The sequence below is a fragment of the Felis catus genome, chromosome A2 (genome assembly GCF_018350175.1).
Source record: "Felis catus isolate Fca126 chromosome A2, F.catus_Fca126_mat1.0, whole genome shotgun sequence".
Classification (NCBI taxonomy): domain Eukaryota; kingdom Metazoa; phylum Chordata; class Mammalia; order Carnivora; family Felidae; genus Felis; species Felis catus.
The window spans coordinates 120,005,181-120,955,180 of record NC_058369.1 but is presented as its reverse complement, the minus strand read 5'-3'; the positions used below and the strand labels follow the sequence as shown (position 1 = coordinate 120,955,180).

Below are 950,000 nucleotides of genomic sequence, written 5' to 3'. Positions count from 1 at the left end.
GGACATGTACATAGGCAGAGCACGGTAAAGGTACCATTACAAAAAATGTCCATGCCTGGTCATTCATGAGGCCTACTTTCAGCACACTGAATCTAATATTTAGAGCTTGGAACAACCAAAATAAATGAGGGGTCCAGTTCCTCTTTTCAAATTTATAGCAGAGAATATTACCCACAAAGCTTCCCAAAGAGTAAAGGGCAGAGATCCCTCTCTCTGTTTTTTCACTATGTCATGTTTGGTTTGAGAAGCATTAGCTATTCATTTTTGTCACTCAGATGTCCCCTGCCATCCTAAAGGGCACATAGGACAGATTTTCATAAGAAGCATAGCAAGTTTTGACCAATGAAGCTTCTAGAATTGAATATTAAAGAAACAAAGGGGCATAGCGATTTAGTTGCAAAATCCTAAGATTCGTATGGGACCACAAACGACCTCGAACAGCCAAAGCAATCTTGAAAAAGAAAAACAAAACTGGAGGTATCACAATTCCAGATTGCAAGTTATATCACAAAGAGGTAGTGATTAAAACTGTATGGTACGGGCATAAAAACAGACACACAGATCAATAGAATAGAACCGAAAGCCCAGAAATAAAGCCACAATTATATTGTCACTTAATCTTTGACAAAGGAGGAATGAATATACAATGGGGAAAAAGACAGTCTTTTCAACAAATGGTGTTGGGAAAACTGGACAGCAACATGCAGAAGAATGAACTGGACCACTCTCTTCTACCATACACAAAAATAAGCTCAAAATGGATTCAAGACCTAAATATGAAACCTGAAACCATAAAATCCTTGAAGGGAGCACAGGTGGCAATCTGACATCAGCCATAACAACATTTTTCTAGATATGTCTCCTGAGGCAAGGGAAATAAAAGCAAAATTATTTTGGAACTTATTGGGAATTACTGGGACTACATCAGAATAAAAGTTTCAGCAAAGCAAAGGAAACAATCGACCAAACCAAAAGGCAACCTATGAAATGGGAAAAGATATTTGCACATGACATATTTGATAAAGCGTTAATATCCAAAATATATAAAGAACTTCTACGATTCAACACCCCGAAACAAATAATCCAATTGAAAATGGGCAGAAGACATGAATAGACATTTCTCCACAGAAGACATATAGAGGCCAACAGACACATGAAAAGATGGTCAACATCACTCATCATCAGGGAAATGCAAATCAAAACTACAACGAGATATCACCTCACACCTGTCAGAATGGCTAAAATCAAAAACACGAGAAACAGTAAGTGTTGATGATGGTGTGGGGAAAAAAGAACCTTTTGACACTATCGGTGGGAATGCAAATTGGTGCAGCCACTGTGGAAAACAGTATGGGGGTTCCTCAAAAAATTAAACATAGAACTACTCTACAATCCAGGAATGGCACTACTGGGTATTTGCCCCAAAACTACAAAAACTCAAACATAGGGATACATGCACCCCTATGTTTATTGCAGCATTATTTATAACAGCCAAACTATAGAAACAGCCCAAGTGTCCATCAATAGATGAGTGGATAAAAAAGAAGTGATACATACATACACACACACACACACACACACACACACATTCAGCCGTGAAAATAACAAAATCATCATAGCATGATTTATTAAAAAGAAAAATTGGAATCAACCTAAATTATCTAACAATCGGTGACTGGTTAAAAAAAATAAGTTCCATCCATGCAAATGAACTATCCATAACCATTATAAATGATGTCAAATACTTAAGATGTAGAAATGCATTCACAGTGGATTTTGAAATAGAATTAATATAAGTGGTCTGACCACATTTTTGTAAAAAGAAAATATATATTTACACGTATATACATACATGGAAAGAAATTAGAAGCATAAACATCAAAAGGTTCATGTGACTATTTCTAAACACAGGATTTTCAGGGAAGCCATCCTTTTGGCTCGGCCATATTTTGCTCTCATTTTTCCATAAGCATCCTTTTCTTATTCGTGTAATTGGAAAAGTTCGGTAAAAGTTACCAAACATTATTCACGGTGACACTCAAGCCTCATAAGCCTGGCCAAATGCACCTCTATGGCTCCTAACCTGGATTGCTTTCTGGGCATGTGATTACGTTAGTGTTTAAGTCCTCATGTGGCCCAGAGATGGCCTTCTTCCATGGATCTCTGACAATCTGCTCACCATCAGGCCATCTAGACTCTTCAGGCATCAAAGGCAAGGAAATGGGAAGAGCAGAAGATTCTAATACCCACAGAACCACAAAAAAACGGGGCTTTAACTATAAGCTTCAAGTGAGATAGGTCACAACGTTGGTTTCCTTTGTATGAAAGCAACAGGAATTGTCTAGCAACAAAATGCGGCCAGAACATCTTCGGCAGTTAGATATAGAATTAATGTATCTAATGTGGCCCCAGTGGGGGCACATAGGGGAGATGAGAAAAGTCCCAGAAAGTGAAGGTGAACGCAGCACTTATTTGGTGGAACGAACCTGGTGCTATAAAACAGCACAGCACGGGGGCGCCTGGGTGGCGCAGTCGGTTAAGCGTCCGACTTCAGCCAGGTCACGATCTCGCGGTCCGTGAGTTCGAGCCCCGCGTCGGGCTCTGGGCTGATGGCTCAGAGCCTGGAGCCTGTTTCCAATTCTGTGTCTCCCTCTCTCTCTGCCCCTCCCCCGTTCATGCTCTGTCTCTCTCTGTCCCAAAAATAAATAAACGTTGAAAAAAAAAATTAAAAAAAAAAAAAAAAGAATCTTTCTCTCTCCCTCTGTCCCTTTCCAGCTTGTGCTATGTCTTAAAAAAAAAAAAAAAAAAAAGAATGAAGTCCCCAAAGAACTAAATTCTAATATCTTGAACTTCAAACAAGCTGCTTTAAAAGCAAATCTAAAAACATCAAACAGCAGATTAAGTGCATGCTCCGTCGGTAAGAGCTTGCTTACCACAAACTCGATTACTGGCTTCCAAAATGAGATCCCAGTTTGTTTGGATTTACTGACAGGCTTATCCTGATAAATGAGAGTGACAGATCTAAGGGGAGAAAGCTTCAGGTCTCTTTCTTGGTCACACTCAAAACCGCAGCTCCAGGTAAAGGCATAAACAGGCAGCTAGGATTTGCAAAACAAAACACCCCTTGGCAAAACAAAACAGCGCCTACCCAGAGGCAAAGTCACCCCCTGTATAGGCTTTTATCTTCTATGCCATTTAGTTGAATGTAGAGAACACTAGGGTGTATTTGTGTTTGGCAATAGGTCCCAACTCCCACCCCGCCCCTGCCCAGGGATGATGTTTATTCCAAGTATTTTCCCACTGTTCCCTTCCAGACTTTGCTTGTATCCGATTTTGGCCTATCTTCCGGCTCTGAACAGAGGACAGGAGCCTGTGTGCCTCCCTCTCCCGCTAGTGCACTCATGCCTACCCTCAGTCATGCTGGCCTTTGTGAGGCAGCCAGCATCCCCCTCTCGGAGACATCTGTTGCCTTGCTTCAAGCAAGGAGCTTCCTAAGCACGTGATGGGGCCCATGCAGAATCAGAGAGGGCCACCTCCAACAAGAGGCGTCTGTCCACCTCGCCTCTCCCCTGTCATTTCCTCCTCTAGCCTCGGCCTCAACAAGTGGCCGAGCCTCACGCAAGCTGTCAGGGACAGATGCTATGTGAAAAGAGGAAATTGGACTCAAAGATGCTACAGCTTTTTTAATTAAGTCCAACCTAAAAGCCAAATAGTGAGGCATGAAATGAATACTTCCTTGCAAATCGGCACCACACTTCAAAAAAAACCAACGCACTGGTTCGGAGTTTAGCAGGCAACTTCTTAGCTTTCTCAAATGTCATGTTGTTCCTCACTCGATGCCTTAGGTGTTTTTGCTTCTGCTGTGGAAAATTTGTTTCGCGTTGGTACATCGGTATCCTGAGTTTTCTTTTGTCATTTCCTTCCTCCGCCTTCCCTGGGCTGGTTGAGTTGGCAGGATCAAGCGTGTCCACGCACAGCCAAATGCTCACTCACGTCTATTCATCAGTCACCTCCTCGCTCCCTCGCTCCGCAAACACCCACCAGGGTCCACTGCACGCCAGGCCTGGCTTCCCATTCTAAGAAAAAGGAAGAATCCCATTTCTGGCTTGCCCCTCCCCAGCTCCCCGAGCTAATTCTAGTCATTTGCTTTGTCTCCATTTCTTTGTCTCCATTTTCTCCAGTTTACTATTTGTTTCCTATTCTGGTTCCTTATTGTTTCTCTCTGCAAACTGCCTGCTAATTAAAGCGGACTAGAGGCCCGCGGCCTCTGCTGTAATTCTCAGTTTAAATAGCCAAGATCCTTGTTGATGATGAAGGATGGTGAGGACTCAGGGAGAAGAACACAGCGAGTTTTAGAGGGAAACAAATAGGAAAAAGCGGGGGGGGGGGGGGAAGGAAAAACAAAACCCTTCAGATACAGAAGGAAAATAGAGAGGACAAACCTTATGACATACCCTAGAAGTTCCAAGGTAATCACAACACACAAAAGATTTGTTATTTTTCTAATTTCCTTCCCGTCATTTCAACCAGAGAGAAAATGAAATATATTATTTAAGGTGCTTAAGAAACTCTTCATCTGTTGCAAAATCAATAAGCGGGGAAGCTCGGGCATCATCTTGCCTGCTTTACAGATCAGGAAACCAAGGAGAAGGGCTTGTCCAAGACCACCCAGCAAGGTAGTGCCTGAGACCAAGGTAGAGTCCCAGGTTTTCTGATCTTCTCCCCTTCCTATCTGTAGCCCCAGCCAACTACCCTCTTTCCCATTCAGTGTTTTCTATTATATCAACATTTTAGAACACTGCATGGATTGTGGGATAAAGCAGATAAAGCGTATGCTCACTGGGGAAATCTAACGATAATGTTCGGAGTTTTCCTAGGAAATCATGACCAAAAGTATTTTTTAAAGAATTTTTGAGGGGCGCCTCGGTGGCGCAGTCGGTTAAGTGTCCGACTTCAGCTCAGGTCACGATCTCGCGGTCCGGGAGTTCGAGCCCCGCGTCGGGCTCTGGGCTGATGGCTCGGAGCCTGGAGCCTGTTTCCGATTCTGTGGCTCCCTCTCTCTCTGCCCCTCCCCCGTTCATGCTCTGTCTCTCTCTGTCCCAAAAAAATAAATAAACGTTGAAAAAAAAAATTAAAAAAAAAAAAAAGAATTTGTGAAAACTAGGGCACCTGGGAGGCTCAGTCATTAAGCGACCAGTTCTTGATTTTGGCTCAGGTCATGGTCTCACAGTTGGTGGGTTTGAGCCCGGCATCGGGCTCGGCTCTGACAGCATGGAGCCTGCTTGGGATTTTCTGTCTCTTTCTCTCTATCTGGCTCCCCGCCCTCTCTCTCTCTCTCTTTCAAAATAAATATATAAACTTCACAAAACAAAAAGAATTTCTCAAGAGTAAATGTCAAACAAATGCAACTGAGAAGATGGAAAGGAGAAGGAATTAATTTGCTCCAAGATCATACTCCCCCCATCGGTAACGATCAAAAAAATGAATATCTGACTTTGGATTATTTTTATCTTGGTTTTATTACGGAAGACGAAGCGTAAAAGTGAGTTAAGTATTTGATTTCACTGGCCCTACTCGTTAGAACCCTGTAGGTTCAGTGACAGAACACATGGCCCGAGTTGGCAAATGCAAAACAAAGACTGTATTGTTCTAAGAACTGAGACATCCGGAGGCAGGTCTCACTTCAGGCACGGCTTGATGCTGAATTCAGATAGTGACTCACACTTGCATGGTCCATGCTGGGTGCTGTTCTCAGCACTTCACACGACTCACCTTATCCTCACAACAACTCTGTGAGTAGCTATAACAACGATTCCCACTTTACAGATGAAGAAATTGAGGCCCCGGAACTAACTTATCCTGCGCGACTCCATTAGTACATGGCAGAGCAATTCCAACCCAGCGATCTTGCTCCAGGGTCTAGAGGTTCATCACTGCCTCCTCCTATCACCAGACTCCAGTCTTGCTCTATCGTTCATCTCTGCCGTTCTCTACGGTTCCATTCTCTTTGAGATTCTCCCCTCCTGGAAGCAAGAGAGCTTGAAACAGCGTAAGTCTCAAAACCTGACAGTTCCAAGGTCCAGCCAAGGAGACCAAGGGTTTCTTTTCCCTACGTCCCAGCAAAAGTCTCCCCACGTTCTCACTGGCTTGAGTCAAACATGAGAGAATGCTAACATTCTGACCCACCAAACCTGGGTCGCAGATCCCTTACGGAGCGGAATGTGGAGGGAACCCCACCAAAAACACATGGGCAGAAAGTGGAGACTCCTCCAGACACCCCGAGAAACTGAAATAGTTATCAGAGATGGCGAATGAATACTGGTTGGTGAAAACAACCGGCAAACACGACGGGTAAAACTCCACCACAATAATTAAAACACTGCTTTTTCAAGTATCCAATAGGAGCTCTTGGTCTTTAGGAATTACAGGTATTCCATAAGACGTGTGGCTACTTTTGTTTTTATAAAAGAGAAATGTAAGGGCGCCTGGGCGGCTCAGTCGGTTGAGCATCCAACTTCGGCTCAGGTCGTGATCTCAGGGTTTGTGAATTCAGGCCCTGCGTCCGGCTCTGTGCTGACAGCTCAGAGCCTGGAGCCTGCTTCGGATTCTGTGCCTCCTCCTCTTTCCGTCCCTCCCATGCTCATGCTCTGTCTTCCTCTGTCTCTCAACAATAAATGTTATAAAAAAATTTTTTTTTAATTTTAAAATAAATGAAAAAATGAACCAAGATAGGGCAGTCATGGTATATTTATAATCATGGACTATCTCTACCAAGCCCATTCACATTGGTTTTATGATTCCTCCATGAACCCGTGGAATCAGAGAATCTTCCCTTTAGGGTGGATACTGGAACTCGTCCATCCCAAGATCTCGCACAGAGCATGGGCTATTCCCCAGTGCTGCCAAGGACCGTGCCCTCTGTTTCATAAGGTGGGTCTGTTTCTCGTCTTCTCCTGCTTTTAGGTCAGGCGGGGCTGGTGGAAAAAAGGGCAACAGGACAGGAGAAAGAAAGGGGATTCTGCAGAACACATTTCCCTTTACCTCCGCCCCACGGAAACCACAGGACCATAGTCCTCTCTCTTCATTTCCCTCCCCACCCATTCCCATGCGCAGACCTTGCCTGTAACTGCACGCCTCTCCATGTGTCCTAATTATCATACCAGAGCTCTCAGCCTACTTCTCGGTATAAAACTCTTAGGATCTGCTCGTCCTCTGAAGCCTCAATCCTTTCGGCCCCCCACGATCCACCATGATCCTCTAAACAATCTTTTTTTTTTTTTTTTAATTTTTTTTTCAACATTTATTTATTTTTGGGACAGAGAGAGACAGAGCGTGAACAGGGGAGGGGCAGAGAGAGAGGGAGACACAGAATCGGAAACAGGCTCCAGGCTCTGAGCCATCAGCCCAGAGCCTGACGCGGGGCTCGAACTCACGGACCGCGAGATCGTGACCTGGCTGAAGTCGGACGCTTAACCGACTGCGCCACCCAGGCGCCCCAATCCTCTAAACAATCTTGATCTTTTCCCTTGGTTGTCTGAGTGGAAACAAACCAAAAAAAAGGTGACAGAGAATGGGGTTGTGGGAGACGATGTTGTTTACCTAAGGGGGACCAAACCACAGGCAGCACAGGTGATGCCCAACGTGGAACAGATACTACAAAGTGTTGGTGAGCATTCACTAGGAGCTATCGTGACCTCCTGGCCGGGAGGTCAGACAACAAGACTCAACACCTTGCACTTGGACTCCAGGAAAAATTTCATTGCCTTTCTGAGGGTACCCTTACGAGTTGGATGACTTCCAGTAGATGATACAATTAGTTGGATTTGTGACTGTTTGAAGGACCCAAACACTGGAAGTGGGCCATCAAAATGGTTCCAGAGGACTCTGACTTCAGCCCTGTCCAGTTCCAAAATTCTGTCAATAATCCCTTGAGGATATTTATGGCACACTGATCAACTCATTGAGAGTTGAAGGGATGCCGGGAAGAAGAGCGATAGTGTTAGATGACATAATCAGGATCAAGCAAGAGGTGTAGCAAATCCCCAAGGAGACAGAATCGTGATGAATGTTAAGCCTGTCTTCAGGTTAAAATAAACACGTACAAGTTCACGGCTGTGGAGGCACAGCCTAGCAGGTTCGTGTGTGAACAAAAAGGAGTTTGGGTTGACTTTACTTGGGATATGAGTCAGCAAGGCACTGTGGTTACCAAATGTGGTCTACTGCTGTCCTGATGGGGACGGAACATTTGGACTGTGGCTTGTGTCAGACATGCTGTATTTTATGTGAAGCAGACCACACCAGGAGTTTTGTGCTTAGTCCCTGACCTTAGTCCAAAAGAAAAACACAGGCAACCTGACGGACAGTAGGAAAGGGGTGACCGTTATGGTGAGGGACAAGAATAAGGGCATGGAGATGTTTTGCCTGGAAAGCAGAAGGTTGGTGTAAAACGTGAGAACAGTCTTCAAGGATATGATAAGCTGTCTTGGGAAAGAAGGGTTCCATGGGATCTCTGTATTACCTGTGGCTGGACCGAGACCAACAATGGGAACCACGGTGTCCTCTAAGGCCCGCGGCAACCAGCCTGGCTGATCTCAAAGGTTCCTGTTCAATCTTCAAGTTCCAGGAAGTAATAATTTTGAGATGTGACTTAGAAGAGGCAGACTGGGGTAGCGGGGAAACATGTGAGCTCTGCAGCCAGAATCTCGAGGTTCAAATCTTTGCGTATTCGTTTTGCATTGCTGTGCAACACATCAACACAACACCACCTGCCGTTTAAAACCACAGGCACCCATTAGCTCACAGTTTCTATAGGACAGAAGTAGGGACAGGGCTTGAGCGGACCCTCTACTCAGAGTCTCGCAAGGCTGAAATCAAGATGTCAGCTGGGGTGTGTTTCTTTCTTGAGCTCAGGGTCCTCCTCCAAACTGGCAAAGCTCATTCCCCTGAGGCTGACGACTAAGCTCCTCGTTTCCTTGCTAGCTATTGGCCAGGGACCACTCTCAGCTCCTAAGGCCATTCCAGTCGATTCTTGCCACGTGATCCTCTCCGCAGGCTTTCAAAACGTGGCTGTGGTTTTCTTCAAGATCAGCAGAAGAATTACTGGCTGTGATTCGCTCTCTCCAGGGAAGGCCTGGACCCTCTTAGAACAGACTCATCTGATTAGGTCAGGCCCGCCCTGGGACTCTGGATTAACTCAAAATCGAGTAATGAGGGACCATACCTCTATCTTCAAAATCACTTTCTCCTTACCGTATAATGTAACCTTATCAAGAAAGTGAAAACCTGTCACCTTTTACCCGTCCCGTCCACACTAAGAGGAGGAATTTGGTGGGGGTGGGGGGGCGTCTTAGAATTCTGTGGGTCACACATCGCTTTTCCACGCATAGACTCAGATCTCAGGTGAGATGCTCAGTCAGCCTCTCTGTAACCCATCAAGTGGGGATAATTGATTCCTCAGGAGGGTGTTAGGAGGCTTAAATGACTTAATCCGCAAAGCACTTCGAACATAACCTGGCCAGGAATACATGGGATCCTCAGGACTGACTGAATCCAGGGGCAGCCAGATGTCCTATGGCCAATGTGCTCACAGGCAGGGGCTGTTGCGTGAAGTAGCTTCTATCCCACCGGCCAGCTCTTCTCTTTGCGGTCACTCTCAGCATTTGGCTGTAATTTCCTCTGCCCCTTCGGGTGTCTCCACCACCTGCTGTTATCCTTCCTTTTCTCGGGCTTTAGTCCCTCCTCAGTCTTTCTCTTCTTTCTCTGATGCTTCTCTCATTATTCTCTCTTCCCCCCCCCCCCCCGCCCCGTCCCGCACTGGCAAGATTTGCTATTATTAGCCCAGCAAATAAGACTATCTTTCCTTCAGATCAGCGAACACTCTGTCGCGTGATCTACAGGACATTGGTTCTTTTTGTTAGCATTCACCACTCATAAGCCCTAAAAATTGGCCTTTTTTTTTTTTTTTGGTTTGGTATTGTTTCAGATTCCTGAAGTTATTAAATTTTGACTTATTTTCCCTTTAGGTTAAAAATTCTCCTTTACCAAGCAGATAAATCAGAAAATAATGTTTCACCTTTCAAAACAATTCAGCATCAGAAATTCCTTTTCATAGAAAAATCCCCCAGTACAGCTGAAACATCACTCATCTGACAACAAATCGTTTTCGAAAACAATTTTCAGGAACGCTTCTATTGCGCAAAGTGGATCGCTCCTGGTTTGCAATCCGGTTTGCCAATGAAAGCTATAATGAGAGGCTGGCGCAGGGAAAAGGCAAAGCGATTTCAGTCTGCCAAAGTCCACGAAAACACCCAACAGGGCTGTGGCTATCAGCAGGATTGCAAAACACGATACGTGTGAGCCCTGTGCCCTGCACACAGTAGGTACTCGGTAAAACTTTTCTGCACTGAATCGAGATGTCTCAAGAAGCGACAACCATGAATCTGTTTAACCAGTGCTCTTGCTTCTACCTCATTCCTCACTCCAACACGAAAGGCTTTTCCAAACAAACAGAAGAACCAATAGTGATGAGTATCGTTCGACGCGGACGGCTTGTATGGACAAATGAGCTGACAGGTACTATCGGTTACATCTTCAGTGCTCGGCAAAAGCCAGGTGAGGTCATAGCTCCCATTCTGACCGGTTCCATCATGCCACTGGCAGTCAACACGACCGTCTCCACGCTGCTTATGTAGGAGGCCAGGAGGGAGTCGAGAGTATCCCCACCACTCCGGCCACCCCCGGCACCCAAGCAGCAGAAGCTGTCAGGTGGCGCCTCCCTGACAGTCAGCATACTCGGGCAGAGCACCGTCCGTGTGCCAGCAGCTGATGCCAGGAAGTGGCACTGGCCCCACGGCCATCTGCATAACTCGGAGGAGATTAGGACACAGAAGCACCCGCCGTGTAAACCTCCCCCTTCCGCCCCCACGGATAAATATCTCTTAGAGGCAATGGATAGATAGGACTCTGAGGGATCGATCCCCAGGTGGAATTGTTACTGTTTTCCATGCAAACATCTGTTTCCAACTTTACTGCTGACTGTCTGTCTTCTGTGCTAAGCTGTAAGGAATAAAGCCGAGGAGCTAGGTCTATACCCACTGCCCAGCAGAGAGTCTTATGCTCAGTAGAATATTTGTCCAATTAATTAACGAGGGAACAAATGAATGGAGTCTTACATCCTAAATGTAGGAGTAATGGCAAGTTCCCAGGGTATTCAAAACACACTGTAGCTCATCGAGTGGTACAACTTATTTCGGTTCCAGGTGGAAATAGGTCCCCGCGCGTTAATCAACGCTGCCCCGTTCATAACTGATCTGCCCAGAAAGCCTGTCTGCTCTGCTGATTCTCCCTCCAAGTGGGTCCTTAAATCCTGCTGTTCCCTGGGTTTCTACTTGAGACCTGTTCTCTTCCCTTCCCTTCTCTCTCAAACTCTCCTGGGGTTAGTTAACTCATTCACTTCCATGGATCACCATCTGTGTATCATTTTCACCTCCAACCCTCCCTCTTGAATTCTAGTCCGCATCACCCCCAGGCAATGGGGAACCCCAAATGTATGCTCCTCAAACTCAAGAGGCCCCAAACCCAGCTCATTACCCCCTCTAAAGCGCTGTTTCTTCTTCTATATTATTAATCACAGGAAGTGGTCCTCACTCACCTTCATGATCCCATCAATTCGGTCTCCTAAGAGGAATCCTACTTCCTGAACCTTTGCATCCTAGCTTTCACGTTCTCAGCCGTGGACCTCTTTATTTTTTACAACACAGCCTCCCAACAGGGCCTCTGCTTCCTTCCGTTCTCCACACTCTGACTCAGGATCCCCACTGCTACCAGGAGATCCTTCTAAAACAGAAACTGAATTGCATCACCCCTCCATTTAAAAGCCTTTTATTAAGGGGCGCCTGGGTGGCGCAGTCGGTTAAGCATCCGACTTCAGCCAGGTCACGATCTCGCAGTCTGTGAGTTCGAGCCCCGCGTCGGGCTCTGGGCTGATGGCTCGGAGCCTGGAGCCTGTTTCCGATTCTGTGTCTCCCTCTCTCTCTGCCCCTCCCCCGTTCATGCTCTGTCTCTCTCTGTCCCAAAAATAAATAAACGTTGAAAAAAAATTAAAAAAAAAAAGGGGGCGCCTGGGTGGTGCAGTCGGTTAAGCGTCCGACTTCAGCCAGGTCACGATCTCGCGGTCCGTGAGTTCGAGCCCCGCGTCGGGCTCTGGGCTGATGGCTCGGAGCCTGGAGCCTGTTTCCGATTCTGTGTCTCCCTCTCTCTCTGCCCCTCCCCCGTTCATGCTCTGTCTCTCTCTGTCCCAAAAATAAATAAAAAAATAAAAAAATAAATAAAAATAAAAGCCTTTTATTAAAATGTGTTCCCCCAGGGAGTGAGGGGATTCTTTTCCACCAAAACAAAATAACCCCAGAGAAAAGTTCTTCAAATATGGACACGGGAGGCCACCTAGTGAAATGGGTGGCTCACCTTGGACCGCCCCCCCCAGAGAAAATCCCTACAAAGGCAACACGCCCGTGTACACAGTGCCTCACTCAGAAACACTCAGCCCACAATCATCAATACGATGAGACCTTACGATGTAAGAGACCAAGAAAAATACACAACACACACACAAATAGTGTATGAAACAAGGAATTTCTGGAATGACTTCCTGAATTCACTCAACAAACATTTTGAGGACTTTTACCGCAGTTTTACTTCATGCTGGGCTTTATATGGTTAGCTAAATTAGATAGACTTAAATTAGTGGAAAACAACTCAAGTAGGTCACACACACACACACACACACACACACACACACACACACACACACGCGGTCTTGTCTTTCTGGCTCATGTCACCCAGTAAAGCCTGAACTCCCAGACTGGCTTACACATCGCTTTGCCACTTTCCAGATTCAACTCCTACTCTCTTCTCAGAACCACATGCTCCAGTCACACAACCACACCCCATTCTTGCCTGGGACATGTGGGTCCCTCTGCCCAGGATGCCTTTCCTCCTGTTTTCCAGGTAAGGAACCTCACCGAACCAACTCGCCTGTCACCCCCAGGGAGAAGTCTGAAACCACAGACTTGCACCCTAACCTCTCTCTCCCACAGAGCCGTGTACATGCTTCTGGTACAGCGCTTCTGATACAGTTTGTGGTCTTTCTTTTACAGGAGGGTCTCTCTCTCTCTCTCTAGTGAGCCCAGGAGCCTTATCCTGTATCCCTGACACATGGAACAAATTACGGTCTCAAGGTTTGTTGAACAAACGCATTCTGATGTCTAAACAATTAGCTTCTAAATACTGTGTACCAGGACTGTTAATACCTTAGGTGCGACCTATATTAATTGTTTTCTTTCAGTCTGGCATTTTTGTGGTGTCTCTACGCCCCATTACCAAGGACAGTTGACATATGAGGGGAGATAAGGAAAGCATGCTTTGGTTTTTATATTCTTATGAGCTTGGGGCATAATTTCCATCACCACAAGCAACTCAGCAGCTTTATTCTCCCGCTGCCCTTTTGACTTTGTAAATAATTACAACCCACGACTTCAGGAATACCACGTTAATATTCCATAAAAAAAAGTTAATTGATATACCGAGTTCTTCGGGCGAAATGATGCCATTACTCAAGCTGCAAACACAAGGCAGACGTGGAAGGTCTAATGGAAAGGAAAGGAAGGGGGGTCTGGATGAGGAGAGGTGGGGGCCAGACCTCCCTGGGGGCTGGCTCTGGATGGGGGGGGCCCAAGCCCGGGGGACATCCAGCAAGGGGAGGCGTGCTCATACGGGGACTATCCTCCTATCAAACAGGTGGCAGCCTCACAGATCCTGCTAATCTTCCTAATTACAGAGGACCTGGCCCCCGGCCAAGATCAAGGGGGGCAGTTTTGACTCCTCATGGGGAAGGGATAGCAAGCCAGAAAGGCCCCCCGCCAAACAGGTGATGACTCGTGGCAGAATTTCAGACCCCAGGGTGGGGGGGGGTGATGTGGAGGGAGTTAAGGTCCTCCATGAAAAAGAGACCACCGTAAAAGCTCTCGGTCCTGGAGAGCAGGCCAGCACCACCGAGCTTGCAGGCAGGCAGCGGGTTGGAGGGAATGGGGGTGCCCAGGGGGCTCTCCCAAGACACCACAGACGCCAGATCCTCGGAAGCAGGATGAATTCTAATCTCACCGGCGATGGGGGAGAATCTACTAACGAACTGCCTGATTTGATCAGTCGTTGGCAAACTGGGGCTCGCAGGCTCATTTCGGCCAGCCACCTGTTTTTGTAAATAAAGTTTCACTGCAACGCGGCCATGCTCACGGCCGCTAATGCTCTACAAAGGCAGAGATGAGTAGTTGTGACAGAGACCATATGGCCCCGCGAGCCCTAAAATATGTATTATCTGGCCCTTTACAGAAGAATTTTGCCAACCTTTGGTCCAGAAACTGCCCAGGCTGCCTCCCAGACCTCTACCGCCAACGGCTCAGTTTCTCCATCTATCAAATGGGCACAGGAACAACACCTACCTCCTAGGTTGCTGGCAGCATTAGAGGGATGCGTCCTTGTAGAGTCCTCAGCGGTGTGGTATATGACCGCACTTGGTAAAAGGGAGCCAGAATGGGAGATGGGCAAGAGTTGGGCTGCGAGGCGAACTCCATCCTGGCTTACAGCAGCTGGATGAACTCCCAGAGCTGCCACATCGGGTGCCCACGGAGGCATGTTCACCTCAGAAGCTGAGCAACATCTTGAAGACGCTCCTGGGAAAAGCCACAAGCAAACTGCCAGCCCGCGTGGGCCGGTGTGCGGTCCAGGGGAGCTTGAGAGACGCCCCGTGGCCAAACTCGGCACGCATCTGCCCCTGCTTCAGGGGCTCCCCATTCTCGGCCCTGGCTTGCATTCCGGACAAAAGCACTTTGCCTCCTTGCAAGGCTCTGGTCGCTCCCAGTGAGTGCTTGTTAGGGACCAAACCCCAAATCCTGCTGCTTGGATCCCACACCGGGGCTGTGGCACATTTGTGCGTGCCTGATACCCGTGCTGCAGATGCCCGCTCTCTACCCGCCTTTGCATGCCTCCATGCCAGTCTAGGTCTCATATCAGTTTGCCTCAGTCTGCCAAACTCATACTCAGGTAACACAAGGAGGACTCGGCCCGCAATACACAGAGGACTTCTCCGTCGGGCGGACATTCTGGCCCCCAGAGATGCTGCAACAGTATCTGTGCCTCGACCATTCGATTAACAAGGGCATTCGTGCTACAAAATTCCCAGGGGTCCTTGCTCAGCTAATAACCTGCGTCGGGCGGATAGGGTGGTCTGTTCATTTCACAATATGCCTTGTTCAGTTAGTAACCTCTCCCATCTGATGTCAACACGGGTGGCCCCTTAAACGCAGAACCAGAGTTCTCAGGAACGCTGGCAGGGTTTGGGGGCCCACCAAATCAGGAAACGGTAAGCCAGGACCTTTATGCCTGAGCCAGGGGCGTGACTCAGTTTGCTGTAGGACATCTCTTCCTGCATATTGGTTTTAAGGCTTGAGCGAGAACAGGATCAAGCTGAGTGGCCAGTTCCAGAAAAGCCTAGCCAGCACCATCCTGAGCCTAATGCACGTTAAGGAAGGGAGGCTTAGAACCATACCGGTCCCTACCCATGGCGCCCTGTACCTAAAATTGACATCTCGGGGCGCCTGGGTGGCGCAGTCGGTTAAGCGTCCGACTTCAGCCAGGTCACGATCTCGCGGTCCGTGAGTTCAAGCCCCGCGTCAGGCTCTGGGCTGATGGCTCAGAGCCTGGAGCCCGTTTCCGATTCTGTGTCTCCCTCTCTCTCTGCCCCTCCCCCGTTCATGCTCTGTCTCTCTCTGTCCCAAAAATAAATAAAAACGTTGGAAAAAAAAATTTAAAATTGACATCGCATTTGATGATCTATAACGGCTGGGGGTCAAGCCATGGTTAAGGGACAGTCCCTCAACACTACCGGAAAATCCAGGAACCAGCTAGTGGGAAGTTATTATTATATGGATAACAATGATGCTAATGGTTTTTGTTTATTAGGGGCTTATGAAGTGCTGAGGGATTTATTTACATGCAATTTCTCATTTAAATTATTTTTTAATGTCTATTTATTTTTGAGAGAGACAGAATGCGAGTGGGTTAGGAGCAGAGAGAGAGGGAGACACAGAATCCGAAGCAGGCTCCAGGCTCTGAGAGGTCAGCACGGAGCCCGACGCGGGGCTCGAACTCACAAACCGTGAGATCATGACCCGAGCCGAAGTGAGACGCTCAACCGACTGAGCCACCCAGGCGCCCCAATTTTGCATTTAATCTTTACAGCCGTTCTAGGAAGACTTGGAGAATGAAGTACTTGCACAGCCAATAAATAATAAAATAGCTTTCATTTATTTATTTTTTTAATGTTTATTTATTTATTTGGAGAGTGAGCAAGCAGGGGAGGGGCAGAGAGAGAGAGAGAGAGAGAGAGACGACAGACAGACAGAATTCCGAGCAGGCTCCACGCTGTCAGCACAGAGCCTGACGCGGGGCTCAAACCCACGAACCGTGAGATCATGATGTGAGCCGAAACCAAGAGCCGGATGCTTAACTGACTGAGCCACCCAGGCCACACAGCTTTTAAATGGCAGAATTGAGGTTTAAGTTCTGGCCTCTCTAGTTCTAAAGCTCCCAGTCTATATTACTAACACAGCCGCTATATGTCTATATTACTAATACATGCCTCTGCTGTTCCACCAAATAGTGTTGGACTGAGACAGGGAAATGATATCCACGCGCCATAGGAGAGCCTCTGGTCAACTTGAGGAAACCTGCACCTCTACCCCCGAAGGTTCTACCTCATACCTGAGGCTTAGCCCTGGATTAGGCTCTGTGTGCCTTTTTTTTTTTTTTTTTTTTTTTTACAGGCTCTCAGGGCCCCCTCAGAGCTCTTAAAGTCTTGCATCGGAGCTCCACTTCAAGGATCTGTTCTTGGCTCCAGTCCTGGGTTATGCTTGGGCAACAGTTTACTCAGCTAAGACGGCTTCTCTTCAGAAATACTGATGGCAGATAAAACATCATTATCTTTTACCTTTATCTAAAGAGAACGGAAGACCTAATTCTTTCACGTGCAGAGCACAACATTGTGGCTGGTGGAGACCAAACGGGGATGTAATCCCTGTTCACCTCCTTCCGGATTTCCAGCTCTCACACTATGCTGGTTAAAGGGAGCTATACTGACCAGGGAAGCAGCCCGCCTGGGGTCATTCGTGGCCTGGCTACGAGCTCCCTGAGGGGCCCTGGGTCAACCATCAACTTCACGTTACTTATGTGCAAACCGGGGACAGTGACAGCATCTCCTTCAAGAAGCTGTGACGGGAGGTAAGACAATCTAGTACGTGTAAAGTACTTAGCTCAGTGCTGGCAGAGGATAAACGCTCCACAAATATTAACGGCTATTGCCGGATGGGATTATATTGCTGCTTTCTCCTCTGGTTGGTACTATATATTCACTTAATCAAAATTAGCTGCCCTATTTTCACAACAGGGCAGAAAACCATGTGTCACTGCTCAAGGACTGGACTCTTACACATGGAAAAAACACCCGGGTCCAAAAATTGACTTGTTCTGTCAACTCGCCCCCAAAATACAGTGTATTACTGTGAATGGCACTTGACATTTTTTCCAAGACTTGGCCATATGTTCTCTAACTCATCCCCACGTCAACTTGGAAAATTTTCTTTGCAGATGAGAAAACTGAGGTTCAGAGGCCCGTGGGTGGCTCAGTCAGTTAAGCGTACGACTTTGGCTCAGGTCACGATCTCACAGTTCATGGGTTCGAGCCCCGCATCAGGCTCTGTGCTGCCAGCGCAGAGCCCGGAGCCTGCTTTGCATTCTGTGTCTCCCTCCCTCTCTCTCTGACCCTCCTCTGCTGGCGCTCTCTCTCTCTCAAAAATAAACATGAAAAAAGAATGAAAAAAAAAAAAAAAGAAAACTGAGGAACTGAGGTTCAGAGATGTCAAGTAATAACAGAAGCAATAACAACAACGACGACTGGTAAGTAACATTTATTCTGTGCTTCCTGTTTGGAGAAACTTCTACACACACTGCCTTTCAATTTTCAAAACAACCCCACGACATAGATGTTACTGTTGTATCTATTCCACAGATAGGGAAACAGAGACACAGAGAGGCCACGACATAGATGTTACTGTTGTATCTATTCCACAGATAGGGAAACAGAGACACAGAGAGGTTAACAAAGCACCTAAGGAGCAGGGATCACAGAGAAAATGGGAAATGGATAATTCCACTTCCCTAGTGTGGTGCCTGAGTTCCACGCTAGGCTTGGCAGATGGCAAGGAAACACAATATCCCTGGGCCTTTGCTGTGGTGGCACTATTCCTACCCTGCACCTCCCCCCCCCCCCCCCCACACACACCCTTTTCTCCACACAGGGCGAATCTCTACCCCTCCCTCTTGCTAAAAAATTCTGTGACTATGGCAAAATCTAGAAAGACCATCCTTATGCCAGTTCTGGAGAGGCCTGAGCTTTGATGCATGAACAGTAGTCCCTCCCTATCCACAGGGGATATGTTCTGAGACTCCCCCCCCAACCCCGGTGCCCGACGCCACAGAGGGTACTGAACGATGCACTATGTTCCTTCCCATGCATACACACCTACGACAGCATTTGACTTATGGCCACAAGAGCTAATGATAAAATTGAACAGTTACAACAATGTACTGAAATAAAAGTAATGTGAAGGTGGTCTAACTCTCCTATTGTGCTGTGCTGTGAGATGCTACAATGCCCACGTGAGGGGACGAAGGAAGGAGAATGCCATAGGCGTTGTGACATACAGTGAGGCTACTCTTGAGCTTCTGACGAGATGTCAGAAGAAGGAGCATCTGCTTCCGGCCCGTGGTTGACCACAGGTAACGGAAACCTCAGAAAGCAAAACCACATATGGGCGGGGGCGGGGAGGCCAGGCTACTGTTTTCTCAAGGGACAGAGAAGGACGCTGAATCTTTTCCTAGCCACATGGGAGATGACGTTTCTGCTGTAGAACACAAATGTGATCCGTTTTGCCTTTTAGCAGCCTTTCTTTGATCTGCACGTTGGCTGCTGACTGGCCCCATCCACCGTCCTTCCCCACCGGGCAGAGTCTGGGCCTGGGCGAAGCTAGATCACAATCCCTATAAATCATCACTTTCCATTCATGCTCATCCTGCTAGTGTCACAGCTCTGTCACTATCTTGATTAGTGCAGGAAAAAAGGGAGTCAAGATGAAGTGAGACGAATCTGTGCTGCCCAGGAAATACCAGATGAGTCGGTAAACTGGCCAGTTTCTGGCCACTTGGAAAGCAGATTTGAGCTGCCCTGGGGTCCTGGAAACACACAGCTCGGAGAGACTCTGGAGCAGCTGTCGCTCTCTTATAAAGCTTTTCGTGATCGTAGAGAGGAAAAACATATGTGCTGTCCAAGCTAAGCGGAGCCCATACGGTTGGAGATTTCGCATTTTGAAAAGCACAGAGAGGAGACTGTCTCCTGGTCTGGATTATCTTGTTTGCCAGTCAGTGAGCAAGAACTTGTCCAGACTGCCCAACGGGACATTTGACGTCTATCTTACCCTGGCTCGTCTCTGTGATGCTTTGTGGAATGTTCACATGCACTGTTGAAAGGGCAAAAGATTTGAAAGGAATTATCCACTTGGCTCCACATTACCCACTTTCTGCTAGTGCAGAAATGTCATGATTAAAGATAGCCACATGTTAGGCACGGAGAGAGGCAAGTTTCTGAGAACTTACACCGAGGGAAGCGGTCCTCAAAGGATGGTCTGGCGACCCTGGGAGACCCTAAGAGCCGCCCCGGGGTCTGAGAGGTCAAAACTATTTTCCTAAAACCACAATGACATGGTTTGGCTCCTTCTCATTCCTTCTCAAACGTACAGTTGAGTTTCCCACAACATACATGACACAAGATACGGCAATGGATCGTATGCATAAGCAGATAAGAGACTCCAACCGTCCCTCATTAAGCCAGATGCTAAAGAGATTTGCAGCAAAGTAAAACGACCCTATTCTCGACTAATTCTTTGCTGAAAACATAACTTTTCAATAAGAATAATGTCTGTTAACATCCGGGTGGTATCCTGTTTGAAATAAACTGATAATTTTATGTTTTCAATTCCGAAGTTTCCGTTTCCAACATGATAAATATCGACTGATATAACCCACGTGAAGTATTTGGGGCCCTCCATCATTTTCGAAAGAATAACAAGGTCCCGAACCCAAAAAGCATGAGAACCACCAACTTAGAAGAACCGGGTTATTTTTCTCTGGGCAGAAGCATGCCTTCCTTCTCCACGGCCAAGCATCCATCTGCCTGAGGGTCACCACCTTCCTGGTTTGGGTGCAGATTCTCCCCTTATCACCTGCCTCACCCCCAATCCTTACTGATGAAATGCCTTTGTTCTGCCCATGACGTGGATCCAGGAGGTTCACAATGGTTCATTCTCCCTGGCAAGGCAGAGAGAGTAGCATTCCTCTCCGAGAGCCTCTCAGCTCTCAATCAGGCAGTGCCCAGATGCGTATGAGGACTGCCGATTTTGCCTGGACCCTCAATCAACAAATGCTATGACAGGGGCCGGAGAGAAAGTGACGATTCATAAGGATTGTGATAGATGCACATCTATGGGTCGACAATGGGAGGGTGGTGCACGTAGACCCAGGGGAATCAGAGAGGACCCTGAGCTTGGGCCACAGAGGGAGCCCCGTGTCGGCGATGGGGGACACAAGATGCCGGCCCGTCACTGAGTGGGCGGACAGGACCACACAGATCGAGTGTCCCCTTCCATGCGACAGAGCAAGGCTACAGGCAGAGCCACTCTCTCTTTGGTTCCAGGGACCTCAGAACCCCCCTTAGAAACAAAGCTGGAGCACTGTCTTCCATCACTCTCTTGCAAATCACAGAAAAATATTCGCTTCAACCTAATCCACCTGTAAACAATCACTGAGCTCCTCCTGGACACCTGGGTAAGTGCTGGCGGGAGGAAGTGCAAAGATTAATAAGAAACGCTCTCTCCCTGCACTCCAGGAGCAGGAAAAAATCGTTAATGGAACTGCTTATTAGCAGCAAAATGATCAGACTTGAGTTTCAGCTCCTGTCTCTTCCCTGGTCTATTTTCTAGAGGGAATGCAAGTAGGCAGTGTGAGAAGGCAAAGCAGCCAAACAAAGTGGAGAAACTGAAGCCCTAAATACTGCACAAGACTGGATAATCAACGTCTAAAGTACAAGCAATGATTCTGCAAAAGTAGCCACTCTTTGTTTCTCCTTTACAAATGGTATTTCTTAACCTCACATTCCACTGTTGGCCTGGACAGAGACAACCTGATTTACTACCAAGCTAGAGCACTCCCACGTTTGACCTGGTTATGCTCAGGTTCCCAGGCAGGATTCCCCTAAGTGGCTCTTCAGAGGCATCCAGCCAGTGGGACACCCGGCCCAGAGGGCATCTGAGAGATGGAAAGGGACCCGGAACATTTCTGAATGGCAAAATGGCTTCATCTTGAAAGCAGGCTCTGGAATCATGAGGTCTATGTTACGATGGGCTGCCGAAAGGTAACCTGTTTATTCATCATGGCCAGAAGCACACAACCAGGGGGCTTTTCACCAGATACACGTGACCACCAGCGCCTTGAACTTGGGTGCTTGCTATTAGAAGCACGCAGGGGCCCGCCACAGCCAAATTTAATGCACTCGGTATGTGGCGACGAGGAAGACGACCCAAGGAGTGTTGTTGGAGAAGCATCTCTGAAGCCGTTTTACCCATCTCCTTCCCTGCCACTCCCCTGCCCACTTCCCTGCCTCTCACCTCCTCCACCCCACCTCGATTGCAATCATTTCCATTCAGCAAGGTTTTTCGATGCTGGAAATGGTCTCACTGTAACCGTCTTCTAATCTTTTATGAAGCTTATCAAGATCATGTGTTTCCAAATCTCTTGTACTCTGAACATCAAAAGCCCATTAACTAATGAATTATATGTTTTTAAGGATTAGCTGTACCTAAAATATTAGAAAATCACTATTCCTTTCACACACAAAAAACTACATCTTTTCCTGGCGGTCGTATGTTCTCTTTCTTCCTTCCTCTCTTACTCTCTCCTCTCTTTCCAGAGACCCTCTCATTCCCTCTCTCTGCTCAGCGATCACATTAGCACTCCATGCCCATTGGCCTACGGTGCAAACAGGAGAAGCTGATAAAATTCAGCAATCGATACAATATTAAGCCGTTTGAAAAGTGTCAAAACTGGAAATGAAGGGGCGCCTGGGTGGCTCAGTCGGTTGAGCGTCCGACTTCGGCTCAGGTCATGATCTCGCAGTTCGTGAGTTCAAGCCCCGCGTCGGGCTCTGCGCTGATGGCTCGGAGCCCGGAGCCTGCTTCCGATTCTGTGTCTCCCTCCCTCTGCCCCTTCCCCACTCATTCTCTGTCTCTCTCTGTCTCTCAAAGATGAATAAATGTTAAAAAAAAAATAAAAATAAAAATAAAAATAAAAAAATAAAATAAAATAAAATAATCAAATAAATAAAATAAAATAAAATAAAATAAAATAAAATAAAATAAAATAAAATAAAATAAAATAAAATAAAATAAAATAAAATATTGGAAATGAAGAATGTAGCCCCTTCATTTCGAAAGCAGCTTAAAGGGCAGTGGGAAGGGCTTTTCTAGAAGACCATGATGGATTCGGAACCCAGTGCCGACGTGAACTGAAGCAATGAGGGCCAACCAGCAAGGTTACCATGAGGATTAAATAAAAATAATGCCTGCAAAGCATTTGCCTCAATGCCTCGCACATGAAAAGTGCTCGGCAAATGATAGCTATCGTTATTATCAGGAAGTATTTACAACTGAGGCCATAATTCAAAAGAGGAAGAGAATTAGAAGGACAGACACCATACATACCAGAGATTGTTTGTTAATCCATCTGTGTGTTCTATTTAAATTGGCCTGACAGTGGACAAAGCGCTTACATTAACTTTTCCGATCCCCGGAACAAACCTGTGAAAGTCGGTAGAACAGGTGATATTATCCCACTTGATAAACCAGGACAAGACAGAGGGCCTGAAAGCTCTTTTTTTTTCTTTTAAATGTTTATTCATTTTTGAGAGAGAGAGAGAGAGTGCAAACACGAGCAGAAGAGGGGCAGAGAGAGAGGGAGACACAAAGTCCCAAGCAGGCTGCCGACGTTGGGCCCAAACCCATGAACTGGGAGATCATGACCTGAGCCAAAGTCTGACGCTTAACTGACTGAGCCACGCAGGCACCTCAGGGCTAGATAGCTCTTGAGATGGTTTTGGTGTATGGCTTAACCATCATTAAGTGGACCAAGGTGGACCAGAACAGGAGCCACATGGCCCAAGGCCGTGAAAGGGAGCTGTGTTCTCCATTTGGCTGAAATCCTCAGTCTTTCTAATTTATGGTCCTGCCTCACCTTAAGAACCAGTCTCTAAAGAATTTAAGATTTCAATGCCAAAGTCAATGCAATAAAAAGCTAACCCCCCGATTATCCAACTGTGGTTCAGTTGAATGACTCAAGGTGTTTCCTCCCACCTACCAGGCAGGAGTTACAGGCACCCTTCCCTACCCTTTCCTTCCCTTCCCAGAGCAGTGCACCCCATGTTCGGGATCGGGGACCCTGCACATGGTTATAGGAGGACAGCCATGCAAGTGCAGGGACTTGACTCCCAGCAGCCCAGCTGCTGTGTTGCCTTCTGTGGCCACAGCCCCAATTTAGCACAGAGGATTACAGGCTGGCAGCTGTGAATTATGCAAGCCAGATCAACTCCCCGTGGCATTCCACATCTGGAGAAGCCTTCCTTGGGAATCGGTACAGACGCATCCAGGCATTCTCGCTGCTATTATTATCTTCAAAGCTACCTAGAGAATATCCTCTTTCAAATGCAAAGATTAAGAGAAGTCGAAAATGCATGGCATAGTTAGTAATTTTCATTAAAAAAAAAACACACACTCTATAGCCAATGCTGGTATCCAAAAAGACACTATTTTTTTTAATGGCATGAAATACAAAAGACATAAAAAGCACCATTGAAAATGCTGCTACACTATCAAATAATTTATACTTCCTCCCACGTTATCTAAAAATAAATGACACTTTTGACGCAATCACATACATTAAATATGGGCAATTTGTTTCCCAAACCTTAATTCCAGGGTTTTAAATAGGCAAATGAAATAAAGAAGATAATCGGGATGACTTCTGTCCCATAACATGCGTAGGAGAAACAGGCAGGGTGCGGGGAAGAAAAAGGTTTTAGCACAAAATATTCAGCCATCTCAATGGAAAAGAACCTTCCACAACACACATCAATAGATCGGGCTGCCTCTGCTTGCCCTGCCCAACTGGGGACTTTGCTATAAAATCTGATTACTGTTATCAGCAGGATGCTGATTTGGCTGTCCTGCTTCAAGGAGAGTCATCCAAATTACAGATCAGCCAAAACACAGGCTGGGTGGTGCTGGCAGATGTAGACAGAACGCTCTGGAGTCTCTCCTTATCCTAAGGTAGGGAGAAGATCCTGCGGCCTGACTCAACACAAACTGTTCATACAGGTGACAAATACCAGACTCCCGGAACGGGAACATGCTGACCTCCCACATGGTGGAAAACTAGAGAAAATTCAAAAGGGGGCCGGTGCTTGGTTCTGGGTGCTAGGATGCACACCCCACGAGTTCCTCCCTGGAGAGAAGCAGTTTGCTTTTTGCATCCTTTTGTTGAAGGACCTTTGGGAAATGTGTATTTAGTACCTAATGTGCAGAAGGTCCTGGGCTGTCCCCTCAGAGATATGGAGAAGTGTATCCCAGTGACATGCCTGCCAGGGAGACATACAGAAGAGGTCAGAAGGCACTTGGTGAGAAATGCCAAAGGACTACAAAGTTCTAAGTGCTCCTGGAGCTGCAGGGGGAGTTGGGGCTTGAGCCAGGTGGGAAAGCATCAAGGAAAAGGAGGCGTTTGACCCACATTGAGTTCTTCCCTTAAGAGAGGAGCAGAGCCTCAAGTAGAACATGACTTTAGTTAGCTTCTCATAGTAAACGGAGAGAAGGGCCAATATAGTCAACTGGCTGTTTTGCAAAAGATGATCGTGCAGCCCCAGGCTGGGTGTGAGGGATGTCACTGCTAGAAGAGGTGGAGGCTTCAGGAAGGGGTTCTGGTTCTTGCTGTTGACTATGTAGGAAGGGACGGAAGGAAGGGAACCGGAGGGCAGCATTCATAACCAGCCTGTCACTCACACCGAAGATACGCCACAGTGGGAACTCTTGGGGAGTAAACCTGGGCTCAAAAATCCTACTCCACTCTTTCTGGCTGGGTGGCCCTGGCTAAATTACAGTCCTCTGTCCCCAAACCTCAATTCCCTGGACTGTGAAACGGGGCAGTGCCTGTCACAGTAGGGAGCTCATTAGCATGAAATAATGCATGTATATCCTGGAATACAGTATCTTGCGTACAAATAGTCAATAAATGCTACATCTCACCTGACTCTTCTCACATCATCTTGCCACACACTGGAATAAAGACTGGGATCACCAGCCCTGGATTTTTCTGGAAAATGCTTAATTTCACAATTCTTATCTTGTTGGTCCACACGACAGGCACCATGGCCAACCTGAGACTTAGCGAATGCATTCTTTCCATTCATAGGTAATAACAGCGCCTATTTAGTATCTTATTGGATCATCCATTCCCTAGACATTTTTGATGCGGGGGGTGGTAGGATAGAGAGGAGGTGAGAGAGGAGAACTTGGGAAAAAAGGAACTATGTCCCCCTCTGGTGTGTGCTCAGTGAGTAAGCCCTGCCAATGGCCCAGTTTCCTAGGAAACTCCGCTTGGAGACCTCATACAATAAACGTATCGGCAGTTTGCTTTGTAGAAGACACACACATCTGGCAGTCACTTTGGCAATGTGTCACAAGGCCAACGGCATGCAGAATACCTGAATCGAACATTTTTGAGGTGAATATTCACTCAGGTGGCAATTTTTTTTTTTTTTACATTTAAAACAGACTCTATTCAGTTGACTCAAAACGTTAAGACTTTTCCTTCTCATCATACTCATCCACCATGGCAAAGGGTGTCACTGTACTTAGTCTAGTTGGCATCAATATTCTTTACTCACTATTGAGCTCTTGCTCAATGCCCAGGCTGCAAGACTCTCCTCCCTGCATGCTCAAGAGAGGCCCTGGGCTCCCGCTCTCCTGGACCCGGACAGACGCCCCTCATCTCATTTCCCTCGAGAAGACTCCTCCAAGCTGCAGCAAAATCCTTTGGATTCAGGGAGTGACAAGGCAGGTACATCTACCCTAATCACAGAAGCTTTTTATTTAATCATCTCGTCTTTGTTCTAGAAGTCCCTATTGCCCACCCACATCTCCTAAACAGTTTACACAAAGCTCTGTTAGTTAATTAACAGCCTGCCTAGCTCCACAGCCAAGATCCTTAAGGAGGCAGAAGTAATGCTGAGAATAGACCAAGGTTTTAAGAGGTTTTATGACAGTGAGTTTGGTCAGTCTAGTCGAGAAGAGCAAATGAGAGTTGTGCTCTCTCCTCTGGTATCAGAGTATAAATGCACCTGCTGCCTTCTCGTCCCTGGATGAAAACGGACGGTTTCTTAAGCATAGTGTTCCCTCTCACCTGTGTCCCAGTCACCTCACGGCTTCTCTTATTCTTGCTCTCTTTTGTCAAGATGGAATCTCAGTTAGGTTCTGAGACACATTTTTGTAAGAGCAGTATTATCCTGCGAATCCTTGCATGATATCTTGACGAAGAGCCCCTCCTTGATAAACTTTCTCTGAAACCATCAGTGGATGAAAAGCAGAACTGACTTCAGTCAGAAACCCTGAGACTCAAAAACTCACGGAGTGGGATGAACACAAACATGTGCTATGACGTAAGGCTGAGTGGACATCGAGGGCTCAAAGAGCACAGCTTCCCGAGGGAGGAGGGTAAGGAAGCCAGGCGGGAGACAAGGGTGCCCAGAGGAAGCAAGTCAGGAGGCAATTCGGAGCCTTCAGAAAACTGGAAGCTCAGTAAATGGGTGAATGCTGTGTGGAGTCAGGGGACGTTGGGAGTAAGGGCTATGTCATGGACTATGCAGGAAAAATAGGCATGGCACCTCAGGAGAAGGGCGGGGGTGCAAAGAGCTGGGATGGAAGGGGAGGGTCTTTGAGGTTCTCAAGGGAGAGTCTGTTTCAGGGTATGGTTTGTGACTTCAGCAATATACAGCCAACACTCAGGAAATGTTTGCTGAGTCAGAAAGCCCTAAAACTCAGAGTGATGAGGACAGAAAAGCTCTGGGCTCTGTCCTAAGCGCTTTACGTGTACTAGCTCATTTAATTCTCTGAGGTTGGTACCAATATGGCAGGTGAGGAAACTGAGGCATAAGCAGGTAAACTAACTCGCGGGGGATCACGCTGGTAATTGATAGTGGCATCGGGATTAAAAGCCAGGCATTCCGGCTGCAGATTCTGTGAATTCAACCACAACAGCACACAAACCACAGGGAATATAGTCCTCTGGGTAATTTCTCGATCACTTTTTGAAAATATACCCACCCCAACTCCGCAACTGAAAGTATCTGTAGGAATTATGCTAGTTCTTAAATTATAGCTTACTAAATATGTGAGTTTTCAATTTTTTTTTTTTGTCTAGGAAATACACATGGGGAAAGAAGGAAAATTATGGTCTGGTTACCACGAACTGAATTAGGCAGAGAGAGGGTTTTTTGCTGTCTTTTTGTCTGTTTGTGGAATTCTCTATAACAGGTACTTTCCACTCTCATGATTTCACTCTGACTGAGAGAAATAGATTTGGTATCATTTCTCAATTGATTGAATTTTTGCTGACAAACAAGACATTTTTTTTTTAATTTTTTTTTTCAACATTTATTTATTTTTGGGACAGAGAGAGACAGAGCATGAATGGGGGAGGGGCAGAGAGAGAGGGAGACACAGAATCGGAAACAGGCTCCAGGTTCTGAGCCATCAGCCCAGAGCCTGACGCGGGGCTCGAACTCACAGACCGCGAGATCGTGACCTGGCTGAAGTCGGACGCTTAACCGACTGCGCCACCCAGGCGCCCCTTAACAAGACATTTTTTAAAAGGCCAATGACTTATCCCATCTAACTCTAGTTGTTTTCCTGTGAAGTCAACGGTCTTGTCCATTTTCAATGTTTTCAATTATTTTTAAAATTTTTGGTTAAATAGACATACCGTAAGCTGTACCATTTTAACCATTTTTTTTTTCAACGTTTATTTATTTTTGGGACAGAGACAGAGCATGAACGGGGGAGGGGCAGAGAGAGAGGGAGACACAGAATCGGAAACAGGCTCCAGGCTCTGAGCCATCAGCCCAGAGCCCGACGCGGGGCTCGAACTCACGGACCGCGAGATCGTGACCTGGCTGAAGTCGGACGCTTAACCGACTGCGCCACCCAGGCGCCCCAATTTTAACCATTTTTAAGTGCACAGTTCAGTAGCATTAAGCACATTCATACTCCTGTGCAACCATTACCACCATCCGTTTCCCAAACTCTTTCCATTTGTCAAAACTAAAAACTGTACCTTCCTTTTAGTCAGGAAGTTTCCCTTTAATAGACAAAACTAAAAGAAACAATTAGGCAAAGAAGAAAGGGGTTAGTTTGCTGAATGAGGTCAACCCAAAGAAAACAATTATATTCAATCTATTCTCTATAGGACAGGTTTAAAAACAAAACAAAAAAAGCCAGATCTTTGTCACTGAAATTGACAGCTTAATCTTCATATAATTCAATTCTCTTTAAGGTGGGGTAACTTATTGTAGCCTAGTAAAGAGAAAGTAGTTTAAAGTATTAACCATGTGGGTTATCTTTGTGACTGACGCAAAGCAGGGCTAACATTCTCTTCGAAAGGCATTACCCCGCTGGACCCCACGCTCCAGATTCTGATTCAATTGATTACCAGTATTTCTTGAAGCTTCCCTGAAGAGCCTCATGTGCAACCATGGAGGAATCCTAAAGTTTAAAGCAGTGATATGAGCTGAATGCCAATTTGAAGCCATGGAGTAAATATGCATAAATCAGCCTTCTGGTTTCTCTTTATTCGGAGACCACTTTGAGAATGTGATGACGTTTTGGATCATATCCTAGAAATGCATGTCTACTCACACATGCTCACCAAATTCATATCCCTTTGCAGGGGCCTTTGGTCCACTAGAAGCCCACTTTTACCTGCTGAGTGCGGAATAAGCAGAGACAGCAGCCAAGGAGGAAACCCTGGAGAACACCAACAAAGAATGAGCCAGCTGAGCAACCCAGGAGACCGGACGCTGCAGCCAGAGAGCTGGAAGGAAAGCCAACTGAAGGCAAGAAACGGGAGGATTTTTAAGAGAAAAGGGTAGTGCAGAGTCAGATGCGATGAACTGGCCAAACAATGGCATCGGAGATGGTTAAGAGGAGACAGCAGGACCTATGAAACCATCAAGCATGCTCTGTTGGAAGACAGGCTGGAGGGCAGATACCATAGATGTACAGAGGTGAGTAGGACAGAGAGGCCAATGGAAGCAGCCATTGGGATTAAACTGCAAAGAGGTATAGATGTCAGAGGAGTCTCAGGACAGTGGTGGGTGCAGGGCCAGAACGCTGAGGGCAGGCATGAGGAGATGGGGTTTAGACATGATAAGTGCTCATGTGAACAGCTACTGGACCTCCTTCTCCAGATCCCATCTGCCTTCCTTCCCACGCTTGCCTGTCTGCCTCTACTTCCTGGTTTTGCCTGAGGCACACTCGACTCCCTGACCTCCAGACTCCAAAATATCTAGCCATCTCTCTCCCTAACCCCACACCTTCATCCAGTTGCCTGGTTCCCATGAATTCTACATCTGGTTGCTGTCAATACTTTCCCTAATGTCCACATCCTACCCCTTTCTCCCTTGCGCAAGCTTCATCCACCCATGACTCTGTTTTAACTCCACACCACTTCCAATGTGTTTTTTATCTTCTGTCACTGTTAGAGATGGGCCATCCGAAGTTCTTCAGGTCAGATTCTATTTTCCAAAAATGGCCTACAACAATATTTCCCATCCCACATGATCTCCTACAATGTGGTAGTGACGCTCTCCCTCCCCTGAATCTGGATAGAGTGTGAGCCAAGGAGGGCAGAGAGAGAGGGAGACACAGAATCCAAAGCAGCTTCCAGGCTCTGAGTTGTCAGCACAGAGCCCGACGTCGGGCTCGAACTCCCAAACCATGAGATCTTGACCCAAGCTAAGTCAGACGCCCAGCCGACTGAGCCACCCAGGCACCCCTAAGTTTGCTTCCTGTTAAAATCATTCCATTAGATGAGCTCTATGAGCATTTATTTTAGCACATATTTAAGCTAATGTGTCCTGCTCTAACAATGTGTAGTTCAAAGGTAAGTAAGTGAGCTCTCATTCTAGTTAAAACAAGACTTTGTGGGACTCAAATTTAAAACAAAGTCCTATGTTCTGAGGAATAATGTTTTGAGGGAAAAAAAAAGCCACCATAAATTTGGGTAGGTGCTCTGGAAAATGTGTATAAAGTAGAGGAATGATTCTGCGGTCTTTTTTTAAAAAAGTTTATTTATTTTAAGAAAGAGAGAGAGCATGAGCAGGGGAGAGACAGAAAGAGAGGGAGAGAGAGAGAATCTCAAGCAGGCTCTGCACTGTCAGTGCGGAGTCTGATACGAGGCTTGAACTCCCTAACGGTGGGATCATGATCTGAGCTGAAATCAAGAGTTGGTGGCTTACCCGACTGCTACCCATGCACCCCTCTTGCAGTCCTTTAGAAAGACAGAGCTCAGGGTGGTAAGGACGATCTCCAGGTTATAAGAGGGAAAAACTGAATATAGAGCCCGGCTGAAAGGAAACCATAGTACTCCAGGGGAGATTTAATGATGATGCTTATAACTGCTCTCAGTACATTTAGAAATGATGTGAAAAGTACTAGCAAAGGTAGAAGTGACAAGAGTTACGGAGGCAGTGAATATACTGTAAACATCAGCTCTACAGTGTGAGGGACCTGAGTTCAAACCTAAGCCTGTCATTAAGTAGGCTGTGTGACCTTGAGCAAGTTACGAAACCTCTCTGTGCTTCAGTTTCCTTCATAAGAGAGGTGTTGGAAGAATAAGATCACATAGAAGAAAAGTAAAAAGCCAGCTGATTAGAGTGTTCCTAAAGACACTTCCTCAAGGACATCTATGTCCATTATGGTTGGTAACTGATTGGATGCGGGGGTTGGGAGTGAGGAATCATTATATCCTAAGTAATAATAATAATAATAATAATAATTTCCTCTTAGAACAGGTCATTCCACACATCTGCCTTAAAAAAAAAAAAATCATGTCCTAACCTTTTTTCCCCACAGTTTCAAAAAGTACATTAGAAGAAAACAGAATACAATTGCAAGGTGGTTAATTAATTGGGGATTATTTCTAAATGACATTCTTAAAAAGCTGTAAATTACATTTGATGAGAGGAACAAAGGATCTATTTCCTCCCTGCCTCTGCTACTGGGAGAAACCACCACGTACATCAGTCATTAAATAAAACAAATCTGGTGTCCAAAATTATCAGGCTGGAAAATCACACCGCTGAATAAAATGTTCACCTGAAACCCAAACTCTAAACTCTCGAAGGCCAAGGGCAATAAGAGGGGTGCACTGAGATACGAAACCAGAAAATGGATAAACTTCTTATAAGGAAACCTGGTTCACAGAGCAAAATCCAGGACTGCAGGATGGGAGCCTGGGCGCTGATCCCACACGGTGGTCATGCCTTCTCCAGGCTTCCCCTCCTTGCTCCAAAGTGCCCTCCTTCGTGGCAGAAAGAGTTTTCTAAAGCATAGCTCTGCTATCCCTCCCTGGATGGTTACTCGGCCCCGCAAATTCAAGCATGAAAATCCTGCCAAGGATGGGAAGCAACATTGATCACACTTTCCACTTTATAAAACAAAGAATTCCATAAAATAAAGTACTTAATGGTACTCGGGAGATAGCACACAATACTCGCTCTTCTGTCCCTTGTTTTGCACTTGTGTATGTCCTATAGATCTCTCCATATTCATATGTGGACATCGTTCTCTATCATTTTCTCCTTTCATTCTCTCTCTCTTTCATTCTCTCTCTCTCTCTCTCTCTCTCTCTCTCTCTCTCTCTCTCTCTCCCTCCCTCCCTCCCTCCCTCCCTCCCTCCCTCCTGCTAGGTGATACTCTACTGTGTGCATATCACAGTCTATTCAACTAGGTCCCCATTGCTGGATGCTTGGTTGCTCCCAACCTTTTAGGATTACAACACTACCCAGGCAAAGAGCCGATGCAGGTGTGGCTTCACTGGGCGGCCGGAAGTATGGTTGCACTGGCATTTCCACCAGATAATGCCGAGGTCCCCTTTGCAGAGGCTGCCCAGCCTCCTACCCTCTGGGGTAAAATAAAATTCTGATTTGCATTCTGAAGGTTTTGCTCATTTTCATGTTTTCCTTCTGTGTTATTGTGTGGGTCCTTTGAAAACAGACATATTTATAGAGGGGCTGATCAGAGACTATATCCTCACTACTAAGGCAAAAAAGATCAAAACGCTTCATTTCACTGCTTGGAAGGATCAAATCGGTAGTACAGACAGCAAGTGTGAGACTGTATAGGAGCTGGACGTTCTCGGCAGATGCATCGGACTTAGAAGATTTTATGGAAGAAAAGGGACTTGACGAGGCCCTTGAAGAAAGCAGAGGTGCTAGGCAAGCAGAGGAAAACCTTCAGGTTCACAAGCAGAAATATACATAAAGTGCACAGGGAAGGCTGGGCAGGCGGACTGCAGCAAGGTAATTGAGGACAGATCCTAGACGTGTAACCGGGTCATGAATGCGGAGAACCTTACATTCCATGGGGCAAAGTTTGGCCATCCTGATTTAGGATTTCTGATTTAGGCTGTAGGATGGGTGGACTGTCCATCTTGGCTTGCCCAGGGCCGTCCTGGTTGGTGTCTGTTGTCTTATTATCTCTATCACGTTCAAGAATCCCAGTTTAGATGCTAAAAGTATATAACGAGTCATCCTGCCAATAGAGACCACCAAAAAATCTGTGGATGAGAGAGAAAGATGACGAAAGAAATATTTCAGCCAAATAAACGTGAGTACCAAACACACAGACCAGAGGAAGGGACAGAGACTGGAGGAGGCAGCCGACCAGGACGTCACCGGGCAGGGTAGCAGGAATGCGGAACCAGGAGGAAGGACGGTAAGCCTGGCTAGTTTGAAACAAAGCTATCTGCTTAACCTCTCTGGAGCTGCCATTTCCTCATTCGTAAACTGAAGATATTGGATGAGTCGCAAAAGGGCCCTTTCGGTTCTAACACTCCAGGGTCGGAGGAGATTCTCGCTCCGGTCTAGGTGCAGGGACGTGTGGACGAGTGGGAACAAGATGAAGGGACGGTGAAGGGCAGGGAACAGTCAGCATAGCTGAGCACGAGTGACAAGGCCAGGAGAGTTACTGCCGCTGATGGATGAAAGGCACGCAGACGCCTGAGCTGAACTGTGACCCAGTCCGTGAGGCTAGCTTTACACGTGCTGTGTCTGAGATGACCAGCAGGCCACTGAGGTGGCTACTTAAAGACACCTGTAAGAGGACACCGTGATGTAACCAAGCCAAATGGAGACGAGGGTCGGGCTGCTTGTTCTCTTGTTTGCCAGATTTCTGGTGACTGGCCTCGGTGAGGGGAGGTGTTACTCACTCATGGTGCTCAGGTCTGACGCAAAGACCAGAGGTGAATAAATGAAGAGTGGGAGCCTGAGCCTCAGGCCAGATAGTCCGGGAAAGAAGGGTAGGTTCTCAATGGCAAGATGAGTGGACAGTCCCAGCCACTGTCAAAAGCTCTGAAGGAAATGGACTGCTTCTATTCAGAATGTATTTAAGGTAAAGCCATGCCTATATCTGGATGGCTTTTGAGTCTTAGCAAGTACTCTATTCCTTCAGGTTTGCTTCCCCAATGACAAAAGGGATGTGCAGCCACAACTCCTTACCATTAAAGAGTCTTTGGTTAATGGAGGGTCCTACAGGTAGATTTAGGTCCACGGGATGTCTGTTTCTCCTCATAGGCCATAAGATTGGCTCCTAGACTATCTAAGTTCCCTTACCCTAGATCTCATGTGTCCAGGTCTCAAAAGATCATTGAAGATCATCCTTACTAGCCAAGCCTGATGCAGCTATAATTTATGTCGAACAGAAAATGGGCTTTTAAATAATTCCTTGAACAAATGATCCATGAGCACCAGCTTCTTAACAGAAGATATTGGGGAATGAAAAGATTTTCCCCCTAGGCTTCCACTACCCAGTGATGAGATCAGAAAGCAGATAATTAAATCACCCGGGGGCATGTTGCTCTACATAAATTCAAAACCATAAGGTAAGAGTTAAAATATTGTAATTGTGTTCAAGCTGAAAGAATGGGAAATGGCTTTTTTCCCCTCCTTGCGAATGTTCATGCGCAAACTTTTCCTTCTTAAAAAAGAACGTTTTCAACTGAAAAAGAAACACTAAAATCATGTGCGAATGAGTCATGAAACTCCACATTTATTAAAGTGTTCCCACATGATCACGAGCTTCTGTAATTCTGAAATAGGATGACAAGTCGCCTGGGGCTTGAGGACGGGACTGTGTCTCATTCACTCACTCAGCAGATACCTGACACATCCATGATGCTGAAGTCAAGTGAACATTTCTGATATGGCAGCTTCTCCGTGTCTAACCCAATGGTTTCATGCTCACCGTAACAGCGCACTGAGATGTTAACAGGAAGTGACCAAAGAAGAGGAAAGAAAGAAAAAACGGGGCATCTTTTACAAGCCCAACTGCTCTGAGAAATGTCCACTCCAGCTGTCAGGGACTTAAATACCAAAGGAAAGGTAAATTGGATTAGGTGCATTTGGAAGAGAGTTCCAGTAAGATGCTTGGTAACTTCTGATTACATTTAATGGCATTACACGGAATCTGCTTCTAGAAAATGGGGTTTGCATACCGCAAGTTGCATTTATAGATCTTGTCCTTACAGGAGGTATACCTGAGTGCAGGGCCTAGATGCATGCCGCTTGCAAAGAAAGAAAGGATGTCGGGAAATCAGTCAAATCCTCCACGAGGCCTACAAAAAAGAGTACGCAAAAGGGGTAGGGGTGGAGTGGGGATAAATCAGGACTGGGTTTTTGGGGGCTTTTTTTGTTTTTCTATAAAAGGTCCTTTCTGAACTTGAATCATCCAGCTTATCATACTGACTGTCTACAAGATGAATTCTTTTTTTTTTTAAGTTTATTTATTTATTTTTAGACAGAGAGAGAGAGAGAGAGAGAGAGAGAGAGAGAGAGAGAGAAGGAGGGGCAGAGGGAGAGAGAGAATCCTAATCAGGCTCTGTGCTGTCAGTGCAGAGCCCAACATGGGTCTCAGTCTCCCGAACTGTTGAAATCATGACCTGAGCCGAAATCAAGATTCGGACACTTAACCCACTGAGCCACCCAGGGGCCCCTACAAGATCAGTTCTAACTAACTGCCCAGGCTGTCCCACTGCCTGTATCACACAGTCTACAAAACACGACTGACACCGAGAAAAAGACGAAAAGGAAGGAAGGAAAAGCACACCTCCAATCAAGTTTCTAGGTTTTTCTCGAAAAATCATTCGGCTTCTTTCTTCCGACCTCATGCCTGGGAGTTACTAACAAAAAGTTCTTTAGTGTGGAGGCCACTGCTTCTGCTCCTTGCCTCCTGATCTTTCCTGCCACGGCCCATGTTTTAGGATGAGCTGGAAGGTCATACAGGCCAGGGCACGGGAACAGCATCGCATAGCTACCACATGAGCCCCTCCCTTGTCATCCCTGCTTTGTTGGGCTGGATGGGGCTGGTCGGGCAGCGAGGCGAGCTTGCTGGCCCTACCTGGACCCAAAGCTCTGTGTGCAGCTGGGACAGGGCCCAGGTGAAGGGAAATGCAGAAACGTGTCTCCCTCTGCACCCCATCCACACAGGCACGCCCAGGGACATCTACTTCCACCTCTCCCTGACTCTCTTCAGCCCCCCATTAGCAACCCACTGTCTGGTCCTGGGTGCCTGTTCTGTAGGCTCCTGGTGTATGTGGACCTGAACTCCTCACTGCGTCCCTCTGGTCTTCCAATGCCTCCTGCACATGGCCTCACCCCTCTGTGGCCTGCAGGCTGTCTTGTTACGGCAACTACATGCAGCTGCTTAGAACGACATCCGTGCTAGACGTTGCGCATTAGCTAGCTAAGCACCCTGTCCAATCGCCTTTTAGCAAAGCTGCCTGGACTACAGAGGCTGAGAGGCTAAAAACTACATTTCCCAGTCTCTCTTGCAGCTACGGGTCTACATGTGACATAGACTCTGATAAGCAGACACATTCACGTGAGATTGGGAAGGAGTAGGTGCCGAGCCGTGGCTGTGCAGGGAGATTGGCTCTAATTACAGACATGGTGTGTGTGATTGTCTGGGCAGCTATGGCAGATTCTTATGTCCCTTACCTAGTGACACCAAGGCTGAGTATGAGCAACGTAGTAACTTCTAGAACAGTCTTCGTTCTTCAAGTTTCTTAATATCTTGTAACAGACGGCAGAACTTCCCTTCAGTATAAACTGTGTAAATGCCTTGAGGGTAGGGAATGATTTACTAACTGCGTCTTTGAATCTTCTAGTTGGAAGGGCTCATGTAGTCCAATCTTCTACCAATTCCAGAATCTCTTTTATGGCTAACTCTGCTAAGTGGCTACCCTAAATCCATGGCACCTTCCTTACAAATAGAAGACCTATGTTGTTCAAAGCAGCGCTGCACCCGGCTAAAAAACTAAATTTTCTGGGTACTTTCATATTTAGGAGATGTCATGTACTCGGTTCTCGCTAATGAGGAATAATTTTAAGGTACTGAGGATTTCTGGAAAATATTTGCTTTCTTAATGTGGGCTGTCCCTTCTAGACACAACCTTCTTCATCCTGTTATAATGAGCATGTGTGGCTCAAGGTAGGGCAACCAACTTCAAGGAGCAAGGATGAAGGACACGTAAGGAGGGCAGGGCAGAAAGAGGGAGTCTGGGTGCTTCATGGTACCCTGGTGCCTCAATCCTAACCGAGGGGGTTCACTCAGGAATTTTACTATGTGAGAATTTTGTTGGTTAATCCCTATTTGTTAAGCCACTGCGGTTGGGTTTCCGTAACTTGGACTGAATGCATTCTCTAATTGATAGAGACAACACTCTAAATGCCTAAGACTCTGCTTAAACCATTTCCATGATGGGAAGCCGGCTGCCCGAAGCAGTCACTTACATTTTTGGTTGGCCTTGTGGAAAATAGCGTTTCCTCTCCCTAAAGTGCAATTCCATCCTGTACAAGAGATAGCACGCTGGTGCACAAGAGTGAAATTTAAGACCAAAAGCCATGTATTGAATACTTGTACATAGACGATCTTATGTAATCTTCCTATTATCCTGTGTCGCAGGTTTTACTGTGCCCACCTGAGGATAGAAAATAGGGTGTCGGTGCCTTTAAGCACACCCCTGACAAGTGACCATATTCATTTCCTTGGGCTGCCGTAACACATTGGCCGCTCTAGACCAATAGAACTTGATTCTTTCACAGTTCTGGAGGCTGGAAGTCTGAAATCAAGGTGTCAAAAGGTACATGGTCCCTCTGACAGCTCCAGGGAGGAATCTTGCCTTGCCTCTTCCAGCTTCGGATGGACAAGGACAAGGACAACTCTTGGTGCCCCTTGGCGTGTGACAATGTTGCTCCAGTGTCTGCCTCTGTCTTCACACGACCTTCTTGCTTGTGTGTGTCTTCTACCCTCTTATGATAACATCAGTAGGAGATTCACGAACCGCACTCATCCAGTATGACCCCACCTTACGAATGACATCTAAAAGGATCCTATTTCCAAACAAGGTCACAGTCTGAGGTTCCAGGTGGACATGATTTTTTTTTTTTCTAAGTGTGTATAGCGCGGGGGGTAGGGGTGGGGTTGCTATTTAACTCACTACAGCGGCAAAGCCTTTACTCGGGGCTTTTCTTCAGCTGTTTAGGAGTTAAAGATAATGAGTTTGTATTTAAACCTGTACATCCAGCATGGAGGGTTCTTGACGTATAAAATTTAAAACACCGACAAAAAGCTAAAGCAAACCACTATCACTGGATTTTTAATTGCTTAGATCTTTAAGATAAGTGTCATGCATCAGGTCCTATACTGTCTTGAATTATATATAATTAACTTCTATTTCTATGATGCCAACCTTACTAGTTCTAAATTTGGCTTCACTTTCCTAGTTGAAAATAAATGTTCACAGCTTACACTTACTGATATATTCCCCTACGCTTGAATCTTAAAACGGTATGTGGGGAAAGAGTGAAATCTCTGTTCAGAGTCAAACATTACTAATATGTGTGGGTTGTCTTAACTTACTCGCTTACATTCCGCACATATGTCACACAAAGCTATCTTAAAAATTCTACCTAGCCTGTACTTAGCATTCAACATGCTGGGTATTTTATGACATCTGATTCCTATAACAACCCTAAAAAGTGGTCGTATCAGAGGCAAGTGTTTTAAGTCACGATGCCTTGTAAAGTATCCTGCACAGGAGACAGATAAATAACAAATGGTTTTGGATTATTTTTATTATTTTCATTCAATTTTACCACCCTTGCCTATAATTAACATATAACGGGAATATTACTGAATTGTAAAGAAATTTCAGGCCTGCAAAGGAGGGAAGAGCCTTCATAGTAGGAAATGTCAGGGTTTAATGGGAATTCAGTCCCTAATCTAAAATCTTTAATTATTTGTCAAGTACTTTTATACCCTTTAATGAGTCGTGCTATAATTCATGCAAGTCTCGCATCTTCTGTACGTTCCTGAATCAGAAACTTCCGTTGGCTATCCCTGGTTCCCTGAGACATGCACTCCTTATATCAGTGAAGCCTAACCAGGTTAATCTCCTCTCTGTAACATTTGAAAATAAAAAGGAATTTTCACTCTCTTATAGAATTATCAAAGAAGTACCTTTTGCTCACTGAAGGATTAGGAAGAGAGCACTTCTCATCCAATAAATCTCCTATCTAATTTTGGTAATGGATATCTAATTTCATTTTTGAGATGCGGATACAAGGATATTAAACATGGGAATGTATCAATAAAGATATTGCTATAACAGCTATGAACAGCTGACTCCTATCATCTTCCTCGTCTCAGAGAATGCCATAGAAGTACGCTTGTTAACAGAAACCTGAGCTCATTGGGGTTTCTGCCAGTGAACAAAAGCAGATATAACAGGAAAACAAAAAATAAAGATTGCAGATGGACAGTAAGATCATAAACCTGTGGTATATAAGGTTACATCAGTAAAGGCCTGACAATACAGATGTTCAAAAGCCTGACACTCTCTTACTAAGCAAAACAATGACAACTCAAAGTGTGACTTGTTTAAACTCACATTTCTAAATTTAGGGAAAAAATGGAGATGATTACAGGTACTCAGGCCACCACCACTCCTGAGAGATCGTCCCTTTTTTTTCTCTCGGAGATGGAAACTATCACATAAATGAATGTAACATCTGTGTGTTTTTACTTGATTGTCCGGTTACGTAACACCTTTTACATTAGAGCAGCTATTAAATATAAGTTAGTTTCCTGAATGCTTTAAGATACACATGGATGAATAAAATATACTCTCTACATGAGGAACCTGCAATCAACCCAAGGAAAGACAGATGGCTTAGAACAGAAAGGCCACGGGACCAACCTATGGGGTGGAAGAAGAAATCACGTTTGGCTACCTGGAACATGAAACTCTTCAAGGAGAAAATCACATCTGATCTGAACACTGAAGGACAGATAAAGCTCCAGTGATGGGAGAAGGCACACCAGGACACAGGAAGATAGGACAAAGGCGCTGGTTCCCTGAACCTGGTTCAGCCGGTCATGGGGCCAGAGTTCTAAATGTGAAGTATCCAGATTCCAGTCCCCAATTTACTGGTGTGTGTCCCTCAAGGTGGAGATTTTGTATTTTTTTTTAAAGTTTATTTATTTTGAGAGACACAGAGATAGCATGAGTGGGAGGAGAGGGGGAGAGAGAGAATCCCAAGCAGGTTCCACACAGTCAGCATGGAGCCTAGCACAGGGCTTGAAACCCACAAAACTGTGACATCATGGCCTGAGCTGAAACCAAGAGTTGGATGCTTAACTGACAGAGCCACCAGGTGCCCCAAGAACTTGTATGTTTAACCAGCTTCCCATTAGATTCTCTGGACAAAAAGATGAGAGTAGAAGCCCACAGGAAATATTCAGGGTGTAAGACGTAGTTGTATTCTAAGAAGAGAATGAGACAGAAAGTGAAGTGAGAAGCAACACAGACCACCCGTGGCCTTGAAATGCCAAGCTTAAGAGTATGGAAACCACCCGAGATCCATGGGTGAGGGAACGATGTGATCAGAGCTGTATTTCAGGTGAAGGCCTGGCAGTATCCAAAGGGCAGATGTGATGGGCAAAGACTCTAGTCAGGGAGTCTTGACCGCAACATGAACATGAACACCGCAACATGAACAGGAACACCGCAACATGAACAGGAACCTGGGGAAAATGTATGGTCTGCACTGCTGTAAGGGAACAGCAGCAGAGTCAAGAGGAAGAAGAGAGTGCTAGAGAGAGAACTGGCGAGGCCTTGGGTAATGGGCTAGAGGCAGAACAGAGATACAAATTGGCAGGTGAGCAGTCTGAAGGCAGGTCTGACTGAGGGGCCCAGGGTCCAGGTGGCCAGTCTGGAGCTCAGGTCTCCGGGTGGATAGATATCAGATGCTGCTTCCTGCTGACATCGCCACTACCTGCTCGAGTACTGCCTCCAGACCCTCTGGATTGCACCTTTCACATGCCCCGCCAGACTTCCTCCCATCACCTGAAAGAAAGTCAGATCCAATGAGTGCACTTCCCTCCGGTGGACAGGGTCTGCTTTCCAAGCTCCAGGAGCCTTCCAGCGCCCCCCTGAAACCCCCTGTTAGCCGGCTGGTCTCTGAGCTCCGCTCTCACGGTCATGGTGTGCTAGTTCATCTCAGGCACGGACACCTGAACAAGGCCGAGCAAGCACACAGGCCCACACGCAGTAATACTCTTTCTATCAAAAAACGGTCTCCACTGAAAACTGACAGCAGAAACAAAACCAAAACTAAAAGTGTAACATTGGCCACCTGAGGATTAGAAGTTGGGGAGGAGTTGGAGTCTGATCCTTGTTTTGCTTTGTTTTGTCTTTAATTGGAAAGCAAAGCCACGGAGAGGGAAAGCTGGCAGAGGAAACAATAGAACAGTGTCAACGCTCCTGTCTCAGTGGATCAGGCTGTGATACGATGAAGGTCAAGACTGGCTAATAAAAGGTCAGGACTCGTGATGCACCATCGGGGCCAGTAAAGCTTTTGTTTGTTCTGTTTTGTGTTCTGTAACTCAGGGGCTGGCAGTCATTGTAAGGGAGCAAAACAAACAAGTTCTGGCCCCTTCAAGGCCACATCCAGCACCGCACAATGCTGGGGCGCCAGGGTGGTCTGTGGGCATGATGCACCCCCCCCCCCCCCGCAGCTGCATGGTGCAGCAGCCCGCATCCTTCTGGCAAGCTGAGAGCAGGAAGCAGGGCAGGCTGGCCATGGGCAGAAGGCTGGGGAAGGCATGTGGGCACAGGACAAATGGGCACTTGTTCTCTGGCCGGTGTTGGGCAACGGCTTTCATAAATGGTGAAGAGGGGAGGAAGGAGGCATTGACAGCATGCCCGTGTGTCTGATACAGCAGGGAGGAGATGCCTGTTCTGGTATCTGCGGGTGACTCTGTTTTTTGCATAAACACCAGCAATATTTGAAACAGAAAAAAACCTGCAGTCCCCCGGCTCCAGATACGTCATCCTGTTTTCTCTCCTCTCTACAAGTGCTTTCCCCCTCTCCTGGAGAGCCGGCATCCCACCCCTTCTCAGCCTGGGGAAAGTTCCATTCAGCGTTCAAGTCCAGGCAAAGGGGTCCAGATTCTCTGGAATCTTCTCTAACGCTCCTAGGCACAACAGACTGCCTCTTCCTCTGGGCTGCAATGGTATTCGTGCACGCTGCCATCATGAGCCACACGCTAGGTGCCATACTGCACTGAAGTTGCGTACGCTGCTGTTTGGCCCCAGTTGTGCTTTATTTACCTCCGAATCCACAGCACTTGCAAAAGCAATGGCTCTACGGTCACCGTGGAAGATGCAGAAACCACACACCGACCTCACCCACTTACTCATAGGAAGATCAATGAATATAAACTCTGCCAACAGCGGCCTCACTTTGACCCTTCGCTCCCGGATGGAGGGAAGAAGCTCTAAAACTCGTCCAGAAACCTATTCTGGTTTTGCAACTCCAAGCAAATAAGTTCCTTCTCAGACGCTGTCCACTGCACCCCGGTGCCTACCTCTCACCCCTCTGGGCTCCATGGACCAGGACCAGGACCAGGAAGAGGACAGGAGCACTCTGGGAACCTCTCTGCTTCTGCCTGAGGCAAGAGTAATTCTCTCCGTGCAACATAAATCCCAGACAATGATCTCATCATGGGTGTCAACACAGCCTCTTCTATAAAGCAGAGAACAGTCGTTCTAATACTGGGAGAGTCTTCCTGTATGTGCTACCAAGGTCTTGCCAAGTGCTCAACAGATGTTCGTTCAATAGAACAGACTTCCCTGGTCACTTTTCATTAGATGTTCTTACCTCACCCTGAGAAACTTTGTAAGAAAAAAAAGAGATGAAGTTGGGATTAATCCATTCGTTTTACATAAGTGTAGACAGTCCCACATTATCAGCGGCCCAGCTGGAAGAGTGAGGCAGAAAAGGCTTCAAGAAGGAGATATCTGAGGGGCGCCTGGGTGGCTTGGTCAGTTAAACATCCGACTCTTGATTTGGGCTCGGGTCATGATCTCACAGTCATGGGTTCAAGCCCCACGGCAGGCTCTGTGCTGACAGCACAGACCATGCTTGGGATTCTCTCTCTCTCCCTCTCTGCCCCTCCCCACTCTTTCTGTAAATAAATAAATACACACGTTTTTTTAAAAGAAGGAGATATCTGAGACTGACATACTTCAAGTGTGGGAAGCATGTGCACAAGCTGAGAGGTGTGGAAGGAGAGAGCATTCCAAGTGGCCTAAGAGCATGGGCAAAGGCTTGAAGATGAGAAAGTAGAAAGCATGCTCAGTGAACCGCCTGTCCTCATCATATGCTTCCCTCTAGGGCAACAGTGGCGTATTCTAGAATCAGCACAGGTTATGAAGCCAGTCATCCCACAGCTGTGTGGCCTTGAGAAAGTCACTTAAACTCTCTGGGTAAACTCTCTCACAGTAAAATAGAGGTGATGATGCCCGGTATGGTTGTTCTAAGAATTTAGGATGTATGTTAGAGATGTGGTAAAGCATATGTACTAAATAGGGGCACCTGGGGGGCTCAGTCAGTTAAGCATCTGACTACAGCTCAGGTCATGATCTCGCGGTCCGTGAGTTCGAGCCCCGCGTCGGGCTCCGTGCTGACAGCTCAGAGCCTGGAGCCTGCTTCGGATTCTGTGTCTCCCTCTCTCTCTGCCCCTCCCCTGCTCCCACTTGCACTCTCCCTCTCTCTCTCTCAAAAATAATAAACATTAAAAAAAATGTTTTTAAAGAACACATACTAAATAAACGGAAGATATGAATGATGGTGATGACGATGTTGGGATGATGAGCCATAAGGTCCTTGAAGACAGAGACTATTTCTCACTCTCACTTGCGACCACTGAAGTACCTGCCATCCTGTTTGGCCCCAATTCAACAGGGACTTGTGTGTTGACTTAAACGATTCTCCTTGCCAGTTTATTTCTATTGCTATGTTCCGGTTTTTGCTGTGCCATTTAAAGGAATGTTTACTACTTTTCGTAAGCCTAATCAGACACCGAAGAGAGTCCACGGACAGGAGAATGCACGAGACGCAAATTCTGCCCACCGTGCATTTGGGGCTGAATCTGCAGGCAACCTGGAAGGCGCGTAGACGATTGACACGTATTGTCAAGTATTAAAGGTTCCACAAAGAAAAACGTTCTACAGGCTCAGAGTCTCAAAAAAAAAAAAAAAATGAGAACTTTGATCATCAGAGAAGAGGGGAAGGCGCAGATATTATATGTAGAGAGATTATTGAAGAGATCACAGTGTGAAAATACGAAGCACGTTTGAGAAACCGTGGGTATCTGGCCTGGCCAATACGTATAGGAAACTGAAGATACAGCCTGAAGAGTAGTATTAGGTCAGACCGAGAAAGACCTACAAGGCCAAGACGAAGGTTAAGTACTTATTTCCCTAGCAGCCTGGACTGGGATCACGGAATTCGAGGCCTGGAAGGTTCAGAGAGTCTACTCTCCCCCTGAGAGACCAGGAGAGCAAGGCCAAGGGAAGTTAACTCGCTCAAAGTTGCCCTGCTCATTAGGGGCAGAACTGAGAGGAAAATGCTGGTTTCCCCATTACCAGTCAGGAGCCGGCACCCCCACCACAGACAGACTATAACATTTAGCGTATACACCACCATCTCCTCTTCCCGCACCCAATGCGGACATTTCTAAACCTACTTTTCTCCTGAGTCCAGACCAGCCTTACCATCCTCGGCCCAGCCCTCCGGTTTGTTGTCAGTAGGCTATACTGCTCCTGGAGACAAGACCCATCGGCCATCATGCTGGACTCAACGTTTGTTGTCTTCATATACCAATGTCTGCCTTAAAATTCTTACAGAGGATAACGGAAATGACTAGGGAGGTTTCAGTCACCTCCAAGAGTCCCTGGCTTAACGCATCCCGCTGTGTGGGAGGCGAACTAGGTCATCATAGGCACAGACGTTTCATTCCCCAGCCAAGGACAGTAGGTAACCCCAGTCCCTTCTGCCCTCCATGCCACCGTCTCTCCCCAGCAGCCTGTCTTCTGTGTCGAAACTACAACCAAGAAGGAGCAGGGGAAATCCCACACTCAGAAATGAGAGCAAAACAGCATAAATGAGAAAACTCACCGCTTACGATTCAGCAGGGAGAGGGGCAAGTGGGTGTGGGGAGGGAAAATAACACATTAACCCACAGACCTGAAGTTAAGCACCCTTCAGTGTTTCCTTTTCAGTTTAGAAACCACCAAATAAAAACGAAGGAAAAAAAAATCAGGAAGTTCCCTCCTTAATGTTAACAATAGAACAATCCAGTGTGCCGTTACTCGGGGCAACTTCTTTATAAAAAGGAGGCACTAAATGTTCAGATCCTGCAGGACCCTGCTTGGTAGCTTGACTTAGGTGTACTTTTGGTGTCTAAAAATAGATTTGTGAGCGCAAAGAACTGCAGTTAACTTCAGACTTACTTAGATTATGTAATTTTCGATGGAAAGGCTACTCTGGTAAGCACACTAACAAAAAAACGTGGGAACTTTAGATTCTCTTCCCTCGATAGCCTTGAGGCTTGGTGCAATTCTTGTTTCGCTGTTGTAATTTGTTCCGCCCAACAAGTGATAACACCCACCCACACGTATTTTGCAAGCAAATTTCTGGGGGTATTTTAAGATTCTTCTAATTCAGAATCTGTATAACATACACAGAGTAAAGTTATGTCACTTGTCAATACAAACAGGCCTACTTTATGACAAACTGGAATACTGACATCTGGAGTTTAGAAATAGGGAAACTGAGGGGCACCTGGGTGGCTCAGCCGGTTAAGCATCGAACTTCGGCCGAGGTCATGATCTCGTTGTTCCTGAGTTCAAGCCCCAGTTGGGCTCTGGGCTGACAGCTCAGAGCCTGAAGCCTGTTTCAGATTCTCTCTGTCTCTCTCTTTTCTTTTCTTTTCTTTTCTTTTCTTTTCTTTTCTTTTCTTTTCTTTTCTTTTCTTTTCTTTTCTTTTCTTTCTCTTCTCTCTGTGCTTTTTATGTGAGTGCATTTTAAAAGATTCAACTTAGGAAACTGATTTGTACGTAACTGTTCAGGAGAGTGCCTGGGACCCAAAGTGAAGTGCACCTACGTTAGGTAGGCTACAATGATCCCAGGTTGGTGAAAAATGTCAGAAATCAGATTTGTGCTATGAAAGATGAAACAGACGAACAGAAGCAGCAGCAGCAACAAAAGATTGTGGGGTTTTTTGTTGTTGTTGCTGTTCTTTGCATTTCTCCATAGCATAAAAAAAAATCAGCTAGTTCCATTTTCTGAAAAGTAATTTCCTCCCCTTACCATATTTCTTAAATATAGTAATCACGGATTATATTACAATGGAATTCTAAATAACTAAGCTACCCTACAGAAAACACAAAATACGTCTATTTTAAGTTTTTACAAATGCCTCTCAGTGGTATTTTTTTTTCCATGCCCCTGTTTGTTGATTACATGAGCAGTAAAGGCATTAATGAAAATAAATTTGTTTCCCTGCATGTGGGAATACTTTTAATGTGTGTGGAAGGTCTGAAGTTCATTTCCAAAAAAAAAAAAAAAATTTTTTTTGTCATGCCATAAGAAGACAAGCATTTGCCCCGAGAACCGAAATTATTGCTTTCCTCATAGAAATGCCATCTGACTCCTTCTCTTTTCTGTCCTTTCTTTTCTTTTTTTTTTCCAAGAAGAAAAGTCAGTGCTGCAGACTTTTTTCAGGCAACAGTCAAAGAATCTCACTTTGGGATTTCAGCGTTTAAACTTGTGCCATTATCCAAGACGGCTCTTAACTAATGCACAATAAGCATCAAAGAGAAATTGCAATGCTTTCTGAACATAATGGATACTTATTCCACCGAAAGAGCCAACCGACCTGAACCCAGCCCTCCAAAGTTTTTGAAGAAAATTATCAAAAGTACTCAGAGACCTATTCTGTTTTCATCAAGACAGATCGCGGACTGCCTTAGAAAATATGGCTGTGGGCTGCACTATTTCACATACATGTGGAATAACACTGAAGCCAGCAGTATGAAGGGGGGCAGCCATAGTTAAATGTGCTTTGACTTAAGGCAGGGTCCAGACGCCTGGATGGCTCAGTCGGTTGAGCGTCCGACTTCAGCTCAGGTCATGATCTCGCAGTTTGTGAGTTGGAGCCCCACATCAGGCTCTGTGCTGACAGCTCAGGGCCTGGAGCCTGCTTCGGATTCTGTGTCTTCCTCACTCTCTACCACTCCCCCACTCACACTCTGTCTCTCTCTCCTTCAAAAATAAACATTTTTTTAAAAATTGAATTAAGGCAGGGTGTCTGATCATTTGCATTTATAATTGTTGCCATCAGCAAGTGCCAAAGAGATGATTTTACATAAACAACAACAGCCCCATCTCTGGTTGCCGGACATTTACTCTTCACCTTCCAAAGCCTCTGGCGAGAAAGCCCAGGACATGGCAGACACAGCATCATAGAAGAAGAGGTCAGGGCAAGAACTCTACAGGCGGCCAGCATGGGTTCCACACCTGCTCTGTCACTTACAAGCTGTATGACCCTGGACGAGTCACTTAACTACACTGGGACCAACTACATCATAGGGTGGTTTCGAGAATTCAACGAGGAATAGAAATGCATTTGTACATGGGGCCCTGGAAACAATGCCTTGCAGAGCAAACACCCTATAAGCGCTTGATACTTTTATTATGTTCTATGTCTTAGGTGAACGGCCTGAGGCCTCAAGGCAATTAGCGAAAGTTACGTCAACTTTTCCTTTTCAACAGCTTCAGGTCGACAGTGGCTCTCCTCTTGACATAAATTATGGAAGACAAGACGGGATTTTTGTCGGTTTGCCTCTCAACTGAGACAGAGCTGGCCACAGGAGCCTCCAGCGAAGATGCGAAAACAGTGGCCCCTCTTTGCTCCTCTTTGGCAAGGCCCTTTGGGACCTGGAACCTGGCACCCTCTCCCACCCTGTCCCACCACACCTGGCTTTCCCCTTCTCCTCACAGTGTAAGCTCTCGAGAGGACTAGAGTTCCTTAATAGCTCCATGTGGCTCCATACCTCTCAACCATTGCCCATTTCATTCGTTTTTCTAGGATGCGTTCCTCTGGTGGTCTACGTGACAGACTCCTCTTCGTGTTTCAAAACGTGGCCCAGCTCTCACTGCCCCCCCAAAAACCCTTTTCAGACTCTCACTCCACCCCCGGTCTCTGCTCTGCGGCATCTCCATCCTGCTGATTCTTTCGCACGGGCTGCGATGTGTTTCTTGTCGTATCTGTCTCCGCGACGAGGCTGCGACTCTCTTAGGAGCAGACTGTGTTCTACCCTCTTCCGGCACACGCAGCACATAGCGCAAGAAGTGGCACCCACCATGTATTCAGTAAATAATTGTTGAAAAAAAATATAGTTTCTTCTACCCGTCCTGAGACTAACCTTCTCCCTCAGATTGTCTTTTAGCTACTATTCTGCAATCCTTTCTACCATCGGGCATTTGAGACAGAGGTGCTGATTCAGTCGTCTCTACCTGTCTCACCTACGAGATGGGATCAATACTCATTCTGCTTTTGAAGTGAGCGAGATACAGTATCACAAGGGAAGGGGATGCAGGAGAACAGGACACAAAATGTTCTTCAGAGAGGTCCTGGGGAAGGTGCCTTGTCCTTTCCAGAAAAGCAGGGCCCTTAAGAGCTAGGCTCCGGGAGGGGCGTCCCTTGGGAATTCCCCATGGTACGTAGGTCATGTCCTCTGCCTGTGCCGGGGGAAACCAAGGCGGACAATCCAAGAGGTTCTGTCCAGGGTCCAAACCCCAAACGCAGTCATTGGCCTAACAGGCTCCTCAGTGGTAAAAGGCTGATTGCCCTGTGGATTGGATTTGGTCCCCAAATATATTTTGTTTGGCCCAGAGTCTTGAAAAAAGTATGAAGTTAGCTGCCAATGTCTAAATATTAGGAGACTGAACGTTAAAAAAAAAAAAAAATCTAGATTTCTGGCTTGATTTTTGGAAGAACCGGCAACACTGGGTCCCCATCCCTGGTTCGATACACACACGTGGGAGCAGAACAGGGCTGCCCTCTGTAGGCGGGGCATGTGTTTTTCAGTCTACCACGCCCCCTCCCCCATGTGACTCAAGAACTTTAACTGCCTGAACGCTATATAGCCTCTGCGGGGCTAGGCTCAGCAAGAAAAGCTAAGCATTGATGGAAGCAGATGGGTCCGGGAAGAAACAGGCCAGAATATGGACAGAAGCCTGGAACCAAGGGGACAAGAGCTTTTTATAGGATCTTTATTATTTAAGCCAAATGTAAAGGTGCTGTGAAAAGCAGTGACAAGTGAAAGCTTGAATTAATGATTTTTAGCAAGTATAACAGTGCAGACTAGAAACGGTGGCTTTATGGTATGTGCATATATGTGAATATAAATTCATATCTCCAACCAGGACCTCTCTTTTGAACTGTAGGGCCATATATAGATCGGCATGCCTACCTGATGTGTCCAACGAGTACCATCAAATTAAACACGTCCAAACCGGACCATGGATGGTCCCTCCCAAACCTGCTCTTTCTACCAACTTTTCCACGACAGTAAATGTACCTCCATTCCTTCTTCTAGTTGCTCAGGCTAACAACTTTGACATCACCCCTGACTCACATTCTTTTGCCCTCCTGCCTAGCCCATCAGCAAATCCTGCTCCAGCTCTCCCTTCAAAATATTCCCAGGGTTCAATCCCATGTCACCAGCCCCACTGCCATCGCTCTGGTTCAAGCCATCATTTGTCTCCTAGATTATTGGAACAGCCACCTAAAGGCCACCCCTAATTCGGCGCGTGCACCCTGCAGTCCATTCTCTACACAGAGGCCGGAATAATCCAGTGAATAAGAAAGTCGGGTCATACCACTGCTCTGCCCAGCACCTTCTAATGACTTCCCATTCATGTGGAGTGACACAGCCCCTGCTGTGATCGACAAGACCTCCCGTGACCTGCGAACCACACTCCACTCACACACACCGCTGTCATCTCTTACCAGCCCTGCCCCTCTCGCCCACTCCATTCCAGCCACGCTGGCCTTCTTCTATTCCACAAACACTCCAGGCAGAGTAGCCCCTCAGGGTCTTTGTACTTGCTGTTCCTCTGTCCAGGAAGTTCTTCCCCACCAGATACTCACTAACCAACCTCCTCATTTCCTCTGGACTTTACTAAAAGGTCTCCCTCTCAGAAAGGCTCTCTCTGATCACCCTATCTCAAATTCAACCCTCCTTGGCACTCTCCATCTCTGTTCTTGCCCTCTTGTTCCTTCCCTAAATTTTACCTTGTTGTCTGTCACTCCAAGCTGGAATATGAGCTCCTCAAAGAGAGAACATCAATGTGTTTTGCTAAATACTGTATCCTCAGTGCCTAGAAGAATCCTTGGTACACAGTCCGGTAAATATTGGATGACCAATAAATATTTGTTAAATAAATGAATTTATACATATACTTTAAGGTCATACTTATGTATCATTCCCAGTGGGGAAAAAATGCATGGTCTGCCTGACAACATTAAATTTGGGGATAACACATATATTAGGCCTAAAACTCAAAAGACATGAATAGACACTTCTCCCAAGAAGACACCCAGATGGCCAACCATCACATGAAAAAATTCTCCACATCACTCATCATCAGGAAAATACAAATCAAAACCACAACGAGATACCACCTCACACTTGTCAGAATGGCTAACATTAACAACTCAGGCAATGACAGATGTTGGCGGAGAGAGAGGATCTCTTTTGCGCTGCCAGTGGGAATGCAAACTGGTGCAGCCACTCTGGAAAACAGTATGGAGGTTCCTCAAAAAACTAAAAATAGAACTACCCTACGACCCAGCAATTGCACTACTAGGTATTTATCCAAGGGATACAGGGATGCTGTTTCGAAGGGGCACATGCACCCCCATGGTTATAGCAACACTATCAACAACAGCCAAAGTATGGAAAGAGCCCAAATGTCCATCGATGGATGAATGGATAAAGAAGATGTGGCATATACATATGTATACACACGATGGAGTATTACTTGGCAATCAAAAAGAATGAAATCTTGCCTTTGCAACCACATGGATGGAACTAGAGGGTATTATGCTAAGCGAAATTAGCCAGAGAAAGACAAGTATCATATGACTTCACTCATATGAGGACTTTAAGACACAGAACAGATGAACACAAGGGAAGGAGCAAAAATAATATAAAGATAGGAAGGGGGACAAAACATAAGAGACTTAAATATGGAGAACAAACAGAGGGTTGCTGGAGGGGTTGTGGGGGGGGGTGGGCTAAATGGGTAAAAAGCACTAAGGAATCTACTCCCGAAATCACTGTTGCACTATATGCTAACTAACTTGGATGAAAATTTAAAAATAAATGAATATATAGAATAAAATAAAAGGGGTATAATAAGGGGTGGGTGTCAAAATGTAAGTGAGTAATAGAGACTCAAATGATTGAGTGGCAGCAACTTACAACATCATATATACAACGCTGTGCTGTGCAGTAAAAAGTTCAGGTTCGCTCCTTTTAGACCTTGCCCTGGCCCCTTGGAATCACATTCAAAAGACACTGTGGTCAGAATTTTTCATGCACAAGATGTATCCATTCTGTACCACTTTATTCAGCTCCTTCTTTGTCCCACTTTTCTCTCTTCTTCTCTGGTTTTGAAACATCCATTCGTCTGGTCCTAGGCCAGCCCCATTGCCTAATCTCCTGGCTCAAAGCTGATCTCCTACCTCCAGGCTTGGCCTTGAGACCTGTTTTCCTCTCCGCTTAAGCCTAGAGGGTAGATGTTAGACAGAAAAGAACCCAGGAACGGTTTTGGCAAAGGTCCTGGCTCCATCGAAATGCTTTATTTTCCCCTTTTCTCTTTGCTACCAGACTTTTGAAGTTATCTGGAAGAAAACACAAAGCTCCATGATGACACCTAACTATGAGAACATGAAGGTAAAATCTTCGGCTTTAGAAAAACACATATTGAAAAGGTATGTCCTATCTGTCCAAAAAATGCAGTGTGAGGTATACTCTAAAAGGCAAGAGGATGAGGGGTTACTGAAACAGTCAGGAATCTGATGAAGAATTTACAGACCTGCAAAGGCAAGGCACAGAGCCTGGAAATCTGCCGTTTCCCCACTTTCCCCCACTGAGCCAAATGTGAGATAAGACATAGCTAATTCTAATCACATTAAAACATTTTATATCACATAGACTGTAATGGAAAAATGGTCCACCTTGGGGTTATAAAGGTTTTCTGGCTCCAAAACTGGATGGGGCTGAGGTGTTAGTTTGAAGGCCTTTAGCCAAGGACTCTGGCTATTTCGATGCCGTCAGCCTTGTGGTACGCAGAATAATGGCCCCAAAGGTGTCCACATACTATTCCCTGGAAACTGGGAATATGTTACCTTACATGGCAGAAGGGACTTTGCAGATACGATCAAGTTAAGGATTCTGAGATGGGAAGATTATACTAGATTACCAGGGTAAGCCCAATATAATCACCAGAGTCATTATTAGAGGAAGGCGGGAAAGAAAATGTGAGAAAGGAAGCAGAGGCCAGAGTGACGGGGGGCCATGAGTCAAGGACTGTGAGCAACCTCTAGAAAGCGAAAAAGGTTAAGAAAATAGATACTCCCCTAGAGCCTCCAGAGGGAATGCAGCTCTGTCAATCCAGTTTAAAATTGTGACCCTCCAGAACACTAAGAAAGTAAATTTGTGTTGTAAGCCACAAGGTTTGGGGTCATTTGCTACAGCAGCAACAGGAAAGGAATACAAGGCTCTGTTTTCCCACAATGGGTCTCAGTAGGCTAATACCAAGGTGTTGGCTGGGATGTGTTAATTCTCGAGAGAGTCTATGTCCTCACTTTTTCCAGCTTCTAGAAGCCACCAACAGTCCTTGGCTGGAGACGTCCTTCCATCTCAAGGCCCATAAGAGCCCATTGAGACTATCTCACTTCATCGACTCCTTTGGCAAATCATGGTTGAGAATGTCCTACGTGTTCACGCAGCCTGGCCAAGGTGGAAGATGTTGAAGTTGTCTGTGAAATCACAGGTCACTTCGGGCAGCTTTTATCTTTCTGTAAAGAAGAAACCTCACCAACAGCTATGTCTAGCCCCAGCATAAGCTTGTGAGAAATGCCAGACACGCTATGTGACCCAAGTATTCACCGAGTCCCAGAGACGTGCTTCAAACCAGGTCTGGGGTCATACTGATGGTCTGTGACCATTCCATGGCCTGTCACTTGCACACTCTTTACATGGACTTTTAAAGAATAGTCTGGGGGCGCCTGGGTGGCGCAGTCGGTTAAGCGTCCGACTTCAGCTCAGGTCACGATCTCGCGGTCCGTGGGTTCGAGCCCCGCGTCGGGCTCTGGGCTGATGGCTCAGAGCCTGGAGCCTGTTTCCGATTCTGTGTCTCCCTCTCTCTCTGCCCCTCCCCTGTTCATGCTCTGTCTCTCTCTGTCCCAAAAATAAATAAACGTTGAAAAAAAATTAAAAAAAAAAATAGTCTGGATCCACTGGAAGAGCAATCCAAGATGAGTGAAGGTATTATTTACCCGCCTCTTATCATCCTTTCTTAGCTTCGTACAGCAATCCCACTCTTCCCCCTCAGGCTCTTATCATACTTCAAACTTCATATTCTCTTCAGTGAAAGCTTATTTTCAGGATGAGATCTGATAAACACATTCACTGTCAAGGGCACAGGGACTGTGACATTTAAACCATACCTCCAAGGGGTATTTACTTTTTAACAAGGATCCGAAGAAGATTGTAAGTGTCAGAATAAGGTCTACATCCACCTTCTTTACCACTGCCATCCTTCATTCCTAATCCCATGCCTGGAATTTAGTCAGTCTTGGATCAAAACGTACCGAATGAATGAATGAAATCATGCTAGCAGACAGAATACGTATGCCATCTTCTAGAGACATCGGCGCTTCCTAGGATGTGGGGATAGAACCTGCCTTCATGACTGCTCAAAAACAAACAAGACCTCGGAAATAAGGCATATTATAGTAACGATCACTCTCATGTTACCTTAGCTTTCAAATTACTTTTTAAACACCAAGTTAACTCCTCTAGTGACGACAAACTTTTCCTAAAAAAGGAGACAAGGAGTACAGAAGGGCCACGTGACTTGGGATTGAATATGGTCACAGCAGACTGAGAAACAGAGAATAAGGTTCTAAGCTTTCAATTTGACTGAAAAAGGAGCCCAAACTTCTAAATTACCTTCACATTCATAGAGCCTTCTGGCTACTCAGAAGAACCTCAAAGCAATAGACCACTCTGACAGTCCAGAAGTGAATGCTCCTAGACTCATTGCTAAAGCCTCGTCATTGGTTAAGTCTTACTAGATCCCAAGCAAACCTACGTTTACAACCTGGAGTCATGGCGGGCTTCTGTGTGGTTTGTGGTCCTCAATAAAATTTTATGGAAAATTTTACGTCTCTGTGCATGTGAGCTATTTTAAAGGAGTGAGTCTGACCAGGGAAGGTCTAGAACCCAGTGCTTTAAGAAATGGTTCTAGCCATTACATCTTGTTAATGTCCAAGTTCTTTCTCTGGTATCTTTCTTTGGTGTCATTGTCTTAAACAATTAATCTTCTCATCTGGTCAGTTGGTTGCTGTGTTAGTTTCCTATTGGCTGCTCTAAAAAATTACCATTTACTTGGTTGCTTAAAATAATACAAATTTAGGGTGCCTGGGTGGCTCAGTCGGTTAAGCGTCCGACTTCGGCTCAGGTCATGATCTCACAGTTCGTGAGTTCGAGCCCCGCGTCGGGCTCTGTGCTGACGGCTCAGAGCCTGGAGCCTGCTTCACATTCTGTGTCTCCCTCTCTCTCTGCCCCTTCCCTGCTCATGCTCTGTCTCTCTCTGTCTCAAAAATAAACAAACATTAAAAAAAACAATACAAATTTATTATATAACAGTTCTGGTGGTCAGAAGCCTGAAATGGGTCTCACTAACATAAAGGTGTTGGCAGGGATGTGTTAATTCTGGAGGCTCTAGGGAAAAGAGGATCCATTCCCTCACCTTTCCCAGCTTGTAGAAGCTGCCAACAGTCCTTAGCTGGTGACCCCCTTCCACATTCAAGGCCCACAATAGCCCATTGAGACTTTCTCACTTCAAATCCCTCTAACATTGACCCTTCTGCCTCCTTCTTTCACATTAAAAGGACCCTCGTGGATACATCAGGCCTACCTAGAAGATCCAGGAAAATTTCCCATCCCAAAGTCAGCTGACAACAACCTCAATTCCACCGGCAGCCTTAAGTCTCTCTTGCCATGTAACATAACATAGTCACGGGTTCCAGAGGTTAGCATACAGACATCGTGCCATCGTTCTGCCTATTACAGTTACTTAACACATTCTTTAAGCACCTGCTTCTATTATGAGGTTTTTGTAAGGGATTTTGAAGATACACTGTGTTTGACCAGGTGCGTACTCTTCAGGAGACGATGATAAGAATGATGATAATAGGGGCTCCCGCGTTGCTCCGTAGGTTAAGCGTCCGACTTTCGTTCAGGTCATGATCATGATGTTGAGCCCCGCATCGGGGTCTGTGCTAACAGCTCGAAGCCTGGAGCCTGCTTCGGATTCTGTGTCTCCCTCCCTCTCTGCCTCTCCCCTGCTTGCTCTCTTTCTCATTCTCTCTCTCAAAAATAAATAATCAAAAATAAATAAATGATAATAGCTGCCATTGTCGAGCATTTACTATATGCCAGGCTCCTTTCTAAACACATTATATAACTTAACTCATGCAATATTGCAACCACTGAAGGAGTTTGGTAATTTTATGGCAACCATTTTAGGGAAAAGGAAAGGGAGGCACAAAGAGACAATGTTTCTTGCACAGATCATGTGACTAGTTTGGTGACAGGAGGGGCTCTGGAACCCAAGCTCTGAACCTCCGTGATTCGTTTGTCCTTTAATGTAACACTGAGAAAAATGAAAGAGAAAAGGGCATTAACTGGGTAAACAAAAACAATATAAATTGTAGAGATAATGAAAACCTTCAAGCAAAAAAGGATAATAGAAATTAAGATAAGTTATCACAAGGAACGTCAAAAAGACTGACCATATTACAGATACATGAAGATAATTCAATGAATACTCACTGTCATCACTGTCCCTTTGAAATAATGTCTGTCATAAAAAGAACTGAAGTTTTCACAGGGCGCATAAATAACAGTTCAGAAAGAAGCCTGCAAAATTTAAGGGCATCCGTGTTCAACGGACATTCGAAAAGTCTAAGATATGTGAGTGCACGCCAAGGGGACACACGGTCAGTGCCAAGGGAAAGAGGCAGCCTCAGTCAAACCCCAACACTTTGAAAAAGATGCTCTCTGCTCTCAGATGGAAATAAATATCAGGTCGCTCACGTTGTTTGCAGGTTTGAAACTTCCAGAACGAAATTTAGTCGGTGAAATTTAAGGATGACTGCTTCTTAGATGTGGAAATTGTATCTGTTGAATGTAACGCTACAGGGAAGAAAAAAAAAAAAAAAACAGAGCTTGCGTACATTGTTTCTCAAAGGCAGAAGGCACCTGTGAGTCTGGGAGAATGATTTAGGAAGGCTTCCTGGCGGTGCACATAAAAGGATGAGAAGAAATCTGACCAGATGAGAATAAGAGCTGGCCACTAAGCTAGAGAGAAGGTTAAGGAAATGCAAAGGAATGGTGTTTTTTGTTTTGTTTTGTTTTGTTTTGCTTAAGTAGCTTTTAAAGGAAGACTGGAAGACAGGGTAAGAAAAGAGAAATTTTTTTTTCAATATATGAAGTTTATCGTCAAACTGGTTTCCATACAACACCCAGTGCTCATCCCAAAAGGTGCCCTCCTCAATACCCATCACCCACCCTCCCCTCCCTCCCACCCCCCATCAACCCTCAGTTTGTTCTCAGTTTTTAAGAGTCAGAAAAGAGAAATTTTTATTTTAATGTCCCATCTAACTCTAATTCTATAAAAATGACAGCAAGGTCCTGAATCTATTCTCTCCTGATGATGTCCTCATAAAATGTCCTAGGTCTACAAATCTGCTTACAAATCCAAAGATGAACCTCCTCACTGGCCTCTCTCAGCCACAGTGGGGACACTGGGGGCTCAGTAGTCAAAGCGTGTCCTTTCCACTCCTTACAGTCACCAGGAATTATAGGATTCGGAAACAAAGACACTGGGGGGAAATTTTGCTGCTGTGTGTGTAACGAAAAGTGGTTTATGCTTCACATGACTGACTTATATTGTAATAAAAATAAATACTTAAACTACAATAACCTGAAGACATACAATAAGGAATTCAATTACTAAGATGATCTCTGCATATAGAAATCATGATCATACACCATGATAAACGGTGAACAATAAGCAACATACAACCAAAAACGGAAGCGGTGTTCACTAAAAATGCAGAATGTTCAAGAAGCAGCCTACATCTCCCTTATAGCCTGTAACCAATAATCTGAAGTGCTAATGATAGTATCAGGGCTATAATTTGGTCCCCAAAGAAACATCTAACAGGCTAAAGTGAATAAGTCAGGAAACATCCACCCCCAAAAGTGCAATAGCGATTGTTTTTTGTTTTTTGTTTTTTTTTTCATACTTACATAGCAGTGTCCCCATGCCATCTTTGTACTCGGCTGAGAACAATATGTTATTATTAAGGAGCTATCTCTTTGTTTTTGTTGCTTAACATCTTCATTAAAGACTCCAAGAGAATTAACACCAAACGGTGACGAGAAAAGAGAACTGTAGAGACTATCTTCAAAGACAGACTCCAAAATCCAAGCAATTTGGGCAGACTACCAAACTCAGTACATCAGAAGGGGAAAACAAATAGCACAGCCAGAACACGGGGATGGTAATGTTGAAAAGACGTGTAGATAATATTACTTCTGTATACCAAGATGGCGCCACTCCTCCCGCAAAGCACACACCTCTTCTCCAACTGGTGATGCATTTTTGCAAATTTAACCCCACTCTTGCCCTGTTCCTCTGCTAACACATAACCTGTTTGCTGTGGCCGCAGAACAGTAGCTATAAAATGAAGGACAGGATAATTCCCCCTCAATCAAGCAGTATTGTGTCAGACACATGCAGTATAGCTTGGAACTGTTACGGGACCTCCTGCCAGGCTCACTGCAAAGCAACTGGCAGTGTGGTTCCCTTGAAGAGGTTTGTCAATTCCCGGCTGTGTGATCACAGGCCAGATATCTAACCTTGCTGAGCCTCACTGCCCCTCACCTGCAAAACGGCCATGGGAAAAACTAGTTGGCCTCCCAAGGTGTTCCAAGATGCAAACTGATTATATGCCTTAATGAACTTTGTAACAGGTAAATGTTATCAGAGTACAATGTCCAGTTCGAGGTAAAAGAAATATCATTACAAGGAATGCAGAAGAAAAAAGTTCCAAGGTTTGAGAACGTTAAAAAGGACGGACTTCATTCTGGCAGGGGTTAGTGGGGAGAGACAAAAATTGGGCCATTTGATCGTCTTTAAATATAGGAAAAGCTTTCATTGAGCAGCTAAAACAAAAACCAAACTAAAGATAAAATTAAAAAAAAAAATAAAAAGAGGAACTGGGTTTACATTGTCTCATGAAGGATCTAGGTAAATTACATTTACAAAAAATTTTTGGTTGCTAATACAACGAGGCAATTCAATCTTCATCCCTGGAATCTTTACTAACTGGAAAAATACTTTAATTTTTTTTTTTTTTTTTTTTTTTTTTTTTTTTTTTTTACTTTAGAGAGAGACAGAGAGGAGAGCCCATGTGAGTGAGAAAGGCAGAGGGAGGGGGAGAGGGAGGGAGAGGGAGGGAGGGGGAGGGAGGGGGAGGGAGGGGGAGGGAGGGACAGGGAGGGACAGGGAGGGAGAGAAAATGCCAAGCAGGCTCCATGCCATCAGCACAGAGCTTGACACGGGGCCCAATTTCACAACCCTAGGATCATGACTTGAGCTGAAATCAAGAGTCAGACACTCAACTGACTGAGCCACCCAGGCACCCCAAAAAATACTTTCCTGAGGCAACAAAAATACAATCATTCCTGAAAATGAACAAATGAGTTCAGATCGCCTTTCTAAAGCAACGTCAGCAAATGTTTTTCTGGGTAGGGTCCTTTAGTAAATATTTTAGGCTCTGTTGGCTTTACAGTCACTCTGTCACAAGTACTCAGCTCTGCTGGTGTATGTGAAAGCAGCCTTAGACAATATTTAAAAGCTCATGGATGTGGCTGGGTTCCAGCAAAACTGTATTTACAACAACAGGTGGCAGGCTGGATCGGGCCAGGAGGCTGTCAAGTTTTCCAATCCCTCGTCTAAAGGTTCCTTCCAGTCCTAGGACCCTAATCTGTAAAACACAGCTGTAGCAAACGGTGACAGGCAAGCCAAAGAAAAAATACCATCATACTCACTATTGCAGCTCTATGCTGAAGTGGGTGTCATTCTTTCCACCTAGATCTTGGGAATATGATTAATGAATCTTCATCATCAGCTCACTAAGATAATATGTCATAGTGATTTTTTTTCCTTTTTAACAACACGTTAAAATGTTTACATATGTTTATGGCTGTAATATCCAGACTTTGTAATCCAAGTGTATAATATTAGAGTCTGGTGCACTAGGAAGCATTTGCCATATGCTTGGCTTCACTTGTCTGCCTATGGGAAGCATTTTTAGATCAGGTGAAGACACGTGCGGGAAGATACCCGGGAGGGGTATCCTTCCACGTGCGGGAAGGGACCTTTGTCCCTCTATGTGTTACTTTTTCATCTCAACCTTCTTCCGCACCCCGCCGTGTGCTTGCAAAGACAGAAATAGCACCCTCAGCCCAGGGAAGAGGTCAAGAGCGGACAGGCGTTGGTCCAACCACCTGGGGGGCATAGGAGCTCTAAGAGTTAAAGCCAGATATTAAATCCATCCTTGAGTTCATGGGCCAGAAAGGAAAGCACGTCAGTCTGCTTGGAAATCAGGCCAACTTGGAACAGAGTGGGAGCAAACGGAAGAGAGGGCGTGAAATGAGAATGCAGTAAGGAGAATCGGGCTCCAGTGCCAGAGGCCCACTCACCTGGCACCTTGCCCTGACATGCGTGGGTGGACTGGCCTCCTAGAAACCTGGGGTCATAGGAAACAAACAACCCCCTTTCCTATTTTGCCTGCAGCTAAATCATCTTGGACTTTGGTCACATCAAGTTCTCTATCTTGGCGTATGTGTTTCCTGGTATTGCCCAGTGGGAAGGTTGGGTGTTTCTAATCTATAGGTGAAATTAATCAAATATTGTTGGCCTAGTCATTCTAAATGTATAACACACACGCATATACATATATACACGTATATGTGTGTGTGTGTGTGTGTGTGTGTGTGTGTGTGTGTGTGTGTGTGTGTTTTAAGATCGCTTCTCTGTGAATTATAAGCAATGGCTTGTAGGTACCCTGATTTTAAGCAACATGATACCATGTTTAGCACTTAAAATACATTCAGAGCTGAAAACTTACCTGTAGTCCAACCCAAGGCCTCAAATCCAATAATCAGCTTGGTGGGTGCAAGCATCCATGAGTGTGAAAAGGTTCTGCAGCCTCGATGTATTAGTGGGAATACCCAGGATAAAACAAAGAAGGATTGAAATTCTTTTGAACGTGGACTATAGACTCTAGGTTTGTATCACTTAGCATTATTTCTTTTGCAAATGACAGATGACAGAAGCCCCAGTTCCAACTGATTTAAACTAGAGGGGGAAAAGCTATGGTAGCTAGAAGGCCAAGAGTAGAACTTCAGCCGTTACTGGATTCAGGTTCAAACACCATGAATCGGGACTCCATTCTCCACCTCTCAGCTCTGTCCCCAAAGGGGTGAAGTCTATCCCAGGTCCCAAGGGGATAACTGCAAATAACCACAGTTTAAATCCAGCAAGTGAAAGCCAGAGCAAACAGTTTCTGGTTCCGGTGGGGTCATGTGTCCTTTCTAGCCTGGTCCCAGAAGCCCTTCTCAGTGAAGCTGGATGTAAGTTACCCTCAGAAGCTCCAGACCTGAGAAAGTTAGGAAAAAGTGGGCGCCCATATGAAAACTGGGGAGCTTTTGCCACAAGAAGTAGGGAGTAATGCTGGACAGGAGATAACCTTTATCAAAGAACTCAATACCTCCATTTCTATGGAACAAAGAACAACTTAAAGGAGTGCGAGTGGCTACTGGCAAAAAGATCACTGAGTTGGGAAAGTGACTCTGAATAAAAAAATAAAAAAAGTATGAAGGTGGAAAAGTTGATGGTTTTATTGAGCTACAGTCCCCAGCAATTCAAGGAAACATCTCTCTGAGAAGCTGCCTGCTCGAACCAATCTTTGACAAAGCAGCAAAGAGTATTCAATGGACAAAAGACAGTCTCTTTGGCAAATGGGGCTGGGAAAACTGGACAGCAACATGCAGAAGAATGAACCTGGACCACTTTCGTGCACCACGCACAAAAAATAAACTCAGGATGGATGAAAGACCTAAATGTGAGACAGGAAACCATCAAAACCCTAGAGGAGAAAATAGGCAACAACCTCTTTGACCTCAGCTGCAGCAACTTTTTACTTGAAGTGCCCCAATAAAAGCAAAAATGAACTATTGGGACCCCGTCACAGCAAAGGGACCAATCAACAACACTAAAAGGCAACCAACGGAATGGGAGAAGATATCTGCAAATGACTTATCGGATAAAGGGTTAGTATCCAAAATCTATAAAGAACTTACCAAACTCAACATCCAAAAAACAAATAATCTAGTGAAGAAATGAGAAGACATGAATGGATACTTTTCCAAAGAAGACATCCAGATGGCCAACAGACACATAAAAAGATGCTCAACATCACTCATCATCAGGGAAATGAAAATCAACCACACTGAGAAGACCACCTCACACCGGTGGCTAAAATTAACAACTCAGGAAACAACAGATGTCGGTGAGGATGTGGAGAAATGGGAACCCTCTTGCGCTGTTGGTGGGAACGCAAACTAGTGCAGCCTCTCTGGAAAACAGTCTGGAGGTTCCTCAAAAATTAAAAACAGAACTACCCTATGACCCAGCAATAGCACTACTAGGAATTTATCCGAAGGACACAGGAATGCTGATTCGTAGCGGCCCATGTACCCCAATGTTTATAGCAGTGCGTTCAACAATAGCCAAATCATGGAAAGAGCCCAAATGTCCATCAACTGATGAATGGATAAAGATGTGGTTTATATATACAATGGAATACTACTTGGCAATGAGAAAGAATGAAATCCTGCCATTTGCAACAACATGGATATAACTGGAGGGTATTATGCTAAGTGAAATAAGTCAGCCAGAGAAAGACAGATACCCTACGCTTTCACTCATACGTGGAACTTGAAAAACTTAACAGAAGACAGTGGGGGAAGTGAAGGGGAAAAAAATATAGCTTCAAACAGACAAGGAGGCTCTTAAATACAGAGAACAAACCGAGGGTTGATGGGGGGTGGGTTGGAGGGGTGGGAAAAATGGGTGATGGACATTGAAGAGGGCACTTGTCGGGATGAGCACTGGGTGTTGTATGTAAGCAAGGAATCATGGGAATCTACCCCCGAAACCAAGAGCATATTGTATAACTATATGTTAGCTAACTTGACAATAAATTATATTAAAAAAATAAAGAGAAAAAGGAGCTGCCTGCTGTCAGTGGGATGCTGTTATAGTGGGAGCCAATAGGGAAATAAGACCCACAAACTCTGCCAGAACAGTTATAGTCTGTGCTAATGCCGAACTCAACACTGAGGTGGCATGGTTCCAGAATATTCTAACAAAATGGCAACAACGTGTCACATCTCATAGCAGATCTAATGACTTGAAATCATGGAACTCCGATTATTCCTTCCATAAGCACAAAATGACAGAAACTGCCTATATGTACGCATTACAATTTGCTTCTGAAAACATGAATGCCCTCTCTGTATTGCACAGCATCAGACAGGCTTTTTCATTCTGTTTTATAGATGGGGAAAGTAAAGACCAACTTAAGAAATTCATTTTAGGGACTCCTGGGTGGCATAGTCAGTTGAGTGTCTGACTCTATTTCAGTTCAGGTCATGATCTCCCAGGTTCCTGGGATCAAGCCCCATATTGGGCTCCATGCTGATGGTGTGGAGCCTGCTTGGGATTCTCTCTCTCTCTCTCTCTCTCTCTCTCTCTCTCTCTCTCTCTCCCCGCCTCCCCTGTGCGCTCTCTCATGAGTGAACTCTCACTATCTCTCTCTCAAAATAATTACACTTAAAAAAAAATTCTTTCAGAGGGAACAAAGGGAAAAATTGTATCATCCAAATCTATCTTCTAGCCTTACAATAAAATTATCTTCTTCATGTTAATTGTTCTGGGCATATATTGAGAAAATTAAAAGCAAAATTAAAATCCTCAGCATGATTCCAGAGAAAACCTGAAAATTCATACTATAGGCAAATTACTATGAATTTGATTCTGATTTACATAAGTGGACATTTTTACTTTAATGGTATAAATTGAGTGTTCAACTTGCTACTTTGCTTTGCTTAAGAACACATACAGCATTTTAGGGGCACCTGGCCAGCTCAGTCAGTAGAGCATATGACTCTTGATCTCAGGGTTGTAAGTTCAAGATGCATGTTGGGTGTAGAGATTACTTAAAAATCAAGCCTTCAAAAAAACCCACATATGACATATTAGCCAAGATCTTAAAAATTACAAACCCAACCTGATGCTCAGCGTCACTGGGCATGGTAAATAAACAGGATAAAGCTCTTTGAAGTTTCCAAGGAGAAACTAAGAGAGTAACTGTCTTCATGTCAGGAAATAGTGTCTATTTTTCTTTTCTAAAAATCACATTGAAAGTGCGTCTTTTCTAGCTGACTACAAAAATCAGTGACTCACCTCTGTGTTTTCTTGCTATCATGCTCTGTGGGCTGGTCTAGCCTGGACTTACCTAGCTTACATCATGGAAGTTTCCAAAAAGTCTAAATTCTTTAAGACTTTAATTCATTTTTCTACACTCATAATAATAGATTTCTGAAAGATCATTTTAAAATGTTGAATTTCCCTTCATTTTTCAAAGCATTGGAATGCTACAGGCAATCAGTTGAGAAAAGACAGCTCATTGTTCTATGTTTTTTCCCCACAGAGAATTTATGTCTCAAAAGATATTTTTTAAAAAGGAAGGTTATTTAATACGTCTCCCTGGCCAACCCAGAAACTGCTATAAATTCAAAAGTCATTCTTGTACAATGTTCTTAATTATAAGATAAGTAATCTTTCTGTGTTAGTTTAATTCCGCCCTATTTATCTTCTCAAGTGGAATGACACATTGCAAATACCATTTGGGGAGTTTTATTAATAAAGGCCTAATCCCATGGCTTGTAGGACATGTCTTAGAATAATATTTTAACTACAGTAAAGCTCAGTGACTATAACACCCACTCAGTAATTATAACTGTCCCCTACGCGAGGTAAGTTGCCTTTTCTAGCATGATTCATGGTGAGTCCTCAAAATGGGTCTCAAAGAGCTTACAGCTGGTGATGAGCTTCGGGCTTCTTATACCTTAGAGATGTGGTGAAATTACCAGCTTTGTTGTACTTCTAGATTCTCTAGATCATGGAAAATTAAGACAGAAACCAAGAGGGATGCTAAACTACAGCACTAATATCCTGTAGAATCTAACTAGTGTTACAAAGAGAATCTTTGGAGGTATTGCTCTAAACACATGTGTACTTATCTCCATACAGATGGACAATCAGAAGGCACGCGTGCGTGCACACACGCGCGCACACACACACACAATTTTTAATATATTGGTTTTGGTTGACTAATGTGGGAACTTAATGATAATAGACAATATTGTCTTCCATCTCATATGCACATAAAAAGTCCAGCAATTACTTTGCAATAAAGTTTGCGTATTGGATAGCTAACATATTACTTTGCAATAAAGTTTGCGTATTTGATAGCTAACATATCTTTCCAGCTAACCCACTTGATGGAGACAAATCTTGGATTAATGTAAATAATTCGTGAAACATTTAAGCAGGAAAGAAGATGGCGTTCCTACTCCATCAGCTTGAAATCTATAAGGAGTTTGAAAAGGGTTCAGTTTCAGAGTTTCAGAGCTCTGGCTTTAGCAATTCCCTGCAACCAAAAGCAATCTTGCTGTGATTGAAAATGGAGGTGTCAACTCGGGCAGGCTACAAATTGCCAACAGAGGGAATAGCCATTTTAAATTACTTCCAAAGCCCAAATAAATTCTCCCGAATGGAAATCTGCCTTTATCCTTATTTTCTATCTCCAGGAGATGATACGTGTTTTACTCATTATGAATCATACTCTCCATTCCCTATACTAAGGCAAAGGAGAATGAGGAAAATGTACTTATAGACTGAACTACGTTGGGTTCTGCTCATGACATAAGATGTATAACAATAAGATTATCATATGAAAAATGACTTATCATATGAAAAAATATTTGAATAGCACTTTATCAACTATAGGATTATGTTAAACATAAAAATGAAAATATGTGGAAAAGTGCTTTGTTGACTTTCTCTACATGGATTAGCTGTTACAGGCACCTCAATTGCTTCTCACAATAATCTTTTTTTGGTAAACAGGATATAATGTTCCATAGTTTTGCAGATGCTTAAATACTGATACAAAGATATTAAGTGACTAGGATCATACAGCTAGTAACAACACAAATGGCTTCTGACTTTCTCTCCTGTGATCTCTCCTTAAGCAACAACACAGGGTGTAAAAAAACAAAAAACAAAAAAACAAAAAACCATAAACAAAAAAAAGAACAGTTTTTCCACTCAACACAGAAAAAAATGCTTGTATTGTGAGGTTTGTTCTCATCATAACTTCACTGTATTAATCAATTATGTATGTAACTCAGTTAAAATTTAGTAGTATATGATGACCTAAAAAACTATCCTTTTCAGTTATATTTACTGTGTTCACATGTAATATCACTTTATCAGAGATTGTTTCATAATCTTTCATAATTGGAACATTTCTGGGGGAAAAAGAATTAAGTTAATGAGTAAGAAGTAAGGGCTTCTTAATTGGGACAGTAATTTCACCTAATTGTGCCTCTTTCAGTTAAGTGGCCTTAGGATGATCTGACTTCAGCATATCAGTTGGGACTGTCTCTCCTGTCATGTCTGTTTTTTAGTTCGGCTACTGCAATGGTTTTGACACTCTGGTCAAATATAATTACTTTTCTCCTGATGAAAAGGCTTCCTATTCTTAAAATAGAAAACCGTTTGATATTATCGCCCATAGAGCTTTAGAGAACCAAGTCAACAGAGTTTTAAGCCACAAGAAATGAGGCATGGGAGTAGTGTAAATATATGACAGCTGGAATTTTAATGCACTACTGGGCGGAACACTAAACTGGTGAAACTACTCTAGAAAAACCGTTTGGCAGTATCTTATAGAGTTCAATATATACACATTCCATGACCTAACCATTCCACATATGAGCATATACGTAATAGACAGCGTATGCACATACACAACCAAAATATTCATAGCATCATTTTTTGTAGTAGGCCCCAATTGGGAACAACCCAAATCATTAGCAGAAAACATAAGGGTATGGAAATAAACGGACAGAAATTGCCATATTCCAGAATAGTGAAAAAGAATGAACCATGGGTAGGAACAGTATATGGGTGAATCTCAAGACATAATGTCGGGTGAAAGAATCTCAGCACAAAAGAGTTTTGAAGTGAATACTGTAAGATGCTATGCGTATAAAATTCAAAAACAGGGGCGCCTAGGTGGCTCAGTCGGTTAGGCACCCAACTTCGGCTCAGGTCACGAACTCACGGTTCACAGGTTCGAGCCCCACATGGGGCTCTGTGCTGACAGCTCAGAGCCTGGAGCCTGTTTCGGATTCTGTGTCTCCCTGACTCTCTGCCCCTTCCCTGCTCATGCTCTGTCTCTCAAAAATGAATAAATGTTAAAAAAAAAAAATTTTTTTTTAATAAAATTCGAAAACAGACCACAATTAATCTAGGATGAGAAAGTCAGAATAGCAGTTACTTTGTGGAGTGGTAGCAATGACAAATCACGGTGAATCACTGAATCAGTGAAACACTGATTCACTGGAAAGCGTACGTAGATTGGCTATAGCTACTTGGGTGACATGAGAAGGCTGTGGGCCTTGGATTTATCTATTTATCCTTTGAGCTCTGCCCATGTTTGCTTTATATAGTTTGAAGATGTATCATTATGTGCCTATAGACTCAGGATTGTTATAACCTGCTTTTGTTGTTTAAAAATGTCCTTCTTTACCTCTCATAATAATTTTTGCTTTAAAATCTACTCTGAGGGACCCTTGGCCTGCTCAGTCAGAACAGCATGTGACTCTAATCTCAGGGTCGTGAGTTTAAGCCCCGTGTTGGGTGTAGAGAGTACTAAAAAAAATTTTAATTAAAAAAAATAAATCTACTTTGATAGTAACATGTTGATGTAGGCTTTCATTTGGTTACTGTTTGCAGGGTATATCTATCTCTAACCTTTTCCTTTCAACCTTTCTGTGTCTTTACAAAATGCCTTAAAATGTAAACCTTCTACAATTGGTTTTATCCAGTCTGACGATCTTTATCTTTTCATTGAATGTTGAAACCAGTTATATTTAATGTAATTACTAATAGAGTTGCTTTTAAATCTACCATCGTGCAATATATTTTCCATTTGTCCCATCTGTTCTTTTCTCCTGTACTTTTTTCCCTTCCTTTTAAGTCAATCATCTGGTTTTTAGAATTTTTTCTCTCTTGTTAGCATTCCAGTTCTACCCTCTTAAAATGATTATTTTAATAGTTACCCTAAAAATTACAAAGTGCATCCTTGATTTCATCTTTGTTAAATTAGTAATTTTGCCTTTTCCTAAACAATGCAAGACCTTTGTAACAGTTTAACTTCATTTACTCTTGCCATCGTTTGTGTTATTATTCATTTACTTTTATAGATGTTATAAATACAACAAAAATTATTGTTATTGTTGCTATAAAAATGTTTATTTAGGGGTGTCTGGGTGGCTCAGTCGGTTAAGGGTCTGACTCTTGATTTCGGCTCAGGTCATGATCTCACAGTTTGTGAGTTTGAGTCCTGCGTTGGGCTCTGTGCTGACAGCACAGAGCCTGCTTGGGATCCTCTCTCTCCCGCTCTCTCTGCCCCTCTCCTGCTTGCTCTATCAAAATAAATAAACTTTACAAAATATTGATACTCACCCACATATTTGCCATTTCTGGAGATCTTTGTTCCTTCCTGTAATTATGTTTTCCTACTAAAGACCATTCCTTCTGCCTGAAGACATTTTCTTAATACAGGTCTTCCATTTTCTTCATCAAACCAATTAAAAGTATTTTGAGGCCCATTTCTAGTGATTCCAACATCTGGCTCATCTCTCAGTCTATTTTTATATGTACGTTATTGCATCAACAGCCTTTGAAACCCCCAGCCTTCTCACCAGGCTTCTCTCTGCTAGACCTTCCTGCCTTTCACCCTGCAACATGCACAGTTTACGGGGGAGCCAAAAAGCCTAAAGAAATGTTTATGTGGATTTAGGGCTTCTCCTCCATCGCTCTCGCTCTCCCATCTCTGGAACTCTGACCCTCAAATCCTTGATGCCTGATCTTTGTTTCCTCTGCCTCGAGGCACTGAAGTCGATATGGGTTTTATTTTCCTGAATCTTGCTTTGAAAAATGCTCTGAGAGAAAGCCAGTGTGCCTATGGGATCTCCCAGAGAACTCTCCTACCTCTTGCTCAATGATTGTATTTCTGTATTGGTTGTTATCCAATGCCTGAAAAAGTGGTCTACATCCAGCTCTGACAGTCTTTCATCACAAGAGGCTGGGTCCAATACTGGTTATACCATCACTCCCAGGACTTCGAAAGCGGAAATTCTTTAACGTTTGTGAATACTGTTATACTATTGATACAATTCTCTATTTTTCACTTAAGCTTCTAGTATAAGTATTTCCCAAGTTGTCAAAAACTCTTCCCAGACTTCACTTAAGGTAGCAAAATTTCATTGCATGGCTATGTTTTGCCTCACTTGATCCTAATCACCTGTCCTAATCACTGGTGTTTTTTTATCCTATTTCCCTCTCATTTATGTCATGGCTTTTAGTAAATGTTTCTTAAAGTACACACAAAGTATTGGGGGATCTTGTTAAAACTTGGATTCGGATTCAGTAGGTATGGGGTAGGCCTGAGATTCTGCAATTCTAACCAACGTCCACAGGGTACAGGCATCAAGGACCATCCTCGGACTGTTCAACGCTCTAGGTGACTCATGGATTCACTACGTTGGGGAAACACTGAGTGTTTCATTACCTTAGCTGCACAGGAGTATCACTCAGCCTTACCTCTAGGAGATTCTGTCTAATGCTTTAGGTCTTGAATGTGGTCTAGGCCACTGTTTTTTCCAAAACCAATTCCAGCGAATCAGGATTAAGAACCACTGAATCAGTCTCTGATCCTTTAAAGGTTCTGGGGATATAACCTTTGAATACAGATATTATGTAATCCCACCAGTCCTCATGCCTACCTTTCCTAAGCATGACTTACACTTTCTAGCACTTAGGACTGTGGTGCACACTTAAAAAAAGAAAAAGGAGCCAAGTCAGGAGCTGAGAACAGAGGTGCAGCCGTGTGGCAGTGGTGAAGGTTGGGGGGAGCGGGGGGGAGGTGGAAGGGGATGTCACAATCCAAATAAGATGAAAAAAAAAAAATGGGCCCGGGGCCCAGGGCCCTTTCTAGCTTTGTAATTAATTCCAATTCATTGTTCTGCTTGAACTGTCTTTTTTTCAAATGTAAGATAAAGAGGGCTAAAGTTATAGGCTAGGCCTTGTTTTATTGATATCTGAACTCCACCAGTCACTTTCGTGTTTTAAACAAAAGTTAAGTGCCTTCTAATTGCAATGCTAGCTAATCAGGATAATAAACCATCCAAGGTATCCTGACGAAACTGCTTTCCTGCCAGTTCCTTAAATCCAGGAAGGGATACATCCCTTCTTGCACATACACATTAATTCACATTCACGTTAGGTTCTTGCATTCCAGCCTGCTGCCCAAGGGATGAAGCTGAGATGGCAAATTATCAGAAATGTATCTTTTATTCAGATATCCTTAGAAGCATGCATACAATCTAAAGGAAATCATTCGTGTTTGCTCTAAGTTACTAGAGGAAGAACCTGGACTAAAAACAGTCAACCCAAAAGACCTTAGGGCCTTACAGACATCCTGTTACCTATATCCCAACTAAATATTTATATTCAAATGAAAAGCATTGTTAGGACCCTTTCATGTTGACGATTAATTTTCCATTTTAATTAAAAATATCTGCCACATCACAACTTTCAAGGCAGCTAATAGCGCCAAATGCTTTTATTTTCCCAGCGGTCCTCCTGTCCCTAAATGTGGCCACCGGTCCTGGTTTAAGGTTTCTTTCCCATTCAGACTGAGAGGGTGCTGCAGAGTGCTTGAGTAGCCTCCAGATAGAGGGCTACTGGAGCTAAGGAATGTCCCGTATACATATACTTAGTGAAAAACATGCTAAGTCTTACATAATTACCGTGTTGGAGAAAAGGCAAGGGTAGAGCAATAGGTCAGATAACTACCGTGGTTTGCTCTTTGCAAGGCACAGCCTGAGATAATATAAAAATAATTATACATACAAACCAGATTTTCCAAAGTGCTTATTTAGTTTTCTAGGTCACTGTAGCTGGTCAGATCTCTCTGAAAGTTAAGTTTTCCAGCTGACCGCAAATGGTGAGTTTACTCACATTATTTCTGTAAAGTGCTGCATATGTTTAGAAGCTCAAGGGACCGTGACGTACATTTTTGGTTCTCTAAAGGGTGTTCCCCCCCGCCCCCCGCAGTGAGGACTGTTAGTAGAATGGGAAGAAAGAGCAGATCAAAGCCACGCTACTGTAAAAACTTAACATCATCTTCATTACCATGTAATTAAACCCGGAGGTACATACAACTAGGTTCCAAAGGATTTAAAACTGAACCTACTCAATAATCCGAACTTCGCATTTGCATGTTAAAATCAGTACTATTTTTATAAGTATAGCCAGCTCTATGAGAACATGCCAATTATCCCTCTGTTCCAATTTCTCCTGCCCTCAATAACTTGCACCCCCCAAATTTGCAAGTTTTCCTTCATAGAGGAAAAAGTTGATGCATCACTTGGTCCTTGTGATTCCCAAGTTACACCAGTAGTCTCAGAAATGTAAAGGGCAGAGGACAAAATCTCAGCCAAATAATGAGTGAAAAGGTGACAAAGAAAGCACTCTCATTGGATACCAGATCTTACTTGAGGATTTCCATGAAGAGACAATAGACGGTTTTAGGAAACACGGTCAGTGGGCTTCAAAATGGGCACATTTGTTCCATTAAGGAGAACCAACAAGAGACACGGCTTTGGCAGGCTTCCCACCTTGTCAATTATCTCAGTGCTGGTGCAATCTTCAATCCTGATGGGATTTCCACCTACACGAGGGTCCTGCCAATTTCCCCAATCCTAATTGTCTTTTCCTTTCTCTCAGATACACTGCAGAGTTTCCGTGTCTCTGGAAATTAATCACTATTTGAGAGATTAATTGGAATTTTAAGACTATTAATTGTAATTTCCTCTTCCTCTTGCTTTTTTAATTTTGAGGGAAATCTACAAGGACTCTTTCAGCAACTAAAACGTCTATTAAAAAAAATGTTCCAGCCCCCCAAAGTAGCTGCTTCTCTGAAATTTTGATTCTATGACTTGTCATTCATCATACCTGGAGAATTACACATAGGCTGTGTTATATACTCCACCTGGGGGTTAAAAATAATTGGTTTACATAATAAGATTAATTATATATAACCATTAAAATGTTAAATGATATTTCCAATCTCTAGAAGAACTTTCATATTCAGAATCAGTCACTTAAAGAGGAAGAGTAAATAATTTGAAACCAAAAGAAAAGATAGTAGCTAAAAACCTGCCCCACAGATTATGGTCTTCTGAAAGTTTTCTTTCCCCTGGAAATTAAATCTGCCTTGGGACACAAACACACACACACATACGTCCCACATCCCACAAAGATGTACACATATGCTGACACACACACAAAGCCAGACATACACACACACACACACACACACACACACACACACACACGACATTAATTTTCACCACAGCAAATCCTTGGAATGACATAGCAACAAGAATTTTTAATTTCTGTTTAACCAGTAGTAAATACCTCCGAGCAGAGCACAAACGAAAAATTGTAACTCACACGAAAAAGCCTTGGGAAACAGACTTAGGCTCATGTGCTGGTTTTAAAAATGCTTTCCTCGTGGTAAAAAGTTTACAACTACACGCCTGCCTCCAGGCTAAGCAAGACCCTTAATCAGGACATCCGGGAGGCCTCCCAAGACTGTGACGTTTGCAGACCCAGAGAGAATAAGAAACTGGGAGGGCCCCGTCTGGCGGAACTGCACATACAGGAGAGGTAGACAGCGAGTGCAGGGGACAGCTTCCCCTCACACACTTGTTTCCAGTTTAGAGGCCAGACAGGTGCCACTGTTGATAAGGATCCGAAGGCAGAACCTTCTGGCATCTTTAAGAGAGTACAAAACACTCACAGGACCGTGGTCAAGACGGGTAGCAACTTAAGGAAAGTGTTTTGAACTATGAATAATTATAACTGAGAATGACTTTACAAGTTCTATAAAGTTCCACAAAGTCCACATTCACTACCACACCTGGGACTGTAAACTCCTTGTGGTGAAGTCCATGTTTCCATTCATGCAGTTATTCACCCAAAAATGTTTTTTAAGAAGGTGTGACGTGCGCCCAGAAGGTGCCCTCTGCTGAGTACCCGGTGACCTAAGGATCCCCGCCTTTGCGGTGTGACAATTCACTGGGAGCCCACTCTGAGTAAGAAGTTACAAGGAGGCCGTTTCTTATCCCTTTATGTCACCAGAGCCATTCATGTGGCTGACACGAAATAATGCACTCCATTTTCATTGAAAAGAGAATGGTAAAAGGAAGGGGAAAACAAAGATGAGAAGATTAAGACTCGGAACGTGCCACCTATCCCTACCAATTTTATTTTTTTAAAAAAAATTTTTTTTCAACGTTTTTATTTATTTTTGGGACAGAGAGAGACAGAGCATGAACGGGGGAGGGGCAGAGAGAGAGGGAGACACAGAATCGGAAACAGGCTCCAGACTCCGAGCCATCAGCCCAGAGCCTGACGCGGGGCTCGAACTCCCAGACCGCGAGATGGTGACCTGGCTGAAGTCGGACGCTTAACTGACTGCGCCACCCAGGCGCCCCACCCTACCAATTTTAGAGAGAAAACATTTGGGTAATTAGGTAAAAAGGGATACTGAACATAGGATTAGTATACACCATATACTCAAACATAAAAATATTTCCTTACCTCCATCCAAAATTATGACGGTTACACATATTCAGAAATGACCATGTTTTTAGGAATATAGGCCACATCAAACTGGTCTCTGGTCAGTTAATTGGTGGAGATTAGGGCAGATACCACAGGAAGACGAATGCCACGCCCTGCTGATTGAGGATAGCAAACTCAGGGAACAGAAGAGACAACGGAAAGCTCCAGTCAACACGTCAATGCCGATCCAGAAAGCTCTCCACCCTGGTAAAGATGAGGCTTCCGAAAAAAGTCAGGCTTTGCAACATACGGCCAAAGGAGTGATGGGCCAGAGGGTGGAGGAGAGGTTACTCCAAGCAGCATTTAGAAAGGAAGTCAAACATTGACAAAAGTGTGAGGGCTGTTGGGCCAGGAACCGTGTTCAGCCACTGGGCAGGACAAAGTCGGGAGACCAAGGCCTTCTCGCAAACTGCTTACCGTCGATTAGTCAAGAGGCACAGAAAAGGAGGCCATATTTAAGTAGAAGTGAAAGTACAAAAGGGAAAGAGGCTCAAACGGACTCATTTTTGAAAGAAAGCGTTTCTTAAACAGAAGCTTTGGCAGTGTCTAGAAACACCATCTTCAGAATCATCGGCGGGGAAGCATGACCACAGCTTCCTTTCATTAAAGTCACTTGTATTTCCCGCCTCAGAATAGTGAACCCGGGTGTTGGTGATAACACTAAAAGGCAGAATTATGGCCAGGGTGTGTGCGTGTGCAAGGTAATAGTAACGTGGCATATTTTTTAAAAACGAGTCCTCATCTTTTTTTTTTTTATTTTTTTTACTGTTTGTTTATTTTTGAGACAGAGAGACAGAGCATGAATGGGGGAGGGGCAGAGAGAGAGGGAGACACAGAATCGGAAGCAGGCTCCAGGCTCTGAGCTAAGTCCTCATCTTTTAAGATACCAACTGAAATGTTTACAGATGAAGTGACCTTGGCCCTGAGATTTGCTTCAATATGATCCAAATGATGCAGGTGATGCTTAGATGACCCCAGGCCATAAACTGTTAATTGTTGGAGTCGGGGGACACAGGGTGTGTTGTACTTTTCTCTTTAAATACATTTGAAATGTTCTATACACAAAGTTATTTAATATACGAGTTGCAGGAAAAGATGAAACTTTTAAGTGATCGTTCAATAAAATAGTGCTCTTCGGTGTAAGTTAAAAAATGAACAAAAGCGCCTTGAAAACTATTATTAAATATGAATCTTTAATAATATGGAGACAGGGTGTCACGTATCCCACAACCATGACTTCAGCAAAGAGACTTCATCTACTACATCTTTGGGGTTCTAGGCCAATTTATAATCTGCTTTTCAAATTGCCTGTTGCCCCCCTCTAGCGGATTCTGAAATCAATTTGTGGGCCCTGACCAGTTTTTAGATGAATCAATTGAAATGCAATAGAAAGGCAGATAGGAGAGCACATCACAGGAAGGGGTAAGCCCTGTATGTGGAGCTTTTGTCTCTGCGTGTGTGTGTGTGTGTGTGTGTGTGTGTGTGTGTGTTCGCGTGTGCACACACACACCCAGTGTTTGTGTTTAATCTATTCTCACTATGGTAGCCAGAGTGGTTCTGTTAAAACCCAAGTCAATGTCACTCTGCTAGGACCCTACAGGGACAACCCACCTCACCCAGTGCAAAAGCCGATGTCCTTAACATGGCCTACAAGGCCCACCATGATCTGCCCACCCATTTCTGCCCAGTTCCATTTAACTCATATTCACCCCAGCCCTACTGAACTTATTTCTGTTCCTGGGACACACCAGTCTGTCTTGCAGCCAGATATCTGTAATTACCCTCTATCTGGAATGTTCTTCCTCCAGATATCTGCATGCTGGCTCCCTCGCCATCAAATGTCAGCTTTTCAGTAAGGCCGTCCCTGGCCGCATAGTTTAATATCAGACCCCACCCCCACCCCTACCCCAGTATCTCCTATCTCCCTTCCTGCTTTATTTTTCTCCATAGAACTTATCACCTCCTAATATACTATACAAACTAGTATTCATCTACATTATAAATACACAAAATAATGATACACATATTTCATAGATTACATATAGTTTCTTTTGCTTATTCTCTCTTTCTGTATTTAGAAACTTCATGAGGATGAGGGTTTTTTGTCTTTTTTGTCCATTGCAGTAACATCTCTAACAGTAAATAATAAATACACATTAAATTGTGTGTGTGTGTGTGTGTGTGTGTGTGTGTGCATGGTATGTGTGTGTGTGTATGTGCTGACTTGTGATATAACATGTACTTCTTAGTGTGAGTTGCATTCCAAAAGGCTTGGATAATACTGCCCTGGAGCACACTTGGAAGATCTCTGGGCTTATGCAGCAGAGTGAGGGTTGAGACGTGAGTGCAGCACAGACACCCAATGGTTGTGACGTCTTACACCCTGGGTGCCCGGGACCAATGCTGTCAACGGTAATTGCTATGTAAAGTATGTGTGTGGGGTGGGAGGCTTGTTCCCTTGGGGATACCGCCAACGCACTATAAATTGACAAGAAGAGATAGGCAGAGTCAGAATATCATAAAATTTTCAAGACCCTCAAGATGATCTGGTCCAACCTAACAATTCTACAGATGAGCATCAGAACGTTACAAAATGATAATGTAATTTGCCCCAGGCCACATGAAAAGCAAATGCTGAGACAGAACTGGCACAGACCTGGGTCATATGACTCCTTGTCCGATGATCTTTACGCACTTTGGCCTGCTATAAAAATGAAAAATGGGAGGGGCGCCTGGGTGGCTCAGTCAGTTGGGCGTCTGACTTGGGCTCAGGTCATGATCCCACGGCTTGTGGGTTGGCTTGTGGGTTCATGCTCCATATCGGGCTCTGTGCTGACAGCTCAGAGCCTGGAACCTGCTTCAGATTCTGTGTCTACCGCTCTCTCTGCTCCTCCCCCACTTGTGCTCGCTTGCTCTCTCTCTCTCCCCCTCTCAAAAATAAACATTAAAATTTTTTTTTGTGTGAAAAATGGAAACCTGCTCTCCAAAATCCTTCCGCCTGTTCTTTTTTCTTCGGAAATAACCTCAGATTCTTTCTCCAACTAGGTGCCAATCATCTATTCCACTCAAGACTTGACAGTTTGCAGGGCTCTCTGTTTTAAAAACAAAGAGCTGCTAATGATCACCATTTCTCATAAATCAAAGCTTTAAAAATTCCTTGCCATAGCAACCAGGAGTGGTTGAATTATCTACTATTATTCCCTGAATTTCTAATAAAACAATTTCAACTTACGCCAGGCCCAGGGAAGTTAAAGTCAGTCTCAAGAATCAAAACCTTCAATCCTTATGGTCCAACTTTTCGTCAGAGCTAAAGAATCTATCCAGAATCAACTCTGTATTTTTCCATAACCATAACACCAAGTGTTTCAATCCGTAAGGCACTAACAAGTAAAGGCAAAGCATCAGTAAAAGCTGTTTGGTCACTTTAATGTGGAAGGGAAGCAGAAACATCTTGGTCCCAAAGTGAATATTAGTACAGACTAAATAAGATCACCAACTGTTTGGTTCTCAACTAGACTAGAATGAGTCCTTTGAATGGGAAAGGCCAGTTTTCTTAGAACTCTCAGTATTTCTGTGATGGCCTTAAAGATTCCAAGGGCTGAGGACATCGGTGACGTTGCTGTGCCCGACACTCTAGATTCCTCTGTCCTCCTTCACAGAACCCGTTCTGTTCAGGTGTCCTCACCCCTTTAGGAGAGGCTAGCCCCACCCCCATTCCAGGAAGGAGCTTATGACTGGACACTACGCAACATGGAAATCCTAGTCTCCTTGCCAGTGACTGCCTTGCAGATGAGCATGTGACAAGCCTGTGACCCAGCAGACAAGGGGAAGTCTGCTGGGGGGAAGGGGAGCTTCTGAAAAAGGTTCTCTCACTTTTCACACAGCCAGCAGCAGGAGACTACAGATATCCCCTGCCGCTCAAAAGTTTGCATGATGCTATTTCACTTTTACAAAAGACCTACATTAACCTACATTTCCACTAACCAAAAGAAATCCAAAAAGGTTTTGTGCAGTTTGCAAAAAAAAAAAAAAAAAAAAAAACACGAAAAGCAAAGAGAGCATTCAGCATTAGTTTTGTAGTGAGCAGTTACAAAGGCAGAGCAGACCCCCAGCAGCGAGAGTGGTCCCACCGAGTACCTTCCCCAAAACTACACCCAACGTCCCAGCATCTGACCACATAGCTTTGAACCGTGTCTGTGAGCATCTGAGTTTTACCGTGATTTATTTTGGACAACCACTAGCAAGATGTGTCCTAAGGTATCAGAGAAATCAAAAAGAGGTTATTCTGGGGGTCTGGGAATGCTCACAGATTTTTCCATATAAATGAATGGTAAATGCCTCTTTGCTTTGCGTCATTTTGCTTACAAAAGCTTTCATAGGGACTCTAGTTCCAGAAAGTGGGGGAAACCTGTACTCCTTTACTCTTTTTAATATTTATTTATTTTGAGGGAGGAGGAGGGGCAGAGAGAGAGGGAGAGAGAGAATCTCAAGCAGGCCCCATGCTCTCACCACGGAGCCCGACGCAGGTCTTGGACCCACAGACCGTGATGAGGACAAAGGTCCTCCGCCAAGAGACTGCAGAGAAGCTGACAGCCACAGTGGTTTGGTTCCCCTATCTCTCACCTCCTTCAGGGTTTTCTGTATTTGCAGCAGAAACATCCTAACCCAGACAATAATTACACCCTGACATGTTCTAAAGAGGAAGTGAGGAGGTGTGAATGTGTTAGGCATTTTGGTGTCAGCACCAGAAAAGCTCCATAAACAGCAGCTTTTGTTAAGGAAACTTTAGCTTGTGACATTAGAGAGCACAGTGGTCCCTGCCTTATCTATGGAGTGGGGGTTGGGGGGGGGCTGGAGGGGGTGGGGAGGGCGTCTTCTGAGACCCTCAGCGGGTGCCTAAATCCACAGATAGTACTGACCCTATATATATATACACACACACACATATATATACATATATATATACACATATATATATGTATACATATATATACATATATGTATATATATATATACATATATATATACATATATATACATACATACATACATATATATACGTATATACATACACATATATATATACGTATATATATATATATATATATTAGTTTTGTCTGTACACACACACACACTTATGATAAAGTTCAGTTTGTAAGCTGGGCACGGTACGAGATTCAAAACAGTAACTAATAATGAAACAGAAAACTGTTAACAGTATGCTGTAAGAAAAGTTATGTAAATACAATCTCCATCTCAAAATACTGCACCGTGCACACCCTTTCTCGTGGGATCACGTGAGCCGAGGACATACATGCCCACATGACGAGACCTGGTGAATGACCTGGGCTCTGTGAGCAGCTCGAGTTAGGCTGCTATTGACCTGCCGATTCATCAGAAAGAGGAGCGTTTGCTACCGGAGCCTGTTTGACCACAGGGAAGTGAAACCGCAGAAAGCAAAACCACGGAGAAAGCAGGACCGCTGTAGGAGGATCAAGGTGTCAGATCCGTCCCTGGAGTGAAATGTGAGAGCAGGTGCAGAGGCCAACACCTGGCACAATACCTTGCCTACGCGTGTTGCTGTAGGGAACCCAAGGCAACCGGATGTCCCCGAGGGAGGACGCAGAACAGCAAATCCACTGTAGTGCATATGCCCACTTCCTCCTCCGGCTGCCAGAAAAACACTCTGAACAAGACCCGAAGAGGATGTTTTAGTACTTGCTTTGCCATTAAACTCCCATGAATAGGTGCCCATCTCTGTCGTCCCATGAGGAGTAAGAAGGATAAGCCATGAACAGTTTGAAGTGGCGCCAGCCTTGCTATAAACTCCCGAGGGCCACTGAAGATTGCAGCCTGCCCGTGAAAGTGGCTGCCCCGGGGACTCTGGTCCCCAAAGATGCTCCAAAAGCTCCCCACCAGAGCCCGATCTTCCTCCAACCAGCAGAAAGTATACCTTATCCCACGAGTCACTGACCTTGAGGGGAGAGGAAAGGGACCTTTGCAACAATCTGGCACTCAAAAGCAGCAGGTATTTTTAAAATTCATATGGATGGGGCGCCTGGGTGGCGCAGTCGGTTAAGCGTCCGACTTCAGCCGGGTCACGATCTCGCAGTCCGTGAGTTCGAGCCCCGCGTCAGGCTCTGGGCTGATGGCTCAGAGCCTGGAGCCTGTTTCCGATTCTGTGTCTCCCTCTCTCTCTGCCCCTCCCCCGTTCATGCTCTCTCTCTGTCCCAAAAATAAATAAACGTTGAAAAAAAAATTTTTTTAAATAAATAAATAAATAAATAAATAAATAAATAAAATAAAATTCATATGGATTAGATTTATTATCGTGAACTATATGTGGTTCTGAAAAACGTCCTATTTGAAGTGTTCCTATCGTGGATCAAATCTGATCAAATGCATGCTTCTTTGCTTGTTCAGGGTTAAAGCAAACACTACTAACATCTGAGACAACTGTACCCGTGTAATATTCTAGTCTTTCTAACAAAGTATTTACAGTACAATGCTGTGATCTGACATGATCAAAGCGTGCCCGTTCTTTGATTATTAACAACAAAAGAGCCCACAGATGATACACACGCATCCATCCAGCGGGGGCATCTGGAGGCAGCCGCAGAAGCATCACAGTACTAGTCAACTCAGCAGTACCAAGGTTACACGGTAGGAATCTTGGTTCCCAGATGACTCATGTTCCGCGTTGAGGGTGTAAGAGTTGTGCCCGGGGCTTGAAAAGCTGCACAAAAATCTAATTAACTAGTCATGAGAAATGCACTAATTGCTTTGTCCAGCATCAGCAGAGGAGACCTGCTGTTGGCCCTCATTCCTCAGCCAGAGGGAGAGGATACCGCAGGCTTTGGGGGGCACTGGGGAAGGAGGCATTGCGGGGTGCAGGCTGAGCTGACCCCAGGAACCAACAACCACAGAGAACACCTTCTAAGGAGGTCGGGGGCTGTCAGAAAAAGACAACTCTGGAAATAAAAATGGGAAGAGGATATGAACACACCCCCACGTGTTGCGATCAGTGAATACGGAATGAATGTCTCCTATGTGATTATGAGTATCCATCCAGGAAGGACTTGATCTGTAGGACTTGATCCATCCCCCACCCCCACCACCCACCCCCCGCCCCCGTCTGCTAACGTTACAAACTTTTCACCTTCTCAGCCCTACTCTGCCCTTTTTTTTTTTTTTTTGCTTCTTTTAAGTAACAGTTTTATTGAGTATAATTCACATACCCTGCAATTCACCTGTTTAAAAGTATACTGTTTGGTGACTTTTCGTCTATTAACAGACATGTGCAGCCCTTACCACAGACAATTTCATCATCCCCCAAAGAAACCCCAGGCCCATTAGCAATCACTCCAATTTCCCCCCAGGCCTCCCCGCCTTAGGAAATTATTTATCTACTTTCTGTCTCTATGATTTGCCTGTTCTGGACATTTCATACAGGTGGAATCATACAATATGTGGGCTTTTGTAACTGGCTTCTTTCACATACTGTTTTCAAGGTTTGCTACTGCTGTGGCACATGCACTATATCACTTTCTAAAATCTTTTCTGTAGGTCTCCCCATTGAGCTCTAGCTTTGCTGCTTATATTCTTTGAGTGGTTCACTATTTACTCCTGAAAAGTAGTTGTGAACTACACATCAGGTTTAAGGAGCAGTCTCGGTTCAGAAAAGTCCATGTGATTTTGTTGGGAGTCTTCTATTGCACCTTAGTGCAAATATTCCACATTACAAGTTTTTACAAGAAACCCTAACTTTCTAAAAGTCATTAAAGGCATGTGGCTAATGTGAACCAGTGATGGGGTCCTTACAGAGCTGATTTACATACAAAAGATAAAGGAGGGGCTACTGCAGCATTCCTATGATGGAGTGCTTGGGATATAGACATATTCATTTACTCAACAATTATTGAGTGCCTCCTGCACGCAAGACACTGTTCCAGGTACTGAAGATTGGCAGTGACCAGAACAGACAGAAACATCTGTCTGTGAAGCATGGGTTTTTGGTGATGTGACAAAATTATTTGAAGAAAGAAGGGAAACCAAGGTAACAGTAAACAGGAAATTCATAGTGGTTACTTTTGGAGGAAGGGAGTGAAAGAAGATGGTGGGGGGGAGGAAGGGGGAGGGAAGGGAGAAAACAGAAGAGTTTCCAGGAAGATGCCAGGGTAGGTGATGCTCCCAGACTGAGTGACTGACTCTCTTGAGAGTTCTCTTCCTGTGCTTTATAACTTACATGTCTGTTGCAGGGATGTATTTGCATAGATTGAATATTACACCAAATTTAATTTCAAAAAGAGACACTCCTCTGGATCAGAAAGTATAAACAGTGGTGTCTCTTTGGGTGAGAGATTTGTCTGGGCTAATTTAAATGTTTATGGGAAAGTGGGATGCCTAGTGGAATCCTGCGGCTGAATGGAGAGATTCTAAACTGATAGGCTTACACTTCAAGGCTTTGAAAGGCTGGTGAAGAGCAAGGTGATATGTTTAGAGGAGATTTTTCAAGTTACAGTAGACAATTATGAACTCTTGAGTGATCATTGATCACCCAGAAAAGGAACCAACAGAGCGTCTCTATAAGAACGGAACTTTTTTTTTTTATATGAAATTTATTGACAAGAACGGAACTTCATGAGACCAGAGGTTTTTATGGGTTGTTCCCAAGTTTTCAATGTTCACATTTCTTTCACAGACACTATCCCATTTGATTTTCACAATATTATTAGCCCATTTTATGGATGAGAAAATTCAGAGGGGTCCAAATTTAACACAGCCAGTTGGTGCTGGTGTTTGGGCCAGCTCCCCAGCTTTCCAACGCTTGTCACACAACACCATCCTTTTTTTTTTTTTTAATGTTTATTTAGTTTTTGAGAGAGAGACAGAGTGTGAGTGGGGGAGGGGCAGAGAGAGAGGGAGACACAGAATCCAAAGCAGGATCCAGGCTCTGAGCTGTCAGCACAGAGCCCAAAGCAGGGCTCAAACCCACAAACCGTGAGATCATGACCTGAGCCAAAGTCGGACACTTAACCGCCTGAGCCACCCAGGCGCCCCCATCCATACACAACACCATTCTTGAAGTCCAGGGTTCAAATGAATCCACATTTATTTATAAAACCCGAGGTTGGATGTTAGAAATAAGTTTCAGAGAGTTACATTTAAAGCAATAAAAAGAAATAGCAGTCTACTCCAGGGGTGGAAAATGGGTGGAACTCGTTACTATAAGGAGGGACCACAAGCTGAAACTACATATGCTCTCAGAAACATGTCTATATGAATTCCAGAGTGACAGATTTACACTCAGCTATTTGTGAGAAGTAAGATGTCTGCAGGGCATCTCTTCCTTGAAAAGCTGCTGAGCATCTTTACAGAAGACCCTTAGAGCTATTACTGGGGTTAGAATGCGGAACCAAGTAAGTACTATGGCAATTATTATATTCTTACGACAAACTGCATTGTCTAATTCCAGATCACGTCTTCCGATTGTGATTGCCTAGGATTTGCTGTGGTTATGTTCCTAATCTTAATCTGATATTATTGCAAGAAAGTTTACAAAGTCCCTGTCAATTGCTTTTTTTTTCGCTGAGGAAGAATTCACGTTTGGAAAAAAAGAAAAAGGCATGTGGGTTAGTTTCGCTGCTTAAAACAAGCATAGGGCACTCGTGTGGATAAAGTTCAAGCCTTAGGCATATTAACGTCACACAAAAGAAAAAACCTCTGTGCCTTGATCACTGACAGTACCTCAACCTTGGACCTTGATCACCAGGGCGATAACAGAGAGGACACCTGGCTTGAACTAACCAGGTCCCCAGCCAGAAAGTAATAACTCACAGGGCGCTTCCTGTGGGAGACAGGATAATGCTCTGTTTGCATATGAAAGTCAGCAAAATAGTGTTATTTACCCACTAAACATGGCTTAACGGTTTCACTGTCTGCAGGGACAAACACTATAAAACAAATGGCTAATTTTTCTATGATAAAGTGAATTTGAATGAGCAACTTAAATCAACATTAGGCAGCCGAATTATGTGTATTAATATCTACACATCATTAGCATAATCCCAAGTGAATATTTTCATTACTAAAAGTAACGCTAGGCTTGACTTTGCCTTTCCCTTGATATTAACTTATATAATATATATTTGCGTGGAAATAACTTTGTGAAACCTAATCCACTTCTGCTTTCCGTATATACATATACCCACAAACACACACGCACAGACATATATACATGCCTACAGACATGTATCACACACGGACGTGTTTTATACACATATACATATTCATGGCAAGGAGCCCCTGGAGAACATGATCACAGGAGAATTTTCTACATACGTTGGGAGAAAAATGTGTCCCTTGTTCTCTCGGCTTCTCTTCCCAACTTCCTAGCACTGCAAGCTTTCTTCGGAAAGAGGGATGCACAGAACTCTAGCAAGTAAATATGCGAAGTCTAGAGCTATAGTCCAGCATAGAACAAGGCACAAAATCTGTATCAGTAAGAATCTGATGGTGTTCCACCCTGATCCTCTCTGTATTATTTCATTCCAAAAGCTCTGTACAGACCCAGACAAGGAAGGACATATCTCAAGGCCTGGCACTAAAACAGAACAGGGACCTGAGAATGGGGGCTGACCGGGGCCTCAGGGAAGGGAGGGTACCTTTCTGGCTTAGACAGTGCACAGGGCTCCAACTATGGGAGCGATGCAGTAGTGAATCAGCAGGTTTTGTGTAGTGGATTCTCACTGGAGCCATCCAGGCCAGTGGCGATCCAAGTATGACGTGAGCTGTGCATCCAGTTTTGAATAGTCTAGAGCCACATCAAACATGTTTAAATGAACAGGTGAAAGCGATCTTCAAAATACCTTTTTTTTTTTAACTTAAGATCCACAAAATGTTATCATTTCAATGCATACGCCACGCAGCAAGGTTGTTCGTGAGACACTTCTTGTCCTGTTTGGTCTCTACTAAGTCTTCAAACTCTGGTGGGTATTTTGCCCTTGCAGCGCAGCTCCAGTCACGCTAGCCACGTTTCGAGACCTAAACAGCCCGTGGGGCTACCGTATAAGGCAGCGCACGGCTCAGCCTCAAGACTGTGATAGGTCAGTGTGGCAGCCGCACGTTTGAGTATTTGCTACAGAAGATTTACCAGTAAAGCCCTACTCCCTTCTGCCTGGTTCCTTGTTGTCTCAAACACTGATCGCCTGAGTGTATTTCTTAGAAGCAAAATTACTTAAGAAAAATTACTTTATATTGTTAGTATGCAAATATGTGAAATGAATAAAGAATGTCAGGTTTTGTTTCCTCGAAGAACACAGTGTTCAGCCAGTCCCAAGGGTGCAGAGGAGAAGATGAAATCCAGGTACCAGGCCTCTGATGAGAAAAGAATTGCAGGCAGTGATCAAGTGATTCTGTGATTCACACCGCCCTAAATTTATGACCTGAGTTATGTCAATAAGGACTAAGCCATACATGCCATAGTCCTCTGGCTATTATGTTTAAACCCAATGGCCTTGAACTATTTCTTGGCGGTTGTTTGACCCTTTAAAGACACCATCTACCTTTCCATTTTCTTGATGCACTTGAAGACGGCAACAGAAGTTCAAGGAGGAGGACAGCTTCCTTTTCTTAGCAACTGCCATGTTCTTGCATCTTCTTGGCACACGTTTTCTTCCAATTAAATGTGCCGAAAATTCCAAAAGCTAACTTTATTTTCTAAAAGCTAGTCCATTTGCTTTGCCCCATATGTGGGCCTTCTGCAGAAGTAAACTACTTCTAGGCAAATGGTTTGCTGATGGCCAACTTGGTAGAAAACCTCCTTTAAATAGCATGACTTGGATATGCCCCTAGCAACCTCAGTCCACTCATTCACAATTTTCCTATTTTCCTTATGATGTTTTGGAAGATTTACAATGATAAGATCCAATCTACTTCTGATCATGGGCATTTTTTTTTTCCTCGTTGAGGGTGAAATTATAACTCACTGTAGGATTTTTTTTTTTTTTTTTTTTTTTTTAAGAAACGGAGTTGTCATTAGGGAAACTGCAGACCATTTTTTAAAAAGCTTGCAGGACTAGAAGAGTTTATAAATATTTTAACTACTCTCCCCAACATCATCCTCTGGCTGTCATTCCATTGTTCCCCCTCAAAGTTATTAAAAAAAAATTACTTTAAAAGAAAAGCTAATTTGCAAAGTTAGTGAAATATAACCTAAGTAGCACACAGAGCAAATACAGGAATGGGACACCATTTCCTATCCTTAGCTTGTTAATTTTACATCAGTAATATCCCTGTCTTAGAACCACCTTCTTTCCAGGGCTGCCCAATAGAATCTTCCACAGAACGATGGGAACGTTGTATTTCTGCGTGGTCTAATATGGTAGCCACTAACCACAGGTGCTACTGAGCACCTGAAATGTGGCTCGTGCAACTGAGGAACTGAATTTACATCAATTTAAATTTAAACAGCTACATGTGGCTAGTGGTTACCATATTGGACAGCACAGCTATATAGTCAGGGCAGACGCTAGATCGCTTAAGTCTGTGCCTCTACTGGCACACTGCCTTGAGACTTAAGCCTCATTTAAAATACAAAGCACTTGGGGTGCCTGGGTGACTCAGTCGGTTGAGCAGCCGACTTTGGCTCAGGTCACGATCTCGTGGTCCGTGAGTTCGATCCCCGCATCGGGCTCTGTGCTGACAGCTCGGAGCCTGGAGCCTGTTTCGGATTCTGTGTCTCCCTCTCTCTGACCCTCCCCCTTTCATGCTCTGTCTCAAAAATAAATAAATGTTAAAAAAATTTTTTAATAAATAAAATAAAATACAAAGCACTTTATAACTTCTGTTTTGAAAATATTAAATAATTAAACAGAACAGCCTCAATGAAGCCAACCCCCGGCCCCCCTAAAAAAAAAAAACAGTGGTAAGGAATTCTCTTAGGATAATGCTACGCTTTAGGATCAGTCAGCAAGTGGGGATGGAGAATGAATGTTCTGGGAATGTGGGTCCTAGAGGTCAGTTCCAGTTCTAGCTCCACTATCAACCTGCTGAGCAGCCCTGGGCAGTTCCCAGAGCTCCTCAGACCCCGATTCTCTTTGGTAATTCTGGACTCTGCTCAACAACCTGCAGGCTCCCTCCTCCCTTGAAACCAACAATGCAACGTGAGGTTAAACCAGTTCGGGAGGGGGGGAAAAAAACAAAATGAAACAAAAAAACAAAAGAAAACATTCTCAGGTAGGAAATGTTCCACATGGTCTACCTGAACGCCTTCTGTAATTTCAGTTCCCTTACTTTTTCGCTTAAAAGAAATACGAATCCTTCCCCCTGAAGATGCAGAATCTGGGAGGTTCATGAGGTGACCACAAGACTTGAAAAGCTCACACAAAATGGAATGTTTTTAAAGCTCCAGTGAAGAAATCACCTGGATGCAAAGCAGTACTATTCTTAGTACTTAGTACTTAATTACTCAGTGGTACTATTCTTCCCCTACCCCCGCTCTGTCTTTTTTCTTTCATTTGGAAAATTTTCAAACCTTAGAAAGGTTGCAAGAATAGTGCACTGAACACCTATATCTCCTTCACTCTGGGAGACCATTCTTAAGTACAGATATCCTTAAGTCCAATCCCCTAGGTACCTTGGTAACACCTCCCAGTCCCTGACACCAGTGAGAATAAGCTTTGGTCAGGCTGGATGTGGGTCTGGATAACTACCGAGGACAACAGAATGAAGCACAACTGTGTTACTGTATGTTCTCTGTTAACAATGAGCATGCATTTCAGCCTTAAACCTTAATATCAGACACTTTTAAACACACAGAGACAAAAACCAACAGCGTATGTTTCAAGAGGAAAAAAACCAGGATCTTTGAAATTAAGTACACTTGGCTCTATCATGGCAACCTTGAACCCCAGCCCTGTGCCCTGCCTGAACGTAACCTCTTTGTTTGCAAAAAAGGGATACTCTGTCTACCTCAGAGAATACTCTGAGGATTGCATGTAAACAGAGTGACACAGGGCAACCATTCAGAATTGTTGCTTTTATAATTTACTAAGCATTTCCCCCAAACAGTACTTCAGGAATGACAATCCTGTGGGATAAATTCATCAGATAGCACTCTTTCTGGTTTAAAGATCAGAGAACTAAAGCCCCAAGATATTAAGGGTGGGAGAAAAGGAAGGAGGGGCGTTGACATCTACTAAGCAAGTATGATAGCCCCATCTGTGGGAGACAATGCTTCCCTCACCCTATTAATGCTCACATCTATTCCTTGAAACAGGCTGCCACAGCTATAGTTTCCAGAGAGAGGTATTTAAGGCTCAGAGAAGCTAATTTCACCAAAGGTCACGTAGCTAGCTAGTTGTAGGGCTTGGTTAACTACCTGGTTTAAGTGACTACACTAAGGGTTTGGGAACTTTGGTTAAGGGCTCAAGGGTCCTGGTTAATGGTTTAAGGGTGTTGGTTAAGGGCTTAAAGCCTCTGACCAACAGTTTAAGAGCCTTAGTTAAGGGTTTAGGTATCCTGGCCAAGGGTTTAAATGGCTTGGTTAAAGGTCTCAGTGTCCAGGGGCACCTCGGTGGCTCAGTTAAGCATCTGACTCTTGATTTCGGCTCAGACCATGATCTCATGGCTCATGAGTTCCAGCCCCACATCGGGCTCTGGGCTGACAGTGTGGAGCCTGCTTGGGATTCTCTCTCTCCCTCTCTGTCTCTGACCCTCTGCTGATGGCTCACTTGCATATTCTCTCTCTCTCTCTCTCTCTCTCTCTCAAAATAAATAAACTTTTTATAAAAAAAAGTTTCAGTGTCCAGATCTTCTGAGTTCAAGGCTCTTCCTGCAACATCTAATGAAGATGCATTTCAGAATGTGAAAATTCTTGCCAGCTCAAGGAAGCAGACTGTTTATCCAGATCTAGGGGATTCTGCCAGGCAAGTAGCATCCAGCCTCTCCTCCTGAAAAACTGTTCTCTCCAGCAGGCCCACCAAGGCAAGGAGTGATTGTACAATGTGTAGACAATGTCTCAACTCCAGAAATCTCATCAATGCAACCTCTGACCTGAAGGGATTACATTTTAAATAAGGCTATTCACCGAACACCTTTATTAGAGAATGTCCACGGGAACGCAGACATTGGATGATTTAAAATAACACTTTATCGGGCTGAGGTTGGGTGACTTTGACAGGCCAAACTATTGAAGCAAGGCAAGGCTGTAATTAGACCATACTGTAAAGACCATATTTGAAGATCGGCCCTCACAAAGGTGTTCGATTAATAACAAATGAGGGGAAAAGCAGGCTGTTCGCCTAAGCAGCTGGTGAATGACCCTCCGTGGGTACAGAGCTGAAAAGTTTTATCACGACTTGGCAATGAACACAGGCCAGGTCTTCAAGCTCAGATCCCAGCAAACAGACACACGGGTCCTGTGTCAGAGCAGACTGCCTATGGGGCCAGCACATTCCTAACTGGATTTTCCTCTAGCCATGAAGACTTCAATTTTTTTTTAAACGTTTATTTATTTTTGAGACAGAGAGAGACACAGCATGAACGGTGGAGGGGCAGAAAGAGAGGGAGACACAGAATCAGAAGCAGGCTCCAGGCTCTGAGCCATCAGCTCAGAGCCCGACGTGGGGCTCGAACTCACGGACTGTGAGATCGTGACCTGAGCTGAAGTCGGACGCTTAACCGACTGAGCCACCCAGGCGCCCCTAGCCATGAAGACTTTAAATACACCTCTGCTTTTGCCAGTAATTTTGAGACACAGGAACGTGTACTCTTACACCAATCGGCCTGCACCAGACAGACAGACATCCGTCTTGACTGCCCGACTAGAATCCACGTGGAAACAGAATACCAGCTTCCAAACTCACGGAGCAAATGGAAGAAGCAGCAGGAAGGTACTGGGAGGATTTGGAAACCATTAACAGTAGAGCTGACCAAAGGCAGGATTTATGAAAAAAAAAAAAAAAAAAACTCTGAATAGAAAACTGACCAACACAACACCAGGTAAGAAAAGGAAAAAGAGAGCAAGGAAGGAAGGAAGGAAGCCATTCATTGTGAAAATTAAGTGACGTACTTCAGGAGCCATGAAATGTGACAACATTCATAAAACATACATGATTGGTGGGTGATAGATGGGTGTTATTAATCATACGTCTATCCCTGGGTCCCTTCCTCTTTCCCCGATTCTAACGATCTTGGCAAGAATCGTGATCTTCTGGCAAAAAAACTCTTTTCCACAACTCACCCATGTGACACTACTCATGTACAGATTGTCCAAACCTAACGTCCGGTTATTTTGACCATTGTGCAAAAGCAGGAGACCCCGCAGAGCAGCAGACGGCCCTCAGCGGGACTGACACCCGGGCCAAGCCCCGGGGCGCAGCTCAGAGAACACACTGTCCACTTAAATCCCTCACGGGCTGGCCTCAGAAAATACCTGGGGTTTGCATCTCCCAAAAGTTGAACGAATGGCAGGGTCTTTCAAAAACACTTCGTCGGGTTTGTGGGAATAGGGGGGATCTGGTGTTTTAGTAAAAGCACACCTATCCGTGGGCCCTTGTCAAACCCAGCAAACACGCGGTCACGCTTAAGGAAGTCTTTCCTTTCAGATTCTCTATCACTGGGTTTGTCCGGATCACCACAAAGGGACAGTGAAAAATCTGACAAGTTAAAATGAGGTGTGGGAAGGTCGCCAGAAAAATAGCAAAGAACAATACTCCCCATGGAAGCGAACGATGTCTTTCAGGACATTAGTTTTAGCTTTGTGATTTTTTATTTGCAATTTTTTTTTTGGGGGGGGGAGGGGATTTAAAATAACAAAAATCAGCAAATCTTCCTGACCCGCTAGGCAATGTTGAAATTAAATGACCAGCAGATCTCACTAAAGCAATGGTAAGGAAATTTCTTTTGCACAAAATAGGATATTTCTGAATCATTCAGGGATCCAAAAGAGGGCTTGTTTCAACAAAGATACCCTGTTTTGTAGCAGTGGACCCATGGAGTTTGTAATCACACGGATATGTCTTAGCAGCGTTATTATAGTTCAACTTTACCTTCTGCATCTGGGGATATGAAAGATTTGTATATGTCACTGGTTCTGACCCTCCAATAATGAGTAATGAAAATTCCTATTTATCATTTCTAGGATCAAGCCAGTGTGACAGCAGAAAATAACATTATTTATTTGGCCCACATTACTATTGTACAAAATCTGGAGGAATAGATCCTTCGATCCATTCAGGAATGCTCTTTTCCCAATTAAGGTTTCAATGATGCTGCACATAAATACTGACTTTTACCTTTTCCCATCTGCATTTTAATTTCAAAAGTCTGGGTTGATTTCATTTCTATAATACAGTGTGTTTGTGTTCTCAAAATCTTAACAACTTCATATCCCAGGGGTCCCTTTAATATTTAATTTTTACCTTGTTCAGTTACTGGAAAACATCTCAGAGCTTCTTTATTTATTACTTTATGTCAGTTTTTTTTTTTTTAACTCTGTGAAATTACCATTTGGCAATCAAATCACTAAAAATGCAGAAAGTTCTTATTTCAATTATAAAAGCAAATATAACCCGTGATTATTAAGAAAACTGTTTTGCAAATTAACCATTGTTTATTTCAGAATATAATCAAGTACCACAGGCTAGAGTAAAAGCATAGGGATAGTGGCTTTTTTTTCCATTTAAAATAATAAAGGTAATCAAACCATCCTGGCAATCTAGGTGATTGTGAAATTTAATTACTAGCAGTTATCATTAAAACAAAGGCAAAGCAATTTCTTCTACACATAATTGAATATTCCAGAAGAAAATTTCTGAACAGTTCTTGGAAAATGCGTTTAAAAATTAATTTTAACCTGATTATTTCATTTGTTGTGTCTCAGCTGATAACGGAGAATAAATGGCACACTCGGGTGTTGTGGTTCAACACCAGCAAGTGAGAACGTATTCTCAGGAAAATCAGATAACTTTGACCTTAACTACTGAGTAAGTTATTAGCTCTTTACTCCCTGTGCAAACACAACCAAGCCTAAATCTTCCGCATCTATTCCTCCAAGAGAGGTTTAACCCCTATTATTCGAGTTCACCTCTCCATATGCTATTCACTACAAAATCGACAGTTCCTTTTTTACTGCTCAGTTGCCCAAACGCGTCCTAAGGCTTCCAGAGCTGTTCCATCAAACCCACTGCTACTTGAACAGAAAGAAAACCCCCTACATCAGCAGCAAGAGTAAGTGCCGTAGCACCTCCATGCAGGATGCTGCTTATGGATCTTAAGCGCAACTGTCGGGAGAAGAGACACCACCTCAAAAATGGATCACTAGCCCTAAGAAAGGAAGCTAAAAATTAGGCCATGGACTTCCCCATCTCCGGGACTTTGTCTAAGCTCTTCCCTCTTCCTGAAATGCCTTTCCCACTCTGTGCCCTCCGGAAAAATCCCACACACCCTTTGAGCCTCAATTCAGAGGTCACCCCCACTGACCCCTGCAGACTGAAGGAATCACTCTCTTCCTTGTACTCTCCTCCACATAATTCATTTTCTCCAACTGGAATAGAGATTACTATGTATTGTCCATCTCTGCCTCTGGATGGTGAGGGAAAGGACCTTGATTCATTTTTCTATTCCAAACACTTGGGACAGTGCCCGAAACCTAAGATACACTTAATAAATGCTTATTCAATGGGCCTCAAACCTCAAGATCAAATTTAACATGCAATGTAAGAGGCAAGTTTTACGTGTGTTGGACTTACTTCTGCCCCTAAAGTCTGAGCCATGAAGTGCCTTCTATTTCATGCCTCAAAGGAGCAAAATGCATTCACCCCAAATACTTACTAAGTACCACACCCTGTGCTCAACGCCATACACACATTATCTCATTTAATCCACACAGCATTCCTATATGTAGGCCCCGTTATTAGCATTAGCCTTATTTACAGACGAGGAAATCGAGGCTTGGAGAGGTTGAGTAACTCACCTCAAATTACCCAGCTGGGCAGTGGTGTAGCCAGAACTCAAGAACAAGAACTTCAGCACTAGAGGGAATCCTAAAATGGCCTTCCTCACTTAGTCTCCTCGCGGCTGAGGCTTATAATGTACTTCCTGGCACCTAGTAAGCCCTCTGCGAAAATTAATACAGGGATAGAGTGCCCTATTTTCTCAGACTCTGGCCTTTGCCTGGGAGAACACAGCTGCCACCACAAACAGGCTCTATTCTTTAACGCCCAACACCTCTCACAGGTGTGAATTGCTTGCACCATCTGAATTATTCATGAGCCACACGATGGTAAGTGTGCTTAAAAACAGAACTCGGGCTTCTGGTATTTCTCAAGACAAAGTGTATTAAGCCATCGAAGCTCATGGGCCTGGTTGATCCACATCAAAGAATATATCCATGCTCACTTTTTGCATTTCGGTGTCCACCTAATTGCCCAGTTCCCATTGGGATTAAAAAAAAAAGTGATAACCAAAGCAGGAAGGAGAACCATCAGAGGCATCTCCATCCAATCTGCAAGGCGATTACCACCACCTAGAGCTGCTCCTGTGTGACTTCAAACCCACGTGTCCTTCTTAAGGCTGAGTTCAGTTTCTTCATCAGGTTTCTTCAGCTACACCAACAGCTGAATTTCCAGGTGCCACACATCTGTAACTTATGCCGTCAGTAAATCGTGCAATACTGCCTCCTTGTCTCTTCTTCTTTCCCCTTGCCTCCTCTCTCCCCCACCCATTCCTTTCCTAGTGGATGGGTTTCTGAGAGGAATAACCATATGCTTGCTAATCGTAAGCCAACATCACTGTATTTTAAATTCAATGTTAGTCAACCAAAATGAATTGAAAAGCAGCAGCAGTGGTTTGGGGGTACTAAAAATACGCCATAGCATTTGCTGAGTTCTCAGAATTAAAACCACAGGCGGTCAACTTGTTGCTGCTCTTAATAAGATATGACTGTTCTGCCCCATTGGCTGCTACTACCAGAAACTTGAACTATATCATATGCCTAACAACACTGTGCTTTTCATTAGTTGGCAGTGATGAAGAAAGGAAGTGCCATTTCCCTGGAACTAAACCTGCCAAAAAAGATAACAGATGGCTTTCAAGGGATCACCTTGTGCCACATCACGATCGCACCGTAGTCAAACTCACCTTGCATTTATGGTTAAATTAGTTACACACCCATAGATATGGCTAATTTACGACCGGCTTGCTGTTCAATGGCCCCACCAAGGTGTTGCTTCCTCTGAGTTTAATTTTTAAGTAACGTAACAAAAGACACACAATAGGAATTAACACGATATTAGCATACTGAATATTTTCCTTAGCATTTCCAGACCTTCTGGACCCCTCAATACTGCACGCTACACTGAAGGTCTTATCAGCTATGCCTTTGGGGTTTGTCATTAAAGTTTTCATGACCAGAGAGGTAGAAGAATGCTACCTAATGCATCATTCTGATTAGAAATCTGTCATACACAGAAACCAGAGGATCTGTTTCTGTTGATTCTTATTCCTTGAGATTCATTAGCAGTTTTTTTTTTTCTCTTCAATTAGACCTGCTGATCAACCATAAAAAAAGCTGAAAGGAGCCCTCCCTTTACTCAGCCACACCTGAAAACAAAATGTATGCCTGGAAAGTGAAATTACAGAGAGTATTATAAGAAAATGTTCAAGAGGCCACATAGGAAAATCGCACGCACACACACACACTTGTAAACCGGCAAATTGGCAGAGGTTGGGCTCGACCTCCCTTCCTCTAACTCGCTTCAATCAGGACCAGAAAGACAGAATCCCTTCATTACTTCTATCTCAAACCATGCCCCAAGCTTGTGTCTCCACGGAGCTAATTTCTGAAACAAACAAAGAAAATCAAATCTGCGAGGAGCGAGGGTTTTCTCTCTCAGCCTGGGGTTTGGGCAACCAGCCTGGCGGGCGCCGCGCCGCTGGCGAGCCGGGGCGCCCAGCGTCACCCAAACCGCCCGCGCCCCGCTAGCCCAGATTCCAGCTGCGCCAGAAAGTGCGAGCCTGCCCTGCTCGTCTCGCTTCTCGCCTGCTGCTCCCCAAGTCTCCAGAAGGCTCCCGTTCGCACACTAAGGGCGCCACCGCTCTCCCACCTCTGCGCTGTCAGATGTCAGGCGCAGAGGTGCTGTGGGCGCCCGCGGTGCCGGCAAACCAAACAAGTGCCACACCGGACGCCTGCCCTCACTCCGAGAGAGGGGGCAGGACGGCCACAGGTAGGCTCTACCCCTCCCAGGGCGGGGGGCGAGAGACCCAGCGCGCCAGCCGCGTCCGACGGGCTGAAACTCACCCGAGGACACCGAGGAGCCGGACAGGCTGGAGTTGCTGGACGCTGCCATCTCCGCGCGTCCCGCGCGTCGCTGCTGGCTCAGCCCCGGTGCGGACGCCGCCGCCGCTGCCCTCGCCCGGCCGCTCGCAGCCTTCGCGGCCCCCAGCCCATGGCAAAGTCCTGGGGACGCGCAGAAAGCACCAGCCTCCGGACTCTGCCTGCACTTCCTGCTCCACCAGATGACGCGCTGCTGCCGCCGCTATTTATTTGTGGTTTCCGTCCCTCTCGGCGCCTTTGCACGCTCTTCTCTGGGTGTCGGTGGGTAGATAGGAGCGGAGGGAGATCCGAGGGGCGGCCCGAGCGGACTAATCGCGCCTCCAGCGGAGCCCCAGCCGCGGTCCGCGCACGCTCGCGCGCGGCTGGGACCACCGCGCCCCGGCGGCCGGGGGGCGCCCTGCCAGCTCCTGCGCCCTCCCCTGGGCTCCCGCCTCCCCGGCGGCCCTTCGAGCAGCCCGGGCAAAGGCGGCAGGAGCCAGACAGACAGAGCGACCTCCCCCTTCTCCCTCCGCCCCAACTCCGCTCGCGCGCACACAAAGGAAGGAGAGGAGACGCGGGAGCTCCGGGGCTGGTTCAGCTGCCGCGGGCTTGACAGCTCTTGCGACTGGGGCTGGAGGAGGAGGCTGAGGACTGCAGGGCGGGGGGCGGGGGAGGGGGGGCGCGGGACCCCAAGGTGCTGGGGAGGCCACCGGGGGGCGCGGGGCGAGCGCGGCTGCGATGCGCCGCGCTGGCTCCACGGTTTGGAGGCAACCGGGAGTGGGGAGAAGGTGGTGGGGCTCGCTGTCCCTGGCCAGGCTAGGGAGCGGCGAAGCCAGCCGGGGCGGGGGATACGGAGGGCGAGGGCGAGGTCACTAAGGACACGGATGCTAGGTAAAAAGGGGCCTGGGATGCCAGAGCGGCTCTGGAGCGCGCCTTCCACCCCGCTCCAAATTGTCCTTTGTTACTCCGGAGCTGATGACGGTCCCTGCCCTGCAAGAAGGTGTGTTTCCTAGAACACCCTCAAAACACCTAGGAAGCCCAAGCCAGGTGCACTTAAGTACCCCAGCTACGGACAGTGACTAACGGGTCCGTTGGGCTTTTGAGGTTGCCCTTCAAAGAGATAGAGAGGTTCCAAATATGTCATCAGGCCCACACAAAGCCGGGTGTCAAGAGAGAGAGGTTCTCTGACTTCCTCTGGTGAAGGATCCTCACAAAAGACTTGGAAGCAGGTCTGCCTGTGCCCTTTCAGGATAAGGAATTGCTTAGGTGTGGGAGAGAAAGAGATGTGAGCCCAAGGTGTGTACCTTCCCCCTGTATTTAAGCCTAAATTAATTTCACCAGGGGGAAATATCATACAGATTTTTTTTTTTAAGTCTGTTTCACGCTCCCAGCAGGGTAATCGGTTCTTTCAATCCTGAAGCAACAGAAAACTGTGAAATTTGAGCAGAAATTGTTAGATCAAAGGAAAAAGCAAACACTAAAGGAATGAAAAGTACTCTCATTATGTAGCAAAGTGGAAAGTGTTCGCATTGGGGTAGTTCAATTTTTAAAAACATGGTTAAAAGGACATAGTCAATTTAAAAATTATCAGGAGTGACACAGGAACAGCAGACAGTCCTAGGGGGTCCACATCAACCGCGCACCCCATGTACGGTGAATGATAAATGTTGAATAATCATAATATGCACTCATGTCACATTTTCTAGTTGATTTAAACTTTTTTTTTTTTCATTCCCTTCAGGATGCCATCCCAGTATGTCTTCCCAATAAGGCTTTTTTTTTTTTAATGCAGTTTTCTGAGCCCTCCTCAGCCACATGGAGTCTTCCTGACTCTCATCTGCATGGAATTTAGAACATCCCTGCCTGTTCTAAGGAGACCCAAGCAGCCTAACCCAGAGTCCTTCAGGGGTATATGGTCCATCACAACCTTAACCTCTCCATCAGAACCGACTTCCTGTTTTCCCAAAGTTCTTCTGATCAAAGGCACCTCTAGCTGTTTAACTAGTAAGCAATGGATCCCTCCAGATCTTTAGATGGCGGGTGGACTGACCTGGCTGTGTCACCTAGTAGGGTTGACACTCTGTCAGTCTGAAGAAGGAAGACAGCACATGATTTCATACTATGGCTCCACCATTTATTAGTTACGTGACCTGGAGTAAAATACCTGCACTCACTGAGTCTCAGTTCCTCCACTGGCAGCCCGAATCCTGATAATATAGGGTGTTCTGAGGATTCAATGACATGATAGGTGTAAAGCCACAGTGTACCTGGCATACAGTTTGTGCCCTGTAAGTGACTTTAAATTGTGCATTTGAAAGGTCAGATCTATGATCTGAACAACTTCTGCTTTCTCCATTGCGTCTGGAGATAACTGATCAGCCGTGGCATGCTCTGTCAGGGAAATGTCTAATAGTTAGCCCAAGGTTTGTGTCTTGCTTGTCCCAAATTGAGTAATACACAACAGGTGTCATCATTCATCTCTGAAGTCTCACAAAAGGATGTTAAGTTCTATTTCGGTAGTTGGATGATAATATTTACCTTCACAGAACTTTGCAGTCCTTAGTTAGGGAAAGTAAAGCATGGCCCTGTGAAATAGATTACTTCTATTATCTCAAATTGACAGATGAAAGGGGGAAAAGGGAACTTGCTGGGAAGGCACCAGGCCAAGGCCACCCTGTGCTGTACACACGCAGAATAAAACAGAGACTAACTTTTTTCCACGGGGTTCAGAGGCCAGAAGAAGGATGCAAGGCCCACAAACGTGTTTACTGAATAAAAACAGGATGACTGGGGAAACCTAGCTTGTTGGTCTGAGACAGACCATGACTCCAAGGCCTATTATTTTGAAGAACAAATGGAAAGCTCCAGGTTCAGAATGAAAATCTGAAAGTTGATCAATAATTTAGATTGTTAAAGCCACAACAAATGGAGAAAAACTCAGCAGGCATGATTGCTCACTATCACTTTTGTTAGATTCAGAAGGCCTAAAGCCTGGCTGTTCCTTGCAAAAAAAAAAAAATGTTTACGATATCAGTAAGTTAGGAGGAGGTGGCTGAAATAAGATGCTAACCCCTCCTCATGAAGTAGGCTCAGGAACCTATGTGTGGACCTTCCAAAGCGTTTCTCCAAATGAAACAATAAGGATATTAGTTCACACATTTTATTCATTCATTCATTCATTCGTGGGCATTCACTCTAGCTGATGCCAATTTGTCAGTGGAAAAGGGAATATTGGTGCTGCAAAAATCTTAGGTCTGTTTGAAAAGCAGGATTTTTTAAAGATATGTCTACCTTCTTTCTTCAGCTATTAAAAGACTCATGGAACGAAAGAAATTTTGTTTATAATTTGGCCTATCGAGGATTAACAATGACCGTTTTGTTAGCATGAAAGCTAATTTAGCATTGAAAGCCTTCCCATCTTCCCTCTCCAAACGTATGTCCTGTTCTTCCCTTCAAACATGCAACCCCTTCTCACTGTGCCCAGTACCACCCAGGTCTGGCAGCACTAACCTTTTCCGGCGCCCTCCCTGCTGAGCATCTTACGTACTGTTGAAGGTGTAGTAGAAATCACCTTCTTGGAGAATCTTCCCTGATCCCTAAGCCAGAATCCAGCTTTCCTTCTATTGAGTTCCTCTAGTCTTCCCCCTGTACCTCTCACTTGCCAGACGCTCTGGTTTGTTTTGATGGTAATTTTGGAACATATTTTATCTCCCTACTCCATTAAGAGCCTGGGGGGCGGGGGCAGGATCCCTATCTGGCCAGCCTTTGTATTCCCTATGAGGCTTTCTTTACACACAGTAGGTGCTCAGGAGATATTTCTGGAATAAGGGAGTAAACTAAGGAAGTAAGAAACCCAGGAAAGGTTCTCATGTTCAGCAATGACTTTTCACATCAGTAGCTCTGACCACCAGGCAACAAGATGACAGGCAACACATCTGGAGCACAAAAAGAAGTCGACGGGCATGCAATGACACTGTTTTGCTGTGAACGAGAAAAACTGAAATGGTGAGAATATAAGAGTAAAATTTTGATGGAGCAAATATTTGTTTAAAATTTTTTCTTTTAGTACATTTATTTATTTTTGATAGAGACAGAGCACAAGTGGGGGAGGGGCAGAGAGAGAAGGAGACACAGAATCCGAAGCAGGCTCCAGGCTCTGAGCTGTCAGCACAGAGCCGGACACGGGGCTGGAACCCACAAACCGCGAGATCGTGACCTGAGCCGAAGAAGTCGGAAGCTTAACTGACTGAGCCACCCAGGTGCCCCAATGGAGCAAATATTTATAATCCCCACCCCCAGTCACCGGCTGTTTCAACTGGTATAATTTATTGTTTACAGAGTAGCTCTTATGTTGTTGTAATTTGTTTATTTTTGCTCTGCTCTCCTTTGAAGTTTAAAAGCAGACAAGAAAACACCACGGGGTGAATGTGGCCGTTGTGGTTGGAGATGGACTCCCATGATTCAGGCACTCTGGGGTGTTTCTTTGTGAAGGTCATTCCCTTCCTCTGTGCTAAGCACAGAATGAAATACTCCTCACTTTCAAGATTAATCCAGTGGCCGGCATTCCAGGAAGAATAGTGGGGCTATTTGTCAACTAGCTTTAAATATTTTATGGCGAATACTCTACTGTACCCTGGAAATTGGTCTTTTCGCTATCAATTTCCCAACATCGATATACTCTTTGTTGTAGTGAGAAATATTTCCCTTTGTAGTTTAAGCTGTGTTTCTACCACAAAGATTCCTAGTCCTGTTAAAGGGAAACACTGGCTCTTCGGGGGTAACATCGGGCGTAACTAAAGGCAGAAGCTGAGAAACCTTCCCTATTCTCAGAAGAGGTGTGCAGGCGGCCAGGGGCGGGGTTACCCTGCAGACAGCTCAGAGGCTGCAGGTAGCAGCCCGGCCTCTGAACAAAAGGAGTCCACACCTGGGGTGCAGACAAAGGAAGGCCGCCTCAGCTACCCAATTCCCAGTTCACATCGCTTGCTGCTTGGGGACCCCTAGTGGCGACACACAAGCCACAAGCACAGGTGTTCCTGGCTCTCCACTGAAGTGGAGAGGGCTCCTGGAGTATGGCCCTGAGTTTCCTATTTGGCCACTTAACTTGAGGGGATCAGATGTGTGGTGCACACACGCGCACACACACACACACACACACACACACACACACACTGCGTCGTGCTATCAGCTACAACCTCTCGGACTTGAAAGATGGAGACAGAGAAACAGGAGCTTTTCTTTCTGAAGGGAAAAATCAGTTTAGAAACTCACGGACTACGTTTTCTTCTGCATGTTGGATCCTCTGGCTTTGTTCTCTGACATTTGCGATTGCAAAAATCTTTTCTGCCTTCAATGTCATAAGAGAAATCTAGGATAAACTAAAGTGAAGAGTGCCCCAAGTCTCCTCCGGGCGAAAGTGTGCAGTGAACTTGTTTCTCACGTCATCTGGGAGTGTCTGTGGCTTTATGCTTTTACTGTCAACACTTGCTTTCAGAAAAGTATCCAATGCATTTATTCCCTGCTAACTGTCCATGCATTTATGCATTCATTGATTCGTTCAGTAATGTTTCTTGAGCACTCAGTATGTGTCAGGGAGTCTACTAGGCCCTGGGAAGAAACCTGCATCCTTGCCCTGGGCTATCCTATAGTAGGATCCCCTCCACCTCTTCCTGGGCGTTTCTATTTCTACTGGGACAACATTTCAAGCTATAGAAATGATCTCTAATTGGGAAGTATGGGTATTATCCATGCGGGCATCCACTTTCCTTTTAGCAGATTAAAAAAAATAAAATAAAACCTCCAAACCCAAGCCTCAAAGTCAACTAGATAACTGGCATATTTTCATCCACGGGGTTAGCTTGTCGGCTCAGAGAACCAAGCAGATATTCTGAATGTTCTGTGCCTTCACCCTCACCCCCACCCCCCCTCCCCCCGCCGCCAGAAAAAGTTCTGAATCAATGTTTTCATTTCTTTCCCTGTGGCAGTTATAGATTTGATAACAAAGCAGAAAAATCTCTTTAATTTTCTTAAGGAGGGAGAGTAAGTGGGCATTGGAGGAAAGCTAAAAGACACTATATCTGGGTCAGTCTTCCGGCGTTAGGAAACACATTTTAGCCTTTTGCAAATATTCCACATTGGTTTATAAAATGAGGCGTGAAGAAGTGATTCTGGAAAAGTACCGTGCGTATCTACGGAGTCAGACAGACCCCATTCCATCCTAGTTCCTCACTTATTAGCTCTGTGATCTTGAGCCCGCTACTGAATCTTAGTTTCCCGATCTCTGAGATAGGGTAATAATACCCCAGAGAATTTGTGCGGGCCAAATGAAATAATAGGTGTAATAGAGCGTCTGCTGTATAGAAGCCCAGTTAGGAGTTCTGAGCACAACATGCTGTGCTTACACCTACTATTCCAGAGCAGGCTGGGAGAATAATGATCTGATGCAAAAGTAACTTCCATCTCTACCTACCACTCCTGTGTTACATCACTTGTGTGAGTGTATATGAAGACAGAGAGGCCTGGGCTTTGGAGATAAATCCAGCTCAAATCCTGATTCTGCCACACACCGCTGGTGAGGTTGGACAGGGAACTTGGTTTTTCCTCTTTCTTAGTCTACTTATCTGTTAAAATGGAGATGATAGTGCCTCTTTTTTTTTTTTTTTTTTTTGAGAGAGAGCACATGTGAAAGCAACTGGGAGGGGGGCAGAGAATGAGGGGGACAGAGGATCCCAAGCAGGCTCTGCGCTGACAGCAGTGAGCCCGATGTGGGCCTCAAACTCACGAACCGTGAGATCATGACCCGAGCCTAAGTCAGATGCTCAACCGACTGAGCCACCCAGGCACCCCAGTAATGCCTCATCTTTAGATAAAGGACAGTGTCTGAGCGTAGTAAATAATATTAATGTGCAACACATACTTTTTAACTATAGCAGTTCCTGAGGAATGAGTGGATGTTGCTAGGGAAGAATGTTTCAGAACCCCCAGGGAGTAGAGCGTGGCCTATAAGAAAGTACATTCAGGTCCTCTCTCTCTTTCTCACTCCCTCTCACCCCCCCCCCCATACATACACATATATGCACACGTACCACACACATACACACACCCCACACAAAACGGTAATGTCTCCCGTGGGGGCATTTCCCCACCAGCATCTTTGGATAAGAATCCTGATGGAATATGAAAGTATGGTACAGTGAGAGACAGGCAGGTTACTTCATCTGTCTGCCACATCTGGCCCCTGTGTGATAAAGGGAAGAAAACCAACATTTGATGATTTGCTAATACTGCCATTACCTTACCCCTCTCCGCATGTTCCCTACCGCGAGCGATACAGAAAAATCACCTGCCACATAATAACCACTTACCACGTGCCAGGACCATGCTCAGCACTCTGTATGCCTTATCATCTATTCACAACCAGCCTGAAGTGGGAATCACGGTCTCCGTTTTCCTTTGGGGAAACTGAGGCCAAAAATCTCGTGTTACATCTTAATCAAAATGTGCCATAACCCTGGTGGTAGGTATTATCATTCCCCCTTTAGTGAAGAAAACCAAAATGAGAGAGGGTAAATAATCTATCAAGGAGACAGGCATTAATTTGAACCCAGCTTTGGCTGATACTTTTCAGAACATGCCAAAACAAAATTACCCAGTAGTTTGAGTTTGAAGTTACTTTTTGCTTTTTCAGTAAATACTTTCCTGTTTGAGCCTTCACTTGGGAGAGAAATGAAGTCTTTTAAGATACATCTTCTTTGCTTTAAACATTCATGGTTTTCTATTTGAACCCGGAAGGACATTGTCATTTTCCTTGCCTAAAACAAATCTTGGGGCAAGCCAGACTCTGGAGGCTTTGCAGGACTTGTGTTCTGACCCTGGGCAGTGACAGGCATAGTGTTAGGGAGAATAAGAGGGTGTTTGCCCAAGGAAACCAAGAATGTTCCCTGATCAAAAACTCCGTTCCCAGGGGCGCCTGGGTGGCTCAGTCGGTTAAGCATCCAACCCTTGATTTCTAAGCGTCTGACTCTTGTATTCAGCTCATTCGAGCCCCACATCAGGCTCCGCACTGACAGTGCAGAGCTTGCTTGGGATTCCTTCCCCCTCTCTCAAAAATAAATAAATAAACTTTAGAACAAACAAACAAACAAAAACTCCCTCCTATCCAGCTTCCAGATGCTGGAAGTTCCAAAATTAGAACTTTCACTTCTTTGATTTAAACAGTGCTATGGACACATGTTCTAATCGATCAATTTTGAGGGGACCTAAGACATTCAACTAAATAATTATTTTCACCTGAATAAGTTTCCTGATTCCCAAAAGCTGATTTTAAAACCAAGGGAAAAACCAACACAAAGGACAGTGGTATGCAACCTTGAATATTTTTACAGGCTACCTGGGGGTCTTATAAAATACAGATTCATGGGGCCCCTGGGTGGCTCAGTCAGTCAAGCATCCAACTCTTGGTTTTGGCTCAGGTCACGATCCCAGGATAGTGGGACTGAGTGCCACCTCGGGCTCCGTGCTGAGTGTGGAGAGTGCTTAAGATTCTCTCTCTCTCTCTCTCTCTCTCTCTCTCTCTCTCTCCCTCCCCCACTGCCCCTCTCCCTAGTCGTGCTCTCTCTCCCTAAAATATAAGTACATACATACATAAATATATAAATAAATACAGAAATAAATTTAAAAACCAGATTCAGATTCAGCAGGTGTGGGACAGGCCCCAAATCCTGCATTTCTAACAAGCTCCCAGGTGATGTGGGTGATACGTCACCACGCTTTGAGTAACAAATCGCCTAGGGCATGGCTCACAACTCTGGGTGCACAGCAGAACCACCCAGAAGGCTTTTTAGAAATCCCAGTGCCTAGAATGCACCACAGAACAAGCCAATCAGAATCCCTGTGGGTAGGAAACAAACATCAGTGTTTTATTTTATTTGTTTATTTTTAAGTTTATTTATTTTGAGAGAGAGAGAGGGAGGGAGAGAGAGAATCCCAAGCAGGCTCCCCACTGTCAGCACAGAGCCTGACGTGGGACTCGAACCCACGAGCCTTGAGATCATGACCTGAACTGAAACCAAGGGTTGGGGGTTTAACCGACTGAGCCACCCAGGCGCCCCCGCAAACATTAGTATTTTTGAAAGTTCCAGGTGGTTTCAATGTGCTGCTAAAGTTTGGAATCACCGATAGGAAAGATAGGATTATAATGTCAAAAGGGTCCATGGGGACCAGCAAGGGTTAATGTCGCTCCACGATTTTGCTGGGACTGTCTCTGGTGGCAAGGAAAAGAGAATCAAATTCTTGTCAAGATCTTTCATAAGATCATGTAACCATAGCCCTCTTGATGTGAGAAAATAGAATAAAATCTAACATTAGCACAAAAATTTCTTAATCAACATGGGGCGAATCGTCTTTCAATTTTGTCCGCATTATGATTTTAAAAATACATTTCGCGATGAATAAGCATAAACACTAGGCACTTACTTTAGGGCCACTCCCTCTAGAGCAGCCAGCTGTCAGTGAGGCAGATGTTTGCCAGCAAATCCACTCTATCATTTCTCAATCAGAAAGAAGATTAGAAATGGGATTTTCAGCTCAGATGGGGTTGAAGGGTGATATTTATGCCAGAGAAATACTTCACGCCACAGCTAAAAAAATTGCTTTGGGGAAAAAAAAAACCCTCCACTTCTTATGTGTTATGAATATATGAAAGTGAAACCTTCATCTTGGACAGGAAGAGGCGGTATCATAGGTGATCATAGGTGAATGCATTTGCTTCCTACTTCCATTGATGCCAGATGCAGAGAGACAAAAAGTATCTTAGCTGGTTCCCTGTATCCGAAGATTTTATTCTCCTCTGGATACCCTCCCAGTCCTCAAGTTGAAACTGAAAAGGTGGCACGTTAAATAAACCAAAATGGTTATATTGGTTAATTCAGGCATGATGATTCATCTTACGTGTCAACTTGATTGGGCCATGGAGTGCCCAGGTATCTGATCAAAGAGTAGGCTGGTGTTTCTGTGAGGGTGTTTTTGGGTGAGGGTAACATTTAAACCGGTAGACTGAGGAGAGCAGATCGCCCTCCCTAATGTGGGTGGGCTCCATCCAATCAGTTGACTGACTAGAACTAAAAGGCAGACCCCCCCTCCATTGAGTAAGAGAGAGCTCTTTCTGACAACTTTCAGACTACACCACCAGTTCTTTTGTTGATTTTGAACTTGAACTGAAGCACTGGCTCATCACGGGTCTCAAGTCTATTGGCCTCTGGATGGCAAATAAACCATTAGCTCTCCTAGGTCTCCAGCTTGCTGATGCACGATGCAGATCTGGGACTTATCAGCCCCTATAACCATGTGCCTCCATATATAAAAGAACTGTCATGAGCCAATATATATTGGCATGAGCGTCCATATATATATATATATACACACACCTATATATACACACATATATCCTATTGGTTCTGTTTCTCTGGAGAAACCCGACTAATAATTCATAAAGGTAATTTTTGGCACCTTTGGTATCCCTCCACACTTTCTAATTTTTCTATAATGGGCATATATAATCATTGATTTTTAAATTATGCATTGTTAAACAAGCAACAGGAAAGCTCATATGCCCTCTTACATCACAAATGTCTGTACTTCAGATAAATGTTGCTTCTTAAACTTCAGAACCTTATAAACATTACCTGGAGACCTGTTAAGACTGGATCCCACCCTCAGAGATTCTGATTCAGGAGGTCTGGGGGTGGGAGCTAAGTGTCTGTGTCTTTCCCAAGCTCCCGGGTGTTACTACTCCGTGAACCCTGCTTTGAGTAGCAAGGTCTATGATAATCGTAAGAGATCACAGTCCCTTACTAAGCAACTGTCTTTTAATGTCTTCCTGTGTTTACTCCACCAATTCAGCCCGTTTAAAAATTCTGTTGTTTTGCAATTGTCTTTCCACCTGGCTTTCTCATGGCATGAGAAGATTCTGGAGGGCAACAATGGTGTTTTGCCATTTTTGCATCTCCCTTCCCAAACCCAAGAATCTTTCCTGTAATAGAATTTTAAAAACGTTTGTAGAATCAACCGAGTGTTTATCTTTGTTCTGGTTTCCCAAGCCATCTAAAGGCAGCAGGCTGTCCTGATTTTCCACACAAAAGGGCAGAAGCCGAATTAACACAATAGGATGCTGTCTGATATTGTCTTCTCCCCGTCCAAGGAATTTAATTTTCTCTAAGCCTACTTCCAATTCTCTCTGGGACAGTTATATTGAGAACGTTAATGCTTCGTACCCTCTTGTGACATCAAGGCCTTTCCTACTGAACGTTAATGATCTTGGGGGACGCTGAGTTTGCTCAATTTGTATGTCTAGACATGTGAGCCCATGGAATTGTGTAGACGAAATGTTTCAATGTTGAAATGCCTTTCTCAGTTTTGATCCAAATGTGTGATATTAGATAAAAAATATCCTAGAGTTATACACAGGTAATATTGACTGAACTTGACAAGTAGTTGAGTATGATGATGTGGCAAATCTTAGGGAAAAGTCTGAGCAGTATTACAACTTTCTACATTTTCATTTGGATTTGAGTCTTCATGTCCCCATCCTGGTACACTCTGTGTGTCAGACCATAATGACTAGCTTTCGTTTCTTAATGCTGGTTGCCGTCTTCTTTCATTATTGTTAGACCACTATCGGGTTCATGCAGCACTTTTAAGGCATTCAGAGTGGAAATCTTTTGCCACCGCTCACCTTCCTCTGCCCTCCCACTTTTCAAACTGTATCATTACCTTCTCTTTTGCAGAGCTTCCTGTCACAGCCTCATAATAGAAGTTCAGCTTGTTTGCATATGCATTTGCATGTCTTCATTAAGAGGAAGACGGCAACATGATTAATGAGTGTTATTTCTCATTTCGCAAAAGGAATATGTCTATATTTTATAGTCAAAGCACTGAAAGAAATAGTCCTAAGTTAGCTCAATATCAAATCATTTACTGCCTGTATGTTACTTAAAATGTTTTTTTCTTAGAAGGTAAGTACTCACGCTAACTGTAGGCATGTTGGAAGTAAAAGAGAGGTAAGTAAAATAAAAACCGTCCATATTCCCACTAGCATGCAGAAATACATTAATGCTGTAGTTGTGTTTGTCTCCCTGTGGGGATTAACACTTTTGTAGTCTGCTTTTTGCATTTTATGTTATGTAGGAATATGAACATACACGTGGAAAAAAAACTCGTTAGGATCTGCATCAAAAGTGCAGAACGTTAATTGTTAACCAATTTGACAATAAATTATATTTTTTAAAAAGTGCCTATCTTTGTGTATTGAAATTACTATGAGCAGTTTAATTTTTCTATATTGTGTAATTTTTTTTTTAAATTTTTTTTTCAACGTTTATTTATTTTTGGGACAGAGAGAGACAGAGCATGAACGGGGGAGGGGCAGAGAGAGAGGGAGACACAGAATCAGAAACAGGCTCCAGGCTCTGAGTCATCAGCCCAGAGCCTGACGCGGGGCTCGAACTCACGGACCGCGAGATCGTGACCTGGCTGAAGTCGGACGCTTAACCGACTGCGCCACCCAGGCGCCCCTATATTGTGTAATTTTTTTTAATGATGGTATTTTATTTTTATAATTGGAGACAAGAGAGCTACCTTCATTTTGGAATGAAGTCGTATTAAAAGTTTTCCATGTCATTACATATTCCTAATGTGGTTTTTCATGGCTATCTAAAATTCCATTGTACGAATCTACAATAATTTAATTCTCATTATTCTTCTATTGATTGAAATTTAAATTGTTCCACCGATTCTGCTTTTTTGATTTATGCAGGGATAAAAATCCTTGCACATCAATCTACGGGTGCCTTTCTGTTTATTTTCTTAGGCTTCATTGCTCTAAGTTGAACATGGCAACGGTAGGGCCACCAGCTGTACAACTCTAGAAAGCCCCAGACGCAGTGTGTTCTACATAAATGGTACAAATTCAAAATACAATTCGAGAGGTGTCTGCTGGGGTAAGTCAACAGCTGAACACGGTCAAAGGCTATGAAAATGTTTAAAGGCCTTGATACAATTTGCCAAATGGCCTTCTGGAAAAATCGTCTCAATTTATACGCATTCCAAGACTTGCCCCACATGTACCAGAATTAAGAATTCGAGATATTTTTAAACTCAGATTGGTGAGGAAAAAATGCTCATCGCTGTTTTCGTTTGTATCTGTTTGATTCATAGTGAGGTTTAAATTTTTACTTGAGTCTATTTATATTTCTTCTTTTGCAGATTGCCTATTCACATCCTTTGCCAAAATGCTAATGAGAACCGAGTCCCAAGAGCTGCACCAAGAGTTCTAGGTGCGTGTTCTTCCTTATTTTCCCCAATTACACTATAGCAGTCACTTTTAGAGTCTCTTACTGCAAATTCGAACTCTAAGGGATCTAGGGAAGTTGAGGGACTTGCCCAAGGTCCCACAGAATGGAGAGAAGTTATATATATAATTTATCACCAAGTTAGCTAACATACAGCGTATGTGGTGTGCTCTTGGTTTTGGGGGTAGATTCCCATGATTCATCGCTTACGTATAACACCCAGTGCTCATCCCAGCAAGTGCCCCCCTCCGTGCCCATCACCCATTTTCCCCACCCCCTCTGCCCCATCCCCACTCCCTTCCACCCTCAGCTTGTTCTCTGTATTTAAAAGACCCTTATGGTTTGCTTCCTTCTCTGTTTGTAACTATATAGAGAGATTTAAGTAGAAGTTTGTGATTTTCTTTGCTCACAATTCTTTCTTGTACTTTGGACCTTCCTTCTGTATTATTTTTCTTCTTCCTAAAGCATATGCTTTTAAAGTGTCTTCACGAGGATTTCTTAGTAGTAATCCCTCTCAATTTTTGCCTATAAATGTCTTCATTTTGTCTTTTCTTTTGAATAAAAATTTAGCTTGGTATAGAATACAAGCTGACAGTTAATTTCCTTCAGCACTTTGAACATATTATTTCACTGTGTTCTGACACGTTTTCTCGACAAAAAGAAGTCCACCATCAATCTAATTATTATCTCTTTTTTGGCTATATTCTCTTTTTTACTGCTTTTAAGAGGTCTGTTTGGAGGTTTTGAAGTTTTTCTACAGTGTGCCTAGCTGTGACATATCCTGTTCAAGATCATTGGCCTCATGAATCCGAGGAGCTATATCTTTTTTCATTTCTGGAAACTAGCTGTTAACTCTTTGAATATTACCTGTTCAAAAACATCAGTGATTTAGACATATGTCAAACCTCCCCATTCAATGCTTCTTAACCTTCCTCTCATATTTCTCATTTATTTGTTTCCCTGTGCTCTCTTGTGGATAATTTATCTTCCCCTTCATTAATTTTCTCTTGTGCTGGTTATCCATCAACTAAAGTATCAATTTATCTAATCTGCTGTTTATCAACTGCATTGAACATATAACTTGGATTTTTTAATTTTTCATTTTTCTAATTTCATTTCATTATTTTTCAAGCCTACCAGGTTGTTTCTCATAGCCTCTTGTTCCTTTAACATACTTTTGATACCCCCCCCCCACATTCTTTACTCGTTGTGCTGGAAATTTTCCTCCTGCCTTTTCTAAATCCACTCTTCACCTTACTCTACCCTGCTCTGTGCCCTGAGAGGCTGACCAGCTGGATGGCACGGATGGGTTCCCTTGTCCAGAGAGGTTCCTGCTTCCTCCTCAGTACTCGCAGACCTCTGCTTGCTATTGGTGCAGTGTTCAGACCCAAAAGAGTTTCCCTGCTTCTCCCAAGGGGCAGATGGCTTTTGTTTCTACTTTTGCTTCCCTCGGAAACAGTAAATCGTTGCCTGAATACGGATATGAGGACAAAGATGTGCTGTCCTCCCTCCAAACGCACATGGCTTTGCTTCCACCCTTCCTCAGGGCACTGAAGGCCAAAGAGTTTGCTGCTTCTTCCCCAACAGCTTTAGAATCCTGCTTCTAAGCAGGCACAGCAGCGACACCTCCTTCCATATCCCGCGCCACCAAAAGGGGCTCTCTCCAGCCTTTTGACTTAACACCAGTCTTTCTCAAGAGCACCCAGTGGAGACCATGGAGAGGAGCTTGAGGGTGGGTAAAACCCCCCCCTTGTGTCTGGGTATGTGGGGCCTCCAGTTACTGTAAACGGATACACTGGCATATACTCAGCCTTTAGAAATTCTTTTTTTTCTTTTAAATATCTCCCCCCACCCCCCACCCCGCCCCAAGTCTATGGCAGCCACCTCTTCCTCCCAGACACTGTCAAAGGCAAAACAATTCATGCATCCTGACTCTCCTTGGGGTGGAGGGGATTTTTACCCTTTGAAATTCAGCTTCCTGCTTGCCATATGTGGCCTCAGCTCTCTGATGAGTTCAGGAGAGTTGGGATTTTGTACATTGTTCAGCATTTTCTTATCAAGATGGCAGTGACCTTCTCCTGCAGCTTTCTGTATCCCAAGCAAGAGCGGGATTCCCAGTATTATCATTAGCAGCACCACCTTGCACTTCACAAACACTCAGGGTTTCGGGGTAAGTTACAGCTCAAGATAAGGCCAGAGCTCAAAGCCGAAAGCCCTTGGCAGACACCTACAGGCCAATGCCAGCGACAGGGCTCACTGCCTCTCCGGGTTCCTGCTCTCTTATTTTGCTGCCCTGAGAGAATTTCTCTTATTTTCCTGAAGTTCAGGCATGCATTTAAAAAGATGTTTTTTTTCTTTAAAAAAAAAAAAAAAACTATCTTATCCAGCATTTTTTAGGCCATAACAGAAAACGTCTTCGACAGCCGGTGAGTCCTATAGCCAGCAACAAACGTTGGAAAAAAAAATGTTTTATAATGTTAAAATTTTAATTATTTACTTTTTTACTTATTAACATTAATGATTCTTGAAATTGTTGATGAGACGGCTGCAGAAGTAAAAAAAAAAAAGCAATGGTTAATGTGAAATTAATATTTAAAAAATGAAATCCATTACTGTAAAAGATTGACTTTACTAAGCTTTTCTTAAATGCTCTTAAATACTCTAAAAGTTCAATTTATCTGGAGGGTGTTAACATGAATAATTTAAAATTCATTTTCCAACTGCAAGAGAAATAAAATTGATTTTGAGAGTTTTGCTGAGTCCAAAAGCTTAGTTATTTTTAACAAATTTTTTTGACAAAGGATGAATGGATGGTTACATGATGACAACTAGATGGATAGACTGATAAACAGATCGTTGTTATAGTATACGAATGTGAACTTTAGACACTGATCGTATCGTAACCAAAGGTGAGCCTGAATTTAGAGGTCAGAGGATTCCTGAGCCAGAACGTTGATCAATTAGATGTGACACATCAACTAACAGAAATCAGCCAAGTGCCTACAGCACTTATGCTACTAAGCCAGCAGTGAGCCTGGATCCTGGAGAGAAGGTGATGCTAAGATTTAATGATTTACATTAACATGTTTCACGAAAGGACTGAATATTACAGGAATTCCCCAAATAAGAAAACCTGGGTACTTTTGAGTTCCACTCAGGAGGCACAATTATCCACACATGTTAACCTGCTCCAGAAGACCCTACATCAGGTTTGGCTGATCTGCCTGACTAGATGGCTGTCTCCTTCCTTCTTCACCATTCCATGATTCTTCCCCTATGCACACCAAGTACTGAGGTGAAGGGGACCACCTTTTCAGATAGAACTGATTATTCTTTACAGTCAAAGATATAGGCATTGGGGGCTTCCCGCTAAGCCACCTGAGTTCCATTTGAAGGAACTATATGCGAGGGTATGCTTGGAAACTTCAGTTTATAACTACCTCCTTCCTTAAAAATGATGGATTTGAGAGTCTATTTTTGGCAGTTGCCTACCCCCCTGTCTGGCAGGCCAAATAAAGTCTCCCAAAAAGATGTCCTCTCTTCCTAACCTCCAACACCTGTGAATATGTTAGTTTACATAGCAAAAGGGATTTTGTGGGTGTGATTAAAGTTATAAGTCTTGAGATGGGAAGATTATCCGTGATTATCTGAATGTGTCCAATCTAATCAAGTGAATACTGAAAAAGAAAGAACCTTTCCTAGCGGTGCTGAGAGAAAGCCAATGGAAGAAGAGGCAGGAGAGATTCAAAACAAGGTAGGGACTTGACCCGCTGTTGCTAATTTTGAAGATGAAAGAAGCCGCGAGGAAGCAAATGCAGAGGCCTCTAGAAGCTGAGAGAGACCATGACCAACAGCCAGCAAGGAAATGAGGACTTTTGTCCTGTAACCACACGGGACCGAATGTTGCTAACACCGGCATGAGCAAGGAAACAGATTCCGACCTTGATCCTTGAGAAAGAACGCAGCCCTGTAGACACCTTGATTTTAAGCTGCTGAGACCATATCAGACTCATCAACTGAAGTATGTAATGGTATATTTGTGTTGCTTAAAGCCATTAGATCTATGGCAATTTGTTACAGTGACACTAGAAAACTAACACATCCTAGGGCGCCTGGGTGGCGCAGTCGGTTAAGCGTCCGACTTCGGCCAGGTCACGATCTCGCGGTCCGTGAGTTCGAGCCCCGCGTCGGGCTCTGGGCTGATGGCTCGGAGCCTGGAGCCTGTTTCCGATTCTGTGTCTCCCTCTCTCTCTGCCCCTCCCCCGTTCATGCTCTGTCTCTCTGTCCCCAAAATAAATAAACGTTGAAAAAAAAATTAAAAAAAAAAAAAGAAGAAAACTAACACATCCTTCCGTTTTCATGTCTCTCATTGCCTACTGCACGCTTCATTCAGTATTGACTCCACTTCGGCATTCTTGTGCCTTCATGGGTTCTTGTGCTGGTCTAGGAAGCCATACCACAGAGGTGAGCACAGGGCTAATTAAGAGGGCCCATCCAAGTCCCTTAAAAGTTCCATCTGGGGTGGACAGGGATGTTAAGAGAAAGGGTATGTTTCTTCACTTGAGATGACAAACCAAAATGGGGGACATGTAAACCTGGAGATCCTCTGTGTGGAAAGAACTTGCTTGAAAAGAAGGATACCTCAGAAGAAAAAAAGAAAAAAGGAAAGGAAAGAGATTCTAAAGGCATAGTTCAAGCGTCCAGAACCAGCTATAACTGAAACAAAGAACCTCTAGACTTTTTAGTTACCTAACTTAAAAGACATAAACAAAGACAACCTTTTGTTTAAGTTTGGTTTTGTGCCCAGCCGCTACAAGAGGCTTGGCTGATAAAATATCAGTTTCCCTGGGTTGCAAAGGATACTTGTTGAGCTGATCATGATGGCCTTAGGCACAATGCCTGGAAAATAATAGGCCTCAAATATCAGTTTTATTTATCTTTTGGTCCCTCCAGAGGAAAACCTCACATTCTAGATGAATCCTCCTGTCTCCAATCTCAAACTCTGAGGATTCGGAAAGGAGACATGTATCCATGGAAAACCCTACATAGGATGACAATGTTGATTAATGTGCTCATGAGTTACCTTTCTCATTAAAACTATCAGGAATTGAGGGGGGCCTGGGTATCTCAGTTGGTTAAGTGTCTGACTCTTGGTTTCAGCTCATGGTTAATGAGACTGAGCCCTGGGATTCTCTGTCTCCTCCCTCTCTCTCTGCCCCTCTCCCACTTGTGCGTGTATGCGCTTTTTCTCTGTCTCTCAAAATAAATAAACATTAAAAAAAAAGAAACCTATTAGGAATTGAAACTGGAGAGACACTCTAGCTCCTAAGAGTTCATAATGAATTTCAGGTCCTGTGATATAAATTTAGAGAAAATATTTTGCACTGGGCATCCTTTTACAGGTACATCTTAAATTTCAGATAATTATCATTCCCTTTATTCATAAGACAGGGCCTTGATCATGAATCTGTACCTGATAATGTATTTTTTTTTTAATTTTATATTTGAGAGAGACAGACAGACAGAGCATGAGCACGAGCAGGGGAGGGCCAGAGAGAGAGGGAGACACAGAATCTGAAGCAGGCTCCAGGCTCCGAGCTGTCAGCACAGAGCCCGACGTGGGGCTCGAACCCACAAGCAGTGAGATTATGACCTGAGCAGAAGTCAGCCGCTCAACCAACTGAGCCACCCGGGCGCCCCTGTATCTGTACCTTAAAAAAAAAAAACCAACAACCTTGTAACTCCTACTGGAAAACAACTGATACAAGTTTGCTTTTCTGCACTGTTTTTCAGAACATATTTGTTTTCCTGTCACACAATCTGTCATACTATGGACACAGGACACCATGGCCATGTGAGAGAAAGAACCATATTTTTATTTTCCAAATCAAAGGATGGCCATCTTTTTTTTTTTTTTTTTGATGTTTATTTTTGAAGGAGAGAGAGGCAGAGAATGAGTGGGGGAGGGGCAGAGAGAGAGGGAGACACAGAATCGGAAGCAGGCTTCAGTCCCTGAGCTGTTAGCACAGAGCCCGATGCGGGGCTCGAACCCACGAACTGTGAGATCATGACCTGCGCCGAAGTCGGCTGCTTAACGGACTGAGCCACCCAGGCACCCCAAAGGATGACCATCTTTAAAATAGCAATATTGAGTGGCACCTGGGTGGCTCAGTCGGTTGAGCGTCTGACTTCGGCTCAGGTCACAATCTCACGGTCCGTGAGTTCGAGCCCTGCGTCGGGCTCTGGGCTGATGGCTCAGAGCCTGGAGCCTGCTTCCGATTTTGTGTCTCCCTCTCTCTCTGCCCCTCCCCCGATCATGCTCTGTCTCTCTCTGTCTCAAAAATAAATAAAAACATCAAAAAAAAATTTTAAATAGCAATATTGACATTTGAACTTGCTACTGGCCTCCTCCTTTTCGGCATGTAGTTTCTATGGAAAAATAAAAATGTATTATTTGGAGACACATTGATCATTTTCTTAATTATGTCTCATGGCTGGATTTGGCTGTAACAAGTTCTATGCTCCGAATTGTTTGTCTCTTGGCAAATACTTAGTTTGTGGAATTTGATTAAATAGCATCCCAGAAGGTTTTAGAGCTTGTCTTCTTTGCCCACAAGTGAAAGAAATATTACAAGTCTCTGACCTTACACTCCATACACAGAAGACCCTTGATAAAAACCTCAGGGCTGAACTGAGGAGGATTCTGGGCAAATTCCATTCCCTCTGGGATTCCCCACCCTCTTTGCTTATTCATGACCTGGTGCTTTTTCTTCAGGCAAGCTCAGCCTGAGGGCTCTGAGCTGGCTAATGCTGTATGTTATTCCATTATGCATGTATTATGTTGGATGATCTCCCCACAGAATAACCAAGCTCAATTAACAGGTTGTTCTTCTTACAGATCTGTGAAATCCCCTGGGTGCTCCTAAGGGCTTTTTAGTTGCCAGGAGTGTGGCAGAAAGAATGTAGTGGGAAGCTTGCGAGGTGGTGTCAGTCCGTTACTTCATGTGAAGAAGCAACGCATATATAAGTAGTAGCAGGACTCTGCAATCACGAGTCAAAATTGGGAACCAAATCGACAGTTCATTGTGTTCAGCACCATTTATCTTTTTTTTTTAAATTTTTTTTAACATTTATTTATTTTTGAGACACAGAGAGACAGAGGATGAACGGGGGAGGGTCAGAGAGAGAGGGAGACACAGAATCTGAAGCAGGCTCCAGGCTCTGAGCCATCAGCCCAGAGCCCGACGCGTGGCTCGAACTCACGGACTGCGAGATCATGACCTGAGCCGAAGTCGGATGCTCAACCCACTGAGCCACCCAGGCGCCCCATCAGCACCTTTTATCTTGATCGACAAACCTCATAAACAGTCATTTTGGAAAAGAGAAATGTGGGTTTGTATCCATTAGAGAAATGGACCAGCTGAGTCACAGAGCAGTGCAAGTTGTTTTTGCTTGAGGGTAGATATTACAGAAAGTCAGTCAGACGCATTCTATGAAGCTGGGAAACAAAAGTACTAAAAGATACACATTTGTCATGAATGATGGTCTTTCTTCAAAATATTCACTAAATATACAAAGCCATTATAAAGCGGGGCTAGGCAGACATTCCTTCAATGAGCCATCAGATGAATAATTGGAGAAAATATGAACAATGCATGGTGGAGGGGGACTAATATTTATAACATCCAAAATTAATTAAAGGAAGGGCAAGTCTCTGGGATCCAATAGAACAAATGTTTTATAAGGGATAGATATCTGAAGGGAGGTGTGATGCTTAATTTTGTGTGTCAATTTGAGTGAGCTCTGGGGTGTGCAGATTAAACGTTGTTCCTGGGTGTCTCTGTCAGGGTGCTTCTGATGAGATTAGCATTTGATCTGGAGAATCCAGTAAAGAAGACTGCCCTCCTCAGTGTGATTGGGCGTCATCCAAACCACTGAGGGCCTGAACAGAACAAAAGGGGGAGGCAGAAGAAACTTGCCCCTTTTTACACATCTCACTGCTGAACCAGAGAATCTCACCTTCTTCTGCCCTTGGACTGGGATGTGCACCATCACCTTCCCTGGTTTTCAGGCCTTTGGACTCAGGCTGAATTCCACCACCAGCTTTCTTGGATCTCCAACCTACAGACAGCAGATCATGGAACTTCTCAGCCTCCATAACTGCATAGGCTGATTCTTCCTAACAAATCTCTATATAGATCCTATTGGTTTTTCTTTCTCTGAAGAACCCTGACTAATACAGAAGGCATATTAAAATCTTGTTTGAGGATTCCCTGTTCCCTAGAGTTGCTCTGGTAATGAAGATTGGAAAGACATGTGTCAAGATATTGAAATAAGAGAAGAGTTTCATTAGATCAGCAGCAATCAATTGCCAAACATAAAGTGGCCGAGAAAGCACCACATGACCAAGGTCCAAGAGCTCAGAGAAGCCCCCCTACTCCATAAGCTTCCTTGCGGTACAACTACAGAGAACGGGCTTCAGCTGGAAGTCTGGAAGTGCCAGATTAATCAAGGTCAAATACAAGGATCAAAAGGACACAATTCTTATCCCTGCCAGACAACTATGAAATAAGGACAAGGCGAGCTATAAACACAGCAAGCGTGCAAGCAGCATCAGAGGGAAGGGAGGAGCTTTTCGGGATCAAATGTGTCAAGCAGGCCCTGAGGAAAAGAAACAGCGCTGCAAATAAGCACAGCCCCTTAAAGGACACAAAACCAAAGGAGAAAAGGCAGAAAAAGCCCGTGGTCATGTGCTAGTCTTAGTTACTTTTCAATACACTGTCAGCTACTTAATATTCTCTTCCTTCTTTTTAAGTGAAAGATAGTATAACAATAAAACAGTTGTGTGTATTTTTTCAATATACAGAAAATCATTGTATTTAGACATTTTTATAAAAACAGAAATCACTAATGAAGCGTTGCTTAAAATAACAATTACAAACACCATTTTCGAGAGGTATGCAAATGAAATTGTGAAACTCTGAGTGACAAAGTACCCTGTACATGAATAATTTACAAGAGGTAATTTGATAAGATGATACATTTGCAGGGACTGAACGGTGGAATGCTCTTTCCAGATTCTTCTATAATTGTAACACGAGTGCAGTGCTTTTACCATAGCACAACCATGTATTTTGACTTAAGTACCTTTAAAATACAACAGTGCTGGGGCGCCTGGGTGGCGCAGTCGGTTAAGCGTCCGACTTCAGCCAGGTCACGATCTCGCGGTCCATGAGTTCGAGCCCCGCGTCAGGCTCTGGGCTGATGGCTCAGAGCCTGGAGCCTGTTTCTGACTCTGTGTCTCCCTCTCTCTCTGCCCCTCCCCCATTCATGCTCTGTCTCTCTCTGTCCCAAAAATAAATAAACGTTGAAAAAAAAAATTAAAAAAAAAAATACAACAGTGCTGAACATACAATGCAGAGACCACCTAGACTAGGTATTAAAGAAAGAAAACAAGAAGTGAGCTGAACAGGAAAAAGCCCACATTTTATTCCCTATGAGATAAGTTTCTTCTTATAGCCAATAGAATTATCTATGAAAATCAAGCCACAATTTGAGTGCATTCTCCTCACAATTTGAGTTCATTCTCCTCTAACAATCACCAGGACTTTGATTTTTTTCAAGTAGATCAGAACACAGAGCTGTGTCTTCAAGTAGCAAAGAGTTCTTATCTTCAGAGACATGTAGATGACATTACATGATGTCGCAGTTTCTTCAAAATAATCCACAGGTAAGGGGAATGAGTGGGGACCACAGATGAAACAAGACTGGCTATGAGTCGATAATTGTGAAAATTGGGAAATGGCTGCATGGGGGTTCATTATATTAGTCTCTCTATTTTTACATATCCTTGAAATTCTCTAAAATGCAAAGGTTTTTTAAGAGCCATAGGATTCAAAGAAAAACCATAAATTAGGGAAAGACATTTCGAATGAAACTGACAAAAGGTGAGGATCCAAAATGTTTTAAGAACTTCTATAAATTAATAAAAGAAAGACAAAGAAACCAATTGAAAACTGGATAAAAGCTACAATGGGCAATTTATGAAAAGAATAAAAAGTGGTGAACAAAATATCCAAAGGTGGTTAGTCTTATTAAGTAAGCAGGAAAAGGCAAATTAAAACAACAATGGGATATTTCATATACCATGAACAGGGCCAGATGCCCCCCTGGAAATTCTTCCAGCTCTAATGTTTAATTTGCTTACATATTCATGGCACAACCAAAACACCACTCACACCTCCATCTCAAGCAGCCCTGAGATTTTCCTTGACAGCAGGAAATTCCAAAGACTATTCAGAAATCTCAGTCACTCCCCCTGATTTTACCCACCTGGAGAACCTCGAATGTCTCCTCCTGTTCCACCCTGGTCTAGGGGCACACAACTCTACAAAGTGCAAACAGCCACTAAATACATCTGCAAGGTGTGTTTTTTAAAAATACTGATGTTCAGTCTGTCTTTTAACAGAAAGGTTCAAGTTGTCACTTCACCTGAGTCATGTTGCCTATAAAAAGGTATTCTTTTTTCCAGTGTATACCATGGACGATCACGTTACTGGATGTGTATCACAATTTCTTATTGACCTTCTCCTAATGAACATTTTATCGACAATTAGTCTTTAAGAGAAAAATCTTTCCCAAGTCCTCCACTGGAATTCTCATTACGTCTCACTGACCAAGACTGGGCTATGTACGCACTTGTAGAACAATCACTGACAGAAAGGAAAGTGGTTGCCATGACTAAGGCCAAGTGTGATTCATCTCCTGGGCACATCGTTGCCCAAACTAAATGGAGATAGCAAACAGGAAGCATGACTGATGAACAAGCAAGTAGTAATCTTGTCTGCCACAGAGAAGTACGATAGAATTGACTGGGAGAATATCAGGAAATTAGGGGAGCTTTATGAAACGCTAACTAGTCTACCGAATCCACAGTGTATCCCTCATGCCCGCCGTCACCAATGTGTCCAGTAAGAAGAAGGTGACCACCGATCAGAAGAAGAAAAAGTGATGTACCTTTGACAGTCCAAAGCATACCATTTGGGGACAATTCATTAACTCCTTCCATGAATATTTACTGAGAACCTATTAGAAGTCAGGCACTATTCTAGGCACTTCCATTACATTAGTGAGCAAAAACAACAAAAATTTCCTGCTCTCAGGAGCTTATGTTTTAGCATAATAATGAGTGAATTACATACGAATGAGCAAATGGTAAGTGCTAGGGGAAATAAATAGAGTAGGCCAAAAGGAATCAGTAGTCCCCACTTGGGTGCTGTGGGATAGGTTAAATATGGTGGTCAGGGACATCTTAAGCAAAATCTTGAAGGAGGTGAAGGAGAGCCTTGGGAACACTTTTAGGAAGAGTCTTCCTAACACTAGACAGCCCAATTTCCCACTCTACATAGAGACTTTATTATTGGTACCTTCCCTGCCTCTAGCCTTCTAGAAGGATGGGTCTCCCAAACCTTCTTTGAGATATCTCTATATTTCAGGGAAGTGAGCCATTGCTTCTCTCTGAAACAAATTTGGGGACCTCTGTAGGCCTATTTGCAATGTTCCCATTGGTATGAGTTTTGATATTTCACTGTCATTTCACACTTGAAACCAAAATGTAGCACTTGTATTTCAGTCATTAAGAATGAATCTCCTTAATTTTATTGTTGCTGGTTATTATCACATTAATAGGTCTTTTCTAGTTAATGTCCATTTGTGAGAACTGTAATCGGGACAATGCCATGAGGATGATCTGTCCTTAACTGGTAAGCTGGATCAATGCACTATACTTAAGATTTAAGTTATAAATTCTGTACAAATTTAGAAAACATTTATGAAGTCATCATGCTTATACCCTGCTCTAAGTGAGACTTTTCAGTCAAATAGGAAAGGAAAACAGTCTTGTTAGAATGTTATACGTCACAGTTATGCCACTTATTGGTTCGTATGACTCTGGTAAACTCAGTGGGCCTTAGTTTTATTTTCTGTAAAATGAAGGGCTGGGCTGGCTGGTATGTGTGATCTCTTCCAGCTCGAAGATCCTTTGACTCTAAGTAGTTCCATCAAGGGGTGCCTGGGTGGCTCAGTCCATTGGGCGTCCGACGTCAGCTCAGGTCATGATCTCACGGATCATGGGTTCGAGCCCTGCATCAGGCTCTGTGCGGACAGCTCGAATCCTGTGTCTCCCTCTCTCTCTGCCTCTCCCTGGCTCATGCTCTCTCTCTCCAATACACATTAAAAAAATGTTTCTAACAAATAAATTAAATAAATAAATAGTTCCATTAAGCCATGCACAGATTCCACTTTCTGCTTCTTTGGAGACCTTTATTACAGTCCAAATTGCATTTTTGAAAGAGTTGCATTAATAATTTTGAAATACCATGCTTTCCAAACTGTTAGTCTTAAGGTAGTGGTCAATGGTACTTCTTTAAAAATATGAAATACACATGAAATGTACATCACAGCACCATGGACCCAGGTCAATGATAGAACATTATATGTTACAAAGTAAAATGCTCTACTTTAAAAAAAGCAAATTTTATTCCATCTGAAGCCACCATCAACATGGACAGTTTCCCAATTCCACCATCCAAAGCATATCTGTCTAGAACAATTCCTTCTTTCAAGACCAGGTGGGTTCTGTGATTTCAGAATACTGCAGGGATTGGGTGTTAATTCTGACTCTTTCTTTAACCAGCTGGGGATCTTAGAAAAACCATTGATTCTCTTGTGTGACCTGTTTCCTCTTCTGTGGATTGAGGGAACTGAAGAGAATGATGCCCAATATCTGTTGCAGGTCTCAATTCTGTGATTCCTGGATAAAGAGATCTGTTTACAGGAGGCTGCAGGAGGCCCTTCTCAACCAGCTCCGGGAGGGCTCCCTGTGCCCTGCAGCCCAGCAGGAGAACCAAGCTCACAAATACTGAAGAGCCACCCAATGACTTCACGAGCTTTCATATGGGCAGCTAGATTTTAATTTTCACTTATAGCACATTCCCTAGGGTAAAGTGTAATAACCAGTGGGATAATAAGCACATAGGATATTTCAATTGCTGGAGGAGAACTCATTTGGAAAATCAGGTGTAAGTCACATTCCTCAGAAGTTTTTACTACCAGAACAAAATGAAAGTCCCCAAAGGAATGTTTACACTTCGAGTTTAAATCTGTTGGAATGTCAAAGTCTCCCTCTAAGAGGTAAGCATCTGTAAGATTTAAAATGGTAAAGTCACAAATACTACTACTAATAATCTCTTTTGAGTTTGAATAGAAGCCAAAAGGAACCGAGAGAATTCCAGAGAACACTTGGACATTAAACTGTTAACTCTATGGTCATGTCTAATATCAAATAGCAACAGAGTTGGGAGAAATGCATACATCGTCCGTATAGCATAGAGTCAACATGAGAAAATGGATCATGGAGAGAGGATGCTCAGGAGGCCCTTTTTCCTCTTTGGCAACCTTTGATAGTAATGCTATCACGTAAAGACCAGGCTACCCCATAAAATAAAGTCAGCCTTTCTGCCTGAGTCTTCAGGATTTAGCTACCCCCTACCCAACACACATCCAGCATAGCCTTACATCTTACTCTAGTTTTCTATGATTATGAACCAGACGTACCTTTAGATGCTTTGTTCACATTATCTTATGCAAACTTCTCAATGGCTCAGAAAAGTAGCAGTTGTTTGTTCTATTATATGATGATAGAAACTGAGGTCCCAAGGTATTATGTGTGTGCTATAAACTGCTTTCCTTCAAATGCCAAAGCGCACTGAAGGAAGATGGTCCTTGACGATAACCCTCCATTCATTCAATTCATTCATTCATTTACCCATCCATCCATTCATGCATACATTTATTTATTCATCCATTTATTCAGGAACTCATTCTATTTTTGACACACTTTCTTCTACGGAAAGCTTCCTATAAATCCAGCCCAAGTCCCCTTTTCTTATTCAGTTCTCAGTAGAGATGGGAATTCAGAGAAATAGCCTCAATTGTGTCTTTGCCTCCGTTATCTGATTACCCCTCCATCTTGCCTTTTCCAGGTTAAATTATAAAATTTCCTTTCTGGTTCTCTTTGCAATAATTTTCAAACGACATTTTCTTTTTTAGGAGCAGAATTACAAGCAAGAAGCAGGATTTTTGTAGGGAAGAGTGAAACAGAAAGATTACCACAGCGTTTTTACATTAGCACTGTGACATTTCTAATAATCTACATAGAAGAATATTTTTTTTAGCATCCTCCTAAGTGCCTCTTGAAAACCTCTGTGACATACTCCATAGCTACTGACTAATTTGTTCTGGCAGAAAAATGACTTCAGCATTACTGAAAATATGTTTCCTATCACCAGATCTTATTCAGGTCATTGAGTGGCTTTTCACTGGTGGAAGGGAGTAGAATTTACCTTCAATGAAACATTAGTGAGAAGAGAGAGGGAAATAACATTTTGACCTACTCCAACATTAGCGGAATGCAAATCATAGTCAATTTTCTACGAGGTGATATTTCAATAGTTTGCATTTCTGTAGTTGGACATCGATCTGATTTTTTTTTTTAATGCAAGGTAAATGAAGGGTGCCTGAAGCAGACTGAATAAACAACTGTGAAAAACTAACTTTAAGCAGCTTTCAGCTTCGTGGCTGAGATAATGCGAAATTCTCTGGAGAAGCTCTAAATATAGAGGAATAATGGATAGCAGTTTACCACAAGCTGTGTAGTTCCTATACCAGCAGGAGCTGGGCATGGAATGGGGGAGGACTGTATAGTCCCACAGTGATTTGGGGGATTGATTAAGGATGCGCTAGCGACAGGTTCCAATGGGTGTGGCAGGGTGGGGGAGGGGTCACATCTCATTCTTTTTTTTATCTTCCCATGCGGAAGTGTGGGGAGCCACGGTGTGAGCTGCGGACATGGGCGATTAGAATGGTAAGTGGGAGGAAAGAAAACTACATTATTCTTCTTTTGGAAATATAAAGGGATAAAATTCAGCAATCATCAAGCCTTTCACTTCCCTACAATTTGTCAGCACAGTTAGGGGTGCTGGCTTCTTTTCCATAGGTGAGATTACTTCCTGCTGACATCACGGGGGGGGGGGGGGGGGTATGGTGGCCAAATGTGTGAAAAAGAAAATTAAGCTTGAAGGGTGGTTTTTGTTTTGATGTTTGCTAGACATCCTTTCTTGCGTTAAAATTAAATGTATGGGGCTAGGGGCAGCCATAGGATTTGAATGCTGAAAACGCAGAGCAGTGTTCTCTAGACAAATCCCCAGATGCATGACACAACTGTCAGTTTTGATAAAGAATTATGACTTCTTGGATTTTGTCTTTAGCTCTGCAGCACAGAAAGATCTGAAAACTTAGTGTAACGTTCTGTGTAAGCTATGCCAGAGCAGTCACTTCCATACTAATGAAGAGCTCCCTGGTCAAAATCACACCAATAAATGCATATTTAATTAGAGCTTATAGACATCCAAAGAGAAAAAATTCACAGGTTTTCTCATAGATGACCTTTACAGGAGATAGCTTACCCTCACATGCCTCAGGGCAAAATTTCAACCCAAATGAAATAAGCTGAGCCCCATTTATTGAATACGATCATTGTCTTTAGATAGGATTTAGCTTTTTTTTTTTTCAGGATTAGAACTTCATACAGATTTTGGAGGTGGCTTGGTGGTATAGCAGCTTAGATTTATAATTTTCTAATTAAAATGTATCTTTCATATCAATTTTAGAGAACAAGCTTAATTCACGGCATTTAATCATTGAGATTTGTTCTGACGTTTCCAGAACATGGAACCTAATACTGAGATGTGATTACTTTGCCACAGACTGGCCGCTAGAGGAAAATACAGACTAGACCAGGGGCAGAGGGAAAGATAGAAAAGATCTCAAAGTAAAAAAAAAAAAAAAAAGACTCAAAGTACACAAGATGATTTTCAAATTGCTTCCCTCTGAGGTCTAGGAATAATCTTGCACACATTATCTAAACTTTCCTCCATCTCACCCTGCTTTGTTGTTCTACAACGCTTGGGCCTCTTGAGATTTAAGGGAAGAAAAACAGGTTGAATGTAAAAATAACTTTTCTAACCAATAGCCAAAGGGTGAATGCTTGGTCCACTCTGTGGGAGAATGTGGCCTCCTCTGGACCCATTAGTTCAGGGCTCATCATCCAGAGTGCAGACCTTGACAGGGTGCCCTAGCGTGTCTTTCCTTCTGGCTTTGGAAAGAGATTTACTTTTTTGATAGTTGCTGCTTCTCTTAGGCTATTAAAATGCATTTGTTTTCTCTGAAATGGTGTAAACCAAGTTTAGGTAATAACAATAGCACTTTAGATATTGGTCAGGTGTGTGCTGTTCTGTGATACTGGAGTATAAGAAATGCCATATCTTTTTAGTTTTTTGAAAATAAATCCAATGTGAGCTCACATTTGGTGAGTCTGGGAAGAAGTCCAAGATCGATCAGTTCGGAGGGTAGGGTATCCCTTTCTCTTTTAGATCTGACAAACACGTTAGGGGCTTATTCCTTATATACAAATGGGAAGAGGCCCGATTCTCAAGATTCCCTGTCCTTACTGTTCCTTCACTTACTCAGTGCAGCTGACTAGTGCCCCTCATTTGCCTGTTGGCATCCTGCCCCAGGCAGATTACGTAGACACCCCTCACGTAGTCCACATCACAGATCACAGGAATGTTCACAGAGGCTCCTAGGACTCCTTGTTGGGTTGAGCCCCTCCTGGTACCCATGTTGACGTTCCTATGCCAGAATATATAGCTTTAGAGCTTCTGTACCTGAAAAACCCACCCCCTCCTTCCGACGTATAACAACAGTCAGAATAAGCTAGGTTATGATGTGGTAACAAAGAGGCCCCAAATATTAGCAGCTTAAATCCACAGAAGTGTATTTCTTTCCAAGCCTGCCTCTTTCTTGGGGGGCCTGGCATAAGAGTATAAATGGAGGCCCACATGCCATGTGTCTAAATATTTAAACGTTATAAATGAAGGTAACAAACCAAGAAAAGAAACACGCTCTACCTTCTTAGCTCAAAAAATATGTCATTATAACAACCTGGGAAACCGGATTTGAATTTAGAATTCTGAGACTGCTTGAAGTTATGGTCTGGAACACGGTTGTATAAAGCTCGATAGCATTTTAGCCTGTCCTCCGCCTGCACAGTCCAGCCTGCACATCCAACTCTGTAAGTATGCCTCTTGGCCACCCCCCAGGGGCAGAATGCATCCATGCAGGCTCTGGCAGCAGGCTTGCGGTCATTTGGGTGAGGAATTCTGAGGGACCCTGTCATCCAAACCATGGAAACAAATTTGTAAATACAGAATCCACAAGTAAGAGGATGGACTGTATTTTATTTTGCTCGCTCATTTTTGTCAAAAATTTCCTGGGAGAAATTAACAACAGGTGCACAGAAACAGGAAAGGTGAGGTTGCAATTCTTCCAACCATCATGGTGCAAAGAAGCCCAGAATTTAAGAATTCAGTGTTGAGTTCTTCTAAGAAAGAACGTTTTACTGATAGATCTCCGGGTAGGGTGGAGGGGAATACATTAAACACAGGCAATTTACAGGGCACTGGGGACCACTGTGCTGCACAGGACACGCATAGTGCTGTCAGCCCCTGCACTCATACCCCTCATCTCACCTAGGATTCACCAGCCTCTGGGGCGAGGAAGGTGGTTAGGGTGGATGGGGTAAGACAATTGTTACAGCCTCCATTTTCCGATGAGAAAACCAAGGTTAAGAGAAAGGCTGTAGCCAGGGACAGAGAATAGAGAAGGAAGAGAGAACTGGTCCTCCCGTGTGTTCTCTCTCCCCAGCTGCTGTGTGCTCCTAGGGGGTAGCCATCTCAAAGTCAAGGGAGAGTCCTTTAAATCCACAGAAGCCAGCCAAGCAGGAGGTTCTCAGCAGTTTAGCCTCAACTGCCACACATAAAACACAACAAATTGTTTAAGGTAATTGCCGAAGTCTTCCTACCGAGGACTATCCTTCACCTGTTTTACCTGTATTCCTTTATTTGGTGATATTACTTAGTTCTTGAAGTTCTCGACAGCCCTCAAGAGGCTATAGAACCAGAAAAGTCACTTTTCTAGGTCAACTGCTTTGAATCATGCCATCAATCATGGGCACAATATTTTATTAGTAAGTAGAGCACCTGGGCTAACCACTGTCTGCATTAGAGGAAAATAAAATAAAATCTGAATAAAAGAAAAAAGAAGCGATGCCACATGCTATCTCCCCTACTCCCTTTGATCTCTGGTTATCCTCTGCAAAATTTTTGCCTTCAATAAATGAATGGCCTACTCGCTATGGGCCAGGCGTTGCGCTAACAGCTCTATATGCAATTTCATTAAATCCTCAGATCAGCCCTGTAGGACTGTCCTCTTTCCATATATGAGAAGGCTAAGGCTTAGAGAGGTTAATTAATATGGCAAAGGTCACACAGCTAATGAGTGGTTGAGCTGGAATTCAAATCCCTACCAGTTTAGTCCTAAAGCCTCACGGTGCCCTTAATCAGACGTTGTACTGAGCACATGGGCAGCTTCATCATAATATCAACATAAGCATTTCAGGACTGTTGTACAAATTAAAGACATGACATATGTGAAAAGTGCTAGGCAAACCATGAAACCCTGCAAAAGCTCACGGTGATTATTTCGCATGGTTTTCCACAGGGCTAGCTCTACTGTCCTTGGTGGCCAAGTCTATATTAATCCCATAATTCATCCTTAATCCACCAAAGTCTTGTTTGCCTGGTTTTCAGCGTAGCCAAAGGGAAACCGAAAATAAGTCTTTTGTTAGCAAGGCTTAACACCTGCTGCGGAAGGGTGGTGCATCATCAGAGAACAGATTCATCTACAAAAGACTGAGATTAATTTGGACATTGTTTCCCTACATAAACCAGGCACAAGGAGGCAAGCAACCCAGGGAAGGATAATCATGCTGGGAGCAGAAGCACTTGTTATAAATAATTACCAAGTAATTAGCCACAACTTCCCTGAGTCTGTAGCCTGCGGCCCGTCTTTGGAGGTGGCCCTTCCTTACCAAGTGCAAGGAGACTGATGCGCTTCTGTAAATTTCTCAGGACACGCATCTGTGTCTCACAGGGGGATCACCGCCATCTGGGGCTACTTCTCAAGGCTACGGCCAAGGTGCAGCACAGCTGTGAGGTCATTTCAGCTGCACCTCCTTTTTAATAGCACAATGACATTTTTGCGAGTCTGTGAATGTGACACGTCTGACTTCTTTTCTTAAGCAGTGTGGTTTATGGTTTATTGGACAAGTTAATACACCGCGCGGGCCATGACATTCTTCTTCCTGGTGTGCCTCTGAGCTGTGTTTCCAAAGCCGTGAGGCGTCCGTCGAAGATATGTAACAACACTTAAAAGGAACGACGGCAGAAGCCTTGACAGGTGCGGGGACAGACACAGACATTTCCAAGAGGGGCATGGTTGTCTACAAGATTAATCAATTCCCCTTGTTTTCATTACAGGTCCACATTAATCTTAGAGGCAGCAGCTATTAATGTGAAATCAAAGCTCCGAAGCTAGACAATTGGAATTGTATTTACCTGCCAGAGATGTGTAAATGGGCTCTTCTCTGGGTCTTCTCAATTGGAATACAAGGAACACCGCAATGCTGTGGCCAGAGGTCAGGGAGGGGCACGCCTTTCTGTGGTGTCCTGATGCAATGAAAACCAGGGGGGGAGAGAATACAATTCATTATCTTGGGTGAGACCGTTGAAAAGAATGAGTTATAAGCCTGCGTCACCATAATTATTATTGCTATAGGTACCATTTATCGAGCCCATTCTATATGACAAGTACTGACATACACTATCTCACTCCACCCTCTTAAAAACACTGAGGTAGCTAATATTATTTTTGCCACGTAGGGATGAGAAAACTGAGACAAAGTCACTTGCTTAGGTCACCAGATGGCAGGTTCTAAATTTGAACCTGGGTCCAACTCATGTTCCATCAGGGCCTAAGAAACCGGAGTCTCCTCAGAATATGCGGTTGGGGAGAACACAAGTGCTTGGGGGAACCCTGAAACCACCTGGTCTGATCAATCTGCCAATTTTATTTTATTATTTTTTTCTTTTTTTTTTTAATGATTTTAAGTTCAAAACGAAGACATTTATTTTATTTTTTTAATATTTTACTTTTTAAATAATATCTACATCCAATGGGGGGCTTGAACTCACAACCCCAAGATCAAGAGTCACATGCCCTACCAACTGAGCCAACCAGATGCCCCAACCTGGCAATTTTATTTATTATTATTTTTAATGTTCATTTATTTTTGAGAGAGACAGAGAGACAGAGCGTGAGCGGCGGAGGGATAGAGAGACAGGGAGACACAGAATCCAAAGCAGGCTCCAGGCTCCAGGCTCTGAGCTGTCAGCACAGAGCCTGATGCAGGGCTTGAACCCACGAACCATGAGATCATGACCTGAGCTGAAGTCGGACGCTTAACCGACTGAGCCACCCAGGTGCTCCAACCAACCTGACAATTTTAAATCTCTGTTTTCAGAAAAGACAATCAGAGAAGAAGGTTTAACCAATTCCTTTGTAAAGCCATTCTTTTGCCCACTTTTGAGTACTCAATACAAGGGCTAAAAATATTATTTTCAGCAGTTTGATTCTCCTCTGCAAGTTACATATTTTGATTCTTCAATTGTTAAACTGACTACAATTATGGTCATTTGGGGAGAAATGTACAGAAACACTCCTCAAAGGATAAGAAGGGGTGCCTGGGTGGCCCAGTTGGTTGAACATCTGACTTCGGCTCAGGTCATGATCTCGCGGTCCGTGAGTTCGAGCCCTGCATCGGGCTCTGTGCTGCCAGCTCGGAGCCTGGAGCCCGCTTCGGATTCTGTGTCTCCCTCTCTCTCTGCTCCTCCCCCACTCATGCTCTGTCTGTCTGTCTCTCTGTCAAAATTAAATAAACATTAAAAAAAAAGATAAGCAATGGGCCAATCATGCCAAGATATGCTAGTGAGTAGTGAAGAGAAGGAATACACTTGTCTCTAAGGAAAGACATGCACTAAAATCATCTCTGCCATGCTGCTGATGACTGTACCTGCACAGCCTGGACAGATGATCTCCTCTGTTGCAGGGCGGCTTCCGAACAGAATCTGTGCATAGATTCACCAGACGCGACACTCCGCTGAAGAATGGATATCAAGAAAGACAGGGTAGGTACTATTTAATGAAAATATACAGACTCGTCCATTTTGCCCATCCCAGGTTTAGCTGTGCTCATATCCTCAGTTCATCAAAATACCTCTCACCGTTGTACCCTCCTTTCCATAGGGATTCTAGTGGGTTGAATGGTGTTCTCTTCAAAATGTATGCCCACCCAGAACCTCAGACCGTGACCTTATTTCGAAAGAGGGTCTTTGCAGATGAGGTAAATCCCTAAATCCAATGACTGGTATCCTTATAAGAAAAGGAGAGGACATGCAGAAACACAGAGAAACAGCCATATAATGACGGAGGCAGACATTGGAGAGATGCAGGTTCCAGGTAAGGAACATCAAGGATTTCTGGGAGCTGGAAGAGGCAGGAGATTTTCCCCCACAGCAAATTTTCCCCCACGTCTGGAGGGAGAGCAGTCGGGCCAGAAGCTTAATTTCAGGCTTCTCCCGCACTGTGAGAGAATAAATGTGTATTGTTCTAAGCCACCCAGTTTGTGATAATTTGTTATGGTGGTTCTAGAAAACTCATACAGGGACTACCACACACAGCTTGGCCCCAGGGCTCATCATCTTTTACAGGGATCATTTGTACTATTCTCTCCCAACTCGTCTGGTCCCATGGCTGTCACCTCCATCCACACCCCCGTCCTGCAATGTACTTTACTTTGCCAACAGAGTTCTCTTCTTTGTACTTGGATAACCTTCCAAAGACCCTCTGACTCAGTAATTCTGCTTTCCAGATTTCTTTCCTAAGGAAATGATTAGATGCACATAATTATTTATATGAGACTATTTCTTAGTGAATTAATAATAAGGAAAAATTGGAAACAACTCAAATGACCAAATGTTGGAAACGGTTGAATAAATTAGGGTAGATTCGTATGATTGAACATGATACAGCCACTGATATTATGTTTTTGAACTAACGGCATGTGAAAATAATTGGGATGTAATGCTAACTGCTAAAAGCACGATAAATAACACCATATAATACGATTCCAATTTTGTTTTAAACATACTTGCATAGATAAAAGATTAGACAAAAATAACACATCATTTGGTTATCTCTAAGGAGTCACAACAAAATTTTATACGACCTTTTTGTATATCCTCATATTTCTATAATGATCATGTATTATGCTCATAATAGGAAAATAAGCAATATATCTTAATCAAAATTTAGACTTCCAGTGCAGTGGCTTTCAAGCTATTTTGATGATATCTCATATAATAAATAAAGCTTGCATTATGACTATTGTAGGCTGAATACTCCCCAAACATGTCCATGTCCCAAACCCCAGAACCTATGAATATATTACTTGCATGGCAAGATGGACTTTGCAAATGTGACTAAGTTAAGGATTTTGAGATGAGAAGATTATCCTGGATTATCTGGTGGGGCAAATGTGGTTACAACCATCTTTATAAGAGAGAACCAGGAAAATCAGAATGAGGAGGAGATACGAGGACAGAAGCAAGAGGCTGGAGTGATGTAAGTAAGCGGCCAGGAGACAAAGAATGTGGGCAGCTTCTAGAAGACGAAAAAGATAGGGAAGGGAATCAGATTCTTCCCCGAAGCCTCCAGAAGGAATGCGGTCCCGCTGCCACCTTGATTTCAGACTTCTGACTTCAGAACCATAAGGGAATAAATGTGTTGTTTTCCGCCACTAATTCTGTGGTAATCTGTTGTGCTACCAAAAGGAAACTAATACAATGACCTAACATACACACACACACACACACACACACACACACACACGTACCCGAAAAAGAAAGTTTCACAAAGCATGACTTACTCTATTTTCTTTCCTATTTTCTTGGATTGAATTGTGTCCTCCAAAAAAGATACATTGAGGTCCTCACCCCCCCCTCCTTCCCATACCTCAGAATGTAGCCTTATTTGGAGATAGGGTCTTCACAGAGGTAATGAAATTAAAATAAGGTCATTAGGGTGGGTCCTAATCCAATATGATGGTGTCCTTATATAAGGGGGAAGTTGGGACACAGAGAAAGACGCACATAAGAGAAAGATAATGTAAAGAGACATAGGAGGACATCCCTGAAGACGGATGAAGAGATGCCTCTGGCAGGAATTATTCTGCCATAAACCCCGGTGCTATTAGAAGCTGGAAGAGAGAAGAAAAATCCTTCCCCTACAGGTTTCAGAGGGGTCATGGCCCTGCAGACACCTTTGCTCAGACTTCCAGTCCTCAGAACCATGAGACGATAAATTTCCATTCTTTATAACCACGCAGTTATTTAGTACTTTGCTATAGCAGCCCGAGGAAACTAATAAACCCATTCTATTCTATTCTAACCTATTTCGTTACGTTGATTTCATTAAGAAAGTCGCCTCAAATATGAATGACATCAGTCTTTGTAGATCGACATTCAAGCTTTTCCCACTCTGATTTCCTTCTGTCTGTTTTAGCCAACTGCTGACCCATCCCGAATACATCCAGTATTTGACCCTGAACCGTCAATCATTCCCAGAACACAGCATCGATTCACACGTGGTACCCTCTCCCCACAATGTCCGTTCATTGTTCATGCCCAGCTTCATTGCACCTCCTCAGGAATGATATCCCTGGCCCCTTAGGCAGAGTCACTTGGTCCCTGTTCTCTGCACCTACAATGCTTTTTAGAGGCCCCAATTACAGCCCTTATCATACTGTATTATGGGATCAATTTAACTGGTTCCTCCCTCCAACTAAACTCTGAGTTTCTTAAAGAAGACCACTTCTTTATTCCCCTCCCCCCCTTTTTGTTTAATCTAAGCTTCGGTACCTAGTACAAAACCTTACACACCCCAGATACGGGGTGCTTCAAATATGTTAGTGCAGTTTTAAACTTTAATAGCTTCAGAAGTATAAGTGCCACAAACTTACAAAACTGTCATTTGGAAGTTTACTTCTTTTGACTCTATTATTTGGCTTTTAATCATTTTTAATAGATGTCATTTTTCCCCCTTTGAATCAATGTATGCCATTTTTCACTCAGGGGAACTGAAACAAAAATTTAAACCGAAAAAAAAACAAACCCGTGTTACTCAAAATTCACAAAACTAAATAAGTGTAAAATACATTTAGTTAAACTTTGAAATGATGTTTTTGTAAGTTGTAGCAATTTATACCTCTGAAGTCGTTAAAACTCCAGTAACACTTTGGCGACACCCTGATTTTGAATAACTATGCTTGAGTGTGATTCATTTTTCTATTTACCGTAAAATTCAGCTTGGTTTTCATTTAAGTGGTTCCATTTTAGGCAAAGGTATTCCTTGGCCAGTAGCTGTCCTTATATCCTAAGGCCCACAGTTTAGAAGGCCCCCTTCTGGCCCTCGACTGGCTGTACTTCTCCACATAGAGTGAGGCGTCCATGGGATTAAGTCCACTGTGTGTCTCCTACCCCAAATCCATACCTCCCCAAACCTCTGGAATCCTTCAGTTCTCCTCTACGTGACCTCTCACTCTCCAGGAGCCACACTGGCTTCTTGGCCTGGTGGTCCCAAGGCAGCAGCCTCAGAGCAGAAGCTGTAAGGTGCTTCGATTTCTAGAAGCAAACAGCATTTGCCCACCTTCTAATGGCCAAAACTAGGCACAAAGCTAGCCCTGATTAAATGGGATGATGGAAAACAGACTCCACCTCCTGATGGGAAGAAGGGCCACATCACCTCACAAAGGAGTGTGGTGGCTTTGTTTGGTGCACGTGATATAAGTCAGTCAGAGAAAGATGTCATATGTTTCACTCATATGTGGAATTTGAGAAACTTAACAGAAGACCATGGGATAAGGGAAGGAAAACTGAGTTCCAGGGAGGGAGGTAAACCATGAGAGACTCTTAAATTCAGGGAACAGACTGAAAGTTGATGGCGGAGGTGTTGAGGGGGTGATGGGCGTCGAGGAGGGCACTTGTTGGGATGAGCACTGAGTGTTGTATGGAAGTGATAAATCACGGGACTCTACTCCCAAAGCCAAGACTACACTGTATATACTGTATGTTAGCTAACTTGATAATCAATCAATCAATCAATCAATGGATCAGAACTAGTAGCTAAGTAGCAGAGCCAGAATTCAAAGCCAGGTGGCCTGCTGGGGTGCTCTAAATAACCATCTCTGAACCACAGGGCATTTGGGGACACTCTGATGTGGGAACGATGACATTCTTGTATTTTGTCTTACCTTGCTCTTGTAATCTCCTTACCGATTTAGTCTCTCTCTCTCTCTCTCTTCCCCCAGTGTCTGGCTCAGTGCCCAGTACCTGGGGCGGCGTGGGTTAAAAATACCTACTGATGTCACTTACAGGAGATGTGACCCTGAACAGGATACCTGACTTCTCTTAAGTCTCCACTTCCTGCTTGCAAAATGGGGATAATCTTAGTACAGAACTCATCAGGTTGCCGTAAGATTCCGACCCCACACCGCAGAAAACCACCTGACTCCATGTTGGTGTTCTGAGAGCTCCGAGAATCAGTGTGACTGGAATGCGGACCACGGATGAATGCAAGTGGACTTTTTAAACAGTGGCAGTAAAACACCACTTGGTTTCCAGATGCAAACACCAGGCTTGCAAGCACCGGGGTTGCAAGCACCAGGGTGGGGAATAATTTCTAAATACAGTGTTTGAATTCTGATAGCAGCTTTAAAACAGTAGGCGGGAAAATCAAAACACACAAAGGAAGAAACACACCAGGGTTGCACCGCAGCCGACCTTTCTCTGTTACCTTTCCGGATTCCACTCTGGGGGTGCTTGTTTCTTCCAGGATGGAGAGCTCCCCGGTGCCGCCAGGTCGCGGAGGCCGGGGGGGAGGTAGGAGGGGGTGGGGACCTACCTTTGGCGCCAAAGTTCTAGATCACGTGGGCCGCCGAGAGGAGCGCCCAGCAGCTGGAGTCCAGCAAGATAGTCGTGACTGCAGGGGCGAGGGGCGGGGTGCCTCACTTCTCCCCGCCTCCGCACCGCTGCGGGGGACCTGCTGGCTCCGGTGAGTGTGGCGCGGTGCAGCGGGTCCTCGCAGTGTCCCAGGGACTCGGGGAGCGCACGGCAGGTATCTCAGAAGCCCTGTGCTCAAGAAGGGAGGTAGCATCATCTTGGCCGGCTTGGAGTTTCCGGAGTTTCCAGGTTGGGGAACTGGGGATGCCTTGCACTTGGCTCTGGGTGCGCCCGGCCCCCGGGGAACATTCCAGAAGGCCCCTGGCACCACCGAGGCCTTTGCACGCAGGCCTCTTCCAGGCCAGGAAACCTCCCAGTTGAGGAGCCTCCCAGGGACACGCGAAGGTGTGGGACACTCTTGGCGCTAAGTGGGGGCACATCCTTGCCTCCCTCAAGACGTCTCTTTGGGATGTTTTGATTTCGTGGGTGCTTTGGAAGAGGGAAATGCCTTTGATCTGAGCATCTCACAAAAGGAGATTTAGCCCGATAGAGGGAAGGAAAGCAGGGGAAAGACATGGACTATAGGATTAGGAGAAAACCAGGGCATAGGACAGCTGGACGAGCTCCTGGCCAAGTGCATTCAGTACTTGCAGGGAAGTTCCTAGAAGCCAGTGGGAAGCATCCAGTACCTTTGAGGACAGCTTCGCTTCATGGGAAAAAATAGGCTTTGGTAAATTTTGGATTTAATCCCACCGATGCGTTTTGTTAGTTGGTGACCTTGAGCAAAGGTTTTAAGTTTATTAAGCCTCAGTCTCCCCATTTTAAAGACACTTATTTTTTTCTCCTCCACTTAAATGTACAACTAACTTTTTACTATTTTGGGTGTGAGATGAGTAAAAAGAGATGTAAAGAAGAAAAAAACCATCTAACTAGAATGTATTTTGCTAACTTGAAAAATAACTTTTAAGAAAGAAAGTTGTTCCAAATAGGAACTTTTACACTTTTGGTAAAGTGGATCACGCTGGCTTTGTTGGCATGTGAAAGTCTGTACAGTTGTCAAGACCCTTTGGCTGATGGGGCTTTCTAGATTTGTACTCCAGGTTAATCTAAGTCCAGTGGAAACCCTTTGTATTGTAATGAAAGTGTTCTTAGCAAGAAGCTGTTGCATTCTTTTTTTTTTTTTTTTTTTGGAGAGGCAAAATTGGTCTCACAATACATATGAGTCCATCTTATAAACCAGTTTATAGTGGGGGGTTCTCCTGCGCTGACTTTATAGTCCGAGAAATAAGTGGGTTTTGACTGACAGGTACTTTAAATGACTTAGAAGAGTTATCTGGAAAGTCCGCAGGGCTTACCAGTTCACTTCCCTTGAGAAAAGAAAAACAAGAAGCAAACAGCATGACAGTATTTGCTAATGACTTTGTTTTTGTTTCGGAAGGCATATGATTTGTCAGAGGGAAGACTGAGTGTTGAGTACCACCCTGGTATGCACCGAATCAAGATAGTAAGAGGAGAGCTTAGTTACTGCCTCAGATAACATCGGATACTCCTTTATTAGCACCGAAATTCCCAAGGTAATGGCCCATTCTTAATAAGAAGTATAGTTCATTTTTTAAAAGTTTAATGATTTATTTTGAGAGTGTGTGTGTGTGTGTGTGTGTGTGTGTGTGTGTGCACGAGCAAGGGAAGGACAGAGAGAGAGAGAGAGAGGGAAAGAGAGAATCCCAGATAGGCTTCACTCTGTCAGCGTAGAGCCCAACACAGTGCTCAAACCCACCAACCGTGAGATCAGGACCTGAGCTGAAAACAAGAGTCAGATGCTTACCTGACTGAGCCGCCTAGGTGCCCCAAATGTAAGTTCATTTTATTTTATTTTTTTAATTTTTTTTTAACATTTTATTTATTTTTGAGACAGAGAGAGACAGAGCATGAATGGGGGAGGGGCAGAGAGAGAGGGAGACACAGAATCGGAAGCAGGCTCCAGGCTCTGAGCCATCAGCCCAGAGCCTGACGCGGGGCTCGAACTCACGGACCTCGAGATCGTGACCTGAGCTGAAGTTGGCCGCTTAACCGACTTAAGTTAACCGCTTAACTTAAATGCCACCCAGGCGCCCCTGTAAGTTCATTTTAAAGAGCAAATGTGATTATTCAGTTTAGCATTCCCAGGGGTTTAATAATGTGGGGTTTTCATGGACAGAACTAAGAACATTTAAAAGAACTGATGTAGGGAGGTTTCTCATAATTAGGAAGGTACTTTTGGAAAAATGACTCATTAATATCTATATAGACTTGGGAGAGGGTAAGCTGGACAGAATGCTGAAAACTGTACCTTCTTGGCCAGAACCAGGAATGGAGTTTAAACTTTTATGCTATATATTTGCAAGTTCAAAGATTTAAGCCATAATGGATTGAATTCATCAGGACAGTGATCAAGTGCTTTGTCATAAGGCCCAAATGCTAAGCGTAACTGAACTGAACCCAGATTACTGAGATTCCTCTCCCTTGGAGATACTGCAGGTATAGCATTGTATGTGAAACCACATGCTTTTCTTTCATTGCTTTAAACCAGAACCTGGGGAGTAAGATAAGGAGGGGAGGGGATAACTTTTTAGGTCCTTAGATCTATTGGCCTGAAAAAGCAAATTCTTAGCATATTTCCAATATCCTTGGGTCTTATCTCTTAACCTTTTCTCCATAGTCCGATTCTAATTCGTGGCTGCTTTCAAATTATTGGGGTTATTTCCAGGCCAAAAGATGCATGTAGGTATCCTAGACCTTTCCCTTTTGGGATTCAATATCCTATTACTTATCTTTCAAAAAGACGCCTAGACGTATCTTTGTGTAATTATATGGTTTGATTCTCCTTTTTCTCTCTCCGCAATCCATTCTGTTCACAGTTGAACGACTTTACTTGTCCCAGGACATGTGTGAAGGCCTTTAACTTAGCTCTCAGACTTTAGGTCCTCTCCACTCCAGCCTAACAGTGATGCTAGAATGAGCTTTTTTTTTTTTTTTAAGTAGACTCCGCACCCAGTGTGGAGCTCAATGTGGGGCTCAACTCGGAACTCAAACTCACAACCCTGAGGTCAAGACCTGAGCCTAGATCTAGAGTTGGATGCTCAACCAGCTGAGCCACCCAGGTGCCCCTAGAATGAACTTTTTAAAGCACAAGACACTCCCCTCCTTAAATGCCTTCAATGGCTCCTGACTGCAGCCAGGAGGAAGTATAAACTTCCTGCCATGAAATTCAGTGTCCTCCATGTGACTCCCAACGTGACCGCGCAGACCAAAGTCACCTGACCCCTTCACAAACTCTGCTCCGGTCAAATCAAACCCTTCCTTGTTCCCTAACGTTACTCTGGCTTTTATGTCTTTACAGGTAAGCATAGCTCCAGGCAAATAGAAGGCACTAAATCAATACCAGTTGAATGACGACGGAATTTAGGTAGGGTACACCTACCTAAAGTTGTAAAATTGTTTCAGCTTTTCTGAAAAATTTCATAATCGAACATTGTATATTCAGGAATTGTGGCAGATGCTTGCTTTCTTGTCACAGAATAATATACAGAGCCCTCAGCTGCCCGCTTAGAGACCTTTATGGTCTCTTCCCTCTCGATTTTATGGTTTCTCTAACTTCATTTATAAGGACGCAAAATTAGTTGTATTTGCTTACCTGCAGCAAAGGAGAACGGATCACGAAGAGGTTGGGATAGAGGGAGAGGCTTCTGAAAGGTTTGGCCTTGGGCCGAGTGAGGCAAGGGAGGGATCAGGGAAGCGGGGGTGGGAGGCATTCAAGGCAGTTCAGCAAATGACTGTCTCAGAGGTCTTGGTTCAGGAGGTGGAGGAACAAAGCGGGGCTGGGGGACACAGGGCTAAGAGAGCAGTAACTACCCAGAAGAAAGGATTGACAGTCATTTTACAGCTGCAGTATGGCCTTGGGCATGCAGAAACATTGTCACTGTTGTGGTGGGAGCATTGTAATGTGATTACCAGCAGGGCTGCTTTTCAATTTCTCAGGGGTCTGATTTTCCACTCATCCCTATACACACATACACACACACACACGCACATTAATGCACTAATGCTAGTTAAATTCATGGCAGAATCAAGTAGTGAGAGATCTTAGTTAATGACACCACCATCTGCCTAGCCATTTAAGTCAGATCTGGGAATCATCCTAGATTCTGTTCTATTTCAACATATAATATTTCATCTCTCCCAAGCTCCTGCTAATTTTACCTTCTAATTATTTTTAAGTCGGCCCTGTCCACACTATTACCACTGCCCTTACCTGTTTAGGCTCCATCATCTTAACTCTGGATTACAGTAAAGTGTATTCACTTGTATCTGTGCCTTCTGTCTTTTCATTTAAATCCATCCTCACACTGTGGCCATAATATTCTTTTCAAAATGTAGAGCCCTCCGTACCTGGTCACTAGAAGACGGAGGCTCTGAACACATCTTCAAGGCTGTCTGCAATTGCTCTCTGTTTGTTGACTTCTCCTCCATCCTGCTGTTTACCCACTTCCTACTTTATGCTGAGATCTTGCCTATGTGTTCATTATCTATTGCCATGCAATATAGTTTGAAAATGTGTAAAACCCTTGGGCCAGCAAAATAAGAAAGACAAACGCAAATGAAGAGTGTGGGGAAATTCACCAGACTCGGAGTTAAGGTCAGGGTCAGGAATCAGCGTGGAGATTTACAATGGTCCAGGCAAGTCATGTTAAGGACCTAGATTAAGACATGGGAGTAGCGCTGGTGAGGAGAGGGAAAATTTGAAAAACAGCTAAGGGATTCAGTTGGCGATTGATTGGCTGTGAGAAGGCAGCGAGGAGACAGAGAAATCCAGAAAGAAGCTGGGGTTTCTAGCTTCAGTGCTTTGAGAGTATTTTTTTCTTTTCTTTCCTTTTTTTTTTTTTTTTTAAAAAAAGATAGAATTGGCTCTGGGGCACCTGGGTGGCTCAGTCAGTTGAGCAACCAAGTCTTGATTTTGGTTCAGGTCATGATCTCACAGTTCATGAGTTTGAGCCCCACGTTGGGCTCTGTCCTGACAGTGCAGAACCTGCTTGGGATTCTCTCCCTCTCTCTCTGCCCCTCTGCCCCCCAAATAAATAAATAAACCTAAACAATTTTTTTTAAAGATCTAATTGGCTTTATTAAGTTGTGAATTGGTTAGCATTCCATCTAGAAAGTGGAGGGGATTTCTGAGAAGTTGTAAAAAGAAAGTTATTAGCAAAAGAAAAGGATCTTTCACCTTTCTTGTAGGGGGGACAGCAAGGGGTCTTATCATGCAGATGACCTCATCTTCCCAAGGGGGACAGAGAGGGCCCCTCCCATGTGGCAGACTCACAGCTACTCATCAGAAAATACCTGACTGACTGGTTAAGACTGCGTTTCTGGGGGAGGTTGGAACCGAAGTTAGACTATGTATTAAGCCTTGGTTTGGGGACTTGGCCTAAGTGAAGCCCTTGTGGGCCTGTAGTTTTCTTTCTTTTTTTTTTTTTTTAATTTTAATTGGGTGTTTGGGCATCTTTATTTTTTTCAACGTTTATTTATTTTTGGGACAGAGAGAGACAGAGCATGAACGGGGGAGGGGCAGAGAGAGAGGGAGACACAGAATCGGAAACAGGCTCCAGGCTCTGAGCCATCAGCCCAGAGCCTGACGCGGGGCTCGAACTCACGGACCGCGAGATCGTGACCTGGCCGAAGTCGGATGCTTAACCGACTGCGCCACCCAGGCGCCCCTGTAGTTTTCTTTTTAACAATCCCCCCCTTTTGATCAGACTTTCAGCTTAACTGATGTATATGGTTAAAATGTAAGACATTAGCACTTTGAAAGTACTTCTAACCAAGACAGAAAAATAGGGAAGTAGGGACATGTTTAGAGACGATACTAAGTGTAGTTTTTGAGTTCCTAATGATTTCTGTCCACATAGTTGATGTATGTAGGTGAAAAAAACAACCAAAACACTGGTCTTACTGTTCCAAACTGCACTGGTGGACTGGTGGCTCTTCAGGCATAGCTGTCCTCCTGGGTTTTCTCTTCTGCATTAGCTCCCCTACGAGTGAGACCTTACATCTTTCTCTTTCTTGGTTTTCTTCCTTCTTTCGGTGGAACCCATCTACCAGTAGCTTCCTGAATAGTGGTATGTTAAGAATCAATTTTTGGAAACCTTATGTCCACCTGAAGATTTTCTCAGTTTATCCTTATATTTGTTTGATAGTTTGGCTGAGTGTGCAGTCCTAATGTGAAGATCATTTTCCTCTTCGTATTTTGGAGGCAAGTTTCCCCAACATCTTTTAGCTGCCATTGAAAAGCTCAGTGCCATCTTGGTTCCTGGTTCTCTGTTGTGATATCTCTTTCTCTCTCTCTGGAAGCTTAATGACAGCCTCTTTATTTCTGGAGTGTGTTCTGTGTCTTCTCATTCTTTGATCCAGGAACTTGGTGGGTCCCTTTATATATGGGAGGCATGTCTATATCTCTGCTAAATATTTTTGTGTTATCTCTTCCATAATTTCCTCCCCTGTATTGCGTCTTACTTCTTTTTCTGGAACTCCCATTAGTCGGCTTTTGGTCTTCCAGAACCAATCTCTTAATTATCTTTTTTTCCTCCTATTTTTAACCCCCTTTTCTCTTTTAGTGGTATTTTCTAGGAGACTTATGTGTCTTTATTGTCCCACTCTTTCATCAAAATCTTAAAATTGCTACCACCTTTTTGGTTTTCAGGAACATGTTCTTGTCCTTCATTTCTTTTTAAGGCAGTATTCTGTTATTTAATGAATGGAAGATCTTCTCTTATCTTCTTAAAGATGTATATGTGTATAGATAGATGTATCAATATAATGCTTCAATATATAGATAGATAGATAGATAGATAGATAGATAGTTGTATATCTAGATAGATAGATAGATAGATAGATAGATAGATAGATAGATAGATGTATATATATATATATACACATATACATATATATATATATATATATACATCTATCTATCTATATATATATTGAAGCATTATTCGTTCTACTCTTTGTTTTTGTTTCTTGTAGTTTGTTTTTCCTTCAAGTAATTTCTTTTGCTTTTTCTTTCAAATCAAAGGCTTTCTTCCAATTTCCAGTGCTTCTTTGATTCTAGTTTCATATTAAGTGGGAGAAACCAAGTTGTTGGTTGGAAGCTCTGTTGTGTTGAAGGGATTTGTCAGCCGTCCGCTGGCTCCTTGGTATTGATTGATGAGGTCCAGGAGATTTTATTGGAGGACATATTAGTATGTGTGTGTGTATATATATATATATATATCTATCTTTCGGTGGATTCAGGTATTCCAGAGAAGAATCCTTTAGTCTCCTAAATAGAGTGAGGGATAGAGGCATATAGTGCTGGCTGCCAGCTTTCTTAAAGATGAGTGTTGGAAGGACCAGAGGCATATCGGTGTGTAGATTTTCTCTTATTTTTCAATTGGATACCTCTTCCCCAGCTTTGACTGTATTTCATATTCTCAAATCTAGAGTTTCTATGGTTTAATCGCTCAGAGAATAAATCTCAAAGAACAAATAAATAAATTCTGCAGCATGAGTCTCTTCCTCTGCAAGGGATCTGAGGCTCTACCCACTGTGACAGATTTTCATCTCTCCCTCCGTTTTCAGCGCCACACCAACCCCCCCCCCTTTGCCTTCTACAGAAGGCACCTACCCTTTGCCTTTCTGTGGTTTTGTGACATGAATTAGCTTGTTTCTCATTGATATTCTGCTTTCTCTCTCTGCACACTATCTGTTCACTTTCCATCTAACAGCAACAACAAAATTTTGATCAGCCATATTTGCTGTTTTTTTCAGCCATGGGATGTATACCTTTAAAAAAAAATGTCTTCACTTTCACTTTAGAGGGGTTTAATGAGGGAGCAGAAATAAACACATGTGCTCAATTCACTGTGCCTTCCCAGAAGGGTTAGGTTCCATTTTGACAAGTTGAGTTTAATATGCCCATGGGGCATCGGTTGAAAATGTTCAGCAGACAGCTGGGTGGGTGAGTCTGCAGCTTTGGAGAAGAGTGGTTATTTGAGTGGGGTCAATGAAAGGTCTACTTGGAGTTGATGGGCCCACCCTGGAGAGAACGTGTGGAGGAAGATAAGCCATGGACCAAGGATACACTCCTGGGACACCTAACGTTTAGGGGCAAGGCAGAGGAAGAGGGAAACATGAAGGAAAATATTCTAGAAGATCCCTGAAACACACATCACAAAAGGCAAGGCCATGGCAAATTTACCAAGGTGGTAATGACAAATGTGTCAGAGAAGGCAACTGAGACAAAGACCTTTGAATTGGGTATATGGAGATCATTAATGCCTGGGGTAAGGTGGTGTGGAAAAAAGTGAGAAAGCAGCAAGTAAGAGGGTGAAAATACGTTGTTGTTTTTTTGTCTTTGTTTTTTGGTTGTTGTGTTTTTTTTGTTTTTCCTTCAGAAACTATAGGGGTAATTATAGAGGGTGTTTCCATGGCTCAAGGGCCAGATGAACAAATCTGTGGGCTTTTTCTAGGGTGTCCACTTTGGATACTATGCACATTTGATTTTAAAATACTTAATGAGGAGGTTTAGTTCTGTATTTATTTGTTCTTGCTATAGTCCATGACTTTGTTGCCCTTTGGTTACCTGTATGAAGGTATTTGGGCTGGTTTGAGTTTTAAAAATCATTTCAGTTGATCAATTCCCATACCTTTCCAGGGCTGGTGTGGGCAAGCCAGAGTGTATGTGACTTCAGATTCTGAATATGTGTGTGAAGCTCATACTGTTAAGGATGCCTTGCTCCAATTATATATATGATGGAAAGTTCGCAGTGGGGTGTAGTGGGAAAAAAATTCCAGCCTGTTACACGTAGAAAAAAGTCCAACTTCCATTCTCCTGGGGTCTCTGAGGGAGCGCTCAGAATGGCAAACTCCTTTCCCTCACCTGAGTTCTGGAGAAATGGAGAAGACAAAAAAACAAGGCAGGTGGAGAGTGAAATAGCATTTTTCTTACCGAAACTGGGTTGGGTTGGAACTCTTAGTTCTGGGCAAATAAACCTCCTACTGCTGAAGCCTAGGGTTGAGCAGATTTGCCCAACAATTTACAAGTCCAGACTGGGTGCAGAGAGAAGAACACAGTTCACTGTGAGGACATCGGGAGTTGAGCCCAGCATGCCCAGTTTACTACCCATATTTATCCATCAGATAAACCTTTCCACCTCTCGCCCCGCCGTCCTGGGAATGAACAAGAGGCGAGCATGAGACCGGTCTCACCACTGGTGGAAGCCTCAGGGCTGGGGAGAACTGAGCCTCTGAAACACATATTGGCTTCAGCACCCCGAATGATCGGATACCTGGCCCCGCTTTGTCCTTTCCCCTTCCCTCGCCAGATTCCAGCCATACTAGTTTCTGGCCTCCTGGCCTCCTGTTATAGGGCCCTTGTAATCACTGATCTCCAGCCAGGAACTCTCTTCTCCCCGGATCTTCACCCAGAAGTCACTCATGTCCTTCAGATCTGCTCACAGGTCACCTCCTCACAGGGGCCCTCCCTGACCATCTGATATAAAATAATACCACTCCTCCACCCATCACTCCCGAACCTTTTACCCTGCTTTCATTTTCTTTTCTTTTTTAAAAAATATTTATTTAAATTCAAGTTAGTTAACATACAGCGTGGTATTGGTTTCCGAAGCAGAACCCAGTGATTCATCACTTACGTAGAACACCCAGTGCTCGTCCCGACAAGTGCCCTCCTGAATGCCCATCGCCCATTTGCCCATCCCCTCCCACCTCCCCTCCAGCAAGCCTCAGTTCGTTCTCTGTATTTAAGAGTCTCTTATGGTTTGTCTCCCTCCCTGCTTTTATCTTATTTTTCCTTCCCTTCCCCTACGTTCACCTGTTGTGCTTCTCAAATTGTGCATATGAGTGAAATCATATGTTTGTCTTTCCATGGCTGACTTATTTTGCTCAGCCTAACACATTCTAGTTCCATCCGCGATGCTGCAAATGGCAAGATTTCATTCTTTTTGATCGCCGCGTAGTATTCCTTTGTATAGATATATACCACATCTTCTTTATCCATTCATCAGTTGATGGACTTAAAAGCTCCCTTTGTGCTCTTTCTCACCGTAAAGTAAGCTTTGTGAAGGCAGACGCTTTGTCCCTGGTTCTCTGTGCCTCCATTAGAGTCTAACACATAGTAGGAGCTAAAGATTGCAGTTTGAGCTGCACTGGTCCACTTGGATGCAGATTTTTTTTGATAAGTAAAGTAACATAAATGCATTTTCTCTTCCTTATGCTTTCCTTCGTATTTTCTTCTCTCTAGCTTTCTTTATTATAATAACACAATTTATAATACATACAACATGCAAAATATGTGTCACTTGACTGTTGGTGTTATTAGTGAGGCTTCCAGTCGACAGTAGGCTATCAGTCATTAGAGTATGGAGGGAGTCCATATTATGTGCGGGTTTTAAGCTGTGCAAGGGTCACACTCATGACCTTCATGGTGTTCAAGGGTCAACTGTATGTCTTTGTTGAATGAGTGGATGGCCCCGTGAACTTGGGAGTCTGCCTCAGCTCTGCAACTGACTGATGGCTTCATCAACGTGGACCTCTGTTGAAGAGCCACTGACTCCTTTGAAGACTGAATGAAACGACGTGTGGAAGAGAGATGAGAAAAATACTAGACTCAACTAAGGGAGTATTACATGGCGGTGATTCTCTATAATAATCATCTCTCTTTTGGAATCAGGGAGGAGTTTCTTGCCACCTCAGGGAGTGCTGGTGAAGGTGACGACTTTGCAGAATGTCCCAGGACCATCGTCACATAAAATGTTCTCATCCACCGTGTCCAGTCGTACCTTGTATTTGCCACGCTGTGTATCTTAAGTTTTTAGTTGAGAAATTTAGTCACAGTAGGTAGCAAAAAGGAGACTGATTCCAAGAGGAATAGGTCTAATTTACATCAGAAAAATCAAGAATTTCTCATTGGAAGACAGTGCTTTAGCCATGAGTCCTAAAGGACTGAGGGCTTCAGCTACCACTACAAAATTACTTTCAAAACTGAGGGAAGCATTTCTTCTTCCATTTCTTCTTCGCAGATAAACATGCCCTTAAATCACTTGCAATTTTAGCACCTATAAGTTTTATAAATGCCAAGATAATCCAGTTTACCCAGAATTCTGCTTTCGTCAAAAGCTACACTGAAGCAGGTTTTCTTATATTGTGTGATTTACACAGTGACATATGGAAAATATATGGACTTTGAGATCACTTAAATCTGGCTTCAAATTCCAGCTTTCCTGTTTGATAATAGCTAAGTGGGGGCTTGAAAAATTATTCAACCTAGTACTTAGTGTCCCATCTGGGTATGTCTTATGTAAACCTCTGGATTCAGGGCCTTTCTAAGAATAGTGTCACAGTCAAACACATGCTGCCCATTAATAAGTGAAAGGCTCTGAGATGTTCTGGAACCAGGAAGCCTATTTAAGCTCGTTTAACCCAAACCTTCCCAAACTTTTTGTCTTTTTAAAATCTATTGATATTTTACTGAATTAGGATCCTATGGGAAACCCTGGCTTATAATAATGTCACACAGATCTTAATAAGAAATCAATGAGCTTCTCTTTCCCATTTTATTGTTGATGACTCACATTTTACCCCTCTCCATCACGACTCCTTCCACAGTTTTCCCAACCTCCAGTGGGATATTGGTCCCACTATCCACGTACTAGTTTCTTAGGGCTTCTATTAAAAAAAAATGCCACAAATTGTGGGGCTTACACCATCAGAATGTATTGTTTCATACAGACGTCCAAAATTAGCCTGGGGCCATGTTTTCTCTGAAACTTGTAGAAGGGGAGGGGAAGGGGGGACCCTTCCCTGACTCTTGCTTTTGGTGTTTGCCAGCAAAAGCCTTGGTGATTCTTGGTTTGTGGATGCATCACTCCAGTCTCTGCCCCCACCCCACTGTCACATAGCTGTCTTCTCTGGCTTATTTATTTATGTATGTATGTATTTATTTATTTGCATGGCACTCTCCTCTCTGGGTTTCTCTGCTAAACATCAGTTACATTGCATTAAAATCTACCCCTAATCCGGCATGACCTCATTCTAATTTAACTGATTACATCTGCAAAGACGCTTTTTTCAAATAAGGTCACATTCTGAGGTGCTGGGGGTTAGCACTTCAACATATCTTTTGGGGGAACAAAATTCAACCGGTAACAATCCATGAAATTGCTCTGGGCAGAAGAGCTTAGGAGTCATCTTTGCTTCTTTTCTTTCCCTCGGCCACTTTATCTAGTCTATTCATAAATGACAGTGGATTTCCTTACAAAATGCAGCTCACATTTTTCACCACCGCCACCGCTACTCTCTGGCCCCAGCCTCTCCCATCTCTCCTGGGGTATTACATGAGCCTCCTAATTGGTGTCCTGGTTCCATCCTTTTTCTCCTATCGTCCACTTGCTAGGTGGCAGCCAGAGTGATCATTTCACGTTTCGCAATTCTGATTAGACCATATTACTCCCTAATGTTAATGAATATGAATACGGCTAAAACTCTACATATTTTGGCCCTGACCGCCCTCTCTGAACTCATCATGTGCTTGCCACTTTCTCCTTCATTTACTGTACTCCCATCAACAAACAACAAACAGACTTATTTGCACCTCAGGGCCTTTGCACTGTTTCCTCAAGGCTGGTTCCACCCAGAGATGTTTCCTAACCATAACTGAAGTGTTAGCCCAAACGCTTTTCTGAGGTCATTTGGAGCAGGAAGGGCCTAAGATATTGATGTTCCTCTATCATCTTTTGTTGAATAAAGACCACAGAGTGTGTTACATGATTTTTTTAAAGATATTGCCCCCAAATAAAAAGGATTTCCTGATCAAAAATTGGTTGGTTTGGGAAATACTGGGCTAAGATTTAACAGATTTATTTACACCAGAAATTCTTAGCAACATAATAATTTTATTCTGCAGGGATATAATATGTCATATTTCCAAATTTACCTGAAAAGGGAGGAGGGACTCTGGCCCACATAGCACATCTTACGAGATGCTGGTGTTGTGACTATAGAATAGTCTTCACCAACGAATTGGGATTGGACTTAACTCCTTTATTTACCACTTAGTGGTGTGAACTTGGGCCAATAACTTAAATTCTCTAAGGATCAGTTTCTCATCTCTAAAACGGGATGATACTAGTACCTGCCCCCCAAAGGTGAGAAATAAAAATATAAAGCAATTAGCACATCTGCTTGTACATAGAGAATGTCCAACGATTGGTAGCTGTGATTGGTATTGTTATGATGAGGCCTTTGATCATGAGGATGTCTTTCTCTTTCAAAACTGTTATTAACATTTTGGGACATGTCTGCTTTCTTACTTGCCGCCCCCACTCAAATTTTCCTTCTGGCTGGAGTGAGACCTCACGGTAAAGCTCTTTCTGTTGTGTCAGATACGATTTTCTCCTCTTCCTGATTCTTTTCATCCTCCACCTGCCACATAACTCAAATTTATCTTCCTTTCTTGTGAGTCCAAATGTATGATGGCAGAGATGGGAATGACTAAGTCATTAGCAAGAGGAGACGCTCCTGTCTGATGCCCTGGGGGTGGGGGTGGGGGTGGGGGTGGGGGTGGGGTGCTGTGAAAAGAAGATAGGCATGTGCTCAGTGCCCCCTCAACAGAAAGTTGCCTATCACCTCTCACCTTGCGTGCCGTGTGCTATGTCTTTTCTGGGAAAAGAGAGCTTCAAATATCAATTTTAGAAATTAAAATGATGTCTTGAGGAAAGTGAGGGGTGGATCGCTAAAAATAAAGGTTTATTTATTAAAAGGTTTGTTTATTTAGATAAAGGTTTGTTTGTTTATACACATAAACCATTTGTTCGCATGGAAATCCTTTAGCAAAAGAGCTAGATTTGGGATTTGGTTTGGTATTTAAGTTGAGGGTTGCCCAAGAACTCTTTGTTACAGGATTCAGGTGCTTTGGGTATGCTTGAATAATCTTGAGATGTGCTTAAATCTTTATAAAGTAGAGGGGCGTCTGAGTGGCTCAGTTGGTCAAGTCTCCAACTTTGGCTCAGGTCATGATCTCGCTCGCGGTTTGTGAGTCTGAGCCCCCATGTCGGGCTCCGTGCTGATAGCTCAGAGCCCGGAGCCTGCTCTCTCTCTGCCCCTGCCCAGCTCATGCTCTGTCTCTCTCTCTCTCTTCCACACATATAATAAACATTTAAAAAAATATTTTTAAAGTAGAGGAACCACTTTCTTGTATACTCTTTTTTTACTACAGATTTCATGGAAATGTCTGTCACTAGGTGGCTTGTTTTATTAGTTTGTTTTAGGGAATGTTTTTATTATGTTGGGAGCCAGTTAAATAGGTAAGGGGAATCTAAACAGCTGGTCTATTGGTGCTATACCATTTATTTCCATCCTTTGATTAGAATAATCTACATATCGGGGCGCCTGGGTGGCGCAGTCGGTTAAGCGTCTGACTTCAGCCAGGTCACGATCTCACGGTCCGTGAGTTCGAGCCCCGCGTCAGGCTCTGGGCTGATGGCTCAGAGCCTGGAGCCTGTTTCCGATTCTGTGTCTCCCTCTCTCTGCCCCTCCCCCGTTCATGCTCTGTCTCTCTCTGTCCCAAAAATAAATAAACGTTGAAAAAAAAATTTAAAAAAAGAATAATCTACATATCAAAAGAGGGACTTGGGAAGGAGAGAAGAGAGTAGAGGGCTGCCTGACACATTTGCTTTCTTTGTCCTCATTCTGGAGTTTTTGTTTTTGATTCTTTTTCCATTGGTAGAACACACAGTTTCCAATGTTTTTTTCAGATTTCTTTTCTAGAAGCCTTGCATATCTGACCGTGTTAGTGGTTACTTCCAAACACAGAGGAAAACTTGGCAGGATTTTTCCCTTTTGTCTCTTCTGCTGATCATTTCTTTTTTTTTTTTTCTTTTGTTTATTTATTTTTGGGTGAACATAAGCAGGGGAGGGGCAGAGAGAGGGGGACAGAGGATTCCAAGCAGGCTCTGCGCTGACAGGCTGACCACAGCAAGCCCAATGTGGGGCTTGAACTCACCAACCTCGAGATTACCACCTGAGCCAAAGTCGGATGCTCACCTGACTGAACCACCCAGGCGCCCCTTCTGCCAATCACTTCGATTGGAATTGGAGCGTGAGTTGATGGAAAGTAGTTTCCAGCTCATTTTTCAAATTAGGAACATGAGACCAACACGTGTGGGTAAATGCTTAACGACTGGATTTCTGGGGGAGTGGGGGTAAAGCCCTGATTTGTGCTGTTTGCTGATTTCTGTGGTGTAAATACTCCCACTATGGCTGATTTCACGATACCAACAAGATGTTCCTGAACACAGAGCTGGAAAGAAATGCACTGTAACCAACCGTTATGTAATCCGTCCACCAAATACAAAAACCATAACCCCGAGTCATGGTAAAATGTAGTCAATAGTTATGCAGTGATGAGTGTTGAGTATTTATTACATCTTTCAATAAAACCTATTTAATGGTAAGTTTTCATAGTTTAATCTTTAACAATGCCTTTGTTGAACAACTAGCTCTCAAAGTTCCTGGAAAGGTAACCATTGGTTTTAACATAGCGACTGGGGCCCAGAGAAGTCACTGTCTTGCCAAATGGTCAGTGAATGAGTTGGCAGAAGCTGGATTAGTGTCAGTTTTTCTAAAAATCAAATTTCTCTAGGAAGATTCACTTATTTATGTTTCTGTTTGTTCGTTTGTTATTTTTTTTACGACTGTTACAGGCTATGAATTGTCTATTGAGACAAGAACAGAATATCTGAATATAATTGTAACCAAGTTTGGAAGTGTGGAAAACAGGTTGGATGTAGAGCCACAAATAAATCCTAGCTTTAAGTCTTGGCCCTACTACTCACCAGTGGTGTAATCTTAAGGAGGTCACTTATGTACTTCTCTGGCTCCAGTTTTCTAGTCTCCAAGATGAAAGAATTGGTCCACACGAATATCTAATATCTCACATCTGTCTAAAATACCATGACTCATTATTTAGACACATCACTTCAACAAATATTTGCTGATACCAATCGCATGCACATTTGTTATGGATTCTATCCCGGGGGCATTAAATACTATATAATAATTGTAATTATTATTATAACAGCCCCTCACATTTATGCAGAGCCTTCTAATTTACCAAAGAGAAAGTTTCCTTTGAGTCTTGAGGTTCTGTGGTTCTAGGAGATCAAGACATACCTCCATAGAATGTTAGAGAAAGAAGAGTGCATTCCAGAAGAGCACACAGAACACTTATTCCTAGGAAACGCAAGAGGTCATAACCAGGTAGTACCAAGGAATGAGGAACAAGCATTTTTTTTTTTTGCCACATCTATCAGCTGTTTCACTTTCTCTTATCAAAAAAGCAAAGCCGAAAACTATTTTTTTCTGATGATAAGATTAATTATTGTAGAAAATTTAGAAGTTTTAAAGAAGTATTAAATAAGGAGAAACTACCCTATATCCAATATAATAGCCTGCTTTTCCTTTTCCCATTCTTGTCATTTTAATTGCTGTGTATAATTCCATCTTTTTGTTGTATAATAACTGACTTATTGTAAATTGTTTATACTGTTGATAGTTTTTGTTATTCTAAGGAACACAGTGATAAATATCTGTGTTTATATTTAAAAAATTGTATGTTGAACATATGGCTTCCAGCTGTAATATTTAAGGATTAGTGAGACAATTTTAGCAAATCACATACCTTTGACCTTAGCTTACTTGATTCTGCCAATATTGCTTTGTATTTACTTAGATTTTATGTTTCTAAACATTAAGAGGAACGGTTTGTCTGAATCCTTCAATATGATATATTTGAACTGGAAATAGCACCAATGTTTTCATATTATTCCAAATAGATATGATGAATTGTTTGGTGAATAGTCCCTCTCCCCGCCCCCCCCCCCCGCCCCCCGCCGCCCCCGCCCTCCAGTTCTTTAGGCAATTGCTTCTAGTAGAGGATGTTTTGTTTAGAAAGTACTCAGTAAATGTTCAATACGTTAAAAGATTCAGGCTAATTTAGTATAAACAAAAACATTTGAGAAGGATTTAAGAAGAAAACCACACTTCCTTATTCGTGAGAACAGCCTTCATTTTCATTAGGAGACGTGACAGCCAAGCAGAGTTCAGCAATTCTGGCAGTTAAGTGAGAATTATGCAATGAAGTGTGTTGTTGCTTTAATTCACCTCCATGAGAAACCATGACTCTAATAATTATTTGATTAAATGTTAATGAGATCTACTAAATTGACCGAACTCTTACTTTTATGTATTCGATTTATGTCAATTAAGACAAGACGAGTTTTACCTCTTTCCCTTTTTTAACATCTCTGAGTCAACATCTGCTTTCAAGGGAGGTGTTGTAACTACCCTGGTTATTTAAATATTAATGACTTCCATTAAAGGGAGCTGGAAGTTTGCAGCAGGAAGATTGAGAAATTAGGTGGTGTGATTAGTTCCTTATTTCTGCCGCCAGGAAAAAAACCTCTTACTGGAAGAGCTTTTTCCAGTATTTTTTTAATTCCACAGATCTTCTCCCCCCCCCCCCCCCCGAACCAGTTGGAGAGTAAGATTGTTGATTTCAAGTATTCCTTGAAAGTAGCTACAGTATTAAAACAAGTTCACATAATTAATTTAGTGCCATAGTGGTCAGTACCTTGGGCTTCTTGGGACTAACTTCAGTTTTTAAATTCATTTTGTTCCTTATGATAGTCCATAATAGGCAAGACCAGTTTTTAGCTGCATATTGTATTTGGTTGGGCTTGTTTACATGAAGCATGGGGAATTCTATTAAGTTAACCATGAAAGACTTGACAAGAATTATGTATTTGATCACATTATAATTATAAATGTTTATCTTATTGGGGAAATGTGTCTGAAAAGCTTTTAAAATTTGCTACAAACAATATTTTCATTTTATGCTAACTTGGGTTGCGACAAGCCTGTGGTAATAGATTTTTATACATTTCATGTTTTTAAGATGTTTTAATGGCGTGGTATTTTAAGGCACTCAACAGTCCGAAGCAGGCATTATATTTGCATAATTGTATATTTATTTTTACATCCAGAAACCTAAGTGAGTAAAGTATTTATTAGTTTCATGTACTTTATTTAGACTTTAGAGCTAAGAATTCGGATCTGGCTTAAATGGTAGTAGGTGCCGAGTAATGTAACAGCACTGATGGAAGATCCTAATTCTTAGCGTTAAGGATTAAGGTGAAGTAAGTGAGGCACTTGACTAGGGTCTAAAATGTAAGAGAGTGCCAAAAAACTCAATAATCATGATAAATAGTATTTTAATGCAACATCTGGAAAAAAATAAAAATAATGCAAGAAAATCCACGATGAACAAAACATCACAATTTTATAAAAAGATGAGATCTGACCCTGCATCTGCCCCTGACTCACCTTGTGCCGGGTTTTGGCCTTGACTGGGTTTACCATGTTCTTGGCTGCGGCATTCCTTATCCAAGGAATCAACATTTCCTTATCTAACATTAGTGCCATTAATCTTTGATTTCCTGGTTGAGCTATTAGGATATTCAAATCAGCTAAAAATACATGGGGAAGCCCATTGAAAATACAAATTACATATTTATTTACAAATTTAGGGAAATCGCCAACTTTAAGTCACTACTATTATCAGCCGAGGTGAGTAGTCTAAGCAAGCATCAGATTTGAAGACCTTTGAAAAACTGTTCACAAAGGTTGAGGCCCAGCTATTGAGTTTATCAGCTAGCAATAAGGGCAGAGACCTGAAGATAGTTGTAGGACCTTCCCTTTCTTCTTTTTTTTTTGTTCTTGAATGCAAAGTTTGTGATTTGTAAGAGACAGAAGAGGTAAGCAGAAATCCACTTGGTTTATTTTAAATTTCTCTGCCCAAGTGCCCATGGACAACTGAAGTCTCACTTTTGCTCAAGCTGTCCCCCCCCATAAGTGATGCTTTCTCCATTTCTCCTGCCCATCTGGGTTCCACCCACCCTCCCTTCACACCTAATCTTGTTAAGGCCTTCCTAGGTTCTCTTGGCCAGAGATATGTTCTCAGTCCTGTGCCTTCCCGTGGTAGGTAAGCATCTCTACCACACATTTGGTGATAAGTTACAGAGTCCTTGTTGTCTTGAAGTTTTATCTGATCCTGCATTGAGTTTACTTTTCAGACCACAGTTTTAGAAATATAAATTGTTTCTCTAGTTAGATTGTGAATCCTTGAATAGCCCCGGGCCTTTACACAGAATATTTATTCATTTATTTTACAATATACATTTTTTTTTAATGAAATAAATGAATGTCTTGTATGTAAAAGGGCTGGGTAAATATTTACTCTTTGGATTCATTTGTTTTCATCCTAGGCCTAGAGAGACCGGTTGGTGCCATGTGGAAGACGATTGTTTTGGTGGTCGTGTTCACGTTCAGCCCTGGTGGCGGGATCTTTCACTCCTTATACAAAAATGTTCGGGTTTCCGTACCACATAAGGGAAATGTAGGAGAGCCATTATTTCTTACTCCCTATATTGAAGCTGGCAAACTTGAAGAAGGTAAGTTTAATAAAATCAGAAAACCACTGGGGTATTTTCAACAGTTTGGGGTTTTGTTTTATTTTGTTTTTTAGCAGTTTTTTTTACAGGATTCAAAATACATTCTGGTATTTTTTAACCCAGCTGTTTTATTTCAAGTATTAATGATTTGATGTCATGTGTTATCAGAGTTTTGAGCTAAAATGAGAGTTTGGCAGGGACAGATTATCTGGTGGTCGAGTACCTACATTTCTATTTATAAAACTGGTGTAGTGCCTGTCCCCAGCTGGGCAATAATAAATACTAACCTTAGAACTTACTACCCATACTGGTTCCGAGGATTCTACGTAAATTCACGTCAGCATCTTAACAACCCAGGCGGGTGTACCCATTTCACATCTAAGAACACTAAAGCAGAACGAGATTAAGTTACTTGCCAGAGTTGGGGGCACCTGGGTGGCTTCTTCAGTTAAGCATCCGACTCTTAATTGAGGCTCAGGCCATGACCTCACTGTTTGTGAGTTCGAGCCCCACATCAGGCTCTGCACTGACAGCACGGAGCCTGCTTGGTATTCTCTCTCTCTGCCTCTGTCTAGGCCTCCCTTGTTTGCTTGCTCTCTCTGTCTCTCTCTCTCTCTCTCAAAATAGATAAATAGGGGCGCCTGGGTAACTCAGTCAGGCGTCTGACTTCAGCTCAGGTCATGATCTCACAGTTCGTGAGTTCGAGCCCTGCGCTGGGCTCTGTGCTGACAGTTCAGAGCCTGGACCCTGCTTTGGCTTCTGTGTCTCCCTCTCTCTCTCCACTCCTCCCCCACTCACTCTGTCTCTCTCTCTCTCTCTCTCAAAAATAAATAAAAACATTTAAAAAAATTTAAAGATAAATAAACTTAAAAAAATTTTTTTAAAGTTACTTGGAGAGTCACAGCTGGTAGGTGCAGGATTCACACCCAGACAGCCTCCCTCCGGAGTCTATGACCACAGGCATACTGTTGGGCCCCTCTGCACGGCAAGTTACTCAAACATTCTAGACCTCGGTGTCCTCATTAACAACATGGAGTCACAACCACTTAAGTCACAGGGATGTTATAAGAATCAGATGAGAAAACGCACATGAAAGCTCTATAACCTATACGTTGCTCTCTAAATATTAGTGTTTGTAAATCACTTTTTATTTGGAAATTGTGGGGTTTCCAATAATTATTATTAATAGGAAAAAGGTGTTATTGGGCATCATCGGAGACTAGAATTTATGACCTGCCTCTGTTCTTAATGCTTCCTTCTGTTTAGGTAAATCACTAGGTAGATAACACTACTTAATCTTTCTGGACATCAGTGGGTTCCTGAACTATAAAATAGTATATAGGCAGCTGTTTTCAGGTGTTGTTTGTAAAAGGAATCAGAGAAATGGGGTAGTGGCTGGAGGGAGCTGTGGGACCAGGAAGGGTCTTTAAACCATAAGAGACTCTTAAAAACTGAGAATAAACTGAGGGTTGATGGGGGGTGGGAGGGAGGGGAAAGTGGGTGATGGGCATTGAGGAGGGCACCTATTGGGATGAGCACTGGGTGTTGTATGGAAACCAATTTAACAATAAATTTCATATTTAAAAAAAAGAGAGAGAGAGAGCAGGAGACAATGTATTTGCTGATAGAAATGATTGGGAAGAGGGGACAGTTGATTGGGATGGGGGACTATTTCAGGAGCACTCTCTTTAGATGAAAGATGGGGAAGCTGGCCCATAGATGGAGACGTTGGTGTTCGCTTTGGAGGACTGACTGCTCTCGAATCACAGGCGGGACAACCGAGTTCGTGGCTGTGAGTCTGCTAGGTTGGTAGACAGCAGGGGGATGTGGAAGTGATGCTGGATATTTGAGGGAAATAATCATTTTCAAGATCAAAAATAAATCTACGTACTCCACAAAGAAGGTGAAAAATAAAGCAACGCTTCTTCATTCAAAATATTCTCATAGCTAACAGGGTATTATTGTTTTGGGTTTTGTTTGGTTTAAAACCAAAACATTCTTGTATCTTGGGGGTGCACTGGAGTCCTGGTCATGTGTCTTTTTTCTGACATACACGTCGACTCCATGTTTTACCATCTCTTTCCTGAAAAGAGGTGGAAAACTTGGATAAAATCGTCAGTGTATATTAGTGTACATTTTCTTAGAATTTATTAATTTATTTTGAAAGAGAGAGAGAGAGAGAGAGCCAGGAAGGGCCAGAGAAAGAGAGGGAGAGAGAGAATCCTGAGCAGGCTACGCATCATCAGCGCAGAGCCTGATGTGGGGCTCAAAGTCACGAATCGTGAGATCGTGACCTGAACCGAAACCAAGAGTCAGACGCTTAGCTGACCGAGCCACCCAGGTGCCCCTGTGTACATTTGATGTAGCCAGCGACAATGTAGTCAGAGAATGCAGTCATTCCTTTTTTAAAAAAGACTCATTTTGTTCTTGATGTAGAAAAGTCATGAGAAGACGGTATTCCGATGGTACAGGCTCATATCACTAGACATATACGAAGAGGCAAAATATCATCCAAATCTACAAAAACGGATCGCATGCATTCATTTGGGCTTCTTTAGTAAGTGGGTACTGATGGCTTAGATTATGTTCATTAACAACGAATCAAACCAAATCACTTAGTTAGAGCTGAAATGGCGTTGAATACTCATAACCAACCCTACCAATCCACACAGAAGGAATTTGAGACTCCCAAAACGTTACATGACTTGCCCAAGGATATGCAGGTAATAGGACCAGAGATGTGTTTAAGACCCAGATTTTCTGACTTCTGCTCTGGGATCTGCCTGCTCTAATTTGTTTCCCTTTGTTTTAGAATCTGGTGCTCTTCTGGAGTGACCAGATGCACACACATGAAACCAATTCAGGAATAAGGCAGTGAATACTAAAATACTAAAGTGTCACGTTTTGAGGTAGGCATGTTGGAAATTTTGAGAAGGAAGCTATCCTATCGGTTGGTAGAGTCCAGAAAATAGCAACAGTGTAGTAAGAAAAATAACAAATCCTAATATTTAATAACTATATTCCCAATACATAGCACAGTTTCTATATGTAATAGGCATATATAATAAATACTTGCAGAATTTAAATTTTAGGCCTGAATATATACCAGACATGGGCTTTACACACACATTAGCTTATTTAACTCTCAGAGCAATGGTAATGAAGAATGCATAATTATTGTTCCCATTTTATAGATGAGGAAACTGAGGCCCAGAGGAATTAAGTATCTTGCTCAGAGCCATTTAATGATAGTAAGTGGCAGAGGTGGCATTAAAACCTATCTTTGCTGGCTCCAGAACCCAAGGTATGAACCACTGTGCTATGTGACTAGATCCAAACTAGGAAAGGATCTGTGTATACTGAGTGAGGAAAACAGTTTCAACAAAGGCATTTAGCGCAAGCGACGCGTGGTGGTGTGTCTGTTTCATACATCTTGGAGGAACCAAGTGAAAACACAGAGAAATCCATATGAGAGACTGTCCACATCCCTACCACTCCTGTATTCCTTGTTTACAAACATTTCACTGTGGTCATCAGCAGTAGCAAGGAAGGTTTCTGAGGGAGGTAGTTTTCATCTTCTGCCCTTCTGTGCCAAGTCTGATAGATCGCCATCTGATGGATGACAACTTCTAAAATAGTAAACTGATGTAATGTCACTTTCTAAAGTTCTGTTACGCAGTCAAAATCTTTGAATGGAATTTTGAGTGGCTGATCCAAATTCTGGTACATCTGGGCATTCACATACAGCCCTGATAACATAATTAAGGATAATTTTATTCATCCGCTTTACTGAAAGTTCAGGAAGCTCTGGACAGATGGTCAGCTCATTCCCCTAAATCCCTTTTGTTTATTGAGTCTGTCAAAACCTTAGGCGCATGAGTCTTAGTATCGCAATGGAACATTCTTGAGATAAACAGTAATTCACAAAAAGACAAGGGCGTTTTTATTTTTTAATCTCCCAATTAGCTGGCTTAGTTTTGTGTAATTGTAATTGCACGTTTACTTTCTCTGCAGCTAGAATAAACCCTTGAAACAAAATGAATAAAGGAGGCAAATTTTTAAATATTTACAAACACTGCCTTTTCACGAACTTTAAAGACTATTTTGTTATTAGGTGTCACTTTATTATCACTTACGGTCTGGCCGTGTCTTGTGCAGTACTGTTGATGACTGAAGACTTTGTAAATGTGAAGTTGCACCCTGATTAGCTGCTTCAAGTCCTTCTTTGGTCACAACCCAATCCTCTTCAAAGTGTTAATATCATAAACATTGGTAACTGCAGTGAATAATAAGGAGGAAGTGAAATCACTTCAAAGAAAACCTTTTCCTTTTTTTTTAAACTGTTTTGAACATTTGAATTGTGAGTCATGGTTCCAGGAAGTAAGAAACCCCTACATCTTGGGAGTTTATTTTCCACATTCCATTGGTAGACTCTGGAAGGATGAACCGAACATTTGAAAATACAAAATATCATTTTAGTTGAAAGAGCTTTTAATTGTTTTACCGTGACTTCGTTAAAGGAAATTTAAGAATTGAAATAGGGTGAAACACTTTTTAGTGAGCCAGAAAAAGGCCTTCTAAATTCTTAAGACCTGAATAAGGCCTGCCTTCTTTAGGAGGGTTTTGTAGAAATATGCTAATCCTAGTGCATTGCCAGTGCGTAAATTGGCTGTACCTGTGGGTACGAAGACAAGACCAATTTCCCTGCTTTCCAGTAGCCCCTGATCTTCAAGGCAAGGCAGGAAATGTACCTGGGGAGGTAGAAGGTAGCAGAGAAACAACTTTGGAAGCTTCAGAAAAGGAGGGCTGGGGGAACGTCGGAGTCATTGTCAGAGCAGGCCAGCAGACCTTGTGCTGTGCTGGCCTCAGAGAGATACATTGATTCAATCATCTCTCTCCCATATTCCATTCCCTCCAGCTCCTTTCTATTACATATTTTCTTTTCTCATTCTTCTTCGACGTTTCTCATTTTTCTCTGTCTTTTTTCTCGAATCCCTGCTGCTCACATACCTCGCTGTGAGTCACGTCTCATTTATTCCTAACCCTTCTACCTTCAGGTCTCTATCCACCTTTTTGGGGGTTCTCTGATTCTGAGAAGATTGATAGTTTGGGGGAAAATATGTCAGAAGTGTTTTCGGTACCACATTCCAGTTACAAAAGAAGTCTGGGGATATGATATATAGCATAGTGACTACAGTTAGTAATATCATATTGCATGTTTGAAAGTTGCTAAGAGAATAGATCTTGAAAGTTCTCATCACCAGAAGAAAAAATTGTAACTACGTACGGCGATGGGTGTTTACTAGATGTTGTGGTGACCATTTTGCAATATATGTAAACGTCAAATTGTTAGGTTGTACATCTGAAACTTATATAATGTTCCTTGTCCAATATATCTCAATTTTTTAAACAGAAAAAAAAAAAGTTTTGAAAGGCTGCCCAGCCCTGGAGGGTCAGCCTTCTTTGGGCTAATTGAGAGCGGAAGCAAAGTGGGGTGGGGTGGAGGCAAGGCTGCTGGAGGGAAGGGTGGAGGCTGGCAATCACCACTTTCCCTAAACATCCCCCTTTTCCTTTGCTTGAGATGCTCCTCTCCCTTTCTTTTTTCTTTTTCTGGCAGCAAGGGATAGGTCTTTTTGAGAAGAGCATGGGGAGAGCTAGAGAAGCTGGATTGAGTTAAGCAATCTTCCCTGGGGGAACCAGACACCGCCAGAAAAAGGCAGAGTTTTCTAGACAGCACGTGGGGTGGCCCACAAGCCAGTGATGATCTTCGCTTCCTTTGCCCGAGCCCTTATTTTAGATGCAACTCCGTGTGCTGAGTTTGATCCCCACAGAAAGCCCAGGGTGGGGGAATCGGTATCCACATCTTGCACAAGAGGAAAGAGAGGCTCAGAGAGATAAGGCAACTTGCCAGGGGGCCTGGTCAGAATCACAAACCTGGGTCTACCCATGTTCTTCCTATGGTACTAGCCTAGCAGGACCCTTCAGAAACTGCTCTTGAGACCCTGCCTTTATCCCACCATCTCCTCTGCTCCCAGATGCTACTTGTTCCTAATCAGCAGGTGCATTTCACAGGTAACAATAGCTGTGCTCCCTATGAGCCAGCTTCTTTTCTAAGGTGGTACATGCATGCGCCCTTATTCTCATTGACACGTGAAGTCATCCACCTTCCGTAGATGAGAAACTGAAGCACAGACAGGTCAAGGGACTGCCCAGGGACCACAGAGACGGTCAGTAGCAGCGTACGGATCAGCAAAGTACGAAGGAAAGGGAACAGTGCTGTCTAGATGAGAGTTTCCCTGCCAGGAGGCAGGTTCATTTTAAAAGAGGAACTTGCAGCCCCGATGCCATGGTGTGCTGGTAAGTGTCACAAGCAGCTCTGTGGGGACGGGGTCCTGATTTGCACACTGATCTGCGCATGTAGACGTTCTTACCATGGCTAGTTGCTAATGCTAAGGTGGGAAGAGATGCTAACAGCTTGAGAGCCTATGGGCTCCAGCACCCTGCTGAAGGCATCTTTAGTGGGTGGTGTGTGTGAAGGACTAAGCTTCCTGACCTGCTCCTCTCTCTAACCAGTCTCCTACTTAATATGTGTCAGACATAAATAGCTTTTCTTCAATCATTAGTTTTTACTGGGGACACTTGCTTTGTCAGCATTAAGGAATCTTTCTTCACCTAAACTCCCCTTCAGTTCCCCCTACCCCCTGCCACCCATGTCCCATTTCTCCTCCATTGTTTTCCTAATCACTGCTTGCGCTCCCTTCCCCCCCCCCCCCCCCCCCGTGCCACCCCTACTTTGGGACTAACTCTCTGGTTGAGAAGCAGTGTAGCAGGGTCAGGGAAGGAGCAAACTCTGCACTCTGACTGCTAGGTTTGAATCCCAGCTCTCCTTTACTAGCTGTGTGACCTTGGGCAAGTTACTCACCCTCTCTGAGCTTCAGCTCATCTGTAAAGTGGGGATAATAATTACACCTACTGCATAATGGAAAGCCCTCGGTACTGTAGCCTTTAAAGTGTTAGACCCTCTTAGTATTATTTACTCCTGGGTGTCCTCACGCTCTCTGAGCAGTCCCTCTTTCCCCCTCCCTGTCCCTGTCCCTTTGGTGCCATAAAAAAGCCAGACCTCTGCCCTCTACAACTATCCTGTTGTCTTATTTGGTTTCCTGTGAGTAGCTATGAGGCCATGAGGTCACCCCTTGTCTCACTGCCTGCCTCTCCCTACCCTCCCAGCCATCCCCACTCCCCACATGCGTCAGCATATTTCCCTTAATGGAAGTGGCAGGCCCCTTGCTTTCATGATAAGGAGAGTGTGGAGAATATAGGCTTTCCGGAGGCTGAGAGCTGTTTAGCTATGTTGTTTTCCTTGTACCCGCCTCACCTTTTGGGACTTGGTGACTTCTGCCCTGGCCTTTTTATTTATTTCTATTTTATTATTATTATTTTCTAATGTTTATTTCTGAGAGAGACAGTGACAGAGCGTGAGCAGGGGAGGGGCAGAGAGAGAGAGAAGGAGAGAGAGGTAGACACAGAATCCGAAGCAGGCTCCAGGCTCTGAGCTGGGCTCGAACCCCTGAACTGTGAGATCATGACCTGAGTCAAAGTCGGGCGCTTAATCGACTGAGCCACCCAGGTGCCCCCACTTTGGTTTCCTTTTTAGAGTGGAGCTGAGGATAAGTGATTTTCTTTCTTTTTTCTTAAAAAGAAATCTTATTATAGCTCATAAATATATTTGGGGACCAAAGAAAAAAAGGTTAAAAATGCCCCTTGGCTACATTGTAAATGTGGAATATGTGGAACTGGCCAGGGCAAGCTGGAATTTGCTATAGTCCGTACCTTTATGCCAGTCTCCTGGTAGCTTTTCTGTTGGCTCCATCCCAGACCTGGCCCATGAGAGGGAGAAGACCAGAGATGAGGCAGAGATAGCTAACTCGATATTATTTCTCTAATCCTCCGGTACATTCTTTTTTTCCACCAGCAAAAAAACAGAGTTTGGTTCCTCCTTTCCCTGGATCGAATGTGAAGAGTTACGCTGGCTACATCACTGTGAATAAGACCTACAACAGCAACATTTTCTTCTGGTTCTTTCCAGCTCAGGTAGGCCTGCGAGAGCGCTCTATCAGGACACTAACCCTCAGGAGCTGAGAATGCTCCCCAGCGCAGAAATGTTAGCCTAGGAAACCATACTTAAAAAAAAAAAAAAACAGGGGCGCCTGGGTGGCTCAGTCGGTTAAGCGGCCAACTTCGGCTCAGGTCATGATCTTGCGGTCCGTGAGTTTGAGCCCCGCATCAGGCTCTGTGCTTACAGTTCAGAGACTGGAGCCTGTTTCAGATTCTGTGTCTCCCTCTCTCTGACCCTCCCCCGTTCATGCTCTGTCTCTCTCTGTCTCAAAAATAAATAAATGTTAAAAAAAAAAAAACAAAACCAATTTTTTTTTTTTTTTTTGCATCTTTTAGATTTTTTTTCTAAAAATAAGTGCCAGTGACTCCGTGTGGTGTTCCTGTTTATGTGCAGGAAACAAATGTTTGCAGGCAAGGTCCAGCTCTTAAATTCCTTGCAGCCTTATTCAGAATATTAATATTACCACCTTCTTCCTGCCACCGTCTTCTTAAATCATGCTGTCGTTGTTTTGTTCTAAAAATACCTCGGGCAAGGCTGGGCGGTGGGGAGCCGAAGAATGATAAGGGATGGGGAGATTCCCGAAATATACAGGTGCGATACATGTCGAAAGATAGTTGATTGTGGACTTGGGTGTGGCTGCTCTGTCCTCTGTCCCCGTGGGCTTTGCAGTGCCAGCTCTTATGTTTGCGCTCCCTCCTTCATGCACCCGGTATCCATTAACTGAATGCTACTCCATGGGAACATGGGAGAGAGAACTAAACTTATGATGGGGCTTTGGGGAAGCAGTAGGAAAGCAGTGCTAATCTAGGATGGCTTCCAGAAGATGAATCACTTACCTTCTCAGGTCCATACACACAGCTGGATACATTCTTGTACTTTACCAGTCTTGACTTAGCGCACCCAGGTGCACGCACATGCACATGCACGCACACACATATGCATGTCACACAGCTCTTCAGCGTGAACAAACCACTTTTGCCTTATGGGTACTGTTGGGCAGAATTGGTAGAGGTGCTGAGCTGCATAAATAAATTGTATCCCACCCCAGGATAATTTTCTATTTTCATTTTCCAAATTGGATTTGGTTTAGAAGCCAGAGAAAACAAAGAAAAAGCTATCCCTGCGGAGGGTTGTATTTATATTTGCATGTGATTTGCATATCGTCGTGTTGCATCTAGAAAATTGTTTAATCTCGGATAGTTTTCAAATCAAATTGCCTTTGTTGGTACTGTTGGGTTGGCTTTTCTTGACTTCTCATTTCTGCCTTCCCAACCACGGCTTCTGACATAGTTGGCCGCATAGCCAACTATGTGAATGGGAGGAAACATATTAGAATTGGTGAAGAATTCCAGATGCTTTTTGGTTGGGCTCATAGTAGTGTTCAGACTGTCGCCTACTCCAGGACGACTTTCCCGAACCCTGGAGAATTTCTTAGTTCTTCCTCGATGTTATTGTTGAGTGTGCAGATGGGGTGCTTACCGCACAAAATTGAAGGAGAGACTTGCCCTCAGGGTTATATAGGTGCCATTTTGGCACCCAAGTGTCCCCCAGACTCCTGCTGCCACCTCCCGTTGGTGGAATCCAACTGGAAACCAGATGTGAGGGGTGGGGGAGTCCAGTTCTAGAGGTCTGTCTACCAGGGCACAGAACAGAGTAGAGAATGCAATAGAGAAGCAATGAGGAAAACATCCAAATACTCAATACAACTGTCTTAAAGAGAATTGGTGTACATTAAGCTTACCAATAAGACCTAATTCTAACAGGTGGACATTTTTCTCGTGTTCTTGGAAATCTCTTCAACTTTATGCCTTCCGGAAACCATACGATACATGTGCAGTTTTTATATCACACCTTTCAATATCCTTGAATGGAGGCATTTATCATGAGCCCCTTTGTATTAGTTCTCTATTGCTCTTGTACAAATTACCACAAACTTAGTGGTTTAAACAACACAGATTTATTAGCTCACAGGTCTGTAGGTCAGAAGTCTGACATAGGTCTCACTGGCTAAAATCAAGGTGTCAGCGGGGCTGTGATCCTTCTGGAGGCTCTCGGGGGGGATCTCTTTCCCTGCCTTTTGCATTTTCTGGAGGCTGCTCACAGTCCTTGCCTCATGGCTCCTTCTTCCATCTTTACAGCCTGCATCAGTGGGCTGAATCCTTCTCACGTAGCATCACTCTGGCCTACTCCGTGGTCACATGACCGTCTCTGACTCTTGTCTTCTGCTGCCCTCTTTTACATTCAAGGACCCTCGTGATTGCATTGGGCCCACGGGATAACCCAGGATGATTTCCCCCATTTTAAAGCCAGTTGACTGGCAACCTAATCCCATCAGCTACCTTAATTCCCTGTTACCATGTGGCTTAACCTATTTACAGGATCTAGGGATATGGATGTGGATACCTTTGAGAGCCATTGTCCTTTTCCCAGAAAGAAACACCTTGCACAGCTAAAATGGTGTGGAGGGAGGTGTAGTGTTGCCCCACGTACCCACTTGGGGGAGGGCTGGAATGGGGGCCTGAAGACGCGAGTGTAGCCTATGGGGTCACCTTTCCTAATCCCGCTCAGTGTTCCTCTGAGGCCTGCGGGGGGGCTCCACCTCCCCCTCCGCTCTCTCTGCCTCCTTTAGCTCCGAGAAACCCCATTTCCCACTTTCTCTTCTGCTTGGGTGGCTGTTTCTGATAGCAGTGAGTTCCCCACTGACATCTGCATGTTGAGTCTCCAATAGTAATAATCTACATTTGTGAAAACAGGAATTAATGGGGTGGGGTGGGGGAGAGAAGTGGTCCAATGAAAACAAAACAAAGACTCAGTCATTTCTTTCTGAGGTGGCCTCTGAGCAGGTGTACAGAATTATCTAGAATAGAGGTGGTGCTCCAGGACTGGAAAGCCGGTCAGGGAAATGGGCCTAGACTCTGCATCCTCTCCTGGTTGCCAGACCGAGATCTGAACCCCCGCTGCATTAAACAGTGGCGGGGCTGTTAGGGGCCCCCCTTAATTCAATGAAGACCTAGCGATGCATCCGCTGGCCAGATTATGCTCTTTTGGGCCCAGGACTGTAGCCCTCAACACATTCTTAGATGAGCCCAAACGACATAAACTCGAGGCCGCCACACGGGAAAAAGATGTTAGAGCACAGCGTGTTCTATTGGAAGTGATAGGCTCAGCTTCAGGGGGGAAACTGGCAGGGATGAAAGGCTGACAATTGTCACCATGTGGCAGCCAGGATAGATTTTTCTGAGACCTCCTTACCCAGGGAGGCCACATGCAGAGCTGGCATCTGAGGCCCCCAAGCAACCATTCTTGCCAAGCCAGACAGGCTGTAAATTATGGAACAGGCCATATCTCCTTCTTGAGTGTAGAAGATAAAGCATGTGAGAAGCGGTGGTCACCGAGATGGGGGAGAGTTCCTCTCATGTGGCAGAAATATCGGTTCATTGCCTGTCACGGGGAGGCAGCCGATACTCATCAGGAGAGAAATGACCCTTTACAAAAATTGAAGGTGGAGAAAATAAGAGACTCAGGAAGGATGCTGCACTTGTAATATCCTCTGAGTATTTTTTTTGGGGGGGGGGGATGCTGTTTCTCAAATTAGTTTTGTTTTCCTGTTATTTCTGTGAGACTCCCCTGTTATTGTATACAAATCAGCGCATAATGGATTCCAGAGCTGGAAATTTTTTGGTGTGTAGCCGGGAGGCAATCTGCGAGAGAAATAATAGGCATTTTCCGTGGGATAAAAAGTATAATGAAGCCAATAAAAATGTAACAATTGTAATGGCTTTTGTTAATTGAACATTAACTAGGTACAAAACACCGTGCATACTCTTGTTTAATCCTTACGAGCACCACATGGGGAAGGAATTGTTATCCTTGTTTAATAGATGAAGAGAATTACAGGGTAAATAATTAGCCCCAAGTTGACCAACTAGAGATTGGCAGAACTTGAATTTAAAACTAGGTCTCTGGTAGAGAAATCTTTGCTCTTGATCGCTGTGTGTTGGTCCTGAGAATCAACTAGCCATGGAAGGTGCTAGACTCCGGTCATTAGCATTATAGCTCTTGAGCTAGTCAAGCTTGCGTAAAATCTTGGCTCCACTACTTACGCCAGATGTGAGGATCACAGTACCTACTTGATGATGATTTTGAGACAAATGAGAGAATGTGGGAAAACCTTAGGTTGGTGCCTGATACATAGGAAGTAGTGTTGCTATTCTTATTATTTCATAATTATCATCAGTATTATCATCAGTATCATTAGTTTTCCTATTATTAACACAAATACTGTATATAAAAAGTATAATGAAGCTTAGTTCTTAAGCCAGTCACAATGCGGGATGTTAAAGAAGACAGGAAATGGGCCATTCCAAATTGGAAGTCCCTGAATGCCAGTGAAGAATGCAAATTAATTGTTGGGGGGGGGGTTAATACATTACAAAGCGAAACTGGGTTTTCCACATTTAAGAAGATAAAAAGGCAGAAGATTATTATTGTTAAAATTAGAATTCTTCCCATTGGAGAAAGATACCCAGTATTTGACTTTGTCTTACAGATATAGGAATATAGGTAATTTGTTGAATTATTTGCATCAAATGTGATGGAGCCCAAACCCGAGGCATTTAGACTTAGGCCTAAGCCCCTTTACTAGACCCCATCTTGCTCCTCTGGCCACGGGGAGTTGCTGGGATTCCTAGAATCTGAGTATCTGGTGACTGAGAAAGTTCAGTATCATATTGAGGAGTCAGCGAGGTTGGAATAAAGTGAGGTAGCCAGCCTCCCAAGAGCGATCTTTAGTTTCTTGATGTTCATGCTTCTGTGTAGTCACCTGCCATATTGAATTAAGGCTGGCCTTTGTGACCAATACACTATAGCAGAAGTGATGGTGTGTGACTTACAAGGCTCCTATTAAGGGCAGTGCTGCTTCCGCCTTGGTCTCTTGGATCACTCACCCTGAGGGAAGCCAGATGCCATTGGGAGGACACTAAAACAACCATATGGATAAGCCTGTTTGGAGAGGAAGTGAGTGTTCCACCTACCAGTCAGCACCAACATTAGATGATCTTCATCCAGCCCAAGTCAGATGACTGTAGCCCTGGCTCATATCTTGGCTGTCACTTCATGAGAGATCTTGAGCCAGAACTGTCCAGTCAGACGTCCCCAAATTCCTGGTCCACAGAAAGCATGAGAGATAATAAATGAATATTGTTATCTTAGGCCACCAGGTTTTGGATGCATGTTATACAGCATTAGATGACTAATATAGCCTCGCGTCCTATACTCTTTGGGCTGTGACTACGATATCTTATGACAACTAGAACTCGTTCCAGTTCTGTCCTTTTACTTGCTCCACAGTAATAGAGCTATCAACATTTTCCCTGGACAGTGAACATGATATTAGGCTTTGTCAGTAGAGGGTGCTGGAGAGACATTGCAGGAGGAAGTTGGCTTTTCTTCCTGTTCCCTTGTCCTGCATTTCACTTTCTCCTGGCCCTGCTGTCCAGTCCGTCAGCAGGGCGTGTGTGGGAACATCCAGTAGCCCTCTGCTCTAGCTGGGCGCCCAGACCGCAAAGACCCTCAACAACCTTATAATCCTGGCTCTGTCCCAGTGACCACCTGACTGCAGCTCCTTCAACACGGACACCATAGCATCCTAGGCCATGCCAGCGAGCAGGTTCCCTAAGCCAACTCTCAGCAGCCTTGACCATCTGTACCCGAGGCTGGTTTCCCACCGCCTTCCCAACGGGGACCCCGTGCACTCCAGGTTGTGTGCCACTTTCACACAAGTGGACTCCCAACATTTTGACTTGCTCTGTACCTGCTCCCACCAGCCACAGACCACTTTTCCCTGGAGGCCTTTCCTCCTTGCCCCTGAATTCCTGGCCAGTTTTGAGCCAGGCAACCCAGTGAACTTCTCAGCCACCCAGTGGGTATAACCATACCTTCTCCAAGGAATTCTAGACCATAGTCTTGGGACTTACACCTTAGGGTGTAAGCCTTGGGAAGAGCCCCATCCCTGCCATATGAGTTTGCCCATCCCTGGGCACTTTCTCTCAGTCCAGAGTACTCTTTGGAGTTCTCCTCACATATTTATGGTTATCCCCCATTATAATGAATATCTCTTTAAAATTTCCCTGTTCCTTGGTGGACCCAGGAAGCCTGTCCAGCATGCTGATATTTGGCCAACACTGAGGATGTGCCTCTTGGGGGAGCAGACCCCCCCCCCCCGGCATTACATCCCCACTTCTGCCTACCGGTGGGTGGGTGTGATACCCATGGTGGATGGGGACCAGAGCAAACACTGGAACCTGTAACAGAATTAAAGGTCAATATTTCCATATGAAAAGTAACAATAACTTTAAAATGGGAAAATTTAAAAATTAAAATTGCTACATGGTTTCTGTCTTCTGATTGGACCCTAACTAATATATCCACCCCATTCCAAATCCTTCTCTCCTGCCCCGAGACACCAAGGGCAGAAAGTATGGTCAACTGGAAAGGCATCAGGAGCCGGGACAGCCAGTCTTTCTGTCTCAGCCTTATTCTGACCAAGGCCACAGGATCACTTATCTGTGCCTCATTCCTCTCTCTTGGCAGATCAACATGCTTTGTTTCTCCAGGTATCTGGCAGAAGATGGCTGCCCTACAGTTTCTGCCTTTACCTGTTCTCGAACTATGCAGTCACCAAAGATCCACTAGCACTTCTGCTAGGGGCAGATGTGATTGGCCCGCTCTGGGTCAGGTGTTCTTTCTCGGTCCAGTCAGCTAAAGCTGAGGTGCCGTTTCGTGTGATGTAAGCATGACTAATGGGCCCTTTCTTTTGGTAAATGGAGAGTCAGTTCCTAGAGAAGGGGTTGTGGATAGAACAGATCTCTGGAAACTATGTCTACCACAGATGGCCGCAAATCCATTAGTCATACGACCAAGATTTGGAGGTCGTAGATATTTGTCCTCAGACTTGCACTGTTTATCGTCTTTGCTATTATTGTAATAACGGCACTGGAGATCTGGAGGAAGAGAAGGTAGGTGAGACAAAACAAGGAGAAAACAGCTAAAAGTGATAAATTACAGATCATTCCGTCCATAGACATATTCAAAATGCAGAAACCGTTGTGTGCCTGATTTAACATGGAGAAGAAGACGACTAACTTGTTCAACCATTTCTTGGTTTGCAACAAGAATGGGAAAGACACGCCTCTCTCCAGCACCACCCCGCCTACCGTCATTCATTCTAAATTCCAACTTTATGGCATGAGGCACCAACAGAGAAGCCATAACTGCCTCATGAAGGAATGAGAGCCAAGTACAAAGGTTAAGAAGGAGAAAGGTAAAGAAGATTCTAGTGGTGTGTAAGTTGGCTCAAATTAATGAGATGACTCAAAGCTCCATGAGAGTCAGTGGGAGCTTGGTAGTTATGTCAAGAGGCCTCAAAACAGAAAACAAACAAACAAACAAACAAACAGAAAAACCAAAACACGTTTGAGGAAGTTAGTTTTCCCGATGATGGGGCAATGGCAACAATCGTAGTAAAGGAAGATTTAGCGAGAGGTCAACAGCAACCGAGAGGTCAACAGCAACCACTGTAAGTAAAAATTCTTCCCCAAAGCACAAAATGTCTTAAGCAAGTTGTTTATATGTATTGGGAGTGGGTGTGTAGAATTAAAATGTTACTAGTTAGCTAGTTAGCGATTCTAGTCACAAAACCAATTGCGTTAAATAAAACTCACTGCCTTGATTAAACCATTAATGCAGAAGCTGAAGTATCAGCGGAACTGGGATCTGTGTGGCAAAATGGGAGTCCATTCAAACATACTTGGGGGAATTTCAAGACATTTACTGGGGGTACTAATGACTTCAATTAAGATAGAACACATTACTTAAACCAAGCAAATGATCAGCCTCTGCATATAGAAGTGTGAAGGGAGCTTTAATTAATTTACTAATTGCATGTCTCATCTTAAGTGGTACCACTGATTTGGGCCTGTTAGTGGTTTGGTTGCTGTTTTCTCTTACAAAGCATGGTGCCCTTTGTGGGGTGGGTGGGAGGAAGGGGGTAGCTAGAGTATGTACCCAGCCCTGGGCATTGGCGGACAATGTTGCCCTAATACTTGCTTAGATACCTAAGATTTCCTGGTGGCAGATTTCCTGGTCTTCTGTATAAAATGCAATCAAGTGACTTCCGAGTACCAAGATTGGCAAGACTTTAGTGCCACTCTCACCCCCAGATATATGAACTTCCTGCTTCAGTGATATGTGTGAGGCCTGAGTAGAAGGTTATCTTTACCGTGGAATACAGAAGAGGGCTTCAGAGGACAGAAAAGAAGGTGGGTATGGTTTGACGGGGAGTGGGGTGACAAGGAAGGCTCAGAGCACAAGGGGATGCCTTCTACAGAGGGCATGTCCACGTGGGGAGCAAAGGGCAGGAGGGCTTGGTTTCATTAGTGTCTACCTGTGTTCCTCTGTGCTCGCTTAGAAGCAAGGAGAAAGGGAGAAACTGGGTGTTTCCAAGTATCCTTTTATGTACAGAATGTCAAACCGAATGAATGAGTGTCACTTATTGGAATGATGATCTATTAAGACGTCGGGTAGATTTGTTCACCATTGTTATGAATAAGTATTGGGATGCGCTAATGTGAGACATGGTGAAACTTCTGTGTGTAGAGGTTCTAAAACACTAAATAAATAACCTGCTTCCTTCTGGGCTTTTCATTTGGGAACAAACCCTGAGAAAGGAGTGTCCAAGTTCATGAATTGGCCACCAGGGGTCACCAGAAGAATTTAAAGGGCTTCTGAAGCAAAGCCCTGGTTTCTTGCTCACCAACAAAAGGTGCAGGTTTGTGGGACCTGTGTGCCCACACTCTTCTCCAGTGGAGAGGCTTCTCGCTCAAACATTTACTATTCCTGTGTCCCTTCTCATATTTATAATTTCTTTGTCCCTTCCTCGTGATCATCAGTTCTTGCTACACTACTTGGACCTACACAACATTAATAGAGATCTTATTTTCTTTATAATTAAATATATAAATGCTTATTAGTAGAGGATTATTTACTTTTAAGGTCTTAGCTCGAATGTTAGTCCCTCACCAGACGCCTTCTTTAAGTAGTCAATCTAATGGCTTTCTATTACTCTCTCATATCACCTGTTTATTTAATTACTTATTTATTTCCTGTCTTCTTACCTCCCCAGAAAAATAAGCAGAGCTAACATTTAAATAGATGTTTGGCTATTAATAGCCAGACACTGTTCTAAGTGCTGTGCATATATTCTTTGAATCTATATCGCAACCATATAAGATAGGCATTATTATTATTATTATTATTTTTAAGCAGAGGACACTAAGACACAGAGAAGGTAAGTAACTTGCCCAAGAGCACACAGCTATAAAATAAGATAGTTTGAATTCAGACCTTGCTAGTCTTGTGCCAAAATACGTGCTCTTAAACATTAAGTATCCTACTGTCCAAACCTTAGAACAATGCCTGTCAGTGTTGTATGTTAAATGGGTTAATACATTGTGGTAAATCCAGAATGCCATATGGTTTAGCCAAAAGATGATATGCACTATTATGAAAAGATTTTCACAACATGTTAAGTGAATACAGTAAATATAGAATATTTTATATAGCCTGATTCTATTTTTGGAAAAAAGTATTTACACACATAACATATATAACATCTACAAAATATATTTATATGTGTGTGTATGGGGGGTGCATAGAGAAAAACCTGGAAAACTAACCATCTCCACGATCATCTCTGGGGACTACAACTGGTGGGATAAGGGAGATTTTTTAATTTTTTTTTTTCAACGTTTATTTATTTTTTGGGACAGAGAGAGACAGAGCATGAATGGGGGAGGGGCAGAGAGAGAGGGAGACACAGAATCGGAAACAGGCTCCAGGCTCTGAGCCATCAGCCCAGAGCCTGACGCGGGGCTCAAACTCACGGACCGCGAGATCGTGACCTGGCTGAAGTCAGACGCTTAACCGACTGCGCCACCCAGGCGCCCCAAGGGAGATTTTTTAAATACCCTCTTGAATAAAAATTAATGAAGAGTAAGTGCTTTCTTTGTAACATAAAAAATTTTAAGGAAAATTTCTAGAACTTTTCACAAAAATAAATGTACTATTTCTCGTGTTCCATATGCTCTTGAATTATCGCTTCAAAATAATAAGTACTTTAAAAGCCCTGAACTTTGTTAAGTCTTAAGTGAATTAAAGCACTTGCTTCTTTTAAGTTTTTCAATGTGGGTTTTTGTTCAGGATGTCTTTGTTTACTTTTATTCTTTCCTAAGTCGGGGGTGCAGAGGGGGAGAGGGCTGCATTCTCACAACTGAGAGCTAAATATGTCACCCTAGGAATGATCACATTACAGCTTTATGCCATTATTCTTGATGTAATTATTGTTGCAGGCCATGTCATTAGGATGTCATATCAGATTACAAAAGTCTGTGTGCTGTGATATAACTAACTCTTGGGGCTTTAGCACTGAATACGTAAACCTTGATTTTCCAGCATCTGACTTTTGCATTTCATTACAGATGAGGCTAGTATTAGCTCATAGGTTGGTTGGAGTGTGGTAGAAAAATATGTGCATGGAGTTTTCTTTTTTCTTTTTTTTTTTTTGATTTTTATTTAATTTATTTTTTTTATTTACATCCAAGTTAGTTAGCATATAGTGCAACAGTGACTTCAGGAGTAGATTCCTTAATGCCTCTGACCCATGTAGCCCATACCGCCCCCCCCCCACAACCCCTCCAGTAACCCTCTGTCTGTGCTCCATATTTAAGAGTCTCTTATGTTTTTGTTCTCCTCCCTGTTTTTTATTATTTTGCTTCCCTTTCCTTATGTTCATCTGTTTTGTCTCTTAAAGTCCTCATATGAGTGAAGTCATATGATATTTGTCTTTCTCTGCCTAATTTCACTTGGTGTAATACCCCCTAGTTCCACCCGCGTAGTTGCAAATGGCAAGATCTCATTCTTTTTGATTGCCGAGTAATATGGAGTTTTCTTTAAAAACGGGCTTCCTCAAGGGGTATTGAGCTCATTTACCTCCTTCAGGAAAGTACAATCGAGGAGCAAGGTCGGCTGAGGTTGGAGGTGTGTATGCTGATCTCTTATTATTGAAGCATTTCAAGAATGCAGTGTCCTGTGCTTCAAAGTTGCATAATAAAGATATTTGGCACCGATGTGTTTGACTTGACTTTGTAGTGTGGCCTCTCAGGGTCAGGCTATTTTTCTGAGAGCCCAGAGGTCCCATCATTGTGCCAGGTCACAGGAAGGGACATGAAAAGGGAGGGGAGGGGAGGGGAGGGCAAAGACCAGAGGGCCAGGGCACCCGAGAGGACAAACTTCCTTTACCCTTGCAGCTTCTCAGCCCTGCCTCCACATCAGAACCACCCGAGAGCTTTGAAAAAGTCTGATGGCTGCCTCACCCCAGACCAATTGATTTGGTATCACTGGCATTTGGGCCTAGGCACTAACGTTTCAAGAAGGTATTTTAATGGGTGGCCAAGGTTGAGAACCACTGGCTCACATGTAGCATACCGTGGCTTCTGGAAGCTCTTGTGCACATTCGGAAAGAGGTGGGGGCTGGGCGTCCACTGGAATGGGTGGGCGCACAGTACCTCCCATTCCCAGGAAGGCTGGACCTGCATCCACTGAGATGCACTGGAAGGTGGTCCCGGTAAGTGGTGTTGAACAGCACGTTAGAGCGTGGGCCGGGAGCTAAAAATCACTTATTCAGACCAAGCACACACAGTCAGGGCCAGGCAGGTTAGGGTACAGATGGTTCTGTTTATCTGGCCCAGCAGAGTTTGCAATATCATTTCATGATCCATTTTCTCACGCCTGTGAGGTGGGCATTATTGCCATTTGATGGACTGGGAAGCCGAGGGCTGGAAGATTCTGAGGGTCAGGATCGCACAGCTGTTTTGTGGCCAGGTAGAACCAGAATCTGCCAGGCTTCCAATTCCAGTTGGTATACCAATGCCCCGCTTCCCCACAGCAGCCTTAGAAAGCCGTCTTTGATTTTAATATTTCCTAGCTCAACTTACAAGAGAAATCCCTAATTCTTTTCAATTCTCTATGGACATTGGCAAGGGGACTAACTAGTGAAAAACTGACCAGGGAAGGTATTGGCCAAAGGTGCAAGGGAAAACACCAAACAAGCTGCTTTTCTGGCCCTCTCATTTATAGAGAGTTTATCTTAAAACCATCTATAACTCCTAGTGTTTCTTTCTCACATCAATCGCTAACATGTGCAGAATACGTATTATATCCCACTCAACTGAGCTTTTCGAAGATTAATTTTAGCCCTCACATCAACCACATGACATAGGTACTATTACTGATCCCCATTTTACAGATGGGGAAACTGAGGTTCAGAGAGCTTGGGCATCTTGCTTAAGGTCACACAGCTAGTAGATAGGTAAGCCCAGATCTGAATCCAGTTAGGGGTAAGAGCTCACGGACTTCCATTATACTGGGCTGATTTTTAGCCCTGTATACAGCCCTACAGTCCTGCTGACCCAAGCTCCCAGTCTGACTCTGGGCTCCTACCTTTTCTACCTGTTTCTTTAACCACAGTGATTGTTTGTACTTATTATACCTTTATCACACATTCCAAAAGCTTTACAAATCTTACCTCATTTAATTCCTTGATGCGGGAGAAGGGACCTCAGGGTAGACCCTCCTAGAGAGGCTCTTGTCCAGCTTACGGCTGTTCTTACCACCACCTCCCTTTCTGCAAGGCTGACTTTGTCAGACTCCTGGTGACCCGAGAGGAGAAATCCCTGTCTCACATCTGTCTTTATGGTTAGAACCCTGTGGTCAGCTCTGCTTCTAGGTTCTTGGCTGTGGTGCCCAGATCTCCTCCCCTTGCGTTAGTCTTGCCTCTGCCCACAGCCTTCTCACATCATCCGGGTAGATGGAACCAGTCCGCTCAAACGTGCAAATGAAACACTGACTGCTCTCTACGTGACTGGGCTAAGTAAGAGGTTGTAGATTTCGTTCTGAGCTAAAGCAATGAGATCTTGCTTGCTAAGCCTGGCTGACTGAACATCAAATGAGCCATGACTTCCAGCCAACACTCACTGTCACATCCAACTGTGAGCCTCCCTGAAGCCACTTTGAGCTCCTTTCAGATTGCTTCTGGAGGATTCACGTAGGGCCTGGTGACCTCTCGTTCACCACTCTCACATCCAGCTCTTTTCTGTGTTGACGATTTTCCTCCGCCATTTCCCTCTGTCTGTGGCATTGTTCCCTGGCTCCTCTCATGGCTGGATCCATCTAGAATTCAGATCTCCTTCAACTCAGGATCTCACTCAGTCTTTCCTTGATCACCTGTGTTTAAAGGAAACACCATTCTTTTCTGCCTTCACCCACTCTCTTACATCGCCTTTATTGCCTCTTCACACTCTTTAATCATTGGGTTTATTCTTTATAGTCTCTGTGTCACATGAAAATAGAAGCAAAAGAGAATAAGTCTTTTTCTTTTTCTTTACTGCCAGAAACTGATTTTTCATCATCCCCACTCTGCCAATGACCTTTTCTTATTTACCTCTTCCCTGTCTCCTAAATCAATTTGTACCTTGTTTGGGGTTTTGTTACTAACTGATTCTGGGCCTATGCACTTCATCTCAGTTCCCTCGTGTTTTTTTTTTTAATGTTTATTTATTTTTGAGAAAGAGAGACAGACAGAATGCAAGCAGGGGAGGGGCAGACAGAGAGGGAGACACAGAATCTGAAGCAGGTTCCAGGCTCTGAGCTGTTAGCACAGAGCCCGACGTGGGGCTTGAACTCACGAAGTGTGAGACCATGACCTGAGCCGAAGTCGGATGCTTAACCGACTGAGCCACCCAGGCGCCCCACAGTTCCCTCATGTTGAATAAAGATGCTGTTGTCCTTGTGGGCACCCTCTCAATGAATGAAATCAGAAAGGCAGTTTGGGCTCCAGTGAAGCAGGTGAACTGTCACCGAGGAGGACAGGTTCTTTGTTGTGCCTCTTTGGGAACATGTTGGCCAAATGCAAGTTTAAACAGATTTAAAAAATATAGCCACGCCCTAGGCAATGTCTGGGGCTCTAGGGGCCTACAGAGGCAAAGCTTCTATCTTCAGTGGGTTTTCTGGCTATTGGCAGGAAAAGACTGAACTGAGCAAGATAGATACCAGCATGATGAGGCAAATACTAACTTAAAACAAGAGATAACCAGCACTGTGCTTGTAATGGAGAGCAGACACCGGGGTCTGGGCAGGCTTTATGAGATTTAGTCGAAGCAGTGAAAAACACAGGGTTTGGATATGTTTGCTTGGGTGTATTCTTTTGCTTAGTGCTCCGTGTGGTCATCGGCTTCTTTGTCCCCCTTAGGTACAGCCCATGGCTGCTCCAGTAGTTCTCTGGCTGCAGGGCGGGCCAGGAGGTTCATCCATGTTTGGACTTTTTGTGGAGCACGGACCTTATATTGTCACAAGTAACATGACTGGTAAGTATTACTTGGACTCTGTTTTCCCATGGAGAGGTTTTCACCTGAAACTTACATCTGCTGCATAAAAAAAAATTAAAGTATACACAGAACCACTAGGAATAGCTTGATAGTTTCAGGTTATAAAAACATAGCTTTCTGACCATGTCTGTCCAAGAAGGAGGAGCCACCAGGCTGAGTGTCCTGGCTGGGCTGCTTTCTCCCTTGAAATCTGAGTGAAAGGTTCTAAGCTATTTTCTTGCAATCTGCTGCTGACTTAAGCAATCTGGGCTTATGAAAGCAGTTGGTATTTATTACTATTTGGGCAAGCTCTTTTGCATGAGCCTAATGGGTGGAATTGTATCCCTAATTATTCACATCAACAGAACAGTATGGTTCAGTAGCATAAATGGTCAGATATCCTGGAAGCAAGATGCTGTGGGTGGAGACGGGTGAAGGAAGGGGCGGAGGAACCACATCTGGTTGTAACCCTGGGTCACCTCCATCTCATTTTGGGGGTTGGGGAAGATTGTTTACTTTCCCTGGGACAGAATTTGGAGGGCGAACGACTTTGTCACTCAGGTATAAAAGAGTTGTTCTCTTTGGCATTAGGAAGGAAGAAGAGGCTTTAGAAGAAGCCGCTGAGAAGGAATCGACGGGAAGTCGATTTCCTTCCCGTGTGGTATCTCCCTGAGGGCTCCGAGGCATGTGTTTCTCGGTGTTTATACCTGCTTATTTATTTCATCCTCAGGTGGGCACAGGGTTCAGTTTTACTGACGACCCCCAGGGATACGCAGTCAATGAGGATGAGGCTTTAGAAGAAGAGACTTTAAGAATGGTTGATTGGACCAGACAGATAGGAGGTTTATGGGGTTTTTTTCTAAGCTAAACAGTTGCAAGGGGTTTTGTTTCCAAACTTTATCCTAGATGGAGAAACCCTCTGGGGGTTTCTCTAGGTCCGGGAAAAGTAGAGGAGAAGAGGGGAGAAGAAAAAAGGTGCTGGTGTCTGTTCCCTACAGTATGAGGCTGAAGCAGTGTCAAAGGGACCCCAGGAGTTCATCGACACGATGGGGACAGGTGGGCTTGCTGGGCTGCTGACCAGAGCCAGGCCGTAGGTGGGCTGGTTGGTTAACGACCCACTCTCAAACCTCTTCTCTGTTTTACTAGTGCGTCCCAGAGAGTTTTCTTGGATCACCACATTTTCCATGCTTTACATTGATAATCCAGTGAGTATCCGATGGTCCTATGAAATGCCAAGTGGGCCTCTCTTGTCTTTTTCCTTTATATAAGGTACATTTAAAAAATAAGGGAAAAGAGGGGTGCCTGGGTGGCTCAGTTGATTAAGCGACCCCCTTCAGCCTAGGTCATGATCTCGCCGTTCCCGAGTTCGAGCCCCGCGTCGGGCTCTGTGCTGACAGCTCGGAGCCTGGAGCCTGTTTGGATTCTGTGTCTCCCTTGCTCTCTGCCCCTCCCCCACTCACACTCTGTCCCTGTCTCTGTCTCTCTCAAAAATAAAAATAAACGTTTAAAAAACATTTTTTTTAAATTTTTTTTTAACGTTTATTTTTGAGACACAGAGAGACAGAGCATGAACGGGGGAGGGGCAGAGAGAGAGGGAGACACAGAATTGGAAGCAGGCTCCAGGCTCTGAGCCATTAGCCCAGAGCCCGATGCGGGGCTTGAACTCATGGAGCGCGAGATGGTGACCTGAGCTGAAGTTGGACGCTTAACCGACTGAGCCACCCAGGCGCCCCAAAAAACATTTTTTTTTAAAATAGGGAAAAGAAACAGGTTTAGGGTTTTCTTTATAAAACAGAATTTAATCTCTTTTTTTTTTTTTTAATTTTTTTTTTTTCAACGTTTATTTATTTTTGGGACAGAGAGAGACAGAGCATGAACGGGGGAGGGGCAGAGAGAGAGGGAGACACAGAATTGGAAACAGGTTCCAGGCTCTGAGCCATCAGCCCAGAGCCTGACGCGGGGCTCGAACCCACGGACCGCGAGATCGTGACCTGGCTGAAGTCGGACGCTCAACCGACTGCGCCACCCAGGCGCCCCAGAATTTAATCTCTTAAACACCATCTGAGATGTCGTTTTTCCAGCATATATCTTTAAATCTGAGTTTGGAGGAATTTTACTTGCTACTTTCTCTCCTCTCATTTTTAATCTTATGAAATGTCCTGTTCACTGAATTATATCATCCAGGATAAGGGATTGGTTTCTTTCGACTGATGATCTGGCTTCCCCATATCATGGGTTATTGTTTAGTATTGGAATTCCTAACATTTCTAGCAGAGTTGTAGATTTCAAAAGTCAAAGCTAGTCTCCTTCATTTATCACAGTGAGCCCCATCTAGGAGCAAAATGTGGGGTTCTCCTTTGGAAGTTCTTCTGAAATTGAGTCCAATAAACAGAAAAATAGGAGAGTAACTTTAGAGTTAGCTTCTGCAGATCAGGAGTGTCGTTGGCCCCTAACTGATTTCTCTGATTTCTCTCACGCCCCAGATGGTTCCGAGAAAACAGATAAATAGGGAGAAAAAAAAAAAGTCCAACGTACTTGTTCCCTCTTTTCCCACCAAGTTTTGTCAGCCATCCTCTTTCCTCGTCTACAATTGTGTATTTCAAAAGAAGTCGAATGAAATGTCCTGTTCCCTTGTGTGTTTAGGGAAAGCAAAAACAAAAATGTTTACACCTAGTTGAGGTGCATCCTTTATGCAGATTTTTGACACAAAGTAAGTGGCAGCTTCTTCTGGATTTACAGCTTGGTTGTCTATGCGCTTCTAGGTGTAAGGAAGTGTTGGTTTCAAACTAATCTTTATTTTAAAACTTCTCTACTGAAGGTGAAGGGGCTTTAGTGGCCATATTTCTCACAAATAAAAAAAATGAAAACACACGCACACACACAAACTATCGTTCATCTCCAGCCTAGAGAGTTCCTTCTTAGCAGGACAGAGCAATGCACCCTCCAGGTTTCAGAGAGGGGACAACTTTGGGTCTTTTGATAGTGCAGCGTTGGGGGGTGGGCAGGAAAGGTGAATGGCTCCCCTTTAAATCAATATCTGGCAGGGTCCACATTGTAGAATCAGGACAGCTCAGCCACTGACCCCAGGGCAGAGCTTTGCGCTGTTGTTCTATTTGGGGTTGGTGGAGGGGAGAGGCAAAAGGTGAAATGCAGCACTGCCCCCACCATGGGGATGGGTAAAGGCACATGGGGTAGTGTGGCAGAAATCCCAGCTCAGAGGCTTGGCCTTTGGAATAAGGTCGATTTCCTTCCCGTGTGGTATCTCCCTGAGGGCGCCACAGCATGTGTTTCTCGGTGTTTATACCTGCTTATTTATTTCATCCTCAGGTGGGCACAGGGTTCAGTTTTACTGACGACCCCCAGGGATACGCAGTCAATGAGGATGATGTGGCACGGAATTTATACAGGTAAAAGGTCTTGGCTGTCTCTTGACCTTCTTCAGACCAAACGTTTTTCTATTTCAATACGGAAATTCACCCAATGGTGTCAGTAGTGCTAATGGATCCTCATGGACTAATTCTTAAAGACATATTAAGAATACTTCTACGTGAGGACCTCACACACGCACGCACGCACACACACACACACACACACACACGTGTGCGCGTGCGCACATGTGCGTACACACAGTCTGCTTTTTGCTTTGTTACTTTATCACTGATAACTGTGAAAATGGCCGGCAGACTTGTTGGGATGAGCACTGGGTGTCATCTGTAAGCAATGAATTGCCAAATTCTACTCCTGAAACCAATACTGCACTATACTTGAATTTATTATTTTTATTTTTTTTTCAACGTTTATTTATTTTTGGGACAGAGAGAGACAGAGCATGAACGGGGGAGGGGCAGAGAGAGAGGGAGACACAGAATCGGAAACAGGCTCCAGGCTCTGAGCCGTCAGCCCAGAGCTCGACGCGGGGCTCAAACTCACGGACCGCGAGATCGTGACCTGGCTGAATGAAGTCGGACGCTTAACCGACTGTGCCACCCAGGCGCCCCTGCCCTATACTTGAATTTAAATAAATCAAAAAAAAAAAACACAAAAAACAACAACAAAAAATGGTCAGCAAGAAAATAACAAGGAGGGCTGAAATCCTAAGGCACGATTGTAATTTTGTAAAAATATCCTTTAAGAGACAACAGAAACGGAACAGAATATCCGACCAAAGATTATTTTCAAGCCTTTCAGCTAGGTGCCTGAGAGGATGTTGTGTGCTTCCCAACATTGTATTTGAACTTTGCATTTGCCCAGAAACAACATCTTCTTGCTCGTTTCTCTTTTTTTCTCGGGACTCCTCTTTCTGTGGCCTTCAGATGTAATTTTCCCCTCTCTTGCTTCTCCTTCATGACCCCCAGGCTGAAAGCTTAGCTTGTTAGCTGGTCTCTGACTTTTTCCTTCATCTTCCACAACTATTCTTTTACTTAAAAAAAAAAGAAAAAAATGGAAAGAAGATGTAAAGTTGTAAGCCTGGTCAAACACTGCACATAGAAGTTCTTCTTTTTTCGTACTCATATTTGCTATGGCTATTTTTAGTACTTTTTTTTTTTTTTTTAAGTAAGTGACCATTCTTATTTGGTCACATTTTTCCAGTCTGTAAATTGTTACTAGAGGTCAAGTCCCGAATTCTTTCAGATCAGTAGGGTGCCACCTTATGCCCTATAATCATTTACTCACAGAACCCTAGTGGCCAGAATGAGATAACCAACTCCCCTATTTCCTAATTGTACCACACACTCATTCTGCTGATTACTTGAGCAAACCCAAGTAATTGGTTGAGCAAACCCAACCAATTGCTAAAGTGAAAGTAAATCTAATAACAAATCAGAGTTTTCTGATCTCTGGCAAAAGTTTTCCATTTTATTCTTTCTCCCCAAGGCAGATGGCTAGGGAACGGAGGAAAGAGTAACTTCTGGCCTTTCTTCCTGAGACATTTCTTTCTGTCTTCTCTGCGGACCTAGAAAACAAATATGGCTGTTGTTTTCTACACTTTCTTTCTTTTTTTTAAATTTTTTATTAAAAAAAAATTTTTTTAACATTTTATTTATTTTTGAGACAGAGACAGAGTGCGAGCGGGGGAGGGGCAGAGAGAAAGGGAGTCACAGAATCTGAAGCAGGCTCCAGGCTCCAAGCTGTCAGCACAGAGCCCGATACGGGGCTCGAACTCACGAACCATGAGATCATGACCTGAGCCGAAGTCGGACGCTTACCTGACAGAGCCACTCAGGCGCCCCTGTTTTCTACACTTTCATTTGTCATTTGTCCCATTATTTAGTCGCTTCCATTCTGTGTCCAGGGGCATGGCTAGGACCCCACACTTCTGCTTCCAGGTACATTGGGTCCTGGGAGCAGATTAGCCAGATTTCCACAGGATTCCCCCTTCTCTGCCCCTAGCTCAGGCACCTCCTCTTTCCCTATAGACACATAATCATGATGGCTGTCCTTGCAAGTTTACTCAAGTGCCATGAGCAGTGACTGTGTGCTCTCATTTTTCAGATAGAACACCTACTTCTCCCCTTATTCCTCCCTGCCCTCTCTGACCCTCTTTTGGTTTAAATCCAAACAAGCTCAGTTGTTTAACTAGCAAACACCCAGAGGGCGGAGGTTCTGTGGTGAAGAAATGCATCAATCCCCTCTAAGCCAGAGCATGCAACCCGCCATTCTTTTTCTGTCTCTTCTTCCCCTCCCCCAAAGATGCTTACAGCTTCCAGTTGACCCTCTGTGTGGATGTATACTGCTGACATGTGGTACATCTCCTCTTAGATGACATGTAAAGAGAACCTATTTCAAAGCATCCATTGTTTATAGCTGTTTTAGTTCTTTTTGCTTCAGGCTCTTAGAACTGGAAAATAGCTAATCAAGGGTAGTGCAGAAAACTGATTTCAGCTGTTTCCTTTATAGTTTACCCTATTTGTTTCCCTTTGTGACTACATTCTTCTCTCCAGCTCTCCAGATGGGTGTTTGGAATAAGAAGGTCGCTTTGAAACCCATAAACGTAGGTTTAAAGAGTAGACCTTCTTTTTCTCCTTTTGAAAACCATCTTTTTTTTTTTCCACTGAAAAACCCATTCCTTTTGACTATTCATAGTCCGTGCCTATAAGGAGTAGACTCCTAAAGAGGCATTTGACGTTCACACTTAGGCTGCCCTTGTGTGTGTTTGTTTGGAAGCAAAGGCTTTTTGCTAACCAGACATTTAAATATTCGATTTTTTTTAAATTTGGAACGTGCTATTGAGCCACAATGCCCCTCTGATTTAGGTAAAATAAATAACTAAATATACTAAAGAATAACAAATTTACTAACTTTGATCTGGAGTGTATGGTCTGGTACCATTCCCCTTCTACCACTGTTTATCGATTGCCTGCTACGTGCCAGACATTGTCCCTGATGCTGGTAATTGAGTAGTCAACCAGCTCCCCTAGTCCTTGGTCTGGTGCTTACCCATCTTGAGCGTGCCTGAAGTTAGTTTCTTAGCAGCCAGATGGAGACGCTACTATCATTCTATTCCACCTGCCGCTTTGTATGGGGAATAGTATCAATTGCTAAAACGTGTTTCATAACCATGTGACTATGAAACTGGTTTCACATATTAAATGAGAACACTGGACGGAGCAGATCATGGCCCGGCCATAGTGGGGGTGGAATGAAGGCGAAGGATGGCTGCCCGTGTGCCACTGCTGAACAAAACTGCCGAGCTTCCTGGCACTGTGCTTATTTCAGCCACACTGTTACTGACAAAAGCTCCCCCTTGTCTGGCCTTTGTTGGCATGGAACTTTTGCTTAGATTGTTTTAACTTCTTTTTAACGTCTTGTGTTCATTATGCCTCTGACTCCATTAGACCTCTCCAAATTCTCTAGTGCATTATCATTTCCATCTACTTGCTGTGCCCCGAACCTACCAGCTTCCCTTTTTACAAAATGTATCTGAGGAATAATTTCTTCCGAGTCATTTTCCCCTGCGAGGTAGATTTCTTCTTCTTGTCCTTCAGTGTCACTTTCTACCACCAGATGGCCTTTGACTAAAATTCTAGCTGTTAGCAAAAGCCCCTGGCACAATGCTAGCAATGTTGCCAAATGGCATCGTCTGGCAGAGGCAAGCTTCCTGCGACAGCGAGCTCTTGTGACTGTGCGTGGACAGCGAGCTCGTGTGACTATGCACATACACGCATGCGTGCAAATGTGTGTCTATCATGTATTATATATTTTAGCAATTCTGCTTCTAAATTTGAAATTTTATGTAGGCGTGATTCTAGATTGTATTTTTGAGCAAACCCTCACCGTGGAATAAGAATTACATATAGTTGACTAAGACACAGTTAAACAAGCAAGTGGCATATGTAAATCTAACTTACTAAATTTACTTTTTTCTTCCTTCACTCCCATTTAAGAAAGATCTACCAGGGCGCCTGGGTGGCTCAGTCGGTTAAGCGTCTGACTTCAGCCCAGGTCGTGATCCCACGGTTCGTGGGTTCGAGCCCTGCATTGGGCTCTGTGCTGACAGCTCAGAGCCTGGAGCCTGCTTCAGATTCTGTGTCTTCTTCTCTCTCTGCCCCTCTCCTGCTCATGATCTGTCTGTCTCTCAAAAAATAAATAAGCTTAAAAAAAAAAAGACCTACCAAAGGCTTGGATTAGCCAAATTTTTGTTCTGATCCTCTTGTGATATTAAAACTATAACTTCCTCAAGTGGAGAACTTGGAAACTTCAGCTAGAGAATCCTGGCATTTTCAAGCTAGAAGTAACCTGGAAGGTTAGCTCCTTGAATTAAGATTGCCAGATGAAATACAGAATGCCTAGTTAAATTTTAATTTCAGATAAATAATGAATAATTTTTATAAATCTAAGTATGTCCTATGTAATATTTGGGTCATAGTTATGCTAACACATTATTTGTCATTTATCTGAAATTCAAGTTTAATTGGACGTCTTGTATTTTTATTTGCTAAATCTGGCAACCCTAACAACTTTAACAGATTCTCCAAGGAAATAAACTTTAAGCCAAAGCACGAGGCTTAATTGAGATTTACTATGTTAAACTGTCTATTGCCATTCCAACTAGCAGGAAGAGAGAAGAGAAATAGTTTTTAGCCTGAAGGTTGGCGAGGGAAGGGTAGAAAATAAACTCCTATTTTTATCTTTATGCTAAAGCCATCTTATTGCCAGAACAAACATGGAAGCTATATAGTGCAGCTTCCCAGATTTAGTTGCTACAAAGGCTTTACTTACTGTCAATAATAAATACAGAAATACACCAAAACTCTACAGTGGTCTTTCATGATGGATTTTTATGGAGCCTTTGCAAATTAAGTGCAGCCAGACCCGGCAGTGAGCAGTGATCATAATGACCCAGTTTTGCCTCTCTGTAACCCTTGAACTTTCTCCTCCTCCTGGTTTTGCAGGGCCTCCTTCCTTGCCTTTCATCTTCACTGGATGGTTCATGGCTTTTAGTCCCTCAGCAGGAAGCTGGAACAAAGCTCTGCCTGACTTCTCAGACAATGCAATCTGGGTCAAAACACTGATAGAGCTTCTGAATTCCCCAAGTTTTGTTTCCTTTTTGAAAGATTTGGTCAAGTAGAGAATCATTCAATAATCTACCCTTTTCTTGCTTCTTATGAAACAATTTCTGGAGTCTGTTGAAATCTATTTCAGGAGAACTCATTGAAGTGGCTATTGGCATTCTTTAATAAGTGTGATTTTTTTGGAGCTTAGATGCCACTGTACTGTTAGTTCTATATCTGGCCATTTGGTGGTTTTCTTTTAAATTATGGTCATTTTACAGCCTTTTTGTTCTTTGGTTATTAAAATACTGAAATTTTGGGACCCCCCCCCCAATAGAAATGTTCAGGGTTCCTCACAGGAAGATGTTGGTAAGCAAGTAACATTCTCATTACTTCACCAGAAACCCAGGTTAATGGGGTCATAAGGCTTGCGGAACTACCTCTAAGAATTGCTGTAGGGGGACCTGGGTGGTTCAGTCGGTTAAATGACCGACTTCAGCTCAGGTCACGATCTCACAGCTTGTGAGTTCAAACCCTGCGGACAGCTCAGAGCCGGGAGTCCGCTTCGGATTCTGTGTCTCCCTTTCTCTCAGCCCCTCCCCTGCTCATGCTCGGTCTCTCTCTCTCTCTCTCTCTGTCTCTCTGTCTCAAAAATAAACATTAAAAATTTTTTTAAGGAATTGCTGTAATAATAGGTGAAAGCCTGTATCACTTTGCTCAAGGGTACCCTCAACAGCTAGAAGATCTAGGTTGGTAACCCAGAGATTTGGAAATCTGCCCAGAGTGTTGATGTCCCCTTGTCTCAACCTCTTAGTATCCTAAAGTAAGCCCACAATTATTTTCTAACCATCCACAGTGTGGAATGTTATATATGTGACATTTTGAAAATAACGCTTATAGGAGCTCACAGCCTAATGGCCTCTTCCTTCAAATGTGAAACTTACCGTCAAAAGGTTAGTTTTGGTAGCATAGCATTAAGCTTTTTTGATTCCATGTGATTTTTTTTTTATTGTTGTTGTTCTTCTTTTTGCAGTGCACTAACTCACTTTTTCCTGTTGTTCCCTGAATATAAAAACAATGACTTTTATGCCACGGGGGAGGTAAGTTGAAGTCCTGTGTTCTTCTTGTGTGCTTCCAATATCCTCGGGACTGAAGTACAGTGACTCATGCATTCAGTATGTACATACACGTACACAAATATATATTAACATTAATTCAGCCCATATTCAGAATTCTCTAATTATCCCCCAAATGTTCTCTAGAACCCTTTTTTTTTTTAAAAAAAAGAATAAATATAGGGCTCAGTAAAGTTTTGTATATCACGATGGTCTCAGTCCCCTGACATATTGTTGTGGTTGTCTCATGATGATGAGTTTGAAGAGTGTAGGCCAGGTGCCCTGTGGCATGTCCCGTTTCTGAATTTGGCTGATTCTTTCCTCAATGCGTAGATTCAGTGAAAACATTTCGGCAAGAACATGACATGGGTGATGCGTGTGCCTCCTATCTTATCACGTCAGGAGGCTCGTGATATCAGTTTGTCTCATTATTGGCGATGCTACACTTGGTCACTTGGCCCAGGTGGTCTCTCCCAGATCTCACTGTTGGAAAGGCACCTTTTTCTCTTGAAATTAATAAGTAGCATGAGACCATGTGGAAATCTGTTCCCTCCAGATCTGTCACCCCGTAGTTTTCGCATTCATTGATGATTCCTGCCTGAATCCGTCATTCCACTGGGGGGTTGTAAATGGTGATTTTTTTTTGGGGGGGTCTATCTTCCTATAGATGTCATCTAGTAGTCTTCTACAGAGAAGATCTTCCCCTTATCTTCTTTTCTCAACATCTGAGCACTAAGCGTGCCCATTGCTCCTGGGATGCCATTTCCTTCAGGCTTTCTTTGTAAGCAGAACCAGGGAACTGAATGACTTCATACTGACCCTTAATTCTAATTCAACATCACGAGGTTCTTTTTTCCTTTCCCCATTCTGTGTTTGTATACCCCTTCTCCCACGCTGTGGACCGTGTTTCCCAGCAGCATCAGTGTATTTATTCCTTTGCTGGATCCTAACAATATGTGCAAAATGATCTTAGAAGGTGACATCAGTACCGCTACCAACAAAGAAACCTCCAAGTTACATTCAATATTTTTTGCTACAATTACTTTTATCCTTAGACTATATTTCACTACAGGTTTAAAAGTACCATATTTCAAAGTTCTAATAATTAACTCTATTTTTTTCCCTAGGCTGATTATGTTACAAGTTTTTAAATTTTTTTTTTTATGTTTTATTTTATATTTGAGAGAGACAGAGTGCAAGCAGGGGAGGGACAGAGAGACGGAGACAGGATGTGAAGCAGGTTCCAAGCTCCGAGATGTCAGCACAGAGCCTGATGCAGGGCTCGAATTCACTAGAAGGGATATCATAGCCTGAGCCGAAGTCGGACGCTCAACCGACTAAGCTACCCAGGCCCCTCTATGTCACAATTAAAAAAAAATTTTTTTTTTACATTTATTCATTTTTGAGAGACAGAGAGAGACAGAGCACAAGTGGGGAAGGGGCAGAGAGAGAGGGAGACACAGAATCCGAAGCAGGCTCCAGGCTCTGAGCCGTCAGCATTGAGCCTGACGCAGATCTCGAACCCACGAACCATGAGATCATGAACTGAGCCGAAGTTGGATGCTCAACCGACTGAGCCACTATATGCTACAATTTAACATACAGTTAAGTTCACTTGCCTAGGTTGGCTTCAGTTTTAGGGTTTGCTTTTTTTCCCCCATCCAGTTAAATTTAAGGTTATTTTAAACACGTATAGCAGCCAACACTTTGAGAGCCCAGGAATCCCAAGGTGCTAGGAACACCACTGTGAACAAAACAGAACAATTTCCTGCCTTCATACATTGTAGAGGCGAAGACAGTGATAAGTGAAGAAATACATATACGCTATGCGTCAGGCGGTGATGAGTGTCATGAAGAAAGATGAAGCAGGTGAGGGTTGCAGAGTGGTGCAGGTGCTCTCCTGGATACTAGAAAGGCTCTCCGGTAAGGACCCAACTGGGCAGAGTGCCGAGACTAGTAGATGCAGGCTAGTAGATGAGACTAGTAGAGTGATAGCTGCGGTTATCTTAGAGAAGAACTCTCCTGGAAGGAGGGATAGCAAATGCCAAGACTCCGAGGTGGGGACAGGCTTGGTGTGCTCAAGGAATAGCACGGGGCCACTGTAGAAGGAGCCGAGATGGGAGAGGCAGACAGATCACGTAGGCCGATGGAAGATTTTGGACTTTATCTCAAGGGTGATGGGAAATCGTTGAGGGGTGCAGTGTTCGCTGAAAGAGTAGTTAGAATCAAATTCGATTCAATTCAGCACTCATGTATCGAGGGACTACGGTGGCTGAGGCATTGGGCACGTATTGGAAATTCAGCCGTTAATAAGACATTGAGCCTACCCTTAGTCTGAAAGCCTGGCAATAGGTAAAATACTGAATGAAAAGGACGATTAGAGAAGTGGCTGGAAAGACAGATAGCACAAGGAAAGTGCAAATAGCTTACTTCTCTCAGTATGGGATCCTCAGGAAAGGCCGGACAGAAGAGGTGACAATTAAACCGGATTTTGAAAGATGCGTAGGGGTGGGTTAGTCAAGGATCTTTTGCTTATAAGTGACAGAAACCCTATCCAAAATGGCTTAAGTAAAACAGGGGGTCATGGCTGTGTCTGGGTGCTCAAAACGTTGTCATCAGGAATTTCTCTCTTGATCTAGTCACTTGACTTTGTACTGCACTAGTTTCATTCTGAGCTATGTTTTTTTTCACTGGTAGCCTTGCACCTCTACCCCATCCTAATGTTCTAAGTATAACCTATCAGCTCAACTTTTCTTCCCCAATAATTCCACTATATTCCTGAATCTCATGTGACCCATTTGGATCCCATGCCTGTTCTAGAACTACTAACTGGGGTCAAGGGGATGGACATACACGTTGGCCATAATGGTGCCTGAGGCCCACCCAGTGCCCTGGGAAGGGTGGGATCATAGTGAGGCCCTCCGCCTCTGAATCACAAGGCCTGAGAGTGGGAGATGGGTGGTGCACCAGGGAAGACCCCAGTGACGATACTAGAGGAAGGGCTGGAAGGATGCTGGATAAGCTCAAACCACAGAGGTCCACCGTAAGGGAGACAAGGTGAAAATAGTCTCAGTTTTTCCAAGGAAATGGCAAGTTAATGGAACCAGGAACTTCCTCATCTTCTGCCTGCGTTCTTCTCTATTTGGAAAGGATATTCTAACTGTTTGCCTTACTCCACTTACATCTTTTTTAAGCCAGCTATCTGGTCAGGATTATTTGGGATCTCTACCAGTAATTCCCTGCTGGTCCTTGACTTTTAACCCATTTCAGAGGCAAGTGGGGCAAAGGGGCAGGAAGCGATGCCTCTGTCATTTTGGAAGCCACCCTGAAAAATTCCCAGTCTCCACCTCCGCCAGAGGAGCGATCTGCTTACTGTGTAATTCCTGCCTTGCAAATAATGTGGTGATGCTGTTAACCATGAAGTTGGACTTTCAGCAAAGCTGCCCGATTCTGGATGAGAAATTTGTCTATTTCACGTCTGCCCGGTGGTTTCATGCATGTAACTGAATGTGTGTAGGAAGGGACAGTTTTCTTTTTTACACTCTTGGCTGCCAGGATGAATACTTTTAAGGAAACCTGTGCCTTTCGAGTGATGAAGGAAGATGTGAACGAGGGCAGGCAGGAGCTGGGATGAGATGCAGTCACCAGACAGCAGCATTTTCATAGGGGCTACACGGGATACGTTAAATCCAGGGCCACATCTCTTTCTAGAGGGAAGAGCACTAAATAATAACACCTTGGTGGTTTGTTTTATTAGAATGCTGTGTTTTTCCAGTCTAGTTTGTTCCATCTGGTCTTCTGTTTTAAGGTTAGGAGGCAGAATGGAAAAGTAGTTCTGGGTTAATAATCAGGGGACCTGAGATTCATTGCTGGCTTTGCCTCTCTGGGTGATTCCAAGCGAGTTCTTTAACCTCTCCTGGCCTCTGCTTTTCATCTTACAGTCGGAGGGCTTGGCTTTTCAATTAGATCACTTTCAGGGATATTTTGCTTTACTAGATGTTCAACCGTAGTTACCTAGATGTACTCTTATAGCATCTGTATACAATTGCAATTTTAATGTAATACCCACCCTCCTTTTCTCCATCCCCCCCCCCAAAAAAAAACCGTTGTGATAGATTTTTCAAGAAAGGGAAATTCTATCTGTTCAGAACTTCTAATTTCCTCACACTGTTCCGGAGGCTGAACAAACAATGCCACTAAAGTAGCAGGATCGTGATTGAAAAATAAATGAGTAAACTCAGAAATGCTTCTCTGGGGCTCCTGGGTGGCTCAGTTGGTTAAGCGTCTGACTCTTGGTTTTTGAGTCAGGTCATGATCTTATGGTTCGTGGGTTCGAGCCCCGTGTCGGGCTCCACCCTGACAGCACAGAGCCTGCTTGGGATTCTCTCTCTGCCTTTCTCTCTCTTCCCCTCCCCTACTCTCTCTTTCTCTCTCTCTTAAAATAGATAAACTTAAAAAAAAAAAAAGAAAAATGGTTTTCTCCTTTTCAGCGCAAATGTACTGGACCTAAATATCCTTTCCATTTGCATACTATGAGTGAGGGGTATAGCCTGATCTCAAAAGGTCTGGAGCAGCTGTTCAGCACCCTGAATTTGGTGCAAGAGAGTCTGGAAGTAATAACAATACCTACTGCATAGGATTGTTTTGAGCATCTAATTACACAATCCTCCTCAAATATTTAATGACGTGATGGCTGTGGTGAGTACCGAACACACGATGACTGTTATTACCGTTCATGGTGAAAAGCCGGATTAATACATTATGGCTCCAAAGCATATGACTTAATGTATGTAGACAGGGCCTGAGATATTTTAAAAGTTCTGCTCACGTCTTTCTGGGAAGTGGCATTGTCTCTCCTGTTATTCTGAAATCATCTTCAAAAGAAATAGTTTGCTTTGTCTAAACAACGATGGTGGGGCTTAGAAGATGATATTTGAAAGTTTGGGCTAGTAGCAAAACGTGCCGGGACCGACCCAGGCCCCCTGCCACAGCCGTGTGGCCCATGGCGAGCCCACAACCAGGCATACCGTGGGATCTGCCGGCGGTACAATCCAGAAGGAAGAACCGCCTTGTCTCCTTCCCTCCTTCTCTCCGTTTCGGCACAGAACACCAACTGGAATTAATTTTCTCTAAAGAGAGACAAATGTGTCTGTAAATCACCCTCCTCAAGGCATGAAAAAAATGTACTTCAAAAAGAGAAGCAAGCTGCATTTAATTCACATAATTAACTTTCTTTATAAGGGTTATCCTTTCTGAGCCAGTAACTATTAGTGAGATTGCTCTTGGTCTTGAGGTACAGACTCACTTGAGAATCCTCTCAAGTGTACGTGGGCCCAGCTAGAAGTTAAAGCAAAACAGCCCTCACTGGAAGGCAGGAAGGTGGCGGCGGGAGGAAGGGGGACTGCCCATTGTTCTCTGAGCGTGTGGCTTTGCGTCCTCTCCCCGGAAAGATTCCGTGCCTATGGGTGGTTGTGGCAATGAATGGGGAGCGTGTCCCAAATGGCAGAATATGTGGTTACAACTGAGCATCTCTCCCTGATCGGGAGGAAGGGGCCAAGTTGCCTCAGAGGCAATTTCGCAACCATGGTTAATGTGAGGGCCAAATAAAGGCAAAGCTTTGAAGCTATTTAAAAATTAGTGAGCTTAATAGGATACTTTATCTTCATCTGCATGAGTGAAGTCCTGCTGGGACCGTGGAGTCTGACAACATTTAGTGGAATCATCATGGTCCACTGGGTTCGGGTTGCAGGCTCCCAGTAGGTGAGAGCCGTGTTTGTGTAATGTGTTTCCTACACTAATAAGCAAAGTGTTTGTTGAATGTTACAGAGCAGCCTTGTGCAAGGTTGTTGCTGGACAAAATAAAAATATTGATGATATTTCTCACCAGTTTCTTTTCATCTCCCTTCCATCGCCCCTGTCTCCCTGCTCTGTGTCCCAGGCCCTGAGAACCCTCCTTTCTACTCGTTTATTTTCCAGGTCCATCCGGTACCCTACCTCCCACCCCCAGCCTCCCTTTCTTTCCTTGGTTATCTTGTGCTCAGGTCCTGTTTCTCCATCATGACTATTTTGTTCCTCTCCCCCTTTCTGACTTGCCATCAGCGCACTGTCCATTAGAAAGGATCTGATAAATTAAACTTACTCTCAACATGCTTGTATTTGGATAGAAGGCATAGTTGTAATCGGGAATTTTCCAGCACTGATATACAAGCAAGGAGCAGGAGAGAACTATTCTGCAGGCCCACACCAGTATCCTTTTAGCCTAGGCTTGAATCTGGCAGCTAGAAGGAGGCCTTCAAGAGTCTATAGTTCACTAGTTTTATTTGTAGCTCTTATTTGAGAAGACTGAGAGTGGATTGTAGGGCAGGCATGGGGCTAAGCACTGTTTTATGTATGTCATAGCAACCCTCTGAAGCTGGCACTATTCTTATCGTCCCCATCATACAGTTGAGATGACTGAGGCTTGGAGAGGCGAGGTAGGTCTTACCAAGGTCACTCAGCGAGGATTGGGACTAAGGAGCTGGATTCCGGAGCCCAAAGACTGTAGACAAGAAACTGGCTAAAGATTGGAACCCTGCTTGTGTAGATGCTGTCTGGAGCCTCAAAACCTCCATCGCTAAGACCTGCCTCTTCCAGAAAGCAGGTGCACTGTGCTTAGAGGGGAGTCAACATCCCTTCCCTGTTTCGTGCAGAATCTCTAAGGGTTATCAACCTTATACAAACATAAAAGAAGTTCCCTGTCCTTTTGCACGTTTCTGTCTTTCTGGCGAAGTATGAGTTTTAATCGTAAAGACTTAGCTTTTGATCATAAAGTTTTATGGAGTAAATGAAAGTTTCAAGTGATATAAAGGCTTGAAGTCCATGGAATGCAATTATTTATTAAAGCTTAGAACTTGCTGAATTTTATTAGATGACATCCAAGCCGCTTTAACTCTTTTTTTTTTTTTAATTTTTTTTCAACGTTTATTTATTTTTGGGACAGAGAGAGACAGAGCATGAACGGGGGAGGGGCAGAGAGAGAGGGAGACACAGAATCAGAAACAGGCTCCAGGCTCTGAGCCATCAGCCCAGAGCCTGACGCGGGGCTCGAACTCACGGACCGCGAGATCGTGACCTGGCTGAAGTCGGACGCTTAACCGACTGTGCCACCCAGAAACCCCCAAGCCACTTTAACTCTTGAGCTCATGACAAATGTCTAGTTTCAGTTTTGGTCATGTGACCTGCCAATATTTCTTTTAGAATTGAAAATGAATTTGTGACTTAGAACTGGAAGTTTGTACCTTTTGGCCTCCTTCCCCCAACTCCCCCTCCCCCAAATCCTCTGCTTCTGGTGACCACAAGTCTAATCTCTTTTTCTTTGTTTTCTGTGTGTGTGTGTGTGTGTGTGTGTGTGCATGTGTGTGTGTGTGTGTGTTTTAGATTCTACATGTAAGTGAGATCATACACTGTCTTCCTTGTCTGACTTATTTCACTTAGCATAATGCTTTCAAGTTCCATCCATGTTGTCATAAATGGTTGGCTTCCCCAGTTTTCATGGCTGGATAATATTCCATTGTATGTATGTACCACAACTACTTTCTCCATTCATCCATCGATGGACACTTAGGTTGTTTCCATGTCTTGGCTGTTGCAGATAATGCTGCAGTGAACATGGGAGGGCACAGCTATCTTTTCAAATTAGTGTTTTGGTTTTCTTTGGATATATTTTCCAGAACTAGAATTGCTGAATCATACGGTAGTTCTTTTTTTCATTCTTTGAGGCACCTCCATACTGTTTTCCATACTGGCTGTGCTGGATTCTTTTTTTTTTTTTTTTTTTTTTTTTAGAGAAGCATCCTTTGAATACAAAATAAGAATATATCATTTGGAAGGCCGCATAGTGTGTACCTTTGCATAACTATGTGACCAAGAGATACAGATCAAGATGTTTTTCTTATGTGTCTATTCCTAGAGATTCTACATTTCTTTTAAGCTCATTTTGCAGAACAATAGATGTTTAGATAAAGTCATACTCTTGTTGGGAGCCTTCTTTTATTCTTTTTGCCCTTTTTTTTTTAAATTTTTTTTTAACGTTTATTTATTTTTGAGACAGAGAGAGACAGAGCATGAACAGGGGAGGGGCAGAGAGAGAGGGAGACACAGAATCTGAAACAGGCTCCAGGCTCTGAGCCGTCAGCACAGAGGCCGACGCGGGGCTTGAACTCACGGACTGTGAGATCGTGACCTGAGCCGAAGTCGGACACTTAACCGACAGAGCCACCCAGGCGCCCCTCTTTTTTTTAATTGCAGCAGTGTGGTCTGGAAATTAGATGACACATGGTCTAGAAATGTCTAAGAAGTTGTACAGATTACCACAATACCGAAGTTCCAGCTTCCCCCATTCATTAATTTTCTCAACTGGCCATTTTAAGGACACACATCTTCTCTCAGAGAAAATAATGGTCCCCAGTGAAATAAGAGTCTACCCTGAGGCCAGATGAAGTCAAGGCCCCTCTCACTCAGTCCTGTCTTCTGGGCTGCTGTATCATCTGTTACTCCATTACACTTGGGCTCTTCCCCCATTTTTGAGGTTTTTCAATGTGTGTATAAAGCTCTCTTCAAGGCATATCCCCTTATTCTCTTTGATCACCTCCAAAAGTGGGGGTGGTTCCACCAACAGTCTGTGGTTGGTGATATGCTAGAGGATACAGCACTGCTATGACTCCTTCCAGAAGGGTAGCCCGCCCTGTGTCCTTCTGGGGACACGGAGGAGTTATGACCAGCCCATAGGTGAGTTCTTCAAAGAGACGTTCATTCCAGGTGGAGTGGCTGGGGGAGCGGGGACAGAGCAGAGCAGGGGGTACTCAACATACCAGTCCTGAGGCTGACAACTCCGCCTTTTCCACTTCCAGGCAGGGCTTAGGAACTAGGACCCGTGGACAGTGACGCTTTGTGTCCAGGCTTCGGTGTGTCTCATTTCCAAGGCCATTGCTCATTATCCTGGGTGAAGGTTCCACATGTTTTACCATAAAACGTATACCTAGAAGCAAGGCAGAGAATGAGTATAGCTGCACCTATTTTTTTTTTTTTTTACCTAAACTTTAGTAAGAAATGCAGACGAGAAACGCAGAGCAGCTTAAACAATAGTAACTGCTAACATATGTGAAATTTCTGCAAGAGGACATTGTTTCCATTATAGTATTATTCTCTGACACGATTTTTTTTCTTCTAGGGGAGCTGATTTTAGATATGAAATCTTTTTTCCTCCTTTAAAAGTAACCGGGTGGCAGGGGTACAGGAAGCCCGCTGTGAATGTTGCGGGAACATGTAAGAAGGGAGGGCTGCGACGGAATACGCAATTACAAGTTTCTTTAAGTCCCTAGTTCATTGTGCTTTTACACATCTGGATAATTAACCAAGCATTACATTCTCTCTAGACTATTTTTACAAGTACAATATGCTCCCAACGTGATTTCCATTAGGCTGTTCCAAACATCCTTTAAGAACTCAGAAAGATTGCAGACTGAGATTGAAAACCACTGTTCAGCTGTGATGTTGAGACCTTTTCCTCTCGTGGGGAGAAATACAAGACTGAGACCTGAATTCCGAGATCCTTCCGATGTAAGAAGAAAACTGGAGGCTTACTGCTTTTTTCAGCCCCAGGAATACAAGCATATACAAACACACCTTAATATCTCTGGTCCTCCTTGTCAGAGCCGAGCTCAAAATATGGTCACCATGGGAAAACGTGAGCCACACAACAACGGTGCTGGAAACTGCAGCTTGAAGCTTCTTTAAATATTAGGAAGGAATAATAAGGGCAGACTAAAATCCTGACGTGTTGATGGCTAACCTAATTTGAGTGGTTGTGTTAGAAAAATACCTTTGTCTGGCTGAGGTCCTCATTCGAGGGTCACTGCTGAATTCTTTTTTTTTTTTTTATTTTTTTTTTCAACGTTTATTTATTTTTGGGACAGAGAGAGACAGAGCATGAACGGGTGAGGGGCAGAGAGAGAGGGAGACACAGAATCGGAAACAGGCTCCAGGCTCCGAGCCATCAGCCCAGAGCCCGACGCGGGGCTCGAACTCACGGACCGCGAGATCGTGACCTGGCTGAAGTCGGACGCTTAACCGACTGCGCCACCCAGGCGTCCCTGAATTCTGAAACAATAATGTTCAGATAGTTAGTGGCCACGCTTTTCCTCTCTTCTTCTTTTATAATCGCTTTGATGCTGTTTCGAGCTTTTATGAGGCCAGGGTCTGATGTGCTGGTAGAAGGTTAGTGCTAATTCACAGGCTTTAGGAGCTTCGCCGGCCAGCTGCTGCCCACATTGATGAACACCAGCAAGAGATCGGAGAAACCACAGGGCTGATAGTTGTGCTGGTTGTTGTTCCCATCGTCATTATAGGCAGGACTCAGAACAAAAGAAACAAGAGTTCATAAAATTACAGGATTGCGACTGGAAGTCCTAAGGGCCATAGAGATCATTTCTAATAGGTGAACAAACCTAAAGTCTCTCCCCGAAATATACGTCTCTATTCTATTTAAAATACATCCAGAAAAGAGAAAGCTGGGTAAATAAAACATTTGATTTATTGTCTGGTTGTCTTTGAAAGTGCTGTGGTGGTCAGAGATCGTTAAATTGAGAAATAAATGATTTGGGAAGAATAAACTAACCCGATCTTGCAAAATAAATAAATAAATAAATGTCTCCACAAGGAGAGTGAAAATAATTGAAATTTCATTATAATGTTTCAGTGTCTGTTTTCCATAAAATAATCCCATAATTGTCTACTGTGTGACAGCCTGAGCCACTCAACCAATGGAATGATTAATGAAAACAGCAGTGAAGGATTTGTCACACTGACACAGGGCACGGAAGTGTGTGATAGTCATTAGAAAGCAAAAATGAGATAAACATCATCGTTAGGAGAGCAGATGTGGACTGAACAGTGAGGAATCTGTTTTGGACATGGTTGTAGAACTACCCGTGTTTTCTTTGAATGGCCAACTTAGCAAGCTTGTAGGGGATGAACCCAGGGCTGAGCCCCAGCTTGGGAGACGATAGACTCATAGTCTATTCCAGGACCCTTGCCTGAAATGTGATTTGATACGAGATGGGAGATGTGGAGGCAACCAAGCCTAGATGAAATCCCAGCCAGGCACGTGATTGAAATGCATAGACCCTTGCTTTCATCGTTTTAAAACATAGGAAGAGGGGCGCCTGGGTGGCGCAGTCGGTGAAGCGTCCGACTTCAGCCAGGTCACGATCTCGCGGTCTGTGAGTTCGAGCCCCGCGTCGGGCTCTGGGCTGATGGCTCAGAGCCTGGAGCCTGTTTCCGATTCTGTGTCTCCCTCTCTCTCTGCCCCTTCCCTGTTCATGCTCTGTCTCTCTCTGTCCCCCCCCCCAAAAAAAAAACATAGGAAGATAATGTTAACTGTCAGGTGGCTCAAATTAAAGTGGGGGAGGTAGCCTGTTCATAGTAGATCATAGTAGATGCTCAGAAATTGAGTGGATGTTCCTTCTTAATTTCCTGCCTGGATATATCCCAGATACACATGATGGTCGGGGGGGGGGGGGTGGAGGGGGAGGAAAGGTGCCATAAAAATGTGTCTGTTTTCGCCTAAATTTGTCATCACCTTCAATAGAGCAATTTAAAGTACACGCCCTTCCATCTCAGAAAGAGCCAAAGAGATGTTCTATCGCTAGGTCTTATAACAAGACAACTTAAGGGATGACCTCCAATAGAGAAAAAATGTTTAGCAGTAATGACAGGTTAGTCATTCATTTCTCAAATGTGTCTTCATGGTCCTACTATGTGCTGGGCAAGGTACACCTTGTGAGAATAATAATCCATGAAATGGTAGACTTTGCCCTATCACATTAAAAAAAATTTTTTTTAACATTTATTTATTATTGAGAGACAGACAGAGACAGAGCATGAGCATGGGAGGGGCAGAGAGGAGGAGACACAGAATCCGAAGCAGGCTCCAGGCTCTGAGCTGTCAGCACAGAGCCCAACGCAGGGCTCGAACTCACAAACCGGGAGGGCATGACCCGAGTCGAAGTCGGACGCTTAACCGACTGAGCCACCCAGGCGCCCTTGCCCTATCACATTTGAGTCAAGTTTTCTGTAATATTTTTTCAAAAAGAAAGCATTAGCTTTACGAGTCTTGTGTTGTATTCATTTTCGTGCCTTCTCAAATATCTACTGTGATGCCTTTGACAGAAGAGTTGCCTAATAAACCATTACTGAATGAAGACTGTACAATACAGGTTTACCACTGAAACGATTACTCAAGGAAATTTGGCCTCTTTTGTTCACCTTACAGAAATTATATTCGATAAATGTTCACTTACTGTTCCTCACATGAGAATATAGCACTTTTGGGCAGCAAACTGCATTTCAGGCATGTAAACACATCTTATTACCACAAGGACTCTAAAATGTGCTCATGGTTATGAATGGATACGTTGTTTTGAGTCAATACTTTGCCTAAATAATTACTACTCCACAGAGGTCTGCATCAGTGAGGAGATCCTGTATAAATTACGCAGATTACGTAATTGTATCATACCTTGGAAGGAGTGTCAGTTTGGGAGTAGGTCAGGGCAGGTTTGATTCTGATTCTGACACTTAACATCTCTGAACCTCAATGCCCTCGTATTGAAATGGGAGTAATGGCATCTCCAGCATGCGATTATGGTAGAATTAATAGAGCTCTCGGGGGCTCCCAGCCTTTGAACTACAGACCCCTGCAGAGCCTTGGAAATATTACAAAGGGTCTGCAGACTCATAAGTACCCACATGATGCCTTTAGTCTATTTTGAACACATATGCATTCGCGTTTTTCAAATGCAAGTAAGTTAATTCAAGACCATTCATTCAATGACTGTTGACTGAGCACTAACAGATAAACAGCATCAGGCACAGGGGACATACTAACCCACAAAACAGACGTGGAGCCCTGTGTTTGTGGATCTTTGGTTCTAGTGTGGGTGGGAGAATAACGATGCACAAGATGAATTAGTTGAAGTGTATAGGAAAGTGAATAGGATTCAATGAAAACATAGAGAAAAGAAATATTAAATGTCAAAAAAGGGGGTGTCCAAATTTTAGAGGAAAAGCATCCCTAGAAGGCTTCACTGAAGGAAGTAGGGGAGTTAACCATAAGGACACTGAGGGAAGAGCATTCCGGGTGGCGGGAACAACTAATGCAAAGGCCCTGGTGGAAGAGGCCAGTATGGATCACAATCATGATTATGGTCCAAGACGGGCTGGAGAGGAATGAGCAAAAAGGGAGCAGGGGATAGTGTTAATGAAGTGACCAGATCATGCCAATCCTTATGCCTCCAAAAAAGCACTTTTGCTTTTACTCTGAAGGAGATGAGAAGTCATCAGAGGGTTCAAATTTATGTTCTAGTAGACCACCATCTTGAAAATAGACTGGATGAGGGGAAGGACAACAGCGGGGGCAGGGGGCGGTGGTTAGGCCACTGCAATAATCCAGGCAAAAGAGGAGCAAACCTGGAGCAAGGTGATGAAATATGGGTATGTGAAAACACCGGATCCTGGACCTATTTTGACAGAATAGGTGCAATTGACAAGGCTCGCTGATGAACTTTTGTGGGGAGAGAGAGAGAGTGTGTGTGGCGGGGGCGGGGGGGGGGGAAAGAATGGCACCAAGATTTTTGGTCTAAGCAGTTAGAACAGAGTTAATAATAGAGAGGCTGTTGGAAGGCTTGGGGATTAGAGCTTCATTTTGAACATATGAAGTTTGATATTAGACATGAAGGTGGAGATGGTCCAAATGTAAAAATGTAAAAAATACAAAACGATTTTTTTTAATGTAAAAAATACAAAACGATTTTTTAAATCTCCCTGAATAGTAGCTTTTGTCAGCATAATCTAAAAGCAGAATTATAATGTTTGCATCCACAGAATATTTTAAAATTGGAAAAGAACTCTGTACTTGGAAAGGTTGGAAACAGAGATAGTTGTCAAGTGACAATTTCAGTAGCCAATAAATACTACTTTCCTTTTCCTCTTGCTTTAATACATGTTGCTTTCAAGCTGCATCATCATAAGTATTTTGAAATCTTAATTTTGGCCTTGGGGGTTTCTTTTTCTTTGTAAATGAAGTTTTCAATGGAGCTTTCTGGTAAGAAAGGTTCTGTGGGTGGCGGAATTGTATTCACTGGCCCATGCTATTTTGGGAGGAAGTTAGACTGTTCGCCTATTACACATCCACTTGTCATTTTTTGTGCACCTCACCCATGACTTGCATGTCACGGGTGCTATTTGGAATGATAAAAGAAGTGACAGACAGAGCTCTGTGCTATTGTGGAATTTACAGCGTAAGGTAAAGAAAATATATGGTATGTCTCATGTGGAAATACTGCTGTCTTTCTTTAATTAGCTTAAACACATAATTTTATACCTTTTTTTTAATGTTTGTTTATTTTTGAGAGACAGACAGACAGGGTGTGAGCTGGGGAGGGGCAGAAAGAGAGGGAGACACAGAATCCAAAGCAGGCTCCAGGCTCTGAGCCATCAGCCCAGAGCCCGACGCGGGGCTGGAGCTCACGGACCGCGAGATCGTGACCCGAGCTGAAGTCGGACGCTTAACTGACTGAACCACCCAGGCGCCCCATAACCACGTAATTTTTATAGCACCAATTTGTGATGGTTCATTTTAACACCCGCCCTTCTCAGTCTTACGCAGGGAAGTACGTGCCAGCCCTCGCACACTATATCCATACATTGAACCCCGTGATGACAACGAAAATCAACCTGAAAGGAGTTGCTATTGGGGATGCGTATTCTGATCCCGAATCAGTAGGTGTCTCCTTTTTCTTTTCTGTTCTGTCCCTGAAAAGATTAAATCCCCTTTCGTCAAATGGAGGCTCCTCTTACCTTAGAGACCTAACTTGGTAGAAGGAAATAATGTTGCCCAGTTGATTTTCTAATGATTGAAATCTTCCAAGTTTTACAAAATGTTTTAAGCTGTCAACTCCCTATGTCAGCCTAGATTGGGGGTGAGTGCGAATGTGGGGCACGCACGTGTGTGTGATACGTTTGTGTGAATTTTGTGCACATGTGGGTTGTGTGTGTAAGCTTGTGGTATGTGTGGGCATTGTGGGTGGTATGTGTATTGTGTATGTTTGTACGTGTTGTGTACGTGTTTGTGTGTTCTGTGAGATCTGTGTGTGTGAGTGTGTGTGTGTGCGTGTGTGTGTGTGTGTAATTGTCTTGCTTGGCTAATTTCAGCACGCGCTCAATGAATTACAAAGGGTTATTTCATCAAGCAAGTGGGTCCCTAACTTCTCTCTTTCTCTCCGTGTGGCATTTGTGTTTCTCTTCTCTCCTCAGATCATAGGGGGCTATGCAACATTCCTGTACCAAATTGGCTTATTGGATGAGAAGCAGAGAAAGTACTTCCAGAAGCAGTGTGATGACTGCGTGAAATACATCAGGGAGGAGAGGTGGTTTCAAGCCTTTGAAGTGAGTCCTGGGGCCTGCGTTGCCCTGGGGCAATGAGAACCATCTGACGAGGGTCCTAGAATCCCCGTGGCACTCAGGCATTTTGTTGTTGTTAGAGAAGGTCTATCTGGGGTGCTGTCTGAGCTCAGGAGGCAGATGTGTGGGCTGGAAATGGACAAAAGAACGGTCCCGGCCTCTTTGAATTTACTTGGGCTGTATTTTAAACCTTCGATCACCTTGGAGTGTTTATCTAACTGTGTCTTTCATTAACTGTTTTGATTTCTTTAAGTGCTGTGTAGCCCTAAAGGCATACCCTATCACAAGGAAATCAGAAGAAAGGCTACCCAGAAAGTGGGTGCGTGTGCTTCAACCTATGCTCTATCCACACACAGTGTTTCAGCTGGAGAAGTGGCCCCAGTGTGTAACAAATGTCACACGTTCCTGTGCGTCAGGAACAAAGGTTATGAAGTATAGAAACCAGCACCTTTTACAGAGGGCCACTGGTGTTTGTAAATATTGTCACATTACTTCCCCAAAGCTGAATTTGAGGATCAAATAATATGGGTATATTCCTCACCCTTTTTGTTGGGGGGAGAGTTATTTCAAATCTGAGACTATATACTAGATAGTAAGACATTCGGGGTGTTGTTTGGGTTTGATTTGGTTTTGCCAGTGCACACAAAGACCGTGTATCCACAGTCTTCCTGAAGGGTTTTTGTTTTGTTTTGTTTTGTTTTGCTGCTTTTGCCACAGAGCCGTCATGTTTTCTACACGAGTAAATGAGGCAAGGATTGCATTTTGAGGACTTCGGTCTTTTTGTTATTGGGAGCACATCCTGTATCATTAATGCTGAGGCCTGGTGTTAGCAGCCTTCTAGGCACTGCAGGTCAGCCGGTTCAGATCAAAACGAGAGACATACAAACTTAGAAGGGGGTAACAAATATAAAATGCTCCATTTTATAAGTAAGGGCGCCTGGTGTGGCTACAGAGTGTGGATTCAGAATCTCCTGTGCAATTGTAAATGCCAAGGAAGAGGGATCTTACGGGGACAGGGAGGGTTGCCTTTCACCTTGCGATGACTATTTTCAGTCTAGTGTTAGGCTGTCTGTTGTAGTAAGCGGAAAGGGTGAAAGGATTGAACCGTTAGAATTTAAAATTAATATCAAATTTTACATCATGTGAGACCAATAAGCAAGTGAGATATTTGATGTGTTTGTGAGGAAGCATCCAAGAGTTATCGATGTTAAGAGGAAAAACATCTGATTGGCCCTGACGGATAAGGAAAGCAGAAAAGATGTCCATGATGCATGATGCGGTCGCCTGAGCACCCACAGGTTTAGTGAAACAGTTGACAAGTTCAGGTTATTCTTTGCATTCGGAGGTAATGAGGAGACGCCCTGTAAGGTTAGAGTTTCTGCCAAACTAGATTCATCAGGAAAAAAAAATGCAGAAAGACACCAAAATACAGTAACGAAAACAAAAACAACAACAAAACCTGAAATCTTTGAAGGTATGCAATGTCTCTGTGACCATCGGTCCAATATTTGGAGTGATGAATTAACAAAAAAAACCTTTGTTTTTTTCAAGGGAAATAGATAAAATGGCACTTGGGAAAGTAAGCAAGTACTCGTCAAATGTGTTTCAGTATATGCAATAGAAGTCTCCCAAGAAATCCTGAGACCCGAGAGAATACAAATGTCAAAATCACAGGCCTAAATAATAGAGCCTGTTTGATGCTCTGGTCCCTTAAAATGATTTAGTTAATCAAAGAGCAGTAACTCAGAGCTGGAGGGAACTTTATAGATCATCCTCTGCCCTTACACACACACTCACACACACACACACACGTCCACACTTCCTTGGGGAGGAGGCTAAGGCCCAGAGGGCCTGCCTTTAATTGCCAGAAGCCACTTAATAGATTCTGGAAGGCCTAGAGCTAGAATCCACCCCCGCCCCAACACCATTCCCACCCCAGTATCTCTCCTGTGGCTAACTTTCAGGCAGTCTATAAAAATCCTGGGACAGGGGCACCTGGGTGGCTCAATCGGTTAAGCACTGACTTCGGCTCAGGTCTCATGATCTCGTGGTCTGTGAGTTTGAGCCCCATGCCGGGCTCTGTGCTGACAGTGTGGAGCCTAGAGCCTGCTTCAGATTCTGTGTGTCTCCCTCTCTCACTGCCCCTCCCCTGCTCATGCTCTTTCTCTCTCAACGATGAATAAACACTAAAAACAATTTTTTTAATAAAAAGATAAAAATAAAAATCCTGGGACATTTAGACATTCTGCAAGGTGCACAGTGGCCCGTCTCTGGTCCTGTATTGTCTCCCTTATCATGACAATGTTCTGGATCACAGAGTTCTTTTTGTGAAGCAAGTTTCAACCAGAAACTGGATTTCACAGGTTTGGACCACCCACCTTCTTTATTTGTTTGATAACAAATGATTTTTTACTCTGAAATCAGATCCATGCTTAAGGATTGAATTCATCTTCCGTTGGTGTTGATCTTTTCTAAAGATAAATACCCCAAATGCTGCATCCATTCAGGACTACTGCTGGCCTCCAGTGTTCCCTCTGGGTGGACAATTTAGAAAAAGGCGTCTCCCTCTGGGCTGACATAGTCCTATGGATTCAGGGCTTGGCAAGTGGACGCCACCATGGTATGAGCTGTCTCATACATGAGCCATGAGATGGCTCACACAATGGCTGTTTCTCCAAATGCAGCCCAAACCTAGTTATCCAGCTTGGCAAGCAGAACTTTGGCTGGTTCTCCCGCCCTTCTCACCCCTCCACCAGGCATCCCCATGACGTGCACAATCTGCACAGCCAGAGCCAGTGGTCCTGAGCGACCGTGGCATTGCTGGAGCATACTTACTGCCTCCTCTCCTTTCTACAGCGATGATCCTTTTCATACATGGTCCCTAGGCCTGTGGCCCTAGTAACTTGGATTAATTAACTTTGATGCAGAAAACTAATCGAATACAATAAGAAAATTTTGTATTAAACTCAAAAGCATGGCCAGAAGGAATTGAAGACTAGGAGAGACCTCAGTGTGACCCTTGGGGAGCTAGGGTGTGTGTGGTAGAACACATGGGCTGAAGAGGCGGCCTGGGCTTGAATCTCAAGTCTGACGTTATTAGTAAGGCGTCCTTGGCAAGTGGCTTAACGTCTGTGTGCCTGTTTCCTCCCCTGTAGAACTAGGATAGTGGTAACCTATATTCTTGCCTTGTAAGGAAACCTAAAATCGCACCTGATCGTCGATTTTGAAAATGTGCCGAATTCATCCTTTTACAAGAGCTCCTTACAGACTCAATTTCCTCATCCCAAAACGTCCCAGTGTTCTCAATCTCTTTTATGACAATCCCTTTCATCTTCTTGCCCTACCCCACAGCCTGCTTCAGCCCTGCTGCTGCCGCTCTCACCCCACCCCACACCCCCCGCCCCCCCACGCAGGGGCTGGGTTCTTTCTTACCTACTCTGTAAGGCACTTGGTTAGGAGGTTAGAGGGGGTGTCCTTGCTCCTCAGTGCTACTTCCAGATCATATCCTTCTGGAAGCTCTGAGTGTTGACTCTCACATCCTCACATGATACCACCCACCACTTTTTTTTTTAATGTTTATTTTTTTTTAAATTTTTTTTTTCAACGTTTATTTATTTTTGGGACAGAGAGAGACAGAGCATGAACTGGTGAGGGGCAGAGAGAGAGGGAGACACAGAATCAGAAACAGGCTCCAGGCTCTGAGCCATCAGCCCAGAGCCCGACGCGGGGCTCGAACTCATGGACCGCGAGATCGTGACCTGGCTGAAGTCGGACGCTTAACCGACTGCGCCACCCAGGCGCCCCTAATGTTTATTTTTGAGAGGCTGGGGGAGGAGCAGAGAGAGAGGGGGGGAGACACAGAATCCACAGCAGGCTCCAGGCTCTGAGCTGTCAGCGCAGAGCCCGACGCGGGGCTCAGACTCACGGACCACAAGATCATGACCTGAACTAAAGTTGGACACTCAACCGACTGAGCCACCCAGGCGCCCCACCACCCACCACTTCTTGTTGTAGTTACCTACAACCCTCTGGCTTTCTCCTTCTCATCCTCTGAGTATTGTAGCTCCTGCCTCACTGTCCTTCTCTCAAGGGTACCATGCTTGCCATTGTTTCTAGTGATCACAGTATCTGCATGAATGACCCTCTTAATACCTGGCCCCTTAGTTCTTTAGCTTCCTCTCTTTTAGTGATCTTGTTCTCTTTACCTTAGCTGTTCAGTCCCCCTCCCAAAAACAAATCTGAAAATCACTGCACGATCTCAGATTCCCATTGTGCCAGCTCACTTTTCTGAATATACAAACTCAAATAACCGTCCTGCAACCCCACTGTCTTCCGGTCCATTGATCCTACTACAGTTTCACGATCCTTAACCCCTCTAAATCTTAGCTTCTCTAATTACCCAACTGAAATTCAAGGTCAGTCCACCTCCTTTGGCTGGACCGCCATCCTGGCTACAAGTGCCACTCTAGCACCCCACACCTGCCTCTGTGCAGCTGCACGTGACTGGAGAAGAGCACGCAACCACTGCTCTCACCTCCGCTGGTGACCACTTTTTAAGGTCAGGAGTCCAAAGGGAACTTCCGCCAACTCCAAGCACCTGCGCATTTGTCCATACCCTCTGCCCTCTCTCCTCAAACTGTGGGTGAGTGGTCAGCCATCCGTGTTACGGCTGTCCTTCCCGACAAGCTCACTCCCACAGTCGGGCCTTTGGGCTCACTGTTTCCCCTGCCTGGAATGTTATTTCCCTAGATGTCTCCATGGTCCACTTCCTTCCTTCCAACAGGTGTTTACTCAAATGCCACTTTCTCAGTGAGACCTCTGTTTCCTCCTCCCCACGGCATCCGTGCTCACACACACACACACACACACACACACACACACACAGGCCCACACACCCCCATGACATTCCCTACTCTTCTTCTCTTTACTTGTCTCCTTAGGACTTCTCACGCTTACCTTACTGCATGTTTTTCCTATGAATGCTTGCTTATTGTCCTCCTCTAGAATATAGGCTACGTTAGGGAGGACTTTTGCTCTGTCGTGTTCACAGGGCCGTGTCCCCGATGCCTGAGACAGTGTCTAGCACAGAGAAGATGTGCAATAAAAGGTTGTTGAACAAAACAATGGAGGAGTGTCAACGCAATGACAAATGTCTGTACGTTTTTACCTACCCTGATGGTTTCCTTGTTTCTTTCTTCCCTCTCTCCCGACCTAGGTACTAGATAAACTACTAGATGGTGACTTAACAAACAGCCCTTCTTACTTCCAGAATGTCACAGGATGTCCTAGTTACTATAACCTGTTACAGTGCAAGGTAATGAATGCAACAGTTTACAAACTATACTAGTGTTTGCTTAAACCTTTTGGTAACACCAAACGTCCTTCGACTTGAGAAATACTATAGCTGGGATGGGGGGTGGGGGGGGTAGGTGATGGGTATTGAAGAGGGCATCTTTTGGGATGAGCACTGGGTGTTGTATGGAAACCAATCTGACAATAAATTTCATATATTAAAAAAAAAGAGAGAGAGAGAAATACTATAGCTGACTTTATACTAGATAAATATGTCCTAATTGTAGTGCATTATTTGGTCTACTAATCTGTAGGATTTTTTCCCCCACTGATGTTGTATATGTTATAATCTGACCATCAAGAATGTATGATATTCCAGATAACTCAGAACAATCTCTGATTAACAGTTTCCCCCCAGTAGAACTTGTGATACAAAAGTTCTTTTGTCAAGGATAGGCCAGTATTGCAGTTCTGGGTATTAGGTTCCAGAACGCCAAGACTGTAGTGAATTTCTTGAAAGTGTCCACATTATTTGTTCTGTACTTAAGGCAGCTTGGATAATCAAAACTGCCAAAGCCTTTATGAAAATATTTGCTTTGTCTTACTTTTAACTTAAGAAGGTTTGTGCGCTTAGTATGGCCCTCACTTCAAGCTCTCTGGAATATTTCTTAAAGTATTCAAGTAGTTTTCTTTCATAAAAGCAGGCCAAAGTTGATGTCTTTTGTGAAGAATTAATCAAATATAACCAAGGGAGCCAAAGTGGGGATTTGGATTTGTACGATCTTTGTCTAGTGTATATGACAATGTATCTTGTTTTTAAAATTGCCTTATTTATTAACTATTTCATAAATAAAATACAAAGCTAATTTCAATAGAATTTGCTAACCCTGTGGTTTTGGATCTAGAGTCTACCAAGAGGAAAACATATGGTAGGCAAGAGAGAAACAGAATGTCATTACATTTCTTTTTTCCTTACAAACTAATGTATTCAACAAATTAGCATAAATTGATGATGCACAAAATTATTGATCTCAAACTCTAAGTTTTTTTATGATTTTTGTCATTTTTTAAAATAGCACTTACTCCTTCGTCTTTTAGTATGATGAATATCACAGACTTTTCAATACCACAGACTTTTATGCAATATTTTTTTTTTTTTAAATAAGGATCATGGGTGACTTTTCTTTTGTCTGATGTCCTTCATAAGGTATCATCTGTTTTTACACTTGGTATAGTTCCCCCTTTCAATTATGGTTAGCTGATAATTTTCTATGTATGGTTTTAATAAACAGAAGAACATGCAAAAGAATGCCCAGCTTTTAGTCCGCCATGCCACCACCCCGGCTCCTGTGGTCCGTTTGACCCTCCTCCTGAAGAGCCTCCGACAAGAAGCAAATGGCTTTTGATAATCTCACCTCTTCCGTTTTTCCCGTCTTGGCCTCAAGCGGGGCTGTTGATTGGAGTCATAGACTGCAGAAGTTTCGTTACCGAGAAAGGAAAAATCGAGCATTTGCAAATTGGCTATTAGGCTCTGAAGGTATCAGATCATCCAGTTTTATTGTCAGTAACATTTAAATCACCTCACAACCCCCAAGTTAAAAATGTCAGGGTGGAGACCAGAGTTAACAGCCATGTCTCATCTTGTTCATGATGGTTTATGTTCTGAGAAATTTGAAGATTTCCCAGCACGTTGTTCCTGTCACCAAGTCATGTTCTCTGATATTTTTCTGATGTCTCCTTCCGTCAGGAACCCGAGGACCAAAATTACTATGGGAAATTTTTGTCCCTCCCACAAGTGAGACAAGCCATCCACGTGGGAAACCGGACTTTTAGTGATGGATCCCAAGTTGAAAAGTACATGCGAGAAGATACAGTAAAGTCCGTTAAGCTATGGTTAGCTGAAATCATGGATAATTATAAGGTAAGAGGGTTACTTCTTTTACTGTTGATTTCAAGAACTTTTTAGATTATCTAGAGCAGAGGTGACTTTCTTTTGTTTGTAATTTGACGTCCGCCATGTTTTTATCTTTAAGATATTTTACAAATGTAAATAGCAGCTCCCCTACTGTTTGATTTCGTTGAACTAAGTTTTTTTTTTTTCCTTCTAATTAAATCACTGTCCCCTGATTGTTCCTTAAAATGGAATTCTCTTTGGCACATGCCACCTCTCATCATTTCTTGAGAAAAGAAGTACAGCAGAGCCAAGAAGTTGATTGGCCCGTGGAAGCCGGTTTTGCCTTATTGCCTGCTTTATGATATTAATCCCCACGAAGTCAGGAATAAATGCAGCCAACTGGTTATTCCAAAAGATGCATTTTACCTAAGAATTGTATTCATTCCCATTGCTTAGCCACCATTTTTTCAGTATCTACGTTAAGCCCAAGAGCGTGCTAGGCTGTCAAGTTGAAACAATGAATGAGAAAGAGTCTCTGTCTTGAGGAGTGTAAATTCAAGTACTTCGTTGTCTGAGATGTTCTGCCTGATTTGGTGCTGGATGTACCAAAGGAAAGTGAAAGCGTAAAGCCCTGAAAATTCAGGCAAAGGGGTCATGGATCCTAGAATTCTCACCGTGAGGGATGGGCACCAAGAGCAAGTGATGGAGGGAAGAGTCATCCTGTGAATTTCTTTGCTGCTCCTTTATTCTCACTTCCTTCTCTGATCTTCTTGGGCTCTGATCATCTGTCCCAGGCGTGGTATATGGGCCAGCTCTGCAGGGTAAGTGTGCTCATGATCGAGATCACCACCCGAGGTAATCCACTTCCTCTCTGTTTCCTGGCAGACGCAAGAGTAATGTTTGAGATGAACCAAAAACAGGGCAGCTGGTCTCTGACACACCTTTGTATAAATTAGAAAAAAAGGCAACCTTACCTCAGGATACTTTAGTTCCACTGGTCAAAAAATTCTCCAAATATATTGCTTTAATTTGAGCCAAACCCTTTACTAGCATTTTCTGCATGAGGAATACACAGGTCTACGATGTCTCTATTAGGAATACTTTCCCTCAGGATTATTCAGGTTACGGCTGTCATTACCATGTAAGGGACAGCTACAGCTGTCATTACCGTGTAAGGGAGTCCATCACCACACATACCCTTACTAGATTGTGTTTTGAAATATGCCAGACCTAGAAGGCCCCATTTTTTTTTTTGATGATTTGAGTCCCTAGACATACATACAGCCTTTACTGAAAATAATCTAAGGCCGATCCCATGCAGTCTACAAATCCATTACAAATTTGCAGAACTTTATGAAATGCTTTCTAGGAAAGAAAGGGTCTGGCTGGATGAGGTCAGAATTTCAACCATCCTTGTGTTTGGTTCTTTTGGGGGGTCCTTCATGCTTGCCAGTTGGAGACTTCTCTGCACACCTGTTTAAAGCACTTAGCTGGTCGTCCTCTTCTGCAAGCTCTCAGACCATGTTGTCTCTACAACTATGGGCACACTTAGAACACTGGACTGCCATTACAGGCCGTCAGTTCCAGCACTGGAGCAGATCTAAAGAATGAATGAATGAATGAATGAATGAATGAAAAACAAGTTCCATAAATTAGTGATACATCAAAAATATATCTTATGAACTTTTCCATAAATCATTAGATTTTATCTACAAATTTATTAGGCCATAAAGAGCTGAACGCTTGTGTTTTGAAGGCATAAACAATAGACTATAATATAACATCAAAGAATGCAAAGTGGGTTTTTTTGAGGGGAGAGCAAATAAGGAAGTTTGTACATTTTTTGTGCCCTTGGGAGATCCATTTTCTCACTGTATACATTTAACTAGAATGTGGTTCTTTTCTCAACCACGTGAGGATAGGGTGGACCGTGCATCTCCCCTGAGAATATAAACTCTCCTGATATTGGCTAATTGCCATGGAGTATCCGTGGAGTATCCATTTATCTTAACTGATAAAGACTATATTGACTAAAAACAACCCAATATTTTGATATGTAGACTTCTCTGTCCTTGTTTCCCATGTGTCTTAAACCAACCAATACGAATTTTAATGAAATCAGAATATTTCTGAGACTTGAAGCTCTGAATCAGTTGTTAGATAAAAAAGAGAGTAGATTAGTGGTACAGATAAACCATGTTTCCATAAAGAAAGAGAAAAAGGGGCGCCTGGGTGGCTTGGTCGGTTAAGCGTCCGACTTCGGCTCAGGTCATGATCTCACGGTCCGTGAGTTTGAGCCCCGCGTCGGACTCTGTGCTGACAGCTCAGAGCCTGGAGCCTGTTTCGGATTCTGTGTCTCCCTCTCTCTCTGCTCCTCCCCTGTTCATGATCTGTCTCTCTCTGTCTCAAAAGTAAATAAACGTTAAAAAAATTTTTTTTTAAAAAGATAAAAAAAAAAAAGAGAGAACAAAATGTGCCGTCAGTCCGAGTGCAGACTACAAAATGGCGCTTCTAAAGCAGACTATGTATTTTGCTACAGCTGAGGTTGCCTCCAGGGCAACGATGATCTTTGACTTGTCTGTTAATGGTGGTGAACCTCAGTGTATATGCAATAGAATCAGAACAACCTACGTTGGCTTAAAACATTAGTACCCTCAAAGTTATATTTATGCAAGTCTCAGTGCTAATTTGTCATAGAAAACAGTGCACATGTTTCTATTCATAGGAACTTGGAGGTCTTTTTCCGGTACTAGATTCACTTTAGGCAACACGAAGTATCTCTGATGGGCTGAGGAGACCTTCGACAGTTTCTGGGAACTAATAGAACTCCTGGCCACATCAGTTTCTGTGTGGACTGCATAAACATACAATCATTTTCTGGCAATGCCTTACAGGGAATGTGTATTCAAAGTCATTCTCTTTCATTAACTTCAGATCTTTGGGCAGTAAATTGAAATATATTAGCAGTTTTCAAAATAACTAGGAAGAGAAATAATCTCTTGGACTATTGGAATTCTTCGTGATTAAATCGAAGTCACAATATTATCAGGAATTTTCGGAGTCAGCTGTGTTGTAGAGAATGGTGGTTATGAGCATGGGTTCTCAAATATTTTGAGTTTGAATTCTGGTTCCCCATTCACTGGCTGTGTCCCCTTGGAGGAAGATACTTAAACTCTCTGTTCTTCAGCTTTCTCATCCATAAAAGGAGAATAATCATAGCACTTGTAGGTGAGTTCTTGTGAGAACGTAAATAGATTACGTATGTGAGAACACTTAGAACAGTGACTGATGGTTAGAAAGTACTTGAAAATATAAGCTATTATCAATGATGTTCAACAAATTTTAGCAAAAGTCCTTAAGCATGTGCTATATATAAAAGTTATATAGGAAACCCTGGAAAACACAAAAATAAGAAAGACTTAACAGACTTTTGGTTTCTAGTCCAGCATGTAAGGAGCTTAGAAGTTACCCCTCGATCCCAAGAACAAGTAAAAAGTTAAACAAACTGAAAAGTCAACAACTCTTCTTAGATCTGTGAGAGAAGTGAGGTCAGAGGGCAAACCACTTCTCCACAAATTAGAAAGAGGCCAATACCACAACTTAATCCAAGCAGAAACTTCCATAGGAACCAGTGCCAGGGTAGGAAAGCCTGCACTGTAAGTTTTTACAATAAGAAAATGAACAACCCCATTTAAAAAAATAGTCAAAGGGGCGCCTGGGTGGCGCAGTCGGTTAAGTGTCCGACTTCAGCCAGGTCACGATCTCGCGGTCCGTGAGTTCGAGCCCCGTGTCGGGCTCTGGGCTGATGGCTCGGAGCCTGGAGCCTGTTTCCAATTCTGTGTCTCCCTCTCTCTCTGCCCCTCCCCCATTCATGCTCTGTCTCTCTCTGTCCCAGAAATAAATAAAAACGTTGAAAAAAAAAATAGTCAAAGACTTTAACGGACCCAAGTCTTTTTGTTTTTTAATTAAAAAATTTTTTTAATGTTTATGCATTTTTGAGAGTCAGAGAGAGAGTTTGAGCGGGGGAGAGGCAGAGAGAGAGGGAGACACAGAATCTGAAGCAGGCCTCCGGCTCTGAGCTGTCAGCACAGAGCCCGACACGGGGCTCAAATCCATGAACCATGAGATCATGACCTGAACCAAAGTCCAACGCTTAACCAACTGAACTACCAGGCCCAGTCTTAAGACCTTCACCTCACTCAAGAAGATATGCAGGTGGGATGGATGCATATGCAGAGATGTTCAACATGATATATGCCATTAGGGAATTGCAAATTTAAACCATAAGATACCACTACATACCTATTAGAATGACCCAAATCCAAAACACTGACAACACCAAGTGCTAGGGAGGATATGGAGTAATAGGAACTCTTATTCATTGCTGGTGGGAATGCAAATTCGTACACAACCTTGGCAGTCCATTTGTGTGTTTGCTGTAAAACTAAACAACTCTTACCGTATGATGCACTAATCATACTCTTGGGTATTTACCCAAGTGAGTTGAAAACTCATGTCCACACAAAACCCTTCATGCAGATGTTTGTAGCAGCGTTATTCATGATTGCCAAAACTTAGAAGCAACAAGATGCCCTTTAGTAGGTGAGCAGGTGACCTGTAGTGTAGACAATGGACAGTATTACTCAGCGCTAAAGAATGAGCTATCAAACCATGAAAAGACATAGAGGAAACTTAAATGAAAGAAGTCAGTATGAGAAAGCTACATACGGTATGTTCCAACTATATGAGATTCTGAAAAGGACAAAAGTATGGAGACAGTAATGGGTTCACTTCTTGCCAGGGGTTAGGGAGGAGGGTGAGGTGAATAGGCAGGGTGTAGAAGATCTTTAGGGCAGTGAAACTATTCTGTATGATCTTACAGTGATGGAGACATGTCATTATACATTCGTCAAAATCCATAAAATACACAATACCGCAAGTGAACCCTAATGGAAACTAGGGGCTTTGAGTGATAATGATGTGTTAGTGTAGGTTCATGTGTTGTAACGAATGTACCACTGTGGTGGGGGAAGTCGATGGTGGGGGAGTTTGTGCGTACGTGGGGACAGGGGATGTAATGGATTTGTCTGTTCTATTTTGCTGTATGCCGAAACTGCTCTAAGAAGGAAAGCTTACGAGTTAAAAAGCGAAAAGACTTGATTGTCTGCCTAGTGAAAAAGATAGTTACCAGTAGAGTTGATAAAAGGTAGACTCATTTTCTGCTTCTAGCACAATGATAAAGTAGACACTGAAAGACCCCTTCGTTGAAATACAACTAAATTCAGAGCAAATTACAACAAACGTGATTGCGATGCTTTTAACCGAAGGAGACCTCAAAGCGAAAAACAAAACAAAACAAAACGGAAAAAAAAAACCAGAAAAGAAAAACAAAATATTTCAGATTTTTGTTAGCTAAGTTTGACACAAATGTAATCTCATAATCAAAAATCACCCAGTATGCTGGGAAACAGGCTACCCATTGCTAAGGATAAGCGGAAGCAATTATAAAATGTGGAGCTATCCAAGGCACCTCCGATGTAGGAAAAAGGAGGCACAGAATAGAGAATAACTAGGTATGAAATATTTACACGCATAGAAATGGAGTTGAAAATAAGCAGTGAACAAGGAACCATCAAGTAGGGCTAGGCCAATTTGAAGGAGAACCAGTAAGAACTGTTACAAATGAAAAATACAGTTGTTGTATTTAAAGCCCAGTGCTTGTGATAAAGAACAGATTAGACATTGCTGCCAGTAAGATTCGCGGGTTAGAAGAAATTAACCAAAATGGAACACAGTAAGACAGAGAAGAGTTGAACAATATGATTAGTGAGCTTGATTTAATGAGTGTATATAAATCTCTAAACGTCATAATCAGCAAGTCTCAAATATTTTAAAGAATTTGCATCATACAGCCCATATTCTCTGCCCATATACAATTAGTTTAAAAACCAAAAATAACAGTATACGTTAAAATGTCAAAAAATAGGGGCGCCTGGGTGGTGCAGTCGGTTAAGCGTCCGACTTCAGCCAGGTCACGATCTCGCGGTCCGTGAGTTCGAGCCCCGCGTCAGGCTCTGGGCTGATGGCTCGGAGCCTGGAGCCTGTTTCCGATTCTGTGTCTCCCTCTCTCTCTGCCCCTCCCCCGTTCATGCTCTGTCTCTCTCTGTCCCAAAAATAAATAAATGTTTAAAAAAATAATAAATAAAAAATAAAATGTCAAAAAATGCAAATGAAAATGTAAATCTGTGTAACTGAGGTATCAAAAATGTAACATTCAAAAAAGGATGAAAACTACATGTATAGTGATTTAAAACGTAATGCAGTATCACTAGAAAAAAAACTTATGGCAACAAATTTTAAGCAGATAAAATGGGCAGAATTCTTGGAAAATAGAATTTACAAACACTGATTCAAGGAGAAATAGAAAACTGTAATGGTCCTTAACCACTGAATAAATTGAGTCAATAGGTGAAAATTGCACCACAAAAAAACACCACGCCAACAGGGTTGTATATGTAAATTCTGCCTTTCATGAACTAGATTAATCCAATTTTATACAGACTTTTTTACAGAGAACAGAAAAAAAGAAAATACTACTCAAATTGTTCTAGGGCACTATCATGTTGTTAGCAAAAACATTTAAGGAAGAAGATGGAAAACTCTAGAAAAATCTCACTTACGGGCATGTATGTAAAAATCCTAAACAGGATATTAAAACAACCTGATCTACCAATGAATAAAAAAGGTCAAGTTTAGTTGATCCCGTGTATACAAGGACACTTTTGTATTAGAAATTCTATCATAGGGACACCTGGGTGGCTCAGTCGGTTAAGCAGCCCACTTCAGCTCAGGTTATGATCGCAAGGTCCATGGGTTCGAGCCCCACATCGGGCTCTGTGCTGACAGCTCAGAGCCTGGAGCCTGCTTTGGATTCTGTGTCTCCCTCTATCTCTGCTACCCACCCCCACCCCCACTCACACTCTGTCTCTCTCTCTGTCTTTCAAAACTGAGTAAACATTAAAAATTTAAAAAAAAAAAGAAAAGAAATTCTATCATAAAATTCACCACACTAAAATTTTAATTTTTAAATGTTTATTTTTGAGAGAGACAGAGACAGAGTGCAAGCAGGAGAGGGGCAGAGAGAGAGGCAGACACAGAATCCGGATCACGGTTCAGGCTCTGAGCTGTCGGCACAGAGCCTGAGATGCGGCTCAAACTCACAAACTGCAAGATCATGACCTGAGCTGAAGTTGGACACTTAACGGACTGAGCCACCCAGGTGCCCCACCACACTAAAATTTTAAAAAAGAAAAACATTTTTGTTTCATCTAAATAGATGCGAAAAGTGGATTTGATAGAATTAAAATGCACTTACGATAAGATTTTTGGCAAACTAGTAACAATATCTGTATTAGTTTCTTATGGCTACTATAATACCATTACCACAGACTTGATGGCATATACTACAGAAATTTATTTTCTCATAGTTCTGGAGAATAGAAATCAAAGTGTCAGCAAGGACCCATTCCCTTTAGAGGCTCTGTGGGATAACACATTCCTTGTCACTTCCAGTTTCTGGTGGCTCTTAGCATTCCTTGGCTTGTGGCCACATCATTCTAATCTCTGTCTCTGTGGTCACATTGACTTCTTCTGGTCTATGGTCAAATATCCTTCTGCCTCCCTCTTATAAGGAGGCATTTTAGGGACTGCATTTAGGGACATTCTGGATAATCCAGGATAATCTCCCGAAATGCTTAATTTAGTCACATCTGCAAAGTGTGTCTTCCTCCTTTGTTCCTCCATTCCTTTCTTCCTTTTTTATTTGCTACATAAAGTAACATTTACAGGTACCAGGGATTAGGATTGACTATCTTTGAGAAGGGGCGATTATTCAGCCTAGCACAGTATGAGACTTCCTTGACTTGATAAAAAATCTACCAAAAGCCTACAATAAGGATTATTCTGTTTCATAAAACAGAATACACATTGCTTTAGAATCAGAGTCCATTATGGTATGAACAAATGAATTAAAAAATGAATGGAGGGATATTCCCATTACTAAATGTATAAGGAATAATGGAATCATTATTTGGCAAATAGTACAGTAATAGTTGTTTCAGGCAAGAATCACTAATGGATGCTAAATTCAGTGAGTGAAACTATGAAGAGAAACAGGGTATCAATGTCGTCTCAAAGTATTCCCCTTCAAAATATTTATGATGAAAGGAAAAAATTAGTAACTTTACAGTAGAGAAACCTGGCATGTAGGAACCAAATGATCTCAGTTAACATTACCATTAATGAGACAAATCAATATTATATGCCTCCGATGTATTGTACTAAGAAGACACAATAACACTAATGTGATATTCTTTCAAAAAATGTCTAAGAGGAATTTGATCATGAGGAAACACCAGGCAAACTAAAATTGGGGGACATTTCACAAAATAATTGCTAGTACTGGTCAAAAGGTCACGAAAAACCAAAGACAAAGAAGGAGAAGAGGAAGAGGATGAAGAGAAAAAAGAGGAAGAAGGTTGAGAAAGAAGAAGGAGGAGAAGGAAGGAAGGAAGGAAGGAAGGAAGGAAGGAAGAAGGAAGGAAGGAAGGAAGGAAGGAGGAGAGAAAGAAGAAAAGAAGGCAAACAAAACCCAACCTGAGGGACTAAGGAGACTTGAAACCTAAATACATACAATGCTTGACCTTTTATTGGATCTAGGACCCTAAAAAGCTTATTAGGTGACAAATGGAAAATTTTGAATAAAATCTGTAGAATAGGAAATGGTTTATATCAATATTAATTTTCTGGCCTTAATGAGTTCATGGTGATTATGTTAGATGTTAATAATTTGAAGGCTACATAAAGGGTACACAGAAATTCTTTGTATTATATAACAACTTTATTGAGGATACACTTCACGTACTGCAGAATTTACCCATTTAAAATGTTCAGATCTGTGGTTTTTAGGATATTACCACTATTTAATTTCAGAACATTTTCGTCATGTCCCAAAAAATCCCTCATCTTTCAGCAGTAACGCCCACATTCTCCCTCTCTTCAGCTCCCAGCAACTATTACTCTACCCTTTCTATGGATTCGCCTATTTTAGACATTGTTCTATAAATGGAAGCCCGTAACATGTATCCTTTTGTGACTGGCCTCGTTCACTTAGCATAATACTTTCAGGTTCATCCACGTAGCTTGTGTCAGTATTTCATTCATTTTTATTGCCAAATAATATTCCGTTGCATGGATATGCCCCATTTTATTCATCCATTCATCAGTTGTTCCCACTTTTTGATTATTATGACTAATGCTGCTATGAGCATTCATGTGCAAGTTTTTGTGTGGACATGTGTTTTCAATTCTCTCTCAATTCTCTTGGCCATATCCATTGGAATGGAATTTCTGGGTCATATGGTAACTCTACATCTAACATTTTGAAGAACTGCCAAACTTTCCAAAGTGGCTGCGCCATTTTGCAATTTCCCCAGCAATGGATGAGAGTTTGAATTTCTCCACATCTTTGTCAACACTTTGACATTTTTAGTATGAACTATCCCTTTGTGGTTTTGACTGCCGTGTCTCTAATGACTAATGATGTTGAACATCTTTCCATGTGCTTTTCATTGTTCATTTTTGTAAATTCTTGGGAGAAATGTCTCTTCAAGTCCTTTACTCATTTATTAATTGAGTTATTTGCCTTTTTATTGTTGAGTTGTGGGAGTTCTTGATGTATTCTGAATATTAATTAGTCCTTCATCCAGTATAGGACTTGGAAATATTGTCTCCCATTCTGTGGACTGTCTTTTCATTTTCTTGGTGGTGTCCATTGAAGCCCCAAAGTTTTCAATGCTGATGAAGTCCAATTTGTCTCTGTTTTCTTTTGTCACTTAATGCTTTTGCTAGTATATCTAAGAAACCAGTGCCTAACTCAAGGTAACAAAGATTTATTCCTATGTTTTCTTTTGGTTTTTATAGTTTTGGCTATTTTTTGTCATTAAAGGAAATTAATAAACCACAGATGAATGCAACAACATAATAGCTATATACGACTATATACGACTCGTAGCTATGGAAGAATACATACAGAACGAACCACGAACACAAGCCAAAATAAATAATATATTATTTGGAGATACGTATATATGTAGCAAAACTGTTTTCAAAAGTAAGGAAATTCTAAACCTCAACTTCAGGACAGTGGTTCTCTCTGGGGGGTAGACAGAGGGTTGGCACAGAGAAGTGCTCTGGGTACATTCAATGGTATTGGTAACATACCAGTTCTTAGGATGGCTGGTGCATTTGTGGATGTCTGTTTATTATTACGCTTCCTAACCTCAGATACAGTATAATATATTCATATATATATATATATATATATATATATATATATATATATATAGTATTCATAATAAAATTTTGAAGGAGCCAGACTGTGATTAGTGCTTTGCAGAGGTTTAATTGACCATGTTTTGAGCATGTGGACTGCTTAGTGTGGCCATGCCTTTAAACTCCTTCAGCATATGACAGAGATTTGCAAGACATTATCGTGGAGGCAAAGACAGACACCCATCTACTCTCAGAGACTTCCATCACTCTTCCTCACGGGTAGACATTGGTGACATAATCTGAAATAGCAGGTCATCAAAATAATCTTTTCCTACCTGGCCCTATAGGCCTATTGGTGGGCAACAAATTTACCTTACAAATCATATTCTAGTCCAGCTCCCTGATAGTGGTATCCAGGTGTGTTCAGTGTCAGAATTTAAATTTTCCCTTTCACTTCCAAAGCTATAAAATTCTATTTATCTCATCGACAATAAGCATAATTAGGGCAGTCATCTTACCTTCTTGTTCACCACTCTATACAAGACCTAGCACTGTGTCTGACATATAGCTGGCACTCAGTAAACTTTGATGATGAAAGAATTGTCATGGGAAAAAGGAAGTAAGGTCAAAAGGCTTGGCAGAGAGTTGATGTTGCTTCATACATTTTACTTCCTTTAATTTGCCCTTCTCTTACCATTGTGAAACTGCACTTCCTTGTTGGTTATGGGGTACATCGCTCCTTTTGCTTTAGAAGCACCTGGGGAGGCTTGGGGTGCCTGAGTGGCTCAGTCGGTTGAGCGTCCAACTTCGGCTCAGGTCATGATCTCACGGTTCGTGAGTTCGAGCCCCGCGTCGGGCTCTGTGCTGACAGCTCAGGGCCTGGAGCCTGCTTGGGATTCTGTGTCTGCCTCTCTCTCCACTCCTCCCCTGCTCACACTCTGTCTCTCTCTCAAAAATAAATAAATATTAAAAAAAAAAAAAAGAAACACCTGGGGAGCCTCAAACAAAACAAAACAAAAACCCTAATCATGGCCCACTCCACCAAATGTTCTGATTTAGTTGCCTAGTATAGCAACTACCACATACTGTGCAATAAACTTGGAAGGAAAGGCAGGAAAAAGGACAAAATCAGAGAAAAAAGACAGGTGGTTTGTTCATTTGTATCATAATAGGTCTTTACAATGAGCTCCTATTTGATTTTAGTAACTGCAGATAATTCACCGGTCTGATTGCCACTGATTATATTATGTGTATTAGGTTCCTTCCTCTTTCAGCAGAATCACACACACACACACACACACACACACACACACACACACACAAATATACTCTCATACATTGATTATAAGATGTATCTTGATTTTGATTTTTAAACGAATGAAACGTGGTAGGGTGTGGAGGGTATCTCTAGAATCTAGGAAATGCAGCCCGTACTCTCTAAGAGCTATTGGCTCTGAATACCTTGCTCTTTGTAGAACCCTGTGCCCTGGTCCCTAGGCCTTTCTGATAAAGAAATTACACTGTTCTTGTGATGATTCTTGAAAAATCTGAATATGTTTGGGGCGCCTGAGTGGCTCAGTCAGTTAAGCGTCCGACTTCAGGTCGTGATCTCACAGTCCTTGAGTTCGAGTCCCACGTCGGGCTCTGTGCTGACAGCTCGGAGACTGGGGCCTGCTTCAGATTCTGTGTCTCCCTCTCTCTCTGCCCCTCCCCTGCTCATGCTCTGTCTCTCTCTGTCTCAAAAATAAATAAAAACATTAAAAAAATATTTTTTATTTTTTTAATAATTTTTTTTAACGTTTACTTATTTTTGAGAGAGAGACAGTGCATGAACGGGGGAGGGTCAGAGAGAGAGAGAGGGAGACACAGAATCTGAAACAGGCTCCAGGCTCTGAGCTGTCAGCACAGAGCCCGACGCGGGGCTTGAACTCACGAACAGCGAGATCATGACCTGAGCCGAAGTCCGACGCTTAACCGACTGAGCCACCCAGGCGCCCCCCAAAAATATTTTTTTAAAGAAAAATCTGAATATGTTTTTAACCTCCCTTTCTCTGTCTGGTTATAGTTCTTGCCTTCCACAAAATATATAAGCTATATTTTCAAAGACTAAATGTGCACGAGAGAGAAAATGTGAGGGGGAGTGTATGTGTGGCGGTGGGGGTGGGGGTGGATTTCCTGTGTGAAACCATTATTTCAATGAATGGGAGTTCCAGCTCTATACCTAAGGGTCATTTGGATCCAAATCAAAGCAGTGACCTTGGATTTGAAGTTGCTTCTGTTGCTAAATTGGAAGACCACTGCAGTTTCAAGAGGTGCATCTCCAAATGCCACTTCTTACCTCCACATGCTTGTATTTTTAAAGGTTAAATTGCCCTGGGGTAGGGCTCAGTTTGCTGTGTTTGAAAGTTCATCTTGTCAGGAAATTGTAAATATAAAGTTACATTTCCCTGTCATTTATCATTCTGCAGCTCATTAAGTTTCAACTAATTGCATCTTCAGAATTCAGGACCTTAATGTTTCTCAGCTTTACCACCAGATGAAAAATCTTAACACCCAGGTCATTAGAGTTCTATTTACTTATCCTAGGCTATCAAAAGATCTTCGTTTAGAAATGGGCAGGTCCTGATTAGTGAATGTGAGTTAGAAATTTGAAAGGGAGATATTTCTAGCAAATCTAACTCATTTCAGTGGTCATTCTAATTGCTTGTGACATTTTCCTTAATGACATCTTCTGATGGCAAAATGGCTATGGCAACAGTGGCCAGGAAACTAGATTTGATAAATGTCTAGCGTCCAAGAAAACTTTAACACTTAAATGGGTCTGATTCTTCGACTTCTTAGTTGGACTCTAAGCTTCCACAAAGCATGATGGGAAAAGTCAGCCTTTGTTGACTGTAAGCCGCTGTGATCACTTTTCTTCCAAACCCTTTGAAGACAATGAAGGGATACCAGCGCCCGTTCTATGAAAAGCTTCTGGAAGGAGGAAGTAGCTCCCAGTGAAATACAACTAAAGAGAGGGAAGCTAATCCTGGGACATTTGTTTTATGTAATCGTAGCCTAGAGACAAGCAACCACCACTTTACAGACAAATAAAAATAGCATACATTTGAAAATCAATTTATACTGCAGAGGTCATTATGTATTCATTTTTCCCGTTTCAGTTAGAATCCAAGTGCAAGAGTAGTACTAATGTTTTTATGAGCCGAACTTCTTCTGGGCTCCTTTAATTTTTTTTTTTTAATTTTTTTTTTCAACGTTTTTTATTTTATTTTTGGGACAGAGAGAGACAGAGCATGAACGGGGGAGGGGCAGAGAGAGAGGGAGACACAGAATTGGAAACAGGTTCCAGGCTCTGAGCCATCAGCCCAGAGCCTGACGCGGGGCTCAAACTCACGGACCGCAAGATCGTGACCTGGCTGAAGTCGGACGCTTAACTGACTGCGCCACCCAGGCGCCCCTGGGCTCCTTTAATTTTTAAGCACTTCAATGAATAGAAGGGAAAGAGAATAGTCATAAATTATGAAACAGACTTTGATTTCACCCAAACTTGTCATGCTTTTGATACCTTTTCTTGTTTGTCCTTTAAATTTATGTTGGGACCAGGGGCACCTTGGTGGCTTAGTCGGTTAAGCGTCGACCTCAGCTCAGGTCATGATCTCATGGTTCTTGGGTTTAAGCCCCGGCTCAGAGCCGGGAGCCTGCTTCAGATTCTGTGTCTCCTTCTTTCTCTGTCCCTCCCCTGCTCACACTCTGTTTCTCTCTCTCTCTCTCTCTCTCTCTCTCAAAAATAAATGAACATTAAAAAATTAAATTTATGTTGGGATGAAATGTTTAAATGACAACCAACACATATTTTTATTTTCTTACCTCTTTAAGTTGTGTGAAAATACATGCCACGTAAATTGGTTTGCTTTCCGCTGCTTTGCCTGGTAAGCACCGTAATCATGTTGCAAGGGCTTTATTTTGTTGTGTGAAGGTACCTCACGCTCAAAACATTAGAAGGCACATTTGTGATTTATGGCGGTAGGAAAAGTAGAATTTAATCTGGAGTTACCCAAATACGGCAGGGGGAGGGTGGTATGAGGAGAAAGATAATAAATGACGATACCATTTGCTAGGGAGGCTCCAGGGATCTAAACATCAATAAGCAAAGAAATGCATATTTAAATCCAGTTGCCGGGAAATCCAACTGCTGTGACATAAAGGCAATTATATCAGTTGACTTCACTTTGAAAAGATAAACAGGGAAAGAGTGAGGAGAGTAGTCCTTTCTGGATACAGTGAGGAGTATCTCTTGTGCAATAAATGTCACCACACGGCAATAGCTTCCCCATCTGTAGTCCTCATGCCATAGTATAATAGGAGAAGATGCAAAAACAATGACGGAAATGTTGTAAAACACCGGACCGTCGGAAACCGGTGTGGGAGGAAAATAGGAAAGCTTTAATTTTTTTTTTAATTTTAAAAAAAGGAAATAAAAAACAAATAAGCTCTGCTAATGTTTAGTAGGTGGATGGGCACTGGGCACTTATGTGGTCTGTATGTTAGAGAGTCACGTATCAGCTATGACGGAGCCAGAATACAAAGCCAGTGTTTTCGTTTTTCTAACCTTCGCCATCATCACTTGAGCCCATTTGCCTCCAGGATCTGACTCCGGGTTTAGTGTTTTTTCCACGTGAGTTTCCTCTTCTACCATCAGAATGTGACTTAATTCAGTGGCAGTGGACCTTGTCTGTTGGTTCAAAAGGGGAGGCAGTGTTCGCGCCCTTCCTGCGGCCTGAGGAAACCATATTTGCAGCCTCTGGGAATTAGACTTACAGGAGTGGCTTTTCTGGCTCTTTGGATGAGTGCTTACTTACTCTTGTCCTCTTCTTTTTTTTTTTTTTTTTTCCAACGTTTTTATTTATTTTTGGGACAGAGAGAGACAGAGCATGAACGGGGGAGGGGCAGAGAGAGAGGGAGACACAGAATCGGAAACAGGCTCCAGGCTCCGAGCCAATAGCCCAGAGCCCAACGCGGGGCTCGAACTCACGGACCGCGAGATCGTGACCTGGCTGAAGTCGGACGCTTAACCGACTGCGCCACCCAGGCGCCCCTCTCTTGTCCTCTTCTAATATGAAGGCAAAGTAATCCTCATTTGCAGGGAACTGGAACTTTCTCAGGCTGGAAAGGACGTTTGTGCTGGGAGAAGAGAATGTGGACGGGTTGACACGTGTCAAAGGCCAGCCGGAATCCGAAGTGGACCGCACTTTGCTGAGTGTTCTACTCACGGGGTAGTGGAGGGCCTGCCTTGCCACTGTCCGTATTCCCTTTGGGAGTGTCTGAGCACTTCTGAACTGAGGCCCGTTAAGGTCATTTGGTACTTCTCCTGTGACAAGACCACCCTGCTTTCTGTTAGTCTTTGGGATAGCTTCAGCAGGAAGTCATTTCTCTGCCCTGCCCAGGCAGAAGGGAGAGCAGGCAACGGTGACATTGCACGGTGGCAGGGGCTCCGCTTCCCTGTTTTGTCCTCTCGAAGACCTTGGTGGACCCACTCGATTTTGTGGCGGTGCTATTTGCTTTTGAACTTGAGTGACCGCCATGTGGAGGAGCCGGGAGCTGGAAGGGGACTCGAACGTGTCCCGTAGCTCCTGTCTTCCTGTAAAAACTGAGGCTGTAGGAACGACTTCTACTCCCGCCCATGAACTCTTTTCCAGTTTCCTTTGTCCCGCTCAATGAACTGCTGATTGCTCCTCTAAGAGTGGCTGTCCTTGGAAGTTGTGCCTGTCCTTTGGCAGCTGTTGACAAAGGGACAGATTTTCTTCGCAGGGTATGCCAAACCCAAGGTATAATGGCGGCTGTCCAATAGAAATATAACGCAAGCCACATATGTAATTTTAAATTTTTCGGGAAGAAACATTAAAAATATATAAAGACATAGGTGAAATTAATTTTAATAACATTTCTTTACCCCAATATACCCAAAATGTTATCAACAGGCAATCAATATTAAGAAATTATTGAGAGAGGCGCCTGAGTGGCTCAGTCGGTTAAGCCTCCGACTCTTGATTTCAACTCGGGTCACGATCTCATAGTTTGTGAGCTCGAGCCCTGCGTTAAGCTCTGTGCTGACAGAGGGAGCCTGCTTGGGATTTTCTCTCTCCCCCTTTCTCTGCCCCTCCCCAGCTTCCATATGTGCTTGCTTGCGCATGATCTCTCCCGAAATAAATAAATAAACATTAAAAAAGAAATTATTGAGATATTTTACATTCTTTTCTTTGTACTAAGCCATCACAGTTCCAGTGTGTATCTTAGACTTATAGCACATCTCAATTTAGACTAGCCATGTTTCAGCCACATGTAGCTGGTGGCCACTGTATTGATTAGTGTAGGTCAATATCTGTGGACTTGATTATTATAAATTATAGCATTTTTTATTTGTTCCATGGGGCTGTTTCTTGTTGCTTGGGTTGAGTGCAAATGTGTACTCATTAATGAAGTCCGTTTAATAATGGGGAAAAAGGAAAGATTTGGCTCCTTGGCCTACCTTTCAGTAGAATAATAACATTGGCAAGCATGAGACAGTCTTTGGAGATGACCCTTGGTGTGATCTTGAAGCTGACATTCTGATGACCAGGAGGACAATTCCTCTCTCGAGAGGCTTGTCTGGGGGAATGGACAGTCCTGCTCCGGGAGCAATTTCAGTTCGTTAATCCAGTTATTGTAATGAGGGTCAGAGACGACTCTTAAGAGGTTAGGAAATCAGGAAAAGGCTCCGAGAGCAGACCCTGAAGAAGAAGCCGAGTAAAGAATCCCCTCAAGTGGGCCCCCATGACTTTTCTATTCAAACCGGAGGAAATGCATTATTCTGGGTCATTATTAGAAGTAATTTTAAGTGTGCTATTCTAGGTAGTTAAATTTTCTTTCAAAGAGCTCAGGGTCGCAGTGATGGCTTGCTGGATCCTTTTCAAGTTGGCTTTGCTTTCTTGTTCCCCTCGCAAAGCAACTGAATTATTTAGTTAAGTTGCAAGAAAGCAGGAATCATTTTCTTTGGCCAAAAGACATTATTTGTATAATCGCCGGACACTCACTCAAACTTGTTTCTCCCCTTTCGTTTTTCTTTACTCGTCTTGGCAAAACCAGCTGGTAGGGGAATGGCAGGCACATGGGGGTGTTTATTCTAAGTTCATTTCCCCCTCTGTCTTTGTCTTCCCTTTTCCTTAAACCTGGAAGCAAATTACATCCCTTTTGAAGAACAGCTTGGTTGCAGAAGTGACTACTGTTGCATTCGATCGTTGCACAATTTTCCACCAGTCCTCTCTAGGCAGGCCCTGGGGATGCAGGCTTCCTGAGCATGGCGGTCCTATATCCCCCACAGAATCCCCAGGAAGAAGTAGGGCCAAAAGCACAAGTGGTGGGTAGGTAGGGTTGAGGCGTCGTCCACGAAAGGATAACAACTCTGCCTCCAGTCGGGAACATTTCTTGAACGTTATACTCCGCAGCTGAAAGTTAGTTTTTCTTTTGCAGTTGAGTTTTTGGGAAACCCTCGGGAATTACCCTGTGTCGAAGTGGATATTAGTGGAGTTAATTCTCTTCTGTTCAGGAGAAAGGCACTGGTGGGTCATGCTAATTGCTTCAGGCAGAAAAGAACTCCCAGCTACATTGGAGTTTGTAATAGAAAAATGGTAAGTAAGGCGGCCAGGAGAGGAAGTGTGGAGGGCTGCTTTGTAGGAGTTTCATTGATTTAGCATCTGTAGGGAAAGCCTCTCTTAAAAAAAAATTTTTTTTTTTATTAGTGAACAGGAGAACATTCAAAACTAAGACAGATAGCGGCCAACTGGGAATGCTGTGCAGCCTGGAATAGCTTAGGCTGCTGTTCAATCATTTCCCCAAACAGGAAACCACAAAATGTTAGAGATTAAGGTCACTAGATCATTGGGAAAAGAGCATAACTTTGTCTGCAAAGTATTATGATGGATTGTAAATGGGCCAAAATATAAGCATAAATCTTTCGTCTAAAAATGCAACAATAAAAATCCAGCCTTCTCGCAAAGCACAGTTTGCTTTCCTGTCATACTGCTGCTGCCCCTTCGGCAGCGTTTCAGAAACTGTCCTAATAAGTGGAGGAGCAAAGTGGGGGAAACAGAGAGAAAACCTTTGTGTTCCCTGTGGGTGACACGTGTGTTTCGGTTTGGGTTTTTAAAAAAGAAGCTATCGTTTAGATCAGTAAGGGGCCCTCACATGATTTATTTTCAGTCTTGCGCTTTTCCACCGGTGACAATGAAAATATATCAAAATCACATTCATATACATTTCTTCCCCAAATCTCTTCTTTCAAGTATTCAGTTGGATAGCCACCATGAAAAAGCACAGATGTCTTTTTCCACCTGTGAGTATCACGTGGGACCTCCCAACTTGAAGTCAAAATCTGATTTCAGAAGGCATGGGGTCTTTTTACAGGACTCTGCAGGTACACTGGTCTGCAGCTATCTTTGGCTGACAGTTGGTTGCTTTTTATCTGCCTGGAAAATATTTACCCTTCAGGAGTATACACTGTATAAAATAAGGTTAATTATCTGATTCTGTTCGTCAGATCTTTACAAAGGAGGGGTTTTCTTGCTGAGAGACTTAAATCCATGAAAAAAACTGATTTAGGGGTGCCTGGGTGGCTCTGTCAGTTAAGCCTCTGACTTCAGCTCAGGTCATGATCTCGTGGTTCATGGTTCAAGCCCCGCGTCGGGAGCTCAGAGCCTGGATCCCGCTTTGGATTCTGTGTCTCCCTCTCTCTGTTCCTCCCCTACTTGCACCCTGTCTCGCTCTCTCTGTCTCAAAAATAATAAATAAAGAATTTTTTAAAAAACCCTGATTTACTGGCGCCTGGGTGGCGCAGTCGGTTGAGCGTCCGACTTCAGCCAGGTCACGATCTCGTGGTCCGTGGGTTCGAGCCCTGTGTCGGGCTCTGGGCTGACGGCTCAGAGCCTGGAGCCTGTTTCCGATTCTGTGTCTCCCTCTCTCTCTGCCCCTCCCCCGTTCATGCTCTGTCGCTCTCTGTCCCAAAAATAAATAAACGTTGACAAAAAATTAAAAAAAAAAAAACAAAAAAAACCCCTGATTTATATATATCCAGAACCTTGAAAGGTTTATGGTTTGAAGTGTTGAAATGACTAGACTTTAGAAAGATTTAACTGGAACTGACTTTTTTGTTGACCCCTCTTTTTTTTTTTAATTTTTTTTTAACGTTTATTCATTTTTGAGACACAGAGAGAGACAGAGCAGGAGCAAGAAAGGGGCAGAGAGAGGGAGACACAGAATCCAAAGCAGGCACCAGGCTCTGAGCCGTCAGCACAGAGCCCGATGTGGTGCTCGAACTCACGAACCGTGAGATCATGACCTGAGCCGAAGTGGGACGCTCAACCAACTGAGCCACCCAGGCGCCCCTGTTGACCCCTCTTTTAAGGAAAACTTAGACATGAAAGAGTAAATTTGCCTCTCCTCTTCTAATTATTCGCTGGTTTTTAGAAAGTTAAAAAATATGGAGCATTAGGAGGAGAGGGGGTCACATCTTTTGATACCTGTTCCCTGGGTGTCTCGTCCTCAGGCTCCCCACCAATATTTACTATCGAATAAGTGGAGATTTCATGTGAGCAGATTCAACAAGCAAACAAACAAAACACACTCCATGTATAACTGAGCATGCATTCTTTCCTCCAACTCAGACAAAAGGTCACTTCCCTTCCATTTTCAATGGAAGTGAAACTCAGCTGCCCGTGAATCCTGGAAGGGAAGGAAATAAATGAAGAGAGTTGGATCGAGGCCTACTGATCTTTCTTTTTTACCGATGACAAAGACACAGATACAGAGAAATATTTTCCTCTTCTAAGAAAAACAGTGGCATAAGCGTTGAATAGATGACAGGTACTCTTGCACCCTTGCGGGGGGTGGGGGTGGGGGGACACTGAGGAAGGGGTGGATACAGTGTTAGCTCATTGTGGGTGAGTGGAAATACAGGCACGGCATGGCCAGATCTCCCAGTAATTAGACGCCGGCGTCTAATTGCAACACTGTGTAGACTACGCGAGTGTTTACCTTCAAGCTGAATGCCGACTTCAGGCAGCCCACTTAAAAGTTATGCGCTCCACTATAGAAACTTAACTTTTCAGGTTAATTTTTGAACGGGAGTGACAACAACATTGCTAAAACGCTGCTCTTCAGGCTATAGGATACGTTTTGCATCTCACATCCCATCTGGCCCTCTCAGCAATCCTAGAACATAAATATTCCCCTTCACAGAGGAGAAAATTAAGGCTCGGAGTGGGTCGATGACATACCCAAGGTCGCTTCTTTTGCCCAGGCCTTGGGAGGCTGCGCTGGGGCTGGAGCTCAAGCCTTCTGTCTGCACGCATCCTACTACTTTTTCTATGCCCCTGCTGTTTGTTTTGTTAAACTGCTGACCTAGGGCGGTTGTATTAGAATTTTAACTCTTACATCCTAAACCCTGATTGTAATCCACAGATAACGTCTCACTTGGAAACCGTGGAGCTCTTTGACTAGCTATGTGGAGCTATTCAAATGTGGTGATAATAATAATTAGCTTAATTGAATATTCACTGTGTGCCCAGAGTGCAGGGAGCTTTACTTGCATTACGTGATGTAATTCTCCCAGTGACCCTCTGCCATGTATGTTTCTCTTCCACCCATTTTACAGATGAGGAGACGGAACTCTAGATGGATTGAGTCACTTAAGATGATCTTGCTAGTAAGAGGCAGAGTTAGGATTTCAAACCCGGCCACGGAGCCTGTGCTCTTAACTATAAACATGCATCCTTCATTCCATGCTTGTCTTTCTTTAGGTTTGCTTCCTGCCTGTGGAATTACAAATATAGGATAAACTACCTATTCAACGTGCTCCTTTGGGGGCAGTGATTTAGACAGTGAGGCAGTACAGAAGAGGGCTAAGAAGCACACATTTGGGACTCAAGCAGATCTGAACTTGAGGCTCTGTCCCCAGTTTGCCTCCTCTCCCTGTACCTCTGTCTCCTTGTCCCTAAAATGGGATAAATAACATCGGCCTTCTGGGGGTGCTGTGAAATCATGGATGCAAAATGCTTAGCACCGCTTCCCCAACATAAGAGGAATGAGAAAGTTCCACTCTGATTCCAAACTGTCCGTTTAAAAGCTATGCTCTTGACCATACTTTTCTAGCCGTGAATTATGGGCAAATTCCTTGCCGTCTTGAACCCTATGCTTCAAAACTGAAACTCCTTTTAAAAGAGTAATTTATAAACTCATGGCTCCGACTACCAAGGAAAAGACTGCTGAGGTATCGCGGCCAATGTGTGTAAAATTAATAGTGAAAGGCATGTTATTTCAGGCGTTTGAATAGATGGAGTTCAGGTTTATCCCAGCTGGACTTCCTCCTACTGTAGGCCTTTTCTGGAAGGGTGAGATTGGCAACTAAGTGTTTGACTCAGAAGGACCATACGCATATTCTGAAGGCTTATTTTAGAAGAAGTGCTTCATTGAGTCTTTCAAGTCCTTATCCGAGTATCAACCCCCCTGAAAAGGAGGAGGACCTCACACTCATTGAACTAATTTGTGTCAAGCACTGTGCTAGTAGCTCTGTGCACATTATCTCATTTACTGTCACTACCATGAGATGTAGGTCTTAACCATATTCATATCCAGAAAAGGGAATGAAGCCCATGGAGGTTAAGCCACACGTCCAGGGGTTCCCAGTTATTGTATACTGGGGCATGGGGGGCACTGGTCCATTGGTGTATGAGTTTGGATTTCATGCTTTCAGCAACAGAAACAACTGTGCTTGCTTGAAGCATAAAAGAAATTAATCAGATGACATGATAGGTCACAGAATTCCCAGAAAAAAAAATTGATTGAAGCACTGGATTGAGACTAAGGAAAATTCTGGGGATCTAGGACGGAAAGCTAGTGGGCAGACTCATCAGGGAAGCCTATGTCACTCTGCCCACAATTCACATTTTATGAAAAGAGCATTTGAGTGCCTTAGCTTGGGTCACATGCTCATCCCTTGCACAGAGGAGGCAGGATATTGTGATTGACAGCCTCCACCAAGGCTGGATCCATTGGGGGGGTGTGGGATTCCAGGAACCAGGGGAAGAGAGAGTGGACCTAGGCAGGCCAAAGCAACAGACGATCGATGTACAGCATTATAGAAAACCTTTAGAGAATGCAATTGACTCTTCCCAGTGTCAATACTTTTTCTGGGATGCCCAGCACTGAGCAAGGGCTATGGAGCCAGGAGAGCCTCGTTCTCAAGGAGCCCAAGCTCTGCCACAGCTGCTTCATCAGTGGTACTCCCTTCAACAGAAGTGAGACATCTGTTGCCAGGTGGATAACGTCCTTGCACACATCGTTGTCCATGGAGCCAAAGTGAGAAATGACTGAGAGATGTCACCAGACTTGGACCAACAGACCAACGTTATTTCTGAACTGGAGACGTGAACTGTGTCTCACACTCAACCAACTCTCCCTTGCCAGAGGCTTTCGGTAGCACAAAACATTTAGCTACGGGGAGTCAGTAAATGCCTGTTGGTTTGAAGGAATTTGGCTCCTTTCTTAAGGAATTCTGGGTAGAAGTTTGGAAGTCTGGGATCTCAGACATGTTCTGACCCCTCGCTGTGTCACAATTTCCTTAACAGTAAGGTGGAGGCAGACGTTGTAATTCCTCTCGTCCTGACCTCAAGAAACAGTGTGAGAATACAGTCATATGTACGTGAAAGCACTTTGGGAGGTAAAGAACATAATAAAAATGCTTTTCTCATCTCTGCCTTTGCCTCTACCAAACAAACAAACAAATAAACAAACAAGATGCTTAAAATCGAAACCACCTTCTACCATTTCTTATAAATGCCTGAATTCTGGAATGGATTTTTAAGATCATCTACAAACAAACTAGTTATGCTGTTTGCCTAGTTGTCATAAAAAATTGAGAGCTGGTACTATTTGGGTTAATACAAATTATTCCTTAATAAAGACCCATTAGGGGCGCCTGGGTGGCGCAGTCGGCTAAGCGTCCGACTTCAGCCAGGTCACGATCTCGCGGTCCGTGGGTTCGAGCCCCGCGTCGGGCTCTGGGCTGATGGCTCAGAGCCTGGAGCCTGTTTCCGATTCTGTGTCTCCCTCTCTCTTTGCCCCTCCCCCGTTCATGCTCTGTCTCTCTCTGTCCCAAAAAAAAATAAATAAACGTTGAAAAAAAAAATTAAAAAAAAAAAATAAAGACCCATTTTTGCCACCCATGGTTCCCCAAACTTAGTGTTATTGTTTGTTTTATTATTTTTTCATTATAAAACCCCCTAATCACATTTTCAAAAACAGACCAAACCAAAACAACAGCAACAACAACAAAAAACCCACCTAGCAAACAGTCAAGTTAAAACAAATTACCCACACTGCAGCTACCTTAACTGTTGATATTTTGATGTATTCTTTTCCCAAGCTTGAAGCATCTTTTAAACCTTTTTAATGGTTATTTATTTATTTTTGAGAGAGAGAGAGAGAGACAGAGTGCGAGCGGGAGAGGGGCAGAGAGAGAGGGAGACCCAGAATCCAAAGCGGGTTCCAGGCTCCGAGCTGTCTGCACGGAGCCCGACTCGGGGCTCGAACTCACGAACCATGAGATCATGACCGGAGCCGAAGTCGGACGCTCGACCGACTGAGCCACCCGGAAGCCCCGATGAAGCATCTTTTAAAAAAAACAATGTCACAATCATAGAGTACAAAGAATCATAGTCTTCGCTGATGTTTTAATAAGAAGTATTTGTTCACGTCTTTGCAAAACCATCCATTTCACCGCGCTAACCGGTCAGACCTCGAGTAAAAGAAAAGAAAATTTTCCAAAGGGAGTGCCTTTGCCGTTGAAAGGAGGCTTCGCAGCTGTCCAGGAAGGAAAGCGGAGGAAACAGGAAGGAAAGTGTTTAGGGGTGCTGCCTCGCGTGTCACTGGAGGCCAGCTGCAGCCAGTGATCCTCCTGTGCCTGGTTTTGTTACAGTCACTACTGAGAAGACAAGGGTAGCTGAAAGCCGCCTTCATTTCTGTCTCCTCCTCTCTGTCTTTAGATCTCGTTGCTTAAAATACCATCAAGCCTTGGGGAGAAGCTTGCCCCAGACTGTCCCGGGGTTAGCTTGAAAGCCCAGCGTCCTGGAAAACGCCTCAGGCCAGGGCAAACCCGGGGCTGTTGGTCACCCTAGAGGAAGGAGTGGAACAAATGTGTGCCAACGTGTGCCCTTGGGCTTCAGGACCACCCCCCACCCCCACCTCCACCCCCCCCCCCCAGCCTCTTGGCTTACTGGATCCTGGGATATCTCCCCACTCATCCAGCCCTAAAGGCAACTGAAATATTCCTGTCAGGGCTGATGAGAGTAAATGTGACATTTAGATAAAAATAAAAGCTCTGGAATTCTTATATTTAATGCTGGCAGCCTTAAATGCCAGCTTTGAAATCATTTTGCTTGATCATTAATCTTTAATTTTTTTTTTTGTTGCATTTGACTTATGTGCCCTTTAGAAGTTAAAAATGTTTTCCTTGCTTTAAAAAGAAGATTTCCATTGCCCACCCTCCCCCTGAAGTGGGCCTTCTACCCATCACATGCACAAAATTAGGCAGTTCAGCCCTTCACTGCCTCGTTCCAGAGAGTTAGTGTTCTCGTTTGTGTTGAGTCTTGAATAGCAAAGGGTAAAGCTCAGGCATGGACTTCATTTCAATTCAGTCCAACCAACCTGTGCTCTAATGCTGTACAAATAAGCCTGTTTTTTTTGCCGTGACCTGTGGATTTGCATCCCCGAAAGAGAACACATTCAAATCAATTTCAAAATACACTGATGATAGTGAGATAGCTACAAGAGACCCTCAGAAAGAGGCAGGCTTCATTTAGTAGCCACGGAGTGGAAACCAGCCAGATGCACTTGTGTATTTGCTAGTTAATCAGCATCTTTTCATTGAATTCTGGAAGAGGAACTACTTTATAGATAATTATCTTTGTTAATCAGGCCTTCCTAGGATGATGGAGTATTTAAGCCTTGTTCCTTGGTACAGATCATGTGTAATTGCTTCCATACTGTTGGCAAGACAGCTGTAGGAGTTTTGCATGCACCGTAAGTACCCAAGGTCTTTGAGGCAATGTCTTTGTATAAACAACGCACATTTTTATGGCTATAGTTGAGCTGAGGTTTTTAAAGAGGCTTTAAATCGATCAGGAGTTTTCCCTTTGGGTTTCTGCTCAGGAGAGCGGAGGTGGTGGTGGTGACGGAGTAACATGAGAGGCCCAGGGCCCTTTCATCTTGGGCTGAATCCTGGCCCACTGCTGCTTGAGGATTTGGAGTGTGTAAAAGTCCTGGGCTGTTTAATTATGTGCAAGCCTTTTAAGAAGCCTGCACCAGGAGGGCAGAGATGGAAACATATGCAGTGAAACATTTTCTATCCAATTTGAGGATTCGACCAAAGGTCTTCACTTGAGCAAAACCAGAACTTCCAAGTAGATCAAAGGGTAGCGTGGAGTTGAGGAAAACCTCTTTGTTGGGGGTTGAGTGACAATGCCTTAGGAGAACTAAGGTCATGTTAGTTGCATAAAAACAACCTAAGAAGAGTGGAAAACAAAGGAGAAAATTACTCAGCTTTGTGCCACCTAAATTAACCAACCATATTCCTTTTCTTTAAAGGTGCATGCCATATATGTAAATATGTATACCTATTTTATACGCTCATAATTGTGAAATATATTTGACTTTCAGCTTTCATACTTAACCGTGTGTGATAAGTATTGCTTATCACATTGCCACACGGTTCAATGAAACATTTTAAATGGTTTTGCACTATCCGATAGAAAATCTGTACCATAGTTTATGTAACCAGTCACTAATTATGGGACTTTTAGACTGTGTTCAAGATTTTCATTATAAGACGTGATAAACAGGGCGCTATATATATAGATATTTCTTTGGGCTTATTTTCATAGAATTCCTTTCACAATCTGGGGTTACGGGGACAGCGAGCCTCAACATGTTAAAATCTTTTTGTTAAAAATGGATCATTGCGGGGCGCCTGGGTGGCGCAGTCGGTTAAGCGTCCGACTTCAGCCGGGTCACGATCTCGCGGTCCGTGAGTTCGAGCCCCGCGTCGGGCTCTGGGCTGATGGCTCAGAGCCTGGAGCCTGTTTCCGATTCTGTGTCTCCCTCTCTCTCTGCCCCTCGCCCGTTCATGCTCTGTCTCTCTCTGTCCCAAAAATAAATAAACGTTGAAAAAAAAATTTAAAAAAAATGGATCATTGCTTTCCTCAAGTGTGGTGCCATTTTTACACTTCCTCGGCATTGGATAGTATATGAATTCTTTTTCAAGCCAAATGAGTATTAGTTTTGGAGAAAAGACAAGACCTTGCTTCAGAGTTGGTTCTCCTATAATATCCACCAACTTATCATGCACACACACACACACACACACACACAAACGTATTCTAGGAAAAAAAGACATTCCTCATTGTCGACAAGTGGCTATCATGTTTAAGAAAAGGAGGTCTTAGAAGTTGCATGGCAAACATATTTGCCTCCAACGTGTAACAAATCTGAGACACCTGCGTCTATCTGTCCGCCTCAAAAAATCATAGTTGCCCCTGTAAAGTCAATGTCAGAGGGGAGAACAATATGGATTCTCAGCTCCCGAGAGAATGCTCAGCTACTGAGAGAAGCCTTTGTGCAGATTCCTATGAAGGTTCAAACTTTGGGAAGAATTGCAGTGGCTGAGACCAGGCTTGAGTTTATTTCAGGTTGTTGGGGTGTGTGGCCAACTGGAAAAAAATGACCCCGCTCCCCTACTGGACTGGCCTCTCTCACGTTAGCTTTCTTCTCGTGCACACACTATCTATACGTAGATAGATTCGCTGCCTTCCCCTGCTGAATCCCGCATTTGCCCCCGGATCCGTTTCATTTCAGGTACTGATCTACAATGGCCAACTGGACATCATTGTGGCAGCCTCCCTGACAGAGCGCTCTCTGATGGCCATGAAGTGGAAAGGATCCCAGAAATACAAGCAGGCGGAAAGAAAAGTCTGGAAGATCTTTAAATCCGATAACGAAGTGGCCGGTTATGTGCGGCAAGTGGATGACTTCTGTCAGGTATGGAAACACTTTGGGACCTGTAAGCTATGAGGAATGGGATGGGCGGATTGGAACTAAAGCCTGAGTACCAGTAAGGCATGGCTGACCCTACACAGAGTCACGCAGTAGCCAAAGTGTGCCTTCTGCAGCCCTACTTTCCAGAGAGCAGGGTGGTATGACTTCATTCAAGTACATAGTGCCTCATGCAAAACAAGAGGAAAGTGTTGATATTGTTCAAGAGGCAAGGTGACGATCAAAAAGACCATACTCAGCCCCAAAAGGCAAATCGTTAATGAGAGATTTAGTCTATTTGGGAACAAAGGAGAGCTTGAACAAACAACCTGAGTTAGATTCAGCGTAATCTCTTCTGGCAATTCTGTGCTCACATTTGTGTCTTACACATGGAGCCCCAGGACAAAATCTGTCTATCTGATGCCCCTAGCGTGACCTCCACTTTAGAGGTCAGATGTTGCTCCTGGTGAAGCCCATCTACTGTGCCTCTAGTTTGCAGGTCTCAGCTTCTCAAGGATCAGCAGGGCTCCTTTGGTGACTATGTGATGATTACACTATTTACCTCCAGAAAGTTTTCGGAGAAATTAAGAATGTCCCCTAGTAAGCTTTTGCTTAGTTAGTCAAGAGAAGAAATTTAAATCTTCCAGTCTAGTTTGATTTTTTTTTGAGAGAGAGAGATAGAGATAGCGTCATTAGGGGAGGGGCAGATACAGAGGGAGATGGGGAATCCCAAGCAGGCTCTACAATGTGAGTGCGGCACCCTATGTGGGGCTCGAACTCACTCACAAAACTGTGAGATCATGACCTGAGCCAAAACCAAGAGTCGGACGCTTAATGGACTAAGCCACCCAGGCACCCCTTCACAATTTTCTTCTAAAGTTTATTTATTTATTTTGAGAGAGAGAGAGAGAGAGTGCATGTGTGAGTGGGGGAGGGGAAGAGAGAGAGACTCCTAAGGCAGTTCCACACTGTCAGCACAGAGCCCAACCCGGGACTGTATCTTACAAACTACGAGATCATGACCTCAGCCGAAACCAAGAGACCGATGCTTAACGACTGAGCCACCCAGGTGCCCCTTTCCTCAATTTTTTATTTGAGGCAACAATGGGACCTCAATTCTATAGGTTTGAATATTTGGAATTACAGCTTTCCAAGTACCCGAGCTTACCACTAGGCAAATCCATGCTCCAAATAAAAATTAATCTCAGAGGAGTGCCTGGGTGGCTCAGTTGGTTAAGCATCCAACTTCGGCTCAGGTCATAATGTCACGGTTGGTGAGTTTGAGCCCCACATCCGGCTCTGTGCTGACAGCTTGTTGCCTGGAGCTTGCTTTGGATTCTGTGTCTCCCTCTCTCTGCCTCTCTCCTGCTCGTGCTCTGTCTCTCTCTCTCAAAAATAATAAACAAACATTAAAAAAAGAAATTAATCTCAGAGGCTTACTGGGTACTTTGGGATAGTAAAAAAGTTTACAAAGAATTTCATAAGGGTCACTGGGTTATGATATACATTTGTGTTGGAAAGAATGATAGATCAAGTAGAAATTACTGGTAGTCTAATGTATAAAGATACTCTTCCTTTCCCTGCCCCAGTCATTCTAGCCATTGAATAACGTAAGAAATTTAAATATCTTGTAACGTTGACTACCTGGGACAAAGGAAACGGTAGAGAGACATATTTCTGGGCTCACGTAAAGGGAAACTATGTTGGAAAATTTATAACATTATAGTTTCTAAATCAAGATAAATTACACCAAAGAATTAAAAACCAGTGCCGTAGCAAAAGAAATGAGTCAGAGTAGAAACAGTTCCGGTGGAATGCATGTGAGGTTTGAAAACGCGGGGTGGGGGGGGGGGGGAGGATGAAGAGTGGAGGGTCTGTTGACCTGCAGAGGGATTTGGAGATAAGACGGTGAGAGCTGTGTCTGTCCTGTGTGCTTCTGTAAACTGGAGCACAGGCAGTCTTGGACTGGATATTGACTTGGGAACCACAATAGCAGGTTAACTCTGAAGACTGATTCCAAAAGATTGGAATTCCGGGACAAGTGGAGGCTCTCCATTTGCAGAAAGTAATCTGGACTTCATCTTTTGGTATTTATTTGTCTGTCTTTAAATAACAGGTTCTAGGGGCGCCTGGGTGGCGCAGTCGGTTAAGCGTCTGACTTCAGCCAGGTCACGATCTCGCGGTCTATGAGTTCGAGCCCCGCGTCAGGCTCTGGGCTGACGGCTCAGAGCCTGGAGCCTGTTTCCGATTCTGTGTCTCCCTCTCTCTCTGCCCCTCCCCCGTTCATGCTCTGTCTCTCTCTGTCCCAAAAATAAATAAAAAACGTTGAAAAAAAAATTTTTAAATAACAGGTTCTATAGCAATTCAAATACTTTTTTTTTAAAGAGAAAAGAAAAAGTCAACGTTTCAACATCTGAAATTGCATTTTAATTGATGCCCATGTACACAATTTTACATAAATTTTACGTGATTTTAACAATGTTATATAAGATTGATTCTGCCGTGTTTCTTTCTTATAATAAAATTATTTATTGAGTTACAGCATAATATAGAAAACATTCACAAGTGACAAATGTATAGGTAAATGAATTTTCACAGAGCAAATGTATAGGTAAATGTAACCATCACCTAGATAAAGAAATAGAATAGAGCAATGTCCCCACTGTGGTCACTATTCCCCCTTCTTCCCAGAGTATCCACTGTCCTGAGTTCTAATATCCGAGGTTACTTTTGCTAGATTTTGCATTTTGACAAATGGACATATTCTCTATATGCCCTTTCTGTGTGGCATTTTTGCTTGACTTTATATTAATGACATTTACTTATTCTTTTGCATGTAGCAGTTGCCACTTTATTTTCATTATGGTACAGTATTCTAATATATATTTATATATTATTATAATATGTAATATGATATGATATAATATGATTATTATTTATAAGTAATATATATTTAACATGATTTTTCTATTATCCTTTTACATCCATTTTTGCTTTATTTATTTTGTTATTAAGTACATATAACTTCAGAACTGTTATACTTTCTTGGCAAATTAAATCTTTTATTCTTATGAAATGTCCCATTTTATGTCTAGTGATGCTTCTTGCCCTAAAATCTAATTCGGTGATAGTAGGGTAACAATGCCAACTTCCTTTTGATTAATATTTGCATGGGATATTTTTTTCAATTCTTTGATTTTAATCTTTCTGAATGCTTATATTTAAGATGTATCTCTTTTAAGTAGTGTATAATTGGGTTTTGTTTTTCTTTAATGGAGCCTGACAATATTTTTTAAATGGGATAGTCCATTTACATTTAGTGTAATTACTAATATATTTGTGTTTAAATCTACTACTTTACTGTTTATTTCCTATTTGTCTTATTTGTATTTCAATGTTCTCTTCCTCATTGTGTCCTTTAATATTACTCAAATGTTTTATATCATTTTCATTTCTTTCCCTATTCTGTAAGCTTGTCAGGGTATACATTCTGTAATCTTGCTTAATGATTATACTCAAGGGTACAGTGTAAATTCTAGACTTATTCAATCCTAATATAAATTAGAATTTTACCACTTTCCAGATAAATGCAAGAACCTTAGATCTTCCTTGCCAACTCTCCTCCTTTTTGTGTTATCATTAAAAACAGTACAAAAAGGGGGGGGGGGCGCCTGGGTGGTTTAGTTGGTTAAGCATCTGACCGGCTCAGGTCATGACCTTGCGGTTTGTGAGTTGGAACCCTGCATTGGGCTCTGTGCTGACAGCTCAGAGCCTGGAGCTTGCTTTGGATTCTGTCTCCCTCTCTCTGGCCCTCTGCCACTCATACTCTGTCTCTCTCTCTCTCAAAAATAAATAAAACATTAAAAAAATTAAAAAGCAAAAAATATTCTACATGTAATTCAAACACCACAAACCGTTATTTGCATATGTTACACAACCAGTGTCACTGTGACTTACCCATAAATTTACCCATTCAATTGCCCCTTAGCGTTTCTTGCATTTCCATGCTTCAGACTGGAATTATTTTTCCTTGCTTAAAAAAAAAATCTCTTTATTATTTACTTTAGTAAAGTTGTGTTGGCAGCCATTTCTGTTGTTGGTTGTCTGAAAATGTCTTTGTGTCACCTTTAATTGAGAAGTACATTTTTCATGGAATTGAGTTTTAACTAGGCAGTTACTGTCTTTCAGCACATAAAAGATATTACTCTGTTGTCCTCTGACTTGTATCATTTCTGATCAGAAGCTGTCCATTTTACTTCTGCTCCTTTGGAGGTGGTTTCTTTTTCCACCTGACTACTTTTAGGATTTTCTCAGTTTTTGGTTTTCAAAAGATTTGACTATGGGTATGTAGCTGTGATTTTAAGTGTGGGGTGTGTGTGTGTGTGTGTGTGTGTGTGTGTGTGTGTGTGTGTTATACGGGTTTCTTAAGCTTTTTGAAACTATAACTTGATATCTTTTGTCATATTTGTCATTATCTCTTCCAATCCTGCTTGTTCTCTCTCTCTTTCCTCTCGCATGAAGACCTAATTATGCGAACGTTAGACCTTTTCATTTCATATAGCTTTATTTCTGTTCTTTCTTCTTTCCATTCTTCAGTTTTGGTATTTTCAATTCTGTCTTCTAGTTTTCTGTTCTTCTCTGCTGCTATTCCGCATATATTATTTAGCCCATTTATTTTTTAATCATGGCAATTGGTTTTTTTATAGTTCTGGAATTTTAGTTTTATTCTTTTTTATAGATCTCAACTTTCACATTATTATCTATTCCTCACCTTGTTATCTATTTTTCGGGAACACATTAATCCACTTAGTTTGATGCCCATTGCTGATAAATTTTAGATTTATATCACCAATTAGCCTGATTCTATTTTTTCATGGTAACCAGATGCTTTTCTCTGGTATGCCTACAAGTTTTCAAGTGAATGTCAGGCATTATGCAGGTAGAATTATAGAGATAGTTTGAGTTTGTGGCTGATGATACTTTCCATCAAAGAGATTTTACTTTGCTTCTGTCAGGCAGTTAGAATAGGGGTCAAGCACTTTGATCAAGTCTGGAATTGATTATATTTAAATCTGTATGTTAGCTGGTCTATTTCCATGGTCCTAAATTGACATTTGTAGTGTTAACCAGGGCCTTTGCTCTTTGGCAGCCTATGAACACCAATTTTTGTCTCCCCAAAGTTCCACGCAGGTTTCCAGCCTCTTATCTATTCCTTTAATAAAGGTTGTAGCCTCTTGGCCCTGAATCAACCATTGCTTTTATGGTGAAAGGACCACAGGATATCCGATTAGCTTTTTGCCCTCCTCTCTACTTTGTAAGCCTGGCCCCTTATGGTAGTCAGAATAATGGTTCCCCAAAGTAGCCCTTCTAATCTCTGGAACCTGTCAATATGTTATATCATATGGAAGAAGGAATTAAGGCTACATGTGGAAATAAGGTTGCTAATCCTCTGACCCAGAGATGGGAAAATTATTCTGGATTATCCAGATGGACCCAATGCAATTACAAAGATCCTTGTAAGAGAATGAGGGAGGAGGCACCTGGCTGCCTTAGTTGGTAGAGCATGCGACTCTTAATCTTAGGGTCATGAGTTTGAGCCCCATGTTGGGGATATAGTTTACTTACAAAAAAATAAGTGAGGGGTGCCTGGGTGGCTTAGTTGGTTAAGCATTCGACCTCAGCTCAGGTCATGATCTCACAGTTCATGAGTTCGAGCCCCGTGTCAGGCTCTATGCTGACAGCTCAGGGCCTGGAGCCTGCTTCAGATTCTGTGTCTCCCTCTCTCTGCCCCTTGCCTGCTCACACTCTGTCTCTCATTCTCTCTCTCTCTCTCTCTCTCTCTCTGAAAAGTAAACATTAAAAAAATTTTTTTTAAGTACAAGTGAGAGGCTGATGAGTCAGAGCCAGAGATTTGAGGATGATACACCGCTGACCTTGAAAAGAGCAAAAGCAACCATGAGCCAAGGAGTTCAAGCAGCCTATAGAAGCTAAAAAAAAAAAAAAGACATTGATAGAGGCTCTATCCTCTAGAGCCTCCAGAAGGAACAGAACTCTGCCAACATCTTGATTTTAGTCCATCAAGACTATTTTGGACTTCTAACCTTCAGGATTACGAGAAATGTGTGTTGTTACAAAGGCACTGAATATGTGGTAATTTGTCACAGCAACAATGGGAAACTCACACACGCCTCACATCCTGGCTGCCTTGGTAGATCACCATGACTTTTAAATGGGCGTGTTCTGTATTTTGTCCAGCTTTTCTAGTTTTTATCGTTGGTTTTGGTTTTTTAGCAGGAGGATTGAGAGCAACAAATTTTTTTGCCAAGACAGGAAGTGGCAGTTGTTGCTCTCTTCTTTTAATATATCAGATTTTATATCAAATATATCACATTTTCAGAGTTATGGCATAAATTCTTAACTTATCTTTAAGTAATATTCCGTTGAATGGATGTAATTAATTTTCCAAACAATCCTCTTCTTGTTGGCCTTTTAAGATTGTTTGTTGTTGTTGTTGTTATTATTGTTATTTTCTAACAAATATGTGTTTCAGTAGTTCTGATCAGTCGAAAAACACACTATAATTTTTTTGTGTGTGCAAAATAACAAAAGATAGGAAGGAACAGAAGATACACCAACCAAAGACAGGAGTTATAAGGGTGGGTTCATCATTTATGTTCAGTAAAGATAAAGTAGCTTTACTTCTTGAGCACGTGTGCTGGACATTGTGATTGGCGCTTCGTGGATATTTCCAGAACATCCTTGCAAATCATACAGTGTCATTTCCATTTTACATATGAGGAAACAGACCCTGAGAAGGTTAGCAACCCTGTATCATCCAATGACAGGAAGGGGATTCAAACTTTATTCATTTTGTTCCCATAGCGCGTTTGCCAATGTCTGTCATATTGCCTCTGATATTTAATTGCCAGCCGGGTGGGGAATGTTAGCTCAGTAGAAGAGAGGTTCTCAGGAAAAAAAAAGACTCCTTTATGTAATTTTTTCATGTGCCTGAAAGGTATTTGTTAAGCTTTCTTTAGGTGCAATATAAAAGAGTTACTTACTGAAACTCATTAGGTTCTGAAGTTACCTCCAGCAATATTTGAGCACAATGTTCTAAAAAATAGGGATAATAATAATAGTTACCTGCTGTGGACTAAATTGTGTGTCTCCTGATTCATATGTTGAAGACCTAACCTACAATGTGATGATATTTGGAGATAAGACCTATAAGGAAGTCGTTAAAGTTACATGACGTTGTAAGGGCAAGGCCCTGATTCTATGGGGTTAGTGTCCTTATAAGAAAAGACACCAGGGGCGCCTGGGTGGCTCAGTCAGTTGAACATCCGACTTTGGCTCAGGTCATGTTCTCACGGCTTGTGAGGTCGGGCTCTGTGCTGATGGCTCAGAGCCTGGAGCCTGCTTTGGATTCTGTGTCTCCCTGTCTTTCTGCTCCTCCCTCACTCACACTTGGTCTGTCTCTCTCTCACAATAAATAAACATTAAAAAAAAGAAAAAACAAAACAAAAGACACCAGAGAGCTCACTTGCTCTCCCTCTCTCTGCCACATAAAGACACAGCAAGAAGGCAGCCCTCTACAAGCCAGAAATAGAGCTTACACCAGAAACCAAAACAGCCAGCACTTTGTCTCAGCTCCAGAACTATAAGAGATAAATTTCTGTTGTCTAAGAACAACAGTTTGTGGGATGCCTGGGTGGCTCAGTCAGTTAAGCATCTGACTTTGGCTCAGGTCATGATCTCATGGTCCATGAGTTCAAGCCCCACATCAGGCTGTCTGCTGTCTGCACAGAGCCTGCTTCGGATCCTCTGTCCCTCCTCTCTATCTGCCCCTCCCCTGCTTGTGCTCTCTCTCTGTCTCTCTCAAAATAAATAAACTTAAAAAAAAATTTTAAAAAGAACATTCTATGTTATCCTTATAGAATTACTAAGGGAATTCAACAAGTGATTAACATAGAGCAGAACCTTTTCATAGTAAATGCTTATTATTATTATCCCAAATCACATATAAGAATCTACATAACAAAAGGTAAATTGTAAATAGTAAGTCAAGATCAGGGAAAGTGTTTGATTGAAAATCAACCCTTGGGGGAAAGTTTATTTTATTTTTTATTTTTTTAACGTTTTATTTATTTTTGAGACAGGGAGAGACAGAGCATGAACAGGGGAGGGGCAGAGAGAGGGAGACACAGAATCCGAAGCAGGCTCCAGGCTCTGTGCTGTCAGCACAGAGCCCGACGCGGGGCTCGAACTCATGGACCGCGAGATCATGACCTGAGCCGAAGTCAGCCACTTAACCGACAGAGCCACCCAGGCGCCCCAGGGAAAGTTTAAATATTAAGATTTAGGCTATTAAGGGCAAACATGAAAGTGGGACTGCTAGGGAGCGATGGACGTGTCCCTTGTCCTCACCTGCTGCACTGCTTTATGATGACTATCCCACCAGGCACACTCAACATGTCCTCCAGATCCTTGATGGCTGCTTCCGCCCACTTGTGTCTCTGTGTCCCTCAACCAGACTCGTGGACCATGCCAGCACTTGGCAGTGCCCATGTGACCAGGCTACGGGGCAGTGTGCACCACTGAGGTGGGAAAAGGGATTGGCCACCACTCAGGAACTTGTGACAAATACCCCACTAAGCCCCACTGCCTCTTCTTGTGAATGCGAAGCACATTGAGCAATGAAATGGCCCTCCTCCGGCTGCCAAAAAGTGGTAACAAAAGAAGCAAGGCCCACATGTGTTTGTGATAGGGAGTGTTTTTACCACACGGCCAGGGATCCGCATTTTATGTAGGTGATTTTAAAATGTTGGCAGAACTCCCGCCCCCCCTTATGCTTCAGTGTAGGATTGGGGGTGGTGCGCGGAGACGAGGGGAATTAAGGAGGGAAGTGAGCTCCGGGGCTAACAAAGGCATTCTCTGTGAGCCTTCGGATGAGAATACCGCCCAAATGTCAAGCGTCTGATAATGAAAAAAACGGGCCTGAGCCACGGACTTGCTTTTCAGCAACAGCAGCGTGTAAATGTGTCTGCCAAGAAAGAAACCTCACTCTTTGCCAGACTCCACAGCTCTTAATTTAAAAATCGAAACCAAAGTAGACTTGTCTCCGGATGGTTGCCTAAAATGTCCGATTCAGAGGATGACAGCTGTCCCTGGGGAGCAAAGGGGTGGAGAGAGCGCCATTCTGCCCACGTGTTCCCGTCAGGCGATGCCTGGGAAAACCAAAGGCAGCTCCAGCCAGCCTGTGGAGATCAGGTGAAGAAGGAGGGCTGGTTGTTGCCTCCTACTCGTTCCCTAGAAGGCAGCATGCCTTTGGTATCTACACGATTCTGAGAATTGGAGACAGCCGTATTACATCATCTGGGGCAGTGGGCTTCTCTCAGTTTGTTCATCTGTAAAATGCAAGGTTTGGACTGAGTTATCTGTAAGATATCTAAGAAAGATCTGAAATACCTGTTTTTCATTAATGCCTAGAAGGGCTCAGTTAGCAAGCAACATAGAATAGTACAGTGACCTTCAGTGTGTGTGTGTGTGTGTATGTGGACTTAATTGTGTTACAGTGTAGACCAAAGGTCTAATCCTCTTTCTCCTTGGCTGGTGACAACCCATGGCCACCTGTTGCTCCTTTTGGGGTCTTTCTCCACCCTTCTCCAAAAGTCAGTTACTGTTCATGATCTGTGAGCATGCTGTCACTGCTTTTGAAATGCGGGCTATTTTGTTATTACGCTATTTTGTTTTTATACCATTGAATTGTCATTTTCACCCTAAGGAAGTTTTGACTCCACATTTAGAAATATAAAATTTTAAGCAGAATAACACTGGTGAATTTCTTTAAGAATATCTTTCTAAAATAAACTTCAAAGGGGTGCCTGGGTGGCTCCGTTGATTAAGCGTCCGACTTCAGCTCAGGTCATTGATCTCAAGGTTCGTGGGTTCAAGCCCTGCATGGGGCTGTGTGCTGACAGCTCAGAGCCTGGAGCCTGCTTTGAATTCTGTGTCTCCCTCTCTTTCTGCCCCTCTCCCGCTCACTCGCTTTCTCTCTCTCTCTCTCAAAAATAAATAAACATTAAAGAAAATAAAAATAAATTTCATGAGGCTAAAGTTTCTGAAGAAAACACTGCAACCATTTCAAATGTTTCCATCTTTATTTCACTGAAAATATTTTATTGAGACTAATTATTTTCCATGTACACATTGAAAGAAAGGGTTGAGTCACCGGTCCGTTTTCATTCTTATCAAATCTTACTGGGCATAAGTTTCTGCTAACATGAGTTTTGCAGAATTTCAAACAAGCCTATTTTTCCCGACTGCAATTTGAGTCATTGTTATTTTTATTTTGCATTTTCGTTATCAATATCAATTCAGGTTATTTAATAATTACAGGATGGATTGTCTCAGCTAGGTAGCATTTTACAGCCGAAGCAAATTTTAGATCTCATTTTCCAGGTGGGAAAACTGAAGCCCAGGGGTTAAGTGACTGTCCAAAGTCTCCTACCCATTTAACGACTGAGCTGGGATTAGATTCCAGGCCTCCTGGCTTCCAGCCCAGTGGTTTTCTACTTCACCAGGGTACACACCTCTGGAATGATGCATTAGCAGCTGCATGCTAGCACAGTGAAAACTGCCACCTGCATACCTGTCTGCCATAATTCGAGAAGGCCTGGGAAATCTCACATCTGATGTTTTCACATCTGATGTTAGCTGTGAAGTCACATGCATGTGCCCACTTCCTATGGACAGAGCATCAGGGTTTTTAACAGGTACTAAAGCTTAGTAGGAGGTGAGGTCAGGCTCACCCAATGTTAAGAAGAGTTATGGCTTCATCTGGGAACTTCTGATATTGATAAAAGAACAGATGCTGAAATTAGCTAAAATGAGCAGAGAAAACATGGTAGGCAGAGCCTCAAGGTGGGTGCCTGAAGAGCAGGCCACCAGCAGAGCACACAGCTTACTGGTTTCCAGTCTGGAGCCTGGAGAATGAAAACCAGGAGAGAGACTGGGAAAGGTCCTGTGCCCTCAATGGTTGGAAAATGGTGAGTGCTCCATTGTTGAAGCAGTGGGAGCCATTGAAGGTGGCTTTTCTTTTTCAAATTTTTTTTCAATTTGTTTAAAGTTTATTTTTTTTTTTGAGAGAGAGAGAGAATGAACATGGGAGGGGCAGAGAGAGGGAGAGAGAGAGAGAGAGAATCCCAAGCAGGCTCCACACCATCAGCATGGAGCCCAACATGGGGCTCGAACTCATGAACCATGAGAGCATGACCTCAGCTGAAACCGAGAGCTGGACACTTAACCAACTTAGCTACCCAGGTTCCCCTCCAGTTTTTTAAAGTGTCAAATACTAATACCATAAAATTTATCATCTTAACCATTTTTTAATTTCATTTAATTATTTATTTCCTTTTAAGTAGGCTCCACAGCCAACATGGGGCTTAAACTCATGACCCTGAGATCAAGAGTCAACTGAGCCAGCTATTCCCCCGTAATCCTACCATTTTTAAGTGTGTTATTCGGTGGTATTAAAAGCTTTCATGATATCGTGCATCCATCACCACCGTCCATCTCCATGGCTCTTTTCGTCTCCTCAGCTGAAACTGAAGGTATTGAACATCACCTCCCCACTCCCCAACCCCAGCCCCTGGCCAACCGCTGTCCTACACATTCTACTTCCTGTCTCTGTGAACTGGACGGCTCTAAGTATCTCTAATAAATGGAAACATACAATGTTTGTCACCATGGAAGGTGGTTAAGCACGTTTGCAAAGCTGTCCTTTGGGAAGTTTAAAATGGCAGCAATCGGATGAATTCAGGGTGGAGAGAGGTCAGGGAAGGGGATCCTGGGAAATAAGGAGTCTTGTAAGGAGCTCTATTGGAAGAAGCTTCTTCACCTATTTCCTGAGCCCAGTGCTTGATTCTGAGGTCCTGAAATGGAGGTTGTGGCGATAAGCTTTGGAATGTTGTGAGGACCGATCGCTGTTTGAGAAGTGGTGTTTACTCTGTGGTCACACCGACTTAAAAGCTAAGTATCCACAGGGAGAGCCTACATGCTGGTGTCATTCTAGCGTTCTCCTTGGGCAGCCACAATAAGCACCACCAGCCCCCTAAAGCACAAGCCCTGAGCCACGATTGCACCTTGACCCTGACCTGAGAGTGTCTTGTGAGAGACCTCAGGCCGGTGGGCTGCCATACCCTCCCCAAGGGCTTCTCCCTGAGTTTCCAACAGGAATGAGACCTTCTGCTGGAGGTTACGTACAGAGAAACCAAAGGCAAGGAGCCCCCCTCCCCCCCTCACTGTTTTGGAGACTCGTGACCAATGGAAGGTGGTCTGGTGTCAGGAGAGGAAGGTAGACTCTGGAGCTAGACAAACCTCGTGTGAATTTCTGGCCACTCACTGGCTGGGGGCCCCTTCTGGTGCTGTAAACTCTGAGCGAGAAGGGTGTCGGGAGGGCCCAAGGGAATGGCTAATGACGGCCACCAGTTCTTCCGCATTTGTCAGCGCTCGGGCCCGCGGCCTGTCACACACTTTTTAGCCACCGTTTTACGGAACGCTAATCGCTTCCCTGTAAATTACATGATCGTACTTACTGGTTTACAAAGGAGGAAACACAAGTTTCACCTGCGCAACTTGCTTAATCGTGGTAGTGGTATTTGAGATCTGACAATATCAAATCGTGGCAGCGTCTGATGTTTGACAGGGTCAAAGAGTAGTAATATCTGAGATTTGACGACCCAAATCTCAACCTTTCCCTTGCGCCACCATGCCTCTAAGTACGGCAGTGAGGGCAGTGTCGGGGGAAGGGATGGGATACTCCTGTTGGCCGGACTAGTCTACACGTCTGGCCTCGGGGTGCGTATGTGGTGGTGGTGACAGAGGTGGGGGCGATGGCCAGTATACTTGGCAGTGCATCCGGTCCACGTGGAAAAGTCCGTTTCCTAAAGGAAAGCAGGGTGCTTACAAGAGGGAGGAGGAGAGGGAAAGCATGATGTGCAGACAGAAAGCAGTAAGAACCCCAGCTTCCCAGGTGTGCCCTTCTAAAACTAACATTCACTTTGTTTTATTTCTTTGACTACACACAACTGTCAAACGGAGCCAAGAATAACCACAGTCCTTTGAGTCCAAAGGGAGGCCAGACTGGGATTGGAACCTTTCCACAGATAATCCACAGAGGGAGTGACAGAGAGCTGGCCATTTGCGTCTCTTGGACTTCCTCCTGACAACTGTTGTTGTTGTTTTGTTTTCTGTTTTGTTTTGTTTTGTGGGTTTTTTTGGAATTTTAAACACCCTAGGGAGCATTAAGAACTATTCCCCAAGGAACTGACAGTTCCAGAAAGGGCTTCATCAAGTCCTTGGTGCCCCTGACAAAATCAGAGTAAGCAAAGAGCAACAAATGTGATTTTTTGTGTGTGTTTGACTAGTTGAGAAGGGAGGCGATGAAGTTAAAACAGTATTTAATGGAAGAGAGTAACTGTTAAACAGATTTGAGATGATGATTACCAAATGTAGCTAATTCCCTGGGGACATGTTTTGGCTTTGTTACAGAAATTGTTACCCAGAGTCTTCCTCTCTCTCCCAGCTCTGCCGCTTTCTACAAAGAGCGATGTCCTGATTCATAGGTTCTTTGTCTCCATCACTAGATCTGGGAAAAGTTCTGTCCACGCATGGGAATCAGGTGGTGAGCAGAAGACCAGAACATAGCGGTCAAACCACGATGACGGTGATGGCGATGGCGAGGGGTTGCTATCATCAGAGAGCTCCATGGTAGTCACGGGCTAAGTTCTCCAGAATCAGGCATTTGGGCCAAGGTTGGGGTATAAGATGTGTATTAGGGATCAACACCTGTGAAAAAAAAGGGGGGAGGAAGCAGAATTGACAGAAGAGGATATCAGACAGTGACGCATGCCTGAGAAACCTTGGCCAACCCGGCAGGGAGCTCTGGAGAGAGTCTTCTTCCATCCACGTCCGACATTGGGCCAAAATGGCCAAGCCTTTAACCCCCCACCTCACTCAGTCACCAAGTGCGGGCTGCCCTCCGAAAGGCATCATCTTGGGAAAGGCTGCTGTCTGCAGCTGAGGCAGACCTGAAGGTGCTGACGGCTGGAGGCTGGGAGCTGGTCCATCTTCAGAGGGGGATCTGATGGTGCCACAAAGGCCACCCAGATAATGTAGTTGTGAGCTCTCAGGGTTGGCAGGGGGAGTGGGGATGGCATCAGAGGCTGGTGGTTTGCCTGATGCCACACGAGATATAGGTCTTTGCATAATATCAGACTTCCCCTAAGCGCTCAGTGTAATTAGTCTATCTGCATTAGAAAGATGGATCCAGCCTTGCTCTTCAACTCCTAGCAAGATTCCAAGCGAAGAACAGATATTTTCAGGAAAAAGAATAAAAAATTGTCAGCAAATATTTCCCTCTTTCAGTTATTTATTAACAGAATAATCGATCACTCCAAAAGTCAGTGGCTTAACACAGAAGCAATTTATTATTTCTCATTATGTGGGTGGAATGGGCTCAGCTCGATGGTTCTTCTGACTCACCTGAGATAGCCTGAGACCATCCAGGCAGCTGCATTCAGCTGTGAGTCTGGCAAAAGCTGAGACATCCAAGGTGGCCTTTTCTTCTCCAGTGCTCTTTCCATACGGCCCCTAACCATGCAGTGTCCCGACCTAGCTTCACAACATGGCAGGTGGCTTCCCAAATTTAGAAGCCAAAGATGTCAGTCCCTTGAAGCCCAGGGTTCAAAAGTTCCAGAAAATTATTGCCACTGCATTCTCTTGGTCAAAGCAAATCACAGAAGAAGCCTAGATTCCTCTTAATGGGAAGAATGGCAAAGAATTTGGGACCATTGTTAATCCGCTGCATTTTGTCAACGCTTGCAAATATAGATTCCCAGGCCCTATCTCCAAATATTCTGACTTTGTCTGGGGTAGGACCGGAGAATCAGTATGTAAGCTTGTTAGAGAATTCTAACGCATCCTGTTTGGGGGAACCCTAAATTGTGATGTCTTTTGTCCTTCTACTGATGCCCAAATGTCCTCCTCTTGCAGGAACCCCATGTGGCTTATGTTTGGATAAAGTTCCATTCTGATGCCTACAGGCTGCTCTAAATCCTGACCGATTTTACTTCCTTACACAGGTCAACCAGAAACCTGAGAACATAGTTTCACTCTTAACAAACCAGCCATTGATCTGAAACCTCACTTTTTAGAAGAGTGTCCTATAGCCAACAGTGTCTACTTGTGGGGCTCTGATTCTCTGAAATCCTGAGACAAAACCTTAAGCTAAATTTTAGACCTCAGTCCCTGCTGTGCATTGTAGATTTCACAAGTGGCCTTTGTTCTCTCAAAATACTGATAGACCATTAGTAATTTGGACTCGTAGGAAGCCTCTGTTATTTACTCAAAACATTAGCTTCCTTTTCCCAGCAGACTTCTGTGCTGTACTGAAATGCCATGGTCTTCTGTGCAAAGTCTTTAGATAGTACCGTGTCTTTGCTACTTATCAAAAATGAGACAACCCGATCGACTGCTGTAAACGTCATCCAGATCGATTCTCGGCAAAGATGGGTGTCCACCAGGCACCTTGAATTTATTTCTGGATATTAATCATTGGTAAAATACTATGATGATTAGATACAATTAATGTCATGTCAAAGCAAAAATAAAAATGCAATGATTTCAGCTGAAGCTTAATCAGGAGTAAACGTAACATTTTTATTAGGTGATCGTTCAGTTCTTTAGTAAGAGTTCTTAACCTAGGGCAAGCATCTGTGGTTAGTATTCAAAGGGTCAGTGAACTTAGAAGGGAAAAAAATGCATTTTATGTTCACTGACTTCAAACTTAAATAGCATTTCCTTCCATTATGAATTACGAAATTTAGCATTTCCTCCCATTATGAATGTAGGCAACAAACCACAGAGGCCTCAGCAGTACCTTTGACTCTGTCACCAATAAAAAGCAGAAATACTTTCATGTCAAATACACATACTGTTTCAAATACCTTGAAACAACATTTATCAACATCACTACTACTTTAAAATTAACAGTGGTTATCGGGGGCGCCCGGGTGGCTCAGTCGGTTTAGTGTCTGACTTTGGCTCAGGTCATGATCTCACGGTTCATGAGTTCGAGCCCCATGTTGGGCTCTGTGCTGACAGCTCAGAACCTTGAGCCTGCTTCAGATTCTGCATCTCTTCTCTTTATCTCCCTGCCCCTCCCCTGCTCATGCTGTCTCTCTTTCTCTCTCTCTCAAATAATGAATAAATGTTAAAAAAATTTTTTTTTAATTATGGTAGTTACCAGACCCACTAGTCGCTCTTGTTGAATGTGTTCATATGGAAGTACACATAATGCTATATCGCAAATTTATTTTTTACTACTTTGTTAATTTCAATATAATGGGTTCATTTGTAATCTGTTATATATGTACGTATATGTAAAATGTCTTTTAAATATTTTTTAATGTTTTTATTTATTTTTGAAGGAGAGAGAGAGAGACAGAGCATGAGCAGGGGAGGAGCAGAGAGAGAGGGAAACACAGAATTTGAAGCAGGCTTCAGGCTCTGAGCTGTCAGCACAAAGCCCGATGCGGGGCTTGAACTCACAAACTGTGAGATCATGACCTGGGCCGAAGTCGGATGCTCGACCGACTGAGCCACTCAGGCGCCCCCATATAAAATGTATTTTAAAACATTATTCAGAGAAGTGTCCATAGGCCACAGTAGACCCATGGACACATGACACAAAATGACCAAGAATCCATGCATTAGACTATTTGAATTATTGAATAATTTCTAGATCCTCCCCACCCCCAACCATAGACCACCTTTGGAGAGTGAGTTATGAGTTATGAGTTTAGCTCTCAAGTAGCCTTGAAGTGTATTTCGAGTTCATGACCTTGGCAATTCTAACTACTGCTATCGCCATACTCAAGTGACATAGTGCAGAGATTAAAAGATTGGATACAGCTCTAGACCCTGTTCCACCACTTACTATCTGTGTGACCTTGGGCAAGTTACTTAACCTCTCCAAGAGGTTCTTCATCAATGAAGTGGGGATAACATTAATCTCTCTCTCTCTCTCTCATGAAAAGATTAGTTGCTAGGATTCAATGAGATAATGCGAGTATCTATGTGTGTGTGTAGAAATATATATATATGTATATATTTCACTTAACTATATTGAATATATTTCATATATATTTCATATATCACTTGACACTTACCTGGCACCTAGTAAGCATGGAATAAATATTCCTACTGCCTCTCCTAGCGTTAATCTGTTTTCACAGGGCAAGAAGCTCTCTTCCCAGTCTAATAGGGTCCTAAATAGATACTATGTTTTAAAGGTTCAACTAAATGTTATTTATCAGAAAGGCTTGGAACTACAGCAGCTGTATCCTGTTGTAACTTTACTCAACAATTTCGGTGAGAGGTAGAAAAAATAGAGGGGCTGGGGACATAGTCCACATTTTGCCACATGGCAGTCTAATAATAATAAATAAAAATACACTGAGTAACGAGATGTTTCTAAAGCATTGAGTCCCTTCTAGTTCAACAATAATCTGAAACATCCCTGTTGACAATAAATGAAGCGTCCAGCCTTTTTGTTTTTGTCTTTCTTCTGTGCCATTTGTACTGAGCCTCTAACATATGGAACCAGGGAAGCAGGGGACTATAGGAATTTAGATTTAAAGAGGGAAAAAATGTCTAGCAAAACAAAACCTCCAATTAGCTGGCCTCCTTTCTGCTCTTCTGCTGTCCTGCCTGGAGTATGTGGGTGTTTATTTTTGTTCCTAATATTTATTTTCTTCTGCGGCAACCAGAGTCCCAAGGTTTAGATTCCGGCACCAGCCGGGTCTTCTCAGAGCCGCTCGCCAGAGGGGCACTTCCCATTTTTGCTTTGGTTTCCGTTTAATTGCTTCTCTATATCCTCCCCACTTGCTGTTTTAGACACATGGCCCATCTCATCAGGTCTGTGTTGGACAGATGAGAAGAGCATGACAGAGAACATGTTACATTTTTTAAAGATTCCTTTTTGTGACTTTGGCAGCATCTGTAGGTGGTTTTGCTTTACTTTTTTTTTAATTAAAAATTGAAGAGTAACCAAAGAGTACATATAACACTTGTGTGAGATCAAACAAATAATGATGAATGAACACCTTTGTACTTACCAGCCAGTTTAAGAAATGCAGCATTATGGGGCGCCTGGGTGGCGCAGTCGGTTAAGCGGCCGACTTCAGCCAGGTCACGATCTCGCGGTCCGTGAGTTCGAGCCCCGCGTCAGGCTCTGGGCTGATGGCTCGGAGCCTGGAGCCTGTTTCCGATTCTGTGTCTCCCTCTCTCTCTGCCCCTCCCCCGTTCATGCTCTGTCTCTCTCTGTCCCAAAAATAAATAAACGTTGAAAAAAAAATTAAAAAAAAAAAAAAAGAAATGCAGCATTACCAAGAACTTACCTTCCCAATCCCACTCCCTTCCCTCATTGCCTCTGGAGGTAAACCACCGTCCTGGATTTTGATTTTATCATCCGTTTCCTTTTTTATTAGATTTTTAAAGCTTATTTATTTATTTTTGAGAGAGAGAGAGTGAGCACAAGCAGGGTAGGGGCAGAGAGAGAGGGAGCGAGAATTCCAAGCAGGCTTCATGCTAACACAGAGCCTGATGCAGGGTTCGAACCCATGAACTATGAGATCATGACCTGAGCTGAAATCAAGAGTCGGGTGCTCAACCGACTGAGCCACACAGGCACCACCCCCACCCCATCCTTTTCCTTTTATAAAAAAAAATTAAGTTTTACTACAGATATGCATCTCCAGAAACAATATTTTTCTTTTCATGTTTAATTTGATATAAAAGGACTTATTCTATATGTATTTTGCAATAACATGCTTATGCTGTTCAGTGCTTTCTGAGATTCATCCATGTCAATAGGTTCGGTTGCGCTTTGTTTCTTTTTCATTGCTGCATGGTATTCCACGGCATGATTATACCATTCATCCATTCCTCTGCTGCTGGACACATGGGTTGTTGCCAGTTTTTCTGCTACTACAAACATTGCTGCTGTGAACGTTCTTGAACATGTGTCCTTGTGCCTGTGTGCAAGAGCTTCTTTCTAAGAATAATGCCTAGAAGTGGCACTGATGAGTTCACAGGGTTTGAGCATCTGCAGCTTCCTCAGATAATGCCAAACTGTTTTCCAAACGGATTATATTCTTGCCAGTAATGTATAAGAGATATGGTTATTTCACTTTCTCACCAACTCTTGGACTTCCTCTTAGTCCTCTCTCCTGTGGGCTTGTTTGGTTGAAGGGGGGCTTAATGTCCTTTCTCAGGTCTGCCATTCAGTTTGTCTTCTTTCTCTCTTGCTGTCTTTCCCGTCTTCTCTGGCTATCATCAAATGGAAAGGCTTCCACACACGGTGAAAGGCTGAAGTGAACACACCGTGTCCAAGTCTTGGCACTGCTCTGGTTAGGCAGATGCATTTTTCTCTCTGGATGTCCAGGGCTAAGGTTGGCTACCAAAATATCCAGCTTAAAAAAAAATAAATTTTTTTTTAGAAAGTTCCTCAGCCCCTTTTCACTTCAACTCACCAGCAGTGACTCAATATAAGAAGCAACTGAAAAAAGTAGACGTGGGCACCTGGGTGGCTCAGTCGGTTAAGCGTCCGACTTCGGCTCAGGTCATGATCTCACAGCTGGTGAGTTCAAGCCCTGTGTCAGGCTCCATACTGATGGCTCAGAGCCTGGAGCCTGCTTTGGATTCTTCTCTCCTTCTCTCTCTGCCCCTCTCCCGCTCCTGCTCTGTCGCAGTCATTCTCAAATAAACGTTAAAAAAAGTGTAATAAATTTTAAAAAAGCAAACAGATTTTAATGTACGCCACGGATTTGCAGGCAAGACCTAGACCATTGGGAGGAGAGTCTGAATCTTTTCCCAGCACATCAAAAATACCCCCACTTCCATTACTTTCCCACTGAGACAAGAAGGAGGTGAAGTGACTTAGCCAGTTGCTTTGCTAGGTGTCTTGCCAGAAAATTAAGAAGACTAGTAATTGATAAGTATTACTAGCATTCGCCACATCTGCTTTATAGATCCCTCTCAGCAGCCTGACTTGATTCATATCCTAGTGCTTGACACAGAAACCGCAAAGAACTATTTAACGAGAAAGACACTGATTTTATATAACACAGTAAAAAAAAAAAAAACCCGTATAGCCTTTTGGGCACATTTTTAAAAAGATGGTTCCCTTACTTTATATATTCGAAAACGAAGCTGTGTTTGCTTTGTGGTGTTTTAAGAAAAGGCACAGGCTTTAGAAGATGCTATTCAAGAACACTCTGTGTTTTAAGTTGTGGTTTAAATTTTTTTTTCCTTTGACAATAGCTGGTCTTCCAGCTAGAGTGGTCCTCCTCTCCACTCTACTCGTCTCTCGGTGCTTTTTCCAAATGCCAGTCTGATCATGTTTTCCCTTATTCAAACCTCCTCGCGGAATCCCCGCTACCTGTAGAATAAAGCCTGAAGTCTCTCCATAGAGTAGTAAAGAGGTTAGTCTGGCCTGGGCTTTCTTCCCCCCACCTGAATTCTCACCCTCCCTCCTTCTCCATTAGAATCCTAAAGAACGAAACAAAACACCTTATAATTCCCCAGACCCACCTTGCTGTTTTATTAGTCAGCAATCCCCATGGAAAGGCCCTTTCTGCTCCTCTGGCTGCCCAGAAAACCCCCATTTGCCTTTCAGGGATGAGAACTACCTCTAGGGGGCTCGGTCAGTAGAGTATGCCACTCTTGATCTTGTCATGAGTTTGAGCCCCATTCGAACATAGAGATTACAAATAAATAAGTAAATAAATAAATAAATTGACCTCTAGGAAGCCCTCCTTCTCCCAGAATACCTCCTGCTCTACATCTCTATATACATCTTCTAGTGCATGTACCTCACTGGGGTTTCTCTTTAGTTTACCTCCTTAATTGCCTTCCTCCCCTGCTTGACACTGAGCTCCTTGAAGACAAGAATACGATATCATTTATCTCTACATGTAGCAAACCCCTCAGCACCATTCCCAGCACCCAGTAAATGTCCAGTGAATGAAAATCAAATTGGCCCCTACCTTATATTCACGCCCATTCGTGTGTGTATGTGTGTGTGTGTGTGTGTGTGTGTGTGAAAAATGCAATTCTCAAGGAGTGCTGTGGTTGCTTACCAATTGCATGTACCGAAGTGTCTTCTAGGAAATAGACTAGGTGTGCTAAGATCATGAATGGTTCAAAGCAATTCCCTTCAAACGAAAGGATGCCCTGTTCATGTCAGCTGAAGACGATTTCCTTTCTGTGTTACACAGGAGAAGAAAGGAGAAATATTCTGGGAAATAAACGTATGGGAGGAGTTGGAGAAGTTTCATTATCTCAGTGGCTGACTAGAATGTCCTGTCCTTTAAAAAAATTGAGTTTTTGGTGTTTGGGGTTTTTTTTTCCTAAAAAAAAAAGAAAAACAAAAAAACCACACAGCTTGCTTCCTGAAAACAAAGGAAATAATAAACAATAGTGACTCCCAATTTTACTCTGATTATTTGCCAAGAGTCATCTTAGTTCATGTGGTTCTATTTCATTAGAGAGGGCTGATTAGCATAAAAAGAATGCTTCTAAATTAAGCTACCCAAATATGCAGTTAGTTAATACTCAGGGAGCTAATTTATTGTATTATTTAAAATATAAATTGGGTAGCAAATCTATTTACTGAGGTATAACAGCTAGGCAATGATGCATAATTTTCTCTTAGCTGTTGAGTGGTTTTTAATATCTATTGAAATTTAACAGAGAACCATTTCATTATGAGAAGTGAATAAATACTAAGAAGACTAACGTTTAAAGTATTATCCACACATGGAGAATAGGTTTTAAAACTTAATGATATTTGAGGAACAAAGGGAACTGGGGTTGCTTTTTAAACGGCAACATTTTGTGTTTCAATTTGAAGTGTAACCAGATCCACAAAATTGCTTGTGGAAATGTTAAACAGAGCCAAAAAATAAACAAGGTGGAGGGTGGAGTGGGGCCGAGAAAAGGGCAAGAATGAAATAAAGTTGTGTTAAGAAACCGCCACATCATCAACTGGACCAAAGGCACTACCTGTGCCTTGGACAGTCTTTGCTTTGCTAGTGAAAACCATGTGCCTTGTTTTATTTCAACCAATAACATCATGAAAATGTTGTGATCATTGGCGTGTCCCATATCCTCAATTCCTGGGGACATTTTTGGGTCTGGGGTCCCCTTAGGCTGTGGGTCAGGAACACAGTGGAATCTAGATACCCTTTCTAGTCAGTAGTCCCAAACGGACCAGCTTTGGGGTGTCGCAAGGGCTCTCCTACAAACAGAAGCATCCATGAATGCTGTGGTGTGGTCTTGAAACTCTTTTTTTTTTTTAACGTTTATTTATTTTTGAGACAGAGAGAGACAGAGCATGAACGGGGGAGGGTCAGAGAGAGGGAGACACAGAATCTGAAACAGGCTCCAGGCTCTGAGCTGTCAGCACAGAGCCCGACGCGGGGCTCGAACTCACGGACCGCGAGATCATGACCTGAGCCAAAGTCGGCCGCCCAACCGACTGAGCCACCCAGGCACCCCAAGTGGTCTTGAAACTCTTATTGCCTATTATACCAGAACTCAGTGGGGGTAGGCAGGACTGGAAGCAGGCAGCAGGACCTTCTCATCTTTCTGCAAATATTTGAAACCCTGCCCATCTGATTTCCTAAGCCAAGATCTCAGAGATGTTTTAGACCTTATAATTTATTGATTTGAGTAGATATTTCTTTTATTTATTTTGGGACAGAGAAAGAATGCTCTAATGTTTCGTCTTTCCCCAGGAGAGCCAAGATGTCAGAGAACCAGTGGTCGGAAGGTAAACTGGCTTGGGAGAGGGGGGAGACATTGATCTGTAGTGTTTGCCCATTTTCGCGGTGTAAATATTCCCCTGTGGTTGATTTCAGGCTACCAACATAACACCACTGAACGTGGAGTTGGGCAGCAGTAGACACAATCGGCTGTCCTGAGCCAGTGCCAGAGCTCCAGCACACAATGCTAGAGCCTCCCTGCACTGATGTTTGTAGGAGGTCAACCTTCAGTGGGCTGGCTGGCTCTTGTCTCCCTGTTCCCCAGAAGGCAGCGAGTCGGGCTCTACGTACTCGATACACCCCCAGCAGAGAGCATTTGCTGCCGTAACGTCTGCCCTCTGCTCCCTGGCTCCCCCCTTCTCTCCTCCCAAAGAAAACTACAAACAGATCATAAAGCTAGATATTGAGTACGAGTAATTAATGAACTGGATTTTGTGCTCTTTACCCTCTTGTGGATTTCACATATAAAACTGGACATGGAGGAAGTGAAGTTTCGATTGCTTTTTTTAACTGCATCAAATCCTAGGTTGTAAAGTGAGTTCTTCAAAGGGGATAAAAACAGACAGAATGGCTTTTTGCCATTCTGCTAAGACAAGTGAGGTCTTGCTTGCTTGACATTTCTATGTGGGGAGAAGAGGGTGTTTGGCATTGCAAGTGGTAAAAGGGGGTGGAGGGAAAGGATGGGACGGATCATGATGTTGGCAGGTTTAAGGGATAAAATTCACTCTAGACAGTTAAGTCAAGCATATTGACAGAAGTTTGAGCTCACATTCAATCTGCTTTCTTACTTTAATTGGGACCTTTCCCGTGGGAAGGAAGGATTCATAGCATGGAAATAAAGAAAGCCTGGAGAGAATTTTTCTCCCTCCTGAACAATATAATTCTTCTTCTGGACAAGTATAGTACTACATTTTATATTTATTAGTGTTGTAACTTCTGATCTTACTCCACTCTTAAAGGGAAAACATACTCCTCTGACGATAAAAAAGGAGATAATAGTCTGATGACCATTGCTTGAGTGTTGATATATGTCTGTACGGCACACGGTACAAGCTTACTATGTATTTACCAACTGAGTGCTGTGCAATGTTTAATATGCATCCCTTTGAATCTGTACAAAAAGTTAGATATTCTTAGAGTAAGAAACTATCCTAGTTTGCCTGACCCTTTTTCAACTTTAACAGTTTGAAGATCCCATATTCCCAGGAATCCCTCCGGTCAGGGCAGACTGGGACAACTGGTCACCCTAATTTTTACCTTCATTTTTACAGATGAGAAAATTGAAGCAGTTAAGTCCCTGTGCCAAAGTCAAGGGGCTGGACTCAAATCCAGATCTGCTGAATCCTGAGTTCATGCTTTTGACCACTAAGCCGAATTGCTTCCTACGACACTGTCCTGTGCTTTAGTTTTCCACTGACAAAAATGATCAAGGGGGAGAAGGTTCTAACCTTAGTCATTCATACCAACATTGCTGAAATTAACATAGAAATTCTTGGAGCTGATTTAAAGAGAATTTTCATGACTTTTTTTTTTTTTTTAATCAGAGACATTCATAGCACACTGAAACATCTAACTGATTTGATTTGGTGAGATTAGGCTAAGAGATGTGATTGAAGGGCCTTCATCTCTGAGGCATTCATTTTGTGCCTCTCTAAAAAGATGGGGGGTATGACTTGATCACGAGATTTCTTCTCATTTAAAGGCTCCCTGATTGTCAGGAGTCTGTTTTTCATGTTACACAGAAAGGTCTCTACCATTTATTCTCATCCTTCTATCTTGTCTTTTCCTTTGGAGACAAAATGTCTTTTTTTTAAAAACCACTATTACCTTGTTAATAACACATTGTTTTATCATCTGTCCTTTAATTTTATTTTGTGTTAATTTTTAAATTTTAATTCTAGTATAGTTAACGTATAATATTATATTAGCTTCAGGTGTACAATATAATGATTCAACAATTCTATCCATCACTCAGAGCTCATCATGATAAGTGTACTTTTAATCCCTTTCACCTATTTCACCCATCCCCCCACCCATGTCCCCTCTGTTACCATCAGTTTGTTTTCTATAGTTAAGAGTCTCTTTCTTGGTTTCTCTCTCTCTTTTTTCTTTGTTCATATGTTTTGTTTCCTAAATTCCATATATGAGTGAAATCGTATGGTATTTGTCTTTCTCTAACTTATTTTACTTTAACATTATAGTCTCTAGCTCCCTCCATGTCATTGCAAATGGCAAAATTTCATTCTTTCTTCATGGCTGAGTAATATTCCACTGCATATATATACCACATCTTCTTTATCCATTCGTCTGTCGATGGACGCTTGAGCTATTTCCATCACTTGGCTATTGTAGATAATGCTGCAATAAATGTAGGGATATTATCCATCCTTTGACCATGTCCTTAGAGATTACAACACACGTGCGGATTTAAGAAAGTTGACTTTGATATCATATGATTTCACTCACATGTGGTCTTTCAAAAACAAAACAGATGAACATAGGGGAAGGGAAGGAAAAATAAGATAAAAACAGAGATGGAGGCAAACCATAAGAGACTCTTTTTTTTTTTTTAATTTTTTTTTTCAACGTTTATTTATTTTTGGGACAGAGAGAGAGCATGAACGGGCGAGGGGCAGAGAGAGAGGGAGACACAGAATCGGAAACAGGGTCCAGGCTCTGAGCCATCAGCCCAGAGCCTGACGCGGGGCTCGAACTCACGGACCGCAAGATCGTGACCTGGCTGAAGTCGGACGCTTAACCGACTGCGCCACCCAGGCGCCCCAAGAGACTCTTAAATACAGAGAACAAACTGAGGGTTGCTGGAGGGGAGTTGGGTAGTGTGATGGGCTAGATAGGTGATGGGTATTAATGAGGGCACTTTGGAGATGAGCACTGGGTGTTTACTAAATTCTATTCCTGAGATAATTATTACAGTGGATGTTAACTAACTTGGATTTAAATTTTTTTTTTTTAATTTTTTTTTTCAACTTTTATTTATTTTTGGGACAGAGAGAGACAGAGCATGAACGGGGGAGGGGCAGAGAGAGAGGGAGACACAGAATCGGAAACAGGCTCCAGGCTCTGAGCCATCAGCCCAGAGCCCGACGCGGGGCTCGAACTCACGGACCGCGAGATCGTGACCTGGCTGAAGTCGGACGCTTAACCGACTGTGCCACCCAGGCGCCCCACTTGGATTTAAATTTTAAAAAAATAATAAAAAGGGGCTTAGTCAGTTAAGTGTCCGACTTCGGCTCAGATCATGATCTCGCGGTTTGTGAGTTGAGCCCTGCATCGGGCTCTGTGCTGACAGCTCAGAGCCTGGAGCCTGCTTCAAAGTCTGTGTCTCCCTCTCTCTCTGCCCCTTCCCTGTTCACGCTCTGTCTCTCTCTCTCTCTCAAAAATAAATAAAACATTAAAATAATTAATTAATTAATTAATTAATTATTTTAAAAAAACAAACAGAAAGTTGGCTTTGAATCAGTGCATTTATCATTTGCCAGATTTGCAAATACCTGAAAATACCTTAACTCTGTGCCACCTTTTGTGCAACTGTTGTCTTTTTTGTTTTGTTTTTTTTTTTTAACGTCTATGTGGTTTGTACTCCACAAGACATTATTATTATTGCCATTCATTTATTTTTAGGTACACATGTAGATTCTCAGTTGCTTTTCATTCTCCTCCGTGTTTGCATGTTTCCATTAGGGACCATTACCCTTCTGTCTGAAGAACAATCTTCAAACCTTTCTTTACACACCTGCCGGCAAGACCTTTCTCCAGTTTTTTCTTTCCTTGAAAATATCTGTATGCGGTCATTTACATGGACATTCTAGGTTGTAGCTGTTTTCTTTTCTAACTTGAAAGATAGGATTTCACAGTCTTCTAGCTCCCATTGTTTCCGTTCACTAGTCAGCTTTCTTGTTTCTTTGAAGTTATTGAAAGCGCGATTTCTTTTTCTGGCAACTTTTAAGATTTTCTCTCTGTCTTTGGTGTTAACAGTTTACCATTGTGTGCCCAGATGTGGTCAGTTTTCTTTGGATTTTTCCCACGTAGTTTCATAGAGCTCCTCAAAGCTGTGGCTTGTTGACTTTTGCCAATTTCGGTGAGTTTTTTACTCACGTTCTCTAAACTTTACTATTTCTTTTGTACTGTTCCTTCCTTCTCTTCTTATTCCAGGACTCCAGTTAAACACAGTTAAATATTTTGTCATCTCGTGTCTTTTTTTTTTCTTTTCTCCGTGTTTTCCATAACTTCTTAAATAATTTGGTCATGGTTATTTTATTTTATTTTATTTTTTAAAATTTTTTTTTCAACGTTTTTTATTTTTGGGACAGAGAGAGACAGAGCATGAACGGGGGAGGGGCAGAGAGAGAGGGAGACACAGAATCGGAAACAGGCTCCAGGCTCTGAGCCATCAGCCCAGAGCCTGACGCGGGGCTCGAACTCTCTCGGACCGCGAGATCGTGACCTGGCTGAAGTCGGACGCTTAACCGACTGCGCCACCCAGGCGCCCCATGGTTATTTTAAAATCTATCCCTGATAGCTCCAGTATCTGGATCCCTGTGGTCTCTTTCTGTTGTCTGCTTTTTCCCTTGGTCTCTGGACCTTTGATCTTATCTTTTGGTATGCCCACTACGTTTTCTTGAGTGCTGGACAAAATGTATGGAAAATGATGTTATCTTTCTTCAAAAAAGGCTTTTTTTTTTTTTTCTGAAAGCCAGTTAGTATAGGGGCGGATCATCTGGCTTCAGTCAGGGGCTCACATGGTGAGTGGGTGCTAGAGTTCAGGTTTTGGAGGGCTAACCTTGTCTTTGATGGGTCTAACAGAAAGCCTGTGAGGTTCACCTCCATGACAAGCCTGCAATTTCAAATCGCATCTTTTGTTTCTTTGGGGTTTTCTTTCTTTCTATTTTTTGGTCTCCCAGACACCCTAAGCCTTGCTTCGCTTTTCATCCTTTTATCTGTCACTTTTTTTTTTTTTTTTTTTTTTGGCTTCTTGGCAAGAGAAGCTTAGGCATTGGTGAGTTTCTCAGAGAGAAAGCAGCACAAAATGTTAGGTTCACTTCTCCGCGATTCTCTTTTCTCCATGGTCTTGGCCTCTCAAGCCCTCGTTGCTTTCTGATACTTTTCAAACAGCGTTTTTGTTTTTTTTTTAACTTTTTTTTTTTTAATGTTTTACTTATTTTTAAGAGAGAGAGAAACAACGTGAGGGACAGAGACAGAGAGGGAGACAGAATCCGAAGACAGGCTCCAGGCTCTGAGCTGTCAGCACAGAGCCCGACGCGGGGCTTGAATCCACGAACTGTGAGATCATGACCTGAGCCGAAGTCAGGCACTTAACCGACTGAGCCACCCAGGTGCCCCAGCGTTCTTTTCTTTTTAATTCGGCTTTTGGTGTTCTTGTGGGGTGGGGTTGGTTTGACATATGCTATTGCATCATGGTCAAGAGTGGACATCTTGGGGCGCCTGGGTGGCTCAGTCGGTTAAACATCTGACTTCGGCTCAGGTCATGATCTCACTGCTTGTGGGTTTGAGCCCCGCGTCGGGCTCTGTGCTGACAGCTTGGAGCCTGGACCCTGCTTTGGATTCTGTGTCTTCTCCTTCTCTCTGCTCCTTCCTTCCACCTCAAGAATAAATAAACATTAAAAAAAAATTTTTTTAAGTGGAAATCCTAAATTATGATATTGTTGTAACTGATTAAGTGAGATGGTATATCTAGGAGGCCCTTAGGGAACTGTCAATAGCATCAAAGCTATGTATTGGATACAAGGATGTGTTCCATTGTGATGGCTACATTTCGGTCAGCTAAAGCACCTTTCCCCGTTGTGTTCAATAATCCATTGCTACACTAGACATGTACACTGGTAAATCTCAAGTTTTCCCAGAGTGTTTTGGGAGCAGCTCTTAACTTTGACCTCTGCTTTTTTTTTTTCTTTTTTTTTTAGGGGAAGGGTTATCGTTGTTGGTTTTGATAACAAGCTGTGGCTTGTTTTTTATTCTCATTCCCAAGTACCTTTTGTTTTTAGTATTTTTCTTCTTTCAGGGCCTATTTATTCCGTTTCTGCTCATGGTTACAGTCTGCAAACGAGAAGGTTAAGATTTTGTAAATATGAAATAAGGTAAAAATAATAAAACAACTCTAGTATAAATCCGAAACCATAACAAGCAAGATTCTCTTCCAGGTTTGCATCGTCCTGTAGTGAAAAAAGAGATTTATAAATCTATCTCACATTGCTTGCTTCCCAAACTCACCTCTTTTTCTTCTTTCTTGGTTAATAGCATCTCCCCTTGCAAAGCTGGGAGAGAAGCCTGAAATGGGGCGATGTGTGTATGTGCTGGGGGATGCTTTCACTTTACCTTTATGTTTGATTAGTCACTGATTTTGTTGGTTCCAGCCCGACATTCCTCTTCTCCTTCCCCTCGTCCCCATTTCTCCCGTGTGCCCACATCCTCTCTCACCTGGACAGCTGGTCTCCAAATTTGCCTCCCTGCCTCAGTATCATTTCCTTCTAAATCAGCCCCCTCAATACACAAGAAGTCATCTTTCTATAATGCAAATCTGAGCATATCACTCACTACCGTGCTTTAAACCCTTTAAGACATGTCCAGAAGAGGCAACTCCATAGAGACAGAAGGCAGCCTAGTGATTGCCAGGGGCTGTCAGGGAGAGGAGAATGGGAAGAGATAGCTAATGGATATCAGGTTCCCTTTGGGGTGATGAAAACATTCTGCAACAAGATAGTGGTGACGGTTGTACAACATTGTGAATGCACTAAATGCTACTGTCCATTTAAAAATGGTTAGAAGGGTGGGGCGCCTGGGTGGCTCCATTGGTCGGGTGTCAGACCTCAGCTCAGCTCATGATCTTGTGGTTTGTGAGCCCAAGCCCCGCGTCAGGCTCTGTGCTGACAGTTCATGTGCAGAACCGCTCGTGGGCTGTGGGGTGTCTGTGCACTTTCGCACTCCTCTGTGTTTGCAAGGGCAGTTTCCTCTGGGTGTGGTCCCTCCCCCACCCCAGCCAGCATCGTCTGTCCAGATATCTGCTCCTCCAAGGCTCCCACGAAGTCTCCCCTGATATACCCACATCAACACGCCCAGTGTGAATTTCCCACTATATCTTGTCGCCTATAAAAGCACAACCGGGAAACCTTTATGGCCAGGTCCGTGTTTCTGGTTCCAGGGAGAATTATATCCTTCTCTAAAAATTAAAGTGGAATGAAGCTTGAAAGTGTTTGCATAACCCTTTTAAGATTCATGACACATTTGTGACCCCCTGGAACATCTGGAAGACATGAGTTTAGAGGTTTCAGCCCACGTGTGGAAACACCCAACATACGCAGTTTCTGTTGTTGAGACCAGTTCTACCCAGGGAGCCTTGGGATTAATCTTGTCGCATTTAAATATGGAATCATGGCCCTGTCGCATTTTGTTACACACCTCTAAAAACCGTGGCGTGGTTTGTGCCCTTGATTTGTGAGTGGTGAGCAGCTTGGCTATAAACAACAGAGTGATTTTTTTCGGCACTCAAAAATTTATCTTTTGGTTTTTTTCTGGCACTCGTAAATTTATTTTTGAAGTTAACATCAGTAAAATGCTCTATATTAATCTGCTAGGGAATGTACTTTGAAAATTTTGTGACATGCAAAAGCGACCTTGTTCCTAAATGAGTTTTTCCTTCCAATCTTCATGGCACCGTTTATGATGTGATTTGGTCCCGGGCTGGGGGGTCATGCAGGTTACTGAGAATAAGAATTGTTAACACCCAACCCAATCTCTTCTTCACCACTTGATTATCATGGTCATGGAAGTGTGTGCGTGTGTGTGTGCGCGCATGCACGTGTGTGCATGTGTGTGTGTGTGTGTAAATACCAAGACAGCAGATGATGAGGAAGAAATACACTAAGGTGAGATCATGACTAGGTGTTAATTTCTGTTTGCGTTCTCTATTGCTATAAATAGAGAATTGCCCGGTTTGTCACAGAATGGAAAAAAGGTTTTCTAAACAGTGGTTCTCAAAGAGTAGTCTTTGGACCAACGGCATCAGCATTACCTTGGAATTGTTAGAAGCGTCAGGCCCTGCCCTGGACCTTCAGAGCTGGAAAGTCTAGGGGTTGGGGCTCAGCAGTCTGTCTTAAGAAGCTCAAGCATCTTGGGGCACAGTCACGTTTGAGAGCCACTGTTTTCAGCAACCCCCTCAAACCCGGATTTCTTGATGCTAATGTAGGAATACAAGGCTTTAGGGTAGTTTGATACAAGCATTTTGATCCTGGCTTTTGAATGGGGAGGACCACTGGAAAAATAATGACAATGGCTAATATTTATTGAGTTCCATCCCAGTCCAGACACCGTGCTAAGTGTTCCATGAACATTACTCCATTAATTTCTCACATAATTCCCAACTATCCCAAGAGGTAATACTTTCTTCTCTCTTGTACAGTTAAGGAAACTGAGGCTCAGAGCAGGTAAATTACTTGTCCAGTGTCACACAGCTTGCTGTGCCTCAAGTCTTGCTCCTGCACACTGACTCCAAGCCACACCATAAAGGCTCCCCCCCCCCCATTAGCTGCAGCTCTGGTCCTGGAGGCAGACTGACCTTTTAGCTCTTGGATTCAGCATACCACCGTTCCGGACCATTGCTGCCAAATTCATTTCCAGTCGAAGCAGCAGCTGGGTTTTGTCACAAACATGACTTTCTTAAGTGTCCTCAGCTGAGCTGAAGTGGCACAAAAATCACTCATCAGATTTCTGCCAAGGCTGGAGATTTGGATGGGAATCTACAGGAGAGAATTCTAGCCTGAGATTGTGGGGGCAGCAAAAGTTTTCCTCCAGAGTCACCTACAGGGACTCATGTCACATGTATGTTCACTTTCAGTCTGTGACGAAGCAAGACATGTTGGGTTCCCAGATGCAAGCTTGAACACAAATGGTAGATGGGCTCCACTGTCATTGGAGCAAGGGACAAACGGCCATGGATGGAGTGTTGCATGAGGCGGGTGTTTCCAATCGCATGTGAGGGTTAAGTCCTAGCTCACGTCTGTAATGGCGGTCTGCTTCCCTTACCTGCCTCAGAGGGCTGTTGAGAGATGGGTGAAGTGTTCTGTGGCTAAGCTGCAAAGTTTGGCTCAACTGTGAAGAATGATTGTACAAATACCGCGACTTGAATAAAAACGCTGGTGTCTGCATCAGAAGCCAGGTTCTAGCTTGTTCTCTCAGTTACGATTGTGTGACTTGGGCAAGCCTCCGAAGAGCTCCGTGTCACTCGGCCACTGAGGCTGGTGTGAATGGTGATCTCCACCATCTCTCTGCACACCTGGGCTAGCTGTGAGCTGCAAAGCAAAACTCATCTACTGATGTTGACCCCACTGGCCGCATGGCAAGGTTGTAAGATGCTGGGGGCTGGGGGTGGATTTGTAATATAATAAATGCACTACGGAAATATATCTGTACTCTTTTTCTGCCTCCGTTCCCTTCTTATTGAGACAGGTAAAACACGCTACGAAGGGCCTCGTCAAAGTGGTCCTTACTTGCCGATTGTGACTTAGCAGCTAGAACGCGCTGAATGGGATCCCTCACTCCATCCACTGCTGACCGCTGTCCGGTTGCCACATGTGCCATAGAATATCTCAGGCTACAATGACTCCCCATGCGGGAGGCCTGCCAACACCCACTGTCAGTTCTTTCCCTTTTGGTACTGAATCATGAAGGCCTCTCCTGGTCCTCTACTTGGGGCACTTGCTGCTGAGCCTACAGTCTTTCTGAGTACAAAGACCAGTACCCCCACCCTGACCCCACCCCTTTCTCAAATTAGTATGGCACCTAGCACTAGGGTCTGAATTCACCTTAACTATAGGTGTTTAAGAATGTGTTGTACATCGGGGCGCCTGGGTGGCTCCGTCGGTTGGGCGTCCGACTTCAGCTCAGGTCACGATCTCGCGGTCCGTGAGTTCGAGCCCCACGGCGGGCTCTGGGCTGACAGCTCGGAGCCTGGAGCCTGCTTCCGATTCTGTGTCTCCCTCTCTCTCTGCTCCTCCCCTGCTCACGCTCTGTCTCTCTCTGTCTCAAAAATAAGTAAAAACATTAAAAAAAAAAAAAAAGAATGCGTTCTACATCTTGTTAGGTGACACAGGTAACCGTGCCATCCAAACTCAGTGAGTCCGTATTAAACACAAGTGCATTTCAGGGTGTGTTAATTTTACATAAAATCTGGGGGAAGTGTACTGATGCCCGCATTTTACTTTGAAACGTGTCAAAAAAGATAAGATGGATTAATAGATGAACAGTGAGAAAATGAGTACCGTGGGCGTTAACGAGAGAACCTAAGTGGTAAGTCTATGAAATTCTCTCAGATGTGCTGTATGTTTGAATAGTTTTCACAATAAAAGGTGGGGGGGGGGGAAGTAGTACTCTGTGCTACTCAAAAAGATGGCCTTTTAACATATCAGGTGTCAAAGACTTCCATTTATTGTCGTTTTAATTTTTTGGAGAATCCAAATATCCCCTGTATTAATGGCAAACGCTGAGATGCCAGGTAGAGAGTGCAGGGTGAGGGCCACATGGGTCAGCGGACTGAAGGGGGGGAATTGGGTGCATCCCTCCAGCTGGTTGTGGACCGACCTGGCCCCGGGGTAGTCCTCACCAGGTAAGAATAACCGACCATGGGACAGCAGACGGCTCCCTCCCAAGAGGAGAAAGACAATTCTCACGCTTCATGCATGTGAAAAATGAACACAACTTTGTGTTAAAGTAGCTAACCACGGGGCGCCTGGGTGGCTCAGTCGGTTGAGCGTCCGACTTCGGCTCAGGTCATGATCTCAGTTTGTGGGTTCGGGCCCCGCATCAGGCTCTGTGCTGACTGCTTGCTCAGAGCCTGGAGCCTGCTTCAGATTCTGTCTCCTTCTCTCTCTGCCCCTCCCCCGCTCACGCTTCGTCTGACTCTGTTTCTCAAAAATAAAATAAAAATGTAAAAAAAAAAAAAATTAAAGTAGCTAACCACACACTTATAGACCTTATCCTACCTTAACGTACCTGTTATGAAAGCTATCAAATCTAAGACAATCAGCATGCCCCAAAGGCCTGGATTGATAGAATATGTTCCGTATTTCATGTAAGCTTTAAAAATACTTTAATCTGAACTAAAATTTTCCCTTCATGTAGAACATCCATTTCTCTAACTTTTTTTTACCTTTTACTTTTCTTCTCCAAGGTAATTGTTCGAGGTGGAGGGCACATTTTACCCTACGACCAGCCGCTGAGATCTTTTGACATGATCAATCGATTTGTTTTCGAGAGAGGATGGAATCCTTATTGATGGATAAGCTGCTGTCCTAAAAAAAAAAAAAAAAAAAAAAGGTCAGGGGACTTAATCTTGGAGAAGAAAACTTCCAAACCTGAAAATGTCGTATAAATAAGAAAAGTACCTTTTTATAGCTTTTTATAGCCTTAAAATGTTTCTCATCAATAAAAATTATCCTTGAAACAAGTAAGGTTCTGTTTTGGGTGAGAGATGGCTCCTTACAAAATTAACTGTAAGAAAATGCTATGCGGGGGTGCCTGGGTGGCTCGGTCGGTTAAGCGTCCGACCTCTGCTCAGGTCATGATCTCGCGGTTCGTGAGTTCGAGCCCCACGTCGGGCTCTGTGCTGACAGCTCAGAACCTGGAGTCTGCTTCAGATTCTGTGTCTCTCTGTCTCTCTCTGCCCTCCGCCTGCTCACGCTGTGTCTCTGTCTGTCTGTCTCTCTCTCGAAAATAAATAAACAAAAAAAATTGTTTAAAGAAAATGCTACCCATGATTAGGAATGGTATCTTGTAACATATGATGGGAAGAATGGATTCAGAGACACTGTTTCAGATGGAAACAGATAAACGGAAGGCGGAGGTCTTGAATAGGAATTTTAAATTCCTTCTAAGAGTGTGTGCAAAGTGCAGTAGGGGAGTAAAGTTGTCACAACATTTTGTTCTGTAAGTAACAATAGAGTTTGTCATAGTATGTACCTGGAAGTATTTCAGAAGTAGTATTGGGTAAGAGCATCTCATTGTCACTCCAAAGGAATGGGTGCCATCATGCTGGTGGTGGACAAGACTTTGGAATGTGGACAGTCTTAGCCAGAAAGGTAGCTTGGAATTCTTTGAAATAGAAATTTTACATATAAAAGTAACAATGCGCCAACTGGCAATACGTAGAGGATCATATTCAAAGGACACACTGAATCTGTGTCTTTTCTTTTCTTTGTTTTTTTTTTTTTTTTTTGCTTTTTGGGGGGTCTTTAGTTTGTTGGTTCAAGTGTCCCCATTTACCAAACAGCCTGCAGGCCGCATTAGTTATGAGCCGTTTTCAATTTGGATTTTAAATTCTGTGCTTCTTGTAGCCAAATAGAGAACGAACTAATTTTGTGTAATTGTTGGAATCTCAAAAAAATTTGAGATACTCTGGCATCAAAATATATACATTTATAAATATGCACACATTAGTAATTTTCCAGCTAAAATATCCCATCTTGGCACATCTCTCCTATTTATGCATCATGTGCTCTCATCTCTAATTTTCTACAGCATGTTTGGCTTTTTCAACATCATTTCCCTCTCATATTACCCATTTATGAATTGGCTCACTGGAGAACTGATTTTAAAAAGTCAAAACTCATTCTCGCTGCAAATATTTTGGGTCTTTTCAACTTCTCATTTTGTGCCTGATTTCATTCAGGTTTGTGATCTTCCTTTTTTTTTTTTTTTAATAGATATATTTCCGGGGCGCCTGGGTGGCTCAGTCAGTTGAGCGTCCGGCTTCAGCTCAGGTCATGATCTCGAGGTCTGTGAGTTTGAGCCCCGCGTTGGGCTCTGTGCTGACAGCTCAGAGCCTGGAGCCTGCTTTGGATTCTGTGTGTGTGTGTGTGTGTGTGTGTGTGTCTCTCTGCCCCTCTCCCACTCATGCTCTGTCTCTCTGTCAGAAATAAACATTAAAAAAAATTAAAAATATATATATATATTTCCTTGTGCCCATGAAGGAGGAGTCGTCAAATCAAACATTCTGATCAAAAACAGATTTTAATTATTGCAGAGAATAAACTAGAGTTTTGCATGTGGCCCCACCTGCCATTTACATTGTTGCATTTGGTCCCAAAAATATGCAGTGGAAAAGGTACCAACCGTGGCTGGGAAAGTGCCATGCGTGTCACACCTGTAGTGGACATTTCTGGGTATGTCACCTCACTGTCCTCGCTTTGCCAAGTCCCAAAGGAGGCAGCCCGAAGAGATTGCTGAGGTTCCTTTCAGTTCACACGTCATTGTACTAGTGTCCATTTCACAAGGGTACCATGAGATGATATAGTGAATCTTCATTATTCATAGATGCCACGTTCGTATGACCTGTTCACTAAAATGTATCTGTAACCCCAAAACCAATAGTTGCTCACTTTTGTGGTCATTCACGAACACGTACCAAGCGATGAACAATTTGAGTTGCCCAACGTGCATGTTCTCAGCTGCGGCCAAACAGGTGTTCTTTTTGTAGTCTATTTAGTGCCATGTGTTTTTTGTTTTCCTTGTTTTTTTTTTTTTTGCACTTTTGTGCTTTTTGTTTGTGCTTTTGCCATTCCAAAGGGTTCCTACACACAGTACTGAAATACCGTGTAGTGTTCCCTCGGTGCAGGAAGGCTGTGGTGCGCCTTGTGGAGAAAGAACATCTGTTAGGTATTCTTCATTCAATCATGAGTTATAGTGCTGTTGGCCATGAGTTCAATATTAATCAAGCAAGAATATCTATTTTATGAGGTTTCTTTCAACAGAAACACACGTAAAACAAGGTTGTGGATTAATTGGTTGACAGAAATGTGACCAGAGGCTAGTAGGAGCCACATCCTGTATGTCCCCCTGGATCAATGATTTAGAAATCACTAATTCAGTATCTGGGGAGATGTTATAGAAGATAACTAGAGTGAACAAAGAGAATCGACAGCATTTCTAGAACAGCAGAGGGACCAACACAAAATAATAGCTCAATAAATAGAAGTTGTAGGTGCAGTCGTTTTTAGTGTCTCCCTGCCCCAGGCATAGGATAGTGGGGAGTACTAGGGGACGACCTGCCAGGCCTTCCCAGAGCAACCCGAGCCAACTCCCCTGAGGGTACAGTATTAGAGAGACTAAATCTGGCAGGTATTTTAGTTTAAAAGAAGGGAGAGAAGAGTAGTTCAGAGACTAAAGGAAAACAAGGTTTTGAATTCACTTGGAGAGAGTCCTTTGTGTAAGAGAACCTTTGGGTGGGGTACACACTCTCCGTGGGACATTCAAGACAATCCATTAAGATGCCCCCTCTTGGCCCAAACATGAGACAGTCTGATGTCCCACATGGCTGCCATTACTTCGAGCAACTTCCACACAGAGAGGGAGCTATAGGGAGGAGAGGTGAGGGACCTTCTCGTGGTGCTGGGTCCAGCGTATTGCCAATTACAAGTTCCATGCTGATATGATACTATCCATGGGATTCATTTCATAAAAACAAAGCCTTCAAAGAGTGGGATCTTTATAGGGCTTTGCCATTCGATGGGGAATGGCCAGGTAGGCCTCTCATGCCCTACTGGTCATCTCATGGCAGTGTATTTAAAGAGCTGTAGGACCCGGGAACGAGTTGTGCATTCTTTCTTTGACAAACAGGCGAGTGTCATAGACTAGCTGTCATTTTCTGTCATGGTAAGTGGCTATTGTTAGTATGTCATCTAGCAGATATTTTTTTAAAGTCAACACACACATACAAATCAATAAATAGTAAACATACAATCTGTCTTTTCATGGTAGAAGTGACATATCAACAATTACTGAGAAAGTCATTTCTTTTTTTTTTTAATTTTTTTAAATGTTTATTTATTTTTGAGACAGAGAGAACAAGAGAGAGAGAGGTCATGCATGAGCAGGGGAGGGGCAGAGAGAGAGGGAGACACAGAATCTGAAGCAGGCTCCAGGCTCTGAGCTGTCAGCACAGAACCCGTTGTTGGGCTTTGACCCACGAACTGTGAGACCATGACCGGAGCCGAAGTCGGATGCTCAACCGACTGAGCCACCCAGGCGCCCTGAGAAAGTCATTTCTTTTCCAAAGAAAGTCAAACTATGGCAAGAACGTTTTGAAAACAGATGTTTGGAAATGTTTCCATTTACTTTGTGTGGCACAATACAAGGAAAAAAAAACCTTATATCAAAGAAAATTTCAACAAACATCTTTGAATAAAGGATAGGTAGGATTGAAAAATGAGTTTGGGGAGCTAATAAAGTTTATCTAATGAGGCATTTCTTGCATCTGGATCTATGTGTCTCCATTTGTAAAGTGTCTCCTTCAGCTCTGATGGACTTTGAAACCAAGTGTCAAAGTAAACTGAACATATAACCAGACTTTCAATTGCTGTATCACAAAAGGGTGACCCTAGATTTTTCAAATATGACAAAGCATATTCAACACATTGATCCTATTTAAAAATATATTAGCAGTGATATTTTAGAAAGTAAATATACTCGTGCTACTAAAAATCAAATACGGTTTTTAAAAATGAAGGATGTAAAATTTCATCTTTATCATTTTAACGTTTCTGTGTTGATTACTATTTTATAAGGTAAATGTTATTACAGTCGTAGCATGACTATAAATGAATGAATAATTATTTTTTTTGCTATGCCTTCAGCAACTTTTAAATGATGGAGTGACACATCCTTATGTATCTTTGGAAGAGCACTGTTTGAGAGGACAGAGAGAGTCCACATGTAACAAAGTATGTTAAACTATGTACCGATTTTTTTGGAAGTTTATGTATTTATTTTGAGAGAGAGAGGGCACGCGCGCAAAAGAGAGAATCCCAGGCCGGCTCCGCTATCAGCTCAGAGCCCAAGGCGGAGCTCAAACCCAGGAATCTAACCGTGAGATCAGGACCCGAGCCAAAATCAAGAGTCGGACGCTTAACGTGCTGAGCCACTCCGGCGCCCCATACCTATTTTGTTAAATTAAAAAAGCAAAGCATGTAACAATACACTATGCTTTCATTTATAAGAAAGGAAGGGAAACTAAATAAACAAATAAGAGAAAGAGGAAGGGAGGGAAAGAAACAGAAGTTTTGTAAAGGATTGGTGTCTCTGGGAAGATAAATAAGAGACTAGTAGCAGTAATGAAGGAAGGACTGGGTGTTGGTGGTGGGGGGGAGGAAGACAGGATTTTTATACAGTTTTCTGCTTACGATGTATGTATATATATAGATATATATATACACATGATATATACTATATACACATTATAGAATTTATATACATATAAAATATATAGTATGTGTGTGTGTGTATAACTGGCCCCAGAATCTCAGAAAGAACTGCCCTCTGGTTCATTTTGCTATGGAGGCAGAGCCCTGGGATAGGCCCCGATGGACTAAATCTGCTCAGCAAAATCCCAGGGGTGTTTCCCGGACAACCTGACAGTGGGATGATGAGGGTGCCAGAAATTCGTCAGAAGGAGGGGTTAGAGGAAGCAAAAGAGGGAGACTGGCCATGTGTTGGCTGAGATCAGAGGGAGTTGGAATTCTACAGAGCCTGGAATTAGGAACCGATTCAGCACAGCCCTCCCCCCCCCCCCCACGGTGCAGAAAGTAGTGGGGTTGGGGCCAGGAAGGCTTGCTGAAAGCTATCGCTGCCCTGTGCTGAGGGGCGGAGTGGGAGTGAGTTGATGTGACCTCGGACTGCCATTGTCAGGAGGCGGAAAGGCACTTCTGCGGCGATGGGCTTGCCTCTGAGGAAGCCCACGGGCTGGTCTGCAAGGCTCAGCCTTGACCACCGAGGAGTTGTTCCCACATGGCACAAGAGGGGTTTGCTCTAGCTGGACATACCTAATTCTGTGAAATCAGAGGTAATAATAACAGCTATCCTGTCTAAGCCCTTAAAATGCACCAGATGCTCACAAGATATCACCAGGGAGATGGTTTTCCCATTCCACAGATGAGGTCATGGCCCCTCATTGATACAAAGAGACTTGCCGCCTTGCTACAACCCGTGGCAGGGCCAGCCCAGGTTCAAACCCGGGTGTCTCTCCTCCCACCCCATCATCTCTCCACGGAGGAGACACACACTACCTCCTGATCCCCAAGTGCTTTCGCACCTGATGATAGGGACAGGTAGGTGTCAGTGACCCTTGTGGGGTCAAGCGGTGTGCACCTTCGTTCAAGATGCGCTTCATTTTGAAAGTTGCGTAAGCCAGATTCTTGGAAACGTTTAGATACGGTATCTGCTCCACCCACGAGGAATTCATGGACACTTGAATTACAATTCTTTGAAAAGTACTAAGAGCTTTAATAAATAATAAATTACAAATAATTATTTATTTATGTGCAGTGCTTAAATCGTCTTTCCTCTTGACACCAGAAACGTGGCAGATAAGGCCAGAAACCAAGCACAGATCCCGTGACAGACTACTTGATTTGAGCCCCGATTTATTTTGGAAAGTCCAATGTCCTCTTCCTTTCTTCTCGTGCATTCTGACAAGACCACCCCCCCCCCACCTCCTCTTACTGCTGATGATATATGAGCCACGGCTGTGTCGGTCTTCATGCCATTTAATCTTCTGGTTCTAAGCTCAGAAGCTACTCCATGCTGAGCCCCGGCTGCAAGGATGCCCAGTGGAGGGAGGCTTGCCTCCACATCACCATCACACAGGAAGTTTGTACCCTGGGATGAAATACAGCGACCTGCACAGATGCGTTTAGTTTTCCTGCATCCTGTAATGGTTATTGCTAGTATAATTCCAAAGGTTTAAGAAACATCCAGGAAACAAACCTGAGAGTGATTGATTTTGTTGCCCCTAAGACGACCAGCCTGGAATGGAAAGCAGGCCATTTGTGATGGATATCCGTTCGACCCCAAGAAAAGACATCTGTTCAATCATTTTAAAGGGATTTTTGGCAACTTGAGGAGTGTGATGCTGTGCTCTCTGCGTATTCCCCTGGGCCCTGTGCATTTGAGTAGGAGAGACCAGGGCTGTGGTTGCTGTTCAAATGGATTTAACAGGAGAATTCATTGCATCTGGCCAGATCTTGGGGGCAAACAGAATTACTTTTCTTAAGTCTTTCGTTTTCACATTGCTCATTGCAAAAATTAAGTAACAGCATCCTCTCCCCACCCCCACGCTACGCAGTGAGGACTACTGGTAACTCTTCCCAGGCCAAAGGAGAGCGGGCCACCTCGAACTCAGTACCACCAAGGCCACACCCAATGGGGGTAGACAATTACATGCCCCCCCCCCCAAAACAACCCAGGGTGTTGTTACTGGAAGATAGGGGGCCTGGAGGCTGGGAAACCAAGAGCCAAAAAATGTCCACCACATGCAGAAGTCAAAGCTCAGTAGCAAAATTAAAGCCAGCCTCTACATTTTGACGTGTAGTGGGAATACAGGGTGGTAATTTTCCCACTATCCCAATGCCTATTTATAATCAACATTTACATGTACATCTATTAACTTTTGCTGATACTTTATATTTTCTTACATGAATTGAAGGAGAAAAGGGAAATAAGAGGCTAAGAGAAATGAGGACAGGAGAAGAGATTAGGAAAACCCAGATTACCCACGCCAGCATCACGAACAGAAATTCCCCCTGAATCCCTGGCCCATACATGCTTGCCATCTTATATTAGGATGTATCATATTAAACCTTCTATACAACAGGACCTTTTCTGGGTGGTGGAGATACGGAGACAAATTTGGCCCACTCCTCTGCCCCCTCGAACTGGGGGACAGGGGGCCATGTGAAGGGAAGATGGGCGGCCACTGCATAAATGACCATAATCCCAGAGTGCCAAGTACTCTACTAGAGGAAAGTACAAAGCTCTTTGAGAGCAAAGAATAGAGAGTGACTAAGGACTTCTGGGAAGAAGGAGTTTTCCAAACTGAGGAGTGGGGAGGAAGGCTGGAGGCTTTCCAGAGGCAAAGGGTAAGTAGCACCGACGAAGGCCTGAAGAAGAAGTCTAGGTGCCCCAGGGATGGTGAGAGTCCAAGCATTCCCTGCTTCTGCCTTCTCTCCTCCTACCTGTATCCTGTATTTTGTGGCAAAATCCGAATTCTCAACTATCTAAACTCTTGTAATGGAGGAAGTAAACGGGCTGATTCCCATAATCAACTGATAGGAATAAACCCCTAACAACCATGCTGTAGTTTTCCCATCTTGTCTCTATGGGATCAGGGAAAGACCTAGAAGACTGTTCCTTACAAGCCCACTTTCACGTGGCTTTGGTGGCAAGCAAGAGGACGCTACTTTATTAAAATCCCCACACACAGGGCTGCCTGGGTCTCTCAGTCAGTTAAGTGGCTGACTCTTGATCTCAGCTCAGGCCTTAATCTTAGGGTTGTGAGTTCAGGCCCCATGTTAGGCTCCAACCCTATGGAGCCTGCTAAAATCAATCAATCAATCAATCAATCAATAAGGCACCTGGGTGGCTCAGTCACTTAAGCATCTGACTCTTGATTTTGCTTAGGTCATGATCTCGTGATTTGCAAGTTCGAGCCCTGTTACGGGTCCTACACTGACAGTGAGAAGCCTGCTTGGGATTCTCTCTCCCGCTCTCTCTGCCCTTCCACTCCTTGAGCTCTCTCTCTCTCAAATAAACTTCAAAATAAATAAAAAGAAAAGAAAATCCCCGCACACTATACAGTAACATCTTGGGACAGGCTGTCATTTACCCATTTCCCATCTCCCCTGAGAAGAGACATATCCTGTACGGAGATGATTTTGAAATGGTCCCGTAGTGTGACTCACTGGAGGGAAATGCCAAAGGCTTTGGAGCAAAAATAAACAAAAGTGAACAAATATGCCGATGCTATTTTAAAAAAAAAAAAAGGCTTGGAGTGATGTTGCACTAGAAAATTGAAGCGGACCTTGGACGAGCTGGAGGGAGTAGTGGACAAAGATCTCGTTTGGTCAAATGAGGTAGTTTGTTCAGGGTGAAATTTCACCAGCATGTACTTTCCTGGGCTGTGAGGGACAGAGGAAAAGGGAACTCTACTAAGGCACAGCTCCCTCAAATATGTCCTGTCTGCCCCTGAAAAAAATCATCACATTTGTTGGGCTAGAACCTAAGAATGGGTCCTTAAGTTCTAGTTTCTTACGTAATGAGAAATGCAATTCTCTTTTGGCCTCATAAGTAAACCAAGCTCCACATAGCATTGGTTCTAGATCATTTCTTCCCTTCCCAGGTGGTCAGAGAGAAGGAAAAAAAAAAAGCTCCAGCCCAGGGAGCATGTATTTGCAAATGTTCTGTGATTTCCAGCTCTTCAGTGGATTTTTTTATCCCCCTTGGGCTGGAGCAGAGTAAAAAGAGTTGATAGCCACATATCCAACTTGGAAATATTACAAAGATGAGAAAAAGGATTCAATAATCCTATGTTATTAGGATATGCCTAGGTATGAAAGTTGAAATCGGGTGTTTTAATACTAGTACCCATAGTTCTCACGGGATCGTCTTTTAGTGAAGACCATATCAGTAAGGCTAAGAATGCAGAGAGGTCTGCGTTGTTCTTTCCTACATCTCACTTCATACAAGTCCCTAAATCCCCAATAGAGGTACCACCACATAAAAACAAAGATCAGATCTAGAGAGACAAGGGAGGCGTGGAAAAGACAAAAGGGGGTAAACAGAGAGATGGCTTCCTGAACCACCAGAGGGCAGCACGCAGTGCCCACCCCAGCGTGAAGTGGATTTTCAGCTTCCCCTTTCTCACCTGCTCCAGTTGCAGATGCAACAGTGACCTTGAAGCCCGAAGTACCACGGGTCTTTGTGACGAGCTCCCCCCACCCCATCCCACCCCTGCCATCTGCCTGAGAGCAGGCGAAGATGAGCTTCTCTGGGAAAAGAAGTTCAACACCAGGCAAGAGAGCACGGGAGTCGGGAATGCTGGCCGTGAGTAGGTGCTACTTTTCCAGGTTTATTATGCTGGGGGATTCTGGCATCTTGATAGATTCCTAAAAAAGCAATCTCTAATGGATGGTCTACAACGTATAAGGAAGAGAGCAGAAAACACGGAGAATGGTATAATTAAAATATGCCTCAAGCTAGATATATGATTTAAAGGCCATTTCTTCTCGTGTCTGATCGGACAGATTTCATAAAACCACCAGGATTCTGTATTTATGGAGAGAAAACTTGACGCTGCGTGGGTCTGCCCTTTTGTTTCCTGGGAACGGACTCATTTTATGTTCCCTGGTGCAGCTGTTTCAAACGGTGTCCACATTCAAGCTCCAGTGTGACCCAGGGACCGCTCCCCTCACTCTCAGCAAACAGCCTTGCCTCCTTCTACACTGAGACAATCAAAGCAATGCCGACACCGGATCCCTTGGTTTTCGTCCCCAGCCCCAGCGAAGGCCTGCAGCATCCTTACCCACATCCCCTTCCCATCACGGGAAAGACCGCTCTTCTGAGCGCCCCGCCCCCAGCGCCAACTTTCCCGGTGGAAACTCACATTCCACATGAGCAGCCCGTTACCTTTCCCTCGCGAGCCAGCAGCTGCTCTTGGTTTTTCCTCATCTGCAGAGAACACCTCCCTTCCTGCCATCACCATCCTTTCGGTGCCTTTGACATTGAACCAGTGGTCAACCCTGCCTGTGCTATGCCCTCCATATCTTTTGCATCTCTCTTCTCCTTCTGCCTCCTAGATGACAGGAATGCTCTCCCTGCTTTGGCCTTCCCAATCACCAGCGCCGACGATCAGTCCGTCCTCGGAAGTGTTGCCGTTTCATTTTCTAACACACCCTTCTCATCTTCTCGCTCTATGACCTACTGGCTGCCAAGTAACTTTCAAGTTAACGTCAAAACACCCTGACTTTGAGGGCCTGTCACGCCATGACTCCAACCTACCTTTTGGGGCACTTCTTTTCCCACTGCTCAAACACATCTGGTCGGACGAGATCATTTGCCGTCGGTTATACACAACCTGTTTCCCTTTTGCTTATGCTTCTCTCTGTCCCCCACACTGCATGAAATGAAATACTGCCCAGCCTTCCAGGCTCAGTCACAAGGGCAAGATGCCTTAAGTCTTCCTTTTTCCTGGGTTTCACTCTTTCCACTCCGGTCTCAATGGAATCATGTTCTTCTCTGCATTATCTGTCCCACTCCTGCAACCTGCATTTCTGTCTTGTGTCCGAGTTGTCTGAAGTTCTCCCTTTCGGTTCCCCACTGGAGCAGGTAGCAGACTCCACATCCTTTGCCTCAGGGAGGTAAGTGGCAGGATGAGAAGCAGAAGGATTCTGGCTTTTGTTCTTTCTCTAAAAGCCAGAGGCCCAAGGGGAGGGCAGAGTTTGAGAAAAGCTTAGTGGTTTAGAAACACAGTGGGGAAACAACAGATGAAAAAGAAATCCCCCCAGTTATGGGGAGGAGCAAGTTCTGTGGGTTCCTGGCAGAGGCCATGTTGGGGCAAGCCCCCAGAGAGGAAGAGCCTTTGGGTGGAAGCATCTGGGGAGCTGAGGCTATAGGCACTGACGTTTTCAGCCTTGCCCAGAAACGGCAGATGGCCATCAGGCATGAAGGGACCATGGGGACAAAATGTGGTTAGGTTGATTAGCAGTGTCCCTTCCTCAAAGCCCCTGTCAGTGCACTAGACTCTTAGAATCTTGACACCCTCCACCCCCTGAGAAGGGGTAGGGAGGGAAGAATTCAGTTATTAACTGAAATGAAAGTTCCTACTGGTGCAATGGTGTTGGGGTCCGAATTTTAAGAATATTGCAAAAAACAAAGACACCACATTTCTGAATGCCTGAACTTGTGCATTGATACTCATTCTTGATATACGGAAAACACCTAACATAACTTTTCCATTGAGGAAGAGAACAATATTTATCGAGTGCCCACTATGTGCCAGGCACTGGTCTAGATGGTAGAGATCTAGCAAAGAACAAGACTGAAGACCCCTCGTCAAAGACAGTACATTTTGGTGGGAGATCAGTGTTCAACTATAGACATATCTCTGAAGATATATACTGACAAGTGTCATAAAGAAAATCAAAGCAGATGAGAGCATGATTGTATCGGGTGGTTAGAAACAGCCTTCCTGACGTGCTGACATCTGAGCGGGGTCTGAAGGAAGGGCAGGCAGGAGTCTTGCTTGCATTTGAGAAGACACATTACCGACGCTGCAGGAAAAGCAAGAGGCTCTGGTCCTGAGAGGGGAATCAAAGCTCAGCGATCCGATCCCGGAAGAAGGGCTGGTGACATCAGACCCATGGGAGATGGCAGATCAAGCTAAAGACTTGGGACCCGCCTAGCTTTGCTTCCCCCATAGGGCGCCAAACATGGGAAGTATTTATTGACTAAAGGACGGACCGAGTATGGCTCTGTGTGCCACACTGAGAAGTAAAAGATAACATAAAAATATGAACAAATACATAGAACCCCCCAAAATGACCCATACGCCCACGGCCAAGACATCACCAAATATAAATTTTAAACATTAATACTCGTCCTTCTAGTCTTTTATTATTTATTCTTTGTTTCACATTTGAGACAATACTATGTCCTATTAAGTTTTAATATCCTTTAATTCACCAAGATTCAGTGTGCATCTCTAACCGGACCCAGTCTCTTGGGCAACGTGGTTATAAAGCAACTCACTCCTCCAAGGGCCAACGGTGAACACTGACTTTTACGAGGAAGGGGATGCTCAGACCACAAACCTTGTAGACTGAGATGGAGTGACAGCATGCTGGCCCGCATGGCCCCGGCTGGCCGCCGGCTGAGGGATGCCTGTCTCCTCCCTGACACAGGGGACGTCCTTGCCTCGCGGTGCATAGGATTTGTCATCATTACCAAGACGATGCCTGCGAAACTTTCCCCTCCACATTTGGGCTCGAGGCATTGGAACATTTCCTAGAGAGGCAGTCTGTTCCCTTTCTGTCCCTGCTTTTACCTCCAGTAGCTGCCCCCAGCTGTTCCTAATTCTCTCCCCCTGGTGAATGACTCAGCTTGATTCTGTGTCTACAACGTGTGGCTTCTTAAAGGAGCCAGACCATTTTGTAGCACAATGACACGTAGCCCAAATCAAAGAAGCAAAACCACCGACGAGCACAACCATAAATTGGAAAACATAACATCTATTTATGTTCAATGTCCAGGATTATAAGCTCTTCGGTCATGAAAGTAAACATGTGTCTGGGTAAAAACAAACAAAATCAGAGAGGACTTACTAGAAATCAGGCAGCAAGCCTAAGCACTTTCCGACGTGGCCTCCTATTCTCGCATATGCTTTGGGAGGGCTCTTTCTGGAAGAGCCATGGGGCCCGTGCTGAGGTGTGCTCTTAGAGCCGAGAGAAGGAGACAGGTGTGTTCTTGGCCAAGGGGGAAGGCCCACTGGGTGTTGTCTGAGTAATGCAGATTTTACCAGTGAACCACCGTTGTTACAGCCGAATGATGTTTTTGGCTGGTTATTAAAGCTGCTTTTCATAAGAGACTGTTAAAAACTGAGAACAAACTGAGGGTTGATGGGGCGTGGGAGGGAGGAGAGGGTGGGAGATGGGTATTGAGGAGGGCACCCTTTGGGATGAGCACTGGGTGTTGTATGGAAACCAATTTGACAATAAATTTCATATATTAAAAAAAAAAAGCTGCTTTTGCCCCTGAGCAACCAATGAATTTATTCGTCTTGCATTGCTGAAAGGAAAACAAACCTAAGGCAGGACAAAATTAACGGGAAATTTTAGGAAGAAACACAACCCACCACCACCAACAAACAACCCTGTTTTGGCTGAGATAATTAGTGCCAGATGGAGGGGGGGGGCCCAGGTGCCCAGACGGGGGGAGGGGGGGACGTGTCTAAGGACAGAAGCAGCTGTACATTAGCCAGCACAATCCGAAAGTTCATACCACTTGCAAAGCAGAGAAGCATTTCCTTTCTTCCTCTTTCTCCCCCTCCTACATCTCTACCTCCTTTCTCTTTCCCTGTAGCCATGGGGATGTTCTAGGTTGGCACTCTTCCAAACGGAAAGGCACATTGTGACCGGGCTCACACCAAAACTCAGGAGTGGGGTGGACGGAACAGAGCAAAGCGTCAAGGAAGGGAGTCATGATTTCTCATCATTTTCCCCAGACTCTAGATTTCAAAATCAGACTCTCATCCAGAGATAGGAAAAGTTGCATTTGGCTGCCTCTAGGGCTGTCCCGTAATCAGTTCACGGTGGGTTGTTGGATGCTTTGAGTTTAACCAGACCTGCACATGTCCTCAGTCTAATTCCATCTTGTGCCTCCTAATGTCATCATACGTAGCCTCTGGCAACTAAGTCATTTTCCAATTGCCGACATCCTTTGCCTTCAGCACTCATCCTGCCAGAATCTTCTACAGCTTCATGTTCTGAATCTCCCCAGGAAAGACGTGTGTGTGTGTGTGTGTGTGTGTGTGTGTGTTTCTTTAGCAAGATGGTTTCCAGAAAACAACCCTTTCCATAGGACAAATGAATCTAAAAGTCCTGTTGATTACAATCGACACAATACTGAAGAAACTCAAGGATCCTAGTGCTCCATTAAAGGAAAATAATGTCACGGAAGTCCTTTGTGCAGTATTTTTTTTTTTATAGTTTTTATCACATTTGCCACTTCACCCATTTGGTGAAGAACATTAGTTCGTTCACATCAGTACTTCGTTAATGTTTCAGTTCATTCCAGAGGCCCATACGAGGAGCTACGTGAACTCTGTAAAGACAGGGATTTTGCTCTATTATGTTCAACCCTGTATTTACAGCTCTTGGTAGAGTACCCGGCACTTGGTAAGTGTTCATTAATATTTATTGTTGAATAACTGAGATATTTTCTAATGGGAAATGGAAGTCCGCCCACCTTTTAAATTTTGTGGTGTTTTGTGTGAAACAGAAGTGTTTATCTATCTTGGAGTTAAGAAGGAAAATTCTGACCTAGTTTCACTCTTAGGAAGCAATGAGACTCTTAAAACATGTTTACCTAGCTTACTTTAAATTCGCAAACCACCACTAGGTATTTAGAAAGTCAACCCTTTCTTCCATTCCAAATAAAAATCCGATTTCAGGTCAAGCACTACTCCTTTGTCAGTTACAAGTTAAGTCCCACCAGCAGTAACGGATTGTTTCCCTACCTTATGCAGAAGATGATTCTGGACTCTGGTACAAGGGCTATACTTTACATTCGATACGCCAAGATGAAATTTTGTCAGTTCTCCTCACGTTTGGGTAAACACAGCAAAAGTGAATGTATAATTCTGAAAATACTCCCTATTGCGTTATTCTTAATCATCCCTAGCTATTTGAGCTAGTGGTCGAGGATTGAAGAAAATAGAAAATTCCAAACTCTGCTTTTCACAGTTAGAAACACACACACACACACACACACACACACACACACAGCTGATTTAATAGAACTCCCACAACTGTTGGCCAAATCCCAGATGGCCAAATCACAGCGTGGTTCTGAAGTGAGTTTTTAGAAGTCTGTCTTACTTCTAATGAAATTATATCCTAAAACCCAGGCTGCTATACCGAATCTTTTCCCACAGAGAAAAGTCTATTCCGAACGTGTTGACAGCTAAAGAGAAAGCCGGCCGTACTCCCAACAGGGAAACCGGCTGGGACGAAAGAGGTAGGGCTGAATCCTCTGACTGAAATTCAGAGGGAGACTTACGAGTTTCCTGGGTTTCCTTTGAATCTGAGCGTAGGGAGTATGCACCAACAAGAGGTAAAACTAATTTGTGATGATGTCAGATGTGCAGCTTCTAAGCTTGGCTTCCACTTCCCAACCCGGGTGTGGAATCCCAGGAAAAACAAAGCATGTGCATTAAGAGATCTCCTACGTGCTGTCGAGGAGTTGGGGGTGGAATTTCCATGTTCTTCCTGTTTTGATAGTTTACAATCAATGACCGTGCAATCCGTGTACGATCCAGTTGTGCACGTAACCCGTGCATGTGGCTGTCTGGTGAACGAGCAAATCACCGTCCCACTCATCTCAGCTAACTGCTGCTTTGTTCAACACAAACGATTTTGTCAACGGTATCAGGAGTGACTGAAACAACGGTCGTGTCTGTTCGTAATGGAACAGTACACGCAATAGCCATTTCGTTGCGTGTCGTGACTATGGCTGAGATAGAAAAAGTAAAAAACGTTCCTTTCCACGCGGCCTCATGTTTTCTTTCACCTGTTCGGAAATGTAACCCAGGCACATCTTCTAGGACTCGGCCCCACAAACAGGAAATGGGATTGAACAGCGTTTAAGCTTCTGAGAGTTCAAATGGATTTGGTTATTGACTCCTTACCAGTATTAGCCGGCTTATTAGAAATGTATTTCGTTAATCTGGCTGACAATTGAGGTTGACGGGAGAACAGCATGACCACCAAAAGCAGCTTTGGGTTTTGCCCTTAATGAGAATTTTCATCCCGGAGCAGCCTGGATTTACCAGGGCATCGTGCTTTAAGGGGATTATGCTGAAGATTAGAGCAGTGGAAGCCTCGTGGAACAGGACCGGATATTCATTTTAGGACTGCAGTCCTGTGTCCCTATGGGCCAAGATGCTCGAAGGTTTGAGGATTCTGGTCACACTCTGAGTTGCTGCGAAAGTGTAGAGCAGCTGAAGAAAAATCCTCCTAGAAAAGCCTGAATGGGGGTTGGCGCGGCAAGTCTAAACAGGACCCAACCTTTCCCGTTTTAGAAAATTCGAACGCGTCTTAGAGCTGGAAGTAGAATTGTCAGAACTCCCCCAAAAGATGAGAAGGGAGCAAAAGTGCTGGTTGATTAACTAAAGAAGATAAAATCGGGAAACAGAGCTGTGGGGCGGTGTGAGCACAGAGCAGCAAAGGCCTCCATTCTTTAGGCCAGCGGAACCGAGAGTCAGGTGGCTGAGATGTGGCCCGAGGCAGCCTCTTGGGGCTGAGGCCATTGTGCTGGTCTGGGCAGCCCTCCAGCCCCAGGCTGAACCAAGGGGCCCGGCTGCACAGGCTGAAGGAGATCACCGCCCACAAATCATTTACAATGTTTCATGATGAAGGAAAAATGGCTTTGAAGCAGAAAGGATGCCACCATGAAAGGATCTGGAATGAGACCAATAGTAAAATGACCAGGACCTCGATTTGAACCACTAACCTATGGGGCAGCGTTGGCTGTGTCATCAGTTCCTTCCTCAAGAGAAAGCCTGAGCCCGTTCACAGGAAGGAACGTGGGGCTCTTTCCTGGCCGCCAGTCAGATGACGCGTTCAGATGGCATTCATCATAAAGGGGAGGGGTGCTGCGAAGCTGTCCCCCAACACACACCATGTTTGCATATTCAAAAGGCAACATAATACCAAGCCTCAAGGTGCTTCCCATTCACTTGGAAAAGATAAGGCTAAGACACACAGGGACAGTATTTTAGAATACTTATTAAGCAATAAGTAGCCAGCTGCTGGATTCCAGAGTCTAGTTTAATCCCATTTCAGCCATTTAGAAGTCTGCACAAGAGCGTCGGCAGGTGTAATCCCAAACGGAAAAAGACACGAGCATGGCCAAATATATGGCGTGACAATATTTTCCTAAAATGGAAATGTCCTTAATGCTCTTACTGATTAAAAGATGGAGGGCAACACAAATATTCATTATCTGAGCCTTCTTATGAAAATATGATGCATTCCGGTTTTTTGTTTGTTTGTTTTGAACTGGAGAATGAGGAAGCTTGCTCTGTGCTGATCCGGAAAAATTCCTGTGTCCCTCAGTGTGCAAACAGGAAAGTAGGAACCATTCTATATTCTATATTCTATATTTCAAGCAGAGAAGGATGCAATGTAGGAAACTGGTTTAAAAAAAAAACTGCTGGAAAGGCTAGGGAGCAAAGAAAGAGGGGGCTCTTGCCTAAAGACAGAAGCTGCCACTGTCCCTTAGCTGGATCTTGTGAGTGGACACTCACTGCTGATGTTGCTGCAACTACCCCCCCAGGCTGCTGGGGTCTGTCGCGCAAGCAGTCAAGCCCAGTTATGTCCCTGCTGCTGCCTACCAGGGAGAATGGCTCATTTCTTCCTCCCGCACTGGAATCTAACACCAGTGCCTCTCCTTGTAAGAACCTAACGTGAAATCGGCCAGATGAGCGTGTCTGGAAAAGGGGACGGCGGGTACTTCGAAGGATGAACTTGGACCCAACTGTCGAAAGACACACTCTGGCCCATGCACCCTTTTGCTACTCAGATCCACACATTCCCCTGCACCCATTCAATGACTATATTGTGCTTCCACCCAAAAGAACGCAACCCTATTCCTCACGCAGAGGAATGCAGGCTCACGTTCTCCCCCCAAAAGAGGGGAACACAGAGTGGGACCATGTGAAGGGGCAGCCTCAGCCACTGTAATCAGCTCTCAGTGATGGCAGTTTCTCTTCTCATCACCATTGCACCCTGGATATTCTGCAACCTGAAGGCCAAACTGTAAAGTCAGCCACCACCAATAGTCAATGTTACACATCACAAGCAAAGAAGAAAAGACGCATAGTTGCTTCAGTTCTTGTTCTGGTAACTGGTAACAAAACTGGTTGGTTGACGGTGATAAGAGTTGAATAATAATTGATGATGGGCTTCTTCCAATGTCCATCCCATGTTCCCTTCGCCTCGAACCCAAACCTCAGTTGTTTGGGGTTCTTTACTTCACAGGATGACCTCAACCTTCATTTTTGAAAGGCCTGAGTTTCTTTCAAAAAAAATTTTTTTTTAATGTTTATTTTTGAGAGAGAGAGAGAGAGAGAGAGAGAGAGAGAGAGTGAGTGGGAGGGGGATAGAAAAAGAGGGAGACAGAATCCGAAGCAGGCTCCAGGCTCTGAGCTCTCAGCACAGAGCTTGACGTGGGACTCGAACTCACAAGCTGTGAGGTCATGACCTGAGCTGAAGTTGGACGCTCAACCAACTGAGCCACTCAGGCACCCCAGAACGGCCTGAGTTTTCAGTAGTCTGGCAGTTTGCAATATTACTCCAGTAACTCTTAGCACATCGATGGGCTAAGAAGCACCCAAGAGAATTTCCTGGGCTCCAGACATAGTCTTTCCTACCACCACTGTGTCACAGCAACCCAATTCCTCTTGGGAATTCTGACCAATCACCCCAGCCAGAACAGTAACCCTCTTCTTTGCCTGTCAATTCAGTGGTGTAGGCAACTTGAAACGGGCAGATGGCACTATCTACTTCCTGTTCACTGGAACAACTGTATGTCCCTAGAGGAAGCATTCTCTTCTTAGAATAAAGACCTATAAACCAGCTGATCCATGCTGCAAAGAAGGAAGGCAAATATTCTGAGTGATGTGCTGCATGTGAGAGTGAGGGGAAACGCTCCCATTTTCTCCCCTTGATTCCCAGATCCGTGTATCCTGACCATAAGAGACACAGCACTACTTTTTTTGCTGCTGATCCAAAGTCTAATCCACATTCTGCAAGAAAGCCACCCAAACTGCAGAGAGTTGTCTCCCAACGGTGCCATTTTTGAAACTTCAATGATCTACTCCTATACTTTATAATGGTAACTGCCTTGGGTCATGGAGCACATTTGTAAACCAGTGAGTCCTAAGGGCATGAGCCCAATTCTATGCTCTCTTTGCTGTAAAATCAGTTCTTTGGTCATAAGCAATGTTGTGTAGGACATCGTGTCATTAGATAAAGCGTTATGAAAATTAACAGACGGTGGGACTGGTAACAGCATTGCAGGCAGGGGATACACAGCATATTTAGAAACAGTGCCTATTCCGGTAAGAATAAAATCATGCCTTCCATAATGGAATGAGTTCAATGTAATAAACTTGCTACCAGGTGGCTCAGTGGTCCCCCTGGGGAAGAATGCCACATCAGGGTTCAATACTGGTCTCTGCTGTCAGCAGATAAGGCAGTCAGCAGTGATGGTAGCCAGATCCACCTTGGGAAGGGTAAGCCCATATTATTGAGCCCACATCTAGCTTCCATCCCTGCCCCAATAGCTATGGTCCACATGAGTCTACTGAATAAGCCTCAAGTGGCTAAGAAAAGGGCTGAACAACATCCACAGAATGGACCGTCTTGTCCAATTGATTACTAAGTCTCATCAGCGAATAGCCCATGGTAAGTATTCACATAGGACAGCGCCCATCAGCAAACCTCTTCCTCAGACCCCCCTGTCACCAATATGCCAATCAAACCATTAGTCACCCGTGAATTGTGTAAATCCCTACCTCTGGCCAGCTCTCCATCCAGACAAAGTAAATAGTGGATGTGTTGGCCTTGAGAGAACTTCCCTTACCACCTTCCTGACGTGAGCTATAATGTTTCGACAGCCCAAATCCACCTGGTGCCTTCAAATTACAAGGGACCGTCTGTGAACCTGGCCCAAATGTTTTCTTCCTGTGTCAACAGTCAGTTCCAGAAGGACACAGTTCAACCCCAATCTGGTAATACACTATTGACAATGGATGATGGATTGTGGCTGTGCGTATGCCCAATCTTACCGCCTGCGGGCTCAGTGTATGAGTTATCTATTGCTACGTGAGAAATTACCCTAAAACTTAGCGACATGCACTTGTTATCTCACATGATTTCTGGGAGTCAGGAACCTGGGAACAGCTTAGCTGGGAAGATCTCGCTCAGGGTCTCTTGCAAGGCTGAAGTCAAGCTGTCAGCGAGTGCTAAAGTCACCTCAACCTTAACTAGACATGCGGTAGACCAGGGGTTTTCAAATGGGAGCGATTTTGCTCCCCCAAGCATATTAGGCAATCTGTAGACATTTTCGGTTGTCATAACTGGGTAGTAGTTCTCCTGGAATCTCGTGGGTAGAGACCAGGGACGCTGCTGAACATTCTATAATTCTCAGGATAGCCTCCTACATGAAAGAATGATCGGTCTCCAAAACGTCAAGAGGGCTGAGAAACTCCACTAGTGAGCCTTCCTTCACTCTGGCCCCAACGCAAAACTGGCCGCCTTGCGTGTTACACAAAATGTTGCTATGAACAATACACTCAAAAGGTACATGCTATCTTAAAAATCAAGAGAGGTACAGGGGAGCCTGGGTGGCTCAGTCGGTTGGGCATCCGACCTCGGCTCAGGTCACGATCTCATGGCTCGTGAGTTCGAGCCCCCCATCAGACTCTGTGCTGAGAGCTCGGAGCCTGGAGCCTGCTTCGGATTCTGCGTCTCCCTCTCTCTCTGCTCCTCCCCCATTCATGCTCTGTCTCAAAAATAAACGTTAAAAATTTTTTTGCAAAAATCAAAAGAGGTACAAAACATTGTAGCTCTTTCTCAGTGGTAGGTGGTACAAACTATAGCAATTCACCTTTCACTTTGGAGAGCAAATGCCAAATTTTCCAGACTACTGGAAACGCCACTAGGAAGTAAGCCTCTGATTTTTCTGGGGGGTTATTTCCCACCGTCTGGCATACATGTGTCTTATTAAGGTATCTAAGGTATGTGCTATGTCCTAATCACCATGTCAATAACATAATATATCAGCATGCTCTTCTGGGGACCATCAGGGTGATCGAGGTGCCTGCAGATCAGCTCTTATCAGAGAGCAGATGAGTCGACATAGGCCTGAGGTAGGACAGTGAGGGTGTTTTGCTGATCCTGCTAGTTTGAAAGCAAGCTCCTGCTGGTAATCTTTGCTAATTTGGTAATGAGGAAGAAAACCATCTGCCAGATCAATGACTGCATACAACGTGCCAGGCGCGCGGCTGTGTCATCCAGTAAAGAGACTACATTGGGTCCAGTCCCCGAATAATTTTACAGGAACCCACAAGCCCTCCCCAATAACCTTCTCACTGCTGCACGTGCCACACAGATGAATTAAATCAGGGTACGACAGAACGAACCCTGTTTGTTCAAGGGTTAGATGGAAACCGTGGTCTCTGAAGTGCCCCCCCAGGGATACGGTATTGCTTTCGGTTTACTCCAATTCAGGAGCGGCAGATTCCAGGAAGCTTCTGCAAGGCCATGCCTCCTATCCTAAGACTCACTGCTCAGGTTAGGGAATCAAAATGGGGTCCTTCGAGTTGCTGGATACCTATTACAACTGTTTTCAGGAGTGGGAAAATAACCATATGCGGATCAATGGACCCACTGGAATCCTGTGAGGCAGCCACAGGCCAAAATTTCATTTATCCCCAGATAACCATAAGTGACACCCACCCCCGGTGCTCCAGAGGCATTTTGGGCCTCTGGAGGTTAGCGCTGACTCAGAACCAATGTCCAGAAATCCCCTCAAGGTCTGGCTGGCTATTCTCCCCTCGTCAGTGCACAGTCACCCAGTGAATGACTGCAGGTCTTTTGGAAAGACTTTAAAGGAAGATTTATGCTAGAAGCTTACAAAATGCTATCCAGCCCTTTCTTTGTCTACGGTTAGAGTTCTCAAACCTGATCATGCATCAGAATGAGTGGAAGGGCTTGCCGGAATGCAGACTGTGGGACCCACCGTCAGAGTGTGTGTGTCAGTAGGACTGGGTAGGGCCTGAAAACCTTGCACGTATCACAAATTCCCAAGTGATGCTGCTGCTGCTCCTTGGCCACAGTTTGAGAATCAGTGATCTCCGGATTTCTGTATCTCTGAACTGACTCAGGTCTGGGACTTGGGTGATAAACAATGACTCTCCATCGAACAACTTACATTTCTGTTCATTAGACCTGGAGATTTCCTAATTACATACATCAAGCCATTCTTAGCCGACTGCCCATCTATTTCGGTCCCAGGGCCACTGAGAACAATGAGCCAACGCTAAAGATCCCTGGGTGTTCAAATACTCTGCTTGCTGCCTCAGGCACTATGCCCATCACAATAACAGCACCCACCTTGCTTCTAGCTGTTATGGGCTGCCACTTGGCTCTGGCCCTGCAGAAGCCTGTCATCCACTGAAATCAAGAAGTTTACTGTAATGAAGACGTCTTCTCCCATTAGTGGGTCTCTTAAGAACCCCTGGACAAGAAAGAGAGCTCAACGCCTCTGCCAGGTCTGGAGAAGCTTGACAACAATAATATCAATTGAGAAAGATCTTTCCCCGTGGTTACCACTCTGTCTCCCCAAGTCCCATCCTGGAAGGACCAGAAACCGTGACTAACATGGTGGGGGGGGGGGTCATAGGGTAGAAGCAGTGAATGGGCTAAGAGAGAAGAAACTGATCACAACCCCATCCCTACTGAAGGCTTCTCACTTGCTTAAGGGACAAGAAGGGGCTTATCTGCAAAGCAAGATTTTGATGGTTACATGAAATTTAATTCCTAAAATAAGAGTATATTTTGTGACTTGAAGTGACTGGAGATCCATGCGTCTACTACTTTGATAGTGACCAGAGAACTCAGGTGTCTCCCTAAGTTTCCATCCAGGTGGTAGTAAAGAAACCTCCACGGGGTGGCTTATAAAAGACCCTGGGAAAGACAAGTAAGGTTGCTTCGTAATTGGACCCTCTACGACCCGTGTGTTCAATGTACCTGCTACAATGGCAACTGATGTGGAAACACACAGAGGTGGCTGCATCTCCATAGAGAAGGCAGAAGATAAAAGAGCAATGCTCCCAAACACAGCCAAGGCTTCCCAGATTCCCAAGGGACCTCAGAGACAGGCGGCTGCGAATGGCACCATCACGAGCAATGAGGATTCTGCCATGGCCTAGAAGCACACTCATGGGCTTCTATACCCTCCTGGCTCTCCCCCTCACCTGACTGCTCGAGGGACTCTGCTAATGTGCCCACACACTCGTGCCCACACAGGAGACTGAGTGAAATGAAAGACAGTCTCACAGGAGTATCCTGCAGGAGGCTCAGACTTTAGGTACGCCTGAGTTTCATTCCTGAATGTCCCCGAACCATTCTTTGGAAAGTGTATCACTTCCTCTCATTTTGGAAGATGATAAAAATGAGCGTTTTAAGTAAGGCATTCACATATATGGAGAAGTCTGTTTCTGTATTCTGTTCGCCTCCTTAGACGCATTAGCCTAGGCTCGCGCTGGCACCAGAAGAGCGAAAAGGCCGGTGGGGCTGGAGTGAAATATCAGAGGGGAGAAGAAAAGTAGGAGAGGTCAGAGAGGAATATTCTCAGGGGTGGGAGGAGACTCCCGTTTGGCCTTTAAACTCCGAGTGAGCCACTGCAGGCTTGTGAGCAGAGGGCGAAGTGATCGGGTAGGTGTTAACAGGATGAATCTGGCTGCTGTGTTCTGTGGAGAACAGTCTGTGGGGCGCATGAGTGGAAGCAGGAAGTTATTGAGATAATCCAGGTGAGAGATGACAGCTTCCTGGACCAGGGTACTGGTGGTGGAAGTGATGAGACGGTGAGAATCTGGGTATATTCTGAGGGTCGGGCCAGCAAGTTCCCTAATGGATTGGATGTGAAGTGTGAACAAGAGTGAGGTCAAGGTTCTTGTCTGAGTAACGGGAAGGATGGAATGACTACGGCCTAAAGTGAGACAGAGTGTGGGGGGCACAGGTTTTAGGAAAAGACCAAATTCTAGACATGTTTAACGTGAAAGATCTCTGATATTTAAGGAGAGATGTCCGATACATGAGTCTTACGTTTTCCAGAGAGATCCAGGCCAGGGACAACTTGGGGCCTTTAAGACAGACACAGTATCTAATATCTTATGATTCGATTAGATCACCAAAGGAGGGGGCAGAGACAGTGGTGAGATCTAAAGACTGGGACCTGGGGCATCCCAACATCAAGGCATCATGGAGATGGAACCAGCAAAAGAGAGCAAGAAGGAACAGCGTATATGGTCGGAAGAGAGAGTATGGGATCACCGAAGCCAAGAGAAGACAGTGGTCCAAGAAGAACAGATTGATCAGCTCAGTTGCTGACCAGAGCGGCTGCAAAGCAAGAAGACGACCAAGAACTCACCACTGGATACCTGGTGACTTGCCAAGAGCAGTTCTGGCAGAGCGGCGGGGCCGAAAGTCCTCACTGGAGAACTTTCTAGAAGATGAGCAGAAGTGTTAGAGACCGTAGACATCATTTTTCCGGGAGTTTGGCTACAAAAGGGAACAGACAAATGGGGTAGTGAGGGAGAGGACCAGCGGAATCAATGAGTAGCTTTTTTTTCTTTCTTTTAAGATGCAAGAAACGACTTTACGTCGGATTCAGGCTGGAGTGGTCCGGTAGAGAGGAGACACTGGCGATGTAATAGGGAAAGGAAGAAGTGTCAAAATAATGTATGGGCAGGCAAACGGGCACTCTCAAACACTGCAGGGAAGCTGTATACTGGTTCAAGGTTTTCAAAGGGAAATTTGGCATTATATATCAAAATTATGGATGCAGGTATCCTTGGACCCAACAACTTTATTTCCAAGATTCGATTCTGCAGACAAGCTAGTATCTGTGTGCAAAGACAGATCAACCTTATTTATTAGAACACTGTATATAATACCAAAGCCTGGAAAACCTTACATTTATATTGATAGCGCATGGTAAATCCATACCTGAAATACTATGCAGCACTAAAACTAAAGTGGACCTCTATGTTCCGTTCTGGAGTTACCTAAGTGAAAAATATCAAGGTACAAGAAAGTACTTGATTTGCTTCCACCTGTGAAAAAAAGCAGGGAATAAGGTGATTATTAACAGAAAGATAGAGTTATACATAAAACATATGTGTATGTACATAGAACATTTCTGAGAGATGAGGATTTACTTTCCATTGGATATCCTTCTCTAAGGTTTCAATTATTTTTAAGAAGTGTATTTATTATTTTTCACTAAAGATTACTACAAAGAAAGGGGCAACTGGTGGCTCAGTTGGTTAAGCGTCGGACTTCGGCTCAGGTCATGATCTCGCAGTCTGTGAGTCTGAGCCCCGCCTCGGGCTCTGTGCTGACAGCTCAGAGCCTGGAGCCTGCTTCGGATTCTGTGTCTCCCCCTCTCTCTCCCCTCCCCAGCTCATGTTCTGTCTCTCTCTGACTCTCAAAAATGAATAAATGCTAAAAAAATTTTTTTTTAATTTTAACAAGATTACTACAAAGAGAAAAATATCTTTTGCTAGAAAGAAAAAAAAGCAAATTTAACAATTCTGGCTGTGCATTATTTTTTGAACATAAAGGACATTTTCTTCTATAACATTTAAGGGAGAGATGCCATTCTCTTCTAGACTGTTCTAGAAAGTAGAGGGGGGAAAACCCCTTCTAAACTGATTTTTACTGAACCAGCAATGTCTTTATTCAATAATCTGCAACACTGGAACATAAACTTTCATTATGTACATGCAACTTAAAAGATTTTTAGTTTCAGAGTGTATTTCTGTGGGACATACAATAGGCATCCAATAAAAACATGTTGGGTTGAATCAGGTTGGTAATTAGATGAATGGCAGCCCAAAGCATGTGGGAAATGGAATTGAAATACAAAACATCATTGAAGTTCCCTTCTTTGTAAGTTTGTAGGTATGTATGTCTGTATGTGTGCTTACTACAGATTAGCATCTGTTCTTTTTATTCTCAGTTTACTGCACAGAATATAAGGGGGCTATGAACTAAACCAAATGGCCATCTTGATATAATTTAGCAAACTATTTCATCATATCATTAACAATTAAAAAGTTATCAAGTAGCGGGACACCTGGGTGGCTCAGTCAGCCCCGCTGTGGGCTCTGTGCTGACAGCTCGAAGCCTGGAGCCTGCTTCGGATTCTGTGTCTCCCTCTCTCTCTGCCCCTCCCTTACTCGAGCTCTCTCTCTCTCTCTCAAAAATAAATACTAAAAACACAAATTTTTTAAAGAGAAGAAGTTATCAAGTAGGGATGGAAAATAAAATGAGGAGAAGACCAATTTCCAGAAGCAGAAATCATTCCTGAGACTGGAGTCTGAGAACGCACCCATACCGAATTAAGAGGGTATTTTAAACATAAAGGTACTCAAATGAAAAGTCCTTAAAAATAAAGAACTGTGCCCATTAGGTACTTCTGAACAGGGAAAGTAGAAATTCATCATTTTTAGTGTCTGTCAGCATGGAATCTCTTGTTTGGTACTTTCATGAGCCACATTCATATTGAAGACCACATCGAAGCTTTTGATGGATGACAAGACCTTGAACTGCCTTCTGAAATACCGAGTAAGACTACATTCCTTCCTATGTTTTTAGTAGTAAGCATACTTATCGTAATCAACTCTTTTGAAAACCAGCACTCTGTGCTACCTAATAGCATCATATATAATAATCCTCGTTTCTCAACCTTAAGCATCAGGGATTCTCTGCTATTTATTTAAGCTTGTGTGTTTTTTCTTTCCCTGGTTTACTGAATTATTTATTAGTTACACAGGATTCATGCTCTGTGTTAAGTGCCACTTCTCTTCTGCGGCTGGAACACAAGTACATATTCAATTTCATTATCAATTTAAAGCTCACCTGAAGCTAAGGAGGTCATCATTCATTGTGATGGAATCGCTGGGATGGTCGTATATTTTCAAAAACATTAAGATTTTGTTTTTAATGTTGGGTCTATTTGCTGCTTTTTTGTTTGCTAATAGACAATGATATATAGGCTATATATGAAATCTTTACACGGTGGTGCAATTATTTGTAGGCAAGATCCACAACTTGACAGGCTTCCGAGATGAAAAAAGGTGAAATTCGGTTCGCTGGCAAAATGTTCATCTTGAATTCAAACAGGAAATGATTGATGGAGCATTCTCATACCTGTATGCAAGTCGATGCAAGGGGCTGCAGACCAGTGTTTTTCAGACTTTACGGTGCATACGAATCAGCAGGGGATACTGTTACCATGCAGAGTCGGATTCACAGGCCTGGGATGGGACCAGAGATCTTGCATTTTTAAGAAGGTCCCAGGTGATGCTGACGCTGCTATTTCCTAGACCTCACCTTGAACAGGAAGGTAGAAAGCAACGGTCACCAATCCTGGGTGCACATTATAGAGGAACCTCAGAGAAATATACATGTCCAGGTTCCAATTCACATCAACTGTGTGAGAACTTCCGGAGATGATTTTTTAACGTTTCCCAAGTGGTAAGGACTGGATGTGTTCCCCCAAATTCATATGTTAAAACCCTCATCCCTTATGTGATGGTATCTGGAGACAAGGTTTTTGGGAGGTGATTAGATTTAAATGATGTCATGAGGGCAGAGCCGTCATGATGGGACTAGTATCCTTGTAAGAACAGATACCAGAGAGCTGTGAGACACAGTGAGAAGATGGCCATCTGCAAGCCAACAAGAGGAACCCAGATAGGCTGGCACCCTGATCCCAGACTTCCAGCTCCTAGAACTGTAAGAAAATAAATCTCTGTTGTTTCAGCCACCTCGTCTATGGCATTTTGTTATGGCGGCCCAAGCCAAGGCACAGGGAGAGTCCAACATTATGCAGCCTAGGTTGACAACCATTGTTGTAAAGAATAGTGAAGTAACACAATCATAACTTTGTTGTAGGATGCTTTCACCTACTGGGGAGCTAAGACATGAGCCTATAAAAGTCATTGGTACTCAAGTGTAAGTGCGGGCCAGAGAGGTAGAGTATTAAGAGATTCAGAACAAGAGCGTACCCAGGGTGGAGATGATGAGGGAAGAAGGCCGTCACTTCTTCAAGAGTCCTGCTGAGGAAAACATTTTTAAGACTGAAGGTATAATTTACATTATACAATAAAAGGGCTGCACAGACATTAAGCATTGTTATGACTTTGATCATTGTATACACTGGGTATACTCACTACCTCAATCAAAATATAGAACACTGCCATCACCCTAGAAAGTTCATTGGAATCCTGGCCAGTAAATTCCCACCATTCACAGAGGCAAACACCATTCCGATTTCCATCACTGTAAATTAGCACGGTCTGGTTTATAATTTCGCATAAATGGAACCCACGGTATATACATTTTTGTGTCTGGCTTCCTTTACTCAACATAATCATTTTGAGATTTGTCCACATCATTACATGCATCAATATGTGTAATCTCCTTTTATGGCTGAATGATATTCCATGGCATTGATACATAACAATGTGCCTATCTTCCTAACTGTTGCTGGACCTTTCAGTTGTTTCCAGTGTAGGGCTATTAGAAATAAAGCTACTGTGAATGTTCTTCCTAACGTTTTTTTAAAAAAACATATTTCCTGGGGCGCCTGGGTGGCGCAGTCGGTTAAGCGTCCGACTTCAGCCAGGTCACAATCTCACGGTCCGTGAGTTCGAGCCCCATGTCGGGCTCTGGGCTGATGGCTCAGAGCCTGGAGCCTGTTTCCGATTCTGTGTCTCCCTCTCTCTCTGCCCCTCCCCCGTTCATGCTCTGTCTCTCTCTGTCCCAAAAATAAATAAACGTTGAAAAAAAAATTTTTTTTAAAAAAACATATTTCCATTTCTCTAGGGTAAATACCTAGAGGTGATCTTTCCAGGCTATGGGATAAATGTACATTTAACGTTATAAATGAATGGCCAAACGGTTCCCCAAAACGAATGTATAATTTTATGCGCCCACCAGCAACGTGCATGAGTTCTGGTTGCTCCATTTACTCACCTTAGTGTTGTCAGCATTTTCTAAAATCTGCTCACCTGTGTGACAAGATCAAGACTTTTGAGAAGCAATTTAGCAAAGTAGTTAAGAGAATGGAGCCCTTGGGGTGCCTGGGTGGCTCAGTCCTTTAAGCATCCTACTCCTGATTGGGGTTCAGGTAATGATCTCTTGGTTCATGAGTTCGAGCCCCATGTCCAGCTCTGCTGACAGTGTGGAGCCTGCTTGGGATTACCCGCCCCCCCCCCACCCTTCCCCTGCGTGCATGCACTCTCTTTCTCTCTCTCTCAAAATTAAATAAATAAAATTTTTTTTTAAAAAGAAAAAAGATTAAAAAAAAAGCATTGAGTACTTGGAGGATAATCTAGAAATACAAAGAAAGAGATGTAATAACCCTTTGAACAAGCAATCCCACTTCTAGGAATCTGCCAACATTTTTATCTGCTCAACTGTAAGAGATAAAGGCACAAGTTTATTCCCTGCAGCACTGTTTGCAATAATAAAAGGTTAGAAAGAATGCAAATATCCAGTAACAGGGAACTAGTTGAAATAAACCACAGTATACCAACACAATGGAGTTCTAAGAAGTTGTAAAGAAAGAATGAGGAAGGATTGTATGTACTGATATAAAGAGATCTCCAGAACATATATCATTAAGTGGAAAATACTTTTAAAAAGCAAGGGTATGTGTACAAAGAAGGGAAGGATTAAATTAAAGCTATATATCAACACACACACACACACACACACACATATGCAAAAAAAACCTGTAGTAGAATGGACATATAAATAAGGAACTAATAAAATATGGTCATGTGTAGAAGGACAGAAAAACAAAGTAGAGGGAGTAGGGGTAGAAATAGACTTTTTAAAAATGTTTATTTTTTTTTTTTATTTTTTTTTCAACATTTATTTATTTTTGGGACAGAGAGAGACAGAGCATGAACGGGGGAGGGGCAGAGAGAGAGGGAGACACAGAATCGGAAACAGGCTCCAGGCTCTGAGCCATCAGCCCAGAGCCCGACGCGGGGCTCGAACTCACCGACCGCGAGATCGTGACCTGGCTGAAGTCGGACGCTTAACCGACTGCGCCACCCAGGCACCCCTATTTATTTATTTTTGAGAGACAGAGCACAAGCAGGGGAGGGGCAGAGAGACAGAGGGAGATACAGAATCCAAAACAGGCTCCAGGCTCTGAGCACTCAGCACAGAGCCCAACACGGGACTCGAATCTATGAACCTGGAGGTCATGACCTGAGCCAAAGTTGAACGCTTAACTGACTAAGCCACCCAGGCGCCCCGAAATAGGACTTCTTTGTGAATATTTTTCCATAGAGTTTTGATTTTGAATTATATAAATGCATTACCATTAAAAAATTACAACTAAGGCATTCAATTGAAATAAGTTTGCTGTATTTTATTAAACTCTAAAAAAATTCACAACCAAAAAAATCCTAGAACTAAAAAGCAAACCTGAACATGTATCAAATTAGTACCATAATCACACAGAAAAATTGTGGAAACACACTGATCTCATGAAAATCTAGGAGTTCATAATGCTACTTGAAAAGAGACAAGCAGAAATCAGTGGTCATCACTGAGGCTGTTATTAACCAATTTTTCCCTTTGAGAATTGGCCAAGGAAGAAGCACTTCTCCTGCTTCCCCGGTTTGAAATGTTTTTCAGGGCAACCAAATAGATCTAATGTAATTAGAGAGAGCTCTTCTTCACTAAGGAGTAGTGGCTAATAAATGTAGGAGAAATGACACCATTAGCTATATTCTGGAAAATGTTACGTATCCAAAAAATGACTCTAGGGATGACGAGGACACCACGGTCAAAGATACATGTGTAAAGTACGAACAACAATTTTCATAAAACATGAGCTCAAGTCCTAGCTCTGTCACTAACTAGCTGTGTGACTGTGCCAGTTATTTAAACTCTCTCTGCTTCCACTTTCCTCGTGGGGTTGTTGCAGGATTACATTATTGAACTTGTGCAGGGCTTAGAACTGTGCCTGGCACACAATAAACACTCTGTAAATGCCAGTCGGTAATGGCTATGATTCTGGCAGGTGTTTGTAGCCACCTGTTTCAGATGGAAAACCACTCTGGAATTTTAGTTAAGCTGGTACTTATATCCTATTACTTAGGGGAATCACAAGAGTCATGTACTGATCATCAATGAGTTTCTGACACCCAAGGATACTAGAGGAATTAGCCTGAGGATTTCACTATTGGAATTTTCACCAAATGGCTAGGTTTCCAGGAAACATCCCATTAGCATTAGCACAGTGGCTAACCAATATTTTTGAAGCATCAACAGCTTTTTAAGCCCAGAACTGTCAATACGCCAAATGGTACTTACAACTATGGGTTTCTACCACTCGTATCCTGATGGAAACAAATGTCTAATAATTTCCTAGTTTGACAACATGGGGGCAAAGCAAACAAGTTTTCCAGGACTGTGAGAGACGGGAGACAACTTCGGTATATGTTATCCTGCCTACCGTGGAGTCATATTAAACCAGTCGGATACCGTGAGTTGTCGAGATCAGTCAAGCTCAACATAGGACATCACATTGAAAGAACTTCACCTTTAACACATTCTAGTAATATTGAATAATGGTCCATGGGTTCCTTAATGTTTCAAGCTGGAGGAGATTTTAGTGATCATTTTAATCCAGTGTTTCTCACTGTAGGTTAATAGTCCTACCTGCCAACCCCCATTTCTTTGTTTTCTGTAGGATTTCCCAAAGCCTTGAACATGCGATCTTGCACCATGACTCTCCAAGACGGAGACGTGGTTTATGGTCCATGCTGACTGCAGAACTCCTTTTTTCCCCCCTCATAATCCTTTAACTTCACAAAGGCTACTACTGATGATACAACCTTCCGGGCAAACGCTGATGTGTTATAACCACACTTCATAAAGCATGACACCCACAGTGGTCAAGTGATTCACCGTGTGAGCTAACTGATGGCCCAGAATCTAGGCCTGTCCATACAGCTATTCGGGAAGAACCTGAGGCTGAAGACGGAGTGCTCTGAGCCCAGGCAGCCCGGGGTAGAGCAAGGAAACAATGAAAAGACAGAAACAGAACTTACCAGGAAAGATAGAAGAACGGTCACCTGGAATGTGCCGTCCTCCTCTTCACTTTTTGGCTCAACTGAACATTTATTAGAGACTCACAATTTAAGAAAAGGCCCCATTTGGGGCACCTGGGTGGCTCAGTCAGTGAAGTGTCTGACTTCTGCTCAGGTCATGCTCTCACGGTTGGTGAGTTCAAGCCCTGCGTCGGGCTCCGTACTGATGGGTCAAAGCCTGGAGCCTGCTTCAGATTCTGTGTCTCCCTCTGTCTCTGTTCCTCCCCCACTCATGCTCTCTCTCTCTCTCAAAAATAAATAAACATTAAAAAAAAAAATTTAAGAAAAGGCCCCGTTGAACATTGCAGAGAACACCGAAAAGCCATACAAAAGACATGGTTCTGCCCTGGAGGGCCACAGATTCTCACAGAGAAGACTTGCATGAGGTTGAAATGTTAGCAAGAATCTTGTTTTCCTAACTCTGGTAGTTACTAAGCACTTTCCCATACATTTCCCCAAACGCGTACATTGCGCAAGTATGATCTGTCCCTTCATATAGATGAGAAAATGAACCACTGATCAGAAAGACTGACGTGGCTCAAGGTCAGAGACCCAGCCGGTGGACTCCGTCTTCTGCTCACCCCGTACACATCACATGGGTAGTTTATGACAAATGTTTGGCTTTTTTATGACATCTGCAAACGCTTTAGGGGTTTTTACACTGTATACGGTAAATTATTTGACTATCCAAGATTATTTCCATCACCCAGATTGATTTTTTTTAAAGAGGTTTAGAAGCAAAAACGTTTGTCACAAGGAAGGAGGAAGGACATGTCAGGACAATGGGAAAAGCAAGACTGAATATGGTATCATGTGCATTTTTAGGAAGATTTTTAACTGCAAAAACAAAGGCTCACTGTAGAACACTGTGATCATAAAGCAGAGTGCGAAAAAAAAATGTCCTCTTACCAGCCAAAGAAAGCGGCGTTCAGCAACCCCTCACTCCCCAAAATTTTAAGGTCACACACACTATAAAACTTGACAATGTACAGTAAGCTTTTGGAAATTCTGTAGTTCTACATATCTTTCAGTGGTAACCACCACTTTTTCAACCCACAGTGTATTATAGCAGACAATGAAAAGGATGCTCAGAACGTTCACATTAGCAATGTTATCAATTATATTTCAGAAATCAAATAGGGAGGCACGGGAGTTGGAGGAGTGTCCTATGTATCCATTAGCTTTCTGTCAACAGAAATATGTGATCCTGCCTACAGCAAGGCTCCAGTACTGTGGCTGGAACCTTTGTTCTTGCATCTCACTCCAGCATATGGTGCTACTAAGCATAATCAAAGTGCAAAGCTTTATAGAAAATTACAGAGACTCCAAAAAGGGGATGGGTACTCCCTTCCTCTAATTTCCTTTACTGCCATGTTCCGGGTCTTGAGTAAGAAACATCTGGTCTTTTGATGAAATCTGCAAACACTTTGAGGGTATTTACACTGTATATAGTCAATTATTTGACTGTCCAAGATTATTTCCATTGCTGAGATTGACAGACTGTTTCTTGCCAGGATAGAGCCACAGTTTTCAGCGGCATGGCTATGAAGTTGCCTCCCTTATTTTGACCCGATACGTGACATTAGAATAAGGAGACACCTGCAGCTCAGGGACAGATGGGGGGCGGGGGCTTGACATGTGTGCATCCAGGCTTTGAAAATAAATCACTGATAACTGACAGGATGGGTTACTAATCCTTGAAGTTGATACTCTTCAAAAGAAGTGCCCCCCCACCGCCCACAAATATTTGTAAGCCGTTATTTATAACTATTCAGATCAAGTTGTGAGAAAAATAGTACTTTTTTTCTGAACTGAATTCCCTTCAAATGTGTCCATCAACTTACTGAAGAGAAGGGGAGAGAATTTCTGAATTATACGTTGAAAACAAAACTCAGGTTTTGTGAAAATCAATGACTTCACCCTCTCGCCAATGTTCTGTGAAGACTGGAGCCCAAAGAAAACGGGCTCCAGGCAAGTTTGCAATTTGGAAGAACTTGGACCCAGGAAGGCTTTGTGTGTTGTTTCTCATGGTTACTGATTATATTGTGCTTAAGCCTTAAGCAGATCGTTTTTAATAATGTAGTTATTAAGGGAAAAAAAGAGAGAGAGGGATGGATGTCTAAAGCACCATTCAAAAACTTTAATCAAGTACAGGCAAGTCTCCTTTCAGCTGGTGGGCACTGGCATGCTGGGCTGGTTGCTCGTGGCATCCTTCTGTCCTGACTGGGGCTGTGCCAAACCTGTCTGGCTGGTGCTCCTACTGTACCAGCTGCGAAGTGTTTGAATATCACCCTGAACTGGCTTCATTCGTTGTACTTACAGGCGTGTATCAACAGGGAGCCTAGCAAGGTCCAACTATAAAAACCTGAGGTCAGAAGCCAACGGCTTAGACTGTGGTCTGCACTCTATTATTATAGTGCTAGATCATTCCAGAAGTTAGCTAACTTCTCTAGTTCTTAGCACGCTCTCCTCCAAACTGGGATATATTCATATCCCATTCACCTGACTGCCTCAGGAGACTTACGTTGCGGTCAAAACCAGATATTAGGTTTGTTTTTTACAATTTTGTTTTCAAAGTATTTTAAAAAAAATTTTTTTTTCCGTTTATTTATTTTTTGGGGGGACAGAGAGAGACAGAGCACGAACGGGGGAGGGGCAGAGAGAGAGGGAGACACAGAATCGGAAACAGGCTCCAGGCTCTGAGCCATCAGCCCAGAGCCTGACGCGGGGCTCGAACTCACGGACCGCGAGATCGTGACCTGGCTGAAGTCGGACGCTTAACCGACTGCGCCACCCAGGCACCCCTCAAAGTATTTTTTAACTAATTTCAAAGCAACACATGATGATCGTACATCATTCAGGAAATGCCAAAAAAAACCCCAGAATATAAACAATTATTCGTTTTCTTACCACGTAGAGACAACAGCTATTAATACTAAAATTTTTTTTCTTCTAGATTTTTTGTGAAAACTCTCTGATAAGTCAACAACAGCTGCTGAGTACCACAAAAATGAAGCAAAATAAGGCTGCTGTCTTCCCAGCTGGGTGGGGACACAAATTGCTAAATAAATGTTATTACTGTAGTGTGAAGAAACCCAAATAAGAGAATATTGGAAAGCTGTACCATAAAATACAATTATAAGTCTGGTTCCTCGAGATGACACATATTTTGGTATTTAGGAATTAAGAGACACTTTCATACCTAAAGCATTTCCTTAGGCTACTGACTCCATTCTATCCAAGGGAGGACATCATTGGATTAGCGCTCTAAAATTTCAGTTACACAAAAACAAACTCTATCCTGCAGCCATAAACGGTATGTGGATTTGCCTTATTTCTTAAGTTATTACACTCAGCCAACAACCGCCTTTCCTTTTTTAACTTGCCAGAAGTGCCTACAGTTGACTGAAGTTCTTGTAGCAAAGCAATCTGTTTATGCATGTCAGTTTCAAACACTCTGGCATCTTTGAACTGATGGATGAGGATTTTCCTTGAACGTAAAATCTAGTGTGCTGGAAGCAGTCACTTGCAAATGGCCTTACACATACAGTTTTACGTGGGCTGGTATTTTCTACAAAGGCTTCAGTTCTTTATTATTTTCCTCGCAAAAGGTAATTGCCATTCCAGCAAATGGTGCTCATCGTACTCATCTATGAAGGCACCACCTTCCCGGGTTATCACCTACATACATTTAACTCTCCAGCCGTGCTGAGCTCTCAGAAGGGAGAGAAAGAGGTCTCCCTCATCTTTCTACCCCTGGGTTCCTAGCAGAGGAGACACGGAAATGTCTGAAAAAGCCCGTAAGAATTCTCCTTCAGTGACAATACCTAAGAAAATACGTGGGAATGTGCTAACTAAAGATCCCTAGGCCCTATTCTGGAGGTTCTGAATCAGCCTCTGCGGGTGGGCCTAGGATCCTGTATTTTTACTAAGCCCCTCAGTTTCCTCCTCTGTAGAATGGGTTAACAAGTTCCTACCTCGAAAGGTAGCTGTGGAAATAAATAAGCTACGTTACACCGCCGCGTGGCACTCAGCCAGCACTATATGAGTGCCGGTCATCGTTACTGATGTTGTTATAATACAACCAGCCATTCATAAGCAGGTATCTTAGAAATACCGTCTATTGGTTTTCTCAAACTTAAGTGTGCACAAAAATCACCTGGGGGCTCTGCCCTGGAGATGCTGATTTAGTAAAGCCGATACCTAGTCAGGAATCTGCCTTCCTATTTGCTTAAGGTTGGGGGCCGTGGAGAACCCAGCAGATATACTGTAACCGATTGGTCCTCTTCTTCACATTCCTAATCCCCAAGGTAAAGAAACTTGCCTCTCAGACTGGAGCTAAAATGAGGCTCACTCAGACAGAGAAAGAGAGTTGGGAGGCTGTTTGATAAAATGCAAAAAACCACTCCAAGGGGTGCCTGGATGGCCCTGCAGGTTAAGTGTGGGACTCTTGGTTTTGGCTCAGGTCCTGATCTCACATGATCTCTCATGGGATGGAGCCCCCAGTAGGGCCCTGTGCTGATAGCATGGAGTCAGCTTGGGATTCTCTCTCTTCCTCCCTCCCTCTCTGCCCCTCACTTTCTCTGAGCGCACGCTCACTTTCTCTCTCTCTCTCTCAATAAATAAATAAATAAAAGAATCACTGGGGATTCTTGGTTTCCTACTTCATCCATGTCAGGGGCCCTGCTGCCTGTCTCGGGCTGGCTGAGCCGGGGTGAGGCAACAGCTGTCTTCTCTGCAGGCTGCCTTGAGCAAGCTCTGGGAGACTGCTCCAGCAGAACTTGGCCAGTCTATCTCTCCCCGCAGCAGGGAGCTCGGCCACAGCTCTCCTCCCCCTAACCCTTCCCATCCCAGAACAGCCTGGGTCAACTGGCACCAGGTCCAGGGGCTACTGAAGACACGGCCTGGAATCCTTTTTGCCTCTACAGCTGAAGGTCAAGGGAACCACAGATTGCTTGGGAAGAAAGCACTGCACATCCCTGGCAAGCCCAAGAAGATCCCAGGCCTGGGCAAGAACGCCCAAGAACGCTTACACCATACATACATGTCATGGAGCCAGCCCAGACTTGCTTATGCTTCTGACCCCTGCAAACACCCAGCGGTGCGCCTGAGATTTAAAGGGCAAGCTCTCCAAAAGCGAAATGACAAAGCTCTTGTTTCTCTCATGAACAGCGTTCCCTTCTGTTCCTTCTGTGGATTATCCACAGCAATCCCTTCTGCGATTATCCAAATTCTACATTTAAGCATAATCAATACTTGAATCCCCCGGAACATGATCAAGCCTGGATCCATCCATAAACAAAGGCATTACATAGTTAAGAGATAGGCATTTCAACGCAGACAACAATGTCCTTGCTTTTGCTAAAAAGTATTGCTTTTTATAGAAAACTGGGTATAGGTTATGTTGCAATAAAGTAGAATTTACATTTTAGAAAACACTTTCCTTCAAACTCCTGTTATTTTTCTCCTTTTTCTTTCTAAATCCAAGTATATGTACTTTTTCCCTCCCCAAAAGCTACATATGGATGGGCCTGTCTCTAATATTCGAGAAGCCCAGGGTTAGAGTGTGAGAGGAGATCCCTGGTCCCCGGCTCCTCCTCTCAGCTCTGGCTCCTGCATTACCCAGTCTCTCAGTGGCCTCCCAGGCATGCCACGGGAAATCCCAGCTCACACCTCCAGATTCTTTTTGCACAGCTGTCTTTTGGCCTTCACTTGGCCCGAGGCATATACCCACTTGTGGCATCATCAGCCCCCGAGAGGACAGATGGATAAAAGGTCTTCACAGCCTTAGGCAGTTGAGTAGGAAATTCCAGGGTCCCAGGAACCCTGAGCAGGAGTGGGGATATGGGTTGTGGGTGGGCACATACCTTTGGAAGCCTGGAATCCTGCTCTTCTGGAGAGGGACACAACCAGAGGAGGACTGGAACAAAGCCCTCTAAAGTACGGGATCCAAGGGGGGCAAGGGGCCCAGGGGGCCCCTACCTTACAGGACTATCAAGAGTTATGTATACATTGTATCTATACCTATGTATATTTCATGTAAGTGAACACCTTGGTCTGGATGTTCTATCAACTGCACGCCTGCATTCCACACAAACCCACTGTCACAGATTTCAAGGTTCTAGAAGGCAGGAACGAGACAGATAACATTTTCTCTGTAGAGCACCTGCTTTATTTAGCAGAGATGCCTCTTGATGCTGCAGTACAAATAAGATGAAGTCAGTTTCTTACGTAGAAGTCCTTACCTACAGAAGTGCTTAAAAAGGAGTAAGGGAATATTTATTTGGAAGTCCTTGTATGAGTGAAGTTGTGTGACACTGTTTAAAAAAAAAAAAAAACAGATGTCAAAAAAATCTCATCAACAAAGACAGAAGATCTGGAGGTTCCTAAGGGCCTCTCTCGCATGATCTGCAGGCTCCCAGCACTTTCCTCCTCTGGAAACCTTCCTCAAGCTCTCAGTCCAGGCCAGGTGACCTCTCAGGATTCCTATAGCTACCCCCCCCCAACTCCCACAATGCTTCTCACTCGGTGCTATACCCGCTCCTTGCCCATCAGCCTCCCCACTGAGCTGTCGCACCCTGGGATTTGGCACTTGGTAGAGTCTCACTAAATTCTTCCTGCCTGATCAACCAGCATTCAAAGCAAATGCAGTTTTGGAGTTGCTATGATAGCTCTTCACTACCAGGGGCTCTAGGTACTGCCGAATTCAAGTAAAACACTGTTTTAACTCCTGGAAGAGAGAGATGGTCTAAAAATAAATCAAACACCTGAACCGTGTAGCATTGCAGAAATGGAGACCAAGGGGGGGGGGGTGCATAGGAACATGGCATAAATGTACTCTGAAGGATTTAAATGTCATTCATTTTTAAAGTTGACCTCAAGTTACATGCCTCTAGAAAGGGAAACATTTGTTAAAAAGACAGTAACCACGCTTTTTCAGAAAGCATTAATCTGCTCTGAGCCCCCATATGTGTTACCACTTCATCTGTAGATTTCAAAGTCTTACTGAAACTGACTGAGGGCACAAGCAACACCTATCAAAAGCTGTGTATACTTATTTGAAGTATGGCACACTATATCTATTTTAAGCAAGGTTAACTACAGGTGGCAGATGGATTACTTCAAGAAAATGGAACGTTATGGAAAAGCAATTGTCTTTTGACATAAACCACGTACGATATTATTTCTACCTGCAGTCCAGCACTACCGGAAGGAGTGTTAAACGCCGGGCAATAACACCAAAGACACTGAGAAATACTGAACATCTGCAGCGATCTGATGACTTTGTAAATCTTCCTTAGAGGCACCTATAAAGGAAAGACACTTCAAGTGGAGTGACCAATTAGTCCAACTATAGAAGTCCTCTGATGGGACGCTGCCTGCCCTCATTCTCCAAGTTTTCTGCAGATGCAGGAGGAGAGGAAGCTTATGCAAAGGGATGGGGTCTGATCTCTGCCTCTCCCTCTTCTGTGTTACACCTCTCTCAGCTTCCAACCTCTTCTCTGCTCTGATGGCTGTGTGTGCAGTCCTCACACCATAGACTCAAAGCAAATGCTGTCATGGCTCCATCCCAGCTAGGTCCAGTGGTTCCCTTTGAAAGCCAGTAGCTTCTTACCATGCTATCCTCTGAAACAACAGGATAACCTCGGTTGCCAGCAAAGACTTCTGAAAGTCCTCCTAACAGCTTCTGGGGCCCAACACAGGAAGTCATATGCTACACTGTGCCAGCCTGGGTTTCACCCGCTAGGGCCGCCATACCTTCCTAAAGAGGCCTAGAGTCAAGACCTAAAAAGGTTTCAGAAGTTTCTCACAACCAGAACTAAAAACCAATCTATGGTTTATCTTGTTAAGACAGGAACTTGGTTTCCCACATTCATCTTTTATTTGAAAACTCAAAGCACAGCGCAAACTTGGTCTGTTCATTGTGCCCCGAAGGGGCATTTCATACTGACCACCCGCTAGCTCTCCTCCACCCATCTCCCTGGACCCTGCTTCCCCAGAAGTCTTTGCTGACCATGCAGCCAGTGATCTCTTTCCTTAAATTCAGAACTTGTCTCTATCAATTGCCTACACGAGGCTAAATGAGGCACTCAGTCACTGCCAAACACCGGCATTACTAAAAATCACCTTGCACCTCAATGGCTTTCTCTTACTACTGCCTTCTATTATTACTCAACCTTTCTATGCCCTCCCTACTAGTCAGCCTCTTGAGGTGAGGATATGTCTCCTTTAATTTTTCACGCAGTAGGTCCTTAAAATCACATTTTCTGAACATTTGGGGCAGGGAGGGGGAGAGAAGAGGCCTTTATTTTTAGCAAGGCAGTTTGCATGAACAAATACTAAAACAGCTATTCCTTGCCCACCCTCATTCTCAGCAGGGGCTGCCCTCAAAGGAGCTAGTGACAAATGCTCCATTCTATATTGATAAGTGCTAAGATTCCCCGCCCTCCCCCCGCCCCCCATCCCGCCACTAAGCCAGGCCTAAGAACTTCTGGGGTCTAAAGATTTTGAAGATCACTAGAAGTCCCAGGCATCAAGGGGTTGGGCCCCACCCCCGCAGGCAGCAGTTACCAGAGGGTCAATGAAGGTTTTATACATATATATATGCACACGTGCAGAGCCTACCCCAAGGCCTGTACGACTGGAGGAGGATTAATGGGACTAAATCACCAAAATCTGACAGAAACACTTCCACAGCGGTAGAACCAGTTCTGAGACTCTCCAGGCTCTTACCTACAGCAGGGCCAAGCGAATACTCGGTTCAGATCCCTAAAGGAGGCGATGCCTCTCCTGGGCTACCTGGACAGCCACGTCAAAAATCCAAACACCCAACATTCAGAAGGGGCTGACCTGGCCTCTTCTAGCCCACCGACAGCTCTTTGTAGCCAACGGGGTGCTGCCCTAAACGTCTTACAGAATGTTTGCGCAGTCCGTGCTGCCTGAACTTCCCGCAGGGTGGCACCTGGAAGAGCAAGGGACTTAAAAACGAGTAAGAGCATCCGTGCTCCCAATGCTCCGAAATGCCTGGTGTACTCATCTAAAATAAAAAGGTCTCTGTCTGCAAATTCCGTTTGTTGGCCCGGTAATCCACCCCCGCCCCCAGCCCTGCGTCCAGGGCCGACCCGTACAGCTGTTTTTAATCCCTACTTTTCTCACTCGGCGTCCCCGGCTTGGGCTGACCAGACGCGGAGCCACTTAGCGTTTCCTCCTCCCCCTGTCGGGGTCTGTCCTCCCTCCGCCGTCTCCTCTTTCTCCGCCTGCATCCCCGGGGGGCAGAGTGTGGGAAGAACGAATTTCCGCCCGGTTTGCCCGCCACTCGCCGACTTGGGTCCCTTCCGGACGCAGCCTGCGCACCCCCGGCTCCTCCCCCGGCTGTTCCACCGAGGCCGCGCTCCTGGTCCGGGACCGAGAGCCAGGAGGCGCGAGCTGCGGGGGCCGAGCCGCCGGGGCACAGCAGCCAAGCCGCGCCCCGAGGAGCTCTTGGAAGGGCTCCCGCCTGCAGCTGGGGAATCCGCTCGGCGGGGAGAATCCGTGCCAGGGAATCCAGCTCTCCGGACTCAGCTGCAAACAAAAAGCTCAGGTCTGACTCCCTCCCTCCCTCCGCCCCCCGACGCACACCCGGAGAAACAGTTTTGTGCAGAAATGCAACAAGTAGCACCCGGAGCTCCCGGAGCGCCCCGCGCCGCCTGACTTGGCTGGGGGAACCCGCCTGCAGAGACCCGGGCCAGCCACCGGACAAAGGGCGAAGGAGGGGCTGGACCGCGCTGCGGAGTCCGAAAGAGGCCATTTAGCGACTCTGGCCAGGCCAAGGGGAATGCAGAGGAGACATAGAGCAGGCGGGCCAAGAGGACGATCCGGCCGCAGCACGCAGGACGGGCAGCGATGGAGGCTGCCCGCGCCGTGCGCTTCCTACTCGTGGTGTACGGCTGCCTCGCGCTCCCGCCGCGGGCCCAGCCCGTGTGCCCAGAGCGGTGCGACTGCCAGCACCCCCAGCACCTCCTGTGCACCAATAGGGGGCTCCGCGCAGTGCCCAAGACCAGCTCGCTGCCGAGCCCCCAGGACGTGCTCACCTACAGCCTCGGCGGCAACTTCATAACCAACATCACGGCCTTCGACTTCCACCGCCTGGGGCAGCTCAGACGGCTGGACCTGCAGTACAACCAGATCCGCGCTCTGCACCCCAAGACCTTCGAGAAGCTCTCGCGGCTGGAGGAGCTCTACCTGGGGAACAACCTCCTGCAGGCGCTCGTCCCGGGCACTCTGGCCCCGCTGCGCAAGCTGCGCATCCTCTACGCCAACGGGAACGAGATCGGCCGCCTAAGCCGCGGCTCCTTCGAGGGCCTGGAGAGTCTGGTCAAGCTGAGGCTGGACGGGAACGCCCTGGGGGCGCTGCCGGACGCGGTCTTCGCCCCCTTGGGCAACTTGCTTTACCTACATCTGGAGTCCAACCGGATCCGCTTTCTGGGCAAGAACGCCTTTGCCCAGTTGGGCAAACTGCGCTTCCTCAACCTCTCTGCCAACGAGCTGCAGCCCTCCCTGCGCCATGCAGCCACCTTCGCACCGCTGCGCTCCCTCTCCACCCTCATCCTCTCGGCCAACAGCCTCCAGCACCTCGGGCCGCGCGTCTTCCAGCACCTGCCTCGTCTCGGCCTACTCTCCCTCAGGGGCAACCAGCTCTCACACCTCGCGCCGGAGGCCTTTTGGGGGTTGGAGGCCCTACGCGAGCTGCGCCTGGAGGGGAATCGGCTGAGCCAACTGCCCGTGGAGCTGCTGGAGCCTCTGCACAGCCTGGAGGCGCTGGACCTTAGCGGGAACGCGCTGTCAGCTCTGCACCCCACTACCTTTGGCCACCTGGGCCGGCTGCGCGAGCTCAGCCTGCGCGACAACGCGCTCAGCGCTCTCTCCGGGGACATCTTCGCTGCCAGCCCGGCCCTCTACCGGCTGGATCTAGACGGCAATGGCTGGACCTGTGACTGCCGTCTGCGGGGCCTGAAGCGCTGGATGGGCGACTGGCACTCACAAGGCCGTCTTCTCACAGTCTTCGTGCAGTGTCGCCACCCCCCGGCCTTGCGGGGCAAGTACCTGGATTACCTGGATGACCAGCAGCTGCAGAACGGGTCTTGTGCGAGTCCCTCGTCCTCAGTTTCCCCGACCGCGGAAGGGCTTTGGAGGCCCTTGCCCACAGCCGCCGGGGAGGAGGTGGCGCCCCCTGCAGGTGGCCTCGCGGAGGAGCTGCCGCCGCAGCCGCAGCCGCAGCCGCAGCCACAGCAGCGCGGGCGATTTCTGCCTGGGGTGGTCTGGGATGGGGCAGCCAGGGAGCTTTTGGGCAACCGCAGCGCTCTGAGGCTGAGCCGACGGGGCCCGGGCCTCCAGCAGCCGGGCCCCTCCGCCGCTGCTGCCGCGGACCCGGCGCCACACCCTCTGGACCTGCTTCAGAAGCCCGAACGGGGACCTCCGACTCCTGCAGATGCTGCCCATGCGGAGCCCACCCCGACAGCCGCACCCGTCTCTGCGCCATCGTCCGCTGGCGACCCCTGGCAGCGGGCGGCAAAGCAGCGTCTGGCAGCGCAGCAGCAGGAGAGCACCGCCCAGTCCGACGGCGGGGTCGGCCTGCCGCCGCTGGTGTCTGACCCGTGCGACTTCAACAAGTTCATCCTGTGCAACCTGACGGTGGAGGCGGTGGGCGCCGACAGCGCCTCGGTGCGCTGGGCGGTGCGCCAGCACCGCAGCCCCCCGCCGCTGGGCGGCGCGCGCTTTCGTCTGCTCTTCGACCGCTTTGGCCAGCAGCCTAAGTTCCACCGCTTTGTCTACCTGCCAGAGCGCAGCGACTCGGCCACATTGCGCGAGCTGCGCGGAGACACACCCTACCTGGTGTGCGTCGAGGGAGTCCTCGGGGGTCGGGTCTGCCCGGTGGCCCCCCGTGACCATTGCGCTGGGCTGGTCACCCTGCCAGAGCCTGGGAGCCAGAGCAGCGTAGATTACCAGCTGCTGACCTTGGTCTTGCTGGCAGTCAACGCACTGCTGGTGCTCCTGGCCTTGGCGGCCTGGGCGTCACGCTGGCTGCGGAGGAAGCTGCGGGCTAGGCGGAAGGGTGGGGCCCCTGTGCATGTTAGACACATGTATTCCACCCGACGTCCCCTGCGCTCTATGGGCACCGGGGTGTCCGCCGACTTCTCTGGATTCCAGTCCCACCGTCCGCGCACCACCGTGTGTGCTCTCAGCGAGGCGGACCTCATCGAGTTCCCCTGCGACCGCTTCATGGACAGCGGCGGCGGCGGCACAGGTGGCAGCTTGAGACGGGAAGATCATCTTCTGCAGCGATTTGCTGACTAGATCCAGAGCCTCCGAGGTTGTGGAAACCTTCTCTTTGGCCTTGAGGAGCCACTTTCCATGGAACCCCTCAACCCGCCTCAAGGGGAGATCTCATTTTATCAGAGTTTCTCCTTTCCCCCTTTTGTGCATTTGCCAGACGAGTCAAAGGGAAAGCCGATTCGGCAACCCCTCGCCACCCCCAGTTCCCAGTACCCGCTCATGAAGTGAATGGGTGGTACTTGGTCAAGGCCAAGAGTAGGGGACAAATGGATGATGGAGCTCAGACGGGGGGAAGCCTTCTTCTACAGGGAGACCTTGGCACAGCTGTGGCAATGGCCTTTGTAGCACTGTGATACAAGAGCCTGTCCCCCTTTGGGGTAGAAAAGGGTGCTTTTGCCCCCAGTGTGGCCAGAAAGAGATTTGGGTGCATGCTCTTTGTTCAATGTGAAACGAGAGTTTTGTTCTATTTAAGGAAAAAAGGAACTTATTTAGTATTACAAAGGAGGCTTGGCAACGTGACTGCACTGGTCTGGCGGTCTCGGCCAAGAAGGTGATGTTGTAAACAGGTGGTAAAGTTTAACACACTCACCAAGGAGCTCTTTCATGTTGGTTAATAGAACATTCAGGATAATTTAATGTTTAAATAATCAGAGACGCTATTTTTTTTTCTTTCAGGAATGTGAAGATCTCTGCCATGTAACAAACTGACAATAAACTCAAGGACTGTTTTAGTTGAGCTGAGTGGTTCAACTAGTATTTTCTTTTTAACATTAACACCGCAAGAACATTCGCTGACCTTGGGGTTAACTAAGGTGACCTACTTTCTCAGGAGAAGGCTGCGCGCAAGACTTCTCTGTCAGGGTTGCTCCTGTGGCTTTTTAATTTTGTTTTTCTGAACCTGTATATGCAGAAGGAAATTTCAGTGCCAGAACTTGATAAAAGAATGTTAACTAACGCGTGCGTAACCAATGACCCCGCAGGGAAGGGCAGCCTTCTAGTCCACTTAACCGCATCTCTGACAATGTGTCCAGATTGGAATGAATACGATGTGGTACTTCTCGTGTTTTTATCAGTGACACGCAGTTGAGGGTGCCCGCCTTCTCTGGGGTTGCGCAGTTAAGTGATAAAGGTAATTTCCTAATAGCAAGGAAGCAAAAGGTGATGGTCAGTTGATAGTGTGACGTTCAATCACAGCAATGTCTTACTCTATATAAAATAGAGAGGAAGAAATTGTCGGGAAAAATGTGAAAAAGTATACATCAGTGGTTGTCTGTTTCTACTAAAGCCAGAAGGTTGTTAGGAGTACTTAAACCTCACTGTGAAATAATTATATATTTTGCGAGTTAATCCCTCCACTACCCAGTGTTGTACCACGTTATTAAATCTTATTGTTTAGTTACTAATTGCAGTATTTCTTTTAAAATGTTGTTTTGCTTTAAATTTAGGATTAGGCTCCTTTATTTGCTCCTCCGTCGTTTTCAACTACTTGGGACACTTTGGTCCCCTGATATTTATGAAGTACATGTTTATCGCTAACCGTAGTGCTTTGGTTTACATGAGCAGTTTTGTGTGTGGTCTAAAAAAGCGGTCCCAGAGAAGATCTGCACGGTTATACTGTCCATGGTTATGGATTTATTGGCAGTGGGGTGCCGTGGAGGCGACTACAATGGTGCTAAGGCTAACAGCGAATCTTCTACTTAGGGCCTTACGCCCCTGATGGTCCTGATGACTCAGGGAATCTGTCCTAGACCGGGGGTCCTTCCCCAGGGCTCTCCTTTTATGTTTGGTCCATTGAGCCAAACCTGCCCTTGGCCCAGCAGCTGAGCAGGGACCCAGGCATCTAAATGAACTGATCTGTGTTCATGTTCAGATGAGTGAATGTCCAGACCACTTAAAGTACAGCTGCTTCTCTGATAGTCGTATCTGTGGGGCCCAAACTTGACCAACCACAGGAAAGAGGCTGTCATTCTTACTCTGCTGCCGAGGCTTGTGACCGATCCCGAGCCTATTAGTACGCAGGAGAGGAGTCATTCACTCTGTTTTGCAACCTCCGGGCTATTTTGCACCCCTGGTGCCCCTAGTTTTGTTCATTTGTACAGTGATGGCATCTTTTAGCTGTTCCTTTGCACAGCAGTGAAATACTGAGCCCCACTGAAAGTCTGGAAAAGACCCCTGGACCTTCCCACCACCCACCCTTTCGTAGCAGAACATCACTGAAAATACTTCACGGAAAAACAGTAAAAGCTATGTGAAAACAGTTCGACTGGAAAGTCTTTCGGTGGGAAATGAATAAATGTTATATGTTGTTATGTTCAGTTATGTCAATAAACCCACTTGCTAATGGAGATGTTTTATGGTCGGAGTTTCCAAATATTTTATACGCTTTCATAATGATCCGCTGTGGTTTTCTACAGCAGTTGTGATCGATGACAATGAAACATGAGCTTGAAGTCTATCTGTCCTCGTTCAGTGGTTTTTAATTGCCATTTCTACGGTAGCGTACAACCTCTATTTTTCAGGAATAGATAGGTGACTTGGTGCCCAGAGAAACAATAAGATGACTGTAAAAGCAATGGTGAGCTGTGATATGAAAACGCTGTTAATACACCAGTGACAGCAAGATGATTGGGTCTCAGCAGGCCTCAGCTGTTTAAAGGAATTGGAATTAAAAGTCAAGCCCTTTGACTCCCATGGTCAATGATAAGAAGGAGCTATCTTGAACTGGAGGTCATTTTTGTCATTACAAAGTTTATGAAAAGGTAAGCTTCCTAAAGAAAAAAGACGAAACTTCGCATGAGGTAGGAGTGTTCATTTAAAGAGCCACTGAAGCCGTCTGGAATGTGGTTGGACCCTCAGCCCAACCTGTAAGCGTATTACTTTCATAAGGCAGATCATTGTGCCATACACTGCCCGGTGATAAGTGGCACGAGATCAAAGCCCTCTCCCCTAATTTGCAAAGGCCTGGTTTTTACCGGAAGTACAGCAATGTGGGCAGCTATCCTATAGTAAGAAACCATTAAAAGAGATAACTGGTATTGCTTGGTATTGGTACTTAGCCACTTCCCAATCTTCCTCTGAAACTTGGAAACAAATGACGATGAAGCATTCTAATGCCAGAAATTTACTAAAGTCGACACCATGACCCAGGATGGAAACAGATTTCAACTCACTGTTGTACCTTCACCGTCCCAGAGAATTATAGCATCATTGAAGTTCAGTATGATTTTAGAAAGCGTTGAAAGCATTTCAGTCACCTGGGACTGCATTTGTTCTACTAACGTCATCTCTTTGTGCCTCCGTTTCTGCGTCAGTGAAAATGGGTCCTGAGTCCAGAGTCCTGACTTCACTTTGCCACTTTGAGGAATAAGTGAGTAAAAAAAGCATTGGACAGCACCAGTTCTAAGGCGGATGTTCAAAAATATTAGATGGATTATTAGTAGCAGCATTTTATGCCCGGGCAACCAAGCGTTGTACGATACATTGTAGGAATGTCACTGCCGGACAAGGCATTTCTGCTTAAGCCCCAACCGATCAGAAACTGTAGATGATGAAATTCCGTGACCCTACCCTTTGTTCTGGTTCGTCGAGGCTCTTCTGTAATTTAATATGGAAGGACAGCTCTTGAAATACTTTTCATTATTTCATTATTTTTTTCTTTCTCATTATTAAAAAAAAAAGGTGAATATACTAGTATTTGAGCAAACTTTTGTATATTTATTAAACTCTTGGCATAAGTTCATTCATCTTTTAGACCGGAGCTACGGATGTGTAAATGGCGTTGCTTCTCATTAACTGAATGACAGCATCTCCCAGTGTCCTTTTACTTAGTTTACTTAAAAGAATACTTTGCATGAACAAATGCTCCCACCCCCCCCCCCCTTAGGGATTTCAGGTCACTTCATCCTTATCATGTGGCAAATACTACTCATCTTACATGGGAGACTGAGGGATTTGGAGATTATACTTACATTATTGTTGAAATCATTAGGGGGGAAATACAGCTTCCTGTTAACCTGGTTGCTTTGTCTTGGGGCAGAATAGCTAAATATCTCATTACATCCATTTGAGGGATTTTAAGCTACAGGTGGTCACTCCTTACTGGCACAGAAATGTGGCTTTATAATCTGGCTGTGACATGGCATCAGGTGCCAGACGGAAATAAATTGTCATGCGCCAGCATTTCCAACAACAGCGTCTTGTGACTCTAAATCCGTAACATTTTTTTTTTTCCAAATTGACCAAAGCTTCATAGTGCTAGCTCCTTCCCCTACTCGGTCCTCAAAACCAACTACCACTGTGAGTAGGATGTGTTTCCTTCTAACAGTCAATTCTTACTCACACAAGTTGTGTTGTATAAGGTCACAGCAAACCTGGAAGGAACAAATACGGAACCCTTGCTCTGGGGGAAATTCACGTTTGGGTTCCTGTAAGCATCTGGTCACGTTTTCCTCAACTTCTCAATACAGAACCTTATTTGAGGCTCATTTCAGTTTAAAAACGCCTGGGTGGCTCTGTCGGTTAAGCGTCCGACTCTTGGTTTTGGCTCAGGTCATGATCCCCCCATTTGTGGGATCGAGCCCCGCATTAGGCTCTGCGCTGACAGCACGGAGGAACCTGCTTGGGATTCGACCTCCCTGTCTTCTCTGCCCCTACCCTGCTCCTGCTCTCAGGTGCTCTCTCACTCAAATAAATACACTTTAAACATATAAAGACACCTTATTTAATATATATGGTTGATTCGTGAACATTGAATTCACGGCCAACAGCCCTGTAATTCATGCCTGAATGAAGTTTACCTAACACACATGCTTTCTTAGACACATCACTGCCGTCCTTCACTGAGGAACTCTAGACAGCATTTCAGCGCTATGTTTGGGGGCCCTTTTAAACAGCAAAATCACACACACACACACACAAAGTAAGAAAGTGTGAGAAATGTGGCACTAAACAGACTGTGAAAAGCACACTTGTTTACAGTGGGAAAGCTGAAACACGCAGGTGAAACATTGCCTCATTCAGCCTCAGCAGGGGGAATGCCTGGGTAACTCAAATTTTCCATGGCGCTGCCCGTGTCCCCAAATGGCCACGAACATACTGCAGAGTATTGATTCTGGGCTCACAAATTAACGTTGGCCGAGTAGGAGCTTTCACAAATAGACAATCTGCAAATAATAGAGATCAACCGTGCTCTTTATCTGCCCAGATCCACCTCCTGGGACCCCACCCCCTTTCTCAGTGCCATAAATTACCCACTTTATCCCTGGGGCAACGTTTGGTCCTTTCAGTTGGTGACCACACCTAACATTCCATTTGTATTGTTGGCTACGGTAGCTTTGCCTGGTTAAAGGTGAAGGTGTGCCGAAGTTTGTTTTGTTTTGTTTTGTTTTTAACAATTTTAGTTTGAGATTTTCTGGCTATTCAGAGTGGTGTTCGCTCCCATGCTACATAGGTACAGTTTCTATTTCTTCCTTGGGAGAACATACCATATATTAAAAATAAACCTATGTAGGTGTCTTACCTCTGCCCACTTACTACTCCTGCTTTCTCAGGAAGGGCTCCACAACGAAGAAATGGCTAAGTCTATCTGTAAGCTCAGTATCTCCCTGGGCTGAGTATAACCCCTGACCCCCATCTGCTCTGGGCTCACTTCAGGAGACGTCAGCCTCTCTTCCCTTCTTTTACTGTGAAAGACTCTCTGATACTCTTAGACTCTACGGCATTCTTCCGTGTGCTAAAGAAAAACATGGCTTGCTCTGAGAATATGGTTTAGTTCTTGGAAGTTCTTATTTATGTACTCTTACTGCCTTCACATGCCTCATTGAGTCATATTATCTTCCTATTTTTATTTCGACTGCTGAATACACACACAAACATAGCTTTTTTGTTTTTGCCTTATGCTCAATTCTACTCAGGTATTCCTCCTTGTATCGTGTTGTGTCGCTCATTATTATCTTCTCCCTTATTTGGTTCTATAAACAAAACTTACAATTTTATGTAAGGCCAACAGATACTTGAAAAGATGCTCAACATCACTCATCATCAGAGTGATACGCAAAGCAAAACTACAATGAGGTGTCACTTCACAACTGTCAGACGGTTAAAATTCAAAACCCAAGAAACTAGTGTTGGTGAGGATGTGGAGAAAAAGAAACCCTCTTGCATTGTTCTTAGAAATGCAAAGTGGTGCAGCCAGTGTGGAAAACGGTATGCAGTTTCCTCAAAAAGTTAAAAATAGAACTACCCTACAATCCAGTAACCACACTACTGGGTATTTACCCCGAAAATACGAAAACACTAATTCGAAGCGAGGCATGCACGCCCATGTTTATTGCAACATTATCTACAAAAGCGAAATCATGGAAGCAGCCCAAGTGTCCATCACAGACGAATGGATAAAGAAGCTGTGGTTTATACATTCAACGGACTATTACTCAGCCATAAAGATGAATGAAATCTTGCCATTTGCAACAACATGGATGAAACTAGAGGGTATAATGCTAAGTGAAGTAAGTCAGAGAAAGACAAATACCATATGATTTGATTCACATGTGGAATTTAAGAAATGAAACAATGAGCAAAGGGGGGAAAAGGAGGAAAGAGAGCAGGGGGGATGGTTGAAATAGGGGATGGAGATTAACGAGTACATTTGTCATGATGGAAAAAAAAAGAAACCCAAAGTGGGATAACTAAAAAATATGTCTTAAATAACTTTTATTTTCAACTTAAAAAAGGTTGCCAGACTCTTTCAAAAGATTTCTGTGTACCCTTTAACAGGCTTTACTAATTTTACTAATTAGTAATTAGTAACTTACTAATTACTAATTTTTACTAATATTTTGCCCCATTTGCTTTATTTTTGTCTCTCTCAACTATTTGAGAGTAAACTGCAGCCATCATGTTTCTTTGCCCCTAAATATTTCACTTATACCTCCTAAGAACAAGGACATTCTCTTAAATAAACCTAGTGCAATTATCAAGGAAAAATTTTAGCACCAACAAAATGCTATTTTCCAATCCACAATCCATATTTAAAATATATCAACTGTCCCATGGGCCACCTGGGTGGTTCAGGCGGTTAAAGCGTCCGACTTCAACTCAGGTTGTGATCTCCCGGTTGGTGAGTTCGAGCCTGGCGTCGGGCTCTGTGCTGACAGCTCAGAGCCTGGAGCCTGCTTTGGATTCTGTGCCTCCCTCTGTTTTTCTTTGACACTTTAAAAATCTTTGTAATTCAGCTTAGATGACTTTTATTGACCTATCTTTATATTTACTGACATTTTCCCAACTGGTTCCATCTGCTAATTATCCCTTTTAAGAATTTCTCGTCTCTAATATGGTTTTTTTTCCCTAGCATTTCTTCCATTTCTTTTTAAAAACATGTATAACTCTCTGTTGATATTCTATATCTGTTCATGCATGATGTGTAGCTTTCCACTACATCTTTTATTTTTTTTATTTATTTATTTTTTAATTTTTTTTTCAACATTTATTTATTTTTGGGACAGAGAGAGACAGAGCATGAATGGGGGAGGGGCAGAGAGAGAGGGAGACACAGAATCGGAAACAGGCTCCAGGCTCCGAGCCATCAGCCCAGAGCCCGACGCGGGGCTCGAACCCACGGACCGCGAGATCGTGACCTGGCTGAAGTCGGACGCTTTACCGACTGTGCCACCCAGGCGCCCCTCCACTAGATCTTTTAATATATTAGCATTCATTGAATTAAAGTCCCTTTCTAATAGTTACATCTTCATCATCTCTGAGTCTAGTTTTATTGATTGCTTTATCTTTAAACAATAGGTTGTTTCTTTTGTGTGCCTCTTTGTCTTGTAAGGTTTGTAGGTCATACATTGATGTGCCAAATAGTATGTTTAACCTTAACGTTTGAAATTATTTCTTTTCAGAAGCATTTATTATGCATAGTAAGTAAGAAGTTCTCTTGACTCAACAGACTTGTTTTTGGAGCTTTTGCACACATAGACAGATGTTCTCAAGTTAAATTTGTGTAATAGTTTATGCTAATGCATGTGCAAATGAGCACCCATTCGCTTTTTACTTAACTCTTTTCTCTTCAACATGGTGTAAAACACAGGGACCCCTATCCAAATAAAATTAATGAGAGACTTCGTTTGTAATGAACAGCTCTGTGAATCAGATTACATTTAGGTGACATCTGAAAGAGTTCAAGTGAAGCAGGTTACAGAACTGTGTACTTTTTTTTTTAATGTTTATTTCTTTTTCTTTTTTTTTTTTTAATTTTTTTTTCTTAACATTTATTTATTTTTGACACAGAGAGAGACAGAGCATGAACGGGGGAGGGTCAGAGAGAGGGAGACACAGAATTGAAACAGGCTCCAGGCTCTGAGCTTGCAGCACAGAGCCCAATGCGGGGCTCGAACTCACAGACCGCGAGATCATGACCTGAGCCGAAGTCGGCCGCTTAACCGACTGAGCCACCCAGGCGCCCCTATTTATTTATTTTTCAAGAGAGAGAGAGAGAGAGAAACAGAGCGCAAGTAGGGGAGGGGCAGAGAGAGAGGGAGACACAGAATCCAAAGCAGGCCCCAGGCTCTGAGCTGTCAGCACAGAGCCTGACCAGGCGCTCAAACTCACCAACTGTGAGATCATGACCTGAGCCAAAGTCGGACGCCTAACCCACGGAGCCACCCAAGCTCCCCAGAAACGTACACTTTTTAAAGTCCTGTGAGGGCCGCCTGGGTGGCGCAGTCGGTTAAGCCTCCGACTTCAGCCAGGTCACGATCTCGCGGTCCGTGAGTTCGAGCCCCGCGTCAGGCTCTGGGCTGATGGCTCGGAGCCTGGAGCCTGTTTCCGATTCTGTGTCTCCCTCTCTCTCTGCCCCTCCCCCGTTCATGCTCTGTCTCTCTCTGTCCCAAAAATAAATAAAAACGTTGAAGAAAAAAAAAAATTAAAGTCCTGTGATTGGGGCTCTTAGCGTCAGCGTGAGAACATCACCAATCATGGTAGTATGAATTCTCAATCAGACAGCTTTCTCTACACTGCATTTGCTTAGGAAGGAACCCTCTCTTGTAAAAGGCGATGACCTTCTATTGTTCATGTTGAACTGGAAACAAATGCTCAATCTTCAACCAAACTGGTGGAAGAGGAGCACAAGGAATTATCTACAGTAGGATTTGTGTTTTGTAGAACGATGCCTTGCTCCTGGGAAAGACTGTGCAAACCCAAAACTGTATAATAATCACCAGGTCTCACAATTTTGGAGACAAAAAATAGCTCATGGCCACCGAGAAGATAAAAATACTTAATGTTCATATTGCCTACATCAAAGGTATTATTAACTGGCAACATGGAACAACTTAGAGGAGGGAGATGCTGTATTGGAGACTATATTTTTATATATATATATAATTTCATTTATGTAAAGACTTAAAGTGGCATGACATGAAATGAGTATGTAAGACCCAAGTATTGAGTATTTGGGGACACAGGGTGTTTAATTTAGTTAATTTAACAGATTCTTACAAGCACGTATTTTGTGTCAGGCACTACTTTAGGAGCACTCCTCACACGAAGTCTTCAGTCCTCATAATAACCCTCTGAAGTAGGTCCTGTTACTATCCCCCCATTAGAGCCAAGGAAACTGAGGCACAGAGAAGCTGTGATCTTTGACCCAGATTCCCAAATGGGGAGGTGTTAGAGTGGGTGCCGGCTCCAGAGCCCTTGCCGACCATCCTGACTGCCCCCCACCCCCGGCCTCGTGTGCACACACATGACGACTGGTAAAAACATCAGGGGCTTGTGCTTGTGAATATTTCTCTTTTTTCCCCCGATACCACACTTTAAAAATCATCTCGAAGTAGTTTGGCCTTTATTTTTGGCCTGTTTTTCTCAACCTGTGTTGGGGGCATACATCAAGGGCAATATCCATTCATCTTTAAATATTTGATTCATCTTTAAATATCATGTTTAAATATTTGCCACTGGCAGTCCGTCCCACAGACACAAACGCTTCACTCTGTCTTGGGTCACTGTGGTGTGCTCCGGGGTCAGTCCTTTCCACTGGTTTACAAGCTCCCTTAGGACAAGAATCTCCGCTGGTATTTCTCCTTGTGTTTCCACAGGGCCCGGCTAGCTTACGGTTGAGTCCCTGGCTACCTGCTTATTGGTGAATGCTGCGAGACAGCTGTTCAACCTTTTCCCACCCAGACACGCACGCTAGACTCTGTTCACATAAGCGATATGAACCTGTGTATTGGGGCAATTCATTTAATATAATTCCACTCCAATATCCATTTACAAAACAACAGTGGGAAACTGATGTAAGAAGGAGGTATGACATGACTCCACTTTTTCTATCTCTGTTCTAGGAATACGCTTCTCAAAAAGTGAACGTTTGGGAAAGTCAACGTATTTTTCCCCTCAGGTCCTCTTTATAGATTTCATGTTGCTGAGAATAAATCTAGGATTATGTATCATTTATGACGGTAGTCCTATCACCTAGCATAGGGCATTTCACATAGTAGGTTCTCAATAAATGCTAGTAGACTTTTTTAAACTTTTTTTTTTTAACGTTTGTTTATTTTGAGAGAGAGAGAGGGAGAGAGACGGGGGGGGCGGGGGCAGAGAGAAAGGGAGACACAGAATCCAAAGGAGGCTCCAGACTCTAAGCTGTCAGCACAGAGCCCGACGCCAGGCTCGAACCCATGAATTCTGAGATCATGACCTGAGCCGAAGTCGGACACTTAACCGACTGAGCCACCTAGGCGCCCCATAGATTTTTTTTTTTTAATTAAGCATTAGTACTATTAGGAAGAGCATTACAATAGGAAGAATTTTTCATCACAGATCTTTTGGGTCCACCAAGACTTGAGTTTTTACTTTCTAGGACATGGAACAGAATATTGTTGTATAGACGCTGGTAACTTTATTTTCCACCTCGTCTCCATTCTTTAGTAACTTCTTCCCCCACCGAGCCGTGACCAAGATTTTTTTTTTTTAAACCCCAGGCACAGCAATAATTTATGAATTTCTTTCTGTACCAGAAAGACACAATAAGACAAGTGTTTTGGAGAGATAAGAAACATCTCAGCGACACTGTGAGGCATGAATTGAAGTATAGGCAACTAGACCCACCAGGTAAATGATTATCTGCCGTTGCCAGAGTAGGCAGTCTCAATGGCTGATGAAGCCGCTGACCTTGGCGTATTTATCATCATTACCCCAGGGGACAGAAACCAATACATCTATTCTTGTGAATATCCATCCATAAAAGGAGGCCCAATCCAGTGGAAAAGAATTTGTGTTTATAGGTGGTGTGTGTGTGTGTGTGTGTGTGTGTGTGTGTGTGTATGAGAGAGAGAGAGAGGCAGAGACAGAGAAAGAGAGAGAGAGAGCAAGAATGTTTCATTTCTTACATTTTCTTTCCACTTTTAACTTCTTTCTATTTATACTGAGAAGGGAAGATGACCTCAGTCTCTCATCTGCGAGCTCAGATTTGTAACAGCACCCTGATCTGCAAGACTTCAAGGGGCATAGTTTTTCCTTATAAGGGAGCTGAATAAGGCTGAAAAACAAAGACAATCTGTCTTATCATCTCTCAGGCTATGATTGCTGTCAGATTAGGGGAGGCCAGAGGTGAGGGATGTGACCTTGGATGATGCGCCTGCTGTCTTCTGCCCAACCCCCCACCCCAGCATGGTGCTAACTGCTCTCTGGACTGGAGTTTCCAGGCAAATTTTGGGACCTGAGTTCACAGACAGCATCAAGCCTGCTTAGATGATAGTGAAGCAGAGCCCCCGTGGAAGCTGTTGTGGGGAGGGCGATGCAAGAGGGAGGGGCCAACGGCTCTGTCCACAGCAATCCTGGGACAAGGTTAAGAAGATGAGAGAGGCTTTGTTTCCAGAAAGAAGTGGTTGCCATTTAGTTTGCTCAGGCTGCTGGGGCAGAGTAGCAGGAATTGGCTCAAGCAGAAATGTAGGTCTCACAGTCCAAGGTCAAGGTGTCAGCAGGGTTGGTTCCTTTTGAGGGCTGTGAGGGAGAGTCAGCTCCATGCCTCTCTCCTAGCTTCTTGTGGTTTTCTGGCCATCTTTGACATTCCTTGGTTTATCGACCCATCGGCCCCAACTCTGCCTTCATGTTTTTGCGGTGCTCTCCCTGTGCACCCATGTGTGTCCAGATTTCCCCCTTTTATGAGGACACCAGTTATCCTGGAGCAGGGACCCACTTTACTCTGTGATGACCCCATGTAACCATAATTCCATCTGCAATGGCCTTATTTCCAAACAATGCCACATTCCGAGGTACTGGGATTTAGGACTTCGACATCTGAGTTTGTACAATGGGGAGACAACACAGTTCAGCCCATAATGGAATTCAGAATCCAGTTGATTCAGTTGGGGGAATCTTCTTATTAATTCAAGGAAACAGGAAAGGACATGAAACCAAGAGAAGAAATGGTAGAACAGCTCATTTTTTTCTAGCAAAGAATCAAGGCATGGGAAAGTGAAGCCTGGGGGGCAAGGTGGTAGGATTTCTTCATCGTGTGTGGGGACGGTCATCTTTTTGAGGACACTGGCAGTATCTGAGTTGAAATCTGATCTATGGGTCAAAGAGGACCTAAGTCCCCAAAGCTTTTGCAAACTCCCGGTGGTATGGGAAATTTAGCTGCCCAGAAAAAACCACCCAAAGTCCTTGGCCTAATGCCTTCAGAAATACAGGTGGGCTTACCGGAGGGGCCTTTCTCCTTTTCTATTTTCTCAAATATGGTGGGAACTATCAGAGAAGGAGCCGCTCCTGCAGAAGCATCCCTCCATTTCAGCCACTGAGCTGCCTAATTGTCTGCAATAGGTCAAAGCACGTTATCTATTTCCCTGACAAATGCCAAGGTAGGATGAAATTCAGTTAAGACTGGGTGCCAAGCGCTTTGTTAGATACTGGCATATGTTATCTCAGTCCTCACAGAAGCCCATATTATTATTCCCATTTTCTGGATGCAGCAGTCAAGGCTCAGAGTTCAGTGACTTTTCCCCGGGGGCTCACAGGAATCCTGCATGACCCCATGTGTATGCCCTGTGTATTCTTTTCACTCTGCCTTGCTGCTTCCCTAAGTATTTGAGGGTACATCTTTGGAGACTGTGAATTTTTTTTAAAGATACTAAATATCACATGGAGGTAAGAATTCATTTTACTCCTTTGAGCCTCTGGTGTAAAATGGGGAGACTGGCTTCAGAGGATCTCTGTGCATCCGTGTAGCCCTAACATGCGTCTAAAGTTGTGATTTTATTTTCCTGTTGTGGACGTAAGAAGAAGAGGATGTAGACTGTCCATCTGGGGTTTTTGTTGTTGTTGTTTGTTTGGTTTTTTTAAAGATGGAATTTTAACATCTCCTTGTGGAATTTCCTGGTTCTCAACCAAGTATGTAGATCCCATCCCTCGGAAGCCTGTCTATTTTTGACTGCAGTGGGATTACAATCGGGTTATTTGGGGGGGGCAATCTCTTTGGAGCCTCACATTTTTGTTTTCTCTTCTTCAAGTACCCCTGTGCTTCTGCTGCTCCCTTAGAACTGACTGCATGAAGCCTGGTTTGCACGAAGCAGTGGCCAAGCTCCCTGGGCCAGGGACACACGCCCGCCGTTCCAGGCTGAGATCGACTTCCGCTCTGGGCACATCTCCTGTGGGCCCGCGAACAGGCTTTGACTGATTTAGCTCAGAACACTCGCTTGTTTGTGGATATGGTAATGACGCCAGTAAAATTCAATTACCGTATCCCAGAGGACCGCAGCAAGCGATAATAAATTAGGGAACATGAGCTTTGGAGTATCTGAACTGAAATTATAATGGGGCTATTGAAAAACAAACAAACAAAAATCGCAAGCATTCATTTAATAATAGATGCTGCCGTTTTCCCCACCAAAAATTAGTTCATCAACGAACCCTTTGTTCTTGTCATAAAAGAACGTGCCTTAGACACAGCCAAGGACATTCTATCTTAATTACTTGGTATTGTTGTCGCCCCCCAGAGCCCACCTGGCTTCAGGGTAACTGGTACATGGGGAGGAAGTAGCTGCCTGCCAGGGTCCCCCAAGGCCGCGGCACTAATCCATGCTGGGCCCACAGATGCTCGCAGCCGCCCATGGCCTTGGGTTTCAGGTTGCCATCCAGGGCTGAGGTTTGAATGGAGGTTGTAATCTCAGAAGGTCCAGCTAGCACTTAACCACTGACATCCATCAAGTATGTCAAGGCTCGCATTGTCTCATTAATTTGAACCAGCTTTCCTGCTATCAGATCCTTTTTCATGTCTAACCTTTCCACCCTGCCTTTCCTCCTTTGCGCACAGTTTATAGCCTCTCCCGTTTGGGCCTTCCGTCTGTGAGTTGTGTGCTACAAGGCCACTCTTGGGGGGGGAAGAGGTGCCTTTGCGCTCCTCCGTGCCACAAACAGGACTTGGGTGTCTCTTCTCCCACGTGAAGGTCAAGCACAGGGATGGAGAAAGAACATTCGCGGCAGTCTGGATGTGTCTGCAGACTCTATTCTGCAGATAATCTTAGAGCTAAAATTGCTATCTTGCCTCGCTTTGTTTCCTTTCTCATCCAGATTCCAACCTTCAAGTGTATAATGCAGAATTGTTGAAATGATGAGCAAACGAGATGGGAAGAAGATAACCAAGGTGCTAAAAAAGTACTCCGAATTAGCAGCAGGTCATTTCCCACCTGTAGAAAATACCTTTGGGGGCAGTTCTGAGACCAAGCCCCTTGGTTGGAGAACTGTTCCTCCCTCCCCACCACCACGGAAGGCCCGTGGACATCGGTCATGCTTACTTTACATGACTCCATGAGGCCGGCTGAGTCAGGACCCAAGCTGGACACAACAGAATCTTGCTCTAGGACCTGGAACGTGTGGGAACTCGGAAAGGCTAGAGCCCTGGAGTTTGGGGCCTTCATTTTCAGCCATGTGTACAGAAAGCAGGAAAGCGAGGGGGTGGAGTGAGTTTTGCCACGAATCAGAGATGTTGAGAGAAGCAGACCATAGTCATGCAGTCCTTTGATAAAGGATGACCCTCCCTATGGCCTCTCCCCAACTCCTTCCTGACCATGTTCTCTCTGTAAGACCTTGTACCTAACGCTGCCTCTTAAGCCTCAACCCTTCATTATCTCTCAGTCTAATTAGCCTCGTGGCCAATGCCTGTTACATGTTCCTCTCAGGGCCTTGACATTTTTTTTTTCCCCAATATACCCACAGAGTATAAAATTTTAATACATTATTTGATCAGAGACAAGAGAACTAGCAATCTGTGGCACACTATCTGAGGACTTGTCAAAATCAAGGGTGATTCTTTCCATCACAAAGAGACGGAAGTTTCAGGACATCAAGAGACAAAAAAGCAGCCAAAGGATTTTGCTGTCCCTTTATTTCCCGTGAAATACAACCCGAAGCGGTGTTCATATTTTCCCCACACTGCTTCCTGTCCTCTGCCAAAGGAGGGACTTGATCCAATGTCCCAGCTGTTCTGGGGCCTGCGCTGGGATGGCCGGGTTGGAAGGGGGGGGGACACACAGGTTTTACTCTCATGCCAGCTACGCCTGGGGCCTCTGTGTGGGCAATCAAGGGACCTTCCCTCGGGCAGAAGCCTGTGGAAACATCCAGTCTGACGCCTCTCGTTTGGCACAATGAAGGGCAAATATCTCTCCATTATCTACTGGAAAATGAATGAGCAAACACAATCTCTAAATCAAGGGAGACTTAAACAGGAGATCATATTTCCTATTCCCTAGGTGTTAGTAATATTCTGCAAAAAGGTCATGGGTCTTGGTAACTATGTTAAGAACTATGGTCACAGTTTATTAACCTCTTATGTTCTTCGGAGGAAAAAAAAATCAGAATATAAGGTGTTTGGGCCAATATAACACAAACCTAGGCATGCCAAGCTCTGTGTGGGGGGTTTACAGGTACCTTATTTAAATGTCACAGTAGTTCTATAGTATGACCACATCACTATGAATTGTCTAAGAAGTTTGAGTGGGTGCCTCAAAGGCCACACAACCGGTAAGTAGAAAAGCTTTTAAGTGAAAAATCTGGTAAAAAAAAAAAAAAATGTCACATAGCTGGAATGTGGTCTCGAATTTACCTTACCCTTAAACCCATCCTTATTCCATTGCACTCTAATGCAATATTTCCCAAACTTGTCTGGTAAGACTCCTCAGTGTGAGTGCTTGTTAAAACTCCACTCTCTCTCTCTCTCTCTCTCTGCCCCTCCTCCCCCACTCACTCTCTGTCTCTCTCCTTCAAAAAATAAACATTAATTTTTTTTTTTTTTTTAAAGGAGTGCCTGGGTGGCTCAGTCAGTTGAGCATCTGACCTTGGCTCAGGTCGTGATCTCGTGGTTCATGGGTTCGAGCCCCGAGTCGGGCTCTGTGCTGACAACTCAGAGCCTGGGGCCTCTCCCTCTCCCTTTACCCCTCCCTCACTCACGCTCTGTCTCTCTCTCTCTCCTTCAAAAATAAATAAACATTTAAAAAAACAATTAAAAAAGAAAAAAAAAATCTCCACTCCTGGGTCCAATCCTGCTGCAGATCTAATAAGCCAGAGTCTCCTAGAAATGGGGACAGGAATTCACCCTAGGTGAATCTGACCTAGCAAGTTAGGTAAACACTGCTAAAATGCCTTAATTTCTTTTTAACCTAGTAATTCTTGGCAAGGTGGGTCAAAAAATGTCTTCTCTTTTTAATAAGCTTTTTATTTTGGAATAACTTTAGATATGCCTGGAAGTCGTAAAGATGATGAAGAGAGAGCCCATATACTTCCTCCCATCTATTTCCACCTAATGTGAAGATCTTACACAACCATGGTCCATTTGTCAAAACTAAGAAACTAACACTGACAAATTACTGTTGACTGTGTTAGGAATCACTTGGCTTGGACACGGAAGGAAAGGAAAGACAGGCCAGCCCAGAGTCCCCTTTTTTTTTTTCCTATTCCTCAGTGAGCTGAAGGCACACAGCGTTGGTAGAAGGTGCGTGATTAAGAAGCAAGTTGAGATTAGCTCTTTGCTGTATCTATTGCAAGAATGAAGACACTTCTCAGCAGACTGTTGACCTTCCAGAAAATGTCAACAGCACTCTGAAGGGACCCATGATTACTGTGAAGGGCCCCCGAAGAACCCTGTGGAGGGTTCCTCAGTAGAAGTCAGTCTCCTCGGAAAGAAAAAGAAGAGGGTGTGAGTTGACAAATCGTGGGAAATGGAAAAGAACTGTCTACTGTTCTCACTATCTGTGGTCACCTACAGGCCATGGTCAAGGACTCTACATTGGGCTTCCTTTACCAGATGAGGTCTGTGTATGCTCGTCTCCCTGTTAACGTCATTACTCAGGAGAATGGCTCTCTTGTTGAAATCCAGAATTTCTTGGGTAAAAATCGGGGCGTCTGGGTGCCTCAGTTTGTTAAGCATCAGACCTTGGCTCAGGTCATGATCTCAGGGTTTGTGAGTCTGAGCCTCTCGTGGGGCTCTCTGCTGTCAGCACAAAGCCTGCTTGGGATCCTCTGTCCTGGCTCTCTCTCTCTGCCCCTCCCCCACTCACATTTGCAGTGCTCTCTTTTTCTCCCTCAAAAATAAACATTAGGGGCGCCTGGGTGGCGCAGTCGGTTAAGCGTCCGATTTCAGCCAGGTCACGATCTCGCGGTCCGGGAGTTCGAGCCCCGCGTCAGGCTCTGGGCTGATGGCTCGGAGCCTGGAGCCTGTTTCCGATTCTGTGTCTCCCTCTCTCTCTGCCCCTCCCCTGTTCATGCTCTGTCTCTCTCTGTCCCAAAAATAAATAAAAAACGTTGAAAAGTTCTGTAGGTTCTGGGTGGCTCAGTCGGTTGATCGTCTGACTTCAGCTCCGGTCGTGATCTCGCGGTTTGTGGGTTCAAGCCCTGTGTTGGGCTCTGTGATGACAGTTCAGAGCCTGGAGGCTGCTTCGGATTCTGTGTCTCCCTCTCTCTCTGCCCGTCCCCCGTTCATCCTCTGTCTCTCTCTGTCCCAAAAATAAATAAATGTTGAAAAAAAAATTAAAAAAAAATAAAATAAAATAAACATTACAAAAATACATCCAGAGACCTCGGCTGAGGCCAGGTGTTGTTTGTTCAGCATCTCAAGCCCAGACAGATGAGTTAATTCTTGAAGGAAATGACATTGAAACCGTAGCAAACTCAGCTGCTTTGATTCAGCAAGCCACAACAGTAAAAAACAAGGAAAATTTGGGGATGGTTTGTATGTTTCTGAAAAAGGAACAGTTCAGCAGACTGATGGATCAGATCTAAGTTGACCAGCTACAGAAATAACAAGATGCCAGATGAGTTTTCAGACTTATTTGTGATATTTTACAGATGCAATAAAAGCTGTATTGATTTGGAGCTTTTTCTTAAACCAATAAAAAAAAAAAAGGAAGAAGAAGCAAACTGAGTTTATTTCCCACAGGATTTACACTCTTCTGGTAAGAACAAAATACATATGCATGCACAGGCTATGAAATGCAAATTATGTAAGTTCGGTGATTTCATAGATGAGTTAAATACACTTCATTTTTATTTTATTTATTATTTTATGTTCTGGAGTTCTTTTTTTTCCTAATGCTTATTTATTTATTTTTGAGAGACAGACAGAGAGAGAGAGAGAGATGCAAGGGGAGGGACAGAGAGAGAGGGAGACAGGGAATCCCAAGCAGGCTCTGCACTGTCAGCATGGAGGCTGATATGGGACTTGAACCCACGAACCGTGAGATCAAGCCCTGAGCTGAAATCAGGAGTCAGAGGCTTAGCCGACTGAGCCACCCAGGTGCCCCGAGTTAAATACGCTTCTATTTGCCTTTAGAACTGGCATTGCAAAATTCACACTAACAATTAAAAATTTTGTTTCCTTTGCTTGGCAAGGCATTACAGAGCAAATAAAAAATACCGTGACTCGTTGAGGGAGAGACTGGGGAAGACGGGGAAAAAAAAAACTTTATGCTTCAGTTCCATAACTGTACTTTGCCCCTACTTTTTGGACCAGGGGCTCCACATTTTCATTTTGCACTGGGTCCCACAAATTATGTAGCCAGTCCAGCTGATCCCTAGTCAGGGGGCATTGTCCTAACTCAACGATCACCACCATCAGAAAATGGTAGTGGTTGTGGCAGCCAGACAGACAAGTAGAAAGACGTGTCAGGAGAAGGGGACTTTCTGTCATCCTTGGCAATAACAGCAACGGAGGGGGTTTAGTCTCCCACATGCACCAGCCCAGGTGGCTATTGGCACCTCAGGGTGATTCCTGATATTTTAGCACTCCTAGATATGACCCGGGGCAGTGGGATCCTGGTTGGACGTACCCAGTGGCCTCGGGCTCTCTGATGCAGAGTGTGCAATGGCAAATGCCACATCAAGAAGCAGTTAAACCCTTGACCTGCCCCAGGCCCGTGGCTTTTGCATGTGACACTCTGTATAACACTGCTTAATTATTTTTGTGCTCCAGTGGGCAGTTCTTCCTTTTTAGCTCGACTATTAAATCAAAGAAATATCCTCCGCATCTCCAAAGCCTGCTAACTCATTAAACACAGAATGGGGTGTTTCTGTGAAAAGGCAGCGCGGTGGGTTTGGGACAGCAGCTTTAATTTATATCTGAAAACAAATTAGGCTAATGGAGCAGAACAGCTACAAATGCTGTACAACCAACCTGCACCAGGAAACAGAACGTGGCTCTTTGGCGAATTAAAGGACACGATGGCTCTCTCTTCCACTGTGAAATTTTTTTGCGATGTGTCTTTTAGGATCAGGTGCTTCTTTTAAAATAAGAAGCGGGGGTGGGGTGGGGTGGGGCGGCGCCTGGGTGGCTCAGTCGGTTGAGTATCCAATATCGGCTCGGGTCATGATCTCACGGTTTGTGGGTTCGAGCCCCGCGTCGGGCTCTGTGCTGACAGCTCAGAGCCTGGAGCCTGCTTCGGATTCCGTGTCCCCTTCTCTCTCTGCCCCTCCCCTACTCACGCTCTGTCTCTCAAAAATGAATAAATGTTGAAAAATAAAATAAAATAAGAAGGATCTCCAGCTGGTGATGTGAGGTCTGTCCTCCCCGGTGGAGTGAAGCCACGCTGCTGGGACACATGGAAAGAGACTCCAGCCACGAGCATGAGGAATGACGCTTCATGTGTCAAGGTGACCACTGGCAGCCCTGGGCATGGGCTTGTCCTGTGTCACCCAGCGGTAAGACTCGCGATCAAGCACCAAGCGCAGTTAGTAGGAGGCCCACTCAAACATGCACCGCCCAGAGCTCTTCCCTCTGTGGAAATCAGAACAGGGGGTTCCTCTCCCTTCCCCTCCCCAACAGGCCTCTCACTTGGCTTCTCCCAACCCCCAGTTCTCTACACCTCTTGTTCCCATACTCCATCTTCAGCTGTCCTCTTTATTGTTTTTTCCTTCCCCTGCACCCATGTGATTTCTGCCAAGGTGGGGACTTTCTCTACCTTGTTCCCGGCTGTGTCCCGGTCCCTTACATGTTGCCCAGTACGTGCTAAGGGCTGGATCATTATTTGTTGAATGAACTGTCAAGTGCAACAGTCAAGCCTACTTCTCTCCATGCCACATCCTTAAAAAACCCCTGCGCACAGATATATGATGCACACCTCCCCAAATTTGCACGTGTGGTCCCTCCCTCCCCTTTCTACCTGTGCCCCCCTCTTCTCTCTCTGTCTGCCTCCTCCTGGAGCCTCTACAACTCCGTAATGCCTTCCCGCAGTGCACACTCGATACTGAGCCGCGCTGAACGGGGCTTCTATAGTCCGCAGCCTCCCCCCAAGAAATGCTAAGCAACACCAGATAGTGCCACTTGTGTCTTTTCCCCTATCCTGGTGCTTTCGATGTTTGAGGAATGTATACGTAAATGAGCTATCCAAAGACACACAGCTAGTTAGTGGCAGGGACCAGGCTACTGCCCAGATATCCTGGTCTTCCATACATGGCTCTTTGTTATTTCCATCAGAGAATGCCTCCGAGAAGCCCTTCTCACCAACTTCCCCCAAACCCACCGTGTAGTTTCCGCACGTCTACAAGTGTCAGCTTCCTGGTACCCAGCCTGTATGGTGTCTTCCAAAAACAAACGCTTCCTTAATTTGTCGTTGTCCTAATTCCTCACATTGAATCGCAACGTCATCCGACTGATTAATTTTCACAAAGTGTTAAAGCACAGAGAGATCGGGGGCATGAAGAGTTGGCTGGAATTTACAGATGTTTTGAAGTTACTTACACCGAAGGAGTAACATCCTGGGCACATTTGCAAGGTTTTTGGAGTCCGTTCCGTGAACACATTTTCTTTTTCATGAAAAATCTCAAACACACATAAAAATAACAGGACCAGTACGTTAGCAGGAATAATACAAGCCTCGTAGATTCATCATTCAGCTTAACAATTATTAATGACTTGCAACATTTCCTTTTTCTTTATTATTCTTTGTTGAATTATTTTAAAGCATATTCCAGAGACGGCATATCGTTTTATCCTTCTTCAAAATGCCCCCCCTTTTTTTTAACATAACCACCCCTACCAAATTAACAATAATAATTACTTAAAATGCGATAAAATTTTCACGGAGGTGTTTGGAGGGGGTGGGTAGAGCTTCTCTGTACTAAGTGTATAACAGAACAGAAATAAACCCCACTGAAGGAAGAGGCCTGCGTGTATCCATTTTACCTTCTCAGAAATTGTAGATGGAAGTCTGAAACGGCCCAGACTTCTTTTCCTGGATGAGTGGAGCTTCACTGGAACTTTCTTAAGAATCTAGAATTTTCTCCTCTTAGGGTCTCAGCAAATGCTGGCTTAGGAGAGCTGCATTCTCTCTGGGGCCCATCCCCAGGCCATGCTTACACCGTCCAGGCCCTTTAAAGCCGGCCTCTCTGTTCACCACCTACCGGCAGTCTAAACACTCTTTCATTTTCTTGGCCCTTCCATTTCATAAGCATAGTGACCAGGCAACAATAAAGAGAAGGTATTCGGATTAGTTAAGTGAATTAATATTCAAGTTTAAACTTTCAAAAATCCTGCTATCACCTATACGGGATCCACAGGGCTGGGGAGAGAGAGCTAAAGAGACCCCAGGATGGGAACCGCCTGGCAGAGCCTTTCTTGCCTCACCAGAAAGAACTTGACCATGGGCAGGTCCTCCCCAGAAGATTCTCCGGCCGCTTCCAAGGGCCAACGCCCCGTCGCCGCTCACACCCTCCCAGATTTGGCAGGACCCAATTCCTCCCCCTCTTTCCCTCCTTCCTCCCACCCACCCCTGAAGCTCATTTCCCTTCCTTCTAGAACACAGCTTGTTTTCTCTGGTTGCTAAGCAGCCTGGTGCTCTCTGGCAGTGCTTGCTGTCGCCTGTCCACTCCCGCCCTATTCCGATTATTCACATTAACCCTCTGTGACATAGATTAAAAACCTGGCGTTGGGTGACAGTCCGAAGGATCACATCAGGGGGCCAATGACAATCTACGTTTTGCGTTCCCTAGCACTGTATCCTCTCTGGGGTCGAGGAAGTGTGATGGCCGAGGGTTCCGAGCCCACACACAGCTGACTTTGAGTTCGGATCCTGGCCCTCAGTAATGGAGTGACGTAGTAACTTCTGGGAAGTTACTCACTCTTTCCAACTAAGCCATGGTCTTCTCGTCTGTGAAAGGGAATAACATAATGGTTGCTGCATTTGCCTCCTCTAAAGGTTAAATTACTTAAAGCGCGTCGAGGGCTCAGTATAGTGTCTGTTATGTAGTGAGAACTCACAATATATTAGCTGATACTGATGCAATTTGCACAGCACTGCCATGTCCCGCGTCTGCTTTCACAACAGTGTTAGTTACCTCGTGGAGGTAACCATTAATACTTCCATTTGGGGCGTGGAAAACACAGGACAGAGAGGTAAAGCAACTTGCTCAAAGACAAACAGCTAAACCAGTATTGGAGTGGGACTAGTTTTGTGTTTTATGTTGTCACTGGGTCCCAGACCTATCTGAGGCTTAAGATCAATCCCACCCGGACCCTTCTTTGGGGAAGGGAATTTATTTGGAAGCAATCAACCCCATAGGCTTTGTTTCCAACTTCGAAACAGTATAGTATTTGAAGTATAGTATTTGATCAATACAGTAAATCCTCCCCAAGATGAAAATATGCGTGCATCCATTTCCATAGCTGGTATAATGAGAGTGAACAGATGATTTGGGCTTCGAGTCAGACCACGAGGGCTGGAAAGGGAAGATTTGGCCTTGAAGTACACGGTACTGACTCACATCTGCAATTCATACTACGCATAGAGCTTAGGGAAGCCAAGCTTCATAAAAGAAGCTATTCCTGAAAAAGCAGATAATGTTAAGTCTTATCTCTCAGCCCCTAATTCTAATTACGCTACTTCCTCTTGTTAAAGGTGGTGAATCCAGCCAGCTTCCAAGGACTCGGGAGGCTCAGATGTGATGCCTGCAACTCCTTCCCTTAGTTGTGTTTCGCAGCCCGAGGCTGCACTTGACCGCAGCCTGGTCCTGGTCTCTCAGGGGGACCTAGTGAGAGCCCCCAAGCCTTGGCTTTCTCCTCTTCTGGAAGATCAGCTCGAAGACCGCACAACACTAACGTGGCATTTGAATAACACTTTTCCAATTTTTGTTACACCCTCGACCATTATTTAGTCGACATTTTCTTTGAGTGCCTTCCTTTTATGATTAAAAACTTTTTTCAATCGTTGTGTGAGCCAGGAGAGGATGGGCTTTGCTGAAATAATAAACCCTGGTATCTCAATGGCTTTAGCACAGCAAAGGTTTATTTTTCATTTGCGTGACATCCAACGTGAGTCCGACGACTGCGCAGGACCGCTTTCCTTGAAGGGGAGTCTTAGCCAATGGCCCTGACATCCAGGCTCCCTCCATTTTGTAATGCCACCGCCTCAAGACGTGGTGAAGGCATTCAGGACATGCTACCCCACCATGTGCCGCTTTGGTATATTGATTTTGAGTTGAAGGCCTTTGAAAAACAGCAAATGCGGGGAGAGACAAGGCTTACTCTGAATTCTCTTTATTTGCCTAACGACCTAGGTTCCAGAAGGACTCAATTATCCTAACCCTCCTTCCCGAGAGCCAGGAAAGCTCGATTCTAATCGCAGGAGAGGAGACTGGATGCGAACACCACACCCAGGCAAACTGGGTCACAAACGATCACGTCTCCCATCAGTTCTTCCAAAGGCCCATTCATCTTTCCTAAAAATCATTGACTCTCCCCTGAGTTGCCCTTCCCCCGCTTCCCCTGTTAAGATGACACATGAACTCTCATTGAGGCGGGGGTATTCATGTTTTTTCTTGTGATGCCCCGTGCACATACTATTTTAAATGAACACATGTGTATGCCTTTACTTCCGTTCATCTGCCTGCTGTCAGTTTACTTTGTAGACTCAGCTATTGAACCAAGGAGGGCGGAGGGAACGTCTTTCCTCCCCGACTGTGGCATCCAGGGTCACGGAGGCAGGAGAGAGAGAGAGAGAGGCAGGAGGCCTGCACACTGGCTTAGGAGTTCTGAGCCCAGAAGGGAGGTCAGTTGTTTCTGCTCGCGTTTTGCTGGTGATGAGCTGTCCCGCGGCCCCGCCTAACTGCAAAGGGGCGTGGAAGTGGGCGTGAGGCACGTAAGGTATTTGCTTAGCACAACGCCCCGCCAGTGGGACGGAAATGGAAAGCTGGTGTTATCGCTTGCTGTGAATAAGAGATGGTCATAAATAGAGGTAACGAGAACAACGTGTTACATTCTACGAGGGTATTTTTGTCTGCTGAACACTCTGATTCTTACTTACATTGATTTACTTGCGCAAGAGATGTTGGGGGTGCAGGGGGGAGACAGCGAGAGATACAGGCATATTCGCACCACACGGAGAGCCCTCCCTGATTTCCGAAGGAATCAGAAAGATTGCAGGATCACTGAAGCGGGAATAACTTTCTCATTATAGGAGTGCAGGTTGTGCTTAACACCTTGCCGTGCGCTGTCTAAAATCATCTCTCTTTCCACCCAAAAACTCCCAGTGGACACCAGGCGTCCACCTGCCATGCTCTGGGACACGCTGCCCTCATTGGACTGGGTCAACATCACTCTCCAAGGCAGGAATAAATATGAGCTGTGCGGTGTGCCTGGTGCGAAGAGCACAGAGATGATGATTACCCCCACCCCCACCCCCACCCCGAAGATCTCAGAGAAAGGAGAGACCGAGAAATAAACCGACAGTTCCAATCCAACGCACACAACGCATTTGGGAACCCCGAGGTGCTATTGCAGTAATCCTTGAACGACCACTGATTTTCCCAGAAAAATTCTGTCACGTCCTCGTTGGTTTGTGTTCACTGTTTGATTTTGCTTCCTTTTAATTTTTCTTTCGGTGATGTCGATGGTATTCTATTTAAGGTAAAACCCACGGGTAGAAGGGGAAAAAAACCCCAGCTAATGTTTCCTAGGTACTTTGAATCTAGTGCGTCTTGAGGCGTGAGACGTACTCAGGGGGCCACGTTGATAAGAAACATAAGGCCGTTTCAGGATGTGGGGAAGCCGGATTGCAAGTTGTGGAGAAGGCTCATAACAATCAATACAATCAATACAGCCGTTACCGACTCAACTCACTGAATGGAGGGGACAGGCGGCAAGCCCTGGGTCCAGCCCAAGGTCCTGGTGCTCCGTGGCATGTAGCACCGAGTGCCTTGTGAGCAAGTTTTCTTCTTGGGAAACTCAGAGAATTGGACGAAATGTGCAGTTCCTGAACTCTGAATGTTCATAGATGCAAAGGGAGCTCTCTCATCAAGCCTGCCCACAGGGGACAGATGACCTCGGAGTTCCTGGACTCTATGTTTAGCCTCAGCCATCCCCTCATTTGTTATTCTAGCGCATTTGGGGGAAAACAGTATTAACCTCATCACTGCTGCTTCCATTTACTTCATACTTACTGTGTGCCAGGGGCTTTAGCAGTATTAATTAACTTAATCTTTTAAAAATGAGTACCGTGGGGCACCTGGGTGGCTCAGTCGGTTAAGCGTCCGACTTCGGCTCAGGTCATGATCTCATAGTCTGTGAGTTCGAGCCCCGCGTCGGGCTCTGTGCTGACAGCTCAGAGCCTGGAGCCTGTTTCAGATTCTGTGTCTCCCTCTCTCTCTGCCCCTCCCCTATTCATGCTCTGTCTCTCTCTGTCTCAAAAATAAATAAACGTTAAAAAAAATTTTTAAAAAAGGAATAACTGACACACACACAAAAAAATGAGTACCGTTATCATGCCCATTTTAGAGATGGGAAAACTGAGGCACAGGGGGGTTCAACGTGTTCTTCGGTATCTGGTATCTAGAAAGACGCAGGCAGGTGTTCAGTCCCAAGCAGTCTGGGTCCAGATCTTGCAGTCACTACTTTGCAGCGTCTCTAGGCAAGGGAGTTACAAGTGCAAATAATAAGATGAGGAATGTCATAGTGAGTCCTACAAAGCAAGTAGTTTTTTGAAGATTAAAAAACATGAGACAATGACAGACGTTGCACATGTACTGGAGTGGAGTTCTTTTAGAGAAGAAACAGCATGGATCACACGGTGTGGGAGAAGGGGAAATGCCTCATATTGTTATGGACCTACCAGGCTTTAGGTACATGAACACCTTTGCTCCTCCCAGCAGCCTCAGGAGGTAGGGTCATTACCACCCCCCAGCCCAGGTCATACAGCTGGTAAGTGGTGGACACAAGGTCCCCCAAAGACCCAAGTGCCTTAGGGAGGAGCTGGTGCCCCAGACCACTGCCTGGACACCAGCAAGGGCAGGGATAGGGAATCCACATGTGTCGGTCGAGGAACCATGGGTCTGAGTGTGGTGATGGGGCAGCTGGTGACACCTTTGCTGGGGACATGAAGGGCGTCCTGAGTTCAGACGTCTTAGAGCCAATGCCTTGGGGTAAACGGGTCTCCTGTTTGGACAGGACGCTGTGCTGGCAGGCGTAAGAAAGAGAGATGCAGCCGCCTTAACATAGTCCAATCAACCTGACGGGTCTGTTTCCGGCAAAGACACCCTGTGCATAGGGGACGCCTAGCGACAAGAAGAGTGTCTGGTCTTAAGTGCTGCAGGACTAGATTATACCCTTGTTTTGTGAAAAATCATCTACAAGCCACAGTCGCTCTGGACCAGGGTTCCTCAACCTGAATTGTTCCCCCAGTATCCCTAAAATTTCTTCCAAGTCTCAGAACCTAAAAAAAAAAAAAAAAAAGGATTTGCATACAGTACTTTATGTATGGAGTTGCTCAGCACAGCAGAGAGGAGGAGACACAGAATCCTAAGCGGGCTCCAGGCTTCATTTCATTTTTAAATGCTTATTTATTTTGAGAGAGAGAGAGAGAGAGAGACAGAGGGAGAGAGAGCACAGCAGAGAGAGAGAGAGAGAGAGAGAAGAGAGAATCCCAAGCAGGCTGCATACTACCGCGCAGAGCCAGACGTTGGGGGGGTCTGGGGTGGGGAGGGTTGAGGGAGGAAGGGGCTGGATGCCAAGACCCTGGGATCATGACCAGAACCAAATCAAGAGTCCGTGGCTTAACCGACGGAGCCACCCACACGCCCCTCATCCAATTTTTGATATTTCGGGGAGTGTATGGCTATGGTGAACAGAGCTTGGAAAGCGTACTCAGCGCACTTTACAATACGATTTTACTTTGTTATTTCACCTCCTAACGGGCGGAGTTCATGTCTTGCACCATACTGCCCCCTAGCGGGCACTTTGTTTCGTAGCACACAGAAGAAAGGCTCTAATAAAATGGCTTTTTAAGACCGAAGTCAAGCGGGGGACTTGCTGGGGAGGTGGGTGGGGTTCATAGGACAACTGCAGCTTCTGGCTTAGCCGAATGGTGACCCTCCGGCTTCGCCACGCCCCCCCCGAGAGCGGCGCCCCACTCCTCCCCGAGCCCCACCCGTCTTCCTGCAACCCCACTCCCGCACATCCCGGCACCCATGACCCCTGGGTCTTTCCTGCCAGCAGACTAGGCCTCTTCTTTGAGGAGGGAATTCAAAGCTGTTTCCATTTGGAATAGAAAGAGCATCCTGTCCCTAGAAACATCCGACAAGAAGCGTTTTATGAATGCCCAGAAGAGAGCTGCCACGTGAAGACTAGAAATGATTCAGCGGAAAAAATATGGATGATTTGTTGGTGCTGTTTCCGAGTTGGCCTCAAAAACTTCCCAGGAATGTCTTTCCTCCCAAGTGGAGAGTGTGCTACTTTGCAGGTGCCCGTCTGTTCTTCTCACCCAGCTCCGGACCGTTTAGTTAACGGGATGTGACAGGCCGCCCTGTAAGTGCATGTACGTGTCGCCTCAAGAGCTTTGGTAAGCCGAGTGAAATTTCAGGGAACTAGAGGCGACTCAAATGGCTTTCAGTCAATAGGTGACATTGTGTGATTAGTAATCCTATAAAGCTTTTAAAAAAACAATTTTTTTTAACGTTTATTATTGAGAGGCAGAGCATGAGCAGGGGAGGGGCGGGGGGGGGGGGGGGAGACACAGAATCGAAGCAGACTCCAGGCTCCGAGCTGTCAGCACAGAGCCCTACACGGGGCTGGACGCGGGGCTGGACGTGGGGCGCGAACTCACCGCAAGATCATGACCTGAGACTAGTCGGAAGCTTAACCAACCGAGCCACCCAGGTGCCCCGCTTCAACTTCTTTACTTCTTGTCACTTGACTCGGTTTGACCCCAAGACCCCAAGGTGACAGGAGCCTGAGCCCCAATAGTCTGGTGATAGATACTACCTAAAAGGAAGGATGATCTCTGTGGAGGTAGATGTGAACTTGACAGTATGAGCAAGAAGGAATTGGTTGATGCAACAAATGGTGAACTCAGTCTGGGCCAACAAGTTCCGCCTGGCAGGTGAATTACCCATCCTCGGATCCACGAATCTCATCTGCACTTACGGCTTTATAGACATGGCCCCCAAGATGACTGGAGGGGGCTACTGTGTGACAAAGAAGACAGAGGCTGCTGGAAACTTCCATGACCGGCAGTTGAATTGTTCAGGAATGTTTAATCCCTGCAATGGAGGAGCTGGATGAGGCAAAATAATACATGACTGGTCATCAGGGGTTAATAGAATCGGTTGATTCATGTTAGCCAAATGTCAAAAAAATGATAGCAGTAAAGTCTAGATGCTGTCTCTAGCCATACGGTGCCCGTGGCAATGTTACCCTTTTGGCTTATTATCGGCTATCTTATCGAAGCCGCTAAGTGTGCGAGAACTCTCCTCAGAGAAGAGACGTGTATTCAGAAGGTCGCTTCTTTTATTTACTTATTTATTTTAGTTTATTTATTTATTTTGAAAGAGAGAGCAAGCAGGGGAAGGGCAGAGAGAGAGGCAGCAGCAAGTGCCATGCTGTCAGCACAGAGCCCGACACGGGGCTCGAACCCACAAACCTTGAGATCATGACCTGAGCCGAAGTCAGACGCCCAACCGATTGAGTCACTCAGGCGCCCCTTTGGAACCTCTTTTTTCATGTCTGTAAAACAAGGGTAATCAAAGAAGATGAAGTTTATAGTGCACAGGGCCAAGTGCCTGGCGTAGAGCAAACACACAATGAGCCTTCGCCTGATGGAGGAATTTATTGTAGAGTTTGATCTTGAAAGTTATTTGTGCGTCTCTCTGAATTTGCCTCACCCCCACCTCCCTTCACTGTTGACTGCAGGAGACGTTGCCTATCAGTGAAAAATCCATTCCCTAGTTAATGTTCTCCGGCTTGCCTTTTATACTGTCTGTCGGATCCAATCCATCACGCATGTAATCATATTATACATTGCCTTCTCTATGAATAAGAAATGAGAGGACGGTATTTTGTTTGCTGCAGTTCCCCCATCATGAGAGACTAGATACAGGACGAAAGTTTTAGCTCCATGGCTGCAGGGAGGGTACAGATAATAAATCATTTCATATTTCCGGGATGGAAGACAGTCTCCTTGGGGATTCTGTGGCTGTGGAAGCTGTGGTCTCTTCGCGATCGGCGTTTTGGATGCCAGTCTGCGCTGACCAATGGGGAATGAATGGAGACCTTAGGGTACAGCCATATCCTCCAGGGTGGGGTGGGGAGCCTTCCAGACTCGGAGTGTGGGAGTGGCTTAGCTGAAGTCCCTGCGGGCGTTAAACTCTCTCATAGGCATCAGTTAGGTGTTAGGACCCCAAAAAACTCCTCAGCGCTGCAGAAGATTTTACAGTCTTTGGATGCTAAGAACAGCTACTTAACTTCTTAACATTCTAGCTTCCTTAGGCGTAAAATGGGGAATAAAAGCTCCCTTACCTGTTTCACCGGATCACGTGGAGAACAAATGTAATAATGAAAGTGAAAATGCCTTGTACATTCGGGGAGAGCGATGAAATATTACTATGAAAGTCAATAGCATTAGTTACTATTATGTGCATAATTTCACAGACAACCTACATTTCAGCAATGGCTTCTACATACTTCTTGCATTTGCATCCTGGTGCTGCTTTATTGTATAGATAGGCTATGGAAATGAATTCTAAATGCTAAATACTGGATTCTCTCAAATTGGAGTAATACAGAGAAGGCGATTCATATACATAGTTTTGTTTTCAGCGTGGTTGTCTGGAACAGGTCGCTAAAACATTTCTCAGATCGGTGAAATAGCGCCACCGTGTGGCATAAGGACGTAATGCCCTTCACTACTCATTTGTCTTTGAATTTTCATAAATACGGCTTAGGAAATAAATATCGGAAAGCCTATTTCTTGTTTAAATAAAAGCAATTTTTATATATTTACCTGTAAGATGCATAGAATTCACGGAAATTTAAGGAAATTCAATGCAACCCCCCTCAGCTGCATTTGTGAACTACTCGGTAGAGAAAGTTATCCACTCGTTCTTGGCACGAACATACTCGAATGTTTGTGAGTGATGACAAACCTAATATCCGCCACAATTCTGCCTTTGTGATGATGATAACTATGGAAATATACCTTTCCCAGGATATCTCCCTCAATTCAATTAAAAATTATATATAATGTGTATATTTCACAAAAATACTTTTTATTAGGGGGTCTATATGGTAATACATATTTAACAAAAAATATAAGAATAAAAAAGTTGTGATGTGTTTACAATTAAGACGCATTCACCTATGCTTGAATTAAGCAACTTAAGGCTGAAGCACTTTTGAAAATGATGTGATACCCCTGGATTGGACTGATAGTAAATGGAAAAACCTGAGTAAGGTTGTATTTGTCAGGGAGAATACCACAGGGAGGATTGGCTAATTTTTTCAGTGGCGTATGAATGACAATAACAATAACTCACTAAATACTTAGCAAGGCATTGTTAAATTTGGTAAGTATGGAGGAGTTCAATCATGACCCTTTAGAAAATTTTAATGGAATTTAAAAAGAAAAAAACCTAGCCAATGTAAGCAGAAACATCTTCAAGCTAGAAGCGGAGCATTTGCCTGAAGTTCTGGGTATTCGGTCGTTAAATGCTCTGGGTGGCTGATGCCCTCTGGTGGCCATTAAGGGAATTTACAAATTTAACCCTGAAAAAAAAATTTTTTTTTAAATTCAAGAATGTACTTTTATTTTGCTGTTTCTCAGGCCCCAATACCATTTTGAGCTTGTTCATAGGCTTCCCTATTAATCTCGGACCAGCTGCTTTGTCAAACATGGAGGTTATTCCTATCCCTGTGACAAATTCTTACCTCTTAACAATGTGGCAAAAATACATTTCTGCTCTATCCTGCCCAAGTTCTTTTTTTTTTTCCTAGTGGCTATTTCTATTATCTTCTTTTTTTAATTTTAATTTTAATTTTTTAAAATTTACATCCAAATTAGTTAGCATACAGTGCAACAATGATTTCAGGAGTAGATTCCTTAATGCCCCTTACCCATTTAGCCCATCCTCCCTCCCACAACCCCTCCAGTAACCCTCTGTTTGTTCTCCATATTTAAGAGTCTCTTCTGTTTTGTCACCCTCCCTGTTTTTATATTATTTTTGTTGCCCTTCCCTTATGTTCATCTGTTTTGTCTCTTAAAGTCCTCATATGAGTGAAGTCATATGATTTTTGTCTTTCTCTGACTGACTCTTTTCACTTAGCATAATACCCTCCAGTTCCATCCACGTCTTTGCAAATGGCAAGATTTCATTCTTTTTGATTGCCGAGAAATACTCCATTGTGTATATATATATATATATATATATATATATATATATATATATACCACATCTTCTTTATCCATTCATCCATCGATGGACATTTGGGCTCTTTCCATACTTTGACTATTGTTGATAGTGCTGCTATAAACATGGGGGTGCATGTGTCCCTTCGAAACAGCACACCTGTATCACGTGGATAAATGCCTAGTAGTGCAATTGCTGGGTTGTAGGGTAGTTCTATTTTTAGTTTTTTGAGGAACCTCCGTACTGTTTTCCAGAGTGGCTACACCAGCTTGCATCCCCACCCAACAATGCAAAAGAGATTCTCTTTCTCTGCATCCTCGCCAACATCTGTTGTTGCCTGAGTTGTTAATGTTAGCCATCCTGACAGGTATGAGGTGGTATCTTATTGTGGTTTTGATTTGTATTTCCCTGATGATGAGTGACGTTGAGCATATTTTCATGTGTCAGTTGGCCGTCTGGATGTCTTCTTTGGAGAAGTGTCTATTCATGTCTTTTGCCCATTTATTCACTGGATTATTTGTTTTTTGGGTGTTGAGTTTAATACATTCTTTGTAGATTTTGGATACTAACCCTTTATCTGATATGTCATTTGCAAATATCTTCTCCCATTCTGTCACTTGCCTTTTAGTTTTGCTGATTGTTTCCTTCACTGTGCAGAAGCTTTTTATTTTGATGAGGTCCCAGTAGTTCATTTTTGCTTTTGTTTTCCTTGCCTCCGGAGATGTGTTGAGTAAGAAGTTGCTGCGGCCAAGGTCAAAGAGGCTTTTGCCTGCTTTCTCCTCGAGGATTTTGATGGCTTCCTGTCTTACATTGAGAACTTTCATCCATTTTGAGTTTATTTTTGTGTATGGTGTAAGAAAGTGGTCCAGGTTCATTCTTCTGCATGTCGCTGTCCGGTTTTCCCAGCACCATTTGCTGAAGAGACTGTCTTTATTCCATTGGATATTCTTTCCTGCTTTGTCAAAGATGAGTTGGCCATACGTTTGTGGGTCCATTTCTGGGTTCTCTATTCTGTTCCATTGATCTGAGTGTCTGTTCTTATGCCAGGACCATACTGTCTTGATGATTACAGCTTTGTAGTATAGCTTGAAGTCTGGGATTGTGATGCCTCCTGCTTTGGTTTTCTTTTTCAAGATTATTCGGGGTCTTTTCTGGTTCCATACAAATTTTAGGATTATTTGTCCTAGCTCTGTGAAGAATGCTGGTGTTACTTTGATAGGGATTGCATTGAATATGTAGATTGCTTTGGGTAGTATCGACATTTTAACAATATTTGTTCTTCCTATCCAGGAGTATGGAATCTTTTTCCATTTTTTTGTGTCTTCTTCAATTTCTTTCATAAGCTTTCAATGGCTTCCAGTGTGTAGATTTCTCACCTCTTTGGTTAGATTTATTCCTAGGTTTTTTATGGGTTTTTGTGCAACTGTGAATGGGATCGATTCCTTGATTTCTCTGTTGCTTCATTGTTGGTGTATACGAATGCAACTGATTTGTGTGCATTGATTTTATATCCTGCAACTTTGCTGAATTCATGAATCAATTCTAGCAGTTTTTTGGTGGAATCTTTTGGGTTTTCCATATAGAGTATCATGTCATCCACAAAGAGTGAAAGTTTGACCTCCTCCTGGCTGATTTGGATGCCTTTTATGTCTTTGTGTTGTCTGATTGCAGAGGCTAAGACTTCCAATGCTATGTTGAATAACAGTGGCAAGAGTGGACATCCCTGTCTTGTTCCTGACCTTAGGGGGAAAGCTCTCAGTTTTGCCCCATTGAGGATGATATTAGCGTTGGGTCATTCATATATGGCTTTTATGATCTTGAGGTATGTTCCTTCTATCCCTACTTCCTTGAGGGTTTTTATCAAGAAAGGATGCTGTATTTTGTCAAACGCTTTCTCTGCATCTATTGAGAGGATCATATGGTTCTTGTCCTTTCTTTTATTGATGTGATGAATCACATTAATTGTTTTGCAGATATTGAATCAGCCCTGCATCCCAGGTATAATCCCACTTGGTCGTGTCTCTTGTAAACAGCATATAGATGGACCTTGTTTTCTTATCCATTCTGTTACCCTATGTCTTTTGATTGGAGCATTGAGTCCACTGACGTTTAGAGTGAGTACTGAAAGATACGAATTTATTTCCATTATGATGCTTGTAGAGTTGGAGTTTCTGGTGGTGTTCTCTGGTCCTTTCTAATCTTTGTTGCTTTTGATATATATATATATATATATATATATATATATATTTTTTTTTTTTTTTTTTTTTCATCTTTTCTCCCCTCAGAGAGTCCCCCCTTAAAATTTCTTGCAGGGCTGGTTTAGTGGTCACAAACTCCTTTAATTTTTCTTTGTCTGGAAAACTTTTTATCTCTCCTTCTATTTTGAATGACAGCCTTGCTGGATAAAGAATTCTTGGCTGCATATTTTTCTGATTCAGCACACTGAATATATCCCACCACTCCTTTCTGGTCTGCCAAGTTTCTGTGGATAGGTCTGCTGCAAACCTGATCTGTCTTCCCTTGTAGGTGAAGGACTTTTTTCCCCTTGCTGCTTTCATGATTCTCTCCTTGCCTGAGTATTTTGTGAATTTGACCATGCTATGCCTTGTTGATGGTTGGTTTTTGTTGAATCTAATGGCGGTCCTCTGTGCTTTCTGGATTTTGATGTCTGTGTCTTTCCCCAGGTTAGGAAAGTTTTCTGCTATGATTTGCTCACATAACCCTTCTACCCCTGTTGCTCTCTGTTCCTCCTCTGGGACCCCTATGATTCTGATGTTGTTCCTTTTTAACGAGTCGCTGATTTCTCTAATTCTTAAATCGTGCTCTTTTGTCTTAATCTCTCTCTTTTTTTCCACTTTGTTATTCTCTATGTCCTCTATATCTCTGATTCTCTGTTCTGTCTCACCCATCTTTGCCGCCATTGCATCCATCCGTGATTGCAGCTCAGTTATAGCATGTTAAATTTCATTCTGGCTATTTTTTACATCTTTTATCTCTGCAGAAAGGGATTCTAATCTATTTTCAACTCCAGCTAGTATTTTTATTATCGTGATTCTAAATTCTGGTTCAGACATCTTGCTTGTATCTGTGTTGGTTAAATCCCTGGCTGTCGTTTCTTTGTGCTCTTTCTTTTGGGGTGAATTCCTTCATTTTGTCATTTTGAAGGGAGAAGAGGAATTCATGAAGTAGAAAAATTGAAATAAAAAATTAAAATTAAAAAAATGTTAAAATTAAAAATTAAACACACACACACACACACACACAAATCAAATAGATGATGCTAGATCCTAGGTGTGTTTTGGTCTGGGTGTTGAAAGTGGCTTGACAGATTAGAGAAAAAAAAGGGGGGGGGGAGAAAAAAAAGGAAATCATTTGAGAATTTGAAAAATGAATATGCTGAAGTAGATTAAAATGAGATGATGGGGGTAAAATAGAATTTGAAAAAATCTACACAAAAGTAAAGAATATAGTAGAAAAATTTAAAGAAAAATATTAATAAAAATTAAAAATAAATATGAATTTTTTCTTTTACTGTATTCAAGAAAAAAGAAAAGAAACAAAAAAGAGAAAAAAGAAAAAAAAAGGAAATAGTTTGAAAATTTGAAAAAGTGAATACACCATAGTAGACTAAAATAAAATGATGGAAGTAAAACAGAATTTGAAAAAATTTACATAAAAGCAAAAAATATAGTAATAAAAATTAAAGAAAAATATTTTAATAGAAATTGAAAGTAAAAATGAAGTTTTTCTTTTTCTGCATTCAAGAAAAAGAAAGGAAACTAAAAAGAGAAAAAAAGAAGAAGAAAGAAAAAAGAAAAAAAGAAAATTGATTGAAAATTTGAAAAGGTGAGCACACTGAAGTAGACTAAAATAAAATGATGGAAGTAAAACAGAATTTGAAAAAATTTACAAAAAGCAAAAAATATAGTAATAAAAATCAAAGAAAAACATTTTTAATAAAAATTGAAAATAAAATGAATTTTTTCTTTCTGTATTCAAGAAAAAGAAGTGTAAAAGAGAAAAAGAAAAAAGAAAAGAAAGAAAATTGAATAGATGGTCCTGCTAACAGATTCAAGTAGGACTGAAATTATTTCATTTTCCTCTAGAAGTCAGTCTATGTAGTGTTTTAGAGTCATAAACTAAGCCGGCGGTGAGACTTATGTTCTTGAAGAGTGAAGTTGGCCCAGTTGGGCGGGGCTCAGTGTAATGGCTCCGCTCTCCACTAGATGGCGCTGCTAGCCTACTGGGGTGGATTGTTGCGGAACTCGTAGGTGCGTGTGCGTATGCGCATGCGCGGGACTGGTGAAAATGGAGCCACCCAGGAACCCAGTCTGTTCTCCCGGATCAGCAATCGCGCACCCATCCTCTGTCTTCAGCTCTCGTCCACTCCCCGCTTTTTCACTCTCCGTGACCAGGCCCCAGGCAGTACCTCTCTCCCGAGTTTTGTCTCACTTGCGGCTGTTTTCCCCGGCCCCGTACTTCCGAAGGACTGCGGCTTTGACCCGTTCCGCCCCTCTGCAGGAGGGTGTCACCGAGCAATGGCCGAACGATGGCCGAATGTCAGCTGCACCCAGGAACGCTTTCTGGACCCTGCTGCTGCCGGTGCCCCGAGACTACAGCCAGGTGCCAGCCCGTCCCAGAGGAAGTTCACGAGACAGTGTAGCAGTAGCGTTTCAGGGATTATGGAAAATCACAACACACGTCTGGCACCAGGCTTCACCCTTAACGACCTTGTTCCAGCACCAGCAAATGTGGCCATTCTCTGGGGTCTGCTGGGACCAGGTGGCTTCAACAGTCTCTACCAAATGCCCTTCCAGCAGTGGAACCGCTTTTCCCCGTGTGGCCTGAGACCCTCCCGGACTCCAGTCTGTTCCTGGGGATTCGCCCTTCCCACCAGAGCACCACCAGGTATTGAGCTGCGGAGTTGAAGCCTTTGTGATCCCCTTGTTTACAGTCTTAATGGAATTTAAACCCTCCCCTTTCTCCTTTCTCCCTTCGCCCTTTTAGTTTAGTCCCTGTGGCTATTTCCAATTTTCCACTTTCTCTCCAGCTGCTTTTGGGGAGGGGTGCTTTTCCCATATCCTCTCCCCCTCCCTAATCTCCAACCTCTCTCCGCCCGCAAAAGCGGTTCTCTACCCTCTGCGGCTTCTTGCTCCCCAAATTCACCTCTCCGCGCCGCGTACCTGCTAAATTCCGTGGTTCAGGTTGTGCAGATTGTTGTGTTAATCCTCCAATCAGTTTTCTAGGTGTGTAGGATGGTTTAGTGTTGGTCTGGCTGTAGTTCAGGGACGTGAGACACACAAAAAACTTCCATGCTGTTCCGCCATCTTGGCTCCTCTTAACCCTGAAATTTAACAAGTAATGAACATACCAGGACACCTGCTGGTGAGTGCAGAGTCCTGTCCAAGGACACTGAAGCCACCGGTGTGTGGCCAGTGACGTACAACCATCTTTATTCTCATTAAATCCCTACTGTAGATGAAAGAGATAGTAAGTGCATTCAGATCCACTGATGTGTTAGGATTCAATATGGAATGTGGAGTTACAGCCTATAAAATGATGGGCGTTAACAATGGGCTGACACGGCCACTGTCTGTTTTCCTATTTTAGCTGTTAAATCAAGTGGGAGCAAGCATTGAAAATGCTAAGTAAATCATCAAAAGGGTAAACAAACTGTGGTGCATTCATTTGATTCATTTAAAACTGAAAGTTGATTTTTGCACTACACAACACATTTATATGCATGTGTGCTTGTGTGTGTGTGTGTGTGTGTGTGTGCGTGCACATGGGAAATTGCAAAAGGATACGCATCAAATTGTTAATAATTGTGACCTCTGGGGATGAGTATGAGGACAGGAGAATGAAAACTTGCTTTTTACTTTGTCATTCGTTCGTTAACACAAACTTGTATTTCTTTCACCGTAAGACAATCTTAAGGGAAAGAAACAGATTTAAAAAAAACAAAAACAAACTTATGCCCTTTGAAATAGAACATGCCCTGAAACAGAGATGTTATAAGTTATTTTACTATTTTAGAAATTTAAAATGTATAACCGTATGTATTAGTTTTGGTGAAATTTGTATGAATTCCCTAGTATTTTGCTTGTTCCTTAAGATGAAATGGAGTTTACCTAACCATAGATCTAAAATATTTTCATTACCTGCTGTGAAGCAGTTAGGACAGGAAATCTGGAATCCTTCCTTTAAGTCACAATTTCACAATTTCCGTGTTTGTTGGTCTTTTTAAAAAGTTTCTTCTTTACAAAACGGACACGAAAGGCAAATAATGTTTTATAGACCGCATTAAAAGTAACTCTGATGCCATTTTATTTATGTGCCAAAATATTTAAGGTGGGTTTTTTTTGGTTTTGAAATCTATATAGAATACCAAATAACAAAATAAAAATAAGCGTGAGGGATAAGGAGAAAGGAGAAAAGGGTAAGGACATAAAAAGAACCACATTTGAAACAGGTAAAAGCACATGAGTGAAAATGAAGATCCATAGAGCTTTTGGTAAGGGTGAATCCTAAATTCAGTTTGGACTTTGCCAACAATTGAAACAAGGAAGAAATATGAAAAGTTCCAGGAGTCACAGGCCCATGAGACACAAACTAATCAGTAGTTACAGAGAAACAACAGCTTCTGGGGTATTAAAACAAGAAAAAAAATCCATCCCTGCTCGGCTGGCTTCTAGAAATATACGATGTTGTTCATCCATTACAGAAGAAGATGGGATACGTGTGCTAGAACATGCCTTTATCCTGGGCTTGAGGCGAGACTGACAGTTAGTCTTCAATCCCTCAGAGGTTTTCACTGCCCATTTTTAGTGGTCTCCATGTGCTTCGTCTGCCGAATCTTGTCTGCAACCCCACCCTGTCCCTGGGACGGGGCGGGGGGGGGGGGGGATCTATGCTTTCTCCATTTCTTCCCAGTCAGACTGTGCTCCATGGAATGGTTCTGGAAGACTCCATAGTCATGCATAAGTGATTTAGAATACAAGTGTGCCCTCTCCCCCTTCAGGCCTTTGGATTTATTTTTTGTTAGAATGGCAGCTGGGTAGGTGGGAGTCATTCTTCATTCTTCATAACAACGTTTCCACTTCACTTGGCGACACACGGGTTAGCATCTCCTCTGACTCTTTCCTGTATTTACAAATTCTGCTTTGGCTGTGGAGATCACCAGTGAACCCTAACCGATTAAATTATGTCAACTTTATTTAATACATCCTGATTCTATCTTCCACATATTTTATTCTAGAATTGCTTATTTTTCTTACAGCCATCACCCGCTGATAATCAGGTTAGGGTCTACTATGACCCCATCATCTTCTAAATCAGTCTTGAAACCTTGTAAGGAGTCCACTCATTCCCACTGGCTGTTTGTCACCCCCTCCCCCTCTCCCGCTTGAAGTGTTCATTTAGCATCCAAGTTCACACATAAAAAAACACATTGTGCAATGACAGACTGTGATGCTCTAACCCAGGGCAATAAATGGACTATTCATCTCACCAACGTCTTGGCCTAAGAAGCAGACTTGAAAGGAAAATAAACAAAGTTGTGAGTTGGTATAGGTGGAACCCTCCAGACTTCCTTTCCCAGACAGCACCAGGCAATTAGGCCGAATGCCCATAAAAGTGTAGGTACTGATATTCTTTGCTTCTGCAGTTTTCCTTTATAGAAGGCAGGAAAGTGGTGGTGAGTCCATCAAGTTACATACACTAGGTAATGGATGGGTCAATCCAAGAAGCCAGAGACTCTCTTTAGGACCAGTGTTCCCTTAGTTATTTTTGGTCATGAGCGGATGATCAAGGTCTAAGAGCAACAAACTTTATGATGTGGGCACACACAGACCAAGATCACTGATGTCTTGGGGAGGGATCAGTGCTGCCAGGAGCCCAGAAACATCTCATCCCACCTTGGCCCATCTGATGCAGCCTTCATGTCTTGCCACGTTGCCCTCCCACCCCTGGAATGTACTATATAGTGAGGAAGAACTGGCATGCCTCTTCCAGAGGAGGTCCATGTATTGGACCTACCATCAAAGAGCTGTTTGGTCCTCACGAGGAACAGAGCTGTATTAGGTCACAGGTTTTGTGACCAAGGAGGTGGTAATGGTGCAATTCACCTAAGTGAGAGGAAGTTCAAGTTGTAGACTCTGTCCCTGTCATCATCCATTATTATGTACGTGTTTATAAATGGGCATGCGCATGGTAGAGGCTCAATGTATACCCTAAGGATGCTTTTGGCAAATGTTTTATCATTCAAGTATTTTGCTTAATAGAATTCAATGCTAGTTGATTTGAGGCACAGAGGTTTGCAACTGATTACCTTTACGGTGGATTGATCTGTCAGTGTAAAAATGGCATTTTAATCTTATTTGCTTTTTGTTTATATTTGCTTGAAAATGCCTATAATTTGCTTTTAAAATAAAACTGTAAGGAAGTATCACATAGACACAAAAATGAGAATGTATAACTCAATGAATTTTCCACAGTGAACACCCCAGTGTAACCAGTTCCCGAGTCAAGAAATGGAACACCACCAGCATCCCAGGGGTTTCCTCAAATCCCCTCCCTGATACAACCCCACTTCCAAGATAAATATTAACCTGACTTCTTTTTTTTAATATTTTATTGATTGATGGATTGATTGGTTTAGAGAGTAACCAGGAGAGGGGCCGAGGGAGAGGGAGAGAGAGAGACAGAGAGACAGAGAGAGAGAATCCCAAGCACACTCCACACCAAGCACAGAGCCAGATGTGGGGCTCAATCCCATGACCCTGAGATCATAACCTGAGCCAAAATCAAGAATTGGATGCTCAATTGACTGAGGCACACAGGTGCCCCAAAGATTTTTTTTAAGTAATCTCTATACCCAATGTGGGGCTCAAACTCACAACCTCAAGATCAGGAGTTGCCTGCTCTACTGACTGAGCCCACCAGGGCCCCACGTTAACCTGACTTTTAACACCAAATATTAGTTTTACCTGTTTTTTTGTACTTTCTATAAGTGAGATCATACAGCTTGCACCATTTTGTGTTTGACTTCTTTCATTCATCATGCTCATGATGGTCCTTCAAGTGCTTGCATGTAGAAATAGCACATTCATTCTCTTTTCTGAGTAGAAATCCATTCTATGAATATATCACCATTTATATATTTTATGGTAATGTACATCTGGGTTGTTTCCAGTTTGGGGTGATTGTATATTCTTAGACTTGTCTTGGGTGGACACATATATAGATGTTTCAGTTTGATATAAAACCAGATTGTCGCACTGGGTAATGGGGCATGCCAATGTTGGATTTAGTAGACCATGCCAAATCATTTGCTACAGTGGCCACACCAAGTTCAGCTCCCCAGCAGTGGATCAGAGCTGAAGGTGCCCCACAACACTTGGTATTGTCAGTCCTTTCACTTCTGGTCATTCCAGTGGATACGCAGTGGTACCTCAGTATGGTTTCCATTTGAATTTCCCTGATGTCTGATGATATTAAACACCGTTATATATGCTTATTTGTCAGTTGAATATCTCTAAATGAAGGGCCTTTTTGAGGCTTGGCCCATTTTTCTATCGGGCAGTCTGTCTTTTTCTTTTTTGTAGAAAGTCTTTATATATTCTCCATGTAAGTCTTTTGTGAATATGTCCATTGCAGATGTCTTCTCCTCCCTTGTAATCTGCCTTTTCACTCTCATAATGGTGTCTTCTAATGAACAGAAGTTCTTAATTTCAGTGCTATACACTTATTCCCCGCCCCCCATAGGTAGTGTTTTTTTGCAACGTGTTTCAGAAATCTTTGCCTATCCCCAAGGTCATGAAGATACTCTCCTAAGTTCTTTTCCAGAGTGCTTTATTGCTTTATCTTTGATACTTGAGGTTATCATTTATCTGAATTGTTTTTGTGTATGGTGTGAGGTAAGGGGTGAGGTCCCTTCCTTCCCCCACCCCCAACCCCTGTATGGTTATCCGACTAGCCCGGCACCATTTGCTGAAAAGTCTGTGCTTCCCCACTGCCCTGTGGTGTCATCTCTGTCAAGAATCAAGCAACAAGGTAAGGGTGTTTCTGGATTCTCCGTTCTGTTCCCTGGTCTATTGGTTTATCCCTATGCTATTACTACACTGTCTTAGTTGTCTATAATTTATCTTTAACTTGTCTGTGTCTTTTTGGTTTAGGCACACCCCTTATTAGCAGCTTATAATTAGATTTAGGTTCTCTAAACCCACCTTGGAAGTAATGTCTTTTGAAAAAGGGGTTTTATGAAACATTTATCTTTATTGTTATAGTGGATAATTTTGGCCTCATTTTCTGTTTTGATGATTTCACATTTCATCTTCTTTTAAAAACACCTGAAAACGAGATAAGTTTACCTATTAAAATCAGTAAGTGTATAAGTATTAGCTTCTTCTCAGTCATCTTTGGTGTCTGCTCTGTTGCAACTTTCCTTCGGTTTCCTGCACTTTATAGGTTGATATCCCTGTCCTTTATAGATCAGTCTTTTATGGACAGTTTGTCTCCATAACTGTCACCTCTCCTTGGTTCCTCATTTTGTCCTTTCTCCTGATCTTTTAATTTTTTTAATGTTTATTTATTTTTGAGACACACACACACACACACACACACAGAAAGCGAGTGGGGGAGGGGCAGAAAGACAGAAGGAGACACAGAATCCAAAGCAGGCTCCAGGCTCCCAGCTGTCAGCACAGAGCCCAATGCGGGGCTCTTAACTCCCAAACCGTAAGATCATGACCTGAGCTGAAATCAGATGCTCAATCGACTGAGCCACCCAGGTGCCCCTTTTCTCCTGATCTTTTACGAGATTTCTCCACCTCATTGATTTGTTGTCCTAAACCATCATTTTTACTCTTGGTCATTTCACTGTTAATTTTATTTTTGCTATTGTAATTTTCATTTTTTAGTAATTTGGTCTGCCTCTCAGTCTCTGAGCCAGGGATCAGACCGTACAGGAAGCAAGAGAGCCTATTTCTACCCCCCCCCCTTTTTTTTTTGGTTTGGCAGGTTGGTTCTGCATTCCTGACAAACTCTGGGCTTTAGTGGTCTCATATTTTCAGTCCAGCTCCACGATCTCTGTAAGTTCCTAGAAAATCTTCCCGAGTTATGGCCATAACTTGACTCTTAGTTTTTCTTACTGTGATATTTATATTATGTGTGAAGTGGGATAGATATAGTAGAACACGGAGAGAGATTTCCTCCACTGCTAACAGCTAGAGGTACTGGAACGTCTCCCTCCAGCATCGTATAGGCTACATCTTTCTAGCTTCTTACAAATACAAAATACAGTTTTAAATAGTCATTACTCTCAACTTAGAGGTTTCACGTTTCAGCAATCTTTCAACCTTGGCTCTTCAGTAATCCTGACTCACGGTCAGTGCCATTCATTCACTCTCCCTTGGAGCAGCCTCCTTTATGAGACCGAGGCTTGCTTCTTCCGGTAGATATATGTTCTTGCCTGAGTCATTCAACTGCTGATGATCTTGGCTTCCTTAATCCAAACAATGAGGTGCCTGAATTATACCATCTGATTTCTTACAGTTTGAAACACCATGCTTCTGTGAAATGCCACAAACGGTCATTCCTAATTTTTTTTAACTGAGATGACAGTGATCACCGAACAAAACCAGCTTGCAGAAATCATAGTTCTTGCCAATGATAATGTGTCCTTCCTAACACCTTCTTTAGTTGACTTGCCCAGGAGCCACTGGCACTGTAGCAGTGAAGGGCTTGTTCGTAACCAAAATACACCTGCTCTGCCTCTTTTTGTTGGATAGGATGGTAGCGTTACTGGGTCCCCACTAGGTACACTTGTTTATCAGAGCTTTGAAGTTGCCTCCTCACAAGGCTTCTATGGAAACCGTGCATGGCTGACATATTAATCCACTCTTTGAGGACAAGAAAGATCCTACAGTAGGGGTAAGGGAAATCCTTTAAACCCTCTGGAAAGGTAAAAGATAATGAGACATCAACGACTCTAGAAAACTTGAAGTTATGACTTATATTCTCTTTCACGTGCATAAATTGTCACAGTTTTTCCTACTATTCTATCCAAGAAGGGAGATATATCTATGTAGTGTTTTGTTTGCTTATTGAAACCAAAATCAGGTCCTTTTGTAGAATGCCACCATAAAAATAATCTGATGGGTCATCTGATGGGTCATTACAGAAATATCCAAGATGTGAACAAAGGAAAATAAACTCCAAGTCTGAATATTTTATCTCCACCCTGCTGAATCTGGCCTTTGGGACAGCTGCAGAATCGGTGTTTCTCTCTCTGACTGTCTGGAACTGTGTGCGTGGAATGTGGGCATGGGGACACACATGCAAGGTGGCACCGGGGTGGCGGCTTCTCTCTTTCACCATTTAAACGACTCTCTGTGAGATGAAATAATTGTTTTAAATGTCCAAAGAGGTTTGGGTAAAGATTTCGAGTTGTTTCCTCCAAAAAGCTTTTTAGAGTCCATCGCGGGAATGGTTTTAGCATCAAAGACATCGTTTCCAGCCCGTAAAACGCCACTTTCATCCACAATGAAGCAAACTTTAATCCTCTGGAAAGCAGGGTTAGCACAGACCAGTGGTATTTTAGTACCAGGCATTCTCGGTAATGACCTGTAAGATTTTTTAAAAAGGCTCCACTGGTGAATTCAGAGGGAGGCAAAATGAAATGTGTCCAACACCCCGGCCAGCCTGTAGTCGCCTCGCATCTTAAATGAGAGGCAGGTGTTGTTCTGGGGCCAGGTGACACAGTGGTCATAAAATCCACACGTATCTACTTGAAAGTTGCAGGGCGCATAACCATTGACATCAAAGGCAGCCTTGGGGTCTGCAGTGATCCTCAGCCAGGTTGCCCAGACACCCATGGGTCAGAATATTTTTAAAACAAGAAACGTTGGTGAGGAGAGTTTGCAAACAAGAGGCTTCTGTTTTGAGGTTCTTCTAGAGGCGAATGAAATTGTAAAGCAATTGAAAAATAACCAAAAACATGTAGCATTGGAGGAAAAGGAATACAACTGGTATTTAAAATCTGTCCCATGAGAGTCATCACTTTCTCAGCAAAGCCTTGTGGATTGTTTGCATGAGGAGCAATCTCAGGGATTATCCAACCCAACCTCGGTGCCCCAGTTATCCAGGCCACAAGTGCGTATTCAGTCCTACTATGCACCAGGCAGAGAACTGAGGTGTAGAGATCAGTGGTTTTCCCAGCATCACACTGCATCTAATACTTATCTAGGTAGGTCCCAAATGCCCCCCAAATTTAGATGCCTAAACCACTTAATGGCTTATGGTTTCTGTGGATCAAGAACCAAGCACAGCTTGGCTGGGTCCTCTGCTTCAGGGTCTCCTCACAAAGGCTGCAACTGAGGTGTGAGCCAGGGCTGAGGTCTCATCTGAAGGTTCACCTGAGGAAGAGTCCCCCTTGCCAGGCTCATGCATGTCGCTATTGGCAGAATTCAGATCTTAAGGTTGTTGGACTTTGGACTTTGGTTTCTCATTAGTTGTTGGCTGGAGGCTTTCCCTGGTCCCTTGTCGCTTGGGCCTCTTGGAGATGCACTTTATTTCATCAAAACCAGGACGACAAGAAGTCTGCTGGCAAAATGGAAGTCACTGTCTTTTGTAACCTAATCACAAAGTGACCACCGTCACCTTTCCCGTATACTTTTGGTTAGAAGCAAGTCGCTTGGTCCAGCCAAGGAGAGGGGATTTTAAGAGGGCACTCAAGGGGAGAGGATTATATAAGAGTGTACATACCAGGAGGTGGGGATTATTTTAGACGTTCTCCTACTATGCAGAGTAAATGGTAAGACTTAAAATATACTACAGTGTGCTTTCCACCCTGCAGGCAACATACTTTAGGTACATAACAAAAAAGAATGCATTCCCCTTTTCTGAGCCATGTAGAGTGGTATCTGCAGAGAAATCCAGTTGATTTTTGTTAATAATTTTTTTAATATCCCACCAATGACTTACAATTTTAAGGGAAGTGATTTAAAAATGTTTTCAGTATAGCAGTCATAGTTCAAGGGGCCCTGTCTCCTCACTCTCCACTTTAACCCACTTATATTAGGGTGAGCATATAATTTATCAACCAAATGAGGGCACTTTGTGGAGTGAAAGGGGTTGGTATGACATTAAAAATTACAAGAGTAAACCAGGGCCAGCCCTGGTAAACCTGACCGTATAGCCCCTCTACTTACATGCAAATGCAAGAAAAATCCTCATCCAATTAGGAAGCCCAAACTTGAATGATGAGGAAGGGGAAAGAGATGGAATCAACCCTGACCTTTGGTGGGGCTATGGATCTGCAGACAGATAACCACCCCCGTCCTGCATCTGACTTGGCTTCTCTGGGAGCCTTTGAATGAAATTAAGGGTCATTAGAAGCCCAAAGGATTTCTTTTTCTTTAAAATTTTTTTTAAAGTTTTATTTACTTATTTTGAGAGAGAGAGAGAGAGAGAGAGAGAGAGAGAGAGAGAGAGAGAGAGAATCCTAAGCAGGATCCACAGGGTCTGTGTGGTGCCCAATGTGGGACTCGAACTCAGGAACCCTGAGATCATGACCTGAGCCAAAATCAAGAGTTGGCTGCTTAACCAACTGAGCTCCCAGGAGGCCTTTCTTTCTTTCTTTCTTTCTTTCTTTCACTGTTTATTTTTGAGAGAAGGAGAGAGAGCACAAGCAGGGGAGGAGCATAGAGGGAGACAGAGGTCAGAAGTGGGCTGTATGCTGACAGCAGAGAGCCCAATGCAGGGCTTGAACCCACAAACTATGAGATCGTGACCTGAACAGAAGTTGGCCAGTGAATCGACTGAGCCACCCAGGCACCCCTAGAAGCTGGAAGAGCTTCTTAATGGTCTTGTATTGCCTCTCCTTGTTGTCACTTCTCATTCCTTTTTCTGTTAATTTAATGAACAAATATGAAATGCACCTTGCCTCCTTCAAGGTTTTGCGACAGTTCAGTTGTTCTTCAGCTCTTTTATTTCATCTCATTTTTGAAATTTCCAGATGCAGCTTGGGTTATTTCTTGATACAGTATTGACAACAGATTTCAGTGGAAAATGATAGTCCAGTGTTTCATTAAATGCTTGCTTAAAAACGAAAATCTGAGACATCACTGTCTATTAGTTGTCGGTTCCTCTGTCTCATTTAACACTCATACCAGATACTTCCAAATTAAACACATAGTAGACGTTTTTAGAACTTGATTAAATTGACTACTTAAAGGCAGTGAGCATGTGAGATATTTATTGAAACTCATGGAAATATTGTCTGCAAAGCAAGCATTTCTTTGGTAAAAAAAAAAAATCTGTTGAATGCTTTCACTGAGAAACAAAACCTGGTAAAAATATTTACTTTGTTTGAATCAATATACTCACTACTTTAAACAGAGTCCTCAACATGGAAATCACTTGTGTATGCCCAGGGCATCAATTAAAAGTGAGGTCAGACAAAGAAAGACAAATACTGTATGATCTCACTTATGTGTGGAATCTTAAAAAAAAAAACATGTATTCATAGACACAGAAAATAAATCGGTGTCTGCCAGAGATGGGGGATGGGTAGAGGGCAAAATGGGTGAAGGTGGCCAAATGTACAACCTTCCAGTTATAACATAAACAAGTTCTGGGGATGTGATGTACCGCATGGTGACTATAGTTTAAAAGAAATAAAGTGAGGTTTAAGACAGTTTCTCCTATGGAAGACTTGCCTGCAGTATAGAGTATGTATGATTGAATTTGCCTATGGCGGCCTCTTGAGGACTCCTTCCATGTCTGAGCTGTCCATCAGGAGTCTTTTATTATTTTCTAGCCCCTCAAACAAGAAAACCATGTTAATGATCATAATTCCACCTTTATACCCACCTGACCATCTCTGTACTTTTCTTTGTGTGCATACATATATATATACACATATATATAATATGTATGTATATAATATGTACATATATAATACCCTATATATGTATATACTGTATGTATATATAATGTATATAATATGTATATATAATATGTATATAATATACATAATGTGATATGATATAAATATTTCAAACTTTACAAAAAGGCATACAGTCAAGCACACATTATAATCTCATTTCCTGGGGCAGCCATTATTAATGATTTCTTATATATCCTCCAAGAATTTTTCTATGATATGCAAACATATAAAAATTTGCACGCATGTTCTTCTCTCTTTCTTTCTTTTTACACAAAGGGGAGAATATTATCACATTTGAAAAAAAAAAAACAATTTAACACTATACTTTGAAGATCTTTCCAAGTCAGTACTTATTTGTTGATCTGCTTCATTATCTCCAGCAATGCCCCCAAGTATTCCACTAATGGGGGTACCATATTTAATGTAGCCAGTCCTAAACACGTAGGCTGCTTTCTGTTATTAAAAACTTGCTGCTGTGAACATTCTTGTCTTTGTGTGTGAGTGCAAGTATATCTGTTTGTAAACCCCTAGACGTAGAATTGCTGAAACAAAGGAAATATCATTGTAAAACTATGATAAATATTGCCAAGCTAATTGAGTATCTTTCTACTCAAAATATCTCCAAATATAGCCAATTCCTACTTCCATCCACGGAAAATGAACATGCCATTTCCCTACTTCATTAACTTGTGTGTCACCAAAACAGTGTCACTTCTCTCACAGGTGAAAACGTTCTTTTTTTCTAAATTGATTTTCTTTCATTATGATTATGGTCAAATATTTTTCAAATATTTGGATTCCACTTATATTCCATTTTCAGTGAACAGCAGGCTTTCAGATTACTTGCCCATTTTTCTATCAGATTGTTGGCTGTCCTCACTCTGAAATTAAAAGTTCTACCAGCTTGGGGTGGAATTTTTACATAGATATATTCCAAATTTATACAGATATATACCAAATCCTGAATCAAGTGTTCTTGGGAACAATCTAACCGCCATAATGTTCTTATATACAATTTTTATTACCCTTCAGCTGCTATGGCTTTGGGCTTTAAAACATACACAAGGCCTGTCTTTTACAGAATGGATTTCAATTTTTAATGTCAGCTCTTAAGAAGGCCTTACTCCTATCTTTCGCTTAATGATGTGCTGGCACTCAGCATCCACAGACGGCATTTTGTTTCTATGAAAGCATTAACTCTATCTGGTCCTGGTTTTCATTGACTTTCTCTGGATTGCGGTCAAGTGCTGTGGTAATAATAAAAGTAATTCTGTGCTTCACTTTGAAGTGTTAAAGCTGAGGGTCACTCGGACAGGCTGCTTTTATTTGGCCAATGCGAGGAGGCTTCGTGAAACTGGGGCACACGGGGTTGTCCTGATCTCGCTAATGCAAGTCTTCAGAGAGGCTATGCAAATAGAATGTATTTATCCATTCTTTTGATTTATATGTTTTCTTAAAGGTCATGATTTACATTCTGGTTCTCCATCTCTCCTTGTGCTGCTTCCTGAGAAATGCAAAACCTGTGAGGAGAAAACTGTATTTGGGGATCTGGCTTTTGAGACATTTTCAAGTGTAACTCCCATTATTATCACCAGAGGTGGGGCTCCCTAGTCCTTCCTACACCAGCCAAATGCCTGGAGGGGAATGGATTATCTTCCTGTCAGTGACTCCATGGGAGATATTCTCAATGGTTTATACATTCTGGCCGGAAAATGCTCCCTGCAGACATGTGGGGAGATTTCTTCCTGTGTTCTCCAGCAGCGGTCCACTGGGATTGAATCTGGCTCACAAAATGTAAACCCCATGTACTGTAAAGAGAAGATCAAGGGGCAGCACTGGCACTAAGTGGTTGTTCAAAAGTTTCCAAATGCTCTAGCTTTTCAAAAACAGAGAGTGAATTCTTGCCGCTTTAGCCTCAGGGAATGCTTTAAGAAGGTGTCTTTAAACACCCACACAAAGTGCCCAGATTTTCAGAGGAGGGAAAGGAAACCATAATGGGAACAATGCTATTGGTTCCATGTTTGGAGAAGAAAACAGAAAGGCGATAAATAAATAAATAAATAAATAAATAAATAAATAAAGTGCAAAATCTTCCAAAGCAGACCTTCATGTTTGTGCAGAAAGCATTTGCAAATGCAAAGCCAGGCAATGGATAACCAAAAAATTGGTAGCTCACAAGTATCTCCTTCACATGTAATGGCATTGCGTTACAGTTTAGATATCTGTAACAGCTTTCGCGATAAAGCAAGGGGGTAAGCTTGGTAAACGAATAATGTGCTTTTGGAAAATTAGCAAGAAAACTCTTTGAGTGGGATCCAAAGAAACAAAAGAACTTTCTGAAAACATGTTCGGGGTGGAGTCCTTTCTGTGTCTCAGATCCCGGATCAGGAATATTGGAAGATTGATGCCATTAGCCAGTGTACATCCAACCAGGGCAGCTTTATCACGTAATGTTTTTCTGGTTGTTCTACAGAGCTTGAAGGACAAAAGGTTAGCAAACACTTAAATTACCGGACACATTAAGCTTTTGTTTTGTGATTCGTAGGCTCCGGGGAGGCCTACAATTTTGGACTTGAGCTGATAAAAGGCAGATTCAGGGAATTATTTATTTTGCTCTTTTTCCATCTGGGCTTCCACATTTAATTGAATGGATTCATTTGGTGCCATTTTTGTTCCCTTTAGAATTTTGGTCATGAAAATTAAGAATCATAACTCTAATATCTCACACAGCCTGTGAGTAATGGCAGGATGCTTTATGGCTCTGACCTTTCCAGTTTTCTAAGTTTTGATTTGCTGAGTTCTTTCCTCCTCTTTCTTGCAGTTTACTTATTATAATTATTAATGAGGAAGCAGAAAAATGACCATTCAGTCAAACTTTAGGGAATGGAACATAATAAATGGTCTCTGTCTAGGATCTAACATTTGCCCCTAAATACAGTAATTATTAGGTTGCCTGATGATATGCTGAATTTTACAAGGCTCTTATTAGGGGAAGAAAAAGAACATAATAAATCCACTAATGTGGGTAATGACTGGTATGGCAATTGAAAATGGTTCAAAATTAACCCACTCCTTTTTTCCATCTTCTACATGCCCTCTGGGTCCTAATATTATTCATCATATAGTATCCTTGCTTTTCTCTCATTTCAAGTAGTTCTGCATTGCTAAGAAGCTCTAGAATTGTTTGCAATTAAGTGCTATCTCGCCTAACCCAAGCACTGCCAACAATTAAACAGAATCTGTGGGAAAATATAACCAACTTGCATTAACAGATTGATTCAAACGTTGGCCTGTGAGCCCTTTGTATCTTACCCATTGTTAGCTCCCTGGTGCTCTGAACAGCATAGGACCAGAGAGGTCCCCAGTGAGTGGGAATTTTTAGCATTATCTCCAGGTATTCAGTGATCACTGCTGGAGGGCTGAAGAGCCTAGGTTTCTCTTTAGGCTTTTCCACTTCTATGGGAAAAGGTAGTCGTATATTAAATGCAGGACTTCCTATGTGCCTTTTAGAGAAGCCAACAGACAAGAGGTGAATAGGGGGCATGGTGAAGACTGAGGCAGGGAGAGTACAAAGAAATGTTTTCTACTTCATTGTCTTAAGAATATTTGATGTCTGACGTTCACTGTTTGCAATGTTATTGTCTACCTTGTAGGTTGTATAAAACACTGCATTTATACAACACATCTTTGGAAAAAATTCCATTTCATGTAGAGATGTAATTATTTGTTGAGGCTAAAACTGAAAAGAGTGTTGGATTGAAAAGAAACCTTAATGTCACCCAAAATCTGTTTTCCACATACCTCCAACTGGTGTTTGCAATTTTTTTTAAGGCTTAATTGAAATCAGAGTGTAGTAGTGGGAGAAAAGTCAAACTAAACTAGGACCAAACACCAGCTCTGCAAAACAAAATAAAAACAACGAAAGAAACAACCAACCAAATAAACAAAAACACACCAAACCTTTAGTAACTTACAAGAGAAAAAAAAATCGTCAACCTAATAAGGATTACTTACCAGAAAACAAGAGCAAACATCATACTGAATAGCAAAATATTAGAAGTATTAAAAATGGAAAAAAGAAAAGGATGTTTTTAATCACTGTATAATTCAACACTGTATTTGAGAGTTTGCCAATGTCATAAGACAAGAAGAAATTAGAAGTATAAATAGAATAAGAGGAAGAAATAAAACTGTCACTATTTGCCAATATGATTGTTATTATGGGCTGAATTGTGTCTCCCAAAATGTATATGTTGCAATTCTAACCTTCAGAATGTAATCATGTTTGGAGATAGGGTCTTTAAAGAGGTGAGTAAGTTAAAATGAGGATATTTAGGGTGGGGTCTAATCCAATATGACTGGTATCCTTTAAGAACAGAAAACTTGGACACATAGAGATACCAGAAACATGTGCACTCAGAAGTGTGACCATTGGGGGAACACAAATGAGAAGTGGCCATTTGCAAGCCAAGGAAACAGGCCTCAAAAAATCCAAGCCTGGGGTGCCTGGGTGGCTGAGTCAGTTAAACATTGGACTTCAGCTCGGGTCATGATCTCGCTGTTTGTGAGTTCAGGCCCCCTGTTGGGCTCCGTGCTGACAGTTCACAGCCTTGAGCCTGCTTTGGATTCTGTGTCTCCCTCTCTCTCTGCCCCTCCCTCACTCACGCTCTGTTTCTCTCTGTGTCTCAAAAATAAACGTTAAAAAAAAAATCGAAGCCTGACAAACACTTGATCTTGGACTTCTAGCCTCAAAAACTGTGAGAAAATAAATCTGGGTGGTTAAACCACCCAGTCTGTGGTGTTTGTTATTATGGCAAACCTGGCAAACTGATACAAATACCTGTTTAAAAATGCAACTGAATCAAATAAGCTCAATAAAGTAGCCAGAAAATGATCAATATATAAAAATCACTTGTGCTTTTATACACTATTGCACCAGGGAGAAAAGAGATCCCATTCAAAATACCAACTTGCAACATAAAATAAACACCTAAATATAAATGCAACTGAAAATACACAAGACTTAAACATAAAATTTTACTGAAAGACATTAAAAAGGCTTAAGCAAACGAAAATATACTATGTTCCTGAATAGGAAAAATTAATTATAAAAATGACAGTTCTGCCCCCAAATTAATCAAAAATTCCAATGCAATTACAATGAAGTTCCTCCTGTCTAGATTTTTTTCTAAGGCTTAGTAGAAAGGGTCTAAAAATTTATAAGAGAAACTATTAACATTTCATAAGAAAGTTTGTTTTTTTTTAATTTTTTTTTTCAGCATTTATTTATTTTTGGGACAGAGAGAGACAGAGCATGAACGGGGGAGGGGCAGAGAGAGAGGGAGACACAGAATTGGAAACAGGCTCCAGGCTCTGAGCCATCAGCCCAAGAGCCCCACGCGGGGCTCCAACTCACAGACCGCGAGATCGTGACCTGGCTGAAGTCGGACGCTTAACCGACTGCGCCACCCAGGCGCCCCAAGAAAGTTTTTTTTTTTTAAATTAGAAGACAGGGGAGAATATTTTCCTATTATCTATCAATATACCTTAAAGATATAGTAAACAAATTGATGGGTATTCATTTAGGACTAGATCAAAGGAACAGAATAGAAAGTATTCATGTGCTTATTATAGTCTTTCTTTTTTTTTTAATTTTTTTTTTAACATTTATTTATTTTTGAGAGACAGGGAGAAGACAGAGTGTGAGCAAGGGAGGGGCAGAGAGACAGGGAGACACAGAAGCTGAAGCAGGCTCCAGGCTCTGAGCCGTCAGCACAGAACCCTACATGAGGCTCAAACTCATGGACTGCAAGATCATGACCTGAGCCAAAGTCCGACGCTTAACAAACTGAGCCACCCAGGAGCCCCTAGTCTTTCAAATGAATAGCTAAACAGTGTCTATTTAATAAATGATGTTGGGACAGTTGACTTGCCACTGGAGAACAGTACAGCTAGACTCCCACTTAACACCAGGAATTTAGATTTCAGATAGCTTAAAAACAAACCCAAAGACCTACCTGATGAAAATATAGGAGATACTTTTCACCGTAATCTTGAGGCAGGGAAGGCCTTAAAGACACACGACTCAGATCCCTAACTAAAACAGAACAAAACAAAAAATGTGTATGATATTATAAATATATCATAAATAAAAAATTATGCAACAAGCTTGGAAGAAATAGTTATATTACAGGTAAAGGATCAATAAGAAACATTTATAAAGCATGCCTAACAATTAATAAGAAATGACCAGGGGCGCCTGGGTGGCTCAGTCAGTTAAGCGTCTGACTTCAGCTAAGGTCATGATCTCACAGTCTGTGGGTTCGAGCCCCGCGTCGGGCTGTGTGCTGGCAGCTCAGAGCCTGGAACCTGCTTCGGATTCTGTGTCTCCCTCTCTCTCTCTGCCCTTCCCCTGCTCATGCTCTGTCTCTCTCACTCTCAAAAATGAATAAATGTTAAAAAAAAAATTTAAAAAAAAATAAGAAATGACCAAAAAGCTATCCCCATAAGAACACAGGAAACAAATTGTTAATTCACAGCAAGATGTACCATAAGAGGTCAGTAAACTTCAGAATTCTGAGCCTCATTAGTAATCAAGTAAAACAATGAAGTACCAAATTCTGTTATCACTGGTAAAAATTGGAAGGATTTATATGTCAAGGGTTGGCAAAGATAGAGAAAATGGTAGTGACTACTTCTTGAAAGGCAATTTGACAATATCTGTCAAAATTAAAAATTCATCATATGCTTTAACTGGGGATTCCTCTTCTAGTAATCTAGCCTAAAGAAATACTCACACATGTGCACAAATATGTACGTACAAGTCACCAGAGTGGTCTATGTAGCTACAAATAATTGGTATATTATTTAATTAGTTTGTTGGTACTGCCGTGACAAAGTACCACAGAACAGGTGATTTATTTCTTCACGGTTCTGGGAGCTATAGTCCAAGTTCCAAGTGTTGGTAGGGTTGTTTTTTTTCTGAGGCCTCTCTTCTTGCAGATGGCCGTCCTCGCTCTGTGTCATTTATATGATCTTTTTTCTGTGTGTGTCTGTATCTTAATCTTTTCTTTTATGGACACCAATCACACTGGTGTAGGACTCTCCCCAGTGACCTTATTTAACCTAATGACATCTTTGAAGGCCCCATACAGGGGCGCCTGGGTGGCTCAGTCGGTTAAGCGTCCGACTTCGGCTCAGGTCATGATCTTGCGGTTCGTGAGTTCAAGCCCCGCGTCAGGCTCTGTGCTGACAGCTCAGAGCCTGGAGCTTGTTTCCAATTCTGTGTCTCCCTCTCTCTCTCTGACCCTCCCCCGTTCATGCTCTGTCTCTCTCTGTCTCAAAAATAAATAAATGTTTTAAAAAAAAATTTAAAGGCCCCATACAAATACAGTCCCGATACAAATAATACAAATACAGGCCCTGTACAAATACAGGCCCTATACAAATAAAGGCCCTCCAAATACAGTCACATTCTGAGGTACTGGGGGCTAGGACTTCAACATGTGACTTTTGACAAGACACAGTTCAGCTATAACAATTGAAAACACTCTTAAATACAAAATAGGAAAATGGTTACGGTGCATTCAGTCTGCACTGAATGAAGCTGACTTATGAAAGGTTTTCAAAATATTTTTAAGTGAAAAAGGAGTCACAGTGTATGTGTATAGTATGATTCCACTAATGTAAAAAGAAGACAGAGAAATTGATATGAGTGCACATATCAATGTGTAGTTTGAGACAGAGAATTAAAAGGGAATACACTGAAGCGTTGAGAATGGCTGCCTTTGCTTGGGGAAGGAAGTGGAGATGTGGCTAGGGCGGAGGGAAGCATAGTAGATAAAGGATAAATTTCATGTTTTTCTCTCTATGTGTTTCGATTACTTGAATATTTTACAATGGGAATGAATTCTTAAATTACCTAAATACCTTACTTACTAACATGCTTAACAACTTCATAATAAAGTGGCACATGCACATACAGAAAAGGAAATTTGGAGTTTGGAGTTGAGCAAAACAGAACTGATAACTATTCAACACCCTTGACACCCCAAATTCCACTCTCCAACAGAGTCCAGAGCAGCCCTAACTCAAAGTCTCTCTTCTCTGCTGTTTTCTACCATAAGGTATGTGAACTGATGCCCTGGTCAACTGGCAGAGCGATGTCAAAGTGTAAGATTCAAAGGAGGAGCTAGAGAAAACGTCTTCCGGCTTTCTCTAAGGAGGCATCGCTAAGAAAATGGTAGCAGAGAAGGAGTGCTAGCAAGGCTAATGAGAGAAAGAGAACCGAGGTCTTTTTTTTTTTTAAGTTTTTTTTTTTATTTATTTTGAGAGAGAGAGAGAGAGTGTGTTAGAGGGAGAGAATGAGCAGGGAAGGGGCAGAGAGAGAGGGAGAGAGGGAATCCCAAGTAGGCTCCGCTCAGCGTAGACTCCATCACACAACAGTGAGATCACGACCTGAGTCGAAATCAAGAGTCGGACGCTTAACCCACTGAGTCACACAGATGCCCTGGAACTGCTGTCCTTCTGGATACTCTTTACCTCCCTCTGTCCTGGGATCCTAGGAGCTGTCAATGAAGAGTTCGGGGCAGCAGCTGGTCCTGGAGCTAAATCCTCAGAATCGGCTGGGGGTTAAGCCGCACTGGTCCAGAAGTTCTGCGCTGGAGCTCAGCACGAAAGTAACGTGGTGGACTGGAAACCCTAGCCTGGCAAAAACTGTAATCGACATGCCTGAATGTGTGCCATTGCCCTTAAAAAACTTAGATCCCAGTATAACACTCAGTCATTATTAGACATGTCAGAGTTTAAATAAGAGCAAAAATAAATGATTGGCTGTTGTATTGAGGGTGGCTTTTAAGGCCACCAACTACTCAGCTAAGATTTATGTGTTTCTTTTTTTTTTTTCAACGTTTATTTATTTTGGGGACAGAGAGAGACAGAGCATGAACGGGGGAGGGGCAGAGAGAGAGGGAGACACAGAATAGGAAACAGGCTCCAGGCTCTGAGCCATCAGCCCAGAGCCTGACGCGGGGCTCGAACTCACGGACCGCGAGATCGTGACCTGGCTGAAGTCGGATGCTTAACCGACTGCGCCACCCAGGCGTCCCAAGATTTATGTGTTTCTAATTCCAGTTTCTGTCTCATAGAAACTGCCATGGAGGGAGTGGGGATGGCACCTGGGTGGCTCAGTCGGTTGAACGTCCAACCACAGCTCAGGTCATGATCTCACAATTGTGGGTTCTAGCCCTGTGTCTGGGTCTGTGCTGACAGCTTGGAGCCTGGAGCTTGCTTTGGATTCTATGTCTCCCTCTCTGTCTCTGTCCCTCCCCCACTTGTGCTTTCTCTCTCTCAAAAATAAATAAACATAAAAAAAAGAGAGAAAGAAACTGCCACAGGGAGGCATATGGATGGGAAGAAAAGCTTTGAGTGTCAACATACATGAAAAGTCTCACAAGATAAATCAATTTGCAACCAACATTTTAAAGAATGCATCATTGTGGATAAGCAGGTTGTGATTGTGGAGCTGTCTAAAGGGGGTAAGATTTGAACTGTGATTTCTGGGGCATGGTGGGAGTGGCCAGCAGTCATGAAAGAGGGAGGTTGCTTCTGCTGTAGGTCAAACAAAGATGTGGGGTTTGAGAGCATGGCCAGCGAGAAGGATGTGCACATGGAGAGGTGTCAGTTGGGGAGGACCAGGGCTTCTGATAGAAAGTTCTTTAGTCTTCTGTGGGGCTTATACTGATCTTCTAGTATTTATGCCTCTTTTTTTTTCATATGAAAGTATCATACATGAAATGGCCACCCACCTTAAAAGCGTTAAGAGAAATTGATGAATGCAATCAGTAATGTATTGTGAAATGGCAATACCTTTATTTACAATTTTATGCATTCTTCACGTATTAGGGTTATTAGCCCTTTGTCTAAGATACATGTTGCAAATATTTTCTCCCTGTTAATCAGTTGTCTTTTGGCTTTTTTAAAAATGGTATTTTGTTTGTTTTTGTCGAAGAAAACCTTTTAGTTTTTATTAGTTAAATTTATCTCCCATGTCTTCTCAGACTGGCTCTGGATTTTAAAGTCACTATTAGGAAGACTTTCCTATATTGAGACTACAGAACAATTCACCCATATAAATTTCTAGTACCTTATTATTTTATTATTTTTATTTTTTTATTATTGTATATCCCCAGACTATTTGAAGTTTATTCCTATGTGCAGTGTGAGACATTGGATTTAATGTTATCTTGTCCCAAATAGCTTTTCAGTTTTCCAACATAATTTATTTTAAAAGTTCATCTTTACTTCAGTAGTTTCAAATGACACCCTTGTCATATACTACACTTTTATATGTGTTTGAATTTATTCCTGGATTTTTTTAGTCTATTCTATTGCCTGTGTCAGTACCACACTGTTTTAATTATAGAGACTTTATAGTATGTTTTAGTGTCTGCTGGTCCCCCCTCATAAATATTCTTTTTCAGTGATTCTTGGTTATTCCTGCATGTTTGTTTTTCCATGTAAACTTTGGTATCAACTTAACTCTATAAAAGAGCTTGTTGGCATTTTAATTGGGATTGCACTGCATGTGTAAATTATCTTAGGGAAAACTCACATCTGTATAATGTTGATCTATTTTTTTCAAGGACAGAAAATGTCTTTCCACTTGTTCAAAACCACTTTTTAGTGTTTCAGGGGTTTATTAGAAGTATTTTCTATTAAATTTAATCTTATGTATTTTTGATGCTAGTATAAATGAAGTTTTTTTCTACCACTATATCTTCTAACTTTTCATTGTTTCTGTGTATGAAAACTATTGATTTTTAATATTAATTTTATACCCTGCTACCTTCCTGAATTGTTTTATTGTTTGAGTTTGTTTCACCCCTGCTTCTCTGGGGATTTCCTAGTATACTATGATAGTATCTCCAAATAGAGATTGATCATTACACTTCATTTTACTTCTTCACCCATTCTTATACCTCGAATTGATTTCTCTTATCTAATTGCATTGGCTAATGACTCTAGTACAACGTAAAGTAGAAGAGACAGTGGTCATCCTTGCTTTGTTCCTTATCTTAGTAAAAATGCTTTGAAGATCTATTGGTTTTACCTCGTCAGTGACTCTTCTCTATTTTTCACTTTCCATTGTCAATGATAATGCCCTGATTCAGACCTTATCATTCTTTTCCTAGACTGTTGTAGGTCACCTATCTAGATTCCCAGGCTCTCATTTCACCTATCTATCTCCCTTCTAATCTACACTGTAGGCTGCTATCAGAGGTGGTCAATCTAATACACAGCTCAGAGTTTGCAAAGCTCCTCAAAAACCTCACCACTGCTTTGTGAGCAAAGTCCTAATATGAAAGTGTGGCATTCGTGATCTGATCTCACATTATATTCTCTTCTACAACCTCTCCCCATTCTTATTTCATGAATCTCTGATCTAGACATTCACCTTTATACTTTAACTGATGTTGTTTTCTCTGATAAAAACAACCATTTCAAATTTTTGAAATCCTCTCATTTTTAAACCTAGCTAAAGTGCCGTCACCTCCTCAAAACATTCCTATTCCTTCAAGTCAGAGTTGTTCTTCCTTTATATCCCATAGCATGACTTGTAACAATATTTAGCAATATTTATCTTATATAATATTATGAGTTAAAATATACTGAAAGCTTACTATATGCTAGAGGGAGTTAAGCTCTGGAAAATCATATCTCATTTATCCCTTCAAATTCAATGAGAAAGACATTGCTATATCCATGTCATTTGAGGTGGATAAATGAATAGTGACTATCTCAGTACCTTCTATGAAGTAGACTCTTATTAAATCAATTTTGCTGAAACAAAGAAGCTCTTTATTGGATGACTTCCATTGGCCTGGAAGTCTTATTATTAACAAGAGGTCAATTCCTCCTTTCAGGAAATTAAGTCAAGGAAATATTTATTGAACACTTACCATGTGAGCACTTGTAGATTTCATATGATCTTTAACACAAGTTCTATTATTATGTTTCCCACTTTATAGTTGAAGAAACTGAGGTGTTTTTTTTTTAATTTTTTTTTCAACGTTTATTTATTTTTGGGACAGAGAGAGACAGAGCATGAACGGGGAAGGGGCAGAGAGAGAGGAAGACACAGAATCAGAAACAGGCTCCAGGCTCTGAGCCATCAGCCCAGAGCCTGACGTGGGGCTCGAACTCACGGACCGTGAGATCGTGACCTGGCTGAAGTCGGACGCTTAACCGACTGCGCCACCCAGGCGCCCCGAAACTGAGGTTTTAAGGAAGTTAATGAACATGCTCATGGCTACACAACTAGTAAGTAGTAGAGCTGAAACTAGAACTCATGGCTTTCTGTCTCCAGAATTAGAGACTTTAACCATTATATTGTCATGCCTTAAAGGGCTAATGATAATTAGAATTGGTTTCAAATTTGATATTCAAAGTACCTGGCACAGACCGCTGCTTGTCTCTTTAAGTTCATCCTCTTTTTCTTCTTGGAAACATGGCTTCCCAGCTGAAAACTGAATTTCCCAGGCTCCTTTGCAGTTAGGAATAACGATACGGCTGTGTTTGGCCGATGGAATGTAAACTGCCGTGATGTGAACAATTTCCACCTCACTTTTGTGAAGGAAAATTCTTTGCTTTCTATTTCCTCTCTTTCCCTTTCCCAAGGGTGGGGTGCGCTTTTTGTTATGGCAGCTTAGCCTTTATTACCCTAACTAATACACCATCCATTCCAAATTGATGTTATCCACGCTTTTCTGAAGACAATTTGAAGTTTCTCCTCATCAAATTCTCAGAGCGGGGGACAGAGAGACCAAACAGGTACTTGTGAATGCATCAGTAACAAACCAGGCATCAATGAATAAATTACAATACTAATGACACAGCGAAAATGTTTTTCATCATGCTTTATGATTCCCAATTAGAATCTCTTTCCATTGCAAACTTCATTTCTGCAACCAATATACTGTAATCGACACTAGCTAGCAATCCAGCCACAGAATGTTAATATTTTTCTTCAGCTAATATGGAGCAAGCCCTGAGAATTTAATGAGATAACCAGCTGGGTGACACTGAATATATTCCTCTCTGTTCTCTGGATGCACAAAGTGGGGAAGAAAACTGCCCCATCAGGGGAATAAAAATAGGAAGACACCTGGACAGCAGATAATGAGAACCACATCAGCAGAGAGAATGGAGAATAGGCTCCAGAGGACTGTTCAAATACCGAAGTGTCAGAATAGGAAAACTGTCCAAAGGAAAAATCATGTTTACTCTATATGTGCCATGAGCCAAGGTGAGGCTTGGTTTGAAAGGCTAAAAGATTTAGGTCAGCCGAACACACACACACACACACACACACACACACACACACACACACACACACACAAAATCCTAGTTTAAGGATGAGAGAATGAAAGGGTAAGAAAAAGGAAAAGAAGGTAGGAAAGAAGAAAAGAAGGAAGGAAAAAAGGAAGCGAGGGAGGGAGGAAAGGGGATATATGGAGAAAAACAAAAACATACTACACGAACTGTATAGATAGGTTAGTTCATGTTCCTCCCTTAGAGGTCATAAAACGTTCTTGCGGGCCTCCCTCTGCAATGTGTGACACACCCAAAGGAAGTCCGCGACGGGTCTCAATGACACAAGAATCACACCTCATCTCAAGGCCTTTCCAGCTTCTGGCAAGACTTTTTGTGAACTTTACACTTAGGCAGGGCTTTGCTTCTTAGGCAGGCACTTCCCTTGTACAAGTGGGAAAAAGAGCCAGAGGCCACGGAGAAGCATCTTTGCTCCAAAATCTGACTTCTTTGGGCGTTTTATGTTTCCTAATGGCACACTTGCCATGTGCCCATTTATACTCACGGAGAGCTAAGGACTCACATAGAACATTTGCTTCTCGGTCCCCCAGGGAGCACAGGAGGAGGACTGGGATATGCACCAACCTCCCCAGTGACAGAGCAGGTTTGGGGTCCACGGTCAAGCGGGACATGGAGCGACCAGGGCTTCAGTGGTCTCCAGACGCACTTCAGTTTCCTAGTAAATTCCAACTTTACGATCCTCCCTCCTTCCTGGAAAACGCAAGTCTTTCACTTTTTATACATTGGTTTGTCTGCTTGTTTTCCTAGAGGACTTCAGCGATTGGTCCCTTACACTGGATTTTTGTTTAGCTATAATAGATCTTAATTATAAATTTGCAACAACATTTATAATGATTGCCCAGAGAAAGGAATACAAGCCTCTATAGCTCAATATTTAATGGAAGGACTTTTCTTTTTCCATCTGAAGTCTGAAATGAGCTCATATTTCATGGCTAAATATTTTCTGGTGTGAATCATTTAGAGCTCTTGGTTTGCCCTTTTAAAAGCATCATTGATAAAATGCTAAAGAGATACATTTAAACATTCTTTAACAGACTGATCTTGAGAGTTTGTCTGGAGGACTGTGGAAGATAATAAAACAATCTGTTACTTTCAGGCCACTAGAAGGGAGGAAAGAAAGAATTAAAAATTAACCCAAAACATGGCAAGAAGAAAATAATAAGCGGCACAAATAACAAGAGGGACACAGAAAACAAATGGCAAGATGGCAAATTCAAACTTGAATGTATTGGTAACTAAATACAAATGGATTTAAAACTCCAAATAAAAGACAAACTTTGTTAATGAATAATAAAACAAAACTCAAGTATATGTTATTTACAAGAGACTCCCATTAAATATAAAGGATACAGAAATACTGAAAACCAAAGATTAGAAAAGGATATAAAATGCACACATTGGGGCGCCTGGGTGGCTCAGTCGGTTAAGCGACCGACTTTGGCTCACGTCACGATCTCGCGGTATGTGAGTTCGAGACCCGCGTCGGGCTCTGTGCTGACTGCTCAGAGCCTGAGCCTGTTTCAGATTCTGTGTCTCCCTCTCTCTCTGACCCTCCCCCGTTCATGCTCTGTCTCTCTCTGTCTCAAAAATAAATAAACGTTAAAAAAATTTTTTTTTAAAATAAATAAAATGCACACATTAAGATAATGGAAGCTAATGTAGTTATCTTTCTGTGACAAACATTGGACTTCAACACAAGCAATATTACTAGAGGTAAAGAGGGATATTTTATAAAGATAAAAGATATAACAATCAGGAATTTTTATCCAATACATAGCATAGTATCACATTGTATAAAGCAAGGACTGATAGAAGTAAAAGTAGAAATAGCCATCTTCACAATCCCAGTTGTACTTTTTATCAAACCTCTCTCATAATAGAGAGAATAAATGAATAAAGTTTTGGTTAATACATAGGAAATTCAAAAAGCCAGAATAACTTTACCAAATTTCCATGGAAGGAACTCTGCACCCAGCATCTGTAGAATAAACATTCTTTTCCAATACACATGAGACATTTACCAAAAGAACTCAATACTTAGCTGTAAAGCAAGTCTCGCCAAATCTCCAAGGATGGAAATAGGCTATCTGAATACAATGGAATTAAACTTGAAATCAATAACCATAAATAACCACTATGGAAAACTCCCCAGATGTTTGGAAATGAAGTAATACACATCTGAATAACCCATGGGTAAAGATACAATTACAGTGAAAAACTTAAAAATTATAAGTTGGACTAAAAGAGAGTGAAACTATGACACATAACAACCTATGGGATGCAGCTAAAGCTGTAATTAATGTCAAAGACAATAGAAGGAAACAATAAAGATAAAAGGAGAACTACTGTAGTAAAAGATAAATATGTACTAGAGAAAAATAATCAAAGCCAAAAGTTGGCTCACTGAAAAGACGAGCCCCTTTTGTAGGTAACCCTATTTGAGAAACCAAGAGAAGTGAGAGATTACCAACACGAAGAATGGGCATTTCTACAGAAGACCTCAAGTGTGTAAGGAAGAAATGGTATTAATTTTATAGGAATTCCTCCGGAGAACTGAATTTTGAAAACATCCAACAAAATAGTTAGAAAGTGAGTCTAACAAGATGGAAAAAGAGTGATCCTTACGACTGCTTTGCGTTTCTTCTGGAAATACAAGGCCGGTTTAACATTTGAACATCTACGGAATTCATCTCATTGTCAGAATAAAGAACACTCAGATAATAATCTCAACAGCTGCAGAAAACTATTAGGTAGGATAAATCCCAATTTGTGACAAAAAGTCTTGGCAAAGTAGGAATTGAGGGGGACTTTCACAATTCTACCAAATTTTGGAGAGTATCTCCCCCCGCAAAAAAATCTGCCTCCAATTTAGTGTGGAGACATTGAAAGTTTTCCTGTGAGATGGCAAATGAGACAAAAACATCTACTGTCATGGCTTCTATTCAACATTGTACTGGGACGTCCGACCATGACCAACTCCAGGGCAACTGAACCTCAGGAAAAGGTTAGCCCTTTGAAGAGTAGAATCCCAAATCAAGCAGCTGATTTCTAGACAGGACTGTGGTCTCAGAGTAGTCGCACTGACAGACATGAGGAGGAGTCTTACAGGATCTCTGAGAACATTGAGGAAGGACATGAAGCCTTGGGGACCTCCTGAATGTGGGGAGAGAGAAGGTAAGAGGAGCCTAGTGAAGCCTCTCAGAGAACTGAGGACGCTTTTGAAGGATCTGAGTGGGTGGGAGAGTCATAAAAATATTTCAGTATACTTATTTACAGTATTAATTCTTCCTCAACTATTCTCTTTTTTTTTTAATGTTTATTTTTCATTTTTGAGAGAAAGAACACATGCGAGTGGCAAGGTGGAGAGAGATGGGGGGGGGGGACAAAGAAGATCTGAAGAGGTATCTGCACTGACAAGCAGAACCCATGAACTGTGAGATCATGACCTGAGCTGAAGTTGGATGCTCAACTGACTGAGCCATCCAGGTGCCCCTGTTCCTCCTCAACTTTTAAGAGGCATTTTTGTTTGTCCTGCTAGATTTCCAGGTCTTTGTTGTTCTCTAAGAGGAAAGGGCTGGTTAGCACATGTAAGAGGGTACTGCAGCAACCTGGGGCTGGGTGGAAAGGTGGCCAGGATTGGTTGGAAGAGGGTTAAAGAGAGGACAGCAGAACATATGAACGGAACCCGGAATCCGGAAGTCTGGCTTTGTGTTTGGTCAGGATAGAGGACAGCGATCTGGGAAGAAGCCAAGGTAAGTAGAATCTGCAGACAGGAAATGGTAAAGGGGATTTTTAGAAAGAGAACTCCAGTGAAGACCTATTATATATTATTCTTCAAAGCTTGCTGAAATAGTTTGGGGGGAGGGCAAACATACCAAGTTTTATTCAAACTTCTTACAGAATATCCTCTAATTAGGGTTGCCAAATGAAACCCAGGATGCCCAGGTAAATTTGAGTTTCAGATAAACAATAAATACTTTGTTTTAGTGTTAGTATGTCCCCAATATTGTATGGGACTGTTAAAAGATAAGCTGAGACATATTAGAATTTTTAAGAGTTTACCTGAGCAAAAAAATGGTTAGAATAGGGCATCGCCCAACTGGAAGTGGTTGGTAGCCCTTCACCAACACGACCATGGGGACAGATGTTCATGGAGAAGAGAAAGATGCAAAACAAGGAAATGATTGATTAGCTATAATCTTAGCACTTAGTTGGCTGTCATGATTGGTTATTTGTAGTGTTTCAATTTTGTCACCTTAAGGTATTGCCAGGCTTAAATTTCGGCTTGCTTCCACGGCCTACAATAGCATTAGAACCACAGTTTAATGGCTTCCTTATTTACTTCATTTAACAGAATAAACTTATACCAAAAGGACAATTAGTCGCTTAAATATAATTTGTTTAACTGGACATCCTGTATTTTTATTTGCTAAGTCTTGCAACCCTATCAATGTAAGAATTGTAAATGATACACAAGAGTTTTTACTATAACATCACCATCATTTGTGCATGGCAGTGGTCATTTGCATTTTGGTAGATGTAAATACAGCTGTAAAAAATTTTGGGGCGCCTGGGTGGCGCAGTCGGTTAAGCGTCCGACTTCAGCCAGGTCACGATCTCGCGGTCCGTGAGTTCGAGCCCCGCGTCAGGCTCTGGGCTGATGGCTCGGAGCCTGGAGCCTGTTTCCGATTCTGTGTCTCCCTCTCTCTCTGCCCCTCCCCCGTTCATGCTCTGTCTCTCTCTGTCCCAAAAATGAATAAACGTTGAAAAAAAAAATTAAAAAAAAAATTTAAATTATACTTATTTTCTCTTGATAACATTGTTTCTAATTCACCGGGGCCAAGGTGCTTCTTAATAAACAGTTTATGTTGCTAGTAGGCTGCTGGGTCAAAAGATTTTCCTAGCTTGTAGGGCACCAAGAGAAGTGTGACTGAAAATAGGTTTTATAAGTGGAGAGAGGGGCGCCTGGGTGGCTCAGTGGGTTAAGTGTCTGACTTTGGCTCAGGTCATGATCTCCTGGTTTATGAGTTCAAGCCTCACATTGGACTCTGTGCTGACAGCTCAGAGCCTGGAGCCTGCTTTGGATTCTGTGTCTCCCACTCTCTCTGCCCCTCCCCTGCTCTCTCTCTCTCTCTCTCTCTCTCTCTCTCTCTCTCTCTGTCAAAAATAAATAAATATATTTAAACAATAAGTGGAGAGAAAGCAGGGTTTACAGGAGCTATGGGACCATAGATGGTAGAGAAGAGAGGAAGGTGGAAAGCTGGGAGCACCCAACACGAGCTTTAGAGACTGGATTCTGAGCTACACTGAATTTTTGTAATTTTCATTTGACAGAGAGAAACAGAGAGAGGGAGACAGGGAAGGAGGGTGTGAGAGCAGGAGAGAGGGACAGAGGGAGAGAGAGAGAATCTTAAGCAGGATCCATGCTCAGCTTGGCCCTACACTCAGTGTAGGAGTGGAGCCCAGTGTGGGGCTTGATCCCACAACCCTGGGATCATGACCTGAGCCAAAATCAAGACTCGGGTACTTAACCAAATGAGCCACCCTGGTGTCCCTGAGCTACACTTAATTTGTAACCATAGCAAAAATCAAACTTCCTTTTATTGTTTTCCCCCACCCCCACCGAAGCTCATTAATTGTGACTGTCTTTCCACCTTGGCACACATTAAAAGTATTCTTCGATAGAAGACCCGCTGTTTTCTTGCTCAAGCCAAAATTACTGAAAAACCATTTCCCTATCATTTTAACACTGACATTTGTTATGGTAGAGGATTTTGATTATTGGTTTCAGTTCTCTTCTTCTCATCTCTGTTATTTCGCTCCCTGAATATATTTCCTGTCTCTATTTCCTTTTTCTGATTTCTAGCCATTTTTCCAGTTGATTCCAGCTCACGAACCATGAGCATGTTCTCTCTAGCAGGTGATGTGTAAGTGTATGTTGCCAGTTCTTTGCACATGTATTATTTCTTTGTAAACCAATTTTCAAAAATTTTTTGAAATATACCCTTAGTTAGGCACACATTTAACAAGTTCAGGACTCCTTTTATGTGCTCTATCACATACCGGACTGAACTGCGAGTCCTGTGTGTACTCTGTTCTCTCTCTTTCTGCACCTACATAAAGAACATAAAACTCCATTCATAAACATGACTTACAATACATCCTAGGTACAACATTTAAAAGAGTTTTCGATTTGTATAACTATATCTCCAGCAAAGAAGGCCGAATAAACAGCCTAAGGAGTCAATGTCACCATTGAAAAGAATTTATTCAACATTCACTGGATGGAAAATGCTCAAAAGATTTGTGCTGTTTTTACAGAGTGAGTTATAAAATGTGTGGTCCATAGAGAGTGGAGAGTTTATATTTATAGCAGAGTGCCTAAGACCCCTGCCCCCACCCAGAAAACTTCAAGCTCATCCAATCACCTTGTCTTAGCTTTATAAATATGAAATCCTGTATAAATAACACTGAAGAAATGCGAAGACATGTTGGCATTAGAGCTGCTTCAGAATAAACACAAAAGTAACATTTTAATGTGACTATTTTCTAAAGGGAGCCGAAAGAGTAAATCGTTTGTGTGCAACATATCTCAACTGATGCCTTGAAGCAAAAAATGGAAAAGTAAAGTCACATGTCACCAACTGCATCAGAATCACTTGGAAATCTGAATTACTTGTGTTTAAAGCAACAATAGTTCACTCTCCTGATAATGGAATGTATGTGGCATCTAGAATAACCAACAAGAATTTCCAATACCGGTAACCTTAGCCCTCAGGAGAGGAAGCTAGATAAGAGATACTATTTTTAAATAAACAATTAACATCTTTTCTCTTATTTTTTTTTTTTTTTTGCTTAAAATGTTTGAAGCTCATTTCTCCCCTAAAATTCTAGTTGTAACTTAACTAACCAGGAAGCCCTATCAGTTCCCAAGATTTATAAAGTCAGAGTAATTGAGATGGTGCAACTTTGGTACAGGAGAAGACGTTGATCAAGGCAACAGAGTAGAGGGCCCATCAGTGTCCCACGTGCATGAGGCAATCTTGCTATTTGGAAGAGGTGGTCTTGCAGATGGGTAAGGAGGTGGATGGGGGGATCCCAACCTCATACCACAGGCAAAAAAAAAAAACGGGTGAAAAATTATTTAAATGTTCAAAGCAAAACTTTAAGACTCTGGTTTAAGAGGCCAGTGAAGAGAATATCTTGATGAAGGTAGGGTGCGTATAGATCTCTTAATGAAGACACAATGAAAAGTTCAATACGCTTAACTACTTCCAAAGCTGAGAATTTGTCAAAAGAACTCACAAAAGCGAAAAGACAAGCCACACAATTGGAAAAGACTTTGCACTTCACATAATTGGCAAGAGAGTAACATTGAGTATTTATAATGAGCTATAATAAATCAGTTAGAAACTAACAGAAATAAGAAAATAAGCAAAGGGAATAAATAAGCATTTTGCTGACGGGGAAACATACATGGTAAATTCAATTGTGAAAAAGTGTTCAACCTCATCATTAATCAGGGAAACACAAATTAAAACTGTAACGTGATTTGTTTTCTATCTGCTTAATTGGCAAAAATGTAGAAGCCTGACAATATGGTATTGGTGCAAATACCATACCCCACTAGTGACTTATAAACTGATACAACCTTTTTGGAATTAAATTGCCAAGGGAAAAAAAAGGCCCAAAAAACATTTGAAAAGCTTATAAACCAGAAATTCCACTCTGAGTTACATATCCCAGAGAAACTCTTGGACACGTGTACCTGGAGACACATACAAATTCCCTGAGAATGGAATTGTTCATAACAGCAGAAATGGAACCGCCTGAAATGTTTATGAACAAGAGAATGAATAAGTAAGCTGTGGTATATTTCTAATAAAGTTTATTGTGGATCAGTGAAAATGAATGAACTATAGTGAACTCCGAAGCATGAAAGAATTTCAGGAACATGATAGTGACAAGGTACAGGAGATTACATGCAACGTGACACCGTTTTTGTAAAGCTCAAAGAGGAAGAAACCTTAGAAATGTATCCTGTTTTTTCCAGAAGTCACACAGCGCGCGTAACCATCTTTTTTAAAAGTAAGAGAATGATAAACACAGCATTGCGATAGCAGTGGATGCCCTCATACACTGGTTTTTAAGTTGAGTGGTGAGGTCATGGGTGGCAGTTTATTTAAATGTTTATTGGGGTGCCTGGGTGGCTCAGTCGGTTGGGCGTCTGACTTCAGCTCAGGTCACCATCTCACGTTCCGTGAGTTCGAGCCCCACCTCGGGCTCTGGGCTGATGGCTCAGAGCCTGGAGCCTGTTTCTGATTCTGTGTCTCCCTCTCTCTCTGCCCCTCCCCCGTTCATGCTCTGTCTCTCTCTGTCCCAAAAATAAATAAACGTTAAAAAAAATAAAAGATAAATAAATGTTTATTTATTTTTGAGGGAGAGAGTGTGAGTAGGGGAGGGGCAGAGAGAGAGGGGCAGAGAGAGAGGGACAGAGGATCCCATGCGGGCTCTGTGTTGACGGCAGAGAGCCCGATGGAGGGCTTGAACTCACGAACCTTGAGATCATCACCAGAGCTGAAGTTGGATGCTCAACCGACTGAGCTACCCAGGCACCCCGGGGGGGGGGCATTTTATGATCATGTTGCCAAGTTTATATACCTGACATATATTCTCTTTCATGTATCAATTATTTCATTATCAGCAGAAGCAGCAGCATCTTCATCAAAGAATCATACAAACTTTAGAGATATGGTGCCCAGCTTCCGTCCCTTTTTGAGGGCTAGGCCACAAGACCCTCCCCAAAAGCTTACTCCTATTAATTTTTCTCAGTGGCTCCACCTTTAGAACACGTGTATTCCCCCATTCACTGGCCAGTGTCCTATTGCCCATTTTTCTCTCCAACCACCCCTTGGACTCTCAGCCTAGGTGGTCCTCACAGGTTCAGGGACACTCATAAACATGCAAGCTAGCCAGAACCAGTTCTCCCAAGACCTCAGCCTCAGATCAAGGCTCAAGTCCCACTGGCTTGGGAGAGGAGGTTGGACGGTGGGCCCCAAGCAGTGCAGGACCCAGAGAAGTCTTTGTGGAGACGCCAGGTGAACTGTTCTGATGCCCAGGCAAAGGGAATAGGAAGGAGACTTACAGACCATTTTGTACTCTATCTAGTCAGCCCTTAGGGCTCTTCCAAGAGGGTACACCTTACGTAGCCCAGGCTCGGGCAGATTCTGAGCAAGTAGGGATAAGATTAGTAAGATTTTATGCTCGCATAGTGCCTTGACTGAACTTGAATTCACGGTGCCAGGCTTCTGTGGATTATTTAAACAGACAGATTACATTTTTTATTACATGCTCCTAAGCTGGGTCGTGGGAGATTGAATAATTGGTTCTATTTCTTTACTCTTCTCTGTATCCACGGCATTTCCCACGTGCCCTTGTAGTTCTTCCTGCTAGAGATGGAGGGGAACCCCCTGCCCCTTGACTAGGGTGCAGCCCTGTGATGTGGAGACGCACAGGGAGAGAGGACTACGCCGGTGACAGCCGGCTCCTCCCAGACAGATGAGAGCAGACCTGGTTGGAACCCGCAGGCTGGAGCCAAACCCCAGTGAGATCAGCAAAGTTGCCCCAGCCAACCTGTAGGTGTGCGTGATAGAACACGTGTTTATGGTTGTATGCCACCGAGTTTTTTTTTTTTAAATTTTTTTTTTTCAACGTTTATTTATTTTTGGGACAGAGAGAGACAGAGCATGAACGGGGGAGGGGCAGAGAGAGAGGGAGACACAGAATCAGAAACAGGCTCCAGGCTCTGAGCCATCAGCCCAGAGCCCGATGCGGGGCTCGAACTCACGGACTGCGAGATCGTGACCTGGCTGAAGTCGGACGCTTAACCGACTGCGCCACCCAGGCGCCCCATGCCACCGAGTTTTGAGTGGCTGACACAGCGTTGTATTGTCCCCAGGTGACTGATACACTCATTGAAGGATTACATAGCCTTCCAAGGGATATCAAGTACCAAAGGGACCACTCGGCAGTAATGACACTTTTCACCACCACCACCATCATCCCTTATCATCGTCATCATTAGGAAGGCAATAATAATTGCTCCCGGCTCTGTAATAGGCAATAATAATAATTGCAATAGGCAATTGTAATAGGCAATAATAATTGCTTCCTAATGGCTCTGTAATCCTGGGCAGGTTTCTACTTTAAGCCCAAATTTTCTTATCTACTTACTGTACCTACCTCTTGGGGATTCCTAGTGATTACTCACCTGTTAAAAACTCTGAGAAGTTCTATAATAAAGAAAGCTTTAAATTTCTTTAAGTTGGTTTTCCCCAAAGTTGTTTTACCATGAAATCTTTTTGTTTTCAGAAAAGCATTTAAGGGGTGCGTGGGTGGCTCAGTCGGTTGAGCGTCCGACTTCAGCTCAGGTCATGAGTTCAAGCCCCACGTCGGGCTCTGTGCTGACAGCTCAAAGCCTGGAGCCTGCTTCGGATTCTGTGTCTACCTTTCTCTCTGCCCCTCCCCTGCTCACACTCTGTCTCTCTCTCTCTCTCTCTCTCTCTCAAAAATAAATAAACATTAAAAAACATTAAAAAAAAAAAAAAGAAAAGCATTTAATATCTCACAGGACACACAACACTTGGGACAGAAAACTGGTTTCCAAGTGTTGTTTAGTGGCCGGTAATGTGGTAAAATGCCTTCCATGCAGGAGAGTCTTTGCCTGGTTCTGAAATATTTCCTTTCTAGCAACAATAAAACTTTACTGCCTTTTTCTCATTTTTCTGCTTAATAGAATAATGGTCAACAAAGCCTCACTTTAACTCTCCAGTTGTAAGCATTAAGTCTTTGGGTAACTCCTCAAATACAAGCAGAGCCCAATCCATTTAAAAGTAGAAGTTTGGAGTCAAAATTATACTGCCTACAGAATTACCAATTTTCCCTCTTTTTTGGGGGGGGGGGGTCCATGCACACTGTTCCTCAAAGCCAAAACATCATCTCTAAGCCCTTGCCAAAGTACCAGATTCATATTTGCTTTTAATTTTTTAATATTTATTTATTTTTGAAGGAGAAAGAGACAGAGTGTGAGTGGAGAAGGGACAGAGAGAGAAGGAGACACAAAATCAGAAGCAGGCTCCAGGCTCTGAGTTCTTAGCACAGAGCCTGATGCCGGGCTTGAACTCACGAGCCGTGAGATCATGACATGAGCTGAAGTCAAAGGCTTAACTGACTGAGCCACCCAGGGGCCGGTAGACTCATATTTTCTATTCTCTGGCTGAACATTTTCACCAGCACTTGAAAGTCAGAATGCCCACAGTTAAGCCAGCCATCAAAGGGAACGGCTCTTCCTGGTTTCTTCACTGTAATGACAGTGCCTCTGTCGCTGGGCCCTGGGCTTGAAATCTCAGAGTTCTTGGTCGTTTGTTTTGCTTGCTTTTTCTAAGACCAAGCAGTTACTGGCTGTTATAAATTTGATCCCCTCCAGTCACTTCCTTTTTACTTCTGATACTCGGGGTCAGGGGTGGCAAACTTTTTATGCACAGGGCCAGATGGTAGAAATTTTAGGTTTTGCAGGGTCATGTGGTCTCTATCACAACTACGATGCATCTCTGCCATTGTAGCTTGAAGGAAAGCATAGACAATGTCTAAATGAAAAGGCACGGCTGTGTTCCAGTAACACTTTATTTACAAAACCGTTCTGCCTGAATAGGGTGGAGAGCTGTAGTTTGCTAGCTCCTGCTCCAGGCCAACCTTCTTCATCTTCACAGTTAAAATTTGAATTTGTTTAGGGATTTATAGGCTGGTTTTTGCATGTGTATGTGCATGTAATGCTTTGCAAACTCCCAGTCAGTCCACACTGCAAACATTGTCTTAGTTGGCAGAGGAAGAAATTGAGTTTGGAGGGATTAAGAAACTTCTACAAGTCCCAGAGATAAGTGGCAGAGCCAGGATTCAAACCTGCTTTATGCCAGAAATTCTAATGCTCTATTCATAGAAATTGTCTAGATCACTGAGTCGCCATCTTCTGCCTCCGTCTTCAACATTTGGCCTTGTAAATGACCACATCATTTTTCTAAGTTACACCCTGCCTCTGCTCAAAGGCTTCATTGCTTTCTATTTCTCAGCTGGGTACAGACTCCTTATCTTGTCCTCAAGACCTTCCACAACAGAGTCACAATTGCCTTTTCAACAATAGCTGCATGGTTGTCCTGTTGGAATCATGGTTGTCACCCAAGGCCTATCACCTTCACCAAGTTTCCTGTGAAGAATTATCTGATCTACCCAACTGTTAGGGGTTGGATTCTCTGGGAAGCAATCTCTGAGCTGAGCTATGCATGCAGGATGTTTATTAAGGAGTCCTTGGGGTTGACACCAGTGGAAGGGAGGGGGTGAAGCAGATGTCACTGTGAAGGCCCAACAAAAGATCAGTCAACACATGGGGAGCTCTGGAGCCAGGATTGTCCTTAAGAGGTATCCCAAGTCGAACCAAGATGGCCAAGTTTTTACTTCCCTTTCAGGCAGTGAGTGGATATGAGCTTCTCAGGAAGGGGTATGACTTTGGACAAGGTGGTTCTCTGTAGATGAGACAGTCCCTAATAATTGAAGGTTATATGTCCCCAGCACTCCCAGCAGTGGGGACAATGAGCACTTAATTGAAAGGGGATCATCAGCGTCCACCACATCACACGTATTTTGAATTTCTTTGGGACTCTTGGATTCGGAATTTCTTACACAAATTAGTATAATCGGCTCTGTACTACAGTTTTGGGTACACTTGCATTTCCGTATTTCTATTTCCATTTTTCTCTTCTTTGGGGGTAAAGGAGACAGTATGGAAAGAGCATGGACTTCCGAGTCAGATATACCTGGCTTGAAGCTCAGCTTTGCCTCATATTAGCTGCGTGGCCCTGGGCAAACACCTGAACCTGACTGGGCTCCTGTTTCTTGGTGCAGAAAATCATAGTAGCATCGTATCATGAGTCGCCACAAAACCCCCACAAAATGGCAAATGCAAGTGCTTGGCTCATGGAAACTGATCAAGTGTTAGTTTCCTCCCTTTTGAGCGAAGAGACTCATTTTGGTGTCAACCGAAAAGCAATTCTCAGAGTGCCATGAACACATCAGTCACTCGATACATCTTTGCTGACTTGAATCTTTGAAAGTTTCTTTAAATTCATTCCTACTATTGATATGAATTCCTCATATATAGGTGGCCTGTCTCTGTTGGATCTAACCTAGAGACTCTGGAAAACAAAGTAAGTGAAAGAGAGGGAGAGGTGGGGGTGGGGTAGAGAGAGGGAAGATAAAGGATCTTTTAAGATTTCTTTGTATGGGCTTGAATGTCTGTGTGTGCATAAGGCCATTGGGACCAATGGGTAAACACTTCATGAGTGTCTCACTGGAAATCCATCATTTAAAAACTGGCTGTCTTAAGAACCATAGGGCAGCAACAGAATCACAAAAAAATTAGGCAAGGCCTTTGTTCTCATAGTTGGCAGTGCTTAATGACAGTTCTGGCCCTCTCTTTGAGGCTACAATCTCTTTTGCACAAACAGCAGTAAATGTCAACTCTGAAAGCCACCCAGTTTGACAACAAATGATTTAATCACTAGGGGTGACAAGAAGACCATATTTTATTGAGCCATTGAGCTGGATTTGAGGACTACTTTCTGGCATTTTATATCAGATGGGCAAAAATGCCGGCAGTTGCAGATGGGAAGTGTCAGCCTGAGAGTGTGTGTGTGTGTGTGTGTGTGTGTGTGTAAACATATATATATATAATCAGCTTGCAACAAAGGATAGAAACTAGAGCTGACTTTCCATATTTTTTTAAAAGAATTTTGGCTATTCTCATAGTCCATATTCATGTAAGTATAAAATTCCAGAGAGTGATACTGTCCTAGTCCCAATTAGAAACTGATCATGGATCTTGGATGCTATCACTTATAACTTTCCAAGAAACCCTTGAAATTGGGAAATTGGAAACAACTTCTTGATTTATCTGAAAATTCATCATTTCAATGGAATATTATAAATGAAGTTTTGCAAAAAATGAAGCTTACTAACACATAATGCCTCCTTTCTTTTTTTTTTCTTTTTAAGTGTTTATTTTTGAGAGAGAGAGAGAGAGAGAGAGAGAGAGAGAGAGAGAGAGAGAACAAGTGGGGGAGGGGCAGAGAGAGAGGGGGACAGAGGATCTGAAGTGGGCTCTGTGCTGACAACAGAGATCCCAAGGTGGGGCTCGAACTCAGGTACCACGAGATCATGACCTGAGCCACCCAGGAGGCCCTCTCCTTTCTTATCTTAACTGCTATTGCCTTAAACACAAAGCCAAAGCATATATTTGTGAAGGCTGCACCTTGCACAAAGGTACCTATCCAGGTAGATGGGTAGGAACTGAAACCCATGTTTAGAAATCAAGCTCTGGCTGCATCCATTACAAGGAGACGCCTTTTTCTAAAAGCTCAGATGCTTTCACTGATGGCAAATAATTTTCACTAATTTGGTTTCTCTTTACTATGCATAAAAATTCAAAAAAGCTCTGAGAAAAGTAGATATTCTCTGGGGGAAGAGAGAGGGGGGTTGGTGGGTATGAGTATGAAAGAATTCCCTTGCAGTGTTGGAACTATTCTGCTCTTGACCATGGTGGTGAATACACAAATAGGCACATATGATAAAATTGCATGGAACTTATACGAACATACACACACACACACACACACACACACACACACACACACACACAGATGACCACAAGTAAAACAGGAAATCTGAATAATATCCATGTCAATAATCTGGTTGAGGGATTGTTCTATAGTTTTTGTAGGATGTTATCCTTGGGGGCAACTGGGCACAGGGCTCATAGGATCTCTATTAATTTGTACAACCGATGTCAATCTGCAATTATCTCCAATAAAAAAGTAGATGTTCCAGACTTCACAAGTGGCTATGTCTTTTACAGGGTGGTCCTTCTCCTATCTGTGGCAGAGCTTTAACTTACTCAGCTAGTGGGAAAAGATGAATGGCTTACCCTGTTTTATTAATAATAACATGACTTGGCCAGGACAGGAGGGAAATTATTCTTGATCACTGTCTGTGTGCATTACAATGACCTTATCGTGAAGATTTTTTCCATTGACATTTAAGAGAGAATATAAATATGGGTGTGCGTGTTTTAAGCAAGCCCCAAGAGACAGGAGCTTGAGATTACAAATCTTCAGAAGTGTTTTAATAGTCTGTCAAGCTCAGTTGACAATGTTTTATCAATTATGGAAGCTATTTCCATAATGATAAAATTAATGGTTTAGAAAGAGATGGAGAATTTCTTTGACATCTAAGCACAAAAGTCATCCCCAGGGTTTTGCATATAAATCAAACCCAGTGCTCCCTCTGTTAATGAAGAGAACCCATTTCAAGAGCATACTTCAGTTCCAGAAATATCATTAGTCGAGAAGGAAATAATAAAGAAGTTACAGGGAAATGTTCCAGGATGTCAGATACAAGGCAGTCCAGATTAAGAAAATATTAAATACTAACTAAAATGAAGTCAGATGTTGCAGAAAACACATGCCACTCTGGTGGTGGTTGGGACTATGGTTTTCTTTTCTTTCTTTTTTTTAACGTTTATTTATTTTTCAAGACGGTGGGAGGGGCAGAAAGAGAGGGGGACAGAGGATCTGAAGGGGGCTCTGCTGACAGCCGAGAGTCTGAGACAGGGGGCCTGCCCTCATGAACGGAACCGTGACATCATGACCTGAGCTGAAGTCAGAAGCTTAATCAGCTGAGCCACTCACGTGCCCTGGGACTATGGTTTTCATGTTCTTTGTATCTTCAGTTTGTGTAAAGGACTTCAGGGGGGCAGAGAAAGACTCCCCCCTGTATTATCTTGTCTCCCTTTGCCCATGCTTCCATAACTCCACAGTCAGCCCTTTTGTTTCATTCAGTTTTGCTTTTGAGAAAAAAATTGTAGCCACATTGACCATCAGCACGTCTAAGATAATATTAAGGAACCCGTTTTTAAATGTTTGTAGTGTTCCGCGATCCTTCCCTCTTTTCACTTCTTAATTCTGCCTCTTTGTCTTCCACCCCTATTGTCTGTTTCAGATTTATTTAGTAATGCTCTACCACTCTGGAGGAAAATTAAGGATGAGCCCCTTTATCCCTTAAATAGCTTTAAAGTCAAATAAATGAATACACATTAAATGAATCTGACATAAAATAACATTTTTTTTATTTTCCCAAGCTATTTCACAGAGGAATAATATCCTTCCAGAAGGCACTAAGTGCCCTGGTGCTCCTGTAGTAAAACTGATGGTTTCATTTATTATTGTTAATGCTAGCAATGAACTTGACCAGATCAACCAAACCCAGAGCCTTTCATTACAAAACCTCAAGAGGCAGAAGCTGACGCCAAGAAGAGGCAAATGGAAGATGAGTTTTTTTTCCTCCATCTGCCATGTTAGAATCACAGAAAACTTAACTATTAATCTTTGAAGATATTGTTTTCTTATGATTTGAAAATAGCAGGGCTGAAGAGCTTGGCTGGTGATCATCTAGGGAATCTACTGATTGTGGCCAGAAAGATAGATCAACAAGGATCTTTGCTGAATAAACAATTCTTTTGGAGACCTCGGCCAGGACTCATTTATGTTTATTTTCTTCTTTCACCTAACAAATGGAGCATTCGGAACTTAAGGCCTTTGAGGACAGGGATCATTTATCTTTTTATCTTTTAGAGGAATGAATTCCAACATTGAAGCTGGACCTCCTGCATTTCCACCAAATGTGACCATGTTTCTCTCTCATCCCTTCTTTTCCTGTTCCACTTATTTACCAGACCCTTCAGAGGATTCCCCTGGCTCTTCAGATCTCAGGATAATGGTTAAGGTCCCCAGTGTCACTTTCCAAGCCCTGCATGATGTGTTCCTACCTACTTCTGCAGCCACACTGACCTCTTGCCTTTCTTGACCCCCTCAAGCCCCTCATTGCCATGGAAGGCCTCATCATGTCCTCATGGGAGTCTTTCCTGAGCCCCTTGACCAGCTGATCCCCCATGAACGGCACTCAGAGCATACACCTCTCCTAGCAGCCCCCATCAAGTAGTAATTTCCATCTATTTGTGAGCTTTTAAAAATTAATTCCTGGCTTCTTCATTCAACCATAACTTTCTTGGTGGAAGCAATGGTTTCTTTTTTCTTGCTTTGCCATTAAATCTGCAGCACCTAGCATTGTGCCCAGAATGTAGTGAGTGTCCAATAAATGTTGAATAGTTTCGTGACTGCATCATGCAGAAATATTTTATTGCTGGCCAAGTTTGGGCATGGTAGGAGAGAGAAGGAAGGGAGTACGGGAAAAGCAGAGAGAGAGAGAGAGAGAGAGAGAGAGAGAGAGAGAGAGAGGGACTGTATGGTATATTTAAATATTTTACAAAAGCAAAAAAGGATCATGTAATTATATCCCCAAACTGTACCATATAAACCGAACCCATGTAAGTATGCAGGGTCAATTTTGCTGTTCATTCATTCAAAAAGAAAAAAAAAAATGTTTCTTGAGCACCAACCAAGAACTATGCTCACTGTCAGGGCCACAGGAATGGATACAACACTGTAAGTTCCTGCTCTCAGTGAGCTTGAGCTCTATATTTGCAAATAAATATTTAATATATAGCTGGTGGTGGAGCTCCATAGAAAAATAAAGCAGGATGAGAAGACAGTATAGAAGGTGCTAACAGGGTGGTCAGAAAGGGCCTCTTTAATGGGGCAGAGACTTGAGTGAGACCAGGAAGGAGATTTGTAGATGGTGGAACAATAGCGTTGGTCTGAAATCAGAGCAAGTTCAAAGGCCTTGAGGCAGTAGTGCGCTTGGTAGAGGCACAGTTAGGGATGCAAATGCCTTCTTCAGATGTGGGGTTTTTAAATCTTACTGCTCATGCATTGGTGCTCTTCTTCGGCCTTCTCTGGGTAAGTTCTCTCGGGCCTGGTGGGGGAAGGCTCTGCTCCTTTCAGCCATGAGGAATCTCAGTTACTTTGCGAAAGTATCCAGCAACCAGGAGATTTGAGGAGGCTTGCACCTGATTCTGTCTTAACCCTGACTTATTGGCCATCTACCTTTCTCTTTTGACTGTCTTCATCTTGCCCTTTCTGCCCGACTGCCGAGAGCGTCCTTGCTATCTCTTGACTGTGACACTCAACCCAGGGCGGCTAGGATGACTGGACCTGGGATCAGGCTCTCCATGGTACTCACCCCTTCTCAGAGCTGCTACTTCAGACTTCACTAGGTTCTTGGAGTATAACCAGCATGGGTTAGCCATCAGCAATCCTTGCCAAGGCATTATCTGGTAGATTTTCAGTGGTAGCCTTCCAGAAGAAACTTCAATGTCAAAAATACCAAGTAATTTCCAGGGGTGCCTAAGTGGCTCAGTGAGTTAAGCGTCCCACTCTTGATTTCAGCTCAGGTCATGCTCTCAAGGTTCATGAGATCAAGCACCGTGTTGGGCACTGACAGTGCAGAGCCTGCTTGGGATTCTCTCTCTCCCACTCTTTCTCCCTCCCACACTTAGGCTCTTTGTCGGTCTCAAAATAGATAAATAAACTTTAAAAAAATATACCAAGTAATTTCCAGAAGCATGCTTCCTTAAAAGGAGGCAGAAGATGTTATAATGCAAGAGAAGTGGTCGATTCTACCTAATATGTCCCTGACATAGTCTCTACCTTATCAGAACATTGGACGTGATTAGCAATGTCATTGGCAGTTTTGTATCTCCTGGGGGAGGGAATTCATGCCATCGATGGCTCCCTGGGTCTGTTCTGGATGATACACCTGTAGAAAAGGATATGGAAGACAAACAACACCACCCTTCCTTCAGAAACATATCTTAATGCTCAGGAATAATCCTGGAATCTCCTTGGCTGGTTTCTGTCTTTCCTCTGAAGCATGACAAATGTTTGTATTTCTCTTAGGAAGACACTACTAATCTCGAGACAGATAAAATAACATTCAGTTTCATGGAAGCTTGGTTTTTAACAAATGCCACTACACATTTCTAAAGGCTGGTGGAAAAGATTGTGACAGTGGTGTAGTGGAGAAAGTAATATTTTTGCCCTAACATGCTGCTAAAGTAAATTCAAATATTGTAACAAGGAGAAATAGTATCGCCTTCTTCTGAGCTTGGGTAAGACAGAAGGAACTCTTTAGAACTTTTAGAAGTTTTTACAAGATCCAGTTTATAAGGATCAACTATGAAATTACCAGCGAGAACTTGGATTCTAGATACATACAGGATCCAATAGTACGTTCGAGAAAAGCGACAGGTGAGGCCTCTCATGACCTTCCGGCTATCACTAGCACACGTTCCACGCGTAGTGACAATTAGTTATCTGGTTATCGATAGAAAGTGCCTCTTTTAATGTTTGTTCAACCTAATAGTTGGTTGTATGAACAACAGTTTCTGTTATAGGACTTACTGACACATCAAACCAATATTTATTAAGCAAAATGGTACATTATACCGATATCTATTCCTTTGTTCATATGTCTAGTTTGTCCTGTTGAAAGTACAGTGCGTAGAGATTAAGGACCTTTAATTGGGTCTTTATTTGTTGCTTAACTGAAGGCAATGATGAATATCCTTGACTGCACGTACCTTTTCTGATGAACACATACAAATATAGATAGAGTACATACGGACGCTGGTAATTTAAATAATAGAAGTTCCACACTAATGCATTCAGGTTATACTTACCATAATTTATAAAATGAATGAATGTGCACAAAAATATAGATGGGTTGAATTTTGTGGTGGCCCTTCCTTCATGTCTGGCTGCCGTTTTCTATTGGCATTCCAATTCCCTTTGGGAGAATTATGAAATCCCAAGGCCAGTCTCCCAGGAGATGTGTGGTGTAAGCATCCCCTTGGCTTAAATTTGTCAGAAAAAAATTTCTTTTGCTTTTAGCCAAGAATCCTAACTGATGTACCCTTTATGAGGAACAAGGAAAAAATAAATAAATAAATAAATAAATAAATAAATAAATAAATAGTGGTCAGCATTTGAGGTATATTTAATAACTGTTAATCTGATAAAAAATTAAAAATAATCTTTTTGGTTGGTATTCCAAAATGATCCAGTGGGAAAGGAACTTTGCATTTATGCACATTCGAATTAGGCATCACATTATCTTCCTCTCAACAGTAACATATTCTCTTGTTTCTTCTCCATAAATAGCAGATAGGAAAATGCCATATCTTGACATCAACGAACATGGTGAAGTAAGCGGGTTAATAGTTGTGCTTCATTTTAAATGTCTTTGGACGAAGGGTGCTTCATTAGAACAGCAGATTATTATTACTGACTGCTCACTGGGGTATGAAGAGGAGAAAAATCAATACTCAGTAGTGTTTTCTAAATCCCTATGTAGTCTGACCGGAGTTACTTCATTTTTTTTAAAAGTGAGAGTGATGAGCAAGAAAACAGCATACAGTAGGATGTTTCTAACATTTTTTTCAATGTTTAATATTTTTTCAAATGGTTATTCGTTTTTGAGAGAGAGAGAGAGCGCAAGTGGGGCAGCGAGAGAGAGGGAGAGAGAGAATCCCAAGCAGGGTCTGCGTTGTCAGCACAGAGGCCCATGCTAAGATCAATCCCACGAACCGTGAGGTCATGACCTGAGCCAAAATCAAGAGTTGGACGCTTAACCGACCGAGCCACCCAGGCGCCCCCAACCCACCACCTTTTTTCGGATGTTTATTCATTTTTGAGAAGGAGAGAGAGTGCATGAGCAGGGAGGGGCAGAGAGAGGCAGGGAGGGAGGAAGGGAGAGATCTATCATTTAAAAAAAATGATCTTCTATTTATTCTCCTCCACTATCTACTCATTAAAACTTGGCACCCAGGCAGCTCCAGTGGTTGCAGGAAATTTCTGCCCCCTCCCTCCCCACATACTTAAATTTTGCCACAAGAGCACCTTTTCCAGGGACTACTGAGATAATGGGCCATTTCCTCCTAGTGTTATTTGTCCAGGATCCATAGAATGTTCGATGTAAAAGCTACTTTAGAGATCATTTGGTTTAAACCTGTCATATACTGGAGGAGAGAACAGAAGTTAGTCTAAACGAACACAGGTAATTTGGGTGTGGGAAAGGAGACAAGAATTTTATTTCTAGACATGACTTCAATCCTTTCACTGAAACCATTGAATTTCTCCCACAGAAATCATCTTAAGGCATGGTTCTGTGGTCAGTGCCTTACCTGGTAAAACCGTGTATTTGCTTGATGCTGTAGGCAACACTGTCCAACAGAACTTTCTCCAGTGATGGAAATAGTCCATATCAGCACTGATGATGTGACTCATGGGCCTGTGTGACTGAGAAACTGAATTTTCCTTAACTTTTTGTTGTGCAAGTACAGAGAGTTCACCTATATCCTTCTCCCAGATTCCCTGTGATGTTGGCCACTCACATAACCCCACTGCATTTGTCAAAATGTAGACATCAACCTTGGTACGAAACTGTTAACTAATCTACATGCTTCATTCAGATTTCACCCATTTTTCAACTATTACCCTTTTGTTCTGTTTTAGGATCCAACCCAGGATCCTACATTGTCTTCAAAGCCTTAAAGACGTGAATATTTAATTTGATTAAATTTAAATTTAAGTGGCCACATGTGGCCAGTGGCTCCTGTAAGGGACCGTGCAGCCACGGAGCATGCAAAACACATTCACATCCATTATCTTCTTTAATTCTGACACCAACCCAACGAAGAGCCATTATGACTCCCAAGTTATGGTGAGGGAAATTGAGGCCCAGAGAACGTGTGACTTACTCTTGTCACATCACTCGCGAGTAGCAAAGTGGATGAAAGCTTCCAGGGTTTTCTGACCCTTAGCGGCACGCATTTTCTGCTCTACCACAGCTGCTTCCCCACAGTGACACGTGTGACTTAAAACTCACAGGAGACTCTGATGTAACATTTATTGCTAAGATATGTGGAAAAATCTATATGTCTTAGGACATCTTTTAAAAAGCAAACAGCCCTTTGGAGTGGAAAAGGTCTCAGTATTCTGGAAGAATGGCCCCTCCTCCCCTTGACCTCTAGATAGATGTTGGATCCCGGTCCCCAGTCTTGGGACCTCTTCTGTATTTACACTCTCTCCCGAAGTGATCTCATCCTGTTCTGTGGCTTTAAATAACATTTATAAACTGATGGGCCCCAAATTTATATCTTCAGGCCAAACCTTGCCCTGAAACTCCACCTGCTTCCTTCCCATGGTCATGTGAATGTCTAATGGCATCTCTAACTGAGAATTCTTAACATTGCGCCCTCCCTAAGGCCCCCAGTCCGGGCTTCTCCAAAGCCTTCCTATCTCTATAAATGGCAGTACTGTTATTCAGTTTTTAGTTACTCAAGCTGAAAACCTAGAAGTTGTTCTTTATGCCTTTTTCTCTTACTCTCATTTGTAACATCCAAACCATCTGCCAGGGTTGTTTCTCCAAAACGTACTCGTTGTCATCCAACTCCTTTGAGGTTGCATCCTTTCTCAGCGAGGCTGTCACCCCGCCTCCCTGCTAATCAGTCTCCATCAGATCTTGCGATTATTCTCTTTCGAATCATCTCACAGCTTCCCGTTGCCCTTAAACTGCAATCCAGCCACACCGTGATGGTTCAAAAGGCTCTAGATGATCCCCTATCATCTCCGTCTTCCTTCTCTCTATTCTCCATTTATGACGTTCCAGCCCAACCAGACTTCTGGCAAACTGAAAACTCAGGCCCTCCACATAAGAACTCATCCACCTCAGGGCTTTGCAGCTACTGTTCCCTCTGCCTGTAAGTTCCACCCCCAGATCTTCACGTGGCCGTTTCATGTTACGGGCTTAACTGTCACCTCCTCCTGGAGACCGGTCCTGACTGCCCACTTGCTCTCTGCCACCTTGCTCCAGTTGTTTTCTTAGGCGCAGTTGTCCATTCTGAAATGATCTTATTGTCCTTTTTGTTCCCTTGTTTATCTTCAATTAGAATGTCAGCTCCCTGAGACTAGAGACCTTACCTCTCTTGGGCACCGTATCTCTAGCGCCTGTAAACGTTTGGTCCACAGTAGAAGCTCCGTAAATACTGTTGAGTGAACGAGCGAAAGAAGGCTCACACGTGAATATTTACCTGTTGGGCTCTCAGCCATAATGAAAATCCATTCCTATTGCCTGGTGAGTGATTTTCAGAGTGGCACTTCAGGGTCAGCCAGTTATTGGGTCTGTCTGTCTGGTAAGATCACTAAAGCGGTCATGAGGATCACAGAATGACACGGCAGAAGTCAAAGAAACATTTTTTTAGATAGGTGAGGTTAGGCGAAGCTGCAGTAAAGAACACCCTCCAAACCTCAGTGTAGGCTGGGTCACTCTCTAGGGCACTTCTCCTCTATGTGGCAATGCAGGAGTCTAGACCATGTTACGATGCTCTCATCACAATAAATGGCTTCCTGGTCTCACAGCAGGCGAAGAGAACGCTGACAGTTCTCACACCAGCTTCTAAATGCTTTGGCCCAGAAGTGACAAACACTATGTCTGACCACAGCCCATTAGCCAGACCTGCCCGTGAGACTGAGTGATTGCCAGGGGGCTTGCAATATGGAGGCATACATGTCTCTTTGGTGAGTGGAAAATGTCTCCACAACAGTCCACCCTTGAACACGTAAAACTACAAACACCTCTCCAAGGGGGCTTATCTAAAGTCCCATCTAGTCATAGCATCTAGCTCTTGGTCCAGGATCTTGGGGGAATATGCCAGATGTGACATCTCCATCGGGGCAGGATGCAGCTTACTCTGGTCCGGAGACCTGTGACCTAAAGTGACTTTATCTACCTTCTCCCATACCCAACACATAATAGTGTCATAGGGAAGGGCAACCACAACACACACTCCCTTTTGGAAAAGAGAAGATTGTGAGGTATAGAGTGGTCTCTGGTCAGTAACAGGGCCCAGACTTCAACATGGCCTTTAGTTCCACCTCTGGAAGTTTCTTCCTTTCTCGTTATTTTCCTTGGTCAAATAGGAAGTGAGTTTTGGGGAACATACTCTCCTAGAGATATACATGCCTTTCTCAGCCCATTTCTTGCTTGTAAAGTATTAAATCTCAAATAGTCTCTTTCAGACCAACAGCAATTTTCTCATCTATCTGCTTCCAGTCAATTCTATGAGCCAGCAATGACACCCATCCTTTTTTTTTTAATTGTTTCAGATAAAGGATTTAATGTTTATTTCCTTGCTTTCCTGCCTCCACTGCCCTCCATGTCTCAACTTCATGATACTGTCCACTTGGGTGGTATCATCACTCCTTCCATAAGATTTTATCCTGAGTCTTTTTATCCAACAGGAAGATTCTATGGAGCACCACACCATTCGTCTAATTCTTTTCCCAGAGTTTCTTTGGGCCAAATGTTTTCTCAGTATGATTAGGAATCATGAAGTGGTCCCTTGAATAAATGTATCAGGTGTCAAGTTTCTAGAATGTATCTTCCTTCTTTTCTTCTTGTAAAAGAGTCAGTTCCTTTTTGAGCTCATCTCTTTCTTCTCACACTTTAGGACACATAATCTATAGCAATCCCGTCCCCTGAAGCCATGGGCTCACAATCCTGTGATCTCCTCCATTACTGCCTGCGACAGACTGCACAATATGAAGTACTATTTTCCCAAAATTGGACATTAGTTTCCACACTGCCCACTGCCTAACCGCCCAGGCAGTGCTGCATATTTTAATCCTGAGTACTTCTGTTATTGCAGCACCCGTGGACTGGGCGATCTCCAAGATCCCTTTAAATGTCCTATGATTCTAAAATGATGCAGTTTGCTTCATCCTATAGTAAAAGCCTGTTGCTAGAACACTATTGTTAAGCACGTGCATTACACCCATAAATAAATCAGGATACAGACTAATACTGAAGTACATTTTCCTCTTGCGTGTGCTTAAAAAGAGCAGGATAATAAGGAGGGAGTACTGTGATCTGAAGTTGCAAGTCTTCCATAGTTTTGGTGGGATGGTACCATGTCAATCCAGGAAAAGAAGAACAAGAGGCAGGGAACAGCGGAAAAAGGCAATCTCGTGTGATAAGGGAGGGAGGAACAGATTGCTAAAGAATGTAATTGAGAAGAATAATTCCTATAGCCGAGGAGGGTGTGGTGGGCGAAGGCAGGAAGGACTCCACCTTTTTGAGTCTCCCAGGCTGCTCAGGCAAGGAGTTTATGGCAAGCTTCAGCAAGTGACTCAAGAAAGAAGCAGGGTTAGCAGTTAAAGCTCAGGGTCTTAGAGAGCACTGGTAATGCCAGGCTTCAATGACTTTCTTTAGGGGGATTTGAAATTCTATCAGTCCTGGGCTTTGCAAGAACCTTAGCCAAATTAAGGGATGGGACCATGGTCATGGTAGAAACGGGTGGTATAGTGAGAACGGTAGGGACCAGGGGCAAATGGCTTGACCCCTTCGAGTGTCACTTTCTTTCTCTGTAAAATGGGGACAATAAAAATACTTAGATTGTGAAGAGGAATAAATAAGATAACGCACGTACATAACGTAGAATTAGTGCTGAGCAAGTGTTAGTGTTGGCGGTAATGATGCTGCTGGTGGTAATGGGGCCATGCAGGAGGTAATAAAGCTTCTCAGCCTTCTCTGTGCATTGTAAGCGCCTGGGAGCTTTTAACAACTCAATGTTTGGGAGGCACCTCGCCCAGTAAATCAGAATTGCGGGGAGCAGGATCCAGATATCAGTACTCTAATATCTCCCTTGTTGATTCCAGTGTGCAGTCAATGTAGAGAAGCCCTGCTTAAGGGCTTCTGGGGAACAAGGATGATTTATTAGAATCAAATGCCTCAAAAAATAATAAAATAATATAAAATAATAGAATAAAATAAAGTAAAATGCCTCTAAAAGCATTTCACACTGGTCAAATTTTCAGTGATGTGATGAAGGATGGTCCGTAGGAGTCATGGGTGTGGATCCATTCATTTATACAGTTGTTCCATAAGTCTTTCACTCAATCCTCTGAACAAGACAGAGAAGCTGTTCTTGGGGAGTTAACAGTCAAGTACAGAGCCAAGCGATAAGACCAATCCCAAATGTGAATAGCAGTGGCTTCAATAAAAAAAATGGATCACAAAGGGATCTCAGCAATTTTTATTATGGCTAATTTGTTTTATTTGTTATTAATTTTTTTAAGTTTATTTATTTTGAGAGAGAGAGAGAGAGAGAGAGAGAGGGAGAGAAAGAGCATGTGCAAGTGGGAGAGGGGCAGAGAAAGAGGGAGAGAGAGAATCTCAAGCAGACTCCACACTGCCAGCCTGGAGCCCAACGTGGGGCTTGAACCCACAAACTGCAAGATCATGACCTGAGCTGAAGCTGCACGCTTCACTGACTGAGCCACCCAGGGGCCCCATGGCTAATTTCTTTTAAAAGGAAAAACACTGATATCAAAACATCAAAGATTTCTTCAATTTGGCTGGCAAGGATGTGGGCATTTTAGACTTTCCTTTTTTGTACACTTCTCCTTGTTTGGAATATTTCATCAAAGAAGATAATGCCACATTAACATAGAACTTAGGTGCTAAGTGCTTACCTAAGTGCTATGATGGGGTAAGATTAGGAAGCAGTGAGAATGAAGAAGAGGAGGGCCACCCAGAGTGGGTGTAGGAGGGTGGGGGGGGAGGGTCAAGGAAAGCTTTCAAGAAATCATTGACGGGGTGCCTGGGTGGCCTGTCGGTTAAGCGACCAACTTCGGCTCAGGTCACGATCTCCCCGTTTGTGAGTTCGAGCCCCGCATCGGGCTCTGTGCTGACGGCTCAGAGCCTGGAGCCGGCTTCAGATTCTGTGTCTCCCTCTCTCTCTGACTCTCCCCCACTCACACTCTGTCTGTCTCTCTCTCAAAAATAAACATTTAAAAAAATCATTGACACTTATAAAATAGGAAGGTGTCACAAGAGGATTTGCATCTTAGCGAGAAGAAGGGGAGAAAGCAGAAATATGGAGCTGGAGGTATCATTAGAAGATCATTTGGCCCTCATGTGAAGTATGTAAGGCCTGGCTAGACTAAGGCACCTACAGTAAGGATGGGGAGGAGGAGCGGAGACCAGAGATGTCCTGCTGTGAGCCGATAAATTCAGATATAGATGCAATTGGACGTGCGAAGTAAGCAAGAGGAGTTCTGGAATTCCTCTTGCATTCCTGGGATGGGCTTTTGGGCAGACATAGTTCTTGGCATAAATAACTCAGCTAAGGCTTTCAGGATGAGCAATGGACTAGAAGCGAGAGAACGTTCATTCGGCGAATGGTGCTTGTGGTACATCTAAGTGTCCGCATCAATAGAATACATGGGCTCAGGAGAGAGGTCCAAGCCTGAGATGTAGATATGGGACCATGGTGTCCATCCAGTTCATCTCTTGAGGAAACGGAATACATTCACACAACAGGATGACCCATAAAGGGCCTTTGAACACACCTGCTTTATAATCACGAGGATTGGGATGAGAAGAAAATTCTTCCAAAGAGGGCTGAGAAGAAGCAAATGGACTGATAGCAAGTGAGATCAGGAAAGAGTTCTGACCATGCCCAGGGGAAGGTGTGAATACCAAGTGGAAAATAACCGAAAAGGTAAAAAACCATGGAGAAGTCGACCGAATACCCACGAAAGGTATTACTAAATATAGCAATTTATTTGCAGGCCAATGGTGATTACAAAAGCCATTTCAGGACGCCAGGCTATAGAGGGGAACTTGTAGCATGAAAGGTACTCATTAAATGGTTGTTGGATTGCAAATGCACTGGGTTATTGCCATCATGGAATAAGCCTTGAGCCTCCAGGCAGGGGTAGGAGATGTTGGAGAAGGAATGAGGTCTTTTATGGGGCTTCTCGGTCTGGCCCAGGAACAGTGGTTCTGCTGATGAATCTAGAGGGGAGACTGCCTTTTCCTAGCCTGGTTGAACTTGCCAACATTTTTGCCAACATTCTGCAGCTCTGATCCATTATCAGTAAGTGTCACCCGTTAGCCATATATAGAAACAGCAAGCAAGGAAAATGCACTGTGGGGGCGGATGACTCAGGGTGTTTGGCAAAGGGATAAATAAGCATTTTACCTTTAGTGGTGATAGATTGAGGGCCCTCAAGGAAAAGACTGCTGTCTGGTTCTCCTCATCGCTCCTCCTCCTACTATACTCTTGTATAGCTCCGAGCACACCTCAGTAACACCCACAATAAACCATTAATTAAAGCTAGCTTCTGGACCAGGTTCGAACAGCCCAAAGTTGCCCCATGGAGCTGGGTGTATGTACGAGCGAGCTTCACGAACGATCACAGCCATCGCCTCTCCCATTTACCCACCCAACTTAGTAGCAGGTACTGAAGCCCAGATGAGGGAAGAAATCATGTCAGCTCTGTTTCTGGTTGCATCTCCGGAACACCCTGCATTACCCCTACCAACTGGGAGACAATCAGAAAATACTGAATGACAGTTGGGAGGAATTTGGGTGGAATCTTCTGGCACTCTGAACTTCCTTCATGCTTTTTCTGATTTCAGCCATGGGAGTTACATCAGCTATGGTTCAACCAGAGACATAGAACCAATACATACATATATAGTAAGAGGTTTATTACAAGGAATTGGCTCATACGATTGTGGGAGCTGGCTAAGCAGGCGCAAAATTCGTAGGGCAGGCAATCAGGAAGACAAGGTCACAAGCAGAGTGGGGCCCGGTGGGCATGGCTGAAGCTGTTGTCCCCAGGTACACTTTCTCCTCTGTCTCCGTTTCTCTGGGAAGTCTCAGCCAGGCTTTTAAGAGCTCCCAACTGATTAAGTCAGGCCCGCCCAGACTATCCAGTATAATCTCCCTTGTTTACAGTCAACCGATTAGTGATTTTAATGACACCTGCAGAGCCCCCTCAACAGTCACATCTAGATTAGGGTCTAATGTAATAACTGGGGGCTTTAGCTTAGCGAAATTGACATCAAAAAGACCAACACGGGTGTTTAAGAATAATGTGTTAGAGACCTTGTAGATGAAAGAGAAAATAAGTTTGTGTGTGGTCAGAGAGAGAGAGAGGGAGAGAGAGAGAGAGATAGACGAAACTGGTTCTGGAAGTTGGGGGACCTCCTTGTTCTCCCTTTGGAATCTGGAATCTCACAAAAGCCTGTTTGGGGGAAGGTCATTGGTATCTAACATATTGCTCAGGGAAACCATGAGGTTCTATAGCCTTAACACACGGAGGAAGAACCCAGTCTGATGTTTTAGGTAGGCGATGGGCCACCAGAACCAGCAGCCCCCCCCCCCCCCTTACTTCTTTCAAACACACAGCTGCGGCTCTGTATTTTCCTCCAGGGCTCCCCGCTCCAGGTGAATTTCTCCATAGCGGCACCAGAGGGCGCCCGAACTGAGGGAAAGGCCTCGGGACGCCAAGAGGACCCAAGCAGGTGCTACCACGCCGGCGACCCAGACCTCGCTGGCTCCGGTATGGCCCCTTCCCAGGGACCTCTCTTATGCCCACCTTTATGTGCCCGTTTCAGGGATGGGCAGACGGGAGCAAAGAGCTAGCAGATTCGCTTTCCTTCGTAAGGGGTGGGACGGGGCCTTTGCTGCGGAGGGAGGTCGTGGCCCCAGGACAAGGGAGAAGAGATTGGGACTATCTCTTGCCTCACCTGTCAAATCGTAGGCTCCTACCTTCTACTCCTGAAATCCGTGGGCAACTTGTCTTCGTGCTGAGAGTGTAGGAAGGCCTGCTGTCCCGAGAGAAAGGCACCTGGCGTCCACACCCAATCCCATCGTCCGCCTCTGAGACCACCCGTGGGTGCCCTGCACCCCGGCTGCTGAAGTTTGTGGGAAGGTCTGCCTTGCCTTTCACTCAGCCGCCCCTCTCATCAGCAGCCCCACGCCCTAAAAATCAAGTGCCCAAAGCAAACAGTCAGGTCTTTTCTGTAGGTTAGTATTATTACTTTTAATCTTGGGATTAAAAAGAATGTTATTGCGGCTAATATCATCCATTTGTCCTATCCTCTTCCCTCCTTAAAAGTGCAGAGTCTTAATGAAATGCTTTTAAAGGCAATATAGATTTTGAGGGAAAGAAAAATCACTAGAGGATTCCCACCAAGGTTTAATGCAAGGGACTTATTAAAAATAATCACGGGCATGGCTTTTTGCAATTCTCAAAGGTGGATGGCTACTAAGGACAAGTAGAGTAGATCAGACAGTTGGAAATTATAAAGAATGGCTGCTGCACTCATAATTTGCACAGTAGGGACATTTAAACACTCAGCAAAACTGAGCAATAAACACATTGCTCACTGAGATATAATGGAGGTCAGGGAGGGAAGCCGTGTTCTTCTTTTCTTGTCTGATGTAGGCACCTCGTGGCCTCAGCTTATGTGTGGTTTTGGAAAACTCTGGCAGGAATGAGTGTCTGGGAGACTTCTCAGTTGTCAAGAAGTTCTTACATTTCCTCAAGAAACCCAGCCTACGTTCGTTAAGCCATGTCACAGAGCAAAGAGAATCAAACATTTTTTTAAGACTGCAGCTAATCCCGCAACTGAAACATGGCGGAAGGAATCCCACATAGGAAAGTTCTGTGAAATTTTTATAGGAAATGTGCAAAAACGTTGTGTTTAAATATCCTCTGATGAGGAAAAATCGAGATACACACCCCCACCAAAAAAAGAAAAGAAAAGAAAAAAGACACCATGATTTTTAGCCATCTAGTCTCAGACCTGCCCTCCTAGACTTCAATGAAATACAATGACATCTTTTTTGGAAACTATTTGTATATCAGTGAAAGCAAGAAGATTCTTTGAAAGATGTGTGTATTTGAGTAAGGCCAAACCTTTTATTATGTATGCTTTTTTCATTGAAGTCGTAGGCTCACATTAAGGATTTTCTCTCCCTTTATAAGCATCAGCGCAGTGCAATAACTTCCTTTATTTGCAATCAGTATAATCCAGGGTTAACAAAGAACTTTTTAAAGAAAAAATGTGCCCTAATGAATTCAGTCCTTCTTTATATGCATTTTTATATGCACTAAATATATAAGGATAGTGTGTCCCTGGTAAAGTTGGTTTCTGCTGATGGGGTAACCCAGGTAAATCAACATCGAGTCCATAGCACGTTATAGGTTCCATTTTATTGGGTTTTACCTTCAGGTAAAGACTTCTATTAAGAATGTACAAGTGCTTGCATACCTAACCTGCCTTGTTTTACACAGTGCTGTATACATAATCTCTTTAAAAAAATTTTTAATCAAAGCATGCTATATTGAATACATTTAATTGGAATCCAGTGGTTAAAAAATATAAAAATTTACTGCTGTAGCAAAGTTTTGATTAGTACTTTCCATGAGCAAGTGTTGTTGAGTAAACTCTCTAACAGTCTATTTGCATTCAGACAAGAACGGACTTAGCAAAACAGGTGACGCTTTCAACTGTACAAATATATTATTTCCCATAAATATTCCTAATGAAAGAGGTGGTCTGTTTCAGAGGAAGTTACTGCAGTGAAGACTTTTAAATGACCGAAAAGAAATTGTTCCCAACCTTGATAAGTATGGGCATGGAGGCTTGAAGGTTGAGTTATTAGGTGTGGAAAGGTAGAGTCGCGAAAACCTCTCCCACGTACATTCTAAAGTAAACTGCCCTACAACGTGGCAGAAAACATCTTTCATTGCCATTCTCTTACATCAGAATCTTACCCTGTCTTCCTCCATCCAAACAAAGTGAACTCAGATACAAAGAAAGGGTGTTTTACTCTAATGAAACGTTTCGGGAAGATGAGAGTTTATGCTGGGATTTCTTCACTTGACTGCTAAAAATTTTTTCATATAAATACAAGAAAACAAAAGAGAAAAATAGGAATACTTCTAACCAAAATTCAAATGTAAACAATTTTCAATGCTCAGAATTTTGATTAACCTTCATCTGACATTTAGCTATCAGTTTGGACTTTACCAGTTAACAAAGAAAAGTAAAAATAAGATTCAGGTTTGAAAGGGTATTTTTTTTGTTCCCCTTTCCCCAACAGCGATTATCCGATTCAAGAAGGGCTGTGTTTCTCTCCAATTGTATGCTTAAATCTGGAATCAAGATGGGAGCACATTGTCCCACCGGCTGTTTCCTAAGTAACAAGTCAGTGTTCTGTGTTTCATAGACGGCAGACCTCTGATTTCACACACTGAAGCGTGGAAAAGCCCCATGTACTGGAGCCAGAGGTCTGAATCCAGACTTTTCTAGTACATAGTTTCAGCCTATTCTTAGAGTTAAGTGCAGTGAATATCTTCATTTGTATACTAGCGTTATATTTGGGCAGATTCCTAGCTACTATAATGCTGTGTGTCTGTGTGTGTGTGTGTGTGTGTGTGTGTGTGTGTGTGCATGCGCGTTTGGAATTGGGGGCACAAGAGCAGTGGGGTGGGGGCAAACAGAGAGGAAGAGTCAGGGACACAGAAAGCCTCTGCTTTGGGATATTACACGTCCTCCTTTTCTACTATCTTATTCACAATGAATTTAAAGAAGAATAACATTATTTAAGGAAGCAAATCTCCCTTTCCTTCTTTCTTAAAATTGGTCACAGTTATAGCAGATGATCTACTCTGTCTCACGACTGTTCAGATGTGATGTTTCTATTCTCTGGCTTACTTTTTGTGCATGATACACGCACACAAGTTTTCTGCTCTTTAAACCTCATCACTGTTGGCTGACAATGAAATTGGGTATAACATCTCATTCTTTGTTGCATCCTGATGTTCTTTCTTTGTGAAATTGATACCTCTCTGTAATGAATGTAATTTAATGACAGCAGCAAACAACGCTAATCACAATGCTATGCACGAGAAGGATGTTATACCATAAGACTACTTTGCAGAAAAAGGACATTTCGTGTTGGAATTGTTTGATTTGATTGTGGTGAAAAGAAAATGTTAGTGTATTCAAATCAAATCAAATAGTAAGCAGTCAAAAGCAAAATATGTAAAAGGATCTCAACTTTCAGATGAAATGTACTGTATTTGATTACTACTCATTTAACATTCTGCCAGTGTAAATTTCATTAATTAAGTAAAAAATTACATAACCTGTTAACCTTGTAAGTTATTCAAAGAAAAAGTTTTAGTTCAAAGCCTGAATAGAATGCAATTGTGTTACTTTTGGTATAAAGAATGCTTCTTCGTGTTACTTCCAAGCGGGTTTAACTGAATGACTGATGGCTTCCATTTCTTTTTTTATTAAAATTTTTTTAACGTTTATTTATTTTTGAGACAGAGACAGAGCATGAACAGGGGAGGGGCAGAGAGAGAGGGAGACACAGAATCTGAAACGGGCTCCAGGCTCTGAGCTGTCAGCACGGAGCCCGACGTGCGGCTCGAACTCACGGACTGTGATTTCATGACCTGAGCCGAAGTTGGACGCCTAACCGATTGACCCACCCAGGCGCCCCCTTTTTTTTTTATTAAATATTTTTTAATGTTTATTTATTTTTGAGACAGAGAGAGACAGAGCATGAACAGGGGAGGGGCAGAGAGAGAGGGAGACACAGAATCTGAATGATAGCTTCCATTTCTAAGAGCTTTATTTGCGTGTAAGGAATGTACTATTATGTGCATTGATATAATATAATATAATATAATAATGTATAATATAACAATATAATAATAAAAGCCCTTTAATTATGAACCTGTGCTGTGTTTGGAGCTGTACACAGTGGGCTTACACAGGGAACAAGAAAGATGCAGTTTGTCCCCTAGAAGGCACAGTCCAGTGGCTCATTTAGAAAAATTAACCAATTAACCAAGTTTTCACATGATCCAATTTACTTGTTTAATAAGTCTTTCTTAGTAAATAACTCTCAAAAGATAACTTCTTTTTTTTCTTAGAGTTTATTAATTAATTGATTTATTTATTTATTTTGAGAGAGAGAGAGAGAGAGAGAGAGAGAGATCAGAAGCCAGGGAGGAGCAGAGAGAGGGAGACAGAGAATCCCAAGCAGGCTCTGCACTGTCAGTTCAGAGCCCAACGTGGGGCTCAAACCCACAAACTGAGATCATGCACGACCTGAGCTGAAACCAAGAGTTGGATGCTTAACCGACTGAGTCACCCAGGTGCCCCTCAAAAGATACTCTACTGAGTGATAAACTACTTTTTACAAATTCCAAATTTGTGGCGTTTGAATTAATGAAACATTTCTAAAACATTTCCAAAACTGTTTAGGTTGAGAATTTTAAAACATCCCGGATATGTGGTCTAGCCATTCTTTTATGCCAGCTTTATATCTTGAACGTGACTTCATCACCTTTACCAGTTGTTTTGCACTGTCTTCCCGTTTACAAGTGTCTTTGAGGGCAGACAGCTTTATAGACAGCTCAGGATCTTCAGCATTAAATGACAGCATGAGCTAACACAGTTTAAAATTGTGCTAAAAGTCCACCTTTTAAGAAAAAAAATTTTAATTGAAAATATCATTTTAGGGGCGCCTGGGTGGCTCAGTCGGTTAAGCGGCCGACTTCGGCTCAGGTCATGATCTCACAGTTTGTGGGTTCGAGCCCCGCGTCGGGCTCTGTGCTGACAGCTCAGAGCCTGGAGCCTGTTTCAGATTCTGTGTCTCCCTCTCTCTGACCCTCCCCCGTTCATGCTCTGTCTCTCTCTGTCTCAAAAATAAATAAATGTTAAAAAAAAAAGAAAAAAAAAGAAAATATCATTTTAATACAAAGTAATAGATGTTCTAAATTAAAATAAAGTCATACCATAAAGGAAAGTTTAAAGAAGAAAATAAAAGTCCATCGGAATTCTGTCAAACACTCAGAAATCAGCATGGGTACCATTTTGACGTATTCACTATTTTGACCTGTTTGTCCAGATCTTTTTCTATGGATATTCATATACCTTTTAAAAACCAAAATGTGTGGGGTGCCTGGGTGGCTCAGTCAGTTAAGTGTCTGACTTCAGCTCAGATCATGATCTCACAGTCTGTGAGATCAAGCCCCGTGTTGGGCTCTGTGCTGACAGCCCAGAGCCTGCCTCAGATTCCGTGTCTCCTCCTCTCTCTCTGCCCTTCCTCCGCTCATGCTCTGTCTCTCAAAAATAAATAAAAGTTAAAAACATAAAACCCAAAATGTGCATTTATGCTATACAATCTAACCGACTTTTTCACTTAGCAATATATCATGAGCATCTTTTGATACAGATAAGTACAGATGCCATCACTATTCTCAATGCACTTTAAAGCATTACACCATGTAAATATAACAAAATTAATCCAATCAACTTTCTGTCATTAACCATTTATGTTCTTTTCAGGGTTTGTTAGATTGTTGGTTGGCTGCTATGTATGAAATACAATTAAAAAACTTTTATTTTATTTTATTTTATTTTATTTTATTTTATTTTATTTTATTTATTTTTATTTGAGAGAGAGAGCCAGAGTGTAGCAGAGGAGGGACAGAGAAAGAGGGAGACACAGAATCTGAAGCAGGTTCTAGCCGCCGAGCCATCAGCACAGAGACTCAAGTTCAGGAACCGCGAGATCATGACCTGACCTGAAGTCAAACACTTAACTGACTGAGCCACCCAGGCGCCCCTGAAATACAATTTAAAAAGTGACTTTGTTTTTTGTATCTCCTTAGAAAGAACTAGTTTTAAAAATCCCATATACACAATCAAGAGGCCATTTGTGGTCACATCCTGATTCTGCTTTCCTAGATGTTTCTAAGGATCTGCTCCCTAAGATGTATACTTGTGAAGTGAATTTTGTTTCTTTATTGTTCAGAGCATCAGGAAGAAAAATCATAGAACATGTGGATTCTGCTTGTATTCCTTATGAGTCTGGGAATAAGACATTTTCCCTGTGTAGAAAGCAATGGCTTTCAGCGCACTTATACTGAATAATCAAAAAAATACTGTCAATTTAAAATTTCGATGACTTCATATTGCTATGAGAAAAAAAAATCCATTTCTAAAATCAATTACTTTGTTACATAGGCAGCACTGACCAAGTTTAAGAGAAGTTAAGAAAAACCTACTGTCTCTTTAGAAATGGTACCTAATTGATACAGTGGACTTTTAAAAAGGATGGATGTTTTTTAGATGTCCAAAAGCACAAGATTATTGCTTAAGGAATCAAGAAAGCAAAAAGAAAAGTAAATGACTAGAACATTTCACTAACTGCCTTTATTCTTTATTTCATCCCCCAGAACCTTGAAGGAAAAACAGAACTGCATTCCTCAGCTCTATCCTTTCTGCTCATTTCCTGTCACCCAAGATGTAATTTTTCAGTGGTGGTCTCCATTTCAATTCACATATGGCTGCTAGATCAAGGGACTGACATTATCTAGAAATCTGTGAAGTAAAAAACATCCAAGACCCATTCCCTGGGGGCAGAAAAAGGAGGGTAGAAAAAAAGGTGTGTGTGTGTGTGGGGGGGGGTGGAGTGGGAATCTCTAATCAGGGTTCTCTGTTCATTGTTCTAGAAGGTTCTAGAATGAACAGGAGTGTTTCTGAGTGTTCCTGAGTGAACATAGATTCTAATGCTGCTGTAGATTTTTCTTATTTCTTTGTCATCTCCATTTATAGACTGAATTAAAACCCTCAGTCCTAAATGAAAACCTGGCCTTCTGCATGGTTGGGGAGGAGGCCAGAATCTCTGCCTTGCTGCTTTTTATCTCCATCATCTCCTGCCAACAGACTGCCTCGTATGTAAAGCCACATTTGGCTTACTCTCATGAACATTATGATTATAGCCTAGGGTTGCCTGAATAACATCTTCCTCGGTCATATTTTGATAGATCCCTACTCTTTTTCTAACATAGATGAAGAGGGGTGAGCCACTTAGGGGAAGTTACTGTTTCTTTCTTGAGATGCTCCGTGAGGAGAATCCATTGGGCCAGGGTGGGGCTAGGACCCGGCTGAAATCTTGGCGAGAGCCAGTGGGTGGACCCCACCTAAAAGCTGACAGAACACAAGGTCCTGGTCCAAGCTGTTCCGCAGACGTAAGCCATTGCCTTCCAGTTCCAGCTGATCTGGCTTAGTGGATGAAATGGCATCTTTCCCTGAGGAACTTCCATTCCTGAAATTTCACTCAAGAGATATGCTGCTTGTGATAACAACGTGTCAAAGAAGTCAGCCTTTTACACCCAGACCCTGGGTGACCTCAGATTCAGGAGACATGCCCACAGTCCTTCTCTCTTTGTGGAGAGAAGCCTCCTGGGGGGGCAAAATCCCTCTCTTGTTTGTGGTGACCACTCCGTGCTTACCACAGAGCTTGATGTCTGGGGTGGAGAGCCTGGCCACATGGCCTCGGGGGGTATGGGGGGAAGAACTAATGCTGGAGGCCAGGGCTGCTGATGCGATTATTTATTATTTCACTGAATTACTGCTGAGTGACAAGGGCGCTTTGCGTTCCTGCAGGCTGGCATCCATGGAACATATTTTTAACATGAATCGCTAAAGAAATAACAAAATATGAAATGGCTAATTAAAGAGCCATTTCACAAAGGTCCTGCCTGATGACAAGTTTTTTGATCAGTCTCACCATTTGCTAATTTCCAAGTGGAATGAAATCAGAGTCCATGAATCCAGGGCTCAAAGCTGGGGCTGGGGGTGGCTGGGAACAGGGAGAGAAGCAATAAGGCTGAACTATTGGATATACCTTACTGCATTCATAATGTTTGAGTGAGTTCATTGTATTTTGGAAAGCTCTGTGTGGCCCCTCAGTTTTTGGTGGGAGGTGTGGACCCCTAGTCACAAAGCAAGTGATTCTAGCCTATTATGGTATTTCTAAGACTAAGTATTCCCTTTTTAATGTAAAACTCAATGCCCTTGGCAGATTTTTTTTTCCTCCTCTTTCATATTAACCATGAATAAAAACTTGAGTGAGTCTTTTCCTGCAGTGCAGTGAAATGTTACATTGTTTTCTGGGAGATTTTAAAAGCCTTCAAAGCAGGTAATCATGTTCTGAGGTCCATGAGTGATGAAGACCAAAGTCTCTATTAATCTTTGTGTGAGTATACCTTTGGAGTTTATAGAAAAGAGGAAAAATGGACAAAGAGTGTTTTCTCCATTGTGTGACAGGCTAATACTTAAACAGCTCCTTACTTAGAGGTCGGTTTCCTTATGTAGGGAAGACAACACCCTGGGAGCTTCCACAAAAGATCTCTCAAGCATTAGGAAGGAATATTATGAATTGCCCTATTGTTTGCCTTTGACTTCTATAAAGGGAGAAGATCAGTCCCAGCCCAGCAATAGAAGTACGCACAAAACAGAAGAGAACACGAAGGGACTTCGGTTTCCTTTTTATCTCAATACATACGGGCTAGTGCAATGACATCGTAAGTCATGTTAGGATTCTATTTCCCTTAGCATCGCGTACCACTGTGGGACCTCTGTGTTTTGGTAAGCGTTCCGCTGCACCAACAAACTGTCCCCAGACTTAGTGGCTTAAACCAACCATTTTATTTTGTTCACAATTTTGTGGGTCAGGCATGCAGGAAGGCATAGGCTGGGCAGTTCCTCTCTGATTCACAGAAGTCAGCTGGGCCTGCTGGGACTGGAGACCCTTTCCAAGGTGACTACATCCGTGTATCTTGTACCTCTGTGCTTCTCAGCCTCTCTCCTCCTCCCCCTCCGTTCTCCTCCCTCTCCTTCCTCCTCCTCCTCCTCTTCCCTCTCCTCCACCATCCTTTTTCTTCTTTTTCTCCTCCTCCTCTTTCTTCTCCTTCTCCCTCTCCTCCTTCTTTTCCCTCTTGTTTTCTCTCTCTCCCTCTATGCATTGACATCTCTTCTGCTAAGCCTTCTCCATGTGGCTTGACCTCTTCCCGGTATGGTGGTCTCAGAGTAGGCACACTCCTTACTTGGGGATTGGCTTCCAAGAGGCAAGAAGTGAAAGCAGCCAGGCTAGGGAAGACCTCCGATGATTTCACTGCTACGCCCACGAGAAGTTGACTGGTGAAAGCAGTCACAGGGCCCACTTACATTTAAGGGCTGAAGACACAGACCCCTTCTCTTAATGGGAGATGGACAAGGTCACACTGCAGAAGGGTATGTGGGATACCGTCATTTTTAGAAACTATGTAACAGTAAGAAACAAAACTCTGAAAGCTCTGCTGAAGAAAATTTTATTGTAGGGGCACCCGGGTGGCTAATTGGTTAAGCGTCCAACTTTGGCTCAGGGCGTGATCTCACGGTTCATGGGTTCAAATCCCGCATCGGGCTCTGTGCTGACAGCTCAGAGCCCGGAGCCTACTTTGGAGTCTGGGTCTCCCTCTCTCTCTGTCCCTCCCCTGCTTGCACCCTGTCTCTCTCTCAAAATAAATAAACATTTAAAAAATGTTTAAAGAAAGTTTTGTTGTAAACATATCACCTATGAAGTCTTCGTTTTCTACTCTGATATCCAAGGATGCATTTCTTTCTTAAATTTTCAGTCTGTGTCCATTGGGAATCTCCATGCAGGTCACCTCCTCTCTGAAGCCCACCGGGCAGTCTGCCATGGCTCCTTCAGGGCTCCAGCACTGATGTCACTTCCATTACATCACCTGTCACCCTGCTCTGGTGCTACCTGTCCATCCTCACTGATGGACTGTGAATTGAGGCAGAAGTTGTGTCTTATTTATCACCATAATTGAGAACTGAGTGTTCTTTTCGAATTTTAGCTTGCATGAATTCTATTGATTGACTTATTAAGTGAATAAATGTCACCCTGACTCCAGGAGCTTGGCCCCGGAAGTTCGTTCATGTCGGTTCAGGAAAGAGTATAGACTAGAAATGGAAGCACGGTTTGCCTAATAGGAGTGTTTTATTTTGTAGGAGCAGCATGGAGAACCTGTGTTTTCCGATGCAGAGGTGGGGATGTAGAAGCTATTAAAGCAGGGAGAACCAGCTTCAGCTGGCCATCTTTCACCTTCATTTTTACTACATTGGCTCCTGGGGACAGCTCATTCATGAATATGGCTGCAGTCAGGATGGACCCAAATGGGTTCCTTCTAGTATTCAGACCATTGGCATATGTGGATCCCCCAAACCTCTTGAGTGGATCCAGAGTAAACATTTTTTGCTTCTGAAACCTCTGGGGACTTAAATGTAATGACATATATGTATTTGTGTGTGTATGTATATCTCTATCTTTCCTGTATGTATGTATGTATGTATGTATCTATCCATCTGTCTATCATATCTGTCTATCATCTATCTATCTATCATATCTATCTATCTATCATATCTATCTATTATCTATCTATCTATCTGTCTATCTATCTATCATCTATCTATCATATCTATCATCTATCTATCATCTATCTATCAAGAGTGAGACAGACAGAGACAGAAAGATGGAAAAACTGCTTAAAGTATTACTTTGATAATAATAATAAACATTACAGCTTTATTGCAGGAAAATAGAACTACTCTAATCCTCTTTAAATCTAGGTCATATTATGGAGTATTTTATTTATAAAATTTTTTTTCCAAATACATTTTACCAATGAAAGAAAAACCCAAGGATAATGCCAGGAAGATTTGCCTACTTGGAATTGGGGGTGAACCAAACCCACATCTTCTTCAACTGATAATACCACTGATAAGAGAGAAGTGGACGGGGGCTCCTGGGTGGCTCAGTTGGTTAAGCGTCCGACTTTGGCTCAGGTCATGATCTCGCGGGTCCATGAGTTCGAGCCCTGCGTCGGGCTCTGTGCTGACAGCTCAGAGCCTGGAGCCCGTTTCAGATTCTGTGTCTCCCTCTCTCTCTGCCCCTCCCCTGTTCATGCTCTGTCTCTCTCTGTCTCAAAAATAAATAAACGTTAAAAAAAATTAAAAAAAAAAAAAAGAGAAGTGGATGAGTGGTGAATAGCAGCTAACTAGCCTATTTATTTCCAGAAAATAGGATTTGATTAAACACTCTCTCCAACAGTTCTTACCCATCAAAGAATTAGAACCACTCTGCCTCCCAAGTACAACCTCTCAGGAGGAAATGATCTGGAAGAGAAAAAATTTTCTCCACCTCAAAACAGGAGTAGGGAAAATATGGAAACAAATATTTTTGGTCTTGTATTTAGTAATTTTAAAATTCCATGCTCAGCGCTCCAATGACTCCCCCTCCCCTTTAGATTGAATGATGTTTTTTTTTTGCTCAGAGAATTCCAATGTAATTTTTGATGTCTTAATCGCATTTGTTTATCACCTTTTTCTTTGTTTATCACCTTTGAGACTTGCCTACTGTCTAGAATGAATAGCTTACTTGCTAAATTAGGGGCAAATGTAGACAAAGTTTGTGCTCCCTGGTTGGGAAAGAGATTAGAATGGCCGGATCCCAAGGGCTCGTTGGCAGTCCGCTCTGAGCAGAGCATCTGTGGCGTCACAAGTGGATCTGATCCAATAGGAGACTCAGGAAGCTCCTTTCAACTTCAGCTTATCTGAAGGCTTACCTGGCAAAGACTGTCAGCTCTAGGGCCACCCATTGCGTGTGAGTCAGAAAATGTCAGATTTGGGAGAAAGTGGCCCCACCTAATCAAAGGGATGGTAGCACAAACAGGGAGCCCTGTTCGACTGCCTGAAGGACCACATCCCTGTGGTTTGGGGGCAGAGAGCTCTGCTGGGCTCCTGGAGGGATGGCTCTCCCAGTGCCAAGTCGGTGCAGTCATCAAGGAGACGGCCAGGAGCTGTGCAGCTGTGCATTCTTGTACACACGTGCTTGCCAGGGAGCTTGCACCTTACGTGTTCATCACATGCCAGAGAAGCTATATGACAAGAGTGAAGGCCATAGGCTGTGCACAGTTAGACAAAATATTCTTGCATGTGGGTCTCAGGGTCCTTAGGCAAGATTTTCATTTTGAGCTGGGGCAGCTGTGTGTGTGTGTGTGTGTGTGTGTGTGAGAGAGAGAGAGAGAGAGAGAGAGAGAGGGAGAGAGAGAGAGAGAAAGAGAGAGAGGGAGGGAGAGGGAGAGGGAGAGAGAGGAGAGAGAATATGTATAGCTCTGACACAGAAATTAATGACATATATTCGAAAACATTTCTGAGCTCTTTCTCAGTGCTAAGATGTACGCTAAGTTGTAAGGGATCATAGAAACGAGTAAGGTGCGACGCTGATCTCATAAATGCCACAATCTGGTGGGAGAGAGAAACACACATATAAATATTGATATGAAGCAGGCTGTGAAATGTGCTACAATAGGACAAGATAAAGCACTGTGCAAGTAGAGTAGATGGGTGGATGCATTTTAGTTGGCAATATCTCGGAAAGGCTTTCTGGAAGTATGGGCAGTGGGCCCAGGCTCAGAGGATGAGTGAGTTTGGCAGGCTCCCTTGGGGCAAGGGAGCCAGTGGCAGGATTCCTGGCAGAGGGAACTGTATGAACAGCCGTCCAGGGAGAAGGTGCAGGCCCTGTGTGTGGAGCAGCATCATTGGGATGGTGTGGGGGCAGAGGGTGAGGGTGGGGAAGAGGCTATAGAGAGTGTAGAGCGAGAGAAGGAAAGGTAGTTCCGGTGACACTGTGCGATCACATCTGCAGGCACCGAGTTACTAAATCTGGACTTTGCCTGGCATGTAATGAAGGGCCACTGAAGATATATGACTTGGGGCAGGAGTGTGTGTGGGGGCATGTGTGTGCATGCCGGGGAGGGGTGGGGGTAGGCAGGGCAAGGAGGGAGGATGTGAGGAGTCCCCTGGTTTGGAAGAGGCAAGCAGGGGAGACCAGTGAGCAGGGTATTGTAGTAACTCAGCCCAGAGATACTGAGATTCTATAAAAAGTAAGAGAGCATAGCAAAGAGGAGGCAGATTCAAGGTTTATTATGAAGGCAAAATTGCCAGGGTTTGCTAATTAGAGCTGGGGGGTGAAGGCATAGAAGACCTGTACAGGGGCCCCATGGCACCAAGCCGGCCTGAGATGGAGAATCAGGAGGAAAAAGTGTGAACATCCATGCATTCATTTATTTATTTTTCTTTTTTCTTTTTTTTTAATTTATTTTTCATTTTTTAAAATTTACATCCATATTAGTTAGCATATCGTGAAGCAATGATTTCAGGAGTAGGTTCCTTAGTGCCCCTTACCCATTTAGCCCATCCCCCCTCCCACAACCCCTCCAGTAACCCTCAGTTTGTTCTCCATATTTATGAGTCTCTTCTGTTTTGTCCCCCTCCCTGTTTTTATCTTATTTTAATTTCCCTTCCCTTATGTTCATCTGTTTTGTCTCTTAAAGTCCTCATATGAGTGAAGTCATATGATATTTGTCTTTCTCTGACTAATTTTGCTTAGCATAATACCCTCCAGTTCCATCCACGTAGTTGCAAATGGCAAGATTTCATTCTTTTTGATTGCCAAATAATACTCCATTGTATGTATATATATATATATATATATATATATATATATATATATATATACCACATCTTTTTATCCATTCATCCATCAATGGACATTTGGGCTCTTTCCATATTTTGGCTATTGTTGGTAGTGCTGCTATAAACATGGGGGTGCATGGGTCCCTTTGAAACAGCACACCTGTATCCCATGAATAAGTGCCTAGTAGTGCAATTGGTGGGCCATAGGGTAGTTCTATTTTTAGTTTTTTGAAGAACCTCCATACTGTTTTCCAGAGTGGCTACACCAGCTTGCATTGCCACCAACAATGCAAAAGAGATCCTTTTTCTCCACATCCTCGCCAGCATCTGTCGTTGCCAGAGTTGTTCATGTTAGCCATTCTGACAGGTGTGAGGCGGTATCTCATGGTGGTTTTGATGTGTGTTTCCCTGATGATGAGTGACGTGGAGCATTTTTTCATGTGTCGGTTGGCCATCTGGATGTCTTCTTTGGAAAAGTGTCTATTCATGTCTTTTGCCCATTTCTTCACTGGATCATTTGTTTTTTGGGTGTTGAGTTGGATAAGTTCTTTATAGATTTTGGATACTAACCCTTTATCTGATATGTCATTTGCAAATATCTTCTCCCATTCTGTCACTTGCCTTTTAGTTTTGCTGATTGTTTCCTTCACTGTGCAGAAGCTTTTTATTTTGATGAGGTCCCAGTAGTTCATTTTTTGCTTTGGTTTCCCTTGCCTCCGGAGTCGTGTTGAGTAAGAAGTTGCTGCGGCCAAGATCAGAGAAGGTTTTGCCTGCTTTCTCCTCGAGGATTTTGATGGCTTCCTGTCTTACATTGAGAACTTTCATCCATTTTGAGTTTATTTTTGTGTATGGTGTAAAAAAGTGGTCCAGGTTCATTCTTCTGCATGTCGCTGTCGGTTTTCCCAGCACCACTTGCTGAAGAGACTGTCTTTATTCCATTGGATATTCTTTCCTGCTTTGTCAAAGATGAGTTGGCCATATGTTTGTGGGTCCATTTCTGGGTTCTCTATTCTGTTCCATTGATCTGTCTGTTCTTGTGCCAACCATGCATCCATTTATTAGCATTTATTAGCATGTGCAGCAAATTGTTACTAAACACATACTTGTATATTATATGTATATGTATATGTACATATACTTGTATATTACTTATATATGTATATGTATATTATATGTATATTACATGTATACGTATAGTCTTTGTCCTGCATTCAAGATCACCTGTCCTTTGCCTTTTCCTATGATTTCAATGCCATAGGCACAAATACTTAATCTTTCTTAACTGAAGTCCCCAGATTCAGTGACTCTTGAACCTAGTTAAAGTAATAAGCAACAATTAAGGAATCACTTTTCAAGAAGTGTGTAGGGTATTTGGGCTCTGATCTTGCAGGAATCCACACCTTGGGAATCTCTCCTTGCATATCAGCACTGCAGCCATGGCTAGATTATTTTCCCGGTCCTTGGAGACTGGCCTGATCAGGTTCACCAACGACTGGATTCTTCTTGGTATTTGCTTACATAACACTATCAGGACACATGTCTTAAATATTTTATCAGGTTTAAAGGGTAGTTTTCATAACATGGCATTGTGTGGCCTGCGGAACCTACTGAGGAGGGAGGAAGGAAGGGTCTTGGCCTGTACTAAGTGACATAACTGTAATCCACATTCTGATATTAAAAATATGATTAAGCTGATAACAAGACTGCAGGTATAAAGACAGTGGCTTTCCCTGTATCGTAAAGATAGCTATTAAAGCCCTAGTGCACTTTACTTAAGTGCATCTCCCTTAGCTAGTATAATTGACTCCTGAACATAAAACCACACGGTCCTGACCTGTGTCTATGCAGCCCGCTGGTTCTGGAGAACCAGGCATGGGCTAATTGCATGATTTGGCTGTTTGCATACCAAAATGGAGTTCAAGTGCTTCTTGCAATAAGTGAACGCTCGGAAGCAGAGTGGAAATTTATCCATTAGCTGAAAGGCAGAAGGCACTATAGGATGAAAAAGAGCCTCTCTATTTGATTATTAAGTGTTTTGTAATCTGAAGCTATAAGTTAACAAGAATAAAATGAAATGACCCAGGAGCAGAACGTTTTTCTAAAATCTTTAAAGAAGAGAAGCAGCACCACCAGAGCAAATTGTCAGGCTCCTTTTAGGTTTTTTTCTAGCCTGCCAGCTGATTTAAAAACAGTGTCTGCTTTGAAAACGTTCTCATATAAATATTTCAGTGTTTCCAACCAATTATAATTATCCTAAGAAACAATATTTCCACCTGACTCTTTAAACAATGAGATCCTCAAGTTTTGCCTTTGACCGACTGGCTCTGAGTCTCATGATCCTATTGGAAATACTTGCCATAAATATGTTTTAGATTTTCCTATGGAAACTCCTTGGCTCTCTTGGCCTAAACTGTCTTCCTGATGGGTCAATCTGTCCTTAAATCAGTAATTTTTAAATGTTTGAATGGTTGTTTATTTATTTATTTTTAATTTTTAAGTGTGCATTTACTTTTGAGAGAGAGAGAGAGACAGAGCATGAGAGGGGCAGGGCCAGAGAAAGGGAGACACAGAATCGAAGCGGGGCCCGGGCTCTGAGCTGTTGGGGCAGAGTCCAGGGCGGAGCTGGAAACCACGGACTGCAAGATCATGACCTGAGCCAGTTGGATGCTTAACTGAGTCACCCAGGTGCCCCAAATCAGTAATTTTTTAAAAATATTTTTAAAGTTTATTTATTTATTTTGAGAGACAGAGAGAGAGAGAGAGAGAGAGAGAGCAGGGAAGGAGCCCAGAGAGAGAGAGGGACACAGAGAAAATACCAAGCAGGCTCCGCACTGTCAGCACAGAGCCCGACATGGGTCTCGAACTGATGAACCGTGAGAAATCTAGAGTTGGACGCTTAACCGACTGAGCCACCTGGGCGCTCCCCAAATCAGTAATTTTTAAATCTGAGTGGGCGTCCAAGTCACCTTGAAGGCTTGTTAAGACAGATTGCTGGGCCTTACTCCCAGAGTGTCTGGGTTAAAAAGTCTAGGATGGGGCCTGAGATTTTGCATTTCTTGTAGATTTTCAGGTACTGCTTGCTGCTAAGATCTCTTAGCAATGTTAGTCCAACAGGCTGAATGGAAGCTTTTCTGTCAGGATAACTGATGGACTCAAAATCATGCAACCTCTTCCAGTTTTCAATTAATCAGAAAACTACTTGATTTCTATGAGAAAGGAGACTCTTCACTAGTGCCTTTAAGCAGAGTAGTGGTAGAGTATTTGCAACAACATGGATAAACCTTGAGGACATTATGGGATGTGAGATCGGTCAGACAGAGGAAGACAAATACCGTATGATGTCACTTATATGTGGAATCTAACCAAGCCAGGCTCCTCTGAAAACAGAATAGAATGGTGGTTACGAGGGGCTGGGTGGTGGGGGGCAGAGGGAAGATGTAGTTTAAGGGTTCAAACACTCAACTAGTGTGTTAGTAAGTCCTGGAGATCTAATGCACAGCATGGTGAATACAGACAATATGGTACCATGATCATCAAACTTGCTAAGAGACTAGATCTTAATTACCCCCACCACTAAAACGAAAAGATAATTATGTGACCTGACGGAGGTGCTACAATGGCAACCGTATTACAATATATAAACGTGTCAAATCCACATGCTGCCCACATTAAATTTACACAATGGTGGGGGCGCCCCTGGGTGGCTCAGTTGGTTCAGCGTCCAGCTTTGGCTCAGGTCACGATCTCACAGTTCGTGGGTTCGAGCCCCTCATCGGGCTCCGTGCTGACAGCTCAGAGCCTGGAGCCTGCTTCGGATTCTGTGCCTGCCTCTTTCTCTGGCTCTCTCCTATTCGTGCTCTGTCTCTGTCTCTCTCAGAAATAAATGTTTTAAAAAATTTGAATTTCACAATAGTATAAATCAAATACATCTCAGTTAAAAATAAAGAAATAATAAAGAAAACATGGTGGAGTGATGTAACTTCAAACATTGGATTCTATTTCTGGGAAAAGGGCTTGACTGTTGAAATTCCTAGTTGTGAGTTTTATCTATCAGCGGAATGAATTTGCTGCTTTACAAATGCAAAGTAGGCATTCGGGGTGGATGATATTTCCCCTGATGTAGACGGGAGGCCAAAGTTAGAACCAAGCAGCGTTCTTGGATGAAAGGGAGGTCTGACGCGAGCGTTCAGGTGCAGAGTAGAAAAGGAGCAGGGCCACGCTGAATTAGAAGTGAGCAGTGGGGGCTCTGTGTGAATGAAACCTTTCCCTGCACTAGTGAATACATGTGGTCCTCTTAGACCCTTTGGTTCCTTTTCCATTACTTTCTTTCATGACCAAGGTCTCCACACTGAGGCTACCTGGTGGACAAAACCTATGTATAAGAGCATTTTTCGAACTCTAACCGATCCTCAGTGACCCGGGTGTCTTGTTACAATGCAGATTCCGGTTCATTAGGGCTGGGGTGGGCCCTGAAAGTCTGCATTTTTTTTTTTTTAATTTTTTTTTCAACGTTTATTTATTTTTTTGGGACAGAGAGAGACAGAGCATGAACAGGGGAGGGGCAGAGAGAGAGGGAGACACAGAATCGGAAACAGGCTCCAGGCTCTGAGCCATCAGCCCAGAGCCCGACGCGGGGCTCGAACTCACGGACCGCGAGATCGTGACCTGGCTGAAGTCGGACGCTTAACCGACTGCGCCACCCAGGCGCCCCTGAAAGTCTGCATTTCTAATCAGTTCCCAGGTGATACCAATGTGGCTGGTCCGCATTCACCAGGGCGGGCTTCACGGCCTTGCACCAGTCCAGTCATGCAGGGCAAAGCCTTAAAGCAGCAGGTTGCTTTTTTCTGATTTTTCCTCTTACCTTATAGCCCTGCCATCGGCGTTTGGTTGGCTTGCGTAACTACAACTACATGCTAAGCCAGCGGAGTTATGTTTTTCTCCCTTTGTTTAAGCGATCCCAGTACTGCCTAGTTCACAGCTGGAGACTGTTGAGCAAACGCTCTCCTTTGTTCATTTTCACATCTCTCTCTAAGACAGGCATCATCTTCCTGCGCTAAAGTGTTCGTTTGACTTCACTTTTCAAATGAGTCTTGGCTTAACTGGTTTCTGGGTTTTGGAATCGACTCTGGGTTTTTGGGCCTTCCCCTTGATTCTGGGCCACAGCTGAAATAGGATGAAGCAGGTGGTGAACCCCATGGCTGTCTTTGATTCACCAGTGGCCTCTAGCCTAGGGAATGGATAATACCGGGTGGTTCTTTTTACATGGCACTCAGCTTTCTTCATTTACCTAAGTGCCATCCTTTTCAATTCCTGAGGTATATCCAACCCCAGTGAGTTGCTGGGCAGGACAGTTGAAAAAATTTTTATTGAGCACTGTGTGCATTTAGGCCCCAATGAGGATACCAATCTAGCAAGGTTCTCAGGTTGGCCATAACCCAGGAGAAAACCTCAGAGGCAAGCGGAATTTGTTTAGGTGAAGCCTGAAAGAGAGTGTTCTATTGGCCAGTGAACGAGCAAATGAAGAAATATTGCTGGTATAACGGCAATGGTGTGGCAAGAATCAGGATGATCAGGTTAAGCTTTCTTCCATCTGATCCCGTCAGAATCCCCCCATCCATGTTAGGCAAAAATAGATCTGGCCGCTTTCATGAAATTTGCAACTTTCACGAGCTTCTCCTCCAGTCACCATATTCGGTAATTAGGTTTTGCGGCTAGTATAGGCCAAGTTCAAGTTTCTTAGTCTGAAGTCTTTTCCTCACTTTTGGAAAACAAATATTTCCTAAGCACTGTGTTGGCCTTCTTGTAGCGTCTCATAAACACCTCATGAGATATAAATTGTCCTGATTTTATAGATGCAGGAACCGAGGCCTTGAGAGGTTGATTTGCCAGGTTAAACAGTCAATGACGGAAGCAGAGTCCAGGCCTAGAAATGCTGACTTCAAGTCCATTGTACTGGCTCGTGGGATTTGTGCACTTAAAAAAATGTTCCTCGAAGCTTTATTCATTTGCAATTTTTATTTTTATTGTCCCTGATGTATTTGCTCTGTACTTTACTGTTCAGAAGAGCTTTAGAATTGTTTTAAAAATAAATAAAACTAAGTGACTTTGGGGGATTGGTTTTGGAAACTCTCTAGCCAAAATCTAAATATTTTAATCTCTTATTAGTTAATGCTATTATGATTTAGTCGAGAAGTGGCTCAGGCACAATTAAGTATTATCATGCCATCATTAATGTTTAATGCACAGTGTTTGGATTTAGAGACTATTATTGTAGTAACTGGACCTCCTGGTCCAAAGTGCCTGGAATTTGAGAGGCAGGCAGCTTACCCAGGCACACAGATCAGGCTGCATAGCTGGGACAATGTTGGAAGGTTTTCATTTGAATGAACTAAAAAAAAATCAACAGGTAATTAGTATTAATTTACCTTTGACTTCTAGTTAAGTGTCACCTTCTCTCCCTTTCCTGTTTCATTTTTAAAAGAGAATTTCCGGGGCGCCTGGGTGGCGCAGTCGGTTAAGCGTCCGACTTCAGCCAGGTCACGATCTCGTGGTCCGTGAGTTCGAGCCCCGCGTCAGGCTCTGGGCTGATGGCTCAGAGCCTGGAGCCTGTTTCCGATTCTGTGTCTCCCTCTCTCTCTGCCCCTCGCCCGTTCATGCTCTGTCTCTCTCTGTCCCAAAAATAAATAAACGTTGAAAAAAAATTAAAAAAAAATAAAAGAGAATTTCCTTATTTTGTTGTTCATATGGACTCAGTTTGGGGGACAAAAATATAGTCACTTCCTAGGAAAAATGGCATAAGAAACCAATAGGGCCAATAGGAAAAACAAAACAAGATAAAACAAAACACTGGTCTGGAAATCAGGAGTCTGGTGTCCACTTTCAGGTTTGTGACCTTGAATGAGTCATTTTACACATCTGGCCTCTGATTCCTTACTGCATAATGAGGAAGTTAACCTAGCTGTTCTCTGAAGGCTTCTTCTAGTTCCGAGTCCTGCTTTGCAAGTATTGCTTATTCCTATTAGACAAAAGCATGAAAGTGAATATGCCTCCCTCCCTCCCTTCCTTCTTCCCTTCCTTCCTTTTGCATTAGTCAAACTAGGTTAACTGCTATTAGAAAACAATCTTAGTGGATTAACAAAATGGAAGTTTACTTCTTGCTTCTGCAAGAAACATGGTCCCCCGTAACTGCCCAGGATAAAATACAAAAAGTTGAGTGAATGCATAACATTGTCTCATCCACATTTTATTCATTAAACAAATATTAATTGAGAGGCTAGTATATGTCAAGTGCTATAGTTAACATTGGAACATGACAGACCATTCTCTTCTTATGAATTTTAAAACTAGCCATGGAAATTTTTTTTTAATTTTTTTTTAACGTTTATTTATTTTTGAGATAGAGAGACAGAGAATGAGCATGGGAAGGGCAGAAAGAGAAGGAGACACAGAATCTGAAACAGGCTCCAGGCTCTAAGCTGTCAGTACAGAGCCTGTCGTGGGGCTCGAATGCACGAACCGTGAGATCATGACCTGACCCAAAGTCGGACGCTCCACCGACTGAGCCACCCAGGCACCCCTCTAGTCAGGGATATTATACGTGCGTGTGTGTATGTGTGTAAACTACGTATATATGCAATATATATGTAGAATATTATTAATCCGGGGATTGAAAATAGTATCACAAGGTAATGATAGATAAATTTTTTTAGAACGTATACACAAAACATCATTCTCAAGACTTCGTGTGCGTATTTATGTATTCTGTCATTTAGTCTTCACGGTAACTCGCCGAAGTGGATGCTGTTATTATTTTTATTTTGCGTATTAGGAAACTGAGGCACTGAGAGGTTAAGAGGTTCGGAGAGCTAGAAGGCAGTAGAGCCAGCTGCAAATCCAGGCTGTTTGACACCAGAGCCCGTACTCAGTCTCGCTCTTCTGAGAGCTTGTGCCTGACTGTGACAACGTTCCTCTAGCGGTAACTTTCTTCACACTCGCTCATAATTAATTTGATGAAAATTAAGGAACTCATGAATGGGGATGTATGAAGGCACTTTGTAAGCTGGGAAGCATTATAACACGGCATATTGCTTTCTCAAACCACACTTGGCCTCAAAGTCTTTGAAGGCTTCCTGTTGTCTCTTGCTTAAAGTTTAAATTGTTTAGTCCTTCACCAACTTGCCTCTCAGTCTCTATCTTCCCTCCTCTTTTTTTTCCCTGCCACACTAGACAGATCACCTTCCCAGAATGTAATCCAAATATTGTCGGCCTTTTGTGTGTCCAGTTTCAGTACATCAACCTTGGGTATCCTGGGCCAGCACTAGGTTAAATCACCTCTGTCCTCTCCATACTACGGCACAGTCAGTGCTAAATCGATGCTTGACAAATTAAATCAAAGGTAGAAAAGTAAGAGGAAGAGAGAACCGTAGATAATACCAACTTTGAGGGGATCAAGGCAGACTCGGGTCCCCCCCCCCCCCAGGAAAGGGCAGAAAGAATGGTTTGCACAAGACATGTTCCTCTTGAAAGTCTTTATTCTCAGAGGCTGGAGATGGCAAAGGAACGATAGGAAACAGTGTGGCCACCCCAGTTCAGCCAGAATGCTTGGCTTATGCCTGGCCAAAAAAAAAAAAAAAAAAAAAAAAAAAAATCTGTTCAAAATGGAGTTATTTGGTAATGTTGTTATTAAGGTAATTGAACCATACCACAAGACATCTGGAGAAGGGAGCCCCGCCTGGAGAGGCTTCACTTAATTACTTTGTACTGGGGGCCAAGTCTTAGCATACCTTCAAAGGAGAGCTAAGGAAATAAGCACACAATTACTCAATGTCTTGAAATGAATACAATGGAAACTTACATTGTGGCAGATGCCGCTGGGCTCCCAGGCTTCTAGGCGAAAAAGGACCTCCGTGCCTTTAGGGTGGTGGCCTGTCCACCTCTGGGGATGGATGGTGGGGTCTCAGCCAGTGCTTCCAAACATTTTTCATGACTTGACACATGGAAAATGATTAAATTTGCACAGAACTCTGTGCTAACCTGGAGGGGATTTGGAGGCATCATGGGGCTTGGAGAGAATGACTCTATTACATTCTCTTTGTATCATATAATTGTGATAAAAAAATAAAAATATTTAGAAAGATATGAATTCTTAAATTTAGTTAAAACTTCCAAATAAAATATTTTCTAGTGTTTTAAAATGAGAAACTCAAGCTTACTTCCACAAACCAAAAAAAAAAAATTTTTTTAATGTTCGTTTATTTTGAGACACAGAGTTCAAGTGGGGGAGGGGCAGAGAGAGAGAGAGAGAGAGAGAGAGAGAGAGAGAGAGAGACAGAGAGAGGTGGTGGGGGGAGACACAGAATCCGAAACAGGCTCCAGGCTTTGAGCTGTCAGCACAGAGCCCGACGCAGGGCTCGAACTCACGGACCATGAGATCATGACCTGAGCCGAAGTCAGACGCTTAACTGAGCCACCCAGGCGCCCCACCACAAACCTAAATTTTAATAATCAGATTCTAGGGCTGGAATGATTAAATACAATTTATCACCCAGCGTCTTTTTTCTTTTTTGACAATCTCTTCAAATTCGTGAAAGCCATCACAATGTTGCTCAAATTGGCGACTCAACACAACCTAGAAACATATTTCTAACAATTCAAAATTTGTCATAGTTGAAATGACTTGTTAAGCCTGAAATTCTTTTGACAAATACAATATTGAAGTTTTATCTAATAACGTGAAGGTATTTTAAATCTAAACCGTTCACACCAAGTAGGTAAAAATCCTGATGAAGCTATAATTTTCAGGACACACAAATGGGAACGTGTGACAGCACTTTGTGAACAGGAAAATGTTGGACCACAACATGTTGCATGTGGCTCATGTAGGTTGGCTGTTCCTAAAATGGGACATCAACTGCACATGGACAGAAGTTTCTGGTACAGGGGAGGGCTGAAATTGAGGGTAGTCCACCAGAGTTGTCCTGCCAGGAGCCCCTGTTAGACTTCCTTGACTCCTAGCCCCTCATGACCACACTGTGCAATCTCTTTCTTGAATACCTGGGATAAAAACCTCTCCAGCAGGCCCCAGACCACTGCCCTTATGCACCATGGTGGACCCTGCAGCCGGGTTCCAGTGTGTACCTCCGTGGCCAGCCTCACCATGTTGCCAGCAAGTGCCAGATGCTTACCACCCGATGGGACCTCAGAGTATGTCATTGGACACCACTCCTCTCAGACCACTCCACGAGGTGTTCTGGAAGGCCCCATGTGCCTAGCCAGAGGCCACCAGCCAGAAAGGCCTTGCTATACCAAGAAATGACCAGATCCGTTTTATGTGGCTTAACTGTAACCCACTGGCCTTATGCAACACAGCACGCTAGTTGGGAAGCTTGGGTCTAAACAAGCATGATGATCCTGTTTCCCACTATTGCAGCCTCTTTTAAAGCGGAGAGTGGCCCGGTGACCTAATACTGGCCAGGAAAACACAATTGGGTTGGCCAGGGGTAGGGGTAGTTCTGGGATAGTTTTTGTTCTCCAGATTAAAACACAGCAGGGAACGTGCCTGGTATTGATCCTTCTGCCTCCTTTCTTCCTTGACTGGGGATGTGCTCTAGAGGTTCAGTAGTCATCTTGTGATCAGGAGGGGAGAACCATGAATGGGAGGCCAAGAGGGCTATAAGCTGCTGGTGCTGACATCATGTCATTTCCAGATCAGTGCCAAGCACCCTACCTCTAGATTTCCTATTACATCAGAAAGATAAACCCCTGTTTGTTACAGCCCCTGGAAGTCAAGTTGTCCATTATTTTCAATCAAAAGTGCGACTTACACATTTTATTATGTACCTTAGGACATGTACAGAATGAAAGGTATTAGAGTTCTTTATCCATTCATCAGAGTATTTAAAACAGTTCCAATTCAGGGAGGCTGGGTGGTTCTGTTGGTGAAACATCTGACTTGGGCTCGGGTCATGATCTCCTGTTTTGTGAGTTCAAGCCCCGCATGAGGCTCTCTTCTGTCAGCACAGAGCCTGCTTCAGATCCTCGGCCTCCCTCTCTCTCTGCCCCTCCCTTGCTCTCTCTCAAAAATAAATAAAAACATGAAACAAATAACAGTAAATAAAACAGTTCCATTTCTAGGCAAGTATAATGCTAACTTGGTGAACATTCCTTAAGAAGAAAAGTAGCGTGACTATCCTTCAGTACACGTAGCTTGTCGGTCTAGGTCTAGGGAACCACCTCTAATGCATGTTCATGTGTGTGGAATGAGAATGGGCTGCATCTGTTTGCAGTGACATTCCATCTCCTTTCCTCTATTAGTATAGCAGACGCTCAAAAGGCTGAAGAAGCTCTTCTGGTGGTTTCTCATGGTAGTTCTAGGAATAGAGCATCCATTAGACCTTTGTGGCTTCTAAGAAACCCTCCTAAACTAGCTTAAGCAAAAGGAGAGATTTATCAGATGGACCTTGGGCTATCTTGTGATAAAAATATGCCATGAGGAGGGTCGTGGTTGCAGTGAGCCATTAAGAACTATTTCAATAGGAAATGACCATTTCCAGAGCTCTCTCTCTGCTTCTGCTGTTTTCCGCTTTATTTCTCTTTCTTGCTATAGACTGAGTTCCCTTACCTGGCAGAAACCTGGATCCTGACAGGTCCTAAGTTTTATATCTTTTTGATTCCAAGCTATGAGAGAGAGAGAGAGAGAGAGAGAGAGAGAGAGAGAGAGAGAGAGAGGCTGACTCTCTAGGCCCCCTATCCCAGTATCTAGCTGTTGGGGCTCCTATTCCATTGTGAGTTAGAGGCAGAGTATTAGACTAAGAAGCTATGGCCAGAGGCTTGGACCGTGGAGTCTCCTGGAGGAGCCAGATGATGGAGTGGGGGGGAAGAGAAATTTCCAGAAAAAGGTATGTTAGTGGCTAAGTTCTGTAGCTAGTCACCACGGAAATAATTCCCACTTCACTCCATGTGTGTTTATACTGACAAAGGAGACAAGTGAGGAACAGAAATCTGTGTTTGTTGAAAGCCATATAGGAAATCAATGGGCAATTTGGTATTAAAATGAAAAACTATTAATTCTTACTCCAGGTTGTTATACTCTTTTAGGGTCTTGTTCTAGTCTTCTTGGTAGCAATTCTTACGGTTTTCGTGGAGGCTTATTGATAAAAGCTGCCCTGTTTCCTTGTCACAAAGCCTTCTTTCGTTCTTACGGTACCTGGAGGGAGCTTTAAGACAAGAATGTTTCTTAACCTCACCCTGGAGACATTACGCTGACCTCCTTACAAACAGAAACACACTGGAATCAGGTATGGAGATTATATATATATATATGTATATATATAGTCATGATCTTTCTTGGAAAGTATAACTGTAATCAGTCAGGTTAAGCAAGAGCATGGGAAATCATGGTGAACATGACAAACTAAAATCTGTCTTACTCTTTTTGTTTAATGCTTATTTATTTGTGAAAGAGAGACAGAGTGTGAGTAGGGGAGGGTAGAGAGAGGGAGACACAGAATCTGAAGCAGGTTCCAGGCTCTGACCTGTCAGCATAGAGCCCTACGCGGGGCTCGAACTCACAGACCACAAGATCATGACCTGAGCCAAAGTGTGACGCTGATCTGACTGAGCTACCCAGGTGCCCCTTTCTCACTCTCTTTGATGGTTAATTTTTATATTTTGGATATTATGGCTTACAAACTGAGCCATAATATCCAGAAAATTTCTTAGCTTTGTAAAATTAGTTTTACCTAATCTTTAATGAATATTCTGTTTTAAGCTTTCAATAAAACAGTAACTCATCAACCATTCATTCATTCAATCAACATTTGTTGACATCTACTCTATGCCCAACTTTGCATTAATCTCACTTTACTTTTTCCTCTTGGTATGTCTTAAGGGTAAATGACTACATTCTATAGATTGTTTTAAAAATAACTACTTCCCTTTGAAATCATCTTCGCACTTCCTTTTTGGAAAGCCAGTTTCGCCCCTAGAAGTAAGAGCTTTCAATACATATAGCCCTGCTTCCCTAGACATAGTTGATTGTACTAGGATTAAATGCCTGACCCCATATGGTCAATCAGATTCTCTCTCCTGGGAAATTGGAATAGAAAGATGGAGACTGAATTGATGTTGGGTGTTTGAACTAGAAGACCAAAGATCTGCTGGAGGCTGAGGCTGTCATTTTGGAGGAGAAATGATGGGCCCACACAGAAACAATTAAGTGAGTGTACAAACCAGTTTGCAGAGACAGAGAAAGGGAGGGAAAGACAAAAGCAGAATCAGGAATGATATGGCCCAAGAGACAGACACGCCAGAGAGATTAGTTATTTAGTGACTTTTCGGAGTTGTTGGGATAGTTGCTACAGTACCAGGAGGGACCCCATGAGCTACCTCTGAGGTCCTAACAAGAAATCCACCTTCGCTCAAGCCTCCTTAACAGGGTTTCTCTTTCTTTAAGTAGATTTACTCTAAGATTGATCCATATAAGCAAGCCAATTTAAGTAGAGAGTACTCATTTAATAAGACGTAAATGTAGTAACAGTAGATCATGGACTTATCCGTGTAAATACAATACAATCAAGCTTAGATACTCAGAACAATTTTCTTGCTGTAAGATTAGTAAGGAGTTAGAAATGTGTGGTGAAAATAAGATCTTCCTTTTTAATTCATTAAAAAAAAAAAAAAAAAAAAACCCATGGGCAGATCTCTTTCTGAGAAAGAGCAAGTGACTTACAGGGGACCTTTTCTAGCCCATCGGGTCTATGTGGATTTATGGAAGATGGCTGACAATTGCTACGATTCAGCCTCCCACTGGTACAAAGAAATGTGATATAAGCAAAGACACAGTACCTGGCAACATAGTAAATGAAACTCAGTGGTTACTAAAAGAGTCATGACTTAATTTTCAGGTTTAAATATGACCATTTTCAATATGATTATTATGTTTTTCAGGTCTACTATCTAGAAGACTATTTTTCAGATGTAATAATTTATCCATCCTTTCAGCCATTTTGAAAAGCCATCTCTCGTTGCCAAAAGAAGTGCTTCTAAAGTGTGTGAGTCTAAACCCAGATTCTGTATGTTTAAAATCAGTACTTTTTTTCTCTTTTGTGGCCTAATTTTCATGCTTGTTTTGATAAAATCCACATTACTGCCATGAGAACAGATCTCACCAAGTGTCTTGTTTTCAATTGCTTTAAAAGGGGGGGGGGGGCTCATCGTGCTCCAGAGTCTTATGATCTCATAGTGAAGATACTTAGGTTCCAAACCACAAGGCAGGTTGTTTTGATAAAACCTTGTTTTTGTTGGATAAGAAAATACGTAATGCAAAATTAAAACGTGATCCAGCAACCAACCAATAACCAACCACAAGAGCAAGTATAAGAAAAAAGGATGTTATGAAGCTCCAGGGACAGAGGCATGAAACATAGAATGGAGATTAGAGCTGTCTATCTTCAAAGTATAAATGTGGGATCTTAACATTTTTTTTTGAACCAATAGTAATGGCTTTGAAATTGCAAACACGGGTGGGATGGGCATTAGAAAGACTCTCTTGGGAACTATGAGTGTAGTGAGTGGTCTAAATGTAAATGTAACAGATGGGATTGCCATTAGAACAGCAATCATCCTCCCCACCCAAATTGTTTTTCTGTCCCAGTTTCCAATATCCTGGCAGGCTACGTGGAAGACGACACATCTGGGTTCTTGGTTTTAAAATATGACTGCTGTGGTCACAGGACCCAGTGGTTGGGTTGAAGTGTTCTGAGATCAAGAAAGAAGACAGAAAGTAAACAGAAGAGTATCCACTCAACAGGTGTTTATTGCGTGCCCATCGTGTATGACTGCTCTAGATCTTGGGTCACAAGGGTGAACGAAACAAAATGCCCTTGTGCTTGCGGGGTTTACATTCTACTTAGAGGAGACAGACAATAAAAAACAACTAATAAAATTGACCAAAGTCTGTTAGATACTGGTAAATGCTACAGAAAATAAAGTCTGTGCAAGGCAGGAGAGAATGAAGAGTGAGGGTGACATAATTTTATAGAGGATGGTCAGGAAAGGCTTAAGTAGTAGGGAGGCAGATGAGGAGGTGATGCTGATATTTGGGAGAAAACATTCTGCGTAGAGGGAATGAACAGCGTGTGAAAAGACTCTCAGGTGGATGGCTCAAGCGATGTTTGAGGAACTTCAAAAATATCAGTGGAACTGGAGAGGTGTGAGGGGGAAGAAAAATGGTAGGACATGGGCTCAGGGAATTAACGGAGGGGCAGGTCATGGAGGGCCTTTACAGAACTTAGTAGTAAGGAATTTGGCTTTTGCTTTGAATGAGGGGAGAAGTCCCTAAAGAATTTTGAGCGGTGGAGGGACATGGTCTGACTTCCATTTTCAAAGTTTCACTCTGGCTGCCAGTCAGGAGAGTATTGCAGGGATCCAGGTGAGAGGTGCTGGTAATTTGGACAGAGCTGTAATGGTAAATCCAACATGATGGTTGGATTCTGGCCATGCCGCTGGATCAGACATTGAATATAAGAGAAAGAGGAGAGTGACTAAAAAATTAACGAAAGAAGTACAGGGAAAGAAAGTAGAAGGGAAGGAAAGGGGGCAGGGTTGCTATCTGGAAGACCTCGAAAGGGGCTAAGACTGTCCTTAGGACTTCTCTGGAAGCCAAGCAAAAAACTCCAGGAGTTGACTGCCTGAGTGGCCAGTATGTGCTTCTTGGTTCCTAGAAATCCTGAATGTGAATTTATGCTGGCCGTATTTCTTGATTATTAAAATCTGTTGACCCCCACGAGAAGTTGAGTCGTGTGGCCAACCCACTGTGAATGTGTTAGACTGGTGGCCTCAGGTGGGAAGTTGGATGGAAGAGGCAGTGAGAGGGTAGTGGTGGTCTGCGAAGGAGAAAAGCTCACCTCCTTTTGTCCCTAGATAATCACGACCCCGAAAGAGTAAGCTTTGGTTTACAAGGCACGAATGAGACCACGTGCAGAATAGATACCGTTATCCCCAAGCCCGAATTTCATCATACGAAAGTTACAGGTGTTATTTGCATTTGAGTGCTTTATTATATTGGAATTGCAGTGATATTATTAACATTTGTACAAATGCACAAAATCTTGTCTCTTCTTGCTCCAAAGAGATGTAAAAATCTGACCTAGTTGAACAGTCTTAATGAACTCATTGTCCATTGATAACAATAAATGTGTTCACAATGCAACAAAAAGCTTAACATAAAATTGAACATATTAAATGCTGCAGCAAGTATTTACACGTATGTACCCCCAATTTTTTTTCTCCTTCCAGTAAGGAAGGTGGTTGCTTTACAAATAGACAGACAAACATAAATGCTTTGCTGTTTACAATTACAAACAACCCCCCCAGTCCAGAACTTAAAGTGACAGCACCTTTTTTTTTTTTTTTTTGGGACTTCCTTAATTAGCACTTTGCATAATGCTAGACTTTTTTTTTAAGTTCCATATTTTGGACAATATTTATGTTCCAATTATCCTAGACCATGGTGTTTGAACTGAGCCATTTTTTTTCCAGGCCTTTTCAGAAGATCCCAAACCCTATGTCCTCTCCAGGGAGAACATTTCAAGCTTATCATTTCTCCAAGACAAACCTCAAAGGCAGAACTCCTCTCTCCATGAGGCAGGTGTGATTTAGCAGAACGTAGAAGAAAAGAGGGTGAGTAGGTCTTCTCTTCTACTGGCTGGCTGGTTAGGAGGGGTTCCTTCTCTGAAATGCCCTCCCCTACAGCACTGCTGATACCTTCCATGATCTCCTGTCCGTGACATTGGTATTCTAAGGAGACAACTAGAATCTAATGAGCTTATTGTGCATAAGATTTTAATGATATACTTAAAGCTAATTTATTCAGGTTCCACATTCTCAGTCCTGAGGCTAAAATGATTCTGTTTTAAAAAAAAAAAAAATCCTAGAAAGTTCTATAGCATGAAACTCAATGTAAGAAATCCTAAATGCCCTAAGAAGAGCTTTCTACATCCTGGCTTCTAATGAGCTAGATATTGTAAGTTGGCTGAAATGTAATAGCTGATCATTACTGATTCCCCTCTGATGATAAGCTTGGAAAGGTATCAGAGTGTGCCACGTAAGAATATTAATCTTTTAACAAATGCTGGCAATTTGGCCTTACCCCCCCGCCCCTTCAACTTGTGGTAAATAGTTTCTTTTTTTTTTTAAAAATAGACAATTTATAAGGAAAAAAATATATAAACACTCTTTAAGCAATTTGGCTATAAGCATTACATCACTGAAAAACTCCACAAGAAATAGTAAAATATTTTGAGTTGGACATACACTTTTTCGTTTTCACAACATGATGAGCCTAGGGTTTTCTGTTCTGTTTTTTTTTTTTTTTCTTTGTTTTGGTATTGAATTTTACTTGGACGTTTATTGCTTCAGTGTCTTCTTGTCCTTTCTTAGATTATCATTGTAAAACAGAGGTGCTGTCCCTAATGACGTCACAAGGCAACATTGTATTTTTGAGACCTAGGAATGACACAGACAGGGCCACTGTTATTTCAGCAGCCTCAGAGAGACAATGGCTGGGACAACAGTCCACGTGCACCACGATGCACAAAAGAGTAAGTCTCCTGGCTCATTCAGGACACTTTGGTTTGGAGAATGAGATAGAAAATTCTTAAGTGTAGCTTAGCTGCTGCCTCACATCTGTTGCATAAGATAACATTAAAAAAAAAAACAAAAAACAACATGCTATGAATAAAGGGGTAAAGAATATAAACTGGCTCTTCTTGGTATTTCCGTAGCAGGCTTCATCTAGGCTGATGTGAGGAACCCGACTTTACGCAAATGTACCTGGTACAAATATTCTGTAAAGTATTTTAAACGGTGCAGCTCAGAGCCTTAGGGGGAGGGGGTGGGGGAGTTGGAAAGTGGGGAGCAGAGGCAGGTTTAAGGGCTCCGAGGGGGTCTGAGGGAGAACAAGAGAAACAGAAAGGGATCGAGAAAGCTAAAGTGCAATTTTAAAATATAAATTATCTTAAAAGCAGAAGAGAGACTCTAAATTGCTACTGCTCGCAGAGGCACAGTTTTATTCAAATTTAAATGGGTTGTTTCCTTTTCCTTCTCAGATATACTGCATAATGGAACTTGAATGGCTTAAAGCTAGGGCCCATTGTTTGGCAAAGGGCAAAAAGAGCACAAGGAAGCTGAATAGCGCAAGGCATTCTAGGAAATTGGGGTGGGGTGGAGAGAAGCAGAGATGAAGTTGTTTTTACACTTTTACAAGAAAGTTGTTCCAGTCGTGGTTACTGATTCCCTTTAGCTGAACTCCGCTTCCTAAAGGAAAGAGCTTACTTTAAACATTAAGAAAAAAAATAAAAAGAGAGAGAGAGAAAGAAATGTGAAAAACAACACTGTTCAGAACACAGATTAAAAAAATAACTCACAGAGCAATAACAAAATCCTTGAAATTGCTATGCACAGAGCTAAGCGAAACATTTCCACCAAATGATGGAGAAGAGCCGTTTGAAACCCTGAAAAATGAAGATATACACAAGTAGAGAAGTTTATTATGAACTAACACTTTAAAAACAAGTAGATCCTACGGAAGAATACTGTTCAAATGGAATGTTTTAAAATAACATTTATTAATAAATATCTTATAAAATTCTAAATTAATAGATTCCTGTTCAAATTTTGCTTTGGTCCTTGAATTCCACTGTATACACGCATACATACATATATATTTTCTTAGATGGTTTTTATTAACCAGAAAGAAGCACATTCTATCCTAACTGGATGGCTAGTTTGAGAGCAGTTACCGATGCTTCAAACTCCCCAGCCAAAGGCTGGTCTTTCACCGCAGCTGGTTTCAGATTTTAACGGCAAACTCAACTAAGACGCTAAAGTTTACTTAACGGGCAACAAAAACCGCCTGCACATTCACCGTTGACGCCCCTCTGTTCAGAACATGTGCTGCATTTGGTTCCTTTGACGGGATAGGCTCCAAAGAGCATTTGCTCCAAGTCAGTCACCCTGATTCTAACAGTTCGTGCGGTGATACCACGCAAACTGCTGTCTCCCACAGGCCGCGTTAACCACTGGGACTCGCACACGCTGACACGGAGGGAGGAGAGAGATGGGTGGGGGTATCGAAGGGAAAACATCAGCTCCACACAGGCTTTCAAATGAGTATGTTCGCCCATGGCCGGGGTTTCCCTATACCCGCCCTGGCATCGTGTTCTGGGAAATGTCTTCAGAAGGAACCCTTAAGATGTGGATGCCTCAATTTAGGGTCACCTGGTAGAAATGCCACCGGGTGCCCCTATCTAAGCTGCCACGTCCCATCACGTAAGGCAGGGGAAGCGTCGCAGAAATGTCCAGGTAGGCTGGCAGTGACTTCAAAGGCAGACGCTGCCAATATAAAAAAAAAAAAACAACCGAAAACCAAAAACCAAAAAACGCAGGTGAATGAGGAGAGGCAGTGTTGCAGGACCCTTCCCTCCTCCGCATGGGTGCTCTGAAGGTCACTACAACGGATTTGTGAAGATATGGGTGCATGACCCATATCTAGATCGAGTGGGAGAGGAGAATAGGGCAGCAAAAAGATGTTTTCCCACATTGGCAAAAAATGTAGGGCAAGGAGGGATTTTCAGGCAGACTGATTATTCTACGGTCTGGTGAAGGCTGGACCTTCTGGTGAAGTACTTCTCCTGATAAGCCGAGTGTTGGATTTGACCAAGGAGCCTTTCTGTTCAGGGTTTCAAGAAGCCTTGACAACTAGCTGGCATCTTCCATTTACTGTATTTCCACACTGCTAATGAACATACCTAAAGGCCCCGAGCATAACAAGAAGACGGTTTATTCTAATTATACGTTGAGGCCCGTTTGCTAACGCGTGTGTGTGGTTGGTTTGCCTACTTAGCATAAAAAACAGACATAATTGAGCTCTATATAATGCACATCAGTCAAACTGTCAAGTTGCTGAATTAAGAAAACTCAGGCAAGTTCTTCACTACAGAGGCTTTCAATTTAACAACTAAATATTCAATCAAGAGGCGGAGCAGAAGTAAAGTAAACCATAATTTTAGTGACAGCCCACTTTCTGGACATTCTGATATTACCAGTGGATTTTTAAAAAATCCATTTCGTTAAGTGCTATGCATGCAGTAAAGAAAAAAAAAGTTATCGTTCACTTAAAGCAAGAAATAAAATAAAACTAAAAAATTTTTTTTAATCCAAGCAAACATTTCAATGAGCTCTTTTTTTTTCTTTTTCTTTTCTTTTTTTTTTTTAGAGAGACACATAGACGGTCCTAGAAAGGAGTTTTGAAAAAATTAAATTTAATTTCAGAATAGAGATATATCTTAAATATTTCTTAGGAAGCCAGTTAGGTTCAACCATTCAGCGGTTAAGGCTGGGATTCAAAACAAAACAACTATGAATTCAGTATTTAAAATACTTAAAAAAAAGATATGTTTGTCTAAAATATAATAGAAAATCCTTTTAATTTGCATTTCTTTTTTCTCTTTCTTTTTAACATTTTTAAAAATTTTTTTTGGTTTTTTTTTTTTTTTTTTTTTTTTTGGTGTGTGTGTGTGTGTGTTTATTTTTTGTTTTGCTTTTGCTTTTGTTTTGATTTTTAGACCATATATCTAGTCATGAGTTTCCCTGGACACTCAAAACTTTCTTTTGAAAGCACTGCATACATGAAAAAAAAAGGTTGATAAATACTGATTTAAAAAGTAAGTTATTAGATAAAACTGAAACTAGTTATAAAAATCATGCTTCACGACTCTCATATTTTCTTTTTTCTCCAAAATAGATTCTTATGCTACAGGGAGAGATAAACACATATACACACACCCACATCCACACATGTATCTTTCCCTTTTTTGAACTCTTATAAAAGCAACACCTTTTGTAAAATACTATTATTTAAATCCCATGAACACACACACACACACACACACACACACACACACACTCATGTTAGGACGTCAAGCATTCAAATGGAGATGAAACACCAGCACCTGTCTACACTGCTAGAGAGAAACATTAGCCCGTTACTTGTGAGATGTGATATTAGCACACATTAGCACAGTAGAATGGCTTGTTTCAAGGAGGCACAACCGTGGTTCGGGACTATCTGCTTTTTATAATGGGCAAGCTGATGAAAGTTGTTGAAAATATAAATCAGAATTATTCAGAAGAGTAGAGTAGCCATATCCACGGGATTCTTGCAGCAGCCAAAAAAGGCTTTGGCTGTTCTGGGGGCGGTGGGGGGTGGGGGGGGAGCTGAAAGCACCCCTACGGGAACATCAGGTTTTCTTTCTCTCTTTGTTCCTCCAGTAGAGCGTGTACTTTCACCCACCAGAATAGCAAAGCCAGTTCCATAGGCTTAAGAGAAAAAAATAATTAATAAATCTTAGTCTATTAGCAGCTGATGATTGACCACTGTAATCTGTGTAGTGAATAGAGCCCTTCTGAATTATTATATAGTCTATGGATTTTTAGCCTTATAGACAGGCCATATAAAGCCGGTTGTAATTCGAGGGTGTGATGTTACAGCCCACATCATAATTTGGACCTTCACAATCAAGGCTTATAGGCTCCCTTCCCTGGTGTCTCCACAGCTGGCATTCAACAGTGTTTCACCTATGGCTAAGCCACCTTTTATTTGTTCTGATTATTAAAAACATTAAATCAGGCACATTAAACCTCTCTTGCTTACCATTTTATAAAAAGCAAGAGATGAATGAACTCCAGCTGTGGGTCACAGGCAAGGGAAGCAATGGCTAGATCCGTATTTTTTTAGATTTACTTGTGTTTTTTTTTCCCTTTAGGCATTGTTTTCTTCTTTACCTGCAATGCTAAAGGTGGAAAAATAAAACAGAAGAAAGTAAAAATGAAGAGTACACAGGCGGCCCAGGAAAAGGTGGAAAAGGAGAGGGAGAGTGGAGAAAATTGGAGGGCAATTCAAGGAGGTGGACCAAGAGGAGGAGGAGAGGTGGGGAGATGCTTGGTGGTTTTATTTGGACATCAGTGGATCTCATCCTTTTTTTATAATAAGAGGAAGACAAATATGGAAAAGGCTCTGTGTTCATCTGGAATTCTGGCGACATCACAGCACAAACTCAACATGTGTTACGACATCATCAGACTCACCACCCAGTTACCTTGCATCCGTTTACGTGACATGTGGGCATGCCTCATTTTGGCTAAAAGCTGCGGTTTAACAAGATGCAATGTTTCAGGCAAAGGGTTGGACCGATAAGAATGAAACCATGTCTATATACAGAAGGAGTTCAGTTTATAAACAAGTTCACTGGTACCAGAAAATTGGAGAAAAGCACCAAAGCATTTCCCAAGCTGATAGATTAATTAATTGCATAACTCCCTTTTTTCTTATAGAACTAAGTATAAAAGACGACATTTCCATAATAACTATAAAAATGAAAGCCAGTCTCTGAAGGGCTGAGGAGTCTTCCAGGTCTGAGTTAATTCTAAAAATGCCCTTAAAGGAAAGGACGCATGATATGCGACAGCTCTTCTTGGAGGCAAGGTCTGACCCAGTGGTGGATTTTAAAGGATGGGATTCAGGTCTGTTCTGTGAGTGGTGAGCTGACTGAGGGTGGAGCTTCCCACGACCTCGCTCACTGCAGAGGAAGTGGTGACGGTATTATGTTGGATGACCTGGTGCTGAGAGCAAGCTGGGACGGGGCTGGCGGGAGGACTGCTCTCCGGACCTAGGAAAAAGCACACACACGCACACACCAATATAGCTCCTCTTGGGCGGACCTGTGGCCTACTCGGGAAAACATTACTAGATGTTTACCAGAAATGGAAGAGTTTCACACGTGTTCTCCTGGACGTTAATTTCAAAACTTTATTTTAAACTGTTGTCACCAGCTATGCCTTCCCACTTTATAGCTACAAGCAAAGCCATGCTTTCTACACCAGCAGAATGATTTCACGTGTTGGAGTCTTGGTGTGTGAACGTCCCCATTTTTGTATTTTCAAGTAGCCATCCGCATATCAAATGTGGAAACATACTCACATGTGGTGGGAGAATCTGTGTTGCTCAATCTAAAAAATTATTTGAAAATGAATTGACCTTCAGCCATGAATCCTTGCTCCTCCCACCATCCCCCACTCAACTAGCATTTAACTTCTTGATGTTCCAGATGCAGAAACTGGGGTCTAGAGAAAGGGGTCCACTTTACTTATTGGAGCACCGAGACAAGGTCACTCACTTTTCAGCCCAGCAGCTTATATACCTTACGGCATTGGATGTGATTCACCCAATGCCTGTACCCCAGCCCCTGGATTTCTCTGGAAGGCGGCTAGCCCACTGGTAGGTGGGCTCCAGCAAGTGATTTTTCTACTGGCTGCAGAATTGGAATTCGGTACAATTTTACAATGTGAAATGGCAGGGAAAGTCTAGCCAGAAATTATCAGGAGGGGCATGGTGATGGGCAGGGGTCAGAAAAGGGGGATGTCCCTGGTGCAACAGTCTGGCAGCCACTGAAGAATTCTAGTATGATTTCTGCCGGGGTGTGCAATCTACACTTTACTTTTGCTCTTTCAATAAAATCCAATGCAAAATTAGTGGCGAAAAAAAAAAAAAAACTGGACACTGAGAAAAGAAAAAAAAAAAGTCAATGACTTACTTAGATATCCTTGTGATTCTTTCTGCATGGCTGTTATTGGACAGTCTTTATGTGTTAACAACAACTGTTTCAGCTGGGCCACCTCATTTTTCAACATGGACACTTCATTCTGGAAAGAGACATATCAAAGCCATGTTGGAAAGACCAGAGAATACAAGTCTCCATGCATTCTTAACGGTGATATTGGCAAACTTTCCTGTTGTGTCCAAAAGACACTGAGGATGATATTCAATGAGATTTGCCTGAAAACGTGTACCTTGCCTTTAACTTGGCCATCACATTTACCAGGGACTTTCTGAAAAGACCAGACTTGTAACTCAAGAGCTGAATCCTATTAAAAGTCCAGAGCACCCTCTTTAGGTGGCCAACTCTGGAGCCAGGTTACATGGGTGAGAATCTCCATTCCACACTTACTGGGGGACCCTAGGCAGGAAACATAAGCCAGCTGAGATTCAGCAATCTTGTATATAACTGGGGGGAAAAAAACCAATATAAAGTTTTTTGAGTTGTGAGGATTGAATGAGGTAATATATGTAAAACGCTCTGAATATTACCTAGCACAACACTAAGCAATCATTGAATTTAGCGAATCTAGCTGTTCATAATAATCATCTTCACACTGTCTGGTAAGCTCGGGCCAATATTCAGTATGAGAAGAGTGAATGTGACACATGCGTAGGGAAGAACTGAGTGGCAATATTAGTGGCTTCACATTGAAATGTCCTCAGAATAAGCCAACTCATCTACCATCAGATTTCCCAAAAGAATTTCCAAACAGGCTGTAGTTCAACAGAGCACATCCCTGCCGGATACCTGCTTAGTGGAAGGCATGGAAGCACATAGAACAAATTGTTGATCCTCTACTGGTGGGGTGAGGTCAGCCCAGGAAGGGAGGGGCAATGAAGTCTTGGCCATGATTAAATGAATGCGATTGGTTCATTAACTAGTTTGGCTAATTTCAGCCTATGAACTCTGCCATCAATATCGGGGTGTTACGGATTGCGTGTGGGTACGTGCGCGTGTTTCTTATTTACTTAGATCAGTGCCTCAAACCTCCGCTTTATGGAGTAGTTCACAAAGACAGATTCATGGCTTTGGAGAATAATGTGCTTGGCACCACTGTCTACAAATGTAGATGCAGAATAGATGGTTGATTCTAAGGTGCTTCCACTTGATAAAAGTAAATTGTAAACGTAGCACTATCTCAAATAAGCCATTTTACAGTTGTGATAAATAATACCCTCTCTCTGGCTAATGTTCGTTTGTGGCTTCCAGGCATTGTACTCCACATGTGGAGACTAAAACAAAACAAAACAAAACAAAACAAAAAAACCATGCACACAGAAAAGGGTGTTCTAACATTGCTGTCATTACGTTGCATCTACACTTTCAATATGAACTTGGCTTTCCGGGCATGTATTTACCACCCAAAAAAGTAAGTTTGGGATTCTAGAAGTTAATGTAAAGAAATTTTTTTTGAAACATGTTTTAAAGAATACCTCCCATTTCCAAATTCATTTGCAAAATACATTATAAGTAACCAAATGTTGAGTAACATAAGGAACAAAATAGTAAGAATCTCATCTACAAAAGCTTTTCTCTTTCTTCTCCAAATTTTACAAAATAAAAATGCCTGAGAAATTAGCATTAATGATGAATACATCACTTAAATGTGAAAATTGCATCTTCCACCTCTGAAGAAGTGTGGTTGGTAAAGGGGCCCGATCAAAGCCAAAAGTGACCCTTGTCAGTGGGATGGATAACTTTATTTAGAGGACAATTTATTTTAGCCTTAAGTACTAATTCTTTCCTCTCTTATTTTATGCCCATTTAAATTCAGACAGCCTTCCTTGCTTTTCCCAGATTCCCTTTGCTTAAAATAGCCTGTGTAAGAGAAAGTTACTTTTAGACCATTAAATAGAAGGCAACCCCTGGTTAGAAACCAACCAACCAAACAAAACAAAACGAAAAAAGGAGAAAAAGAAAACTAAGATGTGTGTGTGTGTGTATTTGGTCTCAAAATGAAATGTCAGCTTATTCACATTTGGATTATAGACACAGCACTTTTCTAGAATCACAACTGCTAAGACACTTGTGTACCCTAAGGAAAACTCTCAGCTGCAGTTAATGCAGACAATTGCTCGTAGAAAATGGAGTCAAGCTCCAATTGGTAGTAAATCCTGCCACACTTTTCTCCTGTGATCTAGGAAACAACAAATAAGGAAAGTATTTAAAACAAAACAACGGGCGCCTGGGTGGCTCAGCTGCTTAAGCGTCTGACTTCAGCTCAGGTCATGATCTCGCGGTTTGTGAGTTCGAGCGCCGCTTCGGGCTCTGTGCTGGCCGCTCAGAGCCTGGAAGCCTGCTTCGGATTCTGTGTCCCTCTCTCGCTCTGTGCCTACCCTGCTCGTGCTCTGTCCCTCAAAAATAAGTAAATGTTAAAAAAATATATAAAAAAAATAAAACAAGATTCTCTTGCTTTCTTACACTTCTAGAAGAAAAAAAATAAATCCCACCTGGTGGCCATCTTGGAGAGGTTGACCTTAGCCTCTGCTTCTTCCCCAGCTATGTCCTTCTCAGTCCCACCTTTTCTAGGCAGTGTTCGATCTCCCAGGCACAAATTGTTCATTGCCCCTTCCTTAAAAAAGCACTTTGAATTCCGTTCTTTGGGTTTCTACAATCACAAGGAGCTAACTGCCTACAATACTTGGCACACCCCAAATCATTCCACAGTAAACCTTTTGCTTCCACGAGAGGCCACAATAAAACAGCACAGTGTATGTGGTGTCTTAGCCTCTAACCAAAGCCCCGTACAAAATAGATAACTTAAGTGGCCCTCTTTGTCTATGAACAGCAAAGCACTTCATTAGTAAACGAATATGTCGTAGGTATAGAAACTGAGACCCTGGGAGGTTGAGGGTCGGTAAAAATGTAGGAACCTGAAGACTGCCATGATAACTGATCATCCTTTAAAGATAATAGGTGAATAATGACATATTTCTTCAAGTGATGTGTTAGCAATTATGTTATTTAGATAGGTTATGGTTGGAAAATGAACGCCAATGAATATTCTCCATAAAGAAGAAAAACCAGCCTCTTGTTTAGATCAGAAACACGTAATTACGGTGCTTATAAGGGCAAATTCAAAGTCTAATGGCCACAGAGGCACTAGAAATTCACGGGACAGCTTTCCAGCAGGAAAAAGAGTTCTCAACAGGGATTTCAGAATAAGAGGGTTTGGCCTCCCAAACCGCTACACCAACCTACTGTAAAACAAGACGGTTGAATTAGTTCTCTAGTTCCCTCCAGCAAAACAGTTGTTTAGCCTTTGAATGTTTCTGCTTTGCCTTCTGTTGAGAAAGCTAATTACCTAATAGTCTAATGAAGGACTTGATCTTGATTTTTTTTTATTCATTAATTACTTTGGTATTGGCATCAGTGTTAGTATTTGGTATTCTCAAATACGCTTATATTTCAGGTCTCATATTCCCTGAGGGAGACAGTTCTTGCACCTCCTGGGCTTCCAAGTCTTAGGGCAGATTCCAAAGCGATATCTACAGTTGCATTTTAGTGCAAAACTTCGTGTCCGTGGATGTGTCCATATTGTTGACAGAGTCTGCAGCGCCTTCATCAGATCCCAGAGGAAGCCTCTGGATTAAGAAAGGTTGACAATCACTGCCCTAGAGAAAGCAGCTTGAACCGTGTGCTGTCCATACGCATAATCATTGTAGAGTCTCCATACAGACTGATAGAGGAAATGCTAGACTATATTTTTAAACAAAAATCTTTTTCAATGGAACATAAGTAGAATCACCTTGAATTCATTTTGGAAGAGAACCACCAGATAGCAAATGTTCCAGAACGCACGAAAGAAAATGTTGCCTGCAGCTCTAGTAGGGAAATAAAAACCAGGCCTTCCGGAGGCAGTTTCTTACTCTGAATTACCTTGCTTTATGAATTGAGGCAAGTCACCAATTTTTTTTTTTTACTCCCCTGTGCGGGTGATAAAAATCGTTCTAGGTCTTCACATAAAAGTACTTTGCTAAAGCAAAGTATGAATAATCAGTATCAACTCTCCTGCTGAAATCATCCCTTCATTTTTTCGAAGCGAGTTTGGGTTCGCGACGACTCTAAAGCAGTTGGCCGTTTAGAGAGGGACTGGAAGAGGCTAGGGGCAGCTGGATTATCTGTTCTTTAACCCATAAGGTTGTCTGGGGATGAAAGAGAACCCCTATAGAGACATTCAATACCATAATAACAGCCTTTAAACAGGTACCCCAAGAAGCCCCTAATAGCTACATTTGCAGTTTGGGGCTTTGGGGATACCACTTTGTTAATATGATAAACCCAGAATGCTTTTTGGTGCAAGCAGTAGTCAGTGCCAAGAAAATAATTATCAAAATGGGCCCTACAGTAGAGCCCCTCCCCACTTTTTTTTTTTTTTTTTTTTTTTTGGTAGATTAAGGCTGAGGCCAGGTTTGTTTCACTCTAAAACAAAGGACTTTCAATTTGTAAGGCAACAGTTCCCATCTGGCCTATTCTCTTGCCAAGTCCCAAACCTGGGCTCATGTGTCTAAAATTTCAGCAGCGACTTAGACCATGTGTCTTTGCACTAAAAAAGAAAAGCAATTATTTCCGTGGGTGACCAGATGATTTCCATATCATCTACTGCACACAAACAATCCACTGAGCACCACGGCAGTAGTTGATGAATTAATTCAGAGCTGATCTAAGCCACGCTGCCGGAGAAAAGAAAGTGGGTTCCTTTCGCTTCAGAATTTTCTACAGTGAAAGACCCCAGAGCAGTGGGTTAGGTCAAGGGAAGACTTGCTTGGGTCATCATCCTACCACTTGCTGATTCTGACTTTTGGGAAGACGCCTCCTGTTTCTCCCCCACATAACATGTCAGATAGGGCAGTTTCGAATACTTCCCTCACATCTTATACCTGTGTTGACCTCTTGGGTACAAATTTGTTGTGAGACAAGGAAATTGAAGTCTGGGAGTTTGGTTTTGTTTTCTTAGGTCTGATTTTTTCCAATCTGAAACTCTGCAGCCCAACCAGAAGGTTCTATGCTGGAAAACAACTCAAAAGTGGCAGCGGGCCATCCGAGACCTTGGATATTCCGTTTGGCTGGAGTTTGTTTGCTTAGCACCTTCCATTTCTGTTTACTTAAAATTTGGCTCACTGGACCAGCCTCAAGAGAGACACCTTTTTCTTTTGACAAAGGTCCAGCAAGACAAGACGGAAAGGGTCATGCAAAGGTAGCAAATCTGCATAGCCTCTCCAGCATCACAAGGCAAGATGTGGAGTGCTCTGCGTCACAGAAAACACGGCATGGCTGTGGTTTCTGTCCCTCGGAAGCTAAGCAGTGGTTGGAAAACACCGATAATCTAGTTTTTTCAGAGACTGTCCCTTCCTTGGGCGCTGCGTTAACAACCAGAAATATCGGTGCCTGTTGATTGGCCCAAACAGAACTTTTTTTCCCTGGTTTTCAGGGGCTAGAATGCTAGTATCTTTTTTTTCTTTTGCCAGGTATGGTTGTACATGGTGCAGATTCATGGAGTAGGGTCTCGTAAAGGGGAAATTTACCTTATGTCTTTTGTAAAAGCAGTAATATACAGGCGTATGCCAAGTCATGAACATATCTGACCGCAAAGGAAAACCAGCATCTTCACTTTTCCAGGATCTCTGCTAGTCTCTCCCCTCTTCTCTCTCTCCGTTTTCAAGCTCCAGGACCACAGTCAGTATGCCCAAGTAATTCTGCAAGGGCTCATTTTTGTTAAAACTGATTTAAACATTTGTTGGCAGTGTTATGTGCCAGCTGGCTGTTCATGGCTCCTTCATCTAAGGCAGTGGTTCTCAATCCCTGGGTGATTTTGCCCCCAACAGGGGATATCGGACAACGTATGGAGACTTTTTGGTTGTCACAACTTGGGGGTGAGGCAGAGGATGCTACTCATATTGAGTGGGTAGAGGTCAAGGGTACTGCTAAATACCTGCGAGGAACAGAATACAACAAAGAACTATCAAGTCGCAAATCGAATAATGCCAAGACTGAGGAATCATGCCCGTTTTCATGGTCCTCTTGCAAACCTCAGAACTGGTAGCAAATTCCAGGGATTCCCACACCTCCGTCATTGCAGAACCACTGGCTGGAACATTTGCCAGGCCCGCATGCACCAGAATTTTTATTTACTCAACATGTTTGTACAAATTAACTCCTTATTTAATAATTTAGCCTCATCCTTACTAAGAGTATCTGTGAAATTGAAGGCTTGATGTCCTAATTACATTTTTTTCAATACACCTAAAAACAAACCCATGATTACTATGAATGTTAAAAGTGCTTGTCCATCTTCTACCTAGAAGCTTCTCACATACCACTGTGGCTGTTGGATTCTAGAACTACAGACTTTCAAGCGGGTGTAACTTGTGAGGTGTTGAGTCCAGCCATCCCACTGTGGCTTGACTCCCTTCAATCACATCCTTGCCAAGTGGTCAGGCTGCCAGTTCTTGGACACTCCAGAGGTGGGAAACTCGCTCATTGATTCAACAAGCGGATATTGCGAGCAGACACTCAGGAGCTCACCATGTTAGCCTGCCACTACACTAGAAATAGGGGGTAGAGAGCAGGGGGAGAGGGCAATAAGGTAAGACACAAGCCCCCCACCTCATGCACATGCAGCTCTAAGCCACTGGGAGGAATTATTACTTTATTTCCCCTGCATCTGATGTGTATGTTTCCTATTTTCTTTCCCATGTCTATCACAAAAAAGGATGAGAAATTTAGGGGAAAAGGTGAACATACGTATGCAGTCCACATATCACCCAAACTTTCTTTATACATTTTCAATGTATACATTGGATGCTCCGAGGTCACTTCTGTTTAATGGCTTGAACACGCAAAAGCTTTGGGGATTTGGCAGCCTTATTGTTGGTTTCTAAGGATGCACAGAGAACCAGGTGGGGGAAGGTGAAAGTTACCTATGAACTATTAAGGTACAGAGTCTCCCCATCTGAGGCAATCTTTTCCCCCTTCCCTCCACTCTTCCGCCATTTTTTAGGCTCCTAGAAGCACTGGGCTATAATCCACAACTCTCACTGCTATCCCGGCACTGCTTGTCACATAATCTAGTAGGCCGCTCTCTTTCTGCTGGTGGAGAGGGCATTCCTTTTTTGTGCGGAAACAGATACCCTGAACGCATCATCTGTACAGCATGAAGTCTGCTGGAGAAGCCCTGGGCACTAGAGTTCCCTCCCCTTCTCTCCCAGAAATGGCCTTGTTCGAAACCGTCCCCAGTTGAGCCACTCATGAAAAGCAAAAATCCTGTAAGACTCAAGACATGTCAAGTTTGAAAATGAGATGGGAACATGGCTTTTCCCATAGAGCAAAATAATAACCATAAATATTCCTTTCCTCCATTAAACAAAAAAACATAATCTAGTGTAAGTCAAAGCAACCCCCTCACTGGTGAATATAGAGAACTGCCTTATAGTTGAAGATTTATTATGTGCTAGGCACTGGGAAAACTGCTTGGTAGACATTAGTTCACTTATTACTCCCAATGACTCCATGAGGTTATTCTTCCCATTTTATGGAGGAGGACACTGAGGGCCAGAGAGGTTAAGCACAGCTACTTGATGAACAAGAGTGCGAACTTCCGTCTGACCAAAGCCTGTGCTCTTAGCTCTGTAACTCAGTTGGGCAGGTTCTCTCTCCTCAGAGCTTGATTTAAAACCGAATGGTTATTGGGGCACCCGCGTGGCTCAGTCGGTTAAATGTCTGACTCTTGATTTTAGCTCAGGTCATGATCTCACGGTTTGTGAGTTCAAGCCCTGCATCAGGTTCTGCACTGACAGTGTTTAGGATTCTCTCTCTCTCTCTCTCTCTCTCTCTCACCCCCCTCTCTCTGCCCTTCCCCTGCTTGTGCTCTATGTCTCTAAAAAAGAAATAAACTTTTTAAAAAAAATTTTAGGGGCGCCTGGGTGGCTCAGTTGGTTAAGCGTCCGACTTCAGCTCAGGTCACGATCTCGCGGTTCGTGAGTTTGAGCCCCGCGTCGGGCTCTGGGCTGATGGCTCGGAGCTTGGAGCCTGCTTCCGATTCTGTGTCTCCCTCTCTCTCTGCCCCTCCCCCGTTCATGCTCTGTCTCTCTCTGTCCCCAAAATAAATAAATGTTAAAAAAAAATTAAAAAAAAAATTTTAAAAACCATCATTAAAGAAAACCCAACTAAACGGTTACTTTGTTTTGTCCAGTGTCCCAGAATTAATAAAGCTTGAGGAGGAAGCCTGCCGTCGCTCTGTGAGCTAATGTGCGGTATTACTGCTTAGGTCAACAAGCGCCTGCTGGGGCAGGAAATGCCAACTGTACACAGGGCCTTTGAGTCCTGAGGAAAGAGACAGTGGCCTGCACCTGAAGCTGCATGTTTGTCTGGGTGAGTTCTTCTGCTTTCTTTTCCAGTGACATCACCCAGACCTTCCTCTTCTGTCTGCAGCGGGTGGCAGCGGCCCGGTTCCGTTCCAGAAATTTCCTCCGCCTCTCGTCGGGATCCTCATCCACCACCCTTCGCCGGCGCCCCCCTGTGGGCTGGGGCGGCTGTATTGTCTGGGTCGGCTGCATCTGTTGTGTCGCTGGTGAAACCTGTTGGGCATGAGAGGGAGGGGCGATGGGGAAAGAGAAGGAACACGCTGGGTGAGAGAAGAAACCCAAGCTGGTGTTGAAATGCAAAGCACAGAGTCGACTGCTTTAGCGAGCATCTTGAACTTGTTTTCTAAGAACGAAGTAAACAGTGAAATCACGCTCGTGGAAAGAAAAAGCACTGCGGAACTATCTGCTGTGATATTTTGGCAAGACGTAGAAACGACTTGGGAGAGAGAGTTCAATAGATTTTTCCCTGACAGGCATTTGGCTGAATCATGTCAGGGGAAACACTTTTTTTTTCCTCTCCTTCAGATGTTAAGCATGTCTTATTTAAGGTGTGTTTTAAAAGAGTAAAATGCCAACGCAGGGCTACAGGTGACAACAGAGAGGTCATGGTTATTGTCACCATATTGATGAGTCTTCTATCATCTGCAGAAAACTCCTTCCGGGCAAGTTGTGAGCTCCCTTCTTTCTCCTGGTGTTAAAACCATGTTCCTGGAACTCACTGCTGGGACGTCACCACCGCTGCGACTCCCTATCAAAAGAACCCTGTGAGTCCCAGAAAGCAGATGAAATCCTATTTTCACTATTTCAGAGTTCTCAATGCCAAGGCCTCGCTGGACTGGCAAACTCCAGATGGGTCCACCTGTTCCTTGGAGCTCTGCCTCAGACAGGCTTTTCCAGGTGACTGGAAGCAGGGCTTATGCAGTGGATGCCCAGAGCAGTGCTGAGCCCCGTAATACACCCCGTCTGCACAAGAGGGACAGAAGGCTAAGAGTCACCATAGATTCACATTGTAAGAAAACCCTGGAAGTAGCAAAGCACTTCATTAAAAACTTTGACTATACTTATAGGTTCCCCCTAAGATCTGCATGGGGCTCAGCAGTATCTAAAGTTTTGGAGACCTACTGCCCATACAGCTTCATTTTCCTTCATGAGGTAGACACACAGCACTGAGTGAAATTTCCACCACGGAGTCTTTATGTGTCTGGACACCTAATGCTTTCCCTAATGCAATCCACTCCTTCCCCCCTTTCTTCGTTCTCCATAAAGGGTGTTCCTCCCCCCGCCGCTCCCCACCGCCCTTCTCATTCTCAGTCACTCAGGCTCACGGCTATAATATCTATAAAGTTGTTTTACAAGAGACATTTAACCTACGGAAATAACATGCAAAAAAAGTTTTCAAAAGGAAGCGCAGCAATGTTTTCTACCACATTCCAGTTCTGCGATTGGAACCAACTTGAATGACTGTAATTGGGCTAATAAGGGCTACCGGTTGACATCAGCTGACTGAAAGTGATATATTTTCGCCTTAAAACTCTATCAAATCTTACATGACGCACTGTAAAAGAATCGAGCTCACGGTTGAAGTTGGACTGCATCTCAGTAATTTTGTCTAACCCATAGACATTTTCTAAAAGTGCTTATCGGCGATCCCTTTCCTCCCAATCACAGAGAAAGAACAACAAAAATTCACCGTCTAGGGTCTTACTCACCAGAGTGGCCGGTGAAGATGTAATCCTCGTTATTGGCAAAGGTTTAGCCTTGTCATTTCAGATGCTGACTGCTAAGCTCAGCTAACCACCTCAAAGCAAAGCATTAGGAAGGAACTCACTAACTTGGCTATTTTGACCTGCACCGTTTCTTTTTTTTTTAAATGAATTCCCGATGTCTAATTGTCAGCCCTGGACAAGATTCTCAAGTAGGCCAAACTGGGTTTGAATCTCCACTGCCGAGACCTCTCATCTGGTCTTGTATTCTCCTACCCCAACTTCAACCAACCTTTATCTCTGACACTCTTCCTGTGCCTTTACCCAAAAGGGTGAGCCATGTGGTGGTTTTAGGCTCAGTCCAAGTTCAAGGTTTAAAGTGTAGTTTGGACAAGAGAAATTCCTGGTGACTGAGGCGTGACACCAGGACTCTTGAAATCACATCTTTATATGCAAGAGAATCCTAAGGAGCCAAGAGAAATTGCAAATGCAACCCTGAGCCCAGAATTTGCGTCCCATCTAATTATTGTTGCTTATTTTCTTTTTAAATAGAATTCTGTTGGCGTAGATGCTCTGAAACTTTTCATAAAAAATGATGTATTGTTATTTCATAAAGACAAATTTATCCCAAGTCATATTAGAATCTCAGAGTCAGGAGGACCTTACTATACTTCTGTTCCTAATGCTCTAATAATCATACAATTGAGCAATATGACAAGATCTCAGTAAATCAGCCAAGTGAACACAATTTAAGAGTGGCATTTTGAGTACTGTCTAAATGATCTTGTTCAAATTTTAACACCACCAACCTGTACCCTTTCTCTTTAGTATGGGATTAAAAAGCAACTGTTTGTGCAGCTAATTATAATAGCAATTAACTAATTGCATATACAATTGGCCACTTACTGACTTGAAAGGGAGGGCAATTGGCTAATTGGTAATTAGCTAATGAATGGCTTTTATATTCAACTTGTTAAATATTGTCTGTTAAATATTAACTGTTAAACTTGTCTGTGAAGTAATCGCCGACAAAGGCAACCAAAATTTAATGCTATAAAATATAAGTACACATTTATGTGAATTTATTTGCCTATCTTTGAACCTGTAGTTTTCCTTCTCCCTTCTAATGTCTCCATGCCATACTACTGCATTTGACTAAAAAGGTGGTTTGGACAGCATTTTATTGCTAAACCACTTGTAAACGTCTATCATATTACTTCCGTTTGGAGTTAATCATGGCTAGCATGTATTGAAAACTGTGCCGAGGGCTTTACAGACATTCTCTTAATACTCCTAGGGGTCTACGAGTTTCGTCTATTATTACCCCATTTTGCAGATGGGACAACGGAGGCTTAGGGAGTTTAGCTGACTGACCAGAGTCACACAGCATATAAGGTGAGGAAAGAATGACAGATTTCTCACTCCAAAGCCAGCACTCTTACTTGCTATATAGAATTCCTCTAACTACGTTTGCAAATGTAAGCTTACCTAATGAATAAGCTCATCTATTGAATAGATCAGAGAGTTGCTTGTGAATGACCCATTTTGCAGATGGCTGTCCAAGTTTGGTGTGTGTAAGAGGAGGGAGTTCAAGAGCTCAAAAACTGCCTAGTGTGAGGTCCAGAGGCAGACGATGGAAGAGACGGTGAATAAGTGTTATATTTGGCGAACCCAAGTTCCCAACACCACTCTGACCCAGCTGGTTAGAACCCGGCAGTGTGGAATGGGTGGAGGGGACTGACAAAGGTCATCCTGCTTGAAGATCCAAAGTGTCTAAGGCTAGCCATTCTCCTAGACATGCCCTTTGTCCACTTACCAAAACTTACCCGGGTACACGGACCCGCCTCTCTTCTTGGGCTGGGTGACATAATGTCTGCCTGGTCCCCCAACCCTCTTTCAGTTGAGTCTAAAAGCTGGCTTTCTTTCGAGCCACTTCTGGTGACTCTCCACCCCTGGGATTTGGCCTTTCTCTAGAACCAATCATCTACTGAGCTTGGCTCTCTGACTACTCCCTCCAACGCATTTCACATTAGGTGGGATGAGTCACCTCTCTTCATCATTTACACAGCACCTTATGCCCTAACATCCATTACCCAGCTTCTTTGTCTGGAATTGTTACTCTTTAGATTTTTAACACTTGGTGCTATTCGGAAGACTGTCCGTGGTATTTAACTTCCATTTGACACGTGACAAAATTGAGTGCCCATGTTCTAAAGCACTGCAGCCAAAACCATGGCCGGAATTAACTTATTTTTCTCATTCTCTATTCAAATCTTTCTTTACACGCTGGAATTCTTCCTAGTCGTCCCATCAGTATCGCCTTTTTGAGAGTTAACTTCGGGACATGAGGTTCACATTTGCCCCCGGGGACTGGGCCTGATATTTACCATATTATTTCTAGAAACTATGGTCTGGGAAGGTCTTGCAGGTTATCATTACCTCCCAGGAAACGAACAGAGCTCCCCAGAGTGTCAAAAAGAGCAACCAAGCTCGTCACACAAGGTTGCTGCCAATGAGCCCCCGAGTTAGAGCTTGCACTGATAACAACAAGGGGGAAAGAGATCATGAAAAGGGTCTACCTGTGCTTGGTTGCCGGAGTGCAGGGGTGGGTGTGGCGAGGTCTGGTGATGTGCAGGGTGTGCGTGAAGGTGGGAGTGATGATGTGGGTGGTTCTGCTGGTGATGGGGTTGAGGGTGAGGATGGTGGGCTGGGTGCTGGTGCTGGTGCGGGTAGGGGTGATGGGCTGGCAGCGTCTGGTGCTGATGTGGGTGCGAGTGCATGTGATGGTGTGGCGTCTGGTCCTGCCGGGAGCCCATCATTTCCATCATGTGTCCCATGGTGTTCATATTCCCATTTGACATGGCAGCGGGGTGGTGAGTCAACGCGGCCTTCAACCTCTGAAACAGAACAAAACAAGAGGGGACAACTGAGGTCAGTCATGGACAGAATAGGAATTTTGAAACGATGACTCATATTTTCAATTCTATGATACGTCACGGTACTACTGTTAACAATTTTTTATTGGTTGGCAGTATGGCTTATGTGAATTTCAAATTTTCATATATATCGTAGTAGGTAGGAGGGCCAATGTCAGCTGTACACGTTAATTCAACTGTCACAGCAAATGAGCAGGACACCCTGTCAAGAGTTAGACAGTCTACCCAGAGGCATTTCCTACTGATTTCCCGCTATCGATTATTCATCGTATCCTATCGGTAGCTGAATGGAAGAGTAAACCAAATAAAACCAATCAATACAACAATGCCACCGAACCAAGGGCTCATCTGACAGGGCGCTGTGTTTTGTAAGGGTCACAAGAATAAGAGATTTCTTCCTCTCAAAATATTTCTCAAATACAAAGAGGAAACGATTTCAAATTTCAGAAGACGGGAATGGTATGGAGCCCTTTTAGGGCTCCAAATGAAATTCATGATCTATAACTTTTGACGGCAATATGCAGGTCTTCTCCATTTGTTACCACGATATTTCTCATAGTCCCTCCCGATCACCTAATTTTTCTCACACAATAACTTTCTTCCGGTCTTTGGGAAAGACGGGAGGAAAGTGGAAACACTTGGAGTATTGCATTCTATAGCTTCTTTGGTGGCCACATCAACAGTCGTATTTCTAACCCCAAAGCATCGTCCATTCACAAGCAAACAGTCATGTACACAAATAACGTCTACCTGAATCTAAAAGCAGGGATCAGCAAAATGCTTCTATAAAGAATCGGACAGTAAATACTTTCACCACCACATGCTTTACAGTCTCGGTTGCAGCTACTCAATTTTGCCCCCAAAGCTGCAACAGATGGTGTATAGAGGAGTGAGCACGCTGTGTTCTAATACAACTTATTTAGGGCGAGGAAGTTGAATTCCGTGTAATTTTCACATGCTCTTCAACTTTTGACTTTTCATCATTTCAAAATGTAAAAACCATTTTTTAGCTCATGTGCTGTGCAAAATGAGGCACTGGGCCAGATTTGGCCCACGGGCCATGGTTTGCTGGCCCTGATTTAAAGAATCGGTTAGTTGGTAATCAGCTTAGTCACAGTTTCTTCAAAATTGCCTTTTCTTGTACACAGGCAATTATCATCATATCCTGAGGGGCACAATGTGCTAAGCACTGTTTAATATAGTTATTCCTTGTAAATGTATCTTCTGCAGGGATGATAGTCTGGTTGACAAGCTCACACTGGCTTCACGAAGTATTTGCTACAGGACTCAAGTTCTCCCCTGATTTGTGATTTTATCTGATTAATGATGGTGGTGCGCAGTCACTGTGAAAAGGAAGAGTTAGATTTGAATGAGGGTCAAAGCAACCATGTTCCAGCCCTGTTTAATATTAGCATTTCTCAACTGGTTAGAGTCCGTTGTTGATAAATGCCAACTGAATTCATCAAAATCTTTAGGTAAACAAACACAAAGAGCCCCCCACTTGTAAAAGAAAAATAAAAGGGAGGGGAGTATGTGACGGACTAGATCGTATTATCAGATAATCACTGAAAACATTTCCTGCATCCAGTCTCAGTAACCACTAAGCCTACCTGCTTCCTCTTTCCTGAGTACCAGCTACTGACCTCCATCATATTAATCCTGCAGAAGTTAAACTTCCTGGATCCCTGGGAAAGATTAGACGCAGGGTATTGTGTTTATTATTACTAAACGGAAAAGCGAACTAATACTCCTCGTCTCTAATTTTTAGAAATGATTTCATTATTTTTATAACAATGCTGATTATAAAACATTTAAGCAATGCCTGCAAGTACAATGAAGTCCGCAACCAATGACCCAAATGCGTTCTTTGCATTTGGTGGGTGAATGGCATTCCAGACATCTCTCTATGTGCATATAGGGAGATAGAGGAATAAGTAGAATAATGTCATCACAGTGTAACATTAACATACGAAGTAAAAACTAAAATGAATTCCTGGACTTCAGATACATGTTTCTTTATCCCAAGAAATGTTTCTAAATGACATCTCCGAACTTAAGGGTGAAGAAGATTATGAAGAAGATTATACTGAAATCACAGTGTTTTGTTTTCTTTTGTACGTTTAGAAATTGACATGTTGGGCGGTCTTGATAGACCTTCTCAACTATTCTTTGCAGTTTCATTATCACAACAACATACAGCTATGTAGTAAAAAAAAAATCAACTACTATAAGAATATGAGGTGAAAAACTAAAAGACACCTGCCTACCCTTTCCCCTCTAAGCTCCAGTCCCAAGTAACTTGCCTTTGTTCTCTTTAACAGTGTATCTTCGACACCTTTCTCTATCATGACAAATGGCTAATAACAATGGCAGGCATTAATTGAGCACTCATTTCATGGCACTCCCCATTCTATGTTTTACAAGCATTAACTCACCTCATCCTCAGAACAGTCCTGCAAGGCTAAAAGAGAGGCCAAGCCACCTGCCCAAGCTCAAGCCACCGCCGCAGAGGTGTACAGGTGTGCTTACCCCAGAGCCTGTTTTCTAAACCGAGAAAGAAGGTGCTGGAAGGCATACCATGCACACTTGCCAAAGACCTCGTTATAAACTGTGTTATGCCACCTCCTTATCAACAAAAGAAAGGCAGAAAGAAGAGACAGGCCAACAATCAAACGACAAGGCAAGGTGCCATTGCTGCATGGTCTCAGCACACAACTGCAGGTCTGGGATATACTCTTCCTGAAGCTTGGCAGATGGAAGGGCGAATGGTAAGAATTTCTAGGAAGCTCCAGTGCAGCAAAGGATCATGGAATTAGCACGATCATCTCCCCTGCTACCTTTGTGAAAAAGGGATACTCGTCTCCTCCCTGCCCTGTGCCCCAGACACACAGATCTGAAAAAGTACGTGTGTCCTTCTTTCCTGCCCCACTTCCTAGCGCTAAAGGTTATGACCCTTTTGTCTTTCTAATGTTCAGAGGACGATACGGGGTATGCACAGGCACCGAAGAGTGTGGCCATGCCTTCCCGTCAGCCCTTGCGCTTCCGACACAGGCCACAAAGGCCTTTGCATTTGATAGTCTTTTTGCCTGAAATGCTCTTTCCCGTTCTCAGCTCCTGGCTTCTCCTCGCAAAATTTTCGCAAAAGGAGGGTGCATTAACCCTCTCTGGATACATTTTCCCTGGAAAAGTAGGATGGAAAACTGAACAGCTGTTTAGCAGTGGTTCACTATGTTATCCCTTCAGTGCTACACACAGCTTTTCCACCTTTCATCAGGAGCAAATGGAGCCTGACAAATAAATACTATCCGCCAGATCTTCACCTCTCAAATAATTAGCTTGTCCTGTTAAGGGAAATGACTCGATGGCCTCAAGTCTATTCTTGCATGTTTCACGCCAAGACAACAACACTAGTGAGGCTTACAATATTCCATTTAACGAGTCTTTCCTCAACAAATATTCATGGAGCTTCTACTGTGTGCCAGGCACCGTCTTAGGCACATCATTGTTTGCCCCCTACCTGAAGGAAACGCAAACAACAAAACCTTTTCAAAGCTCTGGAGAGAAAAACACACACAATTCAGCAAGGAAATGGAGACGTGAGAGCACCCCTTAGAGACCCACAGGCCTTGGGGTTGAGACCACCCTCCAAGCACCAGCCTGTGTCATTTTTGAAGGAAAGCAGTGCCGAGAAATAATTATTGGGGCACTTCTCGAAGTTTTAGAGCCGACTGCTTCCCCGCGTCCTGGTACCAACACGAATCACTACACTGTAAACCATTAAAATATACCAAATATAGATATTTGTACCCCACTCTTTTCGGGATGATAAATCACCATTAAATGAGTCCAAGCTGTATTTCCCAGAATGATTTTTCTTTTTGAAGCCGAACTGTGTCTTGCTTTAAATAACATTCCACCCGATGCCAAGAAAAGGCAAGGGAGAGAGAGGAAAATTGAGGAGCAAATAAACATATATTTCCCCCCTGTAAAAACCAGGGCTCTTACTGAGGTGTGACTGCAAGAAAGAAAGAAAAAAAAGGATTCTGTTTACTCTGTATTATCATCCTCCACCACATCCATTTATTTGAGAGAGCAAATCGGGAGAGACAAGGAGAAGCCGGACACAGCTGGTTTCAGTCAATAAGGGTCATTTTCCTTCGGTCTGTGTATTTTACAAGATCCTTGCTCACTGTTCCCGATGGGAGAGTGGTGGGCCTGCTGCCCGGGATCTGAGTCCTGGTAAGTAACGAGCCATCTACCTGGTCCCGTCCTGCGCTCGGCCACCAGGGCTCAGCCACGCCCCCTTTTCCAGGGCCAGCTTCGGGCGGTTGCACAGCGCGGCACCTTGTGAAGCCCAGGTAGGCGCGCACGTCACTACCGCCACATGGGTGCCTGCCTGTGGGCCTGCGTGAGCACACACGCACGTGACACACCCACCCACACCCACCGCAGGCAATTTATCTCCCATTAACAACTCACTCTTGCCAATTAGAAACATTTGTGGAACCGTAAAAACATTTCTTCTCCATCTAGGGCGCAGCTGATTGCTTATGTTTTACAGACTCTGAAAGCCAAGCCGAATTAAACATTATTTGAAATTCAGCTGGGTGGGGGTGGGGGGAAGGTTGGAGCATTCTTTGGAGAAAGGTTTTCATTAAAAACGGCTGTTGGGTTTTGTTCCAGAAAAGAATGTGATAACATCAAAATGTAGTGTTGCTGAGTTGACCACAAGTAAGAGGCTGTCTACATAAAAACAGGGCAAAATCCCTGTTCGTATTTCCTTTCCAATACAGGATAATTGCCATCAGGGGCCTCCCCCAAGGTATGGCTTGAAATGTACGTAATTTCTTCTTTTTTTTCTCTTCCCCAAACATCACTGATCAGATGAGATGGGTCAATACAGGCTTCTGAAAGGTCCAAATGGTCACCGATGTGAGACTGGAAACCTTAGCCGGAGGTGTACTTGAAATATCAATGACTACTGACTTACTCTAAGTATCAAGGATTTCTGATTTTAGGTCTCTGAATTAGTAAAAAACAAACAAACAAACAAAAACACCAAAAAATCAAACAAACAAAACCCGCTATGCCTCCACTGAATTTTATGACTACATGTGGCCAGTTTGGATTCCAAAATGCTTCCCAAACTTGAGAAGGGATAGGGATGGGCAGAAAGAGACCTGTCACATAGTGCCGTGGGTCAGTAACATAAACTTTGAGCTTTATTTTGCCAAGATAGAAATAGTTTTGATGTCCAGATTCACATCTGGGCTTCAAGATGTCCACTGAAAATGACTGTATAACTCTAATCGCTTACTGGATCTTAAAATGCACATTTATTTCAGGATCTCCGTTAAGATAATAAGCTAAAATTATGCCTGGCTTAATCGCTTGGAATAAAATATGCTTCTTTCAAAACTTTCACAATGTAACTCAGCTCTGATGGTTTCATAATTTAAGTATTTCTGCTTTTGGTGTGGTTTGGTGAGTACAATTCAAATAAGGCTCCCAGGTTGGAAGGAGAGATTACCTGCGAAGGGCAAGATGCTATAAAGTCTAGCAGGAAGGAATATTCATACTCTCTGTCATGTTGTCATTGAAAAGCATTAACTCTGAAAATATTAGAGACCATGTAATTAGTAAAAAACACAAAGAAAAAGTATTATAAATCATTACTCTAGTACACGGGAAAACGATGCAAGGGAATTTCACAAGAATGAGAAAAGCAGAACTCCAGCAGTTTTAATAAAAGCGAGGAAAAGATTTGGTGTTTGATTTCAGTCTCCCATTTTCCACTTGTGGATACAACTTCTAAAATGAGGTAAAGCAGACCTAAGTGCTAGATGAGACGTTAAACTGTGGTGGTTAAAAAGCCAAACAACCCCCTTAGCAATTTCCCTGCCAGCCTTTTTCCCATTAATATCCAAATCATGTATTAATTACAGTTTTGCAAAAGCGAGCCTTCGAAAATTCTTGTTAAATGAAATTAATTAGTGCACGCTTAGAGAATTATTTTATTTCAGATACCTACCACCTCCCCGCCATCTCTTGGACTCTGTGGCTGCCTTTTATTTTATTTTATTTTATTTTAATGTTTTTTATTTGTTTTTGAGACAGAGAGAGACAGAGCATGAACGGGGGAGGGGCAGAGAGAGAGGGAGCCACAGAATCGGAAGCAGGCTCCAGGCTCTGAGCCATCAGCCCAGAGCCTGACGCGGGGCTCCAACTCACGGACCTCGAGATCGTGACCTGAGCCGAAGTCGGACGCTTAACCGACTGAGCCACCCAGGCGCCCCTGGGGCTGCCTTTTATAAGTTCAGCAGGATGGTGAGTGTTTTAAGGGGATGTACATTTTAGTGAATTTCAGAACAAACTGACGTTCTGACAGCAGGAGCCAGTCTTCAATTCTGCGATAAGACGGCTTTCAGTCCTTAGGTAAGTAAACCCCTTCGGCTCTGGTGCCTTAATCTGCCTAACACACGAGGGCAGAATCAGAGAGAAAGGATCTGAGTTCAAGTCAGCTAAGAGGTGGGAATCTACTGGAGATGTGAGTTGTAGGCATGTCTACAATTAAAGAAAGAAAGTCATATAAACCATAAGCATACACAGAATAATTAGTGGAACAGGGTGGAGTTGTTTTCTGGGCGGTTATACCAGTTTCTGATGAAAAATAAGAAAATGTGCTATTAAAAAACACTTTTTTCTCAGCATTAAAATATCCGCTTTACTTTTGATTTTTAAAATTGATAATAAAGCACAATGGAATATTCATCACCCGTTAAAAGGAATGAATGAAGGAGTGAAGGACATGCTACAGCATGGAGGGATCTCACAAACATTCTGTTTAATAAAAGAAGCCAGACACAAAAAGTCTTATCTTGTGTGATTCATTTGAAACAAAATATCTAGAATAGGTAAATTCACAGAGAAAACAGATTAGTGGTTGCCCAGGCAGGAGGGGAGGGGAGAATGAAAAGCGACAGCTTAATAGGTACAGAGTTTTCTTTGGGGGTCACGAGAATGTTCAGGAACTAGATAAGGGTGATGACTCCGTACAATATTTTGAATGTAGTAAATGCCACCGAAATGTGCATTTTGCGGTCTCATGATTACATGATTGCACATGGTCTGTATGTCAATTAAAACTATTTTAGGGGCGCCTGGGTGGCGCAGTCGGTTAAGCGTCCGACTTCAACCAGGTCACGATCTCGCGGTCCGTGAGTTCGAGCCCCGCGTCGGGCTCTGGGCTGATGGCTCGGAGCCTGGAGCCTGTTTCCGATTCTGTGTCTCCCTCTCTCTCTGCCCCTCCCCCGTCCATGCTCTGTCTCTCTCTGTCCCAAAAATAAATAAACGTTGAAAAAAAAAATTAAAAAAAAAAACTATTTTAAAAATAAAGCAAAATAAGAATCTCTCAACAGGGTGTCAACAGAAATTCTTGATTTCATCTGAGAATTACTAATCTTCAATTTGATGCCACCTGAAGTAAAACACTGCATTATGAGTAATAAAAGCCAAAAAGATATTTTGCCCTAGAATGGCTACCTTCACTGCCAGATTTTTAGTCCCTGTCTCAGGGACTTTGACTCCTCTGCAAGACGTTGGTACCCTCTTTCCCCTGGAACTCTTGTCATCTTCTAGCTGGCTCAAAACTACGGAGAAGTTTGCCCCCAGGGTTGATGAGGGGGGTGGGGGAGAGGGGAAAGTGGGTGATGGGCATTAAGGAAGGCATCTGTTGGGATGAGCACTACGTGTTGTATGGAAACCAATTTGACAATAGATTGTATATACAAAAATTAAGTAATTAAAAATTTAAAAAAAGTATTAGAATTCTTATTTATGTTACTTTATTTATCTCTCTACATGATCTGCCATAAGCTATGTGTGGCACATTAATAAAATGATTCAGATAAAAAAAAAAACTACAGAGAAAACACAGAAGCCATCAAGGCGTCTAAAGAGAGAAATTTAACAGGGATCGGGTAACATCTTACGCTTGCTTAACAAAAACAGAAGAAAACAAAACAAAACAAAACACGCAAAACCCCACGACTGTCCCAAGGCGGTGGAATCGGTGGAATAGCGGAGGTCGCAGGAATTTCATGTGAATTTGTAAAGCACCATGATGCAAGGCACACATCGAACCCACTGATGTGACTCTCGGCTGCGTCGATAAAACTGGATTCAGGACTGAACGCAAGAGAGTGAGAATCCCGTTCGTCCACCTCCGCACGGGCCGTGAGGTGTGCCATACAAGTCCATGTCCCCTGTATTCCTGCCCCCTCTCTCAGAGATCTCGGCATCACACCTACTAGGTGTTGCATCTTCTCCAGGGGAATATCCCAGTTCTCAGCTGGCGGACATACGTGCCTCTCCCCCGCTCTGTAATAGCACTGTGATGAACACCCTATTTTGAAAAAGTGTTTGTTTTAACGTACATCTGATGATCTGATCAATCCAGTTGGGTTCAGCTTCTAGGCAGAGGTGACAGTGCTGATGGCAGTGGTAGTCGTGTGTGAACGGGGCCTGGGTGTCTGTTAAGGGAGAGCTAAAAGGAGAGGGGGTGCGGACACCTGTCGAGTATCAGCTTTAGTTAAAGAGCCTTTTCTCGGGTCTCATTTTCATATTCTATCGATACCCCCGTACCGAAGTGAGAGACTGCCTTATTATATAGTTCTAGGGGTCCCTGCCACTTTGGGGTCACCGAGCTCGTTAAGCACTACGGGATGACCTTGGGTACTGACTTAGCTCTAGCAGATCTTACAGTCTCCTGGCTGGTTTCCCTGGCAATTTTAAAGGTGCTGAATCCACAGTGGGCTTAGAATAAATATTTGTTGATTGCCTGCCTGCCTGCCGCCTGCCAGTCTCCAGGAGTGGTGCCTAACCATGGAATGTCTTTGAAGCGCTGGCCTATAATTTTCTCTACAGAAAGAAAACCTTCTGGTGGTGGTTGCAGGGAGAATAATGCCCTTTGTCTCACTAGCAAACACTCCTCACCCCCCAAAAACCCAGCACCTGCAAGCCTGGGTAATTTTAGGTGAGGGCTTATTTCCAGCTTTTATGGAAGAAGAAAGTTCTATTGGAAAAAAGTAATCCTTTGTTATTTTATTTTGGACGAGCTTTTAATCAGAAACATAGGCAGTAACATATGTTAGAAAAATATATATGAAACATAGAACTTTGCATTTGTAACTCGCTATGGAAAATCCATGCTAATGCAACATTAAGTTTGGGGTTTTAATTGCACAGGAGTCAGAGAATTCAGAGTTCAAGTTCCCACAGCAGGCTTCACTCCACATGTGCATCCCAGGACGCTTCCTGAATGGGGTGACCTAATTATTTGGCAAAACGTAGTGCAGTGAAGAGTGCTAGAAAGGATTTCTCCTCACTGTGACACTTCCTATCATCCCAACCAAGAGGGACAGTGGTCGATTTCAGCTACATAACTCGTGCCCTTGATAACGTACGGCAGTCTTTGGTGACCATCATGGCGAACAATGTCACCGTGATGCCAGAGGTAGGACGTCCAGGTCTTGACAATGTGCCTCTCAGGTAGAGCCGCCAAGTAACCACCATGTCACCGGGTTCCCCAGCAGATGGTGCCCCATGCCCTTTCAAGGACAGCTAGGTGGAGTGGGCACTGTCCCCCTCATCCTTGCTCTATTGGCAGAGGATATCTCTTAGTAATGCAGATACTTGAACTCCTGAGTCTGAAAGTCTGACTACAAGGCCCCCCGGGGATTAGACGGGCCTTCTTGGACACATCTCTGCCTGGTCCTGAGGAGACTTGTCCAAGAGAGCTGTTCTACAGTGTCGTCCTCCAGCTTCATTGCAGTTGTTGGAAGATGGCAAGATGTGTGCTACTGTCTGTCGGAGACGTAAGGTGTCTGGCCAAGGGGACCACAAACTTATCAGAGTAAGAAGAAGTCTCTAGGTATTTCTCTCTAATAACGGGTAGCAGATTGTATGAAATATAAGGTGTCCTGTCCCTTGGTATCTATTCCCAAGTCTGTCTAGCATGTTCTACGTGTGTTCAATTCTGCCTTTCTCCTTGGTAAAGTGGTAATGGTACATTCTAGTCCTTCATGTCTGCATTGCCTCTAGATCTGATCCCTGCCTGAGTTCCCTAAAGTGTGTTAACACTGACATGGGAAGAGGGGAAGAGGGAGGGGTTGGGGGGGGGGAGAGAGAGAGAGAGGGAGAGAGAGATTGCAATAAACTCTGATTCCCAAAGTGCTGCTTAGCCTCCACTGGGGACTTTGCAAGTGTTAGTGGTCTAGAGTCACTGGACCAACAACTGAATCAACCAGTTGTGATGGTTCTACTATACCAAGAAGAGTTCCAGGTCTGTCTCTGAATGATCTGGATTATAGGGTGCTCAGCTCAGTGGCCCTTGGACAACACAACAGCGCATCTATAAACAGCCCCCAGGCTCTGAGCACATCGAGAATCCTTGATGCCACTTAGGAGCTTCCTGGTCTCACTGAGCGGAGAGGGGAGGACCAGGAGAAACCTGTAAGAGACTCAGAACGAAGATGCATCCTCACTAACAAAAGCTCTCACAGCACAACCTTTGGTACTTTAGGTAAACCACACCAGAGAGAATAAAGTTGGGCTTCGGGAAGCCACAACAAAACATCAACTTTCCTCTCTAACCCCCGTGTGTCTACATTTAAGGCATTTCCAAGAGGAGCCATTTATAATTCACGGAGAATGTGGCCACTTGTGTATGTATAGAAAGTTAAGCCTAGGGAGAGTTTGTGAATTTGGCCTGAGAAGATGATGGTGTGGAGAGAACACTTACAACCCAAAAGTGAATAACAAACAACTTCCTTCTGAGCTGAGGTGCATCCAAATCATGTTGGTTCTCACACGCGTTTTTTAAATTCCCTTCGTAACCAGGTATGGACAAATATCAAGTATTCTGTGCTCTTCTCTAGGTTTAGAGTTTTCTCTGAAGTTTTTCTTTTTTTTTGTTTCAGGAGGTCTGATCAACAGGATCCGTGAACTATTGGGCATTTTTTTGAGAGTGGAATTATAGGCCCTTGCTAAGCTACCTTTTTATGGCTTTGTTTCTCTTGTCTCTGTGGTATACAATTCAACGAACCAGAGATCTATATCCACTATTTTTCTGTCTAAACACAAGTAATGGGGGGGGGGGGTTGGAGAGGGGAGAATGTGGAACCATCTCTTTAAATCATATTGTCACAACTGAGTACCATTCTAAAAATGCCAAACAGAAAGTGTTCTCGTTGATTTATTAATTGCAAATGACCTAAGAATTGATCCCAACAAGCTTAAAATATCATTTTCGTGATCTGTCTTCTTTCCAGCTCAAACAACTTCATTTCTGTCTCCAAATTTCTCTTCAGCAACTGCTCACCAGGAACTAACAATAATATAGTAGCTTGCCCTAAATCAGTACCTTCCTTCTAGAGAGAGCGAAACACTTTGCAGATAGTAATCCTCTGCAGTAGGTAACAAAGATCACTCCCCATGTTCTGGAGATGTAGGAAATTCTTGTGAAGAAATGTTAAGTCATCTGCTTGGAAGCTAGTGCAGAGAAAGGATTTTGGTTTTATTTTTTTAAATATTTTTTTAATGTCTATTTATTTTTGAGAGAGAGAGACAGAGTGTGAGCAGGGAAGGGGCAGAGACAGAGAGAGAGGGAGACACAGGATCCAAAGCAGGCTCCAGGCTCCGAGCTGTCAGCACAGAGCCCGATGTGGGGCTCGAACTCATAAACTGTGAGATGATGGCCTGAGCTGAAGTTGGACGCTTAACCGACTGAGCCACCAAGGTGCCCCTGTTTTGTTTTGTTTTTGAGATCATTTTATTTTCCTTTGTTTTCATTTTTGTAGATGCTAGAAGCTCTTCTTAATTCCAGTATAGTTAACATATATTGATAGTTTCAAGTGTACAATACAGTGATTCAACAATTTATGCATCACTGGGTGCTCATCAGGACAAGGGCACTCCTTAATCCCCATCACCTATTTCAGACATCCCTCACCCACCTCCCCTCTGGTAAACCATCAGTTTGTTCTAAATACTTAAGAGTCTGTTTCTTGGCTTGTCTCCAGTCTCTCTCTCATTTTCTCTTTGCTCGTTTTGTTTCTCAAATTCCACATGAGTGAAATCATATGGTATTTGTCTTTCTCTGACTGACTTATTTCACTTAGCATTATACTGCAGCTCCATCCATGTCATTGCAAATGGCAATATTTCATTCTTTTTTATGGCTGAATAATATTCCATTGTGTATCTTCTCTACCCATTCATCATTAGATGGATACTTGGTCTGCTTCCATAATTTGGCTGTTGTCAATAATGCTGCTATAACCATCGGGGTGCATGTATCCCTTTGAATTGGTGTTTTTGTTTTTGTTTGTTTGTAAACAGAGAAGGGATTTGAACCTGATGTTCTTTGTGGTGCAACCTGACAGCTCGTCTGATTAGAAGAAATCTTATGGATAATAAAGAGCTTGGCGGAGAAGTCAGAAAGGAAGGAAAGAAGCAAAAGCATAGAGGGAAGGGAAGCAGACCTAGAGAAGAGTAAAAAGAGAGAAAGGAAGTCAGCTCTAGTTGGAAGTGGAAAACACACTCCACCCAAGTGCTCTAATATTTGTATTTATTAATTTACAATGATAAGGCAGGATAATTCTAAAAGAGAAGTGGATACGAGATTAAGGCAAACTGTCCCAAACTCAAAACAAGCTCAGTTCCCTTTTTTAGAGAATTGTCCATTCCACCCTCATTTCCAGATAAATTTATCACCAAAGGGTATTATCAAGTGGTTTCTTCTTTTCGCACACGCTAGCAAGAGACAGTCTGGATTTAACGTGGCAGATAAGGCAGGAATCACATCTTGTAGGGTTGTTTTTTACGTGGAGAAAATCATAGATAGACACTTCCCCACTTCTGTAAGCTTTTCAAACCATACGTGGTTAACCAGAGGCTAACAAAATGGTTAACCAAACGTGTCAACCGCTAAGCCAAGTGGAAACAGTGATGGCAGTTCAAGCACTGGGAGTTGTTCTCCCATTTCCGGGACACATTCCACCCAACATCCAGCCTGACTTTCAGAATGGTGTCATGTTTGAGGAGCGTGTTTGGGGCTGCTGTCTTCACATGCGTGAAGCCCAGCTGACCAGGGGAAGGGCCGTCTGCATTTATAGAGTGCTTCTTCAAAGCAGCTGTTGCAGCTCTGGGTAGGAATTGAGACGTTTTCTCCAGTGTGTCCACATTAAGTGAGCTCACCACTTAGCTCTGGTCTGACTAACTGATGGGACCAAACCCATCAAGTGGGAATCTTTTTAAAGTAGGAGATCGATTGTTATTCTTGGTACCATTTCAGTGCCTGCTACTTTTTCCTCTTTTTTTTTTTTTTCTTTTCTTCTGCTCCAAAGTATCCTTTGATTTCCTTCCAAAATCCATTCACTACGGGAAGTATATCATTATTAAGCTTCCTTGGTGGGACACCAAATACTGTATGTTTCGCCAAAGAGGACAACTGTCCGTAGTTAAACACTAAACTTCTTAGAGTTGGGTAAAATTTGCTATTTAGAGGAGGTCTATTTTTTTTTAATTCACTGCATTTATTTGTATTATTTAGTAGTGCAAAATTCTTTCTAGAAGTAGGAGGAATACGTACTAAAATCCAATGTAAACAAAGAACGAAATAAATATTATCCTCTTCCGTGACCAACCCCAACTATTTCTCCTCAGGACAAAACAAGTCTTTAAATCAGAATCCAACAAGAGTAAATAATCTAACTGCTTTGGTTGTTTCTTTCAAAATCTTAAACTCAGTCTGGGTACACAACATTCCTCTACTTGGTGATTTTGTTTTGTTTTGCTTTTGAAGGTCTAAGACATTTTTTTTATTATTTTTTTAATATAATTTACATCAAGCTAGCTAACATACAGTGTATACAGTGGACTTGTGGTTTCAGGAGTAGATTCATCGCTTATATACAACACCCAGTGCTCATCCCACCAAGCGCCCTCCTCAATGTCCATCATCCACTTTCCCCCTTCCCCTGACCCCACCCCCTCATCAACCCTCAGTTTGTTGTCTGTATTTAAGAGTCTCTTCTGGGTTTGCCTCCCTCTCTGTTTGAAACTATTTTTCCCTTTCCCTTCACCCATAGGGCTCTGTTCAGTTTCTTAAGTTCCACTTATGGGTGAAAACATATGATATCTGTCTTTCTCTGACCAACTTCTTTCACTTAGCATAATACCCTCCAGTTCCATTTGCAACAGTGCTTGGTGATTTTGGATGGAAGAGTGGAGAGACATGGACAGAGGGAAAGTGGATGGAAAAGGAGCGTGCCTTCATTCTTTTAAGTGTTTCTTCTTTCCTCCCAGATTAAAAATTTTTAACCAGTTTCGGTTTTTCATTTAGAGTGTATATCACAGGACAAAAATCAGGAACTCCAGGAGTATGTATTCATGATCCCTGCTGATTACACCCGTACTTATTATTATTTTAATCTATCTTTTGAAATAACTGACTTCTCTTTGAATCCTAATTTTAGGCCTTGTTTCCTATGCAGAGATAGAAGCACTCTTTCCATTCTATTGCTCTTGGTTTGGTTTTGATCTCAGAATTCAGATCTTCGTAACATCCGCTGCCAATTAATTAAGTACATTATCAAAAGGGCACCACAACAGAAAACCTTTCACCTAGCCCTAATAAGGTGTGGTGTTTCCAAAGCACAGACCATTTGAACTCAGTGAATGGATCTGTTGGTAAGACTGACCTATTTTAAAATCGAGACACCTCTCATGAAGTGTGGTGATGAGGCTAGATGATAGGGTTGTAGCATCAGCCTAGTTGATTTCCTTCTACATGACCATAACTACCCAGGAAAGGGGCAAACATCTCAGGGTAAGTAAATTGTGATCATTTCAGAACTTGATGGTTACAAATATCATGAATCAGGCATGATTTCGATTTCGATTTAATACTGTCCTGAGTTTCAAGTCTGGCTCAAAGAACACCTACAAAACATCAAACATGCAAACAAACTCAGTGCAGTACTTGCGTCTCCAGCAACAGATATAGGTGGATTCTGTTTATTTTGAGAAAATAAGGTTGTCAGGACAACTGACTGAGACATTTCAAATGCAATTTAAAGTCATACTCTGTAGTACACTAGAAAAACAGTGAGCCTACCATTTTAGGGAGATTAACACGTCAGATGCACATCAGAGATTTCCACATCCCGTGTTGCCAAAATAGATGCCAATTTAGGAATATGGAAGACTTAAAGTAATTGAATCTTTCACTCTTATATGCTCTTGGGGAGCATGGGTGATGTGAACAGCCTGAGCTCTGATGCGCTAAGGCTGGTCATTAAATGTTCCATGACATTTTTTTTTTTTTAAAAACCAGAAGAGGTTTAACCTGGCTCTCCTTCAGCTAGGGTGATGGCAGCCTCCCTCCCAAAGATTCCTTCTACCCTTCCAACTGGCAAACACTTGCTTCATTTCCTCCTGTAGACTAAAGATCATGCAGAATGGCTGGCTGAGCCTTGCAGCTCCTCATTCTGCCCTCCACTGGTGTTTGGGGGGCGGGGGGGGGGGGAACCGCTTATTCTTTCAACACACATTTAATGAGCATTTACTCTGTGCACAATAAGAAATACGAAGACAAAAATGATACTGTTCGTTTCCATAAAAAGCTTGAAATCTAGTAGATTCCATCGCCTGGGAGGTACCATGACATTACAGATTAAATGGGTCATTTCTTTTTTGTTTGTTTGTTTGTTTATTTTCAGGGGGAGGGGAGAGGGAGAGGGAGAGAGTCCCGACTCAGGGCTCAGCCCCATGACCGTGAGATCATGACCTGAGCTGAAATCAAGAGTCAGACACTTAACCGACTGAATCACTCAGGTGCCCCTAAATGGGCTATTTCTAGCGAGATTTTTAGATCAGGGTTAAAGTACTATCACCTAAATTAAATAGATAAGGTTTGTGTGCTCTGGGGCTAACATTTTTTAAATTGTAGCATATCAAACATATGTAGTGAACCCTGGCCTAAACTGGGACTTTTAGTCATGGATGAACCCAGTGGTTCTCAACCAAGGGTGATTTTGCCCCTGCCCCTGGCAACATGTGGCAATATCTGGAGACATTTTTGATCGTCACAACTTGGGGGGTGGGGTAGCGCCTGGAAATGTTGCTAAACATTCTGTAATGCACAGGAAAGTCCTTCACAACAAAGAACAATCTAGACCAAACTGTCACTAATGCCAAGGTTGAGAAACCCTGCCTTAACCTGACTGTCAGGTTAACCAAACCATGACTAAATGGCACTTATCAACCAATTATTTATTTTATTACTTTGAAGGGTACACCACAGGACCACTGTGATGTGGGTATTAAAATAGGCTTGCATCAAAATCCAAGTAATAACAAAACATCTTCTGTGTGACATTTCCTCTCTGTCCTTCATGAAATTCACCACCTCACTCTGGTTCATGAATGGCAGTGATAATAACACAGAGGATTTAGTTTTCCTAACCATAGGCTCTAAAGACTGGAAGAGTTTTAGAGCCCACCTGGACTGAAACACACATTAAAATTTATTTATTGATTAAGATACACTTCACAGATCAAAAAGCTGAGGGTCAGAGAGATTAGAGGCCATGGTGATCGCATGACAGGTTCAAGGTTGGAGGCAAATTAGAGCCCAGGCCTCCTGACCTCCAGTCCCGGTCTCCTCTGCTCCCCTGGAGACTAATCTGGGGCTCAGCTGCATCTTGAACATTAAATAAGAAACAGAAATGACATCTGAAAATGTGAACTAGCCCATGTGCTGTGTATTTTCCATGGCATTGGATCAATGTGTTCTGAAGCTGGGCTACTTCTTTTGGAGCCACAGTGACAGCATCAGCCATTGTGCCATGAAGGAACCAGGAGGTGGCATCTGTTAAACCCACAGACATGTGCATCTCCTCCGCTGGAGACGAGCACTCTCCTGGTAGAATCTGTCAGGGCACATCCTAAGAACTTTTAGGGAGTGTTATCGAGAGCATAAACATACTCTCCTTCACCAGTGGCGGCTGGGGTACTTCTCTCCGGTTTCTTCCTCTGACTTCCTAAAATGATTACTGGATTGTATTTTTACCTTCCAAGTAATTCCAGCCCCCTGTGAAGATCTTTAAAGAGAAGTAAGCAAAGCTTGAGGCTTGATAGTCTCCTCTTAGTAATTTATTAGTTTTGTGTGTGGATATGGCCTGTACAATGGGAGAAGAGGTACATGGTCCATTTGTCTACCAAAAAGCAGTAAGAGTGGGCTCTGAGTTAGGTAGTGAACTTAACAATTCTACTTTCAAATAATCAAACCCAATCCAGAGATTCCAATGCACATTCTCGTAAACCTTGTTAGTAGACAGACTCAACATTTATTTAGTCAATAAGGGTGGGGAGGAGGTCCTCCCTCCCACCCCTACCCTACCTTCTATCTATAAAGAATTTCAAGAGGAGCCTAGAAATATGGACATCAAAGTATCTGCGTGACTCTTCCTTACTTCGTTTCTCCTCTCAGATATTTCTGTAAAATAAATATAGGGTATTTCAAAGCAACGGTAAAGTTTGAGTTTTGTGTTGTGTTGCTCATTTTCGTGGGGGAAAGGCATGTAAAATGGGTAGTCATGAAGTTTCATACAGGTTGGCTGTCTCCCCTCTCAGCCTACTGACACTACCACTAATATTCTCCTTGAAACGATCACCATCTGTCCCCTACACTATTGGATCTGCCTCATGACCAAGGAAATGAACAAAGCGTGGGAAATGAACAGGGTGTGAGCGTGCATGTGCGTGTAAGCGCCTGCGTGTCGGATGAAGGAAGGGGGACAGGGGAGGAGGAAGGTACCATGGCATATAACCAGGCCCCAGAAATAATGCTCAAGTCTGCTCTGAGATTTTCCTATGGACCTTTAAACAGGATCCTTGTTGGAAGTTTTGGATTCTGTCCCGTGGAGTTTCAAGTGCATTCTTCGGGGGCGGCCAGTGACTGTTCCACAGAGGTGTGAATGTCCCGGAGTTCTACAAGCACAATACTTCACATTGTTGGTTCAGAATTACTTTAATTCCTCTTTCCACCACCCCACCCCCATCCCCATTAAGAAGCTGCTAGATCCACAGACAGGCCTAGCTCAGCCAGGACTGAAAAGCCCAATGAAAGCCACAAAAGGACCTGCAGTTAGTGTTCCAGTGTAAGAATGCAGTCAAATAGTAACAAGGAGTATGGTCCTGATTTTTGCTTGGAATGGTCAAAGTCTGCCTTAAGCGATTGCATGAGGTTTGCTCAAAGAGCTCTATTTTCCTGAAAGATAGAAAAAAAAAAAATAGCCATCACTTTATCCCATCTCCAAGCCCTACCTAAGTGTAGAGGATAAAGGCTGTACTCTATCTGGACAATAAAGCACACAGGCTCCAGAAAACTCCCTCGGAAATGCAAGTGTTTGGAAGTCCATGAACCAAAGAGATCAAGAACCCCTGCATTCGCCCAGCCTGTATCTGTTGTCAGTTCCCGATCATCCTCTGCAGAGGATTTGTATATTACTATGCAAGGCAGTATTCTGAAATGAAAGCACCTCTAGGAATTAGGGTGTTAAACTGGGATATACAACCCAGATGCTTCCCATCTTGGGTCAACCCCAGGAGGTCTCCGCACGACGGAATGAGACAACACAGAGGAGCCTAATGATGTCTACGCAGGCATCTAGCCTGATGGTGACTGTTTATTTTTCTGACTTTGAGAAACCGCCCTCGGGACCAGCAGAAAAATGAAGGAAGAAAAGTCTCCTTAAATTGGACAGAACCTCTTGAGAGGTTTCATGATTCTGGTGAACAGCACTAAAGAACAGCTTACAAAAATCACTACCTTTCACAACAGTGACTTGAAATCGGGTCTTAAGATACAGAGAAAAGAGAGGGAGGAGACACCAAAGAAAGTTGTAAAGTGCAAATATGGGCGAAAAGTGGCAGAGTGCATGCAGGCTGATATCCCCTAAGACTCTGGGGAGCCTTCACTCCAGAAAGGCCCAAAGCTGTTTGGCATTAGAGGTGGAGCAAGAGAAAGCAGACATCACAACCCTTCGCTCGTGAACCACATCACACTCCCCTCCCTTAACGAAAATCTTGTGGGCTTAAACCACAGACTCCTAACCAAACGTTCCCTGCCAAGGCCGCCGACAACTCAAGCGTTCCCACAGGCCGGCGCGGACTTTTCGGCATCCCACCACCCTGGGCTTAGGGATCCATCATCGGGGCAGCCAAATACGTTTCTCCACCCAGAGCCACTCTCGCCTGGACCTCAGCCAAAGTGACAAGACCAGGGCGGGGGAAAATCCTATAACTAAGTGAACTGAGCGGGAGGGTTGGAAGCAGTGAGAAAGGGTTCAAGTGGCTAATTTTTCCACTTTCCCCTGCTGTGGTTAAAGCAGTGACAGATAATTTATCACACATTTTGGTTGCACGCCAGCTGGCCGTAAAAAAAAAAAAAAATAAGAAAGAGTTGTTTATTAATTCAATTAGCTGGCTTATTTATCAGGGCTAGGTTAGCAGGGGCGGCGAGAAGGCCAAAGGATGCCCGTGTCAAGCTGTCGCTTGCAGGCCCTGCAGGCAAGTGGAGACATGCGTTCCTACCCCCCCAGGATTTGGAGCGTCGTGCTAGCTGTGTTTACCCTGAACACTTGGTGCGCGACAAGAAAGCCCATCAATTGTAATGAAATACTAGGGTGGGAAGTTACTCAGAACAGGACAAAAGTCGTCTGCGTGATGACAGCCATCAGTGTTTACCACCCACTCAGTGGCCACTTTCAGAGAAAATGCAGCGTCCTTTCCGGGCTCATTTTGGTTGTTGCTTTTTCTTCTTCTTCTTCTTCTTCTTCTTCTTCTTCTTCTTCTTCTTCTTCTTCCTCCTCCTCCTCCTCCTCCTCCTCCTCCCCCTCCTCCCCCCCCCCCCTCCTCCTCCTCCTCCTCCTCTTCTTCTTCTTCTTCTTCTTCACTCATTGGTGATTATTAGCACAAAAGGTTGCCAGTGTATAGCAGTTTGTCCAGACCACCACTGCTCAGGATCATAGAAATCATTCATTCAGTAAATGGCTCGTCAAATAAAGAAAATCCACAAATTTTTATTAACCGCTGCTTTGTGCTGAGCTCTGTTGATAACGCTTTTACTGATGTTACCAGATCTACCGGGTCCTCGTGTGGTGGGTAAGATGCGCCTATCTTACCACGAGTCAGCTAAGGTAGAAATTTTAGTTGATTCAACCAATGCCTCCCCAAGGGTCTGAAATGAGATGTCCCTGAAGGCCCCCTCATTTCACTGCAGCTGTCCCTAAGACCGTGCTTTTGGCGGGTCTAAGCCAAAAGTCTCCTTGGTGACCCAGACTATACATTTTCTGCTGATCCTGGGGTGGTGAGTAAGAAAGAAGAGAGAAAAGAGAGAAAAGAGAGAAAATGTCTACAGTTTTATTGTTTTGTTTCAAAATAACCTCATCATGAGAAATGGTTCTACTGTATACATTTGATTTTGGTTTTATTCAGAATATAACAGTGTCCCTCATTAGCCTGACAACTGAAGTGCTTTATAAACTTAAAGAAGGATGACTTTTGGACTGATACATAAGTATACTAATTTTCACATGTAATTTGGAAGAAGTGATATTCCGGATTAAAAAAAAAATAGGGGAGAGGAATCATGATATAAGAATGTGATAAATATTCTGGTTAATCCGCTGGTTAATCAGGCAGCAAACGGGACATGACCGTGGTGCCAGTAATAGGACCAAGATGGCCATTTTAGTGGGGACATTGCATATTAAGGGGAAATTTGTGAGCCTACACCAGGACTGAATCTAGGGAGAGATGAACAAGATACCTGTGTGTTCTACTGAATGTTAGGATTTGGGGAATATATTATGCTAGCTTCTCTATATCATGCTAAGAGTTAAACCTCTCCACTGTTCCATATCCATCACTAATCATAGGGGGGCAAGAGCCTTTCCCCAACTTCTGGAAATGTCATGCCATCTTTATTTTTCCTCTCTTCCTTCCTTCCTTCCTTCCCTCCCTCCCTCTCTGCCTGTCTCCCTCCCTTTCTTCCCTCCTTTCTTCTCCCATTCATGCAATACCAAATTGGAGAGTGAAACGAAACTTCAGGTGCACAGGTGGACTCACAACAGTATCACCTCAATGTGACTCCTTTGGCCTGTCTGCTCCCTACAAGCCTATATTGTCCCTCTTTCCTTCACCGTTGGCTAACTCTGTCTTTGACTCCTTCTGAGTTGCTTCTCCCTTGACAATTTGCTGATTTCTAAAACGCCCCTGAGAAATACCATACCCGTAACATGACCTCTTCTTGATAATATTTCCAACACTTGCCTACAATATCTTTTAAATTTTTTTTCAACGTTTTTTATTTATTTTTGGGACAGAGAGAGACAGAGCATGAATGGGGAAGGGGCAGAGAGAGAAGGAGACACATAATCGGAAACAGGCTCCAGGCTCTGAGCCATCAGCCCAGAGCCCGACGCAGGGCTCGAACCCACGGACCGCGAGATCGTGACCTGGCTGAAGTTGGACGCTTAACTGACTGCGCCACCCAGGCGCCCCTACAATATCTTTTAAAAAATGTCTCTTGAGTTGAGTAAAATTCCCATTAACATCTTTCGCCTCATCAGGAGTGACTGGGTTGGGAGTTTCTGCTTTCAAAAATGGGAAGAAAGTTTTAGGTGGCGATGTACTAGTATTTCTTTCGCTTCTTCTTTTTACTTTCAGATTAACTTAAGTAAAAAGAAAATCATTTTAAACTGGTACATTTTACCTAACTTTGGGTATTCTCCTATTTTTCACATGTGTTCAAATTTCCCAGTTACACATGCTGCTTCCATTTTCTGTTGCTGATGATATATCAAATGGGACTTCACACAATTTGGGTGACAATTGTATGTGGAGATGGCAAAAGCCAACGACAGAATGATCATCCACGTACTTTTTGAACTTTTTACACCCTAAAGGATTCTGGGTAAGTCTTTAAAAAATTTATTCAGCAGTCTTGGATAAAAAACATTCTTACTGTTTTTCCACCAAAATGACAGACAGATGCATGGGTATGCATATACATCTATTTTTGGTTGAGCAGTTGATTTCTATGTAGGAAAAACTGCTCAGTTTAAAGTTTTACATTGTTGAAACCTAACGTATTTTTGGATTCAGCACTATCTCTACTAAGTTTCAGTTTCTAAAGTTTATTCTCTATTTTTAAAAAATATAATAGCCCAAACCCTCTGCTCCAGCACAGTCTAAGCACTAGATATAATATTCCCAGGAAAAAAAAAAAAAAGTAAATTCTTGTACCAAACAATAGACCATTTGATTGATAGGAGATTTCACAGAAGAATTCCTAGCTTTTCTTTGTAACTATCTTTTCTGGCTTCTCAGTTTATTCCAAATGGCAGAGCACACATTTAAAAAGTGAGAGAAATATAGAAAAGGAGGTAAATATCTTTGCTTTGTATAGAAACCTCATACACACTGAAGGTTTGGCTTCTCACATTCGGTAGGAAAAGGCTGTGGATGATTTCCCCAGAGGTTTGCTTGACCCATGAAGGTATTTCTCAGATTGACTTCTGGAGTTTCCTTCCAGAAGATTCTTACGACCGAACACAAATTTTACATTTTGAACCCAATTCCTTTAAAAATGGAAACACTCCAGATAATTTCACTCGTGTAGATTTGTAAGACCGCATATTAACATGCTAGCAATTCTTAATTTTCCCATTACAGCCTATAGAACAGCTCTGTGCAAATAAGACTTATAATTTCCATATAAATCAGGAAAATTAAGGATATTTCAGGACTTCTCTTCATGTTTTCCCCCGAGAATGGGTATCCCATCTGCTTTGCTGAATGCAGGATAATCGAAGGGCACTGATCTCTCCAAATGGCTTCATTCATTACTGTCTCTGGATCCTCCAGGGCATCTGCCCCTAGGAAGGTCACTTCAGCTACACTCTGGCCTCCCATACGTTAGAACACAGCCGGTCCACACCTCCTTTAGGACGTACAATGTTTGGAGAAACATTGACTGGAATGAATATTTCTCCCCTTGGAGTTCAGTATTACAGAAATAACAATTCTATTTCGCCAGTTCCAATTTAAAAGGCATTCAGAATCTAGCACTATTTTGGCTAAGACAGTTTGAACATATTTCACTATTTTGCCCTCATAAATACGAACCACGGTGCAAAAGGGGGGGGGATGGGCTGTAGCTACTGAATGCTGAAAGGAGAAAAGCGTTTTCTGGGTATAGACTTCAGTGTATTTCAAGGAACACAGTTGAAAGAACCACTAGAACCAAAGTATGGGTGTGATCTCTACAGGCTTGATTTTGAATCATTTTAAGATAGCACTGATTATGCTTTGAGCTGTGAAATGTCTTTTGCATTACTTAGGTGAAGGCCATTTTCTCCATTTAGAAGGAGAAAATGGTGTCTTCTGTGGTGTAGAGCGCACAGATTTCATTGGGGGATTGTCCGTTTGGACAGTGCAGTTGACATCCAACTTCTGTATCTCCGAAGTATAAAGGCATCAGCGTCACGCTGCAGGCTGCAATTTCCTTGCACCAAACACAGAAACCAACCAAATAGGCTTGTGGGAGTTGGCAGGGAGTATAGAAACGCAGAAGACTTGCTCCCACCCTCAAGACTCTTACCGTCTAGTCGGAGGAATAAAAAGTGTACACACCAAGGCCAAAGAGTCAAATTCGTGGAAGGGATGAGTTTCAGAGGAGACAGAGTCTGACAGCATCTGGGGTGGCCAGGAAGGTGAGTCATGGCCAGACGTCTTACAGGACAATTTGAAGGGGACAGATTCCAGGTTTCTAACAAAGCTTGGAGACCTCATCTAGATAACAGTATGAGCTTCCTGGAAGAAGTCTCCTTCTCTTCCTCCGTTCACTGCCAAGGCTCCTTATTTACTTTAAAGTGACCTCAGATGTTTACTACCTATCTCTGTCTACCCTTCTCTTCCACGATGCCTTTGTTCCTCCAGTTTCGTCTATAAACAGAAAAACATGGTCACGGCCACCAATTGAGTGCAGTTGGGGTGAGCAGGCCTCGATGAGGGAGTGAGCGTAATTTAGAAAAATGCATTATTTGTGCTCTAAGAATACTCACTTTCCTCCCTTCTCCTTTACCTACCAAGGGCTATGCAGAAACAAATAATTCGAGTTAATAAATATCCCAGGGTAACAAGTCCAGTGAGCCCATTTCTTTAATTTTTAAACTGTGGACTTTCATCGTGTCTACCCGCCCCCCTCTCTTTTCCTCTGAAGCGAGCTGGGTATGGCAGGCTATGTTCCAAAACAGTACCCTTTACTCTTCTTCCAGGAAAGAACTTTTCAAATAAGGTCCTAAATGCTCATACAGTATTAGTGAGCACACATACACCTACACATAGTTGACGCTTGCCAACTCCTGACATGGGAATTCTCAGAAGCACACCAAAGTCTCTGTTTGATTTAAATTTATTTTTAATCACATAAAATCCAATTTGGAAAATTGATGCATGGGATTTTCTGAGTCACCAGAAGCTCTTTATAAGATTGCAAATGCATTGAGAAGGAAGAAATCTGTCTTGGCATGGCTGGTGTTTCACAACAGCGGTAAAAATGATGGGTTTCCTCAGTTTAGAATGAATGAGTTTTAAAATCTATAAAAATATGCTATTAAATCCTAACATAAAGTCAAAATATATTTGATATGTCTTAGTCATGAGGAAGAATTGAAGGAAAAAAGTAGTCAGTATTTTGAAATAAGTTTATTTTGTTAAGTTTCTTTTTCAGTCTTACTTAATTGCCTAAGCAATATTTATTATTCTGGATCATAATTATTAATTTTAATAGTGATCTTTGCTCTCTACGCCCAGTCATATTTTGTTATTTTTGGCAATATACTACAACATTTTCCATTTCCTTAAGGAGTTCCCAAAAATGATAATGATAAATGCAATTTGAGTTCATTTTATACTCATATTCCTTATTATTTACGTGCCCATGAAAGTAGTCTGTATATCCGTAAATGGATTTCATAAGGAAAGGAATGAAGATATTTATTAAATCTAACTAGTTTTGTATCTCCAACATGATCAGGAAGCATGGATTTATAACAATAATCAGTTTTAGTGATAACTGATAGTCAAATCTTCAAAGGTGGGAAGGGGTAATTCCCTATCCTTACATATGTGATGTGTCAAAATTTTTTAAAGTGTTATTTGGCCCTTCTCTGCACAGTTATTGTAATCCTGTACTTTTAAGTCAAAACTTAACGCCTTGTCACTATCAGACTTAAGTATTACACAACTTTTTATTAATTGCACATTACATTACAAAGTACAGCCATAAAACTCTTTACCTGAAGATGTGTATCTGGTTCCTACAAGTTCCCAGTATTTTCTCATGAAATGTTCTTGTTTGCTATTCTTTTCATGGGAAGAGTGGGTAGGCTGTGTATGCCTGGGCCATCTTTCCCACCATAATGTGAAAACAAGTTAAAGGTATTCACAATTCCATATGGAAACATCAACAAACGATACAGAAAAGACCAATAAACTGTTCTCCATCAGGGGGATGGTCCCATAAATCACAGCACATTCATATGTAGACATGTCATTCAACCAAGGAAATCATGTTTTCAAAGAATTATTTATGCACAGACAAAGGACCGAAAGAAAATATTCTGTCGACAGTAGTCATCTCTGAGTAACTGGGTTACAGGCTGTTTTCCTTTATTTATTTTTATCTTCTTCTATCTTTTTGCTGCATTTCCCAAAAATTGCCTTTGCGATTAACATGTATCTTTCAATCAGGAAAAAAATAAGTACAATTTATGAAGTTCACCAAGCATAAAAAAAACTTGAAAGAAACGGTGTGAAGGCTTATATTTGTGCAATAAAAAAAGCCTCCAAAATAGAGATGATTCACAAGTCCCAGAACTTTCGGTGGGCAAACATCTGGACAGCAGATTACTTTGTTCTTGCTCAGATTGTTTTGCAGTGGGGCTTGGAGAACTTCACACTTCCCACTGTCTTATTTTTTTTCTTTTCATTCAAATATGAATCACCTGCATTGTTACTGCAATGAGTTACATGAAAAGTTCTATATTTTTAGGGTGGGGGTGTGTGTCTTTTTCTGATAATCTTTTTCTAGCAGAGCCATTTATGTTTGGAAGATAAAATAAATTAAGAGGGAAATAACCGTACAGATTTTTCACTACAGTGAAACTGTATCAGATTGAGGTTAAGTAGGGATGCAACCTGGAATGAGACGATTTCATTCAAAAATGGAAGGGCAAGTATAAAGCTATTAGAGAAACAATGTCGTGATGTGTAGTGATGTATGTCCTGACACAGAATCATACAGCGGGTTCAGACACTGTTTTAAAATTTAGAACGTAAGCTGGGGTCCAATGATAACAAAGAAGCTGGGAATGTCTTTGGAGTGTTGAGCTCCTTAGGAGAATGTGCTGGGTAAAATGGTGCTGCTGCTTTGGGAAACAGTTTGTCAGTTCTTCGAAAAATGACACATCGGATTACCATATGACCCAGCACTCCTACTCATGGGTATACACCCAAGAGAACTGAAAACATACCTCTACACAGAAACTTGTACACGGACGTTCAAAGCCACGCTATTCGTGACAGCCAAAACGCGCAAACAAGCTAAATGTCCGACAGTTGATGAATGTGGTATAGCCATACGATGGAATATTATCTGACAATAAAAAGGGATGAAGTGCTGACACTTCATCATGTTCTAACTTGGATGGCCCTTGGAAACATTAGGTAAGTGAAAGAAGCCCACCACCAAAGACCACATGCTGTATAATTCCAGTGATAGGAGAAATCCCAAAGAGGCAAATCTATATAGACGGAAGGAAAATTAGTGGCCGCCAGGGGCCGGGGAGGGGGAAGGAGTGACTACTAATGGGTAAAGGATTTCTTTGGGGGTTAATGAAAAGGTTTGAAATTAGTGTTGATAATTGCGCAACTCTGTAAATACACTAAAACCTACTGAATTGTGCATTTTAAAAGGTAAATTTTACGGTATATCAATTCTATCTCATTTTTAAAATTTGTTTTTACCTCTATCATTGGCCTTCGTAGTATGAGATGCAGTTCCTCCAAACGAAAGGCAGAGATAATATGATTTTTAAGTTTTTTTCAAAGAATTTTCAGGTTCTGGGCTAAAGACGTCAGTTTTGTTGACTATATTTAGATAGAAACATAGAGAATAAAAAATTTCTTAGTCTTCTCTAGTAAACTCTGATGGCTTTTAAGACAGCCTTGCTTAAGTTTCCAGCCAAGGGAATTATAAAATCTAGCTTCTAAGCTGTGCTCATGGGACAGTAACATAATGTCAGTTTCCTCACTTGTCAAAAGGTGATAGTACCGCTGACTCTTTGCAGGGATTGAATTCAAAAGAACAAACATGTATGAATCACCTACTGGGCTCATCGGATTGTAGCAGGCATTGTGGCAAATACGAAGATGAATAAAGTGTAGTCTCTGCCCTCAGGAAACATTTAATCTGGGGGCGCCTGGGTGGCTCAGTCGGTTAAGGGTCCGACTTCGGCTCATGAGTTCAAGCCCTGCGTATGGCTATTTTGACAGCTCAAAGCCTGGAGCCTGCTTTGGATTCTGTGTCTCCCTCTCTCTCTCTCTCTGCCCCTCCCCTGTTCGTGCTCTGTCTCTCTCTCAAAAATGAATAAACATCAATAAAAAAATTGAAAGAAAAGAAACATTTAATCTCATAGAGGGTAAAAATAGATCTTAGGATACAATAATGATGTCATAATAATGATTTGAAAACTTTTGAGCTCAGATGAAAACGCCTTAAGTGTGTACCAACAGAATGATAAATAAGTTTTGGCGATGGATACCATATAACAGTAGAAATGGACCAACTATGAGAATCAACATGATAAAGCTGATAAACATCAATGTGAGCTCTATAATCAAGTTTTAGAAAAACACATAGAGCATAAAAACGTTTACATAAATCTAAAATACTCTATGTTATTAATACTGTAAAATCCCTTATGTTATATATACATAACCTTACCTTCACATATAATATATAAATTATATCTATTATATGAGGATATCCATGGGAATGATAAATACCAAAATCAGATAGTGGTCCTTCTAGTATTCGGGGGCTTCTGCACCGTAGATGGTGAGCAGATTGGCGATTGTTATATTATTTCTTGTACAGTTTTGTGTATCTTAAACGCTGCATGATAATTTAAAAATATGACATTAGAGAAAAAAGTCACAGGTCAGTTTCTGTGGAGGGATGCCAGGGGATAAGGGAAGACTTCCAGAAGGTGGTGCCTGAGCTGGACCAAAAGGGATGCATGATTTCCACAGAGAGAAAGGGAAGAAGGCATTGTGGTTGAAGGGAATAGTATAAACAAATTAAAATCACAAGGTTTTCGCATTAGAGACCACAAGGTTTCTTAAAGCCACACAAAGCAATTGAGAACTCAGGTTCTTACGGAGTTTTGAGCTGCAAAGCACCAAGAACAAGGAGATTTTTATGAATCATAGTGCCGAAAAGCACGATGCGTGAAAAACAAAGCATAACCAGAGTCTCAAACTGTGTTTGGAGAGTTGCAAACTCGTTCTTTCTTCTTAACAGTGAGAACAAATTGGGATGCCTGGAATATACCACTTGGGAGATGGTGGGAGAATAATTTTATCCACAAGTATTAAGTTGTTGCCTGAGGACAGCTGAGTAAACAGTTTGCCGAAGTCTGTTTGACGACTGCCAGCTAGTTACACCCATAATTTCATCTCTATTAACAAAAACAACTCATACTGTCGCACTGCCCTGCTTTGGCTACCCTGTGGTTCGCAGTATTTGAATTATGGAGTGTCATTTGAGTAACATTCTATAGCAGTGGGGGCTGTGTTTTGATGTCCTTTCGTTACCCACCCCCACTCTGCTGATTTATGGCACACCACGCAGAGACCTAAATCAAAACTAGAAAATACGTGTGAAATAATGCAAAACAGAGTCGCGGGGTTGGCAATTCGGTAATTATACCTAAAGGGAAAATAATTATGTAATACCGTATGGCGAGAGTCAGTCTCAGAATAACAAATGCCCATACTGTAAATGCAGAATTCTGGGAAGAACACTCAGGGTCTCTGAAGAGGAGCTGAGGGGAAAAGTTGCCTTTTAAAAGGACCCAGAGTCACCTTTGTGAATGATATTTGGCCGCTGATAATACTGTTTACAGACGTGAGTAAGAGAGGTGACATAGGCCTAACAAAATGAATGCCAAAAAAAAGGGGGGGGGGGGAACACAGCGAGAGTTATTTATTGTTTGAGCTCACTCTCAACTACTACTTGCTGGAGCCGAGGATTTTACCTATCGGTTAAAATTCTGAAAGTGTGAAAGCTACTCATTGATAGAAATCAGAAAACTCTCCGCATATTCACAGCAACCACGAAATGGAAACTCAGTCAATGTTCAAAACGCAACAACAACAAGTCTATCAGACTGGAGACCTTTCAGTTAAAAAAAAAAAAAAGAAAGATGAAAGAATTCCTCAGTAGTCGAGAATATAAAACTCTCCCCTCGAAGTCTATCAGTTAATGAACAACCTCGGAGTAGAGGGAAATATGAGAGAAATGACCCGGGCAATCCTCCAGCTTAAATCTGCATGTTGGAAAACAACTCCTCATCCACCTCTCTATTGTAAAGCCCTGGCATGGGAACTGAAATAAAAGATGTTAGGAAAAGATTAGGAGACTAAGGCTTTTACAGGCTGACTTCCTCATTAAAAATTAGCTCTGAATTTAAGTGTTCCCTAAGTTCCTCAAACCACTCACCTGGGTGGAGCCATACTAGGTGAAGTTGGGTGAGCTCGGGGGACAGGGGTGTCAATTAAAACCATTCCAGACAGGAAAATCAGGAAAGGATATGGCTTTCTTTAAGACAGGCCTTGGCTCCTGGGCCAAATCTGGCCGGCGGTGTGATTCTGTAAATAAAGTTTTATTGGGACACAGCCATGCCCAGTCATTCTTGTATTGTCTACGGCTGCTTTTGAGGTATAATGGTGGTCTTGGGCAGGTACAAGCATCATATGGCCCACACAGCAAAAATATTGATTATCTGGCCCTTTTGAGAAACACTTTGCCTACCTTTGCTTGAGTTTACCAGTTATCTGGAATAGCTTCCGTGGTTAAAAAGTTTTTAGAGTAATAATTTATAAGAATTCCCATTCAACTGGGCACAACCTTTAGGTAGTTATGCTTAAGCTTTAGAGTAAAAAGCTACTTCTCTGGGTCCTTTTTTTTTACTTCCCTAATTAAGGGTAAATATATATATATATACATATATATTATATATATATATATATGTATATAGATATTCAATTAAGCTATAATATTTGAAATGAGGTCCTAATTTTTTTTTTTTTTTTGCTCTTCACAAAAGAATGACAATAGAAGCAGGTCGAGTTCAACACAATCAAGTAGTCTTAAGATGATTCCTTTTTGAAAACCAAGCTATTTAAGAGAGTATTAGTGAAGAAATTAAAAAGGAAATGCTGGAATAAGGGCTTAAAGGAGGAATGTACGTGCTTGCAAATAATAGTAACCATTTCTAAAGCTCTTTAACACATTGCCTTGTAATAAGTCATTTAATCCTTACAATAACCCAGACATTAGATATCACCCAGCCCATCTTATAGTGGTGAACTTGAAATCAACGAGGTTTCGAAAGCTGCCTATAATCACTTGACTAGCAAAATGGTAGACCCGAGCCGGATCACAAGGGTCACGTTCAAAGCTAAACGCTTTCCATTCTCCACGGCAATGCAGGGAACCACAGAAAGAGGTTTTGCTTAGGAAAACTGAGCTCTCTAATCTTAAGCCTCAGTGAGCTTGGACAAGTCTTTTAGTTTCTTCAGCTACCAGTGAACTCATTTAAAACAATGATGGTACCATACAAACTATGTTATACAAACTATAGTTGGTCAGAAAACATTTTTAAAAGAGAATTTACCTTCCTGTGTTTCCTTTATTCATAACAATTCTTGCTTCTTTCTTTTCAATTATTTGCCAAGGTGAATTGGTAGTTTTTTTTTTTTTTTTGTATGGGGTGAGTTCTGTGGTGGACACACCTGCCCCCACCTCTCTTCGCCGTCTGCTGACCCTGGGAGTCAAGTTTCAGGTGATCCTGAGCTCACAGCCTTTTGGTGGGTTTGGCTTCTCACCTCCCTTGGCCCTCATAGGTGCCCTGTTCCCCATTAGATCTTTCCCAAAGCAGTAGCCCCCTTCAGCCTGCCCAGATCACCCTGCTTCCCCCATTGCTCTTTTGCGCCAGCATCCAAAACTCTGTGTTAACCTGGGCATTTTCTAAACCTGAACCCACAGGGTCCAGTGTCTGGCAGTCTGAAGTAGAATCTCTCTTTAGAGAGAATTCAGGAAACTCCACCAGTGTCTGCTGTCTGAGGAAGCAGATTTTAGAAGTGAAAACAACTCCATGCTCCTTAAAGTCCAGGCTGGGCAGCCAAGGTAGGTGGCGGCCCCAGAAAGTGGGTGAGTTTCAGAATGAAAACCACCCTTTGCCATCTGGTTTTTACCAGGCCAGAAAGAAAATGGCGACTTGCCCCTCATGAAAAGTTGACTGCCAGGGGAAAATAGAGACTCACACACGAGCCCTGCAAAGGAGGGATGGGATGTTCTCCGACTCCATGGAGCACAGTCACTCAACCTTCTTTTAAATGACCAAAGAAAAAAGTTACAAGCAAGGAAAATGTCTTCTCCTGAGAGATTGGACCCCACCCATCCACCCACCCACCCACCTACCCACAGGGAACTGTAAATCAGATATTACCGGCACAGCAAATTGGCAGCCAATGTTTTAAACATTATGAAGTGCCAGGTCTGGGCCTCAATACAGATACTTTTTTGTTTTAGGCACTTGCCTTTTAAAAATGTACTTGGAAGTTTCTGGAAGGGGTATGGCTATAGATGAAATGCCCACATAGGGAGAGCATGATGGGAGAAGGGATGTCCTGTTTCTAACATGTGCTAGGAGCCCGAGGTGGGTGTCATTATCTTCCTATTAAAGATGAAGAGGGGCCCTAACAGGAGGAGGAACTTGCCCAGGCTCACTTGTGAGTAGAATCCCCCTATTCCAAGATGGCTTCCTTGACAAAGCAACACTGACTGAATATTTCCCTGGAAAATTCCTGGGAATTGTGACCATGGAATTTCAAGCCTTGTCTTTCTCCCCTAAAGGCAAAAACATTTTTTCATTTCTGTTTACAGAACCACTGCGGCCTTAGAGATCAGTTCATCTAAACCCTGTCACAGAGCAAAGAATGAAATTAAGGTTTGGAGACGTAGGATGATTTACTCAAAGACAGAAACTAATTAGCAACAAAGCTCTTCTTTTTGACCCTGCTACTGTTTCGTATGTTTTTATTTTAAGAGAGAACACCTCAGCTAGTAAGAAAAAGAAAAAAAGTACCACTGAGGTCGCGACTCAAAATTTAAGTCGCCTACATTTTGTTTACAAAACCATCATAGTATCATCATTCATGTGACTGCCTTTACCATACTTGGGCTTTTTCCTCATTCTTCTGAGTTATTTTTCTGGTTATGAAAACCAAAACAGTAAGTGGACTAAGCAGTGAACGAAAGGATCATGACAAAAGGTCTGCAACGTACCCCCTCACATCCAACAAAAAGCAATCCACTCTTTCTCCTCGTCCTTTATTCAGGAAGGTTGGCTAACGAAGAAGATGTCTTGGCAGGACGGCAAGAGAATGTGTAATTGCTCTGGGTTTCGTTATGTTTCTCTTTTCCTACTCCCGACTTTGGTGGTGGGGCTAAGCTTACTCGCAACTAAGAGCAGATGCTTCAGGTCACCAGGCAAAGGGCTTCCAGAGATTCCCAAGAAAGTTTGCAACCAGCGTGTGCCTCAAAGTGGCCACAATGCTGCTCTCAGAGGCAGGACAACAGACTGGTGTGGCTGAAGCCCTGTTGTGGGCACGCGCTTAATCTCTCCACTTCTCTCCACTGGTTCCCCTTCCTCACGGCTCACTTTTCACAACCCATCTCTTATGGGACTTTTTCTATTCGAAGTTAGAATGCAGCTGTTGGGAGAAGGTGCTGTCGGAGACCCTGCCCCAGTCTGAGCTTGGCTTCCATACCTGTCACCGGCCAGTAGTAGCTCACTCTGCACATGGTTGTATAGAATGACGGGGCCTCCTGCCAGCAATTGGCCCCGTCTTTCCACTGGCAACAGCCCTCCTTTTTGTTGTAATGGAAATGCCTGACTTTAAAGCTGGAAGAACGCTCCTAAAATCCTATTCACCTTTAACTCTGACCCCAATTTTCAGCTTCCTGGATGGTCCTACTGAACCAAGTAATGGATCTCTTTATTTTGGTCATGGTGATACTCCAATTGACCCCATGGGGTCCAAGGAATTACATTTCAATCGGGTACCCGAGGAGCTCTCCCCAGTCCTCCTTAATAAGGAGTTAACTTTGAAACCTAATTGCACCCACTTGAATGTACAGTTAATTACTTCATAGCTGCCACAGGACAAATGCTTTGAGGCTCTAAGACATGTCCTTTACATGCATGGGAGGTTCATAAGCAAACAAGGCACCCACTGAATGAGGTTACAGCTATGGGCCTGCTCAAAACAGAACTAATTTACCTGTTTGAGTTTCAGAAAAGGGGAAAGAATAGACGATAAATGTCATTTTTCGCTACCTTCCTAACCCTTTGCATGTTAATGCTTCATCATTGAGAACAAAGATAGATTGTTTGTTTTTTTTTTTAGAGTATCAGAGGACTGAATTTACACCCAAGCTCATGAGTAGAGGTCAACACTCGGTCATTTATAGGACAGGATTTGAATACTCTGGAAGAATGGGAAAGGTCTTGCTTTGCCCACAAGGCAGCCTGAGAAGGAGAGAGGGTGAGACAGACTGAAGGCTACCCTCAGTGAATGCTGCTTAACTCAGATCCTATCAACGGGGTGAAACTGTCTCCTTGTGGGAAGATGGCCAACATGGTTAACTCATATGGGTGGGAGGAATTCTCCACATAGCATCATAAATGGCGAGACTAGATGGGAGCTCGTGATCAAATTTCAGTGTTTGCAGGACTTTCTTGATACTTGTCCAGAAGTGAATACTTCAAGCCTTAACTTTAAGTGAAGCGGAAGTTAAGAAGCAGAGCTAGAAGAGACTTTTATGCGGGAATCCCTTTCCTCCAAACACATACACGATATCCTCAGAAGGATGCCATTGTATTCTCTGATCCAGAAAGGGAAAGCTCACTGACGACAGAGCAACTTATCCCACTCTGACGTAAGATCTGTCTTTCTGAAACTCTAACTCCTTCGCCACACTTACGACAACTTAGATTCGATACTGGAATTCCTTCGCTGTTTCTGTGTGTTACAAGGTTTTCAGATTCTTTACCAGTTTGGGTGAGGTAAAAGTTCCCCCCCAAGGACTTTACCTCAATTCTACATTCAGGAGAAGGCTAAAGCCTGGGATGCGAGTGCCTCCAGTAGCCACTGGTTACCTCCTTGGGTCTTCTCCATCTCCCACCCTCTTAATTCCCTCAAGAGCCTTTCTTCTGAGGAAAGGGAGGGAGTGTCCCTTCCTTCTACACGGGCACTACAGGCCCACAATACACTGTAGAACCTGCCGCCCCAGACTCTTCCTCCCCACCCCCCACTCCTCCATTTCACGATACCCGCAACTCAAACTCAGTTCTGCATTTTTACCAGCTAAGTCCAACGTGCGCAAAATCCCACGGCTTTATAAACGATAGTACTGTTTTCTATCCTTATGGGGATCTTTTTCAATTGACCAACTTTCAAATATTTTCAGGACACTTGGATGATTTTTCTAAAGGAACTTTCATCAAATTTTACTTTTTTTTTTTTTTTTTACAATGAAGTTAATATATTGTAAAGCACCTGAATGGATACAACATCCCTTACACAGAAATTAGATTTTTGGATGGGCCATGAAAGGACTGATCTTTAAGGAACAGCTTTAGGTTGAAGAGGCTTTAGGCAAAACGGGCTGCCTCTGTCCCCTAGTTGGGAGCTTTGAAGCAGGGGCTGGATGAATACAGATGCTTTGCAACTTCATAATTTGAAAGCGACTCGCTCTTATATGGAAAAAGCCACATAAAGAAAATTGAGGGCAGTAGGAAGCGTGTTTGCCAATTCACAGTAGGCCTCCCCTCCCCACCCCCTCAGGTTAAAGGTTAAAAATGCTCATCAGTCTATGCCATGTCTGTCCTGATTCATCTTGGAAACTTTGAGTCTTCAGGGCCATGTTAGGCTGAACGGTTATTTTGCAACATCTCTAATCAGAACCATTGCCAAGCAAAATGAACCCAGGTTTGTTAAGATATTTACTAATAGGAAGATTCCTGAAAGGACAGAGCAAAGCTCAAACGAAGAAAACAATGTTGTGAATATAGCAACCAGAGAGCCTGGCTGACCCATCTTACGATTTCCATTCATTTTCTCATTCTCTCCCTCTCTCTCTCTCTCTCTCTCTCTCTTTCTATCTCTCTCTCCCTCTCTCTCTCTCTCTCTCTCTCTCTCTCTCTCTCTCTCTCCCTCTCTCTCCCTCTCTCTCTCTCTCTCTCTCTCTCTCTCTCTCTCTCTCTCTCCCTCTCTCTCTCTCTCTCTCTCTCTCTCTCTCCCTCTCTCTCCCTCTCTTTCTCTCTCTCTTTCTCTCTCTCTCTCTCTCTCTCCCTCTCTCCCTCCCTCCCTCTCATGTTTTCTGACTTGCCAGTGACATACTGCCTATAGCTAAGTCTGATACACATAATCAGAATTAAATTATATTCATACATGGGATTGGAGATGGGCAGTGAGAACTTTTAAACGGGCTAAGTTACTTGGGTACATAAATCCTGAATGAAGTCATTTTGATTTTTCAAAATTAAGTCATGACGTGAAGACGGAACATAGGTTCCTGAGCAACTCTCCTTCCAGAACTTGCCTCCTAGCATGCAGGTTAAAACCAAGTGTGCGTCACTCTTTGTTAAAACCAACACACAAACAAAAGAAGCAGAACTAGACATTAGGGTAGAAATACTGTCAGGCTCTGGGTTTGAACTGGCGCACAAATGACTTGTACTTCATACTTTCTTGAGATTCAAAGGTTGATCTTACCCTGACCCCCAGAGTTATCTTAGAAATGAAACCTTGCTGAGGAGGCAAGTTTGTCCCTGCATTTTCCAGTGAAGATTACGGCAAGGAGATCCAAAAATCTAGATTTACCAAGACTTCCTGATCTAGAGCCTGAGGAAAAGGATTCTTCATCATTCCCCCCAAGGCTTAATTATTCATAAAAGCTGCTCAGGTCTCCATCTCAACCATCGGCTCAGGTCATGATCTCGCGGTCTGTGGGTTTGAGCCCCACGTCGGGCTCCGTGCTGACAGCGCAGAGCCTGGAGCCCGCTTCCGATTCTGCGGCTCCCTCTCTCTCTGCCCCTCCCCCGCTCATGCTCTGTCTCTCTCTCTCTCTCTCTCTGTCAAAAATAAATAAACATTAAAAAAAATTAAAAAAAAATCCTTTATCAAGAACCAAGTAACGAATTTAACAAAAATCCCGGGGCATGAAGCATCATTTTTTTCTTCTTTTCACAGACTGTGTTTTATTTCTTATTTATTTAACCAAATGATTTTTAAGTAACTTTGCAGAGCTGGTGTACAACATAAAGAAAATAAGTCTAGTGGCTAAACCAACAAATAATATTTCACGAGATCTTATAATGCACTAGACATAGGCTAAGGAATGTACAAATATTATCTCATGTATTTTTTTATTTGGTGTGTATTAAGACTTATAGTTTACACTTTGGAAAACTGTAGCTCCAAGTCTAAGTGACTTGTCCAAGGTGGTAAACTCACATTAGTCTGACTTCAAAGCCCTTGCTTTTTCCCGCTATACCACCCAAAGAAAACTTCTGAGGTTGGAGTCAGTGATGATTTGTGGTTGATTTCCACACTGACCTGCACATAAGCATTAGCTTTAGCAATCTGCCATCACTGGGGAGACAGAGGGGGCTTAAAGCAGGGGGGTGGCCATATTTGGAAACCTGCTCTACGCTTTGCGCCGTTTACTCTCTGAGGGCACATTACTGTGTGCCCATCATTAATAGCGCTGGGTCTGAGATCTGGTGCAATGTATGAGAAACAGATTTTCTGCTGTAAATACAAACAGGCTAAGAAGAGATTCCTTCTTTTCAGCCATTCATGTCTTCAGCAACATTCTCCTCTCTTTTTTTTTTTTAATTTTTTTTTCAACGTTTATTTATTTTTGGGACAGAGAGAGACAGAGCATGAACGGGGGAGGGGCAGAGAGAGAGGGAGACACAGAATCGGAAACAGGCTCCAGGCTCTGAGCCATCAGCCCAGAGCCCGACGCGGGGCTCGAACTCACGAACCGCAAGATCGTGACCTGGCTGAAGTCGGACGCTTAACTGACTGCGCCACCCAGGCGCCCCTCTCCTCTCTTTTCATTGCCAGTGCTGACTTTCTTTTCCAGTTGTTTTTGTTTTGTTTTTCATTCTTTTTTTTTTTCTTTCTTTCTTCTTTCCTGTCTAGGTTATGTCATGGCTCTACGAGAAAGATAAAAATAGAGGTATACGCAAAGATACGGGGACGGCAAATGTGATTTTGTGGTACTTGCCTTACTTGAGAGAAGAAAGCCAAAGGAACACAGCCAAATATCGAATTGCACACCTAATATGCATTTATATCCTAAATCTTTGAACGAAATGTGGACAGAGAATCTTGGATAAATATTTTCACATTTTAAGGTGTTGGATTTGTACAATACTGAAACGGCGAGACATACAGAGTCTTATGTCACTGACCTTTGACAAAAAACTCAGATTGTGTTCAAATATGCCCACTATTGTCTCTGCTCTTTACAGATTCCATCATGACACAAGTGACAACAACAGGTGAAATATCCAAAGGCTAATTTGCAATAAAGTCCACTTTGGGACCCTATCCAATACTTTACGATTCAAAATAATAAAAAATGCCATTCAACTAAATACCAGAGAGATACTCAGCTCATCCTTGTTACCGTTTTGATGACCAACATTTTAGATTATAGTTCATGGCTATATAAGCAGAGAATCTGACTATAAAAGCAAAATTGTGTTTGGCCAGATAAGACACTGAAGTGACTAAAAATGATTTATGCGACATCAACAGAGTGTAAGCGACTCGTCTAAAGCTCATTATCCTCAGAAAGAGGTTCTTCACAAGAAGGGAAATAGAAATTGCCATTAACATTTATACTCAGACATTAAAAAAAAAAGAAAGAAAGAAATTCTCACTTCTGAAAATCTGTGTAACTAAAAATGCAAGAGATATATGAAGAAGGATTGTATTTCTCACAGGAAGATAGCAGCTTTATAAATCAGTAGTATTTGCAAAGAGTTTTAAAAAGTGGGAAAGCATACTATACAAATAGAAATCAAATAAATTATAGCTCAGACTTTCTTTTAACCCACCGGAATCAAATGGGCTAAGACCGTCCAACAGGAATATTTGCGCTAAGCAAATATTTGTACATATAAACCCTCTCGTTTTAGTTTTGATCTTTCTCTTAAACATCATGAATTTTACAGCTTGGCAAAGTGTTGTGTTTGCCATCTAAAACCCAGATGGCTAATGGTAGATTGAAAGGGTAAACTTTTAGGTCAGTCTTCTTGAAAGAAAACCGGGGCCTTCCCTGAATTTCAGCTCTGGCTTGTGTGGAACACCACGTCATTTTTATAACGTTAACGTTGTATCATTTATTGCCGGGTTGAAATTTTTAAAAATAACAAGTGACATACGAAAATGATAGAGAACGTAGGAACAAGCTCAGGTCAATAGAAAAATGATTTTTATATCCGACTGAGTGGTCACTGAAGGACACTTCTCCCGTACCGTGAAATGTATTTCTGCACTACCCTCATCAAGTAAAATAATCCCACACTCCTGATTCTCCCATGTTTTCAAGTCTTATGAATAATTTAAAAAAATCAAGAAACCTTTCCAACGGACATAACTGTGATCAATCACCAAGCCCCACAATCGGAGCAGGATAATTTATAGGAATATTAAGAATCTAAAGAGATCAATATGTTTATACAATACATACATACCCAGAACTTGAATACCTGTCAATAAGTTACTAAGGATGCAGAAGTCTATGTAAGGGATTTTCATGGTTGTGAGCACCAGCATGTTTTTATATTAAAGAGCAGAACAGATCACCAGGAAAGGCTCACAGGACAAACGAGAGAATTTCTGATATCTGATCACCCTTGAGAAGCTCCGATACTGAACACATATCCCTGCTTTAAGCAAGGATAGGCCTCTGCCTGTTACGATTCCCCCCTCCTTTTTTCTAAGTTCCTGACGATCTATATCATCCCTGGGTAAACTCAGCAAAGGTATGAAACAAGCCCCACGTGTAAGTTGAATGCTTTCATACATAAAATCTCTGGGACTGTGTGTTTATACTAATCCAGGATTCAAATCAAGAATCTCCAACAGGTTTACTGTGTCTCTCAGCTCTAAAGCAAAATGAGGCACTAAAGATATAGAAAAATAAATGGATGAAAAGAAATGTGCGGTCTCCCTGTTTCATACCGTCTAGAGGTGACTTGAGAGGCTCACAAAGGAAAAAAAAATGCCAAGTGTCTACGACAGATAACTATTTTGCTGAGGGAAAGAAAACTCTACTTACATTTACCAAGTGTCTGCTGTATTTGCTTTTGTGCTGTGTAGGAAGGAGGGCTCAAGGCACATGACGTTCTCAGATCTAGGGGCACAGTGATATGGTAATACAAACACTTATAAGATGGCCACTAAAATGATGTCAAAGCCTTATGTGGCTTTAAATTCCGGATCATTGGGGCGCCTGGGTGGCGCAGTCGGTTAAGCGTCCGACTTCAGCCAGGTCACGATCTCGCAGACCGTGAGTTCGAGCCCTGCGTCGGGCTCTGGGCTGATGGCTCAGAGCCTGGAGCCTGTTTCCGATTCTGTGTCTCCCTCTCTCTCTGCCCCTCCCCCGTTCATGCTCTGTCTCTCTCTGTCCCAAAAATAAATAAACGTTGAAAAAAAAATTAAAAAAAAAATAAGGACAACAAAAAAAGGTAATAAATATTTGTCCCCGAACTCAAACCAAACACAATATATTAAAAATGTCTTTTAAAATTACAAGTAACTTAACTCTGCGTGACTTGAAGATTTGAGCACATCGTTCAGACACCTAAACCCGCGAAGTTCTGGCCACACAAAATTCGCTTTTGCGAACTAGTTTTCATTTGATATTCGGGTTTTCTGTGAAGCGTGAGGTGTCTTCAGTCAACTGACCCCAACTGACAGTCAAAAGAATAGTCCAAATGTGGGAACGGTGTTTAAGACACCAACGCGGGCTGCATCATTGCAAAGCACGGACATGAAGCTTTCATTTCAATGACTTGCTGGTAAGTTTACCTTCCTCCTCACCGCAAACTTTCTGCCTCCAGAAGTTTGGGAATGAAGTAAGCTGTATCCTCAGCTAGTTATGTGACAGTTTAGATTCACACTAGTTTACCTTTAGGTCACAAATTCATTTCTAAAAAAGTATCCTGCCTCCAAAAGCGACCAGAATCACACGGTTACAAAAAATGGTTTAAATATTTAAGGAGTCATCGAAACCTTCTGGAGTCTTGGCACGTATAGTTGGTTTATTTTCTTGAATGCTCACTTTTACCTCCCATACAAATATTTCCACCAGGCAAATGATAAACTCACACACATACATCCGTCCCCCCACACGTTGAAAGTGACTACAGATAGAAAGGAAATTGGAGTCTTGTCCAGTCATACAAAACGTCAGCTATATGACTTTCTCCGGCTGAGAAAGGCCCTATTCTATTTGCATTTGTGATATTGGTACCCCCCCCCCGCCCCGTCGCAGGGAAATCTTTAATTAAGGCTGGAGTCGAAATTTAATTCTATAAATGTACTGTGTGGAGATTTAATTCTATAAATGTACTGTGTACTGCTCAGCAGCTCAAGAGGTAACCCACTCAGAAAACATTCTGCCGAGACCTCTTTGAGGAAGGGAGACATGCCTATTGACTCACCATTTGCCTTGAGGCAAAGCCCCGTGAATTTGAGAACAAAAGGGACCTTAAAGATCTTGTCTGACACCCACAATTTTATAGAAGAGGAAACTGAAGTTCAGAACATTACTAACTTGCCCCAGGGCCCACCACTGGTCAGCAGCAAATACGATCTTCCCCCGCTCTAAGGAACACGTTTCACACCTAAGGAAACAGCTATATATAAAAATATATTTCTTTCCCTCTTAATTTGTTTCTCCTCTTGCCCTTGAACTCATCAGTCTTCGGCTAATTTTTTCAGAACCGCTGGATATTAGAATCCACTTCCTTTATGTCTCTTTCTAACCCAGTCAATCTTGCCGTGTCACAGTCCCCCCACCTGACGACATTCACCTTGGTTTAACGTGTAGGAAGCAGGAGGAAGTGTATGTAGACAGAGTCCTCAAGGGTCTTCCTGTGAGGTGAACACCCTTCACATGCTACCCTCAGTACAAGGAGGAGAATATACGTCCCTACCACTGGGAAATATTATGGATGATTAATTAGTTAGCATTTGTAAAGCGCTTTGAAAATGAAAAGTGCTATTATTACACCTAATTAAATTTCTCCCTTATATATTCAGCAACAATTTCATTTGTATTTGTTTCTGTGCCAAAAATATAGCTGTGTGGGCTCAGAGATGCCTTAATACGAAAGCGAGTCACAGGTCTGTTTTGCTTCTGCTTCTTTTGCAAAAGACTTATTCATTTATCACCTCTTCTACACAGATCTGCCCTAAATGGGCGCACGTTCATAAGTCAGTGCTGTATTTTGGAGCGAAATGCCTTTTAATCAAGAGTTTTGTTGTACGTGGCCGAACGGTATACTGACAAGGCAAATGCTGATTCACAAAGAGACAGCCACAAATGATACTATATGCCTGACCTAAGTTAGGGCAAGACTGCCCATCAGATGAAGGCAAACAGGCAGAGGCAGCACTGGTTGAAGCAAAACCTTCGGCGGGTCTGAATCATTCCCTCGGATCTTCAAGGTGGTATCGTCAGTAGGACCTTGTAAACATCTTTCCCTGCTGGTTAGGCTACTGTCTTAACCTGCCGTGATGCATCAGAAATGTGGAATAATTTGGTTGGTCTGGTTTTTGCTGCCACATGTAGATACCCAATGGAGTCTCCAGGGAGAGGAGAGAGAGGTATGTGTGGAAACTCAATCTGATTTAGAAATCAACGCTCCTGTAGGTAATGTTGTGTTCCAATAAAGACCTGGAAATACAGACTCAGGGTGTAATTAACAGAGTTGGGAAATCAACACGCCAGAAAACTGTTGATAGAGAAGTATTTCTATTGTTCAAAACATGTTTGGTGCATTAGGAAAACAAAACCGAATTCTTTCTCTTGGCATCTACCTTGAAAAGCACATCAGCTAATGAAGGGGGCATCAGGGTTGACATCATAGCATAACCAGCAGCCTGAGACCCATTCGTATGTGGTTAGAAGCTAAATTCTAGTCTCCTGCTGATGTCATTAGTCAAACTTGCATTAGTGATGTGGATTGGCAAGCTTTCCGTTTCTTCCACATAATAAACAACCCTGGCACACCACAGACAAACATAAACCTGAGCACGTCGTGCATTCTGCAAAGTTGCGTGGTACGTGCATGCCAGGCAGGTCTCATTGCCAGAGCTGCAGAAGCAGAGACAAGGGGGGAGTGATGACACAGGACCCTCCTAGTTTGCAGCCTCCCTACAAAGGCAAGTGACCCTCCATCCTGGCGTGAGCACAAATGAATGGCAATGGTTTTGCCGCAAACTTCTTAGCTAGAAATGCTGGCAGCCAATTCTCCACTTGGTAAACTCAGCAGGAAATAAAGAAAACGAAGCCCTCATTTAAGGAACACGGTTTGAACTGCATGAATGTGTACATTGTAAAAATCTAATTGTGCATCTATAATTTCCGACAGACTGCACATATCTACTGTAAAAACCACAAAAGTGCACTGCACATCTGCTCTAGCGATTGAAATTCTGAGACGGCATTCTTCAAATACATTATTCTAAGAAATCCCATGTAAGTATAAATAACCAAAGTCAGACTTCACATATCTGGCAAAAGTAAATGTCAAAATTGGGTAAACTTATATTTTATTGCTCCTTCTCTTTATTTTGGAGCTATTTCCTTTCTACTTGGCAAGTTATACAGTACCTTAGCCCAAACTCAGTTGAGTTTCCAATACAATCTCTGTGGCATATGTGTTAACAGAAGTATGCTGGATAGGTACTCTAAAAGCTCAATTAATTCTGATTTACCTGTTTTAAGGGAAAAAATGTCCACGTGCATGAGTGGGCCCATACACTCTCTCTCTCTCTCTCTCTCTCTCCACACACACACACACACACACACACACACACACACACACACACACACATCCACTGCGTGTATAATCTCTAGAGGCTTCTACTGAAGTGTTTTCTAACAGGGGCAGCAGTTGAGCTAATCACCCCAGTACAAATTAGGGGTGCTCAGGACTGAACCATTGCTCTTCCATTGGCCTCTTGACAGTGTGTGCTTTTCATTAATGCCATTCCCTCAGTGGAATTACTGACGCCTCACTTTAAATACACTTTTCTGTAAGTCAACTAACAAAACTAATTAGGAACTGTGAAAGGCTATATTGATAGAGTAAAAATATATAAAACAGCTCTGACAATTCTCCTAGAGGACTCCATACATCATGGGACTTGGTGCTCGACTTTGGGCCTTTTTTTTTTTTTTTTTTTTGGCTAGAATGTAAATAAACTGAAGTAAAATCTCAGGTTTTAAAGTGACTTTAAAGAACCACACATTTCCTGAAAGAACCATTTTCAAATTACGTATAAACATGTTTAATCAGGCTTTACTGCTCTAAGTGGCAGGGGGATTTCACAGGGGCCCGAGTCAGTGACCTAGAGACCCCAGCAACGTCTACCTGAGGCTACTAGGCTGATCTGTCTCACCACATTGACAAGTTAGTTCAGTCACAGCTAACATGACTGGCTTTGCCCAGTGGACTTCCTTCCCTTCACATACCACCCCTCACACTTCCCGGCTGCCCCAACTGGTCACGTGACGATGACAGTTATTCAACCAAGGATAACAAGCACCACAACACCATCCGAGCAGCACACGGGGAATGGCGGCCCTGCTAAACCAACGGCCATGCTGTCCTTGGCACAAATGCATCGGGGCAGAGACTTCTACAGGCTGCTGCTTCTTTCTTACGTGTTCATCCCCAGAGATGACAAAGGATGCAGATACATGTGGGCACAAACCCTATCCCGACGCTTGCTTGTTATTAGTCCTTTCTAAGCCTCAATATCCTCGTCTCTCAAAGGAAATACAATGACAAGGACAAGAGACAATGATGACTGCCGTACTACTAACACCCCTACTCCTCATGGCTCGTGGGTTCGAGTTCCGCCTTGGGCTCTGTGCTGAGAGCTCGGAGCCTGGAGCCTGCTTCAGATTCCGTGTCTCCCCCTCTCTCTGCCCCTCCCCTGCTCGCACTCTGTCTCTCAACAATGAACACATGTTAAAAAGAGTTTAAAAAGATACTATTACTCCATATACTTCTATTCTCATCTTGCTGTCTACGGTTACGTTGGCATAGTAGTTAGAGGCAAGAACGATAACAGCGAGACTCCTAGGTTTAAGAGTCCATTCTGTTTACTTACTAACTGCGTAACTTTGAACAGGCTAATCTTTCTGGGCCTCAGTTTCCTCCTTTATAAAGTAAGGATGGTATTAGGAAATATGTCATAAGATTGTTCTAAGGATTCACAATATTTATAAACTATTTAGAACAGCGTCTGGCACAGAGAAAACACTATATGACATTATGCTGGAGAAATTAGCATGGGTAGTTGGTAACTGGCAATAACGTAACATGATGGGCATTAGCTGTGTTTAACTTGGTGCCTATATACACCATATTGTAGACTGCCAAAATTCATTTACTAATGGTTGGTCACACAATCTTGAAAAGGTGAGTGCCTGAACCAATGATCCATAAAACCACCAAACTGTCGTGACCAGCAATTTAAGCACGATGCGAGAACAGCCAGCTGACCACCCCTCCCCGCCCCCCCACCTCTGGAAACTGCGGTCAACTCCCAAGAAATACCTCTAAGGATCGGTTACACAGTTTGAAGTATATGGTTGTGGCGGATACTAATCAACAATGTGGTCCTTGAGGAGGGGCCATTTTGGAGGGCACCAGTGGTAGTCACGTTGGTTAGGGAAGTTTGGGGTTCTCAATGAACATTTCTGGAAAAGAGTCATTTCTAAGTACAAAATAAACAGGTATCCAACCCACTAAAATGCCAGGGCTCTTTAGATGCAGCTTATTTTTTACCGAGACAGGGAGCTGCTAGACCCTTCTGACCGTTACTCGTCTTCCATTATACTTCTCTCTTATGGGCAGGGCCACCTAGTAACTGACCCTCAGCAAGGCCAGGAAGTGGCCAACAAGTAGGTGAGTTTCTCAACGTAGGAAGGTCTGCATATAGTAGTACCATATATGCCAAAAATTCTGGGCTTCTGCACCTTCCTATGATCTGTAGGGGAAAATCTCTAGCACTTACATATACGTTTTTTTGAGAAGACAGAAATGTGTTTCGTTTCACTTTATAGCTCCAGGGGCTGTCATGGTGCCCAGCACATGGCAGGTTTGAATAAATATTTGCTACATGAATGAGTGAATGAATGGACGGAATTGAAGATCTTTGAAACACCTTGAGATCACACTTTAGCCTCGGAGACATAGGGATGTGAAAGGCTACCTGCATATCGGGCGGGTCGTTGGCTGGCCGCATCCATTTCATTGTTTTCATAGTGAGCAGCTGTCAGGATCCGTGTTCCGCAGCCTTCCACGGACATGAGCCAAGTTCGTGGTTTAATCATTGTTTAACACTGCCCAAAGTGGAACTTGAAATATTCCTAACTTGGTGAGGTTCTTCCCTCCTTGTTATTGGCTGCTATGTGCTTCGTGCACATCACTGCCAGATTCACCTCCCAGAAAAAATGACTCATTATTGCCTAAAAGATAATGGCCGTTTCCTTAAGTGGGCATTCCAGAGCCTCCATGGTCTGGCTGGCACCCAGCGCACTTTTCCAGCTGGACCTCCCATCTCTCTCACATGGATGGGATCTCTCAGGTCAACACACACGTCTGCCACTGATCCCCAAACACGGACAGGTTTGGTCATCTGTCAGTTGATTCGTCTAGTTGAAAATCTGTATCTTGAGCAGCTGTTATAAATAAGACATCACCATCTCTCTCTCTTCATCCCATTTTCCTCAACTGAAGGAGCCAAAGCTTGTTCCTCCTTCAATGACCTGTTCATTTCCTGCCTCCCTTACTGGGTCTTGTCTCTATGTCCACCAAGTCCAGAAGCACATTTTCCTCCGCTGAACTTCTATAGCATGCCTGTGCCCCACTGGTCATAAACTGCTTTGCATTATTCAACTTCCTGCCCCCCCCCACCCCGACTTCAGCAGAGCTATAAGCTTCTCAAGGGCATGGATCAGATAACTCCCATAATGCCTAACCTTAACCTGGTCAAACTTAAGCTTTCATTTACCCCCAGTACCGATTCCTGAAATGCAATATATATAGGATACGGTCATCTTAAAGAACCAGGCTTACCTATTCTTTTTTTTTTTTTTCAACGTTTATTTATTTTTGGGACAGAGAGAGACAGAGCATGAACGGGGGAGGGGCAGAGAGAGAGAGGGAGACACAGAATCGGAAACAGGCTCCAGGCTCTGAGCCATCAGCCCAGAGCCCGACGCGGGGCTTGAACTCACGGACTGCGAGATCGTGACCTGGCTGAAGTCGGACGCTTAACCGACTGCGCCACCCAGGCGCCCCAGGCTTACCTATTCTTGGAGTTTAGTTTCAGGAGGGCTTTTTATGCAATGGGGGCTTATAAGCTAAGCCCTCAGGTGAGACAGTTTTCGTGGAGAGCTGTTAAAAAGCTGTTGTTCTTCTAGGGGTGATGGTGCCTACCGAGGCAGATGCAAGCAAAGGCATGGTGTCCACTATCTTTAAAATATCTTATTTAAATGGGATGCTGCTTGCTGTCACGCGGAGAGTGAAGGATCCCCCTCCACTGTAAAGCAGGAGGTTAAAAGCTTGGAGAACTTGTTGGGGCGGCGGGGGAGAGGGGGAGAGTTTTTTCCAAGTTCTCCCAGCTCAATAAAGATGGTATTGGAGAAGGGCTGTTTGCCAGCCTGCTGTTGGTAACTCACTTATTCCTTCAAGTGAGTAGGTCCTGTAGGGGAAATATGAACTGACATGCTTCCTGATCCCATCTTCTGGTGACTTAGCTCTGAGACATGAGCCTGCCCCTGCTTGGGAAGGACACACAGAGCAGTTGAATTTCCATACCTACAGCAGAGATCCTTCCTGGATCTTGTGACTGAGCAGTAGAAAACGGGAGGTACCGTCTTTTCCTCTGAGAACAGGTGGCCAAGGTGTATGTCCCAAGGAGAAGACACTCTACGCTACTGCGGTTGTGGCCACATGTCACTCCTTGTACCTCTGGCTCTGTCTGGGAACACTTGAATTATTCATGACACACGGGGCATCGCTACCCACAGGCGAGTCGGGCTGCCGCCCGGCCCAAACACACCGAGGGCCTTTGGTGTGAGAATGGCAGTTCTGTGGCTTTAAGAAAGCTGGTGCGCCCTGCAGCAGGAAAGCCTGTAGATTCAGCTGTGTTCTTACCTCACTTTCCCTTCTGCAGTGACCTCACCCTGCCACAATGCTACTATTCATGCAGATGGAATGGACCACGGCATACAAAAGTTTCATTTAGTCACATAAACATGAAGATTTAGCCTGTTTGATTAAAAATGAAAGCTAGATGTTTGACTTTCTGCAGTTTGATGGGGCTGAATGAGGGTTTTTTTTTAAAATAAGTTTAATTTTAAAGACCAACCTTGAAAAGAACAATAGGAAAAACATACCCTTCCCACCTTTTTTTTTTTTTTTTCTGAAAAACTGTTCCCTGGTAGGGTTACCCTGCCTTCATCCTTTCTTGTATCATAGTCCTTAAATCCCATAGAATTTTCTATTTACTGTTATAAAGTCAACCATAAAAAATACAGACATCAAATCTGTTTCTCGAAATACAGATTTAATTGTTCAAATTGTATTCATTTTATTTAACCAAGCGGTTCATTATGACTCTCTGAATGTGTATGTGTGCATATGCATACACATAAATATTTCTGAGAACAAACTCAGAAAGTGCATGCCATTGATTGCTTTCAAGGTCATAATCTACACGGAGCTGAAGAGAAGACCTGGGAAGAGGTTTCAAAGAATCCACCCCCTGAAAGGACACCCGTGAAATTATTGCTAATCTTAACTTCTCAAAAATTCCTTCTTGTTGTTCTTAGAAGAAGACTAGAATGGAAGAGTTGGGAAACAAGTAAGTATAAAGAACAACATAAATATCACTCATGATTCTAAAACCTAAAGAGAACTTTCTGATATACTCCTTCCAATTGTGTGTGTGTGTGTGTGTGTGTGTGTGTGTGTGTGTGTGTGAGAGAGAGAGAGAGAGAGAGAGAGAGAGAGAGAAAGAGAGAGAGAGAGAGAGGAGGGACATATTGTGTAGACATAATTATTTCTATGTTTTTCCACATAGTATATTATTGTGATCTCCTGAGCATTTTCTTCTGACATTATTTGTGTTTCAAAAACATGATTTTAATTGCTGTATACCTCTCCACTCTTTCCTTATTATTGGGCATTTACCTTGTTTTCCATTTCCCAAACCACTCCCCCAACACCTGAGAATAGCACTGCATTGAATATCTTTGATCATAAATCCCTCAGTAGGTCTGCCATTATTTTCTTAGAACTGAGTCTTTCAGGTGGAACAGACATCCTCAAGGCTAATACCTTCAAAGGACTCGGTACATCTTGCCAGATTGTTTTCCAGAGAGTGGAATCATGTATATGGCATATAATTGACATCCTCTTGGCCTATCTACTCTGGTGTTAAGTAGGTTATAGATAGAACAGCCTCTCTTAAAATATTTCCCACCAAAAATGTATATATTTTCCTAACCTCTAACTATTTCTGACAATAGAAAAAAGATTTCCCTTTAAAAAAAAAAAGGACAAAGAGTGCGAGATAAACTCTAGTTTCTTCTTTCAGTGACCTACCAAGTATGAGAAACTCTACTTATTGTTTTAATTATATATGGGGAGGAGAATATATTCATGCATTATTTAAGAGAGCATGCATTATCCTCAAAGAACGCATTGTAGCAGACATTGGCCTCAAAAAGCTGTATAACTATCAACATTTATTAGGCACGCCATATTTTAAATGTCCTACAGCTGAGATTGCTATTTAAAATGAAATCCTGTGGTGAATTCTTTGGAAAGGTGAAGAATCCTTTCTTCATGCCGGAAATTATATCGGTATTTATTTCACAAGTTCGGATTTCTATGTGAAGATTTTTCTCGAAAGAGGGAGTACCTAAGTCTCAAAATATTCTCTGGAGATCATTAATTACAAGGGAAAAACAGTAACTTGAGAGTGGAGAAACTAGACTGGTTAAAGGTATCACTTGAACTGACTGAGCAAGGTTAATATCACCAGTAAGAAGATTTATCATTGCCATGTACCCCTGATGTGATACACCAAAAGGGTACAACATCATACTCTGAGGTATTCTTCTAAAACATGCATAATGTCAATAATTATGAGAAAACATCAGACAAACACAAACTGGGGACATTCTATAAAATAACTGGCTCTTAAAAATGCCAAGTTCAGGGGCACATGGGTGGCAGTCAGTCGAGCATCCAACTTTGGCTCAGGTCATGATCTCATGGTTCATGGGTTCCAGCCCTGCATTGGGCTCTGTGCAGAGAGCTCAGATCCTACAGCCTACTTCAGATTCTGTGTCTCCCTCTCTCTCTGCCCCTTCCTGGCTTGCTCTCTCAATCTCTCTCTCTCTCTCTCTCTCTCTCTCAAAAATAAATAAACATTAAACACATTTTTTTAATGCCAAGTTCATACAAGATTGAGGAAAAGACTGAGAAACTGTCACAGGTCAGAGAGACCAAGTACAAATGGCAACTAAATGCACTGTGAGATCCTGAATTTGGTGTTAGAACAGAAAAAAAGACATAAGTGAGGTTGGGTGCTGGAATAGAAACAAGACATTAGTGTGAAAAGTGGGGAAATTGGAATAAAGTCTGTACTTTAGCTAATAGCATTGCACCAATGTTAATTTCCCGGTTTTGAAAACTATACTATAGCTATATGTGTTGTTAACATTAGGGAAACCTTGCTGGAGAATATGTGAGAACTTGGTACTATTTTTCTCAACTTTGCTGTAAGTCTAAAATTATTTCAAAATAAAAAAATTAAAAATTAACAATTATGACATTCATAATGAAAAGAAAAAACACGATGCACCTAAAAGACACCAAAATCTCACATAAGGAGGCAAGTCCTATCTGGAAGGCACTGGATCCTTTCAGATATTTGCAAACCACAAGTTACTCCATGACTGAGCAGAAAATCACTGTCCATCTGAAATGGCTAATTTAACCTGTCTACTGAAATCTGAGAACATGTTATAGACAAAATCCATTGGCTCTTCACATGGCCAACATGTAAATTCCAAATATGCTTGTTTCTCTTTTCTGACAAAATGATCGTCATGGCAATCCCTTCAAAGGGAGTCACGGCTTTCTTAGAATGCTGAGAACAGCATCTTGGTTAATAAACATACACGGAGAAGAAGCGTGTTCCCTCTCCACTCTGTCCCCACTGGCTCATGCTCAGTCCACTTGTGCTACCTGATACTTCCCAGACTTGTGGGCAACCAAATGGCTTCCTGTGTTGGCTAATGAAGAAGGCACAAAATCACCCTGATATCTGGAAGAAGCCTAGAGAACCTAATCCAAAACCTTTCATCCAGGAATATGTTATTTAATTCCTGATGAGAGTATCAGCTATTCCATTTCTACCCTTAAAAATTTTTAAATCTGCACTCGACCCAATGGATGGTTGAAGGATTCCATAGGGATAATTAGGCCTATGCTTAGCACAGTTCTGAAAGCTGATGGAAACCTGAAATTTCATTATCTGATAAATTCATTCCGTAAAAATTAGATTTCAACTCGTGACACTCAATTACACGTTTAAAATGAATATTTAATTTGATAATTATTACATGCTAATTATGTATAAGTGTATCATGGAAAATATATCTTCTCTGGGTTTAATTACCACATTGCAGAAACATCAAAATAAGATTTAATTCATGTATTTTAATCATTTACTAATTAAAACATAATAAGTATGAGAACTACAAGCATCCTTAAGTCCAATAAGAAAGAGTTACATATCTCAGATTCAGGCTCAAAATGTATTTCTTATATTTTTTTGTGTAGCAGACACCTATGGTATGGATTTAAAGTGATCAACATACAGTCATCCTCTTCCTTAAATAAAATTCATGAGTTTTCTTGTCAGAATTTGCACTGAGTGAAAAAGCAAGTCCTGACACTTCCATACAAGATACCATTTCATATAAAGCTTAAAATCAGCAAACTTAAATGATACCGTTTTTAAGAAACTCATATATGCATGATGAGACTATGTTTTAGATGCTGAGGAATGATGAGCACAGATTTCGGGACAGTGGTGATCTCCAGGGTGAGGTAGGAGCATTGAGTACGGAAGAGCACACAGGTTGTTAGAAATGGCAGGTGTTCTAGTTCTGGGGCTGGGGGATAGATTCACAGGTATTTGTTACACCATTGTGCTTTATAACACACATATGCATGACATATATTCTCATTTTAGAAATATGAGAGGAAAAAAGCTTATCTCCATTCGAAATGCTGTCTATTGCTATGACCAACGGTTAGGAAATATACTTGATCATTTGCACACATTGATTTATAAAAAACTTTTTTTGATGTTTATTTATTTTTGAAGGAGAGAGAGACAGAGCGTGAGGGGGGAGGGGCAGTGAGAGAGGGAGACACAGAATCCGAAGCAGGCTCCAGGCTCCGAGCTGTCAGCACAGAGCCCGACGCGGGGCTCAAACCCGTAAACCACGAGATCGTGACCTGAGCCGAAGTCGGAGGCCCAACCGACTGAGCCACCCAGGCGCCCCGCACATTGATTTATTATTCAAAGTTATATTTTGGGTCTAATATACCTGGAAAAGATATAGTGTACTTTTTTATACTGTGCATGTTACCAAAAAAAGCGATTAGTTGCCAAGAATGATGTCAAATTTCATCTTTTAGCCAACTTCTTGGCCAATTGGATTCTACTTCTGAGACATGTCAAACTATTTATCTTGCACAAAAATCTCGCAACTGCATTAAACACTTCTTCTACTCATACTGATGTATTAGGTACCCCTAGCAACCTAATAAACACAAAAGAACCTTAAAGATTGCCTTGAAAAATCAACTGATTCCATCATTACGGACACTTGTAATGAGACCTGGAAAATACAGATGACATTTGACAGAACTCAAAACAATAACTTAAAGTCTGTTTAATACCAGCATCTCTGGTCTTTTGTTTTAACAGAGACAGCATGCAACAAGCATGCGAAAACCGATCAGATTTGACCAGGGCACAAACTGCCTCACACGTTGCGGTATCCCATGATTTCTCGTCCAAGAATAATTTCCTCCAAATTAGTTGTGTTAAGCCCACTTCTTCCTACTGTCCCTTTAAGCAGGTGGACCCCCTAACAACTGGGTACCACCCAGTAGGGCTTGAAGCAGAGGAGGCAAGAGTGAGTCAGATCAGAGGAGTGCCTTGTAAATCAGCCGCATGCAGCACTGAGACATCCATCAGGGCGGTGTGCCCCTTTCTCCACGGCTGCAGTCATGAAGTCATGGGCCTGCCATGGGGCTAACATATTATTAAAATAAATCACTGGCCTGGAGACTTGAGTTTAAATGCCAGTTAACTCATAAGTAAATGGGAAGAGCTGACTTGTCTCACCCAGATCACTGTTTGGAGAAGTTACTGAAATTACCACTCTGTGTGGAGGCCTTGGTTTTCATAGATGCTGAAACACCCAGAGAATACGGGGCTAGAGTATGTGCCTTATAAGACCAGACTTAGATTCTGCTCACAAAATCCCCTTCCCAGTTTTCTTCCTCAAGGATAGCCGCCACAGGCTTCAGTAGAAGCGTGAACTCTCAAGACCTTTAAGTGCTCACTGACTGTTCAAAAACATCACGGCCACCAGCTCTCTTTGCCCCTGCCCAACAGCAGCTACGACCCTGGAAGAAAAATGGCACTGAGATTTTCTTCCTCTCTTTCATGTTGCTGTTTTCCAGGCAGCGTCACCCAGAGACACCCAAGCTCATGATGTCTGGAGGGCCAAGACCTACGAACCACTCTGAAATCCTAATGGCATGCTGGGGCATGGGCAGGCTTCTCTTCCTCACTGGCATGTGGTAGTAAGTCAAGTCCGTTTGAGTAGAGACTTCCTTGCTCAGCAATATGCTCCAAAGCCAAGTTCTAGCTTCATTTGTTCCGCGGACAATAAAATCTCACTTCTCAAGAATGAAGTCGATTCCAAAGCCTGCTCAAGGCATTTAGAGAGTCATCTCCAGGAGTCCGAGATTCTTCTTGTGTCATAACACTAAGCGCTAGCACCTTGCCCTCCTTGGCTGGGACACATTCTCTCTAGTTTCAAAGGGTCATGCTCAGACGCAGTCTCTGCCCTCAAAATCGCCAACTCTGGTTTTGAGGAAAGAGATTTCCCCTATCCACACGTGTTCTTCCTCACGATGACAAGCAAGAGTTATAACTTGGATTTCAAAGGAGTCTTACGCATCTCTTTGCTTGCCTCATTCATAGAAATCCAAGATGCCCACAGATCTAGAGATTTATCACTAAATTTGGCTAGTACAGGTCTGGATTTGCAAAGACTACCATGAGAGCGCCACAGGCCTTGCCTGTAGGAAAACAAAACAAAACATTACACTTCAGCTCGTCAGTGTCCTTGTTCCAAGCGACCTACAGACATGTTATTAAAACATGGCCTATTAAGTCATTATTTTTGAACGTGCTTATCCAAAGCAATCAGGTAACAAAGCATAATCTGAAGCCAGCCACATGGCCACCGGCCCAACTGGAATACATTCACGGACTCTGTCATATTTTTCTGGCCTTTCTCCTACCGAGACAGACACCATCCACCGCTGTGAACAGTGACTCTAGAGGGGCTCTCCTGACACCTTACAGGATCTTATCCACCTCCTGCATCCAGTTGAGAATGCTTGTTCCTTCAGGGAGGGATGCTGTTAACAAATTAAAGGGCGAAACTGGTAAACAAAGGCTGTTTTTCATGATCCATTACATGCTGGGAGGCTTTGATCTTTGTGTCATGCCAAGTAGGATCAAGCCATGCCTCACCGTCATTTAGAGCACAGGCCACAGGCAATGTGTCAGCTGCCCAGCACAATGTCTTGAACCTTCCTCAGAGGGAGAAACTGGAAAAAAAAAAAAGCCTCGTGGTCCTTGCCTAGGTGTCTGGCTTCAAGTTAGGGTTCAAGAATGTGTGAGTGTCTTCTCTCTGCTCAGCTCTGGAAGCAGAAAGGTGAGTCCCTCCACCATTACGGATTCTAGACAGCTGCCAGCCATCCCATATGACATTGCGTTGTTCCCTCACTTAAAGGGAATTGGGTGTAACTCCCTTAGGACAGAATTCTGCCATGCTGTGGATAACGGTTTTGCTGGTCAGTTACTTTGCATCTCTAAATGCTTCCTTCTCATTATGGGGTTCATTTTGGCCTTACTTTTAATGAGGAGTGATTGATGAAGTCATCATCTGTTATAGAAATGATGCTGCTGATAAATTTAAAATACAGGTGATGAAAGGCCATTGAATCTCAGACTGGGTGTTGCTGTGTGCGCTTGCCTGTGTGTGTGTGTGTGTGTGTGTGTGTGTGTGTCCCTTTTTCTCTTCTTCTCCATCTGACCTTCTTGTTCATATAAGATTATACACATCAGCAGCCCTCATATTACCTACCTACAGCACACGCAAGGAGTTCCAGAACTGCCGCAGGAAAAGAAATTCTTATTTCTAACATGAAAAATGGTGAAGGAGATAGAAGCTTAGCAAATAACGTATTAAAAGAAAAACCTCTGATTTTTTTTTTTTTTTTTTTTTGAGGAAGAATCGGAGTTCTTTTGAACTGGAACTATACTCTACAGTGGAGCCTAAACCTTCCGGCTTTATCAGCTTCCTTGCCCTCGAATCCTAAGAAATGTCTGTGAACCACTAACATTTTCTCAGGAGATTTCATTACTGAAAGAGCTCATTAGTAAAGACATTAAAATACGAATTACCTCATAAACTATTTAGTTGTGTACCCAGGGGGAGTGTGTACTTACTAGGGCCTGGGCTTTTCACAAACAGAGCTCATCAATTAAGCTTTATTAGAAACTGAAGGGAGTCTTAAAAAGATTGGATAAGCCAGGGGCCAATCAGAAAAGGACCAGACAGGAAAAAACCATCTTCTGTGACACAACTGCTGATGTTCCTTTGCAGCTTTTGGGTAGTAGAGTGGGTCATTCAAACATTCCTGCCTTGGGCCAGAATCTCCTCAGGTTCAGTGTTTCCTATATATCAGGGGCTCCTCACAACTTAATGTGCCTCCGACCCACCTGAGGATTTTATGAAAATGGAGGTTTGCATTTAGGAAGTCTGATGTGGGGCCAAAGATCCTGCATCTCCAACAAGCTCCCAGGTGACACTCAGGCTGCAGGTTGAGGGCTCCCACTTTGAACAGCAACGTCTCAGATTACATAATTTCGCCACACGACACAGCTCAGGTAGCCTTCGTGGTGTTAAAATGGGCCGCTCCAGACGGATGCCACACTGAACATAATTTTCCTTGTTGCCCTCTGTGGCGTGACAGAAGGAGAAAATTATGGGCAGACTTTCCTTCTAAGAGAAATTTCTTTTCCCTCAAGTCACTAGCGAATTTATCTTTGCTAATATTACTGGTGAAAGTTACCCATAACACTAAAAAAACGGGGGGGGGGCTGTTGTGAAATTAGCTTTGAAGCTCCTCAGGGACCAACTTCCAAAGGACATCCTACAGCAACATTTTTTTTTAAATGATTTTTCTGTATGTTTGAGAGGCAGAGAGAGACAGAGCGCAAGTGGGGGGAGGGGCAGAGAGAGAGGGAGAGACCCAGAATCGGAAGCAGGCTCCAGGCTCCGAGCTGTCAGCCCAGAGCCCGACGCGGGGCCCGAACTCACGAACCTTGAGATCCTAACCTGAGCCGAAGTGCGACGCTCAACCGACTGAGTCGCCCAGGCGCCCCTCTACAGCAACATTTTTGATAGTCGGAAGGAAGGGCAGAGATAGCTTTCATTTTCCCCTTGGAATAGGAAATATTAGGAAGGCTGGACAGACTCACACTAAGGCGCCGAGCTGGCAAGGGGCTGGACTTCGTAGGAGCACTTATGCAGGCTCTCAGAAGAAGTATGCGTTCTTGGGCAAAAGCGGAGAGCCAAGGTGTCCTGAAACAGGAAAATGTTAATCCTGAAAGCGCTGGGCTGAGCTGTCCTCCCTGGCCTCTTAGAAAACAGCAGCATTCACTGCCCCGCTAATCATGCCACTTCTGAAGAAAAACATCAGCACTGCTTCAGTGGTCAGATCAATGGCTGCGGTGGGGGGGGGGGGGGTAGGGGGGAGAAGGAAATCTCTCTCCTGTCTAGACAGCTCCAAGCCAATGCCACGGCAGCAGCGTGCTCCAGCAGTGTGCACACATCTACCCTGGGCCGCGGGGCTCTGCTCTGCCGCCGCAGAAACAGGTTTCTCAAGTTCACAGCACAGGCAACAGCCACAGGCAGAGGTAGGCATGCGTGTGCTCCTTCTCAGCTCTCAGAGTACAGCTGGCCTCTTCAGGGAGGATCACAGCACTGATCCGAGAAGGTCGACCTCAGCATATTCCGAGCCTGAGCACAGACTCATACAGAGGGGCACTGACCCACTTGCCAAATTCCATGCTTTTCCCTAGACCATCGAGCACATGGCTGAGAATATGGCCAATGAAGAGCAAGTAACCCATTGGGTTAGGAACGTAGAGATAAGGCACAGGAACTCCAAAACCTATTCCTGGTTCAGTGGCTGTCGCTAGCCACGAGGGAAGGACTCAGGACCCATATTTCCTCCCTCCACCCCTGTTAACCATTACACTCTCCGTCTACTTCTGAAATACTAGTTAATACTACGAAAATACTACGTGTTTGCCGGAACATGGTTGAAAGAGCTGTGTGAATGACACACGGACAGCTTTCGCCTTCCCCTCAGGAAGTGCTGGGACTAGGGTGAGGCCAGAGAGATGCCAGGGCAAAAGTTTAAGGGGATACTCGCTCTCAGCCTCCTGCAAAGGCTTCGGTGCAAAGTCATTGCACGGCACCAAGAGTGAGTGCCTTCTTAAAGTGTACCCTGGGCACCTCTCTTGCCTCTTTTCCCTAGCTCTGCTTTTAAGCTTCAGAAATGGGTCCATCTGTAAGCTATGCTTATCAAGGAGGAGATCTTTATTGTAGAGGCCAACACAGCACTGTCAGGCTTTACTATTCCCACAGACCTTCCCTGGAATTAGAGATCTGATTTTGCAAAGGAGAATCATGGAGTGTTGGTCAGCGTTCTGCTTAAGATTTTAAGATTTAGGTAGCCTTCGGATTACTTTTGGAGACTGTTATGGGCTGAATTCGTGTGTCCTTCCCTTGCTCCTCAATTCATATGTTGAAGTTCTAACCCAGAGTACTTCTGCATATAGCCAGATTTGGAGATGGGACCTTTAAAGAGGTAATTAAGGTAAAATGAAGTCATATGGGTGAGCTCTAATCCAATATGACTGGTGTCCTTATAAGAAGAGGAGATCAGGACACAGACATACAGAGGAAGATCCTGTGAAGACACACAAGGTGGCCATTTATACGAGCCAAGGTGAGTGACCTGGTATAAGGCCGTCCCCCAGCCCAGAGGAACCAACAGATTCCTCTGACACCTTGATCTTGAACTTCTAGTCCCCAGAACTGTGAGACCGTAAATTTCTGCTGTTTAAGCCACCCAGTCTGTGGTGCTTTGTTGGGGCAACTCTAACAAACCAATACAGAAACGAATCAGTTTCCTAAGTGTCCTAAGGTCCACTTCTCTGTCTTTTTCTTTTTTCAAAAATATCTTTGATTGCTATGGACAAGTAGCCACAGTACCCTAGGGTCTACTTCGCCATCCAAGACTCAACTCTCCTAGAGTGAAAGCAAAAGAAGAAAAAGAAACAGTCTGTGATACTGGCTGAAAATGTCCCGAGTATATCATTAGCGGTGAATTAAGGTTGCAGGGGTAGTAACTTACATTTTAAAGTATCACAGATATACTTGGGTGGGCAAAAAATATTAGAAAATGTTGGCGTCATTAGTGATGAAGAGGACTTGAAAGGCTTATCCTCTAAGATGAAGCAAGCATATAGAATTGCTTCAATTAGCCCAACCCTCAGAGGGGAGAGATTTCACCTTTCTCTAGGTCATCTCCATCACTCTTGTCTTTGGTTTTGATGCTAAAAAGAATCAACCAATCAATTGCTCAGACATCAGAAAGTCACAATGTATCAATCACATGTGAGAATGGCACACTGCGGCTATTTTTAAGAGCTAGGAAAATGTCAATAAGTCGGTAGGAGATTGTGTGCCTTTGCTAATGACGAATCCCAGGGACATCGATTTCCATGGTCATATGGTCATCACTCCCCTGGTTTCTGAATCTAGTAATGTGTGGAACAGTCATCATGGAGCTCACAATAATAAAAGAAGAGAGAGTTCAAAACACACCTAATTCCAGAAGTATTGAGCTGTCATTTAAAAAAAGTAATACAATGTGAGTGATAAAGGTTCACTCTGCAAAAGGCTGTACCAGGGATAATCTCAGAGATCGGCTCCCCTCAGGGAGAAACGTGTTCCCTTTCTTTCTCCCTGAAGTCCTGGTGGCTGTCTCCATAGCAAATAACAAGTGCTGTCCCTCGGGATGGGGTGGGGTGGGGGGTGGGGGGTCCTGTCCCATACTACTCCATTCTTTTCTCAACACATGGAGACAGTCTCGGATACATGATAGAATAAAAGGCTTTTGTGGGCAGTCCTGGGAAAGTAACCATCTCTGACATTTCTCGTGAGGAAATCTGTGTTTTGAGTTCTGAATGACTGACTTTTAAACGCACTTTGGGAACACCACTCCTGTGTGAGAGTCAGGCCTGCCTTTAGTGGAATTATTTGCCGAAGATCCACCTTGGGGTTCCAAAGGCGGCACTGAAATCTACTCAACCCCGCGGCACTTCTGGTGACTCAACAACCTTCAGTCAAACAGAAATCAGTTGATTGAACAAGTGTGTAGAAAATCCACTGTGCAGCCAAGTAAGGTGTTCATGATGTCTTCTTGGTCTTGAGAAGTTCAAGGTATAAAGTCCAGACAGAATATTGTTATTTTGAATTTCTTTTTCCTGCATTGATATCAAACAACTTTAAAAATTTTTTTTTCAACGTTTATTTATTTTTTGGGGGGACAGAGAGAGACAGAGCACGAACGGGGGAGGGGCAGAGAGAGAGGGAGACACAGAATCGGAAACAGGCTCCAGGCTCCGAGCCATCAGCCCAGAGCCCGACGCGGGGCTCGAACTCACGGACCGCGAGATCGCGACCTGGCTGAAGTCGGACGCCCAACCGACTGCGCCACCCAGGCGCCCCTCAAACAACTTTTAAATAAATTTCAGAAATTACATATTAAGGGATAATGGGGAAAAAAATTTTTCCTTTCCCCCCAAACTATTCATGCCATACTTCCAGTTGTCTTTTTGTTTTCTAATGTGTTAGACATTCTGGAAGGGTTTTCTCCTGGCAAAGGACAGAGGAGAGAGCTTGTATTATCCCGTTTTAAAGGAGATTTTAAATAGGGATCTGCAAAACTGTTTTACACTTTATTTCATACACAGTTTCTAAAGACCTGATCTCAACCTGAATCTTAGCACACATCAGAATAGTTTTTGTTAAGGAGACCGTTCTCTGTCACCCTCTCGAATCCTTCTCTTTCTGGATGGCTGGAAGTTTTCCTTCGTGTACAGTCCTATGACTGGAGTTTCCCAAACAACAAAGTACATCAGAATCCTAGAAATGGAAGGACAAGTGGGTTTTGTGATAAGGAAGACCTCAGCTGCACTTCATAGGTTCTTCCAACGGAGGAAAAATACCAAACACAGAAAGGAAGTGGTCATTGTAACTTCAGGGAACAAATAGCCGGGGAGGAGTTTCATGAGATCCGACTGTACAATTCAGACACTAGAATTTATATATGTACATAAGCATTTACTGATATTTTCATTGGATCTGCCTAAGTCATCTGCCCCATAATATGCCTCACAACTGCTTCCAAGTTCCCTCACCTATTGGCATATAAAAGCTGCCTTTACAGAAGTCTCCAGTTTACAGGCTACATATTGCCAGTGATTTGCATAATTCTTAATACCCACCCCCCCACACACCCCCATCCTTTTTTCAGCCACCTAATGCAAACAAGATCTGGCTCAAGCTTCCCTAAACTAATCCATGCTAACACCATTTAGAAGGGAGACTATTCCGTGTAAGCTGGCACAGCCGAATAAGCTCCCCATTGTATAAATGGCAGTCTTAGTAGAAAGACATTAATGAATATGCCAGTGGGGAGAGCCCTCAGCTTCTCAGTTGCTTGCTGAACCCTAACGCTGGAATAACTGTGCGAAATTTGAATGTTTCTTGATCCAGGGTAGGAATTTAACTCCACCTCCCTGTCTGAATCCTCACAGACCTCTTCAAGACCCAGATCAAAAGCAACAACTTCATGAAGATTTGAAGACTGGCCCGATCTTCCAATTCTCCTTCCTAACACCCAGTAATCAGTCTCTTCTGAACTCAAGATATAGATTTTTGGTCATTTTTTATAAATTTTTTTTTTTAACGTTTATTTATTTTTGGGACAGAGAGAGACAGAGCATGAACGGGGGAGGGGCAGAGAGAGAGGGAGACACAGAATCGGAAACAGGCTCCAGGCTCTGAGCCATCAGCCCAGAGCCTGATGCGGGGCTCGAACTCACGGACCGCGAGATCGTGACCTGGCTGAAGTCGGACGCTTAACCGACTGTGCCACCCAGGCGCCCCTATATTTAAAAAAATTTTTTTTAACGTTTATTTATTTTTGGGACAGAGAGAGACAGAGCATGAACGGGGGAGGGGCAGAGAGAGAGGGAGTCACAGAATCGGAAACAGGCTCCAGGCTCTGAGCCATCAGCACAGAGCCTGACGCGGGGCTTGAACTCACGAACCGCGAGATCGTGACCTGAGCCGAAGTCCGACGCTTAACCGACTGAGCCACCCAGGCGCCCATGGTCATTTTTTATGGTTCCTACCTCACCCATATGTATGTAAGTTATTCAGAGGCTGACACTTTGTCTTATGCGTCTTTGCAAAATCCACAGCTGTAACATAATAAATGCTTCTTGAATCAATACATACGCACATCTAAAATTTTTATAATAATTTTTTTTAATAGCTACTTTTTTTAAATGTCATTTCTTCCTCAGCGTCTCCAGGCTTGGGCTCACCCCATTTATTCTTCCTGGAAAACCCTCCCTCTCCCATCCAGCCAATCAGCTTAGACCACCGCTGTTGAATAGAAATTTCTGTGATGACGGAAATGTTCCTTATCTCTGTAGTACGACATGGTAGCCACAGGCTACGTGTGGCTATTGAACACCCAAAATGTGGTTATCGCAACTCAGAACTGCATTTTAAATTTTATTTTATTTTCATGAGCTTAACATTTAAATGGTCACATGTGGGCAGTGGCCACTTTATTGGAGAATGCAGGAGCAAAATTCATCCGAGGGGTCTTCCTGGAGGGCATCCCCGGAAGCCTCACCACCACTGCCACGAAGGCAAATGAGGCACAAGCTTTGTACTTGCCTTCATCATAATATTTATCACAACATACTCAGTGGCAGACTCTAAGTTCCTAAAGGCTTGAGTTCTGTCTTATTTGCAGTTTGATCTCCCAAAACCTAGTATAATATTGGCATTTTAGAGGTGCTCAATAAAGATTTTTGAATGAAAAGCGGAACGAATGAGCTGATCGCTCAGTGGACTGGTAAAGACATTGCTTTATATGTAATAAATCTATAAAACAGATCTCTTGGAACCAAGTGAGCCGGGAACTAAGAGATTAATGGTGGCGATGTGACAAATTATCTTTGTCTGAGGAACACGCACAGCTCTTTAGCTTATCTTTCCTTACAAATGCAGGCCCTGTCTTTGCGTAACTGGAACTCAGGAACAACCCTCTTGTAGAGCCCCTGGTCATTAAGCCATGACTCTGTCCAGACTTGCTCTTTGAGAACATTCCCAGGAGATAAAGTTCGCTGCAATGATGGAGTGAGATAAACGCGCTTTTGCTGTGATCCCATGTTCTCACATACCCCATACTGGCCTGCGGAACAGCTGGACTCATTCACCAGATTGGAAAATAATCAGGTCTTCACACTCTGTTATCACGGCTATGGTTGTTCCAAAGGGCACGTTGGCAAAGAGCCTTCTTACCCGTGTCCCAGAGACTCAACTACCGCCATTCACGGGACTGAGGGACTCTTCCTCTGCTTCACTAGCATTTCTTCCAAACCCATTTGCAGAGCATGAGGGATGCTCTCACGCAAACCAATAATGATTCTAGGTGTTTTGGAAAAAATTAAATGCCCCAAATTGGCATGCCACGACTCGTGTCATTTTAAGGGACATAGCTGGGTCTCGTGGCTAGACGTATTCCAAACATTTGGATAATCTAAAGTAATTTGTACAGACACAGCAAAAGTCTATTTTAGGCCATGGAATTTAACATATATTTGTTGGTGAGCTTTGGTCCTTTGTGTAACTTCGGCTCTGATATTTGAATGTTATAAAATGTTTTCATATTCATATGTTTGGGGAACTAGCAAACCATAAAACAATACCATGTGTTTGAAAGTTGAAAATATGCTGCACTGAACTGTAAAATAATTTTAACTATTTAAAAGCATTTCTAAAAGTCATCTTTATTTTTACGTGTTTCAATTAATTGGCGAATTCAAAGCAACAGCTGTATAACTCCCATGGGGTTTCTCTAGTCCAGTATCTATAAAGAACACAGTAATTTAGCGCATTAATCAAAACTGGGAGTTAAATTCTACAACTGAACTCACCACCACTTTGCTGAGTGATCAAAGGTGAGGTACTTAATCGGCGAGGCACTTCATCTCTCTTAGCTTCAGCTCTCTACGAGACTATGGACTTTGCACAAGTATGTTTTAGCCATCATGAATTAAACCAATAAAATAAAAAGAAGTACCCTTTGAAGCAGGGAAAAGGGGAAGAAATATATATAGAGAGAAGGAATACTACATGCCAAGTACTATGCCAAATAATTTCCCTGTATCATCTCATTTAACCCTCAATCTCTAGGAGAGGCCCTACCATTATCCCCATTTTATAGATGAGTAAATGCAGAACAAAAAGGTCAAGCAACCAGGTCATGCAGCTAGGATTTCATTCTCAGCAGTCTGATTGTCAGGTCTTTGCTCTTAACGCTTCATTCTGTTACTCAAAGAGAAAACAAATTTGAAAACACCTTATTGTTAATTCCAGTTGAGAGCTGTGGCTCCCTTGAGAGACTAGCGTGCTGGTCTATGTGGAAGGTGTGAAAATGTTCTGCAGATCTTAAAACATGAAATAGAAGTCATTATTAACATTATTGCTAAAGATATAGAGACTTGGTATTCTCCAATTTACATTCAAGGTTTCAAGTATTAAAAAAAGAACCCTCAAATTCCATGACCTACAGTAATTTGAACTTCTGCCGGGGCACAGATTTGAACTGCATTGGCTACAGCTCTGAGTGGGGATTTGACAGTCAGTTTGGCCCTCCACTCAGGATCAGAATTACAATTTGGTTTTGTTCTCTGCTTGTTGCCCTGGGTGCAGGAAATGATGCGCCACATGCGTGAGTTTGGAGATTCAAAATAATGCCAGGCAAAGCCCTGAGGAATGTCAGGGGCATACTGTTAAAAAAAAAAAAAAAAAAAAAAGGAGGCCTAATACACAGTTGACACTAATAATGAATATTTGCCAATTGACTATGGCTGATTCCATGCTTCCATCCCTACTAGAATCCAGTCACCATGTCATTTTTAGGTTGCCAAAGCAAAGACCTAGCATGGAAAGGTCAGATCCCAGAGTGGGGTTTAAATCCTTGGTCTGCCATTTGCTGCTTGAATAATCTTGGACACTATACATCAAGTCATTTGCCTGTAAAAACAGGGATACACTATTTATAGGATAGTTGTGAGAATTAAGTCAGATAATACATGTAAGTGCCAAGTCTATAGGACTTTATGTACAGTGCCTTCCTAAATCTTTACTACATGGAAATCACACAGTAATATGGCCTGTGCTCAATGTGTCCCATATTATTACTATATAATTAGTTACTCATATTCATTCATCTGATACAGAGATAATTTGTGTCAAATATGTGCTAGGTGTTCAGATCCCTCCCTTTGGGGAGCCTATGCACTAGTAAGGAGGTTACAGTCTGGTCACCAGAAGACTCACTCAACCTTAAAATAATTCTCCATTAATATCACCCCACAGGACTTAAGCTGTTTTATATTTTCTGTTTAACTTTCTTGCTGGAGAAATGGAATCAGCGACATTTAACCATCCAGTCATGATGATAAAGTTTAATCAATATAGACCCATCTACTTACATAGTGACCGGTGAAATAAAACAGTCAGAGGTTGATTTCTCATAAATGGGATAAAAGCAGGATCCACATAATCCTGCCTCAGGCAAATGTGAAAGACACAGACGTATCTTCAGTTTATTTAAGATACTCAGATATATATTTAAATAGACAAAGGCTGGGCTAGATAAACACAGAAAATGTGGCAGAGCCACATTTATATCCCTAGATAAGTCAACATGTTTGTAATGAATAAGGTGAGTAACTATAAAAACCAGAAAACGTTCGGAGAATTTTTTTTTCAAATTCTCAAAACACTGTGCTTCTAAGCAAAATCGTGTAAACCAAGTGAAACAACCAAAACAACTACTAACCATATTTTAAGGTATGTATTTTAAGGTCTTACAAACAAATGTGTAATGGGTAAAGTAAGGTCAGAAAGCCAGCTAGTTAATAAGAATTTGAAAAATGCAGTAGGAAGAGGACAGTCTGCTCCGTCATTTTCCCCCTTGGACTCCAATACTAGCCCTAATTAAGAAAAATTGCTGCGGAAAGTACAGAAATGTATCAAAGAGGAAACGCAAGTAGCCAACAAATATAGAAAAAGACGTAACATGACTCATAACGTAACAAATGCAAACAGAAAGTGGCAAAGATTTTGTTAAAAAATGATAATACTTAACACTTGTGTAAATGCCATAAGGTAGATATCCTCCTGTATTACAGACAGGAATGAAAATTAGTATAGATTTTAAAAAATTGGCAATATATATATCATATACATACAAAGATTTGGTAATATATACACAAAGATTTTAAAATGTTTCATTCTCTTTGACCTGGTAATCCTAGTTCTTGGAATTTATCCTATGGAAATAATCAAAAAGGTAATTCGATAATTTCAGATCAATTTTTTAAATTTATTTTTATAATCAAAGGGTTTTTTTTTGAGTAGAGAAAACCCAAAAATAAAATAAAAATTTTAACCACTTAAAATTTTTATGTGACACCCATAGGATAAATCATACGATTATAAAATGTTTTCAAAAGATACTTGATACGGGAAAACGCTCATAATATGTGAAATTTTTAAAAAACAAGATATAAAGTATACATTCAGTGTGAGCTAATTTTGATATATTACATATACGAACAGGGAAACAAGAAAAAAATATTTTCATTTTAACGTGTCTCCAAAAATTTGTCGCCATGTATTAATTTTTGACCAAAAGTCCATTGGAATTCACGAATTTATGTATTAAAAAAGGTACTAGAATCTTGGGCCTGCACCGAGGGGATTTCAATACTGAAGTATCACAGTGCCTTAATATAAAGCCATCTCACCGGTAGGAGGTACCATACAATGGGCCCAGAGGGCTCTCCCCGGGCTTCTCTGGAGAGGTGCCCTTGGCTGTGGCTGGCAGAACCCCAGGTACAGACTGATGCAAGGATTTAGGAAATTGTAGGAAGGATTCTCACCTGCTCATATATCTCTCCCATCCACTTGTGATGGGTCCTGAAATTCTATCACTTGTGAATCAATCATCAAAGTTAAGTCCTACCTTATCCCTGGAACTTAAAAAAAAAAAAAAAATTAAAAAGCCCACAGTGTGGGGTGACATCTTAAGTCACAGTACCATCCCCATCTAAATTAGTTTATCAAACTTTTCCTCATTCATTCTATCAACAAACATCTACTGGGCACCTAGAACATGCAGGAGAGATGCCAACCCGGGGACTTGGAGGGGAATCAAATTAGCCTCTGTTCTCTAAGTGTTCACAGGCGAGGTGAGGCGAGTACACGGACAATGATACATCATAAAGCTCCACAAGGAAGAAATATACAAGGTGCAAATGCAGTCTACCCTTAGAGAAGGCAAGACTGCTCTCTACCTGAGGAAGTTGAGAAGACTTCACAGGAAAGGTGCATTTGAGTGGAGTCTTGAAAAAAAAAGGGGGGGGGGGAGTTTGCAGAGGCAAAGGAACTACAGTAGGACAAACAAGGCAGCCAGAGAGAGCCAGAAGCCTTTAGGAAATTGCCAGGCTCAGAGAGAGACCACGGTGTGCAGGGCTGAGTGGAGCAGGAGAGGCTGGGAGGGACACAGGACCAGACCGAGCCCTTGGGTACCATGGAAACACGGGTGCATTCCCACGTGAGGTGGATGTTCCCGGAAAGGGTGCAAGGGAAACACCTGCCAACTCTGAAATTCTACCCGAGTGTGTTCCTGCTCCCTCTTATACTTCAGATCCTGACTGGCTACTGGAATCACGTTATTGCCCTGCCTCTCTGGTTGCACTTTTAGGATCCAAGGCCACAGTTGGACGAAAATCTCATCTTCCTTAAACACATCTTCTGTTCTGGTGACTGCAAACACCATTTCAAAATAAAAATACTTGACATTTGTTATTGTGTGGGGCTTAGCCAGTCTGAGAACCTAGCGATTCATCATATTTATACCAAGGCAAACACAACAATCATATAATACTATAGTACCATAGTACAGCTACATTTTCACACTAGCAGGGGGATAAAAAGGCAATCTTAAAAGGATGCCAGGAGGGAAAATACACTGCTTGTTTGTTTTTCCCTCAAAGATTAAGTTCTCTCTTTAATTTTTTAGAAAAGAAAAATCCCAAAATGTTAGGAAAACATTACCCCTTCCATCCACCCCCATGTCTCACCTTCCATCCCCCTCAAGGCACACATTTTCTGACAGATTTTCTGTAGCTGCCACATAAAAAGCCAAATCAAGGCAGAGGCATCATCCCAAAGTGCAAAGCAAACTTTCGTTATTAGTTGTGCTGGCAAAAATCTTGGAAAGATACACAAATTCCAAGAAAAAGACCAAAATATATCTCTACAAAGCAGAACTTCCCCCTAACAAGATTTGTAAAATTTCCTTTTTTGTCCCCCCCTGCCTATTCTGACACAAGCTGAACTTACGTGCACAATGTTCCAAAGCAGACAGGGACACACGCACATGCGCACGTACACAGAACACAAAGAAGACGTGCCTGAAAACTTTCTGAGAGGGGGTGTTCCGAACCGGACCATGTGCAGTGCTCTTGCCCAGATGCATCTGACTTCAGGCTTGGGAACATTAAACAAACACAAAAACAAGACCCGGCAACACGCGTGCTGGGCTGGATGACAGAGGCAGGGAGCAAATATTGGGATTGTGTTTCACCTATTGCCATGGTTACCAAAACAGGGTGGATACTGACAGAAAGAGAAAGAAATAAAACTGGGAAGACAATGAGTCCTAGAGGAGAGTGTCTGAACGTGTGTATGAGGAGCTGCTGGTGAGGGTGGAGGGGGGGGAGCCAAGAGACGAGATCAGACGGAAAGGGTCTTTCAATACCCCTCTGTGTTGTGTGAGCGGCGAGCTGGGCCAATGCTCTGCGTCAGCACAATACAGACCTCCGAAAGCCCCTAGAAGGTCCACGAACCCAAGGAAAACAGAGGAGACGTGGGAAGTTTAGTTTTGCTTGGTGGCAGACAAGATCAAGGCAGTTTGTCCTAAGTGCCAAGAGGTGAAATACTCAGTGTGTATCCACATGCTGGATGGTGAATAAGAATGAGCTCAGTGGTATCATGTCAAGAACCACCAGTCTCAAGAAGGATTGTGGAGAAGTGGGCCCATTTCTTTGGGCAGTCTGATGGTTACCCTCAATTCCCAGTTGACATGATGCGAAAGGGAAAAACTGATTGACCCTCTTCTCCCCAGGACTTTGCCTTGCTAGCCAGACTGCAGAAAACACGTCAGGAAACACTCCCCTTAGAGAATTCACTATCACAGCAACTAGCAGATGGCTCTCCCTGTCAATTCCCGCCTAGCACGTGAAGAGCGAAGTTCTAGAAACTTGAAAATCCAGAAATTGAGTTCTAATTCCCCTTCTTTCTGGGAATTAGTTATGTGACCTTGGACAAGCTATTAACTTGACCTTCAAGCCTTTGTTTCTTAAAGGGAAAGGATTTTGCTTAAATGATTCCTGAGTTCCTTTCCTTCTTTGGAATTTGGTGATTCATAGGCAATTGATAATCTCTCAAATTCTTATTTTCAAAACAAATAGAATCAAATGTGTAATCCCATGTATTTGAAGTGTGGATCAGCACATGGAATGTAATCCTGTAGAAATGTATTCCGTTCTGTAGAAATATAAATAAATGGTTGCTAGCTCTTATCAAGGATCTCATAATCGGATCATTTACTTTTTACAAAAACAAATGGCATGATAAATTCCTAAATTCAACTTTCTATAGTTTAAAAGGGCAAAGTGGCAATCACATACGAATGGGGTATACTTTCAGCCAACAGAAAAGAGTTGGGGTTTCTCTTCACTCTTAGAGAAATATCCCTGCTTTCAATTCTTTAATAACCATAACTAAGCTCATATTCAGCATTTGTCCTGGCCAGACAGAAATATGGATCAGCCTTCTTTCCTGTGTTTAGTTGATGAGGAACAGAGAATCTAATAGGCATAAGCTAATAGGTAGCTGGGCCTGAGCTATTAATTTGAGCCTCCTCTTACTTTTACCACTGAGTTTTGTTTTGGTAAGAGCTTGCTTCTCTTCAGGATGAGTTACCATAGGGACACCAGAGACAGCGTGATAAAGTAGAAACAGGACAAAAACCACAGAATATTGGGTGCAGGGTGTGGTTATGCCACTGGATGATGCTGGAAAGGCCACTCAACTTCTCTGTCTATAAAATGAAGATGGTAATATTCCCATGTTTACCTTACAGGGTTGCTACGAGGCTCCAATGATATCTGTATACAGAAGTCTTTGCAGTTTGGAAAGTGCCCCACTAATAGAAACTCATAGGATGATCATTCCCCTGCTGGCAAATCATAATGGTTTAGAGCCAGGACCAAGGGCCCAAAGCCTGGGTTCACATCCCAGCACATTTTACCAGCTTCTAGGTTCTTCCCCAGTTACCTAACCTCTCAGTTTATTAGTAAACGAGAATAAGAATGGTATCTCCCTGGGGCGCCTGGGTGGCTTAGTCGGTTAAGTGTCCGACTTCGGCTCAGGTCATGATCTCACAGTTTGTGAGTTCAAGCCCTGTATTGAGCTCTGTGCTGACAGCCCAGAGCCTGGAGCCTGCTTTGGATTCCGTGTCTCTTTCTCTCTCTGCCCCTTCCCTGCTTACACACACACACACTCTCTCTCTAAGATAAATAAACATTAAATAAAAAAAAAAATGGAATAGTATCTCCCTCATCAGACTGATGTGAGGATCAAATGACAAAACATAAGATGCTTACCATAGTTTCTGCCATATATGCAAGTGCTTAATTAATGTTAACCAGTTACTATTTGCTACCAGGTTATTTTAAGAAAGCAAATTGCTTTTAAAATGAGATCCATCACTCATATTAGTGATAGCATAGATTTCTGTTGCTGTTTTTGTTGTCATGGAATCTTACATAATTCCTACTCATCTGCACACTGGACAGTTTTTTCACAGCAGCGAGGGAGGAGGATTCTGAAAAAAAAGGGGCCACCTTGGCTCGGGCCATCATCATGTTTTGATCCCCAGCTACAGGGACACATGGCTTCTGGCATGATTCAAAAGTTAATGAGAGTTTCTTTAAAGTCAAACAGCATTTCCTGCCTCACCACAAAGCTTCTGAGAAGCAGACAGCCTATTCATTCACTGATTTTTTTTTTTTTTTAATTCCTGGACTTTTAGGAAGTGAAACTGGGGGTGATTAAAGCCAATAGGCAAATCGAAAAGCGGCATTTCTCAAGAGTGCCAGAGAGATGTTACCTGGAGACTGTCTTTTCATGTGTATAAACTTTCCAGGCAACTCCATATGGAGGCAGGCTTCTCTGTGATTTATCTGTTGGACAGTGGGTGGTCAAGGGGCACCGTAGGCAAACAGTTATCCAGCTCGATAATTAGGGAGGGGAAAGGCAAACACAAACACACCCAGGTTGACATTCAAAACAAAGTGGAGATCTGACCACGGATTGCTCACTATACCGCCCTAGCTCTTGTCTGCCAATCTGCCAGGAGGAAACTATGGGCCAAGAGGAGAAACACTGTTAGTCATTGATCAGTACAGCTGACGAAAAAAGCATTATGCTGGGTAGAAACGTGAAGGTCTGCACGGGGAGGCCCATCTCTGTGTTTAAATGATGGCTTGATTTCCCTGAGCTTTTATTTGCTTTTGGCATCCTCACTTGTGAGACGAGGAAGTTGGGCAAGATCTTCACTGAGTACCCTCTGCCGCTGAAAGGCTTTGACTTTCCACCTTTATTTTTTTTTTGTTTCATTCATTCATTGATGCATAGATTTATGTATCCATTTAATAAATTGTGAACCTAACTAGAGATGATGTATTGACAAGTCGACAACCAAAATACAGCATAGCTAGTCTATCACAATGGAAGAAATAGCATTTAGTATTGACCCTTCTCAATTCCTAAGAGGGCGATGCTAATCTAACTTCTATTTTCTCAGTAACAGACATATTGCTTTTCTCTCAAGGAAAAAAAAAAAAAAAGCCAGATGTTGTTTCCAGCTGTCCTTCGAAGAAGTCAAATGTAGTCAAGTACTCTTTATCAGCTTGTTACTTTGCTTAGCATTTTCCCTGTTTTACCCTCTCCTGAGCCCCACCCTTGCCCCTTATCCACCTCATTCCACCTCCATTTTCACTGCTACTGTTTGGTTCCTTCTCATTATTTTAATCCAACTCCACTCAACTAGTTAAATTCAGGTCTCACTCATGGGGCCTTTCTCAGTACAAGGAGCTTAGACGAGGCAAAGATTATCCTCAAGGAGATCCCAATTAATTGAGTAGTGGGGGGACCCACATGTAAAGTAAGAAACATCAAGATAAAAAATGTGTTTGGAGGACATTAAAAAAAATTTTTTTTTTAATTTTTTTTTCAACGTTTATTTATTTTTGGGACAGAGAGAGACAGAGCATGAATGGGGGAGGGGCAGAGAGAGAGGGAGACACAGAATTGGAAACAGGCTCCAGGCTCTGAGCCATCAGCCCAGAGCCCGACGCAGGGCTCGAACTCACGGACCGCGAGATCGTGACCTGGCTGAAGTCGGACGCCTAACCGACTGCGCCACCCAGGCGCCCCTAAAAAATGTTTTTAAAGGGGCACCTGGGTGGCTCAGTCGGTTAAGTGTCCAACTTCAGCTCAGGTCATGATCTCACAGTTTGTGAGTTCAAACCCCGCATGGGGCTCTGTGCTGACAGCTCGGAGCCTGGAGCCTGATTTGGATTCTGTGTGTCTCCTTCTCTGCCTCTCACCCGCACGTGTTCTGTCTCTCTCTGTCTCTCAAAATAAATAAACATTAAATAAAATAAATTTAAAAATGTGTCTGGAGAAAGAGGCAGGGATGCTGAACCAGTCAGCGAGACCACAGAGCTCTGGTGAAACAAAGGGGCACATCCCAAACTACCAACCACTCCTCATCTTTCCCAGGTAATCTGGACGTCTACACTGTCCTTGGCATCCTTATCTCCCATTTGTACGTCAACATAAATTAACGCCAATGAATTTGATGTCATCTGCTGGTTACTGTTATCTGGAAGCTGCATGATATTCTTTTTTTTATTTAACATTTTTAAGTTTATTTATTTTGAGAGAGACAGAGAGAGCGCAAGCAGGGGAGGGGCAGAGAGAGAGGAGAGAGAGAATCTCAAGCAGGCTCTGCAGGGTCGGCGCAGAGCCCGATGCAGGGCTTGAACTCACAAAACTGTGAGATCATGACGTGAGCTGAATCAGAAGTTAGATGCTTAACCGACTGGGCTACCCAGGCACCCCCTGTATGATATTCTTATCTAAAGGGTCAATATTGTGATGAAGAAGCTTTGTCATTGGAGCCTGAGGTGTTAGCCTTCACTATGTGCTGTGTTGTTGGGCCAGTTTTTTAACCACTTGGAGCTTCAGTTATCTCAACTAGGAAATGGGGACAACAGCCCTGTCACGGTGCTGTCCTGAGGGCAAAATCCGATCACAGCTGTACATACATACCTTCTCCTTAGTATCAACACTCCCTGGACTTCCCTAACCCTGTTCAAACTGAAGGTGAATTCCAGACAGAGTGGCCACAGCCCTCTCCAGAGGGTTTCTAAGTCACCCTTCATTTTAGTTGGTTTCAGTATGGTAATCATCTCAACATTACTGAGACACAGGACAGGCATACGGACAACTTCCCCCCACCCTCTTATTTAGCTTCCAATCTCATTATTGGTGGAAAGAAAGAAAGAAAGAAAGAAAGAAAGAAAGCAAGCAAGCAAACCTCTTTTAAAGCTAGATAGGATTGGTCTCATTCTCACAAATAGAAATGAACACAAATCTACGTAACTCTAAGAACACCATATTCACACCACGACAGAATCAGTCACACCCAGAAGAGTCTGGAAATGTGTCCCTGTCTGGTTTAAATGCCCCCTACCCTTTCTGTCTCCTTCTTTCTCCCCTTTTCCATTTCTATCTGCTTAACCCCCTCATTTTCTCCCTTCCCCCATGAATGTCAAAAAAGTCCATCAGGTATGCAGCGGATTTCCTTTCTAGAAGACCCCATTTTCATGGAAGACACCCACAGATCTCAGGGATCTAAGAACCTGTTGTTTGGGTGGCTGGAAAGATGGAAAGCTCTCACAGCTTTGAGTCTGCTCTGACGCCCAAAACAAAATCCAATATGCATGTATTCACTTGTTTGTTGGCTTAATTCTTCAGCAAAAGAATCCATAAAACTCAATTATAATCTGCCAGATTATGACAAAACCATCTTGGACAGATGTGACTTCAGTACACTGAAGTCCAGAGCTTGAGACCAATATACATTAAATGAAAAGAAGGGCACTGTACACCTTGATTTGGATGTCCCAGATTAACACACTCTACAGCTTGCTGGGGACACCTGTATTGCTCTCTTCCACAATAAAAAATGGCCAGTTTACTGAGCAATCACTAGTCGGACAGCTTCCAACAAAGCCGTATAGTTAAAGCAATCCTGTCTTAATCTTTTGTCCACCTCCAGGACCTCCAAGCGTCACCAGAGATGCAGGGTGATGGCTTTTGTCAGTGGCCAATAGAGAATGTGAAATAGACACTGTGACACTGCCGTCCCCCGGAGAATAGGCATGCAGTGTTGTGGTGTGGACGACGGCTCCCTCGCAGCTCTCTGGTTTCTCATGTGCTCCGAGAACACACCCCGCAGAGTGCATTCATCACAATAGCCCATGTGTGACCTTTGGAAAAGTCCTTGAAAACAGTGAAACAGGAGTCTGAGTTGAAATCTGGAATCCATTCCCGTCTAACACAGGAAGAAAATTAGGCATAGAACAACAAAGCCCATAGTTCAGAGAAACCTGGGGAGGCTCTGGCTGACATTAAAATCGTGGAAGTTTTTTTTTTTTTTTTTTTCACCATTACTTTGTCTTTCGTAAAAGCTTTTCATCTGAGCAGCCCAAAGCTGCTACAAAATACTGTATGGTTAGTAGACGGCAATAACTGGCTTCTCCAGTGAATAAAGAAGGCAGAATAAGAATAGAGATGCTGAGTAATGCATTAAAAGCCAATTACTAAACACTTTTCCAGGCTACTAAGTAAATGCTATTCCCCCAAATATAAGTGGCTACCATTTCCCCCTTTGGAATAATGGATCGGTGATAATGGCGTTAGGGCTGGGAGGTTAGGACAGAGAGAAAAAAAAAAACCGTGCTCCCTAAGCCCTAACTCCATGATGGAATTCATTAGCCCAGACATCATGGATCTGGAAATATTCATCCACTTAGAGCATGAATCAGCAGAGTTGTGTGCTTGCTCAGTAAATTTAACTCGACAAACATTTGTGGGCTAACACTCTTTTATAGGTACAGACCAATTTCCTTTTGTCCCTGGCTGATATTATTCACAATAACTGGCCATATCATATGTTCTTATTTCATACGTATATACGATTATCAACCCGTACTCCCTCTGGAAGCATTCTCCTTCTTTGCCAGTAAGAAGAGAAGGGTAGGACATTTCTGAGTCAAGTGGTGGCATATAATCCAGTGAAAATCAATTGGCAGGGAAATTTGGTTTGGAACTGTGTGTAAGAATCCACCTAAAGTTTGTCTGGGAGGTCCCTCAAAAGGGTTACAGACCCTGAACCAAACAAGATGATTCAGAAGTAATCCAGCTGGGGGAACAGCATCGGATGCTCAGACCTAGAACACTTATTCATACATATGAATAAGTGAATTTTGTTCTTTTCTTAAGTACCTTCACAGTTCATTTTTTATTTTCCTTAAAAAAAAAAAAAAAGTAAATGGCATTACTCCGGTCTCCAAAACAGATGCCAGTTTGAACTTTACTCTGCCAGCAAGTATTTGGTTTGGCACTGCAGGGCTGGAGCTGAAAAAATATTTGCCGATTCCAAAAAGATTTAACGAGCTTTGCTGAAGATGCCGGTGCCATTTGGCATGTCACCGGGGCTGTGGCACGGCAAAGAGAACTCTCTTAACCACAGATTTTATTTGCCCAAGGTAGCCAACGCTGGGGATTCAGGCGCTTCCTTGAATCAAGAAGCCGAAAGACAAATGAGTAAAATTTCCAAGAGAAAAGTGACCAAAGCAGGCATTAAAACAAAAAAAAACAAAAACAACAAAAACAACAGAAAAAAACCTTGCTGCCATTGAAAATGAAGCCAGTAGGTTTTGATGGCTAATTTTCAGAACTGTCAATAACATCTTCATACCAGCCATCAGACACGGTCTCCAACACTATCAGTCAGGAAACCAAATAAATCTCTAACTTGTAGCAAAGCTATTCTTATCCAATATCAGACACCAAAAACTTTGCTACAGTGTATTTTGTTGCCATCTGATAGCCTCCTAATTGTGGAGTCAGAGTTTAACTACATGAAAACTGAATGACCTACTTCAAGTATCTGTACAACCAGCCAATTTACCTTATGGTGCAAAGACAGACATGCATTGCTTTTATTAATATTTAATAGAATACCATGCATAAATCTTTCCCTGTGATTGGAAAGACTGACCTTACTGCACATAAATCTCATATGTTAAAAGCCACTGGAGGTTGTCACCCGAAATCATGTATTTCAGTAAGAGGCGCAGTTACCCTGCAGGAAAACAAGGCTGTGGTCCTCTGAGTTAACGTCACATCTGACAACTATAATAAAAAATGAAAAATATTTCCGTACCAGTGTGTGCTGAAAAATCACATGTCTGTTTTCACGGATGTGGGGACAGGAAGAGTGGCACTGAAACTGTGACCACCTTGAAGAAGAGAAACTCTGGACTGTTTTCGTTACTTTCACATTATGAGAAAACATACATACACTTGGGTGTATCCCACCTCAACTCCTATGGATCTCCCCAAACTTCTAAATGTCCTTTTCACTAAGGCCATGAGCCGATTCAATGCTTGTTCCATGGTCACCTGATGCCAAGCTTCAATAACAAATAGCCTCAAAGAGCGAGCCAAGCTCTGTCCTGCTTTTCCACAGAAAAGACCTTTTCACCAAAAACGACGACGGAGCCATCTAACCTAACTTAACTGAAATGTGGAAGTCAGAGCAGAAGTCAAACACAAAGCCGCGAAACAACAGAAGGATGATGATAATTGTTATTTACCATTTTGGCTTCTGAATGCATTGGCTGGACTTGGGGAGAAGCACACGGGTTGCTGAGATTTGGACCTTGCATTCCCAGGAGGTTGGAGTTCACTGACATTTGTCTCTCCATCTAAGAGAAAGGAAAGCAACAGAATCAGAGTCTGAGAAAAGCAGTCTAGGTCACAGACAAAGCTGCATTTCTCTTTCAAGTGGGTCATTTAGAAGCTCTGTGAATAACTCTGGAGAGAGACTGTGGTTTGGGGAAGGCCAGCAACGCACTTCTGAGCCTCAAACTCAAGGACATCAAAGAACTAATCCAAAGCCAGGCCTTCTATCGGAGATGCCCCATGCCAACCAGAACCATGTCGTCATGGTACGTTTACAAATAAAAGTATGGACTATTTCCACTTTTGCAAACCCTCCAACTGCCACTAGTCATGCTTCTTTTTATAACTGGGAAGAATAATGTATGCACAGAAAAGCACTGGAAAGATACCCACCACATGGTTATCTCAGGTTATCCATGGCTTCCCCCCCGCCTTCAGTTTTATGCAAAAACATGCGTCATTTTAGCAATAAGAAAAACACTAAATTAATTTAAAAAGTAATGCTCCCAAATAAGGTGGGTCTTCCTGGCCCCGTAACTCGTAAGCACAATTAAGATGACTAACAGGTATTTGAGCTGCTGTCCGGGCACAACTCCCCTTCCCTGTAAATCTAGTCACGACCCTACATAGCAGCAGCTTCTGGCCTTACAGCAGGGCTAGGACCTGGGGTGGGTGAAGGAAGCAGCTGAGGGCACTCTATGACACGTGACTGACCCCTCCAACCTTGTCCCCCCGGCCTGCCATCGGGTCTGCAATTAACGTCGTTCAAGTACCTGTAGGAGTTGTGGCATTTTTGTCTCCAGGGTGTCCCTGTTAAAGAGTAAATACAACCAGATCTCTCTTTCAGTTGGGAAAGGGTGTGTCTGATTGATTTTTTTTTTTCTGTGTAGTAGAAATTTAGCACTTTTCAAAGAACTCGAGTAAAGCAAGTACACTTAATACTCAAATCACACAGAGAATAGAGTTTCCTCAAGAGGAAAAAACAAATTCTTCAATGCAAAAGTTCTTCCACTTGTCAAAGGATGGATAGAAAACAACGGTCAGAAATTTCAGGAAACCCAGGGGCACCTGGATGGCTCAGTCAGTTGAGGGTCCAACTCTTTTTTTTTTTTAACGTTTATTTATTTTTGAGTCAGAGAGAGAGCATGAATGGGGGAGGGTCAGAGAGAGAGAGGGAGACACAGAATCTGAAACAGGGTCCAGGCTCTGAGCTGTTAGCACAGAGCCCGACGCGGAGCTCGAACTCACGGACCGTGAGATCATGACCTGAGCCGAAGTCGGCCGCTTAACCGACTGAGCCACCCAGGTGCCCCGAGGATCCAACTCTTGATTTCAGCTCAGGTCATGATCCCAGGATTGTGGGATGGAGCCTCACGTCAGGCTCCGTGCTGAGTGTCGGGCTTACTTAAGATCCTCTCTCTCCTCCTGCTCCTCTCCCCTACTCTCTCTCTCTCTCTCTCTCTCTCTCTCTCTCTCTCTCTCACACACACACACACACACACACACACACACATAAAACAAATAAATAAAAAATTAAAAAAAGAATTTCAGAGAATCTGGTTTCGCTCAAAGTCAGCTGGGGTAGTCTTGGAAAATACAGAGTTCTTTATCACTGGAACTCTTCCAAGGGTGGAGGACAGAAACCTCACAGACAAGAGTGGAGAGTCAAAGTTGAGGTAAATGCCCCCTTAGGGTCCCTGCCGTCCTTGGGTTCCATGCCTTCAATCCCTGCTGGGTCTGCCCAGGCGCGGGACTGTACTTACAACATTAATGTGTGGAGTAACGGAGGTGCTCACTAAACGACATGAGTGACGGGCGGACAGTCCCTGTCCCAGCAAAGCACCATTAGCTGTACCTGAGCCTGAAAGAACAGACCAGTTATCTGGCAGTGGACGGTGGTGTGAAACTGCTTCAAAAGGAGCTATCTGGTGAAGAATTTTCTATACATTCTAGAGCATGCCAGCAAAAACTTCTGAGGCCTTAGCAATTCAGTAAAATAACATGTTCACTCTCACATACGCCCTGAGTCTCCAGGTAGCCTGGGTGTTTTGTTTTTTTATGATTGTTTTTGTAATTCTGGTAAAATACGTGTATCATAAAATTTACCATTTTAACTATGTTTAAGCGTGCAGTTCAGTGCTATTAAGTACATCCGTGTACTCTGACCAGTAACTCATGAAGATTGCTCCACAAAATTCTTATTCTTTATAACCGCCCCTTCCAGAGGCTGGAGGATAGAAGACTTGGAAAGGCATTTGACAATTCCAATGGGGGACCTTCACCTGGAGGGACATCAAGTCCAAATGAGCTTTTGCTTTCAGTTTCCCAGAAGGAAGGTCATGGAGAAGTACAAATGATTATCCGAAAGTTTCCAAGCTACTATCCATCAGGCACTACGAGGACGTGAGAGCAGCTTACTTGTAGCCTCGGGTTTCCCTCTTTGTGGAAAAGTTACAGTCTGTGACTATTTCTACTCCATGACTCACAAATTCAACAGCATGTTGAAAACAGGCTGATTTCTCTACCTAAAAAAAAACACAAAAACTGCATTTTTCCACCTTAGTGATTATAAGGGCTCAGCAAGAGCCTCTTCGAGACAACTATTTGGCGCTTATACTAATAAGGCTCTGCCCCACAAGTGTGCTCGGGTGAGGCGACTAGAATCAAGAAGTCAGAAGATGGGAGTGGTTTGCTGAACACTAAGCAACATTTAGCACTGCAGGTAAAACATCCAGATAAAGGTTTTTACCTTTTTTGGGGGGGGAGGGAGGAGGCTTCTCCTTTCCCCCCGAAACAAATCAGAAAACGGGAACTCAAATGTCCACAGGTCACTGGGCTTTTGTAATGACACAGGAGGGTTCCTCTTCCCAAATTATGCAACATTTGATGTTCAAGGTAGGAATTCACAAGACAATGAAATCCTGCCTTGTTGTTCACCACATCCCCAGGATCTAGCACAGCCCTTGACCCACAGCAGGTGTCAGCAGAAGTCTGGGGAACGAGTGAATCAATCCCTGAACAGAGGCATCATTTTGCTTCTGACCGAGGACCTTGTGAGATGTGGGGTCTGGCAGTGTGCACTTCACATGAGTTCAGAATCTTAACCTTCACCGACAGACAGGCTGATCTTTTATACCAAGGGAATCGTGGTTTCCCAGGGCAGGAAGTCTAGGGGAAGACTATGCTTTCAAGTGCCAAAATCTTGGGGCGCCTGGGCAGCTCAGTCGGTTAAGCGTCTGACTTCAGCTCAGGTCATGATGTCACGGTTCGTGAGTTCAAGCCCCGTGTTGGGCTCTGTGCTGGCAGCTCGGAGCCTGGAGCCTGCTTCGGATTCTGTGTCTCCCTCTCTCACTGCTCTTCCCCTGCTCATGCTCTGTCTCTCTCTCCTTGAAAAATAAATAAGCATTTTTTTAAAAAACGCCAAAATCTTAGGACAGGAGCAGGAGACTTGATAACAAGGAAGAGTAGGCCTAGATTTCTAGAACCAGGGACTCGTAAAGTATCTTTTCTTAGCGATTTTATGATCGTTTTTATTAGTTACATTAGTGTCACTCTAAAACCAAGGTTTCTCAGCCTCAGCGCTGTTGACCTATCGGGCCCAAATAAATCATTTTTTTGTGGGGGCTGTCCTGTGCCTGGTAGAATGTTCAACATCATCCCTGGCCTCTCCCTACAGACCCCAGTAGCACCCTTTCCCCAGTTGTGATGGAGCAGCAGGATCTCCAGACATTTCCAAATATCCCCTGCGGGAGACAACCGCCCCCAGTTGAGAATCAGTGCTATAGACTGATACTATTGTCATGGCAGCTGTCCGCGTCAGTGACAAGGGCTTGGGAACTCGTGTGGGGACAGCATCCCTGACTTGCTGTCTACACTGGCTCTTGATCACACACCTGATCTTTTACTTGTATTCTGAAGCACCAACAGGAGGTCACGGTGTACAATGACGTGATGTGGGGGAACCAGTGCGAGACGCCTGTTCTCTGCGCTCCCTGAGCCCGTGTCCCACCTTTGTCCCTGGAAATGGTACGGTTTACTCAAGTGGGACAAAAAGGTCACCGCAGTGGCACTTTTCTAGTTAATGGATGGAATTTATGAAAGGAAACTAATGTTGGACAAGAGGGATTTACAGTCTACACGAAGACAGCTTATGGTGGGGGTCTTCGCGCAACTGGCTGGGTTGAATAAAACCTGGGATAATGGCCTTGGTGGCACTGTTGTCCCTCCCCTAAAGATGCTTATGGTGAGCAACGCAGGTAAAGTGTGTCAACTCATCTGTTCCTTCTGGCCCGGTTTTGCAAAGACTCTTTCTAGCCAGGACCATCCAATACTTGTCGTAGGCAGGTCCATTTCTCTGAATTTGGGCCTCCACACTCCTGCCCCACCCCCCGCCTCCACCTAGATAAACCAGCCAACTGCTCAACCTTCGAGAATCTGAGCCACTCGGCGCAAGTTGCGATGGGGTTTGTCACAGCTGTGTGACATTAGGCAGCCGCCTTCAACTTCTTACCCTTTAGCTTTTCGCCTGTAGGACGAGCATGTCAATAACTACTGCGGCCCCATTCCCACAGGATGGCGACGCCAGCAACGTGAAGTGACAAATGTAGACAATTTCTTAAAAATGCCCAAATGCTCTGCCAGGCATTGTTGATACTGGTGCGGAAGGGTTTTCGTTGAGTTGTCATATCACCTCTAGGGCTCTGAAAAACTCCTGTGGCCCCAGGAATAACGACACCAACCATGCTCCCCGAATTACAAAGCCAGGGAGGATGAAGAAAGACGGGGAGGGGATCCCGTGGAAGGACAGCAAGGTTTGCTCTGGAAGAGTCTGTATGTCCCTTCTAGGCGAATGCGTTGTTTTCAGAGGTGGGGGGTATAATATAATGATTAAGTGTAGACTCTAGAGTCATACCGCCTGGATTTAAATCCAGACGCTCCATCACTTACTAACTGTGACCTTCGGCCAGTGCCTCAGTTTTCTCGTCTGTAAAATGGAGGTAATAACAAGGCGTCCCTCGCGGGTTTGTTGTGACGGTGAAAGCAGAGAATGTACATATCACGCAGGAGGTGACGGGGTGGGTTTAAAACTCAGCGATGCTGCCTCTCAGCCAAGCAAGCTACCGGCCTTACTCTTCTCATTCGAACAAAGGGGAATAGAAATAGTACGTACCTGACGGGATTGTTCCATGTGTTGATGAAATGCTTACGGGGGGACTAACACACGGTAAGCACCCGATAAATGCTGTGAGCATGCTTAGTAGAACATGATGCCCAGGACTACATATTAGCAGGCATTATGTACCATCATTATTACTTTTATCATGATAATTGTTACTCTGAGTCCTGGCTAGACCACTCCCTGGTGAGTTAGAGACACTCTGTATATAGCCCACGCTATACAGACTTTGGGCGAGTCATAAAACACTGTGCCCTTGAACAAATTCCATTCCCTGGGTGTGGCAAGCTCGCTCGCCCGCAGGAAGTTGGGGCCAGGCCTCACTAGGAGAGCCCTGAAGGACAGGAAAGCCAGCCAGACACCTAGCGACAGACAACCGGGCACTCTACCCAAAGTAGCACACAGCTCAACTCTTCATCCAGAAGCAGCCACTCTCTTCCCAGCTTAGAGCTCAGCTTTTCTTTAGTGCCTTCAAAAGAGCAGGATTCGGTGGAAGCAAGAAGCACTTACTGGCATGGAGACGGCAGAAGATCCCGGCATTGTTGGGTTGGGCAGGGTCCCAGGCATGGAGGCTGGCATGGGCTGTCTCTGTCTGTTGTGGAGATGTAGCAGAGAAGATAGAGAGCCTGGGACAGGCCTGGTAACACAGACAAAAAGCAGACATTATTCCTGATGCCTTGGGGCAGGGGATTCACTGCCTGTGTCCAGAACCAGTGGGGACAACACCATTACATGAGCAACAGATCAGATCCTCTGATGGGAACCACATAATTGAGGATATTAGGGAAATAATAACAAATAAAACACAAGCCTGGCTTCCTCTGCTGCTTCCTAGTTAATACATCAAATTCCACTTCATTTCCTGACCTCTGTTATCTAACTCATGTTCAATAGTCAACAAGTCGGTAAATCTCCTACAACCCCTGCTTCTTAGGGAAGGGACTTGGGGGCGAAATCCTGTGTTTTGCTCAGAATTCTCTGCCCTTTGGGAGGAACTTAGACCCTGAGATCTGTGTGCATTTGTTTTATCCACACTCTCTTAAGCCTCTGCCTGGAAGCCCTCCCGGCTTTGTACGGAACATACTTGCACCGTCTGGATTTGAATAGCCAACGTTAGTCATGAACTCCCAATAGAAATCTGTTTTGACTTTTTCGTAATTCTCCAGCGTGGGTGGAAAAAACAAAAAAACAAAAAACAAAAAACAAAGCCAGGACCAAGGAACCAAAGGAACAAGACTGAGGTTCATGCCACTATAGCTGGCCTTTTTTGGGCAAGGCCTGAGCCCAGCCCCCAATTACCAATCCTTCATTTTATAATAACTGGAGGTGTTAGGCTGTTTGACAGAAACTGATTTTGGCCTGACCTGCAGAACTCGGGTAAGCATTCCTCGGGGGAGTACACAGTTTGAGCTTTTGCTTCAATTTGCCTGAGAACAAAATTTTTTCAGGAACTCAAATTGATTTAATGAGCCAGGGAATGTGTGGCTGAGGGAAAAAGGAAATTATTTGTGTTTATGAAAAATGGCAAATAAGTGACCTCCTCAGCTAAATTCTCAATCTCCTGATACTGTTGCCCCAGGGAGCTCTATAAATGTCAAACAGTTAAATTAAAGATTTAACAAATAAAACAAAACAAATAAATAAACAAACACCCCCCGCCCCAGGACCTCTGAGGCCCCCATGTTAAGACACCTTATCCTGAATACCACGAAAGAAGCTTCTGCTTCCAGAATTAATGCATTTTCTTAAAAAGAAAAAAGATTCCCTACTGCTAAGTGCTGGGTAATGACTGCAGATGGAGATGTTTGGTGTGGCTGGGTGCCTCTCTATGCTTCAGGGGAGGACAGTCCCGTCCAGAGCACTGTGAGAAGCCTCTTTGGAGCTCATGTGCCTCGCCTCCCGTGGCTGACTTAGGGTGAAGTGGGAGATTGAGACAGGGGAAACAATGCCAACATGTTCTTCTTTTGCATTGCTGTTGAAATTCCAAAGAAGATTAGGTTTTCTACTCCTTTTGCCTAATAGCTCCCTTGGGTATATAGCTAGCTATCACAGGCACATGCATCTTGGAAGGATTAGTCATAAATTAGTCAATATTTATATGTTTAAGAAGTTATATACATGAGGGGCGCCTGGGTGGCTCAGTCGGTTAGGCGTCCGACTTCAGCTCAGGTCATAATCTCATGGTTCGTGAGTTGAAGCCCTGCGTCCATCGGGCTCTGTGCTGACAGCTCAGGGCCTGGAGCCTGCTTCGGATTCTGTGTCTCCCTCTCTCTCTCTCTCTCTCTCTCTCTCTCTCTCTGCCCCTCCCCTGCTCACACTCTGTCTCTCCCAAAAGTAAACATTAAAAAAAATTACAAAAAGAAGTTACATACATGAAAATATAAAAGAATATAAAACCTTTACACAGACTCCATGTCAAGGTACACAAATGGCACCCAGCTTTATTAACGGAACATGTACATGAGTGGTTACACGGATAGGCCAATGTAAGTAGCCTGTAACAGTCAAATGAGTGTTTTCAGAAAAGCAAATGAGTATTATGGGTATTTTTTTTGACATGTGCCCTGGGGATTTCTGGAGTGTAGATTAACAAAAGGGTTAGTAGGGTCTTTGAAGGTCCTTCACATTTCAGAGTTCTAGGAAACTGCTGATGTCCATTGCTCCAAAATTCTATAGTAGGCTGTAATTTCACTGGGTCCTAAAGCTCATCTCACTCAGAGGTGGATAGCTCGAATCACATAAGTATAAATGTGGCTCTATCAACAGGCAAGGTTTGCCTTATATTCTCCAGTCTTAATGTTTTGTTTGTGACCTTTTCTGGAAAGAAAATAGCTGTACGGTAATGGTCAGTTCCTCTAGGTGCAAAGTTAGTAATCTGAACGGCCCTGGTTTATAATGAGAAAGACTCACTGAGAGCATCTCTACAGATAGGTAATCATCTATCCATCCATTCGCCTATAGATATCCAGGCAGACGGATAGATGTACACACATACATGTACGCATACATATAGGTACATCTAAGCCTTCTACCATATGTCTGTTTCCCTAGTCACCAGGAGGAATGCTTTGGGTATAGACAGGGACAAGCAAAAAGAGATAACTGAGAACATTTTATTATGTCGATATGCCATATCATCCTCAGAAAGGGAGAGCGGCATAGTATCGTCATTGACATTTTGTTTCCAACATGGCATATTAATGATGATCTCGGTGATCAGTGTTTATTGATGAGCTATTATGAACAAACAAATCAATTAAACAGCGCTGATGTGAATGGAGATGCAAAAGTAATTAAACTTAAAATGAGTTTTCATGTTTCACAAAACTATGGAAAACTCCCAGTTGGATACAGTAGCTGGGGAATGGTATGTTTCATTTAATCAATGTTCTTATTAGATCAGTTACTTCCACACCATGCATAGATGTACTAGATTTTTAAATAACAAGCCTTCCCTCGTTAATTAAGAAAGCCTTTCAGGGTACTGAACTCCCTTGGAATTATAATAATAATTGCCTAACGGCAGCAGTCAAACCAGTTAACAATATATACTTGAAATAGAAATGGCTATTTGAGAACGCTGTATGTTTGGGCTCTGAAGAATTCTGCATTATTATTTTACACAGATTCTACAAACAATTTTCCCAACCCATGCACAAAACGGCGCCATTTTCTAGGCTTCTTGCTCAGGCTTTTAAAACTACAAACACTGAAAGAAAAAAAAAAATCTCTTCTACCCATCACTGGGCATACAAAGGACTAGACTGAAGTAATTATGTAGCTTGGCCCAATAAATAATCATTTGTCCAGAATATTCTGATCACTGAAGCAAGAGTGGTATCGGAATAATTACATAAATTATCTAATTCCCCTTGTGTATACAGAAATAATTACTAACACATTGCACTTGCATGAAACTTTTTATGTTGCACTTATATAGTTTCATATTTTTCAAAATATTTTCACCTTCATGCGACTTGAAACAATGCCATGTGGTAGGTAGGTCAGATTACCCCTATTTTACTCGGAGTAAGCTAAATTCAGAAACATTTAAATGTGCCCAAGGCCACACGGGTCCTGAAAAGAAGCAGGACTTCTATTCAACTTGCAACACAGGGCTTCCCCCATCACACCTTGATGGCTCCCATAACTAAGTTATTATTGATTTTTTACACTAAAATAAATTCACGGTCTATTTCCTTTGATATTCACACTGCTCCCTGGACTTTGCAACGAAGTAGTAACATTCTGCAGTACTGCTAACACGAGAAGTCACTCATCCATGTGAAATTATGTTTTCTTCCTTTAAAAAAAAAAAAAAAAGAAACTTCCCAAACAACACATCAGTTAGACTCTGAAAATAAGATGGCAAATCGCAGTAAAGTTGTGAAAACAAAGACCCAACAGTCTTTCTCCAGTGCGGGCTTGTTGCCATGAGCTAATAATTCCAGACTTTGAGCAAGCCGAGCCTCCTTTTTAATAACCATATGCCTCTAGGTAAAGTATTTCTACTAAAAATTATTGAGGCATGGAACAAGGTAAGATGTGTGAGCTCATGTTGGATTGTTCAATTACTAAACTGAGTCCCGTAGCATTAAGAGTTTTCCAACTTGACAGATTATTCCTCTTTATACACTTGTATAAACATACTGCTTACGGCTGAAATCTATGTAAGCTTTTCTTTCAATTAAAATGTCAAGGATGACAGACTGTGTTTTCAGTGTCCTTAACAGAATGAAAGGTACCACAGCAAGCGATTTCATGTCCTCATTTTTACCCCCAAAGGATGTTTTCCAGTCTAGGGGTGTCTGAAAAGCAAGGTCTGGGTCTCCAGCCTTTGCCCTTGGACAAGCCCAACTATCTTTAAGGAGCTAAGGGCCAGTACTTTTTTGGGGGAAGGTCTCAGGAGGGTCGCTGTAGACCGCTTTCCTTTCCCAGGTCTTCAAAAGATATGTGGCACTCCCGAGTTGTCTATGAAACTCAGGAGAGACAAACCTATCAGGTGTGTGGTCAGGCAAAGGGAAAAGCAAGCCATGAAAAAAAAAAACATAAGGTTAAAGAATTGGAAGATCATATTAGCATCAAAATGAGACCATAGACATCTTAAGAGAATCATGAGGAGATAATAAATAACCACTTGGAAGGACGGGCGTGTGCAGAATCAGAAGCTTCAAGGCAATGAAATGGAAAGAAGAGTGGGCAGGAAGCAGAAGATCCAGAAAGCCACTGCCGTTAGAGTTTTTGACTTTGGGGGAGAGTCTTTCTCCACTGCGAGGCTCTCCATTTCATCATCTATTTAATGAAGGGATCAGACTATAGGCCATCTGGAAATGGCATGAAGCTCTAAAATTTTGATTCTAGGGGCACCTGGGCGGCTCAGTTGGTTAATCATCCGACTTTGGCTGAGGTCATGATCTCACGGTGGGTGAGTTCAAGCACCGTGTCCGGCTCTCCGCTGTCAGTGTGGAGCCCCCTTTGGATCCTCTGTCTCCCTCTGTCTCTCTGCCCCTCCCCCACTCACTTTCACGTGCATGCTCTCTCTCTCTTCTCTCTCCTCTCTCTCAAAAGTTAACAAACATTTTTAAAAAATTAAAAAAAATAAAATTCAGATTCTAGATTTTGAAAATGAGATGTTCTTAATCTCTAGAGACTATATGTTTTATTATATAGTAGGTGGTCAGTGTCTGTACTAAATGGAACGGAGTCAGGATAGCACTTAGTCCCTAATGTGAAAAATACATTTGAAATATGGACAAACCACGAAAAGAATGTGTCTCCAAACAGCAAGAGAAATTGCTAAAAAGAACTGGATACATTCCAGGGGGTCCACATTTCGTCCTCATTTAAAGGTAACGTAATTTCACACACAGACTTGAGAGAGAGTATTGCCCATTATCGCTGTATTTGCTTATAAAAAGATACATGCTTTCTTTTCACCTTAAATCAAGTATTGTGGCCTATCTTGGCAAACTACTTGCTGTCTAGGATGGGGAGACTGAAAAGCTAAACAGGATGAATACAAACTCTTAAATCTTTTTTTTTTTTTTAATTTTTTTTTTCCCCAACGTTTATTTATTTTGGGGACAGAGACAGAGCATGAACGGGGGAGGGGCAGAGAGAGAGGGAGACACAGAATCGGAAACAGGCTCCAGGCTCTGAGCCATCAGCCCAGAGCCCGACGCGGGGCACAAGCCCACGGACCGCGAGACCGTGACCGGGCTGAAGTCGGACGCTTAACCGACTGCGCCACCCAGGCGCCCCACAAACTCTTAAATCTTAAGAGACGGCCGTTTGTAATGAGAAATGCTTCTTCTATCATTCTTCTCCCAAGTGGAGTTTAAAAATTCCTATTTTTGTAAAGAAAACAAATTGCCGGAAAATCAAGTAGAATGTGAAATGGAAAGACAATACAGTTCATTTCTTCCATGAAGAATTTACATGTAATTTACATGTAATAATTACATTGGAAAATGGGAGTAAAAAGCAATGCCTCAGAAGATCGTCTGTCTAGGTTGGAATCCCAGCTCTGCCACTTACTAGCTGTGTGACCTTGGGTAAGTCGCTTGGCCTCTGTGTGCCTCAGTTTCCTCAACTATAAAATGGGAGGACAGAGATATTCACCTCATGGCATTAAATGAGTCACCACATATTAAATACAGTTGACTCTTGAACAAAACAGGCATTAGAAACCCCAACTCCTCATGTAGTCAAAACTCCACATGTAACTGTGATTCCCCCCACAATTAACTACGAATAGCCTCCGTGAGAACATGAACTACTAATGCTAACAGCCTTAATGATAACACGAACAATCTATTAGCACATATTTTGTATGCTATATGTATTATATACCATGTTCTTGCAATAAAGTAATCTAGAGAAAAAGAAAATGTTGAGAAAATCATAAGGGAGAGATATCATTTGTAGCACCATACTGTATTGATGGAAAAACATCCTCATATAAGTGGACCTGCGTAGTTCAAACCCGCGTTGGTCAAGGGTCAACTGTATGTTGAAGGTGCTCAGTAAAATTAGTTGTTTTGTTTTTATTCTTCCGAAACACAGACCAAACTATAGATTAATCACTGTACTCCAATAAAGGAACTGGGGCTTCAGGCTGGGATCTTAAAGTTAGCACCAATCCTTAGCTTTAATTAAAGAACCACAGCAGCCGAACAAAATGCCTATAAAAAGGTCCCAAACTTGCTGCCTTTATAAGATATCTTTAAATATCCATCAACTCGAGATTTCCAAACCCTTCTGCGGAGGCAAATGGACTCCTCTCACCCACAGTTTTACAGAATTTCAAAATGATTCACACTATTTCTCAGAAAGGATCTTTGAAAATATTTCCTCAAAATGGAACCAAACTAGTTCCCCAGAGATCGGTTCTCAGTATCTTGTTTGTCCTGAAAACAATGACAAAAATCCAACAGAAGCAATAATTGGGAAAACAAGACAGCTATCTGGCCCATATTTTAAAAGACATCATTCTACCCATATCTTTTTTTGAATGAGCTCATGCTCCGCACCAAGTCTCACTGCCAAGCTCCTAAAGTTGGATGGCAAATACAACATTTCCCCTTTTAACAAATGAGGAATTTGAGACAAAGAAGTAGAAATATTTGGCCTGAGAAGAGGCACCAAAATATCAGCAGAATTCAATTAAAATATGTAGTTTCCATTTCAAAGCTTTCTTAGACTCAAGGAAGGACCTCTGGTAAAGATCTGGAACCTCTCTCCAAGATTTGTACCTCTCCCCTTCTCCCCTCTCCCCTCCCCCCCACGCCCCCACCCCCCCGCCCAGTGCCACCTTTCCTTTCCTTTGGTGACACAGGCATTTGGGTGTCTAGGAAGATAATTTTGCCTTTTTATCTGTATCCTAGCCACCATCTTTCCTAAAAAGCTAGCAAAACAGCCCAATGAAAAACAGCAAATTCTCCAGCTCCTTAAGAGACACCGGTACGCTTGGCTTCTTGTGACAGAACTTGATATGACTTCAAGGCCATTGCACCATGTGGCCACTCACTGCCTCCCCAGCACATGGCCCTGGGCTCCACACCAGTGACATAGTGACTTCCTTCCAGTTTCATGTAAGTGCCACCTTCCTTCCTGCCACAGCCTTGAATGTAAGAAACCTTCACCACCTTCTCTGGACATCCACAGCAGGTCAGGGCCTGGTTTTGGAGTGCCCTCACCCTGCACTTCTCCCTAGCAACATTTATCACCAATCAATGAATAAATGAATGAGTCAATCAACGAATCAATCAAAAATCAAATTAAGCATCGAACACAAAGCGGGCCCTGTACACGCTCATTTCAGAGTGGAACACTAGCTTGGCAAGTTAGGTCATTTGCCTAACAATTCATTTACAAATTCACAATCTGTGGTCACATGTTGAAAAACAAAATAGATGCATGTCATGGTCTCTTGGAGTTTACCACCTCAGCTCCCCAGTTATAATTCTTCAGTGATTTTGAGTGATTTTTAAAAATGTGTCTGTTCCAAACCAGACAATAAACTTCACAAGAGGTTGTGCCTGCTCTATTTTTACTAATGCAGATCCTTCAGAAACCTAAGCAAGTGCATGGTACCTAGGAGGTGTTAATAAATACTTCTTGGGTTAATAAGAATACAGATATTAAGGATCTCTTCAACTAGCAATAGATGTCGCAGGCACAGGGCTCAATAAATTATCTTTGCTAGCTAACGAGAAGAACTTCATTGATTTACAAGTCATGAGTGAAACTCCAATTTACATTAACAGCCTCATGTAACCCGTTTCTGTTCTTGAAAAGCATAAGTGGTTACCCCCAAGGTAATCTGTACTTTTTATCAGTGCCCCTTAGATTAAGCTCAAGCCTTCAGACGCGTTCTAGACCCATTTGTTTTTGCATCAATTAAATTCATTTCCATTTGAAATTATATTCTCGGCATTTCATAAGAAAAGGCCAAGAATAATTCAGCCACACTCATCTGTCTCCAATCTATGCAATGTTTTAAAAATTGGATGCCTGCCCTGTAATAAGGCTGCACTTTATACTGCTCAGAGCTCTGGGCTCGGAGGTACCAGTTACACCCACACCACGGTCAACTAAACATCTCGTTTCTGCTTTGCACTGACTTATCGATATTGACAAGAACACTTTTGTAATCATTATCACCAGGGGTGTCGGAAATTAAATTTACCACGCAAGATAAATTTGGGCCTCCTTTTTTATCAATTTTGTACTACTGCTGCCTTTATTTTATAGATGTAGTATGTGATATCTTGGAAATGTAACCTCTTTTTCTTTAAATACAAGCCCGGCTGCGAGAGAGCCAATGGTAGTAATAAAATGTAATACAGCTAACAGAGCTGCACCCTACTGGAGCCTTTGCTGGGTTTTATAGCATAAATGCTGTATCTACTCAGGCAGAGGAGATGTTTACTAGTGCTTTCAAGTGTTTTAAACAGAGAGAGCAGGAATAGAAAGGGAGATGTAAATTTATGGCCATTCTGTTAAGACTATTAAATCAATCTCTTTTTTTTTTCTTTAATGACTGATTTCTGCACCATTAATCTGAATTAGTCATGCAGTCAGCCTGATTCATTTAAGTTAACCAAAAACACGGTTGGATTGGTTTCTGATGTACTAGTGTCACCACAGGAAAAAAAAAAAAAAACCACGTTTTCAAAATCTGATATTTTTTCCTTGTAAAGAGCTAAAGGCTCTTTTAAAAGACCCTTTATAAAAGACCCCTAAATGCCTGAACAGTCTGGCTTTCGCCATGGGTCGGGCTTAAAGACACGAAGAGATGGCTTTTCAATTAGCCAATAACTTCCCGGTTGCTTCAATTATTCATAAAGTTACACTTAGAAAAGGCAAGTAAATGCAGATCCAAAGACATGAAATAAAAGATGATTTTGAATGCAGGCTCAAATAAATGATATACATCTGGCTGCCTGGGGAAATTTTTTCTTTAGAGAGACGTATCTCTAAGTAAAATTTCTTCCTGTTTCTAAGTTGTTAATAAGCTTCCTCCTTGCTTCATAAGGACAAATAAGTAGCCCTCTGATTATGAGCCTTGTCATTTACATGTGATTGCTGCTTGCATTCATTCACCATCAATGAATTATTCATGGAGACATCCAGTGACACACTTGCCTGGATGTTCTGTAGAGGCAGAGAGCTCCCCGAGCTGACAAACGCCCCCACCCCACAACTCTTAAGTAGGCGATTCTGTTTTGGTTTCCTCTGGACTCTCAGCTTGTCAGTTATCATATTTTAATGAGTAATTTGTGGCGGACGCCACACCCTGTACAGTCGCCCCATACCTATGATCCAAATAGATAGTGTCATTTTGCAGCTAAACGACAGAAGCACCAACTGCGAAAGACTTCAGCGAAAACAGAAGAGCTCTAGGAAACATCATCTGGACAACCTTTACTCATCCTTGCACTTTGCAAGTTCTCCCCACTAGGTCGCCCCCACTAATGCCTTTAACCTAACCTCTTCCTGAATCTCAAGGCAGGTTCTCGTAGACAGTTTTCAAGTACCTCTCCTGGGAGACCAAATTTATAACGCCCTCCACCCAGCCACTTGCCAGGATTATTTCAGCTCCTTAGGAGAAGGCGCTAGAGACGATTAGCTCCACAGCTATACTGGCAGGAGGGGAGATACGTCAGTGATGCAGGAGGAGGGGCTTAGGCTGGCTATGAGGACATGCATAAACGCAGGCTGCTAAAAGCCTGATTCCTCAAGTTCTGTTCTTAATGATAAAGTAACAGAAGTGCTGAGAGGGCAGCTTGTCCTCCAAGGAAGCACAGACAAAGACAGGGGCACTGCCTCGAGGCTTAGCCAACTCCTCAGTAGGTTACATCCTGACAGACAGCCGCAAAGTCTAAACAATGGCTGTAATCAAATAACCAGAAACCATAGGAGAGGGTGTGAGAGCCTAGAGAAATCCTTGTCAGACAGAGCTGAACATCATGAGGGTGGCGGGGAGGGAAGGGGGGGGGGGGGGGGGGGAACTTGGAGAAGGTTCCAAAGGCCCACAGAGAAATACTGAAAGGCCAGAAGGGAAGACCTAAATGGAAAAGTAGAAGGAACAAGACCGGGAGATGACGATAACGGCCTTCAAGTTTCCAAATTACTATATTCAGAGAATGGTGACCAGCTACTTTCAAAGCCAACCAAAGCAGAGTAATAACTATAATAAAACAGCAGCACATGGGATTTACGTTAGAAGAAAGAGTATCTCCCAAGAACGAACAGTGTAAGACAATTAAATGGCTTACTGAAGTTTTGGATTTCCTCTTATTAGGCTCTTAAAAAAGAGATTCGTCCCCGTCTGGCATGGTTTCTAGGGAGGAGGACGAGGAACTGGCAGACTTCTCAGAGTCCTAAATTAGGTCTATTATTTTCACTGATTCCAGTCAGAGTGGCTGACAGAAATGATAGAGATAATGCTGGCTGCCATCATTAACCAGTAAATCGAATAAAGCGGCCTTGTGTGGCTGACAAGGCACAGGCTTTGGGCCGCCCGCTGGCCCTGTCACGGCCCATGAGTGTGTGATCTGCACAAGTCATTTAACTTCTCCGTTTCCTCATCGGCAAAAGTAGGGCTATACTACCCACTTCGTAAGTATGGTGTGAGGAAGCTTTGATAATCACATATGAGATGATATCTTGTATGGGTTTGTCCTTTGGAAGATGATCGATGGATATTCTATTCAACAGATGACTGATCTGGTTTAGAATATAAAATTATTGCTAATGTCATTTTAAAATACAAAGGAAAACTATATGGTTCTAAATTTCAGGGTGAAGTGGTTTGGAAAAAAGACCCAGAAACTTCCAGCCTCTCTGAGGGATCTGACTGTACTTTTCTGTCACTATGAGACCTGGTATCTCCTGGTGTATCAGCATCTTGGGGAAACCTGCTCTGTTTTTTTCCAGCCCAGGCTGATCCCTACTCTGTGTTCGCACAGCATGTACCAGTCTCTTCACTAGACTGGAGACAGAGTATCGCAAAGCACAAAGCTAGGGGCGCCTGGGTGGCTCACTCAGTTGAGTGTCTGACTTTGGCTCAGGTCATGGTCTCATGGTTCATGGGTTTGAGTCCCGTGTCGGGCTCTGTGCTTGACAGCTCAGAGCCTGGACCCTGCTTCGGATTCTGTGTCTCCCTCTCTCTCTGCCCCTCCTCCGCTCACACTCTGTCTCTCTCTGTCGCTTGACAAAATGAAACGTTAAAAAAAAAAAAAGCACAAATCTTGGCACACAGTAGGAGCCTTGTAGAGGTTTGATGAACGACTTAATGATGTTACCTAACTGTACATGGTCTTTCATTTCCTGGCAGCAGTACCTCCATGACACATCCATGACAGTCTTCTTATTAAGGGTCACGATAACTTGACACATTATCATGAAAGAACAGTCAGCTTATCATTGACTTGAACAAGGGGATTGGGGGAGGGGCAGAGTTTCTAAGAAACTGGTATCCTCCATAAGCAACCTTTCCTGAGCTACGTTTCAAGTTCTCCCACTTTGCAGGAGCACTTATCATGAGTTAAATTGATATTAATCTCAAACACTTAATAAAATAACAGCAATAGAGTTCATAATAATGACACTTGGCACTTTGCATCTAAGGATCTCAAAGGATCTAGTCATGGGCTGGACACACAAGCAAAGAAGCCATTGTGCATAGCTTCCCTGTGGACACAGTTGATCCTATCATTAGGTTCTGAGATTGAGACTGTGGCCATACTATGTGCATGAACACACCCACTGCCCACAAACACCCCCCAGACATCTACATGCTAAGAGGCAAAAGTGATAAAAAGACGTCTGGCCCCAAATGCACTCTTATCTGTATTAGTTGGGTCAAACCTCGAAACGCAGATTTGTATTTTGATACACTTGTTTTATTAGGATACTTCTTCCAACCTCGTTCTTGCTGTATTTGTAGATATAAACTGGAAATTCCATGTCTGTTCTTTAAAGGCATGACGTGTTAAAGGGTTTATTTTTCCTTTAAGTTCATTCTGAAGGAAATTTTGTTTAGGCTTAAACATACAGGAGTTTGTATATAAGGCGTCACTTCTAAGGCACTTTTCCCTTCCTTGGCGGCCTTGCATTTGCCAACGACAGTGACTTGCTCAGTTTCCCATATTATTCCCCAGACAGCCCTATTCCTACTTCCAAACAAATGTGGTATTTGGGGTTTCAAGTTTAGAATGTAATTTGGTATCATTTCAGATGTCTTCCTACAGCTTAATAAACATCTTCCCCAGAGGGACTTGGGGTCTGATTTTAATTTGTGGTAGGGTTATGGTCACAGTAAATGTCAATTTTAGCTATCGACAATAAGCCCTACTAGAAAGAGAAATTGTAAGTGAATGACAGTACATTTACAGGACGTGTGCCACATTATGCTTGCTCATAGGAGTTGACTATTCCCTAAGAAATCCCTTCACTGATCTGTAATGAAAGTCTGGTTTCTCCTCAGGGCTCTGACTGTCAGTCACTCATCGGAAGAGAATGTGCCAATCTGTAGACCAGAAAAAGGTACAGTGAAGTAACCAAGCCCTCCATGATATAGCTTTGAATCCGAATACCCCAGCGACACGTCACTGTGTCAGCCGGGTGATCCTGGGCTGTGTCCTCAAGATCTCCTCAGAGTTTCTATTTCTTCATGTATACAATAAGGTGGCTGAACCAATAATCTTCAAGGACCTTTTCAACTCGAAAGTTATGTAATCGGGTATGATCAAGGGTGGGTAACCTGCCTCGTGGAGAAGCTCAAAACTATTTATTTTGGAGAAGCAGCACGTCAGTAGGGGACGGGCTTTCCTCAAAGGTGGGACAAATGAGTAACTTGTCACTGGCCTCTCTTGGACATTCCCTATCTTTCAACAAAAGGCAGGTTCCAAAGATCACTGAGTACAGGCCATATTTAGCAAAGTAAGGCAGGAGCCAGGGGTGCTGAAGGGTAGGAGAGGAGGGAGGTTTCTTCTCACATGTGAACAAGGATCCTTTTAATTAGCATGTGAAATAAAGGTTTCACTCTTTTGTGCATCAGAGTTAGTCACATATTATTAAGCAGAATACCATTCTTTAGGAGAGGTAGGACAGGCCCTTAAATAAGCGATTCTGTCTGTTCAATGTGGTGCCATCAGGCCCCATTGGGATTGGGGAAAAAAATGGGCATTCTGAGAATGACAAAAGTCTTCCAAGTCTGACAGTTGTTGGGAAAACTGAGTAGTAAATGCTAGCTTGACCTACCTACTAAAGAGGTACTACCTACCTACTAAAGATAGCATTCCCTAAGTGCCAATGTTGAGCCCTATGGATGATCTTGTCCATGGTGCCTGGGATGGTTAATTTTGTGGGTCTACTTGACTGGGCCATGGGCTACACAGATGGCTGGTTACACATTATTTCTGGGTGTGTCTGTGAAGGTGTTTCTAGAAGAGATTAGCATCTGAAGGGGTGAACTGAATAAACCAGATTCTCCCTCCAAGGGGTGAGTGGGCATCATCCAAGGTGATGTGGGCATCATCCAAACTACTGAGGTTCTAAATGGAATTTTAATAAAGGAGAAAAGTTGAATTATCTCTCTGTCTCTCTCTCTGTCTCTATGTCTCTCTGTCTCTCTCTCTCTCCCTCCTTCCCTCCCACCCTCTCTCCTTCTGCCTGATTGATTGAGCTATGACATCAGCCTTCTCCTGCCCTGGAACAGAGACTTACACATCAGTTCTCTTGGTTCTCAGGCTTTTGGACTTGGACTGAAATTTGTACCACTGGCTTTCCTAGGACTCCAGCTAGCAGACAGCAGATAGTAGGACTTCTAAGCTTCCAGAATTGGCATAAGCCAATTCCTTACAATAAATCATATATAATATGATCGTATAATAAATTATATATAAGTGATTATATATGTAGCAAATTTTATTATATATGTATTCCATATCCTATTGGTTATTTTTTCTCTGAAGAACCCTGAGTAACACAGTGCTCATCTTTAGGCTCTTTTCTCTAGGAAGTGTCCCATATTTCTTTAAATATATTGGATGCAATGAATTAGTGGAATCTAGGCATTACCTCTGACATCCCTCATCCTCTACTTCCAATCATTCACTATGTTTTATCTACTCTACCCCCCAGATAGACCTGGAATCCATCCACTTGGCTCTATGTCCATTACCAAGACCCTCGTCCTCTGCACTACAGCCAGAATGATCTCCATGAACCAATGATCTAATCATGACTTTTCCTATTCAACGTTTTTCCATGGCTTCCCTCAGCATTTGGGATTTAATAAAATCATCCTTTACATGGTGTACCTCTTGATGTCTATAGTACTACTTTCCAACCTGACTCGATGTGTTTTACCCATCCTGGCTTTCATTCAATCCCTAGGGTGTGCCAAGCTCTTTCCTACCCCAGGGCCTTAATACATCCTATTGCCTTTGCCTAGAAAGGCTAGCCATTTGCTCTTCTGTGGACCAGTTCTTATTTGTCCTTTAGGTCTCAGTTGAAATATCACTTTCTTAAACTTTTCTCTGACCCCCAAACTAAAGGTGCCTCTTATTTTGAGTGTCTCATAGCTCTGTATGTTTTTCCTTCGTGCAATGTCTAATAATATGTTTATAGGTATGATTATTTATTTAGTGTCATACTTTACCATTACACTTCTACCTCCCTGATGGCAGGGCTATATATCTTTTGACTGCCAGAGGTAAAATCATTCTGATTTCCTTTAACCACTGGGAAAATCTGTGCTTACTTACTGGAATATTCTACCCCATTTGAATACAGGAGAAAAAAAATACCATAATATAGCTAGAAAGAATTCTAGAAGTTAAGAGGATTGATCTAACATAAGTTTATATACCACCGTATTTGCCTACATGCTATTAGTAATTGATCTTTCCACCTTTCTGAAGCTGGGGGCTATTTCTTTTGAGAAACACAAAAGCAAAAATGCCAAATGGAAATGTCCATTCCAGGGCGTATAATTCTTGCTTTAGGTCAATGTTGAAGCACTCAACTGTTCTTATGACAGTTAAGTGTTTTCCATTTTTGCCAATGGTTTCAATTGTTGAGGCTCTCCAGATGGGTCAAAACCCATAACTTTTATGTAAGGCTCCCAAGCGTTTAATATATATGCCAAGAAAACCTCTTCAGTTAAAATAGGGCATGAAGAACTATAGTTACATGTGCCTTGGACTGCTTTCCTTATAAGGTAGAACACTGAAAAAAGATCTTCTGGGTTTTTTACTCAAAAACAAAGTAAACAAAATCAGTGATGTCAAAGTCCAGTGTGGCTGAGAAAATTCATTTCCTTAATATGGTGTGGGCTCAGGAGTGATGGGGAGAGAGCGGACATCCAGGAATGATGGTCTGCTGCAGGCTTCTGGCAAACTTTTTGGCCTATTGGTTCACAGCCAGTGTTTTTCTTCATAAATGAATTCCACATCTTTATTAAGTTAAGTATTTCTTTTTTTATTATTATTTGAAACATACTTTAAATATTTTGTTTTATGACGTCCTGGAAATTGATACAATTCCTTCCAGATCAAGGAAGATGGAAAAATCAATTACTTTTTTTTTTTTTACACTGAGAGTGATTATACAAAAATTATGCCCCAATTTATCCATTACTATGAATATCATTTGACGTCATGTGTGAACAACACAAGACAGCCAGAATTAAAGGCGTCTTTCCGATTAGATGAATCAGTTACTTTCACAGAAAAGCCCTAATGGTTATTAAATAGAAATACACCCCTAGTGTGAGTTGATCTGTAGAAAACTATGTCGTAAGAATTACAGATTTTTAAATTGCAATTAACCTTTTATAAGAAAAATCCCCGTAAGAACAAATCAGAAGACATCAAAAGCCTGACCTGAGTGTCTGATGTCAGATCCTTTACACAAACAAGTTATGGTTTGCAATCCAGAAACTGAATCTTATTAAAATGAATTTTATCTGGCATAGAAGGAATTTCAATGTTGGCCTATTTACAGATGAGTTAATGGGGTTTATCCAAAAATGGAGGAATTTTTAGGGTCCTTTCATTCATGAGAACCATGGTTCAAAACGCAGAGGAGGACTGAGGGGAAAACATGAAGCCCAGCCCTCAGCAGAAACTAGAGTTGCCTTCTTCACACTCTTCAAAACCCAGTTCTCAAAACCTCCTAATGGGTTTCACTGTTTTCTTTCCCGTGCTTATCATAATCAGGGAACCACACATTTGCATCTCTAATGGACCCTTTTCAAAAGTGTGTTGACATTTCAGTAGGTTTTGAATAGCTCTTAATGCTTCTCTCAATTTGGTCAGATGCCCACAGATCTCCTTATATGGATGGGTCTCAACATATAGACTGTCTGCTTTACTCATGGATTGTTGTGTGTGTGTGTGTGTTTTTTTTTAATCCCTGGGAACCTATCTTAATTATACTCTTAAAAAAGTGAAAACTCAGAAGTCAGATGACTCAGAAAATGAGTATTTAGCTGGATATCCACACGCAGGGACAGCATCTTAACTACCTCTGTGAACTCAGACACAAGTCAAAAGCATCATCCCTTGTGTGGTAAATTCACTTTTTGGAGCTGCTATTTTTGTCAAAAGGAAATAGATATAAATAAGACCATCAAGATAAACATAGGTTAGGGGAGAAATCAGGCAGGGAGCTCATCATCTGAGCAAAAACTACACCACATTTTTTTACTCCTTGCATTTTCTACAAGAACTGAAGACCCAGAGGGCTTGCAAAGGAGCAATTTCAGTCCCACCTACTTTCTGTGGCTTCAATAAAAAATGCGATCCAACAGAAACACAACTAAAATTATTTTTTTAAGTTTGCTTTTTTAACTCAGTTCCTGCTATGTTTCAGGAACGGGGGCTGGGAGTGAATAAAAGATAATCCTGGCCCTTAAGAAATTCATCAGAAAGGAAGGAAGGAAGGAAGGAAGGAAGGAAGGAAGGAAGGAAGGAAGGAAGGAAGAAAGAAAGAAAGAAAGAAAGAAAGAAAGAAAGAAAGAAAGAAAGAAAGAAAGAAAGAAAGAAAAGAAAAGAAAGAAACTCATCATCTATTAAGAGAACTACACAAGGCAAGTAAGTATAATGGGTGTAATGGGAGAACCCCCCCACCCCAGCCGCAATGATATCTAACATCATGGGGGTTTGGGGGGAAGGGTCCTAGAAGAAGAAACGAAGGAACTGCGCTGGGAAAGAAGAGATGTTAGCTCTGCACTGCATGTGTGTGCACACACACACACACACGTGTGTGTGTCCATGTATGTGTGTGCGAGAGAGTAAGGGAGAGGGAATATTGGTAGTAGGGGCTCCGATCTGAGTTAACCATCTGTGCAAGGCGGGTTGTTAAAGTACATCAACATAGGCCAAAAGTATATTAAATAATTACTGATGTTCATAGCTTAACGTGAGATGAAAACAATCTCTTTGGATGGTACCAATCCCTACCTAGCAATACAGGCTCTCTGATGAGCGTTCACTCAGGCTGATCCCCTTGTAGATGCCAAATTGAGAAATGCATATATTTAGAATTTTTAAAACGGATATTCCAGTATTTTCTGTAGATGGCTGAGTTACAAACTGCGAGAACCATGTGATAGGCTATTCTGCACTATTTGATCCTTTTTGAATTAGGGGGCAGTGGAATAAAGGAAGAGATTTGGGGTAAGTGGGAGCAGGGAGGTGCTGGGAGCTCCAGGCAGGGGCTCAGCATTTTTCAGAATCAAAGAAGCCCTTCTTGGCCCTATTATCCCTATATTAAATTGCGTTGGAAAGGGTAAAAATGCAGCGAGAATTTGGCCCTACTTTTACTGATTCTGAAGCCTTTTCCAAGACAGAAAGTTGGTATAACTGGAGTTTTCTCTCCCAGATTTCTAGTTTCCATTTCTTACTTTGAGCTCCATAAAGCTAGATGGGTATGAGTTAGGGGTGGGTATATATTTTAACCATCACTTTTATGCAGCATTTTCATTGGAGGTGCCCGAAAGTAGTTTTCTGTGTTTCTTGTGACTTTTACTCTCCCTTTTGGATGCTCCTTTTGCAACAAATTAATTTCAGCTCCTAGGGAGGAAGGTCCTACCTCAAAGCACTGTGTCAAACGCTGCACTAACGAAATAATCCATAATAACGGATTTCCCCATTATTTCTAGCACAGAGTTAAAACATAGAGATTTAAAGATAGGAGTTTTTTGTTTGTGTGTTTGTTTTGGGTTTGGGGTTTTTTTTGTGTGTATTTTACTTGTTTTTTTTTCTTTTGGTCTATATGACTTGAAACCTTTTGAAAAGTAGGTTGTTGTCCCCTCATTTCTAAACCAATATTGGCAGTCACTGAATGCACCCTTTCTTTCAAAGGAAGGAAGGAAGGAAGGAAGGAAGGAAGGAAGGAAGGAAGGAAGGAAGGAAGCAAGCAAACCTTGGTGATCCCAGCTTAACTATGAAAAGGAAACAAGAGGGTATGAGACAAGGTAGCTTCGAGCCCACGCCTTCCCATCCAGACTCTTTCACTTGCTTGCAGCTCTCACTCAAAACCCACTCCTTCTGTGCTTTTGCATATGAAAAATGAGGTTGTAAAAGTGTCAGCCGCCTTTTGACTAGCTAGTAGGAATAGCTAGTAAAAGCTAATTGGAAGCCATTTCATCCATAAGATGTACGGCTCTCAACCGATCAATCCCTGGGTCCTTAATCTGTTGCTCCTGAGTTTCCTCGGGCCGGTAAGAATTCTGAAGTGTGGAGAAGCTCTAAACCAGCTTATCAGATCGAGAAGCTATAACAGAATTCAAGTTTCCAAGACCATTCCCAGCAACTTGAAAACCTCAACCCATGCCCTGCCTCTATAATATATAGCATTTCCACACTGTGGCTGTTTTAATAAGCCAATGGATATTTCGCTCCAATCTGTTTGCTTTTAGTGGGCTTTCTTCCCCTCTCCAAAGAAGCTGGAATTATGCTGTCAGACAAATGACTAGAATAACCGTGCATTGCTCTAGACACCGATGAATAAAATATATCAAATGGTGTATATCCCTAGAGTGTATTATTCCACTTAGAAAATGGTATAATTGACTTTGGGTAGTGTAGGGGGAAAAAATCCAAGTATTTTTGAGTTGTAGGGTTATTTTCTGGTAATTGCCCAACTTGAAACTTTAGTTTGTCAATCAGACAGTTCTCTTAGCCTTATAAAGGGTTTTTTTTTCAGGGGGCAGGGGTGGTGAGGGGGAAGAAGAGGTTATTGAAGGAGAACTAAGAAAATGGCTAAGCCCCACAGGCCTTTTTTCTTGTCATAAAGTTGTTGTCAAAAAGATTCGCTATTATGTCTGGGATGGGTGAACTCCGTGGCATTTTGCGTTCAGTAAAAATGTCTCAAACCATTTTTCAAACATTTTGAGGTTTGGCAAAAACCTGAAATCCATCTTGCCAAGCACTTTCCCCCCTTAATTCTTAAACCCATGTGTCTTTCAAGGGAAATTTAATCCGTATGTTTCTGATTCATTTACACTTAACTCATCAAAATGGTGTTTTGTAAGAGCTATTTGATGTTCAAGAAGTCTTATGAGCTTCTCTTTTTATAAGTCTGAAAAGTCTTTCTTTCTGAGAACCAGAAAATTGTATTTTACCAGCTGTAAGCCAAATGATTTGAGCTGTGTTAAAAAGCAGGAACCTGCTGAATTTAGGAGGCAAAAAAAAAAAAATTGTGGACACGATGCATAAATAAAGGTCCTCACATGTCTGCCTGCTCATGCATCTGCCAAAGACCTTTCGGACTCCTTCTTCCCTGGAGAAGCCTAGACCGTGGGGCCTAAGAACAAGCTAAAAACTGACTCGGGGTACAACTATGGTCCTAGAGCAAAAATTCCCATGGGTTCCGAAGATCGCCAATAGAGAATCCCAGCTCAGAATCAACAGAAGTAAAACCTGGTGTGTTCCGTGAGATGAATCTATTACCTAGGAGATAAAATGGTCATTGAATTCCAGCACTAGAAGGGACTTATGAAATTTGGAGTCTCAAGGGCTCCTGAGAAGAGGCGCAGACATGAGTTAAGGGAGCAGCTGCGGGCCAGTGGGGGCTCTGTCTTCCATGCTTGGCTTCCAAATGAGAGGATTTTCCAGAAAGTACTTGGAGAGTAAATCCAGTTTAAAATTTGTTTAAAAACAAATACCTTAATTTTATATGAGGACCCCAAGGTTTGGGGAAGGAATCCTGGAGTGTTGGGACAGAACTGGCAACATGCCCCGGGTCTCCTGACCATTGTCCATCATTCTTGTGACGTGTCTACCATGTCAATGCTTTTCCAACTCTGAATGTAGTTCATTAGTGGGTCAGTTGGTGAGGAATTGGTAAAATCAGTTCAATCTGACGTGACTAGTATCTCAGAAAAATGAATAGAATATCAGATATCCAAGAACGTTATATATGCAGTAAAAATTAAGTACTGTTTCATCAAACTATACACACACACACACACACACACACACACACACACACACACATAAACACACACATGTGAGGATACTGGGCTACAAGATAAAATATTTCTTACTGTCGTTCATATCAAAAAAGTTTCAAAGCCACTTTACCACCTGCAAAACAAGACAAAACAAACAAACAAAAAACATGTCTCTTTTACTCGTAGTTCAGCCATTAGCAGTTTTCAGTTTGCCTCATTAAAGACCACACGGTTAAACAGACCCAGAATGATACTTCTCACCTCACGGAGGAAATCCTATGAATCACTAGCCTATTGCACCAAAGATGGTTATTTCACAGATGAGGAGAAATGGACAAAGAACAAATGTGTGGTGGAGGCAGGAAGGGAGGGGGGCCAGATACCTAGCCGAGAAAAGAAAGGGTCATCTTCTTCCTGATATGATTTACAAATGACAGGAATGATTTCCAACTTGCATCCTGTGCAACAGCACAGGGGGAGCTTCAGACATATTAGCACCAGCATATTTCCAAAGTGCATTTTCCAAGCACTTAACAATCATTAATTAGTTAGAAACATCCTTTCAAGGTCGGGAGGCATAATAGTTCATCTTCACACAGCAGAGCTTTGGAGACTTCAGGGAAGCCGAATTGTACAGCACCTGGATAATTACTGTGGGAAGATTAATTGGGTTAACTGGCTGTGAAGAATCTTGTGATAAAGCATTATGAAAAACGCTGCCCCCGTCACACTGGGAGATGTCAGAGCTGGCATCCTTTGTGCCTAACAGCTGAAAGCTGCCTCCATGGGAAAGGATGCAAAGTCATTAAAACAACTATGAATTACCCTTTGCTCTCTCTCTCTCCTCTCTCTTTTTTTTTTTCTTTTTCAGAATCGTAATGAAGTGACAAGTTTTCTGTGGTCACAGAGTGCCTGAGTCTCTTTGGGATTAAAGTGCGAAGTGGGTTGTGTTGGGAATTGTGGTCTAAAACCGGTCCCTAGGTGGGCAGGAAGAGGGAGGAAGCAGCGAGTTTCAGAGCCCAGAGGTCACATCCTGCAGGTGGGTGGGTGCTGGTTCTGGGGCGGATTCCAAACTCTGTCCTCATCAGACACGCACTCAGTGCAGTGAGGGCTGGTGCAGGGAGAGGGAGGAAGGCGAGAGTGGTGGGAAGCAGAGAGCCAGACTCCTGGACGGTTACCCCATCTCATTTATGGCCCAGGGACAGCACGCCCCACCCACTAACGAGACACCAGGGAGCTTTTGGCCGGAGGTGGAAAGCGAGCTATCTTGTCCATTTATTTCCCCGTCCCTCCCTCCAGACCGGAGGGTGGAGTCACTATACTGCTAGGTGCCTGAATGACTCTGAGCTTCTCGAAGCCAGCTGGTCGGTCTCCCCTGTGCCCCTGCTCATCTGAGTCTTTCTTTGCTCTCTCCCACCACATCCTCCCCAGGAGCCAGAACTCAAAAGAGGCCCGAAAAAGCATACGCTTGAGCAAGAAGATGGAGCTCTTGGCACTGGGAAACCCAATAGCCTGGCGGGGCAGACATGTGTTTCTCACTGCATCCGAGCCAGGCCCTGGCCCTGCCACCAAATAGCTTTACGATAATTCATCTCTCTGCTGTATGGATACTGGATAATTCACCACATCTTCAGGTGGCCTCGATTTCTGAATCTATAAAATGAACGGTTCCGCTGAAGGATCTCTAGGGTTCCTGCCTCATCGATGCATTTAGAATTATGGGATTACTATTCTACCGCTAAGAAGTTCTGGATGATGAGAGGGAAGCCTAACTGGCTGACGTCCCCTGTGACCTGTACACTGAAGCTTCCTCGTTGCCCAGGATGGAAGGAAGAGGCCAGAAAGCAGCCATGTTCCAAGCTAGGTCAAGAAGGGAATTCAGAAAAATGGTGTGGCTAGAGAGAGGCCACTGTGCAATCGTGTAAGGGTGGATACTGCCTGAGAGCAAAGTGAAGGCGAAAATGCAACGCGAGAGTAATTTACATCTACATTTACACTAAATGGGTTTATCATAATTGCTGTTATTATGATTAATTCCCGAGGAATTAAAGAAGATCAGCCTTTTATTGCACTGCGGCTGAGCTGACTGAAGTATTCAAACAAATAAGAAGGTTAAGAAGACACAGATGCAAAAGGAAACCTGCTTTATGCCATCTAAAAAAGAAACCTACTACTTAACTAGATAAAGGTGGGGGTTGGGGGCGGGGGGAGTGGGTAAGACCTGCCTCTTCTTGGCACTGAAATCAACTGCTTTACAGAGAGATCTGAGACCTCATTTTCTGGCCAGTGAAGAGGTCTGGTGACACAGAACAGGGTCCACAATAGGACTCTCCTCTCCCCTCGCCTACTGCTCACAGTCTCACCCGCCTTCTGTGACTCAGTTTACCTGCCAGGGAAGGAACTGCTGAATGACAGCATTTCTCTTTACCTTCCTGATGCCCCAAATGTACCATCATCCAGGCTTCCAAAAATGTCAACTGGTCCCATTTGGTCCCATTATTAAATAACTAACATTTACTGAACATCTACTATGCTGAGTGCTTTACAGTCACCATTTCATGGACCCTGTCTCGTAGATGAAGTAAATGTGGCTCAAAACTTTCAACAGACTGTCAACAGTCACACAGCTAGCAAGTGGCAAAGCCAGAGTTGGAACACAGATCTGACTCCGACACAATTCATAGGGCACAATCACATGGGCCGTATCAGATTTCGAATCGACGGGTTCCACCTCTGACAAGAGCTTGCTTCACAGACCTTCCCTTAGCAGTAACATGGACCCCACCGAGGGCAGAGTGGCAAAGCCAGGGGGGCCGCCAAGAGGTCCACAGGCTAGACGAGGCCAAGCTGGCCTCTCTGCCATATCAGCACATGTCCAGCTCAATAGGACTTCAATTCTTCAAAGATCTTTGATTTAAAAGGAAAAAAAAAAAAAAAAGTCCACGGGCTCCTAAAACACAGCAACTCATGGTAGGCATTCCAGCTTATGTAACACAGCCCGTTGGCCTCATTTCCATCTCCCATTAAGATGAGTGATTGAGTCTGTGCATTAACAGATACCTTGGCATTCATTTGGAGCCTTATTATTATTTTTTCCAGGCTTTGTTTTTTTGGACACATCCAGTTCTATTGAAGTGATTCAGACGCCAAAGAAAGAAATCATACATAAGGTAGAATTCAACTTTTGGTATTCTGTGGAGGAAAGGAAGACTTTGCTGATAGCTGGATGGGCTTCGTCTGTTGTAGAACTACTGTCGCGCTCTCCATAATGACTGCGGACTATTGATTAATTCTTCTTGGGGACAGTGTTGCTTCATCAGTCATTAAATAAGCTTTCTTGCCAGCGTAAGTGCAAGAAGAAAGATGTATGGACTTGTTATAAAGTGTATATGTACTATGTAGTGGGCTTTGGAGTTCTAAGGCAGGTCAATTTCAGTTTTCAGGGATGTAAGTAGCCAGGGAACCCGGTTTGTTGCAACGGAGACTCATGAAATACATACATCTCTAAGCACTGGTGGTACTCTCTAAGAAGACTAGGAAAGACTGTTTACAAATCACACACAAATTTAGACCACAGAATTTTGATTGGCTTCACCCACCCTTATCAATGCCACTCATTTTCCTTCCTCCTCTCAGCTATTCCCCACATCCCTGGACTATGATCACTCATTCAGGTACTTGCACTCACACCTTTCTGCAGTCCAGGGCAAAGGAGTCCCCTCCAAAGGTCAAAGGCCCACGTAAACCAGACAAAAAGGGAGCAGAAAACAGAAGCCAGTGTTCAAACCACTGCTTTTTTTTTTTTTATGTTTATTTATTTTTGAGAGAGAGAGAGAGAGAGAGACAGAGCATGGGTAGGTGGGGGGTGGACAGAGTGAAAGGGAGACAGAGAATCTAAAGCAGGCTCCAGGCTCTGAGCTGTCAGCACAGATCCCGACGCGGGGCTCAAATTCGCGGACCACGAGATCAGGACGTGAGCCGAATTTGGATGCTTAACCCACTGAGCCGCCCGGGGACCCCGCTTCTTGTTTTGTTTTTGTTTTAAGTGCAGTTCCAGATTTGACTATCCCACTTTCTATCAGGCACATGACAGTGCTCATTCTCTCTCATCAGTCCATACTAATCTCTGCCTCTTAATGACCTGGCCTTCCTGACCAACACTTAACTAAATAAAATGTGAGAAGACATTCTTATCACACAACTTGAAACAGCCTGGGCCCCATTTCCAGCATAGACTCGGGGATCCTCGAATGCAGCCCCCGGAGGTAACGTTTTGAGCCCCATTACCGCTACATGATTCCACGAACCTCGCCATCACAGTACTTTTCCACTTGCCACCTTTGAAATCCCCTTCTCTTCGGTCCCCAAACACCATTTGACCACCAGAGAAGATACATGAGGGGAGGCAGCAAGCTGAAGCAGCCTCACCCAAACTCTCAAGATACACACTGCACCCATACGGTACTCAGATCTAAACCCCGTATTCAAGCCAGGAATGGAATCCAGTTCTCAGGAGCGAAATCACTCACCTCCATTACACTTCATTTCCCATTCACGAAGCCACAGCTGAGCATGAATGAGGACGTAAGTCTTCTCCCCAACCTCCCCCGTTTTCATCTCTCCCTCCACCCGGGGTGCTGGCAATTTGTCAGTCCTCACCTCACTTTAATGTGAATGGTGCCTTTGCTTCTCTCGTACCTGATATGATCTCAGACCTGCTTGCTTTTCTGGATAAAAAGGAGCATCAGGGAAGACAGGCAAGCGAAGGAAGAAGGCTGAGTGACGTGTGAACAAGCGGCCCAGTTAGAGTCTGAAGTTGGTTACCTGCACAGAGCCTTCTCCCAGAGAAGCCTTTACGGCTATTCTCATTGTAGTAGGAGCTAAGCCTTGACTTCCTGTGATCCCACTGCACGCTGTGAGTGAGATCTTAAAAGAGATCTCCACCCCTCCCAACTCCCATGGTAGGCATGGTTACCCTCATTTTACACAGAAGATAGAGACTATGGCACAGTGAGGTTTTAAGTGGCTTGCCAAAGTCACACAACTGGTAAGCGGAAAAGTGATTCGAACACAGGCACCTTTTGACCCCAAAGGCCGTGCTCTTTTCAGGAAACCCTACACTATTTCTCTGATCAATAGATGCTTGACCCCTGGTGCCAGAGATGTATCCAGCAGGGCAGAGATGAGAGGGCAAGACGAAGAATGCGGCGTTTAGCACTGGCTGTGGTTAAGCTCAGGCATGGACGGTTGGCATTGCTCAGCTCCGTGCCTGCATACCGAGGGAACACATCTGTGCCTCTTCTGTTGTGCCATCAGAGCCTTGCCTTGCCTCCCCCTTCACCTGCTAACATGTGAGGCATGGTCCCAGGGACCCCTATGGAGAGCAAAGGGGCCATTCAGGCCATGCCCCAAAAGAAGGTGAAACATAGACAATGTCACCAAGATTCCCCACCGACAAGTGCTGACACGAGGCCCCCAACAGTCGTGATGGTGGTGGAAAGTTTGCCAGTGATGATGAGATAGACCTAGTGTGGCGTGAACTCAAGGGGTCAGAGCTTGTCTGGCCCTCAGTTTGCACACCGATAAAAACAACACACACGTAAACAAATAAAGCCAGAAAAACTGAATAAGGGCCGTGGATCACAGCAATGTCCATATTCTGGCTGTGATATTTACTATTGTTTTGTAAGATGTCACCGCTGGGGGCAACCGGCTAAAGGTACGTGGGATCACTATTACTTCTCACAAATGCACACAAGTCAACAGTTCTCTCAATAAAAATGCCAATTACAAAAAAAATACTCAAAACAAAAACTTCAAACAAAACAATCTCCAGACAGTGGAGCTGACGATTCTTTGATTCTTACCCTTTCGGGCCACCCTGGGGATGAAGTGAGACAATATTCTTCTGACCCAAGAGCACGGCTGGGCTCACGCTCCTTGCCCTGCCTCCCTGTCAGTTGTAAGCAGGACATTTCTGATTATGGGTGAACAACTCAGAGCCAAGTCAACAGAGATTGTAATGCTCTAAAAAAAGAAATCATGCCCTCTTTATTCCTGAAGAGTCTCAAGCACACATTTGGCACTCATCAAACTTTGCACAATGACAAATAACCTTCACCGGTGGTTTCGTTTCAGCTCCGGATAATTCTTCCCCCCAGATAGGCATAGTTGTGGCCCTTCTCCCTATGCACAATTAAGCCTGGTCCAGAAATACTTTACAATAAGGCCACGGCCCTGGAATTTGGCTGAAGAATGGGGATATTGTTTGGGAAAATCATCTTTCTAAGAAGCACAAAAGTTTTGCCTTTCATATTCTCTGAAGTTTTAAAATGTAGCCTGCAATCTCAACTAAAAACTTGAGTTTGTGTTAAAATGACTGAACCTGGGGAGCCTGGATGGCTCAGTCGGTTAAGCGTCTGACACTTGATTTCAGCTCAGGTCATGATCTCACAGTTCATGAGATAAAGCCCCCTACCTCCATTGGGCTCTGGGCTGACAGCACAGAACCTGCTTGGGATTCTCTCTCTCTCTCTCTCTCTCTCTCTCTCTCTCTCCCTGCCCCTCTGCCCGCTCCTTCTCTCTCTCTCTCTCTCTCAAAATAAATAAGACTTAAAAAAATGTTTTTAAATAAAATTACCGAAACATATCAAAGAGTCATGTAATCTTTTGGGGGGAATAAATTCATTACAAATACTGTTCTGTATCACTATGAGTGAATGAAACATACATGTCTGCTGCACTTTCAGCATCATTTTATGCATCTGGGAAACTTGGGGAAACTTGCAGGATCAGTGAATTCTCCCTCGCTGTTCTGCCACTCTTTCTGACAGACTCACCTACATAATCATCTCTCTTTGAGGACCCCTTGCAGGTAGCATCTGAAAACCCAGGCTTTCACAAGAGGAATCATCATGCCAAAAAGCAAAAACAAAAAACGATCTTCAAAGTGGAGAAAGACATGTTTCTCCTCACCCTCCTCCATTCATTGAAGGCACGAATGCATCTTGAATTCAAATGTACTTTCCTCTGAAAGGCTATGCCAAATACCTTTTAGCAAAACTTTTACAGACCACGGACACAGACACAGACACAGAACTTTCCAGCTGGAAGGGACTTCAGAGACCATCTCAGATTGGTTCCACACGTGGGGGAGGGGCTTACAGCCCACCTTGTCTGCTCCCTCATTTCAAAATGAAGCCCAGATGCTTTAAGTGATTTGCTCAAGGTCATCAGGATTTGCACTCAGGCCTCTTGACCTCCACCACACCATGCTGTTGCTTCCAAAAATTACCTCTACCTTCCCTGCCCCTTCCATCACTGCCCAAAAAAGGAGAGAGGGAAGAAGATCCTTAAAAAGTCACGATCAATTATATGCAAAACATGCAGTCAACAAATAAACGTAAACACCTCTCTGATACATGCCCCAGGCCTCATTATGCATCTCACTGTATGATGATCACAGTGAAATGAGCAAAGAGAAGTTTTGGAGTAGCCAGGAGTCAGGACTGCTCTAAGGGGGCCCGGTCTCTAGTTGTAGAGGGCTTCAGTTGGTAACTATATAATGATGCCGGATGGTTTCAGAAAGTTCTCAGCCTGAGCAGTGCAACACAGCATTAAATATATTTTATGACACACACAGAAATGTGGTAGTAATTTTCAAAATATAAGTCTCTCTCTCTGGGTACACAAGATCCTGGAAGCATTAAGAACAGCATCGTCTGCCCTTCTCTCCATTTATTTAGTGTTAATTCCTGACTCGCCAACATTAACTGGCTGGGTCCAGACAAATCAATCAGGAAGTTTTCATCATCTCTCCCACAACCCCGGCATATCACCTTCAAATTAATTCAAGAACACAGAAGTCCCAGCGATAGCACTGGCTTAAGTTGTCACATAAAACAACAGAAAGTTAAAATCCTCAGGCAAACGGACAGGCGTTGTTCACAGGAGCTGAAATAATGGGCAAAAGACGGCCGCTACCTCGGCTGTTCGGCATCTATTCCTGTAAGAGCCTACAGTCTATTCTTAATAATAAATGCAATAGCACACCACACCGAATCCTTTTCCAGGCATTTGCAATTCACCAGTTACACTCAGAAAGCACACTCCCCCCCCCACGCCATCACTTCAGTTCGACCTTCTGAAAAGACAACCGTTTTGAGCCATTTAAGAAACAGAGAGAGAGAGAGAGAGAGAGAGAGAGAGACAGAGAGAGAGAATCCTGGTGGAAAATAATACACAGCTGTGATAATATCATGTTTTTTTAAATACCGTAATATAGTTTTACTTTTAATAATAAAAGATAAAAAAGGGGCGTCTGTGAATAATTAGAGATTGCAGTCTGAAGCTAGTTACAGTCACTGCAATTGATAATAAACTGAAAACCCCTTGAGAGCAGGTAAATGCTTTGCATCCCTGACCCCCTTGCTCTCACATTACTTAACTACCCTGCGGTTCTTGCATTACATCACCATTGAAGCGATTGGTTCCTGCATTTTAACTCTCTCCCTGTCTCCTCCGATTAGGAGCGACACCGCTGCAAAGAAACTTCGCCCGAGTTTGCTCTTTCTCGCTTCGCTTTTTATTTGTGGCCTCTTTGCTCCTGTCGCTCTGGCTTGCTCTGCCTTTTTTTTTTTTTTTTTTTTTTTTTGCCCAACCCCGGCCTCGGTTCAACTCATTCAGGTCGCTGTGCTAGAACAAAAACTCTTATCAAAGTGAAAAGAAATGCCTCTTCGGGACACGAAGAGGAGCGGAGGGGCTGGGGAAAGAGGAGAAGGAAGAAGAGGAGAAACAAAGACGGGCAGAAAGGGGAGAAGGGGAAGAAAAAGAAGAGAAGGAGGGGGAACGAAGACTGGAGAAAAGAAGGTGGTAGGGGCAAAAAAAATTCTATAAAATCGGGAAAAAAGAAAATAAAATTAAAAACAAACCTCATGGACATCACTGAGGCTGAATTCCCTCCTGAGGTGCAGAACATGAGAGCTCTGGAATGAGTGTGTGTAGAATTTGAGCCAAAGCTTAACTAGCCTGAGTGAGTCATATCCTTCCCACTTGATTCCAGGCCAAGCGATGATGTAATGCGCTGGCCCTTCTCTTGCGCCTAGCTCTGGCTCTCTCCCTCCGGCTCGCTCACTTGCTCGCTCTTTCTCCTGGGCTCGCCCTCCTCCCCCTTCTCCTTTTTAGCTCAGTGCTGGTGAAGTCACCATTTAAATCTGGCAGAACTGAAGCAAAAACTTCAATGTAACCAAAACAGCCCCAGGCCGAGTTCCAGACTCAGGGAGCCTTCGTGGTGCAATTGCCCTTAGAAACGAGTAAACAGAGGGGGAAACAGTGCCGCCTGGGGAGGGCCCAACAGCTGCCTCGTACTCAGAGAGGGACCGGGGGTTCTGTGGTCCATTGGTTCCGATTTAAACACAATATGCTGGTTACAAAAAAAAAAAAAAAAGAAAAAAAAAAGGCCCCGCGTTTGGAAACAGGAGTGGAGACACCAGCAGAGGTGGAGTCCCAGTGGGTGAACCATCAGGTTGGAAGGACAGGGCTTGACCAACCAAGACAGGTCCCCAGCCCAAGCTTTCCTTCAGGTGGCACGGTTTCCATTGCTCAAGGCTCCTTTTTTTTTTTTTTTTTTTTTTTTTTTTTCCTGGAGCTGGATGGGATTTTCTGTCACTGGATGCCAACCACCGGCCCTCCAGAGATTTCTCACATCTGACCTCCCTGTCAGCAAGGGCAGCCCCACTTTGGGGCCAAACACGCGCCTGCGTCTGAAGCCATCAAGAACTGGGAAATCATAGTGGCTTCTCCCCCGGCCTGTGCTGGGCAGAAGGGAAAAGGCCCCCCTCCCTGGTCGCAAAACACAAAGCTTGTCTTTCTGAGATTAGCACCCCACTCTCAGGTGAGCTGTCCAAGGAAGAGGGAATTAAAACACGTCCATCCTCAAAATGAAAGACAAGCTATCCGTTCCTCTACCTGCTGGGGGTGCGGTGGGATGGGGGGGTGGGGACCAGTGCAGGTGGGGCTGTCTGTGAGTTTAAAAGGATACAGGGAGAACAAACAGTATGTGTGTCTCTCCTTTAATTACAGAGTGAGGATAAACCAGCCTGGGGTGGTGGTGGAGGGGGGTTGGGGGGGTGGGGGGGGGGGAGTCAAACATCACTTCACTAACAGCAGTGAAGCCCTTTTAACTGCAGATTCTATCCTTCACACTTCTGCCCAGGACTTTACCTAGAACAGTCCAGAGACTCGCTGCTTTGTTAGCACAACTTTTTTACCCTACCTTCTCTCCCTTCAATCTTCCTCTCACCCTTCAATGCCTCCTTAAAAAAAGGGAGAAAAAAATGTGATTTTGAAAAAATGGGAAGTTCACTAGAATTTTTTTTAAATACCACAAAAGCAGAAGAAAGGCGTGGGGTTGCAAGGTTTGGTTTGGTTTTGTTTTGTTTTTTTTTTTTTTTTGGTTTGGGGGTTGTGTTTTTTGTTGTTTTTTTTTTTTCAAAAATAATCATAGCTTTTGCCAGAGTCTATTGCCTCTCATTGGTTTTGTGACCCATGACCTGAATAGGTGCTACATACATTTGTATCGTCTCCTGTTGCCAAGCGGAGAGGATCCCAACTCCTAAACTCCGCAGTTCAGAGAAATCTCTCCGTTTATTAAAGATCTCTGCTGCTGGGGACAGGGCTGTTAATCTGAGTCCCTTGGAATTTAAATCACAGCTTCAGGGAATATTGCCGCACTCAGGGCGAAGAGTTAAAAAGCAAGGTTTGCCCAGCCGTCTGCCTGACCCTGGGGGCTGGGGTGGGGAAGAGCTTTCTCCAGCCGTCTGCCTGGAGCATGACATCCCCAATTGATGCTGATGCCACAGTTGCTGCTGTGACACCTTTATCAAGGCAGGCAGCTCTGAATTAAAGGTGATCAGCCGTAATTACAGCTGGCGCCACTGAAGCCTGTGGCCTGACAGCGGCAAATGTGGTTGTTATAAAGTTTGGTCCACCATGTCAGTGGCCTGTATAACTCATTTACGTCTGACTCGCCAAGCAGCTCTTGATTTTTCTTCTGATGCAGGGAATAAATAAAACAAACTCTTCAATCACTCCTACGAGCCTTTCTTTCCACTTCGAGGTAGGTTGACAAGATTTTATATAAACTACCGTCTCCCTTTCACAGGAGCCATTGGCCATGATGGTTAATATAAAGCTAAGGAGTCTGCTTTTGCCTTGTCCGCTCTCTGCAACACCCTCCCCCCCCCCATCCTCACCTTAGCTTTCGTATTTAAATGTTTTCTTTACGTTATGATGTGAGGCACCTCAAAATGGATATGCGGTAGAAGTTTTCCAAACTGCCGTCTTCCTGTAACCTCAATGGGAAAATGCTCCGTCTGGGATCTTTCTTAGACAACATCATGGGGGGCAGGGTGAAGCTGCTAGAAAGAGGGTCCCTGTCGTTTTTTTTTTTTTTTTTTTTTTCTTCCCAGTGAAATAGGTAAAAGGGACCCTGCGCTCTAGGTAAAGATGATATAAAGGGATTACATTTTCTGTGTAAGTTACAAAGGGAATGACAGCTTTGGCCAAAGCCAGGCACAGACTTCTGAAACACAGCATCGTCGCTTCTGCCAAGAGGAGGAAGGGGCTGGCTGGGAGGTCCCAAGACGGTGAGTGTGCCTCTGATCAGTGAGTGGTGCGACCAAGGGGTTCAGAGCTTCTATAACCCAGCCAGACTCTGAGAGCCCTGTACCTGACGACGATGCCTCTACAGCAATAAGGTGCCGGGACACAATGGCATTCCAATAAAACTTCGCTGGAGTGCTGGCCTGAGCTGCAAACAGTTTCAGAGTTCAAAGGGGTCTGAGTATTTACATTTGCACTTGCCGGTCCAAACGTAAGTACCCGGCCCTGCCATTCCAAATCAGGCATGTTCACTGGCTGCTGGGTTTCTCCCCACTTGAAAAGAAACCCTTCTTTCCCATTTTCCTTCCTGTGAGCAGCTAATGATAGAGAATATCCTGTTCCCAAAAGGAAATTCCCCCCAACTCCAGAGCTTCCTTTTTCACCCATCTGGCCCTCTCGTTGACTCTCCCTCCCCGCCCCCCCCCCCCCGCCCCTGCAGCCCCCTCCATGTCCTAGCCACTCTTCCGAAGAAGGAGGACTTTGCAGATAGGACTTATGAGATGCTGTAATTCCAGCGGGAGCCTTCTTGAAAGTAGCTCCCGGCCAGCAGGCTCGGCCTCCAGATTAGCTGGCTTGCTCAGGAATGCTTGCAACACCCTCCTTTCCTTGTCATCCTTGGGGAGAGGGTGGTGGGTACCGCGCAGCTGTTCTGTGTAACTCACTCCCATACTCCCAGCTCCTGATGAAATGTTCGGCTCCAAAGAAGTAGAAGCCTCTGAGATTTGAGCTCAGGGTTCAGAATGCATTTGGACCATCTCCAAAACAACCCCACTAGAAAAGGCGCAGCTTGGATGGCAGGACTGAAGGGCGCAAGGGCCGACTAAAGTAAACTGTGTGCCTGGGTGAATTTCTGAGCTCAAACGCCTGAAAACACACAGCAAATATAAGAAACGATAGAGACCCTTCCTAGAGAGAGCTGACTTTTTTTTTTTTCTCTTATAGGTTTGAATTCATTCTCCTTAAGGAAAGGCATATCATCTTCTTTCAGACGTTGTTTTTAAAATTTGACCCATGATTCCTTCGGTCCCAGGGGAGTTTGAGGGGCCAGATAATTTCGGAGTTAAATAAGCTGTAATGACTATCACATGTACCCAGCCATAAACCTAGTATTAAAAATTATTCAGAAAAAAGTGGCATCTCTTCCTTTTTTAATTTACAATAACCATCCAGGTGGTTTTCTAAGGCCTCCTTTGCAAATTGCTTCCAGCGAACCTTCCGGTCACAGACCACTGCACACCCACGTGGTGTCATTCAGCATTCCCTTCAACTTGGGTGTCCCGTGTTTTCACAGTGGACAGAGGCTGAGGGGCTGTCTGGGTGAACCTGTGAAGCATGCATCCTAACTCTGTGCTAGCTGGATCGGCTGGTTTAGATGGCTGGGCCTGCTAAGCCAGCTCCTAGCACTCCCTGGAAGAAAAAGAGACTGGGCCACCCTTGGTTACTTTTGTCTTGTACCTACTGCAACCCCTGCAACCCAGGCCCGGCACCAAGTCCTCTCAGGCAAGTTGCTGCCCTTTGCTGTGGCCAGACCTACTTGTAAAGTTCTGAAGTGGCAATGTTAAATGTGGCTCGGACAAAGGAATGTATTTCTAATGGTGGAGGCATCAGGAACTTAGGGGTGGGTATGGAGAGATTATGAGAGCCCTTCGATCAGCTCTAAAATATTATCACTGATGCTGCCTACTCATAGCAGTTTCCCCTAACTTCTCCACCTTTAAAACGTATATGTCATTAAAAAAAACCCAAAAGTATATGTCATTTGTATCATTCAAACTTACCACAGTATCTGAAAGGCCACTGATGCCCAATGAATATTTGTTGAATAAATGAATGGTGAATGAATGAATATGCTCCTCGGCTCAGGCATTACTTTCTCCACGAACGCCTTGCCAGACTATCACACTGGGGTAGGACTGTCCGTTTCTCTAGTTTCCCATGGCATCCTGGACGATATTCTATTCCAGCAACAAGCCAGTTATGGAAAGTACCTATTTCCATGCCTGTCTTCCTCACGAGACACTAGCTTCTTCAGGGCAGGAACTGGGCTTACCCATCCCAGCATCCCGAGCACCTAGCAAGTGCCTGACTCACACATAGTAGGTCCTCAAGAAATGTGACTGGCCTAGGAGTGTGTTGGCAGCATAGGCTGTTCTGTCTTCCCTGAATATCTCCCCTCCCCCAAAGTCCTCTTTCCCTTTTGCATCCTTCGATCTTTTTCTGTGGCTTCCTGGAGATCTGGAAACTGGAAAACCTAGAATCATAAGAAAAACCCTAGGAAATGTTCTGGCTGCCTTTCTCTATCCCTGCACTATGCCATTCCTTCTCGAAGGGCCTAGATCCTTTTTGCTCCCCTTTTCCTGGATCCACATGGCCGCGATGCCCGAATGGGTACCCTGAAGTTTTGTATCGGAGCAGCTGACGCTATGACTGTTTTCTCCAGTTTCCTACGTGAAGCATCCAGGGGAACTGAAACTTGAGGTAAGGGGACCGAATATTCTCCCAGAGGTCAGGGCGCTGAAGTGCCCTCAGGAAAGGGAGACTTCCACCAGGACTCATTCATCTCCAAAGCAAAGGTGGTGTCGGCTCTAACCAGCAGTCCCTACAAGTCAAGGCACACACCAAAGAGTGGCGGAGGACAGGAGGTCAGAAATTTGTAGGTAAAGGTATAGACAGGATCAGAGCCTGCCGGTGTTGCCAGACTGCAGTGAATTCATGTTGGGTGTTGAGTGCGGCTGGGATACGGCACATAATAGCAGACCGGGACTGGCTGAGGAGCAGTCCCGCTTGGGAGACGTGGACCAGCAAAGGAAGTGACAGAAAGAGGCCTCTACCACGGGCTCTGTGGATAACCTTGGTTCAGAAAGGTAATCTACCAAATTCCCCCCGGTCCCTTGGACAAGGTGTGGTGACCGGGCCAGTGTAGGGTGAAGCTGGTACGGTGCACAGGGTTCAGAATTTAAGGAGGTGCTTCCTCTTGGGGCTGTGCACGTGCGGGTCAGCATTACGACCCTTGCTCAGATGTTGAGCTGTAGGGGCCCCACTTGCCTCTCCTCGTCTGGGCCCCAGGGGTGAAATTTACTACTCCGCGTCCTTCCTGAGCCATCAGGAGGACTAGGGAAATGATAAGGGGGGGGGGGGCGGGAAACTCTAGGTCTATCTGGCCAGCTGTGGGGAAGAGAGGTGGTGCCTGCAACAGACCGGGCTTTTCCTTGGAAGTGTCACCTGTCGCCAGTCTTTCCTTTTCAATGTCCTGTCCTTTAGCTTGCTGTTCTATTCTTCCCCCACTCTATTTGTTTTCTGTGTGAAACGCGAAGATTACGGCCTTCTCTATCCATTCTGTTAGAATTTATGGAAATTGATACATTTTTCCTCGTTCTGTAGCTATCATATATGTCTTACTGACATATGTATACGTGCATATGAATACATGAGTGTAGACACATGAGTATACACACTTCTATATTATACATACATGCATGGATACATACATAGAAACTCACATACATGTGAATATATGCATACATATTATTCATCAGCAGCCAACATTCATGGAGCACATTCTGTGCCGTGCATTATGTTAGATGTCCCACAGACGTGAGTTCTTTTCATCCTCTCCATACCCACTATGCACTATGAAGTAGGCACTCCCATTATCCCCATATTAGGAAGAAACTGACTCAGGATTTAGTAACCTGTCTACAAACCCCAGTGGAGCTGAGAATTAAACTAAAAGTTGCCTGATGCCAAAGTCAGGGATGTGACTGTGACCCCTCAATGCACTAACACCTTCCACGACCCAGATGTTCCTCGTGAGCTGGCTAATCCGTGTGGGCAGAAGGAAGCAGCGTGCTGGGTCCTGGTGATCAGGATGGGAAAAGGGGGGGGGGGTCTTTCCAGCTTCGGGATTCTGATCAGAGAGATTTACCGAAGGAGGAGGCCTGGAGTAGAGGCAGAGAAGAACGAAGCCTTTTTATGGCATAACCTCAAAGAGTTAGAAATGCAGGTGGTCACCCCTCTCGGGTGAGAGGATGGTGTTGCCTGCCTCTCACCGATCACCTGGGCTCCAGCACCTTCGTGAAATCTCATCAGGGGCCATGCTGAACTCAAGCCGCAAAGTGAATACCTGTTGGTCTCCCAGCGACCGCACGCTGCTGGCGGCCAGGGTCCTTGCTTCTTGGTGGGTGTCCTCATTTCACGTGGGGGACACCGTGTGCCTGCCAGAACCCGAGCCTCTTTTGCCGAGTATTCATGTCTGGAAAAGCAGTCCATGGGGACTTTCACACTCAGTGAACAACGGTATTCCCTTGCATATTATAAATTCAAAGTATTGGAGTGTCTTCATTCTGAATATCTGCCCCCAAATACTTTGCAGTTGCACAAAAGGGCTTTCTGAAAAAAAATTATACTTGGTTGGATGATACCCCTGAAAATACACTCTACTGGTGATTTTCATTATTAGACATCTTTAAACAAATTTTCAAAAAAAAAAAAACTACAAAAGTAAGAATGAATTTGAAGAGGTTTTGAGCATATTAAAAATAAAAGGGAAGGCTTAAAGTCAGGAGTTGTATTTGCGGTTGCGTTTTTCTTCCCAGAGACTCCTGCTGCAGGGCTCTGTGTGTATTTAGTAACTGACCTCCCGGTCCTCTGAGCAGAGAGGCTCCCCAGCACTGATTTGCTCGGAGGGTTTGCAAGGAGTGCAAGCCCTCCGACATTTGTGCCCGGAGGGGATAAGAAGAATTTTTTTTGAACCCCAAGCATGAAGCTCTTGGGCCTTCCAAATGAAATTATCTATGTTTTTATGAACAGAGCCCCTGAGTTACAAAGTTGGTTTTGATAAGAGGGAATAAATGAAAGAGAAAACTGCTGACGTTATATTTTGGTTTCCAAGCCCACGTCCAGGTTCTATGGCCCCTCATAGGCTCAGGCACGACTGTGGGGTCTGTCCTGACACCAGACTCTCAAGTAGAGAAGTGCAGTCAGTCTTGCCGTGTGCTGAAATTTAGCTTTAAACTTTAAGAGAAGGATCACAGGACACTTTCATACACAGTGGTATAGGTGTCTGTCTTTCTAGAAGTATGGTACTGTGGGATTCATAAATAGCTTGGTCTTGTCCTCTCCGTTCCCAAGAGAGGAAAACTGAATATTATGATGTCCAAACGGTCTTTACGTTTGGGAGTAAAAGAGCCAAACCTTCTCATCCTTCATAAACTTCAGAATTCCTCTGACATTAATAGAAATGGGAAGGAATGTGAGATCCAGGCACCATCTGGGCCAATGGGAGTGCCCAATTCCTTTTGCTTAGTCCTCACCCAAACTGGAAAGCAAGCTTTTAAGCCAGTGTTGGAACATATCTTTCTTGGGCAACAAGCCTCCTTGAGATGCTAATGAAAACTGCGAACTCTCCATTTAACCATGGAGCCCAGGTTTAAAATCCCCAAGAAAACAAAGCATGCTGTCTTTGTACGCAATTTCAAGCGAGGCTCTCTTACAGGTCAAGAAAAGCAGGCGCAGGCAGCGAAATCTCTATGCTTTGCAAGGCTGACCCCAGTCCTGGCACTATAATCTGCTGACCTAGGTCGTGTTTCTAGCTCACTGGTTCTCAGATTTGCGGGACCTCAGAATCTCTGGAGAACAGATTACAATGCGGATTTGCAGGTACTACCTCAAAGATTGTAACCGTCAAGGAGGACCCCAAGTATATGCATTTTAAAGCAAAACACTCTTGAGAGTTTGATGCTAGTGATCCATGGACCACGCTTCACGAAAGACTGAATTCTAGCTGGTCATCCTGTGGTCACAGAAATTTTACAAACAAATGAATTAATAGGTAAAAGAAAACACAAATAAATACGGGTATATTTTCCCTATAATTCAGGCTATAAAGGGGCTGTGGTCCTCTTTCACATCTTATTTTTTAAGGTAAAAAGTATAGTAATCTGCTCTAAAATCATCAGGCCTATAAAAATCGGCTATCGTGGCTTTTCCAAAACAGGATGCCTCCGATGGATGGAAATAAAACACATATTCACAGCGACATAACACCGTTTAAACGGTCTATGGGATTATGGTCCCAGAACCCCTGATAAGATTAGAGTTTCCTGACCTGTGGCTGGTTTTAGCAAGGCATTTCTCTCCTATGTTTACTATCAATGCTTCCAGATGTTTACTTTGCAATATTCCCAGTCTCCTGATGTGACAATCACAGGGAGGGTGCTTTGGGGAAGGGAAAGAAATATCAGTAGTCGCTGAAGAGTGCGTTGCACTGTACAAGCCCACCACACCTTTGGCATAACTGGGTTATCTTCTAGAACTTTAGTTGAACATCCAAGAGTCGTGTCGGTTCTGTGTACTACAGAATGGTGCGGAATTCTGCACAGGGTCCCCTTCTCAAGGGTTCTTTACCCCTCCCTTTCTCCAAAGGATGTTGTAAAGTTTTTCAGAAGTCTTCTATTTTTATCCTTGTAAAGTGCCAGGGGCACTTGAGATGCGAAAGTGCCAGTCCCTCCTCAGACGCAAAAATTCGAATGATGGATGAAGGGGAATGGGGATCATGACCTGTGAGTCATCAAGGGCTGCATCCAGTGCTAAGTAGGAATTAAGTGTCTGAATTACAATGATAGTCCTTGTATAATTTCTGTTTGACCAACTCTCTGTCATATCAATATGGTCACGGTGGCACCGAAACAACTATTAAAACAGACACCACACACAATTCCAAGGAACAGACAAAAGAAAAAACCTTGGTAGGTGCTGAATGTCTGGGAAAATAATGCTTCCAAGGAGGTATGGAGGTTCCAGGACACCAAGGGCAGTGAACATGAAAAATAATGACAGAGACAAGACGAAAGAGGACACTTAGGCGTTTCTTTGGTCACTTACGACCCTCTAAGCCAGAGGCCATCGCGCCCATTTCATTCTGATACTTGGTGAAATTTTACACCCATTGACTCAGAGAAGCTTTGCGTTGGTAGAAGAGGAAAGCCTCCAAGTTTGGGGAATAAAGGGATATTGGTCATTGTTCATGATTCTCATCTTTGAATAAAAGAATCTTGGGGTACTAATCCTCTTGAAAGTTCTGGATATGTTCAGACATAAATAATCTATAGTTGCCAGCAAATTGCCCTTTCCATTCGGTTTAAAGAAAAAAAATGTCCTTCTTGTTGACCTCTCATAGTTGAACCCACAGTCTTCTTCGTCTCAAATCCGAGATGCTGCTGGGTGCGTGAGTGTATGTATACCTTCTCCCAAATTGAAACAGTCTCCATGATGCATGGTGTTGTAAGGTGGCACAATTCCACAAGGTCAGATGGTTTTTGAGCCTAGAAGGCCTCATAACTTAGTCTGGGCCAGCTCCGTTTTAATCTGTCAGAGTTTCCGGTATTTTAACAAAGGCTATGTGGCATTACCCGGTATCTCGACCTGGCCAAACCACAGCAAAACTGGGACCCTTTGGTTTCTATCTCGTTTCCCCTTTCAACACCTCTCTTTGCATTTCCCGATGCCCTTTTGTTCTTTACGGGCTTCCGCTCATCTTACAAAAGATTTTTAGCTGATAAAGGCAAATGTGCTCCATTGTATATGCTGACGATTCAAGGAAATGCAAAATCATAAGTTATGGTGGCACTGGAGACACCAGGCGAGAAGATGGGAGGGGACTATCTTGGTATAAGGATGCTGCTGAATCTTTGGTTTCATGGGTCCGAGCCCCGCGTTGGGCTCTGCTCTTGCAGTGCAGAACCTGGTTAGGATTCTCTCTCCATCTCTCTCTGCCCCTCCCCGACTTGCACTGTCTTTGTCTCTCTCAGAATAAACAAAAAAACTTAAAATATATATATATGTGTGTGTGTGTGTGTGTATATATATATATATTAAATAAAAAAAATTATAGATGGTGAAAATGGCTCCAAAGAAAATATAACATGGTGATGAGAAGGGATGTTGGTATGGTGAAGTCTTTTAGGTAAGGTGTTCAGGGAAGCCCTCTCTAAAGGGATGGCATTTTGCCTGAGAATTGAATACTGAAACATGGAGGTGTGGGTGTGGATACGGAGGAAGAGGTGTACAGACAGAACAACCTGGATAAATGCCGAGGCAGGAAAAGACTTGGGGTGTTCCCTACTCAGAAGGGAGGCCGTTACCGGGAAGAGGAAAGGGGAAAGAGATAACCTGGAAGAAGTAGGGAGGGGTCTTGCTGGCCACAACAGCGTTTCTATTTCATTTTAAGGCAGAGAAAAGCCATTGGGAAGTCTAAAGGAAGGACTGACATGATCTGATTTTTATTTTTAAGAAATGGCATTAATTGCTACATGGAAAATGGATTGTCAGAGAGTAAGAATTCAAGTTTGGGGAATAGGGAAGGGATTTTGCAATTGTTTGGGCCAGTGGTGATGAAGGCTGGCACCAGGCTGACAGTAGACAACACGGTGGAGGAGGGCAGAGCTAGGACAGATTGAGGGACAGCCAGTAGCTCTACCTGAGTCGGCCACAGGAGCACGGAAGACGAGGAATGTGGGATGACTGTATGTTCAATCCCATCAAATGAGTAAATGCTGTTGCTATTAACCGTGATGAAGAAGCCTGGTATTGCATATGGCTCAAGAAGGGTCAAGAGTTTTGCTTTGCACAGGTTAAATTTGAGGTATCTAGTGACACACAGATGGAGAAATCAGGAAGGCAAAGAGGTGGGACTGTCTGAGCTCAGCAGGCAGTCAGGAGTGAAGATGTCCCTTGGGAATCAATTCTGATTGACTGTCTTTAAAGCCACAGACTGGGTGAGTCTCAGAGCTGAGTCATGCGGGACAGTCTTACAGTAAGTGCTGGGCAGAGGAGGGGTAGCTGGTGAGGTGGGAGAAAAAAGCAGGAAGAAGGCAGTGGAGATTCCTGGAAGTCAGTATAAGTACAACAGTCACTTCAGAGGACCAAGATCTACACGTTTGTTAAAAATCACCTAATCAGGGTTCTGGCTGTGTTCTGCCTAGAAAAAGATTAGAAGGCAACACAGAGAGTCAGCTGAATGAGAGAATAGTTCCTCTTATACCCTACTACCTTCCTGCTAACACTCCTCTTTCTTCCCTCTAGTTGTAAATACCAAGACAGAAATGATTGTAATGCAGAACATTGGAAGATTTTACTTGCCAGCAACAGAAGATAAGGAGTTTCAGAAAAAATTCTATCTGGGGCCAAACTCTTTTTTTTATTTATTTATTTTGGGGGGAGAGGGGCAGAGAGAGAGAGAGAGAGAGAGAGACAGAGAGAGGGAGAGAGAGGGAGAGAGAGGGAGAGGGAGAGAGAGAATCCCAAGCAGGCTCTGCACTGTCAGCACAGAGCCTGATGCAGGGCTCAATCCCATGAACCCTGAGACCATGACCTGAGCTGAAATCAAGAGTTGGACGCTACACCAACTGGGCCACCCAGATTTTGGGGGCCACAATCTTTTAGGTACCCTCTGCCTGGATACCTTTGCCTTTTACAGTCGCTATTCATGGGGGACTTGAAACACGGTTCTAACACCCAGATAAATATATGCGGTTTTTATTAGCAAGAGATAACCTTCCTGTCAACAAGGGGTTCTGCTTTATTCATTACCAATTTTGAGATTTAGCAGAAATGATGCCATTGAAATTACCCGTGGACCTTAGATGGAAACCTTCTTTTGTCTCAGGGGCCAGGGAGAAGACGAAAAAGAAAATTCAGAAACATGTTTTTAAACAATAAACTTGACTAATGTATGTGATTTTGAGAGCTCGAGGGCTTTTCTCACTTTCAGATCCGAATGTGGGCTGCTCAGTAGGTTGTAAGAGCTGCTTTCCAATAGCCATTGTCGAGAGAGCACAGGTATCGGGGGACAGGCTTAAAATGGGAGGTCCTTTTGGAATGTGTGATGATATCGGTTATATCGGGCCCAGGAGGCCCTGGATTCGAGAGGGGGCGGGGGGGGGGGGGAGAGACAGAGAAAGACTTGAGAAATTTACCACTCAAATTTCAAAAACTTAATAATGTATTTTAAAATGCAAAAGTCAAATTGTGGGTGCTTTTATGAGGACCCTTATATTCCGGGTAAATCCAAATCTCCCTACAAAGCAGTGGCATTGGCTCTACATAAATCTGTCCCTTCCCGGAAGATGACCTATACTGACTTCTAAAGAGCAATGGGGGAAGTCATGGGGGTGCAGGTAACCGCATAGTCTGTGACCCCAAGCGCTGCAATCATTATTTTAAGTTTGGAGGGACCGCAGAAAAATTCACCCCAGGAGTCTGATGCCCAAGTCAGAGTTCCCTTTATTGCAGCCCCGGGAGGCCTGGGTTGCGGGGAGGTTCTCCTTGATTTAATTCCCTGAATTTGTTCTTGGCTTTGGGCTCTTGGGAGTGGCAGTTGTGCCCTGAACAAGGTCAGTCGAGGGGCACTGGAAATGGCCCATGGAAACAACAGCTGGGGTCCAGGGCATGTCCCCTTAACTGAGTCAAGATGGCCAGACTCTGTCGATCAGAATTTGTCAGAGCCTATTTCATAGTCCATTATTAAATGCCCTGATGTTTTTGTAACCAAATAAATGCATTATGAACAGGACCCTTTTCCTGCAGTTCTCTACAACATCCTGGATCTGTTCTTAGGAGTGGATAAAAAGCAGTAGTGACTGTGGCCACAATAATGCCAATTTATACGTGTCGTAAAGCAATCTGTTACCTCATTTGATCCCCCCAGAACTTTTCCCCAGGAGAAAGCTGAGGTCAGAAAGGTATAATAACTTGGTCAAGAACACAGAGTTAACTAGATCCCAGGTCTTCTGAATCTTAGTCTGGTGTTCTTTCTATCACATAACTTTTCTTCTTGTTGGGTCTCCTGGATGCATGTTGTTTTATTTTGGAAGGTGATTTTTGTATTTGGTTGGCTGGGGTGGTTGGAACTCTTCTTTTTTTTTTCTGTTTAACTGTAGTAAAATGTACATAACATAAAATTTACAATTTTAACCTTTTTCAAATGTACAGTTCAGTGGTATAGGTGAACTTTTGAGGTAGGAAAGAACAAAGAAGTGTAAGAAAAAGTATTATAAAAATAAAAGTCAATAGGTCCTTACTAAATGCCGAGCAATGTGCAAAGAGTTAACCTTCAATATCTCACTAAATTCTGGCTGCAATTCTTATCCTTTTTTTCTACAGATGAAGAAGCACAAGTTCAGAGAGGTTAAGTAATTTGTCCAAGGTCACACAGCTGGCCCTGGCATTCAGGTCACACTCCCAGGCACTTGATTGACGCATTCACACTCTAATGCATCACACCTTGTTGCTTTTCCTTGGGGGCTGCTGTTAAACAAAACAAAGAAGAACTGAAAGGCCCAATTCTTCTTTCTTGGCTTCTCTGCCGGGTTTGAACCCTCACATGTTGATTGGCAACAGAGCAACCCAAGCGCTACCAGAATTTGAGAAGTACTTGAGACAGGGAAAAAGGCCAAAAGTCTCTTGCTTCTCCTCTGACAATCTGAACAATCAGGATCACTCTTTTCTAGTCGAAGCTAGCAACATCTAAGACTGGCCCAGGGTATCCAAATTAGGCTTATGCTAAAGCAAACTGTAAGAGAACCTCATGTTTTTTGAGAAGAGATGATGGAAAAGCAGGAAACATGTTTCTAAATAGGAAGTGTCTGAATTCATTTCGCAATGAATGTCACTAAGTAACTCAAGCGATCTAGTACACACTTTTGGATAACAGGTTATCCAAAACGGGTTACAGGAAATGTAGTTATAACTTCATCCAAAAAAGCAGGCTTCTTATGGACTGGTGGAAAAAATACACACACACACACCATAAAAATACGTACACACTTGCGTATTTCTATGCCAGTGAACTTCGGCTATTTTGACTCATACTGATGTGTATCCTCAGGTTTTATACAGCACGTGGGAGATACAGAGAATTAAAAAGAAACTTTGGACAATTACCTCATAAAAGCTGCATGTGTCTTCGTGCCCTACTCTTTGTACACAAGTAAGCATTCATGGATGAAACACATTTATATTATTTTTGGATAAACCGTCAGCTTCTCTTAGTCTGCATTCATCACCGCAGAAAATATTTCCAATGACAGACACACAGCAGCACTTAGAATCCCAGAACCAGGCAGACAGTCTTAAATGGACAGATAACACTTAAAATCACCTATTAAAAGCCAATGAACTCAAACACTCTTCAATAGATGTGCCGAATGGTCTTAAACACATTTTACTTTCTTCTTCTTCTTTTTTTTAAAGTTTTATCTATTTACTTTGAGAGAGAGTGCACGCACAGGCCCTAGTAGGCAAAGGGCAGACAGAGAGGGAGAGAGAATCCTAAGCAGGCTCCCCACGGCCAGTGCAGGGCCCGACACGGGGCTCCTTGAGATCATGACTGAGCTGAAATCAAGAGTGGGATACTCAACCGACTGAGCCACCCAGGCGCCCCCAAAACATTTTACTGACTATCGCACGTGGCAGGGAACACTCACGATGCCATCAAGAGGATGACGGATGGGGGGAGAACTGGTACAAAGAGCATGAGAAGAAGACCCAGGGAGCTGGGGCTCCGCATCGCGCCCAGTGCATGGGTCCTCAGGGCAGTGCCTGGCTCCCAGCTGAGAACTACACCCTTATGGCAGGGCACAGGAAGAAGCAGACCCTAAGAGCAGGTGAAATCACAGAAACAAAGATTCTTGACACAGGAAACAGACCTCCAGAGCTTACAGCAAGACAACAAATGCTTTACTCTGTTCCAGGAGCTTGGCTTGTGGCCACAGCCGAGCCGTCCCCTGACGCCCCTAACGTGAAGGTCCTGTGCTGGAGATGAAGTCCCATAGTGATGTTTTGTTGTTGTTTCTTTCTATTTTGAAATGATTTCTGATTTTCAGAAGAGTTGCACCGAGCTTCCCCTCGTGTTAATTTCTTCATTAACCCTGGCACGTTTACAAAAAAACCTAGAAACCCACACTGGTGTAATGCCAGTAACTAAACTCCAGACTTCATCAGTCCTCTTTTCCTTTTCCAGGATACCACCATAACAGAGCTTTAATAATGTTATTCCCTTGTTCAAAAACAAGTTCTCAGGGGCGGCTGGGGGGCGCTCAGTGGGTTAAGCCTCTGACTCCTGATTTCAGCTCAGGTCATGATCTGGCGGTGCGTGAGATCGAGCCCCATGTCAGGCTCTGAGCTGACAGTGCAGAGCCTGCTTGGGATTCTCTCTCCCTTTCTCTCTCTCTGCCCTTCCCTTGCTCACTTAACTCTCTCTCTCTTGCAAAATAAATAAATAAATAAATATTTAAAAAAAAACAAGCTTTCAATTGCAAATCGAAGTAAATGTTCTTCAGTCATTTGGTTGCTTCCTGTATTTTTAGAATCATCACCACTATTATAGGATACACCAACGTGTATCCTGTAAGGTTTGGCTAGAGCCAAACTGGACATGTTTGCTTTCTCTCCGTATATCCTGACCTTTCCTACACCCACAAGTTTGCTCACACTCGTCCCTCTACCTGAAACATTTTCCAGGACTCAGGGTTCTAAACCTTCTTTTAAAAAAAAAAAATATTCATTTTTGAAAGGCAGAGAGAGACACAGCACGAGTGGGGGAGGGGCAGAGAGAGAGGGAGACACAGAAACAGAAGCAGGCTCCAGGCTCCAGGCTCTGAGCTATCAGCACAGAGCCTGACGCGGGGCTCGAACTCACAGACAGCGAGATCATGACCTGAGCCGAACTCACAGACGGCAAGATCACGACCTGAGCCGAAGTCGGCCACTTAACCGACTGAGCCACCCAGGCGCCCCACTAAATCCTCTTTAAGACTCAAATCAAGTGCTTTCCCCTTTCAAGAAAATGTTCCCAGTTCCTCAAGCCTGGTGTGTTCTTTCTGGCCTAAAAAAGCTCTGGTGTGCCATTTTGGTGCGTTTCTTGTGTTGCACGTTGGTAAGGGTACCACCAAATGAGACATCAGAGCAGGGCAGGGTGGAGGCCAAGGCCTGAGCTGCTGAGGGTCAGTAAGAAAGAAGGCCCTGACCCCTGAAAGAGGAAAGGTAACAGGGGTCCCTGGATGTAGACACTTCAGCGAATTTGCAGAGCCCCTCCACATCCTCAACCGCTGGTAGAACCCAATTCCTTAGAGGGCTGAAGGCCTAACAATATAATTTGATTCTCCTATAGATTGAAATCATATCATAAAATAAAAAGAGCAGGATATTTCCTAACTCTCACATTCCATTACTTTAGCGGGAATAAAGCCTGTTTTCACCCAACCTCTGTGTAGAGGAAAACCTCACGCTTTGTAAACTTTTTTGTTTAGGTTTTTATATTTTGTCCTCCTTTTGCTAGTCTGTTAAAGATTATATCGTAAATATACTTTTTCTTTTGTAGCCACACCTCAGGGGAAAACACGAATATACCCTGACTATTGTGATTGTTTTGTATTTTTATAATTCTGCCTTCATATTGGCATCATTATGGTAGAATTTTGTATAGTTACAGATATATAATAAAAATGATTACTAAACAAGAAATAAAGCTTGGCATATCCTGAGATGTTTTCAAAACCCAGACAATGTAAAAAGAATGTATGATGTGACCTCTCCTATTAGAATGCAGAACCCTTATTTTTCTTTTCTGCAAATGAAAAGATGTGATATGCTTTTTGTTAGTTTCCTTATACATCTCTTAGCATGAAGTGAGCGAATAAATTTAACCCAAACCGAACAGTATAAAGGGAGATCAGGCATTAGACCCAGGAAGGGACACCTTGTGAATGCGATACAATGTGATATAACCTGATGATAGGGCATTTTGCGGGAAAGTCTGATTTGTGTATATGACTATGCAATATTCAAGGCTGGGGAGATCATTCAAGGAGACGTATGATTAACTTCATGTGAGTACAAAGCAGACGTGCAGTTTTTAAACCTTTAATTATCTTGCACTCTGTAACTGTTTTTCTTTTGAAAGGCAAAGCAAACTCTTAGCAAATTCTGTTAATAAGAATTGAATGTTTCCCACTTGCAGGGTTTTAAAAATCGAACACATCCTTCAAATAAAAATATAATGTGGACTAATTTCAAGTCTATTGAAGAGATATTTGTTTTTGTTTCCTGGGCTTTGTCATTTTAGGGAGACAGGCTGGATGTGACTTCAAAAACAATTGTATAGAAAACTGTTTATTTTATTTGCAAACCTAGAAATATTTTGCAAGTTTACAAATAAACTAAACAAATTTTTCTCTTTTGTAATACTGAAAAGATTTCTTTTTTTTTTTTTTACTGTTTCATCTTTGTTCTTTTATTTTTTTTTTTTTACATCATCCAATGGGATTTACTTAGAAAATGATTTCAATCCCAAAGAAAATATTTAGGCAGATTTATTCATATCCTTGGGGTTTAAAAAAATTTTTTTTTAACGTTTATTTATTTTTGAGACAGGGAGAGACAGAGCATGAACAGGGGAGGGGCAGAGAGAGAGGGAGACACAGAATCTGAAATGGGCTCCAGGCTCTGAGCTGTCAGCACAGAGCCCGACGCGGGGCTCGAACTCACGGACCGGGAGATCATGACCTGACCCGAAGTCGGAGGCCTAACCGACTGAGCCACCCAGGTGCCCCTCATATCCTTGGGTTTAATATAGATAGAAGCTGCCTGAGTGTATTTAAGTGAAGAAAGGAAATATATTCACAGTTCCTCATGCATATTAACAAGTGCTTTTTACTCCAAAACCCTCAAAACATTCGATAAGAACTTGAACACCTTCAAAACAGCTTCTAGAAAGGGACATAGTAGCATTTTAATTGCCAACAACAAAACTCGGTGGCAGTTTCAAGCCATGAGAAGGGCAGGGTAAGTGTTTACCAGAAGACACGCTGCAGACCATGTATCCTCGATGGCTCTGACTGGCAATGCAGCGCTTGCCCTGGGACTGAGCTGGTCCACCCAGGGACAGCATGCCTCTGAGACCTTTGAATGAGGTTATGAAAATCTTCTGGATTTGTGTTGAGTGGGTCATTCATGGGCAAGTCAGAACTTTCCGTAGGACCCCAAGAGCATCTATGCTTGCTTCACACTCCACCTCAAAGCAGATCCCCAAATCTCGTCCCCGATGACCCCCACTCAGTTGAAGCACAATTTGTGACCACCGTGCCCCGATACAGTCAAATAAGGGGCACCACTGAGTTTCTTGAAAGGGTATGTGGCCTGCAATGGATCACTTCTCCCCTGTTTCTGCTGCTCCCTTCCTTTTTCCTTCTCCCTTTTTTGGGGGCCACCCTACCCTGACTTTTATATTTTTAAAATCTTTTTTTTTTCTTTTAACCGAATAGGTTTGGGGCTGATTCTCAAAAAAAAAAGCTGCACCTGCATAGATAAAGGACCCGTTAACAGCAGGAAAGAAATGTGATTTGGGACTGGCTCAAGGCGGGGAACTACCCACTGAATCATCGCTGACACCTCCAGGGTTTCCTTGGAGGTCTCCCATAAGAACACGGACCCAGCCCAGCCTGGTTCAGCTTATGAGAGCTTAGCTGAAGGTGGTATGGCCACCAGCCATATTACTCATTGGGGATATTGAGTCATATACACTTATAAGGAGTGGGCACAGAACGTTAAATATCCCTAAGGTGTTTTGTAGCTTGAATGATACTGCTGAGCCCCAGAGTGATGGAACTCAATTCCTAATTCTGGGTATAACATGCAAGTTTCATCTCCACCGTATGCGTTTCATGTTGATTTCCTAAATTTTGGGCAATCGCTCCTTGTAACAACGTTCCTGCGTTTCCAAATAGGACTGTTTGTTATTTTTTGAGAGGTGGCAATGAAAAAGACAGCGAAAAGTACATTTCCTTAGACAGTTAAGGCCATTCAAGCCATCATGGGTGGAGTGACCTTTATTTGGGATTTTGTATTTGCTTAAGGTATAAGAAACACTCTTTGTTCTTCTTTGTGCTTTAGACTTGCCCCTTAATTCTACTTGGGTAAGTTAACCTCAGAAGTTGGATCACACAGTAACATGTGTGAGACTGTATCAGACACCATTCAGGCTGAACGCAATTTGAATAATGGCTTTGCAAGGAGAAGAATAAATCTTCTATCTTTTATCTCAACCGCTAGTAGCTGAGACTTATCAGTTCAAGCCATTCCCCACCCCATATCCTTCCCAATTCCTCTTACTTACAAAGAGAAAAAAATTTTTTTGATAGAGCTTGCCTGTCTGTTTTTCTCCCTACCTTCTTTATAAAGTTCCTAAATACATTCTTTTTAAGTTTCATTTAAACTGGGGCATTTGGTAAGTTGATAGTTATAGCATGCTCACAGCTGTGGGAAAACTGACATAAAAAATAACCAGCTCAGAAAAATGGCCCATGCACAACATCTTTGAGTTTTTATGTTTTATTAGCAATTTGGACTCATTACTGTTTGGGGGAGGAAGGAAGGGAGGTAGATGTTTCTGCAAGTTGTTTCTTTAATGTATTAAGCAGAGTTTCCCAATCAGGTTTAATGCAACTCTGCCCAGTCCTTTTAGCTGGGCTCCAGGAGATCCAGGAAATGTTGACCACTGGCCCCCATTCTCCTCCACCCACTACCCCCCTTACCTCCACACTCCCCCATTTTCCTTCCCTGAAATTCATTATCCAACAGCAGAGGTCAAGCTGCGTATTTCACGAAGCTTCATAGAAAAGTGAGATAACCTCTTTATCTCAACCCACTATGCTCTCTGATCTTTCCCAGCTTTTGTCTTCTTCTCAGTCTTTTCTGCAAAGGCAGGATTACCACTTGCAGCTACCATGGTGTCACTGTAGTTTTGAATTATGACAGCCAGAAAGAGCTGGGTAATATTTAATAGCCTGAGATCACAGACTTCCCTGACACAATACTTAGCCAGGTCTGTCCCTCTTTCAGAACTCTCATTATTTGTACATGTTCTATGACTTCTAGAGAGAATATACCATCTCTAAAACTCTCTTTTCCTTTCCTTTTTGCTCTCCGTGGTATTAATCATCCCCACCCCTCACCCATCCACCTGAAAGAGCTGTGCATTTTGTCACAGAAAAGCATTAATGAAGACTGTAAGAATTCTGTTCCCCTAATCTTTGGTGCCTCTTGGTGAGTCTTTGGAACATAAAAACAAACTGCATGCTGAAATGGCTTTCTGTAGCCAGATTCAGGAAAATCATCAATTATCTCATTGGGGAAAACATTAAATACACAGGTATCAAGCCTTTCAACTCAATTGCCACTCTTTCCCTAAGAACACGGGAACAAGGGTGATGGAAAAATGACGGGCACTACAGGAATCAAAAGAATGAAATAGGAAAATTCATTTACTCAAGCCCACACCCTCAGAGGAAGGAAGGAAGGAAGGAAGGAAGGAAGGAAGGAAGGAAGGAAGGAAGGAAAGAAAGAAAGAAAGAAAGAAAGAAAGAAAGAAAGAAAGAAAGAAAGAAAGAAAGAAAGAAAGAAAATGGGAGGAGGCAGGGATGGAGGGAGGAAGAGAGGAAGGGAGAGAGGAAGGAAGGAAGAGAGGAAGGAAGGAAGGAAAGAAAAAGAAAAGGGGAGGGAGGGATGGAGGAAGCAAAGGAGGGAGGGAGGAAGAAAGTAAATGACTGGTAATATTTTTCATCTTTCCATAGACAAAAACGTATTGTAAAAGTCCTATAACGATTTGAAACTGGCAAAGATTTGGAATCTGAAATATCAAATCATACTCGAAGTGTTGAATTAGCTCGATAGTCCTTGATTTGATACATAGCTCAGAGACAAGAATGTTAATTCCACCTCTATCAACAAGATGACTAGTTCAGCTTGTTTTTCATGACTAGTTCGAGAGCTCTCGGGAGGAAAAATAGTAGAAGCTAAGTAAGCAGAAAAGTCCTGTATGATGGGTTTCTAGGGCAGTACGGCTCTTAATTGAGGTCCTGGGACCAGCAGCATCAGCATCACCTGGGAACTTGTTAGAAATGTAAATTCTTGGGCCCCACTCCAGACGTGCAAATCAAAACCTCTGAGGGTGGGGACCAGGAATCTGTGTAATTGCCTTCCAGGTAATTCTTCTGCAGGCTAACTTTGAGAAGCACTGTAAACATTCTTCCCCCAAAAGATTTTAGCCTGCACTTGGGAAGGAACAGTAATTACCAAGCCCTCAATGAAATAGCAGTATTATTAAAGTACATGAAAGAATATAAGACAAGGTGTAGAAGAACACATTTATTGTGAGCAAATGAGAGAAGAGAAAAGAATAAATGAATACACATACAAACACATATGCGGGAGAGAAATCAAATCACCACGTGAGAATAAGCTTTCTGTCTCTGACAGCTCAGTCTAGAAACGAGAGATAGTTTCAACTGGAAAATATAAAAATGGAATTTTAAACCACAGGTTTATGGTCCCATCTTGCCTTGGGGAGACTCCTTCAGGCTTCACACACAAGGGGAGACATATTTCTCCAGGTAGTATCATATCCCCCCCCCATATTGACATACATGAGCAGTGGAATATTCCATAGTAGAGGAAATGGCGATCTTTCAATGATATTGAGGCTTCACCTATATCCGCCTCCACATCTGTCAATGAGAATTAAATAGTAAACCCGATAGGCAAAATAGGCAGACAGGGGCTAACACATAAACCAAAGGCTCTCTCATCCCTTCTTATCTTCCTTGAGGGAAACAGAGACAGAGCTTGCCCAGGGCAGAAGGCTCCAGATAAGTTCCCTCGTACCTCTCACAGCACATTCACCGGTCAGCCCATCCACCCTGTTGTGCCGGGCGCGTGTGCTTGTGTGTGAGCGTGTGCTGTGCGCCTGTGCGCGTGCAGGGTCATCGTTTGCAGGTAAGTGTTTAAATCAAACTTCAGAGCGAGATGACAAGTCAGCTTTATGGTTTGGCCCCCAAAGACTTGCTGTGGGGAGCAAAAATCAACAACCCTGGGCAGCGCAGGCTTCAGCGGGCCAAGTTTAACCACCGCCATTTCCTGCTGAGGCAAGCACGAGAGCGCACTTAACCCACATTGTGTTTGGAACTCCTCTCGGTGGCATAAAATACTGAGCTGTGGCAAAGCCACCTGGTGAAGTTACTCACCAGTAGAGCTTTTTAGGCACTCAGGAGGTCTCTGCCTCATAAAAGGCCAGGTCCCTTGAATATCGTGTCCAAACCATCTTAGGCTCTCTTTTTGTTGTTGCTCTTTTTTTTTTTTTTCCTTTTCTTTTCTTTTCTTCTCTCACCTTTTCAGTCAAGGTTGGTGACTGACCCACAGCAGTAAGGCACCATTTCAACTCACTAGACCATCATCAGAGGATGGAGCCAGCTTTTCTTCTGTTTGCTCCCTTTTGGTTCCTGGTAATGATCTTAATATGTTCTCTTGATGATCAGGAGGTCTGTGCAGCTGGAAGAGCAGCATATTTTCCTGCCGTTCACTAAGGGGCAAGCACATTGTCCCTGGGGGCTGGCATGCGCAGATCTAATATGAAACGCACTCATAGGAAATGGATCCAAACAAAGAACTGTGTTTCCCTATCACGCGGTGTTTCTGCCCGAGTACAGCATGTCAGTTTCCTTCACAGCTGGCGTGTGTGCCTATTGTTACAGGACAAGCAGTAGCCATTTATAATGCTTACAATTTGCCTGCAACTTTCATATTAAGTCCTCATTACCTTCCCCTTAAAAATAATGTATTACATTTCAAACTTGGTATAAATGCAAGGGAAGAGTAGTCACCCAAACAGGATCCTCACTACAAGGACAGGTGAATGAGTGTGCTTTGAAGCTAGAAAGAATCAGGAGGAAGTTGAAAAACCAATCAACTGTTGCTTACTTAAGAGAAAAATAACATTTGGAATAAACCAAAGCTTTAATGAATTTTGTGTCTCTTTCAATAAAGACAGGGAGTTTTATTTATGAAGTTAGGTCTCTCTAAACCTAGCAAGTAATTTATGCTGGCAGATATGCAAATAGCCAAGAGAGAAGAGATAATGACTTGAGAAACTTTTACTTTCATGCAGAAAGAGGGAGAGGCAGTTCCAATGACATAGAGACTGGGTTCCATGGAAGCTGGAGGGCTGGGTGGTAAAGAAAGGACAATAGGTATGGGACAATCTTTATCCCCATTAGTATATTCATTCAAAAAACATTGAGCATCCAGCAAAAATGACTTAGAAATAAGTCATTAACAATTATGGTATAATAAATGCTATGGGACCACAGTAGGATGTGTCAGGAGATTGGCCACTGGGAATGGAGGATGAGGAGGAATAACGCAATTGAAGAAGGCTTTACTGAGAAGGAAACATTTGAACTGGGGTTTGAAAGGCAGAGAGAAACACAGCAGAAGCAGGAGATATCAGACCCTTGAAGGAAGAGCCATGTTTTCATCTTTCACACCCCAGGAGCACCCCTCCCATACACGTGGTTCAGCCTATAGCAAGAGTTCAATTGGTGCTGGATGAATGAGTGTTGAAAAACATTCACACAGAGAAAACAGCACACAAGAAGGCAAGTTGCTGCCAGAGTGGTTGGCATGTTCAGGGCCTGGCAAGTAATGGAGAATGGCTAAGGGCAAGGTTTGTGGAGACAGAGAAAGGGAGGAAAGTAAGCTGAGGTCAGATTGTGAAAAAGCTTTGTAGGTAGTGCCAAGAAGAATGGCTTTTTCCTCTGGAATCCAGCATTTCTCACGATGTGTTTTGGGGAACATTGGTTCCACAGAATATTAATTTAAGAATACAAATGGGAAGAAGAAGGGGTAGGGAGTAGAAAAGGAGCAGGAGACATAATTCCAGATTTAAGTAAGTTTAGGAAACATTTGGTTAAACAAAATTATCCAGGCATTTTATGGCATGATTTCTCAATTTTTAATAGAATAGTACTTTTTTCTCCAAGTCAGTGTGGGCAGTACTAGATGGTGGAACTTATATCTGTTGCAATTATGCATTTGTTTGAGTAATTATTTATCTCTATTTCCCCCAATAAGATTAGCAACTCCAGCAGGACAAGGACTAACTCTGGTTTTTCTCACCATTATATCTTTTGTGAATAACAGAATATCTAACACATAGTAGATGCTCAAAAAATTGTTGAATGAATAAATGATAGTTTGGCTGGGTATAGAATTCTAGGTTCAAAGTAAATTTCCTTTTTTTTTTTTTTTTTTTACAACCGTACTTGTTTTCTAGTAACTAATGTTTCTGATGAGTAGTTTGAGGCCATTCTGAATCCTATTCTTTTATTGGTAAGGAGGGCCTTTTTTCCTTCCTTTAAAAGCTTATAAAATTTTCTTTTAACTTTTATTGATAAGCTATAAGCCACAATAGCTATGTTATTCTATACATAACATAGTCTTGACATTAGCATAAGGATAAACATTATTTTTTATTAAAAATTTTTTTTAAAATGCTTATTCACTTTTGAGAGACAAAGACATAGTGTAAGCAGGGCAGGGGAAGAGAGAGAGAGGGAGACACAGAATCCTAAGCAGGCTCCAGGCTCTGTGCCGACAGCAGAGAGCCTAACGCGGGGCTTGAACTCACAAACCATGAGATGATGACCTGAGCCGAAGTCAGACACTTAACCAATTGAGCCAACCAGGTGCACCAAGGATAAACATTATTGACAGGGGAGAAGGAAGAGTCCCAGTAAAATCAATTTATTTGAATGCAGCTCTTTTGTTCTAATGCCATTCCTGCTCTTTGGAATTACTGACTTAAAGTTTGGAGCAGGGCTGAGGGACCTGGGCAAAAACCTATTTGCTCCTGGTGTCTTGGGCAGCAGTTTTCTCTACTTTTTCTCCTCTGTGCTGATAACATCTTCTAGAAAATCCTCAAAATTTTGGATCCAGTGATGGTGCACTTTGTCATTTCTCAGTGGTATTATAGTTTTATTCATATATATGAGTTTCATTTTATTTATATATATATATATTTATAGGTAGATAGATAATTTCAAGGGAGGCAGCTTATATGCACTTGTTTTGTCATCTTGAACCATGTATATGTATTTCATTTTTTTTTTCATTTTAAACGTTTACTAGAGATACCAAAATTATAATGAAATTTAATTCAATTTTATCTGATCCATATGGAAATAGATTTCTTATGTGTGTAAATTAGGAGGCAGGCTAAAAACTAAAAAGAACTGCAGAATTTGCTGTCACAAAATGCTGTGTATTTATAAGTTGCTTTGTAGCTCTTTCTGCCAAAGGACACCACAGGATCAACAATAAAATGTTGGTCCAAGGCTTTAGGCTCTTTGCATGCAAGTCATATCTGGCTATAGGACAGCATCACAGCATACTGAAAGAAGAATAAAGCAGCTTCAGAAATGGGTTTAGGAAAAGCATTTTGCAGCCGACACCTTAAACTTCCTCCTTAGTGGAAACAGTGCCTTGTTGCCTCTGTTGGAGCCCAGTTTACCCTCCTTGGCTTAAAATATCCAACATCCTATCAGGCATTTAACTCTGAACACCATTTCCATCTTCTGAAGTGCCACAGGAACTGACTCCAGCTGCTAAGGGGACTTTCCAGATACTAAATAATTGCCTGCAATGGCTTTCCTCATGCGTGTCTAATAAACAGGAAAAATCCCGCCTGCCCAGTACACTTATTGAGGAGATTGTTTAAAACATTGACCTTCTTGCTCATTTGTGAAAGCAGTGAGTCAGTAGGTCAGTGTTCCGAGGCAGACAACCAAATCAAATGTTCATTCTTGATTTGGAGGTCCCTCAACATGAAGACTTATTATAAATTATGACCTGTGTATTATATTTAGTTCAATGACTTAAAGCTTAGAGAGCCAGTCAATAGAGGACTATAGAGAAAGCATTCATTTACTGCAAATGGTCTATAGCATATCTCAGTGCCGCGTGGGGTTTTTTTTTTCCTACGACAGGAGGCTGTTATCTCTACCAGTGTTTGTTTCCAGTTGTGCCGCAGCTGTCAGCCCTTTTCTTATCCCCCTCCCCAAACTGGAGACTCAACATAGCCTTCCCATCACCCCTGACTTTAATCAGCTTGGAGTCTGAGAAAGCCAGGCTGCATCCTCCTGGGAACTCCATGAGCTGCTGGTGGGCTACTTGGCCAGACCTCAGCGAGCTGTCTATTTGATAGTGTCTCTCACGTTTCTGTGTGCAAGAGTGCAGACGTGCTTTGTTCAAGGATGCCTGAGCTCCCCAGTGCAGCTGTAAGGACTGACTTCTCTTGCAAGGAAGATAATTGCTGTACGCACAGAACAGAAACTCTTGCCTCCTCCACCAGTGTTAAGCATCTCTAGCCTGTGTGAAATTGCAAACCAAAGTCAATCTAACAAGTCTTCAAAACAAATTAAACATCCAAGTGGGTTCACAGGCAGAGGTAGATAGGAGCTATCGTCTTGACCAATAATGTTGTTTCTTTCTGGGTTCACACAACCACAGAGTTGGTCGAAATGAATTTTACTCCTTGGCTTTGGAAATTTTACCCTCATTCTTTGGAAAACAAAAGTCTGGGGCATGCACGGGAGAAATGGCCCCCAAAAGCAATTAACAACTCATCCTATCATTTGTCTGGACCCGTAATTATCCCTGGTGTGCAAGCCATGCTCCACCCTCATCAGTGCATTTATTTATACTGCATGCTCTGCATTAAGGAGGACAAAGGTGTGGAGTAAATGATGCTCACAGTCACTAATATACTGTTTACGCAAGAGTAACATAAGATAGACTATAATGTGCCTGCTCAGTGAGCAGACAAGAAATGGAACCCAGCAGTTCATCATTTTGTTCAATCAGTGTTCTCTGTGTGCAAACAAAGAGATTTATACACACAATAAAGCAATAAAAACATCCTTCAGAATATTTCTATGAATGAGTTTATGACTGCACTCTAATGAGCCATGCCGGCATATATCTAAGCAGCTGGCTTAGGATAGCTGATTGGTTCCACCACTTTACAAAGGAGACACAATGACTAGAATAGAGAGCTTTGGAACAATTTTTTTTTTAATTGTAAGCCAAGGGGTGGGGAGGGGGTTGGTGAGGAGTAGAATTGCAGAGACAAAGGGGATTCAATGCAGCACTAATGCCACCAGACAGAGTTGTCAAAGCAGGCTCTGGCTTCATTCCTGAATTCCTCTTGACCTGACAGGTTATATTTAGAAACCAATTGTCCAGAGACATCCCCTTCAAACTTTGAATTGGTTACCTACTTCTCTAATGCATGGCACGAAAAACTTTTTTACAAAACATCCACCATATGCTTAAGACCCTTTGTGAGTATGGCAGGTGGGGGTAATGGGGCTGGTGCCTTACAGATGGGGCAGGTGTATTTTCAGAAGGGATTATGTGTGCTTGGGATCATATCTGCACAGAAACATATTCCATGCATCCCATTGTTCACAATTCTCTTGAAAAGCTCCTTTTCCCCTATTTTTCTTCTTTCCACAATAAATAGTCTCATGTGTTGTCTTATGATCTGGCTGTCTTGCAACATTTTTCAAAAAAACGAAGATACTGAAAGAGTTAAAATCTTCTTGGATACAAACCTGGCTTCTTATAATCAAGGAGGAACACATTAAGAACAAAGTGCCCTGGAATAAAATGCTGGTCAGTTTCTAGCATGAGTGAAAGTGTGACTGAGCAGAGATGTACTTTCTTCGGAAGGTCTCGTCTGTTTCTTCACTCCACAATCCTTTCTTCCAGGAGATCCTACCGACAACCACTGACGGTATATGTATGCAGTACAAATCCAAGGCTGTGCCCAGTTAGCCTGTTTGGCACATTGATGTGCCCCATTTTACAAAATTTGGATTGTTTATACACCATGCTGCTGTGAACATCATTTGATTTTAACTCCGAATATTGCTTTTTTTATAGCAAAGGAAGTAGTTATTAGGTGCAAATACATGAGAGTGATTTTTTTTGGAAGGTTGCATGCAGTGGTATCACTCAAGAGCCTAAGCTCCACCATACTGACTCTGGGACTGAGAAATGCTGTATCGATTTAGTTGTTTTAGGCAGAATATCTCAGTAAGGGTCTCCTCAACGAACCTCAGCATCATAATTTTTTTTTAATTTCAGTTGAACTACCTTAAAAAGATAAATTTGTGTCTAATTAGAGTTCAGTTCTTGTTGATAATGCCTCACTGTTATTGTCATGATATTTTTATATGACTGAGCCACAGAGGAGCACAGCTGGGCTGAATTTTAGAAAAGTACCTAAATATACCTCCATTTTTTTTCTTTTAATCAATAGAAATATTATTCAATAGGCTCAGTTTCCTCCATTAAAAAAAAAAGTTTTATAATGTGTTAGTGAACTGTTGGCCTTGACGGGGATTAATTAAACCCCGGCTGTTATTCCTGTTAAACTCTTTCCACACAGCTCAGTTGACTCAGGACACTGACCATCCCAAATTGCATTGTGGGGTAAATCAAGGACACAGGCAAAACCTTCCGTTCGTTCATTTGCAAATACGACGCCATCATGAAAGCTAAACTCACGCGTATCATGACTAACAGAAGCATTTTAAATTTCATTTTATTTAAAGACTTTTTGGTGTAACTTTAAAGGCAGGCAAAAATTGAAAGAGTAATACAATTAAAACCTAAGTAGCCCCCACTGAAACTAAGAAATAAAATATTACAGATAGATGTTCACCTGTAACCCCCTCTGGGTCTTAGTCACTCCCCCTCCACCAGCTATAGGGATCACGGTGTCTTGAATTGGGGGATTATCGTTTCTATGCCTGTCTGTATACTTTTGCTACATGCATGTGTACTTTTGAAACTCTCGCTTTTCAGCCAGGAGGCCCCGTTGGTTTCCACCGTGACGCTTGGTTATGTAGGAGATATTAAAATACAGTACTTCTTTAGTTTGTAAAAATATTGCCCATATGGCACCCCATGCCTCTAAACCATTTGCAAGCTCATCCCTGGTGACCTGATTCTCCAAACACAAAGAACAGAGTTCCGCAAAGGCAAATGAATTATCCAGGGTCACGCGTCATCTCAGTAGCAGAAAACACCACATGGAGTGCTCCCACCCTTGCCTCCCACTACTAGCCTATGATGCTGTTGTGCTCTAGGGATTCATAATATATTTATAAGTGCTCCACAATATGTAATAAATCATTATGTATTGATTTAAACAGTGCCATTTGCAAGCCTCAGAGCGCTTTACTGTATTACATACATAAAGGAATCCAATCACTCCGCCAGCCACTGACAAGCAGTAGTTAGAAGCCTGGGCTCCTAGAGCGGTGTCAGCAAAACTCCACAGCAAGCTGACAACCAGAAGTGAGTGAGTCACATCGACTCCTGTAAGCAGCAAGCCTTGGCTAATTGCTGAGGGAATACGCACTAGAGCGTATCTTAGATTTTTAACTGTTTGGATAGAGAGAATCTTTTATTCGTATAAATCAATGTGTTCCTTAGAGGTCTGCTGTGTTGGAAATTCCACAGGTGTAAAGCGTATTGGCTACTGGAAATAAAAGCTTTAAACAACGCACTAAAGGCAAGTGAATGGGAAAAAGCCACACGCTCCTATATGCAGCCTCAAGTGACAGGCACCTGTCAGTCTCATTAACATGCCCGTGGAGCCAAAAGAAACTCCCAAGGTCAGGACTTGAGGTTTAAAAACTCACTCTAAAGGCTGTGGTGTGTTAAAGCCTGTTGCACCAGATTTGTGAGAGCCAATTGCTAAATATTCAGGAACCCTGTAACGGTCCTTAAACGGTTGGGAGGCAGAAATGGACCACGGTGGGAGCTCGAAGATCGGTAACTCCTACAGATCAGGACTTTCCCCTGCAGCAAGTGGTTTGCCAACCCACCACTGCTTCGTCACATCCCTGGGGTCGTGGGGTTTGTGCTTGAACCTAATGTTCCCTGGATCCTGAAAAGAGTCTTTTGAACGGCTCACAGATCCATTCACAGATAGTTGTTACGGAAAAACATCTTTGTACCTGGCTGGCAAGTAATGTAAGGGGATGTCTATCGTGTTCTCCTGGATGAATGGAAAACTCCCATTTTCCCAAAGTGTGAATCGGGAAATGGCTATCATGGAAATAGCTACTTCTAAAGAAATAAAATAAATGTATAGTGAATATTTTCACCCACATTCAGTCAGCCTCAATCAAACACTACTTGCCTTCACGCTGGAAATCTGAAAGGGCACGCCGTGTCAACACATTGACAAGTTACAGAATTACTTCTGTTCCCGAGAAAATCTCCAGCACCTCAAAAATCCCATCGGCCCAAAGTGCCTCGAAGGGGAAAAAGGCACATGTTCATAGAAGTTTAGTGAAAACGCCCACTTCTACTTTTCAAATGGTCACTCTAATTTTATTATTTACGGGTGGCTCTTCCAGAATCAAAGTTGCTGTTAAAGTGGTAACTTCACATCTTTTGATTACAAGAAATATTTTCTGGTCCATGTCAACATTTTGCATGGAAATTATCCAAGGTAATTACCCCAGCTCCCTGCCAAATGAAACACATTGGGTTACTTATTTTCCTAATTTTAGTTTCTTTCTAATTTTAGTTGCTTCCTAATTTTTGTTTCACTCCTGTCTGGGGGTACAGGGCTCCATGCCGTACCGAGTCTCGCTGGAAAGGATTTTCATAGATAGTAGAAACAAGATTGAATTCGGAATGTCCATCACCACGTTTTTCACTTTTTGGGCACGTGTGCAAAGGCAGCTGAACACCAATCATTTATTAAATCAGATCTTCCCTGTATTGACATGACAGCCTGCAGTGAAACTATATACTTGGGGGGTGTCACAGTAGTCCATTACGATCATCCCCTTCGCCGGGGGGCACCTAAGCCTAAGAGAGTTCATTGCCAGATGGATGGGGGCGGGGGATAGTTATGTCATAAAAGTTTATTGAGCATCTGAGCTGTGTACAAAGCTGCTTGCGTGCATTTTCTCCAACCCTTACAACATGACTACAAGATATTATTATTCCCATTTTATAGATGGGGAAATTCAGACTCCAAGAATGTAGAGGGACGACACAAAAAGTATAGGAGACAGAATTCAGGCTGGCCTCTTTTCACTATGCCACCTCCCTCAACACAGTGCCATCTTGACTAGACCCCTGAATGACCATCTCCCTTCCCTATCTGCTTTCTAGAAGGTCATATGTCTGACATTTATAAAATTAGGACCACCAAGAGTTTAGATTACTAGAATAAATTTCTTTTTTTAAAAAAAAATTTTTTTCAATGTTTTTTATTTATTTTTGGGACAGAGAGAGACAGAGCATGAACGGGGGAGGGGCAGAGAGAGAGGGAGACACAGAATCAGAAACAGGCTCCAGGCTCTGAGCTATCAGCCCAGAGCCTGACGCAGGGCTCCAACTCACGGACCGTGAGATCGTGACCTGGCTGAAGTCGGACGCTTAACCGACTGCGCCACCCAGGCGCCCCTAGAATAAATTTCTTTAAAGCCATAATGTGAAAACATTTCCATTATAGCTTTAAAGCAATTGGAAAATGGGGACTTTCAAGGAACAGAATTACAAATTATGAAATGCCATCCAGCTGTTCTAGCTGTAACAGCCATGAGTGATATTAACAAGTTGTTACTTACTAGGTATGAGAAATTAATATCAAATTTGAAATATGGTTTGCTATACACATTTACCTTTAAGACAAGCTTGTCGATTAATTATTTTGGGAGTGAGCGATTACTCCACAGCCAACATACATAGTTTGGTGATTTTTACCATTTTGCCTAATAATAATGTGAATGCCTTTTACTTTAACCACAAAAAGCAAGTAAGTTAAATGTCACTGATTCTATTTTACAAATGAGGAGTTGAGGCTCAGACAGACACGGGCATACCTCATTTTATTATGCTTCTCTTTACTGTTCTCTACAGATATAGCTTTTTAAATTTTTATTTATTTATTTTTAATTTTTTTAATGTTTATTTATTTTTGACAGAGAGAGAGAGAGACAGAGCGTGAGCGGGGGAGGGGCAGAGAGAAGAGGGAGAGAGAGAATTCTAAGCAGGCCTCACACTCAGCATGGAGCCCCAATGTGGGGCTCGATCTCACGACCACAAGATCACACCCTGAGCCAATATCAAGTCAGATGCTTAACTGCCTGAGCCACCCAGGAGCCCCTGACTCAGTTCATTTCAATATTCACTTCATTGTGGTGGTCTGGAAGCAAACCCGCCATATCTCTGAGGTATGTCTGTATAAAGCAGCACAGCCAGACATGATAGTCAGCTCTTATGATCCCCTCTAGTGCTTTCCCTGTCATATGACACAGAACAGTTAGCTTACAAAAGAAGAGTGAAAACACAAGAAGTAGGCGTAGCACTTCTGATAAAGAAAGAATGAATTCTGGCTCAAAATATAACCTGTGGAGTTCATAATGCAAACAGCACCTTGAATAGTTTGGATGGCAGGAAAGAAAGTTAAGCAAAATGTTAGGGCTGGCACAGGTTGGTACCCAGTGCCTGGTGGATGAAACAGGACCGGAAAAAAGTTGAAACAGAAATAGAAAGGCCCAGAAGTCTTCCTAAACCCGTGTTTCAAGTTCATTTGGGGCTTGTTCTACATATTGCCACACATACCCTGCGACAACATTAATAAAGCATCTCCAGAGGCCACTTTTTGAATGTATGCACTGAGAAACACTCTTTCTCTCCATTTGCCCCTTCCCTCAAGAATGCAGTTAGAGCCCTTTGTGTTATTTTTAGCGTAGCCTTCACCACATTCTAAAAAGACAGCAACGGTAGTATTCTAAGACAGCCTCTAGTCACTACTGTGATTTTCAAATAAAATTTACCTGGCCCATGCTGAAGTATATTTGTGAAACCATATATTTGTTTTACAGGTTAATTTGCCAGGAGGTGTAAACCTGATTTCCTCCTAATTAAAAATTTTTACAAAAAAATGGTCAAAGCAAAATCGTATCCTCCAGCCATGAGCTGTCTTTATATTCTCATTCTCCCTTTTACCACCACTGCCAGCTCTGGATTACTGCCACAACTGAAAATAACCTGCAAAAGGGGTTTTGTTCCCATTCAGCATGGTACTTTGTTTTCCAGGCCACAAACTCTTGCCATCTTTATGGGAATGCAGTAAACACGTCAGAAAACTTCAGTCCAATATGCCAACATCCAATAATCAAAGGTGATTAAAATCACCATTTGTTTTCTCTTTTCCAAAAAGATAACTGAATTTGAGATCGAAAGAGCCATCTGCTACCAAAGGTGTCTTCCAGTCTAGGTGAAGGCACACTTCGTTTGGATATTCTTTTTCCTTGTTACGAAGGAATATGTGCTCCAGAAATTTCTGATTTACTTTGTGTTATTGAACAGCATAACCTTCTGATGATCTGTTTCCTACTAATCTTAACGTTAATTTCCTATGGAAAAAATATGCTAAACTAATTCTTCAGAGCCTGGTGTTTTGATGTTTCAGCGTTCCGCTTGGAGGGTTTGAGACAACCTGGATCTACATGATTGAAACAGCGTAATTGTGGCCTGGCAGAAGCAATCAGTTCAGGCAGCTAAATGATGTGTAAATGGAAATGGCCACACAATGGATTTGACCAAGGCAATCAATACTCCTTAAGAAGACAGAAAAAAACAAGCGATCAGCTGGGCTATGGTCCCACTCAGTGGCTGCAAGTGGATACAATTTACAAAGAATGGGTACAACAGAAAAACCTTGCCCCAGAGAAACTGGGTTTCTAGGTAGGTGTATGTGAAATGCCCAAGTCAGCACCTGGCTAAGAGAAGGTATTTAACAAATTTTACTTGCCCCCCACTTTATTCTGGTCATAGAATTTTTCTAGTATTTCATTGGATTTTGCATTTTAGTACCAAGTACAAGCACCATAAACAAATATTGGAGACAATTAGTATGTACACAACTCAACTCAAAGGGGAGCCCAAGAAAGTTACATACCGGCTTTGCACAGTTTGTGGGACATAGGCATTAATCAGCACGTTTTAAAAGGGAATGGTTTTCAATTAGCAGAACTTCTGTTCCACTTCACAGTTCTTGATATTGTCCTGTTTTCTGGTAATCAGCTGGCTAGTCAGCTCATTGCGTAGAGACTATTATAATTCTGATATTTATATATGGCAATAAAGCAAAGGTAAATAATTTGTTCCAAAACTCTATATCTATCTAGCATCCATCTATCTATCTATCTATCTATCTATCTATCTATCTATCTATCTTCCTATTTATCTATCTACCCATTCATTCAATAAATAACTATTCATTACCTCCTATTTACTTGTACGGCACTACAGAAGAAGATACAAGAGAAGATAGCTCATGGTCTCTTGCTCAAAAAAGTTATAGTTTACTGGGATGAGGGTGGGGGAAAAGTCTTGAATGAAAAGGCAACACTATCCTTCTCGGTTCCAAGTCAAAAAATGCCAAGTGGGTTGAATACTCTCTGCTAGCTTAGCCGATCACCCGTACTTTGGACCATGTGTCAGAGGTTGGCAAACTTTTTCTGTAAAGTGCAATCTTTGCCACCAATATGGCCATTCTGTCTCCACTGTGACTCCTCTACATTGTAGCAATAGATAATAGGTCAGTGGCTGGGCAGAGCTGTATTCCCAATAAAACTTTATTTGAAGATGCTGAAGTTTGAATTTCATGTAAATTTTTACATGTTATCAAATGTCATACCTCTTTTAATTTTTGGAGTCATTTAAAAGAATAAATACTATTTTTAGCTCATGAGCCGTCATGAACACAGATGGCAGGCTGAACGTGGCCCAAGGGCTGTGGTTTACAAACCCCTCTCTTAGTTTGAAGGAAGGCATTTTGGGGGCTTCCTTTCTTGGGGAAATCTTGCTGGTAGCCAGGAATCACAGGAACTTCAATCCACTGCTTTGTGTATCATTCACCTTTGGCCACACACGGGAAGGCATCCTTATAATCCACGCCTTCCAGGAAAGCACTGGGGGCTTTCTGCACACCTACCGAAAACCAGTCCCTTTCCCTCCAGGGGCTGGCACTGGTGGTAGTGTTCCGTTTAGACTCCCAAAGCACAAATGCTTTACTGGTACATCAAAAATATTCAAGGCACAGCTCTAATTAGAAAGAGCAAAAGAAGAGAAGCTTCAGAAAAGCGCAGGCTTCCTGTTTTGTTTCTTTTTAAATAAAAGGATCTTCGGGGCGCCTGGGTGGTGCAGTCGGTTAAGCGTCCGACTTCAGCCAGGTCACGATCTCGCGGTCCGTGAGTTCGAGCCCCGCGTCAGGCTCTGGGCTGATGGCTCGGAGCCTGGAGCCTGCTTCCGATTCTGTGTCTCCCTCTCTCTCTGCCCCTCCCCCGTTCACGCTCTGTCTCTCTCTGTCCCAAAAATAAATAAACGTTGGAAAAAAAATATTTAAATAAAAGGATCTTCGAGTATATTATGGAAACTCAAAGGAATATTTTAGTAACTCTTGATAACCAAATATTTAATAGCAGTTTTCCAAAGCTATCATCTTATTATTCCTCTTATACTTCATGTGGTCCAGGTTTGAGAGCCATATGCCTTGTTCACTGTCCCCATCCCAGTGTTCTGGTTTGTGAATTGAGTTGAATACTCCTTTTCTAAGATCATAGCCCATCGTCCTTCTCTCTCCTCTTCAAATGAAATACTACCAAGAGAAACCACACATGCTGGTGCTAATCTGTGGTCCCTTCTCAACATGAATTCCTTGTGATCCTGATTATCTTTTATCTTACCACCTAGAACGACAGTCTTTATATCCTCCCCTCTTGCCAGGTGGAAACCTCACCATCTTGTAGCCAACATACTTTACATTAAAAATAGCAAACTTTTGGGGCGCCTGGGTGATGCAGTCGGTTAAGCGTCCGACTTCAGCCAGGTCACGATCTCGCGGTCCGTGAGTTCGAGCCCCGCGTCAGGTTCTGGGCTGATGGCTCGGAGCCTGGAGCCTGTTTCCGATTCTGTGTCTCCCTCTCTCTCTGCCCCTCCCCCATTCATGCTCTGTCTCTCTCTGTCCCAAAAATAAATAAACGTTGAAAAAAAAAATTAAAAAAAAAATAGCAAACTTTTAATGATCTATAGGAATCTCAAATATTCCCTCCGGTTCTATACGATGAACCTGTGATTTTTCATAAGGTACAGTATTTGCTAGCTCTATATGGCCATTCGGTTTTAAGTTTAAACTAGGTGACATTAAATAAAATTAACAACTCAGTTTCCCAGTTGCAGTAGCTGTATTTCAAGTGCCTGACAGTCATTTTTCCATCACTGCAGAAAGTGCTACTTGACCATGCTGATCTAGGTGAAAAAGTAGGAAGACAGTAGGTATGATGGTCAACCTTCCTGATTTATTTACGTCAGCTCGGAGTTATCCTGATCGATTTAATTCTTTATTTCTCCGGAATAAAATTCATTTTTTAATTTTTTTTTTTTTATTTATTTTTGGGACAGAGAGAGACAGAGCATGAACGGGGGAGGGGCAGAGAGAGAGGGAGACACAGAATCGGAAACAGGCTCCAGGCTCCGAGCCATCAGCCCAGAGCCCGACGCGGGGCTCGAACTCACGGACCGCGAGATCGTGACCTGGCTGAAGTCGGACGCTTAACTGACTGCGCCACCCAGGCGCCCCATAAAATTCATTTTTTAAAGTACAATTACGAACAATGTGTTAGTATGAGAAAGCTCCACCCTCCAGTCATAGGCTAGGATGCTTTTTTCTTTCAGCCTTCTATCTTCCATGTTCAATGCTAGGAATTAGCGAAGTAATTGTAACCACACACCCATGGTCAACAAATGCCCTTTTAAGGAGTTATCCAGCACCCAGTCTACCTGCCCCTTTTGGGGGGAATTCCTGTTGAAAAAGGTCTTAGTGGAACACGTGATATGCAGGCTCGGTCAACCAAACGTTCCACCTGAGCCTACAATCCTGGGGCAAGTGAGGTCAAGAGAGCGCAGATGGACCGTTGGTGCCATGTTTGTGACGATGTCCAACGGTGGTGGTGGGGACTGCCCAGGGGCAGCAGCAGTGATATGGTGGCCAGGCTGTTTCTGCTGCAAGCTTTCTAGGCCATCTGGAGCTGCTCTGGCCTCTGCCTCGTTTACAAGGTTGAACCCCTCCAGCCTCTGGCTAATTCCGGGAAACCAAACATCCTTTGAATATATTCCCTTTTTCATCTTCAGGTAACAGGAGTGTGTTTTTTCCTCTTAACCACCAAGCACCTCTACTGATAACACCACCCAGGTCACCTCCTGGGTTATTTCCACATTCTATTAGCAACTGTGTCATTTTAATCTGGTTTTCATCCAAAGAAGTAAGTTCAGATGCAAAGGATTCTGTTGTTATTGCCATTGTTGTCATGCCAGGGGCGGCTTTTTAGAAAATTTGTGGTCACTATTAATTGCAAAATAAATAATGTAGAGGCCCAATTGGAAAAAAAAAAAAAACTCCCTTGCCAAAGGGTTACTTCGGCCTACAAACAAAGATGGGAGAACCTAAAGAAAACACATTTCAGATTCTTTGTGTACTTCCAACCTGCCCTCTGGGTTTCTGTGTCAGAAACATTCTTCCCTCTCTGAAAGATTTCTTTCTTCTAAGTTTAAAAGCTTTGTTCTCTATTATCCTTGGTTAATGCTATCGTGGCAACTGGCACTATCTCTCTTCAAAACACATGAAATAATCCTGCTCTGAAGGCACCTAGGGGATAGCCTTTTGCACTGTTAACACAGCCATGCCCCAGTCTGTGCAAGTGGGGATGGCTTTGAAAGATAAGCATGTATCACTTCCAATGGTTACTTCAAAATACTTCAGGAGATGACAGCATTGGGCCTCCACAGAAAGGTGTGACTGATGTTTCTCTTTCCTACATCCTCTCAGTTTTCTTGGGATCTCTGGACTGAAACATTGCTCATGGAAAAACAAGGTTGGGAAGATTTCTCCTTGAAGAGGGAGTTTCAAGTTCTTCTAACTGCCTGGCAAAGAGATTCTTCTCTAAACAGAAGCAGCCTCATTTGCACATCAACCTACCTCCTGGTACATACCACCAACTGATGGTGTGCCCTTTCAATTCTTCCTGTGGCCATTAAGAAAGACAAAAATCTCTAAACAATCATAGCATAAAGAGTAAATGTTCTCCCCCACTATCTTCCCTGCCTCCACTTCCTCCTCCCTTAGAAAGAAGGTAAAAATCACCATCTATAGAACATCTATAGTTTTATGCTAGCATCCAGAGAGATCACATCTTTGGCCACTTGGTTCTCCTTTATGAAGAGTCAAAGGTAAATAGGATTTTATCATGGCAGTACTGATAATATGACGAGATGCACAGTTTTTAGGATAAGGTGAGAAAATTATTCCTAAAGCCACCCACCTCTCCATGGCTTCAACTCCTTCTAGGGCTTACTCTTTATTACTCATCTAAAGGCTGGGCCAAAACTCAACTGGGGCACCAACTGGGGTAGAAGCCGAACTTGACCTGGATATTCCTATCTTGAAAGTGGCACTGGAGATCTTCCATCTAAAAACAAAGAGTTGGCCATGGTCTGCCAGAGAGTTTCTCCCATGTCTCTTCATGTGTCTGTGCTCTAATAGGTGCCAGCACTCCCTGGATTTTGCACACTATGCTCAATGGTCATCATTCACAGGGAGAGCAATCTGGAAAAACCCAGTATAAAGCAGTACTGGTGGGACTGCAAATCTAACTAGTTTTTGAAAAAAATAATCGAATATCGAGCATCAGCAAGCACTCTTAATCTTAACAGGCAAACAATTTAAATGCAGATAGATGCACTAGAATCCTTCTGGCTTTTTCTTTTCTTTTCTTTTCTTTTCTTTTCTTTTCTTTTCTTTTCTTTTCTTTTCTTTTCTTTTCTTTTCTTTTCTTTTCAAGCATCAGTGGTATCTGCCACTAGAATTTGAAATTGGATCCTAATTGTGAATCCCTTGACACACTCTCCATCCCTCTCTCCAGGTTCATTCGCGTATAATGTTCTTTGTTCCCTACTTTGCAGGAGGGTGGGACACTGTGAGCCTCAAGAAAGGCTCAAGTTTCTAGATAGAGTTTTATTTTTGCCATAATGGAAATCGATTTCATTGATAGTCTAGTCCCCCCAAAATGGGTTCACATCTGAATAATCTGGAAGTCCCACTGGTAAACTGTAAGCATGTTTTTCTGATGCTATTCTGGAAAGTTTGAGGGAAAGGCATTCATGAAGAAAGATGATCAGGCATCAGTCAGCCCAAAGCTTGTGTGCGAGGCATATCTACCAATACACCAATAACACTCATCCCAAGACAGTATGTTGCATTATACGGACTGCTTTCTTGTAAACATTTGCCTCTAGCTCAACATAGTGATGACGATGGTGGTGGTAAAAGCTGACACCTCTTGAATCTTACTATGTGCTAGGTACTTTCCAGCCTCCTTACTTGTATTATTTCATCTGGTGTCATAACACCTCTGGAAAGAGATACTTTTTTTATCCCCATTACAGATCAATAAACATAGAAAGGACTTAACTCTTCTAAGGCCATTACCATCCCACTCAAGTTCGAGAGGATTTGTGTCTGAAAGTGTGTGTGTGTGTGTGTGTGTGTGTGTGTGTGTGTGTGTGTAGGGGGTGGCTGAAGGTCACTATGGGAATGAGGTGGGCACTCCAAGTGAATAGAGAATTAAATGTTCTATTCCAGTCACTTGGAATAGAATAGGAGTACCAAATACACAAAACACCTCGAAATTCAACTCAGACACTCCAGCCTTTTTAGTGACCTTGGACAAATATGCCCTAAAATTAGCTGGAAGATTCCTTTGGGGATTTGCACGTGTTTTTAGAAATTCCTAAGAAAGCTGGATCCAAGGGCAGATCTGTTACCTTTTGGATTCTTAGATATACTCACTTTATTACATAAATTAAGTGAGAGGAAAAGTTCATAAAGTCTAAAAGTTGAATCCAGTTGCTACTGCAAACCTCCAGAACCTGTCAATTGAGAGTTGAATCTTGAGACAACAGGCTTCCTCATAAGGTGTCTAGAACTTTGGGGGCCAGCCAGGCCAGGGTGTGTGTGTGTGTGTGTGTGTGTGTGTGTGTGTGTGTGTAAGAAGGAGGAAGTTGATGTCTCAAAGGTAGTGCCCCAACATGAAAAATAAGGGTTAAAATCCGTTCTCTTTTCTTTCTGGAAAATGTTGAATAAGATCTGTGTATACGCTGGGCCAAGGTTAAGGCATGATTGTTTTCAATCACTTCAACAAAAATGCGAGTTATTATATATGCACTTTTCTATCTGCTCCCACCTCTATCCTGGTTGCATGCAAAAACTCACAAAGGACAGTTTAGTCAGCTAGAGCTACAAATCTCTCTTAACAGAACTGGGATGAGGCTAATCTATGAGCCATCAATTAGAACATTTCCAGCAAAAGGAGTGAAGTTCACATCCGAAGTGTCCACAGTGGCCCTACTAAGTATTGTCCCATCGTGGGTCAACGTGTCTACTCTTTGACAAATATTAACAAGCTGATTGGCAGATCACATTAAAGCACTTACATGGAGAAAAGGCCTTTGTATGTGAAAGAGCAAAATAAAGTTCAGCTTGAACTATTTAAAAAAATGAAGTTGGTAAATGCTTGATTCTGTCGCACTAAATAGTTATGTTGGTATTAGTAACAGCTTCTCACTTTCTGGAGTTTTAATTATGTCTCTTGGGACTGAGAGAAGGGTGAGGGCGGGGGATACAGATTTTAACAGCTTATTTGGTTGCTGTCCCTACCTTTACTGCTGTTGAACTGAAAAATCTCCACAGGCTAAAATTCTTTACATTGCAAATAAAATAGTTTTTCCCTGGTTTTTATCAGCCTAGGTCCCACAAGGAACCGACAGCCGGTTTATGTCAATGAACAAGACTTATTGTTTTCAGATTTATTTTTTTATAGCCAAAAAAAAGTTGGTGTTGAGCTTAAAACAAAGGCAACAAAGAACAATGAAGACTCTAATTTGGGGTTCCAACACAATTGCTGGGTTGAATAAAGGCCATCTTGCACCCAGCTATTTGTGGGAGAACTCATTAATTTTGGTGCTTCTCTTGAACTTGCTTCACATTATGGCATGCACACACACGAACACATACACACACATGCACACACATGCTTTTCTTTTTACCCAATGGGCAGATGTGTTTGCTGTGTGTGCATTTCTGCTTTCCATGATCCATCCATAAAAACTAATGAGATAGGGAGTGGAGGTCAGAGAAGAAAAAATAAAGAACAAAAGAGAAATCCTGAAAGACTTAGAGTATTTAATATTTTATCTGGGACAAGAACAAGAACATGACAACACTCCTTGCTAAGCTGGATTTATAAAATCTTTTCTTCTGTGAGTCTATCTAACTCACCATTTCATTTCTCCTAGAGAAAACAATGTAGCTAGAAATGTGGGAAGACCCCCAGTATGTTTTGCCCCCCAGAAATAAATGTTGCTACTCCTCTACCCTTACCATGCCAGACGACAAGTCCCTTCTGGAAGAATGGAAAGGGATGGTTTGGAAACCGAGAGACCCATGTGCTGGTCCAGCCTGACCCAAGTGCTGGTCCAGCCTACCACAAATTTGCTACGTGGATTCTCGCAAATCACTAAACTCCTTTAGTCCCAGTTTCTTTATCTGAACAAAAGGACAATCCAAGAGGACTGTCTGGGTCCAATATTTCTTGATTCCATGCTTTCTTCTTTGAAATTTTAGACCCATCTTCCATAATCCAAGGATGGTCCCTCTCCCCATCACCTGATGGGATGATTTGTCATGGTCCTTCACACCCAGCTTCTGGATTGTTCCCATAGAACTTATTCACTGTCAGCTGCTGGGTTCTATGGAAATCACCCGGGACAAATAATTTCCTCCAGGGTCTTGCTCTGGGGAGGAGGTAAGAATTAACAGCTCGAAGAAGGGAAGACATGAGTTTCACGCACTTACAGGAGGTATAGAATTTTAAAATGCTGTCCTGTCGCATTCCCAATTTCAAGGCTCATTTTCTTCCAGCGTGTGGCCAGCTCATATTTATTTTGTAATCTCTTTTAATTATGGAGCTTATCATATGAAAGTTACTTCCATAGTTCTTCCTTATGGTCACCATAAAATGAAAAAATGCCCCAGTCTAATTTTTCTTAATCCAATTTTGTTACCAATAGTCATTTGATAGAAATAACATAAAAAGAGCGTTTTTTCCCCCAAATGGTAACATGAAAAGCCAAGCACCTGTAGTTTGGGGTAGTTGTTGAAATTGTGATTTCTGCCCTATTGTTGTTTTGAAAGATGTTTGGTAAGCTTTTGACTCATATCACCGTGGTTTGGGCTTTCTTTTAGTCCAGATGTGACCAAAGTCAAAATGCCCCGCAGACACTGTCGCGGAGTTCATGTGGCAAAAATGGAAATTTCTAAGTAGTGTTGGCCTGGTGAAGGTTGCCATCCCACTTGCTTGGTGTGAGCAGCCTGGGTAGAGAGTGCAGTCGGGCTCTGTGGCTCAGGCTCTTGGTTTACTGTTTAGAACGCCACCGTTTGGGGCTGTGGTAACACAACAGAGCGTCACGCTCACTCACCTATGAGGCTCTAGCCCAGGTAATCACGGAGGTTAACATTTTCAAACAAATTCTTCCCAGACCTGAGACTGCGGGGCCCAAGTTTTACCCAGAGCGGAGAAGAGTATGAAATAAAGGGGGATTCTATTTCTCTTTTATATCCAACTGATTGGTGCCTGCGCACACACACGCCCGCTCTCCAGTGTTTGTGGAAGACCACAAACATGGCCAGTTGTGAGTTCCTGTGGTCTCTGTCAGGACTGAGCGGTGTCTATTTTGATTCCACAGCACGGCTGCTGGCCTCAGGGTTGAAATGCTTTTCAAAGGAACCCCATTCATAACAACCTCTTGCCTGTCGCAGTTCAAGCACAGTGGAGAACTGGGTCCTCCTACACAGCAGATAAGGCAGGACACTGAAGATTCCTTGTTGGCTTTGGATGAGCATCAGATAAGGCTTAGTGTAGTCTTTGGTCCACGTTTCATGACCACCTTGCATTATTCAACGTCTAGTGAGAAGCCAGGCAGCAAGAAATGATGGACGCTTTGTTTTCAGTTCGCTCACACGCTATGAAAAACTGAAATATGGATTCCTTGTATTGAATTTGGATACATGTTCATTTCTCACTTTTAGAAATAAAAAATGTACTTTTGAGGTAAAACATAATAAATGCCACAAAAATCCATATTTCTTTTTTCAAATATGTGTTATTTTTTTCTTTTTAATTTTATGTTTTAATTTACATCCAAGTTAGTCAGCATATAATATAGTGCAATAATGATTTCAGGAGTAGATTCCAGTGATTCATCCCCTAGGTATTACACCCAGCGCCCATCCCAACAAGTGTCTTCCTTAATGCCCCTTGCCCATTTAGCCCATCCCTCCACCCACAACCCCTCCAGCCACCCTCAGTTTGTTCTCTGTATTTAAGAGTCTCTTATGTTTTATTCCCCTCCTTGTTTTTATATTAAAAAATCCATATTTCCGTTTCTTAGTTCATATCTCTTGAGACACAAAATTGAAACCTACCAAAATGCTTACTCGTCTCTAGAGCAGTGTCAGTTGACATTTTAATACAGCACATTTTTTTTTTCAGGAATTTTTGTTTGGTTACATTCTGATGTGTTTTTGTTTTTTATTTCTTTATTTTGAGGGGGGAGGGTAGAGAGAGAGACAGAGAGAGAGAGAGAGAGAGAGAGAGAGACAGAGAGAATCCCAAGCAGGCTCTGCACTGTCAGTGCAGAGCCGGATGCAGGGCTTGAACTCACGAACCATTGAGATCATGACCCGAGCCAAAATCAAGAGTAGGATGCTTAACCGACCGAGTCACCCAGGCGCCTCATACATTCTGATTGATTTTAAGAAGAGACTCCTGCTTGTATCAGAATACTGGACATATTCTAGAAAATGCTTAAGGCCAAACAGAAATAAGACTAAGGCAAAGAAACTTACCTGACCCTCACTGAGTACCAGAGGAAATTGGAATCATTATGCAGAGCCATTATTATTCAGTTGGTCCAGAGGAACAAATGGTATGTGGCATTCGTGAAGCATAGCATGAAGGCTACTGGGCTGGAGGTGGGCATTAACACATTCCCAGCTCAATGCAGCCCATTCCGAAATTTTCTCAAAATGTATTTCAAATAAGTAGATGTGTTACTTTCCCTCTCATGCAATACATAATCAGAGAAAAAAATGGATACAGACATTTCACTTCTTTGGAATTTAGAAGGAGTATGCAAAATATTCTCAACGTTTATTTATTTTTGGGACAGAGAGAGACAGAGCATGAACAGGGGAGGGGCAGAGAGAGAGGGAGACACAGAATCGGAAACAGGCTCCAGGCTCTGAGCCGTCAGCCCAGAGCCCGATGCGGGGCTCGAACTCACAGACCGCGAGATCGTGACCTGGCTGAAGTCGGACGCTTAACCGACTGCACCACCCAGGCGCCCCAAGAGTATGCAAAATATTCTCTACTTATAACCTAACCTCTTCTTCAGAGGGGACAAAATGTCCGGGTTTTGCTGTCTGATTTGCTATGTGAGTTGAAAATTACTGGCAGTGGGGCGTCTGGGTGGCTGAGTCGGTTAAGTGTCCGACTTCGGCTCAGGTCATGATCTCACAGTTTGTGAGTTCGAGCCCTGCGTCGGGCTCTGTGCTGACAGCTTGGAGCCTGGAGCCTGTTTCAGATTCTGTGTCTCCCTCTCTCTCTCTGCCCCTCCCCTGCTCACATACACACATACTCTCTCTCTCTCAAAAACAAACATTAAAATAAAATAAAATAAAATAAAATAAAATAAAATAAAATAAAATGAAATAAAGTAAACGAATATCGGAAGGCTGTGTGGAGTATATTATTAATACAAGTTGTAATAAGATTAGTTGCATTGCTGTATTTTCTCTCATTGAAGAGTAAGAGAGAAAGAGTATATATACTCTAGTAACAACCAACTCTGTGTGACACATCCAGGCATACCTTGTTATTATTGTGTTTCACTTTATTGTAATTCACAGATAGTGCGTTTTTACAAATTGAAGGTTTGTGGCAACCCTGCGTCGGACAGGTCTACTGCCATCATTTTTCTAATAGCATTTGCTTACTTCATGTCTCTGTGTCACATTTTTGGTAATTCTTGCAATATTGCAAGCTTTTCCATCGGTATTATATTTGTTATGGTGACCTGTGATCAGTGATTACAGCTCCCTGAAAGCTCAGATAATGGTTAGCTTGTTTCAGCGATGAAGTATTTTTAAATTAAAGTGTATGCACATTGGTTTTTTTAGACCTAATGACACTGCACACTTAATGGGCTACAGTATAGTGTAAACATAACTTTTATATGCGCTCAGAAACCAAAACATTCATCTGACCCGCTTCATTGCCGTGGTCTGGAACTGAACTTACAGTGTATCTGAGTTGAGTCTGTATATGTTTGATCTCTTTCTTTAAGATTAAGTTGAAGGAAGTCTGGATGAAGATATTCTTTAAAAAAATGTATTTTGTTAACGTTTATTTATTTTTGAGAGACAGAGGGACAGAGTGCAAGCTGGGGAGGGGCAGAGAGAGGGGGAGACACAAAATCTGAAGCAAGCTCCAGGCTGTCAGCACGGAGCCTGATGTGGGACTCGAACCCACAGACTGTGAGATCATGACGTGAGCCGAAGTCAGAGGCTTAACTGACTGAGCCACCCAGGAGCCCCCAGGACCAAGATATTCTTGACCAGCACTACAGTGATACATATTACAGGTTCTTAGCCCATGTCTTTGCTGACAGACCTCACAAGAACCCTGCATCCAGCATTCACAAGCCCAGACAGTTGATAAACATTGGGAAAATCCAGGAAAGACCATTCATTAAATGTTGTAAATCAATGTTTACAATGTTCTGCCAGGGAAAGAGATCCTGCAGCTAATGAGGCTAATAATGAAGATTCCAAGAGACACCTATTAAGTTAGCAAAAAAGATATGCCAATCTGCAATTTGATAAAGCCATGCAGTTTCAAACACTGAGCTGTCTGAAATCCTTTTCATTTCCAAACCTAGTATCTGTTAATCTTCTCCGGTCAAACCATTCTCCAAGCATTGTTGGAAAATTACAGTGACCCAGGAAAAGTAAAAGTGAAAACTGTAAATCACTCAATGCTTTACATTTAAGCATAAGTTCTTGGGGCGCCTGGGTGGCTCAGGCGGTCAAGTGTCCGACCTCAGCTCAGGTCATGACCTTCCGGTTCACAAGTTTGAGCCCTGCATCAGGCTCTGTGCTGACAGCTCAGAGCCTGGAGCCTGTGGCAGATTCTGTATCTCCCGCTCTCTGCCCCTTCCCCGCTCACACTCTCTTTCTCTCTCTCTCTCACCTCTGCATTTTCACACGGCCAGCTCTTTATGATCCTTGGATCTTACGTGTAATGTCACATTTCAGATAAGCGTTTCCTACCTAACCCATCGAAATCATCTTTCTCTCCTTCCTCCCTTACTCTATTCTATACCCCTCTGTGATGACTGGTAGTCATCACAAATTTTAATTACACACACACACGCACGCATGCACACACACTTTATACTTATTATTAATCTTCCTCACTTGTCTGTAAGTTCCTTGAGAGTAAACTATTCTAGCAACCTCTACATAGGAAGTCCCTCATACAGCGCCTAGCAAATGATAGCCTCTCAGGATCTATTTCTGGAGTGGAAGCTTGAATGAATGAAAGTTATAGGGGGTGCCACGGCAGCTGGTGACATTCTAAGCTAGGAAGCATCGTGTGATCCAATGTGCATTTGACAATGTGCATTGTGCATTTCTAGCTGCAGGAGTGTGGAGGCTGGGTTTGAGAGACCACTTAGGAGGCCAGAGAAGGAGTAGTAAGACGGAGCTTGAAGGACGAGTAGTAGGATTTGGGTTCGTGGAAAAAAGAGAGAAGAACCACATAATTAAAGTGCTAGGCCTGAGTCACGAAGGAGAACCACTTTGACCACTGAGGCAATAAGGAAAGATACACAGGGGAGGGCCTGCAAGGTCCCTAGAAGTCAGGCCATTTAAAATTTTTGAGCAGTGGATGAAAATGGACTTTCCCAATGCATAGCTCGTAGTAATTCTTAAGGAAAAATTGTCAAGGTGATGTAACAATATGTACTTTAAAAATATGTTTCCTTAAGAAGAGAGGGAAGCATGAGGAGATTTAAATATGTTTGCCCTCCCCATGATAAAATATCAGTTTACTTTAATCCGTGAGCATGCATTTATCTGTTCCACTGGTCTGAAAGGGAAAGGACATGATTAAAGCTTTGGGTGAAAATAGGTTTTTAAAAAGAAGCTCCTTCTGGAGCCAAGAGCTGCCAGTCGCTGTTCAGAGACAGGCGGGAGGGGTAGATTAAAGCTCAGACGAAATGCATGCGGAAATACGCCTGCCATGTTAGACGGCTATAATGGGAAACACCAAGATCACACTTATCAAACTCTGAGAAATAGATGAGGCTCAAAATTGTTATCAATTACCTTCATTTTACTTTTTATTCTGGGAATCATGACTGATCGGAGAGCCACGAAGGCAGGCTAAGATTTCAGGCTCATCGATTTTCTTTTCACCCTTTTGTTTAAGAGCCAGACTCCTGGCTTCAGATAACAGTGATTTAGAGATTTGGTCTCATTTTATAGGCAGCACAGGAGTTGTGCTGTCCAATAACTGGAGACAGGCTAGATTATTATCTTTTAGATTTGAAGATGCAGGTCTAAGGAGACCCAACGTGAGACTCAGGGCCACTGCCTCTATATTTATTTCTTTGGACGAGCTCATAAAGCCCATACGTTCATAATCTACTTTCCCTGCTCCCTCTACTATGAACCCCCACCATCGCTGCCATCACTGTTAGATTCATACACAGCATGGCCAGCAAATTAAAAGAACACTAGTAAGTTCCAGATTCATCACTGTCAGCCCGGCCTTAACCACCGTGTGAGCCCCTTACACAGGGTAGCAGTGATATTTGTTTATAGAACGGATGCTCTCTCTATCTTCTCTCCAAATGTTCTCCCCAAGTATTTTTCTAGATGTGGATGTAGACAGAAGCAAAAGCAACTCCAGATAACCTAGGAGTTAAAGCTAAAGGAATATTTACGGCGCTGAATTTTCTACCTTTCTTTTCTTTCCACACACACGCACCTATGCACGCACACATGACTGAATCCTCCTTTTGTTAAACTGATCAAGCTTCTCATTTGCGAGAAATAATTTTGTTGTAAAAGAGTTTTGCTTGTTTCATATTAGTATCATCAATATTCTCGTGGAAGAGCAACACGTTCAATAGAATGTCAGTGTGGTGGGTAAAATTCTAGATTCTGGCAGATTCTGGAGCCAGGTGGTCAGAGTTTGAATCCTACTTTTAGGACTTATTAGTTGTGTGACCTTGAGTGAATGACTTCACTTCTCTGTGACTTAATTTACCCATCTGCCAATGGGAATAATAATAATAATAATGCCTACCCTGTGTGTTTATTCTAAAGATTAAGTGAATTAATATCTTTAAAGTGCTTGGAGAAGTGCCTAGAACCTGATGAGAGGTATAGAAGTATTAGCTCTCATTATTATAATTTGATCTCTTGCCACATTCATCATTCAGCCATGGAGTATCCATTATATGATAGATACCATTCTAAAAACTGGGGACACGGGGTAAACAGGACAGATGAGCACCTTGACTTATGGTGCTTACATTGTAGTGGGGGAAGCAGATAATAAACAAAATAAATGGATATACAACACTATTTTAGAGAATGATGGACACTATGAAGAAAATGCCAGTGGGTGATGTCATAGAGGTTGACTGGGGTCAGGCACTGGCTAACCTTCAAGCGGGTAGGCAGAATGTCCTCTCTTCGTGAAAGTATTGCTAAGACCTCAGCCACCTCTCCTGTGTAAGAAACACTAACCAGAGGTGCCCGGGTGGCTCAGTCGGTTATGCGTCCAACTGTTGACTTCAGATCAGGTCACAGTCTCATGTTTTTTTTTTTTTTTATTTTTTTTCAACGTTTATTTATTTTTGGGACAGAGAGAGGCAGAGCATGAACGGGGGAGGGGCAGAGAGAGAGGGAGACACAGAATCGGAAACAGGCTCCAGGCTCTGAGCCATCAGCCCAGAGCCCGACACGGGGCTCGAACTCACGGACCGCGAGATCGTGACCTGGCTGAAGTCGGACGCTTAACCGACTGCGCCACCAGGCGCCCCCACAGTCTCATGTTTTGTGAGATCGAGCCCCATGCTATCAGCACAGAGCCCACTTGGGGTTCTCTTTCTCTCTCTTCTTCTCTGACTCTCTCTTTCTGTCTCAAAATAAATAAACATTAAAAAAAAGAAAAGAAAAGAAAAGAAACACTAACCAGAAGCAGGTCGTGGTATTCTCCATTCCCCTAAGGATCCATTACAGTAGGTCCTTCCAGCTCTAGCATTGCCAATGTTCTTTACATGGCACAGGTACATTTAAGGGCGTGAACAGAACATTTGAAAGACAAATACATCTGAAAAGAAAAGTGGGGGTTCAGTCCTACTGACAGTCACCCCAACTGAAGGCACCAACAGGAGACAGAAAGCAAAGAATAGAGAGGGACCCTCACGGCTCCTTTTCTTCCACCTCATCCTGCTCTGCTCAGGCAGTTCAGATTCCAGACACCCACGTCCTGTCATCAGTCAACTGCAGGAAAGTTTTAGAAATTGTTGCCCAATCTGCAAGGACAGGAGGTGGAGGAAATGGAAGAGTGAGAGAGAGAGGAAGTTCTGCTCCTTGGTAGATGATGGAAATCAAGGAAAACATTACTGCTTGTGTTTGTTCAGTCCAGGCACCTAAAATTTTGGTGTGGGGGGATAAAGGCTGTTATCTTGTGGAAATGGAACAAACTTCACTGGGTTGGAATGTTAGTCTTGACTCTTATGGGAAGAACACGGTCCCAGCTATATTTTGCAAGTGCCCGCTGCTATCTTTCATTTGCGACAGAAGTTTTTTTCTATGTGTTTAGTCTATTTTCGTTTGCGAAGTATCCTTATAACACATATATGATCACTTTTACTTTAATCCTTTTTCCCAGCTCAGAGCCCTTAAAAATGCCATTCCTAGGCCTGCAGTTCTCCTTGCCCTTCCCTTGGGAGATGGCCTCCTCACCTTCTGGACACATCCTCCTCAGAAAACTATGCCCAGCCACCTTATCTCAAAGGTGATCCCACACAGTCAATTTCCCAATGCCGGAATCTTTCATTTCCTTTGGAACTCTTAACCAAAGGTGTAACTATGCATGTGTTTGCTTACTTCTTTTTGTCTAGATTCCTCACTTGACTGCAGGCTCTACAAAAAGGTAGCACTTACGTCTATTTGGTCTACCATCACATACCCAAAGCTTTACCGAATGCTTGACACGTATGAGATGCTCAACATTTGTTGAATAGAAGAATCTATACCGCAAACCTAAGAAGTGGACATTTTCACAAATGAAGAAACTGAATCCCAGAGGATTGAGTACTTTGCCCCAGGGTCACACAGCTCCTATCTGATGGAGCTGAGACTCTAACTCAGGGGTTCTAACTTTTGGTTGGAGGGCTCTCTTTGCCACACATCATACAGAAATCAATTCACAAATGACTGTCAAGGGCACTAAAAAAAACCCATGTGGCGGGGCGCCTGGGTGGCGCAGTCAGTTAAGCGTCCGACTTCAGCCAAGTCACGATCTTGCGGTCCGTGAGTTCGAGCCCCGCGTCGGGCTCTGGGCTGATGGCTCAGAGCCTGGAGCCTGTTTCCGATTCTGTGTCTCCCTCTCTCTCTGCCCCTCCCCTGTTCACGCTCTGTCTCTCTCTGTCCCAAAAATAAATAAATGTTGAAAAAAAAATTTAAAAAAAAAACCCATGTGGCTTCCAGATATTCCAATGAGAGGCTGAGATATCGAGACTTATAATAAGAAATATATATTTGGTCTTCCTCCTTGTTTCTGGCACAGAGCTCCTAAAACCCTTGGAATTGCCCAGGCTGCGTTTTATTATGTTAATTAGGTGGCTTTTTGACCCCACTTACAGATGGACCTGGCTTCGCAGAGAATCAACATTTGTCATTAGCCAGTTGGAACTTTCAGTCCCCACCTCACCCCACCACCCCTGACTTCCAGGGAGGGGTGAGGAGCTGGAGGTTGAATCAATCACCAATGGCTAATGATTTAATCAATCATGCTTATGTCTTGGAGCCTCCATAAAAACCCAAAAGGACAGGTTTCAGAATGCTTCCAGGCTGGTGATCACATGGAGACTTGGGAAAAGTGGCATACCTGGAGAGGGCATGGAAGCTCCATGACCTCTCCCCACACCTTGCCCTAGGCATCCGTGCCATCTGTCCATTCCTGAGTGACATCCTTTTATAATAAACTGGTCGTCTAGTAAGCAAAATGTATCTCTGAGTTCTGTGACCTGCTCTAGCAAACTAATCACATCCAACGAGGGGGTCAGTGGAACCTCCAGTCTACAGATGGTCAGTCAGAAGCACAGGTGACAACCTGGACTTGCGACTGGGGTCCGAAGTGGCGGGGGAGGGGGCAGTCTTGTGGGGCTGAGCCCTTAACCTGTGGAATCTGGTGCCACCTCTGGGTAGAGAGTATCAGAATTTAGTTGACTTGTAGGACACCCGGCGGGTGTTAGAGAATTGCTTCGGATGCACAGGGAAAAGCCCCACACATTGGAATTGGGGTGCAGAATGTTTAGAAGCAGATTAAAGCAGATGACACTTTGGAATCCGGATGCAAATATCCTTACCACGGAGAGGAACCAACAGTCCTGCCCAAGATACACTCAGCAGCTCAGGACTGAAAGTTTTCCATACATCTCCAAGACCCACTGTCGGTCTCAGGCGGCACTGGAGACCATGAACCTTGCAATCGCGTCTCTGGTTCTAACCCCAGGGAGACCACTTCCTAACTCTGGGTAAGTAATTCATGTTCACTATCCATGTGCCTAGTTTCTTCTTCCGTAACATGCGGAAGATAGTCATGCATACCCCACATTGTTGATAACACACAGACTCTGCTTAGAATACAAAGGAAGTACTGAATAAATGTTGAGTCAATACTGATGGGACCTACAGACGTATCTCTTCTGTGTGTAAAAAGTCAATCTCTTAGCTAGCAGGGTGGTGCTTCAGGTGAAAATGGTGGAAGATGTATGGGTAATTTTTTGACTCTTAACCATGCTCTTGTCCTTTTATATGGTAATCTATTTAATCAGAATGATTACAAGCCCCAAGCCATAAACCAAACTGCTTTCTGCATTGACCATTTTGCTTTACCATATGTCCCTGTATCACTATAGTTTCGAGCAGCCACATTTCTAAAGACTTTTTTCAGCTGCTGCACACCCAGCATGATGCCTTAAGATGCAATATGTCAGGTGAAAATGAAAAACACATGTTTTTTCAGCACTTGGTTTCCAGTATTCTTGGTTTTCCAAAAAACACAGATTGGAGAGTAAGATTTTCAAACAGAGTGGACCAAAATGTAGTTTCCCGTTGTTCCCGAAGTTGCTATTAGGAGAAAGTAATGAATCAGACGGTATTAGAAGTGAACAGTATTTGTTACTGTCACAGATTAGTTGGTACTATGGAATCATGACAAATCTTTAAAAATATCAAGCGGGGTGGTTTAGTCTGAAAAAAAGAAAGTTCAAGAGAAATAAGACAGCTATCATTTGGGAGAAGGGATAAACGGGCTTAGTGTTAGGTCAAACGAGTAAAACTCAGTTCTATGGGTAGAAATCCCGGAAAAAAACATACAGCAGACCTCACTTTACTGTACCTCATTTTATTGTACTTCGTGGATATTGTGTTTTTTGCAAATTGAAGGTTTGTGGCAGTCCTGTATTGAACAAGGCCATCGGCGCCAGTTTTCCAACAGCATCTGCTCACTTCATGTCTCTCTGTCACATTTTGGTAATGCTCACAGTATTTTCTTTTATTATTATTTTTTCAACATTTATTTATTTTTGGGACAGAGAGCGACAGAGCATGAATGGGGGAGGGGCAGAGAGAGAGGGAGACACAGAATCGGAAACAGGCTCCAGGCTCTGAGCCATCAGCCCAGAGCCTGACGCGGGGCTCGAACTCACGGACCGCGAGATCGTGACCTGGCTGAAGTCGGACGCTTAACCGACTGCGCCACCCAGGCACCCCAACTCACAGTATTTTAAACGTTGTCGTTATTATTACACTTGCCATGGTGATCTGTGATCAGTGATTATGACTTGCTGAAGGCTTAGATGATGGTTAGCATTTTTTAACAATAAAGAATTGTTTCATTAAGGCATATACTTTTTTTTTAGACATAATGCTATTGCACACTTAATAGACTACAGTATAGTGTAAACATAACCTTTATGTGCACCGGGAAACAAAAAAATACACTTGACTCACTTCACTGTGATATGCTTTACTGTGGTGGTCTGGAACCAAACCCACAAAATCTCCAAAGTATGACTGTAATTGGCTCCATGGAAGTAGTACTTTGATAATAATTAAAGCTATCCCAGTGGCCATTACAGGTGCAGAGTGCTAAAGGAGCCAACGAGCACAGAGCATCACAGAATGGCTTGGCCAGAAACTGGGCAGCCACATGTCAGGGCTGTTTGGAAGGAAGGATAAGGGTGGCTTTGGGTATGCGACCTCTGTGGTTCCTCCCAACCTTGGGAGCCCATGTTTTCTAAATGCATCACAGAAGTCCATCCTTCCAAATATGCTCCTTGGTCCATCATCGGTCAAAAGATCTATGTTTATAGATGCATAATCAATACTGAAGCTTCTCTGACTAATGGTGGAAACTCAACATAGCAAAGAACCTTTATATGTTAATGATATCTCTCGTAAACAAAAGCTAGCTTTTGCAATTAAGAGACACCATCCCTTATACAAAGCTGAGAACACTATTCAGAATATCTGAATCAAGGACGGTCAAAACGTCGAGAAGACCTGTGACCCTTAAGCGAAGGTAGGTTATCTGAGAGGGAGGATGTTGTGGCCTGATGTTTAAGGGGTCCTTCCTAACTCTCTAGAAGGCCAATGAATTTTCTTAAAGCAGCACAGACCCTTCAGCCCCTGGCTGTCCTACTATCCTCTGGAGCAAGGAAACTCCCTGCTTGTTAGCTGCCCGTTCAACTATGATACAGAGATGTTCGTGGACTGCCTCAAAGCCTCTCTGCTCTGTCTACAGAAGCCAGAAAAAAAAGAGTTCAGGAACCGGCAGCAGCTGAACAGCTTGGCTGACCTGTACACTGAGTCCGTGATTCCAGAACAACTCTCCAAGGGAAGGGCGGAGGTGAAAGGAGGAGGATGGGGCAATAAATTAGTCATTTGGACTTCCCTACAGGGACTTCCTCTGTGTGTCTATCCTCACCTCTTTCTTCCCATACTTCAGTGGATTAATCCCAGTAATCCAACCTTTGTTGAGTGCTTATATGTGCTAAATACTTCTCTAAGGATTTTGCATGTATTATCTCGTTTAATCCCCTTTATGGATTTCTCAATCTCAACTTAATCTAGCAACTTGTAAATAAGTATTTTTATTATGTCGATTTTCAGAGCAGTAAACTGAGGTATCACTTAGCCCAAGATCACACAGTTGTAAATGGTGGACCCACTGTTTCAACAGATAGCCTGATTTAGAAGCCTGGGCTCTTAACCGCTATCTACTCGTTGGATAGGAAAAGCAGGACATGAGCGAGAAGAGGTATCGGAAGTTTGCCGTATGGTTGTTGTTGTTTAAATTTGCTTCTTTTTAATGTAGTTAACTCTATCAATGTTCAATGCCTGTTTAATGATCTGGTGTTTCCCACCAGACTGTACTTCATGAGTCAGGGCTGCCCTTCTTGTCTCTCAACTATTAGTAGAGTGCTTGGCCAATGACAGGTACTTGGTCAATGTTTGCTGAATGAATGAACACAGCAGAGGAAATGTCTAAGAGGATTTTCCTAGAAAAGTCAGAGAAATAGTGTACTGAAAGCACTAGCATGCACCATATCATCTCTGATTCCTTAGGTGCTACTGTCTGACTCACGCGTCTATCACTTGGCCGCCATGTCCCCTGATTTCCATGCTACCTAGCCACCTTCCCGCAGGACACAGTGTTCTCTGAATTCAAATTTCCTCTGTCCAGTCCTGTCTCTATTAGTTGTCTCCTCCTTCTCTTACCCCTTGATTTCCTGGCCATGTCCCCTGGGTTCCGGAGGAGGCTGTTTATTTCCTGTGGTTGCTGAAACACCTCCTGGAAGAGTTTGAGGGCAAAGAAGATTGACAGATGCTAAGCCTGCTGGGGCAAATCAGAACTATGAGAGGTGACCAGACAGGAGATGGACAATGAGCAGGCACAGCGGGTTGCTGTGGCAGCCTTAGCAGTAATAGGCTTTGGTAAATAAACAGAAGTAAGTTCAGGAAACCTGCACAGTCTTTTCATATGCGCTGTAAGCTCAGACCACAACCACAAGTCCCTGATGGTTCTATCTGGGGTCTTACAGATGCGATATATCAGAACCGCTCCTCACTGGCACCTTGAAAGACGAGTTGACGATGTCGGCCGAGATCACAGTAGTGATATTGAGAATGAGAGGGATTCCCTTCTCTGAACTGGGAAGTTTCTACACCATTCTGGAAGGAAGGAATAAGAAAGGAACTACTGCTGCATGGTGGCAGGTAGATCAGGAGTTTTCACTTACGGAATTTAATTAGTCAAACAATCCAGGAAGGTAAGTATCAGCACATCTACTTTACAGATAAGAAACTAGACTCATCTCCAGACACACGGTACAGTAGCCCCTGCGTTTTACACCAAGCCACATACAAATTTTGATTTCTTAAACATCTAGTATGCAGCAGGCATTGTTGTGAAAATGACTTCTGGTGACTGCCCTGGTTTGTCTCCGGCTAAAGATGAGCCAAAACATCTTAGCCACCAAACACTGACCTCTTGGAAAGGCTGTGGCCAGAGAAGGTCTGGGGAGCACTTTAAAGGTGCCATGAACTTCATCCGTTCCCTTTAATCTGGGATGACCAGAACTGTAGAGAAAAAAAGCCCTTTTCGCATTTCAAGAGACAGGTCATGGGAATTACAATTGGCCATTTACATGAATTTTATGTATTTCTGAGCCAAGACCTTTCAGGGTCTTGGTATTCAGATTTAAGCCAAAAGATTAATTTAGCCCAGTATTTCTCAACCATGACCTCACATTTAAAAAAAAAAAAAAAAAAAAAAAAAAAGCTGAGGCCTGGACTCCACCCCAGAAGAAATGATTCAAATTTTCTGGGGGTGGGGCCCAAGCACTGGTATTTTTTTCAAGCTCCTCAAGTGAAAGCCTCAGGTAGCCAAGGCTGAGCCACTCTTTAAAACGGCCCGAGTGCCATCTTATCTAATACAAAGAATTGAAGCTCCAGTTGACTTGAAAATTCAGGATGATCCATTTTTCTCCATTGAATGCTGGCTCTCAGAAACCCCAAGCTGACAATAACAAGGCAACTACGATGGAGATCTTGGAACAAATGCCCAGCAGCCCGGGAAAAAGACAGGGAAAGAAAGATTATATGAACCACCACGCTAATTAGGGAAAACCAGACACTCTGGCAGAAGGCCAAGGGCGTGGCTGAATGGAGAGGGGTGGGGAACAGGAAAAATTTTAGGAAATTAGAAATTTTAATAACTTTGACCGTCAAGGGTTGCTATTGGATGCTGAATTGTTTCTAACTTATTGCAAGCCTTGAGAGCAAAAACAGATGAGGAAAGAAACTCTTGTATCACATTCTGGCTGCTTTTCATTTCTCAAGCTTAGGAACAGAAAGGAAATGAAGCCTTCCTGGGGCTCCTTTCCCCAAATCTAATTAAGGGCCCCCACAGGCTCCCTTTCTGAACACCAGGGGGAGTAAGACACATGCAGCCTCCTTCACCAGGCCTCCTGATAGAACGTGAGAAAGAACGAATTCTTGCTTATTGTTTAGATCCCTTAATGGGCTCTTCCTTGTGTCTCTGCCTAAGATGACAATCTATTTGTACTCATTTAAAAGAGTAGTAAACGTCATTAAAAAGCAATAAAATGGATTCTATTCTAACACCCCACGGTTTAAAGTAGTACAAAAGGAGAGGGGTTACGAGAGCAGATCCTGAGCCCAACTCCTTGGGTTTAAATCCCAGAAACAGCACTGTGTTACCATGGGCAGGTTACTTAGCCTCTCATGCCTTGGTTTTCCTGTTTGTAAAATGGGCATAATAATGGTAATGCACCTCATAGGATGGTTGTGTAGACTGATGGACTGAGATAGATAAAGCTGGGAACCATGACTCCCATAGAGTAAGCAGTCAATGAGTATTAGCTAATGCAATTATCAAGGGGAATACCAGGAAATTTTTATTGAAATTCGAACCCTTCCATACTTCAATCATTCCAAAAATTTTCTATTAAAAACCATACAACTCAAATAGGAGAATGGTAAAGCCAATGGAGTGCCTGACAAGAAATGATATTTTAAGGCAGAAACGAGTGCCATTTCTCACATGTAACAAATGTTACTTATTCTAGTGATCTGTAATAAGAATACACAGAAAATAATGAATTACACTATCATAAAATGGCTAGTATATATGTTAAATATAAGATAGTGCGTCCCCAAAGAATGAACTAAAATGAGCGTACCGTAAAGAAGAAAGACAATAATCTGTTAGGATATCATTATCATAAACTCTCCCCCAGAGGAAATAAGAAATTAGGTGAAGAAAAGGAACACATGGTAATGACAACTTATATACATTTTTACTCTGGCAACAGCCAAGAAGACTCTAACAGTAGTTATTTCACTAAAATGCATGTACTTTTATAATTCCACAAAATTGTTTTGATTGGAATAGATTATCCTCTATGATGCTACATCATTTTAACAAAATGAGAGGCCAATAAGGAAGCCCGGGGTCGGTTTTCCCCACATGAAGACTGATGGCACATTTTCCATGGATGGAGGCCACGGAATAAACATTGCTGTATCAAACATTCCTGACGATGAGGGAGAACTCCACTTGCGTATTTTTTTGTACTAGAGCACATAACTTTTTTCCCCTGTGGATCTTCAGCGAGGCAAGGCAGTTGCCTTGGCTGTATGGAATTCAGCAAACAGAAATGCATGACCAGTGACCACACACTTGCATCTGGATGAGGTTTTGGCCGACTGTGCTTTGGGATTTTAACTCCAGCCACTAACAAGGATCCCCTTCTTTTTGACTATATAAGTCAACTCCGAGAACCGCAGGGCAGCGTGAATGTTTTCGTAGTCTTTCCAGGTCTACCAAGCACTGAGAGCGTAGGAAGCACGGACCGACTCTCTTGTCCTCTAGACCTCCTGCAGTTGGAGGTACCAAAGCCTGGCAAAAAATCGGAATGATGGGAGAAGGGGCATCTCAAAGAGTGGAGTGAAGGTCATCCTTTTCACCGTTTGGTCAGCATGGGTGGGGAAAACGGACAGAGATAGGTAAAGAATGACCCACTGGTCGAAGTATGGCGTCGGCCTGGGCTTGGATCCAGCTCCACACCTACTAACCCTATAACTTGGGTTCAGTGGTTGAATCTCCCAAGCCTCCTTTCCTCATCTGTGAAACAGGGGTAATAACAGTCTCTTCTTTACAAGGTAAAGGAATTAAACGAGATGGTTTATAAAATACTTTATCCTATACTACACTGTATCCTTAAATCCTCGGAGACAGGTACTACTGTCCTCATTCTGCTGATGGGAAACCAAAGCTCAGAGACATTATAAACTGGCCCACAGTCACCTAGCAGGTAAGCGGAGGAAGTGAGGCATGGGTCCAGGATTACTCCAAAGTTGGTGCTTATTACCACTGTACCATGCACTCACTGGCCTGTATCACAAAATCCCAGAAAGTTAGGACTTGTGGACTCCAGACCATCTGAGCCAGCCCTTCCTTTAATAGGAGAGGAATAAAATTAAGAGCTGTTCGGTACTCAGGCCAAATTATTCCAAACTGAACCCGAGGTGGAAGCGAAGGTACTCCAGGAAATCAGTTCTTCAGACTCTTGGCCCGGCGCTTTTGCCTCTGTTGGTTCATATCCCCAAGGAATAAATTGAGCAAAGAATAAATTGAGAGAAATGTTCAACTCTGACACTAAACTTACAAGAGTATTGACTGGGATAAGGCATAGGTAGAGGGGTAAAGAAGGAGCCAGGCAGACTCTCTTTTTGTACAAAGCCTGTCAGTTAATGGGGCGCCTGTTAGTTTATGGTTCAGTCAGTTAAGCATCCGACTCTTGATTTTGGCTCAGGTCATGATTTCATGGTTCAGGGGATCAAGCCCTGCATGAGGGTCCTTGGGATTCTCTCTCTCCTTCTCCCTCTGCTCCTCCCTCCCTCAGAATAAATAATAAAAAAAAGAAGACAAGGTCTGTTAGTTTAGTATCTTAAAATGTTGGTAAAATGCAGTATAAAATCCAACCATTGTGAACTGCAAAAAACTTGAGATTTCCAAACCTGCTATTGTTAATTAATTATTCATTAAAGATCTGTTAGCAAACAAACAACAACGACAAAAAAACCACAACACAACAAAACAATAGGGCTTAGCCAAACCAATAATAACTAGCTTTTTCAAGTGTAAACAAAAACCTAGCTCACGAATTCCCAGTTGTTCTTTCCTGATACTGATACCAAATATACATACTCAAAAATTTTCAAAGAGTAAATTAAAATAATGTGTTACTAAATGTCTCCTTTTTAAAAAAAATTATTTATTTGTTCTTGACAGGGAGAATCCCAAGCAGGATCCCCGCTGTCAGCACGGAGCTCGACACAAAGCTCCAACTCACGAACCATGAGATCATAACCTAAGCTGAAATCTAGAGTCGGATGCTTAACTGACTGAGCCACCCAGGCACCCCTAAGTGCCTCCTTCTTTTCTGGCTTCAGAATTTGCACAAATCAGATCTGCAGACCATAAAGGTTTTAGTTATTTCACTGGCCTCAATATTTCATTTGCATTGCTGCATTGGCCTGTGTATTTGAGGATGCTTTCTCCAGTGGTATGAATTTAATACTATCCGATTTAGATTGTATACCTGTAGAGGGCAGTATGCCATATTTATTTAATAGATGGATCCAGAATCTCTACTAATGGTGGTGGTAGTTGTCATCACCATCACCACCACCACCATCATCATCATCATCATTGTTCTTATCCAATTCCTGGGTTTTGATCTTAGGGAAAATATCTATTGCAAAGTCGCAAAGTAGGAAATAGGCATATAATCTTTTTTTTCCTGAGTATTAATTGTGTTCATTTTTTCTGACTTATTATTTTGTGTAAACCCCAAAAGGCTCTTCTCCCACTTGCGCACCACAAAACTCCTTTACTAGGTAAGAGGTTGGCATAAAAGTCTGCCATTCTGCTATAAATAATTCAGGACATTTTAACACAAAATGCAAAGACTTATCACTAACAGAGAGCTGGGGGCGGGGGAATCAAACGAAACGAAAGTTCCTCACCGAGATGGGTTTTCATTCGTACTAGCCTGTGGTCAGAAACAAACACTCCCTGTAGAATCTGTTTCTTTAAGATTCTAAAAATAAACTGATCTGTAAGTGACTTTGCTGTAATACATACAGTGAGTCAGATCAAGGAATAAGAGCCATTTATAGAATGTGAACTAAGCATTGGCCTGAGACACTCCTTCGACTCTCACCAAACAGAGAAAAGGCATTTCAGATTGGGCAGAGTTTGATCGGTAAGGCTATTCTGAAATACGAGGATTCTTTGATTATATTAGAATATGACCAGAGGCTGCTATAAGGCCAAGCAGCTTGCATGGGCAGCAGTGTCCATCCATAAGTGCACACTCAGGCCCACGCCCACTATAGATCTATCCGTGTTCACATGCATGTAGGTAGAGACCGTATTTGGTACCGAGTAACAAGCTGTCCTCCCATGCATGCTCCTATAGAGAAGCAGGTGGGAGCATTTTGACTTGCATTGCACAATGGTTTAGAGTCCATCGGTGTAACCATAAATAAGTCATTTAACATGTCTGAGCCTCGTTTTCATCTGTAAAATGGAAATGAATATAGTCCCTACCTCAGGAGACTGATGTGACGATTAAATGAAGTAATAATGCACATAAAGCACTCAGTACACATAATAAAATTTTAAGAAATGTCAGCTACGATTCTGCTCTCTTCAGCCCTGGCAGTGATAGGATGGTATGGTTTCCCGCTTCTTTGGGTGCTCTTTGATTGCTAGAGCATGTCTTCATAGTCTTGTCAATAGCATGCCTTAGGAGGCATGTCTGATGGCTACAGGTTACTAAGGTTTTCTTACCCCTACTTCATGGATGGCTGATGTAATGAACATCTTTAAGGGATATATGATTGGAGGGAAGAAGTGTGTGTGTGTGTGTGTGTGTGTGTGTGTGTGTGTGTGTGTGTGTAAGAGAGAGAGAGAGAGAGAGAGATGAAGGGAGGGAGGGAGGGAGGGAGGAAGAGAGAATCTGTGTGTAAGAATTCATGTTGGGACATGAAATTTACCACCCTCTTCACCTGACTTTCACTCACAGGCACACGTGTCAACATTGCCTGCACACAGATCTCAAACCTGGCACACTACAAAGAGCTGCACTGCAGGGACTATGACTTCATATCATAGTGTTAATCACTGACCTCCGCCTTGGCAATAAGATCTCTTTTGGCCCTTGTACAATTAGAATCCACCGGAGACTTCCTAAACATCTACTCGATAGCGAATTGGCAGGAAACTGTTAGGAAACTGCACGCTGGTGTTTGGATGAGCCCTTTCCATTGATACGGTTTCTTTGGATTACAGGGTCTTCCTCAAGTAAAACAATAAATCAGTCATTTTCATGTTCTTTTCACCTCTGGATACATGTTGCCCTTAATACATTAAGTTGCAGTCAGAATGCATGCTGGTATGACGACACCATCCTGTCTTTCAGGTGTGGTTTCAGGGTCACAAGAACACTTGCATCTGGAAAGTTGAATTCACAGCACACCACAGACACACTCTGCTACTCAGGGGGGGTGAGATCATGGCGCTGGCATGAATTTATCGCTCTTTTAAATGAATGGGGTTGAATTCAATCTACTGACCTTGATCAGGAGGCTAGTGATACACGCTGTGTAAAACAAAACAAGACAGAATAAACAAGGGAAAACCACAGCACATGCAGCTACTTTGTTCAGAAGGTGACACTGTTGAATTTGGTGTGTGAAGGTCTTGTCACATGAAAGTCTAGAAATAACTATGACCTAAGCATGGAGGTAGGAGACGACCCATTTAGAAATGAATGGACACATTCCATTGTAGCTGTATAGTGGCTAAAATCTATTTTGGGGCAAAAGGGATATTGTAGATACTTTCCTTTGTTTGTAACTATCATAACCCAAGCTTTCTGGCACTAAACATTTTTTAGTAACCCTGCATTCCAGTAATATTTTACACACCACCCGACCAGGCAAACATTATTCTACCAAAGAGGCAGGATTCCCTGTGACCCTTCTGAATCCCCAGGGCTAGCCAACCCTGGACTGCACCTCATGAATGGTCTTACTCTGGAAATCCCTCGGGGCTTCCCCAGTCTCACTACATAATTCCAAGGCCACTCAGTTCTGGAGGCCCTCGGAAGATACTGCCATATTAGGCACAGGGAAATGTTCATGTCATTCTGAAATTATTTTGGAAGGAGAGATTTAACAGAACTTTTTAAATTAGCATTCAACTCCAAATTTGGGACTAAGTTTTGGTGGAACTCATTTTAGGGACTTCTCGTTGGTTTTGAAAACTGTTAATGGCAGCAAGCACTCTTTCATGTTCAATACCAACTGGATCCTAGGCTGTGTTCTGTTTTTTATTTGCTTCTCCCTTTGGTAATAGCATTTCTATGGCAGGGGGCATGGCAATATATACAAACACTTCCAAACTCTAAAGTGATTGGCCGGATAGGCTTATTATTGAATTCAGGTCAATCTGTGGCCCCCTTTCCCTTCATGAGGATGGCTCTGGATGCCAATAAGAGGGTGAAAAATGAGAAAAGCCTAGGGCTAAGTATGGAAAAGTAAGTAGGCATTGTCTGAATATTTGCTTCCTAGTATCTCTATAAGGCCAAATAACAACTTTTATCTAGAAATGTTACCCTATGAACAACTTTATCACTTAAGAAGATTCTTTCCAGAGACAATGACGATCTTTCATTAGGCACCAAGCCTGTGTGAAGATCTGGAGATACCAAGACATGGCCCTGGAGGGTGTCCTTTTTCACAGGAAAAGCAGACTCTAGAATGTTCCCTTTAGTTAAGAGTTCTCTTGTAGCACTAGTCACTGAGACGCTCGTTATAAATGGGAACACCTCTTCCAAGTGGATTTAGTTATTGAAGAAATAAAAGGAATCCCTTACAATGCAGCTTTTATCATCAGATGACTCCCAAACAAAGACTCCAACGAGATCAGCACAGAGGGCTCTGGGATAGTTCTTTTTTGGCATTTCCAAAGAGTAGTTTCATTCCATTTCTGCTATCTCAATAATAGAGAATAAATCAGAGACTTGGCATTGACTATTCCATTGAGCTATTAATTTTTAAGTCTTTTGCTGATTGGGTTCCAACTATACGTTTGATGGAGACAACCTTTTATTTATTGTTTAAATCAAACAATAATTTAAGCAGACCCATCAGTTTAAGATGTTATATCAAAATCTGTTTGCTATTGAGTAAGATTTAGTTTAAGATGGAGGGTTACCAGAGATCCAAGTCTGAGGTTTAATGAGAATATCTTATCCTACAATTGATATTGGAAGACCAACTATTTGGGTACTTCCCTAGTAAGGTACCGGGGTCCTGTTATTGATAACTTTGCACAAAATAATGTACCATGTTAATGCCTTTTGTCTTCCTAATTATTTCTTTTGTTTAACCTCTTATTTAAACATTATCAAAAGGCCACTAGCCAATGGTGCGTCTAACTTAAAAATGTACTATTAGGCTTATGTCACGTCAGACTTAAGAAATGACCAATTCTGCGAGGATGATACGTATAACCACATTGGAACATATTTTTTTTCCTTATATTTAGAATCAGGGTCAGACCTTCCCAATTTTCAGAACCATTTACATTTCTTTTATTGCTGTACGAACATTTCACATGAAATCTACCTTCTTAATACACCTTCAAGTGTACTATACTCTATTACGCGTTATTATGTATTATTATTACTTCTCATTACACATTATTGTAGACTATAGTACGATGTACAACAGTTCTCTAGAGCTCATTCATTCATCTTGTTTAACTGACAATTTATGCTCATTGATTAATAATTCCCCTTTTCTCCGCCCCCCCCCCCGCCAAGTCCACTTTTTAATGTTATGAACGGGACCATTTTAAATACCTCATGTAAGTAGAATCAGCAGTATTTGTCTTCCTGTGACTGGCTTTTTTCACCTAGCATAATATTTTCATGACCAAGAAGTATACGAAAAAAAAAAAAAAAAAAGCTCAATGTCATTAACCATCAAGGAAATGCAAAGCCGAACCACAACAAGCTATCACCTCACACCTGTCATGATGGTTATTATCAAAAACAAAAACAAAAACAAAAAACAAAGTAAGACAAAAAACAAAAACAAAAGACAAAAACCAGACAGCAAGTGTTGGCAACGCTGTGGAGAGATAGGAACCCTTGCACATTGTCAGTGGGAATGCAAAATGGTGCAGCTACTATAGAAAATAGTACGAAGGTTCCTCAAAAAAAAAAAAATAGAATTACTCTATGATTCAGGAATCCCACTTCTGGGTATTTGTTCAAAAGGATGGAAGTCAGAATCTCAAAGAGATATATTAAGACTCCTATATTCATTGTAGTACTATTCCCAGTAGCAAGGATGTGGAAACAACCTAAATGTCCATGGAGAGATGAATGGATAAAGAAAATGTGGTATTCAATGGAATACTACTCAACCTTAAAAAAAGAAGTTAATTCTGCGCTCTGCAACAACCGAGCCACGTTCTTTTCAGAAAAGAACATGAGCACCGACCATGCTAAATGCTTCAAACACCTTATTTCATTTAATCCTCATAAACACCTATAAAGGTAATTAATATTACGTGCCCATTTTCCAGGTGAGAAAACAAGGCTAAGAGCAACTCACTCAGCTGCCTAGGGTCTCAGAGCAGTAAGTGGTAGAGCCAGGACTCATGCCGATCTCTCCTGATCGTTGGGAAATTCTGCTTGTCTCTGAAGCCCACCTTCTTCACTACCACACAATATTGCTTCCATCCAACAAGATTTAATCTCCTCAAGTGCAAATCTCTGCAAATATAAAGCTATCAAAAAGGTAACTTATTTTGAATTTTCTAGAAAAAGCTATGAGAGGATTGCAAAAATTGTTTCTCTTATCTATACCGATGAAATATATCCCTAGCTCAAACTATAAGGGATGAACTACTGTGCCATTTTAGAAGTTACTGTTTTTACTATCTTCATTAAATCAAGCCCATTTTATTGTAATGTGCCTAAATTGTGCAGAAGTTTACAAGCTGCTCTCAAATCTCATTTTTTAAAAAGTCCCCTGCATTGAGGCACGAGATGAGCTCTGAGAAAAGTAATCACTTGCTAGAAACTGTAAGGGATAATACCCACTGCATTTGTATGATGTTCTATAGATAACACTGATTTTTATAATTTTTTTACACGAGATAGGCGGAAGAGTCATTATTTGATACAGTGGAGGCTCAGGAGGGGTACAACAAGTAGCCCAACATCACAACTTTTAAAATTTTTTTTTCAATGTTTATTTATTTATTTTTGGGACAGAGAGAGACAGAGCATGAACGGGGGAGGGGCAGAGAGAGAGGGAGACACAGAATCGGAAACAGGCTCCAGGCTCTGAGCCATCAGCCCAGAGCCCCACGCGGGGCTCGAACTCACGGACCGCGAGATCGTGACCTGGCTGAAGTCGGACGCTTAACCGACTGCGCCACCCAGGCGCCCCTCAACACCACAACTTTTAGCACGTGACCACAATCCACATCTTCAAGCACTGTGCTCACTGCTGCTTCCCCATGAGCCTCTGCTCCCCATAAAACCTGGAAAAGCCCTCTGTCCCCAAGGTTTGCTTCCCTGCCATCCTGGAGGAACAGAGGTGGGTTTAGACGTGTGGTTTGCTTACTGAAGAGGATAGTGTTTGTCTCAATGTAGAATGACAGGGGAAAATAAATAGGCACCAAACAATTTTCTCCTTAACAGCTTTCTTGAAATCCACCCAGTATAGTAGGCCAATGAGTGAGAAGGCATTTGTCCAGCAGAAATATTTGCCACTGGGGAACGTTCCCTGTGATAGCCAGGCGTCCTCTCGGCTGGGCAAATGGTAAATTTGAACGATATTTCTCTTCCAGACCCAGGTCATCTCGTGCAACTTTGGAGCCATGCTGGCTGAATTCAGACCTCACATCTACAATTTACTAGCTGTGGGCCTTCAAGCAAATTATATAACTTCTCTGTGCCTGTCTTCTAAAGGGGGACACGAATGGTCTACCTCAGGGCTTCTGTGGGATGAATGTAAAGTGCCAGGATGGGACTTGGCAGTGAGCTCAACGAGAGCAGTTCTTTTTATTATCTGAAAAAACAAGCCCCTCAATATCTTTCTGTATAAAGTAAGAATCATGAAAAACCATGTAACAAGAATCAAAACAGATCCGGTCCTTGAAAGTTCTTTGTCAGTCATAAAATGCTCTGTGCGTCTAGAGAATGCCCGCTATTGTCTTGAAGAGAAAGGTGCAATGTCTGAGCTCCACCCACCTTCCTGTTGCATCCAATTGAGAAAACCACGAATATTCTAATCTCCAGGCCAATCCCGTTGGGAGCTTGTTAGGCAGGTGTCTGGCCAGGGGTAGTGCTGACCCGAGGCCCGGGGTGGGCCTGCATGTCCCAAGGGAAGGCTCACGATGACAGCAGTTTGACATGACATGCTATTTCGGGCAAGATCAGGAGGACGGCAGTTGATACAAATGAGGGGACCCTTTTATTTATTTTTTTTTTAAATTTTTTTGTTCAACGTTTTTTTTTATTTATTTTTGGGACAGAGAGAGACAGAGCATGAACGGGGGAGGGGCAGAGAGAGAGGGAGACACAGAATCAGAAACAGGCTCCAGGCTCCGAGCCATCAGCCCAGAGCCCGACGCGGGGCTCGAACTCACAGACTGCGAGATCGTGACCTGGCTGAAGTCGGACGCTTAACCGACTGCGCCACCCAGGCGCCCCGAGGGGACCCTTTAAAAATATCTCATCCTTTTTGTTCAGCGTCACGGTCTCACCCAGTGACACACACGTGGACTCCAAGCCCTAACGTCTTTAAGGAAGGTGGGATGCCAAGTAGGCACGGTTGTTCTCCGTGCCCTTTCCTGTCTTACTGCGTGTGCCCTGCTTCTCCACTCCCTGCCAGCTTCTACCCAGTTTCCCAAGTTCGCCTTCAGTGCCCATCTCCTTCACTAAGTTGCCTCTCAATCCTCCCTCTAGAACTAATCTCTTCCTACTGTGTCCTCATAAAACTTTCATTTGTGCACCTTTAATGCCGTGCTGTCCAAGTTCGCCTTGTTTCGTAATGAGTTGTGCAAACTGCCTCTGCCCTACTGGCTTGTAAGGAACTGCTTCTTGCCATCTCTGTGTCACGGTGACACCTATGCCGCATGCTGCTCAAATGAGCCACTCAATAAATATTCATCAAGTGAAAAAATAAATATTTGTTGGTGATAATTGAATTGAATGAGAGAACTTCATGGCCTCCAAGAGAGACTCTGCATCTTTTAATGGAGCATTGCCCTCTTCTCCTCCTATCACTCTGAAGGCTGTTTCATAACATTTCCTGCCAGGAACAGCTTCTATTATTAAATGATTAAGTGCCAGGGGAGCAGCGGCACCTTCTGTGATTAAGTACTGGGTCAAACAGTGATGAAGGGAAGCCCCCATTTGCTCCTCGTTTCTGAGGCGAGTGCTGTTGACTCTATTTTCGTTCTGCTTCTGCCATAAGCCAGCGTGATCCCAGTGGTGGGTTTGCTTTCCTTCCCCTGAGTATCCCCTCCACCTGGGCCACTTCTACAACCCATCCTATGTGGAATATAAGGCACATCAATGAGAAACCAGAGTCCATATTTCTAATTTGGAACCTGGGACTGTGCTGTCAGTAGACTTCATGCATGCGTCTAACCTGCATGCATTCAGTAGTTGTATGGGTGAAAGCAGAAGGTGGAGGAAACATTTAGAGGTGGGATCACTGATTGCATCTCCTCTACAACTTGAGATCCACATTATCATATAAGCAACTAATGAGAGTTCTCCAGATGTTCTTCTAAATTGCCTTTCCTTCTCGGGGATGTTATTAAATATCCCCTATGCTGGCTCTGCATAGCAAAGACACTTTCCATGGGGAAAATTCCAAATTTAGCTCTCAAGTACGTGGAATCGTTCTTTCCATGGGGAAAATTCCAAATTTGGCTCCCGCTTACATGGAATCATTCTTATGGATGATTTTAGTAGACTTCCAAGCGTCCCAACATCCTTTTCTCAGCTCCCTGAAATTCAGGCTAAAGTTTCAGGAATGGTACTTCCAGGAGATCCCAAAATGATAACTGTGCACAATACCTACTCTCAAGCTTCAGACTTTATAGGGGCTTGGATAGCATAAACACTTGTTTAAAGAATAAATGCATAAGCTAGTGAATTAATGAATGCACACATCAGATAATGCCTTGTTAGAAACAACGTTTTAGTTCTTCGTGATCATTTGATTCCTAAACACCCTGACATGGACGTACATTATTTTTTATCCTGAATTAAAAATCATAAAATGCTTCACCTGAAAGAGACTTTAGTGTAGACTCTTGATAACACAATTCTTGAAAGTCGTGGCCTGATTTGTTCAAATGCCCTTAGAAAAAACCTGCTTCTCTGACTGACATGTAGGTAAGGGCCTGGAGACCACCAGCTCTGAGGAATCAATTATAAGGTTTGCCCAACATCATACAGATCTCAGAGGTAGAACCAAGACTGCTGAGACACCAGCCTGGTGTCTTCTCCTACACGATACCTCCCCTTATGAGTTAAGAGTTGTTTATGGGGACTTATTAGGTAAAAGGACATCTCTCTGACACTAAAATTAATGGGACACAGGCTTTAGGAAGTTTTGAACCAGACTTGAGGGTAGGTACAGATTTGAGGGTAGGTTCTCTTTATGGAAATATTCTAGCTAATAAATGAAGAAGGAATGATAGAATTAGACTTCACCATTTTGCAATCCCTAGAGAAATAATGGGTCCAGGCACAGACTCTCAATCTCTGACAATACCCCAAAGACACACAGAGAATTGGTACCTCCTGACAGAAGTACTCCACGTTGGCCATGAATTACCCTTGCCAAAAAAAAAAAAAAAAAAAAATTGAGCTTGACTCTAAGGCAAGTCTAGAAAGCCAGAAATTACCAACTTACAAGAAATACAAGAAAAAAAACTTGTTGGGGCGCCTGGGTGGCGCAGTCGGTTAAGCGTCCGACTTCAGCCAGGTCACGATCTCGCGGTCCGTGAGTTCGAGCCCCGCGTCGGGCTCTGGGCCGATGGCTCAGAGCCTGGAGCCTGTTTCCGATTCTGTGTCTCCCTCTCTCTCTGCCCCTCCCCCGTTCATGCTCTGTCTCTCTCTGTCCCAAAAATAAATAAAAACGTTGAAAAAAAAAAGAAAAAAAAACTTGTTAAACTGACACCATGAAAGTGGAATCAACAATATTCAGAGTGTACAAAGTCTACAGGCTCTCCAGCAAGTCAGTTGCAAGGAAAATCAAGAAGAGGGAGACGTGGATCTGTGATTTAAAAGTGTATCAGGAGACATGTCAACCAGTTTCAGTGTATGGACCTTATTCCAGTTCTGATTAAAATAAAGGGCACTTTTTCTCTAAGAAAACACCGAACGGTGGAAATACACCAGTGCTGCTGGGGCCTTGGAGTAGGAGCCAGTGGCAGCTTGACCCAGATGACAGAGCTTGAAGAAGCAACACGAAGTTAGGTCACCTGGTCAAGAGCCTTAAGATCAAATCCCTAGGGGATCTCTCTCTTTTCTTCTTGCCCATCAAGGAGTCATAAATCACTGACTTTTTCCTGGGGATGTGCCTCATGGATAAGGTTTTGAACACAAGGATAAGGATAAGCCTTGGATAAGGCCATACAAGAGCAGATGTGCATTGCTCAGTGGACCAAGTTCAAGGCATTTGTCCCCATCTGGGACTATATGGCCATGTTGGTCTGGGCGTTAAGGGCTCCAAGGAGGTAGCCGCTGCTGTGCTTGGGGCCATCACCTCGGCCAATTGTCCCCATGTGACAAGGCTACTAGAGGAATGAGACAGGCAAGTCCCACGCTGTCCCTGAAAGGTGCCTGCCTCCACGCTGACAGCCTCATCCTACCCCCAGAGTCACCAGCATCATCTCTGCCTCTGTGCCCAAGAAGCTGCTGCTAATGGCCAGTATGGACGACTGTCACACCTTAGCCAGGGGCTGCACTGCCACCCTGGGCGACTATGCCAAGGCCATCTTTGATGCCATATCCAAGACCTACAGCTACTTCACCCCTGACTTCTGGAAAAAGTCTGTGTTCATCAAATCTCCCTACCGGGAATTCAATGACCTACAGAATCACACTAGAGTCTTCCCACAGAGGACCCAGGCCGCAGCTGTGGCTACCTCTGTAGTGGTTTTATACAAAAACAAACAAACAAACAAACAAACAAACAAATAAAAATAAAGGGCAAAAATCTATGAGACAATCAAGGAAATTTGAAAGATATCTTAAAATACTAAGAAACCATGGGTAACTTTTTAGGTGAAAAAATGGCATTGTGTTTACTCTTCTTTAAAGAATACACACTTTTGGGGCACCTGGGTGGCGCAGTCGGTTGAGCGTCCAACTTCAGCCAGGTCACGATCTCGTGGTCCGTGAGTTCGAGCCCCGTGTCAGGCTCTGGGCTGATGGCTCAGAGCCTGGAGCCTGTTTCCGATTCTGTGTCTCCCTCTCTCTCTGCCCCTCCCCCGTTCATGCTCTGTCTCTCTCTGTCCCAAAAATAATAAAAATAAACGTTGAAAAAAAAATTAAAAAAATAAAGAATACACACTTTTTATACTTACATGCCGAACTGCTTAGGGATGAAATGCTATGATATCTGAGATATGCTTCGTGCTGGACGTGGGCAGAGACACCAACAAAACATGACTGGCAGTGAGTCAAGAACTGTTTAAGTAGAGCAATAGGTCTGTGGGGTCATTATCCTCATCTTTGTACTTACAACAGGCTTGAAATTTTCCATAATAAAGAAATTTCAAAGGTGTTTTCTTCAGAATTATAACAGAAAGATGGTTTTGCTCAGTTGTTAAAAGAAAAACAAACCTGAAAGGCAGGAAGTTAAGAAGCTTTTGGAAATACAGGGAACCTTCATTATGAGCGGGGCATGAAGAATCTCTCAGAAGGGCTAACAGGAATATCCAGTCTGTTTTGATTGAAGCTAGACTAGACAAGGACAGGGGACCTGCTGGTGGTGAAGGTGGTATCTCAAGGGAAAAGTATGGTTTCACTGACTTAGTCTCAGGTTCACTACATTATGAGTGACAACAGTAAGCCTGGCCTCTGTATGCTTTAACCAACTCAAAACAGGACAGCGTGAAACCATGTATTTTGTCATGTAATTAAAAGATCATTCCATAACCGCAAGATCAAAACCCAAATGGAGGGCACCAATGCCTGCCATCTTGAGTGAGCTTTAAAATACCATTGTCCTTACCACCATGATAGAGCCTTCCTAAAGCAAATCCAAATGCTTCAGGCTGACAAGAAGCCTCTCCAGATTACAAGTTGCCCCTGAAAGGATGCACTCGCTTGCACTTTTAAAAGGTCACCTGTGACACTAAACCACCCCAAGACCATTTGGAAATTACTGCTGGGGTCATTTACTAAAACTGGTATTTGACAACCTAAAGAAATAAATATTCCCACAAATGGCTAAGGTGCTTATGCACACACTTGATGGCAAGGTCTTGTCCGAATGTCATGAAATCAAATATGTCATCAAATATGACAATTTCCTAAAGGGACCCAAGGCAGGTAATGACCAATAATCAACGGGTCAAATGAAAGCACATGGAGGGATCCCAAAGTTTACCTCTGATTTCGTCCTTCAAAAACCCAAGCCGATGCAGTAATCATTTTCCATTCAGTTCACATAAAGTCAAAGTGATCTTTTATTCTGAAAGTAGTGACGATGATTTGACACCTATGAGTCATAAGTGGCCCTTTGTGAAGGGCCCCGTGACAATGCGTTAGTTCATATTGAAACCTCAGTGTGCCTCACACACTGTTCCCATCAGTCTCCATTCTTCATTGCTTCCAGGATGGCATTCTAGGCCCTGGCTTAGTGAGTGTCCTCATTTTCAAACCCAATATATTGCAACAAACCTTAAAAATTCTTAGGCAGTCACACATTTGCAATGAGATTTTTCTAAAGGGGAAACACATATATTTAGTTACTTGGCCAAATTGAGAAAAAACGCTCAAAATGTTGGAATAGCGGGGCTGTCATTATTTCATTACTGCTTTGCTAAGGCGTAGAAGTAGAGACAGTTTCCTTTGTCATCCCAGCGAGTGGTACACATTTACCAATCACGATGCTCTGCAATGAATGTCTAATAAGATACACTGGTCCTCAGGGTAATTCCAAATTCCTGCAGAGAAGGAGTTTGGCTTCTTCTCCTTTTAATGGTTGCATTTGGGGGATGAACTAAAACGGTCAACATTTTCAATACATCTTTGAGAAGGGTTAAGCACAAAAATCCCGTGAAACAATAATGAGATTTGTGTATGAAACATTACACTCTTTGAACGTTTTTGAGAAAGTTACTCTCCCCTTTCCCCTCCGACTAATAACAATTCAACATTATTTAACATAATCCTACTGACAGGTAATTTCTGACACAAAATTTATTACTGGCTAGCCCTTTGAGGGCGTGTTTCACTATTAATGTTTCCTTTTAAAAGCTATAGCATACATTAGATTCTCATACAGAGTTCCCCCATGTTTTCCTTGGAAACCCCTACTTTCTGTGGTATTTTACATTGCCCAAGTCTGCTTTAACTCTGTGCCCTTAACACGCACACACCACGCGTGCACACACACACACACACACACATGCACACACACACACAGAGTCCAGGTATACACTTAACATCGAAGCAATGTGTTCTACCGTTATTAGGTTTACTTACAACTGAATAAGCAACATTATTACAGCGCATACTTAAGAAGTTTCTCCTGTACTTGAGTATACGATTGAGTGAGCTAGAATTTAATGTGATCACACCTGGAAATAAGCGCTGCAGGCTGTGCTTATTATCCATATAGGGCCAGCGAGACCCTACAAGCAGGTACCCTAATTGGTGCTTTCAGTCTTTCACGATGCAAGACATATAAGACTTTTCAGAGCACACTTTTGATTCTGACTCATTCAGAGAAATGATTTTTTATCTGGTGAGTCAGCATGAGGCAGGTATTTCGCTACCTGTGCTAACCATACAAGGGCATTGCTACCTGGAGGGTTAGGTCATCTGCCCCCAGGAGGAAACACACACCATCTCTGCTTTTTCTGGAACTGCTTTACTGGCATCATGAGCTCATAGGCCGGAGTTGACTATGTGGTGTCCTTCCTTTGAAAGGGAAGCATTATCTAAATGGCTCACTGGCTGGCAAAGCAGCCAGGGGACAAGTGAAAGGAATACTCATTTGTTCATTCACAAATTATTTACTTATTCATTTGTTATTTCAGGGAGGTCATGTTTATTGAGCTATAATTTACAGATAGTAAAATTCACCCTTTTTAACATGCAGTTCTATGGGATTTGACAAATGCAGACAGTCATAAAATATCACTGCAATCAATACAGAACAGTTTCATCACCTCAAAAAGTTCCCTCGCCCCCTTGTAGTTAACCCCTCTCCTACCCACCATGTGTATTTTAAAATAATACACAGACGGGGCGCCTGGGTGGCGCAGTCGGTTAAGCGTCCGACTTCAGCCAGGTCACGATCTCGCGGTCCGTGAGTTCGAGCCCCGCGTCAGGCTCTGGGCTGATGGCTCGGAGCCTGGAGCCTGTTTCCGATTCTGTGTCTCCCTCTCTCTCTCTGCCCCTCCCCCGTTCATGCTCTGTCTCTCTCTGTCCCAAAAATAAATAAACGTTGAAAAAAAATTAAAAAAAAAATAATACACAGATAACTTACTACAGAGGCATGAATTCACCTGCAGGTCCATTCATGGTCATCCTTATACTTATTCTTAACATAGTGGCAGGATTTACTGGTAATGAGATTCAGAGACCCTCAATAGCACTGGAAGATCAAGAACATTTGGGGGAGACCTGTTGCCTCACATGTACCCTAATGGATTACCTGTTTCTGTAGAGAAACACATGCGGGATAATGCCCCTATGTAAATTCTTAGCCCCCCAGCTCTTCCCCTAACTTTAACTGAAGACCAAGTTCCCCTCGGCTTCTCTCCTCGACCAAATGCTAACTGAGAAAAGCTGGGGCACACACACTCTCTCCCTGACCTTGGCTCCTACCTCTCTCCCCACAGACACACACGTATATGATTCTCTCTCTTTTACACATACACGCATGCATGCATACACGTGTGCCTGTGCGCGCACGCACACACACACACAGACACACACACACACGGGAAACAAAGGTAACACAAAAACTGCCAAGACAGTCTGTCCTCCAAGGTGGTCATTAAACCTCTAAGGCCATGACTAGACCTTCCAGGCCCAGAAGCCCGGGATGAAAATCCCCCATCCCGAGAAGTTGGAACTGATCCGAGGTCCCTGCACATTAGGGAAGAGTTAAATTCCTAGGTTACTGGGCCATTAGCAGCTCAGCCATCCATTTTTCATTTGAAGGAACCTTTTTAAAGGTTGAATTCTTATCTTCGGGAGGCCTGTAAATGCAGTTCTTGTGTTTTCATTGGGTTTATTTAGCCTGGGGGATTTAGGTCCCTCTGTTTAGGCAGTAAATTTTCCCCTTTGTGTGAATGTATGTGGTTAATATACTTAAAAATCCATCAGGCAAGGCTAACAAAAATGCAGCCGCCTTTACACAGCAGTTTTTGGCAAGGACAGAGTCACTCAGGATGGCGGTGCGGTGCTTATAATTGAATTGTGGTCACTAAGCCGAATGCTATCAACTTCTGTAAAAACCCAAAGCCAGATACCCCGGAGCGTGCCTTTCACCACCTTCCCTCCGGCCCCTTCCCCTTGCTGCCAGCTCCCCCCACTTACCCGGCTGGCAGAGTGGGACACAGAAAGAAACCCAAGTCAAACCACCAGCAGCCACGGCTACAGCCTTTACACACGTGCCACGGAGGAGTGGGTGCAGGGTCTGAAAAGACACGCGAAGACCCTAGGACACGCCTGACATGCTCTCGAGGCCAGGGAAGGAGAAGATGCTCATGAAAAGGGGGACAACAAAGGTCTTCTAAGGCACCCTTGGAATGCTTCCAACTCTTGGTTGAGAACAATGTGCACATTTAGCCATTGGAATCAACACTGTCTGACATCAGGGGCACAGACCCCAGCTCCCCGCCCAAGTGCCCCTCGCAATGGTTAACTTCAGGCAATCTAGAGTCCGTTAGCCGACCTTCCTCCCTTCCTTCTCTGACCTCACGTGCCCACCTCTCTGTCATCTCCCTTCCTGGCACTTAGATCAGAGCCCAGTCAACCACAGGCCGGGCTGCACGACAGCTGTGGGCTTCGGCCAACATGCACGGGGCCTTCGTACCTCGATAGATATCGCTGCCGCAGGAGACCAGACTGCAACCACACGCTCCTAGGGCACCAGACTCAACAAGCTGGCCTTCGTTCCTGACAGACCGGAAACAAAAGGAGAAAACTCGCTCCTTGAACGAAGTCGTGGCAGGAGGAAAGGGGAAAAAATCCACCATACAACTCTCCCTAAGCTAAAGACAAAAGCACATAAAGCAAAAATACACACAAAAGGATTGTTCTAAAAACTACCTTTTCCACTAGGCTAAGGAATAGTGAAGTATTTCTAATCCCTCCCAGGCATCGCATTTATTTAATAAATATCATTCTAAATGGGCACGTGCTAAATGTAACAGCAATACCTGGGCTCTTAGCGTGCGTAAGCCCATCCCATTGCAATGAAAAGGAGAGAGAAAGCATTTTAGACTCAACCACCATCCAAAGCAAATTCTGCTGAAAATGAGCTCCTGGAGTTAAGGAGCCTAGAGCAGGTGAGGTCAAGAGTTAGAAACTCAACAGGACAGAAACTACAAGCAGCCCAGCACAAATGGCTTCAAAGCATAAGACATACTGTCCCACATACCTAGGACCTAAAGAAAACCAAACTAAGCCATATCTAAAATGCATGAGTCAGAAGAGCACACATTTCTCAAAGATTAGGCATACAACTTACTACTCAAGAACTACTGTGTTAATTAAAATTTTTGCTGCTAACCACTGATGGTGGCTGCAAAACTGTCTCAGGTCTACATTTTTCGAAAAAATGTATCTGCAAGGCTACCTAAAGTCATACCTCTGACATCCTGCTTTAGATGGTAAGCTCCAAGAGGAGTTATTTGACTTTCTCAATATAACCACACACATAGCATGATATACAAGTAGGTCACCGATTAGGAATGAATACTGATGACTATTGTTATTAATTAATATTTATGCCAACGTTACAAAATCTCCCCTTGTAAATTAAGTTAATTTAAGAAGAAATGCAGAGATCCTATTCTTCTCATATATGAGCCAGGCACTACTTAAGCTTACATATAACCAACAGTCCCTATCATTAACCCTTCCTGACCTATGGATTACTCATATATCAACACATGTCACACCATCGCGTTGCCCCATGCTCTGAGAAATTTCAGAGCCGTGGTTTAAAGAAAAGTAGTAATGACTTCCGAAGGAGTGAACAGTGAAATATGATTATCTAAAATAGTTTTAGGGTCATGGATATAAGTGTTTACACCCAGGATTGTAGCATGTTCAATGTGCTGTGCTGCAGGGAAGGAGAAAAGTCAGGGGCCAGGAAAGCAGGAAGACAGGTGTTGATATAATATGAAGTTTCAGAGAAGCATCCTTAAATTCTAACCTGGCTCTGACCATAGGCTAGTTAGCAGTTTTAATTATATCCTTTTTCCCCTTTAACATTCCCTGCCCCCCCATCCCAATCTTTGTTTAAAAAATAATAATAATAACATAATATTTATGTTATTGTCAAAAGGATCTTTCTGGCATTTTACTGGTGATACTACCACTATCAAAAAAAATCACAACAAGAAGAAAAGAGAAAAAAACAGAGAAGTATAGGGAAAAAACACTCCTTATCCTGCCTTCTCTTAAAGAATGAGGGAAAGACACAAAGCAAAACAAAGGGCAAAAGGAGTTTGAGCATGTGCGTGTGTGTGCATATGCGTGTGTGCATATGTGTGTGTGTGAGAGAGAGAGAAAGAGAGAAACAGAGACAGAGACGGAGAGAGAAAGAGAGAGAGAGAGAGAGAGAGAGAGAGAGAGAGAGAGAGAGAGAGAGAGAGAGAGAGAGAGAAGCCTGTATGGTACAAGAGGAAGCCATATAAGATCTCTCAATGCCCTAATGTCATGATTAATAAACAAAGCTCACAGCCAATGACATTACCCAGGAAATACCATGTCCTGTGCTGTTCAGTGTTTGTTTCAAAGGGCAAAGTCTGGAGAAAAACAAAGGAAGTAGGAGGGAGGAAGAGAAATTCATTTTAACTGTACTGCTGTGAGCTCTAAAAGCAAGCCAAATCCCAAGTCTGGCTTTTTTATTTTGTATTATTTACTTTTCAAGTATGCACATCATAAAGAAAAACCTATAGGCACTGGTCTTCCTTTGTGTAAGTCAGTGGTCTTTATCATTTCGTGGTTTGGCAAATAAAAAGGCATTAAGCCACTTCCCTTCCAATGCAGCAGACTTCCAAAGTTTCAGCCTGCAAGTAACTCAGAGTTGTGTACTTCATTAAAACTCTGAGATCCTACCTGGTTTAAGGTTTCCAGATCCATAAGGCAACAGATGAAACGAGTATAATTTTCGCGGAAAGTAAATCCAGTCTCATATTATGGATTGGATCTTCCTGGCATTTGTACTTCCCCCGGAAGTCCCTGGAAGTCCCTGGAAGGCCTCATATGCCCCCAGGACTTGTAGGTACACACTGCTTTGCTCCCACTCAAAGGACATGCCGTGTAAGGTCTCTCTTCTTCCTGTTTCCCCTTAATTTTGTCTTGTGTCCCCATATTTTATATATTTCTAGATTAGTTTTATCCTCAAGATTCTTTTTGGGGGGTATCTTTTAACTAATTTTCATCTATTTTGGCCCCCTCACCCATCAACCCTTACCCCTGCCTCTGGCAATCCCCAATCTGTTCTCTGTTATCTGTGAGTTTGGTTTTTCTCCTTAGATGCTACATTTAAGCGAGAACACGAAGTATTTGTCCTTCTCTGTCTGGCTTATTTCAGTTGCCCTCAAGATCCATTCATGTTGGCACAAATGGCAAGATTTCCTTCTTTGTTATGCCTAAATAATATTCTTCTGTGTGCGCGCGCGTGTGTGTGTGTGTGTGTGTGTGTGCGCGCGTCTTTATCCATTCATCCACTGACGGACACGTACGTTGTTTCCATGTCTTGGCTATTGTAAATAATGCTGCAATTGACATGAGGGGGCATACACCTTTTTGAAGCTTGGTATTTTAAATACTAGTTAAAAGGCTGCCATTTAGCTAGAATGTCCCTGAAATGGGTCCAGCAAGACAATCAGAAAAATCACTTTTATAGTTGCCTCTAAAGCCTAACTAGAGAAATCAGAATCTAGTTTTCCAAAAGGATCATTAAATTTGTCACAACATAAATGACTATTTCTGACTACTGTATGCGATTAACATAAGATGGTATTCTGGAGACAAAAGAAAAGAGAAAAGTGGGCACACAGACAATGAAAAGCCACACTCCATCCAACAAAGTTTGCAAAGACTTAAAAAGAACCAGTTCTGATGGGAACATTTTGTAATGGAGAAGCTGGGGGCAAATGAGTATGAGCCAAGTCTGCTTGCTGAGAACCCTTTTCCAAGGCTGAGTAGCTATTCTTATACCAAAGGTGAGCAGGTACACCCAATATGTCTTCCAGGAAGGTCCTACAAAGGTGTGCAATTTGCACGAAAGGATTTGTTAGGTAATTATTCACTCTTAGCAAGACAATAATGAAATTAATATGTAAACTTTTTTTTAAGTCAAAGTTACGGTTCTACTCGCAGGCATGAGATTATCTTGAGGAATAAAACGTAAACATCTCTAAGCAAGTGGAACAATCCTGTTTTGTGAGATAAGTTATCTTTCAGTGGTATTGCATGGACGTCTTAACCTTATAAAACATGAAAAGTGGTGGTTGCTATCAAAATATTGTCCTGGAATATTGTCACGTCCTCTGTACTAAAGACAAAATTAAAGGATAAGTAAGGAGTTGGCAGTAATGCTTTTCAAATTGCATTCTTTTTTTTTTTTTTTCAGAGAGAGAGAGCGAGCACAAGAGCATGAGTAGCAAGAGAGGGGCAGAGAGAGAGAGACAGAGAATCTTAAGCAGGCTCCACATTGAGCCCAGAGCTCCACATGGGGCTTGATCCCATGACCCTGGGATTATGAGCCAAAATCAAGAGTAGGAGGCTCAACCAACCGAGCCATCCAAGCACCCCTCAAATTGCATTCTACTCACAATTTTTAAAAAATCAACTTTAGGGGCGGCTGGGTGGCGCAGTCGGTTAAGCGTCTGACTTCAGCCAGGTCACGATCTCGCGGTCCGTGAGTTTGAGCCCCGCGTCAGGCTCTGGGCTGATGGCTCAGAGCCTGGAGCCTGTTTCCGATTTTGTGTCTCCCTCTCTCTCTGCCCCTCCCCTGTTCATGCTCTGTCTCTCTCTGTCCCAAAAATAAATTAAAAAAAACGTTGAAAAAATAAATAAATAAAAAATCAACTTTATTGAGATATAAATTACTTATAATCAAGTTTATTTCATTTTGAAAATGTATTTGAATTTTATTTAATTTTTATTAAATTGATTTACTTTTATTAAATTTAAATTTATTTAAAATGCATTTCAAGTGTATGGTTGTTGACTTTCAGCAAGTGTCTACCCATATGTCACTATAAACATGATCAAGATATGACAGTTTTGTCACCCCGAAAGTTCTCTCCTGGGACGTTCCTGCCAGCCAACTCCTGAATTTCATGGAAGGAGAATCATACCAAATGCATTCTTCTGTGTCTGGCATTTCTAATCTCCATTTGCCAAACCCACTATTTTGCTAAAAGTCCCATGCCCCTCAGTCCTGCGACTCACAGTCAGGAAATCAGCTTTGACTCTGATAACAAGACTAGAGATGGACGGATGCCACTTTTGAGAAAGTTGCTAAAATAGCAGGAAACAAGGGGCAGGAAGCAGCAAAGGTCAATTCCAGTTCATTTCCTTTTGGGGTATTAATTTTAGCACATTGTTTGGGTTTCCCCAAAAAGATATTTTTGGAATAAGGGAATTCCAAGCATGAAGGCCAAAAATAGAAAAGAAGACCCTTTGGATGTTCTTTCCCATACACGCCTTCAAGTGTTATATCTTTGACCAAACAGATGCAAGTAAATGCTTTAAGATGAAATCGGGGGGGGGGGGGGTTCTCACAATATCTAGAAGAATTTGGACAAAATACAAAAGTACAAAGCAATTACGGATTATTTTTTTTCAAATCTACCAATGTTCTTCTCACTTAAGGTAGAATTTTCCTGGGCTTATAAAGTAGAAATTTTCATTTGCCAACACTTAGCACCAAACATGAATAATTTCTTTGTCTCATTAGGACCACATAGGGTGATTTGGGTTGTGTATGATATCCAGTTCTGTATGAACCTGATACTCTATAAACCATCCCAACTTTAGAAAGGTACAGATTATCAAAATTATTAGGCTAGTCTTTTTCCTGATGTCTTTCAAAACTTTCCTGTGTGACTCAACTGTTTTCTTAATGAGAAAAGGTATACATTTTTGTGTCCTAAGTCTTTACATAAACATCAGCTCCTGGGTTCTACACTCCCTCAAGCTGCTGTCACATAATGATTGGAAGAGAATATATTAATTCTTCCATGGTCCTGGGGTATAATGCAAGTAATAAATCAGTTTGTATCATTTTAAAAATAAAGCAGTGGGACAGATTAGTTACCAAATGGTTTATTTAGGAGTAATAGTTGTCATTAAGAAACCCTCTACTTCAAATAAAATAATTTTTATCCCAGTGATAGTATTATTTTAATCAAGGATGCTATAATAGATGAAAAAACAAAGGCACAAAACGTAAAACAGCCAACATGATTTATCTTGAGTAGAACTGCAGAGAGAACTGTACTCATGACTTTCATTATCTTCCTATTTTATTTTATTATTTATTTACTCACTTAATATTTATTAGTTATTATTTAGTGCCAAATTATCTGTGGACTTCATGCCCTATACAGAGTAATAGTTCCTTAATTGGACAGATTACCTGACCAATGAAAGAGTCAAAAAGTAGGTTAATCAAACCACTAAAACAGAATGAATGGTTAAAAGAAAAAAGTTTTGATTTCTCTGAATGGTAAGTCAGCATCAAGCACTACTTAATAAGTAATCTTGCCTTCTATTATCTAGTTCTATAGGGAAACATATACTCAAAAGATCAATGGCCATAAAAATGATTTCTTCACTGACATTTCTTAAGTCCAATCTCTCACCCACATAAGCATCTGATGGCAGAAAATAAACCCAGATCTCACCATATACATAGATTCTCTAAGATATCTAAAGCCAATAAAAAGAAAACAGAACTTAGCATGTTTCTTTGGTATCTGGGTATGTGCAGAGGCAGAAGGTTCTGGTGAAAAGAGCACCAAATTTAAAAATGTATAACTAGTCCTTGATTCCTCACTTCCTGAGCTGGTGACCTTGAATAAATCATGACCCCTCCAGTCTTTCGTTTTGTATCTGTTAACAACAACAACAACAAAAAAGTAGGTGGAGGGTGTCATACCTGCCCTACCTGGATGCAGATAACAAAAAGATTCACATGAAATGGTTTTAAAACTTCTTAAGTGTCACACAAATGCAGAGGCTTAGCACCATTTCATGCACACCTCTCTATAAATGCCATCAGCTACCTGCAGTCTGAGGAAAGCACTGCCCTTAAACTTGCAAAACAACCCAGCCCTCAGCCACAGATCTCCTGCGGACACATTCCTCCTTACATCAACAATGGTTAGACCTCTGTGAATACATTTACCCCTAAACCCACAGCAAAACCTTCCATACTCTGTTAGCGAAATTAAAAGCACATCTGGCTGTAACTTACCAGCCAACTGACAGACTAACCAACTAACTAAAAAGTAGGGGACATAAATCAGCATGTTCAGTAAGCTTACCAGGTTTTGAACCAGAATGGAAAAAAAAAATCCAAAATCCAAATCCAAAATAAGGCCAGACAAATCAGCTATTATTCCTCAAAAACATCACACTCCTTGGAAGATCTACAAGCTAAATACAAACTCCCACACCAGGATGTCACACACATTCAGACTGCAGTCACTGCTCATTAGCGGTCACTGCCAACAAAGACCTTCTTTGAGACAACTTCCACCTGGTTGGGGAGCCCAAATTCTGAAGAGTCTACTGCGTGCCAAACGCATCTCCTCCCTGTTTTGCCATCTGGTTGAGATAGGAAGCTTACAGGGATAGTGATAAGGGAGCTGGTATTGCATGGAACAAGGATTCAGATGAGCGACTGCCCGATTCCTCTTAAAATGTGATCAAAAGGCCCCCATAGATAGGCTGTGATCAAAACAAAATCTATTGGGTCATATTGGCTGAGTTCTCAAAGGCTGTGGAAAAGTTATTCTGCATGTTTTTTAGAGTCCGCCTAATTACCCATAAAGGTTTCTGTCACTGAATCTTCATCTGGAAGCAACGGAAAATAGCAAATTTATGAAATTTGGAGTAGTACACAGCTGCTGGCCCTAAGATGCTCCTATTCAAAGAGCTGTCCGTCAGTCGGTATTTTAAGTGATGACCTTATCTTGTCGCGGTACTTTGGTGGAAATCAGCAAAGTTAAAAATCAAATTAGGAATAAATATACCTTTGATTTTTGAACTTTTGATTTTGAAATCATTACAGATTCACAGAAAGTTGCATAAAATGTACAGGGAGTGTCTTCCAGTGGTAACACCTTGCACGATTATGGTGCAACATCAAAACCAGGAAATTGACATGAGTACAATCCACAGAATTTGTCTCTCCAGTTTTACATGCACGCGTTGTGTGTGCGGATGTATGTGTGTGTGTTTAGTTATGTGAAATTTAACACATGTGTAGTTGTCGCCACAATCAAGAGCTATTCTATTATCATAAACACTATTCGTGATACCCCTTTATAGCCACCGCCAGCCCTCCCACCAACCCTAACTCTTGGCAACCACTAACTGGCTCTCCATCTTTACAACTGTGTCATTTCTAGAATGTCATATGAATGGAATCATTTAGTTTGTAATCTTTTGAGGCTAGCTTCTTTCACTGACTATACTTCTGAGATCCAAGTTGTTGTATGTATTCACAGTCTATTACTTTTTATTGCTGAATAATATTCCATGGTATGGATGTACCACAGTTGGGTTTACTACTGACCCACTGAAGGACATTTGGAAACACACCCTTATTTTAAAATAGTCCAAATTTATGAATTCTGAAACAGATCAGATTAGTAGTATAAAGCAAGTATTTATCTTTAATGGAGAAAAAAAAATATGTCGCGCCATAATCTATTCACAGATCTATCCCTGATTATACAAGAATATTATGCACTCATTTTATGGCTTTTACCTTTGGTGCCCATATGAAGTTCTCAATAATACGTCCTAATTTTATTGTACTTAAAAACAAAAAGCAAAGCAAAACAAAACAAAACAAAACAAAAACCTCTAGCAAAAACTTTCCGGCCTCCATAGAGTCCAGAATTTGAAGAGGTACGGAAGAACTGAATTAACATTCTCCAAGAGAATTGAGTAGTCTTGATCTGCCTTGCTTAACTTTTCAGCCATTTTGTGCCCTGAAATATTCCCACTGTAACTAGCAGTTCCAAGTGTAGACTTGTCTTCCCTTTTCTGTCACTTTAAGCCCTTAAGACACCACACATATGAGCACTTACCATGTGCCCAGTGCTTGTGGATTAACTCCATACATTATAAATACCCTTGCAAACTGCCTCTATCATTATTTCCATTTCACAGATGAAGAAACTGAGCCCCGGAGGGAGGTGAGGTACCTTTCTCCTGGTTGCATATCTAGCAAATGATGGATTTAGGACTCAAACCCAAGGGGACTGATTCTAGCACCTGTAGCTTTGACACTGTGCTCCCACTATTTTGACAATTTCAGAGTATGTCCCTGTTTGTTCAGTTTGCCAAATGATGCCCTTTTTTTCCCCCAACCATTCCTCCCATTTTTGTTTCATATTGCTCTTACTCGCATGGTTTTTCTTTTCTTATTGTTATCTTCTATGTCTCTAGAACAATTCCTATATTACACACCCCCATACACTAAAACAGAGAGTGTCTATTAAAGTTCAATATGTAGATCCGGGCATCACCTCCCCTCCACCCCAAATAAAAGAGAGATGAGAGAAGGTCTAAGGATCCTCCAAGATGAAGACCAACATGGTGATTATTTGGAGGGAGATAATCCTGTCTTGGAGATTTTATATGTTTCCTTCCTTTGGTTCTTTGGTTACCTCATTTTGGACTGAATACACCCAAGAAGAAAGTTTACAGGGAAAAAGGGAAAAAAAAAACGTGAAGCTCCTGTTGGTGAAAATGACCCTTTACAGAAACTCTAGAGTGGCGGGGGTGGGGTGGGGGGTGGGGCAGGGGGTGGAGCGGGGAGAGGCAAAGAGGCTGTTGAAACTCTTGGCTGAAACTTGTTAATGTGGGTTGAGTTGTTTATTTATGTGTGTGTTAGTGAGTCCCTCAACTCCTCTAAGAGGAGACACATATTTAAAGACCTTAAGACATGTATTGAAGGTATTTTTTTCAATAGCTTCCCTGCCTGTCTCTCACCCATTTGGCTTTCATACAATCTGGACAGTGCTAGTGTCCACAATTTTTTCACATTTTACCTTTTATTTGTGATAGAATATAAATACAAAGAGTGTGCCTTTGCCTTGCACCGAATCTTGAAACGAAGAAAAAGCTTCAAAAGATTGTCTGGCCTGCAAAATTCGTCTCTCTCGCGCAAGTTGTGCATTAGCCAGCAGCTTCTCTTCTCCATCCCCTCCCTATCATCCTTGGTCCTCGTATAATTACATTTAACAAACACAGGCATTTGCCTGCTACAGTGAGCTTTATCACAAAGGGATTCTCAGGAAAACATGCTACAAAGACTGCCTCTATGAAATTACTCCAGAGGCCCACTGTCTCATCTTCACAAGGCTGCTGGGATCGGTGCTAAGTCTTGTGCCCGGATGCTCGGCCGGGTACGCCAAGTATATGTCAGGGTAGTTTTGCCCTGCCTCTCTCCGTCCGGTTCAGCAACGCCTGGATTCAAATAGCATTTTCTTTCCAAGCCAAGGCACACTAGGGAACTGAAGGAGAGGCAGTGGCAAGGGAGAGAGAGGACCCAAGGCAGTTGTAGGGTCACAGAGACAGAAAGGGTGGGGTATAGAACTGCAGGTGGGAGGAAAGAAAGGGAGGAAGCGGACATCTCTACAATGTAAAGACTACCTCCAACCTTCAGAATCCCCCACTCCTACACATAAGCGCCTCACCACCAACACCTCGGTCCCACCCTCTCAATGTGGCATGGCCCCTTTTAATAACTCAATTATTGATTCCCTGTGATCATCACAGGAAGCAGAAATTAAATCACAGGTGGCATTTCTACAGAGGCAGGTCACATCCCAAAAGGACAGACAATAGATCATTGTGGAATGATTCTCATATCCAGGTGTTGACTCAATATTCCTGACGTGTTAGATGGCTTACAAGGACAATATGCTGATCCAAAAAAAAAAAAAAAGAAAAGGAGTTGTCACTAGAGTCATACAGAAAAACTGAGCCTGCCCTGGGACTTTAAGAAGCTCCTTATTGATAAGATATAAATAGATTGTAGAATTTTATTAATTTGCAATAGTGCAGAGCCACGGAGCTCTTTGCCTATACACTTAAGGACTCATCTTTACAGAGGCTATGCTGTGAAATGGGGTATGTACTTTGGTTGGATGAAGTATCCATAAAAGAGCTTCCAAATGCATCCCCCCCCCCCATCTCCCTAACATACAGTCTCTTGCTAACATCAGACCAAAATGCTTGCAAATATCATCTTGTAAAATTACTTTAATATTTCCAGACATCCTCGTGGATGGAGTTTTCATTAGTGGGTAAGCATAAAACCCAAGAATACGTATTTATGAGTTTATTTTCACATTTCTTAAAATTAGCATTATTTGAGGAAGAATATCCGAAATAAAATGTGAGATAATACAGCATATCTGTTTCAACCACTCTCCTCTCATCTTTCCTGTATACACTTCAAATAAACTCAAAATGAAACTTAAAGAGACAGACTTGAGCTGTAGTAATTTAGTTCAAAGCAGGGGCTTCAATCGCCTCCTACAGATCAAATTGCCAACACAGCTTGAAGAAAAGGGAATGGTTCTAATCTCACGTAATTTACTCTACAAGAGCAAGCATCTTTTGCATACAGAAAATTCTCATCGAAATCGGTCAGTCCACAGAAGAGGAGGAACATTGAGGTTGCGTATCAGACCGTACTGAGTCAGCAAAGCTAGGAGTCTCATTTGCCTTTTCTAAGTCGCTTAAGATACAAATAATAATAATGTGATTTAACCCTCACTTATTAAACAAATGAAGATACTTCTTTCCATTAAAGTATACCATGGAGCATAAAAATAATCCTGCCCTACTTGTCACCAAGACCCCCTTTAAACTCAGTATGGAAAACTCACCAGTTGTACCTATGCTGCCCTTCTTAATGCTCTCAGGTCACCCCACATAATGCAAACTAGGCAAAGCCAACTCAGCAGAGGGATCAATGTTCAGATAAGGTCATGATGGACAGTGAGACGGAGAAGGGGTTTGGCCCACAAGATGCTCAACTGTAAGTTTTGTATTAGGGGTGAGTCATCTTACACTAGTTTAATGGACTCGCCACTGCTAACTAACCTGGGACAAGGAGTGGCCGAATGCATCATGAGAAGTTGTGATAATTCTTCAATTAAGTCTAATGACCACAGAAATAATTCATAGGCCAAGTGTCTGATGATGGCCCAAGGGGAGCTTTAAAAACATTTTGCCACACACAAAAGGGTCTACTAACCCTCAAAATGATTACCCATCCTTTTTACACATCTCTTAAATGACATGATTCATTGAAGTGCAAGTTCATAAATAAATAAACCTTAGTTCTAGCTCTCTGTCCTGCCTTTTCCTTTGGAGGGAAGTCGACATCAGTCTGCCGAAGAAGTACAATTCGAGGTTCATTATCCCACCTTTTTAGAATTCAAATGTAGTGCATTTGCCTTTCCCTCCACGGGAAGGCAGTCCCATGAGGCATGTTGTCTCTCTCCTTGCTGTTCAGCTCTCCTATGCTTTGGAGTCCATCCTTACTCCCACACAGGCTGGGGATCCCCCCCCCCTGCAAGCAGAGCCAGAAAGGTGCAGCTACGTTGTGGCTCATCAGGGTCCTAAAGTCAGGAGACTGAGGAGGCTCCCAAGCTGAGGTAGGGATTGAGGTTGTCCTAGGATGGAACTAGGGACAGGCTATTCACTCCCTGTTGATCTGGTGAGACATCAAATTAAAAGAAACATCCAAATCCAAGTTGGATTCTTCCAAAAATTATTTGCATGAAATATGACCTGTATATAGGCCAGACCCTCCAGGTCCACTCTATCTTTCCCCATCTGGCATCAAGTCTCTCTAAACACTCCCACAAAGGTATTGTTATCACATTTTATTGGTAGAGAATGTGCTGGAAATGACATATCATTCGGAGTCCCTAGTGGACAGTTGAAAATTATCGTGATAGAGTAAGCAGGACCAAGAAGATTGGCCTTCCATTTGCAAAGAGGTGTGCTCTTCTCTTGTATCGCTCCTGAGAGAACGCCTGCTCCTGGTGGCCTAATGTCTACGTGTCATCAGAAAGCAATAACAGAGGGTCAAAAGGAAGGCCTCGTGCAACTCATTCTCATCCAACCCTTAGGCTCCAGGACTGTCCCTTCAACATGCATTTCGTAACTGGGAAAGGAAAAGAGCTGCACCACTTATCCTGACAAGGAGACACTGGATCCCGTAATTTCCGAGTTTGCCTTAGGAAAGTTCAACTCTCCGTTCGCCACATTCTTGAATTCAGGCTAGAACATCATGCATTTCAGGTTTCATATGAAATCATGGGCTTGGTCCCAGGGCAAATTTCACCAAGGAGTAGGCAGGAATCAACATCATATGGTGCTATCTTGGCTCCAAGACTTACAAGTCATTAGATAAACTGGGATCCTTCTCGCTATTGAAAATCACCATCATGTGCTAATAACGGAAGTAGTAGCAGTAATAATAATAATAATAATAGCAAATACTGTTGCATCCTTGTAATGGACATAATGCTAAATACTTTACATATGTATTATCTCATGTATTTCTAATGATAGCTACATAAGTTGATTGCTGTCATCCACACGTTAGGGATGAGGTAACTGAGGCATGGAGAAGGTAAGCATGTCCAAGGTCACATACTAGTTATTGGGTAAGGCCAGGGCTTAGGCTTAGGTCCACATCACTACAAGTTCATGCTCTTATCCCATTCAAAAGACTACACATGTGGCTAAAGGAACTTGTTTTAGCTGGACAGGGAAATAGGAAGAAACAACATTAGTGCATCTTCCTTTCAATAATTTAATATGAACTGTTCAAAGTGAGCAATTGAGATGCTTCTGAGTGTCTGTGACTCACTTCTTTTGGATTCCAGAGGGCTGTTATGGAAATAAGTTGCAGTGTGGATCATACTTTTCTTATAATATATGCAATGCAAGAAATTCAGTGCTGAAATATGCAGGGTGGTTGGCTCCTTTCTTTGTCCTCTGGAAAGAGTAAAATTTCCATTTGTTTTATTTAGAGCATCTCTGACTTTGAAGTGATCACCTTTATCTTGCTTCCTTTGGCCTGGAGCCCCAAATATTTAGTTAAAGCAATTTGCGGGGATTACTCACTCATCATGTTTGATTTGGGGGAATATTCTCCCACCATATTCCATGGAGCTGCTGCACACCTCAAAGTCTCGTAAAAATGGTACCATATTGTCTCTGAGAAGAATCTTCCAGTTAGTGTGGCCCCTTTGGGAGGGGTCGTTGAAATCACAACACTTAGGTCCACTGGGTAGAGGGAGATGCATGACGTTGTGATTTAGGAGGTCTTGGCCTAAACGCTGTGGTAGGCATGATGAAAGTGAGGCCAAGGATCATATTTCCCAAGGAACCCAGAACACCATACCAGAGGTGGGCGTATGATATCCGTCTGCTGAACTTGTGACGCCAGAGAACTTCAACTGGAGTAACATGAAAACTGGCCTGGCCCCTCCAATTTCAAAAGCATCAGTTCCTATCCCCTTTGCTTTGATGGTGTGCAAAATAGGTCTGAAATGTGATCTCTAAATTATTCCCAAGGTTGTCGCTGCCAAAAGAAAGAGCCATAAGCCAGACCTTTTTCCATGTTCAATCTTCATCACCAGCTTTGAAATTAAGACCACGTTGGTGGGAAGGGTTGAGAAGCAGAAAGAGGAGACCGCTTTTTGTTCAGACTTTGGCTAGAGTTAAAAGTGATTTATCATTTTTGCACAGCTGGGTGCTTGCTATATAAAGTGTGACACATAAACAGAACCCACCAAAGAAAGTAGGTACACCCTGGGACTTGAGGTAGAAGCGGTAAGAAATGTTGAATATTTAAAACTTTATTTTAAATTAGATCATTGATTGGTCATGCATCCATTTAGGCAGACAGACAGATGCTCTCCAACCCAATCCTTAAAGTTTGAGTGAGCTTACCATGGGATGGTGATACTCCCAAACTTCCAAAAAGTTTCCAAAAAATGTTCCCAGATCCTCCTAGCAGAGTGAGGCTCCCCTACTAGATGCTTTCATAACATGCATTTGTACTTTAGAGGTTACAGTTTCAAGGTATTTGTATACATATCCAGCTAATGCCGGTCACCCTCACTGGACCATGTATTCCTTGATCATGTCGATTTATTGTTCTCTCCATTATGTTCCACAGAGCCCCGCACATGGTCTAACGCATAATATGAAATAAATATACAAATCATTTATTTACATCTATAAAACCATATGAAACATATATGAAAATAGATATGTTTAATATATAAAATATATCTTTTCATAGAGAACACAGACATCGAATGGGGGGGATAGAGGGTAGGCATGCTCCAGAGATATTTGAATGATGAGTTTAAGAAGCTGAAGGATGTTCAAGGACTGAAGTAGGGTGTAAGGAGACCTTTGGCAGCTCATGCCTCTGAACCATATGAAGTTCAGAGAATGTGGTACCTTTATGTAACCAGAGTGGCTTGTAGAGGCTGCTGAACAGAAAATTTAAATTCTAGCAGAGAAAACAGAATAAGAAGGAAGACTTCAAACTCTTTGTAAGTCAAGGATTTGGTTAACCGGGCCTCATACATATGAAGGATCTTGACAATGATTGGGTTGTCTGAAAGGAGATGCTGACATCGACTCTGATACTAAAAAAAATTGTTATTAGACAGAAAATGGATTTTTATCCTTAATGTGAATCAGGGTTCTATTCTGCCTTGCTCTACTCACCAGGTACTCTTCAATAATTATCTTATTATCTTATTACTTAGTGTCTACTGAGCTCCAGGTACACAATGTGCCCAATCTAGCTGGGTCAGTGACAAAAGTCACACAGGCATGCTACAGAAAGAGGGCAGAGTTGGCCTGGGGAAATCAGAAGAACCTGACAACTTTTCTAGAAAGTTCTCTGTACCTAGACTAATAACCTGAGGAATGTTTTGGAGACTAGGCAGTCTATGTTTACCCAGGCCTTAAAGAGAGTTAAGTGGGCTGTAATCCTTGTAACCAGAGTTGTAGAGGGAGGTAACTAGATTTTCCCTTACCTTCAAGTCAAACAGGCATCATATTCATTGAGTGTCTGAATCCACTTCTCCCCTCTAATAACAGAACAGGGCTATGAAAATAGTTACCTAGTCTAAGATACTTTAATGAATCATTTGACCCTACCTATGAGGTTAAGAAAAAGAAACCAGTGATAAGCCTTTACCTTTTTACTTATACTTTATAATTTTAAATATTGCTTGGGGTTTCAAGCAGGCAACACTGATACCAGTTTTATTGTATTAGGAGAAAGGTGGCAGCTTTCTCCTCCTCTGGGGAGGAGTGTTTGCGACAGTCAGGCAGATGAGCTTGGCATTGCCTGCGGAAGAGATCGACAAACTGGCTTCCCACTGCTCCAGAAGGAACCCGCATTCAGGGGCTCAGGGGAGCCCCTTCACCCACCGGTGGTTACTCGGCTCCCTGCGGCTGGTGATAACCTCCCAGGAGTTTTCGAATCAAGTTTCTTCGTGGAGTTTCACTCTTTCACACTTGGCAGGCTTCTTGTTGCTAATGGATCTGAAATTGATGGGTCCTTCCTCCTTCATTTCTTTGGATCTCTGACAAAGTCAGCACGTTCCGGGAAACGGGGCAGGTGGTTAGCTGTCACCTGTGGCACATCTCAGCAAGCTGCATTTGTCACACCCCGTGGCTCTCCCATCAATTCCAAGTGGAATTACATGGAAGCAAATCCCCTTGCACATTCACCATCACTTTTAGATTTTATTCACAGAAGTGTCTCCAGGCATGGGTCGACCATACTGAGCATTCTTCTGGAGGCATCTTCTGTGTGTGCACAAAATGCAATTCAACTAACGCAAACAGGGCAATGATTGGAGCATACTGGAGCTGTGCACGGTGGTTAAGTCTGACAGCATTAGCATCGATGTCAAGCCTCTTTTGGTGAGAGGCGGAGAGCTTGGGTGGAGGCTTATGCCCTTCGCTCTCATGATCAGCAACCGGATTTGTCTCTGAGATGTGGTAACTTGCTGAGATTCTGCGGTTGTGTTGCTGTTCTGCATAGCAGACTACTTGCGTTGGAATGCTGGCCCTGCCATTTATTAGCTATGTGACCTCGGAGAAGTAATTGACCTGTGCCTCAGTCTCCTCATCTATGCAGTAGGGATCCTAATTGTATCCCCATCGTAAGGATGAGAAAACTGAGGCACCTAGAGATTCAGTAACTAGGTCAGGTACGTGGAACTCAGTACATAGAGTACACCTAGAACACTGCCTGGTACACAGACCACGCTATTGTTGCCTCTGTTTCTCATGTTTCACAAGTCCGTGGGAAGTTCAGGCGGTGGCACTCAAACGGGTTTGTGGCTCCACCTCCTTCAGTATGAGGCTAAGTGAGCCATGCAGGATTGAACCCTTGACCTCTGTAGGTTTAGCCCCGCGCCCTTGCCCACCGAGCTAACTGTCTTAGACAGGGCTACTAACGACCAAGCTAAAGGATGTCAACCCTCTTTGTTCCTTCACCCCAAATCCCTCCAAGATTTAAGTATACCTTCTAGGTCAATCTGTCTCAAACATTTGCGTAAGAAGCGAAAGAAGTCAAAGTGCCCGCTGCTTTACTCCAAAGTTGAAAGTGGGGGTACTGGTCTCTTCCCCCACTGGTCCTGCACTCTATTCCCCCCAAGTTCTTTGCAAGAAAAAAAATTATGTTGGCCACAGTTGCAATCAGTTTTAATTCATTCTTTATTGCTGCTCTGGTTTTGTGTTATTTGAGCTGGTTTAACTGTTAAAAGCGTTTCAAATGTTCACATGGTCTGCATTAGGTTACCGAATTAAAACAGGAACAGCCGACCAAATGTAGCTTTCTGAAATGCAAACCACATGAGTTTGATTTCTTTGTGGTATAACTTTAATTGGGTTCAGAGGTCCCCGAGACTTACCTGTCTATCTGCTCCGTGACGGCCTGATCTGATAAGGCTAACCTAAAGGGGCTGAGGGATCCTAACCGCTCCAACTCTAGTTTCAGAACCAGCGCTGCCCAACCCACCCCCCCCTACCCTCCAATCCATTTGTGACCATCTGAACTTGAACTCAACTCAGTGGAAATAGCGGCACACTCTCTCAGGGCTTCTTTATCTGCTAACCTCACTAGCACCTGGCACACAACAGAGCACACAGATCTCATGCACAAAGTGCTGGGAAATTGCTAATATGGTATTAGTGACCTAAAAGAGTTGTCACTTTTCTCCCTCCCCTACACCCCACAACCAATTATGCCTACTATCTGCCCCCAATAGAAAGAGGGCTTTAGGCTCAGGTTGTCCCTCTTTGGGTCCCTTTTGATGGTACTTTATAGCCAGTCTTCCTTGGACGCTGTCCACCTTCTGGAATAGCTTCCACAGCCTCTAACTTTTCCCCTTATCGTTTCTGAAGGCAAGTGGAAGCAAGAAGTAACTCATTTAGTTCCTTGGGAGAGCGGACTTCCCCCATAAAGGTGACTAAGAAATAATCACATGACCTAAGCAAATCTACAAATGTTTTCTGAGTATTACAAGCGGGGTACCATACGAGCCACCGTGAAAGGTGAGGCTTGGCGGGGGGGAAGGAGAGAGAAAAATCAATCGAACATGTGGCTGATCTAAGATGGAAGGCAATGGAGAAGAGAAGCGAAGAAGTCTCCTGAGTTTTAGGCCTGGCCGTTTGAAGGGATGGTATTACACTTGAACAAAAGAGAAACCACCTTGTGACTTCAAGCCTCAAAGGAAACCCTGGGAACCATGTGATGGAAACACGATGTCCTTTGGTCATTCCTCTTCCCTGACTAAGGCATGACTCTGGGGACACAGGACAGAGACACTGTGAGGAAAATCCAATGGTTATCCTGTCTCAGGTAAAAGTAGACATCTCAGTTGAGGTTAAACAGTGCTCATTTCCACTAAAACAGTGGGGGGAAAAATACATGGTTCAGTATTTCCTCAAAAGTTCATTGATCACACAAAAGATTGGCTTTGGCCACCTGAAAAAATGTTAACGTCTTTCCAAATTAACTATGCAAGCATGTACACTTACCTCTAACCACTCATGGCGCTGGTGTTTGGATGGCAATAATGATAATAGTTAATGCCATTGAGTCTATACTATGTGCCAGGTAATTTTCACCCATTATCTTACTGAATCATCACAACCTTAAGTGACAATATCATCCCCATTTTAAGAGATGAGAGAAGAGAGGCACTGAGTGATAGAACTTGCCCAGGCTCAATGTGACTTGAGTTTGAATTTAGGTCCTATGATGTCAAAACTCGTGTCCCTCACCACCACCCATACTTCCTCTCCTATTGTTGCAGCAACGGGGGACTCAAGACAAAGGAGGAGAACACAGAGAGAGTAGAAGGAGCTGACACAGTCTGTTTGCAAAGTGAGGCCTTTAACACGCAAGCCTCACACACTGCCTTGCTCTCATGGCTCCTTCCTAACTAGAACAAATATGGGAAGGTAGAGGAAAAATGGGAGGTGACTACGCATCACCTAAATGTGCTAACTTTAGATATCACACAGTATTTTTCATTTTGATGATTAGCTGTCGATAATGAGAAAAGCCAGGAAGGAAAGTGACATCCTACATTAAAAGTGGCCATAAACATACCTGGGATTTATACATTTACTCTTTGTCAACTTCAACAACAAAAAAGAGCCATAAACCTATCGTGAGCCTTTTAGTGATACCGATGCTGAAGGGGTTAGGGGCGAGGTTACGGGTGTCTTACCATTTACTTTGAAAAACATCAAAAGGTAAGTGGATCGATGTATGAATGCAGGGACTGATAAATGTATAAATATATGAAAAAGCACATATAGTTAGGTGGAATAGTAGAATCTAGGAGGCAAACAATTCTTTAAGCTTCTTATATTTGAAAATTTTCATGATAGGGGCGCCTGCGTGGCGCAGTCGGTTAAGCGTCCGACTTCAGCCAGGTCACGATCTCGCGGTCCGGGAGTTCGAGCCCCGTGTCAGGCTCTGGGCTGATGGCTCGGAGCCTGGTGCCTGTTTCCGATTCTGTGTCTCCCTCTCTCTCTGCCCCTCCCCCGTTCATGCTCTGTCTCTCTCTGTCCCAAAATAAATAAAAAACTTTGAAAAAAAAATTAAAAAAAAAAAAAAGAAAATTTTCATGATAGAACGTCAGGGGGCCAGGTGACCGTAGAGTGAGGCTCACATTTCTGGGCTGCTGGTTTCCTGGCGCCACACTTGAGTTTTAGAAGCTGGGCAGGCTGGTAAGAAGACAGAAACTACATCCTTGGTAAGAAAGCCAGCAGGGGCCAATAATTCTATGTCCCTTCCGGGGAAAAGAGAGGCTTGGAGAACAACTCCTTGACTACTTCTAGCCTGGATCCCCAATCTCGAGAAAGACTGTCATGCCAAGAGGGAACAAATACATAATGGAGGCAAAGAGTGGCCCAGGCAGACCTGGAAATGGGGGTGGGAGCTGTAAGCAGTCTTTTTCGGTTCTGCAACCTAGACTTGGAAGGTTTGTAGATCCTCAGGGAAAAAAAAAAAACAACAGGCCCTTAGTCAGTGTTTTCCCAATGAAAAACTGACTGAATGAATGATAAATATTTTGTTGAATGGTCGCAAAGAAGATACAAACACTTATGCACCTCCTTATCTCTCTTTTGATCTCCCACCCCTTAAACGTAGGGACTCTGCATATACACGATGCCTCTTTTCAACTCTTCTATAGCCATGTGTATAAATGCACTTTTAAGCGTAGAGTCCTCCGTATTGTGTAAAGTGCTGGGTGTTGGAGGAGATGTAGGAATGAATAAACCACCATTTTTGTTTTGAGGACTTAAAGCCTAGAGAAGCAGATGAACACCGAGTAGGTATAATACCAGGTGGGAAAGAGTGAGTGCCATGAACAAGAGATCTCACATAGTTTTGCTAAGGTCTGACTTTTACAATACGAGTCCTGCATACTACATTCAAGCCATCAGAAAACACTACTGCAATCTACAGGAAATGGCCCCATCCTAGAGAAGGGGTGATCCAGGACATCAGAGGCCAAAACTCGAACTCTGAACTGTAAATCAGAGCCATCTGGAGAGCCGAAGGTGGTTTCTCTATTTCGATCAGAAGTGTGGTATTTTCCTTTCGTGTCAAGAATTTGAGATTTCGCAGAGGGGTCAGGAGGCCTCCCCTAAATAGCCCTGGAGTTCTGATCGGCATTGAAGGCGCCTTGAAGCATCCTTAGGTGCACTAACTAACGTAACCAGACACGTGTTGGTAAAACTGGTTGGGGAGCTGGATGGGGAAAAGACTAACTCAGTGCCTGTGAAGAAATTTTAGGAATTGAAAAGGAGGTAATGTTTTCCACCACAGGGTATCCAGTTGGAGACTGGTCTGAGCTGGCTCTTGTTTTATAACCTCTCGACACATGTGTGTAGTCAAGGCTGAATTTAAAACCTATACCGTGAACCTTCGGAAAATAAACCACATTAAACAAGCACAAATTGAAAATATTACACAAGAGATTTCACAGGAAATTGGTCCAAATTTAGCCTCGCTCTTTATGTATTTAAGCCTCTTATTCGTCACTTAGAACTTTATATCGGGATTTTAATATGAGTCTGCCCTCCCCTCCCACCCCCCCATCCACCTCCACAATGGCCTGCTTAGTTTTACAAAACTGATTTTTTTTTAACTCCCAAAGAATCCTGCTACCATTGGCCTGCTCTTTCAGTGCTCATTAACACGTGGCCCAAAACGCTACGCTGATGACACACACACTACCAACGGTCAAGTGAGGCTGAACATATACCTAAAAAACCCACTACAGGACCAAGGCAAGCTTTATTTCTCCCTCCCTAGTTTGTGACTCATGCAAGAAGCGCTCTGTGCCGACAGACTCAGTCACTGACTTTCTTTAAAAGATGGCAGCAAACGGGGCACCTGGGTGGCTCAGTCGGTTAAGCGTCCGACTTCGGCTCAGGTCATGATCTCACAGTCCATGAGTTCGAGCCCCGCATCGGGCTCTGTGCTGACAGCTCAGAGCCTGGAGCCTGCTTCGGATTCTGTGTCTCCCTCTCTCTCTGCCCCTCCCCTGCTCATGCTCTGTCTCTCTCTGTCTCAAAAATAAATAAAAACATTAAAAAAAAAAAAAAAGATGGCAGCAATCATGACAAATGTCATCAGCGGCAAACCACCCCGTTGTCTTTCAGTCTCGTCAAGCATTCTCTCGTGCTGCTTTCCTTTCTCCCAAACGTTTTCTTATTTTTAAATTTGTTGTATTTTCCGCAAGGCGCCTCAAATGACTTTTTTTGGGGGGGATAAAGCCAAATGTAGATAACTGAGTTTCCAGAGCCCTATGAATTTAACGATCCTCCTTTTCCAATGACGTTTGAGGTGATCTTATGTCCTCAAGGCTGGTCACATGGCAAGAGGCTCACTGCCGGAAGCAATGGCTGGACCACTCTGTCCACTTCAGGTCTGGTCTTATACCACGAGAATGCCCTGTGGGGTGCTTCTGCCAGGCACTCTAGATGGAAGCCCTTCTGCACCAGGCGGTTGCCAGGTGGGAAAAGCGATGCCAAACCAGAAGGCAGTTCTGTGGGATGGACAAGCATGCCCTGAGGCCACGCTGGGGTGTCCCATTCTTTCCCACTTGCTGCTCCCAGCCAGAACGTGACTATGACTGGAGCGGGCTTACAAGCCACTTTTTCGAAGCCTTCCAAAATTAAAACTTATTTCGTAATTAGACTGCAATTTTTTTTTTTTTTTTTTTTTTTTTTTTTTAGTCATCTCAAATCTGAGATCCATGATGGCTCCAACTTCTCTTTATCATCCCAAAGGAAAACACTTGCCTGGGGAACCGGATTCGATTATCCTGACCGTGTTTCTTCACCCTTGTCGTCCTCTACTTCTTAGCAAACTGATGAAGCTACGAAAGGACAGAATAAGCCATGGGAAGGGTTCGGCGTAAGATCTCAGCCTGGGAGAAGCGGGGCCCTGTCAGAGGGCTGGCAGGGATGATTAGCCTGATGCTTTTACTGGGCTGAACTGCAAGAAGCTTCTTTGCGGCTATTATTATTTTATGAAAATTGTAAGAGCATCCTGGATCCCTCCCAGAGTCCTGAGCTGCTCTGGGGAACAATGCTTCCTCCTCTTCTCTGCCTGCCATACAGCCACCATGCTCACCTGTGGGGTTTTCATCAGGACTCGGAGAGAAACATGTGCTTGGAAAACACCCAGCCGGAGTTCTGACCAATAAGGATGAAGACCACAAAAGAGCGTGAGCTTCGGGAGGTGTCACTTCACATCAGTTCAGTGGTTGGGCCAGGGGAACGGCTTCGGTTTTCTGGTTTATTAAAAACACTGAAGAAATCAAGGTGGCATTGTGATTTGATGAGACCATTAGGAAAAGGAAAACCCTGAATCACTCTGGATCCAAAAGCACCAAGTTCCTAAGAGGTGAGAATTTGAACAAAAAGCTACTAAGGGCTGGGGGGTGGGGGGTGGCCGGGGGGGGGGTGGGGTGGAGGGGGGCAGGAAGTATCTATTATACTGAGGGGTAAACAGACTTCCCTAATAGAAAATATGGAATTTTCCAACATTCAAAGTGTTAGTCTGGTCCCACTCGTACAGGTGTCGGCAGCCTGCAGACCCCTCCTCAATGGCAGCGTCACAAGGGTCTATGTCTACTTGCCTTGAACACCCTCCCACTTGGACTCTTGCTCTGGGTGGTCATCTCATACCCCCTCATCATCCAACACAATTCTGGTGGTGAACTTTATTGGATTTCTCGGAGCATTAGGTTTCTTGGAGCATATAAACTCCAGGATTTTTCCTTTAAAATCACCCAGAGCCAGAGAAGGAGTCAGAAGGATGCTTCAAAAAGAATTAAGAAAGGCTAACAGATCAAAAGACCAGTGCTGCCACATAAGCTACTTCCTTTTTCAAAAACATGTATTAGGAGAACAGCAGCTCAAACCCTGATCAGTCATGAAAATGAGCACCAGCCTGCAGGCTGGGGCGGGGGGGGGGGGGGGCTGAAAGGAATCAGGCACCCCCTAAAGGAAATCTCTTGGTGATTAAGCTCGGTGTCTGAAGATACACGCACGCACACGCGCGTACACACACACACACACACGCACACACACGCACACGCACGCACACGCGCGTACACACACACACACGCACACGCACGCACACGCGCGTACACACACACACACACACACACACACACACACACACACACACAAAACCCATCACCCTGGGCAGTCCTTCCTCAGACCAGTTGCTGGTACCTTTGCCCTCAATGTTCAGAGAATGTCCTCGGCTGCTAAAAAACTTCTAGCGGGCTGAGTCTAAAAGCCCCCAGACCCATGGGCAATGCTGATCTTCCATTCACTGCAGATTACGGGGTAGACAGGCTTAATCAACAAAAGGTGCATCCTTCAGAATCCAGCAAATACCACTGAGCAGAGTAAGCATGGTGAAAGAAAAATCCCACTCTCCCCCGTTCACCTCAAAGTGGATTTCTACGGCAGTGTAGGTTTGCAGCCCAGGTAAAATGCATCTTTGATAACATTTTTCATCAGCAGGTATCAATGGTGGCTCTGTTTGATCTAGAGTTTGATCTTCATTCTCTGTCCGTACAAATGGAGAATTGGAGGTATCCCACCAAACGGGTCCCAACTCCAAGATACCAGTTCTCCAGAGTAGTTTCATTTTTATTCTCAGTTAGCATTTTTTCTCTTAATGTTTTTATCGGCACATCTGGTCCAGCTGAATGAAAGAATAGAGTGACTTTTTTTTTTTTTTTTTTTACCACAATTCTGTTGGCAAGGCAAACAGGTCCATAATTACATGAAGATATGTGTATCAGTTTCCTAGGGCTGTTGTCGCAAATTACCACAAACCGGGTGATTTTAAAACAACAGAAATTCACTCCCTCAGAGTTCTGGAGGTTAAAAGTCTGAAACTGAGGTGTCAGCAGGGTTGGTACCTTCTGGAGACTCTGAGGGAGAATGTGTTCCATGGCGCCCCTACCTGTTGCTGGCAAACCTTGTCTTTCCCTGGTTCGCCAATGCATCACTCCAATCTCTGCCTCGGTTGTCGCAGGACCTTCTCCCTGCGTCTTCATGTGACCTTCTCCTAAGGACACCAGTCATGGGGTTTAGGGCCTACTCTAATTCAGTGCGACCTCCTCTTAACTTGATTCTATCTGCAAAGATCCTGTTTCCATATAAGGTCACATTCAGAGGTACGGGGGTTAAGACTTCAACACATCTTTTGGGGGACACAATTTGACTTGCAACAACACACATATGGTAGTCAAAGGTAGAAATAACGGAGTCGTGCCTCTGAGATAGGACCTGCTGAGCCTGTGAAGGGGAAGGAAGTCAGGGACTGTCCTACTAGGGATGCCAAGAGGCTCAGTTCAGGCTGGACTGTGGGAAAGGTGAGGTTGTGAAGAGACAAAAAAAAAAAAAAAACAAACCAATAGTGAAATCCTGTGGGATGCCTGGGTGGCTCAGTCAGTCAAGCGTCTGGCTTTAGCTCAGGTCATGATCTCACGGTTCCTGGGATCGAGCCCCGCCTCACGCTCTGTGCTGGCAGTGTGAAGCCCGCTTTGGATCCTCTGGCTCCCTCTCTCTCTGCCTGTCTCTCGCTCTCAAAATACATAAATAACATTTTTTTTTTTCAAAATGATAGTGAAATCCTAGAGAGCCCAACCGCAATGGTGAAAGAGAGACAGTCTGCACATGGAAGGTGGCAGGTGAGGCCCGGGCGTCTGGGGCCCTCAGTCCACGAACACGGCCTCTTTGGGTGGCCGGGGTCTCAGTGCCGCAGATCTTGTGATCCCAAGTGTTAACGTATCTCGCTGAAACGGTGAACTGAAACAGCACAACTTCCTTTGTTGTCGCTCTACCTTTTCCTGAGAGATTAAAATGTACAAATTCCCACGAAGTATTATGTTTTCCGTTTAACCAGTTTCTCCCTTCCCAACCAGCTGCTAAAAGTTCTTTCATGTTTTCCTTTTCCCCATCACTTTGGAAACCACAGCTTGTTTCCCCGATCCCATGTACTTTCCACAATGGTGATGGCATCACTACTTCTCCAGGAAACCGGTCTTCATCATGGTGCCTATATAAGCATGCCCCCAAATTCACTTTTTCTCTCGTGGTACCTAGAGAGAAAAGACTCTCCTCATTCGGTAGTTTTCAAACCTTTTTCTCTCTGTAGAAGCCTTTATTCAAAGAAATGATTAGGTAGAAACTCAACTGGGTGAAAAAATGTGGAGCTTCTCTGGGCAAAGGGGTACCTGGGAGATGGGGTGCCTGTCCACCTGGCCAATCTCCACCTCCCTGATCTTTGGCAGCCCCCGAGCAGGCTCTATAGAGCCCAGTTTAGTGGATTCTGGCTGCCTGTGTTCTAATGATTCATCTTTGTGACAAGCACGTAGACATCACATTATCATGGACTGGGGTCTATCTGGTCACCTTTCATAGTAGGCAGTCAGGTTTTTTTTTTTTAATTTTTTTTTCAGCGTTTTTTATTTATTTTTGGGACAGAGAGAGACAGAGCATGAATGGGGGAGGGGCAGAGAGAGAGGGAGACACAGAATCGGAAACAGGCTCCAGGCTCCGAGCCATCAGCCCAGAGCCCGACGCGGGGCTCGAACTCACGGACCGCGAGATCGTGACCTGGCTGAAGTCGGACGCTTAACCGACTGCGCCACGCAGGCGCCCCTGCAGTCAGGTTTTTTAAAGGAAAACTCTGTGTGCAGTTTAACTATTTCCCTGGTGTCGTCATATGCCAGACTGTGACATCACTGCTTCTCCCTTGGGGTCTGCCATCTAATGTGGCTGTAGTTTCTGACAGGGCATAGTTCTATTTGGAAGCTCCCCCGAAACTCACCACACACCCCGTTGCGGAACAATTACCAAAACTTGCAAGCTCTTTTCATTGCTCGACTGTAGAAAAGAAACTAAAATTAAGTCAGTTAATGGAGAGACAGAGCTCAACAGAAGAAACATCAGGCGCATCACTATAAAAACCAGTATCACGAGACTTTGAAGAACTCCCAGCCTTCCAGAGAAATCCATCACTAAAACACGAGGGATCAAATGCTTTCTATAGAAACACCCTTAAAAGAAGCACTTCCCATGGTAAGACTTGGTACAACAGGATCTTTGAATGACAATGTAACAATGGGACTTCTATTAAGGACTGAAAGAAACAATACACTGCACACAGCTTTGTAAAGACGTAGCTCCTTGTGACGGTTACCACTGAAAAGGAACAAATTAGGGTTCCATCTTCATTAAACTCCATGCTGATGCAGGCCATTTCCCTGGCCTTTCCCTCCCCTAAATCCCTAAAACAAATCACAGATGAAAAGGCAGCGATTCTGTACCTGCAAGCAACCTTAGCTGAAGACAAGCTTTACTACCACGGGGAAAGCGCTAGATTTCTTTTCCTTTAAAGTACCGTTCTGCCATCTTTTATAAAAACCCAGACAGGAATACTCCCTTGGAATATTTTCCCTCTAAACACTTTTCCTACATATAATGTCCAGGATCACAAATCCCTGGAAATCACTACAGTGAAACTTTCATTTGCTTCTTATTCACACAGCGGCGTTCACCCAAGGAATCCGTTTAATGACATATAATAATAGAAGAAGTCACTATTCAGTGGGTGGCGGGGTGGGGGGTGGGGAGCAGTTCCCGTCACTCACCCCACTGGAGCACAACGTCTGGGAGAAGGTGTGTACACAGTTGCTTCCATTCCTGGCCTGCTAAGGGGGGTGTCTCCCACCACAGACATGGTGTCTCCCCCACGCCTAGCGAGGTCCCCCTGGTCTTTCCTGACACTGTCTAGCAATCTTGGTTGGCTTTGGGACGGAGGACAGACTGGGTATCTGTAGACACAAAGCTGACATTCACTCAGTTGGGTGGGCTCTGACGCGTCAAATGGAAGCTGTTGGGGATTTTCTTCTTCTTCTGATTCAGCAGTTTTTAGGAGGCTCTTGAGGGGTCCGATTCAGCAGCTTTGGCTACAAACACCCACGGTGAGAGGAAGAGGTTAAGGGGAAGAAGGGACAGACACCCCACACTTGAGGGCGTGTGCTGTTCCCTTTAAGTGCCCGCAGGCCTGTGACTGGTACAGACACTGGCAAGAAGCCAGGAACGTCTTATGGGAAAAATAACGTCTGGAAGAACATCTTGTGGTGCTCTCCTTACTTTCATGACTTGGTGAGCCTTTTGCCAGGCACAGATTCTGTTGGGAGCGATCCACTCGGTGAAAATACCTGGCCCCACTCTACCTGAGATCCCTAAGGAAGGTGTGTGGGATGCCCATGGCACAGGTATTTCAGGACGAGAAGCGAAGGAAACAATGCAGAATCTGGAATCTGGAGAGTTTCCAGGAGTGAAAACAAATCAGGGGAAAAAAAAAAACAAAACAAAACAACCAAAGTCAAGGTTGTAAATATTCTGCCTCCTAAGTAAGCATGCTGCTTTTCCGTTGGGTGTTCCTCCTGTCCTTGTGCATTTTCCTCTCAGACCATTTCAAACCCAGCCTCTAACTGAAGACTCAACTTATTATTTATTTTTCTATTTTTAATTCAAGGAACACAGCTTCATGAAGAGAACTCTCATCTCCAGACTTGAGAAACGTCAGGAATTCAGCATTTAATAAAAAAAAAAAAGAAGAAGAAGAAGAAGAAACGAAAAGAAAAAGCTTTCTGAGTGTGGGCGCTCATTCATGCTGGTTTTGCATCTGATGAACTTTTCATTCAATTTGAAGCTCAATGTGTACGAAACCCAATGAAGTGAACCAAGAGAAGGACGTCGTCCAAACATGTTGAAGCACTTGTGGGTGACTGCTCGGTTCTTTGTGCTCTACGGCTCCTGTGAAAAGCCTCTGTCTCAGGCAGGCTCCAAACTGCCAACTCAATGAAGCAAATAATAATTATTCCTAATGGCAATAATAATTACGGAACGCGGTGGACCCAATATAACGTTGGTTGTATGTGGCTTCGGTGGGGCAGCCAGTTTCACACACTCTTTTTATAAAAATCTCTCTGTCCCTCTGTCTCTGTCGCTCTCTCTCTCTCTCTCTCCTCTCTCTCTCTCTTTCTCTCTTTCCATCTCTCTCTCTCTCCCTGTCTCCCTCTCCCTTCCACCCTCCCTCCCTCTCTCTGTCTTTTTCTTTCCCACACACAAACACAGACACACACACATTTGCCAAAAGAGATCTGGACAAACTCACTCCTCTAGTTTCCTGCAAAGTGCTTGACTACGGAGTTAAATTAAATAAACAGCAGCTATCCACACAATGAGGGTGGATTGGGACATGTCTAGTAATTGACACTGCACACAGACGTGCACACACACACACACACACACACACACACACACACACACACACACAACCTCATTTTCTTTTTAGTTAAAAGTTTTAAACTCTCTCCAAATCCAGACTTTTAGCCAGAGCCATGGCCAAATGACAGACATAAATAATTTGATGTATTCCTCCTTTCTTTCCAGGGGAAATGGCAAGAAAGGAGGGAGGAAGCGAGGGACAGAGAAAGGCGAGAGAGTCAGGATTCCAGATGAGTGCCCTCCCACCCCCACTCTACTGTGTATTATAAATTAGAATCTCCGGGTAAATCAAAGCCTTCTTTGGTGAAGCCCCAAGCCCATGATTAGCATCACAGCCAATTTTCTCTGAAATATTTGCCCTCCTCCTCACAGGAAGGGAATCACCACCTGAGCTGACTCTCCCTCCCCTGCTCTAAGATTTGGCTGTCACCACCCTCCAGGGATGTTAGCATTAGCACCTAAGTATATCATCCCACATGCCAATGATGTCAAGGTGTCAGAGAAATAAAAAGTGGCTTCTCCTGAAGACATAATCCATCAACCAAATGGTCATTTTCTAGATAATGAGGAAATTGTTTCAATTTTCTGAAAATTAGGTAAAGGGGCTCATGTGAATCTACGTGAGTTTTTTCTTGTTTAATCTTATTATGCTTGTCAGTCACTGTGGCTATTCTTCAACTTAACTTAAACTTTTTTTTAAGTTTTATTTATCTAAGTAACCTCTATACCCAATGTGGAGCTTGAACTCATGGCCCGAGATCAAATGTTGCACGCGTTACCAACTGAGCCAGCCAGGCGCCCAAGTGGCTATTCTTTAAAAGTGGTTCCAAGGTGCTGGTATAGTTTATTGTCATGTAAGAGGGAGATTATAAGGGATATTCAGGGCATCATGAATAACCATGCTATTTAGAATATACAGAATATACCAAGAATTCTTCAAGGGCTTTGAATAAGGTAACATACATGTCAAATGGCCTAAATTATTTTCCAGTAGAGCAAAATATTATGAAATGTATACACACACACACACACACACACACACACACACACACACACACACAATTTCCATTTGGATATAAGTGGCTTTAAAATTCCCTGGTCTCCTATAACAGTGTACACAGTTTACTTGGGATTATTTTTTTAAGACTTTATTTTTAAGGGGTGCCTGGGTGGCTCAGCCGGTTAAGCGTCTGACTTCAGCTCAGGTCATGATCTTGCAGTTCATGAGTTCGAGCCCCATGTCGAGCCCCATGTTGGGCTCTCTGCTGACAGCTCAGAGCCTAGACCCTGCTTCAAATTCTGTGTCTCCCTCTCTTTCTGCCCCTCTCCCTCTCCCTCTCTCTCTCTTTCTCAAAAATAAATAAACATTTTAAAAAAGATTTCATTTTAAGTAATCGCTACACCCCACATGGGACACAAACTCACAACTCTGAGATCAAGAGTCACATGCCCCACCGACTGAGCCAGCCAGTTGCCCCTATTTTCAAATTCCTTCTCCCAATGTTTTAGAGAGGCTATCATTTGGATTTGTATCTATAAAGTTGCATTTTTGCTTAGTTTTGTCGTTAAAAATATACTCTGACTCAGCATAGGATCATGGAAAGAGGTGAAAATAATAGATTAGAGGTCAGCTGTGAAGTGCTGTGCATTTGGTTTGTGAATGACCGTATCTGAACCAGTATACGATGGGCCTGTGGTTATTGGGGAAGTCATTTCTGGCATTTCAAAGATGTTTGGGGCCATCTGTTCTCTGCAAAGTTCTGCAATCCTGCAAAAGCAACCCAAGCACATGCCGACATGTCTCTACCCCACACTCACAAGGGTCCTATCATTTTACAGACTGTACCAGACTATTCACCAGCCAAAATGCACTTTGCCAAAGGGGGTGAAACTATAAAACTCCAAATTCTTTTAAACATGTCTGGTACCATTAAGAATGTTTATTACTCTACAGGAATTTTACGTTGCTATTTACCAAAAGCACAGCATACAAGGCAAATAGATGACCAGACTGCCTACTAAATTTGAACGTATCGATTTTATGGAATTTCTTCTTCCACGATCCATATCAGCCAAGCAGTGTTGTGGTAGAGTGTTAGTTGTGGTAAAGAGACAAAGTTGTTCCTAAGAGCTACAAGAGGGCACTTACTAGGTAATCTAGTTTCATTATTTCTTTTCATAAGATGGAAAAGTAGGGCCCAGCGAGATCAAGGGGGTCTGTGTAAAGAACTTGGGAGTAGTACAGTCAAAACCACCAGCTATGGCTTTCAGTCCCCAACAATGGCTTTGCGTTGGGCTTCATTGAAACTGAATTCCATCTGGATGTAACTGAAACTTAATATCAAGGATCCCCTTTATATCCAAGATCCAAGACCAAACTGGATGTTTATTAAAATGTGTAATTCTCATCCCACCAAAAGTAAATGCCCATAGAATTTGTATAATCTTTGACCAAATCCTCATCAGAAAAGTTATAAAAAAATGATGGTACAGAAAATCCATATGATCTAATAAGGATTGAAATAGTATTATTGAAAAATACATATGAGAGAACCTATTGAATCATTTATCTTTTGAATCCCAAGATGTCCAATTACATACATACATGATATATGCAATGGGTACCATGAACTATCTGCAAATTCCTAGAACAGCCGTCTCTTAACTCAGAAAATACCTGTCAGTCAGTTCAGATGGAGGAGTCATTCACACTTTATGAGACATACAGTACTTAAGAATATGAAAGCTACAAATGACCAGAAATGCCCACTGAGACACTGCCATGTTATTTGCTCAGTCTTCAAAAGAGCAAAGTGCCCTCCAGTTACAAAGGACCAGATCTGCTTTATCAGGTTCATTTCTCCTAAGATGCTTGCCTTGCAGAGCACTGCACACACTGATCACTTCCCCGTGTTAATACCCCTTTTGGCATTCACCAAGGAGTGATTACACTTAGTCCTGGGACTCTCTTTAAACCACACATCAGGAGCTGCCGTGAGGCAGCTAGGCATCCATGTTTCAGGTCCTGAAAACAGGAAATACTGAGCCAATCCCCATGTAGAAACTATAACAAGTACAGAAAGGTAGTTAATTATTGCATTTTGTATTATGGGAAACATATATCCTAACCCCCAATGTCTAGTTACTCGGCACCTTATCCAAGGTTTACTTTTCTAGGAAGACACTCAATATTGACGTAAATTAAAGCCCTATGTTTCAAATCTTCCACGAAGTAAACCCAAAAATGACAATAATGCCAGAAAAGAAGACAGTGGACAGCATTTTCCAAAAGAGCTGCCTCTGGCAAGATCGTTGTCCAGGTTTCTTGCATCGGACTTGCTTTATATCTTTCACTAGTGTGCTGTTGCTTCTACGTTTTTCTTGTGAGATCGCCAACAATGAGATACTTTTAGCAAAGTGACAATAAAAGAACAATTTATTGATAAGATTAGTGCAAAGGAGGAAACTGCACATAGCCATGCATGTAGTACTGTGCCTTCAAAGAACGTACCATGTCAGGTCGTTTTCAAAATTAAACTTGTTATGAAAATCACTACATTTTTTTTTTTTTTTTAGTGAATAGGACTTTGAGGATTTTCTAGTGATACCTCCCCGTTTGACAGGCAATGAAACCAAAACTTGGGGGAGTCAAGTTCGTTCAGACCCACAGAACAGTGCAGTGTAGGTGGCCTTGCTTCTGGTTCTGGTTCTTGCCGTTATCAGTATGACTTGGGGCAAGTCACATAATCTCTGAACCTCATTTTACTCAAATGGAAAATGGGTATGCTCATTCCCACGGAACAGACTTATAAATTCGTAGTTATTCACCCAGGAGTTGACTCTGGAAATCAGATCTCTCTGGCTTCATATGTTGGGACCCCTCTGTTTGACTGCACCAGCCTCCTCTTTCCAAGCACTCCCAAGCCCCAATCTGTTCTTGTCCACTGTAGTACCTGAACACATCCGTAAACACATCATCTAGAGCTCTCACCAAATTCAACTCTCAGAAGAAAACGAGCCACGAGGGAAAATAAACTTGAGACGGAAAAAGCACTGTCTGAGAATTCTGAAACTAGGACTGACTTGAAATCAGTTGGTTAACCTTTTCATATAGAGATGAAGGAACTGAGGCCCAGGGAAGTTGAGCACTTGGCCAGAGTTGAAAACCTTTTAAATGGCAGGGCTCGGACTATCCTAAACCTATCACCTCTGAACTCATGGCCAATACTTTTACAAGGCTCTCCTCTGACCCAACGTAGTTTAGCTCTGAGCAAACTCTTTCTGGTTCTCCAGGCACAGCTCTTCAATATGTTGCAGAAAAGAGCAATTGTCTAGATTTACGGCGGACACGGAGTGAATGATTCTGGGCTATTTGCTCTAGAAGCAGACCCTCATCTGCGCCTATCTGTTTCTAAAAATGGGGTCAGGGGCAGACTCACACAGAGTAACCTATATGGAAGCTACTGAAACTTTGTGAGCAGGGCTTCTGTTCATAAGGTCCAGAAATGAAATCCTCCTTGGAGAGGAGGTCACAGGCAAATTCACTTATCCACAGCAGAGATCAGAATAAATCTGGAAGTACGTAGTTCATCTGGGCAAAGGCCGGGGAGGGGGGGGGGGTCTTCCTTGAGACCAAGAAGCCCAGGGCAGAGCAACCAAATGGCTGAAGAAAGAGCAGTGACTTTGGTTTTCTTACAAAAAGGGAAATTTGGCCAGAGCTCCCGGGTACAGACCAACTCTGCTTCCCCATGTGCAAAACAGTCTCCGATCTCCTATATATTTCCCCTGCAGGACTGGAGCGGGCTGCTAGCCACTCAATGTGTCTACCTCTGCCGTTGACCATCCTGCACAGCACAGAGGCTCTTCACACTGGATTCTCCCAAACGGCCAGACAAGCTCATGTGTCCTCCACAGCACTGGGATTGCTATGCATCGGAGTAGAGGGAAAGCATGTGCTTTGGAGTCCAACAGACCTCCATTCAAAACTCTGCTCATCTCGCTGGCTGAACGATGTTGGACAAGTTACCTCTCTTCTTTGAGCAATGAAACTGGAATAAATAATGCCTGCCTCCCTGGGCTCTTGGACAATTAAAGGAAACAACACGCAATGCTAGATCAGGGCCTGACATATAGTAGATGTTGGATAAATGTCAACTTCCTTCTTTGTCTTCATTACCAATGGAGGGCTTGTCTAACAAAAAGCTTGAGCCATTGTGGGGTGACCTCCAAGTTTCTCTCCCAACTAGCTGTTTATGGACTAAATGTTTGTGTACTCCCCACATTCATATGTTGAATCTCTCACTCCCCATGGGATAGTATTAGGAGGTAGGGACTTGGGAAACATCGCGTTTAGATGAGGTCATAAGGGTGGGATGGGATTAGCGTCCTCCTAAGAAGAAGAAATGCCAGCATTTACTGACACTCCCCACCCTTACCCCACCAAGCACAAAGAAGAGGTCAGGTGAGCGCACAGCAAAATGGCAGTTGTCTGTAAGACAGGAAAAGGGTCCTCGCCGAGAACCAAATCTTCCGACCAAGGTCCTTGACCTTGTACTTTCAAGTCTCCAGAACTGTGAGAAATGAAGGTCTGCTATTTAAGCCACTGGGTCTGTGGTATTTTCTGATGTCACTGTAAAGGGATGAAGATACCAGCCTTGCTGTGTTCCAGGTGAGGAGCTGGCGGAGCAAGGCACACAAAGCTCGCCTGAGGAATCCAAGGCAAGAACCAGATTCAGAGACAAGAGCAGGGTTATTTTTCCGCCTCTTGGAATATGCAGCCATGTGCTCTGGTGTTCTGGCTCTGCCCCCTTCATCTGGCCACAATACCATGTGGTATTACAACTTCTGAATGTTAAGAAACCTTATATTTCCTCAAGTATCAGTACTTAATTTTTCGTTCCACACATAAAACTCTGTGAGTGGAAAGGCTGCTGGCCCCCTTGTCAGAGGTAATTTCTCAAGGCTCTGCATGGGATTTAACGGGAGCCATATGGTTAAGTCCGTCAACCCTCCCAGAAAGCATCCCCCTGAAGGGCCCTCGTAAATGTTCTCAGGGCTGTGAAAGATCCAGCAACTTTCTAACAATAAAGCAATGTTCGCAGCCACGATACTCAGCAAAACACAAAGCAGGAAGTAATGGCTTCTATTCTGAATTACTCAAAGGGGTCTTCAAGGTGTCCTGGCAAAGGGCCGTGGGCCAGGGACACCCTGGGACCTGCTGGTCTGCTGCCTCCAGCAGGAAGAAGGCTGACCTGGATGTCACTAGCATCAGCCTGGGGTGGGCAGTGACGGTCTTACTCATGCTCAGTTTGGCTTGTGAAGTTAAAGAAAACTCTGGATAGTGGTTTTACACACCTATGCATTTACAGAGCAAGCACACTCCCAAATTGTCAGCTGCTTTATTTATCTTAAGTCCTCTTTAAATGTTGCTTTTCTGTGGCAGCGCCATTAGCCAACCTCTCTCCCTTAATTTCTGAGCGACAGCGACACAAAAATCCTCAAATCAATTACCATTCCCATCCCAATGAACACCTCAAACAGCAACACCAACTTATACAACGAAGCCGCATGACTCTGGTAGAAAAGGTAGCATGCTTTTAACACCAACACGCTCCGAGGCAGAACAAGCTTTATTACCATGGCTACCGGTCACGTCAAGGACCAAGTATTAGCCACACCTAATACTCTGTATAATACATAGTGTCAGAGATTGCAAACAGAAAAGAAGTGCGCAAAGGGCAAGAGGAGGTACAATTTATGACGCGTACTGGCTTCTCTTTATTTTTACATAAAACAAGGTTTGCTTCTACGGCATCTTATATCAATTTCTGGCTAAGTATCAGGCCTAAACTGTCCAACCACAACCCCATGCAAATAGGGTTTAGGACCAAATTGCTAACATAGTTACACATCACACGGACACTGATGTGCCAGGATTCAAAGTAGTACAAAACGAAGGAGGAATTTCATACATTAATGGCTTCAAATATGCATGCGGTTGACCATATTTTCACGGTTCCTGACATCTTAACCAGAATGTTCCCCAACGAGCCAGATATCTTCTGTTCAAGACACGAGCTTTCGTAGGAACATTTGTGTATCTTGATGTTAGGCACAGAACACTTCTATGTCGTAAACTATGACCATCAAGTACTTATTTTTTTTTTCAACGTTTATTTATTTTTGGGACAGAGAGAGACAGAGCCTGAACGGGGGAGGGGCAGAGAGAGAGGGAGACACAGAATCGGAAACAGGCTCCGGGCTCTGAGCCATCAGCCCAGAGCCCGACGCAGGGCTCGAACTCCCGGACCGCGAGATCGTGACCTGAGCTGAAGTCAGACACTTAACCGACTGTGCCACCCAGGCGCCCCTTGTACTTTTCACCAATCGTCTAACAAGCTCACGTGTTTGCCCAAACCCCTACAGGGGATTCAATCTGTAGAACATGTTGAATGAAAACGGAATACAGGAAGAAAACGGGTGGAGTAGAGTGGCAGTGTCGCCCACGACCTATCAGAATCCTGTACTGAGGTCCATTGGTGGAGAATGCCACATTCCATACCACCTTCACTACTCTCCTGAAGAATCACCGGGCATGAATTCCCTGCTCACGCTTACACCATAAAGAGAACTAGACTCCTTCAGGAAAGCTGGGATCTATTAAGATTATAGCCACCTCCTCAATTGCTTACCGGCTCCTACAAAAGTATCTCATGCAAAGAGAGACAGAGAGAGACAAAGACAGAGTAAGAGACAGAGAAAGGGAATTTACATGACCACTACATGCTCATCTACCATTTTTCCCAGGTTCTGCTGACTTAATCCTGAATTAATGAGCCTGTTACATGATATCTAATAAAAACGACTGCAGCAGAGATACTGCTTGGAATCTGCCACATATTTGCTCCAAGGCTGAATCGATTTCATCTATATTTAACACATGCTTGTTTTCTGTCTCACTTGTCTCCCCCACAGCCCATGGCTCAACTCTTTTTTTTTCCCCCCATCTGGAAAACTTATCTCCTAAAATGCTACCATCAATCAGCCAAAGACACTCTTCCTGAGAGAGCGTCTGCCAGTCTGACTAAGCACAAGTAGTCACTAGTTTGGGGATGCCTCCCACACTCTCTAGCACCGTGTGTTTTTCTAGCTTGCCTAACCGCACGAGTACAATTTGGGATATTTATACTTACCTCCAGTTTCTACTGGGATAACAGCGTTACTTTGACAGAACTGGGCATAGGGCATGGTGGGGGGGGGGTGATATGGGATGGCACAGAAGTTGCCCGTGTCGCTTATCTACCTACTTATAAATTTATTTCTTTGGATTTTTGCATTTCCACCCACTTTGGTCTAGATTGGCTCAGTGCCTGCTCAAAAAGTATGAACATCCGATGCTTACAAAGACGCATATGCTTTGCCCCTCAAAATCTTCCCTGGACTACCGTGCTGTTCCCATTTCCAACTCCTTCATTGTCAATATCACCCCTAATATATTCGAGCCTTTATGCTTAAATACAGCATGAAAGAAGGTGCAGAAAAGAAAGCAAAAGTAAGGTTGGCAGCAGAAGCCAAGCACCGGGAGAAGGGAAGGAAAAAGAGGGGGCAGGAGACAGGCGGCCCCCTCCCTCTCCCACAAAGTTCCAGTCGTGAACACACCCACTGGCCGCAGCAAAAAAGCACTGTGCGTGGGCACAGGTGGGTCCCAGCCTCCCTGCCTGGATGCAGCTTAAGCGCTGAGCCTGAATGAAGACTTTCATTGCTGTTTGCTGTTTTTGTTGGCCAGTAGCCATGGCAAACATTTGCAGGTGGCTTGGCCAGATTTTGACACTTAAATATTTGAGGTTGTGATAAAAATCAGAATATTACTACAATATGGTTCTGTGCAGTCTCAAGAAAAAAAAAACTATCTGCAATTTCAAATGCTCATTTAAAGACACAGTCTCCAGAGGGAACTCATGTTTTAAAATAAGTACTCATTTCCTCTTTGCTGCGAGAAATAAAAGAGTCAACCATCCCCAAATGTTACCACCTAGAGTTTCATTCTGAATCCACTGGTGAGATGGGTTGGGTTGTTCCTTGCTGAGCCCCCACGGCCATCCGGGCAAGGTTTTAGATGGGTCACATGGAGAAAATGGAAATGACAGGATGTGTGGGTTGGAATCAACATGGTAAGCACGACAGGGAAGGATCTGAAGAAAAGGAACAGCCTCCCTCAAGCCTGGCAATGAGACAGAGTCCTAAAAGTGACAATTATCTCCTAGAACGCACCAGGAGAGACATGCAGGAGTAAATGAGAAGACGGAGTGGGCTGGGAGGTCGCATGTACCAGAGGAACACTCCCACCCACCCAGGCACAGTGACACAGCCTAGAAATGTCACCCAACTGTACAGCCCTGGGCCAGCCGGGTAAATTATTGACAGTCAACACGCATCTTAGAATTCAGTGCTAACCCTTAAAAGATTGTTTCACAGAAACCAGCATTGTACTAACAATGCCCGAATGCTAAGGGCCTCCAAGAGGGTAGCTGGGGTGGGGGCGAGGGGGGAGGCAGAACTCCAGGGGGGAAGGAATGTTATAAAACTGCTAGTAAACTCTAACACATTTTATGTTTTTTCCCCTTGAAAGAAAAATAAAATAATTATGATTAGCTGGCCTAACTGTGAATTGTCTGCCCAAAGCCAAACCACTAGAGTGAAGGAGTGCCTTGAGATTTAGATGCTGTCTTTAAAGAACCCACTCCACCCTCATAGTATATTATAGGTTCTTGCTTTAGATGGTGGCAATATTTGCTCCCACGGTCATTTGAAAAGAAAAGAAATATTTAACAGGGCTACTAGCTAATTTAGCATTGGCTTCTTCCAACAAAGTCAAGCATTCAAATGGCCAGATTAATATTCTTTTTTTTTAAATGGGAGACCAAATGTACCCATGGCAAGTTCACGAAACCATCACTGCCCACAGCTCTCATTTGTTAAGATGGGTCTTCACAAATCACAACCCATCTGATAGGCTGAGAAATGTGGGAGACAAGGCACCCCTTCTAAAGCATTCTAAGGAGGAATAAGCTGATGTTGTTCCCCATGCTCACTCTTGATCTGAAATTCCTACAAACATGAAAAACAAAGGGGAAAGCGCCTGGGTGGCTCAGTCCGTGGAGCATGTGACTCTGGATCTGGGGTTTTAAGTTGGAGCCCACATTGGGTGTAGAGACTACTTAAAAATAAAGTCTTTGAGAGGCTGGTAAAAACTGAGAAGAAACTAAGGGTTGATGGGGGGTTGGGAGGGAGGGGAAAGTGGGTGATGGACATTGAGGAGGGCACCCGTCGGGATGAGCACTGGGTGTTGTATGGAAACCAACTTGACAATAAATTTCATATTAAAAAAACAATTTAAAAAATAAAATCTTTTAAAAAACAAAGGGGGCAAGACACATTGGCACATTGCAGGTCTGCTTTGGGTTGTTGTTGTTGTTGTTGTTGTTGTTGTTGTTGTTGTTTTAAATCACCATAGCCAATATTCAGCTGAATATTCACACTGAATTCTGATGCACATACCAAATACAGCAAGCTCCCTATCCTATTTTAAACAGAGGATTGTGGGAACATACAGCAAGCAGTTCTCAGCTTTCAACAATATAAATTTATCAGAGCTCTTTGGCTTAAGTTACTACTTTTTCTTCCCAGGAACTTGACTACTCTTAAATATTCTATTTCCTCTTCACTCTACTCCTGCGAGGGTGGAAAGAAGACACATAACCATCATCCTGAAGATAAGGAAGCAGGCCAGAGATTCTGTTATTTCTGAGAAGCTCGCGGGTAATGCCCAGGCTGCTGGTCCTCAGACCACACTCCAAGTAGGCAGGGGATAGCACTGTCATATGAAACTCAGAAGTGAAAACTCTTTCCAACCCATAAACAGAGTGTCTGGGATTCTGACGAAACCGACCTTTCTACCAACTTCTCTCAATACCGCAGTACTGTCTTTTTTACATAAGCCAGGGGGAAAGGGCTTGCTGTTTTTGCTTTTTCTACTCCAGGAATGAGCCTGGGCCAACACAGAGGAAGGGGAGAACTAATAAAGAGGTATTAACAAGGAAAAGAAGCAAAGAAGAATAATCAGAGGGACGCAAGACTGGAAATACATGGAAGACACAGGGGCTGGGCTCAGCAGATCCTAGGAAAAAAGGGACACACTCTGTTGGGGAGGAAGGTGGGCTGGTGAAACCTCCCTCTACCATCCTCAAGCATTTGTCCTGAAAGTATGCTCTGCTCCCCGTCACACCCAAGGGGTTTTCTCCCGTCATCTTGAAGTTCACAACTCTTGTCTGAAGAAACGATGACACTGAATGCCTTGCTTTGCCCCGCAAAGTCCAGGATCAAAAGTGTCCACCAAATGGGGACTCCCCACCCTTCTCCCATTAAAAGCATCACTCTAAGGGCCAGGTGGTACCACACCAGCCAGGAACACCAACTTCTGTCTCACCCGATCTGAGCACCAGAAACAAGGAAAAAGTCCAGAACATTCTCTGAGCTCCAGCCAGGACCCAGAGACAACCGAGGAAGTCTCCTTACCCGATCTGGCGGTTGGTGGAAGGTGCCTGTGTGATGACAGAGCTGGACTGGGGCGACGGCATGGCTTGCTGAATCACAACGCTGGTGTCATGGTTGGGCATCCGGGTGCTGCCAAGCTGGTGAGCTCCGGGCCCCGCCATGGCCCCACCAACTGTGTTATGCATCGAGATATTCTGCCCAGAGAAGACAGAGGGGAAGGTCAGAAGAAGTCAATGTTTTATGCTACTCTCAAGCTCTCAGAGGACAAAATTGGGAATCTGGTCATGTCAACTAAATAAAGAGTTATGGCTTCTGACAAGCCATGGGTCCATCCATCTTGTTATAACTTACAGCTATGAGCAGATGAGAAACAACTATTTACCCTAAGAGTAACACACATAAGAAAACACCCTGAAATTTACTAATCACTCTGCCGCCTTCCTGATGTAAGGTGTCTATCAGGGACATTTGATGCATGTCTTCTCTGACTTGGTGTCATATATACTGTGTTTGAAGATAATTTCCATGGTGAGTGCACGATACTATGATTTAGTGAAGAGCTGTTCAGCATCCTGCTTTGAATGACATGCACACTAGGTTATTGTTTCTTTTTCAGTCCCATGAGAGTGGCCAACCACCTACTCCCCCCCCCCCCAGGAAACTACTACCTTTCCCAATCATAATCTAGGTACTCATGACCCAAGCTCAACAACCTGGAGAGTGAGGACAGATGACTGGCATAGATGACAGGGTGTCTGGAATCCAATTCCAAGAGCCAAAGTTGCAACTTTTGGCTGTATTTCCATAAAATCTCTAACGATTTTTATGGAATAACGGAATATAGAACAATGATTGCTTGTTCATTTACTTTTTCACTGTCTTGTCCTCTAGAATGAAGAACATTTGTGTTCATAACTCTCTCTCATGGTACTTGGAACATTGTAGGCACTCAGGTAAACATACATTGCATGAATAAACCAGTGAAGGCAAAATGTGACATCTGAGTCACTTAAGGGAACTAACAGCCTGTGCTTATTTCTGATGACTTGAATGAAGGTTTCCTTGTTTAAAATTCAAAAGTAAGGTAACACACGCAAGGTAAAGCTGTCTTAAAAGACAGTTCTTCTTAAAAAAAGAAAGTCACTGGGACAAACAAAAGAGGATTCACACTGGAACAGAAGTCTTAACAATGTGGTGGAGCCAAAAGGTGAGAAATTCAGAGTCTAGAAAAGAAAGGGAAAGTGCAGGGTAAAGCCAAGTAAGTAAGTGGGTCTCTGTAAACAGCTAGGCACAGCTCTTCAGCTTAGAAGGGTAGTGAAATTCGAGAGGTCAGCTGGACAATGGGTTGAGGATGGCAGAAAAGAAATGGAGTGTCACTAGCAATTTACTGGAGGGAAAATATATATCTGTCTGCGCTTTGGGGTTAGCAAAGAAAAAAATAAATGTTACCCAGGAGAACCAGAAGTGGTTCTTTGAAGTTCTTCTGCAAAGAACAGGATTTCCTGCACTACGTGTTAAATGATGGTGATAACATATATGGTATTTGGGGTGGTTGTGTCCATCACGTTGCACCTTTCCCAGATTTCTGATTTCTAAATCCTGACCACACAGTTTGTCAGGAGTCCAGATGGAAACTGGGCACCTGGCTTAGACTGTGAGCCGACTGTGTTATCGCGGGATCCCAAAGGCATGAACAGTCGTCTATACACACACGCGGTCCAAAGGCTCCTCTTTTACACTGGAAGGTTTTTCTGACATGGAAAAATATTGTGGTTGGTTAAAGCAAGATGAAAGGAAATGGCGATTTGTGTTGGAGTAGCAGTGCAGGGGTATGCTTAAGTTCTTTTTATAGGGTCTAGAGACGTAGCGAATTGAGCTCAAATGATGATAAAATAAAATAACTGGGTTACTTCTTTAAAAAGTGAACCTTAACAAACATACTTCCCTGGGTCTTAATGAGGTCTTGAGGAAGTCAACAATTAAAAATATTTTTTTCCTCCATTGTTGGGATCCTCAGAGAGACTCCCAAGTTTTTGTCTTGCTCACAGTCACCTACTTTGCCAATAATAGATCTGAGGCACCGAAAGATTTCTGGCTCTTTTTAGAATTATTTTCTGTAGCGCTGTACTATCAAAAATTATGAATAGAGCTGCACAGTCTAAAATTTAAAATAACAATCTTTCAATTGACAAAGAAGAATATAAAATGTATGAACCTTCCTTGGGTTACCCGCGGCACTATTCTTCTATCACCCCCCTATGCAGTCCCCAAGTACTGCAGAGTCAACCTACGCATCTTTGATCTGTTTCTATCCTTCTATCTCTCCTCCTGCCAACCTACACCCAACCACCTCCATTTCCTTTCCTGGACTAGAAAGTGGTCTCCTAACTGGTCTGTCACTTACTTTGCCTTCCCTTTCTCCTTTTGCCCATATATGGTCACAGTGATTTTTTTTTAAGTTTGTTTGTTTGTTTTGAGAGAGAGAGAGAGAAAGCAAGCGCATGAGTGCACAAGTGGAAGGAGGGGCAGAGAGAGCGGAGAGAAAGAATTCCAAGCAAGCCTATGCTGTGAGCACGGAGGCAGACTAGGGGAGGGTACGCACAATATGGCCCTAGAGATCTTCCAAACTGTGAGATCATGACCTGAGCTGAAATCAAGAGTCAGAGGCTTAACCAACTGAGCCACCCAGGCACCTGGCATGGTGATCTTTTCAAAAAGCAAAAGTGATCACGGCCCACAATTCTCCCCCCCCACCAACTGCACTGCCCCACCTCCAGCCACTACCCCCACAAGCTTCTTAGATGGCTTCCATGGTTCAGAAGACATTGACAGCACTCTTTGTGTCATCTCCAAAGCCTGTAGGAGACCCTTCCTACCTCTCAGTTCATCTCACACTACTCTCACTCTTGCTTTGTGTTCTTCACTCCACCTTATTGGCATGTTCCTGTCCTCATACTGCCCATGCTCCCTTTCAGCACAGGGCCTTGGGAATATGTTTTTTTCTGCTACCTGTGCCCTTCCCCTGATTCCACCTTCAAATCTCAGATTAAGCATCACGCGAGGAAGATTTCCCTGACCTCTCCAGTGATGGGCACCTTCTCCCTCTTCTTTGCAGTACTTTTTACAAGCTCACAATTGTTTTGATTATTTGACTAACATGTTTCTTCCTTAAGGCCATAAGCGCAATGTGAGAAGAGACTAAATTTGACTTTACTCCCCATTGACTCTGTTGCCTAGATCAGCGCCTGCATATAATAAGTGCTCAATAAACACTGAATGAGTGAGTAAACTATAAAATGATATTCCTAAAATATTCAGTATGAGGAAGTCTTTTATTCCCTGGCCAGTTTTTGAGAGTGCTAACTTTTTGTCCATCTACCGGGATCTCAGAACATGCTTATGGTATTAGAGCTTTAGATATTAAGGTATTTGTTCAATTATGGGCTAGAGAAAGAGAAAAGACCAGTGTTAAGATGAAAGCTACAAACATGGGACATACACAAGAAGGAAAGCCTTTGAGAAAATATTAAATGAGCCCTTGGAAGAAGATGCCAAAAGGCGAGCTCTGAATCTTTGAGCACTTTGGCTCAAAGTATGGCAACAACCATTCTTCACCTCTACCATGAAAACCAGGAAAAACTGATCTGTGCTGCAGCACAAAGAAAATGATTTCTTCAGAGGGAAGCATGTTAAGTGAAAGAAAGAACTACTTCTTTAATGAGAATCATTAAGAATAATTTTAAGGGACACCCGGGTGACTCAGTCGGTTGAGCGTCCAACTTCAGCTCAGGTCATGATCTCATGGTTCCTTGAGTTTGAGCTCCACATCAGGCTCCTTGCTGTCAGTGTGAAGCCTGCTTTGGATCCTCTGTACTCCTCTCTCTCTGCCCCTCCCCTGCTCTCTCTGTCTCTCTCTCTCTCTCTCTGTCTCTCTCTCTCTCTCTCTGTCTCTCTCTCTCTCTCAAAAAAAAAAAAAGAAAAGAAAAGAAAAAGGAAGGAAGGAAGGAAGGAAGGAAGGAAGGAAGGAAGGAAGGAAGGAAATAAGAGAAAGAAAGAAAGAAAGAAAGAAAGAAAGAAAGAAAGAAAGAAAGAAAGAAAGAAAGAAAAGAAAGAAAGAAAAGAAAGAAAGAAAGAATTTTAAAAACTATCCAGGAATATACCTCACACCTTCTCCCACCAACATTTAAGACATCTCTTTGTCTCTGTGACCCCAACCAGAGATGGAAAAGGCTCCTAAGTGTTATATTCTAATTCTTCAATAATCTCTTTTCTCCACCACACGTGAAATCTGCAAATTCTCCACACTCCTTCCCCCAGACCGAGGGAGTAATTTCAAAACATTTTGGAAAAATAAACAATTAGGCAAACATTATCATTTCACATTAAGAGAAGATCTTTTTTTTTTTTCCTTTAAGCATTACGTAGTAACTCAAACATGAAATTATTTTCTGAGTTCACATTTTCCCAATTATGGGTTCAAAACCTGTCTTCATTGATAAAAGAATGGCATTTTACCTCTGGGTAAGTTAAATATCCAATTTCAAAAACACGAGTGACTACATCTTGCTGAGTTACTTTTGCTAGTATAGGCGCATAGATTTGGAACTGGTACAATAGTGTCATCAAGCCAGTGGATGGATGTCAATACGCATGGAACAATCAGAGGTGTTCCTCGAGGCTCAGCCTTTGGCCTTTTCTTGTTCCGCATTTGTACCAACAGCTTGGATGAAGATGTAAAAATTGCGCCTGTCAAATCTGCAGTTGACACAGTGTTGGGAGGCAGAGCTTATGTTCTGGGTAGTAGAATCGGGTTTTACTTGAGCCAACTGTGTGATCTGGCCTCCAAAAATGCTAACATAAATCTAGGTTGCTGTAGAAGAAGTGCGATGTCCAGCTCAAGGGAAGTAATTACTCCACTGTAGAGCGCGCTGAACTGACCACATTTGGCCACCACATTTTAAGGGGGAAATTGACAAATAGGAGGGAATGAAAGCAATGAAGGCATCCAAAATGCATCACAGGAAGAACTGTAGAGGAATCAGGGAATATTTAGTCTGAAGAAGAAAAGATTTAGAGGGTCATGCTAACTGCCTTCAAATATTTGTGGGATTAGATACAGTCTATATTACTCCAGAGGGCATAATTTCAAAAAAATGGGCTCATGTTGATAAAAGCCAATGGTGACTACAATTTGAGTTCTTATTTTGAGACAACCACTATGCTAGATGCTTTATAAACTGCATCTCTAACCTTCACAATGGCATTACAGGGTCAGCGTTATTAGCCTCGTTTTAAAACAATAAAAAGAGTAAAATTCCTACCATTACTAATACTATGCCAATTCTCTTCTAGTCATCCACACTCTTTCTGGACTGATGCTCTAAAAATACAAATTTGATCTTTTGTCCAAAGACTAAATGAGCTGCCTTGTCATGTACTGAGCTTTCTGGCATTGGAGTTAAGCCAGTACAGACTAGTGGCCCCCTGTCAAGGATGTCACCAAGAGGATTTCTGCATCAGGAGGGAGAAAGTGCTGCATGACCTCTAAGGTCTCTTCTATTGCTAAGATTCCCTCACTTACGATACATGGTTCATACTTCGGCCCAATGCTTCCAAATGATTAGTAATCTGTGATAACATTGGAAATACACTGGCTTAGGAGTTAGGAGGTCTATTCTAGTCCAGGCTCTCTACCCCTCCTTGCAGCCATGTAACCTGGATAAATCATCCAACCCCCCTCAGCTCCATAGCCCCACTGCTAAAAGCAGGGGGTTGGACTACCTGGTTTCCATAATTATTTCTGGCTCTGATACTCCACAAGTCTCTTTGTATGTTACATTTTATGAGACATTAAATATCCAAACACACTTTTTAGATTCTGATTCATGGGCCTACAAACATTGATTTTTTTTTTCTCCATAACCATAAGCTTTTGGAGATGAGTCTCCTAAAAATCATAGCTTTATGCCAGACCCAAGGGATCATGATTCAAGAAACGGATCCAACACAAAGTAAAATTTCTCAAACTTCAAAGATGAAAATTTCGCAGACAAATTATTTTCACCTAAATCGCTCACTCTGGGGTTCCAATTTCTCCACATGTTCCTTTGACTTCTTCTTCCCTTCATATCCTTCAATATACCTTGCTCTCCATTCAGTGTTGTTCTGAGACAGAAAGGGTGTGAATGGAATGAGAATCAGGGCATAATGAGTCTTGATTGCATACTCAGTGAGTTTGAGGTAGAGTGGTAATTGTCTTTCTGCATGCATGGACTTGGAATACAATATGCAAAAAAAACAATGCAATGTATATGAATATATGTCCATGTTCTTATAAATACCTATAATTTCAGGGCGTGGTCATGAAGGATGAAGGGCAGTGGACCACAGATGAAAGTAAAAGTTGGAGCATACAGGGAGAAGGTTGTTGATTCCCATAAGGTCCCAAAATGCTATCTTCAAATCTATATTCTGTCCAACTGCCAAGGTGTGGAGACTTTATGGGTTTCTCTATAAAGAGCCAGGGTCATCCCGACACGCGTTTACAAGTCAAGTTGTGCAATCTTGGAATTGTCTGCATCTTAATGAGGCCCGGGCAGTTATGAAGACTTTCAGAACTTCCCCGATGTAAACATCCATGAATTGCATCCAAAAGATGTCTGAGACATTCACAGGATAACACAAGTTCTAACCTTGTGTTAGCAGAGACTAAGCTCTCTGGAGGTTTAGGAAGGATTCTAGAAGGTCCTAGCTCCTTCTTTCTGATGCTCTCAGGAGCTGAAATACCACAGTGAGTATTTTGAATTCTACTAAGAGAGTAGGCTGCTCCATGACAGAGGGGACAGTGAAGTATTAGAGGGGACATAGTGGGGTTGGGAAGGACACCAGGGGCCATGCCAGCTGCCTCTCTCTCCATAACATTCTCCTTAGTGTAGCCACACTGTGAAAGATGAACATCTCAGGCAACTTTGCATCAGGGAAAGGGAGAGGAAAGCACAGAGCCCTGTGAAAATTCCAGCTTTGACATGCACATTTAAATTCTGCTTTTTCAGAGTATGCTACTTATCCCAGAAGACTTCTAAGGGGAACAAAAACATGAGCACTGGAATATAGGGCTCAAGTTCAGATCAGCTCAATAGCACCTGGGCATGTTAAGTTCTCTGAGCCATACCTTCCTCATCTTTAAAATAGAGATAATCATCTAATGAACAGGGTTGCAGGGAGCCCCACATGAGAGGACGGATGTTCCAGCACAGTGCTGACAGCATACGTGTACTTCTTCGCTTTTAGTATAGTTCCGAACGTGAGGCTCAGAGAGTAGTGGTTCATTCTGGGTGGCTACTCCCCATGGCTGATTTTAATAGAAATATTACTAATAATAGCTAGCACTTATACAGCATTACCATATGGCAGAAAACTCATTTAGTCCTTATTAGTCTATGAGGCACACAGGATTATTAATCCTCGTTTTACAGAGGAGGAAACTGAAGCACAGAGAGGTTAAGTAACTTGCTCCAAGTCATCCGACTGATAAGTGAAGGAGCTCAGACCCAAGCCCTTTGGCTTCAGAGTCCAGATTCTTACCTACTAAGCCATACTGCCTCTACAGTCTTGCTGTAAAAATATTTTCTAGCGGAAAATGACACGGCAAAAAATAAAGTGTACCTGCTATCCTTTCTAGGGACATTAAAAGAAATGGTTAATTGATGCTGGTATGAGATCCTGAGAATTACAATATATCTGTCTTACCACTAACTTGGGGCAATGTCATCACCACCATTTTCATACCTAGAAAAGACTGGGATACACCAATAATTCATTTCTAAGTTGTTGACTCGTGACCCTTGTCTTAATGTCATATGGCCTGCACAGGTCTTTTGAGACTGCTTTACAAGGAACAGGGCAGATTAAGATTAGGGAGGAAAGCTGTACTTCAAAAACTGTTGAACGATACTCCTACCAAACTACCAAAACAACCAACCAACCGTCACTCACTCATTCTCTGATGAAGTTCAGCTTCCTCAATAGTTCCACGAGTTAAGCAAAAGGCTGAGAAAGAGGTAATTTCTGTGATGTTTGGATCAAGTTCAATTTCCAAGGCAACTTCCCTTACAGCGGGTAGAAGAGCAGCTCACACATGGATATGACCCTCAGTGGCCTTTAGCACACTCACCCGTTCCCAGGAAGTGGAAGGCCTGGCCCGAGTGAGGTTCTAGACTTGAGTCTGCAAGATACGGACCAGCAAGATCCATCTGACTGGACTGTGCTCTCCTCCAACTCCAGACCTCTGTCATCCTTTCTAATACTGGGTTTAGACAAAAGAGCCCTGAACCATCCCTGTAAGCATTTTATAGCTATTCATTTAATACCGTAGTAAAATGCTCAAGACAATAAATGTCTTCTCAGGTGCCACCCTCGACTGTGAGAAACAGTTTTCAGGTGTCTCTCAAAGATCCTGCTCCTTCCTGTTCAGATTCTCTCAGTGCCGTGGAGTGTCTGTGTCTCTGCTCTCACCTCCTGCTTTAGTGTCTCGGTTAATTCCGCTAAATATAATCATATGGGTTGAAAGGAAGGAAGTGATGCCACTTCGTTCAGGTTACTAGAATTTTAGTTGAGCAAATCTCTGTGGTTGATGCATCCACAGATATCTTGGAAGTCAGAGACTCCTCTAATGCCCCTGAAAATGACATTGTACTCACTGCTCCCTGGTAAAGTTCCTCATTTCTCAGGAGTCTTCCCCAAGAAACCGTGGCACCAGCCTACTTGAACACTTCTGCCGGCCATACCTCTGACATATGACCTGAGCTTTTATCATTTCATTCCAATCAATCTTTTCCATAACATCTCCTGGCAACTCATCCTCTCTACCCTTTTCCCTCCCATTCACACACACAGACCTCAATGCTTCTTGACTATTCATTCCATTTCATGTCTCTTTTTCACCTTTGCACATGATATCTCCTCTTTGCGGTCAATCCGAGATCCAGCACCTTTCTCCTCTGTGGAGCCTTCTCCCACTGCTTCTGGCCCCATTAGTTGCTCCCTGTTTTGTGCTCTCATGGTACCTTTTCCATATTGCCATTAAAGAGCCTGGCTGATTTCCACAAGCACTTCCTCCAGCAAACTTGGACCAGGGAATACGCCAGGTTCACCTGAGAACAGCCAGTGTCTGCTCCTTGATATGCACCTTGCAGATGTGCAATAAATTCAACTTTTCAGTGAATACATGAATGGTGGTGATTTTCTGCAAGTCTATTGCTTCTCTTTGCTTTACTTTCCTCACTTGTTAAACAGGAACAACCATACCTGGTAAGGTTTTCATAAATATTTAGTTAAGTAATGCCAATGCAGAGCTTAGTACAATGTTGGGCGTATTAAATGCCCAACACTTTTTAGTAACCATTACTTTAATTATCATTACTGTTATCATTAACAATGGTAACGCCGCCTCTATACGCAATTAACCACTCTTTGGTCCTCCATTTTATCCCATAAATACCTCTTTCAAAGCTCTGATAACACATTGGTGTATTTGTTTATTTTTACGATCGGTCTTCCCCTTCTAGCTGTGAAGACTCTGACAACAGGAACGGTTACTGATTTCACGTGGCTGTCCCCAGGGCTTAAAACAATACCTGCCACATGGAGGTTTGCTGAATGAACGTGTAGGGAGTGCAACTACAGTGCTCCCAAAAAAGAAAAAAGAAAAAGAACCAACTTTCCCAGAAGACCTACAGTTCAGAGGCAATATGGAAATCTAAGGAGACAGAGGGATAAAAAACAAACGAATCTGAAAAACACCTTTACTCACACAGGCAATAGAAACAGAGACCCATCCTCTAGAGCTGATTAGGTGCTGGCCTAAAGGGTGAAGGGCTAGCCAATGGGTCTACACCTTCATGTGAGCGCCACCATTAAGCACATGATCTTGCTTGACTTATTAGTCTGTTGATTTTGCCTTCATACTGATTCCCACATCTGTCTTTTCTTTGCTATCCCACGAGCTCCAGTTTGATAACCTTCCACCCTGACCACGCTATGACTTCTTACTGTTCTCCTGGCTTTCAACCCTTCTGGTCCCTCCCAGGCCACTCCAGACGGCAGAGTCCAATTAATTGGTATGAATCAGCACTTTCCCAATGTCATACCTTAACTCTGAAACCTCCCAGGGCTCCCCAGTGCTTACACCGTGAAAGCCCACTCTTAGCCTTGCCTTCAAAGGCTCTTTCATCCAGCCCCATCTCTTACCCCTGTCCCCCGTGCCAGCCCTCCGCTCCGACCCCCCTTCTCTACTCACTACGCAACTCATGAGTTCAAATTCTCCCCTTCACACCTTTGCAGGTCCATTCCCCAGGCCTGGAATTTCCTCTCTGCTTAGCTAAATCCTATCCTCTAGGCAATAAATCTGTTGGTTGATAGATACAGTGTTTTTCTCTAGTACAAATGAGGACAGTGTTCCCTGGCTTCCTTTGAACTATGAAGTTAAGGTACAGAATGGCTTGAAAAGAGCTTTAGTAACATACGTATTATCCTGCCACCCTTGCTCTCCTCTCCTCTGACATCCCCTCGTTCTTGGAGAGACCGCTTTCCTCTGTTCAACCTCTGGTTTGTCTTAAATATCACCTTTTCTTTTTTTTTTTTTTTTTTAAAGGTATGACTGTTTATCAACATTTATTTATTTTTGGGACAGAGAGAGAGCATGAACGGGGGAGGGGCAGAGAGAGAGGGAGACACAGAATCGGAAACAGGCTCCAGGCTCCGAGCCATCAGCCCAGAGCCCGACGCGGGGCTCGAACTCCTGGACCGCGAGATCGTGACCTGGCTGAAGTCGGACGCTTAACCGACTGCGCCACCCAGGCGCCCCTTAAATATCACCTTTTCAATGTTACCTCTCTAACTAAAAAAAACCCTCCTACTATTTTCTACCTCAGTACCCCGAACCTTTCCTTTATAGCGTGTGTCATAAGGTGTGATTTTTATCATTATCATTTCCAGTTATATATTATCACTATCATTTTCTTATTATTTTATCATTATTATTTCCAGTTATATATACTTTTATCATTATTTTTTTATTTAAAAAAAATTTTTTTAATGTTTATTTATTTTTGACAGAGAGACAGAGCATGAGGGGGCGAGGGGCAGAGAGCGAGGGAGACACAGAATCCGAAGCAGGTTCCAGGCCCTGAGCTATCAGCACAGAGCCCGATGCGGGGCTCGAACTCACAGGCCGTGAGATCATGACCTGAGCCGGAGTCGGACGCTCAACCGACTGAGCCACCCAGGCATCCCTATACTTTTATCATTAGTATTTCCAGTTACCTATTATAAATTTCTGGAAGGGAAAGCGCCCATCTTATTTTCTCTTCTATTGCTAGTGCCCAGCTCAGTGCCGACACAGAACTAGACAACCAGTGACCGAATGGACAAATGAATTAGGATTTCTGAGGTGATGATATAATAAAGAGCAACCAATTTACAATCTCCTCTCATTGGGCACACGGTCGTCTTAAGCCTGAGATACAGAGAGATAACATTTGCTGACTTGAATCCTCATAAGTCATATCAACAGAGGCCAGACACAGCTTAACAGTCTCCTCAAATTGCCATGCGTTTGGTCAATTCAAATCACTGGTTGAAGTGAGGCAAGACAGGCCCCCCTAAGCAACTGGAAAACATACAGGAGAAGACAAAGTGAAATGATTACAAACAAGCAAGAAACTAGGGTCCTGGGGTGTATATGGGGAAGGGAAGCGAATGGCACTAATGGCATTGCCAGGCTCCCGCTTCTGTACAGCGTGGGGAAGAAAAGGTTCGCGACTATCCTGAAAGAGGCACTGAGCACACAGGGAAATGCTGAGGAGACACACTAAGAACCTGGTATGGCCACACCCGGGGCAAATGGCCCCTTCTAGAATTAACTAGGCGTATTTCCCTTCCTTCCTTACCAGAACGTGTGAAATTACCAAAAGCAAGGGTGCATATAAAACTACCACAAGGATGCTGATGGTCTGTTTCCTCAGCATTTCAAAGAGAATCAAATACTTATGCTGAATGACCAGAAATACCAATGTAGCGCTCTCTTCAGTGCTGCTCACGATCTACTCGAGTTCTGAGAAGAGACTTTGCCTTTCCCTCTCCCAAAGCCCCCCCTTCCTCGGCTCTTCTCTCCTGGCCAAAAGAGCTGGAGGGTAGGGCTGGCTGCTAAGATGAATCTGCTTGAAAACTCCCCTGCCTGGAGCATTGGTGGAGTATCTGCATTCCTGAATATCTGGCAACAGCCTCGCTCTTAACATGAAATAGAAATGTGATCTTCAGTGGGAAGGAAAATGTGCTACAAGATAGACTTCCTCCTCCGAAACAATAGAGAATAAGAGTGCCTGCCCTTCGTTTCACTTCTGGTGGAACCCGTCAGGTGGCTTGCCATGAATGGCCTTGCTTTGTAAATTGTTCAGTACCTTCACAAACGTAAGTTACTGCTATGCTGCAGTAGTGATCAATATTAATTCAGGGAAGTGGATGTTTTATTAGAAGACAAGTACCCTCCACCTGCCATTGCTACCAAGCAAACTGAATCACAGTGACTGGTGTTTGTTAAGTCTTTGACCAAAACCCAAATGATATAATGCAACACAGGAAATCAATGAGAGACTGAGTCTGTCTTATTTGATGAAATCCTAATAGAAAGAGATAACATTTTTACCTTGACCATACCAAATGAAATTCACTTGTTGTGTGCATCGGGGCATTGGCCACAACTGGATGCAACAGTCCTCAAAAGAAGCCTCTGGAAACCTTGTCTGAATATTGAGAGCGAATTTTCAAAAAACAATTTTTAACATTTATTTATTATTGAGAGACAGGGAGAGACAGAGCATGGGCATGGGAGGGGCAGAGAAAGGAGGAAACACACAATCCGAAGTAGGCTTCAGGCTCTGAGCTGTCAGCACAGAGCCTGACGTGGGGCTCGAACTCACAAACCGTGAGATCATGACCTGAGCCGAAGTCGGACGCTTAACCGACTGAGCCACCCAGGTGCCCCAAGAGCAAATTTTAAAATAAGAGTTCTCACCAGTCATTTGGGTTCTCTGGGTCCTTAGGAGTCCAGAGAAGTGAAATGGGGGTCAATGAGATAGACGGTTTCCATGTTTACAGCACATACAATGTACATTCCCAAGCCTACATTATACCACTTACTACCATTCTGACCTCATCACTTCCTACTACTCCTAACCTTACTCGCTCTGCTCTAGACACATACCGGCCTCCTCAATGTTCTGCAGACATACAATAGCCATGGCACTGGCTGCTCCCCCCTCCCCACCCCACCCCCCCGAAAACGTTCCTTCTCCTTCTCCTCACATCTCCTTCTGCCACCAATTCCGAATGTCTGCTCAAACGTTACCTCCCAATGAGCCTTATGTCTGAGGCTGGCCACTCTAAACTGACAACTCAACTTCCTTGAATCCACATTTCCCTTACTTAGTTCATCCTCTCCCATCATGACATCCATTCCTTCCTCACTTACTCCAATCCAAAAGCACCAAACTACTTCTGATCCCTATTCTTAAAACAATATGCAAGAAAAGGAAAAAAAAAAGACACAAAATCCAATGACTCTATTCTTTTTGAACCACTAGAAATCTCTCTTATCTCTTTCTCCGTGGATGCCATGTTTTGAAAATACTTCTTTAAAAGTCATGAATTCATGGGGCACCTGGGTGGCTCAGCCGGTTGAGCGTCTCGCTTCGGCTCAGGTCATGATCTCATGGTCTGTGAGTTCGAGCCCCACCTCGGGCTCTGTGCTGACAGCTCAGAGCCTGGAGCCTGCTTTGGATTGTCTCCCTCTCTCTCTGCTCCTCCCCCGCTCATGCGCGCGCTCTCTCTCTCTCTCTCCTTCAAAACTAAATAAAAACATTTAAAAAAAATTTTAAAAGTAATAAAATAAAAGTCATGAATTCATTTTTCTGTACCAGTCTTGAAGCCTTCACATTTCTTAATTTCTAAAATCTCATTTCACTCTATTGTGCCATCAGACACTACTGTTTCACAGCATTGATAAAATTCTAGGCCCAGAAAGAAACTGATGCTTTATTTTTTTATTTAAAACAATTTTTTTTAATGTTGTTTCATCTTTGAGAGAATGAGAGAGAGAGAGAGAGAAAGAGAGAGAGAGAGAGGGAGTGGGTAAGGGGCAGAGAGAGAGGGAGACACAGAATCTGAAGCAGGCTCCAGGCTCTGAGCTGTCAGCACAGAGCCAGACGCGGGGCTCAAACCCACGCACCGTGAGATCGTGACCTGAACTGAAGTCAGATGCCTAACCGACTGAGCCACCCAGGCGCCCCAAGAAACTGATGCTTTAGTTTTTCTGGGCAGGCTTGCTGCAGATAAATGTATAACTGCAATTAGAAAATTTGACTACTATATCACTTGGGATGCCAAAAGGAAACAGACAGCACACTGAAATTGTGTAACTTGAGGACTGATTAATCAAGAAACTATTTGCAAAGGTGTGGGCAGAGTGCAGGGAAGCCACAGCCACATTGCAGTACCCTGGGGCCAATAAGCGTTCCTAGGCCTATAGGAGTTGAGAGCAGGGAGAGGTTACCAGACCTCAGGAGAGAGACAGGTTAGCAGGAGACCAGGGAGGAGAGAGCTGTGTGGACAGGGCATCTGGCAGGACCTGGGACCTTTGGTCAAAGAAGACAACTAACTGAGGCAGCTGGGAGAATAGACACCCAGGTCCCCTTTTCTCCCTTTCTGGAACCTACTGTGGTAGTTCATGGCCACTGGCCCAAATCCAACAGGAAATCCACAGGTTAAAGGTCAGCCTTTCAGGGTAGACAGCAGGGTGGAATAGGGGGAAAATGGGCCCAGATGGACACTGAGAAAATATCTAGCACAAGTATGTTTGATTAAATTTATTTTACTTCACAAGCAATATACTTGCTTATTAGAGAAAATTTGTGAGGAAAAACAATACATGGGAAGGAACAAAATCACCCGTCATCCCAACATACAGAAAAAAAAAACTAATGGTTTACTATATCTCTCCAGATATTTTCTCTCTATATATGTATACACACCATGTACACACACGCGTGCGTGCACACACACACACACACACACACACACACACACACACACACACACTATGATATGCAAGAGATCCAAAAGATCAGAAACCCCACTAGGACGCAGTAACACAGTTTGCATTCCACCCCACCTACCATGACTAAAAAAAAAAAAAAGAAATGTTATCTGTATCTTTATTTCCTCTCTCTCTAATTTAAACCATATAAGGACAGGACTGTCACTAGCTGAACTGGCTCTGCATTTATCCGTGTGCTTAACAAATCATGATGGGGCTGATAAAAACAATACAAGGCAGAGTGAAGCCTGTCCCACAGTGCACCCAAGTAACCCAGCTCCACCCCACAAAGATGAGCTGGGGCAGGTACGGCTCCTCTGAACCCAGTTACACACCCTCAAAACAAGGTCTCACTTTTAGGCCACAGCTTCCAATGTGTCTACATTCCTCCTGGTGAAACAACTGAGCTTGGAAGAAGAACAACTTGCTATGTGGGAGTCACAGAGGGAAGAAATTGGCACCTGCTGTCTCCGTACCATAGGGCCATAACAGCGCCGAGTTCAATTCTCTTTTCCACCGAAGTTACTGCGTGGCAGGAAAGTGAGGACACGTAGAAGGTGCAGGTTTCTACTCTAGACAGTCAGAATTTATGGGTTGGCTGGCTAAATAGAAGCACTAATGCCAATGAAACGTCTATATCTAGATGACCTCTCCCAGCAACCTGTCACTCTTGTATTAGAACGCCAAATCTATGGGTCCCTGCTCTTTGACCACTTGGACATCCTGTGGATTTCCATCTTCATTTTCATCCTCTTGTGCTCTATTGACAACCTCAAGGTGGGACAAATCACTGATTATTTGATAGACTAAGAAATAATATTTCTAAATCTAAAATAAAGATGAGATTTCAGGAGAGTCAGGTACCCACGTAAGAACCACACCCACACTGCTGGAGCCTTTAGTAAGCCAGGCTTCATGTCATTCCCTTTGTGTTGATATGTCCTTAAGCTGATAATATATATGTGTGTTTATTTTTGCTCCCCAGATAAGTTTTTTTATTTCATTTTGAAGTTTATTTATTTATTTGGGGGAGTGGGGGAGCAGAGAGAGAGGGAGAGAAATAATCCCAAACAGGCTCCATGCTGTCCGCACACACAGCCCGACTCGGGGCTCAAACTCACGAACCGAGAGATCATGACCTGAGCCAAAATCAAGAGTCAGACGCTTAACCAACTGAGCCACCCAGGCGCCCCAGGTTTTTGTTTTTTAAATATCTGAATGTTGTCTGGTTACTTTTTAAAAAGTCTAACTGCAGATAGCCCATGTATAAAGAAATGTTTCTCAGATGTCTTTTCACACGTATATAGTTTAGTATCGCTTTATGAAATAGTTTCCAACTGCTATAGATGAAATTAAAGAAATTTAAATCTGCTCTTAAAAGCCAAATAGAATCTGAGAATGAAGAGCCATTTTAAAGGTTTGTAACCATTGGTAAAAGGCATGTTCAGGGCAAAAGATGAAACACAAAATAGTTGAATCTCTTATATTATCTTCACTTTGATTAAACATCTTTGCCCATAAGTTAGTTCTGCAATTACACATAATACTGACTTCTGTGGGTAGCTAATTAACTCTCCATTCCCTTTTTTTTTTTTAATTTTTTTTTCAACGTTTATTTATTTTTGGGACAGAGAGAGACAGAGCATGAACGGGGGAGGGGCAGAGAGAGAGGGAGACACAGAATCGGAAACAGGCTCCAGGCTCTGAGCCATCAGCCCAGAGCCCGACGCGGGGCTCGAACTCCCGGACCGCGAGATCGTGACCTGGCTGAAGTCGGACGCTTAACCGACTGCGCCACCCAGGCGCCCCTCTCCATTCCCTTTTTAAGAAACAATGCCAATGGGGCGCCTGGGTGGCTCAGTCAGTTGAGCATCCAACTTCAGCTCAAGTCATGATCTTGTGGTTCCTGAGTTCGAGCCCCACATCAGGCTCTGTGCTGACAGCTCAGAGCCTGGAGCCTGCTTTGGATTCTGTGTCTCTCACTCTGTCCCTCCTCCACTGTGCTGTCTCTCAAAATAAATAAATAAACATTTAAAAAGAAAGAGGAAATGACAATGTTTAGGCATAAATCTGATCTCCCTTCTGCTGCCATAGGAAAAATGAGTCCCCAAAGCCTCAGGGTCCTTATAGATGCCTTGTCTTATATTTTACCCCATTTATTCTTTTTTTAAAGCATTTTTAAAAGTTTATTCATTTATTTTGAGAGAGAGAGAGAGAGAGAGACAGACAGACAGTGATTGTGGGGGAGGGGCAGAGAGAGAGAATCCCAAGCAGGCTCAATGCTGCCAGCACGGAGCCCAATGTGGGGTTCGAACTCATGAACCGTGAGATCATGACCTGAGCAGAAGTTGGATGCTTAACAGACTGAGCCACCCAGGTGACTGATTCTAAAAGTCTGTCATGTCTCCACTCTTGATGAAGGTTGAGGCTCCATGTCTGAAGAAGGGCTGACAAGGTTAAAACAAACCTCTTTCCCCTTCCTCTCCTCCCTTCCATTGACTGGCATTAAAATCATCAAGAACTGTTCTTGTTGAAGGCCTTTTTCATGCTCTTCCAGAGGCAGCAGAGGGAAAAGACCTATTTCATCCCTAGTTTGTAACTTTGTGTAGAGGGAATCCAGAAAACTTACCTTTCTGGCACATGGTGACCACATTTGGGGAAACTTTCTACACACACACACACACACACACACACACACAATGCTACTTACCACTGGCTGAACAAAATTCAAGTGGAGGCTGAGAAGGGGGAGGAATGCTTGGCCAGTGGTAGAAAGAGGTTGAATTGCTTATGGCCTTTTATCTTAATTTTTGTGACACCATCCAATTACATCTATTTAGTAGTGCCTTCTAACTACTAGCAGAGATGAATAATGAAAGATTACCCTTGTATTCAAGCTCTCCCTCAAGTCAGCCTCCCTCCCTGGTTCACTCATGTGAACATTCTAGATTCAAATACAGAGCATATCTAGAGCTCATGGCACGCTCAGCCAAATAAAGAGTCACTTTAAAAACTGGAAAAAAACCCTTCAGGGCTTCAGTAAGAGGCCAAGGTTACAGGCTGGTGCTGTGAACGGCAGGGTGGGATAGAAAGGGACCCTGTCCCGCCTCCAGGTACGGTGTCTGTAACCAAAGAGATGTTGGCCCGCGGAGCTACAAACTCTTTAATGTACAGGATTTAATGGTCAGGTTTCAGTGGTAATACAGGAATGTGAAAAGGAACAAAAGAAAAGAAGATCTACCGAAGTTAAGATAATTATGGAAACAGTGGCAACTAGGGCAGGAAAAAGGAGGGATGATGTCTCTACCTTCATCAGGAATAGAGTCCCTTGACTTTGGACGGATAAACCCAAAACAGGAGATCCAGCTTGGATGCAGGCTGGGCAAACAGGCAAAAAGAAATTCCAACCTCAAGGAAAAGATTTTTTTTTTAAATGAAACCTCTAAGAACCCGCTCTCAGAACTTTAGATTTGAAAGAATCTGTCCCCGTCAACAGCCTTTAATCCCACTCCCTGACTCAACAGAAAAGAAAACGGAGGCCAGAGGAGAGGATGTGACCAGACCAGTAGTTCACCTCTAAGTGGACAAAGAAATAGGACAAGAGTCTAGATCTTTTGATTCCTCATTCAGTGCTCTTTTGGCTACGATGAATGATTTTAGAGCTCACCCCTGTCAAGTGGAAAAAGTGACTTTATTTCATGTTCATTTCAGACCTCAATATATTGGACTAATAAGGTAATGAACTATTTCATCTTGGGGCCGCAAAAAACTGGCAGGCACTCAAAAGAGGCAAGAGTTAGGGTCAAGTCCAGGGATGCCCATCTCCTCGGAATGACCATTAGGGATCTGGAGTGAAGGGGAAGGGATTCTCCTTGACGATGGACACACTGGCCCTCAGGCCCTACCGGCCTCCCTGCGGCCGGTCCGAATCTCTGAGAGCAGAAGTTCTGAGGTCACTCGGAACTGCATGGAAGGAACACATGGAGCCTCCTGAAAGCCCAGCACGGCACAGTTATAAGGCTGGGTCCCCGCCAGTTGCTCAAAGTACTTTCTCAACAAAAACAAAAACAAAACCCGGCAAAGAGCTCCCTTTGTCCTGACAATTCTCCCTCACACTTAAAGTGCCCAGCCCAATTAGGACCATTTATTCTGTGCACACTTGGATAACGCTCTGATAAAAAGCTGAAACTCCAGAGCATGGCTGCAGGGACAGGAAAACACTATTGCTTCTATGGTTTCGTACACAGATTGCGTCATACTTAATGCTGAAATCATAAACTATATATTTTTGCCCCCTCCGAGCTGCCTATTGTGTGCTTATAAACAGGAACCTGGCAGCATGTCAGGGGTGCAAATTGATTTCCTTTCCCAAATAAAATTTTAAAAAGCAAATAAACAAGGTTATGTTGGCTAATGAAACATTACATGCCAGGCTGGGGAGAATTCTTTTAAAATGTATTTTCTTGAGCAAAGGCAACACCAAGCATCCGTAAAAGGTTCTTTCATAAACAACATGTTTACACAAAAATGCATTACTTGAAAGAAAGGCAAGTCATGGTGCATCTCCCATGATATATTTGGACCGGGTTTTAAGAAATAAATTAGGGATGGGTGAGAAGGGGGGTGTCCCACACTGCTACAGAATTTGGAAATTAACTACAGCCACTCACAAGTAAGATGAAGCGGTTCGTGTTTAGAAAACTGCTTGATCTTAGTGTTTTTATCATTTGTCATCGAGACGTAAGTAGCCCACTTGGAGTGCCTCCTATTGGTATGAGGAAATCCAGGAAAGAAAACTGAATCGTGCCCACAGTGCTTAGAGACATAGGACGAGCAAGCCTGGATGACTAGCATCGATGGAAACATCTCCTGGACAGTGACCTGCTTCCCAGCTGGAAACCGGGTTAGTAATCCTCGTGTAAGAGGGATTCCCTGGCTCTTGTCCACCTTACACTTTACCACAGAGAATGAATTCCTGGAGCCCCAGGACCGAAGCCATCCCGAGTGGGCTGTGAAGCCCAGATCAAATATTCCTGCATCGTCTCCCTCCTTCCACTGTCTTCCCAACACCTTTTTGCTCACGCGCCCAGGCGGCAGAAACCCTGGTGCATCCCGATGAGCAGACAAGGCCCCAGGACAACTCGGAATCCAGCTTGAAGGAGGAGGCTGGAAAGGTAGAGGGACAGTCTCAAGCCTGCACAGCTGAGAGTTGAGTTCCTACCTAGCAATAGTGGTAGATGGACAGAGAGCATCCTGCGTGTTGTTGTCAACCCCGGTGATGCGTCCTTCCCTTAGAGTTACTGTCTGTCGTCAGGGAATTAGTATCTCATACTAGAGCCCAAGGGCACAAGATAGAAACTCCCTATAGTCTTGGGATGGTCCCGACTATGAAGGAAGAAAAGAAACCTTTTAATCCTGCTCAGGGGCTTTTTGTTCAGCCTTAAAATACAACTCAGCCGGCTAGTCCGAAGTAAAGAACAGAACGGTTCCAAATCACAAAGGTAACCCTGAAGTCCCGCAGACCCAAAGGCCCTACCCTCAGAGAATGGTGTTGGGAGGTGACAGGGTGTGAGGGCTCGGGGATGGAAGAGTGCCTGAGATGATAAGTTCTCTCTCTCTCTCTCTTTTTCTCTCTCTCTCTCTCTCGCCCCCAACTCACCATGCGACCTTAGTCAGGTCTCTGGGCCACTCGGAACTTTCTTTTTTCCACCACTTTTAATATAAGGCAAACACTGTCAGTCTGATGGCTGTGTGATTAATGAGGTAACATTTGTAAAATGCTAAGAGCTTTCCAGAACTCAAATGCAAATACTTTAGGCCAAATACTCTGGACAACAGTTAAAACACAAAAAGGGTTAGTCACCAGTTGGCTGAGGATATGAACCTGGGAAGGAATTGCAGAAGGAGTGTGTCCTGTGAAAGGATTTGACCATGGTCGGGTGCACATCAGGGAAAGGGGAAGGAAGGAGAAAGAAGCTTTAGGCCTTGCAAAATCTAGCATATGAATTATTTCACCTGCAACAGAGGCCATTAGCTTTTAAAACCCTGCACCCTTTCAACAATACCGAAGATAATTTGATTCCACAAAATAGTTTTCGACACACATAATCCTATAGGGTACAACCCAAGGTATGACAGATTATACTGAAACTTTTGTTCTTATCCCAAGAAAATGACACAGCATGAATCTATAAGGGCCACATACCAATTGGCTTGGCACTTGTAACCATCAACTTGACTTCTCCTGTTTTCTGTGGAAATGGAAGAATCATATTAATCATTGGCAAATTTGATAACAGATGTGTTTCCCAGCAAATCCACATCAAGCACTTGAAAAGTAATTACCCCCTAAAGCTTGTTGTGTTCCTACGTACATTTGGCATCAACTAAAGACTTCAGCCGCTTTGGTTTTATCTGACGTGAAGCTAAAGCCTCAGGGTGATACTCCAAGTGCTGCTTTAGATTATAAAGTCTTAACAGCCCCTCGCTTTAGGGCACTGTGTTTATTGATGCTTTGTAAGCAATTTACAGTCCCTTAATAGCACATTCACCACAATGTTACAGTGTTTAACTTGTTAAATTATATTTAGAGCTTCAGGGAAAATTACCTCATTGGCTTCACTGGCATGGGTTATTGATATCACACAGGAGTTATGGCAGCATCCACCTGACTGGGGACGGCGACAAGAACATTTTACGGGCTGGAGTCAAAAGTGGAATGCAAAATTCAAGTGGAGAAGTCAAGGCGGTATGGCGCTGGTGGGAGAGATGGAATGGGGTGGCCCTCCGGGAAAGGAGTTAGGGAAGGCAGAAGGGACAGAAGTGAGCGAGCAGGGTCAGCATCTGACAGAGTCATTCATTAAACTGGAAAGCAAAAAAAAAAAAATTGCCAAAGATGGCCATCTTGATTCGGACATTGATGTAAGCCACCTCCACAACCGGGCAGTGCTCCTATTCCTGATCTCCCCGTCCTTTGGAAGAAATGTTCTAGATCCAGGGACCTGGGAGACTGACTCCAGTTGCTAGAACCATTTATCCAACGGCTTGGTGTTTTTATCTCTTCAGGGCTAAAGTATTGCAAGGGAAAGAGTGGATGTGTTAATAAGTAAAACAAAGGGAAGGAGAAGGTGGTGGTAAAGAAAGGAGAAGAGGAGGAGCGGGAGGAAGAAGGAGAGAGAAGGAGGAGGACGAGAAGAAGGAGAATCAAGGGCAGCAACAACAACAGTAGAAGCAGCAGGAGCCAAATCTTTATTAGAAAAAAAGAGACATGGGGCGCCTGGGTGGCGCAGTCGGTTAAGCGTCCGACTTCAGCCAGGTCACGATCTTGCGGTCCGTGAGTTCGAGCCCCGCGTCGGGCTCTGGGCTGATGGCTCAGAGCCTGGAGCCTGTTTCCGATTCTGTGTCTCCCTCTCTCTCTGCCCCTCCCCCGTTCATGCTCTGTCTCTCTCTGTCCCAAAAATAAATAAACGTTGAAAAAAAAATTTAAAAAAAAAAAAAAAAAAAAGAGACATAAAGTAGGACTAAAATATCATCAGACCTGAAGCTTAGTGATGTCATGAGACTTCTTCAGAAAAGCAACCCAAGGCCAAGGTATTAAAAATCCACTGCAGAGGCTAGAGAACAGGCATGAGAAACCAACCAAGTGGCTGATACCTCTGGGGTCTTAATTCGTGTGACCCTTGGCTGGCTCACAGGTGGCTGAAGGTCGGAAGCAAACCATCAGAAATGACAAGTATCACGGTGTATAACCTCCATGAGACAACAGCACTTTCTCTTTCCCATACGTAGGTGCTGCACTACATGAGGTTTCTCATGCTCGGGATACTTAAGAATAATTAATGACCAAAATAAAACAGGCAGTTGACATTGCAAAAACAAAAGGCATCCAATGGCGTAAACAACGTTGTTCACCAGGCTGTTTTGGCAAATACAGTCGTTGGTGAGGAACCAACGAAAGAAATAGCAACTTGTATGTATTTCAAAAGGCAGGAAATGAGAAGAGGGGAGAAATGCCATCCTGAATACAGGCATATAGTTTCCTACGGAAGTGAAGAACAGCTAGGTGTACAAGTATAAATCCTAGCATGTGATCCCTCAAAGAGAAATTTCGGTCTTTTTTTTTTAATTTCTTTTAACATTTATTTATTTTTGAGAGACAGAGAGAGACAGAGCATGAGCAGGGGAGGGGCAGAGAGAGAGGGAGACACAGAGTCCAAAGCAGGCTTCAGGCTCCGAGCCATCAGCACAGAGCCCAATGTGGGGCTCAAACTCACAAACCGTGAGATCATGACCTGAGCTGAAGTCGGACGTTTAACCGACTGAGCCACCCAGGTGCCCCGAGAAATTTCAGTCTTAAGTACAAATCAGAAATTCCCACTCCTCCTAGATTTGATAGATTATAACATTTGATCTAATAATTCACATTTAGTGTCTACAGTTGCAGTTCCCAAACTGTGTGCCTAGCTGCCTCAGATGCTGCACTGAGCTTCTCAAGTTTGAGGGAAACATGGCAATACTTGACCTCCATTGGATACTGCACAACCCGAGGTTGTCAGTGTTTCAACATTAGATCACGCTACATTCCTTTGGAGTATATCACAACTTTGCAAAGCTGGATTTTTGGTGGTTGCTGTGATAAAGAGTAAATACCATGCAAAAACAAATGTGGAACAGAAAACAAGGGTGGTTCTGACTAATCAGACTCTACGGTTTGGGAAGTGTGGAGCGTCCAACAGGTGCACACAGCCTATTAGCAAGTGATTATGGTTATTTTTAAATAAAACAAAAGCATTCTTTTATATTTCAATATCCATATATTATTTATTTCAAATAACTACTGAGATGATTTTATACTTATTAAGTTGTTTGGACCCGACATGCATACCATCCCACTAGGTACTCTGGGAAACCCATACCAAGTATAAGATATGATCCCTATCTTCAAGAAGTTGGCAAGACAATCCTTATATGCTTACAAAGTTAAATGCCAAAAGCAGACAATGCAAGAGATGTTACTAGCCTGCATACAATTATAGGCTAAATGAGTGGTTCAAGAGTCCTGAGGGATTATGGTAAATTTTATGTGTCAACTTAGCTAGACAATCGTGACCAGTTGTCTGGTCAAACACCAGTCTAGATGCTGCTATGAAGGCATTTTTAAAATTTTACTAACTTCAAAATCAATAAACATTGTTTTTAAGTTTATTTATTTTGAGAGAGAGTGCGAGAAGGGGAAGGGGGGAGAGAGAGAGAGAGGAGAGAGAGACTCCCAAGCAGGCTCCGTGCTGTCAATGCAGAGCCCAAGGCGGGGCTCGATCTCACGAACTGTGAGATCATGACTTGAGCCGAAATCAAGAGTCAGACCCTTAACTGACTGAGCAACCAGGTGCCCCCAAATCAATAGACTTTGAATAATGCATATCATCCTGCATAATGTGAGTGGGCCTGATTCAGTCAGTTGAAGGTCTTAAGAACAAGGACTGAAGTTTCTCAAAGAAGGAATTTGGCCTCAAGACTGCAAAACAGAAACCCTATCTGCATTTCCTGCCTACAGATCTTGGACTCAAGAATACAAAATCAACTCTTCCCTGAATTTCCAGTCTGCCAGCCTGCTTTATAAGCTTCCAACTTCCTAGGCCCTCCTCTCCTCCGTCTCTTCGTCCTCTCTCCTCTCTCTGTCCAGAGATAGAGATAGAGAGGCAGACAAATATCTCCTATGGATTCTATTTCTCTGGAAGTCCCGACTGAAACTGAGGATAAAAAGGTGACTGTTGATTGGTGCAATCAGGGACCTCTTCAACAAGGAATTAAAGATGAGTCTTTCAGAGCAGGTAGTACTTCCGTGGGATGAGAATCACTGGTGTACTCACTGTTAAGAGACGAGGCAATATAAACTAAAGGAAAATGTGGCCCCCTGACCTACAGAGAAAGATAAAATGGGAGAGACAAACACTACAAGTAGATATCATTCCAAAAGGGGAGACTGAGGAAGTCATGTTGGCCAAACATAGAACTTTGAGACGTCAGAAGAAATTATTGTGAATGATTTGGCCTTCACTTCCCTGCCCCCAATTCAAACAAAGCAATGCCCCGCAATATCCAATAGCATCTTTGCCACTTCTTGCAAACATTGTTTCCTGAGAGCAGGGGCAAAGAGGAGAGAGCGAAGGGGAGATCTCTTCCACACTCACATGGGTTTAAGGCATGAGTGATCTCAACAGGACATGATCTTAACTGAAAGGCAGCAGTCTGGAAAGACACATTCTGAATCTATGTAATTATAAAGAGTAGACTGCTTGGAATCTACGTTGGAGATGATTCACTATATACTTCTCTTTTCTCTCCTCATATAGATGTATATCTCAAATACATATATATCATATATGATATATATCATATATACATACATATGTATATATGATATATACATACATATGTATGTATATATGATATATATATACATATACGTATATATGATATATATACATATATATGATACATATATCATATATACATATATATACATATATATGATATGTATCATATATACATATATACGTATATATATATACATATATACGTATATATGTATATATGATATATATACATGATATATACATATATCATATATATATCATAGAAAGACTAGTGCTGACTTTTTAAGAAGCTCCTGTTTTTTCTGACTCCATTATGATTTAAAAATCATTGGCTCCCGGGGCGCCTGGGTGGCGCAGTCGGTTAAGCGTCCGACTTCAGCCAGGTCATGATCTCGCGGTCCGTGAGTTCGAGCCCCGCGTCAGGCTCTGGGCTGATGGCTCAGAGCCTGGAGCCTGTTTCCGATTCTGTGTCTCCCTCTCTCTCTGCCCCTCCCCCGTTCATGCTCTGTCTCTCTCTGTCCCAAAAATAAATAAACGTTGGAAAAAAAAATTTAAAAAAAAAATCATTGGCTCCCCCTCCCACAACATGTATATCCTGAGAATAAACAAGAAAGAGATAGCACACCCAGTAGAAAATGAATACAAAAATATGAATAGGAATTAAAAAAAAAGAAAGTCCAAATGTCCAAAACATATATGGAGAGATGTTCAAATTTACTAGTAGTAATCAGGGAAATGCAAATTAAAATGAGAACAGCGTAAAACAGAAATGTGGATTATTATTAGTGTTGGTGTTGATATGGGGAATTAGGAATCACATGCTATCATAGTCGTTCTGTGGTCATTCTGAAAAACAACCAGGATCAATTCAGGGAAATTAAATATGCATAGGCTATATGTCCTTATATTCTCGTGCAGGTCTATACAAAGATCATGGTCACAACCCAGCCCCCTTCTATTTTGGGGGTGCAAGACAAGAATACAGATGAAGGTCTATATACCACATGACTGAATTGTTTATAGTCACAAATCAATTCATAAAGATGTCGCCTCCTACCTTGACAAATGCACAATCACAATGGCCTGGAAGGTCAGGTTTAAATTAGTTAACAAACCTCAACTCCTTAGGGCTCTATCTTTAGCCTCTAGCTCTGGCCCCCAACCTGCCCCTCTTTTCTTCCCACCCACAGCTCTGTCTGCACCTAGGGTAGTCCCCATACGCATGCAATTTACAAATGAAGAAGCCAAGACAGACAATTTACTCAATATCACAGAATAAGTGGCAAAATCAGGGCTTGAATTCAGGTTTCTCGACACCCAATCCCGCCCAGCTCAGTTATTTTCAGTGGACAAAATTGGTCAGACAACTACCTGTAAAATAACCCTAAAATTGAGCTATTGAGATGGGGTAAGGTGATCCTAGCTGAGAATCATTGTCATAGAGACTGAAGCCCACATCTACAAGCTCCATGCAGATCCCCTCTCCCTCCAATCGCCAGGTCTTGATCACTGACCCCACATGAGGCCAGTGATATAGACTGGCCTTGCAATAATGGACCCTAATTGGAACCCTCAAACTGTTAGGATTGTAAATGGCGCAGCCACTTTGGAAAATTAGTCTGGCCGTTCTTCAGAACCCTAAACATCGAGCTGCCACAGGACCCAGCAGTTCCATGCCAAGGTACATTCCCAAGAGGAACAAAGACTATATCCATACAAAAATGTGTACCCAAGTGTTCACAGCAACACGATTCCTAATAGCTGAAAAGTGGAAACAACCCAAAAGGCCACCAACTGATAAATGGAAAACAAAATGTGGTATGCCATATAGCCGTTAGCAACAACAAAGAAGTGTGCAACAAGAACAGACCTTTACAACAGTGTCGCGTGAGAACACTAACGGCAGAATAGCGCGTTGCTATTCAACAGCACACACAACGATGTTTTTATAAGGATGCGTGCAGATGGAAGAACACATGATGAATATTTTGGACTAGGTGGTTACGGAAGGAGAGGTGCATGGGTGTGGGAACTGAAGACCCGGGAGAGAAACGAAGGGGAGGTTTTCCCAAACCGGTGATGACAAAGTACTCTGATCTGAGAAATTACTGAACAGTGTTGATTAGCTCAAGTCGGCACCTGAAGTTTGAAAGAAACTTTAAGCTAAAGGAAGTAAAAGAGAATTTTAAGAATATACGCCGGCAGCAGGGAATGGTCTATGTTTTTTCAGAATGGCCTTCAGAACATTGCTGAAAATCACACGAGCAGCTGAATGGCCCAGGTATAACACCGCTGTGGGAACAACGAAGTGTTCCTGCCTCTTCTTCTGCATAGGCTCCTGTAATTAATGCTTAGGTCAGAAGCAAAGAAATATATCTTAGCGTCCTTCCGAAAGGATAAGGTACTGCTCACACACCAAGTAGGCAACGAGTGAAGCAATTTAAACAAATTAATCACCCAGAGACATACCAGTCAAAAGATAACACGTTGTCCTCGAAGTTCCAGAAAGAGTTGCCAAAAATCAGTGGAGTGAGTAGGTTAGTAGAAGAAGGAAAAAAAAAAAGAAAGAAAGAAAGAAAGAAAGAAAAAAACCTTCCTTCTATTTTTTTTTTTAACGTATATTGTTTGATTTTGTTTGGTTGGGGTTTTGGCTTTGACAGCAGGAGTGAAGTGGACCTTTTAGATTCTGTTTTCAAGGAAGGAAGTTTTCAAAAATGCGAACTTTACTAACTTGAAGAGAAGGCTGTCTCCAGGATTGCAATAATTGATCTATGTAGTGCTGAAATGAAAGCTCCTTCTTCACGGTGACAGACAAAATGCTGCCCCCCCAATCTTTTATCTGCTTCTTCCTACCATCCGCATGGCTAATGCTCACAGAGAGGGGCTGACCCTGCCAACCAATTACATTATGCTAATTTGTCTGTTGCTCTAACTCCGGCAGGGGCATTCACCACACAGAGCCGCTCCTAGATTTATATTGTGTCTTGCCGCCTCTGCACACCAGCTAGGCTAATGGATCTTTCTGCCCCGCCCCCACACTCCCTCCTCTGCTTCAAGCTCGGGGCCGTATCTTCTGGAGGCAACAGTGTACTTTCCAAATGACAGTTCTGCAGGCTTGGGGCTGTGCAGAGGCGAGCCTGGGCATTATCCTGTACATCTCCCCAGAGTGAACCGTTTATCTTAGGAGACCTGTGCTCGGAAGAAACTTGTTTTCCTAAGAAAATATATGGCCCCCCCTTTTTTTTTTAACATACTGCAAAGTACTAGGCAAGTGTGTGTCCGTTTGCTGAAGCTTCTGTGTTTTATGGAGTATGCATCACCTCACAGGAAGTCTATTAGGGCAAAAGTTAAATTAAAAAGTCATGCATGCCAGGAAATCTGTGCTGGACTGCTATTCTGTTAAAAAAAAAAAAAGAAAGAAAGAAAGTACTAGAGCTTTGGAAGGCGGGTTGGAACACACATCTGAGGTTGTAGACCTTTCTCCCAGAGTTAAGAATGAATGCACTGAAGGCCTTCTGTAACAAGTATTCCGACACAACATCCAAAGCTCATAGATCTCTGGATCGACCAGGATTATAAAAAAAAAAAGCACCCACCATGTGCCAGGATGTGAGAGAGAAAATAAGAAGCAATATGTAACTATAAAACAATGAGACTGGTTCCTGTAAGTCACCGTTCAAAGTCAGTTCCTTTATATTAGAAGTTTGAAGTCTATGGGACAACGATAAATACCAAGTCCTGAAAAGATAATAGCCGTTAAAAATCTAGCCACTTCCAAAGAAAGCTACTTCATCAGCTGAAGATGGTGAAGCAGCCTTAGAGTACTCAGAAAACTCACCATTTATCAAGGCAAAAATAATCACCCTATTTAATGACCACCGCCCCCACATGAGGTAGATATGATTAATCCCACTTTACAGGTGAGAAAACTGAGCCCTGATGGGTTAAGTAACTTGCCCAACATGGCGAATCACCGATGGAGCCAGAATTCAAAATAAGCCCATTCTCCTAACCTTCATTCAGTCTCTACTAGATCTACCAAACTGCCCTGTTTTGCAGATGGAGAAACTGAGGCCTAGATAAATGAACCCTCCCACACCCGAAAAACAAAATGGAGGCCCAGAAAGGCTCCAAGTTATATGACTGGTCTCCAGGCACCTGGTCCAAGGCGCCTCCCTGAACACCTTGCCCACTCCTTGTCTCGACTGCTACTAGCCACACAGGAACGTGGTGTTGCATGACATTTTCAGAATGCTCCACTTTTTTTTTTTTTAATTTTTTTTTCAATGTTTTTATTTATTTTTGGGACAGAGAGAGACAGAGCATGAACGGGGGAGGGGCAGAGAGAGAGGGAGACACAGAATCGGAAACAGGCTCCAGGCTCCGAGCCATCAGCCCAGAGCCCGACGCGGGGCTCGAACTCACGGACCGCGAGATCGTGACCTGGCTGAAGTCGGACGCTTAACCGACTGCGCCACCCAGGCGCCCCCATCCACTTTTATATTAAACACAAAACGCAGGCAGTCCTTTTCAACACAAAACATCAATTTCCTTTTCCTCCAGTGGATCGGATTGAGATCGGTCCTGACAAGATGGGGCTCATGAAAACCCATCTCTTCAAACTTAGGCATCCTTTACTCACATATTTCATGACCTAAAATAATATCTGAAAAACAGACTTTTGGATGACTGACACTGTTATGTGGTCGCTACAAAGAATGATGGGAGGCTACTTGTGATGATATGGAATGATGCCTAGGGTACATAATTAAGTATTTTTAAATGGCAAGGGGCAAATAATCTCCTTTGGATAAAGACAAAAAGCAGAGATAGAGAGATAAATGAGTAGACAGACAAACAAATGCATAGTATTTTTTCTGGGATGCTATAAATTATGGTACACGAATAATTATTTTTGGAATGATATAAAAGGAGACTGTTAACAGGGATCACCTGTGGGGAGAGGCATTCTAGGAAGGCAGAGGGAAAGGAAACTTTACTTTTCATTTTATGCCTTCCTGCGCTGTCTGAAAGTTTCAATGTGCACACATTGCTTTTATTCTGAAAAAACGGCCCACAGACATTTGTTCCATATAACACACACAACTAAATTTCAGATGTTCCAGGGGAAAGAAAAAAGCAAGTATTGAGGGTTTTATGAGGCTCACAGGATCGTGTATGAGGAACTGGCCTGTAAACTAAAAAGAAAGTTGTATGGATACAAGACACTCATCGCGGTGATGGTCAGGGTAATGAGGATGATGAGGAAAATCATAATCAGAAGAGGCAGGGTGAAGGAGAACAAAGATCCAAAATTGTGGGGAGGAGGCTGGGATGCGCTATGAAATGGAAATAGCCAGATGGCATAGCTGATTTGTTTTTAACGGGATTAAACATTAAGTAATGTACCCCCCAAAATGTACACCCAGTAAATTAAGGCTGTAATTCCATCTTGGTGTTATGGTGACATGAAAATCCACTCAAGCTTTTCTGTCAGGGTTTATGAAGTTATCCAAGCCCCTTGACGGAATTACAACACTATTATGTACAGCTGGAGAGACATTACTCCTTATCTTAACAGCAGTTAAAAGCACAGTGGCACAAAAGGGCACTAAAATGCCACTTCCTCATTAGCAGCAGGGAAAGGGGACACATATACGCACATGTGCTTGCATACACATGCGCTCACACACACACACACACGAGCATGCACTAATGACCATCTGCATGAATCATTATTGGTCTAAGTGCAAAATGCTGCATATTCTACACTGTCTCTTTCACAAGATTTAAGAGAATTGTTCACAGGTAGCACAGTGTCTGAAAACAACCAGTGTTCTGTCACCTTCTGGACATAAAAGAACATTGGCGGGTGGTCAGCTTTGCTCCCCAGCATCCCTGCCTCCCCCAAAGGAGCCGTGAACATAAAAAGCAGCAAAAATGACTTAAGATATTTGAAAATAAAGAGTGTGATAGTTATGAGCACAGGGTATGGATTCAGTCTGGGTTAGAATCTGGTTCTACCATCTACTCACTGGGCTACTTTAGGCAATCTATTTCCCTTTCTGTGCTCAATTGCCTAGTAAATGGAAATCGTAACGAAACCTACTCTTTGGTTGTTGTGAGGACTGAGTGAGATAATATTAGTTGAACGCTTCGTGTACAGTGTAGCTACAAATGAAGCCCTTACCACATGTTACTACAATTATAGTGTCAGCAGCATTATCATCTGTATTTATCATCATCTTTGATCATCCAGGCTAAAACTGTAAGTAGCCTTAAGAGAGACACTAAGAAGTTAAGGACCATGGTTGTACCATAGGACTCTCAGGAGAAACTAGAAAGAATGGTCAAGATGACACCAACCTTTGAGTTCAACATGAAGAGAACAGCAAGGAGCTTTTAAACTACAGTAGAGGCCCTTGAGAGTAGTAGTTGATTAACTAAAAAGTTGAATAGAGGGAGGAGGACCATAAAAATGATAGGTGTATGCTTTAAACATCTTGTTAACTTAAAACGTATCAACACATATGCCCCACCAATCTTCCAGCGGAGGGCCAATGCCTTTTTGGAATGTGGCTCTGCTGGTTGAGTTCTGCCTATTCTTTTTTTTTTTTTTTAACTTTATTTATTTATTTATTTATTTATTTATTTATTTATTTATTTGAGACAGAGAGAGAGCATGAACGGGGAAGGGTCAGAGAGAGAGGGAGACACAGATTCCGAAACAGGCTCCAGGCTCTGAGCCGTCAGCACAGAGCCCGACGCGGGGCTCGAACTCACGGACCGCGAGATCATGACCTGAGCCGAAGTCGGACGCTTAACCGACTGAGCCACCCAGGCGCCCCAAGTTCTGCCTATTCTTTCTTGCATAAACCACACCCTGAATTTACAGCCAATGATTTCTAGCTTTAGGCCTTTAACAGTGCCACAAGAACTCAAAGACCACTGAGAAACCATCTGAGTGCAGGACCTGTCTGTATTTCCACAAATACATTCACGATCTCTTACAGTTTTTGCCGATGCTCAATTTGATAGTGTTTGTAAGAGATGCTCCTGTATTCTTTGCAAGCATTCCAATGAGGTCTTTCCTTTCATGCTCATACTTTATTCATGTGTACATTATTTAATTAAGTTCTGGCATTACCAAAATAGGTACAACCAGCACTGACAGTTTGAAAATAAATACAACTGATAGTTGGTATGCACACTAAAGAGCTGACAGTTGCAAGCATTCAAGGTGCCATGGACATCAGCAGATTTGTTTTAGCAGGGGAGGAGCAGAGAGAGGGAGACAAAGGATCCGAAGCAGGCTCTGCACTGAGAGCAGCGAGCCCCATGTGGGGCTCAAACTCACAAACCGCGAGATCATGACCTGAGCCGAAGTCAGAACCAACTGAGCCACCCAGGCGCCCCTCTTGCTGACACTCCAAAAATCCCACCTTACTCTCCTGTTCTCAACTCTTCTTTGCCATTAACACCAGAGAGACAACCCTAAGAGCTATCTAAAGCCAAGAACCCTAAGAGCTATCTAAAGCCAAGAAGGAATACCTATGTGCAACCAAAGAACCAGAAAAAGAGCAATTTGTCATAGAAACACATGACAATCATAACGTTACTGCTAAAGGCTGACGACAATCGTCTAACTAAATGGCATTTGGATGGGTGGCAGGATGTGGGCAGTGGCAGCTCCAGGCAAAACATGAAGCCTCCTCTGCTTTCACATGCCCAGCCTCATAACTACAGGAACTCTTGCCCCTAGCCCTTCCAAACCCAGAGATGCCCATTATACCTATATCCTCCCCCTTTCCCCTTCCCCTTCTCAATCTGAACCAAAACACGCTCTGAGGAGCCAATCTAAAACTCATTCACCCACAATATGAGCAATTAATGAAATTTAATGTTATCTTTCCCAAGGGATTGTCCATTAGAACCAATAAACAAAGTATCGAGATGACATGATAAAGGAAGAAAGTTATGCAACGATGGGGCATCCAAGGAGATTTAGGATCCTCAGAAGAATGATGCCAACCCCCTTGAAGTCACCCTAAGAAACTAGGTGCTCCCTATTATAAAACAGGTTAAGAAACTGGCACCAATATGATTTTGGAAATGCCCTTTATAAAATATGTTAAAGCCTTCAGTGTTCCTTGAAAATACAAACTGGCCTCTCAGGACTCGGCTTGATGTCAAATTTCCCCGAAAGACCCCCACATTACACGTGTACCATGCATCCTTGGAAACAGCCATAACAATTTATGCCCAATGAATGGGAAAGAATGTCGATTTCACTTGCTTTACGACTTGGGTGATGGTGGGCTGGTAACCAAAAATGTCTGTGCTTATTTTCAGAACTGATACCATGACGGTCCATCAACCACCATTTGTTGAGTTCCCACAAGCTGATGACGGCGGATTTTGTCTTTGGAAGATGTTAAGGGCTGGGAACCTGGACCTATTTTCAGCTCACCAGGACCCTGCCTTTCTCAGACGAAAATTGAGTGGCTGAGTTGAGGCTAACCTACCAATTGGGGAAGAGAAGTCCCCTGGCGTGAAGGATTTAGACATCCATGGGGAGCAACTGACAAAGATATCAATCACGAAAACACTTGATTGCAAAGTTGATGACTTCTTTTATTGGTATGTAATAAAATAGGAGCTAATAATATAGATGTGAATTAGAGAACAGGCTGATGCTAATATCTTCAGAAACAGAGACTTCCATTCAAGTTTCTTACCTCGTTTTCACTTAATCCTCTTCTTGGCAAAACACAGATAATAATAGTATCTATAAGAAGAGTACCTAGCTCTCCAGAATGCTGTGAGACTTAAATAAAATTAAAACACATGCCTTACAGTTTAGCAGCAAATGACAGCAGGCAGGCTCAGTGCATTGCAGACACACAGGGGATGTTTATATTAGATCCAACACAATAACCAGTAATAATATTAATTAATTAATTAATTAATTAATTAATTAATTATTGTTTTTACTATGTACCCAATACTGTTCTAAAACCTTTTTCTTTTAAAAAAATTTTTTTAAATGCTTATTTTTTGAGAGTGAGAGAGCACAAGCAGGGGAGGGGCAGAGGGAAAAGGAGACAGAGAATCTGAAGCAGACTCCATGCTGTCAGCACAGAGCCCAATTTTGGGCTTGAACTCATGAACTGTGAGACCACGACCTGAACCAAAATCCAGATTTGGACACTTAATCGACTCAGCCACCCAGGCACCCGTAAAAACTTTTAATATATTACCAAATTTAATGTCAAACCTCATTGAGTAAAATACTACCATTTTTTAAAAGTTTTTATTGATTTATTTTGAGAGAGAGAGAGTGGGGCAGGGGAAGAGAGAGAGAGAGAGAGACAGCAAGAGAGAGAATCCCAAGCGGACTCTGTGGTATCAGTGCAGAGCCCAATGTGAAGTTCAAACCCACATACCATGAGATCATGACCGGAGCTGAAGTCAGACACCAAACCAACTGAGTCACCCACGTGTCCCAGAAAACACTACTATTATCTCCATTTTATAGACAAGGAAACTGAGGCACCGAGAGGTTAAGAACTTGTCAGTGGGGTATACAGCAACATTTCCAGTGGGGATACTAAAAGATGGCAGAGTAAAGCTGTTAAAGTAAAATACAATAGCAGGTTATTAATTTTGAGCTACATAAAGCAAGCATCTGCAAATTTCAGAGAATTAAAAGTATACAGAATATGTTCTCTGATCATAATGAAATCAAGCAAGAGTCAGTAGCAGACAGACGAATAGAGAATTCCCAAGCATTTGAAATTTGAAATAATATGTGTGTAAATAATTCATGGGTTAAAGATAAAATCACAATGAAAACTAGAAAATATTTTTAATTGAATATTAATAAAAATATATCGAGCCTCATGAGATATAGCTACAGATACGCTTAGAAGGAAATGTATATTATGTATATTTTTAACTATTTAATTAGAAAGGAAGAATGGCTAAAACCTCAATGATCTAAGTATCCATCTCAAGAAGTTACCAATAAAAGCCAAATTACACTCAAAGGACGTAGAAGAAACGTAATGCAAATAAAAGTAGAACTCCATGAAATAAGAAATAAATATACAATTTAGAAAACTGAGCCACAGTTTTTTTCTTGGAAAACACTGACAAAATTGATCACCCTCTAACAAGACTATTCAAGGGGGAAAAACAGGTATAAATTATACCAAGAATAACAAAGGGGACATCACTTACGTATGCCACAGACAACAAAAAGAGAGAGGATATTTTCTAAAACTTCATGCCAAGAAATTTGAGATTTTATTTAAAAGGACAAGTTCCTAGATACTCCCAATTTATAAAATTGACACCAGGGGCGCCTGGGTGGCGCAGTCGGTTAAGCGTCCGACTTCAGCCAGGTCACGATCTCGCGGTCCGTGAGTTCGAGCCCCGCGTCGGGCTCTGGGCTGATGGCTCAGAGCCTGGAGCCTGTTTCCGATTCTGTGTCTCCCTCTCTCTCTGCCCCTCCCCCGTTCATGCTCTGTCTCTCTCTGTCCCAAAAATAAAAAAAAATAAAAAAATAATAATAATAAAAAAATAAAATTGACACCAAAAGAAATAGAAAATCTTGATAGATGGAGATAGAAGCTATATTCTTCCCCCGAGTTTTAAGATGCTGTTTTGCAAAGGAGGGGTATAAATATACCTGACCACTGCTAAAATATAATTATGGAATCATTATTTGAAGTAGCTGCAAGCATTTTTAGGCAGACATAAGACTTTCAATGTGACTGTCTGTGGCAAAATCTAGCTTTGAATACCTGGATTTTACTTAAAAGGAAATAAAAATCCAAAGTCAACTTTTCTCCTTAGTTCCAATGAGTATAAATTAGTTTTAAGTTCTCTCCACAAATGCCAAGGCAAGACGTGGCATCTAGGCCCCATCAATCCAAAGTTTATAAGGTCTCAGAACTATGATGACGTTGGACTTGACTCTTTTCCCTCAATCTCTGTAGACCATAGGAGAGTTTAAAGAGAAAACTCTTGACAAAGAAGAGTTTTCGTTTCATTTCATGGCAACCCTGTGAAGTGCACAGAAATTACCGTTGCCCATTTTATTGGTGCTTAACCATTTAAGTGATTTGTCCAAGGTTCCATTAGCCAAAAGCTAGATTATTCTATGAATTTGTATCAGCACGAAGTGTTTTAGAAAACTGATGCAGACATAGCCACGGGTCAGCTGAGGCTGAGGGAAACTGGTCCTCAGGACTGTTGCTGCCGATGGGTTTCTTGCAAAATAAAATTTCCTTCAGTGAAGGGTGGCCCGGAATGACACAAGGGTCTTCTTTCCTGCACAGTATAATATAAAGCCAGTGTCTGGTGTGGAGTAAGGCTCACCTGAGCTCAAATCCCACCTCTACCACCGACCCCCTATGTGACTCTGAGCATGCTGCTGAGTCTTTCTCTTCCTCAGTTTCCTCATCTGTAAAATGGGGGTGGCAGGAGCATCTGTTTTACAGGCGTTCTCTGTTGTTGGTTTTCTCTTTCTCTTTTATGCGAAGTAACACAAAAGCACTCAGAACATTCACTGGCACACAGTTGAGCTCGCCATAAAAACAAGATATACCTGTCAGGCATCTTTCTTTTTCCAGTCCATCATCACCTCTGACTTTATCTTGGCTTTAAATTTTAAAAACCAAAGTCTATTTTTGCTCACTGTTCTTTAAAGCAAAACATTGGCGTTTGAACCAAAATGTCCCTCTGAATACTTGCATAGTGCCCAGAATAGAGGATTTACAGCTGAGCAAATGATGTTAGCTCCATTACAAATACTTTCAGGAAACGGCGATGTGAGAGACTGCAGCAAGGGACAGGGTCCATGTGCCTAGCTGAAATGAGTTAAGAAACCATGGAGGCGACATATAGATTCCCCCCCCCCCCCAGTATTTTTTAAGTGACATTTTAAAATGTTTATCTTGAACTTGATCCCATCCATTTACAGAGATTTATTAGTGAAAGGTCTAAACCTGTACATCCAGGTAAGGGATGCACGGTTAGAAACCCAAACTGCTTACAATGAAGCAAAGATTGAATGAGAAACAGAAGGATGTGAATGTATGGAGTATGATGGAAGAGGTTTGAAATTGACATTCAGTTCTCCTTCCTCAGGACAGACCCCTGTTCTTACTTCTGGCCTCTAGCAAGTGAGTTGTGAATGCTCAGGATTTGTAAACAGAGCCCTTCTGCTGTGAGTTCATGTTTCTCTCACTAATCTTTCCCTCTTTTTCACGGACGGGAGCATTAAGCATCAAGCATCCCCGGTTCTGCCTCCATTAGCAACCCCCCCACCCCCCGTCACATTTAAACGGTGTTTCACCCTCCTCCACTAATCCCAGCGGTCTGCACCTTCTCTGCATCCGTTCTGAGGCATCCACAACCGGGAGGCTGTCTCAGGGTATAATTTCCGACGACCACTTTAAATGCATGTTATAGAAACTCCTTGTGCGTTTTGGTGGTGACATTCAGAGTGCTTCTAAGCATTTGTTGGGCTTCAGTGAATATACTAGAGTGGTCATTTTCAGCCTCTCTGAGCCTCTGCTTCCTCGCCTGAAAACTGGAGCTAAGTCTCCCAACTTGCAAGGTGATTCTGAGGATTAAATCACACAGCCCGTGTTAAACTTCCAGCACAGTCGTGATACACGGCACGTGCTTAACACGTGCAGCTAGTATTGCGGGGGAGGTGGGGGGGGGGAGGGCACAGTGACACAGGTGAGCAGTACTGCTGGCCTCAGAGAAGAACAAACCAGGGTTAGTAGTTGGACTTCGGATTTCTCTCCTTGCGGGTGGACCGACTGCAAGCAAGTGGCTTAACCGCCCCGAGCTTCAGTCTCATCTGCAAAACGGGCATAAAATCGCCAGCTTTTAGGACTATGTGAAGATGACGTGGAACCTAAGTAAGCTTCCGTGGCTAAACCCTACTCAAGCGATGCGTATGCACTCAGCACCTGGTGAGCGGTCAGACGCCAGCGGTCAGAAACCGTCTCTGCACCGGAAGGCCGGACGTCAACCCTTATTCATTAAGTGATTCCGCAAACCTCAGGCGGGTCAGCCTAGCACACTGCGGCCTTGTGAAGCTGTCAAATCCTGTTGCAAGGAACGTGGGGTCTGAGCTGGATCAGGCCTGGGAACAGGAGACACAGAGTTCCCACCACTAGAATTCCCGGGTTTCAGAGCCGGCAGGGAATCCGGTACCCGGCAGAGGCTGGCGGCACAGGCAACCTGCCAGAGAGATGCACCCCCACGACGGAGTAGAAGAGCAGCCCAGGAAGGGGAAGCAGGCGCCGAGAGGGGATCAAGAAATACAGACGCCATTATGGATGGCCCCTGCGAAGTCTACAGGCATGCATTCCCCACTGTGCTCTTGAAACTATTCTCTGCCTTCGAGATAGAAAGAGGGAAACTAAAAAGAGGGCCCCATAAGCTCCAGGTGCTTTTCCAGCCCGGGCCTGCTGGTTTCTCGGGCAGGCTGCATGTTAACACAGATGGCGAATCGAGACGTTGTATGAGCGGTGAATCGCGACCATAAACGCTTTGGCTCCCACAAGAAAGACTCAGGATGTTGGAGGGACCCATTTGTGGCTCCAGGCTTGGAACCTTGGTTTGATCTGATGTGTTTCAACATTTTTTTTTTTCTCATTCCTTCTTTTTAGATAGGAAATCTAAAGAACATAGCCAGGCTTCCAAATGTAAAATCTCGGTGGGACAAAAGTTAGTATGGCCCGACCAAAGAGAAAAAGAAGCAGGTGACAGAAACCATCAGGCATAGGAGGGCAGAAAGAATATCTTTCCTAAGAAAGTTACGGTCACCAAGTCAGCGAACATTCTTCCTTTCTTCCCTCTCTCCTCCTTACTGCTACTTCCTTCCCTTGTTCCCCCCTTGTTTCTCTCCCTTCCCCTTCTTTTCTCTTCCTTCCTTCTCTTTCTCCCTTAGGTTTTCCTTCCTCCCTGTCTCTCTTCCTTCCATCCTTTGTCCTTCCTTTCTTTCTCTCCTTTCCTCAAGAAAACAGCTTAACTATGGAGGACTTCGATATTTCCAGCCAGCAGGGACAAAGCCTACACCGTTTAGCCCACGAGTACGAGTATTCCCACAGAAAGATGTGAGTTTGTTATCAAATCAGACCGACCTAGCATTCCTGGCAGGGATGCCCCTGCGTGACTATGGGGGTAGGACAGACAGGGGATCACGCTGCCGGCAAAGGCTTCACCTTATCTCGCTGCTAATTCACCCAGGCCTGGGAGGAACCTGAAACAGGAGTTGCAGCACATAAGCCCTTCCGTAAGAAACAAACTGTTAGCGAAGAATGAATTTCTAAAAAGAAACAAATAGCAAAACTAAAGGGCAGAAGGACATCAGGGGCTTGAGAAGTCAGACTCCGGCATCAGACCAGTTGGGTTCAAATCCAGATTTTGCCACTTAGGAGCTGCGTGACCCTAGGAAAATGACTTTGTCTCTCTATAGCTCTGTTTTCCGATCGCCAAAAATGGGGGAAACAGGAATACCTACTACATAGGGTTTTGGGGAGGATTAAAGGAATTAATATGGAAGCACTATATAAATGGTTATCGTGATGATAATGACAATGGTGTTGGAAAACCCAGGCTTCTTAGATAAACGTTAAGCGAAGAGGGGAGCGCGTGTGGGTGGCTCAGCTGGTTAAGTGTGTGCGACTCTTGATTTTGGCTCAGGTCATGATCCCAGGGTCCCACATCAGGCTCCACACTGGGTATGGAACCTGCTTCAGATTCTCTCTGTCTCTTGGGGCGCCTGGGTGGCTCAGTCGGTTAAGCGTCTGACTTCAGCTCAGGTCATGATTTTGCAGTCCATGAGTTCAAGCCCTGCGTTAGGCTCTGTGCTGACAACTCAGAGGCTGGAGCCTGCTTCAGATTCTGTATCTCCCTCTGTCTCTCTGCCCCTCCCCTGCTCATGCTCTGTCTCTCTTGCTCTCAAAAAGAAACAAACATTAAAAAAAAAAAGATTCTCTCTCTTTCTCTCTCTCTCTCTCTCTCTCTCTCTCTCTCCCTCTGCCTGTCTCCCCCTCTCATGCTCACAAAAAAAAAAAAAAAACAAAAACAAAAACAAAAAACCACTAAGTGAAGGAAAGCAAGATAAATGAAAAAGGAAAAGGAAGTAGACATGAAGAGAAGAAAATATCTGAGAATTCTCCCCTTGCTTGAGAATTCTCATATTCGGGGAAAAGTGGGGAAAGAAGGAGTACCCACGTACGCCTTATACTCGAATGCCTTGGGGCGCCTGGGTGGCGCAGTCGGTTAAGCGTCCGACTTCAGCCAGGTCACGATCTCGCGGTCCGTGAGTTCGAGCCCCGCGTCGGGCTCTGGGCTGATGGCTCAGAGCCTGGAGCCTGTTTCCGATTCTGTGTCTCCCTCTCTCTCTGCCCCTCCCCCGTTCATGCTCTGTCTCTCTCTGTCCCAAAAATAAAAATAAACGTTGAGGAAAAAAAAAAAAAGAATACTGTTTTCACTTCACCCCAAGCAAAGGGGTCCACACAGTCCTTCCCCTCCAGTAGGAGAGGGAGGGCCATGAAGAGGGCTCTGGAGGGAGGAGCAGGGCAGGGCTGGGACACAGAGGCCAGAGCACCCATCAGCCCTTCCTAGAAGCTAGGACCTCCCCATTCTGTTTAATAAAGAATATTCCTTGTCTTTTAGCATACAGAGTAATCTCTGAAAGACTGCACTCCAATTTGAGAACAAGCCAAGAGCCAGTGGGAAATTCTCTAGCAAGTTGGACAGGGAGACAGTACTATGAAGGGCAACTGATTCAAAATGTCTTTTTCTTTTTCTTTTTTTTCTTCTAGAAATGCCTATCTCTGAGGCCCAAGGCACTGTTGGTCTAGGACTCTTTTCACCAGAGGTTGTCAGGATAATGCTGTTCACAAAGCAGATACAGATTTGTTTCTCCAGGGTTGAGTGACAGGATCTGGGTCCCCAGAACTTAACCGGGAAACCCTGTGTCAAAACCAAATGTTAGAGTCCCAGGTTTGACCGGTCATTGTGACTCATAAAGGTTTACTTGTTTTGTTTTGTTTAAGAGGTATTGATCCAGCCTATATAGAAGCATCATTTAGGAGAAAGAGGAAGAGAAGGAGGAGGAAGGGGAGGAGGGGGAGAGGAGAGTAAGGAAAGAGAGAAGAGAGGAAGGAGAAGAGGGGGAGAGGGAGGAGGGGAACGGGAGAGGGGAGGGAGATGATGAAGACAAACCTCTTGGGGCTTAGGCTCAGGATGGGCACCCTACAATATGCTCAGGTTTCATTATTGTACCAAGAAGTAAAAACAGGAGTGGGAATTTCAAGGTCCTGTAAAACAGAAGAGGAGTTTGTCTCTGCACAGTAAAGAAAGAACTAAGCCCATTGAAGGCTTCTTAGAAAATGTCATGTGAAATGCAGGGCTCAAAATCCTATAAAAATATCCTTTAGCCTTTTAGAAATTATGAATGGGAAACTTCTTTATCAAGTAGAGTTTCAAACACCTTGATCTTCAGGAAATCCCTGTGGCACTTTCTTTCTTTTAAATATTTACTTATTTATTTTGAGAGAGAGAGGGAGAGAGAGAGCACACGCAAGTAGGGAAGGGGCAGAGAGAGAGAGAGAGAGAGGAAGAGAGAATCCCAAGCAGGCTCCACACTGTCAGCACAGAGCCCAGTGTGGAGATCAAACCCACAAACCATGAAATCATGACCTGGGTGGAAATCAAGAGTCAGATGCTTAATAGGTTGAGCCACCCAAGCGTCCCCCATGTGGCACTTTCTGATAGGAATTCTTAACACTATGACTTGGGTCACCATCTCCATGTAAAGTACAGGTATCAATGAAAGGAGAGAAGGACAGACACTTTGTTGGGACAGCAACAGCAATCACTGTTTTCTCGTGTGTAATGCCCCCGACCAAGCTATCTAGTCTCAAGATCTCCTCTGTAATGAGGGCCAGTTACTTTTTCTCCTAATGTTTCGTAGGTTCATACATTTGCAAAGGTTGAAGAAGATAGGTTATGAAATCAGTCTTACCTTACACAAGTTCTGAAAGGTTGCCTCTTCCAACATGCACCCTAATTCAACTATAAGACATTTCATGGCTTAAGTATTGTTTTCCCAGCCCTGTGTTCTCAAAAACAGGGAATTAATCTTACTATGTGCGAACGCAGTTCTCAATTACTGTTTATATGAACTATTTCCTATGGGGTGGGTACTATTATTATCATTCCATTTTACAGATGAGAAAACTAAAGCTGGGAGGTACAGTAACTTCCCCCAAACCACACAGCTGGAAGATGCCGCAATGTGTACAGAGATAGCTTGGCTCAGAACCCTGTGCTCTTGTCCTTATACGATCCTTCTGCTCAAGTTACCGCTCACAAAGTAAATACAGTTTTGTTTTTCCAGGGGTGGGGTAGCAGGTGCTACATTAAACCTCCACCGCTGCATAACAAATTGCCCCCAAACTTTTTAGTTTTTTAAGACAATAAATATTTCTGACCTCAGAGTTTCTCTAGGTCAGGAATTCACTAGTGATGTAGCTGAGTGCTTCTGGCTCACAATCTTTCATGAGATTACACTCAAGACATTGGCTGGGGCTGCACTCATCTGAAGGTTTGACTGGAGCTGGGAGATGTTTCCAAGATGGGTCACTTATACAGCTGTGTTGGCAGAAGGCCTCAGTTTCTGACCACAGGGATCTTTTCTCAGGACTATCTGACTGTCCTCATGATGTGGTACTACCTGCTCCCAAGCCCTACAAAGCCCTGCTTCACAAGCAAACACTGAAGTCTCAAACTAAACCAGTAGTTTTTGGCCAATAAATTTTTTTTTAAGTTTATTTATTTTGAGAGAGAAAGAGAGAGAGAGAGAGAGAGAGAGAGAGAGAGAGAACAAGTGGGGGAGGGACAGAGAGAGGGAGAGAGAATCCCAAGCAGGCTCTGTGCCATCAGTGCAGAGCCCAATGTGGGGCTCAAATTCATGAATGAGATCATGACCTGAGCCAAAATCAAGAGTCAGGCATTTAACCAACTGAGCCACCCAGGTGCCCTTAAGGGTTTTATTTTCTAAATTTTTTATTTATTTATGTAAGTAATCTCTACACCCAATGTGGGGCTTGAACTCACAATCCCCAGATCAAGAGTCACACCTTTCCCCGACTGAGCCAGCCAGGTGCCCCTCTACCAATAAAATTTTAACCTGTTTTTAGTTAAGGTCCACACACCCCTCTTTATTGGCCTACTTTCAGAATTCCTATGTAAAAGAGACCTTGGATAAGTCTGTCAGGTTAAATTATGTCCATCCCCAAATTCATCTGTTGAAGCCCCAGCCCCCAGTCTCTCAGAATGTGACTTTATTTGGAAACAGGGTCACTGCAGGTGTAATCATTAAGACAGAATAGGGTAGACCCCTAATTCAATAAGATTAGTTTCTTACAAATAGGGGATATTTGGACACTCACCCACAAGGAGAACCCATATGAAAACGAAGGCAGAAATTGGGGTGATGCATCTACAGGCCAAGGAGCACCCCAAGGGTGGAGCAAACTACCAGAAGCTAGGAGAGAGGCATGCAGCAGGTTCTCCCTCACAACCCTCAGAAGGAATCAACGCTACTGATAGCTTGACCTTGGACCTTCAGCCTTCAGGACTGGGAGACAATAAATTTCCATTGTTCTAAGCCACCTAGTTTGTGGTACTTTGTTGCAGTAGGCTTAGAAAACTAACACAGATGGCAAGAGGAAAACACCAGACATGTCCAATACCAAGACAGGAGGCATGGTTATCTTGCATCCATGGATGGACCATGGAGCTTTCCTCAAGAGATTATATTGTTCTTTCCTGCCACGCATTAAAACACACGCGCGCGCGCACACACACACGATCTTCCAAAAGTACATTCTCAAGTAAAACTGGCAAAAACTGAGTGGACAGTCAAGGTTTCCTGATCTCGCCCAAGAAAGCGGAAATTTTATTACTCTTTCATGACCACAAGGTATTTCCTAAGCTCATTAAGCACATTTTTTTCCTGCAGAAGATCTTGTCTTAATAAGGCCACTGCCACCCTGTTCCTCCAGCCTCTGTCATCAGACAGGGATAAAAGGCAGAAATGCGGGTGGAGATGAGAGGGGGCTCTAGAGAGTTCCACTCTGCTTATTTATTTTGAGACACACTCGTGCTCCGACACAACTGTGGTCAAAGCATTCAGAATCTGAGGAACACAAACAAAGCTAACATGGCCAGGGGCCAGGGTAAAGTTTCCTCCAGCATCATACAGGGAGGGTGATTTTACATAGCCTTTTATATGATAATCACAGCTCCTTCGTATGTATTGAACTTTGCAGCAAGAAGGAAAAATAAATAAATAAGGCTGACTAATGGCTTGTTTCCCCAGAGGCGGCTTTTTATGGGATCATATGTTTTTTCAGCTTTTCAGTCACAGTTTCCTGCTTGGACGTTAGGAGCCCTTGACATTGGCTATGGCTTAGTGCACTCTGGACAGCAGCCCGAGCTACCCCTGAGTGGCCAGAGAGGGGTCCAGCTGGACCACAGCACCTTCCCAGGTCACAGCAATGGTGAACCTTGTCCCCTTCGATGAGCTGCACGCAGCGGCAGGTCTTTCAACACCTTCCAGGTCAAGCATGACCCTTCTTATCCAGTGTGGTGAGGAAAACAGAGTTGGTGGATTGAGAGCTTGTGACAAGCAGTCTGTAGGCATTCAAAAGCAGTAATAGCAAATCTGGACTGCTTTTGTTCCTGTTACATTCTCCACTGCGCCTTCCAGCATCAGAGGGGACTCTGGGAATCGGACGGTCTTGATTTTAGATCCCTGCTCATTGGGAGACCAAGAACAAATAACTGAATTTCTGAGCTTCGTTTCTTATCAGTAAAACTGTAGGTGATAACACCCGCCTTGTGGACCTCTTATCAGGATAAGAGATAATGTTTGCGAGACACCTGGCACATACTAGGTGCTCGGTAAGCAGTTGTTATTATCAGTGTTCCAAATATCCTCACCATCAAGGAAACGGGACTGGCAGACGAAAAGGTATCCAAAGTGTGTGGGAGGCAAACGTATCTTGAAGATGGGTGGAGTTAACAAACCACAGCTCCCTCTATGCAGTTCTCACTTTATTTCACTACTTTTTAAAAAGTAAGTTTATTTATTTATTTTGAGAGAGCACGCACACGCACGGGTGGGAGAGGAGCAGAGAGAAAGGGAGAGAGAGAACCCCAAGCAGGCTCTGCACTGCCAGCACAGAGCCCGGTGCAGGGCTCGAACTCAGGAACTGCGAGATTATGACCTGGGCTACAGTCGGATGCTTAAGCAACTGAGCCACCCAGGCGCCCCTCACTATTTTTGAGTGGGAAGCAATTATTCTGGAATGTTTCTGTTTTGCACCCCCACACACATACCTTTAGAGGGCCACGGAGCAAGAGGAGTCAGGGTGGGAGAAGGAAAAGAGACAATTTTTGTTCTTTATTTTTTCCACCTTGGCCTGGGTGGTTAAGGGAATGAAGAAGTTGATTAAAATACACCACCCTCTTACTCTTGGGTAATTGCAGCTTAATTATACTTGGAGTGGTGGTTTTATCATATTAAATTTGGGGAAAAGTCACGAGATGAGTCATGGAAACTTTTTTGATAAAATTGTGGAAACTTGGGACATCTGTGACTTTTTTCTCCCCCTTGCCTCACTTCTTCCCTACTTTCCTGATCCACCCTTTTCTTCCTGCCAACAGGGATCCCTGCAGGGAGCCATGCTGAGAAGGCTCCCTTCCCAGCCCGGCATCTACTCCCTGGGCCGCTGGCTTCACGGAGCTTCACGGTCTGTTCACGCCTTCCCGGGATTCAGGGGTGGAAATCTCCTTCTGGGGTGGGGGGTGGGGGTGGCTAGCTGGTCATACAACTAAGTTATAGAAGCCAGCTGCGTGCTCCAGACCATGGCTTCAGGGTCACTCCCATGTGTCTCTGCTCCTCACCGGGAATCCGTTGCCTTTCCACATAAATCGCATTCCCTGATTCCAGGTTTGTTGCCTCGGAAGAAATGGACTTCTTCCTTGATTTGGGGGACTTACTGCAAAGTCATTTGATGCTCTACTCTCTCTCATTGCCTCTCTGGGGTCCAACCTTGAAGTAACAGGCTCAGAACAGCCCTAAAGTTAGGGAGGCCCCTCCCAAAGAAATTCTGAGAAGGATAACGGCCAGAGGATGACCAAAGAATGGAAAGAAATACTATATTCTTCCTGGAAAGGTGAGAAACACCCTACTCTGCAAGGACAAGCCTTTTTGTTAAACCTAAAACATTCTTAAGGCAATAATAATGACAATCAATCACTCATCTTTATGCCACATTGAAGCTCATAAGCTACTTTCACATAATTTAGAATCGAAATGCTAAACGCTCTTGATGCCATGGCATCCTCCAAAACCACCCTGCTGGTTGTTTTTCTTCATCATGAAAATACTCCCCTTAATAATTGGAGAACAAATGATGCTGACTCATTCATCGTGAAGATCTTCTCACTTGAAGACAGACCGAAACTATACACCTCAAGTTTCAAGAAATCTTTGGACACATTAAAAATGTCCTAAAGCGTCAGTACATTCAAAGAGAGCGTGTGGGGCAAATGTCAGCAGAGCTCTGACTGGAACTAAACAAAGCATACCTTCCCTTTATCAAATACATCCCAAGTGCTAGACCCTTTATGTGTGATTAGGCCTCAACCCCACTGCAACTTTGCAAGGCGGACAGAAATGGAGGCTTAGGAAAGCTAAGTAACCTCGTAAGGGCACGTGACCCATAAGTCTGGAAATCTCAAGCTAGCTCCTTCCCTTACAGTCCTGCAGAGTGGGTTCCAATGGGTTACGGCTCTGTGGGGCATTAATGGCTGTTCTGCAGAAAGAAACGGGTTCTGGGTTCAAATAATAATTTAGAAACATAATGGGCTGAACAGGGTCTCTTTCTCGAAAAATTTCTTCAAGCCTTTAAAATGCCCATGGATATTGTGGGTCCCCAAGAGAAGGACAGTGTTAAACAAACAGTGAACATAGTTGACAAGGGAATTCTTACAGCAGTGGTTTTCTTAGAACAGTGGTTTTCAAAGTGTGGTCCCCAACCCAGCAGCATCAGCATCACTTTGGAACTTGCCCTACCCAGATTTAGTGGATTGGTCTCAAGTGGGGCCCAGAACTTGTATTTTTAGCCAGTTTCCAGATGATGCCGGTGATCCTGAGGCAGCATATTTCTCAGAAGAAATTTTCCAAAGAAGTCATTTTGGTAAACACTGAAACAGAAGTGCTTGTGTGGCACTGACCTTTGGATATTTGGTCCAGTAGCAAGAGGAAAGACAGGAGGACAGGCTTTTACTGGGGCAGAAAATGAGCCTTTCAGCTCTAGCTCAGGAAGGGATAATCGTAGCTGTGGTTGTAATGGTCTCAAACCCATTCTTGAAAACTGGGAAGACCCATGTAGGCATGCCTCCCCGCGACGAATCAGGTTTTCACAAAAGGGCAGGGTGTGTGACATTCAGCTCTGACTTCCTGATGAGTTGCCCTCCTCTGATACAAAGTGAAAAAGTCAGTATTCTGCCACTATCGCAGATTCAGTATTTCACAATTTTCCCATTCAGGGCAAGGGGTGCAGGGTGTGTGTCCAGATGTCAAGCACCTGCCGTTAGAGGTATCATAAGATAACGGATGAATTAGACACCACAAGTACAGAACAGAGGGCCTCACGAAGTCTGCGACACTTGCAACAACAACAAAAAGAAAAGAAGAATTAATGAACTGTATGGTTCAGGACCCAGGCTCCAAGCTAACACAGACCTATGCAACGGACTTGTATTCTCTCCTAGATCCCTACCCCAGAGGGACCAGGACCAACAGGCAGACGGCACCTCTTTTATGCGTGCCCGGCCTTGCAATTCCCAGCGTGGCCAGCCCACGTGGCTGCACAGACTGTTTTCTAAACTCAGGCCAAGCTTGCCTAAACCATGAACTCAGCCTTGATGGTGGATCTGCCCAAAGAGAGAGTTTATTTTTCTTTCCCAACAATGTTCTGAAGTTACCAAAACTCTGGTAGTCCTAAACACCCCCAGACCCTGGAAGAAGCACATCTTTCCAGGAAGTGATTCACATGCCAAAGAAGGCAAAATGAGATGGTATCAGCAGGATAAGTAACTGAGGAAGAGGTAAGTGTGCTCTAAAGATGTTAAGGTTGAATTTCTCTTTGTCCCACGGGAACTTCTATTATATCGCTCTGAAGAAATCATTCCTGGACGTTTTTTCTGACCTGGAAGTCGGCCTAGCCAACATCTGCCAAATCTTCCTAAAAATAAATAGTGGGTATACTGCATTACCTGGGCTGTGAAAGGAAACACTGGGGAAGCCCTGAGACTTTTGATTTATATAAGAATCACCTGTAACAACAGAAAGACTATCTCCTGCTGGGTATGGGCTGTAGACCCTAAACCCACCTCTGAGTTTTGACTAAAGCCTTTGGAAGGTTTCAGTCTCTTGGCCCACTGCAGTGGCGCAAGGGACTTCTGACTCACAACTACCACCTAAAATCCAGGAAAAAGTATGGGCGTAGAGTATTTGCTTAATATCCCATCCCACCTTGGCATCAAAGTTTCAGCAGCCTCTGATCCTTTGGTACATGTATCATGAGGGGGAGAGGACAAGAATTACCGAGCACTGCTGTGTATACATTAAGTGATTTACAAAGGCTTCATTTATCACCAACGATACCCTACACATTGGGTTTTATCACCATTTTACAGACAGGAAGACCGAGGCTCATAGATTAGGTTACTTAACCAAGACCCATCACTGATACCTACTACTCTCCCCACCATACACACACACACACACACACACACACACACACACACACACACACACACACACAATAATGGGTTAGGAAATCCTTAGTTTATCCCTATTACACTATTATGGTACAACATATTTGTTACACCTCATTATAAGTGCCGGCAGTTTGACTGATGTCTTATTGTATCCCAATGGCTGACCCATATAAAATTTTGTTGAATGAATAATTTCTCATTCAAAGCCTTCTTGCTTTCAATGCAAGATTCTCTGCACAACATGGCTATTAACCGATAACTGTGTTATTGGACACTTTGCATGCTCAGTCATCATGAATTGGCAAATTTCTTGAAAAGAAAGTGGATAATGAACCTCTTATTCTCCTTGGAGGTAGAAGGTACTTCCGTTCTCCTTGCTTCAGGGAAACCAGGCAATGTAACCTTACTGTGTAAGGACCTCCACTCACTCATTCACGCTCATTCATTCACCCACTCCAACAAGTCTTCACGGAGCTTCTTCTGTGTATAAGGTGACGGGGCTGGGAGTTACAGAAAGGGGCAGGCAGAGCCTTGCGACAGCATGGCTTACCGTCTAGGGGGAGACAGGAAAACACAGCAAACGCCAGAGCACAAGAGAGGCAGTTGAAAGTGCCATAAGAAATGCTTCAAAAGCAATGTGGGAATTCAAGGGAGGCCAAGGTCGCCTCAGGTGAGGGGAAAGCAGAGAATGCTTCACAGGGGTGGTAGCATTCCACATAGGCTTTCATGGATGGATTAGATTTGGTCAAAGAAGGGGGACGGGGGCGGCTGGGTGGTTCAGTCAGTTGAGCGTCCGACTCTTGATTTCAGCTCAAGTCATGATCCGAGGGTCATGGGATTGAGTCCCATGTTAGGCTCCATGCTGGGAGTGGAGCCTACTTAAGATTCTCGCTCTCTCTCTCTCTCTCTCTCTCTCTCTCTCTCCACCCCCCTCTGCCCCTCCCCCACTCATGTGCATGCTCTCTCTCTCTCAAAAAAAAAAAAAAAAAAAAGAGGGGAACAAGAAGAGACCTTCCTGGCAGGAAACCTTCCAAGGAGAGACAACTGCATGGGCAAGCACAATGAGGTGGGGAAACCACAGACAGGGTTAGGGAAGGGAGACTTACTCCATTTTCCTGAAGCAGAAAAGACACAAGAGGAAAAAATGACACAAAAGAGAAAACTGGTAAATTAAGTCAGAGTCAGATCATGAAGAATATGCAGCGAAACTGAGTAGCCACAGTCCTTGCTGTTTCTACGTACATACGATCCCAGAGGAGCTTAGAACCCATCGAGAAAGCCAAACGCTCCCTCATACCCCACGACCAGCAGCTCCCCCACTAGAATGTAGCCTTGGCGTCTGGCCCACCTAGCACAGCACCTGGGACACATTAAGCCCTCAATAAAAGTTTGTTGGATTGAACTGGGAGGACATAAGAGAAACATTTCCAGTGGTGGAAGTCAGGGGTGAAGAGAAGGTGTACAGCAAGGCTGTCCTTTAAAATCCAACATTTAAGTATACAATATTGACCACAGCCTATATACCAGCAATCACTTTTCATCCTACAGCCAAAACTCCTATGACATCAGAAATAATGGCAGAGCAACCCCTGAATCTCAAGGCAATGTCCTGGGAGACCACAGCAGCATTCTGAGCGTGCTCTCCTCAGAGGCAGTTGTTCAAGCAGATATTAGTCTATTAAAATCGATGTCAGTTCCAAATACATCGCCATGCGACAAATGTTCGTTTTACTCCAGGAAAGCAGTGCTCACTTGGACCAGGCCTGGAAGGAAATGTCCCACAGCAAGAGGACGTTGCTCACACCATCCCAGAGATGGTGCCTGGTTCAGAACTGGAATTATGTATTCAAAACTTCTGGCACTGTGCCCGACAAATAGTAGGTACCCATTGAATGGTGGTTGATTTTTGATTATTGCCAGTTTCGGATCTCCATTTTTCATACTTTGGTGTCATATTTCCCCACTATGTCTAAATTTGTCTAAAATAGGATTTTCACTTATCTCTGTGTCTAAACTCTGTGTTCACAGAATCATGGAAACTGTGAGTTGGAAAGAAACTTAGAAGTCATATAATCCAACCTGGATATAATCCTAAGGATAAATTAACATCCTTTCCTAAAACATCTTCCTGGCACACACGCTCTCTCCGTGCACCAAAAAACAACCCTTATTTATACGGTCAGAAACAGGATTCTGGAGGAGTATGTGGACGCGCTTTAAAGAATGCCAAGTGAGATTCACAAATACATGACTTCTCCGCGGAAGGTAAAAGAAATCCGGTCGTTTAGTAAAAGCCATTGCTGTTTTAAAATCTATTAAATACAGCGACTGATGCAGTAGAAGGGATTATAAATAAACAATAAATCATGCAATTATGACTGTTTGGATTTTGGCAAGATAATAAAAAGAGCAGGGGTATAATCAGGAAATAATAGAAAAGATCTGCAAGGCACCCCTGCAATTAGTGATAAACAGAACTTGGCTCAGAGTCGGAGCCCCAATATGGCTCTCATTAAAGAGCCTTGGGACCTATTCCTGGGGCAGACCTCGGCTAGCTTGGGGAGAAGTGAGGTAAGCAAAATGTCAGGGTGTGCGCGCACACACGCGCACGCACGCACACACACACACACACACACACACACACACACACACCCGTATTCAGATAATCTTTTACTATGGTATTATAACCACCTGGGCTGAAATGACTACCTTATGCCAACTGAAGACCAATCCATGGTCTTCCGAAACTCTAATTGAGATGTTTCCTGTTCTCAGCTTTTTGACTCTTTCCTTTGTAATACCATAAACACACACACACACACACACATATACCCGCACGTGCACGTGCGCGCGCACCCAGGCATTGTGCGAAGGGCGCCTTCAGTCATTTTTCCTTCCCCCTTTCCTTTCGCCTTCTTTTATTAATGGTACCTCTTAAAGAGATAAATGCTCCCACACAAGTGATACCACTTAAACAGATAAATAGTCCACACTGGAGAGACACGGAGAGCATGAGAGCAAACCCTGTCTTATTAGACTGGAAACAGACACACTATATTAATGCAAAAAAATCAGCATATGGTTCTAATAGGCTTTCTTAAAATGATTTATCAGCTGTGATTAAGCCCTCAACCAGCATGTCTATCTTCATAAATAAAGCAAAAGTGCACCTTGCTCTCAAATGTATCTGCAGTATCTTATTACCCAGCCCTGTACAGTGCACTCCATTTACAACACGGCTCTGGGGAACCAAGAATTTGTGTGCAATCACAAAGTGTGTGCTCTAAAGAGACTGCCAAGATTTAGGACTCTTATCTCAGAGATAGTCTTACTAAAAATCCATTACAATGAAGGTTTATCCCCTCTCCCCGTGCCACAGAGCTCGGCATCGCTGAAATATGAACAGGTAATTAAAAGGATATGCCTGATTTTACAGTGAGCCCGGTGACACGGAATCACCAAACAGCTGTTGGGAAAGGCATCTGGCACTCGGTGTAGGTCACCTCTGCCAAGGGCTTGTGGAAAATGGGGACCACTTTACAAATCCGACTCCGTCTCCTTCTTCTCTTCCACGGGTAGGAAACGCAAATGCAAATATTAGTCAGCTTGGTTCCCACCTCATTCTCCGACCGGCTAATATGTCAAATGGTCTCAGCGGCAGACTTGAAAGAGAAAGCCTTCACAGACACCCCGAGCAGGGGATGAGGAAGTAAGTGCCGTGACTTCGAAACGCAGGGGGAACTGGATAAAAGCATGTGAGCACAGTAAGTCATAAACGGATGCTTGAGCACTGCTCTGAGCCCACCGTTCTATACTCGCAGGGCATGCCTCTGTTGGAGTGGTATTGACTCTTTGATAAAACGCCAGTAAGTCCAGGAGGATGAGCTGAATAAATCCCACAAAGCACCCCAGCAAAGTGTCCTAGGGGCTAAGTCCCTTTCGAGCCACTCCTCGCATACACACAAAGCACCATTCGTGCCCTCCCTTCTCACAGCACCCCAGACGCGGACATCACAGACACATCTGCCCGCCTGTCCCATCTGGGCTTCCCAGGCATTTCTCGACATGGCCGTTTGCAGGGCGACTGAAGCACAGACGTGAGACTCTCGATACTTTTTACAACGAACCACCGCCACGTGACTCAGGCAGGTTGGCTGTGGCATCGTGAGATTTTGTCAAATGGCAACAGAGTCCAGGGAGGGCAAAAATCTAAAATCGCAGAAAAGAGAAGGATGCTTGGGCTATTCCATCGGTGTGGTAAGCTGACTGTTTTTGTTTTTGTTTTTGTTTTTGTTTTCTGTAAAATGCACCAGCCCGTTGTATTAAGAGTGCGGCCTGGGGCGCCTGGGTGGCGTAGTCGGTTGAGCGTCCGACTTCAGCCAGGTCACGATCTCACGGTCCGTGAGTTCGAGCCCGCGTCGGGCTCTGGGCTGATGGCTCAGAGCCTGGAGCCTGTTTCCGATTCTGTGTCTCCCTCTCTCTCTGCCCCTCCCCCGTTCATGCTCTGTCTCTCTCTGTCCCAAAAATAAATAAACGTTGAAAAAAAAATTTTTTTTAAAAAAAAAAAAGAGTGCGGCCTTGGTAGCTCTAGTCTGTGCCTGTAGCACTCCATTAGAACAGCGCTAATGAGGTCAAAGCGGCTCCTCTCCCCCGCGATCACAGACTGCACCCCTGGCCCTGGCCAGCTGTCTGGCAATATGTGCCTCCGGCTACCAGGGGGTCTGAGGGAGGGCACATGTGTTTGGAGCCGTGCAAATCTATCACCACTAACGGTCAGTCGACTCGTAAGCTCACGCTTGGTGGGCAAATCGGTTGTGGCATCTTCACGAGGCAGGGCAGCAGGTAGCTATGCTCTTGACATTAAGTGTCTGTTAAAGCTGGTGTTGGACACTGGAGGCAATTCTAGGTAGCGGTCAGCACGATGAGGAATTATTCACAAAGCCTGGATTTCCCACTTTGCCTAAAACAGGTACGCAGGTAGGTGTGCATTATTGTGATACAAATGAAGGCAAAAAAAAAAAATCTAGCAGAGATCTAGGACAAAAACTATCCTCCCCACCCCACTGTGCGGGAAAAGAGATGCTCCTTCAGGCAGCAATGTCACCACTGCGGTATTATCTCTGTGAATACGGAGTTTGAGGTTGTGTCCCCAGGACCCTTCTTCGACCACTTATTTCAGTCAACATCAGAAAGAATGTTCAAGGTGAGAGGCTGCGGCGACGTGTGCATCTAACACCATCTACCTGAGAATGAGCTTTATTTTTTTATTCTCCAGCTCTCAATATATTCGAACTATGTATGTGTGTAATCCCAAGGTTGTCAAAAGGCCCGGTGTAGACAATAAAGCCGTGCGTTTAGAAAGTGACGGAGTGGGGTCGGGATTTCTTGCCCCCGTCCTGAATTCGTTACTTCTCCACAACCCGCGCCTGGGCTGTTACCAATAGCACCGGAAGTGGTGCAAGGCCATTTTCAGGTGGACCGGCAGCACGGGGCGCCCACATCACGCTTTGGCACATCATCCCGCAAAGGGGCCGCCAGAATTCCGGAATGGCTTCTTCTGCCACTTGGGGACCAATCAGGTGGGGCTACAAGGGTGGGGCTCGCCTGCGCTCTCCATTCTAGAGCACTACAGATTCCAGGCTTCCCCTGGAAAGAACAGGAACGCCCGGGCCCACCGTGCCAACAAATCCAACAAAAGCCTCACGTTCATAAATCCTCTGGGAAAGTTCCTAAGCTCTGTGCATAACAAATCATGTGAGGAGAAGCCAAAAAGGGGACGGGTTCTTTGGGAATGACAGTGATTCACAAGGCCCAGTGCTGCATCATCTGCAGCCAATCAACCTGACATCCACACGGAACACGACTGCTTTTCTTCTTTGGGGACATGACTGCTCGCAGAGCCCAAGCAAGCCCCCACCCAAACATAAAGCCACAGAAAAGGGCGGTGCCTGGCACCGACTCAGGCTAAGGGTGCAGACAAGCACCGTGATCAACTTTCAAAGTTTCCGTGTAGCAGATGGCGTGCCCTGCACATAACTCAGATCCATGGGATGGCTGAGACTGCAGCCACCCTAAATGCAAAATGTGGGGTTCACCCCACTCCACAGAGGGAACTGGGGACCCCCCCCCACGGTGCCAGACAATGAAGGGAGAGCTTGCAGGTGGGTCTCTCCCTTCTTCTAGCTCCAACACTGTGAAATGAAACAGCTCGCATTCGCCTTCAGGTCAAAGGTCAAAATACCATCCACCTACACAACAGTCTGGTTTCGCCAACGCTAGAACGTTTTGTTAGAAAGCACACGCTTAGAGGAGATGCGGAGGGTAAAGTCTTTCGGCAACCCATCTCAATCTAGAGCCAGATGAGCGAATTTGGCCTCATCACACAGAAGAGTCACAGGTTCAAACAGGCTAAAAATAGCCTTTAATATCCCGGAAAGCAAAAAAACAAAGTGAAGTCCAGCAACGTTCTAGAAACCCTGCCGCTGATATCCCGTCATATTTGGGGTGTGAGGCTCGTCGCAGCCGAATATCAAGGAGCAGGTTGCGTGTGGCTACCCACGAGGATGGCCTGACTGCATCTCCCATCCAACCAGCCTGTGAACGACCCCCTCCCAGGTCACCACAACAGCTAGTTCCCCAAAGTGTAAGAACGTGGTACACGTAATTCAAGGGGGGGGGGGGGGAACAACACTATTTCCTAGGCCCTTGGGCTTTGGCGATCTTTGGGTAAAAAACAAACAAACAAAAAACAAGAAACAAAAACAAGAACAAAAAACAAGGAAAATGTCCGAGTAGTGTTCCGAGGCTAAAAACAGTAATTGCGCTGCAGGTTTGAGTCGATAACCAACATGCTGGCAATATGGACAGGAGGAATGCTCGGAATCCCAGTTCCTGGCCTCAGCCTTATCAGTATGGAAATAACTTAACAACACACAAATGCTGAAGCAGGGTTCCCGGAGTAAATCACTCCCATACCTGCTCTGGACCATACTTAATGTTCACCTGGATTTATGAGATGATGGGGGCAGAGACTCTTGCAACCATTATATTATTTTCCTATTCTCTTTTTACAATGTCAATTTTTTTTTTCTCACATCTCTGCGAGGGGCCCAGGTAAGTGATTCTTCGCTACAGATGCACGAGGAGTCGAACATTTGGCCCAATTTTCCAAATGTGAGTGCTGTTTTCTGCCTAGAACGGAAGCTTCATCTTTAAGTCATTTCGTTTTTAATCCGGTCCTGAAAACAGATCTGTTTTCCTGCTTGCCTTTGGGAGCATTAATGCAGGGCCTCACAGAGGACAGCGTAAGCTTCCTCTGCAGATGCAAAGGCCTCCCATGCCCAGGTACACACCCGCCTCCCCGTGCCTGTCTGGCGGGTTTCGAGTCCTGAATTACTCACAGCTGGAAACTGACTCCTTCAGAGGAGAGCATCAATTCTCTGTTGTGATTCCATTTGGGCTAATACCTTGAAATCCCAGCCTGGCTGCCTCGGGACAGGTAAGAAACGATTCTTAACTAGCTGAGGACCCAACCCAACCTGGGATAGAAAAATCACCCTGTTGAGAAAGTGTCCTCCTGGGAAAAGCCGTCCTTTTCGGCGCCCTTAAAGCGAAGCATCATAATTGTTTTAGTGAGGAGCTTCCAGACAAGTAATTCAATTGGGCTGATTTTCAGCTACAGTAAGGCCACCTGATGGGAAGGCAGGCCAAATGAGTGGTCCTCACAGCCCAAGTCTGGGTTGATGCTGGTGCCCAAGGAGCTCCAGGGATCCACTGTGTTTGGGGCTATTTTTGGAGTCCTTTCTTCAGTATACTTCCATGCCCGCCCATCCCTGCACTGTTCCTTTTAGGTGCATTCCATGCATAGAATGTCATAGAATCAAGCCTATGCTCAACAGCTCCCAACATAACTCCTTTTAATACCTACGACATCCCACACCAACCCCTCTACCTTTTAACAATCACAGTGCCTGGAGGAACTTTGAACTTAACCACAAGTCAGAAGTAAAATACAATTTTTTTCTAAATGTTTGCAATTGTGTTTTTTTTTTTTTACTTGTAAACACTTCGGTTAGTTTCTTTATTGCTTAAAAAACACATTCAATTTTGCAAGGCTTAACGCGAGGTATTTCTTTCAAGTTAGGTTAGCGGTCAGAAACTTTCTTGGAATTCACAGCGATGACCCGGTAGGCAGTGATGACGGTCTAGACTTGAGGTGACAGAAACGAAAACTAAAGGGAAGAGAGGAGGTCTCTTTCCTAAGAAAGTTGCTGGGGCAAAGGAGGCTTGGAAGGCAAAACGGACTCCTGCGGCGGGGGGACACATGCCTCTGACAAGGCAGTGGGTTTGCACGAGGAGGCTCTGAGTACACTTGGCGGGCAGTTGGGAGTAGCGGCGGGGTGTTCGATGGGAACATGGGTAGCAGCTGCAGACTGGAGGCTAATATTCAAGTCTGAAGACTAGATGTAGAGTTGAAGGAATTGTCTGGTGGAGCTGATTGTTACGCTATGAGAATTTATGAGTTTTCTGAAGAAGAGGTGTAAGCAGAAACCACCTGGGAGGGGATACAGCCAAAAGACAAGGAGGCAGAGACAAAGCAGAGAGAAGAGCCTTACCACCGGCCCTCCGGCCCTCCGTGGGGAAGGCCTATCAACGCTCTGTCTCTCTTGATAGTTCATTCCTCTGCATTTAAATGGGGAACATAGTACCGGTATAATCACCTATAGTTATTCCCTGTGAACTAGAGGGACCAAAATCAAATTATTAACAACATGTTCAAAGTGGCATCCGTGGGCCTGAATACGCTTCGTGAGTACCTAAGTACTTTGATCATTGCTGTTCCCTGTCACAACTGAACAGGAAATACTGGTGCAAGAAAATACTAATTTATTCTGTGATATTCCAACACAAAAAGCGGTTCTCAAAGTCAATACCCGGTTCCCTCTTGCAATCTTCCGGTTACACCCTAAACACGGTCTGAGCCTCCCATTCTCTTCCACTGCACAGCTTCAAGTGGAAACATAAGTGCCTCGTGCAAGGCCACCCGTCACAGCACGGGATGAATGCAAACTGTTTCTCATTCAGACTTTAGCCTCTGGAAGCCTGGCGATCAACTCTCCCCAAAGACATCAGGCAGAGACCTCCGTCTTGGTGGGACACGTGTCGTGGGCTAGCAATTATCAACAGGACCCAGGACCAAAAACTTACAGGCTTAATACTGAACTCAGAGAACAATCAAACCTGCCACTCATAGGCTGAGACATTTATCCGCAAGTCCCGCCCCCCAGCCACCACCCCCTTTTAATTCAGATTAGAACACTGGCTAAAGGCGGAGCCAGGAACTGCCAAATAATTTAGCATCAGAGATTAGATCCTCAGTTCAAGAGATAAACATATTTTTTCCTCAGTGTGCAAGTTACGTTGTGAGGATTCATCCATTTTAGCCCAAATCATCCAAATATACAAAGTCTTCAAGGGAGGAGATGGCCAAATACCAAGCACGCCTCTCGGTCGGTATTCCCCCAAACCGTGGGCCTTCCCCCATCATCCATATCAAATATACTTGATATCAAGTTCTTGTTCTTTGCAAGGCAACAGACAATGCATTTTGCCACTTTGAGGATGCCCTTTCTGCCAAAAACTTATTTATTTTCAAATTTGTTTTAATGTTTATTTATCTATGAGAGAGACAGAGTGCAAGCAGGGGAGGGGCAGGGAGAGAGAGGGAGACCCAGAATCTAAAGCAGGCTCCAGGCTCTGAGGTCTCAGCACAGAGCCTGATGTGGGGCTCGAACTCACGAACCAGGAGATCATGGCCTGAGCTGGAGTCGGAAGCTTAACCAACTGAGCCACCCAGGCGCCCCTGCCAAAAATTTTTTTTAAATAAAAAATACTCTATTTTGAGTTTTTATTCCCCACCCCATTCTAAAACTGAGGCAGAGCCTCAGATCACATCTTGATTCGCTGACATATGGGGCAGTGGATGCCAACTCTTAATAATCTCTGGTAAAGACTATACGCATTAACCCTAAATCCCAGGAAGCTGAAACACATGAAATAGCTTCCGGTCTTTTCCACGGGTTTAGTCGCTCCCCTGAGTGGGATGCAAAGGCCAAGCCAACCTCTCTTCCAGTGTCAAAGTCCACTCAAGCTGAGGGCATAATGTAAACCAATAAGGAGACAGCTGAAAGGCTTTACATTTGTAGTGTACTGACATGGGAGGACCAAAAGAATCCTTACAAGATAAAGGTTAGGTTTTCCGATCACTGGCATGGGGGAAGAAATAGGTTGTTATGTCTTAGAGCATTGCTAGTGGGGGTTTCCTTTCAGTCATGCTGATTCAAAACAAAACAAAACAAAACACGAGAAGATCAAAACCAGTTTCATGGTTTCATCTCCTAGGATTTAGCAAGCATGACGACATTTTCAAAACCAGAGTAAAACCAAGTTTAAGTTTCAGAATATTCTTTTTCTCCAGACATCTGCAAGGAGGGACCGTTTTACACAAATATCGTAGAAGCAACGTGTTAACAGAGCAGCTGCTGCAAGTTTGCTCAACTGGGTTTCTTTTCGTTTCCATTCGGCACCAATCCTACCTTCCCCAGAAGGCAGCAGTGCCAGCCAGGGGCTGACAGAGCAAGAGAGTGTGGACGAAGGCAGAGGGCCTCCTCTCTGCACCCTCTCTCCCCCAAGTAACTGGTGGTGTCGAGTAACATGATTTCCAGGTACAGAATTTAATCAGATTGAGCCGCCTACTTTTCTGAGCTGAGGCTGACCTGGCCGTGCCCTGTTCCGTGACTCCTGTTGAGCTGGGATCCAAGATCTTAAGATTGTAGCTTGTCCCTTGTTCCCATGTGTTAAACAGTCAATCCCCTCTGGGAATAGACTGCACTTTTCATCATTTGGGTAGGAATTCTAGAGCATGGAAATGCCCTAATTTGCTATTGCTGCATCAGCATGATGAGTCAAATTTAGGTCCTATGGGAGGAGAGCAACACTTAGCACTTACACACCGTGCTTTTCATCTTCAGGGTCCTTCACCACGTGAGGCTGTAATGTTATATTTCTCTCAGCAAGACAAAGGAGTTCATTTCTAGTCCTCTCAACTCCCCTTACACACACTCACACACACACACACACACACACGCACGCACTCCCAGACAATTATTATCATATGATGAAGCTATATCCCGCTTCCTACGCATGCATTATTCCATCCGTCTTTTAAAAATCAAATTTAAAATTAGGTCAACTCACCTTCCTCTTTATTTTTCTCTTTTTAAAAATCTTTTTTGTTTTTGTTTCTGTTTTTTTTTCGCCTCTGACACGGAAAATGAAATCAGCATGCTAACTGCCAACTGTTACTAGAGTCTATTCAGTATTACCGGTAGGGTTCTGTACTGGACTTGATTCTTCACGCCTCAGGGTCGTCTGTGTCAGCCCTGGCCACTGAGGAGAGTTGAATACTCTTTCCTGGAGGTTCGGGAGGAGTCCGCCAAGTTCCATGCTGAGACCTTCTCCACTTCATCGCCATGGATTCCTGGCTCAGGCGATTCCATCAAGTCTCATGTATTTAAACCCCATCTACAGGCCAGTGACTCCCAAATTCATATCTCAAGACGAATTGCCTCTTTCTGAATTACAGACCACTATACCCACGTGCCGGTTCCATATCTCCACTGAAGTCAAAAAAAAAAAAAAAAAAACAGTCTCCACGGTCTTCCCCTCAAACTGGCTCTTCCCACAGGCAACTCCCCATACTTCCAGTCGCTTAGGCCAAAAACCTGGTTCACCTTTGATTCCATCCTTGCTATTACTCCCCAGATCATCAGCAAATCCTGTTGACTCTATCTTCAAAATAGACCCAGAATGGAACCACTTCCTCCGTCTCCACCTTGGACCAATCCAACATCACCTTTAATCTAGATTCTTCCTTTAGTCTCCTTAACTGCTCTCTCCCAGCTCTTGTCCTGCAACAGTTTACTTTCAACTCAGCAGCTGAAGTGAACTTTCTAATATATAAGTCAGATCCTATCACTCCTCTGCTTGAAACCCTTTACGGTTCCCCATCTCACCGGGAGAAAAATCTGGAGGCCGCAGACCTTCTGGAATCTGCCCTCCTGGTGCCCACTCTTTAGCTTATTATATACTCTCCTCTTTGCGATTCCTCCAACCCACAGAGCGTCCTCCAGCCTTAGAGCTTTGACTCATTGCTCTCTGCACTTGGAACATTCTTCTCCTCAACACACACCTGCTCTGAAGCAAAGCTCCACTCTCCTCCTTCGGGTCTCTGCCGCATGTGTCCACTTACCGGCAACCCGGTGACCACCCCCGACACTCATTCTGCCCCTTTCCTGCTATAACACTTATCACCTTTTGACACGTTATATGTTCTATTGTTTTTACTTATTGTCTGTCTTACCCATGAGAAGCAAGCTGCCTGAAGGCAGGGTTTTGTTTTTAATTAGCTTTAGTCCGTGGGTATATTCATCAAGGCTCAGACAGTGCCTGGCACGTGATGAGCACTCAAAAAGATTTACTGAATGAATACATCATGAGCACAAGCTTCTCAACTGTTTCAGGACATAGACGACCCTGACTTCTAAGCCACAGACAAACTGAGATTTGTGACGCCTGCTAGTGATGGATGCTTTTTCAAGGGAAAAACACCTCTTATTAAAGAGTTTTGAAACCGTGAGCTTATACTTATGTGGACGATTGGGTAACTGTGGAATGTGTTGCTTTCTACATGTGATACAGATACAGATATTAGGGCTTTTTCCATTGTCATGACCTGCCTCTAGCCTGTCCTCATTCTATACATACATTGATACATTTTTGGAGAAGGCTGTCAGGATTAGAGATAGTCCCTAGAATAGGAATTTGCCCAATGGATGGCCAAATGGGCTAACAAGCAAGGATCAATTCTCTATTTGCTCTTGAACAGAATGTTCTAGATAAAACTGCAGCTAGAAAGTTAGAGGTGGAGGGAAGGACCAGCCTAAATCTTCCGATATTTTTGTATAAAGTACTTACACCCAGGGGCGCCTGGGTGGCGCAGTCGGTTAAGCGTCCGACTTCAGCCAGGTCACGATCTCGCGGTCCGTGAGTTTGAGCCCCGCGTCGGGCTCTGGGCTGATGGCTCGGAGCCTGGAGCCTGTTTCCGATTCTGTCTCCCTCTCTCTCTGCCCCTCCCCCGTTCATGCTCTGTCTCTCTCTGTCCCAAAAATAAATAAAAAACGTTGAAAAAAAATTTTTAAAAATAAAAAAATAAAAAAATAAAGTACTTATACCCAGAGGAAAAGAAACCAGAAGAAGGTTGGAGATGTACATTTAAAAAGAAATAATTATCTGAATGTGAAGCAGAAGGAAGTAGAAGACAGCACTGCATACAAAATATAATATATAACAATAAGATTGGCTTTGAATAAAGAGCTTGTATTCCTCCTTTGCAAGCAAGGGATGAAGAAATGAAGCAGGGGCTGTGGGTGGCAGTGTGCCAGAGATGTTGGTAGTTAGAGAAGTGGGGTCAAAGGTGGCACAAACCTATGCTGCTAGATTGGAGACAATCCCCTACCTTTCGTTTATCCACCTGAGGCTTCCAAAGAAATGCCACGCAGAAGCCACCAACCCAGCCCACTTGGCTGCGGGATAAGTCATTGTGCATTAGGTCTCGAGAAGCCAAGGCCATCCAAGGCTGGATTTGGCCCCTCTGATTTGAAAGAGGCAAGGGGAGAGGACAGCTCAACAGCCTGAATGCTGTCCAGCTTTCCTGGTGTACAAGTAAAGTTGGGGTTTGAGATGCCCACCCCAAAACCATGAGGGAAACTGACTACCCTCACCCAAACACCCATCACAAAACCAGCACATGGCTAAAAGCAACATTCAAAAGACACTTTTTAAAAATGTTTTAAGGATGTGTTTAAAATATGTGCTTCTACAACTACAATAGTCTTTTTCTCAACTTTGCTTGCCAAATTACTTGAATTTTTTAAAGTTTAATTATTTATACTCGTTCTCAACCCACAAGGACTCAAAAGCAATTTGCCAAAAAAAAATGTATAGCATAGAAATGTTTTTCAAATTAAAAATCAGGACCAGAGGAAATATAAACTAGAACTGAAAGTCTAGTCTGGGGAGAAGTAAAATATGTTCATCATAGTGTTCTAAAAAGTTCTCAAAGTTAAGCAGTAAACTTGGCTTTCTGTTAACCGAACAGTCAAAGCGAAAAGAGAAACAGAACCAGTTACAGGATTCTCATGTCCATGAGGACAAAATATTTCAGTTCCTTTGGGGGAAGCAAAGTATTTCCTGGAATCCAGACCTGCAAGAATTTCCTCCCATGGGGCTTCATATAGAAGATCATGAGTACTACGCAAAGGAGAACATCTAAAACCACACCCCTACCATGGGCTTCCTAACGCTGTCCTCGGTAAATGTCTATAAGAAAATCAAGGGCACATACTTTGGTTAAAAGCATTCTACCGGAAATGAAAACAATACGAACCAAAATGAACCAGTACACATCTTTCTTATAGTTCAGTTTTAATCTAAGAAGCCAACGTTGACTCTCTTGAGGAATGAATGAATTTATTAATCCCTTGGTCTTTCACACATGCCCTGTCTACCAGGAGAGCTAAATTTATTATTCAACCAGAGGAAATTTACTAGACTTTTGGGTTCTTCTTTGCCCTTGTTATTTTCATTTTTAAAAAATACGTTTCTAGTGCAGTGAATTATAGAACATATGCCTTCTATTTTTCTTGACTTGAATTTTTAAGTGCTCAGAACAGCGCCTGGCTAACAAGTGCTAAGTAAGTATTTGTTTAAAAGGGGCGGGGGAGCCTTTCATGTCACTTGGAGGGCGAGGGAAGTGGCTGTATCAGGTACGCATGACAAAGTAACCCTATACAAATAAAATGAGTTGATTGAGATTTCATACCTCTCTTGTCTCCTTCACCAATTATCATGATGTTTCCTAAAGCGGTACAGACTCAGTGCAAGCCCTTGACTCTCTGGATGTAAGAATGTGACATGAAAAGTCTGGTCGAGGGATTATTATAATTTCACATACAGGAGGATTCGAAGGTTTTGAAATACCAGAGCCTTTTAAAATGTCTCCTCCGGATGGAACAGCTGGAACTTCAGAATCCGTGACAACTTAGCCAGCCCTTCCTTTCAACCAACTTCCACATTTTAAGTCTCTGTTCGTGGAACGTGCCTAATTTGTTGTTTAGTACATCGTGGGCATTCAATAATGCTCTATCGTAACGATGGGGAAAATGCTAATTATCACATTTACTTGTGACCCCGTTTCCTTTACTTTATTGTGATTTTAAAATACAAGCACAACATTACAATAAACTGAATATATTGTGGGGCATTCATAAAGTCGATTTTCTACATTTATTATTAAGAACAAATAATCCACACATACATTTCAATCATTTGTCTCAACACTAACAGCTGTTCAATAATACGACTGGAAAGTAACTGTGATGCTGGTGGCGTTCTACTGGGAAGATTTTACCCCAGGTTGTCAAAATCAAATGAAACCCCCCTCTCCTCCTGCTATGATTATTTGCCTATTGTCTCTTTGACTTTTGTCTTCTGCATGCAACGCCCATGTAAGACTTGCTACTAAATATTTAGCAAACTAAATCAACTAGTTTTGAATAGAAGAAGTCTGAGTTTGTCCAACTCAACGTTCAAGAATCAGGTACATTTTTTTTTTTGCTTGAATTTCACATTTCATGTCTGTTTTCCCCTTGAGGGATTCTACCACAATCGGGGCTTCATCCTTTTTTTAAAAAAACATGAGACAAATACTTGCAAATGCATAAAATGCTGTTGCAGGGCCACATCAGCACAATCTGCGGTGCCACCTAAGTTTCCGAACAGAAGATTCTAATGGGGGTGAGAGGAGGCACCTGTCGAGGTGTCCATTCAAGCAAACCTACCCGCTTGCTGCTTTCCTCCTCCTGAGCCTTCCTGAACTCATGCTCAAGGGAGCAGTCCAGCTCATTGAAGAGCCCCACCTCCTCACAGTTCTTCAGGAATCTCGTTGGGGTCGGAGTCTGATCTGAAAACAGAGACCGAGGGATCATACATGGGATCTTTTCCTCAAAAGCCAGTAGCAAGCATGAGCTAAAATTCACTAATCCCCTCCCCTTGCCTTAATTAAAATGCCAATTAGTCATCCATAATCTTCCACCCTTTTGAATAAAATGACAATATGGAAGAAAACAAAACCACAAATCTCACGGAAGGAATACAACGTGTAGCAGGCTGCGTATGTGAGGGTTTTCCAAACTCCCTCCAGACAACCTCCAGAGATCCCACTGTCAACTTTCTGGGGTCCCTATCACTTGAATAAACATTGCAAAGTGCGGAATGACCTTTTTTTAACTGGAAAAAAAATGATTTAGCTAAAATCAGGCCAAAAAAAATCTTCTGAGACAAAGATAAGCTTGATTTTAGGGGGAAAACAGATTTTGTAAAAGTGTGTATCAAACAAAAAGAAACAAACAAGCATATTAATTCTTTTTCTTTTTTTTTAAGTTTACTTATCTATTTTGAGAGAGGGAGAACAAACGGGAGGGGCAGAGAGAGAGGGAGAAAGAAAATCCCAAGCAGGTTCTGCACTGTCAGCGCAGAGAGCCCAAAGCAGGGCTTGAACCCACCAACCGTGAGATCATGACCTGAGTCAAAAATCAAGAGACAGGCACTCAACTGACTGAGCCACCCAGGCGCGCCAATTCCTTTTTCTTAATGGAAAAGGAAAATATAGCAATTCTGTCTCTCATTTTTGAGAGTCATAGAGGATGATGAAAGGTTCCAAGTCAAACACATTCAGCTTTCATCCATTAAAAATATAATTATTAATTTCATTTTCCTTTGCTATAGCCAAAAGAATGTTCTGAGAAAACTCTTTAAAATGAATTTCTTTCATATTCTTGACTGTCTAGAGAGAATATAACTTAGAAAACTGGAGGGTCTGAAGCCACTATTTGTGGCTCCACATTTACACAACGTTTGCAGTTCACAAAATGTTTTCACACATGTTCTATATCATCTAGATCTCACAAGATCCCATAAGGTCAATAAAGGTAGAATTATACCTTTGTAATCACTAAGGACGGTCATCTTCCTTGGTAAAGGTGTACTGGACTTGTCCAACTTGACCTATCCTCAGTCCCCAAATCTCCTTCAGCACGGTTCTCTAACACATCACTACCACTCAACCCAAGAGTGCCCACAAGTGGACACGAATTTGCCATTTCTGCACACTCTTTACACTTTCCTGGATGATAAGAAACTAGAATCACGTTTACTTTTCTAAGTCACACACAGAGCAGTTAATCCCAGTAAATCATCCGTTGAGACGCAAGGAAATAGCTTAATATTCATGAAGATGAAAGTAGTTTGAGATCCCCATATATTCAGCCCTTCCAAGGCAAGATCTCCCGATTCTTTATGGCAAGGGGCTTTTTCACCTGTTAAGCACCCAACTGGGTGACCTGGATTTCAATGCAGCAAAAATCCCCTTCTGCATCCTTTCCCATTCGTAGCCCAGCCTCCAAGATCCTGAGCTCTCTTTGCAGTATACAGAGAGCCTACCACAGATGATCACAAATTGGACACTACAGATAAAAGCTAGAAAAAAGTTGGGGTTTGATTGAAAATGGTTTTATTAGCACACTAATCTACTAAGAGTCACATATACACATTTATGTCCCAATATACATCTAACATGTATATGTATATACACATATGTATATGGTGTGATAAAATAGCATAAAAAAGATAAAATTAGTATTTATGAAGCATTTTGCAGTTTATAAACATTTTCACCCACATTGTCTAGAATCTAGATCTCACAAGATCCTATGAGGTAAGTAGGTACCTATTATTTTAGAAATGGAGAGGTAAGTACCTTACACAAGGTCACAATTTGTAACCATTTTATCACCTCTCTTTTACTTTCAGACATAATCCCTTCTCAATCTAAATCCTGTGCTTTGCCGGGACTCTCCTCTGGGTCTGAAGAACTCTGTTACATGTGTAAAAGACAATGCTGGCAACCCAGAAATCCAGATTTGAAAACTGTATGATTTGGGAGAAATTCCCTACATTCTCTGGACCTCATATTCCTTATCTTTCAAGTAAAGTTCTAAAGTCACATGGTTCTATGAGTCCTAAAATCACCACCGTACTGGGTTCCCTTCAAAAGTCACTGTCAGCAGGTCAAAGGAACATAACCATTTAAAGGACAGTTTAATGGAAGCATCAGGAACAGCTGGCTAGGCACTAGAAGTTAGGCCAGAGGTAAAGGCTAGAGAAATAAAGAAGGTTCCTGAACAGAAGGTACAAATAGACAAGACCTGACAGTGAAAATAAAGGGTGTGTGTGTGTGTGTGTGTGTGTGTGTGTGTGTGTGTGTGTACATATTCTTCCATTTATTGAGTGCTTATTCCATGTCAGGCATAGTGTTAAGTGCTTTGTATGACACATCATCTCATTAATTTTCACACCAACCACGTTCAGTAGAAATCATCTTCCCCCTTTTACTTGTAAGGAAACTGAAACTCACCCCAGGCCCATTTAGAAATTGAGTCACATAATTGTATTGGTAACTGACAATCCTAACCATCCTTGGTCCTTTTAAAATATCTTGGAATCGGGGTGCCTAGGTGGCTCAGTCGGTTAAGCGTCCGACTTGGGCTCAGGTCATGATCTCGCGGTCCGTGAGTTCGAGCCCCGCGTCGGGCTCTGTGCTGGCAGCTCGGAGCCTGGAGCCTGTTTCAGATTCTGTGTCTCCCTCTCTCTCTGCCCCTCCCCCGTTCATGCTCTGTCTCTCCCTCTCTCAAAAATAAATAAATGTTAAAAAAAATTTTTAATATCTTGGAATCATTCATATCCCTCATATAATAGAACCATATTATAATCTCACAGACTCTCTACTATCTTTCAGGTCATTTTGTGACAAAAAAGCCTTCGAAAACAACACACAACAGAACTGAAATACTAGACCACTTGTCATCAGTAGGAATTTAGTTTGCCAGGTTTTCATTTTTCTTCTGCTCCTCTATATTTCTCTGTTGGAGATTTACAAGCTGAGAGCCATGATTCCAGGTAGAGGGAACAGTAATCCTAGAAGGATCCATATGAGTCCTGAACCCTAAGATGAGTTCATGAGATGGGCCATGAAATCAAATTCACACTGGCATTTGGAGGCCAAACCTCAAGCAAGCTTGAGAAATGTGTTCTGTCTTCTCTCAGCAAAATGATTCCCAGATTCCAGTGCCCGCACACGCGCACACATACATCAGGAAAGGAGGTGGAAGGAACACGACACAGGGATAGTAAAGGCAATGGCCGCCATCACGAGCCTCTCGGCAGCAACAAGGAAACAAAAGGTCTGAAGCAAGGGGAGCTTTGAACCCTAAAGGGAGTTGGTTCCCTCCTACCCCTAGAGCAGAAGACCCAGATGGAGGCCATAGAGTTGTTACTAAATGTGACTTTCTTTGCTGTATGATATAATAAGGGAAAAGGAAGACAGATATCTGTACCCACATTTGGAAGAGATAAGGCACACTGTTCCTAATTTTTAATTCATTTTCTTCTTGTGAATGAGCTATTCTTTCCAGTTACAACAGGAACCAGAAAATGGAGCTTAACTTTTATTTTAACATTTATTAGAATTAATACAGGGTCTCTAGCGGTCTTTGATCCCACATGGTACCAGTTCCAAGTAAGCCAGGAAATGTGCAAATCTTCAAAAAGAGGACAGCTAAATCTATCAGCAGCTTAAATAAAAGCATCAGAGTTTCTCAGCCACATGAATGCCTTGTCAAATAACTATTCCGGCTGAAATTAGATCTAAAGTAGGTGAGCAATATCCATGGCCGTAAATTAAAATTCTTATAAGCCACACCTTATTTAGAACCAAGAGCATGCATCAGCTATGGTAGCAGCAGTTCATGAATAACGGTGGCTGATGCCCCATTGGTGGGTAATGTCTAAGGTGTGTTCAGTCATAACAGGCCACACTCCAAGGACTTACAGGAACTGGTTCCGGTGGGAACTCAGAGCTGAGATGATCATTGCAGGCCTTCTGCTCACCTTTCTTTTAGTGTTCATCTGACTGAGAGAAAGAAACGACTCCAAATCTCAAATGAACCTAAAAGACTTTTTTTAATGTTTATTCATTTGTTTGATAGAGAGAGACAGAGCATGAGTGGGGGATGGGCAGAGAGAGAGGGAGACACAGAGAGACACAGAATCCGAAGCAGGCTCCGGGCTCAGAACTGTCGGCACAGAGCCCGACGTGGGGCTCGAACTCACGAACCGTGAGATCATGACCTGAGCTGAAGTTGGACGCTTAACTGACTGAGCCACTCAGGCGCCCCATCAAACTAACCTAAAAGGTAGTAACTTTTTATGTTTTCACTCTTATGTGGAGCCTGAGAAACTTAACAGAAACCCATGGAGGAGGGGAAGGAAAAAAAAAAAAAAAAACAGGTTAGAGTGGGAGAGAGCCAAAGCATAAGAGACTCTTAAAAACTGAGAACAAACTGAGGGTTGATGGGGGGTGGGAGGGAGAGGGGGGTGGGTGATGGGTATTGAGGAGGGCACCTTTTGGGATGAGCACTGGGTGTTGTATGGAAACCAATTTGACAATAAATTTCATATATTGAAAAAAAAAAGGTAGTAACTTTTGAGTTTGGGCTTTCCTTGAGTTGAAAGTAGTTTGTCGTTCTTACCTTTGCAAATCTGAATTGGCACTGCATAAGCACCTACACATTGCTTTCTCGCAGGGACTTTGCAAAGAGCACACCAGCTTCTCAGAAGACCCAGACAGCCGGGACCAGGGCAAGTAAGGTATGTTACCCAATTCTACCTGCCTCACATGTCCTTGGGATTTCTTTACCATCCAGACAAGAAAAATTGGCACCAAAAGGTATTAAAAAAAATCCTTTGTAAAGTTTGTCATATTTCAGTTTCAGATTCCCTTCTTGGAACGGTTAGTCTGTTCCTTGAAAAAGGAGCACCTTTTCATAGAATCGCTGCTTCTGGAAACAGCTAGGTAGAGGATTCTTGTCATACAGAGGCCCTTCTTGTATACCTGAAAGAGTGCCATAGGCTTGACAATATGATTTAGAAATTCACCCCTCCGTTATACGATAGGAAATTCTGCACCCCCGTACATCGGGGAAGGACGACAAGTACATGGCTACAACTATTAGGGGAAAAAACTCACTAAGTTTTCCAATCAGTCCATAGTCTGCCTAGCATCAAATGCTTCAGCCCCAGCAAGTATGATTACTCCAAAGTCTAAATGACAAGCACAAAGCTAAAGCCTGAAACCCGATTCTTCTTTTCAAAAGTGTTTAGTCTGCTCTACATTTAATAATAGGCTGCTACCTCATTGGGTTTCAGAGCTGCATTTGAGTTGTACGTTTGTCTATGTTTCATTTTCCTCAATGATAAAAAGGCAAGGAGACAAGTGATTAAAAAAAAAAAAAAACAGTAAAAGCAGAGTTCCCATAACATATCAGAGAAGAAGAATGCAAACTTCCTAAGCAAAATTGTCTTACCCACTGGTCTAATAGTCTCAACTATGGTCTCACTAAAGGACTATGTGAAGTAATTTTACATCATTTCGTATTAAATTGATGGTGGCTAGGAACACTATAAAAGCCCCACTAATTCAAACCACTTATAAGAAAGATCAGTTTGAATTAGTGACCATTCTAATTATAGGGTATTTTTTAAAAGGTAATGCATTTTTACTATTTGCATGACTCAGATTCAACCAACAAAACGTAGCTTAATGGAACTCCTGCAGAATGCTGCTCGAATCAATAGAGAAAAGGATTGGAATTAGCATATCTATTTTAGTAAGAGTTGGGGTTCTCAGAAAAGGCATTTTTCTTCGTTTTGATATTCTTTTTATAGTTATATTTATCCCGTGAATTTTTCAGCAAGTGCTTTCTTGAAAATTTCTTACTTCATCCCTATCCCTATCTGAGTTTTCATAATGTCTTAATTAAGAGGGCTTACATTAAATGAATTTTTTTCTCAAAATTTTTTAAATGTTTATTTATTTTTGACAGAGAGAGAGAGACAGAGCATGAGTGGGAGAGGGGCAGAGAGAGAGAGGGAGACACAGAATCCAAAGCAGGCTCCAGGCTCTGAGCTGTCCGCACAGAGCCCGAGGCGGACCTCGAACTCACAGACCGCGAGATCATGACCTGAGCTGAAGTCGGACGCTCAACCAAGTGAGCCACCCAGGTGCCCCTAAATGAATTTTAAAATAACACAATCCTTTATAAAAGCAATAATCAGTAACAACTGACAGAATTCCACGGAATTTTAGGCAGGCTCCTATACAATAAATGTGCCTTTTATTGAGTGTGAATATACAATAGGAGCAATAGGGTCCTCTCTGCAACACTGATGTTACTCTTTCCCGTATCTGTCCCAAGAGGCAGTGCTTCCATGGGACAAACCAAGGCAACTCTGATTTTTAAACAACAGCGGTGGGATGTTTAAGCGTTGGCCATGGTGTGGGTGATACAGGTCAGCGAGACATGAGACACTGGCACACTCCTGGATCGAATGCTGCAATCCATTTACTGTCTAGGTGGAGAGCTGGTGGACGAGAGGCCCTTGGGAGGGCCTTGAATCAACTAGCAAATGCTCTGACAAGGGCATCTCATATGACATAGGGCTCCAGAAGACAGATTCAGGTTTAAATTAATCAAGTATATAATCCACACCTACTCACGGTCAGCCATGGCCTAGCCAAAGTGTTCACAGCAATCAAGCCACAATGTTATTTATTTTTATTTTATTTTATTTATTTTTTATTTGTTTATTTTATTTGTTTTATTATTTTATTTATAGCATCCAAATTATATATATAAATATTTATAAGTTTATATATATTATCTCTTTATTATCGTATTATTTATTTTAATATTTGATTTATTGATTTATTGATTTTTAGAGCGAGAGAGAGTGAAGCAGAGAGAAGGACACAGGGAAAGAGAGAATCTTAAGCAGGCTCCACGTTCAGCGCAGAGGCTGACGAGGGGCTCGATCCCACAACCCTGGGACCATGACCTGAGCCCAAATCAAGAGTCAGATGCTTAACCGACTGAGCCGCCCAGGCAGCTGAAGCCATAGTTTTAATTCATGTGAGAGGAGCTGAGCTGGTGAAGAGGGTTATGAACACCAGGAGACCATGTCTCCGCAGGCCAGGTGAACTGAGGGATCCAAGGGGACCCTCTGATCAAGCCCCTGCCCTGAACCATGGAAGCTAAAGCTTCAGATTTCCACTCAGTCCCCAGCTGCCAGAGTTCTCCTCCACTCTTTGTCAAAGATGTTAGTTTCCAGATGGAACAGACTGGAAGCCGGTTTTTCACCTATAAAGAGTACTGCAGATCAAGGCCTCCGAGGTAATCAGGCGAATCATTCAAAATTCAATTTTGCTTGACCAGCTGGAAACATGAATGACAGGCTGACAACTCCTACTCACGCCCGTTGCCACTTGTCATAATGGAGGGGAAAATCTGATTTAAAACACACTCTTTGTTCCTGCAAATGCTAGTGCGTTAACATAATCTCTTTCTAAAAACTTTTGACTGTTTTCTCCATATGATGAAGAAATAAGCCAATAATGTGACACCAAACCATGTTCTTAGTGCATGTAGCTCAGCAAATCTAGATGTACAATGAGAAAATCATAGACAGGAACTTTGGACAAACTGCTTACCCTCCTGATCTTATTTCTTTGTGTGAAAAAAGTGGCCAAGATTAAATAACATAATGTACATAAAGCAGGAGGCACAATTATAGGTATAAGACAAGGCAATAAATGGTAGCTATTGTTATTATCATGCTGCCCTCCAATGCAAAGCCATTTCCGCCACCCTCTGTTCCATAGAGATCTGATGAATTTCAGTAGTGGGAAGTCACTGTGTACCTTCATCATCAATGGAAGAGGAGGTAAGTATGGTCCGTGTGTGTGTGTGTGTGTGTGTGTGTGTGTGTGTGTGTGTGTGTGCACGCGCGCGCACCCACGTGTGAGAGAGAGAGAGAGAGAGAGAGAGAGAGAGAGAGAGAGATTTACTTATTCAGTCTTTTTTTTAAGACCCTAGTTCATTCCAAAAAGAATTTGCAATGAGATGGTCACCTTTTCTCTGACTTTCCCTTTAAAATGCCCATGGATTATTATGTAGGTTTGTAGCAAACGGCCATGAGCAATGGATTTGGGTTCTGAGGTCATCCGGCTAATCATGATCAATCTCATGTTCTACTTCACTGAATTTCTTGCTTCTTGCTTTCTCCATGGTGAGAATTAGGTGTAGAGCCTGGAATTATAGATAGTCCCTTATGCTAGACTTAATCCAGGGACCCAATGGGGTTCTGAGGGACTCTACTGTCATTTACAGTAGATCTCTGCATTGAATGGGAATAAGGAAGGCGGAATGAGGAAGCCAGTCTCTCTCACCTCTCTTCCGTGTGTTTCGGCTGCACCATATCTGGTGTTGTGGGGTCACCACTTTCAGCCCCACATATTCAGAAGACAAAGAGAAAGGACACTGGAGCCCACAGTGCTGAGCATCAGGTCTTAGTTGAAATGCCACTAATGTGGAGGGGCCTTTCCTGACCTCCTTTAGCAGCCGGTTAGACACCTACTTCACATTGTCATGGTTCATCTTCACACTTGTCACTAACTCATTATTTATTAATCTGGGGGGAGGGGTGTCGTCAATTACCGCTCTTCCTCCCCACCCCCAGTAGAGTATAGTAAGTTCCACGGAAGTGGGGTCTCATCTGTCGTGTTCAGTGCCGCATCCCCAGCACCTAGTACAATAGGATCTTTGCAGACACTCAGTGTTTGTTGAATGAATGAATAAGTGATGGTGGAGAGACAACTTCAGCCCCTCTTTCCACACCTCAGCAGATGCCTGTTCCAATTTCCTTCCAAGTACACACACCAGTTGCCTCCAGCATTAATTGGGCTATGATGTCTTGCATGGAGGCGTTTAAAGGTGTGGTTTTGCGTATCTCTTTCTCAGATGAGATGTTGATTGGGTTTTACCTTTTGAGAAAAGGTCTGCAACACTCTTAAATTTCATGAAGCAAACTCTATCTTTTCAGGAAGCAAAATCTGTCATCTTCTAGGTCAATATTTCCACCATACTCACCCAATATGCGCGCACGCACACACACACACACACACACACACACGCATGCACGGACTTCTCATGTGGAATATTATTTGCTTGTCTGGCTATAAATAAAGTTGCACTTTGATTCCCATTTTGGCTTTTTCCTGTACAGGACCTGGGAACTCTGTAAATAAGTGGGGTTTGGGGCTTTTGACAGGGCGAGATTTGGGAATTCCTGAATGCGTAATCACGATGCCATTAAAATAGACCCAAACGCCATACTCTTTTAGCTCTAATACTAAAACTTGATCATAATTTTCAAACCAAACACATCTTTTGTCGCATAATAGCTGGTGATTTTACAACCTGTATGTGACAGTATAATGTTCTCAGTCGGCCCCCATTTCTGCCTTGGCCCCTAAAAATCTCTGATATCACAACCTCTCTCACCATGAAATTATCTTCACTCACAACAAGAACAGCTAAAGGGAAAGACTCAAGTCCATCATCATATCGGGACTCTGGAAATGTACCACATGAACCAAATAAGGATGGGAGGGCCAAGGTGGGAGGGTCTAGAAGTTTTCGGCTCAGGATCCACCACCACCACCCCATTCATGTACCAACTGGTACTGTCTCTTTAAACTGAGGTTTTATGTTTACTGTCTATCCATAAGAGCACTCATGCTAATAAAACATCATGACTGTCACTTTTACTACTCTGCCTTATGGCATGGCGCAGATCATTTACAATCATCTTGAGTAGTAAGTTGTACCTGGCCTGAATAAAATGGACTTTATGACAAAGCCAGGAAATTATTTCAGATCTGACAACGCTTTGGACACTTACCTTCAAAAAGCCTATCTGTGGCATCTCACTAATGTCTCTAACTATAGTATTTGCAATTAACGAAGGAGGAGGTGATTTTCCAAAATACAAGTTAACCAGATATTTTGAAATTAGTAATAAACATATATACCCCACTTTCTCTTTCTATGTCAAGCTCCACTTCATCTGAAATGAAATTTTGTGTAATTGGACATTGCAACAACAACAACAAAAAAGTGGCCCCCAGGGGCACCCGAGCATCTCAGTCGGTTGAGCATCCAACTCTTGATTTCGGCTCAGGTCACGATCCCAGGATGGTAGGATCGAGCCCGGCATCTGGCTCTGTGCTTACCATGGAGCCTGCTTAAGATTCTCTCTCTCTCTCCCTCTGTCCCTCTCCTTAGCTCGTGATCTCACTCTCTCTCTCTCTTTCTTCCCCTCTCCAAATAAATAAATAAATAAATAAATAAATAAATAAATAAAATCTGTTTACAGGCAATATATGTGTTCACACATCCTTAGTTCCTTTTTTTCGGACCTTCGGATGGGGCTCCTCGTAGGGCCATTCCAGCCGTATACCTGAAAGATACTACCTGGTCCTTACCACTAAGCCGCAGTATCTGCACATCATTTCTACTCCTTAACACACACCTCCCCCTGTCTTAACACTAAGAAGCCTATTTGGGGGCTTCCGCTTGGGAAAAATCAGAGGAGAACCGATAAATTTAAATATTGGGAATTGCAACATCTCCAGCCCTGCTACTTGCATATATATATATATGCTCATCGTTTAACGATAAAGTCGCACCGCTTCATAATGGGAATGACAGACGACTGACAGAACAGAAGAAACGATAAAAACAAAAGAACAGACGATCCCTCCTAACGCTTCTGGGCTTTTATAATTCTTGCAGGTCTACGCTTCTGCATCTCTGCTTCTAGGCGTAAGGGAAGATGAAACGAGTTCCGAAGAGCCAACTAGTTCGATCCAAACGAAGAGGCTGAGAGGTGGCGGGTGGTGGCGGAGGCAAGGAAAGACGCTGCCTTTGGACTCGAGATTCTCCTAAATCACAGCACATCCACACTACTGAAGAGTCACTGGCGGGTTTGTGAGACGTGTGGATGGCCCTGGCGCCAGGATTATCTGGTTGTCGATACAAACCGCTGAAGCCCGACAATGCAGCGGCCATGCCAGTCTGTGGGCGAGGACTGCAGAACGAAGGACCCTTGTCTTTGCCCCGGGCGGTAAGCCTGGGAGAGCTTCTCCATCTCCCTATGCCCCTTCTTCTCTATCAGTAAAATATGACTTGTAATAATAACCTGTCTGACAAAACTCTTGGAGGATTTACTAATAATAGGGATAATAAAATACTCGTAAAATTTAAGTGCCATAGAAATGCGAAATTATATGAGCCAGGCCTGCCAGGGCAGTCCGTTTCTCTTCTGATATCATTTAAAGCATGTTTATGGGCATATTATCTCTTTCATGATGCCAAGAAGACAGTGGCTTCGGTGAAATATTTCTAGCCTAAAAGGGTAACAGGAAACACTTCGATTACCCTGCCAGGGTTTGTGAAACACTTTCGCTGACATTCTTTCACTGGATCTTCACAATAAGCCTGTGAAATAGACGGGGCAGATAAAATCATTCCCATTCTATGTGGAAAGAAACTGAGGCCCAAAAGGGTTCACTGATGTGGCTCAGGGTTATCTGGCCGGTGGAGTCAGAGCCCATGCTAGAGTTCAGGTTTGCCCGCTCCTGGGCCTGCACTCTGTTTTAACTTACCGCCACCACCTATCAAAAATAGGAAGGAACAGCAATTACTTGATGGATTGCTATTATTATTTCTGCTCACATTTGCTGAACACTGGCTACGTTCCTCTGCATTATCATCTCATTTAATCTTCCACTTAGGAGGCAGGCTCTGTTTCTTTAAAAAAGTTTTCACTGACCACCACAATGCAAAGAGAGAGAGAGAGAGGGAGGGAGAGAGAGAGAAAGAGAGGAAGTTCCTTCTGCTAAAGTCACACGGCATTTTCCAAACACTCATCTGAAACATAGTCCTCGCGGCTAAATTTTCACACGTCCACGACATTGTGACATCCTCAGGAACGGAAATCGTATCAATCTTTGCACTTCCCATGGTGCTCAGGACAGCTTAGTGTGCATCACAAATGCTCAGTGAAGATGTTTTGCTTGACTGATTACAGGCATGTGATTTTTAAAATACTTAGATGGAGCCAACTTTCATAGTAATAAACATTTTACGTTCCTGAAAATGAGAAGTCCCAGCTCTCCAGTTATTTGAGTGAACACCACATTAGCTGATTACATTTTTGCTTACCATTATTTTAAGTCTCTGCTGTACCTTAGAAATATATGTCTTCAAGGCACGGCATTTGCCATTGGAAACTATCCTATCATAAGTTGAACAAGTATCTCCCGTGCGGCTGATGCTGTTCACCCAAAGCCTTTTTGCTTGATGGCTCCTTACCTGATAACATACTGTCTGTTTTTATTGAGGGAAACTTCAAAGTCATTTCATGCTTGTGCCTATGAATCATCAGATGGTCCTCTGTTGGGAAGCGCTGTCAGACAAATAGAAAAAAAAGGGGGGGTGGGAAGAGGGGAGAGGAGCCATTTAGTTTTATAACATATATTTGCCATCACAGAGAAAGAGATGTATTCAGCATTGCATATGTGACAGGCAAAACAAAAAATTAGTTCTGAAAAAGTGTGAAAGCATGCTAAGTTAAATGACAAATTATTTCTTGCAAGCAAATGGGCAGAGATGTTCCTTTGAATTGCACCCAAATATATGCATCATTATTGCCATTCTAGTTTACCGGGGGCTTAACTAGGTTGCAGTAAAATCTGGCTTAAGAGTAATAAGAAATTGAGACCTTTGCCTGCCATCATCTCTGGCTCCCCGTTCCTTCTCTGGGAATTCCTTTTAAAAACCTCTACTTCCTAGATAGTCTTCGAATATAGTCAACTGTCATGACTCATCAGTAAATTAGATATTTCCTTAGGAACTAGAGGTTTGCATCCGAAGGAAGACCCTAAATTTGTGTTTAAAGAATCAATGAGAAAGAAGAAATGAACACTATTGAAAGTATTCAAGTAATATATACAATAGAAATATGCTATACCTTCAAAGAATTCAAGTGTTTGAATGAATGTTCAATGTTTATTTATGTTCCCAAAGAAGCCAAGTAAAATTCTCTCATTTCTACCTCTACGTGGGAGAAAAACATGTCCAAAGTAGAAAAAAAAAAAATGAATTTAGACCTAAGTAGCCCCGGAGTTTCGCAAAACTATTTGGAACTTTTGTCTAAAATTAAGTCTAAGGCATAATAAGTATGCTACACATTATCTATAGATTAACCAAAAGTAGGAGAAATGCATGAAGTAGGAAAAGAATTTTGATTCACGTCAGACATTGGGAAAGAATTCTACGTCATGCTCAACTATTTGATATATACACCTACAAATGTGCACATGCCATTTGTTTGGTACGTTTCTGTTGATGATGACCTTGCACACTCATTGTGTGATCTTTTATAAGTATATATATATGACTTATAGTAACATGGCAAATCATTTTTAGGATTCTATATTCTGTACAGTATCGTAAACCAACACTTTATTATTAATTTTCAAAGAATGATGTTACAGTTATCAAAAATGCAGCTCTCAAATGTTTTCAGCTGTCTGGCTTCTAGTCATATAGTGGGACCGGATTTCCTGGCCCTCTTGTGGTTGGGTGGGGCCATGTGACTCGTTCTGCCCATGGAGTCATGAATGGAAATGACACGTTACTCATGTGTCAGCAACTAATTCGTGGTGCAAGACCATCTCCCCTTTAGTCTGGCAACTTACAATATAAGAAATAGTGGCTCCTCAATCTTCCTAAATCTCTGCAGGAATATGAAGAGCATTTTTGAATTCTAAAAGATTATGAAGAATGTCCTGCCAAGCTCCGATAGAAATGGATGCTTGCGCAATTGAAATTAGCGATTGTTGGTTTAAGCCATTGAAGCTTCGGGATAATTTGTTATTGGAGCAGATCCTAGCCTCCCCTGACTCAGACTGGTATGTTTTTGATAACTGAACTTAACAAAGTGTCTGCTTTACCAAAGTCAAATAAAAATACAACCAAAGGCAATAAACTCTGCTGAACATTTCCGAATCTTTGACAATTTAGAAAATCTCTTGGAGCTTCCCAGTCCCTTGGGATAGTCATTTTAAGTTTTGATCACTATTGCATACCGTGGTAGGCATCTTCTTTGCAACGTGTATAGATTTGGGTTCATATGAATGAGGGAATTCACTGCACTAAATCCTTTGGAATAAAAGTAGTTTGGGGAATACAAATCATTTCTTTATTTGTTATTTGTATCATATATATTGGCGCATTTAGAATCTGCAAAGCATGGTAATTATGTCAGATTTCTAACTACACAGAAGTTTGATTTGTAACAACAGGGGTTTTTGATGGAGCTTCATCTATTTTCTTGGTCCTTTATAACACCTTATAATATGGGACACTACCATGTGTGGTTTATAGACAGGGTAAACTTCTTAGTCTTTCTGCTAAAATCCTTACTTTAATTTTTACTGTGATATATATAATCAACAAACAACATGGCAATAGCCTTTACTTCGTATTTGTAAGCCATTTTTTGGCTCCATAAAATAACAGCCTAAAATAGAATATTAACCACAATACTTATTAAGTGACAATAATCTCCATAGTATGCCATGTTAACTATAAACCCCTCCCCAAAGAGACAATACAGGGCATCGTGGGTTTTTTTTTTTAATTTACCAGGAATATAGCAGCAAATTGTAAATAACCAAAATGTAGAGTCTACAACAGGTACACAGCTGAGAGAAGCCACTGGAACTCAAAACATGTTCATGCTGAGGGCAAAGGGGCAGTGAAATTAACAATGGAACCTGTGAGATCAGAAAGAGCAAAAGAAGCTTGTTTCTCTCGACTTCTGGGACAAAGCTAATGTATCCGGAGCCGTAACACAAAAAACCTCCCAGGTACTGTAGACCATTCCTAATGCAGCAAAGTTTCTTTCCATTGAGGGAAAAGGGGGAAACATCACCCCCAATGCAGCACAAGCACTGGTAACTCATATTTACTCTCCCCTTTCCAATCCCCGGCCATCCTTTCTTCTCTATGCAGGTTCCTAGGCTCTGGACGGTCATTACCATAAATGCCATGATCACAACAATTGGCTAACACTTGGCCGGGAGACCCTTGGAACCACTAGGGAACTATGACATTTCCTCAATTCTAACACGTCTTCAGCTGAAAGCTGCGCATATTTTTTTTTTTAAACAGCCTATCAAGAGAAAGAAACACATTAAATAAAAACATCAAGTTTCAGATGCATCTTTACGTTTAACTTTGGCAAGGGGTTGAGGGGGAAGGCTTGGAGTTTCACCGGGCAACCTAGAAACTACGGAAATCCTCAAGCCTCATTTTGTCCAACCGGTCCACTCAGCCTTCTCAGGGGAGAAGGCTGCTCCTTCACTGAGTTCAAGGTCATTGGAAATTCACCTCTTCAACCTTCACTACCATCGTCCTAGACTAAACCCCGCCCGACTAGCCTCTCGCTTAAAAAGAACCTCTCTCAGGCTGCTTCCTTCTCAGGCTACCATTATATCACTCTGTTTCCCGTCATGCCCTGGTGCTCTTGAAAGAGTCCTCTATGCTGGCCACCTCCACTGCCGCACCACCCACTCACTCGTTAATCCCTTCCAACCTGGTCCCCGCCCGGACTCCTCTTTCATAGGTCACCCGCCAGAACCCAACAGCCAAACCCAACAGCCTCTGCTCAGCCTCTCACTGCCCCGGCTCTAGCAGCGTCTGACACTGGTGACCACACGTCTGTGGCATTATTTATTTATACCCTGCCTGATTCCAAAAAGGAGAAAAGACGGCTCATAGCAACACATAAAACGGGCTGGGAGAGCATCAGCGAGAATCAGGGGACACCCGAAAGGGAAGAGGTCCAAAAAGAAACAAAGCTAAAGCCAAAAACGCAAACCATCGGGCGGTCATTCTCAACCGGGGGCCATGGTGGCCCCCAAGGGGACCTCGCCCCCAAGGGAGAGGTCAGGGAGGCTGCCGAACATCCTGTCACGCACAGGACAGCCCTCACAACGAAGAATCGTTCAGCCCCAAGTGCTAATAGTGCCAAGCTTGGGAAATCCTGCCACACGGTCCGTAATGACAACAGCAGTAGTAGCAACAACGGTGAACATTAATAGAGCACCTGTTATGTGCAGGCCCTATACTAAATACTCTACACGCAGTATCTCATCTAATCCTCACAACGATTCTGCCTGATGGGAGCCATTGGAGGCAAAGAGGTTTGATGTTTAATCTCCCCTCTTGAAGTTTAGATTAAGTGGAAAAACTGTGGGTTCTAGAAGAGTGATAGGGGGGTTATTTTACTCAAAGAGGAAAACAAAACAAAACAGAATTCAGCTCTGATGGTGAGCTAGTCCACCAGTAATCCAAAGGCCCCGTATCAAGTGACTATTGTAAAATCAGCGTCCTCCCTCCCCTTTCTGAAATAACAGTCCTGAACATCTGGTGGGCAGGATGCGTCTGGCTTACTTCCAGGGGGAAAGTTAAGGATGGAAGAGGCCAATGCTGATATATTTCACGGGGCTTTGAGGGAAGTAGTTCGAACTATTCAAAGTAGAAAATAATAATGATGAGGAAGATGATGGGGGGTGGGGATGGTGACGGGGGCTTTGACGACATCTTGGTGAAGAAAGCAAGCCCACAGCAGGCATGATTGGCAAGTGAGAGCTGCTTCCCTGTCAGAAGGCAGGTAGTCTCTGGCAAAACAGACCAAAGGATTCTCACACTCACCTGCGAACAGCCTGGGGCACTGCAGACAAACGGCCTCTCCTGCTCCAAATTCATCTTGGATTCCTCATAAATCTGAAGGGTCACGGGGAGAGGGAGGAAGGAAAACAGAAAGCCATGAATATCTCCTGCTTCTACCTAAGAAACAGGAGAAAGGCGATTGCTTGGAGCCCCTTGCAATGCCAGTCCCCAAATTAGACAAGATAAACGTTAACGTGAGCACAGGTCCCGCTGAAGTTCATTAGGCTTCCTGCAGTCTGCCTTCCTATTGTTCGCTTGAGTGCGTATTTATTGTACTTTGGAGAAAAATGCCATGGGGCTGTGCAGCAGAGATTCTGCCTCTGGAAAACCACCTGGACTATGTCATTACCTGGTAAGACCGCACCTGCGCAAGAAGATTCCAAAGTAAAGTTCACACCTGCCCTTTGGAGTTGGCGGGAGAGGAGGAAGAGAATGGGGTTGTCACCAGTGTGGTGACCAACCCTGAGCAGCAGTCACATAATTCACCCAGGATCGCCCCACCAAGCTTCAGGACAGCCACAGGATGCAAAATAGCCCTGCAGCCAGCTCAGCAAACGACCCCAGTGGTGAGCCATGATCTTAAATTCCCTTTCATCTCAGGCATTCACGGATGCCTCAACAAAAAGTACCCGAGTTATGCAGGGAGAAACAGAAATAAGAAAAGACGGAAAACGTCACCTGGGATATTTTGTTAATTTGGTTGCACAGGCTGATTTGAAATCAGTATTACATTAAGGCCATCGCCCATCTGATCTGCAGCAGTTATCTGGCGTAAGGTAGCTTTGTGGGGAGAAATCTCACGTTACGGTCTCAGGCATAGGTTAAATTCGAGTGTGGGTCTTTTCTTATGTAGGGGTGAGGTTCTGAGGTAAGCTTATGAGGCAAAACTTGAGCATAATCAAAATCACCTTGACAAATCCTCCCCCAACCCGATAAAAGTACATACACGTGGTTTTGTGGTTACCGATCTATACAGCAACATAAAAATTTTTTAGACATCACGAAGTACTATGCAAATTTAAGTTTCACAACTTAAACCGTCTTCTAAGTCACACTTTTCTTTCTTGCCAATTTTAGACTAGAGTTTAAATAAGCTACGTGTGCTGCTGGCGGGACGTGGCTCTCTCAGGGACTCATAGACTAAAGCCTATTGCTTTATCTCTGAAGCACAGGAAGGAACTTGCTTCCTTAAAATGGTACCTGCAGGTGATACCAAAGGAGTCCCAAGTCACCTTCACCCTTGAAAGATGGAACTCTGCTTCTACTCAAGAAATAGTTACCCTTTGTCCAAGGAAGCTTTATTATCTTGCAAAAAAACCCAACGCTAATCTGTCTGTCACTATACCCTTGCCCCAAACACTAACAGACTTCATATCTATTCTTTGGGAAACAGGTGCACGCTTTCACTTTTCTGAAATACCAAGCGAAAAGACTTGCCTTAGGCAACACTCCTGGTCAGATATTAAAAAACAAAACAAATTTACAAATGCAAATTCTTCTTCACACTGCTTCCTCTTCATACAATTTTCACTCAGTAAATACCCTTTCCGATCTGTGTCTGGATTGACTGCCCACTGGTCACTTACCAACGCAGCAACTTAGCATCATTTTATAGCTTTCCTGGGTCAGATGTATTGCTTAAATGATTTTACTCTATTATATGTGGAATGAGAAGTAAAAAAACAAGTATCTTTAGGAGATTTCCACTTGTCCCCGTCTGAGGAAAGTCATGAGCAATAATTAAAGTGACTTCTCAAATCACTTATCACGGAGCATCCCTTCTGTCCCCTGTGAATGCTGATTTACTTCTAAGCCTCAATATAAAGGGTGAGAAAGTGGTTTTGATCCAAGATAGAAAAAAACAACAGAGTAATTGAGTTATCCATTAATTAAATATGCTTTGTCTTTCTAGTAAATTTTTAAATGCCTTCCTGGAACTTTTCTGTCTCTGTGACCATGATCTGCCTAACTGGGGCTGGGTCATTTCATTGCTTCAGGCCTCAATTCCCCCTCTTTACAATAAGGCTATGAACATAATCTTCGGCTCCTTCATTCCTGTATCACACTGATCAGTGAGGAGGCCTGTAAGACGTGCCCAAATTATGGAGAAAGGCCTCTGTATTTATTTATTTTTTTTCAACGTTTTTTTATTTATTTTTGGGACAGAGAGAGACAGAGCATGAACGGGGGAGGGGCAGAGAGAGAGGAAGACACAGAATCGGAAACAGACTCCAGGCTCCGAGCCATCAGCCCAGAGCCCGACGCGGGGCTCAAACTCACGGACCACAAGATCGTGACCTGGCTGAAGTCGGACGCCCAACTGACTGCGCCACCCAGGCGCCCCGAAAGTTCTCTGTATTTAAGGGGGTGTGTGTGTGTGTGTGTGTGTGTGTGTGTGTGTGTGTGTTTGGAGGTGGCTGGTGGGGGAGGTTCTGTGGACAAGTGTTACTTAATCCTCACCATAACGTTAACTATTCTCTACTTATAAAGGAGATCTGAATCTGGTATAAGGTGAGTCTTCCTTGGATGCCACCTAAGACTTTTAGTCGCTAAGGTAACAAAAGAATGCCAATACAACAAAAGAAAACCAATACTAAGATTATCTGACAGTAAAAAGGGAAAGCTCCATATAAACGCATTTACGGCATACGTCCGGAAGTAGTAAGTAGTGACAATAATTAGATTAATGTCCAACTAATAGCAGTGGTCAAGATTGGAAGTGCCACTACTGAAGGTTGAAAGAGATTCATTAAAAAGCCAAAGTGAGGAGAGAGATGGGCCAAGCCCTGCCAGGTAAGTATGAGAAGAAAGTATTTTTCTACCGTAATCACAACTCTACCCCACACGCTGGTTCACCAAAATGCCGACTTTCTCCGTAAGTTCAAGCCTACAATGGGAATAATCTAGCAATTCTGGTTGGTATCAGCATGAGCTATTTTATCTTAATTGTTGGCTACAATGTGCCATAACCAGTGGGTAACATGCATAGGAGCTGCAGCAGATGCCACGGACTTAGACTATGGTGTGGATGCTTGAAGACGGAATAGGCCCCAGCCGTAGAGAGTTACTCTGTCTTATTGAGCCATCATGGTATGGATGTTACGTTTACAGCCATATGATTAATCAGAGAAATACAGGTTGCCTTCAAATAGTTTAGATGTCAGTCAGCAGTATATTCAGCTGAGTTGCGACTGTCATTTTATCATTCTATGTTTTAAACATGAATGAAGCTGTACTAATTTATCATATGCTACGGATCCCACGGCCCAAATGTTTTGGCAACACGGTGCCGGAATGAAAGTCCTAGGGTAAAATGGCAGTTGCTAAAATAAAATAGGCTTAAGTGATTAATAAAGTCTACGGTGAGTGGGTGTGTATACAGAAGTGTGTGAACCTCAACTGCTTTATTTTGACGCACTGCAGTTCCCACATTCAACCCTCGGCAAACAGCACGCCCTTGCTCATTGCTTGCTGTGTGGGTGTTTGTGATGGTTTTACTAAATGGTACCGCTCTACCACACGGGCTTCATTACTTTTATCAACTAGTACGATCTGGTCTGATGTATTAGTGAAGAACCAGGTCTCTTTTTATGGTCTATTATTATGGTTCTCTTCCAGCAAAGAGTGTGATCACTATTCTCTCCAACGGACTCCTACGAAAGCCCCGCAAATCTTTTTCTTCTTATCATCCACTGAGTGGGGCAAATCACTCAGACATGATTTTAGCCAGCTTGTTCTGCATTAGGGCCTCCGAAGTCATGCCTCAACCTCTTATTTCCCATTCTGCTGTTTTACCAGCTGGGACATTTTAATGAACCCAGTTTTGTTTGGCAGTCGCCATACCCCAGGCTCCACTGCGTAGAGTTGACATGGTAGGCGTTCAATAAATATTTGTGGAATGGATAATGAATCCTGAATCATCATCATAAACCACCCCAAACAGCTTGCCTTTTCTCTACTCCTAAGGCAGTGGTTCTCAAACTTTTGGGCCCAGAACCAAATTTTCAGCAAGGCGAGAGGTTGTGCAGACCCCTTGTTCCACTCGTTCTCAGTTATGGCCAGGGAAGACAGTTCACCAGACTTCATGAAAAAAGATGTCAAAGTTGCTTTTGGTGAAAACACTGAGATGAGGCTAGTTTCCATTAAATTTCACATGTAAGCGTCTTAATTCACTCTAAGTTCGGTCTGTTAATATTGCCATAGACAGTGAGGCCACTGAAGACCAGTCTCTCAGCCATGTGCTGGCTACTTATGATCCCTACAGAGCACCCGTTGAGAAACACTGAGTGACCCCATAAATTTGGTTAGATACAGTCATAATTGTGGCAGACACTATCTAATCATTTAGGAGTTTCTAAACAGTTCTATTTTTTGTTCCTCTTCTCCAAAGTTCAGATTCAATGTTCACTTAGAACAAATGCCTTATGAGTCTAATTTCCCCTCAAGTTTTTGGAAAACAACACAAAACCCTAATAACAAACCCTAATAGTACATAAAGTGAGTAGAGGTTTTTCCCAGTTGACAAGGAGATGACAGGCTTGATTTACAATTCAAACCCTCAACTGCCACTGGATTCCTCAGCCTTGAAATGAGCAAGAATCTCTTTCATTGTTCAGTGTTTGACCCCACAAATTCCTCCTGGTCTAAAATGGGAAATCTTCCACAATGGCTGATGCAATCCATTCAAATGCTTTGCCAGGCATTTAGAGATATACTTGGAATTACCATTTCATGAAAGGCAAATATTGCAAAAAACAAATGTTACCAAAAACTTGGACAGTCTACACAAATTTCTATAAATATGTATTTTAAGCGAGGGCAACAACCGAGCTCAAAGGGAAAAAACCTACATCAACGAAGTTTGCTATAATCAGCCAAGAGTGATGCTTCCCTGTGTGAATCATAGGAAGCTGATACGGATCCTTAGTTAACACCAAACTCCAATCTCAGGTCTCTAATCTTAGAATGGAACAAATTTCTTCCAGTAACAGCAGACAGATTCATACAGTGACACAGGATTTGAAGTATCAAGACACTAACAACGTTGTTTTCATCTGAAAATCTGTATGCACTTTTATCAACGCCGAAAGTTACGGGAGCTTCAAAAATGCAAACTGAAGTTGTACATACAAATGAGCACTAATGACAATATTGATATGTCCCCATCAGCTCTGACATTGTTAATCTGACCATGAATGGATTATAGATCTGAAGGGGGGGCTGGAATTTTAATACGAAGTTAATAACATCTGTCGACATTTATTGGCCTACTGCGAGTGTGGAAAGAGCCTTCTGGACAGGACTCATGTGAAAGAGACCTCGCTACCTTGCTGAGCTTACAAGATTGCCAAGAAGGTTCTAGAGGGGAAAACAGGTCCTTCCTACAGTGCTGAGGACAGCTAACAAACAGGAGCATCTTGAGTTAGTCAAGCTGCTTGAGAGCAGATCAGTCTTTGTTTCTGGAAACAAAAGTTGCTCATTAACTACATTAGTTAAGTGCATAGCCAATATGTACTTCATGCTTCTGAAAAAAACAAGTATTTCTCTCAACATATTGGTCAGAAAGCCAAAGAGCCACATATAATAATAACCCAACAGAAATTCAAGGAGGCAGGATGGTTTTCCCAACACACGGCTAGCTCCTGGAAGAGAATTTTATATCCAGTGTGGGGCTGAGACTTTCTTTCTTTGTGAAGGATATTGTACCTTTCACTATCTCCTTTGCTCATCTATAAAACATGACCATTTAGGAAAACATTGTAAAATCAGACCATTCAAAGAGATACCATACGAAGAAACAATTCATGGAAGCTAATTATTTCCAATATACCTCTAGTTTTCTAACCTTAATATCATACTGTCAAATAGAAAAATAAACACCCTTGAATTTAAGTCCAAGAAAATCAGTTATTTTGTGAGTGTGTCCTTGTATCCCTTTCTGCCTTTCTGTGTAGGTCTCTCTTTTTTTCCTGTATCTTCGCTGTCTAAAACTCTCTTTGTGTGCCTATTTCTCTGTGTCTCTGGCTTGTCTTGTATGTCTTTCTCCATCTCTTTGTGTGTCTGTCTCATACACACGCGCGCGCGCACACACACACACATGACCATGTGTGCATGCACACATTTTATCAGCTGTATTCTTCCTAGCCTTACTGGGAAAAAATATCTAGTAGGCTTGTTTCCTGTCTCAGTGTTATTCTTGAAGTGGGCTGCAGCTAGAATCTGAATTTCATTGGGCTATTATTATTTGCAGCTGTGTGACCTTTTTAACCCCCGCTTTTAAAGTGACATTTCAGCCCTCAAGCTTGACACGCCTTGAATGCCGCAAAGCTTTCGAACCAGAGATTTACACAGGGAACAAGACCAACAGTGGGACCGTACCTCCTAAGTGAAAATTTCACCAGGACGTGGCGAGAAGGGGGTGTGCTGCTGGGCAGTGAACGGCCAGTACTCTTCCCCGGAAGTCCTAAACTTTACACGTACCGCTACAGTTACTTCTTACTCTTCTGCTCAAACCGGAAAATCTTTGTCCTTAAAACATGTTCGCCATCCACCGGTATCCCCAAAGTTCAGAGTCTTACAACCTGAATCACAGACCTAAGGAGGACTGTTTCGCACCCTGCGTCAGGCTATGCTAAGGGACTGGCCAAAGTCTCCTTGGAACCAGGGCCCCCGTTCCCAGGAGGAAGGATTTCCAACCAGTTTTTGTCTCTGGAAACTCACCCAGGCTTTACTCTCCATCGGAGGCCCGAACAGGAGGGTGCTGGGGGCTCACGTCCACTCATGTACGCCTGCAGAGCTTTGCGGTTTTATTTATGTGGCGTTTATACTGTGTATGAAAAAACATTCCAGTGGGACTGGGTTTTCATATGTTAGATTCCTCTTTTTTTTTTTTTTAAGTTTTCCATATGTTTCTTTGGATACGAGGCCTCTTTTCAAAGTTGCTGGCTAATTTCTACTTATGTTTTGCACAGTCCTGCCTTACAGCTTTCCTATCGACGGGTTCAATAGTTCAGAACGTATTTGCTAAAAGCATCAGTGTTGGGCACTCGAGGTGCAGCGCTGAAAAAGTCACCACAGCGTGTGTGTCTGTGCCTGAGAGTGTGTATTCAGGTCCTCCTCTTCTTGCTCCCATGGAGCATGGTATTTTTGTTTCTTTTTTTGCAGGGCACACTCTATCTCTAAAAAAAAAAAAAGTGTATTTGGCATCCATGTGGTTAACAAAGCGCTAGGACAGAGATTCTCAGGAAGTATTAAATGGAACCAAATCAGCTGACTTATTTCTAACTGAGGACAACCTCAGAAGACATGCTGAAGGCAGCAAACTCTGCCTTTTTACCTGCTCCCAGTAAGAACACACTGAAGAGAAAAGCAATGAAAGGAGAAAAGAAAAGAAAAGAAAAGAAAAGAAAAGAAAAGAAAAGAAAAAAGAAAAGGAAAGGAGGAAAGGAAAGGAAAGGAAAGGAAAGGAAAGGAAAGGAAAGGAAAGGAAAGGAAAGGAAAGGAAAGGAAAGGAAAGGAAAGGAAAGGAAAGGAAAGGAAAGGAAAGGAAAGGAAAGGAAAGGAAAGGAAAGGAAAGGAAAGGAAAGGAAAGGAAAGGAAAGGAAAGGAAAGGAAAGGAAAGGAAAGGAAAGGAAAGGAAAGGAAAGGAAAGGAAAGGAAAGGAAAGGAAAGGAAAGGAAAGGAAAGGAAAGGAAAGGAAAGGAAAGGAAAGGAAAGGAAAGGAAAGGAAAGGAAAGGAAAGGAAAGGAAAGGAAAGGAAAGGAAAGGAAAGTTAAATTGGAATAAGAAGGGATCCGGGATTTTGTTGACATGGTCATCTTTACCTTTCCAGAAAGTCTTCCACTGCAATTTAAAAAAAAATTTTTTTTTCATTGATTTATTTTTGAGAGACAGAGAGAGACAGAGCACAAGTGGGGGGGAGAGGCAGAGAGAGAAGGAGACACAGAATCCGCAGCAGGCTCCAGGCTCTGAGCTGTCAGCACAGAGCCCGACGCGGGGCTCGAACCCACAAAACGTGAGATCGTGATCTGAGCTGAAGTCGGATGCCCAACCGAATGGGCCACCCAGGCGCCCCCTCTTCCACTGCAATTTAAAACAATTGCCCCCTAAAATCCTGAAAGGAAAAACTCTAACGGCAAAGAGATTGACTGCAAAACTGGGTATATATTTTTCTACAAGTCAAAAGCAGCCTGTTTAGAAAATCAGGAAAAAGTCAGCAGTACAGTTCTTTCTTCTCCCTTTTTGCTCTACTACAGTAAAAGCTGCCTTTTTTAGAATTACAACACATCCCAAATAATTCTGCTCTGCCTCTGGATAATTTTTGAGATGTTTGGGTATATTGGCTTTTAAAACTGTGTTTATAAACAATGCATATTTTTAAATGGTCTGGAAAATCACAACATTCTAGTTGGTTTTCTTTTCACACATTCAAATAATTTTTATCGGGGAGAGTCGTTTTCTTTGTATCTCCATTCTATATAAATATCCTTGTATCCCCAAGCAACACAATACGTTTAGTCCACCTAAGGGCTGCGATAATACTTTACATGTGAGTTTTCTTCTTGTGCGTGAATCTGAACTACAAAATTTAAGAGTGTATATAAACACGGTGGTGATCATGCCAGACCTCACTACTTTCTGCAAGGCCTGGTAAGAGATTATTTCATTTTAAGATTACTATTACTGACTTACTATTCAAAGACATTTGCAAATGATCATGTGGAACTAGGTACTTTTCCCCTGGACTCCAACAGAAAGCTGGGCATTTCCCAGTTTCATGTAAAGTAGCCGGCAGTTTTGTGTTCAGAGCCTGCTACACCTCACGGCGTCAGTTGGACACAAGGTAAAAATACACTCAAAGACTTGATTCAGATTCCTGACACACTATGCTTCAAATGTCAAGCATGTGAACATTGGACGGTCCTAGCGGGTCACTTAAAGGCCATGTGAAGGCAAAACCCTTATGTCATCTGAAGATGCTGCTGTCATTCTAGTAGTAGAATACTACATTCTAGTAGTATTCAGAGTTCGCTCTCTGAATACTAGCAAAAGGCATGTCTTCCTCTGCCTTCCTAGGGAAGGCATACTTTCTTTGCCTGGTCTGGAAAGGGGATGCGGAAATATGTGAAGCCAATTGTTAGGTGCCTCTGTTCCTGGGATCCCCGTCGGCAGTTAACAGGTGGAGGGCAGGGCTGTGAAACATTCTGCAAATTGCAGAACGACCGGCACAGTGTGGTACCGAAGTCTCCTGATCCAACACCCCACAGTGCAGCTTTTGCAAGGGTGATAATAGCAGGAGCACCACTGCCCCCTGGCCTGTGCCTCCTGGTTCACAGACAAAAAGCAGATAAGAGGACAGTAAGAGCGAGACCATAAAACAAAGCCTGCACACAACAGAGGAAATGAAAATAAGGGACTGAAGGCATATCCACCTCTCTCTACTTTTCAAAGAGCTCTGAAAAACTTAACCCAGTTAAGCTTAGGATGAGGCTAAATTCAATGCCAATGAAAACTTTATGAATATTCAAGAAAGCGTGTGAAATTATCACTCCCTCTCCTAGTGGAGCAGGGGTGGGGACAGTTGCCAAAATTTTAACTAAGCATAAGCGTACCCTTTCAGGTTCAATCCACAGAGGAGACAGATGAGTAAGCTTGTATAAGCTACCTAGATTTTTTTTTTTTTAAATAAATTACCTGGTTTGGCTACCTACAGTCCCCACTCTCCAGTTAACTTACCACACCGTTTTAAGCAGTGTTGACTCAACAGAAGCAAAATAAAGCATTGGCCCACAGTGGAAATATGGCTCTTTCTCAGATGCCTTTTCACTCCTGATAATTGCCTGTTGGTTTTATATTAATGCTGAGGATAGTCCCATCAAAAAGAGCGTGTTTTTTTTTTTCTTTTTAAAATTTAAGTAGAGAACACCACAAGCTTCTAAATTCTGTTTTCATGTGCTGGTACCATCAGCCATCAGCTCACAGAACACTTACTAGGGACTACTGGCCTCCTCAAAAAAAGTTTTCAATAAGAAAATGTGTTACTAGGCCAAATACACACACACACACACACACACACACTTTTTTTTCTCTTGGCCTGTTTTCTTACTAAGAAGTTGGGGTGTGTGTGCTTATATGTACATATTCATACACACATTACAGAGATGATTTCATCCCCATAAACTAGTTCAAACACTCAAAACTGATGCCTAGTTCCTAATGTAACCCAGAGGAGAATACTGAGCTCACAAGGGGGCAGAGTAAGAAAACTCAAGTCCGCCTCTCAGCACAAGGTCACCACAGTTAAGGACCATTAAACTTGTATTTTAAAAGTACAGAAATAAGCTGTATTTTTGAGGATCACTAAATTGTTTCCATGGGCTAGAAAAGTCCTTAATGCCTTTCTCAACTTCCTATTAAACAAAAGAGTCACTCACTAAAGCCTACAAATCCACTAAAACACCCTGGAAAAAGGACACGGAAAGAAAAGGCCTTTTCCTTGAACCACCACCCACGAGAGGTTACGCTGTACCAGACTCCCAATTCATCAAAAGGTCCGAGCCATTCACAAACAAACGCAGGGGCCAGCTCCTTCTATCCCCCAGGGCTAGGCCCCCAGACAACAGCACCATTTTTCGGTCAACGCTCCACATCAGTGCAGAAAGGGAAAGAGGATTTCTTAATGCCCCTGCTCTCCAAAATATAGGACCCCTCCCTAAGCATGAATGTGGTTTCTTTGCTCAGGGGGTATAGGTCAGGGCCTAGGAAATACCCTGAACCTGACTTTTCCAAGAGAAAAAGGGGGAAAGGGTACAGGCGGTACCCAGAGGGGATCTGGAGGCATGCCTATCAGACATTTCCATTGAAAGGCTGGGTAAAGGGGAGGGGGAGGGGCAAGTCCCCAAATCCACAGGGTAAACTGCAGTGGCTCCAGGAGGGAATTCAGGGATCTTCACAGAGCATTGTTCACAGGCTGCTTCAGGGAAAGTGGTCTGTGGACAGTGATTGATTACCTGTCTCGGAGAATTTGTTCAGAAGTGATTCAAGCTTGGCACGCACTGGGGGTAGGATCAGAATGCCGAGGACACTGGTCTCATTTATTCCTTCTTTCCTCACACAGTCGCTGAGCACCTACTATTCCCTAAGCCCCAAGCTAGGAGCAAAATAACCTCTGCCTGCTGAGCCCTGACTGTCCAATAGGGAGGTGAGGCCCACACAGATGTCTGTAGTGGAAGGTAAAATTTTAAAGGCCAGAAAGTAGTTTGAGCAAAGTGCTGTGAGAGTTCTGAAGCTGTGAGAAAGCAAAGCTATTTCAATCACTACATTGAACACCATATACTCTCCTTTCACAGCCAAATATTTCTCATAATAGAATGCCAATGTAAAGTGCATGTGCATTCACACACACACACACACACACACACACACACACACACACACACACACACACCTTGGAGAAATCTCTTAACTGTACTAGAAGGAAGGTTTTTTAAACTTAGGCTTTCTTTTGCTTTTACTCTTGATAAATAAGATTGCATTCTTTGTGGTAAACCTAACAATGTGGTCAGGGGACCAGCTTTTACATTAGAAAGTTGCTAATTATGGGGCGCCTGGGTGGTTCAGTCGGTTAAGCGTCCGACTTCGGCTCAGGTCATCAACTCACAGCTCACGGGTTTGAGCCCCACGTCGGGCTCTGTGCCAACAGCTCAGAGCCTGGAGCCTGCTTCGGATTCTGTGTCTCCCTCTCTCTCTGCCCCTCCCCTGCTCACACTCCGTCTCTGTCTCTGTCTCTGTCTTTCTCAAAAATAAATAAACATTAAAAAAAATTTTTTTTAAGTTGCTAATTAAATCTCAGTTCTGTTGCTCACCAGCCGTGTGATCTTGGGCAAGTCATTTAACAGTATAAGACCAGGGCTCTAACCCCTAAGCTATGGAGCCAACGAAGTTATTTAACATCATTCTGAATATCTAATATCTGAACATTATCTCCTCACTATGAAAAGAGACTATAGACAATATCAGCATTATCTGCCTCACAGAGATATTGGGAGGATCAAATGGATGATTTTTGGGAAAGCACTTAAAAAACTGCAAAATGCCGTGCAGTGTTGGTCACTGTCTTCATTATGCAGTCGCCTTACAGTAAGCACGTGGAGCTGCAGAGGTCCTGGATGGTGCAAAGAGTTATACCGATACTTGACAGCACGTGTAAAGAGACTGAAGATTCTGAAGGGTGTTGAAGGTGATGATCTTTAAAGACAGCCTCGCCTTCTACGATTCTCTGACAATCTAGCAATTAGCAAGCAAAACTTTTATCTACTAGCCTTTTACTGGAAAGCTCCCAGGTAGGATTATTTTCTTGGTCTTCTAATTGAAACACGATGTCGAGAAATGCTTTGTAGTCTGGTCTGTGTTCAAACCCTAGCTCTGTGACAGACCAGCTGACCTGTAAGCTTGGGCAATGGGTCACCTGACCCTGGGATAAATTTGGCTGTTGCTGGCTGAGCAAACCCTCAGACACCTTGCCCTGGACTTCGAAGAGCCAGAGCCACACTGCTTGTGAATTTGTTTACCTTCCTGGAGCATCGCTCCCGGCCAGAGAAATGCAGGTAAAGGCCTTGGCTGGGCAAGCCCACCCGCTCGTCTGTGCCTGGCTATGCTGTCCTTGTAGGCCAGCCTCCATTCACACTGAAGGCAGGGAACAGTAGAGTTTGGAGGGCACCCAGGGTAAGCCAGGAAATTCAGCACCTTCTTATCAGTAGGGGCTTGCAGGCTTACCTAGAGTCATCATAAATAAGACCAGTAGACATGACATTTTCATCCATCCACTCTCCACTTGGTCTATTAAAAGAAGAAACCAAATCTTCCTTTTGCTATCACATTTTCTTTAGCAAATTATATATATATTTTTTTGCAATTGCATATTCTCAGTCCCACTCTTCCCTATTTTTTTTTCGTTCTTCTCCTTTTCATTCCCCAAATACCCCATGTAGTAATTAAAAGAAATACCTCGAGAAAGGCAAGAAGAAATAGTTAGCTGTGGAAAAAAAGGGACGACAGAGCACAAATAACTGGACGTTTCGACCAGCTGGAAACGTGGAGACACGATACCTCCATTACAGCAACATTTCCTAACCTTAGGACACTGGAGGCTTCCGGAGGAATAGCCTGAGACCTCTGTCCCTGAAAGCAGGCCACCCCTCCCCCCCATAATGCACAGAGGTCTGTATGAGTAGGAAACCTAACAGATTTTCAGGTGCTCAATGCTTGGGAATGGTCAAATTTTTATTTAACGAAAACATCTCTTCCGTGTACCACTACATCCTATGGGTCGGGCATTTTTCATCTCCAAAAAGCAGTTTCCATCAAGGTTGAAAGAAAGCCTTGATTGGATACAGCTTTGATTTATCTTCTCCACTGAGCACCTCTGTAGGGAACATAGCTGGGTAAAGCAGTTTGCATATGAGTCAGGATGGCAAAATTCCCAGTTATTTCCCAAACCTTCAGTTTTCCCATCCACCTCTGTGAGACGTGCATCAAAGGATTTCCGGTATTCTTGAAATGGGGACATTATTTAAATAGTGACACCAAGCTCATGTTTGTAACATGCCTCAGAGACCTTGAACACAAGTTAAAAGTAACAGTATCATTATTTCTTCCTCTGCCCTCTACTGTTCCCAAAGAAACAGAAACAACCTCTTACACACACACACACACACACACACAATCCTCTGGACACCCAAGTTAACCAACATCTCCCTCCTTCTCAAACCGCCAATCAGCCAGTCACCAGGCAAACAGCTCAAGCACCAGGCAAGGAAAACATGTTATTTTTCTGGGCAAGCCTTAACTTCACTGCCTACAAAACATAGCCCCACGGGGCACATCCCACACATCGTGAGATTAAGGCTCCCCTCTCTCATTGGAAACCAAGAGTTACCCGTCAACGCCCGCGGACACTGAGGTCAGGATTCGCTGGCATGCGCCCTAACGTCCAAGCTCATTTCTTCCCGAGCTTTCCTACACAAACCAGCACTCACATCCAAGCTATCCCTGCAACGCCTCTCCTACCAAAAATACTCAAAGAAAGCTCAAAAAGGAGTAGCAGCATGAGAGAGGAAGCTCTCCACAGAGCCTCTAACCCCCAGCCACCGAACAGCCCGTGGGGACTTCGCAGAATGAGAGAATTCGCACAATGTCAGTGCTAGGCAGCGAGTCAACCGGGATGTCTCAGTGTCCCTGAAAGAAGTGATTCGGTGAGCTAAGGTGGGGAAAAGAAAGCAAAAACGGACAGCAAAAGCAGGCTTCAGATAGTCCCTTAAAAAGGAGGCTGTCGGGAGCCAAATTCCACAGTGCACATAAGCCACTTAAACGCACACCCCAAAGCACTCGTCGGAAATCTTCAAAGTGCAAGGGAGGCTCCCCTGCCACGGGGCAGGGTCATGGACCGAAAGGTGACAATGAGACACTCCCAAGAACATCTGGCCTAATAAACCAGCACTGGGCCCTCCAGACAATGGACAGCGGCCTCTGTCTTTACTCATCGGCTGACCCCGGATTCTCGTCCTGGGTCTGGCTGCTTCATGCGGACCGCAGAGCACGCACCTCGCTCACCCGAGCCCGGTGCAGGGCTAGGGATTTAAGGCAGCTGGAAGAGCCACTTCTTTCCTCATTTCCCACCCCCAGCCCCCCCACCGTCTTCCTCCAGGAGACTTGTCAGTCTTCCAGCAAATGCCTCTGGGGGACCTCGTTAGGTGTGTGGGTGGAGGAAGAGTGGGAAGGGAGCCAGATGAGGTCCCTGGGCTCACAGAGCAAAAGTAAGCAAAAACCACAAGCACACAAATCAAGTAAGTGAACAAGAAAAACAGCTGCACGTTTTGGAAAATCCACTGAAAGAGACAGAGAGGGTGATTTGATAGAGAGAAAGGTGGACAGAAGCAGCTTTCTTTCCAGTGGGGAGATCAGGTCCATCTCCCAGACCTCGGGGCTGACGAATGCCAAAGAGCAGCGTGGAGAGAGAAGAGGGGAGTGCCAGGTAGAGGGGATGGCAAAAGCAAAGACCTCGGCGGGTCTGAGGGACTGGAAAAAGGCCGGACGCTGGAGGGTGGCGGGTGAGGAAGAGAGAGGCCCGGAGCCACTGAGAAGCAGACGGGGCTCAAGTCCTCCAAAGGTAGGATTTATGCTAAGAGTTAAAGAAGACCACTGAAGAATTCCACTGAAGGGGACAAGGCAGAGGCTGAAACAGACAGTGTAGACACGCAGTTTCTCATAAACTACACGGCGCAGCCTGGCTCAAGCATAAGGAAAGACGTAGACTCTCCCCACCCAAAATAAGAATGTGGCCCTAGGAGTGAGCGCTAGAGAGAAAACAAGAAAAAATGAAGAGCCCCACTTTGGGATTACTTCTTTCCAGTCACCGCTTTACTTGAAGCTTGAGGTCACACTGCCTGGTTTCAAACAATGGCTGTGTGACCTTGGGGAAGTAACTTAACTTCTCTGTGCGTGTTTCCTCACCTATGAACGGAGATAATATTACCTATTTCATTGGCTTTTTTTAAAGATTTACATATAGATATAATATAAATATGTAATAATGTCAGGGCACCTGGGTGGCTCAGTCGTTAAGCGTCCGACTTCAGCTCAGGTCACGATCTCACTGCTCATGAGTTTGAGCCCCGCGTCAGGCTCTGTGCTGACAGCTCAGAGCCTGGAGCCTGCTTCAGATTCTGTGACTCCCTCTCTCTGCCTCTCCCCTGCTCAGGCTCTGTCTCTCTCTGTCTCTCAAAAAATAAATAAACGTTAAAAATTTTTTAAATATGTAATAATGTCTTGTTCTATATGGAAATAGAATAATTCCTGGTATATAGTGAACATACAACACATATTAGCTATAATTGTATTAATAATTACTTTTTGTCTATCAGAAGAGACTCTGATTTGTCTTTCAAACAAGACACCAAGGCCTCTTCAATCCCATATAACCAAATTTAGGACCTTCTCAATTACTTTTTTTTTTTTGGTTTGACTACTAAATACCATACTTTGAATTTGGTGGTTAAAAGAACATTTTCACTGGGCTGGAGAAAGTGTATCAAATGTCATTTTTCTCTCTCAGTAGGTTAGATTTGTTTGGGTTGAATTTGGTTTCACAGAGCTGAGTAATTATTTTAAATATAAAGACTCAGGTTATCCATTGAAAACTGGTCAAGAAAAAGATGGCAATTGGCAAATCATGTTTTATCTCAAGTTGTGATTTTATACATAAAGGATATCTCGGAGGTCATAGGCTAAAACACGAACAGATTAACAGTGCTTGCAGCTGCCGATGGTTGTGACGCATTTTTTGTACATCTACATATAATTTTCTATGGTGAACACTGGTCGTGTACAAGATAAATCAAAAAGTAATATATCTGGAAGCACGTGATGATGGCAAAGATCCTGTAAGAGTCTGTGGGCTTGCCTGGCCCTCTGAAGCTATCTGTTCCATCTTGGGCAAACTTCTAAACCTCTTTGGAGTTGAGTTTCCTCATCGGGCAAATGGACGAAACAGTCCTTTTTATGTGGGGTTGCGGTAAAGACTGAAGGAGACATATAGTGAATATTCCGTAAATCACAGCTCACAGGCCTATGCAGTCTTTTAAGAGTATCTGAGTTCAAGTCTTGATTCTTTCATTAATTAGCTGTGTGGCCTTGGGTAAGTCGCTTGACCTCTCTGTGCCTCAGTTTCTTCCTATCATACAATAATGGCATTGACCTCAGAAGGATATGAGAGGATATGAGGATTAAAGCAGTTAACATATGTAAACAATTTAGAACAGTGCCTGGCACATGGTAAGTGCTATGTAACTGCCAGTTCCTATTACTATTCTGAAATCTGAACCTAAAACTTCTGAAAAGCATATGGTTACACAATCATGTAAATATGGTTTACTTTATGGTGACAAAAATAACAAGCAAGAGTAGCATGGCATTTTAGTATCATTCATTGGCAGAGACACTAATTTTTATTCATGTATGAACTTGTTATGTTTATGTGTCAAAAAAAATCAAGGTCCTAATTTTTTATTTGTTTCCATATATTTATACATAAGCTATAATTTCAGGACTACTCAGCATGCTCTTAATTGCCTGAGCTAATTTCCCCAATGAGCATTTTCCTTGCCATCACCCTGTCTTTATATCACTCCTCCAGCGTAGCAGAGGACTCAGGAAGTCTGTATGCATATTTGTTAGAGAACGTAATCACACGGTGTGGCAGGCATACTAGAGGGGCTCAGGCTGTCCACTTACTTATCTAACACAATTTTTAGTGGAAGCTTGTCCTGCCTGGAACCATGCTAGATACTGAGGAGACCTAGATGAAAAAAAGGAGCCGCAGGCAATAACATAGTGGCCAAAGTTCAGAGTAACGCTGCACTGAGTTGGACCCTTCCCCTGTCCTTTTTCTCTTCACCATTGATAGCTCAATGTCCTTGGGCACACTAGTTAATTTCTCTGAACTTCAGTTCCCTCACCTGCAAAATAGGAATAAGTAACAATAACTACCTTATGGGTTTGTTGTAAAGATTGGAGGAGAAGCTGCCTATAAATCATTGAGCACGTGGTTAAGTTCTCAGCAAGTTAACTGTTGCTATATGGTCTCAAAGGAGACAGACACAAGCTGTTAACTACAGGTGTATGTGAGAGCAAGGTCAAGTTTCAAGGAAGACTGTGCGAGCACAAAGCAGGAAGTGGTTCAATTTGCCTGTAGGAGTCACGGTTTAGGAAAACGGAATTAAGCTAGTATTCTTAGCATCTTCTGTTCCCCACTCTGGTGTCTGTCCAGCCCATCGCCTATGATCCTTGGTTGAGCGGATGTGCTCCTGTCTCGGGCTCCTGCCTCCGTGCCTCTAGACCCAGGCCCAATCAAAGGTTACTCTGATCGTCATTAAATGAGATGGTCGTGGTTATCTTGTTCAACCACACCTCTGGTGCTTGATATTCAACAACACCATCCAACCCCAAAGAACTCACCATCCAGATGCGGCTGGAAGACCTGAAGTGATGGCGAACCCGCCCTGTGAGAGACTGGGCACCGCCTTTGGGATGCCCTGCAGCATTAGCAGACAGGCGCTGGCCCAGGCCTTAGGAGCAGAGATGAGCCCAGAGATGGGCTTCCGTTCCAGAAATGAGCCCAGCACCTCATGCCCATCGTTTGTTTGCCTGCCACAGTGGCTCAGAGGCTCCTTTCTATTCTGCAGGTAAGCTCTTCTGATCAGCAACTCGTGACTTATGCTCAGGGCACCGGACACTGCCTCACACTCTGTTCCCACAGCTTCTCGAGTTCTGACCCCTGAATTACACTGCCCCTCGCAGAAGCACCCAGTGACTTCCAGGGCCACTTGCTCATCTCCATTTGCATTCAGTGCTTAAAAACTTCCCCTTCACAGGGAACTACACCCATGTCCCTGTAACTTGCAGGCACTGGGTTCATGCCCATCCCAGAGGCCATCCTGACAAGGTATAATCTTTCCTTAACGTGCAGGGTTTCACATACCCGTAGGCAACCCAAAGCTGCTCACCACTCCCACTCCTCTTCAAGAGCTCCAAGTCTTTTCTGTTGCTTCTCTTGGGAAGCTCTCTCTCCTAGGGTGCCAACTGGATATGGGTATCAGGCTGATGATGGCTTTTCCCTGCCACGCACCCTAGGGGGCATCTGCATCTGCACAACAGCTTCGACACAGGAGCCCCAAGGAGAAAGCAATGTGGGGAAACTCTGACAAACGGGCAGGCTGATGTGAGCTGGGGTGACTTCTGCACACCTCATATCACCCTGCAAGACCAACTCTTAATCTATCTACAGAAGGAAAGTAGAGGATTGCAAATGTCACCAGGACCAGGAGCCGTAACCCATTTTCATAAATCTTCGGTGGGGTCTTGGGAACAAGTGCTATCTCCTGAAATATGTACCGCCGGAGCTGTGCCCCAGAATGCACAGCAAACAGTAAATACAACTTCTCTGAACCCAATCCGGGATGTATTATTGAATCTTTCTCCTTTCTAGAGGTGCCGAAGGACAGAAAAAAAAAAAAAATCAAAGGGTAGGAACAAAACAGTTGTGTTTGTGTGTAATGCTCCTGCCCTATGGTTCCAAGGACTGGAGTTAGTCCCCATAATGCCACGGCCTGTCCTGATGACCTTCTCTCACTGAGAGGACAATTCTGCTGGATGGTCTCCTTCTGCTCCTCCAGATCTATTCCCTGCTTTCCTATGTCCTAGGAGGCTGCCTCCAGATTCCCTTGACTGGGAGGTGGAAGAGGGGAGAAGGCAGGTGTCCATTGCCTGTACTGCCTGTCTGTTGGGGTTTGGCTGGCATCGGCTATGTGTCTCCACATAGGGCAGGCAGCCCCCCGCAATGGCGAAGTCCTCTCCGTGGGGTCTTCCCCTCAGCCCCCTGGACCCTCCAGGCTCTCTGCGACGGCTAGACCCTAGCTGGCCTGCCCACAACTCTGAAGTAGTTCCTTCATTACACTGTCTTCCCTTATTCCTTAGAGGGTACCATCTGCTCCTACGGGGACCCTGACTAACACAGCAGTCTCTGTTTGAGAAACCTTTAATCATGTCCATATGACCAGATTTTCAAGGCCTTGACCTAGGGCCTCGGAATTCTCTAGGGGAGTCAACAGAACGGAGAGATGCCATTCGGAATCCGGACAAAGAAAAATCAGACCCTTCAGGGCATATTTGGAAGGAGGTGGAAGGACTTGTTTGCGAATGTTTCCTAACTAAGTGATGTTGGTCTTATGATACGAAAAGCTGAACCAAGAAGAAGCCAAGGAAGGGCAACAGAGATTCACTGCTGTTTCTTTGGCCCTCATCAAAACCCTACCGGAAAGGTATTTTATTACCCCTAGTTTACAGATGAGAAAACCCGAGGTAAACAACTTTCCCGAGGACCCAGCTGGAATAAGGGGAGCCAGGGACCAAATCCATATCTGCCAACCCCGATGCCCGCAGTCTTCCAGAACCCTGACCAGGCTCTTCTTTCAAGCCTGACTGAAACGTTCCCGAAATAATCAGGGGAAATTCCCTAATAATCCATGACAGATATGACTGTACCTTGAGAAACACGATCACTCTCGATTTTCAGGAGGTACCTAAAACTTGTGGGTTGTTTTTTTTTTTTTTTTTCCCAGTCATATATTCAAGATAAGACTGATCGGTTAGGTAATAAGTAGATGGAATTTACCAGGAAGACCACAAAAGAAACATAAGGACCTATTTATTTTAATGATGCTTTTTATTAATTTTTTTCAACGTTTTATTTTTATATTTGGGACAGAGAGAGACAGAGCATGAACGGGGGAGGGGCAGAGAGAGAGGGAGACACAGAATCGGAAACAGGCTCCAGGCTCTGAGCCATCAGCCCAGAGCCCGACGCGGGGCTCGAACTCGCAGACGGTGAGATCGTACCCTGAGCTGAGGTCAGACGCTTAACCGACTGAGCCACCCAGGCGCCCCTCACAGTCCATTCTTTAGCACTATCTCAATTTTTTTTTTAATATTTTTTTTCAACGTTTATTTATTTTTGGGACAGAGAGAGACAGAGCATGAGCGGGGGAGGGGCAGAGAGAGAGGGAGACACAGAATCGGAAACAGGCTCCAGGCTCTGAGCCATCAGCCCAGAGCCCGACGCGGGGCTCGAACTCGCGGACCGCGAGATCGTGACCTGGCTGAAGTCGGACGCTTAACCGACTGCGCCACCCAGGCGCCCATAATGATGCTTTTTATAAATGAAGGTACTATTATGCCCTTCAGGTCTGTTTTTATTTCATTTCTTCAACTTGCCCGAGTCTGGTTTCTCAGCGCTCCTTATTCTGACTGCTTCTGCCCCAGCGAGTGCGGCGGGCTCTGTGAAATCATTGCCTTTGCAGCTGTGCCTGCTTCATTCCGGGGGGAAGAGAAATACAGTCTCTCTGCTTCCTTTTTAAAACCTGACAGTCACACTTTCTCCACTTCAAAGCCACACCATATGACCTCAGCAGGCTGACATAAATGGACACTCATGCAAGAGATTATTCATTCGGTGGCTTTTTCCAAATGGGGAGGGAAAAAAAAGAGCTATTTGTTAACCTTTGTAGAGTTTAACAGTTTACAAAGTCGTTTTCCATACATTAATTTAATTTGGTTCTTAGGATGATTTATGAGATGGATGTGGTTTTTTTTTCCCCCCTCATTTTTGCAGATGACGAATCCGAGATTTAGGGCGGGAAAGTAACATGTCTGAGGTCACACCACTCGTGAAAAGCAGAGCAAGGACTCAAATCTGGGCCCCCTGCCCCTGAACACTGGGATATTCTTAGAACAAAACACAGCAACCAATTTGCCAGTGCTCTAGGATGTTCTACACCTGGGGGAATTAATCCAAATGCCAGTGAGTCCTAATAATACACCGATGACACAATACACAAGTATTGTTCTAGAAGGCCCTAGGCCCCATGGGGTGTTTCCAGAGATGTGGTACATGTCGTCCTCTCTCCTTGGAGGCTGAAGAAACTACATCAAGTGCTGTTCCAGCACTTTCTGCCCCAAATCAAGCTGCAAAACCCTCTGTGCAATATCCCCAGTGCAATTAAAGAATGAAAGAATATCTAAATATACGGAAAGATTTTGTAAACTGCAAGGATTAATATTATTAAAAGGCTATACTAGCCAAGTTGATCTTTATTTATTTATTATTTGTTTTGTTAATGTTTATTTATTTTTGAGAGAGAGACAGACAGACCACAAGCAGGGAAGGGGCAGAGAGAAGGGGAGACACAGAATCCGAAGCAGGCTCCTGGCTCCAGCCTGTCAGCATTGAGCCCGATGATGCGAGGCTCAAACTCGTGAACCGTGAGATCATGACCTGAGCCGAAGTTGGACGTTTAACCGACTGAGCCACCCAGGCACCCCTTGATCTTTAGATTCAGTACAATCCCAATCATAATCCCAGATGCCTTTTTTGCATAAACTGACAAACTGATCCTAAAATTCATACATAAATGCAAAGGGCCCAGAATAGCCAAAATAATCTCAAAAAAAAAAAAAAAGAACACAGTTGGAGGAATCACATGTCCTAACTTCAAAATTTACTACAAAGCAGTAGTAATTAAGACACATAGCTTAAGACATATAACTAGATACACAGATTAATGTAATAGAGTTAAGAGTCAGAAATAAACACTTACATTTATGATCCATTGACCATAATGGTCATAGATTTCTTTCTAATCAAGAAAAATGCCAGAACCTTTCCATGGACCAAAAAAAAAAAAAAAAAACACAAACAAACAGTCTTTTCCACAAATAGTGCTGGGACAACTTGGACATCCACATGCAAAAGAATGAAGATAAATCTCTACTTCCCACCATTTATAAAAGTTAACTCAAAATGAATCATAGAACTAAACAGAAGAGTTAAAACTATAGAACTCTTGGCAGAAAACATAGGCATAAATCTTTGTGACCTTGGACTTGGCAACAGATTCTGAGATACGACATCAAAAGTAGAAGCAAAAAAGAAATAGATAAATTGGGCTTCATCAAAATTTAAAATTTTCGCCCTTCAAGAAACACCATCAAGAAAGTGAAAAGACAACCACACCATAGGCGGAAACATTTGCAAATCATATCTTTGACAAAGATCTAGTCTCCAGAATATATAAAGAACTCTTACAACTCAACAATAAAAATTAAACAAATAACCTCATTAGCAAGATGACAAATGATTTGAATACACAGGTCTCTAAAGATGGACAAAAAGCACATGAAAAGATGTTCAATATTATTGGTCACTAGGGACATGCAAACCAAAAGCACGGTGAGATGCCGCATCATAGCCGCTAGAATGGCTAAAATTAAAAAGACACACAACAAGTGTTGATAAGGTGGAGAAATTACAGCCCCTCACACATGGCTGGTGCGAATGTAAAATGAACCAGCCACTCTGGAGAACCGTTTGGTAGTTCCTCAAAATGTTCAACATGGAGTTACCAGATGATCCAGCAATTCGACTCCTGGGTCTACACCTAAGAGAAACGAAAACATGCGTCCACACAAAAACTTGTACCTGAGTGTTCATGGCAGCATTATTCATAGTTGCCAAAAAGTGGAAACAACCAAAATGCCCATCAATTAATTGATGTGAATGAACCTTAAAAACGTTATACGAAGTAAAAGAACGTAGATACTAAAGGCCATGTATTGTATGATTCTACTTCCGTGAAATATCCACAATAGGCAAATCCATTGAGACGTAGAGAATCACGGTTGCCAGGGGCTGGGGAGAAGGCAGAATGCAGTGACTGCTAATGGATACAGGGTTTCTTCTGGGGGTGATGAATATGTTCTAAAGTGAAATAGTGGCAGAGGTGCCTGGGTGGCTCAGTGGGTTAAGCATCTGACTCTTGATTTCAGCTCAGTTCATGATCTCACAGTTCGTGGGTTCAAGCCCTGCGTTGGGCTCTGTGCTGACAGCATGGAGCCTGCCTGTGATTCTGTCTCCTTCTCACTCTGCCCCTCCCCTGCTCACTCTCTATCTCTCTCTCAAAATAAATAAGGAAACATTTAAAATAAATAAATAAGTAAAGTTAGATAGTGGTAATGGTTACACAATTCTGTGAATATATTAAGAAAATTCTTAATTGTACACTTTAAAAAGAATTTATAGTAGGTGAATTATATCACAATAAAGTTCTTTTATATATAAAGTCTACTACTGGGTTATACCTTTTAGGCCAGTTTCAGTTCAAAAAATGGCAATGGATTTACAAGTTAAGCTTTCTAAGGCCCGTGTCTTCTGAAACAAAATCAGGACACATTCTGACACGAGAGGTCTCTGCTTTTTCATTTATTTAAATGAAAAGGTCTACATATTCAACCACAGTGAGCTGTTCTACAAATCTGTTGGGAATATGTTACAATGACACAAAATTGGAGCTCTCACAGAAAATCCTAGAGGTACGGGCTCATATGTATCAATCATCAGTCCACATGAAATATACGTATTTCACTACTCAAAAAACACACTAATTTCTAGATCCTAGCCATGATGAGTTAATGGAAAATTGCGACTACCAAAAAGGTGTTTTGCAGAAAAATAAATATCACCTATTTTCTACACTAAACTCAGAGTATGAACATTTCCCAAGCACCAAGGCTAGAGCAAATATCCATCCAAAACACGCAGTAACCAGACCATCTTGTTTTGCTGATTGCTGTCTAATATAATAGGTGTTCCGTCAACACTGGTTGAATGAATATGTGGATTTTTTTCCCTCACCAAATGCTAAGTTTTCCCTCTTGTTTATGTCTTTCCTTTGTACATCTTCTCCTGTGATTACACCTCTGCTAACACTCAGTATTTTTATAGGACCTGCATCTCCCTAATACCCCTCCCTCCCCTTCTGTGCCATCTTCTCCTTTCTCTGCCACTATCCTCTCGCTCCAGCTCTCTCTTTCTCTCCTCTCCCCACCCCCATCTGATTCACGATCAAATCCTCTCAATTCCACATCTCTTAAATCTGTCCACTTTTTTCCACACCCACCGAGACACCCCCTCAGACAACACCATCATCCGTTTAACTGTTTTGGACCAGCTCGCAGTAGGAAGAGCTGACCCTTATGAGGCATCTACTGTGCCAAACAGCTCTCATTTTGTCCTCAGGGCAACTCTACGAGGTAGGGGTTATCACTAGTCTCCATCTTAAAATCAAGACTCAGGGGCGCCTGGGTGGCTCAGTTGGTTAAGCATCGAACTCTTGATGTCGGCTCAGGTCATGATCTCATGGTTGGTGAGATAGAGCCCCGCATTGGGCTCCGCACTGACAGCACGAGAGCCTGCTTGGGACTCTTTCTCTCTCTCCCTCTGCCTCTCTCTCTCTCTCTCTCTCTCTCTCTCTCTCTCTCAAAATAAATAAATAAATAAACTTAAGAGAAAGTGAAAAAGAATCAAGACTCAGACAGGCTAGGTCTCCTGTCCTCCTGAGCTGACAGCTGAGTGTGTGGGACTCCATGGCAGTCAGCGCCACCCATCTCACCATCCTGCCCCAGCCCTGCCACGTGGCCAACATGGCTGCCAACGTGACTCCCCGAAACCTCAGAGCCGAGAGCAGCACTGCACTGGGTACAACCCTTCATTGCCCTCCGGGGTGAAGTATGAAGTCTTCATAAGGTTCTGCCTGATGACGTTCTTCCTTAACCCTCCCGTCTTATTTATTACCAATTCCCATGAGTCCTTGGGAAATCACCTTAGCTGTCACCACCTCCGTGGTAGATGCTCCACCTGAAAGAATGAGTTAAAAAAAAAAATCCTCTCCCGGGTTCCCTAGCCCCCCCAAGTGGAAGCCCTTAGAAGGCAGAACAGCAAATCATCAGAGTTAAAAGTGCGGGCTCCTGCTTCGGATTCTGGGTCTCCCTCTCTCCCTCCCCCTCCCCAGCTTGCACTCTGTCTTTCAAAAATAAATAAACATTAAAAAAAATTTTCTTTTTAAAGTGCAGGCTCCAACTGCTGGTCTTCAATTCCAGTTCTGCCACTTACCAATGAGGTGACTTTGGGCAAGATTCTTTTTAAAAAAGTTTTTTTAACGTTTACTCATTTTTGAGAGACAGAGCCCAAGCAGGGAGGGGGAAAGAGAGGGAGACACAGGATCCCAAGCAGGCTCCAGGCTCTGAGCTGTCAGCACAGAGCCTGATGCGGGGCTCAAACCCACGAACTGTGAGATCATGACCTGTGCCAAAGTCAGACACTCAACCAACTGAGCCACCCAGGTGCCCCTGCGCAATATTCTTAACCTCTTTGTGCCTTGGTTTCCTCAACTGTAAATTAGGGGTAATAACAGCACAAGCATATACCTCATTGAGCTGTTAGGAAGTTTAAATGAAATAACACATGTGAAACAATTAGATATGGTAAGCACATGCATGTTAATAGGTAAAACTTTTCCTTTTTACCCTCTTACCCTTTTTTTATTCCTGTCTCTGCTATTCCTCCAAACTTTCATTCTCTGTGTATAAATTTCATGATATTAGCGCGGTTTCCTTGCATTCGTAAAACGTTTCATCTTTTTCAAAATTCTTCATCCTCAAAGCAATTCCATGAAACGGGCAGAAGAAATGATTTTATAGAGAGCTCACACGTTTCTACATGTCACATGAATGTAGAACCACTGTAATTAGCATGTAGTGAGCTTTAGTAAGAGCTACCTCAATGGAAGACACAATACCAGTGAAAGTATCTCCAGCTATAGAAAAATCATTATTATCAAAGTCCTATTCGAGTCGCTTACTTTGCTTCGCCGAGCCTCATCTTCCTCATCTGCCGAATGGGGTTGACGACACATACTTTAGAAGACTGCAATGGGGTTTATGCAAAATAACATATATAAAGTATCTGTTCAGTGCCAGGAACCTACTGAACACTCAGTAAATATTACTTAATGACAACAGGACCCCACAAGGACAAGGTCACTGAGCTGGTCAAAGGGGAGGCCAAGCACAAAGCCAAGTTGGACTATCCACTTCCCGCCATCACAGCTCACCCTCCCACGTGAACACAGCCTGGCCATGTTTTCAGCATGATACATCAACCAGCTCATCCATAAATTGTATCCTGCCTGCCCTCTGCTTTTCCTAGAAGAAAAAAAGCAGGGGATGGAGAGACAGGAGCATAGAAGAGGCTATTTAATGCAACCCATGACGACTAGGTGTCAGGACCTAAAATGGCCCATGGGCCCTGACTTTACGGGCGACTTAATGAGAAACACCAGCGCTACATACCTCTGATCCAACAACTAGTCTCACTTTTTTGAGGGCTTTGGCAAGAAGGAAACAAAGTCCCCTTTCCCTCATTCTTATTTTCAGTGCTTTATCACTCTCCCAAACCAGACAAAAGGATCGCCAGGAAGCAAGCTCAAATTCTGACTGGCGAAATAGGAAAGCTGGACTCTGGGACAAGAGATGAGAGGGGTAGGGTTTGCAGAGGTGGCTGAATGCCAGCCCCGAGGAGGGACTCCCTCTCTGAGAACGTGACCACGGCGAGGCACCCGTGCTGATTTTTCCAGGACGCCAATAAAGCCCAGTTCCACTGGGGCGTTCGTTCATGCGGAGCAGTCAGCGAGGGAGTGGAGGCTCGAATGAGCACAGGCCCATCTTGGCAGGGAGGGTGACAGGGTGTGGGTGTCCTGTCATCAGATCCGCATGACATCGACCCAGCCCATTACATCAGCAAGAATCGCATCACTCGGGGAGCATAAGGACCAGGCCCACCGGGGTCATCAAATCCCACAGCAAGGCATTAAAAGCCTCTTGCCTCTCTCGTGCACGGTTCCTTTGGGCCTTTCTATGGGAATGGCCATTCCCGTGGCCACTAGGTCTCAGGCACCACCTAAGTATTGAACGTACGTTAACTCATTGAATTTCTACAACGTCCCTTCCAGGAATGCAATAGCATCCATATTTTACTAATGACTGGGTTGAGCTCAGACAAGTGAAGTCATTGTCCGTGATCACACAGTTAGTCTTAGCAACGTTGAGATGCAAATCCAGGCCACTCTGAGACCACAGCCCATGTGTTTTTTCCACCAGCCTACACGGTCTCCAAAATAAGTTCAGGACCCCTCTCTCGACACTACTCTTTCCTGTCTGCCTGGCTGCCTATGTCAGGGATCATAGAATCTCAACAAAGGCGCAAAGCTTTTTTTTTTTTTTTAAATATATATAATGCTCCTATAAATTTAAATCCAGCTTCACATAACCTTTCATTGCTTTTCTAATTTTCAGAACACCACCGTGCCTCCCACATGGCAGTCAATACTCACCTAGTGAGTACTACACGGTCAGGCATCTTGCGAGATACTAGAGGATACGCAATAAATAAGACCGTCTCAGGCCTACCCCCCCAAGACCCAAAACTAAGCCCAACCCCCTGCAAGGGTTCTTTAAGGAGCTACAGCCCCTGAATCACAAGCATGGCTCATTTGTCTCACTGCTCACGTGTCCTAATCTTACACCCCAGTTTTTTTTTGTTTTTTTGTTTTTTTTTTTTGGGACAGAGAGAGACAGAGCATGAACGGGGGAGGGGCAGAGAGAGAGGGAGACACAGAATCTGAAACAGGCTCCAGGTTCCGAGCCATCAGCCCAGAGCCCGACGCGGGGCTCGAACTCACAGACCGCGAGATCGTGACCTGGCTGAAGTCGGACGCTTAACCGACTGCGCCACCCAGGCGCCCCATCTTACACCCCAGTTTAAATACCTTGGCGTCGGCGTGCCCAGAAAGCAAGACCTCCAACTCTGCGTTTCTTCTCTAGGTCTTGTCTCCCTGTACTAGTCATCTGATGAGTAACACAGCTTCTTCTTAAGAATAGGGTCTGCCATGCTCTTCTGCCCCTTCTTTCCTGGCCTGGAGTCCTGTCCAATGGCACAAAATCTGATGAGACAGCCACCATCTCGTCTGCGGTCTTAGTGTGCCTACTTGTTGGGAAACCATCGCAAATCTCTCACGAGGACAGTGATCAGTTACTGCCAGGGGTGCCAGGCTACCTCGTCGCTCAACCAGGCTGGCCAGAGATTCTGTTCTGAGGCAGGAGGCAAACCCGGTTCTAAGCCCACTTACCACCAATCCCACCTTTGCAGGTGACCGGGTTGCACCTGGCTGAGTCCCAGGACCAGAAGAAATGGTCCCTTTGTTTCTCTACGTGAAAGCCAGTCTTCTACAAACAAGTTTTTCTGCATGTATCTAACAGACCCAAGCATATCAACATCAAATCCAATTCCCAGCGTGATCCATGACAGGAATTTTTCATTTGTTTCGTTTACTTTTTGTGTAGCACCTTCTCAAATCTCAAAACAGATTTTCTGGCACAAGACAGATAGAAACGACGCTCAGGCCAACTAGTCCCCAATTCCGCAAAGGTGTATTAACTGCCTGCCACGCGTGGGACACAGAGGAGGACCCTGCCCCTTGCGTTCTGAGCGATCTGCTAGGCAGCATACACAGATTTACGTCCCTGAGATTAGTAAGCCAGTCCAAAACCCTAGCGATCATAAAACAGGAAGCTTTACTCAGCAGCGCTTGTTCTGACTATAGCCAAACGAGAAGAGAGCGTGTCCCAGGCACAGTTCGACAAAGGGAGGCCGAGAATAAAATAGGTGAGGTTTGACCACGTGGAAAATGGCAAATGCAGCACCCGCATTTTTCAAAGACCTGCTAACCTGCCTCTCTGCTAAAAGGACATGATCTTTACAGTTTTTCCCCTTTACCTAAGAACCCCACGAAGACTTTGAAACTACACCACCATCTAGGGCTCTCTGCTGGGGAGAATTATTATGTTACCAAAAGGGTCTTTAAAAGCAGCCTCTTGGCTCGGGGAGCGGTGCCCCCATTAGCAGGCACTCCATCACAGCGAAAGCTCCCTCTGCCAAGGACCATCGTCACATGGCTGTCAGTGACCAATCCATAACCGTAAGTGAGAGCATTAAAACAGCACATGAGAGATTTGTTTTCCGAGAGCGAAGGAAACAAACTAGGAGACAATTCTCCAAAGACCGAACATTCACAACCAGCAAATGCCGGCTGGAAATTTATATGCTGTGGGTGTAAAAGCAGTGAAATTCAATAATCTCAAAGCCACAGATTTGTAACTTGCACTTATGTAAATATTTATGGATTCTTTGGAAAAAAATCAATCCTCTCAGCCTTTCTCTTGAGTACATGCTTCAGAGAGAACTTTTTTTTTTTTTTTTTTTTTTTTTTTTTTACTCCTCAGGATGGGGATGTAAACTCTAGCTGTCGCTTAAGAACATTAAGTCAGCAGACTGCCTAAGAATAATCTGAATTCCATTTATGAGTTTACTCTACAGGTTATATATCCCATTCTGTTCCCCGATACCAGTGAGAGTGCCGAGGAAATGTGGTGGTCCCTCTGTAGCCCGGCCTCGCTGAGACTGGGGAGGCTAAAAGTTGACCCGGTGAGTAACGGCTCCTTACGGAGGTGCTGGTCATCCCTCCGTTGTTACCGAGAAGCAAAATGTTCACAGTTCTCCAGTATCTGACACCAGCCCGTATCCTCTTAGCCAGAGCCATTCCAACGGCCTGTTAGCCTTCCTGTCTGTTTACCTTCCCAATCCCTACTTCACACTGCCCCAGGGCAATATTCCTAGAACCCTGGCTTTACTGTTTCTCCCCCTCTTCGATGCCCCCCAGAAGCATCAAAGCCCCAAAGCTAGTCCGAGGTTTTCAACGGGGCAGTCAAGGCGCTCCGCTGTCCAGCCGACCTTTACCCTCTACATATCTGCAATCCTGAATCTCCCGTCACACACATTCAGCATTTAATTTACCAACAGCATTTCTCTCATGCGAGTAAGCGGCACCCTCTTCTCACTTCTGTGTCGATGACAACCTTGGCTCAAATGTAACCTTGGCTCAAATGTCACCGTAAGAAAACCTCTACTCCCCGCGCCCCACCTCGTCCACTCCCAAATCGTAACGAAGTGTGCCATCTGCCCACCTGATTCCCCCCTCAGGGAGCACTTTCATTCCCGTCCATCTCTGTGGCTCCGTGGAGTGTTAGCCTGGAACATTCCACGCAGTAAGCATTTCCAAATACGTCTGGGGATTGACATACGCCTACCGGTAAGTGAGCAACTGTGATGCCTCAACACGTGGCACGGACGACCCGAGACAGGTTTCCGGAAACAGCGTTACCTCCCGCCCGTCTCCTCTGTCAAATGCCACACTTAAAGCTGCTGTTCGCTGTCTGGTGAGAAGAACTAAAGACAGTAGAAGGACCGTCTAAACGCGTGGTAGTGGGGTGGGCAGGTGCCACCGCACAATGACACGGGAGCCCCATTCGAGGACCGGTGAGGTGGTGTGCTGAAGGGCATCCCTCAGCACCCACGAAGAAAGGGTGTGGAAGCGTGGGCCAGTATCCTCGGCCCTCCCTGGCTGACCCACCCTATGTCCAAACACATTTCCGTATGACAGGCCAGGTCCTCTGAGTGATGAAGACACCGCTGAGGTGGCATCCCAGCTCTTTCAACCTACGCCATATTGGCATCTCAGTCCTTCAGAAGGGAACCTTCTGTGCTTGACAGCAAGCCTCAGGAATAACAGTCGCCCCAGCGGGAAGGGGGACCCTGAGATACAGACACTGACGAGTGGGCGTCGCAGCAATGAGGGGAGGGTGGAGCCCCGGGCAGACTGAGCATGACGTACACCCGATCACGACATAAACTGGCTGAGCATTTCAGGCTCAGGTGGAGGTGTGGTTGCCACAGATGTGGTGAGATGGCAGTGGGAGGCAACGCGGCCCACACAGAGGAGGAGGGAGAAGGGCAGAGAGCCGCTGTGGGAGAAGACTGCGGACTGCTAATAATGACAGAGCTGCGGGGACTCCAGTGGCGGTGCCTGTCATCACAAGCGCCTCGGGAGCCCACCTTCAGGCTGGTCTGATGCCCCAGAAGCAACGGCAGGGCCGCCTGAGATACAACCACAGGGGGAGGACCTGTTGGATGAGAACACGTTAGAAGAGAGGCGATCTGGAAGCTTCTACGTGAACAGGAATGGGAGGAGAGTCTCTCGGTTAGCAACTAGCTTGGACCATAGCCTCTTCCCAGCGAGAAGGTTTACAGGTTTACAAAAACCTGCTCAACCCAGCAAGGTGAAGAGGGCAGCATTTTCATTTACAGAGATTTTTCTTGTGTTTTACCCCAACTGCACTGGAGGAAACCTGAACCTCTAGTAATTTCATGGGTGATGATGTAGTAAATGGCACCAGAAATAACTAGGGCAATGGCTCATAGCAGGATAGGTCCTATCCCAAGAGCATTTTGAAAACTGCTGGGTGCTTCATTTTGTTTTTTACCGTGATTAGAGGGATGCTGTGGGCATTTATTGGATGGGGGTCAGGGCTATCAACCGCCCTATAACAGATAGGACACTCCTTGTCCTGCGCGCGCACACACACACACACACACACACACACTTGATCTTAGCCAAAAGGCCGAGAAGCGATACACACACACACACACACACACACACACACACACACACACCCAACTCTCAAATGCCATTTGTGTAAGAAAAAGACAAAGTTATATGAGAAACTAACTCAACTTTATATGTATAAACTAAATACACTTCTGCATGATTTTAAGATATGCTGACATTTTTAGAAATGCAACCTGGTAAGAGAAGATTGTATTTGTTTTAATTTGGAATTTCTACTGTAAGTTGTTCAACCATCTGAGAACCTCAGAGTTGCCAACACAAGGCAAAACATTTGTCACATTCCTGTATTGACGGGGAAATCCTACAAGGCCCTTGGAGTAATGAACTTGACCCTTCATTAATGAAGTCTACCAGGGTAGTAGCACCTAGCATGTGCATCCTGGTGCTGTGCTGCTTTTCTCCATCTGCACCAGCCTCCTCGATCCATTGCCTGCCCTTCTCTGTCCTGTTTTTGGCATCAGGAGGCTGAACTCTATGGACTGCATCCCCCAGGCTCCCTTGCTCTCTGGCTTCCAGCATTCAGGCAATGAGAGGAAGTGGCAGGAGATCAGAGGGTGAGAGGAGAGAATATACATTCCCGGCTCCCTTCCCTCCTAACCCTAAAGTATTGGTGTTGCTTCCTCCCATCTTCCAGCTCCAGCTCACAGGGTTCCTGCAGCTTGGGGGTGACAACATCTTCTAGCTGTTCCTAGTCTCTTTGTCCCTCACTATTTTTGGTTGGTTCCCATAACCCTGCCCTCACTTTCATCCAAGTCTTTTTGGTTAAACTCCTTTTTTTAATAAAGGATCTAAAGCAGCTCTGTGCTGACAGCACAGAGCCTGACGTGGGGCTCGAACTCACAAACCGTGAGATCATGACCTGAGCCAAAGTCAGACACTTAACCCACTGAGCCACCCGGGTGTTCCATCGGTTAAACGCTTTTTACTGTACTACCTCCTTCCTGTTAGGATCCTGCATGCTATAAATACATACTATTTTATTAAAAATACATTTACTTTATGTTTCATTATATTTAGGGCATGTTTATCTGTAAGATTCACTGCAAGATTAGAACAGTTTATTATAAAATATTTGTCTAAAGAGGAATCCTGTAGATCTGATAGAGTTAGAAATAAGGAAGACACAGAATAAGGAATCACGACTGAGGAGCAGCAGGCAAAGAGCTGAGACTGTGTAGGAATGCTAGCACCCATGTTAGAAACAAATCACCAGTCCAAGATGGGCTGGAGTGACTCAGAAGTAGACCAACAGATGATGCAAGGAAAGCAGGAGGTGGGGGCAGAGACCGATTTCCTTGTCAAGAGGAACTGGCAGCTAACACCAGAACATGTAGCAATGACATTTGCATACAACTTGGAATTGCTGTAAGTGTGTATACTTACATATGTGTGTATCTCAAAATACATGATCTGTTATGGGATACCCTATGGAGGTTAATCAAGAATGTCAGCTCAGGGATCCTCATAAAACCCATCAGCTCTTTTTAAGAAAAAATTACTGTTTATTTACTTTTGAGAGACAGACAGACAGACAGATAATGAGCAGGGGAGGGGCAGAGAGAGAGGGAGACACAGAATCTTAAGCAGACTCCAGGCTCCGAGCTGTCAGCACAGAGTCCGACGCGGGCTCGAACCCACAAGCCACGAGATCACCACCTGAGCTGAAGTCAGACACTTAACTGAATGAGGCACCAGGCACTCCCCTCTCAGCTCTTTTCAAAGTAAGGTAACTGAATTGTATATAAACTCAATCCTTATTTACATTCAAGTTTCCAGGACCAAGGATGGAAAGACCAAGTTAGCAACATTCTCTAGAGAGTGGTACCTGAACAGGAATGCTCCTGTAGGAACACCATAGTCCCATGCACACACAACCTTGACCTCCTTCGTCCCCCCTCATGGTATAGCCACACTATATGCGTGTGTGCGTGCGCGCGCGCACACACACACACACACACACACACACACACATTTTGGCAAGAGAAGAGAATGGCATCCCAGGAAAGTGGCTGGAATCCAGGTCCATTGTAAAAGACCAGAACAGCCTGGGCCCTACTTGTTTATGCCCAAACCACAGAAAGGCTTACAGAGAGCTTAATACAGCTGGTATAACTTTAAGACTGAGGAACGTTAGATGCCAGCCATAATACAGACTAGCTACTTCCCAATAAATATATATTGAATAAATGCACAAATTAAGGGGCAGTTCTCTCAGGAGAAGGATTCCCAGGCAAGGACCCTCCCAACTGTATTATTTCCTCCACTCCCTTTTGTGCACCCCACACCCATTCCACACAGCCATGCCACAGCCCCCTATAAAGCTGTCCAGACCACGGCTACTACTAGTACTTGGAAAGCATAATAGGAGAATCGATTACTTTTTTGTCCAAATCACCTTGATGAGAGGCACAGAGAGGGGAGGGCGCTTGGTTATCCCTTATAGACCTGGCATTCCCTATACAATGGCAACTCAAATAATGGATACCTACAAATGGTGGATACTCACCACATAGCAGGAGCTCTCTCGCTCCCAGGTTTGTAACACCTTGGGGATATGCATCTACTTCATCATCAATGACTCCAAATACACCATCATATCAAACAGCAAATCACTGTTTCAAAAGGACTGATTAATCCAGAGAATATGCGTTATAACCCATTTTCAACACGTTGCCAGGACTTGAGACAAATTGAGAGAGCCAGTTTTCATCTCCTGCTCCCCATGTTTCTCTCCTCTCATCTAAGATCCACAAACAGACAGAGAGAAGGGGCTGCAAAGCTACGATGAGGTGAAGCATCTGGCCAAGCAGATTCAGCTCCCGTGGCAATCCATTATCTGGGGAAAATTATGGTTTAACATCAACCATTTCGGTTGTTGCAAATACCCTTTTCTAATCTGTGTTAGGCATTTCCTAATTGCATATTTTCTTCAGCATGAGAAATTGTGAGCTTGGTAAATTATCTACTTCAATATTTCACGTAACATACAATTCGAGTATCAGGCTAGCAGCTTAGAACAGCAGGCATCACACTTTGGAACTGGGATAATTTTTGAGATTTTCCAGGCTCTTCCTTAAGTAGCTGTTTCTGGTGACGTATTATATAAAGCCCTCGGATACCCACTAATTGATTTAAAACCCAGTTAGGCACATTACAAATACCCTTGGGCTTTTCATTATCTTGGTCCAACAGAAAGCATCAGAATCACTATTATCAATCACAACAGGATCCATCAGACAAACAGCATGTGTTATACTGGCATCCTCCTTTGGGACGAAAAGACCAAAAATAAATAAATAGACGAATAATATTAAACTCATCAGCAATATCAATTGACTCTCCAAAATAACAGCTTCTTTTATTATTGCAGGCCACATATAATTCCAGGGGTCCAAAGGAAGACCAAAGATTCCATCTCATCATTGGCTGAGCTTTACCTCACAAACTAGATCTTTAAATTCTGACAGTTCTGAAGGCTAAGAAAACTGAACAGTATTTCACTGTGAAGCATTAGAACAAGAAAGGAGAAAGAAGTAAGGTGGCGGGGGCGGGGGGGAAGAAAACAGAGGAAAGGCCGGCGGGGACATTCTCTGGAGAAACTGACAAGAGTTACGAACCTAGGTCAAACAATTTAAGCAACTAATGAAACATAAAAAAAGCCAAGCATGACCTTGGTGTTAGGAATACTCCTGTTTGAAAGACCCTCGAGTAATGACATTAAGTCCTCTCGAGAAGGAACCTAACACATAATTTGACCAAGCAACAAACAAAAATTGTGGTCATATATTTTTAAATATACAGTCATTCATATATATATATATATATATATATATAAAATATATTATTTATATATTTATATATTTATATTTATATATAAATATATATATTTATATATATAAATATATTTATATATATTTATATTTATATATATTAAATATACAGTCATTCATATATATATATATCATTCATATAATATATATATATATAATGACTACAGTTTTTGTAGCAAATATATATATATGCTATTCATTGGTTTTTAACTTTTAACAATAACCAAAAACACAGAAGACAGAGCGGTGCTTGCAAGACAGAATGGAAAGGCAAATCACCCACGCAATGTGAAAGTAACTATGGCACTGACAAAGCGTGGAATGTGGAAGGGAGTAGGATAAGAAAAGGGTCCTCAGAGGACTCAGAGCTTCAACTTAAAAAACTGAAAGTTAATGGTACACAAAGTGAACATGCAAGTTATAATTTTTTTCCTCCAAGTTTTTGTTTAAATTCCATTAGCTGACATACAGTGTAATCCTAGTTTCAGGTATAGGATTTAGTGATTCATCACTTACAAACAACACCCAGCATTCATCACAACGCAAGTTATAATTTAAAGGCAGAGGGAACCAATAGAAGGAGTAAAAGTAATAATGGAACATTGAGAGAAGGCAGGAGGTAGAGAAGAATGAGGGCAACTGAGCTAAATCTCCATTTTCAAAGCAGAGACTTAACAGACATTGTAAAAAGGTGATAAAGAAACACAGAGGGGGCCTGGGTGGCTAGGTCGGTTAAGCAGCCGACTTCGGCCAAGGTCATGATCACGTAGTTGGTGAGTTCGAGCCCCGCGTCGGGCTCTGTGCTGACAGCTCAGAGCCTGGAGCCTGCTTCGGTTTCTGTGCCTCAGTCTCTGCCCCTCCACCTGCCCCCCTTCTCAAACATTAAAAAAGAATTTAACAAATTAAGAAAGAAACATAGATCTAAGTATATTAGAGTCTGGCAGTCCCTTCCAGAAAAAAACTGAGTGGACAGAAATAATAATTTTTAACTTAAGTTCTTTTACTTTGGTTCCATGTGCACATATTACAAGGAATATGAGAAGAAGAAGAAATTCAGCCAAGGTGGAGAGCAGGAAAATGCCATTTTAAAGGAGGTAAGAGGGGTTGGGGAATGGTGAAAAATTGATTAAGAAGCCAGAGTTTCATTTCTGCCTTGATAGGTGTGTGAGCAGAGAATAGCAGAAAGAACCCCAAAGAAGGGATCACAGGGCCTGTGTCCCAGCCATGGCTCCGGTCCTAGCAGCGTGACCACGAGCATGTTATTTAACTCCTCTGGGCCTCAGTGTCCACATTTATAAAATGAAAAGACTGGACTGAATCATCGCTAATGCCACCAGGTCCCAGGACCCATATTCCTGGGTTCACTTTCAAATTCTGGAAACAGAAGCAAGTAGTTTTGAAAGTAACACTTCACGCACTGTTCGATGGATTTTGTGTATTTGTTTTTGTTCCAGGATTGGAGGGCAAACGCAACGACAAACTCTTCTGATTTATCAAATCCTCTGATCCCCGCCCCCAGCTCAACCAACCCCCCATAAACTAAAAGATTCGGGGCTCTCATGTTGTGGAAGTCACAAATGGCAACCAGTCAAGCCATCCAAAGATTTTCAAGGCTAAAGGCCCACTTCCGTATCTGAAAAGCCCTCCGGAAGACACACGAAGGAAGTGGCAGAATCCCACAGCTAAAGCCACCAGCTCCGTAACACTAACAAAGTTCCTGGGCCCAGATGGGAAGTCTAGTCTGGAGAATGAAGTGCCTCGGGGCCAGGGAGGTTGTGAGAGCCAAACAAACTCTGAGGTGTCCAACAGTAAATTAAGCAGATCTGAAAAACAGTTGGAAGCAAGAAAAATGAAACCACACATACACCGCTCCCCCGCCCCCCGCCCCAAAAGTTCACTCACTGAATGGCTTCTTGCTGCTTCTTGTCTCTTTCTTTAGTAGATTCCAATCTTTATAAATACCTTCTCCAAGTCAAAGGAAGAAGCCAATGGGAAGAAGAGAAGGCCTGAGGTATACCTGAGGTCGGCTAGGAATGTGAGATGGTTGTGTAATCAGAAGCCACCTTTTGGAAATGCCAGGGAAAATAAAAGACCCTTGAGTCATCAACTTCTTTATTTGCTCTCCCGGCTGTGACCCCCCCCCCGCCCCCCGCCGCCTTGCAAACACACACAAACATGCGCCACCTACTCCCCACCCCAGGCAGGTGCGTGTGTGGGGTCCACGTTCCAGGGACATGCTGAGCGAACATTCTTGGGCACTGCTTTCTCTCCCACCTCAAACCCGGCAAAGGATCACTGAAGTTGGGCCCCACTGAAGCAAACGGCTGCACTGAGAGGATGAATGTCCTCAGGCAATGAGTTGGTTGGTCCACATCTCTCCTCTCGTAGGTTTACAGCAGTGAAAAGAACAAACACATATGACGGGAACGTTCAGAGGTAAACTCCCGCCGGAAGACCATTGCCTTCCTTTCTGAGAATCAGTCCCAGTGGAACATACCATTCTGACTTCTCCTGTGTGAATAGGAGGACTTGTCAAAGACAGATTATAGAAAATGGAAATTTTGTTGAGCATTTACCGCGTACTGTATTTCAAAACACAGGTATGTGCCAGGCACTGGGCTTGTAAGTTCAGAAATAACCATGGCTGACACTCTCACGAGTGACTTCCAAGCCCTGGGCAAAATGTATTTTCTTATTTAATTCCCAGAAGAACTCCATGAGGTGAGTAGTGTTGTGATCTCCACTTTCCAGGTGAAAGGTTAAACCTCCCCAAGCTCACAGAGCTAGCAAGGAACAGAATCGAGATCCAAGCCCGGCGGGTCAGACTCAACGGTCTGGCCCGTGTGGGAATACGACATGACCTTGCCCTTGAGGTACCCATGCGTCAGCAGAGGAGCTACTTCAGCACATACTATCTGGCATGTAGCAGGCCCTCCATAAATGACTTTGCTCAACTCCGGTGGCACCCTTATGTGGTGGGAAAAACGACTGCTATTGACAAAGAACTGGGTTCAGAGGTGTCACCCAGCTATTCGGAGGCATATCAGAAACCAAGACCCAAAAGTGTCTGGTTCTTTCGTGCTCTCTGTTCTCAGAGAGGCGCAATGAAGACTTCACACCCTAGCATACGAGGAACATTTGGTTCATATTTTCACTGGTGTCATATTCTGGAAGCTGCCGGCAGCCACACGATCCTGCCAGGTCAGCCCCAGATGCTCCAGTGTGTGTACAGCTTCCCTGAGCCGGGGGAGGGAGGCGGACCCACAACAAACAGATCCGACAACAACCACAACAAGGAAAACTGCGCCCAGAACCCTCAAGAGGGACAAAATGGGAGGGGAAGATGGTCTGCACGGAAGGTTCTGTGGGAGCCACATGTGTGTGTGAGCACCACGCGCCATCCACTCAAGGAAGGGTGCCGGGCTGCTCTAATCAACCAGTCAAGGGAAATCCAATCAAGGGAAAGAGGCAGAACCGAGGAATGACGAAAGCAACGCTTCACGTGTTGTTGGCGGGTTTTTGTTTGTTGAGATTGTTTCGCCACTGCCACGCAGAAGCCCCGGATATTCAGAGCCAAGCAGCAACCTCACCCGATTAAGTGTACCGGGAGAATATACCAGCTTCGGAAGCCTGCTTTCAGTCTTAAATAAAACCTGGTCCCAAAGATTCTCCTTTCCTTCTTTGCTTCTTGGCTTTGCTGTTAAGGTACACAAACTAATTTCCTCTTTCTGCTGCCTAGTCTAGAATCAGGTAGACAGGGCCTGTCTGAAGAGAGAATTCTTTTGCGAGATAAAGGACTCTAGAATCATCTGCTGTGAAAGAGGCCTGTCTCCATCACAGGGAGTTTATGCATAACCTTTCTTTCTTGTTTAACATTTAAGATTAGGGAAAGGAAACAAAACAAAACAAAACAAAACAAAACACCCTTGACAGCGATAGCCTCACAGGGAAGAATCATGTCCCCACTCTGCTGTGGGTTTGGGGTGGCAGAGTTCTCCCTAAAATTCTTTCTTTCAAATTCTTCACTAATTAGATTTTCTCTGGCATCAAAGGGAGTTGAAAGAAACTCAAGAAACAGGGCCAAGTGCTTCAGGGGCTGAGGAGTAGGCCAACAGGAGAGAATTTCTCACCGCGCTATGCTAATCCACGAACACGGTGGCAGAACTAAATGAGCTCGTCAGCCTTCTTTCCTTCACTTTTTTTAAGGTACAGCTTCTCCTCTGACAGAGAGATGTCAGTAGAAGAATGTTTCCCCTGAAGACACTTGGTTGAAAGGGACCAAGGTTGACCAGCTACGATTCATTTTGTTTCCACAGCATAGTTCAAAGCTGGTTACCAATCCTTGTCACCATTCCATTTGCTCCTTTATCACCTCCCCCAGAAAACTGGCAAACTAGCTCCCTCAAGGGCCTGTCCTGAGAGAGGAGAGAATTCGTAGCCTGGGAGGCCCTTACCTAGGGTGGAGAAGACCTCTTTGTTTTGAAAAGATACTTCTAGTCATATTGTTGCCAAGACATTTTCTTCTCCCCCAGTTCCAACTTCATAATCGCTGAATATTTCCTGATAGATAGATTCAAGCACACGTCAAGAGGAATCTCACAAGCTGGCATAGGCACTACGAGAACCTTCCACAAGTCTTTTAATGGTATCATCATATAAACATAAAAGGATGCTGATTGACTGGTGGAGGGGGCAACAAGGAAAAAGAACCTTCTGGATTTTGAACAGAAACCAAATTACTTCCAAGTTACGAAATTATGTTTTCCAGAACAAAATTATTCACACTGAATCTAACTTTCAATCACTTAGCACCATTGTCTCCTGCGTGCTGCTGAATATGATCTCAAAATAACATTCTGACTTCTCTCGGGATCTGCCAATACCACTCCTGCATCGCAACAACCTTACTGAGTTTGGGTATCGAGGGTGGGGTCAAAGTTGCGGACTGAGAACCTGATGGCCGAAGAAGCACTTGTCCCAAAAGGTCATTATAATCTTCAGTTAATTTCTGTTCCATATGATCGGTCATTAGGTGAAGAGGCAAGATGGACAGTGGCTGAGGAGGTCAGGGTGGAAGAGGTGAAGGGTACAAGTTAAAGGCTTAGAGACTGTGTTGACTCACCTCTCTTCTATTTTTCAGCTATGTGACCTCAACGTATATACATGCTCAGTAAACATTTCTGGAGTGGGTGAATGACTTAACTTCTCTAAGCCCAGATTCCTTGTCTGTAAAACAGAGATAATAACTGTTGGGAGAGAAGTCTCCATGGATCTCTTGCTATTATGTACGTGCAAAAATCTTTGTTCCAGAATCTTCTCAGACACATCTGTATAGAGAACAGTCTCGGAAGGTAGACTTAGCATGTCCCTCTGAGGCAGAAGGCAGCATATTAAAATGTCTCCCAAAGGGGCAAAGGTCAGGCAAGGTTGCTTTCCACAGCATGAAAAGAGGTTGGGATTTCTAAACTCAGAGTGCCTCAGCCATAACACAACCCACGGCATCCTCAGCATCCACCTGGGCCACTCCATGTCACCCTTGTCAGACCTGGGCCAGGAAAACTGATGTGAAGTTGGAGCCATTGCTACTTGCCTGCCCTAAGTAATAAAGAACTTTGTTTCTGACCCAGAAATCTCATATTCTACCAGCCCCCAGGAAACTTACACGCTAATCTCTTAGTTTGTGAGTAGGGCAAAATCCCAGATCTTCATAGTTCTTCACAACGGTCTCTACCTCACAGAGTCGTGCATCTTTTTTTTAATGTTTTTTTTTAACATTTATTTATTTTTGAGAGACAGAGATAGAGCATGAGTTGGGGAGGAGCAGAGAGAGAGGGAGACACAGAATCTGATGCAGGCTCCAGGCTCTGAGCTGTCAGCACAGAGCCCAACACAGGGCTCGAACTCACGGACCGCGAGATCATGACCTGAGCCAAAGTCGGACGCTTAACCGACTGAGCCACCCAGGTGCCCCAGAATCATGCATCTTAAATAAGACAAGCACATAACAAGCTCTGCAGTGTCTGGTCCAAAGTAAGTACTCAATTAAAAGTAGCTTCTATGGGGTGCCTGCGTGGCTCAGTCAGTTAAGCATCTGACTCTTGATTTCAGCTTAGGTCATGATCTCACAGTTCGTGGGTTTGAGCCCCGCATCGGGCTCTGCACTGACAGCGTGGAGCCTGCTTGGGATTCCCTCTCTCCTTCTCTCTACCCCTCCCCGACTTGTGAATTCTCTCAAAATAAACATTCAAAATAAGTAAATATGATGGGTATTGAAGAGGGCATCTTTTGGGATGAGCACTGGGTGTTATATGGAAACCAATTTGACAATAAATTTCATATATTAAATTAATTAATTAATTAATTAATTAAAATAAGTAAATAAATATATATAGCTTCTATTACCCTATGCAATGAATGATCTTTTAATATGTGTATATTCAAACAGCACATCATCATACATGCACTTGCTCTAAACGTTCAATAAGAGAATGTAATAAAAAATACAAGTGGTCACAACAATATGGAGAGACTCGGTTATGACTCAAGATAAACTTTGAGTACAGTGATTAACATGGCTTCCAAGGAACACTACACAACGTCGTGGTTAAAACCCATAGAGCTAGTTTCATATCCTGGTTCTTCCACTCACAAACTATAAGACCTTGGGTAAATTATGCAGAGGAGTTTTATCTTCCAAAATGTAGAAATTAAACGTATCGACCCTTCGCCACGTACCACGAGGACTAAACAAGATAGGGACGCGTAAAATGTTTCCCATAATGCGTGGCACATAACAAATGTCCACTTACTATTTTATTCAAAGAACAACAACATCAAGAAAAGAGATGTGATTCTATACAGAGCCCTTTGTATTTTCCAAAGTACTTTCACATTAGCCCTTTTAACCCTCTCAGTAACTCTGGGAAGTAGGCAAGACAAACAGGGGCCCCACTTTACAGATGGGAAAACTGAAGCTAAGAAAGGTTAAGTGGCTTTCTCAAGATCACAGATCTAGCAAATAGCAGACATTTTCTTTTTTGGAGTTTCTTTCCACGTGCACAGCCACTAGAGATTATCAAAAGGTAAGGATCTCTTTGTGCTTTTGAGTAATAGAGCTCGCACATTACCAGGAGCTGGCGAATGCATTCGGTCCAGCGTAACAGCCTTATGGGCTTGAAGCTTTCAACCAAACTTTTGGTGTGCTTGCGTTTAGGTTTTGCCAAGAGTAGATGGCTTTCTATTTTTAAAAAGGAAGGGAAAGGAACATTGGAAGGTATTTAAATCAAGCTCTAAAGTCTTCTTGGACACCAAATGACTCTTAGAAAACAACATTTTGATGAGTTAAGTATAAATGAATCAAAAACATATGGACTAAATTTCCCTTGAAATACACAAGGGTCTCAATATTAAGGGGAAAAAATGCATTGATAAAACACATTTGGGATTTTATTAAAACCAAAACATTTACAAAACCGTTACACATCCAGATTCACCCAGCCTTGGTGTGTTCTCTTCTGGAGGCTATGGCAAGCCTCCTTGGACGTCCCCAACAGGCTGCTAAACATATCCTTTCTTGCCAAAACATCACTGGACTCCAAGCCACCCCCCAGCAAGGTTTGGATCCTATCTTGCATACAGTTGACGAAACACCTTCAGCCCGAATGACGCTGGCTCCAATTCTCAGTATTTTGAAGGATCAGCCTCAGTCAAATGGCTCTGGGCACCCCATCCCATCAAAGGCCTCATAACCAATTTTTGCCTAAATGGTTTTATAAGTGGCTATTAAATTAAGCTTCCAACTTGCAACCCTAAAGCTGGTAACCCATCAGATTACTTTCCAGGCTTGTAAAATAGCTTAAGATGAACTTAGAAGCCCAAGCAGGGGCTGGCATAGAACAGGACTACAATAGGTTTGAAACTGTGGGCCCCACTGCAGCCGCTTCCTGCAAACTAGAATAATAAGCATGTGATATTAACTGAAGCCCTTAATTTAAGGAAACAAAATCAACCAACTAGTAATTAACAAATTACTCTTAAACAGACTTCGCTTAAAAATTAAGTTCAACTACCATTTTTCTATAACTCGTCAGGAAAATGCTGACTGGTACTTAAAGTAAACACAACTTACACAGATGGCGAGATCTCACAGAGCACCAAACCTATACTTAAATAAATCAGCATTGTCGGACTGAAATACTACATGGATATTCAGCACAATTCACGGGCATCTTTGCAAGATTTGGAAACGATTTGCTGTCACGCGAAGATGACAACGGAGAGCTCTAAGTTTTCCTGTTGGGATGCTCTGCACCCTTGAGACAGGTCAAGTCTACCTACTGGAAGGAAGGGTGTTTCAACTGATATCCCAGAAGGATGTCAAAGAAGGAACGATGACCCCAACCCATCGGGGTTCAGACAAGCGCTTCTGTGTTTGTTCATCTGCTCATTTATTCCCTTATTCAAGAAATATTTACTAAGTATTTACCCAGTGGCAGGCATTTTGCAAGGTCCCGGGCACATGAAGCTGAATGATGCTCAAAATTACTCACAAATCACACAGGCATGGAAAGACAGAAATAATAATGCAGCTTGCTAAGCGCCATTACAAGGATACTTTAAGAAGCACTTTGGGAATCCTAAGAAAGAAAGAGCTAAATCCATTTGAAGGATTTAAGAGAGCCTCTGCCTGTAGGGGAGAGGCAGTGTAGGGGGTTCAGAGCATAGGTCCTAAAGGGACAGACCGCACAGGTTCAAATCCTGACTCCACTGGTTATTGGCTATATGAGTCGGCAAAGTTTACTTAACCTTTCTGGACCAGGTTCCTCCTCCGCAACATGGGACTGATAATGGCAACCACTTCAACCATAAAGATTAAATGAGTGCCTGGTACATAATAAGTGCTACTAGCTTAGCCAGAGATTATAGAAATTTACCCAACAAAGACTGTGCAGAGAGAAAAGTTCAGTTAGCAGAATAGCATGTATAAAGAGTGGGATTCATGAAAGGTCCAGTAATTGCAAGTATGATGAAAAAGTCAGTGTAGCAGGTTCATAATGTATACACGGAGAAGAATCAGGTTTAGTGTAGGGTCATATTGTTAGAGACCTTGAACATTCAGCCAAGGAGGTTAGATTTTGGCCCATGGGCAGTACAGACCCAACAAAGATTTGATACAGTCAGCTTTGGTTTTCTAGAACATTCTGCCTGTAATGTGAGGCCCAGACTAGGGGGTGGGGTAAGTAAGGTCCATGCCAGATGTGGAGATAAAGCATCACATAAAGGGTCTGATTTTTTTTTTTTATCACGAGTAAAACTATCTGTGGTCAAGGATGACAAGGCAGACACTGCTACTTTTAGCTGCTCACCAAGGAAAATTGTGGGGCACACCCAAAGCACAACTATTCCCATATCCTTACACCACTCTCCAAATTTGGGGGGGGTACCTAAATTTGCCTCTTCCCCCAACCCACAAAACGCTGGACCGGGATTTCAAAACTCACAGTTGGAAGTGCATTTGCAACCAGTCGATTTTATTAGCTTTACGGGTGTTCACAAATCACAGAATGTTTAGAAGTCGAAGGAAATTTATGGCAATTGCTAGATCCAGTTGTTCCCCACTTGGGGGTCTCTGGATTCCTAGACAGTCTGTGAAAGTAATAACAGAGATCAGTTCTATTTTCAGTACTTCTAAAAGCTTACCATATATTTAAACATTTAGTTAGTCACAAAAGAGCTTTCACATGCCAAGTAAAATGTCAACTTTCTTTACTTTTACTGGGCTTTTCTGATTCGATATGGTAACATCAGTCACCTCATGTTTATCACAATTTCTGACGGGCAATTATGAATGCCTTTAACTCAAAAATAAAACGAGTTAATTAATATTTATCTATTAGAAAAAAAATCCTTCAAATGTAAAAGTAAGGGAAACCAAAGAGGTCCTTTATGGTGTAAAGGTAGGAATCAGTCTATCGTCCGCAGCCTCCCCCAAAATCCTCCTTTAGCAATAACTTGATGGTAGAGTCTATACCTTCATTCCGATCCCACCTCCTGCCCATTTTTAAAGTGTAAGACCTACTCCTTACTGTGAATGTCTATTGGAAGTGAAAATACAAATCAGCACGTTTGGGGTTATCTAAATGTCAAAGGAAACCCTGAACATCAGCTCTCAAGAAATGGATGAGTTAAGCAATATGTGCTCTTAGTTGAAATTCTATTACATAACAGTAAATGTTTCTCTAGATAGTAAGGCCTTTAGGACAGGTTCTTGGGCTTTGTCTCTTGCACACCCTTCCCAGTAAACACTTAAAGGCACTGCATAAATGATGCATCACAATGTATCCCAACCACAAATGGATCCTGAATAAAAGCCTTTTTGGATAACTGGAAAATATCACGCAGGGATGAATGCCAGTGTTTGTAAATTCACCCTGGGCCTGAAAGTTATCAGATTCTAATCTTGCAAATGTCTATTCTCTTTTGTGTTCCAGGACAGAATTAGTACAGTAATTCCAAACACAGTCATACAAAGAATACGAACACGTTAATCCTTGAGTGACTGCATTCAAGAAGTAGGGTGAAATAACATTGTTTACAGTTAACAGGATTGTATCTCTAAACACAGCAACAGCAGTTACAATTCCATTTAGTTGTATTGCCAACTACACCTTCAGCTTTCTATTGTTAGAAATATAGAAATGACCTATGCTTTTATTGTACTTCTTGAAGTCAATGGCTCTAAAAATTAGGATTTCGTAGGCACTCAGTAAAATATCTGGTGACAAATAAAACTAAAAAAACACAAACACATCTCGTATTGGCAGCAGGTAGGGAAGTAAGATCTATAGAACCAAGAGGTCCATGGTCTTTTCTCAGTACGTATATCTTTATTGAAGAAGATGGTGTGGTGGTTTCTCTTGGCAAGTTTTTCAAAAATATGTGTATAATACAACAATTAGCAGCACAAGGAAAGGAGGCACCCATGACAGAAAGGTTGGCTCTGCCACTTAATAACTACGTGATTTTGGGTAAAATCTTCAGCCTCTCTGAATGTCAGTTTCCCCGTCAGAAAAAAAGACCATAACATCTCCTAACTAAAGCAATGTAAATAAAGTATTTAACATGGTGCCTGGCATATAGTAGGCATTAATCAAATTAATTTATTAGTCTATTTCCTCCTCGTGAACAGGCAGTGATAGGAAGTCTTTAGCCACGCCCCTTAACAGGTGCTCATCTATGTCATTCAGGTTGGGAGAATCCTTTCTGCTGATCATGTAAATGGGGCCTTGTGAGTAAGATCTGAGCTCACCGAGGGATGCTGTCCTACTGACTCAGTGACATCGCCCAAGCAGAGACAAAATCATGCCTGGACTGCACCAAACCTCTGACCTTGACATGCTTTCCCTCCTTCTGAAACTGGGTCAAGGACAATGAGGGATAGTTCATCATTTGCACTAACACAACCTTGGAATTACCTCAAGAGCATAGTACACAATTCCATTTTTGGAATTTTATGTAGCAGAATAGACGCAACCTGCTCCTACAAGCTCCATCATCTCGGTAACACATCTTTAAATCTCACAAGCGTATGCTCTCAAGGGCTGGGCTGGTCTCATTTATTAGAGGCCATGATCAGTTCAGGCAGAATCTTAGAGGATCTCAGTGTTTCCTCTACTTTGGAACCTAATCCTAAAATTCAACATTTGGCTATCTGCTAGGAGAAAACTGATGGAAATTCCACTTGGTTAGGAAAAATCATTGCATCTAAGCTCGGGCAAATAATTGGCCATCAAGAGTCAAACTCTGCATACTTGGCATATCTTTAAGATAGTGTGATTCAAGTCTGGAAGGAACTAAATGATTTAAAATTTTGCTGATATCCATATTATGGATATCATTAAAATTATGCAGATATCCATATTCTTCAGATGTTCTTGTCCCCTTCAACCAAAGGAATAATAGACAGATAAGTAATAAGCTGACCATGTTCTGTGCCCACTTCCCAAGGCAAACATTGTGACATTGGGTGGGGGGGGGGGGGACAGACACCCTCTAACTTCTCTCTCGCAAGCACACAGGAAGACTAGTCACAAGCCAACAGATTGTTTGTAGTGGGGCTGAGGTCTCATATGTTTCAGAAACATCAGAAAACACGGGAGACCAAAGGCCATATGCACACAATGCACACAGGCTACATAATAAGACCTCTGCAGCTCACACGGCAAGGGCAAGAAGCATTGATTTTTACTGGAGAGGACATATCAGGTTACAGGAATGCACACATTTAATTTTTATGAGACTGAAGGCTCACAGAAACAACAACAACAAAAATCCCACTTTGTGACACATTAATGTAGCCCGTAAGGTTACGTCAAACAAAGAGAAAAGCTTAATTGCGTTATCACACGCCCTTTGAAAATAAAATGTAATGCCCCAAGCCACTCTGACATTTTCTGTGACGCTGCCAGTCTCCAGGCTAGAGAGAGGCTGGACCCAGGTCACATCCCCAGATCCTCCTCTTTATATAAGTACACAGACATGGTATTACTCACCCCTTTCTGGTTTCTCTAAAGAGAGATTTTCATTTTCCAGGTAAGTCCAAGAGTCACCAGTCCTCCATCTCTCAGCCCCAAACCAAGAAGAGCCAGTAAGCAAGGCAGAAATGTGGTTTCATACCAGAACATCTCCTTCCAGCCATATGTAATTTACAGCGGAGTGTTTGCTTCATCTGTCACATGAGAATTATACCACCTCACCACTTACCCTGAAAATAAATATGCGCTCCTCATTCAGGTAAATGAGATCGGTTCAGAAGTAAACCGACTCCACCACTAAAACTTGCCTTTTGCAAAGAAAATAAATGTTTGAAATTTTCTTCCTGATGAAGATGATGTAGCTGACACTTGAATTGAAGAGACTGTTACATGGCCCTCATTCATATTAAGGCCAGCCCAGGAGAAGCCAGAGGCCCCGGGAGCTAAAAATGTCTGATAATAACTCCTTCTAAATCAACCGTTAGCTCTTATCAGTATGCAAAATCTCCCTGGCAAAAGTGGAGGGGAAGAGGTCAAAATGCACATCTCCACCGACAGTCATGCATCTGAAAATAAAACATCTAAAAATTAAAAAATAAAAAAATAGCTTACAAAATGACACTGAATTTTTACTAGTCCACATGAAGCTTTTAATCTACCAACTATGAATGACCCATCATTTAAGCTTCACAACAGCCTTGTAAATTTGAGAAGATATCATTTTTCCCATTTATGGGTTGGGAAACTGAGGCAGCATGTGGTTACCCAAGTAACCAAAGACTCACAGTTGGTTCTAGATTGAGTCATGGTAAAGAAACCAGATGGTCTAGGTGATAATTCCAGCATTTGTTGACCCTCTCTGTTTCTAGAGGAATGACAACACATGGTTTCTACTCTTCAGGTCCTTAGGACCTAATTACAAAAATAAGACGCTCACCCACTAAATTAAACAATGCCGTTGAGGAAAAAATCACCACTGCTCAACGTACATTCTTTTCACTATTTTCAGCTCACAGCCACATTAATTTTATGAACTTACAAATTGACAAAAAGATGCCTAAGAAGTTAACATGCAGTCATGTGTAAGTGATGAATCGCTAAATTCTACTCCTGAAAGCATTATTACACTATATGTTAACTAAGTTGGATTTAAATAAAATTTAAAAATTAAAAAAAATAATATTAACACAGTTGCAAACTTAAAACTGCACAATGAAAGCCAGGGCCACTATTCTGAATACACCATTTGTTAAGTTATTGGTGCCCACATGACCCTCCTGCTGAATATTTAGGTAAACTTTAATACCTAGTCTTAGGTATAATCATTTACCAGTGACCAGACTATATGGCTCACATTGGAGGAAAAAGAAGCGAACGTGGTTTTAAAACCAACGGTTTCAAACATTTAGTTATTTTACTATTGAGTTACAATGACCTATGGAGATATAAAGTTTTATCGTTTCTTTTTTTGAGGGTAGAAATCAAGCATTTTTTTTTCTTTATCTCCCTAAAATTTTATAATTTCTTTGGCAGCCCCTCTTCTTGGAACCCCAAAATTTCTACACACTTTCAACACACTTTCAAGTTTTTACATTTGGAGGAATTCACCTAGCACGGGATAAGGTCAACGTCAAGAAGCTATGAAAATAACAGGCAACAAAATCTCCACAAATCCCGGGACCTGCGTGTCAAATTTCGGCGTATGATTAAAATTCTATAAAAAGGAGCGAAGAACTAATGATCTAGCAGTTATAATAATTAGCAATTATATTTTCGGAGTCTCTAAGAATAATTAATTAGAGCATACCTTTGAGGTATTATTACGTCCATTATAAAATGAGGCAGCAGCGGAGATGAAGGAGTTGCCTCTGGCCAAAGGCAGAACAAGAGAAAGGACTGTCAGATACCTGAAATTCCTGAGCCCCTAGGCCGTCCCGTCCCGATCACTAAGCCTGCGCCCTCCCAGCCGGCAGTGGGGAAGTTCATTCCTCACAGGGCATCGACAAAGGACAAGAAGCTGTCTTTTTTTCTCTGTCAACTATTCCTCTCCACTAGAGCTATGGACCCCTTGGGTTCTCACGTGAGGCTTTTTTTCAGACTGTGGTTTCCTTGGCAGGCTGCCACCTGAAAGTGTAGTTGAATAAAGTGGGATAGGGAGAAGTCTGGATCTTTTAAAATTTTTATTACAGTAGATGAAAGGGAGACATGGGCAGAAGAATATAAGGAAGATTGGGATAATTGAACCTGTAACAGGCAGAAGTGACATGACTCTGAAAGTAATGTGTTTACACATTTGCAAACTCATATATAAACTACTATATCAGAAGTTAAGACCCACAGGGAAAAAAAAATGCTGTTTTGAACCTTTTACCCTAAAAGCATATGGCTGGATGCTATGTTTGCACCTCTAAGTTTTAAGGATAAAGGGTGCATATCCTTCCCCTATTAAAACGTGTAAATTTCAGCATCTTAAACATTAATACTCTGAAAGATAAATGCCCAAAGGCACAGACAGACATGAACAGGCAATTGACAAATTGCCTGCAAATAAATGGAAATAATGTTCGATGTTCCTTTTAATCAAATAAAAGCAAATTAAAATAATTTTTGCCTAATAAATTGGCAAATATTTCTTTTTAATGACTATCCAAATCTTGGTTAAAGGTCAAGTTTGATAGGCTCTGCATAGTCTTGATGATGATGAGGCGATTGGGACAAGCTTTGAAAGCAATTTAATAGGATGTATCAAAAGCCACTTGTTGGAATAATTCCCCTGGAAAAATGAGAGATGCAGACAAAGGTTTGTGTGTGGGAAGGTTCACCACAATATTATTTATTTCCAGGGAAAATTTCAAAACAGACTGTATCTAATCATAAGCAGAATAGCTTAAGTAAATTAAAACAAAGAGAAGATTATACCATCATTAAAATCATATTTTCAAAAAATAAATCATGACCTCGGGGAAATGTTCACAAAATAAGTTAAACGGAAAAAAAGCCAAACACAAATCTGCAAATACTCTATGAATTATAACTAGATGATATGGATGGATAAAGACATAAATTACAAAAGACTATACATCAAATCACCAACAGTGATTATCTTTGGTTAGAATTTCCTTCTTTATATGCTTCTGTATTTTCTACGAGTTTTAAAGATGAGGAAACAATAAAGTTCTCTTTCAAATTTTTTAAAAAGAAAAGTAAGGGAATCCTTAAACGAGATATAATTAACATTTTCTTAAACATGTTTGTGCAAGCCAGCTAAAATTCATCTTGACTCAGAGAGGAACATACCAGCAAGGAGATTTTAGGACTGGTTGATTCCCCATGTTAAAACTCTGGAACCTTCCCTTCCTAGCTACTCTTTCAGGAAAAATAGATTCTCCTGTGTTCCTCTCTGGGGTGTTTTTCTCGCAAGGTCAGCTTTCAGGGGGAATTTAGAGGCAAGAGAAGTTACCAAGACCACTATTTTAAAAGGTGTGCTCTAATATTAAAATCCTAGAAGACACTGCCAAGTTGCCTGGGTGCTCGCTGGCTTAGAAAAGAGCCATAGGACTGCATAGAGGCAACAGCCATAAATGACACAACAGAAAAATGATGGCTGCTTGTTTGAGAAAATATGCACAGAATATGCCAAAAAGACTCCTACACTGGATGTTTTTCTGAATGAATTTAAGTCCTGTCGCATGAACTAACGTAATACTAGGAATCCCTATGCTTTGAGGACCTCATTCCAAATGCATCCACCACACTGCCTTTGCCATCGGCTGGTAGAAATACACAAGTCTTCAACTCTATTAAACACATTACATAATTATAACATCCTTTCACAAAGTTTCGGTGTTTGTTTCATCTTTGCCCAAGCACCGTTTTAGCTAACAGATTCCAGAATATCTCTCCCCAAAACAACTAGATGCAGTAACTTGGAATTAGAATCACTAAAAAAAATAATAATAACTCATCACTGTTTGTAGTCACGTAAACTGTGCAATGACTCTCCCTCCATTGCATTTAGATGAAATTGAAACCCCTAACCTGGCTCGCCACACCTCACGTCCAATGTCATCGCATAGCATTTGCCCCCTTGCCCACTACACTTGGGCTGTACACTGATCTTTCTTCCTTTTTCTCAACCATGGCAAGCTTATTCCCATAACACTAGGTTTCCTCTATACCTGTAATGCCCTCCCCCTTAATCTCCAAATGATGGAATCAGCTTTGTTTTCCAAGTGTAGGTTAAGGGTAATCAAGTGAATGGATGAGATACCAATCCTGTGAAATGACGAATTCAAATTAACGTATTTTTAATTTGGTACTCTTGCTTAGGAAAGACTGATCTTGGTTTACCACCAATATTTGGAAAGTGCCTTTCAAACGCTTTCCCGAAAAACTGAGAGGTTCTAAATATCCAAGCCTGAGCCAGTGCCAAAAGCAAAAGAACGAACCAGGATTCTTTATCGGTTACGAGTCAAAATCTAGAAGGCTCTAACATCACCTTCCCTTGTCTGCCCTAACTATCGTTTCTTAGGGGGATGGTGGTGCTTTTTTCCTCTATGTCTTTCATTTCAAATGGTGTCACATTATCAATGCCATAAATACAGCATTAACTCAAAGTGTCATTTACAAGTACTGTGGAGGAGGCAGTCTCTGACGTGTCCCCTAACGATCCCAGTCTTCTAATATACACGTGTGTAATCTCCTCTCCTGAGTCCAGGCTGGGCCTAGTGATTTGCTTCTAATGAACAGAATATGGCAAATGTGATGGGATGCCACTTCTGAGATAAGATTAGAAAGAAAGACTGTCATTTCTCACTTTCTCCCTCTTAGAACCCTTGCTTACTCTTGGCCAGATAAACAGCCAATAGCCATGTAATGAGCTTGGTGTGGAACTTCTGAGGCCTGCAAGAGCCATGTGAGTTTAGAAACAGATCTTCTCCGAGATGAGGCTCAAGGTGACTGTGGCTCTGGCCAACATCTTGGTTACAGCCTTGGTTACAGCCAAGAGCCATGTGAGTTTAGAAACAGATCTTCTCCGAGATGAGGCTCAAGGTGACTGTGGCTCTGGCCAACATCTTGGTTACAGCCTTGGTTACAGCCAAGAGCCATGTGAGTTTAGAAACAGATCTTCTCCGAGATGAGGCTCAAGGTGACTGTGGCTCTGGCCAACATCTTGGTTACAGCCTGAGCCAGGAGACCCAGCTAAGGAATAACCAGATTCCTGACCCACAGAAACTCTGAGTTAATAAATATATGCTGGGGAGGGGCCCCAATTTGTTACACAGAAATAGCTAACGAACACAACTGTTTATAACCCAAACTACATACCTCACATTTTCTTTCTTTTTGTTAGGACTATAGTGAAAGAAAATTGTAGCTCCCTAAATTGTAAGAATAAAATCTTAGGTTGTGTAGGGTTGGGGGATATTCAAAACTAGAAATAATTACTCAGGATTTAGTCCCAGAGGAAATAATAACTATATTCGGGACATCGATCATAATAGCCGTTCATAGTTTACATACCTTTTTTTTTTTCATTTTTTTTTCAACATTTATTTATTTTTGGGACAGAGAGAGACAGAGCATGAACGGGGGAGGGGCAGAGAGAGAGGGAGACACAGAATCGGAAACAGGCTCCGGGCTCTGAGCCATCAGCCCAGAGCCCGACGCGGGGCTCGAACCCACGGACCGCGAGATCGTGACCTGGCTGAAGTCGGACGCTTAACCGACTGCGCCACCCAGGCGCCCCTACATACCATTTTTAAACCTAATTGTGTTTTCACATTCATGGCCATTTACTCCTCTCGCAAAGGCTATGAAGAAAGTATTATTACAATCTCCATCTTACAGATGAGGGAACTGAGATTCAGAGGATTTTATGACCTCCACGAAGGCAAAGACCTCTCTCTCTTGTTCACCATGCTTCCCCAGGGCCTCACTCCATATAGATAATAGGAAGCACTGCAAATCTTCAACACATGTTTGTTGAGCAAATGCTTCACAATGTTATCTCTACAGATGGTGACCTTGTTTCATGAAGTTCCCCAAATGACACACACATCAATTAATTAATTTCTTTTTTTTTTTTATTTTTTAATGCTTATTTTTATTTTTGAGAGACACAGCATGAGCAGGGGAGGGGCAGAGAGAAGAGGGGGACACAGAATCCGAAGCAGGCTCCAGGCTCTGAGCTGTCGGCACTGAGCCTGATGCAAGGCTCAAACTCACCAGCCATGAGATCATGACCTGAGGCAAAGTCGGACGCTTAACTGACTGAACCACCCAGGCATCCCTCAATCAATTTCTATATAGACCAGTGTAACACACATATGTATTTATGGAACTGGTATATGTGTTTCTCAAACAACATGAGCACCTTTTCTCAAAGACAGTAAAGAGATCATTCTCTAATTTAATCCTGTTTTCCAGACAGTTCTACACTGTCAAAGACAAAGACCTAGAGCTCTTTTATGACCAAACAACCCTTTCTCAGGAAATCAAATCTCTGCCCTCACATATCATTTCCTATAATCTTCCCAAGGAGGCTGGAGACAACATACCTTTTCTAAGTCATCAAAGGAGGTCATCGGCCAGCTCAGATCCTCTCATCCCCCACCACATTCCCACCCCTCCCCTGCCACCCTTGTCTGCCCCCACCCCATAAACATGGCGATGCACATGGCAAGTAGGAAGTAATAGGTCTTGTCAAAGGTCACTATAAAATAACCTCAGGCAATGTTAGATACAGGTGTCCACAGAAATGCAACAGAGCTGCTGACAGGGAAACGGGAGGTAGAGGGATTTTGATTAGGAAGTTTATATAAGCCTTAAATTCCTCTTCTTTTGAAAGTTTCACAGGCCACCGATCATTCAATCTAACCACAGCCTACTCCTTCCTATTATCTACTAAGTGTTTTCACACACACACACACACACACACACACACCCCAAAAAACAAACAAACAAAAAAAACAGGGAGCCATTAAATAACCAATTAGCTATGTTTTAAGAAGGTAAGAAAATCGTTAGGTGTGATTACTCATGAAATTGTATGTTTACAAATAGAGGAACTACAATATATCATGTATAAAGTAATAAATTAATAACAGACATCCATTCATTCAGCAAATATCGAAGAAGTGTCTGCTATGTGCCAGGGCTAGATGTTGGGAAAATGGTAATAAACTAAACATGCATGAGAAGAATCCAGATTCTAGTGGGACATAATGGATTTCCCAATTTAAAAAAATTACAAATCACTTACAGAAAGACAAATCTGAAAATTGATAAATGCTAGGAAGGAAAGGTTCAGGGTAGCAGGAATATTTACAGGGGAACCCTAATATAGATTAGGGAGCCAAGGAAAAGCAACTGTCATCTTGGCAGGAACGGTCTAGGCAAAAGGACAGCATATGCAAAGGCCCTGTAGCTGAGAAGGGCTTAGTGCTTTCGAGGATCTGAAACTCCAGGGTGGTTGGGGCCCCCTGAGTGAGGGGCTGTGCGCGGTGAGATGAGGCGGGCCTATCTGATGCCAAGACTGTGCTCCTGACTCTAGAGCTGTAGCCCAACCTCCTTCCCGGAACACCAGACTCCGCATCCCGTATTACTGGAGATCTCACACATAACAGGCTCCCTGATGAGTTCCACTTCTCACCACCAAACCTGTTCCACAGGCCATCTTCCCCATCTCAGCTGATGCAACTCCATCCTCCCAATGCCTCAGGTCAAGAATTTTAGCATCCTCCCTGATATCTCCCTGACCCCCACCCCCAATCTGTCAGCAAGCCCGTTCAGCTTTACCTCCAAACTAAGCCAAATGCCTTCTCAGAGCCCACGATCATCTAGTCCAAGCTGCCATGGTCTCTTGCCTCCTAACACGTCTCGGCTGCCACCCTACCCTCTCCAAGTCCACTCTTCAGCTACAGAGGAGGTCTTTAGAAGTGATGGATTCTCTTCTCAAAACTCCCCAGGGGCTTCCTTCGTCGCTAAGATTAGCATCCAATGTTCACAGCATGGTCTGCAAGCCCACCCATCACATCCCACTCCTTCCTCACCATCTTCGTGTCTGCATCCTTCCTTGCAGCCCCTGGAACACACCAGGCCCCTTGCACGAGCAGATCCCTTTGCCTGCAAAGCGCCTTCTCCGGACCTCTGCAGGAAGGACCCCTCCCTCCAGCCTCTCTACTCACATGTCACCTTCTCAGAAAGGCCTTCCCTGACTACCCCACCTGAAGGAGAAAAGTGCACAGAGTACCACCCACCCAGTCTAATCTTTCCTTTTAGCACTCACTACTATATAACACGTTATATATTTACCTACTTGTATAGACATTTTGTCTGTTGGAAGAGTTCTAGCTAAAGAGAGCAAAGGCACACTTTTAATGATGCGCTTTGTTGGGCTACCACACGGTCATCTCCAGAAGTCTTTTTGTAATAAAATGACAAATTCCCAGGAAATAGGTTCACATCTTACCAAGATTTGAGAAGCAAGAGAAGAAGAGAGAATGTGGCTAGGCAGAGGGACAAGAAGGGCAGTGTTTGTGGAAGACAGATCAGTGTCTGGGGAGGAGGGAAGGCCTGAGTTCCTGTGACAGGCACTGCAGTGGAACAGAATGTGCTAAGAGGAAGAGGGGCAGAAATAAGAGGGATAGAAGTGAGGGTGAGGGTGTCCAAGACCGGCTTCGGCTCCGACACATTTTTGTCCAAACTCAAGCCTAAAGGAAGGTTTTTTTCAGCCAGCATAAGACGAAGGAGATTAAGGTCTTCAGAGTATATATTTCTCTTGCCAAAAGACACGGCATGTGGGTTTTTTTTTTTTTGTAATAATAATAAAAAATCCACAACAAACTTAAATGGCAAACAATAGGGGATGGTTAAGAAATTATGGTATAGCAGCTCAAGGGAATATGACACATAATCATCGTTTTGAAAACTATGTAGCAATATGAAGGAATGCCTGTGGTATAGTTTTAAGTGAAGGAAGCAGCATTTTAAAACGTGTCTATGTTCTGATTAAAACTATTTAAGAATTGTCATCTGGACCAGGTATGGAAAGGAATGTAAAAATGAAAAACCAATGATTCCTTAGGGTTGTGACATTCTCTGTGATTTACTCATTTCACTCCATTTTGGAAGTTCTGAAATATTATGACAACAGTTTCTTATGCTGTAGGGACATCTATCCATATACCTAAAGAAGCTCCCTAGGCTGGTCTTCCCAGGAAGACTCACCTCACCAGACATCATATATCTCCCTCTGGGGCACCTGGGTGGCTCAGTTGGCTGAACATCCGCCTCTTGATTTGTGTTCGTCTCACGTGAGATCAAGCTCCACCTTGGGCTCCATGCCGGGTTTGGAGTCTGCTTAAGATTTTCTTTACCCCTCCCTCTTCCCCTCCCCTGCTTGTGCTCTCTCTGTCTCTCTCTCTGCGCATCAAAGCAACAACAACAACAACAAACAAATATCTCCCTCTGGTCATAGGAAATTCACAAAAAAGAACAATATTCTAGTATCCCTATAATGAATTCACTCAAGATTAATTATCTACTCTGCGTAAGGACTAAATGCTAGTTTCAATGAGGGAAATCAAACTGATCAAGAGTCAATTCTTGCTGTTAAGGAGCTTATAAGCCAAGAGAAGGAATCTATGACAAATATGAAAATAACTATAATAGAAGATATTTTTTAATCATAAGAAACATTTTAAGAAAATACTATGGAACTGATGATGCATTTGCTTTTTATTTGGGGAGATCGGGAGATGAGTATTTGCATAGGCAACAGGTGAGGTGTTGCAGGGAAGGGGTGTGCTGGATAAGTACGGATGTTCCAGGGAAGGGGAGAGTCTCAACATGGCAGAGAGGCACTTAACACAAATGAGAGTTTATTATGGATCTGGTTTTAATATGGGGTATACATACAGGGATGCTGGCTGGGGTTGGCCTGGCAGGCGGGGACAGGTAAAACAGAAGGTGAAGACTCTTGAGCAGAGAAATGACACATTCAGAGCCATAGGGTAGAACGATTTATTTCATAGTCACAACGGAAAGAGTCTGAGCTCAGGGACGAGATAAAACAGTTCTAAACCCCAGTTCCTCCATTTATAGGTCACATTTCCTTTATCATGTTGATTGGTTTGTCCCTTACCCTCTGAGCCTCACTTTCCTTATCTATAAAAAGGGGTAAGTCCGGCTCCTGGGTAGCTTTGTTATGAAGGCTGACATAGTAGGTCAAAACAGCAGGCTCAATAAAGACTCGATAAATAATTCTGTTCCCCTTAATTCTCGGTTCCGAGAAGGAAGTGAATGAGAAAGAGACAGGCAGAACAACAAAAATCACAGGACATTGTTCAATGGGGTCTGGAAGACTTGGCAATGACATGTTTGTGATGGCCAAGGGAAAAGGAGAAGTCAGCAACTGTCATGAAGGTTCAAGCTGAGGACCCAGAGGACAACAGTGGCCTCTGCTGAAATGGATGTGTCAGAAGAAGAAATGCGACGAAGATTAGTTCCTGTTGGACCAATCAGAAATTTAAGGAGCAGGAGCAGTCCATCTAGGACGAAATGGCCAGGGTGAACCTAGAAATTAGGGCTCCTGGCCCAGAAGAGAGATATGGGCTGCAGACACATGGAGTATGCTGTAAGATTTTCAGTCATTGACCATTCCTACTTCGAAGATCTGCAATGCTCCTATCAACCTTTCTCCACTGCCCCTCTTGGTATGTTCATCCCAAATATGTAGAGAAGTTATTAGATCAAAATATTCTATTTGGCATATAACCTAATTAAATTTAGCATCCTATATTTTTCCCTATGATGTGTGACATTTTTTAACAGCTTTCTTGACATACAATTTCTATACCACGTAATTCACCCGCTTAAAGTGTACAATTCCAATAGCCTGAGAATATTCACAGATTTGTGCAAAGAGCACCACAGTCCATTTTAAAACATTTTCATCATCTCAGGAAGAAACCACACATCCCTCAGTGGTTCCCAAGTCCCCAGCCCCACCTTCAGCCCTAGCAACCACTAATCTACCTTCTCCCTCCCTGGATTTGGCTATTCTGGACCTTTCATATATGTGGAACCATACAATACGCAGTCCTTTCTGTCCGACACTTTTTCTTAGCATAATGTTTTTAAGGTTCATGAATGCCGTAGCAAAGGTCAGTATTTCTTTTTATAAACATAATTTGCCAATATACGCATAGACCAACTTATTTATTCATTCATCAGTTGATGGACTTTGGGTTATTTCCGTATTTTGGCTATTGTGAATAGCACTGCTATGAACATTCACGTACAAGTTATTGTATGGACATCTATTTTAATTTCTCTTAGGTGTAGACCTAGGAATGGAACTGCTGGGTCACAGGCTCATGTTTAACTTTTTAAGGAACTGCCAAATTGTTTTCCAAAGTGGCTATGCCATTAGACAATCCCACCAACAATGTATGGAAGTTCCAATTTCTCCACTTCCTAATCAAAACTTGTTATTGTGCGTCTTTTTTATTATCGTTATCCTGCAGAGTAGGAAGAGACAACTCACTAGGGTCTTGATTTGCATTTTCTAGTAACTAGTGATGTTGAACATCCCTTTTGTATGCTTATTGGTCATCTGCATATCTTCTTTGTAGAAAGGCTATTTCAGACCCTTTGCCCATTTTAACTGGATTGTTATTTATTATGCTATATTTTTAAAACACAGAATTTTGTCTTTTGCGCTTTCACTGCGTAAAACAGAGGTAGCACATAGGCATAAATTATTCATCAACAACTATAAAAGCTTAATTTTTTTTGCCCTGCATGGAAACATCTATGTTCAACCTGTGGTGTGTGTGTGTGTGTGTGTGTGTGTGTGTGTGTGTGTGTGTTGTGTATGGGAAGTGGTGGCTATTGTTCTTATAAGTAAATGTTACCACATCAAAACAATGATTGTTAAACCTGTCAGGGGGACAAACTAATTATATTTAATTCTTTGTTTTCAATGTTAAAACTTGGTGTTGCTCTTTCACAAGCTGGGAAGACAAATTCAAGGCCAAACCAAGGACAATGCCTGTATTAGCGAATTCAGTAATCGGGGCAATATGTATATATCTATTTCAAAGCATAGCCTTGTTTTGCTGGCTTTGTCCATACCTGGTAATGTATGTACCCTCAACTCTAAAGACTTATTCCAAGCTTTTCTGGGGATCCATCAGAAGTTTATGCTTAATATGTGCTAAAAAAATGTCTGGTTATGAGCCATGTCACTCCAAACCTACCGGCTCCCGTAGGGTCCCACTACTACCTGCCCTGGGTGCTGTCTTCTTGATAGGTTTACCTACTCTTACAGGTTGAACTGTGCTCCCCCCAAATCTCCAGTACCCTGAAATGTGATCTTATTTGGAAATAAACTCTTTACAGAGGTAATCAAGTTAAAATGAGGTCCTTAGAGTGGGCCCTAATCCAATAGGACTGGTGTCCTTATAAAAAGGAGAAATTCACACACAGAGACAGAAGGGCACAGGAGGAAGATGATGTGAAGAGATACAAAAAAGAACACATCCATCTATGAGCCGAACTGAGACACTTAGAAACATTTCCCCTCACAGCCCTCAAAAGGAACCAACCCTACTGACACCGTGACTTTAGAATTCTCGAAAATAAATTTCTGAAAGCCACTCGGTCTGTGGTGCTTTGTTAACAGCGGCCATAGGAAACGAATATGTGTAGCTGTGCACTGGACCCTGCTGGGGCCTCAGCTGTGGTTGCTTTGGGAGGTGGCTGCCTCTCTCTTCGGAGAGGCTACTCTCTGATATAAATTATCAAAACTGCACTGCCTATAACCCAATGACCAACTGTGCCACCGTTTGTAGTTACAGTTGCTCTTGGAATGTCTAGTCACAGCTATTTTCTGCTCTCCATCAAGGACTCGGACTCAAGTCCAAGGCAGAAACCCTCCAGTCCTCTACTGCCACAAAGGACAATCCAGTCTTCCATACCGGGTCAATCTTATCCCGCCAGGCTCCCTCTCTCCTTAGGATGAGTAGGGACTCTTCCCTCCCCTCATCTTTCAGAAATCAATCCCCTAGTCATATTGATAAAAACCATCTCTTCAATGGTTTTTAAATCTGGCACCATTGTAGCTAAGCCACCATCACCTCTTGCCTGGACAACCACACTAACCCCCTGACTGGGCTTCCTGCCTCCAGGCTTGCATGCTCACAATACTCTATCGCAGAGACCTTTTTGGTGTCTGTCCTACGGGTAAGTTCTGGGAGGAGAGGGACTCTGGTTTTGATCACGTATCCCCAGTTCTTGGTGCGTAACGGGTGCTCGGTAAATATCTAATAAAGGAAGGGTAAAATGGAAAGAGAGAGGAAGGGAGGAAGGAAGCCAGGGACGGAGGGAGGGAAGTGTGGGCTTATACGCCCTTACATAAACTACAAGTCTATCTCTTCATTTCAGCAGATCCTTGCACTGAGAAAGGCAACCAAGTCAATACAAACAGAAACCTTCAAATAATCCCAAATGGTGTGGTTTTCAAATGAAATGACACGGCTTTCTATACACAGGGCCCATCAAGATGCAAGCCAGTCTCCAAAAAAAAAAAAAAAAAAAGGCATTTAGGGCTATGCGACTAGCGGTTGTCTTCCCTGGATTATCCTATGTATTAGAATCGCATTACACACCTGTCACCTCTCTGCATCGATCAGAAACACACGAGTCCTCTTTAAATGTTTGCTCTTCCCACTGAGGCACTAAAGCTGCTACACCTAACTTTGAAAAAGTGGTCCACGCGTTCTATTTCTCCATCTGGAGAATGGGTACATGCAAACCCTATCCCTCCCCCCCCCTTTTTTTTAATCGTGTTAAAGTACACACGACAAAGAATTTACTATTAACTATTTTTAAGTGTATCCTTCCGTAGTGGCAGTAAGACTTACACCGTTACGCAACCAGTCCCCAGAATCCCCCCTTTTTTTGAAACAAACATTAAATAACTAAAAACCACGTAGAGGAACATAAGACTTCCTACACAGACCCTCCTAAAATATCTGCTAAATGTTAAATAAAGATACAGCATCCCATGTGCAACCTTCCTTTTAAAGATACTGTAGTTGTTGTGCTTTACGGGGGGGGAAAAAGGCACATTTCCTCGAAAGGGTAAAAATGACCCTTGGGTGAAAGGGTTAACCTGTCTGTCTTAAGGCTGTCCCTTCCAAAGGGCATGTCAAATAATGACATGCAGTTTTTTTCTCCCTGATTTCTGTGAGTGCTTCTAAGGCACGTGAAAAAAAAACCAAAAAAAAAAAAAAAGGTACATCTTTGCCAGTGCTGCCTCCCTTCAATGAGCAGACATCACTGTTTTGTTTTGTTTTGTTTTTTTTAATGTTTTGAATGATTGGGAGATTAGCATGGGTATTTAACAAAAAGCGCAATTTCAAATTACATGCTTCTTCATGGTGCCAAAACTCTGCGCACCGTCATCTGCGATGACGTCCACCGGCACGGCATTAAGAATGGTGGTCGTTAGTCATCTGGCTTTGCAAAAGCTGGAAGACGAAATTGTAAACAGCGTGTGCTGGGACAGGCCATATTAGAAAAGAGGAGTGTCTTAAATATGGTTTCAATTTTTTTTTTTTAACCTCGCAATACCTTTTAATCAACCATGCGTGTGTCTAAATCAATGTGACCCATAGATACTTGCTCAAAAGGGGAACAATTTATCCGTGGGCATCCCAAGAAAGACGATAATCACCTCCTGGTCCGCCCTGGCAGAGGTTTTTATTTATATACAAGCTTGACCACCATAACCACATATATGTGTGGATATTAGAGTTGTTTTCACGTTAGTAGAATGCCTAGAAAAAGATCCTAGTGCCCCTCCCTGGCACTAGTCACAGATTGCACTATTAATCACGGCTTGTATCTCATGCATGAAAGACCTAGAGGTGCAGACAGAAACTGCACATGGCTAAGTCCAACCCCAGTCATTACTGGGAGAAAACAAATGCCAAATACCCAAAAGCAGATGACTCAGGCCAAGTGTGAAGACAGTACACTGGTAAAACAAGAGCTAAAATGTTTTACTCAAGATAATTCAGGAGCTATCTGTCTTGCTTAGTGAATGAATACCCAAAACCCTTTACTTTCAATCCCCAAAAGAGTTGAACAACTGACATCTTTAATCTCACCCTCCTTCCACAAAGTCCTCGAAAGTCAATCACAAATTAGCCTTAGAGGAAAGTTTCCCTAGATACCACTGAAAACACGGGTTTGTAACAGATGTCTCCGTGCAACTTTCAGAATAGGTCTCATGTGAAGAGGCTGATATACCCAAATGTATTTGTTAATCAGTCCAGGTACACGCAGCCTGGAGCTGGGAAGCAAAAGTTATTAGCAGAGACATCATTTAAGTACAAGTAACGCATGCAAAAGCATCAGGAAAAAAAAAAAAAGTTACTTGTAAACTCAAAGACAAATGCAATCATACACACAATTGGCAAATCGCCACCTGGAAACCACCCAGAACAGTGCTTATCTTTAGGTACTAATAAATGGGAGTGCTTGCCTCACCCCCTTCTAATGAATGAACACGATGCCCCGCCTTGTCAATCCTTCAGTTTCTTCTAATGAAAGGAGGGTAAAATTTTCCTGATGAATGGAATGACCTGACAGAAAACACAAATACTATCATCACAAAATGTAGAGGAAACGCGCCAGTTTGTACCAAAAATGGTTGTAAGTCATGTTTAGAAAGCACGTGGCCACATAGACACGTACTTGGAAACACACTGCTATGCAGGGGATAAGGAGAGAGGTTTGGGGTGGAATGACTCACGAATTCGGGAATGCAGAGGTTTTCAGCAGCACCAAGTCACAAGAGACCGTCCCTGAGATCTCTCCTCCCCTCCACAAACAATACTCGTTGTTGACTTGGAAAGAAGATGGGTGAGGAGTGTGGAAAACATTGTTTTTAATTTTGGGTTCTTTGCGTCCCTTAGTGAACGCACAAACTGACACGCCGTTAAACATTTATCAAAAGAGAACACGCTGATGTGCCTTGGGAAATACTGATTCTTCTAATACTTTAAAGGATGGCAACTAGAAAGAACTGTTACTAACTTCTGGACGTGAGCAAAGGGCAAGTTTGGTCTCTGCAATGACACAAAGCTTATTTAAAAGCTTAGAGGAAAACACAAGGGGACCCAGCTGTCTCAAACGAAGTAAGATTCTCCCTCCAGAAAGAGCTAAAGGAGAGGAGTAGCTGAGGCAAAGAAGTAAGCTGGCAAAACCACTGAAATGTGGTGATCTTGGCCTTCTCCAAAATGGAGGATTTCTAAGAGGCTGCATGCAAACCCAATCGTTAATATTTTGGGGAAAGAAAACCATTTAAGATATTTGAAACTCCTACAAAACTGAGTTCATCTGTGGCCCAAAGAATCCTCTTCTAAATTATTCAATCTGTACATTTTAATGTGTTTATTTTTGAGAGAGAGACAGAGACAGAGCATGAGAGGGGGAGGGGGAGAGAGAGACAGAGACAGACAGAGACACAGAATCCAAAACACACTCCGGGCTCTGAGCTGTCAGCGCAGAGCCCGATGCAGGGTTCAAACTCAGGAGCTGTGAGACCACGACCTGAGCCCAAGTCGGACGCCCAACTGACTGAGCCAGCCAGGCGCCCCTGGACGTTTTAATTTTTATTGATTATATCTCCTTAAATATGTTTTGGCACGTGCCTACAACAACTACCGGTTAATTTCAAACTCTGAATGCTTTACTGCAGTCCCTTTCCGTCAATAGATCATAGAATATGAGAACAAAAGACACCGTGGAGATCAGATAGAATTGCAGGTCCCAAACCTGGCCACACTTTAGAAACACTTTGGGAGCTTTTAAAAAATACAAAGGCCCAGGCCCCCACCCAAAAACCGATCAAATCAGAATCGGGGGTGGGGAATAGGTATTGGCCTTTGTTTTATAAACTCCACGGGTGGTTCTGTTGGGCTGCCAGATGAAGAACCATTGAAGCAGAGTCCAGATTCGCATTGCCTGACACCATTGTCACTTGATGACATGTGCCTGCAGAGCACTTGAACTGTGACTGGTCTGAACTGAGATGCGTGACCAATAACCAGATTTCAAAGATTCAGTACCAATAGCAACAACAAAAGCGCAAAATATCTCATCAACATTTTCATATTGATTATACGCTGAAATGATAGTATCTCGGATATACTGGATTAAATTAAATGTTATTAAAAAATTAACCGTTGCTTGGGGCGCCTGGGTGGCTCAGCGGGTTAAAGAGCCAACTCTTTGATATCAGCTCAGGTCGAGATATCGCAGTGGTGAGATCTAGCCAAAGTAGGGCTCTGTGCTCAGCGTGGAGCCTGCTTAGCTCTGCCCCCACCCCCGCCCCCCACCCAGCCTCCCCTGCGCATGTGTGTGTGCACTCTCTCTCAAAATATATAAATGAATTTTTTAAAATTCCCTGTTTCTTTTTGCCTCTTTAATGTGGCTACTAGAACATTTTAATTACATAGGTGGCTTGTATTTATGGTTCCCACTGTTGGACGCAGCTGGTCAAAACTAACACTCTTTTCTCACAAACAGAGAAACTGAGGCAGAGAAGCATAATGAATTGAAGGCAGCACTTAGGGGATTCCCTCTTCCAGTGTCAGGCTTTTCCTGTTGCCATAAACCATACTGTTTGGCAGAGTTATGGCAGGGCCTTTGAGCCATCCATCGGATTTCAAATCTTTCTCGCTTTTGTCTTGCTAATCATCTCTTCTAAGATTTGATATGAAAATCTACTTCGCTTATGGAAAAATGTTCCCTCTCCCATTCTACACACACTTGTGACCTGGTATTGCAGGGTTACTCTGGAAGCAGAGTCACCAGAACGGATACTCAAAAATAAATCTAGAAAAACATTAGCATAAGAAAAATGCAGAGAATGGACCATTAAGGCTTTTAAGATGTAGATAGTTGAGCTCTAGCTTGGGAAGGTCTCACCATTACCATGTGGTAGTTTAATAAATAACCGGCATTCTGAAAGCCATCTTCAACACAGCCGGCAGTCCCTGCTCAGAAGTGAGCAGTTTGAGAATTGAGCATATTCTCTTTCCTCCCAGAAGGCAGTGTTTTTCTGGACAAGGCTGTCATTGCAGGAAGGCAAATCAGGCTGTTCATAATGGTATGCCACAGCATACCTAGGTACCCTGGTGGAAACAGATTTGATCCTCAATGCCTTCTATCCTCTGGTGCACAGATCAGTACCTGGTCATTCAGAGGCCAAACAGCGTCGTCGCTTACTTAAGAGAAGAAGATCTTGTTTTGATAAAGTGATAGGCCCCTACCAGGCCTGGCAAATGGAGCTAAATGTATTTCTTCTTATAATCAGCTAATTCAAGCAAAAACAAAGATGTTTTTTGTTGCATGTGGTTTTCCCCCTTGGGAAGCCAGCAGAGAGAATTGCATAAAATTGGCTGAAAAGTGTTGTATTTGAGGAATCATGCAACACAGGGGCTCCTCAGTGTAATAAAAGAATAAAAGAGACCTGAATTCTGATATAAAGTGTTCATGCAAAGAGCTGGAAAGGAAACCTACGGGTCAAGCCAAATAACACATACAGTGGATGCATTCAAGATTTCTATTGAGATATTCTTGTTCCCCATCCTAAATACAGCATAACCTAAATGTCATCTTAAATCAGATGTGTGGTGCTCTGGAGCCCCCTATGTTGCATGCGTGATTTCTATTAGCTGTGATTAGTCAAGTTTTGCCAGTCAAACCTCAAAGAGCATACTTCTAGACGCAACTCACTTCTGATGTAATATTCACCTCCAAGTACTCTCGTATACTTCTAGACGCAACTCACTTCTGATGTAATATTCACCTCCAAGTACTCTCGTATACTTCTAGACGCAACTCACTTCTGATGTAATATTCACCTCCAAGTACTCTCCTATACTTCTAGACGCAACTCACTTCTGATGTAATATTCACCTCCAAGTACTCTCGTATACTTCTAGACGCAACTCACTTCTGATGTAATATTCACCTCCAAGTACTCTCCTATACTTCTAGACGCAACTCACTTCTGATGTAATATTCACCTCCAAGTACTCTCGTATATACCAACCTGGAAAGATAATATATTAGAGAGAGGTTCTGGGCAAAAGTACATCTTCCAGAATGAAAATAGCACTCGTGGCTCTATTCGACAGAAAGAAAGATTATTTAACTTTAAATAATTGCTCGGATCCCTTCTTCAAAGGTGATAAAGGAAAAAAGGAAGTGACAAAAGTGACTGCCTTATTCTAAAATGGTCTTTTGGACCATCTTTAAGTTCTGCCTGGTTTTTAGTCTCAAATCAAATCGGGAGGGTACAGTTTAACAGGGCATGTCTAATAATAACGGTGAAATGAGAAGAATGGTTTTCCAATAAGGAGGTCAATGTGAAAAAAAAATGAACGTTACAGATCTATCAGAATAAACAGGATAGAAACTACAGTTTTTACAGTCAGGGCATTCATTCAAAATATCTGATAAAAAAAAAAAAGTTGTCTTTGAAAGGTTACGGATCAAAAGGCTTAAAAAGAGCACAGTATCCAAAGCCATAGGTAATGTTTCATTCATGACCAGGGTATTTATGGCGGCCTGGCTCATGGAAAGAGAACTCGGCCCGGAGGCAGGGACTCTGCTCGTAGGCTCGGTTTGGTACTCTCGAGCTCTGGGCTTCGGTGAGCCCAGGGACCAGGCCTTAGGTTCTCCCCCGAGGAGAGGAGTGATGAGGTTGGTCTGTCAGTGAGAAGGCCTCCCCAGCTCCAGCTCTCTATACGCCACAACAAGCCTTTCTATCTCACCATCAGCATCCTTGGTCCAGAAGGCATTCTTACTCTCCAAGGTTAGTTCAAGCCAAATGCCAACATGGTAGTTTTCAATCCTGGTTCATTTTTGGGTGGAGATTAGAAATGTAAACCTTGAAGAAAGAGAAGGAAGCGACTACAATATGTGTTTTTAAAGTGTTAAGTCGATTCTGATCAATTTCTCAGAACACAGAAAGAAGCAACAGTGTGAGCTTCAAGGAAAGAAACACAAGAATGCCAAAATAGCATGCATTCAGACATTTACCCAAACTTTCTAAATTTTATTCTGAAAGTCCCAGAGCCTCAAGATGAGCTTCAAAAACTTTACTCTCGTTTCTGGCATACGGTTATCACTACCTGAAAATTTATAAAAGCCCTCTCTCTCTCTTTTTCTCTTATGTTAAATCCATGATTTGGGATTCCCAACAATGGAATACTAATGGATCCTCAAAATCACGAATTGCCGATCTTTTCCTAATTATAAAGTGCAAGAACTTTTTAGGGAAAACATTAAACATGATGTCACTTTTAAAGTGTCAGAGTTTCTATTTAAAGCAATGTCACAAAGCAGATAGCTTATTTAGTTTACAAATAGCGATACACAAAGGTTCTTTAAGTCTGCTTAGCATATCCAATAGTGCTTCTTTCTCACACTTAAATGTTTAAGGCTATTGCCTCCCAGTTTATTACCTTATCTCAACTGCATAATGTTCTTAAATAGCATTCAGAGAGATAGTACTAGATTTAAATTTTTAAACACTAATTTATAAAAAGCATTGGTAGATTCCCATAATACAGCTGGTAGTCAAACTGGACAAGATAATGAATTGACTGAGATCATTGTTCCATCTTCATCCAAGAAAGCTGCCTCTAAAAAAGGATCTTAAATTGCTGTAGAAATCCAATTTGTAAGAAGCAAAAGAAGCGTATAGATGGGAAACACCAGCCATGATCACATTAATTTTGTGACTAACAGCACTGCTTTGAAGTGAAGAAGGAGAAAAAAAGATGACAAACATAATAAGTCCACTCAGATCCCCAATTTTAATCTAACCACGCAAGCAGAAGAAAACCAACTACAAAGTTCACGTCTTGAGGATACAGCAAACATCACCTTCCCACAGAACAATTTTCAGCTTAATAAGAAATTAACTCCAATGCGAAGGAAATACTATAGGACAGTGATGTACCGTTGCTAAAAGGCAAATTAGTAAGAAATCAGGAGACCAGGAACTTGACATTGGTACAAATAGCAAGGAAAGTCCATGATTAATTGGTTTTGAATCTGCAGGTGTGGGAACCTGACAGTTAGTTGTATGAAAATCTTCAATCTACTGTAATTGAAAAGCTATACAGGAAAAGTCTCTCTGGCAAACTACCATTCAATTAACCTCCTATTCAAATAAAAGCTGCAATGTCACAGAGGAGTTTCCATGCTTTTATGGGAACGTTCTAATAAACTCTCTACTTATGTAGAAACTATATAGGGTCACAACTGACTTCTTATTGACAGGCAGTTTATGGATATCAGCAATTTACATTCAGAAACAGCTTGAAGATATATCAATTGAGCAAACATGCTTATCCTCAGTCAAGTTGAAAAATACAAGTTGTTACGCATCAGTTAGGATTTTAAAATAACAGGTTTATATGAAATGCTACAAGCAAAGGAAAATGAGGACATTTACAGGGAAGCGCAAGCGAGTTCTATTATTTTCTTTTTAAGTTTTAAAACTAAAGTAATAGCGTAATAGCTGATATTCAATCAACAGCATCCTATTTCAAAGGGAATACGTATCTAGGTTTGTATGTGGGAACTGGTTTTTTTTGTTGTTTTATTTCCATTTTTAGGTTTCTTTTTTAAAAACGCCTTCCTTATTAAAACTTAAGTACTTATTAAAGTGATTCATGAAGGCCCATGGAAAAAGGAATTTTTACCTGACACATTATTTAACATGCTTCATAGCAGTTAGAACCTACTGCAGTTCACATGCTCATGAACATTATTTTACCCGGGAAATAATGGTCTTATTCACACACACACACACACATGCACACGCACGCACACACACACACACACACCTTCCACACAAAATGCTATACCAAGTCCCAGGAAACTGACAAAGGCAATATTAAAATTCAGTGTGAAGTAAGAATTCCATTTCTGCATTTCATCTATGAAGATACAGGACCGGCCTCATTTAACCAACTGCAAAGTTCCTTTCTGCTTCATAAGCATAAGAAACATCATCTTACCATTATCTGTAGAATAAAATCAGCAACGTGTTGCTTCCTGCAGTCACCAAATCAGGTTTTTTTCCTTCCTTTCTTTCTAGTAACTTCTTTTTCACCAGCAAGATTAGGAAGAAAATAAAGCTTTGAGGATTTGCCTCAGAATATCAGACCACAGATTGTGAAACTAGCTCTTAGTCAAAAAGAAGAAGAAGAGGAGGAGGAGGAGGAGGAGGAGGAGGAGCAGGTCTGCTATTTTACAATCACTTCTGCAATCCAGGGGTACCTCCTGGCCTCCGGTACCTCCTTTCCTCCCTCGTTCGCTAAGTTTCTTTTAGTAATGAGACTAATTTTTCCAGTAGCCTTGAACTCCCCCGATTTGACTGACATGGAAAATGTGACTAAAAACTTGTAGAACTGTCTAGCCTCCAAGCCTACACAGAATCAACTTTGTTGGAAGTGTGGAAGAACCCCTCGCAAGCAGCTACTTGCTCCTTGCGACTCCTGCACTCCACCGCACACAACACCAAATAACAGTGCGCCATCTAGCTAGCAAGTTGCAGTCTCCATTCTAGAAGGGGGGACGGACACCTTCAAACCCTGGGAGTTAAGAACTTGTCAGGGTTCAGCTGCTCTGAAGGTCCAATTGTTTATTTAAATAAAAAAAAAATATCGCTACTGAGATAATCCACATCGAGTGGATATGGGAAAATTTAGGTTATAATGGCACTACAAACTTTTACATCTAACTTTGATTTACAAGATAAAAGCAAGTTTTAAATTAAAAGGGCTTTCTGTTAATAGAGCTTATTATTCTGAAGACGGGGAATGATTTTCTTCGAAAGTTGTCCCTGGGTGCATGCCTATTATCTTTGCTTTTCCCCTTCCACTAATGAGCATTTATCTAAAGAGCCTGTTAATCCTCTGATGTGTGCTTCTGGTCAGAGGTAACAGTTTGAATAAAACCACTAATCACTGATCACTAAATCACTGATCATTAATCACACTCTCCAGTGCTGGTGACCGGGCCATTTTTTCCTTGAGGTCTATACATCACAAACAAGAAGTTTCACATTTTAGATGCACATGTATTCTGCCGGGGTTATACTATTTCATCTCTAGAGGTGAATAAATAATAAATACGGCCGCAAACTTGGGGAAGGATGTCAATTAGACCCCAGACACAAGTTTCACAACTGCCTTCCCCGCAGCATGGCTGCTTGAAGAAAGTAGATCTGATTATAATAAAACATGTGTGTTCTTCAAGAAATTCCCACATACTCGGAATATAAATGTTCCTCAATTTAGCTTCCGCCAACTTCAAATCAGAGAGCACCCAGATCCTCTGCGCCGCTCAATCCAAAACTCTGTCAGGAGGTCTTTTTATTTGATTTCTGCTGCTTACACACACACACACACACACACACACACACACACACACACCCTCCCCCACCACCAGTTCTTTTTACTTTTATCCCTTAAACGCGTCACACGCAGTGTTTTCACTTCAACTGCCAGATACTAAGATTCTGACTCAATTCAGTGACTTATGTATTTAGATTTCCTCTTCAAATATAGAAACTTAAGGTTAAGAGAAAGAAAAGCATCCACCAGTTTATTGTGAGGTACTTCGGGTTCAGTGACTCACATTCCCTCGCTTTGTAAACGAAACGTTTAACTCTTGATTCGTTCAGCTAAATTTGATTTAGTCAGCACCCTCACTTCTTGGCCTTCCCTCTTCCGCTAAACGGTTGGAGGAAGGCGCTACGTAAAATTAAGTACTTTATTTGCAGTGAGTGTGTGGTTTTCCTAAGTCACCACAGGGACGTAGTATTATCCTAACGACTCTAAACATTTCTTGAGATGCCTTTTCTATCAGGACAGAGCAGTTGCGCCTTGGGGAAGAGGGCTCGCTGGTGCCTTCCTTAAATAACAGAAAGGGGCAGATTGCGTGTGCGGCGATCAGGTACTGTGCTCCCTTCAGACCCCAGAAGCTCTTACCGCACTCTGGGGACAGTGATCGCCCCGGGGAAAGCAGTAGAAGGCAGAGGCGGAGCCAGAGTGATAACGGTGTGGGCGGGGGAGGGGGCAGAGAAGGAGGGGTACCGGAGGAGAGGGCAATAAAGATGCCCAGGGAATGGGCGACTGTACGAGTCTGCTGGGGGAGGTGGGGGGGGGGGGTTGGAAAAGCAGAGTTGCTTTGTCAGCATTTCTAAACCCCGAACTCTTGAGTATCTGAAGCTGTTAATCAAACACTTACTGGCCTGCAGAATGACGTAATGGACCTGTATCCAGCCTTTATTCCTTGACACATGTCAGAGAGGGAGGGAAAAATAAAAATCGCACACACTCTGAGGACTCTGACAACGCCACCTACAAGCAACCCACTCCAGTTCCTGGCCTTGAATGAGCATCAAGTGGGGGGTGGCACCCGTTCAGGGAAAGTTGGGGACGGGGTGGACAAGGTCTGGGGCTTTATCTACCGGATACTCCCTCCCCCAGGAAGTAATTCTATGGCAAAGAAGAAGCGCGATGCAGCTGCCGGGAGAAAACGTGTCCTTGGTTCCTTCGCGCCTCTTTGCCCCTCTAAGAACTTCATGAAAAGTTTAAGTGGTTGCGTGGAGAAATCTGCAGGAGAGGAAGGCTCCGCCGCCGGGTCCCGGGAACTGCCACCGCGCTGCCGCGGCAAAACCCGGAGCTGTCATTTGGGGCAGCGGCGGGGAAGAGGTAATGATGCCAGCGAGAACCGGACGGAGGCAGGAGACGACTGCAGGAGTGAAAGCGAACAGAGCCGCGCCACTCTCGAGCCTTCCGCGCCTGGGGCGAAAGCCAAGTGCCCTTCAAGGGCCACGTCCCCTCCCCGGGCGCGCGCGCCCACCAGCTGCGGCGGGCCGCCCTGCGGGAGAGGTGGCAGCAGCAGGCTCGGCACCGGGAGGGAGCGAGCGCCCCGCGCGCCCGCCCGCCCCCTAGGTGACCCGGCGTCCTCGCCGCGCCCGCTGGAAGTTTGCAAACTTTCTCCGGGGGTTCCGCCGCATCACCGGGAAGTTGGGGACGCGGGGGGAGGTTCCTGGCTCGCCGTCTCCGCTGCCACCGCCGCTGCCTCCGCTCGACCGCACTTCTGGAGGGTTCCGCACCTTGCCAGGTCTCTGGAGGCAAACACACACCCCCGATTCATAACTGTTCCCCGTGTCAGGGAAACACACGCGCGTTCCCACACACGCACCACGCCGGGGAAGACACGGCGCTCGCTCCACGTTAGCATCCCTCCAGTCGCACGGCGCGGCGGCCACTGAGACGCGCTCCAGAACCGACACGGCGTGGGGTCTCTGGGGTGGCCTCAGGACACAACAGAATTCCACAGTCCACCAGCATTTGGGGCCGGACTTCCCTCTGGTCCGCCAAAGTGTTTACAAACACAGATCACCCTCCAAAAAAAAAAAAAAAATGCATCGCATCTTCCCTACGCCTTGCCCTGTGACCTGCCCACTGGACCAAGTAATCTCGCGGCTGCTGCCGAGAACCAACCCCTGCAAACCAAGTACGCTCCCGAGATGGCTCCCGCGGCAAGTGCAACAAAAGTAGCTAAATGCAAAAGCCCCAGAAGTGGCCGAGCCGTATTTTTAGGAACTTACCAAACAAGTGTGGAGAAGGCAAGAGCGGAGCCCGGGTGAAGGGACCACGTTGGACTGAGCAAAGATTACAATACATTCTATTTAGAGTGCATTACATCACCCCCCCGGTGACGTCACGTGGGATTCCTGAACTTCTAAATCATTGCGGTCCGCGGGGGAGGGAGAGGAGGGGCGGGGCCGGCGCGCCAAGGGGGTGGGCCCCGCCCCGGCCCCGCCTCGCCCCCGCCCTCCCCCCCCCGCCCCCCCAAGAGCGGACCCTGGTGCACCCGCCGGGGAGCGGCGGCCGCGGCGGCGACCGCGCAAGCAACAGCTTGCAGAGCCCAGCGCCGTGTGACACGGCTCCCTGACATTAGTGGTGTGAGTCAGCTTGGAAACAATCCTCACGGTTTCAGACAGGACCACGGAGGAGGCACGGACACAGGCTCTCCAAGGAGGGCCTGGTAGCGTTTGAAAGATGTGGGGATGGGACAGGGGGGTGGGGGGCTGAGGGGGTGCCAAAGGGTGCGGGGAAGAGACTTTCTACAAACACAAATGCAGAACGCTGCCCCCTTCCCCCACCAGCAGATGTCCACCTCCTTTTTGCCTGCGACAGTCGTGACCTCATTAGAGTGTTCCCTGAATCCTGGCTTCCCAGAACACTCACTCGGCACCCCTTTTCACCATCCCCTACGCCGCCTCACCTCCAAGGGAATAACTTCTTTACTGTGCACCCTCACAAGGAATACACAGCCCCCACCCTTTCCAAGCCCCCTGCTTCGTGTGTCTGAGAAGCTGGAGGGGAGATAGTTTCTCCAGGAGGCTAAAGGTGAATCACAGCTAGAGCCAAGTGATGAGCCTGATTTAGACTCAACGTCAGAGCCGGAAGGGCCCTTGGCGAACACTTCCAGAGCCTCCTCTGTAACTCGCCCAAGCTCACAGGCTGGCAAGTGGCAGAGCCGGAGCCAGAATGCAGGATCCGGGCGTCTGGTCTGCAGTATCTTCCTGACAGCTCCGTTGAGGGAGGGAGCCTGACGTTTTCAGCAGTGGCCAGTCACCATCCCCATCTCCAGCTTAATTTCCATTCGGATTTCTCCTTGTGACTAGGACTCAAAGGTAAGGTATAGGCTAAATTCCAGCGATCCTAGATGACCACTGTCATCCTTGCAGGGGCTCACCTTCACAAAGCACTCGCACCCATGCGAACGCCCCTGCTTCTCACAAGGACTGAGCACAGGAAGCAGAAGTAGGACAGGTGTTCTTATCCCCCATTTTACAGGTGAGCTAAGGCAGGCTCCAGGAAGCTAGGTACCTGGCCCGAAGTTACTTGGGTAAGTAGTGGCACCACAACCCCTGTTTTCAAACCCCAGATCCCAGCTGGGCTCCCTTCTAGAACCAGGATGGGAGCATTCCGTTCTCATGGGTTATTTGGTAGTTAGAATCTCTGCTACGGACGTGTTGGCTGGGAGTCAGAGTTTTGCTTAGGAACAGTTTAGCCCCCATTAACAAACAATAATCATTTCTGACATTTATGTAACATCTAACATTTATATAGCACCTCTTATCCCAGTGCATCATAACCATGACTGTGCAGTTTGCCAGAGAATCATGACTGGACTGGCTAGAAACTGTAATGCTTTGCCCGGATCATCACATAGTACTTTCTGAGCTGGTTTTGGTATCCTAAATCGAAGAGTCTGTATTTCCTTTCTGCTTTTAAGTGTTTAAACAACTCCCTGCCCTTCAGTGTTCCTTGAGACCACAGGGACTGGCGACTCTTTGTTTCTTACAGCCTTATTCAAAGTTCATCACTGAGTTTTCTATTTGTTCTTTTCCACATGTAACCCCAAAGGAACTGCAAAAGAAGGGCTCTAGTCCTAACTTGAAATCTTCACCAATAAAAGTTTAAATATGACAGCTTAATTCACTGGGTTTACAGAAGAAAGAAATAGCCTACTGAGGAACAGCCTTCTTGCCCACCTTCCCACTCAATAATGAGGATAGCCTTTTCCACCCAAAGCAGGTAGTCTACCTACTTCTCTAGCAAAGAAGTGTGAGCCAAACAAGGAACAAACCTGAGACCAAAGCTTGAAAAGCTTAATATATCAGAGCTCAGTCAGAGAGCTAATCTTTTTTCCCCGTTGACCAAAGGAATAAAATGGAGAACTGAATAAGCAAAAATGAAGTGATAAAATACTTAAACCCCTGTAAGCAGTTAATCAACGTATAAATTTAACACATTTAATTCTCAGTATTCTCTATATATATATTCTCTCTCTCTCTCTCTCTCTCTATACACACACACACACACACACACACACACACGTATACATATGAGTTTTAATGCAAGTAGTTCATCAATTTCTAATACTATCCAAATCATTTGTTCATTTTTAACAATGGTTGCTGGTCTTGCATGTTCGACATGCTTCCACTAGGTAAACAATGCTCCCGTCTGAGCCATGATTGACAAAGGAATACGCAGGTAGCTTTTCCAATAACTTCCCCAATACCTTGATAATCATTAGGCTATATTGGGTCTCAGTAGGTAGAGAATTTCTCATAATATCAGCAATATTGTTCATAATATTGTTCATGGTGAACATAGCATCTGCTGAACTGATAGCAATTTCATTCAAAATACCTATCCATTGTATTATAGGGTATGTATATATATCTCAAATCTTTGTTGCCATCTAAGTCATGCACACAAACTTTTTGAATGTAAATTAAGGAAGAGACATAGTGTCTCTGACTTTGGTCTCTAATGTCAGGCTGCCTGAGTTCAAACCATGGCTTTGCTACTTGAGGTTTAACTAACCTCTGGGTCTCCAATTCCTCATCTACGTAATAAGGTGATAATTCTAGGAACTCAAATAAGTGAAGAGCCGTGCTTGGCACAGGACAAATACTATATAAGTATTTGTCCTCATTCTCATTTTGTATTAATGAAAGTAATGTGGCTGATGTCGTGATAGTAGGGCATTTGGTGATTTTAACAAAGTTGGGCAAATAAATGAAAAGAGAACCTGTTTCTCCATATTTCTCCCAACCCCAACACTAACCTCTGTATGCGCCATCTGTACGAAAGAGGCTCTCATCTGTCAAATCATACCCATAGAGCCCCCATGTTTGTAGACTCAAATTCCTGTATGGCTCATATTCACCTGCTCTCCTCCAGGATCCCTCAGAGCCGAAGTCCCATGGAAACGGAAGTTCCCAGAAGCAGCCATGAAGAGCATCTCTAGGGGTAGGTACTTTGGCTGGTGGTGGCCATAACCTGAGAATTTTCCAGTAGGAAAATTCTACTTCTGGAAAATTCTCACCTCCAGGAATCTCATCTCACCCACTGGGACTCCATCCATTATGGCCTCACGGACACATGGAGATGGGGATCTTGATAACAGAGTCGAAGTAAACTGCCTGGGGTACCACCCACCCAAGGTCCTCCTTCCCAATCCCACCCCCCCCCCGAAAGGGTAGGGGCACATGCAGGGCACAAGCCCACTGGTAAGGTATCACGCTGGTTACACCTATGAGGGGCTGACTGGCACCTTTATTGGCCAGTGAGAATAGATGAGACCCCATGCTAGACAAAGGGTTAACCCTTTAGTTAGTGGGCCAGAGGGCAGTCCAAGGGAGCCTTGGGCCAGTGGGATAGCACAGAGCCTAGAGTAGTGGGTAATTACTAACCCCTATGGAAGAATTTTCATATTTTAATATATTTACAGCCTTACCAGTGCTTACCTACTGAATATTAGGCCTGAATAGAACCATCCCAAGGGTCCTCAGATGAGGAAGAATCCTTTAGCCTGGTGCTTTGGATTCTGTCATTTCTCCAACATTCAACAAAGGGTGGCAGGTCTACCAGGTGCTGGGGATTAAAAAAAGAAAAAGGTCTCCTGCTTCCCAGTTTCTAGGCTCCCACAGAAGTTATCAAACCTAGCAACATAAGAAGCACTTGGGCAACTTGTTAGGCAATTTTTTGGGGTCAGACTTCCCCCAGGGATTTCAGTTCAAAGCTCTGGCACTGAGCTCAGGATTCTGCATTTGTGATTCTGATGCAAGTGCTTGGCGACCCCACTTTGAGTGACTCTGGTTTAGTAAATTCATAGATGGCCAGTGACCCAGGAGAAAGCTGGGGAAGGAACTGAAGAGTCTGCTGCCCGCAACACTAAATATATACACACACACACATATATATTCATATATGTGTGTGCGTGTATATATATATGTATATATTCATATATATGTGTGTGTGTATATGTGTGTGTGTATATATACATATACATATACATATACATATACATATACATATACATATACATATACATATACATATACATATATATATATATATGTTTATGACCCAGGGATCATATATTTAAGATCAGTCCTCTAGCTGCTTCCCATAAAGACACATATACTTCTAGAGAAGGCTTCTCCTCATCCCTTCCACAAGTATCCATTGAGAGGTACCTTTTCCATTTATTTTTTCATTCAAGGCTTTTCTTAACTGAAGTTAACAGTGGTAGTGAAAAGGATGCTAGGTTTGTAGTTAAACCCCTAGCTGTGCTACACCGGAAGTTTCTCTCTCTTCTAAGATGAATCTTCACCAGGTTTCTCCATTATCTTATTTGAAGGGATAAAGATTTTCAAACAAGTGGAACTGCAAAATGCATCCAGAAGACAGCAACAACCACAACGTGGCTAGCTAACATTTCCGAAGCATTTACTACGTGCCATGCCCTAGGCTAAGTCTTTTATGTGTATCCTTTCAGTTATTCCTCAAAATAACCCTATGAGGTGTTTGATACCATTCTCGTTTTGTGAAGATAGTCTTAGAGCAGTGAATAACTTGCCCAGGATTGCACGTCTAGAGCATGGCCGAGGTGGGAGAGACACCCAGATCACTGGTACCAATCCCAGCACGTGCTGGAAGCCTGATGGGGCACGGAGCATGGGTAGATGCAGAGATTCTGCAGTGTGCCAGCTGTTCCCTCCCACCTTATTTGCATGTAGTGTTCCTGATGCTGCTTCTGTGGTCAGTGAGACCGGAAGTGAGTGCGAAGTAAGCTTGTTTCGTCTAAGGTTGAGTGGGATGGGAGAGAAGCCATGCTTTCCTTTCAAACCAGAAGTTTCTTGGAACACAGGGGAGAAAAGACCATGGCATCCGAAGAACAAAGGAATAAGAAAACCTGTCTTACTCAGGTTACATCGATGGGCTGGCCAACCAATCACACACACTGCAAATGACACTGAAGATGGGGTAGCCCTCACTTCCTTTTCCTTTCAGTCTTTCCCTACTCGTGAGTAAACAGAAGGCAGAGTTCTGGCAGAATGTGTGCACATCTAGAACTGAAATAAAGACAGGTGAGTTCATTTTGTGCAGTGTTTCCGCTTGTCTGGTACGAACAAAACATATGCATATAGGAGCCACGAAATACAACTTGTGTGAATTCAGTGATTCCACACACAAGTTAACTTATAGTTACACTTATACTGGCATTGCACAATATAAAAATTAATGGTAAAATGAATGCTCATCATTGAATATTTAAATTCTGTGTTACTTAGAATGACACGTTAAATGGCAAATTAAAAACACCAAGACATGTCGAGAGACTAAGCTATGAAAGCAAGGCAAATCTTCCTATTTAATATCTTTAATGACACCTTCCTCGTCTTTTGAACAAGGGGCCTTGCATGTTTCGTTAGCCCTGAGTCCAAGAATTCTGTAGCCAGCTCCAACTACAGACAAAAGACTAACGAGATCCATCGTGCCCCCAGATCCACGCTCACTTTGCTGAGAGCAAAGGCAAGCAGAGCAAGAGGTCTAACAGCCTCAGCTTTGTCACTTATTGAGTGTGTGACCGTGGCCAGTCTTTTAACCTCTCTGAACTTTAGATTCTTCATCTGTAAAATGGAGCTAAGACACCTCCCAGGATTTTACAAGGATTGAATGAGTTAATATATGTAAAGTGCCTAAAGCAATGCCTGGTACGCCATAATTACTGAAAACAATGTTAGATGCGGTCATGCCTGATAAGGTGTTGGGGAGATTTTAATAAAATAATCTAGGTCAAGTGCTTAGCACTATGTAGCATTTAGAATGTGCTCAGTAAATGTTACGTAAAATTGCATGGAAGCTGTAATACTGAAGTTCTTTGGATGAAAATGGAAGAAGCAATCCAATTAGTCCTCAAATTAAGGGCCTCAGTATAAGCCACTTGTATTTGAAGAAGGTACAGTTACATGAGCAAATCTGCCCTGAGCTTGTGCACAGCAGAGCAGTTTTCTACAAGCTGATGTTCTAGTTGAAATGATCAGAATCTTCCCTTCTAGTCTTGACCTACGCCTGCTATTTACACCGGCAGTTGTAATTATATTAACTCTTGTGTGGTTTAGATTTTCTAAAATAATTTCTTAAAATTGCAGCAGGTATAGCTTGAAAGTGCCACACTCTTGCACTGGACGTGAGGGTGCATACCAACTCTGAGATGTTGTTTAACAAGGACAGCCTGGTCACTTGACTCAAGCTTGGGGAACCTCAGCTGAAAGGTCACCGGTTGCTGATGGCTTGACCTATTCCTATAGGGAATTACTGTATCCACCACCTTATAAAAAGTTAATGTTTTCTTTTGAACCTGGCTGAAAATCAAAAGCTTCACCTATCCCAAAAGAGTATTAGAGTGTTAACATCCCTATAAAAGTTACACTTATCTTAATGTGTTCCATTCTTTTTTTTTTCTTTTGCGAGACTTGATTAAATGAAAAACTACTCTTTTTTTTTTTTTTTTTTTTTCTGCCTTGAGATTAAGTGAAAGAGATTGACACCTGCTCTGAATAATGACCCGGAATAACAGTGCTGTGTCAGCACACTCCAAAATTTTAGTCATTTCCTCAAGATCAATGGTAAGTGGAAAGTAACGGTTTTACAATAATTAGGAGTGTTTTATATATACGGAAGGTTCATTTAGACTAAAACATTATTGATATCCCATAAATTAATATTGAGCGTCACCTCACATGAACTGATACTTCACATACCACCTCTTTTTATATCATCGTTAACCACATGTTTAACTCGTGTACCTGCTGACGTGGAAGGTTACTCTCGTCTCTTTAGGGGCATTCCTAAGTACCTTATTTAAATGATTCTTGAGAATTTCAGTAGCTTTTAAACCTAATTGATCAGCGGTTCCTCCTCATTCTTACATGATCTAGAATATTTAACACCTGGAAAGTTACTCTCAGGCCCATTTGAACCATGGAAATGATCCACTGAAAGAGTTAGAAAACATAAAGCGTCCGTATTCCTCCCTCCATTCTCCTCCCCCAGCCTGATTTTAAAATATTCTGTCTATAGCTTTCACAACAGTGCCCTTACTTGACGCTTAAAGAGAATGCAGTACAAACAGTACACTGGGACATTGTGCTGTTTGGAGGAAAAAAAAAAACACACATCTATTTTCAAGACTGCCATGGCTATTTAATGCTATGCCAAAGTCTGAGAAGAAGGAAAGAACCCTATTATCTGTGTGCACCACCTCTGGTTCAAACCCATTATATATTTTATCTCGTTTAATCCTAACAACTCGGGGTGGAAGATGTTGTTACTCCTGTTTTATTGATGGGAATATTGAAGCTCAGAGAGGCTAAGTAATTTCACCAAGGTCACACAGTTACTAGATAAGGCAGCTGGGTTCCAAACCTAGTTCTGACCCCAGAATCCACTCCATCTCTCCTTTCACTGCCTCTGCATTAACATTTTATCGTTTTGTTGAGCAGCCCACCCGTGTGTGTGTGTGTGTGTGTGTGCGCCATCTATATATAGATGGTCAAGCCATCTATATATATGTATATATAGAGGCAAAGGTCTCTGCTGTGTCTCTCAGTGATCATTTTGTTGGGAGTTGTATCCCTCTATAGTCCTGTGTTTGTGGAGGGAAGCAGTAGACCTATTAGATGATGAGCAGAGGACTGTGCCATAGCAAGATCTTGGCTGTGATTGGTAATCCAGGCATTCCGTGGCCCTGCTTGTGTTGGGGGGACTGTGGTCTGGAGCACAGCAGCTGCCCAGAGCACTTCCCGTGAGCGTATTACGAACATAGTTTTGACTTCAGCCTCACTGATAAGACAAATCAGCAGAGGCAGAGAAGGTGGAGGTTACTGGTATGTAGGCTGGAGGGATACTCAAAACACTGACTGAATTTGCTAGAAGAAGACAGATGCAAAGATACTTAAGACTGCTGGAATCCTATTTCTTTCTTTCATTGCAATAGTCATTCATCCATTTCCCTTTTATGGACTCAGATCTGGATGATGCTACATAAATATACGGTTTAAGTTAGGATAACACCTTGAGAAATACAACGGCTTGCTCTTCTCCATAGCCAGAGACCCTTTATGATCTCTCTTTTTTTTTTTTAATTTTTTTTTCAACGTTTATTTATTTTTGGGACAGAGAGAGACAGAGCATGAGCGGGGGAGGGGCAGAGAGAGAGGGAGACACAGAATCGGAAACAGGCTCCAGGCTCCGAGCCATCAGCCCAGAGCCCGACGCGGGGCTCGAACTCCCGGACCGCGAGATCGTGACCTGGCTGAAGTCGGACGCTTAACCAACTGCGCCACCCAGGCGCCCCTGATCTCTCATTTTTTAATGGAAACATTTTTATTGTTTCTGCAGATTATAAAAGTAATACATGCTTGTAAAGACCCCAAGTAACAAAGAAGTGTTTAACACAGAAACTAAATTCCTCCTTATAATCCCATCCAGAGATACCCACTATTAAGTTTGAGGAAAAGCCTTCCGCAAATTATATTATACATCTAAACATAAAATGCATGAGTACGATCAAACTGTATATTCTGTTCCCAGACTGCCTTTTCTTTTCACCGCACGATTTGTAGTGGACCTACAAATTTGGCATCATCCTTTTTTATGGTTACATAAGATTCCACTGTTTGGGTTTAATCAAGTCACCAGAATGGATATTGACGTAGTTTCCAATTTGTTGCTTTTATAGTCAGTACCACAGTGGACGTCTGTTCAGGTACTTGTACATACATATGTGACTACTTTTCATAGAAATGGCACTGCAGGGTCACAGGCTGTGCATGTCTTAAATGTTGTTACATTTAAGGGCTTGATAGCCCTCTCCCAAGGGACTGTCCAACCTGCAATACCCTGATCAATAGGGTGCATCTTTTAGAGCAATTAAAGTCTGACACGAGATATCAAAAAGATGAGTCTATCTTGTAGGCAAAACTGAAATTGGTGACTTCTATGAAGAGTTCTACGAATGGAGGACCGCACAACAAACGTAAGGGATATTAACCACAGAATTCACCTTCGTAAATCATCACAACCACAGCTAATCTTGATTATTCTGAATCAGTATGTCTGTCCCATGTATCTCATTCAATGAGGACAATGCTGTGAAGTGGCTAGTATCATTATTACCCTCCTCGTATACTCTACAGCCGAAGGAACAGAATTAAAGGTACAGTGACTCGCCAATATGGCTAGTAAGAAGCAGCACTGGAATTCTTACCTTCATTTTTTTTATTGTGGTAAATATATGTAACGTAAAATTCACCTTTTTAGCCATTTCGAAGTAACAATTTGGTAGCATTAAGTACTCCATACTGCTGTGTAATGATCACCACCCATTATGTATTCCAGAATGCTTTCACCATCTCAAACAGAAACTCTGTACCCACTAAGCAGTGACTCCACATTTCCTCTCCCGCTGGAACTGAGATTTGAGCTCATGAAGCCTGAGGCTAAAGCTCAAGAGTTAAATTTCAGGATCTACTGCTTTGAATGGCTCTCCCATTTTCTCTTTCATTGTGCATCCGAATTAAAGTCAGGTTTTAGTGCTTTCTTTTCATGAGTAGGGCCTTGTGTGGTACAGGAAGAGCAGCCATAGAATACTTCCAGAATAATGGGAGGTTTTGTGGCAAAGGTGGGACTGTCAGGGCACCAGTCAAGCCTTAGCATTGCTGACTTACCATTCCTGAACTTGCCTGTGGTAGTTCTAATTGTTAAACATGAAGGCCAAGGTATTGTGTCAGGCTGATGAATCAGTTTGTTTGTTTGTTTGTTGTTTGCTTTTTAAAGCAGAAACCATTTTTATCCTGATTCACTAATCCAAACGGACTGACCAAGGGGCAGCTGTGGCATGTATGGATCGCCTCAATGCAAATCTTCAATATCCCCCAGTCTAGAAGAAGAGGGAGACGCTGTATCCTCTAGGGGCTGGCTCTAACCCAAGAGACCCAGACAGATGGGATCCTTACGTCTCCTTATCTTTTTATGTTGATCCCACCCTACCCTAAATTTTGCTTTCCCAAATTGAGCCTTCTGGAATACAGCTGCCATCACTCATTCAGTTGTCAGGGGGTGAATGGCTGCCTTTTTGGAGGAATACCACTCTGTAAATCAGCCACCAGGTGCTGTTTATCCCACTGATGGATGTCACACATCCACACATATGGGACCTAAACCAGAGCTATGGATTTTTTTTCCAATCCACATATTGGATTTTTTTTCTCTGTATTTTAAACTTATTACACTGCTGTTTTAGAATAAATTCTTCTTGAGAAATCAGGTTCCACATATCATTTAACACTCCAATCCAAGGTACGACAACAAAACACCTTAAGAAAAAGTCTGTGTATTTTCAGGGTGTTTAAAATGTATTATAAAGTCATCTGTCTTAATAGAAAGAGACCTAGATTTTTTCTTCTTTTTATACTCACAGACAAGTGAAGTGAATAAAGGCTTAGTAATCCAGAATATAAAGAGGACAAGGGGGAAAGCAGCCAAAGGAGACAGATACAGACCAAGAGAGGGACAATGCAGACGAATACAGAAGTTACAGTTTCTTCATTCTTACAGTTACCTGGTATTCTTCAACTTGCCAAAACGAAAAAGAAGTAATAGCATCCAAGAGTTATGGTCCTGTCCTAAAACAAAAAGAAATTGCAATTAAAATGATTAAACTAAGTAAAACAGACACGGGAAACATATAGAAAAAATATATATTTCCTGTGCACTAAGCCTCTGATCCCATTAAATACTTAAATAATATCTTCCTGACATCATGACTGTGGAGATAACATGTTACTCTCATATTTATGACATCAAGAGATTATATTACTAGTCTATGAAAATACATGGTTAATTTGTAATTTTTAAATGACACTGATATAAATTAGTATATGTTATAGAATTAGATACATATGCTATACCAGCCAGTTTTATATTTTGTTATCAACATCCCCAACATGTTGATAAAACAAAAGAAAACAAAATGTATCTTTGGACAATAAAAGCATATCTGCCCCACATCCAAAAAGAAGGGCAAGTGTGTATGTATGTATGTATGTGTGTGTGTGTGTGTGTGCACGTGTGTGTGGAGGGGTGTATATATAAATATATAAATATATAAATATATAAATATATATTCCAATATATAAATATATATATATTCCAATATATAAATATATATATATAGATATATAGATATATATATTCCCATTCTCCCACGTTCTTCTTTCTAGAGCTTTACCTAACTCTTTCTTGGGCACAGTGCCATAGATGTATAAGCCTTTGTATCTTCTGATTAAAAGAAAATAAGTGTAGAATCATGTATGCTACATTCTGCAGCCAAGAGCCCATGTCTATAATCCATCATTAAAATGTGACAGTATATGGCTGCAAAGAAAGAACATCTCAGTTGTCATGCTCATTTGCAAATGTTTCAGGGGCTGGAGACTGTTTGGCAATCCTGCTGTTTCTAGGTTATTTATGGAATAACCGGTTTAATTGAGCTGATGATTGCCTTGTGCCTGCACTGCACTTCTGACTTAGATCTTTATTTTCTGCAGTTGGCACCGATTTGGGCTACGTGGCAAGGGAATGGCATGCATTCAGCAAGCCCAAATTCCAGAGTTCCAGCCCACCCCTTCTTTGCCCTTGCCAATCTGATTTCTGAGGAATTTGCCTAGAGTTGCTACAGGAAAAAAAAAAAATGGGGAAGGTACTCCTTGCCCTCCTTTCAGACCATTTCACAGAATACCTCCTTTGGCTTAAGATTCTTAGCCCCATTAGGGAAAAGGCATTTTATGCTTTTATCAAAATGGAGACCTGTTTAGGATGTTCTCTGTAATTGGAGTACACCCCATGACATGTAGTACACAATGCAGACCAACCTGTTACAACCTGGAGAATAGTGCAAGTCAGATATTTGCTACCCAACAGAGCCAGTCGGAAAAAGAAAAGGGTGGGGGGAACCTGGGTTAACACCAACCTTGTCCTGACACGCACCAAGGCTATAGCATGAAGGAAAATTGAAAACAGAAACATCAGGAAGATCACTGAGAAGGCAGGGTCTTTCTTTCTTCCTTTACTTTGTTCCTAACAAATGTCCATCCTCAACCACTCTAAATCATATCGCTTGAATGAAGCTTGTGTAAAAGGGAAGTTCATATTGCAAAGCCAGTGTGGAGAGAAACTGCCCTTGACCACTAATGGAAATGGCTATATCCTGCTTTGGAATGGGCTTGTTCCCCTCGAGAGTAGGTAAGTACCCCAAGCTAGTTGAATCTTAGAATCTAAGAGTATGATAAAATTAACAGGCAGCATTTAAAACAGTTTTCATCTTCCATGGGAACAGCCTAACATAGGTCTTTTTCCAATGAAAATTTAGATAACATTCTCAGGCATATAGTGAATCTCATCTAAAAACCTCCAAATGGTTTCCCCCTAAAACCTCTACGGGAAGTAACAATAGTTCTTTTCCTCTTTCAGGGAAGAGAAATAAGCCGTATTCTTTCAAAGTAGGGTGGAAGATAATTTTGATGAAGACTTCCAGGGGCGCCTGGGTGGCGCAGTCGGCTAAGCGTCTGACTTCAGCCAGGTCATGATCTCGCGGTCCGTGAGTTCGAGCCCCGCGTCGGGCTCTAGGCTGGCAGCTCGGAGCCTGGAGCCTGTTTCAGATTCTGTGTCTCCCTCTCTCTCTGCCCCTTCCCCGTTCATGCTCTGTCTCTCTCTGTCCCAAAAATAAAATAAAAAAACGTTGAAAAAAAAATTAAAAAAAAAAAAGACTTCCAAATTTATAAAAGTCACTCCAACTCAATTTGAGAAACTTAACAGAGGACCATGGGAGAAGGGAAGGGGGAAAAACAGTTTCAAACAGAGAGGGAGGCCAACCCTAAGAGACTCTTAAATAGAGAGAACAAACTGAGGGTGGATGGGGGGTGCATAGCAGAGGGGAAAATGGGGGATGGGCATGGAGGAGGGCACTTGTTGGGATGAGCACTGGGTGTTGTATGTAAGCGATGAACCACGGGAATCTACTCCTGAAGCCAAGAGCACACTGTATACACTGTATGTTAGCTAACTTGACAATAAGTTACATTTAAAAAAAAAAGAAAAAGTCACTCCAATTCAAAGAAGGCGTAAGACCGACAGATGTGCTAAAGCAAAATAGGAAAGTATGGTACAATCTCTTTACTCTTCCTTTACAAAAATAAACAGAAATGCAAGGGTTAGAAGACGAATTTGCAAACAGGCTTCTTTTCACGACAAAGTTTTAAGCAACATTGTTCTATCCTGGGTGACATCGAATCAGATCCAACACTCAACAGGAACGCCGTTATCACTGAATTATGGTGGGCGCAGAGTCAAATGTGGGTGAAGTTTGTGCTGAATGCTGAAAAATGCGGGATTTTCTCTTAATATGAATTATATGAGAATAAAGCAGGGGCATCTAACGAACACTTGGCTCTCCACAGGACTAGGTTACTTATGTTAAGGATGAATTTATCTGAAATAAATAGAGCTACTCAGCTTTCTTTTGATTAATGTTAGCATGGTATATCTTTCGCCATCTCTTTACTTTCAATCTACATGTGTCTTTGCATTTAAAGTACATTTCTTGTAGACAACATATGGATGGGTCTTGTCTCTTTTATCCACTCTGACAGTCTCTTTTTTAAATTTTTTTTCAACGTTTATTTATTATTTTTGGGACAGAGAGAGACAGAGCATGAACGGGGGAGGGGCAGAGAGAGAGAGGGAGACACAGAATCGGAAACAGGCTCCAAGCCATCAGCCCAGAGCCTGACGCGGGGCTCGAACTCACGGACCGCGAGATCGTGACCTGGCTGAAGTCGGACGCTTAACCGACTGCGCCACCCAGGCGCCCCTGACAGTCTCTTTTTTAATTGGTATATCTAGACCGTTCACATTTTAAAGTGAGTATTCATGGGAGTGCCTGGCTGGCTCAGTTGGGAAAGCACGTGACTCTTGATTTCAAGATCATGATTTCAAGCCCCACACTGGGCATGGAGCCTACTTAAAAAATATATGTATATAATTTAAAAATTAAAAATATTTAAATTGACATAGCTGATTAAATTGACATAGTGATTATTGACATAGCTGGGTTTATATCTGCCATATTTGTAAATATGTCAAATTTGTTGCCCTTGTTCTTTGGGTTTTTTTTTTCTTTTGTCGTCTTTTCTTTTTCTGACTTCCTGCTTTTAATTGCCATTTTATACAATTTCATTTCTTTCCCCTTAAGACATCAATTATACTTCTTTTTAAAAATAGTTCACTGCTCTCCCTAGAATTTATAATATACATTTGCATCTTAATCCAGGCCTGCTTCTACACCACGTCACAGGTAATCCAGGTACATTATAACAGAGAATTCCCAAGTTTTCCCTCTCATCCCTTATAACTTTGCTTTCCTTTCTCTTATTCATAAACTATCATCGCCCAATGCATTATTGCTATTATTAATCTGAACAAACTGTTTTCTGTTAGATAGTTGTTGATTTTCAGCTGTGAGAATGGGATTGATGACTTCTAAGCTCTTTACATATTGGACTGGGAACCCTCCCCCCCCCAAAGTCAACCTTAATTTACATCACAGTGAGACCAGGAGAGATCAGAGAAAGGCTAATTAAGATCTAGCAGAAACTGTAATGAGACCAGAATCCATAATCAATCATCAGAATATCAAAGTAACCAAGAAAAGTTGAAATAAATGGGGAGATGGGTGGAAATGTAGCAGAGAGAAGGGACTAGGAAGAAAGATGTTTGAAAATCTAAAGCTTTAAGCGTGTTGCTTTCTTTGCGAGACACAGAGTCTGAGGAAACGTTTCTGAGAAGTGAGTCAGGTCCAATAGAAATATCTAATGTTTCTTTGCTAAAAAGCATCACTACTTTGTGGACTGAGAAAGATGGCTACACTTAGAAAGGACAAATGTGGGGCGCCTGGGTGGCTCAGTTGGTTGAGTGGCCGACTTCGGCTCAGGTCATGATCTCACAGTCTGTGGGTTCGAGCCCCGCGTCAGGCTCTGTGCTGACAGCTCAGAGCCTGGAGCCTTTTTCCAATCCTGTGTCTCCCTCTCTCTCTGCCCCTCCCCCAGTCTCACTTTTCCCTCTCTCTCTGCCCCTCCCCCAGTCTCACTTTGTCTCACTCTGTCTCTCAAAAATAAATAAATATTAAAAAAATAAAAATTAAAAAAAAAAGGACAAATGAGTAAACAGAGAGGCAGCTTTAAGCCTGAACTCACTAATGCTGGAAGTGGGTCACAAGACAGACAAGGTCTGAATTATGGGACTGAGGTGTCATCTGTACCTGGAAGATCCCTTCATTCTCCCAGCCTCCTTCCCCACACCTTTGAAAACAAGGATTTGACTAGGTAAACTACAAGATCATTCTGTTCTGAATTCCTAAGATTCAATGTCAGGTACGTCTGTGATAGAAATATTGATCTATCATTGGTCAAGAGCAGGAATGAACTGGAAAGACACAAGGGTAAAAGCCTACAAGAGAAATACTGTATAACCCATGAGGTGCAGTCCCACATAATCCTGGGCTGCTAGAGCAAAGTCATAGATGTAGAGACACTTAGGGTGAGCCAAAAGAGGGAGCACTGAGGGCCGCTGCCCGCCCATCAGAACTGGAGCAGATCTCATACCTCAGCGAAACTTATGGTGGCATGGAGTCTTTGTGGAAGCAATTCTCCCACGGCCAGTTAATCTGATTTCATTTATTTCATGTTTTAGCTATATGGGAAAGCATGAAAATATTTTAAGCATACGTTTTATTTGCTCATATAACTGTTTTCCAAAAAGATTCATTCTACAGCATGTAATAGCCTATTAGTAATGACAAATGAAATCCAATTAAGATCAGGGAAAGAAAGAGAGAGAAAAATGAAAAACATCTGTTGAGTGCATATGTGCCAGGCACGGTGCTAGGTGATTCAGATGGGTCATTTAGTCCTTATATCACCCTTTATGAGACGTATGATAACACACTTCTTACACATAAGGACAATTTCTAATTCTCAAGAATATATATAAGTTGCTGAAATATTTACATGGGCTGAAGACCATACCAATACATATGGAGGAAAAATGTTTTTGATAAAATTATGATAGAATACTAAATTTGAAATAGTACAGAAAATCAAGTATACAAATATAATCGTTTCATCCTATGAGTAATTTTTAACTGAAAAAAATTAACAGCTGATGCATTAAGGTGATATGTGAGACTGAGTGGATTATTTTCTCTATTCTAAAAACAAAATCTAAAAAAGTTACCAACAAAGACTTTCAAAAATTCAATCAACAATAAAATAAACATAGCAGGAGATCTGTAAGACATATTATATTCAACCCATCTTTCAAAGAGTTAAAAATGTGTAAGGAAAGTCTAACTTTAAGTCCAAATCATAAACTTGACTTGAACTCTGTTGTCAATTGCAGGGAAAGCATTCCAGACTCTAAGAAACTGTTTGATTTTTTTTTTTTCTTCCTAGCATCAAGAAAAAGCTGGAAGGCTTATAGGGCCCGTGGCATGTAAATTGTAGCCATCAGGAGAAAAACTCCCTGTACTAACAAGTGATGCTTTCAAAGTCATTTTCTTTCCGTCCTTTACAATGCTGCCACACCAACAGGGTAAAAGATGGGACAGAGAATTCTTCTAGTTTGAAATCAACCAAATGATGCAGAGGAAAAAGAAGCGCTTTGCCAAAACCTCAAGATTAAAAGTAATAAGAGAGACGTCTGTCAGCATCTAGAAGAGTTGTGCAAACAATAGATGCAAGACAGAGCTTCGAAAAGGAAAATATTGTTTTTAGTGCCACTTTTGGAGAGTGATCGGTAATGTATTTCATTTCTGGCTTAATCAGGTTATTGACAGTTTTCTTACAGAAAAGAGCAAAGTAATATTTTCGGTGAAGGTCTGTCGATAAGCATTAGTGTGGCAAAGAATTGTGTGCCTTTTTATGAACAGTCTACACAGTAGAATAAAACACTATCTACATGAGCTTTCACACAGCACAGCAATTAATTAACTTATCTCTGTGAACACTGTTCTCACTGAAACTTATTAAAAGTCTGATTCATCCCCAAAGCCCCAGGCAATCATCAATTGCTTCATAATAATACAAAAGAAAAATAAGCTTTGGTTATGTTCTCATTTAATATCCTAAGAAGATCCTCTTTGCCCTCTGTCTTTGTTTGAAAATATCTCTATTAAGAGGTTTTTTTTTTTTTTTTTTACCTTAAACCCTCCCACTTGACATGAAATATGTTATGGCAGGGAACTGTGGGAGTAAATTACAGAGCCTCCAGGATACCAGATTAAGAGGAGAAGCTGGACTTTCTCAAAGACACACAAATCATTCAACATGCAGCACAACAGGGCACGCAGTGTGTTATCGATGCTGAGTTCCAAGCACCATTGTTAATACAGACCAGAAGAGGAATTGTTCATTAAGTAATAAAAGGGGGGAGGGGAGGGAACACTCAGACTTCAGCGTTCAAGAAGCCAGCAGTGGAGGCACGCTGGTTTCACAAGTATTAAACAGCTTAAGAATTATTAGTCTGTTTAGGATTTTGGTTTCATTCAGCTCTCCCAAATATCAACCTAATGACTTCTCAGCAGCGACTACAGTTTATGAACCGTGTATTTTTTAAATGTTTGCTATAGTTGACAATATCAATAGCGCCCTCTACAGGAAGTTTCAAACCCACAACTTCAGTTTTCTTCAGTTTTAAGGAAAGTAATAAGTAATAAGTAGGGTGAACACTACCTGACACAGGTGAAAAATGGAATGAAATTGATAAAATTGAAGAAAAATCTGAAATGTTGACGATGCCTCTATCTTATGTGGAAATTTAGGAATTTGGAATGAAGCAAAACAAAACCACAGCTGGTAGCCCTAGGGTATTCCGTTTGTGTGTGTATATGCATTATTTTTGTCGGTGGTGGTGGTGGTGGTTTGTTTGTTAACACTCAGCCATTTGAGAGAAGGACATCGAAGTTCACAATGTCTTTTTTTTCCTTTACATTGGAATCTCAAAAACATATTAGCTTTCCCTCTTCTAAGATTTGCTAGTTGCAGTATTGTAGTGTATTACTCAGATTCCTTTTAAGATGCAGCCAGAGTTGACTTTTTTGAAAACGCATAAATGACTAATGCATTTACATTTCAAATTATGTCTATTTTCCTAATATTCAGTAAAGATTCTTAACTGGAGGCTTTTGCATGTGAGGAAATCCTGATGCTGGTAAGATATGTCTGTACGAGTCCTTAAAAATGCGGCCGTTTAATAAGTACAGATAGTTGCTCTCCATGATCAGTGGTTGCAAATCCAGATTCAGACGGCAGCATCTGCTTGAAGGAATTGTCAGGACTAAATTTTCTACTCATGTCACTACAGCCTTGGAGGGCCGAGAGGCAGACTTATCTCAACTATAATACATCCAATGACCTTGTGACAATGATTTAATCTCACCTTATTTTAGCAAGTTATCACAATTTGGGGGAAATCAACTTCTGATTTCAGTTATCTACAAAGTGACACAATAAATGTCAATCTAAGAGCTGAAACGTTATTATTTTGGGTGATCTACAAACTGAACGGGCAATTCAGAGGCTGTTTTAACTCTTCCACTTTGTTGCACCTTTTTACAGTCAATTAACTTTTCCCGGGCCTTAGTTTCTTCATCAGAAAAAAAAATAATTAAAAAATCCTGTTTGGCAAAATATTTTGAACTAGATACCTGGTTTAACATATAAACATATTTTTAAATAGTTGAGCTATATAAAAAAGGAAGGATAAACAAATCACTGAGCTCATAAGGCTAAAAAACAGGTGTTAGATGAATCTCTGGCTATCCTATAGGCATTTACCAATCTTTATAATCAAGAGGCTTGAAATTTAATGGCCACACTGGGTCCTAAGCAAGATGATGAGGACTTGGAACTGAGACTTCTTATAAAGCCCAAGGAATGAAAGAGCGTGCCTTCCACATAAACCATGTAAAGGGAAATAACAAGAAAATCTCAGCCTAGGCTCTGGGTTGGAACATTACATCTTCCCTGAAAATTTATAACCACAGGCCTGTCCTGTGAAGGTTTGTGGTTAAATTGATACTACTCACAATCTAGGAAACCTCAAGCCAAGAAATTAACCCAGTGTGGACCCAGATGGGTAGTGACCTGCACGGCCTGGCAGAAGGAAACCAAGATTCTCTCTGAGGGACTGGCCCTCGACTCGGGTCTTAGAGGATTCCTACAGATACCTCCAAATAGGAACTGAAAATCCAAAATTATGAAGTACATGAGGAAACAGGTCCCAGGAGTGAGGGCCGGCAGAAACAATAACAGCTGAATTAGACTGCCAAGAATTTTGAATATTGGAATGGATCATACAGAATATAAAATAACCAGACAGAAAATGTTAATAAAACAAATATGGAATAAAAAACCAGAGAAAGTAATAAAATACTTTCAAAACACCAGAAAAGGGTTTGAAAAGGGACCAAATATTTTAAAAACTGAAAATGTATAATTTAAAAGCACAATGGATAGCTTAATAGATTAGTCACAGTTGAAGAAAGAATTGGTAGAATGGAAGGTAACACTCAAGAAATTAACCAAAACACAGGAGAGAGAAACAAAGAAACGGTAAGTGCAAAAGAACACTTATGAGAAACAGAATGAGACACTTAATAAATGTCTAACTGGAGTTCAAAAAGATGCTTTTAGTGAAATACCAGTAACACTGGCATAGAATTTTTTTTAATTTTTTTTTAATTTATTTATTTTTGAGACAGAGACAGACAGAGCACGAGCCGGGGAGGGGCAGAGAGAGAGGGAGACACAGAATCCGAAGCAGGCTCCAGGCTCTGAGCGGTCAGCACAGAGCCCGACGCGGGGCTCGAACTTACAAACCGCAAGATCATGACCTGAGCTGAAGTCGGATGCTTAACCAAATGAGCCCACCCAGGTGCCCCTGGCATAAAATTTTTGAGAAGAGATGAAAGATATAAATGTTCAGGTTCCGAAAGCCAAGTCCCAAGGAAGATGTGTAGTAAGAAGCTCGCGCCAAGACCCATCACAGTAAAGCTGCAAAACACCAAAGACATAAAGACAATATGGAAAGCACCTGAAGGAGAAAAGACAGATTATCCATAAAAGGAGAGTTAAACCGGCAGCAGACATCTGAAAAGCAGCAACAAATGCCAGACTTGTAGCGGAATAAAATCTACAAAACGTTCAGAGAAATGACCAACCTAGAATTTCACATAGAGCAAAAGTACAAGGGTGAAATAAAGGCATTTCACAAAAACTAAAAGCCATGCGGTTTACTGACAGAAGACCTTCGAATTTGAAGAACATACTTCAGAAAGAACAGTTGTAGAGAAGGGAGATGAGGTGCCCGAAAGGCAGACAGACAGCGAGAATGCAAATAAGTGGGTGAATCTAAACAAACACTGACCATATAAAACAACAACATTAATGTTTATAGCAAGAACAGTAGAAAAAAGTGGCCTTCAAATAGTGGACAACAATATTATGTAAGATGCAAGGGAAGTGATCAGAGTAAGCATATTTACGGATACAGAAATGTACTTAGTATAAATACATAAATCAGATACAATGGAGCTATTCTGGTAGAAGGGAGGGCAGGAGATTCCGACCAGCTTCGGTTCATCCGGGAGCTATGACCATGAAGCCACAGGGCTCTAAATGAGCTGAAAACTCACTAGACTGCCGTTTACCTAGGAAAATTCATAACACTAACAGTCTGTATCTGTTACTTTGTTTTTATAATATTCATATTTTTATTTTAAACAATGATTATAGAAAGCCATATCCTTTTTTTTAAGAGTTCTTTGGGGCACCTGGGTGGCTCAGTCGGTTAAGCGTCCGACTTCAGCCCGGGTCACGATCTCGTGGTCCGTGAGTTCGAGCCCCGCGTCGGGCTCTGGGCTCATGGCTCAGGGCCTGGAGCCTGTTTCCGATTCTGTGTCTCCCTCTCTCTCTGCCCTTCCCCCGTTCACGTTCTGTCTCTCTCTGTCTCAAAAATAAATAAACGTTAAAAAAAAAATTTTTTTAAAAAAAGAGTTCTTGGCAAGAGCTTATTAATTTGCTGTCTTTTGTTACTTAAGTATAGCTGACACACGATGTTACATTGGTTTCAGTGATTCAACAGGTCTATACTTTCCGCTATGCTCACCGCAACTGTGCATCGGCCAGCTGTCACCATACGATGCTATCATGATATCATTGGTACGTTATACTTTCATTGTGTTTTAAAGAGGGAAATCTTAATTATACAAGCCCTGGTTTGGTCTATTTCAGTGGGTTTGAAACATTAAAGATCTCTAGGTTAAGAAAAAGAGAGGTACAGTTTGAATCTTTCATATATAATTATTTTAGCTTTAATGACAATGAAATATTTACTAATTCGAGTTTAAATTGATTATTGGGGCGCCTGGGTGGCGCAGTCGGTTAAGCGTCCGACTTCAGCCAGGTCACGATCTCGCGGTCCGTGAGTTCGAGCCCCGCGTCGGGCTCTGGGCTGATGGCTCAGAGCCTGGAGCCTGTTTCCGATTCTGTGTCTCCCTCTCTCTCTGTCCCTCCCCCGTTCATGCTCTGTCTCTCTCTGTCCCAAAAATAAATAAAAAACGTTGAAAAAAAAAATTTAAATTGATTATAACATTTCATGGCAAAGGGTTTCACAGGAACTCAGATTAACTCTCCTGATTTACGTGAGTAGGGGAAAAATAAAAACTGGAGAATACGTCCTCAGTGACCTTGTTTTGATGCCGCCTTTTTCTAGAAAAAAAATTTTTTTACGTTTATTTATTTTTGAGAGACAGAGTGAGACAAGGTAAGAGTGGGTTAGGGGCAGAGAGAGAGGGAGACACAGAATCCAGAGCAGGCCCCAGGCTCCGAGCTGTCAGCACAGAGCCGGACGACGCGGGATCGAACTCATGAACTGTGAGATCATGACCCGAGCCGACGTCGGACGCTTAACCAACTGAGCCACCCAGGCGCCCTTGATGTCCTCTTCTTCTGTTTGCACCAAGTATGCTGTCGGCGCTCTGATTATTACGCTACTGTGCCAAACTTAGCTCCTTGTCAGACTGCGGCTAGCAAACAGGGCGTACGTCTATTCACATGCTCCCAGGACAGTAATGAAACGAATCCTCTATCTTTTGTCTTTTAGGTTAAGAGAGGTAACTACTTAAATAGTTAAGGTTCTTGTTAAAATGAAATTACCTGTTTTCAAATATGAAGACCTAACTGCATGTCCGTGCCTGGTTATCTGAGGGGCAAGGACGGGAACTCTCACTGGAAGCATAAGGCTGCAGTGCTGGGACAGGCAGAATAATCTGAAGCGACGAAATTCGGGGCAGTCTGTTACAGTAGCAATAGGAAACCAGTATTGATACCGTTCAAAAGACGACCGTAAAGCTGTCACACTGTGGGCTTTGAAAGCAGATTTGCTGCCTTTTCTTCCTCTGTTGTGATATCATATGCTTGTTTCCACCAGCAGTAATGCACACCGGGGTCGCCGTTGTTAATCTTGCAATCGTACTTTTCCAGTTAAAGACACCAGACCTTTGGCCTCTTTTTCATTCCCAGGGTGTCCAGTGGGTGGCCTGTGATGTCTCGCTGCTAACCTGAAACGATATTTCATCCGACCTAATAAGCACTCAGCTCAGATGGTCATCTGTGCAAACGCCACAAGGAACAGCTCCCACAGGACCCAGGAAAGTATTCATTTCCCAAAGAGACTTAAAGCCCACATTGATAGCATATAAAATAAGGACTCTTTAACATGTAAAAAGTGATGAGGTTACTTCACCCTTTCGTTAGGCTTTTAGGAAAAAGCGAAACTTAAATCTTAAGAGATCCGTATGCCCACCTGACACTTCAAAACAATGGAAATCCAACTAATGAAATGTATCCTAACTTCCTCCCCTAGCTTCTTACTCCCAACATTAGCTACCCTTTCCAACTAACTTTTCCATTCTTCTCATTTTCTGATCTTGAAGCTTTGGAGTAATTTTTTTTTTCTTCCTCTGATCAGCCCTTTGGAAAGCTCCCACCTTGTCCTCTTTCTCGGACTCTCCTTTCTCACCATCAGCACGCAAACATCAAATACAACTCGGGTGTCCCACGTCTGTATCCAGCGGCACGCTCCCTGGTCTCTGCCTCTTGGGTTCATTCTTTTTTTTTTTTTTCAACGTTTATTTATTTTTGGGACAGAGAGAGAGAGAGAGAGCATGAACGGGGGAGGGGCAGAGAGAGAGAGGGAGACACAGAATCGGAAACAGGCTCCAGGCTCTGAGCCATCAGCCCAGAGCCTGACGCGGGGCTCGAACTCACGGACCGCGAGATCGTGACCTGGCTGAAGTCGGACGCTTAACCAACTGCGCCACCCAGGCGCCCCAACTCTTGGGTTCATTCTATACAACATATGCCTCTGTCTGCCGTCACCCCACACCATTCCCTCCACACGCCACAGTGGCTCCCTGCTGCTTTGACCTTACGTACAAATCCTTCTGCTTGGCTTTCAAGGTCTAGCCATCTTCTCAGTCTTGTTCTCCGCTCCTCTCAACATGCCTTCCCTCTTTCAGACAACCAGGCCACTTCCTCTGCTCATGAAATTTACTTTTCTCTCTCCTGGTAACTCAGGAGAAAAAGACAAAGCTGAGTAAGACATTGACCCCTCTCTTTGACAAGTATGTAGTTTGATGGGGTGGGGGAGGACAGACAAATAAGTTAATGAGCGTTTTAGGCTCTGTTATAAAGAGCCTTGTGGTGACAACACCAACGAGGGCTGAGGGATCAATTCTTCTGGAGACGGCAGGGTAGGAAAGGCTTTGGAGAGGAGGAGGTGATAGAAAGAGGAGTCGTCCTTTTGAGAAGTGATTGTTCTGGAACATTCTGCAATAAACAGTAGACTCTATTAATGCTCGTCAGATAATGGAAAAAGAGGGGCGCCTGTGTGGCTCAGTCGGTTAGGCATCCAACTTCAGCTCAGATCACGACCTCATGGTTCATGAGCTCAAGCCTCGCGTCTGGCTCCGTGCTGACAGCTCAGAGCCTGGAGCCTGCTTTGGATTCTGTCTCTCTCTCTTTCAAAAATAAATAAACATTAAACAAAATGTTTTTAAAGATAATGGAGAAAGAGAGAAGCAAAACTCAACCACTAGTAATTTCCACCCTGGGAGAAAATATCTCCTTCGATACAGTTCTATTTTATACTTAGGAAGAATTGTGACCTCAGTGATTCAGAAAAAGTCAAACAGTAGAACCCATGTAACTCATTCTGCTGGAGTACACTTGGTTTTATTCCACTGTGAGAGTAAGGGAATGTGCCCAATAGTTTTGTATTGCCCTGCAATGAGCCACAGGTATAGCATGGATTTGAAAGCAAACTTTTTTCTGTTGGTTTCTGCCTATAACCTATGCTAACCCTATGGGAAATCGAAGTCTGGCACTCTATATGGTATTTTGAGGGGCTCTGGGAAAACAGTCTGAATGGGTTTCTTAAGTTCCACTATCATTGGTTTCCTCACCTTCAAAATGGAGATGAGAGCAGCACCTCTTCTGAGGATTATGTGAGCATAAATACAAAAAGCGAACGGCATATTCTGAGGCAGGCACTTCCCTCTGTAGGGCTAAAAGACATTTAAATACCGTTCGACCGCATCTAACTCTGAAAACATGAACACCCCGAGTAGTTCCGAGTCATGTACCCTACTTGATTAGCACACCAGCTCTCTTCCAGCGGATTGGTATGTGAAAGTGAATTTCCGAAGGCTGAAAAGAGACCAAGGTCCCAGCTTGAGGAGGAGAAAGAATGCCAAGAGGGGAAAAGGAAGTTTCTGGAAACAGCACCTGATGAGGCTCTATGGATAAACCTTCTACTCCGTGGTTTTACCAAACCCTCGTTCTGAAAAACTAGCTGAAGACAACACTATAATTTGACGGCTGGTGCACAAGAGGCTTGTTGAATAACTACCACTTACGAGTGCGTGCTGGGCATTTTCACAAGTATTATCTCAATTAATCCCCCATAACAACCCCGCGAGGCAGGTCTCATCACTCCTTGTTTTTATACATGAGGTAACTGGGGCTCAAAGAAGTTAAGCGAGCCACGCGAGGTCACAGTACCAGAAAGAAAAACCGCCCAAAATGGCTACAGGCTCCTCCAGTGCCAGCCGCTTCTACACCAGGTGGTTCTGCAGTCACAGACAGAGCCAGTGTGGGGCCCAGGTTTCTTCCAAAACGTCTATCCCCCAGGCACAATACCAAAGATCTTCCACCAATTTCTGATGGCCTGTTTACGTGGTTTCCTCCAAGTGCCTGAAATAGCTGCAACGTTTGTGTGTTAACATCCAGGGTGGTATTCTTCCTCTTTTCTTCATAGCAACCTAGCACGGCCACAGGTAGACTCGTATCTGCCGCTGTGGCTCAAGAGCATTCACTAAAAGCTGAAATAAAAGGCAGAAAGGAAAGGCACAGCAGAGTGATCAGCAGACTCAGGTGAGCATCTTCAGCTGTGGATGGGACAGTCGCGTGCGAGCACGAGGTGAAAGCAGTCATTGTACGCTTCGGGCCAGCTCACTGGCTGCCAGGGAAATTAGAGCACTCAACGCTTTTTCTTTGGCTTACTTGCCAACGCCTGTGGCCTTAGAGAGTTTTAACTAGCCTCAGACCAGACATCTTCAGGGTCAGTAGCATGTGGCCAGGCAACTCTTTTTTCCAGGGGAAAGGAAAGCCTATATAGAGCGCTGGCTTTCAAACCGTGGTATGCTTCAAAATCACCTGGAGGGCTTGTTAAAACACATTTTCCTGAGCTCCTCCTCTAGAGTTTCCAATTCGGTAGATCAGAAGTGGAAGCTTGAAAATTTCCATTTCTACCAAGTTCCTGGTGATGCTGTTGGTACAGAACTCCACTGTGGGAACTATTCACCTAGATCAGTGTTCTTGACATTGGCCACATATTACAATCCCCCTGGAGAGCTTTAAAAGACACTGGCATCCATACCGAAGCCAATAATCTAAACTTCTGGGGATGTGACCTAGGCTAACCTATGGGAAAGCGAACAAATGGACACCAGGATTTTAAAACTAGTGATTCCAACGTGGAAACCACTGGCCCTGGATCTTTGAGAATCAAGCCCTGTCCTCCATAACTCCTAAGAGCCCTGTGCTAGATAACTCCTGACATCTACTTTGCCTGACAAAGGAGAAAGTGTTTATGACTTTTAGTGGAAAAACATTTAGCTGTTCTAGACTTCAAAACCAAATAAACTACGGATATCTCAAAGATAATAGCTTCCAGAACCTTAAAAAACAGGAAAAATCAGCAGAGAACAAATTGTGATAAACAAATGGAATTGCCTTGGGGGAGCAAATGACTTACATTGCTGGACAGAACATGTTAAGAGTGGGACAGTGTGTTTATCCAAGTCCCTGCGGTCACGTAACTTTATCGTTTCACTTAAGTATCGTTATTCATCATCACCTTTGATCCCTGTGGCTTAGCTAACTTAAAAGCCTGATATTTCAGGGGCGCGTGGGCGGCTCAGTCAGTAAAGCATCTGACTTTTGATTTTGGCTCAGGTCATATCTAACACCTCGTGAGATCAAGCCCCCTGTAGGGCTCTGCGCTGACAGCACAAAGTCTGCTCGGGATTCTCTCTGCCCCTCCCCCACTCGCAACACTCTGGCCCTCTCTCAAAATAAATAAATAAACTTTTTTTTAAAAAGCTTGATGGGGGCGCCTGGGTGGCGCAGTAGGTTAAGCGTCCGACTTCAGCCAGGTCACGATCTCGCGGTCCGTGAGTTCGAGCCCCGCGTCAGACTCTGGGCTGGTGGCTCGGAGCCTAGAGCCTGTTTCCGATTCTGTGTCTCCCTCTCTCTCTGCCCCTCCCCCGTTCATGCTCTGTCTCTCTCTGTCCCAAAAATAAATAAAAACGCTGAAAAAGAAAATTTAAAAAAAAAAAAAAAAAAGCTTGATGTTTCCCACTTTCAATCCAATGTAAACTTAATTTTGAACCAGGCTCTACAAAGACATTTGTGCCAAATTTCAGAAAGATCTTAGAGAATGGGGGAAGTAGGTCCGAAAAGCAACGGTCCTGTGGGTTCTCTGTCAAACCTCTAGTAACACTCTGAAACAAACTATTTCAAAATCAGTGAGCAGTGATCGCTGAGAGCGAGTATACGTTCCCCAAATCAGTCGTTCGCCAAACCACTTGCATTTCCCTTTTCGACAGGTTTACAGGTCAGGAAGATCAGGGGCACATCATAGACAAAAGTACATCTTGATTTCAGCAAGGAATTTGCCATCCTGTGGATAAGAATGACATAAATGACAGTACACCTGAAGAGAGTCGTAGCTGGTAATTGTAGCTACCCAAGGAATGTCGACCGCTTGATGAATCACTGCCTCCCCGAAGGGCAGTCACAATGGCAGACTCCCAAGTGCTATCTATGGTTCATCCAGTCTAAAATCTCAGTTAATGATGGATGAGGACACAGAAGACATGCTTATCAAAACCGGAGGTGTGACAAAGCTGGGAGAGAAGCCTAATTCATTAAATGTCAAAAGAACCAAGAGAGGCAAACAGTCTCCACAAACTAAAACAACAGGCTGACATGACTAAGAACAAACTTAATAAGGATAAACGTAAAAGTATCCGTTTTTAAAAATCAAATGCCAAAGTAGGGGAGTAAGGGAGATTGCGATTAAAAAATCGCAATCTTGAGAAAAATCGCAATCGCAATCTTGAGAAAAAATCCCAAGGAGTTTTAAGCGACTATAGTCTCAATACAATCTAGTGGGTCTCAGATACCTGTGAAAATCTTTGAAAGCTAAAGACTATCTCATAGACAAATGTGCATAGTCATAAAATTTTGTTTACAATTTCAGCTAGAGCCCATGAATGACCACCAGAGTTCACAGATCCCAAGCTAAGAACTCTTAAATAGTATATTTAAGCCACCATAAAAACGACATCAAGTTTTGTTAAAGCACAAAAGTGTAATATCAAAACAATGGAGATAACAGTCCAAAGGGCTTGATACATCTTAATTACAGTCTTCAGTTTACAGTATTCAGCTAAAGGTAGAGACTGAAAAATCGGAATAAAATTAATGGTGCAGCGTCTAGAAATTATGTTAAATAAAGACCATTTGATGGAATCTGAGACATTCACTCTTAAAAAACACAGGAGAAACACAATAGCAGGGTTCTAAAATCTGAAGGCTACCATTTGTAAGAGCGTGCAGACTTATAATACTCTATAGCACCATTATCCAGTAGAAATGCAATGCTAGTCACATGTGTCACTTAAAACTTTCTAATCAGCATATTTAAGGGCGAAAAGAAACAGGTGAAATTAAATTTAATAATATATTGTATTTAACCCCACGGACGAAAAATAGTATCATTTCAACGTGCAATCAGTGTCAAACTTTTTCATATTGAGTTTTTGAAATCTGATATAAGTTTTACTTTTAAAACACATTTCAATTAGGACTAGAGGCATTTTAAGTGCTCTCCAGCCACATGTGGCTAGTGTCACCACATGTGGCTAGCTGGACACCACAGCTCTTTAGCTTCCCAGGATGAAGAAAGCCAATTAAGAGATATCAGAGACAGACAAATTTCTAACAGAGCTTCCCCAAAATGGAACAGGTCCCCTTACAGAGTAATAAGGTCTCTGTCACGGGATATGTTCTAATTTAGACCGGGTGACTGCACGTCAAGGATTATTTAAGCATTTCCGTATAGGCTTGGCACTGGGGTAGAGAATACGAAAGTCCAGTCTCATGCTGACGCTATAATGCTTTGACTGTCAGGTTTGGGAATCAAAGTTGTTTCAACCACCAACTTCATGATATTCTGGGACAAGTGGCCAGCCAGTCTCTCCTTGGAAGATCTTGCCAATCTGGTTATGCAAATACACGGCAGGTGCCCCTGCCCTTCTGTGGTAGAACCCAGCCTAAGTTGCCCGTGAAGACAATCCATATGCTTTGGCTCAAGCTCTGACAGGAGGCTGAAGAGGGACTATTATCGCATCACTGAGCTAAGCTCAGTCTGGAAATAACCCACCTAAAACATGTGTCTGACATACACATTTAATTCTTGCACTCAGCCAGCCAGCTCACCCTTAGTTCCAGTTTTGCATTAAGCTCATTAATAGAAAATTAAGCGCTTAGCTACGGTAAGACCATAAAGGTACTTCTCTAAAGGGAGGTGCTATTCAAAATGGAAAACCATCCACAAAGAAGACCGCTGGCTTGTGGTTAACCACCCACGGTCCCAGCCCTCATGGTCTGCAACAGCTGATGACTGCATCAGTATATGGTCAGTCTGAACCGTATTGGATAAGTGACCAGTGTTTGAGGAACCAGCCCCAAGGTTTTTGTAATCCACAGACAACTGCTGTCTGGTGGAGCTGGAAAAGGGTTGGTAGGAAAGATGTGCTCTGGAGGCAGAGTCCCTGAGTTCAAGCCTCACCTGTGCTCTCAGCAGCTATGGGACTTGGACAAGTGACCAGCAGTTCCTCTAATTCATGCTTTTCACCTGAGAGACTAATCTGCCCCTGCCAGTCATTTCAGTGTTTATAAAACCAAAAGCCATACACGAAGTAAGATACAAGCGCTGGGTTCGTTGATGACACTCTATGAACGTTACTGACAGTCCTTTTTCTAAAAGTGCTTTTATTTTTTTCCTGAATATATGTATAGGAATAGGTATATGCATATGATATACATTCATTACAGAAAATTTGGAAAATCTATGAAAGCGTTAAGAATAAAGTTTAAATGACCCTCCCACCCAGAGCAAGCCGCTTTTTCACATTTTGTCGCTTCTGTACGTTTTTTAAATATAACGTGCGTCATTTTTTAGAAACATCAATTTTTTTTTTAAGGAACACCAATTTCTAATACCCTTCAAAGTTCCAAGGTCACAAAGAGTAACTCTCTTATTGAAATCTCTGATGTCATGCCTCTTCTCCTACTATCCTGACTATCGCAGCAGGGATGGACTCCTGCTATCATAATGTCCCATCCGGAGGGTCCTAGATAAGGACTTAGTAGCAGATAAAAGGCTGTAAGAGTCCTGGTCTTGCATTTCACAGGGGAGGAAAGTGAAGCTCAGAGAGCCAAAGTGACTTTCCTACAACCACCCAGCACGACCTAGAGCCGGTGTGTTGTACCCCACATGAGCACCCTCCCACCTCACCACACTCCTTTGTACGGCATGACTCAACCTCGCACATTCGAGCTAATTTGGAGCCCGCTTTCTGCCAGGCATCTCTACATTTTAAGGTCGAAATCAAATGCCTACCTATATATATTTTTTTTAAAGTTGCATGGTAGCTTGATGACAGGAAAGTCATTTATTCGACAAAGGGCACTTTATAAGGTTGTCTTTCCGAAGAAAAAGCTCAGAAGAATTCTCTTTGCCATGTGCAAAATATCCCCTTAATTAACACGAACACTCAAATCACCAGGCATTTAAAATGTTTATTCCAAGAGTTTTAGAGTTATACCTTAATGTCAATCTATAGGAAACAGGGGACATAAGAGTAATAATACCTGCTATCATCCCAGTTAAATACAAGCATCATAAATAATATTTGCACCTTTAAGCAATTCATATATCCTTCCCAAAAATTAAGGTTGTAATGTGGGGCTTTTGCTTTCCAACGGGATGAAATATATTGCCGAGCTTTGTTTTGTTTTTTGCGAGTCTAACACTCAAAGAAGGACTTTTCCTGGTCTATCTGGACTATCTATCTCCTTAAGAAATAAATAACTTTGAAGTTACAGGGTTACCTCCATTATCACCTAGTCACTCCTCACCAGATGCAGGGAAACAAAATTAGTCACCCTCAGTCCCTAGTGCCCATGCTTTTACATTACCTGCTGTGTTGTATTCTAAATTATTTGTTGATTCATAATGTATTTATCTGCCTCTCTCATTAAATAATTGATCAACCTTCTCGAGGTTGGAGTTTGCTATAAGGATTAACTAATAGTATATATAAGGCAACTAAGCACAGCCCCAGGCACAGACCAAGAATGACCTGATGTTACCCATTATTATCATCTTTAGTATCAACTTTAAATGCATGTCACTGCCCAGAACAGAGTCTGGAACCCTCAAACAGAGGTGGAAACATGGGCCCTTGGAAAATCTGGTGTCTTAACCACAGAAGTACCGAGTGCAGTTTTGGAAGAAGATTCTCCCTACCTTCTTCAGCAGGTGCTGACTAACCACTGTTCGGCAGCATGCGTGTGTGTGCCAGGCCAAGTCATAATCACTGAGGCTGTGAAGATTGCCTGCCCCCAGAGACCTCACAGATGAATCCTGGGGCAACACATGTGAGTGATGTCTGAGGACAAGTGTAAGGAGACAAGTGCAGAAGCCGAGAAGAACTCGTGGTTTTATCTCGAGAACCAAAAAGGCATTTGAAATAGCAGCCTTTGTCTTGAATGTTGGAGACGGGACGCTTGGGGAGGGTGCGCCAAGTCCCAGAGGACAAGTAGTAACAGTAAACCTATTGTTTTCTCGGAGGAAAACAGAGAAACACGGTCATTTCCATGTGTGGTACCTGGAGAGGGTGGGTGCGGCCTGCAGGGGGCCCTAGGGAGGGTGTGGTTCTGGGGGCCTGTGGACAGGTCCCAGCTTCAGGCACCACCTCCCGGCACCACTTGGTTCTGCCTGAACGTTCTGTGGTTCCACGGAGCCCTTTGGCTCTTCTGGATTCCCCGGCTATCGCCACCAGCCACTTTCTTAACCCTTCTGCTCCTGATTTCTTCTGCCCTGTCCTCTCTTTTCTGTCTCCTGTCATTTATGTTTTGCTTCTTGGCTTTGTCCCAATCCTTCTGAAGTGCTTCTTTCCTTTCCTCTAGGAAATAACTCATTCCCAGGCATCTAAGTTACCTTCGAGCTGTGGGTTCCTCAAACTTTGGGGTTCCCATTTTCATTGCTGCTTCCCGCACAGAATGTCTCTCTTTGCCACGAGAAAAAGCGTTCATTTTTCTTATTTCTGGGTTTGGCAACGTTTGAGGTGCCAAAGTACAATCTTTGAATAATTAAAGCCTTATGCAGGCAGCTCTGGGGGACATTTTATGGCCAATAAATCCTATGAAATACTGTTACTTTAACTTCCCTAAATAGTTCTCAGAAGTCATTGGAGCTGCTGTAAATATATATATATATATATATATACACACACACACACACACACATACATATACATTTACAGATATATATATATATACGTTTTATTATTTACAAAGTACTTCTACCTTACTCTGCTTTTATTCAAGTATGAAAAATATGCTTTCTACAAAAGTCATTTCTTTAACACACAATGCATAGGACTCTAACACAGTTTTCCCCATTTCCGCATAAAGAGGCTCACACTTGTGGGCAATAGCTTACTTAATGCCTTCCCTTCCAATTCCTGAACTAACCAGAATTTCCCTTTCACATCTCAAACGCCTTGCTTTTGTGATGTGTTTTATAGTTGCCAAGCTCTTTCACATACGAGATTTCGCTTACTTCTCTCAACGGCTCTGTATTATTTGTTCTTCTTTTGCATTTGACAAAAAAAAACGAGGCAGAGAGGTTGCGTATTTCATCCCAAGCCCCACGGCTTAGCTGTGAGTGGCAGTGGCCACTTGAATGCAAGATGGCTGAGGCACGTCCCACCGCTACCTTATATGACATGAGAAGGCAGTAAGGCCTTGGCGTTTTGGCTCTGGGGCCTCGTCCCATATTCCTCAAATGAGAAATGTAATTACTCTCCTTTCCATTCTTTCTTCTTTGGTATTAAGTGGCCCTCCAATCACTGTTACACTAATGCAAAGACGTCATGATAATTCTCGTTTCAAATAAGGCTCTTACTGTGAGCAAATAACTAGTGACTTGACATTACCAGAAAAGAAAAAAAAAAAAAAAAATAGCTGCCAGGGTTATAAACCCTATAAATATTTTCTAGCAGAACAAAAGGTGATAACCACTGCCGCAGTCAGGTTTTGCGGAAGCAGAGCCTGAGCGGGGATTCACACACACCTCATTTATTGAGGCATCACACGCAGGAGAAACTGAAGAGGAGTGAAGAAATCAGGACACAGAAGGGGAAAGGTGACGTCTGGTGCCTGAACTTGCAGGTAGATTTGCAGATACAGAAGGGCTGCCCCCACCGTTCTGGGGCTCCCCAGCGTGTGCCCTGCCTTGAGGCAAAGGAGCAGGATTTTATAACCCCACTGCAGTCTGCCACGGGCCATTGGACAGGCCAGTAGAAGAGACTCTAGGGGAACCGGATCGGGCAATAACAATAATAATTTAATGATAATAGCACTAATTCCACAACTATCATTGGTTGAATGCCTACTATGTGATAGTCACTTACCTGTATTATTTCCAATTCTTAGAGCAATTCTGCAAGTTATTAATAAAAAACTGATATATAAAGAATGATGTGATTTGTTTGAGGGAATAGACCTGGACATTGGCAGTTCTGGGGTTAATTCCTTATAAATCCTTATTCGACTCCAAAACCCATGATTGTTTGCTACTCTGTAACACCAGCTCCAGTTCTGTCAATGCTCAATGGTGAGACGGCCAGGCAGCACTAGCTAGGCCTGCGTTACTAACTTATTCTTCCGCCCAAAATGCCACTAAGACGTGTCCTGTACTTAAAAAGAAACAACAGCAACAAAACAAAAACCGCAGCAAACACAATGAAAATGTCTGCATCCATTCAATAAATATATACTCAGCACCTACTATGTGTTTCACAGCCTTTTGACACTGGAACTAGATTAAGACAGGAAAGATCTCTGTTTTCAGGGAGCTTATATACATAACCACAGAAACAATCCATCTAATAGGATATGTGCTATTTTAAAATATAGGATAATGGGATAGAAAAGAAATTAGCCAGAGAAGGCCTCCAAAATGTGGGCGGAGTCTGAAGGGAAAAAATTAGATAGCAATGAGATGGCCTGAAGGCAGAAAATTCCAGACTAAGAACATAGCAAGTGCAAGGCCCTGAAGGCGAGGGGTTGGGGGAGGGGGAAGCTTGTTGTATTTAGGAATAAGAAGGTCTGTGTGGCTGGAGTTCAGTGAGCAAGGGAAGCCCAGACATGAAACTGAGGTCAGGAAGGTTGGCAGGGTCTTGACCACTTGGCCCTTGTAGACCCAGATAAGGAACTGGGATTCTCTTTCATCTAATGTTATGGACAACAGTGATATGACCTGATTGACATTCTTGAAAGACACTGACTACACTGTGGAGTGTGGATCATTTGGATAGGGGGTAACAGAGGGAAAGCAGGGAGACCAGCAAAGATGTATCCAGTCCTCTAGGTAAACCCTGATGAGGGTGTCTCTGGAGTAAGTAGAGACCATAAGAGAGAGAAGTGAATGGATATGAGGTATGCTTTATAGGTAGCACTGACAGAGTTTGCTATAGGAACTGATGGAGACAAAAATCAAGAATAACTCCTTTTTTTCCTTCAAATTTTTATGTAAATTCTAGTTAGTTAACATACAATGGTTATAATACTGGTTTTAGGAGTAGACTTCAGTGATTCATCACTTACATACAACACCCGGGGCTCATCACAACAAGTGTTCTCCTTAGTACCCATCACTCATCTAGCCCATCCCCCACCCACCTCCCTCCATCAACCCTCAGCTTGTTCTCTATCTTTAAGAGTCTCTTATGGTTTGTTTCCCCTCTCCTTCTTTTTTCCCCCTTGCCATATGTTCATCTGTTTTGTTTCTTAAATTGCACATATGAGTGAAATCATATGGTATTTGTCTTTCTCTGACTCACTTATCTCACTTAGCATAATACACTCTAGCTCCATCCATTTGTTGCAAATGGCAAGATTTCATTCTTTTTGATGGCTGAGTACAATTCCAGTGTGTGTGTGTGTGTGTGTGTGTGTGTGTGTGTGTGTATCACATCTTCTTTATCCATTCATTGGACTCTCTCCATAATTTGGCTATAGTTGATGCCGCTGCTATAAACATCAGGGTGCATGCACCCCTTTGAATCTGTATTTTTCTATCCTTTGGGTAAATACCCAGCAGTGCAATTGCCAGATTGTAGGGTAGTTCTATTCTGAACTCTTTGAGGAACCTCCATACTGTTCTCCAGAGTGGCTGCAGCAGTTTGCATTCCCACCAACAGTTCAAGAGGGTTCCCCTTTCTCCACATCCTGGCCAACACCTATTGTTTCTTGTGTTGTTGATTCTGACAGGTGTGAGGTAAAATCTCACTGTGGTTTTCATTTGTATTTCCCTGATGATCAGTGATGTTGCGCATCTTTTCTTGTGCCTGTTAGCCATCTGAATGTCTTCTTTGGAAAAATGCCTATTCATGTTTTCTGCCCTTTACTTAACTGGATTATTTGTATTTTGGGTGTTGAGTTTGATAAGCTCTTTGTAGATTTTGGTAACTAACCCTTTATCCAATATGTCATTTACAAATATCTTCTCCCACTCTGTGGGCTGCCTTTTAATTTTATTGTTCTCTTTGCTGTGCAGAAGCTTTTTATCTTGGTGAAGTCCTAGTAGTTAATTTTTTGAAGAGTAACTTCCAAGTTTTTGGATTTAGCAACCAGAGTTGCCATTTTCTCACGTTTGGAAGGCTTTAGAGAAATAGGTTAGCTAGAAGTGGTGCTAGAGAATCATGAGTTCTTCTTTAGGCATGGCCATGTGGCATGCCAATTAAACATTCACACAGAAAAAATCAAGTCAGAAGCTAGATGTGTGAATCTGCGCTTGTGAAGACAGGTCATAGCGAAGACGGAAATCTGGGAGCCTCAGCTTATTGACAACATTTGAAGCAATGGGACTAAGATCACCTAAGGAGGAGATGACCGCAAAGGGGAATGAAGGGGCCCAGGAATTATGTCTAGGGACTCAACATCTAAAGGTAGGCAGAGAAGGAATAGCTAGTTAAGGCACTGCGAAGGAAAAATCTCTCGAGTTAGGAGAAAAGCAGAGGTCTTCAGAGTATGCAAAGATTTTCCAAGGAGAATGCAGGCACAGACAGTTCCAAGGAAAGTGATTTCTAGATCCTCGACTTCACATCCACTCTGCAGAAACTTAACTGCCTGAGAAGGTGCCTAGTGTGAGTAAGAGGTTCTCCAACCCCACTGCCTTTCACAGACACGTGTCTCCCACCTTCTTCTGTCTCAAATCTCACTCTAGTATGTGCCCAGTAGTGTGAAAATGTCCTGGGCACAAAAAGACACAATTAGAAATACAGATGTTAGTTTGATGAAGTTCATAACTGCAATCTCTACCTAACCACGCCTTGTCCAGGTCAGGTGATGTCAAATTTTTTGCTTCCCATAAAATTGGAGGAGAGCCTACTTGAGCTGAGAAATGGCGGATCGTTAAAACATTGCTTTGTGATAAATTACTCTATGAGTTTTGGCATATAACCCAGGAGTTCAAAGAACCGAATAGCACTTCTAAAACAAAATTTCTATCTGATTTATATAAACATGTTTTCTCAAAGCTTACCCTTTTTAAAAAGAAAACAACAGGCAAAGAATTGATGCTAGACTCTGTCTTACCATAACAATAAGTAGTAGTATCCACGGATATATGAACTAACTGGCAAAAAAATATAAGCTCTAGCCAACTCAGAGGAATTTATTTATAATAAAATTTTCTTTTTAGTTTCATAATTTCTCATCAAAATTTGTAATACACAGAATCTATGTTATACTTTTATCAAGGGCATAAATTATTAATTAAATGTAGTGATAACTGAATCTGAAATAACTGTTTTAATTTGGAGAGCTTTATTTTCATAGAAAAATTGTAAAGCTTTATTTCCAATTCATACGCATAATTCAGTTGCAGAGATGCTGACACAGAGCCCTAAAATATATTACACTGGGAAAAAATTTTGTGCAGAAAGTTGAATGAAAATATAAATTTAGGGGGAAAAAGGAACAATGTAAAATTAAAACGTCAAACTGTTAAAGGAGTCTGTGTATTTTCTAAATGGTTGATGGTAAGAATCACATTTCTACCGTGTTTGGATTCCACTGGGCACATTAAAAAAGAGTGATACAACATTTTTATTTTAAGATGTCAATATATATAACACACTAAAAATTTTATCCCTCACACTATTTAAACCAAACGATGAAAAATCTAGATGTCATCTCTAAAAATGTGCAAGGGTCTACAAAATGTTACAAAATTCTTTCAGGGGCTATAGGAACGAAAGTGTTTGAAAACAACATGTGTAAGCCAAGAGAAAGGCTTCAAATGGAGAGTGGTCAATTTGTCAAATGCTGCTGAGGGTAAAATGGGAACACAACTGGACTGGCAACAGGCGGGCCACTGACCACCTTGATTCGAGCAGTTTCAGTGCAGTGAAGGGGCTGGAAACCCAGCTGGAAGAAGCTGAAGAAAGAACGAGAGATGAGGATGTCAAGGCCCCCAAGTAAGACAACTGTTGATAAACTCTGCAGTGAAGGGGAACAGAAAAAGGGAGTGATAGCTGGCGGGATAGGAGGGATCGAGAGAAGGTCGACAAAGGGGGCCTGGGTGGGTCCGTCGGTGGAGTGTCCTAGCCTCTCTCTTTTCTTAATGTTTTATTTTATTTTTGAGAGAGTGCAAGTGGGGGAGAGGCAGAGAGAGGAAGACAGAGGATCCCAAGAGGGCTCCGTGCTGATAGCAGCGAGCCTGACATGGGACTTGAACTCACGAACCTCGAGATCGCGATGTGGGCCGAAGTCAGATGCTCAACCAACTGACCCACCCAGGTGCCCCAAGCATCTGACTCTTGATTTCAGCTCAGGTCATGATCCCAGGGTCGTGGGATCCAGCTCCGTGTTGCGCTTTGCACTGATCTGAGCATGCAGAATGCTTAAGATTCTCTCTCTCTCTCTCTCTCTCTCTCTCTATCTCTCTCTCTCTCTCTCTCTCTCTCCATCCCCCCCCCCCCGCTCCATCTGCTCCTCTCCCCTGCTTGTGTGCTCTCTCCCTAAAAAAATTTTTTTAATATTTTTAAAAAAGGGAAGATAGATAAAGAAGATACTAGAACCCACTTGTATGCTGAGTGAAAAGTAGAGAAGAAGAAACCAATGATGCATGTGAGATGGGGGAAATTCAGGAGCAAAGGTGAGGGCTAGAATTCAAAGTACAAGGGAAGCATGGACTTATCTTCCATTGTCACAGGAAAGAAGGCACAGATGTGGGTAGAGAGGCCAGTACTACTAGGTTTATAGAAAATACAGGTGATGGATAGTGAAAAATATAGGGTGGTCAAGGGACTGGAGGTCTTGATAAGATCAAAAAAATATTGGAATGAAGATGATAGAATAAATGAGATACAAGAATAGAAAGTATCAAGGAGAAGGATGTTCAAACTAATATTTTATTTTATTACTTTACTTTTTTAGAGAGAGAGAGAGAGAGAGAGAGAGAGAGAGCGAGAGAGAGCATGTGCAAGCAGGGGAGAGGGGCAGAGGGAAAGAGGGAGAGAATCTCAAGCAGGCTCCACACTCAGCACAGAGCCCGACATGGGGCTCGATCCCACAATCCTGGGATGATGACCTGAGCCAAAATCAAGACTGAGACACTTAACCGACTAAACCACCCAGGCACCCCTAGAGATTACTCTTAAAAACAAAATAAATAAGTAAATAACTAAATGGAATAGAACACTCAACTAACTTGGCCACTGAGGCACCCCATCAAACTAATATTTTAAAGGAGATGCAATTATTGGTTTGATCAAGGGAATTGGTGGTGAGGTGGAATTGAGGAAAAAATACTTGGAGGTGATGAAGTTAAGGAGTTGAGGGTGCAGGGTATTGGATGGATTACTCACATGGATGTTGAAGTCACCAGAACAGTAATGGGAGTAGAAGGAAAAAGGCAGTGAACCAGATACCAATCTTATAAATAAAGGGACACAACTGGGAGGCTGGGAGAGGACGACTCTGAGAGAAGTGTGGGCGGGACACTAGGATGTTGTGCACTTTAAAAGGACCAGCGTTTCCGAAAGATAAGGAAGACAAATAGTTTCTAGTAGGTAATAGGTAGCCAGAAGGACATCTATCCAATGTCAATGCCTTGAGGTATATGGAGCATGAGAGAAAAAGCAGCCACCACCTAGGACAAATATTGGGGGGGGGGGGTGCAGGGTGTAGGTGGAACAAAGGATCAAGAGCAATTCACAGAAAAGGTTGAAGCTTCAAGGGAATTTTCTGACAGACTGAGAGCATGAGTGTGCAACATGGAAAGACACAGGAGGGAGTCTAGATGATCACGGGTGGCCCAGGAGACTTCTGCTTCTGCTGGTGACATCAGTTATGATGGAATTTACCCTACGAGCAAGATGTGCCATCAGTGCATTCTAAAATCCAGAGGATTTAGGGGCACCCGGGTGGCACGGCTGGTTGAGGTTCCGACTCTTAATTTCAATGCAGGTCATGATCCCAAAGTCATGGAATGTGCTGTGTCCAGCACAGAGCCTGCTTGGGATTCTCTCTCTCTCCCTCTGCCCCTCTCCCCCACTCACTCTCTCTCTCTAAAAAAATAATAATAATAATAAACAAAATAAGAAATAAAAAATCCAGAGGATTTAGCTAGAAGATTAGTGGGCAAGTATACATTCAGTCTCTTCATTTTTCACCAATAGGAAAAGCAATAGATGTAGGAGAATTGGTCAAAGAGAAACTATACTTGTGAACTGTCTCTGTGTAACTCATCCTCAAAGGGTTGGGTTTGTTTCTTACTGTTCCTGCAATTTGGGTATGCCACCACCAGGGAGCAGAGGTACCACAGTCATGTGATGTTAAGGCTGGCAGTTTTTTCTTTTATTCCAGAATCTTTCTGCTTCAAGCTTCAGCATTTTCCAACAAAGGTTTTAACACCCAACTGAGGACACATAAATTCATTATGAGACAAACTGAAAATACCAAACATTAAACCGTTCACAGATGAGACTGAGAGCAAATTTTAGAGAAATAAGCAGTCAGACAGATTTTTACTTTTCTATTTCAACTAACCTCAACTTTAGATCTAAGCCTAATTTGGTTCACAGTTGTTAACTAGAATATGCCTTTACTACAAACCCCGTTCTTCTAAATGTGGAGTCAAAACCTTTTTGTGCATGCTAGTTCAGTTAAATCAGAAATAATGCATTTCATAGGACTATAAAAGAGGAAACTAGTATCTGAGACCCATAACACCCAACCTCAAATCCTGCCTGATCAGCATTATGCCCTCCATTTCACAGATGAGAAAAGGGGCTTCAGAGAGATTAAGTAGCATTCTGGGGTTACATGGCCAGGTGGTAGGAAGTCAGGATGGAATCCGGCTCTATTGGCCTCCAAAGTCTGTACTCCTTTGATGCTACAGTGCTACTCTAGGGGACCCATTATATGGAGACTAGAGAGGGTGAAAAAATAAGTATAACCCTTAAGGTACTTATAACCTAGTAGGGGTTCAGACACACCATAAGTTCCGTAAGAGAAGTCCAAACTCATTCTCTTGTAGATGAGATCAAAGCTAGTTGGAGGATCAGAAAAGATACATGGAGGAGAAGGCTACCTGGGATGAGCTTCAAGGAATGGACAAGAGATTAGCAGGGGGGAAATACATCCACAGCCATGGGGCTCAGTCTCCAGACACTTCACATACCTTTTGGGCTCAGCAGCCCAAGCTTAGTTCACTAGCCAATTTCCTTCGACTGAATCCAAGTTGGTCAAAGGAAAATTAATGTGTTTGCCTTCTTCATGTCCCAAGACCAAAACATCTGTTTCGTTGCCATATTGGGGAGAGGGAAAATGGGAGAGAGAAACGGAGGGAGTTAGAGGTCTTCATGATGTCACAGTAATGGAAAATATCATGTTTCTCCCTTCCTAGAATTTCCTCTGAAATATGTGACTACTCCAGAGATGTCACTCATGACACATTTCCTCTTCTATTTTTCTTAAGATTTTATTGTTTTTTAAGTAATCTCTACACCCAATGTGGGACTCGATCAACAGTCCTGAGATCCTGAGATCTCCTGAGATCAACAGTCACCTGCTCTATCAATGGAGTCAGATGCGCCCCAGACACTTTTCCTCTTTTAATTGACCCACAGTGATACACAGTGGCTGTTTCCAGTGCTTAGCTGAGTTTATCCTTAGCAAAGAATTCTGACAAAATGCTTTCTCCTCCCAGCATTAGAAACTATAAAATCCTTGTGTATAACCAAAACTGTACAAAATGATTTTAAACTCTATACACACGTGGTCTCATTTAATTGTCCAAACAACCAGATGAAATAATTATTATTATTATCCCCACCTTAGAGATGAGAAAACTGAGCCTCAGAGGTGTTGAACTTCTAACTGGCTTTATCAGAGACTTAATGTTTTTATTTTTAAAAAATAGTTGCAGGGGTGACTCATCAGTTAGGCATCCGACTTCAGCTCCAGTCATGATCTAGAGGTTCATGAGTTCAAACTGCCCCCTCCCATCGGGCTCTGTGTTCACAGCTCAGAGCCTGGAGTTTGCTTCGGATTCTGTGCTTCCTGCTCTCTCTCCCCTCCCCTGCTCACACTCTGTCTCTCTCAAAAATAAATAAACATTAAAAAAATTTTTTTAATTAAAAAATACATATATTTGTGGGGCACCCAGGTGGCTCAGTTGGTTAGGCATCCAACTCTTGATCTCGGCTCAGGTCATGATCTCACAGTTCCTGAGTTCAAGCCCCTTCCTGGGTTCTGTGCTGACAGTGCAGAGCCTGCTTGGGATTCTCCCTCTCTCCCTCTCTCTGCCCCTCCCCGACTCATGCATGCACGCTCGCTCGCTCTCTCTCTCTCTCTCTCTCTCTCAAAATAAATAAATAAATACACTTTTAAAAAATATTTGCAAGGCTTGTTTATTCAGTGTTTTTTGTTTATTTGTTTTTAAGCAGGCTTCACGCCCTAAGCGGAGCCCAAAACGGAGCCTGAAGGCTTAACCCACTGAGCTACCCAGGCCCCCCTATTCATTTTTCTTTTTTATGCCTCCACTCAATGATCATGCAGATGATAAATACCACCGTGGACATGTATAAATACATACTTTGACTTTACAAATCCATATTAATTACGGCTCCTGCTATACAACCTAAACTGGTAATAACTGTTAGTGCTGTGTACTGAGGATAATTGAAAATTTCAAAAATTGCAACTCTGAATTTTCTGTTTCAAAGACTGTCCTTTTGTACCCTTAGAAAATAAAAGTTGCTTACATTTCTCATACGTTTGAATTTCACAGGTTATATTTATAATGAGAAAATATTACGCACAATATTCTTTGTAAACTTGAAAATGCCTGACAAACTTCAAAGCACCAAACAAATGTGATTTGGTAGTAAGCTCCTTATTTCCAAACAGAAAGTGAAGCTCATCAGAATTTTTTTTCCCCAAACAGTCCCACTTCTGGTCCAGAGAAACAACCTAAAACTAAAAGCTAAAGAATAACAGTTAATGAATGTGTTAATTGCTCACCGGCCAGTGTCATTGCTTGACTGAACTATTCCCAAATGGACACAGACTATAAATTTCTATTCTATGCAGATATTAAAATAGGGTCTGGCAAACACGAAAGATGAAGTGGCGGGGTGGGGGGAGGCGGAGAAAGGATGGCTTCAAATGTGCATTTTACAATAAATATACCATGTACTTCTGAGAATTTGCCTAAATCAATATTTTAAGTCATACTGTTGCCCAATTCTATTAACCAAATGTAAAGGGTTCACTGCAGGACAGGGCTAAAGCACTTTGCTAATTTATGTTTATTGATGAGGACTTGGCTGGAGGAGGACGATTCAGCTTTTACTTTGATAAAGAATGGGAGCTCTAGTACTTGGAACTGACTATTGCTGCAGTGCCACTGGGAAAAATCCGGTTAGAAGATCTTCCCTGTTTTTGCCTCCATCTAGGCTACAAATCCACGCCTCTATCCCCATCTCCTCTCCCAGTGGACATGACACATACAGTCCTACGGTTCTATTCATTGGGTTACTGGTGGGGAAGGGATTGGCCGAGAGTTTGGCTGATCCAACAGAACCAACTCTGGAAATGTACTGGAAGGCTGTGGGAACCTACTGGCTCCACCAGAGGCCACAGAACAGGCACTGAAGAGGACAGGAACCAAAGGGCTCTGTGGAGTGGGGAAGCAGACACGCTCGTGGCAGCAGGGACCCCACGGTTCCTGCTGCCGCGTGTTTTCATCACTTCCTCTTATACTCAAGGGTCACGTCCTGGAAGAGACTGTTCAGTGGGCCAAGGTCAGGTCACAGGACCACTCCCCAGCAGTGCAGGGGCAGGGAAAGGAAAGACATGGCCCCTTTCACTTCCCTAAAGAGAGATGTGTGGATTTATGTTCCCACTTAGACATCACATAACGGGGGAAAAGAAATTCTCAAAAAGGAAACCGGTATACTCTTGAAGAGGGGGAATGAATAGTCAGCAGCCAAAACTATATGAATATTTACTTACGTAAGCTTAGGAAGGGTGGATAATTAAGGATTGCAAACAAGTAATAAGGATTCTGGGGAAAGCAGCTATAGGAACGCTGAGCGTGGATTGGCTTCCGTGAACCTTAATATACGGCAGATACGGGGCAATGATTTAGTTGCATTACTTTTTTCTACCTACACGCAACTCCGTGCAACTCCGGCAATCAATACTATTGCTATTATTTCTGTTTTACCTCAAGATGAAAAACACTGAGGTTGATTAAAATTTTTTTTCAACGTTTATTTATTTTTGGGACAGAGAGAGACAGAGCATGAACGGGGGAGGGGCAGAGAGAGAGAGGGAGACAAGAATCGGAAACAGGCTCCAGGCTCTGAGCCATCAGCCCAGAGCCCGACGCGGGGCTCGAACCCATGGACCGCGAGATCGTGACCTGGCTGAAGTCGGACGCTCAACCAACTGCGCCACCCAGGCGCCCCCCACTGAGGTTGATTAAGATAAAGCAGGATTTTTTTTTTTTACCCTCAGCCCTATTGACACTGAAGCCAGATAATCATTCACTGCAGGGGGATGTCCTGTGTGTTGTAGGATGTCCAACAGCGTTCCTGGCCTCTACACTCTAGGTGCTCCTAGCACCCTACCTGTCAGTTGTGACAATCAAAAATGTCCTCCGACGTTGCCAAATATCCCCAGGGCGGGACAAAATTGCGCCCAGTTGAGAATCACTGAGATAAAGGCACACCACAGAGGGGCTATTCCCAAACCCGTCTGAGACCAGAACCCGACCTACCAGCCGTGTTTGTGACACACACTCGAGTCTACAGAGCACTTTCGCGTGGATTTTTTCGCTGGTGTCTGACAACACTCTTGTGGGGGAGGGAAGGCAAGTTTGGTTGTCTTCATATTTCTTTTGAAAAAACGGAGCCTCACAGAGTCTGTCACTCACCTAAGATCTCTCAGTCCTCAGTGTGTCGAGCCACCGCTCAAAAGCCTCTTTTTGGTCTGCTTAGCTTTTAGTTTGTTTGGGTTTTTTTTGTCTTGTTTGCTTTTAGTTTGCTTCCAACCCAGTATTTTTTTTCCACTCTGCCAGTTTTACTTAAACAATAGGATTAATGACAAGAATAAGTTTCTTGATCAAAGTGTTAGGCAGAAACAGAAATTCTCTTTGAATGGTTAGGTTTTACTGGTTTTAGTACTCTGAAAGAAGGGACGAGTCAAAAAGAATAAAGGAAGGAAAGGAAGGACGAAGGGAGGGAAGAAAGGAAAAATCACCAAATCACCTACCTCCCCATAGCCATCGCCAGTTGCTTTGCATCTGACAACTAAGAGCCCTTAGGGTTTCACCACAGAATGGCCCCATCCTTCCTCCAACATGCTGAGGCATTGTTTTATTTCTGACTCAGAGGGAGGACTGACTCACAAATACCACTTCACCACTTAGCCTTTCGTTGAAGGTCTCATGGCCAAGACCAGGTCAAATGTGAGGCAGCTTGAAGTAAGAGAGCAGATGAGTTCAGGGCCCAAGGCAGAATGGCTGCAGATGTTTGGGAAAGAAAGACTTTCACAGCTGGGATGTTCGTGACTTAAAAGCCAAACAAACCTCCTGGCTAATTAGAAACCAAGATAATGCCTAAAAGGAAAACAACAGGCCGTGGTTAACCACTAGAGCTCCCAGGCCTTGTCCCGACTGCTGGAAGTGGTGACCGGCAGTGATACGCGGGAACCACTAACAATCCTCATCACCAGCCTCCCCGGCCGTGAGGGGCCACGTCAAGTCCGGGAGACACAGCAGCTGCGCCCTCTCCCTGGTGAGGTGTGAGTGTTGGGTGGGAGCGAGGAGTGGCAGATGCGAGGGCTCTTCCTTCCCGCCTCCCTTCCATCCCAACCCAGTGCCATGGAGCAAAAGGTCTGGGAAATTAACAGGCCATATGCAAGCCCCAGGCTCTGACTCTCAAGCTTCAATTCCTCTTGATCTCAGTTTCTTCGTCTGTAGGACTAGACAACTGTACTTGTTGCCCAGGGTTGTGAGGACTACAGAAAGCTGTGCATACAGGACACCTAGGAGAAAGAGTGGCATACAATAGGTGCTCAAGGAAGGCTATTAGCTCCTTTCCTTATAGGGTCCTTATAGAACCCCAAAACCCAGGCTCTTCCCTCCTCGTTGGCTTTGCCCTCTGCTCTCAGTCAGCACATACTGAAAGCCGTGACCTGAGTGTAAATTCTGCTTCCCCACCCTGCTCGGCTCATCATGCCCCCAAACGCCCTCTCCTTTACTTTTGGGGATCTTTCCTTTCTTCCGTGAGCCATAGCCACTTCCGAGAATTCTTCAATGAAAGCTCTGACTTGGGTAGAGTGACACTAAATGCTATTCCAAGCAATTGCTTCCACAATGAGCTCCTGGCACAACGCTGCATTTACTTAGTTCTTTTCCTACACAGAGTAATTCCAGTACATACACTCCATGCCCTCCAAGGGTATTTTCTTTCTTTTTTTTTTTTTTTAATTTTTTTTTTCAACGTTTATTTATTTTTGGGACAGAGAATGAACGGGGGAGGGGCAGAGAGAGAGGGAGACACAGAATCGGAAACAGGCTCCAGGCTCTGAGCCATCAGCCCAGAGCCCGACGCGGGGCTCGAACTCACGGACCGCGAGATCGTGACCTGGCTGAAGTCGGATGCTTAACCGACTGCGCCACCCAGGCGCCCCTCCAAGGGTATTTTCTAACTGACATACATTCATGCTCATGCATAATACCTCTAAACTAGAGAGATAAAGATTTAGCAGCAAGTGAAAAGAAGTATATGGGGTAATATTTTTTTATTTTTTTAATTGCTTAAATTAAAAAAAAAAAAAATCCCAAGAGGGAAAATGGCAATTTCTTTAATCCAGGCTAATACGATTCTTAACAGCAACATCCTAAATAATTCCTGCAAATACTGAAATACCTAATTCACCATCCTTACCTTCGTCTCCAACAAATTAGATGGGCAGTCTCATTTTTCTCCAGTAAAGACTTCTGCTCTCAAGTTGGAGACTCAGAAACACATTCAAATTCAAGTGGGAAAAAAAAAAGGAGAGACATTTGAAAGTGATTTCTAGAAGAAGTTGCTTTTCAAGCAAGAATCTAGACTCATGCTGAAGAAAGATGTGCCACGGAATTTGGACATCAGCAGTGAGATTTAGGAAGAAAGAACCCTCCCTGGAGAGTGAGAAATATTCTTCCATTTGGGATTTGCTTTTTGGCCTACATCAAGTTCCTGTGTGGTTTTAGTGAGGGATTTAGGGAAAGAAGAATGAGGAACGGGGATGGTCCAGGGCCCAAGGGGGTTTTGTCTCATTATGTGCCGCAAAACAGCTTTCTTCCTCAATAGGAACAAGTATGAAGAGCTTTGTGGCAGTCCTCTCAGTATCTCTGCTCCCTCTCTCTACGGTAAGAACATCCTTTACCTCCAGGAAGAGAGACGTGTCATTAGCCCCCTTGCAGCGAGGCATGGCCATGTGACTTAGCTCTGGCCCGTGAGAAGCATCATGTGGCAGCCTCCGGGAACCTAACCAAGATGCAGTGAAGGCCCTCCCTTGTCATGTCTTGTCCATCCCATCACCGAAACACAGTACTCACCGTGGTGAGCGTGGGCCGTCCAAGGTGATGAGCACAGCCTGGCTCTGGACCCTGTGAGCACTGCAGCTGCCCTGAATCAACTACTTGTACTTTTCCAGGAGACAGAAAGGAACTAACTTCTATCTTGTCCAGGCTGTTATTCTGGGTCTTCTCTCACTTCCGGCTGAATGCAAGCCTAGTTAGTACAACAGCTGAGTGTAGGCCCTTAGGTTCACCCCGCCAGCCTATCGATTGCCCGTGGGTTCATCTGTGCCCTGGTTCAGCTCACACTTGGCGGGCCAGCCTGGGTATACAGGCGCCAGGTTTAACTTCTTCTCTAGCTAAATGCCAGAGTGTCAAACTACTGCCTAAAATGATGTCATAAAATAAAACCTATGTCTAAGTTGAGAGCCTTGCACACACACCCGTGTGTGCACCCACGTGTGTGTCATAATATATACACACTTTTCATTGAGATAGCAGCTGTATAGGTGGAAAGCCTTCTTTCCAGCACGCCACATCTGGGTAAACGCCAACAGCCAGTTGCCTTTTCACTTTGTCAAGGAGTAGAAAATGCCTCATTGTATCTGCAACAGGTCTCAGTGCCCCCTGATTTATTTACCTATCTGCATTCAATTAGAAAAGTGCCGTTATTTTCTATTTATTTATAGACGTCATTTTGGTTATGCTGGTGCTTTGCTGTATGTTGCTCGCTTCCCTTGAACAGAGGGGCGTGTTTACAAAGCCCTTACCCATAATTAGTGTCACTCAGCGGAACAAGGCACCTCTGTTTTGTACCTGCCACAGCTGTCATGCTCTCTTCAGAATGAATTGCGCTGATGGACAACCTGAGTCACCCATTTCTTCAGAAAGTAGCATGAAAAGTGTTATTGCAGTTGGCCTGGCGCTCAGGGAAGCCATATCAGGTGTTATACTCTGGGACAGCCCAAGCTCAGAAAGAGCTTCCTCTATTACATTTCCAGTTAATTATTCCTGTACATTTCAAGAGCTCCGTGTCACAAAAACGTGGCACGTAGTCGATTCGGATTAGCTTTATCCTGTCAGGTGATGGCGGACCTCAGACGACACGTTAATCAGTGGGTGCTGGCTTGGGTATGTTATACATGTGACTACCGTTGGCCATGTTTAAGTGGTGGGGGCAGGAGGCGGGGAAAGCGTTTTTATGGGTACATATTTCATTAGAATTCCAATAAAAGTGCCGTGTCTGTTTGAGAAAAATAGAACATGCCCCACTGCTGTGTTTAATTTTTCTTTAGAACACTTGCCTATTAACATAGATTGCTTGAAGGAAAAGCATGTTATAAGTAATATTTTTCTTCAAACACGAAGCCTTATCACAACTTCAAGGTCCTTTTGAAAAAAATTGTCATGATCCTACTACTACTTTTGGCGCCTCAGATCTAGTCACAGGCCAAATGGACTTCGTTCCAGTGTCATGTCAATGGTGGGCAGCAAGAAATGGAGCCATGGCGGAAGGAATTCACCAGTCCTTCTCGGTGCTGAACAGAGTAGGTACTGCATTGCACATACACATTTTATCCCAAATGGAACAGAAGCTTCACAGAGCTGTCTCCTCCAACCTGCCTGGGTAATGAGTGCACTATAGAAACTTCTCTTGCTTGAAGGATTCCAACAGCGCATACGCAGTCAAAATGAAAGTGAGAATTGAAAATTTCTTGAACTGGATTAATGCATGCCACTTTTAAAATTTTTTTAACGTTTATTTATTTTTGAGACAGAGAGAGACAGAGAATGAATGGGGGAGGGTCAGAGAGAGGGAGACACAGAATCCGAAGCAGGCTCCAGGCTCTGAGCAGTCAGCACAGAGCCCGACGCGGGGCTCGAACTCACAGACAGCGAGATCATGACCTGAGCCGAAGTCGGATGCTCAACCGACTGAGCCACCCAGGCGCCCCAACGCATGCCACTTTTCTAGAGATGCTTTCTCTTGTGGGTAACAGAAGAGGTCACCAACACTAAACCATACCAACTTAAATCAGAGGTATATTTATTACGTGCTGAACGATAACATTTGAAGTCAGGTCTTCAGGTCCGTTGGTTTGGAGAATTTGGCATATCATCGGGGATGCAGGCCCCTTCCATCCTTCTGCTCCTTGGAAGCATTCCTTCTCAGGTATGTATGCTACTGGAGGGTCAAAAGATGGCTCAGGCATCAGGTGACCTCCTAGGACATTTCTCCGATTATCCAGAAGTTAAGGGGCGCCTGACTGGCTCATTTGGAAGAGCGTGTAACTCTTGATCTCAGGGTCGTGAGTTTGAGCCTCAGGCTGCGTGTCGAGATTACTTAAATAAATAAAACTGAAAAAAAAAAAGAAATTAGGCTCTTTCCCAGAAACCCAGAACCAAACTGGGTTACGTGACCACCCCATACGAATGGCTGGGAAAGCAACTATCTGAATTTTTCCATCTCTGAAGTGGGATCTAGACAAAGGAGAAAAGAATTGGAAATGGTTGAGGTCTGCCACAGGCAGGCCCCAGGTAATGCCGCGAGGGGAACTCCCGAATCCCCAGATAGTGGCCTCCCTCTCCACTTAACTTGAACTTATAAACACAACCTTAATACTGCAGAAATCCACTCTGTGCCACGCAGCGGAGAGAAATGGCTAAAATTTTATCCTGATCAAGTCCCTCTCCTCCTATAAATTCTTTTTTATTTAATTAAAAAGCATTTTTTTTCAAGTTTATTTATTTTTGAGAGAGAGAGAGTGCATGTGCACAAGCACGCGGGTGAGGGGCAAAGAGACAGGGAGACGGAGGAAGCAGGCTCTGTGCTGAGAGTGGAGGGACAGATGCGGGGCTCAAACTCAAGAAACACGAGGTCATGACCTGAACTGAAGTAGGACACTTAACCAACTAAGCCACCCAGATGCCCCTCTTCTAAAAATTCTTAATCATTCTCCGCTGATCTCAGGACACAGTTCAAACTCCTTCATGTGCTTAATTGTCTTTAAGGCTTCACTTCTTTTTACCTCTAGAATCTTATCTCACAACCATACTACACTTCGCACTTGATCCAGACTATTCTGAACTACTTTCAGTTTTCCCACTGCACCCCATTCCCCACTTTTTTATGGTGCTTCCTCTACTTGAAACACTTTATCCTACACATACACACACATACACACACACACACACACACACACACACACACACACACACTTCTACCTGGCTAATCTTTCTTTTTTTTTAAATTGAGATATAACTGACATATAACATTATATTGGTTTCAGGTGAACAACATAAAATGATTTGATATGTGTATAGATTGCAAAATGATCACCACCTTAAGTCTAGCAAACATGCATCACCACACAAAGTTTTTTGTCTTGTAATGAGAACTTTTTTTTTTAATGTTTATTTATTTTTTGGGACAGAGAGAGACAGAGCATGAACGGGGGAGGGGCAGAGAGAGAGGGAGACACAGAATCGGAAGCAGGCTCCAGGCTCTGAGCCATCAGCCCAGAGCCCGACGCGGGGCTCGAACTCACGGACCGCGAGATCGTGACCTGAACTGAAGTTGGACGCTCAACCGACTGAGCCACCCAGGCGCCCCGTAAGAGAACTTTTAAAATCTACTCTCATAGCAACTTTTAAATGTACAATATAGTGAAAATAAATAAATAAATAAATAAATAAATAAATAAATAAATAAATAAATAAATAACACAGTATAATTAACTATAGTCACCAGGCTGTGCATTACATCCCCATGACATTTATTTTATATGGCTAATCTTTCTCATTCTTCAGATCTCCGTAGAGATAATATAACTCACTTCCTCTGCAAAGCTACCCCTCACTCTAAGACCAAGTTCATTGCCCCTCCCACTGACTCTCCTAGAATCCTGTACTTCCCTATCAGTGTGTGGGATCCAGGACAGGACCATGGGGAGAAAAAAAAAGCACTTCTAATGGAAAGAATGAAGATGAGAAAAATCGAAACCAATTTTGGGGCATTTCTTTAATCTAAACTGACTCCAAGTCCCTGTTCAGAGTTAGGAAGATATTTGCCATGGCCAAACAGCTGAGTGCTGTGGATAAGAACATCTACTGTAAAGACCAACTGCCTCAGTTCAAACCCGAGCTTCACCACTTATTAGCAGAGAGATGGTAGGCACATTACTCAGCCTTTCTCACTTTCAGTTTACCTATCTGTAAAATCTGTAAAATCTGTAAAATCTGTAAAGTGGAGATAATAATAGCATCTACCTATGTAGATATGACTGGTTGCCTACTCAACATCTATACCCCACCTACCAACAGTCTTCTACAAAAGACAGAAGAAGCTGGCTCTTAATAAAATGAGAAGCAAGTGAGTTCCCTCTACTCCCTCAGGGGTTGACATGGACAATGCAACCCCAGAAATTGCGGCACCATCTTGGGACATTGAAGGGAGTCAACCCAAAGACAAAGTCCAACAGCCAAACAACAGGACAGAAAGAATCCAAGCTCTTAACAGGGCCAGGTGATAAATTCACCAATCTTGAAGCTGTCCTACTACCTACAGATCTTTTATTCCTGGAGACAATTCATTATCACTAAAGTCATTTCTAGTTGGTATTTTCCATACTCACAACTGACAAAAATTTTAGGTAATACATTCCCTCTGAAGACGGTGAGGATGAAAAGAAGTAATGCATATAAAGAGCTCAGTGCTGGACCTGACCCAGAGAAAATCCTTGGAACACGACATCAGTCATCAGTATCAACCAGGACACTCTTCTGTTCAACGAAGAGAAATTATTCCCAATGCAACTCAGGCGAGTATAGATAGTTGTAGAGGATAAACTCCTCAAAGAAGGGACCTTGTCTGTCTAAAACTCATGAATTTCCATCACCACCCAGACCCATGCCAAAGACTCAATGAAGAATAATTTGAATAATTTTTTTATTATAATATGGCAGTCTCAGCAGTCTTAGGACTATCAAATGATACCAGGATACTAAGCTTCAACTCATGCCTATTTGGGTTTTTTTTAATTTTACGAAACTAACATCAGACACTATAAAACATAATTGTAACTAGTTGCATGTGGTTACCATGAATGGCCCAGTTTTCTAAACTTTGATTTATTGGGGGGATGTTAATTTATATTTGTCCCTTTCACTCATCACTATCCTTTTATTACCAAACTTTATTACTGTGGACTATAAATTCCTCCATAGCATATGGACCACATAACTTTCTTGGATACCTAATTAACAAGCATTTTTTTTTCTAAACTGCAATTATAACAGAATATGGTACATTTAGCTTAATTTTCAATTTAATGCTTGAAGGTGCATAGGAAATTTAGCTCCGTGGCTCAGAGATGGGGAAAGCGGCCATGTATACACTCGATTCCAAAGAGTGGGTCTGGGAAGCAGATGTTCATAGGGCAAAAAAAGAGATGAGGATAATGAAAAAGTGTATATGAAATGATATCAATGATTAAAGGCCAGGATGTAGTTCATGCTCATTAATAGATGAGGAGAAAGGAATAGGAAAGGGAAATCTCACAGTTATCAAAGAACATAAAAGACACTCCGTTTCTGGTGCAGGCAACCTGCCTTCTTCCTGGCTCCTTCACAAACCTCTTTCTTCCTCTTTCATGCAGCCCAGCAGTGTGGACCTGTAACCACTGGATGTGTGTTCTGAATAGGAAATAATCCCTCTGAGTGGAAAAAGAAAACACGGAGCACACTGGAAAACCTAATATAAGTAACTGTATGGTCCGAAGAGTGTTCTTCTAGGAGATGTGTTTCATGAAAATCTTCAGGAGGGTGGAAACTATTCCAGAAAATCGTACGTTATACAAAAAAAATCTCCAATGCCTTTTGCACTCATGCACAGATTTAGTTCCCACTTCTCCCTGCCACTCTAACCAGTTATCACAGTCAGCTCTTAATTTGTTGGAGCAGGGATGTATAGAATCCACCTTTAGATTCCATTTATGAGTATCTTTGGAACAAATTTTACTTCTGTCAGTACGTAAGGCTGTCTGATGGCAATGAAGGAAAAGCTCAAAATCCGGGGTACCCATTAGGATTCTTTTGGTCATAACTGACACAAAATTCAGCTCAAACTGATTCAAGCAAAAACGAGGAATGTCTTGGTTCATGTGATTGGAAAGTCCGGACATATGCTAGACTTCAGGTGATGTTTGATCCAGCAGCTCAAACAGTATCACCAATGACCTGGCTTCTCTCCACATCTCTGCTCTTCCTTCTGCAGTTTGGCTTTATCCTCAAGCTCTCCACAATGCCCTCTTCTCCCTGCCTCAACTCCGAAGCTGAGAACTCTCTCTGGGACCACAAAAACAAACGTCTGTCTCCATTCTCATGCTCAACCCATGCAATCTAGTAGGTTCCGTGGAAGAGAGGGAAAAAAACAAAAAGATCTCTTTGCAGAAACCCTAGCAAAGGTTTTCTTCTCAGTAAATATTACTGAATGAATGGCCTCTCCCTGAACAAATATGTAGCCAGAGGAAACAAGTAATAGTATTGGCTGAAGCAAATTATGACTCTCCCATGAAATTTTAAGGGAGTTACATTCCACCCACATCACACGAGAAAAATGGAGGAAGGGAGATTTCCCAAGGACTGTAAACAAGAGGAGAAGCAACATGGACTGAGCAGCAATAACACTGCCTCTACTCCCATAGTTTACGCTCCACAAGTGGCCACTCGTCTCCATCTCAGAGATACCATGAAAGAGAACACTCTGGAGGGGGTCAGATGAGAAAACAACGAGCTATCTTTAAATAGATACAGGTATACATATGGATACAGGCGCGGGTGGACATCTATTTCCTTAGGATACTCCTGAAGTTAACGTTCCCCTTTGTGACTCTGGAAGTCAGTACCCTGTCCTGCATCAACTAATGATGGCTGAATGCCTGTGTCCGCAGGGGAAATTCAAGGTGTTAACTTTCCTTTCTGACAGCCTCTGTATGACATCCAGGCTATTACCTAAGAGGCCTTGACTAGAAGAGACATCAGTAATCTCATTCAGTAATTCACCTGCAAATAAAACAAGAATTGATGACTTTTTGGTGGACATCACTGTAACTTCTCCCCGAAAGTCACAGCTATTTCTCCAGTGTTGAGCACACTGTGGGTCACAGAGTTGAAGGGGAATAAATATTTGAGCAAATACTCCTCTAATTGAATGAATGGTCGAATAGGGTACAAACACAGGCATCAAAGTAAAAAGAGACATGGTCATAAGCCCAAGCCATACCTCATCTCCTGGCATCCCTCCATCACTGGAACTAAGGTCTCTGATCAAGCAGATGACCATTCACACTGACATGGCCTTAAAATATTTAAGTCCCACTGGGCCCATTCTGGGCCTCCTTTCTCAGTTGGTTCATAGGGTGTAAGAACTTGGAGCAAAAGCAAAATTATAAAAGTTCACACCTCTCCTATTGGCCCTTTCTCCTAAAGTCAATGCCAAAGCTTACACCCCTCTTTCCTTTTTCCCACCACAAAAGGACACTGGATTGACTAGGGATGGGGAGACTTTGGATCAAAAAACTATCTGCAAAATCCATTACATTGTAAGTGTGGTTCCAACATGTTATTTGACTTGAAAATTAGAAAAAGCTAAGAATAAAAGCTCGTTTTCCCTACCTAAGCTGCTTCAGATGAAGGGCAGTATTTCCAAATATTGGAAATACTCATCGGCACTCTTTTACACGTATTTTCTTTTGACTTTACTTTTAAAACTATAACCACTGTCAGAATACTCTGCTGAGAGCTTGCACAAATTCAAAACTACCGAAAAATCAAAACTGTTGCTCTCCGCCTAGCCATCGCCGACGTGCTATGGTCTGTCTTCACTTAAGGCAGTCACTGCCACCCAGAGCCTGGAATTATGGAGCTGACGATAACCCGACAAGGTCCAGGACCACTGCGTTGGTAAGCCTGCACCCGGCAACATTTGTCTGTGGAATTCAGTTTCCTCCATCACTACAGCGCTAATACTATCATTTAAGAAACAGGAACGAGAGCTAGGCCAAAGTCACGGTGGGTTATGCCATAAATAACCTCATGTTCAAAGTGATTTATGCAGCTGCCTGGTAAGCCAGGCCCGAGAGGCTGGCACAAACAGCCGCCCCATGTATGGCCCAGTTGGAGAGTGTTCTGTGCATGGAATGTGGCTATTGGCACAACTTTGTCCTGTACCTGGACCAGCCTGAATTGCTGTCTCGTTGCCAGGAAACCCAGCAGACCTTTGGGAACCCATTAGGAAAAAGGCCACATATTTCATGTGACTTGTGAATGGAAAGATGCATGCTGTCCGCGAGCCATTTTTGCCGCCAGATTGGGCGTAAGGTAAGTGTTTGGGGATTCGGATTATACAGAAAAACCCTTTTTGTAGACTTAAGTAATAGCTAACAGTAATAACAACTTCCGTGTTATTGACGGTCTACCGTGGGCCAGCTAACAGGCTGAGCATTTCAGATGTATTATCTTCGATTCTGACCACTACCAAGCCGAATGAGGGCATGTGTGTGTACTTGCCTGCACGGGCCCGATCATTTTACAAACAAGGAACCTGACGTTCAGAGAAGTTACGTGACTTGCTACAGGCTAGCAACGGGCCGGCGGCCCTCACATTTCTCCGAGTCCCACTGTCTCCTGCCATGCCCTGCTTCCATCCATGTGCAGGAAGAAGCCAAACAAAGAACTGGTGATCCCACGCACACGAGACCTCTGGAGTGACCAGTGGGAGCGTCTGGATGAACGCACAGGGATGTGAACACGGGACACAGCCTGCGCCTGACCCAGGGCAGCATTTCACCATGCTCACCTGAGAAGGCCCTCTTCCCACAGCTTCCCGGTGGAAGGAGAACCGAGTCCGGAACGAGGGTTTCAAACCAGGTGAACGTGGCTGCTTTGGAACACAACAGTCTCTCAAGGACACTGGTCCTCCCCAGCTCGGGAGGGAGGGCTCTGCTAACAAATGATTTGAATTACAGGGAATTTGAATGTGTTCTCTCCTCTTGGACAGAGTCAGTGCAATTATGAAATAGCCCTGTTTTGAAAGTATGTTGTCCAGATGCCGCTACAGCTGAGCCTTTTCATGAGCAGCAGACTCCTGACCCATTTCATGCGGAGGAGTCACACCCCCACACGAGAAGTGGACACCCATGATCTGTGCAAAGATTCCAGATCGAAACGAGCCATTGCCCACGAAAATTCAAGCTATCGAAACCTAGACTGTCTGGGTTGGGGACAGGGGCAGAGTTAATATTATTTAGAAAATAAAACAACAGCTGTTTAACAACACTTTAGGAATTAGAAAAATCTCACATTTTGCCAAGATGAGCCAAATGTTGTGACACATTAAATGCTGACATCGAAACATGCTCTAGGATGAGTTCCCCACTGCTTACTCACTTCATTTTATAAGTGGAAAGTTTTTTTGGTGTAAGAATTTTCTATTCTTGGACTCAAGCGAAACAATTTTTTCCCTCCTTCCTGTCCTCCAAGTGGGATTAAATCAAAGACCACTTTGAGCTGTGCAGAGAGAGGACAAGCATCTCTAAAAATAAATTAATGAATAAAAAATAATATATTCCCTGCCCTAGTCTTAAAACACAAAATGGCTAGAAATGCACACTGATAATCTCACAATAAAAGAATATTAACTTAGGCCTATGGAACAAAATTGCATCAATGCCTCAACAAACACTTTTTAAAATTAATATTGCATGTTTGCACATGATGAGCAGATTGGACTAAGCATTTTTAAGGCATTAAAGCCTCAGGGTCAGGATGTACAAGATTTGCTAGAATGACAGGAGAAATGTCCCACAGATATCCACAGGGGTCTTTTTATTTCCTTATCTCTGTTTCCTCAGCTTCTCATAGCCAGGTTCACTGATGCCCTAACCTAATTAGACTAGGTCACCATCGCCTCCCACCCCCACCCCTTCGCACCAGGGTCCAGAGCAGTTGGGTTCAGAGAGGAGAAGTATGCACACCGTCTTTCCTACTCCATCCCTCCCTCACTCTCCTTCCCCTCCCATCAAGGTCCACCCAGTGGGACTGAATATAATATCAAGTCTTCCCTTTTATTTTGATCAAAGTTCTAATGTCCCAGTCCTATCATTCATGGCCATTGGGCACTCATGTTCTCCAAGTCATAACACTGTGGTGGATATCGTGATGTGTTCCCCAGATCCCTTTTCAGGAGGGAAGGACTTCTTTCCCCAGCTGCTGGGAGCACAGCCAGAAGATGGCCCTCAGCTGTTAGCCATCTTTGAGACTTGCTTCCCTGAAAGAAAAATTCTGACCCAAAGTCATGCCTTCCTCCAGTCTCCAGTGCAGCCCAATCCAATGACTACTCAGTGCGGGGGGGGAGGGGGCATAAAGGCCTGACACCCCCCCCCCCAGACACAGGCCTCTCCCTCCAGTTTAGGACAATTCTGCAGGGTTCTCCCAAGTTCCCAAAGGGGTCAGCTAAGGCCTTTGTTGGGGAACCGCCTCAGCTAACTTCTCGGCTCAATCTCATTCGCCATCTCTTCCTTCCACAGATGTTGATCCCAAGAGCATTACCAAATAGATCTCCTGCATACTGATTTGTATCTCAGGCTCGACTCCCTGGGGCACCCAACCTGTGACTTTCCCCCCTTCCTACGCTGTCCCCCTTGTGGTGATGTGGTGTCTGTATCTGAATCCTGAGCCTGAACAAAGACACCCCCCCCCCTTATTCCATCCCCACCACTTCCTTCCCCATCACTGCAGTTAGAGGGCTGGGTTCTGCTTGCAACACCTGGCTGAGATGGTCTGCCTCCCGCTGAACGTCAAGCCGCACCACAGCCGCACTAGACCGTGGCTGGTAGCCGAGGGTCAGCGGTTCCCAACCTCCCAGGAGGGAATCCCTTCAGATCCCCACTGGCCCCATGCTGAGTATCTGACAGGCTGAGACAAGATACTGCCACCTCATGCCCCCTGGAAGAGTGGGCCTGCTTCACCCACTGAGCGGAGCCTCTGCAATGAACAGGAGGCCCCCCCAGCACCTCCCTGCGCAAAGGACGCACCCTGCCCTAAAGGGTAAATTGGGACCAAGCCTACCCCCACCCCATACCTCTTGGCTCCCATCAGATCAAACTCTCTTATGCAACAAACGTAATAGGTGGCTCAGTGGGATCTCAAAAACGACAACTGAAGCTCAGATATTATTGTTCTTCCTGTAACCTGTGACGTCCAAGGCCTCACAGGGCAGAGGGAGAGACTGCAAATGCAGATGAGGTGACACTGAAAGTAATAGGGAGCTCTTTTTTTTTTTTTAATGTTTATTTTTCAGAGAGAGAGAGAGACACAGCACAAGCAGGAGAGTGGCAGAGAGAGAGGGAGACACAGAATCCGCAGCAGGCTCCAGGCTCTGAGCGGTCAGCACAGAACCCGACGTGCGGCTCGAACTCCCGAACCGCGAGATCGTGACCTGAGCTGAAGTTGGACGCTTCCCCAACCGAGCCACCCAGGCGCCCCAAGGAGCTCTTTTTTTTGGCCCTTGTAACTTTATAGGAGTTTCAAGCTCAGTAAATCTTAAATTTTGTGACCTCTTTGCCGTTTTAACTCAGCAACCACAATGCTGCGGTATACGGAACATGGCAGCTGCAAGCATTTGCTCAGTTAGTTTGAGTTACCGAACGTCTACAACTCTCCTTTCTTTTCCTAAGTGTTCGGTAATTCAGACTTTGCACTTCTACTTATATCATTACTAATTAGTCTGAATCAATGAGGTTTACATCTTATATAGTCACTTTCTTAGCCATTCCCAGCTCATGACGAGAAGGGGCCTGTGTACCACTTCTGTCTTCTTACTCACTGCCCGCCCCCCCCCCCACAACCCATCCCTCCACGCTATGGCAGAGTATGATAGCCACATCCAGGCAGAAAATAAGTGATTAGAATGGTACTAATAAATCTAGTCTTACATACTTGAGGTCTTAACATTTAAAGACTGTGGAATCTGTGAAATCTCAGTTAAGCAAACACGAAGACAGCCGGGAAAAAAGAATGTGGTGGAGGGAGCAGAGAACGGCCGGTCTTCCCGCGGGGGGTGGGGCAGAGTCCAATATCTGCTTCCGATACCACATTCCTTCTTCAAGGCTGTCCTGGTGCACTAACGTGAAACTATTCTCCGTGTCTGTGAACAATTCTGTCTTCCAGCCACATTTACTATGAGGAGACTCTGGTTTCCAAATGGCCTCTCCAGCCCTTTCCCCTACTCAAATCACACCTCTCCATCAACACCAACTCGAAGCCCCACCTCACGCATACAGTTGTCCCGGTTCCTGACTTTCAAGAAAGGTGGAAAGGTGGGCGTAATCCAATGAACTTGGTGTCAATCCCTTGGGAATTCCAGAATGGCCTGCTGAAGAGCTAATTGGTGAGCAAGGGCAAGAGAAAGTGCTGATGGCTGAGAGGTTATGTGGATGCACCATATACAAGTTACTATATTCTTGGGGACAATTCGACTTAAAGCAACTGTTTACTGGGTACCTCCTATGGTACACGTCAGGCACTGTACCAAGTATGAAGGGGATTCAAGACAAAGTGAGGTGCGAGCGCTGTCCTAAATGGGCCAAGACAAAAGCCAGTACAATCTGATGAAGGCGTTGTATTGGAGGTGAATAATGGAAGACAAGATGTCCATAAGAAGTGTCATATCAACCAGGAGGGAAGCACCGTGAGGTGACAGAGTTCCATTTCTCACCTTGTCCTAGTCAACACTGCAATCCTTTACACAGAAGAAAAAAATAAAGCACCTGCTTCTTGGGTCTTAATGACTGGCCTGACAGGGCACAAAGTATAATTCCAAAATTATCTCAGTGGGTTGAAAAGATAGGAGAAAACGCATTTTCCCCCATATGAAGCAAGGGTAAATGTAAAATCTTCCCAGTTTAAGCCAAAGGAAAACCAATAGTGTAAGAAAAAAAAAATGTTTAGGATACAGAGTTCAGTTTAAAAGCAGAAACAAGACTGTACCTAAGTTATGATTACAATTGTATAAAAAACTCCCACATGAATGATTTTAAAAGAAATGTAAACAGTAGCTCAAACACAGTTTGAAGCAGCACTCCACTTAATAACCATTCAGGTTAGAAGAACAAATTTTAGTCAATCACAGGGTCAAAAGAAGATAGCTGTCTGCCATCAAAAGAAGATAGTAACTGTTTCACAAAGCTAATGAAGTCGTCTGCCACGTTAAAGTAAGTGTCGCGTTTGAGTCGGAAGAAGCAGTAATAGCTCCACGATACTGGCGTGGCCAGATTTACAGGATCTTATACTGAAATGGCCATTCCCTTTTAAGAGGGACATTAGCGTCCATCAATAGGAGATCGGTTAAATAAATTATGATAATCCACACAATGGAGACCAGGTAGCCATTAAAACGACGATGTGCAGCTACTTTTATTGAAAAGAAGAGATGTCCATGGCACGTTTTTGAATGAGGGGAAGAAAACAAGCAAGTTACAGAATAGCCTATATAATATTAACCAGTTTATACAAGGTTACGCTCGTCTCTGCTTTGTAACATTTTTACATTTTTAAAATGCATGTTTCTAAACATGAAGGTATAAGATATGGGACTGTTTATCCTGCACAGGTGAAGACTGCTGGAGAGCAGAGAGAAGGGTCATAGCTGTCAGGTAAGTCCATCTAGCACAGGAGGCTGTAACAATGTCACTTCCCACTCGCTGCTCATACTGTGTGGATGTAAAACTGAACACCTGCTGTATGTCACTCATCAGGCTTCCCACTAGGAACATACAGATGAACGAGATACGGTGCCTTTAGGAGGCCACAGGAGAGTGGAGGAGAGATGGGGCATTTGTTTCCTGTGGCTGTTGTAACAAATCGGAGGCTTCAAATTACAAACATTTCCTCCCTCGCAGTTCTGAAACCCAGAAGTCTGAAGGCAAGATTTCAGCCAGCCCACGCTCCCTGCAGAGGCTCGAGGGGAAGACCCCATCCAGCTTCTGGTGGCCGCCGTTACTCCTCGGCTTGTGGCCGCGTCACTGAAATCTCTGTCTCCACGCCACATGGCCTTCTCCTCTGTGTCTGTTTCAAATCCCCCTGACCTTTCCCATAGAAGGACACCTGTCATTAGATTTAAGGCCCATCTGAATAATCCAGGATGATCTCTTAACTTAATTACATCTGCAGAGATTCTTTTTTCCTTTTTTTAAATTTCTTTTTATAGATGAAATTTATTGTGAGATTCTTTTTTCCAAACAAGGTTACATTTATAGGTTCCTGGTAGACATATCTTGGGGTATGGGGATATCATTCAATCCACTATAAACGACTGGAAGCAAGAGAGAGCAGAGAATAAGGGTAGAGGAGAGGATACGGTGGTGTATATACCAGGATTTAGCTATTTGCTCACATGTCTATCATTCCCACTAGACCGAATTCTCAGTAGGGATGCTATCCCCTCAAAGAGTGGAAATTGGTTCTTCTAAAGCAAAAAAAACGAAAAACAAACAAAAACCCCACAACAAACCACAACAACAACAAAAAAACATATTCTGTATTATAAAGGCATAGATATAGTATACAAATATATACAGTATATTTGTGGTATTAAAATTTCATCAAGTAGGGGCATTTAGGGGGAAAATGTCTTAAAGTTCCCCTTGAGGGAATAATAATGAAAATCAGGTTACGGAACACTGAAGTAGGCCAGGACCTCCACAAAACCAAAGACCATCTCATAGTCATCCATGTGTAAGCAAAGTGCTCAGTAACTGTGTATTCATTAGTTTAATTGATGGATGAAGCTTCAGGGAGACCAATTTGGCCTAAGGAGGAGTTCCACAAACAGAGCTGATAGTGAATTGTACCTGCCCCCACAAGGTAGTAAGCACGCTGTCCTTGAAGTATTCAAGCAGAGGCTAAATGAAGGTTTCCATTTGAAAAATGTCAGGAGTAGTACAGAAATATTTGTTAAGCTTCATCAGCCCATGACACATGAATGTCACAATACCATGAATCCCGTTGGGTATTTGTTCAGCTGCTTTGGCTTTCAGACAAACCGAGTCCAATTATTGCAAGTCTGAATGTCTAGGACCATACGTAAGCCCTAACCATGACTTTAGACTTTCTACCAAGATGGAAAAACAACACCCTATTGAAACTGTTGCTTTCAACCTGCTTTCAGCTAGGACACCTAGCCCAGCGTCTGTGATTGTTTTCTTTTTGCTTCGGCTATTCTGTTTTGCGAAGATACTACAAATTAAACGAATTAGCAAGGAGTGAGATTCCGAGATAAGGCACGCTATTACTTTCAATCTGTCATTGACTGTATTTCCCTTTTGGCTTAGCTGCAAAGCACCAGATGATTCAATGACACGAAGGAGAAAGGATCCCACTCCTAAAGCAAATTAACTGTGGGAAACAAAGGCAAGGCTCTGCCTCTAGCACTTGCTAAAGGCCTGGATTTTTTTTAAAAACGTAAGGCTTATATTTACGCAAGGGGATGGTTTAACCCTCCTCTCAATTATCCAGAAATTGGGTAGGCTAATTGATCAAAGAGTCGATAAATCTGAGTCACTTCGAGCAGCTGGTGTTTCACAGCCGATGTGTGGGATACCAAGGAAACCTTCAAAACAGGAAATATCAGACTCAACTCCAGAGAGTGGAGCTGTGGTGAATTTGTACTTTTCGGGTTTGCACAATGATTTGCAGATGTCTTCGGAAACCTGTGGCCAAGGGAGGGCGGCTTGGGCCACGCTTGCCCTTCACTGGACCTAACCTTCCAGGCACCAGGCAGGAGGGGCCCGTGGAGCTGCGTAGCCACTGCCCGAGCGGATGAACTGGGGGGAAAGGTGTTTCAAATTATTCCTTCCTTAAGTGAAAACAGCTCCACGAAGCCATCGGTTTAAAAACTACTTAAGCATCTGCTCTTACTGGCTTAGCTTTCTTCTCCGACCACAGCCACATGGGATGGCACAGCCAGAGTTGGGGAGTCTCCTCCTGCCTTAGCATGAGGTGAATTTATACCCCTCAGCCCTGTTACCCCCTTAAGATGCCAGGGGCATAAATCGTCTCATTAGGTGAGGAGAACTGCAGCTTGATCACTGACAGAGAGCTGTACCCTTTCATGGCTAAAAGCTAACACAAAATTTCTCACTCTGGGAAACTTCTTTCCAGTGGGGTCCAGACGGGGCGGGGCAGGGGGTGTTGGCTTTAAAATCTCACACACCATAATCCAGCAGTTTGATTTTTAAAAAAAAAGAAGGAAGGAAGGAAGGAAGGAAGGAAGGAAGGAAGGAAGGAAGGAAGGAAGGAAGGAAGGAAGGAAAGAAAGAAAGAAAGAAAGAAAGAAAGAAAGAAAGAAAGAAAGAAAGAAAGAAAGAAAGAAAGAAAGAAAGAAAGAAAGAAAGAAAGAAAGAAAGACAAAGTTTAAGAAAGAAAGTTAAGTTGGCAGCTGGTCAAAAATATCACCATTCTGATTTTTATGAATGTTTAAAATTTGAATCTGGGTTTGTTTTCTGAGTGCAGGAGCCTTGGGCCCAGAGCCAGCCTGAGAGGCAACAGCCCCCATTCAGACTCTTCTCCCCAGTGTCTCCCCATTCTGTAGCTGGAAGGCCAGAGTAAGGGTGAACGCCCCGTAGACTAAGGCTTCTGGAAACACAATCACAAACTCAGCCTCCACTCCAGCCTCTGACCCATGAACAGCACAACTATATAACCATGTCTACACTGAAGAAGAGAAAATAATGCAGGAAAGGGGGACATAAATGATTTCAGCTAGTAAATTCAACAACTGTCATTGTTCTGTGATATGAGAATGGTTGCTGCCTGTCTGCAAGAAATCTTCCTGTATATTAACCCATATTAATCTATTAGAAGATTACTCACATAAGAAAGGAATTCTTGGCTTTACAAAATGAACCACTAAGAGACTCCTCTGAATGGAGAGCTTCCCTGGTTACATTGATCCGAAATACCTCTCAGAAAGGATAGTGACAGTCACAGACAAAATTCAACCGACTTCACTAAGAAGGTATCTGCATATAGCTTTCCAGGAATGTAATCTGCCCCTTAAAGATGGATATGGTGGTAGCCAAGAGTCCCCTCAATACCCTAAACGATGTTTTTCAAGGTATAATTCATCACAGCTGAATTATACCTGGAACTTGCGAAAAACTCAAATTCCCAAGCCCCATCCTTAAACACGCAAGTCGAATCTCTGAAGGTGGCCTGGATCTGCACTTTTATTTATTTATTTATTTATTTATTTATTTATTTATTTATTTATTTATTTATTTATTTATTTAACTTTATTTATTTTGAGGGAAAGAGAGCAAGAGAGGGGCAGAGGGAGAAGGACAGAGAGAATCCCAAGCAGGCTCCAAGCTGCCAGCACAGGGCCAGATGCGGGGCTCAAACTGGTGAACTGAACTGTGAGATCATGACCTGAGCAAAAATCAAAAGTCAGATGCTTAACCATCTGAACCCCCAGGCATCCCCTGGATCTGCATTTTTCAACACTCTCCCAAGTGATTAATGTTGATAGAGTTTGAGAACCACTTCCCCAAAGCAGAGCACCTGCCGGCAGTAAACAGTGATACCTTTAGATGGACTGTCTCAACTCAGAAAAAAAATCTGTGCAGACAGTAAGTGCTCAGCGAATCTGATTCTTACTCTTACCTCCAAGCAGAATGAGCATTCAAGAGCCTTTTGGCAAGGGCACCTGGCTGGCTCAGTTAGTGGAGAATGCAACCCTTGATCTCAGGGTCCTGAGTTTGAGCCCCGTGTTGGGCATTGAGATTACTTAGAAAAAAAGAAAAAGCAATTTAAAAAAAAAAAAAAAAAAAAAAAAGAGCCTTTTGGCAGTTAGGGCATCTTAATGGAAAAGAAGAAAAGCCACGGAGAAACCTGACAACGCCTTAAAAATACACAGCACTGAGCCACTCATACACCTTGTTTGAAGGCTTTTCTCTTGCCAAAAATATTTGAAACTGTCTGAAAGTGAAGCCTGTACCTCACCAAAAATGACAATGCAGGCACAGTCATAAACTTGTGTCTGTCTCAACTGTTCTGTGTTTTTTAGTTCCTTTCTTGCGGCCAACCATGGGTATGACATACAATGAAAATAAAGTTTATAAACGGACTTTTACTAAAAAGGGAGGCTGAAACCAAATGAGGACTTCAGGCTTAGACTGAATACAGTTACAGAAAGTTGCCACCCAAAAAAAGTGTTCTCACGTTCTTCAGAGCGCACTGAGCAAAGCAGACAGCTGAACTCTGGTTTGCAGGGAATCCTAGAAGCAAATAGGAGATAGGCCCACATGCTTGGGGGGTGCTGCCATTATTTAAACAGTATGCTTCAAAACAGGAATGCTTATTTTTATTTTTTGATCTTTCAGCTAGTAATTTTGATGGATTATGAGAACAGAAGCTAAATGTAATAAGGGGTCTGAACAAAACCAGACTTGTTTTTTTGAAAAAGGAAATGGAATATGAAGTAACTCATTTATCCCCCAATCAAGCCTCTAAGAAGCCATCTTATCTACCACAAATCAAGCCTCATAAACAATTGCTAATATGTGGGTTAGCATTTTCTCTCTCAGAGGGAAGTGTAAAATTTATTACAGTGATGTTCTGAAAACCTTTTATTTACAGATGTTAAGAACTGGAAGAAAGTTTTGGCCAAGACTCTTGAGCAGGACGTGTGGCCACAGTAAATAGAAAAATGAAAAACAGGGGCACCCGGGTGGCTCAGTCAGCTAGGCATCTGACTTTGGCTCAGGTCGTGATCTCACGGTCTGTGAGTTCGAGCCCCGCGTCGGGCTCTGTGCTGACAGCTCAGAGCCCGGAGCCTGCTTTGGATTTTGTGTCTCCCTCTCTTTCTGCCCCTCCCCCACTCACACTCCATCTCCCTCTCTCTCTCTCAAAAATAAATAAACATTAAAACTAATTTTTTAAATTAAAAAAAAGAAAAACAAATTAAAAGCTCTCAAAGGGTTGGATTACAAAGGCAACAGAAATGCCAAACTGTGGGAGAAGTGGGGAAGATAGAGACAAAAGAGGAATACTGCTAATAAATGTCTTAACACATATTACAGCAGCATCTAAATTATATACATAACAAATTTTAACTCAAATAACCAGTTTTTATCAGACATCTACCATGCGCCAGGAACACTGCTGACTTGTAGATGAGTACTGAGCTATATATTTAAGTGCCGTTCCTTTTTATAAGATCCTATTGTATTTTCTTACGGTGTATGAATCAGGCCATTAATTCACTCTAAGATACACGACAAAATGCAGAGTCACAGACTTGAAGCATTTCTTAGAACCAAAACTTATAACTCTTAGGTATGGTTAACACATACCAGGGAGAAATAAGCATCGTTTACTTGGTTATGTCTACTCTGTCTTCCAGAATCAGAGTCAGATAAAGTCTACCAAATAAGACGTCTGTATGTTTATCCACCTCTACCTACCCACCACATTCTTTAACTGGGACTGCGTGTAGACTGCAAAGGGGCATGTGAGAAATGACTGAGCCCTAATTCTACAATAAGCATTACACACAACATAGGTATATAGGTATACTCATGTACAACAAACTTTAAAGTTTAATAAGACAAATATATTCAGAGCAGAGATACATGGTCTAGGGGAAAATCCATGAAGTCAGATGTTCTGGCTGTCATGGTCACTGGTGTGTGTATTCATAGCATTCGCCATTGTGCCTGACACAGGCTACATGCTCAGGGAACACCTGCTAGATGAACAAAGGAAAGAATGACTGACTGAATGAATAAATGAATGAATACCTACCAGAAAATTTTAAGTGGTTAATTTGGAACACTACTAGGGCTAGAAGCATGGATTCTCAATTGGCATGGGCTTGTGTGAATCAGTCATGCTACAGCCAAGGAATAAGTCTGTGTGGCCAAGAGATTGGCTACATGTGGAGGGATTGAGCAAATAAATACACCAAGGATAATGGGAGCCAGGCTTCTCACTGTCGGAAGAAAGAACTACCAATATAGAAAGAGAATTGGTTAGAATAAAGTGTGTAGTTGTTAGGTTGAAACTGTGGGTAGCAGTGTGAACCCGGTTGTTTTAGAAAGATGGATACACAGACGTGTGTGTGTGTGTGTGTGTGTGTATGTGTCCTCATTCTGTCTGCTGAGAAGTCCTAAAACAATGACACTCCAGTAACAATGAGCACATCCCGATCCCATATCTTGGTTACTAAATACCACACTCCACTAAAAGGAATCAAAGCTCCTTGAAGAAATGGCTGGTTCCAAAGAAAGTATAAAATGAGCCCAAAACATCTTTTTGTGCCAGAACATTTCAAGGTATTCAAAGAAAAACAGAGACAGCTCAAAAGGACACAAGAGCCAGCATGAAGGGACTCCTGATAGCTGAGTTGGGAACAATTTAATCACAAAATGAATTATGCTAGTACTTGGTTATAACACAATGAATAAAATAGGAACTCATGATTCCACAGTGGTATAAATAACAAGGGTGATATTTAAGCCAAAGTATGAATAATAAGCCACTGAATGAGAAGAATCATGACAAGTACTGCAAGGATTCCTTGGCTAAGATGATGTTGGCATGTCTAAAGAATAGAGAAGGCTGGTGTGGCGGAAGCATGCAGAATGGGCACAGAGAGTCACAGAAGATAATTGGAGAAGCTGACTGGGTCCAGACCAGGTAGAGTTTACAACCATCACAGGAGGTTGGATTTTATTCCGTGTCACAGGAAGCCTTTGGAACGTTTTAAGCATGCTGTGATTCACATGTTTTAAACATTTCTCTGGCTGCTGTATACAGGAAACATAATAGTACAAGAGTGTAAGCAAAGACATTAATGGGGAAGTTATTGCAGTTGCTCAGGCTAGAGAGGATAACAGACTATAGCAGAGTGTGGTACTGGAGGTTGAAAAAGTGGGCAGATTAGGCATGTATTCTGAAGGAAGCACTGACAGATCTTGATGATAGACATAGAATGGTAAAGAGAAAATCAAAATAATGCCCAGTGTTTTGGCTTCAGCAGTTAAGTGGATGAGGGAGCTGCTTACTGAGAATGGATGATAGGGAGAGAAGCAGATTTTGGGGGTGAGGAAAATATCGACAGCTCTGTTCTAACAGCCATGATAAATCTGAACTTCCTACCAAACATCCATGTGATGATGTAGATAAACAGTTGCCTACGGAAAATCTGAAGTTCCAGGTAAAGGTCAGAGCTAGAGACACAGATTTGGGGGTCATTGGTGTGTAGGTTATATTGAAGACCATAAAGTTAGATGAGATCACCCATGGGAAAAAACACTGCTTGAGATTAGGAAAGAGCTTAGGGATGTTCTCCAGAAGCCTCTGGCATTTAGAGATCTAGCAGGGAGGAGGAGCCAGCAAAGGAGACAGCTAGTGAGGTAGGAGCAAGACATGTGGCATCATGAAAGTCGAGATTTATTTTTTCTAAAGGACTGCAAACGTGAACAAGTGTCATATAATACGAGACCACCGAGTTTGGTAACATGGAGGAAATGGCGCCCTTGACAGGCGCAGTCTCAACAGCAGTGAGGACAGAAATCCAACCGGAATGAGTTAATTAATCCAACCAGGGAATGTGAAACAAGGAAGTGTAGGCAAGTCTTTCAGGTCTGCTATAAAGGGGAGTAGAAGAATGGAGTGGAAGCTGGAAGGGTAAGTGGAATCAAGGAAGGTTTGGCTTTTTTTTTTTTTTTTGTCTGTTAGGAAAGAGATATTGGGGCACATCTTTTGCTCTAGATACGTATCCTCTAGACAGAGTAGGGACATTTGTGAAGCAGTGATGCCAGAGAGGAGATAGCTGCAAGAGTTAATGAGCTGAAAAATAAGGAGACAGATACAGGGTACAAATAAGTCTTTTGATAGGTTGAAAGCAAGGACAATTTATTATGATATAAGGAGGGAAGGAAAGGAACACGGTAGTAGAAGGAGATTAACTGATGCAAAAACAGTAAGAGAATTACTACCTGGCTGCTTCTATTTTCCTAATGAAGACTGAGACAGGGTCACAACAGGGTCACAAGACAAGAGCAGGGAGGGGGTGAGGAGAAGGTCCAGCACAGCAATTCTGAGGAGCAGAAAAGTGAAGGAAATATGATTGCTGCTATGTTGAACGTCCACTTGAGATGTGAGACCAAGAGTTCAAAGTGAGAACAGTCAGCACACATGTTTTTCTCCAGCCAAGTGCCAGCACGAGTAGGTAGTTACAGTTTTAACCAGGACTGGGGCTCGGCCAGCCAAGTCCAGTGGGGATGAGTGTACGAGAATTCAGAATTAAAGGACAATTAACGATGTCCGCAATGATGAAATGCAGCAGTTAAACTAGAGATGGAGGGAAATAAGGGCATGGGAGAAGATGACTGCAAGTGTTGGTCAATGATTTGGAGACCTCAATAAGGTCAACAAACTTCCAGCAAGTGGTAGAATACATGAGCTAAAGGGTGGACGGAGGGGGTCAAGAATGCGTCCCGGGGGAGGACAGCCAAAGAAGCAAAAGAACAGATCATGGGAGGTGAGGGGTTGAAGAACCATGAGACCAACTTTAGTTAGAAGATAAATTCATTTTGAAATTTGGTAATATTTCAGTTTGCTGAATGGACCCTCTTTTCCCAAGTTTCCCCACTCCTTCCAAAGTCTAAAATGAATAACAAAAAAAGAATGAGACACAGGCAAATTATCAGAAAAAAATTTAGCGCTATTAAGTAAGTAGTCCTGAATTTTTTTAATCTGTTAATTTTGTTTTACCCAGTAACCCAGAGTTTCCCTACAGAACCCTTTTCTCAAGTAACACACATTGGAAAATGGTGATCTACGGCTTTTGGTTAGGAGAGCACAAAGATCTTTGCAGAAATTATTTTATATCCTTTGAATTGACCAGTTGGTTGAAACAGACCTGCTATTTTTTTTCCCCTGAATTTCACAAAGAGTTAGAATGATTTACCCAGTTTGTGTTGGCCTCACCAACATGGAGAACAAAACCTAGTTTCTACATCTGAAACCAAAGAATCACTTGATAATCAAAATAGGGTTTCCACTGACTGCTAAGGAACGTCATATCTATTCAGCGATTTTCAGGGCCGGCTTCACAGACGTGTGACACAAGGGCCCGGAAAGGGACCCACACTTGGGGCTTTAATGCTCTGTGATCGGTGTTTTGAAAATTCTCAATAATTTTCTCTTTGAACGTGTTTTTGTAAGTCAAGTCTAATTAAACAACGAAGCATCACCAGGGTTTGGAGCCTCTGTTCGTGTTCAGTCCCTCCTCCCACCACCTCCATGCCTCCCCAGAAACTGCCCCCACCATCCTGCTCCTCCACCCCTACCCAGTGATCTCTGCTAACCCCCGCCCCCAGAAGGAAGCTAGATACAAACACAGGGAGCGTGAAAGCCAGAGGAGCACTTAGAGTGCACCGAGTTACAGGGAGGATGCCCAAACATTCGTGAGGGTTTACGCTGACCACTGGCCTTCCCTGTGTCTGAAGGTGTGTCGTTAGATAGCAAACAGAGAACACCACAGTTGGTTGAGAGACAGAAAGACCACAAAAGAAAGAAAAAAGCTTTATTCCTGATTTTTGGACAAAAGGACCTGTAATTCCGTTTCGTATCGTGCCTGCAAATGGTGAGTAACGAGCCCTGGCCATTTATTATGGATGATGATGGTGGCGATGATAGCAAACGGGGAGGAAAAGGATAAGAAAAAAGAGAAGGAAGACCAAAAAGAATGCTTTTATCCAAAAGCTCATACTTTCATAGCACTTACTAAGTTCATGCAGTGTTTCAAGCGCTTCATACATTTTAACTTATTTAATCCTCTCAGCAATCCTTTGAGATAAGTACTCTGATGGCTCCATTTTACAGCTGAGGAGAGAGCGACGCCCAGAGAGGTTAAGTAACTGGCCTGGGGTCGCCCAGGTGGTAAACGGCAGTGCCACGATTCAAACTCGGGTCGTCTCCCTCCAGAGTCTGTAACTTGCCACAACTTTCCCATTTCCCCCGCTCTGGATCATACTTCAACGATACACACTGGCACCTGCCTCTACTAATTTTGAAGGATGTTATTTTTATAAAGAACCTCCAGAATATAAATTCAGCTTACTGATATTTGCCCTCCTGCTCATAAAACTTTCTTTATTGCTTAATTTAAGGACGGTCTTCTGCTTTAGTAACCCACCCCCAATGGAAGCGTTGATTAATCTTGACTTGGTAGTGGGAAGTGAGAGTTCTGATGTTTCAAATGTTATCTTTGCTTAAGTAGACAACGAGCATGGGCAAGCATAATTTATTCACTCACCAATAATTATGTCGGCTGAGGATATGGGCCTGCACTTGGCCTGAAACCTTAATATAGAACATTCTTCACTGTATTTCCTGAACGCTGGAACTAGGTATTTATGCGAGACATAGTCTTTATGCAAAACAGGCCATTAGGACTCAGGCGGGACCCAGAGCTGTAACACTGCAGAGCGGAAAGGAAGGCTGACAAGGAAGCCTAGGGAGCTAGACTCCTACGTGGCCAATGTTCCTGCATAAGTTTCATTCCAAACTTCTGGCTTTTATCTCTACAATCACCAGCTTCCCTGGACAGGATCCTCTGTGTTCAAGTCCCTGGATTCCCCGTTAGGGAATTTTACCCTCTTTGAGAAGAGAATCATTTCCTTACTATTCATCTACACTCTTTATAATCTAGGCTGGAGACGTGGGGTTGGTGTTACACTGAGATTACATTCAAGAAAGAAAGCCAGTTTGCAGTAAGAAGATCTAGAAAGGGGAATTATTTCCATGAGAATAAATATTAAAAAGTGCAGCTACTTTGCCAGACCCCTGCCACCCAACAACTGTTATCAATTAACGCCGTCTCTGAACACATGGGATAACACTCGAAACAGACTGTGTAAGTAAGTGAAGAAGCAAACACCAGAGGTGATCATTTCTACCTTTATGGTGCTAATCCTGCATTTGACAGGGAAATGATGAGCCCCCCCTGAGTAAGGTGGCTTGCGCAATAGTGAAGGGTGCGGTGAGAGGGAGGGTTCAACTGTACCCGTCTGCATCAACTCAAAACGTACACCCAGGGGGCGCCTGGCTGGCTCAGTCGGTGGAGAACGTGACTCCTGCTCTAGGGGTTGTGAGTTCGAGCCCCACACTGGGTGTAGAGATGACTTAGGACAAAATCTTTTTTAAAAAACGTACACCCAGGAGCCCACATGTAGACTGAGCGCTAGAAGTGGCGTTTTCATGAAGACCAGAAGGTCCAGCTTCCTCCTTATCCTTTGTTCAGAGAATGATAAAGAAAATGCTACTTACCTTCCATTAGGAATCTTGAGAATCACAGAATGAACACACTTTCACTCCTTTACCCAATACTGTCCTACAACTTACCAACACTGAGGGCTGAAAATACTCCAAGTTATGGGTAAAGGTATCCTGTGTAAATGAGTGGCATAAGTAAAGAATAAATGAGGCATGCAGGGATGATATGTAAGACACACAGCCTTTTCTGGCCTCACCAATGGGTTGTTCAGTTGTCTTTTGACCCACAGGCCTTCTGTATGGACCAGGCAACACAGAAGACCTAATAACGGAGGCCATTTTCTTCCTTTTCCTCCCCTAAGGTCTTACCCTATGGCTCCTTGCCCTTCCCAAGCTAGAGCCCCCCTGGAAGTATGCTCCAGCCCCTGGCAAAGAAACTAGAAAAGAGGGCAGGAACGAACTCACGTGCCCATCCACCAACCGAATTAGCACGTTTTACATATAGAATAAGCTAGCTTCCTTCAGTTTAAATTGGTTGAAATGCCACAGATAAGAATGTCAGTCCAGATTTGGAATCTCTTGAATAATGATGTTTGGGAGGACTCTTTCGACACCTTCCATTTTTCTTCCCCACATAATCATTTCAAGGTATTATATTATCAATCTGCAAAAGCCTAAGCAATTAGATTTTCATGAACCATGGAATGTTTTCCTCTCCAGTATAGCAGCTTAGAACTTAGAATGGTATCATGTGCCTCTTCTAAGAATTCAGTATTTAACTCTGTACAATGAAATGCAGGGCATTTTTGGCACAATCCCTGGACCAGGAACTGGTCCTGCCTCTCCCTCTTTCCCAGCCTGAACCTGCCCCTTAGGTCAAGCCAGGTCTTCTTCCAAGCAAGTCTGAGAAGGAGGCATTGTTGGGGGGGGGGGGGGGGGGGGGGAATGAGGCCCTATGGAAAGCGAATCAGGTTGAAAATATTTATATTGTTTATTATACATTTTTTGAAAAAAAATACTACTACACTTTCAATTTAACCCACTAATCGCTCAAGGTGTGCAGTAAATCTATTTGGAAACTTAGAAGAGAATTCCACATACTCTTACAAATAGCACCTATTCATTTCTGCAACACACATTTTTACTGGAAGGGACATTTCCAGAACATCTGCATCTTGTTTGCTAAAGCATCATTATTGCCACCTGCTCTTGAAACCAACAATTGCAGATTGGCTATATCAATAATACAGCATTCATGTATCGTATTGAATCCCTCTGTGGTGAACTCAACTGAGGGAAGGAGCTTAGTATCAGAGAATTTACAAAAAAGAAACACAGGCTGTGGTAAATTGGAACCATTCCAAACTCTAAAAAAAAAAAAAAAAAAAATCCTAGGGATAAATACTAGGAATGTTTGGCAGGTTTTGAAACTAGATAACTTCATTTATCTGGAAACAGTTGTCTAGAAATATTACAAATTTATTAGAAAATGCCACTGTTGCGGCATAACGGGCAAATTCCAGAAATGTATCTGAAACTTTTAGAAACTGGCTTACAGAGTTGTACGTAGATTCTGGTTCCAACCTTCCTCTGCTAATGGTTGACTTTGCCTTGTCATTGGAGCCCAGTGTTTCAAATGCTGAATGACCGTTCACCCTGCGTGTTTGTTCGATCCATTCTGTGGTGACCCCACGTGGGACTCAAGAAATATGAGACCCAGTCCTCCTCACGGTACTTAAAACTGAAGAGATTAGTGTGACACATATGGAACAATAATCTAAAACATACTGTGCATTATTAATAAACACATACTGAAGACTTACCAATGTGCAATGCACCATGCAAAATACTTTACACACATCACCTAGTGTAATCCTTGCAATAAGACAATGAAAGAGAAGGATACTGAAGTAGATTGTGAAGCGGGCCTTCAAACCATGTCTGTCTGAAAAAGCACAGAGCTGTTGCTTTTATTTTTTTTTTAAGTTTTATTTATTTTTGAGAGAGAGAGAGAGAGGGATGGGGCAGAGAGAAGGGGGGACGGAGGATCCGAAGCAGGCTCTGCACAGAGAGCAGTGAGCCCGATGCAAGCCTGGAACTCATGAGCCATGAGATCGTGACCTGAGCCAAAGTCAGACACTCAACCAACTGAGCCACCCGGGCGCCCCAAAGCTGTTGCTTTTAGCGGTGCTCTCCTGCCTTCAAATGCACAGAGCACAGCATCAGCTATTGGCGCTCAGGGATTCAGAGAAGTCAAAGGTCTTGAGAAGACGCCTCTTCCCCTCGCCCACCAAAGTGACTGGAAGTTTTGGGTTTTGAAAATTTGAAGTTTATGGGATGTCCCAGGTGGAATAAGAGAGGAATCAGCTGTTTGCTCTTTGGCACATAGGAAACAACAGCCACAAGTCCACCTCTGATTCGAAGGCTGTCGTGGCCGCGCCGACTCTAGTCTCACGTTGGTGGGGATTTCTCCACGTCACACTCTCACAGGGCAAGGTGAACCCTGCACACAGCATTTCTCAACCTCTTCCCAGGGGATGCCAGTTCAGCGCCGTGAGACAGGGAGAAAATGAAGCAGAGCCACAGGCAACAGAAAGCAGATAATCGTCAGAAAAATACTGTCAGGGGAAGAGATGGAACGGATCTTCCAAGACGCCGGCTCAAGTTTTGTTCCCGGCAGATTCCTACGGGGATGTCCTTCCCTTAAGTATGCCAGCCTCTTAAATCATGACTTATCTTCAGAAGAAAAAGTTGGCGTTTTGTCATATCGATCGTTGGCGTAACTGGGGGCCAGCTCTTTTAACAACTTGGCAAGGCAAGTATTATTATCCCCATTTTACGGATCAGGATATTGAGGCTTGGAGAAGCCCCAGGCGCCCAGCTGCCTTCTACCACGTGCATCCTACACTGTGAATCAACAAGCGATTCTGAAGTATTTTTAAATGTTACCATAGCACCAGCTGTTGAGGCCACTGCGCCATACCAAGCAGCAGAAATGTCTGCTATAAAACAGTAAGTAGCTCTGCCGGTTACATACTGAGAAAGATGAAATACCCCATTTGAGTAAATCTCAAACCACATCCTGGGGACTTCCCAGGCCTTGTCGCCAAACTACAGCCAGCCTGGTGGCAGCAGTGACTCAAGACGCCCAGTGCACACAGACACATGTCAGGCTCTGTGTGTTTCTAGAGCATTCGTCGACTCCTGACAAAAACAATACCTAACTCCGGAGCTCCCGATTCTGATTTTTCTCTCTCTCTTTTTTTTTTTTCCGCTCTTTTTAGATCCAAAGCTAAATGATAAACTATTTATTACTGACACAACCTTTCCCACCACCCCCCACCCCCCACCCCCTGCTGCCCAGCAGTCTCCCAGGAGATCCTCTGGCTCAGGTTTTCCCAGGCGTTGTCAGGCGTATCTGTGGCTCCAATAACTCCCATGTTTGTCTGCAACCGCTCCAGGCAGATGTCTGAAAATCACCCACTGACAGATTTACGTTCGTCAATCTCTGAAACACCCTCCGCCCCCACCCCCAAATCCTATCATACGTGTGGGTGAAAGTACTTGGAGGCCAAGTGCACCGGGTCCTCTCAAGTACATGCAAAGCTCGGACACGGAATTGCAATGGCATCCCGCCTGCCTGCCCTCCCCCTCCACTGCATTTCCTTATAAACCCTGGGCTCCTCAGCAACGCACGTTTCCCTGGCCTGCTTTCTTCCCAAGATCTGGAAAGACGCGGGCCTCCAGGCTTTTGAAACAAGATTAAAAGGTCTCTTTTACAGCTCTTGCGGAAAAACTCCACAGAGGAAACGTGGTTGGCAGGTAGAAAAACCGGGACCTGTCTCCTTGAAAATCACAGCTGTGTTATCTTTTTCCTCCACTGATCGCTTCCAGATTATCACTCGGGGCAGCCAGCCAATTAGCCAGTCCTCCGTGTCACAGAACCCGACTCCGGCAACAGCTCATTTCTCCACTGAAGGGAACGCGTTTGAAGATGTGTAGCCGGGCGGGCCAAGCGCGGAGCCTGGGGAAGGAAACTTGTGAGTGCGCCCTCGCCACGGCAAGTCGGCACACGAAGGGGATCGGGAGCCGGTGCAGGCAGGAAGTTTACCAAAGCCCGAGGAGGAGGCCAAACACAAAAGATTCCTTTCTGAGAGGAAAGAGGATTGAAACTGCAGGGAGACAAAATAGAAACACAGTCCGTGGGAACCGTGCAATGATGAAATCTGCTGCTGTTGGAGAACAGAACCCTTTATTCCGTGTCTCTTGCCTGCCTTTGTGAACAAGTTCTCTGCAGAGCCTGCTGGAAGCATCTTCCTCAGGATTCTTCTGGCACCTGGCCATTGCTCAGGTCTGACCTCGGGAGCGATTCACACAAGGCAGCCACCTCTGCTTTGGATACCTGGGGTATCCAAATCTCCAGAAAGACTGGTCAGACCAAGACCCTGGCTGCTCCAAAGTCTGTTCCTTGAAGTTCTTCTACCTGGCAGCGCAGCAGGAGAGAGGCTTATGGGAGAAAGATTTGGGCCAGACTCCCTGCTCGTGGTGACACTGCAAACAAATCGCGCATCCAGGAAGTCACTGTTTGGGCAAGAATCATCAGGATACTGACTTACACATGTACCCATACCTACAACGGGCGGGACCACACTAAGCACCAAGGGCAAAGTCTCCTACTGATTTTAAAGGTCTCTGATCAGCAGCTCTCAAACTGCCCTGAGGGGTACCAATGTCTCACAAGGTGTTAATAGTCTTGTTATGAAAATAAGTTCCTATCACTGGAATAAGCTTAGAAAATGCTTCCTTAAACAAAGCTGAACAAGATTCATCACTGTTGGGCTCTTCCCAGCCCTTAGCAGGATTTGCCAAATGTACTGACCATAGAGCCCTTTTAACACGATGCACTTCTTAAGATCTAATTGGACACCAGTGATGCGGGACACATAGTTTGGGAAGAACCGCTACCACTCTCTATCAAGAGATGATGGGGACCCGGGGCAAAATCCCTCGTCAGGAACGGACCTTCTGGCTTTCTTTTCCCTGGGGTAGGGGTGCCACTACTCACTGACCCTTACCCCAAAATGTATGAACTCTTAGGGAGGCATTTGTTGGGCGCCAGCCTGAGTATGACGAGTGTGCCACAGATAACATCCTATTATATCTCACGACAATCGGTGGGGTGGGTATTGCTCTCCCGTTTTTGATGGGCAGTGAAAATCAGAGATGTCAAGGTCACAGAGGAGTGATGCTTTAAAGCTCCCTACCTAGGGGTGCGTTAAATGGGTGATGGGTACTAAGGAGGGCACTTGTGATGAGCACTGGGTGCTGTGTGTAAGTGATGAATCACTACATTCTATACCTGAAACCAACATTACACTGTATGCGAACCAACTGGAACTTAGTAAAAACTGGAAAAAGAAAAAAATAAAGCTCCATACCTAGAAGGACCAAGAGTCGCATCCTACAGTCAACAGTGAGAAATCAACCTTCTTAGCTTACGCAAAGTGTGAAGGAAGCCGGGTAAGGAGGACAGCACCATCTCGAAGGGAAAAACATCCAGTTGCCTAATACATCTCCATCTTTTGAATGCAAAAGAGCACCGTAGTCTCACCTTACTATGTTTTTCCTAAAATATGTCTGACTTAATAAGGCTGTTGTACATCTAATTATTAATTAGGATTTTTCACCAAATATGCACAAAACAACATGTGTGATCTTTCCTCATAAAGCTCTAAGATCAGCAGGATAGCCTCTCTTCAAAGGCAGCAAATATCTGCTCTTTCCTTGGAAACGTCAATAAATATATTTTCTTAAAAAGCTTCAGCTAGGGCTGAAGCTCCACTAAAAAATCAGCCCCTAATAATTCTTTTCTGAAACATTCTGCAAACTTTTATGGGGGTTGCTTTGGCAGAGCCAGTATTTTTTCAGTGGTGTCAAGGTTTTGTGCTTACCTATTCCTATTAAAATTATATATTTTTGCAGTTCCCAATAAAACTCATTGTATGGTATGCTAGAATAAATCTCGAAATCTCCCTGAAGTGCTAGAAACTTTCAGATATATGTCTATTAAGTTTTTATTTCTTGAGCAAGTTGCATGTGTGCCAAAATATGCATTTCATTGCTAGAACGGTCCTAAGTCCACAAAGCTGTGGTAGAACCACAGAGGAGCACCGAGTTGTCCGTCACTAAAAATCCATATCCATCAGGTTGGAAGTGGCCACTTCGGCCTGCCAAAGGAATTCGTGAGATGGCCACTCACCTGGGTAGCTCCCACTCTTCAAACACGCCGGGCACTCAAAATAGATTTGTCCAACCTGAGTTGTTATCCCAGGAACAGAAGATCAAAATTTTTTCCCCTTAGCATGGTTTAAGGTTTTTACCATATGTCCAGAGGACCGGCACAGTCAGGTTTTTACCCTCAGAAGCGTGAGTCACAAGCCAAAGCTAATAAAAGTACTTTTTGTTAAGGCAAGGATGAATAATGTTTAACTCTACCGTCAAAGAGGCAAGACAAAGAGCCTATGGGTAGAAGGGGTAGGAAGACAGATTTCAGATTAACACCAGAAAGATCTTTCCCACAGATGGTGTCAGTGTTGCACGCTCCGGAAGACGGCTGAACACGCTCGCGAGGCAGGAAGTTCTGTTTCTGGAGGTAGCCAAGCATTGTCCAGATCAGTGGTTCTCCAGGTGGGGTCCCCACACCAGTAGCATCACCATCACCTGGGTACTTGCTGGAAATGAAAATTCTCAGGCCCCACCGCAGAGCCACATATTCAGAAACACCAGGGCTAAGATTCAACAGTCTGGGTTTTAACAAGCCCTCCAGGGGATTTTGATGCCTGCTAAAACTGGAGAAACACTGGCTAACACACCACTTGGCAAGGATCACGCAAAGAAGATTCAACCAACAGATGAGTAATTGGACTGGATGACCAGTCAACCCTGGAGTTCTGGTAGTCTAATAAGGTTCTTTGGCCTGAATTATTTCCTTTTTGGAAATAAGGAATCAATGGCCTATCAACACTTACTTAGGCTTCACCCCTGGGCAACACTCTGAATTATGTAAAGAAACCAAAATAAATTATCACAACTGTTGTAAATCCTGACACTCAAATCTCCTGAAGAGCTTGAAAAAATAATACCAATACCTGGCCACCCAGAGTCTCTGGAGATGGGGTCCTAGGCCTACTTTTTACCAGGTGCTTTCACATCAAGTATCTCTCTTAGTCCCCACAATAATCCTATCTTCACAACAATCTTATGAGATGGGTATTAACTGCCATCCCCAGTTTTACAGATGGAACCTGAGGCTTACGGTGGTTGAGTGACTGACTCATCCAAGTTCACGGAGCCAGGAAATGCCTGAAGTGAGATTCAAACCCAGGTCTCAAGATCCGTGTTCGTTCTCCTCCACCCACTTTCCTTCTCCTTTCCACGTCTGAGACTTTTTGGGTGCACGGCTCCCCAAGCCGCTGTGCTCCCCCCTGGTGGCAGGTCTGGTGACAGCAGCCCTCCGGCTCTATGAAATCTTGTGAAATCTTGGCAGTGGGTGTGGTCTTCTCTCACAACGTTGCTTTCCGTTGGCCGCCTGCAAACCCACCCTCCTGAGCAAAACCAGAAGCTACCTTTGAGCTGGGCTGTGAGGGCAACCAGAAGCCAGCTGGGAACTGGTGACTAAAACTCTACCCTTCTATCAATTCGCTAAATATTTTCATTCACGGAAATGAAAGTGACCTTATGTGAGGAGCACGTTAGGTTGGTAACAGCCAATGAGTCTGAATTCACCAATCAGGTATCTCCCAGCTCTAAAGAGGGCCTCTCTGTTAAGGAGAGGAGCAAAGGGGCGCAGAGCACAGGGCCCTTCCAAGGAGGACTTTGAAGGAGGTATGAAGACAAAGGTAATGGCTAAGAGCCGTTGGGAAGTACAAGGGGCCTGAGAGACAGGGCCACACGAGCAGAGAAACTATCACTGAAAAGGGCAGGATGAGGACCGCACAGACCGCGCCCACCGCCTGAGGACTTCGCTGAGGTCCCGGTCAGTTACTCCACGTTCTGGTTTGTGTTAGTCAGAGCCTTTCATTGCAAACAACCAGAGTCCAGAGAGGTGACATAACTTGCCCAAGATCACACTGGCCAGGCATCGGGAGAGCCAGCACCAGCTCCCCGGCTCCCTGACTTCCTGCTTTTCTCAAGGAATGTGCCTGAACGGGGGACGAAAGCAAAGTCAGTGAGAAACTGAGGAAAATTCGGGAGAGAGACACCGGTTACATCAGTGGCTACACTAATTTGCTGGAGTGAAATATAAAGTACATTCTATGTGACCCAAGTTTTCTTAAAGGCAAAAGGAAGACAGCTCCAAGGGTCTGTTTCTGATCACTGTTCCACAAAACAGGTGACCAGGGGACAATGGGGATGTGTTTTCAAAGCACTGAACACGACTTTAACAGCTCAGTTCCCTTTGGTTTCAATGATGTGGCCGCAGCTAAAATTGCCTACTTCTTTGAAAACAGATCCTCCTGGCCCAAGAGTCCATGAAAAAGGACCTGAGAGAGAGAAACGGTACCTGCCTTCCTGAGGTGGGAAGCCAGCTGAGGGGGGCCTGGTCACAACTGCTATCTGCACTGGCCTCTTAAATGCTGCCCAGACTCACCCTGTCTGGTCTCAAAAGAACACTTTTTGTCTGCATTTAAAAAATCTGTTCTTGGAGCGCCTGGCTGGCTCGGTCGGAAGAACATGGGACTCCTGATCTCAGGGTCATGAGTTCAAGCCCCACTTCGATGCAGAGATTACACGTAAATAAAACTTTAAAAATAAATGATAAACAAACAAATAAATAAATAATCCATTCTTTAAAAGAGATTAAAGAAACAACCGAATGTCACACGTGGATCCTAATTGAAACGAAACAATACTAAACAGGTGTTTTTGAGATGATTGGGAAAACTGTACTATGGTCTGAATTTTAGGTGACATAAAGCTCTTTTTTTTTTTTAATGTATTAATGGCATGGTAATTCTTTTTTTTCTTTTTAACTGTTCATATATTTCAGAACATTGAAGTGTGCAGAGGTAAAAGACATGATGTCAGTGTTTTTAAAATAATTCAACCAAAAAGAGAGGAGGGGAGAAGGAATAGATGGAAGTTAATGTGGTAAGATTTTAACAATTGGGTGAACACACTTTTGTGTATGTTTGAAATTTTATAATTAAAAATTCCTTATACAAACATATATACGCGTGTGTCTGTGTGTGTGTGTATATATATATATATATCTATACACACACATATATATACATATGTATCTGTATATACACAGATATATATACATATATATCTGCTCTTGCAATTACTCCTGAGAGCAAAATTTATGTCAACCTTTTAAAGTTTCATATCTTAAAAGAATATTAGATCCTATCCAGTTCATTCCATAGATCCTGCTTCCCAGATGAGGGATATGAGGCCCCCCCCCCAAAGCTCTTCCAGCTCTTTAGTGGTCCAGCCAAGACAAGGTTGGTTCTCTAGACCTTCGGACCAGAGCTCCTATGCCCAACAGCCACCAAAAAGTGTAAACATATTGCTTGTATTATAAACTCTCAGCCAAGGTACCTCACTGATTATTTTGTAGAAGTGAATCCGGTCAAGGAACAAAGGAACACCTCCTTTGCTCATTCCAAGTATATTTCTGCATAAAATGATTCTCTTCCATTCTCTCCAGCTTGCCCCCCACCACTCTCTCTTCCATTCTTTTCCCATCCCCCAGCCTCCTCCCCCATAGTCCAGCCTCTTTGCATCCTTTGCTGCTTTTGAGCTCAAGCTACGTGTTGAGACATCTGTGTCCACCCTCCACTGTTAGCTCTTTCTGCCGAAATGTGGCTTAGTTTCAAAGCCCAGACAAATTCAGCTATCTCCATGAAGTCTCTCTCTCCCATCTCTGGACACTGCCAGCCCTTAGCCTCAGCCTCTGTACGGCCCTTGTCACCTTCCTCCTTTGGGATTAGGCACATGTACGTCCTACTCTTTCAATGGTCTGCATATGGAGACTGCAGTGGCAGAATCAGCAGGGAAAATAGGGAACCAGGACCAAAGAGGCCCAATATAGAGCCAGAAGCTGTCACCAGGGATATGGCTGGCTCTGGAAATGAGGGAGAGAGGTAAAGTTTTGAGCCAAAGTCCCAATGTGCTTTTCAGTGGGTATGAAGGAAGCCTATACTTTTCCTGGCTGGGAGAAGCAGGATTTAAAAGGACCCAACCTCGGGGCTGGTGGCCTCTCCTGACATTGGCAAAATCAATCAGACAGCTCAATAATTTGGTGGCAAGGCAACACCAACCAGGCCCTCAAACTAGGAAGCTGGTGAAGGTTAAGCAAGATGTCAGCCAAGGCCTGGGATCGAGGATAAGCCTGTCCCCCAGCAGAGGAAAATAGGCATGTACCAAGGGCACAAGCCAGAAAACCAGGCAAACCAGCTGGACATGTGTGGTGGGATCGGGAGAAAAGAGGATGCCTGGAGGCTAAGGCTCTATGGGCTGGAGTCCCGGGCTTATTAATGCTGCTCGTATTTATTGAGCACATACGTTGAGCCAAATGCTAGGTATACAGGGGTATATTAGTCAGTGTTCTCCAGAGAAACAGAACCAATAGGATGTCTGTGTGTGTGTGTGTGTGTGTGTGTGTGTGTGTGTGTGTGTGTGTATACAGAGAGAGAGACAGAGAGACAGAGAGAGATTTACTATAAGAAATTGGCTCAGGGGCACCCAGGTGGCTCCGTCAGTTAAGTATCCGACTCTTGATTTTGGCTCAGGTCACGATCTCACAGTTTCTGAGTTCAAGCCCCGCATCGGGCTCTGTGCTGACGTATGGAGCCTGCTTGGGATTCTCTCTCTCTCTCTCTCTCTCTCTCTCTCTCTCTCTCGGCCCCTCCTCCGCTTGCTCTCTATCGGGCTCTGTGCTGACGTATGGAGCCTGCTTGGGATTCTCTCTCTCTCTCTCTCTCTCTCTCTCTCTCTCAGCCCCTCCTCCGCTTGCTCTCTCTGTCTCTCAAAAGTAAATAAATAAATTTTTTTAAATAAATAGATAGGTTCACACAACTATGGAAGTTGGTAAATCTAAAGTGTCCAGGTGTTGGTAAATCTAAAGTGAGGCCGGCAGGCTGGAGACTCAAGAGAACTGATATTCCAACTTGAGGGTAAAGGCAGTCTGCTGTGACCCTCTCTTGCTCAGAGTTCTATTGTTGTCGTTCTATTCGGGCCTTCAACTGATTAGTTGAGGCCCACCCCTCCAACTACGGAGGGCAATTTGTTTTGCTCAAAGTCCACGGATTTAAATGTTAATCTCACCTAAAAAAACACCCTCAAAGAAACACTCAGAGTAATGTTTGGCCAAGTGTCCGATGGCACACCCAAGACGACACACAAAATTAGGCATCGCAAGTGGTCAACAGAAAAAGTCTCAACCACCTGCAGGAGCTAGAAGACTAGCAAAAGGCCTCATACCTGGATGATGATGCAGGTCCCGACAGACTTCGGCCACGGTCAGGAGAGAACTGGCCCAGAAGCTGGTAGGGGGGAGCCAGATGGGGCTGTGCTGGTACCTGGCAAGGAACAGACAGTTTTGTAAGCTCTTCGAAGAGAGGGGCCAGCAGGAAGCGTGGTGCCACCTGCCAGCTCCACCACTAAGTAGCTCAGACCAGTTTCTTCACCTCTCTGTACCTCAGGCTTCTCCTCTGTAAAATGGGGACAGCAGGAACACCTAAATCAAATTAGGTGATACCTGAATTCAGTGAGTTAAATATTTGTAAAGCACAAAAATACGTGTAAAGCCCGGCTGGTTACCAGTATTATTTGCAAGCACCACAGCAGCTTCTATATTGTGTTCTACCTCATAGGTACTTCAGAAACTTCCAATTGTAATGGTTTTCTTCAAAGAGTGCAAAATAAGAAGGAACTAGGAGTGCCTGGCTGGCCCAGTCATTACAGCATATGACTCTTGATCTCAGGGTCCAAGCGCCATGCTGGGCGTAGAGAGCTCACTTAAAAATAAAATTAAAAGATTTTTAAAAGAAGGAACTCAGGGGCGCCTGGGTGGCTCAGGCGGTTGAGCGTGCGACTTCAGCTCAGGTCACGATCTTGCGGTTCTGTGAGTTCAAGCCCTGCACCGGGCTCTCTGCTGTCAGTGCAGAGCTGGCTCTGGGTCCTCTATTCCCCTCTCTCTCTCTGCCCCTCGCCTACTCTCACTCTCTCAAAAATAAGCAAATAAACATTTTTTTTAATACAATAAAAAAATAAAGAGAACTAAACCATGTAAAGATTCTTACCCGTCAGTCCCATGTTTTTAAAAAGGCAAATCTACTTACGTTACCTAATTAAGACCCTTCTACGATTTCCGGTTGCCTTAGGAAACAGACCCAAATCCCTTCCAAGGCCACTAAGGCCTGCCTGATTTGCCCTGGGCATGTGTCTATCTACTCACCTCCTATCTCTCTCCTCCAGGATCCTCAGGTTCCAGTCATAGCAGGTTTCTCTAGGCTCCCTGAACTGCCGTCAGCACCACTACAGGGATCTTCCCTATGCCTGGAACAGCCCCCTTTGGGCCCCGTCCAGCTTACTGGCCAACTCCCACCCATCATTGGGGGCTCAGTTTAAGGAAAAGTACCCCTAACACTAAGTTAACTCCTCCATCATGCATTCCCGTAGGCCTGCTTTCCTCTGTGTGCTAGCTGATATATTTGGAATCAGGTGCTCAATCACTGTCTGACTTTCTCCATAAGATCAGGGACTAGGTTTGTATCATTCACGGCTGAACCCTGGGGACCCGGCACCGTGCCAGGCACACAGGGCTCAACAAATATGTGAAGAGACTTTAATAAATCTGGAGATGACAGATTTCAGCTTTCAGCCAAGTCCACCTGATGTGCAGCAGCCCTGAAACACCAGGCTGAGAAGGACTCTGAAGTTACATCACATCATAGCTAACTGTGAAACGTCCGCCATGACTGAGGGGGTCTGGGGGACAAGCAACGGCATCCGACACCCACCTCTTTATCTGCAAAGACTTTCTACCTCATGCAACACCGCTTTGGGTTTAATAGTAAACAATAAAGTTTAAAGAGAAAGTACAGGGTGGCTCAGATCTGAATAGGCAAACCTTCAGAGCTACATTTATACTACAAGAACAAGGAAGCCAAAATATTGCCATCTATCAGATGCCAATTTCAATCATCGTTCTCACATCGCGTGGTATTCACAAATCCCTTTGCGTGACTATAAAATTCTATCTGCAGGTACTGACACCAATTTTCTTTCATCTCCCTTTTAGAATCGTGTGCCACTGGGGAGCAAGAAAGACTTCTGATTTGGGAGTTTGCCCCGGGGGACACCAACTCACTCAGGAATGAGCTGTATCAGTAAATGATGACTATTACAGCTCATATTCAGCTTGACAGTTGGGTTTCTGCTGATTGTGGACATAAACAGCAACTGTTACGATTAATGACGCTTTGGCTGCCTGCAGCCAGAGCCAGGAGAGAGTCTGGCTCTCTAAAACAGGAGGCACGAAGACATCATATAGGAACAGTCACCGCAGCACTGGCTGCAGAAATGAAAAACAGCAATTACCTACGCTGCCATGAGCACCGGAATGACTAAATAAAAGCACATGATAGAAAAGAATGATCCCGTTTTTTAAAAAAAATCAAATCTGGGCATGTCATGTCCACTTACACACACACACACACGTGTTGGATATGTAGACAAATACCTAAATGGATTCCCATATAACATAACAATAATTGCGACTTTTGGGGAAGCATCACATACTTCTGTTATCATTTGAATTAGTTGACAAGGCAATATATTATCAATCAATCAACCAATAAGTACATGAAGGAAGGAACGAATGAATAATGGTTCTGTCCCCAGTTCCAGTGCGTGGGGGTAGTTTTCCCACACCTGCAAGCAATTCTCTGATACCAGCTGGGTGTCCTACAATTCAACTCAATTCTGACACTATCAGCCTGGAGATAGTATCAGATCCCACAGGTCAAGGACTCCGTCCCACAAGACTGCCCCTCCCCTTTCACATGACAATAGCAAATCCAGGTTGTTACAGGTACTTCTGACCCACTGGCTATAGAGCAAAGGTTCCAACAATGCCTCTCCTTGAATTTAATCACTCTCTTAGAGTGACTCACAGAACTTAAAGAAACATTTTACTTACTAGATTCCCAGTTAATTATAAGAGGATACGACTCAGGAAGAGCCAGGGAGAAGAGATACACAGGGCAAGGTACGGGGGAAGGGCACTGAGTTTCCATGCTCTAAGCACGCCATCCTCCCCAAATCTCCATGAGTTCATCCACCTGGAACTTTTCAGAACCCCATCCGCTGGGGTTTTATGGAAGCTTTATCACCTAAGCAGGCATTAATTAAATCATTGGCCTTGGTGACTGAATTCAATCTAAACCTCTAACTACGAGGCTGGCCCCCTGGCAACCAGACCCCATCCTTAGGCGACCTAAAGAGTTTCCCAAATTAACATAACAAAAGACATTTGGATCACTTTCATCATTGAAGAAACTCCCAAAAGTTTTAGCCAGAAACAGGTGTGTATTTCTTAAAAATCACAGTATCACATAAAAAAGTCAGCTAACATAAAATAATTAGGTTGTGTTGGGGCGCCTGGGTGGCGCAGTCGGTTAAGCGTCCGACTTCAGCCAGGTCACGATCTCGCGGTCCGGGAGTTCGAGCCCCGTGTCGGGCTCTGGGCTGATGACTCAGAGCCTGGAGCCTGTTTCTGATTCTGTGTCTCCCTCTCTCTCTGCCCCTCCCCCGTTCATGCTCTGTCTCTCTCTGTCCCAAAAATAAATAAAAGTTGAAAAAAAAATTTTTTAATAATTAGGTTGTGTAAAATAAGTCAAGCAGACAGTTGAGAGTCACCATAAAGGTTAATGCTAAGGAAGCCAAGACAGGCTGGGAAAGCATTGCTACTGGAGATCTAAATGGATGAGTCACCATCCATTCAATTCAATGAAGCCACCTCAGGAGTCCTCAAAGTGTCAGCACATTCCTTCCTGTGGGCACACCCCTCACTGTGTCACCCCAGGAAAGCCCAAAGGGAAGACAGCACTGTCCCAACTGCCGGGGCAGAGCGAAGGAGAAAGTCCCCAGGGTTTGGAGAAAGTCCCCAGGGAGAAAACTGTAATTCTGACAGTTGTCCTGATGTTGAGGGAAATAAAAGGTTGTCCTCCAGACCTTGGTCAGTAGTGGGAAGCAGGTTTTCCCAGGATGTTGTCTAAGGAGACTCAGAGAAGAAGAAAGAGAGAGCAAAAGCCTGGAGAAGAGACGCCAAAAAGCCCGGGGATCAGAAGACCACAGTGTCGCTTCAGAATTGCGTTCCAACACGAAGAAGAGCAGGAGAGGCTAGGAGAGTGAATTATAAGAGAAGTCGACTTGAACTTCACTGCAAGAATGATGCTAAATATTCCAGGTTATAATTTAGGATGAGATTGGCAGCTCATAGCTCTGTAACTTAGACTAGGACTGGCAAAGAGAAACTTTTTTTTAAAGCTGTATTTTTTCCTAATTATGTAATTTGACAAGCATGTTACAAGTTTGGGAAATATGAAAAAGTCTCAATGAAGAAACTCATGCATAAATATGCTCCGAAATAATCACGGTGCACACCTGGGTGCATACGCTTTCAGCCTTTTATTTCTACAAATATTACATGTTTTTACCACGAAAACAAAATCGCACAGTATTTACTGTCTTACAGCCTGGTTTTTTTCTGCACTTAGTAGTATATCTTGAATTTTTTTCCATTCAAAGGAAGCTTCCATGATGTGAGTTTTAATAACTATACAATATTCCATGGTATGGGTGTATTATAATTTATCCACTAGCCCCCCCATCATTGGACATTTATATTGTTTCTTTTTTTTAATTTATAAATAACATTAATATTTGCTCATGCCTCTCATTTTCTTTTTTTTACTCTTGTTAATGTTTATTTATTTTTTTGAGAGAGAGAGAGAGACAGAGCAAGAGCAGGAGAGGGGCAGAGAGAGGGAGACACAGAATCCGAAGCAGGCTCCAGGCTCTGAGCTGTCTGCGCGGAGCCTGACCAGGGGCTGGAACCCACAAACCCGGGGATCATGACCTGAGCCGAATTGGGATGCTTAACCGACGGAGCCACCCAGGTGCCCCAGGCCTCTCCTTTTCTTAGAGATCTCCTAGGTGAAAGCGACATGAACAAATTTGCAGTTTTCCCTAACCATTGCCAGGCTGCACTTCTGAAAAGAACCAACAGACGCTCCTACCAGCAGAGTAGGAAACTGCTGTCCTTCCATCTTTCCACACTCCCCAGAACTGGCAGGAAGGAGGCATGGGACGGAGAAGAAGTGGAGCAATTTAGTGGGGGGGGGGGGGGGGGGGGGGGGGGGGGGGGGGGGGGGGGGGGGGGAAGGTAACTTGTTTACACAATCATTTCTTTGCTTACTCGTGCAGTTGAGCATTTTTCCACATACTGGTCATGACATGGATTCTCGCAAGTCCTCTAGTCCTGTGAGTGTATGCTTCGGACAGTTTCATGCCTGGTGGGAGTCGGTTTCTGCCTAAAACGCAACCAGAGACTAAGGCGTGGAGAATCCCGCGCATGCGTCCTCCACAGGAGCGAATTTAACAGAGACCGACTTCCGCGTGATTTACGGAAGACTGGGACTTATCTCCTGGCCAATGAACGTCCGATCTTTCCCAGTCCTCTAGCCAATGAACTTCCTGCCTGGGCTGTGGCGGGACTTGCATGTCTTTGAGCTCCTAACGCGGAAAAAGAGCCACTCCAAACCCTCAGTGCCTGGCAGGAGCTTGCTACAACTTGCATGTCAATTCCTCTGCTCTTCCTGAATCAGTGACATTTCTGGTCGTTCAAACTTGTCCTATTATTTCTCTATTTCTGTTGACAATGGTTAAGCCATGACCGTCTATGCTCTGGTGACAAAACAAAATTATTAGAGCCCCCCCCCCCACCTTTTTTCTTTCCCTAAAACTGGTATGAAAGAATTTCAAAATGGTACCGGAGGATATGAAATTGAGAATCTCATGCACGCACCCTCCGGAACACAACACTTAAGAACTGAAGAGACTGATTTCCCGCAAATGCATGACTTACAGAAAACCAAAATCTACCTCCAGACCAATGAACCTCTGCCAACAATCTCTCCCAGTCCTCAAACCAATGGACTTACTACTTGGCCTCTAGCTGGACGCCTCCGCCCTCTTTGCACTCCTTGTTCAACAAATACAGCCTCAGCGGAGTCGTCTGTAGCTTGCTCCAGCTTGCATTTTCTGAATTGCAATTCTTCTGCTATTCGAGAACAAACCCATTTTCCGGTAATTCAGACTTTTCTCAGTTTACCTCTTTATTTAGGCTGACACTGGGATCACATCTTTAATAGAAGACTTTTAGATAAAGAAAACAGGATGAAGACCTGTGTTTATTCTTGCTATCCTTAGGTACTCTAATAACAATGTTTAATTTGTACATTTGAGCTGAATTATAGCATTTTGAATGCCAGTATTGGACTTATTAAAAAGCAGCTGTTCTTTTGAGCTATTTATTCTCTTATTAACAAGATTGCCTGATTTTATATTAAAACTATATTTATTTTATTTCACTTTTATTGCCAATGTAAATTAAATGGGTATTTTTCTTTGCATTTATTTAAACTTTATTTTTGAACACTTGTGCATAAAATAGTATAAAATCCAGTTAACATTAATCAGGTCCACATTTCTCAAATTCTTATTTGCAATAGCATTAACTTAAATATGTATATATATGTGTGTGTGTATATTTTGGATTGTTTCCATAACGTTTTAGAAAGCGAGAAATTGGCCACAGGGAGACAAAACTGGTTATTTATATCAATCCTATTCTTTTACTGACTCATAGAAGTTCCAACACGATATACAATTCCTATTCATCTTCAACAACGATGCAAATATTTGTGTTTAAACAGCCTAATCAGAAGGCACATATACATTTATTAGGTGTTCGTATATTTTTACATACGGCAAAGTTAGGAAACCAAAGAGAACAGTCCCTCTACATTAAAATGCTTGAGCGTTAACTTGATAAAGGCTGAATCATTCCTCCTCTTGATTTATTGTTATAGCATTTTTAAAGAATGTTTTATTACTTCTTTCTTGTAGTAAAATGAAACTGTAATCATACGTTACTTTGTTTTTCTATTGGGTTTTAGTTAACTGTGCCAAGATGTGAGGGCCCAAGTTCTCAACTGACCTCAAAAATTATGCCTATGAATTGGACAGATCAACCATTGCATTTTCAAGGGCCAACAGCACTTACCCAAATAAATAAGGTTCATATAGGTCTGCTTACTAAACATATATTGTACAAACATTTGGAATTAGACAGGCTGTAAGCAGTACAACATTAGGACTAGCAAATTAGAGCTCTGCTCTGAGTTTTTTTGTTTTTTGGGTTTTTTTTTAAATCGGTAAGAGAAGGTGGAGAACAGCTCTATATTCTGCCATCATCCATGAAACAGCATAACAACATTCCCTGTCTTTCAAGTTTGATTTTTATAGTAATTTAATCACCATAATTGGTGGGCAAGGAAGAGGTGATCTCTATAATTCTTGTGGGTCCAAAGCCAAACAGATGTGGCTTTCTGTTCTCTTAATGTGATTTTCCACATTGGTCTTTAAAGGTGGTGCTTCAGAACCTGATTTCTTTTTTTTTTTAATTTTTTTTTTTTTAACGTTTATTTATTTTTGGGACAGAGAGAGACAGAGCATGAACGGGGGAGGGGCAGAGAGAGAGGGAGACACAGAATCGGAAACAGGCTCCAGGCTCCGAGCCATCAGCCCAGAGCCCGACGCGGGGCTCGAACTCACGGACCGCAAGATCGTGACCTGGCTGAAGTCGGACGCTTAACCGACTGCGCCACCCAGGCGCCCCAGAACCTGATTTCTATGCTGAAGAGAGGGCTGGCTGTCCATAGAACTGAGAGGTTGTGCCCCAGGGGCCCAACAGACTCTTTAGCAGGACATTCAAGGCCCTTCCCTTGTCTCTGTCTTAGCCCTCTCCACGTAATTCCCAGCTATATGAGACTTTGGAAGATGCATGAAAATTTTCTGGCTCTCAGTTTCTTCATCCATAAAATAAGGGGATTGGATTCAACATCTAAGATCTCTGCCAACTCTAAATGCTGTGAAGTTGTTATATTAAAATCCCACGGTTTCAATAATTATACTTGGATTTTTTTAAGTAAACAGAACACAAATGCATTAAGTTCATTGTACATTTTAGCCTTAATATGTATGAATTACTCAAAGGAAGACAGATTTTTAACCTGTGATATTCAGTAAAGAGAATCATACATGACATATGTGTTTCTAAAATTGGGGCGCCTGGGTGGCTCAGTCGGTTAAGCATCCGACTTCGGCTCAGGTCGTGATCTCACAGTCAATGAGTTGGAGCCCCGCGTCAGGCTCTGTGCTGACAGCTCGGAGCCTGGAGCCTGCTTCAGATTCTGTGTCTCCCTCTCTCTCTCTGCCCCTCCCCCGTTCATGCTCTGTCTCTCTCTGTCTCAAAAATAAACATTAAAAAAAATTTTTTTTAATAATTTGACGTTAGTATTTCTTCACAGTAGAAGCTAGAAATTAACCCCCCAAACCCTCAAATTATTAATGAAATGCTTAATGTAATGTGAAATAAGCATCTTTTTAAATTTGCCACTTCAAAACTGGAGTATTAATATTTTAATGTGGTATTAAGGAGTACTGAAATTTCTCACTTCATTTAGCTTAGATAATTTTCATCTTAACATATCACATTTTAGCTTAAATAATACACCACATTTATTATAAAAGAAATTAAATTTTCTAAAATTCAAATATTCTAAAATATTTCTAAATTCAAATATTCTCTGAGTTAATCCATTTATTAAATTTCCTACCTAGTCCCATTATTGTTTTCTAAAGCAATTTCAAAAAAACGTTACATCAAAGATCTAACTCCATTTAGTCACTTTTCCTACTGAGCAAACCTCCAAGGGATTTTTTTTGTCCCAAGGTAAATTGTTTTAAAAGTAAACAACAGAGGGGCGCCTGGGTGGCGCAGTCGGTTAAGCGTCCAACTTCAGCCAGGTCACGATCTCGCGGTCCGTGAGTTCAAGCCCCGCGTCAGGCTCTGGGCTGATGGCTTGGAGCCTGGAGCCTGTTTCCGATTCTGTGTCTCCCTCTCTCTCTGCCCCTCCCCCGTTCATGCTCTGTCTCTCTCTGTCCCAAAAATAAATAAACGTTGAAAAAAAATTTTTTTTTTAAAGTAAACAACAGATGCAAAAAATATTTTTTAAACCTTGTTGAGGAGTGATTGTCAAATATAATTATATATATTTAAAGGGTAAACATGATGATTTGATATACACACCTTGTAGACTGATTATCAAGGTCAAGATGATTAGCACATTTATTCACTGTATATAGTTCACATAGTTGCCTCATTTTTTTTTTAAGAAATTGTTTCTTGGCGCACCTGGGTGGCTTAATCGGTTAAGCATCCAACTTGGGCTCAGGTCATGATCTCACGGTTTGTGGGTTCGAGCCCTGAATGGGGCTCTGCACTGACAGCTCAGAGCCTGGAGCCTGCTTCAGATTCTGTATCTCTCTCTCTTTCTCTCTGCCCCTCCCCTGCTCCCGCTCTCTCTCTCTCTTAAAAATAAATAAACATTAAAAAAGAAAGAAAGAGGGGCGACTGGGTGGCTCAGTCGGTTAAGCGTCCGACTTCAGCTCAGGTCACGGTCTCGCGGTCTGTGAGTTCAAGCCCCGCATCAGGCTCTAGGCTGATGGCTCAGAGCCTGGAGCCTGCTTCAGATTCTGTGTCTCTCTCTCTCTCTCTGCCCCTCCCCGTTCATGCTCTGTCTCTCTCTGTCCCAAAAATAAATAAACGTTAAAAAAAAAATTAAAAAAGAAAGAAAGAAATTGTTTCTTAACAATTATCTCTGTCACATTAGGCAACAACTCCAAGACCCCAATCATATCACTACACCCCATGCATCTTCCTCTTCTAAGGGATACAAAACAAATCCAAGTGCAACAAAATTCATCTCAAGGCTGTATCTTCCAGAGATTAGAATGCTTTCCCGTTGTTGTTTTTTTTACTTTTTTCCCTTCGAGTAGAGTACTTTTGAACAAAATGGATCTTATTAAGATGTTGATTGGTTCAATAGATTTAGGGTTGGACCTCAGTCATAATTTCTAACTGATCACTGAAAGCCACCAGGCCAGCAGCAGCAGCATGACTGGAGTTTGATGGGGATGTAGATTCTCAGGCCCTGGCTCCAGACCTACTGACCCAGCATCTGCATTTCACAAGATCCCCAGGGGATCTGTGTGAACATTGGGGCAACACCGGTCTGCCTCAGTTTGGGGATTATTTCCCCATGGGTTTTGGTCAATTCTCCATCTTGCTCCCACAAGTCTAAATTTTGTCTAGACCCGAGGGTAAAGTGAGTTCATTCTTGCCCTCACGCACTTTAAAAGCACAAAAATCCCTTCCTGACAGTGTGGGCACCGTCCAAGGACAGGTGCAACAGCTGTTTCTCTGCTGCTGTGCCAACCTGAAGAGTTCCCAATCAAAAGGGAAGACTGAGCAACTTTTCCCCAAGAGCAGTGGTTCTCAAATGTGTCCATACCTGAAAATCACCTGGAGAGCCTTTTAAAAAGACCAGAACTTAGACCAGACCCCTCACCAATTAAACCAGAATCTCTAGAGCCAGTGGTTCTGAAATTTCACAAGCAACTGAATCACTGAAAGGCTTGTTAAAACGCGGATGGCTAGGCCCCAAACCAGGTCTCTGATGAAGTCGGTCTGGGGTAGGGCATGGGAATCTGCATTTATAACAGGTTCCCAAATTCTGCTGATGCTGTTTGGCTTTGGACTACACTTAGAACCGCTGCCCCAAGTAACAGTATTTTTTAAAAGCTTCTCAAGAGGGACGCCTGGGTGGCTCAGTAGGTTAAGTGTCCAATTCTTGATTTCGGTTCAGGTCATGATCTCACCGTTTGTGAGATCGAGCCCCACGCCGGGGTCTGTGCTGACAGCACGGAGCCTGCCTGGGATTCTCTCTCTCCCTCTCTCTGCCCCTCCCCAGTGCACACACGCTCTCTTTCTCAAAATAAATAAATAAACATTTTTTAAAAATAATAGGTCTTCAAGAGATTCTAATGTGCAGTCAAGTTTGATAACCACTGTCCTAGAGAAAGATGACGTGAGCATTAAAAAATAAGATTGAGGGGCGCCTGGCTGGCTCAGTTGTCTAAGCTTCCGACTTCAGCTCAGGTCATGATCTCGTGGTCCGTGGGTTCGAGCCCCACGTCGGGCTCTGGGCTGATGGCTCAGAGCCTGGAGCCTGTTTCCAATTCTGTGTCTCCCTCTCTCTCTGCCCCTCCCCCATTCATGCTCTGTCTCTCTCTGTCCCAAAAATAAATAAACGTTAAAAAAAAATTTTTTTTTTTTTAAAATAAGATTGAGGGGCGCCTGGCTGGCTCAGTTGTCTAAGCTTCTGACTTCAGCTCAGGTCATGATCTCACGGTTCGTGGGTTCGAGCCCTGCATCAGGCTCTGTGCTGACAGCTCGGAGCCTGGAGCTGCTTCAGATTCTATGTCTCCCTCTCTCTCTGCCCCTCCCCTATTCGCACTCGGTCTCTCTCTCTCAAAAATAAATAATAAACATTAAAAAAAATAAAATAAATAAAATTGGTTTCCATACGTCTTGGGAAACCTGTTTCATCACATACACTAACACTCAACCAACCAATTTCAGCACAGACTGTCCACAGTTTCAAAACTCTTTGGCAAAATGAAATGCAAAGTGTCTTTTTGTTTGTTAATTTTTTTAACGTTTATTTGAGAGAGAGGGAGAGAGAGAGGGGGAGAGAGAGCGTGCAACAGGGGAAGGGCAGAGAGAGAGGGAAACACACAATCCGAAGCAGGCTCCAGGCTCTGAGCTCTCAGCACAGACTCCAATGCAGGGCTCAAACTCACCAACTGTGAGATCACGACCTGAGCTGAAGTTGGATGCTTAACCGACTGAGCCACCCAGGCGCCCCGTCCAGTGTTTTCTTTTCTAATGTGTGTCTGTCTGTTCACCACTAGTATGTGAACCTCCCAAAAGTAAGGGCTGCACATTTAACACATCTTTTACCGGGAGGTAGCAAGCACAGGGCCCAGCCCCCCCAAAAAACAAAACAAAACAAACCAACCCCACATGTTCAGTCGCTGCTTATAGAATTGAATCTATCTACCAACCCCCAGCATCAGCCACCTGGAGACGAGCACGCACTCTGTCCAGAACGGGGCACAATGGCCCGAAATTTTCATTTTCCACCAAGCTGCCTGACAGCATATAAATGTAATCAAAACTTCTGAACGTCGCCACAAATATCCGACAAGCAAATTATCTTCTCACAGCCCGTTCGGTCAGCACGTAAATCTGATATCCTCAGTGGGGGCCAGAGCTTGAGAACCAGTGTCACGGGGGGGGGGAGGGGAAGGTGGGAGCTTAGTTTAAGCAGTCCCCTTGGACGGAATGGAGGGTCAAAGGGTGAGGGGGGTGAGCAACTCTCCCTGCATGACTGAAATGAAACACCTAAGGTTGAAAAAGCAGCAGCAGCAGCAGCAGCAACAGCAAAACGGCCAGTAGATACAACAGAAATAAAAAAGACGACACCTTTCAAAAACCACACGTCACGTAAAAACGAACGTGGGGAGATCAGGAGCCATGGAGTATTACACGTAACTGTCAACATCTTAGTGATATAAAAATTGTGAGCTGATGCTTAGAAGATGCACTATGCAAATTCAATCTTAAGGTAACTTTGGAGGCACCTGGCTAATTCAGTCCGTAGAACCTGTACCTCTTTTTTTCTTTTTTTAAATATTTTTTTAACGTTTATTTTTGAGAGACAGAGCGTGAGCAGGGGAGGGGCGGAGAGAGGGAGACACAGAATCCGAAGCAGGCTCCAGGCTCTGAGCTGTCAGCACAGGGCCCGACGCGGGGCATGAACTCACGAACCCTGGGATTATGACCTGAGCTGTAGTCGGATGCTTAACTGACTGGGCCACCCAGCCATCCGGAGCGTGTGCCTCTTGATCTCAGCGTTGTGAGCTCAAACCCCAAGTTGGATGTGGAGCTTAAAAAAAAGATAACTTTGATGGGGCGCCTGGGTGGCGCAGTCGGTTAAGCGTCCAACTTCAGCCAAGTCACGATCTCGCGGTCGGTGAGTTCGAGCCCCGCGTCGGGCTCTGGGCTGATGGCTCAGAGCCTGGAGCCTGTTTCCGATTCTGTGTCTCCCTCTCTCTCTGCCCCTCCCCTGTTCATGCTCTGTCTCTCTCTGTCCCAAAAATAAATGAACGTTGAAAAAAAAATTTTTTTTTAAAAAAAAGTAAAAATAAAAAAAAAAGATAACTTTGAGAAAATCAAATATATCATCTAACGCCTATATTAATCTGCCTTAACTCCTAAACTTTAGTAACATAATTTTGCAGGATTACAAAATATATCTATTGAACACTGAATAAATGTTAGGCAAATGTGTGTTGGTTCAAACTGCCCAGTCAATGCTGGTGAATAACACTTCCCAAGGATTTTAGGTTGCATGAGCAAAAAACATCCATTATTTCTGTATTCTTTTAAGGACAGTGAGAAAAAGATATTAACAGCCCTGTCCAACAGAACATTCTGGGTGTTCTATTTTTCTATAGAAGATGGTGGCTACTAATCACATGAGCCTACTGAGTGACTGAAATATGGCTGGTGTGACCGAGAACCTGAATTTTTTATTTATTCCATTTTAATGAATTTGAATTTAAGCTTAAACACACAATCGGAACCTACCACACTGACATCTGGGTACAGAGAACAATGCCAGGGCATAAAAGTTATAGCCACTTCTCTCTGCAAACAAACCTGTAACCTTGTCCAAAATCTGCTGTTCCTTCACTCCCGGCATCCACCAGATCAAAAAGAAGACAAACCCACAAAATACTCCAGTTAATTTCATAAAGAATAGGAACACCAAGACTTTCAACGTGAAATTCACACTCTTTGCAAGGCCACAGACTTCCTCGCTTTCATAAACAGTCCCCAAGAAAAAGCAATCACAGCGGGCAGCAGCTTTTGTGTTTATAAATCTCAGTCCTTATGAGGGAGGGAAAGGGCTTTTTTCAAGCCCGGATCTCTTTATAGACTTCCAATTGTGCCACCCAGTGGCAATAGCGCTTGGTTGAATTTCTGACTCCAACAGGATCTTTTCCGGCTGGGGAAGAATCCTGCATAGTCAGGACGCTAAGTGGTGCAGGCTGAGATGGGGGATGACAATGGCATAGGTGACCTACCCTATCCATTTGCACCCTAATTTTGACACGTTTATTTCCATCTTAAGTCAATCAATGCTTTGTTCCGCAGCCTTTCTGAAGAAATGAAAAATAGCAATAATCGTTGTGTTACAGACTCAAGAAGATTTTCCTGAATTCCTTCAGCCCAAAGTATTTACATTACGAGAAATTTATTTCCCACTCGCCAAATATTATACGAAGGTATTGGATGGGTTTTTGCCTTTGATTAAGAATTTTTAAAAATAGAACACTCAGTGAGCCAGAAACATTTGGTAACATCTTTTTCCAAGGATTTAAAAACACTTCAACATAAAATTAAACGCAGATGTATAATTTGAGAGTTCATGAATCATCAGCTTATGTACATTTATAATTACTTGAAACTGAAGTATTCCAAAAGCCACATTAGTCTCTGGCTATTGTAGCTAATCCTCTGGTAAAGAATTTGAATGACATTCTCGTATTGCATTTTTACCTAGAAGACACTGTTACAGAATTGAGTGTAGGATTAGTTGGGTATTTTTCAATTTAGAATTCCTCCAAATGGGAAAAAAAATGCTCAATATGAAATGCAGGGAAATTCCTCATAGATGTAAATTCCAAGAAGCAAATATCTAAAGAGCAAAAATTTAGAGTAAGTCAAAATAATCAGAACCATACAACATTCGTTGTCATTGTCAGGTAGGCAGAAGGTGCACCTCGGTTTTCATGACTCCAGAGGGCTCAAGTTTGTGCTAAGTTTGGCAAAGAATCATGCTGGAGTCCAAGATCTTACAAAATATAACTACAGGGGACATTGTATTTGATGTTTAATTTTTTTTAATGTTTATTTATTTTATTTTTTTTTTTTTGAGAGAGAGAGAGAGAGAGAGAGAGAATATGAGCAGGGGAGGGGTAGAGAGAGAGGGAGACACAGAATCTGAAGCAGGCTCCAGGATCTGAGCTGTCAGCACAGAGCCTGATGCAGGGCTCGAACTCACGAGCCGGGAGATCATGACTATGGCTGAAATCAAGAGTCGGAGACTTAGCAGACTAAGTCACCCAGGCGCCCCTCCAGGAGACATTTTAAAGTGACAGAAGCTTGCAAATCTTCCCTGGAACAAATGCAAAGCAAGAGTGAGCATAAACATGAAAATAACATGAATTTAACATTGGCCCAGTTGGCATGAATTGACATTTTCGTTGGCAGTTTTAGCAGAAAGATAAAGACTGGCTAAATACAGGAAATCTTAGAAGACTTCCAGTGTGGAGAGTAAAGAGCCACATTGTGTACTCAGATTTGCACCACACAATTAAGGCAAAGGCATTTGTTTCCTCCTAAGGATTTCTGAGTCCTCCTCAGAAGGGCTCTACTTCAAATTCTCCAGAATCTCCCAGTGTTTACACACAGGGGTCCTCAGCAAATTTGTTTCTTGACACTATGAATCAATCCTTAGATGCCTCTGCCACTTAGTATCTGTGTGGCTTTGGGCAGGCCGCTTAGCGTCTAAGCAGACCTGAAGTTTTCATCAGACTGTCTTATGCCTAGTTCATGCCTCCGCAGAAGGTACAAACTACCACACAAAGCTCTTTGGATCCTGGGACGACACTTAAGCAGAAAAGGGAGATTTTGCCAGATGGAAGGCTGTATGCCAATTTTGAGTTCAGGTAAAGAGGTACATAGTACAATAACCAAGAATTAAGTAGGGAATTCAGCAGTGAGGTCTTCCCTGAGACCCGCCCCCCCCCCATGTGTCCCTTAGTGTGCCCATTGGGCAATTTTTTTTCAAAGCACTGTCTTACAGTCTAGTGATTACTAACTTACTCCTCTGTCTCCACCAAACAAAAGTTTTATCTTGATAATATTTTTATCTTACTCCCAAGATCTAAGATAGTCCCTGATGCATAGGTGATGAACAAATGTTTATTAAATGTATTAATATTGGGAGCCTGGGTGGCTCAGTCAGTTAAGCGTCTGACTTCGGCTCAGGTCATGATCTCTTGGTTTGCGGGTTCGAGCCCCGCGTCAGGCTCTGTGCTGACAGCTTACAGCCTGGAGCCTGCTTCGGATTCTGTGTGTCCCTCTCCCTCTGCCTCTCTTCCGCCCACGTTCTGTCTCTGTCTGTCTCTCTCTCTCTCTCTCAAAAATAAACATTAAAATTAAAAAAAAAAAACGTTTCGGGGAGCCTGGGTGGCGCAGTCGGTTAAGCGTCCGACTTCAGCCAGGTCACGATCTTGCAGTCCGTGAGTTCGAGCCCCGTGTCAGGCTCTGGGCTGACGGCTCGGAGCCTGGAGCCTGTTTCCGATTCTGTGTCTCCCTCTCTCTCTGCCCCTTCCCCCGTTCATGCTCTGTCTCTCTCTGTCCCAAAAATAAATAAAAAAAAAAAGTTGAAAAAAAAATTAAAAAAAAAAAAAAAACAAAAAACGTTTTTAATGTTATATAAGGCCCTGTCATCTGGACTCTCAAATGTCAGCATCATTTGAAAATCTCACTGTCTTCCCTTAGGATATATATTTTTATTCAGAATACATTTACTTTGTAAACAGTATAAAATATTCAGAATTTTGTGAATAAGTGGAAATGCAACTGGAATATTCTGGTGATGTTGATGTAGCTAAATTAGAAAAAAACAATGCAACTACTAAGAAGAATTCGTGAGAAAAACATACATGACCCAGCACAAAAGAAATGAAGGGAGAGAGGAAGAGAGGAAGGAAAAGAGAGAAGGAGGAAGGGGAGAGAAGCAGAACAATATCATTTATGAATTTCAATTTTTTAAAAGCCTGATATACTATTAACAAATAGAATCCAGCAGCTCTTTTAAGAACAAAACTGGAGGACTCACACTTCTGTCCTTCAAATTTTACTACAAAGCCACAGTAAACAAAAAACTATGGTCCTAGTATAAAGACAGACATATAAGGAAATGGAGTAGGAGCACTTGGCTGGTCCTTTTGGTACAGCATGTGACCCTTGATCTTGGGGTCATGAGTTTGAGCCCCATGTTTGGCCTAGAGATTACTCTTTTTTTTTTTTTAAGTTTATTTATTTTGAGAGAGGGGAGGAGGAGGGGCAGAGAGAGAGAATCCCAAGCAGGCTCCCTGCTGTCAGCACAGTGCTGGACACAGGGCTCAAACTCACGAACCATGAGATCAAGACCTGAGCCAGAATCAAGAGTGAGACACTTGGGGCGCCTGGGTGGCTCAGTCAGTTGAGCGTCCAACTTCAGCTCAGGTCATGATCTCGCGGTTTGTGGGTTCCAGCCCCGCATCGGGCTCTGTGCTGATAGCTCGGAGCCTGGAGGCTGCTTCGGATTCTGTGTCTCCCTCTCTCTCTGCCCCTCCCCGACTTGTGCTCTGTCTCTCTCTGTCTCTCAAAAATGAATAAATGTAAAAAAAAAAAATTTTTTTTTAAAGTGAGACACTTAACCGACTAAACCACCCGGGCACCCCTAGAGATTACTCTTAAAAATAAAATAAATAGGGGCGCCTGGGTGGCGCAGTCGGTTAAGCGTCCGACTTCAGCCAGGTCACCATCTCGCGGTCCGTGAGTTCGAGCCCCGCGTCGGGCTCTGGGCTGATGGCTCAGAGCCTGGAGCCTGTTTCCGATTCTGTGTCTCCCTCTCTCTCTGCCACTCCCCCGTTCATGCTCTGTCTCTCTCTGTCCCAAAAATAAAAATAAAATAAAAAAAAACGTTGAAAAGAAAAAGAAAAAAATAAAATAAAATAAAATAAAATAAATAAGTAAATAAATAAATGGAATAAAAGAGAGAACCTAGAAATAAGCCCTCACATATATGGTCAAATGGTTTCTGGTGCCGAGACCATTCAATGAGGAAATTGCAGTCCCATTGACAAATGGTGCTGTGAAAACCAGATACCCACATGCAGAAGAATGAAGTGGAACCCTTATCTAACACCATGTACAAAAATTAACTCAAAATGGATCAAGGGCCTAAATGTAACACTTAAAACTATAAAACTATAAAATTCTTATAGATTTTTTAAAAAGTTTATTCATTTTTTTAATTTTTTTTAACGTTTATCTATTTTTGAGACAGAGAGAGACAAAGCATGAATGGGGGAGGGGCAGAGAGAGAGAGAGAGACAGAATCAGAAGCAGCCTCCAGGTTCCGAGCCCTCAGCCCAGAGCCCGATGCGGGGCTCGAACTCACGGACCGCAAGATCGTGACCTGAGCTGAAGTCGGATGCTTAACCGAGTGAGCCACCCAGGCGCCCCAAAAGTTTATTCATTTTTGAGAGATGCAGAGAGACAGGGCATGAGTGGGGAAGGGACAGAGAGAAAGACAGACAGAATCTGAAGGATCCAGGCTCTGAGCTGTCAGCACGGAGACTGACGCGGGGCTCGAAACCACGAACCGTGAGATCATGACCTGAGTCAAAGTCGGACACTTAACTCACTGAGTCACCCAGGTGCCCCTAAAACTAAAAAATTCTTAGAAGAAAATGGAGCATAGCCTTCACGACATTGAATTTGACAATGACCTCTTGGATATGACACCAAAGACACAAGCAATAAAAGGAAAAATAGACAAAATGAACTTTATGAAAACTTAAACATTTTGTGCATCAAAAGACACTATCCTCAGAGTAAAAAGGTAATCCACAGAATGTGAGAAAATACTTGCAAATTATATACCTGGTAACAGATTAGTATCAAGAATACAAACAGAAGCCCTAAAACTAACAACCACAACAAAATAAAAACTTGATTAAAAGTTGAAAAATGGGCACAGGACCAGAATAGACACTTCTCCAAAAAGATTACAAAGGACCAAGAAGCACATGAAAAGATGCTCAACATCACCAATCATCAAGGAAATTACAAGTCAAACTACAATGAGATACTACCTCATACCCATTATGATGGCTACTATCAAAAATGTAGAAGACCTGGGTGGCTCAATGGTGAAGTGTCTCACTCCCAATTTCGGCTCAGGTCATTATCTCACCGTTCATGAGTTCGAGCCCCACATCGGGCTCTGCACTGAAAGCTCTGAGCCTGCTTGGGATATTCTCTCTCTCTGCCTCTCCCCTGCGCTCTCCCTCTCTCTTTCAAATAAATAAACTTAAAAAAAAAAAAGCATAGAAAATAACCGTGTTGGCGGGGATGTAGAGTAATTGGAACCCTTGTGCCCTGTTGGTGGGAATGTAAAATGGTACAATCACTATGGAAAATAGTAGGTCAGTTCCACAAAAAAATTAAAAATGAATTATTCTATGATCTAGCAATTCCGCTTCTGGATATATACTCAAAATCATTGAAGTCAGGGTCTCAAAAAGATATTTGTACAACCATGTTCATAGCACCGCGATTCACAATGGCCAAAAGGTAGAAACAACATTAGTGTCCATCATACGCAAAATGGGGTACATACCTACAATGGAGTGTTATTCTGTCTTAAAAAGGAAGTTCTTCCACATGCTACAACATGGATGAATTTGGAGGACATAATGCTAAGTAAAACAAGCCAGTCACAAAAAGACAAGCACTGTGTGACTCCACTCATATGAGACATTTAAGGTAGCTGAAATCATGGAGACAGAAAGCAGAATGGTGGTCTCCAGGGGCTGAGGTGGTAGGCAGGCAGTGGGAAGTCATTGTTTAATGAGTGCGGAGTTTCAGCTTTACAAAATGAAAAGAGATCTGGAGGTGGCTGGTGGCGATGGTTACACGACGTTACAAATGTATTTAATGCCACCGAACAAATGGTTAAGATGGTAAATTTCATGTTATGTGAAATTTACTACAGTCAACAAAATAAAATCAACAAAGAACCCAACAGCATTTTGAAAGACTTACACCATAATTTAAAAGCGGTTGATTTGAGAAACCACTGTTAGGTGATCTATTAACCTAATTCAACATATTTTTAGACCGAAAGGGAAAATGTATAGGATCCTTTTTATAGATGCTGAAAAGGTGTTTGATAAGTCTCAGTATCTACTCTTTTTAACTGTGGTAAAATATACATTACATAAAATCTACCCTTTAACCATTGTTAAATGAACAGTCCGGGGGCATAAAGTACATTCACATAGTTGGGCAACCATCACCCCTAACCATCTCCAGAACTTTTGCACGTTCCCAACACGAAACCCTGTACCAATTAAACAATAACTCTCCATTTCTTCCTCCTCCCAGCCCCTGGCAACCACCCTTCCGCTTTCTGTCTCCGTGAATTTAACTACTCTAGATATCTCATATAAGTGGAATCATGCAGTATTTGTCTTTTTGTGACCGGCTTCTAACCACTTAGTATAATGTCCTCAAGTTTCATCCACATGGCAGCTTGTGTCCGTATTCCCTTCCTTGTTGAGGCTGAATAATATCCATCATATGCATATAACACATTTTGCTTATCCATTCTTCTGTCAGTGAACACTTGGGTTGCTTCTACCTTTTAGCTATTGTAAGTAATGCTGCCTTGAACATGGTGTACAAGTATCTGTTCAAATTCTTGCTTTCAATTCTTTAAAGTATATACCCAGAAGTCAAATTACATACATTTGATTTACTCAAAGTTATCTTTTTTTTAAGCTCCACATCCAACTTGGGGTTTGAACTCACAACCCTGAGATCAAGAGGCACGTGTTCCGGACGCCTGGGTGGCCCAGTCAGTTAAGCATCCGACTACAGCTCAGGTCGTGATCTCAGGGTTCACGAGTTCGAGCCCCACGTTGGGCTCTGTGCTGACAGCTCAGAGCCCTGAACCTGTTTTGGGTTCTGTGTCTCCCTCTCTCTCTGCCCCTCCCCTGCTCATGCTCTGTCTCTCTTTCCTTCAAAAATAAATAAACATTAAAAAAAATTTTAATAAAAAAATATAAATATAAAAATTACCCTACTTTGGGGCTCAGTGATCCCAATGCCCATAACTTATCAATATACTAGACCACAAAAAAAGTGACATTTATGCAAATTTATCCATTGCATGTTGTTTCTAGTAATATAGATAGGAAATAAATCTATCAATAGAAAACTGGTTAAATAAATTACTGTATATCCTACACAATGGAATATGAGGGAGTCATCAGAAAAAAATGGGCATGGTCTCATTTATATGTGGAATCTTTTAAAATCTGATCCATAGATACAGAAAATAGACTGGTGGTCAGCAGAAGCCGGGGAGAAGGGGGAAATGGGTGAAAAGGGTCAAAAGGTCCAAGCTTCTAGTTATAATCATTTTTGCAATATATACGTATATCAAGTCATATGTGGTACACCTTGGACTAATACAACGTTATGTGCCATTTATATCTCAATTTTTTAAAAAAAGAAAGAATGAGGGGTAGCATTTCTCTTTGTTCTCATATGCAAGGATCTTCCAGAAACAGTATCAGTTGAAAAATACACTCAGAACAATAAATGTGCCATCATTTATGTTTTTTAAAAGAGAGAGAAAACAAAGGATACATATGTTTTTGCTTTTCTATACATTAATTATCTCTGGAAGGACATACAAGAAACGAGACCATGGAGACCTCTGGGGGCTGGAAGTGGTACCCAATGGACTGAAGTGTGAGGGAGACACCTTTCTGTGTACTTTTGTACTTTTGTAGCTTTTGCAACATATGATTGTATTATCTATTTTTATCTATTTCTCTATTTTTTTTAAAGATTGTAAGTAATCTCCACATCCAATGTGGGGCTCAAACTCACAACCCGAAGATCAAGAGTCATACACTCCAACCACTGAGCCAGCCAGGTGCCCCATGTATTACCTATTTTTTTTAATTCACTCTTTTAAAGAAGTATCTATTGAGATACTGACTTAAATTACAAGCAGAATTTGCATCCATATTCCATTCAATTGCAAAGACGGCAGTTTTAGTTTTTCCAGTTGACTTTTTCCAAACTGTTGTCAAGACAACCTTCCCTTTCTCCACAACATTGAGAGAATTAGGTGTTAACCTGGCATCTGGACAGAAATAGCTGCTTAATTCCAAGCATGGATGGGTTAGGAAGGCTGCAAAGTTATTGTTCTTATAGATTCATGTAACACCTTGTAAATACTTCTTGCCCAGTGGGGGGCTCAATAAATGTTGCTGACTCATCTGTCACAGAGAACCATTATTAACTCGGAAGGACTAACTGAAGTCATTTAATCAGAAAATCAATTTCATTTTCCTTGTCAGAGGGAAAATATTTCTGCTAAGTCGAGAAATATGCAGAGGCGATTACATTGTGTCAAGGACTCAAATGGGGAGCCAGGAGTTAACGCTGGTGTGAACAAAACAGATGCAAATCAATTTGCTTTGCATTACAGTTGGCAGTGTTGAGCACACTTAGCCACATATGGAAGTCATGTTTACCATTTCAAGAATATAGTATCACTTTACAGTGCTCAATATTCAAAAGCCCACATGATATTGCTTTTTTGCAATCTTTGGGCAATTTCTGGCCCAAGGTTTGGCATTAGGTTCACTAAAACCCTACAGTAATTGCAAACTTGCAGTCCTCCCCCACCCCACCCCCACACTTTACTTCTTGTGGTCTAAGACCATGATTGTATCAGATATTAATCTACGACTCAACCACCAAGTGGATTTTATTGAGGCTGCTGTAATTCCACCGCCAGGAAACATGACAAATAGCCAACATGTCACTGAAGATTTATGTTTGGTTTTGAAATCCATTATCTTTTAGGAAATATTGCATAGTATGATTCACTGAGCGGTAGCAGTCTCATATAACCCAAGGTTTCTCCGTATTGATTTCACAGAGTCGTTATGACCAACCTGAGTGTCTGTGCTTTGCTAGTCTCACGCGATTAAAACCAACATCAGCTTCAGGGATCATTAGCAAGGAATAAATGTACCTTGCAATTCTAAGAATCTCAGACTGAGCTTCCAACATGCTAGGAATAACGCAGCCTACATTTTCCCCTCTGTTTAAGGCAAATTCAAGTAGAAGAAGTGCGTGGCTTTGACCGCATTGACCAGACAACCAGTCGGCATGCTGCTTTTCACCGCTGGCCAGTGAAATGGAACCACTTCAGAACTCTACAACGCTGGCGTCGGAGGACGCCTTCAAGATCCTCTGGTCAAAAACTCTCACTTAACGTAAACAGGTTCAGAGATGTGAAGTGCCCCGCGCCCATGATCTGTCCCTCTGCCCTTCTAGCACCTCTGCTCATGAGGGCGTGACGCAGAAAAAAGGAAACTCAAGAGACTGGGAGCACAAGGCCATGGTCCTATCAACTTTCTCTTTCCCTTTCACTTGAGGAAATGCTGAACAGAGATGCAGTTGCAATAAAGATGTCAACAGACCCCTCGGAGAGCTCTGGAGCATTGTGGGGTTGTCCCAAATCCAGGCAAGGGGCTGAGTCCTCCCTTGTCCTGATCACTGCATAGGACGTGACCTTGTCAAGGCTCCCTGGCACAGAGGGTGGTTCCCCAAGAGAACTCCGCCGGGAGCCGTGCCTCTGGCATCATGAGCCGGAGCTCCCAGTCCTGAAGGGGACTATCACAGCACCATCTATCAGAAGAGAAGTCTTTCAATAGCTTCAAGGCCATGGTCGTAGAGACTGAGCTTGGCTGGTTTTAGAATAA

At 43.2% G+C, this 950,000-nt stretch overlaps 5 protein-coding genes and 6 long non-coding RNA genes across 36 annotated transcripts in view; 5 read left to right on the top strand and 6 right to left on the bottom strand.

The window, feature by feature from the left end:
• Positions 1-95,300, bottom strand: part of CHN2 (chimerin 2) — a 309,144-nt gene extending 213,844 nt beyond the window's left edge. Inside the window, exon 1 of one of the 2 annotated variants that reach the window (XM_045052548.1) lies at positions 94,743-95,300. In XM_045052548.1, the coding sequence (XP_044908483.1) occupies positions 94,743-94,791 (49 nt within the window). In that variant the 5' untranslated portion in view covers positions 94,792-95,300. The remainder of the gene's footprint in view (positions 1-94,742) is intronic. The other variant, XM_023250462.2, reaches the window with a different exon arrangement.
• Positions 95,301-115,442: 20,142 nt separating this feature from the next.
• LOC123383919 lies at positions 115,443-134,273 on the bottom strand. Of its 3 annotated transcripts, none has more exons than XR_006594320.1 (5): positions 134,135-134,273; positions 129,971-130,055; positions 129,189-129,275; positions 127,675-127,785; positions 115,443-116,221 (listed from the first exon to the last, which is right to left on the bottom strand). It is a non-coding gene; the product is annotated as an uncharacterized LOC123383919 (long non-coding RNA). The 3 variants fall into 3 exon arrangements; XR_006594319.1 differs by lacking the exon at positions 115,443-116,221 and adding an exon at positions 120,322-120,911; XR_006594318.1 differs by lacking the exon at positions 115,443-116,221 and adding an exon at positions 127,347-127,559.
• On the top strand, positions 134,151-270,463 carry CPVL (carboxypeptidase vitellogenic like). Of its 7 annotated transcripts, none has more exons than XM_045052542.1 (15): positions 134,151-134,284; positions 135,611-135,746; positions 137,552-137,617; positions 153,582-153,767; positions 161,740-161,858; positions 176,246-176,360; positions 177,507-177,565; positions 179,688-179,767; positions 185,886-185,952; positions 200,662-200,784; positions 201,319-201,450; positions 206,681-206,779; positions 208,505-208,678; positions 235,922-236,104; positions 270,188-270,463. In XM_045052542.1, exons 4-15 carry the CDS (start codon positions 153,605-153,607, stop codon positions 270,290-270,292), a joined length of 1,419 nt encoding a protein of 472 aa, XP_044908477.1. In that variant the 5' UTR covers positions 134,151-134,284; positions 135,611-135,746; positions 137,552-137,617; positions 153,582-153,604; the 3' UTR covers positions 270,293-270,463. The 7 variants fall into 7 exon arrangements, with proteins under 7 accessions (XP_044908477.1, XP_044908480.1, XP_019681192.2 ...); XM_045052545.1 differs by lacking the exon at positions 137,552-137,617 and adding an exon at positions 258,961-258,995 and having other exon boundaries at positions 270,188-270,285; XM_019825633.3 differs by lacking the exon at positions 137,552-137,617.
• On the bottom strand, positions 267,284-268,955 carry LOC123383920. The gene is made up of 2 exons (XR_006594321.1): positions 268,824-268,955; positions 267,284-268,310 (listed from the first exon to the last, which is right to left on the bottom strand). It is a non-coding gene; the product is annotated as an uncharacterized LOC123383920 (long non-coding RNA).
• LOC123383918 (translation initiation factor IF-2-like) lies at positions 270,090-312,320 on the bottom strand. 4 transcript variants are annotated; one of them, XR_006594315.1, is made up of 3 exons: positions 297,273-298,994; positions 294,778-295,462; positions 270,090-270,308 (listed from the first exon to the last, which is right to left on the bottom strand). XR_006594315.1 is itself a non-coding variant. In XM_045052546.1 (2 exons), exons 1-2 carry the CDS (start codon positions 312,318-312,320, stop codon positions 270,286-270,288), a joined length of 663 nt encoding a protein of 220 aa, XP_044908481.1. In that variant the 3' UTR covers positions 270,090-270,285. The 4 variants fall into 4 exon arrangements, 1 of the variants encoding a protein (XP_044908481.1); XR_006594317.1 differs by lacking the exon at positions 270,090-270,308 and having other exon boundaries at positions 288,788-294,908; positions 295,356-295,462; XR_006594316.1 differs by lacking the exon at positions 270,090-270,308 and having other exon boundaries at positions 288,788-295,462; positions 297,273-297,746; positions 298,424-298,994.
• TRIL (TLR4 interactor with leucine rich repeats) lies at positions 311,961-317,190 on the top strand. Of its 2 annotated transcripts, none has more exons than XM_019825631.3 (2): positions 311,961-314,882; positions 315,521-317,190. In XM_019825631.3, exon 1 carries the CDS (start codon positions 312,416-312,418, stop codon positions 314,864-314,866), a length of 2,451 nt encoding a protein of 816 aa, XP_019681190.3. In that variant the 5' UTR covers positions 311,961-312,415; the 3' UTR covers positions 314,867-314,882; positions 315,521-317,190. The 2 variants fall into 2 exon arrangements, 1 of the variants encoding a protein (XP_019681190.3); XR_006594314.1 differs by having other exon boundaries at positions 311,961-314,948.
• Positions 317,191-335,112: 17,922 nt separating this feature from the next.
• LOC109497509 lies at positions 335,113-337,081 on the bottom strand. The gene is made up of 3 exons (XR_002153770.3): positions 336,951-337,081; positions 336,510-336,760; positions 335,113-336,146 (listed from the first exon to the last, which is right to left on the bottom strand). It is a non-coding gene; the product is annotated as an uncharacterized LOC109497509 (long non-coding RNA).
• A 123-nt stretch (positions 337,082-337,204) lies between these two features.
• On the top strand, positions 337,205-338,585 carry LOC123381265. The gene is made up of 2 exons (XR_006588094.1): positions 337,205-337,521; positions 338,221-338,585. It is a non-coding gene; the product is annotated as an uncharacterized LOC123381265 (long non-coding RNA).
• A 66,899-nt stretch (positions 338,586-405,484) lies between these two features.
• On the top strand, positions 405,485-443,660 carry LOC109497506. 2 transcript variants are annotated; one of them, XR_006594310.1, is made up of 11 exons: positions 405,485-405,594; positions 405,682-405,811; positions 408,364-408,550; positions 412,523-412,731; positions 412,902-413,020; positions 414,544-414,655; positions 427,483-427,629; positions 431,838-431,950; positions 433,602-433,705; positions 436,194-437,254; positions 441,479-443,660. It is a non-coding gene; the product is annotated as an uncharacterized LOC109497506 (long non-coding RNA). The 2 variants fall into 2 exon arrangements; XR_006594311.1 differs by lacking the exon at positions 441,479-443,660 and adding an exon at positions 438,117-438,251.
• CREB5 (cAMP responsive element binding protein 5) lies at positions 435,690-931,684 on the bottom strand. Of its 11 annotated transcripts, XM_045052533.1 has the most exons (14): positions 931,525-931,684; positions 926,523-926,620; positions 864,836-865,239; positions 853,126-853,189; positions 768,103-768,174; positions 763,693-763,786; positions 751,144-751,265; positions 685,778-685,950; positions 538,846-538,972; positions 533,072-533,182; positions 456,017-456,334; positions 451,720-451,947; positions 443,306-443,414; positions 435,690-442,381 (listed from the first exon to the last, which is right to left on the bottom strand). In XM_045052533.1, exons 5-14 carry the CDS (start codon positions 768,154-768,156, stop codon positions 442,218-442,220), a joined length of 1,500 nt encoding a protein of 499 aa, XP_044908468.1. In that variant the 5' UTR covers positions 768,157-768,174; positions 853,126-853,189; positions 864,836-865,239; positions 926,523-926,620; positions 931,525-931,684; the 3' UTR covers positions 435,690-442,217. The 11 variants fall into 11 exon arrangements, with proteins under 11 accessions (XP_044908468.1, XP_044908469.1, XP_006929342.1 ...); XM_045052534.1 differs by lacking the exon at positions 864,836-865,239; XM_045052537.1 differs by lacking the exons at positions 853,126-853,189; positions 864,836-865,239; positions 926,523-926,620; positions 931,525-931,684 and adding exons at positions 442,693-442,721; positions 838,632-840,838 and having other exon boundaries at positions 442,243-442,381.
• Positions 842,426-855,187, top strand: LOC109497507. 2 transcript variants are annotated; one of them, XR_006594312.1, is made up of 5 exons: positions 842,426-843,331; positions 845,397-845,465; positions 847,512-847,588; positions 849,031-849,130; positions 855,036-855,187. It is a non-coding gene; the product is annotated as an uncharacterized LOC109497507 (long non-coding RNA). The 2 variants fall into 2 exon arrangements; XR_006594313.1 differs by having other exon boundaries at positions 847,369-847,588.
• Positions 931,685-950,000: the final 18,316 nt, after the last annotated feature.

Coding starts and splice junctions, on each gene's coding strand:
- CREB5 (XM_019825627.3), bottom strand. Junction 538,973..685,777: donor TCCACCAACCGCCAGATCGG/GTAAGGAGACTT, acceptor CTGTGTTACCAG/GCCTGTCCCAGGCTCTCTAT. Junction 451,948..456,016: donor ACTCCGGCAACCAAGCACAG/GTAGACCCTTTT, acceptor CATGCCCAACAG/GTTTCACCAGCGACACAACA.
- LOC123383918 (XM_045052546.1), bottom strand. CDS start 312,320: ATGGCCTCTTTCGGACTCCGCAGCGCGGTCCAGCCCCTCCTTCGCCCT. Junction 270,309..311,680: donor GGGGACGCCGAGTGAGAAAA/GTAGGGATTAAA, acceptor TTTTTTTTTTAG/GACAGCAGCTTATCCATCAA.
- TRIL (XM_019825631.3), top strand. CDS start 312,416: ATGGAGGCTGCCCGCGCCGTGCGCTTCCTACTCGTGGTGTACGGCTGC.
- CPVL (XM_019825633.3), top strand. CDS start 153,605: ATGTGGAAGACGATTGTTTTGGTGGTCGTGTTCACGTTCAGCCCTGGT. Junction 179,768..185,885: donor GTGGCACGGAATTTATACAG/GTAAAAGGTCTT, acceptor TTCTTTTTGCAG/TGCACTAACTCACTTTTTCC. Junction 200,785..201,318: donor CGTATTCTGATCCCGAATCA/GTAGGTGTCTCC, acceptor TTCTCTCCTCAG/ATCATAGGGGGCTATGCAAC.